This window comes from Nycticebus coucang, chromosome 2 (genome assembly GCF_027406575.1).
Source record: "Nycticebus coucang isolate mNycCou1 chromosome 2, mNycCou1.pri, whole genome shotgun sequence".
NCBI classification, from domain to species: Eukaryota; Metazoa; Chordata; class Mammalia; order Primates; family Lorisidae; genus Nycticebus; species Nycticebus coucang.
In genome coordinates this window covers 74,574,269-75,727,701 of record NC_069781.1, presented here as the reverse complement: position 1 = coordinate 75,727,701, position 1,153,433 = coordinate 74,574,269, and the positions used below count along the sequence as shown (strand labels likewise).

At 38.4% G+C, this 1,153,433-nt stretch overlaps 2 protein-coding genes and 1 pseudogene across 6 annotated transcripts; all 3 read right to left on the bottom strand.

Moving 5' to 3' along the window:
• Window positions 1-61,867: 61,867 nt before the first annotated feature.
• Window positions 61,868-354,920, bottom strand: RFX3 (regulatory factor X3). 2 transcript variants are annotated; one of them, XM_053573820.1, is made up of 18 exons: window positions 354,681-354,841; window positions 292,438-292,494; window positions 229,049-229,173; window positions 185,307-185,404; window positions 167,608-167,866; window positions 144,629-144,703; window positions 135,319-135,500; window positions 131,175-131,294; window positions 119,149-119,270; window positions 117,340-117,452; window positions 112,691-112,806; window positions 112,071-112,225; window positions 107,372-107,469; window positions 104,195-104,344; window positions 99,981-100,189; window positions 91,094-91,247; window positions 72,743-72,785; window positions 61,868-68,844 (listed from the first exon to the last, which is right to left on the bottom strand). In XM_053573820.1, exons 3-18 carry the CDS (start codon window positions 229,163-229,165, stop codon window positions 68,606-68,608), a joined length of 2,250 nt encoding a protein of 749 aa, XP_053429795.1. In that variant the 5' UTR covers window positions 229,166-229,173; window positions 292,438-292,494; window positions 354,681-354,841; the 3' UTR covers window positions 61,868-68,605. The 2 variants fall into 2 exon arrangements, with proteins under 2 accessions (XP_053429795.1, XP_053429786.1); XM_053573811.1 differs by lacking the exon at window positions 292,438-292,494 and having other exon boundaries at window positions 354,681-354,920.
• Window positions 354,921-385,436: 30,516 nt separating this feature from the next.
• LOC128573680 (midkine-like) lies at window positions 385,437-385,935 on the bottom strand (annotated as a pseudogene). The gene has a single exon (XR_008376511.1). The product of XR_008376511.1 is annotated as a midkine-like (transcript).
• A 246,730-nt stretch (window positions 385,936-632,665) lies between these two features.
• On the bottom strand, window positions 632,666-1,120,863 carry GLIS3 (GLIS family zinc finger 3). 3 transcript variants are annotated; one of them, XM_053573749.1, is made up of 12 exons: window positions 1,120,272-1,120,863; window positions 1,107,002-1,107,487; window positions 965,325-965,532; window positions 957,446-958,562; window positions 737,497-737,658; window positions 733,103-733,213; window positions 700,104-700,248; window positions 681,710-681,878; window positions 662,644-662,697; window positions 661,324-661,499; window positions 637,615-637,797; window positions 632,666-636,815 (listed from the first exon to the last, which is right to left on the bottom strand). In XM_053573749.1, exons 2-12 carry the CDS (start codon window positions 1,107,387-1,107,389, stop codon window positions 636,679-636,681), a joined length of 2,850 nt encoding a protein of 949 aa, XP_053429724.1. In that variant the 5' UTR covers window positions 1,107,390-1,107,487; window positions 1,120,272-1,120,863; the 3' UTR covers window positions 632,666-636,678. The 3 variants fall into 3 exon arrangements, with proteins under 3 accessions (XP_053429724.1, XP_053429730.1, XP_053429734.1); XM_053573755.1 differs by lacking the exon at window positions 662,644-662,697; XM_053573759.1 differs by lacking the exon at window positions 1,107,002-1,107,487.
• Window positions 1,120,864-1,153,433: the final 32,570 nt, after the last annotated feature.

Here is a 1,153,433-nt window from a genome sequence, read left to right as displayed (position 1 = left end):
GTTTGGGGAGGATTTGTTGGGGGATTAAAATTTACACCGTCACCTCAGTTACTCATAAAATTAAAATGTTTAATAATATTGTGCCACCACATAAAACATTTCTAATGACTGCCAACTGTGACAGCTCTAGTTTTCTACTCTTGTCCTAATACATACCCCTAAAACACAACTACTAATTCTCTAGTAAATGATTGCTACAGGCCGCACTGCCTGAGAGACTGGGTATCTTTGAACCACAGAAGACTTACGTGTATTTGAGGGGCTTTCCGAAAAGATGCCTCCCCAGTGGCTAACTAGATGAACTTGAAAAGTTGAGACAAAAAGGAAAAGCGGAATGTTGGCTAGCAATTACATGGCTCATAGGTATCCACTGAAAGGCTTCTCCTGAGTAAAAGATGTAATATTTGGGTCTTGCCATAGTTGAGTTACGTTTTGGTTTTATACATTTCAGAGAGATAAAAATTACACGGAAAGTCAAACAGCAATACATGGAGGCATCCCCACGGTTGGGATGGCCCCCAAAGGTAGGACTTCCCAAGTGAGGCATTACAGGTTATAGGCAGGTTTAAAGATTCTTTGATTTGTTACGGAAATGAAGCTTTGTCTAAAAGCTTGGAATGTTTTCAGGTAAGGAAGTGTGTTAATCAGAAACAAACTACTGGACATATACCAGACATACACCCACACTCAAGTGATCTCTTAAGTAAATTGATGACCGGCCAGTAGGTTTTAAACTTTGTCCTACATAGCTTTAGGCCTGTTCACGACTTAAAAAGGTCTCTCTAAGAAAGGGAGAGGTCAAGGCACATCTGGCCTCTCTTCTGACCCAGCTCACATTTAGGATATTTCTGGGGTCCCCTTAGTTCATTCCATCAGTGGGGGTGGGGGGCTGATTTTCTGTTAGTTTATAATTTTTTCTAGCCTTCACTACTCTCCCTCTCATGCTTCAGTTCTTCTCTGTTACTTGTCTCTCGTCTCATTCTACTGATACTGGGTGGCTGGTACCTTTAAGAGAAATTTCGTTCTAGGAATTTAAGAAAAAGTGGTTTGTAAACAGGGGACCACATCAGGAAGTAAAGGGGTGAGAATGTCCCTTTCTATAAGTTTGGGTACTCTCAGGTCTATCGACTACTGACAACAGTTCCTTGTCACTTAGGTAAAATGATCGAGAGAAAGTATCATAAAATAATTGGTTGTACTAATGGGATAGGCACAGAAATGTGCTTGATACATAATGGAAAATGAACGAATAACTACCAAAAATAATAAGGTGACTATTATTAATATTTTCCATCTCTGCTTGCCAATGACAAAGACTGCTTTGAAAAGGGTCTATTTAAACATTGTTGCGCTTACATCAAATACTATGATGTTCTTATTGCTCAGGCTTTAAGTTCCATGGAGTCTGAAGAAAGTCTTCTTCAGCTTTCTAAGGAATTTGATTCATTAGAAATTACAGTACCTTTTGAGAAATGAATGTTATCTACCAACTGCAAATTTGTGTAGCCCCATGTAAACTGAGCTAACTAAAAGCACAGCAATATGCTGAAGAAAGAATTGGTGGGGGGGCAGGGAGAATGGAAAAACTTGGAGATTATTTCTAAAACACTAAAGGAGGCTTTGTTGAAGAAGGCATTGCAAATTAGTGAAACTGCTTCCCTTCATTTCTCATGTTATTATTTTAAAGTTCAGGCACATGTTCTGATTAGGAGGAATTTGCACCAAGAAGGGCAAAATTAGCAAATAAAAGCAAAGAGGAACTTGATTAGTTTATAAGAAAGGTTACAGATAAATTAGCTCACCGTAATAATGGCTGAGAAAAACCTGATATAAATTGCAGGTCCATATTTTCTAAGGGATTAGACACTTTCTGCCCTGGAAGCTGTGTAACTACACTCACCACAACAGGCCCTAAGTGGAAAGCTTCCTAGAAATACAGAAAGGATAAAGACTTTAGTTCTGAACCTGAAGAATCTAAAAAGGAAGAAGCCACATGAGAGTTTGGGGAATGGAAAGAAAGCAGACAGTACTCTGAAAATGCTTCAACACCAGATAATGTGTTAACATTCTACCTGGAACATCAAAGAATCAAGTGCTTTGTGGGGGTTGGGGAGCTTGGGAGGCTCTCTTGTAAGCTAAAAAGAAAAATTGCAACTATTCCTGCCCATCAAGAGATAAAAATCATGTAAGTTGTATAAGAGAATGCATTCTAAATACTCTCTAAGTAGATGGGAGACTGGAACGGAGAGAGGACAGTGGGCCACTGGCCAGTAGAGCTGCAGCCCGGCTCTTTGTGGACTAGTTGGGTGAGTTTGTCATGTTTTCCACCTCCTTGAACAGCAGTCTCTTCCAATGCTATTATTCTATAGATTAAAAACCTAATAGTCGTTGCCTATAGTTGATACATTCTCTGCTCTTCTGATATTCCTAAAATTTAAATAAACAGAATTTGTATCCTGAAGGACATGCCATCTGTAAAAGCAGGTTACTAAAAATTCCTTCTCTTTGGAGAAAAAAACCTGTAAGATCAGAAATGAGTGGCCTTGTAAGGAAAAAAATCAGCTTTATCCACAGAAAGTTCATGAAGCAATTAAACAGACTTTGTGTTTTCCCCGCACAGGGAAGCACGATGAAATCTCAGACTCCAGACCCTGACAGCTGGGGTTGCATCGCAGCTCTGCTCTTTCCCACTCTTGTCTCAGGCCAGTTCCTGAACTACGCTTCAGTCTTTTCCCAAGTGAAGCAGGCATCTTCCCTTAACTTCAATGGGCATTCACAAATGCCTTGGGATCTGTAATGTCATTCACTGGCCTTGGTGAGACCAGGCACTCACACAGTGCATACTCACTTTCCTCTTTTCCATTCCAGTTTATGGATTTTCATTAATCTTTGATTTTCTGACACCCAAGTTCCAAAGGCATAGGTGTTCTCTCACACTCGTACAGAGTCTATCTCCATATCTTTAAAGTATAAATTCTAAACCCAAGCCTGTGTAACTGTCAAGGTTTGTGAAATATGTTTTCGATGCCATAAAACATAGTTAGTACAGAAAATAGCAATATCCACGGAATGCACTAGTTGTTTATCCCCCAAGGATGCATCAAATCCGGTAAGGGCTCTGGCTTCCTTCCTTCCATCCTTCTTCCTTCCTTTTCTCCCTTCCTCCCTCCCTTCTTTCTTCCCTCTTTCTTTCTCCTTTTTTCATTTGGTATCAACTTGTTTCACTCTATAAAGCTTCACTGTCCTTTCTTGCATTTGAAACAGCCGTTCAGTTTGTCTCCCCTGTGAGTGACTTAATAAAATTATTATTTTATTATTTTTTTTTTTTTGTAGAGACAGAGTCTCACTGTACTGCACTCGGGTAGAGTGCTGTGGCGTCACACGGCTCACAGCAACCTCTAACTCTTGGGCTTACGCGATTCTCTTGCCTCAGCCTCCCGAGCAGCTGGGACTACAGGCGCCCGCCACAACGCCCGGCTATTTTTTGTTGCAGTTTGCCCGGGGCTGGGTTTGAACCCGCCACCCTCGGCATATGGGGCCGGCGCCCTACTCACTGAGCCACAGGCGCTGCCCTAATAAAAGTATTTTAAACAGTATCTGAAGATAAATACACAGTAAAATTTACTTTTGATACAGCTCTGAACCTCAAAGAAGAAACACTAACTAAGCCTTCACATAAAGAAATGAAGTCATGATAAGATAAACATGACAAAAAATAAAATAAAATAGAACTTGCCAAAACAGGGTCTGTCTTCTTTAGAAATAAGGGCCCCTGCCACTCTGCTCCCCAAAGCAGAGATACGACCTGGAAGCCAAAGCAAATTGGAGCTGATTTCCTGTTCCATTCATCACTGCAGCTCTGCTGAGAGATTTTCATATACTTTTACATACACTACACTAGTTCTGCAGTTCAACTGCAAACACCCTAAGGGAGTGGTTCTCAACCTGTGGGCCGCGACCCAAAGGAACTGTATTAAAGGGCCGCAGCACTAGGAAGGTGGAAAACCACTGCTCTAAGGGTTTCATGGAAGACTTGTATCTGATAACTAATTTTAAAAAGAAAGATTCTTCACATGGTGTTCAGTAATGAAACCTATTAGAAGCATAACATACATTTTTTCCAAGCAGGCCTGTAGAAAGTCCAGCATAGAACAGAGACCCTGATGGCTTCTGAATGGCACCAGAAGAATGCAAGCTCTATGAAAGTAGCAACTTTGTTTTAATTTTTTTTCTCTTAAATAATCATTCGACATTTTATTTGGTGCCACATTTGCGGAGCGCATTACTTAACCTTTCAAACTATGTAATCACAAAGCGATTAGCTTAGTGTACATGCAAGGATATTATAAATGAAAGAAATAATATATAATAAAAAGAAGATGGTCAAATAATGCCTTCCTCAAACAACATCACCAAATAAAATAAAATATTGAATCACCGTTATGTACTGGCAACTTTGTTTGGTCCATTGCTCATGGCAGGCAGACTCTCAGAAGGCCTTCATCACCCTCCCCCGCCTGGATTCAGGCCCTGTGGAAACCTCTCCTCTGGAGTGGGGACTGGCCTGGTGACTAATCAACAGAATGCAATAAAGGCCATGGGATGTGTAATCATTCCATGATTAGACTAAATAAAAATGAGACTTCGATCTTACTGATTTAGAGAAAGCAAGTTGCTATTTTAGGTAAGCCCATGTATGGAGGAATTGAGGGTACCAGTGAGTAGCCAGCAAGGAACTGAGTCCCTCAGCAAACAACCCTTAATGAACTGAATTAAGCTGACAACAACACAGTGGGCTTAGAAGGGGAACCTTCTCCAGGCCAGTCTTTACATGATACCTTGGCACTAGCCAGAGTCTTGCTTGCAGCTAAGGGAGATTCTGAAGCAGGGGACCCAGGTAAGCCCTGCCAGGACTCCTGCCCACAGAAACTATGAGATAATAACTGTGTATTGTTTTAAGTCACTACGTTGGTCATGATTTGTTATGCAGCTAAAGATAGCTCACATGCTGTTATTTCCTCAGTGCCTTGGAAAGTGCCTGCCTCAGAGTAGGTCTATAAGAAATATAAATTGCATAAATCAATAAATGAAAATAATTCCTGTCACTGACATGAAGAGAGTTACTCAAGAATGTTAGTAAACTGTTCCTCACAGTGCTACAGTATACAACACAACCGGGTCAGTAAACCCAATTTCCTACATTAAACATTTTAACAGATGCAATTTTCTAAAATAAACATGCAGTAAGTAAATACAATTTCCCATAACAAACATGTTAAACAAGCTATTCAGTCATCATAATAGCCTCAAGGTTGACTTCTATGTCCTGAGAGAGAACAATAAACCTTACAGTTAAAAACAAAATATCACTGCGGACCTTTTGACCCTTCTCAGCAAAGAAACTGACCAGAAACTCAATTTCATGATGACAACATTGAGAATATGCATCGCTTTAACCTAAATAGTCCTTTCACCTACCCTGGTTCATGCCCTTTATTCTTTCTGCCTTTATGTTTCCTAATTGGAAAATGTGCTTCAAACTTTCCATGCACGTTCTCAAAAGCATTCAGGGCAACCTCTTCCCTTCCTCTCAAGGCTCTCACCAAATACTCTTTTGATTTGTGGCCTGTGATTCCAACTTCAATTAAAACCACGGGTAACTTTTTCTAAATATTTTTCTTATTACAAGTCATGATAATTGCTATGAAAGAATGAGGGCTCAGATACATTGAAAGGCTGTAGTAGGAACAGTGGGCACTTAGCATAATGCCAGTCCTTTCTAAAAACATGACTTTCAAACTTTGAACTAGACTGATGAGAAGGAGTCCAAAACACCAAAGACCAGGGGCCTTGGATAGTATTTCCACTACAAGAACAGCTATCAAAAGGTCCAGGAAAAGGTTCTTTAGCAGAGTTGGTGTTACAAAGTCAAGTGAAAGATAACTATGTATAATCAGGATTACAAAATACATTTTGCTAACAGGTCTGTAAAGTCTAGCAGAGACAAAGTATCCTGATGCTTTTGGAAGCGGTACTACACTATAAGTTCCAAAAAAGTGGTAACTTTACTTTATTTATTTATAAAAGTGTCTTTGTGTTGTTTTGATGAGTTTGATTCCATTTACTTTCAAAATTAAAATAAATCATTTTGCTTTTTTTCACTTTTCATTATTCTATTATTTATTTTTACATAACCTATAAAGGTAAAGATTATTCTAACTTCCAGGAAAGAACTCTAAGGTTCAGGCAGGTTCAATAAAAACATTCAAGGTCACAAAGCTACTAGAAGGTGACATTTGATCTCATTGACCCAACCCCCTTGCCAGCCTAGTCCTCATAATACAGGGATTAAAATGGTGGGAAGCAATTAACAAAAGAAGAAGGTCATGCATAATTTTATTTAGATGCAGGCCTGAAAAATTGAAAAAGCTCAGTTCTGTCTAAAATATGTCAAGAGTGATATTGTCAGTGCTCCACCCACTCACTGAGGCCTCTAAGATCATTTAAGGATCCAGCTCCCTCCAAACACAAAGAACAAAGGCTTCTTCATTCTATAGGAAAATCTAACTTCAGATTTGTAGCTAAGAGTCCAGCTTTACCATGGGATAAAGACTGGGTAATTAAACACAATAAGGTATCAGGCAAAGAGGAAAGCAATCAGATTTTAGGAAAATACACCTGGGATAAAATGGATCAATAAAATGACATCAATATTATCTACCCTCCAAGTTACCATAAACTTCGAGACAATGTGTACAGCACCTAACACAAAGGGGTATCTTAGCTAAATGAAAGTACATGTTATAATTTGAGAGTGATTTGGGATACCCAGAGAGCCCTCAGACTTGAGGGGAAAAGGCCATTCATCTGAGCTAAGGAATTGTCTCCTACTGAAATGCTGCTGCATTGGGAAAAACCTAACACTTCTGCAGATCTTCAGGGTGAAACGCTGGCTGCAAATGAGAGGAAAAGGGAAGGGGGGTCCCAGGCACTAAGGATTTATAAAGGAGAATAATCACAGGAGGAAGAGGAGGATGCTGATGGTAGGATGTGCTCACCTCATACTTCTGCTTCAACTTGCCAAGGGTACCGGTACATAGGCAGCATCTGTGACGGAGGCTGGGGAGGAAAGGGGAGGAAAGGGGTGGAAGGGAGAGGAAGAGGGAAGAAGGGGGAAAAAGTGGTTTTTATCCTCAGAATGGAATTAATCTGGTACATTTTTATAAGCCTCATATTTTAATGTAATTATTTATTTTATTTCACAAACCCATATATGTCCAGAGATCTAAGCCACAGTATGAGGACAATAGCTAATAATATTGTATACTGAAAATTTTCTAAGAGGATAGCTTTTAGGTGCTCTTATTATAAAATAAAAATAGGTATCTATGGAAGGTGATGAACATGTCAATGCTGTGGTAATCCCTTCACTACATGTACAGACATCAGCACATCAGGACGCACATCTTAACTACACGGAGGTGTCAGAAAGTGTATGTGCATTTTAAGAAAGGAAAAAGCTATATTAAAATCATAATGCTTAATATATAACTATAACAAAAGATGCACACATCGCTTTTGAGTACCTCTTGTAACAGCAGAAGTCAAACATGGCCTATGTATTATAATTGTTAAATATATACACACATTTTTAACACCCTCTGAGTATAACGAAATTAATTTTAAAACACCCTCTGGTCAATCATAACACAAACTATAAATATTATATCAATAGTATTTTATTTTCTGGCCTTAATAACTACTTTGCTTCTAGTATTAACTCTTAAAGTCAGGGGATGGTAACTCTAAGTATAATCAGTGAACGCCTATCTTTGAACTGGTTTATTCATCAGTACTGAATACAATATCACATGTTGGTGCAAATAGTATAAGTAGGGAAAGAAATATTAGAAGGTGTTTATTGGGTCAGAAAAACAAGCTTTCTCAACTATTTTTACTTTTGTGTTTTCAAACACAGCCACACAAGGGCTTCAAACAGTTTTTCATTTGTCATCTGTTCAAGGCACCAGTCCTGCCTGACAGAGGAAGGAAACGTCTTCTCTTCACTGATATGAATACATAACACAACGATGAACGAGAAAACAGGCCCACCTGAAAGTCTCGGTTCAGTTTCATTCAACGTCTTCTTGGGAAGCTATATCGAAATCATGAAATTATTGTTCCTGGGAAAATAATAAAAGAAAAAAGTTACTTGATAGGATTCTGACTATATTTCACATTTTCAAACAGCTCTTCATTGAAATAACTATGTAAATAGCTGCTGGGATTTCACATTAGCAAGGTTGGATGTGGTGATCAATGTGAGCGGTCTGCTTGGGAGAGGCCCACGGTGCCCAACACGAGTGTCACGTGGTCCGACAGTCTAGACGGGAAAGAGTGAGAGCACCGTACAAGTCTGGGACTGTTGGTGGGGCTGGGGGTGGTTTCTGCATTTCTCACTCTCCCATATCCACATGAAGGGAGCTCTGCTGGCAGTCACAGGGACTGTCCTTCACGGTCACAGTAAGGGCAGGATGGGGATGCTGACATTTACTGCCAAGGAGCCAAGGGTGGTAACCATTCTATAGTACTTCTCACAATGAAGAAAATTCCTGGCACAAACATAACTCATGCCTCACTGTGAATTTCTACTTCTTTTTTTTTTTTTTTTTGAGATAGAGTCTTATTTTATCAACCTCAGTAGAGTACTGTGGCGTCATAACTCACAGCAACCTCCACCTCTTGGGCTCAAATGATTCCCTTACCGCAGCCTCCCAAGTAGCTGGGACTACAGGCGCCCACCATAACACCTGGCTATTTTTAAAGACGGGGTCTTACTCTTGCTCAGGCTGGTCTCAAACCTATGAGCTCAGGCACTCCACCCACCTCAGCCTCTCAAAGTGGTAGGATTACAGGCGTGAGCCACTGCACCCAGCCTCTCACTGTGAATTTCCGTGCTGTAGTAACAATCCTGGCCTCTCTTCCCACCTCCACTCTCTTCCCACTGGTGTCTCGTATTGAAGAGTCTGCCCATGCTACCTCTCTTCTTGCTTCCTGGTCCGTCATCTGCCTGCAGAGAAGGTATTTTCCAGGGTAGGCCTGCAGGTTTGTTTGGTTTGTTTTGTTCTGTTTTTGAGGAAGAAGGAGAAGTTCAATTCTGGAGTGAAGAATTAGGAAGTCCATTTTGGTACACATCAAGATCCAGGCTTTCTGGTACTGGCACAAAAATAGAGATGTACATCTATGGAATCACATAGAGAATCTAGAGATGAACCCAGTCACGTATCATCACTTGATCTTTGATAAGCCTAAGAAAGGCATACACTGTGGAAAAGAATCCTTATTTAACAAATGGTGCTGGGAACAACTGATTAGCCACACACAGAAGACTAAAACTGGGCCCACACCTCTCCCCATTGACAAAAATTGATTTTTTCTGGATAAAAGATCTAAATCTAAGACACCAAACAATAAAAATTCTAGAAGAGAGTGTGGGAAAACGCTTGAAGATTCTGGCCTGGGAAAAAACTTTATGAGGAAGCCCCTCCCCTTTCCCCAGCAATTGCAGCAACACCAAAAATAAATAACTGGAATTCGATGAAACTAAAAGCTTTTGCACAGCTATGGGTACCGCAAACAAAGCCAACAGAGAGCCTTCTAAATGGGAGAAGATTTTTGCATGTTGTGAATCTGACAAAGGCCTGATAACTAGAATCTACAGAGAACTGAGATTAAACAATAAGAAAAGAGCAAACAGCCCTCTGTATAAGTGGACAAGAGATTGGAACAGAAACTTCCCCAAGGATGACAGATGAATGGCCAACAAACACATGAAAAAATGCTCATAGTCTCTAATTATCAGAGAAATGCAAATCAAAACCACCCTGAGATATCACCTAACCCCAATAAGATTAGCCCACATCACAAAGTCCCAAAATTGCAGATGCTGGTGTGGATGTGGAGAGAAGGGAACACTTCTACACTGCTGGTGGCACTACAAACTAATATAACCTTTATAGAAAGAAGTATGGAGAATCCTCAAAGAACTCAAAGTTGAACTCTCCATTTGATCCCACAATCCCATTACTAGGTATCTACCCAGAAGAATAGAAATAATTTTACCACAGAGACATCCACACCAGAATGTTTACTGAAATTCAATTCATAATTGCCAAGTCGTGGAGGCCACCCAAATGTCCATCAACCCAGGAATGGATCAACAAATTGTGGTACATGTACACCATGGAATACTATTCAGTGGTAAAAAGATGGAGACTTTATATCTTTTATGTTTACCTGGATAGAGTTGAGATACATTATTCTTAGTAAAGAATCACAAGAATGGAAAAATAAATATCCAATGTATGCAATACTAATATGAAACTAATATATAAACAACTAATGAGCATATGAACAGTAAAACACAAATATAGTCTAAAACAGGGGCAGGGGAAGGAGAGGAAGGGAGGAAGAAGGGAGACGATTGGCAGAAGAAGCAAGAGCATTTGGCAAGATCTTACCTAAGGGTAAGATCCATACACAATGGGAGGGTGTAGAGCACACCCCCTGGGTAAGGGGTTCTTTTCAAACTAGAACTTTACCTTGGAAGTGAGAACAAAGAAATCTAAAAACGTGTGCCTCACATTAATCTGAAATAAATATAAAAAAGAAAAAATAATAACGTGCATAATCTGATGTTTTGACATACATAACATTATCATAACATCATATCAGCAACACAATCAATATAATGAATCTTACCCCCAAAGATTTTTCTTATACCCTTTTGTCATCTCTTCTTTCTCTAGCTTGTGCCCAGCCAATTACTAACCTGCTTTCTGTCACTAGAAATTAATTGGCATCTTTCTAGAATTGTGTATAAAGAGAATCACACAGTATGTATTCTTTTTCATCTGGCTTCTTTCACTCAGTATAACTTCGAGATTCATCCATGCTGTGGCACATATCCAGTAGTGATATCACTGTACTGCTGAGCAGTGTTCCTTTGCATAGGTGCACTACAATTGGTTTATTCATGTGCTTGCTTAGGGATGTTGGGTTAGTTCCAGTTTGGGGGTGCCTAGAAATAAAGCTGTGGTGAACATTTGTGTTTAAAAAAAAAAAAAAATCCATGCTTTCCTGCCAGGTCTGCACAGGGTTCGGCTTTGCAACAGTAGCCTTGCATAGGCCTCACTGGGCAGGGAGAGAGCAGGCAGAGCACACACTTCCCTACGCAGAGCTGGGACACAGCAATGACAGCTGAGAAGCAACGCAGTGAATGCCTCAGCAGTTCCGGGAGGGGGAGAACATAACAACTCAGCAGCTCCAGCCTGCAGCCTCACTCCCCATAAGCACCTCGCTGCCATTCACCCTTCACAGCTCCACCTGCCAGTTCCAAGCTACTGGAGCCAGCCCCACCCCCTCAGCTCCTCCACAGGGCCCCAGCTGCACCACTGGAGCTCCTACCCCCATTTCCCTGGTGGCTCTGGAACCACCTCCGCGCAGGTGGCTGTACTCTGCAATTCTCAGCTGGGGTCTGACCCCCACTGGCTCCTAGAGCTCCTAGCCTGCCTACAGACTGCAGCTCTGGCTCTAAGGCTCTTGTTGTAGCCTGGGCAAGGCTTTCCCCTGAACCTCAGAGCTGCTGCTGGGACTATGGTTCTATGGCCCTGGAGCTCCAGTGCTGCTCCCAACCCATTGCTCTGCCTCTGTGGTGCCAATGCTCCCAGGGGGACAATGACTCTGCCCCTGAGATTCCAACACTCTGCCTGGACCACAAGATCCAAACCCCAAGTCTCCCACATGGCCCAGAACCACCCCGAGGTCCAGTGCTGCCCAGGGACCCACCCCCACCTCTAGCCACCATTACACCTGTAATGGGTTCAAATACCCACAGCCCAGACACCACTGTCTACATAACCTCACTCAGCTGCCACTGTCACCTCCACAGGGAGACCCCAGGCAGAGCAATTTCCCACAACGCCAGCCTTTGTGGATAGGATCCCAACTTGAACTTCCAACAAGGATCTAAGGAACAACTCATCACCCCTTATGAAGATCAATCATCCAGCACGGACTTGAACGGTGGCAGTCACAGGGGAATGGGACAAGACAGAAGAATACCTGCACTGCAGATCACAGTGAGCCCACCCCTTCCCTGCGGAACAGACAGGAAAGGCCATCTAGCCACCTTCTCTTCTCTCTAAGTAGGAGAGTTCCTAGCAAAGGAGAACAGGTACCTCCCAAACCTATCAACACTGAGCTGACAGAAGAGGATTCAGAGTTAATCAAAAGAACTCAAACATGAGAACACGAAACAGCTGGGCTCCCCTCGAGAGATCACAGTGGATACACAGTAATAGACCCCAACCAAAATTGTCAATGGAAATCGTCAGTGTTAGAAATGGAATCCAGAATATGACGGCAAATAAGATGAATGAAATTGAAGAGAAAGTTGAAAACCAACAAAAAGACCAAAAAAAATTTTTCAGGAAATCAATGAAGAAAATGAAAAGGGCACCAAAGAGGATGACAACATAATAAAGGAGATAACAGACCTTAAAGAAATGAAAGAGTCATTTAGGGAATTACAAAATACAGCAGAAAGCTTCAGTAACAGGCTAAGCCAAGCAGAAGAAAGAATCTTAGAGCCTAAAGATAAGGCTGCAAGCTAACCCAGTCATTCAAAGATACAGAAAAGGGAATAGGGAAGACTAAACATTCACCCAGAGACACATGGGACTATGTGATGTGAACTAATACATGAGTGACATTTATCCCTGTGGGAGAAGAAGAAAGAACAAAAAGCATGGAAAACCTATTTGAGAGAATTTTTGAGGAAAACAACCCTGGTATTGCCAGAGATTCAGACATCCAGATACAAGATGGGAAGATTCGCAGCCAACAGAACATCTCCAAGACACAGAGTCATCACCCTGGCCAAAGTCAAAATGAAGGAGAAAACGCTACCAGCAGCCAGGTGAAAACAACAACTCACCTGTGAAATAAACCCACTGGGCTGATGGCAGACTTCTTAGCACAGACCTGACAAGCCAGAAAGGACTGGGCCCCATCTTCAGCCTCCTTCAATAGCACAACGGACAGCCAAGAATTTTCTATCACAAAAAGCTAATATTCATGAACAATACAGAAATACAGACTTCTCTGGAAAAGCAAACCCTGAGAGAGTTTGCTCCAAGACCTGCCATACAGGAAATACTCAGAACTGTATTGCACCTGGATCAGCACAATAGATACCTGCCAGTGTAAAATCACCCCAAAACTAAAGTTCACAGCTCACAACAAACAGCAGCACAAGGGGGAAAACAAAGCAATAAGGTACCAGTCAATGTTGTGAACAGACTAGCATGCCACACATCAAGACGATGACTCAGTGTAAGTGGTGTGAACACACCGCTCAAAAGACACACACTGGCTGAATGGATGAGAAAACACAACCCAAGTACTTGCTATCTCCAGGTAACACATCTAACCCACAAGAATTCACACAGATACGGGGGAAAACAATTACACAAAAATGGAAAGCAAAAGAGAGTAGGTGAAGCCATTCTTTTATCAGATAAAACTGATGTTAAATCAACAATTGTAAAAAACAAAAAAGACGATGTCGATCACTATGGAATAGTAAAGGGAACAATTCTACAAGAAGACACAACAATCCTAAATACAGCTGTACACACCTAACACAGGAGCTGCCAGAGATACAAAGCAAATCCTACTATATCTAATCAAAGAGATAAACTGTAGCATCTTAACTTCAATATCCTACTGACAGAGCCGAAAAGACCATTAAAGCATAAAATAAACAGTGAAAGTTAGACAGGACTCTAGAACAAATGGACCCAACAGGCATTTACAAAGCATACTACCCCCAAACTACTAAATAAATATACCTTCTTCTCATCAGCTCATGGAACATTCTCCACGACTGATCATACCTTAGGCCATAAAACATGTCTTAAAATGGGTGGCGCCTGTGGCTCAAGGAGTAGGGCGCTGGTCCCATATGCCGGAGGTGGCGGGTTCAAACCCAGCCCTGGCCAAAAAACAAAAAACATGTCTTAACAAATTCAAAAAAACTGAAATCATCCCGTGTATCTTCTCAGACCACAGGGGAATAAAACAAGAAACCAATTCCAAGAGAAACACTCAAATCTGCACAAAGTCATGGAAATTAAATAACCTCCTGCTGAACAATCCTTCAGTTAATGATAAAATTAAGGTGGAAATTTAAAAAAATTCCCCGAACTGAACCAAAAAGGGGACACGTGCTATAAAAATCTATGGGATTCCTCAAAAGCAGTCCTAAGGAGAAAATTCATTGTCTTAAAATGCCTGCATCAAAAAGACAGAAAAATCATAAAATAACAACATGACATACCTCATGACTAGAAAAAGAAGAGCAAACCAAACCTAAAGGCAGCAGAAAAAGGAAATAACAAAGCTCAGAGGAGAAATAAACAAATAAAGTATCAATAAATAAAACAGTAAAGTTGGTTTCAATAAAACAAAAAGTTGGTTCTTTGAACAGATAAACAACATACACTGGGAAAAGTAGTCCTATTCAATAAGTGATGCTGAGAAAATGGACAGCCATTTTCCATGCCAAAGAACGAAACAAGACCCCTGTCTCTTACTATACACAAAAATTAATTCAAGACAGATAAAAATATAAGGTATAAAACCTTAAAAATTCTAGAAGAAAATCTTGGAAAAATTCTTCTACATACTGGCCTGGGCAATGAACTTACAACTGAGATCCCAAAGTCAAATGCAGCAACAACAAAAATAAATAAATGGGACTTTATTAAATTACAAAGCTTCAGCACAGTAAAGGAAATAATCAACAGAGCAAAAGGACAACCTACAGAATAGGAGAAAATACTTACAAATTATACTGAGCCAGTATAATATCCAGAATCTACAAATAACTCATATAAATTATCAAGAAAAAACCAAACGACCCTATTAGCAGGTGGGCCAAAGACATGAACAGAAGTTTTTCAAAAGAAGATAGACAAATGACCAATAAATACATGGGAAAAAATGCTCGCTGTCACTAATCATCAGGGAAGCGCAAATTTAAATCACAATGAGATATCACCTTAACCCTGTTAGAATGGCTCTGACTAAAAAGTCAAATATCAGTAGACGCTGGCATGGATGCAGACAGAGAGGAATGTTTATGTACTGTTGGTGGAACTACAAATTAGTCAACCTCTACAGATTACAAACATGTGGATCCAACCCTAGTGCCCATCAATTCATGAGTCCACTAACAAAATGTGGTATACATGTATACATCTACACACCATGGACTACTACTCAGCCATAGAAAGGAATGAATTAATGTCTCTTGCAGAAATGTGGATGGAACTACAGGCCATCATCCTAAGTGAATTAGCTCAAGAATGGAAAAACAAACACCACACATACCCTCTACTAATTTGGCACTAATCAAGGTACACACATGAGCCAGAGAGAAGCAGAAGTCATTAGAAATAATGAAAGCGGAAGGAAGGGGAAGGGAAGGGTAAAAACCTACCTATTTGGGTACAATATATGCTATTCAGGTAATGGACACACCAAACAGCCCTGCCTTATGCATCATTAAGTTTCTTTTGTTTAAGAAAACCATTTGCATCCCCTTAATATTTTGAAAATTTTTTTTAAATCCATGCTTTCTAATTACTTTTTTAGTAATTGTGATGGGGAAGGCTGTTATTACAGGCCCTCCAAATCTCGGTAGTGAAAGTGTGTCCATGTACACGTGTGTGTGTGTGTGTGTGTGTGTGTCTGTTGTTTCATCCTTCCATGATCCGGTTGATATCACTTTGGAAGTTTTATAAAAGGTTGCCCTCAAACTATTTGGCACTGCTCCCAAAAAGAAGTGAGGTCTACAGCCTCTCCCTTTGAATCTGGGCAAGGGTGTGACTGCTTTGGCTAATGAAGTATGATGGAGATTTCTGCAGCTGGGTCACAAAAAAGCAATGCAGCTTCTGACTTTGCTGCTGGAAAACTCCTCCTGGGAACCTGAGTCTCCACTGTAATCCTTGGTGAGAGGAAGCCATGATGGGAGAAAATCAAGCCACCCAGAGAGGCTGCATAGAGGCTTGCCAGTGACTAGGCTCCCAGAATTAGTGTTTTCTGATAAACAGGACTAATAGGATGTATATATACATAGAAAGAGATTTATCTTAATATGTTAAGTAATGGGAGCACACAATTATGGTGGCTGACAAGTCCAAAATTTCCAGGGTAGGCCAGAAGGCTGGAGACCCAGGGAAGAGTCAAGCCATGCAGTTCAAGTCCCAAGGCCATCTGCTGGCAGAATTCCTTCTTGCTCCTTGAAAGTCAGGTTTGGTTTATTAAGGCTTTCCACTGCTTAGATGTGGCGCACCCACATTATGAAGGGCAATTTGCTTTACTCAAAGTCCACCAATTTAAATGTTAATCTCATCTGAAAACTTTCACAGAAATATCTAGAATAATGCCAGACCAAATTTCTAGGCACTGTGGCCCAGCCAAGGTGACCCATAATACGAATCATCACACCAGCCCAGGTGAATGACACTTTCTTGGATCTCCAGGCCAGCCATCAGTTGAGTACCAGAGAGCAGCCTTAGTCAATGCTCAAGAATTATCCAGGCAAGGCATGCCAGGCCGCTACCTTGCAGAATCTGGGAACATTATAAAATGGTGATTTTAAATTACCAAGTTTTGAGGTAGCTTGCTATGTCGCAGTAATGCCTGGAACCTAACTTTAACTCAGATTACTCTCCCTCCCTCTTATGAAGCTGCAGCTACACTGGCCATCTCAAACACACCAAGTCCTCGTAGCCTCGGGGCCTTTCTGCCCGCCATGTTTTCCTCCAGCTCTTTGCGTAGCTGGCTCCTTTCATCTTTCCTTCCTTGCTCAGATCAAATATTGCTTCCTCAGAGAATCTTCCCTGACCACACTCCCTAAACCAGCCTCCCTCCCTCTTTATGGAGCTGTTTTTTTTTTTTTCTGTTCATTTTCTTCAAGACATTCATTTCAATCACAAATTATCTTGCTTTGCTTCTTTGGCTATCGTCTTCTCCCAAGAAAACATTATCTCATAGGGTGGGTCCTTACCTAGCTGTTATTGTTTACACAGTGACTGGCACAGAGTGTGTCCACAAATGGATATCTGTGGAATGAAAAGTAATGAGTGGTTATCTCATCTAATGATAACTGAGTTCAGGATCCTGTCCACAGGCCTCAACTTACTTACTTTAGTCTGCTATCATTGTCATAGAATTTAATGAAGATTAAAGCTCCCGTGCAATGCAAAGGATGTTTTTCTCTGTCTTTCCTTCTGCTCACTTTCCTCCCTCTAATGAGATGAGCATTCACCAGGGAACAAAAAGCCTAGCATCCCTTTACAATACCTCAGAGACAAAAACCATCCATTTTTATACTTGATTATCTGTGGGGCTTATTTATACATTTTCCTGACTCTTCTTGATTAATTATAACACATTTCCAGACAGAAAGGGAAAGAATCTTTTGTCCTGGAGATGCAGTCTACCTTAGCCTTTGTGTAACAGAGTGTCAGCTCTTAATTTCTTTCTCCTCCAGTACTCCAGCACAGGACTTACAGAATTTGGGCAAAAGGGTAGGAGAGAAGCATGGTTACCCAGCCTCCAAAATTTCTTTCCCCTCCTTTTCCAGTTCTTGTTTTGGATACACTGAAAGTATGAAAAAAATATTTTTTCTTTTTCTTTTTTTTTTTTTTTTTTGAGACAGAGTCTTACTATGTTGCCCTCAGTAAAGTGCTGTGGATGTCACAGTTCACAGCAACCTCAAACTCTTGGGCTTAAACAATTCTCTTGCCTCAGCCTCCTAGCTGGGACTACAGGTGCCCACCATAACACCGGCTATTTTTCATTATTGTTGCAGTTGTCATTGTCGAGCAGGCCTGGGCTGGGTTTAAACCCATCAGCTCTGGTGTATGTGGCTAGCGCCCTAACCACTGAGTTATAGGCACCAAACCAAAAACAATATATTTTCTCCCCATCCCCTGAACTGAAGTTCTTATCCACAGACCCTGCCTACCTGCCAGCAGACATCTACCTCTGCCCTACTTACCTACTAATCTCCTTACATTCTGATTCTCCCTCGTATTAGCCATGTCTTTCAGTTTCTATACTCTGATGATTTTGACATCCAGTGCCTTGCGGACTCTGGATAGAATGACCCTCCCAGGGTTTGCCAGTTCTAGAAAGAGTAAACAAATCACCCTGCCAGCACATTTCTCAAATACAAACCAATCAGTCTAGAAGCCACATCCCAATCACCTCCTTTATTCAGCTCCATACTCTGGGCTACCATCCATCTGTCCTAATCAGCCCACGATCAGGTACCACAAAGCCAAAGATAATCCCCACACCCTAGCAGGGGTCCTTAAACTATGGCCCAGCCCGTGGGCCACATGCGGCGGTGTGATTGTATTTGTTCTTGTTTTGTTTTTTTACTTCAAAATAAAGTATGTGCAGTGTGCATAGGAATTTCTTCTTTTTTTTTTTTTAAGTATAGTCCAGCCCTCCAACAGTCTGAGAGACAGTGAACTGAGCCCCTGTTTTAAAAGTTTCAGGACCCCCGCTAGAGCTTATTAAAATCATTCAAACTAGCCCATCCCAAGCCTGTTTATTCTGCCTTGCTATTCCTTCCCACGGAAACCCCAGTAAAGGCTCCTGCCCACAGTTGCCGGCTCTGGTTCTGCCCTGGACCCACCCGGGTGCTTCCAATGTGGCCCCCTTGTAGTGGGCTGTGCCTGCTGCTCTTGGGAACTACAAGTCAGAAGCAATCACTTCAATGTAATCATCTCCTGTCTGCTGGCCTCGCTATACTCACATGTCTATGAATACACTATATTTTGTAACATATCTAGACCATAAATAAAGCCAGTATCTGAAATCATTTTGGGCTACTCTGACTCTGTACATTCAATGCTCAGTATTTTAAGTTTTCTTTGAGCAAGATTTTAAAATTCTTGATTTAAAACATTGACATATTCAAGAAACATATATTGATGCCTTGTGTGTACTTGGTACTGTGAAAGGCTCTGGGGATAGAAGGATGAGTTAAACACACTCTCAGGTAGCCTCCTGGCAGGATCGAGACTCAAAAAGATATTTAAGAAAGGAAGGATGAATCAATGTCTTTCCGGACTTCACAAGCTAGAATCCATTACTTGCTGGATCCCCTGGTGTGTACCTTTATGAAATTGTTGTCAATTTCGGGAAGCTCGAAATTAGAATAAACTTGTTTTGTATCTTTTCTTTTCCATTCTCTACACATCAAAGTATTGGAATCAGGAATCTAAAAGACTGTTCAAATTTTCCAAGTGGTTATTTATCAGATTTAATTATCTCCTTTGGAACATCTTTACAAAAAAGATAACTTGCCCTAAGAACAGCCCCAGGAAATTGTTGCTTTGGGGACAGAAAGTAAATATAATGTTATTACTAATCGTAGCACTCATTGAACTCTTAATGTGTGCCAGGCATTGTCTCAACCATGTTATATATGTTATTTTATTTACTCCTTATAACTCATGTATTGTCCTTATTTTACAGATGAGAAAACTGCAGCTTAAATGGGGTGAATCATTCAATACCAGTAGCACAGCTAATTAAAGTCAGGATTTTAATCCAAGCAGAATTATTCCAGAGTATAATTCTAAATATGAGCTAAGACACTGTATAATTTTTCCAAGATACATTTCTTAGACCCATTCCAGGAGTTCATGAAAGGATTTTGACCAATGTTCATCCCAGGAGAAATTCTAGCCATGAGAAACCCTGCTTACTAAACAAACAATATCTGAGTTCACCAGAATCCTTCTTCTAATAATTTATTAGCATTTCTTTTTAAGCTTGCTCTGCCTAGCCACCATCTACATGGGTCTAGTTGGTGATACAGTAAAATGAGCTACTTTAAAGAAAAATTCCAGGAGAGTTTCTCTCCAACACTCTCCTTATAAAGGTGCTGAACTTTAAAAACTGTATTCCTACCCAGAATGTGCCTTAGGACCAGAGAGTGAGTTCTCTGCTTCCTTGTTGGTGAATCTTTCTTAAGGAATTTAATCAAAACTTGTGAGCCTGCCTGCCTTTGCTTTGATTATTCTTTCCATTTCCATTAGTTTGGACCACACAATACATACCACACATCTCTGGAGTTGATGTACTGCATTGAAGGTGACTTTATTCCTTTTTAGAATAAATGTGTCTTTATAGACCAGGCATTGGCTAACACTTGGAGAGTCTACAACACCAATTGTCTGGAACCTGGGATCTTTCTTAACGCACATTTGTGGGGGGGAAAATAATAGGACATCCAGGAATGTGTACATCTCAGATCTGCTCCTTTGTTTCCCTATGTACATATAAAGCTATGAATAATACAAATTTACTATAATTGACAAACAGTCCTCTTTCCTGGCACCCTGAGGTTCATAATTCCCAGGAAAAACACTAAAAGCTACTTGTTTTCCATTCTTGCATCCAAAAGAGAAAGCAGCAAGTTACTGAGTAAGGCTTTTGATCTGTTTCCAAGCCTCAAGCTCCGGAGACACTAGTCAAATGGTATTGAATACTGGAAGGGCCAAACTTCTTTGACACATCCTAGGGCTTTCTTTCATTTCAAACAAGTACCTGTGTTTACTACATGCCTCTGCAGTAAAACTGTGAACTTGTATTCTTCTGATAACTGAGGAGCAGGAAGGTAGTACCTGCAAATTCCCACTGGAACCAATCCAGAGGGAAGAACACAACCCTACTTAGACTCTTAGAAATTAGGGTTGGAAAAAAAAACGGCAAAGCATTTGGAGCCTTGCAGCTGCTCTAGGGCTCTGTTCTCCACACTTACAAGAACAAGGTATTTAATATGAGTTGGGGACAGAGGGTGTGAACCCCTCACATTTATACCGCAAGTTTTCTACACAAGTATGCACATTTTCTAGAGCCCGTGTCTACAGGTTTCCTCTTACTCTCAAAAAGGTCTGGAATTCCACAAAAGTTAGAAGCATTCCCCCAACATACCCATAGCCGTTGGATCCCTGAGAATTGCACTGGTGAAGGCCAAACACTTCCTCGGTGAAGACCATTTGTGAACCAAAAAGTAACGCTAGATGGACACCGCGCTGGGGCGACAGCGCTGAGACTGTGTTATACCCGGGTCAGGGCTCGTCGTCCTTCCTAAACTTCAGCACTTCCTCTCCAGAAAGCGTCAGGTGCGTGTGTAAGGTGGTGTGTTGCCTTAGGTCCGGAAGGGGAAAGACATATAGCTGGGAAGTAAAGAGATCTGAATCCTGTGCAGTGCTGTTACTGAGCGGATGCCCGGAGAGGGTGCCACAAACCTCTCTGCTCCGGACCTCACTTTTGGCATTTTCTAAAGTTAAGGCCCAAACTAGTTCTCAGAGCCGGTCTGCCCGTAGCTCCAAAGTTTTCTGAGAGCCCTGAAGGCACGACTGGGTGGATCTGGTGAGGCATTTTCCCAACAGCAGAGCTGGCCCCGTATTTCCCATCTGCAAGTTGTTGGGGTGCGCACCTGCTCCAGGACACCACATTTGGCGCGCGGCTGGCAAACACCCCCGCACCGCGGCTGAGAGGACGTGGCGCTGCGGCACAGGGCCCCAGGCGCACACCGCACCCCTGCACCCGCGCAACGGGACGCAGGTGCTGCCACACAGCCGCGCTGCTATACCAACGCGCCCTGGGCTGGCAGCTTCCGAGCTGGACCTCGTGTGCAGGGCGCCCCTCACCGTCAGTCACCGTGATGTCCGCTTCCTCCCCTGCGGCACCCGGGTGCACCTCCAGCCGCAGAGGTTGCAAGTTGGGAACGCAGAACTGCCTCGGCCTGAAGAGCTGCTCCTCGTCAGGGAGTCTGGCTGCACGCTGTACTGCAGGCGTGCGGGGACCCGGGCGGGAACCAGGGCTGCAGCCATGGTCCACAGCCTGGCCCTAGCGTCTCCTCCTTCGCGCCCTGAGGGGAGTGCTAGGAAGAGAGAGAGGGATTTGGGAACGCGCGACCTCTGAGACACCTGCTGGCTTCTGCTGCCCTCCGCATCCCCTACATAGCCCCCATCCCCCACCCCGCCGAGCGCGCCGGGAAGGCGCTCCTCCTCCCTCCAGGCGGCACAGGAGCGCCTGTGCACCCACCAAAGGGATCAACTCCCCCGGGGCGGCAGCTCTGAACTCAAGTTTGGAAAGCGACGAAGCACCTGAAAACAGTTGGGGTTTGGAAGCAGAAGGGTGACCCCTGCTGTTCGCTGGGACCGCTCTGCGGGCGTGGGCATGGGTTTGGAAATGGCCTTGGCCTGGGCTCTCCGCTGTGTGCGCGCTCGCTCTTGCTATTGTTCTGGCAATACTGGCACTAACGTGTGACCAACAGCCGCAAGTCCCGAGGTCTTTCCTCCCACACGTTCCCAAGAGCAGCCCCGAGGGTGGGGAAGCTGGGAGACACTACTGCAACTGGCTGGGCCCAGATGAATTTCCTTCCTCTTCCAACACGCCACGTAACTCAAATTGAAAGCTTACTCGCCGCTGGATTGTGAACCATTTCCCTAGAAGTGGAGGGCAGAGCCAGGGACTCTTGTGTCAAAGTTAATGCCTATCTCCAGCAGCTACCCACCCAGCTTATCACTTGGCTCCAAAGTGGGCAACCAATTCACCCGTCATTAGTATTCTGTGCAGAGAAATTGGTCTATTGTCGCAGCCTTAAAAAAAGGAAGCAATTCTTTTGACAAGCGTTCTCCACTCATAGATTCATATGCCATCAAGGGACCTTTTCTTCAAATTGTGAACCAATTTCTGTGTGCCCCCGGTGTGTGACCTCCTAATAGAATGAATTGCAGGGGAAAAGCAAGGTTTCTAAACCCATTCTGATTCTGTGATGACTGTGTTCCTAACTAAGCAGACTGACTTTAGGAGAACAAACTTCTCCAGAAGTCCTGCCTTCTACAACTCCAGAGTTCCCCAATGGGAATGTTAAACCCACCTCAGCTTCCTGAAATCCTGGGTCTCCTTTATCCCTTCTCCCATCCCACCCCCCTGTTCTCTCACTTCCTGAGCGAGCCTGACTCTACCCTCCCCCTCCTCCTGTCTCTTGTTCTTTCTCAATCATCTAAGTACCCTGTTCTACGTTCCTTTTATCCCATTCTCACTCTGCATTGCTGCTGGGCTTTGATTTGTGCCCTGGAACTCCCTGGGATCAGATATTCTTTGAAGAGTGGGAGCAGTGGAAAAGGCTTCTGATGTGAAGGCTGTACCCCTCCACATCCTGCCCCACCCCACCCGTTCTACCCACACAGTGGTTGATGAAAATGTTGTGACCAGAAGCTTGACCTAACCCTGTATTTCACCTAGGAGGCTTGTCGGTGGCACCTTTATAGAAACTAACTACTGTGAATAACCAGAATCAACTATATTTAACAGTAACAATGCATTTATGATGGTGCTTAGCAAAGAGCTCTGTAACTACCCGAAAATGAATCCTTAATGGTTTTTAGCCTTGGTAGATGAGCCATTTGAACTCATAGGCTTCTCAGCCTCTCAGATCAAATCTAACGCAGTGTTTCACTTATTCTACCTGGACTGTCCATAAAAATGAAAGGTTGCCTCAGTAATACGGTCCCAGGCCTGCGCTGGAGACTCCAGTGTGTGACTAATTCATCTTCTAGGACTCAGAGCTGGGCCCTCTCAAAAGTGAAAGTGACTCAGAATGTAAAATGCTTCCCCTAGCTCCGATCTCATCAGCCAGTATTTTGGCTCATCTTAAAAGGACTTTTCGTTTTCTAAAATTCCTCAAAGCAAATCCTTTATAAGATCTTTATAGTAATGTTAACATTATTCATTCATGATGAAATTGACTTAAGTATTTATTTTAATGGGTGTATTGGTTTCCACAGGCTACTATAAGAAGTTACCACAAACTTGATGGCTTAAAACAGAAATTTATTCTCTCAAAGTTTTAGCGCAGTGGCCTAAAATCAAGATATCAGCACAGTCGCACTCCCTGGAAGCTCCAGGGAAAGTCCTTGTTTCTTCCAGCTCCTGGTGGCTTTCCATGTTCCTTGGCCCATTTGGCTGCACCCCTCTAATCTCTGCCTCTGTGGCCGCATTACCTCCGCTGCTGCGAGTTTCTGTCTTCTCCCCTCAGTCTGAGCACACTTGTCACTGGATGTAGGGCCTGCCCAGGCAATCCAGGATGATCTCAAGATCCTTGATGTTATTCCACGTGCAAAGACCTTTTTTCTAAATAAGGTCACATTCACCACTTTGAGAAGTTAGGATACGGACCTATCTTTGGGGGGGCCACCACTGAACCCATTGCAACAAGAAGTCACTGAAAGAACCCAGACCTCCCCTGGTATTCAACCCTACAGAGGAGGACGTGCCGTCAAGCTACCATTTCGAAGCTGCAGCTCCTCCTCTGTGTGTAGGACTTGGTGATGGGCACACTTCCTGACAGTTTGAAGAGGCTGGGGGGGATAGGAAGGGCACAGTAACCAGGCTGGAGTTAGAAGAGAACTAATTTCTAGAGGAAGTAATTTCTCTGCATGTTACAGGAAAAGATTGACTTTATTGTAAAAGATGAGGAACATTATGGGGAGCATTAGAGAAAAGGCTTATTTTCTTTCTTAGAAAAGAAACATTTTATCTGAAAATAGTTTCCTCGGGAGAGGTGGGGATAAAGAGAAAGACAAAGAGAGATGATGATGCAACAATTACTCTCTACACCACTGGTTTTCCGACTGAAGTCAGACCAACTGGGGTAAAGGAAATAAATTTCTGGATCCTCTACTTTCACAAGCACCTTTTTTACAAAAGGATTGTCCTAAGAAACTCACAAAGTGGAGATGAAGAATACCCTTTCTCTGCACTCTGGGCCTACCTCTCACCCTAAATATTACTATGTCTTATTGCCATAAAAATACGCAGAGAGCTAACAAAGACAACACCCAAAATATTGCTGTAGCTATACAGAAGGTAAATGACTATAAAAAATATTTCAGATTTAGGTGACAGCCAATTCTTTGTTTATAATAAAATTGAGAGAGATCTAATTGAGTTAACAGAGATGATGAAAAATAATTTTGATGATAGATTCTCAAGTGACTTTGGTCAACTTCCAGTGATCACAGCAGCCACGGAATGAGAGGCCCTGACACTGGCACTTTCTCACCTTCATGGATAATCCTCCTCTGTGAATATTAATGAAAAGTGTAACAAATTAATATTTTAACAGATTCATGTGGTCATGAAAGTTTTTAAAGTTTTGTTTAAATTTATATACATTTTATTTGTTGCACTTATAAGGTTAGAATAAAAGATTTTTAAGAATAAAATATATTACAAGTGGGACAAAATTCTATGGGGAAAGTATGATATAGAGAAAATTTGAACAAGAATATAAAGGGTGTCCATAAAGGTAATGTACAATTTAAAAAATTAACGTTATGGACACCCTGTGTGGGTGTGCGTATAACTTCTCACTATAAGAGCTCATGGTGTATTTTTAATGGCTGATCATGAGTATCAAATAACCATTTTATTTAGAATCACTGGCTTCATTTGCATGTGAATATAACTTATTTTTAAATATCAATATTACCAATGCACTAGAAATAACATTCTTGTGAATATTTAAAGACATTTTAGATGTCAACTTTAAGATGTGTGCAGATAATCTCTGAATTTATAAAATTCTCTTAGGGATACACAGCAAAAAAATACAAAGTGTTAAATAGCATTGCTGTAGAGAAGCAAAAGAGGGATGCCAACACCTCTATCTTGAAGTTTTTTGGTTTTATTAATCTGGCTCTTCCCAGTGAAACCTGGAGTGCCAGAGACTACCTAAGAAAGTTCTGCTGAAGTCTGATGCTGAATAACCCGGACTTGGGAAAAGGCACTTCTGGAGGGAAGGGAGTCAACTTCGTGGTAAAACCAACTCTTCTGGTTGAGGTCAGATTTTCTGAGAAAGGTCCAGGGGATGGCCAAGGTTAGAAGTTAGGAAGGCAGGCAGTCTGGTCTTGTGCAGGGGCGTGCAGCTGCCACAGGGAGGCTGAGGTAGGACCTGGGAACATCCTGAGAGGGGCTGCCCGTGGCACAGGAGGAACGTGTCATTTGGCGTACAGACTCTCCCCTCTCAGGTCGGGGTTTCCTTGCATTTTCCCATTTCATTGGTTGGGTCAGTCAGCCTGGTGTGGTAGTAAGACAGGGTCAGGTCGAGAGAGCACCGTGGCCTGCCTCACGGTTGCGCCTCTTCTGCTCCCACTGGGAAGGGACGTTTTATCTAGAGGACTGTGTCCAGGATTACTGGTGTTTACTGGGAGCCCTAAGGAATGAGCAAGCCCCCTGAAGAGCACGCTAAGGGGCTCTGGGGGAGGCAGATTTGGGGTCCACCCCAGCCCCACTCATTGCTCAGCTAACCCAGACAATTAAATGTGTTGGATTTGTGGACACTTTCACAGACTACCCACAACAACCACATAAGCTTGTGAAGATTCCGTGGCACAGGATAGCAAGCACTCTGTGGGCAGTGGCTACTGTCAGTGATACTCCTTGCTGAAAAAAAAAAAGAGAAGAGGGGTGGTACTTGTGGCTCAAAGGAGTAGGGTGCCAGCCCCATATGCCAGAGATGGTGGGTTCAAGCCCAGCCCCGGCCAAAAACTACAAAAAAAAAAAAATAATAATAATAGGGAAGAGAAGCTTAAATGAAGCACTTTCCCTCACCTGAAGGCAATTATTGGCACGATTTTATAATAGTTATTTCTATTTTCTGTTAGCCAGTTAAACTATATGTTCGCTTTTCTAATTGAAAGGGGAGATAATACTGTGAATACCCCCACAGGAAAGGGGTCTATATATAAGACCTGACTCGGTTTTCCACTGATAAGAGAAAACAAGATGAGTTACCATGCATGCGGGGTTCACCTTACTTTTGTTTTTGTTGTCCTGTCATTTATTTGTGGCTTGTGATTTATATTGTACTTGTACCCAGAGGCACGTTGGCATGTTCTGTGAATCTACCAAATAAACAACAGCTGTATTTCCCTATTTCTTTGTATGGAGGTAAAAGCAAACATAAAACAAGAAAAAACAGATTGGGAAAACAAGCTGGAATATTGAGAAGAGGTAAAAGCAAACTTAAAAAAAAATGGGAAAAACAAGCTGGAATATTGAGAAGAGGAATGGACGAGGGAGGGGCATTTTTGGAAAACCATTGTGATTACAGTTAACCTGCCAATCTGCATTCAAATCCAGCAACAGACAGTTACAAAGACATGAGTTCACGGAGCAGCAGCCTGGAGTTCTTTCCAGAGAGGTGCTGTGTCTGTGTGAGGTTTCTGAATGACTTCTCCTAAGGTTCTTTTCTTGATCTCCAAGCAGGAATTACAAGGCAGACATGGGAAGCTTGCCGACTCACCTCTTATTCTCTCAGCAACTGACCATAAACCAGAACATATTCAATTTAAATAGATCATAAAGGTGTCATAAAGGTATTCATATCTTTTCCAATTTCTCCCTGCATAAAGTTGCCATACTAGTTAATCTTAATGTTTCCTCCAGTTCTCAGAGTCTACATACATGGCATAGCTAATATCTGTTCACTGCCCTACATGCATCCACTCACTTTTAAATACACACATGGTTGCAGATTCACCAGCAGGCCAGTATTAACACTAGTCCACATGCTGAAGGACAATGCTGTGTGAAATATATCACACGCAAGAATTGCCTGGAGAGACTGTTAAAATGCAGATTGCTGGGCTCCTCCAGATAGCAGGCCTCATTCAGTGCCCAAGAACTTATTTCTAACTCTGTATCTAACCAAGTCCCAGGGACTGCTGCTGCTCCAACTCCTGTAAACGACACTTAACACATTGACTCCCACACACTAAAAAAATAAACATTTTTTTCCTTGGGTCCACAGTGTTTTATCATGAAAATGGAATAAAAACTTTAAAACCAAAATGGAATTTTCTGATTTAATGAAAAACTTTTTTTTTTTTTGGTTTGCTGTGTGAGTTACATGCAACTCATATAGCGCTATAATCAATTTTTACACTGCATGCCATGTGAGTTTATGTGACTCGTGACATACTTACTGAATTTATTTCTGAGATTTGAGTCTTTTGTCATTCCACAAGTATTTAATTACATCTAGAGAGGACCTTGAGTGGTCCTGAATGATGATCTCTGAGTCATACCACCCCCTAAGTGTGTGCAACAAGGTCACATCACTGCCAAAACTATCCAGTTTTGTTCAAAGAGCCACCAGGCAAACATTCAAGGGGAAATGTGTAATCAGAAGTTCTGGTAATCAGAGAGCTCAGTCCAGCTTGTGTGGCTTCTACAGACCGGCTGGAGCAGGGCAATAGGAGGTGGGGGAGAGGTGGCAATTGACAGTGAAAACAATGAGCAGAGATGTCACAGCACACAGACAAGCTATGCGCCTTCCTGACTATCCCCCAGTTCTATATATTGGCCCTGGTCTCAAAACTACTGTGTGTTAAATACAACTCAGATGACGACTAAAGTGTTAAAGCAGCTCTGTCGTAAGCCTGACAGGAGTTGCACCTAACATCAGGCTGCCTGTTAACCTGTAGCAGCTAATTCAGAAGCTGATGAATCACATGTAGATAAGGGAAGATAACTACCATCACCTGAACATCTGTCTTGCCCAAATCTACACATTGAAATCCTAGCCCCCAAGATGATGATATTAGGAGGCAGGGCTTTGGGGGAGGTGATTACATAAGGGGGCAGAACCTTCATGAGTCTTCTTAGTACCCTTATAAAAGGGTGCCCAGAGAGCTGTCTTCTCCCTTCCAACACGTGAGGACACAGCTGAAAGGCACCATCTATGGGAAATGGGCCCTCACCAGACAGAATCTGCCAGTGCCTCGATCTTGGACTCCCAGCCTCCAGAACTGTGGGAAATAAATACCTGTTGTTTAGAGATTCCTGGGTCTATTGTGTTCGTGATAACAACTGGAGTGGACTGAGATACAACTGTATTATTTAGTTACATGCGTGTAGTATTTGTGAGTTGTTTTGCCACAGACATTTCAAACTAACTCCACATCATTCAAAGATACAGTAATAGTTTTTGTATCTTCTTCTTTTTTTTTTTTTTTGTAGAGACACAGTCTCACTGTACTGCCCTCGGGTAGAGTGCTGTGACGTCACAGCTCACAGCAACCTCTAACTCTTGGGCTTACGCGATTCTCTTGCCTCAGCCTCCCGAGCAGCTGGGACCACAGGCACCCGCCACAACGCCCGGCTATTTGTTGTTGTTGTTGTTGTTGTTGCAGTTTGGCCAGGGCTGGGTTTGAACCTGCCACCCTCGGCATATGGGGCCGGCGCCCTACTCACTGAGCCACAGGCGCCGCCTCAGTTTTTGTATCTTCTTAAGGACAGGTAGACACAAATAAAATTTTTAGAAAAGACAAAAAGAAGAGGAGGATTATTTTAAAAAGCCCTAACTTCATGCTTGCACACCAACCAATCTACACTTCCCTTTCGTTCCCGTTTGATTGCTGCATGAGGATGTGAGGTATTGCACAAAGAGCACTTTAACCTCTTCTAATTGCACTTCATCTGCAGAGTAAGGATGATAACGCCTGTGTCAAAGACCTGCTGGGACCATGAAGTGAATAATGTGCGTGAAAGGAACAACACCGCCCAGGAAAACCATCCCTGAGCTACCTGCAAGTCAACCCTCATTCTCTCGGGACATATCATTCTTTCCCTTCAGAGCACACTCATCACAGATCGGAACCATATATTTGGAGGGGAGGGTGTGATGATTTAATCAGTATCTCCCCACCCCATGATATGATAAAGCCATGAGCAGCTGCTTTGCTCACTGATTAATCCACAACACTTAACCTCGTCCTGGTTCATGGCAGATAATCAGCAAATGTGTGTTGGATGAATGACAATGTTGAGCCCATGGTAAAAGCTCAGTAAACATCCACTTAAAAGTGAATACACACAAAATATTAGGTACAATTAAAATGAGAAAAGGGAGCTATTCTTAATAACTAAGAACTTGAATATGACACCCAGCTGGCAGATGGCTGTTGAGGTCTGTAGCTGCATGTAACTGTAAAGCAAAGACTGAAGGCTCTGTGTTTAAGAGTTGGATCATTACCTACTAGAAAAAAAAAAAAATAAAACAGCCACTAATGTCTTGGGTTGTCGGTTTTTGTTTAATAATCGACTTTGTCTCTTATTTCTTCAAATGCATTGCCTATTTTCTTCTGAGTTTTCCTTAATGGAAAATTTAAATCAATGATAAGCACAGTATCTTACAATTTACCAGTGCAATGCAGATTTGCAGCTCAATAACTCCTACAGGTCTGCCAAATTTGTCAAATTTATAATGATGGTCTGGGGAAAAAAATGCTCAGTTAGATTGCCAAGAACAGCGACACACACAGAGCATATAAATTTTTACCTTTCGAGGATTAAAATTAGTTTTTTGGTATGAGGACATTATTAGTATGACAGTTTTACTGTACAAGTTAAAAATAGGAACCGCATAATAGGAGAAAGACTATCATTGTGCGCTTAGTCAGGGAGCACAGCAACGTGTTTTCTTGGAGGAAAGAAAGAAACAGCTCAGTTCCTGAGACAGAAGTTGCACAGAGACAACATACACAAACTAATTGCAGACAATAAAGATAAATCTTAGTGATTTTTTTATATACACCTAAATGCAAAGTAGACCATTGTAGGCAGCTTTTCTAAGCACTGCAATCAGAACTAAACCTACTGTGCTTGTGCTGTTTGTCAAATACAGCAGTAGTTTGGAAGCTTTTAAAATCAAATCAAATCATCTGTGGTTTTGCATTATGACTCTATGCTCCTTCCAACACTAATTTTTATATTGGGGAAATTATGTCAATATTAATAAAAGGGGCGGCGCCTGTGACTCAGTGAGCAGGGCGCCGGCCCCATATGCCGAGGGTGGCGGGTTCAAACCCAGCCCCGGCCAAACTGCAACCAAAAAATAGCCGGGCCTTGTGGCGGGCGCCTGTAGTCCCAGCTGCTCCGGAGGCTGAGGCGAGAGAATCGCGTAAGCCCAAGAGCTGGAGGTTGCTGTGAGCCGTGTGACGCCACGGCACTCTACCCGAGGGCGGTACGGTGAGACTCTGTCTCTACAAAAAAAAAAAAAAAAAAAAAAAATTAATAAAAGGATTCCTAGTAGATGCTGAAGAGCTCTTCCTGATATTTACATATATTGATTTCAGGTTATTACTATGCAAAAAAGGTTCCACACCAGCAGGTCTGTGTTCCCCTCTCACGTTCACAAGCTGGTTCACTTTTACAACCTCTCTGGGCCTCAAGTGTCCCCACCTGATAAAAGGGGAATAATAACAAAGCCAGCCTCATAGGAATAATGGCCAGAGTTGTTGTCTTTATTTTTATCTGGGCTAATTTACAATTAGTTTCCATTTCCAAAACAGGTGTAGGTTCTATAGTCTAAGGTACAGCATTAGGAATAATACATAGGAAAGTGCTGAGTAATGCTAAGAACTACACAAAGGAATGCATTGATGCTATTTTATATTTCTCACCAAATGAGGAAGGAACACAGTTGCTGGCAATCGGTGGGAACAGTCCCAATGGTCACTCGTGAGCCGAGCCTCCTACTTGAGCCAGACCTCGTTAGGTCCTCGGGAGTGGGCAGCGCTCAGTGCTTCACATTGACCTTCGCGGGGACCTGCCAATTATCTTCCCCAGGTACCTGCTAAGAGGGCTGCACTTTAGAACAGCTGCAATCTCTGCTCTTTAAAAATAGAAAACCGCTTTAATGTGTGTAGGCTTAACACAGAGAGCTCCCTCTGCCTTAGTGCTATCAGAGGTTTTCTCCTCCTTTGTATCTTAAAGCGTCCAGATTTTTTTTTCCTTCAAACAAGGTGTTTTTCTGAAAATTTGAAATGGATTGAACAAATTGCACATTCATTGGTAAACCAATTATACAGGCAATAAAATGGGTTACTGCAACTTTTTCAGTTTCTTCATGTGTGTTACCACAACTGAGGGAAATAATCCATCACTGGGCATTTTCAAAAATTATTTAGTCCACAGTCTATGAACAGCTAATTCACAAAAAACAACAAATTCATACACACACACACAGGGTAACCATAAAGTTCATGTGCAATTTAAAGTAGTGCGTAATATTGCACCCAGACTTTATGGTCACCCTGTATCTGTGTATGTGTGTGTGCGTATAGATCAAATGTTTAAGCTTATACTATTTGAAAAATATGAAACAAAAATATGAAAATCTCCTTTCATTTTGTAGAGTTACCAAAGATTTTTTAAGTTGTATTAGTTAAGGAACAGAGAAATGAGTACCATGCTCGTTGGTTACAGATGGGTAATCCGGAAAATCTCCGAGCATAGTACCTGTTGAGTTTCATAGTACTTGTGATTTATTACTGATGCTTCATTCACTGCAGATGGACTAAAGTCTTAAGACATGCTAGATTTTATGGCCAAAACATGTTTAAAAATCACAAATTACCCTGAAATTCTTTCAGTCCTCCTCAAAATACAACAAACCCTATTGAATTATAATGGCAAATTCCCTACCTACAGCAGACTGCTGATCTTATATGAGTTATTTTGAAAGTATGGAGTTCAGGGTTGGCCAGTTTTCAGAGGTATTGACATCAGTAGAAGCCGCCTCTCCAAACCTGTGAGACCCTTGTTGGTTTAGGACAAACAGGTGGATCACTGGAGTAAGTCTTCTCCTAGAGGGGCTGACTTTCAGAAAGGCAGGTTCACAGCCATCGGTTGGCTTGTCAAAGCTTATTCTTCTCGGAGATCTCCTCAGTGATTAATGAGTTCCAGTGGCTCCTTGCTTCCATGGCCATAGAATAATCCATCTTTTCCCAAGTTTGTGGCAATTTGTTTATTCTCAATAGTCGAATTTACTCAAATGTTTTCTAATGCAACTCTTTCATAATCTTACAAGTGCTAGAAATGTGTAGACAAAGATATTCGCTACATAAAGAGATTGCAAACAACAGAAGGTGATTAAATTTGGTATATCCATACTATGGAATACAAGTAACTGTGTTAAAAAGGCAGGAGACTGGATGTGCAGATACGGAACAACTTCCATGATGTGGTGGTAAGTGCAAAGAGCGAGGTGCACTACAGGTTCCTATCTATACAGAGAACTGTCTGCAAGGATTAGAAAAAAGAAAAGAAACGGAAGTTTCTCTCACTTCTTCTCATGAGAGGGACCCACTTCCAACTCTCTTTGGAAATGCTCTAAGATTTCTCTTTGTTCTTAAATAAAATTTCTCTTCGTTATACTGAACCTTGTACAGGTTCCTTTTGCTATCTATTCAAGTTTAAAAATGCAAAATAGCAAACAAAAGAAACTGATAAAAATGTTTACCTCTAGAGTCAGGAACTGGGAGCCTTTGGCTGGAGAGAGTGGTGGAGACTCATTCCTCACTGTAGCCATTTCTGCTCTCTCCTTCCCAGTCTGGGTGCCCCATCTCCTTACACCAGTGGGTCTCGTTGGCATAATGCACATTGAATCACCTGGGAAGTTTTAAAATCAAAATCAAAACCTGTGCTTTGGCCCCACCCTAGAGTGAACCTCATGTGACGGTGTTGTCAGTAAGCAGCAACAACAAATTAGATCCGTGAGCATGCAGCCTGATGGAAGCAGGTGCAGCAAGCTGGTCTGAGGGCGGTTAGGACAGCTGAGTGCCTGTCCCCTTTCCCCCTCAGCGCCTATATCAAGTCACTGACCGCTATGAACTGAATCTCCTGAAATAGAGCTCCTTGGAAACCGCAAATACTGGCCATTAATATGTATTACCTCATTTGATTTTCACAACTATTCAGGGTGCCATTTCCCCATTTTCTTAGAAACTAAGGTCTATCCAGGGGTCCTCAAACTACGCCCCCCGGGCCACATGCAGCGGTGTGATTGTATTTGTTCCCATTTTGTTTTTTTACTTCAAAATAAGATATGTGCAGTGTGCATAGGAATTTGTTCATATTTTTATTTTTATTTTATTTATTTTTTATTATTAGATCTTTTTTTTTAAACTATAATCCGGCCCTCCAACGGTCTGAGGCACAGTGAACTGGCCCCCTGTTTAAAAAGTTTAAGGACCCCTGGAAGCTCCTCACAAGCCAGAAGTCAATGGACTGTCAGCCCTGAGAAACCCCAGGAATCCGGGACTTCAAGGTCCATTCTCCTTCATACTGCCCTGCCACACTCCTGTCTTATTTGAAGAGCTGGTGATCTTTCAGGTCTATTCTCCAGACCACTTTACATAACAGCAGCTCCAAGATATACCAAAAAGAGGTCTTTCAAAACTAATCCCACTGTCAGCCAAAGTCCCTCTCCTCTTATTCCTCCCCATTGCCTTTGTTGAATGTTTTCTCAAGGTTTGGCAAACCTGGGGTGAGCACCCTCTTCTTAATTCTTAGACAGAATTAATCAGATTTTACTTTCTTTTTAATTCTTAGGAAGAATTGCCCTGGCCAGAAATACGGTCATCATACACATTCCACCTCTCTGCCAGCTCCACACCTCCCGAGGGGGTCTCACCCTTTGGAATGTTCCTGGTGTTTCTTCATAAACTCCAAGCCTGTTTTCCGCCACATTCCCTGTGGAGGCAGTGCAGGGTTGGCATATTCACTTGTCTGTCTTTCCACCTCCTCCCACATCAGTGCCTCTGGAGCCCCTGAGCACGTTTAGCAATCTTCTCTCAAATCTTCCCAGCCTCTTTCCTGCAATTGAGAGTCTCAGAACTCAACACAGCCAGCCAGGTGTGGTCCCCAGAGAAGGCCACAGCAATTATTACTACTGTGAGAAGAGAACTCATTCATTCAAAATAAAGTGGAGCAGGAACAAAGTCTTGTCAGAATGACTAAAATTTCCAGGGCTGCTCAAGTCAGTGTTTGGTGAGGCTTGGTTGAGGGAGCAACAAGGGGATACGACCTTCAGCAGAGCACAATATTGACAAGAGGTGGGGGGCCCCCTCAACTTGCTGAGGGTGCTCCAAAAACCAAATACTCCCACAGGCTGCATATTTTCCATCCTGGGTAAGGTGAATTAAGTAGGTAGATTTTTAACTTTCAACAATGTGTAAGTACTCAATAGGTTAAAAACTAGAAGCTAAGGGCCAGGTGCAGTGGCTCATGCCTGTAATCCTAGCACTCTGGGAGGGTGAGGTAGGTTGATCGCTTGAGATCAGGAGTTTGAGAGCAGCCTGAACAAGACTGAGACCGCCTCCAAAAAAAGCCAGATTGTGTGGCAGGCACTTGTGGTACAAGCTACTAGGGAAGCTGAGGCAAGAGGATCACTTGAGCTCAAGAGTTTGAGGTTGCTGTGAGCTGTGACGCCATGGAACTCTGCCAAGTACGACAAAGTGAGACGCTGTCTCAGAAAAAAAAAAAGTAGACGCTATATAAAGTAAAGAAAACAAAAGTCATAATCCATGCATTCAGGGAAAATCATTGCTACTATTTTAATGCATATCCTCCAGATATTTTTTACACATCTATTGATGACTAAACTTTTTTTTTATTCAACATTTATTCTGCAACAGGAATGTGGGAGAAAACAGGCTTCTAGTTTATGAAGAAACACCAGGAACATTCCAAAGGATAAGTGAGACCCCCTTGGGAGGTGTGGAGCTGGGAGAGGAAAGTGTATAATAACCATATTTATTTTATTCCACATTTGAATTTTATTATGTATTGTGAACAAATATTTTTCACAATGTTGTACTTAATCTTCACCAAGCATACTTCACTGTATAAATTTGATCTAAAGTTGGACCTTTGGTTTTACCATCTTCAAAATTTCATAGTACTGCAAATAGCAACCACTTAGGTACCTCATTACTACCATTGTATGTGGTTGGGTGCCCAGTGACACAGGAGTTTTGTTTTTTGTTTTGTTTTGTTTAATGTATGGGGGAGTCTGCCATTTGAAAGTCTATGCTTCTGAAAGTGAAATGTGATACTTTTGAAAGAGACTCCTTTTAAAATATATATATATATATTATCAAGATTTCCCTTCAGTGACCAAACATGAAAATAGCCACATATGTGTTTGTTTTGAACTCAGAAGTTATCTTCACTTCTGGATGTAGATATTACAGACTTGCGAGGCAAGCCTCTAGTTAAGCATTGCACTATATGTGGTTAGCTGGCCTGTTCTAGTAAGAGGCAAAGGTTTTCCTATTCAATATGGCTTTTACCTGAATGGTGTGTATATTAGAAAATGATGCCATAGACTAGGTGGTTTAAATAAGAAAAACTTATTTTCTCACATGTCCTGAGGCTAGAAAGTACAAGATCAAGTTTCCCCCAATTTGATTACTGGTTTACAGATGGCCGCCTTCCTGTAAACTCACATATGCCTTGCTTTGGTTCATGTGCTCAGAGAGAGGGATTGAAGACTCAGGTGTCTCTTCTTGTAAGATCATGAATCTTTTTGGATCAGAGGTCCATTCTTATAATGTAATTTAACCTAAATGTCTTCCTCAGAAGCCCCATCCCCAATTACCACTGGAGGTTAAGCCTTTACATATGAATTTTAGGGGATGCGAACATTCAGTTTATAACAGTCGACATCTATCTCATCTACCTATTTAAGAATGAATAGCCTTTGAGGAGTGTAACGTTAACTTTTCTTTCTTTTTTTTTTTGGCCGGGGCTGAGTTTGAACCCACCACCTCCGGCATATGGGACCGGCGCCCTACTCCTTGAGCCACAGGCGCCGCCCTACGTTAACTTTTCTGATGGCCTTCTCTGGGTTGGGGACACTGTACTCAGAGCAAGCACAGCATTCCTCATAAAATAGGTGGATTTTCTTCCTGTCATACTTAAGTTGAAAAGGCAGATTATGGTCATAAAATAAAAGACATAAATTTATTCTCCAAGGCCCCCAGCACCTGGGAATCTGCTGAATTCTGAGAATGGGTTTAGAGGCCTTAGTGCACCGTAGCTGAGAGTTCTGGCTTGTAACTAACTTAACATGAATCACAGCTGTGCCTCTTGTTTGCTGTCTCAGGACTATTACTTCAATTCTTTGAGCCAGAGTTTCCCAACAGGCACGTGGTGGCATGCTAGGGCACTACGTATGCTGCCCCAAGGCTTGGGGTGGCCAGAGGCCTTTGTTTATTTGCCTGTGGTCATGAGCAGCCTGACACTGTACAGTAATTATCAATGCATGTTATGATATGAAAAAGATTGAGAAGCACTAATTAAGCTTCTGCTTATCTGTAAAATAGTATTTAGCTTGGCCCCAAGTTGTTCGTTGGTCTCCTGTATCTTTTTGGGCAAATGTTGAATCTACCCACACTTCAGTTTCTACATCTGGGAAAACAAAGGATTTTAACCAAATTACATTCATGGTCCTTTCCAACTTCACAATTCTGCCACAATCACTAATGTCAAAGAGAAAGAAACAAACTTGACATTGTGCTTAAGTCCAGATCCTGTCAGAAACACTTTTATTATGCCCACCATAGGGGACAGAAAACAGATCAAGTATCATTTTCCCCTGCACAACCTAGAGGGTTCACTGTGAGTTCATAACATCATAAATGATTGACAAGAGGCACACATGTGTGTTGCTGCCCACTCTGGAACTAGCCGTGCTTTACGGCTATGCAGATCATTGACCCATTCAAACATTTACCATCTACTGACAGGCAGTCTCCTGTGTGCTACATTTTCTGCATTAATTTCTAAGTCATTTTAAAAGAACCCAATTCCACGCCCCCACTGAAGCTTACAGACTAGTAGAAGAAGTAGGCCATAAACCAACAGACAAGTAATTACATAGTACACAGCAGATCAGGATATAGTAAGGGCTATGAAATAAAGTACAGCAAGGGAGGTGGGGGTGCCAGGGGCTGGGGACACGGGGTCAGGGAAGCTTCTCCAATGACATGTGACCAGGATAAGCAAGTATGAGATTGAGCCATGAAGCCATCATGAGACTAGTATTCCAGAAAAAGTCTTGATGTGCATAACATTGCCCCCCCATATAATTTTAGAAGACATTAAGAATACACCTACAGCCAGGAGTGGTGGTGGGCACCTGTAGTCTCAGCTACACAGGAGACTGAGGCAGGAGGATCGCTTGAGCTTAGGAGTTCAAGTCCGCAGTGAGCTGTGTTCGCACATTGTATTCTAGCCTGGGTGAGAGTGAGATTGAGATCCTGTCTTAAAAAAAGAAATAAAAGGAGTACACAGGGCAGTGCCTGTGGCTCAGTGGGTATGGCGCCGGCCCCATATACAGAGGGTGGTGGGTTCGAACCTGACCCCTGCCAAACTGCAGGTGCCTGTAGTCCCGGCTACTCAGGAGGCTGAGGCAAGAGAATCGCCTAAGCCCAGGAGTTGGAGGTTGCTGTGAGCTCTGATGCCACGGCACTCTACCAAGGGCAATAAAGTGAAAAAAAGAGAAAAAATACACGTACACATAAAAAAAAGAGAAAAAATATACATACAAATGTTTATTACATATGAGTAAAGGATAAATAAAACTGATAAAATGAATGGCACACCCACGACCTAGCATATATATATATATATATATATTTGCCAGTAATTGGGAGACCCCCCTCATGCTAATGTTTAATTTTTTAATTATTTTTAAGGTATTTTATAGATGAATGTTAAAGCACAGGAGAAAATAGTCAACCTAGATTTTTAAATGAAAAAAGCAGGTTAAAAGTCACCTTTACTCTATGTTTACCTTGAGAACAAAGTAACACAGATTTGTAATAATAAAATAGCCAACAGAGTACTGAGAGCTAATCCTTGCACAGCCTAGAGCACAGCCCTCAGTGTGCGCGTGTATATCCATGATGGAGAATTGCACTTCGTTTTTTTTAATTGTTCCCTCTCAATTGTGGCATTCTAAACTTTTGCTTTTTTGTATTGTTCTGTATTTTCCACATCATTACAACAAACATGTATCACTTCGCATGAAATACTGTTTAAATGATTTAAAACATGACATTTCTTCACTAAAGGAAATTTAGAAGGATTTACTTCAAGCAGAAGGAAAATGATCCTAGCTGGAAGGCGTGCGATAGAAGGGAAAGGGTCAATGTGTGGGTAAGTGTAAAACAAACAGCGGCTGTACAAAACGGTAGTGTAACGGCAAAGGTGTGTGTTTGCAGAGACAATCCAGAATTAAAACACTGGGCAACGGTGCATTTAGCTCGAGAGGAGGTTATCAGGGATGACTGTGAGAGGAATCCTGGGAGTGAACAGAGAAACATTAAAAGTTTGCTTTGAGTGCTCCTCTCAAATCATTGATAACTGAGAAAGTTTCTGACCACGTTTGAGGGAGACGTCTGCACAAAACATAAGGTTAGGATTTATATTTTAAGAGGCAAAGACAGAGAACATACCTTTGTGAATGAAATTTATCACTTAGGAACTTAGGGTCAGAAAAACAAAGAATGGCAATCACTTATAAATAAGCAAGCTTTCAGCAATTAGCCCATTTCATCTTAACAAATTTGGCTAACCAGACTCTACAACATACAAAGTATTCATAAACTATTTAAACAAAAGCAATCGTATGTGCAACAAGGACAGGCAAATCAAAGTTCCGTGACATTGTTTCATAGTTCTCACCTAAGTTAATGTGATTTAGGATTTCATGTTTTGTTCTGTTTCCACGCTAGACTTAAATCTATGTATCTTGGTTCCATTCTCATTTAGTGGTAGCTAAAGTATGGTACCAGTACCACAAAGCTAATAAAATATTTCGATATTGTTTAATTTGCCCACATGCCAAATATCCAGGGACACAGTAGGAAAAGGCACAGGCACTTGGAAGGACAGACCTCCAAGGGACTGAGTGCGTGCCCTAACGCATGATGGCACAGGTGGCCGCTCAGGCAGTCAAACTACTCCATCCATTCTTCCTTTCGTTTTGCTCCCTCCACTCTGTCGCAGTCCAGGGACCGTTTCCCAAGCTGGCCTTTGGAATCGAGGAAGCCCCAGCCTGGGTTCTGCTCCGTGCTCTAACCTAACTGTGAGCGAGCTCCGCTGACACCTGGAATATCTATCAGGGGGCAGACAGACACAGTCTAGCCACAGACAGACCTCAGCTCCCGCTCAACCAGGCACCTGTGAAGGTGGCCTGTGGTCTTACATCCAGGCGCAGCAGTGACAGCTCCTGATGGGGCCCCCAGGGACTTTCTAAATCAGCCCTGCTCACTCTGCCAGGGGCTAGCTACCCCTTCCTGTGGCAGGAGTGAAACTTGTGAAAAGGTGAAGTGCCAAAACCTTAGAGGAAAAAAAAGGAGGAGGCCACGTTTTAATAAAGAGTGAGAAAAAGATTCTGGTAACATGGGAGACACATTTGAAAGGTCTGATTACCAAAGATACATATCCTACCCAAAGGCTATGTCCAAAGTCAGAGCATCATAGACTCCTTAGAAACAACGGTCACAAAGTTCAAAGCCCTCACCACGGTGGGAAAGGACAGAAAGGAAGAGTCTTGCCCAGCATCATACAACATTGCAGGGGTGGAAAGTTGTGATATCTTTTCTCGCCCATCAAAAGTCACAGCTGACACTCCTATAACAAAAGACAGGTTAACCAATGAAAAGCACAACAGATTTATTTAACCAAAAGTTTACTTGACATGAGAAGCTTTAGAAATGAAAACCCAAAGAGTCAGGGAACATGGTCTATTTCTTGCTTAGGTTTGGTGACATGACTGAAATATGACTGGACATAGTCCAGGTGATCTAGTGGTGTTAGACTGCAGCGGAATCCCAGAAAAAAAACAGTCTATTCAGATGCTTCTTGGTATCTGCTCCAGGGGACAGAGGAGGACCCCTCGGGAATGGGGGTCTTCAAGGGAACAGGAAAAAGGGAAAGAGTGACTTCTAATTTTTATGGCTGGCTTTGGAGATAGGGGTTCAAGTTTCTGCGACACTCCTTGGGGAAGGTTTCTATGACTCACTGTCATATGCATTTTTGGGTTTCATACTATATATGAAAGTTCAATTTTGTAACAAGATGGCAAAATAGAAATCTCCCTTCACATGAACACCATATTCAGCAAATGTCCATGCAAGCAAGCACCTTTAACAGAACCAAAATTCAGGTGAGCAACCACACTATCTGGTTTTAACATTATAACAAAAGAAGAGGCACTCAAGAGTGCCGAGAATGGCAGCCTTGCACCGCCTGGGCCACCCCTCTGCCAGCACCCCAAGTGGAGAGAGACTCTGTGCGCCCCAGGGCGGGAGAGTGAAGTGACTATGGGGCTTCACATTGAAGCTCAGGGCTGCCCTGGCACAGGTGAACCCAGCACAGAGCAGAATTCTGCTGGCGCCCACAGAGAGAGAAGCATTTCGACCAGCCCAGCCAGACGGAAAGCCTCTGACCTGAAGCCCAAGTTGCAGCTAGCCCACCAGTGGCTGACAAAAAGCAGCCCAAAGCTTAAACTAAATCCACAAGGCAGTCAGGCCACAAAGGCTGCGGTCCTGGGTAATTCCTGCAGCTGTGCCTGCTCAGAGCTGGGGGACTTGTGGTGCACCCAACTCAGTGAGACACCGGCCATAGTGGCCAAGCCAGTGCCTGTGTCTCCCCTCCCCCAGCTCCATGCAGTACAGCTCAGGGACAGTCTTTTGCCACTTGGGGAAAGGCAAGGGAAGAGCTCAGAGAACTTTGTTTTACAACATGGGCACCAGCTCAGCCACAGTAAATAAAGTCCCAAGCAGACTCCTGAAGCCTGAGTCCAGGCCTTAGCTCCCGGAAGGCATTTTTGGACCCACTCTGGGCCAGAAGGAAACTTGCTGTCCTGAAAGGAAGGACCCAGTGCAGGCAGGATTCACCTGGTGACAAAGAGCCCTTGGGCTTTGACTAAACATCAGAGGTAGCCTGGCAACAGTCATCACTGGCTTTGGGTGAGACTGGGCCGCTTCAGGGATGACCTGGTGCTGGTGGCCACGAGGGAGTGCCCGTTTTACTCCTCTGCTGTCTCCAACAGCTGAGCACAGAGAGTGAAGGAAGAGAGTGAGAGACTTCATCTGGCGATTCAGGGTATTTTCTCATATTTTATACAAGTCCACCAAGGTGGTACTACTAGGAGTCTGCAAGAGTCACCACATTCCTGGACTTGGGCACCTACAGTGCTGATGTGGCTGTAGGGACCGGAGACTTAGATCGTAGCACTCGATTCCCTTTGAATATCTGGAAAGTCTTCTCGAGAAGAATGAGTTCAAACAAGCCCAAACTGTGAAGATTAAAATAAAGATATAACTCTTCAGTGCCCAGACACTGACAAATATCCAGCGGCATCAAGACCATCCAGGAGAACAGGACACCAGCCAGCAGGCTAAATAAGGTACCAGTGACCAATCTGAACTGTTGGAGATATGTGACAAAGAATTCAGAACAGCTGTCCTGAGGAAGCTTAGTAAACCTCAAGACAACACAGGAGGAACTCAGGAGCCAATCAGAGGAACTGAACAAAAAGATTAGAATAATAATTTTAAAAGTCAAGCAGAAATTCTGGACCTCAGGTATTCAATTGATAAACTGAGAAATGCACCAGAGTCCCTCAACAGTAGAATTGACCAAGCAGAATGAGAAGACAGGCTATTTGAAAATATGCAGTGAGAAAGAAAAAAGAAAATAAATAAGATTAACGCACACCTACCAGATCTCAAAGATAGCCTCAAAATGTCAAACCTAAGAGTTACTGGCCTTAAAGAGAAGGTAGAGAGAGAAATTGGAGTAGAAAGTTTTTAAAGAAATACAGAGAACTTTCTAAAGCTAGAGAGAGGCATTAATATTTAGGTACAAAAAAGGTCATACACCACCACGCAGATTTAACCAAAACATGGCTACCTCAAATAATCAAGTTCCCAAAGGTCACGGATAAAGAAAAGGTCCTAAGGAAAGCAAGAAAAAAAAAATAAAAATAGCATATAAAGGAGCTCTCCAGCATGTCTGGCAGCCGAAGTCTCAGTGGAAACCTCACGGGACAGGAGAAAGAGGCATGGCATATAGAGAGCAATGAAGGAAAATCCTTAACCCTAGTAAATCATATCCTGTAAAAGTAGCCGTCAAACACGAAGAAGAAATAAAGACTCTCCCACACAAACGGAAGCTGAGGGATTTCATCAAAACCATACCTTTTCTGCAAGAAATGCTAAAAGTTCTTCAATCTGAAAGAAAAAGATGTTAATGAACAATAAGAACTCACTGGGAGGCATTCGCCTCACTGGTGACAGGAAGTATGCAATACTGAGGATGCCGCTGCTGTACCCGCAGCGTATAAACCACTCATGAGTACACCCTGGGTAGGACGACTCAAAGGCAAAGCTGTCAAAAATAACAGCAACAACTTTCTGAGAGAGAGTGTAAAATGATATCGATAGAAACAACAAAAAGTTAAAAGCAGGAGAGTGGGAACTGGGATGGAGTTAAAGTGTGAATTTCTGACAGATTTGTCTTTGTTTATTTCTTTGTAAGCAGAATTGTCATATGCTTTACTGTAAATGAGTAATAGCAGTATGTCTAAAAAATGTATATACCTTAAATGTAAAACACGTTATTGCCAAAAAAGACCATCTGAGTCTTCAGTGAATTGTAATCTTGTTGCTGGTGAGTCTTGCTTTGATGTTGATGGCTGCTGACTGATCAGGGTGGTGGTTGCTGAAGGCTGGGGTGGTGGTGGCAGTGAGGAAGTTTGCCTAATTGACTGACTTTTTCTTCCACAACACACTTCTCTGTAGCACATGATGCTGTTTGATAGCATTTTACTCACTGAACTTCTTTCAAAATTGGAATCCTTCCTCTCAAAACTCTGCCACTGCTTTATCAACTAAATGTAATATTCTAAATCCTTTGTTGTAGTTTCAACAGTGTTCACAGCATCTTCACCACGAGTAGATTCCACCTCAAATGTTAAGAAACATTTCCTTTAAAAAGTTCGTTTGTAAAAAGCAACTCCTCATTCTCTCTAGGTTCACCATGAAATTGTGGCGATTCAGGCAGATCATCAGCCTCTACTTCTCATTCTAATTTCCACCACATCTGCAGTCACTTCCCCTGCTGACACCTTGAATCTCTCAAAGTCATCCATGAAGGTTAGACTCAACTTCTTCCAAACTCCTGTCAATGTGGATACTCTGACCTCCTCCCATGAAGCATAAATATTCTTAATGGCATCTAGAATGGTGAATCCTTTCCAGAAAGTTTGGAATTGACTTTGTCCACATCCATCAGAGGAATCACTATCCATGGCAGCTATAGCCTTATGGAATGCATTTCTTAAATAATAAGCCTTTAAAGTTGAAGTTGCTTTGAATGGATCTTGTGTTAGCAGGCATGAAAATAACATTAATTTTGTCCATCTCCATCAGAGCTCTTGGGCAACTAGGTGCATTGTCAATGAGAAATGATATTTTGAAGAGAATCTTTTTTTCTGAGTAGTAGTTCTTAACAGCAGGATTAAAATATTCAGCAAACCATCTTGTAAACAGATGTTCTATCATCAAGGCTTTCTTGTCCTATCTATAGAGCACAGGCAGAGTAGATTAACATAATTTCTTAAGAGCCTTAGGATTTTCAGCATGCTAACTGAGTATTGACTTCAACTAAAAGTCATCAGCTGCATTAGCCCCTTATGGGAAAGCAGATTTGAGGCCAGGCACTGCCTTCTCTTTAGTTGTTTATATAGGACGTATGTCCTAGATGACATCTTCTTCCCCAATAGAAGACTGTTCTGCTATTTCATCTATGTAAAAATCTATTGTTTGTGTAGCTACCTCTGTCAGTGATCTTAGCTAGCGCTTTTGGATAACTTCCTTTTATAAAAATGGCTTCATTTCTTAAATCTCATAAACCAACCTCTACTACCTTCAAACTTTTCTTCTGCATCTTGCTCACTTCTCTCCATCTTCATAGAATTGAAACAAGTTCGGGCCTTGATCTAGATTATGCTGTAGCTTAAAGGAATGTTCTATGTAGGCCATTATGTAAATATTCTATGTAGACCACTAAAACTTTCTCCATCTCATGAATAAAACTGTTTCACTTTATTATTATTTATGTGTGCACTGGAGTAATGCTTTTATTTCCTTCAAAAATTTTTCCACTGCTTTCACAACTTGGCTAATTATTTGGTGCAAGGGGCCTAGCTTTTAGCCTATCTCAGCTTTCAACATGCCTTCCATACTCAGCTTAATTATTTCTAGCTTTTGATTTTGGAACTCTTCCTTTCACCTGAACCCTTAGAGGCCATTACAGGGTTATTAATTGGCCTAATTTCAATATTGTTATGTCTCAAGGAATAGGGAGGCCCTAGGAGAAGGAGGGCGGTTGGGTAAGAGCTCGTTGGTGGAGCAGTCAGAATACACACATTTCTCAATTAAGTTGACCATCTTACATGGGCACAGTTTGTGATACCCTCAAACAGTTGCAATTGTAACATGAAAGATCAATGATCACCATGATCTTAACAGATACAACAATAATTAAAAAGTCTAAAATATTGCAAGAATTACAAAATGTGACACAGGGACACAAAGTGGGCACATGTTGAAAAATGCTGCTGATAGACATGCTCAGTGTGGCAGTGTCACTTCAATTTTATTATTTCTTTTTGCAGTTTTTGGCCGAGGCTGGTCTTGCCCACCACCTCTGGCATATGGGGCTGGTGCCCTACTCCTTTGAGCCACAGGCACCACCCTGTCACTTCAATTTTATAAAATGTAGTGTGTGTGAAGCACGGTGCTGAGGAGCCCAGCAAAGCTTGCTGCACTCAGCATGCCAAGTGCTGTAATTTGGGGCAGGTGTGTCCAACCTGCAGCCAACAAGCCACTTGAGAATTATGTGAGGACTTTTTTGCTTTTTGGTGGTGTCAGACATCACAAAAATTATACCTGGACCTTTTTGTTTGTTTGTTGTTTTCTCATCAGCTTTCATTAGTGTTTGTGTATTTAACGTGAGGCCCAAGACAACTCTTCTTCCAGTGTGATGCACAGAAGCCAGAGGGTTGGACAACATTAGGAACCCCCAGATGTGACAACCAAAAATTGTCTCTAGACATTGGTAAATGTCCCTCAGGGGCTGACTCATCCCCAGTTAAGAGTCAGTACATATAAACACGGCAGCTGGTTAGGAATACACACTTTGGAACCACACTGCCTAGGCTCAGGCTCTGCCTCCACCACTCAAGAGGCCTGGACTTTAAACTTGCCATTTCTTCTCTCATAAAGCAGGAATTGATAATAGAAACTCTCTCACAGGGTTATTGGAATTATTATGGAAGTTAATATGTAAGTTCTTGTTTCTATACCTGGTAAATATGCTGAAAAATCTGGATATTAGTTTTACTAGTCAAAAAGGAAAGACTGGAATGCTAGAAAAAAAATCTTTCTCTCCAGCATAGCCACTGCAATGACTGACCAAGCCCCCCTCCCCCCCGAAACTGACCAGAAGAACATGGGTGTAGGTTACAGACCCACGCACGGATGCCCTCGGGCCTCCTACAGAGCTCCCTGGTCCCTGGCTAAGCATCTGCATTGCCTCATTTAATCCTTACATTGTCCTTATGTTGTGGGTCCTATCATTATCTCAGTCTTACAAATGATGAAACTGAACTGCAGGAAAGTGATTTCTTGGCTACCTAGTTGGCAAATGGCATAGCAGGAATGGAAGACAGGCAATCGGATGGGGAAATTCAGACCCTTTGCTATAACTATTGTTGGTACCCAGCAGGATGGGTCAGGAATGTTTGCTTTCCCACCACACCACTCCCCTTCCTTGATACAATAAACTAGTGTTGACCATTTCCAAGAGGCACATGGCACTGGGAATCGACCTGTGGACAGCTGTTTCCAGAAAGTGCCTGTCTTCACTCAAGCTTAGGCAGTCAGCAGTTACCTTGGACAGGTGTTTAAAGCAAGAATTGAAGAAAAAGTATCCAATGTACTCAGCTCTACTATGAAACCAATATATAAGCATCCACACTTCCTTATGAAAGCTATAACCCAACTACAGCCCAAGATGAAAGGGAAAGAGGAGGGGGAGGGGAAGAGAGGGAGTAGGATGGGTGGAGAGAGGGTAATTGGTCAGACCACACTTATGATGCATTTTACCAGGGTACGTGTCAAATCTACTAAGTATAGAGTATAAAGGTCTTAACACAATAATTGAGAAAGTACGGTGAAGGCTATGTTAACCAGTTTGGTATAAGTATTTCAAATTGTATATAAAACCAGCACATTGTACCCCATAAATGCATTAATGTACACAGCTGTGATTTAATAAAAAAAAAAAGCACTTATCAGATATTTCCTGTCACCCACAATTAATAATAGAAACTATCCAACAGTGTTGGAGTAACTGAGTTAATGTATCACCCACCAGAAGGCAAGCAAAATACCTTACAAAAACTCTCCCCCTTTGTCCTGGCCAGCCACAGCTTGTTTCTTTTGTGAATATGGCATTGGTCTAGTACTGCCTGCTGTTCTGATGAACATCTACAAACAGATGAGTATCTAAATTTAGAAGAATACCTAAATTTCATGAATTTTGCTTGAAAGAAGAAAGAAGAACCATGATTATATCAATGTACACAGCTATGATTTAATAAAAAAAAAAAAAGAAGAAGAAGAAGAAGAAGAAAGAAGAAAAAGGAAGAAATATTCTGACTCTGGAGGAGTGTTGGTGGATGATTTAGTCAATTCAGTTACAAGCATGCACCTTACCCTCTTGGCTTTGTCGTGAGTTAGCGAGTTGTCACTTTTGAAGGATTTTTCCATTCAGACACATTACTCTCACTCCTTCTGTAGTGGTACCAGCTTCAAGGCTTTAATTTCTCAGAGATTGTGTTATGTGAAGCAGTCCAAGGTGTGTTACACTTTGTCTAAGGATCATGAGTAATGCAATGTACACATTTCCTATTTTTATCTTCGTTTGGTCAAGTGTGTTGTGGGGGTTTAGAATAGATCTTGGTCTACTTGAACCTTTGTGGCCAAATTCATTCTCAGGTTGAAAGAAAAATATCCATATAGTCAAATTCAAAGAACAGCTTTCTTGTAAAAGACAAGCTTGGCTGTGAACAAGTGGTTGCTCCTGGTGAACAGAGAAGACCCTTTTCAGGGAACCAGGATGTCAGGGCTGTGCTGGGCGTTTCCCACCAGCACCTCCTACTGGTCTTTCCAGTCTGAGCATAATGGTTATTTTCATAAAGTAGAATCCAATTGGGAAGAGGAAATGTGGTCTTTTATTTTGTGTACTTCTATAGGGTTTTATTGTGTTATTCTATGAAAAAGGGTACAATCTTTCTAACTCCTATTAATAATGCACTTTGAACCTGACCCAACGAACCTGTCCAATACTGCTACCCATGGAAAAATTGTGAGTTGATGGTGATTCTTCAGAAAATCCTAGGATCTCTAAGAAGAAAATGACATGTAAATGTTGGGGCTCAAAACATGACACTCCAAAGTATGTCACCTTAGCATGCTGAGTACTTTGAAGTGAAGATCAAAAGGGTCTCAGAAGCAAGTTCTCCCTGAACTTCCCTCCACCTCCTTTCTTTCCTTCTTCCATTTTTCCCCAAAGCAGGTCATGAATACTAGAACTCTTCTGCCCCAAAGAAGCCATACAAACTAGAAATGTAACTTTCTGGCCTTCATTTTTTTCCTCTTGCTATGGTTAATGTATCCCACAAAGTTCATTTGCTGGACACTTGATCCCTTGTGTGATAGTGTTGGGAGGTGGGGCCTAATAGCAGGTGTTTGGGTTATGGAGACCATGACCAAGGGAGTGCTTTTGTTATCACTGAATTGGGTTCTGCATAAAAGGATGAGTTTGGCTCTCTTCTCTTTCTCTCCCACTCTCTCTTTGCCCTTTTGCCTTGGGATGACACAGCTGTCTACAAATGCCAGTCCCTTGATCTTGGACTTCCTAGCCTCCAGAACTCTGAAAAATAAATTTCAGTTTATTATAAATTACTCGGTCTCAGAAATTCTGTTATAGCAGCACAAAATAACCTAAAACATCCCCTGAAGACCTTCATGTGATGGACATCTTTCCCTGTACCTAGAGGAAGGAATGTGGCGCCGAGAGGCTAAGAGGAGTCTGAGCGAACAGGCCTTGCTGGGTGTCCCCTTCGTTCATTACCACTAACATACACCCTTTTTGTTCAGTTGCATTTCTATGACTGCCCATTCTTCATTGAACATGAGCATTAAAACACAAGGTTTTCCCAGGTCCTTAGGTCTTCATTTCTGAAGACCATCATGTCATTTTAAACTTTAATTAAATAAACTTGCTATGCTTTCTTCTTTTAATCTTTTAGTTATGCGGGTGTCAGCCAGGAACCTCGAAATGAGTGAGGAAAATGTATCACACCTTTTTGCCCTTACATGAATATGTTCTCCCAGAAGGTCCTTTGTCAAACCAGATTTTAGGACAGATGTACCTTCAGGAGCTCGTTGGGGATTGGGCCTCTAATAAGGCAGAGAAATGTCCTAGCGCCAACAAAGTAAGTAGGGTTCAATAAAAGCCGGAAGTAGAGTGGTGGGAGTGAAGAAGAGGGTGGAAACCATGAGCGTGGACATTCCCATTGGCTCAGTCATCAAGGGCAAGCAGGGACAGAGAGCTGCCAGAGGAATGGGGTGAACAAGCCCTGGGAGGGGCCCCTCTCTGGCTCTTCTCGTTTGTGTGGCATTGTTCAGCGTGAGTGTTCTCATGCATGGGTAGTTCTCTTGCACTCTTTAGCTGTGGAACATTTTAGACTCTGCAACTCGTTCAGAATGGCCATATGGCATCCTAAATCTAATTGCCTGGAATTGGGCATATTACAGTAAAAGTGTGCCTGTCAAGTGAGTGGACCATCACATTTCTGCAATACAACAGGGTGATTTTGTGCCCGTAATATCTGCTGTTTCTTAGAGTTTCTCATAAACACATTCTGGGGTCTTGTTTGCTGCCATCTATCACACTGAGGTCTAAAGATGCCAGTGCTAGAACACGAATGCACAAAGCCTGTTGACGTTGATCACTTGAATATTCATTTAGGCAAAGTGGAAAAACACCGGGTGCTCCAGACCACTGAGAAAACTTTCCGCATAATGAAGACAGCTTGTAAATTTGGGAGGCTTCCCCAGATTTCCCAGTATGGTTTTTCTGAAATGATCTGGTTATACATTGTATTATCTACTGGTAACTTATCAGATGCCCAGAGATTATTTTTTTAAAAAAGAATTTCTTAGTCTATGTTAACTCAAATGAAATTCAACAAATACAAGGTGTCCATAAAGTTTGTGTGCAATTTAAAACAGTATGGTATATCCTACCATATGAGAAATATGGTAGGCAGTATTCATATGTGATGATTGAAGCATGGAAATTTCATGGCTACTTCTGGTCTAAGACATCACTTAAAAAACATGTTTTTAAGTGGGATGCAGTGAAGTACCTGGGATGCCTGTCAAATAAAAGCGTAAGTTATGTGCTGCCTAAATTTGGAATTTTAAATTGAGGGTATTTTAAGCCATTAGACTCTGCTAGAGAAGTGAGTCTAGATTCAACTCAAACTAGTTTTAAAATTTTTATCAGCTCAATAAATTATCTCAAAACAAGAAGACAGTTAACCCCTACATTTCTAACATCCAAAAGTGGCCTTGAATCTTTTCTAATCACTAATGTTTTCTCTTCTTCAAAGGTAAACAATACTGTAACAAACTTCTTCCTGTTTTTGGATTTTGTTTATCTTGTTTGTTTTTGGATTTTATATTAATAAATGGAGTCATGTAATGTGTCATTTTTCAAGCCTGGCCTCTTTTTTCCCAGGTATTTGTGAAAATTATCATGTTGTTACTTATACTAAGTTCAATTCACTACTGTACAGTTTTTCATTGTAGGAATAAGTCCACAATTTCCTTATCTAATTTGCATTTGAATGAAATGGGTTGTTTGCAGAGTGATGAGATTATGAGTCATTTTTAGCTTGAAAAATTATTTTTTCATCTTGAATTAAAGAACATTTTTTCTACTTAATACATATAATAAAGTGTTCTGAGACTGCATGTGTATGTTTAATGGGTGACAATTAAAATGACAGAGATGTAATATGTTAACATAGTGCTTAGTGTTGTATTTGCATTCATATTCCTAGTTTAACTTTCAGATGATCACTTCATGTATAAAATATTTATTTGCCCAAAATGCATCTACAGTTAGCATGTGTGATCATTATTGAGGGAAGGATTCCAAATAATCAAGTATCATTTTCCTGAATGATCAATTTGCCAGCTTATTTAGTTTTTTTTCTTTAATGAGTTGGTTTCTCTGCCTGTAAAATGGCAAACAGTCCTAGATAAGATATTAGATGTTTTTACTTTTTTTCCCAGTTAATTGGCTTTTGGTGATTTGTTCTAGAGCTATTACTGAAGGAGTTATAAACTGGTTGAAGCTTTTATAGTAGAGTCCAGGAACATGTTCCAAAGACTGAAAATTCTGCAATGCATTGGCCTCAAAATTGAATTCTAGAAATGTTGTGGAGCATATGTATGCCTGAGAAAAATAGGATGAATGCACAGGTAAGATATCCAAGAAGAATTGTTCAGATTTATTTGTAATATTTATCAATCATAAAGTATACCATTGTTAGGTAAAATCGTAAGAGAATGGTTTCTTAATTCATACAACAAACATTTGTTGACTAAGTTATGTACCAAACACTGTGCGTCAAGACTGAAAAGTCCCTGTGCTCGTGAAGTGTGAACTTAGAGACAGACATTAATTCCATCTTCATCCAAATATTTATTTAATGTTAAAAGTTGTCAGGTTCTATGTACATATATTTCTAACATCTTAAGTTTTGAGAGTTTTAAAAATATCTTTTGGATATAAGTCCTTTATCAGATATATTATTTATAAATATTTGCTCCTAGTTTGTTATATTAAGGTGTCTGATATTTTACCCTGCTGACAAACTAACAAGTGAGGCTGCCACAGTTCTAAAGACACTAGCAGGAGGCAGGTGACTCGTGTGTTAGACAAAAGGGACTTTTATTTCTCCACAGCAAGCAGCATGAGTTTCACGTTCATATCTGTTTCCTTTGCCCACTTCCCACCCAAACCCCACAGGGTGCTGTGGCAAGGCCCATGGAGGTGCTGAACACAGAGTGGGTTGGTGTCACAGCTGAGAAAACTCACCCTTAGGAAATCCCAATTAAGTGAAGGGAGGCTGCTAGCAAATCTACCCAATTTATGCTCCAGAAAATGCATTATCTTTATTTTACTGGTCAGGAAACAAAAGTACCCTCTGCCCCGGGGGAGCCATTATCTCTATCTTCCGAGGCTTTTTGCTACATAACCATCTTTGAAGAAATGGTACAGGACAAAATCAGTTCTAGCGTTTGCTTAGAACACATGTAGAAACATGACATACTCAGGAAAATTGCCTTACGTTTATGGTTTCTCTTTTTATCTCTTGGCAATGTCTTTTGAAGAGCAAGAAAATTATTTCTAATGAAGTTGTAGGATAATATTTAGAAATAAACATATCCTACATCAAGCACACAAAGTGAACTCAGTGTGAGTTTAAAATGGCTTGGTATTTTTCCAGAGGCTTAAGGGACATGGGCCCCCCTGGGACACACACAGAATTGGCTTGCCTGGAGTTAAAAATTCCACAAGCCCATTCTCTGAAGCTGTGCGCCCTGTGAAGCCTGAGATCAAAGGGCATGCCACCCTTCCTCAGAGATACGGGCCAGAGGGTTGACGTATGTTAACAACATATTGTCAGAGGTCTATAGGTGCTCTGCCCTGAGGAAAAGACACAGTCGTTACTTCATACTGAGTAAACTGAGTGAAAGTTTGAAGATACTCTTCCATTAACTCTGTCCCCTGTGGCTACTTTCTTCTTTATGATCTTTATTTAGATACCTGCCCAGAGATTAGTCAGTGTCTAGAAGAAGATGTTTACTGCAAAAGTGATTTTGTTGATATGGTAACAGGATATTTCCTTTCAAGTTAATTTCAGATAGGTAAAATGAGATAATGGTGAAACTAACAGATGATAGATTTAAGTGTGTACGTGACTAGAAAGGTATAAAATCAAAACCCTGAATAAAGAATTTCGCTACACGCCATTCCATCCTGTGTAGTCTGTTTCTTGACTTAATAATTACAGGAGTGAGTTTACACCCCCGGCAAAGCTGCTTTTCGTTTGCGTCTCGGGTCACGCAACAGAAGTCCAATTTAACAATTTGCTTTTTGATGGATCATCTTTAGAGTCACATGTAAAATATCCCTAACTCAAGGTCCCCAAGATTTTTTTTTATGTTTTCTTCTAAAAGTTTTATAGTTTTAAGTGTTAAATTTAGGGTTATGATCCATTTTGAGTTCGTTTTGTATATGGTGTGAGGTAAGGATCACCTTTCACATATGGATACCTAATTGGTCTGAGCACCACTTTTTGAAAGATTATCTTTTCCATTTGAAATGACTTTACACATCTGTAAAATACCAGCAGTTTATAAATGTGAGGTTCTATTTCTGCACTCTCTATTACTCTCCATTGATCTATTTGATCTACGTTGGTGCCTATACCACACTATCTTGAACATTGTAGCTTGAAATCAGATCATGGTATGTCTCCAACTTGGTTTTTCTTTTTCAAAGCTATTTTAGCTATATTAGGTCCTTTGCATTTCAATGTGTATTGTAAAATCAGCTTTTCGTTTTCTATTAAAAGCCTGCTGGGATTTTTGATCAGGATTATATTGAACCTATAAATCAATTTGGGGAGAATTAATAGCTTAATCATATTAAGTCTTCAGACTTATGAATATAGCAAATATTTCTATGTATTTGTCTTTAATTCCCTTAACACTATTTTGTAGTTTTCAGTGTATAGGTCTTGCATATCTTTTATTAGATTTATAAATATGTTTTTTTATAAAACTATACATATACTATGCATGTTTATAGTTAGTGTTTTTATTTATTTTCCAGTATTTTTACTTTCAACCTTTCCAAGCCCTTTTATTTATACACAGTATGATCTTTTAAAAATCTCATGGGACCATCTTTTCTTTTTAATTGAAGTATAGAGTAAATTTATGTAAATTTGTGTTCGAATGACTCACACACAGCTTACCATGTCCCAGTCATGTATGGGATACTTTCTAGTCTCAGGATTAGCAATAAGCTGAGGCAAACAGGTCTCATCAACACAGTGAAGCTGCTGTGTCTAGAGTCCCTCAGCCTAAATACTCTGCTTCCCACCCAATACCTGTAAGTGTAAGCAGCTGACTCCCATTCCATAGTGTACCTATATCTCATAAGCTATGAGTTACTCATAAACAACCTGGACAAGAGTTTACAGATAAATCTTGAATCAGTACCCCATGCACAGCAGACACTATAGGATTTTCCTTTCTCTCAGGGATAATGGTCCAAAAAATTTAACCCAAGTTTAATTCTTTAGCCTGGAAGAGAGACCCAGGGACCAGTTGTTAACCCTTTCCTTCCTAGGTGATAGCTTCTGAACTAAGGCGGTGATGAAATAAATAAGATTTGTTCTTTTGCCTTAAGATTTCCAGATTTCTAATTCTAATAAGGAACTTTCTTTTCTAAAATTTCTCCCTGGAAATCTTCTATTCATTACCCTACAAAGGGGTCCTCAAACTGCGGCCCGTGGGTCACATGAGGCGATATGATTGTATTTGTTCCCGTTTTGTTTTTTTACTTTAAAATAAGATATGTGCAGTGTACATAGGAATTTGTTCATAGTTGTTTTTTTTTAAAAACTATAGTCTGGCCCTCCAACAGTCTGAGGGACAGTGAACTGGCCCCCTGTTTAAAAAGTTTGAGGACCCCTGTGTTGAATTTTTTTCTCTCAACTTTCTTGGTCAACTTTTGATATCTCTCTTTATTATGTGGCACCCCATTCTACCAGGTTAGACATATAAGGAGATCTTTGGAAATGACAATCCTGCTTGTAAGAAATTAAGCATGTTAATTTGGCACTTCCTTTACATCTTTTCCACAAAATAGGACACTGCCCTCTGGGTTTAGTATTGAATTTTTCCTATCTGAGGCCTACGTGAAAGGACTCCATTTTAAAAAAATTGTCTAATCATTTTGAATCATAGTCTTTAGTTTGAGATCTTTGTTTCAATGTGAAACTTTTGCTACCTTTGCTACTTATTCTCTTTTCTTAAAAAATGTCTTTCCCTATGCATTGTCTTGTACAAATATTAATCTGATCCCTTTTCTTGAGGCTATGTCCTGCTTTTTTTGTTTTTAAGAAGCAACAATAGAGCACTAATTAGATGCCAACAGGTAGATTAATAATGCAGTCTTTTCCTTTTTCTCCTACTACATAAGTAATTGAAGAACTCAAAGTTAGTGGTTGATTACCAAATTTGTGAAACACTACAGTAAAGTCAAACAACAGAAAATATCTTTCAATCACTACAACATATCTAGCAGGGCCTAGCTAGACTATGAAGAAAACTGAAGAGACAATAAGGAAGGTTTAATTTGTTCCAGAGCAATTCCCTACAAACTGTCTTCCCTGAAAGGAGCTTGGCCTTTTTCAAAGCAGGGACTATTAGGTAAACAAAATCTGCTAGATAAAAACTTTCTTTCTACCTTCTGGCATAAGCTGGTCAATTCTGGTTGATGATAATGTAAAGAATCAAGACCAAAAGACATTGACTTTCCATATTACACAAGTCAAAGATCACAACCCATGTCTATGAGGATGGTACTGACCTGACAAATGAATACAGAGGTTATAGAACAAAACCACTTCTTCAACAGGTCATATTTTTGCAACTAATCATTTTTGGGGGTGAGGGGGCGGATGCTTCCCCTAATTGTGCAGAGTAAAGCCCATAACCCGGGGGCTGTGTCTCTCTCCCGGTGTCTGATGTTTGGTCATATTAGATGCTCACCTGCTACTCTGGAATGTGAAAGGCAACAGGGAGACCATACACCTGCTACTTTTCTGATCTCTGTGCCAACAGGGAGGACTGTTCATTTGTCCTTGCCTGCTAGGTAGATAACAAACTGTATGTGGCAGAGAAGTTCACATGCCAAAAGAATGTGAACCATGAGTTAAAAACTCAAATGCATTGCTGTGTATATATCCAAAGGAGATGAAATCAGGATGTCAAAGACACATCTGCACTTCCACATTCATTGATCCACTATTTATAAAGGCCAAAATGTAAAATCAACCCAAGTGTCTATCAGCAGATGAGCAGATTTAAAAAATGGTAAATATATATGATAAAATACTACTCAACCAAAGAAAAGAATGAAATCCTGTCATTTGCAGAACAAGGATGAACCTAGAGGATATTATGTTAAGTGGAGGCACAGGAAGACAAATATCACACACTCTCACTCATATGTGGAATCTAAAACTGTTGATTTCACAGAGAGTAAAATAGTGGTTAGTAGAGGCTGGGGAGGTGTGGGGAGGGAAGGATTCAGCAACAGGTACAAAGTTACTGTCAGCTAGGAGGAGTAAGTTCCAGTGGTCTATTGCACAGTAGGTGAGTATGGTTAGCAATATTGTGCTATATATTTCAAAATAGCTAGAAGAGAAGTTTTTGAATGTTCTACTACAAAATAAAATAAAATGTATGAGGAGATAAATATGTTAAATACCCTGTACTAATGATTATACAATGTATATATTCATCAAAACGTCAGACTCGACCACAATTATGTGTCAATTAAAAACAAAATTAAAAATAAACAGTTTGACACATTTTCATACACAGCTATGATTTAATATTAATAAAAAAATACAATAAAAAAATAAAAATAACTCACATGCCTACAGGTTGAGGCAGGTAATAGAGTGGGTCCAAAGTAGACCATGGGCTCCACCTGAACAGGAGGAGCCAATTTGAGCATACAGATCCTGCATCTTTGGCTCCAGCAAACTGCCATGTGGGCATGTAGGCTGAGCGTTGCCAGGTCCTCCAGTTCTCCAGAGAAAGCAGATTTTTCTTAGGCAGATTTACTGTGACATCTTCTGGTATTTAAAAAATTCTGACAGTAAATTAAAAAAACACACAAAAAAACACTAAAAACCAAAAGCCCTTTGGTGGTCTAACAAGAGATAAGCTAAACAATATTACAACCTTTAGCATAGATGATATTCAGCATGTGCTGTAAGATTCAGAGTGAGGAGAAATCCCATCCGTTCACTGTGCTGGAGACCCAAAGTGAAAAGACAAATAGGTTGACCATAAAACATATTTTACAGAGAGGAATAGGGACAGTCTATCCCAAAACCGTTGACAGAGTGTCAAGAATATATAATAGAAATTCTCGGGAGATTCAGTTATTTTCTGAACATATGAGGTAAAAGAAAAACTCAGAATGATCTGAGGATTCCAAGGAAATATTCTTACCTCCTGGGAAGCTTGAATTGATTGAATGAGAAAGTAAATTCTCTCTTTTTCTGGGGTCTACAGTTCTTCTGAAGACACTTTCCCTTTTAAAAGTTTAATTAATTAATATTTAGATCAAGGATGCACTTTGTTGGCACAGCTTAATCCCAGGCAAATAGTACCCTGGTTAAGCCAACAGGATTCGGCTCCAGAGCTATTTCTACCTGGAAATGGTAGGATAAGCCCATTTTACACAATTACTAATTGGCAGTTGATGAAGCTCCCACACTCTTAGGGTAATTAAGGCATGTCACCCACAATAGTTAGCATTTATTGAGAGCTTGCCATGTGCAAAGCATCTGCCAAGTCTTTAGCAAACACTGTGTAGCCTTATAAACGTGTATTATTCAAATTAACCTGTGAGGTCACATGGTGAGTTAGTGGTGGAGTTTGGACTCAAACACAGATTTTGACTTCTGAGACTATTTCTTAATCAATCCAGATATATACCATTTTTCCAGCTATTGCTTTGAGAAGAGACCTCATTTTCCTTCTAAATATGCTAGGATTTGTAGAAGTTAAGTGACTTTCTCAAGGAAATAAATGTAGTTAAGTTGTGGACTTGAGACAAAACAGCTGAGCTTCCTGACTCCAAGTCCCAAACATTTTCCACTGTGTCATTATCTACCTTATTTTTCTCCAGGGGAATGTTAATTACCTAAGACTAAGATGGAAATGCCCCCACGAATCTCAAAACTTAACAGGAAACATCTTATTTCTCGCTCATCATTCTTAGGCTGGGAATTCAGGTTGGGTTCAGCTAGAGCCATTTTTTGTGTGTGTGGCAAATGCTGCTTCCCAGCCTCAGTCAAGAGTGGACTTGGGGGATAGCAGGGAAGGGAATTTCCCTGAGTTTTCAGAACTTCATGCTTTGTATCTGTTCGTCCTCTTTACTGAGACAGAGTGATGGCTGCATGTGTTTCATGAGTAGTGGCTAATGGCTGGTTGGTCAGGAATTTGAATAAAACAAGATTGGGGGCGGCACCTGTGGCTCAAAGGAGTAGGGCGCTGGCCCCATATGCCGGAGGTGGAGGGTTCAAACCCAGCCCCAGCCAAAAACTGCAAAAAAAAAAAAAAAAACAAGATTGGGAGGTTGGTGACAATGGTGTCCCATTTGGATATGTGGTTGGACTTTTGAGTGTGAAGGTATGTATTCCATGTTGCCCACCAGAAGGTGTCTACTGCTGAGGAGACTCATAGTCAGAGAAGGCGATCCCTGGACGCAGGTCAATGTCTTTTGGCAGCCACTTTAGTACTTGCTCAATGGACCCAGGTACAAAGTGATCTGAGGAGAATGAAGGAGGCTCTGCAGGGCCTTCCAATAAAGATGCCTCCTCACGAAGGGTGACAGGATAACTGCTACCGCTGCCAGCAATAGGCTAAGCCCCTGGCTGAGATGGCAGTATTCCCCAGGGGGACCAACTGGGGGGTTGTAACTCCCTATGTAAGTCTGTAACATAGGATCTTTTTCCTTATGGAAGAAGAAGCAACCCTCTTAAAGGAATACATAAACATTCCAGATGTGGATTTGCCTTTCCATCATTCTTGTATTTATAGGTATTTTATTCATAACTATGATATCCCACATAATATTAATTCTCATTAGGGAATAACTCTTAATATAGGGCAAAAAGTGAGAACTTTCACCACAGAACTCAGGGGTCTTATGTGTCTCACCACACAGAAGCAGCTGACTCTGAAGAACAACAGAACAGCCTGCAGAAGGTTTGGCCGTGGTGCCAGCTAGGAGACATAGGACAATGGTCAATATTTGTGCTGTTTGTTGCACAGAATGCATGTCCTTGTAATCAAGGAATAGAGATGGTAGTAATCCCTCTATTACACTAAATAAATCACTTAAAAGATTTTTTTCTTTTCAGGCCTTAAACATTGAGCTTAGTGGCTTAAGATGTCCATGTATTCAAGGCAGGGATGCTTCTAATTGGCAATCAATTCGTAATTTTATTAAACTGAAAATTGAGACTGTCAGTGATAAGACTGTCCCTTGACCCATCTGGGTTCCTCCTGGCTCTAAACCAACAGGTAGAGAAGAGAATCGCTCTAGTAATTTGGGTGTTTGGCCTCAGTTATAAAAAGGAACATTTGCTTTATCACTGGAGCCAAGAAGAATTTATCTGCAACATATTCTTTTGGGAGTCTCAGCTCTAGAGTCAACTGAAAACTGTGATAACCCAATAAAGACTATACTTTAAGGAATGAAGGGCTGAGTCACCCTATCAGGTAAAGAATCTATCAAGGATGCCCTGGCAGAGTAAGAACATGCAACGAGTAGAGGGATTAACAAGAGGGAGTTTAGGCCTGATGACCAACTAGGGAAGTGGGGACTATAGCAGCTATGGCTTGGTACTTCTTTTACCCAACTTTTTCCATATTTTATATGAACAGAACTGATGATGGCTGCATTTTATCATTAACAAAAAAATTCTTTTAACTCTTTACATATTCTTAAAAATAGCCCAGGGAGTGTGCCATCTATTTGTTGTTGTAAGTGCATATAGTTCTCAATAAAGAATTACCATTGATAGCTTTAAAATCAGAAGCTCCAACTGCATTTTGCCATCTTGACTTTGGGCATTGTTACTGCTGCAGTCAACCCAAGTATCAAAATTGTGAGTAAACAGTTTGAGTTTGAAGACTTCTCCACAGTGTTTTGAACCCGATGGAAGATAACTCTTTAATGTTATGAAAATGCTTGGGGTTTATTATTCACTATAGAGAATAAAGAACTGATGTGCTCTTAGTAATAATTAATATGCCATTTATAGACTTGCCCTGTTATAAACTTAAGTTTAAAATACAATGGTAACATTCTAGAACAGTGAGTCTTACTGCTGTGGGTTGAAAATGTCATGGAAGCTTATGAAGCTCTTTGCAGAAAAATGAACATCCAAATTGCAGAAATGTTCGAGTTTTATGATTCCAGTTAATTCCTCGGTTTTAGAAGCTTCTCAGCATCCACCCAAAAGTGCGTCTCCTTTAAGGTTATTGTGCCTATGGATGAGACATTTTCTAGGTGAACTCAATAGTTTTAAGATACCATGTTACCTCTTGTATTTTCAGAGATGGAAAGAAAATCTGCATTGCATTTAGATCGAAATGAAGAAAAATAATATTAGGTAGATTGAATCAAATCAGTTAGTGAAAACCCGTTATTTTTCTGGTAGCGGGCTGAGTTCAATCTTAAAACACCTGGGCTCCAAAGCAGAAGGAAATAATCTTAACAGCCTGTGCCAGGGAGATTATTGTAACCAAGAAGTGCACTAAGTACAAGATACCTGAAAGACCTCAGATTTTCAAGAGAAACCAAGTATAAAATATTTCTAGTAAGAACTAGAAACTATTTAGTATGTTAATTTCAAGTATTTCTAAAGTGGCAATGCCTGCGACATAAAAATGCCCACACTGATCAGATACATTTTCTGTCTAGTCTAGCAGTCTCTAATATTTGCTGTAATTCTGTCTACCTTTCACCTTATTTATTGGATAGCATGATTTGGATACATTTCTAAGTTACCGGGCTAACTATCCACATAAGTTGGAATGAATTTGGTGTGTCTGGGAGCTAAGACGCCCATACGTGAGCTTTAGAGGTACTTTTGCACTATGACATGATGAAGGTACTATGCTGGAGATCCACAAAGGGCTATTTTCAGCCTTGCATTTGTTTTAAAGAGACCCCAGATGAGCTGTCTATTCCATACTCTAGGATGAGGCCCTATATTATGTATCATGATTTAAAACAAAATTAAATGTCTGCCAGATAAAAAATTAACTTTAAACTTGATTGTGGGGGTGGTTTTGTGGCTGTAGTGTTTGGCAATACTCACAGGACTGTACATCAAAAAGTGAATTTACCCATAGGTATTCAAAGAAAAAAAATAACTGGCAGAGTATTTTCTTAAGTGTATTAAAATGAATTTTAATAAGCTAGTTCAATCTAAGCAAGGAACTTGAGTGCCAAATATCAATGTGAAGTGACACAAAACAAACACATTATGAACATCCAAGAGTCTGGATTTACAATGGAAATGTTGACAGCTTCTGAAATTAAATAGCACTCAATCACTAATTTTCTTTGAGGGTAAGATTTGTACCCTGCTGGGCTTGTAATTTTGTTTTCTCTTTTTGTGCTGTTCATGTGTAAATATTGCCAATTTCGTTTGACACACAAAAAGAAAAACAACTTAATTTTGTTCCTAAGCTAATGAGTGACAGATACTACCATCTAGATGAGATAGTGTAATATTAGCGTCCTGGCAAAGCTTTGAGGGGGGGAAAAAAACAAGCCATTTCTAATGTATTTGTTACAAGGAAACAAATTTATTGATTTTAAAAGACAAGACACCATTTTGTTTTGAAAAACACAAGAAAGCTAGCCTGAGTTCAAGTCTGAAATATTCAGAAAAATCCTACTAATATCTTTAGTATGTTCCAGTCATTTGTTTAAACAACACACTAAAAGTTAATATATATTTTTATAATTATAAAAGTTCCCCAGTTATTGTACAGTACACAATACAAATCGCCCACAAACTATTATTTAGCGCCTGCCAATTTTGAGAGGACATGATATACTAAAAGATTTAGCATTTCTCACAAAAATCACATCAGGAAATACGTATTTACAAAATCAAATACATTATACAAAAAACCATCACATGTTATTCGGTAAAGATGTTTTTAAATAATTAAAAAGTTTATTCAACTGTAGTCCAAAAACTGGAAAAGAACATTACATTATCTCACACATACAATCTCTACAAAAGTTGCTTACCTCATTTACATAATATATTCAGTCAATTGTAAAATAAATGTTCAAATATCTCCTAGTGTTACTATATTTCTGTGCTTGTGGGACTGAATAATGTAATCTGCCACTTACTAAGTGAAATTTAAATGATGGCACTTAAAAAAAAACACAGCATCTTAAAAAAACACAATGAAAGAAGTTTTACCTAGAAGGTACGAAAGCCCTGAGTGATAGTGGAATTACTGATTGGTAAGCACTACAATTAACCTAATTAAAAGTTTACCACCTCAGGCACAAATTTCCAAGTTTTCTCAAGGCACTCACTTAAAGTTTCTGTAACCAACACATTGGTCACTACCATAGGTCCAAATTGATGATGGAGATGAGTAGAGAAAAAAATTTGCTTTGGTACAAAAGATGCTTTTTAAACGAATAAAATTCACTACCTTCTTTATTGGGTCATTTAAAATTGTGTTTAGCAGGTTAAAACAAGGCAATCATTTCTTCAAAAGTACTAATTTACTGAAGGAAAGATTTATTTGGTTACCAACAGTCAATGGGAGTTTTTCTTTTGTCTTTCCTCCCCAGAATCAAAATTCTTCTAACAAAGATTTATTGTCCTCATTATTGAGATACATAAACGATTCTTACCAAAGATTTCATTACTCAGGGCTTCCAATCCCAACATCATAATTTTTTAAAAAAACAAAGGAAAGAGGGGGAAAAAAAGAATTCGATACCAGAACCAAACAAAAGAGACAAAGCACGTTTTGTTTTTTAAAGACATTTTACCGATTACTTCAAACAGAAGGAAAAAAAAAAGTCCTAGGCAGTCACTTTGTAAGTGGCTTTTACTATTTAAGTAAAATTGGTAAACTAAACTCAGGTCTACTGGCACATAAAATCACTAGCAGCAATGATCAAGGCATGCAAACTGAGAAGCATTTACAGTAAATCATCATGAAGAATTCAAAAGAATAGAGTTAAATTAAAACCCTTTGAGTATTGCATGTTAACACATGAGTAATTTGCATGGTTTGACTTCCTAAACTGCCTAAGAGCGACGTCTCTGGCATTCTTGCACTATGCTATGGATGTCCTTTCAGCAGACATCAAAATAGGTTACACTCTTTATTTGCGCCCAGCCAGGGCAGCGCAAGCACATCTGCAGACCACACTGCTTTCATGTTCTATTGCGCAGGGGACAAAGAGGATCAAGTGCACAGAGAGATTCCCTTGAACAAAATCAGCAATGGTGTGAGCAGACTGACATTTAGAGATATCAGAAGCAGTAGTCATAGTATCTCCTGACATGAGCTTATAATCAAGTGCTTTGCACTCCATTCTATCTAATTTTTTTTTTGACAAAGTATTACAGTTTTGGAGCATAAAATTATGCCCTGTATGAAATTCCCAAACAATATTTTATGAGCAATCTAACTCCAAATAGCCTAACTGCCCCTAAAGATTTCAGATTCTCTTTATCCACTTGAACTCATTCCTTTCTAAGGCTTCACTTATACTTGTACTTTCTAAAGCTAAATAAACGAGATCTCTTGTTTTGTTATGGGGAAAAAAAAGGAACATAACTTTTTCTTTATACCTTTCAAAGGCAATCTAGGTCCCTTCAATGTGCAGAAATCAGTTATGACATAGGTCTATACAGGCCTCTGTATTTGTCCTCCTTTTCTAGAGAGTCATGATGTGATGCTAGAAAAGTTGATTTTTTTTTTTCTGTAAACAGTACACTTACTTAGATGGCAGTGAATATTTGGGAATAAATATATCAAGCCCTCTTGAAGAAAAATTAAGAGTTGTATATAAAATGCAAGTGTTTGGCATGGAAACACTTTCTTTTCCTAACCCCCCTTTAAAAAAAAAACAGCATAATTAGACATTTGGATATAGAGTATATTTTACTGGTCTAAGTCTAAATAAATGATCTGAAAGGCTTTTGTCCCCATTGTATATCTTACAATGCTCAAAGGGTTAATACAAGGCATTACTTCAAAGGGGTTTTCTAATACTAGAACCAAGCACTGAATTAATGCTTCTATTCCAGTTTTTTTTTAAATCACCAAACTTGCAGAAATACTATGATTCCATTACTTGATTTGTTCTAACCATATACATGGAGGTTGCTCTGATCTAGCGACAAACCCAATTTTCAATAGCACTGCATGCCAACCCTTCTCCCCCATGTCCTAGTGTGATTCATACAGATCACAGAGCTCTGATTTCAGTTTTTGATGGTTGTTATTTTCTCACCAAGAATGTAAGGGGAGCGGGATTATAACAAAGGTCAATTTATTGTATATAACCACTGCCTCAAATTGTACATAAAGGTGACTTGCCAAGTTTTTCACTTTCTACTTGAGTCCACACAGAGAGGACCAACATCACAGTGACATACATTTTTTTTTCTTTTATACTATTGTTTCAAGCACAGCATTATTTTAGACATTTCAAATATATCTGAGGAATTTTAAAAAATTTGAAAATGCATTTAGCACTTTTAGACAGTGCATTCCTGTAAAAAGGTTTATGATTGCAGCACTGAAACCGCATTCATTCCTGAATGACTCTCACAGCATTCTACAAAGACGTATTCAGTTTTACTCATCCACTACAAATCAAAGGCAGTCAATGTTGCACACTATTGATTTTAGGTATGCAGTGTTAAAATCATTTCCTAAATTTTACTTTTGTTTTTAAAGTACACCATCTAAAGAGAGGTGCATAAACCGTGCTATACAGTACAAGAAAAAGCACAAAAAGGAAAGCAGATTTCTGAAAAGGCAGTAAGACTTACACAGTCAGTCCAAACATGGTTTGGATGAAAATCCTGAATAAGTGACCAGCAACTTGATATCCAAAGAAAAATTCAAAAATTGGGCCCTGTGTTCCAAGGAAATCGTTCATCCATTCCACCCTATTGTTCACTGGTTTCATGAACGCAAATCTTTTGGGTATGATTCTCAGAGCATATGTCAAGATCAGACTATACCCATAATATTCAATCCTATCACATGGAAATATCTTTTCTGAAACTTAAACATAGCCAGCCTATCTTCTTTACATTTTTCCTCAATGAAAATGTAGCACTTGGTTTATGTAGTTGTATTTCATGGCTAGGGTTTGATTTCATTGCCAAGAAATACCAGGAAGTCCTTAACATGTTAACTTGTGTCATTGGTAATAAAACTACAAAGGTATTGGAGTCTAATATTCAGCTACAGTTTTGATGAATTAAAAAATGGAAAAAAAATGCAAAAGATGTGACTGTTCCAATTTGCTCCTGTATAAACTATTGTTTTTATTTTCTAATGTATTTCACAATTGAAATCTGAAATTGGTGAAAACGTTTTTGAGTGTTATGTGTGTGTCTTATTGTGAACTAGGAATAACTGGAATTAGCATAAGCCATCCGCATTCTTTTGTGTATTGAACTATTTACACTAGCCACAAAGAATTAATATTCCTAAGTATTGATAAAGGAGATCATAATATTTTTACTGAGTCAAGTTCAAATGTAATAGTACTTATTAATTCCTCATCTGTCCTAATTTAGAACAAACCATGAACAATTGGAAGAAATGTTGAATTCTGGAGAGTCCCCAATCTCTAACTCTCATCAACATAAATTTGCCCATTATTATCAGATTCCTCTAATGACACAAATATATCAACATTAAATTAAGAGAAACAGTGATAATAAATACATTTAAAGTTATTCAACATACAAGATGAAACCAGTAATACATTTGGTCCAATACAGATAATAGAATCATTCTAGGGATAGTGGGTAGAGACAGGAAACTGAAAAAACTCAGAAAGGAGAGCCAAAACGAAGAGTGTTTTTTTCATTTTTTGATGCTAATTTTACCTGTAAACATTTCCTAATGTTTCTACCATTAAGTGGATACATGATCTTTTGCAGCTTGTGTTTACTGCACGCACGTGTGTGTGTGTGTGTGTGTGTGTGTGTGTGTGTGTGTGTGAGAGAGAGGGTGCAAATTCATTGCCTTTTTGAGAGGAAAGGGGGATGGTCATTTAAATGACATTTAGATGAAGGTGATGCTAGGATGCTGATGAAGGCTTCCAAATATATGACTGAGTTGTATAATATAAATTTTGAATTAATTTAAAAAATTACATCTAAAACATTTAAATTTTACTTAAATTTGTTGATCTTATTTGAGTAGTCTGAGGCAACTGAGCAACAACAATTTAAATGTGATACATATTACCCAGTTAGCCATTTGGTATTTCTAACTTTATAGATTGGCTCACCCTCTTCTTTCTAACCCCTCCCCTTCCCCCCACCCCAATATAACTGGAAAGATAAACATCTTGAGTTTAATATAGGCCTTATTAATAGACTGTAAATAATTTTGTGCTTTCCATTTTTTTGGCTTTATTTATTTATTTATGCTGATTAGTTTTTTAACAACTATTTAAATGAATGGATGTGCCTTTTTTGTTTTCGTTAATAATTTGAGTGCTTAAAAGAACCTTAACATTTCGTGCAAATTAAAATGGGGATGGTGTATACTCCTTAGGATCTCAGCCTTTTGACTTTGCAGCAGACTCCTGCCCCACGGGCACTCACGTGTGTGCATGTGGACACACTGACACCTGGACACACAGACAAACAGACTGAAAAGATGCACTTCGATAAGTACCTACTTGTTTTGTTAGCTTCTAGGATCATAACTAGATAAGAATGGTCTAAAACATAGATGATTTTATGTAACAAGTTGGTATTAAAACTAGCCTGCTATTCCACACCCTTAAGCAATGTGATTTGTAATCAAGTAATATTCAGCTCTAAGAATAAAAAATAGGTTCATGGTCACTCAAAGAGGGAAACTAAATTTTGTCTTTTTGTTTTGCTTTGTTTTCCTTAAATTTCCTTTGAAGAACATGTAACCTGTCCTTACTTCAGGAATCTGAAAATGACAGGCACACTTTGTCGAATGGATTGAAGAGTTATTCATGTGAACAAAATAAACCTTACTAAACCTTAGCGTCAGTTCTGTTTTAAGGCACCATGTAATAGCCGAGGTACGATGATCCCTGATGTACATTCTTCAATGGCAATGGTCCATCCAGCCACCTATCCAAATCCTACAGAATTGGGGATAAGTAACAGTGAGGTGTGCCAGTTACACTGCCTTCAGGTTCTGTTTAAAATTTAAATCCACATACTTTAGAAATCAGGAAATATTTTTGAAGGAAATAACATTATGCAGGTTGCTACATTCCTTGCATTCTATAAATTTTCTTTTATAATAGCAGCATATTGAACTACTATTAGGAAAAAGACCTGGAATAGAAGAAAGTCATCCAAATGGAATGGTTTCCTGTATGTCCAGCTCAGCATAAGTAGTATGTACACTTAAAAAAAAAAAGTCAAGTCATTTTTTTTCAGCTTCGGTATCTAACTACAACAGCCCCACTTAACAGCAGAATGCATCTGTGCACTGGTCCCAAACACAGAATCAGTAGTCTTTAAACAGAGGAATTGGTATGCAAATAACAGTTAAAATTCAACGTTTAACGGAAGCTTGCATTGTTAACATGGTTTAATAATTATGTACACAAATTATGTACATATTAGCATAATCTCTTGTAATTCTCTCATTTACTCTGAACCAATAAATGTACAGCTCAATTTTTCTACAGAGAAAAATAGATGACCTTCCCAATCCTCTAGCACTATAATAAAAATGTTCTGTATTCTCTCTCCATACTCCAAAATGTTATCAAAATAGTGTCTTATGGTTCTGTCCAATGAAAAGCACCTTTCAAAAGCAAATTTGATGCATCTGCTGCCAAATGGGCATGCCTCCAGTGTAAATCAAAGAAATTCATTCTTTTGATATTTCACAGAAGTGCATCTAATTAAAAAACTTACACATGAAATCATACACCAAGACTAACAATCAACAATAAAATATTTTAAGCTACAAAAATGTAAATTACTTTTTAATTATAAGAAAACAAAAACATTGACATTAAGTGTTGTAAAAATCCTTCTTGACACCTGAAACTAAGGGTAAAATAATCTTATTATTAAGAGGCAAATAATTTGTTTATGTTAAAAAAAAAAAAAAAAGACCTGGCAAAATACATACACCCATTCCATTTCACAACTCCAAAAAGTTAATGTTCAGCACAGATAGAATTTGACAACAGTCGACCTTCAGGCTTATTAAATTTTCAACTTAAGCCCAATATCAACAGGGTTAATGTAAGCTGGAAAAATACGCTTTAATATTCTTTAGACTGCAGTGTAGGTATTTCCGGTCGTGCTGCACTGTCTGATAGTCTGAGTACTTGTGACGATGTGCTCACTGTGAATGGGACTCAGGAGGCCTGGCTGCACGCCACTCTCCAGAACAGGCTGCATACAGCCTACTGGAAACGCCTGGCTCAGCTCTGTTTTCTCTCTTTTGGCTTGAGGCTCTGAAGAATCATCCAGTTCTTCATCCATTTCACTTTCCACTTCACTGCCTTCATCTACACAAACAAATAATACCAAGACTATTACCACAAGACAAGTCGGAAATCGTGAACAACATGAGCTTCAGAAGCACTTTCATACAGTACATTAAGAAAGCAACTTCTTAGCTCCTCTCAAAGGCTTATAGGTTTTGCGTTCATCAGATTTTACTCATATCAATGTTGAATTGATGTACTTACAAGTCTTTCAAACAGAGAAAAGACTATTTTTGGCAATTTGTGACTGATACTTTAATAGCTCTTTTAAGACGACCTTTGGAATTTCCTAAAGCATCTATATTAAATAGTGGTACAATCTGTGTTATTATTAAATGGACTATGCTAACTTTGGGGGGATGTATTGGGCTGAAAATGTTAACCAGAAAAATTTTTATTTCCTCCAAAAATCTATATGAAGTATAAATTTTTCATCTGTGCTGGATTTAATATAGGTGAGATCTTGCTGATTCATAACTATTACCATGTATAAGGAGGAGCTGTTATAGAGAATTCTGGGCACACATCAATGTTACAAATGGTCAAAGTACTTAATTATCATTATACAAAATTATGAAGACTGAGGCAGTAATATCAGTTTTAAAATGTGCAGTAAATTTCCATTCTTGGCAACACTGATACTGTTAATAGCTGGTATTCATTTCTACAAATTCATCACTGTTATTCCCAAATTGCAATACATTTTATATTAACTAAAGCATCATTATAATGGAATGTCATTTAATTTTTTCTGGTATGTATCATTAAAATTCAGAAGTATAGCAGAGAGAAAAGGCACACACAGCTTTGCTACTGTGTAAATTCTTTCCACAAGAGTACTGAGACTACTTATTCATGAGCAACACTTTTTAAACAGTGAGGAACATAGGTATTCTTGCCTTAAAAATCTTTACTTCATCTTCAACATGTTTTACTGTTTACCAATAAAAGACATACACGTAATCACATCATATACCTCATATAACTAAAATATACGTAGTGTGTGTGTGTGTCAGGGTATCCATAAAATTTACATGCAATTTAAAATTTACACACCAACTTTATGGCCACCCTGTATATATACATATGTCACACTTACTTTTAGATTTTTTTCCTTAGTATAGTAGCTTGTATAAACAGAGCTGAACCTCCATCCTAGTCCATTCTATGATATATCACACACAGTGAGTGTGTAACAAGTACCTCTACAGTGAGATTAAGTTGGTTGGGCTCATTTTAAGCAGTGTTCAGTCTAATATTCACATTCAGAGACACCCACAGCAGTGCTTTATATAAATGGGTCCCTTGACTTTTCTTCTCTTATTATCAACTGGGGCAAAGAAGGTTCCAGAGAAAAGTGACCAGGAATAAAAGTGCCTCCACAGGTGGCTGTGCAGCATGCTGTCACCTGGTCTGAGAAATGGTATTTGTGATTAAAGAGGTTGAGATTAACATGCTAAAAATGATGTTTGTAATGTATTATTAGGCAATAAAACAAAGAAGCACCCTTAGATGAGGTATAAAGATGTCTGAGAGCACCTATTCTATCCAGTTACCTTTTTGCTTCTGGAAAATGAGCTTGATGATAGTATTAGAGTTTGTCAGAACAAGCATATTTATTCAGAGGGGGAGGGCAGGGGACCGTGGGGGGAAAGGGATACCTTTAGTAAATATCTGCTTCATCAAGAGGGTGTAATTGAAACCCGTTTGTATGATACTTATTTGGTTTATCTGTGTATGTAATATATAAACCAAATCTGGAAGGATCTTCACATGGACTCTTAAAGGCAATAGTCTCTTACAGGTTGTGCTTGTGAAGTTTTACTTTTTATAGTTTTAAATTCTCTGTATTCTTTGAAATTGTTATACAAAGCTAATAGCACTTTTTTATCAGGTAGAAAAGTTCTCATCTTGTGGAAATTGAATATCATTTCACATTCAACCTTTAGGCCCTAGTAAGCCAGTTTGACTATGTTTCAACACACGTCAGGTCTGGGATTGAATAAGACCAACAAAGCCATGTCAGGAAGGTGAGGGCAAGTTCTACTGTTTCACAGCTCTCTCCCTACTAACTTCTGTGCCTGGGGTGGGGAAATAGGTGTCAAAATAATAAAAGGCAGCACTGAAAGGAAAAAAAAAATTATTTTCAAGCAGGTAGAGGTGTAAGGAGAGAGTGGGGACAAGTACTTAAATGTTCCATTGCTATCAACAGGGTATCTTTGTCAAACCAAACCAAACTTAAATATTCCAGGTCAGTTTTACTTAGGCCTACCATTCCTGGGTGATAGGATTCCTTTGGATAGCCTAGAAAAGCAATCTATAAAAGCCTTTTTCCCAGTTCCTCTGGACAAACACATGCCATTCTGTAGACATTTTATGCTTCTATAAAGATTAAAAAAAAAAAATTCCTAGGAACCTACATGAGATTAGGGTAATTTGGTACACAAACATTAATGTTAGGTGCTGCTGGAGTTTACCAAGGACACTGGTTCAGCACTTTAAGAAGAGTGGCCTGGATTCAGACTTTGGCTGAGTTACCTCACTCCTACTGTACCTCTAGGAACTCAGGGATGAAATCCCCAAATCTGGATATGAGGATTTGGTATCAGTGTATGACCTGTGGTGCACAGGTTTCAATTGCCACCTTTCTTCTACTAAAATTACAAATTAGTATCACCATTGATTTGTTTTTCTAAGAGTCATTTGGTTAATCTACACAATGTATATTTGCTGCAACAATATTTTCCAGCTGTCATTTTCTAATTTTCCTTTTTTGCTGCTATGTATGTTATTACACTGGGAATTAAGGCATGCACAATTGTTAAACAGAGACTGATAGGAGTTTAACGTGACAGTGATGCTGATTTGGACAGGACACTCCCTAGGACATTAATGTTTCTTTTTTTTTTACCACCAAGACACAGAAGCTGAATGCTGGGTACTTCCGTACAGCATGCCCTAGAGAACAGCTCTGTACTTCTCTTCAGTGGAGAAGGACTCCCCAGGCCTTCCTCCTTCCCCACTGGCTCTGGCCTGGAAGGGCTAATCATACAGTTCTCTCCAGTCATTATGCATTTTGTTCCTGTCTCCATAAATCAATAACCATAACGATTCCTTAAAACCTCAATATACCCTCCCTCCCCCTACCACTTTTTCAAGAAAGAGCTCTATTTACTGCAGTATTTATTTAATAGAAAATCTGTGTGTTTTTAAAACCTGTACTGTTATTTTTAACAGAACTGTTTTTATGCTCTGCTTATGAAGTTGGATAGGATTTGTGGGTTCTGTCTTGATCCCATCTCCTCCCAAGCTTTCCTTGTTCTTTCTATCATGTGGTTTTGATTATGAGTTTCTTTAGGAATAAATATCATGACATCATATTATACCATACATTAGAGTGACAATGCTGGCATTAAAAATCACAGAAGTATATTTGTTATTTTCTTCATCTCTCCCTCCAATGATCTTGCTTTTACATTATATTTCATTGTCATCTTTGAGTTCTTTTACCACTGAAAAGTGTGAATCAGTCAGATAGGTAGGCTATGAAATCTTTTCTTGCCTGGTGGGCCTTGAAGAAAAATGTCCAGCCCAATTCTATCACTTCTCTTTGGATGGCCACAGTCAGAAATAATTTCTTGTTATTTGTAATGAACTTCAGGCAAAAAGGGTGATAGAATTTATAACTATAGTTAAACTCAACTATCTGCACTTAATATAACTCACATAAAGAAGGTATAGGGATGAAGTGATGTGAAGAAATAACGAAGGATTCCAAAAGACACCACTGTCATAGTTAGCTAGGATTTGAATGTCACTTCCACAAAATCAGAGTGCTAGAGACATATACTACATACTCCTCTACAAGAATTTCTCCGTGAAAGAAGTCCCTAAAAATGTACATTATGTTCAATCTTACCTTTATCCAGATTTCCAGGAGACACAGCATTTAAATCACCAAACTGCAAAACAACAGTCATTTGTGTAATAGTTACTATCAAGCAGAATAAAATAAAATAATATTCTGTTAGTGTGCAGTAAGAACATCATTCTATGACTTTTTAAAACTGTAAACTAGTGGCCATTTTGATCTCTAATTACATGGGTCACATAATTTTGCAATCAAACTTGTCGAATTTGAGCAGTTTAAATTATGTCACAATTTAGCTGTCTTAGCCTCTTTGCAGAACAATAACAATTTTCTCTGCCTTCCATTTTTCCATTTTACCTTTTATTATTTCAACTCAGCAATGAAGAGATGGGGGCTTGTATGACCTGGATGAAGATGGATGTGGTGAAATAAATTTGGCAAGGCCCGATCAAGCAGGACACATCAGTCTACTCCCCATGCTTGGCTGATGAGTCCGCCTGGAGTAGCTACAGTAGAGAAACATGGTCTAGCAGTTTGGTTGAACTCTACTTTTAGAGCTTTTATTAGTAAAAATAAAAAATATGACAGAAGCTCCAAAGTTGAGATTACTTGTTTTTTAATTTTTTAAATTTGAAACTGTTTTCTTATAATTTGATATTCTTATTTGCTAACATAATAGGGTCTCCCTTTGAAAAAAGAAGACATCTGATCATTAGATCATTATGAATGCAGACAAAAAAAAAGCTTAAAACAGTGTGGAACAATTCATAACCTTCAGCTAAGGTGTTATTTTCTACCTTGGTTCAGAAGCGTAAGGATAATTTTATATTGAGAAAACACATTTTGAGAGTTTCAGGGTAAACAAAAATAGATACACCAAAATAAAAATTGAATAGTAGAGGTAACAAAGGAGAAAGGTGAAATGAAACTACAAAGCATTTTTAAATGAAAAATGATCAGATGATCAGTAAGTCATGATCAGAAATATAGGCTTATAAAGGATGAGACAGAAATTCTACTTACATTCAGAAGTTTGTTTATAAAGAGTTCCATGATAGTAGTATTTTTTTCATCTACAAGGTATGTCTATAAAGTAATAAAACTGATCTTATTTTGCAAACATACACACATTTTCCTCCATCTAGACAAGTACTGTTATTCATGGTAGCCACCTTTGGAGCTTACACATTTATTCCAAGGTTAAGGTTCAAGAATTCCTCTTTGACAATCAATTTCGAGAGTTAGTTTATGTATCACTTAAGAAAGCCCAACTTGTTTCATCCAACTGTGGCTCCAAACAACACTCCACACTTCAGTCACTGCCTTTGGTACTGGGGTGACTGGTGAGTACTCTCCAAAATAAATTTCACACTCTTTATTATTTCTTAGCATTTCAGAGGCTGTTTAGAAAGAGGCATTCCAAAACCACACAGAGCCAGGGCAGCATTTCTGGAATGGGAGTGTGGCCTTCCTAGGTGATTGCTCAAAAAGGGACCAGGGTTCTCTTGGACGTGTAACTACGAGTGTGTTTGTTTGAAAGTCTACCCTGTTATTTTATAGGTACATCCCACTAGGCAACAAATACCATCAATGCTGACGTTTTGAAGTTGCTCCCGATCACATGGGTTGTATAAATACAAATCACAATGTAACTATGTAGGATTTCTTTAATTAAAGAACATAATTTAAACAATAAAAATACAAAGGGATTATTTATCCATTTTTGGCATTATTTAAATATTTTAAAACTATAAAAAGAGAATAAATGAAAGATCATTTATTACTTATTTCTAACTTACATGACACAAGATTTTTATTTATTTTAAATGCTTACTAGCACTAAATATCCAGCTCTTGCAATAATACGCAGTGAGGATTCTAAACATACTTTTGGACTTATAAAAAGTGAATATTTGGGCGGCACCTGTGGCTCAAAGCGGTAGGGCGCTGGCCCCATACACCGGAGGTGGCGGGTTCAACCCAGCCCCGGACAAAAACTATTAAAAAAAAAAAAAAAAGTGAATATTTGTTGTTGAGAATCTCTAAAAGTAGTTTGTGACTAAATTATTATTGCCACTGATGATCGATAATATCATACACCAAGTGGCTAAAACCAAATTATGGACATATTTAAAAACTTTCTTCAAGAGAAACATAGCTTTTAATTACTACTGAGCCCTGGTAACACAACTTCCATAATCCAAATTTAGTCCTTAGAAAGTATCTGCTTAATTTGAACAAATATAGTATTTGATTATTCAGGATGCTGGACATAAAAACCAAAACAACTAAAATCTCTATTTTTGTTTACCCTGAGACTTTGGAAATATGTTTTTTCAATATAAAATTATCATTAAGCTTCTGAACCAAGGTAGAAAATAACACCTTAGCTGAAGGTTATGAGCAAAAATATTTTTACAAACCAGATGCTGTGTGCTTAGTGTTACTGTGCTGGACAACGTACAAAGAATCATAGAGACATTCAGTGCCTCTAGGTATCTACAGCATCTGGTAGAATACAGCAAAATACAGTAGATTTAAAACAAAATTTAGAAAAAACCTGTGAAGAGGTAGGATTTTAATATCTTATATAGCTGAAGGTAAAGGTTTTTCTATGCCTGTCACAGGTGAGGAACAAATATACATAAAATCAAAGGGGAGAAACCATTTCAGTCTTACAGGTAAGGCTGGTAAGATTAGAGAAATCAGTTCATTCACTCATTCATTCAGTAAATATTTATGGAGAGCTTACTATGAGCTGTGTACTATGCCCAGCTAGGTCCAATCAAATCAATTTTGACTCACCTTGTCATAGAGGTGAGTAGCATAAGTTGCTTCTATCATAAAGAATAGGTAGATTAGCAGAAAAACAAGGTGTTACAGTAGCAGAGGGTCAAAGTCTTAAAAATGGAAGTTAATTGTGCAAGTTTATGTTGTGAGCAGCCGGTCGAAGCAGCAGGAATAAAGGATATGAACAGTGGCAGGGAAGACAGAGTGGGTACGAGGAAGACAACGGAGAGGGGACAGATGACAAGTTGACTGGACATTAGACCAGTACAATCAGTAATAGCAGTGGATTAAAACAAGAAAGTACAGACATTAGTATAAAGTTACAGCTTCAGAAATTGGAAAAACATTGTTTTGTAATTTCCCCTCTTACACAAAGCATCCGGGGCTACTGTTCATTGGCATGACATCTTACTACTTACAAAGTGCACTGTGGTGTAGCACACATATAGTGGGCTTTCTCTCAAACAGGCCTTAAGTGCCACGTTCTCAGTATTGCTCCCCTGAAGAGGCTTTTCCTGGCAGCCCTACCTCAAGTATCACCTCCCCCTGTCACTCTCAATCACTGTATTGCTGCTCTTCTACAAAGCACCTACCCCGACCTGCAGGAGTTATGCCGGGGGGTCCTTTGTGTAATTGTATCTCAGAGACTATTGTAGTGCCTGATATACATTAAAGGCTGAATAAATACTTACCATTTTAAACAAATTTACTTCCTTAATTCAGCCTGACACAAAACCTTATGGATTTGGCAAGGTAGAGAGTTTGGATTTCATCTTATAGTGATTGAAAACAATTTGTTGATTTGTCTAAGATCATAAGAGTAAATACGGTGGCATTCAAATTCAGACCAGATAATTTGACCCTTAGTTTAGGAATGTGAGCAAGGGGGTGGGGGTGGGGGGATGAGAGAGAGATAGAGAGAGAAAGAGTGTGAGAAAGATACAGAGAGGGAGAGATCCAAAAATGGAAGTAGAAATACAAATTAAGGGATTTAAAAAGTACTCTAGAGTTAGCAATCATATGGCCTTCAAAGTAGGCAAGAAGTAAAATTCTGTCAGCCAAACAGATTCATAAGGAACATTCTGAAGTAGAAACTAGAATATACTAAAGTGAAAGCATGTCTGCTATTTTCAGGAAGAAAGTCTTCCTATCCTAGAAACTACTTCCTCCCAGTCCTGCCTGGAGGTCATGATTAGGACCCTCCTGCACAACGTCAGACTAGGAAAATGTGGGGTCAAAGCATCCAGTGGGAGTGTGGCAGATCATAAATTCACGCTGTGCCCAGCACTGCCCATGAAGTGTAACCAGCAACTGGTCAGTAGAGCTGGGGTAACTACAGGCAGGATCCCCACGACACCTTGAGTGTGATCCCGAGATGTAGCCGGGCAGCTGAGGAGTTCACTGGCAACTTCGAGGCCTGATGCCTGTCCCTCAGCACAGGCAGCATGAAAGCAGCCTGTTGGGCAGAAGGAAGTTCAGCCCACAGGCACACAGTGAGGGAGGCCATCCTTGCTCTGTAATGCTTGGGCTTGAAAACAGTGCAGAGGAGGCCAGGGAGCCCAGACAGCAAACAGGCAAGGATCCAAGGGTAGGCCAAGAAACACAGACTGGGGGTGGAATGGGGATGGGAGGAAAGACACGTCCCCTTCTGGAAAGGGAGTCATCATAATCACATTTATGTTATATGCATCATAATTCTTTGTAAGTACAGCCACAGCTTGCTAAATGTTAAACATTTGTGTAACACAAATCTGTAACAATTTCTTCAACAGTGTTAATTTGGTTCTTTCCAAAGAACCAGATTAAAGCACCTCACATAGTGCGTGGCCCTAGCTAGTTCCTGTGTACTGAACAAATCATCACTATTATCACTATTGTTGTTATTATTGATATGGTAATTATCATCATCTCCCAAGAGCTACATAACATACAGAAATCCATATGACTCCACTATCCTGGCACCCTGAAAAGTCACAGAAAGAACTGCATGTTACATAATTATCCTCTTACTAAGGACAAATCTTCTTGGGCAGCCAGGTGAACATCCTTTATAGAAACTACATCTTAGAGAAAATTATCCTGTTAGCATGTCCAGCTTACAGATTTATTGGTAGACAGATATCCTATCTCTCTTTTTCTCCCTCTCCACTATTTATATACTGGGATATTAGCTGTCTAAATCTAAAATCACTGTTAATTAAACTACCACCAAAAAGACAAGCCTAAACAAAACAAAACAACCCCAGCCTAACAATCGGTGGCAGCAAAACAAGAAAGTGTCTGGTTTAGAGTAGGTTGGGGTGGTGGGGTGGTGGTGGTGGTGGTGTTGCAAATATTTCTGGCAAAGGACCAGTAACTAGGTTTTATGGTCCATTTGACTGTCAAAATTATTCAACTGTGTCACTACAGTGCAAAAAATAGCCATAGATATGAGTTCAATGAATGTGACATAGTTCTAACAAAACTTCATTTACAAAAACAGAGGAGGGGACAGATTTGGTCTGTGGGCCATAGCTTGCTGACCCCTGGCTAGAAGAAACGTTTGCAAGGCCCCTAAAAGTCCTGCTCCAGCTCACGAACAGTGAAGAGAACAGTAGACTTTCTCTTTAAGGAAAAAGGTGTAAGGATTTTGGCCAGTGGAAGGCTATGGAACTAAAGGCTTTAAGAGCTAGCACAAAACATGCATATGGGCATCAAATAATGAAGGTCATTCAGATCTTCAAAGCAAGGGTCAGCTTTTAAAGACAGAAATCAGTCTGAAGAATAATCTTCCTCCATTTTCTCTGAATGCTTGCCTACATAGACAAAGAGAGACAAAGGTTGGTGTTTGATATTGTAAATTATGATGAAGAAAGAAGTATCCTAGGATTCAGGGAAGTTTGCAAGACAAGAGACTGGGGAAAAGGTTACATGTGTTAGGAATTCAGATGGGGCAAACTTCCATAGTGGCAAGTTTGCTCTAATTCAGATGGTAGGTAGAGATGTAAGGAGATAGTTTAATAGCAGGGGTTCTCCACAGGTAAGAGCAAAAAGTAGTTCCAGAGGAGGATGGTTTTCAGGGTGGGTTTATGACAGTGAGCTGTATGGCGAGAGGAGGAAGCAAGGGAAAATAGCATGCTGGAGGAAAAGCCTCTACTCCACAAGTGACAGCTGCACACCACTCAGTGCAATGCAGCTTTCATACGGTAACAGCTGCCTATTTCTGCTGCAACAAATCACAAGCTAAGAGGCTAAAACAACACAATGGAAGATCTTATCTTGGAGATCAGAACTCCAAAACGGGTCTCACTGGGCTAAAATCCAGTTGTGGGTAGGGTGTGGTTCTTTCTGAAGGCTCCAGGGAGATTTTTTTTTCCCTTTTCCAGCTCCTAGAATGCCGCAATGTATTTTCATTGTTAAAGAGGGGTCTCGACCCACAGGTTGAGAACCGCTGTCCTAGAGGGTGCCCACATTTCCTGGTTTCTGGCCCCTTCCATCTTTAAAGCCAGCAATGCCGGGTTGAGTCTTTCACACATTGTATCACTCTGACACTGATTATTCTCCTTTTCTCTTCCACTTTTAAAGTCCCTTATAAATTAATTGGGCCCACCTGGATAATCCAGGATAATCTGTTTTTTTTTTTTTTTTCCTTCTTGGAGACAGAGTCTTGCTGTATAGCAGGGGGTCCTCAAACTGCAGCCCGTGGGCCACATGAGGCGATGTGATTGTATTTGTTCCCGTTTTGTTTTTTTACTTCAAAATAAGATATGTGCAGTGTGCATAGGAATTTGTTCATAGTTTTTTTTTTTTTTTTTAAACTATAGTCCGGCCCTCCAACTGTCTGAGGGACAGTGAATTGGCCCCGTTTAAAAAGTTTGAGGACGTTTGCCTATACCCATGGCTAGAGTGAAGTGCAGTGGTGGCATCACAGCTCACAGCAACCTGAAACTTCTGGGCTCAAGTGATCCTCCTGCCTCAGCCTCCCAAGTAGCTGGGACTACAGGCATGTGCCACCATGCCTGGCTAATTTTTTTATTTTTTTGTAGACATGGGGTCTCTTGCTCTTGCTTAGGCTGGTTTTAAACTGATCTCAAGCAGTTTCCTGCCTCGGCCTCCCAAAGTGCTAGGATTACAACTGTGAGCTGTGGTGGCCAATCTCCCCATTTAATGTCACCTAATTAGCAACCTTAATTCTATCTGTAACCTAACATACTCACAGGTACTAGGGATTAGGAGGTAGACATCTTTGTAGGCCCATTATACTGCCTACCACACATATCTAAGTTATTTTTTGAAAATAGTCACATTTGCCTGAGTGAAACCATATGACTCTTTTTTGTTGTTGTTGTTTCTAGTATTGAGTGAAATACATGTAACCAGATTAAGCTGTTTAGGAGATATTTGTTTCTCAATTTGTTTTGTGTCCTTCACTCAGGATGGTGTAGGGTCTATGGTATATAGAAATGAATTCACCTTTTATCATGTGCTTGCCATTTAGGACATTTGTGCTTTATTTTTCATTTAGAGATTTTTAATTTTGTGTATAACTTCATACCCGTTTGAAAGTTTTTATAGCATGGATTCAAGAGTTAGGCTTGTTGAAACCATACATGCATTTGAAAAATTTATCAGGATCACAGAACTGAAATTGTTAATGATACACCAGGAAGTCAGGACAGAGAGAGAAGCAGAAATCAAAACTGAGGACACCAAAATCTGGTGGTAAATGTATACATTTGCCTATGCTCCCTTCCAAAGTAGGAAGGCCCATCACAGCAACTCCATGTTCAAGTTACTGACTAGGGAACAGGATATCTCCTGGTCCAGCTGCACTACAAGCAGCACCAACGAAAGCCCTCTTGTGATGGCACTTCTTGATGATTCCATCAGGACCCTGTTGCACAGAGGCTGGCAGTCAGGTGCCCAGGTGCTGGCATGCATTTATCTGAAGGAAGTGATGCCTGGCAGCGTTTACAGCACAATACAAACTGCCATGTAATCACAAGATCACAAGCATTCCTGTGGACCATGATGCTCAGCAGCTATATGGTTGAAAGCACGTCCCAAAAAACTCACTTGGGGGGCATCAGCTACATTGGAGACTAGTTCTGCCAGCAGTGGTAACTTCAGGTGTATATATATATATATATGTGTGTGTGTGTGTGTGTGGAAGGAAAAATATATGTGTGTATGTATACATTTGCCAGTTTCTGTCAATTATTTTCTCTAGGAAAGAAGATATTTTAGTAGTGTAGGGACTAAGAACAGATGGCTATAAAGTTCGCTGAAGTGGTTTGTCTAATGGTTGAATAAGAAGTCTCTTTGAGACTTATTTTTTTAATGTGCACTAATTGTATATAATCCTTTCTTTCTATTTTATAAGTATAAACCTTCCATTCATTCCTACTAGTTAAGATTTTATTCAAGTCTAGCTATGACTGTCTAGTTAGAACTAATTATGTTGATGTTTCTTCCCCAGTGTTGCCATTTTCTTTTCTAATTGACTTATTTCCTCATTCTATTCTGTTGGTTGTGTTTTTCAATGCATTGAATTAGTTTGCCTTTGATTACCACTTTGGCTATATACCAAAGAATGCTGTTGGTTTCTTTATAATTCCAAGAATCATTTGACTCAACATTCAAAAATTGTCTGCAGGCTATTTTTCCAGATGCAATAGTTTTATTAAAGCCGTCATGTGCCTTTATGTTATCTGTTTTATTAATTTCAACTTCTAAGTTCATCTTGTATGGTTTGACAAATGATGCTCTAATTGTACACATTATTAGATTGTCAGTGTAGAATCAGTTTTAAAACGTCAAATTCAGAGTAGAAGGCAATCAAATAACAGTCCTCCCAAGTAATGTATAGAGCTCCAGATATTTATATATTTATGGAAAGGGGAAGGAAATGGAATTAACAAAGATTAGGAACCTGCTATGTGTCTCTGCCTGCCCTGACTATCCAACCCACCAACTTACCGACCTAATTTAATCCTCACAATAGCCCTTTGAAGAAATATCCTTATGCCTACTTTGTTGATAAGCAAATTAAGAATAAAATGAAGATAGTTTATTTATAAACACATGTAACTTTCCCAAGTTGCAAAAGTACTGAATGGGAAATGTAGAATTTAAATGCAGGTGTGAAGCACAGCATGGGAGGAACAACAAAGGATGTGAAGCCAGCCAGACCTGGGTTGGAATTACAACTCTACCACTATCAGTTAAGTGATCCCAGACAATTTAAAGATTTTGAGTCTTAGATTTCCTCATATGTGAAATAGACTATTAACAGTAGGATTAATTATGCTCATGGTCACAAAAGGACCTACAATAGCGCTTCTTCCATGTTGTCTTCCAAACCCAGTGTTCTAATACTATAGGAAAACCCTACAATCCCATTCAATAAGAAAGCCATAACCCAATTATAGCCTAAGAATATGGGGAAAGGGGAAAGGGAGGGGAGGGGAGGGAGGGTAATTGGTGGGACCACACCTGCGGTGCATCTTACAAGGCTACATGTGAAACTTACTAAATGTAGAATATAAATGTTTTAACACAATAACTAAGAAAAAGCCAGAAAGGCTATGTTAACCAGTGTGATGAAAATATTTCCAATTGTATATAAAACGAACGCATGGTACCCCATGATTGCATTAACGTACACAGCTATATTTAATAATAAAAAAAGCCATAAGATGGTGATTTTAAAATGAAATGCCTCCAGCTGAGAGGAGGCACAATCTAAGAATGGTGTGTACCCTATGCTTTGATTTCAGATTGCTTATGTTGTAAGTTCAATGTAGGGTTGGAACTGGAAGAAGATTTATGTACTGACTAAGTCATTTATGACTCAAGTAAGCAAATACCATGAGAAAAGCTGGCTGGGGCTTGGATGGGGTGTCCGTGTGTGTGTGTGTGTGTGTGTGTATTTGTGGGGGTGATTATACAACTGAAAGGAGCTGATGAGCTCAGATGAAAATCAACATGTAAATCTTGGCCTAAACAACTGTTTCTCTGTCTGGCTTTTTGAGAAGTCAAAGAAGGAATAAGGCCCCTTTAAAACTCTTACAAAATAGAATCAGGAAGACTGTTTAATGTGTATATTTGAAACTTTCTGACCTAATGCTAATCTTTTCTATACTTTATACTTAGCCTGAATTTTGTAATATTCTGAGTTTTGCAAATCATATATAGTTCAGTCATTTATGATTTGAGTTCTACTAACCTTAGTTAATAAAACTGATCAAAAAAGGGTTAGGTAATGGCAATAATTTTGGATGTTTTTGATGATGGAGAGAAACCTCAATTATAAGGGGTTACAGAGCACTATTATTTTCTGTAAATGTCTACCAAATGAGAACCAAATTTATCATAGCATTTTACATTTAACACTAGTACAGAAGCTTACATCTGAGAAAAATCACTTGCTAACTTTAATTTCCAATTTTAAAGTACTTGTAAGAAATAATGTTCCCTGTCATCTTTCTGTATATGTACTTTTCTATGTATTTTCAAATAGTTTTTTTTGAAGCTTGCTAAGGCCAAGGTTTGTCAGTTCATTCCATATAAAGGCAGCTCCTGGCCTGTGATCACAGTTGGTTCTGCTCCTTTAGGCTAGCCAGCGGTCCTGGCAATGTGTGCGGCTGGCCACTCCACACACATGGCAGCATATTTACATCATGACTCTAACTGTTCAGGCTGTACTGCCCTTTAGGGACACAGCAACACATGTACCTGTATATCATTTCCAAAACTTTATGGCACTTTCAGGAGTAAGAATGGCAGCAGTGAGGTGTTCAAACAAAAATATAGGCCTTAGTTACTCTGGAAGAGAAAAGTAGTTTCAAAAACTAGAGCATTCAACACCACCATTATGCCAAAGTAAGAGGGGCCTCTGTCCGGAGACCCACACTGTGGAGAACCCTGCTTTGTCTCTCATGGCTGTTCCACTTCTCCCAGTGTGAGGAATCCACGGAGCCAAGAGAATGTGTCTTTTTGGGCCTGTGCTTCCTTTTCACCCCCCTCCGCCCTTAGACTAGACTCCTTTTGTCTGAGATCCAGGAATTCCCTGTCCAAACACTCCGACTTCCATTCTAGACCTGAGTAGATCTGTTCTCCAAGTCCACCTTTTAGAGGCAAAAAAAAAAAAAAAAAAAAAAAAAAAAGATAGCAAACAGGAGAAACTGTTTGCAAAGGGTACAAAGAACTTAAGCATTGGCCTAGGGTGTCCACAGGTAAGAGCACAAAGCTATTCACAGTACACAATGGGAGTGATGAAGTGGTCTAGGGACCAGAGGTTGGCTATGTCTATGTCATTATTTTTTGGTATGGAACTTGGAGGAGACTGAGAATTTTATATTTAAGCTCAGCCTTCCAAGTTGTTATCAAGACATAATTTGTCAAGGTAGGTGGATATAACAGATTTTATTTATAGTTTGATTCATAACTTTTACAATATTTTGACACATGGTACCCTGGGCCCTGTAAATGTTGGGGTTGGGCCTGGCAGCATATCCTTTATGCAAATAGAATTATGGGTGGAAGAGAAAGAATCTTGCTTCTAACTTAACACTGCCTCTCTTCGAGGCCATGTGTGTTATCTAATAGGAAAACATGACATTAATTTATTACATCAGTATGTCTTAGTTTTGATTATACCACCTTTCTTTTTGAGAAATCATTTCCTGCAGAGACAAAAGGAGTAGGGAAATAGGGGTGTAAAAACATGTTCCCTTTGTGCCAAGATAACGTTTACAACAAACATAAATCAGGTTTGAAATGCATATACCATATACTCTCACCGCACAGGCCCGTATTCTGAGAATAAATCTCATTTGAAGACATTTTATGGCAGTCTATTTTAGTACAATGCCATTATAAAGAAAAGCAGCATCAATTTCTGTGAACTCAGGAACCTGCCCATCTCAAACAAGGACTATTTCTTTATCAGCAGGGCCAGCAATAACCTTCACCTGTGGCTGAGAGCAAACCCACCATAAAGACACTCTCATAAAGCCAGAAACACTGGGGCTAGGCACAGGACAAGAGTGTGGCAAAGTGGCCAGTAGGTGGAGCTGTCATCCTTACTCTGTGCCAGGGAATCTTTTACACTGAGCTTCCTCTCTAATTGGGTCTGCCCAAGTAGCATCAGCAGTACCAGACAACTCTTTTCTAAATGAATAATCTCTAGTGGTGGGCTTTGCTGAAGAGCACTATTTCCCTCCTGATGTTTACAGTGGCCATTTTAGTTCTTGATCTAGGAGATCAAGTGTACTTAGTCTAGGAGATTTATTTTTCAGCGTAAAGAAATCTAGTATATCAATCATAAAATTCAACAAGAAGTCTTGTTGGTAGTCTATCCTTCCATCATTCCTTTGTACTTCTTCCTTGAATGAGTATTTTTTCAGCATCTCCTGTGTGGTTGTATTTAGACCAGAGTATAAGCAAAATTCTCTCCATTCCCTGAAGAGGATGAGAGGAGAGGTTATAGCCCAGAGTCAGCAGGGAAGAAAACCATGTATAGGAAACTAATGAGCAGGGATCTCAGAGGGAAAGGACTGTAGCCCTGGGCAGCTGAGTCAATAGGTTCTTTTGTCAGATGCAAGAAGAGAGATGAACAGAATGACAAACCAAAAGAAGGGAGGAAAAATGGGACAGCTTCCACAGAGCCAATTCTTAAGAACTTGTAGGACGAAAATATAGATGGGCCTCCTACATCTCTCTAGGGGGTCACTTTCATAATTTATTTTCAAGTTATTGGAAAGTGTGCTAATGTAGAAGAGCCTATTTGCAGCTAAAACTGAACTACAAATTCTAAAAAAATTATTTTGATTTAGGTTTAGCCTTGGGGTGGATACAGAGAAGCTGGAAGGGTATAATTTGTTGTTGTTGTTTTCTGGCAGATTTAGCTTTCCAATTGCAATTTGCTTAGACTAATATTCCATTTAGTTTACATGTTCTGAACATCTATTAATAAAAGTGGAAGGGGGAAGGCTGGGTGGTAGGATTTTCCAGAGGCATCCTATAAGACAGAAGAAAGAAGCCCTGAAACAAAATAATAAGGGCTTATGTGCTAGGCACCTGGTTTAGACTGTGAGAGCGAAACCGAGTGTGTCTGCCCTGTCTGCCTGCCTGTGTGTGTGTTTGCACATAGTTCCTATTCAGAAACCATGTACAAGTAATTTAAATGGTGAAAAATTGAAATACAGATTAAGCCCATTTGGGTGTGTGCAGTGAGACAGTCATACTTTGTAAAGTTAATTCTACCACTTGCTGGTTTTGATCTGGGGCTATATTCAACTATTATTTTCTTCACAGGTGAAACAGAAGTTCTAAGGCATCTTTCAGAAGGTATTGGTGATTTTTAAATAAGAATGTAAAACACTTAGCACAGTTATTGTCAAAAGGCCTGTTCTCAATTATAAAAATCTTAATATAATAATAAGCTTTATTATAAATAGCAATCCAAATATAATTTTTGACAAGTATTTCTTATATTTTCTAAGGTACTACTGTTCCAAGATTAATTTTTTTTTACTGTAAACTATCTCAACTTGTAATATAGTTCAGCCCTTTCAAAATACTATATAGGGTGTCCCAAAGGTCACCACACATATATAGGGAAAATAAGAAATTGCAGCTATATGTATCTTTACTTATAAAATATTCCTTACAAAATTTTACAAAGTATTTCCCAATGTATTGATATATAAATATAAAAATATTAAAAATATAAAATAAAATATAAGCTTGTTAATTTTCCCAGTTATGGTGACCTTTGGGACACCCTGTATTAAACAAATCAATTATTCCACAAGCACATTTTCAGTGTATTAGCTAGTTGCCTATAATAATATTCATTGACATTTGTTTTTCTTTAGTTTGATTTTACTTTAAGCATCAATGCTTATTTACCATGATTGTACTTCTACAAAATGAATCCTTTCACTGAATTTTTATCTGATAAAATACTGATTTTTATTTTTATACGATAAAATACTGATAAAATCAATATTTTTGATGGTAAATTCTTACGTGTTCTATAATATTTCACAGAAATATTATCATTTCTATGTTGATTATTCACAACTGAATAATTCAAGCTCTATTGGTTTCTTTTATTTCAAAAAGTTGGCTAACACGGTGGCTCAGATAAAATATTAATTATAATTAAATTATGATAAAAATTTAAGTATATTTACCAAATTAAACACAAAATGTTTAGAAGAGAAAATCATTTCATAGAGCAATCAAAATTTTATTGATTTCAGTGAATATGTAAATAAGATATGTATATGTTAAAGGGATATATCATATATACCATAAACTCACAAATACATTTTAAATAGCAATAAAATTTGAAAAGAATGTTTTTTTCTGCTCAATTTTTCGGGTTAGAAAGCCATTTGATTTTTAAAATTGCTTATTTAACAGGTGTGCAAACAGATGCAACATGTTTATTTTATTCCTACTCTTAAAATTTTATTACTGCCAAAAAGCCTACGGGCAAATTTATAATATTTAAATATAAATTTAAAAATTATATAAATTCTAGCAGTAAATAAAGTATTTCCTTTATCATCTAGGCAAAAATCTGAAAATAAAACTTTGTAAACTGCAAATGCTTTAAATACCTTCGTAGTTGGTATTAAGGTAGTATCAGAATGACATCTACAAGAAAACTTCCTGGGACTATTATGCTGTTTCCAGCTTTTGGCAGGAGTGAAGGGGGTAAGGGGAGGCATCCATTATATGGTAATCTTCACTTCAAGAATTGATAGTGTTACAGTGAATGCAAAAATGAAAGCTTGTATGTTTGTATATTTTGTTTACATGTAAAATATATGTCGGTTTCTTTTGTCTATTCAAACAATGTAAGCAATGTTAACTTAAAAAATTCATTTATTGAGTTCATATTTATGAAAAGGTATATTAATTATTCTTAAGTTACTTTAAAAGGAAAGCTTTTTTCCTTGCTTTTGGATGCATTTAGTTGTTTGACACCTCTCCCAAAGAAAGTACCTATAAAGGCAAAACAAATGCCCAGCAAAGTCTGACTATTTGACACGCATTTGCCCTCACTTACCTGAACTGTCTTGCTCCAACCCTAGCCCACCCTGTAACAGCAAGGTTTGGTGCCACACTGGTTTGGTTTCAGAACCTGATTTCACAACTCAGTAGCTATGCCACCTTGGGCAAGTTACTTGCTGGCTCAGTGTCTTATTTCATCACCTGTAAAACAGGTGCAATAACAGTATCCACTCTTTGATTGTAGTAAGGTATTAAGTTAATGAATATAAGGCACTTAAATCAATGCCTGGCATTCTGTATTTGCGTTTTCACTTGAAACATCATTTCCTTGGGGAAGCTTTTCCTGCCCCTCTCAGGCTAGGTTAAGTGCCCCAAGCTTTCAGAATTCCTATATCTCTTTAATTTTCCTATAAGTATTTAACAAAATTTGCAGCTATGTAGTTATGCGACTATGTAATAAACAAATATAGCCCACTAAAATGTAAGCTCCTTGAAGACAGTGTCAAAATCTGTTTTGTTCATAACTGTATTCCAATAATTACTGTGGTTGGCATAGAGTATTTGCATAAAAAATATCTGTTAGATAAATGATAAATCAATTTCAGAGATGAGAATTCTGGAGTTAGGCACAAGTGAACATGATTCACTCAAGATTATATCACTATAAATGATAGAGTGAGAAAGAATTTAGTTCTTCTGACTCAAAGCCCCTAATTATTTCCAAGCAGTAAATCTTCAATTATATAAATCAGACAAAGAACCAAGCAATTATTATTGTGTGGGTTCCAGAATAAAGAGTAAAAGCACAAATCAGAGAGAATAGGACCGGTTAATATATTCTGGAGGGATTGGGCCTCCCTGAGGAACTGATATTTAAGACATCAAATTATAAGTTAGAATGGACAAAAAGAGGTGGGGAGAGGGCTCCATGTCGAAAGAGCCATTTACAAAGTGGTCCAATGATGAGAAAGACCTGCTGAATGAGAACAGAGAAAAGGCCACTGTGATCGCAACAGAAGGACTGGGAAGTGGGAGGTTGAGGTTGATCAGAACCAGATCATGTAAGACCTCTTGTACCAAAGAAAATACATGTTCCTTAATTAGTAGAAGGGAAAGACAGGTAAGGGTTTTAAGTCGGGAAATAATACCATCGGCTTTGTATTTTTATACAATGATACTGACTGCACTCTGAGGGATTTGGGAAACAGAAGACTTAGTAATTAGTTGCAGACTGGGGTCAAGGTAAGACAGGTAAAAGAGGACACCCAGGTGTCTGGCAAGATCAACAGGGAGGATCGTGGTGCCATTTACTGAGGAAGGGCCATTAGATAGAACAAGAGTTTAATTTCATTTAGTACCTAATACAATCTCAATAAATAGTTATTATGGTTTTTGTGGTTGATGGTTTTACTGATAACTGAAAACCACTTACTGTGATTAAGAGTAATGGTGATTTTTATGGATTTCAATGGATCTTGGCCTGATGAGTTGCTCTTACTATGCATACAGGCACTTCTGCATTTGTTGATTGGAAAGAGAAGTCATCCAAGAGACCAAAGGAGGATGGGCTTAGGATAACATGTGAGAGGATCATAAGAAAACAGCCTTCATCTTTCTTAAATTTCCTTTTTCCTTTCCCAAGAATCAATAAATTTTAGATATATTGTCCATGACCAACAGATTTATGATGGCAAAGGTATGTAAGATATCAGTGCTATATGGGGAGATCAAACGTGTAAAATTAGCCTTAATTTGTCTTCTGGATGAGCATACACAAAGTATTTTATCTATAAATTATATAAAGGGACAGTAAGAAAGATATTAAGTATGCGTAGTTGTTAGACCTTGATTTCTATCCCACTTTTCCATTTAGATTTTATGTATATATCCTTGTCTCGTGACAATTTGTCTTAATCATTTGGATCAATTTACGTGTAGTAAAAAAGAAAGAACCCCTATTAGGATAATTGGTTGGTTTATGCCAACTGCCTGTGTTCCCTTGAGACCTATGCGAAGCAAAGGCCATGCACCAGGACCAGCCACGTGGTGTTCATGAGAATCCCTGTTACCATTATCCTGTTCATCCATTAAAGAGGTCACAGAGCCCATGAGCTATATGGCAGATGCATTAAATATACTAAAAGGCATATACATTTCTGAAGTTTTATACCCAGAGTTGACAAATTTTACAGTACTAACTCTACATGTCAACTGAGCATTTTGCAACAAGGTATCTATGAAACAACTAAAGAAAGAGGCAATGAGGGGAAAGGAAGTCAAATCTAAGAAAAGTCACATTCTTCCAGTCACATGAGGTCCTGCCTATAACTTAAAAGCTACAGTGATGTTTGCTTAATCTCACATACATTTGGCATCGTTTAAGCACAACCATCCTTGGAGAACAGCATACAAAGACATATACAGCAAGAAATTGTAAAGAAATCAAAAAGAGGAAAATTTGAAACAACATTCTGAACAAGTTTGACATGCACTTTATTTATACTAGATTACTTACAAGGTTCTCCGAGTATTTTAATGAATTTCATTATTTACACCTTTATTATGTTAATTAAACTAGGAAAAGCATCAATTCATATTTATTTTCACCCTTTTATTTAAATAATCACATACACATAGCTTAAAAATATGTTTTTCTTTATTGCTTTGGGTAATTTGTAATTTTTTCTAACCTAGAAAAATCCAGCAAAGTATAAAGTATCCCCAGTTCAGTATAACAAAATGAGCCAGTTCTGAGTCATTTGAACATTTCCATCTACCCCTCACTATATTAACCAACCCTTGTTTATATTAACTTTAGATTTTTAGCTTTTTGACACTTGTTGATGATAAGCCATTTTGATTAATTCCAGAAATTATGAAGAAGAATTTTTTTTTACATCTTTAGTGGTGAGAAGCATGAGTCTGAAAATCAGACCACGTCTTTGAAAAAGGTCTCCATCCTTTACTATCTATGTAATGACTTAATTTCTCTGTGCCTTAGCTTTCTGAATTAATCTCAGCACTTATCTGTAAAACAGGATAAAATAGAACCTATCTCAAAGAGTAGTTAAGTGTTAAATGCTTTGCTTTGTGTATAAAACTTAGAACTGTGCCTGGCACAAAGTAAGTTTACAAAAATCCGTTAGTTATCATCATCACCCTTTTAAAATAGAATAATTCACTTTGTTCTTGGGGACTGGGAACAGGAGTCTACAAAGTACATATTTAACTTTTCCCTTGGCAATGCCTTATCAGGAAGCATCAATCTTTCTTATTTCCTACTCAAAAGTTTTTTTTTTTTTTTTTTTTAGTCCAGAGGTTCTCATGCTTTTCTTTTACACTGACACCTATACATTATATCAAAACAGTCCATGAGCTTTCACCTGATATAATCTATAATTTTAGAATCCTTTGATTAAGTACATATGAACAGAAATTTAAGGACCCCTTACAAAACCTTCAAAGCCCCTTCTAGGCTTGAGGCTCACTTGGTTAAGAACCATGGTTTTAATCAATAATTAATCTATTTAGATTGAAATATAATTCAAGTTCTTTTTTAAAAGCCCAGTGGGTCATAGCTCTTTTAGCTTCTCTTACCTCACCCATGACTGCTATGGGTGTCTCTCCAGTTGCCTGAGCAACACGATGTTCTACTAGGTAGAACATATACTCATCGTAGAGTAGACGAATCAGGTGGAAAGAGCCAAAGCTGGCAGCACTGCGTAAGGTTAAGTCCCGAATAACCATTGAACTGTTCCAAGAAAAAAGACACATATGCAGCTATATTAGTGTCAAGAATTAGAGTTAAAAATATTGTCTTTCTTAAAAAGAAGCCAAGTTGGGAACCTATATGGTTGATATAGCATGGAACCTGCCATAGGATGACTTCATTATTGAAAGCAGTTGGTTCAACTCATTTAAAAGGGTTATAATTAAGACTTGATCCTTATCAGAGCTAAATAGGTCTTTAACAGGAAATATCATCTTACCATCATAAGCAAGTCTGCTGATTCTGTTAAAGTCAAAAATGGATCTGAATTGGATATGAAAGAGTTTTGAAAAGTTGACAACCCCACATTACCATATGAAAAAGAAAGTTAAAGTAAAAAAAACCTTGATGGTTGGCACTCTGTTCTCAGTGACAATGACCTTTGTGGTATACTTTGGAAAAAATATGTATTTATGCCAAACAAAGGGTACAAAATATACTAAGCCATATTCCCAGATGTGGCAATGTAGAATTAAATGAGTATGTACAGGGATTCTAGTAAGTTTTTTCGGGAGGTGAATTTATTAAATAGTTCCTGTTTTTCATTGAATTTAAATTAATTTTTCCATTTCAATTAAGGTAATTTTCCATTAGAAATAAGTATGATAAAATCAATTAAGAGATGCATTTCTCTGAAAGATGTATATTTAACTTATATGATACCAAAATATGGACAATATTATTAACAAAATGCTAATAATAAACTCCATTACATTCAAAATGGAAATGAGTTCAAAATAAAATCTTGGCTTCACCAAAAACATGTCAATCATGAGCTGCTTATTCATACACTTCACACTTAGAATGATGTGAGTGTGTTTCTTACCATTTTCAATTAGTGACCTTTTTCTAAAGATTTTTGGATTACTAACATTTAAACAACCAGTATTATTTTTAGGAAAGAGAGACAAAATCCTATAAATGTATATGCTCATATTACTAAACTTCAAAAGATTGTATGTTTGCTTTTGTTTCATTTTTCAACACTCAACTTGGCAAGTGACAGATCATGACTGTACATCTTTAAACTCAGAAACCCTGGATTGTGATTCTGGCTCTTCATTAGTTGATGGTTGACCTCAAACAAATTATTTCCCTGAGATTGTTTTTCCTATTGGGTGAAAATAAAAACAACGTTTTTACTCTAACTTACCTGGTTATTTTAAGGATATAATGAATTAAAGGGTGTGAAAAATCAACTTATGGATGTATAAAACACTACTCAAATATAGTTGATTATGACTATAATATACAGAGTAAGAGAAGCTGAGCTTCTCATTCTCATTTGTTTATGGCAACAAGAATGGGGACTGGGGGCTATATGATCGTGGCAGAGGACCCTTCATTTCTGTGGATCTTTTTACTAAAAACAACAAAAAAATCCCGTGAGTTCAGAGTTATATAGACCCACATTAGTACTATGTGATCTTGACTATGATCAGATATATGTTTTGGAAGGTTCAAAGATTAGCCTTAAGGACTAAGAAGATAATATATGTGAGATCTTAAGACAACTACCCATTACTACACTGCTACATCTATTAGAGTTAATAATAAATAGTAGTTCTAGTGGATGATTCTTTAGTCAAATAACTTAACGAATTCCTCAAGTTTTAAACTCTGTAAGTGCATTCCTAAAAATAGCTTTCATTTATGCAGCAAATATATGTGATAACATTCTGTTTATAATTCATGTCCTTCCTAAAAGGCAGTGACACATTACCTATTTTCTAAAAATAATTTCTATGAATGTAATATAATAGATAGTTGACATTTCCTTTCCTATGGAAAAAATTTTAAAAAGCAAAAAATCCTCTACTTAAAAAAGCAAAACAACATAGAAATAACAATGAAATGTCATAAAACAGTTTTTAACCCATAGTAACACAAAATTGAAGCAATTTTTAAAGTTATGCAGGAACAGAATATTTGCTCCTAATTGCATTTATCTTGTTGAAGATACATAAAGATTTTTGAAATTTAAAGAGGACAAATGGCCAACAAACATACAAAAAAATGACTCGTTTTATTCAAAATTAATAAAAATTAAAGTAAGATACCATACATTACCTATTGTACTGTAAGAGATTAAAAGACTCAGTGTTACAGAGGGTTTGGGGGAAAGAATACTCCTTTACTGTCTCTATTAGTATAAATTCACAAAACTTTCGTGGCAGGATTTGGTGATATTTGTCAACATTTAAAATGTCAAAATCTTTGAACTAGCAATCTAATTCTAGAAATTTACGCAAATGGAAAAAATAGTTTTAACTGCAGCAATATTTATATATATGAGAAACTAGAGGGAAAAACTAAATATCCACTAGGTAGAATGCTGATTAAACAAATTATGGTTCATTTACATATAGATATTTATGCAATCGCTAAAAAAATGAGGCAGACATACAGGGAATACCATAGAAAGAAATCTATGATACAATATTAAGTTAAAGAGGCAAAATACATGAGCCATTTATGTAAGAATTCTCCACACAGCACACAGTTAAAAAAAAAAAAAGTTTCTTAAATAAATGGGAATATCTAATACTTTATTAGCATTGAAACAATACGTTATTAAACTAGTATTAGTCACTTTAAAACATTCATACCTATTTACCTGAGTTTATCCAAAGATGTATGTACTTGTATATAAAGATAACCATTCAAGTTCTTTTTTTTTTTTTGAGACAGAGCCTCAAGCTGTCACCCTGGGTAGAGTTCCATCACATCACAGCTCACAGCAACCTCAAACTCTTGGGATTAAATGATTCTCTTGCCTTGGCCTCCCAAGTGTTGGGACTACAGGCACCCACAATGCCGGGCTGTTTTTTTGTTGTAGTTGTCATTGTGGTTTGGCAGGCCCGGGCTGGATTCGAACCTGCCAGCTCTGGTGTATATGGCTGGCACTTTAGCTGCTTGAGCTACCGGAGCCCAGCCAAGTTTTTTTTTTTTTTTATTTTTTTTAGTTATATTCAGAACACCAGAAACATGCCTGTAATTCTAGCATGCTGGGAGCCCGAGGCAGGTGGATTATTTGAGCTTAGGAGTTTGAGACCAGCCTGAGCAAGAGAGAGACCCCTTCTCTAAAAATAGCTAGGTGTTATGGCAGGCGCCTGTAGTCCCAGCTACTCAGGAGGCTGAGGCAAGAGGATCACTTGAGCCCAAGAGTTTAAAGTTGCTGTGAGCTATGATGGCACAGCACTCTACCCAGGGCAATAAAGTAAAACTGTCTCCAAAAAAATATAAAAACCCAAACCATCTAAATGTTCAAAAATCAGAGAGTAAGATAACGCATAATGCGTAAGACACTTTTAATGAAATACTGAGAGGACACTGAAAATTATATTTCTAAAGATATTTAATAAGAAAAAAATGCTTAAGACATAATGTTTAAAAAATGTTAAGAAAAAATATAGGTAATAATTTATTATAAACAAGTGCATCCCAATTTTATTTAACACTAAAAGCAACATTTTACAAGTAGTTATTTTATGTAGTAAAATTATGGGTGATTTAGCTTTATTTTGTGAAAAGTTTTTGTATTTTCTAGATTTTAAATGTGAATACATATTAATTTCATAACAAAATTTTTTGGAAGACAACATTTATTATAATATAGAAAAACAATACCAAATCAGCTGGATATCAATAAGTCTTTGCAGGGCTAAATATTACAGATATGAAATGAATTATTTCCCCATATATTCCTAAGTTCAAATTTATATTTCTCTTAAAATATAATAATCCCGAAATCATACAAGTGGCTAAGGAGAATGTTCATAATAAGTTTTATAATATCACTATAGAAATCAAAGTCAATTTTTTCTAAGACAATTCACATTTATTCATTCAATAAAAATATTGTGTTCCTACTCTATGCCAGGATATTGTTTTTGTCTTGTCAGACAAAATTTTGGTTTCAAACAAGTTCACATTCTGGTAGCTAGATAGTCAATAAACATAAAAAGCAGATATAAAATGTAAAGTTAAATAGTGAAAAATCCTATACATCAGGGCAAGAGATTGAAGATTGGGGGGGGCAGGCATTTTAAGTGAGTATATCAGGAAAATTCTTTCTGCAAGGATCTGCTATCTGAGTGGAAACTGGATTGAAGTAAGCAAATGAGCCATTTTAACACACAGGTGAAGTGTGTTCTTGGCAGATAGGAGAGCAAATACAAAGCCTTTGAGGGAGAACTGCATCGGATGTACACACAGAACAGCCAGGAAGACAATGTGACTGGAGGATGGTGAGCAAAGAGAAGCTTAGTGACAGAGCAACTGGACTATGTAGGGTCTCATAGGCCACGGTAAGGTCTTTGAATTTTATTCTCATTATTTTAGAAACTTTTTAATAGTTAGACAATCTTCTTATTTTAGCATAATATGTACAGGAAATACTAAATTCTGTTGGGAAATTTTTAAAAATCTGCTGAGTTTTGATTATAATACCTAGTTATTTTTTTAAAATACTGTTAAGTATGTCATAAAATTATTGTCATATGTTTAGCAAAGAATCGGTTGAATTGCACTGATGAATGCTATGTCTACTTTATTCTGTGGTGGGCTTTTGCCCTACATGCCAAGTATTAAATGGCACAATTAACAGTTTAACTGGAATCCTATTGTCTAATTCAGACTTATGGAAGATATGTTGCAAAATTGACTCCATTGAATTTCACGTTGCTAAGTCACTGTGAATTTAACTCCTTTTAAAACCAGAGTTGTAAATATTAATTATTTTATAATGGATGAAAAATATCTTTGTGTATTTATCTTCATAACTCATGGTGTGGAAATTGAAACATATATCTTAACACATGATATTCAATCTGCCCTTGAGTAGTTGAGAATGCATGACACCTTTTCTTTTTTTTTTTTTTTAATAGTGGATTTATTTTATTTTATTTTATTTTTTATTGTTGGGGATTCATTGAGGGTACAATAAGCCAGGTTACATTGATTGCAATTGTTAGGCATCACACCTTTTCTAATAAAGTGATAGCACCACATCTGTGACCCTCATGTGAACTTCCTCTCTGAACAGGAATTACAAATAATTCCAAAAGAGTATTATTGGCCGGACTGCGGCGACTCATGGGCTCATGCCTGTGATCCTAGCACTCCCGGAGGCTGAGCCAGGTGGATTGCTTGAGCTCAGGATTTGGAGATCAGCCTAAATAAGAGTGAGACCCCATCTCTACTAAAAACAGAAAAACTAGCTGGGCATAGTGGTGGACACCTGTACTCCCAGGAGGCTGAGGGAAGAATGACTCCTTAAGCCCAGGAGTTTGAAGCTGCTGTGAGCTATGATGCCATGGCACTCTACCCAGGGCAACAGTGTGAGACTCTGTCTCTAAAGGGAAAAAAAGAGCATTATTTTTTGGAAAATTCATATATTGTTCAATTGTAGGCATACCAAGTTCCCTGTGCCCCCTTTCAAGCCATGGTATCAAAGCTATGCATTCCATCTTATCCCTAAGATGGGATATTTGGATAACCTTTAGGGTGACCCTTGAGAAATGCTTTCTACCCTTATCCAAAAACACACAAGCTGAGAAATGGCCCATGTAACTTTTCCATTTCTGTCCAAGAAAGGTGGTGATTTTTTTAGTCCTTCAAAGCCAGGTTAGCAGGGAGAGAGCCCCCGAGTTGAAGCAGAGCACACCTGCAGCAGTGTATCAACTGCTATCATGATGCTCTGCCAGTTCATGTCTATATTTCTACGCATGTAAATAAATACACAGAATTTTACGAATTATGAGATTAAGTATCTGATTTCAGAAGATGAAGGGTCTGTGTATATGACTGCCAAATTTACAATGGATTTTACAAGTTTACAAATTTTTGGCATTTGCAATGCCAAAAACATGTTTCTAATTCTGCTTCTTTGATAGTTTGTGAATGCAGTTTTCATTATTTCAATATGTTCTTAAGTCTCAGCAAAAAACAGTACAGATATTAAAGCCTCTTAAGTTTCTAAGTTATTGACTTTGTCTACCAGCAGGAGGTATGCATGTCTGAATGTGCCTTTCCTCCCAGGGCCCTGAACTATATGCCTTCAAGTCTTTTTGAAATGAAAATAATAACTATAATAGTGTCTAATAATAACAAGCCAATTATCCCCAGTGCAGGGAGGACAGAGGGCAGGCAAGTGATGATCTACTGGGTTTGTCTATCTGCAGAGAACAAGAAATGCAAGTCGGTAATTTTCTCTCCTTTCAAGATACCTGCAACAGATCTCTGTGGATACAAAAGCTCCAAGGGTTTACTTCTAAAATGATATCAACTAAATATAGGAAAGAAAAATCCCATAGGAAAGAGTAAGGGCAAGTCTGACATTAACAACATAAGAAAGCAGTTAGGCGGGGGGGTGGGGGGTGGAGAGAGACAAAAAAAACCCCAAAACAAAAAAACGTTGCTTTTTCTCATGTGGAGGATGGACTGTCTTTGGTCATGTAAGTTTTGGAACAGTGAGTCAGTGTTACTGTTGTTTCATCAATCTCTCATGGAGCACATATACCATTTATATTATTTTCTGTGGAAAAATTAATGAATAAAAAATTAACTCCAGCAATTGAGAAGATATCTGAAATCCTAATGTTCCCAAATTAAAATTTTGAATTCTATCACTACTACTGTTATTGCTTCTAGTTTGAGAACAATGTGTCAGTGCTTTTCAAATCTTCCCCCCCAAATGGAGGGAAAACTTATGATTCTCATCAATACATTTTTTATTAATGCCTAGATCCAAACCTAGCACTGGTTTCACTGGAGCATACCAGCAGCTCACAGAGTCAGACAGCATCTTAACAATGTGCTTCTCTAATCAAGTGAGCTAAAGGGATTACATTTATGAAAGGCAGTATGTGGAATTATGCCACCACAAAAACAAAACAACGGTAAAAACTGGCTAGCTTTCTTTCACTGTACTGGCCACTGGGCTACATACTAGAAAGCTATTTTCAAAATGGAAGACTAATTTAACTCTTAATTAAACATATATAATGGATCTATACTTCTACTTCAGTTTAAGAAATAAAAATTAGACCCAGTCAGTTGAGAAAGAAGAGTGACTTAAAATAAAAACCAAAGCAACTACCATCATAATTAACTGGTGATTAAAACAAGATGGGAATCCTACAGTCTGGGTTTACTGGGTTCACAAGTACTACTAATTCCTAAATTCTGTTATTTATTTATATACCTTCCCTTCTCACAACTATCTTTGAACTCGCTGATAATATCCAGATGAGGACCGTAGTGTACTCAGCCAGACCACAGTCAAGAGTTGTCCTATGGTCAGTACTTTCTGCTATGTGCATGGCTGCATAGAACTTAAATTAGAAACTGCCTATACTTCAGAGTAGATATGGCTGTTAGACCCAAAGCAACAGGGCACGGCTTTATTCAAAGTAGCAAGAAAAACAAACAAACAAAAAAACAAAAAACTCTCATCACAAGAACAAATGCCACAGTTAAAAATATACCTTACCTAACTTATGAAAGAGAATTCCAACTGCCAATTCTATCTTATGTATATATAGTATAATTGCTGACCCACATAGGTCACAAATACTGTTTTAACCCTTGTGGCAGAGCTGTTTATGAGAATAAACATTTGATATCATATATCAATGAGGTATCATTGATAATAATATGAGAATAAACATTTGATATCATATATCAATGAACAGCTCATCCCAACATTTGATACCATATATCATCTAATCAGAAAGCCTGGATGCTTCTCTATCTACACAAACATACATTTCTATATGTATTATTTTAGTCAAAAAGTGATTCATATTATTAATAACCCATGTTACAGACTACTAAATTACCAGTGGTGGATTAGAATCACCAGGAGAGCTTTTTGAAAGAAATAAAAATTCCGAGCGGCGCCTGTGGCTCAAAAGAGTAGTTCACTGGCCCCATATACCAGAGGTGATGGGTTCAAACCGGGCCCTGGCCAAAAACGAAAAAAAAAAGAAAGACAAATTCTGAGTGCCCCTACTCCTCCTCACTTACTTACCTCTTGACCCCTACAAGTTGTGATTTTGTAGGTTCTGGGGCGCGCTTAGGATTTTTTTTTTAAACATTAAAACCTGGCAGCCAGGTTTAAAAACATTGTAATTGCTAAAATTAAGAAAGTAACTAGATGGTTCTGAGTATGTATCAGAATCACCTAAAGTACTTTTTAAAAACCAAATTACTGGGCATTACCTCCACAGGTTCTGATTTGGGAGATTTAGGGTGAGGCCTAAGAATTTGCATTTCGAACATGTTTCCATCTAATTATTAGTGATGCCACTGGTGTAGGGACCACAGTTTGAAAATCACTGAACTAACAGAACAAAAAGAAAGAGTGCTGATAAGGCCTGAAGAAAGTGGCCTACATAATGTGTTGTTGCCAGAGGGAGGAGAAACAACTGTAGCTCTGTTTTGACTTGTTGCTGAGCCCACTATCTTGACTGGAACCTCAGATGCTCCTATCTGAGAACATCTAGGGCTCTGTGCAAGAGGATTTCTTTTCCTAGTAGAAAATTTATTTCCCTAAATCTTCAGGTACATTTCCATGATGTAATCTTTGAGTGACTGAAGATAGTTACAAGGAGTTTCCACAAAATGACACCTTCACTCGTTTCTTTTGTCTGAGAAACACACACACACTTGCAGAATATGAAGCAGAAAGCTTAGGAAAAATTAAGATACCTGTAGAAAGACCATTTTAGCAGAAATTGCCTGGCAGCTTTAGGAAAACTGGGTCTTCCTTCATAGGGTTTCAGTGCTTGCATCATCACGTTGTCAAGCCATGCAGCCCACTGCTCCAGGGTGCTCTGCTGCTGAAGAGTCATCTTGAAGTCTGTTTCTAGTCTCTGAACCATGTTGTCATCACACTGGCACACCCAGGAAGCCTGCTCCTGGGACAGGATACCCAAAGCAAAGGAAAAATTCAACTCAGCACTTCTTTTTTGAATAGAATTTTATCACACAGACCAGATGCAAGAACGGGACATTATAATAAAAGCTTCAAATAGTGAATCAGGAAAATGAACAACTACTTATCGGTTGTTAAGGAAACTGATACCATCTTTATCAGTTTTAGGGGATTAATGGTTCTCTCTGCTTATTTTGGTAAATAAAGTCATGTGATATATAACCTGGTTTTTCCACATTAGCTATCCTGTCTATGTGAAAAACTAAACTTAAGAAAAATGGAAGTCTGAACCTACAGTAGGCCGAGTCTTTCAGTCTATTCAGTTTTCATAATGCCTTCAAAATTCTTTTTACCTCCATCAGTTAAAACTTTAAAACCAATTCATTTGAGATTTAAGGTAAGTCAGATGGATAAATATATTCAATTGGCCAAAAGTGGTCCCTCAAGATTAAAACTGAAACCAACACTGACTAGTACTAGGTAGACGCATATGCTGTTATGGGTTTTATGAATGGGGAACAGAAATCCCAAAGGGTATAGAGGCAGGACTATGAATACAAATTAATTCAGAGAACTGAAAATAACAATAACAACAACAGCAAAAGCTCTTGAAAAAAAATGTAGACATGCTTCCTGTCAAAAATTTGATTACTACCATTTCCCTTCTAGTTCTGGTTAGGAAGTTTCATGTTTGGTAATGGCAATAAAAATAGAAACTTCTAAGGCTATTTTTTAGCCTTATGATATTTCCAGTGTCATGTTCTAAGATTGATAAAAAAAAAAAAAAACAACTATCCTGTTAAGGTCAAAATATAATTATTTGGTAATATAATATTTTACTGAGTCAGAAGACATGGATTTTAGTCTAGGTCCTCAGTCAACCTGACCTCAAGCAATTAATTTGATCCATATGGGCCTCAGTTTTTCTAAGTATAATATTAAAACAATAAAATTTAACAAAAAATTTTAAGCCGAGTTCACTGTATCCAGATAATGTTTTTCAAGCTGGGCTTCTTTGGAGGGCTGTCTGTGAAGGTCCTGATGCTATATATAAAACCTCGTAAATATATATGCATTCTTCTGAAAAGAGAGTCTATAACATTTTTTTTTATATGCTCTCAGGGGATATGTTCATTCAGATTGACAAGTTTAGCTACATAAATGTCTAATCCTCTAAGTTCCAGCATCTCTGCTGGTCCTATAGATTTCACCTATTCAAGGGACATTTCAACCAGGAGACACTTAAAAGGCAAAATACTCCAATTTCAATTCATTTTATTTCCCCAAGGTAACCTACTATTTCTTCTATATCTCAGCTAATTAAAACATCCATTATCTTTCATTCTTTTATCTAATTAATCATAAATTCTTTCAGCTGTTACCTCCTAAATATTACTTTTAAATATATATTTTAAGTATACTAAAATAGTTATAAAAAACCTGAAAATACAAAACAGTAAACCCCAAATAGCAACACTGAGATAACTATATGTTGATGTATAATGCTTCAAGCTTTTCACAAGCATATAAATGTTTATGAATATGTTTTATCACAATATATACAAATATTCAAATATATGTGAATATATTTATAATAACTTCATATTTACATATACATTTCATAATATGTATGTTTTTATACGCTTATTCACATACATGGTATAAATGTTTTAAAAAAAAGCATCATATTATACATTCTACTATTCTGTTTAGTTCCACTAAATTCTTTTTCCACATAAGTAAATGTGAGGCTATACTTATTGTTCAATGAATGAATTTGTTTCATTGCACGAATATACCATTATTTACATAACCAATCCCATACAGTTAGACATTTGTTTTTTCCTGCATTTTACTATTATGAATAAAGCTGGAATTAGCAATCTTGTATATTACATCTTTGCTTACTTTTGTACTTATTTCTGTATGACAGATTTACATAAGAATATCTAAAATCTACATACTGTCAAATTGTATAGCAATTTATTTTTTAAAATACCTCCAAGATAACTTTAAATGTTCTTACCACAAGGAAATGATGAATATTAGAGGTGATAATATACTAATTATTCTGATTTCATCATTCCACAATGTTTACATGCATCAAAACATTACACCACATCACACTAATGTATACATTTATTATATGTCAACAGAAAAAGAGTCCATTAGAGTACCCGTGAAAGAATTTTAAGCATCAAGAAAGTAACAGAGTACTTTGATTTGTTCTTTCCATCAGTGTAAGCACTATTTTATTGTTATACTTGTAACATTATCTTAACTATTTCTAAGTGTATAGCAGTGTTAATTATATGCGTTTTTAAAAATCTTGCAAAACTGAAACTTCATTCCCATTTTAGGAGGTTTTTTTTTTGGTTGCTTGTGCATTGGTAATGGGAAGGAGGAATTTACTGGTACCTGTAGAGGAATTTAACTTCATTTTTTACCATTAATTCAAACTATTTACTTGGCAGTTAGTTTTACCAAGAGAAGATAATAATCTAAAACCTAACTTAGATAAATAAAACCACAGCATGTTTTTGTCTTTTCAAACTACTTTTTATCATACTTTATTTTACTACTCACTAGAGTGCAAATATATACTGCAAACCGTCGCTTGTGAAAGAAATTTAGATATTTCAATACTATCATTTAAAAAGATAAGGATGAACATTTAAAGATGTTCTCAGCTTACAAATAATTATATCCAAAATGACAAGTACTCAGGAACGTCAAAATCAGAATGGCTTTTAAACATAGAAACAAAAGTGTGTGCAATAGTTAGGTTATCAAGTCAGCCCACCTGAAATTATTCAGCCTATAATGTAGACAAAAACTACTTATGCAAAAAATTAGAGACTAATACCATTGTAATAATATTAATTAAATGAAACAGAAAACCAATTATATTGCAATAGAAAAATCATCTTGATTGTATGAAGAAAAGATTTAATTAGAGGGGAATATAGTGGTGAAAAGAGATTTATGGATATCCTGAAAGGAACTTCATAGTTCTTTGAAGCTCTTATGGCACTGTAATATTGACACATTTAATTAATTGTTTTTAACTGAAGTTTCCTTACTATGAGAACATTACTCTTGTATTTGTCAGTCTTGCTGAGGTTAATCTTACAGAGGCAGGGACAACTCCAAAATGAATAGGAGCTGAGTAATAAAGGCGGAATGGGAAGCAGGGACTCTGGGAAAACCTGGTAAAGTTTGGAAAAGAAAAGAAAAGAAAGGAGTTAAAGATGAAATATGCTATCCTGAAAAAGAGATTACTCATTAAAATAAACAGAACTGGGAAATGAGCACTCACTACTGGGTTCATGGTCCTCTGAAGAAAGAAATGTGGTTTTGGAGGTAGATGTTTAATCATACAGGTTTCAGGGCTAATAACTGTCAGAGTGGACCCAGAAAAATTTTATAGGTGAAGATAGAGGAAGAGAAAGGGCAGTTTCAAAGTTGATGGGTGGAGGGTAAGTAGTATGGCAGACACATAATTGGCCATGTATATGCAAAAATGTTCTCAAAGTTGGTGTTCATGACCAGGGAGAAACTCACTTGTATAAATATTTCATAGGATTGCAAATACAGAAATAAAAGTAATGCTAACAGAACATTAAAAACTTGCTCAAGATCCCACAGCTGGCAGATGGAAATGTTTAGCTCCTCGCCTAACTTCAATGACTAAGATCTTTATCATCAACTATTCAGCAAACCCTGTTTAATAAATTATGTTGCCTTCTAGGACTATTAATCTTATATTAATATCAGATTCTATAGATATTACCAATGTAGTATCAACCACAAAATATTGGAAAAGGAAAATCACATTTGAGTAAAATTCCTCACTTTCACAATGTTGTAAATATAGATGCTGTCTGTGTACAGATGAGACATCAAAAAGAAATTCAATGATCCTAATTAAGAAGAAAAAATTGGGTATCTTTCCTTTACAGACATTTTTTATAAGGAAACAGAGTACCTGGACATTGGCAAAGTCGACACGGTTGAGGTCATTGAGCATCTGGTTGATTTGGGAAGTGTTCTGAAGCACTGCACGAGCTGCCTGGGCCAGGTGATTGAGCGATGTGTATCTTCGCAGAGTCTGGGCAAAGGCACTTACAGCGGCAACCTGCAAAGAAACCCAATTAAGTTGGGATTTCTTTTTCTTCCTCCAGTAAAAAAAAGCCACTGCAATCTTCAGATCTTTTTTTCCCTTGCCAAATTTTAAATGCTTTCCTCTGACACTTCAAATTCATTTGGTGAAGATAGTTTACTTGTAAACTATAGCATCAAAATCTCTAAACCAAGTATTATTTTCCTTTGAGTAGCTTGAGGTCAAGACTAAAACAAACGCCCACATTCTTCCACATCTGAGTGCAGTATTAATTAAACCAGTCTTGCAAATAACTACTCACCCACAGTAAGAAATGACAGGCAATGGAAATAGGAAAAATGTTGGTTTTCCTTCCTTTCTTAAATATTTTTCAGGACAGTCAACTAGAAACCAGGCAGATTAAAAATTTCATTCTTATTTGAAAAACCAAACTATATATCCTTCCTTTTTAAATTGTACTAAAAAGCACATTTCAGAGAACTACCATTCAGATTTACCCTATTACCTTTATTTTATAGAATTCTGAGTAATTTTAGGATAAAATGTGTTCATAGTCCTTATTAGCAAATATATAACTAATAAACATATCAAAGGCAAACAGCTAAAAGAATTCTTTTAAAACATTTAAATTATCTTTATAGGGGCTATACAAAAAATCTCCATTTGCCTCTCAAAATCTACTTTCTATTCTTCTCCATCCTGCTCTGTGCCCAGGAAGACTGACCTGAATGGACTACACTAACCTCTTCCCTTGTCCTCTGGCTCCTGACCGGGTTTGACCAATGGTAGGCACTGGTAGGAGGCTGAAGGATGGGAAGAAAGGTTAGAGTTTTTATTCCCTACAAGCTCTGCTATTTTCCTTTTTTAAGGGGGAGCCTGCTTTTATTTTTTAAGGCCATTGTAGTCCTGGGAGAAAGACTTATGACTTATAGATTTTACTCCTATCCCTTTAAACCTAAGAATGGTTAGGACATCCCACTATTGCAAGCCCCAGGGGGCTTTACCATTCATTCTTGGTTTCCTCAAATTCATTCATATCTTTGGAAATACTCTTCTTAAGCTCTCCATAGTTATCCCTCCCTCTCCCTTTGGATGCACCATTTGTTTCCTACTAGAACCCCTAATGAACCAGTTTATGTTGAAAGATATCAAAGATGATGCCAAAGCAATCTAGATAAATTTATAAATCTCATATCTCATTAAAATTTATTACCTGCACAGAAGATCTAATGTTTCCAATTCTTACAAAATGTTAAAAATTTAATTATTTCTAGAATGTGAAGATATTGCATTAAATCACTCTGAGTATAATGATAGCAAATAGTTGAACAGTCGCTTGTTTGAGTCACAGGTAGTGTTCTCATGTTAACAGTGAAATGGTTTAGGACAATAGGGAGCTTGGGAAGAAGCTCATATACCCTCAAAAATAAGTGTTATAACTTTTTCCAAACTATGTGCTATTACCATGTTGTTCAATTCTCATAACCATCCTATTAGACACATATTATGATTTAAAGAGGTTTAGTAGTTTGCTCAAGGTTGCATAGAAACTCCATTACAGTGGTAAGATTTGAATCTAGGCATTTTGATTCCAAAGGTCATGATGGTTGGAATGCTGTTTTCTGTTTCAGGGTAAATGCTCTTCATTCATTGAGTGCTCAGTGGGGAAAAGCCTGCATTATCAGCGAAAGCAGAAGAGCAGAAGCCACCCTCTACCACAATAAATCATCCAATCATCCAAATTAACTATAGAGGTCAATGAGATGGCCAATGTTGCAGTTGAACTACTACCATGTTCACTTTGATAACACCTAGATATTTGAGGTACTGTTATGAATGTGACTGACTTTCCTCTATCATAATTAAATAGTACCTCAATATGATACTCAACAACAACACTGCCAAAAAGAATTTTCTGTGATGATGGAAAAGCATCGTATATGTGCTGTCCAATATAGTAGCCACTAGCCACATGGGGCTATTGAACACTGAAATGTAGTACTATGACTAGGAGCTAAATTTTTCATTTCACTTCATTTTGATTTAAAATTCAACTGTAAACAGTCACATGTGGCTAGCCCTATGGCACAGACTGCACAGCTCTAGAGCAGTAATATTAGAGGGGCCTATCAATGAAATGTTGTCTTCTATATGTTTTAGGGATAGGAGGTTTTACTGTAAACTTTAAGCCAAAGCAGAAAGAATCAGGACCTATTTGTGTTCCCATAGAACTTTATCAGTTATTTGAACTACTACCTTTGTCCCTAGATTGAAAGACATGGCATATTGTTAGAGTCTGATAGTAAGTACAGTCACTGATGAAAAGCCCATAAATGCAATTTCTGGTACCAAAATTTTGATAAAATATAGAACCAGTCCAGACTTGCCATGGGAATATGTTCCTAGATTAGCATAAAGTAACATGGCTAGCAGGAGATGGTGGAAACTAGAAATTAATACACTAGCTAAATAATTCACATTCCTGAGGTATATTGATTAATTATGAGATAATTGTTCCACTGAAGAAATGATTACTTGATTAACAAAAGCATTCACCAGTGTTAAAAAACATAACATCCTGAAAAAGCAAAGGAACATTAATTTGCATGGACTTTTGAATTTAAAAAAATCTAAAATTCCTTCAAATGGGAACTATTTTAACAGCCTAGGGCCTACGTTATTCTTTTTAATATTTCAAAGTAAGCATACATAGATTATATGCTTTTCACACCTAGTTTAGAATACAAACACACACACACACACACATATATGACACATTGTTTAGAAAAGGGCTTAGAGATGCATCACACTTAAAATACTTCTCTAGTCTGTCTGAAAGAAGTATCATCAAACAGTATCTCTTATGCAAGTTCTTTATTACATGGTTATAAAATATAAATATAAAAATCAGTTTTAAAAGATTCTATATAGTATAACATCAACAGTATACATGATACCTACCATGTGATAGGATGGATATAAAGTTAACTGTTCAGAATAATTTCTTAAACACAAAAGAGAAAGCAAAGACCCACAGTATACCTTGGTTTGTATCATTCTCTGTGGAATATTATTCATGGCATTGGAAAGCCAACCTTCAAGGCTTTTTGCAAAATTTCGAATGGCTTGGGTCAAGGCACCTAAATGTTAAAAAACAAAAGCAGAACGAAAAAGACACAAAAGAACATTAACCTTTGTGCCAGAATAAGGAAAAACATGCATCTGCAGCATCTGATAAAGAACAGAACTCATATTGTCTTCATTGATGAAAATTTATATAACATTATTCCTAACTCTTTAAAACATTCAAAAATTATTATTTGGGGTTTTTTCTTTTAAAGCTCTTTTCCCCCAGATATTTATAACACTTTGTTGGGAAACAAAAACATTCAAACATTTTTGCTTATAGCAACATATACCAGTTGTGAATATATTTATGGAACTTCCTATCCTGGACAAAATATTCTTTTCATTAACCGTTTTCTGCTAAAAAGGCTACATACTTTCTTTGTAAATTCTTCATTTTAACTTTTTTTCAAGTTCTTATCCTATTTTCACTTCTTTAGTTAAAAAGAAAAATAATGCAAAGCATTTTCTCTTTTTCTGTGCATCTATTTACTTACAACCTATGAATTGGAGTAGTTATTTTGCATTTTTTGTTAAAAAGGTTAAAAATCAAAATGGTCTGACTTGAAAATTCTGGATAACTATTTTCCATTTCACTTAGCAGGTAGAGTTGAAAGATCAGTGTGACAAAATTACTCTTACAGAACCAATATTCTTAAGCTATTCCTAACATAGTTCATCCTACAGGGTATCCCAAAAGTCACTCCTAAAATCACCACCCACAGGGGAAAATGGGAAACTGCAGATAAATGTAATTTTATTTTCAAAATATTCATTATAAAATTTTAAAAAGCACGGCCAACATGTAGAGAGTATTTTGTAAATATCTTACAGAATTTTGTATATACCCTATATATACTTTATACATCTGTTCACACTTGAAATAGGGATGGGTCCTACAACAGATTTTATTAAATGATTAGAAGCATCCTCAGTTATCAGTGATGATTATGACTATTTTATAAGAAGAAATCTGCTTACTGAGATTGCTATACATTAGGAGACAGAATTCTTCTCTTGTTCAACAAGTAATTCAGTCAATAGTGTTCTACTTCCTCTGTGCCCAAGGCTCTGCAGTGTAGAGAGCAGTTTTAGATATTTCATAGATAAATGTTTGAAACACCTACCACATCAAATTAGTCTCTGTAGGTTCCCTATAATGTGGTGAGGTATCAAAATAAAGTCTACTATTAGAAACAGAGTAGTTATGGTTTTAGCAAGGCTCCGAAGAATATTGTTATGATGGGATTAAATTCTTTGGTTTTTCATTCTGTGCTAAAATGAGTCTGACGTGCTTCTCCATTTCGTTAAAAACAGTTTTAGAAATAATTTTGCTTATTCAAGATATTTGTAAAACATATAACTTTTATGAATCCAATAATAAACACAACTAACTGTTTTTTAAAAAAGATTTGTCTAACTGCTTAAAGCTGGACAGAAGAGATTGAAAAGGACTAAATTTCGGTTAGGAAAAACAGGAAAGAGTGGGCTCTAACACGAACATTGAAACACTGGACAGAAAATTTCTTTAGAACTGATCTTTTGAATCTCTGAAGCTTCTCACTTTATTCAAAACAGAAAAAAGAAAGAAAAATATTTTTCTATTACATTGTATATTAGAATCATGGAGGGCAGGCATGAATGGAAATGAAAAAGAGTGAAAAAAAAATTAACAACACTTTTTGAAGCAATATAATTTTGTTCAAGATTCAATTTGGCAAGCTGTATTTTCCATTTTTTTCCTACAATTAATGTATAATAATTATTTAATTTGAAAAAAATCCAAGAACCTATATAAGTGTTATTTTTTTAAAAAATTAATATGGGTCTTGTTTTATTTTGATGCAAACGAGATTATAAAATGAAAAGATATATTCTGCATATTAAATAATTGTGAGTTTTACTGACATTATGGGCCACCTTTAATTAGGATTGTATATTTAAGAGTTACACATTGGGTCCTTACACAATACTTCGCAATTAATTTTTTTGCGTTTTCAGATAAATGTCTTTTAGAATATAGGAGCTTCAAGCTGACTTTAAATTAGTGTGATATGTAGACTTTTTTTTTAAGCTAAGAAAAGAAATCCCATCTGGACAGAAAATGGTAGAGTGAAGTACTAGTAGTGAGGAAAATACAATTTTTAAAAATAAAATTAAGTTTGCTCTCTCCATAGGGATTCATGTAAGTACAAAATTGTGCAGATTGACTCTGACAACTTTTAAAGGCTCATGAATGAATGGTTTGGAATTTGAAATCTATTTCAAAGCTGACTTGTCTCAACCTGCTCAAGATTAATATTAAAATGCATACAACCAGAATATAGCTATCTAAATTGTATTTCAAGCTTTATTTTGTTAAGCCTCATTGTAGAATGGGAATTACATTTCCAAATTCCGTAGGGAGGGTAGTGCATTAACCTATCTTGTGATTTCAAAGAAACTAAAAAGTACTCTGCTGAATGTAGAGACAACTATGTGACAGAGTATGCAGGTTTTTAAATCAAAATTAAGCGAAAGACAAAGGTCAAGTATATTGTGTATTTAAAATTATGTGGCTTAAAGTCAACTAAAATTAATACAAGATTTAAATTAGAGAACTGTTAAATTCACAAGTTCAAGTCTTTGATACTGATATAGAAGCAAAACGTTTTTTAGAATTGCTTAATGAATACTGATGTTGTTAATATGCCTCAAAAAAGAAAGTGCCCACTGACATTCCTTCTTAACTCTCATGAGAGAAATTTTATGTTGGTGGCATGGGTAAATAAGCTACCCAGTACAACTTCTTTTAAACATCTCTAGAGACTTTCACTCAGAGCACTGGGAGCAAGAAAGAAATAATTGCTAAATCATGGAAAAAGCCCAAGTGCCCATCGATCCACGAATGGATTAATAAATTGTGGTATATGTACACCATGGAATATTATGCAGCCTTAAAGAAAGATGGAGACTTTACCTCTTCCATGTTTACATGGATGGAGCTGGAACATATTCTTCTTAGAAAAGTATCTCAAGAATGGAAGAAAAAGTATCCAATGTACTCAGCCCTACTATGAAACTAATTTATGGCTTTCACATGAAAGCTATAACCCAATTATAACCTAAGAATATGGGAAAGGGGAAAGGGAAAAGGGGAAAGGTGGGATTACACCTGCGGTGCATCTTACAAGGGTACATGTGAAACTTAGTAAATGTAGAATATAAATGTCTTAACACAATAACTAAGAAAATGCCAGGAAGGTTATGTTAACCAGTGTGATGAAAATGTGTCAAACGGTCTATAAAACCAGAGTATGGTGCCCCATGATCGCATTAATGTACACAGCTATGATTTAATAACAATAAAAAAAAGAAATAGAGAAAATCAGATTCCAGAACATAAATCAGTAGAGAATTCACATAGTGAAATTTTCCATGACAACATCATTTCTAATCAATCTTTAGTCAGGAAACTTGATACAGATATAGTGAAACATGTTAGCAATTTATAAACTTTTGAGACAATGTCAGGTAGATTTTAAAAAACTTACTCCTGTACAAATTTATGTGTGTTCATTGATGTTACATATAAGTACAATTAAGCATCTATTTAAAGGGTATGGAACATATGAAAGAACTCATACCTCCCACTATTGTATTTAGAAAAAAATAAAGTATAAAAACATACAAATGTTAGTATCTTCATCTTTTCCTGTATGAAATTCCTATTTTTATATTTTCTAGATAATTTAACACAAATTATTTATGAACAGTGTACTTGAAATACATGGTTGCCAATTTCATAAGCTCCATGATTGCTTTTACTTTATTAATGTCAATATAAGGTAGAAACTGCTCTGTTTCTTTAAAATTTAAGGTCACTAGCACATGCTCACATAGATGTTGGCATAAAATAGTTTCAATTGCCTCTAACAACATCTATAATAGCATTTATATTGATACTTGTAGAAAATAGCTTTGTTTGCTACAAAGTAGTTTAAAAAGCACCATTGCTTAAAGAAGTAATCTAACCTATCTATGTTATTCCCATTTTCTTCAAAGTGGGATTACAATGCTTGTGTAGTTACACAGATTTTTCTCTCAAAATGCCAGCTAACCATTACTGTTAATGGAAGCTGCATTTGTAGTTCTTAACATGATGTAGGTGACAAAGTAAGTGCTTTTATGAAGGAATTCAACTTCACTGGAAATCAAGATAAATTCATTTTGAATCAAAAGCAACCACAAAAGAGGTTGCCTTAGCAATTACAGATTTCAATAATTTTTGTCTCTATGAAGGGGACTGTGTCTCCAAGTGAAATAATTTTTACATGGTTGACTGATCGGGAGTGTTCCTGAAACTCTTAATAAACTCTTAGTTTATCAGGGCAGTCATATTTACAAGTTGGATTTTTTATCAAAAAGAAAATAAAAGATTGGAAAACAGATCATTTTTTCCCTTTTATTCCGTTTTGTTATAAGCTGCTTTTATGTAATAGTATGTGTATGTGTTTTCTGTTTGGCAATTCTAAATGAATTTAGAATCATTCTAGATTGCAATGTCACTTCCCCAAACTTTCTGGGTGGAATGTATGAGAACAAAAGCATCCGTACTTGTCTGCATTTAACTTACTAGGAATAGGTCTAAGGACGTCGGGGATGAGAATCTCCACCAGAGCCTGGTACATCCCATGGTCACAGTTACACATCCATTTCAGGATAGACTCATGTTTGCACAGAGTTATCAGCTTTGCTTTCGGAAGTCGACTTTCTATTTCACTCAGATTGCTGGTGTGAATAAATGTAGCAAATGAATAGATGGCAAATGAGGATAAAAAAGAAAATGGACTTTAAAAATAGTTTATATTTACCAAATATTACTGAGGTTAGAACTATACCACCCTAGCATTGGTGCCATATGGCTGGATATAAAGATAGGTAGATAGATAAAACACTCCCCCAGAGCTGCCTAGGCACATTAATATTTTCTGATGGTATGAAAAGCAGATACGATAGTAATTTCATGAGGATGAAATACTCTACTGCAGTCCCCCAAATCAATAAAAATGGGAACTATACAAACACACTGAAACTTCAAGAGAGCAGTTTGTGGTTTATTTCTAGGATAACCAAAGCATCAATCTAGTTAATACTGTCAGTTAAGGTTCACAACTGGTATACATAACTCTGATTTATTAGCTGTGACATCTATTTAGCCATGAAAATGAATTGGAAAAGCATACGGGCTCTGACCTTGATTCAGTAATGGTAGTGCCATCAGCTGGAGTAGAGGGAGAATAGCGCCAGAATGTTTGCCACAATTTTTCTATCAGGCTAAACTGAAGATTCACCACAACGTCCAATATTGCCTAAAAAACAAAATGGTATCATTATTAATCTTACTAAAGTTAACATGTAGAAACTGAACTAAATTTTACCACTGGAAGTGGAAGAATCACATAAAATCAGCTAGGAAAAAAAAAAACCTCTTAAAAGATTAAGCAGGATAACATTCCTTCTATAATGGCCTCAATATTCCATCTTAAGTTTTACCTCTCTTTTCTCCTCCATTTTCATACTTGCTTTCCTTCTTCTGCATTTTTTTTCTTACTTTTCTTTTGAGACAGAGTCTCTATCTGTTGCCCTGGGTACAGTGTCATGGCATCATAGCTAACAGTAACCTCAAATTCCTGGGCTCAAGCAATCCTCTTGCCTTAGCCTCCTGAGCAGCTGGGACTACAGACACCTGTCACAACGTTCAGCTAATTTTTTTATTTTTAGTAAAGAGAGGGTTTGCTCTTGCTCAGGTTCGTCTCCAACTCCTGAACTCAAGTGATTCACCTGCTTCAACATCCCAAAGTGCTTAGGATTACAGGTGTGAGCCACCACGCCTGGCTTTTTAAAATTACTTTTCTTTCATTCCTTTACCTACTGCTGCCTTCCGCCTACTTAGTTGTCACTTTACCTATTCTCAGACACTGAAGGGTACATAGACTCAATTGACATTAGTTTTCTGGGTCAGGTAACCACTGGCCATCAGAGAGAAGAGAAGAGAGTGTGGAGGTCCTTATAAATGGCAGATGCAGTTAGGGCTGAATTAGCTCTAAAGCTGCTGACCATGGGATCCAGGGTGTTCTCAGCCAGGCAGAGGCTGCAGCAGAAGCTATGGAGTCACAGGCCTTGAGAGGATATTGCCTCTCTGGACACAGCAAGTGATACCTTACATTCAACATTAGAGAATACAACCTATCTCTTCACATTTTCTTACGGGGGTGTCCAACCTGAGACCTGTGGGCCACATGCAGATTATTTGAGGATTATTTTACTTATCTGTGGCTTATCATGAAAATTACGTGGAATTTTTTGTTTTTTTTTGCTTACCAGCTTTCTTTAGTGTTTATGTATTTAATGTGTGGCCCAAGACAACTCTTCTTTCAATGTGCTACAGAGAAGAAAAAAGGTCGGACACCCCTGCTAGAAAATAGCTTTAAGACTGATACCCTTTTCTAATCTTGGGGTCCTCACTTCCTCTGGCTCCTTAATTTTAATTTCTAGAGCTATAGAGGGCTACACAAGGGCATTTTCTTTTTATGATGCTAAAACCTACTACTTTTCCTATTAACTTTCGATGATCATATTTAATTTCACCCTGTTATTGCCAATTAATTTGTAAATTATCCTTCATAAAAGCAGGCATAAAACCAAAGAATAACTTGTTTGTGCTAAGAACATATGACTCTGATTATTTTGAGTGCTGAATATTAGAAGTAGTCAGTATTATGTGTATGATGTCATCTGCATTAAAGACCAGGACAGGTAAAGTGTAACATAGCCCCATTAATATGAACAAAATTCATGAAAGTTAAGAGACAATATGAGGCAATCTAGAGAGTCTATCTCAGTATTTCAGGGAAAAGGAGCAAACTGTAACTTTATAATTCTAGACTCTGTACCAGCTGTGTATATCTGGCCTTATGCATAATATAGAGAATAACTTATGTTAAGAACACCCTAAGGTCAATTCAAATATCAAAATCTGCTTGAGATTATTTTCTGGGAACTTGTAGAAAATGTTGTTAAGTAGTTGAATAATGAAAATGGAGAGAAGAGGACAAATTAATTAACAAATTCATCAGTAACACTAAAAATGCAAAATGTAAGCCCTGAAAATAAAGGACATATACATATCCTCTCATCCCGGGCAAAAATCAAAACCTTCTCAAGAAGAAAATTATTCTAATTGCTTTCTCAGTTGTAACTTACACACATTCGAAGAGTATGAAGCAACTATTAATATCTGGCACAATATCTTGCACACCTCTATATACGACTATTGTAAAAGCACTATGCATACATGGTAAAAGAAAAAATAGTTGCAGCAACTTGCATAAAAATATACTTGTTCCTCATATAACAAAATTAACAACACTTACAAAATATCTTTGATAAACAAATTGTGAGAATTCCAAAGAATACGTAAAGTAAGTATGTTAATCTTTCTTTAAAAATATAGACTATAAGAAATGTGAAATAAAATAGGGCAAGTATAGAATTTCAGTTTATCTTAAATTTAGTATCTCTTCAAATTAAATACTCTCAATTAACTCTTTTGAAAAGGACATTCACATCAGCCTTATTTGAGGCAGTTTTACAAATGAATAAAACATTTTATCATTCGTCCACCTACTTTCAAATATGTTCAGACTAAAATACATAGGCAAGTATAAATTAAAATAATCCATATTCTATTGGCTCTGGGCAAAAGACTATTTACAGGACTAGATATGAGATTCAGACAGTTATATCTCAAAAGTTTAGAATTCTTTTTTATACATGCCACCCTGGCCCCTTGAGAGAAATGACATGAACACTGACAACTCTGAAATAAGTAGGGATCATTGTATGGAATGTCATTCTCCACCCAGACTGATTACTATACACATCCCTATCTCTTCACTTAAAGAAATTTTATTTCTCAAGACTAATACATTAATGAAAATTTTATAATCCAAAGACTATTTTAATTTTATTGAGGGAGCTTATCATTTAAAATAATCTTACTGTACATTCTTTAGCAATGTAAATAATCATGCTCCAGCTCCAACTTACATTATGAATAAATATGAGAAACTTAGAAAAAATACTAATTATATTTGTATATGCTGGTTTGCTTAAAGCAAGGTTCACATGACCATAGAGAAAAGGAATCTTTATACAAATCTTTACTGAATAAGATGATATATGTAAAAAGATTTTTTTCTGTACACATAAGGATAATACAGAAATTCTGTAATATTAGGAAAAGTACAATAGTCTAAGGGAAAATGAATAATAAATAGCTTTCATAATCTCAGGAAAAGCTGGGACAGGCAAGCATGTTGAAGAACATGTCTGGCACATGCTGTTATTAAAGAAAGGATTTATCCTTGATTGCTAGTAATCTAGCACCCTTAAAAAGTACTCATGTTTGATCACGCAATTCTTATTTATGGACTGGGAAAAAATTGTAAGTCTCAGTAAGCTGAGACTTCTTTTTTTTTTTTTTTTTTGAGACAGAGCTTCAAGCTGTCACCCTGGGTAGAGTGCCGTAGCATCACAGCTCACAGCAACCTCCAACTCCTGGGCTCAAGTGATTCTCCTGCCTCCACCTCTGAAGTAGCTGGGACTACAGGCGCCTGCCACAATGCCCGGCTGCTTTTTGGTTGCAGCCATCATTGTTGTTTGGCGGGCCCGGGCTGGATTCGAACCCATCAGCTCAGGTGTATGTGGCTGGCACCTTAGCCGCTTGAGCCACAGGCGCCAAGCCTAAGCTGAGACTTCTTACTGCATTGTCAGCAGTCAGAAGTACTGCCCAGAAAATCCAAAGGATTATCTTTTATTTCTGAGGAGATGACAAATACCCCTGGAATAAAGCTACTTATTCTCTAAATAGAATTCCCTGTCAAAAGGAGAAGCAGTTAAGAAAACTCTTATTGTAATCTGTTAGCCCCTTCTTACCAGGTGATTTGCAGGTACATTAATTTACTGGCGTGGAGAGAGCTCACTTCCTAGATGTGGGATACTTAGAGAGTAAGAGTGGGGACAGAAAACACCAAGAGGAACCTTAATTAACCACAAAAATGAAACACAACAAATGAAACAATGATCTCTGGAAGGAATACCTAAATGGTTTCTAAAAATTGTTTTTAATAGAAATTCCCATTTATGATATAAAATTCAAAAGGTAAAAAGAATCTATTGAAAAATTAAGTCTCTCTCCCGACTCCCTGTCACCCAATTTTCTTCACAAAGCAATCACTGTTAACATTTTTGTGTTCTTCTTTCTAAAAAGGTATATATACATGTTCTTTTTCACTTAAACGATAATATGCTATACACTTTATTGCACTGTACCTTTTCTTTTAACATTAAATCCTGGCTTGACCTATGTTAGTACATTTAGAGTTACCTATGTTTTTTTTTTAATAGCTGCATAGTTTTCCATTTGAAAGATTGTACCATATTTTACTTAACTAGTTCCCTATTAGATATTAAAATACAATACCATACTTCTGCATTAAAATGAATAATGCAACAAATTCCCTTGTACGTGTGTCTCATCACCCATATATAAGTATTTTTGTAGGATAAATACCTAGAAGTGGAATTGCTGCATCAAAGGATTCATATTAGGATAGGCTTAAGAAATGGAGAATAAATTTTATTCTCACTTTTCTGCATTCCTCATCTCTCCACTCTGAGACAAGAAAGAAGAAAAATGAATTTATTAGTGCTAAGAAAAAATGCTCAAAAGAATTAGTGCTAAATTCATCTGTCCTCTAGGAATAAGCTTGATTATTTTGTTTTAGCAAGTTGTCTGGCAAAACTTAGCATGTGTTCATACTATGTTTGAAAAGACTTACCTCACAGTGCTCTCGATAAAGACTCTGCAGTGACTTGATATCCTCAAAGGTAGTACCATCTGGCAAAGAAGAGATTTCAACTTCTCCAAACTCTGGAAGTGCTCGAGATGCATCTGTTACCATGACAACACAACAGAAAAAAGCTATTGTGGATAGTGCCAATTACAGATTAATGAAGGAAAATTTAAAAGGGCTAAAAAGAAAAAAAATTTTTCACGGTCAGAGGTCCAAAGAGCAAGGATTTCTCATAGCGATATTTTTGAAGCAAAATTTAGTACCTTCATCAGCACAAAATATAAGAAAAGAGGAAACGCTCATAAGAATTTTGTAGAAAATAAATTTTCACTATGATTATACTGGAAATAGTAAATCACATATTACAATGTCTCTCAATAGAGAGACTCTATGAAAATAAAAATATCTCAGGCTTGCCTCTATCAAATTTATTTTTATTATGTTACTTAAATACATAAAAAATGAATCTAGCTTTAAACTCATTATGTTCATACCTCTTATATAATCATGAACCAAAAAAGCTACAAAATAAACACAAAGAAACTTACAAAGATAACATTAAACTTAACAACACTGATTTGATGTGACAGGTGATCCTCTTGTACTGTAACTAAATTATCTCTCGCAACACAAATACAGTTTTGCCCACTACAGCCCAGGATCTTCTGAGTCTGACAGCCCGACACCAACGCATGCTTCATGGTGGCTACTTCTCCCATTACTCTTCGATATGCAAATGACTGTGAAACTTTCTCTCACACTGAGTACAGGGATATAATTTAGCCTTCCCTTGGGATGAAGGCGTAATTTGCACGGAAAACCTCTTTCTGTTCTTTTCTCATTAGCTCTGAACAATTAATGTAATTCACTTTGGTACCCGTCCTATTACAAATTCAAATACATACATGGAATTTAAAATTTTAGAGTAGTATTTAGTTCTAGTTCTCTAGGTAATTCAGAATATGCTTATTTTTTAAGATTATAATTTAAATAAAATACAAATTAAATCTTCATTGAATGCTGAAGGATCCATAAAAATGCACCTGAGGACTTTAGTTTGGGAAATGCTACTATGATGTTTTCAACTTCAGTAGCTATTCCAGCCTGAGAGTCTATTTTAGCTGTTTTTCTCAGTAAGTGAACACAGACACATATACATACACACAGACATATACACACACTCACTCTCTGATAGCATCTACTTATCTCACTCTATTGTACGAAAACATGCATGTTCGTCTCTTGAAGAGATGTCAATTAAAGTGCCATTTTTGATCCTTTGGCTACGGCAGGAATATGCAAAGTGCTCCACTTCCTAAATCTTTCAGTATTAAGAAACATGTATACCATCTCTAAATCACAACAATAGAAAATACTGTGATTGCTTTAAATGCTTATAATTTTTTTTCTAATCCGAAACCATATGCATGTGTAACTTTATACAAAAGAAATGAGAATTCTTTTTGGCACTTGAAGCACTATTGAAAGGAAACACAACACAATTCTGATCACAAAAGCCAATTAATACAAATTCTGAAAAATAATTTCATACTAATGAGCCTTTAATTCATATGCATTTAAAAGTCCTTTACAGCTTGAGATTTTAAAAAATAAGCTATAGTGAACAAGAAAAGTAGACATAAACTAGGACGATTATATATACTATGTGCATAGTTCAGCACCAAAAAGCTATGTAATTAACATCTGTAATAGACATTGCACTCGGAAAAAAGACTACTGTTGTTCTCTTTTCAAATCCTAACAGCAACTAATATGCATTACACCTTAACATACCTAAAAACTGTTGATGATGTTGGCTTTGGGCAATTACAGTTTGCTCAACAGATGTGCCTGTCTGTTGACCACTTCCTGTGAAACCATCTGCAACCCCATCCACTTTCTGCATAGGCTTGTACCTAAAAATATTAGATGGGAAAAAAACAAATAAACCAAATTATTCCTTGCTTTTTTTTGGTACTACCCCAAACTCCCAAGGCATTTAATTTTATTCTAACTCCTTTAATGTCTCATGATCGTTGTAAAAATGGTTTCCTTGATAGCCTACTAAAGTTAGGATGCAGAAATTTTTTTCAACTGAGAACAGAAAAAAGTGGGAGGGCCAAATGAAGGAGACTCATTTTTGAAAATCCAGAAATTTACCTAAGAATGAAAGAATTATGAGGTATTTCTTTGGACATCAGCAGCGAAGATGTCCATGGTTATAGTTTTAACACACATTAAAAGTTAATACACAGTAACTTTTAATGGCAAATGGATCAAGGGAGAAACATTTTAATACACTGGTATTAAACAATGATCTAGGAGCTCAGGCCTAAGAAAGGTGGATAAATGGCTTTTAATTGTTATGGCTAAAATATGATCAGCCTACAAATCCTACCATACTGCTTTTCAAATCTCCTAGAACCTCCCATGCATCTCAATACATTTATCTCCCTTGACACCTCTTTATATTCCACAAATACAAAGATTGCAGCAAAATACTTAAGCATCAGATTGCAGCAAGATACTACATACATGCAAGATCCCATCTACAAACCTAATTTACTAAACTAAAAGAAAAAATAAGTAAGCTACAATCATGTATTTATCTTTAGGTCCTAGTCATACAAACTTATGTACTTCCCATACGGCTAAGATAGAAAAAAATGTGCTTTAGCAGCATGAACAAGAAGGAAAATGTCTTGGGAGAGAAATAGCACATATGAAATAAAGCCTGGCCAAGTATCCTAGGACAAGCAAACCCAAAATAAGTAAGCAGTCACTATAATTTCTTCTTTTTCTCTGATTGTACTTATTTTTCTTCATTAAGAAAAAAAAAATTGGAGGTTGGGTGCCCATAGCTCAGTGGTTATAGTGCCAGCCACATGCACCCATGCACTGGGGCTGGTGGGTTCAAACCCAGCCCAAGCCCGTTAAACAACAACAAAAAAATAGCCATGCGCTGTGGTGGGCAACTATAGTCTCAGTTACTAGGGAGGCTGAGGCAAGAGAATCACTTGAGCCCGAGTTTGAAGTTGCTGTGAGCGATGACCCCACAGCACTCTCTCTATCAAGAATGACAAAGTGAGACTGTCTCAATTAAAAAAAAATTAGAAATAATAGAAAAGAATAAGTTAAAAATCTATAGTAATATTACTACTTAGAGACAGCATTCACATTATGTCTGTGCTTTTTTTCTCTAATTTTACTTACAAATAAAAGAACCTAATATTTTCACCATCCAGATACTTCATTCTCATACTAACACCATAACTCAACTGCTATCATTAATATAAAGTTCTTATGAATTACAATGCCCCTAATATACCAATAGGCCATACTTAAAGATGCCTGCACTCTGACAACGGACATGAAATGAATGGACCTAGCAAAACATTGGACAAAACTATTGCTTAGGCTGCCTTTGGAAATTATTCAATCTTGGATGTTATCAATTATAACTTAGATAAATGAAACTTTCAAGAAAACCGACAAATCTCTCTAATGACATTTACATTTCTTATGTGACAGTACCTTACAGCCAACTATGAAGAGCAAAAGTAAAGTCAGAAGAAGAAGACGGAGAAAAAGCCTTTATCCCTATAATTATAATTATAGTTATGATTCTCTGTCATCACCAAAATATTGATTCCTGTTTTCTGGTGTTAGAAAATAACTCAAGCCTAATCTTTTATTTAATGGAAAAACTTACTGAGAAGTAGTTTTCGATTGGGCCATATCAAGAGATAATAGAAGAGTTAATATTGTTATGTGTTAGAAGAGCCTTTTATGAAAAACTGAGCATTTTTCTAATTTTTTTCTCCTTAAAGAATCATCTTAAATAAGAAACTTTATGAGGCAAATACTTTGTGTACTTGTATGGGGGAACAGTTGCTAGCTATTCTGTTCTAGCAGACTTGAATGAATTTTGTACTTATCTCATTTAGGGGTGTTTCTTGTTCCCATTGATTCATTCCAAATTCTATTTGATTTTAGCTTTCCTTTTTCAGCTATGAAATTTTATAACACTAATAAAATTGTCTAAAATTGCTTAACTATGTTTCTTCCTTTATGTTAATAAAGTTTGGGATTCATGGAGTTTAATAAGAGTGGTTAAAGTAATTTGAATTATTTATCATGGAGAAAAGATAGAAATTTTTCCTAGACGTCAATTATATTAAGTTTTAACACAGGATTTTTTAATTATTATGAGACTTTGTCCAACTATGTTTTATCACGTTGCCTTTAGTAAACTACGGATGCTTAATAGGCACAAACATGAAGGAAAGTAGAAATTAATCAAAAAAGAAAATGACATATACTCCTCTTAGACCGCAAGTTTTCAGAGGGCAGATGCTATGTCACAATCTATCTGCTCATATTGCTGAAGAAGCCTGTGGCCTATAGGCAAATTCATCTGCTTCCTTAGAAAGGAGGAGACAGATGTTAATACTGTAAATTGTGGATGTTCCTAAGGGAAGAAAATATATTTTATTAGTACCATGTGCTAATGTATTTCCAGTGCTCCGGTGATTGCGCCTTCAGAGCACTAGAAAATATATTTTAAATAAGCAATCAAAATCATGATGTGTTACAATTGATGCATGATTATATTTAATAAAAATGATATTGAGAAGCACTAATCAAAGGAATATATTTTATATGGGAGATAGAAAATACATCTAGATTAAATTTTAGGGGGGAAAAAGGGTTAAGTTCATAAATTGTGGAGAAACTGTACAGGGTCGGCACTAAAGAAAAGGTCTTTCATAGTAGAAATAAAGAAGAAAACCCAGAAAATACAGGCAGAAATGGGCAATGAATGTTTCCATTCCAATGATAAGAGTAAGAGTAGCAAGGAGAATGGTGGACTGAAAGATGGACAAAGACTGGGCAAATAGATCGTGTCTCCTCTTATGTGTCTCCATTCCATGGGCTAAACAATAACCCATGGCTAGTGACTCTTCTTGGAGGAAACCGTTGCTGATAGTCTATCACTATTTTGTTTTGGTTTTATTTCACTAGATTTATGGGGTGCAAGTGGAGTTTTATTACATGGATACATGTAATACATTGCATGTAATACATTGCATGGTGGTATAATCTGGGCTTGCAGTATACCCATCACCAATTTGTATACATTTTACCCACTAAGTTCTATTTCATTACTCACCACCCACCATGCTCCCCTCTTTTGAGTCTCAAATGTCTATTATTCCACTCTGCATGGTTTTAATACTTGATGGTGTATCAGGCTAAAATAATTCAATTGCCTAGGCTCACCCTAGATTTAGTCCCCAAAACCTTTGAGAACAGAGCTTAGGAACTGGTTATTTTAAGCAGCTTCTGAGATGTTTAAGTAGCTTTTACAGCCTTGTCCATAAGAGCCTTTTGGCTCAATATTGTATAGATTTCTTCAGAATAACGTTGTAAAAATATACCACGTCATTTTAGAAAATAGTCATTTTTAATAAAATAAGTCATCAATTTTTAATTTTCTCCTAATAAACTACATTTGGGATATACAATAAATATATTTGAATGAATGTTCAAGATAACATATTGTATTTTATCATACTTCATCTGATCTTAACATAAATCAACTTAACAAATATATCTTTGGCACTTACTATAGGTAAGGGACTACAGCTGCATGTTTTTTAAAAGGCTGGGTATAAATATATTTTTAAGATTTTTTTATGTTCTATTGAATTAAATGCTAATTCTGTATTAACACTGGTTTAATTTCAACTCATCTTTTAGCACTGAAATATAACTTTTACATATTCTGCCTCTTTACACCTTTCATGAAATTATCACCATAAATTGACCTTATTTGGAGAATGATAAACTGTAAAAACCAGGGGAGATTTCTAATGAAAAGAAAACAAAACAAGCCCTTTCCATTGAACCCTTTAAATAAAAACAAATTGTTTAATATTTAAGTGCATTCTCTTCCCTTTATCCCCTTTATTTTACAAATTCATTATTTTTAGATTAGGTTTTCCCATACTAAACTCTTGGTCCTCCTTGTGTTGTATGTGCTCCAAGAAAAGACCTGTGCTGCATAATATGAAGAAAAAGCTCCTGGTTTCAAAATTAGCGTAAGAAGCAAATGATAATTTTAACAGCTTGCAACTCCATGGGTAATCAGAGCTAAAGTTGTTAAATGATTAAGAAATGAAAGAAACTCTAATGCTTTAAATAGCTGACTGTAAGCATGAAACCTGTCACTAACACAGAAAACTTAGAAAAGTATCAGGAATCTTCCCCCATGAGGTTAGAATTAGCTGTTATTTAGGACTTGGACGGTTGTGACTTTACTTCTACAGGAAAATTCTGTCAATAATCCCACATATATAGATACGGAAACAATCCAACGGAAGGCAAAAAAATGGCATGTATTTACGATTACATCAACTAACAGTACCAGGTAGAAGAATTTTTAATAGACTAAACAAAACACGTGGAGAAGTCCCGTCAAAGTAGTTGAAAAATGCACATGCAAAATGTAAAATATAAAGCATATAGGCAAATAGAGTCAATATTATGTTTGTAATTCCAGAAAGTATACAATCATTTGATTTTCATGAATGAATCAAAATGCTGAGCTCACAATCAGGGCAAGAAGCTAGAATATTCTACTGGAATCTTATAATCCTTATTGGAAAAAAATCATCCCAGAAGTAAGTTTTTCTTTTTTTGTCACCCTGGATAGAATGCCGTGGCTTCATCATAGCCCACAGCAACCTCAAACTCTTGTGCTCAAGCAATCGTCTTGACTCAACCTTCCAAGTTGCTGGGACTATAGGTGCATACCACAACACCTGGCTAGTTTTTCTATTTTTTTTTAAATGTTAATATTTTTATTGTTTAAAGAAAAAGATTCTCACACTTTCTGAAAGAATTGAAATAAAAGCATTTTTGAAACAGAAGCAACCTACAAGAGTAGAGTATAAATGTCTTAACACAACAAATAGTTTTCCTATTTTTAGTAGAGACAGGGTCTCGCTCTTGCTCAGGCTGGTCTCGAACTCCTGAGCTCAAGCAATCCATCCGCATTGGCCTCCCAAAGTGCTAGGATTACCGATCAGAGCCACCATGCTGGGCACCCAGAAAATATTTAGATGACTTGATGTCTACAATGAATCAAGTGATAACACTAACAGTTCAGAATAAATAGTGAATTTAAAGAGTTCTTTCTTTTAGCAGGTTAACTGACTTTTTAATTTACAATTGAGTATATCTATAATGTATCTGTATTCCATCTCTTCAATTCTCGTTGGTAGCTCTGTGAGATTTGTCTTCCATTAACTCTGTATCTATGATTTGACGAGGAGAGGAAAGAAAAATTAAATTCAAATGGGGTAGTTGTGTTAATTGCAGCAGAGAAAGGAGAAGGGTGAAGCTGCTGGCTAAAATGAGAGCTGCGGATCATTCATTCATTTAACAAATGTTTATGGGGCATGATGTGCTCACTGTTCTTCTAGGTGCTGAGGATGCAATGCTGAAAGAGGCAGACATGACTCCCTGACTTCATGAATTTCTTCACTGAGTCTCTTAGCATAGGGGATTTATGGATAACTATACAGAACTGATACACTCTTACTACAAATAGGCATGATGCTTCTTTTTATTTATAGGTAGCCCTTTCTGTTAATCAGATTATACCCCACCCCGTCTTCTTTATTAAGAGAATGACAATCTGGCTACACCTGATGCCAGGGCATCAACAATGACGACAACAACAACAAGAACAAGTAATCTGAGGCTCTAAGAAAAAAATAAATCAGTAAGCTTCTTGAATACGGCAAAATTAATCTGGCCTCAGTTTCCTATATGTAAATAAAAATCTAATCACCAAATGAGATCTTGCATATAAAGTGCTAACTGGAAAACATTTTAAATGTTCAATAAATAACACTGATCATGAGACTAACTGGTGACTGCTACCATTATCAAACTTTACATGAATGATTATAGCTTGATAATTACTGAGTTGAGATTATTTATGATTCTCCTGTTTTCAGTGGAAAATATGATCATTACATCAGGTACCAGTGCAGTGGTAGAGTGAACATGAACTACCTAAGTGCCTAGATACCTTATTTGTGTCCAAAAGCCAAATGTACAGGCAGCTGACTATCTTCAGCTCCTGTTACCCTCAGCTGCCTCAGAGCAACTTAATGACACCAGGGAATTAATGGTCTTGAAAAGGAACAATGAACTATTAACGTCAACCAAAGTTGGAAAGCAAAGTTGGAAACCGCTAGCCCAGAGGTATAGAGAAATGGAAACCAAATGTGCTCAACTGAAGGGTTCTTTATCCCAAACACCTGAAAATTCCTGAAGATTTTTCTCTAATATTTATAGTATAATAATAATAACAATAATACTTATTGCCTAATTCTTGAATGTTCCCAATTATAAATAAAGCCTTTTAAATACTGTTTTCCTTTTGAACTTCAAAACATCTGTGAGGCAGTCTTATTAATTTCCATTCTGCAGATGAAGAAACTGAGGCTTAGTGAGGTTGAAACATATACTCAGTAAAAGTGTTAAAGGAGCCTGTACCAAATTCCCATTTTGCAATCCTAAATATATGATTCTTTTAATTGGTCTTTGAAACCTATATTAAGAAAGGTCATCTAATGACAAAAGGTCTTACATTTTCTCCCTCACTCAATAGGAACATGCGTGCTTTTACCTCTGTCTACAGCCAAAGCAAAAGTGTCCTTGCTATGCCATCTTCCCAATTGACTTATTTTTCTCTCCTCTTAGCCACACAAAGGTTTGCTCTTTTCCAGAATCCAGTTCTTGTGAAGGGACCACGCAAAGAGGCAAGAAGTGACATATTTGCTCACTTAATGGAAAGATACTCATTTAAATGTGATTTTTCTCCTTATTTCACAGACAAAAATTTTATTACATTATAAATGTTTCTGTTTGGGTTACCTTACCTCCTTGAGGGTAAAGTTCTTACAAGAGCAAAGATAAGAAAACTGAGTTCTTATTCTGGTTGCTACATGATTATGGGTAAGTTATCTACTGTTTATGGACTTCAGTTTTCTCATCAAGAGAACAGATGCGTTGGACAAGGTAATCTCTCCCTTTTGGCTTTAACATTCTATGATTCTGTGATATCTTTTTAGATGTAATGCATATATTCTGTATGCAAATGATAGTTGATATGTATTTGTTGAAGAAATGATAAACAAAATTTAGTATTTTGAGAATGGCTTCTAAGATCAAACACATTATCAAAGCTAAGCACACTATCAAAAGCACTTGGCTCTATTCTACCATTTTTTGCTACTAGAATTTGGAAGAAAAACTGAAATATATGTGCCAACACTCTCCACATATTTCTTTTTAAAAGCATTAAAAATAAACCGTAGCAAACATTTTTGCTTAGTTTGAAGAGCTGAAAATTACTGATCTCCTTTTTGCTCTATAATAACCTAATTTATTTATTGTCTAAATTAGGGTAAATTTAATCCATAAGTGAATTTCCTTGAAAACGAAAGACTACCTCATTAAAATGTAAAAATTATTTTTATATAAAATACTTTCAGGCTGGGTGCTTGCAGCTAAGTAGTTAGAGGGCTGGCCACATGCTCCAGGCTGGTGAGTTTCAACCTGGCCTGACCTGTTAAACAAAAAACAAACAAACAAACAAAGTAGCCAGGCATTGTGGCAGGTGCCTGTAGTCCCAGCTACTTGGGAGGCTGAGGCAAGAGAATCACTTGAGCTCAAGAGTTTGAGGGTGCTGTGAGCTATGATGCCACTGTATTATACAGAGGGTGACAAATAAAAAAAAAAGTCTCAATTAAAAAAAATACTTTCAACAAAAGATATATAAAAAACCATTGCACAGTCTTTTGCCTACTTGACCAGGGCCTTTTATCTCTTGATTATCCATAATGTTACTAATATGCAAAGTAGTTATTACACTGTTGTAGACTAGATTCTAGTCTCTAACAATACTCAAAGGACCTACTGGAGTACTCTCCATAGAATGTCCAGAGATTGCTGTAGTGAATACATAAAAAGTAAACAGAAGACTCTGTCTACTTTTACTTCCTCTTGCCAGCTGTCACATCCTATGATTGCCTAAGAATCAATGGGCTCTAATCTGCTCCTATATTTTAGGCAAATAGCTTCATCTTGTCAGTTAAGTGAAACTATGTGCTCTATGACATCTCCTTTCCAATCAGATGCTATTTCTATTTATTTTCAGATTCATAACTATGTTCTACACAATAATGTTGCTGGGTATCTGACTTGTAGATAAGTGGAAATTTCTTCTACAACCTATCAAATCTTCAAGTGAGATACTTTATACAAAGGAACTCAAGAAACTGCAAAGCTATATATTAATAAAACAATAATCATTAATAGCCCTAAATTTAATTGTAAATTAAAGTCTAAAGCTTAAGTTTGTGAATTTATTTATGTTATTTAATTATTTAATTATTTTTGAGACAGAGTTTCACTCTGTTGCCCAGGCTAGAGTGTCATAGTGTAAGCTTACTTCACAGCAACCTCAAACTCCTGGTTTCAGTGATCCTCTTGCCTTAGCCTCCTGTGTAGCTGAGACTAAAGGCACCCGCCACAATGTCTACCTAGTTTTCTCTTATTTTGAGGAGAAAAAGGGTCTCACTCTTGCTCAGGCTAATCTTAAACTCCTAAGCTCAAGCAATCTTCCTGCCTTGGCCTTCCAGAGTGCTAGGATTATAGGCAGGAGCTACCAATTTGGGCTCCAAAACTTAAATTTAATTAATAAAATAAGAATTACTACATATACTTGATTTTCTTTAATAATAAGAATATGGAAAACATATAAATTGACACTATGGAAGATCTGAACACATGGATATATTATAAACCTTGATGTATTTAAATAATTTCAATATTCTGAAATATTAAATACTACTTCTTGCTATAAAATATTTTGAACCTTTTACATGTTAATTGTATTTTAACAAAAGAGTGGCAGTCTCTGCTTATATAAACTTTAATTTGCATATTGAGTATAATCATTTGAGTTTTACAATTATTATTTAAAAAAATTTGTCTTATGACAAATTTTTAAAATGTTATCTTCACATAATTTTCTTATGTGAAGAAAAATTTGTCTTATGACAAATTTTTAAAATGTTGTCTTCACATAATTTTCAACAAATACTCTTAACTTAGCCCTTACATACACACCCATAGAGAGAAACTTTTTCTCTCTTGTCCGGAGTAACTGACTTCAGTTAAGGGCCATCAATGTTATCTATAAATAGATTCCTTCCGAGAGACAACAGAGAAAAGACTCTGGCTGCCCTGCTCATCCCAATGTCAGGCCTGTGCAGTTGGTAATGCTAACACTGGAATCAGTTAGCAAGACATAATTTCAAGAGCAAATGTCCGTAATCCAAAACTGTTATCATTAAAAGAGCGCAACAAATTAAAAGAAGGTTCAGTACTTTGGTTCTCCAACATTTTTGTTTAATAAGAAATAAGAATCAAATTCAATTAAGAAAGTAAAGTCAGAAGAATATATTAATATTACTAAGAGTTTTATTCACTTCTTAATACACATGCATAATTTATCTATTTCTAAAAGCAATTACTACTATACTAAGATGGCTTGCTACCTTTCATAAGTCTGGAGTCTTGTTTTATGAGACCATAGGAAGTCGTAGGACTTACTTATCTAACTCAGTCTTTTTATAGAGAATATCTCTTGGGTGGCGCCTGTGGCTCAAAGGAGTAGGGTGCCGGCCCCACATGCCAGAGGTGGCAGGTTCAAACCCAGCCCTGGCCAAAAACTGTAAAAAAAAAGAATATCTCTTGAAGACTTCCATTTTTATGAAAGCTTGCTAGAATTTCTTAAATCACAAGAAGAAGTAGGCTTCAGCTGTCAGGTACACTTTAACAAGTTTTTGCTCACAAATAAGTTTTAGTCCATGTTATCTCTGAAATAAACTTTCTCTTTTACTTGATTTCACTATCATTTCAACTGTGTAGCACTGCTATGCATGAGGGAAGGAATTATACCAGAAAGTAAAAGCTGTAAGTGTTGCCACTAACAGATGGAAAAAACAATCATAATTCAAAACAATAATAATTTATTACAACTCACATAAACTGTCTCCAGCCATACAAGTTACTATTTCACAATTTACTTTATGATTTTTCTCAGACTCTTCTTAGTATGTTTCACTGGCCATATATCAAAATATGCGGATCAGCAATTAAAAAATGAGATTGCAATTCTGTGAATAATAAATCTAAAAGTCCTTGAGATAGCTGACAGAGCAACCAATCTTGATCTAAGTCTTCAGTGTGGAACACCTACACTAGACATTATGACTGTATTGAAGCCACTTAACAAGATCCTTACCTCCAGTCTCTTTCCATTAAATATGTCTTGCCCAAAATCAAAAAGTCATCTCTCTAGAAAAAATCAAAGTTTCATTGTTTTCTTCAAAGCCTTACATAGCTTCAAAGCTATGTTCTGCACAAACAATAAACTTATTAGCTCATATACAAACAGATCCCTTAAAATATGATCCAAACTACTTTTAAATCTCATCTCCCACTAAACTACTCAATAATCTCTCTTCAATTCTCCTTCTGTAATACCAACCTCATCAAGTCATGGACCATTTACCAAAGATATCATGGACTTTACACTAAGTGCATTTTCCCTCTGCTTGAATATTCCTCTATTTTTGTGACTCCTTTAAGTTCCTGCTCAAGTAGAGCTTTCTCTATGAAGCTTCCTAATCCTCTCTCTCCCAGAGTTTGCTGAAAATTCCTCTATATTAAAGGAATACAGAGTTCCTTGATTAAAGCTTTATTTCAGTATTTCTCAGATTGCATTCCTTTTTAATTTTCAATTCTCAGTGTGCTTCCCCTTCTAATTTCAAAGGTAAACCATGTGTCTTATTTCTGCCTATAGGACCAAGCACACAGCAGAGACTCAGTAAGTCTTTAGCGACTAAATAGATAAAAAGACTACTGTGTGATATATTCTTTCTTTAGTATTGAATTAGGGCTAATGTTTCTGACTAAACATGGATGGATGTAGAGTTCTGGCCAATGCAACTAATCATTCCAGATCAATGGATTAGGACCTATGCGGAAGCCTCCTTTCTTAATTCTACATGCTCAAATGAAAAGAAAAATCATAACTACTGCCATGGCTTGGGTACGCTGGTAAAGAGAGAAAGATTTTTCATTTGATTTATTCTGACTTGTGACATAAAACACATGGGACTAGAAGGCCCCTGGCTATGCAATAGTATCATGGACTTGTACAAATCACTTAACACCTCCGGGATCCATCTCAAAAACAGGGTTATTAATATTTTGATTGTTATAAGGTTGTGAGGTCAGACTAGACTGGAGGATTTTTAATTCTTAGATCTATGGGTTCTATTCATCCAGCCAGCCATCCATCATCCATCCATCCATCCATCCATCCATCCATCCATCCATCCATCCATCCATCCACAAAAGCTTGAGGTCTCTTACAGCTCTAACATTCACAATTCTATGTCTATGAAAATCAGATTCAAAGAACGTGTAAGAAGTCCCAAACATTTTACAAAACCAAACAGGCTGACTGGTAAGTAATTCTATCAAATTTGGAAAACAGACAGGCTCACTGAAATTCTAAATCACATTTAAGAACTATTCATAGTGAAAGCATGCCAACAGTAATAACATTCTTTTCTACTTAGGTATTTACTGAGAACAAAAGAGATCCAAACAGCTGAGAAGTACACAGCTTTGACGTCATCAGTGATAACTCCAGGGTCTACCTTTGTTTCTGCTGCATGGGTTGTTGTCTCATAGCCATATACTGCATGTCCTCTTGCAGACGATTAAGAGGGGAATCTGGCTTGACACGAATCCCATAGTAATGGTACTTGGAGTTTCCTCTTCATGAAAAAACAATAAATATTGGAAACACAAAAGTCAGTTAAGCTAATGTTAATCACATGGTCTGTCCACTTAACTTCACATTTAGAAAACCAAGTAAAAGCAGCTTACTAATACTATATATTTATGATTTACCTGTTCAGGTTATTTGTATTTTTTATGGTGAGTGACATTTAAAGAATCAAGCTAAGATTCTGAATAAGACTCTGAAGGCCCTAGGAAAAATATTTTCTTTTAAATTTAATTTAAAATTAAAATTTTAAAATTTCTTTTAAATTTAATTTAGAAAGGGTAACAGTGGGAAAAAGTTTTTGGCTAATAAAAGCTCATTAATAGAATAAAGGGTTGTATAGCAAATACATATTTATTATAAAGTGCCTATATAGAATAAAAAAAAATCTTAATTCTATTGTCTTAGTTCAACATTTTTCTCTTTACTTCAAAGATGATGAAGTAAGATAATATTACTGTTACAAGATGTTCTGGTAAAGTCTGTTACGTAATATTTTAAAAACTGAGAAGGAAGTAGGAATTTATTGATTTTGAAACATCTTATTAGTCCCTGTTTTTATGGATTCATATCAGTTTTGCAGGATGAATAACATGTGTCAAAACAGATATGAGGAAACTTCTCTGTGAAAATGGCAAATTTCCACTTGGGATAAAAATGTCATACTTTGCTCATGTTCATGAGGAAGATGGTGTTTGCTATTAGAAATGACAAACTTTAGCTCTAAATGGAATTTGCAAATTCTTGCAAAAATAACATTTTAAATATGTAAATTCTTGCAAAGAGAAAATAGTTTTTCACAAGTCTATATATAGCAAGACATCAGTGCTTTCAATTTTTTTCTTCCATTTACCGGAAATGCTAGAACAGTGTAGATTAAATATTTTTTATAAAAATAGAGCAGATTTTACTTTCAAAATGAAAAAAATATATATTTAATAAATGCTATATAAAAGACATTAAAATCATATTATATAAGTAATATCACTAGTTTATAAAAATGTAGGAATATAGATACCTACATGCTTTCAGCAAAATAAGCAGATATGAAAACTTAATGCCTGTAAAGAAAGGCATTCCACTGCACAGATAAGATTCTATCTCCAAAATCCACTGCACAATATAACAAAAAACAAAGACAAAAACACCCTAAAGCCAATTTGTAGCATTCTCTTGTACAAACTGAAAGATGTTAGGGCAGGAAGCAGGACATATTAATTACAAGACAAAACTATAGAGTAAAATTATTTCTCTTTTGTGAGACCCCAAAGAGACAGGTGTCTAGTTTCCTTTAAGGTTCCTGTATTTTGGTTGGGTTAGGAGGGAGTGGTTTTTGTTGTTGTTGCTGTTTGTTTCATTTCATTAGGAATTGTTGGAGGAAAGAAGTATATCCATGCTCTTCAAACTTAATTGGAGATGGTATCTAACAAAAGATGCCTTTTGCTTCTCATTTGTTTTAAACACGGCTATTTTGTTTATTAACATCTAAAAACTTTAGAAAAGATCTGGTTCTGGTTTGAAAATCTTCACTATATGATATCATTGAGGGATAACAATAGTTCTATATATAGTTCACTTAAAGAAAAAGTATTTGGTTTAGTTTGTCTCATGATTTATACTCATTTCCTTCTGTTCCTTGAATTAGGAGTAGAAGGCAAATGCTAAAACAGTTTTCATGATAGAAAAAATCTCTGGGACTTTACCCCAACATTGTTAGTTTTTCTGTCTTTATAATACTTCATTTGTTTAAATTCTCTCCTATAGTATTTATATTCTCCTTATTTTTCTAGGCTTTGCTTTGCATTCTTAATTCAGACACTATCTACAATTTTAAAAAGAATAGGAGACATAATTGTTGCATAGGAAAGGTGTGGGAACCCAGACATCAGAAACTAAAAGCTGCAATACAGCAAATGTACTTACAGGAGTATGGATTCCACTCATTCACAAACCCAAACAACCCCAATTTTGTCCCTTTCTATCTTAAAGATGTGTTTCAAGGTTTGAATGGAGTCTCAAAATAGGACCCATTGAAATCCCTTTCAGTAACAAAAGAAGCACAACAATACTGCTATTAGAATGTTGAATAAAGCCCAGAGTTTCAAAATATTGGCATGGTATGCATAACTACAGAGCTATCAGCTAAGAAACAGTAGGTTAGGTCCTCAGATAATGATTTTTGTGGTTTTGAAAAAAAAATACTAGAGAAACAAAAAGCTTTTTTAAGGGGAATGAAAGCTATTCCTTTAGTCTGAATAGATAATCATATTCTCCAGTTTAAAATACACTACCTTTTCAAGCATAGATAGAAGAAAATGCATTTATGAGAGAGCTGAATCTGAAGATGTACAATCACTTAAAATGCAACAGGAACAAAATAATTCACACATTGAATATATTCAGACCTTATAAATCTCACAAAACTGACACATTACTCCCAAATATGCCATTTGTGGAAACAGCCGCAGTGGGCCATACAAACTAGAAAAAACTCCCCTCACCCTTTCTCCTCTGGAGTGAGCTATAAAACCTAGCTTGCCTTCCCTGGAAAACAGGTCAAGAGATCCTCATGGGGAGAGCACATGTAGTGAGAATAAGATGGAGTCTGTCAGGCTGACATTACACAGCTGGTCTGGTTAGTTTAGGTCCTAAGTGCATCATGTCTCCCATTCTTGTTTGTAAACTCAGCTTTAACCTAAAAGAGTATATCTTGAGTAGTTTAGGACAATTGATTTAGGAGATTAACTTTGAAATGGGAATGTTATTTTGGGTCATGGGTTATTTCGATTATTGTTTATTACGGGTAATGGGTTGTGGTGTGGCAATTACTGTTGTTTAAGATAAGTCTTAATTGCTGTTGTTTAAGATAAAGGTTAGCACAGCTCTTGCTTTTAACTTGTGATTTTGGAAATGGGAGAACAGAACAGTCTTGGGGAGGCTACTCTCACTGTTTATCAGAATTGCTGACATTCTGACAAAGTTTGGGGGACCTATCCCTGTCTCTGCATATTGGCTGACAGTGACAGGCAGCCAGACCCTCTTCCTCCATTAACAATTTCAGGGAGGTCCTTCCTGTACCCGGTAGAAAGCAATGTCCTTATTTCTAAAGACATAGGGACACAGAAGGATCTAAATAAATAAGCCTTGCTGAGTTCTCCTCAGTTTATTACCATTAGATCATACCCTTTTTGTCCACTCATAGTTTTCCAGAACTACTTCTTCATAAGAAAGCGTAAGATATGGGGTATCCCAAAAGTAGCCCCTAAAGCTGCTATACCTAGAAAAAATGGTAAACTGTAGCTAACTGCTCATTATAAAAATTTTACAAAGAGGTGGCCAACATGCAGGGAATATTTTGTAAATATTTTGAACTATATTTTTGCTTCCACACATGTAAGGCTAATAAAAGGTAAAACAGACCATGTCACCAATAAGGACTTTAAGCACTTATATTTGCAAGTTTATCAAATGGTTTATAATTGGTTCCCTGAAATGAAATGAAAAACTTAGCTTTAATTTTTTATTCTAATCCAATAGTTATTTATAATGACAATTAAATGTATCAATAATTTTGCAACAGTCAAGAAATACATAGTTATAGTATTATAACTATAATTATAGTATTCCATAGTTAGAGCTTTCCATTTACTATGCATCAATTTTAGTTTGGTTATTTTCAAAAAGAGAATACAGTGATATATTAATTTTTAAAGTATCATACGCAGGTCTTGTATATGCAACCTGTAAATTAGCAAGTTACCCTACTAATTTCTATATAAGTTTGACAATCAACTCCTCTGAAAGCTTTGCTAAGTTAATGTTTAGATCAATGCATTATTCTGGCTTGGTAGTATTCACTGAATAGTCATTTTTCCTTTTCTTGGGGATTTTATAAAGTGAGTTCCTTCTGTATTTTTTACCTATAATCAAATCCTCTTGCTTAAACAACATACCAAACTACTCTAGTTTGAAAAAAGAGAGATTAGTATATGATCTTACTTTTTAGTACTAACCTAGTACCCAATCTCCTGGTTCGTAGCCCCATAAAAATTGACCTTATTAGTTTTCCAAAAGAGGCAGCATTGACTGGGTCCAGTTTGTGTTCCTGACAGTGTCGAAGGTAGTGGTTGTATAGAGTGCTTCTGGGGAGGCTCACTCCTTCTGCTGTCTCGTAATTGTCCAACAGCCACTGGAGCTGGTAGAGGTAAGACACAGTAAACACACAGAAATCATATAATTTGCCAAAATTTCTACGAGACACTGCAAAGACAATATATAGAAATACTTAGGAGTTCTTCATCAATTCCTACAATAGAGTAAACTGCTGTGTAATTCAGAGGCTGGCATAATCTGGCTTTGAAAATTGTCAGAAATATGGAGGCAATGGGTATGACAGCAGACAGTATTTCTTCAAATATTTAAGCATATATAGAGATATACTAATTTTCCCTATTTTGATCACAACTCTGGAGAGAAACACCTCTTCAGGGAATTCAAATAATTCTATTAATTGGTCATAAATACCAAACATATAACTGCTACAGAAAAAAACATGTTACCATGCCTGGCAGCATGATATATAACATAGCTTTAGTGTTGGGGTGTTGTATGAGTTTTTATATTAAGGGCCTTTTTATGTTTTTTTTTTTTTCTTTTTTAACCAGAGTCTCGCTTTGATGTCCAGACTAGAGTGCCAGGGCGTCAGCCTAGCTCACAGAAACCTTACATTTCTGAATTCAAAGGATCCTTCTGCCTCAGCCTCCTGAGTAGCTGGGACTACAGTGCCTGTCACAACACTCTGATAATTTTATTCTATTTTTAGTAGAGATGGGGTCTTGCTCTTGTTCAGAGTAGTCCTGAACTCCTGAGCTTAAGAGATCCTTGCACTTCAGTCTCCCAGAGTGCTAAGATTACAGGAGTAAGCCATTGCTCCTGGCCAAATTCTATTTATTTTTATAAAATTCTAATTTACTTATCTCAAATTACTAGATAATACAGTAACAACATTGTCTATTAGGACAAATTCTGCAAGAAGAAAGAACGAAATTCAGGAATTTCTTTCTTAACTGGAAAGAAACTCACTAGACATTGGCAAAGATTTTATATGTAATGAACAAGAATAATTTATTACAAACCATTTTTTTGCCTTGAAGTTTTTTTCACAATTTTAAAAGTGAAACATACTATAGTAGTATTTGGCAAAACAATATTTTTTCAGCCTATTGTTCACATTTTAAGGTTCTATAATGTCTTATAATTAAAAGAAATAATGTTTAAAGTATAGAATGCACAAGAACTTTCTAGAAAATCTAATCCAGGTCTATATTGCTCAATTTTAACACCAGCAATATTAAATTATTTGTTTATTTACAAAAGGAAAACTGAAAAAGAATTAAATGACTTTCTTAAGATTATATATTGTCTCAATGCTGGAGTTTTATTTCCAACTCATGTTTCCTCTGATTATTTTACACCAATTGTTAGTTTCACAAAACAAATATTTCATATTACCTATCACAACAAAATTTTCATACATATGTAAGAGGTATAATAAAGAGCTGATACGTAACATGCAATTCAAGTTAAATATAAATAATGTAAGCCAAATAACTCATTTATTGAGCACCAACTACGAGCTAGTCAAAGCTGCTCAAAGTGAGGCAAAGATGAATGTGATCTCACCCTTGTCCTCTAGGAATTTCTAAATAAATCTAAAAATGATAACAACATATAAACAAATGATCTATTTCTCCATTATGCTTCTAATACTTTAAGATGTGTGATTAAACTTAGAACCTGAACTTTAAGACTTTTAGTAAAAAAATCCATTAAAAAATATTTTCAGAATTATAATTTCTAATCATAGCAGCTGAATTTTCGAAAACACTTTTAATTTTAATTATTACTACATGATGTTTATGTAATTAAACTCATACTGATTGTTGGCTTCGAAAATGTAGCCACCATACCTACCAGACAGAAGAGCACTTCTAAAAATAAAATTAATATTCTGGTCAGGAAGACATAATGGCCTTTATGGAAAATATATGCATGTGAATATGTATTTTTAAACATATATGTTATAAAACTTTAAAAAGATTACACAAAATAAATATTAATTTTTTATAATGACAAAAATGTTATAGGCCATAAAGATTCTTTTGATACTAGTGATCTGTAACTTCATAGGCAGTCAGATATGATTTGTAAGTATTCTAAAGGACCCATAAAATAAATTCACTATACATATTTATTTAGTATAAAAGAGAAGAGGCAAACTGGGAAACTAAGTTAGTGAGGCTCAAACTGAAATTTGCCTACAATTCTAGGTGAGACAGCATATCTGTTTAGTGTCTATTTTTTTTATATATGTCAAGACTATTGATTATGAGCACATCTGAGGGAGATACACATAAAATGTGACAATACAAATTTGACTCATAATATTCCATACGCATGCTTCAGGAAAATAGTATTTGGAAGCATTTCAGTGGTGTCACAGCAGCCCCAGTGAACTATATTGCACAAAGGTGCTAGTTCTTGTTTTGTGTATATATACAAGACAGAACAAGAGTTGACTCCTGTCTCAGTAGATTAAAGAAAGCAATATAGGCTCTAGCTATCAAGAACTATAAAGAAATCACCAAGAAAAAAATCCCTGGAAAGGCAAACATATAAGAAATGTAAATATTTTTTGTAAAATAGTAATATTTTCCAACTAAACGAATAAAGTTTCCATTTCCACAAGCACAGACTATACATTATGTGAGTTAAAAATGCCAAAGATAGGTTTGCATGTGTAACTATTTATTCTTATAAAATAGTACATATTATAAAAGGCATAGTAGTATGATTTCTTAACAAAGATGAAAAAATCAATAATGTACAGAAGATATCTCTATATAGAAAATCTTAATTTAAATATTCATGTAATGAATATAGTCAATTTTATAACAAGAACTTTATTATCAAAAGTATACAAATGATAAAAATAGATTTAATGTAAAATTCTGATAATATAAAGCAAAAAAATTATTCAATTAACCAGAAATACAAATAAAAAATTTGTTCGAACTGTCCTATGCACTAGTCTTCTTGCAGCATTTAATTACTTAAAAGTAAAGACAAATGTCTAAAATTGGGAACGTATTCATTTCTCACAGTCATGAAAATTATCTTGCAGATAAATATTTCATAAAAGAATTTGAAAAGGCAAATCCAATAATAGATTATTAGAAAAGTACTACCATAAGTTACCTTTCATAAAAATGAAAACTAGTACAAATTTTAAAGTTTAGTATTAAATATTTTGAGTCCAACACTATATTCACATCTTATTTACTGTACATATAAGAATTTATACTGTAAATATTTAAGAATTAAATATATATTAAAGAAGTTAATCCAATGACTCTTAATCAAAGAAAATTTTTCACAGAAAAAGTGAAATAATTATAGCAAAAGTTGACGTAACTACTGAGAAGCCTAAAGGATATTATTAATATTCCATTAATAATTTAAGGAAAATGAAGCTTTTGTTGGATTGGCTGTGCAGTCCTTTAATATAGCTATATAAGTCAAAACATGTAATGTTTCATATACTATTCTTCTTTATATAGTTTATTTTCTTAATTCTTCATTTCTAAACTAGTTATTAAAAATCTAACCTTATATATGTACATTTATATTTATTTCTATAAATAATCATTAGTCAGTTGGAAAAATTCCACAAAACCTGGTATTTTGGTGACTATTTGACAGTAGCAAAGCTGTATTTTGCTTTCTGCCCCATGTTTGCAGGAAGAGGAACTTTGTTCCTCGCCATAAGCCTGAAGAGCACTTTGAAGGAGCAGAAGGAAGTCAAGTGGAGATAAAAGCCCTCTAAGGATGAAGGTGGCTCTGTTGCCCTTTGAGTACCAGCTAAGAAGTCTGAAAATCACTGTCCCAACTAGAAATGCACTAAGTAGACACATACTTAAGGATCTACCAGATGAGAATTTGAGATTTAGCTAGCAATTCTTGTCTGCATTCTGTATCTCAGCATTTAACTTTTAGGTTTTAACATGTGATGAAATGATAAATCAGACATCTGAGTCTAAAACACAGTACTAGAAAGCATCACTTTTGCTAGAAGAGAAACCTGGCAGTTTCTGTGTAAGTTTAAGTGTAACCTAAACGCATATACTCTGTGTGCTGTTGAAGAGAAATTAATGCCTGTTACGATAAGTACTGTTTCCTTCAGTTTTGTCTTTAATAAAATGCATTTGTTAATTAGAATTCAATGCTATTAACAGTAATTTAGAACTAAAATATTATCATTTCTTTTATTCTTTTATAAAATGTCTTGCAAAATAATGGTTTACATTTATGTTTTAAAAGCCCATAACATAGCCACAGGAACTTACAACTTTTATCTTTAAAACCTGATTATTCTACTAATGAACTAACAAACTTATATAAGGGTGGAAACTGTGATAATTATATCTTTCAACCTTTGCATTTAATCTATATTAATCAGAACAGATTAAAGAATATGAACAGTTTCTGCTGTTCCCAAAGGGAAATCCTGATTGACAAATAAAAATAAATAAAACTGCACTGCCCAATTAACATCTAAATGTAACATTTAGCATTCTTCCCCAGATGGATTATTACCCATTAGGATTCATTTTAAGTTCAGTTCACTGATGATATGCATGTTGACAGGCCATATTTCTGCAATAACTTAATTTACAACATAGCAAAGTTGCAAGAAAGTTGAGTATAAAGCAAGGTTTTGCTTTGAGCTGAATTTATTTCAGTAGCTAAAACCAGCAAAAATAATGAAACAAAGATTTGCTAGACTGTGAAAAGTATATGAAATAAATACCTAAAGCTTTTTATATACCTAAAATGGAATTCCAAGAAAATGAACAACCTTAATAACATTTTTTATAAATTGGGAATAATTAATTTAACAACAGTTTTGAATTCAAATTTACAATCTACAGAAATATCAATTTGAACACAATATAGCCATTAACTTACAAATTTATATTAATGACAAGTGGAAAATAGTATAAAATAATGTCTGCAATGAAGAAAATTAGATGTTCTAATTAGATTAAGGCAGACTATACATCATTTATCCATAGCATCTTCAAATACAAAATATCAGATATAAAAATATTTAAATAAAAATTATTACACTAATAACATTTTGTTTTTTGTTTTTTTTTTTTTAATTTTTTTTTTTTTTTTATTGTTGGGGATTCATTGAGGGTACAATAAGCCAGGTTACACTGATTGCAACTAATAACATTTTGTAATGCTAAATGAAAAGTATCATTCTAAAATTCAAGGAGATGAGTAATGTCACTTTTGGCTAGAACTTTTTAAAGGATTGCATTGTTTGGAGGAAAAAAATTGTCTATTCTTAAACTAAAGGCTTCACGTAGGGAAATGATAGAATGAGCATATATTCTTTACTCAAATGGTATGTGAAGAGTATACCACCCTCTACCAACACTGTTTGCATATACCCTACTAAAGCAAACTTGAAAACAAAGGCAACAATACATGTATATATATAAGTCTCCAAATAAATGCACACATAACTGGCAAATGCATCCTAAAGTACTTAAGGTAAGTTCTGTTCCCTTCTGTTTCCCAAGTTTATTCATTAAGCTAGGGTTTAGTGAGTATCTACTATGTACCAGGCACTGTTCTAGGCACCAGGAATGCATTGATGGACAGGATATAGACAATCCTTGCTCTCTTGGAAGTTCCATTTGTTAAAAAATATTTACTGACTACCTATGAAAAGCTAGTACTGAAATAATTGCCATCGTGTTAGTTTATTAAGAATATGCTAAAAATGGGATTCAAAATTTAGTATCCCACTTCTTTGTCTAATATGTGGAAAGATTGTTAAAAAGCAAACCAATCAAGCTGGATTCTGCTCAGAGGAAATTATTTACTTGATTTGATCCTAATAAAAGTTTTCTTTAATTACTGTGAATAATTGAATATATAAAGAGAAAATAGGAAATCCTTTGTATTCCATAGCCCAAAATAGAATGAAAATTGACTTTCCAGCTCAAAAGTCATGATTAATATCCCTCTGTAGAAACACAAATTATTGCTAATTTCTAATTTTTTGTCTAATGATGTTGATTCTTTGTAGAAACTGATAAATCAGAGAACTGAGCACCATAAAGTTGAATTCATGTCCACCTCAAAGAATCTTACAAACCTCAAATAATTCCATATTACACCCTATATAGTGAGAGATAAAGGTAACTTTTAGTTGGGGTCTAAAATGTTAATAGCAAATTAGAAATCTCTTCACTGAAAAGTTTTGCATAGAATTTAAAATACTTTTAACAAACGGTTATCAACGAGAATATAAGCAATAGCTACTTTCAGTTACCTATTCTAGTTTGGATAAATCTAATAAAAATTAAATGCATCTTTAACTTCCTTTATTTTCTTTTTCTTTTCCTTTTTTTTTTTTTTTTTTACACCAAGTCTTATGCTCTCACCCTAGGTAGAGTGCTGTGGCATCACAGCTCACAGCAACCTCAAACTCTTGGGCTCAAATGATACCCTTGCCTCAGCCTCCCAAGTAGCTGGGACTATAGGTGCCTGGCAGAGCGTCTGGCTAGTTTTTCTATTTTTAGTAGAGATGGGGGTTTCTTTCTTTCTCAGGCTGGTCTCAAAGTCCTGAACTCAAGCAAACCTCCTACCTTAGCTTCCCAAAATGCTAGGATTACAGGCGTGCGCAACCATGCCAGGCAGCATCACTAACTTTCCAAGGAGGATAAAAGGACAACAGAATCTTTCTATGTTCAGGGAGAGCCTAACCTCACTGACTAGTCAGCAGAAACACTAATCTTTTCTTTACTATTTAAAAACCATCTGTAGAATCCTTTGTACATCTTTAGATTTGACTATATGTTTTGAATGAACTTCCCTATACCTCAGAAGTGTAATAAAAATACACCAGCACAGAGAAAGATTATCACATCATTAGCAATACTTGCACTCATTCTTTCTACATACTGAAGTACCTCTGGCTGTTAATAACAATATGAAAGATCTGCTATGCTATGTAATAAAAAATATGAAGTCATGGAGTAATAAACATTTGTCTGTTGCTTATGCAGCTTAATTCACACATTCATTAACATTCAATATTAGTTCATAAATTCTACAAGTGAAAAGTAATTTTTTTTTTTGTAGTTTTTGTCAGGGGCTGGGTTTGAACCCACTACCTCCAGCATATAGGGCCGACGCCTTATTCTTTTGAGCCACAAGCACCGGCTGAAAAGTAATTTTTTGAAAACCCTACATAGTTGCTAACAAGTTTCAAACAAATCAAATAAATTTAAAAAATATGAAAAACATAATCTACATTACTCTATCTACATTATTATTCATGAATATATTAATTAAGATGAGTAATTAAAGTTAAAATTAAGCATGTTTTGTTAATATATAAATTTCAAATAAAAATGAATTGTGATTTGAATATCAAAGTACAACATAGAAGCCTGAAAGCTGAAAATGAGTGACTGCTAACTCCAGTTTATTTTCTCTCCTCATGTCTCTGTACATTTCTGATTGAAAGTGAGGAAGGAACATTTTCACTTGCCATTTCCAAAACATAAACACCAGCTAATCAACATCCCCCAACACACAGAGCCGAGCAGTATATAGTAAATCAGTTTTTACCACAATCACAGACTTATTGTATATATAGCAGGAATATGCTTATGAAATATATAAAAGAGTAAAATCGAATACAAATTTTCATAAAGGGGAAACATTTTAAAAACTGTTTCAGAAAGAGACAGAATGCCAAAATTATAGGCATTCTGCAAGTGGGCTGACTTATTTCTCTTTGCAATGATACTTTCCCTTGATAAAGAAACAGGACACAAGGTTCCACCTCAAAAACAAATGTGTAAGAATGTAAGGACGTACTGAGGTATTTCATGTAATTTTGGAATATAAAATTTAAATTCTTAAAAATTTATATACTTTGAAAGAATAGTGAAAACATTTTCTTTTTTTTTTTTTTTTTTTGGAGAGACTGAGTCTCACTTTACTGCCCTCGGTAGAGTGCCGTGGCGTCACACGGCTCACAGCAACCTCCAGCTCTTGGGCTTATGTGATTCTCTTGCCTCAGCCTTCCGAGCTACTGGGACTACAGGTGCCCGCCACAATGCCCAGCTATTTTTTTGTTGTTGCAGTTTGGCCAGGGCTGGGTTTGAACCCACCACCCTCGGCACATGGGGCCGGCACCCTACTGAGCCACAGGCGCCGCCCAGTGAAAACATTTTCTATGAGGTCAAGGTTGTAGGTTTATTGAAAGAAATAATAAGTATTTCATTTGGGTGATCTGATTTTGGACTTATCAGTTACAAACTATAGAAAAGAATTAAGAAATCCTAATAGTGTTATCCCTAAATTTAAGAACACATTGTCAGTTGGGAAGAAAAACTCTAATTCCTGCTAATATTCTACTAACATTAACATAGCAGAAAGTCTATCTAAAGTAGATTTAAAAGTTACAGGTCTATTACTTTTGTTCCATGTACTCCAAAGTCATTTTAAGAAGAAAAATTTTAATCAGCATTTTCAATGGTTCCCCAAATTTGAAGAGTTGATGAAAATGTTTATAATTTCATCAGTCTTGTTACACTTAACCAGTGTTATAGTGATGTATCAAAGTGAAAAGCTTCAAGAAATAGTAGTGGTAACTCTGCTTTATCTCAATTATTAGCACTTTAGAGCTTATCTACAGCTCTACTCTTTCATTTGGCCCACTTTTATTTATTTCTCTTATACATTTTAGGATTTGAGCTCATCTATGACGCTGTTTACATAGTTTTACTGGTAAATAAATAACTTTCAAACAGTTTGTCATTGTGTTTGACATTAGTAATTCTTTTCCACTGGTCACACAAGTAGACAAAACTGTCTCATATAGTGATGCAGATTTAACTATTTACTTCATAAGAAATAAATATGAGAATAGAGTATTTTAAATATTTAAAATCCCCATTAATTACTTTTTGCAAATAAATGACAACTTGTTATTTATTAACTTGAAAATGTTATATCTGTATCAAAACAGTACAAAACCTAATAAAGCATTACATTTGTGGTTCTATTTTAGATACAAAATAGTTATTAAATGATACAGAGATCATAAAAAGGCTTAAAAGGAAGATTAAGAAGCAAAATAAATAAGTAAATAAATAAAACAAGCATTTAGAGGCAAGCAACACATGCAGAACAAGCAAGAGATTAGTACATGAAGAAGAGGCAACTTACATGGCTGTTGAGAAGAGAGCTTCTGTGAGTGGACAGACCGTCAGACTTTTGCAGCGTCTCAATCGCCATTTCAATCTGATAATAGATGTCATTAAAAAAAGGGCTCAAGACAAGATAGTAATAAAAGGCTGACCAGAGAATTTTTGATAGACTCTTTAAAGTTTAATTTCTTCTTCAATGGTAGCTAATGAATAGCTATCACTAAGTGTGTTTTCACCTCCACTTCCCCCACCCCCAGCGAATAAAATAAAAATATGCACACTAATAATAAGCCCAATCCCAAAGGTAAACCTTTTGAACATTCTGTAATTATAACCAGAATGGAGATTTGAGGAGTAGGAACTCCAGTGGATTTTTCTAGACTTTCATAGAGATACTAACCCTTCTCTTTCTAAATAGTCTCCCACCTAAAGAATATTTAATATTTGCTCTATTCAGTCATTAAAGAAAAATCATACTACAGATTCTGAGTTTAAAATGCATTTGTATTTTAATGCAAATGTACAAAAATTCTTTCATTAATGTTCAGAAGCAACTTAATTTATACATCCCTCTCTTAAAATTTAAAAGTGGGTAGTAACTTTAAGATTTAACCGTGGTTCCTATATTATATTTTGGATGCAGTGGTGAGGCAAAGATACTAGAAGTGACAGCAGAAATGGAATATAGAAGAGAAAATAATTCACAGCCAAAAAGAAAGGGACACCCACAGAAATAGCTTTATTCCGAGTATTCTCAGTATACCACGAGAAATCACAAGAACCTTAGTTACGAACCAAGTGCTAAAAATAAATGTGATATACTCTTGATAACCCTATATTTAAAGGTATATATCTTTCAGCTCCTGGTATTATTGTATGTTCTGCTACAAAACAGGTACCGAATATTTAATACTGGATTACATTAACAATATCAAGTAAAGATTTTTTAGAGCTTTGAAATTCTAATGTATTGCCTCCTTCAAAAAAAAAAAAGATAGACCTTAATAACCATAACAAAGTCTTAATTTTCTAACAAGTTTCCAATTTCTTTATAGCAGAACACTTGATGCTCAGAATGTTCATTATCAATTATTATCAACGTTAAATCTAATTGTCTTCTAATTAGAATTAATAGCTTTAATTTTATTTCATATTATTTTCCCAAGTTGCTGGTTCTTCCCAGGACTCAATAAAATATAATACTGAGGAGAATGTGTTAGGTTAAGAAATTACAGAAAAAATATTCTTATAAAAGATAATAAATTAAATCCTAAGATATAATTTATTCTACTGTTAATTTTTCTTAGATGACAAAATTAAGTAAATTTGCCTCTAAAACATTCTTCTTCGAAATAAACTGAAAACAGTGATACATAAGTGAAAAAAGATACATTATGGAAAGACTAATGTACATTTTATGAGTAAACAAATATTTTTCCAAAATGTTAAGAGTATGGAAATATAAAAGACTTTGTATTATGTCTTTTGGAAGAGGATCAATAAGTGCTATTTCTTTCAAAGAGAAAACAGATTAGAAAACAGCTAAACATATTCATGTAACTATAAATCACTTCTAAAGAAGAATTTGCTCATAACTCTAATTTGCTAAAATGCCTGAATTTTCTTTAAAGTTTGCGCATGGAGAATTTGAAGTAAGAATTCAGTGTACTAAATAAAAATAAAATGGTCTAAAATTTATATCATAGATTTAAATAAACAGTAAAAATTACGAGAAACATTAATTGCTGAGCAACACTGATGAAGCCCATACTCTGGATTTGTTAAGAAGTAATTTTATGTTAGAAAAACCAGCACTTCTTTTTCTGGAAAAAAAGTTAGAGATCTGATTCTATTACTAAAGTTGTTACTCTTTAATAGAAATCTGGGTGGTCTTAGATGTCCAGGCTGTTAGGAAACAGACTTCTAATTTCTGCTGTTTTTGAAGAGCTTTGGAAAGGAGCAACAAAGTGTGTGTGTCAAACTGGATTTCCCAGTGACAGACATACTTACTTTCTAAAATGCCTTGGACCTGCAAAATTTGGGTTCTTCTTTGTGTCATTTTTGTAATACAAATAGCAAACTATTTCTTTTAGCTTGAGTAATCTACCTAATTAATTTAGGCCTCTGCTGAATTTGTAGACCCCAGGGAAGAGAAAGGAGGAAACATGGAATGATAAAACAATCAAGAAATGAAAACTGAACGTTTCTAAAAGGAAGACAACTAGCCTTTAAGCTTGCATGTTGGAACCTACTTGGAAACCCACAGGCTTTCAAATACCTATAATTGCTTTGAGGCTCATTAATTAGACCAAAAGGATAACCACAAAATTCAGTTGCCTCCCACTAATTAAAACTTTTGAGAAGCACAGAAAAAAACTTAACATGTATTTATCATATTCATTAAAAAACAAACCTATAACATTGAAGGGAATTCTAATCTTATGAAGTGATGATAGCCCCAATTACATTTTTTTATTCCTTAAACTAATCCCATGACAGATTATTGTGCTTAAAGGATGAGGTATTTATTACACAGTGAATGTGTACTTATCACATATAGGGTAATGTGCAGGAACCCCCACTTGGAAAAAAATGTGTTTAAGAACACCTACAAAATTTACATTCACTTTGTCAAGAGTTCATAAACTGCCCAAATTCAGAATCCATGCTTTAAAAGATAGAAGGGTTTCAATGAGTTTCAGGGAGGAAAAATAAACTCAATCAAGCCAAGGAGGCAAAGAAGCACAGGGTGTGCCCATATATGGGAAATGGCAAGGAATCCAGGTTGTAGGGTATGGTCTATGGGAATGGTTTAAGAAAGACTGGGAAAAAAATAAAAAAAAATAAAAAAGTGTTTGGGACTTCAGCAGTGATTCCAGCGACAAGCACTTCCCTGGGAAAGCTTCTGCTCATCCACAGGCACAAGAACTTAAAGAGCAAGAGGAATTGAAAGGAAAATTAGGGCAAGTAAACAGATAAAAGAAATCACCCATGAGGAAGAACCAGCAGAAAACTCCAGGCAACATGAAGAACCAGTCCAGAACTACCCCGCCAAGGGACCATGAGGTAGCTACTGCAGAGGATTCCACCTATACAGAAATGTTAGGAATGACAGAAAGGGAATTTAGAATACACATGTTGAAAACAATGAAGGAAATGATGGAAACAATGAAGGAAACTGTTAATAAAGTGGAAAATAACCAAAAGGAAATTCAAAAACAGAATCAAATAAGAGATGAACGATATGAAGAATATAAAAAGGATATAGCAGAGCTGAAGGAAATGAAACAGTCAATCAGGGAACTTAAAGATGCAATGGAAAGTATCAGCAACAGGTTAGACCATGCAGAAGAAAGAATTTCAGAGGTAGAAGACAAAGTTTTTGAGATAACTCAGATAGTAAAAGAGGCAGAAAAGAAGAGAGAGAAAGCAGAACGTTCACTGTCAGAATTATGGGACTTTATGAAGCGTTCCAACATACGAGTTATAGGAATTCCAGAAGGGGAAGAAGAATGCCCCAGAGGAATGGAAGCCATACTAGAGAATATTATAAAAGAAAATTTCCCAAATATCACCAAAGATTCTGACACACTGCTTTCAGAGGGATATCGGACCCCAGGTCGCCTCAACTCTAACCGAGCTTCTCCAAGACACATTGTCATGAACCTGTCCAAAGTCAAGACCAAAGAAAAGATTCTGCAAGCTGCCAGGAGTAAGCGCCAGTTGACCTACAGGGGCAAATCCATCAGATTGACCGCAGACTTCTCTAATGAAACTTTCCAAGCAAGAAGACAATGGTCATCTACCTTTAATCTACTTAAACAGAACAATTTTCAGCCCAGAATTCTGTACCCTGCTAAGCTAAGCTTCAAAATTGACGGAGAAATCAAATCATTTGCGGATATACAAACATTGAGGAAATTCGCCACAACAAGACCAGCTCTACAGGAAATACTTCAACCTGTTCTGCACACTGACCACCACAATGGATCAGCAGCAAAGTAAGAACTCAGAAATTAAAGGACAGAACCTAACCTCCACACTGATGCAAAAGATAAAACTAAGCAATGGACTCTCACAAAATAAGACGAATAGAATACTACCACACTTGTCAATTATCTCAATAAATGTTAATGGCTTGAATTCCCCACTGAAGAGACATAGATTGGCTGACTGGATTAAAAAACACAAGCCATCCATTTGCTGTCTGCAAGAAACACACCTGGCTTCAAAAGACAAATTAAAGCTCCGAGTCAAGGGTTGGAAGACAATTTTTCAGGCAAATGGAATTCAGAAGAAAAGAGGAGTTGCAATCTTATTTTCAGACACATGTGGATTTAAAGCAACTAAAGTCAAAAAAGACAAAGATGGTCACTTTATATTGGTCAAGGGAAAAATACAACAAGAAGACATTTCAATTCTAAATATTTTATGCACCCAATTTAAATGCTCCCAGATTCTTGAAGCAGACCTTACTCAGTCTGAGCAATATGATATCTGATAATACCATCATAACAGGGGACTTTAACACTCCTCTTACAGAGCTGGACAGATCCTCTAAACAGAAATTAAAGAAGGATATAAGAGACTTAAATGAGACTCTAGAACAACTGTGCTTGATAGACGCATATAGAACACTCCACCCCAAAGATAAAGAATATACATTCTTCTCATCACCCCATGGAACATTCTCCAAAATTGATCATATCCTGGGACACAAAACAAATATCAACAGAATCAAAAGAATTGAAATTTTACCTTGTATCTTCTCAGACCATAAGGCACTAAAGGTGGAACTCAACTCTAACAAAAATGCTCGACCCCACCCAAAGGCATGGAAACTAAACAATCTTCTGTTGAATAACAGATGGGTGCAGGAAGAAATAAAACAGGAAATCATTAACTTCCTTGAGCATAACAACAATGAAGACACAAGCTACCAAAACCTGTGGGATACTGCAAAAGCAGTTTTGAGAGGAAAATTCATCGCTTTAGATGCCTACATTCGAAAAACTGAAAGAGAGCACATCAAGAATCTCACAAGAGATCTTATGGAATTGGAAAAAGAAGAACAAGCTAAGCCTAAACTCAGTAGAAGAAAAGAAATATCCAAAATCAAATCAGAGATCAATGAAATTGAAAACAAAAGAATCATTCAGAAAATTAATGAAACAAGGAGTTGGTTTTTTGAAAAAATAAATAAAATAGATAAACCATTGGCCAGACTAACGAGGAATAGAAAAGTAAAATCTGTAGTAACCTCAATCAGAAATGATAAAGGGGAAATAACAACTGATCCCACAGAGATACAAGAGATCATCTCTGAATACTACCAGAAACTCTATGCCCAGAAATTTGACAATGTGAAAGAAATGGATCAATATTTGGAATCACACCCTCTCCCTAGACTCAGCCAGGAAGAAATAGAGCTCCTGAACAGACCAATTTCAAGCACTGAGATCAAAGAAACAATAAAAAAGCTTCCAACCAAAAAATGCCCTGGTCCAGATGGCTTCACTCCAGAATTCTATCAAACCTTCAAGGAAGAGCTTATTCCTGTACTGCAGAAATTATTCCAGAAAATTGAGGAAGAAGGAATCTTCCCCAACACATTCTATGAAGCAAACATCACCCTGATACCAAAACCAGGAAAAGACCCCAAAAAAAAAAAATAAATAAAAATAAAAAATAAAAAATAAAAAAGTGTTTGGAATTAGACATTGGTATGTGGAAGTCAGGGAAGAAGTAAGGTCATTAAGGTTTTGTGGGAAGTTTATGGATATTGAAAAATATTGGTTTAAGATACAGCTAGGAGATGTGTTTTGTTAACTATAATGAACTACACTAGTAGTAAGATTAATACTGGAAAGAAGTGAAGTGTGGTAGTGTGCTCAATAGATGTTTGTGGGTTGAACAGAAGCTTTCAGAAACAAATACGTTAGAAGACATTATCATCATCCATGGGAATATATTATGACAATAGAGAGAAAGTGAGAGTAAAAGAAAGGTTAGAGGGATAATATAAAATGGGGAAGAAGAGTAATAATGGAGCAACATTTTGACATTATAAAATTATGGATTAGTTAGTGCTACTATTCCAAAGGTATTATTGATGTACATAAGGAGGGGCTGGATAGAAGAACAGAGGAACAGAATACAAATAATCTAGATGAAATGTTAATGAATTAGAATAAAAAAATTTCTACCAGGCTTATCAAGGATGAAATTAATTTGCTAACTTTTCCACTGTTGTAGATTAGATATTTAAGAAAATACTTGTTCAACCTTCTAGGAGTTGACCAATCTCAGGAAAAAAGATGCTGCACTTCAATATTGATTCCTAAAATACTGAGACAGAAGTGAACTGGTGAGATCATATGCTTCCAGTTTACTTTAGATCATTTAAAGATTAAATTAATTCCTTGGGAAAAAAATATAAATGATAGGGTAGACATTAAATGATACAGAGATTAAATGATATTATACCACAATACCCATAACTCTCATATTTAAAGTAAGAGATAATGATCAGGTAAGACAGATGGAAAATTAGCTTAAAAGTAGGCTCACTGATCCAAGAGATTTTTGGCCCAAATGTCCAACATGATATATCGTCTGAGGAAATTTTCCTAATCTCATTTAAGATACGATACTGCTGTATTTTCAGGCAATGTAAATGATTAAATAGCTAGATTACCAGATAGTTAGAACTTAGAAGATTCTAATTCATGATGGCTTCACTAATTGGTAGAAGAGATACAATGGGTCTATTCACTCACAAAAAACTATATACAGAAAGACTATGTATATATTAAAAGCAACCAGAATGAATTAAATAATTAAATATTACTAGAATATAGAGTGTAGGAGGAAAGGGAAAATTACTTCTTGCTGTTACAATTAGATCATGGGTAAGGTGGGTCTTTAGTAGAGAACTGACAAATAATACCTGGCATTCTGATACTACACAGAAGCAGGTGAATGAACAACAGTTAGAGCAAACAAGATGAAATGGCACAATGTATGATTTGAGGAAGGGTAAAGTAGGCTGAAGAGTAAGGTTCCTGTAGGAATAGGTAAACTAAATTGCACAGACTGCAATTTCTTGGCTAGGATCTTCAATTAAATAGGATGAGAGCCATTGCTGAGAAGTCTTGAGAAAGGACTTAATCTGATGTGGCAGTACTTTATGTATTAATTTGGAATATAATGCAGGATGGGAGAGAATGTAGACAGAAAAAATAATTTTGAAGACATGGTAATTGTCTCTGAGAGCCTGATAATAAGGTAGCACCAAGAATGAAAAGGATGACTACAAACACCATTTTGAATTACAGATCTAAAGGTGGGAGTCTGAGGCAAAAATCTGGTAGTGCCTTATTTTGTGAAATGAACACAAAGGCCTTTATTTCATTACTGTGTGATTAGAACGTTTCAAATACACATATCAAACACATTGACATGAATAGATTCTAAAATGTTTTCCTGTTCATTTCTCTGCTGCATAATCTTTATTCTAAGAATACTGATCATTTTGTTATTGAAATTTCAATTCTATTGCAAAGTATCGTAATCTGATTAACAAGAGGCCTGTGACAATCTGACTGTCAGACTAATACCAGGCCTCATCATGTCTCTCTTCTTGAGTGTTGTTCCTTCTTCTCTACAGATTTCTTCCTTTCTCTTTGATTCTCTTTTCACTTTTAAAACACCTTTCTTCTTTACTTAATAGTACAAAGCCAAATTTTTTATGATTAAAAAATTATTTTCTTTCCAATTAAAAAGTGGGCATGGTAAACACTTTCCATTTTTTCCTTAAACTAATGAAGCTTTAGACTATGAAAATATCTTTGCTTATTTTTTGATATATCAATTCTCTTAAGTATGCTACAGTGACTAATGTATCTATTAAATAATCACCCTGGGACTGAGTGTACACATCCTACCCAGGATTACCTAATAGTATACATGGTGTTGGGGGGTCAAGACTGGTTCATGATGGTCCTGGACTATTGCCTCACAATTAGATAAGAAGCTATAGCAACTCCTCTGAGATCAAATAGTGAGGTGCTTTACTTGAGATGAGTGAGATATTCAGTCTGGAAAGATAAGCTTACAAAGCATTACGTGAGATCACTGAAGTAGGTGGGACTCAGAAACTACCCATATGAAATAGGAGGTAAGATCCTAATGACTGATATCCATTCTAGGCACTAGCAGAGCATGACTTCTTAGAAAAACTAGATTCTTTGCTGGCAATATATTTGGGATGATTAACCCCCCACCTAGACTGACTAGCTAAAATATGATTCCCAGTAGAATGGAAATCTTCTCCAAGTCTGGTTATCAGCCAATGATGGGAACCCTTTGTCTAGTACTGCTGGAAGTCAGACATCTTTAAAGATGAGAGGGGAGTCTGTATTGGATTTAGACAGATTGCTAAAATGTTGGAAGAGTGGTGTAGCTGGTTTCTAGGGCAGAAAAGTGATAAATGATAAAAAGAGGTATGAAAAATTTTCCAGCCTTAGGAATTATATGTGGTTTCAAGTTTCAAATGTGACCATGACAGAATGCCTACAAAGTTTGAAGAACCAAAGGTCAGGTAATGTGGAGAACTTCCTACATTTAATATGCCAAATTTCTAACTACATATTAGCAGGAAGATGAAATAATCTCTTTACAATGTGCCATATGATGAGGTGCTATGGAATATGATAAAAAAATCAATCTGATTGGAGCATCTTGCTGAGAGAGTTATTTAGAGAAAATCAGAGTTCATTAGGGAGTTCAAGGACCCATCCCCTATGACATTTGCTGTGGATGACTTAAATTGAGTGAAGAAAGAGAAGGTAATAACAGTTGGTATAAGAAAACAATATTTGGAATTGGGGTACAAGGTAGGAATTGGGGAATTAAGTAAATATAGATGTGACCAGTTTTCCCAACCAAACACTGAATTCTGAAAAGACACAATGCTAGGAATGGCTTGCCTTCGTCTGGGCAGAAGGATCCCCAATACTAAGTTTAGAGTGCCAGAGATTATGCCAATTAATATTTGCTTCTGATATACAAAGTATCATGATCACAATAACTATAACCCATGGCAATGAGCAAACCTTAATCTTGTGGGGTAGATTCAAGGGGAAAAAAATGCAATGATTTTGTAAGGCAGAATACATCATTTCTTCTGAGTGCACCAAGAATGCACATTTTATGGCAGACAACAGTAGTGAAGGAAATCATCCATAACTTTTCAGGAATTAGAATTAGAAATTCAGAAAAGGCAAAGGAGCTACTATATTTCACTTCTAGGAAGAAAAAAAAAATAGACCTCAGTGAAGCTCTTAGGAAGATACAGTAATCCTTCTAAGAGGAATCTGTAAGGGACAGGGGTGCCTATTACCTGACTAGGGATAGGAACACAGGGTGATAAGCATGTGGCCTACAACTCACTCAAAATTCTTTTCTAGTTACTAAAATGCTAATGCTGCCTATTTTTGGAATTAAAGACAAGTGGATAGTCTCCAAGCACCTAGAGCCACCTTTAGGCTTATATTCAACCATGAATTAGTGTTCAAAAAGGAACCTCAGGGAAAAGTTCTACCTAAGACCCAAGAAGAAAAAGATGTCAGTGGAAAGAGAAAGGGTCAAATGAGATCTAGATGTTCAGTTAACACTGCCCTTGTGTTCAGTATTGCCATGATCAAGACAGGATCCATTTGTATTTTTTTCTAAGGGAGTGCATATTTTTAAAGAGGAAAATGTAATAGAAAAAAGATTTTCCTTATTATTAATCAGTCCTTATTGTTATTTATAATTCCCCACTGTCTTCTAAAGAAGTAGAATCCTCCTAACAAGATGTACCTTTGTTCTGCAGTTTCTACCAAGCTTAATTGCTCACCAAAGGGCTGAGAGATTAAGAGGAGAGTGGAATGATCCTAGATCTGGAAAGACTGGTGGTAAAAAAACATTGGCAGAAGGAAAGGACAAACTGGAGAGAACAAGGTGATGCAGAGAGGCTTTGTGCAACTTTTGTTTTAGAGAATGTGATGCTAACCAGGGGTGGAGATCCTGTGGCCTCGGGGCTACATGAGGGCTTCTGAGTTGTTGAGTACAGCCTTTTGAGGGACTCCAAATTTTATAGAACAAATCCTTTCAATAAAACATCAGAGCTTTGCCTTAAAAAATCTTCAGTAAAATCTATGCCCCTCATAGATACTTCTTGTACAAGTTAATCAAGACTGGTTGGAGCACAAGGTTCATTTAGGGGCAATTGATAACGCCCAAAAAGTAAACTTCAGTTTGAAATGGAGGGAAGGGAAGTGATGCTGAGTCTTTTGTATGATTTACATGGGGTGAAAAGAGCCTCCCCTGGTATCTACACATGTAGGTACCTCTATGCGATGTTCCAAATAGAATATCATACACATGGACAATTGTTCCCTCTTAATGTAAATATTGGCCTTTCATTATGCTAGCAATATAGAAAGAGAAAAAAAAAACAATTATATCATCTTATGTATTGTCTTTATAGGTCAAAGCATGTTCTCCTGAATCTAAAATAGACTTAATCTTTTTTTAAAGACTAAAGGTCAAGACTGATATAGTCAAGTACCACTATAATTAAAATTGGTCTCACGGGAGAAACTATTTCTTTTCCGTAACTGCTAAAGTGATTTGAAAATAAAATACTAGTAATACCTTATGGTTTATAAAGCCTCTTTACATTAATTCTTATTTATTCTTCACAGCATCTTTGTATGAATAAAATACAAAAGGCAAGGAATTTTATCTCCTTTTTACAGATTAGAAAACTGAGCCGCTCTGTGTTTGAGGGGCTTTCCTGAAATTACATATGAGATTGAAATCCAAGGTTTATCACTGTTTACGTTCAAAGTCATTTTCATTACCTACAAATATAACATGAATATAAATAAAGTGGGAATATCTTAAATTTTAATGTATCTTAAACTATCTTCTGAGAGGTGGCTTATAAAATTAAAATTTGCTAAATGATTTATTGTTAACAAGATTTACTTTCTAATAGAAAAGAATTTAAATAAGATTGATAAATATTACCTGAAATGATTTAAAATGATCAAGTTACAAGGCAGCAAAAGGTTTTGACTGGATAGTAAAATTTTAAACATATAAACAGTTAACCTAACATATAATGATTGCATTTTCTTATCAATACACATTTCTATGTTAACCTCATCAGTGTTTTCTCAGAGAAATAGCATTTCTGTTTCCACAGGTGGGGAAGGGGGAGGCAAAGAGGGGAACAATAAATTCCTTAGAGAAATCCAATCAAAAAGTAATACTTAAGATAAGAAATTTCTTTCTGAGCAATTTCTCTTCTGAACTCTACTCGGACGCTTTTGTTCAGAAAAGGTATCTGTGATGGCTGACATCATCATGTAGCCACTGCTCATTCACCTGTTTGAAATGACAGGCTCCTGAAGTATGTAGTGAGAGGGATTTCTTACAGGAAGCACTTCTTCAACCAGGAATAACAAAGGAAAGAACATTTTCACTTTGTATTTAATGTATATAATCACTAACAGATTTTTTTCAAAACGTGGTCCTAGAATAGCAGTATCCGAATCATTTGGGGGCTTGTTAGAAATGCCAAAACAAAATACAACTCAACAATAGAGACTCCGCACTGGGGTTCTCTCTTTGACCTCCTCTTTAATTTGCTCAAAGCACTGCTTTTCAGAATGGTAGGATACAACCAATTAGTGAGTTATAAAATGAATTATGTAGGTCCTCACCAGCATTTCTAAAAAAATTAAAGAACTCAAATAGAGTAGAAAATAATCAGAGTTCATTGCACACAGTATAGATAAGTATCCCTTCATGGAACTTTGGTTTCAGTCATATGTACATGTACACATGCATATACACAGTCATGTATGTGTGCACGTAGATGTATACTGAATGTAGTAAGTGGGTATGAGTACTAGGCCACAATTTAAAAAAGTATTTCTCAATTTAGGCTGTGGCTTTAAAATTTTAAATGCCCTGCACTAAAGGGTTATATCAGTATTAGTTCCCTTCTATTCAATGAATACCTCCTTTTAAGAATCTACAGAATATCGTTAGACCCAGGAGGCCTGGCAAATGCACACAGAAACACTCGCAATCAAGCTAAGGTTCTAGCTATGATACTGCTCTTTAAGGTATATATTCAAGTGCTACAGAAAATCAGTATGTACGTACATTACTTCCCTAACAATGCTGAAAGAAGCTTAGTTGGAGAGATTCAGGATAGGCACTCCTTTTAATCCTTAAAATTTATCTAAGATACCCAGAAAACACACCTAGCCAACTTTAATTTTCATGTTCTCTTGGACTATAAAGTAGCTAAAGACAAAATCTTTGTCTTATACACTAAGTAGGCATTTAGAGAAAAGAAGTTTTATGTCTTAAAAATGTTCAATTATTGGAAATCATTTCACTGATAATCTATTCACTGGTAATCTTAGGACATATAGAGAAAAATTTTAAGTTCTTATGCTCTCAACCTGAAGTTGTGGCAATTTTGTATTACCTCAAGTTATTCTGAACATTTTGATAGGGAAAAAGCCATTTGAATAAGAAACCTGTACAAACTGGGAGCATTTGGTTTGTTTAAATTGGGATGGTGGGCTGAAGTCAAGACTGTCTTTTTGGACTTTCTTTGATTATTCTGCAGCGTTAACTGCAGAAACACCTGGGGGTTAAAACTCTTCAGTAATCTACTGGGTTAGGCTAAAGTATGAGGATTTAACCTCACACTTGCATTTTCAAATGTTCCCTGCCTTTTGTAGTTTATTCTGAGTGCTAGAATAATTTTACATTACAATTAGTCTGTGTAGTGTAACTACTAAAAGAAGTTTTCCTAAGGTGTGGTCCTGGACCCAGCATCTTCAGTAATACCTGGGTGCTTGTTAGAAATGCAAATTATGCAGCCTTTGCCCGCACTAACTGAATCAAAAGCCCTAAGGATGAGATCCTGTGATGTGTTTCAATCGATGCTTCAGAAGATTCACACTAAGTTTGAGGACTGCTGCACTAAAACATGGTCAAAATCTTATATCTTTATCAGGGTCTGACTGCAATTACTACTTAGTTACGAGAATGTAAGTAATTGATGTGCCTACGATGGTGCCAGCTAACTATAAGGGTGATTTTCCAGTCTAATTATTACTTGGATTTGTGCCTCTCTTTCACTCCTTTGCTACCCAACCCTAAGGTAGTTTTGTATTTACATTAGTAATATTATCAGAAGATAAGCACATTTTTGGTGAGTCTAAAATAGTCAATCTATAGCATATTAACATTTGTGATTTAGAAAATAATGTGATAGGGTGGCGCCTGTGGCTCAAGGAGTAGGGCGCCGGTCCCATATGCCGGAGGTGGTGGGTTCAAACCCAGCCCCGGCCAAAAAAAAAAAAGAAAAGAAAATAATGTGATGAGAGATGTTGAAACTAACCAGTTAAAAGAATTCGTGAATTTCCATTTTTTGGCTTGGTGGATTAGGTACCTTTCAGTGCAGGGACTAGCTCCATTAGCCCATATTGTAAACCTTCATTTTCACAGAAGCACGGCACGTGGTCAACAGTGACTGCTCAATAAATGTTTGAGAGGGCGAGTGACCAAAGAAAATAATCCAGACTCTAAATACATGAATACAGAAACAAAACATTCACTTTTGTTCCAAAATATTGAATAAGAATGGTTCAAAAATTTTCAACTGAATTTACTGCCAGGTTTCATTGTCTAACCTTTCCACAGTCTAATAAAGGAGGGCTTTATCTGAAACCTAGGATCAAGGTTTAATTTGAATTGTGACACCTCATAGATAATCTCAATACTGGGCACACAAAGAAGGGGTTGTTTGACCTACATGCTTTTGGGGATTTTGACCAAATAGATAACTTTTATAATCATTAAAAGATTGCCAGAGATTGCTGAAAATAACGAATTGCTTTTTTGAATAGATAATATATTCTCACACCTCCCACCTTTTTTTTAATGCATCCTTCTGAAGATATCTTTGTGCTTACATGAGAATATACAAATATGTTCCTATTTACACACACACACACACAACTGCCCCTTGCTTTTTTTCACTTAAAAATGTTTTAGAGCTCTTTCCATATCTGTTGCCACATTCTATTTAAAGGCTATGTGAATTTCCACAGAAAGAACAAGTGCACTAAATGTATTTAACTATTTCCCTGCTGATGTATAATTAGGCAATGTTCAGTCCTTTATTACAAGTAACTCTACAGTGAATATAATTGTCTATGTAGCATTTCATATACACAAGAGTATCATCAGTAGGATACAATTCTAGAAGCAGATTCACTGGGTCACAAGATAGGTAGATTTTCAATCCTGATAAAAATTTCCTCCATATTGCTCTCCAATCATAAGCCAATTTAGATTCTCATTAATGATTGCGAGTGCCTGTTTCCTTACATGTCTGCCAAGGCTTACTAATTTAATTCCTACATGGAAGATAAAAGCAGTATGTCTTTACTTTTATAGTATATTTTATAGTATACTTTTATAGTATATTTTTCCTTTCCTTTCCTTGGACTACTTGTTCATGTACTTTCTCCATTTTTGGTCTTTTACTTCTGATGGACTTATAAAAGTGGTCTATATATTTTAAAAAATTGGTCCTTTGAATATGATGTCTCAAAACTTTATGCCAGTTTGGTTTTCCCCCATTGTCTTTAGATAGTGTGGTTTTTGTCATACAGAATTTTTTCACTTTTATTAATTGAGTTCACGAATTTTTTATAGCTTCCACATTATATTTCACTCTTCCCATTCTAAGAGAACAATAAAACACATTCTTCCATCCAGTGGAATTAATTTTGGTTTAAGGAGTAATGTATGAAACCAATCTAATTTTCCTTTATTTTCTTTCTTATTTTTTAGAGACAGAGTGTCTTGCTCTATTGCCTAGGATGGAGTGCAGTGGTGCACTCATAGCTCATTAAAACCTTAACCTCCTGGGCTCAAAGGGTATCTGGCATGAGCCAACACACACATATAATTTTTAAAAAAATTTTTAGAAATGGGGTCTTGCTATGTTGCCCAAGTTGGTCTGCATTTCTTTTACAAATGGTTAGTCATTTCTAAACATCATTTACTAATAATCCACCACTTCTCTACTAACAGGCATAGCACCTTTATCATATATTATATTCCTGTATGCATGTTCCCTACTCTATTCCATATATACCAGTCTATTCATATACCTAAGTAATTGTTTAAATTATTATAATTTTGTAATGTTTTAATAGCTGATAAGGCTATTTCCTCCCACTCTACCCTTCATCATTTTCCTTTTACAAATTTTTTTTTTTTTTTTGTGGTTTTTGGCCGGGGCTGGGTTTGAACCCAGCACCTCTGGCATATGGGACTGGCGCCCTAACTCCTTGAGCCACAGGCACCGCCCTCCTTTTACAAAATTTTTCTGTACTGTTCTCATGTGTTTATTTATATAAACAGTCTTTCTTATAAAAGAAAAAGATATATTGATATTTTGGTGAGATTATTTTGAAATATTTTAAATTAATTCAGTAAAATTCAATGCCAGAAATTTCTTATTCGAAAATATGGTATGCCATTCTAGTTATTCAAATTTCCTTTTGTGTTCCTCAGAAACTTTAAAAACGCTATTAGGCGGGCGGCGCCTGTGGCTCAGTCAGTAAGGCGCCGGCCCCATATACCCAGGGTGGCGGGTTCAAACCCGGCCCGGCCAAACTGCAACCAAAAAATAGCCGGGCGTTGTGGCGGGTGCCTGTAGTCCCAGCTACTCGGGAGGCCGAGGCAAGAATATCGCATAAGCCCAGGAGTTGGAGGTTGCTGTGAGCTGTGTGATGCCATGGCACTCTACTGAGGGCCATAAAGTGAGACTCTGTCTCCACAAAAAAAAAAGAAAAAACACTATTAGGCAGCTGGATCTTACACATATATTGTCGTTTTATTGCCTGTATTTTTTGTTTCAATTATAAATGAGATCTTTGCTTGTGCTGTATTTTCTAACTATTGTATCTAGAAACATTATTGATTTGTGTAATAATTTTGCACTCTTTGTCACACTGCTAAATTGTCTTATTTGTTATAGTTTTTCATTTGATTCTCTATGATTTCTATCAGGTACACAATTATATATAATTTCTTATCTTGTTGCCTCCTTTTATTTTTATATTTTATTTCCTTCTCTTGCCTAATTGTATCTTCCCTGTAATTTTGAAAGCACAATTAAAAATCACATCTTCCTTTCTCATGAGACAGATGGGAAAGTCACTAAAACATACAGTAAGTAAATTTAAAATGAATGTGTAAAATTATTTCTAACTGCCTATGGTTAGAGTACAAAACTCCTAGCCCATGAAATTTACTGCCACCAACAGTTACATTGGGACGCCACAGCTAGATTTTAAAAGAAACCATATAATTCTGTGGCCAATAAACATAACTGTAGTTATGTGGGCTAACAAAGTGGTAATCAAATCACACGCTTTTAAAGATGAACTAATATGTAAGGGACATGGGAAAATCCCCTCTCATTACAGCACTCACAATTGATCATAAGCATTGTGTTGTATTTTCTCCCATTAAATTAAAGGCATGGGCCAGCAGAAGGCACCTATTAAAACCTATTAAAACTTCATAGGTTTACTATTGACACATGTGAAACTGGTATTTTAATGTGCTTCCAAATGCATTTTATATTTTATCTGGATTACTTTACATACACAACTGAAGCATTAAGTTAGTGGGGGGGGGGTTTCCTTTAAAATTTATGATAGTTTCAAACTAGTAAATTAATTTGTAATTTGATTTATAAATATAAGGATCTTTGAGACATAACTTAGTTTCATATTTATAAGTAGAATTTGCAGACATCATCAAAGCTTCCTAATCTAGACTTTATATGAAATTTCTGGCATGTTATCATATACTTGTGTTCTGAGTTGTTTGAGTTGAATAGCTAAAAAATATAATAATTTATTATTGTATTTTGCTTTAAAAATTTAGGAGAACTCACTGGCTATGTGCAGGAGAGACTGATGGGCTCTGTCATTCTGTTTGTCTTAACCTAGTTTATCAAGATTTCTAGGAGTAGAATGTCTTACAGTCTTAATGGTAAAATTACTGCCTCCAGATCTTATCAGCTTCAAGGCTGGAACAGTGTGGAACTGACTGACAGCTGAATGGAATACAGATGAAGTGGTGGAGACTACAAGTCACTCTAAGTCCCATTTTATTAAGGGCTTTGAAAATGAGGTCCCAGAACCTTCAGTCAATTTACAATTTAGTGCAGGAAGCAGAAGATTCATGGTACTCTGTCAGGAGTTTCATTTGAGAGATCCAGTTGGCCTAGGGAAAATGGGAGATAGGAAAAAAGAAAATTCTAAGATCATAAAGGAGGTATGTGCTTCTGCCAAAATAAGGGGAGAGTGTTTCTTTGTTTTAATCATTGAGACTAATTGGATAAAATTATTTTAAATAGAAATAGGCATTCTTGTAATATAAAATAAGAACTGTGATTTATAACAATTTATGTTCATTTCTAACTTAGAAAAATTATTTTCTTTCAAATATGCCTTTACATATAATAATTAAATAGAACTATATTGCTTTTCTATCTTTACATAGACATAACCAATGATCCATCATTATTTTAACATTGTTTTCCGTGGGTAAGGTAGATAAGCAATTGAGCTTCTTCTAATACAATGATTTCCCATCATATAAGAAAGTCCTTTAAGTATTGATATAAAAAACAAAACCCTAAAACATACTGTTTGGGAGGGGAAGCATGACGTGGTATTTTTATTATCATTTCTGTAAAAACATGGGAGAGGGAAATAAAGCTATCTATATCTTTTGTGCTTGAACATTCATAGTATATTTGTAGAATGATATGTAAAGAACTTGGTCACATTGATTGCCTTAAGGAAGAGAACTGGGGAGTAGGGGTGAAAAGAGAGCACTTTCTTCTACCTTTTGAATGTATAATTGATTCATATAAACAAATTAATAAAAAATTTAAAGCAAAACAAATGGCCATTGGTAGTATACTAGCAAAGGAATAAGTCCCCAAAATTATTTTTTGGGAAGCTAAACATACTAATCATCTTAGAAAAGCATTCCCTTACATTAAATTCATAAACACGCAAAAACCAAGAATAAAGAAATAAAAGCATCTATAATTCTGAAATGAATTTTTAACTTTCCATTAATCATGTAAGTTAGTGCAAACTTTTACTTATATAGCAGTAGATGGATATTCAAATTTTTCTCTAAATAATTAAAAGAAATTATAATGTTTTATATTAATTAAAAGAGGCAGAAATAAAAACAATAGTATTTGACACATTTTTCTTGTGCTTCTTGGTGAGATCTAATTTTAGCATGAGCCTGTTAATATGTAATTAATAAATGTATATAAATAAAGTTGTTAAAATTAGCTTTCATATCATAGTTTTGAAGATGATTAACATAATCTTACTTAGTTATTTAAAAACTCCATAAATAATATAAATAACCATTTAATTACAATAATACAAAGATTATTTTATGGAAGAGTAAGTAAATAAAGCTTCTTAAAGCAAATTCCTAAGTGTTACACAGTCTTGTATAAGATAAACCTTATTGCAATGAGCATGAAAAAAAAATCACTAACTACATTCACAAATTTTTGATCTTCAAATGAAAATTGTGTAGGTTCCAAAATGCTCTAATTCTGTAAATGTTATGATTGTACAGAGAATAATTAAGAGTTCCAGATGAATGGAGACAAATAGGGAAATGTTATATTCACATAGCTAGAACGAAGGTGTACAATAAATTCAGAGTTCTAAATGTAGCCAGATCTTCTATCTATGTGCTACTAAAATATTAACATAAATAGATCACTAACATTAATTTAATAAAAATCTAAAACATTTAAGTTACAACTTAGTTGAACTCATATCCAATGATGGTTCAATGAAAAGCTATAAAATCTTTCTGAAAATTGCTATTTAATATTATCAATAAGAATGTGTTTTAAATGTGTACATGTGTGCGTATATACGTAAGTGAAAACATATGTATACATTTATATACATACATAACTTATTAACATATGGATTCTATTGACCAAAGAACATAGTAAATAAAATGAGAAATAGTATTTTGACTGTATCCAAATATTGGTAGTTTGTACCATAATATACTCATTAAACAAAAGTTAATTTCTTACAATCATAATCTTTTGAGAAATATTAACATTTCTATGTACTTTGAAAATGGAAAAATTCTACAATGTATAAGTTAAAAATGTAAACATCTTCATACAAAAAATTTTCATTATTTAAAGTTATAAAAATAAAATACAGGTTGTACATAAAGTTTGTGTGCAATTTTTAATAATAAACTATTTTAATTATGTGCTCAAATAAAAATTCTAATTTATGATTCAATGATCCTTCTAGTACTACATATAAGAAAGATGGTTTAGGTTTTATGTAGAATATTAGATAAAGTAAGAAAATGCTTTAAGAGTTAATCACTTATTTTTCTTAGTAGAGGCTTCAATTTCAAATAATTAACTTTTTTCATTAGCATATCTTGAGAAACTGACTTGGGGTGAACTTTTCTTCATGGCAATTTTAAATGAAAATATTTCTGTATAGATACAGGTCAAATGTAAGAGACAGTCAAGGCAATTATTCTGAGAACTGGAGCTGGGAACTCAGTACAAGTGTTTTGTTTTATGCCACACCCAAGTGCACAAACTTAACCAGTTTCACATCAACTATACATTCCCCTCACTTGTAAGTTTTTAAGGTACTAAAAAGCTATTTCCAGCCAGGAATTCTGGCCACAGTGTCGGCTACTCCTATGTAGTCAGTTGTATCAACAAGTTATATGTTGAACATTAAAATGCAGCCAGAAAAACTGAAAGTATATGACAAAACCTGGATCAATATTTGGAAAGAAACAACATGAACCTTGATCAGGTTATTAAAGATTGTGCTCAGATGTAATCATCAATATAGTTCTACAAGAAATGAAACACATACATGAACTCAAGCAAACTCCTTTTAATTACATGATACCTACTTAAAAAAAAATCTTGATTTCTAGGAGTCAAAATAACCAAAAATTTAAGGTTTGTGAAGAAGCGGATGTTAGAAAATTTTAAATAAGTTTCATGGCACTTACACTTCATTAATTTTACTCTAGTAACAGATGTGAGATTATAAATTGCAAATCACAACCTCACTGTGACTCAAGCAGATGAATACTTTAGGCAAGATTGAGGGGGTTCTAAATCAAATATACTATTGGTAATAAATGCAAGATAATAATTTATATTATAGCTGAGGTATATTTAGATCGGTACTCCACTTCAGTATGGGCTCTGGTGAGGGTACCTTGTGATTTTTACATAAAAAAGTTATCTTTTATTTAACTCTTATACTCCTTTTGTTAAAAAAGAAAATTTCCTCATAATAAAACAAAATCGAAACTCAAAAAGAAAAAAGAAAACTTCAGATAATTTTTATCCTTAACAAAAAAAAACTTCAAATCTGAAATGTTTTAAAGTATGAAATTAATATGTAAAGTTGATATTATGGGGCAGCGCCTGTGGTTCAAAGGAGTAGGGCGCCAGCCCCATATGCTGGAGTTGGCAGGTTCAAACCCAGCCCCAGCCAAAAACTGCAAAAAAAAAAAATAATAATAATAATAATAATAATAAAGTTGATATTATGAATTATTGTTTTTAAATAGTTTTCAACTATTCCCAGTTGTTATAATTCAGTTATATGTTTATTTTACCAATTAATAAAGTAAAAATCACACATCAAATCTATACAAGGGATAGCTTAAAAAGTAATGCCAGCTTTCATACCTAAAACCAGAATGTATCTCTTACCAAAAAAGAAAAAAAACCCATAAAACTATGAAATACACCCTATTAATGTTTGCGACTGCATTTATATGAGCTGGAATAAACAATTTGGTTAATTTAGTGATAAAACTAGTAAATGTAGTTTCTACATTTTCAGGCAGCAGGAATCAGTGTGAAGGCATGAAGGAATGCCTAAAGAAGGTGAGGTAGAAAAGGGCTGGGGTTTGAAGGATGGCTTGTTAGCATGAAGAGAGAGTAGATGAAATGAAAGTGGGAAAGGACATATATGCCCCACTTTTCTGTTTTTCTAAGTCCTTGCTAAGTGGCAAGTACTTTCCTTTCACTGAAAATGACTCTCTAGGTAGCCTTTCTTATAAGTGATATAAAGCACTGATACCTTTTTTCTACCTCTTTTCCTTTTATGGTAAAGATAATGTTATTTTTACATATAGAATATTTTAAAATTCTTTTGTAAATATTATGATTTTTAAAGCTAAGAGGAATATTAGGAAATAATTTAGTCTAACCCCTTCTTTTATTGACAGGGGAACTGAGATACAGAGAAGCTATGATATGTTATTGACAACTCCCTTGAGTTTCTGATCTATGTAAATATACTTGGTGTGACTAAAAGGTTTAGAAGTACTATACAGTATTATTAAAAGCAAGAGACAAATACACATAGGAAATGCTTTATAATCACAAAGAAAAAATTACAAAATGGAATGTTCCACTCAAAACAACTAGGCATCTGTTCTGATATTACTAACAAATAGTGAATTATAAATAAAAAGTTTAAAAAAAATGCATTAGGGAAAAGGCACTGGATGATGAAAGTACGAATGCATGTACAAAGACACAAACTATACACAATGTACTTACCAAGTACATAGAATATCCTGGAGAAAATCCATAAAATGAGAAATATAAAGCCTCTCATATTATTTTCTCCCAAATTTGTATCTACCTCTATGTCATTACAAGAACAAACTATATAGTAAGGTGATGAGAAAGGGGTACATCCACTTAATTCAAATCCTACTCTCTTATGTGAAATATATAGAAAATTCACTCCATTGCTGCTTTAGCTATATGGCTCTAAATGACCATTCTCTCTCTTATATGCTTGGCTGAGATGAAAATAGGAAGTTCAGGTTACAGAGTTCAACAATATCAAATTCTGCACAACTTTTCTATGATTAATTCTATGACATCACTTCAACACATTAAAATACAGTGTGCCCAAATCAATACACTTAGTACATTTTAAAAACCTAAAAATTAAAATATGTAAGTGTATTTCACTTTGGTCATCACTATGGTCAGAGCTAATGTAAATATTTTCATTATCATTATGGTCAGAGCTAATACAAATATTTTTCATCTGATCGCCTATAACATTGCTTTCCAAAGTGTCTCCCTGGTAGATCCACCATCACTTTATACACGGCTCATAGGTGAATACATTTTAATATTTCAGCAATGATTCTGATATGTACTAGCAAAAATTACCCATGGTGTTCTCTTTTAAAAGTGTGTCCATTTAAAAAAATATACTAAGTAAATAGTACAGGTGGTATGTGAATATGGCGAAAATTAACTGTCTAAAGTTTGGGAAATGCTGTCTTACACAACATAACTTCTCTGGGGATGAGCTAGCATAAATATTACTGTTGGAGGATGTGGAAATTTAAGACTAAATTATATTTTATTCTCTGTATTACTGCTTGGCTCTTATTTCATAAAGGAAGCATAATATAAAAGTAAGTTCTTTCAGTAGAAATGTGTTTTACTGAATATAAAGGAAGAATGCTTATTAAAATCAGCAGCCTGATAAAAAACATCTGACTTCTCATTAAAAATAACAACTTTCTAATTCACTTAATCAGAAGGCATATGTATCTGTTTCATTATGCCCAATACTACATGCGCTACATTCTGCAACTAACCAAGCTACAGCTGCTCAGCACACACTTGCCCCACTCTAGTCTGTGTTGTCCTTTTCCCTCTGTCCAGGGAAATGCACAGTAGAGGTTACCTAGAAGCTAAATTAAAGAAATAAAAACTCGAATACTTACTGTTGCTGGGGAGGCCCGAGTTGTGTGTGTCACTGAGTGACCAGAATTCTCCATTGAATTGCCAATGAGATAGGTTCCTCCGGAACTGCTGATCAGTTGTCCTCCTGTGACGCCCATCTGAATCCCACCAGTACCCACCATGCTGTGGGATGAGACCACAGTAGTCACCTGTGCGGAACTCCCTTGAGTATCAAAGTAATTCCCTCCAGTGTTTTGGCTGTACATCTGTGTTTCTGTATAAGGGTAAGTTGTTGTTCGGCTTTAGAAAAAGAAAAGAAAAGAAGAAATTTACTAACTAGCTTATTTATATCATCTTGTTACATTTTTTTCTAATGTGAATATATTTAAAATATATTGAAATATGGTGAGTTTTGTATTTTGCATGAAACTTCATTCCCAGAAAGAGTTGGATTTATTTTCCAAATTAAAGGTACATTCCTTTAATAAGTACCTCAACTAGCTCTGTACATTAACAGCTTTTGCCCTCTACTGGTGCCTACCTCCAATATATATAAATAAGCTTAGGTCCCTTCCCTCCAATAAATCTTGCTGAGCAACTCCTTCAACTGCTTATAACACTTCCTACAAATCCCAGTTTTAGAAAAGCTGGAATCAGGAATGACTAGGATCTGATGAGCCAACTACTCACACTACTTCACATTCCTGGGTGGCTCAAAGGAAACCCCCACCACTAAGGTAGCTTGCACGGATCTCTTACCACCACAAGGAACTTACGCAAACAGTTTACTTACCTTGGGTCCTAAATCCCTACTGAGTATCTCTCTCCTCCTCCACACTGAAGCTTTTCTTTTGTGAGATGACAGTGCCATCTCTTCATGTCCTCACCTTCCACTTCCCAACAACTGCAGTCAAGCTTCTCCCCTTAGCCTTTCATTGAAACTACTTTTAATAGGTCACTTGTGACCAAATCTAAATACCAGGGTAAAAGGCTCCTGTCATTCCTTATCTTTTTTGACCTATCTGTGGTATGACATTGTTGACCGCTCTATGTTGCCCTTTCCCTTTTTCTGTTCTGATTAAGCTTATTTATTTTTCATTTTCAATTGACAGTCTTAATTTTTATTTTAAAATGCTTTAAAAGCATTTAATATAATTTATTTTAATTTTAAATTATTTTTTAAATGCTTTTAAAATTTGCTAAATGCATTTTAAAAATAAATGCTTTAAAAGCATTTAACACAAGAAGTTAGAAAAATACACAGATAGAATATGTTTTGTTTTAAAAAGTCAAATACCAAATTTAAATTCCTAGTTGTTATGCTGTTCTTTTCAACTCTACCTCCCAGGACTAGCCATTTTTGACAGTTTGGTGTGCATGTATTAATGTCTATCCATCTTAATTTCTCTTGTCCCTTAGTTTAGTCTATGGAATTTCTTTTCCACTGTTTTTTTTTTTTTTTTTTTTTTTTTTTTTTTTTACCATAACATCTCAAGAATCTTTTGGGAGTCTCCATTTTTGTTGCAGTATAAATATTGGTATTTTTCTAAGATTTCCATTTTTAGTTTTTATTTTTATTTAGACTACAGATCTCTACCACATATAGTACTATATGACCATAGACCTGCTCTTAGTAAATAATCTTATACACATTGTACCACTGTTCTCTTTACTTTCTAGTTATACTTTAAGCATGTAAAATGTAGGTTTCTACCAGCTAGCTGACCATCTCTACTAGGAAACCCCACAATATATGAGAAGTTCTAAATGTAAAATTATGTAAGATCTAATGAGATTCCTTCTTTCCCTTGTTCTTTCTACTATATTCCCCCTCTCAGTTGAGGGCAGCACCACTATCCTCAGGTTCAGAAATCACTGCTGACCTTCCCCTCACTTAGTGACAAGAATCACTAATTCCTGTCAATTCCATTTTCTAAATAATTTTCCAGTTCTTTCCATTCTCATACACCCTGCCTTAACTCATAGTGTTCTCTATTATATAGGCTGAGGATCCTTTATCCAAAATTCCTGGGAACAGAGGTGTTTCAGATATCTCCATTTTTTGGATTTGAAACATTTGTATATCCATCATGAGATATCATGTGGATAAAACCCAAGTCTGAACATGAAATTCATTTATGTTTCATATATACCTTTTGTAATTGCCTGAATGTAATTTTAAACAAAATTTTTAGTAATTTTATGCACAAGGCAAAGTTTCTATACACTGCATTGTCAGAGAGCAAAGGTGTCACTACCTCATGTTGATGCCAAAAACGTTTCAAATTTTGGAGAGTTTTGGATTTTGGATTTTCAGATTAGGAATAATCAACCTGTCATTGCCTTCTAATCAATTTTCCTTTTATTCAAGCACTATTCCAACCTATTTCCAGCTTTGCTTCCAGGAGAATATTTGTAAATGGAAATATGAAAACAATACTTTGCTTAAAATTCTTTCCATGATTCTCTCTTATCGTTACACAAGTTCAATACCCTTGACCACCATATGAAAACCGTTGGCCACACAATCTCCAGACATGGAAGTATGTTTTAGTCCCATCAGTACTCTCAATACCTAACACAGTTGGCTGGTACATAGTAAGCACACTAAATAGTCACCAAATAAAAATATTTAAAAATATATTGGACATAATAGCCAGATTAATAAATTTCTGTATCACAAATCTTTGTTTTGTTAAATTGTAAGAACTATGCTAAACCATTCCAAGGTTTTTCTGTTTGTCTTAAAATAGGTAGTATTAAACAGTTATAAATTATACTTATAAAGAAATTTACAATAAACTTTTAACAAAATAATGATAGCATTCTGAAAGCATTCCATATCAGATCGATGTATACATTTTAGTTTGTGGTGACAACAGAAAAATCTCCATATGGATAAAACAGATAAACAATTTTTCCCACTATTGCTTTATTTCCCAACTGGAAATCCCTTTTATTTATTTATTTTTGGCTTACATGTTTATTTCCTAAAATGAAATAGCTAGGTTGATGTCAAATGATAAAAAGAGAAATGAAGTCATTTTAATTTATGTCCTCTCTGAATATGACAGTAGCTCCATTTAGCTGAGCTTAAAATAACACAATCTGATGTTGGTATTTAAGGATAGTCAGTTAAGTTGTACAAATAGATACACTACAATAAATACTTGGCAGATGCAGAACATGGTGCCCTCTTTTTTTCCACAGCCCAAGAAAGATGATTAAGTATGCCCCCTATTAGTAAGTAGATTTCACAAATAACACATACAAACGTAGCTAAAGATAGCTAACATTCACTGACCATGTACTATGCAACAAGCACTATTCAGGTATTAAACTAATTTAATCTTCATCACAACTTTATGAGGTAGGTCCAGTTATAATTCCTATTTTACACTCATATTGAATAACTTGTTTAAAAAGGTTAAGTAACTTTGTGTAAAGCACGCAGCTGAAAATCATGAATCCAAATCCATGATTGATCTGAACTTAGCCTATGCTGTCAATCATTGTATCACAGAAAAAGAACTTCACTTTTCATGTATGCCCATGATATATGTCAACAACTACTAAGAAATAGCTCTAGCAGGGACCATATGAACTTCCTGTTGCTATCTGGGATTTCCTTTATCACTCACTGTTTACTAACACTGAAATATTTTCCACTCTTATCCAGGATGGGATCTGCAGATGATGTAATTGTAAAGAAGGTACAATAGAATAGATGGGACCATTTCAGAAGATACTTACTAACTATGCTTAAATTTTATACGTTCTATGATATGGCAGTTGCTATTGCAGCATAAGAAAAATACCCCAAGGGATTTAAGTCACCACATCTTTTGGGCATTCTCTTTTTATGTAATTATTCTCAGTGAACAAGAATAATGCAAATAAACATTTCGCTTTTATATATCACAGATATATAAAATCCATACATAGCCCTCAACTCAGTATGAAAATACAGCAGCAAAAATTAAGTTACATTAATTTTCATACGTCCTTCTAGTTTGAGATATTTCTTTTTTTTTTTTTCTTTTTTTGTAGAGACAGAGTCTCACTTTACTGCCCTCAGTAGAGTGCCATGGTGTCACACGGCTCACAGCAACCTCCAGCTCTTGGGCTTATGTGATTCTCTTGCCTCAGCCTCCCGAGCAGCTGGGACTACAGGTGCCCGCCACAACGCCCAGCTATTTTTTTGTTGTTGCAGTTTGGCCGGGGCTGGGTTTGAACCCACCACCCTCGGCATATGGGGCCAGCACCCTACTCACTGAGCCACAGGCGCCGCCCTAGCTTGAGATATTTCATAAGCTAGAAAAGGACCATAGGGCAGGACAAGGGAGAAAGTGACTGAAGAATATGCCCAATCCATGCATTTTCCTCATTACTCAATCATACTCTATGAGACTGTGAATAAGGCTTGGCATAAACACACACACACACACACACACACACACAACCTCATTTTACACTGGGGTAAAGACTGGCAATTTCTAGGGGGTAAAAAAGACAAAATTATATGAGGAAATAAAGTATCATAAACTGTCTGAAATTTGGCTTTAACAAAAATACACTTGCTGTGGAAAATGGAGAAGCCTTTTAAACACTAGGTCGAATAAAAGAGACAGATTATATTGTACTCAGCCATTGTTCTTTAAAGCTAAGAAGGCAAGCATAATCTGTTAGTTACAGCCCATGGAGCTGGAGCCAGAGCTAGAGTCAGGCATGGTAACTCCTAAAGGTCTTTCCCAGATCTGCGTAGTCTGAGCTTCTGAAAAAAATACTAACAAATTTATTTTAAAAAGAAGCAAAGACAACAGTTATTACTAGAAATAGATTCTCTAATTCTGGTATCTCAGATCTGCTTATCTTTTACATTGTATACCACTACATTCTTCATATGAGTTATTGCTTGTACACTATTTTCCCCAGAAATTTCTAAAACATATGCTCAAGAAAATTATTCAATTTTTGGCGTATCAGATTGAAAGTGGTTATTTCTGGCCTGCACATTCCTGAAATAGCTAAATTCCCAAGCAATTCTGTACATATTTAAAAGATACTGCTATGTTCATTTCATTTGTTCTATTTTGATTACCATCTACTATGTCATGAAAATAATGTATGATATTATTTCTACAGAAATCTTTCCATTGTTCTGCATATGTATCCAGTAATGAATGTGAACACACAGATATGTGTCTACTTGCTGACAGAAGCTTCTTCATAGCTGACTCTATTATAAGATTCTATGTCAATGTCAGGACTCTGATCCAGCAAATTCAGTAAATTAGTGCTATTTGTATCCCATCATGTCTTAGCATATACTGTGGCTAAGCATGACCCTGGATATTCATTATTTACTTATTCACTAAAGTGATTATGCCATTTTATCTTAGCTATAACCTATTTTTCTGTTTTCTTTGGCTTTAGGTATCTTGTCCACAAGTCCAGTAAAAATTATTTCTTTTGTATTTTACCAAGGTTTTAAATATCCTCTCACCAAAAAGCTTGTCACTATAAAATGAAGTAATGGTATGAAAATGATAAATTAAGGAAATAAAATGGATTGTAAATCTCACACCATAAATTATATTATGAAGATACCATATGGATATGGTGATGATTATTGTATCTTACGTAAGTACAATGTTTTGAGGCTACTCTGTACATATTCTTTTAACAAATGTTTACTAAGAATCTGTTCTGGCACCTAAAAGAAAATGAGCCATATAAACATGATGTCTACAATCACAGGAGCAGAAAATTGGAGATTTAGAAATTTTCTTAGGTTGCTATTTAAGAAAAAATAGAATATTAAAAGAATAAATGGGAGAGAGCACATTAGATAGTATAGTCAAGGAATGTTATCTCTGAAAGAGAGATATTTAAGCTGAAACTAAAAGATGAAAAGGAGTCAGCCCTGTGGAAAACAGGAAGAAGAGTGTATGAAGGAGAGAGAATAAAAACAACTCGCAAACACAGCACATAACGCAGGGAAAAGGCACAACATGAGAAAGATGCTGGTATTTAGAAAGAAATTATAAGTCTAGAATACTTCAACTATCAGGAAAAAATGAGTTTAATAAAGTAGATAACCAAACATGCAGGCAATATAAACAATTTTTTGTTTTTAATTGCAGGTCGTAATCTAGAAGAGGGTCACAACAGCATTGAAAAAAAGAAAGGCTAGAGTAGACAACATACATCACCACATACTACACCTAGTGAAAATACGAACTATTTTTAGCAACTTTTGTTTCTGTTGTATATAGAGTGTGTGTGTGTGTGTGTATATATAAAAACATATATATATATATATTTTTATTTATAGGAGCTCACCTAAGTGTGTACTGTACTCAGGTGTGCATGTGTGTAGTTATTAGTATAAAATGATTGTTTAATTTTCTTACTGTGAATGTAGTTTAAAAAGTGTGAAAGCCATTGTCACAGACTATAGCAAGAAGTTTAAATTTTGTTTTAGGCTGGAATAGGGATAAAGGGGCATATGAGTAGGGGGAGGCAGGGGAATGTTCAAGCTAGAGAAACAACAAAGGCCCAAGTCCAGGGAGGTAAAGAGACACCATGAGAAAGGGGAGAAACCAGTAAGATGATTCTGGAATGTGTTCATTAGATATAATAATAGGGGGTCTAATGGCTCCTGTAATTCGCACGGTTCACTTGTAAGTGGACCACGTAGTGGTCAATTTGGCAAGTGTCAAAGCATAGTGATAGTAATACATGTTTCAGTGGACTAGACAGAAGAAGTAAGTCAGAATAAACAACATTGTAAATATTTTTGAAAAGTTTGAGAGCACAAAAAGGGCATTTGAGTACCAGGAAGAAAAGTTTTTAAGAGATAGGGGATAGAGCAATGCCTGTGGCTCAGTGAGTAGGGCGCCAGCCCCATATACTGAGGGTGGGGGTTCGAACCTGGCCCTGGCCAAACTGCAAAAAAGTAGCCGGGCATTGTGGCGGGTGCCTGCAGTCCCAGCTACTCAGGAGGCTGAGGCAAGAGAATTGCCTGCATCCAAGAACTGGAGGTTGCTGTGAACTGTGACATCACAGCTCTCTACTGAGGGCGACAAAATGAGATTTTGTCTCTAAAAAAAAAAAGAGAGAGAGAGAGAGAGATAGGGGATATATTATTCCCTTAATCTACACGAAGTGAAGCATACAGGTTATGAATGGGTAAAGTAAGACTTGGAGACATAAGGACTTTACCCTTTTATTAATGGGTAAAGTAAGACCTGGAGACATAAGGTCGCTGTTTTGGAGATGACACTGATAATAAGATGGTGAAGGAAGACTGGAACTCAGCTCTGGATATCTCCCAGCCCAGTGATCTTTCTATGGTTTTACGTTGCTTTTGTTCATGTTTCACAAAGAGAAAAGTGTACACACTGCCAAATAAACAGAACTTAAAGGGGCCATAGCAAATTAAAATTTTCTTAGAAAACTTATTGGGTAGTTGAAAAAAGGAGGTATTTGTTTTAGAAAAGGGTAAAAACTGGACCTCCACTTTTTCTTTTGTTTTCATCTCTAAAGACTTAGAGGAGAAAGTATTCTTTGGTTTTTGGAGAAATGTAATAAAGATTTTCTTTCTTACTATAGAAAGGCCTATGGTCCACATACTGATTATTTGAGGATTGTTTTGGTTATCTGTAGTATAGACATAGTGAAAATATGCATAGTTTTTCGTTGTTTTTTTTCTCACCAGCTTTTATTAGATTTTGTGTACCTATTATGCGGCCCAAGGCAAGTGTTATTCTTCCAATTTGGTGACAAATAAAAAAAAAGTTGAACACCCCTGCTAGAAGTTCTTTGTTTCATCAGAAAATTACTCATAAACCTATACTCCTTGCCCAAAAGCAGTTCCAGGAATTGGACAGGAAATTTTTTCAGCCAGAATTCAACTTTCTGAAAGTAAAAAGGAGGCCAAATACTCGACTTTCAATGTCCAGTGGTGGAATTAACTCCTTTCCAATTAAATATTAACTTTAAAGTGTCAATGGTTAATAGCGGAACATGATCTAGTTGAAGGGGGACACAGAGGACAGAGCAGTCTGTTTTTCTACTTCCTTCCTATACAGCCATCTCTGAGACTTTCCATCTACCTCAGAAGTCTACAGCTCCATAGGACAGTCAGTCAATCAACAGATAATTACTGAGTATCTTTCAGGTCCCATATTGTATAACTATATATATAATATTGAATAAAATTATGTAGTCACTACTTATATAGGATTTAAAATTCACTGATTCAAGGGCACTACTAACATCCCAAATACTTAGTCAATACTTTTAAGCTTTACAATTCATGTTGAAGAGTCATTCGGTCACTATGGTAGAGGTATTTGCAGGACTTTTTGTTTGTTACGTGGTATCTGAACTTCTGATATTTATACAAATCCTCAACTTGTGAATGGTAGTCTGAGACAAATCCCACTTCCAACTGTAAGAGCTCAGGCTTTCCCAACCTCTCTTCCAAAGAGGCTATAGGAAATCAACTCAAGGTTCAGATAATCAGAAGTACTTGGCCTAAATAAGCAGTTTGGAACAAAGTAATAAGAAAAGAGGCATGAGGTCCTCACTTGACTACCTCTGCAGTGTGTTTTTCCTATAGTCTGGCTGTGGCCTAACATCACTCCTGTCCCTCCTTTTACCAGCCTGATTTTCCAGACTTCCTGGAAATTCAGTGAGTCAGAAATATCTCAACAAATTCTTTGTTTTTCTTAAATAGGTTAGAGTTGGTTTCTGCTTCTTGAAACCAAGTGCTTCTGCCTTAAACAGTTTTCCATTATGAATTTTTTATGAGGGTCACCAAGGCAGTGCAAAGAGGTAGCTACATTATTGGGAATATTTGCACTATATATTTGAGTTTTGAAACAGATATTGTCTTGAATGCTTCAAGTCAGACTGAAGGCAGGAGATATAACAGAAAGATGACATGTTTATTTTGTGAAAGACACCAAAAGGAAAACAGTACTTCCAGAAAGGTATTAAAGTGACCTGACATTGAACCTCTTATGATATGAGAATAAAAATAATAGATTAAATATAAAGTAATAAATACTGCTGAATACCACTGATAAAATATTTGCCTTTATTTCGATTTGGAAGACACTTATTTCTGCTGACTGCAACTGCTATGACACTGAGTAAAAAATAAAAGCATTTATTAAGCTGTTGCCACACCTACAAGGGAAGAAATGCAAAAATGAATGTTAAAAGTCAACAATACTTCTGATAATAACTGAGTTTTTTCCTTTATATGTATTTTCATTACTATACATGTTGATAATGCATGGAGGATTAGAATCTTAACTTTAAATCTGTATCATTCTATGATGATTACATGTGAGGATATCTGCACATTTACACTTTACTTTTCATTTACATTCTTTATTTCTATGTGGTAAAGCTGTGGGTCCCATACTTTAGTGTGCGTCAGAATCACCTGGAGGGCTTGTCAAAACACAGAGAGCTCCCTCCCACCCCAAAGCTCCTCATTCCATAGAACCAGGCTGGATCCCAAAAGCTGACATTTCTAACAAGTCCTCAGGTGATGTCAATGCTGCTGGTCTGGGGAACACAATTTGAGAACCACTATATTAAAGGACATTAAAAATGTGAAGTCCAACTTTCACAGGAACGAAGGGGGAAAAGCTCTGTACTACCACTAATAATTCTTTCAGCCCACTTGGATTTTTAAAAAAGTCAAAAAAGGAGTTTTATATTCTGTGGCAGCTGCTTATGATACTACCAAATGTCCATTACTATAATTTTTTTTGAAACATACCAGAAAGATAAATGTAATAAATACACATATGAGTCACTGGCTCTGATAACAGAGGTCGGGAAGTGCATATGGACTTAAATCAACTTTGGCAGATATGACAGTATGAAAGATTTGACCCAGAGTTATGATACAAATTTTCATATGAGAAATACTGAGTAATCATATACATGTGAATAAGTCAAAAAGTTTTCCACCAAAAAAAAAAAAAAAAAACTCCAAACAACAAAACAAGTAAGAAAGCTGTGTGAATGCCACACCAGCAGCATCTCAATTCAGTTTCATTCACTTTTCTCTGTGTACTTATAACAACTAAATTGTCTGCTCCTGTCCCTCCTGTTTTTAAAAGCTATTCTTAATTCATTCAATACAGACGGAGCACCTATCATGTCCCACATTCTATGTATTAGAGACAGAATGGTAAAGTAAATGAACAAGGCCTCTGTCCACATGAAGCTTACATGTTAGTGCGGGTTGATAGATTAAGATACAAACAGTCAAGAGAATGACAGAGGTTCATAAGTCTTTTGGAAGAAATATAGTCTCTCATAGAGAATACTAGGGAACCACATGCTAGTGTGACTTTGGAGCTAAGGCCATAGAAAATTTGTTTGCTAACAATAAGATTGAGGAGGAGCCAATAAGGCAGGAAGGAAAAAGAACATAGACACAGAGAAGACGAAAAAAAAAAAAAAAGCAGAGGGAAAGATTCAAGAATAGAGTGGTTGACTGGTTGGTGGTTAAAGATTAAGTAAATTTAATCCAGAAGAACATCGGATTTACAAATGAAGGTCATCCATGACCTTAAAAAGTGCAATGTTATGGTCATGTGTGGAAGAAAGCAAGTTTGGAAGGGGCTGAAGAACATGTGGTCAATCCTGAGAGGTTTTTATCTGAAAAGAAATAGAGTCATAAGGCACTTGTTACAGATGGATTTTGTCAAGTGAGACTTTGTAAAACAGATAAAAGCAGCTACAGCATTTATGTATGTTGTTGAGGCCAAGCAGTGAGCTAAATCCAAGCAAATAGGTGGTGTGTCCACTCTCAAAGTCAGGCATACTACTAAACTGAAGGCAATTTGGGGCCTTAGAGCATCCCTAAGAGGCAAGTCTATTTACTCTGAGTGCTTCTGAGGACCAGACTAAGACTTCTTGGCACTGTCCTCTAGAATCTTCTGGTAATTACAAAGCTCAACCTCTGGGAAATAGCCTTAGATTTTATATAGCTAGGGAACTTTAGTGTCTTTGTAAGGCATAATACCGTGAATCCCAACCTTTTAAAATTCATTCCCCCGATAGAGATGTTTCTACATATTTGTTCCAGCAGAGATTTTTAAAGATCTACCCTTAGGTGTATTAGAGTAACTAAACTAAGTACATGACCTCCCATACCCTCGTTATTTCTTCTCCTTCCTGACCCTGACCTGGTTATTAAATAATGTTTTTAAATATTAATCCCTATTTCATAGATTAGAAAATCTAAGTGCAAATACGTTGTTTGCTCGAAGTTATACAATTAGTGAGAGAACTAATGCTTAATAAGTGTTCTTTCATTCATTTAAGAAAATTAATGATACAACTTCGTTCTAAATCTGATAAAAAAAAAGCATACGTGGAACTCTTTCATTTCCCCTTTTCTACAAAAAAGGGGGGGGGGAAGTGTCTAAGCTCTTTCAAGTGTTATGTAGAACTATTCTGGATGTCACTCTCCTGGATGTGAAAGTATCCCAGAACAAACCATTTTTAATCTGACATTATTTAGTTCCATTAATGTATGAAAATTAAAAGGTATATAGATACAGAAATCAAATAATGATTCTCTAGAAAGCTATTTAATGTTGAAAAGTTATTCAATATGGACTTTTCTGTACATTTATGAATAACTTAAAGGATAGTCTATATGCACAAAGTAATTTTCACTTTAAATATAAGATGGGATTTAATAAATGAGAAGTGATGCATATGAAAAAATAGACTCTTAGTTTAAAAAATAAGCCATTTTAAAAATTACAAGTTGGCGGTGCCCATAGCTCAGTGGGTAGGGCGCTGGACACACGCACCAGGGCTGGTGGGTTCAAACCCAGCTTGGGCCTGCTAAAACAAAAAAATAGCCGGGCATTGTGGCGGAAGCCTGTGGTTCCAGCTAATTGAGAGGCTGAGGCAAGAGACTCACTTAAGCCCAAGAGTTTAAGGTTGCTGTGACCTGTGACGCCCAAGCACTCTACTGAGGGTGACACAGTGAGACTCTTTCTCAATAAAAATAATAATAATAAATAAAAAATTACAAGTTTAATTATTTTTTATCCACAATGAGATATACAACAATATAATAGTATTACGTATAATATGTACTACAACTTTTTTGTGCTTTTTTTTTTTTATAATCAGCCAGCTTTACTCCCCTGATCTCCCTAACAATTCCGGAAGCAAAAGACCAGTATCTGCAGATTACTGGAAAGGACCAGTCAGGACCAGGAAAGGTCAGAAAATACGAATTCTAGACTAGCTAGGTAAATTATTGCACCTCTCTGGGCCTCAGTTTACTCATCTGTAACATGAAAGGGTAGGAATAAATAACTTTCCCAACTGTGACATTCTGAGAAACTGTATTTGAAAGTCTTCCACCTATGGAGAGATAGGAAATCTTATATGATTAATAAAATGTGCCCTACTCTAATTGTAAAGAGATCTCCATGACCTTTTCCACAATTCTCTTCCCAAGAGGGCATGTAATCAGCCATATACTTAATGAAATCTAAATGGTAAGTGGATTTACAAACCAACTCCTAAACCAAATAGAACATGTATATAGGAGCCTAAATGAAGAAAGCATTCTTTCCATCTCAAGAACAGAAATTCCATATAACCATCTATTCTAAGCAGAGAGTATTTGAATGATTAAGTAAAATTTCACCTGCAAATACTGAAACTCACTATTTCATCACTTAAAGAGGAAAAAACTACCTTGAAGAGCATCCTCCTTAAGGTTGCTCATTAATCACTTAAAATGTATAAGAAAAAATAATTAGATAGCTTCAGAAAACGCACAAACTACATGATTTTCAAGAGATGACCACAAGTATAGTATTTTCAACATCTTATCCTACATCCTTATGGATTTTGAATTAGTTATTCAATGTCAATATATCATCTTCCAAATTATACCATGTGATTTTGTTAGATGTTGCTCAGATAAAAGAATTCTGTGCTTCAATGCATTCCTGTAAGACTTTTACACTCCATAGAATCTTTTAAAGACCCAAGAGTCCTCAAGAGGAAGGCAATCATACAGTGTATCCCCTCTGGTGCAACCACAGAACTCTGTTATGGGGCTAACATTTTGTGGAACACAGTTTGGGAAATTCTGTACAGGGATTAATAAGAATCTAAACTATGAGAAGGTTGGTCAATCATCACAACAGATACCTATATAAGGAACACATGCATTGTCTGTGTAGGTGGGCAGGCTTCAAAGAGTGGTTTATATGAGAAAATACTTTAAAATAAAGATTTTCTAATTTGGACACAATATGGCATAAAATCTTTATTTCTAGTTTGACTAGCATGATGTAGGAGCAAGTGAAGAAAGTATGAGTCAAAAAAAGAGTGGGGGGAAGAAAACAATTTTATTTAAAAAATGGTTTCTTAACTACATTAAGAAATTTCAATTGAAATGGACTCTTTCTACATAATATGTATGCAACATTTCCCAGCTGGTTTAATCCCAATATTCTAAATGACTAAAGATAGTAAGTTGTAAGAATTTGTACATACAGTGATGACCATGATCAAGCCTTTGGAAAAAACTTAGAAGAACAATTGCAAGGAAATACACAAACGGTTTAGAGCTCGAGTTCCTAAAATACGACAAAACAGTGGCAATTGTGAATAACAGTGAATTGAGTTACCTTCTCCCTTGAGCAAAAATATCCAGCCAGCACTATAAAACAGTCTCAACTGTTCAACTGAAATGTATGTTCACTCACTAACTCAAACTGCTAATCCTGTTAGGCTGGCAGTAATTGTCCATATTCACCAGGAGAACCAGGTAAACACTTTAGTATCTCAAATTATAATGATTACACATTTTCGTAAGTGATGACACGCATCTGTGAGGGCTGCCACCACCTCTTGAATGAGACCCCATGCATTATGGTTATGTGACATAGGGATATTAGTGACAAGAGCATCAGAGAACCAGCACTTACAAAGCATGAACAGGTTGTAGAGCCATGTACTGAGTGCTTGAAAGTTCATGGTAAAGATCAGAGTTCCTGTGTTCTGAAAGTGTCATTAGCAGAAAGCATTTATTATCACAAAGAAGTAAGAATCTGACTGTGATCCAAGTCAGGGATCAAACATTAACTGGCTATTAGTTCAGTGTGGTAAAACAGAAAAATATGGAGTATTTTTTCCTAACACACATGGAAATATATCAAATAAAAGGGAGAATATAAAAACCCTAAAATTAACATTAGAGACAAAAATTGTATGTAGTCAAATGAAAGCACTGAAAATTATAGAATGATTGAAATAGCATAAGCCGAAAAAATAAATTTGGTCATATTTGAGAAAAAAATATTCATAGTCCTCTAGCTATTAAAATTCTGAGTATGATACACAGCAATACGATATTTTCTTATTGAATATGAAAATGGTGTGGCGCCTGTGGCTCGAAGGAGTAGGGCACCGGCCCCATACGCTGGAAGTGGTGGTTTCAAACCCAGCTCTGGCCAAAAACTGCAAAAAAAAAAAAAAAAAAAGAAAGAAAATGGTGCTATAGAACTTTAGTCAACAATTATTCTTGATAGTAACAACAAAAGGTTTTTAAAGATGCATCTTCTCTCTCAACCAAAAGTACACATTTGTGACATGATTGGTTGGGGTAAAAGATACAATCTGGCCCACACAGACCAGATCAAAGCTAATTGGACTTTGTGGCAAATGAATTCATGACCTAGACCTCATTAGTCATGATCTAACCAACTGAGCTAGTAGGCTATAGAAAATACACGTTGGCACGCGATATTTACTTTGAATCATTTCTGCATTTTTATAATTTTTTTAAACAACCTTGAAATGCTGTTTTTCTAAGGTTTTATGAATAAAGGATGAATTTACTTAACTCATATTTACATATGTGGAGGACCCTAAGGTCAGTGGTAGAATAGTTTAGAAACGTATAAGAGATTAAGAAGAATTTAGAATTAAGATAGAAATATGTAAACAAATAACTAAAGTACACAGTTTTATAGCAATAACTAATATTTATTGAGTGCTAATAAATATTATTGAGTACTTTTGATGGTACATAAAGCACTTTTGATAAACTAGTGTTATAAGCTCAGTATCCTATATTCAAAATACTTGAGAACAGAAGTGTCTTGGATTTTAATTTTTTTCAGATTTCGTACCATGTCCATTTATACTTACCATTTGAGCATCTCTAATCCAAAAATCAAAAATCTGAAATGCTCTAATGAATACTTCCTTTGAGCATTAATGTGGGTGTTCAAAAAGTTTCAGATTTTGGATTAGAAAAGATTTATCTCCATTTCATGAATAATAGACTAATCTCTCCACTTTAACTTAGACCAGTACAAAATGAGAAATTACTGTGATAGATACTATACAATTAACTGTCTCAACACCCATTCTGATTATCCTTTTCTCTTACCATAAAAGAAATGAAAGCTACAAATTCCTATTTTCAGATTCCCCTGCAGGTAACCATTATTACATGTTACAGCCAAGGAAGAAATGACAACTGATAACAGGGTGACCTCTAACATTGTTAAGAAAGTCATTTGTTTTCCCTGATAGCATAAAGGTCCACATAACAGGAATCTTCTGCAACCCAACAGTACTTTGGGTTTATGTTAAAGATGGGAAAAACTGGATCCGAGTAGCCCTGGACCTATACAAACAGGTAGAGTCAAAAAATATTCATAGTGTCTAGAATATGTAGAGATAGCATTTTCATAGAATAACAGAAATTCAATGACTTTTTATAAGGTGCCAATCACCTGAGAAAATGTAATTAAAAAACAAAAGGCCAAGTTACCTTTCAGGGAAACATAAGCATTTACAGCACAATGCTGGTAGTAAAAGTCAGAATACTGTGCTATGCTTCACAAGGGAAAGATGAGCTAACTGCAGAGAAAGAGAGTCAGGGTCCATGTCACAAGGGAGGGAATGACACGTCTATCTGCAAAGATCATACTAGACTGGGTTTGGGGGACTGTCAAGAAAGTAGAAAGGACAGAGAAAATGACATGTCCCAAAACACAGAAGCATGAAAGGGGACTATTTAAGGAAAATGCACAAAATTGATTATTCCTGGAAGAGGCAGAAAGTGAAGCTAGAGAGGTAGGAATGGGAAGTTGGACTTGATTTTATTTGTTACAGAGGTGGTGCTAAGGCATTGGTGATATAGAAAGAATCAGTGACGTAACATAATGATAAAAGAGAGAAGAGTCAGAATCAATGAAAAGTTTTCAGTTTTTATCATATATTGTGCAGCAGGCCTTTGTATTGGGTGCTTTAAATATATTTCCTCAAATTCTCAAAACTCAGTAAGAATGAGATTATTAACAGAACAATAAAAAAGCTCAAAATAGTTAAGTATAATTTACCATAATTATAAAATTAATACACAGTTAAATAGGATTCTCAGTTGGAACTTTACCCTGAAGGTGACAACAATGTAATCTACAGATGTGTAGCCTCATAATAATTTGAAATAAATAAAAATTTTAAATAACAATAGATAACAATTTGACCACATTTCGTGTGTCACGAATTCCTCTGCTGTTGGAGTTATTATAGGGAAAAACCAAAACAAACAAGCAGAAAAAAATCCTGGTCTTCATGGAGCTTACAGGGAAATGAATGAAATCACCCAAGGAAACAAGTAGGTGTAGTAAGAATAAAGAAAGAAGAGTTCATAATTCTGGGGTAGGCAGAAGAGTCAGAGAATTTAAATTCATTTCAGGTAAACCCATACAGCCAACAGTTTGCAAACAAAAACCCAAGTTGCAAAAAAAAATGACTTAAGTAATTCTTAGTTCCTTTTTTATAATAAAATCCTGAATTTAATCTAAAGTGACTGAAAAGCCCAAATAAAATAATTTAGAAATTTATACTACTATTGATGCAAGGACATAGTTGGTAGAGGGAGGGGGTAACTTCTAACAGGAAAATAAGATTTATTGTATATCACAACATTACCCAACCTTTTTTTCTCTTTTTCGACTTTTTTAGTTTCATGGAAGAAAATTTTTCCACAGATAGTGGGGAAAGAAGAGAGGGGTGGCAGGTCTCAGGTGGTGATGGGGAGCCATTATTAATACAGAGGAAGCTGCTTCGCTCTAGGGCCCCTGCTCACCTACTGCTCTGCAGCCCAGGTCCTGAGTCTCATGGAAGACAATTTTTGTACAGACAAGGGATTTTTGTTGGGGGGTAGATAGAGGTCTGCAGCCTGGGGGTTGAGGATCACAGGCATTATCAGGAAGTTTTACATAGAATTTCTTATTTAATAAGTCTGAAAAAAAAACCCAAACTCCTAAAATACTAGTTTTATATTAGTTTACAGACAAACACACGTATGCACACAAATTCACCTTATGTGTAAAACAAAAAGCATAGCTTTTATTATTTAAATACACATACAGAAATCACTAACAAGGGTATAGATTTCCTCAACTTTGAAAAAGCTGTTAAAAGATATAACAATTTAAAATATCCTACTAGGAATATTTTCAGAGAGCATATTTTATTAATAAACACAGTTAAACACTAGTTTAACTTCAATAACTCTTAGCTAGTAAAAAAAATACTGTGAAAAGAACAGGATTTGAGAATAAGGGGATGTGTTAGAAAGGACAATTTTTCTCTGAGTGGGAGAACTTATTAAAAAGACTTCCAGATGGAAACTTACATTGCTCCATTGGTATAGACAGTGTCACTCCCTTCCACATACTGAACCTGAGCTGGGTAGACATGTTGTACCTGCTGCACGGTCTGTACCTGCTGTACCTGAAAAATAAAGATTAGGAGCTTGGTGAGAGGTAGGAATGGATAGGAGGAGGAACACATTGTGTTAGACTGACCTCAAAAGTTTCTCTAGAAATATGAGAATCGTTTATAATGAAAATAGATTAATGCTAATTTTATGATGAGAACATGTTGGGCCCAGAACAACTATAGCATTTATGCTGAATAAATTCTATAACATTGCTGTATGTACATACACATGTAAAAGAGGTTTAAAAGTCTGAGTGTTTCTCACTTACTTTGAAGTTTGTTAAATTCCATTCCACTTTAATTAAAAAACTAATTTTTTAATTGAAACCAATTCATAATGGAAAATTCTAAACACTCAAACATGGAAAAATAGTGCAATAAACCTATTTACCCATTATCTAAAATAAATAATTCTCCCAAGCTTCACCTTTTATTCCTCACAGAATTATATAAGAGCAATTACAGAGATTATATCATTTCCCTGGTACATATTTCAACCCATATTTCTAAGAGATAATATGAACACATTAGTAATGTCACACATAAAACGTTGATAATTTCTTAATATTATCTAACACTGTTCAAATCCCCCCATTTTTCCAAGGATTTTTTTGGGGTATGTGTTTTTTCAAATCAAGAAAAAACAATTAGTGATTGTTCTACATAGTGCAATTGGTGATATTCTTATTTCTCTTTTAATCTCTAACAGTTTCACCTTGCCTACTATTCATATTGAAGAAACTGGATCATTTTCTTGGAGAATTTCTGGCACTCTAGATTTGGCTAATAGTATCCTGAGATGTCATTTAATATGTCCTCTATCTCTTATATATTGTATAATCTCGCAGTTAGATCTGGGGGCTTAAAGAATTGAACTTTTTGAAGAACTGTGTACTTCCTCTTGCACACTATCAGTTGCATACAACGACTGGCTGTCTCACTGCAAAGTTAAGTTTGACCAGTGGTGTCAGGTGTTGTGAGCTGGATCCATCTATTATTGTCTTTCCTTATCCATTGCTTTACCCAAGGATTTTGTAGCCATTGAAAATTATTTCCAGGAAATATTATTTTAATTAATAAAGATTATAAACTTGCAACAGTCTAATTATGTTATTTTTCTTCACTTATTAGTAAAACTCTTTCCACAAAGAAAAAATTTCTCTCATTAATTAGTTACTCTAAAATAAGGTTTCTACAGGAATAGGAGGATAAATATATGATTCTGTTTTTTACTAGTACTGAAAACAATGACTTTAACCGCTAGTACCCTTCAAAGATGACCAATGTGGATTTTTGTTTTATTTTTATCCTTAGGATTCTCAGTTCTTGAACATATTTTGATGTTCTGCAATCCTAGCAGTCTTTTTTCTTGATAAAATTTCCATCTCTGGCAAATGGTAGTCTCTTCAGACTGGCTTCTATGGCACAATCACGGTATCCTTAACTTCCCTGCTTTCTGTTATAATAAGATGTCCCAGGCTTTTGTCTTATGTGTCCTACCCCAAATTAGGCTAGTCATTTCTTCAAAGAGCACTAGATCTTAATAGTGAAAAATGGCATTTGAAGTCTATAGTCAGGACCCTATAAGTGGTCACTACTACAATGTTATTTGTATATCTAGGTATTTTCATTGAACAGAGCTAGAAAACACAAAAATTAATGGAGAAAAATATATGTCATAAATTCATGCTAATTCTTTAAAATGATTTAATATATATACAACTTTACTGTGGATTTGATATATTTTCACACCTGCTAAAAATTTTGGTTGCTAAAGATATTAACATGATTACTTATTTACTTTATCATGAAATATATAATAGTTTCAAAATAAAAACACCAATATTATGGGCAGCGCCTGTGGCTCAAGGAGTAGGGTGCCGGCCCCATATACCAGGGGTGGCGGGTTCCAGCCTGGCCCCAGCCAAAACTGCAAAAAAAAAAAAAAACCCACAATATTACTAAAGTTTTATCACCAAATACTGTTTAAGTTTCCTTCAACTTTTATGTCCCTATGTTATATGCCTTTAGGGAAGAATACTTGCTTTAAAGTTATTGGAAATAAGTCATCAACTCAATACAGTTAAATTCATGTGTTTAATTTTCCTTTAGTTCTAAAATTTACTATATTTAATTTTTTTTTTTTTTTTTTGAGACAGTCTCACTTTGTCACCCTCAGTAGAGGGCTGTGGCATCATAGCTCATAGCAACCTCAAATTCTTGGGCTCAGGCAATCCTCTTGCATCAGCCTCCGGAGTAGCTGGGACTACAGGCACTTATCACAACATTCAGCTATTTTTAGAGAGTGGGGTCTCGCTTTTCCTCAGGCTGATCTCAAACTCAGGAGCTCACCTCCCTCGGCCTCCCACAGTGCTAGGATTACAGGCGTGAGCCCCTGTGCCTGGTCTTACATTTAATTTTGATTTAATTGTGCTTTATGACTACAGGAAATATCTACATAGTTCCAAAGTCAAAACATTAGAAGAAGGAAAATACATGGATAGATAATCTCGCTTGCATCACTATTGCCTTGATCATACTTACTCCCCCTGACCAACAAAGATGTCATTTTCATTAATTTTTGCTTTAGCTTTTGATTGTTTTTTCTTTTCCTTTTCAACAAACAAACAAATATGTATGAAAGTGTATATAAGTACCCATGTGTGGACACACACACATATATACACATGTATCTCATTCTAAGATAAAAAGGTAGCATGCTATACATATTGCTCTGAACCTTGGTTTCTTCATGTAATGGAACAATAAACTTGGAGATCATTCAACTATAATACATTGTACCATAAAATAATAAAATGAACGTATTTCTTTTTACTGGGAATTATGGGAAATTAGATACAAAATTCAAAAGTAATAAAGTCAATAATTATACATAAAAATTTTAAATTATTTGCATGTAAAACTATAATAACCAAAAAAAAAGACAAATGAGCATCCAAAAAAGAAAAAGACTAATGTTACTATTTAAAAAATGGGTGTAGGGGTGGCACCTGTGGCTCAGTGGTGCTGAGGGTGGTGGGTTCAAACCCAGCCCTAGTAAACTGAAACAAAAAAAATAGCCAGGCGTTGGGGCGGTTGCCTGTAGTCCCAGCTCCTCGGGAGGCTGAGGCAAGAGAATCACCTAAGCCCAAGAGCTGGAGGTTGCTGTGAGCTGTGTGATGCCACCACAGCACTCTACCGAGGGTGATAAAGTGAGACTGTCTCTACAAAAAAATAAAAATAATAAAACATAAAAATAATAGAAAATAATAAAAAATGGGTGTAAAAAATCTAGTTGATTCTAGGCCTGGTGATGACTTTTTAGATTTTACACCAAGGTGTAATCCATGAAGGAAAGAATTAATAAACTAGATTTCATTAAGATCTAAAATTTCTGCTCCATGAAAAACACTGTAAAGAGAATGAAAAGATAAGTTACAGATTGTGAGAAAATATTTGCAAAAGATGTATTTGATTAAGGACTATTATCCCAAATTTACAAAGATCTCTTTACCAACCTAATTTTAAAAAGGGCCCAAGACCTTAAGAGACACTTCGAGAAAGAAAAAAAAAAAGTATATATATATGTATATATACAGATAGCAAAAAAGCATATGAAAATTTGTTCCACATCCTACATTGTTAGAGAAATCCAAATTAAAACAACAATGAGATACCAAAATTTCAAACACTGAATTATACAGAATGGCCAAAATACAGAACACTGACAATACCAAATGTTGGCAACGATATGGAACAGGAACTCTCACATTTCACTGCTGGTGGAACGCAATATGGTACAACCACACTAGAAGACAGGTTGGAAGTTTGTAATAAAACTAAACATACTCTTATCACATCATGCAGTAATCATGCTTTCAAAGAGTTGACAACTTATGTCCACACAAAAACATACACACACATTTAAAGGAGCCTTATTCGTAATATCATGTGATGCATTAATTGTGCTCCTAAAGAGGAGTCTTATGTTCATACATGCACACACGTTTATAGCAGTTTTATTAAACTTGGAAGCAATCAAGATATGCTTTAGTAGGTGAATGTAAAAATAAACTGCAGGACATCAGGATAATGGAATATTATCCACACTAAAAAGAAATGAATATCAAGCCATGAAATGACATGAAGAAAATCTGAATTCATATTCATGAGTAAAAGCAGCTTATGTGGCCAAGCATGGTGGCTCACACCACCTTGGGAGGCTGAGGCAGGAAGACTGCTAGAGGCTAGAAGATCAAGACCAGCCTGAGCAAGAGTGAGACCCATCTCTACAAAAAATGGAAAAATGAGGTGGGCACAATGGCACATGCCTGAGTCCCAGCTACTTCAGAAGGCTGAGGTGGATCACTTCAGTCCAAGAATTTGAGCTTACAATGAGGTATTATTATGCCACTGCACTCCAGCCTAGGTGACAGAGTAAGAACCTGTCTATTAAAACAAACAAAAAAGCTAACATGCTAATCTGACATTCTGGAACAGGCAAAATTATGCAGAAAGTAAAAAGATCCCTGGTTGCAATAGCTACCAGGGGTTGGGGAGAGGGAGAGGTGAATAAGCAGAACACAGAGAATTTTTAAGGCAGTGAAACTCTGCATAATTCTGTAACCGTGGGATGCATGTTATATATTGGTCCAATATACCATGAAGAAGTGTCCCTGACCTTTTTTGCATCAGGGACTGGTTTCATAAAGGACAATTTCTCCACTGGTTTCATAAAGGACAATTTCTCCAGGGACTGGGGTAGGGGTGGAGACTGAGGATGATTTAAGTGCACTACATCTACACCTCAGACTAGATTCCCATAAGGAGTAGGCAACCTGGATCCTAGCATGCATTGTTTATAACAGGGTTCGCTGGCTCCTACGACAATGCCGCCACTTATCTAACAGGAAGTATAGTTTGGGCAGTGATGTAAGTGATGGAGAATGTCTATAAACACAGATGAAGCTTTGCTCATTTACCACCTGCTCACCTCCTGCTGTGTGGCACAGTTACTAACAGGACATGGACCAGTTACCAGTTAGTGGCCCAGGGGTTGGGGACCACAGCCACAGAATGTATAACACCAAAAGTGAACTCGAATGTAAATTATGGACTTTGGGTGATAATTATGTGCCAATGTAGGCTCATCAATTATAACAAATATATCACTCTAGTTGGGGATGCTGATAATGAGAAAGGCTACGCATGTTGGGGTACAGGGTAACAGGTATATGGGAAATCTCTAAGTCTTCCTCTCAGTTTTTCTGCAATACCAAAACTGCTTTAGAAAAAGTGTTTCCTAAAAACTGAAAATTTAAAAATATATACATATATTGTATATACATATGTAAATACACAGATATATACTAGTTTAAATAACTAATATGAAATAACAGAATAAAATAAAAACCATTGACATATTTACAGAGATGCCTTTTAATAACATTCAGGAGCTAGATGTGACAAACAGATTTGAACTAACAAAAAGGTAAACATCTGTAGGATGAATAACACTACATGTTATGAATAACACAAAGTTCAATATCTGGAAGTATACTTGAATAGTCTGCAACATTTTTTAATAAAGTACAGCATGTAAATAGCTCCTATAAATAAAAAAAGGAGCTAAAACATAGTAGAAAATGGGTAAAGTATATGAATAGACAAGTCATAAAATCAGAATTACAAGTGAACAATACAGGTACATTTTTCAAGTTCAACATCAAAAGTAATGAGAACTTCAAATTAAAAGAAAATTATTTTTTACTCTCTAGGATTACAAAATTACCAAAGGGATTATATTGATTATTCACAATATTTTATGAAAAGAAGCATGCCTACATATGTTTAGGAGTAATGTTAAATGTGTTCTTTAGGAAATTGGAAGGCAATTTATAGACAGACATATCAGTTAGCATTTTTGTGAATTTCTTCAACAAGAAAACTTACCATCTGAAGAGCTGCTATACAATATTATTTTAAAATACATATAATTCATAATATATAAAAGGGAAAAGTTAATGACAATGAAATGTAGTATTCTTAAATGAATTATAGAAAAAGTGTTCTGACAAATGTATAGCTAATATTAAAATAATAACATAAGATTGGTTTTGTTTTAAAACCAAGATCTCTAAGATATATTACCTAATAAAAAGTATGATGCAGAACAATATTTAGAGCATGATTTGATTTGAGATTATATATATTTACATGTAAAATTAAATTTATATATACAAAAATATAAACAAACATAAATCAACTCTGTGTATTTGTGTATATATATGTCTGCATATACTTCTGTATATGTATGACAAATTTCTTATAAAGAAGAAGTGAAAGATATATACCAAACTTCTAAAAATGGTACTCTGTTGGATGACATGAAAAGAAGTGGGAGAGTTGAGACGACTATCATCTTTTATTCTGCATATTGATATTGCTCTGAGAATTTTTTTAATGAAAATGAATTCATATATTATGTACATAAATTAGAATCATTTTATAGAAGGACTTCTTTTTCTGGCCATTTTAGAATAAATACACCTAAAAATGCAAACCCACATGAAATGAATAGAAAACTTGAGACATTATGTAAAATACAATATTTTGAATTCAACAAAAGGCATCAAAAGATTGTGAGCCCTAAGAGAAGAGAAAAAAACAAGGTGTATCCTGCAATGATCATGGCTTCTGATGTAGAGACATTTTCTACAGTACATAGCAGGAAGGGAGAAATCAAGCAGAGAATAATGGAATTGACAAAAATTGGAATTGGAGAGGATTACGGTAGCTAAAAAGTGGGGGCCAAGTGTCAGAGAGGACATAAAATAGAAAAATAGATCCAGAAATATACACAGTGATCCTCTTGAGTTTGTTGTTGAATGCTAAGCTACACATATGCAGTACACAGAGATGTTCAAGATCTGACCAGCTAGCCATAATGCTAAGACCTGATTGAAAGCCTAGGGCATTCTGTTGATACAGGGGAACAGTAAAGCCTTAGTGGTGGAACTAAATTAACTCAAGACTAAAGACTACACTAGGCCCATCCTAAGATAGCCACAAAGCAAGACTTGAAAATATCAAGCCGAATTACAAGGAACATAAAGGCCTATACAAAACAAAGTTCAACATTTTTAAAAGATGATAGCAAAATTCAAAATATTACAACCACCACAAAAATCATAATGCCCAGCATCCAATAAAAAATTACCAGACAAAAGCAGAGCAAGAAAATGTGAGCAATAACCAGGAGAAAAAGCAATTAATAGAAGCAGGTCTAGAAATGACAGATATGAAGTATCAAGCAGAGACTTAAAAAACAGATAATATAAATAGACTTATGACTGAAGGGAAAACATGAACATGATGATAAAAAAAGAAAACAGCTATTAATATAATGAAAAATCAAGTATTAATTGTAGAGTTGTAAAATGCAATACGTAAAATAAAAAATTCACTGGATAGATTGAGATTTCACAATGAAGAAAAAAGACTAGCTAATTTGAAAGCCTAGCAATAAAAACTATTTAGCATGAAGATCAGACAAAAAAAGCAACAAAAAAGAACATGAATCAATGAACTAATAAAAAATTGTCTAACATAGTGTAATAAGAGTCCCTAATAGAGGAATAACAGACCACATTTTCAAAGTAAAAAATAAAAATTTCCCCCAAATTTGACTAAAACCACAAACAGAAATACAAAAAGCTCAATGTACATCAATGTATAAATAAAGAAAATTAAAGTGCCAACATTGGAAATAAAGAGAAAAATTTAAAGCAGACAGAAAAAACAATACATCCTACCCAGGGCAACGAATATTACAGTAATTAAAAACTTCCCAGACAAAAATAATGCATACCTAACGCAAATAACTTTGAAGTAATAAAAGAATAACTTTATAGTAGTGTAAGAAAAATACTGTCGGGGCGGCGTCTGTGGCTCAGTCGGTAAGGCGCCGGCCCCATATACCGAGGGTGGCAGGTTCAAACCCGGCCCTGGCTGAACTGCAACCAAAAAATAGCCGGGCGTTGTGGCAGGCGCCTGTAGTCCCAGCTACTCAGGAGGCTGAGGCAAGAGAATCGCTTAAGCCCAGGAGTTGGAGGTTGGAGGTTGCTGTGAGCTGTGTGAGGCCACTGCACCCTACCGAGGGCCATAAAGTGAGACTCTGTCTCTACAAAAAAAAAAAAAAGAAAAGAAAAATACTGTCAACCTCGATTTCCATAAGCAGTGAAATATTCTTCAACAATAAAAAGGAAATGCTTTTTCTGACAAAGAAATGCTAAGAGAATACTTCTGCAGCAGATAACCAATGAGGATAACGATAAAATAATTTTTTTCTGGCTGAAGAAAAATAATAATAGAAGGAAACAGGGATCCGCACAAAGAAATGAGAAGCACTAGAAATGATAAATTGGTAGCTAAATGATAGGAGTTTTGTTGTTGTTTTTATCTTCTAATTGTTCATAAAAGGAAATTGACTATGCAAAGCAAAAATAAAAATATGATGGGGTTTACAACTTATGTAGAAGTGAAATTTATGGATGATAAAAATAGCACATAGGACAAGGAAATAAAATATTCTTATATGTTAAATAATATATTACAATTTGAACAGACTATAAAGTCCTTAAATGCTAAAGAAAAATATATAGCCAACAGGAAATAAAATTTAATGCTAGAAAATACTAAAAAATCCAATAGAAGATAGAAATAAAGGAGATAAAAAACAGATAGGAAAAATAGAAAACAAATAACATGATGCTAGAATTAAATGCAACCATGTTAATTACATTTAACGTACACCTCATGTAACCTTGTACTCTTAATATATAAGATTTAAATCTTGATTGTTAGAATGGGTAGAAATGGATGCTATCCAACAGAACACACTTTAAAAATGTATAGAGATGGACAGGTTAAAAATAAAAGGATATAAAGAGAAAAACTTTGCAAATGCTGATCATAAGATGGAGTGGCTAGATTAACAACAAAATAGACTCCAGGACAAGGAATATTAACAGATAAAAGGAAATATTTCTTCTAAAATCTGAATTCTAAACAAAAAAAAAAAAAAGGGGAAATTTTATTTTAAAAAATCAAGAAGAACTAACATGTCTTTGTATCTAAGGACAGACTTTCAGAATACATGAAGCAAAAAAAAACGATTAAACTGAGAACAAATAAGAAATCCACAGTTAACAACTGGAGATGTCAACATCCTTCTCTCCATAACTGATGGACAAAAAATCGGTAAGAAAATAGAAATTCTCAAACAACTTGACCTAAATGGCTTTTACTTGATCATCTACGCTGCAGCAGAATGGACTTGTTCTGAGGCACGTGAACAGCCATCATAAAAGTTCAAATGGTGAGGAATATAATAAATCCAACAAATCTAACAGTATTAAAACCAAACAATACAGACCATATTTTCTGACCCCAAAATTCAAACTAGAAATCAAAGACAAAAAGATATCTTAAAAACTCCAACATATTTATAAAATAAATAATATACTTTTAACATAATCAATCTATAGTTCATGGAAGAAATCACAAGGAATATTAAAAAATATTTTGAATATAACGATAACTGAAAATATATATTAAAATTTGCAGAATGCAGCTAGAGATACACATATAAAGAAAAGCATATCTTTAATATAGATATTAGGGAGGAAAAACCTAAAGCAATAGCCTAAGTTTCTATTTTTGTGAGACAGAATCTCACTATGGTGCCCTCGGTACAGTGTCGTGACATCACTGCAGCCTCAAACTCGTGGGTGAAGTTATTCTCTTGCCTTAGTCTCCCAGGTAGGTGACACTACAGGTGCCCACAACAAATGCTTGGCTATTTTTTTAATTGTGGTTGTAATTGTTGTTTAGCAGGCCTGGGCCGGATTTGAACCTGCCTGCCCCGATGTATGTGGCTGGTGCCTTAACCAACTGAGTTACAGGCGCCAATAACCTAATTTTCTATTTTAAGTAAAAAAGGAAGGACAAATTAAACCTAAAATAAGTAAGACAAAGGGAACATAAAGAGTAAAACAATCAATGAAATAGAAATCTGAAAAATAACACAAATGGTAAATGAAATTATGAACAACAAAGTAGACTTATCCAAGAGAAAAAGAAGATATGAATTATGCATTCCAAGAATGAAAGGAGAAACATCATTACAAATTACTTAAAGACATAAAATAGATAATAAATTCAAAAACGAAGTACTTATAAAGACACAAATTATCAAAATTTGTGGGGAAAATAATTCAACCCCAAATAACATACATATAAAAAATTAAATTTCCTCCCAGAGAAGAAACTTTAGGCTCAGATGGCTTTACTGGTAATTTCTAGCAAACATTTCAAAAGGAAAAAAAAAAAAAAATAGAGAATAGGGAATATCTCCCAACTACTTTCATGGGGCTAGCATAACTCTGAGATCAAAACTAGAAAATCCATTACAAGTAAAGAAGACCACAGTCTTAATTTCTCTCACAAATATAAATGCAAAAATCTCTAACCAAATATAAGTAGATCCAATCCAATAATATATTTATAAGAGTATACATTAGAATTAGGTGGAGCTTAACACAAGAATGCAGTATCAGTTTAATGTTAAAAAAACTCATAAATAATACCAAAACCAGGAAAAGACCCAAACAAAAAGGAGAATTTCAGACCAATCTCACTCATGAATATAGATGGAAAAATTCTCAACAAAATCCTAGCCAATAGATTACAGCTTATCATCAAAAAAGTCATTCATCATGATCAAGTAGGCTTCATTCCAGGGATGCAAGGCTGGTTTAACATACGCAAGTCCATAAACGTTATCCACCATATTAACAGAGGCAAAAATAAGGATCACATGATCCTCTCAATAGATGCAGAAAAAGCATTTGATAAAATCCAGCATCCTTTTCTAATTAGAACACTGAAGAGTATAGGCATAGGTGGCACATTTCTAAAACTGATTGAAGCTATCTATGACAAACCCACAGCCAATATTTTACTGAATGGAGTAAAACTGAAAGCTTTTCCTCTTAGAACTGGAACCAGACAAGGTTGTCCTCTGTCACCTTTACTATTCAACGTAGTGCTGGAAGTTCTAGCCAATACAATTAGGCAAGACAAGGAAATAAGGGAATCCAAATGGGAGCATAGGAGGTCAAACTCTCCCTCTTTGCTGATGACATGATCTTATACTTAGAGAACCCCAAAGACTCAACCACAAGACTCCTAGAAGTCATCAAAAAATACAGTAATGTTTCAGGATATAAAATCAATGTCCACAAGTCAGTAGCCTTTGTATACACCAATAACAGTCAAGATGAGAAGCTAATTAAGGACACAACTCCCTTCACCATAGTCTCAAAGAAAATGAAATACCTAGGAATATACCTAACGAAGGAGGTGAAGGACCTCTATAAAGAAAACTATGAAATCCTCAGAAAGGAAATAGCAGAGGATATTAACAAATGGAAGAACATACCATGCTCATGGATGGGAAGAATCAACATTGTTAAAATGTCTATACTTCCCAAAGCAATCTACCTATTCAACACCATTCCTATCAAAGTACCTACATCGTACTTTCAAGATTTGGAAAAAATGATTCTGCGTTTTGTATGGAACCGGAAAAAACCCCGTATAGCTAAGGCAGTTCTTAGTAACAAAAATAAAGCTGGGGGCATCAGCATACCAGATTTTAGTCTGTACTACAAAGCCATAGTGGTCAAGACAGCATGGTACTGGCACAAAAACAGAGACATAGACACTTGGAATCAAATTGAAAACCAAGAAATGAAACTAACATCTTACAACCACCTAATCTTCGATAAACCAAACAAGAACTTACCTTGGGGGAAAGACTCCCTATTCAATAAATGGTGTTGGGAGAACTGGATGTCTACATGTAAAAGACTGAAACTGGACCCACACATTTCCCCACTCACAAAAATTGATTCAAGATGGATAAAGGACTTAAATTTAAGGCATGAAACAATAAAAATCCTCAAAGAAAGCATAGGAAAAACACTGGAAGATATTGGCCTGGGGGAAGACTTCATGAAGAAGACTGCCATGGCAATTGCAACAACAACAAAAAGAAACAAATGGGACTTCATTAAACTGAAAAGCTTCTGTACAGCTAAGGAGACAACAACCAAAGCAAAGAGACAACCTACACAATGGGAAAGGATATTTGCATATTTTCAATCAGACAAAAGCTTGATAACTAGGATCTATAGAGAACTCAAATTAATCCACATGAAAAAAGCCAACAATCCCATATATCAATGGGCAAGAGACATGAATAGAACTTTCTCTAAAGACGACAGATGAATGGCTAACAAACACCTGAAAAAATGTGCATCATCTCTATATATTAGAGAAATGCAAATCAAAACAACCCTGAGATATCATCTAACCCCAGTGAGAATGGCCCACATCACAAAATCTCAAAACTGCAGATGCTGGCGTGGATGTGGAGAGAAGGGAACACTTTTACACTGCTGGTGGGACTGCAAACTAGTACAACCTTTCTGGAAGGAAGTATGGAGAAACCTCAAAGCACTCAAGCTAGACCTCCCATTTGATCCTGCAATCCCATTACTGGACATCTACCCAGAAGGAAACAAATCCTTTTATCATAAGGACACTTGTACTAGACTGTTTATTGCAGCTCAATTTACAATCGCCAAAATGTGGAAACAGCCTAAATGCCCCCCAACCCAGGAATGGATTAACAAGCTGTGGTATATGTATACCATGGAATACTATTCAGCCATTAAAAAAAATGGAGACTTTACATCCTTCGTATTAACCTGGATGGAAGTGGAAGACATTATTCTTAGTAAAGCATCACAAGAATGGAGAAGCATGAATCCTATGTACTCAATCTTGATATGAGGACAATTCATGACAATTATGGTTATGGGGGGGGAAGCAGAAAGAGGGATGGAGGGAGGGGGATGGGGCTTTAGTGTGTGTCACACTTTATGGGGGCAAGACATGATTGCAAGAGGGACTTTACCTAACAATTGCAATCAGTGTAACTGGCTTATTGTACCCTCAATGAATCCCCAACAATAAAAAAAAAAAAAAAAAAAAACTCATAAATATAATCCATCATGTTTCCAATAAAGAAGAAAACCCACACCATTATCTCAATAAATGCTGGAAAAGCATTTGACAAAATTCAACATACATTCGTGATTAAAAACAAAAACTGACACACACGTGCATACTTTCTCTCAGTAAGCTAAGAACAAAAGGAAATTTCCTCAACCCGACAAAGAACATCTATGAATAAAACACGAATACATGTTTAATAGTGAAAGATAGATATTTAGCATTTAAAAAATATTCACTCTTTTTTCATAATCTAAGAACTCTATTCTTCTTAAGTGCTTCCCTATCACATTTTAGATAGAAACAAAATAACTCAGGTTAGGATACAAAATGTTCTCATTAAGAATACCTACATCTTTTCTTTTAATTTAATTTTTATTAAATCATAACTGAATACATTTATGGGGTATAATGTGGAATGCTTAAATCAAACTAACATAACCATCACCTCACTTATTTTTGTGGTAAGACTTTTATAATATACTCTTAGCTGTTTTGAAATGTACCCTTGCATTGTGTAGGTTTGGTGAGATCCTACCAAATACCCTCCCTCCACTGGCCCTCCCCGCCTCTCCCCTCACCCTCTTCTCTCCAAACTCCCCAAGAATATCTACATCTTGATGGATATTTTATCTCGCCACTCCTTTATAATCACCCATTAAAATTTTGTACGTTCCTGTTACTTTCTCTTTGCTTACATTGTTTTCTCTATATAAATTATCTCATCAACCAAAACAAATTCAGTTTTTCCTCTCAGGCCTGATTAAAAATTTTTTCTTCAAAAAGTCTTTTGTAACTTATTTTATCCCATAAAGGACTATTCCTTTCTTTTTGTTCTTATAACTTGTGAATGTGAGTGGTAGCACATACATGGCTTAGTACTAATTTATGTTCTCAGTTGGTTTCCTTCACTGGGACCAATGGTGGCAAGACTGATTAATTTAGAATTAAGAGAACTACTTTCATGTCCTTATGTTGGTATTGATTGTTTATATATAAGGATAGTTGATTTATTTTTTTAAGCAATAATTTACTTATGGGTAACATAAAAATGATATCTAATCTATCACAAAGGATTTTTGTGAGGATCTAAAGCAACTTTGTTATCTAAAGTTTAGATACAAAGAATGGTACAGGCGTATAAGAAAGTTCAATACTTCTTGTATAATTGGTGAAAGTGTCAGATACTACAAAAACAAGAACCTTATCTTTTATGTCTGTGAAAATTTCATCTTTATATTTCCTATATATTTAGCCATTAATATGCACTATCAATGATCCTGCAATTCTGTAATTAAAGTGGAAATAAAACTTAGAAAATATCAAAATCTTAAGAGAAGAAATCTGGATAGATGCTAGCTAACTCATCTAGGATAACAATATATAAATATGTCTCTTGATGACATGGAGACTTAACAGTACAATGTAAAAATAGGGTATAGTTCTGCATGCCATCTACAAAGTTAAGGACTGACAAAGTAAACACAAGACCAAATTAAACAGTGAAAATACTAAATCACAGCATATTTCAGTGATAATAATATTTTTACCATTATCCAGTATGTATGTTTTTTCTACCAACCTTTAAGAAATTGGACTTACACAGGCTTTTAACAATTTAGAGATGACGACAAATGAAAGTAATCATTATGCGTATAGTGTGAGAAAGTATTCTTTTCAGGGATGTAATGATAACAGAGGAAGTAAAAATGGGTACAAAAAGGACAGAAAAAGCAAGGAGGAAGGAAAAAAGGAAAACTCTTATTTATATATGTCTCATAAGTTAAAGTCCTTGAAATCCTTTCCTTCATTTAATTTTTTAGTTTAGGGTTTGTCTCCCTACCACCACCACTCACTTTCAAATTGGACTGATACCACTTTAAGCCATTAATACCACTTACTGTATTACTGAAAACCAATGGTGCTATTTTAAAATAAAGATGCATGCTTTTTAAAAAAATTTATTATATTTATTACATTATAATTAAATATTGATTCAAATTGTTCAAATATTATTTGTTACTACTGTGTTAAACTTAAATTTCTGTTTAAACATTTACTAAGTTGTTAGCTCTTACAAGTTTATTATTTTCTATTTTAGTTGCCACTATCTTAGAGTAGGAACTTTTCAGGTTATCATTCTAAAAGAGACAGGACAACTAACATCCTGTAGATATTTCATTACCATTCTCAGTAACTCTATTTCACATCCATCTTTGTGAAATCTGTAAACTGACACATTTACTGCTCACTCTATCAAACACCGTAGAGGAGAAGAAAAAGATGATTAAATAAACTCTAAATGAAATTAATTTTATCCCTTTCCCAAAATAAAATCCCAAAAGTATTTCCGAAGAAAATGAACCGATATTTTTCACTGCTTTTGAATTTTAATAACAGGGAAGTGAGCAAAATGTGCCCTGGAAAGAGATGGACAAAGATGGAATTAGCTGGAATAATCAATAATTTCTATAGTTAACTGTTCGATGAATAAAAATGATCTTTAGCTAATTCAGAAGGTTACCTAAGACATCAGTATGTTGGCAGCAATGAAGTCTAATTGTAATAACACTGTCTACCAGAAATTTATCTATTCTCTATACTGTAAGAAAAAAAATTTAGCCTCTAAAATATAAACATGTGCAATAATATATTTTTACTCAGACACTAGATGAATTAGGAAACTTACTATCTTACTGATATGTATTTAAATAAATGGAAACAACTCATATTACTACTTAAATGTAGTACTACAGATGTATATGCCAATTTTGTGTACTTTTTTGTAATTTGTATTATTCATAAGAAAGTGAATAACAAAACAAACTACATATAACAAGAAAATGTGCTAGCTCAACGGAATCAATTAGTATTATTTCGAGAACAAATTTATGCAGTATGTTATTTTGGATATGCTTCAAAAAAATAAAATGAATCACACTTCAAAACAGAATTCTTTTCAATGGTAAATGAAATCATTTATAATTGCTAAGCTTATTAGTCAGCTAAGAACAATACTACTCTCTTTGTAAGAATGTCTTTATTATGTCAAGATTTTCATTGCCTTTCTCACATAAGAACATTTCTGACACATTTGGTTGGCACAAAACATCTCAAACCTTAGTTGTAAGAACTGTCAAAAACTGTATTAAGATCTTAAAAGATCTATAAGAAATAGGAAAAAGCTCTTAGCAGATAAAACATGTGGTAGGTTAGGATGGTGATGTTAGAGGCTGCTATGTGACTGACCAATGTGAAACACGAGAAGAGGATCCACATTATAACAGCTACTTAGGAAAGGACAGGGAGGATGTGAGACATCCTGAGTGTCATCAGAGGGTTAACTCGAAAAGTCACCTTGTAAGAAAAAAGAGGGAACAGAACTCATTCAGTATTTCTGGACCAGTAAAACTGTAGAAAAATGATAGGGTTGAGGAAAGATAAGTCAAAAAATTGACAGAGAACAGTGTAGGCATGCTAGAAGGGAAGATGCAAGACAAGAAAAAGCATAAGGAAAATGGAACTCATTCATTTAAACCAGGCGTCCTCAAACTGCAGCCCGCGGGCCACATGAGGCAGTGTGAATTGTATTTGTTCCCGTTTTGTTATTTACATCAAAATAAGATATGTGCAGTGTGCATAGGAATTTGTTCATAGTTGTTTTTTTTGAAACTATAGTCTGGCCCTCCAACAGTCTGAGGGACAGTGAATTGGCCCCCTGTTTAAAAAGTTTGAGGATGCCTGATTTAAACAATACATCTTATTTAAAAGTAAAATAAATTATATATCACAGGCTATTTAATAAATCTTGGCCAGCTAGGTGCAGCAGGTCATGCTTGTAGCCCCAGCTACCAGCTACTTGGGAGGCTAAGGTAGGGGGATCACTTGAGCTCAGGAGTTCAACGCCAGTATAACACAGTGAGACCCAGTCTCTAAAGAAAAAAAAAAAAAAGAAAAGAAAAGAAAGAAGAGAAGAGAAGAGAAGAGAAGAGAAAAACCTTGCTAAGAGCAAACCCTTTAAATTGTGAATGTTCATTGTAATTTGTAGGTAAAGGATAATCTATACTTCACGAACACAGATCACAGAACACAAAAAGCATGACTAAATGACAGGACAGGTGGGAAAAAATGTTACTTAAATACTCTTTTAAAAAAGAAAAATTAAGTCTCCCCAGATCTTTAAATTAATTTACAAAGTTCATCCTGGATATTCATTGTTAATTAAAAAGTGCTGTTAGTCTTCTAGGAATGATAGTTCATCCACATTGAAGAATGTGAAGAATGTAGAAGATTAAAAAACTATGTATTGTTAAGTGCCAAAATTCATTTATATAAAAATGGAATTTGTTTACTTACACTGTAAATTCACTCACTGTCCCTGTTTTAGATGACCCTATTACTTATAAACTGTGCCTCTTCTATTTTTTCAGATAATCTCAGATCTTTGGATGCATTTTCTCTTATTAGACTTTTAAAAAGCGAGGCTTCCAGCAGACTGAAATCTAATAAACATTGTTTCTTCAACTGAACTAGAGTTTTGAAACTTAAGCTTTACAAAGAATTATTTACTATATTTTAAAATAATATGGCATTTTATAATATAATATTTTATAATCATTTATGCCATACTACAGGTAACTCAAAGTTGTTAGGAAAATGTAAGTTTAACACTGTTGTACTTGGACTTAAAAGAAGAAACATGAACACTAACATAGGAGCAAGGTCCTGACTCTCTTAAACTTCTGACCAAAGTCAAATGGACTGAATTAGCTCAATAAATCTATCTCCTCCCAAATAGGCTGACACAAAAGAGCAAGAGCTACTTGGAAGAGGTAAAAGCAGGTTTCCAAAAGCAAGAGAGCTAATATTCCTGGGAGCAGGATATAAGTCCAGAAAAAATTAGTTGTCAGTGACAAAATACAAAGAATATTACATAAATATAGAAAACTTATTTTTTGAATCAAAAGAACAATTACTTCTTACAATGTGCGTAACATTTTATCATGACTATAACACTGTCTTAAACATTATTTCCCTTGGGGTCTAGCAGAACCGACCAATACTAAGATTATACTAAACTAAGTAGTAATTTGTGGGGAAGAGAATTTACTAAATAATACTCTGGTGATCAGAAACAGCAAAGGAGGCTAAGCAGTAAGCAACCCTACGGCAGTATTAGGAGAGGTCTTTGGAACAGGAGACTACACTAGTCTCTCTACTAATAAATGAAACTGCAAAAAATATAAATTATCAGTAAACACAAGCAGCATATCAAAAGGTCTTACTGCACAAAATTAGGTTTTACAACTCTAGACAGAGCATTAGAGAATGCACTTTAAATGTATCACAGGCTAGGAGGCTGGGAAGTACAAGATCAAGGCAGATTTAATGTCTGATGAGGGCCCACTGTCATGTTCATTGACTTCATTTCTTGCCATGTCCTTACTTGGTGGAAAGAGCAAGGACTGTCTCGGGATTATCTTTTGTAAGGGCACTAATTCTATTCCTGAGGGCTCTACTCTTATTTTCCCAAAGCCCTACCTTCTAATACCATCACTTTAGGGGTGAAGATTTCAACATATGAATTTTGTCCCTAACAAATGCAAACATTCAGACCACAGCAATTTCTAAATAAAGTAGTTTTATTATTCCTTACTCCATGACTTTTTTATTTAAAAGCCCCACAACATGCTATTACACAACAATAAAATTCTACCATTAAAGGGATGGTTCCAAAGAAATAAAAAGACAAAAGACTTTGTATGGACTGACAACAAATTAGATAATTACTTAGATGAAGAATACTTCTACACTAGCAAAAGCAAATGATGCTTTGAAGCTAAGGACAAATGATTAAAGATATGGATCAAAAAGTGTTGATGACTAATTTGGAGTTGAATTAATGGCCAATTAGGCTTACAGAGAAGCTTTTTTAAGGTGGTAGGTTAGGGTATTTCAAACGGACAAAAAAGAAAAAAAATTTAAGTGCTGCCTAAAGCAAGTTATCCAATGAGTACATGTATACAACATATAGGGTTCAATTCAAAATTCATCCAAATCACAAAACATGTACAAAACCAAGAAGTAGTATAAAAAATTACTCACAAAACACTTCTCATTATTTCTTTTTAGAATCATACGTTCAATATTCAGATCCTTACCTACCCAGTGGTTCAAAACTGAGTCATCCAAACGCTTACATTTTGAATTCTATGAGGTACATGATTTTTTTTAATGAAAGAAAGCCTATTAATATATAATCTGTGAATGCAAGCAGTGTTTGCTTCTGCTACTGGGGATGAGGAAGGCAGAGACTGGGAAAAAATAAGAAAAAATTTTCTACGTTGATAAAAATGCCTCATATCCTGAACAAAGTGTGGGTTACATGGATACCATCACATCTCAAAACACAATGAATTGTATCAACTAAGACCTGAGCATCTCATTGTAGATAAATTATGAAGACACTAGTGCGCTCCAGCGTAGCACAAAAAGAATACATAAATAAATTATAGCTCACTAAAAAATATGGACAAAAATGTATATAAAAATATTCCTGCTTTTCTCTACTATATATAAGATACACTCATAGAATATAGTTGCAAACTGATTGTTTTATTTTACAATACCCAGAGAAGCAATTCACTTAGTGTGTGTGTGTGTCTGGGTGTGTAGGAGGTGGAGTGTTTCTCCTCGAAAAGGAAATAATAATTTGTTAAATTTCGCATGATGACATGTGGCTACAATAAGGTAATAAAACATCTGTGGGAGTAATGACTAAGAACAAAATTAAAAACAAAAATCCTTCAAATTAGTATTTTAACATAAAGTTTATCTTATTTTAATAAAGCAACATAATTACTGAATTATTTTACTATGTTTAAGGGAAAAACTGATTAGAAGCAAAATCAATTTATTTGCTACTATATATGTATCACTAAAATGAAATATTAGTTACTATCAATGGTAAGTTCTCTAAACATCAGAGTTGTCTATTTATAATTTACCCTTTCACTTTTTAAAATTCAGCTGTTTCTATTGATTCTGCTGGCAATAGTCTCTTCTGCCAGAAGACATAATTGAAGTAAAAAAACAAAACAGGAACAAATACAATCACACCGCCTCATGTGGCCTGCGGGCCGTAGTTTGAAGATCCCTGCCCTAGAGGCTAATGGGAAAGATGGCTATAAAAACCAGATCCAAATGTTAAGCCAAAATAGAAATTACCAAAGAGAGCCACTATTCTAACAAGTAAGTAGCAAATGTATGCACTGTGTCCACACACTTTCACTTACCCTTGCCACTTCAATGGACACCACTCCAGCTTCTTCTCATAGCACTTAATGTTTCTTTGCAGGATAGATTTCTCAGCCAACTAGCGTTAATCAATGGCTTATGTGCACACCAGCCAGCAATGCCAGGAAATTACCTATCCCCATTAAGTATTCATTGCCCATTACTGACAAGAATCAGTGTATAGATACCCTAACCTCTAAAGTGGGATAACTGAGATGTGGTGTAGCACTGGTTCCCCAGATTTCTCCACTATGATCTGTTTCTAATAATACACATTGGACTTGCATAATAAAATCTATACTGAACAAAGTTCCTCTCTATCTCAATTTCCAAATACTCTATTGGTATTTTCCAGAGATCGCCTCCCAAATAAACTACTTGTTCTCTAATCTTTGTATCAGAGTGTGCTTCTTTAGTACCTAAACTATGGCACTGTATATGCCATGTCCATTTAATACCTGTCCTCTCATATACTTCATAATTTCTTTAAACGGTTCTTCAATTTTTACTAAAATTTCTTATAAAACCTTCGTAACATAAAAGAAACTGAAAATAACTACTATCTTTCATGGTTACAATACAACACTAAAAATAAATATCAAAACAGCTATTGAATACTAGGAGGTAGAGGAGCCTAACTCTAAGTCTGCATTCTGCTTATTTTAAAAGCGTGTTGGAGTATGGGATAAGACTAGCAAATATTCATGACGTATTTACACCTATGCTGAACCAAACTGACCTCATTGACTATTCCGAGTGAATGAGAGAAAATGGAAAGAGGAATAATTTTCTCACTCTGTGATTCAGTTTTGTTTTTTTTTTAAGCTTTCCCAGAAGTTCATGTTACCAGTTTAGGCTTAGGCCACCTAAAATCACCTTACATTCCAAAAGAATATACATTGCACACTTTAGAAAATATCAAGCCACTGAAGAAATAAGCCTGAGAAAGTGAAATCACAATCCAACTCAGAAAAAATATTAGAGCTGTCCCAATATTTCTTTGACTCCTAGCAATTTAGGAAAACTGCCAAATATAGGAAGTAGAAATTCTAGTCCTAGGTGGCAGCAGCCAAGTCACTTCATTTTTGGGGGCTTCAATTTCCTCAGCCTTAAATTAGAAAGTCAAATGGATCTATGTTTTCTCGGTTCTCCTCCTGGCCCCTTCAGGTACAAAACGGGTAGGGAAAAGTGAAGTTACAGGTCTTCCAACCCAAACCTCCTAAGAAATTCTGGGAAGATCAGTTACATCTACAAACCAGTTTGCTAGAAGGAGAGATGTGTGGGCGAGCAAAGTGGAGGAGGGGGTAGAAAAGAAAGATTAGGAGAACAGAAAGAAAAACTGACTTTAAAAATACAGCACCACTTTCACCTATTAGAATGGTTACTATCCAAAAAAGAGAAACTATTAAGTGTTGGTAAGGATGTAGAGAAATTGGATCCCTGTGCACTCTTGGTGGTGATGTAAAATAGTTCAGTAGTTATGAAAAGCAGTAAAGCAATCTCTCAAAATACTAAAAATAGAATCACGGTGTGATCCAGCAATTCCATGTTTGGGTATACACCCTAAAGAAGTGAAAGCAGGATCTGAAAGAGATACTTAAACAACTATGTTCACAGCACAATTATTCACAATAGCCAAACGGTAAAAGCAACCCCTGTGTTCAAAAGGTGACTGAATAAACAAAATATGGTATATCCATATGATGAAGTATTATTCACCATTAAAAAGGAAGGAAATTCTATCTCTTTGACAAGCACACTGTGGTAGTCAGTGAATAGTCTGAGGTTAACTTCCTTATAGCCACATGGTGACTTCCCCGGAAACCAAAGCAGTATTATATACATTCTGGGCTTTCCTTTATCTTAAAAGATACAGGTTAATAAAAAATCAGACTAGATAACATTTAAGATCTCTTCCAGCTCTATAGCCTTCAAATTAGCATTAACAACAACTGAGTAATTTACCACTGTTCACAAACAAAATTAGTGCAAAAAATAATATGTAAATAGTATTGGGCTGTGCGTGGCGGCGCACACCTATAATCCTAGAACTCAAGGAGGCTGAGGTGGGTGGATTGCCTGGGCTCAGGAGTTCAAGACCAGCCTGTGCAAGAAAGAGACCCTGTCTCTCTGAAATATAGCCTGGCGTTGTGGTGGGTACCTGTAGTGTCAGCTACCTGGGAGGCTGAGGCAAGAGTATCACTTGAGCCCAAGAGTTTGAGGTTGCTATGACGCCACAGCACTCTACTGAGGGTGACAAAGATAGACTCTGTCTCAAAAAAAAAAAAAGTATCTACAATATCTTTAGTGTGTATTGTGATCATTAATCTCTATGATCCAAGTAATGAGTTTCAGTGACTAATACTGATTAATGCTCTGTACAGAAATTTACTGAATTATTACCTAAATGTTGGAGATCTATGGTCAAATAAGAAGTTCTGCAGATTGTTATTAATCTCTCTCCAAAGCTGACCCCTCCACTTTGAAGACTATTAATTCCTATTCAGAATGACAGGCCGTTTCTTCTATGCTTCCACAGTGTATCTTAGAGCATCCTCATGGTCAAAATTATGTCAGAATGAAATGTACACACATCTGCCACTTCACTTTCATTCTGAGTCCCTCACCATACCACAGCTTACTTACTTTATGTAGCTATGTCCGGGGCACAAAACAGCCACTCTTGTTTATTGAATTGATTTGCATTAGCATAGCATCTAGCCATAAATGTGCAGGTTTCTCAATGCAGGCTAATGAGAAGACTTCAAAAGTTAAATAAATCTCATTTCATTTATTATAGTATTCTATTTGTTTCTTACAGAAAACATATAACCTCTCTTAAGTTAATTTATCATTATTAAATTTCCTCTATTCTCCTTGGTTTTACATTAAAATTTTAATTACTTGCACCTAAGTGTATTGTAGAAATCTATTTAATTAGACACAGATTAACTACTAACTGTTTTAAATAAAAGTAAAAATGGAAAAATAATAAACTATCAGTGGGCAAAGATTTTAAAATATGTAATTGGCCAATAGGCACGTGAAAAGATGTTAAACATGGATTTATGCCTACTATCTTCAGTGATGAACTTCTCACTTAACTATATATTATGCCATGAGGTAAGCTAATGAAGTTGCCTCAATTAACAAAATATTTAAATATTTGATCTTTAGCTCTTTATTTCATAATTCCTATTTTTGTATGTTTTATAAAGTATATGCTTCTATTAATAAATTAGAACATGTATATAATATATAAGTAAACTTGTAAAATTTATTTTCATTTTATCTATTTTTATGTTTTATTTACATACTTTGTTGTTTTAAATACAAATTGCATCCAAGTTATAAGTGTGCCCTTCGCCCAGATAGTATGCTCTGAAACATTTTTTTAACTAAGAAGGAAAATGATCAAAAAATTTTGCAAACTACCATCTAAAATATTGCTTACCATTCTATAACTTTCTAAGAAAAGGTATAATTTACATGCATTAAAATCCACTTATGTAAGTGCACAGTTTTATGAGTTTGGGCAAATAAATTTGCTTGTATAAACACCAACACATTCAAAGTATTGAAGATTTTCATCACCCAAATAGTTCCCCTCTTTGCTCTCAGTATCTCCCCTGCCTGGGTCTAGTTCTAGGAAACTACTATCTGCTTTCTATCATTTAAATTGCTTTGCCTTTTCCAGAATTTCCAATACATGATATCATATAATGCACACTCTTTTGTGTCTGGCTGCTTTCACTCACTGTAGTGTTTTGGATGTTTACTTATGTTATTGTGTGTAGCAGTGGTTTATTCTTTTTTATTGATAAATACTATTTTATATATTTATTGTTGAAGATTTGGGTTGTCTTTAATTTTGAACATTCATGTATCTGTGATATCATTTAGTCTTAACTATCTTCATATTAAGCCTGGTTTTATTCCTTACTCATTGGCCCAAGACAATTAAAAGTAGTTCAATCTAGCACCCAAGAGATCATAAGCACTTATGAAAATACACTACAATGGACTGCTAGTCTCAGTTATAATGTGGTTATTCGGATAATTTGGATTCTATTCATAGTTGCATCATATTATCTAAATAAACCCCCCACACAAGTAAAACTGAGAACGCAGAGACTGACATATGAATCAATAATTTGTCCTCTAATCTGTAAAATGATTTATAGCTTATAAAATATTGTTACACCAACTTTCTCATTTGATCTTCATAACAATTATGAGTAAAATCATTTCTATGTCAAAGATAAGAAAACTAAGACTGACTGCCACTTCTTCAAGGCACCACCTCCTCTAGAAAGTTTCTCAAAATTGTCTGCTCCCATTAATCAACTTAACTCCAAGTTATATTATGTTCCCCCTCTTTGCTTCTATTTACAGATACTTTATACCGTTCTCTATGTCATTTTCTGTTTACTTGCCAGTATCTTTGACCTAACCTCAAAGTTCTTTATATCCCAGCACCAAACACAGTTCATGACACATAACAGATGCTCTACCAATGTTGGTCAAATGAAGGTCAAAGAGGTAAAAGTGATTTGCTTAATGCCTTTAAGTGGCAGATCTGGTATTCCAACTTATATCTCCTTAGACCACATTCAAGTCACTGTTCCTTTAGCTCATATGTATAATATTTGAGCTTCACAGGAAACAGAACAAAATCACATTCTTTTAACACTAAAAGTATTATCAATCAAAACAAAGGTAGAAATATAATTTAGCTCAAACATTAAAAACATTTTCTACATGTGAAATAAACTACTTATTGAGATTTAAGACAATTACTTAAGAATCATCCAATTAATTACAATTGTCAGCAGTACTATTTTTACAATGAGCATTTAAGAAGTATCGGTTTTATTAGAAAAATACGATTCTCTATATTGTATTTTTTCCTTTGATAAAGTTACTCAACTTCTCTAACACACTTCTGCTTTGCTATGTTTTAGTATCTAATTAAAATTAGTTGCTACAGAAACACTAAAATTTTTGTGAAATGTATTTATGAAATTACTTGGAAAAGAGTAATCATGAGTATTAAATATTGTAACTGTCTACCAGATCAAGGAACCCATAAACAATAAACACATTAGTAAACCTTGAAGTCATGGGAAAGCACTAAAACAAACAAACAAACAAACAAAAAAAAAGCACAAAACAAAAATACAAAGAAATTCCCAAAATTATTGGTTAAAAAAGCATTTTTTGGAATAAATATGCTATTATGCATCATAAACAAGACTGTAACCAATGATCTTATCAGTACCATAAGAAAAAAATCAGAAAAAAATTATTACTGGGAACTAAAGTTTAGGTTTATTAAAAGTAAAATTAATTTATTTAGTGTCACTATCTAAAAACTTCAGAAATAGGGTGGCGCCTGTGGCTCAAAGGGGTAGGGTGCCAGCCCCATATACCGGAGGTGGTGGGTTCAAACCCAGCTCCGGCCAGAAACTGCAAAAGAAAAAAATCATTTCATTCTAATGATTTCATAGATTTCTACACAAAAAAGAAATGAAACACACATTAATTAGTTTATATGGCCACTCAGTTCTGCTAGTGATGAGTTATAAAGTTAACATGAGATTCACAAATGGGACAATGCCTCTTTAAACTTTAATGTATTAATAAGCATTTTTATTTAAGAACCAACTTCTCATCTTACATTTAAAGTACTATCTTTTCTTATATATAATGCTTTTCCTTTCTCTTCTTTAACCCTATTTATAACCCTAATCTTATTTTTTAAAAACTGAAATTACTACTAATAAAAAAGGAAAGACTTACTTGGATCCAAAGCTATCAATTCTTAATAACCCAGAAACACCAAATAATAAAGGCAGACAGAGAGAAAATATTATGAAAAATCATGGCTTTAGTTAGCTATTTAGATACATGAAATAGCTTGACTCACTTATAGGAAATAAAAAGCTATGTACATTATTATTTTCAGTTTTAAGGCTTGTTCTTTTAATTACCCATTCCAATGTACCTTATAGAAATAAAAGATAATCTGTTAAGGAAACATTTCAAATTTAAGATTATAAAAAGATGAAAAAATTATACCTTTATATTTAATTTAAAAATCTGTATTCCACTTCCTCCCCATCTAATAATTAATATGTCAATTATAATAGAATTTATATGAGTTTAACTTTTTAAAAGTCTGATGATCAATTGATTTGATGAACCGTTTTCCTCTGAGGTTTGGGTAAAAATTGGTCTAGGCCTTTATACTCCTGGGATATATATTGCCACTAATTAAAATAAAAATTAAAGACACAGACTGGCTAATCATCATTTTTTAATATAAGACCTGATTTCTAATTTTAATAATTGTGTTTTTTCTTAAGAACAATTTCGTTTGCATTTTCTAGCAATGAGATTTTTAAAGTAGTTCAATTATAATGCCAAGTGTGTGTGTATATATATATCTGGAATTTTAAAATAATCCTTTAAATAAGGAATAAACCTTTAAGGTAACACCAATTCTTCATCCATCACCTGGTTTATGTGTTATTCAGGCATATTTATTTATTTCTTTGATAGTAACTACCAAGACAGAAGACTTGATGGGAAATGAAGAGAGAGTTGGGCAAAAGACTTCAAAATTGATTTTCCTTTAGACTTTTTTGTTTCCTTTATTTAAAATTGATTCACCAATGTGACAAAATAAGAGTAGTTTCAATTGGGAAACTTTTTGAGGAAAATCCTGTTGCTTAGAGACTTTAAAAGGCATATTAGAATATATACAAAGGAGTTTTATATGGCTGAAGTAGGGAATACATAAAACATTCAGGTTTTATTTATTTAATATAAAATACTAAATAAACGCCCATCTCTATTAAATACAATAGTAGTAGTTCAAATGGTGCTTAACTTACTTCAAATTGGTAAAGTTTCTTATTTTTAAATGTTTTTATTTTGATATAATTTAAAACTTCTAGAAAAGTTACAAGAATTATATAAAATATTCCCAGTAAAATGTTAGCATGCAGTAATCTGAGAAAAGGATGCATGCTAACATTTTACTACCTTGATTTTATCATTTTTCCCCATTTTTCAGGACTCTACATTTACTGATGTATATTTTATACTTAGAGTCTACGTTTAGATAGGGCAAAGGAAGTTCAAGATATTTTTTTAATTACTAGTTATTTTGCTCAAATAGCCCTTTATACCTGAGATAGCTCTTGTTGGCTTTACTAGTTTTGCTTGTTAGATTTTTCAATAATACATTTTGATTGACAGAGCTAAAATTAATCCTTTTGACTTAAAGTATATTATGTTCTTTGCCATCGGACTTCCATGTTTAATATCGCTATGTCAGTGGGCTTACACCCACCTAGCAGTTTATCTTGTTACAATTCATCTGACTGCTTTATCTCTGGGAATAGAGCTCAAGTGCTCAGGTTTCTGAAGTTAGATGACTCTTGACTAAAAAATCACAGCTAAAGGATGGTATACCTGTTAAACATCAGATTTAAGATCTAACATTGTACTACTAGACAGCCAGGACAAAGAGAGTAGCTCTGATTTGCTCTAAATAGAAATAGTTTATAACTGCTATAAAGAAAATGAGCCATTAGAGTTTTTTCAGAGAGAGCTTTGACTGATAAGACAACACAAGTTTTGTCTTTGTTTTTTTTGCTTGTTTGCGTGAGGTGTTTTTCAGCAACCAATGAGCCAGCTAAACATACTCTATAAGAGCTGTAAAATTTTAAAAACAAGTTTATAAACTAAATAAAAAGGTATAATGTGTATCTGTTTCTAAAATCAGCCCTGGAGAAGAATGGCAGCACAATTTTTTTTTTTTTTTTTTTGTGAACAGAAAAGATGTATAATTATTCCATGAAATTAACCTTATGATATACTAGTTTAATACAGGTTTTGAGCTTACCAACTTTTGATGAATAATTCCTCTGACAGCAAAAGAAGCCACAGGATGGGTTGGTTGATTTCTCAAACTGTGATCTATAAAATCCTAGAGGTTCCACAAAGACATAACTGGAGATGCTAACAGGCTTAACAGGAGGAAGAGCTAAGTGGCCAAGGCCAAGTCCTTTATCTTCCTCACACACAATGATTCAGTTGGAATATCCTGGGTTTTGTATTATTTAGTCTATTCCTTCGATACGCATTGGGCACTTACTACTTGCCTAATATTCACTGAGTCCATGAAAATGCCTTTAAAAAAAGAATTATTTACTGAACAGACAATACAGCAATACAAATAAGCCCAACTCCCAAAAGAAATGTTACATCAACCCCACACACGTTCATTTTGTAATTACTGCCTTATACTTCTCAACTATTAGCCCAGGTTGTCAAGGCCAAATGACTATTATCCAAAGCAAGATATTTAAATTCCTTTAGCTCCGGTTTCCTCACCCACAAAAGGAGGATAATATCTCCTTGCAGAGCTGTTTTAAGCTTTAGAAATAATAAGCCAGGCATTAAGCAGGAAGAACAGCACTTAACAGATGCTCAGTAAATGGTAGCTTCTGTTATTATAATCTGCTTCAAATGGATTTCAGCAAAAGTAGATCAGCACACAACTTCAGAATGACAGCTATTATTGGAAACTTAAATAGCTTATATTGTAGACTGAAATATGATTCAGAAGCTCAAGTACAAAGATTTTGTCCAGGTGTTACCTAAAACCCCACTTCACCTCTCACCGCTCACTCTATCCTTGCTCTCCTCCAGCCATAAGGATTCTGTTTCAACTCCACAAAACCACCCAGTTCTCTCTTGTCTGAGGTCTTCACACACTTAGTTGCTCAGTTTTTATTTAGATTTATTAGAGGATATAATTGTAGCACATATAAAAAATTCCTCTACTTTGTTTTGGTAAGAAGGTAGGCACCCTGTTTAAATTATGTTTCAGATTGTTCAAACTGAATGTAAACAGCAGTGCCAGGATCCTAAAGTTTTCTATTTTCTACTCAAGTAAAAAACTTGACAGGACAAATTGAACTTTTCCAGCCCTGTCCCCCCAAAAGTACTAATACTGAAATTGATAGCTTGATAGGCAAATTAGACATTAATACAAACTAAACTAAACATCTCTAAGAAGAAAGCTATGGAATCAACTAAGTCTATACAAAATCTTACAAACTAAGTGATTACTTGCAGAAGAAAATTACCCGCAATTCAACTCTGGAATGTCCTTTAGAACACTAAAGGAATACTTTAAGCTTCTTCTAACTAGAAACTCAAATTCCCATCAGGTTACCTAAGATATTAATATGTTATTTTCAACTAAATCTTAACATAATACCACACTAGATCCAAAATTACTGTATTTCATGAGCTATAGGAAATATGGGAGGTATTCCTGATCTTTACTAAGAAGGCTTCTGGCACTTTCTCTAATCACTATGGTGACTACACTGGATGCTGAAACAGAGTAGAAGACACAAATACCACTCTTGCAGGTCAGACCACGTTGGTGTTCGGTCCTGTCTAGAGCCTGAGCCTACATGACTTATAATCCAATTTAACACAAGGAAGGAGGAACCCGTGCTGTTGCTTAATAAAGAAAATGAAAGCAGCATTGGTTTTAAGACAAAATAGCTACAAGGGATAAGTTAATTGAAAGTGATAACAAAGAGAGATGGCCAAAGGCCAAATGTTATAGAAAAGGGGGTTGAAAAAAACATAAAATTTTCCATTAGAAGATCAGAAAATAAAAACTACTATTACTAATAACACTGAAATATATTGAATTTATTAAAAACTTATAACCAGATACAATCCTAATAATTTAATAAATTATTTAAAATTTTAGCTGTATGAGATAGGTATTTTATTGTCATCAGTGTTTTTTTTTTATTTTTTTCACACACGCACCCCCTAGTATTTTATAGATAAGGAAATCTGAGTCTCAGAAAAGCTAACAACATGCCCAGAGTCATATAAGTAGAAAGAGATCATGCCTTCCAACTGTAATTCTCACTCTCTTCACTTCTACAGCATCTGCTTCCCTTGATGAAGTAGCCCTCAAAGAAATAAAAGGGGAAACTCAGAAGCCATAAAAGAAAAGGACATGATAGTCAACAATATCAAGTGTCAAAGAAAAATCCAGAAAGATCCTAAAGGATAATGTTGGATTTGGCTCACACAAAGTGCAAAGTATCAATAGTCGTATAGGTAGCATCCAAATATAAGATTAAGAACTAAACAAAAGGGAAATATAGTAGACAAGTGCAGAAGTCTCTGTCAGAAAAATTAGCAGTTGTGAAAAAGCTAAAGAATTAAAGCCACTGAAGAGGTTCTCATTTCCTAGGTCCCCACCTACCCCCTTCCATATTGGCTTATTTTCCTTGAACTCTTCTAAGGCTTTTCTCTACCACAGATACCCTCCTTCCAGCTTGTTCTTGAAAACTCTTACTTTTCCTTTAGCATGAAGCTCAAAGGTCACATCTTTGTTGTAGATGTTACTGATCCTCACTCCCAAGGATAACCTCCAACTTTGTTCTTGAAGTATTCTACATATCCTATCCTTTAACAACATCTATTTCCTTCAAAAAGGTGGCTTCCTACCATCAGGTACCATGCCAAATTACCTCTGAAACCCCAGCATTTATTAATAACACAGTTTGCGGCATATTCCTCTTAAAATATGGTGTTCAGGAGTAATGATGGCAATCTACCTCAGATGAGAAAATATTTTTAATATTACTTAACAGAGAAGCAAGGAATACTGCTACTCTACTATTTTAAAAGGAAAGCTCTCATTTGTACAAATATTCAATAGCGATGGTCAAATAAAACACCTTATTTTTTTTTATATAGAAGACCAAAATTTAGCAGGTCTGATTCTAAAAATATATATTCTCCTCAAAAGCTAAAATCCTTCTTTTTTTTTTTTTTCAAAAGGACATTCAAATAGAATTCATTTTAAAATGTAATCCTATCTTTTAGGATGTCTGCCATAATCTTAATTATGAGAACATTGCCCCCCTCAGGGAACCAAGCCAATGAGAATCAAGTCCCAAATAAGAGCAAACCAGAGAAAAATGTCTTTGTTTCAGTTGATTATATGAGATAATGGTCTCAAATGAAAAGAATTCTATTCATGTCCTTCAAAGCTAGGATTCACAGAAAGTAAACCTCTTGACCCTGAACAGAAAGGAAATGATAAAGACAAGGATGACGGAGTGCTCTATCTCAGGCATAGCTCCCTAAACTGACAAACTCATTTCAGATAGCAATAGTAAAAATATGATCCAAGAATATTTTTATGGATTTAACATACTATAGACAATCTTTTCTTTAATTGCTATTGACTGCTTTCACCAAAATAACTTTCTCATGAATGTACCACTAATTATCAGGGTTTCTTTCTGGTTGTGATGATATGTTAATAGGTGTACTACTTATCCAATCACATACAGAAGTGAGGACAGAAATAACCCAGTGTTGAATGTGTGGTTTAAAGAATGAGGATCTGAGGAAAATTCATTTTAAACTTAAATTCACAAAATCTATTTCATAAAGGTTAAGGCATCATTTCACAGATCCCTGTAATAAATAGATACACTGGAAAAGATTCATTTAAAATTTATACTTTTTGAAGACTGCCTTCTCCTACCACCTAATGGACAACTCTGGTTGGATCTGTTCCCCAAGGAAAATGCCATTTATGTTTTTGATCACAGGGATAATAATCCTCTTTGCAGGATATACCATAACTTATGTGGTAATGCTAAATATGTGATAGACTGATAACATCCACAAGAAAATAATGCAGCCATGTAGCTACTCTATTCGTTTTGAAAACTCAAATCACTTTATCAATGTAGGTGATTTATATAAAAAACAGAGATTCTTTCCTAATTAAATAATCTTGAAATAAGCTTTTATCATATAAAACGAGGTTTCAAATATCCCAGCCACATACTAAAACCCACCAGAAACAAACTCTCTGAAAAAGCAGAGAAAACATAAAGACTACTATCTCTAATAATAACAGAATTTCAGCAATGTTGAAAGCTGCTGTGGGGAAAAATACTCTTTTTTTTTTTTTTTAACTCAATTGAAGTTCCTCAATCCCAGGGTTCCACTGTACCTAGATATTATATTTAGAAGTAGCAATATAAAGACAACACACTTGTTCAAAGATAGTAGTAAAAACTGTAGTACTTGCAAAGACAGTTAAAACTGGAAAACTTGAAAGCAAGAAAAACATCTTGCAGTCCTAGTTCGAGATGGCTTAGAAATTATCTTCTGTGTCAGCAGTATTCATGGAATACCTGGAACCCAAGATTAAAACAAGGAATAAAACTCCTGATTTCTGTCTAGGTTCTACCTTGAAAAGAACATAACCTGGTTGGCTAAAAAGTAGGATGGTGTTTTCCTTTTTCCTTCTCTTGGATTTTTAATTCAGCTCAAGGGTAAGCAAGGTTAGAAGACCTCCTAGTTTTAGGAATAAAATGAAAAACTTGAAGAATGTTCTATAAGATATTCTTTAATAAATCACTCAAGGAAGAAAAACAGGGAAGGAGATAAGTCCATTTCTAGTTACACCCTATAGAGATCCATCAGCCAAAAAGTCTTTTTATAAAGATTGTCGGATGGATAAATCAGAATTTTTTTTTTTTTAGAGACAGAGACTCAAGCTGTCACCCTGGGTAGAGTGTGGTGGCATCACAGCTCACAGCAACCTCAAACTCTTGGGCTCAAGCGATTCTCTTACCTCAGCCTCCCAGGTAGCTGGGACTACAGGCACCCACCACAATGCCTGGCTATTTTTTTTTGTTGCAGTTGTAATTGTTGTTCAAACCCGCCAGCCTCAGGGTATGTGGCTGGCACTGTAACCACTGTGCTATAGGCGCTGAGCCAAAACTTTAGTTTCTAATCAAAATACTAAACTTGCCAGCCTGGGCAAGAGTAAGACACTGTCTCTACTACAAAAATAGAAAAAACTAGCTGAGTCTTGTGGCAGGTACCTGTAGTCAAAACTACTTGAGAGGCTGAGGTAAGAGCCCAAGAGTTGATGTTGCTGTGAGCTACAATGAAACCATGGCACTCTACCTAGGGTGACAGAGTAAGACACTGTCTTAAAAAGAAAAACAATATTGAACTTGGCTCTGACTTCATGTGATGGGCTGTACAAAATCATTAAAAATGTTATATATAATTATCTTGAGGCTATGGGACATAAGGCATATATAAAGGGGAAATTGGGGCTTAGCTTTGGGTCACATTATGTATCTCTCATTATGTACATGTAAATATTTTAAAATCTTTCATTATATATTTATAAATATTCCAAAAGCTGAAAATATCCAAAATCTGCAACATTTCTAGTCTTATGTATTTTAGATAAAGGATACTCAGCTTTTATATAACAAGATGTTACAATTCTTCATTCTGAATTCACCATTCTTGAATCATACTGTCTAAGGAAAAGTGACAAAATGATATTTGAGGTCATACAGAATAAACCAAATACCAATTTTAGAATCAACATATTATTTGACACTTATGACAAAGTGAAATTAGAACTTTCTGCCTTTGAAAAAATAAAAGTGTATAATATTAGGATTTTGAATTTTCTGGTTTCTCAACATTTTTTTTTGTAGAGACAGAGTCTCACTGTACCGCCCTCGGGTAGAGTGCGGTGGCGTCACACGGCTCACAGCAACCTCTAACACTTGGGCTTACGCGATTCTCTTGCCTCAGCCTCCCGAGCAGCTGGGACTACAGGCGCCCGCCACAACACCCGGCTATTTTTTTTTTTTGCGGTTTGGCCGGGGCTGGGTTTGAACCCGCCACCCTCGGCATATGGGGCCAGCACCCTACTCACTGAGCTACTGGCGCCGCCCTGGTTTCTCAACATTTTAATTCATATATTTATTGCATGTCTCAACCTAGAAAAAATCAGCTACAGGCTTTCTCTTTATGTCAAAATGAACAAAGCAAGGTTACAATGAAAAGCTGTATCAATACAAATAACTACTACTGACATCAATACCATAATTTCAATATCCATCATGGGTCAGTAATAAATATAAGTCTTTAAAGTCATTTTACTATCATTTACAAGCCCAAGATATCATTAGCACATCAGCAATTCAAATACTATAGGCATGTTAGAGCAATAAGAAATTACTATACAACTAATCTTATCAGTTATAGACAATTTACATCCACAGGGACACTGTTAGAATACACTGGGGAGTTTCAAACAAGATACTGCTCTAGTGAACAAGAAGAAAAAAAAAAGAAAGATAGATAGAAAAATGAAAAATAATAACAAAGGAAAAAAATCCTTCCAAATAAGCCCAAAAAGATAATTCCGAATATCACACTAACAAACTATGTGAAATAAAACACTTTGTTGACAAAAAGAAATTGAGAGTTCTCACCTTCCTTACTTTGGTGTAAGGGAATATAAGATATAACCTGCAGTGAATGTCCCAGGAGAAAGAGCTAATTTGAAATGAAAAATATGCCTATTGGGGGTGAGCCATATGGCATAGTACAATGTTTCCTAAAGTGTGCTCCAGGTGTACATGGGATTATTTTTATGAGGAAAAGAATGAAGTGTGTATGTGTGTGGGGGGGAGGGGGGGTGAGCACATATATATACAGTAGAACTGCCATAGTTGACCACCTCCCTACATTGACCACTTCCTTAAACTAAGCTAATTTTCATAGACCAGACACGCACCACATGTACTTATCAGTACAGTAAACCTAGTTCCTTACGTACACCACCTCTGTATGTTGACCAATTTGTGGTCCCTTGGGTGGTCAACTTATAGAGGTTCTACTGTGTGGATATACATGTGTATGAGAGAGAGAGAGAAAAAGACAGAGAAAGAGAGAGGATGTGTGTGTAACTGTATTTAAGAAGCATTCAGACCCCCTCACCAATCTCATGCAGTAAGGTGACTGACTGGCTTTTCCTAACTTTGGTAATAAGTTTGGAGTTTTATTCTTTGATTTATACTAGGCACGGAGGAAGACCATGCATAGGTGGTAACATATGAAAAATAGAAAAGATTAAGTAAATTAGTGCAATAAATACCCAACTCTCTTCCCCAACCTAAGCTCCCAAGCAGCTAAGCAATTCACCCACCATGAAGAAAGTTAGATAAGACTTCTTTAAAAATGTGACCAAAGAGGAAAAATAAATATGCTAAACATCAGTGGGCTCCTAATTATAAAGCCTAGTTCATCAGATGACCCTATTTTGAAGTCAACAAAACATCCAAATCAGCCTCTTATACCTACAATTTTAAATATGGATAAACACCCAAAGATTGTCAGACATCTGAGGAAAGCTTTTAACATGAAAAATAAAGACTATAGCAAACTGAGTACCTTGGAAGTAACAAACTATATAAAGATAAGAAAATTTCAACAACTGAAAAAAATCATTATCTTCAGAGAGAAAAAAAGAAAAACATGAAATAAAACATGATGTTATAAAAAGAGACACCCAAGAAACTTTTTGAAACTGCTTGAAAATAAAAAATATGACAGCAGAAATTAAAAGTCTCAAAGTCTCAAATACTGAAATTGAAGGAGAAGAATAAAAGTCTAGAAGTAAAAAAAAGAGGGAGATAGAACAGAGGAAAGGTAATCATAACCCAAAAAATTGAAGCAAGTTTCCCAGAAGTGAATAACATGAATGTCCAGACTGAAAAGGCCCACGAAGTTTCCAGTAAAAGTATGAAAATAGGCTCACATGAAGGCACACCACTGTGAAATTTCAGGAAACTGAGATTTAAAACATTACATAAACTTTCAGAGAAAAAGAAATAATCACATAATCCACATACACAGGACCAGAAATTTGAGTAAATGAGTTTTATAGGAAAGGAAGGTAATCACTACTTACTACATGGCTAGATTTGAACAGCACTTTTCTCATTGTGGTATAAACACTAAATACTGATTAGTAAAATTAAAACAAAACTTCTAGGTTGACACAGATGAAGATAATGTTTTTGTATATAAAAGCTACTCATGGTACAATATAATGTATTAGAAACACAAGGAATGAGAAGGGCATCGGGGAGGGCAATGCCTGAGTATGTTAGGGACCAAAAGTGGGGCATGCCAAAAAAATGCTTAAAATTTAAAAAATCAAGAAGCAGAAAATATATGGAGGTAAATATTAAAATAATAGGTTAAAAGAGGTCAATAGAGTTACCTCTAAGGAGTGTTTTTATAGGAGAAAAGGGTAGGATAAAAACTTTTTTGTTTTAAATAATTAGCCTTGCTTAATTATTTCACTTTTTATTTATATGCATTATTAAGAACTATGGTAACACCTGGTGATACATAAATTCAGTAAAAAGAACACTGTGTTTAAAAAAAAGAAAGAAGGGGGAGAAGAGGAAAAGATAGGGTCCAACGACAGAGGACTAGATATGTGCTACAGACTTTTTAACGTCTCAAGAGGACACTTTCTAGAGATAGAAACACTATCTCTATCATACTCTTGTTAGAGATAAGCACTCTCAAGGCCTCTCTCTACTTCTATAAAGGAGATAAAAATCAAACCAGAGTGAATTTAACTGTTGAAGATTTCCTTAAAATTGACAGATTGCTGAGTTATCTTTCTAAAGTTAGGTATGAAAATGTTCCAATTGTTCTTTGCATGCCCTTTGTATAACATAAGCTATCCTTTTCTTAATAATGTTCAGTCTTGAAATTGGTGATGACAGTAGTATCAGAACCTTTATAAACATCATGCTGGAGAGATTAATTTTAATTAAACATTAATTTTAATGTTAAAAAAATAAAGCCAAGAAAGATAAAGAAATATAAGTAACAAATTAAAACAGATAAAATTGCTTTTGTACGTCAAAACTATATATAGTTTAACCTAATAAACCAGGAACATAAGGGATGAAAAGGATGTGTGTTTATGCATGGTAGAGACCAGAAAAGAATATTCTAAGATTAAAAGAAAAAATTTAGGCCAGGCAAGGTGTAGTACCAGCTGGAGGATTACTTGAGCTCAGGAAGGTCAGTCTGGACAACATAGAAAGACCCCATCTGTTATTTTTAAAAAAGTTTTTAAAAAGTTTATTTCACATGTCTTTACTTACCTAAGAGTCAAAGACTGTGATTCTAAGACTCATCCCACCCAATCTAATTCTATATCCTAAAAAGAGTATAACCTTGAGCCCCTCTATCACTTATAGCAGCGGTTAAAGGGCTGCAGCATTAGGAAGGCTGGAGAACCACTGACTTACACAATCATAGGAGCAACATTTTCTAAAGATTATCCTTGATACTAAGAAATTATAGGAAAATCTTGAGTGTCAAGTTAATGCTATATGACATATGATCTTTCATTCTTAGGTTCTCACCACTTTTTAGGAGAAATGATAGACCAATGTGTTCATAATCCATATGTAGAACAACTAACTGGCTTGAACAGCATTATGCTGCCATTACCATTCCAAAACAAGCCAATTGCCCTGAGTATGAATAAGACTTGTAGTAAACATCCAACAATGATTTCTTTCCCAACTTTTTAAATAGGATGAGTCAGCTCTCCAGACCTTTAAGAATATTTTACTTTCACTAAATAATATTTATCAGCCACCTAATGCCAAGGCACTTTGTGAATCACCACAAAGGCAAAATCCCTGCCAATAAATGTGTAAGCATTCTATTCTTCATTAGGGACTACTGTGAGCCACTTAAATAAAAGCATTATTGCTAACATTTCAATATGAAAGAAATAGGAAGTTATAATAATTAAGTAGGGAGAAAAGAGGAGGAGAAAACCTTCTTAAGGTGGTTAAGCCAAGAGGCAGAGCAAGATGGCAGATCAGAAGGATCATTCAGCTAGCTCTCGTAGAGAGCTAGAAAAACTGGGGAAAAAGAGGGAACACAGCCATACCTGGCGGGGGACCTTACCCAGAGTCAGCTCAGGAAGGACAGTGAGGAAGAGGTGAGCTGGATACAGGGTATAATCCAGTATGGTGGAAAGCTGATGAATGAAGCAAGTGATTGTGACCAACTGCCCCCCTACACACACACACACACACACACACACACACACACATACACACACAGAGGTCTGGGATGGGAGGAAGCCTCTCTAGAGTTTTCAGTTGTTGGGGGAAGCTGCCCATTGAGTGGAAATCTTGAAAAAGGGGCAGACTCAAACAGTATACTCAAACCAGATTTGAATACCAGTTGGAGTGGATGTACCATAGGTTTGGTGGCTGGTGAGGCAGCCATACTGAGAAGTTCTCTGTGACCAGGGGGCTGCCATTGTGGGAAGGTCATGAGAAGGGCTTAGCAGGGGGCTAAAGCATGGCCATCCTAATTCCACCTGCCAGAATCAGGACTCCATGCTTGGGACAGGCGGAGGGCCTCCCACACACCCTATGGGAACTGAAGTCATGGAGCACTACGAAACCTACCCCTGAAGGACTCTTATGAGCTTTAAGACTCCAACCTGGCAGGTTGCGAATGCTGACTAAACAATCAGGTGATCACCAAAGCCAACTAAATTTGGTATATGGACCATAGAGGTTGAAGGCTGTGCTCTCCCTCTCCTAAAAAACCACAGCACCACCTGGTGTCCCAGCAACATAATGCAACATATTGTCATCAAGAGCAAGGACTTCTGTTTGAAACAAAGGAGGCAGTGAGAAGGGAAAAGGAGAACAAAGAGGTGAACAGGAAGAAGGAACACATGAGGAGGAACCAACACAAAAATTCAGGCAACATGTAAAACCAAAACAGAGGAAGTCCCCCAAGGGACCACAACACAGCTACTACAGAAGACTACACCCATAAAGAATTAATGGACTTGACAGAAAGGGAATTTAAAATATGAATGATAAAGACAATAAAAGGAATGAAGGAGAAAATGGAAGAGAGAACCAAAAGTCAGATGAGAGATATGTAGAATACAGAAAGGATAAGGCAGAGCAATCAGGGAATATAAAGATGCAGTAGAAAGTATCAAAGCTTATACCATGGAGAAGAAAGAACTTCAGAGCTAGATGATAAAGTTTACGAGTTAACCCAGGTAGTTAAAGAAGCAGAAAAGAAGAGAGAGAAAGCAGAACAGGCACGTAGAAAACTACGAGACTCCATGAAGCATTCAAACATATGAATAGTAGGGATTCCTGAAGGGGAAGGAGATTGTCCCAAAAGAACGGAAGCCCTACTGGAAACCATCATAAATAAACACTTTGCAAGTTTTACTAAAGACCCAGACACACTCCTTTCAGATAGATATCAAACCCCTGGTCATCTCAGATCAAAGAGAGCCTCTCCAAGACATATTATAAGGAACCTGTTCAAAATCAAGAGGAAAGAAAAAATTCTGCAAGTAGACAGGAGTAAGTGTAAACTTACCTACACAGGCAGAACCATTAGGATTGCAGCAGACTTTTCAACTGAAACCTTCCAAGCCAGAAAAGCATACTCATCCACCTTCAACATTCTTAAGCAAAACAATTTTCAACCCAGAATTCTGTATCCTGCTAAACTAACCTTGAAAATTGATGAAGCAATCAAATCTTTTGTGGATATACAAGCACTGAGGAAATCTGCAACAAGACCACCTCTACAGGACATACTTAGATCTATTCTCAACACTGACCATCACAATGGACCACCAGCAAACTAAACACCCAGAAGCTAAAGGTCAAAACTTAGCTTCTACAATGGTGCAAAGGAAAAAAACTACGGAATGGATTTTCACAAAATAAGAAGAATATAACTTCACCATACTTATTAATTCTCTGAATAAAGTCAATGGCCTGAATTCACCACTGAAGAGACAAAGGTTGGCTGACTGGATAAAAAAAGCATAAGCCATCCATATGCTGTTTCCAGGAAACACAACTAGCTTTGAAGGACAAATCAAGACTCAGAGATGAAAAACAATATTTCAAGCAAATGGGAAATCAGAAGAAAGGAGGGGTTGCAATCTTATTCTCAGATACAAGCAGATTTAAAGCAACTAAAGTTAAGACAAAGATGGACACTTTATACTGGTCAAAGGAACAATGCACAAGAAGACATTTCAATTTTAAATATTTATTCACCCAACTTAAATGCTTCCAGATTTATGAAATAGACCTTGATGGGTCTGAGCAATAAGATATCCCATAACACCAGCAATCACCCCTCTCCCTAGACTTAATCAACCTTAATACCCTCCGACAGAACTGGACAAATCCATTAAACAGAAACTAAACAAAGATACAAAGGACTTCAACGTAACCCTGGAACAAATGGGATTATTAGACATATACAGAACACACCATCCCAAAGCTAAGGAATATACATTTTTCTCATCAGCCCATGGTATGTACTCCAAAATGGACCACGTCCTAAAATACAAATCAAAACTCAGGAAAATCAAAAGAATTGAAATTTTGCCTTGTATCTTCTCAGACCACAAGGCAATAAAGGTAGAACTAACCTCCAACAAAAATGTTCGACTCTACACAAAGGCATGGAAATTAAACAACCTTCTGCTGAATGATAGTTGGGTTCAGAAGAGATAAAAGAGGAAATCATTAACTTGCTCAAGCAAAACAGTAATGAAGACACAAGTTACCAAAACCTGTGGGATACACCAAAGCAGTCCTGAGAGGAAAATTTATCATTTTAGATGCCTACACCTGAAAAACAGAAAGAGAGCACATCAAAAAAATCACAAACCATCTTATGAAATTGGAAAAAGAAGAATAATCTAAGCTTAAACACAGCATAACAAAAGAAACATCCAAAACTAAATCAGAGATCAAGGAAACTAAAAACAAAAGAATCATTCAGAAATCTGATCAAAGCCATCAATGACAAACCTATAGCTAACATTATACTGGATGGAGTAAAACTGAAAGCTTTTCCACTTAGAACTGGAACCAGGTAAGGTTATCCTCTTTCACCACTACTATTCAACATAATGGTGGAAGTTCTAGCCAATACAATCAGGCAAGAGAAGGAAATAAAGGGCAACCAAATGGGCAGAGGAAGTCAAACTCTCACTCTTTGCTGATGATATGATCTTATACTTAGAGAACCCCAAGTCTCAACTATAAGACTCCTGGAAGTGATCAAAAAATACAATAATGTCTCAGGATATAAAATCAATGTCCACAAATCAGTATCTCTGTGTATATGCCAATAATAGCAAAGATGTGAACCTAATCAAGGACATAATTCCCTTCACAGTAGCTTCGAAAAAAAAATTGAAATACCTAGGAATATATATAACAAAAGAGGTGAAGAACCACTATAAAGAAAATTAGGAAACCCTAAGAAAAGGAATAGCTGAAGATATTAACAAACAGAAGAACATACCATGCTCATGGCTGGGAAGAATCAACATGAAAAATGTCTATATTACCCCAAGCAATCTAAAGATTAAATGAAATTCCCATTAAAATACCATCATCATATTTCCAAGATTTAGAAAAAATAATTCTTCATTTTACATGGAATAGAAGCAACCCCATATAGCCAAAGCAATTCTTAGTAATAAAAACAAGGCTGTGGTTATCACTCTGCCAGACTTTTGGCTATCCTACAAGGCCACAGTGATCAAAACAGCATGGTATTGGCACAAAAGTAGAGACTTTGACATTTGGAACCAAATAGAAAACCATGCGATGAAACAAACATCTTACTGCCACCTGATCTTTGATAAATCAAACAAGAACATACACTGGGGAAAAGAATACACATTCAGAAAATGGTGTAGGAGAACTGGATAACCACATGTAAAAGACTGAAACTGGACCCACTCCTCTCACCACTTACAAAAACTGATTCAAGATGGATAAAAGATTTAAATCTAAGGTGTGAAACAATAAAAATCCTCAAAGAAAGTGTGGGGAAAAAACTTGAAGATATCAGCCTGAGGAAAGATTTTATCAAGAAGACTTCCATGGCAATTGCAACAACAAAAATAAACAAATGGGACACAATTAAACTGAAAAGATTCTGTACAGCTAAGGAGACAACCACCAAAGCAAACAACCTACAGAATGGGAAAATATATTCACATAGTACAAATCAGACTAAAACTTAACTATAATCTATATAGAATTCAAACTAATCAACAAAGAAAGACTCAACAATCACAGGTATTACTGGGCAAGAGAAATGAATAGAACCTTTTCTAAAGAAGACAGACATATGGCTAATAAACGTATGAAAAAATGCTCATTGTCCCTAATCATCAGAGAAATGCAAATCAGACTACCCTTAGGTATCACCTAACCCCAGTGAGAATGGTTCACAGCACAAAGTAACAAGGCTGCAGATGCTGGTGGGGATGTGGAGAGAAGGGAACACTTTTACACTGCTAGTGGGACTGCAAACTAATACAACCTTTTTGGAAGGAAGTATGGAGAATCCTCAAAGAACTCAAGCTAGACTTCACAGTTGATACTGCAATCCCATTACTAGGCATCTACCCAGAAGAAAAATAAATTTTTTTATTATAAGAACATTTGCACTAGACTGTTTATCTCTGATCAATTTACAATTGCCAAAATGTGGAAACAGCCTATATGCCAACTAACCCAGGAACAGATTAACAAGCTATGGTATATGTATACCATGGAATACTATTCAGCCACTAAAAAAGACAAAGACTTTAAATCTTTTGTATTAACCTGAATGGAGGTGGAACACATTCTTCTTAGTAAAGTATCACAAGAATGGAGAAGGAAGATCCAACGTACTCTGTTCTAATATGAAAGCTGTACATGAGCTAATCAAAGTAGGGGGGATGAGCAAGTGTGGAGGGGGTGAAGGAGATGGGAATCACCATGTATGGCACACCTCTTGGGGGTAGGACACAATTATAAGAGGGACTTCATCTAACAAATACAATCAGTGCAACCTTACTCTTTGTACTTTCAATGATCCCAAACAATAAGAAAGTAATAAAATTAATCATAATAAAAAGGTGGTTAAATCAGAAAAACTAACTCTGTTTAGGAGTCAAAAGAGACTCTTTCAGAATTAGGATTATAGCATGAATATCTTTGCTTCCCTACAGCCTAGCACATCCAGGAAATGGTCAAGAGCCTTTTGCTGAAACCTAAGAAATGAACTCTTCCTATCTTAGCACCTAATGAGGCAAGAAAGTAAAGTCCAAATAATCTTTGGATGCAGCTATGGTGGAAAGTCAACACAGGGAAAGTAATAGCATCTTCCCTGAGAGCAGCAGCTCCTTACCTGTTGCTGTACTGGTACTTGCTGTACCACCTGTGTAGGCACTGCTGCTTGACTAGCCACAGATGTTTGTAAAGTCACTGTCGAACCCGTGTCCGACCCAGTCTCTGATGTCTGCATGATGGTCTCTGAAATACATTAAAATAGAAATAAGGTTTAAAATATTCTCATCACTAGCTTCATTACACTTGTTCTTAATATCCAATACCATGACTTTCAACTCTCACAATATCTTTTAACTCAACATACTGCCATGGTAGTTCATGGATGTTATTAGTCATTTTGACTACTTTTTAAATAAATTCAGAAAAATAATAATCAACTTTTAAAAGTCCCCATTAGTACCTCTTATCCTGAGACTATCAGGGTTAAATTTCATTGAAAGTTACCTGCCTTAAATCTTACGTTACAAATTGTTTCAATCCCCTTATAAACTATAGTTCAAAATTATTATATTCAATCCTTAGAACAGAAACCCCAGTTGGATGTAAATATGTCATGAACTATACTTTCCAGACACTTTTATGTGTCTAGAATGTAGGCTATCAGGATGTCACTGAAGTATGATTTAGAAAAGTCCTTTCTACAGTCAGTCCTTTTACCATTTACAAAAAAAATTATTGCATATCCAAACATTAACTGGCAAGATCAAGTTCACTAATTTTCTCTGCCTGTGGTATGATATGGTACTAAGATCAAAATTCAATTATACTCTACATAAAAGAGAGCCAAAAAAAAGGGTGGGGTATCTTTTAAAAGATGGGCATCGTCACATAAATAAGACTTGCACACAAAGACATAAAATTTCGCTTTCTCTCATTCAAAATGCAACATGACACATTTTGCCATTCTTACATGCCAAACCTACAAAACCAGGATTACATGTTGATAGGGCCTAATGTAGGGACCTGCCCCAAAAGAAAGTTCCCACCCATGAAGGAATGAGTACGTGAACGTTCCACTCAGGAAAGAATGAATGCACCAATCCCTACCCCACCAGACTTATATTCCCATCCACCTTAACCCACATACTGACTTCTTTTCAGATTCAGCCCACTCGCACCCAAGTGCGACAGACAGAACCTAGACTCTGATTCCTTTAGTTCATGTCTTGGAATAATTTCTCATTTTCGGTCCTTAACCTCTTACATTTTGCAGCATTTACTGTAACAAGAAAGCTTTCCCAGGCTTCCTGGGGTTCACATCCCCTTTTGCTACTTATATATTCAATAAAATATGAAAATAAATATGAATTTCTTTGCTATTGAGCAAGGACCAGATTTCTAATTTTTTCCCTGGGGGTAGGGGTGTAGGGGAGAACAGTATTTAATTGGTAGCCTAAGGAAAATACTGAATTATGGTTTAATTCTATGAAGAATATGGTGAACATTAATTTTCCTTAAGAAAATTCTGAGCATATTCAGTTCTAGCAAGGAGAAAATTAACTCCTCTTAGCATGTTTTGTCAATTTTAGAAAGAAACATTTGAAGACATCAAATCTACTCTTATTTTATAAATGAGGAGACTAAGAGTTAAGAGAGAGCCTTGTCCAAGGTGATTGGAGCAGATCAGGACTGGGCCTTTTCACTTTTGATCTGTGCTTAATTTTCCTTCTAACCTTTGACATTAGCACCTCTTTAGGTGATTTAGCATTTTCTCATTCTTTTGTTAGTAAATACCTCACAGAAGCATAATAAACCTTAGTACACACAAATGTATAGCAATTAACAACTAAACAATGATTATTTTAGCATATGCTGAGAACTCATTTAAATGCTTCATGTGTTAATTCATTAATAGATTAATCCATGTAAGAGTGATATAATGTTTGTCTGCAAAGAGCGAATAAACCAGATGTTCCGAAATCATCTTCAGTGAGGTTTTCCCAGCCTCTCTTGCCAACTCTAGGTGGCTAATGGTCTTTGTCAGTTTAGTATTCAGATGAAGAAGACAGGAATGGCAGGGATGGTTTCTCCTTTAAACTGCTAAATCAGGGCGGCGCCTGTGGCTCAAGGAGTAGGGCGCCGGTCCCATATGGAGATGGCGGGTTCAAACCCATCCCCGGCCAAAAAAACACACAAAAAAATAATAATAATAAACTGCTAAATCAAAGGTGGACAAGTTCCTTACAATACAGTCACTCAGTTAAACTCCCTCCTATTTCCCCTAGTGCTGCCTGGGAACTTTACTGAAGCTTGCTCACACACCTGTATATCATATTGCAGACCAGTCTACATATTTTTGGTACACAAACCATACTTTGGCATATATTTTAGATCAAATACATGCAAAAATGTAAAGAAAGAAGTTCTCTTTAAAAATTAAACCTACCTTAAAAAAATTCTTAACAACTCCAATAAACCACGTAGGAGAACTTATCAGAAGTTAAAAGGCATTAATTTAGAAATTACTCTCCTCTGAACTATATTAGACCCCACAGACATGTCTTGTTTGGCTCTGAATGACAAAATTCTTAATGCCAACATTTTAAAAGTTAGGAAACTGTATAAGATTTTCAAGGAAAATGTGAACTTGTTTTAAAAGGAGCCAATATTATGTTTTATAAGTCAAGTCATTTAAGTGGCTATACTTATTCACTTGAACTGGCTTCTATAAATATCTGAGTTTGTGAATCCTTTGAGGGTAACCAGAAACTCCATTTTTCCTTCACAGATACAACTTCATTCTCTGATTTCACTATCTTCCTCAGCTTTGGGAAAGTCTCTTTATCACGCCTTATGACTTGACAGCATCTCAATCACATCCCTTCCCAAGATTGTCCCAAAAGGTCAGAATCATAGTTGGATCTCAATTAATAAGTCCTTTCCTGGTGCCAGCACCAAGCTAAGTACTTAAGATTAATCTTCCAAAGAGCTCCATAATGGAAGTGTTATCATTCCCACTTAAGAGATGAGAAAGGGAGTCAAAAAAGGATTAGTATTAGTCAAAAGCGACACAGCTAGTAAAAGGAAGATCCTGAATTCAATCTAATAGGTCTCTCTGACTCTAAAGCCATGATGTGAAATACATATATACATACATATACATATATGTTCTTAACTCACAGTGTTAGATTTACATTTCCAATAACAATGTACAGACAACCTGTCTCTAACACTGAAGTATATTAGGAAGTATTCTTTTTCTTGAGGCCATAATAAAACCCAATTAATAAGTATTTTCTCAGAGGCATTTTAACTGATTAATTCTGATTTAACAGCAGATCAATTAGAATGTTAAAGCATGTTTGAGGAGTATAACTTGCCTGCCAAATTTTGCTGAAGAGATCATTTAAGCCCACTGACACATTCATAGTATTTTGGTAGCTTTCCAACTTTTTTGCGAAGTAGGACGATCACCTGAGAGCAGTGTCTTAGCATGCTCCCTAAGTTTTGTTGTACTCCCAGCATAATAGTTTGAGTACATCCAAGGTGTCTCCATTCATCCAGCAGTGGTTTCTGGTGTTTTGTTTATGTTTGGGAGTAATTTAGTTTGGTTCCTTCACAGCCTTCCTTTAAAGTGATATTTGTTTATCAGTCACAAATGCAGTCACATTAATCCATTTTGATAAGCTAAATAAACCCCTGCAGTTTGTCAATGATGCAGCCCAGATGTAAATAAGCTGTATATTCTTACAGGAGAGACACGCACAATTTCAGTCTAGTCATCCCTGCCTAATGTGGCTGTCAGGTGTGTCATGAGCAACAGATGCTTGTTTGACAAAGGACCTTTTTATTCTGGCTAATTAAGCAGTTGGACACACCCGCCTGTTAACGGTTCTGCTTTGTACAGCCAACTCTAGCTGAATCATGCAAATCTACAGCTAAATAGGCCACATTTTGAAAGAAGACTAATTAACCCCTATGAGAAGGAAAAGAATATTGCAAAAACCCAGCTGCTGAATGCAACAAGATTAGCATTTCTTCAACCTGATGGGCAAAACCTAGGCAAAGCAAATGTGTTTGCAACAAACATGCCTTCCTCTAAGTCTTAAGACATTGAAATGTTCTTTGTGGTACTTCCTGAAGATTATTTAATACACTCAAATTCACAGTTGGATTCCTTTTATCACACACAATGTACAAGCTATATTAAATGGTTTAATAGTCTGACCTAAACAGTTACTTATCAAACAGAACTATATAACTGGACTAGCATAAAAATAGATAGCAGCATCTAATTTTTATTGCGGTCTTTCATCCTGAAATAATTTGCTCTCCCCAAAAAACAAAGTCTGCAAAGTTTAGTTCCACTAAAGAATGTTTTTTACTTTAAAGAATGTAACAGGTTTTTTTTTTTTTTTTTTTTGGCCGGGGCTAGGTTTGAACCCGCCACCTCCGGCATATGGGACTGGCGCCCTATTCCTTGAGCCACAGGCGCCACCCAGAATGTAACAGGTTTTAATTCAGTGTAGAAAATAAAAACTTTTAACTTAATTTTCAAGTGTAACAGAGAATGTCTATCCTTTTTCCTTATCATAGAATGACAATAGATGCAAGCTCTAATTCCCACTTGAACCAAATTAACGAAAGTTATTGGTTATTTAATGACTACCGTAAATCATGCTTAATATAATCATATTCCAGAACAACTTATTAATGAGACCATAAGAAACATGGTTCAACATATGACATGGAAATGCCATGTATAGAAAAATATTTTGTAATTGAAAATTATTATTTTTAAAATAGAGAACAAGGACTTTAACAATGGGTGTACTTTTATGCAAAGATCTAAATTCACTGTAATTAAAGTTCTGCATCATATAACTTCTATTGCTAATTCTGCATTCTTAACTGTTAGAAAATAATATTATAGTAGTATTCATAATGTTCACAACAATTAAAATCTTCATTAAAATTAAGAGAATTAAATTAAGTAGTACTTTGGGGGATGGTTGAATTGTCAATATTCACTTTCCTACACATAAAATTAGTATGAAGTGTACCCATTTCTTACTATTCCGGAATAGATAATGAAAAACTATTAAGATTTCTCTAATTCTTCACTAGGATAGGCCAGGTGCTGTGGCTCACACTGTAATCCTAGCACTCTGGGAGGCTGAGGCTGGTGGATAGCTTGAGCTCATGAGTTCCAGATCAGCCTGAGCAAAAGCAAGACCCCATCGCTAGTAAAAATCGAAAAAAAAACTGAGCAACAGTTTGAGACTCTGTCTCAAAAAAAAGGATATTAGGCAACTTTCAAGTAAATATATATTAATATGTGTTATACATATAGCTAAATAAACAATTTAATTTTTTAAAACTTTAGCAAAAGTACTATATTGAACTGGTTATTTTACCTAGGATTTTAAAACACTATGACTTGGCTTTTTCCCCCTTTCAACCAATACAAATGAAAGAAACTGGTTAAACTATAAACTGTAGTCAACTACTAAGCAAAGGGAGGGTAATGGGTGGGGCCACACCTAAGGTGCATCTTAGAATGGGTACAGGCGAAATTTACTAAAGGCAAAATACAAATGTCTACATACAATAACTAAGAAAATGCCATGAAGGCTACGTTGAACAGTTTGATGAGAATATTTCAGATTGTATATGAAACCAGCACATTGTACCCCTTGATTGCACTAATGTACACAGCTATGATTTAACAATAAAAAAAAAAAACACCCCTATGAAAAATGCATTCATTGTAAAACACAGGGCTTTATCAAATCAATAAATCAAGTAAAAGGGATATAAAAAGGAAATTCATGACTTTCTATATTATAAAGGTTCTGCCTCTTGATTTAGGTTTGATTTTGTAATCGTCACTACTATGTACAATAAAACTTTTGTACTAAATAGATCTGTAGAAAAATGATGGAATGATAATAGTGTAGAGTGTTCAGCAATCATCTTCCTGTAATAACTGATGACAGTGATTAATGTTGGAGATGATTAATCAGCATGCTGGTAACATATACAGGTTGCCTGGGTAACTTTTTTTACTTTTCAAACAACGGTTTTCTCCTAATTCCTCCTTTGACTCAGAATAGATTATGAAAAACTATTTGTCTAAGAAAGAAAAATCAAATTAAATTACTGTGAGGTTTTTAATTACAAAGGACTAATTACCAAAAATTTAAATAAATCAATCCATTAACACAGAAGCCAAACCGCTAAAATGACCTAAGAATTGTTTTGTTATTTATTTTTATTTCCAGTTATCAAGAGAAGCTGTCATCATGCACGAAAGTAGAGTGGGGGAAATAACAACAAAATAAGCTGTCCAGTCAACTACTGGCATCATTCCAGTACCTTCCACTCATGTTCATTACTTACTAGGCAATCAGTCTTATCTAGATGACATATACTAAAAAGAAAATGGTGGTACCCTGATAAAAGAAAAATAAAACCAAATAAGCAAACAAAAATCTCCCAAGTGTCCTAACCTTGGAAGGAAGGTCTGAGAACAAATTAATATACTGAAAGATTCTTACTAAAATCTATGAGACAAAACTTTAAATGATTCTGCCTATTTGTTAATTCAATCCTAACAGTAATTAGAACAACTGGACGGACCATGTACTGAATAATACTTAGAAATGAAAGATAATGTACACTCTGCATTTTATAATAAAACTATTATCAACTTCATTATTGTTACCCTATATCAAGCACATACTATGAGATAGATGTTTTGCATATATTTACTGCGAATTCTGGCAGTGAAGTAGATATTTCCATTTTATAGATGAGGAACTTGAGGTTTCGAGAACTAAATCGTTTGGTAGGACCACAGAACTATTAATAGATAAAGCTAGGATTCAAGTCCATGTCTGTCTCACTTCAATATTAACGCCCTCTCATCACCCTGCTAGTCTACTGCACGGACAGCAGCAGACAGTGAGGTTATGTTAGTGAAATCAAATTTAAAGAGATTAAACAGCTTATGGATACTTTAGGCACTAAAAAATTCAATTCTGAATTTCAATGAAAACACAAATATTACATTAATTACAAATACACATATGTGCCATCATCAGTATATGATCAATACACTCTTTCATGATGTCATCAAAGCTACAATTTTTATAATATGGAAAAGAATATCAAGAATAATGACCTTCACTAACCTAGAGTTTACAAAATATTTTATAGATGACAGCAGATCTAATACAGAGAGACTCATTTGCTTCAAGAATTTAAATTTATCCTATCAAAAAAAATCAAATAAGTGTCCAATTGAGACAGTGTGTACATAATAGTATATACAAACACACGGATGTTCACTTAACTAGTACTTACAACAGCCAAAAATAAGCAACTAAAGTATCCATAATAGGTAACTAATACATTGTTCAACCCTTTATCCCTATAATGAAATATTATACTGATCTAAAAGTGCCAACATGGAAAGGTATCTACACTAACATAAGCATAAAAAGTAGGCTGCCAAACAGTATGTAGCTGATCATGCAATTTTATTCACAGATATATAATTATATGCTTAGGAAAAAATCTTGACACATATACTACAAGCTGAGCATGGAAGGGGATAAAAACATCAATGAAATTACTAAAATCTGTTGAAATATGGCTTTCCCAAACCATAAACTTTGGGTGGTCTCAAGCTTACCCTGGACTTGCTGGTCAAAAGCAACATGGGCTGCCGAGACAGATCTCAGCCTGAAGCCACCCCGAAAATTAGTCTTAAATTCTATATCCTAAAATAATCCTTATATTCCCCAAGATAGCTATAAAAATAGATTACACCTAGTGCAATGCCTCACACCTATAATATCAAAACTTGGGGAGGCCAAGGATGGAGGACAGCTTGAGGCTGTAAGTTAAGAATCCAAACTGTACAATACAGTGAGGCATCTTTTCTTTCTTTCTTTCTTTCTTTTTTTTTTTTAGAGACAGAATCTCTCAGTACAGGGCCATGGCATCACAGCTCACAGCAACCTCCAGCTCTTGGGCTTAGACGATTCTCTTGTCTCAGCCTCCCAAGTAGCTGGGACTATAGGTGCCTGCCACAAGGCCCAGCTATGTTTTGTTGCAGTTTGGCCGGGGCTGGGTTCAAACCCGCTACCATTAGTATATGGGGCCTGCGCCCTATACACTGAGCCACAGGCACCACCCAGTAAGGCATCTTTTCTATACACACACACACACACACACACACACACACACACACACACACACATATTTTTTAAGATAGATTTTAATCTGTTTAATTGCTGGGTAAGGGCTCTGCCTCCCTTCTAAGTGGCTCAAAACTCTCAAGGGGCTCAAAAGAAAAAAAAAACACTCTTTCAATGTTTCTAATAGAAAAGGTATTTCAAAAATTTCTCTAGAGATAGTATCTACAGATCCATTCAATGCTAGTTCTATAATCTTTGTCATTTTATGCTAAAAGGAAAGAAAGGAAAGAAATTTATAATAATACACATTCCCAAAAGAAATATGATCCCTTTCTTAACAACACTGCCCAGTAACTATTATCCAACCTAGAATCAAAACATGAATTTCAATTCTGCTCCTTTTGTATACAGACTGACAACTAAAATGATGCCTCTTTAAAAAATCTCAAATTGAAGAGAGGATGGGTGAGGAACCTAGGCATTTAGTCCCATTAAGTAACTAGTATCCCAAAGTGTCAGCAGTTCTTTCTCCCCTACATATCCTAAACACACTTACCTTTTCTCTTTTCTGCACTCACCAGCGTGATTTTATACACACATACATAATAGTATCTCTCCTACATTATGTTTCAGGTTTACAAACAAGAATATGTTGGTCAGCTAGGGCATATTACAAGTGGTCTTACTTATCTTGGGAGCAAAGGGAAGGCAGAGATCAGCTTAAAAGACAGCATTACCTACAGGGCCACAAAAGAAATAAGCAGGTGGTATTGTACCAAAACATGAGTGAAAGCAAGAATAGAATTTTTTTTTTTTTTTTTTTTTTTTTTTTTGAGATAGAGCCTCAAGCTGTTGCCCTGGGTAGAGTGCTTGTGGCATCACAGCTCACAGCAACCTCCAACTCCTGGGCTCAAGCGATTCTCCTGCCTCTGCCTCCCAAATAGCTGGGACTATAGGCACCCGCCACAAGACCTGGCTATTTTTTGGTTGCAGCTATCATTGTTTGGCAGGCCCGGGCTGGATTCGAACCCGCCAGCTCAGGTGTATGTGGCTGGCGCCTTAGCCGCTTGAGCCACAGGCACCAAGCCAGAAATAGAAATTCTTAATTTTGTTCATACCAGAAAAGACCCCAATGACAATGTTCCTCTTAGATTCTCACAAAAACTTTTTTTCCCCCTCATCACTTTTTCTTTTTATATAGAAGTAGAGATTAGAGTCTTTTGCAGTTTCTAACTATTCTAATGACAGGCTCAAAGACATAAACACATCTAAAAGGGGAAAATAATACTTTATAATAGCATTGCTAATAATGGAAACAATACACCTCATTTTAAATGTACAGTACCTTAAAGAACTGAATTCTCATTACTGCCATTTTTTGGAAAATGTAGCGAGCATGGGTGTCAGTAGAGCTCTGAAAAAAAATTCTATATATTCATACACACATAAATTCTGAGACCACTTGCTGTAAAACATAATGCTATTACATTTTTACATTGACTTTCATTATAAAAATGCCTATGCATACATTTGGAATAAAGACTTGGCCAAAGGATAAAAATGAAAACAGATTGAAGACTCCAGCCAATTTTATAAATTCAGATACTTAACAGAAAAAATTATTTCTCTATAGAAATCTGGAAAATTTAAAATGAATCAGTTGCACTTAATTAAAAATACTGTTTCTGTGGAGCTTATTTCATGGGAACTGGTGATGCACTCCATGTATAACTGCCCTTCCAATTCTCTAAAGCATTTTCTTGGCTACAGAAACAATAACTTCTTTAAAATCTCCTTAAAATATAGCTTTATCTTCTAAAGTTGGTTGTCTTAAGCTATTTCATAAATCTTTACTTAATATCGCTTACTGGGGTTATTAAAATGCTTAAAATAAACTGTAAGCCCTTTATGATTAACAGTTGTATAATTAAGTCCTTTATGATTAACAGTCATAATTATATAATATTTTAGGTAAGTGCGAAATTTCACATGAGTTTCATTCGCCTTTCCCTCTCCTCTTATTGCACTTTGGTGGCTTTCCATGGGGAGTAAAATGGAGAGAGAACTCTTTCTGTATCCTTCCTAATATGTTAATCCCCAGGAGTCCTTTTATCAACAAACTTTAAGAGTTTTCCACAATCACCTCCATTTCTAAAAATTCTACTCCACTCCTGATGTCTTGATATCTGCTTTTGTGAGGTAGCTAGCTAGATATGAGCAGGCCAGATGACAGATGCAGTTAGGCTATTTTGGACTGGTCTCGGTCAGGCTAACCTGGACTATTATAGCAATGAGGTGGATTAAGATTAAGATCCTGCAGGTGGATTATTAAGACCTGGCCAATGGGTTGTTCTCAAGACCTTGCAGGTAGGCTGTTTTGATAACAATTAAGCTGTTTACAAAAACCTAAAAGCTGCACTTTTCCACAGGGCCTGCAGTCACTATAATGAATCCTAGCTTGCTAAACAGGTCAGTAATAAATGCTTTCTTTTTCTTACTAAAACGTTACTTGTTTTCTTCAATTATTTCAGCAACTATCTAGAGTCACTCTGCCACCCTAACACTTTCTGTTACATCACTTTAAAGACTGTATTTTCCAAATTCACTAAGAAACAAACTCTTGATTTTATTCCTAATTTTCACACTCACTGTACTATCCAATTACACTTGAAATTCATGACCATCTCTTATTTTCCAGAAAAGCTCTTCCTCCTTGCCTTTCAAGACATTCCATTTTCCTGATTTTCTTCCTATTTGTCTGGCCAGTATTTTGTTTCCTTCAAATGTTTAATCTCCTCCTTTTGAACATACAAGAAAAAGAGTTGATTTTAGGGTGTCTCTTCTGCTTTCTCAACAATCTGAAGAATTTAGCCACTAACAATAATGCCTGTATGTGAATATCTCCCAAATATATAGCTCTAGTCAATATCCTTTCTTCTGTTGGAACTATAGTTCTAGATTTTTAACTACCTGTTGAGTTTTTTATAATAGCTTCCTATCATTACAAGTTCAACTATTTAAATGAAATTATCAAGGCTCAATTTAAGTTTTAATTCTTTCTATGAAACCTTCTGACAATAACTGCTACTACATGTTGTGGGGCTTACAGAGTCTCTGCCCTCAATGAGTTTAAATTCTACTGATGGCATAAGACAAATGGCAATCTTGAGATCCAGTCACCTTGGCATCCTTTTTCCTAAAAGAAACCCAAAAGTAAGAGTCACACTTTGTTTCTCTCTCATCCCTCAAAATTAATCAATTAATAAGTCTAAAGATTCTGCTTCCTAATTATGCCTCAAAAATCTACCCATATCTCCATCTTCCCATATAGATCCCTAGAGTTCAGACATTTCCCACAATAGGTCCCCCGTGTGTCCTCAGGATAAACTGCAAGCCCCTTGTAACAGGTTTATGAGGCTCTTGCTTACCATCTTCCCAGGAGTATATACAATCCAGCTCAATGAGCTCATTCATCAACCAAACACCATTCCTCAACCTTGTGGCATTTGAACAGGCAGTTGTTCTGCTTGAAACAACCTTTCCTTCTCACCTCCTCTCATCTTCACTTCTATCTTTCAGGTCTCAGGATAAATTCTGCTTTCCCCATATAGCTTCCCCAACTACCACTATTCTTCCCCCTTTGCTCTTTACAAGTCCAGGTCTGGTGTCCTTCTGGCTATTCCTATAGCACCCTATCTTTAACTCACTGCATAGCAGTTATCTTATCCACATGGTAACTATCTCTCCAACATGATTGATTATAAACTCCATGAACACTTGGATATGCTTATCTTTTTCACCTAAGAATGCTACAGTGCCCAATACACAGAGTTTAAGACTCCATTGAAACATTCCTGATAGCATTTACTATAGCAGAGACATTTATTGCTTTAAAATCCTACATAAATATAATTGTCTATTATAGCTATTTATAATCAAGTTATTCACTAAGGAGTTTTTATTCACTTTCTGACTTTACTTTCAATTCTGATTACAACAAAATTGTATAACTCCCAGATTCCAAGAATTAAGTCTCAAAAGATTTTGTGTATGATTTTTTAAATAAAAATTTTTAAGAAACCAGAATTAAACTCAAATGAACAAATCATGTCTTCAGCTATTGCTCCAAACCATTTTGCACATCATTTACTGTGTTTTAGTAAGTATGCATGCTTCACTGAATTGCAGATTCAGATTCAATTCTCTAATCATGCTTTCTTAGAATTGGTGGTCTAGGCCAGGTGCAGTGGTTTATGCCTATAATCCTAGCACTCTGGAAGGCCAAGGCATGTGGATTGCCTGAGCTTAGGAGTTTGAGACCAGACTGATAAAGAGTGAGACACCCGTTTCTAAAAATAGCCAGGTGTTGTGGCAGGCACCTGTAGTCCCAACAACTTGGGAGGCTGAGGCAAGAGGATCACTTGAGCCTAAGAGTTTAAGGTAACTGTGAGCTATGACCCCTAGCACTCTACCAAATGCCAAAAGGTGAAACTCTGTCTCCAAAAAAATTAAAAGTAGCCTCATATGCTTACTTAGTTTTGTTTTTATGAGAGAAAAACACTCAGAAATCCTTAGTTTTCATAGCTGAAATGCTAATAAGTAATTAATAGTAGTAATTAATAGTAATTGTTCTAACATCATCATCATTAATTAACCACTTGAAATTTATTTGAGCTTGGCAACATTCAATTGACTTTCTTCTATGTTCTCTTAACAATCATTGAATCTTTCCACACACACACACACATACCACAGTATTCTAAGAAGCTTCGAGTTACTTATCAGTTAACACATTTATGTAAGGACTTTATATACATTATTTTGTTTGTCTAGAAATCCTGAGGTAGGTACTACTATTATTCCATTTTATTATGGATGAGAAAACTGAGGTATAGAACTTAAGTAATTCTATCAGTGCCAAAGTCATATATCTAGAAATGGCAGAATGAGAACTTGAATATACTATACTGCCTATTAGATGCATTAGTAAAGTTTTGTTCTTTCCTTAACCTACACATACACAGTATTGGGCATATAAAACGATAACAACTTAAGTGTTTAACAGACCAACTAATATGCCTTCCTGTATAGAGTCTTTTCTTCATTTGTAATCTTCTATGTTATGAGAATCATACACTGTAATTTTTTAATCCAGTTAACAATCTTCCATTACACCATATTTTCTAAAAAAAACAAACAAACAAAAAAACCTTATTTTCATTTTCAGCAATACAGAGTACCTGAGAGGATGGCTGTTTATTCTCATCTATACATCTCAACTAAGTCTAGTAAAAATGTATGAAACACGTGGGTTCTACACTACCTGCGATGAAGCATAAACACAGATGAAATTTGAATTACAGTTCAAAAAATGCTAAAAATCAATATGCTCCATTGAAATATCTTATCTTTGTAAAATCTCAAAGTTGAGCTCTCAGGTACCCACCATGGAGTCTACCTCTAAATTGGAATTATTGGCTGCAGCTTCTCAGAGGCCACAAGAAGGAATAGTCTCAACTAGTTCAAAAAATTGGTTCCACTGGGTTTTGGCACCAGGCATTGTTGCTCCCTGAGACTTTCATTTCGTCCCTACTTCATGACAGGATAATCAAGGACAATAATTGAAAAAAGACAGAGCTCTTAGGGAAGATTGCAGGCCAAAGATAGTCTTCGAGGTAACTAAACTCCATATAGAGTAGTCCTGCAATCCAACTATTACTGCCTGAGCACAAAGACACTCTTCCTTGATATATGCCAAATAATTCATCATATACCTTGATCTATTCATTATGTTGCTTCAAAATGCTCATATAGTACATATTTCACTATAGTGATCAAACAAGCAGAGAGTACACATTGCACCACCACTTACACAGACAATATCTCTTTGGTATCAAAAATTAAGCTAGACACGAAGTACATCACACATACACAAACATAAAGGTCAAAGGGGGAGCAGACTTTCCAAATGGTTCCAACTTCATCTATATGCTCTGGCTAAAAAGTATTGTAATTCCAAAGGCAGTATTCTTCCATCACAGCCTCATTTCCCCCCATTCCTGGCAGAGATGGTGATGGGGGTATGATAAAACTAGGTGTACCTTGGGAAAGGATATTTGCATATTTTGAATCAGACAAAAGCTTCATAACCAGGATCTATACAGAACTTCAATTAATCCACAAGAAAAAAACCAACACTCCCATATATCAATGGGGAAGAGAGACGAATAGAATCTTCCCTAAAGACAGAAGAATGGCTATCAAACACATGAAAAAATGCTCATCATCCCTAATTATTAGAGAAATGCAAATTAAAACCACCCTGAGATATCATCTAACCCCAGCAAGAATGGCCTATATCACAAAATCTCAAAACTGCAGATGCTGGCACAGATGTAGAGAGAAAGGAACACTTTTACACTGCTGGTGGGACCGAAAACTAATACAACATTTTTGGAAGGAAGTACGGAGAAATCTCAAAGAATTCAACCTAGACTTCCTGTTTGATCCTGCAATCCCATTTCTGGGCATCTATCCAGAAAGGAAAAAAAAACCCTTTTATTATAAAGACACTTGTACTAGTCTATTCACGGCAGCCCAATTTACGCCGCCCTACCCCTTTGAGCCACAGGTGCTGCCCCGCAGCCAAATTTATAATCGCTAAAATGTGGAAACAGACTAAATGTCCTTCAACCCAGGAATGGATTGGTGAGCTGTGGTATATGTATACCATGGAATATTATTCAACCATTAAAAAAATGAAGATTTTGTAGCATGTGTACTAACCTGGATAGAGGTGGAACACATTATTCTTAGGGAAGCATCACAAGAATGGAGAAGTATGAAACCTATGTATTCAATTTTGATATAAGGACAATTAATGACACGGTGGGGCATGGGGGAAGGGGAGACCAGATAGAGGAGGAGGGAAGGGGTGAGGGAAAGGAAAAGAAGAAAAAAAAAAGAAAAGAAAAAAAAATAGTGACTAATTCACACATAAATTGAATTTAATTTTGACCAAAGTACATTACTTAAACATTTAATTTTAATTCAACTTGTTAATATGTTATTTAGGATATTGCATCCTCATTTATAAGTGAAATACGTTTGTAATTTCCCCTTTAGAATATATTTTCTCCAATTTTAATATCAGGTGTATCCAGATTAAGTAGAATGAGTTTGAAGTATTTCTTCTTTTTCTATTGTTTAATCTGTTTTTTGAATTTATCTTTTACTTATAAATATTAGTTGTCTATTTTTTGAGACTTTGGGGAAAAAAATAAGAAGAAGTTAACTGATGACTCCATACTGAATCTGAGTCAAAGCATTCTTTTTTTTTTTTTTTTTTGGCCGGGGCTGGGTTTGAACCCACCACCTCCAGCATATGGGGCCAGCGCCCCACCCCTTTGAGCCACAGGTGCCACCCTAGTCAAAGCATTCTATAATAGACAGACTCCATTATACTCTAATAATACTCTAATAACAATGTGAATATTACTTTCTTTGCATTATTATTATTATTACATTATATTTCAATGCAATGGTCTGATTTCTTTTCTGAATGTATTTATGTTAGTTCTTTAATTTTGTGAATTAAAAAGTGGAAACCTAATAAACACATGTATATATATATAAAATAAATAAATAAATAAAAACTAGGTCTACTTTACCAAAAACCAACCCATTTTGCCAAGTGGCCAATTTGACAAATTTCCCAATTTTCAGAAATTATTTCTTTTAGCCATTTATATCATCAACTATTTGTATTTAACAAAACAGTTTTGAAGAGCCTATGAACAGTTTGTTGATGTTTATACTGATGAGTTCTGGGTTTTAATTTACCTGAAATTTTTGTTGCTTTCCAGCACTGTGGCTTATCCATATAATATTTTTGACATTCTCTGGGCCAACAACTTTCAGCAATGAAAATTTGTTTATTTAAAATCAGTGGGCTCTGAAAGTCTTGAATACCATGGGTTTATAAATGACAGTATGGAAGGTTTATTTCTTTCAACATATTTTCCATCCATTTAAATAAAGTCTGTACCTCCCTTAATTCACACATTTGTTAACAAGTTCAACTGGATGAATATGTTGTTTCTCTTTTAAGCAAAAGGAAAATATTCAGTATATTAAATATCAATGATAGATTTGGCATTTAGCTGAGGTGGACTGATAAATAATTCCAGTGCAAAATATCTGGGCTGAAATTGTTATGGAAAAATTTAAATCTAAAATTTAACTAAATTCATACTTCACACCAAAAATTTCAAAGGGTTCTTCAACTATTCCATGCAACATGACTTGCTATAAACATTACCTGTAGTTAATTCAAACCCATTTCAAACTGGTTATTAGGTAAAATGATAAATCAGAGTAGTTGGTAAATTAATAAACAATGTTCCTTCAGTGAAATTATGTTTCAGCAAAGTGATTTTAGGAGGACTATCCATTCACTGAACTGATCACTCGGTAAATTTTCTTTTGTTGGGGGTAGTGGGGCAAAGATTGGTTTTCATATAATTGGCCTACTTCCCAATATCACAGCATTTTAAAATTAAAAAAATTATTCTGGAGACCATCTAGTTCAGGATGCCACTTCACAGAGAATCTGAGACCAATTAACCAAATGGATCTATTCGTATCAGAATTGGCATTAGAATTCAGGACTCCCAATTCCCAATCAAAAGCTCTTTCTAACAGACTATGGTTTATATGAGAAGAAAGAAGGAAGGCACTTAAGAAGAAGTAGGAAGGCCTGCCAGAAGCTCAAAGTGCTTATTACACAATGAAAGAAATACTCATGTAACAAGGAGAATGCAGTCCTAAAATAAGAGGGTCTCTTAGACATTTCCAAGTTTCTTTCTCAGATAAATGAATAAGGCACTGTTTCTGGGTGTTTAACAAGATTTCAAGTGAGGCAAATTGTGTGTGTGTGTGTGTGTGTGTGTGTGTGTGTAGGTATCAACAAAAATGGCTCACTGGATTTTATTATATTCTACAGGGATTCTGGATCAACTTGCCAATTTGTTTTTTTTTCCCTCAGATATACACAATATCTTGATGTTTTGGGCTTAGCATTTTATTATATGAAGTATCTGAGTGTTCCAGGTTCCGAATTTTATTATTACATTATCTCTGAATGCAACCTATAATATACAAATAGTGTTTACTACACTGAAATAAAGAAACCAAAAAGACTAATTTCTAGTTTTCCTGGAAGAGGAAAAAAAGAAAAATTCAACACAACAGTAATTCCAATCCAAATAAATAAGAAAACAAATTCTCAATTTTCACTTGCAGCAAGGAAGTGTAATTTTGGGGTGTGAGATGGAAACCTTTTAAATGTAATGGTTTGTGTAACAGCTTTTATGAGGTGCACTTTTCACTGTCAAACAGCACGAAATACTCATAAGGACAATCAGTTTTAGATGGCAGGTTTACAGGCTTTCTCTACAGCTCGAACTATTTATCCGCATTAAAATGTATGGCAATTACCTCCTTACATATTATGTTCACACTTTCTTTTAAAAAGCTTTAAAAAATGCTTTGTACAAATGTAACTCTGAAAGTAACCATATCGCCTGATTTCTTTAATTACCTGATGCAACTATTGGTTTTTATTAGCTTACAAGTTGCCCACATCTAATTTACACAGAAATAGTAATTCTGCAATATAATGATTAAAGCAAGGTAGACACAAACACCCCCAATAGAACTGATTCAAAAATTGTATCTTCTACATAGCCTTTCTTATAAAGGTAATATAAGTAATTTTCTTGTTGTATCCTAACAGTTAGCCAATACTTACATATTATATACAAAACTACATACATTTCTCATGGTTCTACAGGGTCATTTTTCTCACAAATCAGATTGATAACAATAGTATTTTCTAAATGCAACTAAAAGGTTATTTACATATGAAAACCCCATTCTCTTTCCTTATAAGGCTTACTCAACATTGAAGAAAAATTTTTTCAATTAAGACAGCAATAGAGGCTCGGTGCCCATAGCACAGTGGTTACTGTGCCAACCATATGCATAGAGGCTGCAGATTCGAGCCCGGCCTGGGTCAGCTAACCAACAATGACAACTGCAACACAAAAATAGACAGGTGTTGTGGCAGGCACCTGTAGTCCCAGCTACTTGAGAGGCTGAGGCAAGAGAATCGCTTAAGCCCAAGAGTTGAGGATGCTGTGAGCTATGCCACAACAACACTCTATCGAGGGCAACATAGTGAGACTCTGTCTGGAAAAAAAAAAAAAAAAAGGACAATAATAAAATTTTTTAAAATATAGGCTGATGAATCCACCCATCTCTCCCTCCCTCTTTTCTCTTTTGCCCCTTTCTCTGCATCCTCTCCCTATCCCAAAATTAAGGACCTAGTTAAACCCACGGTTAAACAGCCTCTACTCAACAGCCTCTCCACATTTCTCTATGTAATGAGAAATTCAGTCGGAAATGTAGCTTAACTGTATCAATCACTTTCTTCTTTGAAATTATTTTTGCACAACTTGACAAATAATTTTGAAATTATCTACAGGATCTTACAGTCACACCATCTGAATCATTACAGACATCAAAAATAACCATTAAACTATTTTTCAATACCTACATTGAAGCCAATTCCCAAAACGCTCAGTGTGTCAAAACAAAACTTATTGTGAAATCAGATCAACAATGCTGAATATCCCTAGTTTGCACTTTCCCAACTGTAGTAGAACTGCTTTATAATAAGACCACTAAAGATCAATACTAATCATGTATTACTTTATGAGACCATGTTCAGAGAAATGTAACTCAAAACTCTAAGGGTAGATAGGCCTTGGTGATCTGAATTATAGTTTATTTATGGATAGAGTGATGTGACATTATAGCTTACAGCAACTTCCAACTCTTTGGGCTCAAGCAATGCTCTTGCCTCAGTTTTTCTATTTTTAGTAGAGACAGGGTCTCACTTTTGCTCAAACTCTTGAGCTTAGCAGTCCACCCACCTTGGCCTTCCAGAGTGTTAGGATTACAGGCGTGAGCCACCATGCTTGGCCTTGAGTTGTCGTTTATGCCCTAATCTGTCTGAATCTCCATAAGGAAGTTCTACCATACCATGGTATGGATGGACTATGATTCCAAGCTAACTCCATTTTTAAGAATATATTATAGGCGGCACCTGTGGCTCAGTGAGTAGGGCGCTGGCCCCATATGCCAAGGGTGGTGGGTTCAAACCCAGCCCCGGCCAAACTGCATCCAAAAAATAGCCGGGCGTTGTGGCGGGCGCCTGTAGTCCCAGCTGCTTGGGAGGCTGAGGCAGGAGAATCGCGTAAGCCCAAGAGTTAGAGGTTGCTGTGAGCCGTGTGACGCCACGGCACTCTACCTGAGGGCGGTACAGTGAGACTCTGTCTCTACAAAAAAAAAAAAAAAAGAATATATTATAGACAGCAATTTGCAGTAAAAAGGCAAAAGAAGCGAAGGCTTCAAACAAACAATTTAATAGATTATTAATTCCTTTGGTTATCTTTTCTTCTTCAGAGGGCTCTAAACAAAAATATGTTCGTAAGGTAAATACATTGAGTAAAAGGTCATAAAAGAAAGGAGCAAATGGTGAAGCTGGGATTTCTAAAGTTCAGCAGTTCTTGCTTGAAACCCATACAATCCAATGAAACCCTTGAGTCCTAAGGTAGCTTAGGAGACTCAATGTGGTTGCTGCAAAAAGCTTTTTGGCTTCTTTTTAAGAAGCAGGCAGTCTATTTTTTTTAAGGACACTGACTCCAATACACAACTACTTTTAGAAAAAGAGAGAAATTTATGATTATTTTAATAAAGTTCAGAAAAATATTGCAAATATCTTACATTTTAAAATTATTGATGCCAGCAATTCTACTGGTAAATTCATTATTCTTCCAAACTGAATATTAAAAAAGCTGCCACCAATGCTGACAATCTGTGCTTATATTTAATAGGAGTTACATAAAAATAGACAATGGGGGTAATTTTAAAATTAAGATTCTAACGTGCTTGGTATGAATCAATCTAAAAATCATATTTCTTAAACTGGTTGTTAAAGCATAGGCTTAAGATACAGAAAATGTTTTCAATTTAATAAGGAAAAACCCAAATACCCCCCAAATCCTTTCCTTCAGAAATACACAGAAATCTCTATAAAATTTTACAGCAACATCTAAATTTTTTTCAGTTACAACCTTTTATTCTACAAATCCTAGCCCTGCTTTTAATCCAAATTTCCCAAATAGAAACATCTGTTAATATATTTGCTTAAGCATAATCATGTATACCAAGTAGAACTTCTTAAGTGTCCTCAAATTATCTGATAAATTATTTTCTGAAATATAATGACTTAATGATAATTAGCAATTTATAATTTAAGTGATTTAGTTCTTTATCAAATTGTTTTTATATGGGAGTTTAAAATTTTAAGAATATCACGTTAGTGTGTCACACTTTATGGGGGCAAGACATGATTGCAAGAGGGACTTTACCTAACAATTGCAATCAGTGTAACTGGCTTATTGTACCCTCAATGAATCCCCAACAATAAAAAAAAAAAAAAAGAATATCACGTTATAATTTATGATTTGTTTGAATTGCTCAGAAGTGAACACTTATTTTATTTTTAAAAATCCCACCTTCAGTATTTAGATTATGATCTTTTTCATGTTTCAGCTTAACTTCTTCAAGAAGAAGAAAAGAAAGAACCTCAATAGAGAAAAATATCTAAAACTACTGCCACTAGACACAACTTCTTTGAAGAATTCATCCCATTTTTCTTTCTTTTGCTTTAAAGACATAGAACCAAGGGTTCTTGAATGTGGAATATAACCTGACAATTCACTGCTCTTACACCTTCACAGAGTCAAGATACTTAGAGCAAATACAAGTTCTGTAGTACAGCAGATTTCTTGGCACTGTAGGTAAGGCTGCAAGTGAAAAACCTTTTGTGCTTTTATCGCATAATATCTCAATGTGGGAGGATGAATACTATTTAATGAATCAGGAGAAGAAAAAGAAAAAAAGGTACTCTCCACCTAGATAACATGAAGAATGGCAAGGTTGGTGTTTGATGCCTAAAAGGTTGTGCCAATAAATCAGGATTGTCTTTTTCCATCTTCAGTTATATCTAATTTTAAAAAGGAAAGCAAAAGAAAGGAGAAGAAGAGAAAGAAGAAAAGAAGGAATGAAGGAAGGCAAGAAGGAAAGAAGGGAGGGAGGGAAGGAGGAAGGGAGAAAAGAGCTGGCTACTATTTCTTGAACACCCAAGATGTTCCTGCTACTAAACTTACCATTTTACCTCTAATTCTCACAACAACCCTTTAAAACGTGCTTTCCCTAGTTTATTGAAATGGATAGTGAGTTCCAGAAAAACTGAGTATTTCCCCAAAGTCTCAACACTAGTAAAAGACAACACCAAGATACACATGGAATTTTATCTGACTATAAAAATCTATACTCTTGCTATATTCCAGTCTGCTTACAATTTTTTAAATGTTTTATATTTCTAAGTTAATGGAAACAAAGTTAGGGTTTCATATTTGAAATATTCAATAGTTATCAGGGCTCTGAAAACTAAACTTACAATCTTGCAAAATCAGTGAGAAATTATAAAACAGCATAAATTTTTTTCATTTTCATTATTCATTGAAAGACCCAAAGACATGTTTATATTTGCTGTCCTAACAAAAGAACACATGGCATTAGATGATACTAGCCTTTTTAATAGGCACAATAACAGTTCCCAATCTAAGAATAAATCTAGTAAGACTTACATCCCCTATAGTCAATAATATTATATTACTGAACTTGAATCACAGCTGTTAGATGCTGGAAAGAGCCCAAGATGAGGAAAACATTAACTTCCTTGGCTGCCTCCTTTTTTCTTCCCTGAACAAAGACCATCCCCTTTAGATACCTCCTGGCCTCTGTGTTCTTCTCTATATATGCTGTCCCAGAGGTAATTTTTTATTTTTTGTAGGTTCAACTTTCACTTGCATATTGTTATGACTTTTATTTATTTATTTATTTATTTTGTGTGTGTTTCGAACTTTTTTCTTTTTTTTTTTTTATTGTTGGGGATTCATTGAGGGTACAATAAGCCAGGTTACACTGATTGCAACTGTTAGGTAAAGTCCCTCTTGCAATTATGTCTTGCCCCCATAAAGTGTGACACACAACAAGGCCCCACCCCCCTCCCTCAATCCCTCAACTTTTAAATCTATTATCCCAGCTCCTTCTCATTTACCTAAATATGAACTGCCTCTTTATAAACAGAACACAATGAGATCCAGGATGATACTGGATCTGAGCTATCAGATGTATCAATGCTCACCCCTTAATCTCTTTGTATCAGTTCCTAGAATGAAGGGAGTAAAGTTCCTGACTAGGTTTCCTAGAGTTTTTATTCACTGTCTGTATCTCCTCAAGTTCTGAACCTATTTGGTTTAATTATTATTCTCACTCAGAGTAGCCTGATCTGTGTTAATCATTTCTTCCCTAACTGTACACAAAATCTTTTAAGGTATAAAGAAATGATTAAAGTATGAAGAGATAATTTACTATGAAAATGAAATAAGAACACTTACTTGGGAGTCAGCCAATAACTTCCATAATCCTTACAGCCATCATTTTTGAAGTCCTACAATCTGTCAAACAATTTAACTAGGTGCTTTATAAATACTATCCCATTTAATTTTGACAACCAATATAGAAATGAAATGCTTTATGAGCACATGGAAGAACAGTCCCATAAGGATGATATTATATATTTTAGGCATGAACACTGGAGTGGTTAAATAACTTATTCAAGAACACATACCTAGCAAGTGACAGAGCTAGAATTCAAAGTATATTTCAAAGTGGGAAGTATTACCAGGAACAAAGAGGGTCATTTCATAATAAAAAACAAGTCAATTCATCAAGAGAACATAACTATTCCTAAATGCTTATTCACCTATTATCAGAACTCCAAAATATATAAAGTAGACCTAATCAATCTAAAAGAAAAATAGTACACTATCATGGATGCAGACTGTAACAACCCTTTCAATAATGATAATAAGTACACAAAATCAGTGAAGATATAAAACTTAACACTACAAACCAATTTGAACTGACATTAATTGAACACTCCACCAACAATGGTAGAATATATACCCTTGTCAAGTACACATGTATTATTTTCCAACACAGCTCATATTCTGACCATATATCTCAATAAATTTCAAAGGATTCAAATCTTATAAAGTTGTCTTATCACAACAGAATTAAATTAGAAATCAATAATAGAAAAATATAAGGAAAATCAAATCTTTACAATTAATCCATGGGTCAGAGACAAAATATTAAAGACGAATTAGAAAATATTTTGAATTGAATGAAAAATGAAAGCACAGAACGCCAACAATACATACAGGTAAAGAAAAAAGAAAAAGAATTAAGTGACTCAACAAAACAACAGATTCTCATGCTGGGTGAGGTGGCTCACACCCATAATTCTAGCACTCTGAGTGGGTGGATTGCCTGAGCAAGAGTGAGACTGGGTCTCTAAAACTAGCCAGGTGTTGTGGCAGGCACCTGTAGTACAGCTACTTGGGAGGCTGAGGCAAGAGGATCACTTGAACCCAAGAGTTTGAGGTTACCGGGAGCTAGGATGCCACAGCACTGTACCCAAAGTGACAGAGTGAGATTCTGTCTCAAAAAAAAAAAAAAAAAAAAAACAGATTCTGGAAGTAAGCAAAATCAGGAATTAAAAGGAGGTTAATAAACTCATAAAATATTAGAACTGAAAGAATTCTAGAAATCTTTCTAAAATTTGTAAATTCAGAAAATTTATAGAGAAAATAGTTTCAGGAAGAACACATGATTTGCTTAGAATTTATAACAGCAAATACTTTTAAATGAGCAGTCCCTGCTAGTGCCTGCATTATACAAATATTTGAGTTCTTTACCTACTTTCACCTAATTAAAGCAGAAATAAATTTTACAAAACAGACATGTATATTTGTTTTTCTGTATCTTAGTTACATTAATATGTTGTACTTTACATGTAGGTTTTCTGTGTTTACACACAGCATAATGAACAAGAGTGCTGGTTTCTCTTTCTACTTGGCCTAGATTCATACCCTGGCTTAACTACCACTGAGCAGCCAGGATACTGGGGTAAATTACTTAACCAACAATGATTTAGTTACCTCTACTGAAAAATACGAATAAACTATAAAATGATAATAAATAGTTCCTACCTCCTATAGTGATTATAAGGATTAAACACGTTACTGCCTTTTTCGGGCTTGTAACATTTTGCCTGATGCATGAAAAGAGCTAAGTAAATGCCAACCATCATTACATAGCACTGATGTATAATTACTTGAAGTTTATTAGTCAAGTCCTTGCTTTGAACTTTTTTATTAAATGACATCAATTAAAACGGGATATCATTGCAGAAAAATAAGTTGCTTCCAATTCATAAATGTTTAAAAAAAAGTTAGAAGTTATTTGTTATTTCAAACTCAACATCAAAACAAAGCTGGGGCAATCTCTTTCTAAAGCAAAAGACAATGAAAGATTATGTGTTACATGGAGTATTTTTGGATCAACTAACACAGGTAATCATAATACATATCACATGTTAGTACTGTCGTAATGCCTTTGATTATTTCTTATGTGCTTCATTCAACCAGCATTTATAAATTACATTATAATTTTGAAAGACTATATTTATTTCTAAAAATTGTTTTTAAAATGGCTAAAAGGCAGAATTCAGCAGTATAGCACTAGAACAATTTCCATTTGGTATAGGAAAAGAACAAAACAAATGTAGTATATATTTCATTTTTCTTATTTTATACAACTTCAATGCTTTCAACCCTGCATACATTACTAAAAGCACATAAATAAATGCTGTACTATCAAATTGTAAAGAATACCAAATTGATATATTATACTTTATAATTTCTTCCAAGTATCAAAAAGACAAGTTTTTGTCTTTTCATTAATTAAAATAATCTCATGGGTCTCTTATATGTTTCACAGAATAAAAACAAGTATATTTTTACAAAATATCTAAAAAATTTTATATTTTAATAATCACTACTATTTGTTATACGTGCACTGTCTTCCTGACATTGAGCCAAAACCTTCTTACCTGGGCTGAATGATATGCCTGAATCAACGTGAAAATAAAATATTAAGTAAATCTACCTTATTTGAGTCTACTGTTTTGGGAACTAAGAGGGTGATTAGCTTTTGCATACCTTTTATAACATGCACCCCAAACCATCAGATGTTCAAATTCCTTATTAAAATGGTGTAGAATTTGTAGAATCTATGTACTTTCTTCTGTATACTTGAATTCATCTCTTAATTACATATTATACCAAATACAACATAAAGACTATGTAATCAATTGTTATCCTTTATTATTATTTGTAGTTCTTCCCAAATATTTTCAAACCATGATTGGTTGAACTTGCAGGTGCATAACATGTGAATATGGCAGGCCAACTACAATTTTACCTACAACCTCTGCACTTGTAAAATCACCTTTCTCTTCTCCTCAAACCATACAATCATGAGCAAGTTTGCCATTGGGGCCTATGTAGGCAACAAGGAGACTACCTAGACAACCCAGAAAAATCATGGCCACAGCACCACTGGTTCCTTCAAATTGCCTCTCAGCCTCTATCCACCCTTTAGTCAGCTAGCTGTAAAATTCTCAGCAATTGTGGCTGCTTTCCTCTAGATTTCTACAAGGAACTATACCAGCCAGTGGTTTTCACTAATTGGGAGAAAGACCAAGTCTAAAAAACACTCACACACAAGGTGTGTACAAATGGGACACATACTGGTTCACTGAGCCTAAGGCCTGTACAGAAAGAGGACAGGAGAAACGTCAAAAAGAAGCCCAAAGCAAAATAAGAAAGCTAAGGTAATTTTGAAGGCTGACTGCATTCATCATGATCATCATCAAATATTTAGCTAGAACTTTATTTACCATTTACCAGGCATTTTTACATACATTATTTTATTTGGTTCTCAGAATAGCCCTATGAAGAGAGGTACAGATTTTTTTTTTTAATTAATAATTGTTTTGCAGGTAAAGAAACTGAAAAAGTTTAAGAGAATTGTCTGGGTTAACGTTAGCAAGTGAGCAAGAACTTAACATCTGTGTTCCCCCAAAGTATCTATAGATTTCAGTCTTTTAACTATACCTCTGTATCTTATATAGATTAAAAAAAAAAAAAGAGGGTTAAATGAAAAGAAACAAATACCACAGTGACCAAAACCAGCAATTATTTCTATAAACCACTCCTCCATAACTGCCTCTGCTTAATAGTCCCATCCCTTCCTTTACTTCCTTAACCTCTTTTCGTTCCTGGTTCTTTTCTCGGATGACCCAAGATATCAGAAACCATTTAATCCATTTAAATCCCTTGGATCTCATCTATACAACCAAACATATCCTTAAGTCAACAAATATGAACCCTGAAACCAAAAAATGTGGATCCTTCTCATCTGTAAAGTTCTTTGGCTACATGATAAACTGAACTAAGGAGTAATGAAAGCTGTGGAAATCTTGGAGGTCCATACTTCTAGTTTGTGCGATAAAAAAACAAGCAGGCCATGAATAATCAATACAGTATCTCCTAGTTCTAGACTGAGTGTCCCCTGGAACCTGGCCATACTCAGTGACTTATCCAGAATAAACACTGAAAATAATGAATTAAGCTACAATAAACAGCAAAATAAGATATTAATGAACCTCTGAAGAACCACCCAGATATCATGTTAAGTGTTCACAGTATATTCGGAACTCAAAGCTTACAAAGTCTTGAGGAGTAAGTCAAAACCAATTAGAGGAAATAAAAGCAGTGGAGAAGAACCCCCTATTTAATTGATAGAATTACATTCTAGAAGGCTAAGTATCCTTTCATCTAAAATAAAATAAACTTTAATATAGAAAAAAAGGGAAAATTTAAATCACAAGGTATCTAGCTCCATAGAGATAACTATGATTAATATTTCTTAGTCTATTTTTTGACAACAAATGACAAAAGAGCTGTGTGTGTGTGTGTGTGTGTGTGTATATATATATATATATACACACACTTTTTTTAGAGACAGAGTAGAGTACCTGGGTAGAGTACTGCGGCTCACAGCAACCTCAAACTCTTGGGCTTAAGTAATCCCCTTGCCTCAGCCTCCCAAGTAGCTGGAACTACAGGCATCTGCCACAAAACTCAAGTAGTTTTGGGTTTTGTTTTTTTTTTTTAGTAGAGGTGGGGTTTCATTTTCCTCAGGCTGGTGGACTCCTGAGCTCAGGCAATGAATGTACTCACCTGGTGAGCCATTGCTCCCAGTTATTTTATTGTTGTAACAGAATAGCAGCAGATTAAAACTGTCTATATTCCAAGTTCTTCAACTATATGAATTAATTTGGTTATCCCATTAACCCCGTAACACAGGTAGTACTATTATCTCTGTCTCACAGAGGAACCAAGGCATGGTGCTTATTTACTGTAGTTGTTGCTGTAGGATGCAGATCAAATAGGAAAATGAATCCTGAAAGCATGATGCTGGCTTCCTTTCACATCTCTTCTAATAAATTTCTCTTTCTGTTCCTCTCTTCACTTCTGTCCCTAATAAAATGGCATCTGAGAAACACTGTTCACAAAGTCCTGCAGCCAACTTTCATCCTTCAAGAGGATGTATAGTCCTGTTGATATGAACTATTCACTCTGAAGCTAAAGACCAGGCTTTCCTATGTTTTGCTAGCAATCATCACAATGTTCTAAGTGACTTTTCTGGGATGGAAAAAAAAAAAAAGAATCTCCTTGGATAAGGAGATTCTATTTGTCTTTTAGAATTAAGAAAGGTACTAGGGGAGATCAGGAGCTGCCCTAGAAAGGACCAGGAAGCTGAAGAACAAAACTGAACCCACAGATTTACCCCAGGTGAATACTCTTTAGCCAAACCATCCTGGCACATGTCCTAATGAACATCATCCTTCTCCTCTGAGAGGAAGGCTGGCCTTGCTTCAGCCCAGCAGGGCTCACTCCAGAGTCAATATTGGCTTTTCCTTCCATTGCCAAACTGATCCTGAAACAAACCTGGGCCTTCTGTTATTGCTGCTGATGGTGGGGGGGATAGCCAAGGTTCATATACGTGTATATTTCAAAAAAGAAGAGATGACCTAAAGTCAAAAGCAGATATGCTGTGGCTATTCTGCCCAGGTATAAAGTGGATCTGCTTAGCCTTACAGAATTCTTGAGTTTGCAACATAAATCAATTTTAACTTGTTACATGACTTACAGATCAAATTCAATAACTTGAATCATTCAATACGCTAGTTAAGAAGACTTCTAACACGAGTTAAGTCACTCATTATTTTACAGTTTTGCCCAATTTAGCTACTTGCTTGGATGGTAAATAATGCATACTATGGAGTGAAGATACAGTATTGAAGAATAAGGAGACACCAACTAAGCACCTGCACTATGTAAGGTACCTGCATATAAGACAAAGTAGGGGTCAGAGGGTTGTATAAAAATGAGTGGCTCCAAAAGGAGAAATGAATTTCAGACATGTGATCCCTGTATGATTACAGTACCATGTCTGCAACTGTCACAATGAGCTGTATTTAAAAAAAAAATAAACATAAAAACTCTACAAAAAGCGTACTTTTGTCAAATAAAGAACTGTAAGAAGACTGACAACCCTAAGAGGATAAAAAGATGGAAACATAAATTATTTCCTTATTGTATAACTGTACTACAGTATAGTTAGACTAAATGTAAATTCTGGAAGACTATAGCCTGCTTTCATAACATCCATTTAACACTATCCAAATACACAGTCACAACTCTATTGAACTTTAAAACAACGAGAAGATACGGAGCGACTGAACTTCTCATGCACTGCTGGTGGTAATGTAAAATGATACCACCACTTCAGACAGCACTTTGGAAGTTGCTTCTGAAGTTAAAAATATAGTAACCATATGACCCAATGTTCTCTTCCTAAGTACTGATCCAAGAAAAGTGAAAATATTGGTCTGAATAAATATTGCAAACAAATGTTCATAGCTGCTTTGTTCATAATAGCTAAAACTGAAAACAAAATATTGATAAACGGGTAAATAGGCAAGTGTGTTTTATACTCATAAAAAGGAACAATAATCAGCAATAAGAAAAGAATATTCATACACCTATTCATACACACAACAATATGAATGAATGTCAACAACAAGACGTTGAGCAAAAAAAGCCACACACGAAAGAGGGCATAATGTATGACCTCACTGAAGTGAAATTCTAGGAAAAAACAGCAAAAAACAAAAAACAACTCATCTACAGAGACAAAAAGCAGAACCATGTTTGCCTGGGGTTGGGGATCACTACAAGTGAGTTTTGAGGAGTATAAAAATGTTCTTGGGGCGGCGCCTGTGGCTCAGTGAGTAGGGCGCCGGCCCCATATGCCGAGGGTGGTGGGTTCAAACCCAGCCCCGGCCAAACCGCAAAAAAAAAAAATAGCCGGGCGTTGTGGCGGGCGCCTGTAGTCCCAGTCCCAGCTGCTCGGGAGGCTGAGGCAAGAGAATCGCGTAAGCCCAAGAGTTAGAGGTTGCTGTGAGCCGTGTGACGCCACGGCACTCTACCCGAGGGCGGTACAGTGAGAATCTGTCTCTACAAAAAAAAAAAAAAAAAATGTTCTACAACTTCATTGTGGCAATAGTTACATAGGTATAACTTTAAAAAACTCAAACACTTTTTAAAAGGGTATATTTTATTTCATGTATTGTTGTATTGTGTATTTTATAATATATGAACTTCAATCATTCCTGAAGTAGCCCTATCTTTGGAGTCTGGGTTACATGAGCTAGTGTTTTTTATTTGTGGCTTAAATTCATGAATCATGGATCACGTTTTGGCTTTTTTTCCCCTTAGTTACATCCACAACAAAACTTTATGCAAAAGAAAACAGACTAGAATATATAAGATGTCAATAAGACTTCAATAACTGGTTTTGAATATCCTCACTAAATCTGCAGATTAAAAGTAATTCCGGCACAATACTAATATAATCTAAGTTCCCATTCATCAAGCATTTTTAATTTGCCCCATATGAATATTTCTCATGAGCACTTATTTTAACACTTGTAAATATTTGTAGATCCATTCAACTACTTGTTCCATATCAGCCCCAGACTTACTCGGGTTATAATTTTTGAACTGGTGGGATGAAAACAAGGAAGTGTCATCTCTATCCTTACTCTACCACAATAAACTGAAAATAGATTTAAAAATAGTCATCAACTTGTGGATTCCAAGTGGCTCACTCTAAAAGGATGAGGGAAATGTGGACAACGTGAAGTTAGCCTCTGAGCCATCAAGTTTCTCACTACTATTCTTGGACTTTGTACCAGTTCCCAAATCAGAGCCGTAACAGGTACAAATACAGAACTTCTAAAAACAGCATTATAAAGTTACTAGATGACAGGACTACTAAAAGAAAGCTGCTATTCAAAGTAAAGGACCCCAGAATTAATGTGGTTCATTCTTTTAAATATTTCAGTTAAGAACTATAGAGGAAAAAAATCATAATTCAATACTGGTTAAAAAAAAAAGAAGAAGAAGAAGAAGACTTTATTGGTCTCACCACTTTGGAATTTTGAGAACCATTATAGATTCCACTCAATATTCTTCAGATAAAAATCTCTGAATAAAGAATTAATAGGAGGCTGTCTTTTGTAAACTTCATGTACACAGTCACCTCAATTCCATAAATATCATTTCTCATTTGAATGAGAAAACATTTTAAGTACCTATTTGTGTCTGTTTGAAATTTTTAACAAGACAATATTGTCCCAAATATGGGGGGAGGAAAAATGATAAATATCAGCCATTCAATCACTCTAACACATAATTGTCTATATTATTAATTGAAAAACAAATTATGTATCCATATATAGGAATTGAAAGCATAAGAGATTTTCATGCTCTGCAACACTATAATTTTTCATCCAAAACTAGTATAACTCTAAAATTATAAAAATATATACAAACATGTATATACATATACACGCAGAAAAACCACATAGGCTGAACTCATTCTGAGATTTTTTTGTCACAAAAAAGACAATATTAGTGTCAATTTAAGATAAGAACTTCATGTGGAGGTCAGAGTTTAGAGTTTGTTTTAGAAAGTAATAAGCTACAATAAAAAAATTTTATGATTCCCTACTAAGTACTTCGCAAAACCAAACAATAGAAATGTGGTAGGATAAAAAGGTTAAAAGCTATTTAATCATAGGCAAATTATACATTTACATGGTCATATATTTTCCCTAATAATCCCGATTTAGTTTTATATGAAAAACAAATACTTTATTTTTAAATGGACCCAAACAAACAGATAAACCTCAGATTCAATATTTTTAAATGTATAAAATAGCCCTACCTCGTCATATGGAACAAAGTTGTTTCTTCCTGAATAGCGGTAGAATACTTAGAACACAGTTTCCTCATTACCACTGTAATGACTATTGAATATTTCAGCAGTTTAATGTGGCACATTATCATTTATTCATATTTCTTGGGGTTATCTGAGTTCATTGGATGTAAGTTATGTTTTCCTTAATAAAAAAATGGAAAATTTTGAACATAAATACATATTATGCCCCACTTTTATGCTGTTCTTCTTTCTAACTCCAATTATACATATGCTAGAACAAAGGTCCCTAAACCTCTGTTTGTTTTTCTTCAATCATTTTTCTCTAGGTTCTTCAGATGGAATAAATGTTATTGACATGCATCAAGTTAATTGATTTTTCTTAACAGCACATTAAAGATGGTAAAACCAAGAATTTTTCATTATACTTACTATTTTTAATTCTAGAATTTCTACTTAACTTTTTTATATTTCCATTTCTCTGCCAAATTTCCTACCTGTTTACTGACAAAGACCATAGTTGGTTTAAGCCCTTGTATGGGGGTATGTATCCATAAGCCTTTTTCAGCTAAATCCAAAACATATACATATATATAATAATACAACATAGGGAACCTGGATTCAGCTTTGGTCCTGTGAAGAACAGCAGGTAGTACAGGTAGTACCATTAACAGCTAAATACTATGATTTTATGTTTCATTAGGACGAATTTGAGAAAAGCCCCAGGTGTTTCTCAAGGTCCTCCAGTTTGGCAGAATTAAACTTCTGTCTCACCAGTACATTTTGTTGACATCCAGTTTTAAATGTGTTAGGGTGGATACAGAGAAAACCTTAGGGAACCTGAGCCTTCTGATCTCAAGACTGTTCTTTTTTAAGGACCAAATGAGGCAAGAAAGGTTTCTTCTTTCTTAGCTGCATCCCTTTTTTTTTTTTTTAAAGTTTCAATATCATTTTATTATATGGGAGACACAGAATGCATAAAAGACTCTATTAAATTTTCTTTGAACTTTTCTAATGTTATGGATCTATTTTGTTTTATTGGTAACTACTGTAACATCTGTTAAGAATAAATCTCAGGAAAGGGGTACAGAGAACCTCTTTGTATTATTATATATTTTTTTTTATTGTTGGGGATTCATTGAGGGTACAATAAGCCAGGTTACACTGATTGCAATTGTTAGGTAAAGTCCCTCTTGCAATCACGTCTTGCCCCCATAAAGTGGCATCCCTTTTAATAAAGGATTTCTTCTGTAAAATCGGGATTCAGTCAAAAGGCCACACACCAGGATCCAGAAGTCCACATGTGACCCCAAGGCCACAGGTTCTGCATGTCATCCTTACTCCTAGGTTCTGCACTTTTTGTTTCTCAGCTGGATGATTATGATGTTAGTAACATCTCTTTGTTGTGTCAGAACACAGCTCCAATGTCAGACCAATAGGAACCTTTAAAATGTCTTTCCATTCTCGAAGCCCTAGTAGACACTCTCTGATAAGCTCATCAAGTCTCACTTGTCATATGTACGGTCCATCCCTCAACCAAGGAAGGACTTGTGGGGAACCCATAGTCAGAATATGGAACCCCACGTCTATGCAGCTCTGTACTTTTGGTCCTCCGCCTCAGATTCCAGCTGCTTTATCAGCCTTACCTCTGATTTCTGCGTTCTCAACTCAGAGTCACCACTGTATTTACTTGGACTCCAGGTCCTTTTCACATAGTCAGGAAATTGTCCCTAGGAAGGGAGCCACAGCAAATGTGGACCTCTTCTTATGAATTTGCCTCTGTCAATGATCAGTGTTGCACTGCCTATTGTCTAATACCTAAAACCAGCAGCCTGAAATATTTTGTTCAGTTTTATCATTATGGGAGAAGGATTAATCCAGTGCCAGTTAGTCCATCAAGGCCAAAAGCAAAAACGTCTTATGTATATTATTTTAAACTGTTTTTGTTCTTTCTCTCAATTTATACTTATCCTTTTCCACCCTCAATCCCAATTTGTGTAATTTATGAGCCTGAGTAGAACGCATATATGGTGCTAAAAATTTTCGACAAATGCCACAGACCAGGCGTCCTCAAACTTTTTAAACATGGGGCCAATTCACTGTCTCTCAGACTATTGGAGGGCTGGACTATAGTTTTAAAAAAAAATGTGAACAAATTCCTATGCACACTGTACATACCTTATTTTGAAGTAAAAAACAAAATGGGAACAAATACAATTCACACCGCTTCATGTGGCCCACAGGCTGCAGTTTGAGGACGCCTGCCATAGACTTTTAAGATCTTACAATGATGACAGAACACTCTGAAAGTATTAACATAATCACAGGTTTTATAGAGTTTCTATAAAGTTTATATATAAGTTTAAACTAAAATATTTTACATTTATTTTTTAAGAGTCTATTCTCCCATAATTAATTTCCTGTTTCAAGGACAAGCAAAATGTCAGCAATATCCTGTTACCATGCTACTTTTCACATTCCTTCCATTGTTAAAGTATGTTTGCTTATTTTTATTCAAGACAAAATAAAAAGAATAGAAAATTCAGAAAATCTCAAATAACCAAAATTCTTCCCATTTCCCAATTTTTGAAGTTGGTGTAATCTCACTGCCATACAACCATAAGAAGTATAAAGGTCTTCCTAGTCACATTTAAAAACTGTAGAAACATCTACTGGTCCCAGATAAACTACAAAAGATTTAAATAGGAAATCAAAGTAAACATAATAAAGTTAAATGTGTTTAAAAACATTTACATGAAATGGATGAAGTCTCACAAATGAAACACATTTCTGCCCAGCACAGGTTTCTCAATTGATCTAAATACTACATATGTTCACTCAAATGCTTAGCAACAAGCAGAGCTAACTCATCCGTTAGGAACAGTTTCTAGGGTGCATAATACTTTCAAGGGCCCACAGAAATGTTTTAACTTCTTTTAAAATCAGAAGAGTAACTTAAAATTTAGGTCAAAGAAAATGTTTAACATACAATCTTAATACATACTAACATATCATAAAACAATTGTATTTGTGTGTGCATGTGTGTGGAGATAAACATAAATTGACAACTATTTTCAGATTTGCTAGGAATTTCAATCTCTCACAGAACTTAAAATTCCCTGATTCTAGGGTGGGAGGTCCCAGACATGTTTCACTGGACTAGATTAGGCATTCTTCCCTCTTGGTTCCAGGAGGCACTAATATCAGCCGTAACCCATTTCCCTCTCCGATCTTTTTGGTTTGTGTAACCTGCATTCACTTGCAAAGCATTTTGGCAGGCTGGTAATTTAAGATATTGGGCAGAAAGACTGGGTGCAGAGGCTTAAGCCTATAAATCTAGCACTTTGGGAGACCAAAGCCTGTGGATTGCTTCAGCTTAGGAGTTCAAGACCAGCCTGAGCAACAGTTAGACCCCATCACCACTAAAAAAAAAAAAATAGAAAAGCTAGCCAGGCATTATGGCAGACACTTGTGATCCCAGCTACCCTGTTTCCCCGAAAATAAGACATCCTCTGAAAACAAGACCTACTTACAGGAAAGATAAGATGTCCCCTGAAAATAAGACCTAGCGCATCTTTGGGAGCACACCTTAAAATAAGACACTGTCTTATTTTCGGAGAAACAGGGTACTTGGGAGGCTGAATCAGGAGGATTGCTTGAGCCCAAGAGATTGAGGTTGGTGTGAGGTATGATGATGCCATAGTACACTACCAAGGGCAACAGAGTGAGATTCTAACAACAAAAAAAATTATATATACTACACAGAGAGTGAGAGAGAGAGAAAAGATAGTATTCCGGGTAGCTAGGTATCTCTGTGGCCTCTTTTAGGTTACCAGGTAGTAGATGTTATCTTTATGGCTGCTACACATCTGCTTTACATTTGCTTTCAACAATAGACAGATGGACTTGGTTATCTTGGTATCCCTTTCGATTTCAATGCTCTCAATCTCTTTCAAATAGCCCATAAAATAACATGTTTCTATCTAAGGAGTGGCTTCCAACCCAAAGCCCATTTGTGGAGCCAACATAAAGTCTCAAACCTTAGTTGACTTAGGCTAAGAATTTCACTAATTTCCCCAAGGTTCTCTTTTCCCCAAGGTTCTCTTAACTACTTATCATTCATAGCTGTTCACACAAGTGATTTCTACATTTAAATCATCACGTTTTCATAATGACAGAAATATTCTATGATTCAGAGCAACCAACACAATTCTCAACAAAAGAAAAGAACATTTAAGAGAATAAAATGTTTTTGATGACAATAAAATGATGTTTCGATTCAAAAGAAATTGTACATGTAACTAATACTTCGGATACTTAAAAGCAGAGTGTTCTGGTTAAAGCTTGGAATGAAAAATGTATAGCATACTAGGATATAAATGAATCTCCTTAAATCCCTTTGCTTCAGTGAAGCTTAATCAGTTTAATCAAAAGGCATAGCTCCTAGCTAGTTCCTGCTCCACAATTAGTGTACTCGTTGGCAATACACTCTTGCCTTAATTTTAATCTCAGTTTCCTGTTAAATAAGATAGACATATAAAATGTAAACTCTAGCATCTCCAAAATACTGTCACCATCAAATGAATAATTGTGTTTCAAAAGCACTTGGTAAAATTGTTTTGGTAAAAGACATTTATATTATTATTATTACTTTCATTTCATCATAGTGACACCAACACTGTTGAACTTCTTAGATCTGCCTTCTGCTTGCCATAATTATTATCAGTCACAAAGTCTGACCCATTTTTTTGAATTTTTAAATATGTTTTATATGTCAGATTACAATGTACAGTTGGCCCATAAACAGCATGAGTTTGAACTGCATAGGTCAGCTTATACACAGATTTTTTTCCCAATAAATATATCAGAAACATTTTTTGGAGATTTGGGACAATTTGAAAAAATCTGCAGAACTGTGTAGCCTAGACTTATCAAAAAAATTAAGAAAATGGAATGTCATGAATGTATAAAATACACATATATGTAGATATTAGTCTATTTTATCATTTACTGTTACTAAGTACATACAAATCTATTATGAGAAATTAAAATTTATCAAAACTTATGCATACAGTTAAAGACTGTGCATGGTGCCGTTTATAGTTGAGAGACATGTAAACAAACATAAAAATGCATTATTAAGTCAGAGCTGCATAAAATTAACTGCAGCACGTGCTGAAACAACTGTAATAATTTTGTAGCCACTTCCTGTTACTGTTGTGGTGAGCTCAAGTGTTTTATTTTTGTTTGTTTTTTGTAGAGACAGAGTGTCACTTTATGGCCCTCGGTAGAGTGCCCTGGCCTCACACAGCTCACAGCAACCTCCAACTCCTGGGCTTAAGCGATTCTCTTGCCTCAGCCTCCCGAGTAGCTGGGACTACAGGCGCCCGCCACAACGCCCAGCTATTTTTTTTTTTTGGTTGCAGTTTGGCCGGGGCCGGGTTTGAACCCGCCACCCTTGGTATATGGGGCCGGCGCCCTACCGACTGAGCCACAGGCGCCGCCCAAGCTCAAGTGTTTTGAGTATTCACCCTGTGACGTTAAATGATCTTCTCAGGAGCAGTTTGTCTCTCCAGAAAATTGGCTATTGGTTGAAAAACATCTCAGTACACATAGACCCGTGCAGTTCAAATCCTGATCATTCAAGAATCAACAGTATTTCCGTAAAGTTACAGGGAATGGGCCTATCTCTTCTGCCTCCCTTCCCACCTCCTCCACCTTTTCTGCTCTTGGCAGCCCCATAAAGCAAGCCTCCTACTCCTCAGGCTATTCAACAGCAACATGAAGACCAGGAGGATGAAGACCTTTATGATGAGCCACTTCCATATAATGAATAGTGAATATATCTTCTCTTTCTTATGATTTTCTCAGTAACATTTTATTTCTCTAGCTTACTTTATTATAAAAACATAGTATACAATACATATATATATACATATAATCAAATGTTATAAGGCTTCCAGTAAACGGCAGGCTATTAGTAGTTAAGTTTGGGGGGATTCAAAAGTTATTTGAGGTTTTCTACTTTTCTGGAGAAGTGTGCCTAATCCCTGCATTGTTCAAGAGTCAACTGTATTTCATTTGGATTGCAGATTACAGACTAAAAATGTGTTAAAACTAGCATTTTTCAGGATAGTTCAAGCATTGCCTATTTCATAAAACTTTTCACAAATAAGTAAAAATTAAACTCTGTCATGCAATTTGCTTATGATTTAGATAAACAAAGGTGGCACACTTTCTCTGCAATAGGCCAAACAGTAAATATTTTAGGCTTTGTGAGCCAGAGTCCCTATTAAAACAACTCAAATCTACTACTGCACAATGAAAGCAGTCATAGACAATATGAAACAAGCGGGTATGGCAGTCCCAATAAAACATTATTTACAAAACCAGGTTGCCAGCTGGATTTGGCCTGCACACCATAGTCTCCAACCCCTGCTTTAAAGAGTACTTCTCAGTCTTGCATACAACTAATCATATGGGATCTTAATGCAGATTCTGATTCAGCAGGTCTGAGTGGGGACTGAGATTTTGCATTTCTAACAACATCACAGTTGACAGTGAAGCTGCTCTGAGGATCACATATTGAGTAGCAAGGTTTTGATAAGCTCTGTGAGAAGAGTGGTACTTTCTGATTATTAGTATTTACTGGCTCGGCACCTATAGCTCAAGCGGCTAAGGCGCCAGCCACGTACACCAGAACTGTTGGGTTCAAATCCAAACAGGGCCTGCCAAACAATGACAACTACAACCAAAAAATAGCCAGGTGTTGTGGCAGGCGCCAGTAGTCCCAGCTACTTGTGAGGCTAAGGCAAGAGAATCTCTTAAGCCCAGAAGTTGGAGGTTGCTGTGAGCTGTGATGCCACAGCACTCTACCCAAGGTGAAAGCTTGAGGCTCTGTCTCAAAAAAAGAAAAAAGAAAAAAGAAAAAGAAAAATATTTACTGTGTAGCCTCAGTGACTAGAACAGTGCCTGACATAAAGCACTCAATAAATATTTAAGGAACAGATGAACAAAGAATAAACTTGTATCCAGAACGTCATGCTCGGCTGTATGCCATTCATAAGTATGCCATCTTTTATGAAGCTCATTCTTTATGTTTACCTTAGCATTTAAGCTTACCAAATTAAGAGTCCCTCTAAAATTTCCCATTAAGGTTACAAATTAAATCCACACTCTTGGTCCGGGTACACAGAACAAGAGCTAGTTCTTCACAAATTCATTCCAAACTCTTCTATGTTCATCCATAACAATCATCTTGTATTTCCTAAGCATTCCATGTTCCTCATACTTCAAGGTCTTTGTACATATTCCCTTCCTTGATAGGAACATCCTTCCCTAATCCTTTAAGTCAATACATAAACATCACTTCTTCAGAAAACAGTGCAATAAACACCTTTACCTTTTCCTTACCCCTCTTCCTCACTCTACATGCAGTCTTCTATCTCAGCCCTGTGTGTCTTCTTCAAAGTACTAACCATATTTTACAGTCACAGTCAAGCATTTTAATGACAGGGATACATTCTGAAAAATGGGCAAACATCATAGTACGTGCTTACATAAACCTAGATGGCATGGCCTTCTACATACCTATTGCTCCTAGGCTACAAACCTGTATAGCATATTATTGTACTGAACACTGTAGGCAACTGTAACAGAATGGCAAGTGTTTATATACCTAAACATGTCTAAACGTGCAGGTCAGATATGGTAGCTCATGCCTATAGCTTGAAGGATAGATTGAAGCCGGGAGTTTGAGACTAGTCTGGGCAATATAGTAAGATGCCATCTCTACAAAAAAAAAAGATTTTCATTAGCCATGAGTGGCAGTGTGCACCCATAGTCCTAACTATTTGGGAGGCAAAGACAAGAAGATGTCACTTAAGCCCAGGAGTTCAGAGTTACAGTATAGCTATGATCACACCAATGCACTCCAGCATAGGCAAAAGAGCAAGACCCCATCTCTTCACAAAAAGGAAAACCACACAGAAAAGGTACAGTAAAATATGGTATAAAAAGTTAAAAATGGTACACCTATATAAGGCACTTACCGAGAATACAGCTTATAGGAGAAGTTGCTCTGGGTAAGTTAGTGAGCAGTGAATGAATGTGAAAGCCTAGGACTTTACTGTACAGTACTGTAGTCTTTATAAAACTGTACCCTTAGGCTACACTAAATTGATCAAAAATGCATTTTTCTTTCTTCATTAATAAATTTAGATTACTGTAACTTTTTTACATTATAAACTTAAATTTTTTTAGACGTTTTGACTCTAACAATACAGCTTAAAACAAATATATTGCATAGCTGTATAAAAATATTTCCTTTCTTGGGCAGCGCCTGTGGCTCAGTGAGCAGGGTGCCGGCCCCATATGCCGAGGGTGGCGGGTTCAAACCCGGCCCCGGCCAAACTGCAACCAAAAAATAGCCGGGTGTTGTGGTGGGCGCCTGTAGTCCCAGCTACTCGGGAGGCTGAGGCAAGAGAGTAGCCCAGGAGTTGGAGGTTGCTGTGAGTGTGTGAGGCCACGGCACTCTACCAAGGGCCATAAAGTGAGACTCTGTCTCCACAAAAAAAAAAAAAAAAAAATATTTCCTTTCTTTATATCCTTATTCTATAAGCATTTTTCTGTTTAAAAAAGCTTTATTCTTTTTAGTTTTAATTTTTTTGTTAAAAACTAAGACACAAATATACACATTAGCCTAGGCCTACACAGGGTTAGGATCAACAAGATGTCACTAGGCTGTAGGAATTTTTCAGCTCCATTATAGCTTTAGGGGACCACCCTCATATATGCACTCCTCATTGACTAAAACATTATCTTGAAGTACAAGACTGTATTTTATGTACTTATATGCTAACTTTTAAAATTCCACAAACTCTACTAGAATGTAAACTCAAGAACTATGTTTACTTCATTCACTACTGAATCCCTACCAGCACAGTTCCTGACATACGTAGGCACAAGTTTACATTTATTATTTATTTTCATAAAGAATTTCCTTTGTTATCCTATTTTTTTTACAATGCATATACCTAAGGCACTTACCCAGCTTAAAAATACTGCCTTGTATCTCACTGGAGCCACAACACCCAAATTAGAACTTCATAGTGCTACCCTCTCAACAATAGCTAAGTAGATCAAATAGCTGATTAGACACATTTGTCTTTCTCTCTCTCTCTCTCTCTCTTTCTCTATTTTTAGAACTGGGATTGTAACTTTGATCTCTATATACTGATTATGCTAATAGGTTAACTAAGTAGTAGCGTAGTAGATAACAATCATAGGTAACTATCTTTGATCATGTGTATCTAAAAGCAAAGTAAATTACACTGTAAAGAAGGAAGAAATATGTAGACAGAAGCAAACAAAAAGATGAAGGCAGTACTACCTAGGTTCCCAATGGCTTTACTTTTGGCAAGTTCCAATTCTGCATGAAGCCAACTTGTTCTGTGAAATTTCAGCAATAATCCCAATATCCTTCCACATTTTTATCTTTAGATAGATGAAAATGGGTTTGTGATATTTACAACCAAAAGAATACTAAAAATATCATAGCACTTTTTCTAACTAAATACATCTAACACATAAAGACCATATAAAAGCAAAAATATAGCTCAAAAAGTGTGTCAAAATTACAAGAGGAAATGTTAAACTGGAGAATCCTCAAGTTTTCAGTAACTAGAGTCTAGTAATCACAGACATAAATATTATAAAATAGATTATATTTTGAGTGAAAGGATCAACATTATCAAAAAATGAACACAGTTATATCAAGACAAATAAATCTTAAAACAAATAAATACTTCTTTAAAGTTCTCCAGGGAAAAATTAGCCATGAATGGACTCTTAGTTCCAAACTTCTTCAAAATAACTCATACTAGGCCATGCCCTAAAGTACATTCTCAAAGTAAAAAATTAACAATTCTTAAAATTAGCTGATGGAGATTATTTCTTTAATTCAAAAAAAAACAGGAAAAGAAAGAAAAATGCTGTCCAATATTTGGAATAAAAACAAACTTGAGAAGAGAAGGATAAGAAACCATCACAACCAACTGGAATTTTATTACTCATACATATGGGGAAGATGTGAAAAGCCATAGGTATGAGCCAACAGACTCCCTAAGAATCTCCTACAAGCCAATCACCTCAAAATGTGAATCAACTCTGGTCACCCATGCAGCCAACTATTCTTTGAAGTAATTACTAATTGAATAATCCACGTTTTTGTTTAGGAAGTTAAAATGGAAATGACAAAATCCTAGCAGTTTTCTTTTGTAGCCCTATTCAAAGTATCCATTATTTTCTAAGCAGCAAATGAAAATGTCAAAAACATTCTTGCTGTAGATATTTAGTTGTTTTCTGCCAAATTAATGAAAGGAAAATATTGCACTTTGAATTGGTTAATTACCATGAATCCTTCTGCAAAGGGCTCCTGCTTGTAGAATTAAGCCAGCTTTAGTTGGCACATTGCCCTAATATTCATGGAAACTAGACTATAGGCTCCACTGTACTCGAGAGACATTCAGCTTTTGGCATCATTCATCAGCTTACAAATCATCCATCCTAACCACTATAGACATTCAACTGTCTAAAATAAACAGGGCAGAAAGCACCTGCATTTATTGGGAATGCACCACATTCTGCTTCCTTTTTTTTTTTTTTTTTTTAAGAGACAGAGTCTCACTTTGTCGCCCTCAGTAGAGTGCTGTGAAGTTACAGCTCACAGCAACCTCCAGCTCTCATTGGGCTTAGGCATTCTCTTGCCTTCAGCTTCTCGAGTAGCTGGGACCACAGGCACCCGCCACAACGCCTGGTATTTTTTGTTGCAGTTTGGCGGGGGCTGGGTTTGAACCTGCCACCCTCAGTATATGGGGCTGGCACCCTATTCACTGAGCCACATTCTGCTTCTTCGAAATTTTAAGAGCTAGACGTAGAACACAAAAATGAAGAAGAATACCCTGATTTGCATATCTTCTAGAAGCTAGAGCTACTTCAACAAAAAGCCTCTGGTGACAAAGCTACTTCAAGGAAATCCACTAAGAAGAAGGCAACTTCAAGCAAGGAAGAACTTGGACAAGTTCTTTTTCCTCAATTTTAGGTCAGGATTAATGAAGTTATTTCAGGTATAGGCTTTTTAGGAATCCATGCACAGATTCCCGTCCCCCCCACCTGTCTAGGATTTGAAATAAGTGCTGATGTGCATATTTTCAGAATCTGATAAAATATCCATTGTATATTCAACCTAACTCTATGTCTCCTTTATCCTTATGATTCCCTTCCCTTCAGAAATTGCAAGACCTAGAAGGACCTCTATGTCAAATAACATATCAGATAAACTTGCTTTAAAATTAGATAGGAAAATGGTTCTCAACTTTTTGAAAACTATATTCCACCAATCTTTCTATGTGGGAAAGAATGGGTAGAAAGATGGAGATAGAAAAAAAAAAAAAAAAAAACAAAACAGTGATTTCTCACTTCCTTTTCCTCTCTCTCTAAATACGAGATCCCAAATCAAGAGAGATAAATACTGTTAAATCTAAGAATGCAAGCTGGCTTCTCCAAGATTTTCTCCATTAGGTCATAGTAAGAACTCTAGGCTCCAATGTGCATCATCATACATACCATCCTCATACACAGTCTTCCATCAGGGAGTGGGAAGGGCACAGAAGCCAACAACTGTCCTTCAAAGGGTCACTAAGCCCCAACCATACCATTATATACTTACTTTCACATCTACATATTATGACAAATGCAAAATTAGCAGGCAATGTTTTTTATGACTGAAAAAATATCCCCATAAATCCCTAATCAAAAACTTTAAGAAAAAATTAGGCATTCAGGATTTTAGAACTTGGTATAAGAAATCTGTATCTATCTTTAAACAAATTGGAGCTTGTCCAGGAGGATAACCAGGATGCTTAAAGAGTTTAGAACAATCAGAAATACGGTATAAAGACAAATGTAGTACAAAAAAGAGAAACATGGAACAAAGAACAGATGGGAGAACAAACAGCAAGATAAGCGACGAAAGGAACCATCAAAAATCACAGTAGTAAATGTAAACACTCCAGAGAAAAGGCCGAGATTAACACTGTCTTGAAAAAGCACAACAGTGTATTTTGGAAGCTGTTTCAATTGCCCCGGGGGTCCTCCTCCTAAAATATTCACCCAGACCGATTTATTCAAGAGTTTTCCTTGCACGCTCTTGTAGTATTTTTATAGTTTCATGTCTTAAGTTTAAATCTTTAATCCAGTGAGAGTCTATCTTAGTTAATGGTGAAAGGTGTGGGTTCAGTTTCAGTCTTCTACAGGTTGCCAGCCAGCAGCTTCAAAAATACACTACTGGGACCTGATCAAACTAAAAAGCTTCTGCACAGCCAAGAACACAGTAAGTAAAGCAAACAGACACCCCTCAGAATGGGAGAAGATATTTGCAGGTTATGTCTCCGACAAAGGTTTAATAACCAGAATCCACAGAGAACTCAAACGTATAAGCAAGAAAAGAACAAGTGATCCCATCGCAGGCCGGGCAAGGGACTTAAACAGAAACTTCTCTGAAAAAGATAGGCGCATAGCCTACAGACATATGAAAAAATGCTCATCATCCTTAATCGTCAGAGAAATGCAAATAAAAACTACTTTGAGATATCATCTAATTCCAGTAAGATTAGCCCATATCACAAAATCCCAAGACCAAAGATGTTGGCGTGGATGTGGAGAAAAGGGAACACTTCTACACTGCTGGTGGGAATGCAAATTAATATGTTTCTTTTGGAAAGATGTTTGGAGAACACTTAGAGATCTAAAAATAGATCTGCCATTCAATACTATAATTCCTCTATTAGGCATATGCCCAGAAGACCAAAAATCACATTACAACAAAGATATTTGTACCAGAATGTTTATTGCAGCCCAATTCATAATTGCTAAGTCATGAAAAAAGCCCAAGTGCCCATCGATCCACGAATGGATTAATAAATTGTGGTATATGTACACCATGGAATATTATGCAGCCTTAAAGAAAGATAGAGACTTTACCTCTTTCATGTTTACATGGATGGAGCTGGAACATATTCTTCTTAGCAAAGTATCTCAAGAATGGAAGAAAAAGTATCCAATGTACTCGGCCCTACTATGAAACTAATTTATGGCTTTCATATGAAAGTTATAACCCAGTTATAACCTAAGAATATGGGGAAGAGGGAGAGGGAGGGGAGGGAGGGGGGAGGATGGGCAGAGGGAGGGTGATTGGTGGGATTACACCTGCGGTGCATCTTACAAGGGTACATGTGAAACTTAGTAAATGTAGAATATAAATGTCTTAGCACAATAACTAAGAAAATACCAGGAAGGCTATGTTAATCAGTGTGATTAACATATATCAAATGGTCTATAAAACCAGTGTATGGTGCCCCATGATCACATTAATGTACACAGCTATAATTTAATTTAAAAAAAAAAGCACAACAGAACATGCTGCCTTTGAGAAATGTACATTAAGTGTTGAGAAATGTACATTAAGGTTAAAAGCAGAAGGACAGAAAAAGATATACCACCCTCATGCTAGTCAAATGAAATCTAGAGTAGCTATCCTAATAACAAAGAAAAGTTGATTTCAGAATAGAAGTATTAATAGGAATACAAGCAATAGTTTCATTATGATAAAGCGATGAGGACATAAAAATCGTTTCTGTACCTAATTAACAGTGCTCAAATTGCATAAGTAAAAACTGATAGAAACCAAGATATACAATATTCTGTCCATAAAACAAGTCTCAAATCGAAAAGATTCAAGTCATGTAGAATATGTGATCTGCTCAAAACTGAAATAAATTAGGAAAAATTTAAAAAGAAAAAAACAGATCTTTAAAATACCCCCAAATATTCTGAAACTAAGTAAGATAAATAAGTAAATGGTCAAGAAAGAAACACAAAGGGGAATTAGAAAGTAGAAAGTATTTTAAACTGAAGGAAAATAAAAACCATAAAAATTTTGTGGGAGGGATGCCATTGACAATACCATCTATTTTAGAAAAGAAGAAATGTCCCTCTGTCTCTCTTTCTGTCTCTCTCTCTCTCTGGCAGTGCCCGTAGCTCAGTGGATAGGGCACAGGCCACATACACAGAGGCTGGCAGGTTCGAACCTGGCCTGAGCCAGCTAAAAAACAACAGGCAAACATGCTAAAACCACTTTACATGTATAACTGAGTTGAAGAACCAAGTAAATTAATGATGGAAGCAAGCCATGTTTCTCACCCCTGGAGAGAGACATTAGACATTAACAATAAACCATGCTAAAATGAATCCAACAGTACTAGATTAGAGTCAGAGACATCAGAATGAACTCACATTAAGCTTAAGATAGCTGCAAATGGACAGATACAGAAACAGAAATGTATATACCCATGGGTTAGCACATATACCTGCATTTCCTCACTCTTCCTGCCAAGAAAACTAGATGTAGTAACAGCATGGTAGCAAGAATCAGCATACCCAGGACCAGATCTTCCTTTCTAAAAGACATACTTCAAAAACAGGAACCAGAACTCCTTTAAGAAATGGATGATTTTAGGGCTGGGGCATAGAAAATATAAGATAAGGCTTAGGGAACTTGAAGTCTCAGAACAAGGGCAAATAGAAAATATAAGATAAGGCTTAGGGAACTTGAAGTCTCAGAACAAGGGCAAAAAAAAAGGGGGAGGTGGGGGGCAATGAAAAAAGAAAGAAAAAAAAATCCAGGAGAAAGAAGGCATACAGCAAGTCAGAGGAACACAGGAGCCAATCTAAGGTGCCTGTGGCTCAGTGAGTAGGGCGCCAGCCCCATATGCCGAGGGTGGCGGGTTCAAACCCAGCCCCGGCCAAACTGCAACAAAAAAAAAAATAGCTGGACATTGTGGCGGGCACCTGTAGTCCCAGCTGCTGAGGAGGCTGAGGCAGGAGAATCGCGTAAGCCCAAGAGTTGGGGGTTGCTGTGAGCCATGTGACGCCACAGCACTCTACCCAAGGGCGGTACAGTGAGACTCTGTCTCTACAAAAAAAAAAAAGAGCTCCCAATGGTCACAGCTGGAACAAAATGAGCAACAAAATAAATAACAGTGTAGCTAAATACAATGTAAATTACAAAATGAATATGCATGAGTCCATACTGATAGAATAAATAGCTGAAGGTATAAATAAGGGAGAAAAGGTAAGTATTTATTATAGAGGCATGCCAAGTAATTGATGCTGCTAGCTATCTGTAGGAGGTACAGCATAAGTCCCTCTTCTTAATCTCCTGCCTCTTGAGCATGGGCTATACTTGTTAACTTGCTTCCAAAGAATAGAATATAGAAAGGGTAAAAAAAACAAAAATTAACTTTACAGTAGAGAAATATGGTGAATATTACCTGGGTAATCAAGATTGAGCAGCACCAGTGATAAGGTACACTGATAGCATGTGTACTCTGCCCACTTCAATCATGATGTGATAAGAAAGGTACTTCTGACAAAAAAATAGAACCCATGTCTAACGAAGAGAAAAACATCAGACAAACTCAATTCGGGGACACTCTATTAATTAATTAACTCAATCTTCAAGGTCTTGAAAACAAGCAAAGGGGGAAAATGTGTCAATTATTTGAGCAAACTAAAGAGAAAGAAGAACTAAACACAAAGTGGAACCCTAGAACGAACAGAAAACAGGTATTAATGGGAAAAATGGTGAAATCCAAATCAGCACCAATCCTGGTTGGCCACTGAATTCTGACAAATCTGTCATGGTTATGTTAGATGTTAATGATAAGAGAAAATAAATGGGAAGAATACTGGAATTCTCTGTACTACCTCTACAATTTATATGCAAAACTAAAATTATTCCAAAATAAAAAGGTTTATTATAAAAATATACTATACACTTAAAGATAAAAGTAAAAGCATAAAGTTTCTAAAAGAAAACAAATAAATTTTGAACTTGAATTAGGCAAAACTTATTAGATCTGATGCCAACAGCATAATGTACAAAAAATAAAATTGATGAATTAGACTTCATCAAAATTTAAAACTTCTATTCTTTGAAAGACACTGTATAGGAATGAAAAAACAGGTAGACCAAAATCTGCAAAGCATATATCCAATAAAGGACCTATATTAATAATGTAGATAAAGAATTCTCAACTCATTAATAAAACACCAATCTAATTACAAGTAGGCAAAAGATGCTCAACATACCAATCATTAAGAAGGTGTAAATTAATAACACAAAGAGAAACCACCATCCATCCATCCATCAGAATGACTGTAATTTAAAAGATTGATATATCAACAGTTGGTGAGGATGTAGAAGAACTGGAACTCTCAGACGATGCTGGTAGGAATGTAAAATGGAGTGATGAGCTTGAGATTTCCTACAAATTAAACATATACTTCTATTACCCAATCATTCTACTCCTTGGTATTTACCCAAAAGAAAGTATCTGTTCAATGTACATCAATGATTTATATGTGCTTTACTCATAACAGTCAATAACTGGACATAACCCAATTGTCTATCAACAGATGAATGTATGAATTAATTGTGGCATTTCAATATGGTGGAATACTACTCATCAATGAAAAGAAACGAACTACCATTACAGGCAACAATATGGGTAAGTCTAAAATAATTATAGTAAGTGAAAGAAGTCAGACAAAAGGAATATATACTGTATGATTTCATTTTTACAAAGTTCTAGAAATTATAAACTATAGTGACAGAAAACCGAAGAGTAATTCCAGGGGTAGAAATAGGATCGAGCTTCATGGAGCAGGGAGAGAAAGAAGAGAATGTAAAGGAGCACAGAGAAACTTTGGGGGTACAGATTCACTGTTCTGGTTGTAAAATTTTCTTCTTTGGTGGCTATTCAAATTTTTGCCTGCTTTTAATTAGGTTGTTTTGTTTTATTAATGAGTTTTGAGACTTTTTATTTACATTATTAACATCTAAGTCTTCTACTGGATACAATATCAAAACTTACCAAAGTATATACTTTATGTACAATTTATTTTATATCCAACTCTTCAACCAAGCTGTTTTTAATTTAAAAAAAAATCAAAAATCGCAAAACCTGGAAAACCTGGGACTACATTAAATCTGGAAATGAGAAACCTCAAAAAAAAAAAAAAAAGGAATAGGCTTTTGCAGACAGCTGATGGCATAGCAAGTAAAGACACTAATTAGATTGGGTCTATGCGGCTTCAGAGAGTATTAATGCCCACAAAGTAGAAATAAAAAAGAAGCCGCACCAGATACACAAGTAGAATATAGTAACAATTGGAGCTGTCGAAACATGGAATGGACTGCTTTGTAAGACACAGTTCTCCCTTAGTCACAGAGCTTAAGCATAAACTCAACCCATCATCTGTTAGATGATGTACTAGGAGAAATTCTCATTTGGGATAGGAGACAGAACTTCCTGATCTTTATACTAGTAAGAAAACCAGAATAAACAGTTAGTACTATGAAAGAAAGGTATCATACTTATCAAAATTTACAGCTATCGATGCCAAACATTTCGAGGCTGTGAGCAAGGTTAAATGAACATACCTGTATATCTTCAACAGGGCTCCCTTTCACATAGAGAAAACAATAAAGAAAGCTTTTATAGATAAAGCTTCTATGTTTATAGATAAACTTAGTTTTTTAATAAATACACCTTTTTGCTTCTGTTTATAAAATTATGAAAAAATTCTTGAGAGAAGGGAGTATTTATGATGTTTACTATGCAATTCTAAGCCCTTAAGAGTTTAATACCTAAAAATAATAGCTACCATTTATTGAATATCTATTATGGGCCTAGAAATTTAAACAAGACATCTTGAATATATGAACTTAATCCTTCAAAAATACCTATTATTCCTATTTTACAAAGAAAAAAATCTTAGGCTGAGGGAAGTTAAGGGGATCATCAGATTTAAGATCTAAAGTCAAGTCTGTTGGGCTCCATAACCCAATCATATTAGATTGCCTATTAGTTCACTGAAGAAATAGGGGCCATCTGACAATAGTTCCTGTTTCCCACTCAAAATTTTCTGGAGTCACACATTCCATTTCAATGCCTTCAGTGCCTTGCAAACCTTGTCATCATGGTGGATAGAAAACCTTCCAGCCTACTTTTTAAGCATCATTTCAAATTTTTTTCCCCTATATTACAAACTAAAATATTTTAAAATCCTTAAAAAATCAAAGTAAGTAAAAAAATTCTTACTTTTCTACATGCCCTTTCTTATTTTTGGCCTGGTGAATAAACTTTTATCTTTCCAAAATCAGTTTAAATACTGTTTCCTCAGTTGAAGTCTTCTCTGAAATTCTAGCCACAATTAGACTTATCTTCTTTTATATTTACATCACTCCATTCACAGTGGTAATTATTTACTTGTGGGATTGTTTCTCACAAAAACATCTACTCAAACACCATTATTCATCCCTTATATCTCCAGCAGCTGAGCCCAGTGCTTGAGGTATGGGAAAGTTTCAGTAAACATCTACTGACTGAATGGATGGATGATGGATAGGTGAATGAACAAACAAATGGGCATACTAACCAATGTCTGAATTAAGGGTTTAGGGGATACGTAAAAGAAACAACACCATGTATGACAGAGATATACTAGTTGCCACAATCACTCCATATACTACACCTTATTAATTCTATATGATTTCAGCCTGAACTATGTCTTAATTGAAGCTACTATTATTATCTATTCTACTTGATTGTATAGTCGTGTTTAAACTGTTTATTTAATCAAAAGTAAAAGTGATGTGCAAAAATTCATTCTTAAGACTATAAAACTGTTGGATACCAGGAGATCTATAAACGACTCTGATTACTTGTCAAGAAGAAAGCCAGAGGAATAACCTTTTTGTGACCTCCTCCCACAAACAGAACTATTCACAGATTTTACTATTTCAAGATGTGACCTTGTTTAGTGCTCTCCTACTGCAAATAATGAGACATCAAAAAAAAAATTCCTACCATTTAAAATTTCAGGTTTTTTTCTCCTCAATTCTATTTCCTAAAATCAGTCTTAATATGAGTAATTTATGGTGCATTTTGGTTTGAGGGACTTCTTTTACCATCTTATTCTCTTGCCAAGACCTAATGTGGAAATAATTTGGGCTCTTGGTGGACACTACAGTTTTATGTTAAAATCAAGCTATAATTAACTTCTTTTAAAAAATGCAAAATAAGATGGAACTAAAAAAAAAAAGTCAAGAAGCTTTGAGAACCATTCTCAGCTAATGGAAAAATTGTTTTAATTACATAAGAAATGTTCTAAAGCAATCTTCTGGGGAAAACAAAGCATTACTTATTCATTGAGAAAAATGCCTTCCCTGAAGAAGTGTTCACATGTCAGAAGCCCTTATTCTATGAAATAAATGCCTTATAAATGTAGGTGAAAAAGTTCATACCTTGATAATTTTCTTCTAAGATGCTGCCTCATTATAGCAATAACATTTTGATTTATGCTAAAAAGGGTTCGTTTCTGAAGAACTAAAATTTCTTAAAAAAAAAAAAAACACAGGAAAAATCCTAAAGAGCTCTATAAAGTACTCAAACAGTCTATAGCAGTGGACTTTGCTTCAAAAGGACAAAAGCAATTTTAAAATTAAAAATCCTTCAAAAGGACAAAAGCAGCAATTTTAAACCACATTAAGTATAATCATTTTTTTCCTGAAACAAGATAGTACAATGGGAATAATAACTGAATGATTTCAGAACCCAGTAATGCAAAGTTTGGGAACTGCAAAATGAAAAGACAAAAATAAAAACTTTGGGCTAAAACATACATTAAACAGAAGGAGACAATTTCCCAAAGCCGATATAATTTTCTCAGGTTAGCCTGAGAACATAGGATATATAATTTATCTTCACTTTTCCTACTGCTACCTTTAACTTAGCTTCTGCATTTCCTTTTATAAATACACAGTTTAACAAAAATGCTTACTGATTTTTTAACTTATCACATTGTGATCTTTCAAGTGAAACATTTTGGTTCATTCAAGTTTTAGCGGCTTTAAGTATTTCTTGTGTCTACTGTAAGAGAGATAATAATCCATAAAATGAAAGGACACCATGCATGAATTAAATGAGAAAGGTTCATAAGAGAACCAGAATCTAATTACATAAACACACTTCCCTACAGGTGGATATAAATTCGAAAATCTCTGAAATCTCATCTTTGAAGGCTAGCAGTGCTTTTTTAATTATGCTAAAAGTCCCTTGTCTGCTTGATCTCTTGTGAACAATTTTAATCAGGCAAGCCTAATATACTCCATCTCACAGACAACTTAACAGAGTTCTCAACTATGAGCTACTGGGAAGACAAAGAACCATAGCATTTTTATTAAAAGGAAAAAATGGCCAGCCTGGAGATTTGGCCAGCAATAAAGCAAGATTAAATCATGCTTTTCCCCTACTTAACCTACTTAACTTCAAGAACTACAGACATATAATTAATTTTCTCTTGAGATTTACTCTGTAAACATAAACATGCCAATTCAGAGTGGTTTTATTCTCTTTTCCCATTCACAAATAGACTAATATACGAACAACTGCCAGAGTCTAAGAATAGCCCCTAAAAATGTTCCTCCCCAAAAAAGGAGAGTTAAAAATCAATTCTCTGCAGACTGTGGGGATCCTGACAAAGGATTCTATACAAAGTGAGTGTTAAATGGTAATTAAAAGGGCCAAATAACCCCATCTCTACCTTGGCAGTCCATCCATCCACAAGCCCATTTGCTACATTAGCTATCACCATGAGTCCTCAGTCCATTCTGAGCTTCCTTAAGAACAGAAGCCTATCATAACCCACATTTTTCAACTGCAATAAACTACCTCAACTTAACTGCCACCATTTTAAACTCCTTTCTCTTAACCAATTCAACGGAGAAACTAAAAATGTATTGATAGTTGACCCAGGCCCTAAGAGTTTGCATCTATAGCAATAGAAGGTTGGTTGTGTTTCTCTTTATCCCCCAACTATTTTGAAATTAAAAATGATAACCCTGATCTGGGTTTGCCTCCAATTAGTTGCTAGATGGTCTGGCACAATGTTCTCAACTCCCTCTGTGCCTCATTTTCTCTATCTGTCAAACTATAACTAATCATACCCTGCCCTTCAAAGAACTGATGTAAAAATTAGATGATATGATACATGTGAGAGCAGCATTTTAGTACACTCTGGACACATAATTAAATTTATTTCTGTTGTGTCCTAGATCATTGTTTCCAGGCTTTTCAAGCATGGGCTTTCAACATTTCTGTTGAACCTCAAATCAGTTACAAACATTATAAGACTTACAAGCAATCCTTATCCAGAACCTTTGTTTTTTTATTTCCCTATCTCCCATCCTCAGCACTATCTCTCTAGAGGCTTTCCAGTTACGTTCACTCTATGGTTCCTTGGGCATTTCTGCCTCACATAGTTTTTCTATGCACGAGTCACATTTGCTTATTCATCAGAGATGGCTTCATTTACCTTTGCTTCAGTTTGTTTATCTGCCTAGTTCTAGTATTGCTGGGGCTTCTTACTAATTGCAGTTGTACACTATCAGTTTATTCAACACTATTCTATGACTATGGTTACGGTGCTGGGCACATGCACCGGGGCTGACGGGTTGGAACCCAGTCCAAACCAGCTAAACAACAATGACAACTACAACAAAAAATAGCCAGGAATTGTGGCGGGCACCTGTAGTCCCAGCTACTTGGGAGGCTGGGGCAAAAGAATCGCTTAAGCCCAAGAGTTTGAGGTTGCTGCGAGCTGTGACACCACAGCACTCTACTGAGAGTAACATTATGAGACTCTGTCTCAAAAAAAAAAAAAAAGACTATTATTTGCATTTAAACAAAGAGAAAATTAAAACATAGTAGGTTAAGACAAATAGTAATAGATACAGTCCAGGAAAAATTTGGTTAATTCTTTGAAAATAATTTTGGTTTTTATATTTCATACTTTCACTTATCAACTCCTGTAATTATACTGACCTGGTTGCTTGCTTATTGAAGTGGGAGACACTAAAGAGAATACCTACCAGGCAAGGCACCATTGAAAGGCAAACAAAAAAACTACCAACCAGTGTGAAAGGCTAATGTGACAGACTCCTAAGTTTAAAATGTAAGCAGTGGACCCAAGTGTCCAGCAAGAGATGATGGGATAAAGAAAATGTGGTGTACACATTCACAATGGAATCCTATCTAGCTTTTAAAAAGGATAAATCCTGTCATTGGCAATGACGTGGCTGAACCTAAAGAACATTATGCTAAGTAAAATAAGCCAGGCACAGAAAGACAACCAAGCATGTATAAAATGTGATCCCACTTATATATAGAATCTGAAACAGCTAAACTCGCACAAGTAGGAAGGAGAATAGTAAATACCAAGGGCTGGAAAGCAATGGAGTGATATTGGTCAAAGAGTGTAAGGTTTCAACCAAAAAAGATGAGTAAGTTACAGAGATCTGTGGTATAGCACGGTAAGCATAGTTAATAATAATGTATACTTGAAAATTCCTAAGAAAATAGATTTCAAATGCTCTCACCACAAAAATATTAAATTAAATCAAGTTAAAAATAAGCTTTTTAAAATGTTCATCGGTACTACTAAGACTGTAAATACACAATAGAAATCCCTTTAACATTTCTAAAAAAAGAGTTGTTGAAATCTATCTTGAAATAGCCCAGATAAAGAAAATTTCAATTTTGCAGTAAGAAAAGCAAGCTCTGTAATAGGGAATGTTCCTCTGGAACAAAATAATCAGTTAGGACCACTGTCCAGATGTTTTAATTATGCCTGAAGGTAATTTCTTTTAATCATTATTTTGTTTTTCCCTTTCCTTAAGAAAATATTCTTCCCCAATCTTTTGGATATACAAAATTTAAATGTTTAATAAAGCAAAATAAAGTATTATCCTTTACATAAATATGAATTGCATGTCTTTCAAAGACTTCGTATTTCTTAATTTTCCTAATGGAGTTTAAAGTCTTTCCAATATCCCCAAGTTAATCCCAACTTGTTTCAAATTACCATGTTTTGAAGTTTTGCCTCAGGTTTTCTCGTCAAGGATACTAAAATATGCAAAGGGTCATCGAGGACAGGTAGCTTTTTGTTTTGTTTTGTTTTGTTTTTTAAGTAACAGAAGAGAATAAATTTTTTTAGTATATTCCCTTAATATACTAAGGGAATTCTTAGGATCATTCCATTCAATTCACTTAGGCAAATGTTATACTTTAGTACTAACTGGAAAAGTGGCTAAAACTTTCTTTTCAACTAAATATTTGGTTTTAAATACTACAATTACAATTCCATCTGTCACCCAGATCTTGGTTTCTAATACTACTTCCAGTGAAAGAAACTAGGACCCCCTTGGAGAAACAGCTGACTCTAGGAGTGGGCCAGGAAATAAAGATAAATGTGAAGCATCCCATACTACAGACAAATAAGGAAGTGCTCAAAAATAATAATAAAAATAAAATACAATGATGAGGTTATGTCAGAGGAGTCACATGAAACAGCTGAAGCAACTTGCAATGGCCAAAGCTAGAACAATTTGAGCCATAAAATATAGTACTGGGTTATACCACAAAATCCATACAATCTATGAACTGCACATATTTATAATATATATTATATATTACATATACAATATACTAGAATATATATCAGATGTTGGTTTATATATAAAACATAAAATGTTATATATTACCCATATGGTATACATATTTATTGTATGTGTGTTTCATATATATTATATATGACATATTACATATATGACACATGTCATATATTATATGTCATATAGTATATAATATGTAATGTATTTATATCAGACATTATATATGTGATTTATGATATAAGATATGTACTATATGCATAGTTCATAGATTATATTTTACATATTATATATGATGTTATATATATGTAGATGAAAGATATGCCAGTGATGAGTTTCTCATCTACATATATAATTATGTATATGTATCATTCATCTACATATATTATTATATATTATACATAAGATTCAATAAAAAAATAAACAGGAGAGGGGAAACAAATCTCTTGCAGGAGTATTTCAAGTAATTAATATAAATACTCCACCATCAACAAAGTAGAACATAATTCCCCATTTCTCAAATGTGGGCGGTACATAGTGACTTCCTTCCAAAGAGTACAGTATGGAAAGAAAGGATGAGGAACAACTTCATAGTAGATAAACCTAATATAACAGGAAAAACAGGTGTAGGGTATATAGGAACTCTGTGTACTATTTTCACAACCTTTCCATAAATCTAAATCTATTCTAAAATGTAAAATGTATTTTCAAAGTAAAAAAGAAAGAAAGATCTGCAACTACATTTGGTTTTCTAAAGTTTGCTACTTACCTTACCAATAGAAACTCTAAGTCAATTTTAGAGCGTTTCAGTTGTCCAATTCTTCACAACCCTCTCAAACCCAAAAGTACAGTAAAACTGGTAAGAGTCATAGTTCTGCATATGAGTTGTTCTATCTTCAACTTTCCATGTGACTGACTAAAATGACCAGTCTTCTCATCCACAAAATGAGGCAAGCCTGCTGGCAGGGCTTTTCCTCCCCTCGATGGGGAGGGGACTAATACTGATGGCCAATCTGCACTCTCATCACCTAGTAGACGTCTGATCTACATCCAGCTCCATCCTCCCTTGGCTTGGCCCACTAAGGTATCATTAACTTGGTGCCAGATCTGGCTGCTTTTAGTTTATTTCTTTGTAATTAATGCTCAAATGTGATTTTTTAAAATATCAATTCGTGCTAAAACAATCTTTGGAAGAATAACCAAAAATTAGATACCATGGCTGCCTCTGTGTAGGAGAACAGAAGGCTATAGTGGGAAGGAGACATGCTTTGCACTCCATCGACTCTTGGGCTATCTGAATTATTTTTTCCTATGTGTATGCATTAGCTATTTAAAAGCTTATTATAAAAGCAACAAGAAATCCATTATCACTCAGGGATTATTATAGGTTTCTAATTTCAGCCTCTTTATCTGCTATCAGTGTATTATCTCTTTTTAATATAGTACCATAGAAAGAAACATGGCTCCAGGAGATTAGTCTAAAATGATTTCAATCCACTTCTTTTATACCAGATCAGCTGTTTCAAAATAGCATAGCAGTCTTGGAGTCAAAAGTGACATAGGCTGGAACATATGCCTCTATTTACTAGTTATTTAACCTCACTAAATCTCAGCTTCTTCATCTGCAAAACTGGAATAGCAGTACCCACACTTCATTGGATTGTTGGAAAGATTAAAAAAATACATATGTAAAACTCTTAGCTAAGTGGCTGGTCCATCTATATCATCATCATCAATATAAATGGAAATCTGTGAGAAGATCTGATATATCACTCAGTCATGTCTTCTAATCAGCTATGGATCCAGAAGCAATTTCCAAGTGTGAGCACCCTTGAAGTGCAATTGGTTTTAGCAGTTGTTATTTCTACTCACACATACTTAGAATTGAATAATTCTTATGGACCATAAAGCAACAAACGATTCAAAAACATATAGATACCTTAGGTGTTCGATGAATATCTGAGTTTGTACACAAACATGTGACTAAATAATGCTACCTCAGAAAAATACCCTGATTATTTTACCAATTCCCATTTTACCTGGGGTTATAAAATAAAGCATTTCAAAAACTAAAGGTATATGTCCACTCATAGGATCTTTACTGTTTTGCATAGCTTTACACAACTACATACATATATACCAGCAAAACTAGAGAATACACATGAACCTCTTTGTACTTTTTTCCCCTTTTTTTTACTGTTAAATCATAGCTGTGTACATTAATGCAATCGCCTGTTACTAAAAGATATATTAGAGAACTTTTTTAAAACTTTCTAATTCCGGGGCAGCGCCTGTGGCTCAGTGAGTAGGGCGCCGGCCCCATATGCCGAGGGTGGCGGGTTCAAACCCAGCCCCGGCCAAACTGCAACAAAAAATAGCCGGGCGTTGTGGCGGGCGCCTGTAGTCCCAGCTGCTTGGGAGACTGAGGCAAGAGAATCGCATAAGCCCAAGAGTTAGAGGTTGCTGTGAGCCGTGTGACGCCACGGCACTCTACCGGAGGGTGGTACAGTGAGACTCTGTCTCTACAAAAAAAAAAAACTTTCTAATTCCTTGCTGCAGGATTGTACTATAAGATTCCTTAAAATTGCTTCTTGCTTCTAATATCACACATAAAGAGCTCATGTATAAGTGATTTAAAACAACACCAAGCCGGCTCGGCACCTGTGCACAATGCTTAGGGCGCCAGCCACATACACCAGCACCGGCCAGTTGGAACCCGGACCAGGGCCTGCCAAACAACAATGACAACTGCAATAAAAAAAAAGAAAAATAGCCAGGCGTTGTAGCAGGTACCTGTAGTCCCAGCTACTTGGGAGGCTGAGGCAAAAGAATCTCATAAGCCCAAGAGTTTGAGGTTGCTGTGAGCTGTGACGCCACAACCCTCTATTGAGGGCAACATAGTGAGACTGTCTCAAAAAAAAAAAAAAAAAAAACACCAAGCTACTACTAAAAAGCCAAAAAGCATAAATTCACTGTAAATATTTATACTGTCACCATTAGTGAATGCTCTAAAATAACTGGGGAGAGATATAAAAGAACTCTAAAACTAAATGATGAAAATCTTTACAAATCATCTATTCCAATGAGGTCGAGTAGAAACCACTAAAACAATCTCATTGTATTACTAGACTACCCAATCCAATAATGGCCATTTATTTCTTCTCTCAAACCTCCAATTTTATATATTTCACAGTTTATAAGTCATTCATGTGTATAGTAAGTCATCTAATATTGACAAAATCTGTGAGAAAAATGTTATATAGTTAAATCTGGGAGAGAAACATGGTACGAGGCCACCAACCCAGTAAGTGGCAAATCTATGATTCACACTCAAGTCTTCTGCCCCCAAATTTATCTTCATCCTTTCCTTCCACCTCATCTCCAGAACTGAATTCCATGTTCAGTGATAGGCCACACTCCTTGCAGCACAATGCTCCCCATCCACACAACTTGCAATCTTCGTTAGATGGTCACATCTTCTCTGGCCTCCACTCTAGACAACTTTCCACACTGAAGCCAGATACATCTTGCAAAATTTAAATCAAATAGTCTTCTATGTGAGAATGGGTTTTCACTGTTTCTAGAAAAGGAATAGATTTATGATTCTGGTCTTCAAAGGCTGAATGGCCTGACCCCCTTCCTGCCTTCTCAGGTTAGTGTGGACTCTGTTCACAAGACAGGCTTTCGATAACTCATAATCACCATGCTCATTAGCCCAGATCCCTAACCACTCCTTTCTGGCTAGTAATACATACACAGGCCGTTACAGAAGTGTTGAGACACATAAAAATCAAGAAATGTAAAATGCATACTAACATAAAAGAATGCAGCCCTCCCTGCAACCAATAAGCTGGACAAGCTGAAACTTGCACAAATGAACCAGAAGGGACGCTGCCAACTATGTTTCTTGGAAGTGAAATAGTGGACCATAAACACAATGTGTCTCAAAACTTTCACAGTGACCTACATACTCTTTCTCACTTCAGGTGAACCTTCTCTTCCCTTCCTTTACTAACCAAATCAAATCTCCCTACTTTTTATCCTCTCTCATGATACCATGCACCTCTACTTCACTGCAGTTATCACAGCTGTAATTTACATTTACACATGCAATCGTTCGATTAATGTCTGCCTTTCTCCTCAGACTGTCAGTGCCATAAAGGGTAAGGAGGAGGTCAATTTTTCTGTTTTCAGTCACTATTACATTTCCGATGCTTGGCATAATTTCATCCCATAGTAGGTACTCAATACTTTAAAAGCTGAATACGGTACCAAGTGAAATTCCTCTTTTAGCTTTTGAAAATACCTATTATCCTTATGATTTCCCTCTCTATGCACACATATATAAAATGTTTCAATAAGGAAACCCCTCTGAATCTTTGAAATACTCCTTTTATGACAAAGTTTCCCGATATTTCGTAAAACTGGAAGCCATAAATGAACACAACAGTATCTTCTCACCAGTACAGAGAGATTGTACATCCCTGTTACAAATGCTACAGTGCTTTTAAAACACACTACACATGTGATGTAGTCCACTTGTGCCACTCCAAAAGAATGCCTGAAACTGGGTAATTTATAAAGAACAGAAATTTATTTCTCACAGTTCTGGATACTGGGAAGTCCAAAATTAAGATGCGGTGAAGTCCAAGATCAAGGTGCCAGATGGTGTGATTGCCTGGTGAGGGCTGCATCCTCAAGCCACTGAAGGCTGCATGAAGCCTCTTTTGTAAAGGCCTTACTCCCATCCATGTGTGAAGAAGACCTCCAGATCTTATCAGCTCAAAAATGTCTTCTGACACTTTAATACTATCACACTGTCCCTTAAGTTTTGATATTTGAATTTTGGAGGAAACACATTCCAACCATAGCACTGTGGGATACAGCAGTGACCATTATACCACAAATTCCAAGGTCTCTCCATATAAACTTCTCTTAAAACTTGTATGCTTAATTCTTGACTAGGGTAATAATTTGACAATAACACATGCAGAATTTTACATTAATTATTACAGGCCAAATGGCTAAGCTTATTCCCAATCCTGATTTCCTCATCCAAACGATTAGCTTCTGCTCCCAGCTTTATGTAGTACACAAATGTGATGGACCTGTTTCATCCAAGTCAGTGATAAAAATGTTTAGATGGACGAGACTGAAAGAAAGAGGTGCGTCATGTCACCAAAAATACCTTCTCTCTCCAAGCTGACATCAATTAATTCATAAAGTTCTTCCAAACACCCACAAAATACACCTGGCCTAATAATCCAAACTCTAATTTGACCATCTATTTCATAAACCTATTTACCTCTCTTTTATGAAAATAAAAACAACACCTGAATCATCTTTAGTTTTTTGCATCTCTGGCACTGCTCAAAAATTGCCAAACCATTCATATCTGCAAGTTTACTTCTAGAACATTAACTAGTGAAAGCATAAAAGTACTTTCTCACCATTGTCTCACCTTTCTTGACTTCAACTCCCTTGCTACCACTACTAGACTCCTTTACTGAATTTTAATATCATCTTCCTTTGATAGAGAAATTAAATCCAACCAAGAATACATAGCTCTGCCTCCACTCCAATATTTAGTATTACAATCTGTGTGCCAACCAGTAGTTTATTTTTTCTTTTTTTTAATGATCTGAACATAACATGTTGTGATACTTAGTACCTTCACAAGCTTCAATTAATTTTAGGATTTAGCATCCTGTATCTCATTCTCTTAGTTTTATACTACTTTTATATTTGTGTCCCAACCTTTTCTTACTTTTGAGAATCAGTTTTGCTTATATGGTCAGTATTTCACTTTAAGGAACCTCTACATAATTCATTCATTCAATAAATGTTTTATTAATTACCACCAGTTTATTAACTACCAATTCAGCAAACTAGAGCAAAGGATACAAAGATGCCTAAGACCTGCTCCCTGCCTTGAAGGAATCCAGAGGGAAATACAGATCACTAGGCAGAATTACAGGCTTTTATATAACCAAGATAAAAATAAATGCTGTGTAAGGAAAGCATACAGCAACTAGCTCAAACATGAAATAGATACTTAAGTCTTTATTAAGAAAATGACATCTGCAGTGAGTTGTAAGGAAGAATGCATTAGAAAACTGGAAGTGTCTCAGGGTAGCATGTGCAAAGGCATGGCAATACGAAAAAGAACACCATTTACATAGAAGAGTCATGTGGCTGTGATTTACAGTGTATGGAATGCAGTTTTAAGAGATGACCTGAAAATATGAACTCTGTTACAAAAAGGCCTTGTAATCTAGTTGTCCAATACATAGGATAAATAAAATGAAGAAAAGGCTTTTTACAGAACGCAATGTACCAATTAGGAGTAGCAATCCAGATGCACACCCAGTGACATGGACAGATCTTTCAAATAGTGCTGAGGGCAAAATAAGTAATGTCTAGAACATAATACCAGCAATACAAATTTAAAGTACATACACACTCAGTATTTGTGCACAAAATAAACCTACATGTTTTACAAGGACAAATATAAATAAAAGAATTCAGGTCAAAAACATGAGAATAGTTATCAGGGAAAGAAATAATGGAAAATAGAAACAGAAATGGTTTTTTTTGTTTGTTTGTTTTTTTAAGCAGGTATAATCTTGCTTGGTACTCAAAGAAGTCAGTATTTTCCTACAGGTGACAAAGTTTTGAAGTCTGGAAATAGCAAAATATAACGTGGTTTTTAGGGGAAAAGTTTGGCACATTGTGAAGAATACAGTCCTGTAGCTATAGTTTCTTCAGGAGACAAAGAACATGGTTTCATTATTCTTTTTGTGCACATGCTGGTTGGATCTTATCATCCTGTAAGGAATGGTTATGTATCATACTAAACTGTCAATAAAAAAAAAAAATAAAAAAATTAACTGTCAATAAGTAAAGATGGGTGTAGAAATTTTAGTAACAGAAGAGTGAAGAGGAGGTCTGACAGGAAGTAAATAATTGCAAATAAAAGCAACATCTGAAAACTCAAATTTGATTTTCTGCCAAGAATAGTATCAAAAACATTCCTGCACTGAAGGAGATGCTAAGGGTTTCACCAAAATAAAAGTCTGTTCCATTTTCTTCTAAGTGTTGCCAAAGGGAGAGCAATGAGAAATTAAGGCAAAGCCTCACTTAGTATGTCTTGGGAGCTCAGAGTAAAGATCTCTGAAATAAACTCATACAAGCTGCATCACTTGAGAGATGAATCCTGCATTACAACAAGAATTGCTTCATCTGTACAAACAGACTTTCTATAGAACTATAACTGAACACTACAGGCAATGAGCCAACATTTTTAAATTTCATCAAGCTTTAGTGCCAGGTGACAACTGTTTGCTGACATGATTTATGCAACACATTTCATCTAGTTATCTTAGAATCAAAAGAATTTTACCAAAGGGTTCTCATCTCATTCAGATAAACAGCAGTGATTTCTACCCCAATCACATCTGTGGAAAGTGGAAGACACACATGGTAAGTTCTAGGACAAGATCCTACAAATTAAATTCTGAGAATAAAGGACTGAAAAACACAAAATTAGCACATCTACTGGCATCTCTATTGTGAACAAACTGTTTTTCATTTGGGATGCAGAGAGCTAATTAAAAGACTACCAGAATCAAAATAAACTTTATGAATAATAAGTAAACATAAATGATAACAATACTTATTTATATAACCTTACATTTCCCAGACACACTCATGACAGTCAGATGTTCTGTTTTTCCCCTTTTGGTCTGTGCTTCAGTATTGATAAGCATTCTTTTCCCTCTTGATCTTCTTCTCTTAAACTATCACTTCATCCTATCACCTCATCCTTCTATATTCTTACCCATTTTGTCAGACTCAGTTACAGTCTGATAGAAGGTACAATTTAAAAGACAACATCTTCCAATATTGATTCTAATACAATTTGTATATTTTTACTATTATTGGCTAAAGAAGGTAATCTGTGTTATCCATTTATGGTGAGATTATGGGTAACAGTTCCTTTCTTTTTTATATATGTAGCTTTTAAAATCAAGAAGAAAAGATTTTATCTAACTATACTGGCTGTTAGGATGGAGGAAAAAACAAATCTTTATTATAGCAAATGCCCAATTTTGAAAGATGGTTACAAAGGACCCACCCTGGGATCTTCCTCTTGCCTACTACCATAATCCTGTCTCACAACGTAGTTCAGATAGGAATGCACAAACTCACCAGCTTTGTTATAGGGTCTGTGATAAACTGGACAGGAAGGCAGGGTCTGAAAGAAATCTGAAAGTTACACAACAGCTACTTAACAAGATACTATGTATTTGGGGCTTTAAAAATTAATTTATACATGTATTTTTACTAAAATACCAAAGTTTCTTATGAAATGCAAATTAAATCAGTACCAATTTATGCTGAAGACTAAATGGCTTCAAATAAAACAAAGCACAAATAACCATATACTTCCATACACACAGGGATGAAACTAAATAGTCCAATATTAACAATGGTATATAATATATTAATAATATTGTTAGAAAAAAATTCTTGTCCAATAAAATAATCATCGCCCGGAGATTTGCCCAGTTTTCCTCTACCTTATACTCGTCAAGTAAATTAGACAAACGAACATTGTTTTAAAAGACCCAAAATAACCACTTTTAATTTTTACCTTTTTTTTTTTTTTTTTTGAGACAGAACCTCAAGATGTCACCCAGGGTAGAGTGCCGTGGCATCACAGCTCACAGCAACCTCCAATTCCTGGGCTCAAGCGAGTCTCCTGCCTCTGCCTCTCAAGTAGCTCGGACTATAGGCGCCCACCACAATGCCTGGCTATTTTTTGATGTGCAGCTGTCATTGCTGTTTGGCAGGCCCAAGTTGGATTCAAACCTGCCAGCTCAGGTGTATGTGGCTGGCGCCTTAGCCACTTGAGCCACAGGCACTGAGCATTTAATGTTTACTTTTACTTGTCTTAGCATAAAAATGAAATTGAGAAACTAAAGCCACTGTAAAACTTTATCCATCCCTTAGTCACTTCATTTTTATAGACTTTAAATGAGGTAAGATTTCATAGAATCTCAAAGCTAGTATCTTACCTCCCTCCCCCAGACTTAGTTATAGGCTACACATGCCAACTATGAAAAAAAGCTTCAAAATACTGCTTGTTACCATTTTTTGTTACCATTTCCAAGTATACATAAATCTATTTCTACAAACAGAACGACAATCATTTCCTAGATGATCACTTAACCAATTTCCTAACAAACAACATATTTTTACTATACGTGCAACAGAGAACTACAAAAATGCCTCTCAATTCTCCGATTGTATTCTTTTTTTTTTTTTTTTTGTAGAGACAGAGTCTCACTTTATGGCCCTCAGTAGAGTGCCGTGGCATCACACAGCTCACAGCAACCTCCAGCTCCTGGGCTTAAGCGATTCTCTTGCCTCAGCCTCCCGAGTAGCTGGGACTACAGGCGCCCGCCACAACGCCCGGCTATTTTTTGGTTGCAGTTTGGCCGGGGCCGGGTTTGAACCCGCCACCCTCGGTATATGGGGCTGGCGCCTTACCGACTGAGCCACAGGCGCCACCCTCCAATTGTATTCTTAATGTATTTAATGTTCTCACAGATGATTTTTCTCATAAGATGGAAGGTTATCATAAATCATGAAATACAAAATTTTTCAGTGAGCTATAATATCCATCCCTGAGATTCAGATTTACTATTTCTTTCTAATTTCTCTTCATTAATACTCACTTAAAACATACATAATAGTAGTAGTACCACTGCTGCCTTTAACACAGTAATTTGTAACTTGGCTATTTTTTGTTACTCAATCCAGATAGTAAGCAACTTAAGGGGTGAGATACCTCATAAACTATAATCATTCTGAGTATCAACAATACACTCAATGATTTATATATAGCTATTGATAATTTTATATTATTAATATATCATTATGAAGTGGCATTTACTGCAAGGTAAACATTTGGTAAACTTACACAGAAGAGAAATTTGCACTTCATAATTGTTACAAAAGGAAAAAGGAAAAATGATCTGCTATAGTACCTTATGAAATCCTATTTCACATCATTTAACCTTTTCAGGTAGTTTTGAAATTTCATTATTCTAATAAATGTATAATATTTATCAAAACTAGAACGTTCCAGAAGATTTATAGGGCACAAAGTTTTTCCTTAAGGGGTTTACGCCTAAACTAGATAAACAAAATGTACATGGCAAATGTTATAAAGCTCTTGGCAAAGTTAAAATTCTAATATTCTTAAAAGTACATCAGAAAGTAACAAGTTACTTTAATCGCAAGAAAACATAAGTTTTATGTTAATTACCTTAGTAGTTCACCATTTTTATTCATTTAATCCAATTTCCCAGCCCTCCAAAACAGTTTTAACAGATACTATGTTAAATGGTAAAGAGCATCTGTCATCCTGATCCTAAAGTTCACAGAATGTGCTTTGGATAATAATAGAACAGTTTTAACACAAATATGTAAAAAGTCATCCAGTGAGGTCAAGACAGATTGGTGACTAAGCAATTGGCACACATCTGCCAGTCTTTTCATCTGAAAAGGATACAACTTAAGAACTACTGCACTTTCCCTTGAATAGTTTCTTGCTAGGAAGAACTGTTAGTAGAAGCAATAGTATGCTAGAACAAAGTTTTTTTTTGGTTGTTTTTCACAATTACCACTGACAAGTCTGTTAAGAAGCTAAAATATAGACAGTGTAACAATGACAATGTATAAGAGACTTCACAAAATATTTTAAAACAAAAACAAAAGGCATGGATTAAAATCTCTATGAATATATCTTCACATACCATATTTGTAGTTGTTGATATTAAATTTACACCCAAAGTTATAAAACTTTTAATCTGCATATCAATTTTTACAAATACTTGTGGAAGCATACCTGCTTTTTTTTTTTCTGTTGTTTTGTTTTTAGATATAAATTGCCATTTGGAGAATATATGAAAGAAAGAACATGGTCTTCACTACACATTAAAATATTTCCTGGCCAAGGTAGTAGAAGGACTGCTTGAGCCAAGGAGTACAAGATCAGCCTGGGTAACATAGTGAGACCCCATCTCTACAAAAAAATAAAAAAATTAGCCAGACATGGTGTTGTACACTTGTAGTCCTAGCTAATCAGGAGACTGAGGTGGGAGAATCACCTGCCTGGACCTAGGAGTTGAGGCTGTAGTGAGCTATGATCACACCACTGCTACGCCAGCCTAGACATCAGAGTGAGACCCTTTAAATAAACAAACAAATAAATAAGCTAAAATAAAACATTTCTTCTTTCAGTCATAAGAAGTAAATTTTTAGGGTGGCACACGTGAACTTTCTGCAATCAGTGTAACCTGGCTTATTGTACCCTCAATGAATCCCCAACAATAATAAAAATAAAATAAAATAAAATAAAAAGAGAAAATGGCAAGAATACTAAACTCTGTCTTGTAACAAATACAATATAAATCATTTATTATGAATATGTTAATTTGGACATATTATAAATTCAGTAAAAATATCCATAAAAAGTAGTTACAAAATCAAAGCTATTATTCCTGTTCTGCAGGAGCTTACAGCACACAGAGAAGGAATGAAAAGAGGATACTTTTATTAATAGTATACTATACATGCCAAAATAGAGCAATAGAGTGAAAGATAAAGACATTACCATTGCTATGGGGGAGAAAAGCAAAAGTAGACTAGGAGGCGATATTTGGGATTTTACTATTCCTGAACAACAGGATTTGAACAAAAATGAATGCAAGCATTCTTACTACAGCAAAGAGCAGAAGAATGGCATAAATATGACAACGTGAATAACATTTTCAGTGGAAGGGTAGAGACTACTTATTTGAACTGGAAAATTAAAGAGAAGGAGAAGGTTAAAAATAAAGAATTTATCTATTCATGTAGTATCTAATGAGTACCTACTGTATGTCAGGCATAGCGTAGAAATGGAACTGTTTAGAAAAAGTCTAGACTTATGAATTTTATCTTTTACTCTGTAGCAAAAAAACTTCAAGTTCTACAAAGCTCACAGCAATTTTACATAATATAATTCCAACTAATTGTAACAACAAACAATTGCACATTTTGGGATACAGAGGCTCTGGGAGCTGTGCTTGTGAGTTTCAGGTCATACAGCCAGAAACAGTGCTAAAAATCCACACCTTCCTACTCCTTCCCCAGGCTCCTTTTCTCATTCTATTGGCTATGCTTTCAGCCCTTTTCATTTTCAAACAAACAATACATCATTAGAAGAAAAAAATGTAATGTGATAAAAGCAATGTTTTAGGTTATATGAGTTGAATTTGAAGGCAAAAAACAAAAAAGGAAGATTTGTTAGGACTCAACTGTAATAAGGAGTAGAAAGTAGCACAAGGAATGGAAGCCACTGGATATGAGACTTTGTTTAAAAACATTCAACTACCTTCCTTACTTGAAAATGCCAAAAGACTCAAAGATAACTAGGAGATTAGTTGAGCCATTCATAAAATTGAAATGTGAAGAAATGGATCTATTTTGCTGAAGAAATCATCTACAGTGGCTAAATTATTCCACAAACTGAAAGACAGTAGATCAAACATCATGCAAGTCTCTATTTCTTTTTTTTTTTTTTTTTTTTGTAGAGACAGAGTCTCACTGTACCGCCCTCGGTAGAGTGCTGTGGCGTCACACGGCTCACAGCAACCTCTAACTCTTGGGCTTACGTGATTCTCTTGCCTCAGCCTCCCCAGTAGCTGGGACTACAGGCGCCCGCCACAACGCCCGGCTAGCAAGTCTCTATTTCTAAAACCAGAATAATCCAGAGTTTACTACCATCCTTATATTTTATTTACAAACACTTGTAATTGCCTAGACTTAAGAATTAAACAGCACTGCCCCTCCCCAACACAAGAGTTATCCATATTCATAAAACCCAGAATAACTCATGCCCACTTTCTGGAAACCTCTTAGATAGGTTGTATACCTAAACCTAAAGAGGTAATAAGTATATGTTCAATTAAATCTATCATTGAGCCAAGGCTTGCAATCAGGGGTTCTATATTATTTGTTAAATACAAGTAAATGTTAATCCCTAGATGACATAGAAAGACTTGCAACTGAAAAAGTTTAAGTTAAAATCTACAAAAACATAAACTTATCTTCTCTCTTAGACAAAAATTATTTAATGATCGTAACTTCTAAGTTTCTAAACAAATCATTCATTGATGATATTATTTTATTGGACAACAGCTCTTTAATAATTATAACTTGACACATCTAACAGGTAGTCTAGAAAAGGGGATAACAAAGAAGATAAAGATCAAAGAAGTGAGAGTTCAGCCTAAGTAAAAACAGATGCAACATGGGATGGAAATAGTAGTCAATGCTGCTCTTTTCAATGGCCAGTAGAGGCTGCCAGTGTACAAGGACACATAGGGCTTCTCCTCCCCACCCCCACAGACACACACAGTGTTGCCACCAAAATAAGCAGCATTTCCATAGCATTCCGAGCTAATCAGAGAGCATTATTCAACAGTAATCGCCAAGTGTCTTTTCAATTGTAGCTTCTGGGCATATGTCACAAGAACAAAGAATATTTTCAGTACTCTTGAAAGGTGATCATACTTAGCAACTCTCTGACCAAAAGAAACCACCATCCTTTGTGATTAACTTTCCACAAATGATACCTCAAGTTTTACACATATGTGAAAATGGATGTTTTCACTAAAGACTACCATGATTTGTGGTCTTAAAAACTGCTTGTTTTTAAGCTGAATTATTTTAGCGTCTTCAAATAAGATGAATCAGTTACCACTGAAAAAAATTTTCACTTACCAGGGACAAAGTAAGATCAATCTTAAATAACAAATAACAATATGCTTAAAGGAATCTCCTCATATTCATCAGTTAGGTGAGATTCAGTCCATCTGTGCCCTTCACCAAGAGTCAAGAACACAAAGAAACGCAAATATAACGAGTGGCCCTCACTTTTTAAAATTCAATTCATGAATCTTCTCTACAATTTTAAGAATTATGTATCTGGCCCTTTATGAGCTCTACAACAGTGCTATTTCTTGTAGAGAGAAACTTTGCTGTCAATCACTGCTCCCTTTTGCCACGCAAATATGTGCTGCAGCTTTCACTTGTCACTCCTATTATATGTAATGTAGGCAGCTTAGCACTAAATCAATTTAAGGAACTGCAGAAGTTAAATACATACATTATTATTATGATGACAGAAAAGGCAATGGATGTCTTGCGGCTCCATTTGCTTTCTTTGTTAAGGAAGAAAAAGCTAATTATCTGCAGCTGTCAACCATGAGGACCTAGACCTATTTAAGTCAACACTAGCCTTGGACAAATGAAAACATTTCTCAGATTTTTGCCTGATTGTTTCCTTTTTGCAAAAGAACATAATTTCATTACAAAATATTAAACATCTAAAGGACAATGTAAAAGCAAGTTGAAAATGTAAAACTACACATTTACATTCCTGTTCATAACCGTGTTTTTAAAAACTGCCAGCTAATATTTTTTAATATTTATTCAGTAATTAATGTAGCCAAAATTTAGAAAGATGCAAAACATCTCCACATAAATTCACAAATGAGAGCCCAGCCTCCTGGTTACAATCAAAATGTGTTACATATGATCAAGAGATAAATTCTGCTCATTTACTTAATAAAAAGAGAAAGGAGAACATACTCCAAAGTTGAACTATGGCAAAATGACAGAAAATTCACACTGAAATCATGGGCTTCTATATTCATATAATTCTCTTTATCTACCAATCTTTCATTTTTCAGTCTAGTTCCATTAGAATCTAGAAATGAATAACTGGTTTTGATTTTTCTTTTTTGAAATTTAAAGATCAACTTATATATATTTTCAGGATATAAGACAGAAAAGAATATTGTGTAAACAAAGGTCATTATTCTTGATCATGAACATATTCTTTGTGTCTGTTCTCACTGTGTTTTCAGTAATAAAACACTATTTTTCTGGTTTCCCTTGAGTTCTTATGAGAGCATAATATTATTTTACAAATTTTATTAAAATACTGTTTTATTTAGCTTTCAAATAAATGTTTTACATACCAACATAAACTCAAACTTACAAAATCAATAATGCAAGAAAAATATCTGACATGTGACCTTAACAGAATTAGTTTTTAAAATTATCACTCATTTCAAGTCCCTAAATCAGCCATTAAGGGAAGACTTTTCAAAATATGACTCACCCACCACCTCAAGATTCTGATTTGCCATTAGCCCTCCCTGTAATTTTAAGGAATCACTCTTATATCCTCAGACTCAAATTTATTAGTGACAAGAAAGAGAAGTTCAAAAACCATTAGTATAAATAACATAAAAACCAAACACATCACAGATCAGAAAACATATGTGACAATGCACAGCCAGTCGTGTTAAAGTACAGACATGGCCTATGTGGCAGGTAAAGAAATAGTATAGTTGAAATGGCCCCGTGTACCAAAGACTAGTTTCCCTCTGTCACAAACTAGTAATTGACAGGATGAAGATTCCATCTCAACTCTGACACCAAAGCCCAGGTTCTTTTCACAGCCCAGTACTACCTCCAGAGTTCTTCTCTGACACGGCTATCCATCAAGATTGAGAGATGGCTGTCATTCTTTACAACTGATATTAGTGACAATGTTATCCTCTATGCAGGTAAACACAGCAGAATTGACAAAATATGATTAGGAAGTAATCCTGTATTAACATGAGAGGGATAAAATAGATGACCTTCGAGGGTTCTTTTAGCATTAACATTCTAATATTCTCTGAGTGACAAAGATTATTAGAATATTCTAATCTTCTCTATTTATTTCTTTTCTAACATTCTGAAATCTGTCCAAGATGATGCTATAATTCCTACTCCATCACTATTTTATAAAAACTTAAAAAGAGCATTCTCACAACTCTGTAAAGTGGATTATTTTATACAGATGAGAGTACTAAGGCTCAAAAGATTGTGTGCGGTGGCTGGCCCATCACCAAACTACCAAAAAACACAGCAATTCCAAATGCAGGTCTGTCCTACTCACAACTCAGAACATTTCCCATCCTATATTAAATGCTGCCATAAAACAGCATCCATGTGTACATCAGTGTAACTTTGCCACATATCCTTTCACTTAGTCCTCTCAACAATTCTGCAATTAAACAAGGCAAGTAATATTATTCTGGCCTCAGTTTACAAAAGACAGAACTAAAACTTAGAGATTTTAAATCATTTGCTCAAGGATCCTTATAGAGTAAAAGCAAAACCAATTTCAAACACAGGCCTCTTAACTCCAAGTCTAGTGTTTCATTTGTTACTGTAATTTACTGTAAATTACAAATCTGATTTCAGCATACCTTTAAAACACTTCTACATCTACCTTATGTAACCTGCCTCTCTAAGTGTAACTGAGCTCATGGAAGCATTGTGTTTATGCTTATATGTGTCATAATAACTTATGTTTTGAATACAGAATTACTTTTCAAATATATTTATCTATGACTATTAAGAAAAGTCCCACCCAGACTTTGAATGATCAAGAATACAGTTGCTAATTACAAAACTCCTCATCAAATCCTAGCAGGAAGAAAAAAAGATGCCTAATTTATAAGTTTAGTAAATTATAAATCAGTTGTCTCTTTGCTTATACCTAATTAACAGCAGAAACAGTAAGTAGAATGCCTTTCTGTCTTCAAATGCTCAGAATCTTTCTACCAAATGCACTGTGATAACTAAAGGCCAGAATGATCTCATTTAGGAAAGCAGCTTCTTGCCCTTTCATTAGGCTCTAATCTAAATTATAGTATAAAGATATAAGGCTCTGTACTCGTGACTGGCTCATGATAAAGGGCATTGGCTAGCCATGCGGCCTGATGAGGTCCTGGGACACAGAAGGGTCTTTTTTTTTTTTTTTTTTGGACTTTATCAGTCTTAGAGCAGGCAATTTATTTTGAGCCAGAAAAATAAAATATAATCTTAGGCCATCTGGTTCTGTAACACTCTATATTTGTTTAGAAAGGTCACTGTTGTCAAGTTATTGAATGTTATCTCTGGAATTGACAGGAAGGGGGAAGTTTTTGAAAGCAGGCCAGGAATATTTAAGCATGGGATATTAAGGTGTAAAGTAGTATTTAAAAGCTTGGGCTTTAGTGTTAAACAGACTACACTTCAAATCCTAGCTCCATAATCTATTAAGTGACCTTGGGCAAGTCACCAGCTTTCTTAATCCAATTTCCCTGTCTACAAAATCTAGATAATACACCCTAGTGGAATATTGTAATGAAAAATGATATACACATATACAGAGGGTGCCAAAAAAATGAATACACGTTTTAAAAAATATACAAATGTATTAAAATTGTAATAATATATGCTGATAACAAAAGATGAACAGAAGTCACTTTGAGGACCTTTTGTAATTGCAGAAATCAAATGTGACTTGAGTATTACATATTTAATAGTGTTTTTCCTTTCTTAAAAAATTTTGACACTGTGTGTATACACACACACACACAGTAGAACCTACACTGTTGACCAGCGCCCTACACTGACCACCTCCTTAAGGTGACCTAATTTTCATAGACACCACATGTACGTGTCAGTATAGCGGGTCTAGTTCCCTTGGGTGGTCAACTTACAGAGTTTCTACTGTATATAACTAATTAGTTATCGTTCAAAATTTAATAATTATTTTCGAAGTATTTTTTATTCTAATTTTTCTCTACTTTTACATAAAACTAAAATTTTCATTACTTTTATAAACACTTCTCCAAGTAGCAAATGGTAAAAAATTAATCAAAATTTATATGATACCTTTCAAACACTACATATGTAAGATACAGAGCCTATCCCTAACCAAAACTTGTTTATCTTCAGCATTTAAGCAACATTCATTTCTTTTTTAAATTAAATTCATAGCAACTATTATTTTGTCAGTGACATGATAGGTTGTTGTGGCACCCAGGAATGAGTCCCAGACTCATCAAATCCATATCTAAACACCTTCAATGGGCCTAGCACTGCTACTTTATTGAAATCTGTTACAGTCACTTGATGTTGCTTTATAATAGTTATTTTCTTCACATCATATAATTTTCTATTAATGCTGCACAACAGTATTATGATCCAGCTATTGTAGTAACAAGATGATATAGAGAAGATTTAGAAAGGCTACTTACATCCTTTTCCGTTTGTGAAATTAGCAATGTGGTTAAGCATATACAAATAATTAAAACTTACCAAAAAAAAAAAAAAAGGCCATCAAAACTCTATCCAGAATGTTGCTGAAGAAAAACATTTTCAATCCAGCAGGCCAGAGTCTGGACTGACTTATATAACCCCTTAAGGAACTCAATGGTGAGCAGATCTTTCACTTGCACTACAGTAGGATTTATCTGCACACAAAACTTGTTTCCCCAAAATGAAAGTGAACTCAGGCAAACACTGCAGTCTTGAGCTAGGAAAGCTTTTTATCTGTTTCTGCTTCAAGTATTAGCTGCTATGGAGTTTCTTGTTTGGTGTCATAATAGTAGCAAGCATACATTTTTCGTATGAACTGCTGGGTTCTCTCATTTCTCTACAATACTGGCTTGAGAGATCTGAGAAATTAAAAACAAACTTCAAACTTCACAATATAGACAAGAAGACTACCTACAGACTAACCAAAGTCTAAAACATGCGCATTTAACTAGAAGTTACAAAGATATATCTGGATCAGAGAAATGTAGAATTCCATATAGAAAATACAGAAGAGATGCTCTCTTGACCAACTTTCACTTACCCAACTTGCTATATGAACCCACATTCTTCACTTCCTCCTCATTCTGACAGATGCCCATAGCATACTGAAAACTCAGTCTGTAGGATCCTCTCTAGTAAGCTGCTTACATCTCTGCTCCCAAATCTTCTATGTGCTCTAAACTTTTCATTAGAGAAGTTTTACTGCTATTATAATTAGCTGAATTTAATTAAATAGTACATAATCCATGAAAGCAAAAATAAAATGTCTTATAGTTTTAAAAACTAAGTCAAATGCTTTGAAAAGATTTGATAAAGGCAAGTTACTACAAAACACTTGTTGAAGTAGCCAAAGACAAGAGAAATTTTGAAAAATAGAGAAAATAATAAAGAATTATGGTTCTCAAACTTTATCAGAGGCCTGTAAAAACAGAGAATGCTGAGCCTTGCCCTCCACAGTTTCTGACTTAGGAGGTGTAGGGTGAAAGCAAAGAATTTGCACACGAAGAAATCCCCAGGTGATGCTGATGCAGACAGGTTTGGAAATCATACTTTGAGAGCTACTGATTTGCCTTTATCTAAAATTTAATCTATATTAAAGAAATAAAGCATAAACTAGATACAATTTGTTACAGATACAGATTTATATAAGACTTGAAATTCCTATCAGTAAACCTATAAGGAAAGGTCCTTGGTCCTAATGAAAAGATAGTCCATGGGCGGCAGCGCCTGTGACTCAAAGGAGTAGGGTGCCAGCCCCATATACCAGAGGTGGCGGGTTCAAACCCCACCCTGGCCAAAAACTGCAAAAAAAAAAAAAAAAGATAGTCCATTTACACCAGTGGTTCTCAACATTCCTAATGCCGCAACCCTTTAATACAGTTCCTGTGGGTCACGACCCAGAGGTTGAGAACCACTGATTTACACATTTTAAGTTAAAATGTTAATGGGATGTATGCATTGTTTTTATGACCTACTGTTCTAACTGACCTTTTCAATTAATGAACAAATTATGAGAACCAATCTTATTAGAAGAGACTCCTGTAAAATATGGACCATAAAAGTACCTCTGAAGTTTTAAAGTCTCTCTACCAACACCATTTGCAAGGAGGAAACTATGACTGCCTCCCTGATTACAAGACTTCCCCAAAACACAAGCTCATAACATCAATGAAGCTTTTAAAGAGGTTGAATACCACTATCCTTAATCTACAGGAAAATCCTAGTCAGAGAAGTTAAGAAACATATCTAAAGTTACATCAACCAACAATAAGCAGAGTCAAGACCCAAATGCAAATCAGTCTCCAAATGCAGTATTGTTCTTTCATTTTTTACGATACAGTACTGCAATATCTTTGGAAGAATCAAAGATGTGTCAGAAACTATATAACGTGAAGATGACCAAATATCGATAGCTATGATAAACACGTGATTATAAGCATTATATCTGTTGTTTTGCACATAATCATAAACATTATCTATAAGCTAAACTTACTGTTAAATGTCTGGTCAGGATTATCAAATATAAGACACTGGAAGGCAGCTTATCTACCAGCACTGAAACAAAGTTCATGGGAACACAATCCTACTTGAACAAGAAACCTATGACGAAAAGACAACAGATTTACAAGCAGATGTGGTATATAGTTATGCAAACTGCAGACAACATGTTCACAGAAAGTAAAAGCAGTACATTAGATAAACATTGAAGTAATGTATCCAAAGATGTGTCACTTAGGGACTGCTTAGAAACAGATGTGGCCAGGCAGCCCAGCCCATCATCTTACTAGTGGCAATCACTAGTAAGATGATGCCATTAAACCAAGTTCATGATTTTAGAAACTAGATGCAGACAAAACAGCATGTTACCTGTCTTATAAGGTAGTGATGTGCTCATGTACTATCTTAAAAATCCCAGAAATAAAATGGGCCATATGAAGGAATTCAAATATCTGGTTTTATACATTCATTCTAGTATTTTTAGAAAACTGGCCTGAACCAGTGTTCTAGTTATTTGAGGCCAGGAAATAAGTGTGAAGATTTGCAAACATTGTAAGAAACTTCCAGAGATAACTATTCAGTAAGATAAGGAAAATAAAGACCAATACATTAAGACTCAAAAAATGAATAGGATGGCCACAAAAAAAAAAATTAGAAAATACAAGTTTATTAAATTAAAATTAGAAAATGACAAGTTTGGAAGAAAGTGTAACACTTATATGGTGTTGGGGGGGATGCAAAATGATACAGACACTATGCATTTTTATACCATATTTTAATAATCTATTGAGAAACAGCTGGTAGTATAGTCAAATTAAGTTCCGAAGCGGATCCGTGAACTGATATGCTGCCTTTTAAACACTTCTCTTCCAAGATTACATGAATACATCATTTAATATGAAAATTACACATTATAGCCTCTAGTCTATGAAGGTATATGTGAGCTCAGTAGTACTTTCCATTCTGATTCCTGCCTTCTTCTGTGTTAAGCAGGTATTTTCTGTACTACCTTCTTTATTCCCTAGTTGCTTCTTTTACTATAATTTGAGTTATTTTCTTTTGAGGGTATTCGGGGGATTACAATTAGCAATTCTATCTTAAAACATTCTGGTCTGATTAATACTAACTGCAATTATATATAAAATTTTTTCTCCAATATACCTTTTGTCATATCAAATTACATCTTTATAAATTATAAGCCCACGAACAAATGTTATACTCATTGCTTTATTCAGTTGTTTTAACTGGAGAAAAATTTACAAATAAAATGCATTTAGTTGTATTTTTATACATTCCACTTTATTTCTTCATGTGAATTAGAGTATATCATTTAGTGTTCTTTTATTTCTATTACTTCTTATACCACTAACAGATGTTAGTGACAAATTCTTTCAGGTTTTATTTATTTGGGAATGTCTTAATTTTGCCTTCACTTTTGAAAAAATTTAGCTAGATAGAATTCCTGCTTGATTGTCTTTCTCCTTCAATAGCTATTAATTTTATTGGAGAATCCCTTGCAACAAATCATTTTTCTCTCGCTGCTTTCAAAATTTTTCTCTAAATTCAACTCTGACATGTCTAGTTGTAGATCACTTTGGGTTTATTCTACTTGGGTAATGATGAGCTTCTTAAATATGTAGATTAATATCCTTCAGCAAGTCCAGGAAGTTTTCTGCCATTATTTTTCAAAACATACATTCTGCCCCTTTCTCTTCTCCTTCTGGGACTCCTATAATGCCTAGGTTGGTACATTTGATGGAATCCTGTAGGTCTCTCCAGGTTCTGGCTATGTTTCTTTCTTCTTTCTGCTCCTCACATTGAATAATCTCCATTAACCCATCTGAAAGTTGACTGATTATTTCATCCTCCGGATTTTATCTGTCATTGAGCCTCTCTAGGCTTAATTTTTCAAATCAGTTATTATGTGAAATAAATAATAATTTAAATAATAACCTTTAAATTCCAAAGAAATAATCTTTAAATAACCTTTAAACTCCAAAATTTCTATTTCCTTTTTTGTAGTTTTTATCTTTATTGATAGCCTTTCTTTGGTAAAATGCCATTCTCATACTTCCCTTTAATTCTTTACACATAGTTTCAATTAGTTCTTTGAACATACTTACAAGTGACTTAAAGTTATTTGTTTAATAAGTCCAAAATTGGGGATCCCATAGGAACTTTTTTTATTACCTAGGTTTTTTCTTTTCTGTGTAGTTAGCATATTTCCTGTTTCTTTGCATGTTTCCATTATTTTGTTGAAAACTGGACATTTTAGGTAATATATTTTAATAACTCTCATATCACATTCCTCCACACTGACAAAATTTTTTAATCATCAGTTCACAGTTGCTGTTCTTGATGCTGCTTATTTGTTCAGTTTTTGGTTTTCTGTTTAACTTTCATAAACTAATTCTATTGACTCTATATTCCTTATAAAGTGTGTGGCCACTGAGTTTTCAATGGTTTTTTAAGTTCATTTTTATTTTTAAGTCTGGCTTCCTAGTTAGTCATTATCTGTCTCATTATATTGTAGTTGCCAACCAATGATTGTTCAGATGATTTCTTTAAATGCCTTGAAGTCCCAGGGTTATGAACAAGATAGATTCTAAAGGTCTGTTCTTAAGTTGAATTTGTATGTAAGTTGTAACAGGTACATTTAACCTATGACCTCTCCGTTCTTAAGTGCAAGTTTTACATCAAATCAGGTGTTTGTAACTCAGAGACTGGCTACATGTGTCTACCCTTCGCCAAAGAGATCTTTCTATAATTTCAGGCAGCTTACAAACAGTCCCACCTTTCATTTCCTGATCACACAGAGCCTCAAGATCTGCTAGAGGCGACATTTTCCTTTCCCAGGTCATTCCTGGGCATGGACATGGTGTTGTACATTCTACAACCTTTTAGATAACCAGGAACACACCAGAGTTTTCTAAAGTTCCCCACAGCGGGCTAGTTCTCCAGAATTTCCTTTAATTCCTGGCCAAGTTCTTGCTTGCCCCAGGTGAATCATAACCTTGGGCAGTTGGCATTTTGCCAACACTCTGCTATTGTTTCAGTAATAGCTTGGAGATACAGAAGCCAATCCAATAGCCAAACACTCTTTGAGAGTAGAGTTCTCCCAGAGAGCTGCAAGTTTAGACAAAATAATATTTACTACGTTCTAGGGATGGTGCCTTTAACGGAGCTCCAAAGTGGTCAAATCTCTCCATTGTCTGCAATGCTGCCAGGTTTTGGCTACACCATTAACCTGGGGAGAAAGGGGAGATAAGAACATTCTCAAGTTAAAATGTCACAGGTCTTAAAGTCTTCCCAAAATTCACTAGTTTTCTCTTCAACAGAATGATTTTCAATTCATTTTCTGGCCTGGTTTACTCTCTGGCCAGAATTCTAAAATGGTTATTCACATTATGTTACAATTATTTTTGTAGTTTTATAGGGAGAACAAATTCATAGAGGCCTTTAGTCTTTCATCCTGGAAGTCAATCAAGTTCTGAAATATTTTAATTTTATCTTATAGTTTTTAATGACAAAAAGTTTAATTAGATAAAAATCATGACAAAATGACTTAATTTGATAAAAAAATTAAACTTACAGATTTTTAGATCACTGAATTTTTATCTCTAAGAAAAACTTATGAAAATTTTCTGTTGCAATGTTTAAATAGGAGAGAAACTGATCTGTCAGAGACCAGATAAAATAAACTGCATGAACAATGCCTTACTATATTACATCTTTCTTGCTAATGGGTGAATGACCCCAAACTAAAGTGATTCCTGGTCTTAGGTCCATTTTTCAGTTCCAAATAGCCGCTCAAATCTTTTCTGGACCACAAACAAGATAGAGTGACGAAGGTATGCTCCTCTATTTTGCCTTACTTGACTGACATGAGCCCAATGCAATTCAACTCTGTCAGGGATTGAAAAAAGCTACAGAAAACTGAAGTAAGAAGTCGACAGAGAAGAAAAACCAGAAACCTGAACGTTGGAGACAAGCCCATCCTTTGAGACTTCTCTGAAGAAACCTGTTACAGAGAGATTGGTTTTAACACAGATTGACCCAAGTGTAGGCCAAAGTCATAAGCTTCTGGAAGAGAAAAGAGTAATTCATTACCATTATCTTTCTACTATGTGCCATGAATATTGGCAAGCCAAGGAAACATTAAAACTGTCAATGAAGGCCATGAAAAGTAAAACCTTTTAGCAAAGCTTTTATTTTCAAGAATTTTGTTGTACTTCTTTTGCTTTTCTATTCTTGTATAACAAACCACCTCAAACATTACTAGAATCACCATCATTTTATTTGCACATAATTCTGAAATATGGAAAAGGTTCAGCTAGGCAGTTCTTCCAGTCATCTTGCTGGTGGACATTTATATGACTGTTTCCAGCCGGCAGGTGGGAAAGATACTCAGCTAGGATCCTACAGTGCCTGGGCTTCTCTTTCCATGTAAACGCAGAGACTCTACTCTCTCCACATGTCCTCTTTTCCACATGGTCTTCCTAGGAGGATAGTTAGAACCAAGCTCCCAAAAACTCAAAAACTGAAGTTACCAGGCCTTCTTACAGTTACTACCCAAATCTGAAACAGCTTTAATTCTGTTGCTTTCTATTGGTTAAAGCAAGCTACAGGCCCAGCCTAAAATGAAAAGGGATTTCACAAGAGCACGAAAGACATCAATGTACTAAAACCTCAAGGCCAATGTTTTCAGATAATTATAATGGAAGCAACCACAAGAAACTATAAAACAGCTAAAGCTAAATGAAAACTGGACATTTAGTGTCAAGTTTTATTCTCTTTTCCTTCCCACAGTGAGGGTCAATCTAGGTTCAATGAGTATCTTAATTATAAGTAAAACCTGATTAATCACTTACAAGCTGTATGACCTTCGACAAGTCAACTAACTTAAGCATCAGCCCCTCAATAGTAAAACAAGGGAAATTGTATGTACCCGGCCTATCTCAGCGGTATGTTGCATAGAACAAATAAGGAAGAATTCTGAAAACTGTAAACTGCTCTACAAATATAAGGAAGTATTATTTATTTTACAGGACAGTTAAGTATAACCAACCTACGTGGGCTCCATTTTCTCTACTAATAAAATTATAGTCACTGGATGCAGCGGCTCAGCCTGCAATCCCAGCACTGGGGAGGTGGAGGTGGGTGGATTGCCTGAACTCACAGATTGAAGACCAGTCTGATCCAGAGCAAGACCTCGTCTCTAAAAAGAGACAGGCATTGTGGCAGGCGACTGCAGTCCCAGCTACTTGGGAAGCTGAGGTAAGAGAATTACTTGAGCCCAAGAGTTGGAGGTTGCTGTGAGCTATGATGCCACAGCATTCTACCAAGGGTGACAAAGTGAGATTTTGTCTCCATAAATAAAATAATAAATAAAATAATAGTTGTCATCACTAATTACCCTATATGCTAACTTAACACCACAGCAATGGTATTATATACAATAGCAAGAAAAATTATACTATGGTTTGTTATTATGAAAATAATAACACTAATATAATTTATTGTTGTCCAAGTATACGTCAGGTGCTACTACACACTTGGAGCAAACTATAACTAACCCTTATGGTAACTTAACAAGGTATGTATTCTCCCTCCTTTACAAATAAAAAACCAAGACCTGGCTACCTTCATTAACTTGCCCATTGTTACAAATCTTGAAGGGAAAAAAGCCCATTACTGATGTATAATAGGCATCTTATAAATACTTACTGTCTAAATTAAAGAACAAATAAAGCCAGGACTATCTGGCATTAATGCAATGCAATAAGTTTTTCAGCTGTATCGAAGTATTCTTTACAATCCTTATTTTTATATGCAGATAATAAAACTGTAATCACAGCAAATATATCTAATTAACACATACGCTTTATCACCTTTCTCAGCAACAAAATGGTAAGATGGTTTGCCATCTAAAAAGCATCTTATTTTTTTAATCTAATCTTTAACCTCACAATTTATTTTTGGGTTATAATGGTCATGTTATAATATGGAGACACAAATCAATAAAAATGGAGCAAAAAAACTATACATTTACATGCAAAAAAATCACTAAAATAAAAATAATCATTGCAAATATTTTTAAGTGGCAAAATTATGTGCAGTCTGAATGATAAATTTTCATATCCTTATATTATCAAGAGATCTGGACATTTAAAAGAAGGAAGAGGAAAAGAACTGAAAAACAGAAAAACAGACTAAAGATATAAATGGAAAATCAAAAGATGTATGAACAGCCAATAGATACACTTTTTAAAGTATTTTTGTCATTAGTTTCAAACTGATGAAAATCCAAATGAGATTTTTTTCAACTGATTGCCAAAAGTAAAAAATAAAATTATAAAGATTGATCACACTGAATATCAAAGAGGAAGTAAAGAAACATTAAAGCATTATTGTTGGGAGTATAAAATGGTACAACCTTTCTAGAGGACCATGTAGTAATTGATAAAAAAAATTCAAAATATATACAGCCTTTTTTACTCAGGAATTCTATTCCTAAGAATTCATATAAAGGAAATAATTGGATGCACAAAGATTCACATACAATAATTAATTATAACTCCAAAATACTATATAGGATACCACCTAGATGTCTAAGTAAAGAACTATAATTATAATACTCTCTTTTGATGACAATAAAAAGATATAAAACTTTTATTCATTACCATGAAAAGATGCTCAAAATATGACTGTCAAAGTAAAAAAACAAATGGCATTACACAATTTTTTTTTTTTTTTGTAGAGACAGTCTCACTTTATGGCCCTCGGTAAGAGTGCCGTGGCCTCACACTGCTCATAGTAACCTCCAACTCCTGGGCTTAGGCGATTCTCTTGCCTCAGCCTCCCAAGTAGCTGGGACTACAGGCGCCCGCCACAACGCCCGGCTAGGCATTACACAATTTTTATAAGAAAGTCCAAGAATTTTTGTGTTTGTAGGAAAAAAGAGCACGCAAACATACACATGAGCAAAAGGATAGCCAAGAGCACCCAAGTGAGCACGTGTGCACTCACAGGAGCAAAAGCCCAAGGAGATGCGACAGTAGTACTGTGTGCGTGGGTAGTAATCTCTGAGCAGAAGAATGTTTTTGTACTTTCTTCTTTGTACTTTTCTGCATTTTCTAAATACTTTACATTAAGCATACATAATTTTTATAATCATCATGATAAAATATTTTTATTTAAAATAATGTCAAGTATATAATCACGAGGTTCTGGGAACCTTCAAATGTTATTACTTTTAATATAAAATACTGCCTAAACAGCAGTTGATATGGATACTGAATGAAGATTTTCATATTATTCCTCCTTTAAATGGCCAATTCAAAATCACAAAACCTTCATAGTTGTTTCTATTCACATGGTATTAGAATTTAGTTTCTTTTAAAATGTCATTTAAAAAACGAAAATGAAACAAACATTTAAGTGTTACAAGATACGTATAGCATAAGAGTGATATATTATATAGATCTCTGAAGAATAACTTGCATTGGAAGGGCCTACAGGCTTTGATTCTATACTCTATAACTGAAAAAATATCTAGCATCACTTGGTGTCTTAATTTGGGAGCTTATTATCTTATGCTTGTTATTTACACAGAATAATGGGAATTCTCAATTAGCCATGGGTAGATTATCCACAACCAATATTCCTGTATAGTTTAGCTATTGTACCCAGAGTGTAAATAATTTAGTGTAATTATTTATTCTGTAGATCTCTCAGCTACTTACTTTGCATGCCAGGATTCTAGTAAAAGAAATGCTTACAGTCAATTATTCAACTTGGATAGTGGAGGAACAGGCAAGTGGGCAACTATTACCCTCAAGACTGAACCTGAACATCATCCAGATCACATCATCTACCACAGCCCTACTCCCACCAGAAACCTTGGGAAATGTTTAGGGCCATTTAAGTTTTCACAGTAAAGGCGGGTGAGAGTAGAGCGGGAATGGTTGTAATGCAATGCCTTTTGGCCCAGATGCTAAATATGCCGCAACATGTGGTACCCCACCAAAAACTGTCCCATCTATAAACGATTTTCTTGTTCAGTGTTGTATGTCTAGCCTACTACCTAGTAAGCTAAGCATTACATAAATATTTGCTGAATAAAGTCAAAGTAACAAAGTCTTTGTCTTTGAACAAAGTCAAAGACATAGATAATACAAAGGAGAGAAAAGAAATGGGAACAGAGACACTAAATGGTTTTCTACTTCCAACTGAGTCAGGCCTTAGAGGTACCATTATCCACAGACGAATCAGGAACATCATACCCAAGGTATTTAAGAAAAGAATAAAATGCCACCCCCAACACAAATTATAAAGGGATTATCTTCCATTACAGACAACCAGTATATGCCACCCTCTACTAATAAAGGTCAGCAGATGTGTTAATTCAAGAAATACATACATCTAATGCTCACTCTTACTTTGGCAACAAGGTAGCAAAACAATGTTGTAGTAGGAAAAGTGACAATTTCCTTCATTCCCCATATAAATCTAAAAGTTTGTCCAGAAGTTTGGATTAGGAAAACCAACAGAATAAGGAGGGTAGATAGAAGCAAATTTAACCATAGTTACTTCCAAGGGGAAACAGTGTTCTGCATGTTTTTTGCATCTACTATTTAACTGTCCAAATTCTGTTATATTCTGCTGTAGGCAACAAAAACTTACTTGCCTTACCACCTTAGCAAGAAGTCAGCTTTGGCGCCATCTTGATCAAAAAGCTTCAAAACCTTGATCCATTTTTAACACATTGTTTCCTGGCAATTTTATGCAGACCTTATCCCATGTCCCTGGCTATTATTCCCGTGACACAATTCAGAAAGCTTTAATCTTACAAGGGTACATGTGAAACTTACTAAATGTAGAATATAAATGTCTTAACATAATAACTTAGAAAATGTCAGGAAAGCTATGTTAACCAGTGTGATGAAAATATGTCAAATTGTACATAAAACTAGTCCAGTGTAGGGTGCCCCATGATTGCATTAATTAATGTACACAGCTGTGATTTAATAAAAATATTTTAAAAAAGAAAGCTTTTACAATATACTACATTACCCTGTGTTTTTAAGACTGCAATAGCTAATGTAAGTACAAATAAAAATTAACATGTATTTGACTTGTGGTCAATAACAATTAGGCATGAAAACACAAGTTATTCGTGAGCCATCAACAATGTGTTAAGAAGAAAAGCTATATAGAGTTGTAAATAGGAAACTACATGTGAAGTAGAAAGGATTATCTTGGGATCCTAACTCCTGCAGAAAGCCCCTTTTGTCAAAAGTTCAGTGTGGCAGATGCGTTATTTTCTTGCAGTTACTTTATTGTCAGTCAGCTTTCACTTTATTTTGATCAGCACAATTGTCTCAGGTTCCCTTCTGACCACTACTCACTCTTACCCCCAAGTCCTCCTGCTGATAGTATAGCTACCATAAGTCTATAGACTTCATTAGCTTTCTTGCATAAAGTAACTAGCTAACACTTGATAACAGTAACTAATAAATGCTAACTGTTGGGAAATATAACTAGGGTAAATACTTTATACAAACTGAATAAATTTTCACATTAGCTCTCTGAGAGAAACAGATACTATAGATCCATAGCCCTTTATACTTACTTCAAATTCAAAAGGATCAGAAAATACCAATTTTCCTAAGTTTGTGACAAAAGAATTTGACTGCAAAACCTGTATTAAGTGAAATGAGGCTACTTAAGAATCCTTATCTCACACTTGGAACACTGTGTGTGTGTGTGTGTGTGTGTGTGTGTGTGTGTGTGTTGACAGAAACATTAATGCATATGAATATGCACTGCTGCCCAAGATTTCACCTGGGATGTTACATATATATGGTATTACTTTAAAAAATTAAAAAACTTCTGAGTCATGTAACATATCTAGCTGAGAGATTTAGAACAAGAGGCTGTGAACTTATTTTATTACTCCATTTTCTAGAGGAGAAAATGGATGCTAGAAGATAAGTAAATGGCCAAGTTCATAAACAGCATATTGAGATATTAAGTAAAATCAAACTTACTAGTCTTACTCCAGAGCCTATATTAATAATTGCATACCAATGGAGAGGGTGTGAGGTGTCAGGGACTGACCCCACAGATATTTTATTTCAGTATGTTCTGCTGTCCCAGTTTGGAGGGAATGGTCCCCAACCACCCCCAACCCCCTGGGATGTGACTAAGCACTATTCTGTACCAGGCACTGGATTATGTACTTTGCATAAAAACCTTATTTAATTTTCATAAGTCTCCACGGCAACAGTTATTGTCCTTATATTATATAAGGTTCTTAAATTAATAAGCAAGTGAACCAAGATACAAACTCAGGTTTGACTAACCCAAAAACCCATGAGCTGCCTATACTAGTCACTTTGCCAAAACATACTACTTCATTCTCACATTCTTGAGTAATTTTTGGCTCCCTCTGTATTTTTTACCAAGAATCATTTAAGTGTACATAATAATATAGAATGTATAGTCTCTCAGAATAAAGTTTAGTTCTATTATTCCAAATTGAAATGCACTTGTAATTTTTAACTTAGTTTATCTCTGAAAAAATAATTTATTATGTGTATAAATTATATCATCTTTACTTTTAATAACTTATCCACAGCATTACATTTCCAAGCAATTAGCAGCACCATTATATCAATGAACTTTAAACCTGGTAGAGATTTTGAGAAAAATAAAGATATTATTTAATTGAATAACCAACCATTCTGGTCTTAAAGGTTTTTAAGGTCATGGCCTACCAAATCTCACTATATAAATGACTTGAGTTAATAACTTTCAGGGATGGTTTTCTTTATGACAAAGCAAAATCACCTTTTGTATTAGCTTTCAAGCCATTAATTTAAGGCTCTTTTAAAGATATCTGCCATTATGCTGCTGAATTGATTGTAGCTGAAAGTTTGCAACAGAGAATAAAGAGGAATACAAATAAATCTGAAAATAAATTTTAAGGTCCCTTTCCTAGTCTAAGAAAGTAGTTTCCAGGGCTTGATTCTTTGCTCACTCCTGTCAATATACATTTTTGCTCACCTTTTCAGAGCCTCTCCAACTGTTCCACGTTCAGAACGAACAATGGAGAAAATAATTGAACTTTAGTATAGCTTAGCTCAATGACCAAGTTTAAGTAAAATAGTAATTGTCAACTGTTAGACATTAAACTCCAGTGTCAGGCAAATTTTTAAGAATATTACCTATTCAATTTATAGAATGCTATGATTTGAGTCTAAACTGTTATCTTGAAATGGTATGATTAACTTTTAATCCTTATTAAATGTTGTAACGTTTTTGATGGATCAATAACACGATTTATTTTCTATTAGCACATAAGTAATTGCATAGAACTACTATACAACAAAGCTTGGGGTTTTGAAATTTAAGAAATATTTTAAATTTCATGAAAAATGATGATTCTTATTAGTATTTAATGTCCAGGACATATGTTTAGTATTGACAGTCTGTATTTTAATTCTTATAATTTTTCACATTTACATTTTTAAATCTTATACTGCTCTTAAAAGAGCCATTGGCCCTGATCAAAAACTAGCAATAGGTGTTTCCTACATACTGTGTTAAGCCCATAAAGACTAGTTGAAGAGAAACAAAAGTAAAGGAAAATACCAAGAGTCAAATATTTTTGTTCCTGGATGCACGATGCCATTATAAAAAGCATGTAACCTTGATCGTCGCTCCTAGCAAATGCAAGAGCAGGAAGAGAAATACACTTTACTACTTCACAGTCCCTGTACTTGAAAACCAGTAAGCAATGGCTTTCAAACTCTTGTCTCCAAATAAAATACTACTCAGAGTAGTCTCAATACAAAATAGGCAAAAATAGACCTGTTCTGTTTCCAATCATTCTGCCAAAGGCATGGTCCTTGAAGAATTTTTTCGATTGGAAAATATAATTTGAAAGTTAGTAATATAATAGATAAGAACAATAGAGTAAGAATCACTGGATACTGGTTGCTAGATCTTCCATCTACTACCTGTTTTGCCTCAAAGATGTTTCTTAATCCATAATATGGAAAGAATTCCTGCCCTATTAAAACTGACCTGTGGAAAAAGTTAAATATGATGCGACATACAAAAGAACCTTGGAAAACATGATCTATGTAAATGTAAGATACATTAAAATTACAATACTATATGCTATGTAAGGTATACGAAGAAACATGTTTCCTTCCCTACCTTTCTCCTCCCTGAGATACCTCCTAATCTTATAAACAACAAATAAGTTTAATGCTATCAAAATGGAAAAAGGTCCAAAAATCAGACTGAAAGGAAAAAAAGGGGGCACACACAGAATTTCTCTCCATTGCTGCTTTTGTGGTAAATTAAAGTAAGCTCATCTCCTACAACTTTCCCAAGAGAAGGACTCCACCAACCTATCTATTGGGTAATCTCTTCTAAACCATTTTTAGTAACATATTTGTAGCACTTTTTAAAATTTTTTTTATTTTGTAGAAACAGAGTCTCACTTTACCACCGTCGGTAGAGTGCCCTGACGTCACAGGACTCACAGCAACCTCCAGCTCTTGGGCTTTCGCGATTCTCCCGCCTCAGCCTCCGGAGCAGCTGGGACTACAGGCGCCCGCCTCAACGCCCGGCTATTTTTTGGTTGTAGTTCAGCCAGGGCTGGGTTTGAACCCGCCACCCTCGGTATAATAGAATTATGTTGTGGAAACCCTTTTCTCCAGATCCGTACAAGCTTTCTCAGCTACGCGACATAATATCAATCCCCATAATCATGAAATTTGAGTGATAAAAGAGTATCAGATATCAGATTAGTTTGTTTGATACAGACAACTGAAAAGGTTTGAGAAATATGATTAAGTTGTAGCATTTCCTGGGAATACTATTTGAAAGAGTTGGTACAAGTATACTTTAATTGTACTATTTAAATCTCTTCAAATATACTATCTGTGATACGGGTTTTGTATAGTTTCTATACATAAAAACATAGTTATTTGCTATAAATCATGCTATAAAGAATTTAAAGCAAAAGCTATTCATTTTATCTTGCTTGCAACCCTATATCCATAAAATCTGTAAAACGTATAAAGCAGTGGTTCTCAACCTTTCTAATGCCGCAACCCTTTAATACAGTTCCTCATGTTGTGGTGACTCCCCAACCATAAAATTATTTTCATTGCTACTTCATAACTGTAATTTTGCTACTGTTCTGAATAGTAATGTAAATATCTGATATGCAGGATGGTCTTAGGCGACCCCTATGAAAGGGTCATTCAACCCCCAAAGGGGTCACGACCCACAAGTTGAGAACCGCTGAATAAGGGAATTTTTTGGTGGAAAACGTTTACAGAACTACAAGTTTAAAATAGAGAACACAGCTTCATCTTATTTCTCTTAAGTTTTGTCTCCTAACTGGCAGATTGTGTGTTTATCTTCCCATAGAGGCAGAAGACTTTCCTCAATGGTAATAACGTCTTAAACAAAATAAGTCCATATAATCAAATTGAAATAAGGGAGAATTTACTCTCTGTAAAGGCTAATGGATTCTACTTCATCATCACATCTTTGGTTGAAACCATATAAAAAAAGTTTTTAGGGGCGGCGCCTGTGGCTCAGTGAGTAAAGCGCCGGCCCCATATGCCGAGGGTGGCGGATTCAAACCCAGCCCCGGCCAAACTGCAACAAAAAAAAAAATAGCCGGGCGTTGTGGCGGGCGCCTGTAGTCCCAGCTGCTTGGGAGGCTGAGGCAAGAGAATCGCGTAAGCCCAAGAGTTAGAGGTTGCTGTGAGCCGTGTGACGCCACGGCACTCTACCCAAGGGCGGCACAGTGAGACTCTGTCTCTACAAAAAAAAAAAAAAAAAAGTTTTTAGAACTAAGAAGTGACAACGTAGTTTTTAAAAATAATTAACCCTTTTTTAAAAATACTAGATTATATATGCTTACAAAAAGGGAAAACACATAATTATCTTAAAATAGTATCCATTCTAGTCATATAGCCTTTGTTTAAAAAAAAAAATCAAAAAATGTTAACATAGCAACATTTTATCATCCTGATTGGGCTGGCAACAGTATTTTAGCTACTTGGAAAGATAAGGAAGTAATTTGGGTATAAATATAATCTCAAAGACCAATGATGAGAAATACCTTATATGTATCCACAGATACTACACCTATCCCTCTAATGTCCCTCTCACTCGCCCACCCCTCACTCTTTTTACCTTTCTGAATGCCAATGGAAGACCTATCTTTAAAGTATTGTTTGCAGTGGAAGCAGAAGTTCACACAATCAAACTGCTGCATCTTCCTGAATAACCAAACCATTATTGAGTAGGGGAATTATGACATCAGCAGTATGTTAGCCAATTCCACTGATAAGCATGTCTTGTCATTGGCCGAATGACAACTGCTAAAGTCAACTGCTATTATTTTTCTCACTCTAATTGGAACTTATTGTAATACCGGTTTGACAATTGGTAATCTATGCAATCTATAAAACATTATGGAAACGCATATGACATATACATTTATTTAACTGCCACTTTAGAATGCTAAACCCAGACAACATGCAGAGTGACACATTGATCATTCAGTCACTATAAGCAACATCACAGCTGCCCAGCACAATGTAGCTTTTTTCCCCTTTTTTCTTTAAAGGTTAAGATGATATTAGGTGACAGTGGCCATAAATTTTTATATTGGTCCATTAAACTTAGAAAAATACTTAGCAAACAGGCACAGCTAAGTATATATGAACAGTCTAAGTACACATATTTGGGGTTACTTGAGGAAGACAAGATAAGGACCACTAAAATAACCACAGGTGTTTTCTATGTATCTAAGTGATTACAAGTCAGATACAGCAAAAATGCAATAATCTACACTAATTAACACACTGGAGTTCTCAAAAACTTGGCAATTTTAGTCCTATTATCAGATTTTCCTGTTACTTTTATTGTCCTTATGAAACATAGTATATTTACTGACACGAGCTATCACCATACACATATATTATCATAAACTAAGTAATTACATCAAAACAATTTTGAGCACCATGATTCTGAGTTAGACATATTTGCAATTAAATGTTTTAAGACAATTCAACTTACTCCTTAATTCTAATCTTTTTTCTCCAACTACCCTTGTAGGTAAAAACTCAGGCTAACTAACAGTTATCTATGTCTTTCACTCTAAAGAGGTTACAAATAAAACTTCCTCATTGAACACATCTTTCACTATTCCCTGCTCCATGCTGAGCAAATACCATAATTTCTAAGAATCTTTCCACTTTTTAAATTATTGCAAATTCCACAGCTACGACATCAATCTACTGGTAATACAAATTTGTCACTCGCCGTCTTAACCTTAAAACCCAATTCATTTCTTAAAAACCTACTCTTGTATATTATTTAATTATTCATTTAAGAAAAACCAGCTGTGTTGCATACCACAAGTACAAACATTAAATGTACATGGTCCCTACCTACAAATAGTTCACAGTTGACAATGCCAATCACAGCAAGATACTATTTCCCTAATACCCAAACTTAGCCACACAAAGCCGTAGTTTCCTTGTTTCTTTCTATATTCCATGATGATTTTCTTTTCATCTCTGGCTTAACTATTAAAACATCTTGCCCTTCAACACTTACTGAATTATTAGCAATGTACTAAGAGGTGATTAGGTGCTAGAAGATACAAGTGAGCCAATCATGGCTATTTTGTACCCAGGTACCCTTCCATCCACTCCCAAATACTGTCCTTTTTCAGTGGTTCTATAATTCTTCAGGAACCTAGCAATTTTTCATCATTCACTTCCATTTTAGCATACCCCACAACCATTAGTAAATAAGCCTTGTTAATTTGGCACTCAAGCCAGATGGTCCCTTCCAGCATCACCAGAAACACAGGAAGATGAGCCACTGCCATTGCCTTTAGAGCACCTGCTTTCGTCCTTGGGTCAGGTACTTTCCCCTGAAGCAAAAACTCCACACAGCCAGAGGCCATGCTCTCTGACTCCTCTAGACTCTACCTCAGCAGATCCTCAGGACTCTCTATTCTCACACACAGCCCTGGATTATCCTCCCCAGAGGGAGATGGAGAGACCAGCATATCCACCTCTAGGCCTGATGGGTAATCAAGAGATAAATCTTGCAAAGGGTGGGGAAAGACTGATTGGGGGATGGGCAGGTGGGCATGCTGTGGCAAAGTCCATAGGATATGGGGAAACTGAGGTAGACTGTAGGACATGGACCAGATGACAGATGTCAGTTCTTCCTTTGCCACACCATGTTCTAAAATAGAACTGCTAAATGGTCATTGATCTGATGAGATGTGCTGGTCAAGTTAGGAGTTTAGAGCATGTTTTATATAACAGTTTCTCCACTTACATCAGTATGTAGAAGGAAGATTCTGTTTGTATATTTTCACTCCCACTGCTGTTAGGAGATAAGCCTAGTTCTCACATCCTGTTTCCACCAGATGGTTCTCCATACCCCCATCTCCATTATGACCTACCAACTAATAAAGTAGTAGCCTTGGTAGAAGTAGTCACAGTAAAAGTTGCATTCACAATACCTCTCCCTGAGAGTCCTACCATGGTAAAGTGTTTAACTTAAGTTAGGATCTTTTATATCCTTGGTAATACTTACAATCCCACTGGCTAGTTGCTATCTACCTCTTACTCACGAATTGAAAGTTAACAGATTAGAAGAAGTGGTATTCCTGCCAAGGTCTTTCTGAATTGAAAGTCCAATTCTTTACCTTAGCCTTCCGTTTCACAAGACTGAGAGATCTGCCTTATTATAGACCCATTCTGTTACTCTACCTACACAGATCTGCCAGATTAATCTCCCTGCCTCCCCTCCCCCAAAAGGACCACTTTCCTCTTCACACATGACCTACTTTAAAAAACACTAGCTGGTTATGCCATATCCAGTTAAATTCCAAATCCTAATCCTTCCTTTCCACTATGTTTCATCATTTCCCAACAAGGTCTTTAAACCAAAGTCATACTTACCTGTACCCCAGCACATGCTTAACTCCTACTTCACAGCTAACATACCTCCAAAACAACCTTTAAGATCCACCTCATGCCTTACCTACCGGAAGGTTTCCCTTACCACTCAAACCCATAATTTTTATTTCCATTTTTCTACATCCCTATATTACTGATAATCTCTATTTAGTAAGTAATTAATATATGGTAAAAACTCCAAAAACTCCTTGACTTCAAATCACTTTATGGATTTAACAACAAGTTAATCTTGTTGGATGGCACTATAGACAGGACTGGTCAGAGTAACTGTCTGAAAACCCTGCCAAAATCATATATTTGCATAGAATTTGGTGCTACATTTCCATAGTAGAGTAATACACAGCAGTTCCTTTATGATAAGCATAGTTTTGGTCTTGGAATCCATTTAGATTTAAATTTTTTGAGAACACCAAAAATTTTTGTTCCCATGTGTTACATCCAATCATGTACTGATAAATGTTTAACAACCAATTCTCCTCCAATGTTTAACAACCAACCATCCTCCATCCTCCCCCCACACACATAAAAAAACCCAGATTTGTAGTTTCTGATCATTTCCATGGTATAAATACTCCGTGTGGCATCTTGAATGCAGAGTTAAGAAGCAATGAGCAATGCTGACTCTCCCCAGCTGGTAAAAACAGGCTTCATATCATTAGTTTTATCTGTTTACATTGATCTTATTGGCAAATAAAATAAATTCAGTACATATTTATTCTTTTTAAATGACAATAAAATCATTCTATGTTAATATAAAAATTTTTAAGCAACTACATAAAAAATTACACTAAAAGTAGATGGATTAAATACTCCATTTAAAGAGTAATATTGTCAGATTATATTAAAATATAAGACCAACTCCATGCTATTAATAAGATATACATTTTTGTTATTTTTAAAAAATTTATTTTATAATTATAAATCGACATTATGGTTGTATATATTTATATTATAGTTGTATATATTTATATAAAGTGATGCTATGATTTATGCATATTATGTGCAATAATTAAGTAAAGCTAATTAACATAAAAAAAAATTTTATGCAATATACCTAAATTTTTCCAAACAAAAAGATTTGATGAGAAGAGTAGAATTATTTCACAATTTTATAAATTTCTTTAATGTCTGGCTTAATGGAAGATAATTCAATTCTGCTTCTGCACTCATTGAAAACACAACCTTTACTAACAGGTAGCTGAAAAACAGAGGACTTTAAGGGCTAAGGGATCTTACATTTGCACTTTGAGAAGCATTTATATACAGAGTTAACTCTTTTTTTTTTTTTTAACTATGCATAAAAGGCTTTGGTGAGAAAAGATCTTCCCAATACTTAAGTGTCTGGACTAGTTTAAGTTTGGTAGCTGAGTTTTTCTCATCTAGCAATTATCTCAATACGAAAAATTCTAAATTTAACAAGCAGTTCTTAACCTGTGGGTTGCGACCCCGTTGGGGACTGAACAACCCTTTCACAGGAGTCACCTAAGATCATATATTTACATTATGATTCATAAAAGTAGTAAAAATTAGTTATGAAACAGCAACGAAAATAATTTTATGGCGGGGATCACCACAACACGAGGAACTGTATTAAAGGGTTGCGGCATTAAGGAGGTTGAGAACCACTGATTTAGACCATTCTGCAAAGTCCAAGCTAAGTCATATGTGTATGTATTTACACATGTAGGTACATGAACGTATATGTATACATGCTATATTTCCCCCAAATCAATCAAAGTACTAAGAATATCAAGGAAAGAAAGATAACTACTAACTTCTCAATTTTTAGGAGAAAAAATTCTGTGCAGCAAGAAAATTGAGCTGGACATAATATTCAACTAAGCATAAAAGGTACAATTACGGTCTACATTTTTACAAGTGGACAATTATACCACACATGATAAGTCATAGTTACATATTTATTGATGTAAAAAAATGTATGCTCTCAAAATAGAATTATAGTTTAACTCTAAAATTTAAAATTTCTGAATTTAATATTGTGGGCAATATTTAAATTTTTAAAATGACATTAAACAGTTTAACAATATAAGCATGTAAGTTGTAGTCAACAACAAAAAAAAATTAATTTAAAATGTACAGAACTAATTATATCAGCTAGTGAATTTATCTGAAAGACTATCTATGTAACATTAAGACTTGTTTCCCTTGCCTGCTATTCTGCTCAGTCTTAAAAGATCAAGGCAATGTTAAGCACACTCTGTGCCTCTTCCTTTCCTTAAGCTTGGGCTGAAATTACTCTCTTCAAAGAACTGAAAGAGGATAGCCATTGCCTAAACCAGTTTAATCTCACAATTTACTGCAAACTCTTTAAAACCATTTCTGTTATTTTGCAAATATTATCTTCTCATTAATTAAATGCCTTATGGTCACTTAAACAACAGCAGAATATATTAAAATGTAAACTTAGGTTTTGCAAACCAACAATAAGTATGTTGAATATTTGTGAGGGGTAGGTTAAAGAGTACCAAAGGTAATCAGATTTTCATGTTACTTAGTCTAAACAGAAACGACATTCCATTTCTCTTGTATCAACCATGTAAGGGGCTCATATGTATACAAGTCTGGCAATTTACTCACTTCTGCTCTCACCATCTTTCACATGGAAGGAAACTTTAAAGAGAGCCTGAATGTTTAAAATACAAGATCTGACAATTAAGTACGCGAACTCATACCTTATTGCTGAATTTTACTGTGGTCATCATGAAAGTACTCCTCTAGGGAAGCTATGCACTGACGCCAGGGACTAGTCCACCCTTCAAAGCAATTTTGAAACTCATCTTCTAGAACGACCATTAGAGCTGTTACCTCTCATATAATATGTGCCTGTACATATTAAATTTGTTCTAGTAAATACCACCATTGTGCATTACAAGTATTTCATCTGTTAGTGCACAGTTTTCCTATCAGTTATTGCTCTTCTGATCATTAAAGATTGAATCTGTGAACAAGAGGAGTCATTTTATAAAAAAATTTACTCTTAAGGAATTGCTAACTACTGGACAATACTTAAAATGACTTAATAAATAGTGCATAGTAGCCCTCTGTGCAATTTTTATTATTTCTGATTATGTCCAGTTCCACATTACTATTTTTAACTGCTATGCTCTCCTGTAAAACACTCCTCATATCCTGCACCACAAGGATTATGCCAGAAAGATGAAAATGATAATACTAGCCACCACAGTTTGTGTATTAAGCTAAGTTCTCCATATACACTTACCTCATTTTAACTTTCACTTTTACCTTTTTTTTTTTTTTCCATATTGAGTTGGTACTGTCTCTATTTTTATACAAAAAATCTGGGTTCAAAGCAGTTAAAAATTTAAGAATAAATGGCTATCAGGTAACAAAACCAGGATTTGAATGTCTCTTACTCAAAAGACCAGCACTCAAATTTTTCTCTAACAATTATATGAGCTAGCACATACCTCATGCAGCATGTATCAGATATTGTTTTTATTTTTTAAGCTAAAGACACAGCAATCATGAATATTTGTGGAAGTGAAGTTGGCATATGAGTTTCTCACATAGCATAGTTTGAGTCTTTGTGGAAATTTCACAGTTCCATGCAAGTACTACAACAGCCTTCTTTTAATGTTGTGACATTATGTCCTGCAGGAGGTAATCTTCCCACAAATCTTCTTCATATTGAACTTGTATTTGTGTCTTCAACAGTGAGCTGTGATTTCATACACATAATCTTTTCTACAATGCTTGTACCATATCTCATAATGTCAAAGATAGGGACAAAGTCATGAAATATTACAATGCGTACCAGGTCAGGCTACGCAACTGCTAAACTACACAATACAGGATTGTTGATAGGTAGTACATTCCATAAGATGCTACACTGTCACTACATAAGTTACAATACTATGTAACAAAGTAAGGAGAAATATAATTGAAGGTATAAGAGCAATGTTATTTTATCTAGAAAAGTAAGCAGATAATCCAATGCTGTGAAAGTGCTAAATTCAAGTATTAAACTCACAGTGGCTGTACTGGATTATTAAGAAATAAAGAACATTCAAAATATTTCAGAAATTGATAACCTAGTGGTGAAAATTCCAAAAGTTGAGTTATGCCTGACAAAGGTAGTACTTACATTGAATTGGAACAATAATTCATCACTCAGCAGGTGAAAGCTTCTTTGGTGAAGTCACACTGATCCCCGGACCTATGATGCCTCATAAAAAGACCCTTTAATAGGAAGCTAGTATGTTAGATAGGTGTATTAAAATACCTCAATGGGAAAATGCCACTGTGGGTAAGCTATTATCACAAGGATGTAAAGCCATTTAATGACTGACAAACATCCCTACCTAAAGCAAATTCATTATTTAAAAAAATGCCTTACTATACCATTTACTTGTTCTATGCCATGAGCTTTGCTTCAGAGGCTGGTTTTACCTTTTGCTGAAGCTGTGTATTTTCTAATCTGTTTAGGGCCACTGTCAAGTAATCAGAGTAAGCAGTGCCATTTTAATAAGGAAGTCTTTTAATGAAATATAATAGGTCACAAATACCTAATTTCTGCTCTTTACTGTAATTGCCAGTCTTACTATAACCGCCACTTTAACAATCTTTTCCAAATGCTGACACAAAGGATGAACAAATCAAGGGTATTAGCATGTGTGTATATTTACAGCTTATTGCTGTCAAAGACTGTAGTTCCACTCCCAGCTCAGCAGCTATATGAGGATCTATTTCTTTTGATGGAAGCATCCTGTTTCAGATTGTGAATATATCTGAATTAATCTCCTTTTCATAGACACATTAGCAAATACACACTAAAGGCCACAAAGGAAAAATGGTGACAAAGTCACAGCACAATATTAGATCCCTAGGATTATCACAGATACTTTTATTGTTACCCTAAAGAATTACATATTTAATACTTTATTCATTCTCCCTGAATAAATTCTCTGCTATACTACTTATTAATCCTTAATTTCAAAAAACATACTGTTTATAGTATATATTTCAAACACCCTATTTTCTTAAATATGTTTTTAAAACAAATATAAATCAGTTTTATATGGACAGCTACTTAAATCACATACAAAAAGTCCCCAAAAGTTGCTACAAATTAAGGATCTCAAAAGAGAAAGCACAAATACTGTTTTTATTTTTAAAAAGCACATTATTTTGCTACCATTCAATTCTAAGTTTTTGATAAACTCTAAAAAAATACTTCCTTGAAAACTTCTTCACATGATAATCCTTTTAACTATTTGTTTTATTTTCAGCATACTATTTTTTCTTACCAGTAGCTTTTTAAATATGGTACTATTTTTTTATCACTGTTTTAATATCAGAAGTCCTATGCATAAACAGTAGTAGTTTTATATAAAGTCTGCCCACTTTTGAAAGGCTAAGCTTCTCCAAATCAAACTAGCTTACTGTGAAAAGAAAACCATGACAACTGTTTGTACCTCTTGCTTTATTATTACATCCGGCCTGGTCACTCTTAGAAATTCAATCTATTATGGTTGCTAGGAGTCTGTTGCTGTGCAACCTAAAAGGGTATGCTGTGCTTTCAAGCTAAGGAGTACTAATAAACCTGTAGCTTCCCTCTATGGGTCTGACCAGTGTGTTTAAGGGCTTAATAGTTTTCAAGAGTGATTGGCCCACAATTCAAGACACATCCTATTAAAAATAAGTCACACTGAGAGATTTCTAACAAAGGGACAAAATGCTAAACATACACAAATATTCAAAATGTATCCTCAGAATCCCTAACTAATTTGGTAAAACAAACAATGAACAGATTATGATCTACATTTCAATTATACCACCTACCATCCCCAAGTTTTTATTTTCATTTAAGTCCCCTAAAAGGTTATAATAGATATAAATGAACTGAGCAAGTTTGATGGGGGGGTGATGGGGGAGGAGAAACAGAACTCAATACCTTCAACTTTTAAAATAAACTGTCATATAAATTCCTGTAACAGAAAATTAAACCCAGTTATTAAAGTAAGTGAAGTTAGTAACAACAAAATTTTATTGAACAAGACATTCTAAATTTCATTTCATTTTAAATGATTTTTGTTTTTCTTTTCATCCCTTTTGGTTAGTAATAATTTTATATTAATTCTAAAATCTATTCTATCCTATTATATGTATATATTCTGTAACTTTAAAGAGTAACACAAGTTATTCATACTATTTCACTACATGAGAATAAAAGCACTGTAGAATCTATCAATAAAATACTATTAATAAAATTGTGTGAAACAAATTTTGAAATGTGGATAGTGCTTAAAGGAAGACTACTATAAAAGAAGAAATTGTATTGACTTTTATTTACTTTAAAATAGTCATAAAGTACTTGAAGCTAGTCTACCATGAAATGTAAAAGAACATACAGAAAAATAAAAATAATTTAACAATAATCATTTTAAACATAAAACTCCATCTAGAACTTTCAAGTATATTTTGGCCACATTAATAATGCCTGCAGATTCTAAATGCTCAAAGTTTTGCTGTTGTTGCTATTGCTGGTAATTTGTTTTGGAGCTAGATATCATTTTTTCTAATACTCATGGCTGCATTTAGCCCTTCAACTTAACTGCTGTGAGCTGAGAACTCTTTAAATAATCTGTCAATAGCACTACCTATTCTTTTTCAAAAAGCATGGTTATCTATACTTAATGTTTGTTTTCATTTCTTCTCACTATATACCATAGGAAGAGAGTAAAGAAAATTAAATATTTCTCTAAAAGTACCCAGGAGCAACAAATGCAGGAATGTAGAACAACTACTCGAAAAAGAAAGACAAAGAATCCAAAAATAAAAGAGAGCTGAAGCAAGCTGAGAGGTGCAAAGGCAGCCTCAGACCAAAGCACCGAGGCTAGCGCAAGAAGAGCCTGGGTTAGCTAAGAAGGTTTAGAACTGAAACAGCCTGTAAGTAAAGCCAAGCAGAGCAGAACAGAGCCAATGGGAGAAAAGGGGCAGAAAAAATGATGAAGACAAGAACAGATGAGAAAGCGTATAAATGAAAAAGAATTTGCAGAAAGAAACATGAAGATTCATTTTACAGATGGGAAGAAAAGACGGGAAAAAAAGAAAAACAAGTATGAAACATAGTCAATAAATTTATATTCCTTGCTTCATCTTTGCTTCTTAAAAAAGCATGCAGTAACTCAGAAAAAAAATTAAGAGATGCAGTGATGTCAATAGACACAATGTAAAAATCAAGAGATTGGTAATTTATAGATTCCACTTATTTTACAAAGAAGTAATTTGAATACATTCTAGTTCTTATGCAGGGCAAGAGAATTTTAACTTGATTCAAGAGCCACAGGGCCTACTGTATGAAAACTTTCTTAAACATAATTAAAATTGATTTTTCCTAAGCAAGAACAAAATATTAAAACATACATACTACACATACACACACAGTAGTCAATAAACTTATTAGATTCTACTCAGGAGTATACTATTCACAGGACACATGTTAGGCAAATGTGATAACTTACAAAAGAGTTTTTAATACTTGATCAGTTATTAGTCAAATATTATTAAAGGATAAGATCTGAAAAAATCAAAGTTCTAAACTGGTTACATTATACTTAGGATCCTGTCAGGTACTACTAACCAAAAAGCAAAAGTAAAACTAATGAGGGTGGATATCCAGGATTGGAAGTATTGTGGCAAAGTGCCTTTTGGTATTCATGGGGTACTTGTTTCCTCAAAGCTACACAGCTGCCATATAATTTTAAAGTGTGGCATCCTTAAAATATAGACTATGTAACTACATAGAACAATATATTCAACCATGCAATTAAACCTCTATTTTGCAAATTCTAGTTTTCTTGAATTTGCAATACCCTATCACCTCCACATACCCATGTTCCTAAAAAAAAATTGCTTAAAGACCCTCAATAAATGTCGTCAAACACAACTAAATACTGGAAGTTTTAATTACATAAATTTTGTATACACCCTGTGATTAGGGTTGATAACCAATGACTTATAATTCTTTTTTGGTAATTTATCATATCTTACCAAGTAGAGAGAGATAAAAACTCACTATGAGGTCCATAAATACATCATTTCTCCTTTCTCCTGACAGAATATTTCCTTGTTTGTTGATAATTTGTTAACCAATGTCAAAAGGATATGATGTATAAAGAATTCTCTTAATATTAAAATAATAAAAGGACTGTGATACAAGCTGATTAGAAAAATAATTATCAGTTAAATAAGGTATAAGACTTTGGGAAGCAATCACTTTTACTTTTAACTACTACCATTCATTTTTACACATACAAAAACTTTTGAAAGTACTGATTAATTAAATAGATTGATTTTTAAAATTCATAATTGAGCCTACTAAAAAGGCATCTTGAAGTAGATTCTATAGAGAGACTTTAGTAGCATCACATTATCAATGCCCAAAACTCACTTGTATACTTCATAATTTTTTGGTGAATGAAAAATACATAGAAAACCTTTAGAGAAAGTAAAAGCAGCCATCTTCATAAAGCGGTAAATGTTACTTTCTCACAGAACACTAGCAAATATTCTCTGTGGAGTCTAAATTTGAAAATTACACGGCATTTAATATGAACTCAAAATCTAAGACCAAACATATGAAAGTTCATAATTCAAAATCTTAAATCTGATACTTGGCTAGAAACTAACTTTTATTCTTTTCATGATTTGTTTTTTAATACTCCATCCATCCACAGGGGAGGTGACACAACATGTAAAGCAGAGCAATGGACTAGCATTCTGAATACTAACCATGACTCACCAGCAATGGGCCTCTTTCCTTAGATTTAAAAAAAGCAAAGTAAGGGGCAGCGCTGGTGGCTCAGTGGGTAAGGCGCCAGCCCCATATACCGAGGGTGGCAGGTTAGAACCCAAACCTGGCCAGCTAAAACAGCAGTGGCAACTGCAACAAAAAATTGCCAGGCCTTGTGGCAGGCGCCTGTAATCCCAGCTACTTGGGAGGCTGAGGCAAGAGAATCGCTTAAGCGCAAGAGTTGGAGGTTGCTGTGAGCGGTGACACCAAGGCACTCTACTGAGAGCGACAAAATAAGAATCTGTCTCAAAAAAAAAAGCAAAGCAAATAATAATCAAAAAGCTAAGGAGGAAAGGAGTGTAGATGAAACAAGACTAACCACAAGTTATCTATTAAAGCAGAGTGACAGATACATGGGAATTCATCATACTGGTCTATTTTCGTAATACATTTAAATTTTTCCTTAATAAAAAAGGAGGAAAAATGAGAGTAAACTGATTGCTTCCTCAAAGTCTCTTATAACTCACATATTTTTCATAAACATAATGGTGATACAAATGAGTTGTGATGCTAAATTTTGTATTCTTTAATTTTTATTCATTTATTTTTTAATGTCAGAAATAACTAGATACTCATCTCCAAGAGACTTCCGGCTCACGGGTTGTTAAAATGTATGTACAGCTGACTCACTTCAGAAACAAATGCCTGGGCATCTCTGCAAGCATAATCATTTAACCTGCCTTTAAGGATGGAACCAGGAATAAAATTAATATTGTTTGTATAATTATATAAGTTCAAACAGAGCATTTTGTTATTTAAATTTACACCGAAATTTCTACTTCCTAAACTTAGATGTGTTAAAACATACACATTTATATTATATTAGTGATGTTTTGGGCACCATTTTTGAAATATTCTAATACAGTACAATGGCCTGTATTAGAAATACACTGTGAAACTGTTATTTCATAATGGATAACAGGCACACATAATGTTGAACATTTGACACTGAACTAAAATGGAAAGTATGATTTTGACATTAGAACACTAAAATCCCATTCTAAAAATATCAGTATGACAATCTATTTGTCAAAATAGCAGAATTCATGTCAATTTCCCTCCATTAGTAACTTTTATTTATCTAAACAACCTCTCATTTATGTTTCTTTGCATACACTAAGTTTTACAAATAAATTCAATTCATAAATTATGAATAAAGATGACTAAATAATGATAGCTACTTATGCTATAGAAACAATGACATTCTAGTTTCACATCTTATAAAACACTGAAGAGCATTTTCATCACAGAAGCCATCATACAAGCACACAAAGACTCTCCTGTTTAAATTGTCATAAATAAACAAACAGAAGGTTAATTCTAATTTTTATTAGCCTATTATTATGATTTTTATTTTTACTGCTTCATGTATAATTGCTGTTCAATTTTAGAGTGTTAGTTAATGTTGTTTCAGAAGAGCCTCCAGCGGGTATAGCTCAGTGGTAGAGCATTTGACTGCAGAAGAGCCTCCAACTTGGAAGCAGGATAACATGGACTTAAAGAATTTATTTCAATCTGCTTGATTCCTTATAGAAAACCATACTGGTTTTCTCCAATATATTCTTTTTCTCTCTCTCCCTCTTGCTAATAAACACACACACACAAACACACATATAAATGGTAAGGTTATATATTCAGAGAAAGGCATGTAAAAATGGTAAAAGGGGACAGAGAAAAGCAGAAAGTGCAATGTGAGGACAGATGTAAAGAATAAGGACTCTTTAGTATACAAGGAAGGCTAGCATCAATACCATAAATATACAAAGAAGAAGTAAACAAAACTTTATTCCTTCAAGTCTTCAAATGTTACCTTCTCTCCAAGGTCTTCTTAACCACCCCATTAAAAATTACAACCTCCTCCACCCTCATCACTTATTGTTTCTATTTTTCTTCCCTGTTTTTCTCCATAACTTTTATAACCATCTCTTATGATACATGTTCATTTTCTCTCTCCTTCATCTCCAATTTGTTAAATGTGAGCCTCTTGAAGGCAGAGAGGCTTGATCAGTTTTGTTTATTGCTGTATCCTCAAAGCTGTTTACTTCTTGGTCCATATCTTATGTCCCAATATGCGCTCAAGAAATAAATGGAGAATCTGACAAAGAACTGATAATTAGAATCTATAGAGAACTCAAATTAATCAACAAGAGCAAACAATCCATTTGTAAGTGGGCAAGAGATACGAACAGTACCTTCTCTGAAAAAGACAGATGAATGGCAAACAGACATAGGAAAGAATGCTCATTGTCCCTAATCATCAGAGAAATACAAATCAAAACCACCCTGAGATAACACTTAACCCCAGTGAGAACAGCCCACATCACAAAGTCCCAAAGGTGCAGATGCTGGCGTGGATATGGAAAGAATGGAACACATTTCTACTGCTGGTGGGATTGCAAACTAATACGGCCTCTTTGGGAAGAAGTATGGAGAATCCTCAAAGAGCTAAAAGTCAACATTCCATTTGATCTCACAATCTCATTACTAGGTATCTACCCAGAAGAAAAAAAATTATTTTACCATAAGGACATTTGCACTAAAATGTTTATTGCAGCTCAATTCACAATGGCCAAGAAGTAGAATCAACCCAAGCACCCATCAATCCAAGAATAGATCAATAAACTGTGGTGTGTATATACCATGGAATAAATACTATTCAGCCATAACAAAGATGGAGACTTTGCATCTTTTGCATTAACCTGGATGGAGTTGAAGAACATTCTTCTTAGTAAAGTATCACAAAAATGGAAAAGCAAGTTTCCAATGTACTCAATACTAGTATGAAACCAAAAGATAAAATGAGAGAAACACACAATTAAATTCAAATTGGGAGGGGAAGGGGAAAAAAAGGAGAAGGGAAATGGGAGAGTGGTGGAGGAGGGGTTTGGTAAACTCCCACATAATGTTTACAATGTAAGGGTAAACAGCACACCCCCTGGAGTGAAGGGCTCAACTACAATGTGAACTTTCCCTAACAAACACAAACAATGTAGCCTAATCATCTTTACCCTCATATTAATCTGAAATTAAAAAAAAGTAGAAAAAAAGTGAAATAAGCATGTATACAAACTTATTACAGAAACTGAAGGGCACTCCTTGAGTCTACAGAGAGGTTAAGATGACTTCACAAATGATATTAAATTCAGCAAACTCATCAACTCAAAAGATGATAGAGAATGAAAATACATTGACTAAAATGAGGGTCAGATAGATCTGTGAATAACAACTCGATATAAAAACAAGGTTTTACAGCATAAAGTCTCCGTTGTAGACTTCAAAGTAGATTAACCCTTCCTTTCCATAATGCAACCCTAATTGGAATATCACAAATACAACCATGGATCTCACTTCTGTAGTAATTGTATTTTGATACCACCTGTTGCATTGGTGTAACACTGGAATTCAAGTCCTGATCCTGTACTTCTGACATCCCAGCAGGTATAGTAAAGTTAGTTTAAAGAAAAGAAAAGAAAAACCTAAGAGGTCTGAGTATTCAGAGTTGTTCTCCAAAAGCAAATTTCCCTTAATGCCCCATGTATCTCTCATATCAAGCAGCATAAGGAATTACTGCAACCTGCCACAAATAGAAAACAGGAAAGTAATGGATCCTAAAAGGCATTCCCCAATTTCTGAAACTATTTGACTAATCAGAAACAAAAGAAATCCTAGTCTAGTATTTCATATATACAGAGAGAGATCTATTTATTTCTCTCTATATATAAGAAATTCACATCTACATACAGAATTAGGTAACAAAATATCATAGGACTAACAAGAAGAAGAGAGACCTGGATTGAGGTCAGCCCAAGTCTAGTGGCACCTAGTTGATCATCTGTTTGAAGAAATACCCAAAATTCATTAATTCATGTCATTAAATCCACTTTGGAAAAAAAAAAAGAAGTAAAAAAATCCAAAAGGAATAATAAAACTGCAGTGCTCAAATGATCCTTACAAAATCAGGGCTGGAGCAAATTATAAAATAGTTAACTGTGTTTTCTATCATTTGATTAAATAAACAATGTGAGGTTTAATCAACAATTATTCATTGATTTGTTCTACTAGGAAAGGACAAATGGATATTGTGCTGAGTTCACAAACCTTAATTATGGAGTCTTCTGCCTTCAGGAAGATCACAAGCAATTTAGGAAGATAAAACATTTACGAATAAACAAAAATCGAAATCATGATCTGCAATGAGTAGCAAAGATAACAAGAAATCCATTAGAAGTGGGCTCATCAAGTTAGGGGCCACTATTCTACAAGAGATGGATTTTAGTGTAGTAGAAATAACATTCTAAGTAGAGTAAAGGATAAGAACCAAGTTTTAGAGAAAAAAACAAGGCAGAGGTCAGGAGACCATAGCAATAGTAGTAACAATTACACGTGAGGCACAGTGCTGTTTTGCCTATGTCATATGATGTAATCTTTGAAACATCATTTAAGGTTGATTTTATTAATACTACTGCACACAGTTTAAGTAATCTACCCTAGGTTCAAATACTAGTTAGTAGCAGAGCTGTAATTCCAACTCAAGATCAGCAAAATATCATGGGACTAGCAAGAAAAGAGACCTGGAATGAGGTCAGCCCAAATCTATTGGCACCTAGTTGATCCAAAGTGAAGAGCATTCACTTTGAAGTTAATGCTCTTAATTAATGTACAACATAGTCATCCCTCAGTAACCACAGGGGACTGGTTCCAGGACCCCCAGACCAAAATCCAAGAGTCCCCAAGTTCCTTATATAAAATGGCATATTCAGGGGCGGCGCCTGTGGCTCAAAGGAGTGGGGCAGCGGCCCCATATGCCGGAGGTGGTGGGTTTAAACCAAAACTGGCCAAAAACTGAAAAAAAAAATAAAAAATAAAAATAAATAAATAAAATAAAATGGCATAGTTATTTGCATATAACCTGCACAAATCCTACTATAGCTTTAAATCATCTCTAGACTAGTTGTACTACCTAATACGATGTAAATGCTATGCTGTATTTTTATTTGTATGATTTTTATTGTTGTATGTTTATTATTTTTTTTCTTTTTCAAGTTTTTTTTGATCTGTTGGTTCAATCTATAGATGCAGAGTCTGTAGATACAAAAGGCCAAGTGTACCATACCCAGACTGGCCAGTAAAGAGTTACAAAGCACGATGGTGAAATACAAGCTTGAAAATGGACATGAGAACGTAAACTTTGTAACAGCAAAGCCTATACTGGTTTTGTGCCACATCATAGTACTCAATAAATATTTCTTAAACACTTCTGAAAAACACGCAGTGAGGAATCCTGAAAAGATTCTGACCCACAGAAACATAAAACTCTGAACTATTCTTAAAGAACCAAAGAACCTTCTTTTTAAAGAATTCTATTAATCCACATTTTAAAAGTTTAACTAAAAATTATCCAGATTATAAATTCATAAAACATTATTATAAGACCACATTCCATATTTGAGTTCCTTCCCCTTTATATTCAACAAAGAACAAATACAGCAGTTCAGTACTTAGTTACTCTGGTAACTCAATCTCTACATGCAAATCTCAATTTAAGACTCTCAAGTATTAAGCATACTCTGTTCATCTGAATCTCAGTATTTATATTTTTCATTCCATTTTATAGGCAGTACATATGCCGACAGATCAAAAACAATTAAATCTAGAAATAAATTATTTAGATCCCTTCTAAAACTTTTCTTCACTAAGAGAAAGCAATTTAATACATTTTATTGTCTTAGTTCAGATGAAATGAGATTAAATTTAAAAAAATAATAAAGAATAAAAATGAGGAACTTCTAGGTAAAAATGCAACAGATAACTAGTATTTCATCATGCTTTTGTTTATCATAGTTCCTTTTTTATTGAAGGTGAGGATAAATCCAAAGGGAAAAGTTTTACAAGAAGGTTTATCTGTGGGGATTTACCTTGTTAAGAGCAAATGACAAATGGCTTTTCCCCCATAGGAAACACACCTGTTTTATATAAATGTATCTTTTCAGACTTGTGGTAACAAATGAGACTGCAGAGAGCATCAGGTTACCCTACAAAGTTCACTTGTCATTTTCTTGGTCTCACTTAGTTTTAAGTAATTAACAGTGTTAGCACTTAAAGTGTTCATCTTTATCACAAAACGTATACCCAAAACAAGTTCAAGTCTGAGCTCCCTGATTTAATTCTAATTCTAAAACACTTACATAAACACACACATGTGCACCACACACAGAGAAGTGGGTAGGGATGGGGGCAGGAGAGGACAGACAATAATACAAAATCTTAGTAATTATTTATTCTTGCCATATATTAATCTGTAAACACCATATCCTTCCAAAAACTCAGATTAGGAAAATTAAGAACTCATTTCATAGCATGGTTGTTGGTATTGTTTCTGGTTGCTATGGGATAAAGGGCAGTTTGTTCATATATTCATTCTGTTGGTTCACCATTACCTAAGAGTGCTACAAAACCCGGGCAAGTCTCAGCTTGTACCACCTATTATCAGCTGCCAGTATTTTACCTTTGTTCCACAAGAGAGACCTACATGAACAAATGTTTGACTTTTTTAGGTTAATTAAATGGATTTTTACAATTTTTTAAGTGATTGGAAAACACCTTTGCCCTCATCAAAAGAGTTAAGGAGATGCATGCCAGAAATTGAGAATTATTTATACTAATACATTATGACATGCAACAGCACCCATAAGGGGGAAAATGGTAAGACAAAAATATATTTTTCATTTTTAAAAAATCCATTAAGTATGGTATGATAAAGAATAATTTTTTTTTTTTTTTTTTGAGACAGAGTCTCACTTTGTCACTCTGGGAAGAGTGCTATGGCATCACAGCTCACGGCAACTTCAAACTCTGTGGCTCAAGCCATCCCCTTGACTCAGCATCCCACATAACTGGGACTACAAGTGCCCAGCATGATGACAATGCCTGGCTACTTTTTTGTTTTGTTTTGTTTTGCAGTTTTTGGTCAGGGCTGGGTTTGAACCTGCCATCTCCGGTATATGGGGCTGGTGCCCTACTCCTTGAGCCACAGGCACCACTCCATGTCTGGCTACTTTTTAGAGACAGGGTCTCATTCTTGCTCAGGCTGTTCTTGAACTCCTGAGCTCAGGCAATCCACCTGTCTCAGCGTCCCAGAATGCTAGGATTACAGGCGTGGGCCACCACACCCAGCCAGGACAATATTTTTAAATTTTATTTCTACATCATTCTAGAATAAAAAGAGTAATCCATTTAACAAAACTTATAATAATTGAAAATAATAAAAATATTTAGATATTTATCTAAAATATGAATGTAGATTTATAAAATTTTACTTTGATTTTTCTAGAAAAAACTTTGGAGACCAAAATGATAGATAAAATCAGTATTCATAATACAAACAGTAGCACACATGAGTTGCTTGCCTTTAAGAAAAGTTTGAAGCCAGCATGGTAGTGGATGACACCTGTGATCTCAGCACTCTGGGAGGCCAAGGCAGGAGGCTCACTTGAGCTCAGGAGTTAGAGACCAGCCTGAGCAAGAGAGAGACTCCATCTCTACTAAAATTAGAAAAATTAGCCAGGCCTTGTGGCAGGTGCCTGTAGTCCCAGTTACTTGGGAGACTCAGGCAAGAGAATCTCTTGAACCCAAGAATTTGAGGTTGCACTGAGCTATGATGCCAGAGACTATAGCCAGAGCAAATGAGCAAAATTCCGCATCTAAAGAACAAAAACTATAGGACAAGTAGTGAGGAAACCAGGGTTCAACAGCCCTAGCTCCGACAAATGTTACATTTCATCAGGTAAGTCACTTAACCTCAGTTTTCTTGTCTTTAAAATAGTTTTCTTATCTAATAAATAAGTAGGAAGAGGGTGTTCAATCTGATAAACTCCAAAGTCTGTTTCACCTTTAAAAATTCTGATTCAAAAATAAAACATTCTAATTTTGTCTCTAGTGGAATCCTATATATCTGTGCCATTTGGAAGTACATGTAACTCTAGTAAGAGACCTTTTCACCTCTGTAATCTCTACTGTAGCCCCATTGCTGCCTCTTTGGGTCAGCTGTGCTGAGCTACAGTAAAGGAGCAGAATAATATAGCAATAGAATAGTGTAGAAGAGAACAGAAAAAAAAAGCTGAAGTTGGGCCCTGAGGAAGCAAAAACACTCACCAGAGGGGGCTGAGGTTCCAGACCCAAAAGCTTAGATGCTATGCAAACAGGGTCAGGTTCTAAAATACAGATCAATTCTTGGATAAAGCTTCACTCTGCAAGGACAGAGACAGTGTTCTTCCAAATTACGACATTAAGCTGATTGCTATTGGGGAGTTACTTCAATACAGAATAAACAGACCAATGTTATTACTCTCATGTTGCAAATGACTAATTTTTCAATTCTATCATATAACAAATGCAGTGGCAGGGTTATTTCTTACAAATAAAACAAGTAAATAAATTTGACTGTGCTTTTATTGATATGTATAGAATATCAAGCCAAATAAAATTACACTTTGATTTTAAGTATAAGGTATCTAAAAGTGCAGAAAAAATTGATGTTACATTAAATTTATAAAAATATCTTCTCTAAATATTACTTAAGTTAACATGTATATTCCATGATCTTTGTTTTGCAGGGTTAGATTTATACTTTATTCAAATACTGCCTGGCTTATTAAAGTTTATACTGGAATTTTCTTCATATACTACATCTTCCACATGCTTTTGGAAAACATGTAAATCTAATATTCATTATCACTTAACATAGTTGCTTTTTAAGGACAGAATTAAATAAAACCCTTTGAGAAAATAAATGGTAGTTTAGTTATGGAGTAAGATCATTTAATACATTGTAATAAATGTATAATTATATAAATTATAATAAAATAGTACATAGCTTTAGTTAATTGAATCACTTTAGTAGTCTGTCTAGTTACCCTGTATAGAAATGAAGTAGAACCTCCATAGTTAACCACCTGCCTACAGTGACTACCTTCTTAAGCTGACCTAGTTTTCATAGACTGGACATGCACCACATGTATATAGCAGTACAGTAGGCAGAGTTCCTTATGCTGACCACCTCATATGTTGACCAGTTTGTTACAATCCCTTCAGTGGTCAACTTACAGAAGTTCCACTGCATTTTAGAAGCCTGCTACAAAATATTTTGTTGAGTCACATACAGTTACACTTAATCCTTTGTATCACAAAGAAGTTTAGCAGTTAAACTTATTACATAATAAAAAAAATGCAGCCTTATTTAATATTTACTTCTTTCATGTCTGAATCATTTAATTAGATTTAACTGACAAGGAAACGTTCACTTTTAAATAAAGAGATTTAGGTCTATATTTTGCACTGTTTATTAAAATGTCATGAATCACTATTTGTTACACATATTAGTCTGTTCATTGCAGAGTACTTTCCAACATGAATAATGGAATTTTGGGGGTTTTTTGCTATAGATGTTAGTATTGGAAAATAAGCTTCTTTCAAACCTAAACCTGTATGGTCTCAATCAAATAAACCTACTAAGGAAAACTTCTCATTCCCTAAAAATATTGAATCAGTAAATATTAAACAGCTTTGAACGATATAAAGTATCAGTACATTAGCTCTTGGCTGTCTCTTCCTTGATGTTGTATCACAGACAACTACTGGCATGTCACACTGAGTAGTGAACTTTAAAGGAAATATTCCAGAAGACAGTTGGTTCTCTTCCCTCCTCAACTTACAAAGCGACTCTTAGCTGTTTACTCAAATTCACTAATAAACAAGTTGAACAATGGACAACAGACTGACCCCATTTCACCTCTGAAAGATACACCTCAAGACAGATTTTCTTCTTCTGTCCTACAAATACGGCCTCTTGTCCTAATGCTTGCTCCAATTTCTAAAGATGGATCAGGTTTCCCATACAGGAGCCTGGAATTACTAAACAAAGAACTTGACCAGTAACTGATAACAAACTCCCTGATTTATAAATGCTGTTCTGAGGGGAAACAACAGGAATATCTACTACTTTTAAATATTTTATCTTAAACACTATATAAGCATCATTTCAAGTCTACATTGAGTTAGTTCTCAGCATAAGATTTAAATTTTTTCAAGGTAACATAGGATAAAGGATTCAAGTTTATTTCAATATACAAACATTTCAAATGATACAGCTTTAATAAAAGAGGGTACTAATTTGTTAAGTCTGTGTTATGGGCACATGGGAGTTCATTATACTATTTCCTCTACACTTCAGTGTAAGTTTTAAATGTTTCAAAATATAAAAAGTTTTAAGAATTTTTACATTTATGGTACAGTTTTCTACTATATATCGGTTTCCCAATTATAGATTATTTAGATATCTGATAAGCTAATGAGATAGCCCAATTAAATATATTAATTTTGCATATTTTATATATTAATACTCTATTATTTGTAATATTAAAACAAGGCAAGAAAACCCTTACATAACATCTCAATTTAATGCTTTCCTATATACGACGACTAAAAATAGTCAAACATAACAATAATAGTCAAAGGTCCCAATATCTCATTATATTTCCAACAAACAAAACAACAAAAAAAGAGATGCCCACAAAGGAACTAGAAACAATTTTTCCCACAGCTTTCCCCATTAATTAAAACCACAGTAAGTTAAAAAAATGATTATTCAGTCAACAAATTTCATAATTCATAATTTATCCATCTTCCCTTATTTTTACCTTTATCTCCAATTTTTCTTCTAATTTTATTCAACTCCGTTTTTCATAATCTCCTCCTACCCTTCTTTTTTATACTTATTAATTTCCAAATATCATCTGTCATTTTGTTGCCTGCTGCAATTTGAAATCTTAAAGAATATGTACATGTATCTGGCAACATGCAACTTTCTACCTAATACCTGATTACTCTCTTTAGTTTCAAAATATTACATAAAACCCAGTAGAAATCTAAGCCACTTCAGGATTCCTAAGTTAATCAAACGAGCACTGCACTAAGCATACATTGATAAAAATCGTTTAATTCCTCACAACAATTATATAAAATTTAAAGAAAACAAATTTGATTATCTCTTAGGTCACTGCTAGAATGTTTGTGAATCGAATATTGGAAACAATGTTATTAAGAGTAGTAGAGATATTATTAGCTTAGTAGAATATGGCAAATTGGATTCACATTTAGCCCCTAAAATGTTGTTTCTTTTTCTCTACATTGTACTAGTTGCTGCTCATACTCTAGGTTTTCCAATTATATGATCCTTCTACAATTTATCCTCATTTTTTACCCTATTCCTTCAGATTAAGGTGTGGTTCTGCAAATGGGTGGCCGCCTAGTGGCATTTTTCCTAAGACTGGTAAACTAAAAGGTAAACTGGAACTTCCAAAGCTCACATATAGTGCATATTTGGGAAATTCCAGACAGCAATGGAAATTATCAAAAACACAATTTAATAGAGAGGCTGTGCCATTCAAGAAAGAGCCTTTACTTCCAAGTTTTGCAAGGGCAGCAGGACCGAAGCTGAGTAAAGTACCAGGATCACTAAGATAAACTCCCCTCACAAAGTACTCTGATCATTTCTCCAGCATGGTTGTTTGCATTTCTATCAATCCCCCACTCCAGAAAATGTTCAATCAAAAACTTAAAATACATCTCTATCCAAGTTCAAAGATAAAAGAATTCAAACTTACTTGTAAAATACATGCTTTCAAATCTTTACTGAAATACAAATCCACAATTATTACACAGCTCTACTCATTCAATATTATTTAAAAGGTTTAAAATTTCAAAATGAGGCAGACTTCTAAAAATAAAAGAACAGATCAAGTGTTTATCCAGCAGCACAATATCTTAACCTCCTATAACAAGAATGAATTATAATTTTTTGTTTTAACTATAATTTAATTCAACTTTAGCATTCATGGCCTTTATTTACTTAAAATTGCCTCTAAACATCATCATATAATACAAGACACTTAAAAAATCACTGGGAAAATCACACAAAAGTCGTTTAAAAAATGTAATTCAAAATTTCTCCTAATTTTCTTTGCCTCAAGAAAACAGCATTGAGGTGGAAATGTAAAACGTTCCTAACACTATCCTAAGATATGTACAATGCAAAAACAGTACTCATAGAAGTTCTACAGCACCACGCAAAATGTTCATTAAAAATGATTTTCTGAAGGTCTACACATTCGCAAACACACACATATACACAAAATATAAGTTAAATTCCATTTTTCTTAATATGCATACACATTAACAATGTAAAGTAACTTTTTAAAATTAAAAGGTTTTAAAATGCCTGTTAGAAGCATCTGATAGGAACATGTTGTAAAACAAAGACTCTAACTTTATTGGGTTTCCATGTTATGCATTAATTTTTCATGTTACGTTTCTACCATGGTACATTAAGATAAATATTGTACATTTAAAGCTGTAAAGGTGATTTTCAGATTATTATTATACTAGCTCTTTCATGTTTTTTATTAATGATCCTTAAACAGACACTTTATCAAAATTCATCTCTAAGACTGTCATCAGATATAATCAGATGCCAATCAGTGAAGGCCTGATGTGACAGATCATACTCTTTGGTTCCATAAAATATTGGCATAAATAGGAGCAGGGGAAAAACCTAGGTTCTTCTGCAAAAATATATCCACAAAACCACTTAACCAAAGCAAAACATAAAGAGGTAGATTTAAGGCATCTCTTTTGCTATCTTGACCATAAACTAGATTTTCTCACTATTCTTTTCTTCCTACCTTTCTAAATCTGTGCATGATTAAATAACAATACAGCCTCCCTAAAAGAGGATATTATTTTTTTTTTTTTTTTTTTTTTTTTGTAGAGACAGAGTCTCACATACCACCCTCGGGTAGAGTGCCGTGGCATCACACAGCTCACAGCAATCTCTAACTCTTGGGCTTACGCCATTCTCTTGCCTCAGCCTCCTGAGCAGCTGGGACTACAGGCGCCCGCCACAACGCTCGGCTATTTTTTTGTTGCAATTTGGCCGGGGCTGGGTTTGAACCCGCCACCCTCGGCATATGGGGCCGGCGCCCTACTCACTGAGCCACAGGCGCCGCCCGAGGATATTATTTTTTTTGCCCATCCTCACAAAAGTATTGCACTCTGCACAATACTACAGCAGAAAAGAAAAGGTATCTGGAAGAAACACTGATCACCTGAATCTTCTGTCTCCTGCCTCCTTATAAACCCCAATCCACCTCAACCCCCAGTGTCACCAAATCTTTAGTCCAGGAAAATTAACAGGGGAAAATCCTTAATGCACTGACATCTAACACTAGACACAAGATATGATTTCTAAATATATCTGCTTCTTCCTGCCCATCTCCAGCAACTTTCACTAATCCTAGTCTATCACTAACGCCATGGAAGGAAGAAACGTAATGGTTTTGGCACATTAAGTAAGGTAAATTACATGGAATGAGACAGAAGATGGACAGATACATTTTAAGGATGATAGTTATTTTATAATACATAAACGCTATTAGGCATGTGTATCTGAACATTGTTCACAAACTTGAGTATGTCTGTATCAATTCGTAAAAAAAATTCAAAAATAATTTTAGAAAGCAAAAACAATTACAATCTTATGAGGCTGATAAAAGAGGGGAAATATAGCAGAACATACAACTTATCTTGAATTAATGCAAAAATTCTTCCTCTCTTAGCCAGCCATGCTCTAAAATCTTAATAAATCTACTGACCAAATTAATATTTCAGTAAAATTTTATTTTAAAATGTATAGGTCTTGATCAAAAGACAGTAATTTTTTTGCTATCAAACCTGAATTAAAAAGCCAGTAGATAAACTAATACACACACACACACACACACACTCACACACACAGAACTCAAGGCAAGGGTATAGAGCACACCTCCTGGGTGCAGGACACAACTACAACCCGGCCTTCACCCAGCAAATGCAAACACTGTAGCCTAATCATTTGTACCCTCATATTAATCTGAAATAAAAAATAAATACCCAAATATTAGTCCTAAAAAAAATCTAAATTAAAAGAATGTTTATCCAAGTATAAACAATATTCAGAAAAAAATAACTAATAATTATTACCAATGAAAAAAATATAATAGAATACTAGTGTGGAAATGGCACTTCCCAAACCAGGGCCCCAGAATAGTCCAAAGGCTCTCAGAACTTTCCCAGACCTTTATAGGACTTTAGCACTTTTCAAAGCTAGTTGAAGAGTTTTAATAAGACAGAAATGTTAAAAAATGAGGTCAATGGAAACATAGTAATTTTTATTGTTTCTGATAACAGAGAGTGCATTCGTGCATACTCTCCAGTGCTCATTCTTATGTTCGCGCTCATCTCTCTCTCTCTCTCTGTCAGGGTGCCTATCCATGCACTTGGGAAATTATGTCCTGTTTTAAATATTCCATTGGTGAGCAACAGGCAGGAGGAGCCCCAACTGTCAGACACTTGTCTGGCACACATTCACAGAGGAGCTGGCTCCAGCAGTAGCTCAAGCTGTAAGACTCAGCTAATTCCTATGTGGGTGAGAAAATCAGGGCACTTGGCCACCACTCTATACAGGAGCTACTGAAATGGTGGAACCTTCAGAGACTTTGTTATAGGTATGGCCAGGTAAACCCCAGGCTCTGGGTTTTCTTTCTTTGAGAAACAATAAACAAACAACATGCTATCCTTTGAGAACATTGGTAAAGGAAACACCAAACCGGGCCTCCATATTACTGGCATGCTTCCCTTTACCCAGTGCCAATCTGGTCATGGAATCACAGACCATTATTGCTAGAAAGGGCTTTAGAGATCACATAGCCCTGTTATTTTACAGATGGAGAAGGTGAGACCTACAGGGCTTCAGCGTTCAGCCTAAGGTTTTACAGCTAGTGACACACTGAGAACCTTTGTTCTCTCCTTTTTCTTCTCTGGTAGCTGGTACTTTTTAAGTCATTATTTATTGGCCTAGTCACTCCTCCTTTCTCCTATCACCTCTCAATACATGTCTCCTTTCACCAACTACTACACTGTTACTTTGAGGCCAGCTGAGATCTTACTCTATTAGTTTTCCTGAGATCAGCTCCTATTATCCCATACCCATTTGTCCCTAAACAGAATGATCAAGAACCTTAGGGAGGCTCTGCACCTGTAGCACAGTGGTTACAGTGCCAGCCACATACGCTGAGGCTAGCGGGTTCGAACCCGGCCCGGCCTCCTAAACAACAATGACAACTACAACAATAAATAGTCGGGCAATTGTGGCAAACGCCTGTAGTCCCAGCTATTTGGGAGGCTAAGGCAAGAGAATTGCTTAAACCCAAGAGTTTGAGGTTGTTGTGAGCTGTGACGCCACAGCACTCTACCCAGTGCAACATAATGAGACTATATCTCAAAAAAAACAAACAAACAAAAAAAAAAGAACCTTGGAGAATCTTGACCAAGCACTATAAAGTAAAGCTAGGCAGAACTCTGCATTACTTCTGCTAATAAAAGGGAGAAAGAAGGATCTTGGAGTTAAGACTCAGCAATGGCAGGCATATGTGATTGTACAAACACAATATTTATGGACTAGAAAAGAGATTCAACCCTAAAGTACTTAGTCAGAGAACAAAGAAGGAAGCCTTCTGAATGAGAACCATGCTGGGGTACATTACTAATAGAACAAGGATCTGTTCAAGAGGACAAGAAGATGGGAGGAAGTGTAAGAAAATAAAAGATGACTGGAAATGGTAATAATATATAGTCATTTACCACATAATGACACTTCTGGCAACAATGGATGGCATATATAACAGTGGTCCCACAAAATTATAATGGAGTTGAAAATTTCTTATCACCTAGTAATTATGTAGCCATCATAACACCACTGTAACTCAAAGCATTACCTTTCCTATGCTTAGATATACAGATAATTATTTTCACTGTGTTACAACTGCCTACAGTATTTAGTACAATAGTACAACAACATGCTGTACAGGTCTGTAGCCTAGGAGCTATACATTACAGCATACATCCCAGATGTAGTAGTGTACACCATCTAGGTTTGTTTAAGTACACTTTATGAGGCTCACACAATGATGAACCTGCCTAACTATAACCTGACCATTTAAGTCACACTTCCTAACTTTTTCCAAACGTCCTTTTTAAAATGTGTGTCAAATTCATTAATGAAAGGAAGCAGAATAAATGGTTAAGCTAAAAGTCAGTGTTTTATATATATATACACACACACACACACTAGGGCTACATATATATATATATATATATATATATACACACTAGGGCTAATTATCTATAAAAAATAATGTAAAAGGGGTCATATAATTAAACAATACAAGAATGGGGAGAATGAGAGTGGGTAAAATGAAAGAGGCAGACAAAAAGCCCGTGTAATATATAATGCTTCAGCAAAAAAAGATACCATGGTATAAGGGCAATATTTTCAAGTGAAAGTTATAAATTACATTTCTAGTTTGAGAAAGATTAAAACTATTGAGATCACTGAGAAAACACTTCATTTTTAATCAAAATGCTCAGAAAAAAACAAATGTAGCAAATTATCAAATAGCAACCTTAGATATAGGAGCCAACTTGAAAATGTTACTTTAAACATCTTTAACATTCAAAGAAAGGAAGCCAAAGATGACATTTTTCCTCAACGATTTCACATTATGTAATATGTTACACTAGATAATGTTCCAAGGTCACCTTATAATTCAAGATTGGGATTGGCAAATTATCCCTAAATTACTTATTGCTGCAGGTATACCAATAGTGATCTCATACATATTTCTACCCTTAGTAAAGTAACAATTCTAAGTGGTGCCTTATAAAATTGCAGAATAATTCCTTGATAAACTCATCTTTACACAACTGACTAGGCCATTTATCATTAGTATATATTAATGACTGTATTTAATATAAAGTTTATAAATAGGGCTCAAAATGTTTTCAAATGAATTCATATGTAACATGTGAAAAGGGAAAATATAAATGGGACGATAAATGGACAATGGGAAGTGCAATAAATAATGAAATATTACATCATTAGTTCTTAATTTAAAATCCCTGGACCAGGAGAGTTATGCAAACACAGTACAAGGAGCTTACTATAATATGGCATACAGAATACAAGTAAAATATAACTTTGGGCTACACAAGACTGATAATCAAATGGTAATCCATACCTTTGAGTGACAGCATGTTTGTGCTTCATTTTTAAAAGTAGGGGAAAGGAAATAATTATTTGATGAGTATAGATCAGTAGATAAGGTCTTTGAAAACTCTGGAGGCCTGGCTGGGCGCAGTGACTAACACCTGTGATCCTAGCACTCTGGAGGCCGAGGCAGTTGGATTGCCTGAGCTCACAAGTTTGAGATCAGCCTGAGACAGAGCAAGGCCTTGTCTCTAAAAATAGCCAGGCATTGTGGCAGGTGCCTATAATCCCAGCTACTTGGGAGGCTGAGGCAAGAGAATTGCTTGAGCCTAAAGTTGGAAGTTGCTGTGAGCTGTGATGCCATGGCACTATACCAAAGGTGACAAAGTGAAACTCTGTCTCAAACAAAAGAAAAAAAAAAACACTTTGGGCCCTTTAAAGAGATGGTCAGAGGAGCATATTATAAGCATTCTTAGGTGTCAAAAACATAATGGGTACTTTCCCAGCATTTCCTAATAATTAAGCCAACACATATTGAGATGTACCATGTCCAATACTGAGAAAACCATACTACATAAATCATTTCTTTTAATCCTCACAAAATCCCATAAGGCAGGCAAGATTGATCTTATTTTTCATATGAGAAAACTGGGGCTAAGTGAAAGTAAATAACTTATCCAAAATCACACAGCTAATAAGATTACCTGAAATCTGACTCCAAATTTTGTGTTCTTAACCAGTACACTTAAACACGTATTTATTTGTTGGTACTGTAAATAAAATTCACCTTTTTTTTTCTAGAGACAAAGTCTCACTTTGTCACCCTCCTTTGAGCACAGTGGCATCACAGCTCAAGCAACCTCAAACTCCTGGGCTCAAGAGATTCTCTTGCCTCAGCCTTCCAAGTAGCTGGGAAGGCCCCTGCCACAACATCCGGTTATTTTTAAAGATGAATTCTTGCACTGAGTCAGGCTGGTCTCGTACCCCTGAGCTCAGGCAATCCACCCATCTTGGCTTCCCAGAGTGCTAGGATTATAGGTGTGAGCCACTGAGCCTGACCTTAAAATTCACTTTTTATCTCACTATTTTCATTAAGTATATCTTATACTTTGATATGAAATAAAAGCTTCAAATATAGATTTTTAAATAATACAACTTGTCATATAATATACTTTTAAAATCTTAGTAGAATAAACTGGTAAACTGCAGGACTATATTTTTAAAGAAAAATGTCTAAACAATTTTAGAAAGACCAGTATTTAAAAAAAATTGTTACTGACTCGGTGCCTGTAGCTCAAGCGGCTAAGGTGCCAACCACATACACCTGAGCTGGCAGGTTCAAATCCAGCCCGGGCCCACCAAACAACAATGATGGCTGCAACCAAAAAACAGCCGGGTGTTGTGGCGGGCACCTGTAGTCTCAACTACTTGGGAGGCAGAGGCAAGAGAATCGCTTGAGCCCAGGAGTTGGAGATTGCTGTGAGCTGTGATGCCATCGCACTCTACCCAGGGCGACAGCTTGAGGCTCCGTCTCAAAAAAAAAAAAAAAAAAAAAATTGTTACTTCTCTTGACATTTTGAACTCTTTGAGGCATTCCAACACACAAGAATTACTACACCTTATAAACTTACTCTTGAAAAATATCACCATTAACTGACTGAAATTAAGTGTGGGAGACAAGCATAGAATATAGACAAACCTACTAAGAAGGCTAAAAAAAGCTTATAGATAGATAATGTAATACCTAAACCTCATCTTTCTAAGCTTACTTGAGTGAGATATCATTGCTACTGCATTTGTCTTTTAGAATATATACTACTCTGAAAAGAGCCAATGATGCAAGATGCAGTCCAAAAGAATGGATTCAACAATTCTCCTAAAAATCTCACTGAACAATTATTAAAACACAGAAAACAATACAAGATCACCCTCAGTTTAAAAATATATGACACAGAGGAAGGCAGAAAAACTAAAACTTTTCAGACAACAAGCTAAATTAAATAACCAACCCAGTCTACTCCAACAGCATGAAGTAGGGATTGAATTATCTAGATAATTTTTAATATGATTGTATTATTGCTGATTAATTAGCCTGATAACTACTATAACCATTTATACTTTCCAGTGCAGTAGAGTTTTTTTAAGATTATACATAAAAAGCATATCATTAATTATGCCACATAAAAATGTTATAATAACGTACAATTATTGATATGTGCCAACAATACCAAATTTGCCAAGTATAAAGCCACACTGTCATATAGTATAATTCTCAAACTAAGTTTCTGAGATGGAGACTGAAATATCTGCATAAGATCATCAACACATATGCCTATAGCAGTAAAACTGACATTCGGACTATGCCAAACCTATCAATTTTGATATTGTTATCTAATACTAATAAATACTAGTACACAGAGACTGGTTTTGACATACAACCGCCTATAAAGATAGTATATTAAATTTTAAACTCCATAAAAATAAGAATATTATATTCCTGAATGCATATATAATTAATTTTTTCTTTAAATAAAAGTTCTAATGAGTTCACATTCTTAGTGATAACAATTTCATGTTGCAAACAGCATAGCACCCTCTGGTGCGGCTATTATAAGATATATAAATTTCTCAGAAAAAAAGGATAAAATAATAGAGTAAAAACAAACTTTAGAAACTAACAGATTGATATTTTTACTCACTATAATACATATGTTTAAATATTAATGCTTAAAAATAATTTTTATTTTAAGAGATCACTATAAACTTTATAGCAGCAATTGAAGTTGGTCAGGAAACATTTTAGTTTGAAAATATATAAAACACTGAAGTAAGAAAAACAATACCCATTTCCAACATATATCATTTAAATTAAAATAACGTCTATCTCAAAAATCCTTTAAAGTATAGGATACCAAAGTTAACTTATCACATTAACCAAATTCATTTTATTCAAATATGCTGTGGCTTTTTACTTCAGATAAATTTGACTTATTGAGTGCTCAAAGTGTTCCTGAGTACTTTTTCTGGACTCAAAGGGAATTTACCAATGTTGTTTGCAAAAGAATCTGCAAGTTTTACAGCTTGAAAATAGAATGATATTCAGAAATAAAAATTACATTACTTAAATTCTAAATCCTGCATAGTTCGAAACCTTTGCTGGGGGGTGGGAGGGCCTCTTCCCAGGAAAATAATTAACTCTAAAAGCAGATTTTTACTAACAACAAAAGCAAAGGATGCCACCTGCTTTAGACAGTACTTTTGTGAACCACTGGGAAGTCCCAACACAATGAAGTAAAAAAATGAAAGTGACACCTGTTTAAAGCAGCCATCTGTCCTAACAAGCTAGGTTTAGTCAAATCATTTAACTTGGACTTTCAAAATATGGGAACACTACACACCTGTGAACAGAGATGAATTTAAAATTCACTTTGTGGTGGGGCTTGGTGGCTCATGCCTGTAATCCTAGCACTTTGAGAGGCTGCAGCAGGTGGACTGCTTGAGCTCAGGAGTTCAAAACCAGCCTGAGCAAGAGTGTGACCCCATCTCTACCAAAAATAGAAAAACTGGCTGGACATTGTGGCCGGTCCTGTAGTGCCAGCTACTTGGGAGGCTGAGGCAAGAGGATCGCTTGAGCCAAAGAATTTGAGATTTCTGTGAGCTGTCACACTATGGCACTCTACCCAGGGCAACAAAGTGAGACTCAAAAAATAAAATTAAATTAAAATTAAAATAAAATTCACTTTGCTATGACAACTGGGAATCTACACCACAGAGTTAAAGGCAAATAATTCAGTTAGGGAAACTATTTATTTTTAAAGTAACTAAGATCAAATACAGAAATTTTAACCAAATGCTCAGAATAAAAACAAAGTAACCAACATTCTCTTTCAGATTTAAAAGTTTACTTCTTCGGTATTATCATTTCTTGTAATATTTTCTCATTATGAATACCAAGAACAAAGTAACATTCCTATTAGATGGTTCAGAAGGTTCAAAAGTTTCAGATTTTTTTACATTAACTCTTCCCACATATCTGGGGCTAGATCTACCCTTTTAAATACACATACATACCCACACTTAAAAAAATTAAAGGCAAAATTATTATATTCTATCTGCTGATTTCTTCAATTGAAGAGTATCAACACACTATCACCTTTTTCAAGGATAGCGAAAAATGTTACCAAAAATACCATATATGATCATTCACAATGCATGAAATCTATCTTGATTTAAGATTCATTCATTTTGTAATTGCTATCTTTTAATGGTAAAAATAAAATTACCATTCAGAGTAAAAACAATTTGTTTAGGATTAAAGCATATTAAACTTATAAACAATATACTTTTATTTAATACCTAAGTAGAATACAAGACTATTCCAATAATGAAGGAATAATATGGTATTTTTAAAACAATGTATACATAACCTATATAATGAAAACATTTCAAAGTGATGCAAAACATCTAGGAAAGCATTAGTTTACCATATACAGCATATGTAAATTTAATATGCCTGTACTATTTAATAAAATTCACAGGCAAAACAATCCAAAAAGACTGAGACAGGCAGAATAACATATATTAAATAGATAATTCAGCTAGTTGAAACAAGTTACAAGTGACTTCTATTTAATACTTTCAGTTTCAAAGTGTGATCACTTTTCACAGATTTCTATTAGTCTAAAAACTGAAAACCAGAACACCAAAACATAATTCAGTCCTTCCTCAGAAAAATATTACAGAAAGAATAAACTAAATGCTAAGTATCTACCCTTGTGTTTAATTTTATAAAATTTATCATTTGTTAGTAATTCTGATTATCATTTAACCAATCCATATGAATAATGTCAACGTAACTGAGCCCAAAGCAGCTCCAACAGCAACTTTCACCCCACAGACATGCTTTAAAAATGGATAATAAAATTCACTTTAAAAGTTCTGCTCACAAATCAACTTGTGAACTAAAGAAACTAAAAGAAAATCTAAAAAACCTGAGCTATATGTTAATCAGTGAAATCCCTCAAAAAAGTTCTTAGACACTATATAAAAATATTAAACCTTCATATTATACAAAATAATCTACTCAACTTTTAATTATGTGAATTGCATAAGTTCTGAAACTGTCCCCAGACAGCAAAACTCCTATTAACTTCAGAGAGAGTTTATAGGACCCAGGAGCTTCACCATCCAAAAGTGTTCAGGGCATTTGACACTCACTTGAACAGGAAAAAAAAAAATTACAAGTTAGTATTAGAGATTTGCATGGAACCCAGTTTGAGGAGGGGATGAATGATTATAACAAAATCTAAGTGTTCTGAGAAAGACTTCTTTTAGAACAAAATATCATCTTCATTTAAAACAGCAATCACAAGAAAATGAATTGAAAAGTTTTTTTAAACACCTAACTCTCATTTTACAAAGTATTAGCCTTAATAACATTATAATTACCCAACCTGCTCATTGACAATCTCGGGAATAATTAACACTGTCACATTATTCATAGGCTGCTCTGTCAGTTACATCAATATATGTTAGCTTTTAAAAAAACTATTTAAATAAATATTTTAAAACTGTAAATTAAAAACTTCAATAAGTGCAACTATACCAGTATATTATATTTGTTTTAGCCGATATTCGTTAACAAAACTCTTTACTGATAATTAAAGTTAGATTGAAAAAAAGAACAATTTTAGAGGACCTAGTAAAAACAAGGTTAAGTATAAACAAGAACCTACTACTTGAGGACTGATCAGTACTAATTCTACAAAAATGATTTTTAAAAAAAGGAAGACTTGAGGAAAAAGTTCTCTTTCCTGAACAAGTTCACGTCACTGTCCAGAGAAAACCAAAGTATAAATAAAAAGAGTATGTTAAGCACACACGCCTAGATCTTAACAGCCACAAAGAAAGTGAAATATACACACGTTTCAAGTTGAGAAGCTTCATACATTCTTTATGAACAACTTGACTTCAATTTCAACTCTCAAAGGAAAACCAACAGAAAAGATTAAAAAAAAAAAAACTCTTAAAGTACCCTAACTGTCACAAATAACACTGTAAACTGAGTTTTCACAAAGCTTCCTTCTGTCCTTTCCCTGTTCATCACACACAAAGTCTCATAACCACAATGAAAATTGTTACCACTCCACTGTGGGGAAGGAGGTTCATCAAAGTGAAACGGAACCTCACTGCTACCCCTCCCATCTCCAAAGAAGGATAAAGCACTGTCAATAACTATTAACCCAAGTATCACAAATGCCCTGCACCCGCTTTAAATCACAAGCACATACACCCCAAAAATGAGAGAGGAAAGAGGCTTTAAAAAAAATCTCTTTCCCAGTACAGCAAAGAGTGCCCAGCCAAGAGGCCCCAGGTTTCAATGTGTGTGCAAGGGGATATGGGGGGAGCAGACAGAGGGGGAGGGAAGAGTGCTGAATGGATATTAAGACTGTTTGCAGCACAAAGAAAACAGTTTTAAAAGAAAGAAGAAAACCGTGAAACTGACGATGGCAAAAGAAGAGCAGCCCATTTAAGCATCAGGCAAAGAGGGGCCAAAATGAAGGGAATAGGCAGTGGGAAAAGTTCACCAATGTACAAGGATAAAAATAACAAAACCCGTAACAAGGCCCCACAAGTGAATAACTACAACAACAAAACACCACCTCTTGGGTCCCCCGTTTCATATTGTCTATTTCGATTCTGAAAGAAACAGGAAACAAGCAGCTTTGCAAAAGAAGAAAATTAAAGAAAGAAATAAAAATTCTTATCTCTTCACCTGACCCTTCTCCTCAGATAAGACCTAAGGGAAAGATCCGGCATCCGCATCGGAAAACTGTGGCTCCCCCTCCCGCTCGGCACGCAGCCCCCCGAGCTCCCGCTCCATCCCTGAAGTGCGGCCGGCGGAGGGCCGGTTCCGGCGGGCGGCAGGCGGCGGGCGGCGCGGCGCCCACACCCCCGACCCAGCCGCGGCGCGCAGGGTCCATTGTAAACAAGCCCGGGGGACTGAGCCCCTGGGCAGCCGCGCCGCAGCTGCAGCCCCCGGTGTCAGGAGTGAGACCCCCGCACAGCCACACTCGGCTCGCACACACGAACACACACACGCACGGACACACGCGTTCACACGCATCCACACGCTCCCACACACATGTAGAGACCGAAGAATATTCACCTTGGCTGTGGATTATTGTGGTGTTGTTGGTGGGTGATGGAGATGGTGGTGGTGGGGAGGAGGAGGAGGAAGAGGAGGAGGAGGAGGAGAGGAGTAGTTGTTGTTGATGGGTAACAGTCGCCAGGACTACGGTGACTATGGCGCTTGATTCACAAGGCAACGGTTGCTATAACTCACAAAAGAGAGAGAGAGAGAGAGAGAGAGAGAGAGCAAGAGGGAGAGGGAGACACTCGCACGGGGAGGGGTGGGGGAGGGAAGAGGGGAGGAGGCGGGCCCCAGAGAAGGCGCCGGAAGGGGCGGGCTTGGCGCTATGACTGACAGCACCCCCGAACCTGGGCGGGGTGAGGGGGTAAGAGGCCGGCATTCCAACGTAGAGGGCTCGGAAGATGTGCGCCTGTGTTTGGTGAGGGCCGAGGTCCTCTCGGAGGAACGTTACTACACGCACTAGAGAAGCCGAGGAGAGTTAAGGTTATACAGCGAAAGCTCCTTTCCGTATAAGGATAGCTGCCTGCTGCGGCAGCTAGATTTGTGCTGAGACGCCCCCGAGCCACAGAGAGTAGCCGCTAACCACGGGTAGGGGGTGGCGAGGGCAATTCAGGCACTTCGTGAAGAAGAGCTATGGCGAGAGAAGAATCGATTTTGAAGAGCAGCCTCTTCCCCCGCCCGGAACGTCACTTCCGGGGCGGAGCCGGCTGGGGGCCCGGATGTGCCGTCTTTTTTTCTTTTTTTATCGTTTCTCAGTTGCTGGCGGTGATCCTGATAGCGTCCGCCTCCTGGCATACTGCTAGTCTGGAGGCTTCAGAGCTCCGGGGCCTCCGCTGGATTGGAGGGTCCCAACCGCTCTCTGTTTCCTGCTTTCCACGCTCTGGCCCGCTCCCGCCTCCCTAGGCTACTACTCCTAGGAGCCCTGGCGATGGGGCGTGAGCGCGCTGCTTCTGCCGCCATCTTAGAGAAGGCGATGCCGGGCCGCGTGTGGGCAGCGGGTCGGCCTCCCGCGGTCCCGCTGCGGGTGGCGCGGACAGCTGAAGGGCTGAGCGTGCCGGACCCTCGCTCGAGAACGAGGAGGCGAGGTCATCACTCCCTACCTACAAGGCTGGGAGTATGTGCTAATAAGGACCAAGAAATTGCCCTCCCCGGAGGATGAGGAAACGCACTTGGCGGTACCCCTCGACGAAAGGCGTTAAGGGGCGGGGTAACTTAGACCTGCTGGAGATGCTGTCCCGTTAGTATGTGGATCTCCGTTATTTCAGCCCTTAAGTGAAGTGCTCATCCCTCTGTAAAGTAGACTGAGCCGGGGTGTAATCTCAACCCGATCCCCTGCTTTAGCTGAGGGTCTCCTGTCCGGCTATGTGAGAAAAACGTAAGGCTTCCGTCTGTGATGAAGGTTGTTAGCGGACGAGCTGCTGTCTGCCGACACCCATTGGTTACGCACAGTTCCTAATACTTTATGGTTCAAACATATTTGTCCAATTGCAGACTGGAGGCCAGCAGGCCATGCCCCCGGGCCCTGCCAGTACCTAAAATCAACATTTGCAGCTAAGCTGCTTATCCAAGACAATAATATATTAGAAATAGAGCCTCAGGAAGTCAGTTCTCTACTTGAGGCTTAATTTTAGCACCTGAAAATAAGGGATTTGGGCCAGCATGAGTTCACCAATGCTAAAATAATGCTGAGCTCTTATTATGTGCCCCAGACCTTGTAGTAAGTCTTTTTACATACATTATCTCATTTAATCCTGACAACCCCACTATTAAGCAGGTAATACTAGCATTTGGGGAAAAACAGGAAGAGTCCTAAAAGTTATTTTATGACTCTGTGCGATGAAATACAAACTAAAGGCATTTTAGGAACCACTATTAGAACAATGCATTTAAGAATTAATATTGTTGTCTTTGTAATCTCAAGAGTTTAGGCGTTCTTACAATAACGATATGTTAGAATGTAGTAGCCGAACTGTGGTAGCCCAGTGCTAAAGCTAAAAGGTTTATCATAAGCCACTGTCAGACAAATGACAATGTGGTGACCAACATCAGTTAAAATCTTAAAATTTAAATTATGAATAGTAATTTAGATGTACACATTGAAACATAACAGCTGTATGAAAACTGGTGTCATTATGAATATTCATTTTGTTATATTTACAGATAGTCCCCATTCCTATAATGGTGTGTTTGCTCACACTACATGGCTCTGAATAGCTTTGCTTTTTTAGTTCTATTGTCTGTTACAATTTGCCTGTCCTTCTCCTTACTGTCAGCTGTTAATTCTTACTGTTGTCAGTGAACATAGTTCTATTATCCTCCTCACTCGTTTAATTTATTGCTTTTAATCTGCGAGCAAGAAAACCACATAATGAAGATTGTGCAAAACCGTGTCTCAAGAGTATAAATAAATACTTTGAGGGACTGTCCTTTAGAAAAAATGTGACCTTTAGCTGGGACATTGTAACTTGAGTTTTAACCAGCTTAAAAACAATTTTGCCTACTTCCAGTTTGGTTTTTTCCTGAGTTAGGAATAGGTAAATTTCCTTAAGTGAATTCTTGAAAAGTTAGAATTTGGAATACTTTTCCCTGTTTCATGATAATTGATAGTAAGGCTTCTAACTATATGAGGTTAATATATGAAAAATTTAATGTTACTTCCACAGTACAACAAATTTATACATGCTTTGTTTTATACTATAATTAAAGCAAACCAGAAATCTTTTACTCATAGTCAGTTCTGGTGGGATCTCCTTTTTAATCATCTTTTTAAAGCTGCATATTTTGTGCCTATATTTCGGAAATAAACTATTTGTTAAGAAGTCACAAAAAAGACCTTGTAGTGTTAAACCACTCATTAGCACCTATCACAGAGCAAAACATATTGTGAGCTCAGTAAGACATACCTAACAAAAACATACTGTCTGAAAAAATGTTCCAAATTAATTTATCTATAATCTTAAAATAGTGTATCAATTCTGTGCTCTCAGATTGGAATGATTGACAAATGTGGATTAACACATTTGTATATGAAACGCTTAAAAACGTAAATCCCTGATATATTTAAATATGGATTATGTACTTCATACAAATGTACCACACGAATGGGTCAATAAATTGCGGTATATGTACACCATGGAATATTATGAGCCTTAAAGAAAGATGGAGACTTTACCTCTTTCATGTTTACATGGATGGAGCTGGAACATATTCTACTTTGGCACATTCTTAAGAATAAATTTCTTTTTTGGTATTATCTATTAGGGTATTTCCTTCTACTAATATCTACTGTGTATTCAGGAAATAAGTTATTTCAGTACCAGTGCTTGAAAATGATGCATATAAAAAGATAAAATACTGATATGTGATAGGCTTCTGAAAAAATTTGTGTTTGAAAGGTTTGTAAATTAACATTTTGTGGCAGTTTACTATTGAATTTGTGGTGAATCCTTTTATAAAGCAGAAATCACATCCGTTTTTAAATTTTTTCACTTGATTGTAATACCCTGTTCAATTGAAGGAAGGATAGAGTCTTCGTTCTTATATGTAAAATGAATGGTTTCATTTTTACCAATATTTTTTGGCATTTCATAAGTAGAGCGTTGGGGAATTCAGACTACTGGATTACTAATTGCCTTGATCTAAAATTCTGTTGACCATGTGGCAATTCTCAAAATGATAGAGAGTAATAGAGGCCAGGGTAATTCAAAACTGTATAATTTGCCACTATTCTCTGGAACACTCCAACCTTCTCCTTCCCCACCTAAAATTTTGGTTTTAAAAACAACAATTTGGGGGGGTTGATTTTTGTCTTTCTAATTAGGTTTTCTCAAACCAGCTGATTACTTAGCAGTCCCAAAGTATGTCTACTTATATATATCTTGCAATTAAATTTTTACTCTAGCACAGAAAGTTGATAATAGAATCATAAGTTGACTATTTTTGCTCAAGACCAAAGTAAATTATCTTTTGATACACACTTGAAGCTTTTTCTCCTCAATTAATTCAGATTGGACACACAATACAGTCATGCCCCACGTAAGGACATAGAGTCAATGATGGACTCCATATATATATGAAAGTAGACCCATAAGATTATAATGGAACTAAAAAATTTCCTTTTTTATATATAGATATATTTAGATATACAAATATTACCACTGTATTAATACTTACATACTATAGTATTATACTGTAGTATTATAATACTTAATACTATATTATTCAAAACAGTAATATGCTATACAGGTTTGTAGCCTAGGAACAATAGTCTATACCAGATACCCTAAGTATATAGTAGACTATATCATCTAGGTTGTATAAGTACACTCGGTGGTGGTGTAAGCACACACAGTAAATAAACCAACTAACAAAGCATTTCAGTGAAAGTATCTCTATCATTAACTGATGCATTAGTATATTTGTAGCATCAAGAACAAATGACTAGAAACATTCCAAATGTCTACCATGAGAAAGATGGAAAAACAAATTATGATATATTCATACAATGAAATACTGTTGAGCAAGTGAAAGGAAAGGGACTTATGATACAAAAACACAGATGAATCTCAAAATCATAGCTTCAAAATCATAGCTTATCAATCTATTTATATAAAATCCAAGAACAGGAAAATCTATGTTTAATGTTTTCCCATGACAGCAGGGGCAATAGGTTGGGATTTAGTGGAAAGGAACCGTGAAGGGACATTCTAGGATGATGGAAATTTTCCAACCTGGTAACCACTAGACACGTGGCTGTTGAGATCTAATTATAAATAAATAAAATTTAAAATTTAGTTCCACAGACACACTAGCTACATTATAAGTGGTCAGTAGCCACATGCAGTTGGTGATTACCAAGTTGGACTGGGCAAATACAGATACAAATACCAAGTTGGACTGGGCAAATACCATCTCAGGAGTTCTACTAGAGCGTGCTATTCTAGATTTTGTGTTAAGTAGAATTTACATTGTGGTTAATGCCCATTATATTTCATTATATGTCAATAATGCCAACCCCTACACTCTATAAATCATTAATAGAATTTTTCGTTAGTGTATCAACTACCTAATTAGCTCACTTTTTTCTTAATGTCTTTGTTCAACTTTGCAGAGAAAGGATAAATAGTGAAATTATTCTTGGCAAATTTTCAAACATATAAGTGTAACATGTAGTAAATAATGTTGATTTGCTGCTCAAGGAAATGAGTTCTGCTGTTTTGTAGTTCTGTATGCATCTAGAAACAAATTTTTTTTTCTTTTGAGGGCTTAAAGTAAACTATATAATTACAGAGAATTTTTTTCTATTTTCCTACTGAAATCAAAATACATTAAATGTAGTGGAAATTATATAATCTTCTGATGTAACATTTAGGAGTAGTGGGAGATTTGGTGCTAACTCTATGACCACATTGAGAGTCAAGTAAGTTCCTTAGCTGACACAATTCAAAGCTTTTGGAGGTGACAGAAGACTATTTATAAAGGATTAGAAGACCTGAATGATCTCAATTCTAAAATTCTAATTTTTATGGATTTTAAGAAAATATCAGGTTAGTTGTTCAAAATACTAAGTACATATAATACCTGTATGAGATTATGAAAAGTTTTTGGTGGAGTTAAGAATTTACTATATAAATAAAGTTAATAAATATTTCTACCAGCATTTCTGAAGAAGTTTGTGAACCCCAAGTAGGTTTTTATAAAATAACAAACTTGAACTGTGTTAGAGTTTCTTCTAACATAATCAGCAATTAATGTCAATAATATATGAAACTATTTTATTTTTTCTTAATTATTTGTCAAAAATATGATTTTGATCCAAATGCTTTGCCAAATCCTTAAGTTCCCCCTCTTCCCCAGTCCCTCTTCCTTTCCCTCACTGCCCTAATATAGAGTCTGAAAAAAACAATTCCCAAAATCTTGTTGGGGCATTATTTCTATTTTAAGTAAAAATATCTTTGCACTAGAACATGTCATTTATGTCACTCACCCCAATAACAACATCACCATAATAATGTATAAAGCTTTCATTTAAATTGTTTTTGAATGGTTATATCAGCTATTAGAGCATATGACTGAATTATTTTTATTCTTAAATTTTTTACCAAAATACCACAGCCACTAATGAAGAAAAATAAAGATCACTGATTCAAAATTACATGTATTTGTCTCTTTTGGTGCCTTTTTTATTTTCAAAGATAGACTTTATATGCATGCAATATTTTTCTAAAAAATTGTATTTAGTTTACTAACCTTTTTGTTTCTAGGAATAGAAATACAAAAATATACATTTTACAGTGGAATGGTTAAAACACTTTCCTCTATGCACTGTTTGAAATTTATCTAGTACTACTTTCTTCCATAAAAGGAAACCATTTTTAAGATGTTTGGGATCTGAGGCCAGGTGCAGTGGCTCACGCCTGTAATCCTAGCACTCTGGAAGACCAAGGAGGGTAGATTGCTTGAGCTCACGAGGTCAACCAGGCTGAATAAAAAGCAAGACCCAGTCTCTGTTAAAAATAGAAAAACAGGCAAGAAAATCGCTTGAGCCTAAGAATTGAAGGTCACTGTGAGCTGTGACGCTACAGCACTCTACCCAGGGTGACAGCTTGAGACTCTGTCTCAAAAAAAAAAAAAAAGACTTTTGGGATCTGACTTAGTATGAAAGTACTTGGTTTCAGAGGAACTGCAGCCCCATATAATATTGAACATGCTAAAATTCACCTATTTGTGCCATAAAATATTTGTGATAAGAACTGAGCTTTCAAATGACATATAATGGTATGTTTTAAAGACATCTAATTAAAAAATTTTATTTGCAGCTTTTCATATTTTTAAGTCAACTTTGTTTTTTCAGGCCCCCAACGTTTTCAGAAGAAGTCTTAAGCAATAGTGCTTAAATAAAATGGCCCTGAAATAATACTGGGAAAACTGAATTTAAAATAATTTGGCTCAGTTTGTTTTACCTTCTTAAGAATTAATTAAGCAAAACATAGGGAGATCCATTGAGAAAAAATTAAACTTTATAATAGTTTCACAAAGCTCAGAAAAAGCTAATAAATTATTTCCTAGGAAGATTATTGAAGTGCACTTGAACTCAGTACCCTAATTTGGCACTATAAGCTTCATTATAAAATTACACATTGTAGCAAAAAAAGTTACAGTTGGATTTTTCTTTATAGGAGTACCTTGTTTGTAGCCTCAAATGTGTGACACAATAATTACAGACTTCTTGTTAAATAAGAAGAAATACCTAATTTGTATTGAAATTGATGGAAAGCAAGACATTTTAATGTGCATATTAAAAGATACATAAAACAGTATATGACTAAGAATTTTTCATAATGTTAAACATGCCTATTTTGAAAATGAATATTTTTTAAATTAAATTTTTCCTGAAACAAAATTAAAAAGATTAAAATTGCACTAAATACTCATATCATTTTCTTTCAAGTCATCACTCACCAAATGACCCAGCAATGAAATACAGAGCACCAACTCGGCGCCTGTGTCTGAAGCGGCTAAAGTGCCAGCCACATACACCTGAGCTGGTGGGTTCAAGTCCAGCCCGGGCCTGCCAAACAAAAATGACACCTGCAACCAAAAAGTAGCCAGTCATTGTGGTGGGCGCTTGTAGTCCCAGCTACTTGGGAGGTGGAGGCAAGAGAATCGCTTGAGCCCAGGAGTTGGAGGTAGCTGTGTGCTGTGATGATACCACTGCAGTCTACCCAGGGTGACAGCTTGAGGCTCTGTCTCAAAAAAAAGAAAGAAAGAAATACAAAGCACCATATTTGTAGAAAAGCCAGAAACCACATCAGCTTTTAATTAACCAACTATACAGAAGTGGCAGAACTGAATAATGCATAAATAAATGGATCTACACTGAAACTTAACCTAAGGAAGGTTTCACTTCTCAGGAAGTTTTCACTGCTGAGAGTAAACTAAGGAAGCATCCAATTAAGAGTAATTTTTATAAGAAAATATTTAAGTTAACTTAGTTGCATAATCAAAACTTTACAACGTTTAGTGTAACTCAAAAAGCCATAGCTCTGTATTTGCCAATCATCTTTGGGAAAAACATATAATTCTGAAAGTTAGCTGTAGACTTCAAAAGATACAATGCTGACATCAGAAATAGGTTAAGTTAAACAGGAAATTGTAACACTTTTAGAAAGGAAGTTGACAGTGATCTGATGTCAAGTACATGTATAATGAAGCAATATAGAAGTGAGAGAAGAAAATGTAATCAGAATGAATAATCAACTGAGATGGTTACTGTGGTCTTTTTTAGAATTTTTGTATTTTTTGTGGGTGTGATGCTTTTTCGTCCCCTATTTGTGGAGAATGAATCAAAAGAAACTGATATTAACAGTAGAACTAGAGACAGGACATGGTTAAATCTTGGGTTAAGACTGTAACTAGAAATAGTGAAGGAGAATAATGGAGGAAATTTTGACAGTACTTGAAAATTACCAAGCATGGTTATTTCCCTGATACTTATTGAGGACCTGTTATCTATGCTATGCTACTTATTATGATGGGCATATGGGGATAGGGAAGGAAGAGAGGAGGAACTAAAAGAACTAAAAGTCAACATTCCTTCTTGAGCTGGATTATCCTCTATTTGTGTCTCTAGATTCACTGTCTAGTCTTTTTTTTTTTTAATTTTTTTATTAAATCATAACTGTATACAATGATATGATTATGGGGCATCATACACTCACTTCATAAACCATTTGACACATTTTTATCACAGTGGTTAACATAGCCTTTCCGGCGTTATCTCAGTTACTGTGCCAAAACATTTACATTCTACATTTACCAAGTTTCGCAAATACCCCTGTAATATGCACCACAGGTGTGATCCCACCGATTCCTCTCCCTCTACCCACCCCCCCCCTTTCCCACTTCCCCCTATTGTTAAGTTGTAGCTGGGTTATAGCTTTCATGTGAGAGTCCCAAATTAGTTTCATAGTAGGGCTGTGTACATTGGGTATTTTTTCTTCCATTCTTGGGATACTTTACTAAGAAGAATATGTTCCAGCTCCATCCATGTAAACATGAAAGAGGTAAAGTCTCCATCTTTCTTTAAGGCTGCATAGTATTCCATGGTATACATATACCACAATTTATTAATCCATTCGTGGATCGATGGGCACTTGGGCTTTTTCATGACTTAGCTATTATGAATTGGGCTGCAATAAACATTCTGGTACAAATATCTTTGTTATGTTGTGATTTTTGGTCTTCTGGGTATATGCCCAGCAGAGGAATTACAGGATTGAATGGCAGATCTATTTTTAGATCTCTGAGTGTTCTCCATATATCTTTCCAAAAGGAATGTATTAATTTGCATTCCCACCAGCAGTGCAGAAGTGTTCCCTTTTCTCCGCATCCATGCCAACATCTCTGGTCTTGAGATTTTGTGATATAGGCTAGTCTCATTGGAGTTAGATGATATCTCAAAGTAGTTTTGATTTGCATTTCTCTGATGATTAAAGATGATGAGCATTTTTTCATATGTCTGAAGGCCGTGCGCCTGTCTTCTTCAGAGAAGTTTCTCTTCAAATCCCTTGCCCAGCCTGCGATGGGATCCCTTGTTTTTTTCTTGCTGATGCGTTTGAGTTCTCTGTGGATTCTGGTTATTAAACCTTTGTCAGAGTTATACCCTGCAAATATCTTCTCCCATTCTGAGGGCTGTCTGCTTGCTCTGCTTACTGTGTTCTTAGCTGTGCAGAAGCTTTTTAGTTTGATCAAGTCCCAGTAGTGTATTTTTGAAGCTGCTTCAATTGCCCGGGGAGTTCTCCTCATGAAATACTCACCCAGACCAATTTCTTCAAGGGTTTTCCCTGCATTCTCCTCTAGTATTTTTATAGTTTCATGTCTTAAGTTTAAATCTTTAATCCAATGAGAGTCTATCTTAGTTAATGGTGAAAGGTGTGGGTCCAATTTCAGTCTTCTGCAGGTTGCCAGCCAGTTCACCCAGCACCATTTGTTAAATAGGGAATCTTTTCCCCACTGAATGTTTTTAATTGGCTTGTCAAAAATCAAATAGCGGTAAGTAGCTGGATTCATCTCTTGGTTCTCTATTCTATTCCAGATATCTACTTCTCTGTTTTTGTGCCAATACCATGCTGTTTTGATCACTATCGATTTGTAGTAAAGTCTGAGGTCTGGTAGTGTGATTCCTCCTGTTTTGTTTTTATTTCTGAGTAATGTCTTGGCTATTCGAGGTTTTTTCTGATTCCATATAAAACGAAGTAATGTTTTTTCAAGATCTTTAAAATATGACAGTGGAGCTTTAATAGGGAGTGCGTTGAAAGTATATATTGCTTTGGGTAGTATGGACATTTTGATAATGTTGATTCTTCCTAGCCATGAGCATGGTATGTTTTTCCATTTGTTAACATTTTCAGCTATTTCTTTTCTTAGAGTTTCATAGTTCTCTTTATAGAGATCTTTCACGTCTTTTGTTAGGTAAATTCCCAAATATTTCATCTTCTTTGGCACTACTGTGAATGGGATAGAGTCCTTAACTGCTTTTTCAATTTGACTGTTGTTGGTGTATATAAAGGCTACCGATTTATGAATATTGATTTTGTAACCTGAGACGCTGCTGTATTCCTTGATCACTTCTAGGAGTTTTGTAGTAGAGTCCCTAGTGTTTTCCAGATACACAATCATATCATCTGCGAAGAGCGAGAGTTTGATCTCTTCTGACCCTATATGGATACCCTTGATCGCCTTTTCTTCCCTAATTGCGGTGGCTAAAACTTCCATTACAATGTTGAAAAGCAATGGAGACAATGGGCAGCCTTGTCTGGTTCCTGATCTGAGTGGAAATGATTCCAATTTAACTCCATTCAATATGATATTGGCTGTGGGTTTGCTGTAGATAGCCTCTATCAGTTTAAGAAAAGTCCCTTCTAGACCAATTTTCTTGAGTGTTCTGATCATGAAGGGATGCTGGATATTATCAAAAGCTTTTTCTGCATCAATTGAGAGAATCATATGGTCTTTGTTTTTTAATTTGTTTATGTGTTGAATTACATTTATAGATTTACGTATATTGAACCAGCCTTGAGACCCTGGGATAAAACCAACTTGGTCATGATGTATAATTTGTTTGATGTGTTGTTGGATTCTGTTTGTTAGGATCTTGTTGTATATTTTTGCATCTATATTCATTAGTGATATTGGTCTATAATTTTCTTTTCTTGTTGGGTCTTTTCCTGGTTTGGGGATCCGGGTGATATTTGCTTCATAGAACGTGTTGGGTAGTCTTCCTTCTTTTTCTACATTTTGGAACAGGTTGAGTAATATAGGTACTAATTCCTCTTTAAAGGTTTGGTAGAATTCTGACGTGAAACCATCTGGTCCCGGGCTTTTCTTTTTAGGGAGGTTTTGTATAGTTGATGCTATTTCTGAACTTGATATGGGTCTGTTCAACATTTCCACTTGATTCTGGTTAAGTCTTGGAAGGTGGCGTGCTTCCAAGTATCGGTCTATTTCCTTCAGATTTTCATATTTCTGAGAATAAAGTTTCTTGTAATATTCATTAAGGATTTTTTGGATTTCTGATGAGTCTGTGGTTATTTCGTCTTTGTTGTTTCTGATTGATGATATTAGAGATTTTACTCTTTTTTTCCTGATTAGGTTGGCCAGAGGTTTATCTATTTTATTGACCTTTTCAAAAAACCAGCTTTTTGATTTATTGATCTGTTGTATTATTCTTTTGTTTTCAATTTCATTTAATTCTGCTCTAATTTTGGTTATTTCTTTTCTTCTACTGGGTTTGGGGTTGGAACGTTCTTCCTTTTCCAGTTGCGTGAGATGTCCCATTAAGTTGTTAACTTCCTCTCTTTCCGTTCTCTTGAGGAAGGCTTGCAGTGCTATAAATTTCCCTCTTAGAACTGCCTTTGCAGTGTCCCAGAGGTTCTGATAGCTTGTGTCTTCATTGTCATTTTGTTCCAAAAAATTGGTGATTTCTTTCTTAATCTCATCTCTGACCCAGCTATCATTCAGCATAAGGTTATTTAACTTCCATGTTTTTGTATGGGTATGCAGATTCCTGTTGTTACTCAATTCAAGTTTTATTCCATGATGGTCCGAGAAGATGCATGGAATAATTTCTATTCCTTTAAATTTACTGAGGTTAGACTTGTGACCTAAAATGTGATCAATTTTGGAGTAAGTTCCGTGGGCTGATGAGAAGTATGTGTATTCAGTTTTGTTGGGATGAAATGTTCTGTAGATGTCTGCTAAATCTAAATATTGGATGGTTAGGTTTAAATCTAAGATTTCTTTGCTCAGCTTCTTTCTGGAGGATCGATCCAACACTGCCAAGGGAGTGTTGAAATCTCCAACGATTATGGAGCTGGAGGAAATCAAGTTACTCATGTCTGTTAGAGTTTCTCTTATAAATTGAGGTGCATTCTGGTTGGGTGCATAGATATTAATAATTGAGATCTCGTCATATTGAGTATTACCCTTAACAAATATGAAGTGACCATTCTTGTCCTTCCTTACTTTTGATGGTTTAAAGCCTACTGTATCTGCAAATAAAATTGCAACACCTGCCTTTTTCTGATTACCATTTGCCTGAAATATGGATGACCATCCTTTCACCCTGAGTCTGTATTTGTCTTTTAAGTTGAGATGTGACTCTTGTATGCAACAAATATCTGGCTTGAGTTTTTGTATCCAGTCAGCTAACCTATGCCTCTTTAGAGGACAGTTTAAGCCATTCACATTGATGGAGAGTATTGATAAGTCTGGTGGAATTTTGGGTATCGAGTTTTTCAAAGGTCCAGTGGACATTTTTAATCCTTTCGCCAGTGTGGAAGTTGGAGTTTGATCCGAAGTTTCTGAGTGAGTTTACTTTTGTGGTATAGGATTGGGTTGGTCATTGTGGAGGATAGGTCTGAGAACATCCTGAAGAGCTGGTTTACTTATGGCAAATTTTTTCAACATATGAATGTCATTGAAGTATTTAATTTCTCCATCATAGATGAAACTCAGTTTAGCTGGATACAAGATCCTGGGTTGAAAGTTTTTTTGCTTTAGGAGATTAAAAGTTGATGACCAGCCTCTTCTTGCTTGAAAAGTTTCAGCAGAGAGATCTGCAGTTATTCTAATATTCTTACCTTTGTACGTTATAGTTTTCTTTCGCCGGGCTGCTTTGAGAATCTTCTCTTTCATGTTAACTTTAGTGAAGCTAATTATGATATGTCTGGGAGATGGCTTATTGGGGTTGAATCGTGCTGGGGTTCTGAAGCTGTCTGCTATCTGAATTTCAGATTCTCTAGGCATGTCTGGAAAATTTTCTTTCATAATTTCATGTAGAAGGGCCTCTGTGTCCTTGGCAGCCACTTCATCATTCTCCGATATTCCTATAACCCTTATGTTGTTTTTTTTCGAATTATCTGAGAGCTCTCTGAGTGAGTGATCTGTTTTTGCTCTCCATTTCTCTTCCTCTTTGAGAGATTGGGAGCGTTCGAAGACTTTATCTTCAATGTCAGAAATCCTTTCTTCTGCTTGCTCCATTCTGTTACTGAGGGATTCTACTGTATTTTTCATATCTTTGAGTGCTGTAAGTTCTTGTTTCAATGTGTCTAAGTCTTTGGTGGTTTTGTCTTTAAATTCGTTAAATTCTTGAGACAGTTTTTGAATTTCTCCTCGAATTCCTAATTCCATTTTATTAATCTTGTCTGCAAACCAAATTCTGAATTCGACTTCTGACATCTCAGCCAGTTGTTTATGAATGGGATCTTCAATCACATCTGCCGTATCTTTTCTTGGGGGGGTTGATCTATTCTGGTTATTCATGTTACCAGAGTTTTTCCGCTGATTCCGCCCCATGGTTTACTCCTTTTGGTTTTTCCCCTGGGGTTTTATCGAGGGCCCGTACAGTGTTGTGGCCTGAGAAACTGGGGCCCTGTCTGGTGTGGTGGAGCAAAGTGGTTCTGTCTTGTTTTCAGCTGGTTTCTGTTCGATCCTATTGCAACTTCTACTCTGGCTTGAAGTCTCAGCTGTGTGGAAAAATCAGCAATTAAGTCACCCCGCCTGCCCACCTCTGGCCCCAGTTGGAAAAGGAGAATCAAACCTTCCTACAATCGCACACCCAGGGCACCGCCTGAAGAGTCCTCAGTCTATTAGCCCAGTTCAAAAGGTCCGAATCAACTGTCTCAATCGGCACTTGTCTCAGGTGGAAGGGTTCAAGAGGTCTCTGGGAACTGGATCACAGGGGCCTGGTGACTCCTCTGACACAGCTCACCCCAGTGCAGCGTGGAGTCAGGAGGAGCCACCCAGCAAACAGAGCAGTCTGGGAAGGTTGACGTCTCCTTCCCCACTTTGCCCCTCCGTCGGACCCAGTCACTGGTATCTCTGCAGATGGCTAACCCAGTTGCCTGCAGTGAACAGACACTCCAGGGGTTTGCACCTGCCTGAATCGCAAGGAAGTCTGCCAGGCCCCCGCAGACTGCCGCTATCTAGCAGGAGGAGATGGGGCCTGACATCTTTGAGTGTTTGATGCAGGTGATGGGAAGGAGGTGTTCACTCAGGCTTAGCCCCGTCCCTGATGCATGCTGCTAACAGAACAGAACAGAACAGACAACTTTGTGAGGTTCTGTCTCTGTTCCTGTCGTCGCCTACAGGAGACGGGGTGTTTTGAGTTCAAACGTCTTTGCTGCTGGAGAATTGCGTCTGAACACCTCTCTGGGTCGGCCCCGCCCTGGAGGCTTCCGGGTTTGTGAGCCGTGTCACCGGTGGCCTCCTCTGGTTGCCCAGGGAGACAGGGGGTGTGGCCTCAGAATATCCAGAAGTGAGCGTTCTGCCGTTAAAGAAAAAACAGCTATTGATCTACCTCCAGGGAACTGCTGCTCTGGTGTGGGCACTCAGGCGACCCTTTTCTCCTCTGTCCCGCGCCCCAGAGTCACCACTGAGCGGCCGCAGTTTGTGCTGGGTCCACACCCCTTAAGAGATCCCCCAAGAATCAGAACTCTTGGGGGATGGGCCCCCAGACCCCGATTGGGAGTGGGGCAGGGGGGAAGCTAGAGTTTCATTCAGTTTCACGCAATACTACGGTCCGGGGAGGGCTCCTGCACTGCACCGCAGGGAAGTGCCACCAAGGCTTGATTTCCCCTCAGCAGAGTGCCCTCTCCTCACTCACGTATCCCAGAGTCAGCACTGACCTGACGCAGCTCAGGCACTGTGCACTCCCCTCGAGAAATCACCCAAGGAGCCGAACTCCTGGGGGATAGGCCCTCAGACCCCGAGTGAGAGTAGGGGTTCTCAGCTCTCAGCGGGGAGGCCAGAGTCTGATTCAGTCTTGGGCCCCGTATGCCCGGGGAGGGTTGCTGCACTGCACCGCAGGGAAGTGCCACGAGGCGTGACTCCCCCTCAGCCCGGTGCCCTCTCCTCACTTGCGCGCCTCAGAGTCAATGCTGACCAGTCGCAACTCGGGGACTGTCCACTCCCCTTGAGAAATCACCCAAGGATTCGAACTCCTGGGGGATAGGCCCTCAGACCCCGAGTGAGAGTAGGGGTTCTCAGCTCTCAGCGGGGAGGCCAGAGTCTGATTCAGTCTTGGGCCCCGTATGCCCGGGGAGGGTTGGTGCATGCACCGCAGGGAAGTGCCGCGAGGCGTGACTCCCCCTCAGCCCGGTGCCCTCTTCTCACTCGGAGTGCCTCAGAGTCAACGCTGACCAGTCGCAACTCGGGGACTGTCCACTCCCCTTGAGAAATCACCCAAGGATCTGAAGTCCTGGGGGACAGGCCTCCAGACCTCAGTGGGCGGGAGGGGAGCGCCGGGGATTCAGGGTTGCCGGCAAAGGATTCCCAAAGTTTTATTCAGCCCTATGTCCGGCAGGAGAACGCCACGGCACCCCAGTAGGGGAGGTAGGTCCAGTTTTTAGAAGGTCTCTCCCGTGGAGTGTAGTGGGAGGGCCTTTAATTTCTGCCCGCTTGTTCAATTGTGGGGCTCTAGAGCCGGTCTCATGGGGGAGGGGGACTCCCGTCCGCTTGGTGGTGGATTTTGTACCTTTTGTTTGCGTCCTTGTGATCACAACTTGCCTCAGCGGTGTTGATGTGCGTTCTTCAGCCTTCTCTCTTGGTGAGGCTCAAGTCCACCAGGATACTTACTAAATTCCTGTCCCTTAACTCTCCTTCTGGACGGGAGCCTTTGTTGAAAGCTGGCTTCAGTCCGCCATCTTGTCTCCCCCCTCTCTAGTCTTTTTTAATATCCTTTATAGAAGGCTGTCCTCCATGCATTCTGACCACATTATTGCTTTCTGGCTGCCATTTGATTTCCATTAGTGTGACAGGGAAATGGAAAGAGAGAGCAAGGTCAATGTATTTATCACCCTGTTGCTTCAAAATAGCTGTATATCTTGATAAAAGATTCTGATAAAAGGTCCTATCCAAAGACTCTAAAATAAATAAATAGTCCTTTCCCTCTAACTTTGGACTATGGGTGGTAACAGCTCTACTGCTGTCTAGGTTACTTCGCCATTCTTTCAGTTCCTCCACACCCACAACTTGGCAAATAGACCCTTAATAATTAAACTCCTATCACATTGCTCTCTTCCTAATGTGTCACCTTGTTCTTTGATAACCCTCTCATAGACTATAACAATATGATAGAGTTAACACAACAAAACACCATAGACTGGGTGGCTTAAACAACAGACATTTTTCTCACAAGCCTGAAGACCAGAAGTCTGAGACCAAGGTGTCAAGAAGTGGTTTCTTCTGAGGTGTTTCTACTTGGCTTTAGAGTAGATCTTCTCCCTGTGTCTTCACATACTCTTTCCTCTGGGTGTGTCTGTGTTCTAATCTCATCACCTCATAAGCATACCAGTCAGGTTGTATTAGGGCTCACCCTAATGATCTCATTTTCACCAAATTACTTCTGTAAAGATTTTATCTCCAAATGTGGTCAAATTCTGAGGTAATAGGAGTTGGGACTTCAGCATGTGAATTTGAGAGGAACACAATCAGTTCTTAACAGACTAATTGAAGAAGAAAGGCATAGAACAAATTACAAAGAATATCTCAAAATTATAAGTATCAGTATAAGAGAGGGACAGTATTGCACTCATTATGAGCAGAACATGAAAAAGGGGGAAAGAGGGCGGCAGCTGTGGCTCAGTGAGCAAGGCGCCGACCCCGTATACCAAGGGTGATGGGTTCAAACCCAGCCCCGGCCAAACTGCAACAGAGAGATAGCTGGGCGTTGTAGCGGGCGCCTGTAGTCCCAGCTGCTTGGGAGGCTGAGGCAGGAGAATCGCCTAGGCCCAGGAGTTGGAGGTTGCTGTGAGCTGTGTGATGCCACGGCACTCTACCGAGGGCAATTAAGTGAAACTCTGTCTCTACAAAAAAAGAAAAAGGGGGAAAGAAAACAATGTTTTAATGGGCAGTTCCATAAATGTGCAAATTACCATGGCAGCTTCAAATGGAGTGGTGCATACAAAAAAAAAAAAAAAACAAACACACACATAGTTAAGTAAAACTATCAGGTCTGGAGTCGGATCTAGGAGCCATCTCAGTAACAGAGTAAATAACCAAAATAACTAACATTTTTGAAGCATTCACAGAGATTACTGGTTATTAGCTCCTTTTCCTCTGTGAGAACAGAATTACTCCTATTTGGGGCTGGTCCTGAAAATGTTCTTTTCTGGCCTACCTTAAGGTTAGATGGAGTCTGTAACAGGCTCTGGTCAATTAGATGTATTCAGAAGTGTTCATGGGACCACTTTCAAAAAATCTTAAGAGGCAGTTTGCTTGTGTCCTTTACCCTTTCATCCATTAATTTGCATCCCTCCTTCATCCTGCTGCTTAGAAGGATGCCACCAAGCAAGCACATGTAGCAACAAACAGAATAGGAGGTGAAGTCCCTAATGAGTGTGAGGGTACTTTACCGCTCTATGTTATGTTTACATGAAAAAGAAACATCAATCTTGTTTCTGTCTCACCACTACAGGTAATCCTAATTAATACAACATTTTCTATGTGCTTGGCACTGTTCTCAGTTTTTTCATGTATATTATTTTGCTTAATCCTTTTACAATTCTATATGTAGATCATCATTATTATTCCCCATGAGGAAACAGACACAGATTAAGTACAACACACCTCATATATACTAGAGTTAGGGTTAAATAAGACCAATGGCCTCTAGCTGTAGTCTGTCCTCTGAACCACCCCGTAGAACTGCCCTCTTCTGGTCTCTAATCCTGCACCCAACCCTTCCTCATCTGGAGGACAGGGTTATTTTCAAAAGCTATAACCTGAACAAGAGAATGTTTCTCAAATCTGGAACACAGCTACACAATCTACCAAGGAAGGGAAAGCAAACTAAATGAAAAACTTTGGTAAAGATACCTATATACCTATCACCTTATTGTCATTGCTTATTTTAGCCTAAATGTTGCCAAAGTTTTGTTAGTCCTTTGTGATACTGATAATGTTTTTCTTTATAAAATTAATTTTAAGAAATACTTTACTTTGGGGCAGCACCTGTGGCTCAGTGCGTAGGGGGCCGGCCCCATATACTGAGGGTGGAGGGTTCAAACCTGACTCCAGCCAAACTGCAACAAAAAAATAGCTGGGCGTTGTGTAGTCCCAGCTACTTGGGAGGCTGAGGCAAGAGAATCACCTAAGCCCAGGAGCTGTAGGTTGTTGTGAACTGTGACATCATGGCACTGTACCGTGGGTGATAAAGTGAGACTTTTGTCTCTAAAAAAAAAAAAAAAGAAGAAGAAAGAACAAGAAATACTTTACTCTGGAGAGCATCTTGTGCAGTTCCATAAATCTAAAATACATTCACTTCTTAGTTTTCTGGCTCTGATCAGCCCCATAGGACAAGGTGTTTTAGATCTGTGTAACAAAGGGGCTTCCCCTTGGCCATATTCTGCCAAAGTCCTTCTCAGAACCCCAGATGGGTGATCATTGGTACAACCCAGAGACAACTTCTGCTCTTAATTGTCAGATTTCTCTTGAGAAAGACTCAGCTCTCAGTCAGGAGTCAATCCTTATGGCACAGTCCCTGTAGCATTCTCGTTAGCAGCAGGAGAGCTTTAAGAGTGTTACTGGGCTTTGTTAACCCCTCTCTTAAAGAAACTAGAGAAGAAAGGATTTTAAGGGCATCTTGATTTCTTTTTAAATGTTTAGTAAGAGGAAAAAATTGGACCAGAGGAGATTGTTCTATTCCCTTCCCATCTGTCCACATAAAAGGTTTCAGAGAGGCCATTGGATCTACTTGGATGATATTAACACATTAAAATTCTGTAAAGAAATAAGGCAATAAATAAGGAATCCATTTATGCTCTTGTAGCCAGAAGTTCTGAAGGCAGAACACAGAGGCAAAGGACCTATGATATCTCTCACACAATTAACTTTTGGGCTATAAATAGTACTGATCATTGCGAACAGCTTTATTAGGATGGAATTTTGAAATTACCATATCCCTGTACCTACTGTGGTTTTTAATTTTGTCTCCTAACCAATTTTTCCAGCTAACAAAGACAGGTGAAAAGTGAATTTACATTCAGAATTATGATGCAAAAATTGGTGCAGAAATTAGTTTTTATCTTTTTTAATAAACAGCTTTATTGAGGTATAACTCACATATAGTAAAATCTGTCCATAGTAAATGTATAATTAGGGGTTATTAATGCATGCAGTCATTTGACCACCTCCACAATAAAATATTAGACATTTCTGTCACTATCAAAAGTTTCCTGTGGCCCTTTGTGGCCAATTCTTTCTTACCTTCTACCCCCACCCTACCCCAGCCCCAGGAAAACTTTGATCCCTTTTCACTCTATTTTTCCCTTTACTAGAATAACATATAAATGGAAACATACAATATTTAAATTTTTTTGGTGGGTGGAGTCTGGCTTCTTTCATTTATCAGGATATTTTTGACATTAACCCATATTGTATATATCAACAATTCATTTATTTCTATTGCTGAGTACTATTCCACTGTATAGATATACCACAATTTGTTTCCAGAGTTATATTACTATAAGTAATGCTGCTATAAGCGCTTACATATACATGTTCTTATAAAAAGATGTTTTTGTTACACCTTAGTACATTCCTAGCAGGGAAATTACTGGATCATATGGTAAATTACTGGATCATATGGCCTGTTTAACTTTGCAAAAAACTGCAAAAATGCTTTCCTAAGCACTTTTACCATTTTATGTTCCCACTAGAAATATGTAAGAGTTCTGGTGTTCCACATCCTTGCCAATTTTCATTGTATTGCCCAAATGACTAGTAATGTTAAACATGATTTCATGTGCTTATTGACTATTTCTACTGCTCCTTTTGGAAAGTATCTGTTCACAGTTTGCCTCCCTCTGGGTTTTTTTTTTCCTTAAGTAATCTCACATCTTATTGAGTTATGAGAGGTCTTAATGTACAAGGTGTCCACAAAGTTTGTGTGCAATGGAAAATAGTTGTCTATTTTGGATACAGATCCTTTGTCAGAGATATACGTGTGTGTGTGTGTGTGTATTGCAAATATTTCTCCCAATGTATGGTTTACTTTTTCATTTCCTTAAAGGCTATCTTTCAAAGAGCAAAAGATGTAAATTTTGATGAAGTATAATCTATCAATATTTTATTTTATGGTTTGTCCCTTGTTTCCCCTATAACGTTTTTTCCTAGTTCAAGATTCATTTTTCCCCTCTATTTTCTTCAGAACGTTTTATTGTTTTAGCTCTTAAGTCTACGTAATGTTTTGAATTATGTGTAAGATGTGAAATAAGGGTTAAGATTCACAGCTTTCCATATAGGTATCTAATTGTTCCAGCACTGTTAGAAAAGCTATTCTTCTCCACTGGACTTCCGTTCCACCTTTGTCAAAAATCAGTTGTCCATACATGCAAAGATCTATTTGGAGATTCTCTATTTTGTTCCATTGATAGGTTTATCTATTGTCACCCCCAAACTACACTGTCATGATTACTGTAATGTTCTCATAAATTTTGAAATCATGCAGTATTAAACCTCTGTTTTTGTTCTTTTTAAAAATTGTTCTAACTATTCTAGGTCCTTTACATTTCCATATAAATTTTAGAATCAACTTGCAATTTCTACAGAAAGGATTGCTGGGATTTGGGCTGGTCTTATGTTAAATTTATATATGGTAGAACAATACAATAAGAATAGACATCTTAATAATACCTAGTTTTCTGACCCATTGAAAAGATATGTAGGGCTGGGGGGGGTGTATATATTTCCTATCATTTAGGCCTTCTTTAATTTGTCTCAGTAATATTTTTTAGTGTTTAGCATACTGGTCTCTCACATCTTTTGTCAGATTTATCACTACACATATCATCATTTTGATGCTATTTTAAGTGATACTGTTTTTAAATTCTCTTTTTGTTGCTAGTATAGAGAAATATAACTGATTTTTATTATGATCTTTTATATCCTGATACCTTATCAAAGTCACTTATTAATTCTAGTAACTTCTTTGTCAATACCATCATATTTTCTACGTAATTGATCATGTCCGCTGTGAATAAAGACAATTTTATCTCTACCTTTTCAAAAACTAAAAGATTTCTACTCTCTACATTCCGCACCCACTCTGGATTCAGAGATAAATACTATTAACAATTTTCAGTCTTAGTACCTCTGGCAATCACAATATTTATTTTACATGACATCTGTGGTTGTCTATTTCAAATTTAGATAGTATCTATTGATATTTGACAATGAATGGTGAAAAATTTATACCATTTTCCCTTCTTTCACCTGTTGTGCTCCCTCTGACGACCATTTTTCAAACTACATTATACTTTTGCATTGTCTTAAATTTATAACAGTTGTTTCCATTTTGACCAGTGAGTTACATAAACTGAACAATCTCCCTTTAGTCAGTCCTAAAAATTTTGGATAAATTACTTTAAAACAGCATATTAAATGTATTGTTAAGCTGTCAAGAAAGTAAGGGAAATTCTTAGAGACCTAAAAAGGAACAAAAGTCCAGATAAAAAGAACTAAACCGGTATTTTAAAGGAAAATCTTTAGTATGCTAAAGATTTAGTATGCTAGAATTTCAATTTTAGTGGCCTCTTGAAGACTGGAGATAAACCCTTGGACCTCATGAGATGAGTAATTATAATCTAAAACCTCCTACAAAGCCAAGACCTAAAGGGCTACTCTGTCAATGAAAATGTGAATTTTTATCGAAAATAAGGAAAACAAGCAGTCACATAAGAGAGAAGGCAAAAAAGAAGCCCAAGAGAAGCCTGGGAATCTTAGGGAAAAGAGGATCCTGTTCAAAATCCTTTTTGAGGTCAGTTAAAACCTACTTCACTTCCATTTATTTAATCCTCATTTTCAATAATTATTGATGAACAGGGTTTCATTTATTTTTATATTTTTTGTACTTTGTCAAATACCTTTGTTCCTGTGGTTATTGGATAATGATGAATTTGTGAACAGAAAAAGGAATATTACCTCTTCTTACCCCTAACCCTAACCTTCAGCCTAATCCACCGTTAAGGTACAATAAATGTCATTGGGTAACCTGAGCTTAATACAAATAAATATGAATTTTTATGTAATTCTTAAGAGTTTTTTGCTTGCTAAAAGTATTAGTATGTCATTGCTTGATTTTCTTCTGCTAGATTTAAATTTGAAATTATAAATCGAAGAAAAATATTAGAAAACTCCATCTATGTTGCCTTTAAATTTTTTAAGCCTTACTTATAGTTTTCTCTGTATGAAAAAAAGGAGACTAGATTAAAAACCACTTGATTACTATTTTAGCAATGCTGAGTTAGTGTCAAGAATTAGAAAGTGGGGTATATTATTAAAATATAATACAAGTTTAAAATTATGATTTTTTTTAAAAAATCACCAAATTTGGTTTCTGCTCCTTTGAAATATGGTTCTTTAATGTTCATAATTTAGATTTATTTTAATCTTGCTACTTACCACAAATTGAATAATTGGTTTCATAAACTTTTCCCCACAAAAACATGAAAAGTTTCTTGCTTTCTAATTTCTCATTGTGCTGTAGATTTTCTCCATTGTGAGTGTGTGTAGTTTATAAATTCTAAATGGGTTTTTAGGTACGCTTGGAGGCCACATAATTAGGCACTTTTCTTTTCCAGTTCTGAGGTATGCTAATGGGAGCTTTTACAGGAAGAAGAGTGGTTATTATTTTCATCCAAACATACCTTTAGTCTCACATTAATATGATATTAATGTTAGACAATCTTAAATTTAACTTTTTACTAATGACCTCCAAAATGATTTGAAATTTCTTAGACTTTCTATTAAGAAAATTGGGGGGCGGCGCCTGTGGCTCAAGGAGTAGGGCGCTGGTCCCATATGCCGGAGGTGGTGGGTTCAAACCCAGCCCTGACCAAAAACCACAAAAAAAAAAAAAAAAAAAAGAAAAGAAAATTGCATTTTATCTGTGTAATTTTCTCCTGGTGATACAGCATCATGAGAATTCACCGAATTTTCTTTCAATTTGGTTTTTAAAGATAGCTTTATTACAGTGTTATTTTGAGGAAATCACTTTACCTCACTGGACTTCACTTTAGTATATAAAAGGATTAGCACTTTTTTAAATGTAAGGAATAGTCCTCTTGATGTTCGTCATTCTAAGAAATGTGAACAATGCAGCTGTTTCACCAGGAGTTTGTAATCTAAAATGGGTTATTTGGTTACTGGTGAAAGAACCTGAAAATAATAGTGTTTGAGTTCCTGAATAGAAACATATATATTTCCATGCAATTTGGTTTTTGACATTTTACAGTGTTAATAGATGTTTTATTTCTATATTCTACTTTCTGTTAGCAAAAGTGAACATAGGGAGATTATACTCTGACACAGCTAGAATCTGAATTGGTATAAACTCTAGATCTTCTATAAAAATTTTAACATAGTACATTTTTGATGAAGCAATTATCCACTAAAGCAGATTTACACCATATACAGGCCTAATTAATGTAATTTTGTTTCAACCTGGCAAGGTGTGTTTATATGGCCCTTTTTTACTTTTTGGTGACATTAAACATGATAAACTACCTTCAGAAGCCTACTGAGAAGATTTTGAAATGTCATTGAAATTTCACAACAATTCAGAAAATAAATGTAGACTTAACAATATATTTTGGATTCTTTCAAAAAAAATGGGCTATGTAAATCCAAGGTATTATTTAAATATTCTTAACACATGTTCATTTTAGACACATTTGTGGCTTTATTTCTCTTATGCATACTGTTATTAATGTGATATATATATATATAATAAAACATAAGTATTATTTAAAAATAATAATTTCTTTAAAAAACCAATGCAGTATACATATTGCAGTGACTCATGCTTATATTCATAATGGGAGTGATTTTACTTAAGAAAAATGAAAATTATACAGTAATTAAGTGAGATAGTTTACAATGAAGTTTTGTCGTATTATCTTGTATAATAATGATAGCTAACGTTATGAGGGTTTTCTTTGTGGCCACCACAATTCTATGAATTAACTCAATCTTTATAACAACTCTGTAAAACAAGAACTATTATAATCCCCATTTTTACATATTGAGAAAGCAAGGATCAGAAAGCTTAAATAATTTTTTCAAGGTCATAAGGTAGTTGCTAATAGGGCCAGGATGCATACCCAGTCAAGAGCCTACATTTGCTATTCCACCTCACCAGGGTACCAACAGTTATATAAATTGAGCAAATTAGTATAGTAAACGGTGAGGTGTACAATAGCTGCACCTTTTGAATAGTTTTTTCAATGAATCCAATGATAGTCAGGCTCTCTAGTATTCAAGCACGCATTCAAAATCACCAGTTATTTCTAAGAACAGAAGAATTACTCATTTATAACAAAAGATATATTCCTTCTCGAAGACAAGAATGCCATCATTTCATGAAGCACATCCCTTTCCACATGTTAATTCAAAAATCTGAATGTTCAATAATTCCAGATTTCTGTGCTGATAAGCATCTCCATTTAGATTTTCAATAATCAACCTCTATTTAAAATATCCACAGGTCAGCCTTATTACTCTTATCCTCAAATTTAATTATTGTATCCTGTATCCCTTTTCCTGATGAATGGCCTCACAACCCTTCCAGTTTCCTGAAATGGAAATCTGGTAGTAATCTGGACTCCTATTACTTAATTCCCATAGCCAATCCATCACCAAGTTCAGAAGGTTGTTTGCTTAATCTCTTTCATATTCACAGCTTTTCCTTTTTCCCCACAGCCACTGTTTTAGAAGATGTCCCATCTCACTGAGATTACCTCAGCGGTTTTTCCTTTCTCTAATCTGGAAACTGCTACTAGAGTGATCTTAAAATAGAAATCTGATCGTGTCTTTCCTTTATTTAAATTTCTACAGCAGTTCTTCGGAGCCTTTAGGAAAATGTCCAGATTCCTAAGCTGAACAAACAAAGCTCATTGTAATTTGGCACCAGCCTACCTCTCTGAAAAATTGTCCAATCATCCTCCCTGTCGCGTGGTGCAGGATCAGTGGCAGGGTAGGCTGGGGAGAGTATCCAGGAGAGTGGATGAGTTTCAGTGGTAAGGCACATACACGTATCTACTCTGGTTGTAGTTCATAGCACCCCAGTAAGCAAACACTAGGAGTTGTGTCTCCTGGAGGTTCATCATCAGATCTGCAGTTAAACAGTGCAAATCTGAGAGATAGATTAAAGAGCAGAAACCAAGGTGGGGAGCCAAACTGAATCCAGAAACTAGGTGAACCAGTGAGTGAGGAGTATTGCAAGAAAGTCATATCTGATGGAATTCCTGAAGGGCTTACAAATGATTGTAACAAATGATTGTATATTATTACATACAAATTGTGAAGGCATATGAAAGTACATTAAACCTGAATATGTATAAAGCAGTTGCTATGACCTAGAAGTGTTATGCTCTGTGTGTATCACTTATCATTGCTTCTCCCTGAAATGGCCTATTCTGCTTTCTCTAACTCCTACTCATTCCATAAGCCAAGTTCAAGCATCATATCATCTATAAGTAGGAATAGCCAACAAAAATGGAGCATTTATAGTCTCTAGGCACTATGCCAAATGCTTTAATACATAATCTCATTTAAACCTCATTAGGAAAGGTGTCTCTCTTTTCCTCTTTTTCCAGATAAATAAATTCATGTTTAGAGAGATGAATCAATTTGCACAAGGTCATACAACAATTAAGTTATGGAGTGGAGAGTTAAGCCCAGAGAATTTGATTCCAGAGTTTGAGCTTATTACCACCATTAGCCTTCACCAATTCCCTAAGCTGATTTAAGATGCCTCTCCACGTGCATTTGTGTTTATATTATCATAGCCCCATCCCTCTCTGCTATAATAATTTCTTTACCTAGCTGTCCCAGTAGTTAAAAAACTTTTAAAAATTAAGGGTCAAGTATCTACCACCAAAGTACAATTTCAGCAAACATTTGCTTAATTCATGTGTTACAATTTTCCAACAGGTAGCTTAGGGAGCAGTAATTAAGGACACTGAGTATTGCACCAAGGAAATTCATGTCAATTAAATTTAGCCTGACATGTTATTCTTTTGTTCTTTCAGGTTATTTCTTTAGTAAAATTGGGGGTCAGTCTACTAGAATCAGACTGTTCTCTCACCTAGACAGTATTAGATGTGGGTAAAATATTGTTTTCATCTTTCTAAGTACTTTACGCATTAATTGCCTTCTTCTGATAAGGATTATCATGTTTTTAAGATAATTACTCATATTACATATGGCATGGAAAATGTTTTTCCTCATTCATTTTTATTTTGTATCTAGGTTTAATCTTCATGAAGTGTTACATTTTAACCTCTTTCTAATTTCTGCATTTCTGGATTTTAGAGGCATCTAAGAGAACAGTTGGCCCTTTTGACTTTAATGCTGAGGAATTACATAACACTCAGAATAGCCATGACCTGATCAAAGGTGTTTTCAACCCATTGTTTCAAAGTGGTAAGTTTTCAGGCTTTATTCCTGCCCTCTAATAAGTATTCCTCAAGTTTTGAAAGGAAGGAAATTAGAAGGGGAAAACCACTAAAATACACTAGTGGCAAAGGTATATGTTCTCCTGTTCCAATGAGGCCCAAGAAAATTAGTCATTAGTCCTGCTAAGACGAGTGTCTCTAGACCCTGAAGAATGAAATGAGAAGCAGACTTCTATGCAAGGAGAGCAGCTTATAAATTCCTCCATGCCCTGCCGGTTCTCCCATCCACATCTATGAAGTCTGCAAAGCAATGTTAGCCTGCTTACAAAATGGTCAGAAAGAGCAGGAGGAAGTTTCATCTTGTTTGCTTGAGATGTAATCCTGTTCAGCATCAGTCAAGCTTTAAAAAAAGAAAAAAAAAAAACCCAAAATCAGAAAAAACAGCATCATAGACTAACAAAATATGAATACACACCCAAACAAACTTCATAATATAAAAGCAATGAAAAGAAATCACTTAGCTTTTTTGTGGGCTAATTACAACACTTCAGTTAGAAGAATGATATGAAAGACAATAGGTGTTCAGTCAAAACCACTGATTGCAAGAGGATGGCTTGCTAGGGAAGTGTGATGAGAATGTAGTATGGGTAGAGTAGATCTCACTTCCACCCACAGGCTTCATTTACCTTCAAGTGCAGAGGAAAGCCTCGTAGACCCTGCCTCTGTGTCCAGTACATTCCATCACAGCAGCTGCTTGCATGGCCCATACCTGCCTCCCTGCCTCCAACATACAGGGGCGAGTCTCCAGGTCTCTTCCTCCTCTGACATGATGTAGCCCAACATCAAGATCTTGGAAGATGTCTGCAAGATTCCTGAGGTGCAAGGTAGAAAAGGGAGAGTAAGAAATATTCATTTTTGTCAGACATCTAAGATGTAGAGTTTATCTTACATAGCAACTAGTTTTACCTACAGTGTTAGGCTTCCCCAGAATTGGAATTGTGTCTTCAAACCTAGAGAAAAGCGTGTATTGTCTGAGTCACATCATCTAATTTTCCTTTAGTTCTCCTTCAACCTTTAATAATTTTTTTTAATGTCTCAGTCCTAACTCTGTTTTCTGATATTAAAGGGATGATCACAAGTCAACTGTAGGCCAGACTGTTAAAAGATGAACAGCTCATGCCTGAAGCTAGATTTTTAGTGGTGGCACCATTAATTAGTAGCAGACATTAATGAAAGACAAATCTTGAGGTCAGAAACGAGACCATGCAGTCCAGTTCTTGGTCCCAATGGAAGTTTTCCTTCAAGTTTTGACTCTGAAAACTCTAGCTTTTATTTTATTTGGGGGTTATTTGTTTCACTTAGCTTTCATTTTTATTAAGGAAGATGGCATGTTTTTAACTAAGATCTTACCAATCATGCTTTGTATGCACATTATAAAATGTAAAATGACTAGTTTTTAAGCAATTTTACAGTGGCAGAAAACATGTTTTCTTAAGCAGATTTCAGTTTAATTGAAATAATATTTACAATTATGTATCTAGTTCAAAGGTAAAATCCAATCTAGACTTTAGTCAAATTGTCATGTGCTACAAACTGGTAGGATATAAATTAATCTAACTGCTATCCATATGGCCAACTGCTATCAAAATCTATCCCTATAAAATCAACAAGTTAGACAAATAAATTGAAGTGAACATTTTTACGGTAAATAATATTAAATGTAGTGAGTAAAAATAAGTGCAATGTGTAAATAAAAGTTAATTTTTGTATTCAAAATTATTATGGAAACATAAAGTAAGCCAGAAGAGGAAATGCTTTCATAAATTTCATCATGATTCCTGTAGACAAAAGTAATAACAAGCAAATAAAAAACTAGAGAAAAAAGATCTGTCTTCAATTTATGAAGTTTCAAATGTTAGAGCAGTCCCTAAATGCTGCAACATCCAAACCATGTAGTTACAGAAGGAGAAAACATGTCCAAGCAGAATCACAGAACAGTTACCTCCCGAAATATCAGAACAGGAGGTTCCTAAGAAAGCTCAAATTGGGTTAAGAATTAGAAAGAACAAATTCCTACTTTCTGAAGAATTTTTGTATTTGGGTACTGAAAGCTCCCAGTAGCACTAACTGCTATCTAAAAATATTGAGTAGTGTAAACTCTTGTTCATATCATCTGAAAAAAGTTCCCTCTAACACTCATGACACAATTCAAATAAGTTGAAAACAATTAATATCCTCTGGGGAATTTGGGTAATAGGAAAGGAAGCATTGTCTACTGGATTCTATACTATATTTGAATAAAATTAGCTGATCATTTTAAAGCTTAAACCATGTCCACGTGGCTCTTAAAAAGATACTAGTAGCAGAACCTGAACTTAGAGAAAAAGAGATGCTCATATCTACATAAATTTCCAGTTCAACATAATTGTTCCTTTGTCTTTTATAAATCACTAAAAAGAATAATACTATTAATTAATGGTGAATCATGCTCCAGTGATCTATTCATATTCTCTGGCATGTTGCTCTGGAGGTGGTAAGAAGCAAAAGTGTTGATAACTATATTGACTCAGCTTGAAAAGAGATTAAGAATCTCAGTATGACAACAAATATGTATTTTCTTCTTATAGAAACATTCCACTCTGTTCAAAATCTACAGTGGCTTTCTTAGTCTTTTGTTCAGTAGCTGAATTCCTCTGCCTGACCTTTATGGGCCATTGTCAATTTACACCTAATCCACCTCAATGTACTAGCTCAGACTCAATTCTCTTTTTTTACTTTTTTTGCCTGTATCCTCTTTGCATCATTAAAATTGTTCTAATTCATTCTGCCATCCATGTCCTCTCTCCTTTAAATTTGACTAAAAAAGTCAACTATTTATTACATAGGAGAAGGATGATAGGCAGAAGTTGTAGAGAGACCTTTATGTTTCACCTGGTAACCTTTTATGATACATCTAAGCACCATAAAAATCTCCCCCCAAATCTACTCCCCCTTCCTCCTTAATAACAGAATTCCAATTTTATTAAAGTAGCAGTGTGCTTTTCTGAAAACATTTCTCCAAGCTGCATTGCCCCGACTGAGGGTAGCCATGTGTCATAATTCTAGAAAATGAGGCATAAGCTAAAGGGTTCTTGAAAAGCTGTTGTTTTCCTCCTAAGGAAACCCTTGTTGGCTTCTTCCTCTCCTCTTCTCCCCACCTGGACTGCTGATGCAATACCTGGAGGTAGAGTGGCTTTTTGCCTCCTTGACATAAAATCTTGACATTAAGGTTGATGGGATAGAAAAATGGACAATGAGCCCCTAAGGTTGTTATTGAGCTGCTGTGAACAGCCCTGTTCTACCTCCCCATCCTGTCTCTTCCTCTAGTCTTCTCATAGTGTGGGCCAAATAAACCTCCTTTTTTTAAAATTTCAGAATAATATAAGGGTACATGAGATTAGATTACATTGTTTGCCCAAACTTCTGTTTCTCTACATTATTTGTAGGGCTTCTCTGCTGTTGTAGACAAACACATTCTTAACCAATGCAACTTTCAGCATTTTTTTTTTTTTTAATTGGGAAAAGAAGTTGGTTTGTTTCTTGGTAATGGCATAATTGTGGGGAAGAACAAAAGGGGATACTGGAAACCAATCCCTTTGGGGAGGGGGGCTCAAGCTTCCCAGAATCCCTTGTGCCTCCCCACTATGGGCACTTGGGCTGGGGTTGAGGGAGCAAGCGGGAAGAGGCAGGGCATGATTGATAAAGCTAACAAGTAGACAAAAGGCACTGGGAGGTCAGAACTTGAGCCTGTGGCAGGGAGGACACAGGCCAGACCCCAGGGAAAGCCAGGGGCTCCTTGGCATCCAGGCCTGGCTTCTAGTCCTTTCCCTTCCCTTTCTTGGCTTTGGTCTTGGGGGTGCAGGGCTAGGTCACGCGGATGGTCTCCTGGCACTGGGCATTGTAGCGTGCCTTCTTCAGGGTGCCTTGGCGGACTTTGGTGCCTGTGCCCCCGTCACACGCCCCCCAGCTCTCAAACTTGTACTTGCAGTCGGCTCCAAACTCCTTTTTCTAGTTGCAGGGCACCCTGCACGGCTGCGCTGAGTCTGGGTCCCCCAAGTGCCCTCGCGGAACCCCACGCCGCAGTCCTTGCTGCTGGGGGTGCAGGGCCCCCAGGTCCACTCCGCGCACTCGCTCCCCGGGCCGCCCTTCTTCACCTTATCTTTCTTTTTGGCCACCGCGGAGGTGAGCGCCAGCAGGGCGAAGAGGGCGAGGAGGAAGAAGCCTCGGTGCTGCATCTCGCTCGCTGCCCGAGCTGCTTCGCTCCCTCCCGCGCCGGGCCCCAACTTTTAGAATTTTTGTAACCATTAGAATGCATCACTTTTATAGTAATAAAATAATGGATGTATTAAATGAAAAGAAAGTACATAAGAGCCCAAACTTTGGAGTCCAACAGGACCAAATTGGAACCCAAATTTTCCCACATACTAATTGTTTTCGCAACTTATTTACTATCTCTGATTCTTAATTTCCTCATCCGAAAAATAGGAATAATAGTAATAAAGATGACGATGGTATCATATAATATGTAGAGTTGTTATGAGGCACATAGTGAGCCCTCAATAAAGTGTAGCTATTGACACAGGTGCCCCCACCCTCCCTACCCCCCCCCACACACATGTTCTGTGCATATTCCTCAAGCACTCATGAAGATAGCATCATAGTCATCAAGAATCTCTGGAGCTTAAGAGAGGTGATTTCTAGTCACTCACTATTAGATTCTATGACTTTGGGAAAGATATTGCTCCTCTTGGCTTTAATGCCCTCCTTTAAAATGTGTGTGGGACAAGATTCTCAGTAGAACATTTCCAACTTCAAAATCCTATATTAAAAAATTCAAAGAAGTTAATATCAAAAATAATAGTGGCTTTCTTTAGAGGATAGATAAGAAGAGAATTATGATGAGAGGCATGTGAGTAGGGATGGAGACTTTCAGGGTGACGGAAATGCTCTATTTATTTACCTGGTTGGTAGTTACACAGTTGTAGTTGTTTGCTTTGCAATTACACATCAAACGGTATCCATATAGTTTATGTATTCCTTATGTGTATATTACATTTCAAAATTTTATAAAATACTCTAATGTTGATAATTATGTTTACAGGCATACTAATTTGCTTCTGCCCTATATTATATTTTTCTACTTGTATGATTAGGAATTCTCTATAAATCCTCATTATTGGTAGGAAGGCTGATCTTATTATGGCCTTACACCTTCATCTCTTGGTAGAAGCAGGGGAGGCAAATATGTCCTCAAGGAGGAGAGCCTGACATAGGGCAAACTCCTGAAAGCCAGTAAGGGAAAGGAAAGGATAGCCTTTCAAGTTTAGGGAAAAGGGTTTGGGAAAGATAGGCGATCAGGCAAAGTCTTGGTTCACTTTCCAGCCTAAAACTCTGAAAAGAGACAATGAGTGGGGGTGGTGGGTGGGAGGATACATTTGATGGGAATTTTTTCCACACAAGAGAGACAGACGATCTCACTCTGTCCCTTAGACTGCAATGGTGCAATCATAGCTCACTGCAACCTCAAATTACTTAAGTAACTCTCCTGCCTGGGCTTCCCAAAATGCTGGGATCACAGGGATGAGCCACCTCTCCTGGCCCTATTCCATACCTTAAAAAAAAAAAAAATTTATATGCCAAGTGCAGTGACTCAGCATGATCCCACCTCTATGAAAAATACAAAAATTAGCTGGGTGTGGTGGTGTGGGCTTGTAGTCCTAGCTATTCAGGAGGTTGAGGCAGGAGGATAGTGTGGGCCCAAGAGTTTGAGGTTGCAGTAAGCTATGATATTGCCACTGCACTCTAGCCTGGGTGACAGAGTAAGACTGTCTCAAAAAAAATTCATATACTTTTTTTGAGCAGTTCGCAACAGAAAAATTGAGTAGAAAGTACAGAGACTTTTCATATGTCCCCCACTCCTCCCTCCAGTTTCCCCTATTATTAAACATCTTGCATTAGTTTGGTACATTTGTTACAATTGATGAGCCAATATTGACACATTATATTAACTAAAGTCTACAGTTCACATTAAGATTCATTCTTCATTTTGTACATTCTGTGGACTTTGACAGGACAAATGTTTTATAACATGTATCCCCAATTAGATTATCATATAGAATAAATACATCATTAGGCAATTTTGTTACTTGCAAATATAGAGCATATTTACACAAACCTAGACAGCACAGTTTCTACACACCTAGGCTGTGTGGTGTAAGAGCCTATTGCTCCTGGGCTATATGTACCTTTATAGCATGTTACTATACCTGTCACACAATGGTATTTTGTATCTAACATATGTAAACATAGAAAAGGTACAATACAAATACAGTATAAAAGATTAAAAATATAGTACTCCTGTAGAGGGAAAGCTTACAGGACTGGAAATTACTCAGGGTGAGTCAGTGAGTCTAAAGGCTCAGGATATTATTGTACACCACTATAGACATTATAAACCCTGCACGCTTAGGGTTTTTATTTTAAAATTTTCTTTTTTCAATAATAAATTTGCCTTGCTTACTGTAACTTTTTTACTTTATAAACTTTTAATTTTTTTTAACTTTTTGACTCTGTGGTAATAACACAGCTTAAAACATACGCTCATTATATAGCTGTACAAAAATATTTTCTTTCTTTATATCCTTATTCTGTAAGCTTTTTTCTACTTAAAAATTTTTTTAATTTAGTTTCTACTTTTTAAACTTTTTTTTTTTCTGAGACAGAGCCTCAAGCTTTCACCCTGGGTAGAGTGCTGTGGCATCACAGCTCACAGCAACCTCCAACTCCTGGGCTTATGTGATTCTCTTGCCTCAGCCTCCCAAGTAGCGACTACAGGCAGCCGCTACTATGCCTAGCTATTTTTTGGTTGTAGTTGTCATTGTTTGGCAGGCCCGGACTGGATTCAAACCTGCTACGTCTGGTGTATGTGGCTGGTGCCTTAGCTGCTTGAGCTACAGGTGCCGAGCCCTTTTAAAACTTTTTGTTAAAAACTAAGACACAAACATTCACATTAGCCTAGGCCTACACAGGGTCAGGATCACCAATATCACTATCTTCCACCTTCGCATATGGTCTCACCAAAAAGTCTTCAGCGGTAATAACGTGCATGGGGCTGTCATCTATGACAGCAATGCTTTCTTCTGGACTACGAATACTTCCTGAAGGACCTACCTGAAGCTGTTTCATGGTTAACTCTTCTCATATACAAATAAGAGGAATATACTCTAAAATGACAATTAAAAGTATAGTAAATACATAAATCAGTCATATAGTTACCTATTATCATCATTGAGTATTACATACTGTATATAATTGTATGTGCTATACTTTTATACAATTGGCAGCCAGTAGTTAATATTTACACCAGTGTCACCACAAACACGCCAAGTGCTACAGCATTAGGGCAGCTATGACATCGCTAGGCAACAGGAACTTTTCAGCCTCATCATAATCTATGAGACCACAATCGTGTGTGGGGTCCATCAGTCAACTGAGATGTCCTTACACAGTGCATTACTATTCCACTGCTTGAAAAAATCCCCTGTGCTTCATTTATTCATCCCTCCCTCACTTAACCTCTAGCAACTGCTGATCTTTTCACTGTCTCCAGTGAAGTTTTTTATTTCCTTTTCCAGAATGTCATACTATTGAAATCATACAGTATGTAACCTTTTCAGATTGGCTTTGTTGACTTAGCAATATGCATTTAAAGTTTCTCTGTGTCTTTTCATGGCTCAATAATGCAATTCTTTTTACTGATGTATGGATATACTGGTTTATTTATTTACCTGTTGAAGGAATCTTGGTTGCTTCCATGTTTTGGAAATTATTAATAAAGCTGTTATAACATTTATGTTCAGGATTTTGTGTTGAAATAACTTTTCAACTCATTGGGCTAAATAAGCATTTTTTGAGAGACACAACTTCAGATGTGTCTCTTCCCCTTCCATCTTTCTGGCAGTTAGAAATCGGAAGTCTTCTAATCATCAAAAAGTGCCCATGATCTTACATGGCATAGTAAGTTTGCTTTAGGTTTGCACTGGAGCCAGGGTTGGCATAGCAGAGATTTCAAAACATCCAGTAGTCTTGAGGTCACATAGTAGTGGGTTCAAGAGACAACTCATTGGTGTCTATGACTCCCACCCCTCCTTATCCAAGAGTTTCCATAAGGCAGTGGTTCTCAACCTTCCTAATACCTCCAAATGCTGTGACCCTTTAATACAGTTCCTCCTGTTGTGGTGACCCCCAACCATAAAATTATTTTCATTGCTACTTCATAACTGCAATTTTGCTACTGTTATGAATCGTAAGATAAATTTCTGATATGCAGGATGTATTTTCATTTTTACAAAAGGGTCATGACCCACAGGTTGAGAACCAGTGCCATAAGGGATCTGATGGGATAAGAGATTGCAAAGGTAGTACCTGTAAAAGTCCCTGATGCCAGGAGGCTGTGGTAGTATGTACCCAGAAGTCTTCTAATCATCAAAAAGTGCCCATGATCCAGCCAGGTGCTAAATACCATTGACAGGAACCAGATTGGACGAAGACAAATAGAGCCAATGGGGAACAGATCGTGGATTTAATAGGCGATACCAGTCTGGTATCTTGTTGCAAGTCAGACAAACATCTTCATGGAAGTTGACCAAAAATCTGGAAAGATAAGGCAGGCAAAATGGGCTTCTGAAGACCTGTCTCACCACAAAAAGCACACAACTGCTTCCCTCTTTAACACTGACTTCAGCTTTGGAAATAGGAAGAGGAGGGGAAAAGACCTGTTTAGGGGTTGAACTTCGACTTTGACTCACCTGAAATGGTCTAAGATAATTTTAGACATGCTTAGGTATCCTCTCCGCCAGCTCTTCCAACTCACCCATAATTGGAAATGAGGGTCTTATCCAAAAGGAAGTTTAGATCATCGAATAAAGAATAGAGGGGAGGAGGGGAGAGAAGGGAAGGAATTTTTTTGTAATCTAAGGAGTTTGTTGTATTTTCACTTCACAGCATGGCTTATATTATATATTTTATACAGAATGCAGTGTAGTATAGCAAGATTGGAAGCACTGCTTTAAGGACAGAAGCCAGGGACTTCTCATCCTAAGGGCAATGTAGTCCCACAGTAAAGGACTTGGACCAGTTAGTGTGTGTTTTGATCCCAGCATCCTCACTTATCTTTATCAAATTAATTAACCTGACAGGATTTGATTATGTCCCTATAAAGTACAAATAATACTATTATCTACTCAATGGGCTGCTTTGAGTTTAAGTAACAGACATGTGTAAATCTTCTAGCACAGTGCTTGGCCCCAAGTATTATAAGCTCTAAACTTTATGCCAAGTCACTTCATTAGACACATGGGCTATTTGATCCTAAATTTCCTCCTCTAGAATATGAAGGAATTAACTGCCCTTTCCAAGGGTGGTTGTAAGGATTAAATCAGACAACTAAACAGTGACGAGTGCATAGTATGTACTCAGAGCATGTTAGCTTTTCCACCTTGTCTCTTAAGAACACCTAGAATAGTGCAGGATTTATAATAGGTACTTACAACTCTTAAGACTCTACTGAGAAGCTACCTTTCTTCTATTTCTGAAGTTTCCAATCTGTTTAGTAAACCTCGGGAGGCTCAACTACAGATTCATGGCTCTCATGACACCAGGGTTGAGTCTGGTCAGCTTTAAAAACAAAGTACTCTATATTTTGTAAGCCCTTATTCCTCTCAGCATGTTTTCCCATCCTTCCTCACTCACACCTCCTTTTTCTTCACAGAGTCCCCTTTGCAGCCCTAGTTAGGCTTCCACCCCTGGTAAGGCTGGGTCACCATAACTCTCTTACTATCAGATCTTGTGCTTTGAGAGCTTGCCCCTCTGCTGACCACTGGAAGGCTAGTGTCCTGTAAAATGAATCTCTCTTAGTTGTTAATGGCTGATAATGAGTTAATTAGCATGTCATTATTTTGTCCAAGGTGTTCCATTTTAAAAAGGATATTCGGGTAGCTTCTTTGCTTTAACCAAAAGGAATAATTTCTTTTATAGTCCTATTATTCCTCTTGAGTACTAATAATGAAATATTTTGAGGTTGGACTCTTTTGTGGGCCCCTCATGTCACATGCAGAGCTGTCTAGTCTGCCAACATATAGTAAACCGTGATCAGGACAGTATAAACACTGGTATCCTAGAGGCCCGGGAATGTTAATTCACCTCCATTACTTTGTGCCCAGGCAGTGGTATGGGGCACTGCAAGCATAAAGGCAAATAAAGGATATTTATTAAGTGAAAATAATTTTCCCAACCTAGAGATAAAATTCTGCCCTCAAACCCTTCCTGGAATTCTATATTTTTTATTGGAAACTTAAGAACATTATAAAATTTTCCTTTAAAGCAGGCATTTCATGAGGACATATAGATAACAATGTGCTCATTGGGAACATATTATATTTATTCTTATTTTAAATCAGCTTTGGCCAATGGTTGTACCCTGAATTTGGCACATGAAAAAAAATCTCAAATCCGTTGTAGTAGTATAGATTTTTAATGCTGCTCATCTTTGTTCTTCCCATGAAATGTAGGTTCCATTATCATTTCTTATCATTAATTCCTTAGAAAACTACCCTGGATTCTTTATATAGAGAAAAAAGAAAATAGCCCCTGTTCCTTTGTGCCTCTTATCCACAAAGTTGGATTGTTGGCATTGTTAATTCCTTCCTGTCCACAGATAAGTCCTGCTATCTTTGCTGTGTTATTGGCACTGTGTGCTTGAAGAAAACTGTAAGAAGGTTATATTCCAGAACTGGTTCAAAACATAATTTTGCTTAAAATATAGCAGAACCTGTGTAAGTTGACCATCCAAGGGACCGTAACAAACTGGTCAACATACAGAAGTAGCCACCATAAGGAACTAGGCCTACTGTACTGATACATACATGTAGTGCATGTCCAGTCTATGAAAATTAAGACAACTTAAGGAGGTGGTCAATGTAGGGAGGTGGTCAACTATGGAGGTTCTATTGTATTTGAAAGCTCCCTTCTTAATGATAAATACATTTACTTGCTAAAATTTATTGAGCCTACTTATAAGGCACTATGCTAGAAACTCTGGGGGATGCAAAAAATCATTTCTTTCCTGAATGGCCTTTAACAATCTACTGGAAAGGCAATGTGTACATAACGTGACTGGGATTTCCCTACACTAGGGGCTGGTAAACCACAGCTTGTGGTCTGGCCCATGGTCCATTTTCATATGACTCACAAGATAAAAAAGGTTTTTATATTCTTCAAAGGTCATGAAAAACAAAACAAAGAAGAACATGTAACATAGACTATAAGTGAGACAAGGAGCCTAAGTTATAGCCCATCTGGCCCTTTATAGGAAAAAATCACCTACCTCTTCTCTACACAGTTCTGGATGTAACTAATAGGGCACAGTTCATCCTCAAGAGCAAAGACTAGAGAGTATTCTAATAGTCCCCCTGTGAACAAATACAACCCCACCTCTTCTTTGATATATTTCCAAGGGAAACATATGTTTCTCTGTATCTTGAGAAAGAATTTTAGTCTACTATCGTGCTGTCTCCAGTGCAGTGTCTCCCAACTTGTGGAGGGGACACTTACTGCTGTAAGCACCCTTGGCCCATAGTAGTGTGTAAAGCATAGAAGCTGAATGAAGTCGTGCTCCTTAAACTTTGGAAAAAGGTGGGCCAGGAACCACACCTATAATCTTAGCACTCTGGGAGGCCAAGACTGGTACATCCCTTGAGCTGAGGTGTTCGAGACCAGCCTGAGCAAGAGTGAGACCCTGTCTCTAAAAAAATAGCTGGGTGTTGTGGCAGGCACCTGTAGTCCCAGCTACTCAGGAGGCTGAGACAAGAGAATCACTTTAGACCCAGAGTTTGAGGTTGTTATGAGTTGAGGCACCACGGCAGTCTACCCAGGGTGACAAGGTGAGACTCTGTCTCAAAAAAAAAAAAAAAATTAGAAAAGGGGAATCCCCAGCATGAGTCCTCCCTTTATATGCTGATAAGAAGGAGCCCAAAATATTGGAGCTCCGAGTCATCAGCTCTCCTTTGCCATATCAGCCATGTTCTGGGTGCTAGGCTTCAGCACTTATTCCATTATGGACCCAGAATTTCTGCTCTTCTACCTGCCAATGTGATTCTTACCCCCAAAATAATAAGGTCCCGTGTTGGCATCCTTTCATCCAAATCTAGTTCTAACATTCTAAAGAATGTTGGCTTGCAGTGAGTTCTAAATTAAAATCCCTTAGTTAATGATTAAAGATCAGAAGACTTCATGTAATGCATGAAGATCTGCCAGTGCCCTAATCTCATGCAGCTGAGTAGAAACTCCACAGGCTTTTCAAATAGCCACTGCCTATTGTCTCCTAGACCCCGATGTTGAGGGTCCGATGTCACAGATCGTCTTAATGCAGCTTACCTTGCGTAGTTATCTCTTTGAACCCTATGGACATTTGAGTTTTTAACTTCTGTTTTAAGTCCTCAAAATGCAAAAGATCCATGGTTCCTATGCATTAAGATGGCTACTGTCATACAAACAAACAAAAATCACAGAAAAGAACAAATGTTGGCAAGGATGTGGAGAATTTGCAACTATCGTGCCCTAGTAGTGGGAATGTAAAATGGTGTAGCCACTATAGAAACAGTGACAGTTCCTCAAAAAATTAAAAATAGAATTCCCATATGATTTAGCAATTGCACTTTCGACTATACATTGTATATCAAAAGAATTAAAAGCAGAGACTTGAGCAGGTATTTATACACTCACATCCCTAACATTATTCATAGTAGCAAGGTGATGGTTTATCCATCCACAGGTAACAAAATGTGGTATATACATATAATGGAATACTACAAAGCCTTAAAAAGGGAGGGAATTCTGATACATGGAACAACATGGATAATCCTTGAAGGTAGGCCAGTTAACAATGAGCAAATTAGAAGTGATTGTGTTCATGGATTATACCTGGAGCCCAGTTCAGGCATTCTTTCAATGTGTAACATTTGCTTTAAGAGAATCTGCATTAGTTTAAAGCAAACTAATCACCACCACCGGAAAATTAATCACACATGTATGCACGTTTTATATACATTTATAATTGTTTCAAAACAGACAAAATTCCTGGCTACACTGTGATTATAATAAGGCCTCTAATCATGACTCTGCTTTAACGAGTTGTTAGTGTAGTACTTCCATCTGTGGGTAGTGAGGAATCCTGTCAATTTTTATCATGTAGTAAGACACAGTCAAATTATTTCCATAACTTTGGAAGTTACTCATTCCACATATTCTTTATTATTCCTTGGCATTTGAGGCTATTTTATCGCTCTGACCAAATGTCTATATCTTGATAGCAAAAACATTTGCTTTCTTCTCATCTTACTTGATATTTTTGGAAGAACAAATTGACAACTCCCGTGAATGATTCTGAGTTAGCAGAAGAGCATCTGCTGCAGAATAGCTCTTCCTCTCTTGAAGTTCGCTGAGCAGCTAATCTCATCATTTTTAAAGACAAGAGTATTGCCTGATCCAAAGCAACAGTAAAAGAAATCTGGAGTCAAAGTCTTAACCACTCATGCCCAGGTCATTAGTGTTTAGCTGGTAGATGCTACCCACAGTAATAATGCATGCCCCAAAACACACTACTGAAATATCCTACCTCGAAAGCACTTACTTATTCAGGTCTTGGCATTTGTCTTTGACAATTTAATATCTGAGATGGGTTCTATTTTCAAATAATTTTAAGTAGCAGGGAGAGAGACACGCAAATTCACTGCATTTGACAATACTTCCATTGTTAAAATTGGCAAATAAAATCTTTTCCAAAGGAGTTGTCATTATCTAGTTATTATGACACGTGGGATTATTTCCTCATTGTTCATTCTCTGAATTCCAATTTTTAGCATTCCTTTAGTGGTCCATTTTTGCTACGTGTGTACTTTACTGTCCACTTTTTTTAAAAGATGCGTCTATCATTAAAGATCCTTGGGAATATATTCAAAAATGTTAAAATTCTGAGCTTAGTGAAATTACAACAGGCAACATAAGCCAGATTGAGAAATAGCTTGCCAAATAGTATTTTTCAGAAAGCCATTTAAAGACACTACTTTAGTTGATACCTTCATAAAAAACATCATTTCTCCCTTCCTCCTTTTCTTAACATTAGTATTCTTGTATACGTATTAATTTCTATATGGCTACAATTCTAAAATACTCCCAGCATTTGTATGCAGTACAAACATTTGCCTTCAGAGAATCAAAAGGAATTGAGAAGTTCTCAGAGGCATAAATTATCTTTAGAAAATTAATTTAGAATTTTGTTATAAGCTTTGGGCTCTGAAACCATGTGCTTTTTTTTCTAAAGTAAGGTGAAAGCAGCAGTTGATTCTCTTAGTGACCAACCCACTGAGTTTCTGAGTTTTCCCTTGAGAGAAAACTATGTTTGAGTGGCTGCTGACAACTACACTCAGCCCTTGCAACTGCCAGAAAAGAGAACATCTTGGGAAATGTGTTGGGGAAAAAGGTGAGGTAAGTAATCAGGGTTAAAAACTGAGTTCTGAAGCAAGGAAAGGAGCAACCAATATAGAGGGGTGGGGAACTTTCTGGGGAAAAGGGAAAGCCAGGTCTAAAGGAGTCTGAGGAAGATCCTATATCTGAGGAATGGGCAGCGTATTAGTATGTCTCTGCAAGAAAGTGGTAAGGGAAGGAGTGGCCCTAGCAAGTGTTGACATGGGCAATACAGATCACAGGGGCCTTGTGAGCACAGTAAAGAGGTCAAATTTTGTTTTATGTATCACATGTTAAGAGGAGCAGTGGCATGATTTAGCTTTAGTTTTAAAAAGATTACTCTGCCAGCTAGATTATAAACTAAAGGAGGCAAAACCAATCAAAAAGCTATTAAGAAACAGAAATAGCCAAAACTGGCTCAACAAGACAATTATAGAACAAATCACAAAGGTTAGAAATTGATCATTTAAAAGAAGCAGCAGGCAGACGGTATTAGAGATTAAATACCTCTAACCATTAATGAATATGTAATTGTTTTTCATCCACCAATTCTAGTCTGTAGAGAAACATGGAAACCTCCTGAATAAAGTTAGATTAGCCTTAATAAAAAATCTGATAAGGATAACAAAAAAGTTTTGTACTTAAAGAAAGGAAGGTATCTATCAAAATAATCGAACATACCAAACATAAGGGGAGAAAAACTATGTAAGTCTGTTAATGAATATTATAGATCCATGTGATAAAATTTATTAGCCATTCTTAAAAATCAAAGAAAAAACTCTAAGAAAATAAAGAATAAAATAAACTCCCCAGTGGGTCCCAGAAGCCAGAGTAAGTGTAGGCAAGTTCATGATTGCTACAAAAAGGCTGGTTTTTCCACCTGTCCAGACTATATTGTATCTGAGGTGCCACCTGGCAGTGATGACCAGTCTAGAGACCCTCGGCACCATTGGAATGCAACCCAACGCTAAGGCCTCTGCCTCAACAGTCAGCAGAGCTAGGAGTCCTGCTCACCAGCCTGGTGCTCTGAGGGCTGGGGCTTCAGCCTTCCAGCCTGGCCCTGCACATCTCAGCCCAGGAGCTGAGACATTTTAGAGGTCATTTTGGAGAACTCTATTCCCTTTTTCTCCCTCTGGTTTTTAGGGGTGTGGCTAGCCAGAGTTTCTCAACTTTGGCACTGCTAACATTTTGGGCCAGATATTTTGTTGTGTAGAGCTGTTCATCCACTTAGGAAATTTCACAGCATTTCTGGCCTTTACCTACTAGCTGCTGCCCCCCCCCCCCATCCTCTCATTGTGCTTCCTTCCAACTGCCATTCAGTTGTGACAACCAAAAGATGTCTCTAGATAGTGCTAAATGTCCTCTGAAGGACAAAATCATCACCTTTGTTGAGAACAGCTAGGGTAGAGGACAATGTCATGATCATATTTGTCATAAATCATCATTTGTATAACTGCATTTACTAATATATTCTCAGCTGGGGCAGGACAGAAAAGGAAACTACCTATATTAGTCAGCCCAAGATGATACTAAAAAATACCATAGGCTGGCTGCAGTGACTCAAGCCTGTAATCCCAGCACTTCGTGAGTCCAAGACAGAAGGATTGCTCCAGCCCAGGAGTTGGAGGTTGCAGTGAGCTATGAATGCACCACTACACTCCAGCCTGGGTGACAGAGCAAGACTCTGTCTCCAAAAACACAAAAAATTAAATAACAACTCCACCTGGGCAGGTGGAAAACATAGATTGGGTAGCTTCCACAACAGAAATTTATTTTCTCACAATTCTAGAAGCTGGAAGTGACAGATTAGGATGCCATCATGGTTGGATTCTAGTGAGGGCTCTCTTCCTCGTTTCCAGACAGCCACTTTCTCTCTGTGGCCTCAGAAGGGAGAGAGAGAGAAAGAGAGACCTGGTATCTCTTCCTTTTCTTATAAGGGAATCAGTTTTCTCAGACAGGGTTCTACTCTTCTGACCTCAGTTAACCATAATATCTCTTCAAAGGCTCTAATATAGTCACAAGGGGGTTAGAGTTTCAGCATAATAAACTTCGGTGGGATGGCATAATTTAGTCCATAGCACTATATAAATGAGGTTTGAAAAATATTCTTCCCCTAAACCCAACGATTACGTAATATTCAGCAGTCAATTTTAATTATGTCAGTAACAGGAATTCCTGCTTTTGTCACTATTCAACACATTTTAGAGATAAATAAAAGAAGGCATGTAAATATGGGAAATAAAAAGATAATACCATCTTTATTTGTAGTTGGTAGATTTTGTACTTAAAAAATACAAGATATTCTGATAAAAATCTAGTAGAGTTAATAAGAGAATTTAGTAATGTGGTCACCCAGATACAAAATTAATAGCTTTTCTTTCTAGTAATATTATGCAATTAGAAATCAAAATTGGAAAATGTCCCATTCACAAATACAATAAAAGATATTAATTACCCAAAATAAATCTAAGAAGACAGAAATTAGATCCAAATAGAGAAAATAACATTTTATTGAAAGACATAAAATAAGATCTGAAAAATGATGAGACAATCTTTCCGATACTAATACAGAAATTTATTGGTATTTCAATCAGAATACCAACAGAGTTGTTTGATGGTTTGTTTTTTTCAACTGGTCAAATAACTCTAAAATTCATGTGGAAAAAATAAGTGTAATAAATTTGCAATTAAAAAATAACCAAGAGTAGACTACCTTAGAGTCTACTGTGATAAAAACACTATGTACTACCATAATAATAGACAAATAGATAATTAGTATGCAATGATATCTAAAATGAATATTATAAATGATGAAGTTGACACAAGCTTTGCAAAAAGAAAAGTAGGTCAACAAAATACATGGTACCCCCTGATATTCTAAAATTCACAAAAATAAATAAAAAGCTAAAAAATAATATTTCTTTCCCTTGCATGATGTTAGCATAAGAGGTTAGTTATGCGAAGGAACATAAAATTATACTACATTGGCTGAAAGATATTACATATAAAAGAAAGACAATAATACTAGAAAAAAAATTGAGGCTAAAACAAACAAGCAAAAAAACCCCTGTTTTTTAAACCTTTTAAAGCAAGACTGCAAAGTCTTGAAAACATATACAAAAAGCAGTAGATTTGGTTACATTAAATTAAGACATTTCTGTCTGGTAAAGAGAAGCTACTGCCACTGTCCAGGTACGAGGTAAAATTACAATAGTGAAGGCAGTGGACATAAAGAGAAGTAGGTACATTTAATACATATTTAAAATGACAATAACAAGAATTTTCAAATAGATTAGATGTGGGTTTGAAAGTAAGAAGAAAATAGGACTGGATCCAGATTTTGTGAGATCATTTTTAAGAAAAAAATACAAATAGAAAATTACTCATACCAAATTAGATACAAAAGTATTTCTTTAGAATGAAAAAAAGCCACAACAAATGATAAATTTAAAATACTGCCAAATACTATAAGCATTACTGAATTAAAAAAAAAAAAACAACGACATACTATTTTTAATCAATCAACTGCTTTACATGTTTTGGCAGTAAACTCTTTGATACTGCCTTTTTATATGAAAATGATTTTATAAGATTATTTTCTAAATAAAGAATAGAAAGATAATTTAGTCTTTGTTCTGGTATGGGTGATACTTATCTATCTATCTATCTATCTGTTTATTTTTCAGAGAGGAGTCTCACTCTGTCACCCAGGGTAGAGTGCAGTGGGGTGATCATAACTCAGTATAATCCTAAACGCCTGGGTTCAGGTGATCCTCCTGCCTCTGACACTTGGAGTAGCCAGGACTACAGATGTACACCATCGTACATGACTAATTTTCTTAAATTTTTTATAGAGGCAGGGTCCCACTATGTTGCCCAGGTTGGTCTTGAACTCTTAGTCTCAAATGATCCTTCTGCCTCAGCCTCCCAAAGTGCTGAAATTATAGGTCACTATGTTGAGCCAATTTTTTTTTTATTATTGAGAATTAGGAAACATAAAATATATGACATGACACATAGCTGCACTATTGGTGGTACAACTTTAAGCTTGTGGTCTACATATAAAAATTGTAATAAAGTCTATTTTATACAATTTTCATTTTTAAAGTACAGATTATTTTTATGGTATATGTTGTATTATTGGTGGGAAGAAAACTTCTGTTTTGACTAGGTACAATTATGTCTTTAATATTCTAATATTGATCTAAATAAATGCTAAATATTACGTGCCTGAGGATTAGAAGCCTTTCACACAGATTAACCCCTGGAACCCTAAACTTCAAGTTTTATTTCTAAGTTTGGTCCTACTCATGTTGTAAGGCAACCAAAGACCACCCCACCCCCACCCCCCATCCCCAACCTTTGTGTCACAAACCAGACGAGTCAGCATGGTGGGTAGTTTAGGAACTTTTTCCCTGAACCACCCTACGTAAGAATCATTAGCAATAATTTACTTACAGGAGGGTCTGAGGACAACATAAATTTATCCCACTAAATCCAAACTAAAATTATCCTTAACACCACTTCCTCTTAACTAGATCTCAAAAGTACTGGGGCAATGACCTGAGGGGAATATGATGAGAGAAAGCCATAGAAAAAAGAAGTACAGTCTTAACTAATTATAGTTAAAATGAGCAACTTTTGCAAATTTTACAAAAGCGTGGACATATCCATGCAAATAGATATAAGTTCCAAGGTCCTGCAAGTGACAAGCCCTGGAACTTAAGTTTCTTTAATTCTTGGAGAATTTACTTCTGTTTGACAGAAGGAAGAATAATATTTAACTCCCAGGTTTCTGACTTGAATAACTTACATCAAACTCTTATTTGCTATCCATGCCATTTATCAAGTATCTGGGAAGTACCACCAAAGAGAATTCTGCCACCAACAAACTCACTGCTCTAGGAAGCTTTTTCTCTGTAAGCCAGAGACTTCCTTTCTCTATGCAGAGGCAGCAGACAGCCTGGACTGGGCAAACATTTTGTGCCACTTTAGGTAGCACCATCACTGCCATGAGATGAACCAAACAGATAAAAATAGTACCATTAATACTTTGAAAATTGGGAGGCGGAGCAAGATGGCGGCCGAGTAACAGCTTCCTTGCATCTGGGCACCATGAGTCTGGGGAGATAGGATTCCAGGCATCTCTGGCTGGTGGGATCTGCCTATCATAACCCCTGCGAGGATACAGGGAGTCAGCGAGAGACTTCTGGACCCCAAGAGGAGGACTAAAACAGTGGAAAACCAGAAAGTGCTCGCGTGTGTTCAATCTGTCTAAACCCGCCCGCAACTGTAAGTTCAGTGGCAGAGAGACTGCAAACCAGAAAGGCCTTACCTGTGAACTGTTTTGGTGTCTTTGGACTTGGCACTCAGTTGAACTGCCTTGGGGAGAGCCAGAGCGGGAGTGCGGAGAACTTTGGCCTTTGTCTAGGGCCCCAGTCTGAGCCGCTGAGTCAGATGGAGCTAATAGTGTTTGGCTGTGGATCACAGGGAGCCATTGTGAGCGATCTGCCCCGGCAAGCTCCGCCCTCAGGGTCACACAGCTAGAATTGGGTGGGAGCTGGTAACCCAGCGACTAAGTAACCTAAGGGCGGGGTCTGAGACGCCTTGCAGCCCTAACCCTCAGGGGCAGAGTGAGACCAGTTTTGGCACACTGGGTAAGTGGATAGCCACTTCAGCAGTGATTCCAGCGACAAGCACTTCCCTGGGAAAGCTTCTGCTCAGCAAGTGAACAAGTTCAAAGTGCCTTTTAAGTGGGCTGAAGAGAGATTTAGGGTGTCTACCTGCTGGGGTTTGAGAAATCAGCAGCCTCCAGTCGTATCAGAACTGTGATTAACATTTCATACCCCAGAAGACCACATGTTGCCCAGACAATATACAATAACATATACATACTGCTTTGTTTTTCGTTGTGTTTTTTTTTTGTTTATTTTGATGTTGTTGATGTTGTTTTGTTTTTTAAGTTCAACCTTTTCCATACAGATCCTTTTTCTTTTTCAATTTTTCTAGTTTAATTATAATTTCCCATTGCTGCCTTTTTCAATAATTAGAACTTCATTTTTGCTAGTGTTTCTACTGCTATTATTTGGTTTTCCACCCAATTTTATCCTGTAAAGTTTTCTGTTTGCTTGTTTTGGTTTGATTTATAGCATTTCTGTCTTTCCTCTCTACTTGGTGGAGGTGGGGTACTGTGTCTGATCAGATTAGCAAAGAGCTGCTGACCTCAAGGGAATCACCCAACTGGGCACCCCCAGAAGGTGGTTTTTTTTTTAAGGTTGTGTCAAAGTACCCTACTGTACACCTATATTGCTCTGTCTCCCTCTTTCTGTGCCTCTCTTCTTTTTGTCAATATTTCTTTTATCCACCCCCTCTTCTTTCTCTATTTTTCTATTTTTTTTCTTATCACTCAGTCCTCCTTTCTTTCATCCCTTTTTTGCTCTTCAACCTTCGCACCCTTCTGGTTCTGTAACCCTTAGTCCACAGGCACGAGAACTTAAAGAACAAGAGGAAGTGAAAGGAAAATTAGGGCAAGGAAACAGATAAAAGAAATCACTCATGGGGAAGAATCAGCAGAACACTCCAGACAACATGAAGAACCAGTCCAGAACAACCCCGCCAAGGGACCATGAGGTAGCTACTGCAGATGATTCCACCTATACAGAAATGTTAGGAATGACAGAAAGGGAATTTAGAATACACATGTTGAAAACAATGAAAGAAATGATGGAAACAATGAAGGAAACTGCTAATAAAGTGGAAAATAACCAAAAGGAAATCCAAAAACAGAATCAAATCAGAGTTGAACGATATGAAGAATACAAAAAGGATATAGCAGAGCTGAAGGAACTGAAACAGTCAATTAGGGAACTTAAACATGCAATGGAAAGTATCAGCAACAGGTTAGACCATGCAAAAGAAAGAATTTCAGAGGTAGAAGACAAAGTTTTTGAGATAACTCAGATAGTAAAAGAGGCAGAAAAGAAGAGAGAGAAAGCAGAACGTTCACTGTCAGAATTATGGGACTTTATGAAGCGTTCCAACATACGAGTTATAGGGATCCCAGAAGGGGAAGAAGAATGCCCCAGAGGAATGGAAGCCATACTAAAGAATATTATAAAAGAAAATTTCCCAAATATCACCAAAGATTCTGACACACTGCTTTCAGAGGGATATTGGACCCCAGATGGCCTCAACTCTAACCGAGCTTCTCCAAGACACATTGTGATGAACCTGTCCAAAGTCAAGACAAAAGAAAAGATTCTGCAAGCTGCCAGGAGTAAGCGCCAGTTGACCTACAGGGGCAAATCCATCAGAGTGACTGCAGACTTCTCTAATGAAACTTTCCAAGCAAGAAGACAATAGTCATCTACCTTTAATCTACTTAAACAGAACAATTTCCAGCCCAGAATTCTGTACCCTGCTAAGCTAAGCTTCAAAATTGATGGAGAAATCAAATCATTTACGGATATACAAACATTGAGGAAATTCGCCACAACAAGACCAGCTCTACAGGAAATACTGCAACCTGTTCTGCACACTGCAACCTGTTCTGACTACCACAGTGGATCAGCAGCAAAGTAAGAACTCAGAAATTAAAGGACAGAACCTAACCTCCACACTGATGCAAAAGATAAAACTAAGCAATGGACTCTCACAAAATAAGACGAATAGAATACTACCACACTTATCAATTATCTCAATAAATGTTAATGGCTTGAATGCCCCACTGAAGAGACATAGATTCCTGACTGGACTAAAAAACACAAGCCATCATTTGCTGTCTGCAAGAAACACACCTGGCTTCAAAAGACAAATTAAAGCTCCAAGTCAAGGGTTGGAAGACAATTTTTCAGGCAAATGGAATTCAGAAGAAAAGAGGAGTTGCAATCTTATTTTCAGATACATTTGGATTTAAAGCAACTAAAGTCAAAAAAGACAAAGATGGTCACTTTATATCGGTCAAGGGAAAACTACAACAAGAAGACATTTTAATTCTAAATATTTATGCACCCAATTTAAATGCTCCCAGATTCTTGAAACAGACTTTACTCAGTCTGAGCAATATGATATCTGATAATACCATCATAACAGGGGACTTTAACACTCCTCTTACAGAGCTGGACAGATCCTCTAAACAGAAATTAAACAAAGATATAAGAGATTTAAATGAGACCCTAGAACAACTGTGCTTGATAGACGCATATAGAACACTCCACCCCAAAGATAAAGAATATACATTGTTCTCATCACCCCATGGAACACTCTCCAAAATTGATCATATCCTGGGACACAAAACAAATATCAACAGAATGAAAAGAATTGAAATTTTACCTTGTATCTTCTCAGACCATAAGGCACTAAAGGTGGAATTCAACTCTAACAAAAATGCTCGACCCCACCAAAGGCATGGAAATTAAACAACCTTCTGTTAAATGACAGATGGGTGCAGGAAGAAATAAAACAGGAAATCATTAACTTCCTTGAGCATAACAACAATGAAGACACAGCTACCAAAACCTGTGGGATACTGCAAAAGCAGTTTTGAGAGGAAAATTCATCGCTTTAGATGCCTACATTCGAAAAACAGAAAGAGAGCACATCAACAATCTCACAAGAGATCTTATAGAATTGGAAAAAGAAGAACAATCTAAGCCTAAACTCAGTAGAAGAAAAGAAATATCCAAAATCAAATCAGAGATCAATGAAATTGAAAACATAAGAATCATTCAGAAAATTAATGAAATAAGGAGTTGGTTTTTTGAAAAAATAAATAAAATAGATAAACCATTGGCCAGACTAACGAGAAATAGAAAAGTAAAATCTCTAGTAACCTCAATCAGAAATGATAAAGGGGAAATAACAACTGATCCCACAGAGATACAAGAGATCATCTCTGAATACTACCAGAAACTCTATGCCCAGAAATTTGACAATGTGAAGGAAATGGATAAATATTTGGAATCACACCCTCTCCCTAGACTCAGCCAGGAAGAAATAGAGCTCCTGAACAGACCAATTTCAAGCACTGAGATCAAAGAAACAATAAAAAATCTTCCAACCAAAAAATGCCCTGGTCCAGATGGCTTCACTCCAGAATTCTATCAAACCTTCAAGGAAGAGCTTATTCCTGTACTGCAGAATTTATTCCAAAAAATTGAGGAAGAAGGAATCTTCCCCCAACACATTCTATGAAGCAAACATCACCCTGATACCAAAACCAGGAAAAGACCCAAACAAAAAGAATTTCAGACCAATCTCACTCATGAATATAGATGCAAAAATTCTCAACAAAATCCTAGCCAATAGATTACAGCTTATCATCAAAAAAGTCATTCATCATGATCAAGTAGGCTTCATCCCAGGGATGCAAGGCTGGTTTAACATACGCAAGTCCATAAACGTTATCCACCATATTAACAGAGGCAAAAATAAAGATCACATGATCCTCTCAATAGATGCAGAAAAAGCACTTGATAAAATCCAGCATCCTTTTCTAATTAGAACACTGACGAGTATAGGCATAGGTGGCACATTTCTAAAACTGATTGAAGCTATCTATGACAAACCCACAGCCAATATTTTACTGAATGGAGTAAAACTGAAAGCTTTTCCTCTGAGAACTGGAACCAGACAAGGTTGTCCTCTGTCACCTTTACTATTCAACGTAGTGCTGGAAGTTCTAGCCAATACAATTAGGCAAGACGAGGAAATAAAGGGAATCCAAATGGGAGCAGAGGAGGTCAAACACTCCCTCTTTGCTGATGACATGATCTTATACTTAGAGAACCCCAAAGACTCAACCACAAGACTCTTAGAAGTCATCCAAAAATACAGTAATGTTTCAGGATATAAAATCAATGTCCACAAGTCAGTAGCCTTTGTGTACACCAATAACAGTCAAGATGAGAAGCTAGTGAAGGACACAACTCCCTTCACCATAGTTTCAAAGAAAATGAAATACCTAGGAATATACCTAACGAAGGAGGTGAAGGAGCTCTATAAAGAAAACTATGAAATCCTCAGAAAGGAAATAGCAGAGGATATTAACAAATGGAAGAACATACCATGCTCATGGATGGGAAGAATCAACATTGTTAAAATGTCTATACTTCCCAAAGCAATCTACCTATTCAATGCCATTCCTATCAAAATACCAACATCGTACTTTCAAGATTTGGAAAAAATGATTCTGCGTTTTGTATGGAACTGGAAAAAACCCTGTATAGCTAAGGCAGTTCTTTGTAACAAAAATAAAGCTGGGGGCATCAGCATACCAGATTTTAGTCTGTACTACAAAGCCATAGTGCTCAAGACAGCATGGTACTGGCACAAAAACAGAGACACAGACACTTGGAATCAAACTGAAAACCAAGAAATGAAACTAACATCTCACAACCACCTAATCTTTGATAAACCAAACAAGAACATACCTTGGAGGAAAGACTCCCTATTCAATAAATGGTTTTGGGAGAACTGGATGTCCACATGTAAAAGACTGAAACTGGACCCACACCTTTCCCCACTCACAAAAATTGATTCAAGATGGATAAAGGACTTAAACCTAAGGCATGAAACAATAAAAATCCTCCAAGAAAGCATAGGAAAAACACTGGAAGCTATTGGCCTGGGGAAAGACTTCATGAAGAAGACTGCCATGGCAATTGCAACAACAACAAAAATAAACAAATGGGACTTCATTAAACTGAAAAGCTTCTGTACAGCTAAGGAGACAATAACCAAAGCAAAGAGACAACCTACACAATGGGAAAGGATATTTGCATATTTTCAATCAGACAAAAGCTTGATAACTAGGATCTATAGAAAACTCAAATTAATCCACATGAAAAAAGCCAACAATCCCATATATCAATGGGCAAGAGACATGAATAGAACTTTCTCTAAAGATGACAGACGAATGGCTAACAAACACATGAAAAAATGTTCATCATCTCTATATATTAGAGAAATGCAAATCAAAGCAACCCGGAGATATCATCTAACCCCAGTGAGAATGGCCCACATCACAAAATCTCAAAACTGCAGATGCTGGCGTGGATGTGGAGAGAAGGGAACACTTTTACACTGCTGGTGGGACTGCAAACTAGTACAACCTTTCTGAAAGGAAGTATGGAGAAACCTCAAAGCACTCAAGCTAGACCTCCCATTTGATCCTGCAATCCCATTACTGGGCATCTACCCAGAAGGAAAGAAATCCTTTTATCATAAGGACACTTGTACTAGACTGTTTATTGCAGCTCAATTTACAATCGCCAAAATGTGGAAAGAGCCTAAATGCCCACCAACCCAGGAATGGATTAACAAGCTGTGGTATATGTATACCATGGAATACTATTCAGCCATTAAAAAAAATGGAGACTTTACATCCTTCGTATTAACCTGGATGGAAGTGGAAGACATTATTCTTAGTAAAGCATCACAAGAATGGAGAAACATGAATCCTATGTACTCAATTTTGATATGAGGACAATTAAAGACAATTAAGGTTATGGGGGGGGAAGCAGAAAGAGTGACGGAGGGAGGTGGGTGGGGCCTTGGTGTGTGTCACACTTTATGGGGGCAAGACATGATTGCAAGAGGGACTTTACCTAACAATTGCAATCAGTGTATCCTGGCTTATTGTACCCTGAATGAATCCCCAATAATAATTAATAATAAAAAAAATACTTTGAAAATTAGGTGTGGCACCTTTGGCTCAAGCAGCTAAGGCGCCAGCCACATACACTTGAGCTGTAAATTGAGCTGCTGGTTCGAATCCAGCCCGGGCCTGCCAAACAACAATGACGGCTGCAACCAAAAAATAGCCAGGCATTGTGGCAGGCGCCTATGTTCCCAGCTGCTTGTGAGGCGGAGGCAGGAGAATCACTTGAGCCCTGGAGTTGGAGGTTGCTGTGAGCTGTGATGCTACAGCACTCCACCCAGGGCGATAGCTTGAGGCTCTGTCTCAAAAAAAACTTTGAAAATTAAATTGTCATTGAAACTACAACCCACAAATATAAGCCAAGATGTGTGCTAAAACTAAACAGAGTGACTAGCTGCTAAAAGGAAAGGTTTAAGTAGTATCCAGATTAGCCTAACATAATAGCCAGATTCCAGGCTGCAATTAAAACAAAAATCACTTGTTACACCAAGAACTAGAAAAATTACAACTTGAATTTAAAAAGGCAATAAACTGACACCAACACCAACATGAATCAGATACTGGAATTAACTGCCAAGGATTTTAAGCAGCCATCATAAAAATGTTTCAACAAACAATTGCAAACTCTGTTACAACAAGGAAACAATGTAAATCACAGACAAGAAACAGAAATTATAAAAATAGAATGCCAGGGAAAATATAAAACTGAAAACGAAACAATAGAAATAAACTCTGGGAGCTCAGTGGTAGAGTGGAGATTATGGAGATAGAATCAATGAACTTAGGACACATCAATAGAATCTACCCAGCCTAAATAACAGAGAGACAGCAGACTGGGGTAAAAAAAAACACATCGAATAGAGACTCAGGGAAAGTTGGAACAATAATGAAAAATACAACATTTTTATTACTAGATTCAAAGAAGGAGAAAAGGAAAAGTGAGCTGAAAAGAATGTTTGAGAAGGGTCGCACCTGTGGCTCAGTGAGTAGGGCACTGACCCCATATACCAAGGGTGGTGGGTTCAAACCTGGCTCCGGCCAAACTGCAGCAAAAAATAGCCGGGCGTTTTGGCGGGCGCCCATGGTCCCAGCTACTGGGGAGGCTGAAGCAAGAGAATCGCCTAAGCCCAGGAGCTGGAGGTTGCTGTGAGCTGTGATGCCATGGCACTCTACCAAGGGCAATAAAGTGAGACTCTGTCTCTACAAAAAAAAAAAAAAAAAAAAAGAATGTTTGAGGAAATAGTAGTTTACCTTCCAAATTTGATTAAAAAAAAAAAAACTACAGATTTAAGAAATTGAGAAATCCCCAAATAGGATAAACTCAAAGTAGTTCATGCCAAGACATATCATAATTAAGCTTCTGAAAACTAAAGACAAAAAAAAAAAAGTAGCAGGAGAGAAACGGTACATTACCTACAGAGGATCACTAATTTGAATGGAAATGGATTTCTTATCTGAAATCGTGCTGGTCAGAAGAACATAACACAACATTTTTCAAACACTGACAGAAAATAGTTGCCAGTATCAAATTTTATATCCAACAAAGCTGTCCTTCAGGAATGAAGGGAAAATAAAAACATTCACAGATGAAACAAAACCAGAAGAATTTGTGGCTGTAAACCTACTCTTCAAGAATGGCTAAAGAATTTTCTTAAAGCAGAAAAAAAATGATGAATCAATTTTGAGCATGAGGAAAAAAGAAAGAACAATAGAAAGAACAGAAATATGAGTATACATAATAAATTATCCCTCTCATGAGTTCCATAAATTATATTTGAAGATTAAAACAAATATTATAACACCATCTTATATTCAAGACAATACTATATTGAAGTGGAGACATAAAGAGATGTAAATAGAAGAAAAATTTTTACACATCACTCAAAGCAATAAAAAGTTGATAACAGGAGACTGTTATACATCACATATGTATTTTTAATACCTAGATAAATGGCTATGAAAACTAAACAAAGAGATACACTATAAAGCACTATAAATTAATAAAGATAGAATACTAAAAAAGTCTAAGTAATCTGCAGGAAATCATAAAAGAACTAGAGGAATGTGAACCAGAGGAAATCAATAGACAGTGAATAATGAAATGGCAAATTACCTTACATGCAAGTGGTCTAAATGTGCCAGTTAAAAGCACATAAAAATATAACCCAATTATTTGCTGTTTGTAAGAAACTCATTTAAAATTCAACAACAGATTGAAATTAAAAGGCTGAAAAAATATACCATTCAAATATTAATTTGTATAAAGCAGGAGTAGCTATATTAATATAGCTAAACAGGTTTTAGGGCCAAAAAATATTACTAGAAGCAAAGAAACACAATAAAAGGATCAATCTACCAGGCAGGCAAGACAACCTAATGTGTATATAACAAATAGCAGAACCTCAAAAGTATGTGAGACAGAAATCAAAACTTGAAAAAGAAATAGATAAATTCACAGGTATAGTTAAGTCTTTAATAGTCTATCTCTGCAAGAAATAGAACTAAGAGGCAGAAAAACAGCAAGGAGATAGGAGATCTGAAAATACAATTAACCCAAAGAAAATTAGGATCTATATAATACTGTACCCCAAAACAGAATATGGACATATTTTCAAGCCCCCATGGAACATTTACCAAAATAGACCATATCCTGAGCCATAAATCAAAGTTCAACAAATTTTAAATCATTAAATCACACTGAATGTGTTCTCTGAGCATATGGAATCAAACTAGGATTTATAACACAAAAGACAGAGGAAAATCCCCAAACACTTGAAAATTAAATAACATCTCACAGGATCACTTAACATCATCAAACAAACGTACCCCAATTCTCTAGGAAATTTAAGTTTTTCATTTCCTAAGAGGATAATTTCAAACTGCTCTAAGCAAATAATGTCTCTACATATTTTATACAAAAATAGTTCCACTCCAATGAGAACTAACTCATCATCCAACCAGATAGCCCATCAAGCTACTTGTATCTGTGCACACCTTTTGGTCTTCCTTCTAATTATAATCGAAGGGGCACTGTTCCTATCTTAGACTGACCTCTCCACTTACCTTCTTCTTTTGAGGAAGTTTGCTGCTGTGTTTTCTTTCTTTACCACATTATTAATTTCTCCCTCTCCAAACTCAAGCATCCTTTGTGATAACCCAGCAAAACAACCAACCAACCAAAAAAATAAGCAAACAAAACCTTCTTTTTGGCTATATCTCTGCTCTCCATCAGACAAGAAGGATACAATGCCTATATTCACTGTCTCTACTCCTTCACCTCTCATTTTCTCCTCAATATCATTCTAATTGAGCATTTCTCCTGACCTACCTGATAAAATGGACCTTATCTCCCCAATGACCTCCTTCTGTTACTGCTAATGGCCACTTCTGTGAGATCATCTTACTTGAGCTCATGCATCATTTGACAAGATGCATTATTTCTTCCTTCTTGACACTGATTCTCCAATTGGTTTCCAGGATATTATGCATCCCTGACTTTTCTCTCATCTCTTTGGCTACTTCACCTTAAACTTCGTCAGCTGCTCCCCCAGACCTGTAAATGTTTTGATAAACCAAGTCCTCTCCTTTGCACTCTCCTCACCTCTGTGATCTCATGTGGGTAATACCAGCTGGTTCCAGGACTTTACCCTCTTTAGCAGATAACCTGAATTTCCATCTCCAGCCTACCCTTCTCTTCTGAGCTCCAAGCTCCTATATTCTACTTGATATTTCAATTTGGATATCCAATAGAAAACTAGTCCAAAGTCTTCCATCACCCAGTAACCTATTTACTACCTATCTATACTCTAAATAAATTATAGGTTTGGGAATCCTTGATTCATCTTCTCTCAACCTATATCCAATCCACCAGTAACTATTGTTGGTTCTACTTTTTTTTTATTTTCACATATACATGTATTCCTTAGGCTTCCACTTTTTGCCTTCACAAAATTAAAAAGGCTTAAAATTCAACAACAATAACAATGTTTAAGATAGGGACCAGAAACATAAACTTCGCAAAGAAAAAACGAAGACAAATACATTCAGATAAGAAATCAGACGATTGCTGCAATGAAGTATAAAGCAATAATAATAATAGTAATGCGAAGAAAGTACCATTCACATCGTCAAATACGAGTATGTCTATTATAGAATGCTTTGACTCTGAGGTTCAGTATGGAGTCATCAATTAACTACTTCTATTTTTTCCCAAAGTATCAAAGAATAGACAACTAATATTTATAAAAAAAGATAAAAGATAATTTCAAAAAATAGGTCATGCCTAATCTTATAGAAAATAGAAAAAGAAGAAATACTTCAAAATCATTCTAGTTAATCTGGATACACCTGATATTAACATTAGAAAAAATATATTATGTACAGGGGAAATTACAAACATAATTCACTTATGAGGATGTAGTATCCTGTATCCTAAACAATGTATTAACGAGTTGAAATAAAAATTAATGTTTAAGTAACGTACTTTAGTCAAAATTGAATCCAATTTATGTGAGAATTAGTCACTACTTTCTTTCTTCTTCTTTTTTTCTTTTCCTTACCCTCCCCCCATCCCTCTTTCTCTGTCTGCTCGCCCCTTTCCCCATGTCCCACCATGTCATTGATTGTCATTAATTGTCCTCATATCAAAGTTGAATACATAGGAAACATACTTCTCCATTCCTGTGATGCTTCACTAAGAAGAATGTGTTCCACCTCCAGCCAGATTAGTACAAATGCTGCAAAATCTCCTTTTTTTAAATAGCTGAACAATATTCCATGGTATACATATGCCACAGCTTGCCAATCCATTCCTGGGTTGAAGGGCATTTAGGCTGTTTCCACATTTTAGCTATTGTAAATTGGGCTGCAATAAACAGCCTGGTACAAGTATCTTTATACTAAAAGGGTTTTTTTCCTTCTGGATAAATGCCCAGTAATGGGATTGCAGGATCAAATGGGAGGTCTAGGTCGAGTTCTTTGAGGTTTCTCCGTACTTCCTTCCAAAAAGGTTGTATTAGTTTGCAGTCTCACCAGCAGTGTAAAATTGTTCCTTTTTCTTCACATCTGCACCAGCACCTGCAGTTTTGAGATTTTGTGATACAGGCCATTCTCACTGGGGTTAGATGATATCTCAGGGTGGTTTTAATTTGCATTTCTCTAATAATTAGAGATGATGAGCATTTTTTCATATGTTTGCTGGCCATTCATCTGTCTTCTTTAGAGAAGGTTCTTTTCATCTCTCTTCCCCATTGATGTATGGGATTGTTGGTTTTTTTCTTGTGGATTAATTGAAGTTCTATATAGATCTTAGTTACTAAGCTTTTGTCTGATTCAAAATATGCAAATATCCTTTCCCATTGAGTACGTTGTCTATTTGCTTTGCTTGTTGTCTCCTTGGCTGTATAGAAGCTTTTCAATTTAATTAAATCCCATTTATTTACTGTTGCTGTTGTTGCTATTGCCATGGCCGTCTTCTTCATAAAGTCTTTCCCCAGGCCAATATCTTCCAGTGTTTTTCCTATCTTTGAGGATTTTTATTGTTTCATGCCTTAAATTTAAGTCCGTTATCCATCTTGAATCAATTTTTGTGAGGGGAGAAAGATGAAGGTCCAGTTTCAGTCTTTTACATGTAGACATCCAGTTCTCCCAACACCATTTATTGAATAGGGAGTCTTTCCCCCAAGGTATGTTCTTGTTAGGTTTATCAAAGATTAGGTGGCTGTAAGTTGCTGGTTTCATTTCCTGGTTTTCTGTTTGATTCCAAATGTCTATGTATGTCTATGTCTTTATTTTTGTGCCAGGACCATGCTGTCTTGACCACTATGGCCTTGTAGTACAGCCTAAAATCTGGTACAGTGATACCTCTGGCTTTGTTTTTATTATTAAGAACTGCCTTAGCTACACGAGTTTTTTTCTGGTTTCATACAAAATGCAGAATCATTTTTTCCAAGTCTTGAAAATAAGATGTAGTAATAAGATGTTGAATCGGTAAATTGCTCTGGGAAGTATAGACATTTTAACAATGTTGATTCTTCCCAACCATGAGCATGGTATGTTCTTCATTTGTTAAAGTCCTCTGCTATTTCCTTTCTTAAGGTTTCATAATTTTCTTTATAGAGGTCCTTCACCTCTTTTTTAGGTATATCCCTAAGAATTTCATTTTCTTTGGGGCTATGGTGAAGGGAGTTGTGTTTTTAATTAACCTCTCATCTTGGCTGTTGTTGGCATATACAAAAGCAACTGACTTGTGGACATTGATTTTATGTCCTGAAACATTACTATATTTTTTAATGACTTCCAAGAGACTTGTGGTCGAGTCATTAGGGTTCTCTAAATATAAGATTGTATCACCAGCAAAGAGGGAGAGTTTGATCTCCTCTGCTCTGATTTGGATGCCCTTTATTTTCTTGTCTTGTCTAATTGTATTGGCTAGAACTTCCAGCACTATGTTGAATAGTAATGGTGGCAGAGGATAACCTTGTCTGGTTCCAGTTCTAAGAGGAAAAGCTTTAAGTTTTACTCCATTCGGTAAAATATTAGCTGTGGGTTTGTCATAGATAGCTTCGATCAATTTAAGGAATATGTCACCTATGCCTATACTCCTCAGTGTTCTAATTAGAAAAGGATGCTGTATTTTATCGAGTGCTTTTTCTGCATCTATTGAAAGGATCATATAGTCTTCGGTTTTACTTCTGTTAATATGGTGAATAACATTTATAGACTTGCGTATATCAAACCAGCCCTTGCATCCCTGGTATGAAACCTACTTGATCATGATGTATGATTTTTTTGATGATAAGCTGTAATCTACTGACTAGGATTTTGTTGAGAATTTTTGCATCTATATTAATGAGTGAAATTGGTCTGAAATTCTCCTTTTTAGTTGGATCCTTTCCTGGTTTTGGTATCAGGGTGATGTTTGCTTCATAGAATGTGTTGGGGAAGATTCCTTCCTCCTCAATCTTTTGTAATAATTTCTACAGTACAGGAATAAGCTCTTCTATGAAGGTTTGATAAAATTCCCTGTGAAGCCTTCTGGACCAGGGCATATTTTTGTTGGAAGATTTTTTTATTGTTTCTTTGATCTCAGTGCTTGAAACTGGTCTGTTCAGGAGATCTATTTCATCTGGGCTAAGTCTAGGGAGAGGATGTGATTCCAAATATTGATCCATTTCCTTCACATTGTCAAATTTCTTGACGTAAAGTTTCTGGTAGTATTCAGAGATAATCTCTTGTATCTCTGTGGCATCAGTTCTTATTTCCCCTTTATTATTTCTGATTGAGGTTACTAGAGATTTTACTTTTTTATTTCTAGTTAGACTGGCCAAAGGTTTATCTATTTTATTTATTTTTTCAAAAAACCAACTCCTTGTTTCATTAATTTTCTGAATGATTCTTTTGTTTTCAATTTCATTCATCTCTAATTTAATTTTGGACATTTCTTTTCTTCTGCTGGATTTAGGCTTAGTTTTTTCTTCTTTTTCAAGTTCCATCAGATGGCTTGTGAATTTGTTGATATGCTCTCTTTCTGTTTTTCGAATGTAGGCTTCTAAAGCAATAAGTTTTCCTCTCAGGACTGCTTTTGCTGTATCCCACAGGTTTTGGGATCCTGTGTCTTCATTGTTGTTATGCTTAAGGAAGTTAATGATTTCTTTTTTTATTTCTTCCTGCACCCAACTGTCATTCAGCATGAGGTTGTTTAACTTCCATGCCTTTGTGTGAGGTTGAACAGTTTTTGTTGGAGTTGAATTCCACTTTTAATGCCTTGTGATCTGAGAAGATGCGAGGTAGAATTTCAATTCTATTGATTCTGTTGAGGTTTGTTTTGTGTCCTAGGATATGATCAATTTTGGAGAATGTTCCATAGGATGATGAGAAGAATGTATATTCTTTATCTTTGGGATGGAGTGTTCTGTGTACATGTATCAAGCAGTTCTAGGGTCTCATTTAAATCTCTAATATCTTTGTTTAATTTCCATTTAGAGGATCTGTTCAGCTCTGAGAGAGGGGTATTAAAGTCCCCTGTTGTTATGGTGTTATAGGATGTCATATTGCTCAGACTAAGCAAGGTCTGTTTCAAGAATCTGAGAGCATTTAAATTGGGTGCATAAATATTTAAAATTGAAATGTTTTCTTGTTGTATTTTTCCCTTGACCAATATGAAGTGACCATCATTGTCTTTTTTGACTTTGATTGCTTTAAATCCACAAGTATCTGAAAATAAGATTGCAACCCCTCTTTTCTGCTGAATTCCATTCGCCTGAAAAATTGACTGCCAACCCTTAATTCTGAGTTTCGATTTGTCTTTTGATATGAGGTGTGCTTCCTGCAGGCAGCAAATAGATGGCTTATGTTTTTCAATCCAATCAGCCAATCTATGCTTCTTCAGTGGGGAATTCAAGCCATTGACATTTATTGAGATATCTGATAAGTAGAGATCTATTCAGCTTATTTTGTGAAAGTCCATTGCTTAGTTTTGTCTTTTGCATCATTGTGGAAACTAGGTTCTGTCCTTTAATTTCTGGATGTTTACTTTGCTGAAGGTCCATTGAGATGGTCAGTGTGTAGAACAGGTTGAAGTATTTCCCGTAAAGCTGGTTTTGATGTGGCAAACTTCCTCAATGTTTGCATATTAATAAAATATTTGATTTCTCTGTCAATTTTAGAGCTTAACTTAGCGGGATATAGAATTCTGGCCTGGAAATTGTTCTGTATAAGGCAATTAAAGATAGATGACCACTGTCTTCTGGCTTGAAAAGTTTTGTTAGAGAAGTCCATGGTCACCCTTGGACTTGGGCAAAGAAAGATTTGCCCCTGTATGTCAGTTGGCGCTTACTCCTGGCAGCTTGCAAATCTTTTCTTTTGTCTTGACTTTAGATAGTTTCATCAGAATGTTCCTTGGAGAAGCCCTATTTGAGTTGAGGCGACCAGGGAACCAATATCCCTCTGAAAGGAGTATGTCAAAATCTTTGGTGATATTTGGGAAGTTTTCATTTATAATATTCTCTAGAATGGCTTCTTTTCCTCTCGGGGCATTCTTCTTCCCCCTCAGGGATACCTATAACTCGTGTATGTGAATGTTCTGCTTTCTCTCTCTTCTTTTCTGTCTCATTAACTATCTGAGTAATCTCAAGAGCTTTATCCTCTATCTCTGAGATTCTTTCTTCTGCATGATCTAATCTGTTGTTGATACTTTCTATTGCATCCTTAAGTTCCCTAATTGACTGCTTCAGTTCCTTCAGCTCTGCTTTATATCCTTTCTATATTCCTCATATCGTTCGCCTCTTATTTGATTCTGTTTTTGGATTTCCTTTTGGTTATTTTCCACTCAGCAATTTCCTTCATTGTTCTCATCATCTGTATTTTAAATCCCCCTTCTGTTATTTCTAACATTTCTTTATAGGAGGAATCCTCTGCTGTAGCTACCTCACAATCCCTAGAAGGGGTTACTCTGAACTGCTATTTCATGTTACCAGGATTTTTCTGTTGATTCTTCTTCATGTGCGCTTTCTTGTAGTGCTTTGGCCTAATTTTCCTTTCATTTATTCTTGCTCTTTAAGTTACTGTGCCTCAGGCTTAAAGTTTTAATGAGTCCTTTTGGTATGGGACCAGAAAGATAAGAACTTTAAAAAACCCCAACCTCTGGGGATGCTGGGATGGGTGGTTCCCTCAAGGTCAATAGCTCTTAGCCAGCCGGATCAGACACAGTACCCCACCTCCACCAGGTATAGAGGAAAGACAGAAATATTATAAATCAAACCAAAGCAAACAAACAAAAACCCTTATGGGATAAAATTGGAGAGAAAAAAAAATAATAAGGGCAGAAGCACTGACAAAAATGAAATTCTAATTGTTAAAGAAGGCAAAAATGGAAGATTGCATTTAAACTAGAACAGTGGGGGAAAAAAGGGAGAAAAAAGAGCAAAAAGGAAAAAAATGTCAAGGAAAAATGTTGAAATTAAGAAGAAGGAAAAAAAAGCAATAGAGATTTTACTTTTCTATTCCTCCTTAGTCTGGCCAATGGTTTATCTATTTTATTTATTTTTTCAAAAAACCAACTCCTTGTTTCATTAATTTTCTGAATAATTCTTTTGTTTTCAATTTCATTGATCTCTGATTTGATTTTGGATATTTCTTTTCTTCTACTGAGTTTAGGCTTAGATTGTTCTTCTTTTTCCAATTCCATAAGATCTCTTGTGAGATTGTTGATGTGCTCTCTTTCCTAACGAAGGAGGTGAAGGACCTCTATAAAGAAAACTATGAAATCCTCAGAAAGGAAATAGCAGAGGATATTAACAAATGGAAGAACATGCCATGCTCATGGATGGGAAGAATCAACATTGTTAAAATGTCTATACTTCCCAAAGCAATCTACCTATTCAATGCCATTCCGATCAAAATACCAACATCGTACTTTCAAGATTTGGAAAAAATGATTCTGCGTTTTGTATGGAACCGGAAAAAACCCCGTATAGCTAAGGCAGTTCTCTGTAACAAAAATAAAGCTGGGGGCATCAGCATACCAGATTTTAGTCTGTACTACAAAGCCATAGTGCTCAAGACAGCATGGTACTGGCACAAAAACAGAGACACAGACACTTGGAATCGAATTGAAATGAAACTAACCAAGAAATGAAACTAACATTTTACAACCACCTAATCTTTGATAAACCAAACAAGAACATACCTTGGAGGAAAGACTCCCTATTCAATAAATGGTTTTGGGAGAACTGGATGTCTACATGCAAAAGACTGAAACTGGACCCACACCTTTCCCCACTCACAAAAATTGATTCAATATGGATAAAGGACTTAAACCTAAGGCATGAAACAATAAAAATCCTCCAAGAAATCATAGGAAAAACCCTGGAAGACATTGGCCTGGGGAAAGACTTCATGAAGAAGACTGCCATGGCAATTGCAACAACAACAAAAAGAAACAAATGGGACTTCATTAAACTGAAAAGCTTCTGTACAGCTAAGGAGACAACAACCAAAGCAAAGAGACAACCTACACAATGGGAAAGGATATTTGCATATTTTCAATCAGACAAAAGCTTGATAACTAGGATCTATAGAAAACTCAAATTAATCCACATGAAAAAAGCCAACAATCCCATATATCAATGGGCAAGAGACATGAATAGAACTTTCTCTAAAGACGACAGACGAATGGCTAACAAACACATGAAAAAATGTTCATCATCTCTATATATTAGAGAAATGCAAATCAAAACAACCCTGAGATATCATCTAACCCCAGTGAGAATGGCCCACATCCCAAAATCTCAAAACTGCAGATGCTGGCGTGGATGTGGAGAGAAGGGAACACTTTTACACTGCTGGTGGGACTGCAAACTAGTACAACCTTTCTGGAAGGAAGTATGGAGAAACCTCAAAGCACTCAAGCTAGACCTCCCATTTGATCCTGCAATCCCATTACTGGGCATCTACCCAGAAGGAAAGAAATCCTTTTATCACAAGGACACTTGTACTAGACTGTTTATTGCAACTCAATTTACAATCGCCAAAATGTGGAAACAGCCTAAATGCCCACCAACCCAGGAATGGATTAACAAGCTGTGGTATATGTATACCATGGAATACTATTCAGCCATTAAAAAAAATGGAGACTTTACATCCTTTGTATTAACCTGGATGGAAGTGGAAGACATTATTCTTAGTAAAGCATCACAAGAATGGAGAAGCATGAATCCTATGTACTCAATTTTGATATGAGGACAATTAATGACAATTATGGTTGTGGGGGGAAACAGAAAGAGGGAAGGAGGGAGGTGGGTGGGGCCTTGGCGTGTGTCACACTTTATGGGGGCAAGACATGATTGCAAGAGGGACTTTACCTAACAATTGCAATCAGTGTAACCTGGCTTATTGTACCCTCAATGAATCCCCAACAATAAAAAAAAAAAAAAAGAAAAGAAAAAGAAAAATGCAATACCCCAAACCAACCAACCAAACACAATATATATATCCTGCTGAATATCGTCCGGGCAACAAGTGATGTTTTGAGGTATGAGATGTTGATCGCAATATTAATAACAACTGTTTGAGATGGAGCCTGGAGGCCTTTGCTGGTCTCTTAGACCCTGCAGTCTTGGGAACCCAAATGTCTCCTCAGCCTACTTAAAAGACACTCTAAACCAGGCGTCCTCAAACTTTTTAAACAGGGGGCCAATTCACTGTCCCTCAGTTCGTTGGAGGGCCGGACTATAGTTTAAAAAAAATATATGAACAAATTCCTATGCACACTGCACATATCTTATTTTGAAGTAAAAAACAAAATGGGAACAAATACAATTCACACCGCTTCATGTGGCCCGTGGGCTGCAGTTTGAGGACGCCTGCTCTAAACTATAAACCTTGCCAAGCAGAAGCTTTCCAAGGAGAGCACTTATCAGTGGGATCTCTCCTGGTGTAGCTGCCCGCTTATCCAGTGCGCCAAATCCAGACTCCCTCTATGCCCCTGAGGGTCGAGGCTGTTAATCTGCCAAACACTTGGATCTCGCACTTCCTCAGCATCTCAGTCCCTGCCTTTGGGCAGCTCAGTCAATAAATTACTTGGCCAAGGTCTCTTGGCGATCCCCACGCAGCAACATGCAGGGGCAGCTCCCCCATAGTAACTGTGTGGGCACCGCACAGCTGAACAATATTAGCTCCCCTTCCGCTCAGCAGCTCAGGCCGGGACCCCAGATAGCACCCAAAGTCATCTGCACACCTGCCCAAGATCTCTCAAGGCAGTTCAATCAAGTGCCCAAGTCCAAAAAACTGAAACATCCCACAGGTAAAGCTTTTCCTGCTTACAGTCTTGCTGTTGCAATGCAACAGCGGGCAGCCTCCAACTGGACAAACGCACTCACCACTTGCCAGTTTTCCACTGCTTCTGTCCTCCTCATGGGGTTCAGAAGTCTCTCACTGACTTTCTGTATCACCAAAGGGAAGCCTCTGGGCAAAACCCACTGGCCAGAGATGCCAGAGTCTTCTCTCCCCACTCTCACTGCGCCCGGCTGCATAGAAGCTGCTACTTGGCCACCATCTTAGTTCAGTCTCCTCCGGTTCTACTTTCTTTATGTCCTGAATCTGTCCAGTTACTACCATCTCCATAGCCATAACCGTTAGTCCGCACCACCCACTCATCTCACATTTACTTTACAATCAACTTTCTGAATTCTCTTAAAACTGAGATATGGCTGGCAGGTTCATTTTAAATAAGTAATGCCTTAAACTTCTCCAGACTTATTGTGTATGAGTTTTTACCTTTAATTTGGGTCTTAAAAGATATTTTAGGGTGAAACTTGGAGAAACTACCTCAGATGTCATTTTAGACTGGAAATATCTGAGCTCACTTTTCAAAAAGGCAACCAAAAGCAAAAAGAGGAACAGATAACCAACGGTGAATTTAAAATACTCGCATGAGTCTCCAAGACTAATTTAAGACATAAACTCTCGTGGAGCTAAAATGTGTGTAAAATACTAAGGCAGAAAGAGGGGTGTTTTAAAAGTTATACTAATGAGCAAGAAGAACGAACAGGAAGGGGTAGGCCCTCTGCTTGAGACAGATGGCGATAACAGACGACAAAAACAAAGCAGGACCACTCTGTTCCTGTTCTGCCTGTCTTCTGTACCAAAGACAATGATCTTCCTACTGGAGAGCATAGAACAGGGGGGTTAGGAGGGAACTGATGTCAAGGACGGATGGGAAGGTAGAACATCGAGTGCCCTGGCTGACATGAACTTTACTGCAAGGTTGGAGCAAACAGGGAAATGAGGCTTTTGCACCAGCAACCTGTTACCAAAGAAGAATGGTGGCCAAAGGGAAAAATGCCACCGGCCTACACAGAAGCAAATACAGTGCACGTTTTTAACAAGGGAAATGGGTAAATTCTGCACCTATAGATCATAGAGTCTGACTTTAATCCCTGTGCAAAATTATAGAATAGATTATTAAAAATGGATGGTTTTCAAACAGCATAAAATAGGAACATGCAAACTCTTACAAAGGAAAGAGGGATTTATTCACCAAGACCCAGCATGGGCTCCTGACATTTAAGCTGTGCCAATAACCTCACTTTCTTTTGGGTAGGTTAACTACCACTGTTAAGAAGAGCTAATGTTTCTTAAGCATTTATTTGATGTTAGACTTTAAGGTAAGTATTTTACATTCATTTTCTCATTTAATCTTAAGTATTATTTCCTTCTATTTTATAGATGAGGAAATGTTTACCTGTAGATCAGTAACTAGCCCAAGGCCACACAGCTAAAAATTGAGGGAACAGCTATTTCAGCACAAGTAGCTGCATTTCAGATCCAGTCTTAATCTCTAATGCCACAAAAGCACAGAATGAATATATTCCAAAAAATGTTATTGAAACGTATATCTGGGCCAAACACAGTGGCTCACACCTATAATCCTAGCACTCTGGGAGGCTGAGGCCAGAGGATCACTTGAGTTCAGGAGGTTGAGAACAACCTGCGCAAGAGCAACACCCCATCTCTACCTAAAAAAAAAATGTGAAAAAATTAACCAGGTGTGTGGTGTGTGCCTGTATTCCCAGTTACTCAGGAGGCTGAGACAGTAGAATTGCCTGAACCTAGGAGTTTGAGGTTGCTCTGAGCTAGGCTGATGCCATGGCACTCTAGCCTTAGCAACAGAGTGAAACTGTCTCAAAAAAAAAGAAAAGAAAAGAAAAAGAAAGTATATACCTGAATTATATCCATGGTAGTAAGATAGAAAAAGGTGAACTAGACCCTGGTACTCTAAGAGTGGTCCATAAATAATGGAATGTCTACTTTCAAAGAGTAATGATATCAATGTGTCATCTATTTAGAAAGAAATCTCTAGTGATCTTTTCTTAGAACCTCTTTAAAAAAAAGAAAAGAGAGTCTTACTCTGTTGTCTGGGATAGAGTGCAGTGATACAGTGGTGTGATCATAGCTAACAGCAACCTCAAACTCCTGGGCTCAAATGATCCTTCTTCCTCAGCCTCCTGAGTGGCTGGGACTATAATGTGCAAACCATCATTTCTGGCTACTTTTTTCCTATATATTTTTTTTTTTAATAAAGATGGGGGAAATTTCACTCTTGCTCAGGCTGGTCTCAAACTTCTGGCCTCAAGCAATCCTTTTGCCCCAGTCTCCCAAAGTGTTAGAATTACAGATGTGAGCCACTGGACCCAGCCCAGAAAATCATTCTTAACTTATTGTTGGTTACCATTTTCAAAAATAATTGAGCTAAATAAATAGCATGTTATCAATTTGTGAGTGGCTTAAAATCTGCTTAGCAATTCTTATGAGAGAATAGGATTCCCAAAAGATCTTAGCACATATGGCATAAAATAAGATGCAGCTTATTAGGAATAAATGTTAAAGCTATCACTTAGTTTTGCAGAAATCAACCCAATATAACATAGAGAAAAAAAATTAGAGCTAATAACAATTTATATTACCAGGACAGACTCAGTGATACCACTGGCCCATCATGAAACATTTTACCAAGGCAAAAAAAGTTAAATAAAGAAACTAAATGCTAGATCCTTAAACTGACACTTTTTTGCAAGCCTCCAAGGTTACAGGTGAAGAAAACAATGCCAAGGGTTAAATTCAAAGAGTTGAAGCAAAGAAAAATGCTAGAAGAATAAGCAACCAGGAAGCCTAGTACTTGTAAGAATTTATTGCAGGTGAGAGAAAAAAAGACTCAACAAAATCAAATTCTTTTACTCTCTTTCACACATGCACCCTCTTTTCTCTCCCCTTGCACACGGGTGGTGGAAGGCCTCCAGTTGCTGAGGACTTTCAATATTTTCCCTCCATGTACTATACTATAAGCAGGCCCTCAAGTAGCTTTTGTAGCCCATAATATTTTCAATTTATTATTATTTTTTTATTATATATATATTTTATTGTTGGGGATCCATTGAGGGTATAAGACACCAGGTTACACTGATTGCATTTGTTAGATAAGTCCCTCCTATAACTGTGTTTTGCCCCCAAAAGGTGTGTCACACACCAAGACCACCCCCTCCCTCCTTCCCTCTCTCTGGTCTCCCTTTCTCCCACCCCGCTTCCTCCTTCCCTCTCTCTGCTTATTTTGTTATTCTAATGCTTTTTAAAAATAAAACATTTTTAGACTCTAAAATTTTTTTTCTCATGCATAGTGTTTTAAAGGATTTTAGGCATAAATATAAGTCCCCTAAGATTAAGAAAAGCCCACTCTCAGTGTATGATGCCACACTGTGCTGAAGCTTTCTTTTTGTACGGTTCTTGTAGGTGTTTTGGGAAGTATGTATAGTTCCTCAAAGAAGCTTTAAATCTTGCAAAAATATATTTGATAGAAATATGAGTAAAGGTTATAATGTGGCTACCAAATAAGCAAAGATGATGATACTATGTTAGCAAAATTACACTACATAGGAAGGGGAAATAATTATCTCCTTTTATAAACTCTTGAGTCCATACAAGAACTAATGCTTAGTTCTGACACTTTAAGAAGAAAAATAGATACACTAGTATTTCCAGAGGAAATCTGGGCCATGAAGCAATTTGGAATCATATAATAAAAGAAACTCTTGAAAAAATGTGTCATGTTTCTTCTTTCCTGGAGAAGATATTTATCACTATCTATCAATCTGTAAAAGTGATTGGAGTAATAATAGTTTAAAAGATCAGGTGGAAAAATGTGAGTTTTACTAGGGGGGATGTAGTGTAGTGTCTGACGGTACAGGTTGTGGAGTAAGATTTCCTGGCCACCTAGGCCAGGTCCACTACTTACTAGCTATTTAACCTTACACAAGTTACTTCACTGCTCTGTGCCATAGTTTCTCCATCTTTACTTTCTATTTTATTTATTTATTTTTTGAGGTGGGGTCTCACTCTTCTCAGGCTGGTCTCGAACTGGACAGCTCAAGCAATCCACCTGCATCAGCTTTCTGGGGTGTAGGATTACAGGTGTGAGCCAGCCGAGTTTCTCCATCCTTAAAATGGGCAAAGAAACAGAATGTGTCCTTAGAAGTAAATGAATTAAGCTATGAAACATGGCGGACATTGGTTGGCACACGTTAAATAGCAGATGCATTTTAGTTATTAAAGAAGCACAATAGAAAATTTCCTATTGTTGGATAGTAGTAAACTCATGGTTAGACTTTTGTTGGTGGTTCAATTAGGAAAGAAAGTGATAGGGAAAGGAAAAGGAGTAATGGTTGATTCTGAGAATTTGAGTTTGCTTGTGCATATAATGGAATAAATCTAGTTTTAAAAATGCATTAGAATTATCAGAATTAGGAAATCTTAAAATATCTAGTTAGGCTCCATAACCCAGCAAGATCAAACACAAAATGACTGATATTGAATTTTAAGAAATTGATTGTCAAGAAGAAAAGTAACCTACCATGCCTGGACAAAATTCTTTGGATTTGCATAAAAAGCCAAGATAATAAAACCTGTTGAGAGCATCCTATCTAAATTACTATGAAAGTTACTCTCACTTTACTATGAGCAGAGGTCATGTATTAGAATAAATTATAATATCTGTGGATGATCTGTAATATAAAAATATGTATATTCAAGGAACAGTGCTGATATTGTGAAGTATATTTTATTACACTTTTTGGCGATTGACATTTCATATTCTCTGTGTACTTTGCTCTAAATCTTCTTCCCACAAATGTCACATCTTAAAAATAAGAGTGTTTCATTGGACAAAGGTAACCATCATCCTCAAATAAGTGATATTTGTTGTACAAAAGAGTAATTGGATTTAAAATAAGAGTTTAGAGGGTAGCACTCAACTCAGTGAGTTGTGCGCCAGCCACATACACCAGGGCTGGCGGGTTTGAACCCAGCCTGGGACAGCTAAACAACAATGACAACTGCAACAAAAAACAGCCAGGCATTGTGGCAGGTGCCTGTAGTCCCAGCTACTTGGGAGGCTAAGGCACAAAAATTGCTTAAGCCCAAGAGTTGCAGGTTGCTGTGAGCTGTGATGCCATGGCACTCTATCCAGGGCCACAGCTTGAGACTCTGTCTCCAAAAAAAAAAAAAAAAAAAAAAAAAAAAAGTTTAGAAGTCACAACATGAATAATAGTTTGGATAACAATGAATTTTAATTTTATCCTGGATATTTTGGCGTACTATGTTAGGAGACTTAGGGTCCTAGAACCTCCCGATTCCTTAATTTCTTTAACAAATTTTTACTGAATACATACTATGTGCCAACTATTTTCCAAAAACCATACTATTTTCCAAGCCCTGAGAAAAAAGCAGCAACAAGGCAGACAATGTCCCTGGTCTCATACAGCTCACATTCTTATGAGGAGACACAATAACAAACAAGAAAAATTCCAGAGAGTGTTCAGTGTTCATAAAGATTTAAATAGGGTAGACAGTTATACGGTAGGAAAAGACGAGGTGGCTGGTTTCAACTGAGTGTCCAGGGAGATCTCTCTAAAGAGCTGACATCTTGACCGAGACATGAATGATAATAAGGAGCCAGAATGATGAGGATTAAGAGGAAAAAAAATATTTCAAGAAAGGAAAACAGGTAGTACCGAGAACCTAAGGTGAGAGAGAAGGCAATTTTGGATAAAAGGTTGTGGACAGGGTGGGAAATGTTTACAGGAAGTTCAGATACAGAAAGAAAGAGAAGCAAAGGCCTTCAGATTTTTAGCTATGATCAGAAGCAAGCCATTTAATAGGTTTTAAGTAGAGGAGTGACATAATTTGATACACACACACATATATATATATATTTTTTAAGACAGAGCCTCAAGCTGTTACTCTGGGCAACCTCCAACTCCTGGGCTCAAGCAATTATCCTGCCTCTGCCTCCCAAGTAGCTGGGACTATAGGCGCCCACCACAACACCCAGCTATTTTTTGTTGCAGCCATTATTGTTGTCTGGTGGGTCCAGGCTGGATTCAAACCCACCATCTAAGGTGTATGTGGCTGGCACCTTAGCCAGTTGAGCCACAGGCGCCAAACCAATTTGATTTATATTTTAAATAAGTTATTCTTACTATGAGTTGTTCTTGCTTGTATTACATAGAAAATAGATTATAGAAAGCAAGAGCGCAAGCAGGAAAACCAGTTGGAAGGTTATACCAATGACTATAGATAAGAAATGAGGTGATTTGGAGCAAGATAGTGATAATGAAGATAAAGGGAATGGTCAGATTTGGGTGACTTTTGGAGTTAGAGATGATAGAATCTGGGGGTAGATTAGAAAGAGAAAAAGTTATATGAGGAATGTATTCTATGTCTTTGACCTGACAAACCTATTAGGAGCTTCATATCTGTAAAGCTGGGGAAAGAATAAGTTTGGGTAGAAAAATGAAGAATCATGTTATGGATATAGTAAGTTTAAGATATCTGTTAGTCATCCAACAATGTCTGTCAAGTATGAAGTTGGGTATTTGAATCTAAGTTTCAGGAGAAAGGTGACAAGTGGAAGACACTGATTTGAAAGCCTAGACTATCTGGAGTCTTGCGAATGGACAGGAGCTCATGGGAACTCCAGCATTTAGAGATTGGGTAGTAGAAGAGCAAAAGCCAGACTCAGAAGGACCAGCCAGTAAGTTGGGAGGAAAGTCAGGAGAAAGGGCTAATCGGGAGGCCAGGAAAAGAATTCATTTCAAGAAGGAAGGCCTGGTCAACTGTGTCAAATAGTGCTGAGAAATGTGCTAACACGAGAATAAAGTAGAGACAATTGGATATGGAGCTCAGTGGCGTGGGGGATGCTGAAGAACGAATGTGGAGTGAGCAAAGAAAGAGGTTGACTGCTGACTGGAGGAAGTGCCTCTGGACAATCTAAGTATTATTGCCCTTGGACAGGCATATCCGTGATATCAGAGGACCTCAAGGAAAGGCTTATGATGGCTTAAAAGGGATAAAATGAGGGAATTTGTGTATGAGTTTGTGAGCTGGGAAAGATGAACTCGGAATTACCTATCATGCAACGATGTCCTAGGATCCTTTTATTCTCCAGTATCTGATATTGCTTTCTTGCTTACCTAAATTATCAGCTCCTACTTGCTCCTCTCCACCTTATCAAAGATAGATAAATTATTTTCATTAGTCTTTATAAAATGCTGGAAATAGCTCTTGAATTTTTATTACTTTCTCAGTAGACATTAGATTGGGAAAAATTGATCTTATTCACCTGTCTCATAATGTAGATAAGACAATTAAGGCTCTGAGAAGTGAAATGATCAGTCAAATATTAAATTCAAAGATAAGAGCAAAGCTAGGACTAGAACCCATGTCTCTTAGTTTCATCTGTCATCATCTTATTATTTCTCCACTTTTGGTTTGTACATTTTTTTTAATGCTATCAGCTTACCATAAGAACTTTCTAAGTGGCATTGTTTAAAATAGCAAAACAATAAGCAAATACTTGGAATTTTTAGCATCTGAGAATTAGTGAAGTCCCTGTTTTAGGAATGAGCCAAGGCATCTATTCCTCTTACTCCTGCAGCTGGCGGCTCTCAGGTGAGAGAGGGCAGAGGACACAATTACGTTGCCTTGGCATCTCTCCCTCAGCACAAATGTACTGCCACACCAGAGGCCCCTTTATATCTTACCAAGGAGGAAAAAGGCCAACTGTGGTTCATAGGTGGTTCATCCCAATATGAGGTGCTAGCTAGAAATGGACTGCTGCTGCACTATGACCTCACTCAAGGCTTTCTCTGAAAGAAAGCAGTGAAGGGCAATCTTCACATGGGCAGTGCTCTAGGCAGTGTGCTTACTCATCCACCTTGCATGGAAGGAATGGTGGACAAAAATGGCGATTGCTACCAATTCACAAGCAGAGGAAAATGACTCAGCTTATTATTTAAGGAACAGGAAAAACAAAAATTGGAAAGTTGGTGACAAGGGCATCTGGGAAGGATGCATGTGGGTAGCCTATGGGAATGAGCCCAAGTGAAAAGGTCTTCATATCATATGCTAATGCCCACTAGAAAACATTCTTCAAAGAAGAGAGACTAAAAAACCAAAAAGACAGGGTGGTGCCTGTGGCTCAAAGGAGTAGGGCATTGGCCCCATATACCGGAGGTGGTGGGTTTAAACCCATCCCCGGCCAAAAACTGCAAGAAAATAAAAAAGTTAAAAAAAAAAAAAAAAGAGACAGAACGACTTGGCCAGTTGGTATCAGCTGGCCTCTGTCATGAGCCACCACAATGCTGGGACGATGGTCACATAAACAGAGCGGTCACAGTGGCAGGATTGGAGACTATGTATGGCCCAAAAACATTTGTCTCACTCACCAAGGCTAACCAAACTATTTTCACTGTCAATATCCCACCTCCCAGCAACAGAGACCAATGTGGCATAACATGCAAGGATCCCAACCAACTATTGGGTGCCACATTGGCTACTCTAAATCCCTTCCACCCTTGCAGAAGCAGCAATTCATCTGGGATGGAATCAATGCATATTCCAGGTATAGGCTTACCTTTCCTGTCTACAACTTCAGCCAGCACCACTATCCAAGGCCTTACAGAAAGTTTGATCCACTAACATGCACAACACTGTATCAAACTAAGGTCCCACTGACAACAAAGGAGAGATGGTAGTGAACACATGGCCATGAGATCCACTGGTTTCATCACATACTGCATTATGAAGAAGTTTCCAGTTTGATCGAGTGATAGCGTAGACTTTTGAAAGTGTAACTGAGGCACTGGCTTGGGTATGATACTCTGCAAGAATTGGGTGCCATGTTCCAGGACCTAGTACACAGCCTAATCAATGACCACTGCATGATGCTGTGTCCCTAATAGGTGTAATGTATGGGACTGGGAACTAAGAGAAGGAAGCAGGATTAGCCTTACTTACCATCCCTCCAAGTGATCAGCTTGTAGAATTTTTGCTTCCCATCCCTACAACTCTAGACAATGTGGATCTAGATGTTTTGCTCCCACAGAGTAAAATGTTTTATTAAAGGAAACAACAATAGTTCCATTAAACTACTGCTGTTACTTTGGGGTCCTCCTGATAAAAGGTGGCAAGGAAAATAGCACATGCAGAAAGCAATCACCCTTCTGGGCAAGGGTTTTGGCCTGACCATGGGGTGGAGCTGGGGCTACTGCTTAACAATGAGCACAGGGGAGAGTACGCTCAGCACACACATACTCCACTGGGATATCTCTTGGTATGTTACATTGCCCAGTTTCTACAAAGAATGGATACATATCAATGCAACTGTCAAGGCCCAAGAAAGTCCTGATGACTGAGGGTTCCCACCATGCAGGATGAGGGTCTGGGTCACCCCACTGTGTAAGCCACCTAGTTCTGCAGATGCATTAGCCAGAGGAATCAAGAATGGCTAGAAGAGGATGGATGTAATGAGACCTTAATAAAAGATCTAAGTGAATTCACATGGCACAGGAGATGGACTGTGGCTTTTCTTAGACTTAGCTCTTAGAGTATTTCTCTCACTATTCCTATCCATCCGTGTAAGGTATGTATTCATTGGCCCAATCCACTCAAGAATCACAACATCAAAAGTAGGAACATTTGTCATTAGTTTCTTTCTCCCTCACACCCTCTCAATGAAAGAGAGCATAATTATTTTCTGCTCAATTGCTTTACCATATGTAGGGAGCAACATTTTAATCAAAACCAGAAATTATACAAATTGCTATCCAGTAAAAGAGTGTTTTATTTGTGTTTCAAAAACTATCATGCTAGGTTGGGTCTGGCAGCTCACACCTGTAATCCTAGCACTCTGGGAGGCTGAGGCCAGAGGATTGCTTGAGCTCAGGAGTTTGAGACCAGTCTGAGCAAGAGTGAGACCCCATTTCTACTAAAAATAGAAAAACTAGCTGGGTGCAGTGGTGGGCACCTATGGTCCTAGTTACTCAGGAGGCTGAGGCAGGATTGCTTGTTGCCTGACCCTAGGAATTTGAGGTTGCTATGAGCTAGGCTGATCCCATGGCACTCTAGCTTGGGCAACAGAGTGACCTTATGACTAATTTTTTAAAAATCATGTCACTTAAATTTTATAAACAGGTGATATTTGCCTTTGCTTTCCCCTATCCCAAAGCTAGAGCATCCCAAAATTTGTAAGGAAATTTGCCATATACTATAAATGAAATAGTATTCAACCACCAGGTTCTTGGCAGCAATTTTCATTTGATAAAAGGAAGCATATATTTTTCAAAAAAAACATTTTCTCGGACAAAATTTGAACTGGAAATTGTGATTGATGTAAGTGGCATCAGGGAACCCAATGATAACAAAGTCTTTAACAGTTATACAGAAGATGCAGATGTATTCAAGTGGGTATTTCTTGATCAACTCTAAAGCCAAATAAATAACATCAAAGTATATTTTCAGTGAAAAGTATATTTATTTTTTGAGGAGGGTAATCGAATGTAGTTCAAGAATGATGTGGCTATATTTAATTTTGAAATTCACTCACTTTAAGTGGTGTAGTAGAAAACATTATTTTGAAATCATTTATGTCTCCTCCAATTACAAAAAATAAAGAATTTTATAATTCAAAACTAACTGTCGGAATAAATTACAAATTGTGTTTTTGCTATTTCTATAAGAAGGTGGCAATTTAGCTGGCAAACCGTCATATCTTTTTTTTTTGGTCAGATCGATTGTAACTTAACCGTGAACTATACAGGTTAGAAATAAGTGAGGTTTGTGAGCTATACAGGTTAAAAATAAGTGAGGTTTTTAGGACTGTAACATTCATATTAGTGAAACTGCTTTGTATCTAGTTTTCTGGTGCTCTATCTTCATAGAAGGAAAATCCTTAATCTTTTAGAGACATGCATATGTTACATACATGTTTACATATTATTATGTTAACATATTACGTGTTACATATTTCCTGGCCAGTTTTAGTTAAATTCTTGGGTAAACATCAGAGACCCCTGGAGAGTTATTTAAAAGCAATATTTTGTCTTGAGTGTAATAGAAAATATATGTTATGTAGTAATTTTTGAATACATAATATTTTTACTTAACTCAAATTTCAAAAGGTATAAAGGGTTAAGTGGTAAAATCTCCCTCCCACTCTTATCTGCCAACACCCAGTTCTTCCCTCAAGAGACAAAACCAATATTATCAGCAATTTGTGTAATCTTCCAGAAATATTTCACGCATATATGAAATAAATGCATATGTGCATTCTTCTTTTGAACAGCACTAGTAAAATATGATATACACTCTTGCACTTTTCACTTAATAAAATATCTTGAAGATTGGCCTCTATCCATACATTTCCCAAAAAGAAATTCCTCATTCTTTTTTGCATATGCATTGTATATTATTGTATGGATACATTGTACACTGTTTAGTTTACTGGGAAAGTTTTTAAAGTACATGTTCCTGGGACCTCCCATAGACCTACAGAATCAAATCCTATGGCCCACAGTCTGGGAATATGTATTTTTAATAAATTCCCAGGTGACTGTGATCCAGCCAGCCCAACATCTTTCTGTGGACTGGTTTTGAGAACTCATCATTCTAGCTAAATGATTCTGAATATCACTATTTTCAGCCAAACTTTTCACTGAGTCTAGAAAGCAAACAGGTCATATTTTCTGGGAGGAACCTGACTCATTGTTAGTACTTGTTTCTGACTGAAAGGAAGGACATAATCTTTATTGTTTGATTTATAGGACATTTTTCAGAACAAAAAAGATAATTCTTCTTGTAGATTGCTGCCAGTAGAGTTGTCACCTATTGATTTGCCCTGAATCACATTCAGCTGAAAATGATTCTCAGGGAGCCTCTACTTCAGCTTTACAGAACTCCCCCAGCAGTCATATCTCCCCTGCCACTCTGCAGTTTTCCAAGGGAAGCTATAACCCAGGAATAATGATGGCTAAAGTTTTTATAATATAGAAAGGACAACTTAGAGATTCGGATCAAATTCTCAGTAGAAGTGCACCCATCCAACCTTTGGAGAAAAACTGATTTTGATTCTCCAAGAAAGCTGTAAAAATCTCCTAGGTCATCAGTATATTTATTCAGTCAAGAGAAAAATGACTTCTTTTTTCTTTTTTTATCAAATAGAAGAATCAAAAGGCAAATGCCAAACCATTGTATTGTCTCTCATTTTTCCTCTTACCAATATATAACAAATCTTTTCCCCTATCCTAGAAGCCGGTGGTGCAGGACAGAGATTAGCCAATGATATTGCCTAGTATAGGACGGAGATTAGTAGTGGCATTGTCCTTAAAGGCCCTAACCATTGAATTCAATGACTTTGGGGGTTTTTTTTTTGTTGTTGTTTGGTTTTTGTTCTGTCAGTGTTTTAAGGAAGATGTGGACTTTACCTAAGAAAATGAAAATGTAAAAATAGTTAAATATATATACATAGGATCAGTTTGATTTAGGGTAAACTTAAAATGTTTGTGACTCTGTTTACATAAATTCCCTCTTCTCATCCATTCTTACACTGAGCCTTTCACTTTTTAATATTTACTTCCTATCAGATTTTATCAGGCTCATTGCCAGTGGGAAGGCAAAAGCAAAATGGTTCATGAGAAAAATTTGCCTCGAGGACTTAGAAGAAGATTTAGAGCCCTGCTCTAACTGATAATTGTTTTTGTTCGAGCAATTTGAAAAAATAAGTCCTTTAAGAAAAAAGCAATTGAAAGATACGGTGTTACTTACTGCTTTGGATGCTAATGGTCCATGGATTCTCAGCATCTTACTGATAGCTACCTCTGTGATGGATTTTATGGAAGCAAGAAAGGAACATGTATTGATTACATTCTACATATTCAATATAATTATATAAAGTGTAATCCTGTGTCCCATTTTATAGTTGAAAAGGTTGATGCTCAAAAAGGTGAACTCATACATCTGATGAATGACAGCCAGGGCTGGAAACTAGGTCTACTTTCGAATACTATGCTTCATATACAAAATCACGTTCACTATCTAGACAAATTTAAATTAACATTCATGAACTAAAGGGGAAAAAAAAGGGTGAAAGAAGATCAACAAGGATAGACAAATTCACTATCTAGAAACACATTTACAAGAGGAAAATAGTCAACATATTTAGAGAAAAATCTATTCAATATTTTATTATTTTATTTTTATTTTTATTTATTTATTTATTTATGCAGTTTCTGGCTGGGGCTGGATTTGAACCCTCCACCTCCAGCATATGGGGCCAGCACCCTACTCCTTTGAGACATAGGCGCCGCCCTCTATTCAATATTTTACTGGGAATCCCCAAAGTGGTAAACTGATTCAGTTTCCTAGGGAAGTATTTCGATGGCTGCGTGGATAATTATTGAACCAATTGTGTTGTCAGATCATTCAGATCATGTGCTACTGAGGAGAAGGATTATTCTAGACATTGAACTATACATAAATTGTGCATTGTTTGAGCTTGATTTTGGGTTTTTTTGATAGTTTTTAAAATAGTTTTAGTTATGACTGAGTAAGTAAGCTTCTTGAGGGAAGTAAACAGCTTCTTGAGGGAGTTTCCAGATAAAGTGATTTCCAGTTTAGTTAGTGTAGTTAGTCCTGTAGTAAATTTCATCAAACATTTATAATTGTGTAGATTTAAACCTCTGGAAGGAAGTATGGAGAAACCTCAAAGCACTCAAGCTAGACCTCCCATTTGATCCTGCAATCCCATTACTGGGCATCTACCCAGAAGGAAAAAAATCCTTTTATCATAAGGACACTTGCACTAGACTGTTTATTGCAGCTCAATTTACAATCGCCAAAATGTGGAAACAGCCTAAATGCCCACCAACCCAGAAATGGATTAACAAGCTGTGGTATATGTACACCATGGAATACTATTCAGCTATTAAAAAAAATCCTTTGCATTAACCTGGATGCAAGTGGAAGACATTATTCTTAGTAAAGCATCACAAGAATGGAGAAGCATGAATCCTATATACTCAATTTTGATATGAAGACAATTAATGACAATTAAGGTTATGGGGAGGAGGAAAAGCAGAGAGAGGGAAGGGGCCTTGGTGCATGCCACACCTTCTGGGGGCAAGACATGATTGCAAGAGGGACTTTACCCAACAAATGCTATCAGTGTAACTGGGCTTATTGTACCCTCAATGAATCCCCAACAATAAAAAAAAATATATATATATATACACATATATATAGGTCACTGACTCACTATGTAGTGCTTTGGTAACATTATTTCACAGAAAAATAAAAAATTAGCCTTAATAAGATTACAGGAGGCTGCTTATCTGCTTTGGACCTCTGTGAGTTCTGGAATGCTGATGGAGGTTTTACTTAGCTTAGGTATCTATATCTAGCAAAGTATTAGACTTTCATAAAAATAAGAAAAAGGTTGTTTTTAAAGGAATGAACCCACAGTATTTAATGACAGCAGTCTCTACACGTAATTTACTCACAAATATATTTATGAATATATATAATATGTCTTATATGTACATGTATTACACAGTAGGTATTGCTAAGTGGAACATCTATGGTGTGGTTTGGTCTGGATTCTTCTTCCACATTTTGCCTATCTTCTTTTTACTACCTCACCTTCTCGCCTTAACTAGATCGGACTTAAGGGCCTTTATTCTCATTACCTATTTATGCATTTATAAACAGTTCCCTCTGAGTGCAGTGTTGTTAACTTTGGTATACTTTAACTACTTAACAATTATAGAGTCTAACATAAGAAATACTTACGTAATGTACCCAATTTCTGGTGTCACTTTCACTCCTCTCTAGCATGATGTGGCCAAATAAGCTTAAAAGATTAGAATTAACTTACTACATTGTTAAAATATAACTATACAACACTAAGCTGTATGTAAATTCTCACTGTCTCCAAATTCCAGTTTCCAAGGTGTTCCTTGTCAAGGAATTATGGCTCCTTGTTGATCTTCTTTCACCCTTTTTTTTCCCCTTTAGTTCATGAATGTTAATTTAAATTTTATATGAAGTTATAGCATCTCAGGCCTGCACTCCAATTTCTGACCTTTTATTCTAATTCTCTCAAGTACTATAAATTGAAAATATAATTTTATTATCATTTTAGATTAAAATCAAAGGGCTTTTTAATATTCTTTCCTTCCAACTATTATTTATTATTTGACATTTAAATTTTACTTTCAATTTATCAAAATAAAACATGCACATAGATTAGGAAATCAAATAGTCTACAGTGTTCATAACAAAAACAACAGCACTTTGTTTACCCCTCTCTCCTCCCAGAGCACTATTCTCATAGGTATACATCTCTGTATTTATGAATGATAGGCATATATCATTATCTTTTCTCCTTCCTTTCTTCAATGCTTATTTTATCTTATATTTCAGAAAGTTTCAAACATTCATAACGGTAAATGTTAAAATGTTAAATTAACTTCCATGTACCTATCACACAAAATTAACATCACTGAAGAAGAATATGCCTAAGGCAATGTGCACATATCCAAGTGTATTGCTCACTGAATTTTCACAAAGCAAACGTATCCATGAGACCAGTACCCTGGTCCGTGAAAAGAACATTAGATGCCGCTGAGGGTTTTACTCATTCTCTGTTCCAGTCACTTTCTCCCTCCAGGGGTGACCACTCCTCTGACTTTTCACAGATAGATTTGTTTCCTCTGGTTTTGTATTATACAAGTGGAATCATGCAGTATGTACTTTTTAGGTGTGACTTCTTTCGCTCATTATTGCATTTCTGATATTCATTCTTTTGGCCATCTGTTGTAAATTGTTCTTTTGGTTGCTATTTAGTATCACATTACGTTAATAAGCACGTCATAGTTTATTTAGTTATCCTACTGGTGAGCATTTCAGTAAGGTTCCCTTTTTAGATATTTCAAATAGATTGGCTATGAACAAGACAAAATGTTTTTGGTGATCATGTTAGCATTTATACATTTATACAAGGTATAAACCAGGGATGGAGAAATCTGTGGCTTTCTAAATCCTTAAGGGCAGCCTTTTAATTGAATCTAAGTTTTACAGAACAATTCCTTTTGTCTTTGTTCATCTTTTATATTTTCATTTTATTTTAAAAATTAATGTATTTAAAATACCAAAGAAGAAAATATGTTTCAATGAAATAATCTTCCCAGATCAACCAGCACACTTAGAACATGCCTTAAGAGCCTTAAGAGCTAAACTGATGAGTGCTGTATTCATGATTTAGTTCTACATTTCCCTGATGGACTGGCACCACTACCACATGCGGCTGAGTGACAAGTTTATAGGGGTCAAGTACACCAGTTTGTTATCAGCTTTTAACTACAGTGCACTGTGCTTCTGTTTGAAGGGAAATTTGTGAATAGTTGCACAGCTTGACAGTTTTTTTTTTTTTTGTAAATTCTGTCTGCTTAGCAGTCTATCATGTCAAAGAAGACCAAGAGAAAGTGAGAGAAAGAAAGCTGATTATTTAAAAAGGATTAAGAATTGCAGTATTGTCTTGTTTCTGCTAACGATGAGATGTTGCTTGCTTTGTGATACTGCACTATAACACTCATAAGGACCACAGATATTTTAAATTAGAGGGAGAGGTATGAAAGGTTTTATTACAAAAATTAAAAGATGAAAAGCAAAAATAAAGACAATTTTTTTCAAGTAGCCACAAGACCTGGAAATAATGCCACTGAGTCAATTTATAAAGTAGCTTATATATTCGGCGGGAAAGGGAAGCCATTTAGTGATGTATAAATTGTGAGAGAATGCATTGTTGAAGTTGTAGGGTGCTTAGACCTCAAGAACGTTTCAATATACAAATGACTGCCTCTTTGAAGAAGAACCATAACTGATTGGAGAATGAATTAGCCTTCAGCTTAACAGAACAACTCCATGCAATACTTCAAAAGTAAAAAATATATTATTCAATTGCTGTGCATAAATCAACTGATACTAATGACTCAGCACAGGTTTTATACTTCATTGGGGTCATAACAGTTGATCTTCTTTGCTACAAAGAGTTACTTGCTTTGAGTACTCTTGTCAACAGAGTAGGAGGGACAGATATCTTTGACTACTTTCAAGATAAATGTCATTAAGTAGGACTGAATTTGGTAAATTTAGTGTGTATATATATATATATGTGTGTGTGCAGATGGTGTACCTTCCATGACAGGAAAACATGAAGGGTTTATTGCAGACGTTTAAAAAAGGATTAACAGATCCATATCCTCTCATTTCATTTCATTGTATCTTGCATCAGCAAAATCTCTGTGCTAAAACTACTATTTTAAGTGACACTTTGCAACAAATCATAAGTATTGTTTACTATATTCTTGCAAATGCACCGTGGCATGCTCAGTTTGATAACATGTTAAAGTTGAACAATGAGGGATTTGGGGGTGATTTGAGTATTAAAGTGTGCTGGCTATCACAGGAACAGGTATTAGCCAAAATTTATCTCTGCAAGAATAGATAAACTTTGCAAAGAACAGAATCAGCAATGTGAATTATTGAAAGAAGAATTTCTTTTCTTTTCTTTTTTTTTTTTTGAGACAGAGTTTTACTTTGTTACCCTCAGTAGAGTGATATGGTGTCATAGCGCACAGCAACCTCAAACTCTTTGGCTCAAGCCATTCTCTTCCCTCAGCCTCCCAAGTATCGGGGACTACAGGTGCCTACCACAATGCCTGGCTGTTTTTAGAGATAAGGTGTCGCTCTGGCTCAAGCTGAATTGAACCTGTTGAGCTCAGGCAATCCACGTGCTTTGGCCTCCCAGAGTGCTGGGATTAAAGGCATGAGCTTGGCCTTGAAAGAAGATTTCTAAAGGGGTGCAGCATTTTTGTGTGATATCGTGTCACATCAAAATTTCTTTGCAAGGTAAAACTAAGTCTATACCATATATATAATATGTGGCAAAAACACAAATATTTTGAGAAAAGCATCTTTTTTTCAAAATACTTCTTCAGAAGGAGATTTTGGATGAACATTTCACCAGTTACCAAAGATCATTGATGAGCAGGATGATATACAAATTATTTGAAGATCATGCAGCTATTTTGGACCTATTAATTGGAGAATACAATGAAATGTTTACTGACTTTGAAAATCATGATATCACAATCAAATTAGTATTTCAGCCTTACCTAGTTGATACCACCTGAAGAACTACAGATGGAATTGATTGAACTCTCAGTAGATAACATTTGCAAGTCCTTGTTTGATGCTAAGAAATATCCAGTTGAAATATGGAAAATTGCAGTAGAATACCGATACCTTCAGAAACATGCCCCAGAAATGCTTTCTTGCTTTTCAACCACTTATTACTCCAAATCTACATTTTCCTAACTAACCCTTAAGGTCACAAACAACTGATACTCATCTAGAGAAACTATAACTACAGACCTCTATGCTGCAACTAAATATTCAAATTCTTTCCAACAAAAAGCAGACACAACAAAGTCATTAAAAGGCTAGCTAACTTTAAAATTAACAGTTTTCATTTTTTTAAATTATTAAGCACAAAGTAGTTAGATTTTTATGAAATAATGTACATTTTAAAGTCTATGTAATTGCAGTTTCTTAAATATGGCCTTATTTGATTGCAGCTAAATTAATGTGGGCTTCCAACATGAAAGTTACCCACCCCAGTTTTAGAGGATTATTTATCAGCCTTAATATGGTAGAGCTAGTCTGTGGCTATGATGTCCTACCAGATAGACTTGGCCTTTCTTGTGTATCCATTTAGCACCTCGGGGGTCATTGAGGTCTCTCATTCTTGCTAGGCAGAACCCCAATACCCCAGCCGTGTGCAAGCTTTAGAATCTCCACTCAAGTCACAGCTTTTCTTGGCCTTAAAAAGTCTTATTCTGGAGCCGTGCCTGTGGCTCAGTCAGTAAGGCGCCGGCCCCATATACTGAGGGTGGCGGGTTCAGGCCCGGCCCCGGCCAAACTGCAACCAAAAAAATAGCTGGGCGTTGTGGCAGGCGCCTGTAGTCCCAGCTACTTGGGAGGCTGAGGCAAGAGAATCGCTTAAGCCCAGGAGTTGGAGGTTGCTGTGAGCTGTGTGAGGCCACGGCACTCTACCGAGGGCCATAAAGTGAGACTCTGTCTCTACAAAAAAAAAAAGTCTTATTCTGAAAGGGTTTTTGGCACACCTTCTGGGTGCAGGACACAACAACAGCAGGAACTCTACCTAACAAATGCCAACATTGTAACCTAATTGTTTATACCCTTGTATTAATCTGAAATTAATTAAATAAATAAATAAAGAGTTTTATTCTGTGCTTGCACAGCTCAGCCATTGGCCAAAGATCCAAGGGTACCAAACTCAGATTTCTATAGATCCTTCTCTTTGTACCTGTCTACTTTTCTTTGAGCTTCATATTTTAGCCACTTCAGTAGCTATTTCTCTCTCTCTCTCTCTCTTTTTTTTTTTTTTTTTGGTCTTATGGGGGTCATGACAAAAGTTTTGAGACAGACTGTGTTATAGTCCATAATTTCACTTCTAAGAAACACAGTTGACAGTGTCTTTTTTTTCTTTCTTTCTTTCTTTCTTTTTGTTCAGTTTAATATGAGGGTACACACAATTATGTTACAGTGTTTGGGTTTGTTAGGTAAAGTCCAAGTTGTAGTTGTAGGCTTCACCCAGGAGGTGTGCCACATACCCCTACATTGTATTGGTCAGGTGGGAGCTTACCACTCCCCTCCCTTCCTCCTGTCTTCTCACTCGTTTCTCCTCCCTCCTCCTCCTGACCCCCTACTTGAATTTAACTGTGTTTTTCTCTCATGTGGGCATATAGTTGCTCCTCCACTTATTTCATATTATTATCGAGTACATCGGATACTTACTTTTCTATTTTTGTGATACATCTTTTGTATTAACCTGGATGGAGGAGTTGAAGGACAGTGTCCTTTCTGATTCACCAGTGCAAGTTTCAACTTGCTTGGCTTATTGGTGTTGCTGGGAGGGCTTCATTTGTTTCCACCTGCATGGATTTTATGTTTCTTGATTTTTGTGTATCTCAAATTTGGTAATGATCCGCACATAATACAATTGTTTTATAGTCAACTATGATCCTTCTCTAATGCTCATTTTATGTCCAAACACTCTCTCTAATACTTTCAGAATGTAGGAGTGGAGTTGGCTAACATTGCTGGTCATGTGGCTTCAGGACTCCTTTGCTACTTTTCCCAGAAATAATAAAAGGTGTAACTTCTTACTTTCTAAAGTCTGCTGTGGCCTGTTTTACTTCTCAGTTTTATCTGGACTTTCTCTTTCCTTTTTTCCACTGTCCCTGTCTTGTATAATTTGAATTCTATTCCAAGCATTTTCTCCTAAATGTGACCTTTTCATAATAAAAGGTACAAAGGGAGAGTCATTGCCAATGATTCTGGCCTCAAATTTTGCTTTATTTCTTTCTTATAAAAAAACACTCATGCAGAAATGGAATGTATACTTTAATTCATGCAGTACTTAAACTTTAAAATTAATAATGTAACATTGAGTAATTTTAAAATCCATACAAGATTAGGGCTAAGAAATGTTTAGTTAGAATGCTAACCAAAAATTGTAAATGTATACTTATAACAGGATATGGATGTGTGTAAGTGAATAATTTACCCAGAGAGAGTGCCAGCCTTTGCCTTTGCTACAAGGAGGAGATTTCCAGGCCTGAGGAATGCCTTGCCTGACACGAGTATCTTTATTTTCCTGGGGGCTTTCACCAGTAAATGGTCTATTAATGTGATTTATTGTGGGGGTTTGGGGACATGCCGCATCTATTCTAACTTCCAGGGAACTAGGGACTAAATGTATTAGCCCAAACCTCTAAGATGGGCTGGAGGCTAAGAGTCAACCACATGAGCAGTATGTGGCCAAGCTGCAATAAAAACTCTGGGTACCAAAGGCTCAAAGGAACCCTGACTCTGTAGACAGTTGTTCAGAAGTGAAGGTGCCCTAGTGCTGTGGTTTGAATGTATGCCCTCTAAAATTAAGGTTTTGCCAATGTGAGTATCAGGAAGTAATATCTTTAAGAGGTGATTAGGTCATGAGGCCTCCTCTTTCAGGAAGGGATCCTCTTCACACAGTGTTCAGTTAGCTTGCCCACTTGCCACTGCCACATAATAACAAAGCATTCTTCCCTTCCAGAGGATGTAGTAATAGGCGCCATCTTGGAAGTGGAGAGCAGCCCTCACCAGGAAGTCAAACCAGGCAGGGCCTTGATCAGAACTTCCCTGCCTCCAGAGAAAATAAATTTTCAATCTTTATAAATTACCCAATTTCAGATATTTTTATAGCATCACAAAATGTACTAAGACACTTAGGAGGCCCCAGATTTGTGGTTAGAATCCGAAATGAGGGCAGTGAGGGCCTGCTTGTGGAGAACTGTGTCCCTTACCTGTGAAATTTGGCTTAACTTCCACGTAAAAGGTATCATGGTTTTTAATGAAAAGGTTAGGTATCAATATATGATATAAATAAACACAGATTTATTACAGAGTAATTCAAATTAATTAAGAAAATGCACACTAAAATGGTGTAGTATTATTGGGAATAGAAATATGTAAAATGAGCAAAAAGTGAAAACATACATAGAAATTGAGGTAAGAATTGTTGCTGGTTTGATGGCATTGTTGCGATGACTTCCAGAATGCTCAAATTCTTCCCTGCCACTCATCCCCACAGGATTCATGATGCATCTTTAACAACAAGGAACAAGAGGAAAATGGAAATCAGATGTCAATTAACTTCAACTCTAATGCAGACCTAAGGTAAACAAGAGCACCATTAGATTGCTAACTACACAGCTGTCTAGAAACAGGGAGAAGGAGATAACCAGGGAGGCAGGCCTTGTCTAGCTCTGTTCCGCCTAGGTGGAGAAAAGAAAGCAGAATGTACAGAAGCAAAGGTAAAGCTAGATGTGGTGACATACTCCTGCAGTTCCTCAGGAAGCAGGAGGATCACTTGAGCCCATGGGTTCAAGTCCAACCTGGGAAACATAATAAGACTCTATCTCTTTAAAAAAAAAAAAAAAAAAAAGGCAAAGGAATACAATTAGACTCAGACTCAAGAGAAAGACCTACATTGCATAGTCAAGGAGAGATTACATTTTTCTCTTTCCCATTAAACCAAATCAAAAAGGGAAAAGCAAATCCCCCCTTACAACTAGGAGACAACCATCTTACAACAGGGAGTGAGGCAGACCTAAGAAACAGAACTGAATCCTAGTGACGTGGTTGAATTGCTGAATCAACCAGTCCTGAATCCTGCTTTATCTCTGGACTTTTTGTTATGTGAGTTAATGTTCTTATTGTTTGTAAAAAGAAGTATAGAAATACATATCCTATACCCACGCATTTTAAGTTACAGTCAACTAGCCCACTAATAATCATAGTCAATCTTTTTCTTGGTGTACTGAGTTATGTTTTCTTTTAAGCAGAATTCTCTTTTCTCTCCTAGTCAAGTGGGGCAGGTTACAGCCAGACCTACTGTACTCAAAACTCAAGTAGGCTCAATCACATGGCAAGAGCTAGAATAGGGAAGCACACACTCTGGCACAGAACAGATTTTCTTACATGATAATGATGTGCTTCCTACCCAAGTAGCACAAAAGATACAAACCAATGGGTCTGTGTCCACCCAGCCCGGACAATTTTATATTTTATTTGCAGCCACACTCAATGCCATACTCCAGTTATACCTCCACAAAAAAGAGCAGGAATACTAGAGAGAGAGGCATCTCTTACAACTTGTATTTTTCATCTCATGTAATTTTGCTAGTTTGGTAATTTACAAAGTCACTGAGGACTAAGTCCGAGTTGTCATTCTTATCAATAATTGAACTTAGAGCATGTGTTCTGGTCTAGAGATATGTGTTGTTACTAATGAGGTTAGTGGCTGCGGGTGTGGAGGACGGCTGCCTGAATTTCAGAGCGCCTTCTATCTGCTTGATATACTGCAGCTGAAATGTGGCTTTTCTTCACACTGTATCCAAGACTGTTTTAGGCTTCAGTTTTAGGACTGGTTATTTTCTGCAACCTAAAGGGATGAAGCTGCATATAGGGATAGAAAGAGAGGAAACGGGAAGCAAGGAAAAACAGAAAGAGATGAGGCAGTCCTATACAGTCTTGATTAGAACTCTAATAATACTTTGTTTAACATGCTAGGCCAGGATTCAATCTGCCAAATTGGGGGATGAAAATTGTTCCTGGGTAGAGGAAAGAAACTTGGGTCCAGGATTCAGTGACTGGTCCTAAAACCCTTACTTTCCTCTCAGAGAATCAGCACCATGTGGCTTTCCCATTTCTCCATTTCCCCAGCAGTTATTTCTATCAATCTCAGTAGGAAGATTGCAAAGGTAAGGATCTCCACTCAGTTTACATCTCTTGGGATTTGGTTATGTTTCTGAGCTTTATTAGGATTCTGTCATTTTAATAGTATGGTTTCTAGGTATTGGTATAAGATTAGGAATGTTTCTACTGGATTTTCCATTTTTGCTGAGAATCTTTATGTTTTCTTATAATTCTAGTATTTCAACTGAGCAGGATGAACTTGAAGACTAACAGCATTTCAGGTCCAGCCTTTGATACTTACCGACCAACATTTTCTTATTACTTTGAGAGAAAAGCCTGTCTTTTAATGGGTGACTTCAATTACAAGAAGCATGCTGCCCATGTTGCGTTAATATTTGCCTTTCCAAAACTTCCTTCCAGAACAATGTATAAGAGATCTACTTCCTTTTCAAGAGAACATAGCATAAATATATAAAGACAGCTGGGTATACTTATTTCCAGGCTTTATAAACATATCCAGTAATTTCATATGTTCCTCTGTATACTCCTAAGATTTAAAAGTTCATAAATATCATCCATACAACTTCATAGTAATGCCAGAGGTAAGTGAGGCTCAGACCCACTGATGAGGGAATGCTGTGCTTTAAATGCCAGCTAATAAATGTAGAAGAAATGACAGAACAGCGTTTTACAAACTCTAGTTAACTTATTGATTTAGACAAAGTTGATCAAGGTTAAAATCCTTAGGCAAGTGATTAATGGGAATCTGGATATTCATTTGGCACCAAACTGATACCACAAAGAATAAGTTCTAATCACAAGAGGTTAAAAAAACTTGTACAATAGTGGGTGCCTATTGCCAACACTCCAAAGAATGCCAATCTTAATAAATTAATAGTGAATGAACTAGAAGTTCTGGGTCTTCTTATGTGATACAGCATGAAATATGCAATATCATCTATGATATTCTATCCACAGTGTTTCACTTGAATCTGTCAAGTCTTTAAAATCATATCCACAAGGGAAAAACTAACAGAGGATTTAATCAGACAATTTTAAAAGGGTAGGATATTTTGGAAATCAGATGGGCTTTAGTCTTCAACAGTCATTAACAAAAAGAGACTGTTTATATTAAACAGTACACACAAGCACATACTGCTCAAAAGATATGCACTAAGGTTTTCAAGGCGACGGTAGTTTCTGGATGGTGGTGTGTGATGGTCTTTTCTTCCCCTTGTCTATACTTTCTATTTTTCTACAATGTTTCATTAAACATAATTTTAAAAATTCACAATCAATATGACTAAATGACTTATCCAATCCATTTGAGATGTTTTCCACACTCCTGTCATATTTGTTATATTTCCCAGGTTGAACTCTTGTTTGCTATTGTCCTTCTTGAATTGTGAAGTCCATTATTTGGCAATATACCTCAGATGTAATCATATTACATTAAGTAGAATTTCTAATCTGATTTTTAAGACTCTTGATAATTCTCAGTTACTAAGGCAAGTGAAGATACACTGCATTTTTGGAAGTTCAATCATATCGTCAACTGTTCAGAGTATAGACTATTAACTATTTGGAGGTTAAGAACGTGGGCTCTGGAGATCTTGGAACATTTATTTAATCTCACTAAACTCAATTTTCTTATCTGTAAAGTGAAGAAAATACCAGCACATATTTCAGAGGGTTAAAAGGGTTAAATAAAATAAAAGAAAGAGTTGAGTATAGTGCTTGGTTCAGCCTATAAAAAAATTGATTGAGCTATTATTATAATTATTATTGTTATATAAAATGTCAGAATTAGCATTGCATTATTTAGACTCCCTCCCTTTAATACTTCAAAGTTATTTTGATCAAAAGTGGTGTGTTTTTCCAGCTTCCTGGTGGAAATATCTTTTCATAGAAAGAATGGGAGCAGTCTAAGGTTACAAAATCAACACTCATAAATCTGTAGACTTTATATATACCAACAATAGTCAAGCTGAAAAAACAGTCAAGGACTCTATTCCATTAACAGTAGTGCCAAAGAAGATGAAATATTTGGGAGTTTACCTAACAAAGAATGTGAAAGATCTTGGGCGGCGCCTGTGGCTCAGTGGGTAAGGCACCGGCCCCATATACCGAGGGTGGCGGGTTCAAACCCAGCCCCGGCCAAACTGCAACCAAAAAATAGCCGGGCGTTGTGGCGGGCGCCTGTAGTCCCAGCTACTCGGGAGGCTGAGGCAAGAGAATCGCTTAAGCCCAGGAGTTGGAGGTTGCTGTGAGCTGTGTGAGGCCACGGCACTCTACCGAGGGCCATAAAGTGAGACTCTGTCTCTACAAAAAAAAAAAAAAAAAAAAAAAGAATGTGAAAGATCTCTATAAAGAGAACTATGAAACTCTAAGAAAAGAAATAGCTGAAGATGTTAACAAATGGAAAAACATACAATACTCATGGCTGGGAAGAATCAACATTGTTAAAATGTCCATACTACCCAAAGCAATGTACAATTTTAATGCAATCCCTATTAAAGCTTCACTGTCATACTTTAAAGATCTTGAAAAAATAATACTTCATTTTATATGGAATCAGAAAAAACCTTGAATAGCCAAGACATTACTCAAAAATAAAAACAAAGCAGGAGGAATCATGCTACCAGACCTCAGACTATATTATAAATCAATAGTGATCAAAACAGCATGGTACTGGCACAAAAACAGAGAGGTAGATGTATGGAACAGAATAGAGAACCAAGAGATGAACCCAGCTACTTACTGTTATTTGATCTTTGACAAACCAATTAAAAACATTCAGTGGGGGGAAAGATTCCCTATTTAAACAAATGGTGCTGGGCGAACTGTAGAAGACTGAAACTGGACCCACACCTTTCACCATTAACTAAGATAGATTCTCACTAGATTAAAGATTTAAACTTAAGACGTGAAACTATAAAAATACTAGAAGAAAGTGCAGGGAAAACCCTTGAAGAAACAGGTCTGGGCGAGTATTTTATGAGGAGGAGCCCCCGGGCAATTGAAGCAGCTTCAAAAATACACTACTGTATTTTTGATCAAACTAAAAAGCTTCTGCACAGCCAAAAACACAGTAAGTAAAGCAAGCAGACAGCCCTCAGAATGGGAGAAGATATTTGCAGGTTATGTCTCCAACAAAGGTTTAATAACCAGAATCCACAGAGAACTCAAATGTATTAGCAAGAAAAAAACAAGTGATCCCATCTCAGGCTGGGCAAGGGATTTGAAGAGAAACTTCTCTGAAGAAGACAGGCACACAGCTTACAGACATATGAAAAAAATGATTATCATCCTTAATCACAGAGAAATGCAAATCAAAACTACTTTGAGATATCAGCTAACTCCAGTAAGATTAGCCCATATCACAAAATCCCAAAACCAGAAATGTTGGTGTGGATGTGGAGAAAAGGGAACACTTCTGCACTGCTGGTGGGAATGCAAACTAACACGTTCCTTTTGGAAAGGTGTTTGGAGAACACTTAGAGAACTAAAAATAGACCTGCCATTTGATCCTACAATTTCTCTACTAGGTATAAATCCAGAAGGCCAAAAATCACACTTTAACAAAAATATTTGTACCAGAATGTTTATTGCAGCCCAATTCATAATTGCTAAGTTATAGAAGAAGCCCAAGTGCCCATCGATCCACGAATGGATTAATAAATTGTGGTACATGTACACCATGGAATATTATACACCCTTAAAGAAATATGGAGACTTTACCTCATTCATGTTTACATGGATGGGGCTGGAACATATTCTTCTTAGCGAAGTATCTCAAGAACGGAAGAAAAAGTATCCAATGTACTCAGCCCTACTATGAAACTAATTTATAGCTTTCATATGAAAGCTATAACCCAATTATAGCCCAAGAATATTGGGAAAGGGGAAAGGGAGGAGAGTGGAGGGGGGAGGATGGGTGGAGGGAGGGTAATTGGTGGGACCACACCTATGGTGCATCTTACAAGGGTACATGTGAAACTTACTAAATGTAGAATATAAATGTCTTAACACAATAACTAAGAAAATGCTGTGAAGGCTATGTTAACCAGTTTGATGAAAATACTACAAATTGTATATAAAACCAGCACATTGTTCCCCATGACTGCATTAAGGTACACAGCTATGATTTAATAAAAAAAAAAAAGAAAGAAAGAAAGAATGGGAGCAAGTAAGTATTTTTTTCCCCTGATAAATGTACCACCATATTTCTATATTTTTGCATTGTAGATTTTCAGCTCTCCAACACTGGAACTTTTGAGTATTTAGGACCTATGGAGACCCAGAAAATACCCACTTGAGTGGAGTAAACCCATCATTTCAGGATAAAGTCTAGGAGGCTTTCTCAGTGCATGGACATTCCATGATAATTACAACTATTGAGCCATCTGGATGATTGATTGAAGGGTCTAAGAATCTAATCAAGACCAGACAGTTTATTCTATGTGGGGTCAATACTCACCAATAACTAGTAGGACTATGGTCCTAAAGATGCAGGGGACAAAAATCTCAGAATTTTATTCATTAAAGTAGGGAAATAGATGGTCACATGAGAGGTGAAGTATGGATAGTTTTAAAGCTTAAATTTTAAAATAACTGATACTCTTCCAAATCCCAAACAATTATCCCAAGAACAGAAAAATATAGAGAAGCCAAATTACTTTAAAGTAAAAATATTTCTTAGAGTTTTACATTAGATACATTAATGATTTAAATATTAATTAGAATTCTTTCCACTGCAAGTTACAGATACTTAAGGAATTTAAATAATAATAAAACATATGACTCACATAATTGAATGTCCAGAAGTAGGGCAGATGTCAGGGTTGGCTTAATCTGGCAGCATTAGTTTTCTTTTATTTATTTATTTATTTTTTTATTGTTGGGGATTCATTGAGGGTACAATAAGCCAGGTTACACTGATTGCAATTGTTAGGTAAAGTCCCTCTTGCAATCATGTCTTGCCCCCATAAAGTGTGACACGCACCAAGGCCCCCCCCCCCCGTCCTTCTTTCTGCTTCCCACCCCATAACCATAATTGTCATTAATTGTCCTCATATCAAAATTGAGGACATAGGATTCATGCTTCTCTTTCCTAAAGGTGACTCTGCTTTCCTCCACTTGCTGGTTTTACAAAATGGCATTCTCCATTTCACCTGGGCATAATCTCTTCCTGCTGCTCTCACTTAAAGGTGAAGAGACATTTTTCAGAAACTTTCAACAAGTTCTTTTTGACCTCACTGTCAGTATTGTGTTTTATCCCCCATTCTTGAACAAGTCATTAGCAAAAGGATAAGAATACTCCTGAAACACATGACATCAGGTAAAAGAGCTATAGATGTATGAATGAAAATAGGGATGTTCTTGGGAAGAGGAGAATCAATGTTGGGTAAGTAATCAACAAGGAGTAATCAAAATACTTCCTGAGGATTAGTGGAGCAGGGAATTGTTTTTTCCAGAAAATTAGTTTTTCATACAACACTTGGACTTTTAAATAATTAAGAAAAGAAAAAAGAGTCTAAATCTTTTTTCATCTGATTTTCACCTTTGCTGAAATGACAATAATAATTTCATTACTACTGAATGAATAATTCAATATTCTGATTATTATTGCGTAGTAAGAACATTATTTTATATACTGTCTTCAGCCAGGTTTTAGAATTCTCAAATGGCTTCAAACACTTCTAATTGTTTGGAATTTAAAAAAACCTAAACCTAAGTGGCAATTTTCCCTTAATTTTTAGGACATGGGATTTTTTTAAATGGAACTGCAATCTGTATGTAATAACCTAGACTTTAAAAATATTGTTATGTAACAGCTATTTGATGTTTGACAGGTTTCTGACACTCTTTAATGAGCTTGTTTATATCTTTAATCTTAGAAATAAATTTACTGAGTACAAATCTGAGCACCAAGTATGGTTAAGTTCAGCGTTTTATCCTTGAAGGGATGGAGTGGTATCTAAATTCAGCAAGCCACTTTTTAATTTTCTTAAAGTGAAAACATACCCACATGTCTTAATTATTTCAGTCTCAGTACTTTTTCTTTAGCTTTCATCTTTATCTTGAACCAAATTAACAGTGATTTTTCTATGATTAGGAATGTCTAAGCTATTGTTCATGAGAAAAAGCGAATGACCTGAACTCAGGAGAGCTGGGCATAAGCCTTTCAAGCTACTTATGTGGGCTCAGGAAAGCCATTTTGCCTCTCCAAACCAGTTTCATTCTCAGGTTGCTAGACTCAATGAATCATTTATTCATTTATTTAATGAACACTATTGACTGCCTGTTGTGGTTTTGGAAATTAAAAATACTAAGACATGTAAGTGGCACGCATGACATATATCACGAAGGAATTTTTCTGATGACTTAAAACAGTGATTGAAATGTAAATGGGCATTTTGGAATTATCTAGAAGGGATACTTAAATCCTCTTAAGGTTGGCAATACATGGAGGAAAGTTTCCTTGGAGATGATGATATCTGAACTGCATTTTGAAGGATGAGTAGCCATTGGCTGGGCAAAGGCACCTTGGGAAGGAGTTGATGACATTCTGAAAGAGGAGACAGCACCAATGAAGGAATGAAGCAAAGAAACAGCCTGCTATAAAGGGAAACTGTAACTAATTCATGTTACTGGAGAATAGGAAAAGAGAGTGTTGGAGAGATGTGCAGGAACTGGAAGGCTTTGAGGGACTTTTTTCCCTGTAGGTGATGATTAAAATATGCTATTTCACAGTCAGAATGAAACTAAGAGTTCTCCTAACATCTTATTCTAATTTTCTTTAATTCTCTTTATTTTAACATTACTTATTTAACATTTAATTCTACTACTTTAATAACACATTGTTGTGAATTAGTTAAGTGTTCGTCGAATGAGTTCAGCAAAGATCCTGCCATTACTCTGGAGTTTGCAACCCTCAGTTCAGTTTTCTTTCTATTTTTATAATGTTAACTCTTCCCCCATAACACAAACTTAAGAACTAGCAAAGTAATCTGTTGCTTTTGCATTCTCTATTACATACACAACTTTAGATTTGATTTTTCTGCTCTTCCGTCTCTTTTTTCTCCTCTTTTTACTTAGAAAAGTCTCCTAGTAAGATAAACATTCTAGAAGTGAGATTCACTAAGCTATATTATCAGATCATGGTAGCACAAATTATCTGACTATTAGGTGCCCCATGAAAAGAGAAATGTGCTGCAGTCCAGGGTCAAATGACCAGAGGTGGAGAAGAGTCTGGACATCTGAGAAGGAAGAACTAAACATAACTCTTCCTCTTCACTGGAGAGAGCCATCGTCAGCCAGTGTGCTTTTTCTGGGAAAGCCACCAGAGTCAGGAAGTGTGAAATACTTATCAAAATAATAGAAGGGTCCATTACTCGAAGGGCGGAAAGTCTAAAGTTGGCAAACAGAACATTTCCTCTATATGTCTGAAGACAATAGAAAATAATGGAATACTTACCTCACTGATACTTTCATCTTTCTTATGTGATCTAATAGAAAAATTATTTTGCAGCTCTCTATGATGGGGAAAATGACCTGAAATTGGAGCATATATAGTCATCTTTATCCTTGCTTATAGGATGAATGTCCAACTCCCAGACCTTCCCTATTTTTGCTTGAATGAACAGATAAGAAATTCCATAAGTCCTGGCAAAGAGTAGAACACATTTCTCTCAGAATTTCCCAGGAGGGGAGGTGAAATGACTAAGGAACTTGAAGAGGGTGCTATATGGAAGCCTGGACAAAGAGAGAGAATGGTGGGGGCTGTTTACAGGGGAGGGAGGGAGGAACCATACATGGAGAGCATTTCTCACGAGGCTTACGTCCGGCGGGGCTTCTCCTTAGGCTGTACAGATGATTAAGTCAGAGAAATCCCTATGATCCCCCTATTCCTCCTCATTATCTTACAAGTTTGGCCTCATGGATGTGCAAGCTGTGCAGCTGTACAGAACATATGCTCAGAAGGGCCCTGCACTTGGTTTAATGTGCAATTCTTATTGTATTGGAATTCTTAATTTTTTTTAAACTTGCGTTTTGTAAGTAAGGTCCAGTGGGATAATGTAGCATGAACACAGGGTATAACAATATGCACGTGTGCTGCCATTCTCTGCTGCTCCACTCATGTGTAGTGTTCACCATACCGCGTGAGCACAGAATTTCTCTGGACCCATGATGAGTGGGAATTCAGTGAGATTCAAAGCAAGTACAAGGGAAGCTTGTTATGTTACATCTGTGTCTGAGTAAGCAGAGGTTCTAACAGCTGTAAGCAGCCAGGCTTTCTGTTTGAACTAGCATGTGCTTTGAATGCAGAAAGAAGGCAATAGTGAAGAGATAACCTGTAGAATGGGAGAAAATGTTTGCAAACCATATGTCTGGGAAGAGGTTTACGTCCTAAATATCGTAAGGAACTTAAACAGTTCAGTGGCAAGAAAACAAATAATCCAGCCTAAAAGTGGGCAAAGAATCAAAATAGACATTTCTCAAAAGAAAACAAACAAATGGCCAAAAATGGGAAAAATGCTTAACATCACTAACCATCCGGGAAATGCAAATTAAATCCACAATAAGATATCACCTCACAGCTGTTAGGACAGCTATCATCAAAAAGATGAAAGACAAGTGTTGGCAAGGATGCAGAAAAAAAGGGAACCCTTGTACACTGTTGTTAGAAATGTAAATGAATGGCTGTCCCTCAAAAATTTAAAAATACAACTACTATAGGATCCAGAAATCCCACTACTCGGTATGTATACAAAGGGAATAAAATTAGTAAGTCAAGGAGATGTCCCCACTTCCACGTGCACTACAGCATTATCTACCTAAGTCTCTAACAACAGATGAGTGGATAAAGAAAAAGTACTATCTATACACAGTGGAATACACAGCCTTATAAAAGAAGGAAATCCTGTCATTTGTGACAACATAGATGACCCTGAAGGATATTATGTAAAGTAAAAAAAAAAAAAAAAAAGACACAGAAAGACAAATATTACATGATTTCACTTACATGTGGAATCCAAAAAAGTCAAACTCAAGCAAAGAGTAGAAAGTTTGTTACCAGGAACTGAGTATGGGGGTGGGGTGGGGTGGGGGTGGGCAGGGGAAGACGTTCATCGAAGGATACAGATTTCAGTTACATAGGAGGAGTAAATTCAATTAATCTATTGTATAACAATCTATTACATATTTGAAAATTATTAACACACAGGTCTTAAGTATTTTCACCATAAATTGTGTGAGGTAATACATATGCTAATTTGCTTGATGTAGCCATTCCTCAATACATATGCATTTCAAACCATAAAGTTACACACCATAAATACATACATTTTTGTCAATAAAAATAAATAAAAATCAAAAAATCAAAATACTAATTAGAAAAGTAAATAAATTTTAAAAAGAGAAGGCGATGGTATTAAGAAACATGAATGGGGCAGCGCCTGTGGCTCAGTGAGTAGGGCGCTGGCCCCATATGCTGAGGGTGGTGGGTTCAAACCCAGCCCCGGCCAAACTGCAACAAAAAAATAGCCTGGCGTTGTGGTGGGCGCCTGTAGTCCCAGCTGCTCGGGAGGCTGAGGCAAGAGAATCACGTAAGCCCAAGAGCTAGAGGTTGCTGTGAGCCGTGTGACGCCACAGCTCTCTACCCGAGGGCAGTACAGTGAGACTCTGTCTCTACAAAAAAAAAAAAGAAAGAAACATGAATGGACCCAACTATAGCACAAGAATATGGGGAAAGGGCCAAGGGAGGGGAAGAGAGGGGGGAGTTTGGGGTGGAGGGAGGGTAATTGATGGGGCCACACCTATGGTGCATCTTAGAATGGGTACAGGAGAAACTTACTAAATGCAGAATACAAATGTCTACATACAATAACTAAGAAAATGCCATGAAGGCTATATTAAACAGTTTGATGAAAATATTTCAGATTGTATATGAAACCAGCACATTGTACCCCTTGATTGCACTAATGTACACAGCTATGATTTAATAATAATAAAAAATATATAAAGTAAAAAATAAAAAGAAACATGAATGGCCCAGGAATCTTTTCATATACTTTCTTACTCATTTTACTTCTCTGTATTAGCTAACTATTTATGCTAAGATAATAACAATAGTTCTTCCTTGCTCATCAGTAACTTGAAGTTAGAGTGTTGATAGAATGTGTTGCAGATTAAGAAGTAAAATAATTAGTTTTGTATAGTGATTTCACTTTCCTGGTAAGAACAAAATAAATATGTAAGTATGAGTTTTGAAATACTAGTTGTGTAATTTCAATGATTCCACCTACAAATTGAATTCTCTTATATTTGCATTTAAAACTGACACTACACAATATTAAGGTGAATGCAAAATTCATGCTAACAATTTGAAATTCTAATTTTTCTTTACTTAGAACACAATGAAATAGCAATTGACAATTTGAGAGAGCCACTCCAAAAGAAAGAAATCCTCAACAAACTAGGCACAGAAGGAACATACTTCAAAATAATAAAAGTCATATGTAACAAACCTGCAGCCAACATTCCCCCTAAAAATTGAAAACATTTCCCCTAAAAACTGAAAGAAAAGTATGCCCACAATCACCACTTCTGTTCAACACAGTACTGGAAGTCCTAGCCAGAGCAATTATACTAGAGAAAATTCTCACAAGAGAAAGAAATAAAGGGCATACAAAACAGAAAGAGGATGTCAAACTATCCCCGCTTGCCAGCAATGTGATATTATATATAGAAAATCCTAAAGATTCCTCCAAAAGACTCTTGGAACTAATAAGTAAATTTAGCAAAGGCTCAGGTTACAAAATTAATGTATACAGATTAGTAGCATTTCTATACACTAATAACAGTCAAGCTGAGAGTCAACGCAAGAACTCAATACCATTTACAATAACTATAAAGAAAATAAAATGCCTAGGAATATATTTAATCAGAGAGGTAAAAGATCTGTATAAGAAGAACTATAAAATACTGATGAAATCATACATCTCACAAATAAGTGGGAAGACCTCCCATGCTCATGGATTGGAAGAATCAACATGGTTAAAATATCCATACTGCCCAAAGTGATTAACAGATTCAGTGTAATTCCCATCAAAATTACAGTATCAATTATCATAGAATTAGAAAAACAATTCTAAATTTCACATAAAATAAAAATGAACCCAAATAGCTAAAGCAATCCTAAGCAAAAAGAACAAATGTGGAGGCCTTACTTTACCTGATTTCAAAATATAGTTACCTAAACAACATGGTACTGGTATAAAGGTAGATACTTAGATCAATGGAACAGAATAAAGAACCCAGAAATAAAACCATATAGCTATAACTAACTGATTTTCAATCAAGCAGACAAAAACAGACTGGGGAAAGGATCGAATGGTAGATCTACTTTTAGTTCTTTAAGGAATCTCCACATTGTTTTCCATAGAAGTTGTACTAAATTTACATTCCCACTAATAGTGTATAAATATTCCCTTTTCACAGCATCAGTGCCAACATCTAGTGTTTGACTTTTTAACAGTGGCCATTCTGACAGAGGTAAGATGGCATCTCATTGTGGTTTTAATTTGCATTTGCCTGATGATTAGTGATGTTGAGCATTTTGAAGCCTTATGCAATTATTTTTTCTGGGAAAATTGGATAGCCATATGCAGAAGAATGAAACTGGATCCCTATCTCTCTTCATATAGAAAAAATAACTCAAAATGGATTAGAATTAAATGTAAGACCTGAAACCATACAAATCCTAGGAAAGAATCTTCTGAACATTGGCCTGGGCAAAGATTTATGACTGGGATCACAAAAGCAAATACAGAAACAGCAAAAATAAATACAAGGGACTTAGTTAAACTGAAACATCTCTGTGCAGCAAAGGAATTAATTGATAGAGTAAACAAACTACAGAGTGAGAGAAATATTTGCAGACTATACATTTTACAAAAGACTAATATCCAGAATCTATAAAAAACTCAAATACATCATCAAGAAAAAAATAAATAACACCATCAAAAAATGGGCAAAAGGCCTGAACAAATTTTTTTTTTCAAAAGAATATATACAAATGGCCAACAAACATACAGAAAAAATGCTCAACATCACTAATCATCAATGAAATGCAAATTAAAACCACAATGAGATGACACCTTACCTCTGTCAGAATGGCCACTGTTAAAAAGTCAAATGATAGATGTTGGCATTGATGCTGTGAAAAGGGAACATTTATACACCGTTAGTGGGAATGTAAATTTAGTACAACTTCTATGAAACCAATATGGAGATTCCTTCAAGAACTAAAAGTAGATCTACCATTTGATCTAGCAATCCCACCCAAAGGACGAGAAGTCATATATCAAAAAGACCCTTGCACCTTAATGTTTATCGCAGCACAATCACACCCTAAGTGCCCATTTATGAGTGGATAAAGAAAATGTGGCATAGATATACCATGAAGTACTACTAATCTATTAAAAGAAATGAAACAATGCCTTTTGCAGAACTTGGATGGAACTGGAGGTCATTATTTTAACTAAAGTATCTCAGGAATGGATAAACAAGAGGGGTAAAAAATGCCTGTTGGGCACAATGTACACTATTCTTGTGACAGGTATACTAAAGGCCCTGACTTCAATATTCTACAGTTCATCTATGTAGAACTGTACTAATGGAAATAACTCTACTGAACTCAACTCTACTGAAATAAAAAGAAAAAAGGAATAAACATAATATAAGTGGGGAAAAAAGAGAAAATATTTTATGTTTTAATGGCACTTATGACATTCTTTTCTTGCTTTTTGAACAAGAGGTCTAATATTACAATTTTGCACTGAACCCCACAAATTTTGTAGCTATCACAAATTATGGCCTACCTCTCAAGAACCACCTGAAAGTTCAATAAAAATTTTTGTATATATATCTTAACAGAAAAGGTTTGTAATAGTAGGGTCTCTCTTCCCAGCATGGCCAATCATGCCTATCCCAATCATCAGAATCAGGGCAGGGAGAACATCACACTCTGATTACTGCTTATAGGCTTAACTTAAATAAGTTAAGGTGCCTCTGGCATTAATTGAACTATAGGAGGATCCACCTGGCTTGAGAGACAATAGATTGAATTCCTTGATATCCTCCACAAGTAAGCAAGGCACAAACTTTAAAAAAAAAGGGGGATGGGGAAAGGTCCAGCCCATTGTTTTTAACATTTGTGATTAATGGTCATCCACCGTTGCATAGGGGTCCACATGTTTATATTTAGATTTCACTAAAAACAATCAATGATTTGTCGGGAACAAAATTCGTGCTCCTAGCATCTTGTCTCCAATCAGTAAATACCATCTCCATTAATTAAGCTTTGGTTCCACTGCAAGTGACAGAACCCTCACCCCTCCAAAAAAGCCAGGGAACACGTTCAGCAAGTTGCATGTTCTTTTCTCTCTGAAAGTAAGTGATTCAGGGCTGTTATGTCCTCTACGTTGTGAGTGGTCCAAGTTCCTTCTATTTTGTGTTCTGCTATGCATAACCTCCATCTTCAAGGCTGCCTTGGCATCCAAAGTGTCCTTAGTCATCAAATCTGTCCACAAAAAAAGTAGGAATAAAGAAAAGCAGAAAAGACCTGCACCTTTCCTTTGAGGAATACTGAGAAATTGCACACTTGACTTTCACTTATATCCTGACAGCCAGAGTTCAGACACAGAGCCCTACTAGATGCAAAAGAGATGGGTAAACGTAATCCTGTGTTTCCAGCTTAAGGAGGAGAGTTTTGTTACTGAGGAAAATCAGGAGAATTGTATTTGTGGGAAACCATCACTGTGTCGTGTCATATTTTCAAGCTATCCAAATCTTTCTGCAAGGACTTCTCACCTCAGTAAATCCCACTAGCACAGTGCCTAATATAGAATATAGTAGTAAGCCATGAAGGTTGTTCAACTTGTTCATTTACATTCCTAGAATTTCATAATTCTTCTAATATCTGGTCATTAGTCAGGAGCAGATAAAAAATAAAGAAACAATACAAATGTAATAACACAATTTTTTAAAAAGTAATCTCATTATCTGTTCTAGAAACTAAATTTATTTTCTAGTATCAGATGATGTGCTTAAGGTGAATTCTATCTGAAAATGAGAGATATAGTCCAGTGTGTATAGGAGCCTTCTGAAGAAGCTTTGTAGAATACTGATTTTTTGATTACCTCCGCGAAGATTCTGATTTAGGAAGTCTGGGGTTGGGCTCAGGGATCTGGATTTTCTGTAGGTCCCCAGACAGAGACAGTCTCATGGCAGATTGGGTTGTCCTTTCCCTGTGGTTTCCTTCCCTCAAAGCCCACCAGATCTTTAAAGGACCAGATCTTTAAAGCTTGTTTATGAATCCTAGAATACTAGAGTATTCTCTCTCTTACTGTACCTTCCATTTATTGTTACAAATGCGAGGTCTTCTCTCTTCCCTACTCCTTCCTATGCCTGCTTTATTTCTGATTCTTTCCCACACGACAGACTCTGAAGTTCTCCACAGCATAAGAAAAGAAGCCTGAGGAGCCTTGATCCACTTGGGGGAAGGGCTGGATTGGCCAAACCAATGGCAAAAATTAAATAGATGCTATTTAAAATTATATCCATTCATTATATTCATCAATTCTTAGATTGGTAAAATATAAATTTCTTCACTTAATGTTATAATAGTATAGCTAATAAGGGTAGATCCTGATGTAATACCCGTGCAATATTTGGCTCTTGAGTATAGTAAGAAAGAATTATGGAGTTTTAAGGTTGATTTTATCCTGGAATTCAATGTTTCTCAAAGTGTGCTATGCATCTTATACACTTGAGGTAATTTTAAGTGGCACCTTTGCAGGAATTTCCAGTAAGAGCTTGTCTGGTTAAGTTTTTTCAGTAATGAATCAGTACTAATAAGAAAATGGCTTTTTATTTTGGTCTCGTGGCTTATTTCCAAATAATTTGTTTCATACTTTATCTTGGAATGGAGAACCTGCAGCCTTAGGGACACATATGGCTTTCTGGATCCTTGAGTGTGGCCTTTTGAACAAATCCAAATTTCATAGAACAAATCCCTAAAGGGGTGGCACTTGGGGATCTGGAGGGCCACATGTGGCATTGAGGTTGTCTAACTTTTGGGAGAGTTGCTCACAATACCTCTAATTTCAGACTTCTATGTTTGGCATTGATTAGTGGTCCAGTCTGTTCCATCTGACCAACATATAATTGCTATTCTGAGAGTGAGATGGGCCTGTTTGGATGTGGTATTAAAACAAAAGAATCCTACAATGCCCAGCAAACTTGTCTTTCCCATACTCTAGTTATTGAACCTACAGAAACTCTTGATTTTTGAGGTTAGAAGAACGTAATGTTTTTAAAGAATAATAAAATCTAGAAGTCCCTGTAAGGAGAGGCCAGATATGTTAGAAGGAGAAGCAGTGTGTCATGCCTATGAAGCTCACAATTATACTCCGCTTTGCTGGCATTGAAAGTGACCAAAACTAATCAGGTCCAGAAGAGCATTCAGTAAAGCTGCTTTTCTGACTCTCTGCCTCTGCCCTTCTTGCTTCTGCTACTGAGCAGATTGCAAGAGACTGGTGCCAACTCTACAATGCTTAATAATAATTCTCATTAGCATGCTGCCTTGGATGTGTACTGTGGAGCAAAATTTAGCTTCTCCTTGGTGTGAATCAAGAGAAGAGCATGAAATTTTCAGAATGTGCAAAGGGTTAGAGGAGGGGACAGGTCACCTTTGGATGTGCATAGCAGCCTCTCTTTTCTCTCTGAACAAGGATGGGATAGACAAAGAGGTATTTTAGTGCCAAACAGAGAACTTGGTGTTCTTTCGGCTTCTCCAATTGCAGCCCTTGAGATTTCAGTCATTTGTGGCTTCTTATTGAACAGTCTGATACATTCCAAATGTACATGGTCTGCCCAAGCTCGGTAGCCCTGTGGAGTGAACGCTATTAGTTCTGGTTTGTGCATTTGACCACAGGGCAACAGGCCGCATGTACCTGCAGCTCCATGACTTCCCTAAGGTCATTCACATTAGCTTTTGTTATGAAAGTGAACGAGATGCTGTTTACTCTCCTGCAGATGCCAGGGTGACTGTGTGGCACTCTAAGGAGACACGCACAACCTTGCACATTCACAGCCTATTTAACAGGGGCCATATTTCCCACCAAGACTTTCACATGCCATCTGCTGTCACATGATACCACGTGCCAGGTCCTTACAAGAAATGTATTTGATCACTCAGTTTCTCACTCCTTCTTTAGAAAGAGCAAATTGAACAAGACATTAAGTAGGTTTTGCACTAAATGAATTATGTGCATATCAAATGTAGTGAATTAAAAGGGATTTTTTTATTGTCATTGCCAGCTGCAAAATGGCAGTCATACACCCTCATGAAAAATTTAGAGAAGTTTTCAGACTTAATGGTTAGTGGAAAAGATACTTAAATTTTTTTCTTGTATTCACTTGCCAACAGAAAAATTACCAAAAAAAAAAAAAAAATTGGAAGCGGAGTCCAAGGCATTTTCTGGTTCCATACTTTTTTCATTCTCCTGTTGGCGTACCATCTCTCTTGTCCGATCCAACACTTAACACAGTGGTAACAAAGTGCCACATTGTAAAAGGGTGAGAGAACTGGCAGGAAGCATACCAGGGAACAAATGAATTAGTACATCCTGTCATGTCTCACTCTTGAAAAATGGCACCTTCTTTGGTAATTGAAAAGAACTGTAAAACTGGAGAAATAGCAAAGAAAAAAATTAAATTAAAATTAAATAAAAGATTTCCGGCTCTTCTTTCTTTCTTCTCCTTCATGACCTATGATAGCATATGTCTCACAGTTTTGCATTTTCATGTATTATTCTGATACTGTCTGTGGGGAGCCTACAATGGGCTGCCAGACAGACAGTCTGTAATTAAAAATTCTTTCAAGAGAAGGACTTCTATCAAGCCTGCAGGCGGGGGGAATAGGAGCTCCACATGCTGACTTTTTTATGTTTGCTGACTCTGAAAGAATGCAAAACATACAGAAATTGAATGGCGTTATTTCTTTTATAATTTCTCAGTGGAAATATAGTTTTCAAAATTATTGATAAAACGTACCAGTCAACTAGGGCTCTCAAGAAGAAATTGCAATCTATATCTTGTTTTAAGAATGGGTATTATGTTTGACTTCCCAGAGCCAGTCTAAATAATTACTTTAATCTGTAACAACATGTAAATTCATAAATTGTTGCCACCATGGGTCTTAGGGAGTACTGAGCATGTCAAATGCTGCCTTTCTCAACCATAAATTTATACTGCTACTGGTCCATAGTACATTGTTTTAAGAAGTTATAGTCTTATGTTATAGTTTGGAAGAAATCCTAGGTGTTCTTGACCTAAAGACTAAAGATCCAATCCTAGTAAGACACATGAGCATTTTAAATAGCATAGACATTATTTGAGTATTTGTGTCTGCATTTCAGAGAGAAGCTTGCAGCTCTCTGTAATACCCACATAAAACCATAAGCTACTCATTTGTGTTTTCCTTGATGAAAATTGCCATAGGAAGCATGGAATGCATTATAAACATGTTTGGCTGCTTAATTCCCTGGAAGATGAGGTCCTTGAGGGTAGGCCCATCTCCTTGCTCCTGACACCCTCAGTATGGTGGGTTTCCTTTCTTATCTAGATTTTGTTCACTGACAAATGATAAGCCACATCACTTGCTGGATTCGATTTTAAAAAATGAAACCTTTACTTATGGCTCGAGTTTTGTGCCCAGAAAGCCACCTTCCTATTATTTTTAGGTGTGAGTATTTTAGGTCCTTTTCTGTACTCATTAGAGCCACTGGAAGTAAATACACAAATGTCCTCTCTGGCTCTGTAACAGGATCTGTATGTACTCAGCTGTACTCTGGAGGTCTTAGTTAGTTAGTTATTAGTTGTTAGTTAGATTTTTGGTCTTTCTAATAAGTTTCCCCATGATCTTTCTTCTGGTAACATATTGTATACCTGGGGGTGCCCACCTACCTGTACATCAGGAGTGGTCACGTGATTTAAACTCACCCCATCCTCCTGATCCAATCAGAGTTCTTCCCTGGGATTCAATCTACACAGCATGGGGCCTGGGGCCTGGGGGGGAAGATGCTATCTCCTTCCTCAAGAGTTGCTCTTGTGTCCCTCTTCTCTTCAATGGGGGGACAACCTGGCTCTAGTAGAAAAAATAAGCATCGGGAAAGCAAAGTGAAAATCTGACAGAGATGAGAGGCATGGCAGGAGAACAAAAGCCACAGCAGTGGTGACTGTGTTATTCCAGTCCCCAAGGCCCAGCTTCCTGCAGCGCCTTCTTTGTTTCTGCAGGCTACCTTTGTCTTTCGCCATGAATCCTATATCTGGCTTACATGAATTTATGATGGATTTCTATTATTCAGGACCAAAAGAGGCCTGACTACCATTGCCCCACACAACAGAAAAGAGAATGATGCAGCTGACAATTAAAAATTACGGGGCAAGGAAGAGATCTCATTTTTTCTATTGAGAGTAGAATCACAAAGGATGGAGAAAGGGAAACAGAAATATTTCTCAAGAGTATTAGTTAACAACAAAGACTAGCATTTGTGTAGTGCTGTACAGTTTTTAAAGTACTTTCATAATCATTTTTTTCATTTGATCTTTATAATAATTCTGGGAAATGGAGAGAGTACAGTGTATAATTATCCACATATTGCAAACCTAACCGACTAGCAAGTGACAGTTTCCCCTGTGGTTCTGGAATTATAGGAGAGGCCACAGCTGAAGGCAAAGAGTCCTTATGTGTTTTATATTCTGAGTCCAGGGGACCCCCAGTTTGGGGATCCAGTCCCTTTCTTTACAGTTTTACAGAGAAGCCAAGTTTGGAGAATCCCCACAGTAAACCTCAAACTCACAGGGAATCAAGAGAATCCTCTGGGAATATTGGGGCATCTAAGAGAGGTGAAGGATGGCATATCATGGCCAGATAGACATCAGTTTCATCAGGAGACTTGCCTTTTTACCTCTAAACTGTCAGAATGTAGGAAAGGAAAACAGAAAGTGGAGTAGAAAATCTGTGCTCAGAGAGGTTACTTTTCTAAGGTCACAAATTGAGTTAGCACCGAGTAGAGGTTTGGCTCATACTTTATTTAGCATACATTAGAATCATGGGGGTACAGGGACTTGGTAACAGACAGATTTCAGATCTCACCCCTAGAGTCTCTGATTTAGTATGTCTGGAGAAGGGTCCAAGACTCAGTTTCTTACAAGTCCCAAGGTGATTCTGATATTTCTGCTCCGGGACTCAACTGTGGGAGAACCAATCTAGACCACGTCACTTCAAATTCTGGACTTCTTATATACTGCCACACTGCATCCTTTCAATAATGTATCAGGCATTGTTCATTCCCTATCCTATTATAATACTGACACCTTATTATTGCAAAATGTGGGTTCTAAGAAATAATATTTTATATCAAATACTTTAAGTATACTTCTGCGATTTTGTGCTATACATCTAAAATGTAGTAAATGCTATTCTGGACGTGGACTACAAAAGTGATGCTGGCAGTAAAAATTCTAAACCCTGATGCCCAGGTTATTTGTATGGGTATTTTAATCAAGAAGAGTATGGTTTGGAAGCAGGGCTGAACACTATCAGTATACATGGGAAATGGTAACTTCAGTTTTGCACATAAAATGTACATCAGGGGAAAAAATAAAGCAGAAAATAAACAAGATGAACTCAAAATACTGTAGCAAATGTTGGGCTGAAATACTGCCAGGTGTGGAGGTGTAGAAAAATGAACACACATTTTGGTGGCAAGGCACAAAACTGTTTAAACCCTTTCTGTAGAAATTTCTGAAAACTGTAATTTTGGCATGGTTCTATGAACAGAGTTGCTGGGTTAATCGTGTAGGCAAACCAACAGTATCTGTAAGAATTGCCTTGTCCAGCCATGGATTTTGCATAATTTCTCTAAAACATCACCTCCACATATGCCAAAGAATGGAACATGAAGAAATAAATTCAGAAATTTTCTCTATACAATAAAAAGATACCAGAAGGTGTGAATTCTCAATAAATGGTAGCTTATGCTCTCTTAGCAAAGTAATATTCCTACAAAGAACTCAAATGATATAATTGAGTATATGAGAGTATATGTATTTTTTTCTTTAAAATGTTTTATTAAGTTTAGTTTACTATGAAATCTAAAATTTATAACTTCTTCTGGCCAGTGTTGATGACAGAGTGAAAATCTGAGGTGGGAATAGCGAGGGTACATATGTATGGTAGTGACCAGAAGCTTTTGAATAATAGCATATGAAACCTTAAATTTATCACTTAGAAAATGGTCGATAAAGGGCAGAAATGGAGGCAGGCGTCCTGAACACATTTGTCCTGCAAAAAAATTAATGAAGTATATTGTAGTCACAACCCACTAATTGCTGCCCCAGGGAATGTCCATATCAGCCTCCAGCTTCTTATTATAGGGGAGGCTGAAGACTGTGTTGTCCCTCACACATGTGCCATATTTCCTGCTGCCTTTCTGATGATGGGGACAATACCCAGCCTTATACAGAAAAGAAAGCACACTGACCCAGCGACAGATCACTATCTTTGGAGTAGATTTCATTAGACAGGATTTCCAAACACTGAGCATTGTTTGAGAAAAGAATAGAAAAAGAAGTTTAAGATTCTAAGAAAAGAACATGAAGGAAGGAAGTATGAAGAAGTTGCCTGCTGGCAAAGGGGTTCACTCACAGTTTTCTCATTCAACTGTGCCCAAGGTGAGTGTGAGTGAATTCAAAACCAGCTCTCTCAGACTCCAGAGCACCCGATGTCTCATGTATTTGGGGAATTTTGATGAGATATTGGAAGTGATGATAATTCTTGGTGGTTAACATTTTGCGATGGATGGGCTTTGCGTAGATGGCTGTTGGAGTATTGGGACACAGCACACACCTCGGGTAAGGGAAGGAGAGAAAGTTAGGGGAGCTCTAGGAATGACTAGAGGTGGCTCTATGGGAAGATGGGACTAGTAAAATTGTAACAGCTTTTCATCTTGGTCTAGGACTGTACCTGGTTATGGTTATACTATCAAGGGCATGCCTCAATAGTAATTCATCAGTTCAACACCTGTCTGTGAGGGTTTGTTATACCACGGCTGTGGCAAAGTATCCAGCAATGCATGTCTCCATTTTTCGTATTACATGGCTGAATACAGCCATACAATAAGCACCATACACTAAACACCTTATTTGAGTTATAAGATATAGTTGCTGCTTTTATGATGCTCATGTCATGATTTCATAAACAGTATACATTAGAACATTCCAAGAACTTAATAGCTCTGATGCCAGGGATCTACACCCAAGCTGTTAGGAGTCACTTGCTAGAGGGAAAAATCTAAGTGTTATTATTTTTCTACAAACTCTGCCAGTGATTCTGCTTATAGTCAGAAATGTTCACCTGTCTAATAGGTGATAGATATACCCAATAATAGGGTTGGGATGAGTATTATAGGTACGCTGAGATAATATGCCCCTCAGTCCTTGCCATAGCTATATAAATATGGCCATTTTTTATATCTGCTGTAATATGCAAAAGATTAGAAACACTGATAAATAATTAGCCAGTAGGTCATTCTGCTAATTTTGTCATGGTATGTGTCACAGCTTATTGGTGGGTGCATATGTGTCTGTGTGTGTGTGTTCATAGAGGGATGGTCGTGAAAAACATGACCCACAATCTTAGGCAAGGGCTCGAAGCAGTCTTTTGCAGAATCTCCATCAGCAGGGCAAAAACCAAGTAAAATCAGAAAACCAAGAGGATCTTGTAGCACAACCCCTTTGTATCAGAGAAAACGAAGCTACTTTAAATCACAGAGCAAGTTGGAGTTGGAGCCTGACCATGGACCTCATCAAATATCTTGATGGTGAATCATAGCCCTGCCTAGGATGCAGTATTTAATTCCATAAAGTGGAAAATTAAATGCCTCAGCCAAGTCATATTTTTAACGAGGTCTCACCCTATGCTATTTTGCTTGTATCCCATATGCTGCAAGGTAAAGTGACAGTCCAAGAGATAGACACTTAAGTAAAAGATCTTCAGAGACGCTGATTATTGTTTTATGCTCAAAAAGAAAAAGAAAAAGAAATGACATGAGCTTTCCCCAGGTAGGTAAAATGCCAAGGTTCTGCCAAGCCATCTTCCCTCTCTCTAGGCTACCTGTCCGATGATTCCTCTGCCTGCTGCTGTTTTCATCCCTATCATTATTTCTATTTCTCTGAAGGTAGAGAATTCTGCCAACCTGCTCTGTCCTCCTCAGAGCCTCTCAGCTGCCTGTTCTGGAAAGGCCCTTCCACTCAGCCTCTGGCCAAAGGCTTCTTCCTCTAGCTTCTGCCTGATTCCTCACTCCCACTAAGGCCTGCCCTAGCACACATTGATCTCTCTGCCCTCTCGGTAACTGCTGCTGCTAATGCTCTTGGCTGCCTTTGTGGCCTTCAGCACCAGCATTTCCAGTGAAAATCCTAACTGCCCTGACTGTGAGACGCTGAGCATTGGTCCTCCAGCCCCCTTTGTGTTTGGTGGATTTCTGCTAAAATGGGTTCAGAACACGTACTGGATGGAAACACTTCAACCTTTGCCACAGGAACACTTGCTACCATCAGCTGCGAGGTGGTCTGTTCCCAAACCCTACCCTGGCACTCTGTCCCTTCCCTTCTCTTTCATTTCTTCCTCACAGCATCTTCTTCCACAATCTGATATTCTCAGGTTTCTAGAGTCCCAAAGCTAATATTTGATTGCTACCATATTGCCTAATTGTTGACTCCTAGGATTTTGGCATCAGACTCTTTGTGTTTAAATGCTAGCTGTGTCATATACCAGGTGTATGATTTTGGCAAGTCACTGAATTTTCTGAATCTTCCTAAATGGGGATGATAGTGGCACCTATATCACAGTGTTGTGAGCATTAAATGGCACATAGTAATTGCTCAATAATATTAGCTGTTATTATTATCAGTCTGTACCCTATAAATTACTTGTCCACAGATTATGATCTGTATAAATTACTTACCAAATAAGAACATCACAAGCACCCAGACTCTCACCACTCATGTACTATATTATGATGTCAGTTAACTCAGAGGTGTCTTGTTATTAGCCAGGAGTTTTCCATCATCATCTTCCACTCTCAGCACAACTTGACACTTTCACTGTCTTCATTCTGTTTTCTTTGTATTGTTCCATAGTCCATCCCCTCCCCACTTCCCTGGCTAATACAAATAGCTACACACTATCCCAGATGTCCACGAAGAGTTCTATAGATAAGTCCCATAACATGACCATGCTTCAAAGATCAAACTCACACTTTCTAGTACTGCTATTCTTTTTATAAAATACTTTTTGCAAGAGGGAATTTACCTAACAATTGCAATCAGTGTAACCTGGCTTATTGTACCCTCAATGAATCCCCAACAATAAAAAAAAAAAATACTTTATATTTAAATTTTTACCCAAGTATTTATACTTCATTTTAGTCAGTTTGAACCTATACTGCCATAACAAAGAGACCCCAAATATAGTGACTTAATATAATCTTATCTAATATTCTTCTCTCATGTTATAGCCATAGGCATTTTTGTGGTCCAGGAAACACCCAGACCACTCATGATGCTAGGTCCTCTCTGTCCTGTTGTTCTGTGGTCCCTTAGGGTGTTCATCTGCAAAAGTGAAGCTGTTTTCATCTTGCTATCTAAATTCAAGCAGATGGGAAAAGGAAAAGTCCAGGTTGAGCGGCTTTTGTCCTTAAGGAAGTGACTTTAAGGAAGTTTCACATGTCGTTAATAATTACGCTGATTGGCTCGGAGCCTATGGCTCAAGTGGCTAAGGCGCCAGCCACATACACCTGAGCTGGTGGGTTTGAATCTAGCCCGGGCCCGCCAAACAACAATGACAGCTGCAACTAAAAAATAGCTGGGCGTTGTGGAGGGCGCCTGTAGTCCCAGCTACTTGGGAGGCAGAGACAGGAGACTCGCTTGAGCCCAGGAGTTTGAGGTTGCTATGAGCTATGATGCCACAGCACTCTACCCAGGGCGACAACTTGAGGCTCTGTCTCAAAAAAAATAATAATAAATAGTAATAATTACACTGATTGGCCAAAACTGAGGCACTATTTAGCTGGCCACACTTTTCTAAAAGTTTGGAAAATATAGTCTTAGCTACCTGGCTTTCTATTATCAAAAGGAAAGGGGGGAGAATAGACACTGGGGACATTGAGTGACCTGTGTCATTTGTACAACATGATTGAAAGTTACAGCAGAACAGTGCTGTGTATGTGGAAATAGCAGTCATCTGCCCTAAACTGCCCAGTACTACTCCCCAAAGGAAACTACTATGGGAATGGAACTCTCTCGTTTTTTAGCTATTTTGATGATTGCAAGTTTATATAATAATATATAAATTAGTCTTAAATAATATATTATAGATTCTAAATAGGCTACCTAAATAATATTATTATTGTAACTAATTATAAATCTTCATTATTACTCTGAACATAATACCTTACTGAATTTTACTTCCTATAAAGCTAACTGGGTATTTTGGACTACATCTCTTGCTGAGGACAACTAAAGAAATTGAATAAGGTAGGAAAAGCATCAAAAACTTGCAAAATAGCGAGGAAGTTTAGGATCAGGATCTAAGAAAAGATAAACTAGAGAGAAACACAAACCTCAAAATTGCCTCACTCCTACTCCCGGCCCCCTGTGAGGACTTTTGCCAAGTCTGGGGAAGCAGCTGCAAACTGAACTGACTTTTTGGAGATTCCCCAGGCCTGGGCTAACAGAAGTCAAAACCCAAAACCTGCCAGAAATAGGGATTTGCTAAATCAAGTCCCCTTTGAGCTGAGAAGCCGAAGGACCACACTCTCAATATTAGGACTAACTGCCAGTAAACCAGCCCCTTCCACGATCTGAATCAGTTTTGTGTCGTTTAATGGTACAAGCAAACTCCAACTCTGACATTATAGTAAGATATTCCTGGAATGGTAACAGGCACTGCTATTTACAAGAGCAAAGGAATATCCTTTTAGGAGAAGATATCATACCAAAATTTCCTCCAAACAATTTGCAAAAGACAATATCCAACATGCAATGAAAAATTAACTAGGTTTGCAAGGCAACAGGATGCAGTGAATAATGGAAGAAAGAGAAACAACAAAAAGAAGATCCCAAAACATAACTTGCTGAAATTATCAGATATGGTTCAGATTCTTTAGAAAAGAGCAAAGTCCATTCAGCTGGTATTTCCTATCTCGTAATGTTTGGTACTACCTTTCAGAGGTTCTATCAGGAATCTGAAAAAAAATGAAACTATCATTTACCTTTACTTTTTTTTTACTTCAACTTGACATTTATTACATCTTTCTCCTGATGAAATGTATGGAAATATTGATTAAAGGTACATTATGTTTTGAAATAATATGTGAATAGTTTGGAGGTGACTCAGGGACAAACATCTTGAGATAGAAGTCTACGTTCCCTAACAGCAGTGACACTGTGTCTTTGAACAAGGCCAAGAAAGACTCTAATTTATGGAGAAGGAACATAGTTATTTCATCTCCTTTTGAGCAGTGGATTTTAAATTTTATCTTATTTTGCTAACCACAAGCCACAGTAAGAAATACCTTTTACATTGTGACCTAATGTATACATATTCATTTGTGTATGGGTGTATATGTCTGTATTTGAAATAACGGTTTCATGGAATAAAACTTACCCTTACTATATGTGATGGTAAGTGATACCCTTACCCTACACTCTGAAATGGTCTGTCCATTCTACTCTATTTAATTTTTTTCAAATGCTGTTTGAGACCATTATATTGATTTTATGTTCCACCCTTCAAAATCCACTGCTATAGAGTTTTACTTATTTTGCTTTTCTAAATGATAAGACTCTTCAAGTAGCCTGTAAGTGGATTTAATTTGGTTCCATACTCTTTTCCAGGATCTGTGTCTCCAAATATAAATATTAAAATGAGACTATTAGCTAAGATGGAAGAATATTGTGAAAAATCAGTTTAAAATTGGTTTGGTTAATTTACCAGCCACACAAATTAATGCCATAAAGAAACTTTCCCCCATTTCACGTCCCCTGTCCATTCAGCCTCTTTTCATTCTTTCCTGTTTCCTCCTTTTCTTCCCCAGAGGCTGATTTTCAGTTTTTATTAGGCATAACATGTTTATTGAAGGGAAGTTAGGAGACTAAGATTTAATGAGCACCAATTATGCACATGGTACTTTGCATACATTTTTCTTCTCAACAACTACTTGTGGTATTTTTTTATTAATCCTTTTTTGCCCATGAGAAAAGTGGAATTTAGAGAGGTAAATTAACTTTCCTAAGGTCAAAAAGCTCAAAGAGGTAGTTTGTGGTGTAACTGAGCCGCAAACCCAGGTCTGGCTTAACACCAAAATCATTGCGATGTATTTTTTTTGATGTCAATATAAAAACCACACACAGGAAAAGTAGGCCTCATGTTTTTAATTTAATTTGAGTAAATTATGTTTGTATATCTCTTTGAGTTGTTTTTTGGTTGTTGTTAGACTCCTATATTTACCTATCATTATACAGAGCATATGTTGAACTTGCCAACACAAATTATGTATATACATTCTGTATAGCACACCATTTATTCATTTCAAGTGGTCTACAACTTACAACTGACTTTTCCCCACAAGGATTCCATGTTTTCTATTGGCTTCACAAAGAAACTCAGGGTTCTAGTTTATCTTTGCATCACAACATTTTCTTTTATTAGCCACCTCAATATGAAACAGAAAATAAAAATAAAACGCTTTCCTACATAACCTTTAGTGCTCAGCAGAGCCCATTAGAGGTAATTGAAAATAATCATTCATACAGCTGATTTTGGCATTGGTGAACACTTCTTATGATGTTAAAAAAGCACTGCCTATTCTAGGAGACAGGATGGATTGAATTAACCAGTAATATCTCCTACTTGACTGAAATGACAGAAATAAAGAAGAAAATGAGTCCACTCCTCTCCTCCCATTGAGCTGTCTCCTTCCCCTGAACTTGGTTCAAGATTCCTGGACCCCTCTCAGCCTACAGGAGAGTCCAGATCTAAAGCTGAATCTGAAGCAGGTACTCAGTACTTTAAAAAAAATTAACAGCTCTATTGAGATGTAATTTACATACCAAACCCCACTACAGTTTCTACCCACAACAAAATCCCCAACTCTAAACTTAAAAGGAAAGGAATAAGACACTTCAATTTCACGCTTTCATCTCAGTTTGCACTCAATCTGTCCTGATTAAAATTTTGCTCTCCCCCTCTTCTCCATCCTCCCACCCCACTGCCCTTGCATGGTATAGTGACATGTCCATTCTGGTATTTTCACACACAGGCTTGCATGAATTCCTTACTGATTATGTTTAACTCCAAGGTGGGGCAACCATAAAATGACATCATCGTACATGAACGCCTACAAGTATACCTCAGGCTTTCTGTCCAGTGAAAAACGAAATAGCAAGAGAAGCGACATTTCAGGCATAATCTTTCACATCACCATTAACAATTAATACCAAGTTTTTTCCTTGTAGATTTGAGAGGGTAGCTTAGATGGAGATGGACCCCAGTGCAGTGACTAAATACAAGGTTAGATTACCATAATACACCTGATCCCACGATGTCGAAGTGAAAATAGCAATGTTATCTTCTGAATAATGTCTTCCATGATGGTGATGTCTTCCTTATGTTCTGATGCTCCATGTGCTAACTCTCTAACCAAACCAAGGCTGGAAGACACATAACCAGTATTTTAGCATCCAAAGAGCCTATGAAAAGGAAGACAATTTACCTTTGCCTTCCTCACAGTAATTGTGAGCCCATGTGATTCTCAAGTTACAGTGGGAGATTCCATGTGATAGGATGCTTTACTAGAGATGAATTAATTAGTGGTTTTTATTCCAGTGTCACAAAGAATGTGCCAGAGAGGCAACTTTGTCAGTCACATTTAGAAAGAAGGGAGAAGATGGTGTCCTGGAATCACTGACTTGAACTACATATACTTCAGGAGGTTGGTCAGGGCAAGTGGTCCTGTGGTAGTGGGAAGATGAGGCCCTGTGCACCCAGCAATTACAGATGGCAAGTGACAGAGAGGTTGTCAAGTAGTCTTTTGTCCCCAGAGAGGAGGCAACATCAGGCAACTTACATTTTCAAGTTAGAAAAGAGGAAGTTTTGTAAGCCCTGAAAGTGTAGATTCCTGACAGGAAAACAGGTCATCAGGAAAGCTGAGCATTGATGAGGAACTGAGAAGAGAAACTGTGGGGAACTTGTGGCTGAGATTGAATGGGAAGGGGCTGCATCTCTTTTAAAGGACTGCGGAGGCCTGAATGGGAATCTGGGCCAGTGAGGCAACATCTCAGAGGGAACCAGAATCTTGTGTGGGACTGTAAAGGGCAAATCCTCAGGAGACTGAGATGCATCTTAGGTGTTTGAGTTGTACTGACTTTTATTGAACTACGTAAGGCTCAGGATAATTTATGGAGATAGGACAGACATAATAGTTTCCTAGTGCTGCTATAACCGATTATCTCAAATTAGTGACTTAAAACAACATAAATGTATTATTTTATAGTTTTGCAGGTTTGAAGTCTGAAATGGGTCTCACTGGGCTAAAATTGAGTATCGGCAGGGCTGTATCCCTTCTGAATGCCAGATGCCATGGCAGAGAATCTATGTTCTTGCCCTTCCAGCAACTAGAGACTATCCATTGGCTCGGCCAGTGACGCCTCCCTACCTTCCCCTGCTCATGCTGCTCCCTCTGGTTACCTTCCGCTTACCTCCCTCTTCCTCTCTCGAGGACACTTATGATTATATTGAACTTACTTGGACGGTCCCCCTAATTTTAGGTCAGCTGATTATCAATATTCATGCTATTTACAACCTTAATTCTCCTTGTCATGTAACCTACTTGTAGTTCCAGAGGTTAGAACATAGACATCTGTGCCTACTAAACAGGGAACCCCACCAGGGAGATACTGAATTTATTGGCAATATGTTAGGTAGGGGAGAAGAGCAAGCAGGCTAAGGGACAGACTCAACGCTGGTTCTCAGAACCGACTGCATCGTGTGAAAGGTTTTAAAAATACTAACGCCCCAGTTATACCCTCCTATATTTTAATTTAATAGTTTTATAATAGGTTCTAGATAGTAATGTTGGGGATACATGGATCTGAATGACTTAAGTGATTTTTATTCACAAGCAGGGTTGAGAACCCTGAGCTAGGACAGGAGAGTTGGCAACTTAATTTTAGGGGGTGAGGACAGAAATCCAGATCACACATATTCTAAAACTCTATGTTCTTTTCAGTTACTTTTGTTATATATCCCATCCCACTTCTTTAATTTACCTCTGCCTATCAAATTTGAGTTTTAAATATTCCCAGAAGTAAATAAATTTTTGTCTAGAAAAAATATTATTTTAAATTGTACTTTATACATTTTAATTTACTCTCTCGATCTGTTCTAACTTGCTTTCCAAAAAGTCTTTAAACTGAAAAATTACATCATTAAGGGTTCATCAATAATAGTTTACTGCACAATATATACCTCCTTCATTTGTAATGAAGAGTTAAACTGTATTCCATTTACCTTAATGAAATCTATTTTCCTGAGGCTTCACCCTATAGTGTTTACTTTGTAAACACTTCATGGTATTTGAATCAGTTTATGCGTTTTCTTTTTTGTTACTTTTCTTACTTTATGTTATTTCATTCTTGCATACAAAATTGTTGGTAGTTGCCATGGCAATTCTAATTGATTTCTTTCTGCTGTTTTTGCAGGCTTTTAAAAAGATTTGCACAATACATCCTTCATATTGTTATTTTTATCTCTGTAAATTTGTAATGGCCTCTCCAAAAAAAAAAAAAAAAAAAAGCTGTGTAACAAGAGCATCAGATGTTACTTTGCTCACTGTGGAAGGCTGTGAGAAAAGAAGAAAACTAAGGAAGAAAAGCCAAGCAGGGAAGGGCAATGAAGAAAAGGGTTAGAGTTCAAAAGTAAAAGTGTGTACCACACAAAAGAAAGAGATCAGGTACCTGAGTCAGCGGCAGTGGCAATGCAAGGGTGAGAGATGTGCTTTTAAAGAGAATTGAACTTATCAATGTGACTCAGGTCTGGAAAACCAATAAATGATGGAGGGAGAGGCAGGAGAGGCAAGCTAGGTGAAATGTCACCATTTTCTTTGTTTAGCTCTTGGGATCGCAAAACCTTCAGTACACACAAACACAACCATGCACTCACAGAATGTATCTGTGTGTCTATTGTCAAGTCAGCACACAGTCACATTTCAGCAAACCAGAGAAGTGTTCTCTGACAAGATTCTGTGTCGTTGATTAACTGCCTTCTTCTAGACGAGCTATCATATCAGTTGCAATTAGTCCTAGAGATCAGGGGAAAAAAAGAAAGATTCTAGGGGATCTGGAATGAATTGAATTTGGTTTTAGAACTCCAGAAAAATCCACATTTTTTTTTTTACTTACAACACATATTTTTCCAAAAGCTAATTGCTGGAAAAAAACATAATCAAATGAAAACAACAAATAAATTTTTTAGAGTAAAGTAGGAGTAAATTTAGGAAACAGATATGCGCACCATGAGGCCTACACGTGGTTAAAGATCAGCTGTGAATTTTCCATTTAAGCTTCCTACTGGCCAAAGGAACAAGGAAAACACAAACAGAAGCAAGACTCACAGTGCCTAAGAAGGAAACATTTGTCAGATACATGGGAAAAACACAATATTTCCAAGAGTTGAGACAGTTGAGAAACTTTCCCAAGGTGGGGATGTCTTGAGATAATGAACAATGGCCTCAACAATCCCCCTGCGATATGAAGCAGCGAGTTTCATACAACTACTTTTTAGAAATTTCTGCCAATGGAAGTCAAAGACTTAAGGCTGCAGCACAACTCAGAAAAAGCAGTTTAATGAAGTTGAAGAGGTCTCAAGGACAAATATCCTACTCTTGGATAATTTTGGTGATCAGGAAGTTACTCTATGTAGGGAGGATTACATATTTAATATATTCATTGTAAGAACATTTGTGCCCAATCCTATTGTATGCTGAAGTCAAGAGATTTGAGGAGGTTGTAATCTATAAACCATTTCAGATTCTCACTTTACAACAACAAAAGAATCATCGCATCCTTGCGTATGCAGATGAAAAAAGATCCCAGTGATAGTAAACATGATTTATCTGAGGAACCCATTGTAAAAATTACATTACACAGGCTTATGTGAAATATGCAAAAGCTCTGGGAAAGAAATGCCTAGAATAATCCACCATAAAACTTCTAGATAAATTATTATGACCCCATTCTTCTGGTATAAACATAAATGTGTTTCCGATAAATGTATTTTATTATGTTTTGTTTCATAAGACCACCCTATTATAAATTCAGGATGGTTAAAAGAAAAATTTAAGGCCCTCTCTTCCTTTGGCAGTCAGAACAATGTTTTTCAAACCAAAAACATATGTTTAAATTTAGCTCCACATGTGCCAGCTAGCTATTGAGTGAATACTGACATGTGTTTGAACTGCATGGATCTCAAATTGCTTTGTACTTCTCTCCTCAGTCCCCCAAAACTATACATTGTTTCACTCTCTCTCTCTCATACCCTACATACTGGGAATTCATATATTTAGCAGGTAAGAGGGTCCTAGTATCAGAGCAAACAATTTCCTTCATGAAAGATCAGTACAGCATGCTATACACAGTACCTTATCTTACAGGGTACAAATGAAGGATTCTTGACAAATTCTGAATAACCCTTGAGCTTGAATTCTGAATACCTCTTGAGCTTGTCTTGTTCATTAGCAAATTGTTTTCCTCTGTTTCTCAGTTATGTACATGACATGGTAAAAACAGTGAATTTCTTAATCAATTCTTTTCTAGATAACTAAACATACCACTAGTGGAAAAATATTAGCAAATTACAGTGGGGAAACAGTGTTGAAAACAATCTGGCTTTGTTCCTCTTACTGCCAGATCCTTGGTGGTCATGGTAATGTGCCTCACAGACCTCCAGCTACCGGGAGAAGTTTGACTGAGGGCCCCAGCTGGAGCGTTCCAAATTCTTCGCCACGTCTGTGATCTGTGCCCATCCATGCTCCCCATGTTGCTCAGGAGCTGGGCAAGATACTAAGGCAGGCCCATCCCTGTGGGACAGGACTCTCTGACAGCCCAGCTGCCTAGAACATTTCTAAGAAAGCTTTTCCTTTTTCTCTCTCCCTTCACTCAGTGCCAGACTTACGTCCAGTCTGAAGACTCTGACATGTCTTTCCAGTTCCTTCCTTATTTTCTCTCTACAGGTTGTTCTCCTAATAAAAACTTTCCTTGTTTGATTCTGTCTTAGCATCTACATCTTAGAAGACCAGGACTAACATAACATCCTCTGTTTAGTTTCAGAATTGTGTTACCTACACTTAAGAAACCACATCTTCCCATAGTCAAGGACTGTGGCTCTAAATTAGTCTTCTGCTGGAAAAGGGTGTGTTACATGTTAAGCATAATATTGCACACATGGATTTAGATTCTAAATTGAGCCAGATTAAAATTCCTTATAAATAACTTTCCAAAATAAATTCCTAATTTATTCTCTTGCCCAAGAAACCACAGTGCTTCCTCTAATCCTAAAGCCATCAGTAGTCAATCCACTCTTCCTGAGAATGTTGAGACTTTTGTTTCCTAGACCCACATTTTCACATAAATCATACCTATAAATTTTTTTCAATTAGAATATGTGCCAATGAGAATATGTTCTGTGACTTAACCTCAACCTTTCACTTGGTAATATATAGCCTTATACGTCTAGTGGTTCTTATATAAGAGACGCAATTTGAAATAAAGTAGACAGGTCCAGTTTAAGAACATACAAGGAAATGCAGACTTTTGGGTTTCTCCATAGGGAGTCAAACCTTACTCCCTCTTCTAATTTGGAACCACCTAAAAAAGTAGACAGAGACCAAAAGATCAGCTTTTAGATATTTGACAGACCTTAAATCCAGGCCATGAGTGACCTTTTGTGCATCTAGCACCAAGTAGTGCAGGTTGGAAATTGAAGGACTCCCAGCTATAGGTCAGGGTTGCTCCATGTGGCCCATGAGCAGATTCCAGAGAGAAAAGTAAGACTTTCTGAGAACAGACCAGTTCACAGATAAAAACACAGAAAAAAGATTTAACTGTTCCCCACCTTACAACTGAGAGGAGTTACTTCTCCTCTCTTGGGGAGAAGTAGGAGAAGAACAAAAAGAAGCTTCCTAATTTTTTTTGAAACAACAGGTGTTTTATTATGTGGGCCATGGCAAAAAAATATATAATAATAATAATAAATAAACAAACAGAGCAAGGGAATTATTTTGTTCTACAAACTCCCAATCCCTGATCTACCCTGGGGGAAGTCAGTGGAATTAATCTTACATGTAAAAGACAGAACAGCACAAGGCCTCCTCACCTATGGGACAGTCGGGATGGACCCTGCACAGGAAACAAAGCAACCTTTGCTTTCCTTCATTTCATCACTGCTCACAGGTTTCATTCAAGATTCACATAAAGTTAGCTATGGGCTTTTCTAAATAGAGCTCTTACATCTTAAAAATAAATCCAAGGCTTTTAAAACTCTGTAATTATCTTGTCTATTATCTCATCTGCTGCTTCATCTTTCATTCCCTCCCTTGATCTTTTATCTGTATGGGGGGTTTTTGCCATTTTTGCATAGCTTTTAAAGCAAATTCTGGATATTTTCAGAGATGGGGGGAGGGGTGGGAGACTAGATATGTCACAATTCATGTTACTTACTCACTTTTTCTGGGATTTAACTCCTCAAGTACCTGATGAGTTATAGGCACCTGGGCATTTAGATTTTGAATAAAAATTGTAGTGTATAATTTTATCACTGTGATCACATTTAAAGATGAAAATTCTTAAATTTTCTTGCACTGTGGCATTTTTACCTTCATTTAAAGCACATTTTTAAAACTGCTTATTCCTAAGAATGACAGCCTTAATGATTTATATAACTAACTTAGTGACCTCTGCAAAGTAAACTTACTTTTCTGATAGGAGAAGATGTGTAGGAAAAAAATGTGTTATGTCTCTAGAAAAAAAAATCATGTTTGACTAAAATACTACATAAGTGGATGTAAATTTATGCATCGTTTTCTGATTTAAAACGTATTATATACTTATACAAAATTTAGAAATTACAAAAAAGGATAGAAGAAAAACATTATAAAGTAGAATGAAAACATCTTTTAAATGATCATTCGATGTAACCATTATTAATGTCTTGTGTCTCTCTAGTATTTTATACTACACATAAACACACACACAATGTTTGGATCATACTAGATAGAGTTTTACTTCCATTTCTTTTTCCTTAATGCTATATTGTGAGCATTTTCTTATATTATTATGCAGACTTAAAATATGTTTTTAATTATAGCATATATAATAATTTATCGTCAAATATTTTACCAAAACACTCTTATATAATAACATTTACTTCTTCTTTCTTTCTTTCCTTTTTTTTTTTTTTTAAGCAGAGTCTCACTCTGTTGCTCCAGGCTGGAGTGCCATGCGTTTGGCATCAGCCTACCTCACAGCAACCTCAAATTCCTGGGTTCAAGTGATTCTCCTGCCTCATCCTACTGAGTAGCTAGGACTACTAGTGCTCACCACATCTGGCTAATTTTTCTAGTTTTGCTCATTTTTCTATTTTTAGTAGAGACAGAGTTTTGTTCTTGTTCAGGCTGGTCTGGAGCTCCCGAGCCCAAGCCATCCTCCCACCTTGGCCTTTCAAAGTGCTAGGATTAAAGGTATGAGCCACTGTGCCTGGCCTCTTAGATATGTACCGTTTGTTATTCCAAAATATTTACCATGATAAATGAAGCTCTTCTAAACATTCTTATACAGAGAGTATTTCCTTCCTTCCATCTTTCCTTCCTTCCTTCCTAAAATGGATTAAGAGAAATTGATATTTAAAAAGATCAAATGACTAATTATTAACTTCTTTGGGGGACAGTCACAAGGAGACATTTCACAGTAATTGGGAAGCCAAATTAATAGTCACAAGGTTCTTGCAGGGAGTGTAGAATCAGGGCAAAAGGTGGCAATCTTAAAGGATACTTTATCCCAGTTATAGTGAGGCTTGATAGCTTTGACTTCTTCATTAAATTGATGTCTTTATACTAAAATATTTTGCCACACTGACATTTTTATATTGCCTTCTAGATAGCTCTTGGCTTGCAATATTTACCATATTATGAAACACTTTAAAACTCTGCATGTGCCCAGATGACTCTGCATAATTAACAAAGGATTTCATTTGTCCCCACTGAAATGTCAGCTAAAGGGCCACTGCTGGACCTTGGGCTTTCAGAAAGAGAACACATCCCTATAAATCTCTGAGACAGGTGATCTAGACCAAGGAACTCTTGATAATTATATGTTCATTAGGCAGAACTGAGCATCCAGCCTTAAGGGAGACAGATTCGCATGACAAAAATTGAAGATGAGGGCGGTGCCTGTGGCTCAAAGGGGTAGGGTGCCAGCCCCATATGCTGGAGGTGGCAGGTTCAAACCCTGCCCCAGCCAAAAACTGCAAAAAATAAAAATGAAAAAAAAAGTTGAAGATGAGAAGGTATTGATTGCTTAGATGTAGTTATGATAGCTATTTCTATTGGTAAAAAAATGGTCATTTCTATTTGTTCCATATTTGACACGCATAAAGGACTTAATACCTATTTTTGGTTATTCTGTTCTTCTCCTGGCTTCAGCATGTTTTCATTTCTTTTGAGAGATGGGGGAGTTTATGTATATTTCTCACACTCTTAACTCCTACTCCAAACCCCACCCAAAGGTAAGTTTAGATTCAGATGTGAAACCAAATTCATATTTATGTGGAGATTGAATAAGAAAGTGCAAGGAAGAGATCTGGGAAGTTCACTCTTTCTTGTCTGTAGAGTTCACGTGAATGTTTTATCTGTCTTGAAAAGGAATAGGAGAAAGTCAGGCACCCTGATGTGCAGCTCTTTGAAGGGTAAATTAGATTAATTGACTCCTATCATTGCCTTCTGGGAGCTTATGGGCTACGGGAGTATCACTCAACTAGAAAGATCTAAAAAATTCAGATAATGAAAATAATAGTCCACAAACACAGAGGAAAGCAGATACTCGATGAAAGGAGGAGGGCTGAGAATTCACTCAGTGAAAAACTGTGATTGATTCATTCCTTCAGAAAATATTTGTTGAGCATCTAATACGTGCTGATACGAAACTAGGCACTACTGATCCAGGGATGAATGAGACAGATAAAATCCTTGTTCTGTTTTTTAAACTTCCATTAGGAGAGAGGGGACAGAAAATTAGCACACATGAAGGCAGTACAATTTGGAGGAATGAAAAATAAAGCCACATTAAAGAATTGAGAGTGATAGGGTGCTGAATTATCTGGGAAGTCAAAGCTAAATGAAGTAGGGAACAAAGAATTAAGAGGTTCAGAGAATAGTTTCCTGCAAAGTCAGAGGCCCTGTGGCAGAAGAAGCTGGGCGTGTCGAGCAGTAGCACGAAGGCCACTGTGCATGGACAGAGCAGAGAGGGCAAGGAGGGCATGACTAGGAGCGGTACAAAGAAATGGAGGAACCAGGGCTTTCCGAGTAGTGGGCTGAAGCCTAGATGTTATTCTCACTGCTATACAGAAAGTCTTTGGAGGGTTTGCTCTCAAGAGGGACAGAATCTGACGTACAGTTGGAAAGTATCACTCTGGTTGCTCCAAGGAGCAGGAAGATAGACCATCCGTGGTCCCGATGGGGACAGAGGGTGGACTGGAGCTATCAGGATGGGAAGATAGAGGGGGAGCAGTTGGGCTGATGATCAGTTTTGAGGAAGTCACTTAAATTTGCTGAAGATTGGATGTGGCTTTAAAAGAGAGTAACAAGAGGATGAAGCATAGTTTGACTCCAGAAAGTGAGAGTGAGAGCACTGGGAAAGAATAGGGAAGGATGGAGGGGAATTAAAAGTCCTGTTTTGGAAGTGATAAAGTTGAGATATCCTTTAGACATACAAGCAACACTATCAAATAGGCAGGAAAAGTAAATTTAGAGCTCAAGGAAGAAGTCAGAGATGGAAGTATAAATTCATCAGCTATCAGAATAGAGATGGTATCCAAAGCCTTAGGATTGCATGAAACAACTCAGGGAGAGAGTCTGTGTAGAGAAGAGAGGAGAACCGAAGGCCTAGCAGTATGCCAATATTCAGAAGTCAATAAGAAGCACACAAGATGAAGAAATATTTGTACAGAGAAGAGACCAGTAAAATTTGTGAGATGGAGGTCACTGGTTAGACGATTTATTATCCTTGTAAAGCCCACTTTCCCCTCTCTTCTGAATTAAACTTCTATTTCTCTAGTCAGCCAAGTATAGTCTGACCCATGGTTTTTTAAGAGTAAGAGAAGTTCTTAATAATTTTGCCAAGACAATAGGTGTAAGCTGGGAGTACCCTGAGCAAATGAGAACATATGGTTACACTAGACTTTGATGCCCTTGACGAGACTGGTTTCAGCAGAGTTGTGATGATGGCAATCTGGTTTGTGTGGTCTGGGGAGACAATAAAAGGTAAAGAAAACAGGAAGCCTTGACAACTCTTTTGAGCAATTTCACGATGAACAAGGGAGCAGAAAAACAGGAAATTGCTAGAGAGATAGGAAATCAAGAAAGTTTGTTTGTTTTTAAATGGGAGCTGTTATAGCATCTGTGTGTCAATGTGCAGGATCCAGGAGAGAGGGAAAAAATTGACAATGTAGGATCTGTGAATAGGAGAAAAAGGAAAGGGATTCTGTGGCTATGGGAAGCGGCTGACAGTGAATAGTTTGCCCATGATGATGAGGAGAGGCAGAATCTATGAATACAGGGGTACATAGTTTCTAGGTTTGGCAGTGAGAAAATAAGTTAGCCTCTTAGCTAGAGCAAGAGAGATGACATTTTTGTGAAATTCACTTTTTCTTCCCATAAGAAGTCACAGTTTACCATGTTGTTTGGGGGACAGTTTTCTTCATAGGCATTATGAAGAGATATGTGAGCAGCTTCTTCTCTTAGGCAAATGCCTCAATCTGGATCCTTTAATAGTTTACCAGCAAACGTGGGATTTCTCACAGGTCCAATTTAGATCTGGCAGAGAAGATGAATATTACTAGTCAGTCAGCAACTGCCTGTAACAGATGTTTTTGTTGAATGTTAACATTAATAGTTCTATTTGGCCTTTTCAGAACTGAATTAAAAAATAAAAGAAATAGCTAACAGTATGTTGAGACACAGATGGGAAAAAAATCCTTTGACCTGAGCTACAAAATATAGCATCTAGTGAAAGTTTTGGCACCCCAAAACTGTGTGACCCTAGGAAAATCACTGTGCCTTGATTGTTTGATCTGTAAGAGAAAGAAAAAGAAAGTAAATATCTAGCAGAACAGAGGGCTTTGTGGATATGTGGACTCCCTGACAAACAACCACTAGTAAAAATTTTAGGAAAATGTAAGCTGTATGTGCTCTTTTGTGGGGACAGCACAAAACAAAGAGGGCAAGTGAGTATTTCCAGTGATTTACAGTGTAAGATTAACTTGGATTAGTTGACTCAACAAAACAAAAAATCAGAATTAAATGGTTCAGATTCCAAATTGCATTCTTTACAGAGTTAGTTGAACTCCCCTGAATAATAAAGCAAACCCCACTTTCATCTCCTCTTTTGAATTAAACTTCTATTTCTCTAGTCAGCTAGGTATAATTTCTTAAAGAGAATTTCCTCCTCTGGAAAATGGTGTTTGAGTAGTCATATCTGTGTGTGGAAAATGGTATCTTTAGTCTCTGCAGACACTGGCTCACTACAGTGCCATTATAGAGCACCTCACCATGGTGGGCATACTCCAGTGTAACCATCGTACCTGCTAAGGTTCTGTCGGTGGGGCCCAGACCCTCACCCGTGAGACTGCCATTCATGCTACTACTCACCACCACCTACACACGCCCACTGCCTTGTGACAAATCAGCCAGACTCAGATAAGATCGGTGCTCTGTAAATGGCTTCTTTACAAGGTTTAACATGCAGTCGGTAAGAACAAGCTTCTTAAAATGGCACAGGAGCAGCCCCGGATGCTATACTGCAAGATAGTTTAAAGAACTGGCTGACGTCTTCAGTTATTGATCCCATGAACCATTCTAATAATCAATGACTAAGTTCAATGCAGGTGTTGAATATGCTGCCCATCCTATTCAAATCCAGCTTCCTCATTCTCAGCTGGGTAAAAGCAAAAGGTGCATTGCGTAACTTGTAAATAAAATCAGTTCATCCCCTCATGTTGACAACACCAAGTCCTGAGAAATATTTACTATGTGACTATTTACGATCAATAGTATTTGTTTTTATTTAAACATGTGATTTCAACTTTCCTTCTTTTAAATTAACACAATATAAACTTTGAAAAAATACAATAAGTAAGGAAAATGCTATTTCATGCTAAGTTCTCACGTAGGGTCCATGTTTAGATGCTTAGAAACCAATACAATTTGGAGCCATTTGCTGTGGACACTGACCTGCCATTCAGAATTCGCCTGTGGGTAGACAGATAACAATCAGCAAGGATGTGAACAGGAATGGAAAGTGTAGACACGTTGTTTTGATAGCTCATAGGCTCTATGAATTCTTATTTTTGAAGGGCCCCCACTTTTATGGCACATATTAAAAGGCACTCACGTTCCACATTAAATGTAAAGTGTAGGTAAGAGTTGAGTGGAGGTGCCACAACTTGTTGACTTAAGGTCACAATTTAGAGATATTTAATTAAACACTTATTAATTTCAATGTTCTTTTCTCATTTGCATATTGTGGAGCCAGTAACATATTTTTTTATGTTTCAAACATTTTTGTGGAGGTTACATCACATATTTGCTAGTTTTAATGTTGCAATTTTCATTTCTTCTTTTGGAGTCAATGCATTGTTTTTTTTTTGTTTGTTTGTTTGTTTTTGTTAACACTCATGGGTCTATAGCTTGTTGCTTTAGAGCTTAATGGATAAAATGGCCCTGGGTGTAGAAAAGAGTCCTGGCGTTAAACAATGTCTGAAACATTAGCTATGTAGAATTTCAGAAAAATTGCACTGGGATATAAATATTTATGGCATCCCACTTTCTGATTATTAAATCCAGAGGCATTCTTTTTCATAACTTTGCCATCCAAATTCTGCTTTTCTTTTCTTCTTTCACCACCTTTTTTATAGGACCCTCTCATGTCAAACACACTATTACAAAAGACTTTTGTCTCCCTGCCTGACCTTCTCTTCTTCAACAAAGGACCAACAGATTAGGCTTGCTAAAATGAAAGTCAACTAGATAATTAAGCATAATTTAATTAACCAACGAATGAGTCAATTAAATGATTTAGCTGTTTTGCAGTAACTTACTATGTGTTTTTGCCATTTAAATGTATAGTTTTTGGTTTATCTTAAGTATCTTCTAACTTTCCAACATAGTTTTTCTACTTTTCTTTGACTATACTTAACACTTTTCCACCCTTGTCTGGCTATTAATTCAGTCATTCAGCAAATATTATTAACTACCTACAGAGTCCCAGACATCTTACTAGTTTCTGAAGATTCAACAATGAGTAAGAGCAATATCTGCCTTTATGATACTCCTGTTTTAGAAAAGGCAAATAATAAAATACATATGTCTGAAATGCTCCCGGTTCTTTGATAGCGGTAAGTACAGGCTACCGTGAAAAGCACAAAAGAAGAGTCATCAATTCTGCCTGATTTGGTAGATAGAGGGCAGGGGAGCATGATTTAGGAAAAGCTAGTTTCTGGAAAACGTATAATTATCTACCTGGTGTACATTTGGGCAAGGGTATTCCATTGAAAGTAGTAACATGAGCAAAGGCATCAAGGCTTTGTTGATCTTGAAAATATTATTGAATTGATGACTTTGTACTTAAAATGTCAAGAAAGTGAAATTATAATTATATTTTGATTAAAAGTAAATTATTTAGACTCAAAATAATGTTGATTGTTAATATAGTCACTTTTTAATATTTTTCAATGATTTTAATGTTTTAAACAACCATTTAAAAAATACATTACAAATATGTATCTAGGGGCATATATTTTTACTTTTGTCTCAGGCTCCAATATGGCTTGGTACAGCACTGTCAGATCCTATTTTTATTTAAAATCCTGATATTTTGCTTATCATAGAATTTTGCATTAATTTTTATTTTTAAAAATTATTTCATTAAACTATTTATATTGATTCCTGAGTTTCCTCACAGTCCCTTAAATTTTGCACTCAAGGCAAGTGATTCCCTTGCCTCACCCTAATCCCAGCCCTGAAAAAAAACACTGGATTAGTATTTTAAAGATTACTCTCTTATAGCGTCAGTGCTGAAAAGGTGGCTAAAGACTTACATGGCTAACATTAGAGACATAAAGGCAAAGTCTTTATCTACCAAATAGTTTAGGTGGAAAACAATGGAAGCTTGAACCAAAGCAACAGAGGAGATAGAAAGGAGGCTTGGGTAAGAGAGGTGTCAAGGATGAGGAATAGGGAAAGCTTGATACAAATTGCATGTATGGGAATGTTGTCTGTCCTGAGAGTCACTCTCCAAATTATGAATATCAAAGCCCGACAGAATGCCCCTCCTCCCAGAATCCCTTGCAGGCCATTTCACAACCTTCTCCAAGGCAATTTCCCCCTTCTCCATGTTTTATCTCAAGTGGATGACGGGGATGATCTCTTTGCTGCCAAAGACAATATCTCATATTTCTTTGTTTCTCCTACTATGTTGCAAGCACAGTAGATGCTCATTAAATACCTGTTGAAAGAACAAGAATCATCAGTGCTTTTTAATATTGCTCCAAAGCAGGGCTCATAATAATTAAGCCAACAAAAGAAGAGTTTGAATCTTCCTCCTTGGATACGCTTTTTAAGGTTAGAATACTCATTTATCTGTCCAAGACGGCATAAACGACTTCTTAGGGGCCTTTCCAATGACATGATTAGCAGCCCTTTTCTGAGAAGAGTTTTTTATATGTTACTGCTAATAGCAAGCGAACTTCTCCTGGGGCCATTTTCCCTTTTATGTGATTACACTGATATTTTAGAGAAAATGAAATTACTGTATCCCAGCTGGGCAGTTCTTTTGAATTTATAAAATGCGGAGATTGCTGTAAGAACTGTAAAGTTGAGTCAGGTCTCTTATCCAATCATCAAGAGATAATTTTGGTTTTCATAAGCCTTCTTATAAAAGTTCTACTGTAGTTATCAAAGTCCAAAATTTGACATTAGTCTTGCCTTTGCCAACTGAAACCAGAGAGTTTCTCTGGAAATAATTTCAGTTATAGTAAGAAGATAATTATTAGTTGTAGAAAAGTCTGAACTTAATATGCCTGAGTATGGCTTTATCAGATTTCCTCTTGTGAAGATATGTAGTGTCTTGATACATTTTACCAGAAATTACTATTATTATTTATTACTGTCACTATTATTTTGGACAAGGGGCTTAACAGCTCCTTAAAAAGGGATTAGATCAATTCTGCAGGTATCCTTCATGTTCTGCTTTTCCCATTCTAGATACTCTATTTGACACTGAAGGTAGTGTCCAGCCCCTGCAGTGGTGGAACTCTGTGCTGGCTCTGCATTATCTACACCCACTCATTTTGTAGAGAAAATGAAATCATTAATAGGGTTAAACTGCTCATTTTTAATTTTCTGTGATTCTGAGCTGAAAACTTGGTATCTAAAAGTAGGATGCTTTCAGTAAGCCTAAAATACAGAATTGACTCTGTGGGAGATATGGAGTTTGGGGCAACAAGAACTCAAGAGACTGTAAGTTGGAAAACTGGTGATCTTTGTTGTGCAGTGGCAGAAATTTAATCACATTGGCACCTGCTTTGCTGGGAATGTAGGCCATGGGTTGACTGAGGCCACAGGCTAGGGAGACATGGCAGCAAGATTTTATTTATTGGCATGTGCTAGCTCCACCACTTTCAGCAGACTTCAATTGAAGAGATGACACCGTGACCAGATCTAGTTAGGCTGCAAGCCCAGCGGGAAAAGCCCAGCGGGGAAGAAATGCATTTTGCTCTAGGGGAATCTCCTCTTGCCTTGGGTGTATAAGTTTTGGTGACAAAGGTCCTAAAGACAACTGCTTCTGTTCTTTAAACTTGGAGCAATTATATTCATAAGCAGTGACTGACAAATAGTAGCTTAAATAGTGGTGTTCCATTGGAAGGAGGCTCAAAGCCTCGTGGTAGTGATGGATCCAGGATGTTGCTTCCCTCCTCCCTGCTCCCTGGGAGCCTATTGTCTCAATTGTGGCAGAACAGCAGCCACTGAGTCCTGGACAAAGAAGCAGGGCAGAAGACGAAAACCTGTAAATAAAAAAGGAGATTCTACAGTCTTGAAATCTACATCTGGATAACATCTTTGGCTGTTATTTGTTAAACTTAAACTTTACAAGATGCAAACAGAGAAAAACTGCACTCCATTTAAAGGGAACTGTATTTCCTAAGTACTTTCCTCCTCCCTAAGACTGGTCCCAAATTGCCTGTGGTTAATAAACTGGCACAACACCCTGGTCCCTAAAAGTACACAGCGCAAGTTGGCTTTGAGAGAAGTGTAGGCTTAGGGAGGGCATCTTGACCGTGTCACATCAGAGGGAAGAGCTATAGGATCAGAGGGACAGGGATCCTGGTTGATCCTTTCAGAGAGAATAATGATGTTCAGCCAGATTGGCCAACCAAGGAACACATTCTACGGCAAGATAGGGAGTCTTCACAACTCCTGCCAAGTGGAATTGCTGAATCTCTACGAATCACTGATGGCTGTGTGTTTTTCATCCCCTCCTTTCCAAATGGGAGACGATTGTGGTAGTCTGTTCCTCCTCCACTCTTGTACATTTAGGGCATACCACTTGTCTTTTGGTTTATTGGCCTGCAGACCTATGACTGCAGACCAACAACTTTCTATCTTTATCTGATGGGAAGACTGCAGATCACTCATAGTGCCTATATTTTGAGTTGGATGCAAGAAATGCAGGAGACTTTGAAGTTCTCTCACTTGGGATGTTCTTTAGACAAAAACGGGTGTTGGTAAAGCTTTAACAACCAGCTGAGACAGGTTGCATATATTTATATACATACATAGGCTTATTACAAATTTTACTGATATAAAGGATACATAGCACATAATTTACAAATAATAATAGCATATAAAACATTTTTACTGTAAATTTCTTATAGCAAATTAATTCTTACAGAATACTTTTTTGACAAAGCAATTGTAAACAAGCATAATTCCCATATGAATGTCATTCAACGTGTTTGATTATGTTTTTTACAAATAAAATGAAAGTGAAGCAATGAAGATGTATGTCAAAATACCATTTGCTCATCAATGATGGGAGCAACTTTTTTTCAGATCACAGTTTTCAAATACTGGAAGAACATTTCCTCAAATTGTTCGTGCTATTTCCATTGTAGGAGTTGCTGTCACAAAATACTTTTAAGTTTAATTTTCATTAGTAACATTTTCCTCATCATTCTTATGTCTGCACAATCAACAAAACAATAAATCAAGCCCTGATTTATAGTGTTTGCTGATTCCTGTGGTGTAAATATTCCCACTGTGATTGATTTCAAGATACCAACATGATGTCACTGAGACCAGAATTGGACCAGATGCACTTTATCACAGCACTTAAAGCATCTTCACCATGGATGTGATGGATGCAAACTTCAAGAGGATAGGTGATAGTAAAATGTAGTAAAATAATTAGGGAGTGTTGAATTTTCAATACATATTACCTTTGTTTTTAATATAATTCACTTAATTATAAACATATAATTTTACTCTTATTTTTATTCTTAGCTATCTGTAACAATGAACTCACAAAATTCCTGAAATTTTAACAATTGCCTTTTGTGAGCTGGGTACAAGACTTACGTGCACACCACAGGCAATAAGGGTGTATTTGAATGACATGTAACCAGAGGGGTAGATTGTAGCAAACAATGCTAGCTTACTGCCCTATAGCTATCTTTCTATTTTTCCTTACTAATAAAATCTGATTTTATTAGATGCAGCATGTTGCATTAAAATGATATATCTTGGTTTTCCATGCAGATATCTCTGGCTGATAAGTTCATGACTTTGGTGAGACTTTCATAAAGTCTCTGTAGAAGTGGGCAGAAGGGAATAGATACATGCCTTTTGTCCTTTGCCTGTTCAGATTAGGTTACATTATATGCTATCAAAAATTTAATCTCAAAATATCATAGGCTTAACACAACAAAAGTGTATTTCTCACTTCCATTTCCACTGCAGGTTGCTGAGGCAGCTCTGATCCACATATTACTGAGGACCCCAGGCAGCTCCAACCTTGTAGCCATAGCAGCTGGAATACGTGGGCTGTCAGTTGTCATGACTGCTCTCTTCTACGCTTCAGCCCCAGAGTGAAACACTTCATTTCCCCATATAGCCCACTGGTCAAAATTTTTCGTATGGCTCTGTCTAACTGCAGTGTGGCCTAGGAGTGTACCTTTATTATGTAGGAAAAATAAAACATTGAATTTGTTTAAGGCCATTATTTTAGAATCTCTGTTCTAATCGAATACAATTCCTAACTGACACAATTGGTTCTAATTTTTATTAATCTACTATAGGTAGAATCAATTGCATATAGAGCGTATTATATTCTGATCCTGTTAGAAGTATAGATAGGCTTACTGTAGGTAATACTGTGCTTCGGTTCCAGACCAGGCTATAAAGTGAGTATCGCATTAAAGTGAGTCACATGAAATGTCTGGTTTGCCAGTACATATAAAAGTTGTTTACATGAGTGGTCCCCAACATTTTTGGCACCAGGGACTGGTTTCATAAAAAACATTATTTTCATGAATCAGAGTGGGGGGGATGGGGGGATGGTTTTAGGATGGTTCAAGCATATTACATTTATTTTGTACTTTATTTTCTATTATTATTATTAGGTTATTAAGTATGAAATGTCCCATTTCATTAAGTACTAAGTTTGACAGTGATATGTCTGACATTTCACTTTGACACTTATTATTTTTCTTTTTTTTTAATTGTGAAGGTACATCTCAGTCTTTCAAACTCATGTTTTGGCTTGTGATTATATTTCAAATTAATTTTTTAGAGCAATTTTTGTGAAACCATGAATAAGTCAAAAATTCATGTTATTTCTTTTTTTAATTTATTTTTATTGTTAAATCATAGCTGTGTACATTAGTGCAATCAAGGGGTACAATGTGCTGGTTTCATATACAATCTGAAATATTCTCATCAAGCTGTTCAACGCAGTCTTCATGGCATTTTCTTAGTTACTGTATGTAGGCATTTGTATTCTGCACCTAGTAAGTTTCGCTTGTACCCATTCCAAGATGCACTGCAGGTGTGGCCCCACCCATCACTGAGTTCTGTCATGGAACCAATGCAGCACTGACAGGTTGAAGTATCAACAAAGTATTTGGGAAGGAGGTACTAATGAATGCACAGTACATCAGAGGTTCGAGAAGTTCCATTCTAGTGATTTTAATCTTGAAAATGAGCCACATGGACAACCTGAGACCAAGGTGGATAATGATGAGCTGAAAGCTGTAGTGGAAGTGAATCCATCTCAACCTACACCTGAATTAGCAGCAAGGTCTGATGTTACTGTTCCAACAATATTAGACCACTTGAAACAAATTAGCAAGGTGAATAAGCTGGATAAATGAGTTCTGTAAGACTAAACGAGCATCAGAAAAGAAATTGCCTAGAAGCTTGCCTTTCTTTGCTATTACAACATAAGGTGAACATTTCTACACCATATTGTTATGTGTGATGCAAAATGGATTTTTTTAATTTTTACAATCTCAAGTGATTGGCATAATGGTTGTATAAACACAAGGTCTGAAACAAGGCTATTGGTGTCTATTTTGTGGTCCAGCACTGGTATTATTCACTACAGTTTTATGAATCTTGGTCAATCAATTATAGCAGATATCCACTGCAACCAAATGGATGACATGATGAGGATGTTTGCAGTTAAGCAGCTGAGATTGGTCAATAGAAATGGGCCAGTCCTCTCGCAACACAATACCGATGCACAAACAATGGAGCTCAAACTATAGAAAATGGACTTGGAAGCTCTCTGTCACCCACTGTGCTCACCAGACCTTGACCAACTGGCTACCACTTCTTCCAGACTTTGAACCATTTATGCAAGGGAAAATACTCAGTTATCAAAAAACCATGGAAAACGCTTTTCGTGATTTTATCACCACTCACTCTCCAGGCTTCTTTGCTACTGGCATAAACAAGCTACTGGTAAGATGGAAAAACCGTGTGGATAGTTTAGGCACATACCTTTGATTAATTGGACCACTTTCTGTTTGAGATGTAATAAACTTTTAATGGGAAATTGGACATTTCAGATTTAATGACCTAATAAATTGTAATATATGATAAAACAGTATATACAACTCACTATAATGCAGAATTAGTGGAGCCCTAAGTTTGTTTCCTGCAAGTACAAGGTCCTGTGTGAGGGTAATAGAAGACAGTGACAGATGAAGGTTCACTGGCCTCCTGCTCACCTTCTACTGGGTGGCCCACTTCCTAACAAGGTCTGTAGCTTGGGGATTGTGGACCACAGGCTTACTCTATACTGTAGTCTATTAAGTGCTCAATTGCATTATGCCTAAACAATGTGCGATTTAAAAGCATTATTGCTAAAATACACTGGTGATCATCTGAGCCTTTAGCAAGCTGTCATCTTTTTCTAGGTAGAGGGTTCTGCCTCCATGTTGTTGGCTGATGATGGTTGCTAAAGTTTGGGGCATGGTAGTTTCTTAAAATAATAAAGCAATGAAGTTTGACACACTGATTGACTATTCCTTCTATGCAATACTTCTCTTAGCGCGTGATGCTGTTTCATAGCATTTTACCCATAATAGAACTTATTTCAAAATTCTCTCAAACCTTGCCACTGCTTTATCAACTAAGCTTATGTAATATTCTGTTTTGTATTGTTGTTGTTTCAATGCTGATCACAGCATCTCCACCAGGAGGAAATTCCACCTCAAGAAATAACTATTTTTGTTCATCTACACGTACAAGGGGCAACTCCTCACTCGTTAGGTTTGTCATGTGATTGCAGTAATTCAGTCATATCTTCAGGCTCCTTTTCTAATTCTATTTCTCTTTCTATTTCTATCACATCTGAACCACTGAAGTCTTGAACCCTTAAAGTCATCCATGAGGGTTAAAATCAACTTCTTCCAAAGTCTTGTTAAGGCTGAAATTTTAACCTCCTTCCATGAATTACCAATGTTCTTCATGGCATCTAGAATGGTGAATCCTTTCCAGAAGATTTTCAATTTACTTTGTCTATATTGATGAGAAGAATCACAATCTCTGACAGCTACAACCCTGTGAAATATATTTCTTAAACATTAAGACTTGAAATTTGAAATGACTACTTGATCCACGGGCTGCAGAATGGATGCTGTGTTAGCAGGCATGCAAAGAACATTAATTTCTTGTTCATCTTCATCAGAGTGACCAGATACTGTCAAGAAGTGGTAATATTTTGAAAGGAATCTTTTTGTCTGAGAAGTAATTCTCAGTAGTAAGTTAAAATATTTGGTAAACCATACTATAAAGAGATGTGCTTTCATCCCACGTCATTGCCTCATTTATAGAGCACAGGCAGAGTCGATCTAGCACAATTCCTAAGGTTCCTAGGATTTTCAGGATGATAAATGAACCCTGGCTTCGATTTAAAGTCACCAGGTGCATTAGCCCCTAATGAGAGAGTCAGCCTGTCCTGTGAAGCTTTGAAACCTGGCGTTGGCTTCTTCTCTAACTAGCAAAGCCCTATATGGCATCTTCTTCCACTAGAAGGCTGTTTTAAATCTGAAGTATAGTGTAGCCACCTTCATCAACAACCTCAGCTTCTGTACAAGTTGATGCAGCTTCTACCTCAGCACTTGCTGGTTCTCCACGCACTTTTATGTCATGAAGATACCTTCTTTCCTTAAACCTCATGAGCCAGCCCCTGCTAGCCTAAAACTTTCCTTCTGAAGCTTCCTCACCTCTTTCAGCCTTCATAGAACTAAAGAGAGTTGGGGTCTTGCTCTAGATTAGGCTTTGGCTTAAGGGAATGTCATGGCTAATTTGATCTTTCCAGACCACCAAAACTTTCTCTCAATCAGCAATAAAATTGTTTCACATTGTCTTTTGTGTGTTTGCTGGAATAGCACTTTCAATTTCCTTCAAGAACTTTTCCTTTGCATTCATGACTTAGCTAACTGTTTGGCACAAGAGGCCTCACGTTCAGCCTATCTCAGTTTCAATACGCCTTCCTCACCAAGGTTAATCATTTCTAGTTTTTGCTTTAAAGCAAGAGATAGGGAGTTCTTCCTTTCACTCAAACACTTAAGAGGCCATTAAAGAGTTACTAATTGGCCTAATTTTAATATGGTTGTATCTCAGGGAATAGGAAGGCTCAAAGAGAGAGAGATGAGGGAAATACAGCAGTCAGAACACATACAACATTTATCCATTAAATTCATCTTCTTACATGGACATGGCTCATGGCACCCAGTTACAACGGTAACACCAAAGATGGCTGATCATAGATCATCACAACAGATACAATGCTAATTAAAAAGTTTGAAATTTTCTGAGAATTACCCAAATGTGGCAGAGAAACACAAGGTGAGCACATGTTAGTAAAATGGCACCAATAGACTTGATTGACACAAGATTGCCACAAAACTTTAATTTGTGCAATATCTGCAAAGCACAATAAAACAAAAAGCAATGAAATAAGGCATACTTGTTATAAGACCAGCAGGTGGAAGGGTATAGAACTGACACCTGGCCGTCTTTTGGCCAGGAGGAAGATACCCATTCTAACAAGATAGCACAGTCCTCATTCTCCTAAAGCAGAGTGAGTCACAAGGGTACAGATTTTATATGAGAAATCATCTTAAAAATTAATGTGTTTTATTTCTCCTGTTGCCTTTCTGAGTACAAGACTTTTACCCTAATCTTTCCTGTCTGAGAGGAGATTAGATATTAAAGCAGAAGGTATGCAAAGAGAAGAAGGAGATAATTTTTAGCTCTTGACACTAGATTGGATTGTACAATAAGAACCTGACCTGAAAACCAGGTTATTTTCTTAAGAAAGGATTTTTTTCAAATTCCTGCCTGCCCCATTTAGCATATCAGGGCCAAGCCTGTCTGTACGGCTGATCTGCAGTCAGAAAGAAAAAAGATATAACATAGAATTAATAGAAAAACCCACCCATCTGGTCCCTGAAAATAGTAGGAAGAGAGGGAAAGAGAGGAGAAGGGAAGGGCACTGTTGCAACCAGACGTGCATGTCCTGGTTTTGCCTTGTCTGGGTTGGGGCTAAAAGACAAGAGGGAAATGTATTATGAAATCAGTGATGACATCCCTGAAATAAGGTTGTCCTCACTGCCCCAGGGCACAGCAAATAGGTCGAGAGAGAGGAGCTCCTGCAGTTAGCATCCCCGAGCTGCTCTTACTTCTGAGGTGGTGGAGAGAGTGCATGGAAGCCCGTGGGCATTCCATGGAGTCTGCCATGACTGGGCGAGATGCTGGGGGTGAACTGTCAAGTCAAGAGACTAGAGGGGTGACACAGCTCGGGAGAATGAGTGCAGAGTGAGGCACAGAAGGACACAGTCATCACTGGAGTCACAAGAATGGATCCGAAGTCAAGCTGGTCATATGAGGCAGCCTCAGAAGACAGCAGAGCAAGGATTGCCCAAGTAGACTCAGGCAACATCCTGGAGACCAGCTGCCTTTCAGCCAGCACACACCTGAGCAGTGGCATGCGTCTCCCCCACACAACCTCTCACTCCACAAAGATTCCAGGGACCCCTAGCCTCTAAGCATGCAATGCCATATTAAAGAGAGGAACAGGAAAAAGGGTAGGCTTTTGGAGGATGTAGCCTTTTTTTTTTGCCAGAGAAACTAAACTTTACTTCAAGGCACTACTCATATTGTTGGGTTGAACTAAGTTTGATCTAGATAGGTATTTAGTTAATTTATATCCCCACTCACCACTTAATGTATATTGATCTTCAAGGAAAGCACAAGTTACAACTTTGTAACCCTAGACAAAATAAAGGAGCTAGTCCTTTTTAGCAATGGTGTTAGTTAAATTTTGTGACCTTAGCACATACCATTTCTGCTGTCATTCTCTCACAAATAAGCATATTTTGGAAGGTATGTTGCTGATGCCATCAGGGTGTAAAGCAGCAGATATGCAGGAATGCAGGGACCGGTTGCTCTCTGGCAAAGATGTTCTATCTGGCCCCAGACACAGGTAGTTTATAGACTCCATTCCATCCCTCCATCCAGTCACTCTGATTAGCTGGTGAATTACCCGGGATATGCCAATAAGAGCCAGTTTTGCCTTCAAATAATAAATAGGGTAGGGACCCCTCTTCCTCCTAACACATGCACATTTTCAGTGCCCGTGAGTGTTTGCATATGTGCACATAAGTGTAGAACCGGCTGTATTATTTGCAGGGCCTAGTGCAAAAAAAAAAGAAAGAAAGATGTTTAGTTCAAAAATTGTGAAGACTTGCAAAATACCTGCAGCAGAGCATTAAACTAAGTCTGGGGGTGTGGGTGTCATTCTAAGTGTGGGGACCTACAAGGCCGCACAGGTTGTGCACTCATGAGGACAGCCCTACGTGTGCGTGCGTGTGTGTGTGTGTGTCTATGTTTTGTTGAGGACTATGCGCACGAATCTCTTGGAGGACTGCATAGTGTAAAGATATTATCTTGTTCTTCTACTGCACTTTTTAGAGTTTATATAGAACTCCATATGAAAGCTTAATCCTTTTTAGCCCTTTTAAAATATTTTTGGGCCTAGGATAGTGGTGGAAAGCATGGGAACTGTGGTTCAAATTTCCTTTAGTTAGTTGTGGGGTTGTGGGGACATATTTTCTCTGCATGTCAACCTGATGCTGTCAGGGTATCAAATAAGCAAATTGTAACAATGAAGGGACTGGTCAGTCACTGGCAAAGGGGTTCTCAACTTGCAAAACAGGGATATAAAATACTCATGGAGTTACTAAGGAAATTAAAATAGATCAGTTATTTGTGAAGTGCTTGGAGCAAGTCTTGCCATATAGAAAGCACTATGTAAGTATTTGTTAAAGTAAACATTTCAGAGGCTTTATTATGTGAGAACTTAAACCTAAATCCCTTTCCCTAAATCCACTGCTGTCCTTAAAGGGATCCATTTATATGCCACAGGGCTCTCTGGATCAAGAAAGGCTTGTTGATTTGGAAGTCTGGGAAGATGTTAATGGATGCAAACAAACAACTTCCCATCTGGGGAGCAAAAGACACCTGGGGTTGACCACTCTTATTCTACACTGATGTTTCCTGCCTCTGTTAAAGTAAATAAATCCAAATAAACAAAAAGAAAGTTAACAACAACAACCAAATACCAGTATATTCTTTTTTGTTTTTTTTTTTTAAATGGTTATAGGGTAATGTTTTTGTAAACTTTTCATTTGGAAATAATTTCAAATCTATCAAAAATAGAAAAAATAAAAAAGTATAAAGAACATTCACATACTCTTAACTTACATTCAGATGTAACTCCTATTAATATTTTATCTATTGCTTTGTCATTTTTTTTCACATATACATGTGTTGAATAGGCTTCCACTTTTTGCCATAACTCTTAAGAGTTATGAGTCAACTGGTCTAGTCTTCCCTACAATTCTCCAGTCCCTTAAAGACCCATGGAAACTAAAAGAATATACTTTTTTAATTTTGTGAAGGCAAAAAGTATATTCTTTTAGTTTCCATGGGTCTTTAAAGGACTGGAGAATTGTAGTGAAGATGAGAACAATTGACTCATAACTCTTAAGAGATTTAAAATATGGTGCAGGAGAAGGGCTAAGGAGTTCTGTTGCCTAACTCAACAGTGTGGAAACTGGCAAAGCTATATTTTATAATGTCTGGAGAGGGAAGAAGAGAGTCTATGCCTTGACAGAGAGAGAGAATGGCTCAGCCTTTGCTGATTACATATGCATGTGGAGTGTGGACGATAGCCCTCAGGTTTGTTCGGACCTCCACCTACATGTTCATTCCACACCATCCTCCTCAGAGTTATATCTGCTGTCCTTGTTTTGTGTCCTCCCTTCATCTAGTCTTGGGGACACAATTATAAGAGGGACTTTACCTAACCAATGCAATCAGTATAACCTAGTTCTTTGTACCCTCAATGAATCCCCAACAAAGAGAGAGAGAGAGAGAGAAAGAAAAAAAAACCCAGCTTGATGTGAACTCATTCTTTTTCCTTGGCCTTCTCCTCAGCAATAATCAATCAAAAATAGTCCATGATATTGTGGTTTTGATGACTTAATTTTCCCTAAAAAATAATTAAAATAAATATGCAATTAATTTTTTTTAAGTTTGCCCACATATCTTCTAAAATCCCTTTGACTACCAGGGTTCTGATTTCAGAGAAGTTAGAATCTATAGATGTCAGCACAACTCCCCAAGGCCCCGAAGCAAGAAGCTTCCTAGGTCCAGGCATCAGGTCCCAGATGCTCTTTAGGAAAGGGATGTTAGTCAGCTCCTCTCTTCCCTTTCTTCATGAAAAAAAGCAGATGGGCAAACTGTAGGGTGGGGCTTCACTTAGGGCTAAGCATTGTTAGGAGATGTATTGGTTAGCAGTGAAAAATAAATAGCAACAACAATAAATAAGGCTGGGGCAAGTAATGCCTAGCAATTGATTTAAAATCTCCATAGCAACAACATGAAGACCTCAGGAAGCTGCTGAATCCTCCCAAACCAGCTTTCTCAGAGCCCTGCTCCAACAGGGGTGATGGGAGATCAAGGAGTTCAGAGGTTCTAGAGTCCAAGGAAGAATGGCCTCAAATATGGCTGGGCATGGGAGCCACGCTGGCAGGAAGACCAAAGGATCTGGAAGAGGCTGATGGACAAGAGAGAAGGAGGAGGACCTATGGGTCAGGACCAGCTGAGGAAGGTGTTTTGGTTGTGTGATGAATAAGAAAATTAAACAAAGTAATACACACACACCTGAGGCTCTTTTTCTTCTTTCCACCTGAGACTCTTTTAAAGTCTATAGCCCTTCAATTTGATCTTAAATCTCTCTTTTAAAAAATGGGACATCTCTTCTTTTGACAAAAGTGCTACAATGCGTAAGAAGTTCCTTGTAAAAATGTACAGTCTTCTTGAATGGATGTTTTTTAATATTTTCAATTACAGATTTATGGCAGAGTTTTTCATAGGCCTGAATTGCCTGTTTAACATTAAAATGATTCTTGTAGGGAGCCATCTGTTATATGATCGGGCATGGAAATTCTTTACAGGGTTTTACATCAGCACTCCTCCAATGTTTGTCATGCTTCAAATATCCTCAGGCACTTGTGTTTCCATTTAGAGGAGCAAGGTGAGGGACTCAGAGGCAGGACATGATGTCTCTCTGATTATTCAGTGGCTGTTACCGAAAACACTGTGTTCAGCATATGGTTTGCTAAATTGTCTTTTCCCCCAAACTATGCTCAATGTTTTGCTTTGCTATGACAAAACAACATCCTGAGAAAAGGGACATTTTGTTAATCTTTGAATCTCCTATCAGAACAAGCTTTGCTCATTGCATTAATCAACCCAGTTTTTTTTAAAGCTGTTTTAATCTTATTTTTTAAAATAAATTCAACTCACTTTCCCTCTGAGTACTATTTCCCTGAGTGCTATTTTATTTGAGCTAACTCTATTTTACCAAACAGATTTCATCTTAAGTGCTCACATTGAATCACTGGACTGGGAGCTGCCTAAAAAAGCGTCTTGAAAAGGATTTTGAGGCTGTGTTTGAGCTCAGTAAAGAGTGCTACAATTGATTACTTACGTCTACTGCTGTTGTAGAAATTGTGAGTATGGGTCATATGTGCCATTTATTTGACATCTCTGGACTGTAGTTTTACTCTGACCCCCATTACTGTACTTATTCACAAGCATTATGAAATGGCAAACTTTTAAGCAAACATACAGAGTAAAATTAACTTCAGTTGGAAAACGTGCTTGAACCTGATCTTATAATTAACAAGCAGCCATATTTGTTGAGCATTTGCTATAAGCATCACTGTAGGTAATTTATAAATGTTAAATAATATAATGTGAACTATAATAGAATCTTAATGCTACCCCCCCAGTGACTGACTGGACCTCCTCTTGGCCAAGGGGATCCCTAAAACTGAGTTGCTAGCCATGAGAAAGGAGATCAGACATGCCCTCATGGCCCCCTCCTCTAGAGTCCTCTGTGACTCATTAACAGGCCTAACGTTACACAAGACATACCTATAGGTTTGCAACATACACAATAAACCACCTGAGTCTGGGCATATGTCCTGCAGTTTGTCTCTGGTTAACATACTTTTTTTTTTAATTATTGTTAAATCATAGCTGTGTACATTAATGCAATCAAGGGGTACAATGTGCTGGTTTCAAATACAATCAGAAATATTCTCATCAAACTGTTCAACATAGCCTTCATGGAATTTTCTTAGTTATTGTACGTAAACATTTGTATTCTGCATTTAATAAGTTTCGCCTGTACTCATTCTAAGATGCACCGTAGGTGTGGCTCCACCCATTACCTGATTCCATATAAAATGAAGTATTATTTTTTAAAGATCTTTAAAATATGACAATGGAACTTTAATAGGAATTGCATTAAAATTTTATATTGCTTTGGGTAGTATAGACATTTTAACAATGTTGATTTTTCCCCAGCCATGAGCATGGTATGTTTTTCCATTTGTTAACATCTTCAGCTATTTCTTTTCTTAAAGTTTCATAGTTACCTTTATAGAGATCTTTCACATCGTTTGTTAGGTTTATCTTAACTCAGCATTTCTTTTTGTTGACTCTTGGTCTATTAGACAGAGCTAACTCTTTCAGCTAGTTGTCAGCTAGAGAACCTTTAAACCTACAATAACCCTGCTTTGAGATGCCCTACCTTTTTGGACCAAGCCAATGTATATCTTCCATGTATTGATTTATGACTTTACCTGTAATCCCTATCTCCCTAAAATGTATAAAAACAAATTGTAACCCCACCACTGCAAGTCTACTTGCTCAAGCCTGCTTAGGTGTGGCTCCAGGTCATGGTCCTCAAATCTGGCTCAGAATAAACCTCTTTAAATTATTTTACAGAGTATGGCTTCTTTTCCAAGGACAATAGACATTATTCACCAATTTCAGAGAGATGACTTAAGGGTCCAAGAGGTTAAGGAACTTTACTGATATTGCCCCTTTCTTCAAAGTATCCTTGTAAATTCTTATTATTCTAGATAACTAGAACCACCACCTCCTTCCATACTCATTCAGTCATTTTCCTTATTACATTCAAATCCTACTCGATTTCCTTTTTGTATAGCTTCTCCTCCTCCCTTATAAAGCAGAGAGAAATGCCAGCCTCTGTTCACCTAGGTTGGATAGTCTGTGAGTCTTCTCTCTGCCTGTCTTACCCCTTATGACCCATTTTTGATAATTCATTAAAATTACCTCTTAGGGGTGGCGCCTGTGGCTCAAAGCAGTAGGGCGCCAGCCCCATATGCCTGAGGTGACGGGTTCAAACCCAGCCCCAGCCAAAAACCTGCAAAAAAACCAACCAAACAAAAAATATTAAAATTACCTCTTAATTCCATTCAGTTTTTAAAATTTTCTTTTTAATGGTTTCCTCAATTATTGACATTCTGAATTTATTTAAAGCATTATATATCTCAATGAAGTAATCAATTTGAAATACAAGTGGATCTGACTTGAACTCTTCAATAGTTGGTTGAAATAATCAATGCTATCTACCAAATGGTTCCTTCCCTGAAAATTAGTTGTGATCTTAGTGGTAATAAGATGGCAAAATAACTTATACTCTTATCCCTCCTTATGAGACTTAAGACAATGACAATTTTTAAAAGGTGGCTATGTCCAGTTGTCTGGTGTAGTTCTCAATGCGAAGAGAGCCAAAATCCTGGTGCTGGTGATCACTTTCAGTTTCACCAGTATAGGCGTGAGTCAGTCAATCCTATAGTCACATCTAATTTGCCTCCTGATGTATAGACTTGACTTTACCTCCATTCTTGCCTTGTCAAAAACCATCAATAGCCCATTCCCTCTTGAAAAAAAATAAATAGAAATTTTAAAAGGAAATACCTATATGGGTTGCAGACAAGATTGGAGGAGTGGTGCACTATTGCTTATATGCAAATAAAATAACAGGAAAGAAAACAATCAGCTTAAGTTCACACTCTAGGTTCTGTCTAGTGTGTCTGTTTTCAAGGCTGTTCATGCTATTTTGCCTAAGCAAAGCTTTTGTTTGCCGTGTTAAGGTTTACTTTGCCTGGAGATGATAGCACATGAAAGGGTTTGGCAAACGTCTCTCTGAGGCAAAACTTGAGAAGTGAGAAATTCAAACATTTGTAAAATGTGAAGATACATACTTTTGCTAAAAATCCATTCCAGGTCTAATCTAGGTTTACTCTCTTTTACCCAACAGTTGTCTGGACAGACGTGTGAACCCACCCAATTCACAGCCTACCGCTTCCACTTCCAGGGATAGACATCAGCCAATGTTTGAGCTTCAGTGTAAAGGCCAGTTCTCCCTCCTTTTACTTTTTTTTTTCTAAAAAGAAGGAAATTAGTGTAAAGAAGTTTGCATCAATGCTTCTCTCTATTTTTGTTTTCTCTCAAAGTAACTTTTTTTCATCACTTTAGTGGTGAGTTCAGATTCTACTATCACAATGACTATGACTTGAGGTCTCCAGCTCTTACTGATGAAAGGCATCTTTTCTTAATTTCTCAGTATCCAGCTTAGAATAATTCCAAAGCCTTTCCTGTTTCCCATCTCCCAGTTCTGAGACTGTGTAATTTGCCTTGCTGGTCCAAAACAAAGGCGCTTCCCACTTTCATTTACCTCAGTGTTGCTTATGTCATGTCTTGGGATCCTTAGCAGATGTCGGTCTTATTTTCAGCCTTAAGACCCTCATTTCCTTTCTCCTCAGCCCACATACTCGTTTTCCACTTATCAGCAAGTGTGTTCAAGTCCTTTCATCTTCCTGCTCATTCCTATGTTCTATAAAAAGTGTGTCAAAACAAGATTTCCTATCTTTTCTTCCACTTGGATTGTGTCATTATTTTTGTGAAGATATTAGTCATATGCCTAATTTTTTCCACATAAAAATCTAATTCTGTGCTTCAAAGTGTTCAAAATTATACCCTTCATCCCCACCCCACCATCCTAAGTTCCTCTGCCTGCCTTCATTTCTCTTTAAATTCCACAATTGGACTGTTTTGCTGCACAGGGAGGGGGCATCCCTCCAAATCACCTTGACCTCCCCTGGTATGCATTCTTACTTACTTGCCAATTGGAATGATATGAAAAGGATTTAACATGAAGGGGGTCTCTCATTCTTTCCATGTTCTTCAAAGCACTACTTAACGTTAAATAATTTTTGAATGTGTTTAGTAGCCGCCACTATTCAAAGATAGACTTAAAATTCTTTAACTTATTTTTATCCCTAATTCTCTTCCATTAAAACCTTTGTATAATATGTTAGCACACTCAGTACATTTTCTTGACTTAGAACTAATTTTAAATGTTCAAAATTACTTTTGGGTTATACTGCTTAGGGCTGGTGGCATGTTTCTGTAGAGAGACAGTATGTCCCTGCCATCCCAACATGCAGGAAAAGTCTGTAAATTTGGGTGCCCCCCCATCATTCACCTGAAAGAAGGAAAAATGATCCCTCCTTCCTCCAGTTCCCCAGAGGAATGTACTCTGTGTAATTAGCTCACACTCACAGACTTTAAACTGGAGAACAGACTATTGGCTCAGTCTCTACTTTTTGTTCCCTCCCTATTCTTCCAAAACTGAAATCAGAATTATTTCATAGCTTACAATTCCTTTCGTACTCTCATCTGATCAACTTGATAACTCTCCTTGCTAATGCTGATAAAATGTCAAACTTAACTCATCTTTAGTAATTTTTCCCATGGGAGAGTAAGGGCTAAAAGAAGGGATTAAGAAAATCTTTGAATGCTATTTTTTAGCAGTTTTAGGGAAAGGTTTGGTGATCCCAGTTCCACTCAGAAAATTATCTATGTGTGAAGCATTTCCCTATTGGCTATTTTAGCTAATCTCTTTAAGCTTTATATGGATGTTTATCTATAGATTTCTTTTATCTTTTGTTTATCTCTATTTTTGGAAGCACTGGTTAGATAATAAGATACCCTTTTGATTTCAAAATAAGTCACCTTCTAATAATAAAAGTAGAGTCAAATGATGTCGCAGAAGAATATTTCAAGACACAGTGCTGTTCATGCTATATTGAATGGAAAATGTTACGAAGAACATGTATGGATCAATCTCATTTTTGTCTATTTATCTATTACCTACGTATCTATCAGTCTTTCGTACATACATATGTAGAGCAAACTATTAAGGCTATACACCAAAATTAGTAAGAAGTGGAATTATTATTGCTGATCTTCACATTTGTTTACATTATTTTTACAAGAAATAATGCATTATTGGTATTAAAAGTATTTTTAGAAGTGGTTTTTTTACTCTCCTCAATCATGCCATGGATTGTTTTCAGCATAAAGATACCAGGAAGCTTTAATTGCAAATGACTTCAACTGATTAAGATCGTCCTTTATTGCCTACATTTTAAAATATTTTAGCTGGTAAATTTACCAAAATCAACAAGGAAAACAGGCTAACAGAAGGACGAGGAGAGTCATTTCACTTGTCACAAAGTACTAAACAATTAGGGAACACATAGCTCCCTGCCAGCTGTCTGCTCCAGCAAGTGGTGGAGAGATGGCTATTCTGTTCCTGACATGAAGAAAAGGTACATCAGAGTTGGAAAGGACTTAGAAGCTTCCTCCCTCATTATTCTGGAGTCCATGCCCTAGAAATGTGATACAAAGCTAATGTTTACTGGGCCGACTATGTGTATGCACTATTCTAGGAACTTTTTACGTGCGAACTCATTAAATCCTCTCCAAACCCCGTATAGTGAGAACTACTGTTACTCCCACTTTGTAGTTAAAAAAACGGAGGCACAAACACATGATAATTTGTCCATCATGTCCTCCAGTACCAGCAGATCTGAGGTTTGAATTAGGCCCAGGCAGTATGGCTCCGAGCTTGTGCTCTTCAGGGCTGATGCTGACTGCCTCTCATTTGTTCCTGCTGAAATGTGGTTCAGTTGCTGTTTAAGATCTCTGGTAATAAGACATGCCCCACCTTCAGTGATGGCTAATTCCACCTTGAGTTTCTCCTACTGAGAGTTGTGCCAAGGTATGTGGGTGCCCAGACAGCAGAAGAAATAAAGAGATGGCTCTATTTGGATCCTCTCCTTTCCCAGAGCAGATCCTGGTTGGAGGACTTGGGTGCAGGGAGTTTACTTGGAGGTGATCGTGGGAAGCAGGAGTGAGGGAGTGGAGAAAGTAAGATAAGGAAAGAAGAAAAAGGAATGAGGGAGTATTAGTTTGCTGTGGTCAATTGAAAGCTAATCTCACCAAGGATGCTCTAAGGCAGCAGTTCTCGACCGGTCATGACCCGCAGGAACTGTATTAAAGGGCTGCGGCATTAGGAAGTTGAGACCACTGCTCTGAGGTATCACAAAGAATCAACCTCAGAAGTGTCCCACTCAGGGCTGAGGAACCTTAGCTATTTATCCACAGACAGCCATCCCTTATTAGTGGAGGGCTTTCACTGAAAGCTACAAATCCCCAGCACTTCCTGGCAGCTCCACAGGCTGGCTGAGCAAGGTGGCCTCCTGTGGAGAAGGCCCTCAGGCAGAGAAATAGAGATACTCACGGACTTGGTGTACAGAAACCGTCCACCAGAGCTACAAGAGATCTCAGAGGTGGGCCAAGAGTTGTGGTATTGGGCTCCAACAGTGCCTCCCACGCTGTTCCTTCAAACCCATGTTGGCTAAAGACTTCTCCAGTGTATTGTCAGAGGAAAGACTGAAGAGTGGTCATGATCTCAAAGAGGGGAGCCCAGACCAGGAGCATCAGGACCATTGGGTGCTCGTTAGAAATGCACATTTTCAGGCCCTCCCCCATCGCCCTGAATCAGAACTCAGAGTATTTCTCAGCACACCTTCAAGGTGATTCTGATACGTATGAAAACTCTGAAAACAACAGAGTTTTAAAGATAGAGAGGACCCCGTTCAAAATCAATTTATCTTCCTAGGGAAGATTGAAATAGAATTTTTCCAATGTTAAATATCTAGAACTCAGGTCTGCAAACACTAATAACTTAGGTAATGATTTGAACATCCCCCCTCTATCCCAGATTTGTGTTTTAGTTAGGGCAGATGTTAAATTCCTATAACAAAAAGAACCCAAAAGACAGTGGCTCAAATAAGACAGAAATTTATTTCTCTTGCAAGTAACAGTTTTGCCAGTAGAAGCTAGTAAGGGCAATTCTGCTCTATAAAATCATTCAGGGACCCAAGTTTTCTTTCTACCTTGGGCCTCTGCCTTCTTCTTGAGTAGTGTCTGCATTTGGGTAGCCCAATCTAGGTTGCTGTCATATTGAAATGCTGACCACAAAGTCCAAAACCAGAAGCTTATCTTAATTTGCAGGTGACACAGTATTCAATACATCATATATTCTAATATTCTTTTGTTCCAAACTTAGTTATCTGACACCACGTAACTGCAAGGAAGGCTGAGAAAGGTAATCTCCAGCTTGGTAGTTTTGTTTCTAGATAAAAGGGCTCTAGATTACAACAGCACAACACATGCCACAGCCTCAGACTCTCATAACACTAGGAGTGTGCTACTAGGGTCATTTGTTGTTTTGTTGTATTGTGTTTTGTGTTTACATATATTCCATCTTGTTCCGGTAAGATATTAAGGCACGTTTAGTATGTGAGTCGAACGATCTCAGTCAGATGGTTTATTAAGATGCATGTATTACCTTGAAGAGGGGAACTATAATTCACTAGTACCTTTTTTTTTAAAAGTAATGATCATTTTTGGAAGGCAGCTATGCTAACCACTATACCACCAATGCAGTAATGATCATTTTTGGAAGTAAAATGCTTACTCAAACTTGAACAAGATTCTTCCAACTCACGCACTTAACAAAGGATGTTGCTTAGAAATTGAAGTGATCAGAAGGTGGTCAGCTACGTGGGCTGTGGCAAAGGAACAAAATCCACACTCGGGTGTAATAAACCAGACAACTGACATCCAGTGAAGAGTAGTCACTGTGAGAATGACACACAGACCAGACTTTCTGTGAAGGGAATAAAGGTGTACAGCATCAAGGTCTCCAGACGTGTGGGGAGAAAAGAGCCACAGAAAGGATGAACCCAAAGGAAGATGACAGCAGAAGTCAATCTGATCTCACTGGAACTTTGTCCTAATCTTGGCAGGGCCAGTGGGTGGATATGTCTGTTGCTCACATATGGGTTCCAATGCACCCTGCCTGGGTTCTTGTCCAGCCAATTCATTCTAAGGTTTAGCTTTCAACGGGGTGAGATTGAGCAATCCAGTTATGCGATCCCTGGTGAGATCAGTAGGATGACAGAGTCTATGCTGAAATGCTATAGAACTGCAAAGGCTCTGGGACAAAAGTGCTGAAGACCTGCAAGTCCAAATGGCAGTAAAAGACCAGGTAGAATTGGAGCAGAATAAGCCAAGGAGGAAAGTAAAGTGAGATGGGTGATTTTTGAGAACGCACTGAATTGTCACATTTTCTGGTTGATGGACAAGTTCTGTGGGTGACTTAGAATAGCAAAAAGAATTAGGGTTGGTATAGGAAAAGAAAGCAAAGAAACAATGCTTTTCTGAAGAGTGTAACTCTCAGAGCTAAAGGCAGAGAACCAAATCCCTATTATTTCTTGAGCAATATGCCACTCTGACATAATCTCTGGGCATGGATTTAAAATCACAATTTAGAATAAAATCATAATTAGCAAACTAATTAACTGAGGCAATGCACAATAAAAGCCATAGGCCTTGACTTGTGCCCCAGAAGCCAGCTGACTTGTGCTTTTGTACTTTTCCTTCTAGGAGGAGGGTCTATAGATTATATCTAAATATATCTCAGTAAACCTAAAAAATAAGCACGAGCACAGTTATTCCACTCTACATAAAGCAGAAATCCTCACCAATGTCATCCAGCAGCAGCAGTGTCCTTTTAAATTTAAAGCTTCCATAAAGCCTAAAATGAAATACCAATCAGAAACCCTTTATCCTTTTAATGAAGGCCAACGGCTCTCATATTTTTATCTCTCTTTGCTTTACAGTACACAGAAATAGCCTCTGAATATGTTGTTTTCTCTCTGCTCACCACAAAATGAGCAGAAAATTGTATATCCCAAACTATTATTTTCTATTCCTTCATCTTTTCTTTTCATAGATAAGAAATCTTCAGCACTATTTAATTATGCTCACCTGCAACTATATCATGTTGAGTTGCAGATATGCAAAAGAAATATAATATACTTTTGTAGATATTCTAAAGATCCTGGCATACTTTAGGGCCCTATTACTGTGCACAGCTTTATCCAAATCAAGAGGTCATGTTTTGTGCCCATCCTCTTCTTCAATATTCTGTGTCTTCCTCCACCTTCCGCCCAGCTTCCCGAGGCTTTCTGATGACGTGTGATATGTGTGATCCAGAAGCTTAGACTCTGGAGCTGTACTGCCTGAGGTCACGTTGTAGTTTTAACACCAATAAATTGGGTCAGGCAAGAGAGTTGAACTACATTTTCTTCATCTATGAAATGAGCATGAACCATCTTAGATTTGTTGTGAGGATTAAGTGACTTAATAACCTGTTTCCCCAAAAATAAGACAGTGTCTTATTTTAAGGTGTGCTCCCAAAGATGTGCTAGGTCTTATTTTCAGGGGACGTCTTATCTTTCCTGTAAGCAGGTCTTATTTTCGGAGGATGTCTTATTTTTGGGGAAACAGGGTATTATGAGTGTACAGTGAGAAGTGCTTTACATTATTATTCCTGATTGCTCAGTACACACACCACGGTACCCTCACCTTGTCTGAACCATGAGGTTAGTGCTCTGAGCCTTCAGATTGTCTTGCCTGCTGTGCCTTAAGGCTTAATTTCCTTTGTGTTATTCAACCAGCTGACAGGAAACTAGGTTGAGCGTGGCTGGGAGCAGGGCTTCTCAAATTGGATCCTTGCAAATCACGTGGGGTCCTAGTTAAAACTCAGGTTTACATTCAGTAGGTCTACAACAGAGCTTGAGATTGTGCTACTGTTGATGGTCCTTGGACCACACTTTGAATAGCAGGAGGGTCCCATCATCTAAGTCTATGGTCTGAACTTCTGTCAGTCTATTTAAGATACAAATGCACCTCAGTGATCAATGTGAAGATTAAATAAATTAATGGATATAAAATGTTCAGCAAAGTATCTGAGCGTAGCAAATTACTGATAGTCAGTAGCTATTAAATTATTAGGAGCAGATTATTAGATATTAATTCCCAGGGGTATTTGCATTTTGAAAGAAAGAATTATATGAGCCTATTTAATTGTTTTAATTCACAGTTGTACCCTGTTTTCTCGAAAATAAGACATCCTCTGAAAATAAGACCTACTTACAGGAAAGATAAGACGTCCCCTGAAAATAAGACCTAGCGCATCTTTGGGAGCACACCTTAAAATAAGACACTGTCTTATTTTCGGGGAAACGGGGTAATAGCAAATAAGGAAATTTAAAAAATACCCCTGACCACTGGTGTTACGACAGCCACCTTCAGGCCAAAGGCAAAAATTTAAAAAGCAAATTCTGTAATCGCTAAACAAAATTTCAGCTCTGTTAAGAACATTGAATCTGGCTTGGTACCCTGCAGCCCAGTGAGTGGGCCATATATACTGAAGCTGGCGGGTTTGAGCCTGGCCTGGACCAGCTAAACAACAATGACAAATGCAACCAGGAAAAAAAAAAAAAAAGAACATCGAATCTATAAACCTTGAATCTCTTTTCAGCCAGCAACATAGAATTCTTCCACTTCAGAACATCACCAAGTGACTTCTACTTCTGACCAAAATGAAGTAACCAGGATAGCTGTTTTTCACCTGAAATATTAAAACAAACACATAAAAAAGACAAAATATATAACAATTTAGAAAACACTTAGGCAATGAGTTATTTTTGAGGGAAGGGAAACAAAGGAGGTGAGACCTATAATTAACTTTTTGTCTTGAGAGAACTTCTGGGCTACAGCGCAGGAAGCAAGAACCCAGGTGGAGCCCAGGAGACTCACACTTTGATTCAAGGAGATACAGCTAAGAATTAGAGAGAGACCTGGGTAGCTTAAGTTTTCAGAACAGAGTACCAGAGAGGCAGAGGGGAGTGAGCTGCACAGGAAAAGATCTCTGGAAAACTGTAGAAGGTCCTCCTAGAGAATTCAGTGAAGTACTGATTGGTTTATGTCCAAGAGGAAAATACCAGAGGCTAGGAAAAGAACTAAGAGAGACGACTGGAAGGCAGAGGGCTGGCATTCTCATGGGCTCGGGAATAGGGACTATTCCCATAAGGCAGATTGAAAAATCAAACAATTCATGAGGCTTTGGGTAGAATACCCAAAAGGTCCTGCCTTAGTAATAGAGAACAATGATCACTAAACTAAATACTGCTTTGGTCTCACCTAATAAATCTTAAAAATGAAGACTTAAGAGGATTAAACTATTTCCAAGAAATTTAACTGTATCACAGAACAAAATATTCAATATAGAACAAGGTAGATATCACAACGTCTGGCAGAATCGGAGATTATGGGGCATGCAAAGAGAAAGATGTGATTGAGAAAAAAATCAACAATGAAAACAATTTAGAACTGACACAGATATTATAATTAGCCAAGAACAGTTATTATAACTACATACTAGATGTTTGAAAATTGACAACAGGGGCGGTGCCTGTGGCTCAAGGAGTAGGGCGTCAGCCTCATAAACCAGGGTTGGCAGGTTCAAACCCAGCCCCAGCCAAAACTGCAAAAAAAAGAAAGAAAATTGACTACATGACTACAGACATGGAAGATATAAAAAGACTAAAATTGAACTTCTATGGATGAAAACTATAAATATCTCAGATGAAAAATATACTAGTTAGGATTAGTAACAAATTAGACATTGTGAAATAACAGATTAGAAAACGTAGAAGTCTGTCAATAGACCTTATCCACATTAAACACGTAAAGTTCAAGTTTAAAAAAGAGCAAACCGGGTGGTGCCTTTGGCTCAAGGAGTAGGGCCCTGGCCTCATATACCAGAGGTGGCGGGTTCAAACCCAGCCCTGGCCAAAAACTGCAAAAATAAATAAATAAATAAATAAAATAAAAATCAGCAAATCATCAGTAAATCATGGGACATCTTCTGATGCCCAAATGTATGTATAATTAGAATCCATATCTACACAAACGAATAATGAACACCAGAAATGGAAACTACATGGGTAATTATGGAAGACTTTTTTTATTATGTCAAGCTCTTTAAATGATAATTGACTATGTCAACAAAATAATAATGTGTTGTGGAGTTTCTAACACATGTATAAATAAAACATGACAACAATAGAGGTCTAGAGGGCAGAAATGAAAGTAAATTATCATAATGTCCTTATATATAAATGATATGACATAACTGGAACATAAATTAAATATGTACAATTGTAAGCCTTCAGGCAATTGCTAAAATAATCAGTGTTATAGTTAATAAGCCACAGAGGGGATTAAATGGAATCATAAATAACATTTAATTAATACAAAAGTAATCAGAAAAAGAGGGCAAAAAAGAATAAATAATAGATGAGACAAATAGAAAACACATAGCAAGGTGATAGACTTAAGCTTAAACATATTGAAAATTCTATAAATATAAATGGTCTAAACCCTACAAATAAAATATAGAGATTATCAAATTGAATAGGAAGCAAGACTCAACTATGAATCAAAGGAAATTAGAAAGTATTTTGAACCACGTGAAAATAAAAACAGCATCACAGGGTATGCAAGTACTGCTAAATCTGAACTTAGGAGAAATACCATATTATTTAAACCTATATGAGGAAAGAAGGGTCTCAAATCAATGACCTCAGCTTCTCGCTTAACACTAGAAAAAGAGGCTCAATGCCCATAGTTCAGTGGTTAGGGTGCCAGCCACATACACCGAGGCTGGCAGGTTTGAATCCGTCCAGGCCTGCTAAACAAGGACAACTGCAACAAAAAAATAGTTGGGCGTTGCGGCGGGCACCTGTAGTCCCAACTACTTGGGAGGCTGAGGCAAGAGAATTGCTGAAGCCCAAGAGTTGGAGGTTGCTATGAGCTGTGATGCTACAGCACTCTACCAAGGGTGACTGCTTGAGACTCTGTCTCAAAAAAAGAGTAAACTAAACCCAAGTAAATTATAAGAAAGAAAATAATAAGGATAAATGTGTTATCAGTGAAATAGAAAAGAGAAAAACAGCAGACAAAATCCATGAAATAAAAAATGAATTCTTTGAAAAGATCAGTAAAACTTCATCAGCCTGATGAGAGAGACAGAGAGAGATGGGGGTAGCACACAAATTACTATTACCAGGAATAAAACAGGATACATCATTATTGACCTCATACATATATCAAAATGATTAAAAGACATTTAAAAAGTAAAACAGGAACATTATGAGCAAGTTCATGCTAAGAAGTTTGACATCTTGGGTAAAAAGATACAATTAAAAGACACACTACCAAAAGTCACTCAAGAAAAAAGTAAACAACTGGAATTGCCCTAAATCTACTGTAGAAATTGAATTTATAGTTAAAGACCTTACCATAGGAAAAACTCCCAAGACCAGATGGGTTAAATAAATTCTACCAAATGTTAAAGGAAGGAGTAATACCAACTCTAAAAAAATACTTAGAAGATGAATAATTCACAGCTCATTCTAGAAGGCTGGCATTACCTTGGTACCAAAACCAAACAAAGACATTATAGAAAAATTAAAACTACAAATTAATGTCATAATGGATATAGGTACAAAAATTCAAACAATAGTTTAGCAAATCAAACCCAACAGTATCAAAAAAGAACAATACATCCCTACCAAATGAAATTTATCACAGAAATGCAGAATTGGTTTAACATTTGAAAAGCAATAAATGTAATTTTCCAAATTAGCAAGCAAAAAACTAAAAGTATATATAATCATCTCAATAACTATAGAAAAGCATTTTATTTTTTATATTTTTTTTTTGTAGAGACAGAGTTTCACTTTATTGCCCTCGGTAGAGTGCCGTGGCATCACACAGCTCACAGCAACCTCCAACTCCTGGGCTTAGGCGATTCTCCTACCTCAGCCTCCCAAGTAGTTGGGACTACAGGCGCCCGCCACAACACCCGGCTATTTTTTGTCGCAGTTTGGCCGGTGGTGGGTTCAAACCCACCACCGGTATATGGGACCGGCGCCCTGCTCACTGAGCCACAGGTGCCACCCTCGAAAAGCATTTTAAATATTGGACATCCATCCCTGATTAAGAAAAAGAAAACCTCTCAGCAAAATCAGAATGAAGCTAAACTTTCTCAACCAGTTAATAAACATCCAAGAAAAACCTACAGCTAACGTACTTGGTGATGGAAGACTGTACACTTTTTCTCTAATATTTAAGATCATGATAAAGATATGTTCTCTGGCCTTTTCTTTTCAACAATAGACTAGAGGTTCTAACCAATACAATAAGACAGTAAAAGGAAATACAAAACATCTAGAGTAGTAGGTAAGGAAGAAGTAAAAGTCTTTTTATTCACTGAAGATATAAGAGTCTATAAAATTCTAAGTCTTCTACAAAATAAGTACAGAACTACTGAGTTTAACACCTGAAAAATATGTAATCTATTTCTATATGTTGCAATAAACAATCAGAAATGGAAATTTAGAAACAATAAAATTTACAATGGTGTCAACAAATACCGAATACTTGGGGATAAATTTAAAAAATATGTGTAAGTTCTGTGAACTGAAATTATAAAACATTGCTAAAACATATTAAGGAAGACCTAAATAAAAATTCACAGGTTTAGGCAATATTGTTATGATACCAGATCTGGGACGGCGCCTGTGGCTCAGGGGATAGGGCACTAAGGGTTGTGGGTTCAAACCCAGCCCTAGCCAGATAAAACAGCAGTGGCAACTGCAATCAAAAAGTTGGCTGTTGGGTGGCGCCTGTGGGTCAGTGAGTAGGGCGCTGGCCCCATACACCCAGGGTGGTGAGTTCAAACCCAGCCCTGGCTGAACTGCAACAAAAAAATAGCCAGGCGCTGTGGCGGGCGCCTGTAGTCCCAGTTGCTCAGGAGGCTGAGGTAGGAGAATCGTGAAAGCCCAAGAGCTAGAGGTTGTTGTGAGTCCTGTGACATCATGGCACTCTACCGAGGGCGGTAAAGTGAGACTTGTCTCTACAAAAAAAAAATAATAATAATAATAAATTAATTTAAAAAAAATAAAAAAAAGAAGTTGGGTGTTGTAGTTGGGCGCCTGTAATCCCAGCTACTCAGGAGGCTGAGGCAAGAGAATCACTTAAGCCCAACAGTTGGACGTTACTGTGAGCTGTAATGCCAGGTGACTCAACCCAGGGCTACAGTTTGAGATCTGTCTCAAAAAAAAAAAAAAAGATACCAGTTCTGTACTAATTGTCTTGTAGTTGTCTTGTAGACCAGATGCAATCCCTATCAGAATCCCAACGAAGTTTTTTGTTTTGTTTTGTTGGCAAAAATTGACAAGCTGACATAAAACTTCACATGAAAAGGACTGAAAATAGCTAAAAGAAATTTTTAAAAGGACCAAGTTGGAAAGTTAATATTAGCTGAATTCAAGACTTATTATAAAGCTATAAAGATATTGTGGTGATTGTGTCACGATGGATCAGTACAATCTATCAAAGAGATCAACGAGACAGAATAGAAAATGCAGAAATAGTCACACAGATCACCGCATGGACAACTGATTTTTGATAATTGTGCAAAGGCAATTTAGTGGGAAAACCCTAGTGTTTTCAACAAATGGCAATGGGCCAATCAGATATCTATGTGCAAAAAATAAAAAAGAACTTCAATTAATACCTCAGAACAGATATAAAATTAACTCATAATAATAGTAGGTCTAGATGTAAAAACTTAGGACTATAAAACTTCTAGAAAAAAAAATAAAACCTTCGTGATCTTGATTTAGGCAAAGATTACTCAGATCTTTCACCAGAAGCAGAATTTATGAAAGAAACAATTGGTAAATTGGACTTAATAAAAATATGAAACTTCTGTTCTTTGAACAATACTATGAAAACATAAAAAAGCAAACTAGAGGGCTGGGCGTGGTGGCTCACGCCTGTGATCCTAGCACTCTGGAAGCTGAGGTGGGTGGATTGCCTGAGCTCACAAGTTCGAGACCAGCCTGAGCCAGAGCGAGACCTTGTCTCTAAAAATAGCCGGGTGTTGTGGTGGGTGACTGTAGTCCCAGCTCCTTGGGAGGCTGAGACAAGAGAATCACTTAAGCCCAATAGTTTGAGGTTGCTATGAGCTATGACACCATAGCACTCTACTAAGAGTGACAAAGTGAGACTCTAAATAAATAAATAAAGCAAACTAGAGACTGGGAGAATATACTTGCAAAGTATTATCTGTTAAAGCACTTGCATTCAGAACATGTATAAAAAATAAATTCTCAATGCTCAATAATAAGGAAACAACCAAATTTGAAAAATGAACAAAAGATATGAACAGACATTTCAGTAAAGATTTTGGCCCTTCATATCTTCAGGGGATTCAACCAGCCTTATGGTGAAAATATTGGGGAAAAAAGAACGATAAAAAACAATAATACAACAATGAAAAATGTACACATTTTTAAATAACATGGTATAATAATTATATATCATTGGGTATTATAAATAATCTAAAGATCATTTAAATTATACCACTTTAGAAAACAGTTTGGTAGTTTTAAAAAAGTGTTAATGTATCATTCTACTCCTAATTATCTACCAAGAGAAACACTTGTCCATGCAAAGACTTACATACAAATGTTCACAGCATTTTTACTTGTAATAGCTGAAACCTAAAAATAAGCTAATGCCCATTAATAGATGAATAGATAAACTCACTGTGGTGTGTCTACACAATGGAATATTGTTCAGCTATTAGAAGGAAGAATATTTTTTTATTAAGTCATATACGCATAGATGATGAATACATTTATGCATTGGTAGGATACAATGGATTGATTTTCTATACAATTTGGAGTGCTTACATTGAACTAATTAATATAGCTTCTACCTCATTTACTTAATTATATTGTGTTAACACATTTATGTTCTATATTTGATAGATTTAACTTGTATCCTTGCAATATGCTCCATAGATGTGGTAGAAGGAACAGACTATTGATACAGGTTGCAAACATTGATAATTAAAAAAAAATAGTACTGAGTGAAGAAAGCCAGACCAAAAAAAAAAAAAAAAAAAGAGTACATACTATATATAATTCAGTTTATAGAAAATGAATCTATTTTAACAGACATTAGGTTGCATGTGGAGTAGGTTACAAATAGGCATTAGGAGACTCTTGGGGATGACCATCACTATTTTGATTCTGGTACAGAAATATGTCAAACTTTTCAATATGTACACTTTATGTGTAGTTTATTGTATGTCAGTTATACCTCAATAAAACATTCCCATAAAAACATCTCATCTCCAACTCCAATTTCACACTGTCTTGTAGTTCCAAGACAATGCTGGGATCATTCAGAGGTGTGATGATCACACAGCTTGGACAGGATTCACTCCTTCCTCTCAATCCTCTAAATTCTATTCCTGAATCATGTCAAACCCCTAACTTTATCACTTGAAAGTGACTTGAGAATGACAATTTCACTTTACATTTTTGCCTTTAACAACAAGAAGGATGTCTATCATTTTTAAAGAAACTATCAGTGTAGAGCCCTCACGGAGCCCTGATAGTGACTTTATTCTAGTTAAAAAAAAAAAAAAATCTGGCATCTCAGCAAGAGCAGACTGTCTAAATGGTTTTAAACAAAATCTGTACCGATGCACAATATAGCCACGCAATATAGCCAGGCCCCTGGCATTACTGGTGGACTCCTGGGTCCTTGTAGGTAGGTTCTCATCCTACCCATGTCCTGTCATCCCTGAAGATATTTCCCTTTGTCTTGTTCCATTAACTCTACAGAAAGACACACAAGATAATTCACCCCATAATAATTCACAAGATAGTTTACATGTTAAATAAAGTTTACCTCTAGGTGATAAAAGTTAACATCTTGAGATTTGACATTAATAACATTTGTTAGTAAATACATAACATTTCTCAGAGAGTTATTCATTTTTTCCCTTTTTTCCTCCACACTGTTAGCAGCTGATCCCGTGACATTCACTTCTATACTCTATTGCTTTCACCTTAATCCAAGTAGCCATCACCATTCACCTGCAGTAGTCTCTTAATTAGTCTCCCAGTTTCTACCTTGCCTCTCTTTAGTCTATTGCAGTAGACTAAAGCTGTCAGACCCATCTGTTAAAATTACAAGCCAGATCATGTCACTCCTCTCTATTGACTCGGGTTAAAATCCAAATTCTTCAGTGTTCTCAAGGCCCTTCGTGACCTGGTCGTCATTACATTGCCCTCATGTTCTACCATTGTCCTCAGCGTCACTCTTCTTGGTACCCTCTCTCCCCATGGCCTGCGCTCCACTTTTTTTTTTTTAATTATTATTAAATCATAGCTGTGTACATTAATGCAATCATGGGGCACCATACACTGGTTTTATAGACCGTTTGACACATTTCCATCACACTGGTTAACATAGCCTTGCTGGCATTTTCTTAGTCATTGTGTTAAGACACTGTGCTCCATTCTTGGGACTGTCCAGGCTGCACCTGCTCTTCCTTCTGCCTGTGTAGCTCTTCCCACAGTCATTTCCACAGCCTTCACATTCTTCAAGTCTTTGCACAAATGGCTCAATCTCTGTGAGGTCCATCTCAACGATCCTATTTTAAACTGTGACCTATACCTCGGTTGGCTTACTTATTAATTTGTTGTCTTTCCTGAATGGCAGGAATTTTGGTTTGTTGTTCCCTGGCATATCCCAAGCTGTGTGGAAAGTGGCTGGCACCTACTAGGAACTCAATAAATATCTATTGAATGAGTGGCTACTTTATGTATTCTTTGATCTAGACATGAATAATTATTTGAATGACCTAGGCTTACCTATATGTAAACTTTAATTGGGGCAAAAAACTTGAATTCTGCTTTTAGGTAGGTTAGGGTGAGTCTAGGTCACCTCTGGTCATATTTCTAGCAATTGGGGCAGTCCAGCTCTGAGCATGTTAACCATTCCCCTTGAATTGTTTTTTATAGTTTTATTATTACGGCGACACATTGCTTGTTCTGAGAGAGGCCCATCTGTCTCATATCTTTTCCCCACTCCATCTGTCTTCTCATTGCATGCTCTCTCTCCCACTTTCTCTCTCTTCAACCTTATGATTTGAAAAAGTGCAAAATGTCTTTGGCACTACCCAGAGTGAATTAAAAGCTGAAGGCTCTTTCTGTTGATACAACAAAAGGAAGCCAAGTAAATCAATTAGAGGAATGGGGTGGAAGGGAATATGGGGTGAGAAGTTTGTTTGCCGGCTTGTTTATTTATGTGTGTGTTTGTTTAAACTTCATTTCATTCTAAAAAAGGAATTTAAGCTGAGCCAAGGATATGGTTTGTTTTTTCCATCTTATTTCAGTCTAAGGAAGAGAATTAACATTTTTAAATACCTACAATTTATAACAGACGTTCTATACACAAACATACACATACAAATTAAAATATATATTACATATAGAATATGTTAACAATATACTTATAAATTCTATTTTTTCACATTATTAAAAATCTCAAATATACATAAAGGTAAGAAAAATAGTAAAATGCATAGCCATAGTCACAATGTTTAACAATTGGCCATATTTGATTTATTTATTTAGATAACTTTTTCTTGAGCTATTTAAAATAAATTATAGACATCATGCCATATCACTCATAAATATTTTAGCATAAATTTTTAAAAATTAAAGACATTTTTATACATAGCCACAATACCATTATCACACCTAAAATATAATTCTTTACTATCCCATTCATATTTACATTTCCCTAAGGGACCCCAAAATTTATCAAAATAGGATCTATCCAGAGATTATGCATTCTTTTAATTGTTATGTCTTATGCCTTTGATATTAGAATATAGTATACTTTCCCTCGATATTTCTTCCTCACTGTGACATTAGTTCTCTGAAGAATTGAAGTCAATTGTCTTATAGAATTGTTCCCATACTTGGTTGTCCCATTTTTGATGATGCTGTGTTTGATCAGTGCATTAAGTTTGTAACGGCCATACTTATCCATAGTAAAAAGGTGGTTATCCATTTGCAACTGGTAAGCAAATATTCACTTTTTAAATCAATCTGTTACCTAATAGTTTTAGTAATCATTGGCAACGTTTGTGTACAGCAATTATTTTGTTAGAGATTGCAAAAATTAGGTTTTGTTCCTAATACTAACATTCTCTATACATTTGTTAGCTGGCTTCTTTTTTTCTGTAGAGATTATTATCATCAAGATCAAGGGCAAAGGCAGGATAAATCTTTCACTCTTTTTTTTTTTTTTAGACATAAGTTCTGTTGCTCTGTTGACTGGGCTAGAGTACAGTGGATTCATCATAGTTCACTGCAACCTCAAGCTCCTGGGCTCAAGTGACCTTCCTACCTCAGCTTCATGAGTTATTTAATTACAAAGTAATATGAAATGTATCCTTTTTAAAATAAATTTTATTGAATAAAATCAGTGAGGCACATAGTTAAAAGTCAGTTTTCCATGCAATATCAGAATCAAGAGACAATAGAAGCCACATGTAGTGGCTCACACCTGTAATCCTAGCATTCTGAGAAACCAAGATAGGTGAATTGCTTGAGCTCAGGAGTAGAGACCAGCCTGAGCAAGAGTGAAACCCTGACTCTACTAAAAATGGAAAGAAAAAAATATTAGTCAAGCACAGAGGTGGGGACCTGTAGTCCCAGCTACTGGGAAGGCTGAGGTAGGAGGATTGCTTGAGGTTGCTGTGATCTATGATGCCACAGCACTCTACCCAGGGCAATGGAGTAAGACACTGCCTAAAAAAAAGAGAGAGAGAGAGAGAGAAAAGAAAAGAAAGTTTTCTCTTAGTGATGAAGCACTTCCCTAATTTAAAGTGTGCCAAAGATGAGAAAACATTAGGGGGACTGTGGTGGACTCTGAACATGCTTATTTCACCCTTTAAAAGCACCTATATTTTATTGTGATAAGAATATTGATTGAGTTATCTTAGCTGATTCATGTTGCTTCATCATGCATTCTGTTTTTTTTCTATGCCCAACAGCCATTAAAGCTCAAAGCACGATGACATGTGAAAAAAGAAGACACTTCTGAAAGTCTCAAGTATAAAGCCAGCCCCCTACTAAAAATCAGCAGTCACACATTTTTTTGCCCTCAAAACTCTTCTTCCACTACACTTTCTTTTGGGAAGGGGGCAAAGTGGTCATGTACATCACTTGCATAATATCAACTATCACCCCTATATTGAAGACTAACCAATTTACATCTTTGGTTTATTTCTCTTTTCTTGGACCTGAGGCCCATATATCTAATGGATTGGTAGACATCTTTGAGATCCAGGGATCCATCAAACTCAATATATCCAACACACACCCGTCATCTGCCTTCCAATTCCCTACTCCTCTGGTTTCAGTATTTCTACAGCATCTTCTTTTACATGGTAAGGCCAGATCCCTCTTGAATTACCCCTTGGTGATCAATAAGTTCTACTTTTAAAATCTCATTTGTATACACCCCTTCCTTTTTATGGAAAAGCCTATAGTCTATGTGTGGATTTAGGACATTTTCTTTTATGAGGCTGTGGCTATAGTGTAACTTTTTTCTTGACTTCACCTTCTTCCCATCATATTTCTTCTTCCAGGAAAATATGACTATAATAGCAAACATTCATTGAGTACTCACTGTGTACCAACCACTAATCTAAGCAGCATTTTTCATGTATTATCTCACTTTAATCCTCACACAACACATAGTTCATTTCACTCCCCTGCTCTAAAACCTTCAACAGCTCTTCATTGCTTTCCCCATAAAATCCAAGCTTTCATATCTCCTAGTGCAAGTTTTCAGACAAAAATCCAACCACCCTTTCCTATATCCACTACATTCCTTTGTTGTTTATTCAATAAATATTTATTTCCTTCATTATTCTTTCAACAACAGTTTTACTGCTAGGCTTTAGATAGTTTCATAGCACTTTGTATCTTTAGTACAAGCCTTACAAATTTGTCTTCAAGTAAAAATAAGATTAACATGTTTATTTCCTATCTAAGACTATAATCTCTCAAGATTAAAGGTCATGTCTTCATTTTTGTAGCTCACTCTGCCACCCCTTTGACAGTGTTTAGAATTCAAGCACATACGTATTCATTCATTCAAAAATGTTGTTTCAAGTCCTACTATGTTCCAGGAATTGGAGTTAAACAATAAATAACACAGCCATTGCCCTTTGGAGTTTATTGTTTGGGTGGTTATAAAAGTAATTAGAATAAAATGTGATACATGCGGGAAAAATAGCAATTAGTCATGCTTACTTAGGGCAAAGGCAGAAGACAAGGGAAATTTGAACTAGGCCTCCAAGAAAGAATTCACTAGGGCAAGAAGACAACTCAGCAAAAAGAATCAGTATGTCAAGGAGTAGAGGCATGGAAGAGCATGAGGTTCAAGCAAAGGTCAAAAAATTGTAATTACTAGAGACCAAGAAGCTAGTGGATGGCGACCAGATCATTAAAGGCCTTAGGTGCCATACCTTATGGCATCATTGTAGGAAATTTAAGGTAACATCGAAAAACTATTTGTTGGGTTGTGTAACACATTTCTAGAGAGTGAAGAATATTTCCTGCCTATTTGTGTGGTTTTAGAATCTCATGCTACTTCATAATCAGTTCCTTTTAATCTGCTTGCATTAGTGGCTAAACCCAAATATTGCAACCTATTTGTAGGTTTCACCTTGTTCACGTGCACAACTCACATTCATTAGAGAAAACTGTCATGAAACTAAGCAGTCATTCTAAGAGGGGAAGGGACATGTGAGATGTGTGAAATGAGGAAAAGTAACTTTCTCTCAACCCAGGGATTCTGAGGCACTACTCTAAGGAAGACTGTACTGTGGAGAACAATGTAAACTGTATCACCTTTCTACATTTAAGGGTTTTGTTTCACTTTGTTTTTGTCTTTAGTGTGGGAAGAGCTCATTTTTCAAAACTGGTTGAATGGTCGATGAAATTATAAATTTTCCTTAGCACCATAGTATGCAAGAAATCTAACCTCCAAGCTAAAATGCTCATGACAACGTTCTTTAAAAAATAATAATAATAATTGTTTGAGCCCAAATCTGCCACTTTAAAAAGAAAATCCAGAATCACACATTTGGTACAAATCCATTCTCTTCTTCCTGGCACACACCCATAAATACAATGTCAAAGTACGTCAACGACTTATTTAGACTTAGGATAGACTTGATAGTCCTCTAGTCTATACTGCCAGGTTTCAGCCAGAGGTAGACAGTGTGGTTGTTGGACACTGGTCCTGCTCAGCCCAGGGGATGCTTGGTTGTTGGAGATGCTCTTGCTTGGACGTCATTAAGTCTATGGCTCCCCAAATCACTACTCTATAACCAGGCCCAGAAGAACTTCAGGTGGTAGTCACATACTAGGACAGAATCAATTTTTCTTAGCTTCCATATTGAGTTAATTCACCAAGAAAGGCTAAATAATCTGCCTAAAGTAACACACCTAGAGAGGGCAGCGACTGGATGCAAAGTTAAGTTTCAGATCCCTAATGCTTTTCCCATTAAAGCTTGCTTCCTCTACTAGAAAACTTGTTTTGGTTTTGGAGATTGGGGACTGGGAGGTAAATCTCATTAAGTTACTAAGAACCTCATATCATGCAGAGCTGAGCATCTTTTGAGAGGAAGAATTCCCGGAGTCCAAGGAGTGGATAGTTATATTCAGAGCACATGGCCCCTAATTTGAAGACACTTTGGACATGTAGTAAAACACTTTATGCAAAGTTGCTTTTCTGCCTTGCTTTTCTCCCTGCATAATACCCCTCAGCTGGCGGGTATTATGCCGGGAGAGCCTTTCCAATGCTACATTTGCTCAATCAGGATATGTACTTCTTATAGTTATAATGGATGAGCAAACATCAAGCAAGAAATAAAGACTCCAAAAAGCATTATATCTGAGTGAAATGTCTCAGAAAATACTTGCAACAATGAGGCATATAATACATAAGTTCTTAGTAAATTGTTTGTTCTTCAGCTACACATGGAACATGTATACACCCAATGCCACCAAAGGTAACAATTATGACAAACCTTTTAAATTATAATGTTTTATATATAATGTTGTAACTCTTCATTAAAACATATAATTAAGTAATAAACATAGATGGATTTTGTGGTTAAAACCAAAACCACTTTTTCTAACTTGAAAAAGCAACTTGAAAAATTATATAAATGTTCCTTAAAATCGAGTTGTTTCTTAAATTCTTAGCAATGTTTCATTGTATCCCCTCCATCTCACTTTTTATTTAACAATCTACCTGATACTCCCAAGACAGTGTGACCTCCCTCTACAAAGACATGGCAGATTCCACATGCCCCCAGGAAGGCAGAGTGGTGTAAAGGGTAAACAGTTGGACTGGGAAGTGACAGATGCCTGTGTTTATCTGTGTTAGAAATATCACCCAATCCTAGGTTTCCTCCAAACTCATTGGAGGAAATGAATTAAACAACTTGTAAGAGTCTTTCCACCTTTGAAATTTATGACCTCGGGTAACTTTTTCTGAATGCTACGCTTCTCATCCTGAAGGTCACATAAGAAAATGATTCACTCTAGGAGGCAGAGGCAAATGGATTGCTTGAGCTCAGGAGTTTGAGACCAGCCTGGAGAAGACCCTGTCTCTATAAAAAAATTAGAAAAATCAGTCATGCTTGGTGGTGGTGCTTATAGTCCCAGCTCCTCAGAAGCTAAGGTAAGAGGATCACCTGAGCCCAAGAGATTGAGGATGCTGTGAGCTGTGATGATACCATGACAGTCTACTTAGGATGACAGAGTGAAACTCTGTCTCACACAAAAACAAAACAAAACAAAACAAAAACAACCATGATTACTTAAGTCTGTTAAAGCCCTTGTAATCCCAGTGAAGAGACCAAGATGGCTCCCTGTGAAACTGAATCACACATTTGAGATATATGTTTCTCAGATATAAATCAGTTTATGTTTTTTAGAGATTATCTTAGTCCATCTCTTGCTGCTATAACAGAATACCACAGACTGGGTGATTTATAAAGAGAAGATGTATATTTGGCTCAACGTTCCTGAGGCTGAGAAGTCTAAGAGCATGGCACCAGCATGGTGAGGAAGGACTTCTCCAGGCATCATCCCATCAAAGCAGGCATCACGTGACAAGGGAGTGTGCAAGATAGAGAGAAAACGGGGAGAAAGCTTATCCTGCTTGCCAGGATAAGGACTTGTCCTGAGATAACTAATAACAGCAGAAGTGCTATAATAACAGTACTAGGCCATTAGGGCTATTCAGCTTTAGCCCATTCAGGACCTAATCACCTCTTGAAGTCCTTACCTCCCCAAACCATTGCATTGGCAATTAACTGTTAACATGAGTTTGGGAGGGAAATTTTAAACCATAGCAGAAGTAAATGTATTCTTTAGTCCATGTGATTAAAAGGGGGGAGGGTAGGGGAAAGGAAATCAATTTAACAATCCAATACTCTGTGTACACCAATCTAAGAGATATAAAAAAAAATTTCCTGTCTAAGCAACAAAAACTTAAAAGCCAATAGTGATGGTGCATGAATGACTGATAAGCTAAACTGTATATCAACTGTTTCGTATTTCACCTCCTTATCACTCTTCCAGGCAGGTTCCATTCTAGTTTATTACAAATAGGCACTTGGCATTACCACTTTTATAAATTGGGTGCCGGGTGTATATGCTAAAAATATTACACCCCCTTCCCATTCTTCTTTTACAGTAACAAATTTCTTTCCTCATCTGCAAGCTGACAAAATACAGGCTGCTTTCTGGCTCATATGTACCACGCACTAGTCAGACACAGCTGTTCACAAAAATGCAGACTTTTGCTGCACAGAAGAGTAATTTAGCTGGGACTTGGGAGGTACAGACAAGTGGTTACCTTTAAATTCTGACTTTAAATTTGGGTTACCTAGGAAGGTTGATTTATTCTTCATAACTCTTCCATAAAAACTATACTAGATATATACTCAATCTGAAAGAAAGTTACAGATCTTGCTTTATGGAGTCCACCCGAGTTCTTTGGTGTTCTATGAATAACACTGCTCGTGCACAGTTATAAAATAGCATAGGCATATACGTTTTAGTCTCTCCCAACGGAGAACCAAAATGAGACTTGTTTAGAGAGATACAGATGCCTCAAGTCTGAAAGGTATGTCTGTAATACAAATGAAGGAGGCACTTTGGGGAAAAATAAACTCCTCTGCCTCACTGGAGACAGAGGAGCCATGCCGGGGGCTCGCCTGCAAGGGAAGTCTGCGGCTCTAGCTGCATTTCAATGCAGTGCTTAGTTTATTCACCAGGGGTCATCAAAGGTCTGGATTTTCTTTGTCTACTTGTTGACTCATACATACACTGTACACTCAAGAACCACAGAATTCTTTAGAATTGTGCCTCGGGAGACATGCCTTGCTATTCCTTCTCTCCACCACTCAGGGCCCACCCCCACCATGCAGCATCAAACTATTACTCTTTGTAGCTTTCTACCAACATGTTACAGTAAGCAAATCTGTTACATGCATCATAGAAATGTCTTTTCTAAACCAACTTATTAATAAAAAAAAGGAAAATGAGAAAACATGGTATCTAATTAGGTTTCTTTTTAATAATTATTTTTCAAAGTTAGAAAATGAAAGACTTATCAGACTATCATTATTTGGATTCAAGAACCAAACCGCATGCTTGGAAAGCAAGTGGGACACAGCTTGCTCTTGTCAGAAGCCCCTCAGGAATGGGTTCCTAGAGGACCAGATCAGGTAACAGAGGAATGAGTTAACATTATTCTGGGTGATTCTTTTTTTTTGGCCCTTTTAAACAAATACATAATGAAAGTTTTCAATGAAGATTTTTGGTGATCCCAATACTATCTAGATTGAATATCTCCTTTTGAGCAGCTCAAAGTATCTACCTCAGTTTTTCTGTGAACTGTCCTCGAAAAATCTTTAGTATGAAGTGATTGTAGGTAGTTTCATTTCTCTTACCTGTATTGTCTAAATAAACCAAATTGTATCCTCTGAAATCCTGAAAGTGAGACATCCTTCAGCCACAGTGAGGAATGGATTCAGCTAATAGATCACTCCCAAGGCTCCACGTCCTCCATTTAACAATCACCTCTGGAAAGGTTGTATTAGTTTGCAGTCCCACTAGCATTGTAAAAGTGTTCCCTTTTCTCCACATCCACACCAGCATCTGCAGCTTTGAGATTTTGTGAAGTGGGACATTTTCACTGGGGTTAGGTGATATCTCAGGGTGGTTTTGATTTGCATTTCTCTGATAATCAGGGGCAAAGAGCCTTTTTTCAAATGTAGAGAATCCTCAAAGAACTCAAACTAACCTCCCATTTGATCCTGCAATCCCATTACTAGGCATCTAACCAGAAGAAAAAAAAATCCTTTTATTATAAGGACATTTGCACTAGACTGTTCATCACAGCTCAATTTACAATTGCCAAAACACGGAAACAAATGCCCACCAACCCAGGAATGGATTTATAAGCTGTGGTATATGTACACCATGGAATACTTAACTATTCTGCCATTAAAAAAGATGGAGACTTTACTTCTTTTGTATTAGCCTGGATGGAGATGGAAAACATTCTTCTTAGTAAAGTATCATAAGAATGGAGAAGCAAGAATCTAATGTACTGAATTCTAATATGAAGGCAGAATATGATCTAATACAAGGAGTGGGGTAAAGGAATGAGGGAGCTGGGAGAGGGGAGGAGGGAGGAGGATGGGGGGGTCACAGTGTACAGCATACACCTGGGGGCGGGACACAATTATAAGAGGGACTTTACCTAATAACTGCAATCATTGTAACCTAATTCTTTGTACCCTCAATGAATCCCAAACAATAAAAAAAATAATAATAAGAGGAAGTTCAGGACCAGAAAAAGAAAAAGAATCACCTCTGGCCCTGCATACCCTTCCTTCTCTCCAAAGTAGGCAGAAAAGCAGCCTTGTTACTCATGTGGAGGCCTGTGCTCCTGAGCTGAGAAGAAGATTTAATCCCAGGATAAAGGAAAGTAAATATCTATGAAAGAGATAAGAGAGCCGGGAGCTGCCCATAGCTTCTTGTAGATGATTGGGAAACACTGCAACTTGCAAAAGGCTGAGCTAGGTGTTCTCTCTCTCTCTCTTTTTCAGGAGAAACTATTGCCTTGGTCCAATATTTCTTATTTGTTTCTCCATTTCTCATTCCTTTGACACATGTTGATTTTACTCATCCTCAGATGTATCAGTTTTTACTCTACTCTTCAGAACCTAGGAAGGAAAAACGTTCTTTTCCTTTCATACTGTATGTTAAAGAGCACTATAAGAACCCCCAAAGTCACTTGGTTATAGAATATGAGAGCCAGAAGTGGCCTTAAATCTAATTCTATCCTCTTACCTCACGTTAGGAAATTGAGCCTGCTCCAAGTCAGTTGCTGAAAAAATTGCATCTCTCTTAATTCTGTTGCATGCTGCCTCTTTCTAAATAAAATAAGGAAAAACCTTATAAAATATTTAAGGTAATACTGTAGAAAAAGGCAAGCTGGACCAAGGCATCCAGAGAGACTCAACTTAGGACACATGGCACAGCTGATACATTTAGCCCTGAGTACCATGACAGGACCCAGGGCACATGGTGGCACATAGGACTCCTGACTCCTAAAATTACTGGTCATGTTCCTACCAGCTTGTCAGTGATGCTATAAAAATATTAAGGAACACATGGGAACCACAAATGTATCTACAAGAGAAAAGAGTTTACCGATGTTTGTCATTGAGAGTGGGGTTGTGAGAACTCCTGTGGGAATGGTTAGGAAAGCCCCTGAGAATGCAGTGGCCTTTGAAGGTCGCCACTCCACACCATTATGAAAGAAACGTTAGTAAAAGGTACAACAAAGCAGGACCCAATGTTTTAAGTTAAATAACTGCCACTTATGACCTGCTAACCTATTGACAAAATATGTGTTTTATAATTACGTAAAAAAAGAAACCAGAAAAGGGAAGGAGAGCCCCAAGGTAAGGTCAGTGGCTTTTCATTTACTCTTGGCATAAAATGTTTCTAAAAAATGAACTAGAGAGTCATTATGAAGGAGGACTTGCCCACTGACTCTACTCTGTTTATGGGAAATCATATAACTCAGCATCAGCTCCTGCAAAAGCACAACTTTTTTAAACATCTTCAAACTAAATAGCTGGGCCAGTTATTTCAGTGTCATTTACATTGTCAATGGGGAACTAAATAGCTGAAGGGTTGGTTAGTGCTCAAGAGAAGATTTAATCCCAGGACAGATGCATCCGTTTTTACTCCACTCTCTCATGTTTGGAAAATTATCAGTTAATAAAGATTTTATTCAGTCCAACAAGTCACAGACCTGTGGGGAACATGATCTATTTTTCAAAGCCTTATGTTTTACTTCATTTAGTACTGGGAATTTAGACACTTTGGAATATATTTCAAAATATCTGGTCTCAAGGCTTGCTTGTTTTTGTTTTGAAGGGTGTTTCTATGCCTCCTATTTGAAAGAGATTAAACGTTTTTTAGGGGGATTTAAGGAAAGGTGAGGAACATCTGTAAGTTTTATGAAAAGAAGAAAAGGCTGCAGAGGGCACAGATTATAGCGAGCAGCTATAAAAACACGTAGCGATAGCAGATGATGTTCCCTGTTTCCTATAAGACACAGAATAATGAAATGGGCTTTTGCAAAGAAGACTGTTGACAATATAGAATGTGTCAATGAGCAATTAAGAGGGCTAGGAACTACCTGAAAAGAAGAATAGTAGAAAGAACTGGGGACCTTTACCCTAGAGCTGAGAAGGCACCATACTAGCTTTCTTCAATAACCGTATTGCTCTGTACAACTATAACCTAGTGGGTGGAAGTTTTGAATAAGCAGGTGCAAAATTAACACAGGAAAGTCCTCCCTTTCAATGGAATGGGCTGCCTTATACTTTTAATGCTTCCTTACCAAAGTATTTTAGTAGAGGTTGGACGACCATGTTACAGGGGTATTGCAGGAGGATTCCTGAAATGGACAGATGTTTTATTCAGTAATCACAAAGCCTCTTCGTACTCAAACATTGTGGAATCAACACAACAGAATAAGATGTAAATGATCTACAAAAGCAACCTCACCAGTACAGTTATACTCAGAGCTACCACATAGGAAACAACTAAATATGACTGCTTTGCTTTTTGTGATTCTACTTAAAACCAAACCTGAGAATATTTTATTTCCCCACCCCACACATTGCTGCTTTACTTCCCCATCCTCAAAGTCCAAAGTGGGGAGTAAAAATGCACTTCAAACATCAGTAGTAAAATTCTAGCAAATTTTAAAGGGTATATTAGATAAAATTATGCTATATATATACCGGAAACTCCTAACAACAGCAGTTTTAATGAGGTAATTATGTGTTTGTTTTTCATATAACAAAACCCCAAAGTAGGCCTGAGGAGCCTGGTATGGGAACTCTGTGGTGATGTGAAGGATGCAGATGTCTGCTTTGCTTTGCACCATCCTCAGTATGAGGTTTTCACCTCATGGTCCAGGATGGCTGCTGGAGCTCCTGCCTACATCTCAGACAACAGGAAAGAGGAAAGAAATAAAAGGCACACCTTCCCCCTTTTAGCTACCTTTATGGAACTCTCACAAAACAATTTTACTACATTTACTCAGGCAGATACAGATTCAAAGAAGGCTAGAAAAGGTAGCTATTTATATGGACAGCACAGGCCCAGCTAAAATTCAGTTTTCTGTTACTGTGGGAAAAAAAGAAGACCAGATATTGAGAAGCAACTGGAAGTTTCTCCTGAACAGAGTTAGGTAATATACAAAACAATATAATGTTGTTTTCTTGATTTTTTTCCCTTCCATATTTTAAAGTGAATCTACTTAAAGCAGAGATGAAGCTTTTATTGTAAATGGTAAAAGAAAAGTTCGAGTGGAATTTCACCTTGTAAAATGACACCAGAATTATGAAAATATATTGTTTTATATTTAACACAATTTAGATTATAATATCAATTATTCATTAGTTTTTCCCAAGAATGAATTGAGTGCTGATTATTTAATTTTATATTATCCTAATGAGAAAATAATATGATTTAATAATAGGGCATTCTTCGTTTCTATTTCCTGATGATGGAGAGAAACTTTGTGTGAAAATATGCGTCACTTTTACCAAGGGCCTCACTTAGGCCTTTGATATCCAAATAATTCTTTTCCTTTTTCTTTTTTTTTGGGGGGGGGTGGTGGACAGAGTCTCATTATGTCACCCTCGGTAGAGTGCTGTGGAGTCACAGCTCACAGCAACCTCAAACTCTTGGGCTTAAGTGATTCTCTTGCCTCAGCCTCCCAAGTAGCTGGGACTACAGGCGCCCGCCACAATGCCCGGCTATTTGTTGTTGCAGTTGTCACAGTTGTTTAAGCTGGCCTGGGGTGGGTTCAAACCTGCCAGCCTCAGTGTATGTAGCTGGCGCTGTAACCACAGTACTACGGGTGCCCAGCCCTAAATAATTCTTTTAAAGAATAGATCCTAGCATCGAAATTTCAGACGTTTTACTTCAAAATTGTCATTGGTCTCCTTCTGCCAGATTCCTATTTGTCAGGGTCTTTGAGTACGATAATGATTAATTTTCCCATAGCACTTGAATTAACTTCATGAAATCTTTTACCATGTGTAAGATTTGTAACCTCAATTTACAATTGTGTTTTACCACAAGATGTTCACAACTTTCTGTCTGGTAGAGACTCATCTACAATTATTATGACAGATGTGTAGAAATGCCTACTACTCTTTAACAAGTAGGGATGTTTCCATGGGCCCTAATATTGTAATTGGACAGATCATTGGTAAATAGTTTTGTGTTAGGAAGTCCCGTTTTAATAACAACCTTGTAAGTACAGGATCTTGGATAACAAAGTTTTGGATAAGGAGGACTTTATTTATTTTTTGCTTTATATGTTGTATTTAAGTTACATAGTCAGAAAACATAAATAGAAATGGGATTTGGATGATGAGCACCTACCATATATCAGGGGCTATGTTTGCTATGTTTGAAGCATTTTGCGTACTCGTGCATATGATCATCACAGCAAGTCCACAAGTAAAGAAGCTCTAGTTTAAGTCCAGGCCTGTCTGACTCCAAGGCCTAAGCTCTTTACTCTTGAAATGTGTTATGGTTCCAGATTTTGATCAATGTGTTTTTTATATATTATCATCATTAATAGAAGAGATAGTCAAGATAGAACCTTTTTCTTCTGGTTAGCTAAACATTAACTGGGTTTGAAACTTCCTGGAAGGCAGAAGGCCTTTATATTTTTAAGTGCTTTTTAGCACCCCTGCAGATAAATTAGCATGCTTTCGGCTACAAGTAATTGAAACTCTTTATGCACATTTAGATTAATGACTATCAAGTGAGACCCCTGTCCCAGCAACACCAGCAACCCCTGAGATCTTGTGAGAAATGCAGATTCTCCATTTCCACCCTGGATGTACTGAATCAGGATCTCTGGGGGCAGAGCCCAGTAACTTGTCTTTCAACCGGCCTGCCAGGCAATTCTAAACTTTGAAAACCACTGTCTTAGGCAATAAGGAAATTTATTTTCTCACCAAGCAGGAAGTAAAAAGGCAGGCTGTCCCTGGCTTCAGCAGAATCAGGGCCAACTAATGCTTCTCCATGACTCTCTTACGTATACCCTTCCCCACAGACTGGCTTTTCCTCGGGCTGACTTTCCTCCTGACCACAACACCCAGAGGCAGAAAATGAGCCATGACTTTGTTTGTCTTTTTCAAAGAGTGGAGGCACCTTTCCCAGAAGTCTCCCCACCAGCCTTGCTCTCCTGTTTCAAAAGCCTGAATCCTATTACCTGACCACATCTTCAGCCAGTTACTAAGTTGAATGGGACAAACACAACCAGATGAACCCAGTCAAGACCCACCCTCTGCCATATGGCCACACCAAGGAGGAAGCTTACCTGAGGAAAGGCGAGGTTCTTGTTGAAAGAAGAAAGCAGAGCAAGCAGTTGGTACGGGGGAACAGATATTTCATAGGCTACTACAGAGTGTCAGCTGCAAACATGAACATGGTTGACTGACACTGCACAAAAGTCTTTGCTCTAGAAGGACTTCGTCTTAAAATCCATAAATTTGTTTTAATTATCTGATCATTCTACGTTGTTAGTCTTTTAAAATTTCAGGTCAAAGGCAGCAACCTAGAGCGCATAGCATTTTTAAGTTTTGGTGATTACGGTCTGACATTTAAAATCAGCTAGGCATAATAATACATTAAAGAACCTTTTAGTAGCATCCTTTAAAGATCAGTTTCATCTATTTTAGCTAAATGTTCTATATTTTTATACCAGAGCTCTGAGATAATTATAATTAAAAGGACACAAAACCATGACTAAAAATATGTATTTTCCTTCTACAGTCTTTGTGCTTCTTCAAATGACAGGTGTTTCTTAAGAAAGAAAATTCGATTCATTGCTATCTGTGCTATCTTTTCTACAGCAAAAAGAAATGAATTTTAAATAATGACTTTTTAAAAGAGAGAAAACCTGAAATGATGAACAGATTGCTTTGATCACCGCTTTGCTGAACAACTCAGACAGTTCTTTGGAGACAGGTAGGAATACAGCAAACATTTAATTTTTGCTTGATTCACACATGAAAGCATAAATTGGGAAGATTAGTAATTACCAAATCCTCTACTCAATCAGGCACGAATGCCACATAGCCCTGCAATTGTTTAGCTTTAATATGAATTGATCTCAGCAGATGTAGTAAACTCAAGTTCATCCCCATAGCAGTCTGAAAAATATTCACGCAGCCTGCGTTTCATTATTGATCTGTACTACAGGGCTCCTCAGCTCCCCCATTTCTCCAGTTTTTCAATTATGTGCTTGCCTCATTTATATTCCACATCTGATCAAATACCAAAAAATGTGGATTAGTCACATTCCTACATAAATTTAAACATTATGTAACAAGTGTCCCAGCAGTTTGAGAACAAAGCTCAACGTGGCATAGTGGAAAGAGCCCTGGGCTGGAAAACAGACACCCTCTCTGCCTTTTAACCCCAACCTTACCATCAATCTGCCTGAGAATTTCAGGGTGATTCACTTCACATTTCCAGGCCTTAGATTGCAATTGTCAAAATTAGGAGATTGGCACTTGGCTCTAAATTCCCTGCCAGTTCTACTGTCCTGATCAGAGACAGGCCGGAGGAGGGGAAGCTCAACATCATGTGAAAAACCCTCAGGTTCACAGCTCAGCTCAGCTACTTATTAACTGCGTAACCTTGGGCAAATTATTTAAAGTCTCTGAGAGTGTTTTCTCATGGGCAGGATAGAGATAATATCAACCTCCCTTTCGGGTTTTATGAGACTTTGAGAAAAATACATCGGGAATAGCGAGGATTGGTAATGCTGTCCTTGTTCCTATAATGCTTCAAAAGGAGGGGAAGAATTCCACCTTATTTTTTCTCCCCCTATTCTTCACTACTCAAATTCTTGGGGCAAAAGAAAAGAAGTTAGTAACAAAAGTATTGCCAGGCTCGGCGCCCATAGCTCAGTGAGTAGGGCGCCAGCCACATACACTGAAGGTGGCAGGTTCGAGGCTGGCCGGGGCCTGCTAAACAGCAATGACAACTGCAACCAAAAAAGAGCCAGGCGTTGTGGCGGGCACCTGTAGTCCCAGCTACTTGGGAAGCTGAGGCAAGAGAATTGCTTGAGCCCAAGAGTTTGAGGTTGCTGTGAGCTGTGACACCACAGCATTCTACTGAAGGCGACATAGTGAGACTGTCTCAAAACAAACAAACAAAAAAAGTACTGCCAATATCTTCCTGTCTCTACTTCTCTGTCACCTACTTATTAACTTGTTACTGTCAAGGTGACAGCTACCCTGAGCTTGTCCAGTGGTTCTCAAACTCAAATGTGTTTCAGAATCACCTGCAGGCCTTGTAAGGTGCAGATTTCTGAGAGCGTCTGACACAGCAGATTTCTTACATCTCTGTGGGCATTGTTGCTGGCCTGAGGACCGCTCTCCAAGAACCACTGAACTGGTCTGCAGCAGGCTGATTAGCAGAATTTTGAGAAGTTTACAAAAGAATACAAGTTTCTAGAGCAGTGGTTCTCAACCTTCCTAATGCCGCGGCCCTTTAATACAATTCCTGTGGGTTACGACCCACAGCTTGAGAATGCTGTTCTAGAGTGAACCTTGAGGTTTTGATTTAGTAAGGCTGGCTGGTCCCAAAGCTCCCAGGTGACTCTCCTGCAGCAGCTTTAGAAACAACTACTTTAATCATTTCTAGTTCCGGTGTGAAAGTGTTCCTGAAGTCTCGGGGGTTGTCGAAGCAGCAATTTCCTTTTGCAATTCTTAATGCCTCTGGGCCTCTCCTTCAATTTCACTGTCAAAAACCATCATTCAGAGTCACCTCAACTTTTCTTGATTTCCAGATTAACGTGACTTCTCCTTGTTTTCATCCCTAGTGTTAGCAGAAGTTGGAAGTCCTAATGCCTTGTAACATAATACCGTGTTTTTACCTCTCAAAACATGTATCTTGCTGTGTCTTTTATTTGTATTGTTTACTCTTCACTTCAGATCCTCTTCCCTTTAGGGAAAAATCTGTGTCCTATTCAAAGAATGCTCTAAGATAAAAACTAGCACATCGTAGGTGATTAAAACAAAGATGTCAAAAGTACTTAACCTGTATCAACTGGTATAATTCATTTAATAGATCAAGACAATGTTTTTTCCTTTAAACCATTCCAGCAGCCACAACCATCTTTAGCAGGTAAGGAAAAATGAAGAGACCAGATGAAAAGTAAATGAGGAACAGCCAGAAGTCATAGCTAGACAAAGAAGCTACATCCCTGCCCCATGAGTCAGCAAATGCTAACCTCTGCAGTGCTGACTCTGCAGCCCTTACCATGGTCCCTTAACACAGTCTGAAAGGACTGCTACACTGATGGAAGCAAGCTTCTTCTTTTTTGTAAAACAGACTTTTGGGGGAGCAAAATTGAGAGGAAGGTACAGAGGTTTCCCTTCCCCTACAAACCCCCAGCCTCCCAATTATCAAACTCCTCCACCCCGAGTAGTGCATTTTTACAATCAATAAATCTACATAGACGCATTGTTATCCCCCAGAGTCCACAGTCTATATTAGGGATCACTCTCTGTGTTGTGCATTCTATGGGCTTGGGCAAATGCTTAATGATGTGTAGCCACTATTAGAGTATCATATAGAGCAATCTTGTTGCCCTGAACACCCTCTGTGCCCTGCTTATTCCTTCCTTCCTTCCTCAGCTTTCATGTTTGTATAAAATGTGAGCAGGAGAGCAAAATCTTAAATGCAAGCACAAGAAAATACGGGTCAATACCACTAATTACAGTATGTGTGAGGCATATAACCGCTGTGAACTTATTTCGTTACTGGCAAAATTATTTAAATAATATCTCTCCTTGTGATGGTCCAGTAAGATAGTATCATTTAAAAGAGAGTCATTTTCGTAACCATGCAACATTTGTGGAATTCAGCATGTGCAGCCCTGTTAGGGGCAGGACAATGATTTTTAGCATCTGCCATTTGGGGAGCATCCAGTTGGTGGGGATCAGAGATGCTATACTTTCTGCAATGAGCCATAGTCTTGTACAATGAAGAGTCGTCCTGCCTTAAGTGAACTGTGTAAAGTCAAAGACTTTTCAATTTGAGAAGCCAGACATATCTGTAAGTGAAAAACTGTTTATAATAACCAAGTGTAGATCCTTACTTGTTTTAACATACAAATGCCAAGTTGTTTTGCATAGTTGTGACATGCATTGAATTTTCCAGATGAAAATTGCCATGCCTATTGAAAAAACACAGGATTTAGTTTTGTTCAGATTTTTCCAAGGATTACTTGTCATTTTGTAATTTATATCCTTGTTGCATCCTGTGGTACTAGAGTCACAAATGCAATATGCTGTTTCATTTTGTGTTTGCCACTGCAGTATTCACAGTGATTTGCATACTTATATAGGTATACGTATACATATATTCATATCTATACACATTATGCATTTATATATACATAAATGAACCCACACAGATGTGTACATATTTACATTACCCTTATTTTTTAAATGTGAAAAATTGTTTAAATAGAGTGATACTAGTTGCATATTGTCAATTTCAAACTGAAGATCTTAGGGCATATAGAAGCAGTCGGCTAGCTCCTTGTTCTCTTTGGTGTATTGTCTGTACATACACATGTCGACGTACACAGCAGCTGGTTATGAATCACTTTTATCTTCATTGCCTTTTATAGGACAGTTAAGGCATATATAGACGTTTTTGAAATTATGCTTGTAGATCAGCTATTTTATCTATGAAGTTAATTTCAGAATAGCCAACGGCCAACACAAAATATATCGTCTCTAAAGGGAGAGCTGAGCCTGCGAAGGTTGAGAACTACCATGCTAAAGAGATGTTAATAATGGGGTTTGTCCTTGGTTTTGCACAGGAGATGGACTGAATGACAATGAGCTGGGGATAGATGTCTCTCTGCTCTCTGTGATGTCAAGGCCATTATAGTAACGTCTCCCTACTTGCTTCCTCTACCCTCTCCTGTGTGCCCATTAGTTATGGTTTGCCAGAGTAATCTATAGACAGATCCTAGACAGTATTCTACAAGGGAAGTCAGCCATGGGTGTGGGAGGTCATCCTGGGGAACAGTGGCTGCTGGCACAACTGGACCCTTAATTTGATATCCACATGTGCATTTGCGCCTGGGGGCTTACGGAGAATGCCACAGTGTCTCTCCTCCGCATCTCCACTAAGTGCCAATTACAGCATTTATTCTAATGTGGTTATACCCTGGGCTGTGTTTAAAATATTATTCTACTTTTCACCACTTACTGAGAAAGATTTTTCCATCAAATGTGTCGATAAGTATGTGGAAATGTGTCTGAACATTTGAGGAGAGCAAAGAGGACTTAAGCCACAACTCAGGAATGAGACTCATTTCCCCAACCTTGTCACATACTAGGCACTTATACAAGCAATGCCTCATTCATTCTTAACAATCACTCTATGAACTGAATCATCACCACGATTTACAACTAAGGAAATAGAAGTAAGAGTAAAGGGCACTTTTTTTTTTTTTTGTAGAGACAGAGTCTCACTGTACCGCCCTCGGGTAGAGTGCCGTGGCGTCACACGGCTCACAGCAACCTCTAACTCTTGGGCTTACGCGATTCTCTTGCCTCAGCCTCCCGAGCAGCTGGGACTACAGGCACCCGCCACAACGCCCGGCTATTTTTTGGTTGCAGTTTGGCCGGGGCCGGGTTTGAACCTGCCACCCTCGGCATATGAGGCCGGCGCCCTACTCACTGAGCCACAGGCGCCGCCCAGTAAAGGGCACATTTAAAGCATGTGGGTAAGTGCAAAATTTGGGACTTAACACTTCTGTCATCTGATTTTAAAGCCAATCCTCTTCCCATTTTTGCCCCATATTTGCCCATTTTCTGTCCCCAGCCTACACAAATGTATTTGTCTATGCAAATCTTTTTTGAGCCCCTATTGTGAGAAGGACACAGCAATGGATATGACCTTGACTTTGCCTTTTGAGAAGTTCATAGAACTATAAACACTTCTGTATGTGTATCTATCTACACACATACATATCTACACATATATGTATTCATATACATATAGACATTAACACACACATGTGTGTATTCACATCACCCTTACTTAAAAAATGTGAAAAGTAGCTTAAATGGAATAATATCATAATAGTTGAGCACTATCTTAATTTCAACTGTATAAATTTAGGTATACACAAACATTTGGCTACTTCATTACTCTCTTTAGGGTAGTATACCTACTTGTATAGTATACCTACACAGTATTTGGTTACAAATCACTTTTAGAACCATCAGCGGTTGACAAATAATAAGGAATATAGGGACCAAGGTGCCACAGAGGTATAAATGAAGTTTTAGCAGAATGTCTGCCACCATCAGTTCCTTCTCCCCTATCTGGGCACACTACTCCTTCATCAAAAAGTCAAGTTCAGCTCCCTTCTCATTGAATTTAGGCTGCCATTATGACTTGTTTTGGCCCATAGGATTCGGTAGATGTGCCCTTATGTCAGCTCAGTGCCTAGATAGGCCTTACGAGATGTCAGAGCTTCCAATTTTATTCTATTAGAACACTGAGATACACTGAAAAGAGCTCAGTTGCCCTGAGGGAAAGTGAGACTTTATCATCCTCCAGATGTCCCAGCTTCTCCAGCCCAGGCTCCAAGCAGGATATGGAGCTATCTCAGATCCTGCAACCCCAGTGATGCGGCCATCAGCCAAAATGCGGAAGCAGAGATAAGCCATCCCTGTTGAGGTCTGCTGAAATGCTTGACACGTAGAATAATGTGCAAGAGAACTTTTGTTTTTCCTTTAAGCCATTCATTTGAGGGAGGTTTATTATATGGCAACAGACATCATAGGTAAAATTACCATGGGAATATTTGGAGAGAAACATTATTTGAGGCTAATCTGAGAGGGATCCAGAGAAGTAGAATTTGAACTGAACCTCAAAGGGATGAGTGGACCCCGAAGAAACAGTTGCCATAATCCTCCCCACTGTGTTTCTACCCACTGGGAACATCTGTGCTATCTTAGAAGCAGAGCACAACAGATGACAGTTTATCCAAAATACAAGAAAAAGACTCAACAGCCAGAATTTTGCCTCAGAGATGAGGAAGAATGCCCCCGACCTGCATCCATCTGAAGAGACTGTTGAGGAGCAAACATCCTTATTCCATCTGAGCCTTCAGAGAAGGTGCTGCTCCCCACTCAATGTTCATTGGCCAGCTTTTCTTACAGTTAAGCCTTCCCACTATTTCTCCTTAAAGGCCCCCCTCAACTGTACCAAGGTCCTTTTTTTGCAGCTGTAGAAACATACTACGATTTCCCCTCTAGTTTCTTAATTTCTGTGACTTTCAAAGGAAGCACTTTCCAGTTCCTTTTTCCTAGTAAGTACTCCTGAAGGGGATGTGGAATTATGTGGTACTCAGTGTGCAATTAATGTGTTATAAAGAAAAAAAAGATTTTTTTTGCAAAGGAAGCAATACAAGCCAATGGCTTTTGCTAAATTTCTTCTCACAATTTTTAATGAGTCAATGTGTGCTAAGAAGAAGAAATTAGTCAGAGAAGAATATCCTATTATACAGTTCTACTTTTGCAGGGATGAGTCAGACCTTCCCATGCCTTAGCACCTGGCTAAGAGGAGTAGGGTTAGGGGAGAAAGAGACACTTTTTCTTGAAAACTTAAAAGGAAACACTAGTAGAGAAGCTTTCAAACAGAGTCCAGTTGAAAACGAAACAAACCATAGTCCAGTTTGGTTCTTTCACTATGAAAAAATGGCTGAGATGTTTTCCCCTATCTTGTAAATCATCTCAGCTTCTAATTGGTCTGGGCAAAGCTACTGTTCCACTACACAAGCAAACAGAAACAAGACAAGATTTCAGCATGGAGCTCTCATAGAAGGCCTCATCAGATAAACAATTGTTTTTAGCAGTCTACTCTCTACATGCTTTGTTTAAGAAACTCTTCTATACAAAGTACTGAATTAAGGTAAGGGAGCCCAAGGTGAGCAACACTCAGCCTGCCAAGGGATAGGTAGGTCAGTGGAGGCCAGGAACCTGCAGACAATACAATAAGGGGAGTGCTGGAGCATTGGGAATGGCAGGCATTTATGGCATGCAGTCTGAAGATGGAATTTGCCAGCCTCAAAATACTTTAAAATTGAAATGAGACATTTTTTGTTGCAGATGCTGTTAAACGTTAGTCTAAGAGTGGAATTGAGGGCCAAAAAAAAAAAAAAATGCAAGCTACTCTTATATTTGGACAACCACCTCTATACATCTATACCAAGCATATTTCCAGAACCCCAAACGGGAACCCATTATCTAACATATTCTTACAAGACAAAAATCTTACAAGTATGAGGCTGACCAAGGGTTGCAATAGCAACAGCACAAAGAAGCTGGAAAACAGGTTCACTCCAAGGCTAAGTGCAGGACCCTGGCCCATCTGCATCCACATAGTTGAAAATGCTTTTGGTAAGTCCTATCTCTCCAGAATTAATAATATTAGGGTAAGGATGACAGTGTGTTTGAATGGTGCTTTCTCTTGTTGTTGTTGTTTTTTTTTAAATCTTAATTATTAAAAAAAAATGTAATAGGAACTGGAAAGTGAAACATATGGGAGGGCACAGAAGTGGTAAGCAATTATTTTTAAGTTGGATATATTCAAGCCTCACTTTGGCTAGGGCCCAACCAGTAAATATCACTGTGGGAACGCTAACATGGAAACTGGTTTCATCTTTGTTTATTTTGTATTTAATAAACATTTATGGGGAGGCTGTAGCAGGGTATTGTGCCTCCTACAGACCTGCTCATCCATCTGCCTGGTCAACCTCTCCACGGAGATAGATTGCCAGGACTGCAAGCTCAGCAAATGAAACTCATCTGGCCCTCAAACCTGTTCCTCCGCCTGTGTTTCTTATCTCCGTAGGTGACATCACCACCCTACCAAATGTTCAGGCCCCCACCCTTGGAATCATCTTAAGCTTTCTCCTCCTCCCTCACAGCTCCCCACAGATCCCATCCATGGTCAAATCCAATAATTTCCTATTCATCCTCTTCTTTCTATTTAATCTTTCTAGCAGCTTCTTGTGAGATCTGCTTAACCACCAGCTAAGGGAGGATCCCCCCTTATAAAGGGGCAACCATTGTTTTTTGCCATCCATCACCTAAGCACTTACCCTTTTAAACCAGCAGCAGTTGAGTTGTTCAGGAGAGAAACTCTTTCTGTTCTCATGGATTAAGAAATGACAGGATGTAAGACCCCGAGTTACTAGAGCATTTGTAGACCAGGACTGGAGAGGCTGGACTGAAAATGGAGCCAGCACAGAGAAAGTGCCCTTGGGCCTACTCCCGGGATAGGGACTTAAATACAGTCTTAAATACCTACTTTTCTACGTTCCTCCTCCAAGCCAAGCCACATATGGCAGCATATTATCACCCTGTCTTTAAGTTCAAGGTCCACTTCTCTGATTGAAACCTCTAGTAACTCCCTGTCGGGTAAAGAATAAATTCCAACCTTTTTAACATTACATAAAATCCTTTTCTAATCTCAGTTTGATCTAATTTTCTTTTGCTTTCTAATTTTTTACAAAAGATATTTTGAGTCTTGCCCACCAACACTAAGTCCTTCGAATAGGCTCTTTACTCTCATGCTTCTGTAACTTCTTCTCTAGGCTTTTACCACTATTCAGAATATCTTTTCTCTCCTATTTCTGTTTGCTGAAGTCCTTCGCAAACTGTGAAACCACCTCAACTGCTGCTACCAGTATAGAGCCTTCTTTGCTCCAACTCCTTATTCCCAGACATACTTAATAGCTTCTTCCTCTCGGCATCTGAAACCATTACATGGCTTACCGGGTTGAGTGTGGTGTACTCAAACTTTGCTGTTTGTGCACCCGCCTTTCTCTATGCTCTGAGTCTTTGGAGGGGACAAAACATGTCTCTTACCCTTTCACATCCCATAGTCCTCCAAATATTTATTGAATTAATAATGCTTCAGAGAATGAATTAATAAGTAATCCTATTTTCCTTCCAGAATATGTCAGCATTCTAATCTTTAGCAATGCCTGATCCGAGACATTCTTTTGCTTTTTCTGTAATAGCAACAATGGCAAACACATTTATAGAACTCATTATATGCCTGGCACTGCTTTCTGTTAATTAAATCATTTAATCTGCATAATAACGCTATGTGGTTGGGCATTATTATTATCCAATTTGACAGATGGGACAAATGAAGCACAGAGAGGTTAAGTAACTTTCCCATGGTCATACAGCTAAGCATTGAGTTGGGACTTCACCTCAAACAGACTGAATCCAAAGTCAGCACTCCTACTATGCTACCCTTCTACCCATGATGCTGTGGGGAAAATGTTCTGGCTCCCTTTCATGTCATGCAAAACAGACAGTTACAAATCTGTCCGTCCTTTCATAATGCTGTTTTAAAAAATCTTACAATTCCAATTGTTGATGAGAATGTATAATGATGGGAATCCTCACTGCTGGTGGTAGTGTAACTTAGAACAACTACTTTGGAAAACTCTTTGGCATTATGAAGTAAGGTTGAAGATACGTGAAACTTGGGATTCCTCAATTCCGTTCTCAGCCAGAGATAAATCTGTGTCAATGTTCATCAGTTTAAAATGTATGACTGTCTATGCCAGCATTGTAATAGTCCAAACATCCCAAATAGATTTCGGTGGCAGAAGAGCTGAACATCGTTTGCTAGAGTTACACCATAGAATGCTACTTAGCAATGAAAATACATGAACTCCAGGTTCGCCCAACCACAGGGATGAAATTCACAAATGAAAAGCCGAGTGAAAAAGTCAAACAAATGAATACACAGTGTCTTGTTTCATTTATACAATTTCAAAAACTGGCAAACCTTAAACTATACTGTTTATGGATTCATATTTGGATGATAAAATTAAAAATTGGCAAGAGAGTGATTACTACAGAAGTTAGATTAATGGTTACTGTGGGGAAGGAGAGACTTACAGTCTGGAAGGGGTATAATAAGAATTTCAGGGGCTGGCAAAGGACTATTTCTTGCCTGGGTGGTGGTTATATTGATACATGTGTTCTGTTTAAGATAATTGGTTAAACTTTAAAGACAGCGCTTCTCTACACATCAGTTAAATTGCACTATAAATAATGGTATTTTAAAAAGACAGATGGAAAGGGGCGCACACAGAGAGAAAGGAGAGGAATTTGGGATAACATGAAATACCTCCTGTCCAGAAGGTTTCAGTAAGCAATAACCTGTAGAATATCTAGAACCTTCAGGTTTTGTTTTCACCTATTAAATGGGGGGAGGGGGCTAATAGATCACTCATCTCATCCTAGTGAGATAAATACCTAACATTTCTCTGAAAATCTGAAAGTTCTGTATAAAATATGGATACTTGATCCATACCAGCAACTCGGAGAGGCCTGCCAAAGATGTGTTCCATTCTATTTTATGGTAACCCTTTGAGAGGGCTAACCCCATTTCTAGAAAGAAGGGTGGGCTGTGGCCACGTTGGAAGAACACACTGACTGGGAAATAACTGGGAAAACAAGCAAGAGAATTTTTTAAAGCCCCTTTCATTCTCTCACTCTCTCCTTCACACAGAACAATGAAGCCACAGGCCGGTGAGTCTTGGCAACTTCGCCAGAGACCAAACCACAGGAGCACATTGCCTCATGGCGGTAGTTGTTTTGAAAGTTGGAACCTGCTGTAACATTCATTTCAAAAAGCTTTCAGGGCTTTTGCTTGTTTTGTTCTCTCTCTCAACAAGAAAATCAGGGCACAACAAAATTCCACAAATTCTTTCATATAAATTATTGACCAGATTTTAGGGTAACCTTTGTTAGGCTACAGTCATCTGGTACAAATGCACTTCCTGGAAGCACAACAGAGAGAAATCCGTTTGTTCCTATAGTCACCACTTTGGCGTACAGGCCTAGTCCTCTAGGTAGTGGGACCTGGAAGCTTCTCCTTCTATGTATTCTGTTCAGCGAATAATAATAACGTAGAATCGGTGCCCCTCAAATGATGTCAAGATTTGTTTGTTGCTATTTAAAAGTTTTTAGTTGTTCCACTTTTTCCTTGTTTCCTCTTCACTTGTTCTGTTCTCTTGTCAGGTAAATTCAGGCATCTGTCTGTGTGAAAGAATTAAACACCAAGACAAGGTCATTACTCCATTTAGAAGGAATGTGATCAGGAAGAATATAAACGGTTGGCAGTTTATGAGGCTTATGTTTTTCAGATTGTATCACAGCGTAGATACAACTATTTTCCAACCCTTCATTAAGCAAATAAGTGAAGTTTAAGCATAGAATTGTGTAACAACTTGTAAAATGATGATAAATATTATAAGAAAATCATAGCTGTGTATTAGTGCTGTGGGTTCATTAGCATTTACATTTTTTTGTTTCCTTATATTATTAAAAAAACTGTAAGCACTGAGGAATTTGAAAAATACAGAAAAGAAAAAAGCATATGTGAGAATAAAAATATCACCATAACCCTCCCACTCAGATAACCAGTGAATATCGTCATATACTTGACCTTCATAATCTTTACTATTTCAAATTCTGGTTTTATGTGGTCATAAAGTTCCTGTGCAATTTAAAATAGTGTGTAATTTTAAATTGCACATGGACTTTATGGACACCCTGTATTTCACTAGAAGTTTCAAAATATGTCTAAATAAAACAATAGAAAAAGCCCAAATCTGAACACATTAATTTATCCCATTATAAAATTCACAGTTCTAGAAATGAGGTCTCTGATCTAATTTATGGTAAGGACAAATCAAACTAGACCAGGCACTCCCCTCCTCAATTTCTCATTCCGTTCAGTGTCAGCTGGTGGGTTCTCATCCAGGTCCAGTAGGCTCAGAGCTGGGACAGACAGTATTCTGGTCTGTCTTCTGCCGGAATGGGCAACCCCGTGCCAGCACTTCCCAACTTTCAAGGCCCCTGGATTTATGTGTTCAGAAAATGCAGGCCAATTCCCAATGCCAATTGATTTGGATTAACCAAATCAAAGGGCCGCCCACACAAGCATCACTGCTGTCCGCCTGGATCCTAGCAGATACTCACTCCCACCTGAGGGAAAGGACGGGACAGTTGTCGCAATTATTCCCCCTCCATTATACTGTGTTCTTTTTAATCTGATTAGTATAGTTTCTAGAAGCAGAGGGGTTTGGTTTTATTTGTTTTTACAGCATATATAATCGAACCTATAGATCTTTTCCTCGGTTATTCATTCCATTGCTTAAGGTTTTGCTTGTTTAATTTTTATGCCAGTTAGAAAATGCATATGCCCGGGTGTTGCCAATCATATCCCAGTCCAGATGTTTCCAACTACTCAGTTCAGTCCTCTCATCACCACCCACATAGGGATCCAGCTCCTCTACTACCCCAAACACAATTTTTCCTTCCTCCCTTCATCCCTTCCTTCTCTCCTTCTTTCCCTTCCTTTCCTTTCCCTCCCCTCTCTCTCCTTCCTTCTGCCTTCCCTTGCCTTGCCTTGGTTTCGAATCAAACACAATTTCTGAGCTGGAACATACCTTGTAACATTACAAGAAGGGAGCGTCTATACCAAGCAGGATATAAATACTACACTGAGTGATGGTCAGATCACTGGTAAATCTCCTTGGTGGCCAATCCCCGCCCCCCCGCTGGAGTACTGCCTGCCTGGGCTCATCGTTCCTGCAATAGGAGATTCTTACTCTGTGGTCTGTGCAGTTGGCTGGTGAACACCAGGCTCTCCTAGCTATTTATTTATTTATTTTGTGGTTTTTGGCCGGGGCTGGGTTTGAACCCGCCACCTCCGGCATAAGGGACCGGCGCCCTACTCCTTGAGCCACAGGCGCCGCCCTCTCCTAGCTATTTAAACAGTGTCCTCAAAGTGGCTCATCTTTCTTCTCCCATGTGCGGGTGGGACTGTCTTCCCAGGATCAACAATCAGAGTCTTGGGAATCAGGTGACTTTCCCACTTGCCCCTTTTTGCTCCAGTCCTCCGTTCCCCACTCTCATCTCTCAGGCAGGGCAAAGGAACTGCCTATTTCACTATCACTGAATCTTGAAACAGAATCAGTATTAACAGGGAAGCCCTGTCCTGTAAGGTTTCACATTTATACTCCTTTGGGGGAAAGTATTTGTGGGCCACCTACGGGCAGTGCTGTTCCCGGTCATCACTTGAAACATCTCAAAACCTTCCAGTGTTGCCAATAAGAAAAAAAAAAAAAGGAAGAAAAACAAAATGAGTTTGTTTTCACATTAAAATAAGTTGGGAATAAAACCTCACCACCTATATAGCAGAGCTGCATTTTGATAAGGTTCATTTCTAAAGTTAACTTTAAAAGTACATTAAATCATCAAAGTAGAGTTTACTTACATTAGACAGACTGAGATGTGGTGCTCATTTTGTTAACAAAGAAATTAAAGAATAATCCACGCGGAGATGTCTAGTCATTCCAGCTACGCTGCCTTTAAAGTAACAATGAAATCCCTAGCAACGACTTGAGGAAGGAGAAGATAATTCTGAAGCATTCCTGCTTTCTTGCAGGGTTCATTCTACCCTGTTTTGATGTTAAACCTATAACCTCAATCCATGGTAAGAGATGTGTTCATTGCTCTGAAAGTTAGATGGGGGAATGGAAGTTTACAGCACTTACATTACCAAGTAAGTATATATGTACTCAAGTATGTATTTCTCAGTAGGCAGACAGATAAGACAGGCTCTACTATAATCTTTCTAGTAGGCCCCATAACTGCTATTAATATATTAATGGTTTTCTCTTACATTTTTATACATACATGCATGTATTTATGTCTATACCTAAATATACACATCTACACACATATTGTATATCTTGTAATGAACTTCTTGTAGCTAAATATTTTCAAACTCCCTAATCATTTCTTAGGTTCTTTATCTTCAGAATATTTATGCTCTATTGTATGTCTCTTTACAGACATACAAATTTAAATTAATTTTTTTGTAGTCAAACATAAACATTTTTAAATTTATGGCATTTTCTCTTTTGTGCATTGTCATTTAAAAGTCTTTGAATGCTAAAATAAAATTAATATTAACCTGAACTCTTCTATTAATGTACCATATCATGTGTTATTCCATTCACATGTTTAACCCTACTGAGATTTCTTATGGTACAGGTATGTGGTAGGGAATCAAATTTTACCTCTAAAACGTCAGCAGGTTTTATCACAATAATCTGTTCTTTCTCCACTACTTGACATATACCTTATATAATAAATTAAATTCTTATTCTATTCTTGGAGGTAGTGGCATTCTGGTAATCGGACTATTTATTCTCATACAGGAATCACGTTGTTCTAATTATCTGAGTTTTAAAAAAGACATTTTATTATCTACAAACTCTGTTTTCCCTGTGTAAATATTTTCTCCCTAGGTTGTAAGCTTCTTAACAACAGGGTCTATATAAGTTAAATACTATATTTATTGAGCTAATGCATGGGCCCAGCACAATATTAGGCAATAAAATTTTTTTTATATGTATAGTAATTTGGTTTTCAAAGTTTTCTTTATATATTTTTCTTAGGAGTTCTTCATGTCCCATTTCCCTGACCAGTACATTAGACTCAATGGTAAAAAGTTCCTTCATGCCTCAAATACTTGCACATAGTAGGCTCTTGCAGAATTTTCATTGGTTGGTCCACATTGCCTTTTGTCCTACTCAAGTAAAAAAAAGCTGAAACCAATGAGAACCACTATTTATAGCTAGTGACTTAACACCTTGAAGAAATAAAGTGTAAAAAAAGTTCCGCCCTAATCCAAAACCTCCCCAGACTGCTAGGTGTGTTGTCCTGAACTGTGATTGCCCTGAACAAATGCACAGTGAGTTTGAAGACTACAGAGCAACACAGAGACACCACGGTGAGTGTACTAGCTTCCTATGGCTGCTGTAACCAATGACCACCAATTTAGTGGCTTCAAACTGTGGTCTCCAACCTTTTTGGCACCAGGGGCTAGTTTCATGGAAGACAATTTTTCCACAGACTGGGATGGGGAGATGATGTTGGGATGATTCAAGCACATTACATTTATTATGCACCTTATGTCTATTATTATTGCATTGTGATACATAATGAAATAATTACACAACTCTCAGAATGCAGAATCAGTGGGAGCCCGGAGCTTGTTTTCTTGCAACTAGATGTTCAGATTCTGACTTAAAGCCTGTCACCAGATGCAACTTTATGATTGAAGTAAGATGCTCACTTGCTACTATAAAGCTTGCCACCTGATAAAACTTACTTGTCACTCACTGATAGAGTTTTAATGTGAGTCTGCAAGCAATTGATTTACTATAGTGTCTGTGCAGTCAAGTCTCTCTGCTAATGATAAACTGTATTTCCAGCCACTCCCAGAGCTAGCGTCACCCCCTCAGCTCCACCTCAGATCTTCAGGCCTTAGATTCTCATAAGGGGTGCACAACCTAGATCCCTCCAATGTGCAGTTTGCAGTAGGGTTTGCCCTCCTAGGAGAATCTAATGCTGTGGCTGATTTGACAGGAGGCCGAGCTCAGGTGGGTGACTCAAGTGAACAATGGGGAGCAGCTGTATATGAAAATGAAACTTCGCCAGCTCTCTGCTGCACACCTCTTGCTATGTGGCCCAGGTTCCTAACTAACTGATCACTGATGGGTACCAGTCTGTGAGGGAGTGGGCATCGGGACCACAGCCTTAAAACAACACACATTTATTCCCTTATAGTTCTGGAGATCAGATGTCTGAGATCAGTTTCACGGGGATAAAGTCAAGGGCCATGCACACTGCTGAAGCTCTAGGGGAAAATCCATTTCCTTCCTTTCTCTAGAGTTGCATTCTTCACATTTCTTAACAACTGGTTTCTTCCTCCATCTTCAAAGCCAGCAGTGTAGCAAGCATCTTGCTATGAACATACTGGCTTCTTTTTCTACAGTCAAAACTTCCAGACCATCATGGTGGCTCACATCTGTAATCCTAGACTCGGGAGGCTGGTGTGGGTGGATTGCTTGAGCTCAGAAGTTCCATACCAGCCTGAGCAAGAGCAAGACCCAGTCTCTACTAAAAATAGAAAAACTACCCAGGCATCATGGTAGATGCCTGTAGTCCCAGCTACTCAGGAGACTGAGGAAAGAGGATCACTTGAGCCCAAGAGTTTGAGCTTGCTATGGGCTATGATGGTACTCTAGTGTGGGGCAACAGAGTGAGACTCTGTCACATACACACACACACAAAATCTTCCTCTCCTCCTGTTTATAAAAACACTTATGATTATCATTTAAGGCCTATCCCAAATAATCTACAACAATCTCCTCATCTCAAAATCTTTACATTTGCAAAATCCCTTTGACATATAAGGTAACATTCATGGCTTCCAGGGTTTAGAATCTGAATATTTTAGGGGGCTGGAAATCAGGTTATCGCAATGAGTGGTTCCAAATCTTCTGAGCCATTGTTTCAACTAATGGGCCAGGGAGATGTATTGTTCTATCAAGAAGGTATCTCCATCCAGATTGAGCTTCTCTGTTAGGCTCTCATAGAAAGGGATATGAGCCAGTACTAAGATTATGAAAACCAACAGTCCTCACCTTCAAGGGGATCCATAGTTTTTGCTATTGTTGTTATTGTTAAAAGTAGGCTCTGTATCTGGGACAGTGGAATCTATTGACAGGGTTATTTATGCAGTGGTCCTAAGACATTTATCTTTAGAATTTGTTCTTCCCTCTTATTCTAATCTATCTGAGTTCTTTTCTCCGAGAACTGTCATTTTAATCATTGGAGAATGAGCACACATACACCTTTAATCAAATAGATATGCATATTAAAAATACATATTAATAAGAGCTACTTCTTAAAAAGTAAAGTGGCACAGCAGGGGTGGTAGTACCATAGGGTGATCAGAGAAGGTGTCTCTAATCAGATTGCATTTCAGCAATATATAAAGGAGCAAGTCAAATGGCGGGCTAAGGGAAGAATATTTTAGGCCAGGGATTTTATCTCATGCAAAGGTCCTATTACCTCAATGTGTTCCTATGTTTAAGGGATGGGAAAGAGGTCAGTGTAGCCCTACCCTTCCTCATATCCCATAACGACTTCCTCCTCCATGCTCTCTACCTCTCCTCTCTTGTTTCAGTCAATTCAGCCCTTTACATATGAAAGGAGCAGAATATGTCACTCCAAAATATGCCATGTTGGCTTCTGGATTATTTTGACTGAAGGCAATTGAGAATCAACACATGCAGAAAAAGTTTTCTGCCTAAAGCAGAGCCTACATTTTCCTTTGTGAGGGCAACATACATGTTGCTGCTTTTTCTGTATCAGGATGAGGTAAGTGACCCTCATTACTAGAGAGAGCGCACGCCTATACTAAGTTGAATCTACATAAATAGATACCTTAGTAAAATAATCTTTATCTTCCTTTAGTTCTTCCAATATATTTCCTAATCATGCTCTCACAATTTATTGGCCCTAGAAGTCCAAATCTCCTTTCTTTTGTTTAATCACTTTCCCATAATTTATTACCTTTTGTTAAAATGGTATACAAGAGTTTAACTACTTCTCTGGGCTTTTACTTCTGTGAAGCCCCTCTTCATACAAACATATTGTAGGCCCCAGGGATTGAACATAAGAGGGTAGCAGGAAAGTATTTTCCCTCTTCATATGCCATTATTATTGTTATTATTGAGTGTATTCCTATTGATTACCTACTATTTCCAAAGTAACATTCTAACCACAGTAACAAATAAATTCCCTTTACAAAGGGGGCAAACCAAGGCAGGAAAAGGTTAAAGCAAGGCTGAGCTGGAAACTGAATTAAGGTAGCTTGGTTCCAGAGCAAGTCCACACCACATCTTTGCCTATTATTTATACAGATGCAAGAGCATTTGTCTTTCCCTGGAATGCTTTTCTCCACCCCTAAGACAATCCTTAAGATTCAGCTTATGTTGTTCCTCAACGTTGCTCCCTTGAGGTTTGCTCCCAAATTCCCATTTTCTCTTTCTCTGCAGCCCCCTGTCTTTTAGATCTATTCACTGTGTTTAGGCAGCTATTTGTCCTTTAACTCCCAAACATTACCTGACCACCAGGGCTATGTCCCACACTTCCTCCATAGACTCCAAAGGGGCAGGCATACAGAGTGCTCAGGAAATAACTGTGGGCTAATGACTACTTTTCATCAATTTGAAGAAGCAAACTTTGTTACATTTAACATCTCTGAAATCAGTCATTCAATTGATGGTATGTCAGAATTAATTGGCAGTGTCTTTTTCTCTCTTAGCAATCGCACAGATTTCATAAAATATAGTAATTAAAAATCCTGACTTTGCCCCTTCATTTGGTGACTGGGTATTATGACTCAGCATGGTGAAACACAGGGAAAATAGCCTTGCTCTTTTCTGACCACACCAGTGCTGTAACAGAAAGCTCTTAGATACTACTCAACACAAACTCAGTAAAATTCTGTTTATTAGGCTATTGATGTGACTTCCAAAAATAAGATTAAAAAAATAATTCACATGTAGAAACTGGCGGAGGAAAAAAAACCTCAGGATTTTTGTTGAAAATTCAGTCCCACGTTACAGACTATAAAAAGAGAAGCCATTGCCCAGTGGAGAATGTTTTTTGAAGTACACAGATAATGTCGTCTACAATTTATTTTCTCTGCTGAGAAAAGAAACTCATGCAGGAAACATTTTAAAACCAAGTAAATAAAACAGAGATGCCCACAATTTCCTGCAAGTCTGATTAAAAATAGGAACTCTGCAATCATGAAAGTTGCTCATCTGGCAGCTGCAAGGCCGTACCTTGGGAAGCTGAAATCGCTGGCAGCTGCAGAAAGCGGAGTGTGGCAGGTGTTCATACATGCCCTTTGAGGGAAGAAGGGCTACATTTCAGGGGCTTATACGTGCAAATATATAAGTGGCTTCTTAATAATAAAAAGAAGATGTCAAAAATTATTTTATTTCTTTCCTTCTCATTTCCATCCCCATCCCAATCTTCCAGTTCTGTCCAATCCATGCTCTCCAAAGTAAATTAATTCCAAATCCTTGTACCCAAAGCACAAACTGAAGTTGACCACTCCAAAAGGGGGCTGCTAATAAACATCAGAGTTGTACTCTCCCTTCCTTCTTCACTCCAAAAAGGTCACAAACCGGGGCAGATATTAACTCTGTTAAACACATTTCTGGCTGTCTTTCCCCTTCCCCCACCCTGAATTACAGGCACATGGATTGGATCTTCAAAGCCATAGATGGGGTTTAAGCTGAGCAGTTCTCATCCAAGTCTATGGGAGGCACACAGCAAGAATCCTGTAATATCTCAGAGGATTTATTCCTTTTTAAGTTCTTTCATAAGAAGCCTTTGCTAAGGGATTTACAAGAACTAAAGATTATTTAGTGATAATGGATGAGAAATGTTGCTGGAAGTGTAAAAGGCGCTGCATTCCCACCAGAAGAATTCCTTATAAATAATGTCGTTATGGTACAAAGAATACCACATGAATTTAATCATTAGCTTCTAATTGAAGGGCTCTGCCAGATTTGCTTCTCTTTGCTACTTTAGCTGTTTTCTGTTCGGTGGAACTCTGTCAAATGTAAACAAAGAGTAGGTGGAGACCATGATTAATCACAAAGCTGGTGAGACAAGCCCAGACTGGTGAACTGGTGGTGGGAATAGGATATTACATCCTTTATGTCCCTTTTGCCCCCACACTTTCTCCATTAACTCCCCGAGGGGCCTCCTAATCAATGGGTTTTGGCTAGTTGAAGTCACATGGAGGCTTATAGAAGGATGCCAGGGCAGGATTCTCTCAAGCAAAGCCAGGGCCAAAGAATGTTTCCAGATTGAAACAGAGCACTACGTTGGAGTGTTTTTCCTGGGGGAAAAAAAAAGTAATTAATTACATACCATATTTTTAAGGCAAGGACTTTATAGCCAAATAAACATTTCTAGGAATTCTTAAAAAGGACATATATATATACACAACTTTATGTATGAATCCTCATAAAGTTTCAATTACTCAGAAAGTTCATGGCCCAAATTAACTGAATTGTGTAATTAATTAAACATTAAGCCCAAATTTTCTCATTTAAACCACTATAACTGCACAGTTTTTGTAAGTGAATTAACCATTTTAGTATATAGTAGTAGAGTGACCACATTTGATTTCCTTCTTTTGATAATTGGGGATCTTCTAGTTACTTAGGTTTACCTTTTTGAACGTTGGGTCTATTTTTACAGACACAGAGATCTAGAAGGTAAATCGATTCAAAGAAATCCCCTGGATATTTTTTGAAAATCCATGATATGAGTTCCTAATATTTTACTCCCTCTCCTAAAGGAGAGAAATTCCAGTTAGTTGAAGGTCCTGGCTACAACAGATGTTGAATGTTTATAATTCCACACTCTTCCACTCACTCAATTATTGTCTACACAAAACCATAGTTGACAATTTTACTTCAGGATATTCAAAGAGACTGCATTCCCATAACCACACAAGGAGAATCAGAATTACTCCAATCTGCTCTTCTGAAGATGTAGCACCTTCTAGGTGACTACTGCTGTGTGAAGTGGCTAAATGTTTCACTTTTTCACAGCTGAAGCCAGTGCTGAATGGAAATCCTCTGTTGCTCCACATTTTGCAAGGACTGGGATGTTTGTTTGTGGAATCTAGACAGGATGGCTGGCTCTCTGACAGTTTAGGTGAGAGAACTGTGTGCCAAAGCCATCTGTTTTGTTACCTTGCCACCAAAAAAAGGGACACTCGCTTACAAGGAATACTCTCTACTTGATATACCCTAGGATGAATACAGATCTTTTAAGGACTCCACGTGGAGTGAGACAATAGACCTGACTGTGTTCTCTGACAATCAGGAATTACTCTCTTAACAGAGCGAATTCACTCTGGCCTGTGCCTAAATGATATATCAGAAAGATGGCAACATCAAAAAATGCAGAGGAAGATTCATAGGACCAGTGTTTCTAAAGTAATTCTCGTCAAATAGATTAGTATGTAGGATAAAAGAAATTATCTAACACTGTATCCTAGAAATTTCCATCTAAAGCTTCCACTCTGGATCCCCCACTGCGCCTCCACAGTCTGGCCTTGCCAAAAAAGATGGTGTTTGTAGAGGTGACCCAGAAATAAGAGGGGTGGGGAAGAAACAAGCAACCCTCTTACTTCTAGTTTTCCCTTTTACTCAGAACCCAGGATAGTTGATTGGAAGGCCCCTTTTTATACTGAGTATAGACACAATTCAGGGCTTTCCCAGGCTATCTCACCCAGACTATCTACCTCATTTAGTTTCATCTATGTTTAGCTCAAGCTTCATTAAAGATAGAAAAGCCAAATATAACCTTTATTCACTTCCTCTTGCGTGGTGGCAGTGATGTAAAATCACCCTTTGAGATCCAAAAGAATTTGGAATTCAAATGGAGTTGTTTTCAGAGAGAAAAGGCAGAGAAAAGGTATAAGAATGTAAACAGATCTTATGAAATCTTTGACATTTATATAGGACTTTCTGTTTTCGGAGTGCACTGGAGTTCAAATGAGAAAAGTGTGCATATGGAAGATGAGTCGCCAAAGGGGTAGACGGTGCTGTTGATTAATTTATTATCACCTCTCTTCTCCAAACTCAGCCTCCTGTGAAAATGGAGCTTCCTTTGCTAGATGGCAAAATATGGCTTTGTTTGGTATGTCTTCTTCCTCCCTCAATTTTCTGTATTGTGATAAAACTGCATAAAATTCACCATGTTAATGCATGCAATTCTGTGATTGTGTGTGTGTGTAATCAATACCACTATTTAAGTCCATAACATTCCCAACACCCCAAAAAGAAATTCTGTGACTGTTCACAAGGACTCCCAATTTCCCCTCCCATCCCCTGGCAACCACCAGTTACTTTCTGTCTGCATAGATTTGCATCTTCACACAATACATGGACTTCTGGTTCTTTCGCATAACAGTGTTTTCACGGTTCACCCTTGGTGTAGCCTGTGTCAGTGCTTCACGCCTTTCCTTGGCTGAATAATATCCCGTTCTATGATATATGGCTATTTCATATTTTGGCTATTTCCACATTTTGATTTCTTCAGTTGAAGGACATTTGGGTTATTTCTGGTTTTTGGCTATTACAGAAAATAATGCTACAAACATTCATGTATATGTTTTTAATTTCAAATTAATATAAGAGTATAACCAATTAGGTCACAATGTTTGTTGTTAAATAACGTCCCCGTTGTAGTTGTGTCCTGCACCCAGTAGGTGTGTCATGTACCCTTACATTGTGCCCATTAGGTGGGAGCACACCCATCCCCCTCCCTCTTCCTCTCTCACCGCCTCTTCTCCCCACCCCCCAACTTGAACAAAATTGAGTTTTCCCTTTGTGCAGGCTCCTATTAGTTCCTCTATTTGCTTTAGATTAATATTGAGGACCCTGGATACTTGCTTTTCAATCTTGTCAGACTTTACTAAAGAGAAGGTAATGTGTACTAGTTTTTGTAAGAACTCTTTTTTTCCCCAATTCCCTTGGATATGTAAGTAGGAGTGGAATTTCTGGGTCATATAGTAATTCTATGTTTAACTTTTGAGGAACTGCCAAACTATTTTTCATAGCAGTTATACCATTTTATATTCCCATCAACAGCGTATGAGGATTCCTTGTTTTAGTCAGTTTGGGCTGCTATAGAAAATTACCATGAACTGAATGGCTTAAACAACAGAAATTTATTTCTCACAGGTTTGGAGGTTGGAAGCCCAAGATCAAGGTACTGATATGGCAGGGTTCCCATAAGGGCCCTCTTGCAGGGTGCAAACTGCTGGTTTCTCGATATATCTCCACATGGCAGAAAGCGTGAAATACAAAGAGATTCCATATGCATTGGGGTCAAATTTTGAACATTCTATTCTATTCTACTGGCCTATAGTAATGTTTATACATGCACCAAGACCACATTATTTTAATTATAGGAGCTTTGTGCTATGTTGCAATGTCTGATAGTACTAATCCCCCTGTACAAGTGTTCTTTTTCCTTGTTTCCTGGTGGTTCTTGCATGTTTGTTTTTCTATATGAACTTTGGTATTAGCTTGTCTATAAAATAGCTTCTTGGTATTTTTGTTGGAATTGTACTGAATTTATAGGCCAACTTAGGGGGAATTGGCATCTTTTTCATCTTGTCATCTTAGCCAAGAACAGGAAATGGATTTCCAATTATTGAAGTTGGCTTTTGCATCTTTCAGGAATGTTTCCAAATTATCCTTCATATAGGATTTTACCATTTTTAGTTAAATGTATTTTAAGCATTTAATCTCCTTTGTTTCTGTGGTAAATGGGTAGTTCTTGTCATTATGTCCTCTAACTATGGTTTATACATGAAGGCTACTGATTCTATATGTTAATTTTATATCCTGCTATCTCACTGAATTATATTATTGTTTGAGTTGGTTTTATTATTGCTGCTCTGGGGTTTTCAAAACATATTATTATATCATCTACAAATACCGATAGTTTTATTGCATCTTTCCTCATTCTTAGGCCTCTAATTGATCTCTTTTATTAATTTCATTGGCTAACACATTTGCTACAATGTTTAATTCTTATTGCTGATCTTAATGAAGATACCTCTAGTGTTTTCCCATCAAATAGAATACTAGCTTTAATAAAAAGGTATACATATTTTATCATGTTGAGAAAGTGTCCCACAATACCTGTGTTTTTACCATGAATGGGTAATGAATTTGTTCAAAGCCTTTCTTGGAATCTATAGAAATAGACATAGAATTTTTCCTTAGATTTATTAATATACTTTATTGTATAAATAGATTTCTTAAAGTTGAGTCAACTTGCACTCCTTGAATACATTCTACTTTATCATATCGTATTATTATATTTAATGTGGTAATGGTTTCGGTTTGCTAATATTGTGTTTGTCGGGTCCCTTAAATTTTACCATATCTCTATAAAGAATCCAATCAATAAATTTTCTTCCAAATCCCAGCTTGATTAGAAATTTTTGTTTAGAGTTTTTGCATCAATATTCATTGAATGGTATTTGTAATTTTCTTTGTATAGTCTTTAACATATATATCAGTTCACACTTGCTTCATAAAGGAGTTAAGAATAGTTTCTTCCTTTTTGGTTTTAGAATAATTGATAGAACATTAGGACAGGGTCTTCTTTGAAGATATGGTGGCAATCCCTCATGAAACCAATCGGGCATGGTGATTTTTTCATGTGAATTCATTTCTTATTAACTTTATTTCTTTTATAGAAATTGTTCTATCTAAACTTTTTATTCTAATTGGGTCAAATGTGGTAATCTGTATTTCCCTAAGAAGTTATTCATCTTTATTTATTTTCTATAAAAATCTGCAAAGTATTATCTTATACATTTTTTAATTAAGAATATTACAGGTAAAAAAAAAGAGTATTACAGGTATACACAGGTTTTGGTTACATGAATTACTTTCATACAGTTTGAGTTAAAATTTTGAGTATGCCTATCAGCTGGATAGTGTGTATTGTACCTGTTAGGTGTGAATTTCCCCCTACCCTTGTTCCCCCACCCGCCTACATGCTTTCTGTTGAGTTTTACTACCAAATGGGCACATGATTGTTGCTCAGTTAGTTCCAGTTTAATAGTGAGTACATGTGGTGTTTCTTTTTTCATTCTCATGGTACTTTACTTGGAAGAATGGTCTCCAGTTCCATCCATCACCATGCTTTTTTACAGCTGAGTAGTATACTCTGTGGTATACATATACCACATTTTATGAATCCACTTATGTGTTGATGGGCACTCGAGCTGACTCCACATCTTTGTGATTGTGAATTGTTTTGCAATAAACATTCAGGTGCATGGGTCTTTTTGATAAAATGGCTTTTTTCCCATTGGATTGCTAGGTGAAATGGTAGGCACAGTGTTAGTTCCTTGAGGTATCTCCAGACAACTTTCCTTAGAGGTTGTACTAGTTCACATTCCCACAATAGTGTATAAGAGCTCTTTTCTCTCTGCATCCACACCAGTATCTGTTGTTTTGGGATATTTTTGTGGTGGTTGTTTGCATTTCCCTGAGAGATTTAAATGTTTCTTTATAAGTTTATTGACCACTAGTCTATCTTCCTTTGAAAAGCTTCTGCTTATGTCTTTTGCCCACTTTTAATGGGGTTGTTTCATTTTTTTTTTTTTCTTGCTGGTTTGAGTTCTTTATAGATTCTGGTTATAAGCCTTTTATTGGATGTGTAACATGCAAATATTTTCTCCTATTATATAGGTTGTCTATTCACTCTATTGACTATTTCCTTGGCTGTGCAGAAGGTTTTCAATTTTATCAGGTTTCATTTGTTAATTTGTGTTGTTGCTGGGATTACCTGTGGGATCTTTTTCATAAATTCTTTGTCTAAGCCAAATTCTGTAAGATTGTTTTAAATCTATTCTTCTTTGACAGTTATATCACTCTTATTATTTCTTAATTTGTATTTTTGTGCTGACTCCTTTTTTTCTTAATCAAATTAACTAGTAGTTTACCCATGCTGTTAATTTTTTCTTTAAAAATTATAATTTTGATTTGAAAGTTAGATCCATTGTTTTTTTTACCTCTTTGGGCATGCTGTCTCAGTCCCAGAAGGTATGGCCACTTCTATGTTCTTTAGTGTTCTCCTCACTTGTTATTAACCAATTCCTCATTACCCCAATCTCTTTATAGATATTTCTTTATATTAAATTTTTCCATTCAAATTACTGTGTAGTCTGTGTCTCCTGATTAGACCCTCACTGATAGATTTGACATCTCTTTGATTTGTTCCCCTTTTTCTACCTACTTAATTACCAGCTTCCTCCAGCCATATCATACCAGGTCTGGATTATTGCAATATTCTTGTAATATCTCACTGATGTCCAAATTTCCAGTTTGGTGCCCATCTAATGTATTCTTCACAATGTTCTCAGATCACTCTATTTAAAATGCCTTTAATCTAATCGTGTGACTGTCTACTTTGAAAGCTCTCAATTGGTACACCATTTTAAATACAAAGTTTAAACTCTTAAATGTGGACTATAACGCCCTTTATACTCTGGCCCTTCTTACATTTCCAACCAAATTTCTTGCTCCCAACTCCCTTGCATTTGCACTTCAAGCACAATAAATACTTTGAAGTTCCTTGAACAACTGGGTAGCTTCACTCTGCTTTTTCAACCATTGTTAAATTTCTCCCACTACTGGCATTCTGTCTCCAACTCCTGTCTGTCTAGTAGGCACCTACTCATTCTTCAAGACAATTTAAGGACACAGTTTCATTTTTTCTAGAATGTTAAATTTCCTCAAAGACAGAAGCCATGTCCGACTTGTCTTGAATTTCTAATTAATGTCCCAAGGTAGGCACTAAATAAATATATATTGAATGCTGGATGAATTTTTACATATGTATTCAGTCTTAGCCCAATTTCATGAGGGTGAAGCCCTTTCAGATAGCTGAGAAGTGGATAAGTTCTATCAAACACGAGAAGGCATTGTTTTTCCAAAACCATTTCTACTGTCCACAAGGTGACATAATGAGAGTATAGAATTTGAAGTTGTGAGGCCAGTTCCTCGCTTCTCTAGATTTTTTTCTGAGCATGATACTTTAACTAATAAACAGCTATTTTATTACAGTTACCTGCATGATTTAGGATCCCAAGAAAAACTGGAAGGTATACTCAGCTTGGATTGTGAAGAAAACTAATTACTAGATTCTTTATAGTATAGGTACGGGAAGTTTTAAGAAAACCAACAAAAAATGTGAAGGGTCTTAGAAACTACCAACAGCAAGAAGTTATGACCACCTAGCCCTAAAGGACAACTGGAAAAAATGGTGTTCCGGAAGCTTGATGAGAAGCGAGGCTGTAAAGAGAGGCTTCCTGGGAGGAGGTGTAGAGTTAGAGAGGCAGCTGTTGTCAGACAAAGAGCAAAGGAGCAGCACTGCAGGGTAGAACTACCCTGTCTCCCCTTCCCTCCAGTCTCTTGCCAGTGCTTCCCTTTGGCTGAATGCAACTGGAAGCCAGAGCCTAGGGGAGCCTAGGTGATACAGTTTAGAGAGTCAGGTTCATCTTGCTTCAAGTACAGAACAGTGTGGAGAGGGCCAGAGAATAGGTTGAGAAATAAAGTGAACAACAACCAACATACCACTTCATTTATTCTTTGTGGAGGTAAAACACATATGAAAGTGATACATAATTTACAAATTCAATTTTATGCAAAAAGAATATTTCTCAAATTCAGCATCAATAAAAAACACCAAAGATATCAACAGTTTATTATTGTTTTAGAAGGTATGCTTGTGACAAATATGGAACTATGATTATTTGTCTCTATTCTGTGGATGGGTGGCTCTTTTAATTAAAGCCTGAGGTTTATGAGGCCATATTTAGAGGTTTACATATCTAGATGCCAGGGTTAGACAAACACAGGCGATAGTCTGGACATTTAGTCTGATGTCCTACCATTACTACAAGGAGGCCCAAGCCTATCCATCGCCACTGCCCGCCAAATAATTTGTAGCAGTGTGTATCCTACTATAAGTATATGTTAGAGGTGAGATACTCAGACCTTAGAAAGAATCTTTCTGCAATGTTTTTAATAAGCTCATAAGCTATTCCTAATAATTGTTTAAAAATCATCCAACCACAATATTGCTTCAAAGAGGGTGTCAGAGTAAAATTGTAGGATATAAACTGAGAAATACTATATGATATTTTTCCCAAAAGGATCTACCCTACTCACTGCCCCACTGTGCTTTGGGTTATTTGCCATAATGTCAGTAGTTCCATCTTAAAATATCACAAAGCACTTAGGATTAGTGACAAGTTTGCACATAGTCCTGTGGTTTCATTTTTCAGGCCAGCTGGCTACTTATTCCTTTATTCAACAATACAGTAGAACTTCTGTAAGTTGACCACACAAGGGACTATAACAAACTGGTCAACTTACAGAGATGTCAACATAAGGAACTAGGCCTACTGTGTTGATATGTACATGTGCTACATGTCTGGTCTATAAAAATTAGCTCAATTTAAGAAGGTGGTCAATATAAGGAGGTGGTCAACTATGGAGGTTCCACTGTATTTGTTGAGAGCCTTCTCTGTGTCAGGCATATGCTAGGTTCATTTACACGAGCCAAGAACAGCACAATAGCATAGGTTATTTAGGGAGGAGGGAGGGTACAGTGTGCTCATGAAATGTCTAGTGCTAGAGGCCTTATCAGAAAGGGCACCATATTGTGTATCTGGTTAACCTAATTAGAGAGAGGAAGGCAAGAACTATGGGATTGTAGCAGAGACAAATCATCTCAGCTCATATTAGATAAATAATGATATAATTAAGTGAGCACTTATGTGCTGAATGGAATGTTAATATGTTAGAGATTTTGTTACTTCCAATTCTTCCTGTACATGATGGGTATTGTGATGCTCGTTCTTTTCATGCAAAAATTGAGGTTCAGAAAAAATGTGATTCACCCACATCCAAGAATCAAATCCAATTCTACCTTCAGCATCTGAACCCTCTCCTCTCTGTAACACCATCCTTCTCTAGTTTTTAATTATTAAAACATCTCCTTCACCCAAAATTTAGCTATTTAAAAAAATGCTTAGACTTTTGAAGTCTCTTCAAAAGAGAAAATACTGAAGGGGATCTCTCATCTTTACATGAGGCTTATCATGGCTTTGCCTTCATTGTTTTTCTTTCTTGAGAAAAACTAAAAGATACACTAATAGGTTACTCAACAAATGTTTGGTGAATGAATAGCTCTATAATTAAGCAGTTAGAAGTCACCCAACACTTTATAACATGTAAAACACAAGAAGATGTCTCAATTGCTCTCTAAGAGTCATTTCCCATTAAATCCTAATTTTCCACTTGATGAACTGCAGACTGTCCCAGTATCAACAAAGATCAGGCAGTATTTCCTTGCCAGGCTGAGGCTTTCCTTGCTTGCTGTCCAGAAGTAAACTATAACAAATTGGGGCTGTACCAAATAAAGAACCCATAAATGATTAAGTTTGCTCAATGATCTCCTAGATTTCTTAGCTTGGCACATTCCATGGAGAAACAAAACAAGGCAGTGAAGATAACCAAAGAGTTTTAGGAAGTTCTGTTCCCTTTCTTGGAATTTGTCAATAGTATCAGTTCCCAGGGATGGCCTGTCTTTCTCTTAATTACACGTTCCCAGGCTCAGAACTATGAAGTTTCATGGGATAAGTGGGCTTATCACCAAATGTTGATACCTTTAGTTGGCTTAATTGGCAACTTAATTGGCACCCAGACTGTGCCCACCCAGGTCACCATAGGAGAGGAATAAAAGGCTTAGGTCAGCTGTTGCTTCTGGACATATGGCTGTTCCCAACCCCCTGCTTATTTCCAGGACATGGCTGATGTAACTCAGAAGAAAGTGTTCACTCAGTGTTAAAGTGATAGAAAATGAAAGAAAGAGGACGCGGTTTTCCAAACAAAAGCTAGCAAAGCCTGACGAAGCCTACAAATCATCGAGAAGGACATTGTATAATACCATTTCCATTCCAACTCTGAAAAGCAACAAATAGATCCTCCAGAGCTGTTGCAATATTTCCACTTGACACATCATGGTGAAAATATTTTCACCATGAAAGGTATGGGGATAAATGAAGCCAGGTGTTCTCACTCAAGCCACTTCCCTCACCAGTCTTATTTTCTGCACCTTATGGTCCCCAGAAGACAAGTCTTCTTGTCTCTAATTCCCACTGGACATGCCCACTGTGGTTCCAGCTTCTGTACAGTAATGTTGACTTCTAGGTCCTAGTATCACCACCTCATCTTTTTGTGCTTACAGTGCTAGGGGTGGTAGTGCTTCCACTTGTTGGTAATCTCTGGGTTACCTCAGCATCTCATTCGGCTTCTCAGGTGCTCCATCACCTGTGTAACCAATTCCCTGAATCAATCCACTCTTTTGTCAACTCTTAAGGTGGTTCCTGTTTTCCTGATTAGACCTTGACTGATACTTATGTTTCCTTCTCTTTATTGTGATGGCATTACCCAGAAGGGCAAGACATCAAGCACAATTGTAAAGTATTTACCTCCAAAGCCAATGTTTTTTCCACTGTACCTGGCTATCAGCTAGACTAAGTTCATATCAAATGTATGAGGGTTCTCAAAGAATATCTGTTGGACAAATGGGTCTCTCGCACATGTGTGACATCCTGGGTTTTAAGTGTCCTTGTGGTTAGGAGGAAGCTTTTGGCCAGGAGGAAGATAATACCATTTAGAGATAAGGGATGGTGACTTCACCCATCTCTATGACCTGGGATAAAGGAAGAACTTGATATACTATAAAATGCTCTGTAAATAAAAGTTACTTTAGGATACAGTTCATTAGGACACTGATGCAACATATGATAGAAACATGATCAATTAACTTAAGCACAAAAAATGTATTGGCTCACATTATTGATAAGTCCAAAATAGCAAAAGCTTTAGCTATGGCTAGGTCCAAGGATTCAAACAATGCTTTCAGGAATCTGCTATACCTCTCTCCATCTTTCTGATTTGCTTTTTTGTGTTGGTCTCATTCTCAGACAAACAGCAGTGATTGCAACAGGACCTCAGAAAGCTTCAAGTCACTGTTAGCTTCAGGAGAACTGACATTTTCTTTGTCCTTGGATGAATCTCTGTGTCCTTGGCAATGAGGATCAAAGGTTCTGGGAGGTTAATCTGAATGAAGTGCTTCACTTCCAAGCTATCTGTAGCAGGGGAAAGAGAATGTCTTAGCTGAAGAATAAAGGGATGTTGGGAAAGTGACAACAGCAAACATTTAATATCATGAGGCAGCTGGTTACCAAGGGAAAAGTGTTGGCTTTGAATTAGAAGACTTGAAATTGAATTCTAACTTCATTATCAATTCACTGTGAGAGTCCAACCAAAGTATATCTCTAAGTCTTGGTTCATTCATTTGTAAAATGTGTGGTTTAGGCTTGGAACAGTAATTTGTAAGCATTTTAAATCACAAAACTCTATCCAAGTAAACTCTTATGCAACACAAAGAAAACCTTACTAAAGCCGGTTGGAAAGATGATGAGGAGTCTGCGACTACTTGAAATTTCTACCCACAAGGGGGCTATTTGAAATTTTTAAGGCTCCTCACAACACAGTTTGAGAAACCTTGAAGTAGCTGATCTCTGGGGCCGCTTCCATCTTGACTTTAGGGAATTCTATTTAGATTGTCCTACCCTCTTTAATCTAATTTTTCTCACTTTCCCTCTATTTATTTTTTGGCTAAAATCATGAACTTTGGCTATGTGTGAGAGGCCACTTAGGAAAAATAATCATTTATTCAAATGCACAGCCAATTTACTTTGGCCTATTTGAAGCTTGTTTTTCCTGACAAGAAGGGAATAAATTTCTAAAATACACTTTCAAGTTGGTGCTAGAAAAGGTGAATGTACAAGTGAGGAAAAGTAGGCAACGGAAGTTGCCAAAGCTGAACTGAGCTGAAAGCTGTGAATTCAAACAACCTCTGTCTCCCCCATTCCTGTCCCCCTCTGGAATCCAGGGCCAAGTGTACTCTCTGGAACGGATGGCAGAGGAGGATGTTGTGGGTTTTGGCTTTGCCACTTGTGAAAACTTGCTCTTGGGGAGACACCTTCAGCTTCAATATAAGTGTTTTTGATTGAAATATAGCATCGGACAGGGAAGGGAGAGGAGTGGAGGACCTGGCCTCCCTATAGCCAAGACAAGGTAAAAGGAGGGATTCTTTGATCCAGGCAGCACCCTGAGTGAGAATTCAGTGCTGGGGCAATTTCAGAGGTGGCCAAGACATTTGCTTCTCTTTTCTTCATATAATTGTTTATTCTGAGAATATTCAAAGACATGTGTCAGATATTCTTTGGAGGTATGGAGATTTAATAAATAACTGATAATCTCTGGCCTCTAGGGCTTTAGGATTGAATAGGGGAGGGAGGAAGTCGATGCATAATACTGTGTAGGAAGGCTGATATTCTGCCCGTGCACACAGGCTGCTTACAGTGTCTGTTCTAGCTGGTGGTCGTCCAGGCTATGCCAAATGTTAAATTTTTATTTATTTATTTATTTTTTTTTTGTAGAGACAGAGTTTCACTTTATGGCCCTCGGTAGAGTGCCGTGGCCTCACACAGCTCACAGCAACCTCCAACTCCTGGGCTTAAGCGATTCTCTTGCCTCAGCCTCCCAGGTAGCTGGGACTACAGGCGCCAAATGTTAAATTTTTTAATATCATCCCTGCTTTGTGATGGGCAAGAGGTTTAACAAGATATATGTGTACACTCCACAGCAGTATAGAAAGAAGGAAAACTGACTCTGGTGGAGCTGAAAAGGATTCACAGAGATGGTAGCATTTGGGATATATTCTAATGGAAGATTAGGACATCACTGAGAGGGGAGAGGAAAGGGAAGAGGTATTCTAGAGGACAGAGGGAACAAGACCTTGCTCTGTGGCCTGAATTTTCATGCAGAGGTGGGAAGGACAAAACACAGGTTTGGTGTGCACTGAAAATCTGCTGTTAGGAAGTGACTACTGACCAGCTGGTGTGGACGGTGATGGGCCTGTACACTGCTCATGAGTTGGGCCCTGATCATGTAAACAGTTGGGAGTCACTGGATGTGAGCAGCTGAGTGACAAGATCAAGCCAGTGTTTAAGAAGTTTCCTTCAGCCTCCAATGAAGCTGAAAGGACAGCAAGTAGCAAGACCAGCTACGATCACTCACACTCATACACAACGATTTGCTCAATTTTTTTTTTCTTTAATCAAAGCAAAGTTTTGTTCAGTGTTTACTCTGTACCAAACCTTTGCAAAGTCATTCCTCTTGTGTAATTCTCAGCACATTCCTGGATCTCCTGTGACTCCAACTTAAAGGTGAGGAGACTGAGGCCTAGAGCAAAAGCCATGTCTTTTTCCCTCAGGAGGCAATGTGAGGAGGAAGGAGTGACTCGTGGGCTGGTATGGAGAAAAGGAATGTTGAGTGAGTAGTTACTATGTACTGGTCCCCATGGGCTGTGCTTTTCAGTTGATTCGCAGCAGTCTCCACCTCAGTTGACAGTACTTGCAGACACTCAGGCCCAAACTTCAGAGTCACCCTCTTTTCCTCATACCCTACATTCAGTCTATCAAGAAATCATACTAGCCTACTACCTTCTAAATATATCCAGAATCCTACCAGTGCCTCCAGCTGGCCCAGCCCATTCTCCTCAGTCCCCTGAGTTCCAGTCACAGCCTTGCAAGGGCATCCTGCCTCTCTTCTACCTCCTCTGTCCAGAAGCCTTAACCATCAGGTCTGACCTCCTAATACCTCGAATTCTGCAGCGATTCTCCATCCCCGTCACACCACTGAAGCAAAGTCCACGTGTTTATATTTGCCTCAGTGATCAAGCTAATTCTACCTGCCCATGACTGCCTCACCTGTTCCAGCTGGTGGTCATCCGGGCTATGCCAAATATTATTAAATATCTTAATGTTAAATATCTTAATATCCCTGCTCATCATCTGCCTACCTGTCCATGACTGCCTCCCATCTTCTCTTACCCCCTCCACACCACTCCCTCCAGTCTGGCCACATTCACCTCCCACCCCTTCCTCAAACCCACCAGGCATTCCCCTGCCTCAGGACCTCTGCTCTAGCTGTTCTGTATGTCTGCAGCGTCCCCTCTTCCTGCAGGCATCCCTTCATCTGTATCTCTTATCTTGAAATCTTTGCTCTGGGAGGTTGTTCTGACTACTCCATTTCATTTTACAACCCACTCCCCCATCACACCGTGACTCTATCTCCCTCAACCTGATCTATGTTTTTTTCTCATAGGAATTTCCATTTTCTAATACAGCATATATTTTCTTGTTCATTATGTTTATTGGTTTTCTGTTCCTGCTAAGGCTATTAGATCCCTCAGGGAAGATATCCTGTCTGTTTTGTTGACGAATTCCAAGTGATCAGATCAGTGCTGGCCATTCAGTAGATTCTTGATAAATGCTCATTGACTGGTAGAAAGTAGGGATTTAGCAGATTATCCACTTAAGTGGTAGAGCCAGCTTTTGGACTCAGGCTTACCCAATGGCGAGATCTGGGCTCTTGTCACCAGACTCGAGTGGGAAAGGCAAGCCAGCAGAAGTGTTGATGGATCACAGGGCTGGCAGTGGGGTTTTACACTAGTCACACTGATGCAGGACAGCATGCAGATGCTGCAGCAAAGGAGAAAACAAGCTTTCCTTGCTCAATTTTGTTGCTGCAGGCTCTTTTTTCTTTTAAATAATAAAACTCATGGCTGAAAAGACATCGTGTGTGTGTGTGTGTGTGTGTGGCATTGGCCTTCATCCTAGAGCCTTACCTCATTTGGCAGGCATTTAACAAAGGCAGCATTTACTGAATAGCAACTAATTATCTGGCAACAGAGAGAGAGACCAAGAGATGGATGGGTACAGCACACACCTGACAGGATGAAATGTTAGTCATTCACAGATGTTTCTCAGAAGGCGTAGCCAAGAAGTACTGCTTTAAGAACACCTTGTAGCAACTGTTTATTTCCTAAAAGTTTTCTGACCTCAAAAGGTGAGGCTGACTTTGCGGGAGGGAGCCTGAGAATTAGGCAGTTTCGCCTGGACTCCCCTGGAAGTGCTGCCCAGAACCAGGCCCTGCCACCACCACCTGCCATTGGGGTTTGGAGCTGGGACTCAATTAGCTGTTTCTCTCTCTGTGCTTTAGGTTCCACTACCCAATACTGATTTTCAAGCTTCAGTTAGTATCGCAATCCCCGGAGAGCTGGTTAAAAAACAGATCGTGAGGCCCACCCCCAGAGTTTCTAATTCAAGAAGTCTGGGGTGGAGCTTGCAAATTTGCCTTCCTGATGAGCTCCCAGGTAAAGCTGATACTGCTGGCTCTAGGAGCTCACTTTGAGAACCTCTGTTCCATGCTTTCTATTTTGATTGCTTCTTGAAGAAAACAAAAACAAAAAAACAGTTGATTTAGAACTGAACCAAAACAGGCTGATGCAAAGAGGATGTTTTTTGGCTCATATCAATCAATGAAGAGCCTCAAGATGCTCTGACTTCAGGTATGGCATGATCCAGAAGTTCAAAAGAGTTTCTTTCTATAATTCTGGTCTCTGCTTTCTCTTTACTTGTTCCATGCTGAGATAGACTCTTGGATCCAGGTCACAAGATGAACAAGAACCAGTTCCTCCACTGGCCAAACCCTTTTAAGAAGAAGCCTGCTCAATAAACACAGGCTGGGTGGGTCATCATCTGTGATCCAGAATAGAGAAAAAGAAAGGCAAGGAGTGGACCAATGCACAGTCTATTAGCCATGACAGCTATTATTATACTACCTGACCACAAGGAAAGTTTGTGACAATATAAAAATAGCACAGAACTGTTTTTATTATCAAAGCTTTTCATTACCCAAACCCAACTCCATTCAACCAAGAACAAGCCACTAGGACAATTTCCCTTTAGGGCTCTCGCAGAACCTTTATATCTCTTTTGCCATCATTAAATGTGAAGTTTTTATTGGTGGGCCTCATGGCAGAACCTGTCATTATCTGGGATAATTTGGTAAGAAAGGGTAGCATAAGTAAGGGGGAAAATTGTCGCTATCATTTCCCTAGATCCACAGTAACTTTTTAAAAGAATCTTTTCCTTCTCCTGTAAAACACCTGCCTAGCTATAGAATTGAATAAGAGACTCTGAAGAGACGTAATGCTATTTTAAGTGCCATTTTTAGTCCTGTAGAGTTTTCATTTAGTTCTTCATGTAATAGGCACATGTACAAAAGCAATTAAACTAGAACAAAGCAGAAAATAACAGTGGGCAACTTGCTGCCTTCGGTTACAGCACTCCCAATCCAGAACACTGTCAGTCACTGGTGGGACTTGCAGAATTAAACTACTTGGGAGAATTTTTTTTTCTTTTTGGCTGAGTCAGCATCCAAATATAGGCATCTTTCTGAAGGATTGCGAATTTCTCAGAGGGCTATGCTGGAGGCAAGGAGTAGATTGATTTTTTAAAGTCCATTCAGGAACAAAGAATTATTGCAAAACATGCTACTTTCTGAGCTGCGGTCTGGAAAAATCATTTCTGGGCCCTGACATTTGCTGCCCTCTTTGAGACCCTGGACTGCATCTTTATTTCATTGTGCTAAACCATCACAGTAATCATGTTCCTAGGATGATGTAAGCTAAAGGATGTGTTGGGATTGCATTTTAGTTGAGTCAGGTTGTAATTAGAGGGGACTTGAGTATTGAAGGGGAATATATCTCTTCCCAAGAGAGAGGGAAGAGAAGAGACTAGAGGTTACCAGAATCAAAGGGGGAGATATTGCTGGACGTTAGAAGTTTGCTATTACCAAGGCATTCTATACACCCCATATCTTCATGTCTCTGCTCTGCTTGGCTTAATTCTCTTCTTCTGGAAACAGATTTTCACATGTGGGGGAAGATACTGGCCATTCATATCCTCCAGGTTCTATGACCCAAAAGGCAAGACGCTGTATCCCTCTCCAGCTGGGGACAAACCCCAGAGAAAGAGGACTCCACGAAGGAGATGAGATGAGACAGGGGTGACCTGAGAGGAGGAGAGGACCCAGCAGAGAGCTGTTGCCACAGAAACCAGAGCAGGATGGAGTTTTAAGGAGGAGGCAATGGTCAAAAACATCAGACTCCACAGAGGGACCAAGCAGAATGTAATGGGAGTGTTCTTGACAAAGTTTGTAGCACACATAAAAAATTAATGTTAAGTTTAATCTAAGGACATTGTAGGTGGATGTATAAACAAGCATATCACAGGGCTTGAATATTAGTGCCCTAATGTTATCACTGGGCACATTAATTTGGGCAACTGCCCACACATTTGTGGCTCCTAGTTTCAAAGTACAAAAACTGTTGGGACAAATCAGTTGCAGCAAAGCACAACTGGTCACCACAGACCCATGAGTGCCCCACGTTACACCCAATAGCTAATGGACCCTGAATTGCATTTTAATAAATTGATGAGGGCTGAGTTTTAAGGCAGGCTATTCTCATATGGGAACTGTGACTCATGATGAAGTCAGGGCCCCATGATTTCCATCAGAAAACAAAAAAAAAAAGAAGAGGAAAAGCACTCAGTTTGACTTGCACAGAATGGTAGGGCAGACCTGCAGAGCTGACAGGTAGGCAGAAAGAGCTAGAAAGATAGTGTAACTACTTGGAAGTCAGTGGGCTGAGTTAGCTGTTGAGGCTAATTCCTATGGAAAGATAAGCTGGAACCTCTTCCAATTCTGAGCAGAGGTACAGAAGCTACATGCAAAGCCAGCGCAGGACGGGCTAGGCTGGGTTGGTCTGGTGGGCTAGCTGAGCAAGAGGCACGGTCTGGAAGGCAATGGGAGCTGGAAGGGGTGGGAATAGCGGCAGCACAAGCCGTACCAAGTAGAGCAGGTGTGGAGGTCATTATCCCTTTGTGCACTGGCTGCTTGGTACAGACAGCCCTGGCTCCACAAATAATATAATACTTAACAAGAAACTGTCCAAGGGCCACATTTTTGAGTGGAGCAAAGATATAGCCTTATGTGTAGGAATGTAGTGTCAGCAGGAGGGGCAGGAATTGAATGGGCTCCATGTTTGAAAATGAAGGAATACAGGATTGTGCATTGTGAGTAGCTGGTGATTTACCGAAGTCTAGGTTTCTGCCAGCTTATCCTACTCACTTGTTTTGACTACATATGCAGCTTCTAAAGTTACAGTTATGTTGTTAGTGTGCAACAGGTCGGAGAACTCAGAGCCATTTTCTGTAAGGGACATGGCTATCCAGTAACACTCGCTTGATTATTTTTTGTGGTTTTACAGACTTACCCTGGGATGGATCCTGGCTCTGCCATTTACTGACTGTGACTTTGGGCAAGTTACTTAACCTCTGTAAAACACAACTCAGTAGTCTTGGGAAATGATTTTATGAGACAATATAGAGGACAATGCCCAGCACTAGAACTTACAGATACCCCCAAATGGTAGCAATTCACCGGACAATTTTTTTTATTAAGTTATGTGCCTACCTTTGAATAGCTCATAGTCTAATGGAAAAAGCAGACATGAGTGTGACTCATGCAGGTATAATAGAACAGTTCTGTAAGTACAGGTTGTGGTTATTTTCAATTTAAGATTGCTTTTGTGTAGTCAGTTCCCTCTAGAGGTTTTTGTACAGATAGTGACAGCATTTGCAAAAATTCCAGGGAAAACTTACAAAGTCTTGCTTCAGACTAGAAAAATGTTCTGGATTCTAGAACACATCAGGATCTTTGTCCAATAGGAAAAGCCAGAAGAGACTTAGGGATGCTAGCACCTTTGGGCAACTTGAATCTTAATGTTAGCTGCAGTAGGGGAACTTTTACCCATTCAACACAAATGCCACAACAATTTAATGGAGAAAGGTGGTCTTTTCAATACATGGTTTTGAAAAGATTGAATCTTTATGTGTAAAACCTTACAATATACACAAAAATGAACTCAAAATGGAGCACAGACCTGGCTCAGCACCAGTAGCTCAACGGCTAAGGGCGCCAGCCATATACACCAGAGCTGGTGGGTTCAAATCCAGTCTGGGCCTGCCAAACAACAATGACAACTACAACCAAAATAAAAAAAAAGTAGCCAGACGTTGTGGCAGGTGCCTGTAGTTGCAGCTACAAGAGAATCACTTAAGCCTAAGAGCTGGAGGTTGCTGTGGGCTGTGATGCATTGGCACTCTACCCAGGGTGACATAGTGAGACTCTTTCTAAAAAAAAAAAGGAAAATGGACCATAGACCTAAATATAAACATTAAAACTACAATACTTCTGAAACAAAGCACAGAAGTCTTCATGACTTTAGTTGGCCAAAGAATCCTTAAATATGACACAAAAGCACAAAATATACAATTTTATATTTCATCAAAATTTAAAATGTTTGTATTTCAAAAAAATACCAATGAGAAAATGAACATGTCAGTCCAAGAAGAGGTGAAAATATCTGCAAATCATCTTTCTGATAAAATGCTTGTTGCTAGATTATATAAAGAACTCTTACAGCCCAGTAATAAGAAGACAAACAATTCAATTTTAAAAGGAGCAAAAATTCAAATAGATGTTTCACTAAAGGAGATAAACAAATGGCTAATTTGCACTTCAAATGTATTCGATATCGTTAGTCATTAGGGAAATACAAATTAACACCACAAAAACATAACACATAACTAAGTATTCACTAGAATGGCTGAAATTAGAAATCCTAATAACACCAACTGTAGCAAGATCAGGAGAAAATGGAACCCTCCATCATGGCCGGTAGGAATGTAAAATGGCACACATTAAAAAACAGTTTGTCTATTTCTTAAAAAGTTAAACATAAACTTACCATATGATCCAGCAATTCTACTCCTCAGAATACACCCAAGAGAAAAGTAAACATATTTCCACACAAAGGCATGTTACCCTAATGTTCATTACAACATTATTCGTATTTGCACCAATCAGGAAACAACTAAAATGCCCATCAACTGCTGAATGGATAAACAAAACACTGTATCTATACAGTGAAATACTACTCAACGATAAAAAGGAACACACTATAACAAGGGACACCTCGACAATGTCAAATACATATGAGGTGCGAAAGAAGCAGATGCGAAAGACTATATATGTTATGATTCTGTTTATATGAATAAAGAAAAATGGATAGATAGAAAGATCAGTGGCTGTCTAGAAACACAGGTAAGAGCAACAGGGAAATTTTTTGGATGGTGTAAATGTTCTAAAAATAGGTTATGCGAGTATCTGCACTCTTGTGTTTATTGCAGCACTTGCACAACAGCCCAGATATAGAACCAACCCAAGTGTTCGTGAACAGAAGAATGGATCCAGAAAAACATGTACATTACGTACACAATAGAATACTACTCAACCACAAAAGAGGAGGAAATCCTGTCATTTGCAGCAACGTGGATGGAAATAGAGAACATTACATTAAGTGAAATAAACCAAGCACAAAAAACAAATGCATGTGATCTCACTCATATGTGGGAGCCAAGAAAGTAGGTCTGATGGAAATCGAGAGTTGACTGGTGGTCACCAGTGTCTGGGAAGGGTAGAGGGGAGGAAGGAAGAAAAGAGGTTGTTGATGGGCACAAAAACATAGTTAAAAAGGAGGACTAAAATCAGTGCTAGATAGTACAGTGGTGTGACTATAATCAACAGTAATGTATAGTTCAAAACACCTAGAAGGGAAGAACTGAAATGTTCCCAATATAAAGAAAAGATAAAGATAAAAGATACTTGGATATCCCAAGTATCTCAATTTGATCATTAGGCGTTAAATGCATGTACCACACAAATGTGTACAGCTGTTATATATCAATAAAATAATACAACTAGATGTGGTGGCTGCTCAATTCTTCAAATAGTTTTTTTAATTGAATTTACAATTAAAATGGGTGAATTTTATGCTTTGTATTGTAGACCTCTATATACCTGTTTTAAAAAATCCCACTATCCAAGCTTCCCTCCAGAAGCATGACATTAGAAACTTTAGGGCTATGACCCAGGCATCAATGTTTCTTAATGTTCCTCCAGATATTCCAGTGGAAGCCAATGAGAACCACGGAGGTAGAGGAAAAAGCATGGATTTGTATCGCATTTCGACAACCAGCTGTGAAACTTGGAATATATTGTTTAACCTCTCTAAACATTGTTTTTATGTGCTTATTAAATAAATATGTTAATAATACTAATCTTGTCAACTTGTTTTGAGGCTACAATGAGATGATGAATGTAAAAGAATGCTGAATAGCATCCAGCCAAACAATTGTCTATAATCTGCAATAGGGTTGACAGTCTTATGATATAAGCCCAAGACCTGGAAGTCAGCCACAGGCTTATAAAGAGACTATGAGCATCAGACATTATTATAGTAGAGAACCTTAAGAGGCTAATTTCCAGGGTATGGAAGATTACTTTGACCTATGTCAGTTTGGGACAATTTAATAGTATCCCAAAGAGCACACCAGCAGGATTAGGCTTTCAACACTAACAGGTTGAACTACCCCAAAATTTTCTTTTGATTAAAAATATCTTGATGTGTTGGCAATGCCTGTGGCTCAAAGGAGTGGGGTGCCCCATATACTGGAGGTGGTGGGTTCAAACCCAGCCCCGACCAAAAACTGCAAAAAAAAAAAATCTTGATGTAATCAGTAATTTGGGGTTGTTTTACAATTGGAGATAGGGTCAGATACTTGAGGTTCTGAAACTTCAATACCTTTAGCCCAGCCCCTCTCCGCTGCTATAAAGATACACAAAATATCTTATACCAATCAGGGTGTATACAGCTGCAAGAAGCAGAATACATGATTTTTATTGTCTTAAATTGTGATTATTTTTTATTTTAACAGATAATCTGCAAGTAAGCATTCCAAGTTTGTTTTGGAAATTCCATCAAAAACCAAGGCTCTTTACATTGTTGAGCTTTGTCATTTATCCCCAGTCTGTGGGTAACATTTCTCATCATGGTAAGAAAGTGGCTGCCAGATCTATAAGCAACTCATTCTCATATCACAGCACCCCAAGAAGAAATGTAGGGGGCAGCTACAAAAGATTTTCTCTTCACTTACTACTCTTTTATTAGGAAGGAATGAAAACTCTTTCCCACAATTCTCAAGAAGCCTTTTCTTTTAGCTGAAATTGGGTCAAATGCCCACCCTGTGAGCAAGGAAGAGGAAGAATGGTCGTTGGGGAGGCATCCAAGAGCATCTGCCATGTTACTTCTCTTCATATGGTATTTTACAGCTATGCATATGTAGCAGACAGTGTTCTTAATTACAAGCAACAAAAAATGTTCCTGGCTAATTTAACTGAAAATGACTTTGTTCACAGGATTTTGAGTAATTCAGAGTTGTCAGAATGTCTGAAGAGCGAAGTTTGAGGTTAAGTTGCCAGAAACAATGTCCAAAACCATGCCTGAAAGCTATTCTGATGAAGACACCCCTACGTCTGTCAGTCATCACACACTTGACATACAGTTGGCACCACTGCTGTTTCTCTAATGAGAACTTGATCTTGCTTCACCATTCCTGCCAAGGCTATCAAAGAGCAAGAGAGTGTTCCCAGACTCTTTCCTGTTTGTGGCTAGCTCCCAAGTCTAAATGTACCATGAGTGCATCTGATCTGTGGAGCCTGGATCATACGATTTTGCCTGGTTGCAAAGGTGTCTGGGAGGGAGACTAACTGGCATTTTGGGTGCTACTAATGACCCATAAAGTGAAAAATTACCAGTAAAAGTTTACAGGCCAGGGAGCTGGACTGAATGACACATGGCCACTAAGATGTTAATTTTCATAATTAATTCTCACAACCTTCTGCAAGTTATCCTCATTTTATGGAAAAGAAAACTGAGGCTCAGAGATTTTTTTTTTTTTTATTGTTGGGGATTCATTGAGGGTACAATAAGCCAGGTTACACTGATTGCAATTGTTAGGTAAAGTCCCTCTTGCAATCATGTCTTGCCCCCATAAAGTGTGACACACACCAAGGCCCCACCCTCCTCCCTCCATCCCTCTTTCTGCTCCCCCCACATAACCTTAATTGTCATTAATTGTCCTCATATCAAAATTGAGTACATAGGATTCATGCTTCTCCATTCTTGTGATGCTTTACTAAGAATAATGTCTTCCACTTCCATCCAGGTTAATACGAAGGATGTAAAGTCTCCATTTTTTTTAATGGCTGAATAGTATTCCGTGGTATACATATACCACAGTTTGTTAATCCATTCCTGGGTTGGTGGGCTTTTGGGCTGTTTCCACATTTTGGCGATTGTAAATTGAGCTGCAGTAAACAGTCTAGTTTTTTATTTGTTGGAGATTCATTGAGGGTACAGAGAACCAGGTTACACTGATTGCATTTGTTAGGTAAAGTTCCTCTTATAATCATGTCCCACCTCCAAGAGATGTGTTACATACCGTGACCCATCTCCCACTCTGTCCTTCCCTCTCTCCCGTCTTCCCTTCCCCAACCACCATGTAGTAGGTCATCAATTGTCCTCATATCAGAGTTGAGTACATTGCTTCTTGCTTCTCCATTCTTGTGATGCTTTACTAAGAAGAATGTGTTTCAATTCCATCCGGGTTAATACAAAAGATGTAAAATCTTCATCTTTCTAGTGGCTGAATAGTATTCCATGGTATACATATATCACAGCTTATTAATCAATTCCTGGATTGACAAATCTTTACCATATCCCCAAATATAAGCTCTTTAGAATACCCACATAAGTAAGCAACAACAGATATCCAATGATGTTCATTGTGAATTATTATAGCAAATTAATTAAAAACAAACCAGATGTTCAACATTAGGTATTTGCTAAATAAACCGTGATATATTTATACATTGGAAACCTATACAGACTTTTACAGAATGAGCTAGATTTATAGTGTTTATAGGAGAAGATATTTAAGAAATATTATTGAGTAAAAAAAAAAATACAAGTTTCCAAATAACATAGATAACTCCACAACAGTTTTAAGAAATTCTAATTTTACATATATTTGGATATATTATATATATTAGATAGTCCCTGACTTAATGATAGTTTAACTTACATTTTTTTCAGTTTTGTGATGGTGTCCTTACAGCAATACTATTTTTCACTTTCAGTACGTGAGCATTAAAATGTATTTAACAAATTACATGAGCTATTCAATACTTTATTTTAAAATAGGTATTGTGTTAGATGATTTTGCCCAACTGTAGGGTAAGGTAAGATAGTATAATGTGGGCATGTTCAAAGTAGGCTATGCTAAGCTGTGATGTTTAGTAGTTTAGGTATATTAAGTACATTTTCAACTTTTTTTTTTTTGTAGAGACAGAGTCTCACTTTATGGCCCTCGGTAGAGTGCCGTGGCGTCACACAGCTCACAGCAACCTCCAACTCCTGGGCTTAAGCGATTCTCTTGCCTCAGCCTCCCGAGTAGCTGGGACTACAGGCGCCCACCACAACACCCAGCTATTTTTTGGTTGCAGTTTGGCCGGGGCCGGGTTTGAACCCGTCACCCTCGGTATATGGGGCCGGCGCCCTACTCACTGAGCCACAGGCGCCGCCCCCATTTTCAACTTTTTTGATACTTTCAGCCTTATGATAGGTTTATCAAAATATAATCCCATTGTAAGTTGAGAAGCATCTGTATATTTTATATATACACATACAACCATATATGCCAAACTGTTAATAGCGGTTGTCTCATGTGGATGTGAATAAGAATCCTCACTTTTTTCTCTTATACATATTTACATTTAAAAACAATTTTTGCAATAAATTTGTATTATTTTATAAGCAGGAAACATTCAATAAATCCAACTTTAATGGAATCAAACTCATCATCCTTATGGTAAATCATTTATAATTCACCCATAAAGGCTGGGGTCCCAGTTGCTTTGAGGATGAAAATGGAAAGATGGGGGGTTGTCCATCTCACTTAAGGGCATTTGTGCCTTTAGGACTGAGATAGTAAAATAAAAATTAATGAGTCACTCAAAACATATGGTCAATGCAAGAACAAAAAAGGCAGGGAGCTCTGTTCTTGAGAGGCTGGGCGAACAGCAACTGGGACAGAAGGGTCATCTTCTGCTGAAGTTTAGGGAGGTCATGGGATAATAAGAAAGTTCTAGGCAACAGGAGAGTAAGGAAAGAATGCTTGGTCGCAGATTAGGAGAGAATCCACTAGACTGAGATAGGGTCAGGCAGAGGCAGTAGGGCCAGTGCAATGGGTCAAAGAGGCTAAACACGGGCTGGAGACTGCAGAAGAGGGGAGGCAGAAACTAGGGCCAGGCCGGGTAGCACCAGGCTTTGTTCTCAAGTCACCTTTGACAGGAAGCTGCACATTACATTGTAGAACGGGTTCTTTTTAATAGTAAATTTTTGTGACACAACTTGTTGAAAACTATTTCTAGCTACAGAAATCCTATATTCCAGTACCACTAAAGGTACATTAGATATGCAAACACGGAAAGAAGCAGTAAAACTTAGTGTGGACTTGGTGATTTGGGAGGTATATGTAAAGAGTGACCCCAGAAGCCTCTAGCAGAGAGTCTCTAATCAAATAATTTGGCTTTTGGGAAATTCCTTTGGGAGAAATGAGTTCAATATTGATAGGGGACATCTCAACTCAGGGTTCACTATGGTTTGTGGTAGCCTGGGCTTCCGTTGTGGGAATTGTGATGGCATCTAACTTTGAAATTCTCCACCATTTGCCATAAAATAACAAAGAAAGAATGGATACAATGAGCCAGACTCCATTGTATGCTGTAAGTCTTGTGGGTGACAACATGATGTACTCTCCAACCAGGGTCTTCTCGTAAGTCAGAATGCCTGACTCACACTGAACATGGGAGGACAACTGAGGAAGAAGACTGTGGATGACAGGTCCTCTACATTGCCATCTTTCCCCTTGACATGACAAGACTGGATGTTAGCAGCTCACTCTCCACACTTCCTGCCACATGTGTGGCGTCAGTCAATGCAGGTATCACAAGTAACTGGTGAGGAGCTGGGAAGAGAGAGGCAGCTCTAGAACGATTGAGCCAATTAAGAAAAGTGTTTCCCTGAAATAATCTTTCAACATCCATACAGATTTTTGGCTAAGTCTCCTTGGTCAGGTCTCACACTGAAGATATGACTTTGGTGCACAGCATACAGAACAACCTAGCATAACCTTTCCAGTATTAAAGCGACTCTAAGCCACTAGACACAGTTTCTCCAAAGACTTCAGATGAACAATTTTTAGATGTGCTACTTGTAGTCTATCCAAAATATTACAGTTTTAGAACAAAAATTAAAATGGCATCAGTCCCTAGAGACAATATAGTGCAATACTCTAGAATGCAAGTTCAGGAGCCAGGCTGCCTAGGATACTGCTAAGGCAAGCTATTTAACTTCTTTGTGCCTTGGCTTTTTTCATCTGGTCACTATTATCATACCTATCTCATATAAATGTTGTGAGGATTAAATTAATTTTCTTTTTTCATAAGAGAGTATGTAGAATAATAATAATTCCTGGTATGTAGTAAGTGCTTGATAAATGACAAACATTGTTATTGCTCAAGAGGCCTGTCATCCACTTGTAGGACTTCATGGGGTAGAAGTAAATGAAGTCATCTTGATCCCTAAAGCATTATGGTAGGATACACAGCTTTGTAGATCTAGAAATGTGATCTCCTTAGTGAAAGCACAGTTTAGTGAGCTCAAGGGATTATCCTATATGAACCAAACTCACAGATTAACAAGAGAATTTCTTGCCTCTACACCAATGTGTTTATTTATAGAAAGATTTAGAATAGGCAAGGGAGCCACAAGATCTTTGTATCAGCATGTCAGTGTTCCCTTTCCTAGTATGAACATCTACAGGAGAAGTCAAATTGTCATTTGGAGGTTACTTGGAGAACATGAAAATAGAGCTAGTAACCACATACTTTGTGCAGATTTAGTGTTCATACTCACTGTGTGAATACCAGGTATTACCTATATTCCAGAAGGAAAATAAACCCTCTGTCATGAACAGGGCTGAAAACTTCTGACTCATTTATTTCCTTTTTCTCCAGCTTTATGCAGAAAGTCCCATTGTGATAACATGCTTTCATATTGTGAGAATATAAAGAGGGGAAGTATCAAAAGCTTTAGATAAGCTTTACTCTTGGAACTGTATTTGAGTCAGATCCTTCATAAATCCAAAGCATCTTAGACATTTATGCTTCACATTAATTTTTTTTCAAACTGACCTAAGGCAGAGTGAAATTTTTAGCCCACTGAATGAGAAGGTGAGGCTTTCGATATTTAGTAAAATGAAGAAATCTATGTTTACTTGAACTCTTTTAAAGGACAGCCCTTTATCAAGTTGAAGAATATTTTATAAGCCACTTGATGTCAGTGTGGGAGGATCTCCCCCCCAAAGTTCATAGCCAGGGAACAACAGATGCTCAGTAAACCTCATTCTAAGGACTACAGCTCTATTAGTTACAGGGCTTTCATTTTACAAAGTTGGAAGCAGAGTTCAGACAATGAGCATGATTCTAAGGACAGGAGAGGTAACCAGGAAAAATCGCCTTGTTGGATGCAGATGTTTGAGGCAGTTTGCTATGGTGGGGGGCGGAGATGTGGAGGGAAAATTTTCTCATCTATTTCACATGTGTAAGCTTCAAGCCTGACCTCCAAATCATAAAAATGACATAAAATGTGCTTTTTGAAAGGGACAAAGGACTTGATTTCTACAAAGATGTGCTTAATCTTACACAAATAAGACTACGGTAAAACTGAGTTTCACGCAGAAAGGAGCAACAAGATTAAAAGTGCTTTCTTCCTTGAAGCTTCCTCAGAAGTCCTTTTCTCTTTTGGATTCTTTTTTTTGTTTTGCTTTTTTTGTTTTGCTTTTCATTCCCTCCTATCTTAGTTTGTTTTCTGCCATTATAATGAGACACCATAGACTGCTATTTACAAAGACTGTTATTATTGGTGATTTATGAAGAGGAGAGATTTATTGGCTAATGGTTTTGGAGGTGAAGTCCAAAATTGACTATCAAAATTAATGTATCACCAGATACATCCTCCAAAACTTCTTGCTGCATCATGACCTGGCAGAAGGAATCACAAGAGCAAGAGCAGTTAAGAGCATGTGAGAGAGAAAGAAAAGGGGGCCAAAATTCTAAGATAACTAACCACCATACCAATCATAGCATAAATCCATCCAGGAGGGCAGAGCCTTCATGACCTAATCACCTCTTAAAGGTCCTACCTCTTAACACTATTGCAACAGCAGTTAAATTTCAACATGAGTTTTGAAAGGAGACATTCAAGCTATAGCACTTTCTATCCTTCCCCTTCCTCTATCTTCCCTCTTGCTCTCCCCTCCCTTCCTCTCCTCTTACCCCCCTTTCCTTGCCCTTCCCTTCCCTTCCCTTCTCTTCCCTTTTCTTACTTCCCATTTATTTGGTTGATACAATAGGTGGGTTCAATGTCTTCTTCAACCTGGGTAGAAATCTCTCATTGCTCTCTTGGAAGAACACGATGGAACGGAAGTGGCCCCTAAGAGAAAAGCCATGGAGGACACTGCTTATGCCTGCTTCTGGTCTAAAATTGTAACTGGAGAGGCAGAAAGAGTTCCTATGTTTTCTTTTCTTTTCTTTTCTTTTTTTTTTTGTTTTTTTTATTGTTAAATCATAGCTGTGTACATTAGTGCAATCAAGGGGTACAATGTGTGGGTTTCATATACAGTCTGAAATACTCTCATCAAACTGCTCAACATAGCCTTCATGGCATTTTCTTAGTTTTTGTGTGTAGACATTTGTATTCTGCCTTTAGTAAGTTTTGCCTGCACCCATTCTAAGATGCAGCGTAGCTGTGGCCCCACCCATTACTCTCCCTCCACCCTAACCTCCCCCCTCCCTTCCCCTTCCTTGGCCCTTTCCTCATAGTCTTGTGCTATCGTTGGGTTATACCCTTCATGTGAAAGCTATAATTTAGCTTCATAGTAGGGCTGAGTACATTGGGTACTTTTTCTTCCATTCCTGAGATACTTTGCTAGGAAGAATATATTCCAGCTCCATCCATGTAAACATGAAAGAGGTAAAGTCTCCATCTTTCTTTAAGGCTGCATAATATTCCATGGTATACATGTACCACAATTTGCTAGTCCATTCGTGGGTCGATGGGCACTTGGGCTTCTTCCATGACTTAGCAATTATGAATTGGGCTGCAATAAACATTCTGGTACAGATGTCTTTGTTACCCTGTTTTCCCAAAAATAAGACATCCTCCGAAAATAAGATCTACTTACATTTAAAGATAAGATGTCCCCTGAAAATAAGACCTAGCGCATCTTTGGGAGCACACCTTAAAATAAGACACTGTCTTATTTTCGGTCTTCTGGGTATAAAACTAGTAAAGGAATTATAGGATCGAATGGCAGGTCTATTTTTAGGTCTCTAAGTATTCTCCAAACATCCTTCCAGAAGGAACATATTAGTGTGCATTCCCACCAGCAGTGTAGAAGTGTGCCCTTTTCTCCACATCCACGCCAACATCTCTGGTTTTGGGTTTTTGTTATGTGGGCTACTCTTACTGGGGTTAAGTGATATCTCTAAGTAGTTTTGATTTGCATTTCTCTGGTGATTAAGGATGATGAGCTTTTTTTCATGTGTTTGTAGATCGTGCATCTGTCTTCTTTAGAGAAGTTTCTCTTCAAGTCCCTTGCCCACCCTGAGATGGGATCACTTGTTCTTTTCTTGCTAATACGTTTGAGTTCTCTGTGGATTCTGGTTATTAAACCTTTATCAGAGGTATAACCTGCAAATATTTTCTCCCACTCTGTGGGCTGTCTGCTTGCTTTACTTAATATGTTCTTGGCTGTGCAGAAGCTTTTTAGTTTGATCAGGTCCCAGTAGTGTATTTTTGATACTGCTTCAATTGCCTAGGGAGTCCTCCTCATAAAATATTCACCCAGGCCAATTCAAGAGTTTTCCCTGCACTTTCTTCAAGTATTTTTATAGTTTCATGTCTTAAGTTTAAACCTTTTATCCAGTGAGAGTCTATTTTAGTTAATGGTGAAAGGTGTAGGTCCAGTTTTAATCTTCTACAGGTTGCCAGCCAGTTCAACTAGCACCATTTGTTAAATAGGGACACTTTTCCCCACTGAATGTTTTTAATTGGCTTTTCAAAGATCAAATAACGGTAAGTAGCTGGATTCATCTCTTGGTTCTCTATTCTGTTGCAGACATCTACTTCTCTGTTTTTGTGCCAGTACCATGCTGTTTTGATCACTATCGATTTATAGTACAGTCTCAGGTCTGGTAGCGTGATTCCTCCTGCTGTGTTTTTATCACTGAATCATGTTTTGGCTATTCTAGGTTTTTTCTGATTCCATATAAAATGAAGTATTATTTTTTCAAGATCTTTAAAATATGACAATGGAGCTTTAATAGGAATTGCATTAAAATTATATATTGCTTTGGGTAGTATAGACATGTTAACAATGTTGATTCTTCCCAGCCATGAGCATGGTATGTTTTTCCATTTGGTAACATCTTCAGCTATTTCTTTTTTAAAGTTTCATAGTTCTCTTTGTAGAGATCTTTCACATCTTTTGTTAGGTATACTCCAAATATTTCACCTTCTTTGGCACTACTGTGAAAGGAATAGAGTCCTTGACTGTTTTTTCAGCTTGGTTATTGTTGGTATATTTAAAGGCTACAGATTTATGGGAGTTGATTTTGTAGCCTGAGACATTGCTGTATTCCTTGATCACTTCTAAAAGTTTTGTAGTAGAATCTCTAGTGTTTTCCAGATATACAATCATAGCATCTGTGAAGAGTGAAAGTTTGATCTCTTCTGACCCTATGTGGATACCCTTGATTGCCTTTTCTTCCCTAATTGCAATGGCTAAAACTTCCATTACAATGTTAAAGAGCAATGGAGATAATGGACAACCTTGCCTGGTTCCTGATCTAAGTGGAAATGATTTCAATTTAACTCCATTCAATACGATATTGGCTGTGGGTTTGCTGTAGATGGCCTCTATTAGTTTAAGAAATGCCCTTCTATACCAATTTTCTTAAGTGTTCTGATCATGAAGGGATGCTGGATATTATCAAAAGCTTTTTCTGCATCAATTGAAAGAATCATATGGTCTTTAGTTTTTAGTTTGTTTATGTGCTGAATTACATTTATAGATTTATGTATATTGAACCAGCCTTGAGACCCTGGGATAAATCCGACTTGGTCATGGTGTATAATTTTTTTGATGTGTTGTTGGATTCTGTTTGTTAGGATCTTATTGAGTATTTTTACATCAATATTCATTAGTGATATTGGTCTATAATTTTCTTTTCTTATTGGGTCTTTCCCTGGTTTGGGGATCAAGGTGATGTTTGCTTCATAGAATGTGTTGGGTAATATTCCTTCTCTTTCTATATTTTGGAAGAGGTTTAGTAATATATGTACTAGTTCTTCTTTAAAGGTTTGATAGAATTCTGACGTAAAGCCATCTGGTCCTGGGCTTTTCTTTTTAGGGAGATTTTGTCTAGATGCTATTTCAGAACTTGATATAGGCCTGTTCAACATTTCCACTACGTTCTGGCTAAGTCTTGGTAGGTGGCGTACTTCCAGGTATTGGTTGATTTCTTTCAGATTTTCATATTTCTGAGAGTAGAGTTTCTTGTAGTATTCATTAAGGATTTTTTGAATTTCTGAGGAGTCTGTTGTTATTTCATCTTTACCATTTCTGATCAATGAAATTAGAGATTTTACTCTTTTTTTCCTGGTTAGGTTGGCCAAAGGTTTATCTATTTTATTGATCTTTTCAAAAAACCAACTTTTTGAGTTATTGATCTGTTGTATAATTCTTTTGTTTTCAATTTCATTTAGTTCTGCTCTGATTTTGGTTATTTCTTTACTTCTGCTGGGTTTGGGGTTGGAGTGTTCTTCCTTCTCCAGTTGCTTGAGATGTCCCATTAAGTTATTAACTTCCTCTTTTTCCGTTTTCTTGAGGAAGGCTTGCAGTGCTATAAATTTCCCTCTTAGGACTGCCTTTGCATTATCCCAGAAATTCTGGTAATTTTGTGTCTTTATTGTTGTTTTGTTCCAAAAATTTTCTAAGGGAGAAAACTACAGAACAATTCATTTACCTGTCAAGATTTTTGATGTTATTACTGTTTTCCTTGGGAGCTGAGTGACAGCAGGAAGTGAACAAAAATTGCTGGCGATTCAGTGGTTAAGAATCTCAGCACTCTTTCTCCCTCTACGCTAGTTCTGTGGACACACCACCTGTGGAGTTACAATTTCTCCAAAAGATGGCACATTTTGGTGGGCGGCATTTAGTAGTCATGCATGACTTTAATTACTACATTGTTTCTCTGCTGCCTGTGCTTCTTCAACAGGAATAAGGCCACCATGCTACTTCAATTCTTTCTGATTTTCTAGGATCTGTCTCTCTTTTTCTCTCTCACTCTCTTTTTTTCTCTCACATCATCTAAACACCCATCTTATTTGAGAGGAATCCCAGCAAAGACCCACCTTCTCCAATGGAAAGATCCTCGCAAGTGGAGCTCTCACTAGACCCTGATCAGGAAGAGAATTACTCAGAGCTGTGGGCCAGGCAGAGCCATGCTGAAGAGCCATGAGTGTCTTCCCTGATGACTCCTGTGCATGGGTGTGGCTGCAGTCACCTTCTCTGAGCTTCTCTGGAATACTGCCTATTTTTGGAGCCCCATTCTCCATCTTTCCAAATAATTTTTGTAAGATAAGCTAATAGCTTTCTCATAAATTCCTTTTTAAATTAATTAATTAATTTGTGGTTAATTAGAATTTGTTTCTGTTGTTTGCAGCCAAGAACTCTGAACATTGTCACTCTCTCTCCTTTTAAAAAAAGGACCTCTCCCTCTCTCTCTCTGATTTATACAAACATACAACTGCAACAAAGAATAAGTGAGAAAAGCATTGTACAGGGTACAATTATGGTAAGAAGCATAGGATAGGAAACCACTGGTAATTTTATTATGCATAATTATATGTATTTAATAATAAAACATATTTCCATCTCTTTTGTTAAAGGTGGATAGCAAATCTGAATCTAAGCTATCTAGTAAGCAAAGCAATAATCAGAACACAAATTTTCACACAATTCTATATCCATAAGAAGAAAAATAAACCAGTAGCTCCAGATGGCAAAGGTGATGTTGATGCCAAAGAACAATTTATTCCATGGGTTGTCCTCGGGAGAGCACCATATGAAAAAGTAAACAACATACGGAAGAATATCTATACAGTAAATACAGTACAGTTGCATAAGCCCACAGATGAGTTAGACTAAAGCTAAGCGTAGCCCCTTTACCAGAGCGTCATTCTGTGAGATCACTTCTTTGGAGGCTACAGCAGTGTCTGCCAGTGACTCCATGGTGCTGTAGCTTAACTTGGGACTACATGGGAAGCAGTGAGCCTTCCAGCAGCTCTCATTTAATAATGCATATTTCTCAACTCATCTTTTGAAGGCTACTGAGGTACATTAATTTCAGATTTTACCCTGACAAGTACCTGGCATGCAGCTGTTCAGTGTTTTTTAGCTGGGAAAGGGCTGATGTTTTTGTGCCATGTTAAGAGCACAAAGAGGTGCTTGAAAAGAGAACCAGTCTAGCTAGTATCTGTGATGGACCAAGGGAGTACCTGTAAATTGGGAAAAATCTTTTTCTTAAAAGGTAAATTAGGTGGAGAACCATGTTCATAGCAGCACTATTCACAAAAGCTGAAAGATGGAAACAATCGGAGTGGTATCAGCTGGTGAATGGTCGAACAAAATGCTTATATACATACAATAAAATATTATCCTTCCCTAAAAAGGAAGGAAAATTTTGACACATTCTACATCATGGGTGAAACTTGAGGACATTATGCTAAGTGAAATGAGCCAGTCACAAAAAGACAAATATCATATGATTCCTCTTATCTGTGGTTCTTGGATTAGTCATGTTCATAGAGACAAAAGGTAGAATGCAGATTGCCATGGGATGGGGGGAAAGGAGCAGTGGGGAATTAAGGTTTCCTGAGTACAGAGTTTCAGTTGGGGAAGATGAAAAGCTTCTGGAGATGGCTGATGGCGATGGTTACTCAACACCAGTGTACTGAATGTCACTGATCTGTGCATTTAAAATAGTTAAAATGGTAAAATTTTATGCTATGTATGTTTTATTACAATAAAAAGAGAAAAAAGTAAATTAGGAACACTCCAAATACTGGATGAATGGCTCCAAAGTTTGACACCATAAAACGTAGTTACAATAATTTTAATTTGAAAACCTTCAAAAGTTGGCATAGCCAAACACCCACCTTGGCCATAAAAAAATCCCAGTAAATCTCCCACATTTAAAATGTCTAATTTTGAGCAATGAAGTTTCCTGGTGAGCCCTCCAAGATAAACGGACTCTAAAACACATATTTGGGTAGATAAATTTACTGGCCTTCTGCCTCAGGTTGTTCACATTACCTTATTAATCTCTGCAACATCCTGGGATGAGCTGGGTCCATTTTAAAGATGAGCAAACCAAGACTCATATTGCATGAATCATGAAAGATCAAATCGCATTTTTAAAAGTCATGCAGGTAGTAAGCAATGAATCCTGGATTTGAACCAACCCTCTCCAATACATGTGTTGTCTGTATAGGCTGTAGAAGGCCCTTGCTCCATTATCTTCTATTACACCCAATGAATCTTCAAGCAATGAAAATGTTACCGTGCTTTCTCTTTTCTGGGTATTACAGGCTATCTGGGACTAATACAGAACAACCAGAAAGGCCTTATTTTTAACTAAAGGCTGCCTGACCTACCTCCACCCAAACCCTCTAAGCTTTTCTAGAGTATGAGAGTGGACAGGAATTGTGTGAATTCTCTTCACCATTTCATTTCCCTTTATTTCCTCATTAGTAACCATTATTGAAAATCTACCATGTGTCAGACTGGCATGGGAACTGGGGTTTTTAAATAATCTTTGAATAAGAAACCCTCCTTTGATTTTCCAATCTTAATCCTTAAACTTCAGAGCACACAGTCCAAAGAGAGCTCCCTCAGGAAAAGCCCTGAGCAGGTCACCTCCTACAACTCTCAGGGGAAGTTATTACCCAATCAAGCCAGTTCTACATCCTATCAGCCTCCCCTCTAGCCCTTGCTAATTTCTCCTAATTATATATCTCAAGAATCCTTCTCTCTCTGGGATGTGTGTCCAGAAAATACATTGTGTTTTGTCTTCTTGTGGGCTCATTAGCATTTGCTAAAGGAAGCGGCAGAGCTAGGAGCCCTCTGATCTTCCGGGGAGGCTCTGCCCTCATTTGTCCCCCTTACTGAATTTCCTCTGCTCTGTTTGTCTTTCTCTGTTTGGACACCTCAACTTCATCAGGAGCCAGGTATAGCCATCCTGGGGTTGGATGAAAAGTATCGCTTCTTTTTTTGTTCAGGTACCCTCTACGTTGGCAGCCTAAAAGAATACTTGCTGAGAGTGTAAAAAGCTCAACTTAGGTCGCTTTCTCTCTCTCTCTCTTTTTTTTCTTTTTGGCATTGCTTCAGTGCAAGCTGTATTTAATGACTGTTCAATGCCATTTTTCCAAAGTAGGAACTAAGTGGTCTCTATGTGTGCTTTATATATGTAATCTAAGCATCCCTAATTTTATAACACAATATCTTCTGCCCCATTGGTGCATGTAATATTTATTAACCAACTGGAAGTTTCTATTTCACCAACTTTTTGATTGATTTCCTCCTGGTTGTCACCAGAGGTATAAATAACTAGGTGATTCACACTTTGTGTGTCAATGTCTTTTTTTTCCCCCCTGGGTTTTTCTTTGGTCCTGCTGCTCTTTCTACATTAACAATAGTGTGCATCTCAGTGCTATTAAAAGTTGCTGTGCTGAATCGATCTGGGGAAGGGTACAACATCCAAGAGTATTTGGAAGACCTTTAGAAAAGTGGTATTATGTGCTGAAAAGAATAATGGGCAGAATGTCTGGAACCCAAGGTTCAAGCTATGATTCTACCACCAATATCTTTGGGGAAGCTACTTTCCTTCTCTGAACCTCAGTTGTGCCATCTCTAAAATGAAAATGTTTTGCTAGATGATATCCCATGATTCTGTCTTCTTTTTGTCTCATTGACCAATTTGCTGGTTTTGAATTAAAGAGAGTGATGAATTTTGTTGATGTACAAATTGAAGAAAGATAGATTTGATTTTTATTCAGCCTTGCTCTCCTCCCAACAAATGGTGCCTAGGACCACCTACTTCAACTCAGCCAACTGTTTTTTATTGACCACCGATGAAAAATCCTGTAAGCTCTACCTGGATTTGTGACTTCCCCTCTCCACCTTCCACCCAGACACTCCTCACTCTGGATCACTGCCCTTTCTCTTGTAAGACGTATGCTCTGCTCTTTCTTCTCTAGAAATTAGATTTATTTATTCTTCATTATTAATTTTACCCTATTCAATATTTAAAAACTCACCTGTTTTTTCAGAAAGATCTTTACAATTTGAGGAGTAGTATAGAAAGATAAAACTTAAACTAAATTGTCATGAGCATTTGGTATTAATTTGATATTAATCACAAGAATCCCAAAATAGATTCTTTTTAGAGAAAAGAAGTACATGCTATAATTGCACCACTTGCTTTGGCTTGGAGGTTGCCATTTTGGACGGCAATGTGAGTTTCCTTTCTTCTTTTTTCCTGCCTATGTGAATAAGGAAATGCCATAGACCTTCCCACCTCCTCAGCCAACTTAATACTCCCTGTTCAGGTGCTTCTGCCAACTAATTAACACCTCCTTTGCAAGCTGTAAATTGGACGGCAGATGCGCATAAATGCAGAACCCAGTAGGGAGTCTGATGCTTTCTATATACATACATTTCATGAAAGGCAGGAAGTGAAATCAAGTAGGTTAATGGGAAATGCCTTTTGCCAAGATGGACTCCTCCAGATTCTTAAATAAATTTATGAACTTTTAACACAAAATAAATTTCTCATGTTTTGGAGAAGGGGTTCATTTTGTTGCTTTTTCAAAAATAACCCAATGGGTACTAAAAAGTCTGAAAAACTGATGGAACATTGTTGGATAGCACTGGGATGATCCTAGAAATGCAGGCACATTTGCATGCCTACCTTGGGTCTATTGAACATTATCCTTCCAACCCTTCCAAGGACCAGGAGTCTGGGTCACTGAATTCCTACCTCTAGTCTCAGTGTGCTCTAATCTATCCTTTATTTTGCTGCTATGTTCTGTCTAAACAATTCTTCTAAACAATTAAGGGTGTCAGGGGTGAGTCCATGGTCCTCGAGGATCTGTCTCCCACTTACTTTTCTCTCCTGACACCCACTCACATGGTATATACCGGGCAGACTGAACAATCTATAGTTCCCTGTATAAGATGAACTGCCCTCATACCTCTACATTCTAGATCTGACCCTGTCCTTCTTACCCTGGAAGCTATAATTACTACTTTCTCCAAAAAGCTTAGAAATTATTTTTTCATTGACCTGCAATTCAATTCAGTTGAATTAAAAATTCAATTCAATTCAGCAAAGACTACGGAGTACCCTTTATGTGTCAAACACGGTGCCATGCTCAGGAAATAGAATGATAAGTCATAAAGTCTCTCTGAGGAGTTAGTTCAAAAGATGGTGGAGTAGGGAATATATCAGTAAATAATTGTAATCAAGGTCAATGGCTTCTCCTAAAGAGCATGGTGAAAAGTCTGTTGCAACACAGAATAATTTGTTCTTCAGGAACTGTGGCTGAAATTGCAGGGCCAGGGTGTTGGGGAGAAGATGAACTTTGGAATGGCTCTGTTGTAACTCTTTGCTTTGGTTCCATGCTTCCTGGTGTCTGGTGGGTAGCTCTCTGCCTGAAACAAGAGGAAATCAACACAGATATGAATAAACCAAACCATACAGGGTGGGCCCAGAATGTTGACAATATTAAGTAACATGGATATTGAAAGACATGAAGAAATAATCTCTATGTTATATGATAAATTGGCCAACTTTTCTTTAAATAGCACTTGTCTTCTTTTCTGAGGGGAAGATTTTTATATTTTTTGTGCATATGTACATCAATATCTGTAAAATTGTGAAACACAGCCTACTGTGTGTACAAACAAAATGCAGAGATTTGCAACCAATTGCCAAAAGAGTTTTAATCAAAATTTTGGACTTTTAAGTAAATGTGTGAAAAATGGAAAAGGCAGGTGGTGGCAGATCTTAAGGGGGTGTGTGTGTTTAAGTCTCTACTTTCTTCCTAATCAGAAGCAAGTGATGACCTTAACCAGGGTATCAAGAGAGCAGCTTCTCTGTATGGTCAGTGTCTTTGCAGATTAGGCAGGTTGATTTACACTGTGATGTCCAAATCATCACAGGCAACAGCTTCTCTGTGTGGTCAGGGTCTTTGCAGTTCAGGCAGGTTGATTTATACTGTGATGGCCAAATCATCACAGGCAACAGCTTCTCTGTGTGGTCAGTGTGTTTGCAGTTCAGGCAGGTTGGTTTATACTGTGATTGCTTGACGAAGCTGCTGGACTTTGTCCCTGCGATTGGTTCTCAAAGTATGGTTCCAGGTCAGTAGCAGCAGCATTACCTGGGAGTTTCTTACAAATGCAGGATCTCGGGCCCTTCCTCAGAGCTACTAAATCAGAATGCATGTTTTATTAAGATCCTCACATAATTCAATGCACATTAAAGTTTGAAAATCACTGTGTTAACTTCATGCAAACTTCATGACAATCTCACAGTGTTCTCAACTCTTGACCTCAGACTTCAAGTACACAAGAAGTGCCTGATCAAATTCTCTGTAGTGTGCACATTCATGTGTGTAAAGCATAACAGTTAAAGAGGTGCCCTGGAATGTACTCATTTCCTCCTTAACACATATGTGCACCACACACATTTTTAGAGTAAATCAGTAAAAAATGTTTTTCACATTAATACATTTTCTCGGACTCTTCCTCACGCATATGCACGCGCACACACACACACACACACACACACACACCTTGTTATCAACTATTAGATAGCAATTATGAAGTCAGTGGGCAAAGAAAAGTACATTTGACAAAGGGGCCCAAGGGGTCTTGGAGGAATAAAGAAAATGTCAAATTACTATACATGAATTGTAGTGAGTAGAGAATCCTAGTTAGCCCTCACTCTTTTATTTTCATTTCTTTCTTCTTCAAATGTTACTCAACCAGTGGAATGGCATTGCCAAACCACCTCTTATTCTACTGAAAGAAAAAAAAAAAATAATCAGTGACTAAGACAAGTAGCAGCTGCCTACATTCAACGTACTTAAGTTCTAGACTCTATTTAGATAGAAAGGTCAATAGGGTATGTATAGAATATGAACAACCTGATCAATTAGCAGCAATTTGTTATCCCTCTTTTTCTCAAAATCTCTCTCTCTATTTCTTCTTAAAGCAGTTTTATTTATTTATAGTTTTTGTGAAGGGGAGAACAAAATACTGAGGAACTATTAAAAGAAGAATAACTATAACCCAGTGCTTAGAAAAGTGCCTGGTCTACAGATAATGTTTGTTAACCTTTGAATGAAATGATTAAACATTAATACCCTTGAAGGCTGCTTAAGCAGAGTATTGACTCCACCCCAACCAATGACAGACCTCAGAGTGTCCTTGAGAGGAACAATGACCTCCCAAAGAGACTGCAACCACCAAAAGAGGAATACAGACATGTGGCATTCAGGATAGAGTTAGATTGCTGCTATATTACATGAGCAAAGTCATCACTTGTAGAGCTATCTGAGGAAACTAGAAAATTCATAAATACCGTCCAATAAATTCTGAGTCCTTATGAACTTTGTTTTGAATAAATGCAGAGAAAACAACCAACCTCTGAATCAAGAGGTGGACATCACAGAAAAAGCCAACCTGCATGACTGCAAAGACACTGACCACTCCCAGGTAGGGCATCACTCGCTTCTGAGTAAGGAGAAAGTAAACACTTAAATATATCCCATTTATATTTGTTGCCACCTGTATAATACATGAGCAGTTACATAGAATTATCATTATAGCTTGTAGGCTCATTCTTTCTTAAGAAGTCAATTTCTCATTTGTCATGAAATCTTGAATTAAAAACCCTGTCAGGTATTGTGTAGTGAAATTTGGCCCATATGGGCCTGAAATGAGTCATACTTACAAGACCCACAATGCAGCAAGGAAGCATCTAGTCTTTCTCCACCTACAAATATCTATTCTAAAGAAGCTTATTTTTTGCTTGGCCATGCTACATGTTACCTAAATATAGACAGTCTTTGAATTGAACTCTTCCAAGCTGCAAGTATCCATATTCTATTCAAATGAATTGAAGAAAAATGCACGGAAAAGAACAGAAAGAAAGCCAAGCACAGTGGTCACATCTATAATCTCAGCATTTTGGGAGGCCAAGGTGGGAGGATCACTTGAGGCCAGGAGTTCTGAGACCAGCCTAGGCAATAGTGATACCCTGTCTCTACAAAAATCATTCAAAAATAAGCCAGGCATGGTAGTGCATGCCTGTAGTCCCAGCTACTCAGGAGACTAAGGCAAGAGGATTGCTTGAGCCCAGGAGTTTGAGGTTGCTATGAGGTATGTTTGAGTTATGATGATGCCACTGCACTCTAGCCTGGCAACAGAGTAAGATCCTATTTCAAAAAAAACAAAAAAAAAAAAACAAGAAGAAAAGAACAGAAAGTTTCACATCAGGTAAGTTTAAGAATATTTCCTTGACAATTGATACAGAAAATGGACAGCAAACCTGAAAGTCTAAAATCCAAATGTTAACCACCATGTGGTGGTCCTACTGCAGAAGGGGCTGGGGAAGAGGAAGTACGTGTCCATATATTTTTTCCCCCTTGGGGTTGGGCATGTGCTTGTGTGTATATATATACTATATACACACATAAATATTTTACTGAATGAAATATTTTAAAGGATGTTTATTAAACACATACACAATACACATTTTATAACAATATGACAGGACTTGCCCATTATTCATCTTACAGAAAGTGGAATCGTACCAGAATGGTTCCACTTTCTTCTGTGTCGTTCTGTGCCCCCATATTCTCCCCATTCCTCCCAAGGTACCACAAACCTGAATTTTCTAATCATTGTCTCCTTGCTCCTCTATTGTTTTACCACATCTATATCCTTAAATGGAATTGTAGCTATGCAGACTATTTCCAGTTTGCGATAGTTGGACTGATGATTTTTCAATTTTATGATGGTGTGTTCAGCTGTGTACATTAGTAGTAAGCAGCCATACAACCATTCTATTTTTCATTTTAAGTGCAGTATTATAAATTATATGAGACACATAATATTATATTATAAGATAGGCTTTGTATAGGCTAATGTAGGTGTTCTGCATTCATTTAAGATAGACTTGGTTAAGCTATAATATTCCATAGATTAGCTGTATTAAATGCATTTTTTACTTACAATGTTTTCAGCTTATGATAGATTTATCAGGATACAACTCCAGTGTAAGTTGGGGAGCATCTATATATTTTTAACTTGCTTTTTTATAAAGTATTTTCCTGAGACTCATTTCCATAGTTGTAACCTATCCTCTGCTGCTGTATAGTATTCCTTCATATGAATATTTTACAACTAAAATACGGATTGACCATTCCTAATCTGAAAAGTCGAAATTTGAAATGCACCAAATTCCAGAAGTTTTTGAGCACCAACACAATTTTACAAAGTGGCAAATTCCAAATTTGATCTCATGTGATGAGTCACAGTCCAAATGCAGGCACTCCATATATCTTTTATTCAGCATCATCCTAGCTCACTTCAGTTGTGATATATGTTTTCCTAACATACTCAGATTCCCCCACATAAGCATGCCCACATAGGGCAATAAAATGGGACATGTGCAGGCTGGATGTGCCAGTGGCAGATTCCCCACAGTGCCCCACATGAGGCCCAAGACCTACATGTACTGTGGGGTTTTTTGCTTATGCTGTGCTCTGTAGTTGAAAGACATTGTTGGAAATGTAAAAAGGCCTGCAGATACCCCTATGGGTAATAGATAAGAAAAAGAGGAAGTATTGCATTTATCTATAGCACAGAAAGTCAACTCTTGGAATGACCACCATAGATTACCTGAAGAAACAGAAAGTTAAATTGTTGAAGTTCTATGCTGAATCAATGAAGTCAATGAAAAATAGGAAAATGTTACATAAAACTAAAAATGACTATGTCAGTCTCAGCTGTGGATTGAAAGAGTGGATTAGTCAGCGTCACAATAAGCACATGCCACTTAGTGGTGTGCCAATCATGAAGCAAGCAAAGATCTATCAGAATAAACTGAAAAATGAAAGAAGGAAATAGTAAATATTCAACAGGCTGATTGCAGAGTTCAGAAAAGACAATTACATTTTTTAATATTTGTGGTGATAAAGCATCTGCTGAACATAAAGCAGCAGAAAAATTTATTGATGAGTTTGCCAAGGTCAGTGCTGATGGGAATGTAATGGCAGAACAAGTCTATAATGCTGATGAAACATCACTGTTTTGGCATTGTTGCCCCAGAAAAACAGCTGGTGACAGAGGCTGTCTGCAACTGGTGAGGCAGCCTCTAAAGGAATCAAGGATGCCAAGGACAGAATAACTGTGCACATGTAAGTGTAAACTTGCTGTGATAAGCCAAAGTTTACATCTTCATTGTTTTTAAGGAGTAAATTTCTTACCAGTCCATTACTGTATTATGCTAACAACAACAACAACAACAAAAGCAGCATAGATCACCAGGGGTATCTTTTCTGATTGCTTTCACAAACATTTTGTACTAGACTGGAACCTAGACTGGATAACAATGGCAAGATTTTGTTATTCATTGAAAACTGTTTTCTTCATCCTCCAAGTGAAATTCTTAGCAAACATTATGTTTATGCCATGTACTTTCTCCCAAATGTGACTTCAGCTATGTGACCGGCATTATCCTTGGGTCAATAAGGGTAAATATAAAAGCACTTTCTTGAAGAGCATACTAGTGGCAGTGAACAGAGGTGAGGAAGGTTTACAAAAGTAGTTCAACATAGCAGATGCCAACACTTGGAATGCAGTGACAGAAGACACAGTTGTGTATGCCTGGCAAATCCCCTGGCCCACGCCTATGTTCAGTGATGATGATGAACAAGATACTGACTTTGAAGGAGTCGTTATGTCAAGTAAGAAAAAAAAGATGTCTGACCTCCTTTCATATGCCAAAACACCCTTCAGAGTCCACCAGGAAGCTGGAAGAAGTGAATATTGAAGAATATTTTAAACATTGGTAATAAAGCTTCAATTATTCATTCACTGACAAATGGTGAAATAGCTGAAGTGGTTCTGAATCAAGGTGAACAGGATGACAATAATGATGAAGACGACATTGATAACAGAAAAAGTGCCTGTAGACGACATGTTGAAATGTATCCTGGGCTTACTGAAAGACGAGAGCAGTGTGCATTCATAACAGAACAAGGGGTCATATTTAGTTTATAAAATAAAAGAAAGACTTCTACAACAAAAGCTATTGGCAATGAGGAAGATGACTCTGAAGAAAACGTTTCTTTTTTTTTTTTTTTACCCAGAATTGGATGGACTTAGTTTATTTATTTATTTTTTTTATTTTTTATTCATCAGAAAGTCTTTTCTGCCCTAGACAATGCATTTCCTGGCCCCTCAACTACTGCTGATGTTTTTAATCATCTAAAAAAATAAAATATGGAGTATTGTAACCTTTTAAGCAAAATGAAACTTCTTAAGTGGAGACTGGAAGCCTGACATTATTTGTTGTGACTGTTGTTGAAGAGCTGTTGCAGGTATTCTGGTGATGCTACTGTGCTGCTCAGTTATCTGGAACACAGTATTTCTTCACGAGGCATGTCTTATTCTGTACTGTTAAGTACCTATGTGTGAATAATGTCAACAGGTGATTGTGTATGGGTAGCATATAAATTCAGAGTGAGGAACAGCGGTGATGCCAAACAACAGATCATCAACATGGGTGGCTAAGATAGTGACACCTTTGCTTTCTGATGGTCAGTGCACACAAGGTTTGTTTTACGCATGAAATTATTTCAAATAATATATAAAATTACCTTTGGTTATGTGTAAATGGTACATATGAAACGCAAATGAGGTTGGTGTTTAGACTTGGGTCTCATTTCTATAATAGCTCATTATATATATTTCAAAATCCAAAACTATCTGAAATCCCAAACACTTCTGGTCCCAAGCAATTCAGGTAAGGGATATTCAACCTGTGTCAAATTTGGTGGTGATGATCATATAGTTTTTTTTTTTTTTTTGAGCTTTTTATTATTACCAAACAATGTTACCTTGAATATTCCTCAATATTCCTCCTTATAAAATAAGGAGTAGCATTGCTGGGTCATTGTGGGTGTGTGCACATTTGATTTTACCAGGTACTGCCAACGGTACCTATTTACACTCACACCAGCAAGGTACGTGTGTAAGTGTTCTGGTTGCTTCTTATCTTTACCAACACAATATTATGGACTGTTCTCTGTATAATGGGTTCAGCATCTGTGGATTCAACCAACCACAGATTGAAAGTGTGTTTTTAAAACTATTAAAAATAACAAAACAAAAAATACAAATTAACAAAACAATGTGGTTTATTAACTACATAGCATTGACATTGTATTACAGATTATAAGAGATGATTTTTAACATGCAGGAGGATGTGTGTAGACTAAATGCAAACACTGCACTATTTTATTAGAGAGACTGAAGCATCCATGGATTTGGTACCTGCAATGTGTCCTGACATCAATCCCCTGAAGACACCAAGGAACAACTGTATTAGACTTGTATAAATTGTGTCAATTGAATGTGTATGAAATGTGATCTCATTTTAACTTGATTAAATGTGCATTTCTTTGATGAATAACGAGGCCAAGCATCTTCTCATAAATTTATTGCCCACTTGAGTTTCCCCTTCTGCTACCTGCCTTTCAACACTTTTGTCCATTTCCCCTATGGACTTGGTTGTTTCCTTATTAACATACACTTCTGCATTTATTCTGAATACTATCATTTGGTTGATCTTATATACTGGAGATAATTTCTTCCTGTTTGTGGTTTGTCTTTTCACTTTCTTCAGGTGACTGAAGAAGACATACTGTTAATTTGAGTGAAGTCAGATCTATCTTATTTATTGTTGTGCTATTTGATTTTAAGAAATTCTTAAATATCCCAATGTCACAGAGACATATCTCTGTATTTAAGGACTTGACTTTCACATTTAAATCCTGGAATTTATTTATTTTTAATGTGTAGTGTGACATAGGAATCCAATTTTCATTTTTCGCAGGTGGATAATCAACTGTCTCAGCATCATTTATTGAATTCCACTTTTCCTTCCACTGTTGTGATCCCTTGTAATTTGTTTGGAGATACGTGTGGGTCTGTTTTTGGCTTTCAGTTCATTTCCATTGATTACTCTCCTTATGCTAATATCACATTATGTTATAATCATTCTCGATATCTGTGAAGGCAAGTGGTCACTGTCCCAAACAATTCCTTTTCCTCTTCTTTCTATCCTTTCTCTTTCTTGCCTTCCTTTTCTCCTCCTTTTTCTGTTCCTTCTCCTATTTCTTCTGTTTCTTCTTCAAAGCCCTCACTATATTTGTTCTTATTTTTTTCCTTCAATAAGTTCTCTCCCCCTACACACAAATAAAAAAGCATTGGAATTTAAATCAGATTGTGTTGTATAGATATATTAAATAGGAATAATAATTTTATGATTGTTTCGCATCTCCCAATCCATACATGTAGTATTTCGTTCCATTTATTTAGATAATCTGAAATCAATTTTAATAAAATTATATTATTTTGTCTATTATAATCTTTTCCATTTCAGTTAGATTTGTTGCTGGACTCAGTGTTTTTAAAAAAGTCATTGTAAGGAAATCTGTCATAAAATTATATCCTCTAACTATTTGTGTGTGGTAGTGGAAGAAATTTATTTAAATTAACTTTTGAATTCAGGAACATCCATAAACATATTAATTCTAATAATTTCTATGTATATTCTTTTATATTTTCTATGAAGATAATATCATTTGGGAATAATGAAATTGGTATTCTTTTCTAAGCTAAAACTTAAAAATAACAACAACAACTCTGCATCACAGGGTAGAGTTAATCATATGTGCGTTTGTAGCATGCTACTATCATTGGCCTGTTAAGGCCCTTCTCTTATTTATTGATTTATTTATTCTCCTTACTCTATACACTGCTACTATGGCTACTATGTTCTTTCCTCCTATAGACACCTATTCTTTTTTTTTTTTTTTTTTTTTTTGTAGAGACAGAGTCTCACTTTATAGCCCTCGGTAGAGTGCCATGGCATCACACAGCTCACAGCAACCTCCAACTCCTGGGCTTCAGCGATTCTCTTGCCTCAGCCTCCCGAGTAGCTGGGACTACAGGCGCCCGCCACAACGCCCGGCTATTTTTTGGTTGCAGTTCAGCCGGGGCCGGGTTTGAACCCGCCACCCTCGGCATATGGGGCTGGCGTCTTACCGACTGAGCCACAGGCGCCGCCCTAGACACCTATTCTAATGTATTTGAAATGTGTATCTATATTTCCATATATGCTTACATATTATATTATGGCGTAATGTATTTCGTGGCATATTTTTACTTTTTTTCGTTTTTTTAATTTGAAACTTTTTAAAAGATTTCTCTATATTACTATGTACATATTTAAACCTTGTAGATTTTCTTCTTTGTTAAATTGCCTCTAGAAGACATTAATGCCCTCCTTGATGTTCAGTTTTCCATTTCTTCCAGGATATAGAATTCTACTTCTCTGTCTCTTGAAATTAGACAGAACCTTGTTAATTTTTTCGTCAATAATATGTGTATGAAAATATGAGTGTCATTTCCAGATGAAAGCATGTAGAAGCCTGAATTCAATTCCTTTTCTTGGTCACAGCAGTTGTGAAAATATGTGTGATGTGAAGATTTTATAGGATTAAAGCAGCCCTGCAATGTCAAGCCAATTTGGCCTTACAAAGGTTTATTTTTATAAAATTCTTCTTGTATAAACTCAAGAAAATATGAATTCTATGTTTGTGTGGTATTAATATATAATTCTCTATACATCTATTAGCACAAGTTTAAGAATGGTGCCACATCTTTGCTAAATTTGCGTATAGTTTTTTACTTGATCTTTCAATTTCCATTTCTGAATGTTGTATGTTCAAATCAATGACTTATATCACTTGACTTAACTCTCTTCAGTTTTTTTTTGTTGTTGTTGTTTGTTTTTTTTTGCTTGGGCTGGGCTTGAACCCGCTACCTCCGGCATATGGGGCCAGAGCCCTACTCCTTTGAGTTACAGGCGCTGCCTCAATCTGTCTTCAGTTTTGTGAACTATTATTTGGTGTATTTTGAGTCTGTGTTGTTTGGCGTATACATGTCTATGATCAATATATCTTCTTATTTGTTCCTTTTACTTGTTTTTTTATTCTTTATTAAATCATAACTGTGTACATTAATGCATTTATGGGGTATAATTTGCTGATTTGATATACAATGTGGAATGCTTATATCTGATTAACATAACCATCTCCTCACTTACTTATTTGTTGTGGTAAGACAATTATACTCTATTATTAATAGTTTTGAAATGTATCATTGCATTATACACATTAGGTGAGGTCCCCCCAAATGCCCTCCCTCCTCCTAGCCTCCCTACTCTCTTCTTCTTTCCCTCCTCTACCAGCCCTCTTTCAGGACCGTAGTTATGTTCTACCATTTCTATGAATATGTAGGCAGTTATATACTGATTTCACAGTAGTAGTATTGAGTACATACTTTCCCCTCCATTTTTGAGATACTTTACTAAGAAGAATATATTCCAGCTCCATCCAGGTAAACATAGAAGATGTGAAGTCTCCATCTTTTTATGGCTGCATAGTATTCCATGGTATACATATACTAGACTTTGTTAATTCATTTGTGGGTTGATGGGCATTTGGGCTGCTTCCATGACTTGAATGTTTATTGCTGTTCCTTTTATTTGTCTATAAGGTCTTCTCTGTTTCTTAAGGTTTAACTTTCCTAAACGATTACTATCAAATACAGGGATTGCTACCCCGGCCTTCCCAAACTATTTTCTGGTATATATATTCCTCTGTACTTATATTCTTAGTATTTTCTTGGTGTATATTTACACCTATTTATTTTAAGTCCTTTTGTGTAATTTTATTTTTAATTTAATTTAATTTATTTACTATTTATTTATTTATTTTTATTGTTGGGGATTCATTGAGGGTACAATATGCCAGGTTACACTGATTGCAATTGTTAGGTAAAGTCCCTCTTGCAATCATGTCTTGCCCCCATAAAGTGTGACACACACCAAGGCCCCACCCCCCTCCCTCCTTCCCTCTTTCTGCTTCCCCCCATAACCATAATTGTCATTAATTGTCCTCATATCAAAACTGAGTACATAGGATTCATGCTTCTCCATTCTTGTGATGCTTTACTAAGAATAATGACTTCCACGTCCATCCAGGTTAATACGAAGGATGTAAAGTCTCCATTTTTTTTAATGGCTGAATAGTATTCCATGGTATACATATACCACAGCTTGTTAATCCATTCCTGGGTTGGTGGGCATTTAGGCTGTTTCCACATTTTGGCGATTGTAAATTGAGCTGCAATAAACAGTCTAGTACAAGAGTCCTTATCATAAAAGGATTTTTTACCTTCTGGGTAGATGCCCAGTAATGGGATTGCAGGATCAAATGGGAGGTCTAGCTTGAGTGCTTTGAGGTTTTCTCCATACTTCCTTCCAGAAAGGTTGTACTAGTTTGCAGTTCCACCAGCAGTGTAAAAGTGTTCCCTTCTCTCCACATCCACGCCAGCATCTGCAGTTTTGAGATTTTGTGATGTGGGCCATTCTCACTGGGGTTAGATGATATCTCAGGGTTGTTTTGATTTGCATTTCTCTAATATATAGAGATGATGAACATTTTTTCATGTGTTTGTTAGCCATTCGTCTGTCGTCTTTAGAGAAAGTTCTATTCATGTCTCCTGCCCATTGATATATGGGATTGTTGGCTTTTTTCATGTGGATTAATTTGAGTTCTCTATAGATCCTAGTTATCAAGCTTTTGTCTGATTGAAAATATGCAAATATCCTTTCCCATTGTGTACGTTGTCTCTTTGCTTTGGTTATTGTCTCCTTAGCTGTACAGAAGCTTTTCAGTTTAATGAAGTCTCATTTGCTTATTTTTGTTGTTGTTGGAATTGCCATAGCAGTCTTCTTCGTGAAGTCTTTCCCCAGGCCAATATCTTCCAGTGTTTTTCCTATGCTTTCTTGGAGGATTTTTATTGTTTCATGCCTTAAATTTAAGTCCTTTATCCATCTTGAATCAATTTTTGTGAGTGGGGAAAGATGTGGGTCCAGTTTCAGTCTTTTACATATAGACATCCAGTTCTCCCAACACCATTTATTGAATAGAGAGTCTTTCTCCCAAGGTATGTTCTTTTTGGTTTATCAAAGATTAGGTGGTTGTAAAATGTTAGTTTCATTTCTTGGTTTTCATTCGATTCCAAGTGTCTATGTCTCTGTTTTTGGGCCAGTACCATGCTGTCTTGAGCACTATGGCTTTGTAGTACAGACTAAAATCTGGTATGCTGATGCCCCCAGCTTTATTTTTGTTACTAAGAACTGCCTTAGCTATACGGGGTTTTTTCTGGTTCCATACAAAACGCAGAATCATTTTTTCCAAATCTTGAAAGTACGATGTTGGTATTTTGATAGGAATGGCATTGAATAGGTAGATTGCTTTGGGAAGTATAGACATTTTAACAATGTTGATTCTTCCCATCCATGAGCATGGTATGTTCTTCCATTTGTTAATATCCTCTGCTATTTCCTTTCTGAGGATTTCATAGTTTTCTTTATAGAGCTCCTTCACCTCCTTCGTTAGGTATATTCGTAGGTATTTCATTTTCTTTGAGACTATGGTGAAGGGAGTTGTGTCCTTAATTAGCTTCTCATCTGACTGCCTTTGGTGTACACAAAGGCTACTGAGTTGTGGACATTGATTTTGTATCCTGAAACATTACTGTATTTTTTGATGACTTCTAGGAGTCATGTGGTTAAGTCTTTGGGGTTCTCTAAGTATAAGATCATGTCATCAGCAAAGAGGGAGAGTTTGACCTCCTCTGCTCCCATTTGGATTCCCTTTATTTCCTTGTCTTGCCTAATTGTATTGGCTAGAACTTCCAGCACTATGTTGAATAGTAAAGATGACAGAGGACAACCTTGTCTGGTTCCAGTTCTAAGAGGAAAAGTTTTCAGTTTTACTCCATTCAGTAAAATATTAGCTGTGGGTTTGTCATAGATAGCTTCAATCAGTTTTAGAAATGTGCCACTTATGCCTATACTCTTCAGTGTTCTAATTAGAAAAAGATGCTGGATTTTATCAAATGCTATTTCTGCATCTATTGAGAGGATCATGTGATCTTTATTTTTGCCTCTGTTAATATGGCGTTTATAGACTTGCGTATGTTAAACCAGCCTTGAATCCCTGGGATGAAGCCTACTTGATCATGATGAATGACTTTTTTGATGATAAGCTGTAATCTATTGGCTAGGATTTTGTTGAGAATTTTTGCGTCTATATTCATGAGTGAGATTGGTCTGAAATTCTCCTTTTTGTTTGGGTCTTTTCCTGGTTTTGGTATCAGGGTGATGTTTGCTTTATAGAATGTGTTGGGGAAGATTCCTTCTTCCTCAATTTTTTGGAATAATTTCTGCAGTACAGGAATAAGCTCTTCCTTGAAGATTTGATAGAATTCTGGAGTGAAGCCATCTGGACCAGGGCATTTTTTGGTTGGAAGATTTTTTATTGTTTCTTTGATCTCAGTGCTTGAAATTGGTCTGTTCAGGAGCTCTATTTCTTCCTGGCTGAGTTTAGGTAGAGGGTGTGATTCCAAATATTAATCCATTTCTTTCACATTGTCAAATTTCTGGGCATAGAGTTTCTGGTAGTATTCAGAGATGATCTCTTGTATCTCTGTGGGATCAGTTGTTATTTCCCCTTTATCATTTCTGATTGAGGTTACTAGAGATTTTACTTTTCTATTCCTCGTTAGTCTGGCCAATGGTTTATCTATTTTATTTATTTTTTCAAAAAACCAACTCCTTGTTTCATTAATTTTCTGAATGATTCTTTTGTTTTCAATTTCATTGATCTCTGATTTGATTTTGGATATTTCTTTTCTTCTACTGAGTTTAGGCTTAGATTGTTCTTCTTTTTCCAATTCCATAAGATCTCTTGTGATATTGTTGATGTTCTCTCTTTCTGTTTTTTGAATGTAGGCATCCAAAGCGATGAATTTTCCTCTCAAAACTGCTTTTGCAGTATCCCACAGGTTTTGGTAGCTTGTGTCTTCATTGTTGTTATGCTCAAAGAAGTTAATGATTTCCTGTTTTATTTCTTCCTGCACCCATCTGTTATTCAACAGAAGATTGTTTAATTTCCATGCCTTTGGGTGGGGTCGAGCATTTTTGTTAGAGTTGAATTCCACCTTTAGTGCCTTATGGTCTGAGATGATACAAGGTAAAATGTTAATTCTTTTGATTCTGTTGATATTTGTTTTGTGTCCCAGGATATGATCAATTTTGGAGAATGTTCCATGGGGTGATGAGAAGAATGTATATTCTTTATCTTTGGGATGGAGTGTTCTATATGCGTCTATCAAGCACAGTTGTTCTAGGGTCTCATTTAAATCTCTTATATCCTTGTTTAATTTCTGTTTAGAGGATCTGTCCAGCTCTGTAAGAGGAGTGTTAAGATCCCCTGTATTATGGTGTTATCAGATATCATATTGCTCAGACTGAGTAAGGTCTGCTTCAAGAATCTGGGAGCATTTAAATTGGGTGCATAAATATTCAGAATTGAAATGTCTTCTTGTTGTATTTTTCCCTTGACCAATATAAAGTGACCATCTTTGTCTTTTTTGACTTTAGTTGCTTTAAATCCACATGTATCTGAAAATAAGATTGCAACTCTCTTTTCTTCTGAATTCCATTTGCCTGAAAAATTGTCTTCCAACCCTTGACTCGGAGCTTTAATTTGTCTTTTGAAGCCAGGTGTGTTTCTTGCAGACAGCAAATGGATGGCTTGTGTTTTTTAATCCAGTCAACCAATCTATGTCTCTTCAGTGGGGAATTCAAGCCATTAACATTCATTGAGATAATTGATAAGTGTGGTAGTATTCCATTCATCTTATTTGGTGAGAGTCTTTTGCTTAGTTTTATCTTTTGCATCAGCGTGGAGGTTAGGTTCTGTCCTTTAATTTCTGAGTTCTTACTTTGCTGCTGATCCATTGTGGTGGTCAGTGTGCAGAACAGGTTGAAGTATTTCCTGTAGAGCTGGTCTTGTTGTGGCGAATTTCCTCAATGTTTGTATATCCGTAAATGATTTGGTTTCTCCATCAATTTTGAAGCTTAGCTTAGCAGGGTACAGAATTCTGGGCTGGAAATTGTTCTGTTTAAGTAGATTAAAGGTAGATGACCATTGTCTTCTTGCTTGGAAAGTTTCATTAGAGAAGTCTGCAGTCACTCGGATGGATTTGCCCCTGTAGGTCAACTGGCGCTTACTCCTGGCAGCTTGCAGAATCTTTTCTTTTGTCTTGACTTTGGACAGGTTCATCACAATGTGTCTTGGAGAAGCTTGGTTAGAGTTGTGGCGACCTGGGGTCCGATAGCCCTCTGAAAGCCTTGTGTCAGAATCTTTGGTGATATTTGGGAAATTTTCTTTTATAATATTCTCTAGTATGGCTTCCATTTCTCTGGGGCATTCTTCTGCCCCTTCTGGAATTCCTATAACTCGTATGTTGGAACGCTTCATAAAGTCCCATAATTCTGACAGTGAACGTTCTGCTTTCTCTCTCTTCTTTTCTGCCTCTTTTACTATCTGAGTTATCTCAAAAACTTTGTCTTCTACCTCTGAAATTCTTTCTTCTGCATGGTCTAACCTGTTGCTGATACTTTCCATTGCATCTTTAAGTTCCCTAATTGACTGTTTCAGTTCCTTTAGCTCTTCTATATCCTTTTTATATTCTTCATATCATTCATCTCTTATTTGATTCTGTGTTTGAATTTCCTTTTGGTAATTTTCCACTTTATTAGTAGTTTCCTTCATTGTTTCCATCATTTCTTTCATTATTTTCAACATGTGCATTCTAAATTCCCTTTCTGTCATTCCTAACATTTCTTTATAGGTGGAATCCTCTGCAGTAGCTACCTCATGGTCCCTTGGCGGGGTTGTTCCGGACTGGTTCTTCATGTTGCCTGGAGTTTTCAGCTGATTCTTCCTCATGAGTGATTTCTTTTATCTGTTTCCTTGCCCTAATTTTCCTTTCACTTCCTCTTGCTCTTTAAGTTCTCATGCCTGTGTACTAAGGGTTACAGGCCCAGAAGTGTGAGAAGGTTGAACAGCAAAAAAGGGATGAAAGAAAGGAGGACCGAGTGTTAAGAGAAAAAAGGAAAAACAGAGAAAGGAGAGGGGGTGGGTAAAAGGAATATTGACAAAAAGAAGAGAGGCACAGAAAGAGGGAGACAGAGCAATGTAGGTGTACAGCAGGGTACTTTGATACAACCTTAAAAAAAAAACACTTTCTGGGGGTGCCCAGTTGGGTGGTTCCCTTGAGGTCAGCAGCTCTTTGCTAATCTGATCAGACACAGTACCCCACCTCCACCAAGTAGAGAGGAAAGACAAAAATGCTATAAATCAAACCAAAATAAGCAAACAGAAAACTTTACGGGATAAAATTGGGTGGAAAACCAAATAATAGCAGTAGAAACACTAACAAAAATGAAGTTCTAATTATTGAAAAAGGCAGCAATGGGAAATTATAATTAAACTAGAAAGATTGAGAAAGAAAAAGGATCTGTATGGAAAAGGTTGAACTTAAAAAACAAAACAACATCAACAACATCAAAATAAACAAAAGAAAACAACCAATCCAAAAAAAAAAAAACAAAAAACACAACCAGAAACAAAGCAGTATGTATATGTTATTGAGTATTGTCTGGCAACACGTGGTCTTCTGGGGTATGAGATGTTAATCACAGTTCTGATACGACTGGAGGCTGCTAGTTTCTCAAACCCCAGCAGGTAGACACCCTAAATCTCTCTTCAGCCCACTTAAAAGGCACTTTGAACTTGTTCACTTGCTGAGTAGAAGCTTTCCCAGGGAAGTGCTTGTCACTGGAATCACTGCTGAAGTGGCTATCCACTTACCCTGTGTGCCAAAACTGGTCTCCCTCTGTCCCCAAGGTTTAGGGCTGCAAGGCGGCTCAGATCCCACCCTTAGGCTACTTGGTCACTGGGTTACCAGCTCCCACCCAATTCTAGCTCTGCGACCCTGAGGGCGGAGCTTGCCGGGGCAGATCGCTCACAATGGCTGCCTGTGACCCAGAGCCAAACACTATTAGCTCCATCTGGCTCAGCGGCTCAGACTGGAGCCCTAGACAAAGGCCAAAGTTCTCCACACTCCCGCTCAGGCTCTCCCCAAGGCAGTTCAGCTGAGTGCCAAGTCCAGAGACACCAAAACAGTTCACAGGTAAGTCCTTTCTGGTTTGCAGTCTCGCTGCTACTGAACTTACAGTTGCGGGCGGGTTTAGACGGATTGAACACACGCGACCACTTGCCGGTTTTGCACTGTTTTAGTCCTCCTCTTGGGGTCCAGAAGTCTCTCGCTGACTCCCTGTATCCTCTCAGGGGTGATGATAGGCAGATCCCACCAGCCAGAGATGCCTGGAGTCCTAACTCCCCAGACTCATGGTGCCCAGATGCAAGGAAGCTGTTACTCGGCTGCCATCTTGCTCCGCCTCCTACTATTTATTTTTTAATTGTTTTTAGAGACAGAGTCTCACTTTGTTGCCCTTGGTAGAGTGCTGTGATGTCACAACTCACAGCAACCTCCAGCTCTTGGGCTTAGGCAATTCTCTTGCCTTAGCCTCCTGAGTAGCTGTGGTAGTTGCCCACCACAATGCCTGGCTATCTTTTATAGCAGTTTGGCCAGGGCTGGGTTTGAACCGCAACCCTCAGTATATGGGGCCAGTGCCCTACTCACTGAGCCATAGGCACTGCCCCATTTTATTTTTTAGTAAGGTCTTCTAATGACACACAGTTGAAGCCTCTTTTATTAATCTAATCTGAGAATTTGTATTTTTTACATAGTTAATCTATTTATACCTATTATAACTATGGTTATATTAGAATATATTTTTGTCATCTTACTTTATCTTTTCTAGCTCTTGTACTTCCTTTTGGCTTTTTCTCTCTGTTCTTCCTTGTTTGCTTTATTACCTTCAAAGTGCTATGTCATTATGTCCTTGTATTCTTACATTTAGTGCTGTGGTTAGAGTGGCTCCATGGCTTTAAGTAGTCAACAAGATAATTGAAAACATTAAGTAAAGTTTTAGCAAGAAAAAGAAAGTTTATTAATGACTTCCGCAGCAAGGTGGGCCCCGTCCTCGTGACAGCAGTCTCTGTGGAAAGCACAGTTTTGGATTTAATACACAACTTTGAAGATGATCAGCTGCTTCTTGGAAATCGCTCAGGGTCTTAATTAACACTGTTATCAAAACAACCTACATACAAGGTCTTGAAAACAACCCACCTCCAAGGTCTTAATCAGCCTTATCTCCATAATAGCTCAGGTCAGCCTGACCCAAACCAGTTCAAAATAGCCTAACAATATTCATCATCTACCCTGCCCGTATCTAGTTTACTGTGTGGCTAACTGTTGAGAAGTCTGATGTTATTCTGAAGTTCATTTCTTTGATTGAGCTGTTCTTTCTCTCTAGAAGTATTGGTAATTTTTCTTTGCTTTCAATATCTTTAAATTTTACCATATTTACATGTCAGTTTTTCCTAATCTCTTGTGTTTGGCAGTATATGACTTTTGTAAATATACAGTGTTTCATTTTTATTCAATTCTGAAGAATATATCTCTATTTTTAAAATATTTTTCTTCATTTTATTTCACTCATTCTAGAATTTCTAGCTTCTACTTATATAATCCATTTCTCTTAGCTTTTCTTTCATATTTTCTTTCTTTTATTCTTTTTTATCTTTTATAAGACCTCACTTAATAAGAGCTTCTATTTCATTAACTCTTTTTTTAGCTACATACATCTTATTTTTTCCAACTATTTTATTTTTAATAGCTAATATTTCTACGTATTTTTACTGTTTTGTTTCTTGTTCCATGTTGGTAATATTCTTCTCATTTCATTAAGTATGTTAATAGACCTTACTTGAAATTTTCTTTTATCCATTCTAATTATTTCTCCTTCAAATGAGGTATGTTGCAGTTTGTATTACTAGACAGGAGTCTTGTTATTTTGGCCTGTGAGCTCCTATCCTAGGCAGGAGTTATAGACTCTGTCTGGCAGCGTATATGTAAAAATGCCAGTAGCCAGCGCTAGTTTCTATCAGGGCTGGTAGGTGTAAGGAAAAGAGTGGGATTAGTCCCAACTTGCAGTGCCCCAGAAAACCACAGCACCACTGCTGACCATTACTGTTTTTTTTTCCTCCACTCTATCAGACAACTCTTCGTAGGGTTTTAACTATAAACCCTTAGGCCAAAACAGCATTGGGAATAGGTAGGCTACTTAGGCTGTGCTAAAAAGCCCTGGGCATGTTGAGGGTGGGAGTGGGGTAGAGAAATGAAGGTCTTTGGGTAGTTAGTCACTCCCTAGTGGTTTCATCAATTCCTCATCCTAGCAGAAGTTTTCCCTTGCTCTCAGACTCCCTAGAATTAATGGATAGGGTTGTGGCAGCTGATTTTTAAGTGAAAAGGCAGGCAGTGTTGGTTTTAAAGCCATTCTAGGGAAAGGCAAGAGCAGAGCTTGAAACCTTAGGAGTTTTTTTATTCTCTCTGGATGCCTTTTCTCAGGGCTTTGGTTACCTTCCCATGCCCCACTTCTCACTCTAGGTCAGCACTGACTTCAACATCCTCAGTAGTTTCTCAAAGTTTCAGGTTTCTGTAATCCACATTCCCCTCTCACTTTTTTAGTTGGTATGGATTTGACTTTGAGGAGGAAAACAGCAGCCTGCAGTAGTCACCATCATCCCAGGAATTAGGAGCCTTTATTTCTTTTTTCCCAACCTCCCTGTGCTGAGCATCGTCTCCTCTCCAGCACACAACCAAATGCAAGTGTTGATAGTGGACGTTCTCCAGTCCCTAGTGTTACTGGGGATGATAAAACATTTCTCCAATTTATTATGGAAACATTTAATAAAGTCATTCTGGATTCCCAGAAAGGACTACTAAGGATCCCACTAGTGATTGACTCTAAGAACTTATGGAGCTCACAGGGGTAAAATTCAGACAAACACCTTATCTTCTCAGGAATCAAGCTCAGAAGTTCAATGGAATGCTGTTATATGGTAGGCAAGATGGATGAGAATTTGAAAGCTCACTGGCAAGAGGTATGTGAAATCCCTGAGATGTTAATAAGTAGTAATCCCTGAGATGCTAAAAACAAAAACGTGCTGGGGTGGTTATATGATTGGCAATGTTTCATAATAGGTATTTTTAACTGGAAGTTTTGGATAGAGGAAAAGTACACACAAATGGCACATTGAGGGCTTCTACTCTTAACCTCTAAAGTGTTTGAAGCCCCTCATCTCTCTGCCTGTGCAAATGATGATTCTTCAGAAAGACTCAGCTTCTAGGGAGAATAAAAGTCACATAGGATGCTCAGGTTAGGGGCAGAGATCAGCTGTGGCACTGTACAGACAGCCTTTTGTGGAAACTCACAAAAGATAAAGACCCAAGTCTGAATCACTGACTGAACTCAAGAGTAAACGCTGCAACAAAAACTCATGATGATGATGGGCGGCACCTGTGGCTCAGTCGGTAAGGCACCAGCCCCATATACCGAGGGTGGCGGGTTCAAACCCGGCCCCGACTGAACTGCAAAAAACCCAAAAAATAGCCGGGCGTTGTGGCGGGCGCCTGTAGTCCCAGCTACTTGGGAGGCTGAGGCAAGAGAATTGCTTAAGCCCATGAGTTGGAGGTTGCTGTGAGCTGTGTGAGGCCACAGCACTCTACCGAGGGCCATAAAGTGAGACTCTGTCTCTACAAAAAAAAAAAAAAAAAAAAAACTCATGATGATGAAGGCCAGAAGCAGGTCTGCCTGACGATAGCTTAGTCAAGACAGGTTTTGGTGAGGGACCTTTTGGCTGAAGTCCATTTACTATTGGTGTGTGGCAATCCTGAAACTCCAGTGGCTTTCTTTCACTGTTAGAGTCACTAGTCTGGCTCTCAAAATGACCCAACTCATTAGGCTACTGTAGACACCTTTTAAAATACGTGCCAGGCTCCCAGAGACCCCCACCTTTTGATCCCCTCCATCATTTCTGGGGTACCTGTTAACTAATATACTGAATGCTGGTAATTATTGATCATACACAGTTGGGTAAATGAAACTAGATAAGTGCCCCAGAGCCCCTTCTTTGTGGATTTGAGCTCCAGATTGATTTCACTTACATCTGTATCTATGTTTGTGTCTTCATCTACATCTATTTATCTATGTATATAGAGATACTGGCTGATTTACTCTATTTGCTTTCTTTATATTGGTATACTATAACCCTGGGAATATGAGATGGCATCATCTGCCAGTTATGTGAATCAGAAAGCAAAAGAGGGAGATTTGCAGAGATAGAAGGATAGAGCAAGTAGGCAAATGTGAATAGAAGTGAAAGAAGGAGAGAGAGAGCTGGGTTAGCTTTTCAGTTCTATTCCTAGTACCTCATTGCATCTGCAACCTGTGTCTTGTCAATAACTTTCCCTTCTCAACTTAAGCAAAGGCAGGTTGATTTTTGTAACGCGTAAGTAAAATGTAGCTTCCTTTTGTCTGGCTGTGCATAATTTCTTCTTTTCTAATAGCTTTGTTTTACCCCAAAGTACTCTGCTCTCTGCACCAGTCCTGAGGTGGAAGGCCAAGGAAATTAATGCAAAGAGAAGACACCTGGGCATTGCTCTGAGCAGCTGCAGCCTCTTTGAGTGGAGGCTCCCCTGCCTATGAGATCATTGTGGTTTTCCATGCTTTGGGTGGCTGCCCGTGGACTTCAGAGCTCTCCTGGAACCTCTCTCTGGTAGCACAAAAGGAAGTCTTGTCAAAGGTCATTTCCTAGATCCATCTTCATCTTGGTGAATCATTAATAGTACCACTTCCAGGTGGACTTGCCATGGCTGCAAAGTCCTTCATATCTTGGAAAGGTGACAACAGGTTTCATAGCAAACTTTCCAATGAACATAGCTGGGCTGAGGAGGGAAATGAGCCAAGAGGAAAATCAATCATGGATTCTGGAGAAAATATTGGAATAGGAAGCCAAGTGACAGCTCAAAGGTATGTCAAGGCTGGACAGATTATCTGCTTCAACTGCTTGAATTTTACAGGTGGGAAAGGGAAACCAATATGTCTTAATTGCCAGTCATGCAACAGGCACACAATCCCCCCACAAACTCTGCCACTCAGATATGATACTCACTGAATAGATGAATAAACTGAGGCTCAGAGTGGTCAAGCAATTTGCTTAAGAGGTGGAGATAGAGTAGATACTGAGGCTATCTCACTCCAGAGGTCAAGGTCTAGTCAGAAGTGACTTGGCTATGGTCACTCAACTATAGCCTGGTCTCCAAATACCCATACCAATGCCCCTTATATCTCACCATACTGCCATTGTCATGATGCAGTTCATATGGCTGGAGCAGCACTAACCATAGGCCACTTGGCCAGAACCCAGCCAGGCAGCTGAGATCTACTGCAAAGAGTAGGATCCAGAGCTCAGGATACCCCAATAGCAGCTGTGTCTCCATGGTGTGAGCATCAGAACCAGTAATAACTCAGCAGAGCCAAATTAAGTTTTAATAAGAGCTAAGGTCCTAGTGTGGGCAGAAATGATCACAGAGGGAAGAAAAGAATCCAGGCTACTTGTCATGGTTGTTTCATTTGCTAACTGTTACCTTGAATAAGGCACTGCTTCAGTATGTCAGTTGCTCTGAGGTATTGAGGGAGGCCCCAGGACTAGAAAACATTCAGGGACTGAACTCTGAATTTCTTAGGCAGCCATGGAACCTGAACCATGAGTGGGCCTTTCCACCTGGGATCCTTAGTCTCACACATGAAGCCTTTCTGGAAAGGACTAAAATATGGCCATTTGGAAGTCTAAGAAGAAGTAAGCACAGGGTCTGTTCATCAAAAACAAAGAAGATAATTTGGAGTTGATGATAGAAGACCCAACTGTGGGGTTGGGTAATGTGGATGTGCTGCACCACGCCCCACAGAGACTGTCTGTGTAATGTGCCTTGAAGACTTGCAGTCGGGGGAAGAGGGCATTTCTTTAGTACAGTGGGTCATGCTATATACATGGGCAATGCAAAGGAGTGGACTGTACAGATGTTCCATTACCATGTACAGAGACGTGGCTTACAGATGTTCATTGCTGACTCTAGAGCACGGCCAAGTCAGGAAGCACTTGGATTAGAAATAACAATGCATTATTTTGTTTTAAAAAGTATTAGACTACAATGAATGTTTGCATTGTGCATCATTTGCTGTCTGGCAACTGTCAAGGTATTTATTGAGTCCTGATGCTCTGACACTGCTTAACGATTATTCATGGACTTTAGAATCTGCAGTATACATCTTCTCTCCTGGTATTTTGAGTCTGTTGATTCTAAGGCTCTAACAATTCTCCAAACCTGATTCTAATATTTACAGGGCCTGGGGTGAGATTGCAAATCGAGACCTTATAAATGCATAGATCTAAATATTTAAAAATTCCAAAGCAAGCTAACAAAACCTGTTAAACAATAATACATCCTCTCCTCTTATCTTAACAAATATACTTTCATAACAACCTGGAAGGCCAGGATTTCAGAATATTAGAGATTCCTTGGATATCTTGGCCAGAACATGGTGGCACAAGGAAAGGCAGTCCCTGGTCTCCTGCCTGTAACCCACCTCCCTTCCCCTTCTGGTCCCTGGTTTTGTCTTCACCTATGAGGAAGCTTTATGTTCACATAGGGACACACCAGTCTTTATGGCTAGATTCTTCCACAGTCCCATACATAGCCCCCCTGCCTACCCCTCAGGCCTCAGGGTGTACACACTGGAGAGCTGATCCACTCTGAGGGGAGGTGGTTGTGAGAGAGAAGTATGTGTTGGCCCTGGAAGCAGCATAGGGCCATTTTGACAGGGAGTTCTTAGGTTCCATGTGCCTAGAATGAGTCCAGAAAGGGAAGGAGAGTGGGTTCTGAGTGGAGATGTCCCTTTAGCCACATGAATTCCCAATGGCATGGGGCAGGGAGTACCTGGAGGATGGTCCAAGTGGGGCCCTTTGAAGTAAAGGGCCTAGAGCAGAAGGCCCTCTTATTTGCTTTTCAAACTGTGTACCCCACAAATATGTAACAATTAAAAATTAATATAATTTTAAAAATAAATAAATAAGTAGTACTAACCTTTTCTGATGGCCTCAGGAAGGTGCCAAAGAAATATCTGTGTGCACCACAGGTTGTGCTGTGTTTAAGACAAAGAGACCCTTGGAGGACATTATGACTTGGGTGCACTCTGGACTGGCTCATTCCTTCCTGCTTCTGTGCATTAATCTCAGAAGATAGTCCTGGCTGTGGTCTCTTCATAAACCATCATTCCACACAGAGTGCAGGAGCAATGACTTTTAAAACATGGCTGTGACCCCTTAGAGAGTTCTTAATGTGCACCCAGGACTGCGTCAAATAATCCACATATTTACCACATTGCCTATGAGACAAGAGAAATGACTGCTTGCTGAAAGACGAAGACAAGGGCTCAGAGCAGTGTAGTTTAGAAACTTGCTACTCACACTGAAAGCATGTAAGTGGCATAGAACAAGGTCTGCTTGATGCCAAAGCCTGTGCCCTTTCTTGCTGCCTCCTGGGAGAAAAGAAAAATCAATAGGTCATCCACCTCCTCTCAAAAAACAAACAAAAAACCCCAAAGAAACTGACCACTTTTTGCTAGGGAGGAATAAGCTAGCCTTGAAAGAAAATAGTCTTAAGATTTTGAAATCCTAGTGACTTTGTGTGTGTGCCCAGCGTATTCTTTCTTATAAACAGGGAAACAGTGATGGGGCTTTCACCCAATGTCTCATGTGGCAGGAACAGAGCCATGCTGCTCAGATCCCCAGCTACACAGCTCGTGGTTAGTTGACAGTGTTAATTCTTACAAGGTCTGCCTCAGCTTTCCAGCTCTCAGGAAGGACCCTAGCAAATTAGTTATCAAGATAGTGATAGCTCCCTGAGGCTTCACCCTGAAAGGTGGCCTGGAGCGCGAGGAGCCGTTAATCATCTCTAAGAGCTGTGCCGCCACCGCGATCAGCGCAGCCTGGATCTCCATAAGAGCTGCTCTGTGACCACAATTCGCACCTTGCCCGGACCTCTGAAAGAGCTGTGCCGGGACCCCCGACTCGCACCTGATGGGCCTCCACATGCCCTGAAGAGGAACTGCGGGAGCGGAGCTGAGCAACCCCATGTCCTTCCTCCTGTACCCTCCCTGCCTCCACACCAGCCCGCTTGTCTGGCCAGGGAATCTGGTAGCCGCCTGCCCTCCGGAGGCCTCCTTGCCTCTGTGCAGAGCCCTTCTCCTGGCCACAGACTCCTGGAGCCTTGGGCCCTCTGTGCCAAAGTCACTGGGTACCAGGCACTTCCAGAACTGTGTGCATAACCCTCCGCCCTCTTGCTGGATCTGGGTGTGTCACACTCTGGAGCTGCTTTCACAACCAGAACTCCTTGGCTGGGGAAGCCTCAGAGGAACTACACAGGGTCATTTCCTACAAAGATCCAGCAACAATAGAGGGATCCCACTGGGATCTAATCTTGGAGAGACACCTCCCCAACTCTGAGGACGGCCACAGGCAATGGTGAAAAACAATCATGAGGCAAAATCAACAGAAAAACTCTGGCAATATGAATAATCAGAGTAGATCAACTCCCCCAAGGATCAATGGGGCAGAAACAGCACAAGATCCCATGCACAAACAAATAGCTGAGATGTCAGAACTCAAATTCAGAATCTGCATAGCAAATAAGATAGAATTAGAATTCCAAGCAGTAACCCAAAAGATATCTCAAGAATTTAATGAATTCAAAGACCAAATGACCAAAGATTTTAACACATTGAGACAAGAAGTTGCAGCCCTCAAAGATCTGAAAAAAACAGTAGAATCATTCAGTAACAGAATGGAGCAAGCAGAAGAAAGGATTTCTGACAATGAACACAAAGCTTTCAAATGCTCCCAAACTCACAATGAAGAAGAGAAATGGAGGGCAAAAACAGATCACTCTCTCAGAGAGCTCTGGGATAATTCAAAGAAAGCCAATATTCATCTTATAGGGATCCCCGAAAGTGATGAAGTGGCTTCACAAGGTACAGAGTCTCTTCTCCATGAGATTATGAAGGAGAAATTTGCAGACATGCCAAGAGATACTGAAATTCAGATAGCAGACAGTTTCAGAACTCCAGCATGACTCAACCCAAATAAGACATCCCCCAGACACATCATAATCAATTTCACTAAAGTTAATATGAAGGAGAAAATTCTGAAAGCAGCCAGATGAAAGAAAACCATCACCTACAAGGGGAAGAATATTAGAATAACTGCAGATCTCTCTGCTGAAACATTTCAACCTAGAAGAGGATGGTCATCGACTTTTAATCTCCTAAAACAAAATAACTTTCAACCCAGGATCCTGTACCCAGCTAAACTGAGTTTCATTTATGATGGAGAAATTAAATACTTTAATGACATTCACATGTTGAAGAAATTTGTCATAACTAAACCAGCTCTCCAGGATATTCTCAGACCTATCCTTCATAAAGACCAGTGTAATCCTCCACAAAAGTAAACCCACCCAGAAAATTTTGATCAAATTCCAACTTCCACAGTTGCAAAAGGATTAAAAATGTCCACCAGACTCTTGAAAGGCTTATCAATATTCTCAATTAATGTGAATGGTTTAAATTGTCCTCTAAAGAGGCACAGGTTGGCTGACTGGATACAAAAACTCAAGCCAGATATCTGCTGCATACAAGAATCTCATCTTACATTAAAAGACAAATATAGACTCAAGGTGAAGGGATGGTCATCTATACTCCAGGCAAACGGAAAGCAGAAAAAAGCAGGCATTGCGATCCTATTCGAAGATGCAATAGGCTTTAAACCAACCAAAATAAGGAAGGATAAGGATGGACACTTCATATTTGTTAAAGGTAATACTCAATATGATGAGATTTCAATTATTAATATTTATGCACTCAAACAGAATGCACCTCAATTTATAAGAGACATGAGCAACTTGATTTCCTCCAGTTCCATAGAAGTTGGAGATTTTAACACCCCTTTAGCAGTGCTGGAGAGATCCTCCAAAAAGAAGCTAAGCAAAGAAACTTTAGATTTAAACTTAACTATTCAATATCTTGACTTAACAGACATCTACAGGCCATTTCATCCCAACAAAACTGAATACACATTCTTCTCATCAGCTCACGGAACATATTCCAAAATGGACCGTATCTTAGGCCACAAATCTAACCTCAGCACATTTTAAAAAATAGAAATTATTCCTTGCATCTTCTCAGACCATCATGGAATAAAAGTTGAACTCAATAACAACAGGAATTTGCATACCCATACAAAAACATGGAAGCTAAATAACCTTATGCTGAAGAATAGATGGGCTATAGATGAGATTAAGAAGAAAAACACCAAATTTTTGGAACAAAACAACTATGAAGACATGAATTATCAGAACCTCTGGGATACTGCAAAGGCAGTCATAAGAGGGAAATTTATAGCACTTCAAGACTTTCTCAAGAAAACGGAAAGAGAGGAAGTTAATAACTTAATGGGACATCTCAAGCAACTGGAGAAGGAAGAACACTCCAACCCCAAACCCAGCAGAAGTAAAGAAATAACCAAAATCAGAGCAGAACTAAATGAAATTGAAAACAAAAGAATTATACAACAGATCAATAACTCAAAAAGTTGGTTTTTTGAAAAGATCAATAAAATAGATAAACCTTTGGCCAACCTAACCAGGAAAAAAAGAGTAAAATCTCTAATTTCATCCATCAGAAATGGTAAAGATGAAATAACAACAGACCCCTCAGAAATTCAAAAAATCTTTAACAAATACTACAAGAAACTCTACTCTCAGAAATATGAAATCTGAAGGAAATCGACCAATACCTGGAAGTACACCACCTACCAAGACTTAACCAGAATGAAGTGTAAATGTTGAACAGGCCTATATCAAGTTCTGAAATAGCATCAACTATACAAAATCTCCCTAAAAAGAAAAGCCCAGCACCAGATGGCTTTACGTCAGAATTCTACCAAACCTTTAAAGAAGAACTAGTACTTTTATTACTAAACCTCTTCCAAAATATAGAAAAAGAAGGAATATTACCCAACACATTCTACGAAGCAAACATCACCTTGATCCCTAAACCAGGGAAAGACCCAACAAGAAAAGAAAATTATAGACCAATATCACTAATGAATATTGATGCTAAAATACTCAATAAGATCCTAAAACAGAATCCAACAGCACATCAAAAAAATTATACACCATGACCAAGTCGGATTTATCCCAGGGTCTCAAGGCTGGTTCAATACACGTAAATCTATAAATGTAATTCAGCACATAAACAAACTAAAAAATAAGGACCATATGATTCTCTCAATTGACGCAGAAAAAGCTTTTGATAATATCCAGAATCCCTTCATGATCAGAACACTTAAGAAAATTGGTGTAGAAGGGACATTCTTGAACTATTAGAGGGCATCAACAGCAAACCCACAGCCAATATCATATTGAATGGAGTTAAATTGAAATCATTTCCACTTAGATCAGGAACCAGGCAAGGTTGTCCATTGTCTCCATTGCTCTTTAACATTGTAATGGAAGTTTTAGCCATTGCAATTAGGGAAGAAAAGGTGATCAAGGGTATCCACATAGGGTCAGAAGAGATCAAACTTTCACTCTTTGCAGATGATAGGATCATATATTTGGAAAACATTAGGGATTCTACTACAAAACTTTCAGAAGTGATCAAGGAATACAGCAATGTCTCAGGCTACAAAATCAACCCCCATAAATCTGTAGCCTTTATATATACCAAGAATAGCCAACCCCAAAAAACAGTCAAGGACTCTATTCCTTTCACAGTAGTGCCAAAAGAAGGTGAAATATTTGAGAGTATACCTAACAAAGGACATGAAAGATCTCTACAAAGAGAACTATGAAACTTTAAGAAAAGAAATACCTGAAGATGTTAACAAATGGAAAAACATACTGTGCTCATGGCTGGGAAGAATCAACATTGTTAAAATGTCTATACTACCCAAAGCAATATATAATTTTAATGCAATTCCTATTAAAGCTCCATTGTCATATTTTAAAGATCTTGAAAAAATAATACTTCATTTTATATGGAATCAGAAAAAACCTCGAATAGCCAAGACATTACTCAGAAATAAAAATAAAACATGAGGAATCATGCTACCAGCCCTGAGACTATACTATATATCAATAGTGATCAAAACAGCATGATACTGGCACAAAAACAGAGAAGATGTCTGGAACAGAATAGAGAACCAAGAGATGAATCCAGCTACTTACCATTATTTGATCTTTGAAAAGCCAATTAAAAACATTCAGTGGGGAAAATATTCCCTATTTAACAAATGGTGCTGGGTGAACTGGCTGGCAATCTGTAAAAGACTGAAACTGGACCCACACCTTTCACTATTGACTCTCACTGGATAAAAGATTTAAACTTAAGACAGAAACTATAAAAATACTTGAAGAAAGTGCAGGGAAAACTCTTGAAGGAATCGGCCTGGGTGAATCTTTTATGAGGAGGACTCCTCAGGCAATTGAAGCAGTATGAAAAATGCACTACTGGGATCTGATCAAACTAAAAAGTTTCTGCACAGCCAAGAACATAATAAGTAAAGCAAGCAGACAGCCCTCAGAATGGGGGTTATACCTCTGATAAAGTTTTAATAACCAGAATCCCCAGAGAACTCAAACGTATTAGCAAGAAAAGAACAAGTGATCCCATCTCAGGGTGGGCAAGGGACTTGAAGAGCAACTTCTCTAAAGAAGACAGACGCACAATCTACAAACATATGGAAAAAAAGCTCATTATCCTTAATCATCAGAGAAATGCAAATCAAAACTACTTTGAGATATCACCTAACCCCAGTAAGAGTAGCCCACATAACAAAATCCCAAAACCAGAGATGTTGGTGTGGATTTGGAGAAAAGGGCACACTTCTACACTACTGGTGGGAATGCACACTAACACGTTCCTTCTGGAAGGATGTTTGGAGAATACTTAGAGACCTAAAAATAGACCTGCCATTTGATCCTATAATTCCTTTACTAGGTTTATACCCAGAAGACCAAGAATCACAATATAACCAAGACATCTTTACCAGAATGTTTATTGCAGCCCAATTCATAATTGCTAGGTCATGGAAGAAGCCCAAGTGCCCATTGACCCACAAGTGGACTAGCAAATTGTGGTGCATGTATACCATGGAATATTATGCAGCCTTAAAGAAAGATTGAGACTTTACCTCTTTCATGTTTACATGGATGGAGCTGGAACATATTCTTCTTAGCAAAGTATCTCAAGAATGGAAGAAAAAGTATCCAATGTACTCAGCCCTACTATGAAGCTAATTTATAGCTTTCACTATAAATAGGCTATAACTCAACTATAGCACAAGAATATGGGGAAAGGGCCAAGGAAGGGGAAGGGAGGGGGGAGGTTAGGGTGGAGGGATGGTGATGGGTGGGGCCACACCTATGGTGCATCTTAGAATGGGTACAGGCAAAACTTACTAAATGCAGAATACAAATGTCTGTATACAAAAACTAAGAAAATGCCATGAAGGCTATGTGGAACAGTTTGATGAGAATGTTTCAGATTGTATATGAAACCAGCACATTGTACCCCTTGATTGCACTAATGTACATGGCTATGATTTAACAATAAAAAAAGAAAAAAAGATAGTGATAGCCGAGATACTCTTCTGTGTGTGTAGTGGGGGCAGTCTTAAGCAAGGGCATGGAACTATTGCCCAGCTATTTCCGCCCAATATGGGACTCTTGCATCTTTGCTCCAGAGCATCTGGATGGGATGGCAGAGCCTCTGTTTGGTGGCATTACAGTACTACATATGTTGGTACTGTCTGCCTAATCCAACTTCTGCCCTGTTCTATTCATAGGTGTAACTCTCCAATAAACCTTTTCGACACCCAGCTGTCTAAGTAGCCACTTTTGGAGAACCCAGCCTTCCACCGAATCTCATGCTTCACAGACAACAATGACAACAGAAAAAAAAAAAAAAGAAAACATTTGAAATGACAATCCATAGATTGTCACCAGACAGGGATATTTGTGTCTTTTCTTCTCTGCATTGTCCCTATCACCTGGCACATACTGTTTGGTGTGGAGCTCAGTAAACAATTGCTCAATGAATGAATGAGATCCAAACAAATATCTACATTTGCTCACTTTGGGATCAGCTGGGTCTAAACTAGTTTTTGTATTTCCCCCTAGTTCACTACCTCCTCTTCCTGCTACACATCCAGATCCCTTCCAGCCACCCTCCTCCTTCCTTTTCCCCTTCCTCAGTTCCTCAGAATTCATGTCAGGCACAGTCCTCTGTGCTCAGAGCACCATCTGCAGTTTCTCCAAACCACCTTCTCATCCACTTTCCAGCCTTTTCTCCTCTTTCTCAGGAAGCCAGGGACCATTTACACCCACCATTTCTACCTATCAGGAGCAAATGCTGATTCAGGCTGGGTTCTAATCCCAACCCACCTCATAGTGGGCAGTGTCCCCAAAGAGCATCCTAAGGAAAACTGGCCTGAGAAGGTGCCTTAAAATTTTTTTAAAGTGTCAGCCCAGTTGTGGGGTTCATGCCTGTAGTCCTAGCACTCTGGGAGACTGAGGCAGGTGGATTGCTTGAGCTCAGGAGTCCGAGAGCAGCCTGAGCAAGAGGAAAACTCTGTCTCTACTAAAAATAGAAAAACTGGGGGGAGAAGGGAGGACGATTGGCAAAAGGAGGGAGGGCATTTGGTGGGATCTCACCTAATGGCACAAGGTGAGGGTGTGTAGCAAGCCCCCTGGGTGAGGATTTTTTTTACAAGTGGAACTTTACCTTGGAAGTGAGAGCAATGTAATCTAAAAATTTGTACCCTCATATTAATTTGAAATAAAAAATAATAAAACAATAAAAATGGAATAACTACTTGGGTGGTGTGCTAGGTATCTGTAGTACCAGCTACTCGGGAGGCTGAAGCAAGAGGATCACCTGAGCTTAAGAGTTTGAAGTTGCTGTGGGCTGTGATGATGCCATGGCACTCTACCCAGGATGATGGAGTGAGACTATCTAAAAAAAATATATATATACTACTGGGTGTCAGGCATCATGTTAGGTGCTCTACCTGCATGCTTTTTTAATTGTGGTGAAATATATATAACATAACACTTACCATTTTATTAACCATTTTTAAGCATACAATTCAGTGGTTTAAGTACATTCACAATTTTGTGTAAACATCACCACTATCCACCTCCAGAACCTTTTCATCTCTAACAGAAACTCTGTGCATGTTGAACAATAACTTCCCATTCTCCTCTTCCCCTAGGCTCTGGTAATCACTGTTTTATTTTCCACCTATCTATATTTAACTATTCTAGGTGCCTCATGTAAGAGGAATCATACAGTATTTCTTTGACCTATACAGCATTTGGGGTTTGGCCTATTTCAGTTAGCATTGTTGACTTTGGGGTTCATCTATGTTGTAGCATGTATCAGAATCTCTCTCTCTCTTTTTAAGGCTGAATGATATTCCCTGTATGTATAGATCACATTTTATTTATCCATCCATCTGTTGTTGGGCATTTGGGTTATTTCCATCTTTTGGATCTTGTGAATAATGCTGCTATGAACATTGGTCTATTAGTATCTGTTTCTGTCCCTGCTTTCAATTCTTTTGAATTAAGAGTGGAACTGCTGGGTCCTATTTGGATTGTATGTTTCACCTTTTGAGGAACTACTAAAGTGTCTACATAGTACTAACAAGGTGAGTTTTGGAAATAGGGTTCTCTGGTTGACAGATGGCATCCCCTGACTCTGATCTGCAGGGTCACAATGCACATTGGCATAGAAACGCCTCTGAGAGGTCCTGAAGTGAAGACACTTGTGCAACTTAGACCACTATTCCCCAAACCAATTTGATGGAGGAACTCTTTTTGCAGAGTAACTGGTAACATAGCATCTGCTGCTGGTTCAGGAGATGATAATGCTGAGCTCAGCTGGCCTACGTGGGCAGGGCTGTGGCTTGGAGTCAGGTGGTCATGGAAGAATTAATCGGAGTGCAGAGTCAGGACCACAAATTGTCCTGTTGGGTGACTTTCCTTCTCTGAAAGGTTTTGCACATGTTCTGTACCTGAAAGGGTTTTTTTTTTTTTTTTTTTACAACTGGAACTTTAGCAGTTCTGCTACTTAAAGTTCTCCTTATCCTGTGGAACTAGCTCAGACACTTCCCTCTTGTGGATACTCTGACCCTACTGTCCTTTCTCCCCAGGCAGGATTTGGGAGCCCCTTTTCTGCTGAGCTTCTATTATGTAATATTGCCCCATTAAATGGTCTGCCTCTTCCACTATACCAAAGATGGTCAACTTTTAGTTTACACTCCCCTACCCACAGAGCTTATTAAAAATGCAGATGCCTCCATCTCACTAAAAAGTCCAACTCAGGAGCTCTGTGCATTCAGTCGCTCTGGAATGTACATTTATTTATTTATTTATTTTTTTATTTATTGTTGGGGATTCATTGAACGGACAATAAGCCAGGTTACTCTGATTGCAATTGTTAGGTAAAGTCCCTCTTGCAATCATGTCTTGCCCCCATAAAGTGTGACACACACCAAGGCCCCACTCCCCTCCCTCCGTTCCTCTTTCTGCTCCCCCCCATAAACTTAATTGTCATTAATTGTCATCATATCAAAATTGAGTACATAGGATTCATGCTTCTCCATTCTTGTGATGCTTTATTAAGAATAATGTCTTCCACTTCCATCCAGGTTAATACGAAGGATGAAAAGTCTCCATTTTTTTTAATGGCTGAATAGTATTCCATGGTATACATATACCACAGCTTGTTAATCCATTCCTGGGTTGGTGGGCATTTAGGCTGTTTCCACATTTTGGCGATTGTAAATTGAGCTGCAATAAACAGTCTAGTACAAGTGTCCTTATGATAAAAGGATTTTTTACCTTCTGGGTAGATGCCCAGTAATGGGATTGCAGGATCAAATGGGAGGTCTAGCTTGAGTGCTTTGAGGTTTCTCCATACTTCCTTCCAGAAAGGTTGTACTAGTTTGCAGTCCCACCAGCAGTGTAAAAGTGTTCCCTTCTCTCCACATCCACGCCAGCATCTGCAGTTTTGAGATTTTGTGATGTGGGCCATTCTCACTGGGGTTAGATGATATCTCAAGGTTGTTTTGATTTGCATTTCTCTAATATATAGAGATGATGAACATTTTTTCATGTGTTTGTTAGCCATTCGTCTGTCGTCTTTAGAGAAAGTTCTATTCATGTCTCCTGCCCATTGATATATGGGATTGTTGGCTTTTTTCATGTGGATTAATTTGAGTTCTCTATAGATCCTAGTTATCAAGCTTTTGTCTGATTGAAAATATGCAAATATCCTTTCCCATTGTGTAGGTTGTCTCTTTGCTTTGGTTATTGTCTCCTTAGCTGTACAGAAGCTTTTCAGTTTAATGAAGTCCCATTTGTTTATTTTTGTTGCAATTGCCATGGCAGTCTTCTTCATGAAGTCTTTCCCCAGGCCAAATTTTCCAGTGTTTTTCCTATGCTTTCTTGGAGGATTTTTATTGTTTCATGCCTTAAATTTAAGTCCTTTATCCATCTTGAATCAATTTTTGTGACTGGGGAAAAGTGTGGGTCCAGTTTCAGTCTTTTACATGTAGACATCCAGTTCTCCCAACACCATTTATTGAATAGGGAGTCTTTCCCCCAAGGTAAGTTCTTGTTTGGTTTATCGAAGATGAGGTGGTTGTAAGATGTTAGTTTAATTTCTTGGTTTTCAATTCGATTCCAAGTGTCTATGTCTCTGTTTTTGTGCCAGTACCATGCTGTCTTGACCACTATGGCTTTGTAGTACAGACTGAAATCTGGTATGCTGATGCCCCCAGCTTTATTTTTATTACTAAGAACGGCCTTAGCTATACGGGGTTTTTTCCAGTTCCATACAAAACGCAGAATCATTTTTTCCAAATCTTGAAAGTACGATGTTGGTATTTTGATAGGAATGGCATTGAATAGGTAGATTGCTTTGGGAAGTATAGACATTTTAACAATGTTGATTCTTCCCATCCATGAGCATGGTATGTTCTTCCATTTGTTGATATCCTCTGCTATTTCCTTTCTGAGGATTTCATAGTTTTCTTTATAGAGGTCCTTCACCTCCTTCATTAGGTATATTCCTAGGTATTTCTTTTTCTTTAAAACTATGGTGAAGGGAGTTGTGTCCTTCATTAGCTTCTCATCTTGACTGTTATTGGTGTATACAAAGGCTACTGACTTGTGAACATTGATTTTATATCCTGAAACATTACTGTATTTTTTGATGACTTCTAAGAGTCTTGTGGTTGAGTCTTTGGGGTTCTCTGAGTATAAGATCATGTTGTCAGCAAAGAGGGAGAGTTTGACCTCCTCTGTTCCCATTTGGATTCCCTTAATTTCCTTGTCTTGCCTAATTGTATTGGCTAGAACTTCCAGCACTATGTTAATAGTAACGGTGACAGAGGACAACCTTGTCTGGTTCCAGTTCTAAGAGGAAAAGCTTTCAGTTTTACTCCATTCAGTAAAATACTAGCTGTGGGTTTGTCATAGATAGCTTCAATCAGTTTTAGAAATGTGCCACCTATGCCTATACTCTTCAGTGTTCTAATTAGAAAAGGATGCTGGATTTTATCAAATGCTTTTTCTGCATCTATTGAGAGGATCATATGATCTTTATTTTTGCCTCTGTTAATATGGTGGATAACGTTTATGGACTTGCGTATGTTAAACCAGCCTTGCATCCCTGGGATGAAGCCTACTTGATCATGATGAATGACTTTTTTGATGATAAGCTGTAATCTATTGGCTAGGATTTTGTTGAGAATTTTTCCATCTATATTCATGAGTGAGATTGGTCTGAAATTCTCCTTTTTGTTTGGGTCTTTTCCTGGTTTTGGTATCAGGGTGATGTTTGCTTCATAGAATGTGTTGGGGAGGATTCCTTCTTCCTCATTTTTTTGGAATAATTTCTGCAGTACCGAAATAAGCTCTTCCTTGAAGGTTTGATAGAATTCTGGAGTGAAGCCATCTGGACCAGGGCATTTTTTGGTTGGAAGATTTTTTTATTGTTTCTTTGATCTCAGTGCTTGAAATTGGTCTGTTCAGGAGGTCTATTTCTTCCTGGCTGAGTCTAGGGAGAGGGTGTGATTCCAGATATTTATCCATTTCCTTCACATTGTCAAATTTCTGGGCATAGAGTTTCTGGTAGTATTCAGAGATGATCTCTTGTATCTCTGTGGGATCAGTTGTTATTTCCCCTTTATCATTTCTGATTGAGGTTACTAGAGATTTTACTTTTCTATTCCTCGTTAGTCTGGCCAATGGTTTATCTATTTTATTTATTTTTTCAAAAAACCAACTCCTTGTTTCATTAATTTTCTGAATGATTCTTTTGTTTTCAATTTCATTGATCTCTGATTTGATTTTGAATATTTCTTTTCTTCTACTGAGTTTAGGCTTAGATTGTTCTTCTTTTTCCAATGCCATAAGATGGCTTGTGAGATTGTTGATGTGCTCTCTTTCTGTTTTTCGAATGTAGGCATCTAAAGCGATGAATTTTCCTCTCAAAACTGCTTTTGCAGTATCCCACAGGTTTTGGTAGCTTGTGTCTTCATTGTTGTTGTGCTCAAAGAAGTTAATGATTTCCTGTTTTATTTCTTCCTGCACCCATCTGTTATTCAACAGAAGATTGTTTAATTTCCATGCCTTTGGGTGGGGTCGAGCATTTTTGTTAGAGTTGAGTTCCACTTTAATGCCTTATGGTCTGAGAAGATACAAGGTAAAATTTCAATTCTTTTGATTCTGTTGATATTTGTTTTGTTTCCCAGGATATGATCAATTTTGGAGTATGTTCCATGGGGTGATGAGAAGAATGTATATTCTTTATCTTTGGGAGGGAGTGTTCTATATGCGTCTATCAAGCACACTTGTTCTAGGGTCTCATTTAAATCTCATATCTTTGTTTAATTTCTGTTTAGAGGATCTGTCCAGATCTGTAAGAGGAGTGTTAAAGTCCCCTGTTATGATGGTATTATCAGATATCATATTGCTCAGACTGAGTAAGGTCTGTTTCTAGAATGTGGGAGCATTTAAATTGGGTGCATAAATATTTAGAATTGAAATGTCTTCTTGTTGTATTTTTCCCTTGACAAATATAAAGTGACCATCTTTGTCTTTTTTGACTTTAGTTGCTTTAAATCCACATGTATCTGAATATAAGATTGCAACTCCTCTTTTCTTCTGAATTCCATTTGCCTGAAAAATTGTCTTCCAACCCTTGACTCGGAGCTTTAATTTGTCTTTTGAAGCCAGGTGTGTTTCTTGCAGACAGCAGATGTATGGCTTGTGTTTTTTAATCCAGTCAGCCAATCTATGTCTCTTTAGTGGGGAATTCAAGCCATTAACATTTATTGAGATAATTGATAAGTGTGGTAGTATTCTATTCGTCTTATTTTGTGAGAGTCCATTGCTTAGTTTTATCTTTTGCATCAGTGTGGAGGTTAGGTTCTGTCCTTTAATTTCTGAGTTCTTACTTTGCTGCTGATCCATTGTGGTGGTCAATGTGCAGAACAGGTTGAAGTATTTCCTGTAGAGCTGGTCTTTTTGTGGTGAATTTCCTCAATGTTTGTATATCCGTAAATGATTTGATTTCTCCATCAATTTTTAAGCTTAGCTTAGCAGGGTACAGAATTCTGGGCTGGAAATTATTCTGTTTAAGTAGATTAAAGGTAGATGACCACTGTCTTCTTGCTTGGAAAGTTTCATTAGAGAAGTCTGTGGTCACTCTGATGGATTTCCCCCTGTAGGTCAACTGGCGCTTACTCCTGACAGCTTGCAGAATCTTTTCTTTTGTCTTGACTTTGGACAGGTTCATCATAATGTGTCTTGGAGAAGCTCGGTTATATTTGAGGTGACCTGGGGTCCAATAGCCCTCTGAAAGCAGAGTGTCAGAATCTTTGGTGATGTTTGGAAAATTTTCTTTTATAATATTCTCTAGTATGGCTTCCATTCCTCTGGGGCATTCTTCTGCCCCTTCTGGAATTCCTATAACTCGTATGTTGGAACGCTTCATAAAGTCCCATAATTCTGACAGTGAACGTTCTGCTTTCTCTCTCTTCTTTTCTGCCTCTTTTACTATCTGAGTTATCTCAAAAACTTTGTCTTCTACCTCTGAAATTCTTTCTTCTGCATGGTCTAACCTGTTGCTGATACTTTCCATTGCATCTTTAAGTTCCCTGATTGACTGTTTCATTTCCTTCAGTTCTGCTATATCCTTTTTATATTCTTCATATCGTTCATCTCTGATTTGATTCTGTTTTTGGATTTCCTTTTGTTTATTTTCCACTTTATTAGCAGTTTACTTCATTGTTTCCATCATTTCTTTCATTGTTTTCAACATGTGTATTCTAAATTCCCTTTCTGTCATTCCTAACATTTCTGTATAGGTGGAATCCTCTGCAGTAGCTACCTCATGGTCCCTTGGCGGGGTTGTTCTGGACTAGTTCTTCATGTTGCCTGGAGTTTTCTGCTGATTCTTCCTCATGAGTGATTTCTTTTATCTGTTTCCTTGCCCTAATTTTCCTTTCACTTCCTCTTGCTCTTTAAGTTCTCATGCCTGTGGACTAAGGATTCGAGGAGTTCTTTTGGTACAGGACCAGAAGGTTGAGAAGGTTGAAGAGCAAGAAAGGTATGAAAGAAAGGAGGACTGAGTGATAAGAAAAAAAAAAATAGAGAAAGGAGAGGGTGTGGGTAAAAGGAATATTGACAAAAAGAAGAGAGTCACAGAAAGAGGGAGACAGAGCAATATACGTGTACAGTAGGGTACTTTGACACAACCTTAAAAAAACCCCACCTTCTGGGGGTGCCCAGTTGGGCGGTTCCCTTGAGGTCAGCAGCTCTTTGCTATCCTGATCAGACACAGTACCCCACCTCCACCAAGTAGAAAAGAAAGACAAAAATGCTATAAATCAAATGAAAACAAGCAAAGAGAAAACTTTACAGGATAAAATTGGGTGAAAAACCAAATAATAGCAGTAGAAACAGTAGCAAAAATTAAGTTCTAGTTATTGAAAAAGGCAGCAATGGGAAATTATAATTAAACTAGAAAAATTGAGAAAGATAAAGGATCTGTGTGGAAAAGGTTGAAATTAAAAAACAAAACAACATCAACAACATCAAAATAAACAAAAAAATAACAAACCAAAAAACAAACAAACAAACAAACAAAAACAAAGCAGTATGTATATGTTGTTGAATATTGTCTGGGCAACACATGATCTTCTGGGGTATGAATTGTTAATCACAGTTCTGGTATGTCTGGAGGCTGCTGATTTCTCAAACCCCAGCAGGTAGACACCCTAAATCTCTCTTCAGCCCACTTAAAAGGCACTTTGAACTTGTTCACTTGCTGAGCAGAAGCTTTCCCAGGGAAGTGCTTGTCGCTGGAATCACTGCTGAAGTGGCTATCCACTTACCCAGTGTCCCAAAACCGGTCTCACTCTGCCCCTGTGGGTTAGGGCTGCAAGGCGGCTCAGATCCCACCCTTAAGCTACTCAGTTGCTAGCTTACCAGCCCCCACCTGGATTCTAGCTCTGTGACCCTGAGGGTGGAGCTTGCCGGGGCAGATCACTCACAATGGCTCCCTGTGGCCCACAGCCAAACACTATTATCTCCGCCTGGCTCATCGGCTCAGACTGGGGCCCTAGACAACGGCCAAAGTTCTCCGCACTCCCGTTCAGGCTCTCCCCAAGGCAGTTCAACTGAGTGCCAAGTCCAAATACACCAAAGCAGTTCACAGGTAAGGCCTTTCCGGTTTGTAGTCTTGCTGCTACTGAACTTAACAGTTGTGGGCAGGTTTGGACAGATTGAACACACATGACCACTTGCCATTTTTCCAGTGTTTTAGTCCTCTTGGGTTCCAGAAGTCTCTCGCTGACTCCCTGTATCCTCACAGGGGTGATGATAGGCTGATCCCACCAGCCAGAGATGCCTGGAGTCCTATCTCCCCAGACTCATGGTGCCCAGATGCAAGGAAGCTGTTACTCGGCCGCCGTCTTGCTCCAGTCCCCCTGGAATGTACATTTTTAACAAGCCCCAGCCAATCTTCTCACACAGGCGATTCCTAGAATCCTCTTTAACTCTGTAAAGATCAGAGCCACTTCTATCTCTGTTTATTTACTAAAACATGCAGTAGGTATGCAATAAAGGTTGAACGAATGAACAAAGGAATAAATTGATGACTGATTGAATAAAATAACCCTATTTTCCTCCTCTGTAAAATGATGAGCTTGGGGGCGGTGCCTGTGGTTCAGTGGGTAGGGTGCCAGCTCTATATACTGAGGGTGGCAGGTTCAAACTCAGTCCTGGCTAAACTGAAACAAAAAAATAGCTGGGCAATGTGGCGGGTGCCTGTAGTCCCGCTACTCAGGAGGCTGAGGCAAGAGAATCGCTTAAGCCCAGGAGTTGGAGGTTCCTGTGAGCTGTGATGCCACGACACTCTACCGAGGGTGATAAAGTGAGATTCTGTCACTAAAAAAAAACCGATGAGCTTGGATCGGATGTTCTTTAACCTTTCTCCTGCTTAACCTTTTCTTTATATAATTAGGATTATTTTACCCCAAATCCTATATTCCTGGCAGCTTTAATATCAGAACTATACATAATATACAAATTCAAGCACTTGAAACCACCATGGAGGCCTGCTGAAAAGGATCAGTCCAAGCTAATATTTAGCCAATGAGCCAGGGCTCATGAATAACCATATGTTTGAAACTACCAATTTTCTCACAGGCTAGATACACAAAAAGAGGCACTTGTGCCCTGTGAATTCACTTTCATTCTCTCTGTAAGTGTGAGTTCAACAGGCAGCTTTGTTGGGACTGATAAGCCCCTGAGTTTGGAAATTAGGGAAAGAGGCACTATGGGAACTCAGGGCCAGGAAGGGGCCTGGGGCTTCAACTGCCTTCCTATGGCGTGGAGGGGGCAGACTGTTAGTACTGTCAGGACCCCTGACTGCTACAGCCACTTTTCAGTGGTGCCTTTGAGCATAACACTCCAACTTCTCCCTGAGAATGCTGCCGGTTTTGAGAGGCATCTCCAACTTCTCACAAGAGCTGTGGCCCAAGAAAAATGAAGTCTCCCATTACTTATAACCTCTCAGCATTTCAGAGGAAAAAGGTTGGCTGTGGCTGCCAAGATCCAGCAAATATTTGGTTAGCTCAGAAAGAATGGGTGCTCATTTTCCAATTCTCACAGATTTCTCTATGCCCAGTTCCTTTTATTAAAAACTTTAAATCCAGAGATAAAGTTTGAATGGCACTCCAGGCTCTACGTAATCATCTGTTTCCTGCGGAGCAGAACCCAGGATCTGAACAAAGAAGAGCTTAATCAATAGAACTCATGAATTTCCTGTAGGAACAGGACTCAATCTAGCAGAATAAGCAGAGGGGCTCCTATCTGTGTTTTTTTTTTTTTTTGAGTGGATATTTATGTGAAGGGCTTGGGGAATGCTCTTCACTTGACGAGGGTCAGCAAGCTAAGGCCCACGGGCCAAATCCTGCCTGCTGCTTTTGTTTTTGTACTGCTTGTGGATTAAGAATTTTTAAAAACCTTTTTATAGAGTTGAAAAAAATCAAAAGAATATGACATCTTAAAATTAGATGAAATTCAAAGTTGTGTTCATAAATAAAGTTTTATTGGAACACAGCCATCTCCATTTGTTTGGCCGCAGCGATAGTGCCAGAGTATTTGAAACAGAGACCGTATAGCTCTCAAAGCCAAAAAAAGGTCCTATCTGGAGCATTGCAGAAAATGTTCATAGACCCCTGGAGCAAAAGTCTATGGCCTTGGCTCTCAGTATTGTTGTCTGAAATAAAATCTATAAAACATATAATCACACTTAAATAATTATAAATTAAACACCTGTATAACCTAATACTTGAGTCAAGAAATAAAAGCATTGTCAATCTGCACTCTAGAAGCCCCCGTGTGCCCTCTCTCCCTGGAGTTGATCAGTATCTGGGTCTTTGTGATAATGTCTTCCTTTCTGCTCTATAAACTTCTACCATCTGAATGCTGTAATTGCATTTTGCTTGTGTTTGAACTACATATACATAGACCCACACTGTACATTTGCCTTTATGTCTATTTGTTTCTCTCACATGCTGTGTGAGTCTCAGCTCTCAGTTGCGTGTGGCTGTGGTTCTATCATTTCCTTTGCTGTCACTTTGATGGCATTTCACTATGTTACTTGGGCAAGATTCATTTATTCATTTTATTGTTGATGGAGAGTTGGGTCATTTCCAGTTTGGACTATTGTGAGTAACATTGCTATGAACATCTTGTATCTGAATTGTCACTGATGAAAGAGTCTCTGGAAAGAAGTGGAAATCATGGGTTGTCGGGTGTGGGAACCTTTGCCTCTACCACTTAATGCCAAACTGTTCTCTAAAGAGGTTGAGACAAATCAGATCCCTACCAGCGCCCTTCTTTTAGGAAGCCGAAGAGTTCTTTGTGCCCTTTCAGTGAACACTTATTTCCCTTTCTGCAACCCAGAACCAAATTGCATCTACTCTCTGACCCTGAGGAACCAGACAAGGTACATGGGACCGTGGTCCCTTCTGCTTTCTATCTTCCCTTGCAATAAATTCTCCAGTCTTAAAACTGTAGTAAGAAAACAGTCACCTTTTTAAGAATGATCCTTGAGATGTGACCTCTCCTTGATTCATGTGCTTTGCTAGCAGACCACCACCTATCAGAATATCCTGACCACCCTGCCCCAGCTACTGATGGGAGCTAAGGAAGAAAGCTCATTACAGCCAATGGATCAGCGGCTTGTGAAGCCTCTACAGGAGACAGGATGGGAAAACCAGGGAAATGGTAACTGCCACTTTCTCTGGGCAATCAGAGGGCTACAAACTTCAGGGAAGGCGCTCACAGGAAGCTACTGGTTGTGTCTCTTCCTGCAGGGTTGTAGGAAAACAGGGCCAAAAAGAACCCCCTCCTCCATCCGCCGGCTTGTTGAAACCCCAGCACCTGGAGTACCAAGTGCTGGAGGCATTTCTGAAGCATGATGTAGCGCTGCATTGAAAAGGCACAAATAAACCCAAACCCTAGCACACATTTATCCAGTTTGCGAGGCGGATTAATAGAATAACCAATAAAACATGTATAAAAGCTTTAATTAAATCTGATGAAATAAAACTTCATGTTTTATTTATGGACACTCCCAACATGTAAAGGATTCAGGGAGACATTCATTTTACTGCCATTTCGTCCTCATATCTATAATTAAATCCAGGCTGCAGCTCTGGCCCAAAGCAATGCGGCATTTTAAAGCTGGCCTTGGACATTCCCTCCCCCCATCTGCTTTTAATTATAATTACCATCCCCAAAACTGATGGCAAAACAAAAGAAAACAAAACAAACAAACAAGCAATGGTTGGTTGTTGCCATTGTGTTTTAAAGCGACATGCTGAAGGAGGATTTCAGGCAGGAGGGCGTATCCTCTATTTCCAGTTTTATTCTGTACCAAGTGCACAATCCCTTCATTTTACTTTTGACATAAAAAAAGGACTTCATGAAACAAGACAAAATAACTTATGATTATATGAAACATAACTGTGACAAATCACAAAACTATACATATTAATAGAAAAAAGTGTACCTAATTCTTTAAAAGATTTATGACAATAAGCACCAGATGTGCCTCTAGAGTAAAATTGGCCCCATATCCAGTATGATATATGCAGTTTATTTCTCTACGTGAGTGTATATAACTATGTACAAGAGTCTGTGTGATTTATGGAAAACAGATTTCCACTTTTCCCCCCCAAAGTGCTTTATGTCAGCAACATTACACAGGATGCTTTGCTGTCTGTACAAAATAAATCTCTTTTTTACACTCACCATTTCTCCAATGAGTGCTTTTTTCCTTTTGTTTTTTTTTTTTTTTTTGCTTTATCCATGGCAAAAAAAAAAAAAAAAAGTAACCGCAGAAATTCCACACCACCAACAAAAAGTGCCATTAAAAAATGCTGCTATAAAATGACGTGGTCAAAACAGTCCAATAAAATACCAAATAATTAAACTGAACATTTAAAGTCAGTATTTTCAATACTTCAAGGCAACGGGAAAGTCAAGGTTCTCAGATGTGGGAGGGATTTGAATTTATCCCTGTTCAGAACTGGTATTAGTGTCTTAGTGTGCTTGACAGCTGGTAATTTAAAAACAACTGAGCAAAACCAACACTCTGTTATCAGTGGAAACTATGCTGTGATCTACTGAAGACTTTTTTTTTTTTCCATTTTATAATCATTTCTGTAATTTCGGAGAGACATGGGTAAAGGGAGCTACCCCACAGGACCAGCCAATATTTAAATAATATTTAACAGCCGATCAGAGGCTAAATTACAACTGACGTTTTGATGCAGTCCCTTTAGAGAATTAAGACAATGCAGCAAATTAAATGTCTCTAGGCATACAGATTTTTTTTTTTTTTTTTTTTTTTTTTTTTTAGCGTAATAGGATAATTGGCTCTGGGCTGTGTGTTTTCAAAGCACTAGTTTTTTTTTATAAAAGAAGAATGACAATCTCTGTTCAGATGTTTATGAAAATGGTTACATATCAAGACTAAAAAGGCCAGGAAATGGAAGGGAATCATTTTTTTATAGTTTCCACTTACACTGCTACAAAAATAATGATGAAAGTGCATACAAATCTTCCGCAATGCTTTGAAAGCAAGCAAGGGACAAATTTTAGGATCAGGAGAGATTCTGGAATCTAAGAAATAATGTGTGTAGTTTAAAAAGAAGCTGAATGCCTCATGTCCTGAGGCCCTGATGTCAAACCCACACCCATCAGTGAACATGAGGGGCACGCAGGGGAGGGGCTGCTCTGAGCCCTGCTTCCCGCAAGCCCCTCTGACAACATAAACATCCCCAGGGCTGGGCCTCTGAGTTCCTACCGAGGATGGGGGTCTGCTGCCTGGCCCTTCCTTGGAACCCCCTAGCTCAGGTGAGGCAAGAAAGGGGCAGGGTCACTGTGAGATGCCACAGTGAGATCAAAGCCTGGCTCCCAAGAGTCTCCTCCCAAACAGAGGAGGAGGTAGGATCCATGGTGTCTGAGGTTCAGCTTCTTGTTTTGCCCTCCTTCCCCTTACTAATTTAAAGGGTAGGGCTGACAATATCCATTGCAATAACAATCTTGTCTTTTTATCTTTTTTTTCAATGCACAAATATGTGTTTTGGGTTCCTCACAAAGGTTTCCATATTGAAGAATAGATAAATGGTCTCTCTAAAGATACCAAGTTTTCTTTTTATTTTAGAGTGTGATAGTGGATGTATGAGTATGAGGGAGGTCACCTACAAAGCCAATGTTATGTGTGCACGTGTCCTTGCTTGGGCCAAGTGACACAAAGTCTGCGAGAAGGATGGTATTTTACGTGTAGCCGGAGAGCTCCTTTATAAAGGCAGCCTGGTGCGCATCCTTTGGAAAGCGGACTACTCATCTCTTTTGTAGACTTCAATGTCTGCATGATAGCTTTTCTTAGAACACAGCCCACTAGTCACAGAATCAGGATTGACCAAGTGCACAGTGAGAATGAAATCCACACTTGGCTCTTTCCTCCCCTCCTTCTACTGCATGTTGGAATGAACTCCTCAATCAGGTGCAGCCAGATAGGAAGGACCCATCTGTCGGGATGTGAACTGCCACGGGATCCCAAGGCTGACACTAAACCGGTTCATGGCCTTGTTGAAGAGTGTACTGATGTCAGTTTGACAAACAGCATGTTTCACTTTTGTTCAGAAAACATTTTTAGAAAGACAAAAGAAACTGTGAAATATCATAGTATCAGGATGTCATAATTTACCAGGTTTTTGTGGCTGGCCAATTTTTCTAGCCTATGCCCTAAGACTTGGGAACTTTTTAATAGCTTTGTAAAGGTGTCGTAGGAAAGCAATGTTCTATTTAGGGTTGATATAAAATGGCTAAGTGCCCCATGAAAATTCCAGGTTTTCAAACCAGAGATTCAGAAAAAGAATTGCCTTCTTTTGCCTACCTTCCCAAGAGTGGATGGTCAGATAATAGCGGAGATGGGCATGTCTGACCTACAGTCAAGAAAAGGGCAAGAAGGCTGCAAAGAGAGGGCGGGGAGAAAGACAGGGAGAGACAGATGAATGGAGATCCTGAAGGAGTGGACACCATGCAGTCACCAGGTGTCAGCATGCCTTGTTTGGTTACCCAAGAGGACCCAGGCACACAGCTGTGTGTTCTCATACCTTCTGGCATCGCTCTGAGCAGAGCACAGGTGGAGGCAATGGGCGAACCAGACAAACAACCTTTTTCTTTGAACAAGGTCTTCCAGGTGGAGCTGCTGAACAGTCAACCTGCTATATAGCACTGGCCATAAGGGCTGTGCCCACCCTGTCTCCCTCAGGTGGCCTTTGCTAACTGCAAAGCCCACATTCCAGGGTGGGGCCAGGCAGAGATACAGCTGTGCAAAATGTATGTAACTGAGGTGATTAAAATAATAATTTCCATCAAAAGAACAGACCTCTAAATATTTTTTTCCTTTTAAAGTAGTTATATAACAAGTCTTTGAAAACAAAGGTTGCAAAAATATTAAACCTTATTCTGCTGTTGGAGAAACATTGAGAAGCAACTGGTTAGCATGTGACTAAGAGGAAAGGGAAACCGGGCAGTTTCCAGGAGCTGAGCCCACACTACGCTTTGGACACGGATTTCCCTCATGCGCCTGTCTCTGCATCAGCTGCGCGGTGGAGCACCGGGTGAGGCAGCTACTGTGCCTCAGGCAATGGGGTTGTCCTTCCCTATTTGGAGTATTTGGCCAAGGTCATCCCCAAACTGCATTTTCAAATGCACATCATTTCATTGGTGTCCTTTGAGGATTGACAGCCAGGAAGTAACAGGTATCCAGAAGAGTAAGACTCTAAATTCCCTTTGAGAAGACAGTCCCGCTGTCCCAGCAAATCCAGAGAGAAAAAGGAGCAACCATGAACATTCCTGCAAAGCCAGCTCTGACCACCCAGGCCTGCCGCCCAAAGACACGGCAGTGACTCTGCAGGTTCTGTTGACTGGGCTGACATCCTTTACTGCTCAGTCTGTGAGAGGATGAAAACAAAAGGCAGCAAGCAACAAGGCAGTCTAGACGCAGAGTAGAGGCCAGGGGAGCTTTTAGCCTTCTGTGTGGACAGAGGAGAGCTGGCTGGGACAGCGCTCCATGGCACTGAGCTGCAAGAATGCGGCGTCTTCAGGACCACTGCGGACAGACTCCCCAAACAGGCTTGAGGAACTGGAAGGCAAATCGTACACTGGAAGAGAAAGAACACAGGAAGTCAGTAGCACTGCACTCACCACCGAGCAGCGCAGTGGGCAGGTCACCCAACGCTCAACTGGGCTAAGGAGGCACCCACGCTGGCCAGGGCCTTCCAGGGGGTCTCTGTCCTCAGGGACCTTACTGTGGGAGGACGCTGGCTTGTAGGCTGCTTCTCAAACATGACTTGGGATAAACTATAGGATTAAAAGAAAAATGTTCTAGGGAAGGGGGAGGTGGCCTCAAGGAGGCGGTGACATCAAAATTGAGTCATAAAAGAGAATGGGATTTTCACAGACAGAGAGGAAAAGAACATTCCAGAAGTGGGAAGCAGCAAAGAGAGAGAAGAGGAGACATACAGGGTCAGAAGTGCTGGCAAATCTCAGGTGAAGAGCATCTCAGGGAAAAATGTGATGGGCAGGTCTGGAGAGCTTGCTGGGGCCCGCTCAGGGGGGCTTTGAATGCTATGCTGGGAACTATTTAGGGGATTTGAGCAGGAAAGTGGTATACTTTAGCCTTTGTTTGAGGGCAGAATGATGAAGGTGAGGAACAGATCCAGGGAGATGTATTGAAAGCTTATGTCACAGGGTGGGAGAAATATGATGGCTCCTGCACTGGGGTGGAAGTGGGGCTGGAGGGGGCTGAAGAGGAAGATGAAGAAAAGAGACACTTAAGGGATAGTTCAACAGGACTTGATATGGTCTTGTGGTGGGTTTAGTCCAGGCCAGTCAGGGGAAACCCACCTGGTCTTTCCTGCCACTTAGCCCAAGTGCCTAAGTCCCGGACACCCAACACACCTGTAATGCCCGAATGAGTCGAGAAGGCTCTGTGGAAAACATCAAAACCAGACTGGCCCATGGATGTGGGGACCAGGCAGTCCTCGAAGGCAGGCACCACACTGCAGGAGCTGCCAGGTGGCACGGTTCTCTGGGAGTCAGGGTAATGTGGGGGGCAGAACGTCTGCAGCTGCCCATAAAATCCTGAAAGGCAAGCATGGCACTGAGCTCCTTCAGGGTGTAAGTCCCACGGGCCATTCCAACCCAGCGAGAGCCACGCCCAGCCTGGCTTCATGTGACAAGGTGCCATTAACTCTTACAGCGACCTGTAACTTATTCCATGCAAGCATTTGGAATGCACCATTTGGGCTGAGGCTCTTCTACCTTAGAGGAGGTTCACGGCTTGTTAACTCATAATATTTTCATCTTGTGCTTTATTACCTGAACTGAGAGCTTCTTATCTTCCTTAAACTCACTGGAGATTCCTGGACACAGAAGGCCTGACCTTCAGGAGCTGTTCCTACCCCAGGCCCTCCTCCCAGGTTTTGAAGGCATCTTCCTTCACTTCCTCTATCCTATATTTTATTTTTGTTTTCTCATTTGGTGAAACCATGAAGAATGTAGAATGCTTAACCTTGAACAAGCTACCTGGAAAAAAAATGCATATATATTCATATAGTCTTGTGGTGGGTTCATTATTTTGAATAGGTACATAGTATTCCAGTTGGATGGAATACTGAAAGGCAAATACATAGTATTCCATTATTTTGAATAGGTACATAGTATTCCAGTTGGATGGAATACTATGTGCTATAATTTATTTAACTATTATTATTGTTATTTGCAGTAAAAGTGGGAAAACTGGAAGTGAATAATATAATGAAGAAATATGGATAAAGATTTACAAATATTTAAAAATAATCATTGATCTTTTGGTAATTTTATTTCAATTCTCCCCTTCAATTTTCTTCTCATTCCGTGGAGTTTTCCTTGGGGTTCTATATCATTCTTTTCTATGATCCTCAAACCTTTCAAGACGCCTTACCTTTTCCTTCTTTCTCCTTGCCTCCTGATAAAGTTAAGCCAGTGGATTATTTTCTTAGAGTATAATGTGCTTTTAAAAATATAATAATAAAATGATAATCTATGCTTTCTTGAAGAGAGAGTTGTGGCTCCGCTGCTTTCTAACTCCACATAGCATCGTGTCTGTTTCCTCAATGGTAAAACGTGAATCTCATTATCTACTGCACAGGGCTATTGTGAAGATTAAGTGAGTCATTGCTTAAGGAAGTCCATCTAAAATGTTTTAAAGTGCTTTATAAATGTCAGTTATTACTGATATCACTATTCCATTTTTGATGGAAAAAAAAAATGAGGAATTAAGTGCCCCAGATTCCTTCCACAACCACTAAATGGAGATCTTATGTTCTTCTGCAGAACATGAGAAATTCTGCACTGAGATCGTCATCACAGTGCTCGTGATCGTAACAGAAAGCTGAAGAGCTGAAATGGCCACTCTGAGAGGATGGTTAAGCAAATAGTGGCTCATTTACATGATGGAAATATTAAATAGCCATTGAAACACTGATAAGGAGTTTTTAACAACAGGGAAAGACGATTATCAAGTTTAGTTAAAAAAAAAAAGCAAGATACAAAATGAATACACAGACAAGGGTCAGTGATGTGAATCTTTGTATTGGGTAATGATGGCAAGGTCCCATGTATGTAGTTGTCTTTGGGTATTTATTTTTTGCCTTTATATGTTTCTGAATTTTAGTAGTGGTGAAGAGCAAGTACTCTGAAGCTAGACATGCTGGGTTCAAATCTTAGGTCAATTACTTAACAACTATGTAGGGCTCGCACATTACTTAGCTTCTGAGTGTCTCTGTTTTCTAATTTGTAAAATGAGTTTAATAGGAGCAACCATAATCTCTGAGTTTTGAAGAGTGAGTTACTATTTACATATTGTATAACAGTATAATATACTTATATAATTAAATTGTAAATATTATATATTAGACTTTAATAATACAGCATATTAAGCATGTTATAATTATCAAAAGATCATAATACTCTGTACAATTTACATAATGTATGTGTCTGCTAAATAAAGGAAAATACAAACAGTACTTATTTTACAATGACAATATAGTTCTCAAGTATAAAGTGTATTGAGGGAAATGAAATTTTTGAGAAGGCAATGAGTAAGTCCTTCACCAGTAGCCAAATTTAAGAAAGAATACAGCAGCAGGCAAGTGACATACCCTTAGTTCCCGGGTGGAATCTTCTGGAAGATTCTTGGCCCACTGGAGACCTGGGTTATATACCTCTCACCCATGGTTACTAGATTCTGCACTAATTTCTGATTTCTTCATTCACTCCAGTGGGGGCTCTAAATAGCAGTATGTTTGAGTGGTCTGAGGGATATGGAGCTGTGTAGTTCGGATAGTTTCTTGCACTGATCTTGACTCCGGTACCTGGTGGCCAGGCACAAGGAAATGGGATAGCCATGAGGAGGAAACATTACCATGAACTATCACTGTTGGTCTATTGGAATGTAATGTCTCCTCACTGAGCAAAGTAGACTATGTCTGCTATCTACTCCCCTATGCCAGCTCTGTTCCTATTTGTCACCCACAAATTCCTTGATAGCACTCCTTAGTATAATATCACCCTTCCAAGAAGACATTTTTCACTAAAGTCCTACACCTCCACAAATAGGGACATTAATCATCAGGGACAATGATAGAGACTTTCACTGGGTTTTTGTGAAAACGAATTCATCCTCCCTTTCCTATCTTTTCTCCTGTTTCTGAATGTCACGGGGCACCAATCCATACTCAAGTGTTGTGAGGTGGATGAGTATAAAAGGTTTGTGATGTGGTAAAATATACCCAGTGAAGTTAAATATTAAATCTAACATTCTGGGCTCCATCTCCCAGTCTGGATCTGAGCACAGAGGGCAGAGGAGACTATAATTCCTGCCTGTGGGTGTCTTGGCTGACACAAGAAACGTCAAAACCAGAATGGCCCTGCAAGCATGTTTTATCACTCTAACAGCCAACTCAAGAAAAGAAAATCCTCTTTATAAAATCCCTCCGTCCAAGTAGCCAGTTACTAGCGGAGCCAAATACATTGGCGTGGATGGCTGTGGTCACTTGAATCAAAGAGTTTTAACATATTCTCTTCCCAGCGCTATTTCCATAAAACTAACAAAATTAAAAAAGAAAATTCCATTAGGGTCTTGCCACACACACACAGCGTCAGAGACAGCCTAACTCATTTTCTGATGAATGGCTCCTGTATTGCAGCCGTTGGATTTCATGTAGCAAATTTGGAAAGAAGACTGCTTCTCGGACCCAAAGCAAAATGAGGCAAGATGTTAACACATTCTGTGGGCATAAAACCTAAGAGTGACGGCAAGGTCAGCCAATCTGCCAGTCAGGCAGTCAACAGTAGTTATCAAGTACAGATTAGGGTGCCGTTCAGGAGACCAAAGAAACAGAAGACGCACCCTGGACTTTGAGGACAGATAGTCTATCAGAGTGAGGACACGTACATTCACCGTAAGTGTAAGAACATACACGTAAGTTGGCAGTGCATGTTATTATATTGGTTACAAAATCACCCCTCCACTTTAAAAGTTATTTTTTAGTTATTTCTCCAAGAAAGGAAGAGGGGAGGCATTTGCAGATAAATGTCATTCTACTTCAACTACAGCTCCTGAAGGTCAAGGAGAATCATACTTTCTCCTCTCAGTTTTGGGAAGACTTTTTGTTTACCCTTCTAAAAACAAACTTGTTTTTCTAAATATAAAAATGTTTGGAGATAATTATACCAACTAGAAAATGTATATGAGTATAAACAAAGAAAAGAAAAATGATTTTTATTTCCATGATTCAGAAATGGCTAGACACACACACAGACACACACACACAGAGTTTCGTTTCCTGTTTTTTCCTCTAATATTAATTCTGAGTTTCATCACGTATCAGTGAAATTCATTCCTAAAAAGCCTTTCTCTCTACTGTGTCAGACGGGTCACAGGTGTCTCCGTGATGATAGTGTAGATCATGAGTTCAGGGTCACTCGTGCTGCTAATGATGACAAAGCAGCCCCTGAAGCTGGGTGTGGATTTCCTCCCCAACGTGGAAGGGGCGTGGGGGGGGTTAGAGGGCAAAGGAACTGCATGACTAAATATGATAATAGAAGGGTATTCTCCAGGGCAGCACTGTCCAGGCAACGTTCTGTGATGATGGAAATGTTCTCTATGTGTCTTGTCCAATACTGTAGACATATGTGCTTATCAAGTCCTTGAAATGTCGCCAGTGTGACAGAGAAGCTGACATTTACATTTTATTTGATTTTAATTAATTCACATTTAAATAGGCACACTTGGCTTGTGGCCACTGTATCAGATAGCACAGCCCCAGTGCAACCTGAATTCCCAGGTGGAGCAGACTTTGCTTCGAAATGTTTCTAATTAATTTACTGAAAGGAAAACATGTGACCCACCATGATTTTAAATAAAAGCTGATACATGATTAGATCCCTGGCCTTTGAGATAGAAAGTATATTAGAGTTTCTATTACATCTATCTCTTCCTTACAAATCTTACAAATTTACCACTTCAATCTTCATGCAGGGAAGCAGGATATAAATATATCAGTAAGTAAATAATTATCACTCAACTCCTGGCCCTCAAGAGGGTGAGCAGTGTTTTAGGCTAAGTGTTAAAGCACTTCAACTCTCCTGGAGGGGCTACTTTCTCTTCTGGAAGCTACAGGAACAGAAGGACACATGTTAACCTACTTTTTTTACCTCAGACCACAGGCCCAACTCATTATGCACACTGGGGGTGGCCACGTGTCCAGGCAGGTCTCCATCTTCCACACCATACCATGGAGGTACGTCTACACAGAAGGTTCTACCCAACTGTTGATACACATGCATAGCAGTTAACACCATCAACCTGAACCTCGTCAAGGTGTTAAGTCATGATCTGGGCACTGAGTAGGCTTGTTTAGGTAGCAGATGGCTCTGCAAAACAAAATTCTTGTTTTTCTTTAAGGTGAGGCTGGAGAACCACCACCAATGGGCACCAGGAAAAATTCTGGATGGACAACACTTATAACAGGGACGGACCTTTCCCTGTGGCAGGTTCAGCCTAAACTGTGATGAAAATGATAGATCCACAGCCCACATACAGCAGCAGGAGCCCCTTATGTATATCGGGAAGGTCGCCCAGAACCGCTTCTCCCCTCAGAGTGTGTCCCAGTCATGCGTGGCAGGATCCTCCTAAACAATGCCAGGGGCCCAAGACCCCTTGGTAGCTGCAGATGGGAAAATGCTTCAACCGCCAGGTGACCCAGGCTGTATCAGTTCAGGTATCCAGGCCAAGCACTGTACTTTTTCAGCAACTAGCCAAATTTCAGGAGTCATCTGTGTCTTTTGACTTTTCAGCAGAAACAGTGACTAATGTGTGTGCTTGCCTGTACTGCTGCTGTGTTTCTGTAAAATGAGGATGTAACAGCATCTGCTTGTATGATAACCACAGGTATTAAAGAAGGTTCATGAAGACTATCCAAGATAAAGTGCTGAGCACACTCCTAACACCAGTTCACACTCCATAAATGTTACTTTTCATTCCTCTTTCCCTGTTCTAAGAACACACTCACTTTGTATGTTTTCATTTGCATGACAACTGTTTACTGTTTACTAAGCACTTACTCAAGTGCTGGGGATACAAGGGTGTATAAATACACTCCACGCCTCCTTGGAGCTTACATTTTAGTGAGAAAGATGATAAATATGTAAATGAGAAATCAAGTACTGAATACCATACTACATATGACAATAAAAAAAGAAATTTTCTTTAAAGAATGATGCGCAGAGATGTAGTTCCCTTCTCCGGAATGCCTTCAAGATAGGAAGAATGAAAAACAACCAACAAAGAAGTTTGGACAATGGTTCCCCTTATCTGACCCTGGCCCGTGTGGACAGGTACTGGAAGGAGGCCGCGCCACAGCTGTGCTGAGGACCAGCCTGGCACAGCAGTTTTCCTGCCAGGGGTGCTAAGCAGCTCCCACCTAGGCAGGAGAATAAGCAGATATTAGCGGCGGGGGTGGTAGGCAGCCCCTCAGTTTTGTGGTGGCATGGCTGTTCACTAGCCAAGTGGAACTAAGGATGCATATTATGAGCTTTATGGCTCTAATCATTTATCTACAGAATCTACAATTTTGTAGGTTACTTTAGGAAATGTAACCATTTTGGCCTCAGTGTATGATTGCTGTGTATGAAGGGACCCCGATGAGCCTACGTGGTGAGCAGGTGGGCTGAAATCAGAAGCTGAGAGACAGAGATATTTAAAGAAGACACTTAACCCCCACCCCCCCTCCTTGGCTTCTCAGATTTCTTTTTCTCCAATATTCTTATGGTTCTTTGTGGATTACCCTTGACCAACCATCTTTGAGTACATTCTATAAACCAAGTCAAGAGAAAGGAAAGTGGAAGAGATTTTCCTGAGCCAACTCACTCCTTGGGTAGTGCCCTCTGAGCTCGAGCAAGAGAAGAGCCACATGCCAACTGTGACAGCCAAATATAGGCAGTTCCACACTTCAACCGACTTCCATCATCTCGTCCCTGTCCCTTCCCTACCCTGGCTCCTTCTCTTCTTCCTCTTCCTCTCTGTGTCCCCTATTTTAAGGAACAATCCCACCATTTCCCCTCAGTTAGGCAAACCTAGATATGGAGAACCCCAGCCTAATTTCCAAGTTTAGAAGTTTCTGGCCACCTGGAAAAGAACTCACTCTATGTCTCTGAAAGGCTTTATAAGTTGGACTATCCCCAGAGAATGGGGGTGTCATTGTTGAATTCACTTTGGGGGCATCCAAGTCCCATATGCTACAACCACTTTAACTAAAGGCACTGACCTATGACAAGTCTGGAAAAGGTGGCTATTTTCAACTAAGTATTGACTAGTACTCTGCCAGGACTTTCAAACTGCTAACTCAGAAAAGCCGAAGGATTCTTGGTTTCCAATAATAATATTAACTTTCAGAAATGGGTGGGTGCATGATACATGTTAGAATGAAAGTCTCGGCCACTGAGACACCAAATGCTGGTGAAGATGTGGAGCAATGGCAGCTCTCGTTCACTGCTCGGGGGGATGCAAAACAGCACAGCCATCTACAAACTACACATACTCTTACCATAGACTTCAGCAGTTGGGCCTCTTTGCATTTACCCAAATGAGCTGAAAAAAAATGTAGGTCCACACAGAAGCCTGCACATGGATATTTATAGCAGTGCTATTCATAAATGCCCAGACTGGGAAGCATCCAAGAGTTTCTTTGGTAGGGGAATGGATAAATAAACTGTGGCACATCCAGACAATGGAATATTATTCAGTGCTAAAAAGAAAAATGAGCTAGCAAGTCATGAAAAGACACAGAGGAAACTGAAATGAATATCACTAAGAGGAAAAACCAATTTGAAAAAGCCTGCATGACTCCAACCGTGTGACATTCTGGAAAAGGCAGAACTGTACAGACAGTAAAAAGATCAGTGGTTTCCAGGGTAGGGGTGAAGAGACAGAGTACAGAGGATTTTTAGGGCAGTTAAAACTACTCTGTGTGAAACTGTAACAGTGGATACATGTCATTGTACATTTGTCAAATCCTAGAGGATGCACAGAGTAAGAGTGACCCCTAACACAGCCATGGACTCTAGATGATAGCCAGGTGCCAGTGCGGGTTCATTGATTAGAACAAATGCGCCAGTCTTGTGTTCGATGCTGACGTTCGGGGAGGTTGTGTACGTGTGTATGGGGTTACTGAGGGGGCAGGGGGCAAATGGGAACTCCTGCCCTTTCCACTAAATTTTCTGTGAGCCTAAAAGTGTTCTAAAAAAGAAAGTCTATTTAAAATACGTGTGGACATGTGTGACTTTCTATTACAAATCTCTGTGTTGTTTGCCTTCCCTACAAAAATATATGATCCATAAAGGCAGAGACCTTTACTCCTGCATCCACAGCACCAAGAATACTACTTGGTACACAGTAGGCATTCAAGAAATGTTTTTTAAATGAATGAATGACAGAAAATCTTGGTTACTTTAATCATAATTGAGCTCCAGGCCTTTACTGATGTGCTGCCTTTTTTCTCTCCATCAACCCTAGTACTTAAAGGGGGCACAGCCCTCACAGTCTGTGTGGGGTTACAGATCGTCCCTGGCCAACCCACACTGTGTCTCTACTGTGAAGATGCTTCAGTTTCACTCAGCCTTGGGATGCAATGTCAGAGGGTAGAATGGAAGAAGGTTTGCTAAATCAGGGATTCTGCTTCCTGGAGAATTAAATGAGCATGGGAAAGCAGATGACAAAGAAAACAGAAATTATAAGAAGCATTCTGGCTAAAAATAACCCTTCTCACACTTTGGAAGTGGGAGATTTACTTGGGTCAACTAGCTCTTTCCCAGTTACTCATCTGCTTCCTGCCGAGGTTAAAGCTCGCAATCACTAACAATGATAGATTATGAGATACCCCATCCAATGCCCTGAAACAGTGTCCAGAAATACAAATACAGAGAAGGAGGAAGAAAACACTTCTTCTCCAACCCTGTGGCTATCTATGCATTCCCTTTACTCTCTGGGGAATTCACCTTGCTCTAAATCCTTCAAACACATTCTGTAATCCATGACAGAAGCCAACGAGGAGAAAAGGGGGGAAACATCAGTAAGTCTCCGGTAAAGCTCCAATGGACCATGAGAATACAGTCTCTCGGGTTACATCTTCTCAGTCTGATTCTAAGCATGCAGACTCTTTACTCAGAGAAATGCCTGGGTCATCCTACACTCACTCAATATTTTGCCATGTATAACGCACACATTTTTTCCCAAATTTTTGAGGAAAAGCTAAGGATGCCCATTACATTATACATGGTACATAGGTAGTACTGTCCAGCCATTGTGCCCTCCTATCTGGGCCTGCTGGGAGCATGGGGCTCCAGCTAGGGAGGGTCTGGGATCTGGTGGGAGTGGGAGTGGCCTCCACTGAAGGCTGAGATCAGGGGAAGGGGAGGTGGTGGAGCTGGCGAAGTGCAGGGCAAGGAAGAAGGCCTGAGGCCTGGCCTCCTGGAGGGGCTGGAATCCCCAAGCAGGCCCCAGGGACCCACCTGGCTCCCTGCAGGCCCAGGAGCCTCAGAAGCTCTAGGTATGCTAGTCACTCACAAGGCCATCTTCACTGTGCCCGAGGTGGTGGGGAGGGCAGGGCTGCTGGGAGAGAAGAAAGGGGCAGCCTGCACAGAGCAGACAGCTGCAGAGGGTGGGAGGCAGTGTGATCTGCACACCTACTGGGGAGACTCATGTGTCTATCTCAGTGGAGAACCAGCTACTCTCTTGAGGGGCATTTTTCTGAAAGTTTGGGCCAGAAACATGAGTGTGCATCATACACAGGAGCACAATACAGTACATAGTACCTTAGTATCAGGACACCCTAAAGGCTCCTTCTGAGGTTTCAGTCTGACATTTCTGTCTGGTAAGTAGTAATTCAAACAAATGTTCCCATTTTATAGGCGAAGAAAGGGAAGCTGAGGAACTGCTGCGTACCTTGCCTTTCTAACCAATACTTCGTTTATATGACACCATGTCAATGAAAGTGGGAAGTTGATACAACTACTTTAATATTTCTAAATATCCAGATATTCATGGATTTAGCCTTCATCTTAAAACAAGTAGGCAGCAGAACTGAAACAGCAATCACAGGACCTCAGAGTCTTCTCACTGGCAGTCCTCTGCCTTTGGCATTTTCAGACAATATTTGGTTAGTGTTATGCCAATCACTCAGAACTCTGTCATAAGGAAGGGAAGGAACTAATATCTGTTTGAAGATAAGCATTGGCCGATGTGTTTTATATAGAAAATCTTCATCCTTACAACAACTTTTTTTTTTTTTTTTTTTTTTGTAGAGACAGAGTCTCACTGTACCACCCTCGGGTAGAGTGCCGTGGCGTCACACGGCTCACAGCAACCTCTAACTCTTGGGCTTACGTGATTCTCTTGCCTCAGTCTCCCGAGCAGCTGGGACTACAGGCGCCCGCCACAACGCCCGGCTATTTTTCTGTTGCAGTTTGGCCGGGGCTGGGTCCGAACCCACCACCCTCGGCATATGGGGCCGGCGCCCTACTCACTGAGCCACAGGCGCCGCCCCCATCTTTACAACAACTTTTTAGCTGAATATTATTGTTCCTAGTTCACAGACAAAAAAATGAAGTTGAAAATAGTTTATCCAAAATCGCATAGCTACCAAGTTTCAGAACCAGGACTTAAGCCACGGTTTATTTGAGGACATAGTTCACATCAGAATACTGGGTTTAAGCGCATGACCAAATCAACTTCAACAAAATCTTGCCATTTTTATAGGGGTCTCTCATTGCCAAGGTGGAGGCACAGTTAGTCCTACTGGTTGTGAGTAACATTTTAGAAAATAGGAACATTTTCGTGAGGGGAAAAAGTAATGGATTAACTAGTAACATTGATCAAATCAATTAATCACTAAAAAAATTCTTAAAACCCTCAAGGGTAGAAACAAACATTTCAGAAATTTCTCACGGCCAGTTTTGTGTTTTAGCTACTATTTTATTTTGCTCAATTGCCTGAACAGCTTGATAAATGCCCGTCCTTCTTCAGCCTCATTTTCTTTGCAAATATAATACCCATTTTATAGGATTATGGAAAACATTATGTATGAGAGTGTTTATAAAACCAGTTAGTGAATTCCCTGGCACATAGTAGGCTTAACCATATATAAAGGCTCTATGTAACACATATGCAGTTCTAAAGCACGTTTTCTCACATAAGCTGCCTCAGTATAAAATGATGCTGTTAAGAGGCTGGGAACAGTGGCTCATGCCTACAATCCCAGGACTCTGGGAGGCCAGCCTAGACAATATAATGACACTTTATCTCTACAAACACATTTTAAAAATTAGCGGGGTGGAGTGGTGCACACCTATAGTACCAGCTACTTGGGAGGCAGAGGTAGGAGGATTGCTTGAGCACAGTAGGTTGAAGCTGCATTGTGCTATGATATCACCATCGCAAACTAGCCTGGGTGACAGAGAAAGACCTTATCTCTTTAAAAAAAAAAAAAAAAGAAAGAAAGAAAAGAAGCTGCTCTTAAAGGTGAAATATCCACAATTGGTTGTCATTTTTGGCGAGGCTCTTGGTCTTAGCTACCAACATCAGCCAGGTCTTTACCTGAGCTGTAACTCTACTAAGCTTCCTTCCTTGAAGAGGCAGAGAGACTGACTCTTCATTTTAGTACAAAGTCTATAAATGGGGAAGCTGCAGGAACAGCTCACAGACTGTGTTAGGAAGACAGATTTTTCTTTGGGCTGAGAACTGAACCAGCTTGCAAAGCACTCAAGCTATTTACGACTGACATTTAAGCAACTACTCTACCAAGAAAGAGGAGAATAATGGAAATAATAACCCTTAAAATCCCATTTAGGCACATTCTTAGTGATGGAAGCCCGCTGACCACTGGAGCAGCCACCCGGTCCTTTTTGCCTTTGGACAGATGGTTTGTAGCATGAGGGCTTCTAGTTAGAAAAGTCCACCTGGTTCCAAGAAGCAGGGCCATTTGCATCTATGGCTCCTGCTGCCAGCTTGCAGGCCACAGTGAGATGCGCTCCCAGCACTGAGCATTCTTTCCTCTGAGCCCCTTACACACTTCACCTGGTCTGCAGGGAACTGGAAACAGCATTTATCAGTGTGAACCACATGAGGCCCTCAGGCTTGTATTCTCATTTCCAGGGATGAGGAAAGGGAGGAGGAGGGGGGGTCTGCCCCTAATATCTGCAGAGGGCTCAGTAAAAAGATGGAATGGGCAGAGAATGTTGTTGAGAGGGACAATAGGGGAAAGAGACAGAGCAGAGTGGGGAAGAAGGCGTGTGTAAAACACTCTTGGTCAAAAGATGTAATCAATTTCCATTTAAATACCCTCAACCACACAAAACCCTAGCACGTGGTGGCCTACAGTTTCCAAATTCTCAAAACGATAAGCTGCCAAAGGAAACAATTGCAATGTGTCTCAGAAATTGCATGCATGGACATATATAATTAGAGTAAAATGGTTTAGTGATAAGGCACACTTAGAAATTTCACTTGGAAATTTCATTTGGAAAACTGAAATTATATGTGTATAAAATCAAGACTCTCAAAATCTATAAAACCTAAGGAGTCTGAGATGGGGTTGAAATTCAGCTTCGCCATTTACTGGCCATGCAGCCTTGAGAAGGCCATTGCCTTTCTGAGTCTGTGATCCCCTATTTATAAGAGGAATGGATGATACTTGTGTGGCAGTGCAATCCTCGAAGCAGGAAGGAGAAGCAGCAAAGGAACAAATGATTCAATGACCAGTTGCCCATGAGTAGCCTCCCACACTCTCACCACCTGCCAGGCTACTCTCTGTAACTCAAAAATCCTGATTACAAGTAAGGCCTGGGATGAAGGATGCAGGATTCAGACACTGTGTATCTGATAGGGGTGTGAAGCAAGCACTGCCCTCTGGGTAAGGTTGCTAAGAATAAGTTGGGACTCTTCCTATGAGAGTGGACTTCTCATTGCTGGCCCATATGCCCCTACTGTAAGGGGCCGCAAGGACCAAATAAAATAATAAGTGTGGAAATATCTTGCCGACAGTAAAACCCATTGAAAATTCTAGCCCTACTGTCTTGCTATGAGGCCTGAGGTAATGCTGTTCCTGGTTGTGTCAGGCTCTTTCCCATTAAGCTCACAAGCAACCTTTTGACTCAGGGGTACTTGGGCTTAAACCAGAGAGAGGTGAGCATGGTGAGGAATGCAGATTTAATTTTATCTGCTCTGTTCTTTCCAAGCAAACTTTGCTGTAAGAAAGGTCTAGCAGAGAAGAAGATTCCAGACTGAGATTTAAAAGGATGGTAAAAGGAAATGGTGCTGCATCTCAATTCCCTTTAGCATACCCTGAGTCCATGAGAGTCATCTGCTTCTCTACAGCTTCCTCAAGGACGTCCCAGGAGATAAAGGAAGATGGATGGTAGAGAGTATGCACCTCCTCAGCCACAGGTGAATTGCTTCCTTCGGATTATCTCCGATTGGAAAGCCATGGGGAGGAGGCACTGAGCCTACACTTAGGGTCTAGGCCAATGATTCTGAAAAATCAGCTCCACCTAGGCAGGTTTTTTAAACATGCACATAGCTGGACTCTGGCAGACTTAGTGAATCAGAAGCTCGGGAGGAAGGACCCAGCATTCTGTGTATTTAACAAGGTATATTTCTTACATTAAAGTTTGAGAGCTTCTAAGAATATCTTCAGATGATTTATGAACACCTGAAAGTTTTCCAAATGAAATATCAATTAAAAACAAAAAAACCCAGGCCAGCGCTCATTTCATTTAAAATGGGGACGGAGAGCTTTTCCCACTAGCATCTTTTCCCCTTGGGCTGGCTCCTAGCCCTTTCTGCCAGAACCTGAAGCTCTTGACGATAAAATGACTGCTCTAAGCTAAAGTGGCCTTGAATTACACTCTCAGCAGATTCAGATCCAGATGACTGGCCTGTCTCTCATGTGTCAGTTCTTGGTCAAGGTGAAATCACAGGACTTCATCCAAATGACTCAGAGGCTTGATCTCACTGTTGGCCCCCTACTGATCTTGTGGCCTAGACTTTTGTTGTGTACTTTCTTGCTTCTCCAAATCTGAATCTGTTATTATACAATTTTCCAGCTCTCCATTACAAGAGTAGACTCCATCTCCCTCCTGTCAATGATCCCACGACTTGACTATTTCTCCCCCTGAACCACTGCTCACAGCTAAGGCTCTGTTACACACTGTCAGGCCTCTCCAAACCCACCACTTAAGCCATCATGCTGAGATTAAACCTAGGCTTGAAGTAAGAGTACAGAAATCTATGTGTGGCTTTGAGACAGCAGAGTGGATGTTGTATTTGTGAAAACCAACAAATATCACTGGATCCCAGGAGCTCTAGCACCTTCTTCCATCTGGCTGCCAGGAAACTTGCTTTTTCATTTTGCCACACCTTGTGCATATTAATCATTAATATGGACAATCTGATATATGATCTATCATCTCTGCTCCACTTTACCTATAGACAGACTTCACCTCTACCTGGGAGGCCCACTCTGATGAGTGTGTCTAGTCTACATGGCCCTTCCTTTCCTGCTTAATCTCATTCCAATGTACACAAAACTCTGAATTTTAAAGATGCATTAGGCATCTCAAAATATGCCAAGTGCTACAAGGAAAAAATAGATGACAAGATTCCATGCCTACACATGGTTCAAGAGGAATATTCTTTGATGACTGAGTTCAAAGGCTTTGCATGTCAGGGAATACACCCTACTAGGTAACATCACAGACTCCGGATACCCCTCAGATATTAAGTTTAGGACAGGCAGGGATTTTGGTTCATTTTCTCTGTTGATATACCTTTCCCACCTAGAACAGGACTTGGAACAAGGAGGAGGGACTAGATGAATGAGTGAGTGAGACTGGTGAGAATGTGATGGTGAGAAGAGTCACAACTGAGCCCAGAGGTTCTGCTCTATGAACCTTATTATACAACACTTCAGAAAAGAATGTGACTTCCCGTTCCCTCAAATATATATATATATATATTTTTTTTTTTGATGGAGAAAGAATCAAAGACAATGGAAATATTACAGAACCTGTGACCTGGAGGGTTTTGCTGCTCTGCCTCTTACTTTTCTGCTTGAAGACAGAGAGACTACCGAGCCTGAAGAGAGAAAACAGAGTGAGTAGGAAAACTGAGTGACTCGACTCACCTACAGAACACTTTATGCTGTTTTAGTAGTTGGGTGAGCTCTTTGATTTTGGAATGGGGCTTTCCATGTGGATATCACAGAGCTTACTCAGCCACTCTGAGCTTCATCTTGAAATTGGGGTAAAAATATATTTCTTACTCTCTTCACAAGATTATAATGAGGATTCGGTATTCATCCAACAAATATTTTACTGAGTAGTTTCTACATACCCACAGTTAGCAGGTACTAGTAAAACTTATAAATGTAAGAGTAATTTACATAATGTCTTTTCAAATATAAATGTAGGCACTGCCACTGACCTCATTAATACTGATAAAAATGTGGCATTAGCACAGAACCACAGATGCAAAGAACCTTGAGTAATGGCTTGGCTAATTTAGAGTTTCTGAATCATTCTGCTGTAATGACAAGAGAATTTAAGAACTTGCCTTGGGATGTGTAATAGGATGTTGAGTTTGGTGACAAAATGTAGGAAGGGAGAATTTGATAGTTACCTTAAATAATTTGGAAAAACGCCTGACTATATTTCAATAGACTTGCATTTTGTTAAGGTCTAGTTTTCAAAGACCTTGTACAAAGAATTGTAATGGAGAGTCTGAGCAATCTGGTTAGAGAAGGAAAATCCTATCATCAGGATTTTACCAATGAGAAATGAAATGGAAATGACCAATGAGAAATGAAAAGGAAACTGACAATGTCTTGCAACAAGTTGCTGAGCTCAGGTGATCTGAATGGGGGCAAATAAAGCCAGTTCTGGTGTTTTATTGTGTTTGTTGTTTTGTTTTATTAACACAGTGGCCTCACTACCCAGTAACCCAGATGTTCCTGATGTGTGGTTTTTAATTTTTCCCCTTTCCTTTAAGGAAGCTCTACCCACAGTTATTCACGTTTTTTTTTCTTCTAACCCACCAATTATTTATCATATTTACAAGGAAAGTTTCAATTAAAAATACAAAAATTAAGAGACACAGATTGCCATTGACATGTTTAGCTCCTCTGAAGAGTCTAACAGAGCAGCTACTAAAATGAAGTTATTAGAAAAATATTTAATTGATTTTAGGAGCTCCATTCCTTACAGGGTAAATTTCATGTGTTTTCATACGTAAGACAGAACATTTTCTTCTGGAAAGATGTCATTACGTCTCCCAAAGAGTGAAAAAAGCACAAATATATAAGATTGCTCATTAAACACTTTCCTATAGATGCCTGTAATTTAACTGACAGAGAAGTCCCAACAGTCAGTCAAATGGAGATTTCCTGGATATTGGCTTCTCATCAATAAATCTTTTGAGTTCCAATTAGGAAAACAAGCTGTCAGGCCACAAATGACACAATTTGACTGGCTGGCTAGGTAAACTGCTTAAGTAAAATAAACACCCAGTTTATTTATTTAATCCCTGTTATTATTACAATTGCCTTTAGTGTTCAATGAAAAGATGTTCGATCTCATTAGATATTCACACCAGCTCACCAGCTGTGTCTCAAGTGTCCTCTTTTAAAATGCAAATACTCAGGAGGAGTACTATTAATCTATTATATTTACCTTAACACATGTATGTAAGAGAATTGGGAGGTTATCCCATGTCCTCTGGAGAGAGGGCTTAGGCAGTTGGTCAGCATGGGTATCCAAAGAGGAGGACAGAGAGGTGTCCAGAGATAAGAAGGGCCCTGGGAACTTGACTGGAAGTCATAATTTTGCCAAAGGCTGGCTCACCAATCAGTCTGGGAAGCCATGAGCAAAATCCCTTTCTTCCTTCCTCTTTCTCTTCTTTCCTTTCATTTATATTTATTCAATGGACATTTATTAAGCCCTTACTGTATGCAAAACCTTGTGAGAGGGAACTGACAATGGAATTAAGACAGATGTTTTCTTGCCCTTATTGATCACATGGCACAGGAATCTGGTGGGCTTCATCTGCATGTGTGCGTGCTTGTTAATTGTGTATGTAGATTCTTCACAGGGAGTCATTTTCATGATCCATTGTACCAATAGCTTTTCTAGGTAAGATGACCCTCTCACAGCCCTCCCACAAAACCTGACATGCTGAAATGCTGACTGTACCCCCCTCCACACACCTAAATTTAACTTTTGTTTTTCAGAATTAGCACACTGTCAGAATTTATCAAGTGCTACTTATGTAAAACCGTTCTTGGAGTAATTTTGTAGTAATTAAGTATACGAGAGCAATTAAGGATTTGTTTGAATCTAATCATCAATCCCTAGTACTATATAAGCATTAATAGCATCATGGCTGATACGGAAAATTATTCCTGATTATGACTGCTGATGATAACATCAGAATAACCTAGAGTGCACTCACTGGCTCATTTCTTTTGTGACTATGTCACCACTTTCTCAGCAAAGTCTGTTGCACTGTTGATTTACAATCAATTATGTTTACCTTCCTGAGAGTTCAAGAAGTTGTGACACATGCTTAAGTTCTAAGGGATAGGACTTAGAGACTTGTTGCTTTATTATTTCACAACCTCACAAGGCAGTTGTGACTAGACTTCCTGTAGAGGGGAATATTTACTGTCTTTAAAAATCTGCCTATAAAAAAATAACCTTTAAAGATTTAACCCTATAAATCCCCAGCACTGAGATCAGTCATGGCTACATCCCATAGGCCTCTTCCAGGGAGCTGTTGTTGCACAATCATGGTGAGTAAACAGCCAAGAGAGGAAGAAGTTAGTTGAACTTCTACCTGCCACCTCATTGCCATTTAAATATCAATGCTCTGAGACTTCTATAGTTTGAAAGATGCTTTGGCTTTTTGGTAGGACAAGCCAGTTACAACGTGTTTTTGTTCTTGGAGGCCTATTGGTAGCTGGAAACCCTTTGTTTCCTGGTGCAGTCAATTTGAACTGGGCTGACAAGCTTATAGCTCCATACTGTGGCAGGAAAATGCCACCATTGTCTGGGAGCTGACTGGCCTGCTTTTGGGGGGCTTACAGGCGGGGCACACTTTAAATCATGAGAAAGACAGCTTAGGAACCACAGGAGCCCTGACCCACAGGGAAGGCTCCTGCTTCCCGCCGCTGCTGTGCCCATATTAAATGGTCCTGGGCGACGAGGCAGCTCCATGGTGTTTTCCTAATGAAATCTAATAACTGGACCATGGATGACAGAAATCTTTGTGCTAGCCCCTGGAGACTCCAGAGGGGGAAAGCAAGAGCGAGCAGAGGAAAGTACAGAAACATAAGAGAATGGATGAGAGAGGCAGAAAATGCAGTGGAGCCCTCAGAAGGAGGCCTCTGAGCTCTACGGTGCTTTCTAGGAGGCAGGACGAATGCATCTATGGGGTGGGTAGGACTAGTCCCATTTACAAATCAGAACACTACTCCAGAGAGTGAGTGTCTGGCAGACCCTAACATCTGCCTATGCAATAAACATGAACAGAACCTCTTTTTTGTTAAGCGTGGCAATGCACGAAAATACCCACTTTCCCCACCTTCCTTGCACATGACTAAGCATCTCCACCCTCCTCTCTGCCTGAAACTGGGACAAGATGTGTACAGTGTCAGCCCTCATGATGTGACCAGGAGGCTGGAAACTACCTGTTAAAGAGGACAGAGCAGGAAGTTGGGAAGAGGCTCAGACGCCATAGACAGTGGGCTCTCCCTCCTCCCACACCATTTCCTGTTAGACATCTTGCTGTTCGAGAAGAGTAAACCCATACCACTGGTGCTCCTGCTATAACACAATAATAAATAAACCCTAAAATGTCTCATGCTTTGCGCAAATGTGAGTTACAAATAACAGGACCTTTGGGCAAATTAGGATTGGGACAGACCACTCAAAATTTACGAAAACTTCTAATTACAGTAGTAACAAAATATGTGTGTGGGGGGAGAATCTGGGGCAGCTAGTTCAGCGTGTCTGTAGGCTGCTGTGTGCTTATTAAACATGCACCAAAATATCAACTGGAAATGTTGGCTCGTAGGTGCTGAGACAACGGGTGATAGCAGAACCCAGCACATGGGAGAGCACGGGATCTGTCACTACCTGAGGGTCATGGCAGTCTGGGTGTGTACCTCTCTGGAGAGGGAGCCCTGGGCTTGTGCTTATTTCAAGTTTTATTAAAATAGAGCAGGCAGGCTGAGGGCTTTTTCATCTTCTTCTTTTGCTAGGGCAGTTCTCTTTGTCTAGGAAAGATTGTGTGTGAATGAATACAACCCTGAGCTATCCTGACATCATCTCCCCATTTACCAACTGCATCTAAGGAAATGAACTCGTCACTTAGGTCACTGTGTCTGGGTGTGTTCTACACATGCAACCCAATAGAACCCCGACGGTTCTACCTCTCTCATCCCATTCTCTCTACAGAGCTCTATAGTTAACTCCCAAAATACGGAGCTGACTTTTTTATTGTGTAGCATTACACTGGGCATGGAACACAATCCTGTATGGGCTGGGTTTGCCAGTTCTCCAGCTACTGCTGCCTCCATTCCCCAGTTGATGTCACTCCAGCCACACACAAAGTCCCTTTGGCTCTTTCCTCTGTGCACACACTATGTTAGTTTGTGTTCTCATTTGTGGACCTTACTTCTCCTCTCTCTGGAATGCCCTTCCCTGCGCGGCCTGTCCAGTGAGGGCCGGAAGCCCCGTTCCAGCATTACCTCTAAGAACTTGTCTCTGGCACCTTCCTTTTAATAAATCAGGTGTCTTGTACATCTTGCGTTACTGCATTGAATAAATGACATTGGTGTTTGTCTGGTGTATAGTGGGGTGACCGATAGACACTTGTTGAACTGAACTTGGTCTCTCTTTGATAGGACCAGAAGTGGGAAGGTTGTGAAAGTGCTGTTCTAGGAATTCCCAAGGCATGCTAAAATTCTGGAGTGAATCGGGCATTTAAAAAGAAATTATCCATTAGTGCTGTAACAAAATGTACTAATAACATTTCTTAGACAAGTAATCAAGGCAAAATTCTGAAGCTTGCATGGGCAAGAGTATTGACCTAATGAGAAAGAAAAGCCCAAAGGACAAGCTTACGTGGGAGGAAAGAGTGTTCTCATGTCTACAACTGGAACAAAGGACTAACGTGTACTAAGAAGTTGCCTTGGAGATGTCACCCTAACAGAGACCCATAAATGCCGTCAACATTCAAACATTAAAAGAAACAATACTTTATCCCTCTTGCTAATGAAGGCGATATGATAGAATGAGCTGAGCGCAGAATCTATCAGAGCCTGACCCTGAGCTCTGGCCCTGGGTCATTCGCTAGATGAGCTAACTTGACAAAGTGGTGCTATTAAGCTTTTCACAGTGTGCTTTTCACAAAATTCCTCTTAATAAAAATATACACAGAGCACACAATATCTAGGCTCACTAACCACTAGTACCATACGATTAACAAAGCTTGATGGGCCTTATCTTCTTCATCTGTAAGATGGCAGCCTCTCTGAGTTGTAACTTCTCATGGCTTTATGTAATGCAAAGGCATCTACTCACAGGCATCTAGATTTCTCCATGGAAAAGTACAAATACATATTTATTTCATGTGCTTTTAACTTGGAAACATGCTGTTGATTAAGGATGTGGCTTGGAAATGTAGACCTCTTATTAAAGGTACCTCTCTAGATTGCCGAAGTAGTGAAGCCTAGACATTTTATATTCTTCTATGTCTTCAGTTCCCATCTCTAAAAATACAGTGATGACATTTATCCCTGACCTCTACCTACCGCAGGGAGTACAGAAAAGATAGGGGTGACAACGCTCATTAAAGCCATGAACTTCTTGAAAGAGAGAACAAACATTCACTGTAGCTACAACATTAGCAACCCTGACACCGCTTGGGGCTTTAAAAATCGAATTTTATTATGAGATGAAGTTCCCTGTTACCAGGATGCTATATAACTCCATCCAGCAAACTTGTCCAACAAAAGCTGAAATGCATGAACAATAAATGCAACTCATTAGGAAGGTCTTGTCTCACACCCAGCACTGTGCCACCCACTTGAAAAATAGTAGAAGAATTTTGTCCCAATCCTAAAAAGCAGTTGATGAGATGTGCGTGTGCCTAGAAAGCTGCAGAAAAACATTTTAAACATTTTCAGAGGAATGCTTGCAGATGGGAGTAAGGCTGCATCTGGATTCCTGCCCGCTAATTCCTAGTGGTGGCCCAGTGGTTGACACATGGACATTCTATTGGCTCCCTCATCACAGCCCTCACCCCCCTGCCCATCTTTAAGGGGAAAGTCATAATTTCCCTATATGCCAAACTGTATCTTGGATTTATTTTTAGGGTTGATGTTAGCAGTTTCTCAGTGCCATGGGAATTTTTAACAATTAAAATGTGAAAGTTAAAGAGAACTCCAATAACTTTAAGTGGACAACATATTCATTATTTAACTAAAAAAAGAGAAATGTGGGAGAAGAGAATTTTGCCAAGAGGCAGTGCAAAATGATAGGGTACATCCCATTTTCTGTACCTTCTTTTTTCATTATTCGTTTGCTGAATGAGAGATTATTGATCACTTAGTCAGGAAATATTTACTAAATGCCTCTCTTTCACCAGGTATTATGCTTGCCCTAAGGCTACAGACATTATCCCTATTCTCAAAGAGTCCAGTAAAAAAAAAAAAAATAATAAGGGAGTAGGGCGGCGCCTGTGGCTTAAAGGGGTAGGGCGCCAGCCCCATATGCTGGAGGTTGCGGGTTCAAACTCAGCCCTGGCCAAAAACTGCAAAAAAAAAAAAAAAAAAAAAAAAAAGGGAGTAGAAGAACATTATATTAATTAAGCTCCTACTCTGTCCCAGGTGCTTTCCTTGTCAAATCTTCACAACAACTGATGAGAAAGGATCGATAAAACGCTCCCCATTTAACAAATGTGTATTGAGGCTCAATAATTTGCCCACAATTACACAGTTCAGAGATCAGCATTTGCATTCACACTGGTCTAATTCCAAAAACTATAAGGCAGAAAACAGATGAAATCGCCCATTATCTGACCACTCTGATCCAAAACCACCAATATTTTAGAGACTTTCCTTAAAGGTTTTTTTCCCCCCCACATATAGGTTAATTTTTAAATTTTTAACAATGTGTTTCACAGTTGTAATCAAAGCATGTTATGCTGCACTTCATTGGAACTATGACACCAGGGACTGTGAGATGCTCCATTATTCTATATAGCACCAGAAAGCAAAATCACTGCCAATTATGTGATGCCACTGACTGTGAGATATGTCCATATTTCAGCAATGTTAAAATGTGAAGGTAAAAAATGTGTGTCTCAGAATTGTGACCTTCTTGGCGTTACACGCAGCTCACTCTCGTGCTGTGAGCCTTCTGCCTGGAGGGGTGAGGATGGCTTCACAGCTCAGAGGGCCTGGGTCTCTTCTAGCAGACAAGCTTCTTGGCGGGGCTGGCAGGCCCCCCTCAGAAGGAAGAGGGCTCTGTTTGTCTTTTTTACGCATGCCTTGCCTTGTGCAGAGTGAGGATTGAAGAAATATTTCTTGGTTGAATAAATACATACCTGAAGCTTGAGAAGATGGTTAAAAATTACCACATCCCTGAAGAATGGTACAAGTCCAAATTTTGTTGGGGAGCAAGGGATTTGTGCCACTACACTGGGGACATGGGAGAGGAGACAGATGGAACCCTGAGCTAGAGAAAGCGGCCCTGGCTTTTTAAGGTCTGTTGCTTCCTACAGCTTTTATATTGGCTACTCTTTGCTGTTCAGGCCTTCACTCTGTTGTCAGTACCCAAGGTTCATTTCATAGCACCTTACAAAAGGATGAACAATTATTCACACTCAGGGTGAACAGTGATTTAGATTTGTTTGGGGATACCATCCATTAATTTTAAGTAATAACTCATATGGGTAAAATTCAGGAATTAGCAAGAGGTGGATGGAGGAGGGCCATGATTTTCACAAGTTGAAACACTTAAGCCTAAATGGCCAGCATCTCTTCTGCTTATACAGAAGGTCTGACTGCCCCAGGAAGTAAAAGGCTATAACAATTCAAGTCTGTATGATTTAGCAATCCAGTCTGCTATGGGTGATCATAAAGATATCATATGCCTCAACTGGCAAAATGGATTTAAGTCAAGAAAATAATTTAAGCCAGACTTAGTTCTCCATGCATGTAACCCATGAAACACAAGATCTGCACATTTTGAAAAGCACTGTGATTTCTCTTGCTTTTCTTCTCTCTGTGTCCTTAGTACATGTGGAGAGTTCTGTTACGTTCCCTACGAGATATGAAGATGGATCAGAAAATTCCAACCTTAGAAAGAAGTTACACATTAATAGCGGAGGTAAGTTTTTCTCAGACATCTCCCCAGCCAGAAATCAACTGGCCTAGGCAGGGCAGTGTCCAGAGGAGCCCTGGCTGCCCAGACCTGTGGCCCAGATGAGAGTGAGTGTAAGTACTACCAGGGAGTACACAGGGGAGATGCTTCTGAGCAGTAATGTCAGCCAGGGGGTCAGGAAAGGCCTCCGAGAGGAGGTGTCATTTCCTCTGGGCCTTGAAGGATGGAGAGGATGTGGCCATAGGAGAATGAGGACAAAGACCTACCAGATGAGAGGCAGGCCTGGGCACAGTCCTCCTGTCGTGCCCTTTCATGTGGGCTGTTTATTGTTTTGGAACAAAACACTGTTGCTAGGTTTTAGAGCACTGGTCAGTGAATGGATCGTTGCCTTGAGCTGACCATTTGGGGTGTCATAAGTCATACTATCTCAGGGCCAAAGCCAGGAAAATACTATAGGACTTCATGCTCATTAAGTGTGAAATATCAGAAGAAATTAATAAAAGCCTAAGTCTGGTGGAGAACAGAACATGTGAAGCCGACACCCAGTAGGTAACTAAGACACTTGGTCAGAAGTAACAGCACAAAGTAACTTTTCCAAACTCCCAGGACTGCCAGCTTCTCACTCACCATGGACGTGGATACCATTTGGTTGAAAAGAAGAGTTTGTTTCTGGCTGGTAGGACTTCATGTGAGAACCCAGTGGCTGCTGGTTATGGGGAGGCTGTGTCCTCTGCAGTATTGAAGAAGGAGCTGGGACTCTCCGGGGGCTGATGTGGTGAGGAGATGGAGCAGAAGGTGCGAACCTGAGAAAACAATTACAAAAGGAAACAAAGGGACGTAAAACAGCAGGAACCAAGACAAACTCTCCAAAGCCAACTTCTAACTTCCCTTTCTGGCTATCCAAGACCGTGACAACCAGCCCTTTAAAACAAACCTTCAGGACTTTTCTCTCCCCTTACTAACCACTGACTTCTCAGTTGAGATATTGAAGAAATAAAAGAGACCAACAAAGGGAAAATCTTGTCCCAAATTGAATTTGCCAAGATTCTTCAACTGTATTGTGAATACACAGGGTTTGGAGAAATCCAAAGCACATCTTTGCCAAGCCCTTTCTTCTGCTAATTTTTAAAATCCATTAGCATTTTAGGGGAAATTTGATCCGTATGTTTCTGAATCATTTACACTTAGCTCATAAACATTTTGTTTTGTAAGACAGATCTGAGGTCCAAGAAGTGTTGTTACAAGTCTTTATTATGAGCCTCTCTAATCCTGTTCTCTTTAAACAATACATTTTCTTCTGCCAAAAATAAATTAACTGAAACCTCAAAGGTCAAGTGTGGTTTGAAACCCAGAACCCAAGAGATCTGCGTGGGTTCTGTGCTTGGCAAAGAACATTCCTAAGGGTGTGACACGAACACCACATAAGACGTCCTTTATAGTCACATGTGCTAATCACAATGAGATTATTGGTAGTTTCTGAGGGTTGGCATAGTAGTTTAAATAAGGTGATATTGTCAAGTAACATTACCCTGGAATATAAAATAGACGATTGTACACTGATCTTCCAATTGTAAGGTAAAACTGGCAGGATCTGACTTAGTAAGCTGAACAAGAAAATTTATGCTTTCTAACATTCAAGGGACAGTGTACTTGTGAGAACAATGTTAAAGTTTGACAATATCCGTAGAATACCAAAATGATACTCAATTTGCCAGTTCAGTAGAGGATAGGCACAAATAGCAGAGAAAGGGGCAGGGAGTCTGTCAACACGGTGAAATAAAGCAGTAAAATAACTTTGTGGGGGGGACTACACCAGCAAAACAATGAATTGTTTGGTTCCCCCCCAAAGTTCCATTACACCGAAAAGTTTTAATCAGCTGTTTCTTACACAATGAAGAAAGACAGGCTTTGTTTTGCACTAACATCTACAGGTTACCATCTGCTTACATTGTGTGTTTCACAGGAATAAAGAACTTCACTTTGCTGGGCTTTTGTGGAGGGCTGTAGATGATAAAAAGGGGAAATGAACCAGTTAAGTTTATAAAGTAACTGGGAGTGTTCTGAAACAGAGTATTTAATAAGGCAGAGCTTCTACATTTATGTTGCAGTAGTAAGAAAGCAAAGAACAAAATCTCCTGTTCCTTTCACTTTTCCCTTGCAAGGTGGGGTGAGGCTGTGCTGGAAGATGATATAGGAATCAAGAAGGTAGGATTTGGACTTGTTAACCTCAAAGAAGTCAGGGGAGCTTAAGCAAACCAGCTGGGTTAGGATGCCTACTTAATTGATCATTTACATTTCATTTTGTTGAAAGAGAATAGTAATTCAGTGCCTTGTGCCAAGTAAATCTATGTTTTCTGCGTATCATCTTAATTTGAAGTATCCTGAAAAGATGTGCTGTATGGCCTTGACAGAGAGAATACACAGCAAATGGATCCTAGCACTGCTCTAGTAAAACTCACATGCCAGGGCTCATCATATGGAGACCAGTTTCTGGAAGAGCATGTCCTTAACATGGCTCACAAATTGCTCTGAGATTGTGGGAGAGGAGTGAGGAACTGTAGGATCACAGACCTTAGGGGTAGAAGGAGCCCACATTACCACCCAATCCAAGAATCCCCTGGTCCTTAATCATCCCCAGGGAGAGAGGGAGGAAGGATTTGAATTATAAGGCAACCCATGTCACTATTAAACAACTATTGCTGGTGTCTCAGGTTTAAATTTTTGGCAAGGACTGAGATCCTTTGATTAGCTCTCCAATTCTATTTTATCATTTGGGAATAAATGATGCATAGATTTTACATACATATATATTTATAATATAAAAAATAGATAATAATAAATAATAATATAAAATATAAAATAATAGTTTAATAATAATATAAAAAATATATATGATGGTATATAATTATGTGCTAATTACAAATCATTCTTACCTATTCATTCATGCAAGTTCCAAACCCTGGCCTTACTCTCTTGGCTACTAAATATTAATCAGTAAAATAACAACACTGAGAAAAGAAAAAAATACGTTGGGCACACACCAAAGTTTTAACACTGCTATAACAGAGACCTGAAGAAATAAAATATTATGCCTTCAGCTGACTTTGGATTTTGCTAATTCAGATTGGATTTTCCTGTTATTCAAATAAATGAGATCATATAGTAGAAATATAACTTCAAGACCGCATAAAGTATTAATAACAATTTTAAACTATTCTATGTGAAATAAATATACACCTAAAAGTAGGATTTGATTTGGAAAGAATTAGTACAGGAATTTTAACTTTTACATGTATTGAGTGAAATGTGGCAAGATGAGATCATGATTATCCCACCAATTACTAGGGACAAGAAGTAAATAAGAATTCATCACTTAAAATTCCAGCGTAAAAATTGAATGTATAAATAAGACTGATTTTCAAATACAGCAGATAAAACCACTTTTGTTACTGCCTAAAAACACTGTATGTCATTTTATTGAAAAATCTTTCACAATCTAGTAATTTAAATTTAATTTTTACAAAGTTGGTTACTTGTTAACCAGCTCATAGTAGAGCAGAAAAAGGAAATTAAAATCAGGGTAAGGAGAAAGGAGAGGTGGGAAGATGAAAGAAAGTCCTCCTGTCAGAGGCAAGGCTCCTGAGAGCTTCCAGAAACAGTTACTGACAACTTATAGCCAGAGAGATGCCAAAAAAGGGTTTTAAAAAGCCAAAAGTAGTCAAGGAACTGTGTTGTTTGAGGTGATTTCATGCAAAAGCAAACAATAAACAAACAGAAAACATGCAGACTTAAACAGAAGACTGCTGAGGGTACTTAGAATCTCATTTTCTAAGTGTCAGACCTACTTTCCAACCTTATTTCTTCAATACATACACACAAATCAAAATGCATATGCTCTGAATATTCTGACCTAAGAAGCGAAATTAAAAAAATTTGGGGGGGGGTTATCATATTTTTTAATTTCAAATTATTATGAGGGTACACATTTTTAGGTTACATCATTCTCATTTCCAAGGTAAAGTTCAAGCTGTTGAGCCCTTCACTCAGGAGGTGTGCTGTATACCCTCACTGGTGCACAGGAGGTGAGATCCCGCCAATTGGCCTCCCTCTTTCCGCCCCCCTCCCCCCTTGCTAGACTATATTTATATTTATTGTTTGTGTGGGCCTGTAATTGTTTCTATATTGGTTTCATATTAGTATTGAGTACACTGGATATTTTTTTTCAATTCTTGAGATACTTTACTGAGAAGAATGTGTTTCAGCTCCATCAAGGTAAACATAAAAGATGTAAAGTCTCCATCTTTTCTTATGGGTGAATAGTAGTCCGTGGTATCATATGCCATGGTTTATTAATCCATTCATGGGTTGATGGGCATTTCCACTACTTGGCAAATTTTTTTGAATTCAAAGGAAGGTTAAATGAAAGATTTTTTTTTTGATGCTAAAATAAACAAAAAAATTAGCTATTTACTATTACTGTAGCTATTACTGTAGCTATTTACTATTTTTTCCCCTATGGAGTATCTCATTTCCTAATCATGTCAGGCCAAGATAATATCACTGTCATTTATGCTGAGTTACAGTGTATCCAAGAACCAAAAGAGAGACGGGTCTGAAATCTACTTTAGGTCCAAGCCTGTCCTCCAGCTGCTGAACTGCAGTTGACATTTCAGAGATTTCACTGGACATTTACTAGGCTCTTCTTTGGCCTTTTATACTTCTTTGAAACAATAGACGATTGCTCTCTCAGTAGGTAATAACAGACTGGAAAAAAAAAATCACCGCTTACCAGAAACAGATTGCACAAAAGCAAACCAGAGAACTGAGTCAACCATTTCCACTCATTTGGTGGTGGAGTTTGTATAACCTTAGCATAAGCAATGGTTTTGCCAAGAAAAAAAGAAAGGGTGAGAAACAGGTTTTAAAACCCCATAAAAACATTCTCTGGAGGAAGGGAAACATATAAAAGGTTTCTGCACATGCATGTTAGAGGATGTCTGATTATTTGGGGTTATTTACTCGGCCTCACTCCTACCCTTCTACAACCTCCTCCTTCTCTGCCTTCCTGGCCCCCACCCTTTACTAGCATCGAGCTCCCACCTTTGCAGTGAAACAGATCAGTAGCACTCAATCTACTCCAGCAACTCTGCCTGTCTGTGTCCACTGGGACCTACTTTCAGTCCCAGTGGAGACAGTAGGCTGTGGAAGCTCATGTGCAGAAAAAGTAGGAATGGCAGGAAAGGCAGATGGTTAAGTAGAAGACAGGCCAGAAGTCATTCTCACCTGGGTTTGGATCCTGGCTATGTCCCTTTCTAGTTGGGTAATCTTGAGTAAATTCTCTAATTTCTCCCAGTGTCAACTTCAAGTGCAAAACAGAGATAACCTTGACCAGATGTGATGGCTCACACCTGTAATCCCAGCACTTCGGGAGGCCAACGTGGAAGGATTGCTTGAACCTAGGAGTTTAAGGCCTGCCTGGGTGATATAGTGATATCCTGTCTCTACAAAAAAGTTCAAAAATTAGCTGGCTACAGTGGCACTTCCTATAATCCCAGCTACTTGGGAGGCTGAGACAGGAGGACTGTCTGAGCCAAAGAGTTCAAGGTTGCCGTGAACTATGATCCTGCCACGCCAGCCTGAGTGACAGAATAAGACCCTGCCTCAAATAACTAAAGAAACAAAATCTCAACTCTTACTGAAGATAACATTTATTTATTCATTCAAGAAATATTTATTGAGCACTGACCAAATGCATGGCATGGTTCTGAGCAGGAGGGACAGAGTGACAAAGGACAGATTTCTGTCTTTGTAGACTGATATTTTAGTAAGAGAGGCAGAAGTGAAGAAATTTAAGTAAGCAAACTATGCAGTGGGCTAGAGGAAATGAATACTATGGAGAAAAATAAAGCATGGGAGGTAAAGGGTGGGCTACATTACAAACAATTTTAAATTGGAAAGTCAGGGATATCACAGTACTTAAGACAATGAGCATGGGATCCTTTTGGGTGATCAGTATGTTTATGAAATGATTGGGCTAAATAGAATATACATTTACGTATCCCCAACATTAACATGTCCCCCAGTACTTGAAAGTTGTGTAAGACTGTGGTTCCAGCACTGTATTAGAGCACTGGTAGAATTCTTGGAAAAAGAGTTCAGACTCTATTCAGCTATGGAAACAAAGGCACAAAGAAAGTTAGGCATTTACTCATTTGGCTAATCTAGTGCTAGGAGCAGTTAGCCTTGGTCTTGTGGAAGGGTGTCTTATCTTGGTACTGGGTTTCCCAATGGAGTAGCTCAAATTCACAAACTCATACAATTAAAGAATGTTCTGGGTGAAAGGGGCACCCAAGCAACACTTTGTTTGGATGAGAACAAAGAGGTCGAGAAAGCTGAAAGGACTTGATCAGAATCAGAAAGCGAGTTCCCCAGATGCTACTTTACCCCAGTGTGTCAGGAAAGCCCTCTGCAGTGGAGCTGCAAAGCAAGCTGGGGTGGGGAGGCGAGGGAAGAATGAAAGAGGACTTCTGAGATTCCCATCTTTCTGGGGACGCTGGAAGGGCTACCAGCATGCTACCTACTAACTTTATACAGCTGGCAATGCAAGGGCTGCTCAGTTTGCTTTGGCCAACTTGCTCAATCCTGAGCTGGACTCTTCGTGCACAAGCTGGCAGGCACCCTTACTCTTTCAGTCCCCTGTCAGCAAGTGCAAAGTGATTTGTAAGTCGACTTATACATTTACTTCTTTAACAGAATTTACTAATGTATTGTAAGTCAAGCATGTGTCATAAATATTTCCTACTTTTTCTTCATTTGTGTAGTGTTTGTGAGTGGTTCCAGCCAACAATGTGGGACTGTGTGTTTTAGCACTGCTTTGGGGGTTAACACTTTGAAAAGGAGGAATTTATGTGTTTACATGATCAAATAGATTAAATGTTGGTATGCGTTTGGGAGAGTTTTTTTCCTCCCTCTTTCTTCCACAGCAGCTATAGACCTCCCAAAGAAGGAAGGATGCATTAGAACAGCTTGTTTCATTGTATTCACACGAAAAGATATTATTGATTTGCTGCCAGGGAGTAGAAATAATGGATACAAACTAGTCTACGATGGATTTGGGGAGGTATTTTTTTTTTTTAATTTCCCCAAAGAATTGCAGAGTATCATCTGTGGTGGTTTTTAAATTCATCTGTGAAAACTAATCAATGAAAAATGGTTTTAGCAGTTGGCCTACTGCAGAGGGGGGAAAAAGGAATCCTTTTCAAAACCCAAAAAGAAAAGCACAGTTTTAAGGATTTCACATCTGATTTAACATCTAAAAAAACCCCCCAATGATAATACCCCACTTTGTATAGCCAGACAGCGCTTCATTTTAGCAGACTTTAGTGGTCTTTATAACGATTTATGAATCACTTCATGAATTCCTGGCTGACTCATCTGGGTGACTATAGTATCTACTTATACTTCCCTTCTGTCTCACAAAAGAGACACTTGGACTCAGTTCAATCCAGATTTGTCCCCAAATGAATCACAGCACGTTACTGGGGGAACTGCAAATTGAATTCGGCTTCTGAGACAATCAAGACCAGCTTTCAGTAATGAAGAAATGGCCGCTGGGAAGTGTGGGTAATTGCAACACTGTCCATCAGGGCAGGACCAAAGCCTGCCCAGAGCTGTATGTCCATCTGAGGACAAACAGCCAAAAAGCCAAATCTGTGCCCTAGAAGGGCTTAGCGTTTTTGTCTTTTCACAAAAGGCTGGGTCAATATTAACTGCAAATAAGTCATCTGGTTGGACAAGACCAAGACTCCGAATGATTGCCGGAGCCTCCACTGAGCATGACAAAATGAGGGCTGAGAACTTGGCCTTAGGAGAAATGATCACCAAGGCTTTTTAAAGGAGACTCTCATGTATATCGTAACGAGTAAGTGTTTGTGGGAATAGAAAGGACAGAGTGTTCCAGAGGATAGTTTCTCCACTCGGGGATAGGGAGCAAGTTATAAGTCAAGAAAACAAAGTAATCCATGCCCAAGGCTGCTAAACGCTAAAATAGAGCCCAGGGCATTGCAATATTTCTCCCCTGTGGAAATGAAAGGGGAGGAGGGGAGAACATCCAGGGTATGTCTGAGAAATGAATTATGCAGGACCAAGAACAGGAGTTTTCTTGAATAACTTAACTGCAGAATTGGCTGTGACTCAGTGGTTTGTCTATTTCAGAATCTGACATGATGAGAGAAAAGAAAAGTCTGATACTGCCAAATCCTCTTTTTTAAAAAAGCACCAACCAGAAGAAAACGTATCCAGAGTGGTCCTGGACATTGGATGTTGAAAAATAAAAAACCTGCAATGATATTCCTTGGGCTGCTCTCCGTAGGTCGGAGCAAGGGGATTAACTCATGTTCCTGTAGCAAAAGGAAGAACCTTTCTCTTGTTCAGCATGGTGTCAGACAGAGTGTTCAATCTGCTTTGCAATACTAGAATGCATTAGATGAAAGAAAAACATTCAGAAGAGAATGTAATGAGAATGCCAGATGACAAATGAGAAAGAAAATACATGTTTTCTTTGTCAAAACAGGAGACAGGGAGGCAGAAGCACATCAAAAGTGGACTATCCCATGGACTTTTCTCATGGTTACAAAAAGCAAACATGAGTCTCTTGAAGACACCAGAAGAACTCTGAGATCAACTTCAAATGCAGTCCTCCTGCCAAGTGTGGTCGGGTGCCTTGGGAAGACACCACCAAAGAAGACTTCAAAAGGCAATATGATCCATACAGTTGAATAATAACTAGCTGGGTGGTGGTTCGGTCAATAATAACGTGTACATCCCCCCACCCCCTGCCACAGGCAGGATGTCAGGTTACTATTGTAGTAACAACAGAGGAGTTTTTCTGTACCTTCTCTTAATATAAGACTCAACATTTGACTACAGAACTGAAGGAAACAGCACGTATTTTAAAATTCATAGTTGGGAGAAGGGCTCTTGGCTCTCATAGATGAAATAAGTATAAACCCTCAAATATTTGCAACTACTTTATATCTCCAGCACCTTATCCGATAAGTATGTAACAAATGTTGCTCATCTTTGTTGAAGAACTACCCTGTTAAACATACTGAGATTTCATACAATGGTTCCACAGGCTCAGCTCCCAACGTGGTGCCCGGGTAGATGTTACATTTGCCCAAATGGTACAAACGTCCAGTTGGATATTATGTTTGCATAGTTTCTGTTTCTTAAGGGAGAACATGTATTCAACAGTATGAGCCCAATCATTTATTCTGAGAAGACGGACTGTAGCAGTGGAAGGGAAGCTTAGCATAAATTTAGCCCCATATTTCTTCTGAATGCCATGGTAATATTCTTTAGATTAAAAGCTTCTGCTTAGCTCCACACATAGGCTAGAACAAAGGTGGCAACCATCTGTCCCTTTTCCAAAATTAACTCCCATGGAAATAAGAATGGTATACACACAAGTAATAATGCTATGTTTACCATTTTTAGAGACATCTGGTCTTTGTCCCCAAAGTTAACTGACCAAGAACAGAGAAGTTTTATGAACTCCTCAGATCCTAGATGACACCCATGTGTCTCCAGTCCTTGGTTACCCCTTGCAATGGCCCCCACAAGACTCTTAAGATACAAAAGAGCCTACAGTTATACTTACTAAAGTCATCCTAACTTAAGACGATGCTTTGAGATGCACTATCGTCTTACTTTGCTGGCTCTCAGAATAAAATTCAATTTCCTTGCCCCAACACCTTGCCTCTCAACTTATTGACTATCTTGTGGTAAGTGGTAAGAGCTTGAACTCAATTTCAGGATGACTAAAATAGAACATTTGTTCTTAGAACTAAACAGACAAGTTACCACAGACTATTTCTCAAAAAAGAACCCAACAAGACTCATCCCAAGAACTTTGCCTCTTGGTTTTAGCTCACCTTAGTAGTCTCCTGACCACAGATAAAAAGACAAGCCTCCCCCTACAAAAAGTTAGTCTCTTAGCAGCTGCCACCTGTCCCTCCTTCAAAGGGGAAGAGATGATGATGACTTCTAGATCACACTATTAACAGTAAGCACAGGCCTTCCTTGGAACAGCCTGTTCTATGGTGGAGAGGATGAACTTTGGGATATCTGCATGTTTTAACTTGGGCTAGAAAGATTTGTGGGCTTTCACTTGAGAATTCTGGCTTCATGGGATTGTTTCAGTAATAGCCCATGATGAGAACACACTGACACGTTTGAATAATACCATGGCTTAGTGTGACCTCCATTGTTGCTTCATGCTAATACACTGAAGTAGAGCTTGCAAGAAAAACACAAAAAAACTCTATTTCACCCAAGCCCTCCTCGTTCCTGTCATGACTCACTTTCCTGACTGAAAATCCAAGGGGACTAAGAAAACATCATCTTGGGCTTAACATGAGGTGGACGTGTTTGGAATGCAGGGACAAAATAAAGATGGTTGATTTGTCATTCAGAGGTCAAATGACTTCCCTGGCAATTAAAAAAAAAAAAAGTTTCCTTTACAGAAATCCTAATAGCTGGTTTTTCGTGCACACTTATAATTAATATAAAATGAAGAACCAGTGCATTTCAAAATTAAAATATATGTAGTGTATAATCTGATGTGAACAAATATTGGAACCAGGAGTTGAGCTGTCTGGGTGGGAGAGTGCCCGCTCATATGCACATCTCCTGCCTTCCCTTGACCTGTGGAGTAGAAGAAAACACACACATACTCAGGGTCACCTTTCCCAGAAATAGTAAAGGAATCATAGCAGCAGTCCTCCCTTCCATCTGCATTCATTCATTCCACAAAATTCCATAAGTTCCCCTATGAGCACTGAGGGGAAAGGGCTATGAACAAGGCAGTGGGCAACTTGATAAGGTCTCTGCTCAGGCAGCTGCCACTGTAGTGGAATGTGAGCAGATTGGTAAACAAATTCTGTAATTTCAGAGAGTGATATGTCTGTGGAGAAGAATAAAGCAGAGTTAAAGAGTAAAGTGTTGCTGGAGAAAGAAGGTTATACATAGTGTAGTCAAGAAAGGCCTCTTTCTGACAAGGTAACATTTCAGCAGATGCCAGAAATAAAAACAGAAGTGAAGTGAAGGTCTGGTCAAAACAGCTTTCAGGGTTCTGGAAAAGTGCTAAAACCCTTAGGTAAGATTAGGTGGCATTTTCAAGAAACAGTAAGAAGGCCAGTGTGTCTGGAGCTTAACAATGGTAGGTAGCTTTGGCTGAAGGCAGACCGTAGAGGGCCAAGTCCACTACAAGCACAGTTTGGATTTTACTGCAACTGCGATTGGAGGGTGAGTGTGAGCAGGAAAGAGATTATCCATTTCCATGGCAAAAGGCCGCTTCTGTGGTGTGGAGCTAAAGCCAGGTGTGTACTGGTGAGTAAGGGTGGAAGACAGTGGGTAGGAGAGACTGAAGTGAAGAGACCAGTTTGGAGGCTGTTATGCTTCAGATGGGAGGGGATGGTGACTTGACCTAGGGTGTAGCAGTGGAGTCCCCTGAAACAAGGCTTGAAACAAATTTTGTAGGTAGCACTAAAACAACCTACAGATTAATTAGATGAGGGAGTGTTTGGGCCAAGGGAGGACTCAGGGTAACTCTAGGCTTCTTAGGTTTTTAATAGTAAGTTGAAGATAGCCATGCAGACTAAACTTTTAATTTTCTTCCAGTATTGAGAAATACACTAGGCTTTTGAATATTATGTTCATAAAAGTTTTGTACCCCATATAGACATTTAAATCAGGGATAGATCAGAAAAAGTTAGGGAAGCCAGTTCAGCAATTTTTTTTTTCTGTTGTTATTTTATTTTTCCTACAGAGCTATTCACAATCAGTAGGCCAATAAGAAAAAAGTAACCAATATGTTGTACCATCCACTTCCTTGTAAGTGTATGTGTGACTCCTGGAGTACACAGGGGGTTGTATTTAAGGAGTTATTAGTAAGGTGATGATCTTTATGTAAAGAAAGGCCAGTGACCCCACTGATGTTAGCCACAGAAGATGGAGCATGGCTATGGTCATGGATTCTCAGTCATTAAGAAGTGTAAAGACATGGTTTCCATTTTGACCTTGAGAAGAACCAGAAATTTTCCAAACTCAGACCCAAAACTCTAATCTCTGCTTTTAAGGCTTCAGTGTGGGTTTTCTGCCTCTGCTGTTCACTGCATTGAGATTCAGAACGACTTTTATTATATTTCGTAATTCTCAAGTAGGGCATGTGTGTGTGTGCATGTTGGGGTAGAAAGTAGATTTTGGATCCTACCTCTTTGATTTTGAACGTCTGTGGAAGCTGCCTTTCTAGAAAGAAATTGGTCCCTTTGTGGGAAGCTAAATGAGGATAACAGCTTGACTTCTGAATGCAAAGTGGTGTAGCCCAAGGAGAAAGAGTGATGCTCATGGTCACCTGACACCGGGCGATGATGCAGATGCCACGGGCAGGCTGATAAAAATGGCTGTTCAAGGCTTTCATTTGTGTTTTGACTATGGCTTCTCTTAATTAGTCCATCGATCAAGACTGACAAACTTTATTTATTGCCTGAGTTTGTTGTCTGCCCTCTCAGTTGGTGAGAAAGGGTCTGTGACACCCATTAAGGATCCCCTCAAAGAGGTGCTCACTGGGTAAATGCAACTCTAGGATGACACACAGCCATGTGGACAACTCTTGGTAATACCCACGTCCTTTCCTGTATAACAGAGACAAGTGAGGTCAAGTTTTTGCTGATATTAGAGCTCTAAGTTCCATATGTTTGTCACTTCATCTTTAACATGGAGGCAATTTTTATTTTTGACCCTCTGACTCTCTAAAACCTTGGAAGGTCATAACTATACCAAAGACAAGCTTTGAATTGCAAGGGACAAAACTGCCTTTACAAACTGTGTTAATGGGAAGATGACACGCAACCCACTGTGCTGCCACACCCATCTAGGCAGTTTGGCTAGTTGAGGACCAGTGAACCATTGTTCTGTTCCTTGTCTTTTTGCTTCTGTCAGGCAATAAATGCATTCTGAACTCTTTGTGGTGAATAACAGGCAAGGAAGGCATATGGAATGCAAATGAGAGTCACTACAGTGCCCTTACTGGCCAAACATACAACTCCATCACCTCAACATAATGTCCTGACGTAACTCCTTCGTGTTGCTAATATGGTCACTCCCTCGTTTATGCAGTTCCATCTTTGCTAGCTCTCTTCCTCTTAGCTGTTGTACACACGCCTTCTTGTACATACTACCCTTGTGGCCTGTAGACCTTCAGCTTTCAGGGAGATATTTCTTCCTCGAGTCCTTCCTCCCAGTTTTGGGTGGTGTGCTCCTTCGGTATGTTTCCTTACAGACAGTGACTATTGATCAGTTGTTTCCTGTTAAACTGGATGCTCAGAGAGGGCAGGACTCCTGCTGAGTCTTGTTAACCACAGTACCCCCAGTGCACAAATACCAGCTAAGTGAAAGACTCAATGCACAAATAAACCCCTGATGCTTAGACAGATTTTGATAATGGGTGCGATGCTCACGATTATTGCTATACACTAGACAATTGAGAGAGGAAAGATGATGTGGGGTGTGCTCGTGTGTGTGCATGTGTGCATGTATATAAATAAGCTGAGTGGTTAAATCTACCAATGTCCCTGATTACTCAGAAAATCCTAGGAAGGAAAGAACAGTTAAGCAGTGGGCCTAGTTTTCAGTTGTTCAATTGCTACCTGTACAAAGAAGACAGAATGGTGAGTATCCAATCTCCAACATTTAAGACCATAAGAAAGCAATGCGGGGAACTAGTAATGGATGATCAGGGAACTCCACGCAATGTGTGTGTCCATGCAAATATGCATGAGGGGAAGTAAGTGTTGTATCAAAGTATGCAAGTTACACAAGATGACAGCAACCTTGAGAATTAGGGCCATTGCCTTTCTGACCAGTAAATCAAGGGACTGTTGCTTTGTGGGAACCATCCATCTGGACAGTAAGAGCTGACAATGAGTTCCTATTTTCTAGGCATTTCCCTCATGGGCTTCCTCCCTTGTCAAATCTTCCTCACCACCTATCACTGTATTAGTACAAGGCATTCTTCTTGGAGATTATTAGGAAACGTAAGAGGCCTTCCCTCTAAAACAGTGGTTCTCAACCTTCCTAATGCCTAGACCCTTTGATACATTTCCTGTGGGTTGCAACCCACAGGTTGAGAACCACTGCTCTAAAAGCTAACAATCCAGTTAGCATGGTGACACCTGGTAAATGGTAAATACATGAAAGAGATAACAAGAACCAAGAGATTCTTCAGGTAGACTTGTTCCCATGAGTTGTAAGAAGCAGAAGAGGAATCCTGGGTTGAGAAGATGAGCTCCAGAGGCTTAAGGATAAGGGAAACCTTAGATAAAGCCTGAATTAAGTTGCAGAAACAAGCAAACTAAGTCAGAAGTCACTGAACAGACTAGCTTGAATGGAACTGAAAAACCTTACAGAATTGCAAAGCCATTAAATCAAAAATGGCTGCTGCCTTTGGCCCCTTGGCATCTAGGGAAGCAATACTACATCCCCATGATTAAGCAAAAAATGATGCCTGTAAAAGTTTGTCCTGGTTACAATAAGGCATAGAAACGTGACACAGGGCTGGGTGCCCGTAGCTCAGTGCTTAGGGTGCTGGGCACATGCTCTGAGGCTGGTGGGTTTGAACCTGGCCTCAGCCTGCTAAACAAACAAACAAACAAACAATAGCTGGGTATTGTGGCGGGCGCCTGTAGTCCCAGCTATTCAGGAGGCTGAGGCAAGAGAATCTCTTGAGCCCAAGAGCTGGAGGTTGCTGTGAGCTGATGTCATAGCACTCTACCAAAGGTGACAAAGTGAGACTCTGTCTCAATCAAAAAAAAAAAAAAAAAAGAAAGAAAAGAAACATCACACAGATACAAAAATGTCTGGGATTCCAGCAATGCCACATCTGAAATCATACATTATGAGGCTTTTCAATACTCCATAGGGACTCAAGAAATTGGTTTTCCTTATTTGGTAAAGATGCTCTGACTGCTTTGTAAAAACAAATATTTCTAAGATTTTCTGCTATAGATTCATGTACTAGATTGCATACTCTCCAATGAGACCACATCCTTTCTTTCTGTGAGATTATGAAATACATATTTTGTCTTCCTACCTACTCCTGATATACAACTCCTAAAATCCTAGGTATCTTCAAAGTGATGTGTCTTTATGGATGCTAATGAGCTGATGAATGGCTGGTGGGCCCTAGATGGCTTCAGGATGAGGACCAGTCACCTAGAAACATCCAGGCAGGATTAAAGGATTGGGACTTTCAGCCCTATTCCCCAACCTCCTAGAAGAGGGGGACTGAAGATTAAGTTGGTCACGAATAGCCAATGATTTAATCAATCATGTAACGAAGCCCCCATAGAAACCTAAAAGGACTGGGTTCAGAGAGCTTCCAAACAGCTGAACACATGAAGGGTGGTGAACCCAGAGAGGGCATGGAAGCTCCATGCCCCTTCCCATATGCCTTGCCCTGTGTGTCTTTGTCCCTCTCCTTGGTAATATACTTTAATAAACCAGTAAGTGGAAGTAAGTGTTTCCCTGAGTTCTGCAAGCTGCTATAGAAAATTCATCAAAACCAAGAAGTGGGAACCCAGTTTACAGCAGGTTGGTTAAAAGTACAGGCAAAATAACCTGAGGCTTGGGACTGAAACTGAAAGTAGGGGCAGTCTTGGGGACTGAGCCCTTAACCTCATATTTGGAGATAGGACATTATCTCCAAATAGATAATGTCAGAATACACTTGAATTAGGAGATACCCAATATCCACTGCAGAATTGTTGTTTTGCTTAGTGGGTGGGTACTAACACCCCAGCATCTGATCACGGAAGTGTTCTATTGATTGTTGGTGACTGAGAGAACAGAAAAAAAATTCCAGTTTGCCCCCATGTTTTCACACTTTCTTTTCAGTCTTTTCTGGCTCTGAAGGGGTGCTCATCGGAAGCCCTTTTATAAGTCCTTCACTGTGGTCAATCCATAAGTCTCCTTAAGCTCTGTCGCTTGTGTGAAGAGCACACCATGTTCAGAAGGAAGAGAGGCAGCTGACACTCGTCCACACAAGTTGAGCAGCACTAATCCAGCAAACTTACTCCTGGGACTGTAAGATTTCTCCATTTCAAAAAGGAACTCCCATCAATATTTTTGTTTTCTCTGGTCTAACAGGCATACTATGAAATCCAACAAATTAACATTTCCAAAGACACCGAGTTCCTCTCATGGGAAGCCACTGTCATAAACATAAAGTACCACAGGCTTGTTCAATATGACGTAGTGAAACAGTGCTTCCCATAACAAGTTTAAATCAACATTAGCTGATGTGGTGTGGTACTGCTTAAATCACTGAAACCATCTATCAGTCAGATGATATTTCAAAATAAAAATGGAAACCTTACTGAATCGAGAGAACTTGCATTTATTTTATTTTATGATGGTAAGGATCAAAGAACCCAATGCTAACTGGTTAGATGTGGTGGACCTTTCCTGACTTCTGGCGGTGACTCAGCCCATTTTTTTTAACAAGTTAAAGCTAAGTAAATGATGAATCAACGCCCACAAAGCAGGAAAAGATGCCAGTTTCCCACTAAAAGTCATAAAAGTGTGATAAACCTATTTCCGTTCAGAAAACTGCTGAAGTTTTTACTGGGGGATTTCCTAGGCAAACAGAGGCAAAGATATATAAACCCAAAGCGGAAGGTAAGCACATTTCCTCTTAGTGTTTTTATACTGGACACTAATGCAAATTTAGTGAATAATTCAGGGCTGTTTCATGTCATCCTCTCCAAACCTGATAGGAAGAGAGAAACTACCACACTCACACTTGCCCGTTCCAGAGGGCAGGCACAGGGATGGAGCACACATCCTGGGGGGAGCATGCAGCAGAAGGCAAAAAACAAAACAAAACAAAACAAAAACAACGTGCCAACCTCTAGTTCATGCATCCACCCACATAAAATACCATCCTATTCCTCTCCATTTCTCCTTCCGCAATTATTTACATTATCAACCACTGTGATCATTTAACAACATCATCTTCCTTCTAAACGGAATCACTCAGCTATGCCAAGGTTGTCTATCTTCATCTTAGTATATCCGTAGAGGCAGAAGGCCTGCTTCCTGCTGCATAAACACACAGGGCACTTTACCTGCTTTGGTTCTTTTAATAAACCTTTCTGATCCTATGTCGGCCAAAAACACTTCAATTATTTTATGTAACCTAAAATAGATACTAAAATCATTAGGTGAGTTCATATTTATGTTTTTCTCTTTTAAAACTGTAGGATAATTACAAGTGATCCATCAAACTCTTTCCCACCCAAAATAAATAAGAGGTGGGGAGTATGAGGGTGGCAGAAAAGTTGGGATTGGAAAGTAATCTTAGTTCCCTAAGAGGTACAAACTCAAATAAGCTAATAAACACCATATCACCTATGTGGTATTCCTGCCTGAAATGTTTACAATGAATCTGTTTAGGAGAAAACATTAGACAAATCCAAACCACGAAACACTGCATAAAACAAATGTCCCAAGTTCTTCAAAAATTATTGGTGTACTGAAAGGCAATCATCATCATCATCATCATCTTAAAAGCTGTGGGGTGGGGTGGATTTCACTAGATTGATTCAAGCAGACAAAAAAGAAATGAAAATTACATGTACTGATCCCTTCTAAAGGAAAGGGGTAAAAAAAACACCTCCAGCTCTAGCTATAAAGGGCATTATTCGGATAACTGGAAAAATGTAAGTATTGATTGACTCTTCGATAAAACACTATCTTAATGTTAAATTTCCTGAGTGTGATTATTATGTTGGGCTTATGTAGGAGAACATCCTCTTTAGCAGGGTAAAGCTCAACAATATCTGCAGCTATTGCTCAAATGGTTCAGAAACAACAGGCAAAGAATCTCCTAAGTATCCTGACAACGGGTGAACGCAGGTGCAAGGTGTATGGGTATTCATTGTAGTAGTCTTGAAATTTTTTTACATGTTATAAACTTGCAAAAGATAGGATTTTTAAAATTATAAAGTAAAATGTTAAAAAACAAACCTCAAGCAGTAGGAGTAGCCAACGAACTCGCTGACAGCCAAAAAATTAGCAACTGTCAGAGCTGGGAAGCAAACATCAGGTGTTTGGGTTGTGGTGGTTATTTTTGACTCTAATAATGTTTACACTATTTTTCTCCGAGTATTCCTTTAAAGGCTGTGTACAAAAAAGAGGCACAATGATTGCTTTTCTCTCATGTTCTTGTTCAGGATTGCTGTGATACTGACACGGGGAGGCAGTGAAGAGGAGAGGTTCCCACTGAGCGTGTCTGAGCTTGGGGGGTGTGATTCTCAGCTGGGCAGTGACATGAGACTATGAAAAGCCCATGGCTAATATCATCTAAAACTCAACTGGCAACTATATAAAATGCTAAAACCCCCCATAATCTCAACTTATGGGAACATATCTGATAACTGCAAGGACAGATTTCTTGTCTCCAGCGCCTGGGAACTTATGGATAGTTATCATTTCCACTGCTTCGCTGACAGATCCCGTGGGAGGAGGCTAATGATTTGTTTACACTTTACCATGGACACAGAACTATTAAAATAAGTCTGATATCGCCTGATTCATATTTTTAATTGCCCAGTTATAGCCACACAGATCTTTTACAACCACCTAAAACTCAAACTCCTGAGGTCAATTTATTATTCCTTTCTCTTCCCATTCACATACACCCTTTTTACCTTTTTACCTCCACATTACCACACTTTCCCTGCAGTTTCCGTTTTTTGTTAATGAGATGATTTCCATACTGATGCTAGGCATGAAATTCAGGCCCTTCTTTCACATATATATTAATAAATTGGTGATTCTGCCTCCTAAATAATAGCTCTCAAATAAAAACTCCCCATCCTTACTGGGTTTCCTTACTTCAAGTAATCTTGCTCACAAGGACGCCCACAAGAGCCTACTCCTTGTTTTCTCTTACTCAGTTACTCTATCATCTTGTCACCTAAATTCTTTTTCTATAATGTCAATATGATTGTGTCTCTATTCTAATAAAGAATCCACAATGATTCTTCATTTCTAGTAAGATAAGAGGCAAATTCCTTAGTAGAAAACATGGTTCTACATAAGCCAGCCTGCTATTATGTGACTTCATCGGCCACGTACCCCATGGGTGCTGCCACCCTGAATTACCGAGGCCTCCCTTAATGTCTGTCCTCTCCATTCTCACACATGGCAAGTGTTCATCTTGCTGTCTAGGATACTGCTCCCCATTTATCCAGCCAGAAAAGCCTTGTTTTAGGCTGAGTGTGGTAGCTAATGCCCGTGATCCTAGCACTCTCAGAGGCCGAGGTGGGTAAATTGCTTAAATTCAGGAGTTCAAGACTAGCCTGAGTGAGAGTGAGACCCCATTTCTACTAAAAACAGAAAAACTATCCGGGCATGGTGGTAAACCTGCAGTCCCAGCTACTTAAGAGGCGAGAGGATAGGCAGACCCCCATAGTTTTGAGGTTGCTGTGATCTATGATACCATAGCACTGTAGCCTGTGGCAACAGAGTGAGACTCTGTCTCAAAAAATGAAGGGAAGGAAGGGTTGGAGGGTGGGAAGGAAGCAAAGAAGGAAGAGGTGGGAGGGTGGGAAGGAAGGAAGGCAGGAAGGAAGGAAGGAAGGGAGGGAGGGAGGGAGGGAAAGAGAAAAGCCTTAGTCTTCTTTCAATGCCTACATCACTGTGTCTGCCTTTCTCGGCTTCCCTGAGGCAGTGTTGGCGACATCCCCTTTACACTCCTGTGGTATCATGTATCCAAATAATCTTATTATACTGTTTATGTATCTATCCTTGCCACTAAAACATGTAAAGGACATGGGTTTTAATAATCTTTCTCTCCCCAGCATCCAAAACAATGCCCAATATATAGCAGATACTCAGGAGATGTTCACTAAACAAAAGACTATTAATAAATAATGAGAGAGGCATATCCCATTAACTACTGGTTTATCAGACTTAAAAATACGTATGAACAAATCCATAGACTAGGCCAAGAATGATGAAACCACAGACTGCTGGTGAAATCTAAGATTCAGAACTTTAATTCTGCTGCCTATTCAACGCAATACTCTGTTCACCTACTACTCCGTGATTGCACAGGAGTTTTCCCTGTGGCTGTCTGGGAGTAACCCCTGGGCAGGCCAACTCCAGCCAGGAGACAAATGGACAAGTGGTGTGGCAGGAGCTCTACTCCCTGGAGGAGTGCTGGGCGGTTCTGAGAGAGGTACTGAGCATCCGACCTCCTTCCAGAGCTACGGGAGAAGTTCACTTAGGGCTGCTCCCAAAGGAGACAGAAGATGGGGGTTCAGGAGTTAGAGACTCTTGTTTTGGTTTGTGGTACACAGAACCACATGTGATACTAGAGATCAGAAGTGTGAAAAAGGCCCCCAAAGTTTCTGGAGCCAACAGAGAAGAAAGAAGTAAAAATATCATGAAGTTCATGGTCATTTAAACATTTTCCCCCAGGAACCCTATACGAGGGTGAGAACATATAAAGTATTCAGTGAACAGCCCCTCTCTGGTCCCTCATACGAAAGCCTATGCACTTTTATACTCTGCAAACTAACATGACTCCCCCTTGTGATGAGGGCCCCGGCTTCTGTCTAGAAAGCCTTTCCACCTGCATGTGTGCATTACTGAGACAAACTGAGGAAGGGTGGGAAAGAGAGACAAATCCTGATGCTGTTTTCTCCCACCCGATACTTCGGCTGGCTATTGCCAATAGCATTTCATTTGTTTTCCATGGAATAAATAAAACAGATAATGAGATATTTGGTCCGCGTGCTTCGCTTATGTACTTTTAAAATGTCACCTTTGGGTAACTCAACCCACCAACGGGTTATTAATAAAATTCAGCAACTGTCAAAGCCCTGCTCCACGGAGGGAGGCTTGGCGGCGACGCCTATTAGGAGGGAGAGACAGATGGCCTTACCTCTCAGCGCCGGCGTCCACAGCTGTGAGTGGAGGTACCTGGGAGGAGGGGTGGTGGGGGCTCCCCTGTACATTATGTCCCGGAGAAGGGTGACTGACAGGATGTGGGGGTGGCACGGCCCCAGCAGCTGTTCCGCTTCGGCTTGAATGATTGCTGGAGAAAATGGGAGCTGAAATTAAGGAGAACAAGCATGAGACCGCGCCCCGGTGAAGCCCGCAGTTTTTAAATCCCGAAGGCTGACAGCAAGCATATTTTAGGGGCTTGTTTGTTTTTCTCTGGGTGGTTTTCAGGGAACAGTTCTCCCCTTCTTGGGTATACACAGCTTTTGTTTTCATGGTGGAACAGGTTCCTCGGGAGCTCACGTGCAGCTCGCTCCAGGCTGACGGTCCTGCACTGTTCGCAACTGTGTGGAGGGCTCTGTGTTACAGCCTTTCAGTGACCGGGGACGAGAGTCATCAGGAAACAGAATATGTGGCCAGCTGACCGAGGAGGGCACGACACTGGCCTTCTTCCTCCTCTCACTGTTGCAGCAAGCCACTGCAGGTCAGGCTGGGGTCTCTCTCTGTCACTGCTAAATCAGGGGGTACCCAGGACAGAGCTTCTTTCATTCCAGTGTGAATGTAGGAGCCTACACCCTTCGAAGAGTCTAACTGACCCCAGGCATTTCCCGGATAGTGTGATCAATATACTTGGTTTTCATCACAAAGGAATTCTCTCAGAATATGAAAAGGGGGACTTCAAATTCAGCTCCCAGATCTTCCTCCCCTGTTACTTATTATGACAGGGGGAGTCAGAGTTCCATTTGCAGAGGCAGCCTCACCTTTGAGAACTGTATATGACCCCAAATGTGAATATGTGCCCATTTAGATCAGCTAATTGGTGCAATGTCACAAAAGAAACCAGGGCTTGTCACTTTCAAAATCTTACCAGAGAGGCTCTCTCAGTATCTGGGACCCACTCGGTAGACATCTCATTATGCTACAATCACACCAGCATCATTATGCTGACTCTCGTTAACTTCCTCCTCTGTACAAAGCTGGGGGAGCTTTATACACATTTCAGCTCTTTTTGAACTTACTCTACCAATATCAAAGAAGAAAGGGATTTAAAATAAAGTAAAAGAAATTAGGTTCAGGATTAAGAAACAGAAGTGGTGTTATCAAAAAGATTTGAGGGTTTAAAAGTTCAGGGAGTTGTATTTTTAGACCAATACCACTTTTCCCAACCTCTCCAGGGTAGAATACATACCCCAGATGACCCAGCCCCCAAAAGCTTAATCCAATGGGACAAGAGTTCAAGTATTTAAGGGAACATGTGAAGAGGCAGAATTACCATCTTCCCGCTCAAAAAGCTACTGACAGGGGTGTGATCTGATTTGAAGGGTTTATTTCTGGTAAATCAGCATTCTGTCAGCTTGACTCTTGTCCTCAGAAGCCTGTATCCACCACAGCCCTCCAAGTCCTAAGGAGGTAGTGAGGTCTGAAATGCTTACCAGTTCAGAAAGGCAAGGCTGAGCTGCCATCATGTGCATCAGCCTCTGTAAAAGTTGCACATTTGCAAACTCACTAGAGTCACCTTATGAATCACTACCCTCATTTATGCTCAGCTTGCTCAGGGAGCCACAATTCTGCTTGTATTCCAAATAATAATTTTACCCAGGGGAGAAGGCTGTTTGGATTGACTGTGGCAATAGTTTCAATACTGGCATTTCTCAGCATGGAGCTTGGTGTTTTATACACTATTCCAAAATCTAATGAAATAATAAGAGGTCACAGAGACACTATGAAAACACAGCTAACTTCCTCCCCCACCCCCCACCCCCGCTTTAGTATAGAAATGTGAGCTCTCCTATTTATTTTGTAGTTGCTGAATGCTTCTATCAATTCTTTCCCCCTGGAAGTGTTTTTACATGTATTTGTGTGTGCTTATCACAAGAGAAGCATTGCCCCTGGTTGAGACAACCCAGTGGGCTACAGGAAAACTTGATGTGTACACTGTGTTCTCCTGATGAATCAACAGAAAGAATGGGGCTATTCAGAGGTGTAGATTAGCTGCATAGCCACAATTGGCATTGGCTGCAATGAAAGAGGTGGAGAAAGGTATATTGTTTGTAGCCTGTCACTCCTTCGAAGTTAAGCCTGGTCTAGGGGCTCTCCTTCGTGCCATTTAACAGCCCAGGAACAATCATCCATCATTTATCCATCCATAATCTACCCATCTGCTCACCTTGTATGCATATCCATCCAGCCAGCACATAACCTTTATTTTTTGAATTCAGTATTTATTAAATGCCTATTATGTGCTCATCACTCTACCATACGAGTCCCTGCCCTTGCGATTTAGTGAGGGAAACAAACTTCTATGCATCAATTGTACCAAAACACCAAGACTCCCTAGAGTAGGGCACTGAACAGTGTCCAAGGCTCTTCTTTGTGGCCCCACAATATGCCCTAAGTTCTGGCCAAACCAGACGACTGGGAACATCTCAAATATATTATGATAATTTTTACTCCTGTGCTTTTGCCTTAATGTCCTCTATGTTTCTCTGCTTATTTTAATACTTTCACTTTGTGTGCAAAGTTGTGTCTTTTCATTCTTTTCTTAGCAGCCAATTATTGCACCCATATTTAAGGAGTGACTACAGGAGGCAGACTCAGAGCTAGGTCCTGGAATAAACTAGGAAACAAGATGTCCTTGGTGCCTTATATCTCACAGCACCAATCCATCTTTGTTGAGTGAACAAAGATGAACACAATCTAAATGCTAGTGGGATCCATCTCCGTGCTCATTAAGTACAACAGGGGCAGAAAGGAACATTATACACCAACTCTCATTCCTCCTTGGTCAAGGGTTGCTACAGAGTATGAGTAATTCACTCACATTTCCAAGTAGGCACATGTATTAGGGTGTCTAAATGTTTTTATAGATGTCCAACAGCTGGGCAATGGAGAGGCCTCAGGCCAAAGGCCAGAGGTGCATAGTGCAGATGAGGGAGGTGCTGCCATGCTGGGCCTGGGGCAGTTGGTTACCATAGCAATAGCCAGTAGAAACAAGTGGTGGGGAGGATAAAAGGGGAGTCCCATGGAGTGTCTAGTACGAGGCTGAAGGCTCAGGGATGGTCCCTCCAGCTGTGATGATTGATTGACAGCCAAACACATGTCCATATCCCTTCCCTCTTCTGCTACAGCTGGTGAAAGGCACAGGAACAGTCCATGGTCCTTTGATGGTTCCCCAGGACAAGAAGAGAGGGAGGGCTTTAGGATTCAACTTAAAGCATAGATTTGGAAAGTATACCCAACAGTTTCTTATGCCAGTGTAGGAAACCATATTTTTGCAAAATGAGGCCCGTGATTTGCCTCTGTTTTCTTTTTCTTTTCTTTTTTTAATTTTTTTGAGACAGAGTCTCACTATGTCACCCTCGATAGAGTGCCATAGCATCACAGCTTACAGCAACCTCAAACTCTTGGGCTTAAGCAATTCTCTTGCCTCAGCCTCAAAGTAGATGGGACTACAGGCACCCGCCACAATGCCTGGCTATTTTTTGTTGCAGTTGTCATTGTCGTTTAGCTGGCCTGGGCCAGGTTGGCACCCACCACCCTCGGTGGTGCCGTAACCACTGTAATACGGGGGCCGAGGTTTGTCTCTGTTTTCTAACAAATAGGATGAGGAGTATAAGAAAATCTTACTTCTGGTAAGACTACAACCTAATAGGAGCTTATAAGTCAGTGTCTGCACAGAGCACTTTGCTTGCAGAGTCCAGGCCATGACTGCTCTTTGCAGATGTTGCCTATGACCAAGATAATGACCAGAAATTTGGAGGAAATAACAACAGACACAAGCATAGCTTTCCAACATTTATCCAATCCCCATCTTCCATACCCTCCACCTCTCTGGAATCAGGCAGCTGTGTCTTTCATAGGGTTGTCCTCGGCTTCTAGCAGAGACCCACATTTCTCAGAAATTGCCACTATGGCACAGGCAATGCCTCACTCACTAAATCTCCATGTTAAAGTAAAAGTGCAATGTCATTTGCAAAAGGAAGAATTTCCTTCCTTACATACTCAAAATGATTTTCCAAACTCAACCAACTGGGCATACAATATGGCCTATCAATCAAACCCCAGCAATCCCTCCAGAATACAGGGCAATATTAATAAAACTGTGAGATCAAATCAACCTGCACACACGGGCTGACCACGGGGGCAGCCTTCATTGTCTGTGTCAACTCAGGGGTCACTACTGCTTTCAAGGCTGGAAGAGGGCTTTTAAGTGAACTTCTAGACTTGGCTGTTGACTGGCAGCTGGAACAACTGATTAGGCATGGCAGAGGAACATATTGGAAATCCTTATTGCTTTTGTGATTAAGAGATGGTGGACTCCCCAAGGAAATAAAAGCCTGGTCTTGAGATGAATACGTGGGCCCTGCTTTCAGCAGAGGACCAGCAGCCTCCCTACAGCTCTGGGCTTTTTCTCTCTGTGGGACCTGGCTTACTGTAGCCCCACACCCATCTCCAGTGGAGGGAGGTAGAGGTGGCTCAGTTGGGCATTATAATTTTGATAAACCAGCATCTATCTATGTGGCTTTTAGATGTCATCTCACTGACTATTGGACTAGGCCATTTGAGGCTGGCACCTTTAACTAGGTCAGATTATTTTGGATTTATAGGCAGCTCTCTCTTTGTCCTAATTAAAACTATTAATCTGTATTTCTAATGGGTGAGGACAGAGCATCTGGGGTTACTTCAGCTGTGATGATTCACAGTGTGTACATTGTGTACAGGAGCAGGCAAGGTATATTAGTAGCACCCCCCACAAAAGACCACTTGTCTCAGGCCTATCAGCAGAACACAGGAAGGCCAGCAGAGGCATTGGCACATAACTATGTTTGCATCATTTTAGAGGGTTTGTCAGACTAAAGTTTATTAAAAACAGCCAGTATTCATTCCTATTCAAAACTATAAGAGTAGCTAGAGGCCTGCTTCTTAAACTTTAATGTACAAACAAATCAACAAGGTAAAATACTGATTCCCAAGTCTTGGGGGTAGGAGGTGCTAAGATTCTGAACTTCTAACAAACTACCCAAGTCGCTAGTGATGCTGAAGCTTCTAATCTTGAAACTGCACTTTGAGTACTAGGTGCTGGGCCATATTTCAACTACATTTCATCTGCTTGCTGTATCACACCTTGGAATCAATAGCTAAGATTTATTAAGTATTTATTTATATGCCAAGTGCTTAAAAAACTTTTCCCCAGTTGACTTTTGAGAAACATGAGGCCTAATCTGCTTCCTGGTTAAGTTATCCAGTCTGGATTTTATGATGGTTAAATAGTACAACTGGAATTTTAGCCTATGAAACCAGATTTTTGGTCACATGACCCTAACTACCAGCCTATAATACCTCTCAAATGCAAAATGGATTCAAGAAAAGGCACAAGAATGTTAACACTGGATCAGACTCCCTGCACAGTTTGCAAAGGCTTCTTGAAGTCACGAGGCACTCCTTCCCCACCCCACCCTATGCACACAAGTAGCTACAACCATCCAAGTGCAGGTTAGAATACAAAAAAGATATTTCCATTTTGGTTTCTGCCCATCCTCAAAGCAACTCAGCAGTGATGAGGGAAATTTTCCAGCTCCGGAAATTAATTCAGGCAAGAAATTAACTAAATTATTTGTTTGGGAAAACAAACAGCTGGTAAGAAATGTGCTTTTTCTCCCCAAATAAAGATTTCAGATGCTTGTCAGAGACATATTGATCCACTGGTGAGAAAAGAAGGCACGCGGGGAGAGGTTACTCACAAGCAATCAGTCATACACACCCTTTACGACATGCAATCACCATCTTCTGGGCTGAAAGGCCACCACCCGTCAATAAGGCACCAAGAAGAGGCTTACTGTACAGATTTGCAGCCACTAGGCTGCTCTGTAAATCTGTACTTGGAGCTGCCATTCTGGGTTGCTGAACAGCCATGGCATTGCTGCCTCTTGTTAGGCTTGTTCTCATGGGAAAGAAGGAACCAATCTTATCCATAGCCTGTGGATTCACTTACCATGAGTGTTGGAGAAAATGACATTAATTGCGTGGTGGCTAGGACATGGCAAGAGATATGGGCTTACCATTCATCTCCTGAGCAGTATTTCCAGGGTCAAGGCACAGAGAGGTAAACTAATCAATGAAATCAGAGTAAATTGGCTTTCATGGAGATGTTAAAAAGGATGAGAAGACCTATGTAAATGGTGAGCTCAGTTTTGTGTCTCTCTCTTCCTAGAGGAAAATTATGGACCTGGGAAGGGTTTAGGAACAGTTAAATTGCAGTGGAAATTTTGGTTCCATTGGCCTCTGCAGATTGGGCACTCTATACAGTGTTAGGGTGGTCGTTCACAGAATGGAGTGCACGTGACGTGAGTCGGGTGGACCTGGATTTGAATTTTAGCCTTAGAAATCACTAGCAATGTTTCCTTGGCAATTCACTTAACCTAGGTCTGAGTTTCTTCATCCTAAGTAAGAATAATACCTCACAGGACAGTGAGGAAAATTATGTAATGTATAGAAAACACTTAGCATAGTGCCTGGACTGTAACTCAGTGATCCGCAGCCACTGTTGCTATTATTTGGCTATTTATATTATCATAATTATTATCATATGATTAGAGTAAGACAAAGACATAAATGTTGCTCAAAAATGGTACATTTCCAAGAAAGTTTGGTTTCCGATCTAAACTACCAATGGAAGAATGCATGTAAATATAACCTGTAAACTGGAGTTATTTTAAAGTGCAGAAGAGTTTCTACGTTATACTCAATAAACTTTTTATTGTTCATTTTTTTAATGAGAGATGCTGTAACGTGTTCAGGGCCTGCAAAAGAATCCTCACAGGGTTAAAATGTACTTTATTTTGCACAAGGTATACACACCTCTGAGTTACAACCCCAAATACATTTCAGTTTAAAAGATAACAAGTCATGTTCGTGTCTGACTGCACGTTGTGAAGGAGTGAAAATGGGCTGTTACTAAGATGTCAACACAATTGTCCCTCTTGAAGCTTAGTTTACTTTAAAGTATTTTTACATTTTCAGGACTTCTTTTTGTTTCTTTCTTGAAGAGGATAAAGATCCAGCCCTGGTTAATTTTCAGAATTCAAGAAAGACTTCTCTTTAGGCCTTCTGAAGAAAGTGACTGACACTGAGGGTGACTGGAGTTTTGGGTCCTAAAGGTGAAAATTTAGGCCCTAATACTTTCTGCAATTCTTTGCATTTCCCCTTGGAATAATTTAATTGCGCTGTCCTTCAATGGAGAATGGTCTCCTGACCTAAAATCACAAACTAGAATTTCCTAGGAAGGGAAGTCTCCCCACACCCCCACCCGCTCCCTCAGGGTTACTTAGAAGGCTGCATTTGACACTGAGATTAATTGGAGAATGGGAGAGATGCCTCAGCTCATCTTTGCCTTGTTGCCTATGAGTAGAAGGGGTTAGTTGTTCCTTTTCTTTCCTCCTAATGTCCGAGCATTTCCCCCCTTCCTATCAGGAAGGGCATCATTCCACATTCCACCTGTATTAGGAAAAAGTAGTTTCATAAGGGTCTGCATGGTCACCTCTCTAATCTTTCTCTGCTCCTGCGGCATGAATAATTTTAATATCGCCAATCCCTAAAAACCTATTCTTTCTGCCTGTCTCTTTTTTCCTCCCCACTTTGCAGTGTAGAGTATCATTATCCAGCAGCCCTGATAAGAGGATAATGAAACAATCCCTTCTCAACCGATCGGGTGGCTGTCAGACTCAAATGACACCCACTTACACATCCCTGACATACTACCCCAAGCTAATTGATGGCAAACAATGGCAACTGTCTCCAGTGCACTGAGACACAGAAAACACACTCATGTCACCTGATGGGAGAGTACCTGGCAACGGATAAACAAATGTGTTAGGGAGACATTATATTAAGGTAAGTGAGGGCACAGCTCTGAAGAACATGCCTATTAACTCTGAGCTTAAGAGTGCTGCTGTTCACTGGGGAACAGAAATAAATAAGCTAAAATGAGAATTTATTGATGTCTGGACAGTCACATGAATATTCAGGGTTCTCTTACAAATAGATATTCCCCCATGAGCTCCAAACTTTTGTGTAGGCTACCCAATTACATTACATTTCCACACTATGCAGCTGGATTTATAGCCAGGGAAGAAGTTATTAGCGTTTGGAAGAGGATACACACTCACAGGCCCTGCTGGAATACACTGCGATATAACCAGAAGATAATGGCTGGTGTCATTCACGGAAATGCCAATGGTTACCATCAAACATTCTGAAATACCAGGTGTAATTAACTTCAGGTTAGGAAACGCTCCTGAAACATCTGCCTTTCAGTACAAAGACATTTTGTTACACGTAGAATGGCATCATCTGGCAGCTCTTTCAACTTCTCTGGGACCAACATTTCATGCAACTCTCTTGGATTGTTCCAGACAACGCATGGCGTGTCTAACCCGGGATCTCGTTCCTTACTTTTCCTCCCTTCTCCTGTCAACCTGCCTACCTACTCACCCTAAAAAGAGCTCATGACATAGAAAGTCAGTAAAATAATTTGAACAAGCCAGAGTCAGACTACCCTGTGGGAAATCCATCATTTCCTCTTGGGCTGTGCGTTATACCAACCCCCATTTGAGGCCAAGTGGGAAGGCAGAAAGAAAAAAGAAAGATGGTGCAGGCAAGGCCAACTACTTCTGGAAGCTCTCCCAGGAAGGCTCCTTATCACTTTCTTCGGAAATAAAGTCTTACTTAGCCACAAAAACAGTTTTAATAAAAAAAATACTGGTTCTCTAATTCCTCATTATTCATCCCTTTACTATCTTCTACCTGTACCATGTTGATTGCAAAGGGTGCACCTTCCCTTATGGACCCTTCTAGGACAGACCCATCCCCTCCACCTTCACATGACTCCTGAAAACACTTCACAGTGATGGTTTCTTAGAAACGTATTTTCAGCACAGACAGCCAATCTAATTCTTAATGCAATATTATTCCAGCCAAAATCAAGGGCTGAACTATTGACTCTGTTTGAACTCTCTCAGGGGAACTTCTCCTTTTCCTAGATCTATAAAGTGGAGTAATAGCAGCCCTTTTGGGGGGATTATGGTATACTGAGGAAGCAAAGTCTGCAATTATCGCCAGCCTCCAGGCAAAGCTGTGAAGGATGAAGGATGAAGCGGGTTGTGTTGTGACTCTGGAGAACCTTTTCCTCCTTTTTCACACTCTGACCACACTCTTCCATTTTGCCTTTGGGCACTTAAGTGCTACCTCCTAGTTTACTCTCAAGATAGATGCTGATAAATTACATGACGCTATTAAGAATTTATGTCCACGTACAGCCTTTTTCAAGCAGTTTTTATTTAAAGGCTCTTCTCTCCCTGTGGAATGGAGGATTCAATATTCAGTGGTGTCAATTTCAAACATCCATGTTGCTGGCAAAAAATGTATTTTGAGGAAGCAAGCATCGCTCCTGTTAGCATGTGACCAAACGGTCCCCAGAGTTCAATATTTTGATTTTTGGCATTACTGATAGGCATTAATTTATATGGCTACGAGAGACTTAGATTTTAGAAAGAATATTCCTTTGATATCCAAATATTTGAAATACTTCTCTTTTTAGAGAAAACAAATATCATGCAGAATAAAACCAGGACTCTCCCTCTGATCTGTCAGCCTTCGGTTCATGGTACCAAGCCCTGCCTGTCTTTTGGCAGCTTCTTTCTACAGGGAGCCACATTCCCCACAGCGTATACCCTCCCACCAGGGTCTCTGCTGGCTCTGCAGACATCTCCTTGCAATTTGATGACTTAATCGGTAATTATTCCATTTGAGGGCCACTAGTTAGGGGGTCCCCTAGAATACTGCAGGGAGGACTATAAGCATCGGGTAACACAAATGGTCCAGATCCTTTTAATGCAAACAGCTTCAATATTATCTGTTTTAAATATTAAGCCTAATAAAAGTCTCTGAAAATCCATGGGCTTGAAGACTACTAAAAGTATTTTCTAAATATAAAATATCATGGGGATCAACAGAACCTGTACGTATTGCATAGTCCTAAACTGTCTTATATACATTCTCTTCTTTAATTCATTTTAATTAATTCACTTTATGGCTGCCTTGATTTTACTCAGTCATTTTGATGAATGTTCCAGATGGAAGTGTAAAGCAGGGATCAGCAAACCCTCTTGTAAAGAGCCAGATAGTAAAGACGTTAGGTTTTTGCAGGCAAGAGGCAACATGTATGTTCTTCAGACATGTTATTACCTAAAGACGAATAATCTTTCTACATGTTTACACTTAAAAATATTAAAATCATCCTTATTCTCAAGCCACTCAGAAATAGGGGTTAGTCCAGATTTGGACTCTGGGCCATAGTTTGCTGATCCTTGGTGTAATAAATTGTTGCATGTTAACTACTAAGAACCCTCATAAAAAGACCAGGGAACCATTTTTGAAACGTGGAAACTAAATTTGAGGTAAGGAAATAGTCAACAACAGTTTTCTAGACACCTTGGAATATGTTATATTTTGAGATAAATGGCACAGCATGGGAGAGTCTGTTACAAAATGACATGGGGAGAGACGAAGGCTCAGCAAATGAGCAATGACTGTGCAAAACCGCATCGTGGCGGCCATCAATCCATTTCCTTCTTTCCTCCACCTGCCTCACCTTCACAAATTCACTGTTCATTAAGTTCATTTTTTCCAACAGGCATTCTGGCACTCTGTCTAAGCTGTCTATGCATACCTGTACTATTTTCAGCAACAGAAAAAAAAAAAGTAATGTCCAGATGTGGAAATGGGTCTTAGAATATGGAGATTCCAAGTCCTCATCTTGATTTGAATTCTTAGAAGGACTGTTTATCTTAAGACATCTATTGCTGAACCCCAAGGAGTAGCACTGAGTATGTAAGGGATGGTCCTATTTCTCCGTTGTAGACATCAACCTGGTTCACAAGTAGTTCACTGAAGTGAAGAGGAAGGAAGAAAAGAAGGATGCACTGATTGAGCATCTCCCAGTTGGTGGGGAGTATACTGAACTCCTATGCTGTAATTCTCACAACAGTGCTAGGGAGTATGATTACCACCGGCACACTGTGGGAGGTAAAAAGAAAAAGAAAAGTAATTTCCTCAAACTCAACATCTAGGAGTAGAGAGCCAGGATTGGAGTTTATAGATCGAGCTCCATGTTCTTTCTGCCACAGTGCATTTGTCTTTAAAAAATAAAAACAAAACAAAAATTCCCACACTATTTTGAAAGACCCTCACCCCTAGTAACCATCGGAACACAATGTTGACGTCATGTGTTTGGGAGCATTGCCACCCAAGTGATAGCTTTCTGATTCTGATGTGTGTTTTTCTTTAGAGACCTATAGTAGACTTCTTTAATTAAAAAATGTCATGTGAACTATTGGAAAAATACTGGAATACAAAATGTAAAGAAATATATTTTAGTTTTCTTCTTGTCTACTGAATGATGCTGATTAAGTTCCCAATTTGTTTAGGTTTACATTTCTTCTCATTCCCTGAAAGAAAAAAAAAATGAAGGTTGTGGGTAAGTTTTGGCACCTGTTCCTTATCTGCTTTATAAAACTATAACATGTATTTTTCTAGTATTTGGATAAAAGCAACAAGAACTAGAATAGATGCTGAACACTTACTATGTTTTAATAACTTCTAATGTCATTTAATCCAACAACTAATCTCAGTAAGAAAAAAATTTGAGTTAGAAGAGTAAGAAGTAACATTTTCACTTATAAATGTTATATTTGGGCATAGATTGGCTACACAGATGATCAGATGGATTGTATAGAAGTGGTTAGTAACATAATTTAGGAAATAAAAATACAGTATACTGCCCATCCTTTTCTTTCATATAGGTGTGACCCCAAACTTCCTTAATGCTATAGAACCACGGATCCTAGATCACAACTCTCCTAATTATAAAACTTTCCAGGGCAGCTGATGCCTTACATTTTCCATGAAGTACACCATGGAAAGTATCAGGAATGCTTGATAAGCACCCCTGTGAACCAGCTTGAGGAGCAAATTCCCATGCACATCGACGAGAGTTCTCTTTTTCTTTGGATACTGCAGAGTTCATTTACTGTAGCTGCTCACTCTCAGAAGGTGGAAATAAGAACTTTCTCTACACCCGCAGGAAAAGGGTTCCAGGGAAGCTTACAAACCCCTGATTTGTTGGGATGTTGTTAGGCATTAATAGAAACTCTAGGGGAAGACTCAACTTTGAAATCCAGAGCCAATGGATAGTCAGAGCAGTTTCAGGTGCAAGCTCAGGTCACCACCAGAAACAAGGAGTCCTGGAAGTGAGGTAAGCCTTGAAACTTAGGGAAGAAAGTGAAGACTCCAAGGAGGCAGCTGTAACTTCTGAGGAATCAATGCCTGCTATCAAGGCAGAACTATAATGGTGCTGGTCATGGCCAGGGCACGTGCTTAGTCTAAAACCAGCCTTCTGAGGCAGTGCTACTGGTTGTAGGGAATGAGTAAAATTCCAAGACACTCTTTATTCAGTGCCTACAATATGCTCTCTTATGACTATAAGGGATGACAAATAATATCCAAGTTAATTCATTAATGTCCTTCAATTTAGAGTCTTCTGCCATTCCTAACATTTATTTTTAGCGCCCACACAAGTGTAAAAAGGGAACTTTAACTATGACTATGAATGCCTGGAGACTGTCCAGTTTCTTTTTTCTTTATTCTTCACATGAAAGGGATATAACTACTTATTTCTTTCTTTCCTTAGAAGGTAAATTTAGTTGAAGCAGAAATTCAGAACTCTGGACTCAGAAGTTTAACCTGTAACCTCCTAACCACAAGAAGTATTAGCTTCTCATTCCAGAAATTCCACCCTGAATTTTCCGTCTTACCATCCATCCTTTTAAGACCTACTTGGGGTGCACCTTACAGTAGATCCAACCCTCCATTTTCATATCCCATTTGAGTTCTGGGAAAATAATATTCAATGAGGAAAAGGAGGAATAATAGTATAAAGACAATCAAGACTTTCCCAATAAGATTAGAGCTACAATTGCCCAGCCTCACTATTTCTTTCTCCTCCTCAGTGGGGTATGGAATTGTTTATACTCACCCACAAAAATATTTTTACAGCAAAAACTTGTGCATATTATAAAACTGAGTAATTCAGCTTAATCTTGCGTGAAAAACTAACATGAATACAAGAGGATAAATGGATACGGAAAATTAAAGCACCAAATTAAGCAAGCTTGCAAACATATATAGGCATTAACATTAGCTACATACATGCAAATGTGCCCTGTGCTGGCTGGGAATCGGAATTTTAACTTTTTTTAGATGGGTGGTTATATGATTTTACTCTTAATCAAAACAGAAGCCGTGCCACTATAACACTGGTAGGGGTTGACAAACAAAATATGTCTAAATATACCACAGCACAATTCTTAGTCTGCCAACCCCCCAGACAAAATTCAGATTATATAGTATTTTTCTAGAAGTTACTTTCCCACATTTCATCCTCCAGAGCAAGGGTTTTCAGAGCGTGGTCCCTAGACTTGGGACTTGTAGGATACAACCGGCAGAATTGCAAATTTGGGGAACTTACTCAGACTTATGGAATCAAAAACTCTAGACGTGGGGGTGCCCAGCAAACTGTATTTTCACAAGCTTTCCAAGTGATTTTATGCACTCTGAAGGACTGGCTCAGGACTAGGGAGGGCTCATTTGATAGGTCAAAGCTAACAGAGCCTGCAACAGAGAAGCATGAGGCTGGCTCTTACCCTCACTGAGTCTCCAATCCAACTTGGTCGATAAACCATAGATCCCAAAAAACAATATAAGATTTTGACAGTGTGTCAAAGCAACATCAAAAGAAATGTCACAAAGAGGTTATTGCCAAATGTTTCCATTTAAACCCCTTTTGTACCCTGAATCTCTCCTTTCTTCAGTCCACGACCCATTTTTAAGCTGTTCTTTTGCTTTTTCACCTTTGTGAATTCCAAGCAAAGCAGTGCTTCTGAAGTTAATGCAAGTAAAAACTATGCATTTTATGATGGTTCTGTCTTTTTAAAGTGTTTTATATAGATCATGTTGCTTAATCTTCACAACTCCCCTATAAAGCTTAACCCACTGGGAAATTTGTGTATCAATTTAGAACCCTCTAATAAAGTCTCTAAATTAACAACCACTTTTTGAGAACAGACTACACGAGGCATTTTTATAGGAAATTATTTCTAGCACTTACAAGTCTGAAAGCTGTCCCATGGCAGCAAATATACTCAACTTAAGAATATAGAAAAATGTATTAAAACATGTACCATAAAAGTACATTGAAATGAGAGATTAACTATTTCACAAAACATGTTAAATCCTGTATTGATTTAATATGGTGCAATTTATTACAAAAAGTAATGGTATTGTGGCTTGGTGCCCGTAGTACATGGTTATGGCGCTGGCCACATGCACCGAGGCTGGTAGGTTTGAACCCGGCCAGGCCCAGCTAAACGACAATGACAACTGCGTTAAAAAAAATAGCTGGGTGTTGTGGCAGGCACCTGTAGTTCCAGCTACTTGGGAGACTGAGGCAGGAGAATCGCTTAAGCCTAAGAGTTTGAGGTTGCTGTGAGCTGTGATGCCACAGTACTCTACTGAAGGCGACAAAGTGAGACTCTGTCTCCAAAAAAAAAAAAAAAAAGTAATGGTATTTTAAGAAGCCCATACCTACCAGTAATGGGGGTGTGAAGTGAAGGAAGTTAACAACATGACTTCCAAAATTCCTGCTCTAGAAAAAAGTATTTTCCATACATCTCCTTGTACTATCTGAACAAAACACTGTTATTGTTTTTTTCCTGAAAAATCTAAGGTTACATTCTAAATTTAGATAATTCAACAGGACTTGTAAGCTCCAAACATATAATTATTTTATAATCCAATTGAAGTAGTACTGATAAAATAGCCTTATTCTTACAGATTTCTCTTATTTCATCTACCTTAGCTCTTCCCTGATGGGTGGTTTCTGTAGGTCTCAAACATCTCAACCACAATGGCCTCCATGATGTCTTCATGGCTTAGGTCATTTGCTAAAGTCATGTTTTACTTATTCCATAGTACAGCTTTGATTTGGAGGCAACCATAATTTTTATGATCACCCATGGGAGAGAACATCTTCCATAAAGCATTCTTCGTTACTAACTGGACCCCCCGCCAAGACCGGGCACTGGTCCAGCCTATTCTTGGTATTGTGGACTGACTCACTAAATCACAGGCTTATATGCTTCATCAGTTCATCATCGGAGCAAACCAGAACATCTCTGCAAGTACTAAGCCTTGAAAATGACTTTCACACCTCGATCTACTATCTATAAAATAGCCTCTCTCAGATTAACCAATACATAGCCTTAATTTACAGGCTTCTCTGCAGCTTTATCTACCTGAGTGTAGACCCTCTGAAGAAAAGGGCAGAAAATTTAAGTGAACCATCCTTGAGGCTTGCCCTCAGGTTGGCTCAGGAGCAGGCCTCGGAGCTCTGGATTTTCAGAGCAGTAGACAAGTAAACACATCAATTTAAAATCATCCTCAGTGCAGCCTCAAGTGATATCTAGCTGCTTTAACCTGGGATGCTGTGTTCTTCCACACATATTAAAGTCTTTTCGGGCCATCCTTTCCAATCCAACTCTGTCTTACGGACCTGAGAAGTTTGTTTCTATAAGGGAAGCCAACATTTCAGGAGACTTGTGAGACTTCTACATGCAGAACTGTCATCTTCCTTTTTCATCTTAATTCTGTGCAAACCATCCTTCTCTTGGAATCATAGAACTTATCATCTAAAAATTTCTATTGCAAAACCATGACTTCTTCAGACCCTTAGTCCTCAATTGCCATGGCTTCTGAAAGATCATGATGTTTAATGCCAATGTTAACTGCTTCCTATCCTATGCCTGTAAATAGTCAATGGGTTTCCATCAAAACATTTGTGTGATAAATTAACTTGTTAGCATTTAGAGGTATAAGTGCCTGACAATCATTAAACAAATATTTCCTTGATATTGTATAATAGAAGGTAAAGGGAATAACTCCAAGTACTTTTGCCATTTAGCCAAGTCTTAATCTTTGTCAAATTGTCTTAACACTTATGATTTTACATTTAACTAATTGTTAAAGTTTCCTTTTGCACCTTTGCCATTTTTTACAGTTTGGCTTCTTTCCATAGGGCAAGTTTGCAGCTGGTGTGAAAATGCACTCTTGACAACTGCATTTTTAGAACTTTAAAGGGAAGGCTTATAATTTTTGTTTTGCAATTTTTCTTCCTACCTGTTTCTGTATCTGGGTTTGTTGCCTACCTGGCAAGATAAAAGACATACATAATCCATTAAAAAATAGCAAGAACGTAGAAAGTAAACCAGGACCTATGGGAAAGAGAAATAAGCAAACAAGTAGAGAAAATAAACCTCCACTTCCATGTCCAACTAGGAACTAAGATGAGCAAGATGGCCATCTACCTGCTTCAAATGTTGTCAGAGTCACAGAGAAGGGAGGTCAACCTGAAAACGCTCTCTCGGTGGTTATGGTAACTTAGCCTTCTTTACCTGTATGGTGGTTCACCCACCACAGCTGAAGATTCAAATCCAAGAGCTCAAAATCTTTTTGAGGAACAAATATAGAAAAGTGTCATGAACAAAAAATGAACATCTACTTGGAATGACAGAACGATTTCAAATTAAACCCTTAGCAATTTAAATCTCTAAAACGTTAAGAACATTCAAAAATACCAAACATACAAAAACACTAAACAAAAGTGATAATTTGGAACATGAGTCATGTGCTGTATGGTACACATAGCAAAGGTATTAACATTTTCCATAGATACAGATACCATTGCTTCCCAAACCAACTTCCAAGGGGTTGAAATGCAGCAAGGCCAAGCTACCTTTAACTGTTGGGTTTCGGGTCTTCCGTAAAATCATAGACTTATGAAATAAAGAGGCAGAAGAATGCTTTATAGGCTATTTTCAATTGATTATTAATTTCATGTGCTGAATAAATGTTCATATGTCAAATATCTGACAAATCAAACAGACATGTGTATAAACAAGCCAGTCACGCATTTTCAAGTATATTTTTAATATAAAATATTTATGTATGTGTTGGCCACTGTTACATTGGCTTATGTGATCCGTGTATATACACCTGTTAACTGAAAACTCTGTAACATTGATCAACCCTTCAAATAAGGTTTAATCTCATTTCTCTGGGCCTCAAAAGGCAGAGGCTATGTTGTCTCTAAAAGTAAGTACCCAAGGCAACTGATAAAGGTCTATTGACACTGGTCCTTCATTAAGGAGGTCTTAATGACTTGTCACTCCTGTAATACTTAACTAATGCCTTTTCCCCTTGCATCTGGATCAGCTGATAACTGTCAAGTTTTAAAAGTTATACAAGCTTGTCTTTTCCCTATCCCACCATAAGGCATCTGTAAATTCTTAATAGCTTATAAGCATTTTTCAAAAGAAAAAAATAGCTGCTAAACCTGGCTCTGGAATCAGATGAAGGTGAGAGTGGGATTTGCAACCCATAGAAAATAGACAATTCTATTGTCAAGAATGTGGAGCTGGTGACATTTTTGTTCTTATATTCACAGCATCAGAGTAAGAACTTTGTATATGTAAGGATGATAATTAATTATATTCGCATGAGTACTTCACCATGATAGTAGAAAATGCACAAGAATCCAGGCAAGAGAATGTGAAAGAAAAATAGCTTTCTTATTGCATAATAATCCTTTCTTATTTTTTACTACATACATGTATCTCCCCAAATATACAGTCATCTGATATTCAAATCCAGGCAAAGGAGGGTGGTGAGGGAGTGCCATCCCATCTCCCCTCCCCCAGTGGTTGGCTAACATGAATGCATGTTTTTACAAGTTGGTTTACTGATGTGAAAATTTTCTCAGAGACCTGGGGCTTCCTTTTAAAAGACATAGATGGCAATGACCATTTCATTAAGCAATCTACACACAGCATGTTACCTGCTTAAGGTGAAAGTATTTCCTTTGAGTCTAAATCAAGTTAGTAAATTTAAAATACCTGAGAGGGTTGAGTGCATTGAACTTCATGGCAGAAGCCCAGAACTAAATAAGCCAATGCATTATTTTGCTTTGTTTCTTTATGAGAAAAAAACAACTGTCTGTCGCCAGACTCAGCTCAGGAATCAGAAGGGGTAAAGAGCAATTTGTAGCCCATTGATAAAGCAAAATACAGATGATCGTAGGATTTTTGTTCCTGTGAGCACTCCCTTGCACTAGCCTGAAAGGCCCAAAGAAGGGTCGGTAAGGCTGGCTCTGCCTTGGCTGTCTTTACCTGGGTAGAGGTCAGGCCCGGGCCCAGGGGAGCATCCGACAGCCCCTTCGGCTGCAGTATCTCTCGGGGAAGAGGCTGGCTGCAGGGGCTGCACCGTGAGGCAATCTGTGAGCAGGTCTGGATGGAGCTCTGTGCTGGACCGCAGCTAAGAGGAGGAGAAAGAAGAAAGATCATAAGGAAAGCTGGTCCTTGGAATACTTTCTTGAAAATGCACTAAGATTTGATGCAATGCAATCCACAAAAATTTATCAAGCAGCAGGAAGGGCAAGACACAGAGTGTTAATAAAAAGGTCACTTCTCTGATCCTGGTAACACCTGGCAGGTGCCTCAGGAAAAATGTGGCTAGAGGCGGATTTGACTTCAGCCCTTGATATTGCCACTTCTGGGAACTCAACTTCCTATTATATTTCCTTTTATTTGCTCCGTATCTTATCAGAACTTGTAGTGATAACAAAAACAAACTCAAGTAGATTTAGTCTATATTGAAAAGTACTTTTAAAATAGAGATCTACTGTCATGAAAAAATCCCAGAGATGATTAAGAAATGTCCATTGAGATTTCACTCCTATAGATTTTTACATGAAAGGAAAATACTCAAGTTAAATTTTAAAATATTACAGAGTTTGATGAAAAGAAAAGCCAATGTTATGAACAGCAATGAAAACCCAACTTACTTTCCAACATGAAGTTACATGAAGTTACAATTCAGATCTTCATGTATCACAGATAATAAAATTCTTCACACATTAAGGAGTTATACGTAAAAAAAAAAATCAAATCATAAAAATGTTAGGATAAAGTGTAGGTGAAAGGGTATCTGATCTTTTTATGAATAAGAATTTTGTTTATTTTTTTCAAATAGAAAAAAAATCACAATAGAAGATTCAGTGACAAAACCGTCTGCTTGTACAAAAATGTAATAGCTTACACACAATATGGAGATACATTTGTTAAAAGTATCACAAATGGTTTTCATTTGCAGTATTTAATAAGAGCGTATCAATTGATTTTTATAAAGATAACACTAAACCTTTAGATACAGGGATAGTGTATACTTTACTCATTCAATACATGTGTACTGAGGGTCACACACTCCTCTAGATCCTAAAAATACTGTTCTTTATAGAACTTAGATTGTAGGTGGGGAAGCAGAAGATGAACAATAAAATATACACAGCATCAGATGGAGATAAATGCTATAAAGAAAAGGGATGCAGAGGAAAGAGACCTGAGTAAGGAATGAAGGCTTGCAACTTTTAGATAGAGCATCAGAGAAAACATCTTGGAGATGGCATTTGTAAGAAGCCTTGGAAGAAGTGGGGGAAAAGCCCTGTAGACCTGTGGAGGGGAACTTGTTGCCCCCAGGTGTGCCTGGATGACATGAGGCAGCAAGGCTGGAGCAGAGAGAGCCCAGGGGCTGGGCAGAGACCCAGAAGACGAAACCAGAGATGGGGGTTGGGGACGGATAAAGCCTTGACATGAACAGAAACTGTAACAAAGGAGAAAGAGAAATGGCAATAAACATGAAAAATGTTGAGCACAATCCCCAAAAAGTGCAATGTTAAAACTACTTTCTTAACACTTAGAAAATTATCAACAACTTTTAAAAAGTAGTAGCAGTGAAAATGTAATGAGGGAGGGAAAATTAAACACTGTTGGTAGTAACATATATTGGTTCAAATGTTCTAGATGTCATTTGGGTTTCAAGATCCACAATTGAAATATTGTGACTTTAGAATCGGTCTTAAGAAAATAGCCAGAAATGTTAAGGAAGATTTATACCTACACATACACACACTTATGCACACACATGTATATACACACTAACACTTATAGTATTATTTATAGAAATACCAAATCAGGATGTTATTAAATGCCTTAAATGTCCACACTTAAGAGCTAACAACTGATCTCACATCAATCTGATGGAACGTTATGTAACTATTGAAGTGATCTTCATAAATGTAAAAGCAAACCTCCAAATTATATACAGAAAATAATAATTATATACAAACACACAAAGTATCATAAGGAAATGTAACACAATATTACAACTTACTTTGTTCTCAATAGCAATATTATAAATTTCCTTCCTTTTTCAAAAATGCTTTCCTCTGCTTTCCAAATTTTCTACAGTCTACCGATGTACTAGAGCTGGCTTGTACTAACCTGACAGTGCCAACTGTGCACCTCTTGTCCAAACTTCCTATGCGATAATGTCCGATAGCATGAAACTGGTTATGATGAAAATGTCTACACCATGGAAATTGGCAAATGCTACAAACTGGGATTTTTTTTCATCTGGAAAGCTGGTTGTTAAAATTACCAGCACGCTACTGACAATAACCACATTCTCATCAGAGAGAAACAGAAACATACAATGAATAAGTTACTGTTTGAAAAGAAGTATTTCTTGGATCTCAAAAGCTTCAGAAAGATATAAATGTATGTCCAGGTCTTAGTCCAAGAACTAAGGGACTAAGGAAAGGAACATTGAACATGCAGCAAGTGAGACATACTTTCACTGTAATTTCCTCAGCTCTGGCAATTGGCATCTCTGACCAAGACCATCTGTGTTAATGTCTAACCCTCCCAGGGTCTTTGCAAGTTATGTTTGTTATTTTGGTACTAACCTAATACATGCTACATAAGAAAAACTGGGAAAAAATTAAGGCTTAGAATGAGTTCTGGTGATCACTTCTAATTTATCAGCCATCATTAAAATATAATCTGGGGTCCACATGTTCTACTAAGGGCAAACATGAGTGCTTTTCTGCTTTGTATTACCACATACTCCAGGGTTTTATAGTTATCAGCACCAATGAGGTATTTCCAAGGAATTTCATGGCCATGGTTACTCCAGGCACCAAAGGCGAACAATTTTTCTTCAGCGTCAATAAGTACTCATCTTTTCCAAGAGTATGATTCCATACAACTTTGTGGTGAGAGTTAATTTGGATTTCTCCGAAATTAGGCATGGTTTTAGACAATACCTACGTTGAACAAGCCTAAATTTTGACTTTATGCAAAATTTCCAAAGGGCCATATGCATAGAAAAATGTTAAGTTCTAGTAACCCCACTGGATCATTAGAGTAGGAAAGGGCCTTCCTGACCATTTTAAGGTTTTTAAACATCTTCTAGTACAGACATTATCTAATGGGTGAGGAAGGATGCCCAGGAAGAATCTTCTGGGAGGGATGCTTTTCAATATATTATGATACGGTTTTATATTTGGAATAAGAGGGCCAACTATTCATATAAAATGATTATATGATGCTTATTTTAATGCCTTCTTAGTTGCTAAGGATATATGTAGAAGATAGAGGGAAACTTTTCAGTGGTGGTAGGGTCTCTTAACTGGGCATGAACCTGCGGGGATCTACCCTAGAGTGGCTGACTCAGCAGGTCTCCAGTGGTGATAATGATGCTTTTGGTTTGGGAATCCCTCACTTTTAGAATCACCGGCCTCTTTTGATGAGAGGAACTATGATTTTTCTGGTTATGGAAAGAGGAAAAATATTATGGAAACGGGGAATTATAAAATCCTAGCATTCTTTAATGTAGGAACTGAAATCTTACCATCTTTAATCTTTCTGAAACAGATTTTAGGCCTTTAATTAGTGGGTATTAGGAAAGACCACTCAGAGGACAAAGTATAGACAAATGCTAGGAATGTTTGCTAGTCATGTAAGAGTTGGAGGCTTGGTGCTCCACATGCACCGAGGTTGGCGGGTTTGAACCCAGCCCGGACCAGCTAAACAACAATGACAACTACAACAAAAAAAATAGCCGGGCGTTGTGATGGGTGCCTTAGTCCCAGCTACTTGAGAGGCTGAGGCAAGAGAATCACTTAAGCCCAGGAGTTTGAGGTTGCTGTGAGCTGTGACGCTACAGCACTCTACTGAGGGTGACAAAGTGAGACTCTGTCTCTACAAAAAAAAAAAAAAAAGACTTAGAAATACTGGGAAAACAAGCAAACAAGTTCAAACCCATTTAGGGGTGAATGTGTCATGTTTTGTATCTTGTCATTTTAAAATATCTTGGAAATTTTCTAAGAAGCCTCCTTGACATCTGTACCTTAAAAGTTTAGTGTCATCTCCTGTGGAAAGTAACCATTAATCCTGAGGTCATATAGGAGGTCAGACAACTAAGTTCTCAAACTCATCCTAGAAAAAGTGCTGCATACCTCATGCTAAATATTACTAAGTTGCCATATGATCAAGGGGTGTACTTCAAAGGTGACCACAGCAATGAGCTGTGTAGCACTTTTTCTAGGATGAGTTCATGAACTTAATTGCTTAGCCTGGTATACTAATGGGTTATCACAAAGAAGATTCTTAAGCTCCCTATATACACCTCTGATTGTCTCTTTTCACATCTTATTACAATAGATAGTTAAATGAGGATTACTTCTTAAAAATAATTTGGACGTGTATTTTCTTAAAAGATAAAAAGCTTTTAAAAAGTCAATCCAGTTTAATACCTGTCCTTAGGGGACAGAGAAGGACTTGCCCTTTCCTGCTCTCTGCGGAAAGAGGTAGAATTTGGACCACTGATCATTAATTTATCTGTTTTAAAGGACTGCTGTGGTGCGTGACACCAGAGACCTTTGCTCACGTTGTAATCTATATGAGTGGTGCCCCTGGAATCACTCAACTCAGCTGCTCTCACCACACCGTTAGCTCAGAACAGCACTGCCCTGCTTTCTCCTTCTCATTCCTTCAGTGAACGAACAGTCCCTAGTCCTCAACTATATGCCAGGTACTATTCTAGGAGCAGGAAACCTAACAGTCAGCAGAACAAAGCTTCCCTCAGGGGAGTTAAGACTACAGAAGGGAGACAGTAAGCGGGAAGCAAACTACAGTAAATGGACTGTAGTGAGGGTGGTGAGCGCAATGGGGAAAAGACAGCACAGGGAGGGCAGGGAGACTGCAGGTGCAGGGACAACTGCGGCCTCACTGAGAAGAGCTCTCTGATTAAAACTTGAAGGAGTTGGAGAAATTAGCCAAGTGAGTATCAGGGGAAGACAGTTGCAGAAGGAAGGAATTTATTTTATTTTTATTTTTATTGTTAAATCATAGCTGTGTACATTAGTGCAATCAAGGGGTACAATGTGCTGGTTTCATATACAGTCTGAAATATTCTCATCAAACTGTTCAACGTAGCTGCCTTCATGGCATTTTCTTAGTTACTGTATGAAGACATTTGTATTCTGCATTTAGTAAGTTTCGCCTGTACCCATTCTAAGATGCACCGTAGGTGTGGCCCCACCCATTAAGGAATTGCAAGGAGACCAGGATGGCTGGCGTGGAGTCACATGGGAGGAAGTAGGAAATAAAGTCTGCAGGTGAGGTGGGGACGGGAAGTCTCTACAGCTGACCTTACAGGCCTGAGTAAGGACATTGGCTGGTGGTCCCAGTGTGGTAGGAAACCCTTGCACTTTACTCTGCCCTTTGCTTCCTGGCAGTCTCATCCCATCCCCTGTTTATGTCACAGTCTCAGGCATGTTGTCTCTCCTCCTCTGAGAGCCCGTACAGTGTGAGGTGCGGATGCTCTGACGCTTAGTTTTACGAGTCAACTTGGCCGGGCTTGCGTACCCAGTTATTCAACCAAACACTCACGCAAGTGTTGCTATGAAAGAATTCTGTGGATGGGGTTCACCTCCACAGTCAGCTGACTTTAAATGTAAATCTGGGTGGGCCTCATCCAATCAGTGAAAGGCCTAAAGAATGAAAAACTAAGCTTTCACTAACACAGCAGAAATTCTGCCTCTGGAGTGCAGCGTCAGGTCCTGCCCAAGTCTCTAGCCTGCCAGCCTGCCTCACAGATTTCCGACTTGCCGGCCCCCACAATCTTATAAGCCGATTTTGTGAAATTAATCTCTCACTCTCCACACGCACATCCCACCCACATATATCTCCTACTGGGTCGGTTTTTCCGGAGAACCCCAAATGATATGGATACTACTACAGTGTCCTTTACAACCACCACCAAATGATGATTTTTGTTAAGGCATCATGCAGTTGAATCTCATGGAAAAGGACTGGATATATACAATCAACATGACACACTTTTAAAGACTGCATTTTAATTTCATAAATACGCATTGAATCCATAAAATGCGCTCAGCTATGTGCCTCACAACTGTAGGAAGTACAGACTATTGTGATTTCCACTGCAGAAGTCAGTGACAGTTACACAGCTGGTAAATGTCAGGTTTGGATTCAGGTGTATTCCAATCCAAAGTCAGGCTCTTGGACATTCTATAATACAAACTCAAGAAATAACCCATCCCCTTCTCTCCCTGGCCCCCACTAGACCACACCTGCCTCACCAGCTCACACACGCTCCCTTCCTCTCATGCTTCTTTCCTATGCCGGCCAGAAGCATATCATTCAAGCCTATCATCTGGCTCTAGGAAGGAAAGAACAAAGGCCAGCCACATCCTTGTCGCCACCATGTGTGTTCTGACACCACACCTTTCAGGCAAAATGGTTTTTGTTGAAGTAGAGATTGAGGCAATAAAACAGAGCAGACCACTCGTGTTTGGTTTTCACTGTACCTTCCCCTGCTGGTTTGTCCCAGCCAAAGGTCCTGGTCAGTGGCATGTGTGTCTGAGTAAAGCACGGCTCTCATCATTCCTTACCCCACACCCTAAACACAGGCACGGTGGTCCCAGAGTGTTCCCTGGATGATCAGCCCTGGTTCTCAGGATGGGGGCATTGTCATGGTGACATTTGGATCCTGGAATGAGATGATCTCAGCCCTGTCCACCCATGAGGATCCAGCTGATGGCCTCTTAAGCTTTTAAATCCCAAAGTACCCAGCAGTTTGGTAGCAGCTCTGTGGTCAGTCATTCAGTTGCTAACTGCCACCTATATTTGTAAGAATGAGCCACCATTCTTTATCTAAGGAGGTACAGTCTCCACCGGTGTGTGTACATATGAAATGTAATACGTACCATGTGGCCATCTCTTAATTTGCTCTTCTAATGTAGAATTTTCAAGAATACAGATAATGTCATAGTAAACACAGTGGAGAGACTGTTCCCACCCTGCCCAGCTCCCCTCTGACACTTCTGATTAACAACGTGCCCCCACCTAGGATGGTGTGCCCATCCCTCCACTTCTGTGCACTTCAGATCCCACAGCTAGCACTCACCTCGTCCCCCACGTGCACACACACCCATGATCGCATCATCCTCTTCCTCAAAGTGGCACAAACTCTGAGATGTCAGCTGTGCCCCACAGCTCCCTGTGGACTTGGTTGTGGCTGAGATAACCTATCCTCTCCTAGTTTCTCCCGAGAGCATTTCCTTACAAATCACATGCACCTGGGTCCTTGGCTCACAGTGGAATCATGGAGCACCCAACTTAGCAAACACCCCAGACTTAGTTTAATTTGGCTCAAAAAAGCGGAGAAGCAACCAGCAGCACTTAAAAGGATGTTTGGATGCATTTCTCTGCTGTGTCCACTCTGCCCCCACGTGGGCAATGGTAACTAGATGGATAATGGAAGTGAGGTGTTCTGGCCAGTGTGGATAATACTTAAGACTTAACCATGGAGACTAAATTAAAAATTAAACCCTAATTTACAAGAACAGTCAGCATTCAAAGGGGCGTCAGATGTCACTGTGTCCAAACCTCCACCTGTACGGGACTTCCCTGACAGCAGCTCAGGAAGTGGCTCTCAGACTCTGCTGCTCACTATCTGATTAAAAGCGGCAACCTCCTCATCTTGCTCATGAGCTTCAATGTTAGACAGTTCCAATTGTCAAAAGGTTGTAGGTTGAATCCTGACCGAACTTTCAGCAACTGTTAGGATTGCTGTCCTCCTTCTTTTCCTGTGATAAGGCTCGTGGACACAGACATGAGATGCCCCGAGTGTCCGAAACCAATCTGTGAGTCTTTGAATGATAGTGATTCTGAACTTCAATGAACCATGTTAGGACTTAATTTCTCAGTCTATCCAGGTACAAGTAAACAAATTGGCTCCTTAGCTTTTGTACAATCTCCTGTTATGAAATGTTCGTTCCAAATGATTGTTTTTCAACCTTAACAGCGAAATCACCCATCAACGTTTGACAAGGTTCCTGCATGTGGAAATGTGAGCTGCTTCCCTAAGGATGAAGGGATTTTTCCTAATACATAAAAGCAAGGCAAGGCATCATCAACTGTGATTTGTGTTTGCTTTTGTTGTTGTTTTTCTGGACTATTCTGTTAATGTTTATAAGCTCTTGAAATAAGAGAGGGAAATTCTACTCCCATCATTTTCTCATTTTAAATATGATGGAATAATTGTCCAAGATTAAATGAGTCAAGTGGAAATAATCAGGAAAGGGGGAAAGGCCCAGATTCTTTAATTTTCAGTTCTATTACATTTAATTCCAGGAGCAAAGGCATTCTGTTAGTCTGAAAGGAGACCTACTTCCAAAGAAAACGAGGCACAATCAAAGGCCTTTTGTTTTCTCCTCTCCAATGAGCAAAGTCCATCTGGGCCATGCATGTTTATGTATCTCCATGTAGGGATTCCTTCATATTCCAGAAATCAAATCCCACTGAAACTGTTTCTGAAGAAACTCAGCCAGAAAGAAAGACAAGGAAGAGTTTTCCCCAGAAGGTTGAGGTATATTACCAGAACATTCTCATCCAACTGTTCTATAACACTTCAAGCAATGCGGATCTCATGGAATTAACTCATTGCCGAAAGGCTTAAAAATAATTACAATGAATTAACCTATTATACTAATTGCAATTCATTTTCAGTTGAATCTAAGAATTCCATTTCTAGGGGATTCCCTGGCACTGACATTTAGGATGTGGCCTTGGCATATCATAGGTAATTAATCTCCAACAATCTGCTATCAATTTGTTTCCTTTGGGAATGACCAATTTGCAAAGAGTAAAAGAAATGAGAGTGAGGGCTTCAGAAATACAGCACTGGAAGAAATCTCTTTGGGAATACGTGTGTCCGACTGGGCACCCTGAGCGTCTATAGAGGGGGATGATCTATTTGGTTAATAGCAATGCCAAAGGCTCAAAATTTGATCCATAGCTGATTTGGACATTCTAAAATATTAAATGGGTATCCATGCGGGGGCATATCTCAATAACATACATTAAAAAAAATCAGTGTCAGGATAGCCACAATAAAACTCCTGGTTATTCAGTCAAAACTGATGACATATGGGGATTATTCACAGAAATATAGACTTTCACAGTGAAAAGGAACTAAAGACCCAAAATCTTACCCACCACTTCTATAGCAGTACTATCCACTGACATTTCTGCCATGATGGGAAGCTTTGCACTTAATCAATTGTGGTCACTAGCCACACATGATTAATGAGCACTTGAAATGGGGCCAGTACCACTGAGGAAGCAAACTTTTAATTTTATTTCATTTTAATTAATTTATAGTATCGAACTTCATAGCAGTACTGCATACCATGGTGTCAATTCAGCCTTTGTCTAAACCCTTTTGATGAGCTGAGTGCAATGGCTCACGCCTGTAATCCTAACACTCTGGGGGGCTGAGACCAGCCTGAGCAAGAGTGAGATCCCATCTCTACTAAAAATAGAAAAATTAGTCAGGCATTGTGATGGGTGTCTGTAAGCCAAGCTACTTGGGAGGCTGAGGCAGGAGGATCTGTTGAGTACAAGAGTTCAAGGTTGTGGTGAGCTATGATACCAGAGCACTCTAGCCTGGGCAACACAGTGAGATTCTGTCTCCAAAAAAAAATCCTTTTGATGACAGGGAACTCACTTCCTTACAACTTAGCATTCTCCATTGCGAAATAGGTCTAGTTATTGAAAAAAAAAAATTAACTCAAGTTGAACTGTAACCTGCCAACTATAAATTCACCCCCAGGAGTTTTTTCTTCTCTCCTCCCCTAGACCACACAAAATAACTGTTCATAGTTTACTTTTATACTTCTTTTAATATTTGAGAAGCTTCAAAATGCTGTAGTATCATAGAATTTCACCCCTGGAGCGGGCCATTGTTTAGTTTCATTCTAAGCCCTCCTTTAATACGTTTTTCGCCAGGCTGAACATCTTTAGTTTTTTTTTTTTCTAGATAAGAGGATACTCAAGTAGGAAGAGCTTGGGTCTTTTAGTCTGACAAACTGTAGTGCAGCTACTGTGTGATACTGGGCACGTCTATTCACTTTCCTGAATATGGTTTTCCCTCTGTAAAATAATGATAATAACAATTAGCTATCTTGGTTGCGCTGAGAACTTAATCAGGTAAGATATAGAAAGAACCTAATGTCATGCTTGGCACACAAATATCACTTACTACTGTGCTAATCCCTGTTCTCCCATGGAATATACTATTCCATTCACCACCTCACTTATTCCTAATGAATTCCAAATTCTAATATAGTAGAACATCCATTGTTGGCCACCTCTCTACATTGACCACCACCTTACATTGACTGGACATGCACCACATGGACGGGTCAGTACAGGAGTCCTAGTTTCTTATGTTGACCCCCTTCATATGTTGACAAGTTTGTTACAGTCCCATGGGTGTTCAACTTACAGACCAGCTGTCTGATCAGGACAGAGTACAACAGAACATATCCCTTGGTTTAGAATTGACTTTCTACTTTTATTAATATAGCCCAAAGTGGTTAATAGATTTTTAAAATCTATATTAATTAATTTATTTATTTATTAATTCAGCACATATTTACTGAGACTCTACCAAGTGCCCCAAAGTATGCTGGGCCCAGGAAAGAAAGTGGTGCCTAAGACAACCAATTCACCAATCCTCATAGAGTTTATAGTGTGGTATGAATAAAACTTATCATCAAGTAGAATCCCTAGATATTTTTTCATTTGTGATGCTCTTTATTCCTGATGGCTCTTCATATTGGGGAGCTAACTTCCTTAGAGCTCCACTACCATTTGGTGATATTGAACCTCTTCTTGGTTGCATTTAAGTCAACCACTCAGCTGGCCACTATCTGTCCCCTTCAATGCCATCTGAAAATTATTATTTCTATTATTTTATCATTAACATTTACTATGGAAGCTCTGTAACACTCTATAACATGTACTCTTCTTTCTCCCATCCATTTTTGGGCAATTCTCTCTCTCCCTCCTCCCTCCCCCCTTACTTTCCTCTCCCCTTTCTCTCATCAACTTCTTTTTGTATATCAGAGTGTGGCAATACAGCAAAGGAAAAAGAATGGGCGCTTTTGGGGTTAATGGATACATGTTCAAACATCAGCTCTGCCACCTACTACTATGGGGACTTTGGCAAGATCTTTAATCTCTTAAAGCTTCAGAACCCTCCTCTGTACAATGGGGTGATAACACTAACTCTGTCAGGTTATTACAGGTTTACATGAGGTTACTTAAGGGCAATGGCCAGTATTGTATATGATTTTATTTTTCCACTCAAGAAGCAGCAGCTATTATGGTTGATACCTGTGTCAGTATCACTCAGCCTCAGAACCAGAGTCTGGGGCCAAGACATGAACATAGTTTTCTGGAATTAATATTCCCCTGGAATTATTCTGTCTTCAGAGAATGTATTATAAAGCAAATAATATATTATAAACCAAAGCCAATAAGAAAACATTTCAGAACCTTGTAGAGATGTTAATACTTAATACAAATATTCTGCTTACCAAAATCTGCACCACTACCTAGCTATCCTGAACAAAGCCGGGGAGTTGAGGCTCAAAAAAATGTTGAAATCAGAAAGGCATCTATCTCCTATTTTTTGTATTGTTATTTGTACAAACACCATTTTATTCCTAAATAAATATTTCCCTAGAATTGACACCAAGAATTTTACCTTTTTTTCTGACTGGAAAATGGTAAACATACATAGTCAAAGGTGGATTCAAGTGACCTCTGAGGAATATATCTCAAAACAGGACGCTACATGGAAGGGTGGATTCTTTTTTTTTTTCTTTTCTGTTTGCTTAAGACAAACAGCAATATTAATATGGAATTTCACTTAAAAAATACCCTTTGGGGCCTGGTGAAGACTGAGGGCAAGACGAAGCCGTTTCCTTTTATCTTCATATTCCTCGGACCCCAGGCTCACTATGCTAATGTGACCGCACACGTTCCATCCTGTCCATTCAAGTGTAGCATTTTTCTTTCTATTCAAGTATTCTCGAGGTTTAATTAAAGCAGCCAGCTCTCGAGTAATTACTTCCCCCGTGTCCATCTTAGCAGCTCGGTATTGTCTTCTCTTGAATTTATTTCTCACTACAGCCCCTGCCCATGGTACAGTTTAGGAAGTCTGGGGAGGGACTAACTCTAGAAGTCAGTGGATCTCATTTTATTCCTTCCTTTCATTTAATTATAACAGATTGGAGAAAGTTTAAGACTGATTTTAATGTGTGTGTTTGGACAATTAAAAAAAAAAATAACCTCATTCTAAAAGTTGAAGGTTGCCATTTCGATGGAGAGCTCTTGTTTTCTGGACCCCCAGCCACCCTGTGCTCAAGTCAGTTTAAGTTTTCCTTAACTGCAGCAGGGACAATGTATTATCCCCTCCATTCAGGGTTCTTTAGTGACTGCCCTCTAACATTCCCTACAGCTTTAACAAGCTGTCTGTTACCCAGCTGGGCAGCTTGTGCCCTGGCTGGAATCACACAGAGCCAAGATGCTTTCCCCTTTAATCTGTCTTTATTCTTATTCATGCCATTCAGGTCTCATGCTCCTTCATCTGGAGTCCCTTTTTCTCCAGACTCTACATATCTACAAGACATTCTGCATTTTCTGCAGGTTCTAATTCAACATTACTTTTCCCTTAAGTTTTCCCACGTCTCTCAATTCCAAAGTCGGTTCTTCCTTCTTTTAATATTCAAAGAGCAATTTCTCTTTATCTTGCTAATGGCATTTTTTAGTTTTCTAAACTTTATAGTAGTTATTTATAAATTATACCTATATGTATATCATATAATACAAAAAAAGGGTCTCGTAAACAGAAAGAAACCCCCTGGGTATCTCATCAGGGCAATCTAAAACAGGGCTGCTTTTCACATGAAAGGTACTCCATTACAAACATTTGGGGCAATGTATGAACAAAGGAATGAGTAACAAATGAGTCAATAGCTGCTAAGGATTCACTAATCCATGCTTGTCCTTTAGGGGAGGCCCCAAAGACAGATGAAGTCATGTTTTCATGCAACATGAGGGGAAGAAAAAGGTGAGGCAGTTTAAGCATGCTTAAATTCTCAATTAGGAATAAAACAGAAAATCTCCAAGTGATATTTAAAAGAAATTTGCAAAAAAGACACTTAGGCAGTTTGTTTCCTTATAATACTCAGTCCCCATTCATGGCAAATTTCACTAGATACCACTGACATTTATACACTCCTCTTGGAATGCACAAATGAGCAATTCTTCCAATAGGAAACATGAATTCATTACTTTTATACTTCGTATCTCTCATTTATCTGGAAGGGCTGGGAACAAATCCAACTTTCTACCGCGCTTTTAGACATTCAGTATCTAGTGTATGTGTGATAAGTAGAAAACAAATGTCAAGCTGAATAGGTCCTAATTTATACATTCTAGTCCCCTGTTTGATAATCTGGAGAGTTGCTATAAGAACCTCTGTCTTCTGACTCTGGGTGAATAAGTCACTAGCTCATAGCCCTGGCTGCCCTGGCCCACCGGTCCACATCCAGTCTTTAATAGTGCTCCAGAGCCTTCTTCCTTTCATGTAATGCCACCAAAATAAGAGCTTCCTGGTGGTGTTATTTTTATTAGTGGACAAAGGCATTTCACTGTCAGTAATTTCCCCCTTCTTGCCTGAGGACTGTATATCTTAGAGTAATGTAGGAATCACACAACCTTTTGATGCTTTGGTGAAATAAAGCTTCTCTCCTTGGTCATCAGAAAGGAGGTGTGGTTCAGAGAAGTGCCTAAGGGTAAAGCCTGAGATAGCGACTGAACTCTTCTAGAGGCTTCCTGCACTCTGTGCAGCCTCTGCCAAAGTCATCTTCACGTTTAGAATCTCCTGTTCTTTGGATACCGCCTTTGGATACTGATACCATTTGTTTTTCTTTTTATCATCCATGTCCTGCAATTAACCTTTATCCCCTCTCAAGAAAAAAAGAAAAATTAACCCTACTCCAGAAATCCAGACTAGAAAGCCAAATGTCTAAGAGTCATTGGCAAAGGGCAATGAGGAGCATGGTACAAAGATTCTATCTTAGAAGCACCATCCTCGACTACATTATTTTTGCTGGTTCTGAATGAATGGGGAGAAATAAGATCAGGGCAAGGTGAGGAAGCAGAAGTAGGTGTTATCAACATTGCACACTATCCTCAAAGCTTGAGAATAAGAGGCTATTTTTCTTTCTAGATGTCTTACTATTTGTAGCTTTAGTACTCAGGGTCTAGAAGGAACTCCGACTCAATGGTCTGCTGTGTCTTCTCAAGGCCTCATGTGGCTCGTCTGTTATAACTACCAGCACCCCCTTGGGAGGGTGCTATTAATGGAAGTCACTTCGCATTCTGAAACAAGCAGGAAGCTGGTACAAGTTGTTGTTACTTCAGATCTCTGCAAAGAGCCTTGTGTGCTGGTAACTTAGTCTACTAGAAATAAATTTATCAAAGAAATTTTCATATGCATGCCGAAGGAAGGAAAAATGCCAAAAAACCACGTGTCTCTTTCTTCACCAACCATGTTTAAAGGAGAACCAGGGAAGACTGAAGTGTCATTGAGTCAAACAATCAACATTTCAAGTCAAGGTGGGGGTTGTCATCTTACTCCAACTTGAGAGAAAGAAAATCGGCATTTTTTTTCTTTTGAAAAAACAAAAATTAACAGGTAGAATAAGTCTTCTGGCCCACGAAGAAGAAAATCTTAGAAACACTAAGTGGCAACATCAAGAAACAATAAGCTACCCTTTCGAGAATCCTGTTTTACTGTCTACAGAAACTAAAGCCCTTGCCTTTTTAGAGAAACCCAAGAATCTGTTGACAATGGAAAGTGCATGCCTTTGTCAAACTCCCATAGTAATCAACATCAAGGAAAGGTAGTATGTGAAATACAGGCGACTTAATTTTTCCCTAGGAAAGTGAAGATCAAAAGAATATCTCTATTCAACCACAGAGACACCCCCAGTCTTCATCCTGCCCACTGGGGGACCAAGCAAATTCCTCAGTTTCTCATGTCATTACCACAGGCTGAAATGATGTAACAATAACAGCAAATGGGGGTGTCCCCCTGTGCCAACTCTCTAATCAGTTTCAAAGTATGTTTTGTTGGTTCTCATTGATGCCACTCAAAGGAACTGGTCACTCGTGGTCTCAAAAGTTTTACAACAAATTGTGTGATTAAATTCCTTAAACACGTCTGTCCATTACTAATCCTCTTTTGCCAACATCCCTTTCAGAGAAAAACTGCAGCCCGGCATGGTGCCTGATTTATATTTCGTTTCGAGAACAGGAAGTAAAAGGATTAAAGTTGAGGATTAAAACACTTACTCTTTACTGCGTTTCTTCCTCCTCCCAAATGGCTTCCTGGTTGCCATGGCTACTGTTCAGTGGTCCTTAGCCCTGAATGCACATCTCTTTGAATTAATAAAATATTTTAAATAAAACGTCAAGAAAAACAATAGGGAAAGTAGCTTTAAGTTCAATTGCTCTTGAAAAAAAAGCAGCTAGATTTTTTTAAAAAATCCTTTTCCTTCATTCTTTTATTGGTATCTTCCAGAGGGAAACTTGAACTAAAAAACAGTACAGGGACAGTCTTAAGATGTATAATGCAAAATCAGAAACATTCAGCAGGGTCGCAAGGAGATAATTCCAAGATGGTGAGTTGGTCATGAGATCACAAACCCGTGTTTGTAGGAAGATTAAGGGTCCCTGGGAATTTCTCAAATGTTGCAATACCACAGAACATTTAAAAGGCAAAGCTGCACGTAAATGCAGTGTTGCAATTCCGAATTGGAAATACCAGCCAGGAAATGAAAAACTGAGGCTGTCATTACCCAGAGTTAACCTGACCATATCATCAGTGTAAATACCACTGCTTTGTATCCGAGTTGCTCGTGTTCCTGGTACAGGAGTGTGGCCAGAAAGGCTGGACCCATGAATAGCATATGCCGTCAGGGCTGAAGACGTCTGCACGTAGAGTGCATGCTGGTGATGCAGAGTTAGGCATTCAGAAGAAGGGGTGAGGTTGACAAGTGAGCAAACACAACTCCATTTGAGTTGTTCCTTTAAAAACCTCCACTGACATTCATTTTAGAATAAGACTGCCTATGTTTCTTTAGAAAGCCAAGGAAAACTGTGAAGATGGAACATAGGAAAACCCCATTTTTAACTTCCTGAAGTCCACTAGCAGGATAGGCTCTGGTATAAATTGTGCAGTGACTGCTAAAACACTACTCCATCCATTTTTTTTCTTCAATGCTCTCTACTGCAGAGTTTTTCTCTGCCTTGTCATCTAGTAGTTTCAACTAATTCCTTTATTCTCTAGGGATTTTAAGGAAATGACCTCACCCGGGTCTAAGCATACTCGTTATTTCTTACTTCTTCTAATCCCATATTCCTATTAAAAATCCTTTCTCTGCATAGAGTCCACAGAGGGCAGACATTGCTGCTTTGTGAAAACCAGCAATTGGTGCCATGTGGACACCCACTCATGGGAGTGAAGGAACTGCTGTGTTGCCTTTGCTGTATTATAAGAAAATCACATAGGGATCTCCTGGAGATAATCTCATGACTGGAAAGAATGACTGTAGGAGGGGAAAGTCTGTGCATTATAAAAGGCTATTGGTATGGATAATTTTAGGAGGCAAAGGGTCAGAGGTGAGGAATTCCCACATCAAAACACGAGATAAGCCATACTACCCATGGGCAGGGCTGTAGACTCTAAAACAAATGTGGCTATAGTGAAGACCGGCAGGATATAGAATCATGTCTTTCAAATATCCATGCTCCTTCTTTCCTGGTCTCAGTCTTCTCTTGGAAATTACTTCTATTTCAGGACTATCCTGAAAACTTGTGCTATTCCAGACCAAGATCAGGCTAGAGTTTGGCTGTCCTTGCACATTTGTAATTAAGAGGTACTAACAGGGCCTTCTGCTGGGAGGCGATTCTCTGTTGAGTTTCCTGTTCTTAGGTGTCATGGACTGCTTTTCAAAGATGTGCATATACCAAACAGTTCTGAAAAACCAGAATGGCGCCTCCCTCCTAATCAAAAACACACGTGTTGCCCATTATAAAGATTCAAGTTCCCTAACCTCAGAATTACCCTCCTGTAATACCACCCACTAAAGGTGCCTAGTCCTCTTTGTGTTACCTTGTGGGAGCTGGGACTTAAGGAATTGACATAAGAAAATAATGATACTTCAGCTACTGCTAAAGTTGTCAGTAAAATCTGTCCTTTGCCTCTGACCCAGGAGGCTCATGTCTTCTGCCAGCATCCATGAAATGGTGGCAGGCTAACGTGCTAGTTTGTACACAGGCCAACATCTCACAGACTGTTTGCAATTTTTGCTACCTACAGGGCCATCCCTATGATGTACATGACACTCAGCCAAAGTTTTTTTGTAGAGTTCTTGTCTATATAATCAATTTGAGACACCCCAAATCAATATGCACCTCTCCAGAGGGGCAATCTCAAGCAATTCAGCTAACCAAATGCCACAAGGGCCAGCAGGAGTGACCTGCTCACCAGGCAGCTCTCTAGGAATTAGGACCTACTTACAGAGCCCCAGGATAATCCCATAGGTATGAATACCAAAGCTCTTTGGGGTACTTAGCTAAAGACCCACATAGGAGAGGTGGGAATGTATCCTGAAGGAGGGAAACAGGGGCTGGTGCTCACAAAGGTCTCAGTCCAGGATGGTGGTGCCCCACCTGGATGGTACTGCTGGCCTGGGCACCAAGGGGGGCGGGGCTTGGAGAATTTTGATGAAGGTACTCCAAAGTGCTCTTCTACCGTCTCTAAAGAAGGCCTCTTCTGGGAATGACCCTCATAGCAAGAACTTGCTGACAATTTACAAAATTCCCATGTTGGGAAATCATAGAGCCATAGTAAGAACAATAAAGACAAAAAGAGTGCTGCATGTGGAGTCAGAAAAGCTCAGCTCAAGTACAGTGCTACTGCTCACTCAGTGTGCTTTGTTAGGGCATGCAGCAGCGCTGAACCTTGGGTCTTTCATCTCTAAAATGAGACAAAATGGGATAATGAAGCCCTGACTGGATGTTACTATTGGCCCAGCCACCAAAAGAGGGGTGGTTAGAGAATTTTAGAAAAGATACCACCACCATCTCTAATAAAAGGCTACAATAATAATTGCCATGCTAACTTCATACAATTGTTGTGAAGATTGAAGGGGAAAACCAGTAATAGTTAAATTATTAAATAACAATCGTAAATTATTAAATAATAATCTACTAACCTTTTAGACTTGCTGTAAAAGATTGAAAATGCCTATTAAACTGGTATTTGATGGTTATTACTGTTGGTCTTCCTGTTTCTTTTCGATTATTTCATAGGGAAAGAGAATAAGAATGGGAAATCGTACCCACTATTTTATTACTGGATGTTTTAAAACCAGTTCACCCTTCCTTGCTTTCTCTGATGGCTGAAGAGGATATACATGGCACTGAGTTTGTTGAGTGTTTTTCACTATGTTGAAGTTTCTGATTATTTTTAAGCTTAATCTTCTGGGGGAAAGGGAAATTGTAATTAGAGGTGAGAGGTGGGGGAAAATATTAGGAAACATTAAGTTCCTCTGTTCATTTATGTCATGACTTAGGGCCACCTAGGTCTCTGAGTTATGATGACCTGAAAATTGGGGGACTTGATCTTGCCATATTTTTAAATATAAAATAACAAGGCCTTTTTTTTTTTCCTTTAAAAAGGAGAGAGGGAATGGATCATCTTTGACTGCTATTTTGAGTACAGAGAAATGCAGTCGGAGTTTTGTTATCTGCTTATGTACATAGGAGGACATGTCAAGGATATTCACTGCCCTATCATTTCAAAATGCAGTTTCCATTCAAAGTCTACAATAAGCAAACTTCCAAATTCCCATAGCGGGCACTTGAGTGTCAGGCTAGCCCAAAGCATTATTGTGAAACAGACCTTGACTGTGCCCTGACAGTTCTGTGCCTACATTTTTCCTTTTGGGTCTCCTTTTTTATAGCCCAGTGATGTCCTTGGGGAAACAGAATGAGAAAAACTTGTCATGGCAGTAATTTATACTTTTTACCAACAAAACTTGGTGATGTTGAATCACAACCCTTCAGGACCTTGCATTATTGATTATCACTGAATCTGAAAGCAAATCAGCAAATCAGAGCTAAGGTACTGACTGTGTATGGTGGCACCGTGTATTATTCCTTCAAGATGAGGGTGGAGTTCAGATGTTGCCTGTATAGTGTATCTCAAAATGAGAAATGTTGTAATTTTATTCAAATCGCCCATAGAAAGTGCCCTTCTCGTTAAATGATATTGTGTCAAGAAGGAAAGAAAAAATTATTTGTTAAGCATCACCTACATTCTCTAGTCTGGGTTTCCCACTTAGCCCATTCAGATCCATGATCTGTGAATTGCACAGCAGCACTGTGGAAGTAGGTTGTTTTAATGTGAACTGGAAGCCCAGAGAGGGTAAGCCATTTTTTTCCTAGAGTCAGAGCTGAGATTCAAACTCATTTAGGCACAGTTCCAAAGCCTTAGTTGTTCTTCACACAAAAAAAACAATTTAGAATGACCACTGTCAAAAGAGCAATTTAATGGCTTGCAGGAAGCTATAGTCTAATCAAAATGATGGAACAATGGGTTGGCCTTCGTAAGGGTGACATCAAAACGGAAACCCTTATAAGGGGAGAAAATCTAAAAATATGAGTTTATAAAAATATATAGAGTAAATTTGTATGATTAAAAAAATCCACACAGCAAATCAAATTCAAAAATGGCAAATTACTCTGAAAAAAAGACACAAAATTGTCACAATGTAAGATGAAAACAAATATATACTGTAGTGTAAGACAGGGGTGCTCTTTAAGGAGAATATAAAAATAGCATGAAGTGGATATTATTGTTCTCCATTTTCTTAGCAAATATTTTTTTGTGATCATTTTATGTTATTATTTTATGGGTAAGTGAAATCCCAGAAGGGTTAAAAAATGGCAAACTAGTAAAAGATCAGAAATCTGTATGACAAGGAATCATTAATGTGGTTATATGAAAGAGTTATTTCCAATCAATATAAGAATCTTTACAGAGAAATGCGAAAAGATCATAGATAAGTCATAAAATTAAAGTATACGTGACAAGTAAATATTGAAGAAATAATCAGATTTACCAGGAATCTAAGAAAAGCTCATATTTATTACACATAATTTATCTGTCTATTATTTATCATATCGTATTCACATAGACACACACACTCCTCACACTGGTACAGTGTAATTAAAATTCAGTTTTATAGTCTTAACAGAAATTCAAGTAAATGGTTACAAATCTGGAGGATTATAAATTCAGAAGGTATTCTAAGCAGCTCAGCTCATGTACTAAGATCTATGTACCAGCAGAAGCACTTATAGACTTGTTCATAATAGTAAAACCTTTGAAACATCCCAATTACTAAAAATAGAAGACTGGTTAACTGAAATGCAGCAGTACATCTTTAAAATGCAATCATTAAAAATATAGTCATTGATAAAGCAATATACCATGTATTCACTATACACTATTTAGCAGATACTCCATAAAATGTGTAGATAGATAGAAAAATATATGGCAAGACAGGCACCAAGGTTAAGCCATTGGTATCATAAAATACGTCATTGAGTCTAAGGCATATTTTAATGTCTCTGAAATCAGGACGTGTCTTACAATCAGTGATGTCTTAGTTTTGATGAATATGTGTCTTCATTTCTTACACAAATATGCATCACTTATATAATTCGAAAGAGGAGAGACGCTGAGCATGATAAAATATACAGGGTGTCCCTCAAGTTCATGTGCAATTTAAAATAGTTTAACATAGTGAACTGCATATGACCTTCGTGGCCAGCCTGTATAACAACTCTGCTACTACCTGGTTTGTATCTTTTTCACAGGAGAGAATGCCAAAGGGGAGATGTTAGAAAAATAAATGCTGGATATAATAGGTAGGGGAGAAGAGTAAAGGGGAATGCTACACACATAATGAGCCTAGAATTCAACAAGATATTTAGCCAAGTCTCTCATGAGAGCATTTTGGAACAGATGGAGAAACCCAGAACTGCAGCTAGCACAGCTGGGTGTAGTTGTAGTTGGATGAGCCACTGTATCTAAAGAACGTTGATTAAGGGAAATATGCCAACCTAGTGAATTGCCTTGCCTCCTTTCACAAGTCCCTAATTCATTCCCCATATTTCCACCATAGTTCTATTTCTAAATCACAGATCCGACCATAGTCTATGTTTTACACTTCAACAAGGCATATAATGCCCTGTAGCATCAGTTTCTTTGTCCACCTTTCAGACCTCAATAACCAATAAATGACATTGTAAGTCTCGCATGGCCCTTGCTGAATAAGAATACCTGCAGCATAAATGAAACGGAGAGCACAGCGAAGAAGGGGATCCATAGGCTAAGAAAACCTGAAATTGGAGCAATAAGAAACTAGGGACATTAAGGCAGGATCTCTCTGTACATCAGGTCACTGAGGGAAAGAAAAAGCACCCTCGGAAGGCAGAACCTGAGCCCACGTGCCGATGTTTCAGAAAGGTAGGTTGTTGACTCTATAGTATAGCTAATGTCTGGACAAAAGACACTTGTTAAATAACAGCCACCACCAAAATGACTGACTGAAAAGTCAGAAAGCTTAAGATTACATGAAGAAGCTTTATGGTTATCTTTTAGGACTTTCTCAATGTGATTCCCATACGAGGCTGTACAGTGGATGAAGTGAGATTTAACAGTTTTTTAAATGCTGATGGACAACATAGTTTAGACCTCAGCTATGCCTGCAGCTGGCCCCATGAGCCCCCATCCTAAAAATCCCTGTGGGAAAAACATCCTTCTATTCTAGTTGAAAGAAGAGCCTTAAGGAGGCGGCACTATCTGTGGTCCTTGAACAGTTAACTTGAGTTAGTCCCTACTCAACAGAGGAAACAATGAGCTTTTAAGATGTCACAAGACACTTCACTTCGCTAGCATTTACAGAGAGGGCTCTGAATTGCCAAGTGGGAGAATAATCTTTTGCCAAAACGTTTTGCGGAATGCCACAATTGCAAACAGTATGTCAAGACTTACTGGTCAGCTCTGCATCAGGCAGTATTAACTAATCCTGATGCACATTCTGCAGGTCTTTCGGCTTGCAGGAAAGCAGCACACCACCTTTTGGCATCATACTTGGCTCCCTTCCCACTTCTAAACTTTCCCATTCCACAGGAATAAACTAAAGAGAGTAGAAATAGTAATAAAAAATTCATCCTGAATCTAAAAGGCCAAAAGAAGAAAATAATATATACAAAATGAAATGTTATAGCCTTACATAGAGGCAAAATAAGATCCTTTCTTTATCTCTATTATCGTCATTACTATAAAAGCATCTGGAACACAGAGATTGGATTCCTCTTGTTGAATAATTCAAATAGACCCTGAAGAAGGCTCAAAGATCTAATAGTCAAGTTCCTCTAAATTCACAAGCCAGAATCCAAGTAAATCAGCTGGAGCAGAAAAATAAAAAAAAAATAAAAAACAAAAAACAACTCTTTTCCCCTTAAAAAATTCTTGCTATTATCTGCCTTTTATCTCTTATGGCACTAATTAAAGTCAGTTTCCTCAGCAGAAATGAAGGATAACAAACAATTTTCCTGTTTATTGTCATACCTTCCAATAACCACCACAACCACCAATGTCCAAGGTCACTGCCCCTTCCTCCAACAACTGAGCCCGGTCCATGTTCAGGACTATACCAAGCACAGTGCATGCATTTCCTCACTAACCTCTACAACCATCCAACAAGACTGCTATAGCCATCTTGACTTTCCAATGAGGGAGGGAGGTTCAATAACTCAGCTAAAGTTGTGTTATTAAAACTGGCCAAGTAGGGATTTGAATCCAAGTCCATGACTCAGAAGACCACATGCCAAAGAAATGAGCAAGTAACTCATATAAGATGAAATAAAATAGCAAATAATTGTAACAACAAGTAAATAATAGTAAGGCTTCCATCAATTTAGAAAAGGCATGTTCAGAAAATAACCAAGGCCTAAAGATCATAAAAGTAGAACTATTCGACATAAAATCTCTCATTCATATAACAATTTCTACAGAAGGAATGATAAAGGGCAGGGATTTCTGATCTAAAGACATATGGATTTCTGAGTGAAAATAGGTGTTAGGGTAGTCATCGATCTGGTAAAGATTTTAAAACACATAAACATGACCAAAAATGTGTTTCTTAGGTGAGGGAAAAGTAGGTATGTAATTAATTCATAATTATACCATAATCTATTTTCATTAATTATTTTTAAACAGCTAAAAATCTCTTTGAGGGGAAGATTAATTAATGGAGGAGTCTGAAGTAGAAAAACCGAGCTTTCTAAAATTGCAACAACAACTTGTCTTCCCTCTTAAAAACCCTTAATAGACAACATGCGCTTCTATTGGTAATAGCTAACCTTTACTGGGTGTGAGTAACGTCAGGTACCATGCTGAGTGTTACGTTATCCTTGTCTCATTTAACACGATACAAACACACATTATATGATATAAAGTAATAACAAAAGAACTGATTTATAAGTACATCCTTATTATTATAAGCATGATTGTGACTTCTCTGATACATAATGCAAAATACAAGTTAAAAAACAACAAAATAGCCACTTGTTTGCTTGAAGTATTATCCTTTCACTCTTGCAGAATGGTGTCTTTAACTTGATAAGAACATTTGTTCTGAATAGTTAATGTCATAATGAGAAGGAATGGGACCAGGTATATCCAATAGTTAATTTCATTCAGTTTTTCTAGTGAATAGTCAACTTTCGCTAATACAAAGAACCCTTTGAGATTCACCATTTTCATGGAGCTAGAGTTACCTTCAAATACAATAACTTTAGTTAAAATTTAACATAAAGGATTTTAGTGTGTAGGTGTGACAGTCAGCTTTATGTGTCCACTTGGCTATCCTACAGTCCCTAAATTTTCAACAAAACACTAATCTGGGTATTGCTGTAAAGGTATTTTTTAGATGTGATTAACATCTACAATCAGCTGACTTTTGAATAAAAGAGATTATCTTTGGGCCTGAGCCAACCAGTGGAAAGGCCTTTCCAGCAGAATGGAGGTTCTCAGGAACTTCCCTGAGGAAGTTCTTCCTGTGGCCTATAGTTTCAGCACCTGCACAGGCAATCTCCAACACTAGTAACTTTTCACTCTTCCCTCCCCTCACTCCCAGCATTCAATCCCTCCCCACCTGCTGTCCACTCATTTTCATCCCAACTGCTACCTTTGTCTGAGCCACTATTAAAGATTGTCAAAGTGTACACAGTCCTAACTGGTGCGATTGCTTCTTGTCTCTACCCTGCCCTTCAATTCACCATCTGTTCATTTAACCCTTGTCAACATCCAGCTTTGACACCTCTGTTTGTTTCAAGAAAAAAGAGCCAATCTTTCCTGTTTTGTAACTCAAGCACTTAGCAAAACATCAACACCCCGTAAATGTCAGTAAGAGTTTGCTGAATAATTTGAAATAGGTACCTGAAGGAGTCAGTCGCCCAGGGTGTGAGAGGCACAGAATCTTCTTAGTTGTTGGGCAAAGTCTTCTGGGGTATCATAACTAAAGCCAGATGGTAGCTCTGCATTTCTTTTATCTGGGGAGGGTCAGTGAAATGTATCGAGCCTCTTCCCAGTAAAACACATTTTACATATAATTTCTTGGACTTCCTGAGTTTCCTAAAGCCCAATTCATTTAGGGACCACCCCTCTATAATTTATGAATTCCAAGTGAATAATGCCTCAATAGAATTAAATATCACAGGTTCAAATGTTTACTTTAATTCCCTCTAACTTTAATTCCCTTTTCCAGCTTCCTTGTCTTTGTCTAGATCTTTTTCATACTACCATCTAAGCATCCATATGACCCAGAAAGACTGGCTATAGTAATCACTGAAAGATGACTCCACCTACAAGAACATTTAGTTCACAGGAAGGAAGGTATTTCCAAGGACACTGTTGGTCTGTTGTTAGTAACAGTAGACCACCGTGACTGCAGGTCTGTGATGTAACAATGCTTTCTATCGAAACAGCTCCCCTTTCACCTTTGGGGCCCTGTGTTTGCCTTTCAAGCTAGTTGCAAAGATAGGGAAATGGAAAAACCAAGGGAATGTAACTTCGTCTAAGTCACAGAGCAATTCACTCACGGCCCTGCTTTAAAAAAGCCCATACCTTCTGACGTCCAATCCAAACATTACTCTAAGACATCCCACCTGCCCAGGATCCACCATGAAAAGTCTTTGCATTCGGCTTATCCAAGCCCTTGTGTGAAGTCACCCTGAAAATAAATCCTCCCAGCTCAGAAAGATGAGATACAAATGGGAAAATGATGCCCATGGATATCAATGATGAAGCTCAACTGAAGCTGAAAAGGAAAGACAAGGGGGAACTATAGAAGGAGGCCTAATTGTACAGAGCTGTGCATGCTTGGTGGGGCCGAGAGCCAGCTCCTGAGAAGGGCAATGGTGAGCTACGTCATGGTATTTCAGGATCCTAAATTTAGGCAGCAGTGAGTCTGAGCTAAACGTTTTTATTCCAAAATCATTTTCATCAAGAATGCACACAATTTAATAAGACAGAGAATGAGAAGCTTAGAAGGCTTCTGTGTGTCAATCAATCAGAAAAGCAATTATCGAGGAACCATTTCCATAAAGTAGCTGCGCTAGGCACTGTGGAGCCTGAACTGCTCATTAAAGCACCTGTCAGAGGGTCCCATTCTTTACACAGTGGGTTGCAACTGTGCCAAAATCCTGTATTTTATTTTTTGTCCTGATTAAGAATTTTCAAAGGACACAGAAATAAAACTGCATTGCTCTATATGACAAAGAATTTTAATGTAATCAAGAATAGTATATAAAAGCTCATTGATCTTGCTGTTGCTTTCAAACAATAAAATATAAAACTTCACTCCTTAATAATCTCTTATCATTTGCAAAGGAACTCCCACTACCATGTTCCAGAAACATTTTCTGTGCAACTTTATCACGGCATTTCCTTCTGTGCTGAAAGCACAAGTCTCCATGTGTCACTTTTAGAATAGAACCTTCGGGAAGGCAGGGACAGGTTTTACTTGTTTGTAAATCCTTGGAGCTGATACAGGGCCTCACCTGTGCTGAGTACAGCAGGTCCTTGAATAATGTCATATTATTAAAACCTTGATGAGAAAACAAAAACTGATCCCTGGCAACAGCCACGGTCCACGTGGAGTCTGTACGTTCTCTCCACGTCTGCATGGGTTTTCTCCCATGTCCCAAAGTTGTGCGCCTTAGGTGAATCGGTACATCTCCTTGGTCTCAGAGTGAGGGAGTGTGGGGGTGTGTGTGTGCACGCCCTGTGATGGGATGGTATCTGCTCAGGATCACTTTCTACCTTTTAAGCGCCCTTAGCCACCAGGATGGGCTCTGGCTATCCACAATCTTGAACTGAATTATCTGGGTTATTCTAAGTTCTTCCTGTGCTTGTTTTTGTTAGTCTTACTTAAATGTATGTATAGCTCGCATTTACTTCAGTGTTTACTATTAGAGGAATGTTGGTCTTTATTTAAAAGTTTGGTGATGTTTCTGTGTGTCAAAATATGCTAGAAAAAAAGAAAAGAAAAGAAATATGCTGCAGAAGCTTAACTCTTGTTTTATTAATTAGCCTAGGGTAAAACCAGTTTTGTTAGAGGTCGGCTTGCTTAAAGTCATAGTGTACAAGAACCTTTAAGAAGCACTTCCATTCATCAGAGAATCACAAATGCTGACGGATTCATCTTTGTAGGTGGGAAATGTAAGCTATGCCTTCCACCGTCCAGCGCCTAGTCACTGTTGTGCCATCTTGGCTAAGAAGGACAGGCTGGAGAAAGGTGCATTTATGACGAGCTAATGATGTGGCATCACTACTGTGGTCTTAACAGAACCAAGTTCTTCTTAAAAAAACCAAGTTTTTCTTAAAAAAAAAAATAAGCTTGAAGAGCAAGGTACAGTTTTTGACAGAAGCAATGCTCTTTAAAATGTCACAGCTAATACATTTTTTCTCATTTCTAAAGTGGTATTTGAATGTGTTCTGCTTTAAAAAAAAAAATGCTCCCTCCTCCAAGAAGCCTTTCCCGCCACCTCACCTCTGTGGGCCGCCTTGTGGAATCCCTCGTTGTTTCCCGATTGCATTTATGTTACTTGTTTTCTGTTTGTTTTATAGTTGTTGGCCTTCATCAAGAGAATGTGGATCTCTGAGGGCACAGACTATGTCTGTCATATCCATGTTTATACCCATGGGTCTAACCAAGTGCCTGACACACAGACGTACTTGATAAATATTTGTTGAGTGGAATAAATGAAATTCTTTGAGATTGTACTTCTAAAACAATTTAGGAAAAGAGTAGTTTGATGAGGTGCTGTGGAGGAAGAAGCAGACTGTCTAGTTGGTCAAATGATTTTAAATAATGCTAAAAGTTATCTTCCCTGTGGAATACCTGTATAGCCAAAGCTCTGAACACTCTTGCAAGAAATAAACCATTGAATAGTATTTAACTCAGTGTTTCCTAAAACTAGTATGACCCCCAAAAAGTCTGAAAAGAAATATCTAGTAACATCCCATGGAATGCATCCTAAATAACTAAATAATACCCTAGACCAGGGGTCCTCAAACTGCGGCCCACAGGCCACATGAGGCAGTGTGATTGTATTTGTTCCCATTTTGTTTTTTTACTTCAAAATAAGATATGTGCAGTGTGCATAGGAATTTGTTCATAGTTTTTGTTTTTAAACTATAGTCCGGCCCTCCAACGGTCTGAGGGACAGTGAATTGGCCCTCTGTTTAAAAAGTTTGAGGACGCCTGCCTTAGACCATCATCTCCGAGTAGTGGTAGGTATCTTCCTATATTTATAAGGCCAAACAAAGCTATTCTGATCACTCAAGAAAGGAAAAGAAGCTCTCTAACTGGCCAGTTTCATTGACAGCCTATTCCGACTCCTGCAAGGTTCATTCTCACCTCCTTTTAATGTAGCATCAAAATGCTATCCAAAGAGTGGCTAGCATCATACAGGGCCTACTTAAAATGGAAGCCTCTAAACAACCGGTTTCAAGTCCAAATCAGTGCTATCAACATAAGGTTTAATTTAAGATAACTTGTTTTTTTCTTAATTTCCACTTAATTATTAATTGACATCACTATTTTTAACAAAAAAATTCTGTTTTATAAAAGCATCTGCTGGAGACTTTCTTGAAATAAGTTGTTCTCAACTGAGGCATCAGGCTATTCAGATGTGTTTCGCCATCATTTTTAGGTGTAAGTAATATGTCACCAACTATTAAAACGTACAGAATTTTAAGGCTCACTTAAAAAAAAAGTGTTGTTTGAATGCCATCTCTATAACATCACTCTCTCTCACCTCCCTCTTCAAAGTGAAAGGGTGAGCTAGTTCATCTTGAGATGACGTATCTGTGATACATGCCTATCACTAATATTTCAGTAATGGTAAGGAATGATTTTTAATTTATTCCTTAGCAGAAACCAGAAAAAGAAAAGGAAAAGGAATTGTGAAACCCACCTGCTTCATAGACCATGGCAGAAAGCAATGGATAGAAAAAGTGGCTTTTCCTTATTAAGTCCTTTTGACACATGCTTTAATTTAAATGGAAAAACATATTTTCCCATAGCTTTCAGGATTCTAAGAACTGTACAAAGCAAGGTGAGCCAATGTGATACATAATGAAATGGTTTACAGTTTTGAGTCTTATCCAGGGGAGGGGTGCTGACTCTGAGCAGATTCCAAAACCCTGCCAGTTCCACATGAAGAGTATCACATCAAATAAGCTGCTCTAATTGAGCCAGAAAGCTATACCCAGCTCTTCTCTAAGTAGGAAATATAAATACATGTTGCATTCACACACATTTCAAATCTTCTGTTTGGTTGCTAACAGCTTGAGTTGAGGACACAAAAGTGAAAGCCATCAGCCACCAACCCCAGCAGATCAAAGGTCAATGTTTAACAAACAGTGAACAAATCACAGAGTTGGGAATCTCTGTGGACGTGTGAAATGGACGAAAAACTCATGTCACCTCTACCTTCTGGTCAGGCATTCTTTGCATTTACTTTTTTAAAAGTCCATTTCGATAACAGGCTAGAGTTGAAGCAAACCTTCCTGCTTATGGCACTTTCAAGGTGAAAACGAAAAATTCTGATAAAGCTCATAGCCTTGAGGAAAATTTCAAGTGGCTTATTGCCTTAGTTTTCTCCTATTTCACTTGCTCATTATCAGACAGAATTGAAGGACAGATTCTGCCTTTTGCTCTATAGGTTAAATTGTACCCTCAGTGGAGACCATGGCTGGTGACGCGAGTATTTCACTACTCATTTATCTGTGTAGCCCTCAATTTAATGGACTCAAGATCTGCAAAGCACATTCCAGGGAAGAAATCTGTACATCGGCTGATGGGATGTGTGGGTGTGCACGAATTATGCAAAGAGAAAAGTTACTCTTCTGCATGCAATGAACCAAATTATCCCCACTCCTTTGCAGAAGAGGTTTTTTTTTTTCCTTCTTTCTTTTCACAGCTTGAATAATGTTTAGCTGAGATTTCAGGTTCTTCTTAGTTTTCTGTAGGCTCCAACAGGTGTGGGAAAGGGCATCACTTACGAGATCTCTGCCCCCCTAATAAACATTTATCTTATTGCTACGGGTGCCTTGTCACTGGTCTTGATTTCAGAGTAGGGCTTATAAAGCCAGAAACGTTAAGACCAAAATAATGTCATTTAGTGTCTAGGGGGAGGTTACAAAGAGGATTAGAAGTAGGCAGGCAAGCAGGGTATATTAAATGAGTCCATGACTAACAGGGTGTGACAGAAAAGGGTTTTATTATTTTCAACTAAACAATCCCCTAGGACTGGAACCATTACTCCACTGTGCCTTTATCACCTTGGAATTTTTATGGTTATTTTTGATGAATTCACATTTTTGTAAAGGCTTTTTTGAAATGATGCCAGATTTCAATTTTTAATTAAAGTCGTAAATAATCTTAATTCTGCCTTAAAAGGTTTATTGTTTCTTTCTTTCTTTTTTTTTTTTATTGCTGCCAGGAAATATTTCAAATACCAAGCCCTGATGTGAGTGAGCAATTAGAATCTCTCCAAGGTCTAATAACAACACTGTACCTGTAAATATTACACAATGGCAGATCAGCACAAGATTTGGAAATGTGAATTGACTGATTTCAGGTTTATTAGCAGTAGCTTCTCCTGGGAGTGACATTTCCGTTTTTGGATAGATAGAGGAATTTTTACCATTTAATCTTTACAAATTAATCCATGACAGATCTATAAGAGATTTTTCAAATTATCAGAGAAAAAGGCAGGTTAAAATTCAGAAAGTAAACACCATAAACTTATCACTAAGGGCTGGGAAATGAAAGTCAACCAAATCCAATTCGACTATTGGTAAGAAACAGAGTGAACATCATAAGCTAACTCATTTGAGAGACAGTATCTCAATTGAAGTAAGATAAAATTAAGAGAACTCTAATAGTTGACATGAGATTATAATGCTGCTCCTTGAAAGTATATCCTTGATACTTATTAATAGATTGCCTATTGAAGGATCTGCAGATTGTCAGCAAAATTATATGTTGTAGTCTTAAGGTCTATTTTTTTTAATAGTACTTAAAGAATCTTTCACACCATCAAAACTACTCATTCTTTATACACGTATAAAGGCTGAAACACAGCATATTTGAACAACAGAAAACACTGAGAACTCCTGCAGATATCTCCTATTACAGTTCCATACCTGTCAACCTAGGTTACCTTCTTAACTTGAATATCGTATCATTGCTTATTTGTCCAGATAGGGGACTTAACACTCTTTCATGTCCATGGCAATTATTATTCTCCACGAAAGTACTATCCAATGTTATTGATAGATTTGCTATTACAGGAAATCCTCACACAACTTGGAGGTGGAGAATGGTTCTGACTCCCCAGGGAGAAAAACTTTCAACTAGGAGGTTTTTGTTGTTGTTGTTGTTTTTGACAAATATAATTTATTAATTTAAATTAACAATAATTTATAATTTATACTCAAATGTACAAAATATACATAGATAATGACAAAAAGCATTAGATAGTGTTCCTGCTAAAAGTAGTTAAGAATAGGCAATAACTATTCTTAACCCGCCTTCCAACTTTATTTAATATTATCAATTACCTTGGCAGTTTCTTTCCTTTTCTGAAACACAAGAACATGTTCATGCTAAATAATCACAGATACCAACTTACTAGGATTCCACTTAAAGGGTTTTAACTATATTTCTAGCAAAAAAATAAATGATTTTAACAACTAATTTATAAGAGTAGGTTTATATGCAATTTAAGAATATCTATGCAATCCTTTTGACTGAGCATGTTTCCAATTCACAGGGAAGAGATCAAATTGTTTCCATACAGGTGACTTGGCCGGCATTATGCTGACTCTCATGGAGAAGAAAACTCAAGTAACAAAAAGACTATGGAATATTTCCCAATAAAGTGTTAAATCTGTATAAACCATGAAAGAATGCGAGATTCTAACTAGAAGCCACAGTGATCTCAAAACCCTTTCCCTGGGGCTCAATCAGTTGAAATAAGCTAAGTCTCAAACTTCCCTTCAATTTGTTATAAAGGGGCTCTTAATGAATCAGACACCCAAATGAAACACACAAGAAAATAAGAGCAGCTCAATACATCATCTGTCATGGACAGAAGATACTCGTTAGTCCAAAAATTTAAAAACTCGGTTATTAGAAAGTACCTTAAAAGGTAGTAAGCATCCCATCTCTAGAAGTGTTGAAGCTTGTGGTCAACCACTTGCTTGAGATCTTATGCAGTTAAGAGAGCAAGTCAGGTAGGGTGGCTGGTTGATATTTAACATTTCTTCCAAATCTAAGATACTATGATTTTTATGACCTTTGAAATTACATTAGTTCCTCATTGATGTCAAAGGGATTTTAGTTCAATTCCATTTGCAAATTTTCATGCACAAAACCTATCAAGAAACCTGCTTTTCCACTAAAATTAAAGTAAGGAATGCTGGCCAGGTATGGTGGCTCCTGGCTGTCATCCTAGCATTTTGGAAGGTTGAAGTGGGAGGATCATTTGAGGCCAGAAGTTTGAGACCAGCCTCAGCAAGACTGAAATGTTGTCTTCACAAAAAACATAAAAGGTAGCTAGGTGTGGTGGCTGGTGGCACATGCCTGTAGTCCTAGCTGCTTGGGAGGCTGAGAAGGAGAATCACTGTGTGATTTGAGGTTGCAGTCATCTATGATGCCACTACTGCACTCTAGCCTGGTCAACAGAGCAAGACCCTGTCTCAAAAAAGAAAAAAAAAAAAAGCAAGGAATAATCTGTACTTACCCTAGAGATTTGCCTATGTTCTTCATTAGACCTAAGATGATTTTAGTGAATTGATATTTACACAAAGATCACTCATCTCCAGAAAGGGTTTTTGTGTTGTTGTTTTTCCCAATTTCATTTTGGTTAGTTATTTGGATTTAATTTCCATGAAAGTCTTGTTGTTACTTTCCAGTTCAGGTGACTTTTAATCATTTTCTTGATTCCTATTACACAATCCTTCCCCAGAAATTACCTGGCTGTATCGGTTATGCAAACCGTAGCCTTGCTATTACTTCATGGGAGACTTCCCTCCTCAACCAGTTGAAAGCATGTTACACCTTGAGAAGTATGAGAATTTCCAATGCCTCGCAGCAGCTCCAAGTACTGCAAGAATAACTTAAATGTACTTTTCTGGATGGAAAATTCTCTTTTAAAGTTACCTTTTTCCTTGCTTGTTGATCTTTGGAAGAATGTGCCTTCACATGCTTTCTTAGGGAACTTGGGTCTGTGTAGCGTTTGGTACATCCTGGAATTTGACAAGCATAAGGTTTCTAAAGAAGAAAGAAAAAAAGAAATGTCTGAGGTTAAATCATACAGGTAACTGGCCAAGGTTTTACTCAAAGACCAGACTTCAGAGCACAAACTGTTATCAACCAACTGACACTTAATGCTGGGTCATATCAGTGCATTTTAATTAGAAAGTAAAACAATTTCACTCTGGTAAAGAGTAAACTTTCAAAAAACAAAGAGAAGCCCTGTCTGTGATGATTTTTGAAGAGACGGCATCGAGTACACTCTCCTATGAAATCTTTTGTGGCATTTTTTTTAATGTGTAAAGAATTAGCAAGCATCTCTAGTCATACTTACCATTCTGCTTCCCCGAGAATAATCTTTGGTCCTATCAGAAACTAGTAAACACATATTCTTTAAGAGTTCAGGTAAAGAAGCTGTAGAAAAGTCCAGAAAAGACTGGGTATGTTTCAGAAGAAACCTGATTCAGAGAGAGAGAAGGAGAGAATTAAGAGAGAAAATTAGCATAAAGTGAGTAAGAGACAGTAGGTTTCAAACAACAGACACCAGAAAAATCAGCCAGAGAAGCATTAGTATTATTAGTTGCAGAGAAGTCCTCATGCTTAGCCTGAGTTATGTGAATAAGGTCTTGGATCTGTACAAGGAGAACATAAAGTTTGGTTATTTCAATTCCCTCATGCTCCTGAGAGATGCAAGGTGAAGAGCCTAAGGCTCAGTCTAGAACCTTTTTTTTTTTTGTATTCCTGATGCTTGGTATATAATAGGAATGAATGAACGAGAGCAACCTTACATCCATTCAAATTTCAGCATCTATTCCTAGGAAGAGTTTGGACTGTGACTCTTCAGTTGTGAGATAAATCAAAATCTTCTGCTTACTTTAATAACTAAAAAAAGTTTTAAAAATCATATAGTAACTGTGTTTATAAGACGTATTAACAGCCACTGATGTACTAAGTATCTCGTTAGGTGTTAGAACTGTGCCTCTAGGATTTGAAATGGATCTCTAAAACTGGCTTCTAACTCTAGAAACCTGCTATACTATTGAAAATAAAAAAAAAAAATTTTTTTTTGCAGTTTATATTTTGCTCCTATTTCTGTTTTTATGTGCTTGTTTGTCATTTTGTGGGCCAACAAATATGTGAATTACATTATTTTCTCCACTGGAAGCCATATTTTGTCATTCACACCCCTTCGTGTATGTTTGTATATGTGTGTGTGTGTGCCATTTTTTATTCTAAAAATAGAGAAAATCTTGAGTACATTGATACACCAAATTTAATTTGGTTTTTGTGTGTGTGTTTGTTTTGAGACAGGGTCTCACTCTGTTGCCTGGGCTAGAGTGCAGGGGCACCATCATAGATCACTGTACTCTCAAACTCCTGGGCTCAAGTGATCAGAGCCTCAGCCTCTGGAGTAGTTGGGAGCACAGGCAAGCCTAAACAACCAGCAAGTGGTTTCACTGTTTATGGAAATGGGTTCTCACCATGTTGCCCAGGCTTGTCTCAGACTTCTGGGCTCAAGGGATCTTCCTGCCTTGGTCTCCCAGAGTGCTGGCATTAAAGGTGTGAGCTATCCTACCCAGCTGATATCAAACATTAAATTCAAAATACCTAATTTGAATTTTATGTTTGATATCCACTGTGTTCATTGACTAATTGACTCACCCAACAGCTCTTATGCTTGCAGGATGTGCTGGGATCTAACAGTGAATAGTGAATGAACCAGGCTCTCTTGCTTTTACAAAAGGGTGAGCCACTTATTGACTAAAGTTCACTTGCCAAATGAATTTCCATTAGAGAAGCAAAGATTTTCTTTAACCTTGGAATTCTGAGTTTGCAGAGCTTTCTTGCACTAGCTTTCCCTAGCTTCCCTGGATTTAGGGGAGAAACTAGCCAATATGTTTCCTGGCAGTCCTATTGTGACCACGTAAACTTATGGTTTGGGCATTAGAAGAGAGGTTGCATGTCAGAGAGGCTTTATGACTATTAACATGTTATATGAATCAATGCCATGGTTACTACTATGGTCACTATGATTTAGGTTGGTAATGCCATTTTGTATTTGATTTTGAGATGTTCTTGAAAGCATCTTGACTATAGCCTGTCCATCCAAGCTGGCCTTCACTCTGTCCCCTTGCTGCCAGCCACCTGGGACCAGTATGCCCAAAAAGCAATGTCAGGGACGGGGCTAAGCTGTACTGTAAGTTTAAATGGCATGCTACATGTCATCAAATTATATATTTCACTATTTTCCATCTGTACTGTATAATTACTTCCCGTTTAGATATTAAGATGCTAATAGAGAACTGAATTAATAGAACTTTTCAGGGTTAAAATTATGAACTCAGTAATCTTTATGGGAAAACCATTTTCACACAAGAATCCACTTAGTTGAAGAAAGATACTTTATCCAAAATTCTGACAGCATTAGCATAAGGAGTGTAGAGACCTAAATTTAAATCATAAATTCTTCAAGCAAGTACAATTTGCTTTTTAAAACCAGTGTTTAATTCCTATATGATTTTAAAGGACCTTACCAATTTGTTAAACGTAGTAAAAATTTAAACAGGAGCTAGTTTGGCGCTTAAAAGAAAAATGACATTTTAAAAAGATTTAATAGAGAAATGATTCCTTCAAAAAACAAAAATAGCTGAGTTTTAAAAGCTGTGAGACTGAATATGAGATTTTCTTAGCTTTCCTAAAAAGTTTTTAGAAAGGTGTTTTTTTTTTTTTAATTCCAAAATGATTTTTGAAAATGCTCTTAGTTTGATTAACCAAAATTAGCTGTAAGCAAAGAAGGGTATTGTAGAACCATAACACTTAGCCTCACAATAGTTCTTTCAAGCTACAGATAACTAGCTAGAGTAGAAGCAATTTCTCAAGACAATCTTGTCTCATAAATGTTCATTCTTCCATGATAAAGTTTAATGACAAATTAGAAAATTTATTGGATTCTACCAAGACCATTTTAGACACAACAAAATAGGGCATTTTAACATAATTTATTCTTTCTGCCTTTTCCTAATTTAAAAAGCCCCATTATTCACCAAATTTATTCATTTAAAATTTATTCTATTGGTCCTAAAAACCACTGAATTCAGCCAGAGCAGAAAGGGTCCATCTATGCCTGTGTGGCTCTAATTACATTTCAGATATTTATTAGGCAAACCATTCACATTTATGTATATTGGAAGATAATTCTGTTTAGAAAGGTTATGTGACATATAGCTAAAATGGCTTCTATCAATATGACTAATAGAGACTAATATAAAATTTAATAAATATGTCAACTATAACATCAGAGGAATTTTAAATATGTATGAGAAGGTGTGTAGAAATAACAGTATCTTTTCAAAATTCAAACTCTGGTGTGGTTTAATAATAGATTTCAGAATCTTGTTAACACCGAAAAAGTACTGTCATGAATACATTATTTGCAGGAACGTGGGATAAGAGATCTGTGATGTGTTTAATACATTTATCCTGATGGCTTTGTTAAGTGAAGTGAAATTACATTGAGTCTACCTGGCCTCATGTAAGGAAAATGGCATCAAATCCTGAGCAATGCAAAGGAGGGCTATCAACATAATTGAGAAAATAAGAGGTGAGTCTCTGAAAAGGCATCTGGGAGTGAACAGAATGTTGCTGCAGGAAGGAGCTAAGGGTGTAATAATGAAAATCAATTGTTCTCATAGGGTTGTTGTCAAAGGATGGGGGCTGCTAACACGTAGGAAGCATGATGAAACTGAACCCTTGAGAAAGATTCGCTTTTTCTTTGTGGGGAGCTAGAAGGTGACAACACCAGGTGTTCACCAAAGCAAGAGGCCAGATGCACTCTCAAAAATCCATGCCCGCTGCAAAGTTCTTATGTCAAGAAGAAAAGAACCAGAGTGAAAGTAAATACATACATATAGACAGGCAGACAAACCAAAACACACTTCTTCTTAACTTCTAGCAATGGCATGCATTACCTACTTGATACGGTAATACTTGTTTTAATGCCCAATCTCCAGTGTACTGAAATCTACTACACGATAGCGCCTAAGCTGTTTTTGTTTTATGTGCACAGGTGACCAAGTAACTCTTTTGTCCCAGGAAGTCGTAATATTCAGGATAACCTGTGATTACAGAACAATGAAACAGTTCAACAGGGCCACTTCTGGCCCTTTACTAGGTTCTGCTCCTGCCCTTGGACTTCTAACCCACAGACCGTAAAGCAAACACTTTCACCCTCCCACAATCAAGAGAGCCTGTCCTCACACTGGGTTTGGGGCTGGAAACTAGAAAGCTCCTGCCATTCTTACAGTGTCCAGATGTGTCCGCTGGTGCTTGGCACGGTCGCTGGAGTTACTGAACGCCTTCTGACAGCCCGGATGCTGGCACAAATACGGCTTCTCGCCCGTGTGACTCCGCAAGTGGATCTTGAGATTTTCAAGCCTTGAGAAGGCCTTCTTGCAACCTTCAAACTGCAAAGAGAAAACAAGTTTTGGTTGTCGAGAAGGATCTTGAATGCTTGAGTCTGGGGGACAGGGAGAAAAAAATGTCCTTAGTGTGTACTTAGCCTAAAACGATGAAATAAAATCCAAACGGTAACAAATATTACTTCTAAAAACATCCATATGTTTATGTGAATTGCATTTTTCCACTGAATATACATGCCACTTTCTGTACTAGATTTGGGTCCCAAACTGATTTCTGTGATTACATATGTCAGAGAAAATTTACTGTGAGCCATCTGGCTCAGTTAATAAAAATACAGTAATGTGTGCCTTAAAGAGTTATTAAAAAATTAACACACTTTTCCATTTCCAAATTGGTCTAAATTGAAGGAACTGGGAAGGAAGAAACTTTTTGACAACTAATAAACTAATAACAACAAAAAAGAAATCAGAGTTTTGTATGAGAAAAAAGGAGAATTGAAGATCTAATAGTCCAGGGGAAAAAAACGCTTATGTTCACTGGATCCATATGGTCATTAATATATTTGTAGGTCCTTAATATATTCATAGGTTTTTTTCCCCAATTCTCAGAAGAATGACTGTGTTAACGTACATGGTAAAGCTAAACTTCAGGAGATAAAATTTTTAACATGCTTTAAAAGTAGAAGCTGGAAGACAATTCATTACTGCTAAATCATTTTCCAAATAAAGTGCTGTAATAGTTTCATCTTTTTAATTTTTTTTTAGAAATTTTGTAATCTAATTCATGGAGAGAAAAATGGAAAATGAAAGGCTGAAGATTTCAATAAATACATCATTGGTTTGTTAATAATATTTATGGACAGCAAGATTTACTTAATGTCTTCTGTGGGCAAAAGATAAGCTACTATTACAGGGTCAAAGTGATTCCAATCCTTGAAATAACAGTCAAATAAATAAAATGTGTTAGGGAAAAAAACCTATAAATGAGGCATAAATGTGAGACAGGGATTTATCTTTTAATTCTCTCTTTGGTGCTAAGCCCCAGAATATTTATGTTACTTTGACAGTTTTAAGCCCATTTGAGTTTCCCATTGAAAGGGAAACTCAGAAATACAGAAAATTTACCAGTACATAGCACAATATGTTTAAAGCAATCAAGAAATACCACTTTTTAGAAATACAAGGGGCAGGGGTGAGAAAAGACAATATAAGTGAAGGAGGTAAGTTACAGCTGGTTTCCATTCAAAATTAACAGGTATAACTTAACTTTGCTGCAAGAAATTTTATAAAACTCCTGTTTTCCCTTGCTTATTACCATAGATGGTAGAGGCCGTTGTTAATGAAGGATGGAACCAGAGCGGCCAGGTTTTGGTTAAGGGAATTTTCATGTTTATGTTTAAGTAAAGGATGAACTAAGTAGAAAGAACAATTGAACATGTCATAACTTCATCTATTTAAGTTGTCCAGATTTTGCATGCTGGAGTATTTTAAGAAATTTATGAAAGTTGCACTTATTTTTGATTGAGAGTTATACATGTTTCACAGACATATGTTGGTTTATTTTGATTTTGATATTTTGCTTAAAATAATTTTGGTGTTTTCCTGATTTCTATTTCACATAAAAACAAATTTAGCCTGAACAGAAGATGAACGCTGACGAAGCCAACGATTTCAGCAGCGTGAAAGGCGTGTTATGTGACTGTCACTAGAGGGAGAGAGGAGCTGAGGGGCTCACTTCTGCAGGTTTTCCAGTGAGTCTCACCTTTGAGTATTAAAGGGGCTCAAAATTAACCCCCCCATTCATAGCTAAGAGACCTCTGCTGACCAAACCTCTGTTTTTAAGGTTCTCTTTGAATGAGGACTCAGAGTAAACTTTTGGAGCTCAGTTTATTTTACTTGGAACCACCTGGTGGACCACACTTAGGTCTGAAATGAGCTTGTGGTTTTGGACACACCAAGCCTGTAGCCTAGTTCCTAGCAAGGCTCTTTTGTAGGGTGGATTCTGTTCTGGGGCCAGTTCCAGGGATGCATACCCAGACCTGGGAAGGCCTCAGTATCCACCCCTTTCCACAGTCGCCTCAGATCGTGGCCAGAGAGAAAGCTGTATTGTTTCCCTACCAGCATGGGAGTGGAAAGAGATTAATAAGGCTTCTGTGAGTACCAGACAAAGCAAGACCCCCAGTTGCACCACAGAGTGATCAGAGGGATCCCAGACATATCCTAGACCAATTCAAATGGTCCACTTGGTGAGGCATAATGCCTATATAGAACAGCATTTCCAAAGTCTTTCTAGTTAAATTTCCAATTAAAACACAACTACTAGTCATTATTACTGTTAATAAGCAATAATCAAAGACCAAAGGCCTCAATGAATTCCAAGCAAATCAGTGAAAAATAAACATTCCAGAACATTCAAAGCATTAAAAAAGTCACTTATTCTTGCAGTATATTTATCTGATACTTCTGTAAATCTAGATTATAGACTTCAGAACCAAGAGTAATTCAATTTCAAATAAATACTTCATATCATAATATAGATTTTGGAGAGATAATTCAAAAGAAAAGGAAAAATATGTGAGAACTATTAATATGGATAAATATAAAAGTTTGGAATTAAATAAAAAGAGACACACTGAAGTCCGTTTTCTTAGAAAAGACATGAGGGTTAGGATCCAATGTTTTGCTTGACATTTGATCTTGAGTATCTGGTACAGATGTTGCCAGCAAATAGCACATAATTAATGATTCCTGAGTAAATGGACAAATGAATGACTGCCCAGGGCCTACATTTTTAAAAGACCCACACAAGTTCTCACTTAGGCTAAGTTCTTTTTTCCTTTTAATTCAGGGTTTTTTTAAATTTCAAAATATTAAGGGTTGGCCAGACGAGGTGGCTCATACCTATAATCCGAGCACTCTAGGATGCTGGGACAGGAGGATCCCTTGAGTACAGGAGTTCCAAACCAGCCTGAGCAAGAGTGAGACCCTGTCTCTATTAAAAATAGAAAAAAATTAGCTAGGTGTCATGGCACCTGCCGATAGTCCCAGCTACTCAGGAGACTGAAGCTGAACCCAGGAGTTTGAGGTTGCTGTGAGCTAGGTGGATGCCACAGCACTCTAGCCTGTCTCAATAATAATAATAATAATAGCAAATGGACCAAATGACTCCCCTCCACGCTGCTTCTCAATGGGAATGCAGTAGTGTATAAATGTGGGGTGTTCTGTTGGTCAGGAGGTCACCGAGGAAACTTGTGGGCACTCCCATTTCAGAACCAGACATCTGCTCGGTAGAAGATTAAAAAGGTGGGGATTTAAAGTCTCTGGTAAGAAGCTGGGGTTCTAAGATTTTGTCCTATTTGTTGTGGAACTAGAGAAAAACCTGCCCTGCTCTGGAATGGAGATGTTCCTTTCCAGTCCTCCGCCAGCTGCTGCAACGCCAGCCCATCTGACTCTTGTGTGAGTTAAAAACGTTTCTGTCACATGAATAACTTTTCTAAATACCAAATATGGAGAAAAATATGAACACTCAGACTGCAAATGACAATGAAAAGATTATCTGTAAAACAGCAAAACTCCAGCTGATTTCAGATGTCTCCTCTGTAACATGAAAGGCCTAAAGACAACAGAACAGTGTTACAGTATTTTTAGGAGAAAAAATTGAGCGTTCATCCCCCAGAGTTGTATGAATTAAGGCAGGAGAAAGACAACTTCAGGCAGGCAGGAGCTCACAGTAGGTAAAATATCCCTTCTCTCTTGTTTAAGTAATTCACTTGAAGAAACCATGCACCCAAGACCAGTCAAATCTAGTACCAAAGGATTGACTTGCTTGAAGACCTAACACTCAACTCATTACAGGAGTGTGGAGGGCACTGCACCTAAATGAACTTGTCAGACTAACGACGCGGTAAGACGTACAAGGAGGTGCTGTTTGTTTCTCTGATGGCATCTGGATGAAACTTGAAAGCAAACAATTTTATAATGAATCATTGTCATTCATTATGGGAATAACCCTATCAGTCAGCATAAGAATTTCCTCTTCCTCAGGCAGTTTTACCCTGAGAGTTATAAGTTCAATTAAATGCAAATGTATTAAAAAATAAAGTTAACATTTAGGTAGGCTTATAAAAAATTATTATGAAATATGCCAAAATTGGATTCTTCCAGTTTGCACAAAGGGATGCCTTTAATCCTTTTTTATTTTTGTCATGTTTTCCAGATCTTTACTGAGCATGTCTCCCCTTGTAAATGAACGAACAAAAGCGAGGACCACTAGAAATGTTTTCTTGGGTTTGGCCAGATGCTTTCTCACTGAGGTCCCTGAAGTCCAAGTTCATCCTGAGATGGAAGGTCCAACTTGAAAATCAACTGCCTGTGTCACTGCCCCGGACCAACTTCTACACAAAATTGACCGATTTCCTGTTCTCAGGTCCTATGCGTCCTGCACTGGCTGTGGAACTGTGAACCCAGGACCCAGCGACACACAACTGCATCTCTAGGCCAGAGTTTGCCTGGAGTTCAAAAACAAACCTTTTACAGGAGGACAAAAGTCATAACAACAAACTCTCAGAATCCGAGTAGGAAGCTGAAGGAGGAAGAATAGGATACAGGAGAGACAAAGGCAGGGTGATAATTTGGGGCACAGTGGCAGAAAAGGGGCCCCATGTTCATTGGGCATTTATTCTATGCTGAGCTCCTTACTAGGAATCTTCACCTATATTAGTAATTTTATCTAAATAATATTTTTCTTTTCCAACAAAGACTGAGGAAGCCCCATGGGCATGCTGCCAGTGTCTCAGGCATGAGGAGGAATAAGATGAATAAAACTCAAACTTTACTCATGTGAAGCTGCAAGCAAGGTCAATGCTCATGGCTGGGCAGGTTAAATACTGGTGTACCCCCAAGCTGCTGTGGTTCTCGAGGACATGGTTCCTGAACCAGTGGCATCAGTGTCACCTAGAAATTGGACAGAAACACAAATTCTCTGACCCCAACCCAGATCTATAGAATCAGAACCCAGTGGGCACTGATGAGTTAGTGAATGATGTTCATATTGCTATCACGGTCCGTTTTCTGATGAAAATCTTCTGACAGCAGTAAAGTGTTCTGCAGAATGTACCCATTTCTAGCTCACACAAGAGTCACATGGGCTGACATTGCAAGCAGCTGACCCAGGACTAGAAAGGAACATCTCCATTCCAGAGTAGGACAGGATTATCTATCCTGTTCCCGTAATAAACAGGAAAAAATCCCAGAATGCAATCTCTTACCAGAGACTCTTTAAATCCCCACCTTTTAAATCTTCTACCGGGCAGATGTCTGGTTCTGAAATGGGAGGACCCACAAGTTCCTCAGTGACCTCCTGACCAACAGAACACCCCACATTTCTATGCCCGCTGCATCCCTATTGAGAAGTAGCACTGAAGGGGAGCCATCCTATTCCATTTGCACATTTTTGTGGTTTTAAAAACACATCGGGAATAGTGCATGAAACTGTTAAGTGACAGAAGTGCATTGCATGAAGCCTTACTTGGAGAAAAATCTCTTTAACTCTGAGGCCGTTTTCAAGTAACAAACTCTAATTTGAAAGTTTAAGTTGCCTCAAACCTAAAGAACCTTAGCTTGCACCACTTTGCTAATTTAGAAGATTATTTCCTATTTAAAAGAATCATCACTGGACTATAATCACCATCTCTCTATATTGGCTTGATTACGGATTGTTGACATTAAGTGGCATTAAGATGACCTTTGCAATATTACTTTCCCTTTCTATTAGAGGCTTTTGTGTAAGGTTCTAAAAATGAAAGGCTCATTAGACACCATTAAAATGGGATTTATTCCATATGTGTAACCAGTAATTAAGTAGACTACCCCTCCCTCCCCTAATCAGCTACTTAGAGTGCTGAGAAGCATAAGTTCCTATTCAAAGCAGTAATAACAGCAAACCTTTCCTGATCAGGTTTCCATACCATTGCTAATGTCAACAAAACCCAAACAGAAAGGAATCTATGATGCTGGATATGCTTTTTAAAAATATACATTTGATTTCAATTAAGGTTCAGTGTTTACGACCCTTGGAGATATACGCTTTTACAATTTCATCAGTCAAGACTAATTAATCCCATTAGTGATGGGTGATGCTGTGATATGCAGAAAGAATTGACTGACGGATTATATACCAGTTCACATCTCCACACACAGCTCAAAGACGAAACAGATGAAAGGCATGGCTGGGAAGGTCAGGGAATGTTTTTCACAGGGTAGACAGAATCAAGGTGACTTCCACAGTTAAGTCCAAGAGTCTAAGTCCCCTTGTGTCAAGCACATACCTTCAAGGGGTGTAAATGAAAGACTTCTCCTGTGACTCAGAAAAAGATGGCTGAAGGACTAGCCAAGGGTCATAAATCTGACACATGTATTCAGCTGGGATTTAGTTCTGGAAGTTTCTTTCTAGAGCAGTGTTTCCTAGCTGTATATGCCTCTGAATCACCTGAGGGTCCTTTAAAATGAGAACAGAGGACATGTCTCCGCTTGTTCTTATCCTGATTTAGTAAGTCTGGGTGGGGTCGACCTGAAATCCTCCATGTCTAGCAATCTCCCAGATGACACTTTTAAAGGTTGAATATTTGAAGTTTATTCTTTGAGAAGCAACGTTCTAGAGATCATTAAGTGACCCTTTTGTTGAAAACGTACAGTTTGGCAGTGTTACTAGCATTTTTTCTCTGCAGTGGGTCCTTGGTCTATTAGAGACTTAAGAATGAAACTCTAGCTGGGTGCAGTGACTCACGCCTATAATCCTAGCATTTGGGAGGCTGAGGCAGGTGGATTGCCTGAGCTCAGGGTTCAAGACCAGCCTGCGCCAGAGCAAAATCTCATCTCTAAAAATAGCTGGGTGTTGTGGCAGGTGTTGTAGTCCCAGCTACTTGGGAGGCTAAGGCAAGAGAATCACTTGAGCCCAAGAGTTTGAGGTTGCAGTGAACTGTGATACCATGGCACTCTACTTAGGGTGACAAAGTGAGACTCTGTCTTAAAAAAAAAAATGAAACCCCAGACATATGAATAAATGATAGGACAAAGTTTGTTTATAGGGAAAGACACAGAAAGAAGGGTAACAAAGTCTCTGACAACAGCGGCGGCGGCAGCAGTGTGTGTGTGTGTGGGTTCTCAAGTGGGAAAAACCTGCGTGAGTCTTTTGTCTAGGACGGCGGTTCTCAACTTGTGAAAAAGAATAAAAGGGCTTGCTTTTGATAAACCAAATTGTGGCAGCTTCATCCTTAGAGTATGAAACAATAAAATCTAATTTTAAAATTTAGGTGGGAAGATTAAAAAAAAAGCAGAAGGGTCAGAGGGAAAAAGGGACAAAGAAGTAAAATGGGGCCATATGACTTAGCTGCTGCTTCAGTTGACTTCCCAGTTAGACACAGGACCCAGTCTGGGCCACCCTGGTTTCTGTCTCTACTGTGTTCTTAGTAGTACTGGCTGCTCTAGCACACCTTAGTATTTACCACATCAGTTTGTAGAAAGTGCTACATAAAGGATATCTGATGTTTAGAAGCTTTACAAAGTAACTAGTTTATGAAACCATTACCCTGAAGAATACAAATAATACAATAATCCTTCTTGTTTCATTCAGACTAATTCCACAATGAGAACAGAGGACATTCTCCGCTTGTTCTTGCTGTGTGATTTTACTCACTTTGCAGTCAAATCACCCTCTTGTCTCTAACAGAACATTGTACTAAGGAGCTTCTGTGTCTCCTTTTGGTTGCTAAAAGGTAGTATCTGATTTTGTAACATTTCAAAGGTTCTACATCCAGAATAACAGTAACCTTATTGGAAAATTAGTTAAAGTCACAATACGTTTTTTTTTTTTTGTAGAGACAGAGTCTCACTGTACCGCCCTTGGGTAGAGTGCCGTGGTGTCACACAGCTCACAGCAACCTCCAACTCTTGGGCTTACACGATTCTCCTGCCTCAGCCTCCGGAGTAGCTGGGACTACAGGCGCCTGCTACAATGCCCGGCTATTTTTTTGTTGCAGTTTGGCCGGTGCTGGGTTTGAACCCGCCACCCTTGGCATATGGGGCCAGCGCCCTACTCACTGAGCCACAGGCGCCGCCCAGTTTTTTTTTTTTTGTTTGTTTGTTTGTGTAGAGACAGAGTCTCACTGTACCGCCCTCGGGTAGAGTGCCATGACGTCACTCACACGGCTCACAGCAACCTCTAACTCTTGGGCTTACACCATTTTCTTGCCTTAGCCTCCCGAGCAGCTGGGACTACAGGCGCCCGCCACACACCCGGCTATTTTTTTGTTGTTGTTGTTGCAGTTTGGCCGGGGCTGGGTTTGAACCCGCCACCCTCGGCATATGGGACCGGCGCCCAACTCACTGAGCCACAGGCGCCGCCCAACAAGAGGTTTATTTCTAGTTAATCTGAGAGTCCTTTCTAACTTCGGGGAAGTCAATGCAAGCCAAACTGAATTTCCAAAGGTTCCAAGTCTCTAATAGATTTGCACTTGCATTTCCTATAATGACTATGGAAGTTTTCCTGCTCCTGGATTTGGCTGAGGCAGACTGAGGGGGAAAGAGGTTGTGATACTTTGGTCTCAATGAGTCAACCAATTCAGTGCATGCTACTCATCTGTTTTCTGAAGTGGCTTACGGTCCTCATTTATCCAGATTTTCTGGAGCTATAAAAAATGTTATAGAATTAATATAAATTTTTTTCTGTAATGTTTTCCTAAACTCTAATAAAGAGATTCCAGTTCCTGTGTTTTCCTTGTTATTCTGGTGTACAAAATGAATCAATTAACTAGCTCGTAAATATAACTTCCTGGCTTGTTGTGCTTCTTGTTTTTGATTAAGAAATATGTATAAAACAAAGGTCATCTAAATAGGCAGTTTACATGTTGCTTATTGGTTTAAGAGAATTTGTTGCTTTTTACCATTTTGAGCCTAGGGTAGGAGTTGATCCTTAAAAGAGTCTTATAAATGAGGTAGCAAAATAAACGAGGATTCAACTTACAAAATAAAAATGGAAAAACTATTTTAAAGAAGCTGCATGACAACGTAGAGAGAAATATATTATTTCTGTGCCAACATTTGAACCATATTAAATTTTTATGGAAATTATCAAGTGTCTGGTTTATAATAATTGAAAGGGTCTGAGGACAAATGGAACCTTATCATGGGCATGATATGAACAACTAGAATAAGAATACTCCATAGTGCGATGCAACACTGATATTTAACATGTGAGGTATCATACAGCCCTCTCCAGCTACTTGACAAATATAAGCTATGTTTCATATAGTCTTCATTTTGGATCAATACAATGCCAGAAAACAATAATTTTGACAATTATTGGTATGAGAGGGTAAATAATGGAAAACTGGTAGTGTGGGTGTTACATAAACATAACAGTAAGTTTTTGTTGCTGTTGTTGTTAATTAGCATTCATTTCATGAAATCTGTGACTATATATCCCTAAGAGCATGTATACTTTAGGGATTGACAGACAGCAAGAAATGCATTATGATTACAGGCCAGTAAAGCAAATATATTTTACGGTTATGTAATTAGTTTTGCATAAACATGCGTGTCTTACTTCATTTTTGTTGCTATAACTGAATACCACAGACTGGGTAATTTATAAAGAATTTATAAAGTTTATTTAACTCATGATTCTGGAGGCTGTGAAGTCCAAGGGCATGGCAGAAGCTCCTGGCAGGGGTTTTTGTACTGCATCATAATAACATAGAAGAGAAACAGAAGGGAAACCTGGCATGTACAAAAACAGAGGCAAAGCATAGGGGGCAGCCTTGCTTTATAACAATCCCATCTGGAAGTAACTGATCCATTCTAGAGAGAGAATTCACTCACTTGCACGAGAATTAACTCAGGCCTGCAGAAGCAAGTCCTTTCAATGACCTAATCACCTCTTAAAGGTTCCATCTATCAGCACCACTACACAGGGGAATAAATTTCTAACATAATGAATTCTGGGGGACATGCTCAAACCACAGCAATTCCTAAAAACAATGAAAGTATTTACTGTGTGCCTGTGGTTTGACCACCACACAGCCAGGTATAATTTCATGTTTACATATCTGCGTAAACAGAATACTTCTATGAAGTATATATGAAGCACATAAATAAAAGCAGCATGCAAATGCTTTACTATTCTACATTAAAGAAGATAATTCTTTCAAACTTTTAAAATACAAGCAATATGCCAAGTGACCATTTCCCTGCTTCACAAATGGACCGTGTACGCACTGAGCTTCTTACACATTCAGCACTTTGTCAGGTTCAATTCTACTTTTCCTGCATTCATAGTGCTTTCCAAGAGATGGACATATACCCAGAATAATTTTGGAATCTTGTCCCACCTTCTCTAACACTCTGATGTTTTCTATATACTAAAGGTCAGATGAGAATTGGAGAGGTAAGGAAACTGAAAGAAGTTGGGGAAATGATCCTCTGGACTTCACGCAATATTTTTTTGCATTTTTTTAATGTCAGAAATACTGTCTGAAACTCCAGTTTCTCTGAGAGGTTTAGCTCAGAAATACACAGTAGACCCTCCATAGTTGACAGCCTCCCTACATTGACCACCTCAAGTTCACCTAATTGTCATAGAGCAGACATGTACCCCATGTATGTACCAGTACAGGAGGCCTAATTCCTTATGTTGGCCACCTCTGTATGGTGACCAGTTTGTTACAGTCCCTTGAGTGGTCAACTTACAGAGGTTCTGCTGTACTTTCAACTTTCAGAAGACAGGGATAGGTGAAGTAAAAGAGAACTAAGTAAGAGAAAGAGAACTAACTAAAAGGAAAGAAAAAGTAGGAAAAAAACAGAAAGAGAAAGTGACGCTGCAGATGAAAAAAGAGAAGGGAGAGGATGAAAGTGAAAGAGAGACACATGGCTTAGCATATACGTGATCAGACTTGTCCCTTCTTTGTCTCCCCATCGCTCCTGCCTGGGCTCCAACCCAGCCCAGCTGTCGTCCCTTACTCCAACAGCATGCTGCTTTCTGCCTTTTGCCTTTGCATGTGCTACTGCTTGCTGACATCTTTCTGACCCTTTAGCTTGGTCCCACCTCCTCTGGGAAGCCTTCCTTTTGGCTTCCACCAAAGCTCAATGGATCAGTACCCACACATGCCTACCACACTTTGCCTGTCCTGCAAACACGTGGAGACACACAAATTAGATTGTTTCCCCCAGCAGGCTGTGAGCTTTATGAGGACAAGGTACTGAGTCTTATTAATACTTTTATTGCCAGCACTAGGTACAGTGGCTGGCATGCAGTCAAGCCATCATAGCTTATTTGCTAAATAAATGCTAAATGAAATGGAGAGAATGAACTCTTTGTAAGAAAGCATATTGATTTCCTAGACTTCCTTGTGTAGAAAGCTCATTAAGGCCTTTTAATTAGGCAAGGCTAGTGACTACTCCTGATGACATCAAATGGTCAACATCGCAGAAGCTATAAAATGTATTTATGGGTTTTAGATGGTGCATTTTAATGTCCTATAGAACTACTATAAAATGTATGTTTAATTATCTCACTATTTAACCATGTGGGGGAAAATACTAATAACAACATGGTTGTATTTTTTGTGGCTGAGATGCATTAACTTCTTTATTGATGTTCTAAGAAATTTGTAGCAATGCTGATGAAGCGAGTGAACTGTTTTCCTACCACACCCTTTTCCAAATTTGAGCTAAACACACAGATCCACTGGGAACATGGTATTAGCAATAATTCAAGGCACATAAATGTGTGCCTTCTTCATACATAAAGGAAAAAAACTTTTGAATTGCCTTTTAAAAGCTGAGCTAATAAGCTTTCAAATATGCCAGGAAAGAACTTCTCATCAGAGTTTTTCTCATGCAAAGAAAAAAGATCTATTCCATCTTGCCCTCAATTGCCCTGACTCAAGTATCCCCAAAGAGCAGGCCAAAAAATTTCAAATTCCCCATGATGCGTGCCTCTATCAACCATCCTAAAGCCAGCCTCTCTGAATGGGAGGCCAAAACTCCAATCCCACGTCCCCAGGTACAAGTACGCTTAGCTACAGAGTTTGCATTCAAAGTACAGGGACTGTAGCAAGGCCTTGGCTCTGTCTCCCTCGTTGGCAGCAAACTTGGCTGCCCAGTAATTAATTGTCTTTGCCTACAAAGATGAGAATTGCCACCGTTTGCCTTCAGTTTTATTAAGAATTGGCATGCTTGGTTTAACAGAGCTAAGCAATATATTTATTTACTATGGTGTTTCCCAAAATGATTGCTGAATTCTGTCATCTCTTGACTGAGAAACTGTTTGCGGGTTGAAACAGAATGTATGCTAACATACATACAGCAACACAAACCTCCAAGACAAACTGTTTAAGGCAATTTGCTTATCATATAGGCACATAGGTGCAAATATGTACATATGCATTTGGGGGTACAGCCACGGCCACACACTTTAACACTTGCACACATATCCCACACAGATTCTGTAATAAATGTGTGTGTTTAAGATCTGTGTGCAGGGGTGTAGAAGCATCACGAATTTGCCAAGAAAGAAAAGGAAATTCACACACGAAGAGAATAATTTACCATAAATTGGCCCACCCTGAGTTGATTCCAAAAAAATGGAGTGCAAATGCCAAATTTTTAATGGCTTTTGCTATTCCAGATCTGGCCCTGACAAGCTTTGGAAGAGATGCAAGTGGGCAGGAAAGATGGGATTAAAAAATTATATCTTAAGCCTTTTCACTTTCAAATGTAAAATTTCACCACTGCGATGGGGGGTGGGGGTGGCAGGGATATTTTCCTTACACCATGCTTTTCGCAACAAAAAGCCATTGATTTCCATTATGCATCACTTAAATATAAATTCTGTACTTCTTGTTAAAAGTCATCTGCAACTGGTTGCTTAAGAAGGAGATATGAAAATAATGGGACCCGAAAGCTTGCAATAGCCCTGGTGGCCATTACAAAGGGATGATGACCTCAGAGTCCTGCTTACTCGCTGCAGCTCCACAGTACTAGACTTGACAATCTTTTTTTTTATTTTTTTTTTTTTGTAGAGACAGAGTCTCACTGTACCGCCCTCGGGTAGAGTGCCGTGGCGTCACACAGCTCACAGCAACCTCTAACTCTTGGGCTTACGCGATTCTCTTGCCTCAGCCTCCTGAGCAGCTGGGACTACAGGCGCCCGCCACAACGCCCGGCTATTTTTTGGTTGCAGTTTGGCCGGGGCTGGGTTTGAACCCGCCACCCTCGGCATATGGGGCCAGCGCCCTACTCACTGAGCCACAGGCGCCGCCCAGACTTGACAATCTTTTGTGACAACCCACTCTGGTTCCTCAAAACCACTCATTTGCTTGCTTGGAAAATGCATCACTTCCAGTCCTTCTTTCAAGACTGAGCTTTTCTGCATGGCTTTCTCATCTCACAAACCTGAATGCCACATACACAGCAGGTGCTCAGAAAACCCTTTCTTCCTCCCACTTGCTCTTTTCCTTCCTTGCTCTGATTTTAAACTATTCTATCCCATATGTTAGCAACTTCCCTTCTTGGATGTGGAGGGAATCCCTTTGACACCTTGCCCCTTCATCCTACATACCCTAGTTCCTAAATGTTCACTCATAGGCAAGAAGCTGTCATTAAATCCATTAACTCTTTCCAATGATGACCCTTTAGATTTTGAGACCCACAGGAAATTGAATCACTGTCATGCATGCACTGAACTCTGATCTCTATAATTCTTATAAAAATACCTTGGGTAAGAAATGTAACCACAATCCTCTTGACTTTTCTTCTTCTTTTTTTTTTTTTTTTATAAAGACAGAATCTTACTTTATGGCCCTCAGTAGAGTGCCGTGGCCTCACACAGCTCACAGCAACCTCCAACTCCTGGGCCTAGGCGATTCTCTTGCCTCAGCTTCCCGAGTACAGGCGCCCGCCACAACGCCCGGCTATTTTTTTGGTTGCAGTTTGGCCGGGGCCGGGTTTGAACCAGCCACCCTCGGTATATGGGGCCGGCGCCCTACCGACTGAGCCACAGGCGCCGCCCTTGACTTTTCTTCTTAATGCAACCTCCACCCCTTCTTTCTGGAACTTGACTCCATTTGTAACAAGAATGATAGGTCTATGAAAAATTCTACCTAAAATGTAAAGTCTGGGGATGTGGGTATTTCATCATCTCAGACATTTTAAATTTGATGAGAATACTGGTCTAATTATTTAGAATAGTTGGCTTTTGTGCTCAATTTTAACCACTACTATTGCTTGTTCCCAAATAAGTAAAAGGATGAGTTGAATGAGTTGGTGCCAAGATACGTTTTTTTCCCCTTATTTTATCTCCTTGCCATTTTAGAGAGCCAATAGTCCTGGCAGGAAAATATTTAACACACAGTAGATCTTAAAGAATGATGATGATAATGGTTAACATTTCTTCATTAAGTAGTCAAATTGTCTACTATTATTGTTCCCATTTTAGAAGTGGAGGAAATTGAGGCCTAGAGAGGTTAAGTGACTTGCCAAAGTCACACAGCTAGTAAGTGACAGAGCCTCAATGAGAATCATGGCCTCTGGCTCGGGTATTGAACCAAGTATTCCTCCAGAGATCAAGGAGATATGGAAAGAAAAATGTCTTGGAAGACATCTAGTTGTGCTCTTTCTTTTTTTTCCTTTACAAAGTAAAAAAAAAAAAAAATTAGTAATTTAAATTTACAAGGGCCAACTATGTTAAATTATACCAATCACTCTCATCAGCGTCTGAGCACAGAGTTAAGCCATTAGCAATAACTAGAAAGTACTGAGAGCCTTAAGTTCTTGGCATAGTCTTCCTTTTAACTAACATATAGTTCTCAAATTTAAAAAAACCTGTGGTACGCATCTGTGAGTCTCTCAGAAACTCCAGCTGTTGACAAAAAAACGCAAAGTGATACCTGGTACAAAAGAGTTAACATGAGAATTCTAAAAGGACCTCGATTGTTTGCACATTCAGCCAAATAATAAGATACCTTATAATAAAAATCCTTCTTGTTTTATCAGATATAGGCTCCTGGATTTTACTACCAACTCCCCAACAGTGACAAAACTTTTCTTACACATATACATAGCTAAGCCTTTCTTCAAAGTAACTTTACTAATAAAGAAAAGAAAAATATTTTAGAAGTTCCCATAATCCAATAGGTGCCTAATACATTTAGGAGCTCAAAATGTGTTTTTTTGAAAAATAATTGATTGATTTGTTTTAGCACTTCTGATTCCATTTGAGGAAAATTCCTTAAGAAAGAGAAAAATAGTTTAGTATTCCTCCATGCTCGATGAAAGAATCCAACCTGCATCAGATCAGAAGACAAATGACTATCTATTGTTAAACTTGCCCCATACTTCTCCTCTGAGCCCCAGGCTCCACTGCCTATTTAATATCTCCCTACCCAGGGCTCGTGGGCACCTCAAAGGACATACTCTGACACTTAACAATGACCTTTTCCCCCAGAGTCTTCACTCCCTGCTCTCTATTCACCCAGCAAGGCAGCTTTAACAACTCCCTTTCCTACACAGCCACCTCTAATCTTTAAGTCCTCAAGTCTCTCTCAAACATGAATGATTCTCTCCCTCAACATGTGAGCTTGTCAATGCTAAGCCACCATCTCCCACTTGCTCTACTTCATGATTCTCTTCCATTCATTCTTGTCCTCATCTACCATTCAGGCTCCACACTGCTACCTCAGTAATCTTTTGAAAACTAGAAATCTAATCATATCACTTCCTTCTTCCAAATTCTTCAAAGCTTTCTCATTGGTCCTTGGATAACGCCCAAAGCTGCACTATGGCTTATGAGGTCTGGCTTAATGTGGCCCCTATCTGCTTCTACAACCTCACCTCATCTCCTTTTCCTTCGGCCTCATCCCCTCAGCTTCAGTTTCTCAAAAGTACCATGCCCTTTCTCACCACAGGACATTTGCACATGCTATTTCCTTTGCTAGGAAACTGTTTTCCTCCAGTTTACCTGGTTAAATCCGATGGCTCTTCAGTTGTAGCACTCCATTTTCAGGAAAGCATTCTTTGTCCCCAGGGTTAGGTTACTCTCTCATATATGTGTATATATGCCCTTATAAGCTTATGGCATGTGAGTGCCTTTAGGACAGGGATTATCACTTTCATGATACAGTAGTTTATATACTAAGCACCCAATGTAGATTTGTTGAATAGTGGACGGATGAGTTATTAAAAATTAAAATCCAAGTTATTCACTTTTAAATGTTTTCTTTCTTTCCTTCCCTCCCTCTCTTTCTTTCTCTGTCTGAAACCATGCTTCTAGGGTTTAAAATCTACTCTGAATAACTATATACACATATGAACACTACTAGTTCTAACAAACAATGGGGAATAATAAAAGATGAGAAGAACTTAAAGAATAGACCCTCAGGTCTGGAGACAAAAAAAAAAAAATGTTTGCGAAGCCTTCTATAATTTCTAAGTGCTACATGAAATGCGTGTTTTCTAGATTCCAACTGCACACACAGAAATAACTCATTTTAACAAAGTTATCCACCAGGGAGATGAATAAATAGCTTCACTAAATACATATGGTGCAATTACACCCAGCAATAAGTGACAATAGGTCTTGCTTTATAGTAATCTAAAAATTCAAAGCCTAATTATTTCAGCTGCTCAGGAAATAATACTGAAAAGACATGGTAGTAAAACAACTTAAGAACATACTGTATTAGTAAATGCTAACAATTTCTTTATGATCCACAGAGCCACTTTTTCTTCTGAAGGAAAGAAAGCTTTTTGTAAATTAAGAAGGAAAAAAAAATAAAAGAAAGCCATCCATGAGCTACAGCCAAGAAGAAAATGAAAGCAGGGAGTACTCCTTTTGATCTTTCAAGAGTAGTATTTAGTTAAAGAATGTATGCCGGCTAAAAAACATGACCAGAAACACGAGCCTTTGGGACTTGAAAAATACTGTCATTGGCAGCTGGCCTTTAAAAAATATATTTATAAGAAAACAAAAAATAGACCTGTCTCCATAGCCCCACATTTCAGGGTGGACTGACACTGACTTTAATGAAAGGGGTCAGTTTCAGACTGCTTTTTAGACTGCAGAAGCCCTGCAAGTAATTGGTATAATTAGCAGTTTAGATATGCAAATCAAATTCAAACTTGAAATGACCGAGATGGAAAAGCCACCTCAACAGGAAGGAGGAGGGAGAAACACAGAGAGAGAAGCAGAAGAAAACAAAAACAAAACAAAAACAACCCATCCTGGTCTTCCAGATGAGTTCAGGTTAGCTGAAGACACAGTGAAGACAGATTTGGAACTGGCTGGCTGCTCACTGGGGCTCCCACCAAGCTGCAAGACAATCATGATGAAGGAGAGAGGGAAAACCAGAAGTTGCCTAGCCACAGGTCCACCAGACCAAGTAAATTTAGAAAAAGTCAATCAACAAGGCAGATCTGGAAAGAAAGCCCTATTTAGAACTTTTGCTCACGCTCTCCCTGGTCTTGTGGTGTTTATAGTTTTTCTAATTTGAGCAATCCAGGCAAGCTTTTGATAAATCAAATCCTATGACCAATAAAAATGTTTAGGGGAAAAAAGTTAGTATAATAAAGTAGTTTCCTTTTTAGCCACCTACTACTGGGAAATCATAATCTACCTCACTGCTCTTCTGCTTACTTGTGGCCTATTTGAACTAGAAGCCTCCAAAATTATGCACCTCCCCAGGCATTCTCTGGCTTTCTGGACCCAACTGACCAGAATCCCATTTGCACTTTCTTTGCACACTGTATTTTTTCTTCCTATTTTTTTAACCAGCTGCCATTAAATAAACATGTCAGTAAACAAGTGCCTAACGGCTCTCTCCTGAGTGCCCCATCCACCTTCTTCATCCCTCTATTTCCAGAGCCCAGCACAGTGCCTGGAACTTGCCAGGTTTTTAATGCATGAAAATAACTAAACTCTGAGATTGATATAATAATGGGTCAAATTACCCAAACATCAAAGCTACTCTCTGGATTACCATTTATTCAATGATCAAAAGTCAATTACCAAGAGTTTATCCAGCAAGTATCTTATGGGGGTAACGCATAAGACCTGGAACAATAACACCCCAAATGGTGTCTCTGCACTTTAATCTCCTTGGAAGCTCCTTATAAAGCAGACTCTGATTGAGCAGGTCTGTTTTAGAACACACTCTACAGTAAAGTCCTAGAGCAGTGGTTCTCAACCTTCCTAAGGCCTCCTAATGCTGCAACCCTTTAATACAGTTCCTCATGTTGTGGTGACCCCCAACCATAAAATTATTTTCGTTGCTCTTCATAACTGTAATTTTGCTACTGTTATGAATTGCAATGTAAATATCTGCTATGCAGGATGTATTTTCATTGTTACAAAGGGGTCACGACCCACAGGTTGAGAACCGCTGTCTAGAGGGTTATATAAGGACAACCCTGACACAGGTTTTACCCCATGTGGCTCTTACCTATTTTTCATTCAAAAATTACATTGTGATTGTTTCTGAGGTAGTTCAGATATTCACACTGATGTCTTCTGGGTGGATGAAGGGCCACCATTTCTTGTTTTTCTCTGGGACTTAGTCTCTGGTGAATCCTGCCTCTCCTAAGAGAATTTTGCCATGTCTTTAACATTCCAATGAACGATTTGCTTGCATCAAGGATATCTAGCCAGAGAAAAACTGAACTTGAAATTTTTATAAGGCAAAATTTTTTAAAGATAAAATCTTCTGCGAATATTTGTCTTTTTAAAATAATAAGTGGAGGCTCTTCTTTCTATCAAGGTTTCTTTCCACTTATGTGATAGATATTGTATAGATCTTTCTTTCCAACAGTTTCTACACCACTGTGGATAGCTGGAAATGCACTGACGGATATCAACGCTTTGTTCTTTACACCGACTTCTTTATCTCTTAATATTCAACGATTCATTTGTACAGTGGGGCTTTGCGTTGTTTCCTCAAACAAGGGCACGGTAATGTAGATATTATCCACAGGCAATATCCGAGCGCGCTTTGTGTAACAGTCTTGCCTCAGACCACAATGCAAAGAGCTGATCCATGTTTAATGACTTTTCTAGGGATTAAAAGTAAGTGGTTTCAAATATCTTTTTGATAACAATACTCTTGCCAGTACTTGCTGTTGGCTGTCCTGGAGGAACACCACCAGTGGTAATGAGATTTGCCCATTATACCTCCTCCATCTCACACACACATTCACATATATATGCAGGCACACACACATGCATGTACACACACTTACGCATTTGTGGAAAAAGTCAACATGTGGTTTTATGTCTGTACTATACCAATCAACATATCAAAATCCAAATTTAGAAGCCTAATTCATAATACCACATTTCCCTCCCACCCCTTTTTTTTTCTTTTCCTCACTCAGAGTAAATTAAATTCAGCCTTTGTTGGAAGGAAATGTAAAATGTGTTTCACACATATATTTAACACTAATCTGTTCTCCCTACCTTAATTATGCTTTGAATTCTTGTGGGATCTTATATTCCAGGGACCCAATTTACTTTTATAAATATTCATTGATTCCCCTCCTTCATTAGGGCTGCTAGACATTACCCTCCATTTTGAATTGAGAGAAACTGAGGTACCAGGGAGAAATTTCTACATTTAACACAAGGGTGGAGCTGAAAATGTGACTTAGGAGCTCCTCAGAGAAAGAGTCAACCCTTCCCCCAAAGCTTAGAAATAATGGTATGATGTTCATGGATTAAATCAGAGGTCGTCTGCTCACATTCTAGGCACAGCTACATTCCTGATTTTGTCTTTACCCTAGTACAAAGTGCAGGAACAGAATAGCTGCCCCATGGTCAAAGAGAAATGATTACAGGAAAGAATAGTTGGAGAAAACAAGGCAAAAGTATTTGGATTTTAGTCAGTGGGAGTCCATCACAGTAACTAATGGGCTGAGAATGTTTCTATTTTTTTCACCAAGTAATCCATATGCAAATTTCCTGCAGCATTCAATATGCACTTCCAAGCTCAGTAAATGTTTTCTATTCTTTTCTGCTTAGCTCTCTCAGCTTTTTCCAATTAGGCCCTGTTTATTTAGAAAAAAAAGAAAATGTCTAAAGAAAGGATTAAGCTCTGTATCTTATGAAGAAAGAACGAATATTAGAAATTCTTTCAGGATCTAGAGGACGCATTCTTCACTCATCCTCCCCGCTGGGATGGGTAATGAGAATAAAGCAAAAGGGGGATGAAGCTTTTTACTTCATTTGGTTTGTTCAGCTGAAAACATGCCTTTGACGATCTGGAATTAAATCCAAAATGCATGACAATTCAGACAATGGTGCACAGGGAAAAGCCTGTGGGTAAAAATAAATAAATAAAAGAGAGATGTGAAAGCTCAAAAGGACCCACCTGGTGAGCAGAAGTTCTGCAAAAGCGAGAGAAATTGGTGACGTGGAGGGGACCAGGAGGCAGGCTGGGGAGAGGGAACACAAAGTGCTGAAGTTAGCAGTTGTGCCTGATGAAGATGAGCCAGGAAACAGAGCCGTAAATCAGACAGAGGTCTCAAAAGCATGGCCTGTCACCACAGTGGCAAGGAAAGACCCTGAGTAAAAGTCGGGTCGTCCCATTTTCAGTCGCTGCACCCATGAGAACGCGAGGTGTTCTGCATCTTTTAAGTTTAAAATGGGAAGCTGAAGGTCATTTTATACTTAACACATTGACTGCTACACTATGAAAAATATTTCTTCCCCCCTGGGGCCGAGGTATTTTATTAGGTCAAGGTAGGTCAAGAGACAAGTGAGTCACAAATGCTTCCTGAAGCCCCAGGCTCCAAACTGGCCTTAAGTTAAATACAACTCAGATGGCAGTTAATGTGTTAAAGAAAAAAGGAAAACAACTCAACCAAGGTTTCTTAACTTAGCTACAGATCTTTTCTGTTTGTTTGTCTGTTTCTTTATTGAGTAAGAAGAGAGAGAAACAAAAAAATGCCTGAACTTGCATTCCACGGAAGATAGGACGGAGGCATCATGGTGCCTGAGAAGGAACTTCTGCGGCTGATAAGGGCCTGTTTCAGGAGGCTGTTGTGAAGCTCTAAGACATAATATATATGATATTTTACAAGCTTAAAAACATCATACCAATGAAAGAGGGGTCAGGAGCAGTAGTTATGGTTGGCACTGGATTAAAGAACAGGAAATATCCAAGATGCTTCCAGGATCTTGGAACAGATTCTTACCAAATAGGGTTGTAAAGAGCTAAGCATAAAAAGTACCAAAATGTCAGATTAACTTTTTCTCCCAGCACGTAGTGATTTAAAATCCAGGGGGAATAAAAGTTGAAAAATTATAGATAAGGATAGATTGTTCATCCAGTGATTGAATATATTGAGCTCTTCAGAAATTTTCATGTTAAGTTTGGTTGCCTTAGGGATAGACCAATAAAAAACCAAAATTAGGGGGGGAAAGGTATGAATATCATGAACAAAGAGGTTTCCCTTTAATGACAGCCATGGGAAAGAAGAGGAACCTGAATGAAGCAGTTTCTGTATACAAGCCTTTGGCTGGACCACACCAGAGTCTGCCCTACTCATGAATATTTCCTACCACAATTGACAGTTTCCAGATTGTGAAAACAAACAAACAAACAAATCCCCCACCACCCCCCACAAAAAACTCAAACCAAAAAACCCCCACTTCTTCAACTCTATCAAACTACCTGCTTACATCATCCATGAAGCAACTATTCTGGTTATATTACTTAATAGCCATTTATAAAAGTTGAATTCCATTCTTTAATGCACCAGTTAAAAGGAAAAAAAAATCACCTCCAATAGCTTTTCACATTTCAAATTCCAAGGCACAGCCATGCTCTCAAATTTCAATTCTTCAGGTCTCAAGCTTTGAGAAAAATAAACTAAACAAAAGCCTGCCAAAAATCCAGGCTGGCTATTGAAACATTACAACCAACTGCCATGGGTTTAAGACTATCCATGGTGTCCAAATCAACAGAAATGTCCTGGGCAGAAGCCTTCAGATCACCATGGAACAGGCTTTGATGCCCTTTGTCTAATTCTGTGGAGATCCAACCCTCAAGCGGAATGTTTTTGGCCCGTCAAATAAAGGCCTTTCCCAGAAAGCCAAAGGGTTTGGGGATGTTCTGATTCTCAGCCTATTCTTAAGTAACTCAGACACACTGCATCTAACCCCAGCTTTAGGGCACACCAAAAGACATTACATGGAGGGTTTTCTTTTCCCCCTTTTGATCCCATGGACCAGCTGTATTTTTTTCTCCTTCTTTTCATTACCAAAGCAGCTTCTTCCTTGAGCCAACTTGAAATAATCCCCAAACGGTAATTCCTTTACAGAAACAGCCTTGAACATGAGAGAGGTGACCAGGCTTTAGCAACACTGAATGTTTAGTCTCTATCTGGCTTTTTCTTCAGCAGCTTCACGGGCACAATGAGAGCTCCCCACAAAGGGCAGGTGTCTATCTCAGCTCTTAGGCACATCAGTAACAAGAAGAACAATCTACACTTTCTGTCAGAAACCGATTAAGCGCCCATGTTGTCCCTGGCAAATTGTCTAAGAGCTCCGTAGAGCTCCGTCCTCGAGAACTTGCCCTGGAACTCACAGTGTGGCAGAAGCAGTTGGAACTAAAACCTGAAAAATCCTTACTAGGCCTCTAAGCCACCTGCTTCCTGCAGTGCAGCGGAATGGGAAGGAGACCTCAAAGTGGCTCCGTATCTATAGTATTATCTGTTCCTTCTTTGAAGGTGTGGCCTAAGGGTCTCAAATGGAAAAGCAGGATAAAATAATCACCACTCAGTGGGTTTGGAGCCCTTTCCCGAGAGTGTTTTACACTGCCTACACAGTAAACCTGTTCTTGTTTATGCAGTAATCAATGTATTTGGATTGAATAACACTTTCCCCAGTTTGGCTGCCTACCCAATTAATGTCTTTGCTTTCACCTTTATAATTAGCACATTTAAAAGAAAATTTTAAAAGCTGCTATTGAGGTGGCAGTGAGGAGAAGGACTGAGCGTGTGTTGCAGAAGGAACAAAGACTCAAACTACAGGGAGTTGCAAGATGAACCATGAGATGGTATTTGCGTATTGCAGACTTGTCAACCAAGGGACTTATCAAGCAGCCCTAAGGATATACCACCAGGGCAGTACTGACGTAGAAAATTAGATCCTCATCCCAGAGGCAACACTAGAGAACAGTGATTTTAAATAGAAGCCATATTTCAAACCTTGCTATTAGGCACATCCATGTACCACAACTCTGAAACACAGACAAAGAAATCTTAGCACCAATGGACTCTTGGTGAAGTTTCTTAATTCTCATTCCCAGTCTGGCTCAGATGCACAAAGGAAAGAGCTTCTTACTGTCTTTCTTTTTGTCTTAAAAATTAAGCATTTATATCATCCGCTCAGATCCACACAAAGACACACACTGTAGATACTGTAGGATTGTGCGCAATGTTCTGCCTGAAGCACCCGTGTTGCAAATCAGGCAGCCACTTAGGACTGGGAAACAAGGCCCCAAACAAAGGGATTATCATGGTAATGAATCATACCTTCAGTGTGGGAATTCCAGTGGTGGCAGATGTTACTCTCTTAAGAGTTTTTGATAAAGAGTTGATTGGTAAGGCAGTGACTCCCACAGTCATCCGACCCCACTCTCCTCCAGACTGATTTTCCACTAGAGTGTTGCAACCCTGCCTTCCACTCTCTTGGTTTCCTGGAAACATATTTCAGAGGCAAACGTCTGCCACATACGACTCCCAATCCCTTAAATGAACAACCACTCAGTTTGGAGTTTTCTTGAATCTTCATGTGTTGTCCCCCCTGTATAATAATAAGGTTTTCTGATGTTGAGGAGAAGAGAAAGAATGCACCATTTAACTGAGGATCTAGTACATCTGTGCTAGACCAGGGGCTGGAACCAATCACAAAACTTGCCAAAATTTATTCAAAAAGAGAAAGTCATGAATAATTAGGCTCACCTGTAGTCGTGAAGAAATGGACGCTCAAAGTAGTTCAGCAAAAATTCCTAAAGGTAATGCTAGTTAGGCTTGGAGTCAGACTGATGTGCCTGCAAGGCCCCTCATTCTCACTGCTCTGCATTCCAAGAGTTCTTAATAGATTCTTAAGTGCAAGGTTCTGTCTTATACTTCATTTAGTCATTCATTTAATAAACAGGTGTTGGGCTTTTACTCTGTGTTAGATACCACATTGGACTGTAGCACAGAAGTTGAAAGGGAAGGAGTCCTTGTCCTCAGAAGCTCACCCTGTATTTGGCTAGGTGGGTATGTGTACAGAAAATGCAAAATCATGTGATATAATAAAAGACACAAGTAAAGAGAGAGAGACTGTGTGAATCTGGGGCAATACCATATAAGAGGTAATTTTTGATGTGGGTGTCAAAGTATGAATGGAGTTCAATGTACACAGGAGGTGCTTAGGGAAACCCATGTAGAAGAAGTAACACTGGCCAAAGCCTAGAGGTGGAAAGACAGACAACATGGTGTGAGAACAAGGTGCAGGAGAGCATCAAGAAGCCCTAGCTGGTAAGATACAGGCGAAGAGGTCTGGGTTAGGCTACAGTAAAGACTGCAAAAAAGCCTTCAGCTCTAAACTGCCCTTGACACATTTCTTGGCTTTCAGTAGGGATTCCATAAGCCCAGGCTTTTGCTGTGCTCTGAGTGTTTGTGTCCCTGCAGAATTCATATGTTGAAATCCTCACTCCCAAGATGATGGTATTAGGAGGTGGGCCCTTTGCAGGTGATTAGGTCATAAGGTAACAGTCCTTGTAAATGGGATTAGTGCCCTTAGTAAGGAGACTCCAGAGTGGCAGCTAGCTCCTTCCTTCACGTGAAGACACAGGGAGAAGGTGCTGCCTATCGGCCAGGAGACCAGACACCGAGTCTGCCAGTACCTTGATCTTGGACTTCTCAGCCTCCAGAACTGTGAGAAATAAATTTCTCTTGTTTAGAAGCTGCCCAGTCTATGATATTTTGTTATAGCAGCCTGCAAGGACTAAGATAGCTTTGCATTCAAAACATGTCACTCCTCTGACTAAAATGCTCCACTGACTTCCTTACAATACTCAGAATAAAATGCAAATTCCTCTTTGCAGTTGGGCAACAAAGCCCACTTGATCTGGTCTCTGCTACAGCTCTGACGAAATCCCTTCCCTGTCCTCACAAGCACTCTGGCTCTTCTTCCTAAGACACAGGTAATGCCCTTCCCACCTCATGGGCTCTTACAGGCTCTTCATCACCCCAACACTCTGCCTCTGGCTCTTCTTAGACAGTTTCTTCTCCTTAGGTCTCGACCCCATTATCACTCCCTCCAAGATGTCTCTGACCTTTGGCTCCGAGGTGACCTACCTGTTACGCTCTGAATTGTGTTACCCTCCAATGTACATGTTGAAATTGTACTCCCAGTACTTCAGGCTGTGACTATATTCAGACACAGGGTCTATACAGAGATAATTGAATTAAAATGAGGTCACATGGGTGGACTCTGGTTCAGTATGTCTGGTCCCTTTATAAGAATATGAAACTTGGACACAGACATACAGACAGGGAAGATGATGCGAAAATAAAGGGAAAATACCATGTGAATATAAAGATGGCCATCTACAAGCCAGGGAGAAAAAGGCTGGGGCAGATCCTTTTGTCAACCCTGCCTATGCCTTGAGTTTAGACTTTTAACCTCAGAACTGTGGGATGATAAATTTCTGTTTCTGCCGCCCAGTCTGTGCTCCTTTGTTATAGCAGCTGCTGCAAAAATGCATCTGCCACTTTCCCTGTTTAATTGGTGTATCGCACTTGCCACCATGGAAACATCCAGTTCATTTATTATTTGTCTATTAACGGTACCTTACCACTGGAATGTAGTCTCCATGTAGGCAAGGGAGACTTGCCTACAAGAATGGCCCTGGCACATAGCTGTTCCACAGATCATTTTGTTGAATAAGGCAATACAAAGATTATGTTTGGGTGGACGGATACTTGGTAAGCATTTTTTTTTTCTTGCACGCTAATGAACCTACACTTGGTCAGAGGGCCTACCCACCCTGGGCAGATGAGGGAAAACTAGCCCTTGGGACACCAGGAGAATTCGCCCATAGTGACGTCAGCATTGTCCTCTGGTGCCTTACAGAAATTCTTGTTTTGCTCTTTGCACAAGTTTTTCCTCCAAACATAGTTTGAAAGATCCAGTTGTTTCTTTCAACGTCCTGATGTCCCGCCAAACCAAATTCAATTGATTGAAATATAGCCTGCTGATGCTTTTGTAAGGCTAAAGAAATGGATGGCAACCTTCCACCCTTTTGCTGAATGGTGTAATTGGCCTGCCATAAAGAATTGGGGAATTTTAACACATTCCCCATTTGGCTGAGCTCACCAATTATTCCCCAGTTGCTATCAGAGCCACAGACTTTTCTTCTTTGGGGTCATTAAGCTTGTCAAAACTAATTTGTCACCACAAATGCTGACCCTCATTGCTCTGACAGCAGCACAAGGAGCACCCTAAATAGCCTCTTACATTATAAGAAAGTAAATGGCTCATCAGGACCTACTGTGCTCTTGCTGTATGATTTATAATGGCCTTCCAACCCCAGAAGATGCGGAAACAGTATCTCGCAGTGACACAGGTCACAAAACCTATGTACTAATCATTCCATGTTCTAAAAAAATAAACAAACAAGTAAAATGAATAAACTGCTTGGAATACAGGCTTGAATCTGATATGTGACAAAAATACGCTATTCTACCACTTCGACAAAATCCGAATATAGTACACGTTCTCTCTGTGCAACCACCCAGTGGAAGTCGGGTGGAATTAAACATCCCATAAATCATAGGTCCTTAATAAGCCAGTCAGAATAACATTCTTTGAAAGTTTCTTGATTGTAAATGCAAAAATATTCCAAAATCAAGGTTGCCAACATTCAATAGGAAGAAGGAAACTTCCTGCGAGGAAACAGTGTCCCGCTCTGAAACCGTACCTTGTGGGCTCACCCATATTGAGAACAGTTACGAGCCATGTGCTAGAGTTGGCAGGTTTAGTTGCGTCTACACGGAAATCTCTGCACGACGAGACAAAGGTAGGAACAAATCTATTAATTTCAAAAGAATGAGATCTTTCATGATTGCCAGTCGAGCCTCGTGAAAATTGGCATTGACTCTTTCAGGCTCAAAGGCACCACACAGTACATGAACTAATGAAACTTTATCCAATAATAAAAAAAAAATCTCAAATGCGTCTTGACATAAACATGAAACAATGTGAAAATAGCACTACCAAAAGTTCTTTTCTTCTTAAAAAGACTCAACCCTAAATAGAACTGAGTTCAGAATAATTGGCTGCAATAGAATTTTCTTGGTGGCACTTTAGATTAAACACAATGATACTTTTTGCTAATGGTACCACGGGGCTAGAAATACCTGATGTCCACACTCACGCTTCACTGGTTTCTTCCCCAGCAATATGAATCTTCTCCTTTTAAAGGGTATCACCAGTTCCCTAATGAAAATTAACACTGCAAGTACGCAACTGACAAAAGCATTAACTCTCTTGAAAAAAGGCCAAGTCCTTGGTTGTTTACTTTTATTTATTCAAACAAATCTGTAGGCTCATAGTTTATCACTGATGTCATGCCTTTGAGCAGTTTTTTGTTTGCTTTTCATTTGAGAAGAGATTACAGGACGGGCTGAGGAGCGGTAAGGAGGGGAAATAAGGAAAATGAGGGGATATGAAGGCCAGAATTTCAGGGGGTCACAGATTCAGTCGAGTGCTAACAATGTCACCTGATTTTCACTGTAGCAACAGGGATCCCCTACCCCCAAACCCTGCACTTTCGGGAGGAGTAAGATAAAAACTTGGCAAGCGGCGTAGTAACAAAGTCCTGAATTGGCAGCCAAGATCTGGATGTGAATTTTAAGTTGTTTTCTCCCCAAATGTCCAACGAGATCTGCTGTGAGTTAAGAAGGGGGGGAGAGATTTACTGATGTCTAAAAAGCCACATTTCAGAGTTGCCAGTGCTAATCAATAACTGGAATTTGACAAAAGACCATGTTAGGCTCAATAATGAAAAGGACACACATATAAAGGCAAGTATAATTACATGGTATAAATAAGGGAGAGGCTGCCAGAGACTGCGTGTTGCCAAGTGCCTCAAATATGCATGTTCTTTGAAAGACTTATTTTTGTGTCTACAGAGGATGAATAAACCTCACTAAAAAAATAAGGCTCTTCCCAAACCTTTGCTCATTTCTGGAATTGAACCCTTTTGCAGGTTCTGAAATGTTTAACTTTGTTTTTCATTAATTCGACATGTTCACACATCCCCTGCACTTCTGGAGTTCTGAACAAAACTGGCAGTGAAAGTTAGCTAGAATATGAGTACCAAAGTGAGGGCTGTTCCTCCACTCCACGTCACTGGCCCTGCTGGAAATGTGCCCTTTTCTTCTCATGAGATGTTGGGGCAAACTCCATACCCCTGCGATGTTTGAGTTATCACAGGAGACTGAAAACGTTTTGATGCTTAGCCAAGTGGGTTCCCATCTCCACGTCCTTGGTGACTCAGCCAGAGTCAGCCTCTCTGTCTATTGGGATGATCCTCTAACACAGAGATCAAGTATGAGGAATAGTAACTGCTGATTGATGGAGGTCTTATCCTTGTCACTAAGTTTAACACCCACAAACATGGTGGGGGGGGGTGTCACTGAAGAGTTAACTTGTGCCTTGTTGCTCAGCTTTAGAAATGCAGGTAAGGCTAGGAGTTCAGAGACCAGCCTCAGCAAGAGCAGGAGCAAGAGCCTGCCTCTAAAAAAAAAAAAAAGAAAGGAAGAAAAGGAAAAAGAAAAGGAAAGGAAAATAAGCCAGGCATGGTAGAAGTGGTGTGTACCTATAGTTCCAGCTACTCAGAAGGCTGAGGCAAGGGGATCGCTTGTTGCACTGGGTTAGGATGACATCACCACTCTAGCTTGGGTGCTTAAGGCAGCAAAGGTTGGGTGTCTTTGCTAACCCATTGATAATCTTATTGTGAGGCTGGGGTGGGGTCAGGGCTCACTGAGTTAACCAAGGATGACAGTTCCCACTGCAGAAAGTATGGAAGAGCAAGCCCTTCGGAGACAGTGCGTGGAAGTGGCTTCCCCATCCTTAAAGTCAGTTTCCTGTTTCATTTCTGAATCTTATTGCCATGAAGTTTGCAATGAACCAAACACATTCCTATTCCATAGGTAAATTAAATACTTTTCCCAATCTATGAGGGTACACAAACTGCTTCAGGCTGCCGTACACATTTTCAATAAACAACCGCATCAATTCACTAACTAGAAGATGTTACTAACTAGAAGAAATTCCTCCTAGCTGGAGGTATTTTCTAGGCAGACATTGAGAGAGTGCTGGGCTGCAAAGAATGGCGGCTGGCCCAGCCATTAGCTTCAGGGAGAGGATGTATTATGTTTACCACAGATTGATGGGACTAATTTATAGAATCATCAGTAAATGCTATATATCTCCTCAGTCTCTCACATAGCCTTTTGTAGACAGAAAGATAAATCTGAAGCTCAGAGCAAGCTCATTTAATTTTCACCTGACAGCCAGTAATAACGGAAGCATCTTATAAAGGTTATGTTTCAATGAAAAAATCTATTACTGGGCGTACAAAACACACTTGCATTAATTACACTTTCTTTGCACTGCATTTGACAAAAGGTCAAGAAGTTACCAAGAAAAAAAAAAAGGAATATATAAAGAGAATTCTTATTATCTGAAAGTTTCTTTTTCTTATTTCCCAGGAATTCAATCACACACTCTGTACTTTAATTAGTTACTACATTTAATTAAATCTGCTGTTCTGAAGATGACTAGCCAGAAATATTATCAGACATATAACAAGGATCAATTATTCTCCAACAGATGATGTTTCCATATTTCTAAAGCTGCCTGTATCTAGAACATACTTTGCCTGTCATGCTAAAATATTTGAAAAGAACATGAGAGGGGAACAGAATCTTTTCAGATTTTTGTCTTCACTAAGAGTATCGGGTAAAATAATTTATAATAGACAATGTCAAGGCCCTTGTATGTTCAGAGTTTCTGGGCAGCGGTAGACCTGAGTGTGAGGTGATGCTTTTTAAATTACGGTGCTTCAACTTCAAAAGCTGTGAGCAGTGAAGGTTATCTTAAAGAAACAAGACATTTTCCTGAACCAAGAACTCTCCAGCAGAGTTTAAAGCTAAAGGTATTGTTGCCTCTTAGAAATCAGATACAAATAATCCTATTCTGATCCTACTTCTGCTAACCGCCAATTGTGTCATCTTGGACAGACTAAAACATAATTTAGCAAAACAAAACAAATTACTCTGAAAGCCACAGTTTTACAGTATTCATGTTTGGAAATGAAAACGACACTAAGTTTTAATGATGCTGAAATGTACACAATAGGCTGTCAAAAAGTGTACGGATCCTTCACCCTACCTCTTTCTTAATTCCGTGGCTGGAATTCACTGGTTGTAAATTTGAGGCAAACCCTGTGAATAATTATCAGGAGTCTAGAAAAGAGTTATAAAATATCTGCAGAAAAATTTAGGATTCCTAACCTACTGACCAAATGAGTGGTTGGAGGCGGCCAGTGGAGTGGAAGGAGTGGGCAGAAGATGCGACTTCCAACACTGGCTATGTTCCTAGTCTTCACAGCAGGAAGCGCCTCTCCCATCAGACAAAGGAAAGCTCCAGATACACTGGGTGATATCCAGGCACTACTGGGCACTGACACCCTTTATTTTTTTCTTTTTTATTAAATCATAGCTGTGTACATTAATGCGATCCTGGGGCACCATACACTGGTTTTATAGACTGTTTGACACGTTTTCATCACACTGGTTAACATAGCCTTCCTGGCATTTTCTTAGTTATTGTGTTAAGACATTTACATTCTACATTTACTAAGCTTCACATATACCCTTGTAAGATGCACCGCAGGCGGGCGGTGCCTGTGGCTCAAGGAGTAGGGCGCCGGACCCACATACTGGAGGTGGTGGGTTCAAACCCAGCCCCAGCCAAAAAACTGCAAAAAAAAAAAAAAAAATGCACCACAGGTGTAATCCCACCAATCACCCTCCCTCTGCCCACTTCCCCCCTCCCTCCTCTCCCTCTCCCCCTTCCCCATATTCTTAGGTTATAACTGGGTTACAGCTTTCATGTGAAAGCCATAAATTAGTTTCATAGTAGGGCTGAGTACACTGGATATTTTTCTTCCATTCTTGAGATACTTTACTAAGAAGAATATGTTCCAGCTCCATCCATGTAAACATGAAAGAGGTGGCTTCACATCAGAATTCTACCAAACCTTTAAAGAGAAATTAGTACCTATATTACTCAACCTGTTCCAAAATGTAGAAAAAGAAGGAAGACTACCCAACACGTTCTATGAAGCAAACATCACCCTGATTCCCAAACCAGGAAAATACCCAACAAGAAAAGAAAATTATAGACCAATATCACTAATGAACATAGATGCAAAAATATTCAACAAGATCCTAACAAACAGAATCTAGCAACACATCAAACAAATTATACATCATGACCAAGTCGGTTTTATCCCAGGGTCTAAAGGCTGGTTCAATATCCGTAAATCTATAAGTATAATTCAGCACATAAACAAATTAAAAAACAAAGACCATATGATTCTCTCAATTTATGCAGAAAAAGCTTTTGATAATATACAGCATCCCTTCATGACCAACTCCCTTTCCCATTCTGTGTTTGTTATTTGAACTCCAGGAAAAAGAGAGAACTGGGGAAAAGAGAGGGTATGAAATGAACCACCACCTCATGTACAACTGACTGTGTAGGCACATACAACTGTATGTTAAAAATCTTGCTCCTTGAAATGGGGTCTTCAGACATTGAAGCATTCCTATCACCTATACTTGGTAGAAATCCAGAATTCCAAGCCAATTCCTAATGAACTTGATTTTGCATTTAAAAAAAAACCTCAGGTTTAAAATATGAAATAGTGGTCTCTTCTGCTTTCTTTTAAGCCACAGTATGTGCTTTAACAGGGCAGTATCTCTGCATTTCTTGGACAATGATCTATCTTTGATGACTAGAACGTTACCTGACACATACTGAATGCTCATATGCAGCTACCGAATGAATGACTGAACACCACTGATAAAATTCGTCATTGATGCAACAAGGTCCTGGCTTACTTGGATGCCATTCTGGGAAATGACTACTGCAATCAACAGCAGCAAAAAGAAGTGCACTCAATTAAATTCAGAAAAGTATTGAGCAAATTGCAAGAATTTTGAGACTGTAATAAATCAAACAGGTGTTGGTGGGCTAAAATCGACTTCATTTTTGAAGATAATGCTAATTGATATAAAAAAGATGTCACATGAACTGCTTTAAAAATTTGCCTCTTTAGACAACTTTATTGAGGTATAATTTATATACCATAAAATGTACCCAATTTAAAAGAGAAATTATCAATGATTTTTAGTAAATTTTCTAAGGTGTGTCACTCTTACCAGTCCTAAAACATTCTCATCACCCCAATGAAAATCTTGGGTAATTCTCGTTCCGTCCCCCGACCTCGCACCTTTAATTTACAATACTTTCTGTAAAAAAATAACAATGAAGGAGTCTTCAAAAGCCCACAATGGGTACAGTATGTGCAATTCTTCTTGGGCATTTAGTACAGAAGTCCAGTAGGGATCTCTCTCTGCCAGCACCTGGCTGACTCATTTTCCCTTACTGGGTGTACCTGAAATATACCTGAAATACACTGAAAATAGCTTTTTAAATCCACTATTCTTTAAAACTTCTCTATCCTATTGAGATACCAGTATTGGTATGTAAGAATAAACATACAAGCATCTTTACTGCCTCATTTGTTATAAGGGCAGAAGTACCGCACACACGCCTGAATCCTGCGTTACAATATGTCAGTGTTAATGGACTGTGACACAGCCATCAAGTGGAATGTGTCAGAGACACATGAGTTGACCTAGAGAGATGTCCATATTATACTGCTGAACCAAGAACAGCAATGCCATGAGAAATATGTACAGTAGATCCTATTTTTTATGAGAACAAAATCACGTGTACGTTTGTGTGTTTCTATTATATAACCATAAACAATGTGCAGAATTCTTTACGCATCAAACTCTTAACTATTTTCAGGGGTCACACAATGGGGTTTGGGAGGAGAACAAAAACACTTTGCACATTGTCGTGAACAAATACTGCTTTGTTGTTTAAAAAAGAAACTTGTAAACCCTATCTTTAAGAACTATAATTATATAATATTTTCCATGAACTCGGATTAACTTCCTCATCCCTGTCTTTTCACCCAAAATCTAAATTTGTATGGTTTTTCTGAATGTGGATTCTTGAGATCTCTGGGTCATAATGTAAGAGGTTTCAAAATTGGATCTCAAATCCACTGCCACTGGTGTAAGGGGGTCAACACCTTGACAGTATGATTTTATCATGCAGGAGAAGCACTGTGATGTTCAGGACGGAGCCCCCCCTTTCCTGGCTTTCAAAGTTCCTCTAACTGATTGGGACAGAGGGGATAATGGTAAATGCTCTGACTTCTGGTGATGATGATAGGTAGTCTAATAGCGCTTGTCTCCATATCCACTGTAGTGTAATTAAGTAAGACAGAAAACTTATCAGTTAAGCAACAAAGAAGGATTATTTGTTCAAGGAGATAGAATTTTCAACATCCCAAAATGAAATAGTGACTAGTTGTATGTTTGAAAAACACATTTCTGCATGATAAACTCCCATAAAAATGCTTAGTAAAAGTATATTTGCAAAGATATTTGATTAAACTATACAGGATGACATTAGAAAGCTCACTAAGATGAACTTTTTTCCCCCTCATGAGTAAGCTTCCCCCTCCCCTTTAGAAAGTTTTCTTATTCTTGTCAATTTCATCATTCTTTCTAAAACATTTTAAGTATTATATCCCATAAACCATCTAAATGACAGTGTACAACTCAATCAATTATACAAATTGAAGACATTCATGTAACCACCATAGATCAAGAAATAAAACATTTCATTATTATTCCTCAAAGAAATTCAATCTTTAATTCTAGGACACAAGTCTGAATTACCAGATGTATTTGTTGTACCCAGGCAGTTATTCCATCCATTGGGGTTTAGACTGGGCTGTCTAGGTAAAATTTAAATATGCGTGAGTGAGCAAATTTAAATAGGACTCCATATTTAGCATCTGGAGACAAAACATCCCTTGGAAAAATGTGTTAGGCTCCATGAACGAGGCTTGCTGTTTTTTCCATCATGTCACGGAAGCGATTGTCAGGACCAATGATTTATCCATGTTTGAGTCACAGAGCTAAAGCCAAATCCTTGACTCATCTCTAGGTTCACTTTTACCCTTGTTCCCTTTGTCACCAAGGTGTAGTGTAATGAAATGCACATGACCTGGCAAACTGAACAATGAGCCTTACTGTTCAAAAAAGGTAAAACAGATGATTAATTTGTCAGCACAAAGTGAAGACTCAGAGGCTGAAATATCAATCTCTTTTTCAGTCTATTATTCTTTCCTTGAATAAAAGGTTGCTTAGAATTCAAATTAGGTTAGAAATGTAGAAGTTCAAAAGTAGACCTTGTGCTGTCCTCTCTCTACCTGGCAGGAAATAACCCCAAAGAATATGTCTGGATCAAAGATTGATTAGTGCCCAGTGTTTCCACCTAACGTAGATCTTCTTTTGGTCTTGTACACATCAAATACGTAGCTATTGGCTGACTTGATCAGAACTGATATAAGGTCATCATGATCCATTCCATGAAAGCAGAGACTCAGGACTATGGACCAGGAAGTGATTATTGCTTACAGCGAATGGCACTGTTAGCTGTGTTCAAGCTTCCAAAAGCCCAGGATAGCTCTTTGATCCTTTTAAAGATCTTTTCCTACCAACCAAACAGAACTGTGGTGAAGAATTCAGCTTGCTGTTTATGAATGAAGCAAAATAACTTGGGTGCCCTGTTTTGGGGTTCCATGCCTGCCTTATCAAAAGCCTCAAATAACTGCTTTCAGAGTCACTCCTGAGGACAGAAAAGTTAGGAAGTCTGGTACCTCTGTCCTGAAATTGAGTAAAATTCACACAGACAGAGGCCTTTACAGAGTACACTTTAGGGAAGGAAGCTGGGTTGGGGTAGGGTGGGGGCTTTAAATTGATTCTGTTATTTCCTGTTTCAGCATAAGTCTTGCAATTCAGTGGATAAATGTTAATGATGATAAGTATTTATTTAGAATGGTACAGTTGTTTTGTATTCCAAGTGAGTAACACGTACTGCATTCACACACAACCAGGAAGTCTGTAATTTAGTTTTTGCTTTCCTGTCTGCCTAAATGCAAAAATCTGGCACATCAGGTAATTTGAAAACAATTACTAAGGGTGTTTTCAGAGCTGGTACACACATATAATCACCAAATATCTGGCCCAGATCCTTCTGCTTAAGCAGAGGATTTCCTAAAGAGAAGAATAAACAAAACCCTTGCTGTTTCACTGATGCTGGTAAAGATTTGGGATTAAAATGGTCATAAATGAGATTTTTTTAATAGTGAAAAACTTCAAAAACAATTTAAAGTTCTTATATTATGAAAAGATGGATCATTTTGATTCTCCTTTGACAGAAAACTCTGGTAATTTATGGGACATGAAGTCCAAAATACAATTTTTTTCTTTTCTAGTTAATTTGAGTAAACAAATGCATTATTTGAAGGAGAAATGGAGAAATTATTGTTTTATCAACCTAAAATTTTGCCAGAAGCATCTGTTTAAACAATTTAGACGTAAGAGACCACCTTAGTACCACTGTTACTAAGTTGAGCAGTAATTATCAACCATGGTGATTTCATCTTTCCTCAGGAGAACATTTGTCAACTCCAGAGACATTTTTTTTTAGTTGTCATAACTGAGTGTGGGGGACACTACTACCATCTAGTGGGTGGAGGCCTGAGATGCTGCTAAATGCCCTGCAATGCATAGAACAGCCCTCCCCTGCCCAGCCCCGAAGGAATTCTCTGGCTGAAAATATTAATGATGCTGAGGCTGAGAAGCCCTGGCTTCCAGCATGGTGATGTAGGATTTTTGGGGGGGAGGGAGGAGGACAACAAAAACCAAGATCATTTTGATCATACACACAAAGCCCTCCCTCCATTAAGCACAGTTCAATTTCTTCTAAACTTCCAAGAATATTTACCAAGTGAGAAACTAGCAATTGAATAGAGAAGGAAGACATGGGTATTCCCAAAATTGAGTCATGAGTTCAAAGGAGTTTCAGAGGTACAAAACTGGCTATATTTGCCATGCTATATTACTTTGGTCTTCTGGGAGAAAACATAAAAAAAAAAAAAAAATAGGAGAAAGGGTAAGACAAAGGCTGGGAGGGAGGGAGGTGCAGGCCTCACAATTTCCATTACCACTACAGAACAGGGCCATGGCAAGGTAGCCATGCTACTCCTCTCAAAGTGAAGAAAATGTGGAGCTCATTTCAGACCCTTCCTGTCCACACAATGACACTAAATACTTTCTGTCTATGTCACTTCCATCAAAAGGGATGTGAGGCTGAATTCTGTTTTGTGTTTTGATGCTGGCAATGACACAAAGCAGCCTATATTCGGTCAAGATAAAACTAACTCAGTCTTTAAAAGAAAAAAAAAGAGTCATTATCTGGTTTCTACACAGAGATCCCTTACACCTAAAAATAAGATTCATCAGAAATGAGCAAATTCTAAATTAAGCCATTTGGGAAAAGTAACAATAGGCCTATGAGAAGAATAGAGAAAGGGAAATGAAAGATACATCACACAATAAAAACACAGACAGAACTGACATCCGATGGCTGTCTTGGTACCACAACTGCCAGAATGCAAATCTGGGTCTACATGCCACAAACTACCCTATGGAACACACAGTGGCATGCCAGGCATATAGTTACCTGGCTGGCACAGTGGAGTAACTGCTCTATTTGGTGTATTTACATGTAGCCTATAATAGTACTTCTTTGAAAAGGCTTTAAACACAAAGCCTTGTATTTAAATGATGATCTGCTCCAGCAATAAAACCCTACTCTGTTTTAGAACACAGGACTCTTTTGCTGCCCTCCCAGAACTGAGAAAAGAGCTGACTCACACCTTACCCTTCTCGTTCTGGCTAGCAGGGCACTGGAGGCAGTGCTGGGCACACTGAGGACACCGCTGTTTTGAGTGGTGTTTGCTTACAGGACCCAATTTTTTATTCTTCTATTTGAGATATGACCTTGAACTTCCCTCAGTCTATACTTGGTTACCTCTGGGTCACAAGACTGGGGAGGAGGCAGTACAGTCATTGTTTAATTTTGGAGGGCCTGTAAGCTCTTTCAGCCTGCAAGGGCACAGTGTTACAGACAATAAAACCCTACACGGGTGCCCCCAAAGGAAAGATAAGCTTCTGCCTGAGTATTTGGGCTGGCAAACTTCTACCCTATTTTTGGTTTCTTAACTGAAGTATCAGAACGGTGCTTTCTCTGTCTGATTTTTGATGGATTATCATGGGATCACTTCTCCAATGAGCTATTTTTAACCACTCTTCCTTGTTAAATAATATGAAATGTGGTGGAGGCAAAAAGCTTTAGGACTTGAGGTTATAGTACTGTTAGAAAACTCTTTCTACTTGTGTTTAGCTTGTATCTCTATTTTCCTGGTATTAGTAAGTATATATGTATTCATGTATTCCTTGTTTCAACATCATTTAAGAGAGACTTCACTTATAGAAGAGCAGATTTTGATCTTTGTGTTATAATACTTCTTCCCCAAAACACATTTCAGTGAGTCAGGGTTGTTCCAGTAAATTTCTCTTCTGACACTAACTGTGTGAGTTTACAAAACTGCTAAAAAGTTTGAGGGCACAGGCCTCCACAATTCTGATGCCTTATGCAAGGGGAGAAGTTCTTCCAAAACACCCACAGTTGCAGCAATTCACTAGAAAGACCCATGGAATTCACTGAAGCTATTATCTTCACAGGTGTGGTTTATTACAGAAAAAAAGATACATATTAAAATTACCCAAGGAAACAGATCATGGGCAAAGTCTGGCATGGTTCCAAATACAAATGCTTCCTTGGTCTTCATAGGGTGCTATCCTCCCAGGATTGTGTGATAATATTCATGGAGTATGGCCATCCACGGAAGGATACCTGAGCTTTGGGGTCTGCAGTTTCCATTAGGGTTTCATTACACAGGCATCAGTGACTGCTCACGTAGTTGATCTCAGCCTCTAGGTTGACTGGTGTCATGTGACTTGAAGGCCTTACTCTACATCACATGGTAGGTCTTCCTGGCATGGCTAGTCCCACCTTAACACTGTTGGGTATGAGTGGTCTAAGCTACGATCTGGTATGGCTAGCTCCCACACTAATCAAAGACACTCCAATCAGATATGAATACAAATTACCTCCCAGAAACTAAAGGCAAGAAGTCTCCTTGGGCAAGGTCAGGTCTTTAAGTACACAAATTTATAAAAATAATTTACCTGTTTTTATTGATTGTGTAATCCTAGCCTATTCCTTGCTATGATACTTTACTATGGAAATAACTTTCATATAAAACTGCTGGAGAAGTGTTAAATGAGAAATAAATTAAATCCAAGAACAGATATCCTTAATAACATAAAATTAAGACTATCACCTCCAAAAAGGCATACAAAATAAAATGAGAGTCATGGAGAAAGAGTTGGGAAAATATACATCATTTCAAACCACATATGTAAGAAGGGAAAATATAAAAGTTTTCATTATTTTATTTCTGTAAACTTTTACATGTTAACTTTGCTGCTGAAAGCTAATCAAGTTTTGATTATAACCTGTCTCGGGCCTCACATGCCTATGTTAAATTTCTTTAAAGAAAAGGAAATTCTTATGAAAATCAACAATTTGTGAGCTCAGATCACTTATGATCTGTGTAAGTGCAAAAAAATAAGTGGACATATGGTACAAATTCTCACTCATTTCTACTTTATTTTGCAAGTGAGATGTGTAAAGCTTTTCAAGACCTTCCTTACCATACATGAAAACAGAGTAAAGAGTTCTGGATTTACACCTTTTTTTTTTTTCCTCTGACATGAAATTTTATGAATTACATACAGTGACAGGTCAAGAACTGGGTTTGAATAAATTAATGAATGGTTTCTACTGCAATCTAAAAAGTCTATGAATACAAAGGGACTATGGTTTAATTTCACCTTTTCCCTTCTTTACTAATTAAATTCTAGATACAGAACCTCCCTCACATGCACAGTCAACAGTGGGTTTATGTTTTATTCAGCAGAAGCTGCTGTTTTACCTTGTCCACACAGATAAAAAAGTAAGTTTCATAAAGAATCTCTGCTCCATTTGAAATTTCTATTTCTTTGTGGGGGTAGAAAACTATCCTGTAGGCAGACACTTGGGGCCTCTGCTATTTTCTAAAAGTCGATCAGCACCATTGTTTCCCTCAGAAGACCCAACCGCACACTAATGCAGAGGGCAGAGAGTACAGGGGGAATTTACAATGAAACCATTGCCAATTTAAAAAGAACAGCATTTGTATGTTTTTTCCACCTAGGAAGTGTTAAAGACTATGGATTGCAGCTCAGGGAGAATTAATGGTCCCTGTTTACACATTTCCCTGCGCCTGTGAAGCTAAAAGAGAAATGAACTCAGTTGCAAAAGTATCAGTTTGCTCAGGCAATTCATTGTCTTAGTGTAGGGGAAAATGGCCTTTCATGTCACCAGCTAGGGGAAGGTGAATATTCAGGAATCAAAAAGCACCAGAAACGTTAACATTCAAAAGAAAAAGATTAAAAGAAAGAATCAAAGGAAAGGTGATGGGATTAGAAACGTGATGATGTATATGGAGAATGTGTGGGATTTGGAAGAAGCAGCACGAGAGGGCAGAGAAGCCAGAGAAGCCTCCTAAATCGGGGATTCACAGCTGGGGTGCGGAAAGATTAGAATTTCCCGTGGTTGCAGTGTAGCTTGAAAAGGACATTAAATAGTATAATCTTGTATTTTGAATATGGAAAAATACCTTTCACTTTTGTAACACAAACCTTAATGAGTCCAGCTCTACAAAATCTTCTTGGCTGATGGAGATAAGCCCGTTCTAAACCTGCAGCCAACAAGATTCTCAGTAGGAGAGGGAGCAGACAGTTAGTTGGAGGAGTGATATACAAAACAGGCCCCCTCCCCAGGGCACTGGGATAGGCCAGAGGATGAGCTGTGGTTTATGCTTATCAAAAGAGGGCATTAGGTTTTAAAAGATTAAAAAATGCTGTCCTAAATCATCTGTAAAATGTTACTAATACCTTCAAACCCAACTCAACATAAGCCGTTAGCGTTATCACTATCTGCCAAGGTGACCTTGGGGGCACTTGACTTTTTCTGGAATATAGCTTCTGGTACGTTCTGGAACCCAGCTCACTTCTGGAAGGGCACTTTTATTTTGTTTTTGAATTTTCATGGCATCTTTTTTAGAAACCCAAAGCACCTTATATGTGCTTATTCTCTAAACCCCTTAATTAAAACGCCTAAAATAGGCTAGAAACCCTTAACACTTCTTTACTCTTTCAAATCAACACATTTGGCTCTTTTTTATGTTGCTGGTGGTTGTCCATCTCAACAACTCTCATAGATACATCAGGGGAAAAAAGAAAAAAAAACTACCATCATACAAAGATCCCACAAAAACCATCAAGACATTTAAAATATCTCTTTGCTTCTCAGCCCTCAGTAAAAAATTGCATCCATCAATAAAATGCAGATCAAGTAGCTGACTGTAAGTGAAAACTGCTAAGGTAAATTAGTAATTTTTTTTTTTAAACTAAACTTCACGTAGGTGAAATACCATAATTCTGTCGCTGTCTCCTCGGATCAGTAGCCAATCAGGTCCTGGCAGGCCATATGTGTATTTATAAATATGTCTGCTAATGTAAAGGTCGCGCTGCTCACTACTCAGGGAAATCAGGCACATTTGGAACCATCCCTAGAAGATTTTGGTTTCTTAAAAAAAAATATTTTGACAATTTGTGACAAATGCAATCCTGCCCCCATATGTTTTGTACTATTTAAAGGGAAATGACACCCAGTTGCCTTTACATCAACACGTGAATTATTTTTTTTCTTTTAATAATGAAGTTAGAGGATGGGAACCAGGGAGGTTACCTTCCATACATATTTAAAACACGTAAATGTCTTTCCAAACTTTGCATTTCCACACTTGCCTAAGAGGATAGTACTTCCAAAATCTGTGACACAGAAAATCACAGGAACTTTTCTTCCAAATTGGAGGTTGACGTGGAAAGATAACTGGAACGACAGGAAAGTGACGGCAGATTTTTGCTCTAAAACACAGACTTCTGCCCTCTTGCCTATTTTTTTTCTGCTCTGCAACTCTTCCCTCTTTGCTAAGCAAGGGGAAGAAAAGGACTCCACTTAAATGGCCCTGACAAGCTCTACACAGAAATCGTTAATGGATTCATCAGAAATGAGGAAAACATTATAAGGCTGCAAGACCAGAAGTCTCGAATAAACTTCAAGTATTATCCAACCATGGACTTATATCTCACCCCACTCTCTAGGACCAACAGAATAACAAAATTTCTCTGTAGCACGGAAGACAGAAATTTTCCAAAATTTTCCCTCTAAAATAAGAGGGTATCTTTGGGGCTGAAGGGGGGTAGGGGGTGGGGGGAACTCTGACAAGAATGGAAAGGTATGAAAATATTTGAGAGAACTTATTTAATAGCCCAGCAATGCCTTCCATTCAATTTAGCCTTTGAATCAGAATAATCATGACAGATGGCTCCTGCTAGTTTAAAAAAAAAAAAATTAGCTAAATTTTCAGAAAACTCAGCCTTCTGTCATGTTCTCCTCCTCTGAGGTTTCTGCAGTTTGTGTAGCAGCCTCTGAACCGCACACTGCGGGTTGGTGACCAGCTTTCACTGAGATCTGCAGAATTCACAGCACTTGATACCGTATGCTAAGAAGTCCAAAGCAGGGAGAAATATTGTCAGGGCAAGTAACAAAAGACCTTGCTAGGCCACCCTTCCCCCATCCAGATATGAGATCCACCTTTTTTTTTATTTAAATAAATTGAGGGGGTATAAGTGTTTGTTTGTTTGTTATGTGGCTGCAATGTGTCATGGAGAAGTCTAGCTTTTAATATACCTGTCACCTTTATACACCAGGCAATGCTGCTTCTTTGTAACAGAATAAACTCCTATCTGATGCTATAATTACAACCCTAATGGACACACTTAATTTATTTTGGAAAAGCGAGGTTGATATCCTCACTAGTGCTATTATTAAAAAGACTAATGAGAGCTGCTCGCTAAGAAAAGAAAAGATTTATTGAATTCCTTTTGGCACCCGGCATAGCTTAGCAATTTTGAGAGCCCATCAAAACAGCAGATATACACCCCGCTCAGATGTGCTGTACAGGATGTGAGCCGGGTTTCAGATTTTCAATAACAAATCTGTCACTCCAATTTTAATTAGACGGCTTTAAGTAGCCACATCAATAATGGCAGAATGACGGCTTAGTTCAAAGATCATAGAGATGTTACTCTACTTTAATAGTTCTTTTATACAAGTACATATTTCAGAAGTTTTCGAGGCATTCATCTGACTACCCCTTTCACCAAAGAGTAGAAAAAAATATTCCTAATTGAATTGAACCACGATCACTAGCAGTCATCACCATTTCTACACCAGGCTGTTGCAGCCAGCTGGTTAGAAGGTCTAATTTCACACTACACAGTGATGAAATGTTGCTAACTTTTATTTGTGAGTGCAAAACAGTAACATTTCATGACAGGGAAAGGACAGTTGATGCCACCAGGTCCCCCCTCCACTGGTCTAAACCTGAGAGATAAATGGGAAGTCTCAGTGAAGGACCAACAAACAGGCTTTCCCATAAAAAGAGAGCAGAAGGAGGGCTCAACCTAGGAGGAAGGTGGACACTCCCTTAGAGAAATCCACACATGAACCCTCCTCAGCCCAGTGTAGTAAGGCAAAGTGGACAGTAACCTCAGAGCAAAAATCTCTGGCCAAAGACCAAGCCCTTTTTCTTTTTTAATGGGGTAGGGTACATAAGGAGTTGTCATTGTATTTCTTTCTATTGATTTTTATTACATAAATAAAAACTTACTGATTATATAAATAAATACTTATTACATAAACAAACACTGTTAATACACAGAAAGACTATTAATATATTGACATATATCTTCTGTATTTTGATGAAATATATGTGCCTGCATATATATCCTTTTCTTTAAAAATGAAATCATACTACACACCCTTGTAAGGTTTTCTGCTTAAAGATCTGAGGTTATTATCTTTCTGTGTTAATACATGTATGTCCATGTCACCATTTTAAGAATTATATTATGTTATAAGGATAATACATAAGTTATTTAATCATTCTTCCTTTGTTGGACATTTCGATAGTCTCAAATTATTTTGCAACGGTCTGTGTATATGTACATATACATATTAAGATAATACAAATTCTCTTCATAGATGAATATGTACTATATATACGTAGTAATTTGACTATTATATTAGAATAAACTATCTTTGGATAAACTCTTAGAGTTGGGAACTCGTAGGTCAAAGTATTTGTATGTTTTAGAAGATTTTGTAAGGCCGGGCATGGTGTCTCAAGCCTGTAATCACAGCATTCTGGGAGGCTGAGGTGGATGGATTGCTTAAGCTCAGGGAGACCAGCCTGAGCAAGAGCGAGACCCTAATAGAAAAATCAGGTGAGTGTTGTAGTGCCTGTAAGTTTAGCAACTTGGGAGGCTGAGACAAGAGGATTGCTTGAACCCAAGAGTTTAAGGTTGCAACCCTTAAACTCAACCCAGGGTGACAGAGTGAGACTATCTCAAAAAAAGAAGAAGATTTTGTATTCAGCCAGCTCTTCATATCCACAGGGTTCACATCCATGGAGTCAACTAGCCTTGGACTGAAAATATCCAAACATAAAACATATCAATACAACAATTAAAAAGTATAATTATTTACATAGCATTCATAGTATTAAAAGTTATCTAGAGATAATTTAAAGTAGACAAGAAGATGTATGTAGATGCTATATAAATACTACACCATTTTATATCAGAGACTTGTGTATCTATGGATTTTGTATTCCAAGGGGGCCCTAGAACCAGTCTCTGGAATATACCAAGAGACAAATATATATGATATTACAGTTTTAAAGGGAATGAAGTATGTTTTTTAGAAGCAGATCAGATCCTGACAGAATCTGTTACTATTGCTTTCACAGCATCATGCAAATCCACAATTTCATCTCTACTTCCTCTGCAATGCTGTTTGTCACTTTCCAGAATAATCTCGACATTCTCTAGACCCAAACCGTGAAAGTTACCCTGTTTTGGTTAATCCTCAATGATGTAGCCAGGGTTGTATGGATTCCCTATGGACATGACTGAAGTCCTTCTTGTGTCAACAGTGACCGACAATATCTAAATATCTCATGCTTAGAACGGAGACCAAGGCCCATGTGCCAATGCCATTTCATAGTTCTGCACGAGGTCTACTGCTTTTCAGGCTATGTGACTTTGGGTCAGTGACTTAACCTCTGTGTGCTTGGGTTTCCTAACTGCTCTGGGTACCCCCTTTAGGAAGCCTTCCTAGACCTCTCAGTCTATTTCAGGCCTTCCCTTTATGTTCCTCCAACACTCCATCCTTCACCTGGCACAACTCTTAACACACAGTTCGATGGATGCCTGGTTACCTATTTTTTTCCCTAACACTAGGGTACCAGAGTAGGATCCATATCTACCAATCTTGGTCACTGCTTGGTCATTTACTGAAGAAGATAATCATTGAATGCTTACTTTAAAAAGATCATTACTGAATTCCAGATGATATCTCTGGACAAACCAGGGATACAGCAGAGAACACAACAGATCAAGTCCCTGTTCATGTGTGGCACTCCTCCTAGTGTGGGAGGAATAGACCAACAGCTGAATAGGTCAAGGTACAGTGTGGCAGAGGATGGCATCTCCTCCAGAGGAGGGAGGATGGGGTAGGGAGAACTTGCTATTCAGGAGCGTGGGGTCAGATGACATCTCCCAGAAAAAAATAACATTTGAAAAAAGACTTGCTGGTGTGCAGAGCGGAGCGAGGTCAATCTTGCTCCTTTGGGCAGCTGGCTCCCTCCTGTTGGTTTCAGACACAGTGCCCTATCTAATATTCATTTCATAAGAGGGGCCTGCTGCTAAAAATAAAACGAAAAGCCAAAAAACTTCAAACATAACCCCTAGTGTAAAGGGCTTTGTGCAGGGCACTAAATAAACTGACTTTAAAGCCAGCATCATTCCCCAAACAATAAAAGCTTCTGGTAGGAAGTATTTAAGTGTCACGGCAACTGAGACACTGAGGAGCCCAACTCCTTCCACCCTGCAATGTAAGCTAGACCAGCAGGCTGCCAAGTCATTTTAATTCAAAGTTGGTGGAGCTGGCACAGCACTGGTATTGCTTTGTTCAAATTTCTTTTCCACATGACTTTGCTGTGTGTTTAGATACCTTTGACACTGTGCAATGAACATATCCTAAATTGATCATCACTTTATGAGTTCATTGATCGTGTCTTTGTATGTTTAGAGTTATCATTTCTTAAAAATCAGAGGGCATTTTAATTGGGATTTCTGTTTTACAAAATGTATGTAGTTTTAAATGGTAACCCCCAAGGTCAATGTTTTTTAAGAATGCACCTAAAAACTGGTGCTCCTGGCCCAAATGTCTACAGCAGATCACTGTCCAGTTCTGCCTTCTGCCCCTCCTTGCCTTTTCTTCTTCTTCTTTTTTTTTTTTTCTGCTTGCTTCCCTACTTCTAGCTGCCAGCAAGTCAGATAATTAAATGCCAAAGTAGTGACACTTGGCATTTCAATGAGTGCTCTGTATTTACTACATGGTCTCTCTGGACAGCCCTCCTGCTCAGCATGCGTGCAGGCTCGAGGCTGCTCTGCTGAACTGAAGCACTCCTTTGTTGCAGAGCAGGACGAACTGAAGAAAGATGAACTCTGAGCAGCAGCCCAGAACTGAGAGGAGGGAGTGAGCAGATTCCCCAACCTCTCTCCCTATCACCTCTGGGAGTTTCTGTCCTCGTTTCAATTAAACAAGCATTTGTTAAGACCTTAGCCCTCTGTGCCCAGCCTGCTGCTGAGATACTTTCACAATGGATTTTGCATTAAAGGGGACAGAACTTCAGGTCTTTTCATTTCAACCAGGTTATCGCCAGGATATGGCACTATACATAATTAGAAAGTGATCTCACCTTTGCAGCTCACCAAATGGTATGGAAACACCATTAGTCGGAATGGATGAAGATACTGTATGCAGAAGTCTGACTCTAGCTTCCAAGGCTATCAGAAGTACAGGCCTCAGAAGAGCAGCCTAATTCAAAAGGTGTCTCTTCACCAAACATATCGTGTTCAGGCTTCGGCTTAGCCATTACCTCCTAGAAGCCCTCGCTAACCTCACGTCTGGGTTAAGTGCCCTCCTAGAGGCTCTGATCTAGCTGGTGCTTTGCACCATCCTAGACGGAAAGCTTAAAGGACCTGCCTCTCTTGCTGCCACCTCACCATGCCAAGAATAGTGCCTGGGGTATATCAAGGGTGCAGCACACAGTTCCAATTAAACTGCTTTGCCAGTGAGACAGGAGAGTCTATTTTCACATCCCTTTAAGCAACAGTGAGCTAACTATGGTCCTAAAATCAATATGATTGTCAAATTCACAGGTAATTTTTCTTCATTCATTCATATATTCAAACAACATGTATTTATTGTATACTCATTATTTTCCAGGCTTTGTTGAGGGACTTGCTATTCAAATATTTTCTTCCTCCTGTAAGAGTACTTTCTCCAGTCAAAAAGGCAACTCATGGGCTACATACAAGAAACTGGGTCATGAGTGCTTTGGGGGAAACTATCAATCAGTGAGCACAGTGTAGTCAGGCTGTGGCAGGAACCAGCATGTCACTCTTTGCACTGCTACCGCTGCACAGGGTCTAGGGCATCTCGGAGACCGTCAATGAGTATTTGTGAAAATATGAGTAAAAGGAGAACCCCAAATATGCTAAAACACTATGTATTTTTTTTTGAAGGAAAAAGGAAGAGCACTCACCTACATGGAAGTAAGTTCTGTGAGAACTTTATTTGGGGGTGAAATCAATAACTAACAGTCCAAGAGGCTACCAGTCTTTGAATGACAGCCTGCCTCCCCCATAGCCTCATCTCCCATTGATACACTTCTGCTTCTAGTCAAGATGGAAACAGGGACTAGATTTGATCTCTGATCTAAATGAGACACATATATACACACACACATCCCAAAATACATACAACAATGTTTTTCAAGACCTAGATACCGGACAATGAAAGACAGTTATTCCTGAGAGGAAAAAAAATGAGGTGAAGCCTACTATGGCCCCAGCTTACTGTTTTGAGAAAATTTCCAGGTAGCAATATGAGGAAGAAGGACCAAGTAGACCCCTCTAAGTTAAAAGGAACAAAGCCAGGGGATGCCACAGCAGCTAAAGTTCATGGGAAAGAATAGCAACCCCTCCTGAGATTGCCCCAGAAAGAAAGGATTTATAGAAGACCTCTCGCAAGTTTTCAGCAGAGAAATGATAAGCAGGTGCGTCTGAGTATGAGGAAAGAAGCAAGGCAGCTCCAGACACTCAGAGTCCCTATTACTCCAACCAGCCAGACTGGGTAGACTCAATTCACAGAGGATTGGGTGGAGTTGTCCAGATGATCTCATCTCAATAGGAGGAAATGATTAGTCCTAGAATGACCATTGCCCCAGAATTGTCTCACAACCATAAAGGCAAGCTTTGGAAGGATCAAACTGTTTTTAAGTAATTTACCTAGATGCCAGAGCAAACTGTAAGTATATTTACAGGAATGCACCCATCAGCATAATGCACTAAAAAATGATAAACTTCATATTGCTTAGCATCCAGTCAAAAGCTACCAAGCAACAGACAGCTCACCACAGAAAACACACGAATGGCAAATAAACATAGAAAAAGCTGCTTTATATAATATGTTATCATGGAAATACTAGTTAAAACAAAAAAGTACCACCACACGCCATCTATTAGAATGGCCAGAACACTGACAACATCAAATACTGGTAAGGATGTGGAGCAACAGGGACTCATTTTTACTGTAGGTGGGAATGAAAATTACACAGCTACTTTAGAAGGCAGTCAGGCAGTTTCTATAAAACTAAACATACTCTTACCATATAATCCAGAAATGACATTTATCTCAAGGAGTTGAAAATCTATGAACACACAAAAACTTGCACATTGATGTGTTTTCAGTAGTTTTATTAATAACCACACAACTTAGAAGCAACTAAGATGTCCTTCGGAAGGTGAATAAATTGTGGTCTACCAGGGGTCCTCAAACTTTTTAAACAGGGGGCCACTTCACTGTCCCTCAGACCATTAGAGGGCTGAACTATAGTTTAAAAAAACTATGAACAAATTCCTATGCACACTGCACATATCTAATTATGAAGTAAAAAAACAAAACGGGAACAAATGCGATCTCACTGCTTCATGTGGCCTGCAGTTTGAGGATCCCTGATAGACAATGAAAAACTCAGTGCTAAAAAGAAATGTGCTATCGAGTCATTAAAAGGCATGGAGGACATTCAGATGCTTATTACTTAATTAAAGAAAGAAGCCAATCTTAAAGGGACTGCTATGATTCTGGAAAATTAGTGGAGTTAGTTTTCTGGAGCTAGTCAAAGATCAGTAGTTGATGGGGGCTACGGGAGGGAGAGATGAATAGGTGAAGCACAGTTGCGGTTCTAACTATATTCCTTATATTCAAAAACATAAGAAGAGACATGGAAGATATATTTTTAACAATCAAACTTCTAGAAATGAAAACGGCAATGTCTGATAGGAAAATTACTGGAAGAGATTAACAGCAGAGTTGACCCTGAAGAAGTAAAGATGAGTGAAGCTGAAGACAAAGCAGTAGGAAATACCCAGTGTGAAACACAGAGGTAAAAGAATGTTACAAAATGAGCAGTGCCTCTGTGAGCCCACCCAGATCCAGCCTGTGTCCTTTCTACACTTGCAAATTACTTCGGCTCCACAAGACCAGTGATGTGCTCCCTGCCACAGTCTGACTGCCTAGTTGAGGCGGCTACTCAAGATGGTGTTTATGGCAGAGCCTGACTGGGGTGGGAGGGAAGGAAGTATGTGTGAGTGGGTATGTGTGGAGGGTAGTCTGTATTCATGACCTTCCCTGTACAAACACTGGATCTAGAATAAAACACATGAACAGATGTAGAGATGTGTCCTGAGTACAAAATTCAGTCCCAATGTTGGCTCTGGCTAAAGTGATCAAGCACTAGGAAAACTATACTGAAGCAAGGACCTTCACTATTATGATAAATTCCTGTAAAAACCCAACATGTTCCAAGTTCACGCCTCACACAGTACGGCCCAAGACATCTGAAAAACCAGCATCTAATTAAAGATAAAGTTTTTATTATGGCCTGGTATCCCAACACATAAAATTCTTTTCCCATGAAATTAGTTCACATTAATATGGCAAATAACTCAGGGTTGTTGTTTTTTTGTTGTTGTCATCGTTTTAGGAAAACAAGTTTTTTCCCCATCTCCTCTCCAAGAGCACATGCTGGCATTGTACGGCTTAGGATGTAGAGGCAGCAACATCTCCGGTTGCTGGCACCAGACCTTTGGCATGGACTCAATCACCAACCATTCCTTCATTTAAGAGATGGGACCCAATCACCAAGTCACAGCATTCCATGGCTGAAAGGGACAGTAACAGATTACCAGTCTATTTATCATCTTTAGCCGCCCAATATCTATTCTCCCTTCCTAATTTTACCTCAACTTCTTATGGAAGAATTAACTCTTCTCCATTAAATATGGAAGGTAAATCCAGGAGCCAAAGAGACCAGTTCAGCTAATTTTTATCTATTAAAAATGGGGCTAATAATGGATAATCTCTTCTGGACATTGCACTTGAATAAATAATTCAATGTTAAGAAAATTGGTTGGAGATTGTTTATCCTAGGGAAAGTGTGTGGCCCAGAAACCAGATTCATTCACAAACTCTGAAAGATGCCTTGGGTTCCCTGCATGGTCCTCAAGCTCTGTGAGCCGCGAGCTCCCAATATCCTGCCTAACTCACCACACCTTTGTACTATGGTGGCAATAGTTCCTACCTCCAAAAGACCTTATGAAGGGGAGTTAATGCATGTAGAATACTTAGCATAGTATCTGGCACCCAGCAAACAATAAATGTTTAAAAACAATAGCATTATTATTATTATTGTCAGTATTATGTTCTAGATAGGCATCTATCTGTTAAGTAAGGCTTATTGTTTTACATCTATAAAATACAGGCTATACCAAAAGCTGAGAAGGAGAGAGGAACAGGCTGGTTTCTTCCTTCTTTTTTTTCTATTGCGAAGAGGCCATTCATTTGAAGTTGTCTTTAAAGAAAAACAACCTGAGAGGCTGCATTTCTAATAAGGTGAAGGTTTCAAAACTATTTTTCTAACTTCAGAGTTAGAATAATGTGAGATGGGGTACAAGTTAGGAAATGATAGGAAAGAAAGCCCTGTTGACATCAGTACAGGGTTCAAAGTCAGAACAATTTAGGAATGAAAGAAAAAAATACCTCTTTTGCACATGGTATCATGGGCATCTGACAATACAGGACCAGGGCTTTGCTACTCTCAAGCATTCTTCACCCTCTCTACTCTGATTTTATCTGTCAAGTAAGGCATCTATCTGTTAAGTAAGGCTTATGTTCCTTAAACTCTACCATTCTGAAAATTAGTGGGGAAATGACACTAATGGGTATGACTAATGGGTAAGTGGGGTATGACAATTTCATACCTAAAAGGCCATACATTCTTCTCAATGTCAGTCACACTTGCCAGGCCTAAATTATTGTAAATGTAAAGCAATGGAAAATTATTATAAATATAAAGCAATGGAATTCAAATTCTTCAGTTTTTACAGCATAGGCATGTACTCTGCCCACAATTCTAATGATTGAGGAGGACATTAAGCTCTTGACAACACATACTACAGCAGAAGTTTCAAAAAGAACAGGGAAAACAAAAATAGAGAACATACAATAGATTTAAAAGGATCATTAAATACAGGAAAGAAAAGACGAGAAAATTAAAATTTCACTTGTAAATAAGATGCAGCTATTTTGTTATGAAAATAATGCCTGCAAATTTTAAAGAAATTTAATATAAAACTCTTTTCCCTGCTTAATTAAAAATACAAACAATGTCACATGTAATTTTAAAAGGCCAAGTAGATGGATGGAGAATGTGAGAGTAAAAAGAACAAATCTTCTTTTTAAGTAACGTCTAGTAATCCAACTTACACCCCCCGAAGTTAGACATTTAATCTATGTGCTTGTCTTGGGGGGTGTTGTTGACTTTGGAGGTCTCCAACACTTCATACCCCATGCTGAGCCTTGAAACTGCCTGAGACCTGAGTCACATATAAAGCTCAAATGCTTTTTTTCCCTAAGTCTTTTCTGTAGACATGTGTCCTTTTAAGAAAATCTGGAAAGCAACCCTTGGCTCAGTGTCTAACCTATTGATTTTATCAAACTCGTACAAACCTGTGGGCCATTCTGAAGTACAACCCCCCAACTATACATGCAATGTGGGTTAACTCAAAAATAAGCAAATAGTAAAACAGGATAAAAGTTCCATTTTTATGTAACTTTGCAGTGGCTACCACCTGTAATCCCAGCACCTTGAGAGGCCAAGGCAGGAGGATTGCTTGAGGTCAGGAGTTCAAGATGATCTTGAGCAACATAAGGCAAGACCCTCCCACCTCTACAAAAAAATTTAAAAATTAGCCAGACATGGTGAAGCACAGCCATAGTCCCAACTACTTGAGAGGCTGAGGCAAGAATATTACTTGAGCCCAGGAGTTCAAGGCTTCAATGATCAAGCCACTGGACTCCAGCCTGGGTGAGGGAGCAGGATCTTATCTCAAAAAAAAAAAAAAAAAAAAAAAAAGGAGGTAAATTATAAAGAGTGCCCTTGACTAAATCAGCCAGTAACCAATTGTAGCTTCTACTCTTGCTAAGAAAGGAAGGTCGTATGGCATACAAAGTACCTCCATAAAACACAATTGCGGCCTTTAAAGAGCTTACAATCTTGGCTATTCGAGGTTTTTTTCTGATTCCATATAAAACGAAGTATTGTTTTTTGAAGATCTTTAAAGTATGACAGTGGAGCTTTAATAGGGATTGCATTAAAACTATATATATTGCTTTGGGTAGTATGGACATTTTAACAATGTTGATTCTTCCCAGCCATGAGCATGGTATGTTTTTCCATTTGTTAATATTTTCACCTATTTCTTTTCTTAGAGTTTCATAGTTCTCTTTATAGAGATCTTTCACATCCTTTGTTAGACAAATTCTCAAATATTTCATCTTCTTTGGCACTACTGTGAATGGGATAGAGTCCTTATCTGTTTTTTCAACTTGACTATTGTTGGTATATATAAAGGCTACCAATTTATGAATGTTGATTTTGTAACCTGAGACACTGCTGTATTCCTTGATCACTTCTAAGAGTTTTGTAGTAGAGTCCCTAGTGTTTTCCAGATATACTATCATATCATCTGCGAAGAGCAAAAGTTTGATCTCTTCTGACCCTATATGAATACCCTTGATCGCCTTTTCTTCCCTAATTGCGGTGGCTAAAACTTCCATCACAATGTTAAAAAGCAATGGAGACAATGGGCAGCCTTGTCTGGTTCCTGATTTGAGTGGAAATGATTCCAATTTAACTCCATTCAATATGATATTGGCTGTGGGTTTGCTGTAGATGGTCTCTATCAGTTTAAGAAATGTCCCTTCTATACTGATTTTCTTAAGTGTTCTGATCATGAAGGGATGCTGGATAGTATCAAAAGCTTTTTCTGCAACGATTGAGAGAATCATATGGTCTTTGTTTTTTAATTTGTTTATGTGCTGGATTACATTTATAGATTTACATATATTGAGGAATTACGCTACCAGACCTCAGACTATACTACAAATCGATAGTAATCAAAACAGCATGGTATTGGCACAAAAACAGAGAAGTAGATGTCTGGAAATCGGTCTGGGCGAGTATTTTATGAGGAGGACCCCCCCGGGCAATTGAAGTAGCTTTAAAAATACACTACTGGGACTTGATCAAACTAAAAAGCTTCTGCACAGCCAAGAACACAGTAAGTAAAGCAAGCAAACAGCCCTCAGAATGGGAGAAGATATTGCAGCTTATGTCTCCAACAAAGGTTTAATAACCAGAATCCACAGAGAACTCAAACGCATTACCAAGAATAGAACAAGGGATCCCATCGCAGGCTGTGCAAGGGATTTGAAGTGAAACTTCTCTGAAGAAGACAGGCGCGCGGCCTTCAGCCATATGAAAAAGTGCTCATCATCTTTAATCATCAGAGAAATGCAAATCAAAACTACTTTGAGATACCATCTAACTCCAGTGAGACTAGCCTATATCACAAAATCCCAAGACCAGAGATGTTGGCGCGGATGTGGAGAAAAGGGAACACTTTTGCACTGATGGTGGGAATGCAAATTAATACATTCCTTTTGGAAAGAGATATGGAGAACACTTAGAGATCTAAAAATAGATCTGCCATTCAATCCTGTAATCCCTCTACTGGGCATATACCCAGAAGACCAAAAATCACATCATAACAAAGATATTTGTACCAGAATGTTTATTGCAGCCCAATTCATAATTGCAGTCATGGAAGAAGCCCAAGTGCCCATCGATCCACGAATGGATTAATAAATTGTGGTATATGTACACCATGGAATATTATGCAGCCTTAAAGAAAGATGGAGACTTTACCTCTTTCATGTTTACATGGATGGAGCTGGAACATATTCTTCTTAGTAAAGTATCTCAAGAATGGAAGAAAAAGTACCCAATGTACTCAGCCCTACTATGAAACTACTTTAGGGTTTTCACATGAAAGCTATAACCCAGTCACAACCTAAGAATAGGGGGAAGGGGGAAAGGGAGGGGAGGGAGGGGGGATGTGGGTAGAGGGAAGGGGATTGGTGGGATTACACCAGCGGTGCATCTTACAAGGGTATATGTGAAACTTGGTAAACGGTCTGTGAAGCTAGTAAATGATGCCCCATGAATATATCAATGTACACAGCTATGATTTAATTTAAAAAAAAAAAAGAGCTTACGATCCAACAGAGAAGGTAAGACAGAAATAATTCCCAGACCTTACAAAGCTGCCAAGCTCCCATAAGGGACAGAGGTGTAGAAAGGGGGGACTGGGTCATAGCGATTGCACAGGGACTGGGTCAACAGTGGTATATATAAAAGCAGGAACAGTTCAGGTTTGGTTACCAATGGACGAAGCCCAAGGAGAAAGAGAGAAAAAGAGGAGAATGCAGAACTTTCATGTTTTCTAGTTTCCATACCTAAGACAAGGGTATTGGTCATTAATAATCCAAAGAGAAGGGAAAGATGCAGCCAGGAGTCTGAAGCTTCTGTGTTCCACTTTCTCTTTTTTTTATATACCAATGAGGGAAACAAAGAAATGTTTCTATCAGGGAGTGGGTCTAGGAGTGAAGAGGTTGGGCTCCAAGGTCTATTCCCCAAGACTGAAGCCATGTTAGACCTCAATATTCTCATCTGAAAAATGGAGCACACACTAATACTTACATGGCGGGTTGCTTTGCAGTAGGGATTCAATCTGGTAACACCAGCTGCAGGCTGCTCATGCTTAGCACAGTACTAGATGCATAATAAATCTTACATCAATTCTCCCATTGATGAGCCCTGCAGCTCAACAGAAAAATCTCCAGCTCCCAGGTACCAGAGTCTAAATGAGAATTCCAGTCATAGACAAATACATCTCCTGCAGTAGTTTTCAGTATCTGGCCTCCTGCACTGGACATGCCATCCTTCTTGTATTAGATTCCTTTGCTAATGAAGTTTCTGACCAAGACTCTCCTAAGCAGCTCTTCCCTTTGGTGCCACTGTCCTTCCCCACTGCCATGCAGGCCTTAGGTTTTCAGTACCTCCTCCCGTGGCTTCATAATAACTCCTCCTGTCTCTGGATTCTTCACTTGCCACCAAAATTCTCAAAAAAGAAAAAGAAAGAAAAAGAAAAAAGAAAGAAAGAAAGAAAAAGGGAGTCTATCATTTTGCTGCTGAAAGAGCCCCACACACCTTTACTGTTAGGAGAAAGTCTGGAGACCAGCACAGAAATCTGTGAAACCTCTTCTCCCACCCCTCCCGGCCATGATCTTACTTGGAGGCATCCCTGGCTGTGAGCTGTTCCCTGTATATTTTGCACCTCTGTGCTTTAGCACACACTGATTCCTCTGCAAAGAACACTCCTCTGTCAACTTCTGTGCTCTGGGCATAAAAGATGCAGTTCGAATGTCACCTCCTCAGTGAACCCTTACCTGACTCACAGAAGCAGTCATACCCTCTAACTCCAGATCTCACATGGGTTATGCTTTAGAGCACTAGCCCATTTAAAGGCAATTACTGTGGATCTGGGCTTAAGTTACCTGTCAAACAAAACCCAAAGAAAGCTCCATTCCTCTGATTAGAAGATCTGAGATGGATTAAAGCTGTGGTCCTCAACCCCCAGGACATGAACAGTCCATGGCCTATTTGTAACTGGGCCACACAACAGAATGTGAGCAGCAGGGGAGTAAAACTTCGTCTGTATTTACAGCTGCTCCTCATAACGTGGATCACTGCCTGAGCTATGACTCTGGTCAGATCGGGGGTGGCATTAGATTGTCACAGGAGTGTGAACCCTTCTGCAAATAGCACAGGTGAGGGATCTAGGTTGTGCTCCTTATGAGAATTTAATGCCAGATGAGCTGGTTGCAAATACAGAGTATCATTAGAGAGAAGTTTGACTGTATAGGGACCATAATAAATCAATTACCTACAGATGCCTATCAACCCCCTCATGGAAAAATTATCTCCCATTAAACCACTCCCTGATGCCGAAAAGTTTGGGGAACACTGGATTAAAACCCAGTTGCATGAACACAGTTTCCTCTCTGCATAGAGTTAACTGGGATTGGCCTTCTGAATGGGCTGTCATTTTTCATAAAGAACAGTGTATCGTTTCTTACCCTGGGTTTTCTTACAAGCAATTGCACAGGAAGTCAAATCATTCTGATTGCTAACAGGAGCTAATTCAATGTAGTCAATCGTGGAACATTTCTGGTTGGACTCCTAAGCCCTGGCAGCTGCATAACCAAGGCTGGCTTTCTGTTGATCTTCTCCTCGGAGTCTTTAATTTAATATTCTATCTGAGATTTCGTTTGTGAATAATGCCACTCTTCCGCAGCACATTAATTCTCAACTCTTTCGGATGTGTGCATTTCTATAGCACGGATTGCCCCAATAACATTAAGCATCACTACACCTCTAAATTAGACCCGGCACTCTATTATGCAACCAAAATATTGTAACAATCTACCCTTGGAATATATTTAGAATGAAATTTCAAGCCATCATCATCATTCAAAAAACAGAAATGAGACCACAGAATTAAGCCTCCTGATCAGTTACTAACATTCGGGTCCAAGTCTAGAGATTTACATAGAATACCAGTTGGCCAGAGAAGTACCTCTGGACTCCAGGGAATCAGAACCACTGTCATCTTTTGACTCACTCAAGATGCTGATGCTAACAGGAAGCTAGAAGTTTAACTCCCAGCATCTCCTGCAACATTGAGATGGAGACCACAGAATGTCTGGCTTCAGTGTGGCCACAGCCTGCAACAAGCATGAGATGCTTCTGGGGAGCAGGCTGTGTTAAAGATGCTGCTTGACAAGTTGACATGAAAGAGGTTATAAATATGCCATTGGTTCTCAATGCTGGAAAATTCTTCCTGCCATGAGAATGGTGTTTCTCCCTGACGCTGAGAGAAAGTGTTTCAGATTAGTTTCAGGGCAGCTGAATCTTGATGGATCTCTCAGTGACACTCTTTGGAAGAAGGCTCTCCCCTTACATGCCTTCAGAGCATCCTGCTATTTTTCTTTTGTGGCTCTTAATCTATTTGAAGTAAAGTATTCTGTACTAGCACTGCCTCTCTCGCAGGGTCGCAAGTGCCATGAGGGCAGAGATCTTGTTTACGTTGTCACAGCTTTACTCTCAGGTGATTGACAGACTTCCTCACACGTAGTAGGCATTCAAGAACTATGGAATGAAACATTCTGCAAAGACCCTTGCTGTCCTTATTCCAAACTCCTTCATCTGTCTCTATCTTCATCTCCTCTCCAGCTTGCCTCATGGATGGAATATAATTAGCACCACACACCGACTGCTGTACCCAAGGTTGAGAAATCTGATTAGAACATTTACCTTTCTGGCATTTTAAATACAACATCAGCAGCGTTAGTGACACACACCTACCAGACCTAAATATTTCTGTTTTTACAGGCAGAGAAGTAAGTGGTATTAGAGGCATGGTCATTACTCACAACGCATTTACAATTTAACAGAAAAGATGCATCTTAAAAATTATAATCAGTTGATACGGTCACATAGAAAGCACTTAAATGATGTAGGAAGAAAGAACAGAGATACAAGAGATATGAAAGTTATTGATCCAGGTATATCATTAAAGGTTCCCTAGCTTAAGGGTATTTTACATTGTTTTGCATTTTCATGCTTTAAAGGGTTCAAAATTAACTCTGATAAGCAAGGTACAATTCCATTGCTAATCTCTTAAATTTCAAGAGGGGTCTAAGACTTTTCTTTTTATTGCTACTTAAAATCAATTTTCTCTTCAGGGCCTTACTATAGATAGAATGTTTTTGTCCCCTCCAAAACTCATGCTGAAATTAAATGCCCAATGCAACAATGTTGGGAAATGGGGCCCAATGAGAGGTGGGCAGAACCCTGAGGACTGGATTAATGACACCATAACAAGGCCTTGAGGGAACTGCTTCACTGTCTTCTACTCTTCAGTCACACAAGGACACAACACTCCTCCCCTCTGGAGGTGGCAGCATTCAGAGAGTCATCTCCCAAGCAGAGACAGGGCCCTTACCAGACACCCAACTGTGGGTGCCTTAATGTCTTCCCAGCCTGTAGCCCAGAACCATGAGAAATAAATGTCTATTTTTTATAAAGTGCCTAGTCTCAGGTACTCTGCAATAGCAGCAAATGAACTGAAACAAGTTTTGAGAGAGGTTAGAGAGATTGGGTCTAATGTTTGTTCCCTTTCCTTATCAACATAAAGGTTCTTTGAAGGCAAGAACTGAGCGATCCAACCAATTAGTACCCAGTGAGTGCCTTCTACTGGGCACAGCTGTGCTATCATTGTAAGCAAGCCTAAGAATAAGCTGATATAAATTAGCTCCACTTAACCATTTCACAATTTGTACATATTTTAAAATATGTCAGTGGTCCCCAACCATTTGGACAAAAGGGGACAGTTTCATGGAAGACAATTTTTCCATGAATGGGGATGGGGTTGGGGGCTGGAGGTTATGAGACAGCAGGCAGAGCTCAGGCAGGGATGCTATGTGGTCTGGTTCCTAATAGGCCACAGACAGATACCTAGGGGTTAAGGCCCCCAGTTGTACACAATAAATATGCACAAGTTTTATTTGTCAACTAAAAAAAAATAATTAATAAAAGAAGAACTAGCTCATCCCTGTCTTCATACAGCTTATAATGTACAAAGTTAGAGCACATGAAACATAGAATAATTAAATGTTAGAAGTTTTGGGAGGTTAAGGTTAAGGCAGTGGATATGGAGAGAGAAAAGAGATGAGTAGGGTCACAGGGGAGGAAGGATTACGGAGGTCTTGAACAATTAGTTGGGACAGGAAATAAAGGAAAAAGTTCATTTCTAGTGGGAAGGAGACTCTGAGAAGGCTGGGCTAGGCAGATACTTGGAACTGTATGGGGGTGGGGATGGGGCCTAGCTGCATAGGAGTTGGGGGTGCAGGTGGGATGTACATAGTTGGCAGGAATTCCAATGCGCAGCCCACAGGAAACCCCCTTCCCAAGGCTTTCAGGGAAGGGCCCTTGAAGAGGCCCTGAAAGATGAAAATGTAAGGAGTGGGAGAGAGATGTGAAGCATACACATACTACACGTTCTTCAGTGAAGACAATCAAGGTCCCGGATGCGGTGGCTCACACCTGTAATTCTAGCACTCTGGGAGGTCAAGGTGGGTGGATTGCCTGAGATCACGAGTTTGAGACCAGTCTGAGCAAAAGTGAGAACATGTCTCAGAAAAACTGAGGCAAGAAGATCTCTTGATCCCAAGAGTTGGAGGTTGTTGTGAGCTATGAAGCCACAGCACTCTACCCAAGGTGACAGCTTGATACTCTGTCTCAAAAAAAAAAAAAAGATAATCAAGGTGCTGGTGATATCATAGTTGCTTCTGTCGGGGAACAGGCAAGGAGCAAACACAGCTCAGTGGCACTGGATGAGAAGAGAGAAGGTGAAACAGTAGGTACCAACATTCATCCATGAGGCAAAATGCAATGAAAAAGAGGGGCAAAGAGTCAACATGTCAAACTCTGAAGACCTGATATTTGCTCTCCTTCAACTGCCTGGGACAGGGAAGACGGAAGCCAGGGGGACTCTGGGGGTATGGCTCTGCTTCCCAAAATGTGTGAAGAAGTCTTTTAGTTCCTTTGGTACTGGTATGGAGCCATACCACTTACCATGTTGTTATTTGATCAGACTATGATTCTGGAAATCAGCAAGTACTTAGAAGGTAACCTTACATGATCTCCTAAAAATGTGTCTTATCAATAGTTAATAGTTAAGTGGAGTACTTTTTTCAGGGAGAAAGGATTTAACTCCTTCTTGGGTGATTGACACAGCACTATGACAGAGGTGACAAAGCACACCAAAATACAAAGTTGTTCATGGCCCTTTGATGACAATAACATTGGTGTATCTCCTCAACTCTCTGAACAAATGAATTCAAAGCCCACTGGATGAATGGATGGACAGTGGATAGAGAGAAGTTAGCATATTCATCCTTTTAGCTAACATAATCGTACTTCTTGAAAGCTTTCTAACAAGAAACTCTATGAGAGAATCTTTCCATTCATGATTTATGAGAAACATAAGTCCAACCTAAGAGAATCTTTCCATTCATGATTTATGAGAAACATAAGTCCAACCCAAGAGCACTCACTGTGGCTGTGAGATGGCTGTTTCTGGAGCCATGGAAGGCATCATAGCTAATACTTTTCATAAGACCTCATATCATTTGATCCTACCAGGCAGGTCCAGAAGACAAGAACCTTCCCAGGTGGATGCTTAGCAAACTTTCTGGTAAACTGCTTTCCCAGAAAGACATTCAAAATCCTGAGAGATTCCTCAAAAGTTTCTATAGAACTTGGCTGACTCTGAGCTCCAACATGTCTGCCAGAGAGGGAGGGAGAGAGTCCCATGACAGCTTTAATCTGATTCTAACTGCAAAGCAATTACTTACATTTAAAAAATACCAGATCGACCTGTCTAACTTTATTGTGCTTTTACAGAATGGCACATTTTAATTCCTTTGTTGTTTCCACATAGTGCTATTGTATTTACTTGATAATGCAGAGAACAGAAAAGAACATGACATTCCAAAATTTGCACTTTCTCATGATTTGCTCTTCCTCTACCAGCATGGGGTACCTTTACCTCAGTATTGATTTTTTTTTCCACATAGTTGCATAAATTACAAAGAGATTAGCCATCTGACTACACATGGCTTCTTTTAGTCTCTTTTTTTACTTTATTAAAAAACAGCTCTTTTCCAGGGCAATCTTTGCATGGAGGCACCAGGTCTCCCTCACTTAGGAAATTCATGCTTAACTCTTGCTGGGGTCTGCACAGCTTGTTACAATTCTAGCCATTTGGACTTGTAAAGATCAAATATTTATGTGACTGACTGCATTCCTCTTTAACAAGTGGCCCATAGTAAAAGACAAAGGAGAAGTTTCTTTCTTGTTGGTGAAAGCTGGGGCCCTTTATAAATGTAGGACAAGATACTCTATAAATTTAATATCTAAATAAGTGCAAACTAATAAGTAATAAGATTCTTTCTGTTTCTGATGAGTAAGAAGGGCCAAGTCTAGCAAAGATAATACATCTCCACTGACTTATTTGTAGCCAAGGGATAGTTCCAAATTCTTTTCTTCACCAAAACAGAAAGGAATTAGTTTGCACTTCAACTTCTTTCATTTTCTCCATCCTATTGGAAGGCTTCAGGTAGCTAGCTGGAAAAGGTAGAAGAATCAAGGTCTCAGTCTCCATAGGGTCACTGGCTCTGAAATATAAGCAAGAATGATACAGAATCTACGCTTTCTGGAAATAGAAGCAACTAGAGTCAAGGTGGAAGGCATTGACTGAGGCTCTCCCAGCCAACAAACATTTTCTTGTAGTTGGTGCATTCTCTATAATGGAGCATAAGTCACAAAATTATTTCTATCCCACTCATCATTTCAGTTAAAATTAGATACAAGTCTTCTGTCAGAAAGGAAATGATACAATTTGAGGCATGGTAATTGCATGGTATTGATTCTTGGTACATGAATATTTGGGACTAGAAGGCAGATGTATGATCCTCTCTGAAATACCATCTTCTGTCATAGATTGTGTGGACTTATAATAACTACTACAAAGGTTCACTATTTTTTTTTTAAAATGTCAACTGATAAGAGATTTTTTTAAAATAATAGGAAATTTTTTTTTTAAAAGTGTCAACTGATAAGAGATTTTTTTAAAATAATAGGAAATTTTAGCAAAGAAAGCAAGGTTTGAGCTCATGAGAAATCTAAAATTACTTTGGGAAAGAAAAGGTTTATTAATACTCAACATTCAACAGAAGCAGAGGTCAACTGAGTTAGAGAACACTATGTACAAACCCAAACAATTTAGTGATGCAACAATCTAATTATTTCTTAATATTTCCCTCTAGTTTCTGCCATTCGCAATCAAAATCAAAACTTTATAACATCGCCAAACTATAAAATATGTAATTTGCTCTACCCACATCAATTATAAATTCATTTGTGGAGAAAAAGCAGAGAAATAAATCAGTCATGCTAATTAAAAAAAATTAAGTGAGAAACTGTCAAGGATGACTTCCCTGAAGGAAAATAAAGTCTTCTTTAGTTAAATTATAGAATAATTTATAGAAAATTAAAGCTACCAAATACATTCTCAATGCCTTGGAGGCACTGGTTTTTGTATTTCTACATGGCAGGCGAGTGCTTTCTCTGGCAAAACACCATCTGCCTTTTAAGAATACCTCTTTGTGAGCAGAGCAGAGCTAAACATTCTTGCTCAACGGTTTAAGAGTCCTCATGCCTGGAAAATGGAGGTGTGGATTCTGCTGAAGATAATTTGCCCTAGGGCTTTGATGATACGTTGGAATCGAATTTTAAATATGGACTGAAGCTTCCTTTTGACATATTAATTCACAGAATTCCTCCTCCCATTCACCACCTCCATTGTGATCTTTCAATCAGATTATGGAAACTATATAATTAGGAATACTTTTATGTCACCATTAACCCTGACATCTGATCTTTCTTCTTCAGTACCATTTGTACCAATGAGTTCCCAATTAACATAAGCTCTTCCCCCAGAGACACAGGACTGGTCTCCTTATTAAATAGTAAGTATCTTGAGATCAGGCCCAATGTTCAGTAAAATGTGATAAATGGCCAACAAGGTAATACCATTTGTATAGACCAGGAAGGAACTTCAAATTTGTAGGTTTCTTGTTCACACAAACCCATCCAAGTGGAAGGACCATGTACTCTCCCCATCTGCACCGTGCCCTGGGAGAGACAGAACAGAGAGGGAAGGTTGTGGGAGCAAGCAGACTGAACCAGACCTAGTAACAAACACACAATCCAAAGCACAGGAGGCTGACTTAGCAGATGATTACAAATCAACCTGGAAAAGGTTCTGTGGCCTAATGCCATTTTTTCAACCCAAAATACCATTGGATTCATTAGAACTTCTGCCTCAAAAAGAAAGGAGAGAGCATGATCCAGAAACACACGAAGAATTATGATACTAGTACTTGTATAAATAGAGACACAAAATAAGAAAAACATGTAAGGAAGTGACTATGTAATTTTAAATGGATACTCAGGAAACTAGCAATAGGGGTCCAGGTATAGCAAGTAGTTTAATCTGGGGATCCTTTGTCCACATGGGGCACAGGTAGAAAAATAGCACCATGTTTCTTCCCCCTGAGAGACACCACATCTCGTGGTCTGGCTCTGTGTGACCTGTCTCTGTCCCTTCGGCAGCACCAACAGCGACCAGTGGAAACCCCAGTATCACCAGATACACTGAGCCAACCAAAAATACCACAAAGGTTCTGAAAATCAAATTTTCACTGAAACCACTGCCCATTAAATTAGACAAAGACTCACATGCTAAACCCAAACAAGGTGACTGCCTGCTAAAACAAAAATTGAAATTGAACCCAGGGTTATACAAAATGTCCAGGATATAATCTAAAATCACCCATCAACCAAGAACCAAGACAACCACAACTGGAATATAAAAAGATAAAGTTACATACACACACACACACATGCATACATACAAAACTGAGGAAGCCTGAATAAGTTTGATGATTTGCATCAAATATTCATGTTCTGATCTTATACTAGAGTTTTACAAAATGCTACCACTGGGGAACTAGGCAAAGGGTACAAGGGCTATCTCTGTATTTTTCTCATAAGGCCATATGAATCTACAATTACCTCAACAAACACTTGAATTTTAAAACCCAAAGATGGCCACAATTTAAATTGTGAAGCAAGGTAATATTTCTATTACAAAGTTCATTTTCAAACTGGTACGTGGCAAACAAAGCCAATTATATATGGTGTAGAACCACTTTCTTGTGTGTGTCACTTTTCATTCTTCAGTTAATCACCACTGAAAAACAACCATTTAACGAAGGAAAGGGGAGGGAATATTACATTCCCACGATATTAGAATCAGTCAGGAGGAAAGAAGATGCAAGTAAACATCCTATCAATCAATTAGTAGTTCCTGATACCAACAGGACCTAGAAGTCAGGACCTCTGGTCCTGCAGAGCAAATAAAAATGTCCACACACCGTGAGGATTGTGTAAGCCCCCACTTCTCAAAGGTTCCCTCCAAAATACCCTTTACCTTCCACTATACAGAAGAATGAAGGCATCCTTGACTTCCAGACAGTCAGGGATGTAACTGCCCTTAGGCTGTCGAGCCTTCCATGTCAAAATTAATTTGCAAATAGCCAAAACATATCCATGCTTATTTTAGTATTTAAAAATACATTGAATTTCCTAAAAATTAAAATTCATAATAATTTAATAATAGAACTGAGCTTCTCCCTCACTTCCAAAATGTACAGGTTCATCCCTGGCAAGCAAGAATATCCCCCAATTTAAAAAATAACCCTAACCAACCAAGGGGTTCTTTAAAATATGAAATGTTCAAGTGAAATAATTCTGGTTAGCTGGAAACTAGAATGATGTTTCTCATGTAGAAATTTAGAGGTATGGACCCTGACAAGCATCTTACCATCTCTTTATCCTGACTGTAGTTCTCAAGCAGAGAGCAGCTCTCAGTATAGCAGTAGAAACATCCAGCTCCTGGAACTACTTACACGGAAAGAATGTTGGGCAAAAAAAAGGAATGACCCACCAGATATCTTACAGGAGAAAATTGTGTTTACTTTTAAAATTGACAGGCATGTACTCTGGAGATGAATAAATGAACTGGTACACAAGCAGCCCTCATTAAGACAAATGCCTTTTTTGACATTGATTTTTTTACCTTCACTCTGAAGTCTCTTTAGAAGATGTAAAAAAGTTTCAGCAGAAGTCACTGGGCCCAAATCTAAAGCGAAATCAATAAGTACAAGGGACAACAGAAATAAAGTGAACTGAGTCAATGAAAAAGTTGGAGGTGATAGCTGCAGTTGTGATTTTCTTTGAAGCTTTAATATGCTGGGGACACTTAGGAAAATTACACAGGTCTTGGGGAGGCTGTTAACTTCAATTCCTCCATTTTCATTTGCTATACTTCATGCGGTGTTTTAATTGTAGTTTTATATTACAATTTGCTTATCCTGGGAGTTGCTAACATTTTATTATTGCATTGTTTATGATTACTGTATGTTAAGGGTGTTGAATTTTTTAATGAGACTTACTGTAACTTAAGACCAATTACTCTTAGAGAAATTAAAGTCAGATTTTATAATGCAAAGTCAATGAGAAAACATGACTCTCCATTTAAAACTTAGCTTTAGGGCAGCCCTATCTATTCATGTCACAGCCACAAGTGACGTTAGAACATGGACATTCAGAGGACAAGAGCAGTGGTATTTACTTTCATCTCATATGGTGCCTAGACTAAGGCTGAGTATTAAAAAAAAAAAGCGTTTTCCAGAAGTATTAATAATTTGGGGGTAGATGAGTGATGTATTCCAGCTATTCAAAACGTGATAGAAAACTAAAGAAATCAAAGAAAAGGGATTAATAACAATAATTTATCTATTTAAGAATAGTTGCTTCCTTGGGGAATAGGAACAATAAAGAAATGCTTTTCCTTGGTAAAGAGGTTCTACTGAGAAGTTCAAAGAAATTGCATCACTCTCTTTCCTTATGGGTAAGCAACCAGTATACAGAGAGTCCTAAACCCAATCCCTCTAAAAGTGAAGGAGGAAACACTTAAGGGATAGAGTTGGTAAGGTTGTTAACCCAGAAGCTCGTCATAACAGATGTATTTATTTCCATTGTTAAGAAGCAAACAGTGTTACCATAAGATAATGGGCATCTTCATTACAACTATTACTTCTACTTTTGTGTATGTATTTATTGTATTTCCATAATAAAAGTAAAAACAGTTAACAGTGTATTCACTCTGTTTGTAAAGGTATCCCTCTCTTGATCTTACTCCCGTTTTAATTTAACTGGTGGAAAACAGACGATAAGGGAGCATGACATCTAATAATCTCCACCTTGACCTATTCTGATAAGGTCAAACACTTTTTTCCCCTAGGAGGTACCACACAAAATTGTCCTGAGTTGAGTTTGATGCGTATGAAGATTTTCCACTTGGGAATAAAACCCTCAGCAAATCCTTGCAGAGTGTTTTCCTTGTGTGATACGGAGCCAACCAGCCAAGGCTCTCAGTAAGGCTGGCTGCCAGGGTAAATCATGACTTTCCTGGCTTTACACGTGAGCCAGATGTTGGGGATTTTCTGAGCTGCAGGATCATGGGGGAAAAGGGTTTTGCATTTCCTGTGTTCTCATTCCAACTCTCAAAATTTCTAGATTTATGGCCAGTCAACAGTGTCATGAACTGGCCTGAAAATATCCCAAGAGTAAAACCCATTGACAATGATGATACACCTCGTTTGCCATCACCTCATACCATTTGTCAGATCAGAATTTTTTATATTGCTTCTTCCTGCAACTATTTCCAGGAAAGTCAGCTAGGCAGTTGTAATCTTTAATCTTCTGAAAGCTGCAATTCTTCTACCATTTAAAAAAATATTTTTTTGTTTATAGTATTTTATAAAATTAATATTTACTCATCACAGATCATCTAGAAATATGTAAAAATATAAAGGTATATGTGCATTACGTGTATATGCAAACACCAACAATAATCTCACTATCCATGGAAAATCAACATCATTACCATGTATTTCCAAGGACAAATTAAAAGTTCCCTTATCTTGGTGAATGTCTTTATATGCCTACATAACCCATCATAAGCACATATGTTTGTGTATGTATTCAAACACATATTTAAACATTCTATCATATGCATTTTCCTCATTTATTAAGTATCAAACAATTTTGGTGGCTGTATAATTTCATCAAATGGCTATGCCTTAATTCATTTTACTAGTCTCCTTATGTTAGACATTTAGGTTGCTAATATCATAAAAATTGTCAATTTTTTTTCCCTCAGTTATAAATGATTTGATTTGCTACATTTTAAAAATAGTTTGACAATTGAAATATTGGCTTATCTTCTCTAAACAATCACTTCCTGGGTTGAATCACTTCTGTTTCAAACCAGCCTTCTTAGGAGTAGTTTTCTAACTCTAGTATGCATCAGAATCATCCAGAAGGCTAGTTAAGCAGAGATTTCTTGGTCGCACCCCCAGAGTTTCTTTGTTTTTTTTTTCTTTTGAGACAGTCTTATTTTGTCACCCTCTGTAGAGTACCATTGCATCATAGCTCACAGCAACCTCAAACTCTTAGGCTCAAGTGATTATCTTGCCTCAGCCTCCTGAATAGCTGGAACTATGGCACCTGCTACAATGCCCAACTTTTTTTTAGAGAAAGGGTCTTGCTCTTGAACTCCTGAGCTCAAATGATCCACTCACCTTGGCTTCCCAGAGTGCTAGGATTACAGGCATGAGCCACCAAACTTGGCTCCCAGAGTCTCTTGATTAACAAGGTTCTTGTTCCTGGGTCTGGACCTCATGCTGAGAAACACTGTTCTCAAAAAGCACCTGTTTTATGCTACAAATTGTGTAAATCTTTCACCTTTAAACAAGTTCCTGTTTGATATATCAAACTGATGTAATGAGTAGATTCTCATAATGGTCTCATTCCTTTTTACTTTACTACCGAGAAATAATAAAAAGCTGTTTCAATTACCATTGCACAGTTTAGTTCATGGCCTGGCATATGCATAGGTACCCTCTTTATGTTGAAAATGTTAGGCAAATAAATAATGTTAGCAAGGGATGTTGCAGTTTTGATACCTACACTTTGATTTGGGACTCATTTTTCTCATTCAAATTTGGCATATATATGTCTTCCTTAAGGTCAGACTAAAAATACATTCACAAACTTAGTTTAAAACGCCACAAGGGATAAATATGTATTTTTATAACTAATGATTCAAATAACTTCATTTTGAGTTGTCTTATGTACTTTACCTGCATAATGAGACCTAAGTACTAATGAAAAATTTTTGCCTTGTTGCATGAATAAATCATTGGAACCAAAAATGGTCTCCTGGCCTCTAGCTTCCCCCCTGATGTCAGCCTAGGCTCACCCTCCCACCACCCTTATCCCTCATAAAACTAAAGCTGATTATTTACTTCTGTCTTTAGCAATATGGCAAATGAAATACTCAGAGAAACAACTTCTCATGTAGTACATCTAAAATGGTGGCTAAAATGTTTAAAGTAATATCTCTGTTAATGTGTGGCTTACTCAGCAATAGAGTGTGGGAATGTTTTAAAGACCACAAACAAAAAAACAACCCAGCAGTCAAGAGTAGTGAGGGATAGAGTTGGGGACAGTCTAACAATTCCAGGTACCCTAGAGCTTGGCTTCTAAGGTACCAGGGAGGAAGAAGAAGCAAAGCATTGGTCCAGATTTGGATCTGAGTTCAAAAGTCCATTGATAAAGCATGGTCTTGTAAATGGAACAAAACAAAACAAAACAACCTGCCCCACAGAGTGAGACAATTGGCAAAGATGTGTTAGCTCTTGATGAAGAGGTGAGAAAAGGTTCCCTTAAGAATTTCTAATCACAAACTTGAGTTTGAATCTTGAATTCATGTTACTCATTTAGTCTAAAACATTTCAAAACTTATGTTTTAAAATTATATAAAGTTAATAAAATCCCTAGGCTTTTGGGAGTAACAAAGGCAAATATTCCCTGTAAGAATTCATTTAAACTGAAGTCTCAAGGAATTCCCAAAGATAAAATTCTGAAGAAGGTAAGCTTATAGTAAAAATTTACAACTATGAGTGACAGTAGAAGTAGCCAGCAGAAACTATATATTATACAACAAGACTTATAAAGACTTATCAACTACCTAAGTACAGAAATATCAGATATATGAATTTTTTCTTTTTTTTAGAGACAGTAGCCCACAGTAGAGTGCTGTGACACTCTTTGTCACCCACAGTAGAGTACTGTGGCATCACAGCTCACAGCAACCTCAAGCTCTGGGGCTTAGGCGATTCTCTTGCCTCAACCTCCCAAGTAGCTAGGATTACAAGTGCCCACCACAATGCCTGGCTATTTTTTTGTTGCAGTTTGGCCACAGCCAGGTTTCAACCACCGCCCCCCCCACCCCCCGGTATATGGGGCTGGCACCCAACTCACTGAGCCACAGGTGCTGCCCATAAATAAAAAATTTTAAGAAATAAAAGAAAAAAATTAATGTATGACAAAGAAATAAAAAGCTGTAAAAATTGACCAGAAAGTCTTGAAAACTAAAATCTACTTCTAAAAAAATGATAAAAACTAATTATTAAAAATAAAAACTAAATTTATGAATTAAATGGTAGAGAAGATATGGCTGAAGAGACACTCAGTAAGCTAAAATATGAATGTGTATATATTAGATGGAATCCAGCAAATAGGCACAGTGACAAAAATTATGGAATGCAGTTTAAAATACACAACAGATAGATATAAAACATATAATAGTCTCCTAATCAGAGTTCCAAAAGGTGATAACACAGTGATGGAAGAATGACAATATTTTGAAAAAGAATGTATGAGAATTTTCCTGAACTCAAAAAGACAAAATGTTAGGTTTTAGAAATCTCAGTGAATTCTAAGGAAGACTAATAATAACAAATTCATATCTAGGCACATTGCAGTATAATACCAAAGGTAAAGGGAGACCTTAAACACAACCCAAAAGAAAAGACAGATTACTTGCAAAGGAATGATAATTAAACTCAATAGCATCATCAGAAGGAATGGTATCTTCATAAGGCTGTGAGAAATAACTATCTACATGTCAAAATTGGATACAAGTTACAAATACCTTTTTAAAACAAGAATAAAATAAAAATATATTTAGCAAAATAAAAACTGAGAGCTCTTCATTAAAGGAACTTCTATAAGATGTCCCCCAGGATATAGAAAAATTATCTCAGAAGTGAGTGAGCTCTAATATAAAAAAAGAATGGGGACCAGAGAAAATAGAAAAATATGAGTAAATACAAATATTAAACATTAAAGTAATAACACCAAAATTTAATCTGGGAAATTAAAAATAAAGATAGAGAAAATCAGGAGGATGGGATGAAATTCTGGTGGGAAGCAAGTTGAGTTAAACGTGTGTTTGGGGAAAAGGTGAAGATATTTACTTTTTCTTAAAAGTGCATATTAAAAATGTCAAAACTTGAGAGATGTAGCTAAAGCAGTTTTTCAAGGGAAATTCATAACCTGACATGGTTATGTTAGCAAGTAACAAATCATTAAAAGGAAAAAACTACAGAAATAACCTAGAGGTAGTAAAATATAATAATGGTAAGAAAATAAATTAATAAAATAGAACACAAAGACTCAACATAGATTGATGAACTCCAACACTGGTTCTTTTAGAAAAATAATAAAGTTGATAAATCTCTGGCAAGACCAATTAAACAAAAAGAAAGATGACGTAAAGTAATTACAGTAGGAATGAAAAGGTGGTATAACTATAGATGTAGCAGAGTTTAAAGGTGATAACACTTTATCAATAAAGTTATAAGCTGAGGTAGAAAGGACAAATGGCTGGAATAATACAAATTACCATAACAGACTAAGAAGAAACAAAAATTGAGAATGACATTATAATGATTAAAATAGTTGAATTAGAAATTTAAAATCCTTCCTCTGGTCTGGAGGGATTAACAGTTGAATTTTTACACTTAAGACACAGGAAAGTTCAAACTTATATGAAATCTATCAGAAAACAGAAATAAGAAATAAAAACTTCAGGCAATTCTCACTTGTGAATATGAAAATCAAAATCTTGACTAAAATATTGGAAAGCTCACTCCAATATTTTGATACAAAAACATAACACATCATGAGCAGGTTGAACTATTTTCTAGGAATGCAAGGTTCATTGATCATGTCAGTAAGATATTAAGGAGAAAATCATGTGACTATCTTTATAGAAAAAAATGCTTAATAAAATACAACCACCATTCAGGATAAAAACTCTAAGCAGGAGGAGGAGACAAGATGGCTGACTGAAGCCAGCTTTCCACAGAGGCTCCCGTCCAGTAGGAGAGTTAAAGGACAAAAATTCAGCAAGTAACCTGGTGGATTTGAGCTGCACTAAGAGAGAAGGTTGAAGAACGCACGTCAACCCCGCTGAGGTGAGCTGCGACCACAAGGATACAAACAAAAGGTACAAAATCCATCACCAAGCGAACGGGAGTCCTCTCCCCCATGAGAACGGCTCAGAGTGCCCCACAAACAATTGGGCAGAGTTCAAAGGTCCTCCCACTACACTCCATGGGAGAGACCCTCTAAAAACTGGACCTATCTCCCCTACTAGGGTGCCACGGCGTCCTCCTGCCAGGCATAAAACTGTATAAATTGTATATAGTCTCTACCTGGAATTCTGAGCTCCCAGCACTCCCCTTTACTCACATTCAGGTCTGGAGGCCAGTCCCGGTCGGCGGAGAGGGGACCGCACCGGAGTGGCAGTTCCCTGAGGCACAGTGTGACAGCCGTCTTTATTTTTTAATTTTTTTTTGTAGAGACAGAGTCTCACTGTACCGCCCTCGGGTAGAGTGCTGTGGCGTCACACGGCTCACAGCAACCTCTTAACTCTTGGGCTTACGCGATTCTCTTGCCTCAGCCTCCCGAGCAGCTGGGACTACAGGCGCCCGCCACAACGCCCGGCTATTTTTTGGTTGCAGTTTGGCCGGGGCTGGGTTTGAACCCGCCACCCTCGGCATATGGGGCTGGCGCCCTACTCACTGAGCCACAGGCGCCGCCCGCGACAGCCGTCTTTTGGTGACAATACGGCCAGGCATAAAACTGTGTAAAGCTGTGTGTGTTCTCTGCCCGTAACCCCAGGCTCCCAGCGCTCCCCGCACTTCCCTCTGCTCTCGCTCCGAGGTCTGGAGGCCTGTCCCCCAGCGATCCAGAATCTTGGGCGATTGCTCGAGGGGTGTAGACAGTGCTGGGCTGCAGGTGGTCGGTGCAGACTCTGGGGTATGGGAGTGGAGAGAGGACAGTTGGCCGGAAGGGAGCTACATGGGAGCAGCGGTTGCCTGAGCCATAAAACAGCAGCCCTCTTTTGCTAGCAATACAGCTTACTATCGAATATTCTGAAGCCACGCCCCCTGTCTTCCTGGGCAACCAGAGACTCTAAGTATAGGATTTGCCTGAGGGTACTCCAACTTGCAAACCAGGGAAACTCCCAGGGTGGGGCTGACCCAGAGGTCTGCTTTACTAAACCTAAGACGCACCTGGCCCTTAGGGGATTGTCAGCCTATAGACAATACAAGAGCAAAGACAAGCAGATTTGGAACTCAATTCAGCTTCTTTTCTGCAGGGGAACCGCAGAGTTGTTCTGTTCTGTTCTCTCAGTAACATTAATCAGGGGCGAGACTGACCTGAGTGAAAACCCCCCAACCTTCATCAAGGACCTGAGGTTGTCAGGTGTCACCTCCTCCTGCTAGAGAGAGGCAGAGCGCAGTGGCCTGGCAGACTTCCTTGTGATTCAGGCAGATGCAAACTCCTGGAGTACCGATTCCCTACAGGCAACTGGGTCAGACAACTGCAGGGCTATCAGTGACTGGGTGTGACAGTGGTGCAAGGTGGGGAAGAAGGCATCAACCTTCCCAGACTGATTTATTGGCTGGGTGGCTTCTCCTGACTCCACACAGCACTGGAGCAAGCCACACCAGAGTAGTCACCAGACCCCTGTGATCCAGTTCCCAGAGACCTCTTCAACTTTCTCACCTGAGACAGGTGCAGACTGAGAAAACTGATTTGGACATTTTTGAACTGAACCAATCACCTGAGGACAAATCAGGTGGTGCCCTAGGTGCGTGGTGGTAGGAAGATTTGATTTTTCATTTCCAATTGTTTGCTGGTGGGGGGCAGGGTGACTTAATTGCTGATATTTCTCCACAGCTGAGACTTCAATCCAAAGTATCTGTTTCACTAGGGTGGAACAGAAACCAGCTGAAAACAAGGCAGAACCATTTAGCCCCACCACACCAGTCAGGGCCCCAGTTTCTCAGGCCACAACACTGTATGGGCCCTCGACAAAGCCCCAGGGGAAAAAATCAGAGGGAGTAAAACAACCATGGGGCGGAATCAGCAGAAAAACTCTGGTAACATGAATAACCAGAATAGATCAACCCCCCCAAGGAAAGATATGGCAGATGCAATTGAAGATCCCATTCATAAACAACTGGCTGAGATGTCAGAAATCAAATTCAGAATTTGGATTGCAGACAAGATTAACAAAGTGGAATTAGGAATTTGAGGAGAAATTCAAAAGTTGTCTCAAGAATTTAACGGATTTAAAGACAAAACCACCAAAGACTTAGACACACTGAAGCAAGAATTTGCAGCCCTCAAAGATATGAAAAATACAGTAGAATCCCTCAGCAACAGAATGGAGCAAGCAGAAGAAAGGATTTCTGACATCGAAGATAAAGCCTTTGAACGCTCCCAAACTCTCAAAGAGGAAGAGAAATGGACAGCAAAAACGGATCATTCTCTCAGAGAGCTCTGGGATAATTTGAAGAAGGTGAATATCCGAATCATAGGAGTTCCAGAAACAGATGAAGTGGCCTCGCTGGGCACAGAGGCCCTTCTGCATAAAATTATGAAAGACAATTTTCCGGACATAACTAGAGATTCTGAAATTCAGATAGTGGACAGCTTCAGAATCCCAGCATGACTCAAACCCAATAAGACATCCCCCAGGCATATCATAATTAACTTCACTAAAGTTAATATGAAGGAGAAAATCCTCAAAGCTGCCAGGAGAAAGAAAACCATTACCTTCACAGGGAAGAATATTAGAATGACTGCAGATCTCTCTGCTGAAACTTTTCAAGCCAGAAGAGGGTGGTCACCGACTTTTAATCTCCTAAAGCAAAATAACTTTCAACCCCGTGTCTTGCATCCAGCTAAACTGAGTTTCATTCATGATGGAGAAATTAAATACTTTAATGACACTCATATGTTGAAGAAATTTGCCGATAACCAAACCAGCTCTTCAGGATATTCTCAGACCTATCCTCCATAATGACCAACCCAATCATATACCACAAAAGTAAACTCACTCAGAAACTTTGGATCAAACTCCAATTTCCACACTGGCGAAAGGATTAAAAATGCCCACTGGACTTTTGAAAAACTCAATACCCAAAACTTCACCAGACTTATCAATATTCTCCATTAATGTGAACGGCTTAAACTGTCCTCTAAAGAGGCATAGGTTAGCTGACTGGATACAAAAACTCAGGCCAGATATCTGTTGCATACAAGAGTCACATCTTAACTTAAAAGACAAATACAGACTCAGGGTGAAAGGATGGTCATCCATATTTCAGGCAAATGGTAATCAGAAAAAAGCAGGTGTTGCAATTTTATTTGCAGATACAATAGGCTTTAAACCAACAAAAGTAAGGAAGGACAAGAATGGTCACTTCATATTTGTTAAGGGTAATACTCAATATGATGAGATATCAATTATTAATATCTATGGACCCAACCAGAATGCACCTCAATTTATAAGAGAAACTCTAACAGAAATGAGCAACTTGATTTCCTCCAGCTCCATAATAGTCGGAGATTTCAACACTCCTTTGGCAGTGTTGGATCGATCATCCAACAAGAAGCCAAGCAAAGAAATCTTAGATTTAAAACTAACCATTCAACATTTGGATTTAGCAGACATCTACAGAACATTTCATCCCAACAAAACTGAATACACATACTTCTCATCAGCCCATGGAACTTACTCCAAAATTGATCACATCTTAGGTCACAAGTCTAACCTCAGTAAATTTAAAGGAATAGAAATTATTCCATGCATCTTCTCGGACCACCATGGAATAAAACTTGAGCTGAGTAACAACAGGAATCTGCATACTCATACAAAAACATGGAAGTTAAATAACCTTATGCTGAATGATAGCTGGGTCAGAGATGAGAGTAAGAAAGAAATCGCCAACTTTTTGGAACAAAACAACAATGAAGACACAAACTATCAGAACCTCTGGGACACTGCAAAGGCAGTTGTAAGAGGGAAATTTATAGCACTGTAAGCCTTCCTCAAGAGAACAGAAGGAGAGGAAGTTAACAACTTAATGGGACATCACAAGCAACTGGAAAAGGAAGAACATTCCAACCCCAAACCCAGTAGAAGAAAAGAAATAACCAAAATTAGAGCAGAATTAAATGAAATTGAAAACAAAAGAATAATACAACAGATCAATAAATGAAAAAGCTGGTTTTTCAAAAAGGTCAACAAAATAGATAAACCTTTGGCCAACCTAATCAGGAAAAAAAGAGTAAAATCTCTAATCTCATCAATCAGAAACAACAGAGATGAAATAACAACAGACTCCTCAGAAATCAAAAAAATCCTTAATTTTACAAGAAACTGTATTCTCAGAAATATGAAAATCTGAAGGAAATTGACCAATATTTGGAAGCACGTCACCTTCCAAGACTTAGCCAGAGTCAAGTGGAAATGTTGAACAGGCCCATATCAAGTTCAGAAATAGCATCAACCATACAAAACCTCCCTAAAAAGAAAAGCACGGGACCAGATGGTTTCACGTCAGAATTCTAACAAACTTTTAAAGAGGAATTAGTACCTATATTACTCAACCTGTTCCAAAAGGTAGAAAAAGAAGGAAGACTACCTAACACGTTCTATGAAGCAAACATCACCCTGATCCCCAAACCAGGAAAAGACCCAACAAGAAAAGAAAATTATAGACCAATATCACTAATGAATATAGATGCAAAAATATTCAGCAAGATCCTAACAAATAGACTCCAGCAACACATCAAACAAATTATACATCATGACCAAGTCGGTTTTATCCCAGGGTCTCAAGGTTGGTTCAATATACGTAAATCTATAAATGTAATCCAGCACATAAACAAATTAAAAAACAAAGACCATATGATTCTCTCAATCGATGCAGTAAAAGCTTTTGATAATATCCAGCATCCCTTCATGATCAGAACACTTAAGAAAATCAGTATAGAAGGGACATTTCTTAAACTGATAGAGACCATCTACAGCAAACCCACAGCCAATATCATATTGAATAGAGTTAAATTGGAATCATTTCCACTCAGATCAGGAACCAGACAAGGCTGCCCATTGTCTCCATTGTTTTTTAACATTGTGATGGAAGTTTTAGCCACCGCAATTAGGGAAGAAAAGGCGATCAAGGGTATCCATATAGGGTCAGAAGAGATCAAACTTTGGCTCTTGGCGGATGATATGATTGTATATCTGGAAAACACTAGGGACTCTACTACAAAACTCTTAGAAATGATCAAGGAATACAGCAGCATCTCAGGTTACAAAATCACATTCATAAATCAGTAGCCTTTATATATACCAACAATAGTCAAGTTGAAAAAACAGTTAAGGACTCTATCCCTTCACAGTAGTGCCAAAGAAGATGAAATATTTGAGAATTTATCTAACAAAGGACGTGAAAAATGTCTATAAAGAGAACTATGAAACACTAAGAAAACAAATAGCTGAAAATTTTAACAAATGGAAAAACATACCATGCTCATGGCTAGGAAGAATCAACATCGTTAAAATGTCCATACTACCCAAAGCAATATATAATTTCAATGCAATCCCTATTAAAGCTCCACTGTTATACTTTAACAATCTTGAAAAAACAATACTTCGTTTTATATGGAATCAGAAAAAAACCTCAAATAGCCAAAACATTACTCAGAAATAAAAACAAAGCAGGAGGAATTACGCTACCAGACCTCAGACTATACTACAAATCGATAGTGATCAAAACAGCATGGTATTGGCACAAAAACAGAGAAGTAGATGTCTGCAACAGAATAGAGAACCAAGAGATGAATCCAGCTACTTACCATTATTCAATCTTTGACAAGCCAATTAAAAACATTCAGTGGGGAAAAGATTCCCTATTTAACAAATGGTGCTGGGTGAACTGGCTGGCAACCTGTAGAAGATTGAAACTGGACCCACACCTTTCACCATTAACTAAGATAGACTCTCGCTGGATCAAAGATTTAAACTTAAGACATGAAACTATAAAAGTACTAGAGGAGAGTGCAGGGAAAACCCTTGAAGAAATCGGTCTGGGCGAGTATTTTATGAGAAGGACCCCCGGGGCAATTGAAGCAGCTTCAAAAATACACTACTGGGACTTGATCAAACTAAAAAGCTTCTGCACAGCCAAGAACACAGTAAGTAAAGCAAGCAAACAGCCCTCAGAATAGATATTTGCAGCTTATGTCTCCAACAAAGGTTTAATAACCAGAATCTACAGAGAACTCAAACGCATTAGCAAGAATAGAACAAGGGATCCCATCGTAGGCTGGGCAAGGGATTTGAAGAGAAACTTCTCTGAAGAAGACAGGCATGTGGCCTTCAGACATATGAAAAAATGCTCATCATCTTTAATCATCAGAGAAATGCAAATCAAAACTACTTTGAGATATCATCTAACTCCAGTGAGACTAGCCTATATCACAAAATCCCAAGACCAGAGATGTTGGCGCGGATGTGGAGAAAAGGGAACACTTTTGCACTGATGGTGGGAATGCAAATTAATACATTCCTTTTGGAAAGAGATATGGAGAACACTTAGAGATCTAAAAATAGATCTGCCATTCAATCCTGTAATCCCTCTACTGGGCATATACCCAAAGACCAAAAATCTCATCATAACAAAGATATTTGTACCAGAATGTTTATTGCAGCCCAATTCATAATTACTAAGTCATGGAAGAAGCCCAAGTGCCCATCAATCCACGAATGGATTAATAAATTGTGGTATATGTACACCATGGAATATTATGCAGCCTTAAAGAAAGATGGAGACTTTACCTCTTTCATGTTTACATGGATGGAGCTGGTACATATTCTTCTTAGTAAAGTATCTCAAGAATGGAAGAAAAAGTACCCAATGTACTCAGCCCTACTATGAAACTAATTTAGGGTTTTCACATGAAAGTATAACCCAGTTACAACCTAAGAGTAGGGGGAAGGGGGAAAGGGCGGGGAGGGAGGGGGGATGTGGGTAGAGGGAAGGGGATTGGTGGGATTACACCAGCGGTGCATCTTACAAGGGTATATGTGAAACTTGGTAAACGGTCTGTGAAGCTAGTGAATGATGCCCCATGAATACATCAATGTACAGAGCTATGATTTACTAAAAAAAAAAGAAAAGAAAAAAAAGACTCTAAGCAAACTAAGACTACAAAGGAACTTGTTAAACTATTAAAAATAAACAGCAAGGATTATACTCAATGTAGAAATGTTCAAAAAACAAAAGCAGGCCCCCATAGGAAATAGGGATAAGAAAAGGAGGCATTTTATCAGCATTTTATTGAGCATCACCTTGGAGATTCTAGTCCATACAGTAAGATAAGGGAAAGAAATAAAATGTTATCAGAATTAGAAAAATGAGATAAGAATTATTGTATGTAGATTATATAATATAGTTATATATATTATTATACATTAAACTCCCCACAGAATCTACGAATTATTACAATTAAGAGTTCAGACAAGCTTCATTGGTTTCCTTTTTATCACTATGTGATAAAACTTATATGAAATCTAAGTATGACAACAATGTTGTCATTGTTCTTTTTAGTGCTTAAATTGCCCTGAATGTCTTTAGGAAATTTCTTTAGGCCAGTTCCTATATCCTTGTGACATAATCCCCATTGCTCTTTGAGTATTTCCTTGTTTTATGCCACCACCACCACCTCCCAAATGGTTCAGGTTCACCTTGGTCTTTCCCTGCTCCAGATCTGGAAATGATCCATTTCTATAAGGCATTCTATTTCCTTTTAGTAGAAACCAAGATGTGTGTGCTGAGTATGGGCTTACTGTTAATGAGTTGTCATTTTCCAGCCTCTTTCAATGTATAGAGCTAGGAAATGCATTATATTAAATCATGAATTCATATGATAGAGTCTATTCCAATTTAATATTAAGCGTTTTTCTTATCTTCCTTTATTATACATGTACTTATACTCTTTTTCTCTTACAGTAAAAATTGTGGTTTGTGGTTAAATAATTACATTAGTAAATTTACTTACTGTCTTTATCCTACCATACAAATGACCAATGATATGCTAAAAGAAGCTAGGCTCACTAATTACATATAAAAATATAAACTAAAATTTTGCGATAGTATTTTATAACCCCAAATGGGGTAAAATTTCAAAAAGTCTGGCGATTCCCTGTAGTAAGAACTTGAAGAAAGGGGAGTTCTCACATAGTAGTGGGAGTATAAACTGATACATTCACTGGGGAGAAAGTTGTCAGAATGGAACTTGCATATACCTTATGACCCAGTGATTTTTTTTCCCTTAGGTAAACACTTGTATATATGCCTCCAGGAAACAAGCATAGAAAAACACTATTCAGAATAACAAAAAACTTGTTATAATCCAAAAATGAACAATAAAATTTGGTATAATTATGGGCGGCGCCTGTGGCTCAGTCGGTGGGGCGCCGGTCCCATATACTGAGGGTGGCGGGTTCAAGCCCAGCCCCGGCCAAGCTGCAACCAAAAAATAGCCAGGCGTTGTGGCGGGCGCCTGTAGTCCCAGCTACTCGGGAGGCTGAGGCAGGAGAATCGCTTGAGCCCAGGAGTTGGAGGTTGCTGTGAGCTGTGTGAGGCCACGGCACTCTACCGAGGGCCATAAAGTGAGACTCTGTCTCTACAAAAAAAAAAAAAAAAAAAAAATTTGGTATAATTATTTGATAAATATATTACACAGCTGTAAAAATTAATGATCTAGGGATCCACATATCAACATGGATACATCTTGAAGACATAATACTGAGTGATAAAAGAAAATCACAAAAGAAATACATGCAGCATGATTCTATCATATACAATTCAAAAGTAGGCAACACCAAATTATATATTTTTATGGATGCATGTGATGAAATTTCGAGGAAAAGCCAGAAAATTCTTAATTTAAAATTAAAATTAAAATGGTTAGTTCCCCGGAGAATTAGTGAAGGAGATACTCAGAAGAGTCTAAAAGACTAAGAGTCATCACTCTCAAGCTGAATGTTAGACTCATAAGTTTTATTTTATTTATTATTAGTTTTATTTAAAATGTATGTACATGTTATACTCAATCCATGGCATATATTTCATAATTTACAGAAGCTCAATTAAAAAAATACTATTTTCTTAATTTTTTACCTAAAAGCTTCTAGTGGCTTCCTATAGTCTACAAAATAAATTCTAATTTCGTTGCAAGGCATACTAGGCTGTTACCCATTAGGCCGCCAATTACCTTCTTAGTCTCATCTCCCACCACCTCCCTGACACCTGTATTCTAGGGACACTCTGTACTATCAGGTACCCAAGCACATATCTGAGCTATGTATTCTCCTGTCACAACCTGGCCAGTTCTCACACTTCCAAAGTCAGCATATGTCAGATCTTCAGTAGAATCTTCACAGAAAATTCTGATTGTTATTCTGTCCTCTGTACTTCTACAAGGATCTATTTGTCGATTTTTCTCTTCATATCTCTCTCCTCTCTTGCCTGTGAGATCGTTGTAGCCAGAGTTTGCCAACATTTCCTGCACATTAATTTTATGTCATGCACTAAACTTACCAGCAGCAGACCCTGCTTCCCACCCTCAAATAGCTCACAACCTAGTCAAACTTGTGTCTACATATTCTTTATGTTAATTATAGTATATGACACATTACAGAGTCTTAAATTATGTCTGATTAATCAATGAATAAAAAATTAAGGGATAAATAAGACTTACTCTTTTTTATAAAAAAAAAAAAAATCCTGGCAACGGACTATGCTTTACATGGCTTTTAGTACATGATTTTTTAAGGTCATCGTAAATTATAAAAGCCTGTCGAAGACTAAAGTTTACCTCAGGAAAAAACACTACATGTTTCTTAATGGTGGTGTTTTAATGATGCTCATGGAACTTCCAGAATAAATTCAGCCAATCAGTTAAAGCTTGGATTCATTATACAACACACCACCAAGCAGTAACATGAGATGAGTTGTATTAATAGGAAATTCCAGTGAAAGTATTCTTTTTTGGTCTCTCCCACGTGAAGATGTGTCTATAAACATGTTTACTTGCTATTCCCTTTCTTTAAAAGGAAAAAAGTTTCTAAGGAAGATTAATTTTAAGACTTCTTTTGAAAATTTTAAGTTCTAAATAGTTTTAGGCGCAAGTAAGCAGTCTTCTTATCCGCCCATTCATGAATATTACATGCCAAGGAATACTCAAAATGATTCATTTTGCAGATACCAACTTTGAAAAAACCAAATGGAGAAAACTAAGTAAGGATCATCTATATAATGTGGCTGTGCCATCTGGATACAACTTCATTTTTCCCAAACCATCCTTTGCTTTTCTGTAGGATAGTCTCCCATACACATCATCTTATTCTGGCCTTCCCAGGTGCTTCTCACGAGTACCACTGTAGTTCTCTAAATAATGGCCCTTCCCACAAAGTCCATGTCCTATCCCCAGAACTGTGAACATGTTACATTACACGGTCAAAGGGATGTTGCAGATAAGATTAAGTTAAGGATCTGGAGATGGAGCAATTATCCTGGATTAGTTTAATGGGCCAAATGTAATCACTAGTGTCACTGTAAGAGGAAGACAGGAAGACCAGTTAGTAATAGAAGAAGATGGGACAATGGAAATGAGGCTGGAGTGAAACGAGAGAAGGCTCACAAGCTGAGGAATATAGGTGGCTTCTAGAAGCTGAAAAAGGCAAGGACACAGATCCTCCCTTCCGATCCTCCAAAAGGAACTAGCTCTGCTGACTTAAGCCCAGTGAGCCTATTAAGATTCATTTCAGATTTCTGATCTCCAGATATGCTAAGACAATAAATTTGTGTTATTTGAAGCCACTGAGATGTGGTAATTTTTGACAGCATCAATAGAAAACCGATTGGACTTCATCCCTATTTGCATTATCTTGCCTCAGTGTTGTTCTGGGCCCCATAAAAACTCAATTTTCGTATCTTTAAAGAATCCTTATGCCCAAAAGGGCAAACATTCTTTCTAGCCTTTCTTGACAGTACAACTCAGTTCTGGACAAGGAGGCATACTTTGATGTCAGCTTGGAGAAAAAGTATATGTTTTTTTTTTTTTTTTACAGTTTTTGGCCGGGACTGGGTTTGAACCCGCCACTTCTGGCATATGGGCTGGTGCCCTACTCCTTTGAACCACAGGCACCACCAGAAAAAGTATATTTTTAGAAAACTTTTGATTTCCTGACAAAAAAGGAAGTTGTGACCAGTGTTACCATTTCCCTTTTTTCCTCCCTTAAATGAGTGTGATCGTTACAGCTGCAATAGTTGTCTTGCAACCATGAGCAAAAGGTCACAAGACATTGGCTCTGACACTGCCCATGGGCTCAAGGACACGGGAGCTGATATTGTTGAATCACTAAAATAAAACCAATTGGGGGAAGGGGAAGATGGCCGACTAGAGCCAGCTTTCAACAGAAGCTCCCATCCAGAGGGAGAGATAATGGCCAGGAAGAGTACAATAAAGCTGAAGGTTGGGAGCTGAGCTGAGAGAGAAGATTGATAACTACACATTATCTCCGCTGAGGCAAGCTGCAACTCCAGGGAAACAAATTTCAGATACAAAACTCATCCCAAAGAGGTTGAGTGTCCATCCCCATCCCAAGAGAGTGGCTTGCTGTGGGATCTCTGCAAACAAGCAGTGAACTGAAGACCTCTTGTCTCACCCCACGGGAGAGTCACTGGAGGCTGGGACTCCTCCAGAGACACCCTGCTGTGAGCCTGGGCATTCTCTTGCCTGGCATGCAAATTGAACAAATTTTTACCCTGCCATTTTGAACTCCCAGTCCACCCTTCCCCCCTCGCCTGGCTGTCTAGAAGCCCAATCCCTGCAGAGACTGGAATGTCTGCAGTACTTTGGCTAGGACCAGGCATTGCATGGGCTATGGCAGCACAGTTGTGCTGAAACAGTGAATCCAGTAGCAGTGTAGAAAGGCACAGGGGGAAGGGTGTCTGGCCTCGTGCCGTAAAAGTGTGAATCAGCAGAGGGCAGAGGCTTGGGAACCTGCATGGAGGGGCAGAGACCAAGGGAGAGGCACCTCTCATGCAGCATCAGCAATAGTAGAGCAATCCCGCAAGGTCAAATTTTGGAGAGACTCCTCCCCAATTCTGTGTACTGCCAGAGGGAGCCAGACCTCACCATGCAGGGGTACCAAAGGAGCAGTGCTGCTGGGGCAAAGGCACAGTCTCTGAGGGAGAAAAACATTTGCTGCTTTGTTAACCTCTGGTTTGGAAAAAACTCAGGAGGAACACTCCCTAGTTTCCATTGAGCACCCAAGGTCGTCAGGCTTCAGCTCCCCCTGCCAGCGGGTAGCAGAGTTTGGTGGCCTCATCAAGGAGGCATTGATTCCCCTTTGACACTGGCAGGTACAAATCCCTGGTGCATTTGCTCATTAGAAGGAACTGGGCCACAGCCCTGCGGGGTTACTTGTGACAGGGTGTGATGGAGGTGCAAGGTGAGGAAGGAGGCGCCAGCTCCCTTGGACTAACTCTTTTGCTGGGCGGGCCATTCTGATTCCATGGAGCGCCGGAGCGAATCGCACTTGAGCTGCCAATGGACCCCTGCTGTCTAGTTGCTGGAAACCTTTTGAACTCTCCCACTTGATTTGCATTTGTGCTGACTGAGACAATTGGTTTGGAACTCTTGACCTGAACTGATCACCTGGGACCCTCTAAGGTTGTACCCTGGTTATATAGTAGTGGGAGGGTCTGATTCTCCTCTTCCAATTGTTGCCCATGTTGGGCAGGGTATCTTGGTTGCTTGTATTTCTCCACAGCTGAGATTTCATCCCAAAGCCACTGATTCACTAGAATTGGACAGAATCTAGCTGAATACATGACAGAGCCACCATCACATCAAGCAGGTCCCCAGAGTCTCAGGCTGGAGTACTGAATGGGAGCTTTATAAAGCTGTAGGGGAAAAGCCACAGTCACCAATCCCAGCTCTTTGGTAAATGACTGGTTAATTATAACTCCAGGAGCCCTCAATCCAATTTTACCTTACCAGCTTCTCTAGCCAAATGGTGAAAAATAATCATGGGGCGGAATCAGCAGAAAAACTCTGGCAACATGAATAATCAGAGTAGATCATCTCCCCCAAGGACCAACAAAGGAGACACAACAGAAGATCCCATTCATAAACAAATGGCTGAGATGTCAGAAATCGAGTTCAGAGTTTAAAATTTGGATGGCAAATAAGATTAACAGAATGAAAGTAAAGTTGGAATTAGAAATTCAAAGAGTAATTCAAAAGTTCTCTCAAGAATTCAATGAATTCAAAGACAAAATGCCCAAAGATTTACTCACAATGACACAAGAAACTTCAGCCCTCAAATATCTAAGAAATACAGTAGAATCCCTCAGTAACAGAATGGAGTAGGCAGAAGAAAGGATCTGTGACATTGAAGACAAAGCTTTTGAACGCTCCCAAATGCTCAAAGAAGCAGAGAAGTGAAGAGCAAAAATGGACCATTCCCTGAGAGAGTTGTGGGACCACTCCAAAAGAGCAAACATTCACCTTATAGGAATTCCTTATGGAGAAGAGGTTGTTTCTAAAGGCACAGATGCTCTACTCCAGTGGTTCTCAACCATCCTAATGCTGTAACCCTTTAATAGAGTTCTTCATGTTGTGGTGATCCCCAACCATAAAATTATTTTTGTTGCTGAAGTAGTAATGAAAGTAGCAATGAAAATAATTTTATGGTTGGGGTCACCACAACATGAGAAACTGTATTAAAGGGTCACGGCATCAATTCATAATTGCTAAAGCATGGAAGAAGCCCAAGTGCCCATTGACCCATGAATGGATTAATAAATTGTGGTATATGTACACCATGGAATATTATGCAGCCTTAAAAAAGATGGAGACTTTACCTCTTTTGTGTTTACATGGATGGAACTGGAACATATTCTTCTTAGCAAAGTAGTTCAAGAATGGAAGAAAAAGTATCCAATGTACTCAGCCCTACAATGAAACCAAATTATAGCTTTCAAAGCTATAACCCAATTATAGCCCAAGAAGAAGAGGAAAGAGGAGAGGGAGGGGAGGGGATGGGAGAGGATGGGTAAAGGGAGGGTAATAGGTGGGGCAACACCTATGGTGCATTTTACAAGGGTACATGTTAAATTTACTAAGTGTGGAATATAAATGTCTTAACACAATAACTAAGAAGGTGCAGTGAAGGCTATGTTAACCAGTTTGATGAAAATATTTCGGATTGTATATAAGGCCAGCACATTGTACTCCATGATTGCATTAGTGTACACAGCTATGATTTAAAAAAAAAGGTTGCAGCATTAGGAAGGCTGAGAACCACTGCTCTCCTCCAAGACACAATTGAGGAGAACTTTCCAAGCATGGCAAAAGATACCAAAATTCAGATAGAAGAGAGTTTCAGAACCCCAACATGACTAAATCCAAATAAAGCATCTCCTAGACACATTGTAATTATCTTTGCCAAACTTAATATGAAAGAGAAATTTCTGCAAGCAGCCAGACGTAAGAAAATCATAACCTACAAGGGGAAGAATAATAGAATGACTGCAGATCTCTTAGCTGAAACACTTCAAGCCAGAAGAAGATGGTCATCGACCTTCAATCTCCTAAAACAAAACAACTTTCAGCCCTGGATCCTGTATCTAGCTAAACTGAGTTTCATTTGTGATGAAAAAATCAAATACTTTAATGACATACACATGTTGAAGAAATTTGCCGTAACTAAACTGGCTCTCCAGGATATTATCAGACGCATCCTACACAAGGACAATCTCTACCACCAAAGTAAACTCACTCAGAAATTTGAGATCATAACCCTAGTTCCACAGTGGCGAAAGGATTAAAAATATCCACTGGACTGGAACTCAACTCTAACAAAAATGCTCAAACCCACACAAAGGCATGGAAATTAAACAATCTTCTGTTGAATAACAGATGGGTGCAGGAAGAAATAAAACAGGAAATCATTAACTTCCTTGAGCATAACAACAATGAAGACACAAGCTACCAAAACCTGTGGGATACTGCAAAAGCAGTTTTCAGAGGAAAATTCATCGCTTTAGATGCCTACATTCAAAAAACAGAGAGCACATCAACAATCTTACAAGCCATCTTATGGATTTGGAAAAAGAAGAACAATCTAAGCCTAAACTCAGTAGAAGAAAAGAAATATCCAAAATCAAATGAGAGATCAATGAAATTGAAAACATAAGAATCATTCAGAAAATTAATGAAACAAGGAGTTGGTTTTTTGAAAAAATAAATAAAATAGATAAACCATTGGCCAGACTAACGAGAAATAGAAAAGTAAAATCTGTAGTAACCTCAATCAGAAATGATAAAGGGGAAATAACAACTGATCCCACAGAGATACAAGAGATCATCTCTGAATACTACCAGAAACTCTATGCCCAGAAATTTGACAATGTGAAGGAAATGGATCAATATTTGGAATCACACCCTCTCCCTAGACTCAGCCAGGAAGAAATAGACCTCCTGAACAGACCAATTTCAAGCACTGAGATCAAAGAAACAATAAAAAATCTTCCAACCAAAAAATGCCCTGTCCAGATGGCTTCACTCTAGAATTCTATCAAACCTTCAAGGAAGAGCTTATTCCTGTACTGCAGAAATTATTCCAAAAAATTGAGGAAAAAGGACTCTTCCCCAACACATTCTATGAAGCAAACATCATCCTGATACCAAAACCAGGAAAAGACCCAACCAAAAAGGAGAATTTCAGACCAATCTCACTCATGAATATAGATGCAAAAATTCTCAACAAAATCCTAGCCAATAGACTACAGCTTATCATCAAAAAAGTCATTCATCATGATCAAGTAGGCTTCATCCCAGGGATGCAAGGCTGGTTTAACATACGTAAGTCCATAAACGTTATCCACCATATTAACAGAGGCAAAAATAAAGATCACATGATCCTCTCAATAGATGCAGAAAAAGCATTTGATAAAATCCAGCATCCTTTTCTAATTAGAACACTGAAGAATATAAACATAGGTGGCACATTTCTAAAACTGACTGAAGCTATCTAGGACAAACCCACAGCTAGTATTTTACTGAATGGAGTAAAACTGAAAGCTTTTCCTCTTAGAACTGGAACCAGACAAGGTTGTCCTCTGTCACCTTTACTATTCAACATGGTGCTGGAAGTTCTAGCCAATACAATTAGGCAATACAAGGAAATAAAGGGAATCCAAATGGGAGCAGAGGAGGTCAAACTCTCCCTCTTTGCTGATGACATGATCTTATACTTAGAGAACCCCAAAGACTCAACCACAAGACTCCTAGAAGTCATCAAAAAATACAGTAATGTTTCAGGATATAAAATCAACGTCCACAAGTCAGTAGCCTTTGTATACACCAATAACAGTCAAGATGAGAAGCTAATTAAGGACACAACTCCCTTCACCATAGCTTCAAAGAAAATGAAATACCTAGGAATATACTTAACAAAGGAGGTGAAAGACCTCTACAAAGAAAATTATGAAATCCTCAGAAAGGAAATAGCAGAGGATATTAACAAATTAACATACCATGCTCATGGATGGGAAGAATCAACATTGTTAAAATGTCTATACTTCCCAAAGCAATCTACCTATTCAATGCCATTCCTATCAAAATACCAACATCGTACTTTCAAGATTTGGAGAAAATGATTCTGCGTTTTGTTTGGAACTAGAAAAAACCCTGTATAGCTAAGGCAGTCCTTAGTAATAAAAATAAAGCTGGGGGCATCAGCATACCAGATCTTAGTCTGTACTATGAAGCCATAGTGGTCAAGACAGCATGGTACTGGCACAAAAACAGAGACAGAGACACTTGGAATTGAATTGAAAACCAAGAAATGAAACTAACATCTTACCTAATCATCAATAAATCAAACAAGAACATACCTTGGGGGAAAGACTCCCTATTCAATAAATGGTGTTGGGAGAACTGGATGTCTACATGCAAAAGACTGAAACTGGACCCACACCTTTCCCCACTCACAAAAATTGATTCAAGATGGATAAAGGACTTAAATTTAAGGCATGAAACAATAAAAATCCTCCAAGAAAGCATAGGAAAAACACTGGAAGATACTGGCCTGGGGAAAGACTTCATGAAGAAGACTGCCATGGCAATTGCAACAACAACAAAAATAAACAAATGGGACTTCATTAAACTGAAAAGCTTCTGTATAGCTAAGGAGACAATAACCAAAGCAGAGAGACAACCTACACAATGGGAAAGGATATTTGCATATTTTCAATCAGACAAAAGCTTGATAACTAGGATCTATAGAGAACTCAAATTAATCCACATGAAAAAAGCCAACAATCCCATATATCTATGGGCAAGAGACATGAATAGAACCTTCTCTAAAGATGACAGACGAATGGCTAACAAACACATGAAAAAATGTTCATCATCTCTATATAAAATGTTCATCATCTCTATATATTAGAGAAATGCAAATCAAAACAACCCTGAGATATCATCTAACCCCGGTGAGAATGGCCCACATCACAAAATCTCAAAACTGCAGATGCTGGCGTGGATGTGGAGAGAAGGGAACACTTTTACACTGCTGGTGGGACTGCAAACTAGTACAACCTTTCTGGAAGGAAGTATGGAGAACTACCTCAAAGCACTCAAGCTAGACCTCCCATTTGCTCCTGCAATCCCATTACTGGGCATCTACCCAGAAGGAAAAAAATCCTTTTATCATAAGGACACTTGCACTAGACTGTTTATTGCAGTTCAATTTACAATCGCCAAAATGTGGAAACAGCCTAAATGCCCACCAACCCAGGAATGGATTAACAAGCTGTGGTATATGTATACCATGGAATACTATTCAGCCATTAAAAAAATGGAGACTTTACATCGTTCGTATTAACCTAGATGGAAGTGGAAGGCATTATTCTTAGTAAAGCATCACAAGAATGGAGAAGCATGAATCCTATGTACTCAATTTTGATATGAGGACAATTAATGACAATTAAGGTTATGGGCGGGAGGAAAAGCAGAAAGAGGGATGGAGGGAGGGAGTGGGGCCTTGGTGTGTGTCACACTTTCTGGGGGCAAGCCATGATTGCAAGAGGGACATTGCCTAACAATTGCAAGGAATGTAACCTGGCTTATTGTACCCTCAATGAATCCCCAACAATAAAAAAAGAAAAAATCCACTGGACTTTAGAAAAACGTGACACCCCAAATGCTACCAGAGTTATCAATTCCCTCAATTAATGTGAAAGGTTTAAATTGTCCTCTAAAGAGGCAGAGGTTGGCTGACTGGATACATAAACTCAGACCAGATATCTGCTGCATACAAGAATCTCATCTTACCTCAAAGGATAAAATTAGACTCAGGGTGAAGGGGTAGACATCTATACTTCAGGCAAACCGAAATCAGAAAAAAGCAGGAGTTGCAATTTTATTTGCAGATACAATAGGCTTTAAACCAACAAAGTTAAGGATGAGATAAGGATGGTCACTTCATATTAGTTAAGGGAAACACTCAACATGAAGAGATTTCAACTATTAACATTTATGCCCTCAAACAGAATGTTCCTCAATTTATAAGGGAGAAACCCTAACAGATATGAACAATTTGATATCTTCCAGCACCATAATAGTCAGAGATTTTAACACCCATTTGTCAGTGTAGGATAGATCCTCCAATAAGAAACTAAACAAATAAATTTTGGACTTAAAGTTGACCTGACAACAAATGGACTTAACAGCCATTTATAAAACATTTCATCCTAACAAAACTGAATACACATTCTTCTCATCAGCCCATGGAACATCTTCCAAAATTGATCACATCTTAGGTCATAAGTCTAACCTCAGTAAATTTAAAAGAATAGAAATTATTCCTTGTATTTTCTCAGACCATCACAGAATAAAAGTTGATCTCCACAACAACAGGAATCTTCATGCTCATACAAAGACATGGGAACTAAATAATCTTATGCTGAATGATAGCTGGGTCATAGATGAGATTAAGAAGGAATTACCAAATTTTTGGAACAAAATGATAATGAAGATATGAATCATCAGAACCTGTGGGATACTGCAAAGGCAGTCCTAAGAGGGAAATTTATAGCATTGCAAGCCTTCCTCAAGAGAACAGAAAGTGAGGAAGTCTACAACTTAATGGGACATCTCATGCAACTGGAAAAGGAAGAACATTCCAACCCCAAATCCAGCAGAAGAAAAGAAATAATCAAAATTAGAGCAGAATTAAATGAAATTGAAAACAAAAGAATTACTCAAAAGATCAATGAATCAAAAAGTTGTTTTTTTAAAAACATTAACGAAATTGATAAACCTTTGGTTAACCTAAGCAAAAACAGAAAAGTAAAATCCCTAATGTCATCAATCAGAAATGACAAAGGCAAAATAACAGACACCTCAGAAATTCAAAAAAATCTTTAATGAATACCACAAAAATCTCTATTCTCAGAAATATAAAAATCTAAAGGAAATAGACCAATACTTGGAAGTATGCCACCTTCCTAGACTTAGCCAGAAAGAATCTGAAATGTTGAATAGTACTTAAATAGCATCAACTATACATAATCTCCCAAAAAAGAAAAGTCTTGGACCAGATGGCTTCACATCAGAATTCCACCATACCTTTAAATAGGAACTAGTATCCCTTTCCAAAACACAGAAAAAGAAGGAATACTTCCCAGCACATTCTATGAAGCAAATATCACCCTGATCTTCAAACCAGGAAAAGACCCAACAAGAAAAGAAAATTATAGACCAATATCTTCAATGAATATAGATACAAAAATATTCAATAGGATCCTGGCAAACAGAATCGAGCAACACATCCAACAAATTATACACCATGACCAAGTTGATTTTATCCCAGGGTCTCAAGGTTGATTCAATATGTATAACTATAAATATAATACATTACATAAATAAAATAAAAAACAAAGACCATATGATTCTCTCAATTGGTTCAGGAAAAACTTTTGATAATATCCAGCATCCTTTCATGATCAGAGTACTTAAGAAAATAGGTATAGAAGGTACATTTCTTAAACCGATCGAGGCCATCTATAGGAAACCCACAGTCAATATTGTATTGAATGGAGTAAAACTGAAAACATTTCCACTCAGATCAGGAACCAGGCAAGATTGCCCATTGTCTCCATTCCTTTTTAACATTGTAATGGAAATCTTAGCCATCACAATCAGGCAAGAGAAGGAGAACCAGTGTATCCAAATAGGGTCAGAGGAAATCAAACTTTCACTCTTAACAGATGATATGATTTTATACCTGGAAAACCCATGGACTCAACTACAAAATTCTCAGAAGTTATCAAGGAATATAGCAGCATCTCAGGATACAAAATAAATACTCACAAATCAGTAGCTTTTATATATACCAACAACAGACAAGTTGAAAAAAGTCAAGGACTCTATTCCTATTACAGTAGTGCCAAAGAAGATGAAATATTTGGGAATTTATCTAATAAAGGACATGAAAGGTCTCTATAAAGAGAACTATGACTCTGAGAAAAGAAATAGTAGAGATGTTAACAAATGGAAAAACATAACATACTCATGGCTGGGAAGAATTATACTACACAAAGCAATATACAAATTTAATGCAATCCCTATTAAAGCACCTCTGTTATACTTTAAAGATCTGGAAAAAATGATACTTTGTTTTATATTGAATCAGAAAAAACCTCGAATAGTCTAGACATTACTCAGAAATAAAAACAAATCAGGAGGAATCACGCTACCCGACTTCAGACTATATTATAAATCTATAGTGATCAAACAGCATGGTACTTGCACAAAAATAGAAAGGTAGATGTATGGAACAGAATAGAGAAGCAAGAGATGAACCCAGACACTTATCATCATTTGACCTCTGATAAGCCTTTTAAAAACATAAATTGGGGAAAATACTCCCTATTAAACAAATGGTGCGGGGTGAATTGGCTGGCAACTTGTAGAAGACTGAAACTGGATCCACAGCTTTCACCATTAACAAAAATTGACTCTCACTGGATAAAAGATTTAAACTTAAGACATGAAACTATAAAGATTTGTGGAGAGAGTGAAGGGGAAACACTTGAAGAAATTGGCCTGGGAGAATACTTTATGAGGAGGACCCCCCATCCTCAGGCAATGGAAGCAACACCAAATATATATTACTGGGATCTGATCAAATGAAAAAGCTTCTGCACAATCAAGAACACAGTGAGTAAAGCAAGCAGACAGCCCTCAGAATGGAAGAAGATATTTGTACGTTGTTTCTGACAAAGGTTTCATAACCAGAATCCACAGAGAACTCAAACTTATTAATAAGAAAAGAACAAGTGATCCCCATTTTTTTTTTTTTTTGTGAGCAAGAGACTTGAACAGAAGCTTCTCTGAAGAAGACAGGCACATGGCCTACAGACACATGAAAAAATGCTCATCATCTTTAATCATCAGAGAAATGCAAATCAAAACCACTTTGAGCTTTCAGTACTACTCCAGTACTATCTGTACTTACTCCTTTTTTTGTTGTTGTTGCAGTTTTTTTGCTGTTGTTGCAGGGCCGGGTTTTAACCCACCACCCTCTGTATATGGGATGCACACCCTACTCCCTAGCCACAAGTGCCACCCTCTGTACTTACTCCAGTAAAAGCAGCCCACATAACAAAATCCCCAAACTACAGATGTTGGCATGGATGTGGAGAAAAGGGAAATCTTCTGCACTGCTGGTGGGAATGCAAGCTAATACATTACTTCTGGAAAGAAGTTTGGAGAACACTTAGGGGTCTAAAAGGAGACCTGCTGTTCCATACTGCAATTCCTTTACTAGGTGCATATCCAAAAGACCAAATATCACTTTATAACAAAGATATTTACACCAGATTGTTTATTGCAGCTCAATTCATAATTGCCAAGTCACGGAAGAAGTCCAAGTGCCCATCGAGCCATGAATAGATTAATAAATTGTGTATATGTATACCATGCAATATTATGCAACCTTAAAAAAGATGAAGACTTTACCTCTTTTATGTTTACATGGATGGAACTGGAACATATTCTTCTTAGTAAAGTATCTCAAGAATGGAAGAAAAAGTATCCAATGTACTCAGTACTATTATGAAACCAATTTATAATCACCAACACTTTTATATGAAATATAAAACACAACTATAGCCCAGGATGAAGGAGGGAAGAGGAGGTGAATGGGAGGGGAGAGGGTAGGTTGGATGGAGGGAGGGTAAACAGTGGGACCACACCTATGGTACATATTGCAAGGGTATATGTCAAATCTATTAATTGTAGAGTATAAATGTCTTCACACAAAAATTAAGTAAGTGAGGTGAAGGCTATGCCAATTTGATGTAATCATTCCAAATTGTATATGAAATCAGCACATTGTACCCCATAAATGCATTAATGTATACATGATTTATGTATTTATGACTTAACAAAACAAACAATAAAAATCAAACTAATGGTTGCTTACTTCTGGAAACTTCTGGTTCTGTGAGATTAACAACTCCTATTTTTCAAGACATTGTAGTATGGTTTGGTGTACTTGAAGCTGAAAGAATTTCTGACATATTACTAATACATTACCTTTTAAAGGTAATCCCATTATATCCCATTATATCACAAGCAACCAGACCACTAAGGCATAGGAAAGTATAACTGAATCCTCTGTAGTACATGTACACACAACACACAACACACACACAGAGGGTACCCCCCCCAAAAAATATATATATACATATATACACATACACATTTTAAGAAAGGACTGTATTAATATTGTAATACTCAATATATATTGACAACATTTGTCATTTGTTATCTGGTATATTATATCTTGTATCCTTTGTAAATGCAAAAGTCTTCAGTATTACAGTTTAATATGTCTTTTTCCTTTCCTAAAATATGTATATAGTTTTTATTTGTGCACACACGTGTGTGTGTGTGTATAGAAAGAGGGACAGAGGAGGGAGGTTAGATCTAAACTTGAGTTGCTGCAACCAATCCTTGATTTGAAAAAGAAATGCTTAGGAATAGAGTGGCACCCACCTTATCTGCCTCAGCCTTAGAGAATTCTGTGCTAAAGACACATTGAAGAGCTGCAATGAGAATGACACTTGATCTTAGCCAAAAGGCAGAGAAGCGATCTGCAATGAGAATCAAATTCAGAGCTCTGAGCTTCAAGGGATTTCTTCTAACAATCTGCTCCACGTACTGCGTATCTCTAAGTTTCATCATTCCACAAACTTGAATACAAAAGTAACTCAATAAATTACCAAAAAAAGACTTCCTTTGCTGGTTCCAAATAAGTTGCCCCAGACACTGGAGAATACACATAACACAAAATTCCCAGAGCAATAATGTGGATGATGGCAAGCTGTCTAGAGAAAATTAGGGTCAGTAAAGATAGAGGCTTATTCTAACTAGGTAACTACTCAAGCAACTTTCTAAAGTATTCTCTTTGGTGCTTATATCATGGATTATTCTATGAGATATGAGGTTTGCTAATGTTTTTTGGTAAATCTTCTGTGGTTACAGCAGAGATCTAAAATGTAAGGATTCTATCCCATAAGATGAAATATTTGGGAATTTATCTAACAAAGGACGTGAAAGATCTCTATAAAGAGAACTATGAAACTCTAAGAAAAGAAATAGCTGAAAATATTAACAAATGGAAAAACATACCAGCCATTCTTCATGGCTGGGAAGATTCAACATTGTTAAAATGTCCATACTACCCAAAGCAATATATAATTTCAATGCAATCCCTATTAAAGCTCCACTGTCATACTTTAAAGATCTTGAAAAAACAATACTTCGTTTTATATGGAATCAGAAAAAAACTCAAATAGCCAAGACATTACTCAGAAATAAAAACAAAGCAGGAGGAATTACGCTACCAGACCTCAGACTATACTACAAATCGATAGTGATCAAAACAGCATGGTATTGGCACAAAAACAGAGAAGTAGATGTCTGGAACAGAATAGAGAACCAAGAGATGAATCCAGCTACTTACCATTATTTAATCTTTGACAAGCCAATTAAAAACATTCAGTGGGGAAAAGATTCCCTATTTAACAAATGGTGCTGGGTGAACTGGCTGGCAACCTGTAGAAGATTGAAACTGGACCCACACCTTTCACCATTAACTAAGATAGACTCTCACTGGATCAAAGATTTAAACTTAAGACATGAAACTATAAAAATACTAGAGGAGAGTGCAGGGAAAACCCTTGAAGAAATCGGTCTGGGCGAGTATTTTATGAGAAGGACCCCCGGGGCAATTGAAGCAGCTTCAAAAATACACTACTGGGACTTGATCAAACTAAAAAGCTTCTGCACAGCCAAGAACACAGTAAGTAAAGCAAGCAAACAGCCCTCAGAATAGATATTTGCAGCTTATGTCTCCAACAAAGGTTTAATAACCAGAATCTACAGAGAACTCAAACGCATTAGCAAGAATAGAACAAGGGATCCCATCGCAGGCTGGGCAAGGGATTTGAAGAGAAACTTCTCTGAAGAAGACAGGCGCACAGCCTTCAGACATATGAAAAAATGCTCATCATCTTTAATCATCAGAGAAATGCAAATCAAAACTACTTTGAGATATCATCTAACTCCAGTGAGACTAGCCTGTATCACAAAATCCCGAGACCAGAGATGTTGGCGCGGATGTGGAGAAAAGGGAACACTTTTGCACTGATGGTGGGAATGCAAATTAATACATTCCTTTTGGAAAGAGATATGGAGAACACTTAGAGATCTAAAAATAGATCTGCCATTCAATCCTGTAATCCCTCTACTGGGCATATACCCAGAAGACCAAAAATCACATCATAACAAAGATATTTGTATCAGAATGTTTATTGCAGCCCAATTCATAATTGCAGTCATGGAAGAAGCCCAAGTGCCCATTGATCCACAAATGGATTAATAAATTGTGGTATATGTACACCATGGAATATTATGCAGCCTTAAAGAAAGATGGAGACTTTACCTCTTTCATGTTTACGTGGATGGAGCTGGAACATATTCTTCTTAGTAAAGTATCTCAAGAATGGAAGAAAAAGTACCCAATGTACTCAGCCCTGCTATGAAACTAATTTAGGGTTTTCACATGAAAGCCATAACCCAGTTACAACCTAAGAATAGGGGGAAGGGGGAAAGGGAGGGGAGGGAGGGGGGAGGTGGGTGGAGGGAAGGGGATTGGTGGGATTACACCAGCAGTGCATCTTACAAGGGTATATGTGAAACTTGGTAAACGGTCTGTGAAGCTAGTGAATGATGCCCCATGATTATATCAATGTACACAGCTATGATTTAATAAAAAATAAAGAAATAAATAAAATAAAATAAAATAAAATGTGTTTCTTCCTTAGAATATTCCATTTATTCCAGAACACCAAAACATTCAGAGGCTAAAGTCAACAAGTGTCACTCTACTCCATGGCAGGTACAGTGCTAAAAACTGGGGCAAAGGGAAATCATAGTTCTTGTGAATAAATAAATATGATATACTAAGGGTTATAAAAGGAAAATTACAAGTTATTTTTGGAGAACAAGAGAATGGATTAAAAACATGAACAAAATAGTTCCTTTTTATTGATGGATTGAGTGATGACCAGACCAAGGGATGTAACTAAAGAAAAAGACTCATTGATATTTGATAGGTCAACAGAACAAGACTGTTTCAAGTAAAGAAAATCAACAGATGGGGTGGAAATGATGAGGCCAGAGGAGGACTTTACACATAAATTACCCAAATCCCTCCATCTATACTAAAAATGATTTGATGACAAGGTTGGGGAATGAAGTAACAGCTAGTAACAGTCATCCAAAAGGTAAAAGCATGAAAGGAAGGTCTGGCTGACACTGTTGTATGAATTCAACTAGAACAAGTGGCAAGAGACTGGGAAACTTGATGCACAGGAAAAGTGAATTTGGGGGAAGTTCTGTGTTACTGAGCAAGTCTATGGCATATCCAGAGGCAGCCCCCTGTGCAGGTCTCCTGGTTTACGCAGCACACTGAGAAGGGGGGCACTGCCTTTTTAACCAGTTTCAGAGAACCCTGAGACTGATGGAGACTACCATTTACTAAGCAGATGTGTGATCTTAATGTGTGTTAACCCATTTGATCTTTGCAACAACCCTGAGAGGTGCCTATTAGTAACCCCATTTTATTAGACTTAGAATATGGACTTTTAAATATTCTTATTTTGAGTCATGGCTCTATCATGCATGAACATAAAATGTGAGTGAATGAAGAAATAAAGTAAAGTAAAGTTCCCAAAGAAGAACAGCCAAGCCAAAGCAGGATTAACATCCATGGCTCCTCAGTTTATAGGCAGTGATCTAGTCCCCACATCATGATGTCCCTAGTGGGAAATTCTCCAGTAAATTCTGAACTGTCATCAGAAACATTCAAATGACAGCTCCTTCCTACCTTCACATATTTTTGTGCCATTTCTGCATTCAGTACTCTCCGTGTGGCATCTAATACCACAAAATGTGTCTTGCAATGTAACTGTTGGGAGATAGCAAATTGGTGCATTCTATTTTGGGTGAGTTGAGGGTGGGGCAGACAATTTAGCAATACTTATCAAAATATCAAATGTACAAATCCTTTATCTAACGATCCCATTGTTAGGAATTTAGTCCATTGCTATAAAGTAAAAGTATCTTCTGCCATCTAATCATTCATTCATACAAACACATATATACATACACACACACATACTTACACACACACACAAAAGACTAGTAGGTAGCAGGGTGACATCATGACTAAGAATAGGGCCTTAGGAGCCAAACCACCTGAGTTGAAATCCTGCTTCTACCACTTCCTAGCTGAGACCTTGGGCCTCTTGGACCTCCATGCCTCAGTTTGTTCATTCGTAGAGTGAGACTAAGACTAGTACCTACGTCATAGCTTTTTTAAAAAGATTAAATTAATTATACATGTAATAGACTTGGGCCTGCAAATATTAAGAACTATATATGTGCTAGCTGTTGTCATTATGATTATCCATCAAACATTGTTATAGCGAAACAATCCTGAAAGTAATCTAAACATCTGCCAAGAATAGAAAGAATTCATGATGGCAGATAAGAGGAAATGATAACCCACTGACGATGCTTAAACATATCTAAATGAGCAGCTTGTCCAGCACAGAAAGAACATACATGTGTTACATAAAGACTCCTATTCTGGGGCTCTCTGGGGTTTTCTTCCCTTCAGTTGTCTGCAAGCCATTTGTTGAATTGGTATAAAACTACGGTGGTCTGAAGGGTTCAGGATGAGTGGAAATGCAAGGCAACAGGAAGATTAAAGTCGTATGAATGTGCAAACGGACATAACATCTTCCCAGACTCACATGGGCCCTTCCTACGTGCCTTCTCAATCTTTGATTTGTAGCTATTGTGGGAAGAAAATATCTAAGCTAGCTTCCTTTCTTCTCTGCTTTCAGCAGACTTTCCACAAGAGAGCTGCCAAAACAATTTGGGAGAATGCATGTTTTCCTGCCTGGATCTACAATGTTAGGTTTTTTGCTGTAAATTCTCTTTTTCACACCCTTTGCCTGACAGGTAAACAGCATGAAAGCTCCTTTTGCAGATTATTCTGAGCACTTCTTTTATTTAGTAACTAAAGTTAGTCTTGTGTCTCAAAAAAACTCAAGCATTTCTGAATCACACTTAGCCATATGAAATTTTTGAAAATAAAGAAAGGGGTAAACCAGTATGTGGAGATGAGATTATAAAAATGCTATTATTTAATTCAAGTTATGCTGTGAGTATATCACTGAGAGGAGTAACATTTGATGGCCTAGGATGGTTTATGGGTGAGAGAAAGGACAAGACAGGGAGGTATGTCCCTCACAACCTAACATTGGCCCCTGTGAACTAAGTATTTATCACTTCCATGCCGTAGATGAAAACACTGGGGGTTAGAGTCTTAAAGACTTGTTTTAAGTATATTTAATGAGAAAAGGATAGAGTTTAGGTTTGAAATCAGGGTTGGCTGTTTCTAAAACCACCACGTTCTCTTTTCTGAAGACCAACATTTCCAGGTAAGAATTTATGAATAGATTTTAGTAATGATAATGGCCAAAGTAAAGATGAAAGAAATATATATATATATACACACTCCTAATGGGGCTAATTTACTCATGAAAATGCTATGAGGTAACAGATTATCTCATGGCATCTTTCTGGATACAAGCTTCCCAGGAAAAGAACAAAGGTTATGGCCAAGGTCCAATGTTCTTAAGGTATTTTGCTATTGGCCAAAACAAATGGTAAATTGGTGACATAAGCATAAGCATAACCTCTGACTGATTCAGAGGTTCTTAATTAACAAGGAACAAGCCTTAGTATCACAAATTCTACTCAGCTTTCTAAAGGGAAAAAATTACTAGGAGAAAAACCCTAGAAACCAATTGCATGTCCAAATACCCAATAGGGTCATAGTGCTTGGTTCAGCCCTGCTTGAGCCCACTGGGTACTGCCCTACCTCAGGGTCACCTGAATGAGAAGGACTATCTGGGATGAAAATGAACTGCAGCAAAAAGCCCTGGCTTCCTTCCTTCTGACTGGCAAGATCTGAGCTTTTGACCCCATCTCCTTCCACGCTCCCCATCCCTATCCCAGGCTAAGGAAAGAAGTCAAGCCCAAAGCTTTCTGTACCCTTCTCCCTCTGCTTGGTTCAAGGTCACCTTCCTTACCACAGTGCCAGCTACATCTTTCTCCCTGGATGTCTTCCTTTCAGTTCTCTGTCACAGGTAAGAGACGTGTCAATCCCAGCTAAGTCATCAGTTGAAAAGGAAGTATGGTACTAATAGTCACAGGGATAGTTGGAATTTCACTGGAGATTTATCAACAATTTATGGAAAAAATCCTGAAGAAACTAAAGGAATGCATATATGGTGGTAAAATTTCAGATACTATTAAAAAACTTGATGAGATACACAACTCTTTGCATGAAACATGGACCCACATAAGGAATACATAAAAAGAAAGATAATATACACATATGTAATTATAATAGAAAAAATATATCTGGATTGCACAAGTCAAGAAAATAAGTATGCATGCATATTCTCCCTTTGGAGGATTAGGACTTGGTGGCAGTCACAGATATTCTTAAGGCCACTGCTTACCTCCGCAGATCATGGGGTGGGGTGTCACTCCAGACAGCTTAGGCCCTTGAGACCAAGAGCCAATCTTCTGTCAGTGTACTTCTCTGTGCACCCCACAGCTACATCTCCATATTCCCTTGGCATCTACGCTCCCACTTGCCCAAAGAAAGTCCTTAATTCCACAGTTTCATAGATTCTCTCTACCTAAACTTCACTCTGAAAAGTGAAGCCTAAAAAGCGTGTTGACCATAAAAGGCCTGAAAGTGGCTGAGAGAGGGCTTGGCCTGCTTTGTACATGGCTCAGAAGAGATGCTAGGAGATCCCCAAGGAGCATTTGGACAGGCCCAGCACAATACTACTGTGCTCAGCTCTCAAGAGGCCCTAAAATTGTATTTGTTTAATAGTGATGAACTGCATGGCCATTATAAGGGTAGCATCTCAGGTAGACTCAGAAGTAACACCAGCGTCCCATGTGAACACTCGTACTGACCACAGTGGTCAGTGCCTTTTCTGTCCTCGTTCTATAACAAGGTGAAGAGGGGGACAGAATCTGTTCAAAAAGGTCCCAGTGTACATTCAAAATCTAGCCCCCCACAAAGCCCCCTTGGGTAAAAGAGACAGGACTTGAAGCATTGTGCATAGGTTACACTTCTTTCCTCAGCTTACAGTATCTAAACACAGGCCAAAGGACTGATTCAAGTGGCCAGCAAGTGACTTTCCCCAGCTAGACTGTGAACAGCTCCCAGAGAACATGCTCCAGTGCTTGCTTTCCTGAATTTCATGACAGAAAGGGCTGATGAGCTTGGAATCTGGAGGCTTCTCACACTGGTATAAATGCTATGAATTGAGGTATAAAGCCAGTGAAATTCAAGTTGGAAGAAACTTTAGAGGTGACAATGTTCCAATATCTAACTTTGACAGATGAGGACATGGAAATGGAGAGACGTGAGATGATATAACCATGGTCATGTGCTCTTGACCCAGCAGGTTCAGAGCTAAAATTCAGGCCCCTATTTTATAGCCTGGGGCTCTGTCCACTGAGGCATCAGCATTCTCCATGGGTTAGCAATCAGTAACTCATGAGATGCACTCTCATACCCCAGCCACACATGCAATTCAGCCATCTGACCCTCTGGTATTCCTTCTCTTACTCACGAGAAAATGGATGAATCTCATAGAATCTAAGTCCAAACACTGAGTCAGTTTCTCTCTCTCTCTCCTTCCAGAGCCATTCCAGAACACCATGTGGGAGAGAAAACAACAGAATGGAAATTGCTCATACAGAGCGTTGAGGAGGCTGCCCACCTCCCTCGCACAGCCCGTGTGCAAAGACAGCCCCTCAGCTGTGCCGTAGACACAAGGTGGTTCATGCTCATTGTTTATTGTGCCAGTTGACAAGCCAGCTGGCACAGATCACTCATCAATTCCAACACGTGTGACAGGCACTAGCTGCCACTCAAGAAGATGGGTGGCATCCCTACTGGCCAGCAAGGTACAGCACTGTCCCAGGCCCTGAGACCTTCTCCCTCCAGAGAGCTTTCCAGCAGAGAGCTGAAGTGGGGCCAGTTCTTTGCTGGGTATGGGGGCAACAGGGGAGCAGCCCACTTGAGCTGGTGGGGGAGTTGGGGCCACAGGTGGAGGCAGAGGTTATCCGAATGCTCCCTGAGGACTGGTCCGCGTAGCATTTGGCAAAGGAATGGCGCTCCCAGAGCAGATGCAGAGGAGAAACAAGAAGAGGCAAAGTGTTGCACCTGGAAAACATGCCAGGCAGCACCAGTGAGGTGGGCTGAACATTCAGGGATCTGGTAGTCTCAGGCACGGGAGAAGCCTCCCATCCTCTAACCTGGCCAGAGCAGCCTCAATTCACTGCACAGGGAGAAGCAGCCCCTTGCAGATGTAGAAAGGGGTCCAAGCAGGGATCTGGCTGCCTTGGCCCCAGTCATAGGACACAGAAGAGGCCTTCAAGTAGTAGACACCAAAGACAAGGAGCTCCTCTGTTTCCAGGTTTTCCTCTGCCAGCCCACTCGGCAGAGTGTGGAGCAGAGGGTGTCTACCGCAGCCTGCTGACATTTGGGACTGGACAGTGTGAAGCAGAGGGCGACTACCGCAGCGCTGCTGATATTGGGACTGGACAGTGTGGAGCAGAGGGCGTCTACCACAGCGCTGCTGACATTGGGACTGGACAGTGTGGAGCAGAGGGCGTCTACCGCAGCGCTGCTGACATTGGGACTGGACAGAGTGTGGAGCAGAGGGCATCTACCGCAGCACTGCTGATATTGGGACTGGACAGTGTGGAGCAGAGGGCGTCTACCGCAGTGCTGCTCACATTGGGACTGGACAGAGTGTGGAGCAGAGGGTGTCTACCTCAGTGCTGCTGATATTGGGACTGGACAGTGTGGAGCAGAGGGCGTCTACCTCAGTGCTGCTGATATTGGGACTGGACAGTGTGGAGCAGAGGGCGTCTACCGCAGTGCTGCTGACATTGGGACTGGACAGTGTGGAGCAGAGGGCGTCTACCGCAGTGCTGCTGACATTGGGACTGGACAGTGTGGAGCAGAGGGCGTCTACCTCAGTGCTGCTGACATTGGGACTGGACAGTGTGGAGCAGAGGGCGTCTACCTCAGTGCTGCTGACATTGGGACTGGACAGTGTGGAGCAGAGGGCGTCTACCTCAGTGCTGCTGACATTGGGACTGGACAGTGTGGAGCAGAGGGCGTCTACCGCAGTGCTGCTGACATTGGGACTGGACAGTGTGGAGCAGAGGGCTTCTACCTCAGTGCTGCTGATATTGGGACTGCACGGTGTGGAGCAGAGGGCATCTACCTCAGTGCTGCTGACATTGGGACTGGACAGTGTGGAGCAGAGGGCATCTACCTCAGTGCTGCTGACATTGGGACTGGACAGTGTGGAGCAGAGGGCGTATACCTCAGTGCTGCTGACATTGGGACTGGACAGTGTGGAGCAGAGGGCATCTACCGCAGCGCTGCTGACATTGGGAGTGGACAGAGTGTGGAGCAGAGGGCGTCTACCGCAGTGCTGCTGACATTGGGACTGGACAGTGTGGAGCAGAGGGCGTCTACCGCAGTGCTGCTGATATTGGGACTGGACAGTGTGGAGCAGAGGGCGTCTACCTCAGTGCTGCTCACATTGGGACTGGACAGTGTGGAGCAGAGGGCGTCGACCTCAGTGCTGCTGACATTGGGACTGGACAGTGTGGAGCAGAAGGTGTCTACCACAGCGCTGCTGATATTGGGACTGGACAGTGTGGACCACAGGGCATCTACCGCAGTGCTGCTGACATTGGGACTGGACAGAGTGTGGAGCAGAGGGCGTCTACCTCAGTGCTGCTGACATTGGGACTGGACAGAGTGTGGAGCAGAGGGTGTCTACCTCGGTGCTGCTGATATTGGGACTGGACAGTGTGGAGCAGAGGGCATCTACCGCAGCGCTGCTGACATTGAGACTGGACAGTGTGGAGCAGAGGGCATCTACCTCAGTGCTGCTGACATTGGGACTGGACAGTGTGGAGCAGAGGGCGTCTACCTCAGTGCTGCTGACATTGGGACTGGACAGTGTGAAGCAGAGGGCGTCTACCTCAGTGCTGCTGACATTGGGACTGGACAGTGTGAAGCAGAGGGCGTCTACCGCAGTGCTGCTGACATTGGAACTGGACAGTGTGGAGCAGAGGGCGTCTACCGCAGTGCTGCTGATATTGGGACTGCACAGTGTGGAGCAGAGGGCGTCTACCTCAGTGCTGCTCACATTGGGACTGGACAGTATGGAGCAGAGGGCGTCGACCTCAGTGCTGCTGACATTGGGACTGGACAGAGTGTGGAGCAGAGGGCGTCTACCGCAGTGCTGCTGATATTGGGACTGGACAGTGTGGAGCAGAGGGCGTCTACCTCAGTGCTGCTGATATTGAGACTGGACAGAGTGCGGAGCAGAGGGCGTCTACCTCAGTGCTGCTGATACTGGGACTGGACAGTGTGGAGCAGAGGGCATCTACCTCAGTGCTGCTGACATTAGGACTGGACAGTGTGGAGCAGAGGGCGTCTACCTCAGTGCTGCTGATACTGGGACTGGACAGAGTGCAGAGCAGAAGGTGTCTACCGCAGTGCTGCGGACATTGGGACTGGACAGTGTGGAGCAGAGGGCATCTACCGCAGCGCTGCTGACATTGAGACTGGACAGTGTGGAGCAGAGGGCATCTACCTCAGTGCTGCTGACATTGGGACTGGACAGTGTGGAGCAGAGGGCGTCTACCTCAGTGCTGCTGACATTGGGACTGGACAGTGTGAAGCACAGGGCGTCTACCGCAGTGCTGCTGACATTGGGACTGGACAGAGTATGGAGCAGAGGGCGTCTACCGCAGCGCTGCTGACATTTGGGAGTGGACAATTCTTCACTGCAGGGGACTCCTCTGCCTGCAGGCATTTAGTAGCACCCCTAGACCCTCACCTCTTAAGACACCAATAGTACATCACCCCTCAATTTGTGGCAATTAAAAATATCTTTAGGCATCTCCTCTTCCTGGGAGTTGCTGTGGGTGACAAAAGAGAATCGTTCTCAACTAAGAACCATTGGTACAACGACCAAGAGGTCAAGTTCCCAGCGTGCCTGGATTCTGAATCCCAAATCCGATGGTCTGCCAAGTTATCCAGTCTTCCTGCTTCAGTGTCCTCAGCTATAAAAGGGGAGGATGGTAGCATAACTCACCTTCGAGGATGATTGCAAATATTAATTTCTTTCTTATAGAAATATTAATTTATTTCTTTCTTATTAATTTCTTTCCGTGGAGTCATACCTGCCTGCAGTCAGCATTCCTCTCCCCCAGAGACGCCCAGGGGAACACCCCATTCCTCCAGAACCCTTGCCGCAGGGTTCCACGGTAGAGTCTATCACTGAGAGGCATGTGCGTACAACTTGGAAAGCAGAAGAGGAGAACCCAGAGTTCCCCTCCAGTAATGCAGGCAGGGCCATAGGAAAGAATGGACACAAAACCTACTTCACCTTCCCGTCCTCCTGCAAATTGCCTATTTGGGTGCCGTTACGCAGCTGAGATCCGCGGTACCTATTTCCTTTGATTTCTGCAGCCTCCTAATTTCCTAAAAGCCAGATGCAATTTTCTCTGGCCCTTCCCCTACCAGCAAGTTCTATAAGACATAATTTTATTAAATCCCTTCATGCTTTCCATAAAAAACTTTGTCTTATTTACCCATTACCTTGATGGAAATACTAAAATCTTACCATTAGGAAAATGTTCCTGAGAGTCACAACACATCAATTTACACATATGGATGGTCTCACAGTGGAACCTTCATTTCCAGAGATAACCTCAAAATAGAAAACAGATAAAACTGCAGCTACTCAAGATGTATGGGTGTGGGAGGGAGGTCCCCAGGCTGGATTACCACTTGCTTACATTTTCTTCCCCACATGTGTAGATTCCTGAGATTTTGAAAAACTCTATTTGCAAACGCCTTCAGTAAGAACAGGGTCCTAAAATATATGTCAGTTTCATGCATGCAAAGAGCTACAGTAGAAGTTGGAATAAAGTGTGCCTAGTGATACGAACAAGCAGTTGCTGATGTAGGGCACTAGGAACATCCAGTGTGAAGAGGATCTGCCATGTCCTGGGGAGAGGAGGGAGTAAGACGCAGGATCTCTGTCCTCAAGGAGTCCATAGTCAAGTGGTGATGAAAACAGAGACAAAGTCCCCTATGGGACGTTTCTTGGTATGATTCACATGGCATTCAGTGGCCTAAGTGTGCCTTGGGTCCCAAGAACAAGGCCCCAGGGGACAGCTGCTGGGCTGTGCATTCATGGACCCAGACAACAGTCCATTCATAGAGCTACCCCAGCAGCTGGTCTTCCTGGTGACTAGTGCACTAAACTGCTCCCGAGATGCCATCCCTGGTCCATTCAACCTCACTGCCCTGTGATCTGTACTTCCTAACAGACTTTTGAAAAATTGCTTTCCTCTGGCCACACTGCTTTGGGTAGGCCCGACACCTTGTCCCCACACTTCATTTTCATTTGCTATGGCTTTCTTGAAATTCTAGGTACTATATTCACGGGAAACTGGGCATATCTGCTCTTAACTTTTTTTTTTTTTTTTTATTGTTTTGACATACCCGCCAAGAGATTGGTCTCTCTTTCCAGCACTGCTTTCAAAAGTCAGATTTTTATGGTTGAGAATTCTCATTAAAAATGATTACTTTTGTCAGCAGAAGTCAGAAAGGTGACAGGGGAGAGGGAAGTATTAAAGGCACTGAGATTTTTCTTCCATTTGCAGAAAACCTTCCTGTAAAACAAACATCATGGGGAGAATGAAAAATGTAAAAACATACAACAAAACCCTTTCTAACCTTTCTGTGTGTCATTCAAAGCAATTTCATAAGTATAGGGGCTAAACCACTGGCCCCATTACCTCATCATACCTATGCATTAGGCTGTAAACGCTGTAAGGACAGGACAGTGTTTTCCGTGACTCTGATGTCTCTACATCAGTCACTAAAATGCCTTAGCATTGACAAATACCTCATGAATAAACAAATCAATGAATTACCAACAACCATAAGAAGAGAATGGACCAAAGTAGCCAATGCACATTTTGGAGACCCAATGTAGAGTCTAGAAATGTAGAAAACCGAATTAATTTTGGTAACTGTTACACTTATTCTTTTCTCTGTGTCAAAGGAAGAAAACCCTAAAATGGTCGAAGGATCATTCCTAACTCCCTCATGATAATTCTCTCAAGGATTCTAAGGATATAAAAATTTCTTGGGCGGCGCCTGTGGCTCAGCAAGTAGGGCGCTGGCCCCATATGCCGAGGGTGGTGGGTTCAAACCCAGCCCCGGCCAAACTGCAACAAAAAATAGCCGGGCGTTGTGGCGGGCACCTGTAGTCCCAGCTGCTCAGGAGGCTGAGGCAAGAGAATGGCTTAAGCCCAGGAGTTGGAGGTTACTGTGAGCTGTGTGAGGCCACGGCACTCTACTGAGGGCCATAAAGTGAGACTCTGTCTCTACAAAAAAAAAAAAAATTTCTGGTGCTTTTATTTAGATATTGATACATTTTCTTGAGTGCCCTGAGATTCACCTGTTTGTTTAGCATGTAAAGGCATTCTTTACATTTGTGTATTTTTTTTTTAAGGAAATGTTAGTGTGGTGTCAAATAATGTCTATTTATAATCTCAGAGTACTCTGTCGAGTTATCAAAGTGTATAACACCCCAGGAGTTAATCTTCTTTACATTTCTATGAAAATGAATACATCCCTTTTTGAGCTGTCAGGAAATGGAGGGAGCTGCTGGACCCCAGCCAACATATCTTTTGGTCTCTGTCTGCTCCCAATGCTTGTTCACATGTTGGATCTTCACCTGTCTCCAATTTCTTGTATGAGAACAGAGCAAATATGTGTCTGTCCTTTGGTTATCTTTGGCCCTCTGTGACAGTTTGGACTACAGTGTCAGTCTGGTCCCCATTCATTTTTTTTTTTTTGACAGAAAAAATGTACATTTACTAGTTATTTGTCATTATTTATTACTATTTTCCTAACATCTATTCTGCATAAAACAGAATAGAAGAAGGACATCTTGGAAAAGTATGTTGATCACAGTTCTTTGGAGTACATACAGCCAGGAAGGCTATGTTAACCAGTTTGATGAAAATATTTCAAATTGTATATAAAACCAGCACATGATACCCCATGATTGCATTAATATACACAGCTATGATTTAACAACAACAAAAAAAGTCAGATAAATATAGGAATACACAAGGCTTCCCATTGTTCACTCTTCAATTCTAGACTAAGTAGTAGAAGAAAGGCTGTATATACCCCATTGTTTTTTTAATACTAGAGTTCACGTCTATAAATGGGTTCAGGTCCCTTGGTGGGCCATGATCTCCTACCCCACCTCATGCTGTCCCCAACCCCTCCAACGCCAGTGCACACACTTCTCAGAGGAAGAATCACTGCTGACTTTAAGTAACAGACTTTTTGATAGCCCACAGGTTTAAAAACTGCTTCCACTGCAGACTCCATTTCTTCCTTGCATGCTTTGTCTTTTGAAGGCTATTGTGACTTTTATTCCCATATCCAAGGAAGCAGTAATAATCATGTCATGATTCAAAGAATACTTTCTTATGATACAATCAATTTTCTATCCTTGGAGATTTATTGCTTCTTTCTATATAGAGCATTTAAATATCTTGGAGGCAGGACACAATTATAAGAGGGAACTAACAAATGCAATCAGTGTAACCTGGTTCTCTGTACCCTCAATGAATCCCCAACAACAACAACAAAATATGTTAATATGAATAAGATAATGAACCTATGTACACATTTTGACCTTTATAACCTGTAATAGGGCCTAGCATGTAGCAAGACTTCAATAAATATTCATTTGGCTTCCTTATCAAATGCAGAAAACACATTTGCTACAGATCTACTATCACCAGCTTAAGTTACTCTCTGGGTATAAAGTGTTAGGACACCTTTTCTTCACTTTTGTAGTCAGTGCTTGATCTTTTTGATGACCAAGGAAGTTAGGATAAAGAGTCTAAAAGCCAAAGTTACACCAAGAATTAGTACAGTCCCAGGTAGGTGGATGGAACCTAGATGACTCAAGTGTGGAAAGGCAAGGCAGATGAAGAGAAACTCAGTAACATCTGTCAAGACTTTGGAGAGGCCAGAGCCTCAGTGTATAATTGGGTAGGATGTACTCAAGAATGCCCAGTGAAAGGGTGATGGGTGCTGAAACCCCAAATACAAGGGGTAGATTTTTCTTTTTTGTGCAAAGGGACCATACCACGGGGCTCAGCCTGATTCTGAGAGAGCCGTGGGCAATGAAAAACAATCAAATTGGAGGAGAGATTTCACGTGTGTCCCCCAAATCAAGAAGCCCTCCATACAGACTCAGCGTTTTCTTTCAGCCAGCAATCATTCATGCCTTTCTAGTGGCAACACCAACTCCTAGATTTGGCTTCAATGAAACCTCTAAGGTTTCCAAAAGCAGTATTGGGAGAATGGAGTCATGAATATGGGGGAAAAAATTATGGAAGGCTGAGTCACAGAATCAGAAAGGCCCCTGAGAAGGGGCCTTAGAAACTATATTTGTTTGCACAGTGTTCCCCTCAAAATTCATGTCTAACCAGGACATCAGAATGTGACCTTATTTGGAAACAGGGTCTTTGAGGATGTAATTAGTTAAGAAAAGGTCATACTGGAGTGGGAGGGCCTTAAATGTAAATGACTAGTGTATTCATAAGAAGAGGAAAATCCCAGAGACACAAAGAGGAAAGATGGCCACGTAAGAACAGAAATTGGAGTGATAAATAGCTCCAAGCTGAGGAAGGCCAAGAAATGCCAGCAACCATTAGAAGCTAGGAAGAGGCAAGGAAAAATAGAGCTATCCAAGTAAGCATGGCCCTGCCAATGAGCTTGATTTCAAACGTTTAGCCTCTAGAATTGTGAAAGAACAAATTTGTTTTAAGCCACCTAGTTTGTGGTACTTTGCCAGAATGGCCACGGGAAACTAACACAGAAATCACCTCATCCAACCTTCTAAGTACAGACATGCACACTGAAACCAAGGGAGTTTTGGATGACTTACTCAATGTCATACGGCTGAATACTGATAAGAGCTGGGACAATCCAATCATTCTCTTGCTCATTCCTTCAACAAACATTCATTGATCTCTTTCTGACTCAGAGGAGGTCCTTGTGCTAGACCTAGCAATGATTATAGAACACTAAGATAGACTCCCTCCTTCATTGAACTTTCATCCGATAGAGTTTTTTTTTTTTTTTTTTTTGAGAGAGAGGTCCAGCTGTCGCCCTGGGGAGAGTGCTGTGGTGTAATAGCTCACAGCAACCTCCAACTTGGGCTCAAGCAATCCTCTTGCCTCAGTTTTTCTATTTTTAGTAGAGACGGGATCTGACTCTTGCTCAGGCTGGTCTGGAACCTGTGAGCTCAAGCAATCCACCTGCCTCGGCCTCCCAGAGTGCTAGGATTACAAGCGTGAGCCTCTGCGCCCAACCTCATCTGATAGAGTTGATACATAATAAACCACTATTTACCAATCAATTACAGTACAGCCTCTGTAAGTTGACCTGCCAGGAGACTCTAACAAACTGGTCAGCATACAGAGGCCAACATAAGAAATTACATCTACTGTACTGATAGGTACATGGGTGCGAGTCCAATCTATGGAAATTAGGTCAACTTAACGAGGTGGTCAACGGAGGGAGGTGGTCAGCTATAGAGGTTCTATTGTATTTAATTACCAATAAAGTTAAAGCTACAGAGAAAACATAGTATCTGAGGACAACACTTGAAGGGCATTAGGTAAAGTGTACCTGACGAAGTGACATGTGAGAGGAAAGCCAAAGAATACATTTGAATCACCTGACGATGTATGGAAAGCTTTATGTTCAGGTATGTGATTAAAGGGGCTCATAAAGGGGTGAATAGGAAGAATCAGATAAAGATTCTGACTTTCTCCTCAATCTTCTTTGCACCATACTGCCTTTCCTAGAAATTCATACCAAAGCAAGACAACGTCACTATCCCTTCAAATTATGCTAATGAGATATCAACCACAATATATTTACAGCCTAAAACGACAAAGAAAACTCTCATCTGCTATCTGCACTGAACTACCCATGTCTACTCTAGAAACAGTATGACATTCTACCTGAAATATTTTGCCTTTCATGAAGCTGAGAATACCCTCTCTCCAACCTCCCCCACCCCATACATGAAGTTATATCTTTCCTGTCTACAAAGAAGTTCAACAACAAAAATAAAGATTTATCTCCATAATAACTGATATAACCAACCTGGTCCTAATAAATAGGACCAGTTGGTAAATACTTTACAGCTGATAAATGCTATTCTAATTATACGTATCTGTCAAATTTAAAGGCTGTCCTATGGGAGGCTACTGTCTGTGTAGAACAATTACAGCCTTCCTCCACATAGCATTGCTTCTCTGGATAAGGCTCCAAATGCTAATTCAAAGATTGGTCATATTTTCCACTTCAAGTTCATTACATTAAAAGTAAATTGAGTGAAGCAAATGACTGACTAACCCCAAACACCCGTGACCCAGAAAGTCAATGGTCACCAATAAAAAGCCTTGCATGTCTGAAACTATTTTATATGGAGGCAGCTACAAAGTCAAGTAGAATCCAAAATTACTGAAAGCCCTACTGTTTCTTAAAGCAAGCTCCTGGCCAACCTTGTCTTTCTAGAGTGGGACCTTAAGTTTTGTGATTCCTTTACTTTCTCATTTCCTCTTCACATTAAATAAATGAGAATGATATACTCCTAAACAGAACAAAAGGACTGGATGAACTCAGCATAATACATCAGGCCAGAAATGTCAAGGGGGCTTTTTAGAAGATTTCATGTGAAGTGACAGAGAGGTTCCCCAAAGCTGAAACACAATGCAACTCCTCTGCCTGGAGATTTCTGAGCTTATTTGCAATAATTGCCTTTGCACACCCATCCCATCTCATTCGGGGAAGGCTCTGATGTTTTGCCACCATTGCTCTGCTCTGACGCTGACTTGAAAAAACTCCTCCACATGGATGCACTCAATCACCCAGCATTAAATGAGATATCTAAAGATTCTGCCACTCACCATTTCTGTCATGTTTCCTCAGCCCTTTGAGGACTCCATTGTTGCACAAAGCCACTACAATCCCATTACAAGCTAGCATATGATCAGATGATAACTAAAGTGAACACAAACACTTAAACAACACAAGGAACTGCTGAGGTCTCACTTTGGGCAACGCAGCCCAGGAGATTTTCCGACACCCGATCCGTAAGCCTGACAATCACATTGCAAAATGCCTTCAATGCCGAGGAACGACCATTCCATCAGCTGTCATGGGACTGTCATTTGTCCTGAGTGCGTCTGAAAAAAGCAGCTTGGCCTTTATTCTTCTCTGAAAACCTTTTCTTTTCAGAAACCACTAAGTTGTTCCAGTCTTCCCACAACACCACCCACATATTTGTAAAGGTCGGTTCTTCCTACAGGCTGGCTCTGTCCATGTCTCTGGACAGTGGCTAGGTGCTTACTTGGAAGGAGGAAGAGAGATGCTGGTTCAGTGGTAGGATAGTAACCATAACCAGTTCAAGTAGCTGTTTAAGTGCCCCTTGACCAGTCGTCGCTTTCCCTCTGCAGCAGGAAGGAGCAGGCAGCACGTCATTCATCTGGTGGCTGAACACCAAGGAGGAGACAGAACATACACTGCCCCTCCTTCAGAAAGCTGATGATCTATTTGTGAGAGAACACACACACACACACACACACACACACACTAGAATATAAGAGAGTATACACATGTTACATAAGGGATAGAAAACCAGGTGAGGACCAGCATTTGGAGAAAGGAGAAATCTTCTTGGACAGAGGTGGCTTTAGAAGTCATCTCAGATGAGACATGGTAAGACAGGCTCGGAAAGGTCAGATACACAGATCTGAAGTTTGTGGGGATTCCCAGGAGAGAAAGTGTCACGAGCCAAGAAGAATAGCCTGGTGACAGAGTGAGTCAGTGGACAAGTCCAAGAATGTGCAGGGGGAATATCCCTTCTAAAAATACAGGGTGTAACTGGGTTATAGCTTTCATGTGAAGGTCCTACATTAGTTTCATAATAAGGGTGAGTACATTGGGTACTTTTTCTTCCATTCTTGAGACACTTTACTAAGAAGAATATGTTCCAGCTCCATCCATGTAAACATGAAAGAGGTAAAGTCTCCATCTTTCTTTAAGGCTGCATAATATTCCATGGTGTACATATACCACAATTTATTAATCCATTCATGGATCGATGGGCACTTGGGCTTTTTCCATGAATTAGCAATTATGAATAGGGCTGTAATAAATATTCTGATACAAATATCTTTGTTATGGTGTGATTTTTGGTCTTCTGGGTATATGCCCAGTAGGGGGATTACAGGATTGAATGGCAGATCTATTTTTAGATCTCTAAGTGTTCTCCATATCTCTTTCCAAAAGGAATATATTAATTTGCATTCCCACCAGCAGTGCAAAAGTGTTCCCTTTTCTCCACATCCACGCCAACATCTCTGGTCTTGGGATTTTGTGATATAGGCTAGTCTCACTGGAGTTAGATTATATCTCAAAGTAGTTTTGATTTGCATTTCTCTGATGATTAAAGATGATGAGCATTTTTTCATATGTCTGAAGGCTGTGCACCTGTCTTCTTCAGAGAAGTTTCTCTTCAAGTCCCTTGCCCAGCCTGCGATGGGATCCCTTGTTCTTTTCTTGCTAATGCGTTTGAGTTCTCTGTGGATTCTGGTTATTAAACCTTTGTCAGAGACATAACCTGCAAACATCTTCTCCCATTCTGAGGGCTGTTTGCTTGCTTTATTTACTGTGTTCTTGGCTGTGCAGAAGCTTTGCTTTGGGGAGGGAGGGGGGAGGGATGGGGAAGGAGGGGGATTAATGGGATTACACCTGCGGTGCATCTTACAAGGGTATATGTGAATCCTACTAAATGTGGAATGTAAAGGTCTTAGCAAAATAACTAAGAAAATGCTACAAAAGCTATGTTAACTAATGTGATGAAAATGTGTCAAACGATCTATGAACCAAGTGTATGGTCCCCACGATCATACTAATGTACGCAGCTATGGTTTAATAAAAATAAATAAATATTAAAAATAAATAAATAAATAAATAAAAATACAGGGTGGGTGTAAAGTTTGTGTGTACTTTAAAATTTAAAAACTATTTTAAAACTTAAAATAGTTTAACATAGTAAATTGCACATGAACTTCATGTCCATCCTGCACATGTTCCCAAAGTGGTGTCTTTTCAGCAATATTAAAGAATGGGCACTAAGACTCTGACGAAAAGAATTCAGTAGAAGTAAAGGTCAGTAGGTTCAGCGAGTAACTGGAAGGTCGGCAGTAGAACTGTGAGATGGGCTGACTGCACTGAATGAAAGCGACATCTTTTTCACCTGGCTGCTCCCTCACCAGCCAGTGAGGCCAGCTTTGTCCCCCAAGCCCAGCCCCAGCTCTGGAGAACTTGATTCTAATATTAAAACAGAGCTACACCTCAGTGCTGTGGATAGCCTCATAACTACATGGATTTCATGCTCTCAGACTAAAAGGGAGACAAAGCCTATTATATGGCAAGTACAATTATAAAGCACATCCTGTAAGGAGAGGAGGAAGGAAGGAAGGGAGAGAAATAAACTGGGCTGCTTGCTAGTGACCTCCACGGGCAATTAGGATGAGGTTTAGGGATAATTTCCAAGCTGTGCTTCTTCATTCTCACTTGGGGGAAAGACCAGACCTGCCCTAGAACCTACAGCTGGCAGAGAAGGCCCCGAGGAGGGAGACAAGATGGATCACTTCTCTCCCTGGTTGTTTTTCATGCACTAAAGAAACACCTGTGCTTTCCAAGTCACAGTTTATCATCTCTGAATTAAATTAAGCCTGTTAAACAGACAAAAATATTAGGGGTGCCTCAGATGCTCCACTAAAATTGGGGTCTTAACTGGGATTAGTAGGCTTTGAGGAGGGTGGTGGTTCAGAATAGTTTTCCAATCAAAAGGGCAGTATCTCTCAAACTATCTACACTTAAACTCTGGGATCTGACAGTCCTGTGGGGAACAGCCGTGACAGTGAGGCCTGACTCCCCAGGAAGCAGTTGTGCTCACCTGGGAAAAGAGAGTTCCCCGGTGATTCCGACCCACAGCCCCGGGGAATCACTGTGATAGAGGGATAGAAAATAAACAGAGGCGAGCCAAGGAGACCAGTTATCCATGACTAGAAAAGAAAAATCCTACCTCTCACATTGAGGAACAAGCATGAATAATCTCTGGGCAATCCAGGCTGAGCTTCAAATTCCAACTGTTTTGCTTCCTGGGAGTGTCCTCTCAGGGTCCCAGCCTCCTCTTATGGAATGAGATGATGGCAGTTACTTCACGCAGGGGACCAAGTCAACCACCCAGCTCAGGGTCATTGAACAGGCAGTTGGTAAATGCTAGTTCAATCCATTTGACGCAGTATGAAGGACGGAAATTAGGAATCAGATGACAATAAAGATAATCTTGGCTCTTTGGAACATGAAAACTCCGTAACAAAGGACAGGCGTTTACATGGGATGCTATTTTAAAATTTAAATGCTGCTTTCACTTTTTTGACTTCTTTGGCCCTCACTATCAATTTCAGGAGCTTATTAGGAGGGAAGAGCAGCCCAGGAGGTTCAATCATTTGTCTGACATCACACGGGTAGCAATAAAATACAGCGGTAGGACGAGATCCCGCATACGGATGTCTGGTTATGTCACGTAGCCTCACTGTCTGGCAACTGTACCACCCAGTGTGTTATTTTTTTCCCAGTGCTCCTACCATAAATGTATTCACTTAGCAAATATTTATCAAGTACCTTCTATGCGCCACTTGGCTCCACTGTATCTGTGAACATGTGACCTCTGCCCTCAGAGAGGGGAGTGGGGAGGAAAGGCACAGGGAAACCAACAGTAAGCAGGAAACATGATCATAAGTACATTCTAAGGTGTTCTGGAAGTTGGTAAGCGCTATAAAAAAAAAAAAAGAAAAATTAGAGCAGGGTAAGGGGGATTAACACAGCTATGTCTCAATGCCATGGGTATTTTCATAAGCACACAGATATTATAATGCTTCAATTAAAAAAAAGACAAAACTCTTTCTATAAGGTGATCACAGTTTTAAAGTGCAGGAGTACAGGAGTCAGAGGAGGGCACCAGGTGCAATTTTAAATGCAGTAGTAAGAACAGACCCTGGGGAGAAGGTGACATCTGAGCCTTGAAGGAGGTCAGAGAGCGAGCCGACCCATAACAGAAGAGACTTTCAGTAAAGGAAACAGCCCTGCAAGGATGCGAAGTCAGGAACCTCCCTCCTGGAATGCAGAAGGAACAGCTGGGGGTGGGGTGGGCAAGGGGAGCGTGGCTGAAGGGGAGTTCCCTTTGCTCTTAGGCTGGAGACCCAGTGCAGTGCCCTGAGCATGCTGCAGTTCTTCCTGCCAAGGACTGGGGCTGTCAAGGCCCCTGTGAACCAAGCATGCAACTGTCTGTTTACATTTACATCACAACAAGACACTGGTCACTCTGAAGGGATTTTCACCAATCCTTTCTTTAGCATTAGAGACACACTGTATTTTTCACCCTTTAAACCAATTAAAGATTGGCTTTACATGCAGTCTAAGAGTCACAAGCTAAATACTCATGCAGTGACATGGATTCTGTCATCAGGATTTTCACCTTGGTTCTAATCTTGAAACTTAATAACTTTTCCTGGAAGCCTGAACTTGCAGTTATGAGATGCCTTTTAGATTTCTCCCAGTCATTTCCATAGCATCGGATTATAAATGTCTGATACTGTGAGAATTAGTGCCATGCTGCAAGAACAAAGCAAATAATTAGCAGCAGCACACACGGTGGATTCTGTTTCAAATTCTTCCCTGCTGCCACCTTGATAGAAGCAAATGATCCTGGTCATGTATCTCCTGATCACAGACGCAGTAAAACTCACCACAAATCAACTTCCACCTGCTCACAGCTCCAAAAATAGAGCAGTGCAGAGATGTCTGTGTACTGGAGAAAGGAATAGGTCTCAGCAATCGACAGAGACACAGTTCAGATGCGGGGCTTGTTCAAGAGTAACAGGAACTGAGCGATCCTTGGACAAGTCCCTAAAAGGACCTAGAAGGACTTGTACAGACTCTGAGACTGTCACTCCAAGCACTTTGCTATAATTATGATAGTGTATATGTTATACATAGTATATATAGTATAAGCATGCATGTCTGTGTATACATACCATATGATGCTATATTAGGGATGAGATCAAATTTGGAGAATGGTTCTATAATAACTACATAATGTGGGCCATCAAGACAAATCTGAATCACTAATTCATATTCATTTTAATTGATTTACATGTGGTTTTGATGCAGCTGACTACAAAATTTCTCACCGTCCTTTGCAAAACCTATCCTAGCCAAACTTATCCAACTAATGCTTAATTTAATGAGTCAGTGTCACCATGAGCTAGGGACAAAACCATATCTACTACACAGGAAAACCTCACAGAATACGACAATCTGTACTTTCATATCTGCTGATGTGTGATAACCTCAAGCCTTCAGCAACTTCCTATTCTTTATTTTTGCTTTACAAATGTAAGCATCCATTGTACCAACTGAATACTGGTAGATAGAATCTCATTTTCAATGAATATGATTACTCTAACATTGCACTTACCAGCATAATGAGGTTACTGCCATGTTCCTCACTAGATACCTAAAGGCCTAGAGAGTTTTCTTTACTTAGTTCTAAGAAGTCCCCAGGCTTCTGTCAGAAACAAGCTTGAAAAGCATTTGCCAAGCTTTCTGGATTTTTTTCTGCGACTAAGCACATGACCAGCAGGATTTCATCTAGGTAATTCACAAAGCAACTTTTTTTTTTTTTTTCCGTTTATCTGGGGTAACATGTCTCTAAAACTCGAAGCTCTCAGAACAGTCATTTTGGCACATTCTTAGCTAAAGAGAAAAGACCAAATACACATAATCATGAAACCTGTTAAACAGCAGATCAAGTTCTTTTTTTTTTTTTTGGTATCCTAATTACTTAGGCACTTCTCAGATGGTTTGATCAAGATATGTCCCTAAAAATATAACACAGATGATGACAACTTCATGTCAGAAGACTTGCTGGCCTAGGCTTTGTGCTAAGGCCATTAGGGAGAATTTCTCATTTAATTCCTACAGCAGTCTTCAAAAATATCATTCCACTACTATGATGCCAAATTTACAAATAAGAAAAAGGAAGCCATGGAGAGGTTGAGTGGCTGGCCTAGATCCTGCGGACAGAAAATGCTGGACCTTAAGTCCCTCTGCTTGGATTGGTATCTCTATAATTTACTCCATTTATATCTCAAATTTTCCCCTGTTTTGAGAATATATTTTATAAGAGCACATTTTCACCATGAATTTTTATGGATAATCTTTATTCCCCACCCACCCCACACATGCCCCCAAACCTGGTTCTATCAATTTCTGTAGAAAAATTAAACTTTCCAAAATGCAAATATGTATGCATTGCTTGGTGACTGGATTTAGCAAAAATGACCTGTGCTGATTCCTAAAAAAGTTACACATGTACCTAGCATAGGACCCAGCCACCTCATTTCTAGTGTAATAATTTGCCCAAAACAAATGGAAACATCTGTTTATATTGAGACTTATACACAAAGTGTTCATGGTCATTTTATTTACAATATTCAAAACTTAGAAATGGTCCTATGGGGAAGTGAATCAACAAAATACAGTAGGTATCCACCCAATGAAATCTATGTAGTGTTCTGCAATGTAAAGAATTGAACTACTGAGACACCCAGGAATATGGATGAACGTCAAGGTGTGAAAGAAACCAGACACAGAATAATACATACAGGGTATGATATTATTCATCTAAAATTCTAGAAAATGCAAAATGATCTACAGTGACAAAATCCAGATCAGCGGTTGCCTAGGGCCAGGGACTAAGAGAAGAATGGATCAAAAAAGGATAGAAGGAAATTTTTGGAGGTGATAAAAACACCCTCTGCTATCTTGTTTGCGGCAATGACCTCATGGGTATATAGAGTTGAAAAATCGGCTGAATTTGCTCTTTAAAAGAATGTAATTTATTATACATACCTAATACTTCAACAAAAAATTTTGAAAATAAATTACATAAATTTGTAAAGGAAATCAATTATATACTGAACTTCAGTTATCAAATCTTTTTAAAAACACATCTAATTTCTTTTAAGTGCCCAGTCTTTATTGGGTACCACACACAGTTTGAACTATCTACGTTATTTATTTTCGATCCTAAATTCCTGGTAATCAAGAAAAAAATTTCTGTTTTTAGCTTAAGTCCTATGCTGTACTGCTTTGCTGTACCCAGCACAGCCTTAGGCAGGGCAACTATTCAGAACATTTTATCTAAACTCCACTCTGCTATTTTCCATTGCTTTTTGAAGAAATTCTGGGAGTAGAACATGGAGCACGCTGCTAGCTTGGCCATCAGACATTAAAGAAGTGTCACAAAACAAATGCCTGCTATCGTTCCTACACTACAGAGACTGCCCAAAATAACTCAGGACTCTGGGTGAAGAACCACCACCTGTAACCGCCTCAGAACATCTATGTTAGGATGCATGCTAGATTAGATGGACTACAGAGAGAGTGTTGCCTCTAAAAGCCAAGTGCAATCCTGAGCTTGAAATTTCAGGTTTTCTACCAGCCAAGGGAAAAAAGGTAACAATACAGAGTTCATCTCACAAGAGGTCAGAGACTAGAAAGTGTACATAGCTCTGGGTTTGCTCCCGTCTCCTTCCTGCCGGCACTGGCTCACAAACTATTTGTTAATGACACTCAGTAAATTAAGTACAGAAATTCAGAGGGTTTAGATGCATTCTGACTTTGATAAGTAGATTCAATTCTTATTGAACAGGGTAGAGACCAGATCCAGTGTTGTCCAACCCAGGTATCGAATCTAACTGTTAAGAGTAGGACCATGTTTCATTTACAGTGGATTAAAATTAACAAAAAACAAAAAATAAAAAACAAAAAACTGGCCTTCCTCTGCAGACGATTTGAGAAGCAGAGTTGTATAGTGCTACATAGTCAGTTAATTTTTCCCAAAGTGATGATGGTGAGAGCCAGACAGAGGCCATTCTCTATCAGCCAGTGAAATCCATGCAACCCTCAGCCTGTCTGCAGGTGTTCAGACTAAGACTGTAAAGTGAATTAAATAAACCTGCTTAAAAAGGAAGTTTATCCAAAATGCTATGTTTCAACTCTAATTAGTATCATGGCTGTACAAGCTGCAAATATGGGTGTCATCACATCAAGAATCAAAATGAAGGTCATGATAATGACTGTGTGGATAGAATTAATTTTTTTGTGTGTCCCTGTAGAACACACTTGTTCTTGAATCAGCCTCATTAGATTTTGGAGCAGCAAAGGTAGCAGACACAGATGGCGCTGCTCCATGTGGCCCCTGCTTACATCTAATTAGGGCAGAAACTCATCTCTTCATTTCTCCTGCTTTTCACAAAGATTAGCTGGTAGGGAGCTCAGAGTGTAGGACAGATATTCTGCAGTCCCTATGCCTCCTCCTCCTAATTGCTGAGGAAACTGTACAGATTCAAATGGGCAAAGGTGGTAGCCAGGTTGTTTGAGGTTTGAGGCAAGATTTACATAATTCTTCTTATTCTTCTTTTGTCTACAAAGGCTTTCTTCCAACAATAGGATTATAAAACACACAAGTACTTTACCAAATAGTCCTATAACACTCTGGAAGCCAAGGACTCTCCATTTTAGTGGGAGAGAGTGGATTTACCCACTTAGAATTTACTGAGAAACACTAAGTCATTAGGTACACTGCAATCAGGTCTCAATTATCAAGCCATAGTAACACAGGTCCACTAATTTTTTCTGAGTAAATATGCAATTATTTGTATCATTTTATAACTGAACAGTCATGCTTTTCTGTTATCATGAAGCAACAATGATTATAGTAAGTTTTATTAATATGTGTTTAAGTATGAAAACTCAACAAAAGCATAAAATTCTAGGTATTTTAAATTTATTGTCCTCCATTTTCCAAAAAAATTTTGAGATGAGCAAAAAAACAGAGAATATATATATGTATTTGTTAGATATATACACGGTGTTCATAAAATAGACAATTTAGTTGTCTATTTTAAATTGCACACGAACTTTACAGACACCCTGTTATGAGAGTGAAATAAGAGAATCATTTGCATATACAATATAGTTCAAATAAATAATACAATAAAACATAAACCATTTTGTAATGATTTGTACACTTTCAAACCAAGAACTCCCAACTTATAGATATTTTGGCATTTATTTTCTTTAAGTATATTTATTAGACTATTTTTTAAAACATGTTACAGCATTTTTACCAACATCATTTTATCCATTCAGATTGTCAGGGGAACAAGAGGTAAAGTAACAGAATTAATTTTATTGACCAAGCACTGCAAATATTATCTGATTTAATCCTCAAAATATCCTTTCAAGACAGGTCTTGTCACTCTCTTATAGATGAGAAGAGAGAAAGATTAAAACTTAACAACAGCCAAGAAGAGATGGGGCTGGACTCAAACCCAGGTCTGTCTGACTCCAAATACCATGGTTCCTCAGGATTTAAGATCCCATGTGGGAGGAGAAAGGGGACTCAGCACTGGTGCTCCTTTAAATCTCAACCTTGCCCCATCTTTCCTCTCAACAATAAGGTAAGCCAAACCTTTGGACACAAACACCTTCTAGGTCAGCTTCTCTGTCATCAGTTCCACTCCTACAGTGGTTAACAACCCACCAGGATACAATTCTAGTATCCTGGCTAAAAGGAAATATTTCTTTAAGTGAGCAACCCTTAGCCATTTCAGAATCACTAAAATGACTCTAGAAGACTGTGAAAGATCCATCCAACCAGGTCTTTAAGCCACACACACACACACACACACAAAAAAAAAAACCCAATATAATTCAGCAAAGTATAATTCAGCAGTTGTTCACAGCAGGAGTTTTGCTAAAATAGTTCACAATTGGATACATGAGAATGCCTTTCACATTCCCACAGTTGGTAAAGGACAACTAGCTCGTTTGAGGATTGAAACATTTTCAAAATGCACTGTAAAATTAGACATTACTCCCCTCCCCATCTAGGTTTGAGGCTCTTCTTGTCTCTCAAATCTATTGTTCAGTTAATCTGTGCATGCATGCCAGAATATTCTAATTTAACTCTGAGTCTGGGACATGCTATATTTTGTTTCTAGCTGCAAGAGTGTGAATGCCATAAATAACATGTACTGTGCTTGTTCTCTGTTCCTAAACAGTCTGATAAGCCCATACTGAAATCATTTCAGCAATCACATTTGACAGCTCACTAGGATCCTGTTCAATCCAGCCTCCCAACTAGTCCATTATTCCTGCCAGTTTCCAAGCAGACGAGGCATTCAGACACCCATCTCTAAATGAGAACAGCCCGGGCAGAACCCTCGTAGGAGAGGTACACTCCAGCTAACAGGCCGTCAATCTGTCAGTAGCTCTTAAGATCCCTCAGCTTTGTCCATCTGAAAGCCAGCTCAGCCTGGAGGAAGAGGAAACTCAGTGGATGAGGGTCCTGTCAACTTCATTCCAACAGATCCATGTGCAAGCTTGAATGCCAGACCAAACCTGCAAACCCAGCACAACTCAGATCCATTTCAGTGGCAGCATAGCTCTTTTCTTCCTCTAACTCATTCATCCACTAGATAAATAGTAATTCAACATCAACCAGGTCACAAAGACACCACGTGAGAGAACTGTGAAACTAAGCAGCTTCTATAGTCAATTTCTAACTCCATGACATGTCTCTAGGGGCCTAAATAACTTACATTTGGGGGGGGGCCTCAGTTTCTCCATCTGTAAGAAACATACATCCTACATACATCATTTCAACAGAACAACATACATCATTTCACAGAATTGCTGTGAAGACCATACAAGATAGTGCATTTTGTAAGCGTCTAGCATAATGCTTGACTTTATAAAGATATACACAATAAGATATCGGTTCTCTTGTTTCTTCTCCTCTTATCAAGACTAAAGGTTTCCCATCTTCCCAAATCATGAAGACTTTACACTAAAATCAATATACATAAGAACACCAAGAAAGAAGTAAATTTTTATCACTTTTTACTTTTTGGTAAAATAGTTACTGAAGCGCAACATACATACATACAGAACACAGAATAAATCATAAGGTAAAGCTCACTGAATTTTTGCAAAATGACACATGCATGTAACCCAGATCAAGAAAGAAAATAACCAGCCCTCCAACTGCAGCCATTATTCCTCACCTCTAATCACTTAACTGAACCCCAACACCATAGATTACTTTTGCCTGCTTTTGAATCAAGTAATATTTTAATGATGTCTGCACAATTGGCAAATGGAAACAGATTATTTTATATGGATTTGCAGCTAATGAGCTAAGTCAAAGGGACAGTAAGTTACAAAAATAAATACACTGACAGCAATGAAGGTAATAAAGGTAATAAGCGTTGCTAGGATGTTAGGTTCCCTCCTGTTTCTTATTCCTTATGCAAGTACTGCCATAAGCATTAAAATCTTACACATTGAGGCGGCAAGACACATCATAACTGCTTTCTATTTGGTACTTGATTGAGAAGTAGACATATTACTACAAGATGAGGAAGGAGGAAGTGTATTTTGTAGAAAGAAAATTTCATTCTGAAAGTAATTTCCGTCACCCAAATTCAAAATATAAATCAGTAATTTCCACCCAAATAAACCTGTCTTAAATCTCACTCGTATCTTCCTCACTGCCTTAAAAACTATCCTTGAAATCCTTGAAAAAATAAATTTTATTTTACTTATTTATTTATTTTGAGACAGAATCTCACTATGTTGCCCTCAGTAGAGTGTTGTGGCGTCACAGCTCACAGCAACCTCAAACTCTTGGGCTGAAGAGATTCTCTTGCCTCAGCTTCCCAAGTAGCTGGGACTACAGGCGCCTGCCACAGTGCCTGGCTATTTTTTGGTTGTAGTTATCATTGTTGTTTGGCAGGCCCAGGCTGGGTTTGAAACCACCAGCTCCGGTGTATGTGGCTGGTACCCTAGCCACTGAGCTATATGTGCCAAGCTGAGAAAAACAAATTTTAGAAGCTCTCATCTAGTCAAATGTAATCATATTTTTCTTGCATGTGTTAGAAATTCTAACAGATCTTTTCTTCCCCTTAGACCAAAGTGTGTGCCCCCCACTATTCTTAATGGCATGGTTCAGTGTTAACAATACAACTCACACTCACCAAGTGGTTAACAGAGAGTAGAGGATGCCAGGATGAGGCGAGAAATGCCAAGTGGTCTGTTTTTCAAATATTCTAACTATGGACTTATCTAAGCATTCTGTGCTGACATCATCAAGAAACTGCTTGTAAAGATGCTCAATATCATTAGTCATTAGAGAAATGCAAATCAAAACCACAATAGATAACACAACCACCAGGATGACTACAAAAGTATGGAAAATAACAGGAAAATGAAGTGTTGACCAGGATGTAGGAAAACTGGAACATTCTTGCATTGCTGGTTGGAATGTAAAATGATACAGCTGCTATGGAAAACATCCTCACAAAGTTAAGACAGAATTACTACATGACCCAGCAATTCCACTCCTAGATATGTATCCCAGAGAAGTGCAGGCAGGACTCAAACAAATACTTGTTCACACATATTCCACAGAAACACTACTTACAACAGTCACTAAGTGGAAACAACCCAAATTTCCATCAACAGATGAATGGGTACACACAATGGGGTATCATTCAGCCATAGAAAGGAAAGGAAGAGCCGATATGTGTGGACGAACCTTGAAAACATTGTGCTAAGAGAAAGGAACCAGACACAAAAGGTTACATACTGTATGATTCCACTTACATGAAACACCCAGAATAGGCAAATAGCAGATTGGTGGCTGCCAGAGCGTGAGAGGAGGGAATAAAGGGGAATTACAGCTTAATGAGTGGAACGTCTCTTTGGGGGTGATAAAAATGTTCTCAAACTCGATATAGGTGATGGTTGTACAGCATTGTGAATGACTGAATGCCACCAAAACAAAAGCTTAAAAATGATTATTTTTATGTCATGTGAATTTCACTTCCTTTTTAAAATATCCAAGAAGAAAAACTCCAGAAGGAACAAGGCTCTTCTGCAGAGCCCGCACCTCTTGCTCACCTGTAGGCACTCCTTGCACTGTGTGCAGTGAGCACCTGTGATTTTAGGGTCCCCACACCCTTGCAACAGGTAGTCTGAACAGGACAGAAGGCATTTACTTAGTATCTGCCCGATGGTGGGTATCACTCGGTATCCCTTGCTCTCAGGGCTACCCTGGATGCCTTTGACCTCCTGAAGCCTGCTCTCTTCCTGCCAAGGTCAAGAGGACCTGCTGGGTTCCTTTGATTTTGCTGAACCTCCTATCCCTACCTGTCTAGGCTGCTGCTATTTGCCAGGCCTTTTCTGGCTAACTTGAGTCTAGGCTCCTTGCCACATACATATTGGCATGAAACGAATGAGGTTTTTAAAAGAATGATTCAAAAATCTTTATTGTATCACCCGAGAGAGGGACCACAATCACAGTAGCGATTTCTAACTGACTTCTCAGTCAAATTGCTTGCTTATTCTGTTATCACCTTTATGCCTCTAGAAATATGATTTTCTTTTGTACCTATCTATGAGCAGTGTCTTTTTTCCCCGGCTTTTCCTTTTTATTTCTCAGACTCAGCCCTAAAATCTGCTTCCTACCTAGGAATTTCAGTCTTCACTGGTATAATCATGGAAAACCAATTTTTGTGTAAATTGGTTTATGAAAATTATAAAATATAAAAGCATATCATTTTAATTTTTCCCCAGAGAATGGTGTTTTTTGATATTTTATAGAAAGTTATATGATTTCAAAATAATCTTATTTTTAAAAGAATTTGTCAGATGATAAATAAATTTAAAGGTGGCAGAATAACCCATAAAACAAGCTAGAAGTATACAATGATATACCATTAGGGGCTTAACAAATTTGAGTATTTTTAATACAAAACGGGAACAAATACAATCACACTGCTGCATGTGGCCCGCGGCCGTAGTTTGAGGACCCCTGGACAGGCTGAATTGCTCCCTTCTCTTTCCACCCAAAAATCTAGTTTACACAGCTAAGGGCCCCGATTACTCCACAAGGGTCCCCAGGAAGATGGACCTGGGGAAGAAGCCAGGGAAGGCCCTAGAGGAATAGTCCAGGCCTTCTGGGCAGAGAAGCCTAAGGCCCTGAATACTCACAACAAGGGAGGTAGAGATAGAGGAGGCACAGACAATGGTAGGCACAGCTCCTTTGATCCATGTATTCTTTGTTTCATGGGGAAAGGGAGAAGATGGTGAAGTGCTAGAGTTGGGGCCCTTCAAAGCCACGATCCTCAAAGTGTTTTCCATCAATGGGAGAAATGGAGAATCCTGGCCCCACCCTGGATTTACTGAATAGAAATCTCAAGAAGATTTCTACTCACATTCAAGTTCAAATGTGGGTACTAGAGCAGGGAGCTATTCTGTACAAATGGAAGGGTGATGCTGCATTTAGCAGCTGCCAATATCTTGAAACTGCTACTGAACTAGCTATAAAAAATGAATGCCAGCTATTCCAAATGCACTAAAATTCTATTCCTACACATGGCAACACAAGGTCTTGTTTAATTCTCCAACAACTTAAGAAGAGAAGTCAAGAAAACTAGAATGATATGGGTCCTTTCCACATTTCTGTGTTCAGAATGAGCCATGGAATTTTAAATATTATAACAGGTCAGGCGTGATGTCTCATGCCTGTAATACCAGCACTTTGGGAAGCCTAAGCAAGAGGATCACTTTAAAGACAGGCGTTTAAGACCAGCCTGGGCAATACAGCAAGACTCTATCTCTACAAAAAAAGAAAAAAATTAGCCAGATTAGCACCTGTAGTCCTAGCTACTCAAAAGGCTGAGGCAAGAGGATTACTTGAGCCCAGGTGTTTGAGGCAGCAGTGAGCTGGCATCTATTCTAACAGATCCCTAGAAACTTCATTAATTCCATAGAGGCATAATACCATCAGAAAATAAGTTTCAAACAGAAAAAAGTCTGGCTCTATAATTAAGAACAGTATTCTACAATCTAATTATTAAGTTTTCAATTAAAGCAGAGTTCTTGGTATATTTTTCTACTTTTTTGAATAAATTCAAAGAGAGACCTGTAGGAGTGTTCAGAGCAGGGATATGCTAATTAAAAAGAGAATTTTCTCAATAACAAGCTCAGCCCACAAAACCTGATAATTAGGAATGTTGTAACAATTCCCTGGCCCTTCAGGAAACATTTTGTATTAATAGTACTGGCTATCGTGTACTGGCTATCGTCGGGTATCCACAGAGAGCCACAGTTTTTCCCAGTTGTCAGCTTTGCTGCTGCTTTTGCGGATCATCACATTTACAAGTCTTCAAAGAAGGGGTTTGAGGAGCCACATGACACTGGGTTACTAGTACTCTCTCTTTTTCAGTAGTGTCTGCCTTTCTGTCCTCAGGGACCCTTTAACCTCAACTTGAGCACTTCTTGGTGGAGGAGCTGAGCAGCACAATCCCTCATACCCCAGAGTAGGAAATCCTGTATTCAGAACCTGGTATCCTAGAATGCTTCAGGAGGTGAACAGGGAGTGGGGCCCACACACCAGCGTGGGGCGGCCTTCATTACTTCACATACTCCAGTAGCAGCAAGATGGCGCTTGACTTCACCATGCTGTTGTGCGTACTGTTCTTCCTAGGTGAGCCAGGGCACTGAGGTTGTGAATGTTTTTAGAAAACTGTTCCTGGGGGAAGAACAGCAAATGAGACAACAAAGCAGAAACACAAGAGAAAGAGCAGCAATAAGCCCAGAAGCACTAGGAGTAAAAATAATCCCAGTAAGACTGTTTGCTGCAGCTGTCCACTTCCCAACATGTATTCGTCATTTAATCTCCACCACAATCCTTCATGTTATCCCCATTTTACAGATAAAATCATTAAGGCATGAATTGGTTATTGGAAGATCCTACAGATAATGAGCCATGATTCAGAATCAAGTCCAGTCAATTGAAGTTAAAGTTCTTGACCAGTGCCTAGGCTACCTCCTGGTCATCTCTGGTTACACCTTCCTTCTGTCTCCTAATTAAACCTCCACATCTGTCCTAATTCTTTAACTGTAGCTCCTGTGGATTCTCCCTTTTACACTCTTCATTTCCACTGCCATGGGCCTACCTGAGGCTCTGGCTACTCCTCTACTGTTGCAACTATGCCCTCACTAATCTCCACCCAGCTTCCATTACTCACCCTTGTCCTGGTGCTAGAATGAGTTTCCCACAGCATGAGTCAGGGACAGGTCTTCCCAGAAACTATCCAGCTCCCTAAAAGGCACAGTCTCACACTGACCTTCCTTCCAGTCTCGCCTTCCACTGCATCAGTCTTCCTCTACTTGACCCAAATGATTGTAGCCCTGCCTTCCCCAAACCCAAGCCCATGACTTTGACCACTGCCCAGGCCATTCCCTAGGATGGAATGTCTTTCTCTTCTCTCTTCTCCTTCTTGCAGGCTCAGTCAGGTGGATCTCCTGCTGCCTGCCCAGGTCCCTTTGTTAGAATGAATCCTTCTCTCCTACACACTCCCCTACTGGAAGACTTGGCCTTGAGCTACATTTATTTCATTCTGTAAGTCTTACTTTGCCTGGCTCCCTGCTAGACTGAAAGATTCAAGGTCATCTTTATCACCAAAGTGCCTATGTGCTTTTTGCATGGAATTACCACCTGAAAGGAGCCCTACATGAGAATGTTACTTTAGTGTTTCAAGGCTTTTTTCCTCCCCATCACTAACAAAAATTCTCAATTGACTGCATTTCACATTTTGTTTTTGTTGTTTTCCTGTTTTGCCTTGTTCTTGCTAAGAAAACAAATCAAAACTCTTTTTCTCTCAGACCTTACCCTATTCTAATTTCTATCTTCTCCAATTTTTACTTTTTACTTTATACCTGCACTTTCGCTATTTTACATTTATGTTAATTTATCTTAATTTCTGTGGAACAAGATGAGACATAAATAAATAGATGCATAAAGAAAGAATAGATTTTTGAGAAATGATCGACAACTTGAAGTGAAACCAAGATTCCTACTGGAAAGAGGTTGGGAACTAAGTGCAAACCGCGTACAGTTTCTATTGGTAGCAAAAAAAGGGAGGATGGAAGACTCAATCAAGAAAGCAGTTTGCTCCCTGTGACTCGAGGCGTACTAGAATAAAAAATACGGGGGAGCAGCTGCTGTGAAAACCTGTACCCTTAAACACTGAGGCCCAGATACGAAATAGGTGCCCAGTCAATGTAGCATTACCTGACAATTTTTTAATTGAACTTGGGACTTCCCCAGTAAATTCCCACCATAGTAATTGCTAGTTATTCACAGGGAAATGGTGAGAGAAAATACTGTGAGTGATATACCAGAAGGAACTCAGAAAAGCTGGTGTTTGGAGGACCAAGGATGATGCCCAAATCCCTCCCATTCCTTACATTTGTGTATAGCCACTGACCTCCAGGATAAATGAAAATCCACAGAAGAGCTGGAAATCCAAGGGGCAGGCTGCAGTGGATTCCTGCTCCTATCAGTTATTATACCCTACAGCTATGGCAGGAAAAAAAGCCAGGCTGAAGGGCAGCGCCTGTAGCTCAAGGAGTAGGGCACCAGCCCCATATAACAGAGGTGGCAGGTTCAAACCTGGCCAAAAACTGCAAAAAAAAAAAAGCCAGGCTGAAGACAAAGGTGTCACTATCCCAACCTATAACTGACTAGCATGGTGACCTTAGCATGTCATCCATCTCTCTGAGCCTCAGTTTTCTTTATCCTAAAATGGGAATAGCAATACCTTCCTTACTGGGTACTTTTGAGGATCAAATGAAATAACATGTGAACCTCCTTGATCAATTCTTCATGGACATGACTGTTAGTTCCATTTCAACAAAGAGTTATTGAGAAAAGCATCATAGTACAGGACTACAGATCATGGATTCCAAAACCAAATGGGATCAAAATTCCCATTCTGCTACTTCCTAGCTTTGTGATCACAGGAAAGTTACTAACTTTTCTGTACCAGAGTTTTCTCATTCATAAAATGGGGTAATGAGAGTGTTGATCTAATTATCATGAGTATTAAATGAGCTTGTTTTTTTAACCTGAAGAAGTACCTGGCATATAATGTGTTATACACATATTTCATAAACACATGAATTCAGAGTATCTCATAAGACAAGTACCATGCTAAGTGCTGAGGACACACACACAACCCTGATATAACTTTCATAGACCCAGATCCTATTTTAACCTATAACCTAAGCATTAGGAGATAAACTTCTCAGAAACAGAAAAATACATAACAACCTTGCCAAAGGACTCATAGCTGTAATTCTGAATTTCAGATTTTCATCCTGCCCTTGTGGTCACTTAATTCATTTATGTCTCTCTCCAAGAGTTGCTGTGATTCATTTATGCTAATGAAATGTTCAAGTGTTTGTTTTTTTTTTAAAAAATACCCTTTTTTTAAAAAAATACCTTTTATTTAATGATCTATTATTATGACAGCTGTGGAGAAATTTCACTTTGGTGTTTTCCTGAAGGAATATTTTATACACACCTTTCAGCTGCCCACATTCAGGGAAGACAAAAAATCCAGGAAAAGCAAAAAAAAAAAAAAATTTCACTTCATTGGCTAAAACGTTTACGAGATAGCCCATCTGTCTTTGTGAGCTCAGAAGTGTTTTTGTTTTTATTTAAGTGGAACATTAACGAGGGAGAAGAACATCTTTCCCCTTTTCCTGTTCCCTTGGCCTGGAGGAGATGACCTGGTAAAACTTCAGTGAGGCCCAAGTACATGTTGTCACTCTTGGATAATTTATTTGTAATTAATCAAGGGTTTTAGGATGATTAGCAGCCAGCCATATTCCAGTTTTGACATTCTAAAAATACTTTGCCATGATTGACTCCTTCTTTTGAAGTGTGGCAGGAAAAGTTGTCCAACTTGTTACCAAGCTCCAAAAATCTTCTCTGTTGACACAGAGGGAAACCTCTAATTACATGAGTCACTGTAGTTTTACAACTGAATAAACTGTTAACGAAATTGGAAAAATTGTCATCAAGATGATAAAGGCTATTCTGGAACCCAATGCCAAAGCACTCCTGACTTGTACCTTTCAGAGAAATGACCGCATGGAAAGAGGCTGACATCTGGGAGATTAAAGGTGAAATCCTATACACTTCCCAGGTCTCAATAGGCTGTTTTACCCTGATTAAAGGGAAAAGGAATTTCCTGGGCATGTCCCTTTAATGTTTTCATCCTAAGAGTGGACAATGAGGGTTCATTCTGTAAATCACTGTTTTGCTAGCGTGTTGTAAAAGATGGCTGACCCTGGGGCTTGTGAAATAGTTTGGCCACATACATTCAACTTTCCAGTACTCTTTTGTTCATTTTTCCCTTCAAAGTTTATGTCTGTACAAGATTTCCTTAATCCTGATTTCTTAAATGTGAGTATCCAGCCTTTAAATACATTCAACACCATGCCTACAAATATCCCTTCCTGTAGAAACATAAGATGACTGGCTGGCCTCTGATCGCCTATGTTACTCCCCTGGTTGTCTCTGAAGCAGCCTGATCTGCCCTGTTGAGGAACTGCCTGTTAACCCCACATCTTGTCTCTCCAGGAGCCATCAGTTAAAGCTGCACAGCCTGCCACAATGTTAGGAACCATCGATCTCTCACAATCTTGGGAGTTGGGGAAGACAGAAATAAAACCAATATAACCAGATTGGGTAGCAGACCTTACTCTAATCCTGCCCTTTGGGAAGTTTTTAAAAAGGAACATCCTAAAGACTTTCTTCACACCTACGATGGTTCCGGTTCCGTTTCACGTGGAATTTAATAGGACACCTTGTTATCCTTCTGGGAGGCCCCAGCATATTCACATATAAAGGCACTTATGCATATATTAAAATGGGTGCTGAGGACCAAAATTTATGAACTTGGCTGAAAAAAATTTATTTTTTCTGGATTTCCAATGCAGTATTATTTAGTCACTGAAGGGCAAAACCGAGAAGACACCAGACGTTCTCTACTGGTATCCGGCCATCTGTCTCTCCTTCTTCCAAACAATTTATTCCCCTCTGAAGAGAAGCCTAGACGTCTCAGAAGCAGTTCTGCTCCCACAGGTCCCTAGCCCATACAATACATAACTTCACAAAGTCACATAATAGCAGCCCTAGAAATAAGCTTACAGACTACCTGGTCTAACTCCCTTGTTTCCTAGACAAAAGGAGGATGACAGGGCAAGTGAAGTGACTTCTGCAAGGTCACACCACTAGTTAGAGCCAGAGCCGGGCCCAGAGCCCAGCTAGCTAGCTTCCAGCCCAATTCTCTTTCCCAGTACATTTCCTGAGATATATGTATTTTTTTCCAGAATGTGTCCAAACAGATTCTTTGAGGGTCATAAAAGCATCTGGGAGATGTTGGGTGTTTTTCAGTGATTACTACAGTATAATGTCAAGGTGATCAAATATTGATTTGGGGCACTCCCTTTGAAGCAGATGGAAATGATGTATCACTGTAGGTTTCAAGTTCAGAGCATGAACTGGAGGCTTGGCAAAGCCAATGGGTAAAGGACAAGCCCAGGGCCAGTCCATCTCAAAGGTTCAGGCCAAAACTGTCTGGGAAGATCTGAGTTTTAAGAGAAGAGCCAAGGGCAGCCCTGCTTCCATGGTTTCCAAGCAGAGGGTAAGTGAGACCTCCTATTTAAGGAAATTACATCCTCTGCCTATCCTGCAGGGAAGTCCCCTGCAAAGCCCTGGTATTTTAACACCACTTTTACTTATGGATGGTGATTTTAATGAAATGTATAAATGAGGACATGTTAATCACAGCCTTGGTCATCAAAGAGTTTGCAAACTTCCAAAGCATATACTTGTGTTTTAAGTAGTATACTTAATTTATGACACATCTCACCTCACAGGTAAAAACTAAAAAACAAACCAAAAAAACTGTGCTTTATTGACCATACAGTCTTCTAATTCTAAGGTTTCCCCTCAAAAATTTTTAACTCACTGTTTGAAAATGGTTGTTACATTTGTAACTTACAAAGTCTATTTCAAGAACAAAGTATTACAACATGCTATGTTTACAGTAAAAAACAGAAAAAATACCTACTGGTGCCATATCATATCCATTGTTTGAAAATGATTGTTAGATTGGTAACTTCGCCCCCAAAGTCTATTTCAAGAACAAAATATTACAGCACGCTATACTTACAGTAAAAATGGAAGAACGCCCATGGATGGTATATTACCAAATAAGGGCAATATGAAAAAAACAAAACTAAGAGGTATTTTCCTAAAACCTGTAATGCTAGCAAATGAAGAAAAGCCAATACAATGAATAAAGTTATGAAAGACATGGGAAAATTTTGAAGGGAAATCCTAGTGCTTTTGAGAAGTGTTAAGGTGGATGATAGTAAGAAAGCCTTCAAAGCAACCGAGTGGATAGTGAGTTATGGAAGATGGAGAAAATAGTATGAAAATATGAACAGAGTGAGGAAGTAGGGTATTTGGTAAATAGCTCAGTGATGGTCTTTGGGTGGTGCTGCTGGCAGGGGACAATAGGGCCATCCCTCCTCAGGCAAGAACAGAGGTGATGGTGGCTACCAGCAGTGGTTTTTCAAAAGTGGTCCCTGATCCAGTGGCATCAGCACCCTTTGAGAACTTGTTGGAAATACAGAACATCAGAGTTCACTCAAAGACCTAATGAATCAGAAAATCTCCTTCTCAACACTCCAGCCCTTCAAGTGAATGATGTGTGCTAAAGCTTGAGAACTACTGACAGACTCATAGTCACATATGTAAAAGCAAGAGCTGCTCCTCTTATAGGAGGTTTTCAAGTCAGGCACTTTAGCCGCATCTGGTAACACTGATTCTCCATTTGGCTGCACACTGGAACCCTAGGAAAGCTTTTAAAACCCATCAGGGATGTTTGACTATATCTGGAGAAATTTTTGGTGGTTAAAACAAGGAGGTGAGAATAGGGGATTTTCTCCTGTTATCTCGTGCAGAGAGGGCAGAGAAATGACAACCCCCACCACCAAGGACTGACTACCTGACCCCAAAGTCAGCAATGCTGCTTTAGAGAAACCTTGCTTCAGGCAAATCACCCATCTCAATCTGTTTTAGCTTTTACATCTTAGACTTGGAGGAAGAATGGTTGGGTCTGCTCCATGGGAATCAACATTTTGACTCATTTCATCCTTATTAGAGCAAAGCCCCTATTCTTACATGTATGTGAGGTTGGCAGGTGCCTACTCAGTTGTTCACCAAATGGTGCCTTGTTTCCTATTCAAATATGATTCTTTCTGCATATGGTCTGTTGGTCAGGACCCCAGAGGAAAGAAAGGATGAATGGAGGGATTTGGGTACCAAAATCTCACTTGGCACCCTAGTAAGTCCCAGGACTAGCTCTGACTATCCATTTCAAAGTATCCAAGTGTTAAAAATTATTAAGGCCAGCAATCGATCTGCAGAACGGAGAAGTGAAATATGAAGACAGTCAAACAGACTAAGCTATCTTTATTCAAATACATCCCAGGAGCTACTTGCTGGTTAATGTGTAAGTAAACCAGACGTGCCTGTTAATGCCAAGAATAAAATGGACCCAAGAGCCCACCACGTGCTCATCTGTTTTCATGCTGCCTAAAGTATGAGCAGCGCATAAAACTTCTCACCATCCACTGTCTGCTTTACCCCCAATCCTCCACATCCACTGTTTCAAAGATTTCCACGCTGATTCTGAGCCATTATGTCAGCCCAGGTGTTCAAAGTTCCAGGTTGAAACATTTGGTTAATTAACATCATGCTGCAAACATTCAAAATCACTTCAGCTGCCGCTAGAACAAAACAAAACTCCCCAAAACAAAAACTGTGGGGAAATATAAACAAATGGCAGTACTCTGCGGAAAACAATATATGATTTTAGTGACAATAAAAGCAGCAAGGAACAACATTTTTCTAAAAGAAATTATTATACTGAGGTTGAGTAAAGACTTGAAAGTACACATATTTATGAGCAAAATTCAGCTATGTGCTCAGATGCCAAATCATTAGCACTTGCTTGAAACGAAAAAAGGTGCAGTGAAGAAAAAGTGTGAACCCCGAGAGTGGCAATTTGGGAAATATCAAAAGAAATGGCCTTCCTTCTACTGCGAACCCAAAATGGGTTTTCTCCGCCAGGTTCAGAGCCACAGGGCTCCCGTGGCTCTCCCAGCACTCACAGCCTCCCTGCCCCTCCCCTTCCCGAAGCCCCATCAAGGTCCCAATTGAACTCCTGCATTTTAATCCTTTTAAACACCCATTTGTTCCTTTCTTCCCACTTTCAGTGTGAGTTCATGTGTTTGGAAAGGGGCCAGAGGTGGTTCTGACAGAATTAATTTTTAAGAAGTTTGAATTGTAGAGTATTGAGAAAGAAACCTGATTTGCTTAGTTTTGAGGAGGGAGATCAGGGCAAGGTATATTGAATTTTTGATGTATTTTCTTTTCCAAGAACTAAGGCAGTGAGGGGAGGGTGAGGAGCAGCTCGGGCTGCAGCCTTGGTTGCAGTACCAGTTGGGATTTGAGTGCGGCTGGTCTGGGGCGATGGACAGGCTGAAGGCTCCATCAGTCAGTCTGCAGGAAGAGCCGGGGTAGGGGGTTTACATAATATCCAAAGGAGAGAGAAGGGCAGGCCCACAAGTTTGGTTCCCAAACAAAGCCTCAATGATTGGAGGGCTGGGAAGCTGTGTCTTTGAGTATAGTGTTCTGTCCATTAGTCAGTTTGCTCCCAGGAAAACCTTCCTCTCCCACAACTCTGTCCTTGTGAATGAAGCCTAAAGAACTAACTGAAAGATCTGGTCTCCCACCATCTCTGAGTGACTGGGAGCTGACACAGTAATCTCTTTAGGATAATGTGACTGAATTAAACAAAAGGGAGGAGAGGATCTTCTGTGAAGGCAAGAAGAGAATACAGCGCCCATTCATTTGTGGTTCTGGAGAACACAGTGCAAGTTTGGTGAGTTGAGGGCTCCCAGGTACAGCAACTATAATAGCAGAACCTGCCACCTGGTGAGCACTGGCCACAGCCAGCTGTGGTCACCAACAATGGGAGGCAGTCCGTGGGGCACTGTCAAAGGGGCAGAGCCTCTTTAGTATCCCAGAGCAGCTGGGAGACCTGGAGGCATCCATCAGAAAGGAGGTGGCCAAGGGAGTCAGTGCAAGAGGGAAAGCAACTCCTCCAACAGAATAAAGATCAAAGTTTTGGAGCAAGTGTGGCTCTTTGCCTAAAATACTACCCACCCTCCACCCCCAGTGCTTTGTTCTATAAAAGGCATAAAATACTTATACATATGGTTATATGGATCTGTCCAAAGACTGTGGGAGATATTAAATAATTTCCCCAAGCTCCTCAGAACATTAATGTTTACTATTTTTCTGACTATCCCTTTTCCTTAGGAAAAAACAAATAGTCTCTGGTCTCTCATTGTTTCCTATTGCTCTTTCATCTTCTGCTCCTGCTACCCCAGCCTGTTCTTATTCTTGTTTTTCAGTAAATATTACTCAGAGAGAAGGCATCTAATGGGTCCAGCTCATCCTGGGTGGGAAAGACGTTTTTTGCTGGTCAGCCCATGGGCAGGCTGCCTTTGAGCAGGTGCACACCTGTAGTTCAGGGCCGGGTAGAGTAGAACACAGTGAACTACAAGGTTAGTTGTCACATAGAGAGAGGCCATGGGAGGGACAGAGTTAGAGACATTACCATGTTTTCTCATATGGGGAGTAAGGAGTTGGGAGAAAAACAAAAACCTGAAGACAAAAATGGATTATTTCTTTCGATCTTTGGGCAGAGCCCTTCCTAAATTATTCCAGTTTAAAGTATCCCGGGATAAGATAATGTGTAAGAAACAGATCACAAAATGCCATGCACAAAGTGAACTTCTTGATGGAGCCAGAAGTTTGGGTAAATGTGAACTCTGAGTCAGAGAAGCGTCGCTAAGGTGTTTGGTAGCATAGAAATAAAAAACAAGGCAAAGAAGGGGCCTGAGCCTGTTCCTGACGTGCGGCTGGGCCGCAAGTCACGGGACTCTTGGTGTCAACTTGACTTAGATCTTCCAAGTCCTGGATATTCCTTTTTAGAAAATTTCATGTTATATGTATTTTATCACAATTTTCTAAAAAGTAGAAGGAAGAAAGACAAGCTTACCTTTTCAGAATTTTGCCCAGTAAACATCCCGATGTCAAGTTGAGAGGAGTTTGTGGTTTTGTTTGGAATCTATCCCATCCCCATCCCAGCCATTCAGGAGAGATAAGGCATGTTTTACATCCAACTAGTGAGAGTAAAAAGAAATTCAATCACCTAGCTTAGAAGTCAATGCATATTTAGGATTTGAACAAGGAATCCTTTCACTGGATGATGTCTTCCTTTATTTTTTTTTCTTTGTTTACTTATCTCCTTATATACCCCCATCCACATACAAGAAAATAATCTCCCTGGCTGTTCCTTGATTCAATTTTGTGTTTCCAAAAGGTCATATCTGCCATTATTGCCTCCTTTATCCTTGTACTGTAATAAGTCCTATTACTTGAAGAAGTTCCCTTGCAAATGAAAGAACTATGCACACTGAGCCTTATGCATGTCACATAACTAGAAAGCTGTAGGAAGATGAAGTGTTCTGAACTTTTGCCATAAAAATAAACTTTTTCTTTTGTACATGCAATGTAACAACTTGGAAGAAGAAAAACAAGTTTTGGCCCTGACATCTGAGGCCTGGAAAAAATCAGACAATAGGCTTAAGGTGAAATTAAACATAGCCTCAGAATCACAGCCCTGGGTATTATGAGTCCTTGTGATAGAGATCACTAATGCTCTGTCCCTGTGAGAAATCTTTGAGAAATCATCAAAAATGGAAGATGTGCCCAAAGCTGGGGAACTTGCAAATGTCATTCATGTTTTCAAACTGAAGAAGAGTTAGATTCTGAAAATTATATAGAGATCACCATGGGAAATCTTAGAGAAAATCACAAATAGTTTATTAGATAGCTCATGGGATGCAAGGAAAATAAAAAAGTGTAGTCACTATGAGGCAGCAAAATTTTACTTAGAATTGGCAACATCAGCCTATACTTACTGGTCCCTTTGATTATACTGTTGTACCAAAATATGGACTTTAACAATGTAGGTCTCTTATGACAGTCTTATAAATTATGAGAAGAGGAGTAAAATTTGTTATAAGCCATTTTCAAAGTTGACATCCACCTCAAGAGAAGTTTCTAGTTATCCTTGGCCCGTCTAGCTCAACATTTTCATCATGCACTTGGATGCAGACAGTAAGGGTAACCCCATCAAACCTTCAGGGCACAATGCTGAGAAAAGTAGCAAATATGTCAAATAGTACAAGATGAATCTAAAGAGAGGTGTGAGAGGTAGGTAGACCTAGCAGACATAATGTTCTTGGGTCCAAATAAACTACTACATAAGTAGAGGCTGAGAGATCCTTGGCTTAAGCAGCAGCGTAGGAAAATGCATGTTTTCATCAACAGGAAGCCACACATGAATCAAAAAGCCAAGCCATTAATAAAGCTAATAGGGTTACATTTAATGTGCATGTGGTTTCTAGAATTTGGGAGGTAATAAACCTTTTCTACTCTGGAATGTACCTGGAATATCATGGTCATTTCCAGGGATGCATTTTTTAAAGGATATACACTCACTGGGATTTAGCTGCCAGGGTAGGACTCTAAACTGTATCACACAAGGAATGGTTAAATGAACTGGGTTTGTTTAGTTGGCAAGTAGGAGTTGGGAGACATGACAATTGTTTATGAAATAAATGGAAGGTTATCATATGAAGAGAGGCAATACTTTATCTGAGTACCTCCAATGGATAAAATTGGGGATGAAAGCTACAGAGGATATTTTAGTTCATTGGGAAAAACAAATAGGCCTTGGCAGGTGTTCAAAAGCCAAACAACTACTAATAGAAAAGTTATTAAAGAATGTAGACTTTAAAATGAATTGCTGGACCAGGCACAGTGTGCATCTGTAGTTCCAGAGACTCAGGAGGCTGAAGTAAGAAGATCCCTTGAGGCCAGAAATTTGAGATCAGCCTGGGGAACACCATGAGACCATATCTCTAAAAGAAAACAACAACAACAAAACAAACAAAAAAAAAATTAGCTGGCCTGAGTGGTTGATGCCTATAGTCCCAGCTATTTGGGAGGCTGAGGTGGAAGGATCACTTGAGTCCAGGAGGAGTTCAAGACCAGTCTGGGCCATATAGTAAGACCATGTCTCTTAAAAAATAATAATAATAATTAGTTTACTGGGTTGGCTAATTTTTAAGGTCTTTTTAAATGTTAAGAGTCTGTATTTTTTTATGTTACTTTTTAAGTCCTATATTCTATTTCTGATCACATCAATTTTGCTAGTCTTAAAAACATGCTATCGTTCCTAATCACAAACAAACTTAAATCCATACCATTTTTCCCACACATAGTATTCCTTAGAAAAGGAAAATCCTCACCTTTTGACCTATCATTTAAAAGCTCCTACTATGGGCTGGTTCATTGGCTTTGATTTTGCATTCATGAATGTTTATTGAGTCCCTACTATATTAAGAGCTAGAGATACATAAATGACTAACACCTGGTGTCTGAGCTCAAGAAGCTCACAGTCAAGGGAAAGAGAGAATTCTCATGTAATGATGTCAGCACAAAAAAAACCAGAGCTGGCTCAGCATGCTCAGAGGGCACAGAGGAGGAGGCCCTAGTGGAGCCAGGAAGGCTTCAGGAAAGACTTGAACCTGGGTGTTACAGCTCCAGAGCCAGTATCCCTGACCTCTCTGCACACTCCTCATTCTGCTGCACAGAAAAATAACTCCAACTAGTGTAGAGAAGGACAATGAGAAATGAACTCTGCTGGAACAGGCAGGATTCGAGTAGAACTGGACTCCACCATCTGGACAGCCCAAGGAGATCTTTGTTTCTACAGTCTCAGACTAGAAAAATGGGGAAGACTCAGGATTCAGGCAGTGAGGGAAGAGGCCCCACCGTTCTCTCCAAGGCAACCCATGATTAGAGAGCCCTATATAAAACCAAGACTTTGTTCAATTTATCCCAATTCTGTGTGATCATACTGAATTCCATCAACAGCCGACAAAGAGGAGTGAGTGTTAACAGTGGGACTTAAACCCTACTCTGATCCTTTAGAAAATTCTATCACGAAGGGCATGCTAGACTTAAACATAATGCAGCATTTAATCAGAACCATGGATAGCAAACAGTATTTCTTAATTCAGAATGATATCCGTGAGGATCAAGTGAAGAAAACATATTTAGCAGAAGATGTAAGGGTACAAACCAAGCTGTGAGATGGTTCGTGCATTGTAAGAGATTGCTGAAAACTTATTACCCTGTGGACCTATTTCAACAGTCCACCTAAAGTGCCAGGATTATATTATATTATCATACAGTCACGTCATGGCTCAGTATGCACATAATATAATATAAGTTGCTCTCATAAATAGAAAAAAAAAGTTAGCTTTCACAGTCAGAAACATCTTGCTTAACCATACTATGGCGTTCAACTATATGCTTATTTTTAAATTGCATTAAATTTCTCTGAAGGCAGTGACCTAATGAAGAGAGAAATGTCTCTGTAATGGAGCTCACAAGAATGTCTTTTAAGACCACCGTCAACAGGTGGCAGTGTCTCTTCCAGCACTGGAGTCCTCTGTGGCACTCAAAAGAAGCAAACTTTCTTCAGTAATTTCAGCCCTCTCCAAAGCTGTCTTCCCAGCCAGGCATCAGGCCCAGCCCCTACCAGGAGCACCTGTTAGGATCCCTGCACAAATATCTCACCAACAACGTTATTGTTACTTCCAATATGTGAGCCCATTTCTGGCAATAGGCGACACAGACCTTCTAAAACCTATCTTTCAAGTTCCAGTGACTCTCCTGCATTCTTTCGCTTTGAAAGTCAGGAACATGTGACAAATTCTTCTGGGTTCCAACTTCTTCAGCAGGCCTTGATCTCCACTGAACACCACAGGCATACAGAGTGCTGAGCACAAATGGCCCTGTTCTAACCAGACAGTACTCAGATGCATGCCAGTGATGTCTCCACAAATGATCACACAAGCATACCATCTAAGAAACAGAAATACAGCCAAACACCACCACCACCACTACCACCAGCTGCCTTGGACACCAAAGAGGCTACATCTTGATAGGAATTACTTTAGCAGTTTAGGGTACAGAGAGATTTCCAGAGCTACAGCTGATGTGCTGGTATTCAATTAGAACCATACTGCCCCAATACCTAAGGCCCCCCTGCCACTGGCCTGGCCACCTGGGCTCCTCCTGCAGGAACCCTCTCCTACCTCCCCACAACTTAATTACTAAAGGGTTTTAAAGCCCAGCACAAAATGGGCTGTTCAGTGCCCTGTTCCATTAGGTGGCACCCACTCTGACTGGTCAGTGCCTGTACCCCCAGCTATTAAATGTTGAGATGATCATTAGTCCTAGGGATGCTGGCAGGAGTATTCTGTGCCCAGCCATTCATACTCTTGATTCTTTCCCTCATTCTCTTGCATACACATATCCCCATCTTTAACACACTTGTACACAGAAAGGAATACATTCCCTGCATAAAAACCCTCTGAGAATGTCCTAAGAACATTCTCTAAGAGCGTATGTCTCTATACAGAGCAAGCTATGTCAGGTTAAGGGGCCTTTAACGCATGCATACCTTTCCCACAGGATTCAGATAAATCTCATACTAGTAATGTTTTTCAATCTTCAACACTACAGTCCACTAAAAGTCACTGGCATTACTTTTACAAGCCTGGTTAGGCTCTAAATCCCCACACTGCCCCTAACAGTGATGGTCCTCCGTGTAAGAGGAGATTTAAAAAGAGTAAGTCTTCACACCTGCACATGAAACCTTAAACCTGTAGTCAGGGCCCTTGCAGTTGGGTGAAGCTCCAAGTTTCACAATCAACTAAAAAGATTTCTTTTTCCTCCTGTTGGAGAACAATAAACTCCTTCTGGTGAATGTAGGATCCTAGGCAAGTAATTACCACTGAGGCACATGGTTGAGAGCAGTGTCTGAAAGCATCCATTGACCGTCTCCTGTGAGGCCTGAAATTCCCAGCTTCTAGTCCCAGCTTTTAAAGAAACTGGGTCAAAATGAAAGTAGACAATGGGCCTCAAACAAACAGAACAGACTGAGTTTCTCTTCTCTCGCGTGTTGCTGATGAGGAAATCCAAACACTGCTTAAGCAAGACATAGTTGTTGCTTTTTTCTAATGAGGAATGTGGTAGGAAAAGGAAAAAGAAAGATGTTCAGGGTGGGGGTGGGGAGTCACTACTTACTAGTGTTTGGGTAGACAGAACCTATATAGAACTTTCTGGATTGTTAGTCTCAACATCTTCTAAGCTAGTCTGGGGGAATGCTTTGTAACTAAACCTAAATATATCAAATCTACTCCTCCCCAAAGCATACTTAAATATACCTCCACCCACAAATAACTACATAGATCAGAAAAATTGGTGGCCACGATTGGAGGCCAACCCTCACTTACGGTTGCACCAATGCACTCCAACTTGTCTATTAAAAAAAAAGGTAGAAAAAAACAAAAAAGCTTGGCTAGCATTTTATTCATGTCACTTGAAGAAAGAACAGTATAATAAAGACTTGAGACAGAAAATGAAAACTTGAAAACTTATTAAAAGACAAAGGAATACAGCAATCATTCCTACCAAAGGTTTGCAAACCCTTTAGATGCCATCAATAATTCTTCTAGGCTGCAGAATTTTCACCAATTTCTCCCATTGTAAGAACTGTCGAATGGCTGACACACCAAACTCAACTGAGAAAAATATGCCACAACTGCTTTGGTTACTATATTAGAGCTAAGTGGATTTTTAATTTTTTTTCCCCATTTCTATTTACTTTAGAAAGGAGGTGCTAGGCTAATTTTTACAGACAACACATACACACATGAATTAAAATGACGTCCTGAGGGTACACAAAGCAGGGAGGGGCATGTAAGATCAGTACCTAAATCAGGCCAAGAATGCCAGGCCAGTGCTCCTCCCCCACCCCGTGCTGCTTCCATCCCCAGACACGTCCTCAACTTATCTCTGGGAGGCCTGTCCAAATCCTGTTTTAACTCCTAAGCTGATGCTCTTGAATAAGAAATAGGAACCCCTCACATCCATTCTTTAACCCCAAAGTTTGTTCTTTTCACAGAGATCCCAGGAACAGGCAGCAAACTCACAGATGACAACAACCCTTTCTATCAGAATGTTGAAGTCATTTCCCAAGACAGAGGCTGAATCTGTTTCATTGCTCATGTGTACAAAACAATTAGAGATTAGAGTGCATTGGGGGAGGCCCATGTATAAAAAAATCCTGTTCACTTCTAAATGATTTAGATGTGCACAGCTGAATATTTGCACACCTGTGTTTAAGTTCAATTCTATTTTGACAAGCTTGTGAAAGGTCCCTTTCAAAGGGTATGATCCTAAAAAATACCAAATAAAACTTTCTAAAATAAAGTCCTTCCTAAAATAAAGAATTAAGCCAGACAGCTATAATTAGTTTTCATGATTATTTCCAAGCATATACAAATGTCTCTTAATAAAGATTTGTGTGAAACACACTTGGACTTAATTTTTTTAATTGTGGCAAAATACACATGCCACTTACCATTTTAACCATTTTAAAGTGTACAACTAATTGGTCATTAAACACATTCATAACACTGTACAAACATCACCACTATCTAATTCCAGAATAATTCCATTACCCTGAAAGGGAACTCTGTGGCAGTCACTCCCCATTTCCCACTCCTCCCAGCCCAATTCCTAGTCAACAGCTACCCTGTTTCCCCGAAAATAAGACATCCTCTGAAAATAAGACCTACTTACAGGAAAGATAAGACGTCCCCTGAAAATAAGACCAGCGCATCTTTGGGAGCACACCTTAAAATAAGACACTGTCTTATTTTCGGGGAAACAAGGTAGCTAACCCATGCTTCTGTTTCTATAGATTTTTCTATTCTGCACAGTATAGAAACTGAACTATGCAATGTTTGGCCCTTTTTGTCTGGCTTCTTTCACTTAGCACAGTGTTTCCAAAGCTCACCAATGTCGTAGCATGTATTGAATGTCCTTCTATTAAAGCTAATTATCTCCATAGTATGGACCCTCTGCATTTCGCTTATTCATTCTTCCACTGATGGACACTTGGGTTGTGTCTATCCTTTGGCTACTGTGGCTAGTGCTATGAACATTCATGTACAAGTTTTTCTCTGAATGTTCTCAATTCTCTTGGGAATACATGTACCTAGGAGTAGAATTGATGAGTCATATAATAATTTACATCTAACTTACTGAGAAACTGGAAAACTGTGCTCCATAGCAGTTACCCAATTTTGTATTCACGTTTCATTTTGTATTCATGTTTCATTTTATAACTGGTATTAAAGAACATGAGTGGCCAATTTGGGGCCAAGCAATGGCTCCTCTACATCATACAGGCTCAGCTCTCTGCACACCTCATCAGAGAGAGACTTCTGATCACCCAAACTGAAAAGCTCCTCCTTCATACCTGGGGCCCTTCTTTAACATCAACCTATGTCACTCTCCTCAAGTCATTTTTAGATTATCTAAATCTAATTAGATTTAGTAGTAATCCTAACAAGTTAGATTATTAACTTGTTTATTTGTCAGTTATCTACTTCTCTTGCTTTCTAGACTTAAACTCCATGAGAACAGGACTCTGCCTGTCAACACAATATCCCCTGTGACCAAAACAATACCAGGCACACAGCAGGTGTGTCTTTAGTGGGTAAATGTCTTAATGGTGCTCAATAATTCCTACAAGACAGAGGAAGACCTAGACTCACCGCCTATTCATTTTCTTCCTTCATAAAGAAAAAACAACTCTGGATGGCAACTGGCTCCAAAGTCCCAAGAAGAGAAGAGGATGTGGCCCCAGAGAACACCAAATTAATGACACCTTTGACCTGTTGCAAAGATTGCTCAGATTTCAATCGTGCATTTAAAGCTCTGCCTTTCTTTATGCTGCACAGACCACCAGAAAAAAAAAAAAATCAAATCAGTTGTTTTTCTTTCTGAGGTAAGGATAGTTTGCTTCAGGCTTTGATTTGGTTTTGTTCTGTTTTGTTTCTCAAATAAAAGCCTCCAAGTACTTACTTTAAGGTCAAAACAAAAAGTCAAGTTACTCTTTGAATAGCTTCTTTCTATTTAAAAAAGAGGAACAAAGTGAAAATGTTGGAGTTGTCACACACAGCCTTCAGAAAGGTCTCTTTTGGAGATGAAGAGTTGAAGATGAAGGCACTAGAGCTCTGAGAGGTTAAACTGCCCGCCCAGAGTCACAGAACACCCGGGTAGAAGAGCAGGAGAGCCCATCTGCCCTCTCTAGGAGAACATCAGTGTCCTGAGGGCAGAGACCTGGTCTTTCCGGCCTTAGTACAGACTAGAACTTCCCACAGTGCTCTGGACAGACACTGCTGCAGCTGCAAGGGTCTCTGAGGTTCCAAGCTCCCACAGGCACCAGCAAACACACACATTTTTCCAGCCTCCAAGGAATCGCCTGAAAAAAAAAATTTTTTTTTTTTTTTTGAGACAGAGTGTCACTATGTCGTCCTCAGTAGAGTGCTGTGGTGTCACAACTCACAGCAACCTCTAACTCTCGGGCTTAAGCGATTCTCTTGCCTCAGCCTTCCAAGTAGTTGTCCTTGTTGTGTGGCCTGAATTTATAAGTTGACAATAAACACTTCAGTGAGATCACATGAGGGTGTGCTCTGGAAAAAAACTCTTCATTCAGGGCCCGTGGGTTCTGTGAAAGGTACAGAAATGGCTGTCTACAAGAGGAGGATGGAGGCAAACATGTCACGGGTTGGACGACCTAGTTGTCATTCATCGCGAACCTGGATTTATTAGCTATTTCTTCTACAGACCTGTGCTACTACTCAACTGAAAAAATAAAAATAAAACCAAGTAATAGCACATCATAGATAGCCAAACCAGGACATTTTGCAATCAGAGTGGATATTCTTTTTAAATTTTGTTTTATGGTCCAAGTATATGTGTTTCCTTGACCAAAAGATCTGGAAAAACCAGCAGTTTTCTGCATCGTGTTCCTTGGCATGCTTCATCACTACGGGCTTTCAGAGCTCAGCAGATTCCATTTGTTAAAATAAAGACAGTGGTCCAAATAATGGCCTCTCAAGACTTTCCCTACAGGAGCTAAAAATGAGCTTTTCTGGGATTTAACAAGGATCTGCCTTACATCGAATCCTAGGTATTTTTTAAAAAATCATTATTATTCTCCTTGATTTTCAGAATTCCTTTCTACTGGTCTGGTGGGTAAAGGGAGAATAAGAGAAGGCAATGCCAGGCATGTTCCATCTTCCTCCTTTCCATTCTGCGTCCTGAACCAAGAATGAGCAATGCAGCTGAGGCTTCTTGCTTCTTAGCATATGGAGTTGTCATCCTTGACATCAATAGACTTGGCAAGGGTCTCTGTTTTCTCTTTCCTGGGCTATTCTGAGAAATGTATTATAGCTACAGATGTCGAGTCTGACTAAGCAGAATCTGGCCTCAGATTACTCTAAATCCCAGGTGAAACTAAATCAAGGGTGCCTCCACGCATCCCTGCTCCTGATCCTATTTTCACGTGTCAATCACTATCACTAGCAAGCCCCTTTACTGAGCACTTTCAAAATGCCAAGTTCAGGGCTAGACAAGTGGAGTTCCAAGATGATCCAGACAGGGCTGCTGTCTCATAGGGGCTTATAATCTTGAGACATACAAAAGTTTAAAATATATCATTCACCACAGAAGATGCATGATGTTAAACCTCAGAGTAAGGCTTGCAAGACCTTCCCAGTTCAACTTGAAATTTGAGACAATGTGTTGCTATGTGGCAAGTTCAGGGGCCTGCTGAGAAACAAGGAATGGTGTGTTAACACCTTCATTGGTGGGCCTCGGTGATCAGGTTCAAGGCAAAATGCATAGAGGCCTCTGTTTTCCATGCATCAAGCAATAGGAAACCTATGTTCAACAGCAGCCAACTTACAACTTTGTTAGGGTGTGTAAAGGAGCTCTGCAGATGGTCTGGCTTTCAGAACAGGACTCTACTTTTTCCCTTATGACAGTTCTTTTGAAGATAAAATGGAGTTTAAATGAACATTAAGAGAAGCAACCGAGGAAGGAAAGAAGTCAATATTCCGCAAAGGATGAACAGGCAGATGAGACCCTCTGACTCCTTTGTGAAGGTGACGGGGAGAATGGTGAAGGGTTGATGGGATATGACTGTGTGCGATTAATGCCATGTCCTGTTTTAGTTCCATACATCAGGTGTGTCTGTCCCTATTGTAGGTGCCACCCAGCCCCTGTTTGGTCTTGATCCTATGGACCCCAGGTAGAGCTCAGTAGGGCATCCTAAGTAGGGAGTAACACTCAACAGGTTCATAATAACAAACCTAAAACTTGGTCCTGTGAGGTCGAATCTCTAATTTATCTCTAACCTGCCCTCCAACTCAGAGTGCATGCATCTGAGGGCTAACTTTGAAGGCCGTCATAGCATAAACCCTCTTGGATGAGGCTTCTCATATAAAACTCCTTTTTAAGCTTCTAGTTTTAAGGGCAGTGCTAGAGAGTTGCCTTTAATTTGTGAAAATCTCCCTTTTCCCATTTAGAACTGAAGGTTGCAAATGGAATACACTTTTGCAGAGGGAGAGGTGACAAACTGAATTAGATTCAACCTAAGATTCCAATGCCAGCTTCTCAGTAGACTTTATATGAAGTGAGACTATAATAGCAAAGGAAAGATTGAAGAGAGAGGAGAGAACAAAACAAAGGGAAGAAAACAGAAAGCAGAAGAGACAACAGGAAAGAGAAAAGAAAGACACACAAGTGTGGATGTACACGTACAAGTGAACACATAGCAATCACAAGGACAAATGGATCAATAAGAGGAAATGTTAAATGACAAGGCAAAGAGCTGGCAAAAGCAGCAGACTGCCTGCCCAAATAGCATCATCTTTGAGTAAATGCTGCTCCTCTGCAAGACACTTTTTTGGCCTTTTTCCAGGAAAGTTAAAAAAAAAAAACAAAACCACACAAAACCTCACAATAATCATCTAAATCTACAAGGACTAAGAATGCAGGTTGTGTTCCCTAGAATTATGCAGTAGCCTTACATCCCAATGGTGTATCTGCTCCTAAATTTCATCTCATTCAAGACCACAATTCTAAAATATCTGGATGAGCAGACTCATTAATAGTCAGCAGTGCCCTGAGGAACCAGAAACAGGTGCTACTAATTGCAGAGTTGGCTTCCTGGACATCCAAGGCTTTGGAGTCACTTTGGGCCCCACCTTTGGGTTAAATTCTTTTTTTTTATTTTTTATTTTTTATTTTTATAAGGTGAGTTCATTTCACAACATAGAATATTTATATCATGTATCTTTCGACATGACAAAACATTAGAGGGAGATGTCCTCACGGGGCTATGCTAAACAATTCCACTCCTCTTCATTCTTAACCATTTCTTAACAAGAGATTTCTACCTTTTCATTTTGCACTGGGTTCTGAATATTAGGTCCTGCCTAATTTTAAATAATTTTCCCTGGTTGGGTCTATGCCCCACAAATATATCTAATGAAGATATCACAACACTTTTATTCTAAAGAACTGAAGAGAAAAGCACAGAAATGGGTAATAATGAACATTTTATTTTTTAATATCAGGTTAATGTGAGGGTACAAACAATCAAGTCACAATATTTGAATTTGTTAGGTAGAATTCTTATACTTACATCCTGCACCCAAAAGGTGTGCCATACACCCCTACATTGTGACAATGAACATTTTAAATCACAGAAAAATATTAAGGAACACTTAAAAAAATTTTCTTGTAAAAAGCTTGTGTTCAGCAGGCATTTGGGGTCTGTTTCAGAATCGGTATTTGTCCTTGAATAAAAAACACAATGTAAAGTCACATTTTGTGTAAACCAGTTTACTCTTCTTCAAATGAAAAAAATTGAAAAAGAAATAAAAAGGAAAGAAAGGTCAAATTGACTTCCCAGGGAAGGGAAGAATGCAGCTTGAAAAAAAAAAATAGTTTACTCAACTTTTTCAATGATATCAAAAGGACACTTTGATACTTCTTGGCAAAGACATGACAATACTTTTAATGGTATAAGAAAAATATGATCTTCACTGAGAAACTTCACAAAAATAGCCTTGATGGCAGGCTTATACAAAAAGTACATGACCCTTACTATGAACCTTGATCTTTATATGTAAAAAAAAAAAAAAACTGTAAAGAAAATATAATATTCTAAAAATATATATAGGTGTTTATCTCTATTATGGGCCTTGGAACTCAGATATTTTCTTCCAGCACACCTGCTTTTTTTTTTTTTTTTTTTTGCAGTTTTTGGCCAGGGGCCAGGTTTGAACCTGTCACCTCTGGTTTATGGGGCTGGCACCCTACCCCTTGAGCCACAGGCGCCACCCACCAGCACACCTGCTCTTTTGAATAAATGATCTCTTCAAACAAAACTAAGGACAAAGAGACACCACCTGATGTATGAATTCTACTGAACCTCTAATGTACCTGAAGCACAAGCCTTATTCTTGGGAAAAGGAAAGGAAGTAAATCCAGAATTTAACTATAAGCCTAGTTTCTTAGGCCAATGATAACTCCAGTTCAGGACTTATCCATAGGCCTTTGATTTTTCTTGATTTTGTTTGGGTCTTGCTTTTTATTTTTCTATAATTAACAACTATGAAACACGAATAAGAGACATAGTAATAGACACAAAAGCATGGCAGAGAGTAAGCAGACACTGCTTTGGGTTCAGAAATCACATCCCTATTCAACAGGGTTTGTTGTTTTTTTTTTCCTCTTTGACTTTCTAGACTCCCAAGGTATGTTTTCTTGCCCCTACTTAAAAAATCAGTTTCCATTTCTCTGCTAAAGTTACCCATCTGTTCCCTCATGTTATCCATTTTTTCCACTATATCCTAAAACAGCCTAATTTCAAGTCCTGCTTGATAATTCCAAAATGGGGCCATCTCTGTGCCTACTTCTATTGATTATTTCCTCTCTTGGCTAAGAGTCACATTTGTTTGCTTTCTCTTACATCTTATAAGTTATTTTGTGCTGAAAATTTTGTGTAAAGTAACTGAGAGACTGAGTTAATATTTATCTAAAGAAAAGGCTCCACCCCCTTTCCTGTCACAGGCCACTAGCTAGGAAAGGGAGAACTGAGTTATTTAATCCAGAGTTGATATGGGTCTCGGCATTATTGCAGCTTTAGCTAGATTCAGATTGCCAATGGTTTTAATATTTTGAGAGTGGGAACAGGATTCTCCCTTTTAACATGGCTTGAGATCTGAGTACTGACAAGATTTTAAAATTTCTCTATGCTTTTCAGCTAAACCTTTAGTTTTCTAAATTGAAGGATGCTTCTCTTATTTGTAAAGCCTAGCAGACTGCTTTATGGGTCTTTAATAATTCTCTCCACTCTTCATTATAGCTCCTGGATTTCTGTACCTCTAGAAATCTCTATCCTGTTGCTTGCCCTTATCCTTTGGATGGTGAGTATAGAACTCTCCTGGTATGCCATAATAGGATTTCTTTTAGCCCTTTGACCCTGTCCCCAGTCTTTACCAGGCCATTGCCTTACATAAGGGGAAGACTACACATGCCATACACTCCCACTACCAGATTTTCTAACCTACTCTTAGCCTTCTGTCTACCATCCATCTGCTCTTGATGAAGAACATGGGAATAATTTGGACAGTTGTGCAGGACTTGCTTTGCGATTGTAGGTCCATAGGATTCTAAACAGTCATGCCAAAAAACATGTAGCCAGATATTCAAACTCTAGTTTCTTCTTACCCTCCCTACAACAGACTCATCCTCTTCCATTATTCTGCAAATATGAAACTAGCCATTAGTTTCTTGCCTTCTAAGAAGGGCCTGTCACTTTCCAAAATTTAATTTACTTATATTTCTTTCTGTCAATGACTCTTTCACTGGCTTAAAAACATCTATGATTTGTTGTTTACTCTCATTGTTGGAGTAGGTATGAAGAACCATAGCAATTTTCTACATAAGGGCCAGAATCCCACTCCTAACTTTTGTTGTAGTTTTGGGGTTTTTTTGGCCAGGGCCAGGGTTTGAACCCACCACCTCTGGTATATGGGGCCGGTGCCCTATTCCTTGAGCCACAGGTGCTGCCCCCTACTTCTAACTTTTAAGGCATATAAAATTCTAATTGCATCCTTCCTCCTGAAATCAAGTATCCTGGCTAATCTGGGCAACTCCTTTAAGTCCATTTGTAGCCAGAGTAGCCCAAGTCAGGCACTTTCCTGAAAGATCAGACAAGCTCCCAGATTGAAAATTTCAGCCTACTTCAAACCTCCAACTTCATGAAATTTCTGCTCTCAGTTCTCCAAGACTATATATACTCAGTCTCCCATTTCTCTACACTTCAACTTTCCAATTTAACGATTATTGTCTTTTGAACCACACATCTAGTTCCTGATTCTTTTCCCAGCCAACCTGTTTCTTATAACCTTGGGTGATAACCTCTCAACTTTTGCTCCCTTCTAGCTAATTAATAGGTGATACTATGGTTTGAGCATCTATCTGTTCCCTCCAAAACATATGTTGAAGCAAGAAGGCTCTCACCAGATACAGCTCATCAACTTTGGACTTCTCAGCCCCCATAAATGTAAGGAAATTTCTTTTCTTTATAAATTACTCAGTTTCAGGTATTATTTTATAAGCAACATAAAATAGACTAAGACAAGTATTATTTAGATAGCACTCTTTTCTCCATAAGTAATCCATCCTCTGCCCAGGAATCAAAAATCTCAAGCCTACTCACAGCTACTATTTGAATTCCCTACCAACCCTACCCTGCTTAAGGATATTCTAGACTCAGAATCTATTCTCTAGTCTCTACTTTACAGCCTATCTCTGGCATACTTCAGGTACAGTTCATACCCAATTCTTTTGGTTCAGTTAAGACTTGCACATCACTCTGATTTACATCAGCTATTAATAATAATAAACATATTATAAAGAGAGAACAAAAAGAAAGACTTTCCATTCTAGACTTGAAACCTCAAGTAAATAGCCATAAAATGTCTAATTGGATACTTGCAAAGACCACACTACACAGGATATATGTTAGTGCAGTTTGTGTAAAAGTGAGATATTCCATTTTAAGAAATTTTTAAAGTGAAATGTTCTTTCTGTTTAAAGCCTCAGGTATACATGATAGTTCAGTAACATATTTAAATTATCAAAATCACAATGGCAGCCAACATAATGACATCCTGAAACATTTCTAGAGAAAAAAGCATGTGTTATTCTTTCTGAAAGCGTGTACTGTACACACTCCATGAAGAATTCTGCTAGAATGCCACAAGTGAGAAATAAGAATTATCACCACACATGTTACTCTGCTCCTTCCGGTTTATCAGACCTCAAGGCATCCTGGGACTGTTCCTCCGTCTGGGAGATCTGCACTTCTTTAAGTCAGAGGGCAAGACCATAGAGAATAGAGAAGGCTGCAAAAGTCCTTGGCCTCCTTGGCCTTACTTTATTTGCCCCCAAATTTTAGCATTTCCCTTACCATGATGTAGAGAATGAATTATTTCCTTGCCTACCTACACTAAGTAGCCAGGTTATGAAAGTCAATGTCTATAAAGGACTGTGTGTTCCTTGACGCAAAGGAGCTTGACAAATGCAAAGTCATATTAAAATGATACATTGCCTGGTGGCTTAGTGACTAATTTAGAAGAGAAAGAAAAGGCATTTCAAAATGAAAGTCTTCATGATGTTGTAGAAAGTGTTCCTTGAAGGTTCCTTGCCAGTTTCCTCCTATTGAAAACACTGGTAGGTTTGGTAGAGAGGTGGAACAAAAAGAATGTTCTAAATTTTCTTTGCTTCTGTGCTAGTTTCTGCCATATGTAAGGCCTGGTTTTCAGCATAAAAAATTATCCAAGGCAGAGACAGATGGCATACTGGCTTGGGATTAAGAAGACATGAGGGTGTAATCTCAACTCTATTACTTATTTATTGTGGTCTAGGCCGAACCACTTACTTTTTCTGAGCCTTAGTTCCATATCTATACAATGGAGCCATAACTCTTCTGCCTACACCATCATTGTTGTTTAGATTTGTTTATTTAATTTAATTTTTTTTATTTCAAATTAATATGAAGGTACAAATTTTTAGATTACATTGTTCTCACTTGCATGGTAAAGTCACAGTTGTAAAGGAGCCCCTCACCCAGAGGGCATGTTATACACCCTTCACAATGTGCACAATAGATGAGATCTTGCCACATGCCCTCCCTTCTTCTGCCAATCGTCTTGCCCCTTCCCCTCCTGCTCCTCCTTCCATCATAGTAGACTATATTTGTGTTTTATTATTCATATGAGCATATAATTATTTATATATTGGTTTCATATAAGTATTGCATACATTGGATATTTATTTTTCTATTTTTGTGATACTTTACTAAGAAGAATGTGTTTTAGTTCCATTCAGGTAAATGTAAAGTCTCCATTTTAATGGCTAAATAGTATTCCATGGTATACATATATCACAATTTGTTGATCCATTCATGGATTGATGGGCATTTGGGTTGCTTCCACAATTTGAAAATTATGAATTGAGTTGCAATAAACATTTTGGTGCAAATGTCTTCCTGGTAAAATGATTTTTGTTCTTTTGGGTAGATACCTGGTAATGGGACCACAGAATCAAATGAAAGGTCTACTTTTAGTTGAGGATTCTCCATACTTCTTTCCAAAAAAGGCTGCATTAGTTTGTAGTACCACCAGCAGTGTAGGAATGTTCCCTTCTCTTTATATCCACACCAGCATCTGCAGTTTTGGGACTCTGTGATGTGGGCTACTCTGTTGGGGTTAGGTGATATCTCAGAGTAGTTTTGATTTTCATTTCCCTGATGATTAAAGATAATGTGCATTTTTTCATGTGTTTGTTGGTTATTTGTCTATCATCTTTGGAGAAGTTTCTGTTCAAATCTCTTGCCCACTTACATAGGGGGTTGTTTGCTCTTTTTCATTGTTTAATATGTGTTCTCTGTAGATTCTAGATTTTCTTGTACCTGGAAAACCCCAAACCAACTACAAAGCTCTTAGAAGTGATCAAGGAATACAGCAGGGTCTCGGGATACAAAAATGAATACCCACAAAATTAGTAGCTTTCGTATATGCCAACAATAGTCAAGCTGAGATTAAAATCAAAGACTCTATTCCTTTTACAGTAGTGCCAAAGAAGATGAAATACCTGGGAATATATCTAAAAAAAGATGTGGAAGATCTCTATAAGGTGAACTATGAAAACTTGAGAAAGGAAATAGCAGAAGATGTCAACAAATAGAAGAACATACTATGCTCATGGCTGGGAAGAATCAACATTGTTCAAATGTCCATACTATGCAAAGCAATCTATAGATTTAATGCAATCCCCATCAAAGCATTAATGTTATCCTTTAAAGAACTTGAAAAAATAGTATTTCAACTCATATGAACAGCAAATACAGTTTTTAGAAATAAAAATAAATCTGGAGGTATCACATAACCAGACTTCAGATTATACTACAAGTCTACAGGGATCAAAATAGCATGGTACTGGCACAAAAATAAAGATATAGATCTATGGAATAGAATAGAGAATCTAGAGAAGAACCCAGCCACATATCGTCATTTGGTCTTTAACAAGTCTAACAAAAACATGCCCTGGAGAAAAGAATCCTTATTTAACATATGGTGTTGGAAGAACTGGTTATGCACATGTAGAAGATTGAAACTGGACCCACACATGTCACAAAAATTAATTCTCTCTGGATAAAATACTAAAATTTAAGACATCACGCAAGAGGTGGAGCAAGATGGCAGCCGAGTAACAGCTTCCTTGCATCTAGGCACCGTGAGTCTTGGGAGATAGGACTCCAGGCACCTCTGGCTGGTGGGATCTGCCTATCATCACCCCTGAGAGGATACAGGAAGTCAGCGAGAGACTTCTGGACCCCAAGAGAAGGACTAAAACAGTGGAAAACCGGCAAGAGGTCGCATGTGTTCGATCCGTCTAAACCCGCCCGCAACTGTAAGTTCAGTAGCAGCGAGACCGCAAACCAGAAAGGCCTTACCTGTGAACTGTTTTGGTGTCTTTGGACTTGGCACTCAGCTGAACTACCTTGGGAAGAGCCTGAGCGGGAGTGTGGAGAACTTTGGCCGTTGTCTAGTGCCCCAGTCTGAGCCGCTGAGCCAGGCGGAGCTAATAGTGTTTGGCTCTGGGTCACAGGCAGCCATTGTGAGCAATCTGCCCCGGCAAGCTCCGCCCTCAGGGTCGCAGAGCTAGAATTGGGTGGGAGCTGGTAACCCAGCGACCAAGTAGCCTAAGGGCGGGGTCTGAGCCGCCTTGCAGCCCTAACCCTCTGGGGCAGAGGGAGACCAGTTTTGGCACACAGGGTAAGTGGATAGCCACTTCAGCAGTGATTCCAGCGACAAGCACTTCACTGGGAAAGCTTCTGCTCAGCTAGTGAACAAGTTCAAAGTGCCTTTTAAGTGGGCTGAAGACAGATTTAGGGTGTCTACCTGCTGGGGTTTGAGAAACTAGCAGCCTCCAGTCGTATCAGAACTGTGATTAACATCTCATACCCCAGAAGACCACGTGTGCCCAGACAATATTCAATAACATATACATACTGCTTTGTTTTTGGTTGTGGTTTTTTCCTTTTTTTTTTTTTGGTTTGGTTGTTTTTTTTGTTTATTTTGATGTTGTTGATTGCTGTTTTGTTTTCTAAGTTCAACCTTTTCCATACAGATCCTTTTTCTTTCTCAATTTTTCTAGTTTAATTATAATTTCCCATTGCTGCCTATTTCAATAATTAGAACTTCATTTTTGTTAGTGTTTCTACCGCTATTATTTGGTTTTTCCAGCCAATTTTATCGCGTAAAGTTTTCTGTTTGCTTGTTTTGGTTTGATTTATAGCATTTTTGTCTTTCCTCTCTACTTGGTGGAGGTGGGGTACTGTGTCTGATCAGGTTAGCAAAGAGCTGCTGACCTCAAGGGAACCACCCAACTGGGCACCCCCAGAAGGTGTTTTTTTTTTTTCAAGGTTGTATCAAAGTACCCTACTGTACACCTATATTGCTCTGTCTCCCTCTTTCTGTGCCTCTCTTCTTTTTGTCAATATTCCTTTTACCCAGCCCCTCTCCTTTCTCTATTTTTCTTTTTTTTTTCTTATCACTCGGTCCTCCTTTATTTCATCCCTTTTTTGCTCTTCAACTTCTCACCCTTCTGGACCTGTAACCATTAGTCCACAGGCACGAGAACTTAAAGAGCAAGAGGAAGTGAAAGGAAAATTAGGGCAAGGAAACAGATAAAAGAAATCACTCAGGAGGAAGAATCAGCAGAAAACTCCAGGCAACATGAAGAACCAGTCCAGAACAACCCCACCAAGGGACCATGAGGTAGCTACTACAGAGGATTCCACCTATACAGAAATGTTAGGAATGACAGAAAGGAAATTTAGAATACACATGTTGAAAACAATGAAAGAAATGATGGAAACAATGAAGGAAACTGCTAATAAAGTGAAAAATAACCAAAAGCAAATCCAAAAACAGAATCAAATCAGAGATGAACAATATGAAGAATATAAAAAGGATATAGCAGAGCTGAAGGAAATGAAACAGTCAATCAGGGAACTTAAAGATGCAATGGAAAGTATCAGCAACAGGTTAGACCATGCAGAAGAAAGAATTTCAGAGGTAGAAGACAAAGTTCTTGAGATAACTCAGATAGTAAAAGAGGCAGAAAAGAAGAGAGAGAAAGCAGAACGTTCACTGTCAGAATTATGGGACTTTATGAAGCGTTCCAACATACGAGTTATAGGAATTCCAGAAGGGGAAGAAGAATGCCCCAGAGGAATGGAAGCCATACTAGAGAATATTATAAAAGAAAATTTCCCAAATATCACCAAAGATTCTGACACACTGCTTTCAGAGGGCTATCGGACCCCAGGTCGCCTCAACTCTAACCGAGCTTCTCCAAGACACATTGTGATGAACCTGTCCAAAGTCAAGACAAAAGAAAAGATTCTGCAAGCTGCCAGGAGTAAGCACCAGTTGACCTACAGGGGCAAACCCATCAGATTGACGGCAGACTTCTCTAATGACACTTTCCAAGCAAGAAGACAATGGTCATCTACCTTTAATCTACTTAAACAGCACAATTTCCAGCCCAGAATTCTGTACCCTGCTAAGCTAAGCTTCAAAATTGACGCAGAAATCAAATCATTTCCAGATATACAAACATTGAGGAAATTCGCCACAACAAGACCAGCTCTACAGGAAATACTTCAACCTGTTCTGCACACTGACCACCACAATGGATCAGCAGCAAAGTAAGAACTCAGAAATTAAAGGACAGAACCTAACCTCCACACTGATGCAAAAGATAAAACTAAGCAATGAACTCTCACAAAATAAGACGAATAGAATACTACCACACGTATCAATTATCTCAATAAATGTTAATGGCTTGAATTCCCCACTGAAGAGACATAGATTGGGTGACTGGATTAAAAAACACAAGCCATCCATTTGCTGTCTGCAAGAAACACACCTGGCTTCAAAAGACAAATTCAAGCTCTGAGTCAAGGGTTGGAAGACAATTTTTCAGGCAAATGGAATTGAGAAGAAAAGAGGAGTTGCAATCTTATTTTCATATACATGTGGATTTAAAGCAACTAAAGTCAAAAAAGACAAAGATGGTCACTTTATATTGGTCAAGGGAAAAATACAACAAGAAGACATTTCAATTCTAAATATTTATGCACCCAATTTAAATGCTCCCAGATTCTTGAAACAGACCTTACTCAGTCTGAGCAATATGATATCTGATAATACCATAGTAACAGGGGACCTTAACACTCCTCTTACAGAGCTGGACAGATCCTCTAAACAGAAATTAAACAAGGATCTAAGAGATTTAAATGAGACCCTAGAATAACTGTGCTTGATAGACGCATATAGAACACTCCATCCCAAAGATAAAAAATATACATTCTTCTCATCACCCCATGGAACATTCTCCAAAATTGATCATATCCTGGGACACAAAACAAATATCAACAGAATCAAAAGAATTGAAATTTTACCTTGTATCTTCTAAGACCATAAGGCACTAAAGGTGGAACTCAACTCTAACAAAAACGCTCAACCCTACCCAAAGGCATGGAAATTAAACAATCTTCTGTTGAATAACAGATGGGTGCAGGAAGAAATAAAACAGGAAATCATTAACTTCCTTGAGCATAACAACAATGAAGACACAAGCTACCAAAACCTGTGGGATACTGCAAAAGCAGTATTGAGAGGAAAATTCATCGCTTTAGATGCCTACATTCGAAAAACAGAAAGAGAGCACATCAACAATCTCACAAGAGATCTTATGGAATTGGAAAAAGAAGAACAATCTAAGCCTAAACTCAGTAGAAGAAAAGAAATCTCCAAAATCAAATCAGAGATCAATGAAATTGAAAACAAAAAAATCATTCAGAAAATTAATGAAACAAGGAGTTGGTTTTTTGAAAAAATAAATAAAATAGATAAACCATTGGCCAGACTAACAAGGAACAGAAAAGTAAAATCTGTAGTAACCTCAATCAGAAATGATAAAGGGGAAATAACAACTGATCCCACAGAGATACAAGAGATCATCTCTGAATACTACCAGAAACTCTATGCCCAGAAATTTGACAATGTGAAGGAAATGGATCAATATTTGGAATGACACCCTCTCCCTAGACTCAGCCAGGAAGAAATAGAGCTCCTGAACAGACCACTTTCAAGCACTGAGATCAAAGAAACAATAAAAAAGCTTCCAACCAAAAAATGCCCTGGTCCAGATGGCTTCACTCCAGAATTCTATCAAACCTTCAAGGAAGAGCTTATTCCTGTACTGCAGAAATTATTCCAAAAAATTGAGGAAGAAGGAATCTTCCCCCAACACATTCTATGAAGCAAACATCACCCTGATACCAAAACCAGGAAAAGACCCAAACAAAAAGGAGAATTTCAGACCAATCTCACTCATGAACATAGACGCAAAAATTCTCAACAAAATTCTAGCCAATAGATTACAGCTTATCATCAAAAAAGTCATTCATCATGATCAAGTAGGCTTCATCCCAGGGATGCAAGGCTGGTTTAACATACGCAAGTCCATAAACGTTATCCACCATATTAACAGAGGCAAAAATAAAGATCACATGATCCTCTCAATAGATGCAGAAAAAGCATTCGATAAAATCCAGCATCCTTTTCTAATTAGAACACTGAAGAGTATAGGCATAGGTGGCACATTTCTAAAACTCATTGAAGCTATCTATGACAAACCCACAGCCAATATTTTACTGAATGGAGTAAAACTGAAAGCTTTTCCTCTTAGAACTGGAACCAGACAAGGTTGTCCTCTGTCACCTTTACTATTCAACGTAATGCTGGAAGTTCTAGCCAATACAATTAGGCAAGATAAGGAAATAAAGGGAATCCAAATGGGAGCAGAGGAGGTCAAACTCTCCCTCTTTGCTGACGACATGATCTTATACTTAGAGAACCCCAAAGACTCAACCACAAGACTCCTAGAAGTCATCAAAAAATACAGTAATGTTTCAGGATATTAAATCAATGTCCACGAGTCAGTAGCCTTTGTGTACACCAATAACAGTCAAGATGAGAAGCTAATTAAGGACACAACTCCCTTCACCATAGTTTCAAAGAAAATGAAATACCTAGGAGTATACCTAACGAAGGAGGTGAAGGACCTCTATAAAGAAAACTATGAAATCCTTAGAAAGGAAATAGCAGAGGATATTAACAAATGGAATAACATACCATGCTCATGGATGGGAAGAATCAACATTGTTAAAATGTCTATACTTCCCAAAGCAATCTACCTATTCAATGCCATTCCTATTAAAATACCAAAATCGTACTTTTAAGATTTGGAAAAAATGATTCTGCATTTTGTATGGAACTGGAAAAAACCCCGTATAGCTAAGGCAGTTGTCTGTAACAAAAATAAAGCTGGGGGCATCAGCATACCAGATTTTAGTCTGTACTACAAAGCCACAGTGCTCAAGACAGCATGGTACTGGCCCAAAAACAGAGACATAGACACTTGGAATCGAATTGAAAACCAAGAAATGAAACTAACATTTTACAACCACCTAATCTTTGATAAACCAAACAAGAACATACCTTGGGAGAAAGACTCCCTATTCAATAAATGGTGTTGAGAGAAGTAGATGTCTACATATAAAAGACTGAAACTGGACCCACACCTTTCCCCACTCAAAAAAATTGAATCAAGATGGATAAAGGACTTAAATTTAAGGCATGAAACAATAAAAATCCTCCAAGAAAGCATAGGAAAAACACTGGAAGATATTGGCCTGGGGAAAGACTTCATGAAGAAGACTGCCACGGCAATTGCAACAACAACAAAAATAAACAAATGGGACTTCATTAAATGGAAAAGCTTCTGTACAGCTAAGGAGACAATAACCAAAGCAAAGAGACAACCTACACAATGGGAAAGGATATTTGCATATTTTCAATCAGACAAAAGCTTGATAACTAGGATCTATAGAGAACTCAAATTAATCCACATGAAAAAAGCCAACAATCCCATATATCAATGGGCAAGAGACATGAATAGAACTTTCTCTAAAGACGACAGACGAATGGCTAACAAACACATGAAAAAATGTTCATCGTCTCTATATATTAGAGAAATGCAAATCAAAACAACCCTGTGATATCATCTAACCCCACATCACAAAATCTCAAAACTGCAGATGCTGGCGTGGATGTGGAGAGAAGGGAACACTTTTACACTGCTGGTGGGACTGCAAACTAGTACAACCTTTCTGGAAGGAAGTATGGAGAAACCTCAAAGCACTCAAGCTAGACCTCCCATTTGATCCTGCAATCCCATTACTGGGGATCTACCCAGAAGGAAAGAAATCCTTTCATCATAAGGACACTTGTACTAGACTGTTTATTGCAGCTCAATTTACAATTGCCAAAATGTGGAAACAGCCTAAATGCCCACCGACCCAGGAATGGATTAACAAGCTGTGGTATATGTATACCATGGAATACTATTCAGCCATTAAAAAAAATGGAGACTTTACATCCTTCGTATTATCCTGGATGGACGTGGAAGACATTATTCTTAGTAAAGCATCACAAGAATGGAGAAGCATGAATCCTATGTACTCAATTTTGATATGAGGACAATTAATGACAATTATGGTTATGGGGGGGGAACAGAAAGAGGGAAGGAGGGAGGGGGGTGGGGCCTTGGTGTGTGTAACACTTTATGAAGGCAAGACATGATTGCAAGAGGGACTTTACCTAACAATTGCAATCAGTGTAACCTGGCTTATTGTACCCTCAATGAATCCCCAACAATAAAATAAATAAATAAATAAATAAATAAATAAAAGACATGACGCAACAAAAATTCTAGAAGAGAGTGTGGGGAAAATGCTTGAAGATATTGGCCTGGTGAAAAACTTTATAAGGAAGACCCTCTGGCAAATGTAGCAACACCAAAAATACAGAACAGATTTGATCAAGCTAAAAAGCTTTTGCGCAGCTAAGGGTATCACAAACAAAGCCAACAGACAGCCTTCAGAATGGGAGAAGATTTTCCCGTGCTATGAATCTGACAAAGGTTAAGATTAATTTAAACAGGCCAGGTATTGTAGCTCACACCATAATCCTAGCCCTCTAGAAGGCAAAGGTGGGTGGATTGCCTAAGCTCAAGAGTTCAAGACAAGCCTGAGCAAAGTCAAGACCCCATCTCTGCTACTAAAAATAGAAAAACTAGCTGGGAATCATGGTAGGTGCCTGTAGTCCTACCTATCTGGGAGTCTGAGGCAAAAAGATTGCTTGAGCCTGAGAGTTTGAGTTTGCTGTGAGCTATGATGCCATGGCACTCTTCCCAAAAGAAAAAAAAAAAAGATTAAATAGTATATGTAAGAATGTGATACACGCAGTAAGTACAGCACACAAGTAACACAAATTTTTGTTGATGTTATATTGATAAGTACTTAGAATAAACTCATTTATATCTCTTAATTCCTTATGTCTCCAGATTAATATGCAGATGGCAAAATGAGTTCCATTTCTTCAAAAAAACCATGAACAGAGGAAAAATTTATTTGAGTCAACAAAGTCAACACCTGAGGTCTATCTAGGGAGGTAATTTGTACATTTCACAATATTCCAGAAGCAAGATGTTTGAAACAAGACATGCCCTTTCTTATTACTCATACTTCTTTATTTCCCACTTAGTAAAATTCTAGCTTTTATAAAACATACAGTATGACAGATAACTCAGAATGGAACAGACTTTCAAAAGTTCATAACAATTATACTGGAAAGAGGGTGATGTACTTGGCTTGTTGGTATAGGAAAGCATATTACTGAAAACCAAACCCTACCAACAATAGCTTATCACAGGAATGAACAATGATTAAACATGAAAATGTATTCATGTAATTCAGTACGTTAATAGAATAAGAAAACCAACCAAATGATTATGTCAATTGAGGTTAAAAAAGCTCTTGGTAATAGTCCAGGCTAATTCATGATTAAAAAATATATAAAATATCTAGAAATGGTGATGTAGTTAAAGCATACTCACTATAACCAGAAGAGAAGCATGCTGGCTATGACCTCACCACTAGAGCTCAACAATGAATCAAAGGTCCTAAATAAGACAAACAAACAAATGAGACACAAATATTAAAGGGGACTACCAGGAAAATCTAGGAAAATCAATTGAAAAAAAATTAAGGCAAATGAGAATTCAATAGGTTGGTCACACAGAAGATCATCATAGAAAAAAATAACTTTTCTATATACTACCAAATAATTAAAAAGTGAAGATATGATGGGATCTCGCCCCTTTCAGCATTATGTGCATCCAATAATTGGATGCACATACACATAATGCATAAATGTGTATCATTTATGCATCAAACCTGCAAAGTGAAATCCATATGTAAAGATCATAAAATTTCCCATTGCACAAAATAGAAAACATACTGGTCCAGACATCAAACATATTTTAAAGATATAAGACATTTTTAGTAAACTCTGAAATGTAAAAGAGTAATCATTGACAACTAGACCATTAAAAAAGAGACCAAGTAATCAAATAAGACAAAGATTAAAATATAGTTTATGCTAAAGGCAGCATATTATCTCAGTAGAAAAAGAACAGACCTTATGTAATTATGCTGAGAAAACTGATATTTATCAAGGAAAAAAATCTAGAATCGTACTTCATTATGCAGTAAATAAAAATAAATTCCACAAAGAACAAAAAGATAAAGGTGAGGGGAAATTATAAAAGTATTAGAAGAAAATAGAGAATTTTCTTTTTAGTACGATGGTAAAGAAGGTTTTCTTAAATGAAATTAAAGTCCACAAGTAACTGAAGTGATGGATGGCTATGAGACTACCAAAAATATAAAGCTTTCACACAACAAAGCACAGGGCCAGTACTTATATAAAATTTATGCATCAGTTCAAGGTTTTCCTTGCCTGTCGTATTTTCTGCACTACTAATTTTTATTTCAGAAAATATATCTAGTGGATTTATAATAATGGCTACGCAAGATCCATATTCCCAGCTGACTGGTTCCCTTCAAACCAGTACTCAATTCCAGATCTTCCACTCAGGGAAGATGGATAAAATTAACCAATATCAGGGAAGAAACTACTTAAATCCTATTTCGTTTCCATTTTCTCATATAGGGAAGTGGGCTTCAAACTGTAAAATTGAGGACTAATTCAGAAGAGAAAAAATAGCAAGAGAGCATATTAACTGGGTCCCAGTGTCCTGGTACAGACGGGTCCTGCTGCCCCAGGGCACTGTCAGCGTTTATAGAAGTGACTGCAGCACCACCATCCATCATCCCAGGGCAGGTCAGGGAGGCTTGATGATTAAAACTGGCACTGTTCCTATCTTTTTTAAAAACATTTTTTTTTTATTATGGAATTTACAAAAGGGCAATGAATTTAAACCCATTCCTAGTCAAGAGTACAGACCTGGCTGTCTTTGCTTCTGGAGGCCTGGATTTTTGTTTCTGTTCAAGAACTCCCCCAGGCTGTGGAGTTTACAAACCGGCCTTTCCCAGAGGAGCAGCCACCTCTGGGCCCCCTCCCAGACTTTCTCTAACTCACAGCCACCCCTCCACAGAGCTGGGCTATGCTACCAACACAGCCCAGATAGGAAAAGAAGCATCAAACACGCTGAACAACAGACAATTGGAGGGCAAGTGGAATGGTTATTTTTCAAGTATGATAGTATTTGTTTTCTTTTAACACACTCTATAAAAGCCCTTCACTTTTTATTTTACCTCTTCTGAATCCTTTTAGATTAAACTGTAAAACAGCCAAAGTGAGAAATTTCCTATAGTTTTTCAAAATTTAATATCAAATTTATTTGTTTTATACAAATTCTCAATTCTTCTGTCTTAATGGATTAGGTAACATAAATGTCATGTTCTACCAATTAGTAAACAGGCTTACTAAAATAGAACTCTCTGTAGTAACTGTATGAGTTTCCTTCGGGCCAGAAAATAATGAAGTAACAAAATCCAAACGTTTCTAAATCCACAAATCAGTATGATGTTAATTAACTAAACTGACAAGCATAGAATATTCCAGGTTAAGAGGTCTGTTTAAGATGCTGGAATTTGGGGAGGCGCCCGTGGCTCAAAGGAGTAGGGCGCCAACCCCATATGCTGGAGGTGGCGGGTTCAAACCCAGCCCCGGCCAGAAAAAAAAAAAACTGCAAAAAAAAAAAAAGATGCTGGAATTTGGCTACACTGTATACATGACACTCATAAAAATTATATGGCTAAAGCCTGGAGTACATCTTAGCTCTGAGATGTCATCACATAGTTCTAACTTCAATTAGAAAGGGCACAGGAAATACAAGCAAAGAAGACTGGACTTTTAAATGTAAGATTAAAATAAGAATAAGAAACTAGATTTATGGCATATTTAAAAATATGAGACTTCCTTGGTGAAAAGTTGGTATAACTATACACATAACACTCTGCTTTCTTCCAGAATCTCATTAAAATGACCAAAGAATATAAAAAAATGAGAAACTTAAATCCTTCAAGGAATCTGAAGGGGAAATTTCATATATCACAAATTTCAACATATTTCTACTTATTTATAGGTAAGCCAGACCTTATCTTCAACTCTCTGGCATGGAAGTAAATGGAAGATACCCCAGCAGATCATTATGAGGCAGTGGGTATCCTAGCTGAACCCCACTAGAGTTTCTAGAAGCATCTAGGCAGGAGAGATCCTCTGTGTGGGAGACCTCCTCAAATGCATATTCCCAGTTTATCCTTCATGCTGATGCATGACACCCTCCTAGCTGTCAAACAAGTTATTAAAAAGAAACATATCAGCCCAGAGGTGAAGCTCCTTGCCACCAATGCTATAGCTACAGCTCTTTCCCTACCACTCCAGGCTGCTGGATTTCTGACTGGGCAATAAAAACTATACTAAAACTACTCCTTTTTTCATCTGAGACTGAGAGAACCCATCCATGCCAGTTATCAAATCACTGTCAATGCCAAATCTACCTTTCTTTGCCCTGTTCTGCGATATCAGACTGGGTCCTGTAAATATTTCTCCATTGCCAGCTTTGCCAACAAAGAGACACTATAAGACAGACTGGCAGAAGGGGTTTCTCTTGCTGGTTCTGGAGGCTTTCCCTCTTGATTCTACTGCATTGCTGCAGTGGAGTGTGAGAAACCCAGTGGCACTTAATCTCCAGCAAGTTTCTCCAAATACCCCATTGGCATCTTCCTATGAACCAGCCTCAGCCCAATGGCACCCAGGCAGGGAGCTTCCCTTTCAATAACCATGGCCCACTGGCACCCCAGTGAACTTGTCTGCCACCCTCTCCAATGAGACATAATTCTTAACCTCTTTTGGACAGGAAGTGATCCTTTTCCCAAATTTTTAGCTCTTTCCTTGCACAGTTACCCTCAACCCTGTAGGAAAGAACTGCTCCATACATTTGCCATTCAAGTATCCTTAGGATCTTCATTTATCCTTTTTAGTATTTAATGCCCTTGATTGGATAATAGCCTATTATATTAACAAACTAATAATATATAATATTACAATTTCCCTCTTCGAAGGGCTGTGAAAGTTTGTCTCCTGATTGGAACCTGACTTATATACACCGTCTCACAATTTAACTTTGCATAAGCAGGGAAAGAAGCTTCTTTATAGGAATGAACAAGGAGAGAAAGAGCACAGAACCTAGGAAAAGATGTCATAGATCAAAAGAAGGAAATATTACAAGGGATCAGAGTAAAAGCATTCCTATGAAGTAATTTTAGTGCAAGAAAAGGAGATAAATTTTGAGAATTTCTAATTTGTCTCTTCAACAAGGGTCAACTTTTTATATAAAACTAGAGCAACTCACATAAAGGAGAGACTCCTAGAGACAGTATATGGAGATCAAAACTCAGATGTGCCAAATTTAAAATACAATGAATAAAGACAAAGACAGCAGATTGGATTCTAGGAGAGAACAAATTAATGTCTCATTTCAAGAAAAAAATAAACATCAAAGCAAAAAAAATAATGGTTACCAGCAAAGAATAGATTGACCCCAGACTTCACTGTAACATCAATAATTAGAAATAAGATGAAGCAAAAACCACTGAGCTGTAAAAGAAAATATTATGAGATAATTATTCAATTATAAGAGAGTCATCATTCTTGGGTACAGATAACAGAAAGTCTTCAGAAGGCATGAAGTCAGAAAGCATGATATTATATAGCCTTTCCAAAAAAAAAAGTCCTCAAAAAGCGTCCAACCAGTAGAGAAAGGCCTCAGAATCAAGAGCTGACAAATGGAAAAGTATTAGTGTAAAAGAGCTGACAGTAAGAATTTCAAGCAAATTTAAAAAATTTTGTTTACAATGTAATAAAAACAGTATTTTTTATAATGTACGATAATTTTTGTACAATGTAATAAAAACAATAATTTTTAAATCATCATCATAATCTAATCCTAAACTTCCAGTGCAAAGTATTTGTAGAAAAGGTGTTAATATTTCATATCTTACATAGTGGAGAATCAACAGAATATTTCATTCATGATTTTAATAACTAGAGAAATCTACAAAATATTTAATTGTTGAATCAATCTAATTATTATTATTATTATTATTATTTTTTGAGACAGAGTCTCACTATGTTGCCCTGGGCAGAGTGCTGTAGCATCACAGCTCACAGCAACCTCCAACTCTTGGGCTTACGTGATGATTCTCTTGCCTCAGCCTTCCAAGTAGCTGGGACTATCGGCACCCACCATCACACCCGGCTATTTTCTTTCTATATTTGTCACTGTTGTTTGGTAGGCCCAGGCTGAATTTGAACCCATCAGCTCTGGTGTTAAGTGGCTGGTGCCCTTAACCTCTGAGCTACAGGCACCAAGCCTTGTAGAGTCATTCTTAAATAACCTAAAAATAGGATTTATAACTTCCAGGTTACAAAAGGGAAAAAGGAAGAAAAAATGCCCAACATAACATGTAGACAGAAAAAAGGGAGCTTCCAAAATTGAAGTGGTTGAATCATGAATTTATATACCTTTATGTTTTTCTGTATTTTCTATTTTGTTTTCAATGACTAAATATAACCTATATAATCAGAAACAAAAAAAAAATACATATTGGAAAAAATCTGGGGCTCAAAGGGTAAGACTTTCAGAGAAGACATTCCCATTTGTCATTAATTGCAAAGTCAGTCAGTCCACACACACCTACAATTGTCCTCAGAAGGCCCTGCAAGGAGACAGATTCTACTCATATGGTACAAACATTTCTTTCTTTACTAAATTTTTGTTACTTTAGGAGATAGAGTGTGTTTACTACATCTATTTGACTTCTCCCACCACAGACTTGAACAATAAATCCAGATCTGATCACTGATTAAAGAATATCAGAAAAAGAAATGATTTTTAAAAATCACCTATGCACTCCCTTGTTTCATCCATGGAGAACTAAGGCTCAGAAAACCAAGTGGCTTGTCCAGCCTATAGAGTTAGTTCACAATAAATGTATGGGATTAGCAGGAATACTATAAAACTCATGGTTTTATGACGCCTTGAGGGCCTTTGGATAAGGCTCAATAAAATTGCCCTGTTGAATATGTAGGAACCTGCTGAGCAGAGTAGATTTCTAAGATAGGGGCCAGCTCTAAAAATTTATGGCTGGGGGAATTAATTGGCTACTTTGTCTTCCAGATTCTGAGACTTACAAGTTGCTCCTTTGGGTCTCCTTCAGATTCTAGGCCTGAAACCACTGGAAAGCCTGCCTAGCTGGATCAGCTCCTCAGACATCCAAACCTCAGGCTCAGAAACCTTCCAGTTGTAAGATTAGAGATAAAATATGTACATACAAATTCATTAAAAGGTTTTAAAGCAGGTGGGCCTACATGCTTACTAAAGAACCTGTCCCAGAGAGAATACTAGGCTTTTTCCCCCCCAGAACATCAAAGGTTTGTTTTTCTCAGCTGCATGCCTACCTCCACATTAAGGCGGAAAGTGCCTTGAAATGAAAGTCTGTGCAGAAGGGTGCTTTTTGGTCTATAGTGCATACTTACAGGGAAATTAAGCCATTAAATTTAGTCAAGAGCCTTTTACCGTTGTTTTGCTACTTTGCCAAAGCTCTTTTATGAAAGATTTGGGAATCATTCTACAATACCATGGTGGATTTTAAAAGAAAAACCAACCCCCAGGACACGCTGCCTTCTCCAGATTGAGGTATATCTCTGAAAACTTCCATCTGGGACCAGAAGCCTGTGGGTGTTAGGAAGAGAAGTGCTGGACATTGTCCAGCCATCTTTGACTTGACTGTCAGAGTCCAGGAGCAATGCAGGAAACATGATCCCAAGACACAGAGGCAGCCCTTTCATCCACAGTCCACTTGGTCTATCTCATTTGCATTCATCTCTAGTCAAGACACTCCAGGGACTGTATTGTGTATGCAAATGATTTCCATATCGAATCTTTTTTTTTCAGAGATAGAGTCTCACTTTATTGCCCTCAGTAGAGTGCCATTGCATCACAGCTCACAGCAACCTTCAAATCCTGGGCTTAGGCGATTCTCTTGCTTCAGCCTCCCAAGTAGCTGGGACTACAGGCACCTGCTACAATGCCCAGCTATTTTTTGTTGCAGTTTGGCAGGGTCCGGGTTCAACCCACTACCCTCAGTATATGGGGCCAGCACCCACTGAGCCACAGGTGCCACCCCATATTGAATCTGAATTTTGTTCTCACTACTTCGGCTTAAGGTAAGATTTTATGGTTGAGACAGCTTTATAGAATAGTATTTCGGATTCTTCATTTAGTTAACCCTCTTCTTAGAAGAATGTTCCATACAGATTCATCCTGTGCTGAATTCCTCTCTCTTGGGTATAATTATTTAATAGATTAATGACTTAGGATAAGTTCAGTTTTGCACCCAGGAAAAATAATGAGCAAACTGATAAATAAGGACTATTCCGTTCATTAAATAAGATCTCTCATATTTCTAAGACTGTGTCCCTAGACACAACACTCTCTCAATACACAGTGACCAAAAGACCCCAAAGGAGGTGGTGGTTACTGTGAGACAGAGCAAGAGAGAGAGGAGTGTGTGCATGAGTGTGTATGTGTCTGTGCATATGTGTATGTACGTGTGTGTAAGCTCAACACAATTCTCTCCTACATACTCAGGTGGAGGACTATGGGAAGAGTTATTACTTTGCCCCAAATATTCAAACTTTTATATTCCAAAGCAAATAATCAGCACTCAAATAGTTAACTAATGAAGTAATCAACTAATCAATTAATTATGTCATCTGTTGCCAGTGAGTCTTCAATTATTTACTGGAAGTTTCTTACAGTTATTTTATGGACTAAACAGGAGGCCAGCTAAGATAGGAAAGAGCTTCCCTACATGGTGGCAAGGTTAAAGCCCCCTGCTTTCCCTATCTGTATATTAGCCCTCAGAAATATGCACATGTGCGCTCACAGGAAACAGCTATCTCAGTCATGAATTTTTCCTTTCACCACTGGACTCTTTTTCTTCCCTTAAAACTCACTTAGGATGCTTTGACCAATATTATGCAAAAAAGATCTATAAGACCTCTAAATTTCAAAGCATGCTAATAATTCCCCAAAATTTCCATTCAAAAATTAGCAGTTGTCACAACGTACTCCTTAAATTTAAACGAGAAGACAATGCATCCCTGGGAAGCATGAGCTTCAGATGCCTACAGACACATTTCAAAGGTGTAGGTGCTGGGAATAAGCACAGCAGATCTCTGTTATAAAACCACTGGATCAATGTGAACAAGGAAGTAAGTCACAAGTAGACGTCCTTAATCAAAACTTCGTACCTTCTCTCTTTCATCTTTCCAAAATTTAGAGGAACCCCTTCAACTACCCAAAAGGATCTCAGAGAAACAGAAAATATTGTCAATTAACTTTCCCTAAGCCAAACTAAATACTAGCGTTGCCAGTGAAGTACACTGGGGGTGGATTAGAATAAGGGTTTTGAAATAAACTATTCCCAATTCAACTATGGCCTTGAAAACTCCACCAATGTTTACTTTTCTATTCTACTAGCTATCAGATTTTAACTTTTAAAAGGAGTACATGAATATCTGCTATGTGTCCAGGAATAGAATACTATGCAAAAATGTAAGTGACGTCTGCCAGTTTGGGTACCTTTAGGGTGTCTATTCCTAGAACCGCTAGAACCAGAGGGTGAAAAGACAAAAATCACTTTTCCCTTTGCCATACTTCTTGCAATCTATGATTCCTAATTTGGCATTTTTAATTCTCTGGGAGAAAAATTGTTATGGTGGTTTTGTAATTTTTAAGTACTTTCTTAATATATCTTTTTTTTTTTTTTTTTTTTTGAAGTTTTTGGCCGGGGCTGGGTTTGAACCCACCACTTCCAGTATATGGGGCCGGCGCCCTACTCCTCTGAGCCACAGGCACCACCCTCTTAATATATCTTTTTAAAAGCCACTGTGAGAGTTTCACAAAAGCCACATGAACTTATTCAGAACAAAGTAAAAGATAAACAATACTGATAGAGGAACTGTAACAGGTAATAATGACTCACCTTGGGTAACACCCCTTTTGGCCAGAGAGTGAAGCAGGCAGCTCTGGACAACAGAAAGGATGAAACTGAACGTAGATAACCCCTATCTACCCGCTGGATCCTCCTCTTGTCTCAGCCACAAAGCTGTGCAGGGAGGCCTTCTCGGGTCATGGAAATCATCCTTTCTCCTTTATTTCCAGTTCCACACTCAGTCTTGGTGGCTCCTTCCTCCACGGTGCAGACTGCTCTCAAGTTCTCTCTTTGTGGCAATGGGTTAAGCATTTGCTTGAACATGGACTCACTCACAACTCACACCCCTCAACAATGGCCTCTCTGTGCTATTCACAACCATTACAAGATTTGAACTACTGTGGAAAGTGTCAAGCTAGGAAGCCCTAGGCTTCTAAGTCTTGGCAGACTCACATTCGATGTTCCCATGTGGTGGATGAGTACAGCAAGGTCCACTCTCCCGTGACAGTGGAGTCACGAGTGTCTTCAATCCACCTATAATATTTGGGCAGTAATGGGTTAATTTTTTCAGGGGAGGGGTTTCTATAAAACCCGCAAAGATATTTTAAATAGCCATTATTGGGGTCTCAGGATATGGTTCCCATGCAAGAAATGCATTCTCTGTAAATAAAACCTGACATTGTTTCCTCTTTACAATTTGCTGAAAAGTCCAGCCAAGCATGAACTATTTTTATGATATCCTGCTTATTACAGAGATTTCTGCACATGACGGAGAATTGGCTTTCTAGAAAGAACTGTGCTTTGTTGTTCTTCTATCATTGTGCTGTTGTTGCGATTGTTTGGTTTCTTTTTACTATACAAGCAGAGTGAATTTTAAAAAGAGAACTTCGTGATACACATGAGCAGCCTAACAAAGCCACATGTATCATTTATAGTCCACGTACAGCCCCAAACAGAACTCGAATAAATAGTATAAAGACTCTTAAATAAAAGCATATGGTTCAACCACAGAAAACAATGTGTGTATTTACAATTCTTTTGCACTTGGCTTTATTGCTTTGATTTTTAAAATATTGTTCCCTTCAGTAATTATATACCCTCTTTTTTGGTAAAAATGGCTGCCAATCTCAAATTGGAAACCAGCTTTATAACCTTGAAACCACTATAGTTGTGTTGCACACCTGTTCTTCACATTCCTACCAACTGACTTCCAGAGTAGAGTGGAGACAGAGATACATTTGTCCGCAACAATTTACAACAATGATCACTACAGTTGGGCTGGCATAGAGCACTGATGGCAATAGTCTTCTAAATATAGGATGCTTCCAGTAGTACTTCTCAAACCTCAGGGCACACCCAAGTCACCTGGGAATCTGTTACATTTTTCCATCACCAGGTCTCACCACATTAAGTTTCACATTCAGAAGATGCACAAGATCTTGGATGGAGCCCAGAAATTTGAACCAGCACCCAGGTCACTCTGAAGCACCCATGGCCTACCACACATTTAGATTCATAAGAGGAGCCTGCATCTCCACCCAACCCTCCAGAACTGGCAGACAGACACTCATGGAGGCACAACAAGAACCAAGCTAGCTGGGAACACAGTACACAGCCAAAAACTCAGGACCCCTCCTGGGTAACACTTTGTCAAATGGAGAATGTTGCTATCATAGCACATGAACCTCCTCAGAGCACTCTTCCCTGTCCCTGACCAGGGCACAGCACGTACAGGGCAACCTGACAGGGCAACTGAGAGTGTGAACTCTGGAGTCAGACTGTCTGCATTCACATCTTCACTCCACCAACGACATAACTTCTCTCTGCCTCAGTTTCTTAATCTCTGATATGGGAATAATGATGAGTTACTGAAAATTATTTAGATAAACTAAATAAATTGACAGAAGTAAAGTCTATTGGAGCAGCACAAGATGTATAAGAGGTGCTCTGTTCTGTGTGTGTCCCATCTCTACTAAAAACATAGAAAAATAACTAGGCAGGTGTTCTGGCAGGTGCCTGTAGTCCCAGCTACTCGGGAGGCTGAGGCAAAAAGATCACTTGAGCCCAAGAGTTTGAGGTTGCTGTGAACACTCTAACAAGGGCAACAGAGTGAGACCCTGTCTCAAAATTAAAAAAAAAAAAAAAAAACTCCGCAAATCTAATCTATAATAACAGAAAGCACAGAGGGGACAGAAGGACTGACTGTTAAGGAACACAAAGGGGCTGCATACGGTGACAGAAATGTTCCACATACTGATTGCAGGGGTAGTTTCATAAGTGTATACATCGGTCAAACTTCATGGAACTTTATACTTAAAATGAGTACATTCTACTGAATGTAAATTATAATCCTATACAGTTGACTAATAAATACACTTTAAACCTGTAGAGGGTGGGAAACCCTGATTAACAGGTTCCATCTACTATCCTAGGAGAACCATAATTCTTATATGAGAATATATATTGGATTTTACATTCTTAGAAACTTATAATGAAACAACATAATTGCAAAAGAGAACAAAGGAAAGAAAGGAAGAAAGAGAATGCCATCTTATGTTATCTTACTAGAACTATTATTTTTCTTTTCTTTTCTTTTTTTTTTTTTTATTTGAGACAGAGTCTTACTATGTTGCCCTCAGTAGAGTGCCATGGTGTCACAGCTCACAGCAACCTCAAACTCTCGGGCTCAAGCAATTCTCTTGCCTCAGCCTCCCAAAGAGCTGGGACTACAGGTGCCCACCACAACAACTGGCTAATTCTTTTTTGTTGTTGTTGTTTCAGTTGTCATTGTTGTTTAGCTGGCCCAGGCTGGGTTCGAACCCACCAGCCTCTGTGTATGTGGCTGGCACCATAACGACTGTGCTATGGGCACTGAGCCTAGAATATTATTTTTCAGTTGAAGGGAAATTTTAATTCTATTATACCATGCATTAGTCAAAACATACAGTGTTATGTTCTTAGGGCGTTTGCCTCTGGTCCTATAACTTACAGTGTTGTTCTGAGCACAAAATTAAAGTTTCTTGACTACTAAAGGAGAATGTATTACAATTAATGTATTTTGCTTAGTTGTAAATTATAAACTATATCCCAAAGACAAATAAGTAGAAAAACAAAAACTAAAACTGGCCATTATATCTCCACCTCTAAATGGCCACCAATCACGTGATGGACGTTTACTGTCATACATACTCTTCCAGTCTTCCTAAAAATGTATGTGCATTGCTGGGCACAATGGCTCCCACTTACAATCCTAGCAGTCTGGGAGACTGAAGCAGGTGGTTTGCTTGAGTTTAGAAGTTTAAGACCACCCTGAGCAAGAGCAAGACCCGATCTCTACTAACATCAAAAAATCTAGCCAGGCATAGTGGCATATGTCTGTAGTCCCACCTACTTGGGAGGCTGTAGCAGGAAGACTGCTTGAAGCTAATAGTTTGAGGTTGCTGGGAGAGCTATGATGACACCATGGTACTCTACTCAGGGCGACAGATTGAGACTCTGTCTCCAAAACAAACAAACAAACAAATAAAAATGTAGATGTGGGCTGGGAGCAGTATCTTGCACCTATAATCACAGGACCTTGGGAGGCTGAGGTGGGAGAATCACTTGAGGCCAAGAGTTCAACTATGACTCCACCACTGCATTCCAGCCTGGGTGACAGCAGGACCTGATATATTTACCTAAAAATATAATGGGACTTCCTTTTCAAATCATTAAATTTTCTTCTTCATCACCATTTTCAGTGCCTGCTGAATACACTACAATCTAAACAGGGGAGTCCAACCTTTTTTTTCTTTCCTGCTACACAGTGGAAGAAGAGTTATTTTAGGCACACATTAAATACACAAACACTAATGAAAGCTAATGAGCAAAAGAAAAAGTCCACAGGCACTTCTCATGATATCCAACACCACGGATAAGCAACAGAGTTCTCAAATAATCTGCAGGCAGCCCAGATGTTGCAGATAGGCCACCTCTGAATCTCTTATACTTAAATATTTATGGTTTTTCCACATTTTTTTAAATTACCAGCAACTTTGAAATTATTAATCCTATAGCTAAATTTCTAGGTAGACCAGGAAAAATTCATAAAGATAAATTTTTAGAAGTATAATTGCTAAGACAAAAAGTATGCACATTCTTAAGGCCTTCAGTGGGTACTGACAAATTGAGAACCATAGTTAAAAAGGATGCTGACAAACTGGCAGGTGTCTAAAGGATGACAACCAAAATGTCTATACAGCATGTCCTGGAGATAGGCTGAAGGGACTGGGAACAGTTAACCTCGAAAAAAGAAAACTTAAGAAGGAAAGGTAAGTTCCCACAAAAGAGAAAAGGGATTTTGTTTCCTATCCGCTTCTTTGTTTCTCATTTAAAGCTGATTCAACAATATAACAGGAAACCTTGGGAAATGGGGTTGTTCCCAGATCGATTATTATCTCAGCTTCAAAAAGTTGACACCTTTGTGTTCTGTTCTTTCTGATTCTGGGAATCTGCGACCACAGCTCTCCTTCACTAGCATTCTCTATCAACCTCCAGCAACAGGGGGCGCTGGAGGGAAGCTGAAGGAAGGAGGCATGCAGCTCTTGTCAGCATCGCCTGGTTAACAGTTCTTCATCTTGGCAGCACAGTGGATTCCAGTTTGTCATTTTCCCAACACTCCCAGAACCAGCCTCCTTAGCACAATCTCCTCCTCAGAGATCTGGTTCCTAGCACCATACCTCTTTCTGAGTGTCTAACTTTTAATAATTCCTCTTTCCTTTGTTCCTATCTCATGGGGTAATACTTCCTCCCCTTCTACTTTTTTAGTTTTCCAGTATCTAGTTAACATTTTTTGACTATATGCAAAGTCTTACTCAGTCACCCAGTCTACGGTGCTATGACATCATCACAACTCACAGCAACTTCAAACTCCTGGGCTTAAGCCATCCTCCTGGCTCAGCTTCCCAAGTAGCTAGGACTACAGGCATCCACCACAACTCCTAGCTAGTTTTTTTATTTGTAATAGAGATAGGGTCTCAATCTTGCTCAGGCTAACAATTCTTTATAGTCAATTCTCTCTGTTATAATGACTGGTATGATTCCAGTCTTTTCACTAGACCTGGAATGACCCAATCTCCCTTTGCTAGAACTGGGTAAATTAAGATAATTAGAATCTACAGAGGACTCAAATTAATCAACAGAAAAAGAGTAAATAACACTATCTACCTCTGGGCAAGAGATATAAACAGAATCTTCTTTGACGAGGACAGACGAATGGCTAACAAACATTTGAAAGAATCCTCATCATCCCTGATCATCAGAGAAATGCAGATCAAAACCACCCTGAGATATCACCTAACCCCAGTGAGAATGGCCCATATCACAAAGTCTCAAAGCTGCAGATGCTGGTGTGGATGTGGAGAGAAGGGAACACTTTTACATTGCTGGTGGGACTGCAAACTAACGCAACCTTTTTGGAAGGAAGTATGGAGAATTCTCAAAGAACTCAAACTAGACCTCCCATTTGATCCTGCAATCCCACTACTAGGCATCTACCCAGAAGAAAACAAATCCTTTTATCATAAGGACTATTTATTGCATCTCAATTTACAATCATCAAAACATGGAAACAGCCTAAATGACCACCAACCAAGGAATGGATTAACAAGCTGTGGTATATGTATACTATGCAATCCTATTTAGCCATTAAAAAAGATGAAGACCTTGCATTTTTTTGTATTAACCTGGATGGAGATGGAATACATTCTTCTTAGTAAAGCATCACAAGAATGGGGAAACAAGAATCCCATGTACTCAATTGTAATATGAAGGCAACAGATCTAATACATGTGAGTAGGGGAATGAGGGAGAAGGGAGAGAGGAGGGGGAGGGGATAGGGGTTGTGGTGTATGGCTCACCTCTTGGGGGTCGGACACAATTACAAGAGGGACTTTACCTAACAAAAATGCAATCAGTGTAACCTAATTCTTTGTGCCTCAATGAATCCCAAACAATAAATAAATAAATAAATAAAATTAATTACCTCTGTCCTAAGATATTCTAAAGCAGCAGATCTCGACCTGTGGGTCATGACCCCTTTGGGGGTCGAATGACCCTTTCACAGGGGTCACCTAAGACCATCCTGCATTTCAGATATTTACATTACTATTCATAACATAGCAAAATTACAGTTATGAAGTAGCATCGAAAATAATTTTATGGTTGGGGGTCACCACACCATGAGGAAGTGTATTAAAGGGTTGCGGCATTAAGAAAGTTGAGAACCACTCTTCTAAAGGAAATTTGTGTTCTTAAAATTATTATTTTTATCAATATTATCCTTTTTGTAGATAAAATATAATCTTGTGCCAAACCCAATAAGCATATAATAAGAGCAGCTCTTTGGCTAAAATGGAGGTAAGAAGCATCCCATCCCTACCTGCATGGCCTCACTCCACCAGCTCCTTCTACATAGCCCTGCTTCCACCCTCCCTGCCAGCCATGTGTCAAACTCCTGCATTAGTAGAGCCCTGTCTGACCATCACTGATCCAAACAACTCAGATTTCCTTCCACACCTTCTGATTCTCAAACTATACAATTCTTCTTGCTCTCGGGATTCTTTGGAGATTTGCATGGCCCCAATAACTGCTTAAACAAAATGGAAGACACCTGCCACGGGTGCCTGCTGTACACCTAGCAATCCTCCCTACAGATCTGGCCACAAAAGGAAACCAAGAGAATTTTTGTTTTTTCAGCCAAGCTGGGGTAATGCAGTAGAGAAACATTATTATTGTAGTGCTGCCATTCCTGCTGTTAGGTTAAGGACAGGTCAGCGTTTTTCATTATAATCCCCCTTCTTTTCGAGGTTTCTAACATGGCTATAAAAATCTGCTCTAGCTTAAAGTTTGGCATGAAAGTTCTTGGCTCCAGGCTGTACTTTCTTTCAGTGATGCTAGGAAGAATGTGTTTAGCTACTTTAGAACTAAGAGAGGGCATACTGAAAGTTCTGAATTAGAGAAATCGGTGCTTTGCAATGCCTGCTCCCCCAACCATCCCAGAAAAACTATCATAATACCTTTTCTTAAAAACAAGTTTTTTTTTTCCAGGTCACTGGTTGAAAATATAGCCTCAATTTTTTAGGGAATTTCTAAACAGAACCAAGACTTTGTGATGTTCAAACTCTTCCAAAGTAACACAGCACACAAGTTATTTTGTATTAAAGGTGACTGTCCTGTACCTATAGAACAGTTCCACTATGGTTTGTTTTCAGCTTATATCTGTACCTTCTCTGATACCCTGAAACATATCACAAATAACAATGCTGAAAATAAATAAAGCATGGTGGCCAGTATCTCAAGGCTCTTGAGTAAGCAATACTTAAAACCAGGTCTTTCATCGGATCATCTTTAAGCCCTGCCCTAGGTCATGTGACCTTCACACTCCTCCCACTTCTCAAGATAACAGCCTTGGAGGAGGCTTTGCTTGCTGTGGTCCCTGTACACATGCAGCTCCACATGGCAAGTGATTCTCACAAGCAGGGTTTCCACTGCAGAGGGCATTTTTCAAAACTCGCCTGGCTGTCTCTGATCACAATGGGAGAGAATAGAGTCTGCCCCAGAACTGTCTGGCCATCATGAATCTCTTAGCTATTCTTGGGTTACATGATGAGTTTCATGAAAATTCAAGGCAGACCAACTTAAATTCTAGTACAACCCTGAGCTATACCATGGAATGTGGCAACATGACTGCCAGACAGAGATATACAAAAATAACCAGCTTGACTTCTGTGCGAAATATTCTTGAGCATCTTTACCCTCCCTCTTCGGTCTCCCAAGTCCTTTGCCCGTCCTGTCTCTACCACATTCAGCCCCTTCTACTCTGCTGCACTCACTCACTGCAATAGCAGAGGCTGTCAGCTATGCAGTAAATTAGAATACATTGCCTAGCCTCCCTCATACCTATGTTTGACCATATGCCTCAATTCTGACCAATGGATTTTAAATAGAGGGACTTATTTGTAATCCTCCCATGAGTGATCCTCTTTTTCTTTGCTCCTGGATCAAAAGAAGAATGGAGCCTGGATCCCTGGATAAATACTTAAAAAGCTCTCTCAACTCCCTGGAAATACACTTTGCTTGTGTTAAGTCACTGCAGTTTGGGGGGCTGTCATAGGAACCACATATCTTGATTACTATCCTTCCCCAACCATACCATGAACTCCTCACTGATAAGACTCTGTATAGGATGCATCTCTGTATTTTCAACAGTGTGCTGCACACAGTAGGTGTGCAATACAATTCTACCACAAATTAGCCACGATTTTTCTCTTTATCCTCTCAAACTTGAAAATGAAGACAAAATATTCCTAGAAGCCTATGTTAATTACAATCACTAAGTGTAATGATTCATGCCTCTTAAATGCCATTTCATATGCATAATCAGCTAATAATCTAAATATAAACAAACAGCCTAAGACAGAGGACAGAATCAGAATGGAAGCCCCAGACACATACTTGAGTCTTCCTCTGGAAAGATTTCTAACGCAGGATGGTGTCTTGGATATGTTTGTGCTCTGTGCATATCACAGATGACATCTTGTCAAAACCAAGAGAAATAATTGCATCTCCAAGTAAGAGTATCATGCAGGCAGCAATTTAAATGTGGCACTGCTTATCAGCACCAATTTACTAACATCTTACTGTATATAACTGTGTGTGGTAGGAGAAAAACTTTTACATCCTTACCAAGATTCAAGCAGAAAAACAAAATCTGTTACACTTCCAATTCAAAAGAAGATAGAACAAAGGAAAAGGGAATAAAATGAAAAGCTGTGTTGCTTCTTCTTAGAAATTAACTTTTAAAGATATCTAACTCCTAAAACTTTACATCTTCATTTGAGATGGGCAAGATCCAAGCCAGTTTGCTCAGGTCTTGAGGGAAAAGAAAACCAACCTATCTTATGAGGTTATTAAGCTAGCACTTCAGCAAACCACAGGCATGCTACTCATTTATTACACAAAACCCAAATCTTCTGACAGTCTGTAATTATGTGCTGAGGACCCTAATGAATAACTCCACTTCAGAAGGATTCACGAAACTTTGATCAGTGTCCTGAGAGGCAGTGGGTCAAGATGAACCTTGAAATCTGATTAACTTCACCCATCCCCAGCGAAAGTTCCAAAACCACTGTTTTTTTGTATGTAGCTCTCCACTCTTCACTAGGATGTCTGGAAAACATAATTTTGTCATATATCCTAAAGCAACTACTTAAAAAAGGTAGTACTCACTTCTGAAGTAGACAAGATGGATCAACATATTTCTTGATGTTCGTTTTTGTTTCTAGGCCCCTGGTTGTAACAATGTCACATTTTAGGGTTCAATGCTCTATTAGATGAGTAACTGGCTATAATTTAGTAACTTGTTCTCTGTAAGTGCCAAGGTTTTTAGAAGACCTGATTTTGAAGCAGTAATGTGTTTAAACCCAGTTATCCACACACTCTTTTCTCTGTTCCTCTTGGTTTTAAGAGGAATCAATCAGGGAATAAAAATTTGATTTAATTGAAGCTCAATCATCTAGAAAAAAAAAAAAAACAGAAGCCATGCTTGTGGGCTCACCAGCAAGTGGGGTATGAATGGATGTATGTGTGTGTAATTAAAGCAAAATTGCTTTGTAGTCCTTCTTAATAAGGTTAGAACAGGAATAACAAAATCATAAAACATTTGCCACTACTCCTCACTGTGGCATTCAAAGCAGGCATCACTAATCAATATCCTATTCTCTTCCCTGATCCCAGCAGTCCATAATATATACCATAGCTCTCTAGGTAGCGCCTACCAGAATGGAATTGAAATACTAGGTAAAACGCAGCTGCCAGTTTTGAATTGGTCCTATTACGAATGTTTAAAACTGATAAGATGTTAGCATTTCTGTTGTTCAGTTACTCCATTCTCTGGGTAAAGAGACTGAAAAGTGAAGATGTTAATTTATTTTTCAAAGACCACACAACCAATCTGTCGGGATTTTTTAATTGAATTCTTTGGATTACTTTGTATATTCCTTCTCCATATAATTTACCCCACTGAAGATGGGCACAGCAAGGCTCAGAATAAGTGAAGAAAGGGGTCAAGAAAAACACCTCAGGTGTGTCCAAGCCAAAAAAACAACAAGAAAAACCCACTGCATAAAGTACAAGGAGAGCTACATAATCACCTTCTACCTTGAAATCTGTGCAAGATGACCAGCAGAGCTTACCGCACCCTCGTCCCATGTACCATTTGCTCACACCAGCATTTTCTGACTTCGCTTGCTACACTTCATGCTAGAATAAAATGCAACACATGAACAAATCTGCTCTAGAGGAAGAAACTGCCTCTGATTTACCATTTTCAGTTCATCACCATTTATACCACTTCAGTGACTTCCCATCTCTCTTCCAGGGGTTCAGATGAAGTCCCTTGGGTTCAATTACCATTCAGAGTCTGAGGTCAGGTTTTCAAGAACAAAACATGGTGACTTTTCCAGGTCCAGTTTAATAAAGTGTATTGTTTTTTTTTGGCTTGGTAGCATTAAATAGGCAGCAAGAAGTTCTTTGGGAAGAGAGAAAAATAATATAAGGCTCTTCAAAACCAATAGCAGAGTGATGTCATACCAAAAATGTGTTCTCTCTCTCTCTCTCTCTCTCTATGCACACACACACACACATACACACACACACACAAATTCCTAGTCTTCCCTTAAACTTAGAGGGGTCTGTGAGATATCTTTTAAGCTGAGGTTCTCATTACTTGAGAACCCTTGGTAAAAATGCATGCACAATGTGTGAGGGGAGGAAAAAAATAATGGCAAATTGCTAGTGCTATCAAGCCCAAAGCCTCCAGCAGGTTCGCACACAAGGAGGACTTCACACAAGGAGGCGAGGAGGAGCAGCTGGGGAGGAGGTGGATGTGAGTGACGGAGACATGGAGCCAGAAACAGAGCTGTGAGGAAGAAGGGGAAAAAAGGCTGAGCAGCCGAAGGATGGTGGTTAAAATAACTCGTGGTAACAGAGTGTTCTTTGTTACCACACACTGCTCTTTGTTATCACACATTACAGAAAGTTATAAACAACAGAAGCGTGTCATACAGTAAAGCTGCGCTTCAAGCTCCGGCTCTGGTGACCTAACAAACTCCCTGGCTTCCTCCTTGTGTGGAGTGACGCTGTTTCTAGAACACCACGTTAGGACCATGGCCATTCATCTGTACATCTCGATCTACACACAGGAACCATTTGAAATGTTTGGCACTGTGTTCTTTAAAGAAGCCTCTGGCATTCGCATTGATGCGGGTCAAAAAGACACAGGCAGGCTTGATCCCATCTGGGATGGAAGGTAACTATCAAGTTTTATAAGCAAAACATTTGGGGGAAATGAAAAATAAGCCCATAGAAAATGATCTTGTCTGAGCTTATACATAAAACTAGATATTCAACAAAAACAACAGAATAGCTGGCTAATGAAGAAGTGGACCTAAGCTCAGTGCCAGGAAAGCTTGCTGCAGGGTGGCTCCAAAGTGCCTTCACCCTTGCCCTGCCTGGGCTACCATGGTTCACACTCTAGGCACCAAGGTTCTCTCCCCCAGCACTCAGATCTGGCCTCACCTTACCAACCACTTTGGGTCAAATTACCAAGTAGGTAACACAAGAAAGAGAGTTGGGATGGTATGCCCCAAGTCTATGTCTTCAAATGGTACCCCCTTCATGGCCAGGTAACAGTCATCACCTCTCCTCTTCAAGGCCTTCCACTAGGACCTTGCCAACATAAGGCATATTCTTCCTCAGATGTCAACGTTGACTTTCTAACTGCCCAAAGCTCTCCCTCGATCTTAACTTGATTTCAAGTCAAGTAAAGCAATGATCAGACACTAAGGAACACTGCTTGCTCAATCTCGCCATTATGCTTTTGTTAACTGTCATTCTGTCAATATATAATCAATCACTTTTCTTCTATCACTGAAGCCTTTTTTATCTGTCCTCTATTTACTGAGAGTTTCTCAAGGTTCTCTTTTCTTCTCATTTCTTCCTCTGCATTCTCAAGTTGCTGTGTTTCTCTCTAGACTGTTAGCTCTTTCAGAACTAGAGATTAAGTATAAATTTATCCGTGTGCCGTTTGCAGGTGTACAAATCCTGAGATAGAGTGTACATGCCTGATACATTCTTATTATCATCAGAGCCTGTCCTTTGTTCCCCTACAATCTCTCTCATACCCCATCCCTCTTCATTTCCAGTGCCACTTTCTCATTTGATTCTGTCCGAGTGATGGCCAGAGTCACAATCCTAACTGATCTCCACACTCACACTTTCTCCCCTGCTTCCCTTCTTCAGAAGAAATCAAAATTATCCTTGTAAAGACAGATATGCCTCATATCCCTACTATGTGCAAACTCCTTCAACCATTTCTCTTCACCCTCACATGGGATAACATCCAAACCTTATCAGATAAGAAATTCAATGCACCTGATAATTTGGCCTCAACTTCCAGATGCATCTACTACTGTACATATCCTATCCTCTGACATGTATTTTTAGTCTTCTATTTCTTTGAACATATGGTTCTTTGGCCTAGAAATTACTTATTTCCACCTCAGTCTAGTGAAATCTTCATTTTCTCAAGTCTTAGCTGAAGGATCATGACCTCTGTGAAACTTCCCCAACCCCACCCTAGGGAAATGAGTCATTCATTCCCTCCTCCGGGTTATCAAAGCACTTACTCCCTATCTCTATCCTATCACTGAATAAGTAACATTCCAAGTTGTATCTTTACATGAAACACACTGAGAACTCTCAGAGATCCTGATTCTATTCTTGGAATTCCTAGGTCCCAGCATAACAACTGACACATATGCAAAATGCTTATTATGTTGGTTTGAATTCAATAAAATTCAAAAAGTATCTTCTAGAAACAAATGCTTAACAATCAATCAGATACAGGAAATTGTGAAAAATGTGTGTCTCTAGAGAGGAAGGATGATGGAAGGTGTTAAGAGGCTTACTTTCCACTGTATATCCTTTGGTAGAGCTTTAGATTTAGATTGTTTTCACCACATATGGGTATGTTTTTCAAGATAATGCCGGGGAAGCTCCACGGTATGTGCCTGGCACCATGCACAGTGGAGATTTTCAGCATCATAGAACAAGTTCATTGACCAAAGAAATTCAGGGACTTGGATAACTCCTGTGTATTTCTCTCCCCCCTCAACTCCTGATGATGCTTGTTGCTCTTCGACTGTAGCATTCTTCACAGTCTAACTGATAAAGGAATGATTTATAGACAAGTCCTCTGCACTAGAGTATGAGCCCCTCCAAGGCAGGAGCTCTCTCCTCCTTACCTCTCCAGACTCTACCCAGTCCTACTATAGTGTACTGTGTGCGTTGAAGTTGAATAAGACTGGCCCTGAAAAAACAGCCAAATTTGAAATGAAAAAGAAAAAGATTAATTATACTTGTTTACTGCCAATAGCTCATATTAAGTGGAAACAAAGAAAAGAAAACCTAAAACATTACTAATAGGTTGTAACAATAAACATTAGGTTTACTATGGTCAGACTGAGCACAGAGAGAGGTAGAAGAGCTCTACAAATGTAGCATCTGTTTTTTCGTAACTTAGTGGGGCTGTGGACAAACATATTATTCCTTGGGGCTGTGGACAAACACATATTATAGTTGAGAAACACACTTTTAAGTGAGAGCCTTGAAAACATGCATAATCCCAAACTGCACAGAACCAATACTGAATGAAGATGAAAAAATGTTTAGATGAAGTAAGTAAAACGTACTCTGAAGTGATATCTTCATAAACAAAATACGAAAACAAATCAGCATTTTCCAGATAGATCAAAGGATTCACTCCTCCAGTGGAAATACTCCAGCTACATCCATGAGTGGCAGAGAGAAGTTTGAACACCCTTCATGCTCCCTACTATGCAGTAGAGCAAAAAAAAAGTACAGTATGTGGGCTCTATCCTCACAGAGCTTAAAGTACAGCTGTACTGACAAACACAGCAAATGTTAGAAAACAACAAGAGATTTAAGGGGGGAAAGTACAACATCATAGGATCCATATAGACGAAATAAATATTCATGGAGCACCAAACAGAGAAATGTTCCTTATTCATATTCCTGCGTGAACTGACAGCTAAGAGTCCCAAGGTGCCCAATCCAGTTACACCGTCCAAGCTTGACCATTCCCCTTCATGAAGTCTTCAGTCTCTTCACACCAACACCCACACAGATTTATTTTTTTTGGCTCCCGAATGCTCTTAGATTTATTCAAACCTTGCTTATCACACTGTGCGTTATGGCTAGTTATGGACGTGGAATGACCCCCAAGGAACTTTACACACCGTATTTCATTCACTAATAAAACTTCAGTGCCAGGGGCAGAGACAAGATGGCTGAAGTCAGCTTTCCACAGAGGCTCCAGTCCAGAAGGAGAGTTAAAGGACAGAAATTTAGCAAATAACCTGGTGGATTAGAGCCTCACCAAGAGAGAAGGTTGAAGAACACACATCAACCCCACGGAGGTGAGCTGTGACCCCAAGGATAGAAACAAAAGGTACAAAATCCATCACCAAGCAGACGGGAGTCCCCTTCCCCATGAGAATGGCTCAGAGTGCCCCACAAACAAACGAGCAGAGTTTAAAGGTCCTCCAACTACACTCCACGGGAGAGACCCTCTAAAAACTGGACCTACCTCCCCTACTAGGGTGCCACAGCATTCTCCTGCCAGGCATAAAACTGTATAAAACTGTATATATTCTCTACCTGCAATTCTGAGCTCCCAGCACTCCCCTCCACTCTCACTCTGAAGTCTGGAGGCCTGTCCCCCAGGAGTCCAGATTCCTGGGTGTTTCTCAAGGGGTGTGGAAAGGGCCTAGACTGCAGCTGGTCAGTGCTGATTCTGCGGCATGGGAGTGAGGAGAGGACGGTCAGCTAAGAGGGAACCACACCGGAGCAGTGGTGTCCTGAGGCGCAGAGCAGCAGCCGTCTTTTGGCAACAATAGGGCTCACTCCCAGATATTCCGAAGCCATACCCCCTGTCTCCCTGGGCAACCAGAGGAGGCCAGGCATCTTCTCAGGTGGCAACCACCTCAGAACAGATCTGTGACGGAAATGCAGGCCCCGTGAGTAAAGGGTTTGCCTGAGGTGGTACCAGCCTGGGTGGAGCATGGAGACTAGAAAATGCATGCGCAGAGCCGGGAAATCAGTGACTGGGTGTGACAGAGGTGCAAGGTGGGGAAGAGGGCATCAACCTTCCCAGACTAACCTATTTGCTGGGTGGGTCCTCCTGACTTCACGGAGCACTGCAGCAGGTCATATCTGAGTTGTCACCAGACCCCTGCGATCCAGTTGCCAGAGACCTTTTAAAGTCTCCCACCTGAGACAGGTGCTGACTGACACAATTGATTTGGACCTTTTGAACTGAGCGAATCGCCAGAGGACTATTCAAGTGCTGCTCTGGGTATGTGGTTGTAGGAAGGTTTGATTTTCATTTTCTAACTGTTCCCTAGGGAAAGGCAGGGTGACTTAATTGCCTGTACTTCTCCACAGCTGAGACTTCAACCCAGAGTAACTGTTTCACTAGGGTTGGACAGAGACCAGCTGAAAACAAGACAGAACCACTTAGACCCACCACACCAAACAGGTCCCCAGTTTCTGAGGCCGTAACACTGTATAGGTCCTTGAAAAAGCTCCAGGGGAAGAATCAAATGGTGTAAAATAATCATGGGGTGGAATCAGTGGGAAAACTCTGGTAACATGAATAACCAGAATAGATCAAACTGCCCCTTGCACCCCCACCAACAAGGAAAGATATGGCAGATGTAACTGAAGATCCCATTCATAAACAGCTGGACAAGATGTCAGAAATCAAATTCAGAATTTGGATCACAAACAAGATTAATAGAATGGAGGAAAATTTGAAATTAGAAATTTGAGGAGCAATTAAAAGCCGGAATTAGAAATTCGAGGAGAAATTCAAAAGTTGTCTCAAGAATTTAACGAATTTAAAGACAAAACCACCAAAGATTTTGATGCACTGAAGCAAGAATTTGCAGCTTTCAAAGATCTGAAAAATACAGTAGAATCCCTCAGTAACAGAGAGGAGCAAGCAGAAGAAAGGATTTCTGACATTGAAGACAAAGCCTTTGAATGCTCCCAAACTCTCAAAGAGGAAGAGAAATGGATCATTCTCTCAGAGAGCTCTGGGATAATTTGAAGAAGGTTAATATCCACTTCATTGGAATCCCTGAAAGTGATGAAGTGGCCTCACAAGGCACAGAGGCCCTTCTCCATGAAATTATAAAAGAGAATTTTCCAGACATGCCAAGAGATTCTGAAATTCAGATAGCAGACAGTTTCAGAACCCCAGAATGACTCAACCCAAATAAGACATCCTCCAGGCATATCATAATTAACTTCACTAAAGTTAATATGAAGGAGAAAATTCTCAAAGCAGCCAGACGTAAGAAAGCCATTACCTACAAAGGGAAGAATATTAGAATGACTGCAGATCTCTCTGCTGAAACTTTTCAAGCCAGAAGAGGGTGGTCATCGACTTTTAACCTCCTAAAGCACAATAACTTTCAACCCCGGATCCTTTATCCAGCTAAACTGAGTTTCATTTATGATGGAGAAATTAAATACTTTAATGACATTCATATGTTGAAGAAATTTGCCATAAACCAACCAGTTCTTCAGGATATTCTCAGATCTATCCTCCATAATGACCAGCCCAATCCTCTATCACAAAAGTAAACTCACTCAGAAAATTTTGATCAAACTCCAACTTCCACAGTGGTGAAAGAATTAAAAATGTCCACGGGACTTTTGAAAAACACAATACCCAAAATTTTACCAGAATTATCGATATTCTCCATTAATGTGAACGGCTTAAACTGTCTTCTAAAGAGACACAGGTTAGCTGACTGGATACAAAAACTCAGGCCAGATATTTGCTGCATACAAGAGTCACATCTTATCTTAAAAGATATAGACTCAGGGTGAAAGGATGGACGTCCATATTTCAGGCAAATGGTAATCAGAAAAAAGCAGGTGTTGTGATTTTATTTGCAGACACAATAGGCTTTAAACCAACAAAAGTAAGGAAGGATAAGAACGGTCACTTCATATTTGTTAAGGGTAATACTCAATATAATGAGATTTCAATTATTAATATTTATGCACCCAACCAGAATGCACCTGAATTTATAAGAGAAACTAACAGACACAAGCAACTTGATTTCCTCTAGCTCCATAATAATCGGAGATATCAACACTCCTTTGGCAGTGTTGGATCGATCCTCCAATAAGAAGCTGAACAAAGAAATTCTAGATTTAAACCTAACCATCCAACATTTGGATTTAGCAGACACCTACAGAACATTTCATCCCAACAAAACTGAATACACATACTTCTCATCAGCCCACAGAACATACTCCAAAATCGATCACATCTTAGGTCACAAGTCTAACCTCAGTAAATTTAAAGGAATAGAAATTATTCCTTGCATCTTCTCAGACCACCATGGAATAAAAGTTGAACTCAGTAACAACAGGAATCTGCATACTCATACAAAAACATGGAAGTTAAATAACCTTATGCTGAATGATAGCTGGGTCAGAGATGAGATTAAGAAGGAAATTGCCAAATTTTTGGAACAAAATGACAATGAAGACATGAATTATCAGAACCTCTGAGATACCGCAAAGGCAGTCCTAAGAGGGAAATTTATAGCACTGCAAGCCTTCTTCAAGAGAACAGAAAGAGAGGAAGTTAACAACTTAATGGTACATCTCAAGCAACTGAAAAAGGAAGAACATTTCAACCCGAAACCCAGTAGAAGGAAAGAAACAACCAAAATTAGAGAAGAATTAAATGAAATTGAAAACAAAAGAATTTTACAACAGATCAATAAATCAAAAAGTTGGGTTTTTGAAAAGGTCAATAAAATAGATAAACCTTTGTCTAACCAACCAGGAAAAAAACAGTAAAATCTTTAATCTCATCAATCAGAAACAACAATGATGAAATAACAACAGACTCCTCAGAAATTCAAAAAATCCTTAATGAATATAACAAAAAAACTTTATTCTCAGAAATATGAAAATCTAAAGGAAATTGACCGATACTTGGAAGCACATAACCTTCCAAGACTTAGCCAGAATGAAGTGGAAATGTTGAACAGGCCAATACCAAGTTCTGAAATAGCATCAACCATACAAAATCTCCCTAAAAAGAACAGCCCAGGACTAGATGGCTTCACGTCAGAATTCTACCAAACCTTTAAAGAGGAGCTAGTACCTATATTACTCAACCTGTTCCAAAATGTAGAAAAAGAAGGAAGACTACCCAACACGTTCTATGAAGCAAACATCACCTTGATCCCCAAACCAGGAAAAGACCCCAAAAGAAAAGAAAATTATAGACCAATATCACTAATGAATATAGATGCAAAAATATTCAACAAGATCCTAAAAAACAGAATCCAGCAACACATCAAACAATTTATACATCATGACCCAGTCAGTTTTATTCCAGGGTCTCAAGGCTGGTTCAATATCCGTAAATCCATAAGTATAATTCAGCACATAAACAAATTAAAAAACAAAGACCATATGATTCTCTCAATTGATGCAGAAAAAACTTTTGATAATATCCAGCAACGCTTCATGATCAGAACACTTAAGAAAATTGGTATAGAAGGGATATTTCTTAAACTGATAGAGGCCATCTACAGCAAACCCACAGGCAATATCGTATTGAATGGAGTTAAATTGAAATCATTTCCACTCAGCATAGTACTGGCACAAAAACAGAGAAGTAGATGTCTGGAACAGAATAGAGAACCAAGAGATGAATCCAGCTACTTACCATTATTTGATCTTTGACAAGCCAATTAAAAACATTCAGTGGGGAAACGATTCCCTATTCAACAAATGGTGCTGGGTGAACTGGCTGGCAACCTGTAGAAGACTGAAAGTGCACCCACGCCTTTCACCATTAACTAAGATATCTCATTAAATTAAAGATTTAAACTTAAGACATGAGACTATAAAAATACTAGAAGAGAGCGCAGGGAAAACCCTTGAAGAAATCAGTCTGGGCTAGTATTTTATGAAGAGGACCCCCCGGGCAATTGAAGCAGCTTCAAAAATACACTACTGGGACCTGATCAAACTAAAAAGCTTCTGCACAGCCAAGAACACAGTAAGTAAAGCAAGCAGACAGCCCTCAGAATGGGAGAAGATATTTGCAGGTTATGTCTCCGACAAAGGTTTAATAACCAGAATCCACACAGAACTCAAATGTATAAGTGAGAAAAGAACAAGTGATCCCATTGCAGGCTGGGCAAGGGACTTGAAGAGAAACTTCTCTGAAGAAGACAGGCGCACAGCCCACAGACATATGAAAAAATGCTCATCATCTTTAATCATCAGAGAAATGCAAATCAAAACTACTTTGAGATATCATCTAACTCCAGTAAGATTAGGCCTTATAACAAAATTCCAAGACCAGAGATGTTGGCATGGATGTGGAGAAAAGGGAACACTTCTACACTGCTGGTGAGAATGCAAATTAATATGTTCCTTTTGGAAAGATGTTTGGAGAACACTTAGAGATCTAAAAATAGATCTGCCATTCAATCCTATAATTCCTCTACTAGGCATATACCCAGAAGACCAAAAATCACATCAAAACAAAGATATTTGTACCAGAAGGTTTATTGCAGCCCAATTCATAATTGCTAAGTCATAAAAAAAGCCCAATTGCCCATTGATCTACGAATGGATTAATAAATTGTGGTATATGTACACCATGGAATATTATGCAGCCTTAAAGAAAGATAGAGACTTTACCTCTTTCACGTTTACATGGATAGATGGAGACTTTACCTCTTTCACATTTACATGGATTGAGCTGGAACATATTCTTCTTAGTAAAGTATCTCAAGAATGGAAGAAGAAGTATCCAATGTACTCAGCCCTACTATGAAACTAATTTATGGCTTTCACATGAAAGCTATAACCCAGTTATAACCCAAGAATGGGGGAAGAGAGAGAGGGAGGGAAGGGAGGGGGGAGGATGGGCGAAGGGAGGATGATTGGTGGGATTACACCTGCGGTGCATCTTACAAGGGTACATGTGAAACTTACTAAATGTAGAATATAAATGTTTTAATACAATAACTAAGAAAATGCCAGGAAGGCTATGTTAACCAGTGTGATGAAAATGTGTCAAAAGGTCTATAAAACCAGTGTATGGTGCCCCATGATCTCATTAATGTACACAGCTATGATTTAATAATTAAAAAAAAAAAAGCCTCAGTGCCATCTGACACAGTGAAACTCAGCTGGCTGGCTAGATAGTTTTTGATCACAGGCACAGGAGATCTGGAATTTTCCTCAAACCTGACATATTCTATTTCTCAAAAGGAGAAAAGACAAAAAAGAAGAGAAAGAAAAGAGATGACAGAAGTAAGGAGATTAATACCAGGTACATAAATTCTTATAAAGGCATCTATAACACCTAATTTGGGGAGCAAGCATTGGACATAATGTACCTTTGCAGACCTGTTAAGACTAGCCTGATCCTTGGCATAAGGTATATGCCTAAGTTAATAGATAATTATTTGGTGAATCAAGTGATTACAGGGAAGAGGAAGAAAAATAAATGTTGTCACATGATTGCCCACTGAAATAAGAGATGAAAAAAGTCAACAGAAGACAAGCACAATCTTCCCTTATTTCCACTATCTTCAATCAGTTGTAAGCGACGTGCTGGTGGGCCTGCCACTTCAGCCAAACTTGAAAGGAGATGACAGTAAAAGTTCACAGGACACTTATCTTATTTCTTAAAACTATTCGATATTTTTGTCTGAATTTGCGTCAATAAATGTTTATGGAGCACTATCTATGAATTGTGCTTCCAATGCCAAGAAGGAGAGAGATAAATGAGACCCTGTCCCTTCTCTCAAGGACCCTGCAGTCTAGTGTGGTGTTTTGTAAATTTTAGTGCCTTTTAGTATGATGAAAAAAATGTATGTAGTTTCATATGTATGAAGTCCTCCATTTTAAAACCATGGCCACAATGGACATACTAATACTTCTTTTCAAAAGTCCAAATACTTCACAGCCAAAATCCTCCATGGCAGCCTGCCAGTTCAGAGGACCTTACCCTCCAGAGGCCTGTCTTCATTCCTCAGGAAGAAAATGGAACAGACAACTCTTCAGATGGAGTTACCCATGACTTAATTGTGACAGAAACATCTATATCCACGTGCCATGTTAAAACAAAGCTGCCAGAAAGGCTCTCCTTCACAGCCTGCTTTAAACAAAATGTAAATTTTTGCTTTATTTTTATTTGTTATACACTAGTCTCAAATATTTTGATCTGGCCTAGTCTTTCATGTCTCTTAATAACTCAAATATCCATGTTCATCTCAACTGTAGGCTGGAAGTTTGAGCTCAGGTTCCATGGGGATGCATCCCCTATTATACAAAAGAGACAGGACCAGGAAGACAAGTATGGCCTGTAAAATCACTTAAATTAGCTCAAGAAACAAACTCCACAGCTGTACAGAAATGTTACTTCTTTATATCCTTATTCTATACATTTTTTAAAAATTGGAATTCTTTTGTATTTTTTTTTATTGTTGGGGATTCATTGAGGCTACACAGAAGCAGGTTACATTAATTGCTTTTGTTAGATAAGGACCCTCTTATATTTGTGTCCTATCCCCCAAAAGGTGTATCACATCCCTTTGACTCCCCCATCCTCTGCCTCCTCCCCTTCCTCAGTTTTTCCCTTCCCCCATCCCCCACTGTTTACTAGGACCTTAAGTGACCTCATATCAGAATTGAGTACATAGGATTCTTATTTCTCCATTCTTGTGATGCTTTAGTAATCAGTTTCTATTTTTGCTTTTAAATTTTTTAGTTAAAAACTAAGACACAAATACACACATTAGCCTACACCTATACAAGGTCAGGATCATCAATATCCCTATCTTCCAGTCCATAGCTTGCCCCAGTGGAAGATTTTCAGGGGTGGTAACAGGTATGGAGATATCATCTCCTATGACAATGCCTTCTTCTGGAACACCTCTGAAGGACCTTCTTGAAGCTGTTTCATAGTTAACTTTTTTCTTAATAAGCAGGAGTATACTCTAAAATAATGATAAATAGTATAGAGTAAATGCACAAAGCAATAGCACAGCCATCCATCTATCATCACCTTCAAGAATGATGTACTACACATGATTGTATGTGCTACCGTTATATGACTTGCAGCCCAGTAAATCTATTTACGTCAGGATCGCTGCAAACATGTGAGTAATGAGTTGCATTATGATGGCTAGGACATCACTAGGCAATAGGAATTTTTCAGCTCCATTATAATCTTATGGAATCACCATTGTATATGTGGCTTCTCATTGATAGAAATGTCATTATGTGGGGCATGATCATATGTATATTTAATTATCCTCATTTACAGATGAGAAAATGAGGCACTACATGGATAAGTAACAGGCTGGCCTCCAGCCTGTAAGTGAAAGAGTCATGACTTAAACCTAAGCAGTCTGGCCCAGAGTCCATGCTCTTAGCTATGCTGCCTGAAAAAATGTTAATATAGCAAACGAATGTGCCTGCTGGAAAAATACTAAAAAGCGTCAGTGATTTTGATGCCAAAATTTTTATTCAGTGTGGACAGCTCCTGCAAAGTATGCATGAAGGGAGGAGGGAGGCATGTGGAGGGCACAGGAGGGCAGATGGGCTATTCCCTCTCAGGCGTGGCAGGGGCATTCTGGCCAAACCCTGAATAGGAGAGAGAGCTGAAGACTCAAAAACTACTCAGTGTTGGCCCCAAGGTTAAAGTCACCTTGTTTTCTAGCACATTTTAAACTGACAAAGAACAAATGCTTTTTATGGGCTTGGCCTTCTTCTTCTTTTTTATTTATTTATTTTTTTCTGAGATAGAGTCTCACTCTGTCACCCTAGGTAGAGTGCCCTGGCATCATAGCTGACAGCAACCTCAAACTCTTGGGCTCAAGTGATCCTCTTACCTCAGTCTCCTGAGTAGCTGGGACTATAGGTGACTGCCACCATGCCCGGCTATTTTTAGAGACAGAGGTCTCACTCTTGCTTAGGCTGGTCTTGAACCCGTGAACTCAGGCCATCCTTTGGCTTTGGCTTCCTAAAGCACTAGGATTACAGGCATAAGCCACCGGACCCAGCCAGGCTTGTCCTTCTAATGGTACCGCAAGGAACTATAGATCCTCAGAAAATTAGATCTTGGTCCTGAGGAAGGCATCTTTAGCTTTCCTCCTAACTCAACAGCTCAAGTTGATTCCCAGATCTATAACTCATCTATATTGCAGTTGAGACTACTAAATACTGTTAAATTTTAGGCCATTTAAGGTCAAAGATATGTTCTTTGACCATTAACAGGGATGAACTGACCAGAAGGCCTTATTGAGTCTTCAATATACCCAAGCCACACCTTATAAAAATCCCATTCCAAAAACTGAGGAATTTTAACTCAACTGTGTGTTGAATCCATAATTTGCTATTGATGGATTCTTGAGAGTGATTCATTGCTTTTTTTTCATCCTCTTTGCATTTAGTTTCCTAAAAATGAATTCTGGGTTCTTCTAGATCATCAGCTCAATGGTTGCTTCCAATTAAAGACTCTATGCAATCTAAAATCTTAGCCACAAATACCAGATGATGGACAGAAAGAGAAAAAACATAGCAGGGAAGAGGAAGAAACTGAGGAACAAGAGAGAAAAACATGCTGGGTCATCAAATTCTTTAAAAGACAAACATTGTTTACCTTCCAGGTTAGCAAATATCACAGCACTTGCTAATATACTGTGTTGGTGAGATGTGGGAGGAATTGACATTCATATACGGCTAGTGAGAGTGCAAATCAGTGCAATCTCCTATGGATGTAAAGTCTGCCAACATCTATTCAATTTTAAATATACACATCCTTTAAGCAAGCCATTCTCCCTTTGGACATAAACCTTTTAACTGGGTGTCAATTTATGCTATACCAAAAAGGAACCCAAATTCTGAATACGACTAAAGTTCAGGAGAGATATTAATGAAAAGGTGTCATAATAACCATAGGACTTACCAATTATATGTACTACACCTTGCCCTAATTAACAGGTAGATGGAGATCTTATTTGCTCCTATGTCCAGCGTTTTTGGCAAGACTACATTAGGAGGCTTAAAGAGGTGCCTGCTGTTTTTAGAGAATTCAAGAGTAAATATTATTAGATCATGGGACAACCTATATCAGAAGGTGACAGATCTGGGCCAAAGAAAGGAACATATGGGTTCTCATCTTTTCTTTACCAACAATTTTGTTCTCTTGAATAAGGAAGGCGCTTCACTCCTCTGATTTTCTTCATCTGTGAGTGATGAAAGTGAACTACCTATAAATTGGCTTTATGTTTAATGATCCATCTATCCTGCAGCTAAACTGAGCTGCACCTCCATCTGCCCACACACAAAAGGAGAAAGGAATTCACACTTAACAAGTGCGTTCCTACTAATTTGGCAGTGTAGTTCACCATTACTTCTCTTAACCTGCCAACAACTCCCCAAGGTAAGTATTATTATCTTCTTTTTATGAGCTAGGAAACTGACATTCAGAGAAGTAGCTGCTCGGGTTTCAAAGCCAGCAAGTGACAGGGCAAGGAATGGAACCCAGCTGGGTGTAACTACAAATCTGGGCTCCTTGCTCTTGTGTTATCTGCACACCCAGTAACCCAGACTTACAAGGAAAAAAATTTCTCCATTGCAGATTTTTGTCATAATGGAAATACAGGTGAATACAAAGCAAAGAGACATATGTATTTTAAAAGATATAAAAAGGAAAAAATAAAGATTGATTTGTTAACTAAGGGATTAAATACATAATTTTAAAAAACCCTTTTCTAAATCATTGACTTAAAATATATATTTCTACATAGTGCTAAAATAGCCAGATGATGCGTTGTTAATTAACTTTATTTAAACTAAAGATGAGTATTGGGTCCCCCCTTTTTTTTCTACCAGTTGTGCTATAAGGATATAGATTGAAACACTCCTACACCTAGCCCAGCAATAGTTTCAACTGAATGGTCATTTATATTGTTAACTCATACCAAAGACAAAAGTAACATTCATCCAATGAAAAATTCCAAAACTTTTAAGTTCTCAATGGCCCTTTCTTTAATTCAGAGACCATTTACAATTTTTTAGAAGTGGGGTTGGGGCTGTGGGAGTAAAATCCTTAAAGTTAGTGGCTGAAGGATTAAATTGAAATGACTTTTAATCTGAGTTTATTCTCAGAGAGGACCACTCCCTCTCTAAGTTTAGGAGAGTTATCTGGGACATGTTCTAGACAAAGAGGGAGAGTAGAGGGCAGAGGCAGACGTGAGGTAGGGGAAGGCAGCACGTAAACCAGTGGAGGACAGGAAACAAAGGAAGGAATTGGTCTTGAAAGAAGTTACTCCTCGCTCCATGTGGAAGGCTTCTGTTTGCAGATTCTTTCTCCCAAGAGACCCTGACAGGTTTAGAGTCTAGTTGCACATCTTCAGTCTGTTGGGGTGGAAACAGCTCTCTTAGAACTTTCTCCCACCTGAAGCCAAAGAGAACCAAGGGAACCTCTACTGTCAATTAAGTCAAAACTACTTTGAGATATCATCTAACTCCAATGAGACTAGCCTATATCACAAAATCTCAAGACCAGAGTTGCTGGCGTGGATGCGGAGAAAAGGGAACACTTCTGCACTGCTGGTGGGAATGCAAATTAATACATTCCTTTTGGAAAGATATATGGAGAACACTCAGAGATCTAAAAATAGATCTGCCATTCAATCCTGTAATTCCTCTGCTGGGCATATACCCAGAAGACCAAAAATCACAACATAACAAAGATATTTGTACCAGAATGTTTATTGCAGCCCAATTCATAATAGCTAAGTCATGGAAAAAGCCCAAGTGCCCATCGATCCACGAATGGATTAATAAATTGTGGTATATGTATACCATGGAATACTATGCAGCCTTAAAGAAAGATGGAGACTTTACCTCTTTCATGTTTACATGGATGGAGCTGGAACATATTCTTCTTAGTAAAGTATCCCAAGAATGGAAGAAAAAATACCCAATGTACACAGCCCTACTATGAAACTAATTTGGGACTCTCACATGAAAGCTATAACCCAGCTACAACTTAACAATAGGGGGAAGTGGGAAAGGGGGGGGTGGGTAGAGGGAGGGGAATCGGTGGGATCACACCTGTGGTGCATATTACAGGGGTATTTGCGAAACTTGGTAAATGTTTTGGCACAGTAACTGAGATAACGCCGGAAAGGCTATGTTAACCACTGTGATAAAAATCTGTCAAATGGTTTATGAAGTGAGTGTATGATGCCCCATAATCATATCATTGTATACAGTTATGATTTAATAAAAAAAAAAAAAAAGAAACAAAAGGGAAAGATTCTTCCAGGATTAAGAGTAAAAAGGTCTGAGTGAGCCTTTGCTTGAGTGAAGACCTACAGCACTAACAGGACCTCTACCCTAAGCCTAAATGAAATCCTTAGTACTCACTTGAGGGCAGAAGGTTTGGGCTCCCCTAAGGCACCTGGCACTCCCCACTGGGGGTCACCTGCACATCCTTCAGTGAGAAGGCAAACGAAGGGCATCTCCTATGACCCCCTCCATAAGCCTCCTCCCTCTTCTGGAACTTTGTGGAGTAAAGACTTCAGGGATCAGTGGATAATTTGATGCAAGATGTCAGAGAGTCTGTCAGCATTGCACACTGACCAAGGTATTTTGACAGGATAAAATATTTCAGAATGGAAACATTCAGAATGGGAAGCACACTGCTCAATGTCAACAGTATCTCCTCATTATGTCCCGACTGATCAACAGGGGTTGTTTACCAGGACTATGTTTTAAGAACTCAAAGGTGCCAGAGTTGCCTCATCCACAAAAGCAGTGGGAAGGCCCACAAGGCAATTAAGGCAAAAGGAACAAATGAACCAAAAAGCCCCACAAAACAAAAGCTAAACTATGAAATATTGTTTCTATTTATTTGTGGTCATTTCTGGGCTCTACTCTGTGCCAACATTTATTTAGGTGTTTGCTACATTATTCTTACAGCTTTATGTACATCAGAAATAGTTCTTAACTTTTTAAAATCAGGGTCTCAGCATCACACTAACTGCCCATAGATTCTACACAGCAGGAAACTGGATGATTAAAGAAAGGAGGTCTGGCGCAGTTGAGAGATAGGAAAATAAAAACAAATTTGTCTCACAGAATCTGACTGAGGCTAAGGAAGAAATCACTTTCAAAACTTTGGAACATTTTCTTACCTAAATGCTAATTCTCTTTTGCAATTCTCATTAATGACTGCCTTAAAAAAAAAAAAATCCTGCAGCCACACAGAGCCATGTCATTCACTGACCTTGGTATAGTCCTAATGAGATGTCCCTCTGTGACACAAGAATTACTAATGGGGGGCTGGAAATAATGAGTAGGGGAGTGGAAGATGAATGAGAGAGGAGAGACACCTTTCACATTTTCCAGGAGCAAGATCGATACGCTGTGTAACAGAAACATAACTAATCGCTTCATCAGCTAACCCTCACCCCTGAAGAAAGCAACCTATATGTTTGGCAGCAGAATCTAGTAAACAAATTACTCTGAAAGATTAATTGGATATGAACTAAGGCCTGCCTAGCATTTCTTTCTTTCTATATTCAGCTACATTTTTAACGACTGTGCCTTAAAACTATTAGCCTGTCTAATTATTGAAATATTCTGTCCCCTCCCTTGCTGTAACATAGTACTTTGCCTTTTTACTTCCTTTATAATAAAAACTTATGACCAAAGTTTAGACATAAAATTCCAAGGATCATGGTTTAAGTAAAAATGTACCATGAATTAATTTCCCCCAGAAGCTTCCTCATTCATATCCTCAAACTGACTCTCACATATTGCCAAAAGACATAAACTCACTCAAAGTAAAGGATACCCCAGCCACGTCCAGGTCAGGATATGCTAATCCCCTAGATCCCCTGTGTTGGCTTCAGAAAACAAACACTACAAGTATATTTGAAAGCCCAATACACAGCAGGCCAGAACTTGTCCCCAAGAGACATCTGGTTCGCCCCCATGACCCACAAGCTAAGAGAGAGCAAGCCACATGAGGTGCACTGACTGACATCTTGGGGGACTAGGGAAGGGAGGAGAAATTCAGTTCTTCCTCCACCTGAGCTTATTGGTCCCAGGTTTCGCTCCCACCATACTTCACAAATCCTTTCCCCATACAAGACAAAATCCAGTATCCCACCCACAGCATGGCCTGCAACAGCCTGTGGGTGGCCAGCATAGAGGGAAGTCTGGATTCCTCTCCCAGAGCTGCTGTGACAAAGTAGCTTCAAATAATGGGAATGAATCCGCTCACACTTCTGGAGTCCAGAAATCAGAAATTAAGGTGTGAGTCTTCTGCGGTCCTCTCTTCTAGCTCGTGGCGGTTTACTGGCAATCACTGGCGGGCAGACCATCATTCCAGCCTCTGCCTTCACCTTTGCTTGCAATGCTCTGTCCCTTCACATCGTCTTCCTCCCCGTGTCTGTCTGTCTCTCCAATTCTCCCCTTTTTGTAAGGACACCAGTAACATTGGTTGAGAGTCCATCTAATGAATTCATTTCAATCTGAATCACTCTGTAAAGACCCTGTATCCAAATAATGTCACATTTTGAGATATTAGAGGTAATGACTTCAAAGTACATTTTTTGGGGGGGACACAGTACAAACCCTGACAAAGACTTGCCCCTACATGAGGTTTGAAGGGGTATAAGGCTCTAAGTCCACCCCAAACCTATTGGTTTCTGTTCTTCAGGACATTGCAAGTGACATTACGTATGAACAGAAATATCATGTTTTAAGATGCTGTTTGTATTTCTTTTATACCTAAACTCATTCCACAAAGATTAAAATTACCTAAAGTTTGTTTTCACCAACAAATTCCTATTGTTGTGATTTATACCATAAATATAAAGACTCTGTCATATGGTTTCCTAACTTGGGGCATTTTCCTACTGAGCTTCTCTGAGCTTCTGCATGCTCCTGTTGTGTTCCTTGTATAATTTTAAGGGACACACAAAAGAGTCTTCTGCAAACAGTCTTCTGCAAAGTTGTTCAGTGTTTCCAGTTTCCAAGCCTGGAAACTGGAAACAAATAGACTGCCTTCCTTATTGGATTCTGCAACAATAAACTGGCACGCATACTATATAAGAACATTTCATAACGTGGCATAAAAATGATCAATCATAGCATTGTCTCTCTTAAGTTTTCTTTTTGTTATATATTGGTAATTGAGTTCCTACAACAGAAACTGAACAGGTGGAGTAGCACAAGAGTATGAGGTTTTACTAAGAGGTAATTTCCCTTCCACCTAAACTGGCCTTGCACCTGAACTGTTAAACCACACACTATGGCTCCTTTCCTAGTCACTAACCTTATCTTCTCACATGCATTTTGGTTGGTCTCATTTAAAGAGGACAAATAACTTCTGGAAAACATGAGAGAATATATTCTTACACATTTTTTAAAATGAGGATGTACAACCACGTAGGGTAGAAGATACCTGGATAACTAGGGAAAACAAATATAGGGGGGGCTCACTTCCAATACTCTTTAATAAAGCAATTGAGAGATGTGCAGTTTTTGTGCTAAATAAAAATGTACTTTTTCCAAAGCAAATTCAAAAGGGCAAAATTACATGATCTTAGATGGAGGAAGGTGGGTGGGCCTTGGTGTGTATCACACTTTATGGGGGCAAGACATGATTGCAAGAGGGTCTTTACCTAACAATTGCAATCAGTGTAACCTGGCTTATTGTACCCTCAATGAATCCCCAACAATAAAAAAAAAAAAAGAAATGATTCAGTGTGAAATTCCAGGGTCTTTCTTTAACCAAAGGAATAAAATCAGTTATGACTTTTTCTTTTTAATTTAGCGGGACTTGAGAGGCTATTTTTACAAGTAGTTTTATAGAGACATAAAGTGTTTTAAGAGGTATAATATTAAGAGAGGGGAACAAAAAAAAAAAATCCTGTTTAAGTTCCCAGTTAGAGAAAGCCATGTTACTCCCTCACAGTATCACTCCACAATTTTATTTAACACTGCGGTGGAAACTGACCCCACAGATGGAATCCTAGGTGGACAAGGTGCACAAGGCCTCTCTTGTGGTGCAATGTGAAGGGACACTTAACATAAAGGTGAGTCAATGTAGAAACCCTGTGGGACTGACAGAAGGAACCAGGACTGGGAGATCCTCAAAAACAGCAGAGGATGAGAAGAATGTGTTTGCTGTTGTTTGGGAGAGGGATCTGTGTATGTCTGTCCAATCCAGTTGGTTTATTGTATTATCTAAGTCCTTTATTTTCTCTCTTATCTATCCATTACTGAAAGTGAGACATTGAACTCTCAACAATTATGATAGAAATGTATTTCTCTGTTCAATTATAAATTTTAAAAAAAGAAAAAAAAAAAACAGAAGAGGATGAAATGAGGTCAGCCTAACTCACAGTAACTTCACGGAGGCTGTGATGGGATAGAAAAAAGATCTGCAACAAGGAACCCAACAACCCTGACTCTTGGTTCACAGTCTAGTTACTCCTGGCTATATACCTTGGATAAAATCACTTGAGCTGCTTCCTCATTTTAAAATGGAAATCAAAACTGCAATCATATTTCTACTTTAAAGGATTATTGTGAGAATCCAATGAGATTATGCATGGGACAGTGCTTTGTAAAGTTGACTCAGCAAATGAAAAGATGTTATTATTTTGGGTAGAATTCAGCTTCCCTACAGTCTGTCTCAAACCATGAAAACTCTTGTTGACTCTGGAGTCCAAAAATAAATGTTCAAACATAGCTGTTCCTACTTCCTTTTCTTCTGTCATGAGCATAGTGGGATTTTTATTATTCTGTATAAACCATATAAAGCTGCTTTCATTTGTCAAAGTTGATTACTGCTACTCGTTATTCTGTACAAAATATTCCCAAACTCAGTCTATACTCAAATCTCCTGGGTCGAACAGGTTAGCTAAACAATCTTACAATGTGGAAATTATTTTTCTAGGGTAATACATGTAACTGTTGATAATTATACCTACTATTTTCCTGATTAAGTTTCAGAAATCAGTTTGTTTTCAATCTACATCCAATCAGCTGATTTCAGGGAAAAAAAGGTTCAATCTTGTAAGCCTTGCTGGTTTGACATAGTTGTAGATATCAAGCCTTTTTTGGCTTTTCTTATTAAAGTTGTGTTGTGATAGAAAGAGAATGGTCTTTCCCATTAATAAGTCATCATATCTAGCACCATCTTAGGCTCTAAAGTGCAACTGTTCAATAACTTATTCTAAACACAAGAATGAACTGAGCTTTACCTCTAGAACTAAGAACAGAGTAACCGAAAGTACACAGTAAAACTGCCAACTTGGACCACTAATTTTCTGTATATTTTCAGTACGTTATAGTTTCACTGTGAATATGTGAATTGTTGAGAAATTGGTCATTGATGGGGATTATTATCTATCTAAGACTAGAATTTTGGCTTAAAATATGGCATTATTCCTGCCCTAGTGCGTTCCCATCAGAAGAGGATAAATCCCAGACACAACCATTCTTGTAGGAAAACCCTCCATTTATACTATTATTTTTATATAAGAAAATACCAGTGTCAATTAGGCACTTGTGACAGTTTACATCTCTTTCTACTATAATCTTGGCAGTATTAAGGATTACTTCCCCATCAACTAGTCACCAGCATCTACAGAGGTCAGGGCCACGGTCCTGGTGAGGCAAGGGAATTGACCAAGTGAAGTTGATTTTTTTTTTTTTTGAGCCAACTATTTGTGTTTTACACACTGGCTAAAATCTCAAAATAACTTCCCCATCTCTGCAATAAATAAGGTTTATAAATTCAGGTTCCACCTAATATGGTAGTTCTCAACCAGGGGCGATTTTGCTCCTTGAAAGACATTTTGCAATACCTGAAGACATGTCTGCCCAGGCTCAGTGCCCGTAGCACAGTGGTTACAGTGCCAGCCACATACACCGAAGTTGGCGGGTTCAAACCCAGCCCAGGCCAGCTAAAACAACAATGATAACTGCAACAAAAAATAGCCAGCCAGGAGCTGTGATGGGCACCTGGAGTCCCAGCTACTTGGGAGGCTGAGGCAAGAGAATCGCTTAAGCCCAAGAGTTGGAGGTTGCTGTGAGCTGGGAAGCCACGGCACCCTATCTATATCACCCTATATTACATAGTGAGACTCTGTCTCAAAAAAAAAAAAAAAAAAAGACATGTCTGCCCCAACTGGAAATAGAGGGCATCTATCAGCATCTAGTGGATACAGGCCAGGGATGCAGCTAAAGAACCTACAGTGTGCAAAAAGACCCTCCATCAACAAAGAATTATCCAACCCAAATGTCCAAAAGGTCAATGGCACTGAAGTTACAAAGCCCTGTTCTAACTAGTAGGTCAGCATCCTTACTAGAGAAAATAAGACAATCCCTGAATACATCTAAGCTCCCTAATATATAGACAAATATTAAATGTCATTGTTTTTAAGCACTGAACATGCTTTCTTCACAGTCACTAGGTGGAGAACACACACCCTGTCACATACACCCAGCTTTAAGCACTTCTGCATCCTCCATTCTCTCTTTGCCGTCACCCTTAAAACCTTTGCATAGAAAGAAAAAACAAATGAGTAGGTACCAGGAAGATGGGAGAATAAATGAGGCAACAGAAGGGAAAAATAAATATGAGAAGAAAAACCATCCCTATCCCTTCTCTGGGCACAGACATGACATAACACTCCAATTAAACAAAAGAGGCATCCTGCTGGAGCCCATGACGTTTTAATACCATAGTAAACATCATACATGAACATCATAACATTTTCCAAAAGCTAAAATTCTAAGGTTTTGTTCCCTAGCTGTCATAATCCATGGCAAACAAATTCAACACACAGTATACAAAAGGTTTTTCATTAAGCTGTTTCTATGGTAAGAATAAATACAAATTGCGTGATCTTAAAATTAAAATTATTTCCACCGATGCACTAGGCTTCCCTGCTCAAGAACAGCACGTGAGCCTTTAAGGCAACACACACATTTAGAATGTGAATTTGAACACAAGCTACGAGACCTTCTGGCCAGAAGCCATTTCATATTGTTCCTTATCAACACCATGGTGACATCACCAGAGCGGGCCCTCTAAGTAGAAGTCAGTCAGGCTACTGAGAAGATGCATTCTGGGAGACAAGATATCAGCAAATGCACTCAGAGATACATTTATTAAAAGACAAAATCTTAGACTCTCACTGCTGGGAGGACAGAAAAGACTGCCCATTGCAGATTGAATCCCCTTCACACACACTGACCAAGAAGTCATCCAGTTTGTCCCAGACTCCTTGCCAGCCCCAGGTCACTGTAATGATAAAACTGACTTACAACTGTCTCTCAGAGTGTCTGCTTACATACTGTTAAGTTCTGTAGCAATTAAGATATATGAGTGCCCCTAATTTCAAGAGCATATGACCATGATGGCAGAAATCAATCTCTTGGATTGGTTCTCTTGGAACATGTCCTCCTCGTTTTCTGCTGGCCTGTCTTCTGGTCTGGAAATATAAATACAGGTATTGGATTTCAATGGTGGGAAAATTTGGAAAATCTCTACAATGTCTTTAATCCACCTTCTTGCCTTCAATCTCTTCTGAGATTCTGTTAGTCACATGAGAGGTAAGATCAGGGCAACAGAAAAAACCAGGGCAAAGGAGATACAGGGTGTTTGGTAAAGAGGAATTTACCCCCTCTACTTCCTCACCTTTCATCCAACATCCTCCAGTGGAATCCACAGCAAAGACCCAAATTTTGTCATTATTTGACTTCTCTTTTTACTTTAAATTACATCAGCCAATCTCATAACTGTAAATATTATCTATATGCAGGTAATTCCCTGAATTGTATTCCTCTGAACTTCTCTAATCTCCAGACTCACCATTTGAATGTCTCCTCAAAGTTAAGTACTCCAAAATAAAACTGCTTCCTCCCCAGATCTCCCCAAATCACACCCACATCAACTAAAGGTAACTCTCATTTTTCCAGATACACACAAGCCAAACCTTGAAGTTACCCACAGCACTTCTGTCTCCACATCCTATGTCCAATTCATTTAGAAATGCTGTCAGCTCTAGCTATGCATTTATATAGCCAGAATTCCAACTTCTACCACTGCACATTAAGCAGGAAGACCAGAGAGATGGCTACTGCAGCACTCCCAATCCTGGGAGACTTGGTTTCTCCACTTCAGTCTACTCTCCGCACAGCACTCGGGGATTCTATTATAAATTCAGATCCTATCCTCTACTCCAAACCATCCTTTTAGTGGTCTCTAAGGCCCTAAGCAATCTAGCTCCCATTGTCCCCTTACCACCTCTTTTCTCTTCCCTGTTCACTCCCTTCTAGCCACTCTGCCCTCCTTGATGTTTCTGGAACACACCAAGCCAACACTCCTGCCTGAAGGCTTCTGCACTTGCCATTCCCTCTGCCTAGAGCTTTCTCCCCCCAGGTATCTGCACTATTCACTACCTTCCTCCCTAGAGTGTAAGCTGCAGGAGTTTGGGTTTGATCTGCTCACAGCTGTATCTCCCGTGCCTAGAATAGCGACTGGCATGTCACAGTTGTTCAATAAATAGTTGGATGAGTGCAATAGACAGTGACCAGAGACTGTTCTGTTTTGAGGATCACTTTTGGAAATCACAGAGAATATGCACACCTATACTGAGACGAATGACTCTGCATTAGAATGTAAGTATAACGAAATAATTAAAGATCTAAAATACCCTCAAATGAAACAATTAATGACTAACTTTAGAATTTTTCTCATAGAAAGACAGTCTTTTAATTTCCTTTGCATTTTTGAATTTTGTGTCATACCTATCTGAGTAAAAATGAAGGTGAAAACAAAATGTGCATTAGAGATGGTCAGTGGAATGTTTTTTAGAAATGTGTGAATTCTGTGTTTAAGAATTTGAAATTGTCTCCCATTGCAGACACCTTCAATTAAGCTTATTCTAATCTCAGCTAAGTGAGAATCCAACTTCAAAATTTCACTCCCAAGCACAGCTGTTTGACAAATGCAGCAGGAGCCTGTCAAGACATTTGGCAGCATCATTCCTTTGGAACACAATGGGCTTTTTTCTTTTTTTTTTTGGCAACCCCTATTACTGATGGTAATTAGCAAGCCAATCTTTGGAGGAAATGTACAATCAGGTAACTAAAAATGCCTTTTATGAAATGCCTCCTCGAAAATAAATCATTGACACTGCAAATGGTCAATATGTACTCTTAATTTTAAACTAAATTGCTCATTGATTTACCAAGATCTATTTTCCTGACCCGGGTGTAGTGAAACTCATTTTTTCTGAAGTTCTGAATTCAAGAAAAGTGACGGTGACACAGTTGTTGATTCTGATTTACTACCTCAATGGAGTAGTAATTAGAGTGATTTCTCCATTATTTGCTCAGATTATACAGCTCCTTCCTTCACTGGTTCCACCATAAAGGCCCCATTCTATGGGCACAACACAAAACCAGGGTCATAATCCAAATCTGGCCTTCCTGGGAAACACAATGGAACAGGAGCTGGGTGACCCACACAGGGAAGAGCTGGAGTCTTCACCAGCAGCAGGGCAAGGCACTAAGCTGTTGGGAGAAAGAAATACTTGCTACAGGGAGGGAGGGACAACAAGAGATAATTCTAACAAACCCAATCCTTGCCTCAAGAACCTGCATACTGCTCACCTCAATTCACAAGGCAGTTTGGGACTTTCAGAAACAAACAGCTCCTGTCCCATTGTCACACCTTTGTAACAACTTACATTTGAGCACACCTCCCACCAACACCTTAGACAAGTTTCAACAAGTGCAGCTGAATCACTTGAGATGGGCCAAAAGGTCAGGCTCTGAAACTTGGTCAGCGTGATTATCTAAAGCCACTGGAAAGCACGCTGTGTGTTTCAGAGAACAGGTAGACTTTTCACCACACAAAAGCAGCTTTGTTTCTGCATATGTGACGCCTCCTAATTAGAATCAATGATTTATTTTATTGTCGCTCCTGATAAGCTTGTTTGCCTAGCTTCATTTTCCTAAAACACTTTAAACGTTTCTAAGAAGGGTGAATGTCGGCGGAACACTGACACAGGCCTTGAACCCGGGCTGTGGTATCACATGATGTTTACAATTTGTCATGTGTGGGGGTGATTTTGCAAGCTTAAATACACTAAAGGACATGATATAAAGAGCCAGGCAATTTCATTTTGTTTGAATGTATTTGTGGAAATAGACCAAAAATGTCCATAGAGACACGCTGTCATTTTTTCCTTGAGAGTGTGCCAGTTCATGACCAAAAGCAAGCATTCAGAGAATAGAAGAGCATTTATGATTGCACTGTGTGTATCAAATAAGCTACTTGATGAACAGATGGGGAATACAGTGTTTCTGTGCACAATGGTGGAACTCTCAGTGATGTATTTATGATCTTGCTCTTGATAATGAGAAGATCTCCCTTAAGGGTGAGTGCCTGTGGGACACGAAGACATCACACATCCTCATGACTTAGAAAAGATGATGAGCAGTGGGGAATTATGCACCAAGAATATGTAATTTGGATGAGGTGGGAAAAACTGAGTAATCCACTTGAGATAAGGAGAGTTTCCCCAGCAGTGGTGACTATATGGTAATGGTATCCCTGGAGAGTAAAACAGAAAAAAAAAAAATGGTTGGGCTGGGAAAGATTTAACATGTTGAAAAACAAGTTATTAAGATAGCATTGATAAGCAAAAAAGCAATAATCCTTAACAAGACCATTCTGATGACACAGGGAGTCGATACTCATGGTAAGTTCAAAGATCAAGACTGAAATGTTTCTTCTTTTCAAGGCGATATAGAAACCTGGAAGAAGTCTGAGTTACAGCAGACTTATTATACTCGATGTCCACCAGCACTCTGTGTTAGGTTTCCTCCCGGACACAGAAGAAGACCATACTTCTCAACTGTCCTTGCAGCCACCTGGGGTCATGTGACTGAATTCTACCCAATGAATATGAGAAACCAAGATACCATGTCTAGGCCTGATCCCTAAAACCTTGCCCACAACAACCTCTCTTTCACCCTAGACTCAGACAGCACAGCCATTACATTAAAGGCTCCTGAGTCAGCTACATTAGAGCAATAACAAAAAATAAAACTATCATGGCAAGCCACTGAGATTTGGGGTTGTCTCTTACAGGGACTAGATTATCTTAATATATTCCAATAATACTCCCTTCTTATCATTGCCTTTTCAGATACTGTGTTATTGCCTAAGAGTATCTCTCATCTCGTTCTTCAACAGAGTGACCTCAGAGACCTTCAAGAGCAATGGAAAAAAATGATTTGTTTTCCCATCAGTAGAACATATATTACCTAAGGTGGAGGGGTGGTGGTGGCTAGCATGGTTTTCTGAGGAGTTGGAGGGAATAGACTGTTCTTTTCTTTCCTATAAATTCATTCAAAAACATTTTTTTAATTTATTTTTAACTTTTTATTATGGGAAACTTTATGTCTTCATGCTGGTGGGACTAAGAGAATAATGAACCTCCCTCCATTACCCTACCTTCAAGAAGGGGTGTGTGTGTGCGTGTGTGTATTTGAGGTCTACTATATGTTCATCATTGAGTAAAGGTGTTTCGAGTAGGACTCAAAGGTGAGTATTAAATGACTTTGAGTATATAGCAGAAAGAAGAGTCTGAATCCCAAATCCCACAAATTACTCAGCTCTGAGGGCTATAGTGAGGATTAATGCAATCTAGTAGCTCAGAATGTATAACATAGTCATTTTCTTTCCCTTCCATTTCTCTGAAAAGTTTTTGGTCTAAGGGAAAGGTTTAATATTTCCTTCCTATTCCAAATGCAGCTATCCCTGAAAGGACCAGCACACTGAATCTTTTTTCAGCCAGTTACCACTATATACAGTAGAACCTCCATAGTTGACCACCTCCTTGCATTGACCACCTCCACAAGATGACCTAATTTTCACAGACTGGACATGAACCACATGTATCAATCAGTACAGTAGGCCTAGTTCCTTATGTTGACCAGTTTGTTACAGTCCCTTGGGTGGTCAACTTTTCTACTGTATATGGATTTCTCTTTTCCAAAGCTCCTTCTCCAAAGTAAACTTCACTTAAGATGGAGAGGAAAATAAGGAACAAGGCCAGGTGCCCTTGAGGAAGCATGGAAACTCCAAGGGCAAAAGACAATAGGGGTCACCACAAATCAGACGGGAGACAAATCTCTACTTCAGGATTTTATTTAAGACTGAGTCCCTCACTTTCCCTTCATTACAAATGTTCTCCAACCCCAAATCCATTCTCTTGGCTACTAAATCATGGTTTGATCTTTTCTGGGCTATTTTCACACTAAAAACTGTGACTGAGAGTGGGAGAAGGGAGCAAAAGAAAGAGAATCAGCAGGCATGACATTTCTCATCAAAGAACAAGCTCAGCAGGCAGAGTACCCATAACCCCAACCTAAAAACAAGAGCACTTTCCAACAAACATTCAAAAACATAGGAAAGAAAATTGTTCTGGGCAGACAAGCCTAGGAAGCTGCCTCATAAATTTCAAAAGCAAAGAGCCAGGACCCATCAGATGCCCTTTCTGGAATACTCTGAATGCCTGAATCCACTGATGTGGACTCTAGGCTGTGCTCTCTGGCCAGGCAGCCAAATGACCCAACCTTGGATGGCTCACACCCAGGTGCTGCTAGAGCAGGAAGTTCAAGTACAAAAGGCAACTTCTCTTCACGCTGCCTTCACCTGTCTAGAGAGACATGGGGCCCTCCGGTGTTCTGGGCACCATTTTGCTGGGAATTGGTTTAACTTGTTCTCCTTCTAAACAGCTCAAGCATTTAGCTCTATTCTGTATTAATTCAGTCTATGCAGGAAAAAATTTCCAAAGTAAATCTCAGCAGTGGGGGAAAAAAATCTTGAAAGGGCTGACAGACTCAGCATAATGAGCGCCAGCCCAAACCTTTGTTTAATGGTACAATACTTCACTCTCCTTACAGATTATAAAAGGCAACATTTAACTAATGGAAAGCTACTCATACACAGGATAATGTATGCAGCCTCTGTCCACATCTTAATCATTCTACATAATTGATCAAACAGCTCTAGTCTCTAGACTTCCCCAAGTTCTTAATTGTTTTCTTTAAAATCCACAACAGAAAATGCTTTTATACTTGTCTCCATTTAAACATTTCCTTGGCTGATCACTTGGCATAAGAAAAATGTATGTTTCATAGGATAGCTGCCAAGAGGTATGTTTTAACAAGGAATTAAACTGTAAACTTTAAGAGATAATGGAGATGGTTTGGGGAAGTCAAAGTTTATTTCATGTGCACTGTAACATAGTGATGCCACCTCAGTGATGGTACTATCCGTAAGGTTGCTTTTGGACTGACTAAAGTTGCATTTAGATGCACTAGGTTTGTAATTATTTCAAACTTTAATAACATTATTCTTATTTGATAGTACAAGTCTTTGTGACTCTTTCCAGCCTCACTTCCACTCCTAACACTATACTACCTAGTCTCAGGCCATCAAACTATTTGGTGATTGTTTTCCCCCATGGGTTCTTTCTTACCCTTGTGCTATTGCATAAACATGGTAGCTTAGCTTAAGTGGTCACCTTCCCCTTCTCTGCCAGAATTACTCTCTTCCTTCAAGATACAGTTACCTCTTCTAAGAAATCGGCTCAAATTCTACAGGCCTGGTTGGGATCTTCCTTCGCTATACCTCCACTGAAATAAAGTTTGCATAGACCTAAATTATAGCCCTTGTTTTACTGTTTAAATAGCGGTCACCCCTAGAAGATTGTGAGCTTCTCAAAGCAATGTTCCATTTGTTTCTGCACCCTCAGGACAGGGTATGGTACACAGTTTGCACTCAGTGATCAAATGAATGACTATGCATCGGGTAAACACAATGGAGCATGTATGTAATACTCTTTGGGTAAGATAACTATACACCCTGGTTTTCCCAGGACAATGCTGGCTTAGACAGACATTCCAATGAAGTAGATGTCCACCTCTCAAACGTGTCCCATTTTGAATAATAAATCATATGGTCACCCTCAGTTTGCAGCACCGGGTACCTATACTGAAACATATTGCCCTTGCCTGCCCAGAACCTGATCATCTCATTTTCTAGTTTCTCAATGAATTAATCATTTTTAAAAATATTACAAATTCTCCTACTAAAGAATTGTCCTACTAAAAGAATTCTCCCTACTCAAGTCTGATACCTATGGCCCAAAAGTATAAAAGTAAATACTGTGCTGCAAAATAAGAACACACAGATTTTATTCCACTTTCTCACCAAATCTCTATCGACACCAACCTGCCAAATGAGTGACGATGACACCTACTGATCAAGCCATCTCTCCTCTGAATGAAGGATGTCTGGTTGCCCAGAGTCAGAGCTGAAGTGGAACCAAGCCTTCCCTGCTCACTCTCTGGGTCTGCCAGCCACATATCCACTGCCCAGGGTTACAAATCCATTGTCTTATCTATAGTTTAGAAACCCTGATTCAGAAATTACAGTAGAAACTAATAAATCTGCTGGAAAGAAAAGAAACTTCCCTTTTTCCAAATTTTCCACCTAGAACTTGAAGAAAACATTTCTGAAAAATCAAAGAGAATCAGAATACCTCTTTTTGGGAAAAATAAATGTTTTTGGTCTTTCACTTTATACACACAAATTCTATCTGGACTCAAAGATGTCACCACCATCACTCAAAGAAAAGGTAATCAAGAAATGTTCCAAAGCTCACAAAAGACATGGTAAACTATTTTTTCTCAATGGTGTGGTCTGAAAGGGCTAAGAAAAATATATTTTAAAATCTGTATATGAACAAACCTCAAAACCTCATACTCCCTTAATCACGTCATTTATGAAGAGATTTTACATAATTCTTTCTAATTTTAAAAACATTATTTTGGGGCATCAAATTACAGAAAAAACACAAAACAAATATGAACTTAAGGGAACATTAACCATCATGTAGTTAATGATTTTGTTTAATGAGGAGAAAGCCTCAAATATTTAACCTCTTAGGGGTGTTCTCATTATCTATTGCTTTTCATTAATCCCAGAATCACAGGGCAAAGAAACATAAACCACGATTAGCTTTGACATGTTTGCCCAAATCTGCTCCAAATTTCATTTCAGAACAAAGTTCATGAAAGGCCGGTTCCCCAGGTAAACTGGATTAAATGCCTTCTACAGGGAAATCAAATTAAGCCATTACCAAATGGCAGGTTTCTAAACTGTGTTTTAGGATGTGAAATCCGATTTGACAGATGCCTTATAGACTGTGGTCAATACCCCATCTAAGGAGAATTTCTGTGGTTTCACTTTTACCTATACTAAAGGATCTGTAATATATGGTGACATATATATGTCTGCAGTAGATTGAACACGTATTTACACAGATAAATATGTTTGTATCTCTTTCTTACGTAAAATTGCTGTAAAAAAGTCTTGAGATTTGATTTTATTTTTTTAAACCATTGAGTTTGCATTTAATATCTGACAGACTGATGCCTTGTGGGATACGATTTGGAAGCTACACTCTTTCTGATCTTTACCAGATGTTTCACTGGTGGTGTTACAGCCTCAAGAGACAAAAGAGATATTAATGTTAATTTTACTTATTTAAGCACATCAGGCAGATTTGATAAAAGAGAAAATTCAATATTTTGATAATTTACCAACTTTTCAGAAATGTCCATAGTAGCAAAAATGTCTTGAAGATCATTTTATATTAAAAGCAGGAAAGTTGCATTGGGTTTAGAAAGGAAAACATTCTATCTTACCTTTAAAAATGGGAAAAGTGACAGTTTGGGCAGTTCTACTTTTAACTCAAGGAGGCAAGGAGGTAGAGATATACATATGGCTTGGCACAAGCCTCATCTCAACCCTTCACTGGCTATTCATCCTAGAGAACAAGTACTCTGAATAGGAAGTGGACACTCAGTGGAAAGCCATCTGCCACGACCAGAGTTGCTCTAATATTTTACCTCTTGTCTCTGAATTTTATTCAAAGGGAAAACTAAACTACCCTCATCATTGTCAGGGCATGAATGATAATGAAGATGTACTCCGTATGGTACTAAACACTACCGCTTTACATTTTAAGTGAAGTACAGAGTAGGTTTCTATTTATCTAGAGCTCAAGGTCAGAACTTGGAAGCTTTTATTTTTTTTTTATTTCTTTTTTTTTTTTTATTGTTGGGGATTCATTGAGGGTACAACAAGCCAGGTTACACTGATTGCAATTGTTAGGTAAAGTCCCTCTTGCAATCGTGTCTTGCCCCCATAAAGTGTGACACACACCAAGGCCCCACCCTCCTCCCTCCGTCCCTCTTTCTGTTTTTCCTCCCCCCCATAACCTTAATTGTCATTAATTGTCCTCATATCAAAATTGAGTACATAGGATTCATGCTTCTCCATTCTCGTGATGCTTTACTAAGAATAATGTCTTCCACTTCCATCCAGGTTAATACGAAGGATGTAAAGTCTCCATTTTTTTTAATAGCTGAATAGTATTCCATGGTGTACATATACCACAGCTTGTTAATCCATTCCCAGGTTGGTGGGCATTTAGGCTGTTTCCACATTTTGGCGATTGTAAATTCAGCTGCAATAAACAGTCTAGTACAAGTGTCCTTATGATAAAAGGAATTTTTTCCTTCTGGGTAGATGCCCAGTAATGGGATTGCAGGATCAAATGGGAGGTCTAGCTTGAGTGCTTTGAGGTTTCTCCATACTAGAACTTGGAAGGTTTTAAAGTACTGGTTGTCAACTATGGTTTCTTATTAGAATTATGTAGGGCACTGTACCCCGGTACCCCGTCCCCACCCCACCCACCCCCGGAACAATTACACCACAAACCCAGGTACTGGGTCTTAGTAAAGCTGTCCAGGTGATTCCAATGTCAGCCAAGGTTAAGAACCACACATTCAGAGGCTCTAAGTAGGGAACAGCAAACACAGTGACATAGTCTTGGAAAGATCAATTTCTCTAGGTTTTGTTCTCATCTGAAAAATGCTTTGTGTGGATGAGAGTTAACGTGTTACCACTAATTGATGTTCTTTTATTTTTAGATAAAAATATGTACCTCTCGTTATTGAATATTTCAAACAGGTAGTAAAGTATACAAAATATAACAGACATCTATGACATCTAAATTATCATCATCAAGTTAGAAAGAAATATATTGCCAAATTTGTAGTTCTCTCTCTTTGAAAAAAAAAAAAGATAAAGCAAAATCTCCACATCCCCTATCTTCCTATTTCTTCCCTCTCTAGAAGTATTGACTATCTCAAGGTTACTGACTACCCTGCGTTAACCACATTATTATTTTATCTACAACAACTATGTAACATTGCTCAGTGTGTGTTTAAATATACATAAATTGCACTATATGCATATAACCGTTTGTATATTTTTTCACCCAACATCGTTTTGTGAGATTTATCCATTTTGATATTTATGTAGGGTGTCTGCGTATTTAATTAATTTTAAATTCCTTCATAATGTTTCATTAGGAATAAGCCAGTTTATTGATGTATCTATGAACAGTAAGGGTATTTACACTCATTTTAAAAAACAGAGATTCAATAAACACCTTTTTTCAGGTCTCTCTTCTACCATATGCAAAAGTTTCTTGAGCGCAAACACCTAGACACGGTTTTGCTATCTATGCTCCAACTCTACTAGATATTTCTGAATTGATCTCCAAAGTGTTTATACCAATTTACTCTCTCCAGCAATGTTAAAGTATTCCCAGTTCTCTATAACCTTATCCATACTTAGTATTATGAGAATTTACTCATTTTTTTGCCAGTACGAGGATTAAGTAGGGATTAATAGTTATTCTCAGATGATATTTTCCTAAGGTCCCTACTGGTCATATAATTGTGATCACCCATCAATGCCAAATCTTATCAAAATAACAAAATAAATATGTGAAAAAACCTTCCACAGCTTACAATGAATTTACTTTTCCTCAAGAAATGTCTTAACATGCTTAAAGCTGGCCAAGAATGCATATATCAGTCCATACGAGAGGAATGGGGACAAGGCCCTAGCTCTGTATTTATTTTCTTGCATTCATAATCCAATGTTACTCACAAAGAAAACTGCCCAAATATCCAAGCCAAAGCAAATACTCTGGATTTTGCCAGGCAAAATGCCTGTGGAGAAATGAGTCAATTCATACAAAATTCAAAACTGTCTTTGGTCAGGGACATTTTCATGAAAATCTGTGGGTGGGTAAAAGTTTTACAAAATTACTTTTTGCTATTGGATAAAATCCATCCAGGAAAAATAAGTAAAATTTAAGTGGCAAACCACATTCCCCCTAAATCCCTTATTAACACTCCCTAACCTCCCAACAGAACTGCATTCAATTGTGCTCCAAATCAAGTTATCAGTGGTTCTGATTCTGCCAAAGGAACTCTGTTGCTCTGTTTGCTCGGCCCCAGTCAGACTTTCTCATGAGAGGCACTTACAGAGCACGCTCAAGCTCATTCACAACACACCTTACTAGCAACACTGCCCAGGCCTTGTGCACTCTTCAACTTAATGGCAAAAAGACCAATGGCACAAACATTCTCAGTGTGCGCTCTGTTGGAACCATTACTATGGATACTATTAGGGATGGTTAGTGTACTTTTATGGTTTTGAGTTACACTTCATGCTGTCCTTTTAGGAACGTGAGACAGGGGGTTGGGAAAGAGACAAAAATTCCGAGACTCCATGACTTGTTCTAACTTAAGAATCTGGATACTTATCTCAGAAAAACTTCATAGAATTCTACACTTAAACCCAGGGATGCTCAAATGTTTTGATAATTCCAAAGGTTTACTAGTAAGACTGGGGTTGGTCAAAGCTCAGGGTCAAAATAGAAAGATTCGGTCCCTAGAAATTGCTTTAGTTAATAGATAGCAGTGAATGGACTTGGATATTTTTAATAGGCTATTTCCATATTCCTGATTCCTGGTTTCTGATTTAGCTGAGTCTGCTTGTGTGCCTGCCGAGGGCTCGACTTCTCAAGGCCTTTGCCACTGGCTGGGAATGTCTGTGAGATCGAGGCCAGGCTGGGAAAGAGCACAGCTGTCGGGCTTTCCACTGAAGCTTTAAGAATGAGATTTAGAGAAGGGTGAAGTCGTTTGGGTGGGAAAGAAAAAGAATTCATTCTCTTTTTCCAGTAAGTTAACCAAATAAAAAATTAACATCCCTTCCCCAGTTCTGCTACCTAGAATCCCAAGTGACCTGAAGCCCTGGATTCTGGGTAAGGCTGGGAGTCATAGTCAGAGATTCTGAGAATGCATTCTCTCATGCATGAAACAGAATTTGGCAGGAGGGAGGACAGCAGTGGCAGCCTCTTACTATAAGCAAGCTGTCACGGAGAGCCCTCTCACACACCCCTCTTTCACCATGACTTCCAGAAGCTCTTTGTGCTGCTCGTAGTTATGGGCACCAAACACAGTGGGGTCATCATTTCTTTCTTAGGTCAATAAGCTAAGCTAGTAAAAATGATGACTAACTCTATCATATGCAGAAAATTACCAGCAAATAAACACACGTAAAACAAAAAGTAGCCTGGCTCTTATCTCTTCGACTGCTGCTAACCTTTGCAGCATGTAACACAGAGCCACAAAAATCCCAAAGATCACTTCCCATCTCTAAAAGAAGAACACTTGGGTTTTTTGGCCATGTTACTTAGCAATCATCTTAACCTTTGAATCAACTACCATCAGATTTTAAAACGGTGGGAGATGACACATTTTAGTTGTAACAGTTCTCTATGTCTGGATTCCAAGAGTGTAAAGATTGGTTTTGCAAATAGCAGAAAAATGCATTTTTTTCAGGATGCCTCCACTTTAACAACATTGTCTTCTATTGGTGTACTATAGCTTAAAGAGGACTGTTAAACTGCCACAGCAAAATCCATCACTGCCCACATAGCCCTACAAATGAAGCAGACGACATGGAGCGACAGAACAGTTTTCAGAAGACACAATGCCCGTGATATATCCATTTTATAAGAAAATGGGTATCTTGCAGCTAAAACTATACAGTCTCAGAAGTACAATCCCAGCATCAGTTAGCTTCTCAGAACCCTGCTGTATGTAAATGTTTGCACTATAACATGTGTAAGTCAATGCTTTGTGGTCCTAGATTTGATATGCTTTTAAATTAGAAATCTGAATTTTATAAAGATTCTAGCTAGAAGTGGGGAGTGGGAAGACTAGGAGCGAGAAATCACCTCCCATACTCATGGCGAACAATACAAGGAGAAGCTATTCAGAGGCACACAAACATTCACCTTTTAGCTTATTCTTTCACTGAACTATTTCTATTTTTAAAATTCATCATGCACTTCAGCAGAAGTCAACTTCATAAACGTATATGTCTTTGCAAAGTCTGGGAACAGTAGAAAATGGGGAAATCCTATTGCAAAAAAAATTAATTTTGCAATGCAAAAAATATTTTTCTGGATAATTCAAGCCTTTCTGTTTCTTTCAGTAAAGCCAAATCCAGTAAACTATTTTCAGCCAGGATTAGTCAGAAGTAAAAGGTTGGACTGTTTTCCTTCAGAGACTGAATGTCTTTCCTGCCTGCAATAGGCCTGAGTATTCCAAACAGAGTAAATGGAATTGCCTTCAATTGCCTGTCTCTTTCTGGCATTTTTAATGCAGAACCCTAGTGACAGAGTAAGGTTTTGCTGCCTGGAATGTAATTATTTTTTTCACTCATATAACCTGGCAGTCTCATTCTCACAATGTATCAGCTTCAGGATTTCCTTAAGAAAAATCACAATGTGGGGCATAAAGTAATGACAAGAAATGCAATTCCATTCCACCAGAATTTCTTAAAATTCTTTCAAAAATACCTACCAAGCAGTGAAAAAGCATTTCTAATACTTGCTGCTGTGCTATCGCCTGTTTGGTTTGCTTTTCCATGAGGCAGACCACTTAGCCAATCCACACTCAAACATAAATGTGCCAGATTCTTTATCATCATGACCTACTGTAGAAAGAAGGGACTCTGGCTGGGGACATTAGTCCAAATGAGTTTCTTTTAAAATTGATTTATGTATTCAGTGACCGGCACCATACTCAATATCCAGGGAATACACAGAAATCTCAGATTGTAACTCCAAAAGAAATATCCTTGTCCATCTGAACTAATAGAAAACATATGTGCTTCCTTTTCCAAGAGTTAAGTGAGCTGAGATTGTGCAAAGCCATCCTGTGATCCCAAGGGTGATGCCCTGATTTTAAACCCTGAAGGTTTCTGTGAGGTGTGAAATTGTTGTGAAATCATTTAAGAATCATATTATTCAAAAATAGTAAATTTTGCCAAGAAACAGAGAGAGTTCCAGGATGGATGTTCTGAAAGAGGGAGGCAGGGGAGAAAGAGCTATTAGGCCCACTTCACGCAATACCAAAGGTATATCCCCTTGTCCACTTTCTCCTTATACCTTGCCATGAAATTTCCTCTTGTTAAAATTAGGTGAAATCCTGTGAGATTCTACTTCTGTGGTATCCCTGGGGTGTTTTTAATGCAGGCTATAAATCATTGGTCTCCCAACCCTGGAAGGTACAGTTGCAGGCATATGGGTGCACACAGCAACTTTTACTAGCCAAGTTGCTAAGTAGTGAGTTCCTTTCCAAATCTCAGAGCCTCCCTCCCCTACCCCAATTCTTGCCCAGTTATTGGAGGGAAGGGAAAAAAAAATCACTGAATATTTGTTTTGGAAAAGACCTGAAGCTTGCTGGTGGTGTGGCGTGTGTCTCTCTGCTGTTGCACGCCCACCCACGTTAAGGAAACTTAACATTTGTGCTTGGCTGGCATCTCTTTGCCAAGATTTTAGACAGAACTGACCTCCCCTGCTGGGATAGCCAATGTCCCTTTGCAGAAGAGAATCTAGAAATAGAGACCACTCATCATTAAAGAAACCATCCCTGCCTCAAGCCCAAGAGGAATCCCATCTCTTGGCTACCTAGACCACCACATATCCAAACCGTATACAAGAAGAAAGTGTCCCCTGACCCACCGGTAGAGTTTGGAAAGACACACACATGCAAAGCAAGCCGGGCCTTCCCAGGGAAGGCAGCGGCGGGGCTTCAGGACTCACCGTACACTTGTTGGGCTTCTCCCCGGAGTGGACTCTCATGTGGATCAGCAGTTTGTACCGGGCGTTGAAGGGCTTGTACCTCCGAGGACACCCGGCCCAGAAGCAGGTGAAGTCTTCCCCTTTGCGCTGGTCTATGTGGACCTTCTCGATGTGCCGCACCAGCTCCTCCTGCTGGTCGTACAAGGCGCTGCAGTCAATCCAGCGGCAACAGTGCTTGCCCCCGACGTCGTCCATGTCCCCGTCGTCGTCCAGGGCAGCTTGGGACAAGGACAGCGGCTGGCCGTGTGGCACCAGCTCCGGGTGGTGGAGGTGAGGGTGGGCGTGGTAGGGCGGCGGGGGCCCCTGGGGTGGTGGCAGGGGCGGGAGGGCAGGCGCGGGGGGCAGGTCCAGGGCTCCGCCCGTGAACTCGTCCAGGCGCTCGGTCTTGAGCAGGCCGGCCGACTGGCCATCGGGGCCCGGCAGGCCGTGCTGCACCACCATGTTGTTGACCTGGCCATGCTGCAGGCCACCGTGCTCCAGCTGCTGCATGCGCCCGTACTCGAGCGTGCCACCCTCGCCGTACACAGGCAGTGCCAGGCCGCCGCTGGCCACCAGCACGCTCTTCTGGCCACTGGGCACCGGGCATGGCTGGGGGATGCAGCTGCCTCGCACCCCCAGGAAATGCCCGTAGACCTCCGGCTGCGGGGACATGTTGGCTGGGGAAGCCCTGGACCCATTGATGTAGGCCACCAAGGAGGTGGGTGATGTGCGGATTATGGTATTGAAGTCTATCCCGATGCCATCAGACAGTGGTGACAGCGACAGTGCTCTCTTCTTAGAGCGGGCCGAGTGGGACCTGGTGGAGGAGTTCCGAGGACTAGAGTAGGGATTGTGGCTATTTTCCATGCCAAAAAGGTAGGATGGCAAGGAGTTAGAGACACTGTTGCTGGACATGGGTGTCCCAGGAGGAAGGCTAAGAAGGTCCCCTAGATCAATGCCATTCTGAGAGCCATGGCTAGGGGACAGCGAAGGGAGAGCCCTGTAGCCGTGAGACCACTCTTGTTTCACACTCAAGGCCGACTGACTTTCCGTCAGACTCAAAGTTGTAGATGCCAAAGACTCGCGTGAAATCAGGGACCTAGAACAGCAGCCAGAAAGGAAGAAAAAAAAATAAACATTTTAACAGGGTATGGATTGCTTAAGAGCTAAAAGAACATTGCATTGACAATCCCTTAAGTATTTCCCCTAATTACATTCTCTGCTAAACACACATTCTTGGGCTAAGATAAAATCCAAGGCTTTTAGTTCCAGGTAAATAACATTTTGCTAAGAAGAACAATAAAACCTAATGCTCACTGAAATAATATAACAAAAGAGCTATTGTTATAAATAATCCTAATACTTTAATAGTAAGTAGTCCTTGCTTTATTTTTAAATTTTTTTTTAATGTAAGGGAAAAATTACTGATATTTGTCAGGGCAAACCAAACACATAAGTGTAAAGTACCTACTGTGTGTAGCATGCTACCATAGGATTTGCATAAAACACAAGTCTAAACGGAGTCTTAGCCTTCAAGTAAAATCTATTTGGGAAGGTAACATATAAACTCATTTACATTTATATGCTTAATTTGAAAAAAAAGTCAAAGGGCAATCCAAGAGACTATTTAATAATTTCACAATTTAGCTTCACTGATATTAAGGAATTATTACGATTTTTTTTAAAGATAGCAATTCACGCTTTCAGAATTCAGTCATAACATCAAATCATCCCAGGAAATAAAAAAAATATACAAAATACAAGTATGATATATAAGGTAGTAACAAGCTGATGAGAAGCATATTATCAAGTCAATTAGGCATTGGGGCCATGCAGGGTTTAATCACACTTGCTACTCTGTTTTTTTCGGAGCTCTTATTCTTATCTCAGAGCAATTGTAGGCCTGGAAATCAAGTAGTTCATTTTCAGTATTTCACTTTTGCAGCAATTTCTCTCCTGTTCTTAAACTCCTTCTAAAACGCGTCCTATGTCTCAATATACAGTTATTACCTATGTATCAAAATGGTTCATAATGTAGCTCCGGCCACTTTAAAAGTCACTTTAGAAGTCATTTTGGTTTACTATGACATTGTTGCCTTAAAAATAATTGAGGAGAAAACTTACGTCCCTTGTATGGAAAATTTGTCACAAAGGCAAGACATAACACCATAATCCCCCATTCAATCACGGTGTCTGTCAGAAAACCCGTGTTTATTTGCATGTACCTGCATTGGCTATCTGCTGAGAACTTTTTTCTAACAAAAAATTAATCACAAGAAAATGTTATAATAGAATGTTCTATGAGTCTTCTTAACAGGAACACATTAACTATTTTCAGCTGTTAAAACAACAACCTGCTGTAAAGGAACAGAGGGAAAAGAAGCATTTTCATCCCACCTGTTCCTCTTACTGCATTTCACAAAACGGAAGCCACAAACACCATTTCCTACAAGCATGCAATATTAGCAAGAAAACATGTCAGCTCTGAAATGCACAGGATAGTAAGGCAGTAATCACATCATGACGGACATGATGCTACCATTAAGTGAATTAATGTTTACCAATGACAAACACAGCAGGAATTTACATCCGCTTGCCCTCGACATAGATTTTTTTCTTGGTAGGCAACCTTATATTCAAGCTGAAGTCCTTTGGCAAGCCCCAGAGTGGGTTGGGAACCATCCGTTTTTTTAATTCCCCACGGACACTTTTCAATTATTTTCCCAGCACACTTGCACCATGTGGCTCTTCCCGCAGAGCTCAGCTGAAGGCTCCTAGTGATTGAATGTCAAGGGCCTTTTGGTCTTTTACCTCTGCAAGATTCAGGATTTGCTTTTGGACCCAAACTAAATCAGTAGTCAGACCATATATGAGACAACTGACTTTGCTTTATACCCTGAGGTTGAGAAACGTTACCGAACAGAAAGAACCAGAGCTGTGTGGCTGCGGAATGCACATTCCCAGGTGGTATGTCTGCCTGTCAGTCACCCTGGCACATTGCAGATTTTAAAGCAGTTGACTAACAGAAATTATTTTATCCACCTGTACATATTTTGCATGTAAAATTTTATTATTTGCTTTGAGGGCAGTTCTATAAGTGAGATATGTTCATTTACCCCATTGCTGTAAGATGATTCTCATTTCTCTCAAATGATACCTAAGCATGGCTCAGTTTAAACCTGATCAGAACCCTTTGCAGGCATTTTCTGCAATTCTGTGGACATCTCGGTTTTCTAAAACAGTTATCATATATTTTTCAGAAAGGAAATTCTACCTTCTATTCATTAAAACAAAAATATGAACAGAAAACTCTCTCTTCTATCTCTAAATACCTGATAAGAACAAAACTTCTAAAAATGGCCTTTGCCTAAGCAGCCAGCCTCCCTCCTGAGCAATTACCCAGATCTTTTAGTATTTTAAAGTTGTAATCCAGGAACTCTCCCCCAGTACACTAGCTCTCAGAGTTCTCTTTCCAAAGAACTTATATACTGTCTGCATCATGTCTTAAAGGTAGCTAACTTCAGGCATCCATGGGTGTTACATTCGTCAACAAAATTCAAAGAATTTTAACAGAAGGGAGCATCTTTATGTCCCTAATACCTACTAGAATTTTAGATACATACCATGTATTCAAAAAATGTTGATTAATGAAGTGAATAAATAATCGATATAGTAATAACTGAACATTATATATAGCTCACAAAGCATTTTCCCTACATATTATCGCATTTGATACAGCCTGCCAGATAAACTGAATTTTTTTAATAATTTCTATTTTAAAAAAGATTTAAAACTGAAGATCTGTGAAATTCCTCCTAGTCTCTCTCTTTCTCTCTCTCTCTCACACACACATACACACAAACCAAGGTCCTTACGAAATACAAATGAAGCTGTATTTGACAGACAGTGACCTCACTGGATCACATACATTCTCTATTATTTTCACACTTAAAGTTCACACAAGCTGGGACCCATATTTTCTGTTCTTTCTGTAACAGTATGTTAAGTGAGTGTGAAGGATTCTCACATGCAATACTTGTGCTACATACACCAGTCCCGTGGGAAAGAAAGTGGCAAAGAGCTGCATCACCATATGAGAGCAATCTCCATTTCCATAAGTACATCTGATCCTAAGGATATTATTTCTGGAGACTGGTTAGTTTGGAGATATATATAAAAGGAAAGGGCATATATCTCAGACAAAATAAACCAACTGATATGAAAAATTCAGAAATCAGCAGCAAAGAAGATTAGAGTGGTGGTAAAGCAAGAACTCAGTAATTTCCATGGTGCCCTAAGAGGCATGATGACCAAGTTGGACTGCTTGGTCCAATGCAAAGCCCAGAAGACGTTCTAACGACACAAAGCACATGGAATTCCTCAAACTAATGTTTAAGAGAAAAAATATATACATACACACACATACTTTTTTTTTTATTTTTTATTTGTTCATATATTTCATATATACATTGATCATGGAAAAGACACCAGTCCCATTCTATCTGGAAGTTCTTATCTACCTGCCCTGACAAATACCCCAAGACAGTCAGCACTGCATCTGCAGACAGAATGGCTTTATAAAATGTCAGCATTTAGAGAGCCCCTCCACCCCCATCCTCAGCATCCTTAGTCTTGTCCAACCACTGTGGATATTACAAACCAAAAGGAAATTGCTCCAAGAATTTCTGGTTTTAAAAATAAAAAGATAAATGCCTTTTGGAATGGCATTAGTGGGTGATGGCTGAAGTTTGTGACTAACAAGCTAAGTGACACTGAGCAAAGCATTTAGATTTTCTGTGTTTTAAACAGGAATAATATTTGCAGGTAGTTTATAAATATTCAATTGCAAAATGCAGAATTGCAATGCATGTAAAAGCACTAGAAAAGCTACATATATATTAAACCCATCCAATCTCTTCTATTGATCAACCTTTGCTAGAGTTGGTATATGAAATTACTGTATGAGATTATCCCATTAGCGTCTCAGCCTTGTCATTTATGGGGAAATACTGTATATACAATGCTCTCTGTATTGCAAAGTTTTGGCAATACCTAAATCAAGATGGAAGATGGTAAGGATACGTTGTATTTATCATAGTGGAGTTAGTTAGAAATGGTTGGGAAATTAATCAAGGCATTAGGGCATAAATCTCATCATTGGATTAAATAGAACCCAACAAAGCTAAGGGGAAAAGTGCCTTATCCAAGATAAGCAACCCGTAAAAAAATTCCCAAAGGAGATTCAAAGAAAAACCTATAAGAAAATCCAATATATCTATGAAAACTATGCAATATTATCAATAATTGAGAAATACAAAGTAAGACAAAATAACATTTTACATATCCGATTAGTCAAAGTTATAAAAATAATAATACGTACTGATAGATAAGGTCTGAGAAAACAGACACTCTCATAGAATATTGGTGAGTTTATAAAAACTGGCAGGTCTTTTCTGCAGTATATTTGAAAATATGTATAAAAAGCCTCAAAATTGTACATCTCTTTTAACCTAACAAATTTTACTTGCAAGAATGTATTCTAATAATCAGAATTGCACAACAACAAATTTACAGGATTGATCCAAAAAAGCATTATTTATAATATTGAAATAAAGGGAAACAACTAAGTGTCCAGTAATAAAAGGCTGATTTTAAAAACTATGGTTTTATTAATATACTTTCTTTGTAAAATGCAATCTTGGGCAGAAGGAAGGCATTACATGATGGGTGCCAGAGAAGATTTTTATTATAAAAGTTTGTAATGTATTACCAGAAAATATGTTGTTATAAAGCTATGTATATTAGTAGATCAGTTTAGTGGAAAAGAAAGCCTGTGTTTATGATATACGATGTACGTGTTTGCATTTAACTAGAAATATGTATATCAAAATAACTAACCCATAGTTGTCTATAGGTGCTAGAATTCAGGATGATGATCATTTACTGCCTGGTGCTTTTCATATAGTATTTTCCACATTTGCACAATGATAATAATAATCAGGAAAAAAACAATAAATTTTACAGGTTTTCGTGGAGCCAGTATCTCTCAGACTGAACAGTTCATGCGCCCTCCCCCACCCCATCTATCCCCCAAATCCCCCAATATGGAAAGCACTCAGCTCATGATTTTCTCTCCATCTTCTCTTTATCTCTAAACAGTGAAATGTCTTTACACTAAACTTTTGCCTCTTATTCTTTCTCTCCTCTGATGAAACAGAGAAAATCAATTTAAGGATCACAAATACATGTGCCCCTTCCAAATTGCTAAAAGTAAGTTTCATACTTCACCAAGCTACTTTCCCAATTCCTATTTCTTTCCTCATCCTAAAAAAAAAAAAAAAAAAAAAAAAAGAAAGAAAGAAATTCCATAGAACTCACAGAATACATAGTCAAAAACACTTGTCAGTGCATTGTTAAGGTGTTGTCCTTTAAGAATATAAAATTATGCTAAGGAATCAAATATGCCAGAAAACACCGAGATAATGACTCCTCTCTGGCCAACCCATGAAAGGGATTGCATTAGGTACATGGCTTGAGCAGTCTGTGCCCTGCCTACTATCAATTTCTCTGTTAATTATGACTTCTGCCTTCAAGGCATAGGCTGGACTTGCCACAGACAGGAAACTGAAGGCTTCCCAATGACACCCACCCCATGAGTACAGTTAATTTTACATGCAGCACTCAGCAAGTTTGAGGAGTCCCTTAAGGCATAATCATCAATGGGAAAATGACAGCAGCCTCGCATCACAAAAAGTCTCAGGTGAAAAACAAGTTTCTACCTCCTGAAAAAATTGGCATAAATAAATGATTCAGGAACTATGATTTCAGAGTCTCAAATAGCAGCTAGGAGGACAGCAGAGAGACACAAGAGGGGAAGAGGATAGGAGGAAAAGGAGGAGGAAGGAAAGGAAGAAGAAACAGTAACCCCGAACTGCAAGGCACGGTGGCAGGTCACAGCCCCAAAGAAAGGCAGCAGAGGCACAGCGCAGTTCCTTTGCAAGATCACAGTTACAGCAGGATCCAGACCAAGAGATGGAAATGTTCGATGGGGAGCTTTCCCAAGAAGATAACTTCTATAAAATAAAATAATTTATTTCAAACATAGACACAGTAAACATTGCTTGGTAATTTGGTTTTATGCCCCTTCAAATCTAATAACTTTGAGAGAGATTAAAATTTATCTGAGGGACGATTTCCCTTTTCTATTCCATTTTCTCTCATGGAGACAAAAACACGGCATTTGTGGTTCTCACTTATTCCGGCACCTCATCAGATACTGTGTTGAAATGTTACATAACACATACATGATAGTATGTCTTCCTTAACACAGCATAACGTCTTGAAATTGATGATTTCTGCCTCAACTTTGACTATTATATTTAATGCAGAGAGTAGGTACTTAATAAATATGTGGGTAGATAGCTGGATGGACAGATCGGCAAAATAGATTATAGAGCAGCCTGGAAACTCTGCAACATATACATGGAAAAACAGGTAAGATGGGTATACCACATAGAATATCTGAATTTGCAAGGCCACAATATGACCTACTTCACCAAAAATTGACTGATTTACACATTTGGGCTTCCTCTTTTGGGCCCCAAAACCTCACAGTGGACATTCATTTCACTCACACCATAGATAGCAAGTATTAAAACATTCCTCCCAATTAAAATGACATGGCACATGCTTAGTTGTTAGACACATTCCCCTACAAAGCTAACACTGAAAGAGTTGCATGAGCATGTGCATGTGTGTATGTATGTGCACATGTGTGTGTGTGTGTTCAGGAAAAAAAGGAAAACACTCATGGGTGTGATTATACCATAAAGAAGGAGGAAAAAAAAAGTTAACTTGAGACCTGGTATCTGAAGGAGGTATATTCAGGTTGGCTGCATTCACTGCCCTCTGTAAGCTAGGACTGATCTGGTTGCATGCTGTAGAGACCTGGCTTGCTGGAGGTGAAATGGGTCCCAGTCGCTGAACCATCATGGGACTGCTGGTGACCACTAGATTGTTGCAGCTGCCTTTTCCAATGGACTTGCACTGAGGCCCAAAGCCAAGAGCCCCTAAAAACAAATGAATCAGGTTAGCTTTCATGTCCCTTACATCACAAATCAGTAAATACAGACATGTGCACACTTACATCAGGACCCATCTTTACAGACTGTCCTCAGATCATCTCTTCATTTTGTTTGGTTCTGGTGATATTAAAAAGCTCTCTCTAGTTCAAATGAGAAAGCCATAATACTACAACAGAAATCCTTCCGCAATCATCGCTGACACAAAATGTGCTTAAATTATATTCCTTCTATGTAGAAGTGTGCAGTTATATTAAAAATTATACTTTATATCTTTACTTACAAGGTTATGGTAGTAAGTAGATGAGATTACCTGTAAACCCAATTGTTTCTTTTATCCTAGAATAATTGATAACTTGAATCACCCAACAAGGAAAGGTGACACTGATGGGAAAATAAACTGTTTAACTGGTTTATTTCATTCTAAATCTGGACTTCCAAAAAGCCTCTTTACAAGGACATAGTTTGGCTGTGTCTCTACTCTTGAATTTTCCTCTTCATCCCAACACATTATCTTTGGATACATACCCAATTTTCTAGAAGATCAGGTTGATAGAGTCGTAAACAAAATATTCATTTGAAAAATAGCATAGTAACAACATTAGACATAGATTTTACGTTCTTATTAGTAACAATCTTCCAATGCAGTAAAATTTGGTCCATACCCAAATGGGAAGGGAAAAAAAGGAACCCACAAGAATCTATGTCATTATGGAGAAGAGAAAAGCAAAGAGTTTGAGAGGCAAATACTGCCATGACTCATTTATAAAAAATAAGAATAGCTGACTCATTCTAGACATTCTTTTACACGGATGTACTTTTTCAAACATTTTTTGTCAACTACCTGGTCAACTCTCAGTAATTGTACACTCTGTTCTCACTTTGAGCAAACAAAAATAAACATGATCTCAGTTTTTTAACAAATTAGGCTTTACAATTTTCTCACCAAATTCCTCATCCTTTTCATTGATATATTTGGAATCAAAGTAGGAGGAAAAGTGTCACTTTAACTTTCCTTAGCCCCAGGGGGCATTACTTCTTATTCTGTTTTCCCCCAAATTAAACTGATAGCCAAAAAGTGTCTTTACTTTTCATCTTTTGTTAAAATTCTCTTCCATGAGTCCCCTTAACCACAAGACAAACAAGACCCATGTTCCCATCACTGCAGCCATGTCTCAAAAATGCTGAGAGTCACAGCATCATTAGCTGGCAGAAACCCTGGTCAAGTTCAGCTTTGTGGGAAACCAAAATCAAAGTGATAATTGACTTTCTCAAGGTTACATAGGGATTTAATGACAGGGCAGAAACTGATTCTACTGGAGTATATTTTCATGACACCTGCGTGCTTCAGTTGAGGCTCTGGTATACTCTGTAAGATCATTAGCACCAACAGAAATTTCTCTGATTTTCTTTCTTAGATATGCGAAGGAGAACCCTGCACCCTCCCATTGTATTTTATATCTGATCCATCTCCTGTGCCTTGAAAAATCAGTCAGTTATAGACATCTTGTTTTTAAAACTTGTAACGCAGTGTACCATCAGGGCCTCAGCATGATGCCAGTAGTGGTGGGGACATTGTTATGTAATGCATCATAAATTTAATATCTTTACAAATCCCAGTAAATATGATTTTCAAATGCCCTTTTTACGATGGAAAAAGGCAATGGGATAGTTCATGGCTTTATCCAGTATATATGACACCTGAATTCTCTACCCAGGTTTCACTGCTTCCGGCCATTACTACTAAAAACATCATAAAATGTCAAGTATTCGGTCAAGGTGAATGCCATATATTTATCTAAGGAACTCAGTCATTTCATGCCTGTTTCCTCCTCATAGAAAGGTGTAAATAACTACCTCTAAAACAAAGGCATAGCAGTGGGAACAGCACCCAAGAAACACTGCCTGATGGCAACGTATATTAATGCCTCTTTCATCAAATCTAAAATGCCATATATTATAAGGCATTTTATAAGGACCACTATTCTAGGTCCCAGGAAAAATAGTAACTGCCAATCAAACCAGTGCATGGTGTCCACATTTTAGAGATGTTATGATACAAAATATGCACATCTTAGAAACAATACATACCAATAAGATCACAGAAACATTTATTTTAACCTGTGTTCATGCTCTTTTCTCTGCCTGGAATCCTCATACCCTAACTTCCCACCTAGTGAGCTCTGTGCATCCCTGAGGTCACCTCCTCTGTGAACGCCCTCTCCCACCGCCCACTGAGCAGATCTGACCAGTGTTTCCTTTCATTCCTGGTGACCTCTTTCCATATACCTTCCTCAGCACTTACAACACTTTAGGAAAGGGAACTGTTCATGTGTCTGCCATCTTTCACTTTTATGCTTTGTTTTAAAAAAAAAAAAAAAAAAACAGAGCCCTTGAGGCATCTGCTTCACCTAACCCAGGACTACAATAAAGTCTATCCAGTGATGTTGGAATGAATGAATGAAAATAAAAGATAGTTACAAGAGAACATTAAAGACTGGCAAATTATTTCCACTGAAATCCTCCTGGTTATCTTTTTAGAAACATAGTGCCATTAAAAAAAGAAAAGAAAAGAAAAACTGAAGTCTATCCTCTCTTACCTCTCCACACTATTGCTAAACTCCACAGGTCTGCTAAGCCAGTGGGAGTAGTAATTATAAATCCATCTTCCTGGGCCAGAATTTCATACTGGTCAGGCTGCCTGTATAACCCTCTACCCTGGATTTGTACATTCACGTTATTTCTTGCACTGTAATAAAGAAACATTAATCCTTCTCTCTCCAGCATCTTCATCAATTTTCACATAGCCCATCTCCTACGTCCAAGATCACTGGTCAGCTTTTTCACCTAACCACAGAGGAATGACAGTTTCTGACTGGTATCACAGTTGCTGTCCCTGAAGCCTAAGAACGAATAGTGACTTTCTTGAGAACATGTAAATGTTTGGTGGTGCAGCTCTGAGAATGTTCTGGAAAATGGCATATTTGTCTCACACATGGAGGCAAACGAGTTTGGCCAAGAAGTGCATGCTCAATGCAACTATCTTACTCCAATTTTCTTCGTCACATCAGAACATGTGACCACCTAGACTTTCAGACTACTCAGAATCAGGCAGCACCTTGGTGTGTGGGCTCTGGACACAGCCGCTCTGGGATGGGTGGGCCTATGTCTACGACTTCTCATCTGAAAAATAGGAATCAAATTAATAACACCTCATAAGATTGCTGTGCATACAGCTTTAACAGCTCACACAGAGGACTCAGCACTTTGGTAGGTAGTAGGTGCTCAAAAGATGTTAGCTACTATTGTTGTTACTGTTACGTTTCTGTCACAGTTTTTTTGCTTCCACCTCTTTCTTGAAGTAAAAAGAAAGCAGTCCTTTATAATTCCTTGTACAAAACAAGATAGTAAATAATGCTCTTCAATTTTCTACCCATTTTCCAATGTTCTTTCTGCTTTGAGCCTACAGCCAATTTTTTAAAAACCAGGTGTCATCACAGATAGAAGAAAAGTTTTCAGTTGGCCGAGTTTGAATGTTCTTTGGCTTGTCATTCCTGAAAACAAACCATACAACTTTTCTGACTACCAGATGTGCCAACTACTTGTGCACTGGTTTTCATTTTGAAATACCGCTTATTTTTAGAGACTACACGATATGTTTTAAAAATGTGTTTACTGCTCAAATAAGATCTGAGTGGATGGCATTCTGAGTACCACATACGTTCTGGCCAAAATCACTACACGTGGCGGGGAGCGCAAACGTTTTGCATTTTCAAATTTCTGAACTGAGAGGTCATCTTAGCAGGGGTATGTTTTTAATTAACATCTTCATTAGTTAAAAGGATTCTCTTGAAGCAATCTGTTGATTATGTCACAATTATCACTGCTGAGGCTGCATCCTTCAGAACTATTTGTGTTTATCTAAAGGTTCTGCTAAAAATGGCATAGACAGAGAGGGAAAAAAAGTAAAATATATATGGGGGCAGGGGAGAGAAGTAACCAGAGCTTTCTGGTTGTTACTATTCATTCAACTGAGTTAGCAAATGCCAATCACCAGCCAGGCAGTCCATGGAGCCAACAGTGAGCAAGGGGAATACCAGTCCCCCTCAGGGCCCACAGTTGGGCCATGGAGATGTACACTAAACCAGCCATTTGTTGCAAAGGAGGTAATCCCTGAAACTAGCTTGGATCATATTAAATGACCTTCTCAGTAGTCAAAAATGATCACAGAAGAGCAATTTCTAAATGGTTCAACTTCATACCTATGCAAGGTTTGTGGGAAAAGAAATATACATATCAGGGTTTGAGTCCTGCTTCTCACCTCCACTGGCTGTGTGATACCAGGAAGCTCTGTAAGGCCTCTGTATCTCAGCATCCTGCTCTAAAATGGGGACAATAATAGTACCTAACTCATAGGGTTGTTCTTAGGATCAGCAGGGTTAGTATATATTCATATATGCCGCACAACATCTCAGCTCATGCCTGTGAGCCTAGTACTTTGGGAGGCAGAGTTGGGAGAATTACTTGAAGCAAGGAATTTGGAACCTTGCCTCTGGGCTAGTTTGGGCAACATAGCAAGACTCAATCTCTAAAAAAAAAAAAAAAAAAAAAAAACAGAGAAAATGAGTCAAGTGTGGTGCTGCACACCTGTAGTCCCAGATCTCCTCAGGAGACTAAGGCAGGAGTATCACTGGAGCTCAGGAGTTTGAGATTTCAATGATCGTGCTACTGCATTCAAGTCTGGGCAACACAGTGAGACCCATCTCAATGGAAAAAAAAAAAAAAGAAGAAGAAGTTGCAGATATCATGCCTTTCATCCCTAAAAGAACAATCACACTGCAATCACCAAATTCAAGATAGTTAGCAATGATATATCACTAGTATATGTCATACTGTCTATATTTAAATAATACCCTTGATCAATTGTTTTCCAATCCGTGATCATGCATTACAAAGAAAGGTTTTGAGACTCACACTTGCCCAGTGATTCTGCAAGAAAGGGGGATAGTGTAACACTAGGTCACTGACAGCAGATGGAAAAGTGGAAAAGATGAAGGAAGCAAAGAGGTGAGAGGTTAAAAGCTTACAGCACAGTAGTTAAGAGAAAGTGTTTGCATCTTAGCTGTACCACTGCCTAGCTATGTAATCTTGAGCTTGGCCCAGTAACTTCAACTCTCTGGGCCTGTGTTCTGATCTCTAAAATGAAGTTAATACTAAAAGTCACCTCAGTTTAGAGGAGTAAAATATCTAATATAGGTAATATATTTAGAACCTAGCACTTAATGAATGTATTGTGAGGGTACAGTTTACACTTACAATGTCAATGGTTAATAATATTTCATTAAAGAAGTTCTTTCTGTCATGGTACCTTTCTGATATTGCTTCCGATGACTCTTTTTCTCCTGAGTGACCAAAGCCTGCATGCCAATGCCTCCCTGCCCATGACCTTCACACGTACACCCACACACACCCCTACATACCCCCACTACACATCCCTACTACACACACAATACATTTTATCCTACCCTAGATGGGCTCATTTAGGCTTTATTTAGGCCACTCTCTTCTTCACCTGAATTTTATCCTTCTCTCAGCTGACTGTTTTAGAAAATATTTCTAGTTATTTTAGACTAAAATGTCAATGACTAGCCAAATACCTTAAGAGCATTTTACTCTTAAGTAAAACAGAAAACATACTAAAACAGAAAAAAAAAAAATTAGAATTTCAAAGCTTCACAAGAAAGATTGGCAGGAGCACTTTATTTTCAGGCTCTCAATCACGCCCTTTTACTGTGCAACCGTTTGATATAGCCTGGCCCTTTTGTTCCTGATGAGCACAAATTCAAAATATAATCCAGGTACAGGTGAAAGCCAATTTGGAGCACTTGCAAATAAATTTTCTGCAACTTCGAGGCTCAAATTTTTTCATTATTTCTACTTCTAAACACCTAAATATCCCTAACTGGCAAGGTTTCCTTTAATAAATCCAAATTGATGCCTGAAGTGGGTACAATAATAGTACCTAACTCCTGGGGTTGTTCTTAGGATTAAAACTCAATATAAAATAATGAGTTTTACACTCTCTGCAAAAGCAAACAAATCCCAAATGCTATTGGAAAATATTTTGATTTTGCATGGGAAAGGGTGTGTGGCTTCATTTGGCAGGTTAATTTTACATTTTGGCCTCAGCTTCCTGGTATCAAGAAGAGAGATACTGTATACATGGTGGCCACAAAGTTTGTGTGCAATGGCCACCCTGTACTTCACACGGTTCTGTCAAAGCTTAGTGAAACCCAACATACAGGGGTGCCACCTTTTAAGGGCTGTTATCTACGATTCGTTTCTGAAGTCAAATTGAAGGTACTGTTTCTGGTCAAGTGTACCTAGATATACTATGCACATCTATTTCACCTGAAATTCGTACACTTTTTGGAGATGACCGATTTTACATCCAACAAGAAGTTATTATAGAACTTATGTATGCAAAATGAGCTCTCCCTAGCTCCTCATTTCTAAGGAAAGGAATCATCTCTCAGTACACACCTGGCCTTTCTCTGCCAACTCTGAAAGTTGGAAGAAAAAATGGGCATGAGTAACTCAGGAAACCCTTTCTCTTTTCCTCCTGGGAGTAAGCTTACTCACAACAAGACAGAGCTCTTTCTCCTCCTCACCACATAAGCTTAATATAGAGGCTTGTTTTGGTCCTGGCAGAGCTGCTCTGGACCAGGTGGATCAGACAGCCTAATTCTAGGGTCCAGTCAGCAGGTCCACTGGACACTCACACAATGCCAGGCCATCCAACATATTCTTTATTAGAAAAACAGGGATATTCGGGTGGAGAAGAAATTTATACTATTTATTGATGGCCTCCTGCCTATCCCAAATTACCTTAGGATTTATGGCATATACATTTCATCCCTGAGTTTTATTAGGTAAGGATAAGTCAAAGCATTGTCTAGATGTAGCGTTTATCTTTTATTTGGGATTACCTTTATTGGTACTTTAAATTCAAAAAGAATTTATATTGTGTATGTGTGTATGTTTTTAAAATTCAGATAATGCAGAGGTATGAAAAGGAAAAAGTTCATACTCCCAACCTTTTTCATTATCGTTCCCTTAAGATAATCAACTCTAAAATCTGAATGTGTATCCTTACACATCTTTCTTTAAGTCCATACAAACATGAGTATGTATGTTATCACTCTAAAAGCAGTGTGGGTTAGGCACGCAATGCCCCCTGTATTCCTGAGACAGGTCATCAGGATATACCTGTTTTGACAAAGAATAATTTCTCCAAACTAATAATGAAATAACACACCTAGTATCATAACATGCCTATGTGTTCTTATACATGGGTCAGCACAAACGTTTTGAGACAGGCTGTTACGGTCCATTATTTCACTTTCAGAAACACAGCCAACAGCGTCCTTTCTGATTCACCCGTGCAAGTTTCAACTTGCTCAGCTTCTTGGTGTTGCTAAGAAGGCTTCACTGGTTTCTGTCCGCATGGATTTTATGTTTCTTGATTTTTGTGTATCTTAAAACCTTTGTAATGACCCACATGGTGAAACACAGGTGATGGTCAAAAATGAAGCACATAATCTTGGGCAAAGCATCGTATCAATCTGAGCCCTTCATCTTCTCTCCAATGGAATGAACATTGAGTACATGAGATAACTCTGAAAAATGTATGCCTTTTACCATAGAAGGGCACAAATAGATGAAAGAAGATGAGCACAAGTTATCAGATTCTCCCAGCTTTCACAAAGACTGCTCCCTAGAACTAGAAATAATAAATTCTGCGTACCAAACATATTAGGCTTATCATGCAATGTTTTGCCAAATTTGTAATGTTTCACTGCTGAGATATAGTAGCAACAATCTGATGAATGTATGGGTGTGTGTGCTGGGTTACTCTGAAATACAGGAAGGCATGGATAAATGACAATCAGAATGAACTAACTGGCTCCTACACTCTGTGGCAAACATTTCCATTTGAAAATGTTTCAGATGGCTTGAAACCATACAAAACTATAGGAGATGAGAAAAGCTACATATGTAACATCCTGCCTCCCTGGAGTTTACAACTGCCAAGGAGACATAACATGCTCATTGGGGAACAAGCAGAGGATGGACTATCTGGGATTAAGCATGAAACTAAGTCACAGAGTCAGGAGTTCAGAGGAGTAGGGGGCAATCCTTATGTACCGGATAATTCATTGAAGAAGAATAGTAACTACAAAGGCATTTCCCAAAGTTCTACAGAATGTTCAAAGGCTTGTGAAGTGATAAATAAAGCAGACTCATGGAGATGTTCATGGTCAAATGACATTGGGAAACCTGAATATGACAAAGTTAAACATCTTTTTATCGAATATCTGTCAGAGCTTTTCAATATGCAAATGAATATACTAAATCTAGCAGAACAAATAAATATGCAAAATACATGTGTTTGGGGAGCTTTTTTTTTCTCCCTAGGGACTCACCCATGACTGGCATTCTAAGGAACACATTTTAGGAAACAATAAGCTAAAACATGAGAGAATAGTGAGCACATGGATGAGAAGGAAAGAGGAGGCTATCAGGAATGTCCGATCTTTTTTTTTTTTCTCTATGCACATTAGAAGAATCAGAGTTGTCTTGGGCCACACAAACACTGACAGCTGATTAGCCAAAAAAAACCTTGTGTGCACTTTTCATGATATCTAACACCACAGATAAGTGAAAAGGATCTCACAACATCAGCATGTGGCCCATGGGCCACAGGTTGGACACCTTTGCGTAGACATAGAAACAGGAAGTGGCTTTCCTGTCCTATAGAAATGAGGAGTTGCCAGCAAGAGAGGGGCCTGACTAGGAGAAAGGGAGGAAACAGAGCTTAAAGGGTTGGTTCCGTCAGCCCCAAGAACCTGATTTAAACGCCAGACATTCCATATTCCCCAGTGGCTCAAACCTGGCTACCCATTAATATCATCAGGGAAGCCTCTCAAAATGCAAATTTCTAGGCTCCCCCTCAAATGAAATACACCAGACCATGCTGGTCTAGTCAGCTGATATGCACCTGGGACCCTGTGCTCAAGGTGGCAGTGGACCTCACTAAGAGCAGAGCTCACCCAAGACTAATCCAGAACAGATGAGGAGAAAGACTGGAGGGGGCCACGAGCTAGAAGCAGGACGAACGGTGAAGAGGCCCCGGAGAGGTAAAAGACAACATAAGAAAGCAATCATTATGAAAGCAACTTCGTGTAAGACTGAGGTTTTGTAATAGATTTACAAAGATTTAGGAGATCAAGTTTAAAGGGGGGGAGGGCATAGGAAATTGTACCATGGCTAACAATTAAGTTTGCAAACTTGTCACCAGGTGCTTAGGCTGGCAGCACTGTACAAACCACTCAGTAAGGTCACATAGCCTCGGAACAAGGGTGTCTCACAGCTTTGTTCATGTCAGTATCTGCTGGTGTCTTGCCAAGGTGTGTTCATTATTATTGCATGTTTTTGTGTGCCATGTGACACGGCTCTGATGGTCATTCCAGAAAAAGAGTTCCGAAACTTCTTTGAAGGGCGTACTAAATGCTGGTGTTGGTGCACAGCCTCCCCGGGGGAGTACCTCAAGAGTAACTATAGTGATAGTCGGCTGTGAGGTATGTAGCACTTTTTCTAGGATGAGTTCATGGACTTAATTGTCAGGCCTGGTATGAAGTCTCTTTCGTAATTGCATTCCAAAGGGAGCCGATAAATAGGTTAAATCTGAACCCAGGGAGATTTCCATGAATCATGCGCTCCCCCACCACCTTGTCCTCTGTTCAAGCTTGAGTCTTCCACCCTTATCCCACAGAGAATATGACTTTCACACCAGTGTTTTTCCAACCATACTTAGCATTCAGGAATGTTGTCCACCAAGTATGGAATCACCAGCATTGCTCATTTCATCTTAACCCTGCATTAAGTGGAATCACATTTTATACCCTAAGAGATTCCTTTAAATATATTCCTTTCTGTACAACTCAGTGCCCTGGATTCCTATGCATGAAAACTTCAACCGTGCTCCCCACCACTGGGCACCTCTGATAAGATGTTATTAAGAATACACAGTCCTGAGCTACCTCATAAAGATGGAAAGATAAATTAAACAATATTCCCAGATTTTTGTATTCTAAAGTCCAATCAGTCAGCTATTGTACATCAATTATCAACTAATTAGTAGAGAGAGCTTATGCTGACCCTTCTGTTCTCTCTTGTAATGATCTGCCAAGTTAACTGAAAGCTGCTGTGCTCCATAGAGGCTCTTAGTATAGCAGGAGTGTTAAATAAAGTTCACCAACAATTAGCCTAGAAAACCAAAGAGGAAATGTAAGCACATTTTACTGCTTTTCCCTCGACAAATTTTCTAACAGTCCCATGGGAAGAGAGCAGCTATATCTGTTAAATAAGCAAACAATTACTCTGAAAAACTGAAACACCAGTACAGGCACAATTTAGTAATTTACTGCTTCGCTTATTGAATCCCTGCTGGGTGCTAGGGTATATGCTCTAGGGAGTATGGATATGCAGATGAGTCAGACCATTTTTGCTTACAATCTAAATTAATAGGCTTAACCCAAAGCTTATGCAGCAGTTTAATCTGTGAAAATATGTGACGGTAGAATTATTCTACTTACTCTAAAAAAAAGAGGACTTCCACACATATAAGAAAGAATGAGAGGAAGGGAGGGAGAACGCATTCCTTCTCAGAAGTAAACTGCATCAGTTTTCCAAGGACCGTGAACAGGTCAGGTTTACTGAATGTGGGCTTGGAGCTGCTGTGCTGTTCTCAGGGAGCTGCCATCAAAGGGCCTCCGACCAGGTGGAGAGAGTTTCACCTAACACAGGAAACAACCAGGAAACCCGATCTTAAACTGAGTTGCCTTACTGCTGAGTACAAAAAAAGCTCAAACAAGAAAAAGATCTGTATAAAGTGGAGCAAGTTTAGTGGAAGAGGTGAGACTGGATCTGAGCCTTCTAATGGAGGAGGGCAGGAGGCAGAGGGCGAGTTGGCTGACAAGAGAAGCGAGGGGCAGGCGTGACGAAAGGAGCACGAAGCCAGCATGGTGGAAGCAGAATAAAGAACAAGACACTAAGGGTAGAATGGCTTCGCTCACCAGCTGCGTGCCCTTGGACAAGTCCCTTCAACTCTCCGTGCACCTCTGTTTTCTCATCTTGAAAATAGGGTCAATGACTGTTCCCACCTTCATAGTCTGTCTGCAGCACTGAATAAGGCAGGGTATGCAAAGCACCCAGCACATAGCAGGGCACTTGAGAAGCTGTAGGCCAGCGGTTCTCACCTTTCCCAATGCCGCGACCCTTTAACACAGTTCCTCATGCTGTGGTGACCCCAACCATAAAGTTATTTTCATTGGTACTTCGTAACTGTAATTTTGCTACTGTTATGAATCATAATGTAAATTTCTGATATGCAGGAGACCCCCACAGGGGTGGGGACCCACAGGTTGAGAACCACCCGTAGGCATTCATATTCTAACTAAAGTGTTATCAGATTGCATACAACCTGCAAGGTCAGGCACCCCAAAAGAGTAAGTTTTTCAAGCATGGGTATGACATGAGGAGTTGCAGCCTAAAAGGAAGCAGAGCAAAGACTGAATGAAGGCAGGCAACCAAGCTAGGAAGATCCTGCCACCATCTCAGAAAGAGACCAGTCAGGTCGAGGCAACAAGAGCCAACAGTGTAACCCCAACTTATCTTATTAAGAAAACAAATAAGAGGGTTGTAGAAGTGCCTTCGAGAAGTACCAGATTTCAAATGTTCTGCAGTAACTCAAGGTCGTATACAATCTAAGCTGCCCCCTCCACCACTCCATGCCACTCCAAAGCAGAGGTTGGATGAGAAATGGCAAAGCTGCCCACCAGTGAGACCCCTTACTGTGTAAAGCAACAACTGGGATTCTTCTGCCAGGCAGTAGGTGCTCACCAAATATTTGTTGGATAAATGGATAAAGGATATGACGTTTAGAAAAATTCATAAGGTGAGTATAATTCAAGGCCACAAGTGAAGTTGAACAGTTCCTCTGAAATGCGTGTGAGTCGTGATGGGGAAGAAAGACAGAGGTCCCTAAGAGACACAATTACTAATGCGTCCTTGTCTCTAAATTACTGGACAGCTGGAAATACTACTAGTTTGCCTCCAGTCTCTATGTTCCCTCCTGTTACCCCCATGAGCACACATTCTGTGTGAAGAGAGTGTAGTCTAAGCCATTCAATACAAATCAATAGGACTTTTTTGTCAGTTCAGCAGTGAGAGCCCATTTAGTCTTTCACGTTCAAAAACTTCTTAGTATCTAAAAGGCATAGCTTACATAGTTGTCATTTAAAGCTGCCAGACAACCTTTGTTTTGCCCCCAAACACGCTAGCATTCACAAGTTTTTCTATTCCTATTTTACATGGCTTGTAAGTCCAGATGGAATGCCCAGAGAAAAGGCAAATGGTTATGAAGATTACATTCTTTTCTTTCTTTCTTTTTTTTTTTTTTGTTTCAGTTTTGTTTCTGGGACAAGGTCTCCATCTGTTGTTGGGCAAAGTGCAGTGGTATCATCATAGTTCACAGCAACCTCAAACTCCTCAGCTTAAGCCATCCTCCTGCCTCAGCCTCCCATGTAGCTGGGACTACAGGTGCCCATGATCACACCTAGCTAATTTTTCTATTTTTTGTAGAGACAGGGTCTCACTTTGTTCAGGCTGGTCTCGAATTCCTGAGCTCCAACAATCCTCATGCCTTGACCTCCCAAATTGCTAGGACTACAGGCATGAGTCACCATACTTGACCAGATTACACTCTTTTGCATTAGAAATTAAGTCACCCGTACTTCTAAGACTGGAAAAGTGTTCAGGTTCCTCCCCAGGGGACCTCCAGGGCTGCTGAACTGTTTCACCAGCCAGATACCCTTTATTACTCCAGTCTATAGATTCTTGACTGTGCGCTGCCAAGCCCATTCAGCAGCTCAGGGACATGGCAAGAAAGTTCAGTGAGTTATTATCTGTATAATACTCTGCTCCTTCCTCTCAGGAGAGGTTTTATACTTGTAAAAGGGCTGAGAGCAGACACTGCTTGAATTCCTCTCTTCCAGTCCTGTGTAGAAGCCTCTATTCACAGAGGTCATTCCAGGTGCTCTAAAGGCCACCAACCCTTCTGAAAGAGGACAGTGTCTCTAGGAAGGAGACAGGAAAAGGAGAGCGAGAGGGACGACTGCCCAAAGTCTGGGAAGAGCAGCAGTGTGTGAAGGTCCCCCAAGGAGCAAGGCAGCTCCCAAGGAAGGCGGGTGAAGGTGTGACTACATGACAACCATATGAAGGCCAGACCTTGGGGCCTGGGGCTGTGGCTCCAGTCACTACGTAGGGCAGCAGGCAGTAACTTTTTTTTTCTTTTATCTCACTAACTGCTCCACGTAAATCAAGTTATAAACTCTGCCAGGACATGCTCTCCTCTGTCCTAAACATTCCAGAACACAACTTCTAAAGATCATGCAGGCTTGGTCAGAAAGCATCTGAGCAGTAACCTGATGGACCACAAACCAAAAAAGCTCTTAGTATGTTTTTCCCTGTACGAAAACCCAGGAATACTACCTCACCTGGGCAAGGTACCAGGGCACCCCAACCAGCAATGACTGAGATTAAATTTCTTACTCATCAGCAAGATGGTATGTTGGCATCCAATTTGTTTGCATTTAAAGGAAATAATGTAAAGAACTAATTCTTACATACCTGAATTGGTAGAATAAGGCATGCCCACTCCAGATTCATTTAAAATTGGAGAGATAAGGAGGCTGAAATATCTACCTTTTGGCTTAAGCCAAAAGGTGCATAAAACTTTAACCAAAATACTAAAATATAAAAACAAAATTTTAACATCACAAATCTCACCATGCAGGCAATCCATCTGGGACCTACAGAATGTAATTCCCTTCTGTTTCTTTTATTTAGTGATATTTTTGAACTTAAAAGAGAACTAGAGTAATCTAAGCATCTCTGTAAACATGATTGGAACATGAGTTAGTATTAAGTAAATGGGAGTGTTTTATCTCTATACCTAGTACAGCTAATTCAGAACCTGTACCAGCAATAACTTAACGAGCAATATCTGAAAAGTCAATCAATGAGGAAGTACACAGTAGGTGCTCATTTCCAACCCAAATTCTCTCCCATCAAAATGAAAAAGCAATCATAATACATCTTGACGCCAGGATGAAAAATTCTAAATTCAGAGTTGTGCTTATGTTCTCCCTAAAATAATACTTTTGTGAAAGGAATAGTAATGTATCTGAATTTGAACATGAAAGCCGAGAATAAATATGAATAAAAAGTTGAATGCTAATTGAGTTGAAAGCTTCTTCCCTAAATAATATACAAATTCTGAGAAGAGAATAAATAACACATCATAAGCAACATAAGCTCCTACAGCTTTCAACGTCAATGAGACGAAGAGAAATGAAATCCTTTCCCAAATATCAAAGGGTCAATGAAGCTGAGGCCTTTACTTAGGGGCTAAGGTGCTTCCTCACTAACTGCTCCACGTAAATCAAGTTATAAACTCTGCCAGGACATGCTCTCCTCTGTCCTAAACATTCCAGAACACAACAAAAATAACAACTACAGGCAAAAGTCTCTCTTTGATCTTTCTGTGAAAGAGGAATACAAACTTTGAAACAAATCCACAGTTCGGGATTAAAATATTACAATAAATCCCTAAAAGTCACTGGATAATATCAGCTCCTTACAATGGGCAGAAAAATTACAAAAGGATCTCCAAAATATTTTCAATAAGGAAAATTGTTAGACCGCAATCACAGCAGGACCATAGTAACTTGAAACTCTCCAAATATAATTTCCTTCCAAACCTACCCATCTAAGTGTAGGAAATTTTAGCACTTAAGGATATGTATGCATAGTTCAGAGAAATTTGGAGAAATCAAATTATCTTTTAAGGCTGAAAGATTAGTGAGGAAATAAATCACTTTGACCAGATTCCAAAGGTATCCCCTTTCCTTCTCTGTCACAGATATTAAATATGAGTTAACCAAAACCTACTCTCTGAAATGATCCTCTTACAAAATATCCTGATAAAAATAAGGAGAGGTAACTTTCTTATTTTTTCAGCTTTACAGGAGCATAACTGACAAACACAAACCCTGTGAATGTAAGGTGTACAATGTGATGACTTGATACATGCGGACATTGTGAAATGCTTACCACAACGGAGCTCGTTAATACATCCATCACGTACTTGTGTTGGTGTGTGTTTGTGTGTGTGTGGTGAGAAGTTAAGATCCACCCTCTTAGGAAATTTCAAGTAAACAATACGGTATTGTTAACTATGGTCACGCTGCCGTACAGGAGATCTCCAGAACTTACTCCTCTTGCATAACTTACAGAAACTTTGTACTCTTTAACCTGTATCCCCCCATTTCTCCTACCGCCCCAGCCCCGGCAACCACCATTCAACTCTCTGCTTCTACAAGTTCCACTACTTCAGATTCTACAAATAAGTCAGCGCATCCAGTATCGGCCTTTCTGTGCTATCTTTTCCGCTTTTGTTTTCTATCAAACACACTGAGCTATCTATGGTGAAACCATCTAAATGTTCATAAGAGATTTTGCTCCATCTTCAGAATTCTATGACCAAGTCAGTGAGAAAGAAACGATAATGGATTAACTTTTCCCTTCCTGTTTAAACACAAGGAACACCTTTGTTTGGAAGGATTTTCTTTCCCACTCTCTTCTTTCAAAAATGTGTCAGTGTGGTTTGGGGGAGGGTGAGACGACAGAGCAACTGGGATAGTTGTTATTGTACCTCAGGGGAACAGGGATTGAGAAACTTTGCCCCATGAATGTTGTTCTGTTATCTGACACCAGTGGCACGAGGAATGCTAGTAACACCTCAGTCCAGAGGAGGAAAGAATAGAGTCTGAAAGAAATCTGAAAAGAAGACATATAATTCAGCTCAACCGACTTGTTTTCTGACACGTAGCCTTGAAAAGAACAATTTTACCTCAGAAACTTGGCAAACGCGAACTGATTTTTTTTTGATAGGTTATAACATGCATTTTAGTAAATGCATAAAGAAAGAGTGAGGGAGAGAAAGGCCAGGTATTTGAAGACGGGGAGCTTGTCAGGTTTCCCGTTTTTGTGTCATTTGTGTTTAGTCGGTCAAATGAAAATTCAAAACCATATAATTAGATAGCTGTTTATACATGATTAAGCATGAGTTCATTGGACTCTACATGCCAAAAAGTCAGAGATGTGGTTAAGGACAAGAAGGAACTATTAACAAAAGGAAATAAAGCTGTAATACATTTTTCACTTATGAATAAAAATAATTCAAAGGTCTCTAGATGGAAAAAGAGAAGAAAAAAAAATCAACCATGAGTAGGGGCAAGAAACCAGATGATTTTATAAATGGTTAAAATTCATACGATATAAAACATAAGCCACTGGTATGAGAAAGCTTTTCTCCTCTATAACTCTAATCCTATTTTTTGCTTCTCGTAAACATAATTCACAATGAGAACATAACAAAACTTACCTGTATTATATTTCTTTAGAATTGTTCTGGGAAATATTTAAGCAAGAACAAGTTGTTCACTTACAAGAGTGACTTGTTCTTCATGACTGTCTTCACCAGTAATCCTCTCTGGAGGAACCCATAGCTGTCAGCTTCCTTGGAAAAGGCAGTATCCTTTGTTTTTTAACAACTGCATAATTTTCTTCCCATAGTGAAGTGAGCCCATTGAAAGCAAGGGTTAACTGACCACAACCTTGTTAAAGGCAAAACTTTCCAGAGTCCCAGAGAACCTGTGATCCTACATTGGAGCTCTAAAAAGTGGGGACCAACTGCTTATACATAAAACACCAAGCCCCGCATGAGGTCAGGGGGCAAGTCTCCCAGATGACACAGAATGATCTGGTCTGGGATCAGCCTACCTACCCCACCTTAGGTGAGGTAGTCAAGCCACTGCTACAATCTCTCCCTACCAAGAAAACGCACCAAGACCAGGTGCTTCTGGAGGCCACCCAGCAATTGAAAAAACTAACGCCAGGGGTGGTTCAACAGCATGTGCTGTTTCCTATAGGCAAACAGCTCTTTGGCTTGTCAATGATGTGACTTGTACGTAGTACCTTGAAACACAACTGCTGTGATACAGAGTACACCCAATTGACTGGAAAGACACAATTTAAAACTAAAACTCAGGAAAGCCCATAGGATATCTAGTCCTTAACAATGAGGCTAAAATGAATCTAATAACATCCCAAAATCCCACAATGCCTAAGAAGGATAAACATTGACTTTGACAGCCTAAGTCTTGGAGCGATGTCTTCAAGTCACATCAATTCCCAGTCCGCCAGACTCCAATCTCAGACTCCCCCTTTACCTCTCCCTCCCGCCTTGCCTTCCATCCCTTCTTTTCTCCTTCTCTCTCCTTGAGCATCAGCGGGTTCTGATTCCCAGAGCATCTTTAGTCATGTGCGCACCCGCTCCTTGGAACTTAAACAGAACATAACTTCAGTTAAACCTATATGATAAACTATAAAATTCAAAAGCTCCTAAAAAGCTCATTTCCAAGAAACTATTAGTTTCGAAAATGATCATCGAGTGTATATCTGAAAAGCATAGACAATATTCACAACTAATTTAGCATTTTTAATCTACAAAACCAATACTACATCTATTATCCACATGTCTTACCCGAGATAGTAGACTTTGTTCTAAAGATACTTTTTTAAATTAATTTAAATCAAATTCAGTTCCTAACATATTAATTGAATCAAATTCAGTTCCTAACACATTAATTTAGTTTTAGAAGCTATCCAAAGCTGAGGGGCAAGCACACCTTCATAAAACAAACTCCTCATGTGCCAGAAATTCATGGATTTTTGTCTTTAACATTGAAGGAAGGGGGAAAATGTTACTAAATTAATAAATATTGATTATTTGAAACAGTTTAATGTCTACTATAGTTCCAGATAAGATATGTGATAATTTATTCCTAAACAATGTGTGGCATGTACCTCAAAACTGCTTTTCATCAATAATTAATATTAATAATTAACGAGTATAAACAACAAAAATACCTTTTGGAAATGTTTCAGCCTGGCCCTTTCCTCATTCCACAGGCTGCCTACTGCCCCTCTTTCCCCTCCATTTAGGGTTAATAACTAAACCTCCCTCATCTCTGACATGCAACACTACCCAGCAGCAATCTTCTCAAGAATGCATTCACAAATACAGAAGATTGAGAAGAACAAAAGTATTATCAAAGTCACCTGAAGCAGGCAAACAGATTTCTAAATTAGCCACTGCAGTTACAATCCACTCAAGGGTAAATTAGATTCTTCTCTAGTGAGGACAGAACCCTGAAACACCCATTCTCCTATGTAGAGATGGAATTTCTTATGTCTTTAATCCAAGAATCAGCCGAGTAATGAAAACTAAACAGTCCTCTGGCTATACACAACAAAGAGGAGGAATGTGAGAGATACTCATTTAAAACAGGCCCAGATTTTACGTGGCAGTCATTCTGAAGAGCATTCCCTTGGACTTTTTAAAACTATCTTGCTAGGGGGGAGGATGGGTGGTGGGAGGGCAATTGGAAAAACAATCAAAAAAAAAAAGAAAATAAAAATAAAACTATCTTGCTATGCTTTCTTCATTTTGATTGCCTCCAAATCATCTTCAAACACATTAGATCTTACGCCAGATTAAAAGGATTTCACCACCTTCATCTTATTTTCCAGATATCCTGCCCCAGCACCTGACATTAAAAATTTTGAGCCCATTGCATTTCATCTCCTTCGGCCATTCATTCCTTCACTAAAATGAACATCATGCAAGTAATAGCCTACCATGTTTTGAAAATTCCACATCATGCGATATTTTCATTTCCTACAGCAAATACAAACTCTACAGTTCCTAATCCCCTTCCACAGCGCCATCCATTACCATTATTCATCCCGAAAAATGATCTCAATCATCAGCAAAAGTACCTCACGCTTGAATTATTCATGTTCCCAGTCTGCTTGCCCACTGACATTTCAAAAGTGTTGGAAGAAACAGTCCCCGCAATGTGGGGCTTCCATATGCAGCGTCTCTTGTGGCCCCTTGTGGGTATAGAGAGGTGTTTACATCTCACTCTTTGCTGGGGACCTCTGACAGCTGCGCAGAGCACTCCGCATACATTTCTAGGACTACTTGCTCTGGGGTTTCATAAAGTACAAGCAGCAGGAACATTCTGGGACTGCTAGGACATTCAGCAAATGCTGGTGTGCAGAGAGGGAAGCATTTGACAAATGCAGCCAAAGAAACAATGTCTCCCTTCAAGTGGAACTGCCGGAGAAGCCAGCCAGAGCTGTCCAGAGCAAACAATCCTGGGCAGGTCATTAACTTGACTGGGTCAGAGCAGGTGGGTGGGTGAGTTCACCCACCTTTCTGGAAGCACAGTTTCAGCTGCTGACTTTATACTGACAAAGCCCATAATTTTCTAATGGCTAAACTAGGAATGTGTCGGAAAATAGCTAATTTTCTGCAAAACCTGCAGAAGGCCCATCTACAGCCTGTTGTTCAAGTTTGCACGCATCTCTCTAATAGCTGCATGTGTATTACATTGGAAATAAGCAACCACATGAGCAAGCCAGGCTATTTTTTTAAGTGAGGTGGTTATCTCCATTGCCTTATGTTTTCTCCCACTCCTTTTTTCTTTTGCATAAGAAAGTGTAAGTTAGTTGTTAACTACACAAAGGAGTTAACATTTAACCTGAAAGCTGGGAATGCTTGAGCTCTTAATACCTCCTCCCTTTTTCTTATTACATCGAAAATAGCTTCAGGAAAACTCTTACTAATTATCGCTGATTCTGGATGTGATCTGGCTGCATCAGTTTGCTTGCTGCACTCACAGGAGGTTTGATTCCAGCCTGAATTCACCACCACGGGCCTTTGGTACATACTCCACTCTGGGCAGCCTGAACTCCCAGACCACTACCCACCCGCAAGCACACCCATATTCCCACCCTCAAAGATCAGTGCAAATGCTCAATTGAAACAGACCTTCTGGATTCCTGCCTCCTATGCCAAGTTGACAGTGCTTTATCCCTCCTCTGAATCCCCACGTATTATCTGTGCATCTTTTTGTGTTACTGATCACTGCTACTTTATGAACCTGTATCCTGCCCCTCTCCCTAAATTGACAGATCCATGAGGACAGGGACTGTCTCTTATCTGCCTTCACTTCCTACCCCTCAAACCCAGCATGGCAGGCAAAGCTTCCCACAGAGGGAGACACTAACTCAAGGTCCCCGTACAGGTAACGCCCACGCCACAGCTGCTGCATGTTTTAGTGCAGGAACCTCTTTCCACAGGCAGGTGGGGAGAGGGCTAATAGGAGAATAGGATTGCATTTTTTAAAATAAGGTGAAAAATATTAAAAATGCAATAAAGTAGGGCGATGGCTGAGAGACCTGAAGTGAGGGCAGTGTGGCAGGAGCTTCCCCTTTTTCTGTCATCCTGGCCATTCGTCACCTGTTCTCACTCACACCTCCCCAGGGGGGCTCTGCGCCTCATTGCACACGTAAGGCCCTCCCTATCCAGGCAGCCCTTTCCAAACTGTTTGACTTATCAGCTTTGCTGTGAAGCCCTCCATGGATACAAGAATTTAGCAAACTCTCTCCCCTTTCTTAGCTATTCATAAGTACCACAAAGGAGGTCTAGGGGTTACCTAGGTATCAACATGGTGATATTTCCTTACCAAGAAGGTATACTATTACAGCTGCTGCTACTGCTGCTAATAATAATAACTGTAACAGCGAGCCAAGGACCTTGAGCTCAGGAGTTCAAGACCATCCTGAGCACTAGAGCAAGACCCTGTCTCTAATAAAAATAGAAAAATTAGCTGAACATGATGGTGGGTGCCTATAGTTCCCAGCTACTTGGGAGGCTGAGGTAGGAGGATCATTTAAGCTTAGGAGTTTAAGACTACAATGAACCAGGATAATACCACAACATTGTAGCCTGAGCAAGAGAGTGAGACTCTGTCTCAAAACTAATAACAACGACCGAGACTCATCTGTACATTAAAGTGAAATGAAAGCTAACACTCAGGTTAGACGCGGCAGCTCAAGTCTGTAATCCCAGCCCTCTGGAAGGCAGAAGCAGGTAAATCACCAGAGTTCAGGAGTTCAAGACCAGCCTGAGCAACGGCGAGACCCTGTCTCTACTAAAAATAGAAAAACTGTCTGGTTATAGTGGTGGACACCTGTAGTCCCAGCTGCTCAGGAGGCTAAGGCAGGAGGTTTGCTCACGCCCAAGAGTTTGAGGCTGCTGTGAGTTACAATGGCACCACAGCACTCTATTCAGGGCGACTGGTAAGACTTTGTGGATGGCTTACTTGGTGTCAGGGAGGCTAGTTGGCTCTACACCTAGATTAACCTGTAAAGTTTACACAACTACCCTGATTATTACCATCCCATTTCAAAGGGCAGGAAATCTGAGGTTGAGAAAACACAGTAACTTGCTAAGAGTGAGTACTCAACCCCAGGTAGTCCAATTCAAAAACTACACCCTTAACCATCACCCTCCACACAGCTGGACAGATGCTCCTAAATGGAGAAGACACAGGACAATGGGAAATCCATTCTTTTCCCAAAGCTAGAACACACACTCACCCACAGCCTCCGACATTTTGGTTTCCATATATATATGAGGAGCAGTCAGATATGACATCTTAATTTATTCTGTGTAGGTACCATGAATTCTGTCAGGCATGCAAGTATAAATAGATGACACTAGTCTAATCTTTGCCATAGTGGTTAAATGTCTATTATATAACCCCTCTCAGGAATTTTTGATGCATAACATGAAATTCATTTGTTCCTTCACTCATTCAGTGATTAAACTGTGTAGTAAGAGCAGGTGAAACAGGGATCAAGAGAATCACAGCACAGAAATGATGGCTAGGAAGATTAAAAAAGCTATTGATAATGATAATGATGGCAATATTTAAAAACAAGATCTGAAATAGCTTATTCCTTTTCCTGCAAATCTGCTTAAATCTACCTATAAAAGGGATTTACTAACTTACCATTTATTCAACAATAGTCTTGAGTGGACACAGCTCATCAGTACATGTGTTAGGGATGTCAGAACATGATGCATGTGCCACACACAGGCACACACGTAGGCGCACACGCAGGCACATACACAGGTGTACATGCAGGCATTCACGCAGACACACGCAGGCACAAACACAGACAGCCGCACGTGCAGGCACACGCAGGTACACACAAAGACACACACACAGCCGCAAGTGCAGGCATACACGTGGGCACACACACGGCCGCACATGCATGTGCACACAGGCACACACATAGGCGCGCATGCAGGCACACACACAGGTACACACAGGCGCACACGCAGACACACACAGGTGCACACACAGGCGCACACGCAGGCGCACACAGGCATACATACAGGCACACAGAGGTGCACACACAGGTGCACACGCAGGCACACACAGATGAGCACAAAGACAATTACAGAATACATCTGGTACAATAAGTAAAATGGAGGTGCCTTGAAGGGCAACCTTCCACACAAAACCAAGCTTTTACACCGCCCCTTTCTACTAGAAATCAGCCCGCCTTAAAAATAATAAAAAGCCTGAAGGGGAACTTTCTAAAATTCTGCCTCAATAGCTCAAGCTTTGATCTTGCAAAACTGCACTAACATAAAAGCAGAGTCTGACCAGCCACTGATTATCCCAAGGTAAAGAATTGTGCTCTGTTTTCACCATCCCATAAAAATGTTAACATGAGGAGGAGAGAAATGTGGATGTGTGCGTGGGCGGGCTCAGCCATATGCAGGCAAGAGGACAAGGGCAGTCTACACCTGGGCCAAGTCTCAAGGCCAGGAAGCCAAGTTTAGTCAGTCTGTTTGCAGTGGTGTGCATTCCGCCATACCACTTCAAACAGCCTGGGGAGATCCTCTACTATTTAGTACCTGGCCTGGTACAGTCCAGATACTCAATAAATGTTCATTCCCCTTTCTACCTGCAGATTATTACATCTGAAAACTTTTAATCTCTCATATCTAAAAGACTATCTTTAAGCCACAATAGATGATGAAACAATTTCAAGGGCTTCCAACATGCTTACTCTCCTTTGACTTTACAGATTTAGATGGCAAGAAGGAATATTAAATTCATGAGTCCAACTCCTGGTTTTGCAGATGGTAAAATCTGAGTACAGAGAGGTAAGTCACACAGCGAGTTAATGGCACAGTCAGCACAAAACCCCGAGTACACGGGCACTCCACTAAACCCACTTTCTACTGTACCCTCTACTACTCCTACCAGGCTGTCAGCTGTAAATGATGATAAATGGAACAAATACCTCTGAGGCAGTTAAAAATGTCTTTTGCCTTCAAAATAGAGTGAAGATGGCAGGTGGCAGACTCCTTCTACACATGAGCATCGGGTCTGGGACAGGAGCATCCACGAAGAGATCCCAAGAGCTGGAGGAGAAAGGGGCTGTCACAGAGGAAGGGGTCAGGGAGGAAAGGGGGCACAGAGACCCCCCTACTGCACAACTGCCCCTGAAGAGTGACTCCCAGTGTATATCAGCCATGGAACTAACTCTCAGGCTGCCCAGGAACAGCAAGCAGCTCACTAAGGAAATGGGAGAAATCTAATTTAAGCATATCAAACTTGAAAGCATAATTTTTTTCAAAGATTCCCATGTTAAACAAAGTTTATAAGCAATGAGTGAGGCTATTATTTCCCGGCCTAATAATAATTGCAGAGCAATTGTCCGATTAACAGTTACGCACTCAGGGAATTCCTTTACATTGGGACCTTCCTTTCTTTGCTTTTGTTCTAAAGAAAAAAATCTGCCTTCAGGAATCCGAAATAATGAAAGGGCTCTTCGATTGTGTCAATGAGTGTAAGAAGCATCTGGAATCATTTGTTCCTAATTAAACCTGTTCCTACCTCTGCAGTAGGGGAGACTCTTTGGAAAGTGACAGCAGGAGGGGCACTCAGTCCTCCTTGGTCCTAACACCCTCAGGCCTCTCAACCAAAGAACTATAAAACATAAAACGTCATATATAAAATACAATTCTATTCAAAAGGGATCCCCAGTTCACATTGGCCTTATATGAAGAAACCAGAATTTCAGAACTTCCCAACCCAGTGTCTCACCTAGACAACCAACAAGGAACACAATTTTTTCCTACTGCTGTTCAAATCTCTTAGTCGCCACTTTAGGAAATGGTGACTAAGCTGGTTCTGCTTCCTCCAATTCTGCTCAACCATAGAGGATGTGTGAGCCTCCAGAGGGAACCAAAAGAAGAGCTTTCTAGAAATCAGAAGTGACTGGGAACACTTTGTGAGGCAGAGTTCTTGTCACTGGAAGAACACAGTGGTGTTGCCAGGATATTGCAGAGAATGTAGGGGGAGGGGGACAGAAGAGAAAACGTCTGTCATCCCCAACTGTATGATATCCCAGAGGCCTTAAACATAAGAGTGGAGTTTTACACTTTTATGTAAATTATGAGAATTTTTCACTGCCCTCATTCACAAGCTATTTTCTGTACTTCTTTCCATGTAGGGTCCTACATAAACTATGTGACACAAAGCAGGTAATTTAACTTCTCTAGGCCTCAGATTTGTCATCCCTAAAATAAAGGCAAGGGATTAATAATCTCTCGAATCCCCTCTAGGACAAACCTGTCTAAGTAAATGTCGAGTTACTCTCTCCCCTTTTAACAAATTAAATTTCAGAAACTCTGCCTACCTATAAAATCCAACGAAGTCCACTAAAAATTACTATAAATGAAAAAAAAATTCAATAAGGTAACAAAACACCATATAAATATGACATAAGGTATAGATTTACTACATACTCTCAATTATGACTTTCCAAACGTAATGGAAAAAATTTTACAAAATTAAAAATTCCTAGAAATAGCATATCTATGATGAAAACTACTTTTTGTCTCTGAAAACATAAATACAGATACATACATGTTCCTTGGTAATAAAACAAAATCTAGTAAGTACATTCATTATTCCAAACTTTTTTTTTTTTGAGACACAGTTTCACTATGTTGCCCTCTGTAGAGTACTATAGTATTACAGCTCACAGTAACCTCAAACTCTGGGGCTTAAGCGATTCTCTTGCCTCAGCCTCCCAAGTAGCTGGGACTACAGGCACCTGCCACAACGCCCGGCTATATTCCAAACATTTTTACACAATGTTTCTTACCCTCTAAATTCCTGACCTTTGTCTACCATAATTTTTTTGTTTCAGGCCAGAGGTTCTCTGTGCATTATAGGATGTTGAACAGCATCTCCAGCCTCTACTCACTAGCTGTCAGTAGCACCTCTGGTTGTGACAACCAAAACTGAACTCTGTCCTGTCATTGCCAAGTGTCCCCAAGGGGCAACATCACTAAGACAGAGGAGCACTGACTTAATGTGAAGTCCTACTTGGCCCTTCCTTATTCACTGCCTTGACGATGGGATTCTAAAGTTTACCTGGAAGAATAACCAATAGCCACAAAGGCTTGGAAAAAGAAAATAAATGTATTATAAAGCTACAAAAATTAAAACTGTGGAACACAGGAGGAAGACTAAACTAAACAAGGAAATGGATGCATAAGATCATGATGTTGGATACATAATAAAAATTAGCATACAGTGGCATTGCAAATGAGTGAGGAAACCAAGATCAATGAATGATAGAGGGGCGATGGTTAACCATAGTTTGGAAGGAAGTCAAAGCTAAATTCTTATTCGCATTACCATACATAGCAAACCACTCCACAACTTAGCATCCTTACAACAATTTATTATTATCTCTTGTAGTTCAGGGAGGTTCACTGGGTTCAGCAGGATGTTTCTCACTTGGGAGTCTCTTGTGCAGTCCAGTCAGATGTCACTGACGGCTACAGTTATCTGAAAGATGGATTGGCTAGACATCCAAGGTGATATACATCTGGTTGACGCTGGCTATCAAGGTGGAGCTCGCTAGGCCTGCCCACGGGAACAACAATACAGGGCCTCTGAGCATGACTGGGGCTTCTCACAGCACGGAGGCTGGCTTCCAAGAAGCAGGAAGAAGAACTTTCAGGCCAGGTAATGACCATGCCTGAAACAGGCCCAGCTTAACTTCTGCCAAAGATCATTGGCCAAAACAGTCTTGAGGCCCATCCAAATTCAAGGGGGTAGAAAAATAGACTCTTCCTACTGATACGGGAGTGGCCAAGTCACACAATATAGGAGCACCTAGAAGGGGAGCGATGGCTTCAATCATCAGTGGAAAATCCGATCAGCCATCATACGCCACAGCAGATTCCAAGGAAAAACAAGCTAAATGTTAACAAAGAACATTGTTCATTGAACAACTAAAAGAAATGAACAACTAAAAGAAAATGTATTTGAATTTTTATTTTATTTTAGGATGTAAAAGGTGAAGATAGCTATTACCACAAAAGCATTTTAATTCAAAGAGCACCACAAAAAAAGTGAAAGAGCAAACAAAAGACTAAGAAATATACTTGGCATTTTATATAACAGGGCTAAAGACAATATTTTAAAAACGCTTTACAAATCAAATAAAAACAAACATTCCTATGGGGGAAAGAAGCAAACCACAAATAATTTACAAAATAGACTCCAGTAGACTAGAGATAAAATGGACACTTACCATCCTGCTAGCAGATTGAGTAAAGAATGAAGGTTTATGTGACATAAACCTTCTGGGAAGTAGCATAGTCCAGGGTATTTAAAATGTTCATTTGACCCGATAATCTATCCTAAGGAAATATTTGGAGGTTTAGAACACCATGTTTAAAGTTGTTTGTGATAATATAATTGTAATAAAAAAGAAAACAAACTTGATTTAAAAATTATAATATTTCTGCACCCCTGAAAATATTCCTGTTAGACTTAAAAATCATATTTTCAAAGAATACCGAACTATATGGGGGAAAGGTCATAACACATGTGCAGGAAGAGAACAAAAAACTTCAGAGTAAAATCATAATATATACACAGGTATTTATTTCCTAAAATACGAATAATTGGTATCTGAATCTGTGAAGTATAGGTGGCTTTATTAATGCTTTCCTTTTTTTTTTCAGCATTTCAAAATGTTCTGCAATAGTAATCAAGTGTAATAATTTTTATATTCAGGAAAAAATGGCTTTTAAAGAAAAAAATAGTAATACTGATGGGTACAAAACAAAAAAGGTCACATTACTCAGTTACTGCCAAAAGATAAAAAGCGTGTGAAAACGTAGGAGAACAAGCATTGTGCAGCCAGTGACATCAGAGGCGGATTCCACCTGGAGCCACTGACCCAATTCACGGCCCATTTGGTCCACAACCAAGTCACTTTCCCAGGCTCATGACCCGGCCGTGGCATAGCTTCCTGTGCAGTTGTTCAGTGGGACTGCTTTATAAACTTTTTGTTTTTCCTCTTTTAATATTTAGGCCATTTGTTTTCTTTGCTGAGCTCAAAAAGTTTCTGCCTTCATAGCCCTTTTAAATGAAATATTTAAGAAAAATTGGTACTCACACATAAGACGACATTAGCCTCCAGTTATCATTTAACAAAAAGCCCTCCTACACTTCAGAGGATCCCAGTCAGGTTTGGTCTCTGCTGCTCTTTCTTTTGTTTTTTTTTTTTGTTTTTTTTTTTTGTAGAGACAGAGTCTCACTTTATGGCCCTCAGTAGAGTGCCGTGGCCTCACACAGCTCACAGCAACCTCCAACTCCTGGGCTTAAGCGATTCTCTTGCCTCAGCCTCCCGAGTAGCTGGGACTACAGGCACCCGCCACAACGCCCAGCTATTTTTTGGTTGCAGTTCAGCCGAGGCCGGGTTTGAACCCGCCACCCTCGGTATATGGGGCCGGCGCCTTACTGACTGAGCCACAGGTGCCGCCCTCTGCTGCTCTTTCAAATGGAGGAATCCTAAGTATAGAAAGTCCTTAGTATCCCAGTTCTCACTTAGCACGTGGCAGAATCCCCCAGAAGACTTGCAGAAGCACAGACTGCTGGGCCCACCTCAGAGTGCCTGAGAATCTGCATTTTTAACAAGTTGATGCTGATGCTGATGCTGATGTCGCCCCTACCCTGAGAACCACCGCTCAGGATTCCACACGAACAACTACGCATCTTCCCACTACATGCTACTGCTTTTCATGGCTCCCCCCATTATTCATATTAAGGAAATAGGATTTTGTACATCTGTTAACACATTTACTCATCCATAACCCAAATAAATCCCAGGACGCCTGGTTGCAGTTCAGACAGAACAAACAGTACAGGCAAAAACCAAGTCCGCCAATGGGCGGTTTCACTCCCTGCCATCCTCTCAACTGACAACTCCCACACCCTTCGGCAGTGCTGAACAGACACCCTTCACTCTTCCGCCCTCCCAGTGAGCAAACAAACTCTCTCCAACATCCCTACAGACACCAGGTGCATCCCTTCCTCTTCCTCTGTTCCCTTTCTTCTCTATTCCAGCCTCGGCCCTTCACAGCAAACATTTCTCTTCTCCCACTCCTCTGCCTTCCCTGACTAATTAGCTTGTAAAGTCCCCAAAACAGGTGAGGTGGGGCAGAGTGGGATGAAATGGCCTGGAAAACCAAGAAAAGTCTTCCTTTTTAGGCAACACTACATTTTCCTTAAGAGGCAAGAAGAGAGAGAAGCCCTGAGTCACAGAAGCTTTCTCCTTTCGTCCCTGGTACACTCTCAGGCATCCACCCCTCCATCAACTCCATGTACTTTGCCAGGATCTACCACATAACAGGCCCTGCGTTAGCAATCAGAGCAAGAACTCGGAGGAGACGGTGGGACCATCTGAGTGGTTACTAGGGTGTAGAGATGTTCAGGCAAGTAGTCTATGTGATCTGAATGGCCACAATTTTATGTCCTCTAAAACCCATCCCCCCACTGACAGATACATGAACTACCGTCTTCGCGGTTGCATTCTTTCAATTTCACCCCATTAAATGTCTTATACCCTTGTAGCCTTTTCAGGTTCCTTATGCCTAAATGTGAATAAGTCCCATGCCCTTATCTGATGAGGAAGGCACTGAGTATCTTACTGAAAGAACAGAAACATCCTTTAAAGGAAGAAAAAGGTATAAAGTAGCACATCCTTGAGAACTGCCCTCTCCACCCAGCTTGCACACTACACTGCGTTGGTTCTCCAAGTGGGGTGCCTGAACCACCAGCATCAGCGTCACCTGGTAACATGGTAGAAATGCACATTCTCAGTCCCCACCCCACACCTACTGGATCAGAAACTTTGGGGGTGGAGTCAATCCACTGTTATTGTCACAGGCCTTCTGGGGGATGCGGGTGCACACTCGCGTGTGAGAAGCACTGCCATACTGCCTGGGTGGCCCTGCATCTCTACCAGGAGTACGAACAATTTGTCAGGCTCCTTTACTAGCGTTATGAATTTTCATATGGTGCATGTGGGAGGTAAAAGCTACCTGAGAGCTAGACTCTGTGGTCAAGGAGCAAAGAGCCAGTTCCTGTGCCTAAATGTAGGGAGATGGTGATTGAAAACGACAATGGCCACTGACAACCGTCAACATTAACAGCTTGATTAGGGTAAGCTGTCTGGCTCTTGTCCTGGGAGGACTTGCCATGACTGCCAAAGAAAGACTGGTTTTGCCCACTTTTGAAAATTCCCAGAGCTCTCAACAGGCATGTTTTTGCATGACGTTGAAAAGGCCCACATGAATCCCTGTTGCACAAGGAAACATTCGTCTCAGGTTATTTAGCACCCTTGGTCTCTCTTTGTGGGGAAAGAGGAAGGAGGATACTGCATATTTTTAGAACCAGAGAACGATTTATCATTCAATGAAACAGCACAGATAGAGGCTTAAATCAAGTGTGTGGAAATAATACGCTGTTATTACTAGTCTTAACTCTGCTAAATTATAACCTATAAACCCTGCAGTGCTTGACTTAAATACCCCATCCACATTTGCAGGAAACCTAAATGGTTATTTCCTCCTTTACCGCATGCATTACCGGAGGATTTACTCTGGCTTCCACAAGCATATATGAGGGGCATGTTATCCGGATGTCACTGTAACCAGGCATGATTGATAAGCACACAGCCCACATCACGTATGCATTCTGGGAGCCTTTATGTGTAGTTAATTAGTTTAGCTATTCCTTTCATGGTTCATTTAGAAACTTCATGCTTCATTAAATATCAATAAATTTTATCCTCAAAAAACCTTTTCAGTAAAAATATGATTGTCTCTTCAAGTGATAATCTTGTTAATGGGTGTATATATTGCAAGTATGTCTATCAGGACCGACAAAACTCTGAATTGCCATGGTTGCGGTACCCTGAAGTAACATGCAAATTTTATTCTATAGTTTAACACACATGCCTCATCCACACATATTTTCTTACAGTAGAAGGGAAAAAAAAATCTGCTTTCCTTTCCAAAAACGATGCCTCTTTTAAGCTTCTATTTTTATTCTGTCAAGAATGCCTACTTCTGTTTCATAAGCTCCTTTTCTTCATTACACCAATTCTGAGTTTCTCTTTATTGGGAAGACAAGCTTTTAGCAACTTTCGGTAGCACGAAAAAGAAGTTTTCAGTAAACATGTGCTCTCCACTTCCCTGACACATGTGTCCAAAGAAGGCAGAGGTCACAGTAACTGGCTAATCCTGTCATCTCCAACAGTGAATTATCCAGGCTACTCAGTGACGCCAGGATCAAATGTGTCAGGCAGGGAGGGGAGGATCAAGCAGGAAGAGCTTTGTCTCCCTAACCAGAAGCCACACCTCCTCCTATACTCTTTCCTGCCTTCCAGGTCCACTGTATGTGTCTTTTTTTGTAAAGATGTCACCAACAGGCTCAGACATAGAAGCTGTCACTCTTTTCCTAATTTTCCTATAGTGCTTTGTTAACATTTTCATTATAGAATGTATTACAAAGTATTATAGTCATTCACTCATTAACCAAAAATGTAATGCTAAGAATACAATGGTAAACAAGTAGAAAGGTCCCCCTGGCCCAGGTTTCCTGAAGTGTACCTGCTAGCAGTGAGGGAATGCACAATACAATGCGTGCATGAATAAATGTACAAGATAATTTCAAACAAGGATAAGGGCCATGGAAAAACAAAGCAGATACATGAGTTGGGGCATCAAAGGCAGGAGGCTACTCTGGACTGAACAGCAGGGAAGGGCTCTGCAAGAGACACCTTGAAATCTGGGATGCAAAGAGTGAGAAGAAACCAGCCACGCACCAATATGAGGGCAAAGTCAATGGCAAGTCCATGTCCAAAGACCTGAAGCTCGAACCAGCTTAGTGTGTTGGAGGAAGGAAAGGGAAGCCAGGCAGAGCACAGAGCCATATATGAATCTGCAGGTGACCTGCCAGTCAGCTGGACATTGGACTATACCGTCCTGCAGTTCTAGTTGCTACCTCTCTTCTGACTCACATGGTCAACAGATGTGGGATGAATGAACTAGGCGAACCATCTCCCAGCATCATATACAAATCAGTGGGGATTTTTCTATCATTTTGAATAATCTAAACCTTCTCCTTGCCACCTCTTTCAAGATAAATAATAGTGTTCTATCAATTGTTTTTGTATTGTGTTTCAATAAAAAAAAAAAAACACCACGCCCGGCCTCTTGTAGTTGAAGAGTCTTGAAGTTATTTTTCCATAAGAGATAATGAATTTGCACTTGGTGGGAGGGAGGCATCCCATGTGGTCCTACTGATCACTCTAATGACCAGCAGTTAAAATACATCCAGGAGGGAAATACCAGGAGTTAAGAGAGCAAGCCAGTAGGGTTTCAAAAAGTATCTCAGAGGAGTTCAGACTCATGTCCTAGAACTTGTTTATTTACACAATACTTACACTTAGCCAATAACAGTCAACTAAGAATGAACATTAATATTAATATCATCACTGTCATCATCATCATCAGCTCATTGAACATGAAATAATACAAATGAACTTTCCCAGTGAACTTTAGTATCATGATGGATGAGGAGAAAGAGGACAAGGAGACAGTCTGTTAGAAATAGTTTCATTTCTACTCTACAAAATATTTTCAGTTCTTCCAAACTTGGCCTATTCATTTCCTCCTCATCATGGGCATAGCAGATAGAAGACCATTTTTAAATAGTAAGCTTCATTTCTTCAGAATAACCTCCAGTGGAGAGAAGCAACTGACCACACTGGCACCAACGGCCTTCAAGACCACCATACATTCGCAAAGCCGAGTGACTGCATCGGATATGTGTGGGAAACACAAACTCACTGGGTTTATGCACACCAGTAAAAATTCCAAAGGGGCCTAATGCCAGGAAAATGCCTTATTTTGTCAGAAAGTACATCTCACACACAGCGGCAGGTCTGGCATAGCTTGAGCCACATGTTAAAAACAAAGCAAAGTGACATGTGATACGGGCCTCTCTGCCTGATGACAGGATTCGCGAGCTGTCTTCACTCTGAGCTTTTCTGGAACTGAGTCCACACAGCCCAAGCTTATTTGATGGTGTTGTCTTATCATGTTATTTTCTTCAAAGTCCTTGTCTTTTATAATTAAGACTTACCTGTCATAATGATTTCAAAATCTATCTTCAAATATGAATAATCATCTAATTCTAAGGAACTGTACTTGCCAACCTATTTTGTAGCCAACTTAGTGTTTCAGACAAACTTTCATTTCCAGAAGCATGTACATAACTTCAAAAGAACACTTAAATCAACTGGTAAACCAGGTAGTAACACCTTTCTTAAAGTTCATGTGTGGACAACACAATCACTGCATTTTATAGTATATTGATCTTATGAAAGTCATGTTTTTAAAAATAGTGTTAGCCCTACTAAAAACCTGATTTTTTTTTTCTTTTTCTTTCTTGAGTCAGCGTCTCACTATGTCACCCTGGGTAGAGTGCTGTGGCATCACAGCTCACAGCAAGCTCAAACTCTTGGGCTTAAGCGATTCTCCTCCCTCCACCTCCCAAGTAACTGGGACTACAGGTGCCCGCCACAAGGCCCAGCTATTTTTTGGTTGTAGGTGTCATTGTTGTTTAGCTGGCCCAGGCTGGGTTCAAACCCGCCAGCCTGAGTGTATGTGACCAGAACCCTAACCACTGAGCTATGGGCACTGCCTAAGAAACTGATTTTCATCAAGTTCTCTCTGTTTGGGCATTTTCATGATACCTGTTCTGAGAGTAAAAAGAGCTTTTAGATACACAGAGAAGAGGAACCGACTCCCAACCCAGCCTTCTGTGCCCGCACTGCGTCTTCTCTTTCTCCTGAATCTGTGTCTGCTCGTCTCTCCGTCTCATCCAACCCTAGGCATTACGATCGGGAATAGGTACTTTGCTTGGTGTATTCATTTTGTAGGACTGCTGTCACAAATGTACCACAAACTGGGTAGCTTTAAACAATAGAAATGTATTCCCTTAGAGGTCTGGAGGCTAAAAGTCATAAATCAAGCTATTGTCAGGGCTGTGGTTTCTTTAAAGGTTCTAGGTGAGAATCCTTCCTTGCAAAAGGCTCTGGCAGAGCATCCTTCCCTGCCTCCCCAGCCTCTGGGGGGAGGCATTCATCTCTCCATTCTCTCTGTGCGTCTTCTGTGTTCATGTGGCATTCTTGTCTGTGTGCCCATATTTCCCTCTTTTTATAAGGATTTTGGTCATTGAATCAGTTCCTAATCTAGTCTGATCTTTTAACTTGATTACATCTATAAAATCCCTATTTCCAAAAAACGTGACATTCTGAGATTCCAAATTCTGGGCATGAATTTGGGGGATACTATTCAACCAAATCTGATTGCTAATCTAGCCATGCTTTGATTTACTATTTGTCCCAAGGAATCTGAAGAATATTTGCAGACATAGTAATTGCCCAAGAAGAAACAATGAAAGGAAGGTGCTATAACTTAGAGAGGGAGGCTAACAGGAATCCTGCCAGGAGCTGGTTTCAGTTTCATTCAGTTTCATGACTGAATATTCTCGTCTGTGAGATCACTCACCAACAGATACATCCAGGCAAAAATACTTACGGAGCCACCTACCCCATCAAGAAAATGTTCCAGGCCAGATGTGGTGGCTCACATCACTGAGCCAGAGTGAGACCTCGTCTCTGAAAACAGCCAGGCGTGGCAGGTGCCTGTAGTCCCAGCTACTCAGGAGGCTGAGAAAAAAGAATTGCTTGAGCCAGGAGTTTGAGGTTGCTATAAGCTATGACGCTACAGCACTCTACACCAAGGGGTGACAAAGTGAGACTCTGTCTCAAAAACAAAAAAAAGAAAAGAAAAAGAAAAAGAAAATGTTCCTTTTGGCTGCACTAATCTTTTCTGTGGAGCCAGCTCCTGAAGTAGGCTATCCACATAAGGATCAGACAGGAGAACTATCAACAATGCCTGAGTACTATGCTAGGGTCTCTCTCTATATAACACTATCACCTCCATCAGAGAAAGAAACTAAAGTCCCAAGAGATAAATGCTTCATCTGTGAGAGGATCCTCTCCTGTATCCTCCCTTTAAGTCATACAGAAGAGTTAGGGTTTGAACACAGTTCTGCCCGGTCCAAAGCTGCTATCTCATTTTTTATGTCTAACCGTATGCGTGCGCACACCCTCCACACTCTTCCTATGTGACCATTTCATTTACCCAAAATCCATCAATTTCTCAATCCATGGAATACTGGAGCTGGAAGATACCTCAGATATCATCAACAATTTAATTTTACAGATAAACATGCTGAAGGCCAGAAATGATAAGTAAGTGATTTTTTCCAAGACTGCAGGAATAATCTGTGACTAAATTGGGAATAAAGCCTTGGACTCTCTGATTCCTCATCCAGCCTGACAAAATCTAGCCTCTCAATTGATATTTCTACCCAGATAGTAATACTGCATTTCACAGGTGCCCAGCATGGTAGTTTTAGAGCATAGGTGCTAAAATTAGAATGCTTAGATTCAAATCTAGGCCTGTCCCTCTACCGATAATGGGCCAGCCATTTAATAGCTGAGCTTCAATATTCTAAACTATTTAGTGGAGGTAATAAAAGCAATAGTCATATAACATCTAGTATTTCATAGGATTGTTGAGAAAATTAAATGTCCTCAGAATAGTGTCTGGTACACAGTAAATGCTCAGTATTTTAATTGGTGGTGGTGGTTTTATTGTGGTTACATCATCATAATTATTATTTATTGTATTACATACAATTAAAAAGCTGCAAATGGATGATGTTAAGTGTTTTTCACCACCATACATTTCTAGTAGCCACAGTGCTTACGATCCCTCATTCAGTGGCACAACAATATGGTGATTTCCTAGTCTTTCATAACAATTAACTTTAGCCTTATTTCATCATCGACTTTATGCCCATCCAATTGCCGTGTCTTCCTCTAAACACGAAATGTGCAAAGGTCTATATTCTGTTTTTAATTTCCCTGATTGGGTGAGTCCATGTTTAACTGCTTTGTTCAAATGACAGTGGGTCATTTAATGTCTTTAAAAGCCAACAATGTTATTACATCCTGCCTCTGACAAATCCTCACACTTGTCTCGCTGGTCTGATCTCTGTTGAGTCTCAGGAAGGCAAACCCTGGGAAAATTATACAAACAGCCCCAAATATTTGAAATCGGCATTATCCTCACATTCTTAGGCCTCTCTGAAAGCTTAGAGCATTTCTCTTTCAGTTTTATTATTTCATTAGCCCAAGACTTGCTAATTAATTGGAATTTTCCAGAGCTTTTGTTGTTGTGACAAGGGGGAACAATGTGAAAGCTCATTCCTTCATGTTAAAGAGGTCCATGCATCCTCCAAAGAGCAACACGGAGACGGCTGGATAAGAGGGAGGATTAAGTCGACTTTGAAAGGGTCCGACCTGGTGAGTTCCTGCTCCCCTCTCCCCTGCTTAGAGCTGCCTTCATCTTCACCAAAACTGATTTATGGGAAGTTACATCTTAACCATGGCTTTTATCCCTCCCGAGGAGAGGCTGCTTCGAGGCTATTATGTCCGGTATAATATTAGATAGCAAAGAACATTCTATAAGCATAGAACAAACAGTATTAGAAAGCAAAAGGCCTATCTGAGGATAAAAATCGACAGATCAGGGAGGAAGCGAGTAAAACCCAGATGAACCCTCCCAAGCAAAGCCGAGACCAGACTTAAAAGAAACAAAAAGATGCTTAATTCTGACAAAAATAGCACTGTTTAAACCAAAGATAGCAAGAGCAGCTGGAGACGAGGGGAAGTGAAGGGGAGTTAAGAGAGATGGATTCCAAATTTCACTCTTGGTTTCCTTTTCAAGGTATCATGCTATGGTTTGGTGTACTGGGTTACTGGAACTTGTGGAAACCCACATGGGCTGTGTTTCGCCCACACTGTAAGAGGTACCAACATATCTCTGCCTCTGAGGGTCCAGGATAACAGAGGCTGGCGGGACCTCAAACATGGCAAACAGACCATTCCCAACATCATCTCTGCAGAATTCCTTTTGATTTAAACACCTTTTTGAATACCAAAGGCAAAAAAAAAAAAAAATCCTGTCCTTTTTCAAGCTACATTATTTTACATAGAAGAAAAAAATTATCATTTATTTATATGGACATACTTATAAAAATGGTTTCCAATATCCAGACTCACACTTTTTGACATGTAGCTACAACCCGAATTTTATAGAAGACTCATAGAAGCCTCCAAAATGTCTCCTCCTCCTGGATGATGTCTGAAAGGTAACAACTCCAGCAGGTTAAGGGACCACAGGGTTTTGAACAAGTGGTTGAGTACAAGGTGCCAGGGCAAATATACGAATAGAAAGAGACATGTGCAGTTGGAAAAGAGAGCCTGGAAGTGGGGTTAGAACCAGGTTCTGGGGATAGCAGTAAGTTATGAGACTTCAATATGGGCAAGATTGCTCAGAGATCATGCACACAGGGCATGGCAAACAGAGACAAAGATGAAACTCTGGGAATCTCTAGATTCAGACAGAAAGGAATTTGCAAAAGAGAGAGAAAATATGTTGGGGTTGAGGGCAAGTAAGAGGGAGGAAGGTGAGAGGGGAATATACCCAGCATTTACTGGCATAGACTCCGGAATGGCACCACTTGGCCTCAAGTCCTATAACCACTGCTTACTGGACTTGGAACCTCAGGCAGCACATGGAGCTCCTCCACTTCAACTTGCCCTCTGGTAAATGGTGGAAACAATAGTACATCACATAGTTGTCCTAGCGGAAATCACTTACTTGATACAGTGTCATACTTACACCAAGCATTTTAAAACCATTAGCCATGATTGATATGTTTATTAAGAAGTAAATAGGAATAGAAGAGATATACAGGGTTAAGGATGACCAGGAGCACCCCCAATCTTTTCCTACGTGTAGAACTGCTTTGATACACTGAAGGGTGGAAAGCAGAGCTTCAGCCCAGGAGACAATGAGGAGAATGCTGTAAGGCTACGAGAGATCACAGGACAAGGAAGATGCCATTTCCAGATAAAACCTGATCATTTAAGAGGTGGTGTAAAGAATAAAACATAAAAATAACCCTTCTTACAGCAAAGGCAGAGTGAAAGAGAGCTGCATTAATTTCAGGTCAAGCTATGGCCTGACTGCTAACTAACTGCCTGTCCTCCCAATAGTTCCTGCTCCCTCTGGGACTTCTACTCTATAGATTCCCATATAGCCACTAAAGTCCCCTATCCTTCTCACTGAAATGTATGACAGGCAGTGCCCAGAGATGACCCTGGGAGGGGGGAGAGAAGTTCAGGTCAGGTTTATTGAAAGGGACAGTGACCCCATCTGGGCAGTGCAAAGATGGTGTCTGCATCCAGGAACCATTAGAGACCCCTATGGGCCATATGAGGCGGAAAAATTCCACAGCTTGCCCAGAGGGCTTTAGCGAGTTAGGATTCTTTGGCATAAACTTCAGGGATGGGGCTAACTAGATCCTTCATGTCCTTTGTCTTAAGAGGAGGGCTCCTGTAGGGCAGCGTTAGGGCCCCCAACACTCCCCATTTGTGATTTTTGTATCCCATAATCTAGCTCAAGGATTCAGTGCCTACAAATGGAAGCAGCATCACTGATGGAGACATTAGGGGACAGAGGGTCTTCAGCCTCAGGTGTTCTAAGCTTGAAACAAAGAACCCAAGAATTTCCTTAGGTGTATTTAAGAGGGAAGATGACAAGGTACAAAGACAGCCATGTCTTCTTCCTCTTTCTTTTCCTCTCCCATTTTCTCTGAAACTGAAGATTAAAGAAGAGAATAAAAGCAACTGAATCAAGGTTCAAAACCAAAGCCATGTTTACCAACAACTCCAACAAAGCTATGAGTATGGGGGGCAGGGAGAAGGTAGGGAAAAGACAAACATGCAGTCAACATTGACTCAAGTGGCCAATCAGAGGTAAAATCAGTTAATGTCAGATCAGAAGAGATAAAGCTCGTACCCACCTAATCCCAAACCCTCACTGTATGCACATACCATTGAGAAAAGTAATCCCAGAGAGGTGAAGTGAATTGTCCACCAGCACAGCTGGAATAGAAGCTCATGTTTGCTGACTCAGACCAGGACAGTTCCATAGAATTATGCAGTTCACTGGTCATACTCCAAATTATGACAATTCTTGCTAAGAAATTGTATGTAGGAGTTAATGGGAATAATGGACTGGGTTCTTGGGGAAATTTTTAGATTTCCCCATGCTCATGGACGGCTGAAAGAACAAACAGGAAAAAAGAAATGTATTAAGCCACCATTATGTGCCAGGCATTCTGCTAAGCGGTTTCACACATTCTCACATGAACCTCAAACACTCTGTGAGTCTGGCAGGCTCTGGGCCACCTGCGTGCCTGATGGGGTGCTGGTACACAGTAGGTGCTTGCCAAATGAAGGTTTTTTTCCAGTGCATAAAGTGAGGATCAGAGAGATTAAGCAACTTACTAATGGTGGTCATGTCACTAGTAAAAGTGGCAGCATTGGGATTTGAAGTTGGACTTTGAATTTGGGGTTATCTGACACCACAGTTTGTCCACGTTCCTCTTACTACACAGGCTATCTCTCATATATTTTTCTCCAAATCCAACTAACGTACTTATTTTCTAACATACAGACTGGGTGATTTATATCATACCTGTGGCAACTACATCCTCTATTTTTCTGTCTGTTTCCTCTTTCAAGGTATTTGTTTGGGGGTGCCATTTTGGGTCTGGTTACTCCTCCCCACTGGGCAAGCTCTACCAGAAGGTCTGAGGCCACAGCAGACCCAGTCTCAGAGCTGGCACTGAGAAGGAACAGAACCACAGAAGGGGCACACCGTCTGGGGCTTCAGTGGGAGGTCTCTTCCTACCAAGTGGAGACTGTATACTTGGCCTCGTTCAATGTAATTTTTCCTTATCTCCTTCACAGCAAAGGTTTTCAACTGAAAACTCAGCAAGTAAATCAGACAAGTTTTCTCTTTTCTTGTCTCTCTTTCTTTCTCTCTCTCTCTCTCTCTCACACACACACACACACACACACACACACACACACACACACACTTGCCAAAGCTTCAGACTAGCTCTCTCTTGTAAATGATTATCTAAAGTATGTCCAAAAATAAAAGGTTTTTTTTAATTTTATATATATATGTGTGCATGTGTGTGTGTGTGTGTGTGTGTGTGTGTATGACAAATCACATCTTTCAAATATTTTTCACTTGAGGCTGTTAACTGGACTTTATTTGTTCCATCCAAGAAAGCCCAAAGAAATGGATAATGATCCAAAACAGACTCCATTTGAATGATTCTGTATATTATAGGCAAAGAAATGTTCCCACAACAAAGTCACTAAATGAATGCCACTATGCTTGAATAGAGGAATAAAATTGAATTGTGATAAAAGCGAGTTGTTTAAAGGTTCTTGTTCATGTCTACCAAATTATCCTGAACATTATGTGCTGAACAAAGGCTCTGATACTCATATTATTAAGTAATAAAAACATTTTGAGAAATAAGCCAACATTTTTACTTTAGAAAAGATTTATGTATCATTTTCTGGTTTTATGAGTGTTGTAATTGTCCTCCAGACCTCTGATGCCAAGTTCTTTTCTTTGCTGAACATTCTGCCTACTATGTTCTCTTCAATGCTGAAGGCCATGTTGGGATGCCTGCAGTAAATTGAACAAGAAACTCCATGAAAATAGACATGGGCTTTGGTCTCTTCTTAGGCCTAATCACTGAAACATCAATCTGTTCTAATCTATATTCTATAACTCCTAGATACACACACAAAAAAAATGTGGTTATGCAAATCACAGTTTAAGGAAACAGGTGTTATTTTATTTGTAAGTGATGAGTTATCTGAGCTAAGTCTTCCATAGTAATTTGCTGTTTTTTCCTGTGGGGTCAAAGATGATTGTCCCCATCTTTAATGAGGAAGATAGGAAAGCTAACTCTCCTGTATTCACATTTCAGGAGTCTGCAACCCTAATCCTTAGCCAAGGATTTTGTTGCTGTTCAATACTGTCAGCTAGTAGTTCTCTGAATTTTAATCCCATAAATGAGACCTCTATTCCATAGAGACTCGAGGCAAGCATGAGGAATGTCATCCAGATTCCTACTTTATATTCACTGACCTTTTAAAAAAATAGCATTACTAGCCCTAGATTCTGGAAGTTACTAAACAGCTCTGAAAGCCCTAAGTAGTTTACCAGGGCTTTCAAATAACTCTCTGGTGTAACCAGAGGTAAGGTCTAAAGATGTCATTTTAGTTCAGTGAGACCAAAAGGACATGAGAGAAGGAGCTGAAAGACCTGGGTATAGTCTCACAGCTGCCACTAACCATGCTACATGCCCTTCAGTATTAATGTACGTGATCCAGTACTTTCTTCTGCTGTCAACTGGCGAAGTCGCTAAGGTCTGTGTGTTAGAAAATCGTCTATATTCATGTTAATTTCCAGATTTGGATAACTGTCCTGCAGTTACATCAGAAAATATTCATGGTTTTAGGAACTGCACACTAAAGGGTTTAGGGGCAAAGGGGCATCAAGTCTGCAACTTACTCTAAATGGTTCAGAAAAAAATAGAGGGAAGGAAGGATGAAGCAAATGCGGTAAAAAGTTAACATTTGGGAAATCTGGTTGAAGAGTGTAAGAGAAATCTCTGTTCTGTTCTTACAATGCTTTTGTGACATCTGAAAATATATCAAAATAAAAACTTAAAATATAAATCAGGCATATAACTGACAATCAGTAAATATTCACTGAATGCAACTCTAACTTTTTCTTGGACCTGAGTATTCTCATATGCAAAAATGAAAGAGGCCTAAATTGCCTCTGAATCTGTGTTGAGTACTGAATCACTGACACACAGTACAGTAACTTTCCCATAACGTGAAGGAAACAGTAATAATAGTAGTAGACATGACTCCTGCCTTCAAAAAGGCTGAAGTGAGTTGCATGTGGCAGCACATGACCATGGTCCAGCCACTTGGTAGACTGGAGCAAGGGGGAAGGCAGAGAGGACACGGCAAGACCCCATCTTGAAGAAGAAAAAAGAAAAGAGCAGAGAGAAGAGGAGGGGGGAGTGGAAAAGAGAAAAAAAAGAAGAAAAAGAAAGAACAAAATGTCTAACAAAAGAAAAGCTGAAATGATAAAACACAGAAATATATTCAGGATGAGGTAAGTCCTCAGAAAGCTACTCATATCCAGATGACTTTTCCTACATGTTCAGGGTGTAAGTTTTACGTAGTATTAGTAACTACCTAAATCCACATAACCAGGAGCATTTAAAGGGCTTCCATCATAGATACTAAGTAAAAAAATATTGATGAAATTCTCATAACTGGGATCATGCCCAGAGCCAGGCAGGGAACACAATTAAATAGAAAATTCTTTTTTTCTTTTTTTTTTTTTTTTATTGTTGGGGATTCATTGAGGGTACAATAAGCCAAGTTACACTGATTGCAATTGTTAGGTAAAGTCCCTCTTGCAATCATGTCTTGCCCCCATAAAGTGTGACACACACCAAGGCCCCACCCCCCTCCCTCCTTCCCTCTTTCTGTTCCCCCCCATAACCATAATTGTCATTAATTGTCTTCATATCAAAATTGAGTACATAGGATTCATACTTCTCCATTCTTTTGATGCTTTACTAAGAATAATGTCTTCCACATCCATCCAGGTTAATACGAAGGATGTAAAGTCTCCATTTTTTTTAATGGCTAAATAGTATTCCATGGTATACATATACCACAGCTTGTTAATCCATTCCTGGGTTGGTGGGCATTTAGGCTGTTTCCACATTTTGGCGATTGTAAATTGAGCTGCAATAAACAGTCTAGTACAAGTGTCCTTATGATGAAAGGATTTTTTTCCTTCTGGGTAGATGCCCAGTAATGGGATTGCAGGATCAAATGGGAGGTCTAGCTTGAGTGCTTTGAGGTTTCTCCATACTTTCTTCCAGAAAGGTTGTACTAGTTTGCAGTCCCACCAGCAGTGTAAAAGTGTTCCCTTCTCTCCACATCCACGCCAGCATCTGCAGTTTTCAGATTTTGTGATGTGGGCCATTCTCACTGGGGTTAGATGATATCTCAGGGTTGTTTTGATTTGCATTTCTCTAATATATAGAGACGATGAACATTTTTTCATGTGTTTGTTAGCCATTCGTCTGTCGTCTTTAGAGAAAGTTCTATTCATGTCTCTTGCCCATTGATATATGGGATTGTTGGCTTTTTTCATGTGGATTAATTTGAGTTCTCTATAGATCCTAGTTATCAAGCTTTTGTCTGATTGAAAATATGCAAATATCCTTTCCCATTGTGTAGGTTGTCTCTTTGCTTTGGTTATTGTCTCCTTAGCTGTACAGAAGCTTTTCAGTTTAATGAAGTCCCATTTGTTTCTTTTTGTTGTTGTTGCAATTGCCATGGCAGTCTTCTTCATGAAGTCTTTCCCCAGGCCAATATCTTCCAGTGTTTTTCCTATGCTTTCTTTGAGGATTTTTATTGTTTCATGCCTTCAATTTAAGTCCTTTATCCATTCTAAATCAATTTTTGTGAGTGGGGAAAGGTGTGGGTCCAGTTTCAGTCTTTTACATGTAGACAACCAGTTCTCCCAACACCATTTGTTGAATAGGGAGTCTTTCTCCCAAGGTATGTTCTTGTTTGGTTTATCGAAGAATAGGTGGCTGTAAAATGTTAGTTTCATTTCTTGGTTTTCAATTCGATTCCAAGTGTCTATGTTTTTGTGCCAGTACCATGCTGTCTTGAGCACTATGGCTTTGTAGTACAGATTAAAATCTGGTATGCTGATGCCCCCAGCTTTATTTTTGTTACAGAGAACTGCCTTAGCTAAACGGGGTTTTTTCCGGTTCCATACAAAACGCAGAATCATTTTTTCCAAATCTTGAAAGTACAATGTTCATATTTTGATAGGAATGGCATTGAATAGGTAGATTGCTTTGGGAAGTATAGACATTTTTACAAGGTTGATTCTTCCCATCCATGAGCATGGTATGTTCTTCCATTTGTTAATATCCTCTGCTATTTCCTTTCTGAGGATTTCATAGTTTTCTTTATAGAGGTCCTTCAACTCCTTCGTTAGGTATATTCCTAGGTATTTCATTTTCTTTGAAACTATGGTGAAGGGAGTTGTGTCCTTAATTAGCTTCTCATCTTGACTGTTATTGGTGTATACAAAGGCTATTGACTTGTGGGCATTATTTTATATCCTGAAACATTACTGTATTTTTTGATGACTTCTAGGAGTCTTGTGGTTGAGTCTTTGGTGTTCTCTAAGTATAAGATCATGTCGTCAGCAAAGAGGGAGAGTTTGACCTCCTCTGCTCCCATTTGGATTCCCTTTATTTCCTTGTCTTGCCTAATTGTATTGGCTAGAACTTCCAGCACTACGTTGAATAGTAAAGGTGACAGAGGACAACCTTGTCTGGTTCCAGTTCTAAGAGGAAAGGATTTGAGTTTTACTCCATTCAGTAAAATATTGGCTGTGGGTTTGTCATAGATAGCTTCAATGAGTTTTAGAAATGTGCCACCTATGCCTATACTCTTCAGTGTTCTAATTAGAAAAGGATGCTGGATTTTATCAAATGCTTTTTCTGCATCTATTGAGAGGATCATGTGATCTTTATTTTTGCCTCTGTTAATATGGTGGATAACGTTTATAGATTTGCGTATGTTAAACCAGCCTTGCATCCCTGGGGTGAAGCCTACTTGATCATGATGAATGACTTTTTTGGTGATAAGGTGTAATCTATTGGCTAGGATTTTGTTGAGAATTTTCGCATCTATATTCATGAGTGAGATTGGTCTGAAATTCTCCTTTTTGGTTGGATCTTTTCCTGGTTTTGGTATCAGGGTGATGTTTGCTTCATAGAATGTGTTGGGGAAGATTCCTTCTTCCTCAATTTTTTGGAATAATTTCTGCAGTACTGGAATAAGCTCTTCCTTGAAGGTTTGATAGAATTCTGGAGTGAAGCCATCTGGACCAGGGCATTTTTTGGTTGGAAGATTTTTTATTGTTTCTTTGATCTCAGTGCTTGAAATTGGTCTGTTCAGGAGCTCTATTTCTTCCTGGCTGAATCTAGGGAGAGGGTGTGATTCCAAATATTGATCCATTTACTTCACATTGTCAAATTTCTGGGCATAGAGTTTCTGGTAGTATTCAGAGATGATCTCTTGTATCTCTGTGGGATCAGTTGTTATTTCCCCTTTATCATTTCTGTTTGAGGTTACTAGAGATTTTACTTTTCTATTCCTTGTTAGTCTGGCCAATGGTTTATCTATTTTATTTATTTTTTCAAAAAAACAACTCCTTGTTTCATTAATTTTCTGAATGATTGTTTTGTTTTCAATTTCATTGATCTCTGATTTGATTTTGGATATTTCTTTTCTTCTACTGAGTTTAGGCTTAGATTGTTCTTCTTTTTCCAATTCCATAAGATCTCTTGTGAGATTGTTGATGTGCTCTCTTTCTGTTTTTCGAATGTAGGCATCTAAAGCGATGAATTTTCCTCTCAAAACTGCTTCTGCAGTATCCCACAGGTTTTGGTAGCTTGTGTCTTCATTGTTGTTATGCTCAAGGAAGTTAATGATTTCCTGTTTTATCTCTTCCTGCACCCATCTGTTATTCAACATAAGATTGTTTAATTTCCATGCCTTTGGGTGGGGTTGAGCGTTTTTGTTAGAGTTGAGTTCCACCTTTCGTGCCTTATGGTCCGAGAAGATACAAGGTAAAATTTCAATTCTTTTGATTCTGTTGATATTTGTTTTGTGTCCCAGGATATGATCAATTTTGGAGAATGTTCCATGGGGTGATGAGAAGAATGTATTTTTTTATCTTTGGGATGGAGTGTTCTATATGCGTCTATCAAGCACAGTTATTCTAGGGTCTCATTTAAATCTCTTATATCCTTGTTTAATTTCTGTTTAGAGGATCTGTCCAGCTCTGTAAGAGGAGTGTTAAGGTCCCCTGTTACTATGGTATTATCAGATATCATATTGCTCAGACTGAGTAAGGTCTGTTTCAAGAATCTGGGAGCATTTAAATTGGGTGCATAAATATTTAGAATTGAAATGTCTTCTTGTTGTATTTTTCCCTTGACCAATATAAAGTGACCATCTTTGTCTTTTTTGACTTTAGTTGCTTTAAATCCATATGTATCTGAAAATAAGATTGCAACTCCTCTTTTCTTCTGAATTCCATTTGCCTGAAAAATTGTCTTCCAACCCTTGACTCAGAGCTTGAATTTGTCTTTTGAAGCCAGGTGTGTTTCTTGCAGACAGCAAATGGATGGCTTGTGTTTTTTAATCCAGTCAACCAATCTATGTCTCTTCAGTGGGGAATTCAAGCCATTAACATTTATTGAGATAATTGATAAGTGTGGTAGTATTCTATTCATCTTATTTTGTGAGAGTCCATTGCTTAGTTTTATCTTTTGCATCAGTGTGGAGGTTAGGTTCTTTCCTTTAATTTCTGAGTTCTTACTTTGCTACTGATCCATTGTGGTGGTCAGTGTGCAGAACAGGTTGAAGTATTTCCTGTAGAGCTGGTCTTGTTGTGGCGAATTTCCTCAATGTTTGTATATCCGTAAATGATTTGATTTCTCCATCAATTTTGAAGCTTAGCTTAGCAGGGTACAGAATTCTGGGCTGGAAATTGTTCTGTTTAAGTAGATTAAAGGTAGATGACCATTGTCTTCTTGCTTGGAAAGTTTCATTAGAGAAGTCTGCGGTCACTCTGATGGATTTGCCCCTGTAGGTCAACTGGCGCTTACTCCTGGCAGCTTGCAGAATCTTTTCTTTTGTCTTGACTTTGGACAGGTTCATCACAATGTGTCTTGGAGAAGCTCGGTTAGAGTTTAGGCAACCTGGGGTCCGATAGCCCTCTGAAAGCAGTGTGTCAGAATCTTTGGTGATATTTGGGAAATTTTCTTTTATAATATTCTCTAGTATGGCTTCCATTCCTCTGGGGCATTCTTCTTCCCCTTCTGGAATTCCTATAACTCGTATGTTGGAACGCTTCATAAAGTCCCATAATTCTGACAGTGAACGTTCTGCTTTCTCTCTCTTCTTTTCTGCCTCTTTTACTGTCTGAGTTATCTCAAGAACTTTGTCTTCTACCTCTGAAATTCTTTCTTCTACATGGTCTAACCTGTTGCTGATACTTTCCATTGCATCTTTAAGTTCCCTGATTGTTTCATTTCCTTCAACTCTGCTATATCCTTTTTATATTCTTCATATCGTTCATCTCTGATTTGATTCTGTTTTTGGATTTCCTTTTGTTTATTTTCCACTTTATTAGCAGTTTCCTTCATTGTTTCCATCATTTCTTTCATTGTTTTCAACATGTGTATTCTAAATTCCCTTTCTGTCATTCCTAACATTTCTGTATAGGTGGAATCCTCTGCAGTAGCTACCTCATGGTCCCTTGGCGGGGTTGTTCTGGACTGGTTCTTCATGTTGCCTGGAGTTTTCTGCTGATTCTTCCTCATGAGTGATTTCTTTTATCTGTTTCCTTGCCCCTAATTTTCCTTTCACTTCCTCTTGCTCTCGTGCCTGTGGAAGTTGCGGGTGGGTTTAGACGGATTGAACACACGCGACCACTTGCCGGTTTTCCACTGTTTTAGTCCTCCTCTTGGGGTCCAGAAGTCTCTCGCTGACTCCCTGTATCCTCTCAGGGGTGATGATAGGCAGATCCCACCAGCCAGAGATGCCTGGAGTCCTATCTCCCCAGACTCACGGTGCCCAGATGCAAGGAAGCTGTTACTCGGCTGCCATCTTGCTCCGCCCCCTAAGTAGAAAATTCTTACATTTCATTTCCATTAATAATTATTTAATTAGGAAATTATATACTTAGAACTGTGCTCATGCACACCTTAGTTCTGCCTCCAAATGTTGACTTATAGCACATACAGATCACATAAAGGGAATCATAGGAGAGTGATAAGCTTCTACCTAAGAATGCGATTTGTCACTACCCACTATATGATGAATGCACTCTTGTTAGTATCACTGGTAAGTCATATTTATTTATTTTTTTTTCCTTTTTTTTATTAAATCATAGCTGTGTACATTGATATGATCATGGGGCATCATACACTCGATTCATAGACCATTTGACATATTTTCATCACAATGATTAACATAGCCTTCCTGGCATTATCTCAGTTACTGTGCCAAGACATTTACATTCTACATTTACCAAGTTTCACAAATACCCCTGTAAGATGCACCACAGGTATAATCCCACCAATCCTCCTCCCTCTACCCACCACCCCCCCTCCCTCCCCTCCCTTTCCCACTTCCCCCTATTGTTAGGTTGTAACTGGGTTATAGCTTTCATGTGAAAGCCCCAAATTAGTTTCATAGTAGGGCTGAGTACATTGGGTACTTTTTCTTCCATTTTTGAGATACTTTACTAAGAAGAATATGTTCAAGCTCCATCCATGTAAACATGAAAGAGGTAAAGTCTCCATCTTTCTTTAAGGCTGCATAATATTCCATGGTGTACATATACCACAATTTATTAATCCATTCATGGATCGATGGGCACTTGGGCTTTTTCCATGACTTAGCAATTATGAATTGAGCTGCAATAAACATTCTGGTACAAATATCTTTGTTATGTTGTGATTTTTGGTCTTCTGGGTATATGCCCAGCAGAGGAATTACAGGATTGAATGGCAGATCTATTTTTAGATCTCTGAGTGTTCTCCATATATCTTTCCAAAAGGAATGTATTAATTTGCATTCCCACCAGCAGTGCAGAAGTGTTCCCTTTTCTCCACATCCACGCCAACATCTCTGGTCTTGAGATTATCAGCACACAAACATATTAAAAAACAAAGACCATATGATTCTCTCAATCGATGCAGAAAAAGCTTTTGATAATATCCAGCATCCCTTCATGATCAGAACACTCAAGAAAATTGGTAAGTCATATTTAGAATATCACTATCAGTTTCCATTATCGAAGGGCTACTTATTGTAATTCAATTTTGCAGGGATGGGCATGGCTCTCCCTCTCCCCCTCCCTGTCTACACACACATACACACACAACTATACTATTCACCTTAACAGTAGGAAGATAAAAGGGTTCTATTTATTCTCTAACACAGGGTCTGGGGAATAGCTAAAGTTAAGCCTTCAAAAATGAAATGTGTTGTATCCAAGCCTAGTAACAGGAAAGACTCCATAGATGCTGCTTAGAGAGAGATTAGATTAAAATTTAACCTATCACATTCTGTTCTCCAACTTAAAAAATGTTAAACTCTGTCTTTGGGCTTCCATTTTTAGTGTTAAAAAAAAGAAAGAAAGAACGAACACAGATGGAATAAACCTCATTCACTTAATTTGAAAATCAGATGCAGACTGCAAAATTTGGAATAAGTAAAGATTCTTGCTGGCTGATTTTTTTAAAGAATTTATCTTTAAGCTATCTGAGAGGAGGAATCCTTACATCATTTAGAATGACCTTTAATGGATTGATAAGCTATTGTATGATATAAAATTTTATGACAAAAGCAATCAGATGAAAGGAATCTGACTAAGATGGTTTGAATTCTTTTCCTTTGATATAGATTAAGCTTAAAACTCGGTCTACAGTGGTTCAACACTGCAGATTTCCAATGAGAGTGATTTAGAGCTATAGTACCACATGAAGAACAAATATTCAAATATCAATTGGCTGAATGATTAAATGACTAAAGAGGGCTGCCCCTAACAAACAGATTTTAAAAGTCGTTTAATTAAAAAGGAAATAACAACCAAAGGTAGAGAAATGGCAGAATATTTTTCTATCGTGTTTGCACTTGAGGTAATAATGACCAAAAGGGGATTTATGCTAGCTGGAGTTTTTTTTTTAATTCCAACAATTAACAGAATTGCTGAATTTGTCTTTTTTGTAAGGTATGTCTTTTCATACCAGGTACCTTATATTTAAGGGTAAATAAAAAAACAAAGTTTCATTCTTCCTCTAAATTCTAAGATCTGAGAAAAAAAAAATATGCCCCCAAAATGAATCACAGTCAGGCTTGGAATAAATCCATGTGAATATATGTATTTTTTTATTTGCTTAGAAAGTCTTATATTTTAATCAGTCTTTCTTACTATCAGGGAGCTTTCTTTTCCAAAGTAGTGGCTCAGCTCCAATCCTGGATATATATAGCCTCTTAGCTATTCCCTTCCCACATTACCCTTATCTCTCCTGGGGTAAGCTCGGTGCTAACACGTACAGGATGGTCTACTCTGCCCAGGGCATTAGGTCCCCACACCGAACAATGGCACATGGAAAGCAGTTTCTCTTTGTTTCATATAATACATGATGTGGGAACATAGAGTTGATTTTCAACAACTCAGAATATTCCAAATCCTCATTTTTAAAATTCCCTTTTATACAGCATTTAGCACTTTCTAAAATATCAACTGCAGACAGTTATCTGGACCTAGGTTTTGTTAGTAAATGTAGTATCAATGATCTTGGAATGAAAGATGAAGGAAGGAAGGAATATTAAATGAAGAGGTGTCATCTGAATATGCTACAAAAAGCTTCGTATGTACTGTCTATAGGTTAAGGAGAGAGAACTCTCTCATAAGGTAAAAAGTACAAGAAAATCACTAGAAAACAAGCTCAAACTTTGTTATAATTATCCCTTGTCACTGTTAGAAAGATTGCAAGCTCTTTGCAAGCAAGAACTGTCTTAATCAGGAGCCAGACTCACAAACACTCTCCAAGGCCAGGCAAATGGAAATGGTACAAGCTCTATCTGAAGATCAAGCTATCACGTAGGAAAACAGGACAGATGGATGGTTGCTCTTTCGATTTTCCAAGAGAAGCCAAATTCTGAATTTTTATGTAAAATCCTCTCATTTTTTTTTAATGCTATGTGGACTTAGCAAAAACACAGCTGTGGGCCATACCCCACCCATGGAATATCCCTTTGTAATCTTGCATCTAAACCTTTCTGTGTATCAAGAACTCACTGCTAATTTTTACCTCATCTGGCAAAGGACAGGAGGTGGTGGTGTCATACCAGCATCACTGATGAAATCAGCCAAAAGAGGAACACGAATGGGGAAAACAAGCATAGCTTTAAGGGGCTAAATTCCACGAAGGGCTCCTGTTAAGTTCTTAATATCCTCAATCCCAGCAATTATGCTCAAACTTCAGCTGGCAAAATGTTTCCTCCTATTTTATCATCCTCATTCTCACCCCCTAATTTGCCCCAACTCTTCTTATTTATTAATCATGCTATACATGTCTTCTTTTCTTTTTGTAAATAGCTTCAAATTCTTCTTGGAAAGAGGTGGGGCATAAGAAAATGTCAACAAATAAAAATCTTTCAGATGTTCATGATATTCTAATTACAGGCAAGTGTTTTACTATACTTAGGAACTGTATAGTTTTTAACACAAAAAGTGATCCCTGCGGGGTAAGATTATTCTGAAGCAATAAATATTGTTGAAAAGTTCTATATCCAAAATTTATCACTGGGAAATACTGGAAGATCCTTTTTCCAAATGATATATATATTCTTGGGCAAAAAAAGGACACAAATCCTAGTCTGAATACCCAATTAAAATACACGAACACACAGACATATACACATGCATGCACAGTGATTTCTATATAGAAAAACAACCTAACCATCCTATAAATAAAAAAAACTTAAACCTTAGATTTCCACATTTCTATCTCAGTTTTAACCCTCATGTTTCAATATATTTAGATTTCTATAGGAAACTACTAAAATCATGAACATTTACTGTAGCAGAGATATTTCTCTAGGAGAAAAAGCAAATAAAATAGTAGTTTTCCCTCATAGAATAAAGGTAACTGTAACTATGCAAAGGATAAAGCCATGACATGAGTTTCTTCACATTACAAAAAGTCACAATTATGTCCTTGTTACATAGTATCAGCAAACTAAACAGGTTTCCTGTAATATACCTATTTAAGAAAAAAACAACACAACTCATAAACTTCAACTTGAAAATATTTCTTGGACATGCCAAGAAAATACACAAACAGATATTTCCCAATTCACTGATTAAAAAAGAAAAGTTCCAGAAAAAAAAAACCGCCAATGACAAACATGGTTTACAAAAACTATACAAATTCTTTCAACTCGGAATACTTAAATCATAAAAGACAGAGGGTACAAATACCACATTCTGTTCTAAACATTATCTTAGTGAGGATCATGAGAATGAGAGAACTGGATTATGCAAAAATGATTCTCATATATATGTGTGTGTATATATATCAATTATCTAACTGACATTTTTACAAATCTACCACTACTTTGCTTTTTATTGCATATGCTAAACAAGCAGATGCTAAGTCTGTAAACTGTGAATTAACCTCCCTTTTCAATTAATTGTTCCTTTGGAAATACTGGCTTTTAAATCCTATGCTCCAGTTGCTTCATCTGAGAGACGTGTGCCAATCTCACATCCAGGTTCTCGGGCTACTCGCATCCAGGTTCTTGGGCTATGTTCCAGGAGGCAGTAAACATTGATTCCATTTTTAATTATTTAGTGATTCATTTGCATTTTATATATACATTGGCATATGACCTAATTTAATTTTAGATTCTTCCGACATGAGCCATTGGGCCTGCAAGAATCTAGACCTGACCACTTCATAGCAAATACAACTGATGACATTGCCAGTAGTGACACGACTCAGAAGTAGGTCCAGGGGCAAAGGAAAAATTCCAGAGGGTGATGAACTCACAGCAGTAGACCCTTCTAGATGGTCTCCCTGTATCCAAAATACTCCCTTCCTAACTGGACCTGAGAATTCCTCTTCTTCCGCTGCATGCTTCCTTATGAAAAGCAAATGCAGGGCTAGGCATGGTGGCTCATGCCTGTCATTTCAGCATTTTGGAAGGCCAAGGTGGGAGGATATTTTGAGACCAGGAGTTCAAGACCAGCCTGGGCAACATAGTGAGACCTCCCCATCTCTATAAAAAAAACAAAACAAAAATTAAAATTAAAAAATTAGCCCAGTGTGGTAGCACTCGCCTGTAGTCCCAGCTACTCAGGAGGCTGAGGAGGAAGATTGCTTGAGCCCAGGTGTTTAAGGCTGAGCTATGATAACATCACTGCACACTTCAGCCTGGGTGGCAAAATGAGACTTTGTCTCCGGAAAAACACAAAACAAACGAAGAAAAAAAAAACAAACAAGTAAATGCACCAAAGAAAGGTCATCAAAATCTGTTAATAATGTCATTTTTGCCAGAATGAAGGATCGGAGAGCAATTTTTTGAAAGGGTAAAGAAGGGAGATTGAAAACTTTAAGGCACCAGGCACTGGGTAAATGGAGGTAGAGTAAGAGGTTAGAGAAGAAATGTCTTCTTGTCCACAGTTCTGGAAGTTTTCCCCATGTTAGGTCTTTTCCTATTCAGGAACACATAATAAAAAGCTGGACCTACTGAAGACAAAGGACTCTAACTTTTTATATCCTCTGAGACATACATATGAAGACACAAAGTTGCAATCAGTGTAACCTGGCTTATTGTACCCACAATGAATCCCCAACAATAAAAAAAAAAAAAGAAAGAAAACACAAAGTTCTTAACCATGGTGGTCCACAGTGCCTGAAAATCAGTAACTGCCATTTGCTGTTCTGTTGGCATTGCTAGAATGATTTATACATCTGGGACCATCCTGATTCTTCCTAAGTCCCCACTGAATCAAATAAGGAATAAACTTTCAAAGTTCAAGTACAACTTCCATAACGCAGGGCGGAGGCCCAGAGGGAGGGAGCAATGCAGCAGACATAGCCTGAATATTTCTTTCACATCAACTCATGCACTGATGAGGCATTTTGTGAGTCTTTTCTTGTTTTAACATCATAAAGGAAGTATCATCATCCTCATTTGACAGATGAAAATACTGAGGCTCAAAGAAGTTTCCTAATTTGGTCGAAGTCCCATCAACAGAAAAAGATGTAGCCAGGACGGGACCCCAGGGCTTCTTTTTGTGAACTAACGACAGTGTCTTCACATTGCTGAGTCTTCATGGAGCCCTGACACTGCACGCTGAGGACTATGAGTGTGCCAAGGGACACAAGGAAATGTTTGCTGTTCACAGAACCAAAACTGTGTAGTGGAAGGTGGGCTGCAGCCCTTTCCTCATTCCTGGATTATATCAGAAAATAACCCAGAACCAAGACTTGGTGGCACTTTCAGTACACTCGTCAGGGAGAGAAAAAACTCATTTCTCCCTCTCTTATATTATAAAAGTAACACTCAAACAAGGTGAAAAATTGGGAAAACATTTTTTAATCAAAAAAGAAATAATAATACCTTGCAATCCCAGTGCCTACAGCATTTTATGCTATTTCTCTCTAGTCCGTCCTTTGTCCTTATACATATTCAGAAACCATTCTGCCTATATTTTATAGGTAATTTTGCATGCAGTTCTGCTCATTTAATCACATATTAAAATTATCTTAACACTTCTAACTATTTGTAAATTTAATTTTAATATTTTGTTATACAGACATTAAGTTTATGTTAACTGTTCCATTAATGTTGTGCACTTAGGGTAGGAATGATTTTTCTCACTATCTAAGAAACACACACACTTAAAAGAACATCTCTATGCATATTTCTTTTACCATATTTCAAATTCTTTTCTTAGGATCAATTTCGAGAAATTGGGTCATTAGGTCATACGTGGGAATGATCTCAACACATTTAACCTTTGACAGCATGGGTATCTCCCTCAAAATTTACACTGTCATTACCAATGTATGGGAGCCCCAAATCTCAAGGAATATTGCTTATCCATTGAGTACTAACATCTTCATCAATTTGATGGCAAAAACAAAAACATATTTGCTATTGCTTTCATTTATATTCCTGAATTTGATGAAGTTCAGTATTTTCTCCCAAGGATTATTTACTTTTTATGCGTGGCTTCTTCATGACTCTGTACATTTGTCCGTTGGTTAACAGCATACGACTTGAATTCTCCCTTCACAAGGTGCGGCAATATAACAAGACAAGAGATCCACAGGATCAGGAGACATGTTGTCAGCCTTGACCTTGCCATTAACTAGTTGGAGCATGTAGGACTAATCAAACTTTGATTGTTATGGTCAAAAGACATTTTACACAGAGCCCAATGTGTAAACAGATAAAAGTGAAGGTGCTGAAGCGTAAGCAAGGGACTCCACCTTTATAGTACCAGTGTCCCCATAGCAGTTGAGACATTTCAGAGGAATCCTAAGGTTCTGAAGAATAAAACAAAACACTATTGCACTTGTTGATTGTTAATATCTCTTTTAGCTTCTACGAAACCAACCTTTCCTAGGGTGTAAAAGGAAACTTTAGAAACCACACTAAGATTGGATGAATTTGGAAAGCCAGCATTCGAGAGACACAGTAAGAAGCCTTCACAGGAGAAGTGTTCCTGATGAGTCTGAAGGCATTTTTTTTTCTTTCTGAAAGTGCAGTTGATGCAAACAAAGAAAGCAACAGTGAGTAAGCTCTTGACAGAAAGACAAGAAGTATTTGTCCATCAAGTGCTGGATGTTTCCAGCAGATGTATCAGCTATTATTCAGAATGCACTACCTCCCATCACAGCTTGGGTCCTGGGTGAAGATGAATCCATGCGAAATATTACTTCCTTGATCTTCTAGCTGAAGCTGAGAGTCAAAGCACATTGATTATCCCTGCCTTCAGGGAAATAGAATGATTTATAGAGTGAACCTAGCCATTACCACGTCCTTTCTCAAAAGCCCTACATTTCAGCACATCTTTTTTGTGGGACTGTTTCTTATTCTTAAAAATATGTTCCTATTTCCAAGTGAACTGGAATTACTTTGACCGGCTGCATAATGCAGGATGGGTACGTGGACTAGACATTTACACATGGAGATCTGAGGGTTGCTGTGGAAAACACAGTCCTGCCCCTCAAATTTATGCCCTCATAAGTCACTCTTGTCACAGTGCCTGAGACACCCACTCACTCTTCTAGGTCACTTTTAAGAGATAATCTGCAAAGGAGAGTGCAGAAGGTTGGGTAGGAGACAATGAACCATTAACACTCATTAACAGCCTTCAGACTGAGGAAAGATCAGACTCAAGGCAATGAGAGAGGAGAAGGAAGAGCCAGGGAGAGGAGGAAAGACACTAGAAATCTGGAGCTAGGAGCATCCAGTTCCTAGACCGCTGACTGCAAATAAGTAGCTCTTAAGTGGTTTTCAGTTTCGCTTATTTCGTGGTTTTGCTTGGGGCTTGGCCTACGTACACCTTGAGTATCCAAGACATGTGAGTGCAAATATAATCCACATCACAGAAATCAAAGTTTATGATAAACATGGGGAAATACAAACCCAATTTTTTTACAAAAATTCAGAATGTCGACTACACCATTCTTGAGTCCATAGAATTTTCCTTGATGTATAGAGGTTGATCAGAAGTCTTTCAAGAAAGACATTTTTCAGTTATTTCCCTCCCCACCCATTATTCATTCATATTTCATAAAAATCACTAACGGGAGAAACATATTTGAGGTTATCTAACATTAACACTAGTTATTTAAATAAATGTAACAATTTGGAGAAGAGGTTTTACTACTTGGGTTATTATTTTACAGTTTCTACGAACTTGAAAACAGATTTTTAAAGACAATATGAATTATTTAGGGCTATAATTCCCAGGGTTTTTGTTATACAACTCAGCAAACAGCCATTCTGCAATCAGGAAAAGTCACACTTTAGTCTAAGTTACGGATGGTGTAAAATTCACACCTTGGACATTGTTTCGCCTCAGTATCTTACTGCTTCATTAAAGATGTTTATATTAGGATAGTTTGCAAATGTTCAGTATGAAAGGCAGAATCTGAATGTGTGAACCAGACAAGAGAAACTTACTGGCAATTTGAGAGCACCCAGGCTATTAATAACCAGTGAGCCAAAAAGTTCTTCTTTCCCTGTGTCGAAGTTTGCCCTGGAGACATGTGTGCATTTTCTTTAAAATTATTGAGACACTTATCTGAAACAAACTGTAATCAAATTACAAAATATGTGTGAGTAATCCCCAGCTTTCAAAGATGTTCTATTGTAAAATTCCCTTATGCAGGTAGCTACTCATCCCCGTTTGTTTGTGATGGTCCTGGGGGGTTATCACGAGTGCCCCCCTTCACTCCCAGAAGTGCTCAGTTTAGATAATAAATTATTTGGAAACCCTATTTATTAAGTCTTTCTAGTTTTAACCTTAGACACAATCTCCCATAGAGAGAGAAGAAATATAAGCATATTTTTTTAAATCATCACTTAAAAATTAATATCTAGCAAAAGAAATGGCCTACCCATATGATAGCATTTCTGTTAAAATTCAAATTCAAATTCAACATTTTTCCAGGAGCCCACATCATCTTCTTGGACCTGTAACATGTTGATTTTGCTAGTTGATGGACACCTGATTAGAGACTTCTCCAGCTCTAAGTTACCTATGGTTCCCTATGTCAAGGCTCAGCTAGCAGAGTCAGTGAGGGTCAGCAACAGAGATCCTGGACAGGGAACGAGATGAGAGTGCAGGCGAGGCAACCCACAGAAGAGTATGGGGACTGGGGAAACTGAGGGACAAAGAGTTATGGGCAGAGTTTCCTAACAGTATGATCCCCAGAGCTTCTCCAGTCCTATGGTCAACTCTACCCTACCTACACACCTCCACTCCTGCTCACCCATTTAGTCACAGGAGGCAGCATAATACAAAAACACAGCCTCTGCCTCTTCCTGGGTCAGTGGGCATGCTCATGCTGTTTAGCTACTCTGGACCTCAGTTTCCTCATTGAGAATGAGGATGCCCCCACATAAATCTTCCGGGTTATTTTGGGATGAAATGAAACATTTCTTGTAACATACTGCCCAGTATTGCACATAGTTGGCATTCAACAAATGTCAGGCCTATCATCAGACAATTTGAGTTTCTGGAAACCTCTCTTTCCAATTTTAATCCGTGAATTCTGTCCTTCCTGCCTGACCAGAGAACAGACCTCACTTGTGTAACTCTTTCCTACTCTGTCTTCCTTAAGACAAGTATAGTAGATTGGTTTTTATAAAAAGGTAACAAAATCCTATTTCATATGCAAACCAACCTCCTCCTTTTTTTGATGCATTGATTTTATTTTCCAAATCTACAAGTTACGAATTGGACAGTCACAAACTAGAGGTAAGTTCACCACCATCCCAATTTGAGATGCGGAAGAGTAGCAGTGGGTAGACTGCCAATGAATAACATCTCAAACTGGTTTTGCTCAGATCTAACCAAATACAAGTGTTGGTCCTGAGTACACGTCCCACCCAAATACAGGTCCCACCTAAGCACAGGTCCCTGTCTTTCCAGGTCTGCCACCATCTCCCTGGGAATCCAGAATGTCATCCTTTATTTTCAAGGTAAGGATTAAGGGGCTTACAAGTGTCCCTGGAGGCTGAAGCATCATATCCACCCCAGATGGGTAAGACAAGGCATAGGCATGTGTCAGTTTTACTAGAAGATGAGCAGATGCCTGGAAGTCAGCCATCCTTGGGATGCTTTTGCTTGATGGCAATGAGAAGGGTTGTAGGCATAGCTCCTCTCCACAAGGATCACTCAAGGATCAATCCTCCATTAAGGATTCTAAGTATTGGCCAGGCCCCACTTATCTCCTAGACATGGATAGTGTTCACTCTCTAAAGACACCCTTTTGTCTCTATGATTTACAGGCACCATCCTCAAGCCCACTCCAGCCACTTGGCTACTCTGCTTGCTCCTCCAGATCCCTCTGAGTTCAGCTTCTTGCTGATAACAGCTAAATACTCGAACATGACTGTGCCCCCTGACATGTAGGCTGCTACTGCCATGCTGGCTCACACAGAAAGGTAGTACCAAAAGGCACAGGAATGGACAGTTATTTTTTGCTTGACCACCATCTAATCTCCTTCTTATATTTGGAAATTCCCCAACAAAGACAAGTTTTTTTTCCCCTCCTGAACCTAAAGTACTACACAGTTTCCTGCAGACATGCAAGTAACTTTGCCATTCTTCCCATTAAGATGCGGTGTCTGTGTACCCTTGAAGCTGTAGTTGGTCATAAATCTTGCTTTGGCCAATGGGACACAACCAGAGGCTTGCAGAATACTGGAGCATTGGAGCTTATTGCTGCTGAGAGTCCTGCGATCATCATGTGAATAAGTCTGGGCTAGCATCCTTGAGATGGAGAGACTACATGGGGATAAACCTTGTTACAATTACCCAAACTAAAGGGCCCAAATAATGTGAGGCCATCAGCCCCAGCTGAGTTAGCCCAGACCATGAGAAACGCTCAGCCAACCCCTAGGATTATGAGAAATAATAAACATGTGTTGTTCTATGCCACAAAGTGTTGGAGTAGTTTTTTATGTAGCAATAGATAATAGACAAATCTTTTTGGAGATTCAAATGCATAAGTTCTGAAAGTATTAATACATAGATGGTGAGCTATTCATACATACCAACAGAAAGAGGAAATAAGAAGGTTTCTGTAAGGATCCTTTTTGTCCTTTGGGGTTTGTTAATGTTACTGTTTCGATCAGAGTTATGAAATTGGTGCCGTCTGGCTGAATTCTGTAGACAAATAGTTTAAGTGAGCAGTGGTATGTTGAAAATCTTTTCTGAACGTGAATCCCCCCACGTGGAGCACGTACTGTAGTTCTGCTGCAGTCCTCACTGCTATACAGTCTACACTCCTTCAATACATTTAAGTCACTGCCTGGCTTCCAGAGACATCTGATTTCTCCCCAGTCTTGACCATGTAGGGTGATAAATCATGGGTTACTAAGGGTAGACAGCCTGAACCTCTTCTACACTGTTGGGGTTATTTTATCATCAGCAATAGTACAGGAAAGAGACAGAATCATAAAGCATATTACAACCTAAGAGAGATGATGAGAAGACAACAGAAAGTTGTGAGTACCACCACCAATATCTCGGGGGATGTTCATGGGAGAAGGGATGCAATCAGTAAGAGTTCACCTTCTATTTTCCCTTCTATATGGACAAGGTCTCCAAGAGTCATGGTTCTCCCAATCAAGAAATTCAAACAAGGTAACATATTGGCTCATTGAGGGTTATCTTGGACAAAGCTACCACCAATGAGAGAAAACAATAATAATGATGATCAGGATCAGGATCACTCAAGGGTAATGACAATTGTTACTATTTAATAAACACCTGGCAAGTAAAAAGGTTCTAAGTTTTTTGTGTGTAATGCCCCATCTGATTCTCCCAACAATTTGTAGTTTACAAATAAGGAAACTCAGGAACAGAAATAAATGAAACTTGCCAAAGGCCACACAAGCTTGTAAATGACAATCCCTCCCACTCAGTTGCCCTCTTTCTCAATCACAGAGCAGGGCGGGTATGACTGGTTGGGTGGCTGGGTGGGTGACACAGCTGGCTGGTGAGGCCTCCTGACTGTCTGGAAGTCTTGCCCCATGGTGGTGTTATTTGGCCTGCCATGACTTGGAAAGACATTTAGCTCTCTTTGAGCTGGGAAGGCACCACCATAATGGAAGAACAATGTATGACCTCCATGTTACTTCTAAAAAACAAAGCTGAAACCAGGTGACAGATGTCATAAGAACAGAAATGTCAGTTCAACATAGTTTCAAAGAGAAATTCAGTGTCCTTCGGGGGCCACTTCAATCATGAGAACCTGTGGTTCTTTGAAAGCAACACCAACCTCACAGCTCAGGAGTTCTGCAGAAACCCACATTCTACACTCAGATTTTTCCAGGCCATTCATTAATGGATTGATAGATTTTCTGAGCAAAGACTCCTTGCCTTTTTTCATTAACTTTATTAGCCTCATTTTCATTAACTTAATCTCACTTCATTTGTGTGGTCCATCACAACATCCTGGAAGTCTATTAATTTTTGTCTGAGCCCTGGCTCCTTTATTCCAACCACGTGACCTTATAAAATCTCTCTTCCAGTCTCGACTTCTGTTTCTCCATTTGTAAACTAAAGGCACTGATTATATTTACATCAAAGGCCTTTGTCAGCTCCAAATTTTTTTTATGTTATTTCTTACAAAGATTAAAAATATAATAATATTCCCCAAATCACTTTCAATAGGACTAGCTTTACATGCTATCCAAATGAGTTCTTTCTGTTTCTTACTGCCTTGTCAGGACCCTGAAGGTTTGTTTGGATATTTTATAAGTTAGTTATTTACATGTCTGACTTTCAATTAGCCTTTCATATCCTTGAGGGCAGAGAACTAGATATGATTCTTCTAAGATGCTGCTTTTGTCTAGCATAGTAGGCACTTTAATTGAACACTTCAATTGGCTGCAATGGCAATTCACATGCATGTGACAAATTTCAATGCTTTTTATTTTTATTTCCATAGGAAATCAATGGAGAACATAAAAAAAAAAAAATGACCTTCTGGTTGATAAAAGAAACAAGCCTTGGAAAAAAATTTTTTTAACTTAGGCCGTTTGTACTGAAAACACCAATTAACAGGAAATAATATTTACATATAATTAATCACACATTCCAAGTCAAGGGTATAAGTTATTACAGCCAACTCTTGATTATCCTTGGCAACGTGGAGAGCATGGATTAAGCAAATTTGTGGATAAACACTAAATCTAATCTAAGTTCAACAAAAGAGAACCCTTATATCCTTACATAAAGATATGGGACTGTACAAAAGAGTTGTTCAGAAACAAAAAGCCTCAATAAAAAGTCTATTTCATTCATAAAATGAAATACCATGCAGCAACCAAACAAATTAAGGAATACAATAATATATAACCTTATTTTTCTTCACAGCTATGTTAGAATACTCTTGCCTCAAAAAGAAAGACTTATGTGGGGGGAGGGGCAAATGCTTAGATAAGTCACCTTGGCTGGCATGTGAGAGTAAAAGTCATTGAAATCCAGGACGGGGAAGAGTCTGGGGCTGGGGGAACCCCTGGTTAAAAGAGAGGCCTGGAAAGATTTGGGACAGCAGATCTCTCTGTGTGGATACCAACTCTCCCCTGAAAAATCTTTGATAAAGTCTCCAGTACTTAACAGTGCTTTTATGCACTTAGAATACTGGGGGTGAGGGACTGAAAAGGAATGGAGGCTGTGTATCTGTCAATATTACCTGTTAGAAACACAAAGAATCATATACAAAAGCGCTAAATGTATGGATTACAATTGGAGCTATGGTTATTGACATAAAAAGCTATTCATCATGTACTTTTTCAAAAACAACCTTATTGAGATCCAATTTATGCTCATCTCTACTCTCATCCCTAACCCTAAACAACCATGAATCAACTTCCTCTCTCTGCCAATTTAACTTTCTGAATATTTCAGATCAAACGAAAATGCAAATCACAACCTGTTGTCTTTTGTGCAGAGTTTCTTTTACATACCATCGTGTTTTTGAGGTTTGTCCATGTTGTAGTATGTTTTAGAATGCATTCCTTTTTACTGTTGAATAGTATTCCATTATATGGCTATGCCACATTTTGCTTATCTATTCATCTATTGATGGACATCTGGGTTATTTCTATTTTTGGCTACTATGAATAATGCCGCTATGAACATTCACATGCTTGTCTTTGTGTTGACAAACTGACATATACTTTTATGTAGGGAAAGTTGTAGAATACCATCAATTCTAAGAGCTTTACATTTCATGTCCTAAAAATTAGAGTGTGCTTTACAATTGATGGTTTACAGATCAATCAGAGTCCCAAAAGGAAACAGAAGACACACTCAAATTAGGATTCGCTAAGGAGGTTTAAGAAGAGGACTAAATACAAAGGAAAAAAGTTCGAGGAAAGAGTCAATCACATAGATAAGTGTCTGACACCTTGAGAAGAAAGCGCCCTTCTGTTCAGGAGCATATTCAGCACAATGGACCTTCCAGGGACAAAACTGCAGGAAGAAATTGTCCTTTCCTTCTCTCCTCCTTCTCTCTGATCTGCTGCAAGTGTTCACCAAGGGCCAGAACAAACTGGAAGCCAGAGGCCAAGGAAGACCATGGACATAATCCATACAATCCATTCTTCCAGGGCAGAGAGCAAGGCGGAGTACAGATACGGGAGGACAATCAGAACATGTATCTGGCACAATGTGACAAAGCGAAATTGGCAGAGGTTTCTTATGATACACAAAATAATGGTGTATCTTTAAGGGAGCACTTTAGATCTGATGACATGAGGTATAGGCCCAATTTTGCTAAAATCATTATTAGTATGTCCACAATATGAATGAAATAAAATCTAGACCTATATACTTCACTTGTAAGGGGGGAGTTTAAGGGGAAATTTACTTATCTACATTAAAATTTTCTGTAATATTAGGATTTGCTACAATGAGTATACTCTATTACCAAGAAAAACCTAGACCTTCATGGTTTCTGAATACCAAGCCTTGTTCTTCCTCTTAAAATTTCCTTTCATTTTTATTAACTCTTTGTCCTTTTTCCCTACCACAAAGTCTGGCCTTTTTAGAAATATGTGTTGAATAAAGGAAATACTTAGTGAACAAGAAAATTAATAAATGAAAGTGAATCGAGGCTAGCGGTCTCGTCCTTGACCCACCTATCTCTCTCCCTATCAAGGTACAAGGATAAAAATACAGATGAATTGGAGCAGAAGATGAGGGGAAAGAATTTTAAAAGGAAAGACAATATTTCTAAAGCAGAGAAAAAAAAAAACAAGATAAATGGAATTTTGCTAAAGGAGGTTAAAAGTGAATGGTTAAGATTATTTTTGTTTTGGCCTCTGAAATGTGTCTATGCATCTTTACATTTGAGTGTAAAAAAAGAAATACCTTACTATTTCCAATGAGCTCAAAAGAAATTCTTACGATAAACATTTAGCATGGCAAAGAAAACCATAAGTTCTGAAGTATAACAAAAAAAATATAAACAACTAATGTTCTTAAAAACATTATTTCCCAGCTGAGCACAGCAATACTAGCATTCTGGGAGGCTGAGGCAGGGGGAAGATTACTTGAGCTCAAGAGTTTGACCACCCTAAGCAAAAGTGAGATGCCTGTCTCTACTAAAAATAGAAAAAATTAGCTGGGCATGAGGGCGGACACCTGTCGTCCCAGATACTCTGGAGGCTGGGGAAGGAGATTAACTGAACCCAGGAGTTTGAGGTTAACGAGCTATGATCATGCCACTATACTCTAGCCAGGGCAACAGAGTGAGACTCTGTCTCAAAACAAACAAAACAAAAACAAAAAAACCCACAGTGCTTCCCATGGAATTTTGCAAAATCTATTTTCTTTATCTACGCTAAGCCTTTACCAGCATTCATTTTTATTTAACTTATATTACATAATGCCAGAAAATGTATTCCAAAATTTCTTGAAATGAAGTATATGCTAAAATATTTTAATAAAATTTCAAAGGTGACATCTAAATTATTATTTTCTGATTTTATTTCAGGGACATGATGCACCAAATAATCTTTTTATGGACTAAGCTAGATAGTTAAGCATAATTTATAACATCATTTATATGGGAAATGCGTTCCAAGTTCTGAACAACATTAGCTTACAAAGTTTTAGAACCCAACCCACTCCTATGTTAAGAATTGCCTGTGCTGGTTTCAACCTGTGAACTCACTAACATTTGGGTCAGGGTTGTCAGCAAAATAGCAAAATTGGCTTATTTAACTCTTCCATTCCACTTCTTCATTTGTCCATTCATTCATGAATGCATACATGCGTTCAGCAAGTATTCATGAAGCACCTACTCAGCAGGACACTGGGCTAGAAGTGAGAGGATAGAAACCCAGAGTTGGCCATGCCAGGAAGAGACCTCTTAGTGGAGCAAATAAATTAACAATTCTAATTCATTGGGGGAAACAAAGAAGAAAAAAAAGAAAGAAAGAAATATAAAGGGAAAACCTGAAAGGTCAAGCTCTCAGATAGAAATAGCTCACTGTGAGCAGGGAATTGCAAGGACAGTATTCCGAAGAGTGTAGGGCAAGATTTGAATGGTCGAGATATGATGCTAGAGTTCTGATCAGAAGGAATCAATAGGCTATTGTAAGGAAGATAGACCTCTTAGTGGGTTTAAGCATTCAAATGACATGTTCAGATATGTTTTGGTCAGTTCATTCTAGCAACCAGGTAAAACTTGGGTCAGCAAACTAAACAGGTACTTTAGTATGACCTGTAGCAAAGAATAGTCTTTATATTTCTAAACAGCTTTTACTAATCTAAAGAAGAATCATATTTTGTGACACATGAAATTTCCATGAAATTCCAATTTTGGTGTCCATAAATGTTATGGGAACACACAAGTCACCCTTGTTTGTTTGCATAGTGTCAATGTCTGCTATGGCAAAGGCAGAGTTGAATTGTTACTCAGATGGTCTGCAAAGCCCATAATACAGCAGAACCTTCATAGCTGACCACCTCCCTATACTGACCACCTCCTTAAGTTGACATAATTTTCATAGACCAGACATGCACCACATGTACCTGTCAGTACAGCAGGCCTAGTTCCTTATGTTGACCACTTCTGTATGTTGACCAGTTTGTTACAGTCCCTTAAGTGGTTAACTTACAGAGATTCTAATGCATTTACCTGGAAAAGTAACATTCTACTGAAAAAGTAAGTTTGTTTACTTCTGGCAAAGAAGATAAAAGAAGGAAACTTTTTTTTCACACACACACATATCACAATGCCTTCTGGAATATACTTGGCTTTGGCTTTTGTACAAGGAACCATCTGATAGATTTTCAAAAACTCATTAGGACTCTTTGCAAAACTCACAGCCTCTTTGCATTCAACTGCAAACAGAAGCTGAGAAGACATAGAAGATAAAAAGCAACTGGTAACAGCAAGAGGAGGCAGAAAGGGTTGCATCCTGTAGAAAATGAGAAGCCCACAAAGAAAACTAAAGTACAGCAGCCCAAGAAAGATGCCAAAAGCCAGGAAGCTTAGAGACACCAAGATAGAAGGAAGTGGATGCCAGAGGAGGTGAGTTTCAAGAAGGGATAAGTTATGACCATGTCAAAACCAGCAGCTGTTGTTGTTACTGCCCAAGATCCTCCTTTCCTCCTTATCTTTTACTCTCAGCACTCTGATTTGACTCCTTTCCCGCTCTCAGTCAGGTGATCTGGATCTATAGCTCCAAAGAGGGTCACTGACTGGCTTCAGTCAATCCCCACAGTCCAAAGCCCCTGCCCAGAGGGACACAGACTGGCTTAGGAATAGGCAGGACCTCAAGCAGAAACAATGGAATACAAGGGATATTTGCTAGAGATTCTGAGAAAATGACATTTTCTTCTTCCTTGGAGGTTTAGATAGGTGGACATGATGTCTGGAGGTGCTTCCACACACAGTGTTAGAAGACGGACAGTCTCAAGCTGGGAAGTTGACAGGTGAGGGAGTAGTAATGACAGACCCTAAGGATGAAGTCAAAACATGGCTGTGAAGAGCATCAGACCCAGGATGAATCATTTCAGGCATTGCAGGCACTCAATCGGGACTCACCCGAAAGCCAGCACCCAATTCAGGACTTTCAGTTACATGAGCCATGAATTCTCCATTATTGTTTAAGCTAATGGAGGTTGGTTCAACAAGATAAGACAAAACAAAGAATCCTGGCTGACAGAGGGGGTAAGCACAGGGATGACAGGGTTGGGTAAACACATTCAATGTGGATAATTTTTCTTTTAAGAAATATGAAGTAAAGGGGAAAGTTTAGGCAGCGCTCAAGAAGGACCAGGTGTAGCCAGAAGAGGATTGTTTTTAGTTTTTCGTTGTTGTTGTTTATTCACTTGCTTGTGTGTTGTAAGATATTTAAACTGACAGAAAGGATCTAGAAGAAAGAAAAGTTGAAAGTATGGGAGAGAAAGTAGATAACTGGTACAAGATCGTTCTATTTTCAAATTATGGGGGCAGGGGCAGCGCCTGTGGCTCAGTGAGTAGGGCGCCGGCCCCATATGCCGAGGGTGGTGGGTTCAAACCCAGCCCTGGCCAAACTGCAACAAAAAAATAGCCGGGCGTTGTGGCGGGCGCCTGTAGTCCCAGCTACTCGGGAGGCTGAGGCAGGAGAATCACGTAAGCCCAAGAGCTGGAGGTTGTTGTGAGCCGTGTGATGCCATGGCACTCTACTGAGGGCAGTAAAGTGAGACTCTGTCTCTACAAAAAAAAAAAAAATTATGGGGGCAAAGTCTATATGCTTTTTGGTCACTGGCCCTAAGAAAATCTATAATAGAACTGTATGGAAAGGGGGCCTTAAAGAGATCAAGGGGTATTGTAAATGAGTTTTATCTTCCATAATTATACTGAATAAATTAAAAAAAAAAAAAGTCAAAATGTTTCATTCTGGGCAGCGCCTGTGGTTCAGTGAGTAGGGCGCCGGCCACATATGCTGAGGGTGGCAGGTTCAAACCTGGTCCCGACCAAACTGCAACAAAAAAATAGCTGGGCATTGTGGTGGGCACCTATAGTCCCAGCTACTTGGGAGGCTGAGCCAAGAGAATTGCCTAAGCCCAAGAGCTGGAGATTGCTGTGAGTTGTGACACCTTGGCACTCTCCAAAGGTGACAAAATGAGACTCTGTCTCTAAAAAAAAAAAAAGTTTCATTCTAGAAATGAGGGTCCTCCAAAAAATTATTAGAAGACTGGCTTTAATAGCATCTCATTCACCAAATTTGAGGATGCAAAGACTAGGTGGCATCTCCTAACCTTGAAAGAGGCTTATTTTCTACAAATAAAATTACTATTTCCAACACAAATGACAATGTAATATTCGGGACCCATATCTGTAGAAAATGTAGGCATAGCTTTATGAACTACTTAAGAAAATCCCAGGCAGCATATGTGCAGTGGACATTTAAAGAAACCACCATAGTCCCTGCCCTTCGAGGTCACCAAAACAAGAGAATACTTGAGGATTTCTCCCATGGCAGGTCACTGGGCTGGAAAAACCAGAGGCCTCAGACCTTAAAATTCTCAGGTCTAATGAGGGCTCTGAACCATCCACAAATGAAATGATATTTTGGTGGAAATGCAGAATTGCGATAACTGCTTGAATGAAGATCTTTGATAGATATGATCTCTGGGTCAATTTACCCAAGGCTCAACTGTTTAACTGTCTATTGAAATGTGACCTGTCAAATCTGGGTCCAATCGAGAGATTAGCATAGTTTTCACATTTTAAGGTTGATACTTGGCATATTGCACTGAAAGGAAGAGGGGAGGGCTAAATCCATGATACTGACAAACAACAACTGCTTAGTACCCTTATTTGGACATTCATATCGACTGAAGCCAAATACACATTTCATGGAGCCAGAGGGGCCGGAAGCTGACAAAGACAATTTGGGTTTTTTAAATTAGACTCCCTAGACCAGAGGGCCCTAGAAAGTCAACACATTCACTCCTACCTCCAAGTCACTCTTCCCAATATGTAAGGATATGTGGAGGATAACCCATGATCACCTTTGTAACTCAGCTGAATTGTATAGCTCTAACCCCAAATCCCCCACTCACACAGAGCAGCCACATGCTGAAGCCACTCCCACGTCCCCTCACTGTGTGCAGGCGAGGTGGCCCCTGCTGGCTCTACCTCAACTGAAAGGTCCACACAAGATAGCCTCAACAGCCAGCGGGAGAAGAGGAGCTCTCTGCATGGAGGAATTGCCACTCTGCCCAAGCAAAATAATCAATAACTGGTGTTCCTCCCCTGAATGCAAAACAGAACATCTGCAGGATAAACATGGGCTTTTATCCCCCCGTGATGCTATTACCTCAAAATAGTACTTGTGAAGCAATCTGGACACAGGTGACAAATCCAAGAGGATTTCTGATTACTCCTGTGTAAAGTCAATGATAGCTAACATATTACCATCTACTAACACCTTATACCTAGTAAGATATTACTGCATTAATCTTCACAGCAATGCTGTGACATAAACATTATCTTTCTCAATGTGCCGGCATTGCAGATGAGGAAATAACAGGACAGAGGGGATAAACAGGGTGCCCAAGGTCACACAGCTCCTGACTGGCAGAGAGGGAATTCAGAGCAGGCAGCCTCGCCCAGGGCCTGTGACCTTAACCATTATACAACACTGCCTCTGAACAGGAGTGAGTCAAGGAAGCACATGGAATGATGTTTTAAGATCGTGTTTAGGTCACTGATCCTATGATTCCAACTTTGCTTTATCTGGCTAATGTGAAGTATTTCCACCTTAACTGCCACAGAAACACTATATGTCTCTTAAGCAAAGCTGGGGGCCATGAGAGTGTGCTTAAATCAGCAGTTAGTGTGTGTGACTCAATAACCATTCCGTCCACCAACAGCAAAGTAACTTCTAATCCACTAACGTCACATCAACCTCCTTGCCTGCCAAGAGCAGGTCTAACCAGGCCTGCAGTTTTCATTTCAGTTCAGGCCCCAGGGAGAAAAGCTTTTATTTGTCAAAAGCAGATTCTTGCCCCCATAGAAGTAATCTAAGAAACTAGCTGATTTCTAGAATATGGGCTTCTTTAAATGGCGAAAGCACACAATCCCCCAAGTTACATGACAAAAGAACTGATAAGTCAGGGGCTTAGGCTTAGGGGGCACAGAGGACTTCTGTTATCAACCTGGAGATGCAGTGGCCACAGACAAGTTCTGGTCTTCAACATGCACATGCCCCTGCAGCTGTGCCTGACGTCAATGCAAGGGGCCTGAGCAAGGACCATGCCACTGAACAGCTTCCAGAGAGTGGGCTTAAGAATATAAAGTCATACTAAGTTGCTCAACATAGTGTAGCATGAGTGTTTGGAAACAAGTGTGCCATTCTGCTCACACTGGAGTGGCCGGGATTGGAAGAGGCCGTTTCTACTCGGGGCCCTTTTGGGAGAGGTGATTATGCAATTTGACCATGTCCCATGTTCTTTGTAAAGTGTGAAGCAAATTGTCTGTCAGGGAATAGTATTTTCCACACTCAGGAAAAGAATAATTTGAGAAACCCTGATCGCTTGCCAGTTTTTAAAAATTCTGACTCTGTGACAAGGGAACTTTTTGCCCAAAGCCTAAGCCACTCTCTAAATGCCTGGAGATGAAACTCAATGGGTGGCTGCTTCTGAGTGATACACACCAGCACCATCTTGTGTGCCTTTCAGTAAAGGTGCATCTGCATGTGGCTAGGAAGGTCCCAGGTCCCATGATGGTCCTTCCCATAAATCAGGCTGCAGGGAAGGGAAAACATATGGGTTCTGGCTTCTGAAGGTACACCTCTTCAGTAAAACACTGCTAAGGACACTTCATGTAATGTATATTCATCTTTAGATAAATCATGGCCCCATGCTAGTGCCCATACCAGGTGTTATTATAAAACATGAAAAATAAATAAAAGTATAGATGGTCTAAGATTTTTTTTCCTCCTGCACTAAAATGGCTGCTCATCTTCCACTTTGGAGCCTCCTAATCTAACCAACCCCTCATTGCATAGATGAAGAAGCCCAGCTCAGAGAGGGCAGTGAATTCTCCTAGATTCCACACATCCCCCACCCACCCCAGTCAGCAGTGGGGCCTCCTGAAGGGTCTCCACAGGGGATGGTACTACCTCCCTTCTGGAGCATTTGGAAGGATGTGAGGTATCTGGGTTTGTCCTAAAGCCAGGGCATGTTATTGGCATTAATTGTGTGGGCCAGGGATGCTAAACATCCTATGATCATAAAAGCCCCCACATAGGAACTCTCTTCCTCCAGGTGGCAACAGAGCCTCTGTTTGGAGAAACTGTCTCATAATGGGCTTCCTTTTCCCAGTAGAAAGTTGCTCTGTCACAAGTCTGTGTTACTCTCATTGCACCAGCCATCCACTTGGATTCTCATACATCACAGAAATTCCATTTCATTTATTTCTTTGTTACTCCCAATGCCTGTCCAAAAGAGGCTGGTTGCTAGAGCTTCAGAGAATTCTTTTTCCAATCTCTCTCTGCTAGAGTTTTTTAACCTCAGTACCACTGACATTTTGGACTGGATAATTCTTTGCTGTGGAGGCTGTTCTGTGCACGTTAGGATGTTGAACAGTGTCTCTGTCCATTACGCCCCAGATGTAGTAGCATCCCCCAGCTATGGCCGTCCAAATGTCTCCAGATATTGCCAAAAGTCATGCCCAGTTGAGAACTACTGCTCTAGGCCAAGCATAAAGTAGACAGCATCCTGTCACCCATTCTGAATGCTTTCTATCACTATTAGTCTGTAGCTTGACAGCAAGATAGGCCGCATAGTTCATGGAATATAGGAATCATGTTTGTTTAGCTCGTGTCCCCAGTGCAGATATAGTGCCTGGCATGTTGCGGGCAGCCCGTAAGTATTTACTGAATGAAAGAAGCCTTCTTCAGAACAATACATACCTTAGTTAACCCAAGCCTTAGTAAATGAGCCTAATTCCAGTAACAGAAGCCCCAAAGACCTTCTTGAGAAAACATCATAAAGTACCTATTACGATAGCTGTGCAATATATAAAGGATTTGTGGTGTGGTTAATCATTCCATCTTTGAACAAACCAACCAGAAAGTAGCCATCGGATTATCGTGCCTCTTCTTATCAGCAAGTTCAGCATCCAATTGCCTTTCCTATTTTGTGGTGGCCTTAGTTTATCTCAACATCCCTCTGCATTATCTGGGAAAGCATTTGAATTGCCAATCTGAAAACAGGGCCATACAAGACGCTTTGAATTAGAATAGAATAGAATTTCAAATTTGGCCTGCTTAAATTCATATCCAGCAAGCTATTTATGACTGCTAAGCAGGGATTTTGTTTTTAAGAGCCAAATTTTGTGAGCTGCCCTGGGACTCTTTTCTGATGTGGGAATTCTACAATCCAGAAAACTTAAGCCTTCAGTTTAAAAATAAGCAAGGCTCTCTGGGAAATGATAGAGCTGCAAAATATAGAAAAAAATACAATGCTTATCTAGCTAGTCCGAGGAAGCAGGGCGCCTCAGGCCCTGACGGGCTGTACGCTTCAGTACCGCTTCACTTCCCTGAGCCGATCTCCCGTGGTCACCAATGCACCACGGACCTGCTCACCTCTGAGTCTTGTCTCATGCCGTCCCCGCACCTGGAATACCCCCCATTCTCCCTCTTCCGATATAAACCCCACACACAGGCTTACCCTCCCTCATCTAGGAAGATTCTCTGACAGCTCCAGCCCCCATAGGCTGTCCTCTGCTCTGAGTGGCTACCATGCTTACAAATTTGGAATCTGTACCACACTCTTCTCCACGTAAGTATAACCTGTCTTGCAGGGGTAGGCTGTGATTTCCTATGGATTAAGCAGGTCTCCCCAACAAGGCTAAATTCTCTGAGCATCTGTGCCACCCACCTCCTGCCTGTGTCTAGCTTGATCCTGGCCACATGGTAAGTGTCCAGTAAAAACTTGTTCACTGGGACGTCCCAGAGTATACTAAATATATAAACCTGTGCTCCGCTCTTTACGTATATTTACTTCTATGGATTCCATGTGATTTTTATAAATTGAAGGTGCACTTGGCTCTCTTCTAATACAACCAACAAAACAGAATTCTCACTGGGAGGGCTATAGATATAGACAGTGGGTTTTCCACTAGGTTCCTAAGACAGAGTATCTCTGAGAAGGTCTAAATTCATTAATACACAAATTCATTCATTCATGTCTTTCAGTGTATGAAGATACTCGTCAAGCCTTGCTGCCATCTCACCCATCCTGCACACACCTTGTCCTGTAAGGAAAGGGACAGTATTAGTAGCTGCCAGCACATAACATGAGACACTGGGACAAAAGGGGACACAGCTTTGGTTAAAGTTAGCCCTTAACTTCCAGGTACAGTGGTGCGAACTTGTCATCCCAGTTACTCAAAAGGTTGAGGAGGGAGGATCCTGGGAGGATCACATGAGCCCAAGAGTTCAACAGCAGCCTAGGCAACATAGAGAGACCTCACCTCTGAAAACAAACAAACAAAAACAGCCCTTAGAACAAGGGTCACTCTACATACATTGCTGGTAGAAATATAAAATAGGTGCAGCAACTTCAGAAAACAGTTCAGGGGTTTCTTTAAAAGTTAAACATTTACATTTACTTACCCAGAATTCCTACTCCCAGATTATCTCTTCAGAATAAATGAAAACATTGATCCACAGAAAGCATATACAAATGTTCACAGCAGCATTATTGTGATAGCCGAAACGTGGAAACAACCCAAATATCCACCAACTGATGAACGATGACATAAAATGTAACATATCCATACAATGGAATATTATTTGATAGTAAAAAGGAATGAAATACTGATGTATGCTACAGCATGAATAGACCTTGAAATATTTTCTAAGTGAAAGAAACCAGAGACAAACACCATAAACTGTGGATGCATTTGTATGAAATGCCCAGAAAAGGCAAATCCATAGAGACAGAAAGAGATTAATGGTTGCCGGGGGCTGGGAGTGGGCAAGAGGATTAACTGTAAATGTGCAAAGGAATCTTATTGGGGTTATAGATATGTTCTAAAACTGGATTACGGTCATGGTTGCACAATTCAGTACTTACTGAAAGTCATTGGATTGTATGCTTCAAGTGGTGAATAGTATATGTAAATTATGTCTCAATTTTTAAACATTAAGTGTAACAACAAGTAACAAGGGTCATCAATCTGCTTTCTTCAAAGATTGACTTTCATCCCATCCCCCTCTCCCTCCAGTGGTTAACTCTCAAGGACTTCTTCTAATGGGCCACAGTGATGTCTGCAGCATAACTTCAGAGCCGTACTTGTGATTGATCACATCTTGGAAATGGTAGAAGCCAAAGCAGAAGCAGGAAGATCCCTTAGAGATTGTGGCCTAGGCTGGTTAAGAGGCAGAACCCATCATGAAAAAAACTAACTCCTATATGGTTTGTTTAGACACACCCTCCGTCCACCTACACCCAGACCTTGGAATAAAATACCAGGCCTCCTGTAGCTGATCAGATGAAGACACCTCTCCCAACACGTTCTCCCCTCACTGTTTCCTTTGACTTAGACACTTTCCCTCCCGTGTCTCCATTAGCCCATCTAATCCCTTTGCCTCTTTATGTCTCAGTTTAGAAGTCTTCCAGAAAGCCATCCCTGACAGCCCAGCCTACCCTAATCTGGGCTAGTAGCTTCTCCCAGATGCTTCCTTTGAAACATGTACTTATTCTTTAGAGAGCATATGTGATATCCCTCTGTAACGAAAGTGTCCACATGCTGATCTGTTTTATCAGTAAAGGGCTATCCCATAGAATTTTTGACAATAATGGAGATGCTCTGTATCTGTACTCCCCAACAGGGTAGCCACTAGCCACATATAGTCACTGGAAATGTGCCAAGGTAACTATTAATAGGAAACTGAAATTTTACTCTATTTCAACTAATTTGCATGTACATTTACATAGCCACCTGCGGCCAGTGGCTACCATACTGGACAGTGTAGCAGCAGACATTATATTCTGTAAGCATAGACACTGCGCCTTCTTTATCGCTGACATTCTAGTAAGGAGGAAAGCATTAGTCACATGAGAAGAACCTGACAAAAACTTGGGATAAAAGAATAATACATACCGGCTCCAATGTGCTTATCCATTTATTCATATATTCAATGTTTATTAAGCACCTATGATGGGCTCAGTATTATTCTAAATATCAGGGTTATAGATCAAGTGCCATGTGATAGGGAGATTATGCTTTAATGGAGAAGGCAGAAGATGGAAGCAAAAATCACCCCAAAACTGAACAAATAAATTAAAAACAATTTAAGAGAGAAAGAGAGGTGGTATAAAAACATAATAAAACAAGATGAGGAGATTGTGATGGAGAAAGTATGTGTGGTCTTCGTGACACTTCATCTCACTAATAGCCTCTGCAGAGCCTCTGCTGTCCCAGCCTAGGTTGCATTCTAGCACGTATCAAACAAACTCATGATGAAAGTTAATGGAACAAACTTTAACAGAAAGTAGGATAATTGCTCAGAAATAAATTCTGCTCTCTGATCATCTTGTCATAAAAGCTTTCAAGTATGCATTTTTGTGGAAAGGAGGCAGTGGCAAAATTGACCCATATTCTGTTTCAAAGCTATTAATGTGTCAAATGGTTAGCCCCAGCAGGCAGAGAATTTCTGCAAACTTCAGGGAAAAAACATCTTCTGAATTACTTAGTGTCACAACATATGTCAGAACCAGCAGCCAATCAAAATCTCCATCTGCAGCCTGGATCTTCCATTTTACAATTAAATCCCCCCACAGGTACTGAGCATCTCCCTAAGTGCTCGGGCTGTACTAAGCCCAAGGGTAGAAACACATTGGCTTCTGCCCTCCAGGAGCTCCCACACCAGGATGAACAAGAGAAAACACCTGTGAAACCCCAAAGTCAGGGTAGGCGCAGCCGTGTGTATCATTTTCTTTGGGTTTTCATTTCGTTTCCTTAATGTTCTTTGTCCCTGGTCATAAAATCTCCAAGGATGCTGTACTCTTTCCTAAGACTGAGGTTACTTCATAATCTCGTAGCTTGAATAAAATGAAATTTTTCGTAGCTACTGTGGCTTCTCACACCATTGAGCTTACCAGTTGGGAAACATGTTAGAATATAAAGTGCATTTTCCAAGGCTGGAAGTAAAGTAGCCTGTAAGGCCGGTCAAGTCATATCACGTATGCTAATCATTTATCTAAGAGGAGAGTCACTGACAGGCTCACCGGACTTCAAAAACACTTGCCCACCTCACCCTGCTGTGAGCATTAAATGAGACTGGATGAGACAGCTCTCTGTACTTTGAAAAGCCCTTTATAGTCACTAGAATAAAAATGATGGCTCTGCCATCACAGCACCAGTTGAATGGTGCACAGGTTCACAAAGAGCAGAGCAGGGCAGAGAGATTGGAAACGCAGCCTCATGAAGACAAGGATAAAACTTCTCTGAGATCATCTCCAGCCTCCTCCTCAGAGAAAAGAATTTAATACACACACAAATAAATCTATGTGAAAACTCTCCCACCTCCCCTCTGAAAGTGTCCAATTAGAACTGGTCAAAGTTTGCCCACGTACTGTCATTGGCCGTGGGTTTGCCTGCTGAGTGGACAGATAGGTGTGTATGTGTGTATATAAATATATATTCATGTTTTAAATATACTCACTTTCAGCAAGAGGGCAAGCTTACCTCTTTTTTTAATTGCAATTGCAAATTTTGTGAAGGATGACATATGGCCTATCAATTAGAGGCAAGAAAAAAACCTGGCCTTATCCACAACCCTATTAAGAAAAGATTCCTGGATTTCCCAATGCTCTGCTTTCATTTTCCAAGTCTCTGTCAAACAGTTTGGAGCTTCACCATAATGCCATCCCCTGGATCTATGCCATGGAATTATCTTTCTATGATTCAATTTCTATGCAATGAATGTTCCCATCATCAGCTTCCATTTCCAATACCTACTGAAAGCTGTAGACTCTGAAAACACGTCTGGATAATTTAACCACTTCAAAGTTTCCTCATAATGTTGTGTGACTACAAAGTCATGTTCCAGCTTCAGTGTTTGTCTTCTTCAATGGCATGACAATACTTGGTTGGTATTTGCCTGCCTTTAAAAGAAAGGCAGACTTAGTTGTTTGCAAAATTCTTTTCAGAAATGATTCAAGCTATATAGGCATAGATACACAACAATTTAAAAATCAAAAAGCTGGCTCTAATGAAATTATTAATTTAAATGGAACTCTCATTTTTGATGCTGGACTCCATATTGCTGGGGGTGATGGTCCCATTGTGGCCTTCCTAATGCTCAAGAAAATTATGTCCCCATAAATTGATGACATATGGTTAGGCAAGATTGTTGGGGGGAAAAGAGCCTTTGACTTTTCCTTCTATTTAAATAGACAGATGCCAGGGCAGTTTTTCTTCCTTGTCTCTAAATTAATTCCATGCAAAAAGAAAATATGGCTTGAATTGACAAATTCACTGGACTTTTGAGAACACTAGCCAGGGGTCTGAGGCAGACCAGAGAAAGCCGATGCTCAGCTGCCATGTTCAAGTTCACCAGCAGGCACACCTGGCTGGTTTTTGTTGTTAGTTGTATCCCGATATTTTCATGTTCTCCACTGCCCTCAAAGTTCAATGTGGCCTAGGCTACAGGTTTCAAAACCCTCCACACTGTCCTGTAAGTTTACTCTTACTATAGCTGTCAATCTGTAAATATTAATTCTCTACCTGAGGAGCAGGATGTAGGGGAGGGGCTGTCACAACAAAAAGAGGTGAGGTGGTCAAGGAATGTCACATGCATTATATTAAAAAGCAAAACCAGCTGGGTGTGGTGGCCCACACCTATAATCCTAGCCCTCTGGGACACTGGGGAAGGTGGATTGCTTGAGCTCAGGAGTTTGAAGTCAGCCTCAGAAACAGCAGGCCCCTGTCAAAAACAGAAAAACTATCTGGGCATTGTGGCAGGTGCCTGTAGTCCCAGATCTCAGGAGGCTGAGGCAAGAGAATCACTTGAGTCCAAGAGTTTGAGGTTGCTGCAAGTTATGACACCAGGACACTCTACCCAGGACGACAGAGTAAGACTCTCTCTCTCTCTCTCTCTCACACACACACACACACACACACACACACAGCCTCCCCTCTTGAATAGAAAACTGAAACTGGTCTGATTCACACAGCAGCATAAGAAAAGGAGACTTCAGTACATTACAGAGAGGATTCAAAGGGGAGTGGAGCCACGTTGAGAGGGCCACCGCTACCATGAGCTGAGGTTCTGTAAAAAGGCCAAGAGTGAAGTGAACAAAAGAGAGGGCCCTGTTTCCCAAGTTAACTCCAGTTTGTTTTTGACAGCCCTTCTGTGATCTCTCCCACTCCCAAGGAACAATTAAACGGAGTCTGGAAACATGAAGCACCAGGGTGACTGGTTCATGACCACACCAGTGGTGAACCTGAAACACTGGCAGCCAGAGAAGACTTTTATGCTTCAGAAGAACATGTGTCAGGAAGAACATAGCACGAGGTTGTGGACTCATTCGCTTGGCTCAGGCCCCATACCCAGTTGTAAGCCACCTGCCCTATAATCATGGTAGTAGTTAAAAATAAAACAAAACTAAAAACAACTTGTTCATCAGCCTTCCTCCTGTGACTAGTATCAGTATACTATCCCTCTAACTATGGGCAAACCAGTGACTCATTCCAAACAAAGGGCAATGCTGACAGAGATTTCTGAGAGTGAAAAATGTTAAGTGATATACTCATATACAGTGTACAGCATGGACTGTCCCTGTGACTCAGAGGATCGCCCATCTGTAAAGACATCAAGAAATGCCATTTGGTTTTATGGCAGGCTGCTTGCACTACCCTCATCTCCCCACAGTTTCTCCGTGGGAGCACGGGGCCTTATCTATATGTTTTATATTTATTAAGTTCTAAAAAACAAGGCTAGTATGGTTTAGTTTAGCTTTCACAGGCCTAGGCCAAGGTCCTATACCTGTGGTCCCTTAATAACTAACTCTTGAGCAAAAATAACTCCTCTTTCTCTGGTCACTTTCAGTTGGCATCCCAAATCACAGTTCAAACAAAATTAAAATAAACAAAGGGATTTCTGTGGAATTAAATTCTGCAGCAGCATGAAATAGTATTTAATAAAACAACCAACAGACAAGCATGGCCTCTTTAAAATGAGAGCAAGATGAGGACTTACAAACATATGGGACTTATTTAGCACTGCTATGAGATTGAAAAGCTCATCAAAATGGACTTTTGCTCCTCACTCTGCCTCCACTACTTGCATTCTGCTCTAACAGAGATGGCATAACGTATCCAAAGCAGACATGAGGCCCAACCATCTACCCAGTCACTCCAGCCAAGAAGCCACACATTACCCTTCATTTGTCTCTTCCTTTCCACTACCATGTCATGTCAATCAGTAAGTCTGTGATAGTATTTCCCAAATCAACCCCAAATCTACCTACTTCTCCCACTTCTTATACAGCCATCATGGTCTACCCCAGAGATGTCAGACAGAACTTTCCTCAATGATGGAAATGTTCTGTATGGATTGTCCAATCTCAGATAATACACAATGTTTCTACCGACCACTTTAGATGTGGCTGGTACAACTGAGAACCAATTGATTTTTTAATGTTAATTAATTTTGAATTAAATGTAAACAACCACATATGGCTAGTGGCTACCACACTGGACAGCCAAGTCTTAATCATCATTGTCTTTCTCCTACTCTCTCATAATCACTCTTTGCCTCCCCAAATCCAACTGATCTTTTAAAATTATGAATCACAGCATCACAGTTCACCCCTTACCCCTATTCTAAAACACTCTCATTCTGCATAGCGCTCAAAACTCCCTGCAATGGTCTTCTTTCTTTGTTTCCTTATTATCTTTCTCCTTCTCTAATATTGGGTCCTATAATAGCCAACTGGCCATCACTATATCCTTATTATCCTCAATACTGCCTAGCATATAACTAAGAGATCAATAAATAACTGCTGAATGAATAAATGAATAAATATGGAACAGAAATCAATGGGTTGATTTACCACAATCCTCCACTAATGGAGGCGATTAGTCAATCCTCTGCTATTACAGCCAAATGTTTTGAGCTTTCGAACCTTACATGCCCATAGATGGTTCTGGGACATCCACTTCTTCTTCCATGTTCTCCCTTGTGACCAATGCCATAAATCTGACACCAAGATCTGGCCTATATCAGGCACACAGGCTAGAGACAAAAGATTGAGACCTTCAAACTATTTTAGCTACATAGGAGTGCCCTGTTCTAACCTAGAATGTTCAAAAGAATGTGTCCCTACTAGGTGACAGATGTAATAAGACAAAGCTAACTCAGCACACACAGCCCCGGACCTGCTGACCACATTCCCTACAAATCACGTCCATTTAACTTTGTGTAGCATACAAATACCAGCATCTTCTACACTGGTCAGAACAGAATACAATAAGCATTGAGAAGCACCACTGGCCCCCTGAGCCTGCTTCTCAGTAAATGTGGCCAAACCCAGAAGTCTCAAACTATCGCTCAATTCTTTAGAAATCGTCACATCTCTCAACCCCACAGTGAAAAGGGAGAAAGAGAAAATACCACCAGTTACTAATTTGACTTTAGTTACACCAATCACTGTTTTAACCATCTTTCAATTAAAAGAAACACAAATAACTTACAAATACACACAAATAATACATCAGAGCTGGGAGGAAGTGGAGGACTTTGGCAGGTAGGGTCAGCACATACCACAGACCCAGTTTGGGCAAAGCAGGGGTGGGGCTTGTCTAGCTACCATGTATTTCCTAGTTCTCCCACTGAGGGCTCAGAAGCAGTGTCACCTCAGCAGCAATGAGCACACCCAGCACCCAGGTCCTAGTTTCTAAATACCACTCTCCACTGAAAGGAACTCAAGCTCTTTGCAGAAATAACAGATTCCAGGGCTGGGGCAAGAAAGTAGCAGACAAGTATAGAACATATTGTTGTACTTGATGTATTTCCTTGTAGAAAATAAGGAACTGCTCAAAGAATGATAGGGATATTTCTAAAGGACTCGGGGGGCAGCTTGAAGAGCTCCCACTGACTAAATCTGGGACATTTTGAACATTAAAAAAAATACTGATAGAATGATTTATAATACACTGAAGTAAAAATAAAAATCCATGGCATACTAAATAAATAAGTAAATAATCATTTTTTCCTTTGTAATGATAAAACTAATGTATTTAGAAGGAATGATGGAGTTAGAAAATAATCCGTGTAACTTAAAGCAGAAGGCAAACATATTTAAATAATCTCCAAAGAGCTTCACATCAGAAACTTGTCAATCACTTATACATTCATGGGTCTTTAATTAAAATATTTAATTAAAGTGAAGAAACCGGGCACACACTATTTTAACCAAGGGACAGAAGTTCATATGACCAGCATGGGACAAATTGATGCCTTCTGATTGGATGCCCTGAGAACATACATCAGGTCTGCAATGTTCCTGCCTGAAGTATAGAACCACGGCCTCACCATGAAGCATCATCTGCAAAGCAAGTGAAAAGCACTCTTCAAAAATGCTAAGTCAAGCACCTATAGTCACAACTACTTGAGAGCCTGAAACAGGGGAATTACTTGAGCTCAAGAGTTTGAGGCCAGCCTGGGCAAAGTTAGTGAGACTGCTGTCTCAAAAACCAATCAACCAGCCAAAAAGCTAAGTCATCAAAGTAAAAAAAAAAAAGACTAAAGGAAACTAAAGAGATATGACAACAATGTTTGACTCCAGGGTGGATCCTAGAGCAAAAAGGAGAGGGAAAAATGGAGAAAGATTTTTCGTCTTTTCTTTTTTCCTTTTCTAGGAAAAATACACTGAAGTAGTTTGAGCTTTTAGGACAACATGTCTATTTACTCTCAAATGATTCAGAGAAAAATACATATATAGGTCAAAACTCTTGACATTTTTGAAGAACAGAGAGAGAAAATGATAAGGTAAAAATGAAGTAGAATGTTAAAATTCAGGGAATCTGGATGAAGGGCATATATGGGAATTTTTTATATTATTCTTACAACTTTTACGTAAGACCAAAATTATTTAAAAATTAAAAACATTAAGCACAAATGTACTGGTAACGAAAGAAAAGAGAAAGAAATAAATTACTTTTTATTTGGCATTTTCTTGGAAACTTCAAGCATGTGCAAAACACATGTATAATACAGGGTTCATGAATTAGCTGGAAAATATTTTTCTCCCATTCTCCTTAGATGAATGGAAATATAAAGAACAATTAGTGAAGCGAGAGACTTTGAAATTTCTTTAGATTTAATTCTCAGATACCTGACCTGTCATTTTGTCTTTTGTTTTTTTCCACAGCCATCCTTTAATATCAAAGAATGTCTGAATAAAGAACTACCAGCACCTGCAATGGAAAATCCAATACTTGCCTTTGGTCACCATGCGATTATAACATAAGAGAAGGAAGCAAAGATAACATCTGAAAATGCGGATGAAAGCACTGTGTACCTCCCATAAAAGGAAGGCCAAGGCAAACATCAGGAGAGGAGTCAGACAATCTGAAAAGGCAGCATCGCCTGTCCTTGCACCAGAGGATGCCTCAGTGCTGGGGACCACCTCTAAGAGCTGTTGAAAGGAGCCTCAGAGGTTACCCATTCATATTCCCCACCACAAAGAGGAGGGAAGGGACATGAGAACCAGATCTAAGTCACAGCTTGCCTCTAGTTTATGACAACAACCCAGAGCTTCTGTGTCTCCAGCCATCATAGCTCTATCTTCTTCTTCTTGTTGTTTTTTTTTTTTTTTTTTTTTTTTTTTTTTGCAGTTTCTGGCCAGGGCTGGGTTTGAACCTGCCACCTTTGGCATATGGGGCCGGTGCACTACTCCTTTGAGCCACAGGCGCTGCCCCGATAGCTCCATCTTCTGTGCAAAACAGTACTTTAGAGACAAAAGTGACCATCAGTCTGGCAAACCCAAGATGTCAGGCCACTTACTGAGGAGTCTGGGCTCCATTTCGTACATGGTTCTGTGAAGTGTGTTGGGATCCCATCATCTACCCACAGACAGGCCAAAAAGGGAAAGAGGGAGAAGCTACTTTGGCTCCCGAGTTGGAGTTTTGCCACAGATCCCAGAGGAGCCCCCTGGTGTCTGTTTTTGCCCGTTCCTGCTGCCAGTGCCACCTCCAGGCTCCTCTCCCTCTCTCCCTTTCCTCCCCGTGCGCCATCACTTTGTAAGCTCTACGTGCCACACAGACATGCGCCATCACAGATGCTGCTTCTCTAGACACTGTGCAAAGTACACCTTCCTCTCTCTCTTCTCCTGTTGCAACCTCCAGACAAAACACTATTCTACCTCTCAAGCATCCTCCCACTACCCACTTATTTCAAAGACAACATCTCTCGGCATCAGATTCCTCATGACTCAGGCTCTTCCAGAAAGCCTTAGAATGACTCATCTCCAGACCTGCAAAATGGACATGCAGAAATGACATGCATCTCCCCGTGTGTTTACTGTCTTTTCCTTTTGTGAATCACTTAACACTCACCACCTACAACAAACATACATAGACCCAGCCAAGGCTTTGCTTAACCCCAGAGCACTGGAGCTTGCCAAACATTTCAAGTCAGTGTCACTATCTGATGTCAAGTGTGTGCACAGATCACTGATTTCAGCAGGCAAGAAGAGTGCTACTTTAGAAGAAAGAATAAAAGCATCCTACAGACCAGGTCTGGGAGGCACCATGTCCAAGAGAATGCATTATATTTTAACTATGGGCTAGCAATTTGAGTTTAAAAATGTGGTCTATGTTTTGTATCTTAACAAATGGACTTAGCAAGTACATGTGTTTGAGATAAAAGACATCAAATTCATTTTGCTGTCAGTTAAGATTAAAAAGATGCAGCATTCCATTTCTTGGGCCACCATGTTCATTCACAAAGCCGGCCTGAGCAGAAGAGGAGTAACGGATCTTGCCTCCGTTCTCTTTACCTCACTAGCCTTCAGGTTTTCTCCTTTAACTTCTGCTCCTTAGGGAATTAGGGAACAATGATAATACTCCTTTCTCAGGTAGGCTGGGATCTTGCCAGGAAAGAGAAAGATCACTCTTTGAGTACTTATGTCTCCCACACCTACACTGCACAAGCAGAAACCTTTTGAGATCATCTGGTCCAAATTTTTAGTTTTACAAATTAGGAAACAAAAAGACAGCTGGAAAAAAGGAATTTCACATGTGCACTGCCTCTCCTTCCTCTCCACCCCAGCACATCTCCACGTATCTCAAAGTTAGAATAGGAAGACTTGAGGCTTAGTCTTCTCCTGTGTCACTTTGAATAAGTTATTTAATCTGGCAGGTGAGAAAGAGACCCAACGTATCACCTCTGTCATTTGCCTTCTATGATTAACTCACTACCCCCACATTAAAGTAATCGTACAGAGTCAAGTTTCTCTGACATGTCTCAAGCCTACTACCTGATCCTTTTGGAGACCCACCCTTATTTTCCCCAGAACATGAGCCCCTTGTTTATCCTCAGGGTTGATCTAGATTCTTTGATGAAAGAAGTTTATTTTAATCAGTCTCTAAAACACCATAAGAGTCTCTTCAACAACTGCTGCTCGCATGAGAAGTCACTTCCCATGAATGTGAGCAAACAAGCTTGCAATAGAAGCTCGTCTAAAATTCCCTTCGGCTTCTAGCCAGTATTTTAAATTCCATTTATGTTTCAAAATTAAGGTTGGAGGGGGTTATTTGCTTAAAATATTGATTTTTTTCTACTTTTTCTGCTTGTGAGTACTAAGGATACTTTGTGAGGTGGGGCATCCCAGCAGTACAATTGCAAATGTTGGAAATGGACATATGAAGACCTGGTCTTTACAAATTTCAGATCCAATTTTTGCAGGCTTATTGGTCGCTGCCACAGTGCAAGCAAAACAAACAAACAATATGGGGAAATGCCATCAAATTTAATAACTTCTAAAAAAAATAAATAACTTCTACACTTCTACAACAAACATCCAGAAAAAGAAAAGAAAAGAAACCACCACAGTAAACTGTTAAACTCACAAATAGAAACATGTTGAAAGTGCCAAATGTTATTTATATTGAGAGAAAGAAAGCTCCCACAATCACGCACATGGCCTCAAAGCAAACTCCACACTTTCAGGTGGAGTCCATAGTGTTCTGATGTGTATACAAACCCACGGCACAACCTTGAGATTCCACTCCTCAGTAGGCCTCAGTTCTCTAAGCCATAAAACAAAGAAACAAACCAAAGTGACCTCAAAGATTATTTCTGGCCACAACAGATATTTAAGTGTGATTATAACCAAGTAAATGAAAACATGTTAACTGTTAGTTTATCATCTGGCCATCACACCAATAACAGCTTCAAAAAGAGTGTGAATGTTTCCCATGGAGATGTTTTGTAGGACGCTATTCATCACACTCTCTCCCCTTTAAGAGGACTCCCTGGGAAAATCATTGTCTTGTGTCTCTTTAGTAGGAATAGTCTTGCTTCACCATTTAACCCTATGGGCACCATGATTCACACACCTGATTATGTTTTTTTCATTGCATTGGCTAAAGGTAAACCCAGAACCAAATCTCTGACTCACATTTAGCAACTGACACAGGGCCTTATGAGATGCATTTGGGGTCCTAACTTCACCCTTCTCTCCCACTTCCTTTTCCCCATTTCCTCACTTACCTATTTTTTTGTCTTTTTCTGTTGTTTCTATCTTTGAAAGCTACTTTTAACCTTTTTTGAAACAAAGGAAGTATTTCAAGCTATTGTCATTGACTGACATCCGTGTTGAACAGCAAAATTGTTTCTTCACTGACTTGCATTTTTCAAACACTTGTCACATTACCAACATCTAAAAGCATCGGAGTGCCCATCTAGTAAGATTCTGGTATACATAATTCTATGCCAAGATTTTGATCGCAGTTGTCACATTATCAATGTTCTGATATTTTTAAACTATAATATTACACTATTTACATAGATCTTCATAGTATTTTTCTAGGGAGTCTTCACATTTGTGATCTCATTTGATTTCCTCAACAATTATAAGAGATAGTTATAGCAGTAATTACTACAACTATCTTCATTTCTGGAGATGAGGGAAATGAGGCTCAAAGAGGTTAAGCAGCTTTTCCACATACACAAAGTGGGTAAGTTAATAAGACAAGACCAGTTGTTTCTTCCTCCAGGTCTAGAATTTTCCCCATAACTCCAAAATGTTGTCTCTCATTTATTTGACTCTTTGAAATTTTGGTCTAGGATCTACGACTCAAATGTTTTATTTAGTTAATTTTCTAAGTAGTATCAGCCTGCTGGTCAAAACTGTATCAATTACTCTTTGGTAATGGAACCTCTGCATGATGGGAACTAGACAGCCAAGACTCTGGAAAATTTTTTAACCGTTAGAAAATGCATGAGTAATTTATGTCCTCCACTGGAATTCAGTGATGGCATTAAGAAAACTCATTCCTGCAACCTAACAAAGAACATTAATGCTTTAATGTGGTCTGGTAAAGTCACACAGAGTAAAACTGCCTCTTGAGTCACTAGAACTAGTAAAACCATTTAGTAGTAGAAGATGAAATTTAGACAAGGCAGGCTAAAGAGAAGAGCTAACTAACTGCATCTTAATGATGAGCTCACAGTACTTTAACCACATCTAAGGAGAAGAATCATGAAGTTCAAATCATATTAATTTCCAAGTCATTGACATTGCTAATGTGTAAGAGGGTGAAATGTTGACAACTTGAACTCTTGAGACCTTGAATAAACTAGAGTCTATTCATCCTACGAGTCATGAATTTGAGAAGTAAGGGGAAGACTGCATATGCAATTTCTCTGAGTTTTAATTTCTTCAGGGAAAATGAGGAAGGAGAAGGTCAAAGCAACCCACAACATTTTCTAACTCAACACTCTATGATTTTAAGAACGCTTTTTAGCACCACCTACCTGAAAAATTATCACTGTATCACTGGCCAGAATTTTAAGGTACATTTATAAAATGTGTGGGTAATAGGTAATGTTCCAGCACATTTAAATCATTATTTAGGAATCTGACTGTTTTCCTTTAATCAACTTCAAACATATACTGGTTTGAATTACTAATTCCTGCCCATGAGACAGTGTAGTCATTTCAGTATCTCTTCTCAACGGATTATGCATTAAATACCCAAGTTCATCCTGCCTTCCAATGGCTTGACAGTAAGAATGAACAGGCGTATGTTGGTCTCTTACTTGGTTAATCATTTTCTTCTTATTCACATATAGCCTGCATTCTTCCCAACTAATCTCTAAAACTCCATGAAGATATATGTCCACATACATCTTTTTAGCAATTTTATACTTGGTGTTTGACATGTAATCATTATAATTAATATGTGGTGAATACATGAAATTACCAACACAGCAACTGATGAAACTCAAACAGAGAAATATTAGCTCTTCCCTAGAGAAGGTTAAAGTGTACTATGCCTTAGCTGAAACTCTGAATCACAGAAACAACCTGTCTGTACCTAAAGGGGAGTGAATAAGCAAGAGTCAAGATAAGAAAATTATATGGCTTCCTGCTTCTTTATGAAGTAGAACTTTATGGCATTGCTTCAAAGTCTGGAGATAGCAAGGTATGAAGAGAAGAGCCAAGTCTCCTTAGTCTGGCTGCTCCTTATCTGTGTGACCTTAGGCTAGCTAGTTACTTAATGCTTCTGAATCACAGTTTCCTCTACTGCAAAATGACTTAGGAGTAACAGTCTCTACCACACAGAATTATTGATGAGGACTAAGACACAATGGGTGCAAAGTGCCCGGTTGACTCCATCTCCTCCATCAGTGGTGACTACTATTATTACTTATTTTGAAGTAAATTCTTGGAGAATCACCCCAGTCAGTTTTAAAGGGATTCAGAATTATTCATCCTTAAAAAGTACACAACTGATCCTGGCCAAATAGAAATGAAATCTGGTGAGAAGAAAGCATTAGGGGACTCGCTGGAAGAAAAACAAAAGTCCTAGCATGGAGGTAGGAAGCCCAGCACAGGGAGGGGTCTGCAGAAGGGCCACACAGCAGTTTCGCCCCTTTGCTTTGCTGGTGGGAGGGGTGCCAAAGGACGCACTAGAGTCGCAGGTCTTTCTCTGCAGTGCTGGCAACCTCACCAAGTACCTTCATTTCTCTCTTCTTCCTTCTACTGTGTATTCCTCTCTGAGGCAGGAATCTTTCCTGGTCCTAGAAAAACAGGGCAGAATTTGCCAGGCTCTCAAAGATGGTCCTGGGTCAGGTTATATTACAAGAAAAAACAAGGCCCACACCATAATGGTGTTGAATGAAAAATTAGGAAAAGCTGGTAAAGGTCTTAAAGCAGGAGTTATGGAAAAGGCAATGACTCCAGGATTGTACTGGCCTCTTTGGTGTGGAACCCTGTCCTGACATAGTGGAAAAATGTGGGCTCGGCACCCATAGCACAGTGGTTACGGCACCAGCCACATACACCGAGGCTAGCAGGTTCAAAACCAGCCCCAGCCAGCTAAGCAACAATGACAACTGCAACAGAAAACAGCAGGGCATTGTGGTGGGAGCCTGTGGCCCCAGCTTTACTTGGGAGGCTGAGGAAAAGAGAATCGCTTAAGCCCAAGAGTTTGAGGTTGCTGTGAGCTGTGACACCATGGCACTCTACCGAGGGCAACAAAGTGAGACTCTGTCTCAAAAAAAAAAAAATGTAGACATGTCAGTTAGAAGTTTGGGGCACAAAGAATATTCATAATTCTGAAAACATGCTCTCGTGTTTCTGTACAAGTATCTCACTATTGACTGAAGGAGTGATTTGAATACCTTAAGAAGCCAGTAACGCTAAGAACCCAGTACCGCTTTACAGAGAACAAAGGAAGATTTGGGGAACCGGAACCGTGGAATTTATAAAGTCTTCGCATAAAGATATGCAGCAGGCTTATCTAGGACTTCTATAAGATCAAAGATTTTATGAACACAAAAACTCAACAGTATCATGGGATAAAACCAAATCATGTAGCCAGGTGACACCCAGGAGCTTGAAACTCCCTGCAGGAAGGAAAAGCAAGAGAGGTCATGCTGATTCAATTAAAAACCCATGCTGCTAAGGGCCATAAAACCTCCCTTCACTTCCTCATCTCTGAAGTCTGTCCATGGACCTAAGAGATTCAGGCAAGAGGGTGGTGACATCAGACTGTGCTTGTGTCAAACCTATCTGGGATCACATAGTTTGTCGGGCTCGGTGCACGCGTGACTTAGAAAACCTTGTTGAGGCTCACTTTATCAATTTGCCGTCCTCAAGTCAGGAGAACGAGTCTCCCCACGCCTGCAAGAGCAAAAGGGGAGTGGCCAGGAGAATGGCACAGTTAGAGAGGGATCAAAGCCTCGTATTGTTAAAGAACAGAAATACAAGAATTTTTTGAAAGACAAAAGATGAATGAGAAATCGGTGAAGAGCAGTCTAAGGTGGTAATAAAAACAAAAGAAGGGGACTGTGCTCTCTGGAGAATAATGATAAATTTAGTTTTAAAATGCTGCCGTGTTTTAAATGCGGATGGGACCTGTAAGCACAGCTGACGGGGAGCGTGGGAGGTGGGGAGGAGCTGGGGCAGTGATGGAGAACTGTCAGTGTGAACCTGACAGCTTAAGTTCTGAGAGGACAGAAGTCCCCCGTGCAATGATGCATTCTATTCTGTGGCCAAAACCAAATTTCCACCAAAATAAATCTCCAAAGATTCTCCTGCAGAGATCTATTTTGTATATAAAATCATATTCATAATTAGTTAAATCTACTATGTTAACTAAATGTCTGGTCTCACTAGACGACTGCTACAATGACAGGCTTGAGTGAGGGAAGAGAGACAGCATCGTGTTACAGGTGCCTCTCTACAAAGTGCTTCTTAATCCCCTCCGTATGCATTCACGCATGTGCAAGCCTCTAGGCTTTCAGGTAAACACATCTTTGCTCTTAACAATCTGTGAACACAATGATATGAAATGAAAAATGATCAAAATGATGATGCTTTCCATCTACATACAGCCCAAATACAGAAATTGCTGGTGCCACCTATTGTTGGAAACACAGAACTGAAAAGGCAGCTTAGGAGCTGACTTCCACACAGCGAACTCAGCTGTTTCTTTTCTGAAGGTGAACTTTCAAAATCTACCCACCAGGAGAGCCGAATAAGGACAGTTCAGTCGACTTTAAAATCAAACAAATGTGTGATGGACTTTAAACATTTCCTGCATAGTGCTCTGGTGAGTACAAGAACAGTCTAGCAATAGTTAACTGCTTTAATGTAAAAAAAAAAGAAAGAAAAAAACAAAAAACCCATGAGCCAGTTTTGTATATACTGATAGGGAATAAAACTTATTAGGTGTGAAATACAAGATTCATAACATATATGCTACCATTTGTGAAAAAAGTCAATCTAAATCTCAAGAAGGATACACAAGAAAACAATACTGGCTACCTCTGAGGAGGAGAGCTGATGGAATGGACCAGAATTAGAGATTTGCTTCTACTAAAGACCTGTTTTTACCTTGTGTAAAAACTTGTCTGTGTACACCTATTTTCAAAAGATTCTAAGAATAGGGCGGCGCCTGTGGCTCAGTCCATAGGGCGCCAGCCCCATATACCGAGGGTGGCGGGTTCAAACCCGGCCCCGGCCAAACTGCAACCAAAAAAAAAATAGCCGGGCGTTGTGGCAGGCGCCTGTAGTCCCAGCTACTCGGGAGGCTGAGGCAAGAGAATCGCTTAAGCCCAGGAGTTGGAGGTTGCTGTGAGCTGTGTGAGGCCACGGCACTCTACCGAGGGCCATAAAGTGAGACTCTGTCTCTACAAAAAAAAAAAAAAAAGATTCTAAGAATAGTTTTTAAACCATACACAACAATTTTGAAAACAAGAGCTGATATTAAACTTTTATACTTCCAGAAAGAATTTCGAGTTATTTAACTTTAGCTGGTTATCACAACCAGTTACTTGTACCAGAGTTCAGGTTCTGAGCAACAGGGCACGACCTACTTAAATGACAGGAGAGTTAGTGGGTTGCTAGCAGATCTTAAAGGACAGATGGAGACGTTGCCTACAGCACAATGTTACCCTTAAGCCTAAAGAACTCGGGGTGTATTTTGAAGTGCCCTGCAGCATGGATATTTTCTAGTTCTGTTGATTATTAAGATGTGAAAATAAGATGAAATATTTCCAGTTTTATTGACATTTGCTTTTCCAAAAGATTTGCTATAAAGTAATTTTTTATTTCAATGTTATTTCCTATTTAAGAGAAAAAGATGGAGAACCCTAACAACCCATGAAGCCTTTTCAGCTATTTCATAACAACACATGTGAAAGCTGAGTGGAAGTTTATACTTGAGTACACATCCTATCAAATGTCACATCTCCTGAAAATTGGTTCTTAAGAATAATTTCTGTAAACTTACTTATTTCTTAATATTATTCTCCCTAACATGAGATAACACTGACATTTACACTCATGAGGAGCTCTGAAATTTATTCTGAGCATTGCCCAATCCAGGTAGCACCAGGAAGAAAGGAAATCCCTGAGCTTCTGAAGCAATTCTGCAAGAGGAGGAAAGGATAAGAGACGGCACTAGGACAGGACCCCGGCACTTCTGGGGAAAACATGTCAAAGAGAGGCAGGCGGGAAAAGCGAAAATGGTATGGGTCAGGTCAAGTCTGTTGGGTAAATTCAAGCTCTAAAACAGTTCCTCTGATCCAAATATATTTTACAGTTTAAAATTTAATTTTAAAAAGAAAAAGTCCGTCTCAATGGCATGATAGATCTCCACTGACCAAAAAAGGAATAGAAACAAAATGGGACCGAATTCAAAGAAAGGCAGAACTCAAAGGCAGGAGCAGGCAGGGGCTACAGAAACTGGCCTTCAAGAAGCACCAGAAGCCAACTGCTAGATGGGTGAGAGTCCAGCTTACTCCTTGAAGCCAAGGTCAGACGTGGGCCCAGCCCTTTTATGCAAATACCCAAATCCACGCACATTTATAAAAGGAAGTTGTACCAAACAAGGAAGACCTACGATCTGGGGCTCCAGGTCCACCAGCAGTTGTGGCCCTAGAGAAGGAAGGAAGGCATCTAAGAGAAGAACTGAGTCAGCCTGCCTATTTGCTCCATGAATCCATGGTATTTCCCAAGTCATCACAGAGCAGGGAAACATTAAACACCTCATTATGGACTGGGTCTGGGAAACCAGGTGAAAGTTTCACAAACCAAAGTAAAACTGAACTAGTCAATTAAACTGGAAAAATTCAACAGATGAGTTAAAATCTTTATGTGACACATTCACATAAAGAATAACGAGTTAGAAGATAATGCAAAGGAGGCGCTGTCTTACTTTACCTCAAAGGGATCACAGAGGGGAAAGACTCTTCTTTAAGAGACCTGGAAGTTAGACAGACTGGCAGGCTCTGACATATTAACAATTTCATAAGAAGAAAAAGAAAGAATGGAGAGAATTACAAAGGTAGACTATTTGGAGAGATCTTCCAGAATTGAAGAAAGAAATACATCCTTACATTGAAAATCATGAGCAGGATAAATAAAGAGAAATCCAGCTACACTGATTCTGTTTCATCAGAAGACATCAGAATAAAGCACGACTCATAAAGGAACTACAGCCAGGTGATTAGCAAACATCTGAAAAAGTAAACATCAAGGCTGAAAATGATAAAATGTTCAAAGTTCTGATAAAAATAACCATCAGTCTTGAATTTTATGCCCAACTAAAGTATCATTTCATTAAGGCAAAATAAAGACGTTTCCAGATATTCAAAGATCAAAATTTTTACCATTTACAGACTTTCATAAAAAGTATTAATAAATGGTCCTACCCTCACAGGAAATACTAGTGAAGGATGTCCTTCACGTGAACCTACCTGAAGGTCTGCATCAAAGCTGACAGAGGCCCTGTGGCTGGCATCATGTTCCCGCTGAAGCCTTTCCTTCTGTTCTTCCTCAGGCAATTTACACAACATTTTTTCTGAGTTACCAGAAATCAAGAGAAACAATTTTTCTAAAATCTTTCTTAAAAGATAACAGGGGAGAAAAAGAATATCAATGTATTTATTACCATCAAACCATACACTTAAGATAGTAAATTATATGGGTACATTTTACCTCAAAAAATGACTTAGTTAATTCAACTAGTAAAATAAAAAGTATGATTTGGATACATTTAACTTACTATTTTATAATGCAAAAGATTATTTTTAGAAATGAAACATGAAACCTACCTTCAGTATTACATGTCCTTAGATTCTGATCCTCACTCTCCCATTAACTGGCTGTGTGACTTTCAGCAACATCCTAACTTCTCTGAATTTCAATGTACTGCTGAAAATAGGGATAATAATCTCTACCCTAGTGGTTTGTTTGAAAGTCAGTATACAAGAAATTTTCTAAACATTATACAAGGACTAACAATAGGTAGACTGCTACAAAAAATAATAATTATGAGTATCAAGAGAGGGTTCTGGAGGTACCCAATAGTAAAGATGGAAAAGTTGGAAGAGCTAGAAAAGTCATCTAAAATTAGGAGACTATCTATGACATTTGCATTCTTTCTCTCCATTCTATAATTTAAATCTACTGAGTTTCATTTAAACATTTGGCAGTGTGATGTAAATAAGTAATGTTAAAATTACCCAGGGAAATTTGGCCTTCCCAAAGAGTAGACTGTTAATCCTACCATACCGCCAGTGGTGGAAGCCGTGTGTGGGCAAAATGTTTTTGTGTTTGGGCCAATTTCATTTTTGTTTCTAGTATGTTATCAGCTACTCTACTCTCAAGACTACTACTACTACCACCATGTGACGACAATACCTATGTTAAAGAGAACGAGCTCCAATAGCTAATAACTTTGGCACCAATGATATAAATACACAAGTGACACCTTTTTCAAAGAAAGAGTGTTCTCACAGTCTTCACTTTTCAAATCTGACAAAGTGATTCCCAGATGCTGCTGGTTAACTACTACTTCTCTGGTGACAGCCTCCACTCAAACACCCAAAAGTTACTGCCAGCTGCTTGTCACCATAGAACCCCCCAAGCGAGGCACTAGCTAGGCCCCCTCCTAAAACATTTGTAATTTATGCCAGAAACTTCTCCCTACCTCTCCTGCTCAGGCAGTATCCCAGGCTGGCCAGTCTTGTGCAGCCCAGAACTTCCTTCAACCCCCTCCGTCTTTGGTCAAGAGAAGTTTTGTTCAAGGACAATGAAGCCTGCAGGGCTCATGCAATGCTCCAAGGTGCATTTCCAAAGACTCTTACTCTAAGACTTGATGTAACTGCTGAGGTCCAGCTATACAGATCCTCATACACCAGTGTTCAGAGTGTAAGACCTTTAACTAAAGTGATTCACTAGAACCTAACATGGGTTTTCCCGCCCTATCACGAGTATTATTACTTCATGGTCCCTCCCTGAGGGAAGCTCTTCTATGAGATGCCTCAGCCTTTTGTTTACTTTTCTGTTTCTCACTACTGTCCCAACCTACTGTAAACGACTATGACCAGTTATTAGTTAGAATGTTAGTTCTAACTTAGGTCTGCACCCCAACTCTTCCTCCCCAATCATTAGAAGTTAAAGCCTACCCACAGGTTACCTTTAGAATCTGAGGAGATCCATGCTCAATCTTTCTTTCCTACCTCATCCACTCAACCGTTCAGAGGCAGGAATCCTGGCGTAGAAAGCATCGCACCAGGAAGAGGTAGGGTGGCACCGTGGAATAACTACGGTTCAAGAGCTTCGGCCATTTCACTGCCCTGTAGTAGGCATTCACCTTCAACAAGACTTTTTAACCCTTCTGCATCTCGATTTCCTCATATGTAAAATCAAGATATACCAGAAGTACCTCACTGTATTGTTGTGAGGATTAATATGCCCACCACAGAACCCAAGAGGTTAAACGGTGGCAAGCTATTATTATGTTAATACATCACAGACATACCTTAGAAATAATGCAGGTTTGGTGTACCACATTACCACAATAAAGTGAATACCACAATAAAGCATGTTACAATGATGGTTTAACTTGCTAGTACCTATAAAAGCTGTGTTAATACCATGCTATAGTGCAGCAGTTCTCAACCTGCGGGTCCTGACCCCTCTGGGGGTCGAACAACCCTTTCACAGGGGTCACCTAAATACATCCTGCATATCAGATATTTATATTATGATTCAAAACAGTAGCAAAATGACAGTTATGAAGTAACAACGAAAACAATTTTATGGTTGGGGGTCACCACAGCATGAGGAACTGTATCAAAGGGTTGCAGCATTAGGAAGGTTGAGAACCACTGCCATAGTGTATTAAGCATGCAAGATCATTATTCTACAAAGACAATGTACGTAACTTAATTTAAAAACACTTTATTGCTAAAAAAATGCTAATGATCATCTGAGGCTTTAGCAAATCACAATCTTGCCTGAATGTTAGTGACTATTTATTGAGCAGGGTGGTGGTTGCTGAAGGGAAGGGTGGCTGTAGACATTTCTCTAAATATGAAAACAATGGAGCTTGCTGATTTAATGGACTCTTCCTTTCGTGAAAGATTTCTCTGTAGCATCCAATGCTGTTGGATAGTCACCCACAGTAAAGGTTTTTTCAGAATTGGAGTCAATTCTCTTAAACCATGCTGCTGCTTTGTGAACTAAGTTTTTACAATATTCGAAATCCTTTGTTGTCCTTTGTTGTCATTTCAACAGTGTTCACAGAATCGTCACGAGGAGTAGCAGCCATCTCAAGAAACCATTTTACCTGCTCATCCATAAGAAACAAGTCCTCATCCCTTAAAGTTTTACCACTATATTGCAACAATTCAGTCACATCTTCAGGCTCCACTTCTAATCCAAGCACTCTTGCTATTTCCATTCCATCTGCCATTACTTCTTCCACAGAAGTCTCAAACTCCTCAAAGTCATCCATGAGAGTTGGAATCAACTTCTTCCAATCTCCCCCTATGAATCACAAATATTCTTAGTGGCATCTAGAAAGGTGAATCCTTTCCAGAAGGTTTTTGGAAGTTTACTTTGCCCAGAACCATAGGGGAAATCACTACCTATAGCAGCAATAACCTTATACGACATATTTCTTAATAATAAATAATAAAACTTGAAAGTCAAAATTATTCCCTGATCCATGGGCCGAAGAATGGATAATGTGTGAGCAGGCATTACAAGATTCATCTCGTTATAAATCCCCATCAGAGCTATTGGACTAGGCGCATTGTCAATCAGCAGCACATTTTCAAAGAAACCTTTTCTCTGAATAGGAGGTCTCTACCATGGGCTTAAAATAATCAGCAAACCATGCTGTGAACAGATGAGCTGCCACCTCACCTTGGCTATTCCATTTATAGAGCAAGCGTAGATTAGGCATAATTTGTAAGAGCCAGAGGCTCACTGGAATGGTAAATGAGCACCAACTTCAACAAAGTCAGCAGCTGCGTTAGCACCTAACAAGAAAGTCAGCTTCTCCTTTGAAGCTCTGAATCCAGGCAATGACTTCTCTTTCCTAGGTAGGAAAATCTTAGATGCATCTTCTTCCAATAGAAGCCTGTTTCTTCTACACTGAAATTGTGTTGTTTAGTGTCGGCGCCTGCATGAGCTATCTTATCCGCATCTTCTGGATAAGTTGCTGCAGCTTTGATATTAGCATTTGCTGCTTCACCCTGTACTTCTATGCAATGGATCTGGGCTTCTTTCCTTAAACCCCATAATCCTCTTCTAGCTTCAGACCTTTCTTCGGAAGCTTCCTCACCTCTCTCAGACTTCACAGAAGTGAAAAGAGTCAGAGCCTTGCTTTGGATTAGACTTTGGCTTAATAGACTGTTGTCCTTTCTATCCAGATCACTAAAATGCTCTCCATATCAGCAGTAAGGCTGCAGCACTTTCTTTTCATTGATGTGTTCACTGGCGCGGCACTTTTAATTTCCTTTAAGAACTTTTCCTTTGCATTCATGACTTGGCTAAGTAGTACAAGAAAGCCTAGCTCTAGGGCTATCTAGGCTTATGATTTGCCTTCCTCATTAACCCTAATCATGTCTAGCTTTTGCTTTAAAGTGAGAGTCTTGTGACTTCCTTAAACACTTAAGAGGACATTGTAGGAATGTAAATTGGCCTAATTTCAATATTATTGTGTCTCAGGAAATTGGAAGACCCAAGGAGAAGATAAGAGATGGGGAACAGCCTGTAAGTGGAACAGTCAGAACACACACAACATTTATCTGTTAAGTTTGCCATTTTAGTCTTATATGGGCCCAATTCATGGTGCCAGGAAACAATTACAATAGTATCATCATGGATCACTGATCTCAGACCACCATAACAAATAGCATAGTAATGGATAAGTTTGGAATACTGCTGGAATTACCAATACATGACACAGAAATGTGAAGTGAGCCCAGGCCTCTGGGAAAATGGTGCCAATGGACTTCATCAACACAAGGCTGCCATGAACTTTTCATGTATGAAAAACAGAGTATCTGCAAAGTACAATACAGTGAAGCACAATAAAATGAGGTACGCCGGTATTGACATACTTATTGTTAATATTAAGAGCTTAAGTGATTTGCTTAAAGTCATTCCAATGACAGGTTTACCTGATGACACACCTTACGGTCCAAGTTCTTCACTTCCTCACAAGGACTCTGTAGAGTCGGAAGGACTCAAAGACACAACTGTATACTCCCTTTGGCATCAGTCCCACCTGCCTCAATTAGGCATGGACAGCTGCACCCACTGGACTTAAAGAAAATGTGATAATGAGTTCACTGAATGATAAAAGTTGAGGAGGGTCCCCTGAAACATGTGTTCAGGGAAAAGGCTCATGTGTGTGGCCCTACTTAAGACTCAGATTGAAACTGTTATCAACTTTGAAGTTTTGAACAATTTGATTTCAGCCATGCTAGAATTCAGCTCCAAGTGTTTCTTGTAGTGATGTAGCACTTTTGGCAAGTGCCAAACAGAGCAGAAGAATTCCCGCAGCCCCAGTTCACCCCACTGGCTCTGGACTGGCACCCTTTCCAGTAGCCAGCAGTCCTCCCTCTGTACTCCTCAGAACCGAGGTCTTCTGTGCGTGTGAGTGTGTGAATATGAGTATGAGTGTGCAAAAACTGCACTCCAGCAGGGACCCTGCAGTATTCCCCAAGCTAGAAATTTCTGTTATCTTGGATGCAAACCAAGATCATTATCATTTAATCACTTTGCTGTCCTTAAACATCAATAATTACGGGGCTGTATGCTGGTGAAAACTGATTAAAGAGAACCCAAAGAAAGAAACAGAGGACTGAGTCGGTCTTGCTATGCAGAAAGCATCCCAGCATACTGATGAACTTCTTTTTCAGATGGTGCCAATTGACAGAAACAACAATCATCCCTAAAGAGCAAAATAACTATGTAAAAGAGATTCGGAGTATGGCTCAGGCTGCTTACTGATTAACGCTTTTGCACACAACACTCTGCACAAAACCTGCGTAGTCATTGTTCCTAGTAAAACAAGCCTTTGTTGACAACTGGAGACAAATGATCCTTGCTGACCAAGTTCACTGTTCTCACACAGCTTAATAGTTGGAGCACTGCTCCCTGGCCACAGCCAGGAAAATTTGACGTGGTTGTCAAAAAAAAAAAAAAAAAAAAAAACTAGAGAAGAGGGGAAACCTTTTGTTTTGAAGGTGAGAAGGAGTCTGAATGATCTCATGCACTAAACATGTTTGTGGTTCACATCAGTACGTCTCCTTCACTTATTAAAGTTGTGAGCTTTTAAATAGTTCCTGCTCCAAACAGTTTATAATAATAAGAATTCCCTCTTTGCAAAACTATTTCCCTTTTCCACAAGGGTTTGGATGTGAAGGATTGTATATTTGTTATTAAGTTTAAAAAGTGTTTTGGTACAGTGTTTGCAAATATTGGCTGTCACTGGAGAAGCATACCTCATTTTAAGAAAACCTGGGTGGAAAAAATATCTGAAACTTCAAGCACAACAGTCTAATTTCTACCACACGACCCAGATAAAGTCACTTCAGGGTTACTGTCAATGACAAATTTCCCACAGTACTTCATTTACTCAGAAATATTATCGAGCCTCCACTTTGTGTAAGGCGTTTTTAGGGGCTGTCTTCTTTAAGATTCCATGTATTCAAATTTCCTTTACTTTTCCTAAGTTTTTTAGGCCCTTAAATGATTACATAAGATAATGCAAACCTGAAAAAACAAATCCATCTAGTAAGTCTTTCTAAAACTTCTCTTCTGATTAGCAGATGCTTTTCCTACTTTTTCCATAAGAATTCATTAAAAATATTTTTCAAGACCAGAATTCCTAGAGGATGACTCACATCACCTCCTGTGAGAATCACTTCCAGTTGCACTAAAATCTAGGGAATCCTTCAATCTGTGTAGCCTCATTTAGGCACAAGTGGCCGCTCTCACTGCACCATGTGAAAATCAGATAAATGTTTTAAAAATTGATTTAGCAACAAGGATAAAGAGTCAGCAAGATGTGTATTTCTTTCATTCATCCTATTTTGAAAATAAGTCTAAGGAAATAATCCGAGGTAAGGGAAAAGGTGTAGTACGCAAAGATGTTCACAGCAGGTTATCTGGAATAAAGTACCCTTCAAAACAATCTCAATCCAACACAAGGCACATTTACATAGTCTCGAGGTGGAATATTATTTAGTCTTAAGCACTATGACATAATTCTAGTGCTTTGGAAGGCTGAGGTGGGAGGATTTCTGGAGGCCAGGAGTATGAGACCAGCCTGGCAATATAACAAGACTTCAGGTGTGGTGACGCACACCTGAAGTCCTAGCTACTTAGCAGGTTGAGGCAGGAAGATCACCTGGGCCCAGAAATTCAAGGTTGTGGTCAGCTATAACCGGGCCACTATCCTCCAGCCGGAGTAACAGAGTAAGACTCTTGTCTTAAAAAAAAGAAAATTTACAACCATATGAAGATTGACTAACCACTCATGGCAACTTTACATTACTGGGGGAAAAAATCAGAATACAGAATTAAGTTTATAAATATTAAGAGTATAAATATTTTAAAAGAGATATGCCAAAAATAAAAAAATATTAGTTTTAAGTGAAAGAAAGCCTGTCTACTTCAGGCTCTCCAGTGAGCTGTGGTGAATGGCTGAAAACCTACAAAAGGTACATTTCTCATTCAGGATCAATCACTTTTAAGCCACAAATACAGCTATTGCAATGTAGCTCTTTCATTATTGAATTTGATTCCGATGTTAGCACCAATTCCATAAATGTAATTTTTAAAATATGGTTTATCAAACCATTGATTCTCATGACCTGATTAACCCTCTCTCATTAATCACACACACCTTTTGTTTTGTAATATTTTTCCCACTGTTTCACTTGAGATTAATTTTAAATTGAGAGAATAACTACCGACAGGTTCATTTCTCTCTTCCTGTTTTTGGAAATGCTGGAAGCATATTTTCTCCTTTCCAGGTCTCTGCTTCTTCAGTGCTTTATCCAGTTGGTGTGGTTTGAAGTAATTCTCCTTTCCCTGGTTAATTCACTAGCCCAGCAGCTTCCCCTGGACAGGCTGAGGCTCTTCTATATTCCCTTTATTCTACCTTTGACCAGGGACTATCCTGAGCTTTTCCCTCAGAATTTCTACCTAAGAATGTTCTAGGACAAATATTTTCCTCAGGAATTTCCTGTTGCCACCCTGACTTGTTTCCTACCAGTGAGCATATTGTCAAGAAAAAGCCTTTAGGGGCGGCGCCTGTGGCTCAGTGAGTAGGGCGCCGGCCCCATATGCCGAGGGTGGCGGGTTCAAACCCAGCCCCGGCCAAATTGCAACAAAAAAATAGCCGGGCGTTGCGGCGGGCGCCTGTAGTCCCAGCTACTCGGGAGGCTGAGGCAAGAGAATCGCGTAAGCCCAAGAGTTAGAGGTTGCTGTGAGCCGTGTGACGCCACGGCACTCTACCCGAGGGCAGTACAGTGAGACTCTGTCTCTACAAAAAAAAAATGTAAAAAAATAAAAAAAAAATAAAAAAAAAGAAAAAGCCTTTAGGACCACTCCTGGAGAAAGGAACTGAGACTTCTCACAGCTGCTTCACATGAAGTTAATTCCTCCAAAGAGCTTCCAGAGAGACTGAAACACTGTGGCTAAAAAGAGGACCAGAAAGGAGCAAAGTGATCTCTTAACAGACACTCAGTGTTTAATCCTCCCCCACCCTTAACCTCTACCCAGAATAGATGACAGAGGAGAGGGAATTGTTATTCTGGCAATGAAAAAGAATATGAGTGTGAATAAACTCCTTTTGGCTGGAGAATGACAGCGCCTACCCACATGAGAGAGGGTGTTAATCATCCCCCAACATTCTTACTTCCTTCCTGAAATACACCTAGACCTACCACTTACAATAAAGAAAAAAAAAAGTGCCAAATGTCCCCCCCCACCACCACCGTGTGGCTACACTGTGTGGTTGTACGGCTACCTGGACTCAGACAGCACCTCCAAAAGATGAACCCTTTCTGGGAAGTACAATACAAGTTCTCTCAGTTCTTAAAAAGAAAACGGATCATTTTCTGAACAAGTGTTCTCCTGTGTGTCATTCCTCCTGAGTCAGACACTGTCTATCCACTGTATTGGATGCCTGCTTGACCATCCTTCTTCCAGAGTTGGCTTTCTTTAATTAAACCCTTCAGCACTGATGTCCCAAAGCATTCTGTGAGTCAGGCTTTCCCCGGAGCTAAGACTTCTGAAATGACCGATGGAGAGACAGAGTCTAACTGCCTCGGTGACTGCAGTAAATTCTGCAGGAGGAAGCTAGTTCAAAACACACAGTTCACCTGGTGGTTGTCTCAAGCCACAGCAGTTCACAGCGTCTTTAGCTCCATGAGTGGAGAAGCTGCATGAATGGTGCTTCTGAATTCTGTATTCCCGAGTGGGCCTGGGTCGTGAGCTGCAAGCTCTGTGCCATTCCTAGAGACTAGGAGCAAACTCTACTTCTTCATGAAGGAGAAAACATTTGCCATAAGCAGCCCAACATATCACAGCCATTGAGATCTTGCCATCAAGGTCGAGAGTCACTACACTAAGGCTGTTTCTTTAAATTCAATGTAACAGAAGGCCTGGACTTTGGAGGCTGGAGAGAATTATTGGGTCCCACTCTTTCTTTTTCAGAGAAGCATTACTGAAAAAGCCATCTAAAGTTATATTTTTTTACATTACCTACTTCCTCCCTTAGTAGGGTGTATCTAGAATACACATATTAAATAAGTTTCCATTTGAATATACCAACAGCTGATTTAAAAGTATTTTGAGGCTATGTCTAAATGCAGTAGAAAAAAAGGACTGTGATCAATCATTGAGTACTGTCTGCCACAGTCACTAGATTTCAGGAGTGTTAGCCAAAGGTATTGTATTATTTCCTAACCCTGAATCATAAGACCTTAACAAGAATAAAGGATAATAGCCCCTGTTCTGCTCATCTGCGGTATTTATTTATTAATAAGTTACTTTTTTCTAACTTCAGTTTTTTCCATGCTAAGTCATTTCTGCAACCATTGAACTTGATCTTTTTTCAGCTGCAACTGTGACACAGATAAAATTATAATGTGTAAGCAGTACACACATATTTTATCTTTCTTGTAATTAGTTCACCATCTAAAGCATAATTCTTTATTCCTAAGGTTTTTTTCCTGAGGATAAAAGATAGTTATAAAAGATTATAAGATGGTATTAATATCACAGTATTAGTAGATAACTTTATTTTATTCATTCAATTATCTTATTATATTATTATATAATGATTATTATGATATATCATTATATTATTATCTTCTTCAATCACACAATATGCATTCATCTTAAAACCAAAGGAAAGGCAAAAAACGTTACAAGACATTTCAAATACAAATTGGAATCCTAAACAGAGTAAGACAACTATCCCACATAGTCCTGTTCAACACATTTCCATAAAAGTAATATTCAAACTAAATAAACATAGGAGGGGAAAAAAGAGCTGTGGCTACTCTGAAGAAAAGAATACATATGACTGTATATGTGTGTATGCCTATGTATACACATATACATATACGTATAGGTATTTTAAAACAAATTTCCACTGAGATTAATCTCAACTGGTGGTGGTTGTCCCTTTTCTTTCAAAACACTGATTTCAAAGAAACTTCCCTCCCCTTTTAGAATTATGCCCTTGCCAGAGTTTCCTTGCCTGTTTGCGTGGTCTCTGGAACCTGAAGGCGCGTTAAGCTCCAGACTGAACCAAGTGTGGGAGGGTGAAGAGGAAAGGCAATGCTTCTATAAGTATTCCTCCCGAGCAATGGAAAATGCATTCCCGGCCTGAGGCAAAAGATGATGTGTCCCAAAGCCATTCACTGTGAGCTCAAATCTTTTTTTTTTTGAAAGACTTGTGTTTTACGTTTTAAAATGCAAGGGAAAGAAAGATTGATGAATGGCTACAAATATACAGTTTGATAGAAGAAACCAGTCCTAGTGTTTGATAGATCAGTAGGGTGACTGTAGTTTACAATAATCTATTCTATTAGAAGAATAGCTAGAAGAGAATAATTTGAATGTTTTGGGCATAAAGACAAATATTTAAGGTGATGTATATCTCAATTACCCTGATATAATCTTTACAAATTACATGCGGGTATTAGATTATCACATGTTTCTGGAAAATATGTCCATCTATTTTGTATCAATTTTTAAAATTTTATTTAAATGCAACTTTGCATTATACTCACAAGATAGACACATTTGTTTTAATACCAAAATGACATTGCTCTTTTCCTACATCTTCGGGTAGAATTACACCATATTTATCTTGTGGCTTTGGGTCTCTCAGCAATGAAAGGTGCTCAGACAGGTTCCCCGGGAGTCTGAGCAGCAGGGGAAGCTGGGTTGCCACTGTGGACACTTCCTGATCCAGCCTGGACCCCATGAAACAGCCCCCATCCTAGACAGATTTGGGGAACGTGATGCCTTTCAAAGTGCCCACAGTAACATGGAGCTGTGAATTAGGGCACCTCTAGAAGTTGGAAAAAATGTGCCAACCAATCTATAGAAAACCTGCTCCAGCGTGGCTATTTTCTAGCAAATCTTATACCTGTTGCTCAACAATTCTGAAAAACAATCCCCTTTATTCAGTGCTGTATAGGAATCCAGCTGCTTTGTTGGAGGTGAAATCAAACATAGTGGCATTCCAAAGCCTTGCTCCACGAGACACTCAGAGTCTAGCCAGTTGTTGGGCATGACTGATGCATACCATGGAACCACCCGGGCTGATGGAGTTTTAACACCAAGCTCCCACCCTGAGTGGGTTCCAGGACAGACATCACATGCTCCCTGTCCTCACCATGGGATTCTACATTTGTACTTACTCAGTATGGTAGCCAGTAACCACGTATGGCCACCAGGCACTTGAAATATGGCTCATCTGAATAGAGATGTGCTGTACAAAATACACCTCAGATTCAGAAGATTTAGCACAAAAAATGTAAAACATCTCATTAACAAACTTTTATATTGATTATAAAAATCACCACCCACATTTCCAGCCCCTAACAACATTCTAAGCCTTCCATGAATCCTTCTGGAACACCTTGACCCATGCCCCCGTGGCCTCTTTAGTGGTATTTGCTGCTATGGATTAAATTGCAGCTGAATCCCTCTTAACTAACTCACCAGAAGAGCAGATGTCCTCCATTCCCCATGTGAAATATACTGACAGTTGCCCATGATTCAGTGAATGTGCTTGACTCAGAGTTACCGTACTTTCTAATATGCCACTGTACTTCAGCTGCCACCAACTGCTATTTACCAATTTAATATTTTAAATAAACATAATATATTACTAAAATTAATGTCACTTGTTTCATTTTACTTTTTTGATGTGACTACTAAAAATTTTAAGTTATATATGTAGTTCATATGTGTACCTTACATTCTATTTCCATTGGATGAGAGTACTCTGACTAAGCCATGAATGCAGAAACATGTCCATCTATTTTGGACTAACCTTGTAGGTACATCAGTGAAATTTTGATGTATCATCCAGGGTGTCCAACCCTTTTTTATTTCTCTCTGTTGCACTTTGGAAGAGTCAGTGTTGTCTTGGGCCACACAGTAAATACACAAACACTAAGGAAAGTTGATTAGTGAAAGAAAGTCCACATATACTTTTCATGATATCCAACACCATAGATACCAAAAAAATCATCACAAAAATCAGCATGCAGCCCACAGACCGCAAGTTGGACACCCCTGTGTATATCATGATTAACCCTGATAAGACTTGGCCCCACATTAAAGTTCAAGCTTTGACTCTTTAAGGCCTTTCATACCCAAGAATCCTGTATTATGAAATAAATAACCCTAAGGAGACTAATACGCCAACCCATTTTTAGTAATAAACCAACTTTTAATAATTAGGGGAGCTTAGCAAGTTGATACAAGGGTCAGGTCTTATTTAACCTGTAACAGGGTACAGAGTACAGAAGGAAGAGGAGGAAGTGGCCTGAAAGGATCAGAGTGGTTGAGGTGAAAGGGTATCAAAAAATCAACTTTTCCTATAGTCAGGTGATGCCAGTGGACAAAGCCTCAACATTTTAACTTCCTACTTAGACCTGCAAGGGTGGCTTTGGCACCTTTATCTGATCAGATGTCCCTATTTTTTGTCTACCCAAAAGTGTAGTGTGTATATGTGTGTACACTCGTATGTATCTACTTATACACTAGGTTTTAAACACATTTTTATGTTTACAGGTGCCTATGTACACAGATGCACAGATATACTTACAGTATGCACAATCACACACATTTAGTACTCACACTCTTGATGGTTAACTTGAAAACTGTGGATGGGAAATAGGTTTATGCTTTTTAATTTCTCTTTTTTTCTACTTAGTAGATTTAAAATAGAAAAACACAAAAAGATAGTTACATTATTTGGGGAGATCCCAGCCTAGATATTGGAAGAAACATTTAAGAATCATTTTCAGATATGTGAAGAGTTATTAAAGAGGGTCAGTCAGAACATCAGAGTGTGTCACTAAGGAAAATCAGAAATGCTTCTCTGGCAGTTTTCTTAAAATAGGGTAGCCTCTCATTTCCTGGGGATGGACCATGTGTAGTCCACCTTGAAGGTGGGAAATGAAGTGTCTGAATTCCTGTCAGAATGATTTTACATTAGGAAGTAAATAAAAATCTTTACCTAACTCACTTGGTTTGAGATTTCCTTCAAAAGGGAGAATTTTGGAAAAGATTTTGAATAGGACAGGGTGTATATGATTGGTGTTTTTTTTTTTGTTTGTTTGTTTGTTTGTTGATATTATAAGGAAATGGACTTATTTCCCTTGTTGAGAGCATCTGGCCATTTCCTGACTTCTCTCTCTCTCTCTCTCTCTCTCTCTCTCTCTCTCTCTCTCTCTCTCTGTCACACACACACACACACACACACACCTTCCTTTCCCACCCATATTTCCAGCCCCTAACAACATTCCAAGCGTTCCATAAATCCTTCTGGAACACCTTGACCCATCCATACTGCAGACCTCGTTAGTGGTATTTGCTGCTATGGATTAAATTGCAGCTGACTCCCTCTTAACCAACTCACCAGAAGAGCAGATGTCCTCTATTCCCCATGTGAATATACTGACAGTTGCCCATGATTCAGTGAACGTGCTTGACTTGGAGTTATCGTACTTTCTAATATGCCACTGTACTTCAGCTGCCACCAACTGCTATTTACCAAGAGCCATTGTGTTTGCTCCCAAACCCGTTTATGACAGACATGCTTCTGACAGCTGTATGCTGTTAGTATTTACATAATTTAATTAAATATTGCAAAAGAGGAGTAGAAAAAGAAGGCAGGTTGTTTTTGTATGAAAAGTACATTGGAAAGAGCTTTTTAAAAACTTTCCGAATTAGGCATGGGGGAATCTGAAAAAGATCTTGGGAGAGAATTTTTATTTTATTTTATTTTTTTTTTTTTGTGGTTTTTGGCCGGGGCTGGGTTTGAACCCGCCACCTCCGGCATATGGGACCGGCGCCCTACTCACTGAGCCACAGGTGCCACCCAGGGAAAGAATTTTTAAATGTAGAATGATTCTACACTCGAGATTGTGTCACAAATATTTTTAAGTTCTTATTCCACATTAAAGAAATCAATACTTTTAAAGTATAGAAGATCTATACAATAAAGATGATTGAAATGGAAGCCAAGAAGATCCTTAATCAAAGACAAGACCTTGGTCCTCCATCCAAAGATTCGTTCAGAAGATGCTTTACGTTGTGTGACCTGTTGAAAGTATGTATGCATCACAGCTTTATGACTTCCTACTTGAACCAATATTTTAAAAATGACCTGAGCCGCAATCAGTCCAGACCATTTTGGTTTGGCGGATTCTATTGCTTAATAGGCATGTGGCCTCAGACCCCATAAAGATTACTACCTCTCTCAGAGAAGATGTCAAAAGGTAGAAGTCACATTTGTTTTAAAAAATCAGAAGACCCGGGCGGCGCCTGTGGCTCAGTCGGTAAGGCGCCAGCCCCATATACCGAGGGTGACGGGTTCAAACCCGGCCCCGGCCAAACTGCAACCAAAAAATAGCCAGGCGTTGTGGCGGGCACCTGTAGTCCCAGCTACTCAGGAGGCTGAGGCAAGAGAATCGCTTAAGCCCAGGAGCGGAGGTTGCTGTGAGCTGTGTGAGGCCACAGCACTCTACCGTGGGCCATAAAGTGAGACTCTGTCTCTACAAAAAAAAAAATAATAATAAAAAAATCAGAAGACCCAAACTCTGATGTTAACTCACTACTTGCCAGCTTTTGACAGTGAGCAATTTCTAGGTTCTATGTGTATAAAATATAAACCATAACACCAGACCTACTTACTTCATAGTGTATATACAGGAAACAAGGCAAATAATATTAGCAAGGCATTTTAAAGTGCAAAGGGCTATATTCATGTAAGGATGTAATGGTGGAGGCTAAATACCTTTTTTCCTAAATAAGAAAGAGATAGAAACAAGCAAATCTCGACCCTAGCAACATGGAGAATGAGTTGTTTTCAAAATTGATATAATTTTTAAATGATGTATGAGGTGATGGATATTCTAATTACCCTGATTTGATCCTTACACATCACATACAGCCATCAAAATATCATACTACACCCGGGTGGCACCTGTGGCTCAAAGGAGTAGGGTGCCGGCCCCATATTCCAGAGGTGGTGAGTTCAAACCCAGCCCCAGCCAAAAACTGCAATATAGATATATAGATATATATACCATATATATAATCATACCATACCCATACTTATTTATAATGCATTAATTAAATATTTTTTTATTAATTAAATAATTAAAAATTGCCTTAGGCTGAGTCAGGGGAAGCCAGAATTCCAACTGACTATCAAAGTAGTTAAAGCTCATAAGTTTTGTTCATTTTCATATCTTCTATTCCCTGCTCTGGCATTTATTTTTCCTTTTCCAGTTTGACTTAGCAAACTATGTAAAGGATAATCAGGAAAAAGTAATTCTTGGCTGTGTTTCTTCCTTCCCTGTCTGTTAGAGAAGGAAACACCTTACTGTGAGCAGGACCCATTGATTTGTGAGGCTAACAAGCAATAAACACCTTAAATAAACTTTATAATAGCTCTTCCATTAATATAGTTAATAATGCTTTTGCTGATTGGCAATTGAAGTATGTTTGCATGTACAAACCAAATTATATAAAGTCAAGTCACTGCCCAGAAAAAACAGGCCACAAGGTGTTCCCAAGAATGCAGGTAGGAAGTTTTCTCAAGATCTTGTTTAAGACAAAAGATTTTCACAACTGGAGGGGGGATCTTGTATGGGTGCCATTTATATGCTTTTTCTCTAAATGCCACTTTCAGTTGCTGTAAGATATCTAACATCTCTCACTAAGGCTTAAGGTGCAAATAATCCCTGATGAAGCCGTAGGCCACCACTGTAGGAACACATTTTCCAAACTGAGCCTGCATTTTTGGATTCTCTTTGACAGCTGCTTACTAAAAGCATCTCCCTGATATGAAATTTGCTAAGGTTAAAAGCTAAGAAGTCATCTCCTCCTGTTCCTCCTGGCATTCTCCGAAACAAAACTGCATGCGGCCTATTGGAGAATAGGCTGGAGAACCCATCCGGAGCTCTTATAAAGGCTCTACATTCTGTTCCTTTTAAGCCCCGACATAAACCCGTATTGTGTCTCATTGGTTTTAACAAATATTATCCAATGAGATCGTCTCTGTCATTTTCTTCAAGTTTTTTACGCATTGCCCAAAAATTGGCAACAAAGGAGATAAAGGCAGATTTACACTAAATAAAACAGCTCACGGGTAGTCTGGTTTAAGCACAATATAATACACTTGTGAGATACAGTGGAGTTCTCTATTCAACGTGTTTTGCCACTCAAACAGCTAAGTTTTTAAACCACCTTGGGTTTTAAAAGCCATTGGTATCTTTTGTCAGCCTTCATGAGTTTAATGTGTTCCAAAGTACAATGAAAGCAGCCTCCCTCTGCCACTTGCAAATATCTCAAGCCTCCACTAAGTTTTACTCTCTCAACTTTCCGAATTTTCTCAGTAGCTGTTTCCCTTATGCCAGTGGTTCTCAACCTTTCTAATGCCATGACCCTTTAATACAGTTCCTCATATTGTGGTGACTCCCCAACCATAAATTATTTTCATTGCTACTTCATAATTGTAATTTTGCTACTGTTATGAATTGTAATGTAACTGATATGCAGGATGTATTTTCATTGTTACAAAGGGGTCGCGACCCACAGGTTGAGAACCGCTGCCCTATGCCAACAGTATCATCAGTCAAAACCGGCTGTGTTAAGGGGATCCTTAAAGCTGAAAGGGCAGTTGTTTTAAAACAATTAAAGGAAAGATAAATAAACTCAAATAAAGGACAACAATAACATGGTAAAAATAAATAGCAAATAAAAGGTTATACATGTGTTACGTACCTTATTAAAATTATAAAGAGAAGTATAATATAAACTATGTAAAAATACATAATTGTTATATGTAACATATAAAAATTGATATACAAATATAAATACCTTCTCATATACACAGTCTCATGAAATCAAATTTACATATATGTTCTGAGAGTTAAGAGACTCTCCCTAAATGCCATCCATAGGGAAAGTCTCTAAGGATGTTCATAATTTCAGCACCAGAAATATCTCCACTAAAATTAGGGATAAGACATATAGGGTCAGAAGAGATCAAACTTTCGCTCTTCGCAGATGATATGATAGTATATCTGGAAAACACTAGGGACTCTACTACAAAACTTTTAGACGTGATCAAGGAATACAGCAGCGTCTCAGGTTACAAAATCAACATTCATAAATCGGTAGCCTTTATATATACCAACAACAGTCAAGTTGAAAAAACAGTTAAGGACTCTATCCCATTCACAGTAGTGCCAAAGAAGATGAAATATTTGGGAATTTATCTAACAAAGGACGTGAAAGATCTCTATAAAGAGAACTATGAAACTCTAAGAAAAGAAATAGCTGAAAATATTAACAAATGGAAAAACATACCATGCTCATGGCTGGGAAGAATCAATATTGTTAAAATGTCTATACTACCCAAAGCAATATATAATTTCAGTGCAATCCCTATTAAAGCTCCACTGTCATACTTTAAAGATCTTGAAAAAACAATACTTCGTTTTATATGGAATCAGAAAAAACCTCAAATAGCCAAGACATTACTCAGAAATAAAAATAAAGCAGGAGGAATTACGCTACCAGACCTCAGACTATACTACAAATCAATAGTGATCAAAACAGCATGGTATTGGCACAAAAACAGAGAAGTAGATGTCTGGAACAGAATAGAGAACCAAGAGATGAATCCAGCTACTTACCGTTATTTGATCTTTGACAAGCCAATTAAAAACATTCAGTGGGGAAAAGATTCCCTATTTAACAAATGGTGCTGGGTGAACTGGCTGGCAACCTGTAGAAGACTGAAACTGGACCCACACCTTTCACCATTAACTAAGATAGACTCTCACTGGATCAAAGATTTGAACTTAAGACATGAAACTATAAAAATACTAGAAGAGAGTGCAGGGAAAACCCTTGAAGAAATTGGGCTGGGCGAGTATTTTATGAGGAGGACCCCCCGGGCAATTGAAGCAGCTTCAAAAATACACTACTGGGACTTGATCAAACTAAAAAACTTCTGCACAGCCAAGAACACAGTAAGTAAAGCAAGCAAACAGCCCTCAGAATGGGAGAAGATATTTGCAGGTTATGTCTCCGACAAAGGTTTAATAACCAGAATCCACAGAGAACTCAAACGCATTAGCAAGAATAGAACAAGGGATCCCATCGCAGGCTGGGCAAGGGACTTGAAGAGAAACTTCTCTGAAGAAGACAGGCGCGTGGCCTTCAGACATATGAAAAAATGCTCATCATCTTTAATCATCAGAGAAATGCAAATCAAAACTACTTTGAGATACCATCTAACTCCAGTGAGACTAGCCTATATCACAAAATCCCAAGACCAGAGGTGTTGGCGCGGATGTGGAGAAAAGGGAACACTTTTGCACTGCTGGTGGGAATGCAAATTAATACATTCCTTTTGGAAAGAGATATGGAGAACACTTAGAGATCTAAAAATAGATCTGCCATTCAATCCTGTAATCCCTCTACTGGGCATATACCCAGAAGACCAAAAAGCACATCATAACAAAGATATTTGTACCAGAATGTTTATTGCAGCTCAATTCATAATTGCTAAGTCATGGAAGAAGCCCAACTGCCCATCGATCCATGAATGGATTAATAAATCGTGGTACATGTACACCATGGAATATTATGCAGCCTTAAAGAAAGATGGAGACTTTACCTCTTTCATGTTTACGTGGATGGAGCTGGAACATATTCTTCTTAGTAAAGTATCTCAAGAATGGAAGAAAAAGTACCCAATGTACTCAGCCCTACTATGAAACTAATTTAGGGTTTTCACATGAAAGCTATAACCCAGTTACAACCTAAGAATAGGGGGAAGGGGGAAAGGGAGGGGAGGGAGGGGGGAAGTGGGTAGAGGGAAGGGGATTGGTGGGATTACACCAGCGGTGCATCTTACAAGGGTACATGTGAAACTTGGTAAACGGTCTGTGAAGCTAGTGAATGATGCCCCATGAATATATCAATGTACACAGCTATGATTTAATAAAAAAAATAAATAAATAAAAAATAAAAAAAGAGTAACATATAAAAAAATAAAATAAAATTAGGGATAAGAGTGCTTACTACCACCATTATAATTTAGCATTTGGGGGAAGACATATACAACTTGATAAGAAACAGAAGTTTTAAATATTAGAAGCAGTAATGTTCCTATCATTATTTGTAGAATATAGCATACTGAGAAAATCCAAGATTATAAACTGGAAAAATAAAGTAAGAGAATGGTGTCTGGAAACAGGGTAAATTTCCAGGCAATGGTGTCTGGAAACAGGGTAAATTTCCAAAAATCAATTGTTAATTTTAACAAACTTATTTAACATTTACTGCATGCCAGGTAATAGGCTAGGCACAATGGGTTACAGAGATAAATAAGGTTCAAGTCTAGGCAGTAGCCTCTATCAGTAAAAATGAATCAGATAGCAACATGAAGAAACATCGAAACATCAAGCAACTTTAACAAAAACTGTGTTGGAGCTATCTGAAGAAAATTACAAATCACTCTGAGAAATATTAAAAAATTTTAAAGGTCTATATAGAGAAATAATTTAGTCTAATATACTATATTACTGATTGAGAAGACTAGCCATTATAAAGCAATTGCAATAAAAATCCTGACAATAGCCAGGAACAGTGGCTCACACCTGTGATCCTAACACTTTGGGAGGATGAAGTGGGTGGATTGCTTGAGTTCAGGAGTTCAAGACCAGCCTGAGCAAGAGTGAGACCTGTCTGTACTAAAAATAGAAAACTAGCTGGGCATTGTGGCGGGTGCCTGTAGTCTCAGCTACTTGGGAGGCTGAGGCAGGAGGACTGTTGAGCCCACGAGTTTGAGGTTGCTGTGAGCTAGGCTGAAGCCAACAGCACTCTACTCAGGGCACAAAGGTACCAGAGTGAGACACTGTCTCAAAAAAATCCTGACAAAATGTTCCAAAGTTCATCTGGAGGATTAGAAAAGCTAAAACACTTTTCTAAAATATAAGGAAGAGCTTTGTGATGGATGCCTTTCAAGGGAATAAAAATAGGAGCCATAGAATGGGAAAAATATTTGCAAAAAGATAGCAGATAAAGGACTGTTTATGTATTATAGACTTATAGATCCAGAATATACAAAGAACTCTTAAAGCCCAACAATGAGAAAACAATCTGATTAAAAAGGGCCAAAAATCTTACAGGACACTTCACCAGAGAAGATGCACATATTGTAAACAAGCACATGACAAGATCCTCAACATCCTATTTCATCAGAGAAATACAAATTAGAAAAACAGTGAAATGCCACTACATTGTCCTATTAGAATGGCCTAAGTCCAGAACATGGACACTAGCAAATGCTGACGAGGGGATGGAGTAACAGGCATTCTCATTCACTGTTGGTAGGTATGCAAAATGGTACAGCCGCTTTGGAAGACAAGTTGGTGGTTTCTTACGAAACTACATATACTCTTACATATAATCCAGCATCGTGCCCCTTGGTACTTACCCAAACCCGTTGAAAACTTACGTCCACGCAAATAACCTGCACACACATATTTATAGAAGCCCTCTTCATAACTGCCAAAACTCGAAGCAACCAAGAGTCCTTCAATAGGTGAATGGATAAATAGCAGTACATCTGAACAATGGAGTATTATTCAGTGCTAAAAAGAAATGAACTATCAATCCATGAAAACACACAGAGAAAATACAAATGCATATTACTAAGTGAAAGAAACCAGTCTGAAAAGCCTACATACGCTATGAATCTAAACATATGACATTCTAAAAAGGCAAAATTATGGAGACAGTAAGAAAAGATCCATGATTGCCAGGGGCAAGAAGGAAGGAAGGGATGAAAAGGCAAAGCAGAAAGGATTTTGAAGGCAGTGAAACCTTCTTTATGATACTGTAATAGTAGATACATGTCATTATCAATTTGTCCAAACACAGAGAATGTACAAGAGTGAATCATGTTGCAAACTATGGACTCTGGGTGACCATGAGGTGTCAACAGGTTCATCCACTGTAACGAATGCCCACTCTGGCAGGGGTTGTTGATAATGTAAGAGGTTGAGCATGTGTGAGTTCAGGGAGTATATGGGAAATCTCTGTACCTTCAGCTCAGTTTTGCTATTAACTTAAAACTGTTCTAAAATATAAAATCTATTTTTAAAAAAAGAAAGATAAGGAATTTGCCCAAGGCCTTATTAAGAAAGAGTTCTAAAGGTAAAACAATAATGGTACTGGCTAAAGATACTGAGAATTTACTGAAACTTCAAATATAGATACTCCCATTTTTTTCTGTTTTTTTTTTTAATTTAGTATGATAGTACAAATGTTTAGGTAACATTATTTTCATTTCTAAAGTAAAGTTCAAGTTGTAATTGAGCCCTACATCTGAGGGGCTTGCTGAATACCCTCACACTGTGCACAGTAGGTGAGATCCCACCAATCACCTTCCCCTCTCCCTAGCTATACATGGTGGGAGTATAGTTGCTTATATATTGGTTTCATATTAATACTGGAGATATTTCTATTTTAAAAGTACATCACAGACAGGTGGCACCTGTGGCTCAAAGGAGTAAGGCACCAGCCCCATATGCAGGAAGTGGTAGGTTCAAATCCAGCCCCGGCCAAAAATTACCAAAAAAAAAAAAGTGCATCAGTTCAATAAGAATAGGAGAGGCAATATTCAATTACAGTTTGGGGAACACTATGTAGAAAAAAGTCTTTTTACATCTTTATAACATACCATTCAGGAAATTGAATTAGTGATGGTAAACATTAAATATAAAAAGTTGATTTATATAAGCTAAGAAAATATTTAGCTGGACAACAATCAAAGAATCAAAGAAATACAATTTAAAATAATATTATACATCTACTATCAAATTGTGGAAGATTAAAAATTATTATATTGAATGCTGGTACAGGTAAAGTTAGATCTCAAAGGATAGCTTGGAAATATAAATTAGCATAATTTTCTGAATGGTAACTTGGCAACATATATCAAACATCAAACATCAGGGCTATTGATCCAGCAATTCCACTCACAGAAATTTACCCTGAGAGAATCATCAGAGAAGTGGTAGAAGGTCTGCATGACACAATCCACATTAAATTCAATGTATTGTGGCCAAAAGTAGAAAGAGTCTGATGGCTGTTTATCAATAGGGGAATTAGTAATTACACAGTGGAATATGACTTTTTTAAAAATTAAACATTCACAAAAGAATATGGAAGTTTATCAAAAGAAAGAACTACCACAGGACCCAGCAATACCTAATATTGGTATGTACCAAAAGGAAATAAAATAACCACCTTGTAAAGATACCTTCACTCCAATTTTCACTGCAACATTGTTCACAACAACCAAGAAGTATAAACAACTAAAGTTTCCCTCAACAGATGCGTGGATAATGAAGTTGTAAGACAGACAGATACACACACACACACACACACACACAGAGGAATATTATCCAGCCTTAAAAAGAAACGCGGATGAACCTAGAGGACATTAGGCTAGCTGAAATAAGACAGACACCCACATACAAAAACCCTGCATAATCTCACATGCGGAATCTCAAAAGAAAAACTACAACCCATAGAAACAGAGAGTAGTAGTAGGGGTATGTGTGTCAAAGGCTCAAAGCAGGGTCAGCGCAGTGGCTCACACCTGTAATCCTAAGAACTCTGGGATGCCAAGGCAGGAAGATAGCTTGAGGCCAGGAGCTCAACACAAGCCCGAGCAAGAGCAAGATCCCATCACTCCTAAAAACAGAAAAATTAGCTGGGTGTGGCGGCACGCGCTTGTACTCCCAGCTACTCAGGAGCCTGAGGCAGGAGGATCACTTGAGCCCAGGTGTTTGAGGTTGTTGTGAGCAGTGATGACGTCACTGCTGTCTAGCCCAGGGACTAGAACAAGACCCTATCTCAAAAAAAAAAAAAAAAGAAAAAGAAAAAAAAACAGAAAACAAAGGGCACAAAGGTACAACTATGTAAAATAAATAAGTCTAGAGCCTAATATACAACATGAGGACTTTAGTTAATAATACTGTACACTTGCAATTTGTCAAGAAAATAGATTTTAGGTACTCTACCACAAAGAAAACAAAAAGAAAGACAGGTAACTATATGAGATTATGGATATATTAATTTCTTGACTATAGTAACCATTTCACCATGTACACTGAAACATGATGTCGTGACCTTAAATATATATTTAAGGAAATAAAAAATTACACATTCAAAATTGATTTGAAATTTTTTCCCAAGATAGTATTATATGAAAAGCACACAATTTAAAACTACTGTAGACAGAATGAACTTCATTTGGTAATGCATACCTATATAACACACAACACAAAAATAGGGTTGCAACTAATTTTATTTTATTCCTTATATTTTTCAGTACATTCCTAATTCTACAATAAAAATACATATTGTTTTGGTTTTCAGAGCAAGTAAAGGCATTTTTTTTTTTTTTTGAAACAGAGTCGTACTCTGTCACCCTGGGTAGAGTGCTGTGGCATCTACATAGCTCACAACAACCTCAAACTCTTGGGTTCAAGAGATCCTCCTGCCTCCTCAAAGTCATACACGAAAGATACAGAATGGATGGTAAAATCTGAAGTAAGTCTGAAGTTGTAGCTACTAGTAAATATATCAATGCTGGTTTCTTAGTTTTGACAAATGTAATAAATATAAGATAATTTAGGTGAAACTGACGAATAAGATGGCATTGGGAAACACCTTAAAGTTCAATGTACATCTTTCAGTTGTCTTAGAGAGCTGGCCTGCTTGGAAGTGTTGAGGGCTTATCTTTGGAGCTTTGTCTATTTTCTTTGCCACTTTTCTACATTTAAAATTATCTTAAAGTAAAAAGTTACTTTTTAAAAAAAGAAGATTAATAATGGGTAAAGAATTATATCTGGAAAATGGTCTTTTGCTTCTGAGGACCTTGTTACCCAGAGGAACCATGTTCATGTGTAAATCACCTCTTAAGAACCTCAGAACATCAGAAAACTAGGCTAGTCGATTTTGAGTTGCAGAATTTGGAATGATTTTATGTTTTCACTTGTTAACTTCTCTTTTTAATTGCTACACTGGTAAATGTAAACGTGTGTAATACTTTGAGCTACCAGTAAACAAAATACTGAACTACCCCAGTGTGACATTACTTGTGTTTTTTTCTTTCTTTTCTCTTTGATCCAAGCAACCTTCCATATTCCTGACACGTGATAGTAATTCAACCTCTGTACTTTCCCAATCTTATTTCTAAGCACAGATCTTCAGACTTAATATCACAAAGCCCCTGATATCATCTAGCAAAAACTGTACTCCAAAAACAACAACAGACCCTTGTGGATTTGCCACCTCCTACCTGCCCCTGCTTCCCTGCAGAAGTCCTCCCCAGACATTTCAAGGACTCTTTTAACATGAATGGAGATACCCCCACTTGGATCCTAGCTCTTTGTGGCAAGAACGCAGATGAACAGCACTTCTAGCATTCTGCAAGACTCAGAAACCTAGAAATTAATACAACCAAGAGACCTTAGATTTCATGAGGTCCAAGGGTTTCCGGTCTCCAGTTGCTCATTTCTAAGAGGCTCTAACTGTAGAACCAAGAGACCCCCACCTACCATGACTGCAATCAGTATCCCTTCACTTTCCCCTTTCCATACAGGGAACTGAAAACAGACCTTCCCCCTAAAACACTGGAGATTTTTCAACTCATTCAAACTCGTCATTTCATAGAGAAGAAAATAGATGGACGTTGGGGCTGGGGGAAGTGAGGTGGGAGGGGTTGAAGTTGACCATATTCCCATTTTATTTACCTAGCTGTTGATAACTCACAAACTCCCCACCCCCACAACCTTATCCCTTGCTCCTCAGGGCAAACTCAGACCCTGAGTTTGTTAAATGTTGGCTCTTTCAGTGTATGCTTGTGATAGTGTTATGCAAGAGTAACCCAGAAAACACAAGATAATACTTAACCAAGGCAAAGGAAGCAGGGCCTGTTCAAACTTGCTCTATTCACAGATGGAGGTAGGGGGCAGACAGCATTCTCCTGTCACTGTGACATGCAAACTAGGAAAATATATCTGATTTGCTGGCTTTTGAATCTTTCTGGAATAAGATACCCTTTGCAATTTCAAGAAAAAACAGTAAATTGCTTTTGCCATATGAACTCAGGTGTAAAATAGGGAAGAGAATATGTTTCCAGGATTTAAAGGACCTACTTGAGCACTTAGCTGCAGAGTTATTTTCACCAGCAGAACTAGCCCTAGATTTCCAAGAAGTAGGGAAATTTAAGCAAAGAAAGTAGAAATAAGAAGGGGAAGCAAACTAGATGGTTATGTGGAAGGAATGGCAGTGACCTCTCTAGCAATAGGCTCAGAAACAAAGAAATTGATACTATCAAGGGACCTTAGATTTCACTGAGATCCTAGGGTCTACAGTTGCTATCTCTAGGAGGAACTAACTGTTTCTACCTTTTTCAAGTCAAGTCCCTACATCTTCTAGCTGACCAGCTATCTGATTAAGGTGATTAAAAAACTGGCATTGAGCTTTTCTAAAAATATATTTTTTAGACATAGGGGCCTCACTATGTTGCCCAGGCTGATTTGAACTCCTGGAGCAAGGGACTTCACCACCTCAGCCTCCCAAAGTGCTAGGATTACATGTGTGAACCACCTCCCCTGGTCTGACGTTGAACTTTAGGGTGCCTTCCAAGCCCATCATACTTGTCAAGCACCTACTCCATTCACTCCTCATTCTGGAAGCATAAAACTCAAGAAATACTTTTGGTTCATCAATAGCCTGAAACTTCTTTCTCTCCATGCCTTGCTAGGTGGAGGTGTACTGTCCAATACAACAGCCACTAGCACTGCTCAGCAATAGGAAAGTGGCCAGGCAAATTGAGATGTGCCAGCTAAAAAAAGTTAAAATTGCATCTACAGCTCAAATCTGTGACTGTAATTAGACTTCTATAGGTAAGCACTGATAGGGAGATAATGTGGTACTAGCATTAGAGATGTTTAAACTCACCCAGCAAGTACAAGCTAACCTTCCTAAATTTTATGGTATTTTAGAAAACTGATTGGGGAACAAAGTCTTGATTAACTCGTCCCAAGGTAAAATTCATTCATGAGGATCACGTGATTCTGACCTTTCAGTTCAACACAGAAAATATTGCAAAGTTCTGATGTTCCATTCAGGTCTAGGGTAAAGGCCCCCATTTGTATGGGAGCACCTCTTTGCTGGGGATACTTGAGAGTGAGATGTGGGTTTTAAGGACTCAGACATGATGCAAACAAGGAGAGAATGGAGATACAGAGATGAAAGGAGAAGAGAGGGAGTAGACCGAAATGAAAAGAGAACAGAGGTGATGAACGTATGGATAGCATGGAGCACTATGTACAGAAGAGGAGGAAATGGGTCAAGGTAGGGAAGAACGTCTCCATGGTAGAATAAAACAAAGCATCCTGCTCATTGCTCAAAGCAATTCTGAAAGCTAAAACAACCCAGAGAAATAATCAAAGAGGGTCACTCAACTCAGCAAAGAAAGACACAAAAGTGAAAGTAAAGGGAGACCCCCTTGGGCATTCTGAGTCCTCGGAACACCCCTGAGGGAATAAACCTGCAATTTCGCTAAGTGTAATCCCCATTTCAGAACATCTTAAAGCAGGCAACACTGCCTCACGAACCCAGGGGTCCTTTTCACTCTCTTATCTTGTATCTCAAAAAACAAAAAATACTGCTGCTATGAACAGATACGAACTTATTTGAGTTTTTAGGGGCCAATTACAGTCACAACTAGTGTATCCTATAATCTCTTATCTCCAAAGAGGGCTCACCAACAGATCCCAGTGGTCCCATGTTACAAAGAGCCATTTTTTAAACAACCCTACATAAGGTAGTTCCAGTGCTCAAAACACATTTTCATAGACAAGAACATAAAACAGAAATGAATAACTAGACAGAAACCCAGTGTAGTCAAAAAGTGTCCTTACCCATACATGTGAACTACGAGATTCACAGTAGCTGTGGTTCTGTGAGCCCTGGTGCAGTGCTCCAAAGGGGAAAAAAAAGAAAAGGAGGCGAAAACTCTCTGACCCTCCCACGTGAAGGTGACACCAGCCGTCTGTGATCAGGGAACCACCAGCAAGCTGTAACGTAAAAGCATTCGTTTGCAAGAATCTACACTGCACATTGATACTTGCTATTTTTGCAAACTTGTCCACTCACAGGAACATTTGACAGAGGCATGGATTTGGGAGAAATGCAGGGTAGTAGACACGTAAGCTATAGACAGCAGGCAGATGGGTCTTCCCTCCCCTTTCTTTCATGCAAGATGCCTCAGTGGCTAAACCGGAGATTCTCAAGTGTTCTCGATTCATGACATTCTAGCATCTCAATCATTTGTTCACAGTATTTCTAGGTCAAGGAAAATACCTTACAGTATCATGAGTTAGATGGGTAGATCCAATAAACTTAATAAATATTTATGTCCTAACAACTTCATAAGCATTTAAAAAAATAATATGATATAAATTGATGGGAAAGTGATGTTGTTATTTTGCTCTTAACTACAATTTTTAATGAGATGTGTATGCTGCCAGGCACTACATGGCTTCCCAACCTTTGGAATCAGATTGGATTCTGTCACCCCATTTCCTGCTTCACATTGATTTTTACACGGTACTGGCATTTTACACGGCAAATCCTGAAAACCCAGCTTTGCAAATTTATGACATCAATGAAAGGAATGTAGTGATCTAATATTGAAACTATGAACTACCTCAAGCCAGTAGTTCTCATGGTAGCTGACAGATGCCGATTGTTTCTGTGTTTGCCTCAAAAATTACAATATCCCACAACATAGGGTGCCTCCAAGAACAGTTTGGGAATAGCTGACAAATGCTGATTGTTTCTGTGTTTGCCTCAAAAATTAAAATATCCCACAACATAGGGTGCCTCTGAGAACAGTTTGGGAAACAGAAAGGCCACACTCTTCCCAGTGCAACTCATTAAGAGGATCTTGGCTGATTTACATCTCACAGTAAGAACAGGAGAGTTTTGTGGTTCAGACTGACATGGCCCTGGGATTGACCTCTGAACAAACCTCCAACTTGTCCAAGTAAAAGTGTTCTACATTCAATTCACAGTAGCCTTTGGGGAAGTGATAAACTGCTGAGTGGCTGAGAGCGACTCTGCAAACTCTGGAACAGGAAGGACAGCGGGTGGAGTGTTCAGGGAGTAGACCACGGGTTTTGTTTTTTATTTCTTACTACTTCACCTGATGGTATAGCAATGTAGAAAATCATTTAAAACTCTAATGATCCTAAACAGAAAGGAAAAAGGTGTCATGTGTAGGTTTTATTGATAATCATACCCTGGTAAGACTAAAAAACTGAGTCTAACATAAGCAAGATTGCGCTGAGGCACCTAAGAAGGAGCAAAGTTGGGCTTGTCAATCCATTCCTTCATTTATCCATTCATTCCGCAAATAGCTTAAAGTTCCTATTATATCCCAAACACTGTATGTGTCACAAGGAACCCAGTAGTATATAATCCAGACACAACATGGCCTTTGTCCTCTCGTGAAGAGCAGCAGTGACTTTCATCTTCCCCCAATCAACAGAGAATTTTCTGGCTTCATCTTATCCTGCCTCTCAGCAACATCTGACCTAGCTGATCACCCCTTCCTCCTTGAAGCACCTTGTTAACTTGGCTTCCAGGACACCCTCTACCCTGGTCTTCTTCACGCCTCACTGGTTGCATCTAGTTAGTTTCTTCCTCTTCCCAGGTTCAATGTCCATTACTTTGTGGCTTGGTTCCTGGCCATTTCCTCTATCCCTTCTCTCTCACTGGGTGGTCCCTGTAGCATTCATGATGTCAAATATCATCTCGGTGCTGTTAACTCCCACATTTCTATCTGTAGCTCCCACTTCACTCCAAAGCTCCAGACTTATATATCCAACTATATACACAGCATCCCCACCTGAAGGACTAATAGGTTTATAACATGTTCAAAACAGAAACCTGATCTCTGACTCCCAATCCCAGACTTCTGCATCACCATTCACTACCTGCCAAACACCTACAAGTCTTCCTTGATTCTTCTGTTTCTTATCACCCCACAACCAATCCTCAGCAAATCCCGTTGACTCTACTTTGGACACCTACCCTGAATCTAAACCCACAACCAGCACCTCATTCTCAGCTGCTACATCTCTCCCCAGAGCTGCTACAATAACCAGACTGGTTTTCCTTTATCTACTCTTGCTTTCCTCTCTGGTCTGTTCTCAACATAGCAACAAGAAATCCTTTTTCAAAATATAAATTAGATCATGGTAATCCTTTTCTTAAAATTCTTCAAAGAGTTCCCATCACACTTGAACTCTCTAAACTCCTTCCCTCACTCTATAAGGACCTAAATTATCTGGCTGTGCCTGAATCAGACCAGGATGTACGCACTTGCTTTTTTCTATTTCAGAAACACTCTTCCTTAGCTCTTAGGATGGCTCACTCTTCTCTTAAATCAGGGAAGCCTTCCCCAGACATTTTCTAAAATTTTCTCCCCATCCCCCTGAACCCATTATTCATTGTTTCTCCCTTTACCCCCACGAAATTACATCTTGGTTATTTACTAGTTCATTGCTTCTCCTCTTAGAACATAAGTTGAGGGCTGATAACTTTCCCTTGTTCTCATAGGCAGACAGTGGACTCTCAAATACTCAGGTGAAGTAACAATCCTCTGCCTTCACAGAGTTTACACCCGGTGAAGATGACAGGGAAAAGATGTTAGGCCCAAAAGACCTGGCCATCTGGGTTAGCATCCATTGTTTACCATGCTAACCTCACCATACGCTAGCTAAAATATAGACATGTATCACCTTCATTATTTAAGTTTTTCTGAGTAGGTATAGATATCCCTCCTCCAAGAGGTTAAATCACTTGCTCAAGGTCCCAGAGCTGGTCACACTTAACCACTATGTGCGATGTGCTGCCTCCACATGTCCTTTCTGGAAAATAGGGTGACTGGGATAGAGTGACCTCTAATGCTTCAACTCTATCTCCTAACACACAAAAAATAAACATCACTTGGCTTGCTTTAAATCTGATTAAATCACAAGAACTCTTACCCAAATGCAGTTCCATGTAGACAACCAGCTGAGGACTAATGCAGACATGTGCACACAGAGACCAGGTGCCAGGGTAGGGTGGTAAGGCAGCAAATGAGACATTTTGTCTCATACCACCCACGTTATGAATTCTCCACCCTAAGCATTATAAATTTAAACAAGAACTACTAAAAGTAATAATTTCACAACCTAGGATCAACCAAAGCAGAATACTTTAGTAAAATCCACTCACCCTTGTTCTTAACTTCATGTGTCACCAGGGAAACCAGCTGCCTGGCTTATTCGGAAAAAAAACAAACCAATTCTCTAACTCAAATTTTTAGTAACTGATTGTACAGGATGTAGTATCCTCCTGTTACAGTGTGACACTGCTCTGAGAAAATTTTCTGAGACCCTCCAGCTCAATCCTAAGAATAAGCACTGTGCAGTAGGACTTTGTTTCTTTGTTTCTTTCTTCTGCTGTAATTAAGAACAAACCATCCCTGCCATGTAGTAGTAATGGTAATAGTACCATGGGCTCTTGCTGCCCGTGTGCTGTAGCATACACAAGTGTGGGCCTATAATCCACACATGCACATGCTCATGTACACACACATTCTCCTTCTCTACTTTGTGGTTCTGGATCATGTATGGCATGGATATCATCCACTATGATAGTGATGCATAGTTACTTCACTACAAGATATGATAAACAGTAAAACAAAATCCTGATGCAATTCAAAGATTAGAAAGAATTACTTGGAAAATGAACTATGCATCTGCATTCAACTTCACCACTGAACATGAGCCAGAACTATTCTTTTGTTCTAAATTTACCAAAAACAACATCGATTGTGACATTTAGCAACTCTCAGAACCTAATTGGAAATCTGTTTGGACTCTAAATAATCCCATAAATTTTATGGACCTGCTAATAAGTGCCACATGCTGCAATACGACCCATTTATGCAAAGGCTTTAAGGTCTTAATTCTTTCTCAAAAATCAAGGGTTGGAAAATCTGGCTATAAGAAAAGCAATAGATGGGTAGCGCCTGCGTCTCAAAGGAGTAGGGCATCGGCCCCATATGCCAGAGGTGGCGGGTTCAAACCCAGCCCTGGCCAAAAACTGTAAAAGAAAGAAAGAAAGAAAAGCAATAGAAAAAAAGGAGGGGTGCCTTAGAATAAAAGGGAGTGTCACATATACCACCACCCATATCCACTGCCCCCTCCTCAACTTTTTGATAAGGTTTTTCAAGACACTATACTCATCTCCCATCTTCTAATCTAGAAAAGTTTTTGCTAGACTTTATTAGCTCCTGGGCATTTTCTGTTCTCTGGACTCCAGGTCTCTAGTCTTCAGAACAAACCTGAATCTACAGACGGACCATCTATAAACTGGGAAAGTAAGATAGCCCTTTGGGGTCACATGAAGCTACCAGAAAGCACCATCCTCTCTTGGCTAAATCCCTAGAGATGAAATGACTTCTGAATAGTGCTTCGCCAGTTCCTCACAAGATTAATTTCTAGATGCTGAAAATTAGAAATTCAGCAAAAATAAAAATTAAAACAACAGCCAGACCTGCAGTGCCCAAATATCTGAATAAATCAAGTCTTTAATCTTTTCATCCTTGACAATCCCTAGCTACTTAGCTGTCTATACCACAACATTACCAAGTTCACGTCCAGCGCAGGTTAGGAAATTGATGACTCATTCTGCTAGTCAGGCTTCATGTCTAGCTTCCAGTTTCCAAAAAGCAACCAGGATCCTCATAAATCATAAAACAATGATAGATGGACAAGAATCTCTGAAATCTAACTTATTTTACTATGAGCTCTCACTGCAAAGGTTAATTTCTTAAAATTTCAAAGTTAGAATCAGTGTAACCTGGCTTATTGTACCCTCAATGAATCCCCAACAATAAAAAAAAAAAAATTTCTTCCACTAAGAATACAATTAAGGTTATGGGGGAGGGAAGCAGAAAGAGGGATGGAGGGAGGAGGGTGGGGCCTTAGCGTGTGTCACACTTTATGGGGGCAAGACATGATTGCAAGAGGGACTTTACCTAACAATTGCAATCAGTGTAACTGGCTTATTGTACCCTCAATGAATCCCCAACAATAAAAAAAAAAAAAAAAAATTCAAAGTTAGTGTAAGATCTGGTTTTGAGCCACATTCTTCTAATCCCCAAGCCAGCACTTCTACAATGATACACCATGGTTGAAAAAATAAATGGATTTGCTATTCATCCATCCATCTGTCCATGTATAAGTAAAAATGAGATTTTTAAAACAACAACAACAACAACAAATGTAGCCAGTATGGCTGAATGAGTAAGGACATGTGCCATAGAGCCAAAGTGGCCGGGTCATATCCCAGCTTTGCTGCTTACTAGCTGTGTAGCCTTGGCACATTATTAAACTATGCCTTACTTTCCTCATCATAAAATAGGAGGAATAATAACACCATTAAGTTGCATAATAGTACGCACTCCACTAGCCTTTGGGGCTGCTTAAATAAGATAATGTCTCATAATTTATCTCATTAATACATGACAAAATGAAGATATCAACCACTTAGAATAACATCTACCATATCAGAAGGGTTATATAAGTATGAGCTACCATTGTTCTTTCAAGTATGATTAAGACTATAAAGAAATCCTAGGGCGGCGCCTGTGGCTCAGTGAGTAGTACGCTGGCCCCATATACCAAGGGTGGTGGGTTCAAACACGACCCCAGCCAAACCGCAACAAAAAAATAGCCAGGCGTTGTGGTGAGCACCTGTAGTCCCAGCTACTTGGAAGGCTGAGGCAAGAGAATCACCTAAGTACCAAGAGTTGGAGGTTGCTGTGAGCTGTAACACCACAGCACTCTACCGAGGGTGACAAAGTGAGACTCTATCTCTAAAAAAAAAAAGAAATCCTGAAAAGGGGGTTATGGTTTCTTTTTTCTTGATTTTTCTGGGCTAGTTCTGAATACTTTTCAAATATATAAGCTTCATTTGATACAGAGTACTTTGAGAGGCACTCAAGAGTATGGCTTAGTGTACTTTGCCTAGTCCTGTTATTCTAGGCAATTTAAGAAGAAGAAAAGGTCCTACTTGTCATAAATATAATCCCCAATTTCTGTTTTGGGACTCCCTATTGATTTAACATCTATAGACGGTGCCCTAGAATCTGTGGTGAAGCTTCACAGAGAATAGGGACCCATACTTGTTGGTTTGATTCTGGGAGAGTCACTTGAAGCACAGTCTGTTCCAGCTCTCCCAGGTGTCAGCACCAGCTGGGCAGCCCCTCCTCTGAGGTCTGGGTCCCAGCTCCAAGCATCTAGGTTCTGCTGACTCGCATCCCAACCTCTTCCTTTTGATCCTGAAACCTCAGGGTGGTAGCAGCTTCCTGCAGTTACTGTCTGCATATTACCTCCAAGTTCTCCTTGTCCAGATTTTCAGTCCCTCAATAACTATTTAACAAATCTCGGATACTAAATTCTCTATGTTTAAATAACTACAGTGGCTTCCTGCTCCCTGATTGGTCCCTGGCTGATACGCTCTCTGATGGCCATTTAGTCCAAGATTTCTCACACTGCACAAAATCTTTGTGTCACTCAGAGGGAAATCTCCTTCCTCCTCCTTGACCCTCTTCCTGCTCTTCCTCCTTTCCCCTCTTCTTCTAGACAAGGTCGTGCTGTGTTGTCCCAGGCTGGTCTTGAATACCTGTCCTCCCAGCTTTAGCCTTACCAGTAGCTGGGACAACAGGCATGAGCCACCATCAGGAGCTCTTCTTAATGTCTAATTTCAATTCTTCCACTTAAGATATGAGATATCTTCCTCTCAACCTTTATCCATGTAACCCACACATACCCTCCCCACTACCTAGAGCAGCGGTTCTCAACCTGAGGGTCGTGACCCACAGCAACTGTATTAAAGACTTGTGACATTAGGAAGGTTTGAGAACCACTGGCCTAGACGTATTCTAGGTCATCTGCACATATAAGTATTGTGTGACAATACTTGTCCCACCAAAGCTGACATGAGTTTAGAACCTAATTCCATTTTTTTATTTTTATGATTCTTATTTTTGCTACAAGTCATAGTGAAAATCAAGGGAACATTGATCATCATTTTGATAGAAATATTATGAAGTATCGTCCAACATTTCACAAATTATGTCACCGAAAGCAAAACAACTAGATATCTGAGCCACTGATATAACCTACCTGAATCATCAGAATTTGAGCTAATTCCTCATTTAGGTACAAGCTGGTCTGACTACCTTAGTATGTCTCCTAGAGTAGCTGTGCTGGAGTATTTTCATTTTGAAACACATATTATTTTATTATAAAGTATATCATTTTCACAATCGCCTTGTATTTCAGTTAGGAAGTTATACTGATTTTTTTAATTAGTAGTAGTAGATAAATAAAACTACCTATTAATTTTGTTTAAGAATAATAAAGGTGGCAAAAATATCAGGACCATGAAATACAGATTTAGAGGGAAAGTGAGAAGGAAGGAGTAAAAGAATATGTCATAGGAACACACCACTGGGTGGAAAGTAAAGCCTGCAACAACCCACAGAAGGCCTTCATGAATGCTCAAAGCTCAACTGCCTTTGTTTAATCCTCTTTTAGGAGGAGCAAAAATGCCACCCCAGTGTTTGTAACAGCTCGTGGCATTAAACAAATGTGGGATAGGAATCAAGCCTCTAGAACAGCAGTTCTCAACCTGTGGGTCACGACCCACAAGAAGTATATTAAAGGGCTGCACTATTAAGAAGGTTGAGAATCACTGCTCTAGAATAAGACAGCCTGCATTTAAACCCTGCCTCTGCCTCTCATCCGCCATGTGAACTGGGGCAAGTAATTTCACTTCTCTGAATATTGGTTTCCGCTTTTCTAAAGCGGAAGTAATAAAAAAGACTTTGTAAGTTGTCTCTGCTGAATCGTAAAGCCTGTCACCAGGTCTGGTGTATCATGGGCCCCTGGTAGAAGTTAATTCCTGCCTTCCTGCTCCTGGACTTTGCCTAATTTGCTAGTGTATCTTTGAAAGAAAGGAAAGCCCAGACAAAAACTGTATAGTTATCTATTGCTACATACCAACTTACCACAAATTTAGTGGCCACAAATTTTAAAACCATACACATTTATGATCTCAGTCTCAGTGGTCGAGAATCTGAGCAGGTGGCCAAGCACAGGGGCTCACGCCTGTAATCCTAGCACTCTGGAAGGCTGAAGCAGGTGGATTCCTTGAGTTCAGGAGTTTAAGACCAGCCAAAGTAAGAGCAAGACCCCGTCTCTACTATAAATAGAAAAAACTAGCTGAGTATTGTGGCAGGCACCTATTGTCCTTGTCACTCGGGAGGCTGAGGATAGAGGATCTCCTGAGCTCAAGAGTTTGAGGTTGCTGTGAGCCATGATGATGCCATGGCACTCTACTTAGGGTGACAAAGTGAGACTCTGCCTCCAAGAAAAAAAAAAGAATCTGAGCAGGTGGGTCCTGTGCTCATGGTCTCTCCTAGGCAGGAATTAAGGTGTCAGCTAGAAGAAGAGCCTCATCTGAAGGCTTAAATGGGAAGCATTTGCTTCTGAGTCCATGTGGTTGTTGGCAGAATTTGGTTTCTGGAAAGTGGCTGGACTGAAGCTTTAGTTCCTCTGCTGGTAGAGGCACAGGGGCCTTCACGCCATGGCAGATTCCTTCATGAAGCACAGAAAGACAACAGAGAGCCCGACATTGGGCAGAAGCCACATCTTTTGTAAGCTGATGAACTTCTCACCAGTCTGACCGTCTGTGAGCTGGGACCATGGTCTTCTCCTTCCTTCAAACTTAGACTGGAACTACACAGGTGGCTTTCTTGGGTCCCTAGCTTGCTGTGCCAACCACAGATCAGGAGACTCAGCCTCCGTTACTGCATGAGCCATGCCTCACAAGCTCATAATAAATATCTCTCTCTCACAGACACACAGACACAGCGGGTGCCAAAACATGTATACAGATTTTCAGCGATTGATGTTATATATATATATATATATATATATCTGCTCTGGAACAACATAGGTTTTAAGTGTGCCGAGTCCACTTATATGCAGATTTTCTTCTGCCTCTGCCATCCCTGAGACAGCAAGTCCTACCCGTCTTCTTCCTCCTCTTCCTCAGCGTGTAGATGGCAAGAAGGAAGACATTTACGAGGATCCACGCCTACTTAATGAATAGTAAATATACTTTCTCTTCCTTATGACTTTCTTGATAACATTTTCTTTTCTCTATCTTATTTATTGATAGACTATTGTATGTAACACACATAGCATATAAAATACATGTTAATACTGCCTTAGGTTATTGGTAAGGCCAATAATAGGCAATTAGCAATTACGTTTGGGGGGAATCAAAAATAATATGTGGATTTTCAACTGCATGGAGGGGTGGGTGCCGCAATCCCCATACCATCCAGGGGTCAGTTGTGTGTGTGTCTTATTGGTTCTGTTTCTCTAGAGCACTCTAATACAGACACTAAAAAACAGATAAAAGTCATCTTCAGGCAGAAGAATGAAGTGATGTGTAAAAAGAAACAGAGATAAAAGATTATGTTGCCTAGGGAGGAGAAGCATGAGGAAGTTGCATGTTCTTATAATCCCTCAAAAGATCTGCTTGTACATATAATCCTCCTCTTGGGTGCCATGAAACACCCCTGGTTCCTTATAATAAATTCCTCTTACATCAGTAGCACAGTGGGCTTCAGGTACCTACAGTGACCAGTCTTCAGTAAGGGACTTGGGGAACCAGTGCTCTGCAGTAGAAAGCATTAGTCTCCTCTGCTCACTAGCAGACCTTCAGGAACAGGCTCCCTGACTCATCCCAGCAGTACATTTTAAGACCCAAGTCTGTGGGGCTGGAAAGAATCTGGATTCAATTCCCAGCTTTGCCACGTACTGGCCATGTAACCACTGCTAAATTACTTCATCTCTTCAAGCCTTAGTTTTCTTAATCTAATGATACATGGGGCTTTTATGAGAACTGGGAGAAAATGAGCTCCAGGGCCATCACAGAATGCCTTGCAAGTTGTACCCTAGTTATGTGGCCCAGTGACTCTTCTCAGGGCCTCAGCTGGTCCAGAGTAAGGGCTCAAAAAGGTAGCCACGATTCTATCTTACCTTTTCACTTCTTCCTGCCTGCCTGAATGCACAAAACCCACCATTTTAAGCAAGTACCAAGTGGCACTTTAAACACAAATTGACACAAACACCTGCAACAATTTCCTTGGCAGAAGACTGCTTCAGCCTGCTGTTCTTTTCAAAATAAATACGCACCAGACAGCACACCACCATACACAGTAGAAATTCAGGTAGGCATAACGTACCTTTCAGGAAATTATTCTCAATTGCCAAGAACCTAAGCTTTTGAGGCAAATTCTGTGCCACATAAACAAAATAACATCCTACAGACATACTCAGGGCTCTGGAGACAGTAAGACATGGGTTAAAATACCTCGCTCTTCTACTTAGGCAACTTCTCTTAATTTTTCTAAGCCTTTCTTTTCTCATGTTTTCAAATGCAGATATGTCATAGGGTTGTGGAGGATTAAATTAAAATATATAAAGCTAAGCACATAGTTCTAGAACACAGAAATTGCTAAATAATTGCTAGAGAGTTTATTTTCGAACCCTAGAATGATCAGAAACTTGTGTTCTACATAAAACACATAATGTACTTAATTATCATTCACTGGCCCCAAAAGGGAATTTTGCTATTACCTTTTAGGAAGGTAATCCTGGCAAATAGGCTGAACTTACTTAATGGAAAGGCAGTCAGGTAAGATTCTGAATCTAAATGCAATCAAACTTCCCGTGATTGTAGGATGATCTGACGTTACAGTTAGTATAGGACAGTTCTGAGCTTAATTATTATTAGGACCCCATTTCACTTTTAAAAGTGTCTCCATTTAGAAAATAAATTATATGTTCACCCTACCTGAAGTAAAATCTTTAGATAGAAGGTAAAGTTTCAAAATATTTTATTTTACCTCAATGCTTGTTTATTGTGGTTTAGACATTTTCTCTCTAGCTTTTGAAGCAAACTGAAAATATAGCGCTTTTAACTAAATCAACACAGGTAGCTTTTCATATTGCCCAGACTTTGGAGCTATGACTAAGCAGTAGGGTGGCCTTTATTTCAAAGGACAAGTCACATGAATGAAGTGGGTAGTGGAGCAAAGAACAACAATACTTTGCATGCCTCGGGCAGTTCACCATTTAAAATGTACTCTCACATTTATCATCTCATTTTCCCCTCAAAAGCAAAGGCCACTCTGTGTTCCACCATCTTTCAGGCACCAGAGATTTCCACACAAGTGGGTGACTCCCTGGAAGGTCAATGACATAGCCCCGAGGTTCTCTGGAGCTCTCCCCTCTCCCTACTCAAGATTCCTAGTCTTTGCCGTCCTTGGCTTTTTTACTGTCACATTTCAGCCACTTCCGTGGATTTGAAGACCTGGTTTTAGGCTTCTTGTCCCATCTCCAACCCTGCAACTTCCATCCCACCCTTGGACCATCATGTGCTGCTTTGTTTATCAGCTTCATGAAAGCAGAGAGGACAGGTGCTCTGGACATTCTCCCACTCAAGGCCAAGTGGCCAAGCCCACCCTTTGCCGTTCACCCTTTGCCTAGACTTTGCCCATTTTGGAATGAGGATAAGACATTCCCTCCTATATTCTAGAAGAGGAAACTGAGGAAGGGAAGCCAGGTAGCTCAGCAAGGCCACACTCCAGCAAAGCCTAAACTAAAGGGTGGGCCTTGAGTCCAATGTCCACACTTTCCCCTGATTTAGGAGGTCTGAGGTGGCCCCAGGACTGTGCATTTCTAACCAGCTCCCAGAAGATGCTAAAACTTCTGCTCCTCAGACTGTACTTGAAAAGCAAGTACATCACAAGATTCACCACACACTTGCAAGTCAGCTGCATAATCTGCAGGGACCAGTGCAAAAGGAAAATGCTGGGTTCCTTGTTTGAAACGCAAGAAAAATTCTTTTTCCTTTCTTAGGTCTCTCTCTCTCTCTCTCAACATGTTTTTACTTAATGTTAAGTTCCTTTGGAATGGAGATACTCACAGAGCAAATGTAGAACCTCAAGATGCCCAGAGCCTCACCTACAAATGGGCATTTGAGGCACACGCCCCACTCTACCCTCCTCACACCCACAGTCAGTTCCCTGACCCCCTGACCCCCGGTGAGCAGAGGGCAGCAGGGAACACTGGGTAGGGGCAGAGAACCAGCAGTTGTCCTGGCAGGAGGTGGGACCATGCATGAACTGGGACTCCAAACCCCTCTGCATGCTCCAGTGTCCCATTTGACTTCATGAGCATATCACAGGTTCAAATTTAAAAGTAGTGAGATGTCAGGGAAGTAAACACTGAACACTAAACACCAACGGCTAGGCACCCCTTCTGAGCACAGGACACTGTGCGGTGATCACTCCCACAGCCATGAAGCCAGCCCTGGGCACACAAGTCACATTCTGATTCAGGAGGTCTGAGGCGGCCCCAAGACTGTGCCTTTCCAACCAGCTTCTGGAAGATGCTAAAACTTCTGCACTTCAGACTGTACTTGAAAAATAAGGTCCTACATCACAAGATTCATTTTTTAACTTGTTTATGATGTCAGAGCCAATTACAGGACTTCTATTCCTTTCATTATTCAAATAAGGCAGCCATGGAAATAGGTATTAAATACAAGTCACCGTTCATTGTGTCCTTAAAATGTGATAAGTCAGAAGTAGCCAATCTATTCACATTCATGACATCTGCCTGCCTGAGTTTAAAGACTTCACAGAGAGGCGTGGAAAGGAATTTGTCCCTATATATGTCCCTCAGGTGGCCATAACACAGAGGCTGCCAGACTCTTCCCTGGGTAGACAATGCTGTCTGTGCTCCAAGGGGCCAACTGTTGACCATCAAGCAAAATTTTCTAAAACAGGAATAAGGCTTCATTTCCTCAGCTGAGGGATGGAAATGATGGCTGAATGGTTTTAGCTTTTTAAGGTATACTCTTTCAGGAAAGACGGAGACACTAAATTCTAATGGAGAGAAGGGGCAACATTTCTCAGAATTCCTGGCAGGAGATCTCAGCCTGCAGAATCCTCTTCAGTGCAGAAGCACACAGCACATACAGAATGCAATCAGCCACAAACTGAGCCTCAGTTCTGCACCCCTAAAATGGTACTAACTGGCACGGTGGCTCATGCCTGTAATCCTAGCGCTCTGGGAGGCCAATGTGGGTGAATTGCCTAAGCTCATGGGTTTGAGACCAGGGTCGGCAAGAGCAAGACCCCATCTCTAAAAATAGCCAGGCGCGGCCGGCGCCTGTGGCTCAGTGAGTAGGGTGCCGGCCCCATATGCTGAGGGTGGCGGGTTCAAACCCAGCCCCGGCCAAACTGCAACAAAAAAATAGCCGGGCGTTGTGGCGGGCGCCTGTAGTCCCAGCTGCTTGGGAGGCTGAGGCAAGAGAATCGCGTAAGCCCAAGAGTTAGAGGTTGCTGTGAGCCATGTGACGCCACGGCACTCTACCCAAGGGTGGTACAGTGAGACTCTGTCTCTACAAAAAAAAAAAAAAAAAAAATAGCCAGGCGCTGTGGCGGGCCTGTAGTCCCAGCTACTCCAGAGGCTGAGGCAACAGATTCACTTGAGCCCAGAAGTTTGAGGTTGCTGTGAGCTGTGACACCACAGCACTCTACCGAAAGCAACAAAGTGATGCTCTGTCTCAAAAAAAATAAAACAAATAAATAAATATAAATAAATAAAATATAAAATAAAATGGGACTAACTGCACTTGTCCAACCTTATGGGGTGGTGCCTTTGATCAAATCACATGAGATAATCAATATGAAAGTTTGTGAACGACATAGTACTGTAAAATCTAAGGCTGGTCCTGTCTAACAGCCTTAGAAAATGCCGTAAGTGACTAATGAATGTTATATTTCAGCTTCATGCCCACAGCATTTAAGGTATGGTGGGGGTGTTAATGGAGTATATTCTTTTAAAGATGGAATGCTCTGAGACTGACAAATGGCTTTTATAACTGGAACAAATCATGTCTGCCATTCAGTAATACTTGGAAATCCATCATCAATTTGATTTATACCCAGCATCAATAAATCACACAAAGTAGACCCTGTGTAGCCCAGAGAGTAAACAAAAGTAAACATTGTGTTTCACCTGCCTTGTTGGCGAGACAAAATGAAAACTCTGGCTACCTCAACTGGAATAATACCTTTGGTCTCTGGCTGGTTTGGTTATTTTTGGAACCTTTTAGGGAATATTAACTTTATTTGCTCTAATTCTGCAGGAAGCCACATTGGAAATGCGAGGAAATATAAATGATTAAAAAGAAGAAGTTAAAAAAAAAAAAGTAACCGAGTATTTTGCCCCAGCTTTCTTTAGCTAACATGTTAACTGCATCTCTTGGAAACTACAGGACTCCAAGGGCCACTCCTGTCCCAGGTCTAACATGACTGCATTCAACATGGTAGTAGCAGACTTTTTTCATTGTCTGTTTTGTTTTTTCCAGAGATAAACATAACTAAAGAAATGATACAGGAAAGTTATATTTTAAATCAATGGCAATGTTTTAAAATTCATGATGTGATAATGGGAGAAAAACATGAAGCTAGCTGACCCACTGACAAATCAAGCTGTAATCTAAGTTCTAGATTGTTAAAGCCAATTGAATTAGCCAAACACAAAGAGTAAAAAAAAAAAAAAACCATAAAATTTGATGTATGATTTAAAGTACATAATTTTTCGACACTGAAGGTTCACACAATACACTATCTTCTTTAAATCAGATCTTTAGAAGAGACACCAGCCTTAAGTGACACAAGAGTTTTTTAATCCCAATTAGGTTGGTATCCTTTGTTGATATTACTGTTTTTTTTCTGACCAACAATAATGAATAACCCACAAACACTAATGAATAACTAACTCGCTTTGTCTCCAAGGACAGCAGAGCCCAACAAGAAATGTCAGCAGACCTGCAGTAAAATAAAAAACCTTTATAATGAAAATCTTCCCAATTATATAGTCCTCTGGGTACTACAAAAGTAGAATTGTCTTAAATATTTAAATACTTGTGTCAAATGTACTTAAAGTGGGATCATAAAACTGATTTCCCAGATGCTTTGAAAAAGGCATTTCTACCAGTCTAATTACAATGAGTAACCGTTGGAGCAGGAATTAGGGGAAATGCTATTATTGGTACAATATAACTGGGATCCTTTGCTCACAAGTTCTAGGGAGGCCAGAACGTTGCTAACTGAAGCATGTCCTCCATGTTCACTCACTGGCTCAGAGAAATAGCAACATGTTCATCGCCCCACATTAAAAATTTACATGTAGTAAGCAACCAATTTTAAAACTAATTTCTACTATTTTAGAAACACAAAACTAAAAGTAACTCTTCTCTGTTGTAAGACAGAGCAAATAAAAAAACACTGACATTGCTGAGAATAAGGATCCTTACTGACAAATGTGTAACAAGAAGGCAGAGGAAGAACTCGGTTTTACCTTGTATTTTAACTCAAACCCATTAGCTTTTTCTAATGTTTCCTTACTCTGTCCATGGACAGGGCTCAGAAGCAATGAGAGCCCAGAGTCAACAAGAATATCCTTTTGGCTAGTTTTCCAAATATCATTTCCCACTAAATGGGACTGGAGCTTTGGGGAATAATGGATAATTCCAGGTGTAGGTCTGGGAAGTACAAAGTAAACCTACAACTTCTTGTCATGCCTGAAAGCAAGGAAGTAATTAAGGGGAATATGTCATAAAGACACAAGAACTGACTTCAAGGGGCTCCCAGTGGCCAAATGTGGGACAATTCGAGCATCAAAAAAAAAAAAAATGACTATATGAATTATAGCATAGCAAACTAAAAAAACAGGAATGCATTAGTGATTCTACAATGGTTCTCAAAAACAAAGAAAGGAGAAAAACTCTTCTCTGGAGAAGAGCACCAAGTAATAAACAGACTCATAGAATCAGTAAATCACCATGATGCAATCAACAATGTAAAAACTGATTCAGACAAGATTGTCAATGGATGCTTTGGGAAACAGGATATAAGCACAGGATTACTTATGAATTTTCAAAGAGAAAGTGTCCTTCACATGTGGAGATCTGGTGATACCACCTTAGCCAGGCAATCAAAATGTAGCATCACAAATACTAGAATGAATGCACATTCAGGGCTTCCTGGTATAATAATGGCTGGTATACTAATCATTATGCAGTATTGTTGCCAGAAAGTTTAACCTGAACCCAATCATTAAAAAAATAATTAGACAAACCAAACTTGGGGAACAAGCAACTGACTTGAAATCTTTTAAAATATCAACATATTTTATCATGAAACACAAAGAAAAGGCAGAATGCTCTAGACTCAGGAGACTAAAGAGAAGTGACGATTAAATGAAATATGTGATCTTTGATGACATCCTGATCTAAAGATAAAAAAAAAAAAAAAAAAACAGCTATAAAGGATATTCTATTCTGGCCAGGCATGGTGCCTCACACCTGTCATCCCAGCACTTGAGAGGCCGAGGTGGGTGGACTGCCTAAGCTCACAAGTTCAAGACCAGCCTGAGTCAGAGCGAGGCCCCAGCTATTTTTCAGAGACAGAAAACCTGTAGTCCCAGCTACTCGGGAGGCGCTAAGGCAAGAGGATTACTTGAGCCCAAGAGTCTGAGGTCGCTGTGAGCTATGATGCCACGGTACACTACCAAGAGTGACAAATTGAGACGCTGTCTCAAATTAAAAAGGGGGAAAAAAGGATATTCTATTCTAAGTGGGGAAAGAAAATAATAATTTATATTAAAATTAATAAGTAGATCAAAATATAAAATTATACATAAAATTAATTTGAATAGGGTTTGAATAGTTATATTTTAAGATATAACCATAAATAAATAATACTGTTAAACAAAGTTAAATTTCTTAGTTATGATTAACATATTTTGGTGATAGCATGAAAGATACCTGCTTAAGAATTGGGGGTAAAAGCTCATAACGTCTACAATTTACGTTCAAGTGGCTCAATTTACTTGAGGAAGAAAAAGCAGGCAAGATGCTAGAAAAGGAAGAGTACAACATAAGGTAACATAACATAAAAGAATAAAAGACAAGATCAAAATATTTTTAAAAAGATAAAATTCAGGATCAAAAAATGAATTGTATTTAAGAAATATGTTACCTTAAGAACTGGCTAATTTAAGTGGGAATAGCTAGATGGGGTGTCTAGGAAAGTTGTCTGAAGGGAACAAATCTGGGAAGAGTTGTCCTTTTTGTCTTTCTGCCTTCTGTCCTCCTTCCCTCCTTCTGCACTCTTCTCAGAAGCTCAATAGCTGATAGCTGGAGTGAGGCAGCCATTGTGCAACTAAGAGGAAAAGACTAAGGAAAGCTCCATGATCTTCCACCTAGGAGAACTGAGCTGCGAACCATTAGCACCAATCACCTACTCCAGCCTTCTCTGTACGAGAAAAATAACGTTCTTGATTCATGGCAGGCTTAGTGTCTCAGTAATTTTTTTCACAGTACCCTACAGGCAAAAAGAAAGCCCTCACAGTTGCACTTAAGTAGTTAGGTGTCTTTGGTGGTGTCTGTGGCTCAAAGGAGTAGGGTGCCAGCCCCATATGCGAGAGGTGGCGGGTTCAAACCCAGCCCCAGCCAAAAAGTGCAAAAAAAAAAAAAATGTAGTTAGGTGTCTAAAAACTTAAAAATATTTATGTACTACAACTTACTAGCTGTCTGAAAAAAATAATATACATAAATTAAAGAAAATGAGTATTTATATTTCATTCTTAAATAATCACAATTACTAATGTGATACATGTTCCAATTTTGCACTTCACTGCTTCTCAAACTTTGGGAAAAGATTGGACACCACTACCTGTTCCACATTGATTTTCACTTACTACTTAGTTTTCAAAAATTGTGATAAATATATATACATAACATAAACTTGACCATCCTAACCATTTGTAACATGTACAGCACAGCAGCATTAAGTACATTACTGTGCAACCATCACCCTTACCCAGCTCCAGAACTTTTTCATCTTCACCAAATGAAACTCTGCGCCCAACTTTCCATTCCCTCTTTCCTCAACCCTCAGGAACCACCATTTCTGTCTCTAAGACTCTATTTCAGGAACTTCATGTAGGAAGACATCATATACTATCTGTCCTCTTGTGACTGGTGCATTTCATTTAGCATAATCTCCTCGAGGTTCATCCATGTTGCAGGGTGTGTCATAATTTCCTTCCTAAGGCGGTATAATACGTCATTATATGCATATACTACATTTGTTTACCCATTCGTCCAGCAATGGATACTTGGGTTACTTCCGCTTTGGGGCCAGTGTGAATAATGCTGCCACAAACATGGGTGTACAAAGCACTTGCTTTTTAAAATCACAACTATGAAAATGGATCTTCACAAACATATGACATCACCAAAAGGAACAGAGCGCAATTTACGGTTAAAACTGTCAGTCTTCTCAAGCTAGCCATTGTCCTGGTGTCAGGATGTCATGTATCCCTATGTTTCCTTCAAAATTTAAAATATTATGTGACCCCTTGGTTTATGGTGGCACCCCAGTGACACAGGTGCGCTGTTTGGGAACTATACCTATGATGTTAAAGCTGTTGTTATTTGAGTTTCCAACAGTGGGGAGTTCAACCTTTAAGTAATATAAACATTACTATCGAATCTGTATTTCTCATGAGGCTTGCACTTGGGATTCTCCATCTTCAAGTCATACGCTTATCCACATACAATCCTTAAGTAATTCTCTGTACACAGCTCACTGCACCCCCCAAAATTAGTGTAATCACTCTCAAGCCTTAGAAAATGCATTTTCTTTGCCACCATGCAAACTGCACCTTGCCCCAAAGCCATGATAACACACTGTGACAGTTAAAATTTATGTGCCCACTTGACTGGGCCACAGCATGCCTAAATATTAAGGAATTAATATTATTAATGGTTATTTTGGGATGAGATTATTTTGGGATTTTTATTCTGAATAAAGCATTTTACTAAGTGAATAAAGCATACTGCCCTCTTTAATGTAGGTAGGTAGTCCTTATCCAATCAGCTGAAGGTCTGGCTAGAACAAGGTTGACCCTTCCCCAGGGGGGAAGAATTCTTATTTGACTGATTGCCTTCAAACTGGAAGGCAGATTTTTTCTTGCAGATGTACATCACCTTTTCCTGGGTTTCAGGCCTGCCTGCTTTGGCATGGGGACTACATTGGAGGCTCTCCTGGTTCTCGGGCCTTCAGGCTCAGACTGGAACTAAAGCATCAGCACTCCTGGGTCTCCAGCCAGCCGATTCATCCTGCAGACCTTAGGACTTGCCAGTCTCCATAATCGCACGAGCCAGTTGCTTATAATAAATCTCTTCATTTATATATATATAAAGACACACACACATATACATCCTATTAACTACAGGATATTCTCCTATTTCTATGAAGAAACCCAATTACTATACTGACAGAATCACATGTTCCCTAGCATCCTCAAGATACACACAAACTCCCTGGTGTCCATTCACGACCCTCCATCTGGCCCCCACTCAGCCCTCTCCAGTCTCATCTCTCACCCATAGTCTCCACAGCTCACATCCATATGATACCAGGTGGAAGTCCATTAAATCTCCCATCATCTCTCCCCTCCACATTGTCATTGTGCTTTTCTTCCCCATAATAAGTTCCAGACACCCCTCCTTGTGCGTCAATGTACATGCACACACAGCCGAGCGCACACAGGATGTGCGGTTTGCATGATGGCAAGGCTAGCTCCTCATCCTCCAGGCGTCTGCCTAGATACCCGGCTCTCCTCCCAGACCCTCCTATGCAGCATGGGCCCAGAACCCCTCTCAAATGTTGTCATATTACTCTGTGTGTATCCCTAGCAGAACCTTTATGGTGTTTTATTTTAACTGCCCAATTATTTGTCTGAATTCTCCAACTCCTTGAGGGCAAGGACTATGTTTTATTGGCTATTTTATCTCCATAACAGTGGCTCACCTATAATATGTGCTCAATAATTATTTGGAAGGTAAATGATCTGAGTTCAAACACCATCCCTAACCAGTTTAGGAAATGTCACCAAGAGCTGAAAGGGACACATTCAGCCAGCCACTTCTGGCACCATCCAGACCACCGACTGTATCTAAGATGCAAGTCCAGGGGCGGTAATAACACAGCCATCCTCGTCGCCTTAGCTATGCCCACGTACAGCCCAACCATGCAGACAGGACAGGCACTGAAAGCAGGGAGAGCTGGGCGAGGCGCCAGAGAGCCACAGACAGGAGCACCAGCTTCTGCATGCTTTTCAAGGTATAGTGGTCCTGAGAATTCACTATCCCTTAAGTATAATACCCATGGGTTTTTTTAAAATATGATTATAATTATAGCCTCCTTCCGGTCATCATGAAAGTGATATTCCCACTGACCTTCCTGGTCAATGACCCTGAAGTTACTTATTCCAATGCAAGCATGCAACTCAGGGCTGCTGTGAGGAATAATGAGATTATGTACTGAAAAGCACATGGTGAGTTACGCTATAATAAAGGCAAATTATTAATATTATCACCATTATTACTGTCACGTTTACAAACAGAAGTACATATAGAAACAAGCTACAATTCACACTAGTCAAGCATGAGCTGGAAGGTTTTACTGGGCCTCAGCCCCCCAAAATCCAAACACCTGATCTGGACATAAAAGAACTTAGATTGCCACGCTCTGGATACAGGATCCTCACAAGAAGGAGGGATGTAGCTCCCAGGGCACCTTTTTCCTACCCTTATACTAAATATCAGTACCTCTAAGGAAATAAAATGATTCAAAACCAAGTCTAGGCCATAAATAAATAAATTTCAAAGAAAATTTTAAAAAATAAGCTACAAGGGTATTTAGTGTTGTTACTGTTTTGTTTTGGGTTTTGATCTGCCCATTTATATCCTCTCCATACACAGAAATACACAGACGCTAAAGCAAACAACTTTTTGAGTACTTGACTGACATAAATCATTATTCACCTTAATTAACCGAGTGAGTGGCTCTTCTGAAGGCTGCTAGTAATTTCACCTGATGGTGTAAGCACTTTAAATGTAAACATTTAAGACTCATACCTTAAGGAATATGTAATTGTGCTATTTTATACAGCAAAGTTATGTTTTACATGGGATACCTGTTCTTTTTCTAGTTGGCCTAAACACACATATCATGTACAATATAACCACATTAAGTCAACATCGGCTTCCAAAGAGAGTATGCCATTCAAATAGTTTGCTGTTCACCAACACTTATTCTTTAATATAAAACATATATATAGTAATACAAACACTATTGAATTAAAAGCACATTCCCTCTGCACTTCATATTAACTAGATTTTCTAGTTCTCCACAAACACAAAAGACACTTTTTCATTATTCTCTTCTAGCTTTTCTCGTTTCTCCCTCTATTATAAAAATAATAGGCTTAGCTCTTAAAGTAATTCTTATCATTGATATGTACTAATTCCTCATTTTTATGTTATTAAAATTTTTCCCTTATTTCATCCTTTTCCTTTCAAATATCACCTGTCTTCTAGCACTTCTAGCACTAGTATAGGACAGTTCCAGTCACCCCTCTGTTCTATGGCCTACAGAATGCAGCCCCCAGGCAGCCAGGGCAGGATCTTGCCAAACTAGCTCTTTCCCAATCCACCATCACCCATCCTACCTCCTTATCTCTGATGTTTCTGTCTTCCACTGTTTCACAGTCCCATGAGGTGTCACATGCTTACAGCCAGCATTTACCACTGGAGGTCCTCCCCACCCCCCCACACATACCTATGCATGCCCACCCCCTTTCCAAGCAAACTATATGTCATTATGAGACCATCAATGTTGACCCTGATGTTGAGTCATATATTTTTGCTAACAGAGGAGGTACTGGAGGGGGAAGAGTTTCCATTTTTAAGAAGATCCCAGAAAGACAATCCTACCTTTCCCGGGATTGGGAGGAAAAGGGTTTCCAAACTCCTGTTGTTTTGGCTTTAAAATGTGTGACCCTGACATGCCTTCAGCCTGGGTGACCTGGAACCGCGGCTTCCCATTGGTGAGCACTTGTCTCCTGGGACTCAAGGCAGGCAGGTGGATGGGGCTCTCAGCCACGTTGTTCTGAGGAGCCATCCCTCCTCCAGAGGGCATCCTGAGATGGAGGCTGTTAGCAAGGCTTCCAATAGCGGGACTTGGTGTACTGCCACAAGTCGAGGGACGAGGAGTCCCTGAGTGGGCTTGGATGGGACGAATGTGTTGGCCACTGATCAGCCCAGGCCCCTGTGGGGTTCCCAATGTCCGGTGGAGACTCATGCCGCATGACCTTCCATTCATTCTGAAAAACCTGTGGCCAGGATGGTCAAATATCCAATGACACTAATGACTCCTTTCAGGCAAAGTCCAATAAGTTATCCATGGTGTGGGTTATAAGCCTGTTCAAAAAAATAAATGCAGGCATTTTTAAAGGTAAAAATGAAAATAAAGTACAGTGAGTTTTCAACCAGTGCAGCATTCATATCAGGAAGAAAAGAAGCACTCTTAGCAAAATGGCCCTTTATGTAGAATAGGGCCATCAAATACCCAGCTCCTTGGCAGCACTCTCCCTGTCTGCACTCATGAGAGACACAGATTATGGATCATTGCATTGTTTTGTTAGTTACTAAGCCCTTCTCAATACAGTGCTCTTGGCAACTATAACCCATCTACTGGTGCCAACTTGCAAAATGAAATTTATACTGCTCCCTAAATGATCTGTCTACACTAGCTCACCTCTGCTACAGTAGGTCTTGGGAAGCCCAAACCACCACCTTCATCAGCTAAGACCAGTGCTTCACAGGTTCCAGTAAACAAACACAAAGCAGACACAGCCTCGCAATGAGATGATGGGAGTCCCTAGATTTACAAAAGATAAAAATCTAAGCCTGGGAATATCATAAAGTTTTTGAGTATCTATATAGTCAAATACTCACAGCAGCATTAGAATCTTGGTTATTGATCCTAAGTTACAGGGATGGAAATAGAAGCAACACCCCAATACTGTAACCAGCCGTTCAGATCCTGGAAAAGGGAAAAGCTCTTCTAAAAGTGAGCTGTCCAGTATGTTGACTATGCATGCAAGACATACAGTAAATCAGCCATCATCCTATAAAGCCTCCTACCACTAAGGAAGCAGAGCAAGAACCACAGTGGTACCGAGGTGACTGCAGGACATCCTCACCTCCCTCCCACCCCAAAGAGATAAGGTTAGAACTCCACGGTCTTAAATCACTTAGGAAGGCCTATCCCTCCCTCGACCAGTAACTCCCTCAAACATATGCAACGAGCCAGCTAAGTGCCGTGCTAGTGCCACTCCTCTAAATGTATGACAGACATGGTTATAATCTGGTTTTCATATAGACATGATAGTCATAAAAAGAAGCCAAGGCTAAAAAAACACAGAACATACAAACCAAGTACAAAGTGGGAGGAAGTGGATAGCTTCAATGGAATGATGCCTACTTTTTAATGTATGATCCACTCAAAGTTTTAGACAAATATTTCAACTCAACTCCCAAAGGACCCCATAAATCATCGAAAAAAGAATATCAAAGAGTCAAAACATGTCATGATGAGTTCTTTTTTCTTTTTTATTGCAGCAAATCAAAAAGACTTAATTCTCAGCCATAGTCCTCTAGGTCAGGTCTCACTGCTGCCCTCCCTTCCACTATCGTCCCCACAAATGGACAAATAAGCCCAGGTTATTCAAACCTGCATCATTTAAGTTTATTTATGGAACAAAACTAAATAGACCCTGAAATAAGAGTGGCTGGACAAAAATGTTTTTCCACTTGAAAAACTGCAATGCCTTTTATGTTGTGACCATGTGGAACTCAAGTGTGTCACCAGCTGGTCTGCTGTTCATTGGTTGATAGTGAGCAAGAGTGACTTAATGGCTCTGTGCTTTGCCAGATAAAACTGGCCATCTATCCTCCACTCATTGATAAAATAGCGTTTTCTGAGCACTGACCCCTACAGAAGAAAGCACTTATTCAGAAGAAACCAAAAAAACAACAAAAGGATAAAGAATATGTCATATTGGCAAGTTTTTGAAAATAAAGAATTATTCAACATGACTTCAAATATGAGTCATTAAGACCCTGGTCCAAGTGACAAGTGTCTGTAGATTTGCAGAATGTGCCCATTTCCAGGTTTCTAAATATAAGGGAGTCATTTTTGGAAGCAAAATCATATACAAGCAGGAATTCTCATCAAAAGTCTGGATAAAAACACATAAGGAGATACTTTAGCATTAGGCTCAATAATTTAAAAGGTAAGTCTGCAAGAAGGAAAAATAACTAAAGCACTAGAACTTCATTAAGTATCAGGCACTCACACCTGCCTGTTTTGCACTGAATATTTGTTTTATTTTTATTTTTTATAAACTATCACTCCTGTGTTAAATAATTTCAGGTTGAAAGTAAAAACAACAACAAAATGTACTTAAATTTTATTGCTAAAAAAGCGGCAGCCAGAAAGTAAAGTGTTTAATCCCATAACAAAAAAACAAGAGGCCAATGGCATGGGAGCTGAGCAAAAAACAGCCTCAAGACAAAAATAAAAGAAACTATGTGAAAATAAGCCTAATGCTCCAGTTTTCACATTAATTATGCCAACAAATCTTTCAGGCATTAGACACCAGTATGTAAAAATCAATTCTAGTATAACTGGATAATATATTATATGTTATAATATTTTTGCATACTTTTTAGTTAGGCTAAAGTATATTGTCAAGATATAATTGTAAGTTCACTTGGTACCAAAAAGGGACAAGCTGTTAACTTTGAAGACAGATCCATCTTCATAATGGCGGGGTGGGGAGGAGGGAAGAGCACTCAAAAAGTCAATATACCTGGGTTCTGTTTCTAGCAAATAATTCACAGTTTCTCTGTAATTTATTGGTTTTCATTCATAAAAGGTTAAGGAGGCTGGATATACTTGCTATGGTCTCTTGAAATTCTGTTTATTCCAGACAATTTATACAAGGAAAATTATCAAAAATTACCCACTCACCGGTAGCAAGAATAAAAATGTAGATTTTATACCTATGGCACTTAAATCTAGGAGGACTGGGTAGACAAGGAAGTAAAAATAATAGCAACCTCTGCCAACTCCGTCAAAGCAAGAGCTGGTGGAAAGGCTCTCCTATCAGCAACGTGCCGATGGGCAATACTAACCATGAAGAATGAAATTTAGGATTAAAATTACACTTTGCTAGAAAAGGAAAATCACAACTAATCAGTACCGACAACCTAACTGGTGGAATTCCAATGGAAGGGCATCTTTCTATTTAAAAACTTGGTCAAATTATCTAGCATTTTCTCATCTATCCTCCATCCAACTGCTCTACCCCAGGCTACTACTATCATCACCAACAAAAGAAACAAGAAAAAGAAAAATCAAGGCAAATCTAGAAGTATAAATTTAGATCTGACATATTAACACATTTAGATTTTTAACACTCCACTAGTTCACACAATGAAAATGTTCGTTCTGCTAATATGAGTCAACATGAGAGTTAATAAATCTTTCCTTCTGACTACTTTCTAACTCTTTAAAATACACTCCTGTAAATCAGGTCAGAGAGGAAATTACTTAACCCCTAAAGAAACTAAGGCACAAAACCACTTAATTATTCCACTAGTTTTCTGGGAAAGCATGACTTTAATCAAAATATCATGACTCCGCCTTCTACCCAAAGCTCCAGGCACTGTTCCTAGTGGATTAAAAGATTAAACAAATGAAAAGCAATGTTAACTCATCCATTCAAGAAAATTTCAAAAACGCGACTTCCAAAATGCCTATTTACAGCCAAAGGCCCTTTCTTAGTAAATACCATTAATAGACTCATCTAGAGTCATAATTCATCTGATGAGCCAGTTAATTATTAATTTTCATACATCATTTCATTTCCTTAGGCTACATTTAGCCTTTGTTACATTTTCCATTTCTTCTGCCACAAGCATTTCTTACCCTGCACAGAAAACCTGATAATGAGGCACAAAATACTGGTGAGCAAACAAACTGCTCCTGAGTCTGCTTCGTTCATATATGTCTAAGCTATCTACGATGAAATTCCTATTGATTCTTTTCATTTTTTCCCTTTAGGTTCATGATTGTATAATTTCATTAACACTGCCCTTTTCAACGTCACTGCCTTGATCATTAATAGGCCCATGTTATTCCCCTGGGCTTCTCTTGTTACAGCTTTTGTAGCCAGAAGAATATAGAAATGAAAAGCCTATTGATAGATAATATAAGTTATTCACACGCACGGCTGCAGTGTGAAGCACATTTTGCAATTCAATCAAGTACAGATAGAGCTGAATGTTCTTAGATCCCCGGAGTTCATTTTAATAAGCAGAATGTACCTTGTCCTAACACAGGTGACTGACTCCTCAGAAAAGATTGTATAAACAAAAACCAATCATGTAAGTCATTTTATTGGCAACAATATAAACACAGCTATATTAGATGTCACCAATAAATCAAAATTATTCTTGTCTGCAATTTTAACAAGAGGAAAGTGCAAACATGTGCCTGTGAGGCTGGAGGATATTATAAAGGAAACGTATTGGATGTGTACAATATTATTTCTCTAAATCGAAACTGGAAAGTACTGTTGTGATAGAGTAACCCACAACAAGGAATCGTTGATCATTACCATGGTTCCATAACTTTATTCAGTGACATTAGCAAATGCACAGAATTTACAACAGAAGTTACACAGAAACAGAGCTAAGATAATTCCTCATTAATAAGATGTGGGTAGAAACTTAGGGAGGTTACACCTAATAACTATCATAGTATGTACAGATCTATTCACCTAAACACCTCCAAGGTCTAATGTTGGCAATTCCAAGAACATGAACATACTTATTCTGAGCACTGAGATATACAGACATTACTCAAGCATTAGCATCATCATTAATATGAAATCCAAGAGGTTTAGGTGTGAGTTATACCAATTAAAAAATATGAAACAAATTAGTATTTCTTCCAGGGATTCAAGAGCATTCTTCCAAAGACCACTCAGAAAAAATACTATAATATGGTCAGGCACAGTGGCTCACACCTGTATTCTGAGCACTTTGGGAAGCTGAGGTGGGTGCACTGAGTGAGGCCAGGAGACTGAGACCAACCTGGGCAATAGCAAGTCCCCACATCTACAAAAAAAAAAAAAAAAAATTTTAAATTAGTCAGGCATGATGTAGTCCAGCTACTCAAGAGACTGAGGCAGGAGAATCACTTGAGCCCTGGAGTTCAATGCTGCAGTGAGTTATGTTGGTACCATTGTACTCCAGTCAGGGCAAGAAAGTGAGACCTTGTCTCAAAAAAATAATAATAATGATAATACAATGAACATTATGATTCTTATAATGGTCTAGTTAGATATATATTTAAGCTTCCAATTTTACATTTTATAAAATTTTTCAAAAATAAAAGTAATCTTTCCTGAGTTTATGGAGTGAAACAACTGGCAGTATCAGCATAAATTTAAATTAATGGCTATGATATTCAAATATAGGTAGGTAAATACAGACAGGACACAGAGGAAAGAGAGGAAAGGAAATGAGAAGGGTAGAAAAAAAGAAATGACCCAGTCCAACTCAAGAATTTCTTTCTAGTCATTCAGTCCTACCTGAAAAATCAGAAGCATCAAGGAGAACCCTCTACACAATGACAGTGACGGCAGATTGCTGGAGGAAATTCAGAACCTTCAGGAAAGTACTGCTGGAGGGCAATATTAAAAGTTCCGTGGCCTCTCTTAGAATCCACTTTGCACACCTCAGTGCATCTATACACCTCTCATATCCTCCTAGTTTACTAAATGTCACTACTTTCAGTAGTAATTACGTAGAAGTATTTTATTTACTTTGCCTCAGTCATTAACTCATCAATGAGCACAAAAAAGTCTAGAGAACTATGGACCTACCAAAAATGGCAAGGGGGAGGAGGATAATTAGGGAATTCCTTGGTGAGCTACTAGAACTCACACACAATAAGAATGAACTTGGAACCAACAAGACTTTTAAGACAAACGTGAGTAAGTTCACAAAGTACCATGCACTGGTTATGAATTTAAGTTCCAAGAGCTATGTTTAACAAGGTACAACACATTTAAAGCAGTGTTTTCCAAGAGGGGTGCAATTCGCTGGTGGCCTATGAACTCAATTATTCAATAAGGCATTTTTTTTAATGAACTAGAACTACTAGAATAAAACAGAAGCCATTGGTGCATCTAGTGTATTAATGGTCATGTATTTGTTTTATTTCAGTTATTTATGGGTGCATATATCTTTATGTTTGTATGCACATATATCTTCCGGATAAGATATAGAATATATTTTGGGGTGAATCACGGTCAAAATAGCATAAAAGCCACTATTATAAAATCATTTTGACTGTTTATCTACCCAAGTACTTACAAAGAGCAGCTGCGGGTATAGACAGTCATACAGTCAAAGTAAAATAAATACCAAAATATAGCTGGAATAAAGATGCAAAAGTTCAACATTTGGGCTTTATAAAAAAATAAGGATTAAATAAAAAGAGAAAAAGGCTTTCACTGTGCCTTTTACTTAGTAACTATCAATTGATTAATTGTGGTCAGTAAGTAGTAGTTGAGAATCAGGATCAAAATGAGTGATAATTTTAGATCTTCTTTGTTGTACGGGGTAGACAACTGTCCCTGGAATAAAACCCCTACTCTTATACTGCTAAAGAAGGAAAAGTTTAAATCAACACATAATGTCTTTGAGAACTGAGTCTTTCAAAATGTGTTCTTACCATGAGTTAACCATCAGATCTTAAGAAGAGGAATTTGAAATGGAAAAATGAACACATTCCCTATGATGTCACTGCTGAATTAATTACCTGAATTGCAAAGAGTAAGCACCACATGGCTATGGTTTGATGCACAAAGCTTTCTTCTTTAGAAATATAAAAGCAAAATGACTGGCTGGAGATTTTTCTTTCAAACACACACACATAACACACAAAACCATCCTTACACAAAGAGGTACACAAGTAGTAAAATACAGCAAATGAAAAGACCATTCTTTCTCATTTAGTCTGTATAACTAACAACTCAATCCATGTGAATAGTTGTTTGCAGGGCTAAAGATCAAATCTTTTTAAAAAGGTAATAAACATCTACCTATGGAAGATTCTAGAAATAAAATTTACCACTCTTTAAACCAAACATTCAGGGATATTAATGTGTACCTATCACACATGTAACTGAGTGATTTCTTCCTTCAGTGTAGTTATTGCTTAAAAGTGACCAATGTATCTATTTTTGGCTGTTGGTAGACAGAAGTTTTATACAAGTTAAATTATATTCACTGACATCACTACAAAAGTATGAACGTCCACAACAATGACTAGGCCCTTAACCAACATGACAACATATTTATTAAAAAAATTTTTTTAAACCTCCATGAATGACTCAGCCAAGTTACAGACAGAAGTGGAATCTATTGGTCATGCTGAAAAGGTTGGGAAAACATTAATCCATTTCTTCACACACAAGAATAACAAGAATTCATACCTAGCCCTGGCATCTAGTTGATTTTCTATGTAAAATATTCAGCAGGTCTGGAAATGAAACGTCATAGATCTGGCTCACAACTTCAGAAATAATTGGTATTCAAAAAGTCTGATCACTTTATCAAGGAGCCTAGAACAGGGTCTGACCTTGCACTGTGACCCTTTCTGCCCATCTGCAGTTCAGCAAGGCTGGCTGCGCCTGCAGGAATGTGCAGTGGTTCATGTTCTTGGCCTTGAACAGACCACGTCAGACAAGGAGGCCCCATGAGCTCCCTTTGTCTCAAATTTGTCCTCAGCTACTTACAGCCTTCATGATTCAAGTTTTACAGACCAATTCTCTGATTTTGTTCCCAAAGTGAAACACAATTGGATCCTTATTCTGTTCATTCTACACATTGCCTTGGATTCTACCTTGATCGTTGTTTCCTTCCTCACTTCTTTTGCCCTCTTTCCTCCTGAATTCAGATCCTATCTGTCCTCTACTCCTACCCCAAATGTCTACTTTTAGGGCCTCCCTCATCCTTTCTTAGTCTCCATATCTCTGATCTGTAAAATGGGGATAATTACACTATTGTGCAGTTCATAACATCACAGAGAATAAATGAGAAAATACGTGTGGCCTTGCTTGGCATACAGCTTGGTACATAAAAGGACCAAACAGATGCTAAATATTTTACACAACACACGTCTCTTTTACATTCATAATTTTCCACGTTGCATTACAGTTATTTGCCTGTCTTTCATCTCCCTGCCTAAATTCTAATTTCATTAAGTTTTGGAGTTAACGTATAATTTATCTCTGAACTCTCCCTACCCTATATGCATACATAGATTGTTTCATACTATTCCTATAAATTTATATTTTTATACATTTAAGCCACATATATTTTTACACTACATTTTTATTTTCACATACATTTATTGCTATTTATGTTATTCAAATTGTACTGATAATTTATACTAAAAAATATGGTATAAGTGAAATACACAAGGGCTATCTGGAAAGTATCCAGCCCTGTATATCTCTGTTTTTCATAGTACACAGCTGTATACTATAATTAATATAGTATAACCGGACAACCCTCCTATAATTATAATCCACATTTATCTTTTATTGCCTAAATTAATACAAAAGTGAGGTGTGAACATTCAATCATATCCCATGTTCTGTGGCTTGTGCAACTTAATTAAAATTGCATTGTTTCCTTGTCTATTCCTCCCAGTCTATTCCTTTTTCTAGTAGGAAAAAGTAGCATAGAAATTCTGTTCTGCTCTTCTAGGCAGGAACGTTTTTTAGCTTGGCATACTGGTGAACAGTGACAACCCTGGCTAAACGTTGCGAAATGAATTCAATCCGTTCAGTACTGAGACCAGGCACTTCTTTTCTCATTGGGAGGGTTGCTGGGCTCACCCAGAGGCTGTGGGATACATTCTGGGTTTTCACGGTGGAAGGAGACCCTCAGCATTTTCCTGTTCTACCTCCAGTGGTGTCACACTAGATGTTTCCCTGTGCCTACTCGGTCTCCCCAACCAGACTGTCATTAAAATATAAATATGGCTTTAGGTTTCATTAGTGTTTTTCCTTAATTCTATCATATTAAGTAATACCTCGCCAAAAAGTAATTTCTGCAAGCCAAACTGTTTCCATCATCTTTAAGAGAGAGTCCAAATTATTTGACCTACTAAAAGTTGGTTATGTAGAGCAAAAAAAGCCAGACAGACCCAGGAGTGCATATTGAATTATTCCATTTACATAAGATATTTTTAAAACAGGCAAAAGCTAATGTATTTGTTAGAAGTCAGGGCAGTGGTCACCTTAAGTGAAGGTGGTAATTGGAATAGAATATGAAGCGTATTTCTGGTGTGTTGGTAATGTTCTGTTTCTCGATCCAGATGCTAGTTATATAAGTGTGTTCAGTTTGTGAAAATTCATCAAGCTTTAAATGTGCTTTTCTGTAAAGATATTTTATTTCATCTTAACAAAAAACTAGGCTCTTATGTGAACCCTGCCTACAATAAGTGGGAAATTAGGAAAACCTGCAATTTAGGCATCTTTTACTCATACTATGTGTTAATGTCATTTTAAAAGCTTTGTTCTGTCTGTACCTTATTTTCCTTGAATGGGAATGGCAATATGCTTTTATTGCACAGCTGTGCATTTTTCCCCAGTCTCACAGATTAAGTCTATGAACCAATCAAGCGTAAGGAAAAGTTATAAAGAGTTAAATTCTGTATTTCCACCTTCTTTTCAAAATAATAGCCTCTAAAGAAAATAATTACAGAAACACTGGAAATGACTTCTCCAGAGATGAGAAAGTATAATGCACATTTGGGATGCCAATTTCTGAATTATCTTCTTCAAGAACTACTCCTATAATTTGGAAGAAATGCAAATTAACATTCTAGCTCCAATGATCAATAACTACAACATGAGAAGGACAACAGGCAGAAGAATGAATGTCCTTGGGCTTAATTTACTAGCAGGAAAGAACACACAAAGAAAAAAGGACTGGGAGCGCTGGGGTCTCTTCGAAGCCATGGAAAGACCACTTTCTGCTACATATAGATCAAGGGAGAGCTAATACAAAACATTAATTTGATATTATTTAACCTCCTTCACCCTATTTTGGCCCAGGAGGAATTTCCCCTACCTGGTGGACCCTCGGGTCTTCCTCCTCCAAAAAAAAAAAAGCTGCCTTTCCTATTTAAAATCATAATCATAGCTATTCAATCTCTGATAGCCTGACTACTATTAAAGAACTTGAATCTGAGAATCAGAGAAAAAAGATGGTCTCCCCAAAGTGACCTAAGGTGAACCAAGAAGAGAGAAGTTATCACAGCAGCTATTAGAGTTAACTACTCATATTCAAGGATTACAAGCCCTCTGAACAAGAAAGGAAAGAAATTAACCAACTACCAAGGAGGAAAGGAGTTTTTGGAAGTAACTGGGCAAAAAGTGTCCCCCACCCTTGCTTTCAAAAATAGTAGAAGAGATAACCTGGCTGCACAATTAGTGAAAATATATAAAAACTGTAGTAAGTTTAATGATGGTCCTTAAACTTCAGCTCCTTCTTGAAAACAAAACAACAACAACAAAAGAACAGTGTATAATAGCACACTCTCCTGTCTCTAAATCACTACAGCATAACCTTCATTGTAGCAGATCCTTTTACTGCAACCCTTTGCAGGTTGCACCTGCTTCACACACCACCATTGGAAGCAAACTTTGAGGACAGAGAAAAGAAGAAAAAGGAAGATTTAAACCAATACAAATCAATTTTGTACCAAAAAAAAAAAAGTTCCCAGTTTAGTCTAAATAGGGAGGTTCGGTGAGAAACAAGACAGAGGGGAAAACAGACGTCTGGCTAACTCCCAAGGCAGAAATCATGACTCATCAAAGCTTTCGGAGGGGACAGAACGTAAGCAGACTGCATTTCACTGGAGTTCACCTTTGGGCCAAGAAATGCTCTCTGAACTGGGAACTGGGACTCCTAGGTGTTTGTCCTGGGCCTGCAACAACTGGCTGTGAGACCTTGGGCAAAACCCCTCAAGGCTCTGAGCCTGGTTTCCTCATCGGTAGGTAGGTGATCACCAACGTCCCCTCTAGCTGTAATTGTCTACACTTGAGATTCTGGGCCCCATAAATCTAAAGGGAATTGGTCCACTGGGGGCAGCTGCAGAACCTCCCTCTCCCCGCAAACTCCAGGGTTCCAGGGCCCCAACTTTGGGGAGATGCTGCTGTCCTATTAGAAGGTGGCTCTGCTGTGGAGAGCCAGTGGCTCTTGCTGTCTACAAGAGCCCTCCTCTGTGTAAATGAGGGGACCACAATTGCAGGAGTCCAGTTCCCGTGGACTCTGCTCCCTGCAGTTCCGGAAGTAACTCCCCTTCCTCTCTGCCCCGGGTTTAGATGCTCCAGAGATGAAGGCCAAGGTGACTGATGCCAGGAACGCCTAGAGGGGTTAGGTGGTGGGGAGGCATATAGAGAAGGGGGCCTGGAGAGGTGGGGGGAGGTGATCCAGGCAAGGCAGAGCAGAGGCGTGCAGACCAGGCAGGAGGAGAGCAGCCCATATCACCTCCGTCTACCCCACGAGCTTGGCCCCTGGAGATGGAGGCCTGGGCCCCTCAGCTCCTGGCTCAGAGGTAGGGGCGGTCTGCTGGCAGAGGCCACAGCACACGCGGGTGCCTGCGGCTAAGACCCCGGCACTCCCCCACTCGGTCTCCGCCCCTAACCCTCGGCTGGGTCTGTACGAGGGAAGGCAGCAAAACAAAACAAACTAGTGCCGGCTTCCTGTTGTGCAACCGAGTCCTGAGTAAGTCGAGGGCCGAAAGGGCGCCACAGCTTAGGAAGCCGGGGTGGTGGGGACCCTAGTGCTGCCCCGCCCAGCTGGAGCGGGGAGCCACCGCCGGCTTGCTGCCTCCAGGAAAGCGCCCTGGCCCCATCCCCCTACCAAGCAAGTCCGGACCCTCTGGTCTCCTTTCACTTCTCATGTCCCAAACAGCCCCCAACGAGTCATAGGGCGCAACCGGTGGAGCCAGAAAGCTTGCCCCTAAGTTTCTCCCTCCAGGTACCTAATTGAATCACCCACTGGATGACAAATCATCCAGGGCCAAGATTTCCAGACACTTGGGTGACTTCCTTTTCCCCCCGAGGTGACTTGTCAGCTCCAGTGAGTAACTTGGAACTGTCGCTAGGGGCAAGGTGTGTGTCTAGGAGAGAGCCGGCAGCTCACTCACGCTTTCCAAAGAACAGCCCCTGACGGCTTCAAAATACACACAGGGGTCATTTATAGGGACTGGAGCCCTGCGCAGAGCAAAGTCTCCGAGACTGAGACATTTTCCAAACAGTGCTGACATTTTGTCGGGCCCCATAAAGCATAAACGCAAAGGTGACGAACCCTGCGGGGAGTGCTGGTGTCTGAATGTGTCTGCTAATTTGACGCGTGGGAAGTTATAGTTAGTTACAGATCCGGTGGCTACGCTTTGCTGGACCGGTACCGGAGACAAGTATAGGTAACCTGAGCCCAATGACCTCCTGGAGCTATGGGGACACCGACTTGGGTAAGAACCAAGCGTGGAAAACAGCCTTCGTGGAACTCCACAAACACGTGGGAAGAAGCCACCACAGCCCCGCGTGTGCGCGAGACCTCATGTCGCCCCATCATTCCCACTTGGCCAGAGTTTCCCTTCAGGGGAGACTCGGGGGTGGCGTGCCCCAGGCCAGTGCGAACTGTAACTTGCCCTGATTTTGTAGCCCTCTGGCCCCTGTGTTTTAAAAGGAAAACAAAAAAATAAAAACTCTTCCCAATGACCAAACTTTAAAACCTTATTGATTTCCTTTGCGTCTTCTACTCTGGACGCCCTTAGGCAACTGACAAGAACAGTTTGTTTCCTAATTGAGTGGTGCTATATACCTCAATAAGCACAGGTCTCTAAATGACCTAGGAATCTGGGGGATGGGGTGCGCGCGGATCCCTAAACCCGCGCAAATGGGAACGCCACCGGCTCAGAGTGAAAAACTATTTCTAATCCCTAGTTTGAGTCTCTCCTCCCCCCCACATACACACACTCCCAAGTGCTCTTTCTCCCAGTGTCTCGCCTGCAAGCAAAGTTCCTATGGCATCCACTTACCAGGTAACGGGAATTTCCACAACAAAGCCGGGCTTGCGGGTCCCTTTCCCCGGGCAGCCTGTGCGAGTGACAGCGGGCTGGCTGGGGCTGGCTGGGGCTGGCGCTGGCGAGGAGTAACTTAGGGCTCCAGCCCTTCAGCGCGCTCCACCGACTCTGCCTCCTTCGGAAATGAAAACTCCCCTCCAAGCCCGGGGACGAAGCGCTGAAACCCGGCCCAAGTGCAGTGTGTGCTCGGGCGTCTGCGAGGGCAGTGGCGGCAGGGGATTGGAGGCAGCAAGGGGGTGGCTGGACCCTAGGCATCAGCTCATTCTTCCCCGCTACACACGCACACACGCAGATAATGTTTTTTAAAAGTTCAGTTGCGACTTTGTGCCTCGCCTGTCCTGTTCATCCTCGTCTTGGGCCGGGGGATGCGTCTGGGGGCCGCCGGGGGATGCCGGCTAAATGCTGGGGCAGTTCCGTCGAGGGAGCGCCGGTGAGACCCTGGACGGCTGCGCTGGGGATGGACGGCCCGCAGGGGGTACGAGGAGGGGCGGCGCTGGTGGCACCCAGTGCCCGTGCGCACCGCACTCTGGGCTGCCGGGGCGGCGCAGTGTGGACGCGGCTTCAGGGAAAGGGGAAGGGGGAAGAGGGAGGGAGGGAGGCGGCCCGGCAAGCAGTGTGGATGTGTGTGCAGCCGGAGGGCCGGCCTATAGCCAGCTGCTTCCTGAGTGTGAGAGCCGGAGGGGGAGGGGGCGGGAGGGGGCGGGCTCGCCGGTCATCCGGCTGGCCAATTCCAAGGCCCAGTTTGTGTCTCCCTCTGGACGCCTTCACACACGCTCCCCGTGGGCCGGGGAGTGGAGGAACTCCGGAACAGAAGTAACAGTGGGGAGACACTTCGCCTTCTTTCTGGCCCTATTCATTAAACTTAGTTTAAACGTGAAAAGTATCAGTGTTTCAACAAGATTTGATGTCAAATCATAAAGAACAAGAGAAAAAAAATACCCAGTAGTAAACCAGACAGCAGAAACTACAAAGTGTAAAATGGCAAGAGTTTCTCCAATATACAGGACTGAATGCACCGGACAACTTCCAAACTGCATGAATGAAGCACAGGGTTGCCTTTGGCATCTTTTCAAGGCACAGGCAGGGAAAAGGAAGGTGATGGAAGTGTTGGGAGAGTGAAAAATTCTGAACTTAAGCTTGTAGGAAGGGAAGTGCATTCCCTGCACACGTTGCATCTATACAGTGGTATTTTCTCCTTAAGAATTCAACGTCCTCTGCTTCATTCCCAACCTAAGTCGTGACCCTTCCACTTGGCTTGCTAAGAGCCCTCAAAAGGTGGTCACCAGAAAGCTTGCTTTTGTGGTCTCCCAGTATGTATGGCCACATCTTGGGGATAAATGTATGTAATGCACACACTACCCTCCAGTTAGACCTTTCTGTAGTAAGAGTATTTAATTCACCCTCATGAATAAAACAGATGGGGCTATCACAAGAGATGCTTTTAGATTTCACCAGTCCTCACATTCTGTTCTGCTCTCACTCAAATATAAATTAGCATTCAGGTGGTATATGCCATGATCACAATAGAAGCCCTCAAAGCTACAAATGACTTATTCCAGTAAGCCGAATCAAAAAGATGGTTGGCGATTTTCATTTATCTTATTTAGGCAGGACTATTACTACACTTGATCTGTATCTATGATGTGAACATCACCAAAATAAGTCAAGTTTTCCCAGTACTTTTTCTTACGTAGTTATGTTATGCTCCTCTTTTCCTTCTCAGGACACAGATTTATCAGAATATTCATCGCCTGAGTATCTATCAGCAGAAGTAGAGGAAAGGAAATAATAGATGCTTAGGATAAGTCATTCTGTCAGTTTTTCCAGTTTCTCTCTCTGCTCTTCATCTCCTTTTAAATACAAGTATCCAAGCCCAAGATGGCAATGGATGAATTCAATCACACATCAGAAAATACTCATAACATGAAGCATACAGCATCATCACAAAAACAAAGCAACCAAGTGGTGGAAATTGCCATAACTATTCCACTGTGACTAGTTATTGCGACATGCCTGACATTCACATAGAAACTCCTCTTCATTAACTCCAGCCCTCAGGAGCAGAGCGAGATGGGAACACTGACCCTTCAAAGCATCATGGGAACTTCTGTTCATCATACTTTTGTGCTGTACAACGGCTCCCCAGGAACTTGTTGGGAACAAGGCCTGGGTGGAGGCTGCAAAAAAACCTTTCCAATGTCCCTCAAATATCATTTCAAATACAATGGTTATGATGCATGAAATTGTGTCCTAGAGTCTTTCAGAAGCTTCCAAAATTTCCCACTTGGTGGGAACAGCTTAGCTGGAAGAGAAAAAAAACAAAATGCTACACCCTACTTTAATCAATGGCTCATGGAAATAAAACAGTGGGAAAGTTATGAGTCATCAACCTGAAGATCCCCCAAATCTCTTCATTTATAAGAGCCTGAGGACAGGAATGTCATTTATTGAGGTGTGATTTAGCCTCCAATATCCCTAAGACATCTACTACTAAATAGGTATAGTGCTTTGTTTAAATTAGGGGGGTGGCACGGATGTAGATCTGTAGTCCATGGGATATAGTAAAAAGGGAATTGATGTTATTCTACAAATACAACCCTGGAGTGACTCAGAATGAGATCTGTGCCTCTTCTGGGCTGACTTGGTCAGCAAGGGTGGGGGAGGGGGAGTAATGAGAGACAGTGGGAAAGGAAGTAATGTAGTTCAGAAATAATACTTTCCCCTCTCTGTGAGCTCTCCATTATGCTTAGGAATCACACCCTGGCAGTCTTTCAGCCAGATAGATGGGAACTGCAGCCTAGTCAGTATCTTCACTCTCTAGAGACCTATGTTGTATGTGCCTCAACTGCTGACTCAGGGCAGCTGACTCAGCAGACAGGACCCTGCTGCCAGCTAAGTCCAGTTCTCATGCATTTGAGAAATATTCAGTGAGTACCTACTCTGTCCAAGGGTTGGGACTACAGAAATTAACACTGGTAAGGCATTGCACATGGGAGGATGTTACATAAAGCTTTTTGCTTAGTGTCTGGGCTATAGCAAACCCTTGAGAAATGGAGACTCTGTATATGTATTATCTCATCTATTCCTCAGCTACAAGTTCTTTCAAAATTGCTGTCCTGAAAAATAACTGTGTGCAAAATAGCATGTGTGCAAAGCATATTGCAGGTCTATAAATTGCAAGGTAGCTTGTGATTAATGTCAGATGAACATAGTTAAACATATAGGGAAGTGGAGGAGGCAGGAATCATCTACAATGTGACATAGAATAGTGTGGCCATCTATGCTAGACATCCAAGAATGGGTAGAGAACAGGTGAGCAAAGGAGACCATTCCAAGTGCAGAAGTCAGTGTCAAAAGGGCATAGCAGGCACAGATCAATCCTACAAACAGCTCACTCAAAGTAGAGTACAAAATAGATATCCAATCTCACCACTAGAGCAAAGGAATACTTCTGGAAGGAGCAGCCTAACAGCAAAACTTCAGAATTTGTGTCAGTCTGAGTGATCTGGCACCAAACCATTTACAAAAAAGTATGATCAGATTCCTACTCTCATAAAGTGTCCATCGAGAGAAACAAACTTGAACCCCAAAATGCAGGTAAGTCACAGCAAACACCAGTGATAGTGTGCTTAGCTACTGAAACACCCACGTACACACACAGGCTGGCAAGAGTCCAAGAGAACTGCAGTGGAAAACGTCAGCCTTTGCCAGCTTTAAGAGGGGAACTAAATGTATAAGCTGCAAAGTTTCCATTTTACCTTCCTGAATGAGAAGTACAAATAGTGGAATACAGCAAATTTCACATTATACTATCGGGATGTGATATATTAATAAGACTTAAGTTAGTCTTTCTACTGATTGGCCACAAGTGCAGTCACCTCATACTTTCTGGTTTACACATCAGTGATGCAGGTTTTAAAATTATTATTTATACCTATCCATTCACAGCATCCTATCTTTTTTCCCTTCTAAGGTCAAAACTATAAAGCAGAGTCTAGACTGTATCACACCAAATGCAACTGACCATGATGTGAAATCTTTTATTCCATACACTGTCTCTCAATCTTGTTTCATTGGTAAAAATTTTTCTCCCTATTTATATAAATCCAGCTAAAATGCATCTAAAATTCTATAAATGTTCGTGGAATATTTCTTGACATAGTACTAAGGTGTACTTAGTTCAGAACTTACCAAAATGAAAATAAGTCCATAGATAACATGCAGTGTTCCACAGGCAATCAATTACTCTTTTAAAACTTAATATTTGTCCTGAACACATACATGGTGTTGTGAAATTAATCACCTAATCAAAAACTAACCTATCTATAAGTGCCTTCAAGTAGCTGTCACTTACTTCTCTTCAGAAGCCTTTCACGGCCTACCAATAGCACTGAGCACTTGTAAATAACTACTGTTTATCAAATGAATGGATTAATTACTGATTAAGTGAAAGAATGGTTTTCTTACTCTCAGAGATAGTGAATAGCATTTATAATTTGTCTCCATGTATATGTTTAATCACTTCAACACTCCAAAAGAGTCTGAACACTTGTCCTTTTCTTTCTATGCCCCCAAGCTGAAAATTAAAATATTATTTCCTATTTTAGGAAGAAAATTCAAGTTTCTATGCAATCAATGTTTAGAGTCAGGGGAGAGTTGCCCCCACGTCCCCACCCCAACATCCCTTCTCTACCTGACACCTGCTATCTCCTTCACACCACACCAAACCAAGACATTTGAAGCACACACTGAATTCTACCCAAGAAAGAAAAACATACACCAAGTGATGGGGAGAAAAGAAAGAAAACAGCATGAGAATGCAGAGAGGAATGTGAATTCTTTAAAAAAAAAAAAAATACAGGCAGAAATGAAAAGGGCCAGACAGCATTAGGACACCTTCAGGATAACCAACAGCAACAAATTCATTTGGAATAAATCAAGATATGGAATAAAAGTGATTTGGTGGCTTTTTTGACTCCTCCCCAACTCACTCAAGTCTTAAATATACCTGCAAAGGGCTTTGAATAAACTTGGAAAATTTCTACGAACTCTAACTATCCATGATGTTATAGCACTTAAGAGGTTTTCACATGTAGGAATACATGCTTCTGTTCTCCTTTAACTCTGTAGAGAAGAGAAAAGTGTAATTTTATGGTTCATTGAACAAATGACCAATTGCCCCCAAAGCAGACCTGCCTGGTTAAGAGCACTGACTTCCTTTAGGGAGGGGGCACTGCTCCAAGTTCATTATCTATATTACCTCACTTAATTTTTACAACATCCTGCTGAAGTAGGATCTAGCACAACTTCCATTTTAGATAGGAGAAGACAGAAACCTAGAAATGTGGAATACCTTCCCAGCATCACCTAGCTTGTGTGGGAATGGCCAGGCTTCAAAGAGAAACAGTCTCCATTATTGACCACTGCTCTATTACCCTATTACCACCAGACATTTATTTGTTTATTCACTCAGACAGCAGTATGTTGGAAGGAGAACAGACTTTGGAACCAGAAAACCTGGAAATCCCAATGTCACCACTATGGAGGGAACTAGGGCTAATTCCTAAACCACTGGGGACTTCAGTTCCACTGCCTGAGTTATTGCAAAGATGGAACAGGAATTGTGACACTGGTCAGTACGCATACGACTCTAGGGGCTTCCTGTATTGATAAGTGACACAGCCCGGGGGCTTCAGATGAAATTGACCCCAACCCCAGCACCAGGGACTTGCTTGATGATTCTGAGGGGAATTTCACTATCCTGGTCAAAGTGAATAGCTCATAAATCTGGACTCCAGCCAATGGATGAGGGTATTACCCTGACAACAGGATTGGGTCAAGAATAGACACATGACCCAATACAAGTAATGAGACATGAACAGGAATATCCTTTCATGGCTTCTGAGGAGGGTGGCTTCTCCTGTTTCTAGAGATCCACTGGAGAGGTAGCCCTTCCTCCTCTGTGGGTTGTGGAGAGATGAAAGTAAAGCTATCTTTTTCTCAGCTTGCAGAGAAAGCTGATACTCAGAGGAGGGCAGAGAAGGAATAGGCTGCAGAGAATAAGAGCCAGAGCCCTTATGGAACCATACCTGATTTCCACTTGACATCTTAACTCTTTCATTTGTGAGGTCCAGCAAATCCTGACAGCAACTTATGGAAGTACCTAAGGCATTCACTGCCCCAGCAAGGGTACAAATACAAGCAAGACAAACTTCAAGAGGCTTCATCATCTAATAAATACTTAAATAGTTTGGCCTTTTATTAAATTAAATTTTGGCTCATGCTGTCTTCAGGATCTACCTACCATTTGGTATATAATAGTAAGCAAGAGAAATTCCACTTCCCCAGTAATTCCACGGTGCCCCCTTTCTGATCATCTCGTCAACCTCTGAGGGTCAGCTAGAACAGCTTACCATTGGGTTGTCAGACAACTGCCTTGAAAAGCTAGGCCATTTCTACGTGTTCTAAGCTTCTGGTTAACAAATGGCCTGGAACTCACCACCTTGTAAGAAACATGAAAGTAGTTTTTTTCTCATTCCCAGATAAAACAGAGACTCCAAGATTTTTCTGGAATGCTATTTGAAAATAGAAAAGGAATCTCACTGAGGTGGCTGATAAGAAGAGCCTGCCCAGGCATCTCTGAGTCCCACATATTTTTGTTGTTGCTGCCATTGTTGTCAATCCCACCTTGGAAGGTTTCAGGTCATCCTGGAACATCCTCCCCAGCCCCAGGCTTTTTTGTTCTCTATTTCATAACTAAATGTCATTTAAAAACTCCAGCTATAGATACCATTTGGGGCTGCTGGCGTAAGCAGCAGGGGCAGAGAGTCCTCAGATTGTAGATCGAATTTAGGGCCCAGCAGTTAGATAATTTGAACTTGATAATAATGATGTTATCTCAGCAGGTTGCATAGGTCAGAAATGTTCTCCTGTCACTGTTTTCTTTTTGCTTCCAGTAAGAAGGGGACATTAAAGAGAAAGTGTGGGTGGTGAGTTATAAGGAATACGGTTAAAATATAGTTTAGTTATGGCGGTAATTACCTCACATTTCTCAGGTGCTTCTGTGCCAGGGCAGAGCAAAATACTTGAGATTCTTGGTCTCACTTAATTCTCACAGGTATGGGGCTAATAAGTGGTGGAAGTGAGACTAGGATCCAACCTCCCCCGCCCATGGCTGCAAAGCACATGCTCTTAGCCATAACATCACATCACCTGCATAAATTACTGCATAGACATTTTGATGAGATGTATACTAAATATAATTATATGTAAATTTTAAGAACAAAATACACATAGTTGTAGTGACCTATTATAGGACATGACCAGGGGATACTGACCCACCATGGCTCCTCAAAGCCTGTCTTGTACATTCTCCCAAGCCTCCAAGCCTTTGCTCCTGCTGTTCCATCTCTATGGAATGATATTCACTATGCATCTCCTCCTGTTTTATGGGTCTCTTTCTGGTAGAGAGAATAATCTGCCCACCTCAAAATGTCCACACCATAACCCCTGGAACTTGCGAACATGTTGTAGGCAGAAGGTACATATGGTTGTAGATAGAATTAAGGTTGCTAATCAGTTGACCTTAAAATAGGGAGACTATCTTGGATTATTGAAGTAAGATCTAGATTAGCAGTGTGATAGCCATGGAAACAGGGCCATCGAGATGCTATGTTGCTGGCTTTGAAGATGCAGGAAGGGGCTATTAACCAAAGAATGTGGGAGGCCTATGGAAGCTAGAATAAGCAAAGAAACAGATTCTTTCCTAGAGCCTCCAGAAAGGAATGCGGCCCTGCCACACTTTGATTATAGCCCACTGAGACCTGGGTTAGACTTCTATCTTACAGAATTGAAAGACAGAAATTTGGGTTATTTAACACATTGACTACCACACTAGAAAAAAATTTTTTTCCTTAAGGCCACGGTGTTTTATTAGATCGATAGGTCAAGAGACGTGTGAGTTGCATATGCTTCACGAGGCTCCGGGCTCAAAAGCATAAGTTTGGGGTAATTTGTTACGATGGCAATAGAAAATAAACCCTCTCAGAGGACCCTCTACATGTTCTGGGTCCCCAAAGAACATGGTCCTTACAGTATTTAAAACTAATGATACTGTTTGGAGCCTGGGTATGTACGTCAGTCTTTCCCTTAACCCACCTGAGAACCTTAACTGCCTCTGCCCACCTTCTACTGAAGGACAGGCCCTATTAATTGAAATGACCAAAAGCCCATGGACTAGAAGGAAAAGGTGGGGCAGGGGACAGAGGAAACAAGAGAAGGAGAACGGCAGGAGGATGAAGGGAGGAGCAGGGCAAAGTGGGTGACAGAGGAGAGGAGGCGAGTGAACAAAGGAAGGAAGGGATACAGGTTAGACAGAGGTGGAGAGGAGAGTGAAGAAAGGGGCTGGAGGAAGATGAAAAGCCAGGTGCAGGGTAGAGCAGGGACCTTGTCCTCTGCGTCCCCACCTCTGGTATATGGGGCCGGCGTCCTTACTGCTTTGAGTCACAGGCGCTGCCCCATCAGGCCTTTTTTTAAGCTTCCCAGACAACCCTACTGGGCAGGCAAGGTGAAGAAACACTGTCATAAAGCCCACTTTGACCTCTTTGGCTTACCTGGAGTGGCTCCTGCCCACTCAGAGCTCAGGTCCTGTCTGTGTCCCACATTTCGAAGCTGGAGAATCCAAACAGAGATGATTTCAGAACCCAGACCCTGGAACCAACCTGCTAGGATCCTCATTTAGTAGCTGAGTGGCCTTGGAGGAAGTCCCTAAACTTCTCTGGGCCTGTCCATCTGCAAAAGGAGACTATAGACAGGGTATTTGCCTTACAGTGTTCTTTGGAAACTAGACGATTTAATAGGCGTTAAGGGCTTAGAACAGTGTCTGCCTCACAGAATGTACGATGAAAGCATTTGTTAGATAAAATGAAATCAGCTGGCATCATCTGTGGATTGTTCCTCTATCTTGTCATGCTATGTAACCTTTTATGAACGCCTCCGCCCCCACGTACAGCTCCTAGTGTTCCCACTACACCAAAGCCTAACAGGACTTTTAATGGAGTCTGTTACGTGAACAAAGCAAAATCAGGAAATCATTTCAAAAAATATGTAATGTTCATTAAAACCAAGAATTAACTGTGAGTTAATAATTTTTTAAAGAGTAGTCATTTAAACAATTCCCACTTATGAGCAGGATTCAGGGAAATGGGACCCAGAACACATGGATCTTCCAGAGGGAGGTGTGGAAGGAAAGGGAATGCGGGCTACAGGGAGAGTCCAGTTCAGGGTACTGGACAATTCTGATCCTCTTACTAAGGTCACAGAAGGTCATAAAGTAGGCTGTCAAAAAAGAGGGGTGGAGGTTATGGAAAAACACCCACCTCAGAGGAAGGAAGGCCACAGAAGGCAAACTTTGCTACTTCATAATTGCGCCTAAGTCTGGCCCAGTCTACATTTCTATTTAGATGGTTCATTTGCATACACACTCATATACATTTAAACTCTGAAAATAGACGTTCCATATGTGTTTTATTTACTCTCATTTATTTTTTATCTTTACCAGTTGGCCTATTTTTTTTTCCTTCACATGACATCAGGAGATCATCATTACAATAAGAAACTCAGCCTAGGAATGCTGGGATACCTCTGAAAAGGACATTTGAGACGAGATGAAGAACTTTGTATTAGAGTACAACAAAATTTACAATGCACAAATTTGGCGGCCAAGCGATTTCTCTTGAAGGTATGAAAAAAATGTCTGTGCTCTGTTTTCAAAGAAACCAAATAAGACATGGTCCCTGAATCACTGTCTGAATGCAAACAGCATTTGGCTTTGATCTGAGTTGCTGAAAACTATGACCAATTTATCCTGAGGATGCCAAACCATCAGAGAATGTTTTAAAGTCTGGATTTCCATATCGGGATTCTGCTACACACTTTTTCTCTTCATTGCACATTACACAGGGCCAACTCAGAATAGTGTTTCCAACAATGGATGTGGTGGGTATGATAATTTCACATCTAGTTACAGACAAGGGATAGAGGGTCCCTTTTCTTATTGACACATTCCTGTGGCCTAAAAAATATACCTAAAAATATAAATGAACAGCTAATGGGATCATTTGATATGAATCCCTTCCTATACTGTATTAGTAGACTTTTTAGACAGGCTCAGCTAGTTTCTGACTGAAGGGGTGATAAGGAAAATCTCAGAAACTCACTTATCTAGCTAATGTGCCCCAATGTGCCTCTCAAACCCATCTGGTGCCATGCTGGCTGCCAATCTTCCTCCCACCCTCTAACTGGTCCAAGGAGTCATTGCTGGTTTTTCTGAATTTCGATGGCAACTTAAACTCCAAATATGCCCATTAGTCTCAGTGCCAAATCACATTTGCTCTGCTCCTCCCTGCCCCATAGCCAGACTGCATAAGTGAAGATGTGCACACGTGGAGAATGACTCCAACCCCGTAAGGACACGCACCAGCCCTCGCACAAAGCATGTGGGACATACCGAGAGCCTCCAGTAATGAGATAACCAGCCAGGATTTCTCGCCCTTGGGAATCAGTGGGATTTTTGTTTTGGAATGCTATGAAGATTTGATCTGTACATACAGTCTCCGAAGCACCTCTCCTCTGCCAAGGCCCTTCTGAAATAAGACATTGAGGGCCGTGATGGTGAGGTTGATGTTTTACACAACTTCTCTACACTGCAGGACACCCAAATCTCCTGAAGGTAGATCTTTGCCTAAAATCATAGTCTGGAGCTAGAGATCTGGATGAGTGCTGTACTCTGGGTGCATCACCTTCAGGTTTTAATACTGACAGGGTATGTGGGACTCACTCGAAGGGCAGCCAGCAACTTCCAAAGATGGAGACTTCGCAGAAGTGCTGACTCTTAGCCAGAATTATCTTTATAGAAGTTCTTAATTCCAAGGAGTCTACGGATAGAAGTGTTTACCCTTTGTAATCCCATGTATTTCATTTTAGGCATTACAACTTTATTCTTAGGATCAGTACGTAAGTTTCAACCAGACTTCTAAAGGGGTCCATTACACAAAAAAGATTCTTACGCCTGCAACTGTCTGTGCCCACCGTCCCTCCCTCCCATGCCAGATTCCCTCCCAACCCAGCTCTTGGATCTGTGCCAGCCCCACTCCTATCCCTGACCTGACCTTCCCCATCTGCCCTCCCAAAACCAATCCTGGTGGCCCTAACCCTCCAGCATCCTTGTCAGCCCACCCTCTGACCTTCTATAAGACATGGATCACTGTGAAAATTTGGGGACATACTGTGTTATGGTCTATTATTTCACTTCCAGGAAACAGTCAACAGCATCTTTTCTGATTCACCCATGCAAGTTTCAACTTGCTCACCTTATTGGTATGGCAAGGAGGGCTTCATTTGTTTTTGTTGTCTGAGCAAATTCTGTTTTTGGATTTTTGTGTACCTCAAAACTTTTGTAATAACCCAAGTACCATAGTGTCCTGGGATTTTGATTTTGGTTTTTAAAGTCTATTAGTAGTGATTGGCTGACGGAGGGGGCTGGAGAGCTGGTTACATCCCAGGAATTTAGTTCTATGAGGTCTTACTTTTTCAGAGTAACCCTGCTTTACTTAAATTATCAGGCAAGCAGGAAGGCAGCAGGATTTTTTTAAGTGCTTTATTCCATTCTTCCTCCTAACTTCTCTCCGACCCTACTTGCACTCCTGTCCTCTTTGATTCTCTCTCAGCTCTGTTCCGTGGCTCGGCTCCTGCTTCAGTGCATGGCTTCCTGGACCTGAGGGAGGCCTAGCGGGCCAGGGTTGGCTGGCTCTGCTGACTGCCTGTCCCTGGCCATGTCATTTCTCCACTTCTCTGGTAACTCACCTGTAGGAAGAGCTAACCTTTCCCATGTGCTCACTCAGACCAGGCATGTTACATATGTGAACTCATTTAATTCTCACTGTAACACTATGAGCCAGGCAACATTCGCCCCATTTTACACATGCACACACGGAGGCACCAAAAGATTAAATCTCTTGCCCAGGATGTACAACAGCAGCATCTCCATGAATAGTAATTCTGGTCTTCTGACCTCAGAGTTGGCCCTGTTAGCACTATGGTATGCTGCCTCTATGGGGAAGAAAAACCTTTTTAAAATGAAGTCAGTCCACATGCCTGTACAGCAGCGCTCTTCTACTGATTGGGGATAACATGGGCAGGGAGGACTTTGCACAAAGAGAATGCCTGGCCCTCAGCAGGTACCTGTCATCGTAGTCCTCTAAAGGGCATTAGTCTAAGCATCTGCTGCACAAATCCAATAACACTGTCCAAGTACGTCTGCTTGCAGAGCCCACAGGGGTCTTAGTTTGAGCACCTGTCTTCTTTTGCAAGCCATCGCTGCTCCCTCACTCAGCCATTCTGTTCACTGTGCCACCTCCTCTGCCCCATCCCCACTTTCCTGATGTTTTGGGGCTCAATCCCCATTGTTTAGACTCCCTTTTCCCCTGCCACCCAACTTGAGGTCCTCAGTTCTCTCAGCCAGGCGGTCATTTCTCTGGCCTCCTCACTGGTTTTGATACAGACCATCCCTGTCTCCAGGCTCCCCATACACATGCAAAGTTGGCTAACACCCTACAGTCAGACTGGGAGTCTTAGATGTGATTCCTTAACTTTAGACCCTATCTTTCCCTCAAGCACTGTCCCCTGCTCAATACCCTGTTCTTGAGCCAAAAGGGACTAATTGCTAGAGTCTCCAAACACTGTAAGATCAAGTTCCAAAGCCAGCTCCTCCTGCCACTTAGCAGGGAGTCTCAGCTGCACTGCACTGGGCTTCCTGTCCTTTGCATTTTGCACTAGGGATTGTTTGGAGTAGAAAGGAATCTGTGTGCCTGGTCTTTTCCAGCTCTGTCCGATTTAGAAGGTCTTACACAGGCATGGGCCTTGATATTTTTAAACAAAAAGCCAAGGAGATGAACTGACAAATTGGTTAGTTTGAGGGAGAGTATTACATCACAGTCAACATAGTAAGCCAGATTGCCTGAGGTTAAGCCAACATTCTATCACTTCTTAGGTGGTGTGACCTGGGGCAAGTATCTCAACCTTTGTGTGCCTCAATTTCCTCATCAATAAAATGGGAGTTATCATAGTGCTTATCTCTTAGGGTGATCAGGAAGAGTAAGTGAATTAATATATATAAAGTGCTTGAAACAGTACTTCACACATGATAAGCACTCAAAAGTTAGCTACTGGCAGAATCAGAATTAAAATTGAGGACCCTTAACTTCCAGTCCCGGGCTTTCTCAATCAGACCCCAGGTTCTGACACGATGAAGCTACTTGCCACCCACTGCTCTCTGCTTCCTCAGTGTCCCTACTCTTTGTTCAACCTCCCCGCTCCACACACAAGCAATGCACGCACACGATACTTGTTAAGTGCATACACACGCATGCTCAAGTTAATACATAAATATTGCTTTTCCGTTTAAGGTAGCCTAGCATTTTGATGAAGCCGTGTGGTCTTCAGCCAAATAAAAAGTAGATCTTCTGTCACCCACAGCGCAGGATAAGTCTCTTATATCCACGGAAAAGGGGAGCCCTGGGGGTTTCGTATTTTCTCTAGGACCAAGATAATCCCACTAGCAATTTCTGAAAAGCCACCATGGGAGGTTCAGAATATCACACAGGAAAAATTACTGATCGCTGAGCCAGGCAGATGTCCCCTTTCCCACTCCTTAGCTCTGAGACACTGGGCAAGTTCCTTAACTCCTGCCCTGTGCCTGTGTTATTCCTACCTCACAGGGCTGCAGAGAGAAGAGATGACCTGATCCATGGACAACCAAAGCTTGGGAAGCCCTTCTCCACCTGCTAAAAGAAGATTTTCCCCTTCCCTCGTGGCCTTTCTGTTCTCCTCCATTCTTTTGTGTACTGACTCAACCAGTAGCTTTCCTTTAAGATAACAATTGCTGTCGAAGAAGAGAAAGAGTCTAATTTTGGTTCCCCCTTGATTTAAGAAGTGGCCTTTCTCACACCAATAATCATGTGTCCCAGATGCATTTTCTAGTGGAGGAAGCGAAGCCCATGCATACATCTTGTCAACCTTTAATATACTGTTCAGGTTGACCTGACACGGTGTTGAGAGGACCAGTGATTATCACCATCTCCTACAGGAGGAGCCGGAGGCTGAATGGTTTGCAGGAGACTCGGGTACCCTTACTGGTTGTATCCCAGTGCCTGTCACTTCAGGTCACATTCTAAATCTCTCCTATATCTGCAGTGGCACTTTTCTATGTATAACTTTCCATTTATTAATATGTTAGAGGTTAAAGTTTTATTTTTAAATAAAATAGGCCTCTATTTTTAAATCCTTTAAATGGATTCAATCCACTCTAGAACAGAGTTAATTCCTAAATTTCACACTCTTGCCCGTACAGCCCTTAACAACACAACTGTCTTTAAATCCCATGTGATAGAACCATAACTTTATATAACAGTATTCAACCAAGTATTGGTTCTATCACCTTCTGCTGTTGGTATATTTTCTCTATAGAAAACTCTTTTCCTAAGATTCTTATAGAAGACATTCCCTTGGAACACCCCTCATGATCTTCCCCCTGAAACACAGTGGGGACTGCAAACAACCTCCGTAGGTCTCTGAAGCCAGACTCTTTGGGATACCTGCTCTATTAGAACCAAACAGGAGGTTCCTGGCAGGAGAAATGGTGACTTAGGATAGTCAGTAGGTGGCGCCTTTTCTCCAGTATTAACCCTGATCCTAGCTTAGCAGTACCTGGTCTTGCTCTTCCAGGTATGGGCTTCTAGAATTCAGGCCTTTCAGGCCAGAAGTCTCCTTTTACCTCTTAGGATGCTGTTGTCCTGAAACACTAAGTCATTCACAAAACTTTTGTATCCAAAAATTTGGACATGAACCAGATAGGTATTGAGTCTTGTATTTGTAAAAGAAAACACATTCTCATTTGGCATGATGGTCACAATGGCAATTAAAATACATGTATATTAAAGTCATTCCTCTTTCCAAAGCACATACCTCCCCACCATCACCTCTCCTAAATCCACTGTCATTCCACCCCCAACAAAAACAATTTTCCCACCATTTTCTGGTTTTGGAAGAGAAGTTAGGATTCCTACAAACTAAATTCTAAACATGATCATTAAATCCATCTTAGCTACCTTTCTAAAGTCAATGAACACTCATGCAACCCTTTTACACTTTTTCCCATAAGGTCCAACAATTTGTTTTGATTTTAAAATTCATCTTCATTTTATGTGGGCCTTTGACTGGGTTGACTTGATTGCAAGTCAACTGATATTTTACCAGCTCCTACTACTTGCCTGGGACAGACTAGTGCAGCCAGTCCTTGAATAATATCTTTCTGTTCAACATCATTTCATTATAACATTAATGAGAAAAAAATTGATTCCCAGCTAGAGCCACTATGTGGTGTCTGCATGTTCTCTCCATGTCTGTGTGAGTTTCCTCTGAGTACTCATTTCTTCCCACACCCCTACAATGTATACACTCGGTAAATCCGGGTGTCTAACTGGTCTCAGTCTGAGTGAATATGGTATGTGTGTCGGTGTGCCCTGCAATGGATGTCCAGGTTAAGGACTGGTTTCTGCCTTGGCCCTGAGCTGTCAGGATAGGCCCTGGCCACCTGCCACACTGAACTGGAATTAGTGAGTAAATAATTGTCCTGTTTTTATTAATCTCTCTTAAATGTGTATATAGCTCATATTTATTTCAATGTTTAATATTGCAATTGTTTTGGTTTTTACCCTTGGAAGTTTGGTGATATCTTTGTGATTATAGCCTAAGTCTTGTTTTTATCAATTAACCTATGAGGAAATTGGTTCCATTAGATGTTTAAAGTTGCAGTTTTCAAGAACTTGTTGATGACATGAAGTGAGGACTTACTGTGCTTTCAAGGAGCTTAATCTAGATGAAAGATTAGGATGCCTAAGCAGGGTACTTAGACAAAAAAGAAAATGGTTTTTAATATCATATTAACTAAGAAAAAAATGGAATGTATTCATTGCCTTTCAACTTTAAGCAAGGTTAAGCTCAAAATAAATTCTTGCATACTTCAAGTACTGGTCTTTAAATCAGAAATGAAGTGGAGATCAAGTTCCCAGCCACCCTCACCAATCCTTAGCACAACCTTCCCTCACCCAGGCAGTGACTGCTTCATGGAATCTCCTAGATAGTTTTTATTCCTTTCAGTTTTCCTAGATCCTTTTGAAAAGTACTGTTGCCTACCCTCAAGATCTTGATTTAATCGCCGTGGGGTGCCACCCCCACTCACAGGTCCCCCGGAGGTTCTGTGTGAAGCCACATTTTTTGGAGAACCATTTCTTTTAAAAGCATGTGTAATTTGATGTGTCTTTGAGAAGCAGATGTCTTTTTTAGACATCAATCTCAAGAAGATACAGCATTTCTAGGAAATAACAATGGCAAAAAAAATGCTCCAAGTGAATAGAAAAAAATTTACTCGTGCTTTTATGTGATACTGTTTTCATCAATTATAGATCCCATCTTTTTAAAATTCAGCAGGTATGATTTGAGTCCCTACTATGTGAAACATTCATGAAACTCAGAGCTTATCTATTGTTTGCTTTGTCTGGGACCTAAAGAATTCAAACCATTAAGAGTAAACCAAGTGGTACATGTAAAGAACTACTTTGTAAACTGTAAGCTGCCAGGCAGATGGAAGTCGTTATCAACAACCCCTATATCAGCCCTATTCAAACCAAGGAATTGTTCCCCGTATGATGGATGACAAATGATATTTACATAGCGCTTCTACATGGTAAAGTTTCTGCTAAGATATGCTTAGAAACACCTGAACAAGACACGATTGCAGGAGGGACTTTACCTAAAAAATGCAATCAGTGTAACCTGGCTTATTGTACCCTCAATGAATCCCCAACAATAAAAATAAATGAATCAATCAATAAAAAGAAACACCTGAACATGCTTATGATGTGAGAAAATTGACTAGGAAAAAATTATAGAAACTGAGAAATGTCAAAATAAGTTATCTCAGTCACTGGGAAAGGAGGAAAGAAAGGAGAGAACTTCTGCTTTAAATTCATGTGTGAATAAATGCATTGGTATTCTCCGGAAGCCAAGGCACTCACTCTTGGAGAAGAGGAATACAACAGTGGAATAAGAGGAGATGAGGAAGAGGCCTCTGGTGTTTGATTGAAATTGGAGCCATCAGTGTGAACCCAGGAATTTTTGTTGTTGTTGTTGTTGCAGTTTTTGGCCGGGGCCGGGTTTGAACCCGCCACCTCCGGTTTATGGGGTCAGTGCCCTATTCCTTGAGCCACAGATGCTGCCCTAAACCCAGGAATTTAAAAAATATATATTAATCTCCCAGTTCTGTTCACTGAAAGCACCTAGGATCAATGACATCTCAGTACCAAAGAGCACACCTAAGGCTCAAAGTTTAGAAGTTTAGCTTCTAAATACATTCCCTGCTAAAAGGAAACAGGCTCTTTGGGTCAATGGCTGTTCCTTAGGATGAGAGCCGGGAAAGCACAAAATGAGCCACAAGCATCTTGTGACAGAAAGTGAATTCTCTCAAATATAAGGGGCCCTGTCAAAAGAACAAAGGAGCCCTCTTAAACAGGCTCCCACTGGCCAAGAGTGGCAATTTTAGCATCAAAATAACAGTAATAAGTTATAAAACATGGCTACCAAAAGAGTTGTTTTTAAATATAAATTAATACATAATGGGGATAAGATGGCTCTTTACATTGAAATGCTAATAAATGTGGAAGAAATTTTAGATTTTAAAGATCACAAACTTACAGCCTCTGTAGTAAGAATCTTTAATGGATATTGAACCTATCTAGTGAAAGTTTGTCGGTGAATAGGGTATTCTAGAGTCTCAGACTCTCTCCCCACAGATTATGTGCTGATTGCACAGAGGGAATTTCTTGAACAGTGGGTTCTTCAAAGTGACATCACACTCCTCCTGGAGGAAGATGCTGAAGACACAGCAATACTTAATAGTATTCCTGCCAAAAATGTACATCCTGGGTGGAGAAAAGGGAACACTTCTATACTGCTGGTGGGAATGCAAATTAATACATTCCTTTTGGAAAGATGTTTGGAGAACACTTAGACATCTAAAAATAGACCTGCCATTCAATCCTATAATTACTCTACTAGGTATATACCCAGAGGACCAAAAATCACATTATAACAAAGATATTTGTACCAGAATGTTTATTGCAGCCCAATTCATAATTGCTAAGTCATGGAAAAAGCCCAAGTACCCATCGATCCACGAATAGATTAATAAATTGTGGTATATGTATTCCATGGAATATTATGCAGCCTTAAAGAAAGATGGAGATTTTACCTCTGTCATGTTTACATGGATGGAGCTGGAACATATTCTTCTTAGTAAAGTATCTCAAGAATGGAAGAAAAAGTATCCAATGTATTCACCCCTACTATGAAACTAATTTAGGACCTTCACATGAAAGCTATAACCCAGTTACAAACTAAGAATAGGGGGAAGGGGGAAAGGATGGGAGGGAGGGGGACGGGGGCAGAGGGAGGGTGATTGGTGAGATTACACCTGCGGTGCATCTTACAAGGGTATATGTGAAACTTAGTAAATGTAGACTGTAAATGTCTTAACACAATAACTAAGAAAATGCCAGGAAGGCTATGTTAACCAGTGTGATGAAAATGTGTCAAACGGTCTATAAAACAAGTGTATGGTATCCCATGAAAATAAATAAATAAATAAATAAATAAAAATAAAAATAAATTAAATAAATTGTGGTGTATGTACACCATGGAATATTATGCAGCCTTAAAGAAAGATGGAGACTTTACCTCTTTCATGTTTACATGGATGGAGCTGGAACATATTCTTCTTAGTAAAGTATTTCAAGAATGGAAGAAAAAGTATCCAATGTACTCAGCCCTACTATGAAACTAATTTATGGCTTTCATATGAAAGCTATAACCCAGTTATAACCTAAGAATATGGGGAATGGGGAGAGGGAGGGGAGGGAGGGGGAGGATGGACGCAGGGAGGGTGATTGGTGGGATTATACTTACGGTGCATCTTGCAGGGGTACATGCGAAACTTACTGGATGTAGAATGTGGATGTCTTGGCACAATGACTAGGAAAGTGCCAGGAAGGCTATGTTGACCAGTGTGATGAAAATTTCGGATGGTATATAAAACCAGTGTATGATGTCCTATGATTGCATTGGTGTACACGGCCATGTTATAATTTTAAAAATAAATAAATAAATAATTTTAAAAAATGTACATTCTGAATCTGATCGCCAGGAAATAATCAAGCAAACTCAAATTGAAGCATATTCTGTGAAACAGTTGGCTTGTATGCTTCAAAAATGCTTTTGTCATGAAAGACATGAGGATGCGTTTCAGGGTAAAGGACATTAAATGTATATGACAACCAAATTCAATGGGATCCTAGGTCACTAAAGCAAAATCACAAAACTGAATATTAACTGGATATTAGATAAGAGTATTATGTTGATCCTGAACTTGATCACTGCACTGTGGTGATGTAAGAAAATATGATTGTACTTAGGGGAAACTTGCTGAAGTATCAGCAGCTGTGTTATCCACACCCCACTCCCAGATGGTTCAGGTGGGTGGTGGGGAGGGCAGGAAGAAAGAAAATCCAAACGTGGCAAAATGCTAACAATCGGCAAATCTGAGTGAAGGTATGTGGGAGTTCATTATTCTATTCTTGCATCTTTTCTAAGGATTTGGCATTTTTTCTAAATATCTTTTTTTTTATTTTTAAATGATGTTTTAAAGTTGATTATATAGTGCATTTTGGTAGAATCCAAATACTACTACCTCTTAATGGTGCTAGGTTATCACAAAATTTCTATCCCTATAATGTTATTGAAGTATATTTGACCAAGCCTAGGCAATAACAAGACCAATTTTTCTCTACAAAAATTAAAAAAGAAATTCCCAGCCATGGTCGTACATACCTGTAGTCCCAGCTACTCAGGAGGCTGAGACAGAAGAGTCACTTGAGTCCAGGAGTTTGAGGTTGCCGTAAGCTATGATGATATCACTGAACTCTAATCCAGGCAACAGAGTGAGACCCTTTCTCCAAAGGGGGGAGAAAAAAAAATATTTATATATATATATATATATATATACACACATATACATACACACACATAGTTACTTGATAAGTAATATGATAAATAAACTAATATTAATGAATTATTTAGAACCAAAATTCTAATCTGGCTACCAAGGGTCACAGATTTGTTTTGTTTCACAGGATTGGCCCTTACAATAGGTCGATAGAAGTGTGTGTGTGTATGAGAGAGAGTTGAATTAAGTGCTATTTGAGAGTTGTAGGAACCATTGGCAAATTTTTAAACAATAGACAGACTTCAAAATTTTCAGTTAAAAAAAAAAACCATCTGCCTTCAGTGTAATGACCAGATTGAAGAGAGGCCAGAATGAATGCACCCATCATCTTATGTCTAGAGAAAGCTTCCCCAGTGGTTCATCTGCATTTGTTCTTCCTTAGACATGCTTCAACAGTTCCCATAGCTTTTGGGATAAAGAGAAATTTGCTTGGAAATGCCTGCCAGGCTCTGTGTGGTGGTCTAGACCCCGGCCATCTCTGTGGTTCCATTGCCTCTGCCCCCCTCTGCCTTTCTATTCCAGCATCCTGTGAGTCTTTAGGTCCCTAATAATCAGCATGATCCCTTCTTTTTTAAACCATATATTTTTTTAAATTCCAGAATTGGATTAATCATAATCTTACTTAATATCAGGCCATTAAATTGACAAATATGTGGCCCTTGTTATTTATATATTTATTTACTTTCTTTTTTTTTTTTTTTTTATTAAATCATAGCTCTGGTTTTTTTTGGAGCAAGATGGCAGCCAAGTAACAGCTTCCTTGCATCTGGGCACCGTGAGTCTGGGGAGATAGGACTCCAGGAATCTCTGGCTGGTGGGATCTGCCTATCATCATCCTTGTGAGGATACAGGGAGTCAGCGAGAGACTTCTGGACCCCAAGAGGAGGACTAAAACAGTGGAAAACCGGCAAGTGGTCGCGTGTGTTCAATCCGTCTAAACCCGCCAGCAACTTCCACAGGCACGAGAACTTAAAGAGCAAGAGGAAGTGAAAGAAAATTAGGGCAAGGAAACAGATAAAAGAAATCACTCATAAGGAAGAATAAGCAGAAAACTCCAGGCAACATGGAGAACCAGTACAGAACAACCCCGCCAAGGAACCATGAGGTAGCAACTGCAGAGGATTCCACGTATAAAGAAATGTTAGGAATGACAGAAAGGGAATTTAGAATACACATGATGAAAACAATGAAAGAAATGATGGAAACAATAAAGGAAACTGCTAATAAAGTGGAAAATAAACAAAAGGAAATCCAAAAACAGAATCAAATAAGAGATGAACAATACGAAGAATAAAGAAAGGATAGAGCAGAGCTGAAGGAACAGAAACAGTCAATTAGGGAACTTAAAGATGCAAAGGAAAGTATCAGCAACAGGTTAGACCATGCAGAAGAAAGAATTTCAGAGGTAGAAGACAAAGTTCTTGAGATAACTCAGATAGTAAAAGAGGCAGAAAAGAAGAGAGAGAAAGCAGAACGTTCACTGTCAGAATTATGGGACTTTATGAAGCGTTCCAACATAGGAGTTATAGGAATTCCAGAAGGGGAAGAAGAATGCCCCAGAGGAATGGAAGCCATACTAGAGAATATTATAAAAGAAAATTTCCCAAATATCACCAAAGATTCTGACACACTGCTTTCAGAGGGACATCGGACCCCAGGTCACCACAACTCTAACTGAGCTTCTCCAAGACACATTGTGATGAACCTGTCCAAAGTCAAGACAAAAGCAAAGATTCTGCAAGCTGCCAGGAGTAAGCGCCAGTTGACCTACAGGGGCAAATCCATCAGAGTGACTGAAGACTTCTCTAATGAAACTTTCCAAGCAAGAAGAAAATGGTCATCTACCTTTAATCCTACTTAAACAGAACAATTCCCAGCCCAGAATTCTGTACCCTGCTAAGCTAAGCTTCAAAATGGACGGAGAAATCAAATCATTTACGGATATACAAACATTGAGGAAATTCAACACAGCAAGACCAGCTCTACAGGAAATACTTTAACCAGTTCTACACACTGACCATCACAATGGATCAGCAGCAAAGTAAGAACTCAGAAATTAAAGGACAGAACCTAACCTCCACACTGATGCAAAAGACAAAACTAAGCAATGGACTCTTACAAAATAAGACAAATACAATACTACCACACTTCTCAATTATCTCAATAAAAGTTAATGGCTTGAATTCCCCACTGAAGAGACATAGATTGGCTGACTGGATTAAAAAACACAAGCCATCCATTTGCTGTCTGCAAGAAACACACCTGGCATCAAAAGACAAATTAAAACTCCGAGTCAAGGGTTGGAAGACAAGTTTTCAGGCAAATCAAATTCACAAGAAAAGAGGAGTTGCAATCTTATTTTCAGATAAATGTGGATTTAAAGCAACTAAAGTCAAAAAAGACAAAGATGGTCACTTTATATTGGTCAAGGGAAAAATACAACAAGAAGACATTTCAATTCTAAATATTTATGCACCCAATTTAAATGCTCCCAGATTCTTGAAACAGACCTTACTCAGTCTGAGCAATATGATATCTGCTAATACCATAATAACAGGGGACCTTAAAACTCCTCTTACAGAGCTGGACAGGTCCTCTAAACAGAAATTAAACAAAGATATAAGAGATTTAAATGAGACCCTAGAACAACTGTGCTTGATAGACACATATAGAACACTCCATCCCAAAGGTAAAGAATATACATTCTTCTCATCACCCCATGGAACATTCTCCAAAATTGATCATATCCTAGGACACAAAACAAATATCAATAGAATCAAAAGAATTGAAATTTTACCTTGTATCTTCTCAGACCATAAGGCGCTAAAGGTGAAACCCAACTCTAACAAAAACATTCGACCCCACACAAAGGCATGAAAATTAAACAATCTTCCGTTGAATAACAGATGGGTGTAGGAAGATATAAAACAATAAATCATTAACTTCCTTGAGCATAACAACAATGAAGACACAAGCTACCAAAACCTGTGGAATACTGCAAAAGCAGTTTTGAGAGGAAAATTTATCGCGTTAGATGCCTACATTCGAAAAACAGAAAGAGAGCACATCAACAATCTCACAAGCCATCCTATGGAATTGGAAAAAGAAGAACAATCTAAGCCTAAACTCAGTAGAAGAAAAGAAATATCTAAAATCAAATCAGAGATCAATGAAATTGAAAACAAAACAATCATTCAGAAAATTAATGAATCAAGAAGTTGGATTTTTGAAAAAATAAATAAAATAGATAAACCATTGGCCAGACTAACGAGAAATAGAAATGTAAAATCTCTAGTAACCTCAATCAGAAATGATAAAGGGGAAATAACAACTTATCCCACAGAGATACAAGAGATCACCTTGTTTCTGACTACTACCAGAAACTCTATGCCCAGAAATTTGACAATGTGAAAGAAATGGATCAATATTTGGAATCACACCCTCTCCCTAGACTTAGCCAGGAAGAAATAGATCTCCTGAACAGACCAATTTCAAGCACTGAGATTAAAGAAACAATAAAAAATCTTCCAACCAAAAAATGCCCTGGTCCAGATGGCATCACACCAGAATTCTATCAAACCTTCAAGGAAGAGCTTATTCCTGTACTGCAGAAATTATTCCAAAAAATTGAGGAAGAAGGAATCTTCCCCAACACATTCAATGAAGCAAACATCACCCTGATACCAAAACCAGGAAAAGATCCAACCAAAAAGGAGAATTTCAGACCAATCTCACTCATGAATATAGATGCAAAAATTCTCAACAAAATCCTAGCCAATAGATTATAGCTTATCATCAAAAAAGTCATTCATCAAGATCAAGTAGGCTTCATCCCAGGGATGCAAGGCTGGTTTAACATACACAAGTCCATAAACGTTATCCACCATATTAACAGAGGCAAAAATAAAGATCACATGATCCTCTCAATAGATGCAGAAAAAGCATTTGATAAAACCCAGCATCCTTTTCTAATTAGAACACTGAAGAGTATAGGCATAGGTGGCACATTTCTGAAACAGATTGAAGCTATCTATGACAAACCCACAGCTAATATTTTACTGAATGGAGTAAAACTGAAAGCTTTTCCTCTTAGAACTGGAACCAGACAAGGTTGTCTTCTGTCACCTTTACTATTCAACATGGTGCTGGAAGTTCTAGCCAATACAATTAGGCAAGACAAGGAAATAAAGGGAATCCAAATGGGAGCAGAGGAGGTCAAACTCTCCCTCTTTGCTGACGACATGATCTTATACTTAGAGAACCCCAAAGACTCATACAAGTCATCAAAAAATACAGTAATGTTTCAGGATATAAAATCAATGTCCACAAGTCAGTAGCCTTTGTATACGCCAATAACAGTCAAGATGAGAAGCTAATTAAGGACACAACTCCCTTCACCACAGTTTCAAAGAAAATGAAATACCTAGGAATATACCTAACGAAGGAGGTGAAGGACCTCTATAAAGAAAATTATGGAGTCCTCAGAAAGGAAATAGCAGAGGACATTAACAAATGGAAGAACATACCATGCTCATGGATGGGAAGAATCAACATTGTTAAAATGTGTATACTTCCCAAAGCAATCTACTTATTCAATGCCATTCCTTTCAAAATACCAACATAGTACTTTCAAGATTTGGAAAAAATGATTCTGCATTTTGTATGGAACCAGAAAAAAACCCGTATAGCTAAAGCAGTTCTTAGTAATAAAAATAAAGCTGGGGGCATCAGCATACGAGATTTTAGTCCGTACTACAAAGCCATACTGCTCAAGACAGCATGGTACTGGCATAAAAATAGAGACATAGACACTTGGAATCGAATTGAAAACCAAGAAATGAAACTAACATCTTACAACCACCTAATCTTCGATAAACCAGACAAGAACATACCTTGGGGGAAAGACTCCCTATTCAATAAATGGGGTTGGGAGAACTGGATGTCTACATGTAAAAGACTGAAACTGGACCCACACCTCTCCCCACTCACAAAAATTGATTCAAGATGGATAAAGGACTTAAATTTAAGACATGAAACAATAAAAATCCTCCAAGAAAGCATAGGAAAAACACTGGAAGATATTGGCCGGGGGAAAGACTTCATGAAGAAGACTGCCATGGCAATTGCAACAACAACAAAAATAAACAAATGGGACTTCATTAAACTGAAAAGCTTCTGTACAGCTAAGGAGACAACAACCAAAGCAAAGAGACAACCTACACAATGGGAAAGTATATTTGCATATTTTCAATCAGACAAAAGCTTGATAACTAGGATCTATAGAGAACTCAAGTTAATCCACATGAAAAAAGCCAACAATCCCATATATCAATGGGCAAGAGACATGAATAGAACTTTCTCTAAAGACGACAGATGAATGGCTAACAAACACATGAAAAAATGTTCATCATCTCTATATATTAGAGAAATGCAAATCAAAACAACCCTGAGATATCATCTAAGCCCAGTGAGAATGGCCCACATCACAAAATCTCAAAACTGCAGATGCTGGCATGGATGTGGAGAGAAGGGAACACTTTTACACTGCTGGTGGGACTGCAAACTAGTACAACCTTTCTGGAAGGAAGTATGGAGAAACCTCAAAGCACTCAAGCTAGACCTCCCATTTGATCCTGCAATCCCATTACTGGGCATCTACCTAGAAGGAAAAAAATCCTTTTATCATAAGGACACTTGTACTAGACTGTTTATTGCAGCTCAATTTACAATCGCCATAATGTGGAAACAGCCTAAATGCCCATCAACCCAGGAATGGATTAACAAGCTGTGGTATATGTATACCATGGAATACTATTCAGCTATTTAAAAAAATGGAGATTTTACATCCTTTTTATTAACCTGGATGGAAGTGGTAGAATTCTGACGTGAAACCATCTGGTCCTGGGATTTTCTTTTTAGGGAGGTTTTGTATGGTTGATGCTATTTCCAAACTTGAAATGGGCCTATTCAACATTTCCACTTGATTCTGGCTAAGTCTTGGAAGGTGATGTGCTTCCAAGTATCAGTCAATTTCCTTCAGATTTTCATATTTCTGAGAATACAGTATCTTGTAATATTCATTAAGGAATTTTTGTATTTCTGAGGAGTCTGTTGTTATTTCATCTTTGTTGTTTCTGATTGATGAGATTAGAGATTTTACTCTTTTTTTCCTGATTAGGTTGGCCAAAGGTTTATCTATTTTATTGACCTTTTCGAAAAACCAGCTTTTTTTTTAATTTTTTTTTTTTTTTATTGTTGGGGATTCATTGAGGTTACAAGAAGCCAGCTTACATCGATTGCTATTGTTAGGTAAAGTCACTCTTGCAATCATGTCTTGCCCCCATAAAGTGTGACACACACCAAGGCCCCACCCCCTCCCTCTTTCCCTCTTTCTGTTCCCCCCCCATAACCATAATTGTCATTAATTGTCCTCATATCAAAATTGAGTACATAGGATTCATGCTTCTCCATTCTTGTGATGCTTTACTAAGAATAATGTCTTCCACTTCCATCCAGGTTAATACGAAGGATGTAAAGTCTCCATTTTTTTTAATGGCTGAGTAGTATTCCATGGTATACATATACCACAGCTTGTTAATCCATTCCTGGGTCGGTGGGCATTTAGGCTGTTTCCACATTTTGGCGATTGTAAATTGAGCTGCAATAAACAGTCTAGAACAAGTGTCCTTATGATAAAAGGATTTTTTTCCTTCTGGGTAGATGCCCAGTAATGGGATTGCAGGATCGATGGGAGGTCTTGCTTGAGTGCTTTGAGGTTTCCCATACTTCCTTCCAGAAAGGTTGTACTAGTTTGCAGTCCCACCAGCAGTGTAAAAGTGTTCCCTTCTCTCCACATCCACGCCAGCATCTGCAGTTTTGAGATTTTGTGATGTGGGCCATTCTCACTGGGGTTAGATGACATCTCAGGGTTGTTTTGATTTGCATTTCTCTAATATATAGAGATGATGAACATTTTCTCATGTGTTTGTTAGCCATTCGTCTGTCGTCTTTAGAGAAAGTTCTGTTCATGTCTCTTGCCCATTGATATATGGGATTGTTGGCTTTTTTCATGTGGATTAACTTGAGTTCTCTATAGATCCTAGTTATCAAGCTTTTGTCTGATTGAAAATATGCAAATATACTTTCCCATTGTGTAGGTTGTCTCTTTCCTTTGGTTGTTGTCTCCTTAGCTTCTTTACAGAAGCTTTTCAGTTTAATGAAGTCCCATTTGTTTATTTTTGTTGTAGTTGCAATTGCCATGGCAGTCTTCTTATGAAGTCTTTCCCCAGGCCAATATCTTCCAGTGTTTTTCCTATGCTTTCTTGCAGGATTTTTATTGTTTCATGTCTTAAATTTAAGTCCTGTATCCATCTTGAATCAATTGTGGGGAAAGGTGTGGGTCCAGTTTCAGTCTTTTACATGTAGACATCCAGTTCTCCCAATACCATTTATTGAATAGGGAGTCTTTCCCCCCAGGTATGTTCTTGTTTGGTTTATCAAAGATTAGGTGGTTGTAAGATGTTAGTTTCATTTCTTGGTTTTCAATTCGATTCCAAGTGTCTATGTCTCTGTTTTTGTGCCAGTGCCATGCTGTCTTGAGCACTATGGCTTTGTAGTATGGACTAAAATCTCGTATGCTGATGCCCCCAGCTTTATTTTTGTTACTAAGAACTGCCTTAGCAGTTCTTAGGAACAACGAGCTTTTTGATTTATTGATCTGTTGTATTATTCTTTTGTTTTCAATTTCATTTAATTCTGCTCTAATTTTGGTTATTTCTTTCCTTCTACTGGGTTTGGGGTTGGAATGTTCTTCCTTTTCCAGTTGCTTGAGATGTCCCATGAAGTTGTTAACTTCCTCTTTTTCCGTTCTCTTGAGGAAGGCTTACAGTGCTATAAATTTCCCTCTTAGAACTGCCTTTGCGATGTCCCAGAGGTTCTGATAGTTCGTGTCTTCATTGTTGTTTTGTTCCAAAAAGTTGGTGATTTCTTTCTTAATCTCATCTCTGACCCAGCTATCACTCAGCATAAGGTTATTTAACTTCCATGTTTTTGTATGAGTATGCAGATTCCTGTTGTTACTCAGCTCAAGTTTTATTCCATGGTGGTCCGAGAAGATGCATGGAATAATTTCTATTCCTTTAAATTTACTGAGGTTAGACTTGTGACCTAAGATGTGATCAATTTTGGAGTAAGTTCAGTGGGCTGATGAGAAGTATGTGTATTCAGTTTTGTTGGGATGAAATGTTCTGTAGATGTCTGCTAAATCCAAATGTTGGATGGTTAGGTTTAAATCTAAGATTTCTTTGCTCAGCTTCTTGTTGGAGGATTGATCCAACACTGCCAAAGGAGTGTTGAAATCTCTGACTATTATGGAGCTGGAGGAAATCAAGTTGCTTATGTCTGTTAGAGTTTCTCTTATAAATTGAGGTGCATTCTGGTTGGGTGCATAGATATTAATAATTGAGATCTCATCATAGTGAGTATCACCCTTAACAGATATGAAGTGACCATTCTTGTCCTTCCTTACTTTTGTTGGTTTAAAGCCTATTGTATCTGCAAATAAAATTGCAACACCTGCTTTTTTGTGATTACCATTTGCCTGAAATATGGATGACCATCCTTTCACCCTGAGTCTGTATTTGTCTTTTAGGTTAAGATGTGACTCTTGTATGCAACAGATATCTGGCCTGAGTTTTTGTATCCAGTCAGCTAACCTATGCCTCTTTAGAGGACAGTTTAAGCCATTCACATTAATGGAGACTATTGATAAGTCCGGTGAAGTTTTTGGTATCGAGTTTTTCAAAAGTCCAGTGGGCATTTTTAATCATTTCGCCAGGGTGGAAATTGGAGTTTGATCTGAAGTTTCTGAGTGAGTTTACTTTTGTGGTATAGGATTGGGTTGGTCATTATGGAGGATAGGTCTGAGAATATCCTGAAGAGCTGGTTTGGTTATGGCAAATTTCTTCAACATATGAATGTCATTAAAGTATTTAATTTCTCCATCATGAATGAAACTCAGTTTAGCTGGATACAAGATACGGGGTTGAAAGTTATTTTGCTTTAGGAGATTAAAAGTCGGTGACCACCCTCTTCTGGCTTGAAAAGTTTCAGCAGGGAGATCTGCAGTCATTCTAATATTCTTCCCTGTGAAGGTAATGGTTTTCTTTCTCCTGGCAGCTTTGAGGATTTTCTCCTTCATATTAACTTTAGTGAAGTTAATTATGATATGCCTGGGGGATGTCTTATTGGGTTTGAGTCGTGCTGGGGTTCTGAAGCTGTCTACTATCTGAATTTCAGAATCTCTAGGCCTGTCTGAAAAATTCTCTTTCATAATTTCATTCAGAAGGGCCTCTGTGCCCAGCGAGGCCACTTCATCTGTTTCTGGAACTCCTGTGATTTGGATATTCGCCTTCTTTGAATTATCCCAGAGCTCTCAGAGAGAATGATCCATTTTTTCTCTCCATTTCTCTTCCTCTTTGAGAGTTTGGGAGCATTCAAAGGCTTTATCTTCGATGTCAGAAATCCTTTCTTTTGCTTGCTCCATTCTGTTGCTGAGGGATTCTACTGTATTTTTTCATATCTTTGAGGGTTGCAAATTCTTGCTTCAGTGTGTCTAAGTCTTTGGTGGTTTTGTCTTTAAATTTGACAACTTTTGAATTTCTCCTCGAATTCCTAATTCCACTTTGTTAATCTTGTCTGCAATCCAAATTCTGAATTCAATTTCTGACATCTCAGCCAGTTGTTTATGAATGGGATCTTCAATTACATCTGCCATATCTTTCCTTGTGGGGGCTTATCTATTCTAGTTATTGATGTTACCAGAGTTTTTCCACTGATTCCGCCCCATGGTTGTTTTACTCCCTTTGATTTTTTCCCCTGGGGCTTTGTCGAGGACCTGTACAGTGTTGTGGCCTGAGAAACTGGGGCCCTGTCTGGTGTAGTGGGGCTAAGTGGTTATTTATATATTTAAAACAATACAATGAACTTTTTAGAACTCTCGGTCCACCCCAGTAACTAGAACATTACCAATAATTTACATGTCCCCTTGTTAACCTACCCCCTCCTTACCACTCCTCCTCTAAAGGTGACTATCGTCCTTACATTCTGTGTTTATTTTTATTACCCTTTTGTTTGGTTTTATCACACATACTTGTATATTTAAACAATATATTGTTTCATTTCCCTTGTTTTAAACTTCATAAAAAGAATCGGGCTGTGTATAGTCTCCAGAACTTGCTCTATTCAACCCAGGGTTAGGGTGTCCATATTCATCCACGTAGTGGTGGGTGTCAGGGACACCTTCATTTTTACCACTGTGTAATATCACTCATGTGAACACAATGCTTTTGGTCCTCTTAGCCTAGTGAACTCCTTACTCTTCTGATCTCAGCTCAGGTATCACTTCCTCAGTAGATGTTTCCTGACCTTTGTAACTAGGTCAGACTCCTTCAAAGCACTGTGTATTTCCTTAGTAAAGTTGTTGCTTGAATGAATGAGTCATGAAAACAAGCATTTATCTTTACTGAACAGTAGCTCTAACTGAACACAGTCAGAGCTAAATGACTGTAAAACCAGTCTCTCCTCCTGATTTTCTTATATGTTCAGTGCCATTATTATTCTTTCCAATTAATATCCAATTTTTGAGCCACGTGGGCTCCAAAATTGGATATTAGGTGTGATTCTGATCTTTTCCTGATCCCTCAGATCTGATGATTTGCTCTCTTTTCTCTACTCTATTCACTTTGAAAATGGTGCTCATCTAAATATGCCATTTCAACTCTACGTGACTCCCAAGTACATAACTCAGGTTCAGAAAAGCTGCACTACTTTTTGTTCTCTAAATTATGCCTGGTGATTTTCCATCATCTTAACTTCGCTTACACCATGCCCTCTTCTAAAAGACAGGAGTCATTTGGCTACTTTTGAGATTCAATCTCCCTCTGTTGCCCCAGCCTGGAGTACTGTGTCATCACAGTTCACAGCAACCTCAAACTCCTGGGTTTATGCGATCCTCCTGCCTCAGCCTGCCAAGTAGCTGGGACAATAGGCACTCGCCATCCCGCCTGGCTAACTTTTCTATTTTTAGTAGAGACGAGGTCTTGCTCTTGCTCAGGCTGCTCTTAAACTCCTGAGCTCAAGAAATCCACTCATCTCAGCCTCCCAGAGTGTTAGAATTACAGGAATGAGCCACTACCCCTGGCCATACCATTTATTTTCTCTATCATCTTAGATAAGTTATTTAACTTCTTTCAACCTCAGTATTTTCATCAGTAAAATGGGATTAATAACACCTGCCCTACATACCACAAAGGATTTTTTTTGAGAGTCATATGTGATAAAATAGATGGAAAAACTCTTTGTCAAATATAATGAGCAATACAAATATTAATTGTATTATGACAGTTATGATTAATATCCTTCCATGGCAGTTTCAAAATGTTTCCCTGCTTTAACACATAAGTTTGGCAATAGATTTGGATTCTAAAGTATCTTCTCATAAAGAGACTGAGGTCAATCTGAGTATGTATTTCAAGATTCAGAATAAATCACTGAAAAAAAAATGCAAGGAAGCAAGAAGCTTGCCAGTGACTCAGTAAGCACCACTTTCTGTAAATCACTTGATTTGTTTTGCACCATTTTCTGTAAGTCATTTGATTTGTTTTGGCTTTGAGTGATTTGTTTCAAGTTTCTAAGAAAGAAATAACTTCAGTCATCATTTTCTCTTACCTTGCTTTAAAGATGAAAAGATGTGTCTCTATAACTTGAAATGGCATCTTGATGCATTGTATAGCGGTCGACATTTATTGAGGATTTACTATGTGCAGGGCATTATAGCAAACTCTTTAATCCTCAATGACAGCCTGATATTGTAGGTGCTCTTTTTGTCCACATTTTATTGATGAGATCACTGAGAAATCAAAAAATCTGCGTAGGCCACATAACTGGTAAGCTCTCACACTAAGACATGAACCCAAACAGGGTATCTATAAAGGTTATGGCTTCCTTGGACATCTGGGCTTTCCAAATTGCAAACCCATCACACTTTTCCTTCTTTATGTTTTACTTTTGAGGCTAGCCCAGGACCTATTCTAGGGCTGTTTGTATGTTCTTTTTTTTTTTTCCTCTTTCTCTTTGCATTATTATTATTATTTTTTTTTATTGTTGGGGATTCATTGAGGGTACAATAAGCCAGGTTACACTGATTGCAATTGTTAGGTAAAGTCCCTCTTGCAATCATGTCTTGCCACCATAAAGTGTGACACACACCAAGGCCCCACCCCCCTCCCTCCTTCCCTCTTTCTGCTTCCCCCCCATAACCATAATTGTCATTAATTGTCCTCATATCAAAATTGAGTACATAGGATTCATGCTTCTCCATTCTTGTGATGCTTTACTAAGAATAATGACTTCCACATCCATCCAGGTTAATACAAAGGATGTAAAGTCTCCATTTTTTTTAATGGCTGAATAGTACTCCATGGTATACATATACCACAGCTTGTTAATCCATTCCTGGGTCGGTGGGCATTTAGGCTGTTTCCACATTATGGCGATTGTAAATTGAGCTGCAATAAACAGTCTAGTACAAGTGTCCTTATGATGAAAGGATTTTTTTCCTTCTGGGTAGATGCCCAGTAATGGGATTGCAGGATCAAATGGGAGGTCTAGCTTGAGTGCTCTGAGGTTTCTCCATACTTCCTTCCAGAAAGGTTGTACTAGTTTGCAGTCCCACCAGCACTGTAAAAGTGTTCCCTTCTCTCTACATCCATGCCAGCATCTGCAGTTTTGAGATTTTGTGATGTGGGCCATTCTCACTGGGCTTAGATGATATCTCAGGGTTGTTTTGATTTGCATTTCTCTAATATATAGAGATGATGAACATTTTTTCATGTGTTTGTTAGCCATTCGTCTCTCGTCTTTAGAGAAAGTTCTATTCATGTCTC

What these genes read in the sequence shown, in the direction of transcription:
- GLIS3 (XM_053573749.1), bottom strand. Translation starts at nt 1,107,389, where the DNA reads ATGAATGGAAGGTCATGCGGCATGAGTCTCCACCGGACATTGGGAACC. An exon ending in GTGGACGCCGGCGCTGAGAG is followed by an intron (nt 662,698 to 681,709) that starts GTAAGGCCATCT and finishes TATCATCTACAG; the next exon opens with CCCTCCACAAAAGCCCAGCA. An exon ending in ATTCCTGTGAAACACACAAT is followed by an intron (nt 661,500 to 662,643) that starts GTAAGCAGATGG and finishes TTGTTTTCTCAG; the next exon opens with GTTCGCACCTTCTGCTCCAT.
- RFX3 (XM_053573811.1), bottom strand. Translation starts at nt 229,165, where the DNA reads ATGCAGACATCAGAGACTGGGTCGGACACGGGTTCGACAGTGACTTTA. An exon ending in CTCGGGCCTCCCCAGCAACA is followed by an intron (nt 144,704 to 167,607) that starts GTAAGTATTCGA and finishes ATCTATTATCAG; the next exon opens with ATTGAAATGGCGATTGAGAC. An exon ending in CCCATGCAGCAGAAACAAAG is followed by an intron (nt 119,271 to 131,174) that starts GTAGACCCTGGA and finishes TAATATTTTTAG; the next exon opens with GTACAAGCCTATGCAGAAAG.